This window comes from Macaca nemestrina, chromosome 7 (genome assembly GCF_043159975.1).
Source record: "Macaca nemestrina isolate mMacNem1 chromosome 7, mMacNem.hap1, whole genome shotgun sequence".
Lineage (NCBI taxonomy): Eukaryota > Metazoa > Chordata > Mammalia > Primates > Cercopithecidae > Macaca > Macaca nemestrina.
Genome location: NC_092131.1, coordinates 168023646 through 168964845, shown reverse-complemented (window position 1 = coordinate 168964845; position 941200 = coordinate 168023646). Strand labels below are relative to the sequence as shown.

General features: G+C 41.8%; 7 protein-coding genes, 1 long non-coding RNA gene, 1 other non-coding gene and 2 pseudogenes across 40 annotated transcripts; 6 read left to right on the top strand and 5 right to left on the bottom strand.

Annotated features, from left to right (window-relative positions):
• The first annotated feature begins 2254 nt into the window (after positions 1–2254).
• Positions 2255–564092, top strand: LOC105463656 (ryanodine receptor 3). 26 transcript variants are annotated; one of them, XR_011606198.1, is made up of 107 exons: positions 66743–67711; positions 168241–168360; positions 199847–199954; positions 227481–227555; positions 230168–230246; positions 235971–236083; positions 237435–237534; positions 240263–240356; positions 244724–244798; positions 246747–246903; positions 259652–259825; positions 263852–263973; positions 277788–277956; positions 279295–279430; positions 282157–282252; positions 283758–283876; positions 298506–298639; positions 300212–300453; positions 310258–310450; positions 321779–321995; positions 326457–326561; positions 327932–328035; positions 329191–329274; positions 331527–331686; positions 333166–333313; positions 334197–334402; positions 334956–335130; positions 342651–342859; positions 344959–345134; positions 346030–346066; positions 347685–347848; positions 351342–351507; positions 358348–358434; positions 358823–359049; positions 360739–361534; positions 362130–362330; positions 367085–367187; positions 368105–368242; positions 390543–390816; positions 392221–392335; positions 394334–394463; positions 395655–395758; positions 401587–401722; positions 419022–419202; positions 420336–420447; positions 422317–422437; positions 424788–424957; positions 427389–427609; positions 432088–432178; positions 434297–434437; positions 435675–435838; positions 437870–437948; positions 441611–441700; positions 443974–444120; positions 444328–444390; positions 445824–445899; positions 446007–446130; positions 451224–451339; positions 452480–452547; positions 453551–453672; positions 463221–463270; positions 463675–463735; positions 466519–466757; positions 468127–468208; positions 477094–477224; positions 482558–482878; positions 483204–483227; positions 485151–485391; positions 497173–497260; positions 498260–498352; positions 503961–503975; positions 507011–507181; positions 507510–507569; positions 509080–509211; positions 509679–509791; positions 513427–513523; positions 515132–515238; positions 516272–516323; positions 517272–517328; positions 518969–519068; positions 519222–519301; positions 521204–521280; positions 522269–522316; positions 523788–523861; positions 524428–524445; positions 524851–524931; positions 525379–525467; positions 529137–529265; positions 533121–533225; positions 535065–535146; positions 535790–537117; positions 538980–539038; positions 540052–540223; positions 541667–541753; positions 543050–543250; positions 547113–547243; positions 551841–551883; positions 552315–552442; positions 553179–553239; positions 553547–553693; positions 556414–556548; positions 558251–558407; positions 559070–559134; positions 559514–559614; positions 562212–562263; positions 562416–562655; positions 563138–564092. XR_011606198.1 is itself a non-coding variant. In XM_071067152.1 (106 exons), exons 1-106 carry the CDS (start codon positions 2854–2856, stop codon positions 563231–563233), a joined length of 14685 nt encoding a protein of 4894 aa, XP_070923253.1. In that variant the 5' UTR covers positions 2255–2853; the 3' UTR covers positions 563234–564092. The 26 variants fall into 26 exon arrangements, 24 of the variants coding, with proteins under 24 accessions (XP_070923253.1, XP_070923264.1, XP_070923265.1 ...); XM_071067152.1 differs by lacking the exons at positions 66743–67711; positions 562416–562655 and adding an exon at positions 2255–2904; XM_071067146.1 differs by lacking the exon at positions 562416–562655 and having other exon boundaries at positions 66744–67711; positions 347688–347848.
• On the top strand, positions 543273–547100 carry LOC112423470 (cytochrome c oxidase subunit 7C, mitochondrial). The gene has a single exon (XM_071067171.1). The coding sequence runs from the start codon at positions 545107–545109 to the stop codon at positions 545296–545298; it is 192 nt and encodes a 63-aa protein (XP_070923272.1). The 5' UTR covers positions 543273–545106; the 3' UTR covers positions 545299–547100.
• Positions 564093–564228: 136 nt separating the features above from the next.
• LOC105463654 (apoptosis and caspase activation inhibitor) lies at positions 564229–800344 on the bottom strand. 2 transcript variants are annotated; one of them, XM_071067170.1, is made up of 9 exons: positions 800241–800344; positions 797794–797834; positions 796810–796885; positions 794213–794281; positions 722229–722406; positions 573521–573591; positions 568584–568679; positions 565503–565863; positions 564229–564720 (listed from the first exon to the last, which is right to left on the bottom strand). In XM_071067170.1, the coding sequence occupies exons 4-9, from the start codon at positions 794252–794254 to the stop codon at positions 564605–564607; spliced, it is 864 nt and encodes a 287-aa protein (XP_070923271.1). In that variant the 5' UTR covers positions 794255–794281; positions 796810–796885; positions 797794–797834; positions 800241–800344; the 3' UTR covers positions 564229–564604. The 2 variants fall into 2 exon arrangements, with proteins under 2 accessions (XP_070923271.1, XP_011709160.2); XM_011710858.3 differs by lacking the exons at positions 794213–794281; positions 796810–796885; positions 797794–797834; positions 800241–800344 and adding an exon at positions 758769–759182.
• Positions 583836–591865, top strand: LOC105463651 (uncharacterized). The gene is made up of 4 exons (XR_011606206.1): positions 583836–583970; positions 584428–584615; positions 587818–588050; positions 591731–591865. It is a non-coding gene; the product is annotated as an uncharacterized lncRNA (long non-coding RNA).
• Positions 684047–782905, top strand: LOC105463652 (cholinergic receptor muscarinic 5). 4 transcript variants are annotated; one of them, XR_011606200.1, is made up of 3 exons: positions 684047–684922; positions 685893–685966; positions 686848–687365. XR_011606200.1 is itself a non-coding variant. In XM_011710856.2 (2 exons), exon 2 carries the CDS (start codon positions 780467–780469, stop codon positions 782063–782065), a length of 1599 nt encoding a protein of 532 aa, XP_011709158.1. In that variant the 5' UTR covers positions 684047–684922; positions 780391–780466; the 3' UTR covers positions 782066–782905. The 4 variants fall into 4 exon arrangements, 3 of the variants coding, with proteins under 3 accessions (XP_011709158.1, XP_011709157.1, XP_070923270.1); XM_011710856.2 differs by lacking the exons at positions 685893–685966; positions 686848–687365 and adding an exon at positions 780391–782905; XM_011710855.2 differs by lacking the exons at positions 684047–684922; positions 685893–685966; positions 686848–687365 and adding exons at positions 777983–778066; positions 780391–782829.
• LOC105463653 (lupus La protein homolog pseudogene) lies at positions 706869–707931 on the top strand (annotated as a pseudogene).
• LOC112423471 (U6 spliceosomal RNA) lies at positions 739495–739598 on the bottom strand. Its single transcript, XR_003013950.1, has one exon. It is a non-coding gene; the product is annotated as a U6 spliceosomal RNA (small nuclear RNA).
• A 3002-nt stretch (positions 800345–803346) lies between the features above and the next one.
• On the bottom strand, positions 803347–822452 carry LOC105463649 (ER membrane protein complex subunit 7). Its single transcript, XM_011710854.2, has 5 exons — positions 822164–822452; positions 815715–815834; positions 810062–810200; positions 807814–807894; positions 803347–803813 (listed from the first exon to the last, which is right to left on the bottom strand). The coding sequence occupies exons 1-5, from the start codon at positions 822397–822399 to the stop codon at positions 803661–803663; spliced, it is 729 nt and encodes a 242-aa protein (XP_011709156.2). The 5' UTR covers positions 822400–822452; the 3' UTR covers positions 803347–803660.
• Positions 822453–822576: 124 nt separating this feature from the next.
• Positions 822577–828201, top strand: LOC105463648 (piggyBac transposable element derived 4). Its single transcript, XM_011710853.3, has one exon. It carries the CDS (start codon positions 823084–823086, stop codon positions 824839–824841), a length of 1758 nt encoding a protein of 585 aa, XP_011709155.2. The 5' UTR covers positions 822577–823083; the 3' UTR covers positions 824842–828201.
• A 4726-nt stretch (positions 828202–832927) lies between these two features.
• On the bottom strand, positions 832928–833627 carry LOC105463660 (small ribosomal subunit protein eS8 pseudogene; annotated as a pseudogene). The gene has a single exon (XR_011606197.1). The product of XR_011606197.1 is annotated as a small ribosomal subunit protein eS8 pseudogene (transcript).
• A 28846-nt stretch (positions 833628–862473) lies between these two features.
• On the bottom strand, positions 862474–929620 carry LOC105463647 (katanin regulatory subunit B1 like 1). Of its 2 annotated transcripts, none has more exons than XM_011710851.3 (10): positions 929475–929620; positions 885706–885836; positions 876787–876827; positions 874931–875210; positions 870447–870565; positions 869203–869253; positions 869023–869112; positions 868584–868673; positions 867221–867314; positions 862474–864172 (listed from the first exon to the last, which is right to left on the bottom strand). In XM_011710851.3, the coding sequence occupies exons 2-10, from the start codon at positions 885820–885822 to the stop codon at positions 864140–864142; spliced, it is 915 nt and encodes a 304-aa protein (XP_011709153.1). In that variant the 5' UTR covers positions 885823–885836; positions 929475–929620; the 3' UTR covers positions 862474–864139. The 2 variants fall into 2 exon arrangements, with proteins under 2 accessions (XP_011709153.1, XP_011709154.1); XM_011710852.3 differs by lacking the exon at positions 929475–929620 and adding an exon at positions 900556–901238.
• Between the last annotated feature and the right edge of the window lie 11580 nt (positions 929621–941200).

The window sequence follows — 941200 nt, the reverse complement described above, 5'->3', positions numbered from 1 at the left end:
ACAGAACTCCATTCTTCCTTCTTATGTGGTAGGTTACTTGACTGATATGGGAAGTGGTGTCCCAGGTTACATATCTGTATTTTAGTAAAGTATGTAAAAAAGGCATTTGTAGTAGCCCCTATGAACAAGAAGAAATTTGGGCTGCAAAGTCATATATTTATGTAGGTTATTTTTAAACTATAACTTTTATTTTAGGTTCAAGGGTACATGTGCAGGTTTGTTACATAAGTAAACTGCATGTCATGGAGGTTTGGTGTACAGATTATTTCATCACCCACATCATAAGCATAGTACTCAATGCGTATTATTTTTCTGACTTGAGTAAGCTCTTGACCATTAAATAAGCATAATCAAAAGTATGAAAGTTAATCTAAGAGGGCCTCTATTAGTATTCTGAAGGTATGCCATATCGCAGGTTAGTAATAATTAGCACCTTGCATGGCATACTCTAGCTTTAAAAATATCTTAAAGGTTCACATATAGAGACATCAATACATGATTGTGTATTATAATTGGAAGGAATATATATATACACACACCGTATATATATACACACACACTATATATATACACTATATACACACACTATATATATGTGTGTGTGTGTGTGTGTATATATATATATATATTTTTTTTTTTGAGATGGAATCTCGCTTATGTTGCCCAGGCTGGAGTGCAATGGCGTGATCTCAGCTCACCGCAATCTCCACTTCCCGGGTTCAAGCGATTTGCCTGCTTCAGCCTCACAAGTAGCTGGGATTGTAGGCATGTGCCAGCACGCCCGGCTAATTTTGTATGTGTGTGTTTTTGTTTTTTTTTAAGTAGAGACGGGGTTTCTCCATGTTGGTCAGGCTGGTCTCGAACTCCCGACCTCAGGTCATCGGCCCACCTTGGCCTCCCAAAGTGTTGGGATTACAGGCTTGAGCCACGGTGCCCAGTTACTCAAGCACTTGCACGTGATCAAGATGGAGAAGAGCTGACTTTTGCAGTTCACGTGGGAGGAAAAAAAAAAGTAAATCTAGAAATTCTAGTTAACTCCAAACACAGTAAGTGTCATTGATGTTTCCCCAAAAGCCAATCCAATATTAGGCTGCACATAAAGACTGCCCAAAACAAGGATGGAGAGCACAATTCAGGAAGAAGACAACCTGCAATGCTTATATGGCCATCAAAGATGACATAGGCTCTGGAAACTATACTACAGGGAAAGTTGGGGGTAAGAAGAACCTTAGCCAGAAGAAAAGAGTGGATGGTGGGCCATAGAGACAAGCATGGCAGATGTCTTCTAAGAGATGAAGGGCTACAATGTAGAGATGGTTTGACTTGTTCTAGGCAGGTTTCAGAAGAGGCACAAGACCCAAGCTGCAGCCTCTAGAAGGTAGCAGTTTGAGTACAATATAAGAAAAAAACATTGTTTTTCTTAGCATTTCTGATGTTCATCAGAGATTGTGGGACCGAAGCTCAGGAAAGAGATCTTAAGGTAGAATCAAGAGAGAGAGGTCGTCCACAAGGAGGCGGTAATATGCAGCTGTGGAATGGCTTGGGGTTTCCAGCGTCTTCCACCACCATCAGCCCAGAATTACCACCTTCCCAGTTGCACTTCCTCCTAAATCTACATCTCCTGTCTGGTGCCTTTTGCCTTGAACAGTCTCTTGCCTCGGAGCTTCTCGGCCATCAAACAGAAGGGGGCACCCTGCACCGTCAGTCTAGACAAGGACCAATCTGACAATACCCAACCATGGAAAAGGACCTAAGGCTGGGGGGGATGTAGGAGCCTTCAGGACCTGGAAGGGAACCTCCTGTAACTCTGCTCCTCTCTACACCCGTTGGAGTCCACAGGGCTGGAACTCTAAAATGCAGAAGAAGGTTAGGGGTGGGCAGACAGGAAGGGTTGTGATGCCACCTGACTTCCAAACTGAGGATGGAACAGGAGCTCCCTGGGGTACAGAGAGAAGTCACAGCAACCCTGGACAATCCAGCGGTTTGGTAAAGTGTACTTACCAATTTTGAAGAGGGGAAGGGGTTCTCTTAAGGTGTAGAGAGGACTATCTAGGGAGTTGCAAACTTTGTTATGAGTGGACAATCACCCTGGCTCCTCACTGCACCGTTTTCTCCTTGCCCAACAAGGCACGCGGGTCCCGGCAAGGGATTCGAGTCCAGATCTCTCCTCTTTCTCTCTCTCTCTCTCTCTCTCTCTCTCTCTCTCTCTCTCTCTCTCTCCCTCCCCCTCCTCTCTCTTCTCTCTCGCTCGCTCTCTCTCTCTCACACACACACAAACACACACACACACACACGCGCACAAGCAAAGTGGGCAAAGCGAGCAAAGCGAAGAGGGTTGGTACCCAGTCTGGGCGCGCTGGAGCTAAGCAACTGGCCTTTGTTTGTGAATCGGAGCAGTTTAGGGGACATCCTCCGGTGGCCGCGGGGCGCGCGCCTCCGCTGAGTGTGCGGTGCGGTGCCCAGCGGTGCGGGGGAGGCTCCTCCGCGCCGGCCCAGGGCCCCCGCACCGCCCCCGCCGGCTCGACGCGCCAGGCGTTGCGCTCTCCACCGAGCGGGCGGCCGCAGCGCACTTGGCTGGGGCGAGAGGCGAGAGGCGAGAGGGGTGGGCGGACTGCTTGGTTGGCGTTGGCGCTCTGCAGTGCAGTGGAGTGTTAGCCCAGCTCCCTATATGGTCGGGGATTAGCTAGGCGCTGCTGAGGCTGAGGCTGAGCCAGGAGCCGGAGGAAGAGGAGGAGGACAAGGACGAAAAGGAGGAGGAGGAGAAAGAGCGCAGCAGCAGTCAGCGCACGCCGAGCGGCTGCCGGGGGAAGCAGAGGCGCCGGAGGCTGGGGCACCGCCGACGCCTCGGGAGCCATGGCCGAAGGGGGAGAAGGAGGCGAGGACGAGATCCAGTTTCTGAGGACTGTGAGTCTCCGCGGCGGGGGCGAGGCCGTGGGCAGGTGGGGAGGAGCGCGGAGCGCGGCGAGGAGGGGCTGGCTGCGCTGCGCCGCGCCGCGGTGCCGGGTGCCCGGTGCCGGGCGCTTTCTCCGCACCCGCGGGCTGCAGAGGCGGACCAGCCACCTACCCGCGGGGCCGCGAGGGGCTGCGTGGAAAGGGGCACCATCTCCTGCCTCTCCCTTGTTCCTCTACTGCCACCCCTGCCCCAGACCCTCCACCTAGGACCGCTCGCTCTCCAGGCAACTTGCTACTTGGTCTGAAACCCTTGATGCCCAAACTTCAGCAGGGGTTTGTTCGTGGTTGTCCTGACCCAAAAGATCGGCGTTGGAAGCCCTCGCCCCGGGGTCGGCCCTCTGACACCTCCACACTCCACGCCAGCCCCATTCCTCTTCCAAGGCGCCCCCACGCACCGGGAAACCGTCGGGAAGGAGCCAGCGGGGCAGGGGGGAGCGTGGAGAGCCGAGTGGGAGAAGCGGGCGCAGGCGCTAGGTCCTAGCCCTGGGATCGCTCAGAGGGGAATTCACCCAGCGCTGCCCTTCTCGTGTGAAGCCTCACGCGGGCAACTGCTGCTGGAGCCTGACTGACTGCCTGCCGTGGGTTCGAGAGCTGTGGCTTCTGTTCCCCGCTCCCGCGAGCCCCGCAGGACAGGGAAACCCCAGTCAGTGGCTCCGCGTCACTCAGGTCCCCTCCTTGGCACCTGAGGGCGCTGCTGCATCCCAGATTTGGGGGTGAGGGGGTGAAGTCTGTTGCAGCCACACCAGCCTTGCGCTATAGGAGATAATGCAAAGACTTTCAAGGTGGACGGCCACCCGGAGGGGTGGGGGCCTTGGGGATGCATCCTAGCGCTGATTTCAGCCAAGTGACCTTGAGCAAGTCGCATAATCCGCCCTACTTAGCCTCAGTTTCCTCGTGTGTAAAATAAAATGTAGCCAGCGTTTCAGGGTGATAAGGATTAAATGATATTGTGAATGTCATAATGTTTGGTAAACTGTAAATTGGTCTGTAAATCTTAGATAATTTTATATGCACTGCTTAGCTGTCAGGAATTAGAATGAAATTCTTTCTTTCCCTCTCTCCCTCCCCTATAAGGGTGCCCCCCCCCACCCATGACCTGGTCTTCGAAGATCACAACTTACCTCTTGTCCATCTTTTGAACCACTCTCCTCCTGTCAAAGTGCTTCCTTCCAATTCTTTTCAGTTTCTCTTCCAAACGTGGTTCTTTTGTCAAAGCTAGGACTTGGGTCTTATTTGGGTGGGGGGGTATGGAAGTACCTGGCAGCCTGCTGGTACTACTGAGAGGCTACAGTATTCATCTCTTCATCCTTGGTCTGACCTGCAGACCCAGACTCCATTCTCATCTCTCACACTGCACACAAGATGGCCCCGTAGTTGCAATTCATGACAACCCTATTTTTATAAAGCTGCCTGCTCCCCTCAAAGCCCCATGAAATCCTTTGCTTGTCCCTCTGACAGGTGTCTTTAGTAATGGATGGGTGGCAGCTCAGGTTCTTTCTGCCTTGTGTCCTCCATGATCAGTAATTTCTTCTGCTTATTATTAATGATCTTTTGGGCATTATTGCTTGAAAAAATTATCTTCAGACCGATAGGGTCAATGTTGAATAGATGTCCCAGGGAGTTGAGGCTTACGAAGGTGGTGGTTTTCGTGAGATCCTTATCTCGTACTTTTCTCTTGGCTTCTGAGCCATCTTCCCTGACTTTTCCTCTCCATCTGGCATTGTAAGTGTTTTTGTTTTTGTTTGTTTTTGGTACACCTGTAGCCAAGGTTTATTATAGTAGTGGTTCTTAAGTTTTGTGTGCTGGGCTTCCTGCCCTAGAGATCAGAGCTGGTGGACCTCTTTTAAAGTACACCCATGACAGCCTGTGGAGTTCAAGGACCCAGGTTCAGAACCCCTGTTGCAGAGAACTACATATCACTTATGGCTTAGAGCGAGTGCTGGAGGTAACCATAGGGGCAGTGATTCAAATGTGGCATTATTGATTCTTTTCCTTCTTGTTATCACCTTATGTATTTTTTAAGGTGTGTTCCTCATTTCTTCACCCTATGAGACACCTTAACATCTTAATTTTTAGTTCACTGGGAAGGAAATAGGTGATGAAACTGAAGCACAGAAAATCAAGTGACTTGGCCATAGCTGTTGACAAGTTATTGGTAATTTTCATTGTACAATGTTAAATTACATTCCCGCTAGAGCTTGGCATTGAGCGTTACACCAGATGTTATATATAGTCTTAAGAATATACTTAAGAATATAAGAGGAGTACTGCAGCTTTCTGAGCTTGGCATCCTCCTTCTTCATCCGTGAATTTGACAAAATGATTTATTGGAATCCAATAGCCATAAGCTTTTGATCTCTGCACAGAATTTTGACTTTAGGGTAGTTGGGAACACCAGGCTTGTGCTAGCGGTGGGATTTGTCTCTCCTTTGGATATGTCTGGGTTAGGGAAGTTATTTCACTTTGAACTCATTCAGTTACCTTTGCCTTAGGCTTTCTTTCTCCTCCTCAAACAACACCTTTAAAAGCATTTTGGCAATGTATTAGTTATATATAATGCTTCCTCAGATTGCCATGGTCCTGGATGAAAAGGTGGCTGATACTGGACCATGGAATAGAATCATATCTTTGTAACCATGAATTTTAAAGGATTGCCATCCCAGAGAGCAGAAGCTTTTAACCTACTTACAAAAAAAGACCATACAATAGCATTATGCCAAGGATCCTAATCAAATTGTTAGTGGTTGTAGCGTCATGTTTGTTATAATAGTGCCAAAAATGAAAGCAGCTAGAACTATTGATAGTGTGAAATGAGCCAGAATTACTGCAGTAAGCACTATAGGTGTGTGTGGTGTGGCTTTAAACACTTATTTGTGGTAGCGTTCATTTTGGTTATAGCCTCTGATACGTTTGGAAGCTCACCCTCTCCTAAGTAGAGAACAAGACCTAAACAAGGGCTTTGGAAGCTTAAACACATGCTAACTAGATGCTACTGTACCCCAAGCCTTAAGGAGGCAGTCTAAAACTATATACCCTCTTCTGGCCTTCTGAAATCACTGACAGTCATGTATGCCAGTTAGAATCAGGCAGCTAGACAGATAGAATCTTGAAGGCTAAAATGTTCCCTCCCACTGCTCTTGGCAGTGGCATCCTCCTCTCTTCCGATTGCTCTTGCTGACGTAGCCAGTGTCATTGACGTGGCTCTGAAGCTGCTCTGAAGCAGATAAACCTGCCAGCCGCTGATCTGAAAGCAAGAAGTTATGGTGAGAAGTGACAATTACCCCATCTTCAGACAGTCGGTGGAGCGGCTGGCACCACCTTCTGCTTCGAGAGTGCCAGGAGAAAACTTTTCTCTCCTACTTTTCCCCTTAGACTACAGTATCCATTTAAAAAACAAAACACGACAAAACTCTAATCCTTAGCTTATTGTTTTTAAAATGTCACAGTGTTCTCCTTGCCAACTGCCTTTCCCCCACAATGTTAATTGAAACAGAACTCAGAGTGAGATAGACATTTATTTGCATTAGTTTCAATTAAAGGTTGGTCATAGACAGCCTAATTTAGCCCTCCCCATAGAAAGTTGTCCTCCTTCATCTAAATTTGCAGCTCTCGAGGGATAAGAAAAGGCACTTGGGCTGAAAATCAAGGATTGCTCCCTTATCTTGGGTTCCTGCCTACAGGGTGCCTAGGACAAATTCCTGAATTTGAGCTGTAGCACTCACGTGAGCTTGTGTCTCTCGTCCCTCCCCAGAGCGCGTTGTCTTGGGTTGGAATGACAGTGAACTTGTACCTGGTGATTTATGGATGCCTGCTTTCTTCTCCCCACAGAAGGGACCATTTACATAACAGCTGCATGAAGCCTGTGTTTTGGTAGATTTTCCTTAAGGAGATAAGGGAAAGGAGGTGGACACCTTCCTCCAGGCTGTAGGTGCTAGTGAGTAGCAGTGGAGGTAGTGATAAAATGCAGACCTCAGATACCCACACGTGTGGTGTGAGTTGTTGCAGAGCTGAAATATAAGCTCTCCTGCTGAGTTAGGTTTGAGGGTTAAAATGACAACACTTAGAATATTCCCACACTCTGGGCCTTCCAAGGTCACTTCAGGGCTTCCCATCTTCTCAGTCTCTCCTTCCTTGGCTTCTCAAGCTGATCTGATTAAAAACCCGTATCAGCCGACTGGACACACAATATCCCCCCCTTTCCAGGGAAACGTTCCCGTTGATGTGAGAAGGAGGCTGGATCCTTTTTTCCAAAGTGATGAACTGAAATCAGAAAGGCCGCATCAGCAGTAGGGGGGTGGTGGCACACACCTTCTCTGCTAAGACCAGATTGCCCTGTCCAGGGTTGTCCTAAGGATTTTAAGCTGCTGAGCTCCTGGGGAAGGAGGTGGTGATGACTGCAAACTTGGAAATATTTGGAATGCAGTGTGGCCCACTTTATAAAGACTGAGGTCAAGGGATAGGTCTGTAGTTGAAGAATGTGTGTCTAACATCTGTGCATGTGTTTTTTTTCTTATGCTACTGTGATTATTAAGCAAGGAATAGTTATTAACTATGTTAAATAACATATTTCATAAGTGTAATCCAGTGAAATATTCACAAGTGAAATATGTTATTTAACAATTTTTAGTTTCTAATATTGGTTTCTCCAGCTCCTTAGGGTTGATCTGAGGGCAAAAAAAAAAAAAAAAAAAAAAAAAAAAAAACGGTGAAAAAGAAAAGAGTGGGAGGAATGTATCTGGAGAGAAAAATACTCTGATGATTATTTTTGAAGGATTTGTATTTAAATAAGGTGTAGCTATATGTGCTTATTTGCCTCTTTGCTTTGTGTTGTTTTTACACCTTCATGGAAAGGAATCTTTATTTTATAATTTGTCTTTTTCTTTACCTTACTACTTAAAGAATTTTTAATTTAGAAGCCATCAACTCCATCATCTTCTAATTGATTTGGCATTCTTCTGAATATCTTTACCAATCTCAAGTGCAGACCCAGGCGGTCCTAGGTCTTAAGAACCCAATACTTCAGCTAATTTCCCACAAGTTCATATCAGTATAAACCTTTCTAAATTAGATATGTTCCTGAAGCTACCCTTAATACAAGATTTATCCAGTAGGAGTGGGATGCTGTAATAAAAAAAAAAAAAGAGCTTAGAGGCAAGAATTCGTATTTTTAGGTCTAGATCACTATGACCTTCAACGAGTCATGTAAGAAAATTGAGGTTTCATTTTTCCCACTGTATGGAGATAGAGCCTGCATTAACAGAAGTGTTGTGAGAGGAAACAGTCATTCCACGTGAGAGACATATTACCGCAAATGAGTGAATAGGTTGTGTTTCGTAGGACATTGTCATTGTGTCTCTCCTGTACTAGGAAGTCGACCCTGCTTATCATCAGATCTTGCTGGAAAACCAGCCCAGTCGCCCCCATCTCTACTGTGGTCTTTGTTGCGGATCCTTCCCTCCATCCCAGAGCTGTTGGTCAGCCTCTGGTGTTGGGCTCACCCCAGGATCTCTGGGCAATTCCTTCCCTAAAGCCAACTACAACTATTCTTAAGGTATTTGATTAAAAGACTTGAGAAGTCAAGTCAGTGGGTGTGATAATCTTCCAAAGGCCAGGTAGGCTCCTCCCAGGGTCCTCGTCACCCAACAGAACGCTCAGAGTTGTTTTCGTCATCTCAGAAAATTACCAAAGCTACCTTTTCCCATAGGACCGCCTTTTCTTATTGAATCCCGTAGCTCTTCCTTTCGTAGCTATTCTTCCTCTTCCCCCTCCTGTTTCTTTTATGAGCCCATTTTTTTCTTTCGCTCAAAGCATTGGGGACCTGCTTTCCTGTAAAACCAGAGCGGGTTTTCCTCCCAGGGATTCTGCTGCTTTAGTCATGTCTACTCAGGGTGTTGGGGCCTTTGAACAGTTCCTTTTGGCTGCACCTAGAGGAAGCAGATGCTTCTGGGGGTGGGGAGCCCAGCCAGTGGTGAGGCTGTAGGGCCACAGTTCTCCCTGGGGAGCCACGCTGGGTCCTCCAGGCCCCAGGCTGGTGTCCTCTCAGCCATCTTCTTGCTTGGAAGCCAGTGGGGGTGTTTTAGGGACAAAGACATTTCCAGTCACTGCAGTTTCCTTTGGTTCAGTGAATTTTGCCATCATAGCACCTCTTCAATTCAGAGAGAGGGAAGAAAAAGTGCTGGCACCTCAGCCCTGATCCTGCTACAGGGATGAGTCTCTTGAGATGCCAAGATTTTTTTTTTTTCTCTTTATGTCATTTCTGATTCCCAGTTGTTAGAATTAGAAAACAAAGTTCAGATCATCTCTGAGACTGATGATGCAGTATTCCAGAATAAAAGAGCTATACCTCCTCTCCTCACACGCACTTCTCCCCTCCTCTGGCTTAGAGTACATTGCTGACTCTACGGTCATACACTGGGCTATTGTCCTTTGAGGTGGGACATAGCGTTACAAGGAGGAGGCACTGAGACACCAGAGCCTTCTTTTTTCACCCTCCACACCCTATACAGTAAATTCCCCATTGATTTCAGGTCTCTCTGCTCCTGCACAGGCTTGTCTACTGGAGGAATCCTGTTATTATTGGATTCAATGCCCAAGAAGAAGGAAAGCAAACACTGTATCCTAAAATCAGATTACAAAGAGATTCAGAAATTATACTCAACATGAACTCTTCCCTCTGGGGTGACAGCTGCTTGCTGCCGCTTACTTCAGAGTGCAAAGGAGGCAGAGAGAGCTCTGGAGACAGAGCTGCTGCTGTCTGTGCAGAATTGTACAGGCCATCAACAGTTTTTCTACTGAGTTCAGTTTGTAAGTAGTTTTATGCTATAGGAACCAGCCAGTGTGATGAGCAAGGCAGCACACCTGTTGTAAAAGTGTAGGGATGAAAGTCTGGGTCGGTGTCAGTGTCATGGTGACCCATGCAGATACCCAGAAGAGTATCTTTCTCCTTGGTCTGTCTTTGGGATAAAGCAGTGTCTCAAGAAATTCCCCATATTAAAATGCTGAAATGCAAGATTGTTAGCTCAGCAGGTACTATTAATGATTAACATCATTAACAGCTGAGCAGAGCCGGTTCCTGAAGGAACGGGAATTGGATTGGAGAAACGTGAGAGCACATGGGAGCGTTGCTGAGAGTGGGCAAGCCTGAGTAGGGCACTGCATTGGTTCTTGGGGAACCCTGAGCAGGAAATATACATCAAAGCACAGGAATCTGGGTTCTGGAGATGGTGGTTCAGACTCCATCTTTATTTAGACCTTTGAGCAGAGGAGAAGAAGCCTTGAGTTACCTGGGAGAGAGTGGCCAACCTTCAGACATTCAGAAGAGCATTATTCACCATCAGGACCGGTGCTAATACATACTTTGTTTTAGATAATTCATAATCAGAGAAAACAGTAAGATAAGGTGACTCTACATCAAAATGAGAACTAAGGTGCCTTCTTCCTGAAGTAGAAAAGTGTTTGAGAGACAAAACCTCATTATCAGTTATTGTATTCATTGACGTGTCACTCATACTAATCCCCAGCAAATGCCCCAGAGACCCTGAAACCATTTCAAAGGGATTCCTACAGCAAAAAAGGGAAAGTGCTAAGGGGAGCTGCTTATCCCCTAACAGAGCAAATAGGAAAAGCTCTTACTGGAAGGTACAGGCATTTCACCCCACCAGTGATAGGTACTGGCATCAACTCTGAACATTTCACGGTTGAATTCTCTAATGGGGCTAGGCAGAGAGAGCTAGTCAGCGGGACTGCAGGAAGGAATGGAAAGTTCTCCATCAATGGCACATAAATGTCCGCAGTGGGAGAAGTATTGATTTGAATCATGGTGCTCTATACCATGGACCAGATCCAGACTGTAAATAATACTAGGGCAGAAAGAGAGATCCCATTGGCTAGAACCAGAAGCTGAATCCAAGAGATCAGATCAAAATAGGGCAGCTGGTCCTGGAGTAGCATGAACCCCTCCTAAGTCCCTTCTCAGTCACCCAGGACACTTGGCTGTTGTTTCAGTTTATGTCAGTGGTTCTCGTCCAAGTAATCCTCTCTTCTCTCCAGGCTGGCTAGAACAGAACAGTTCAAGAATAAACTATAGTGAGGTCTTGAACAGATCTCATCTGTTTGCAAGAGGCATTTTAGGAGAAAAACATAGCAAAGAACATACCAGTCAAATGATGGGTAAAGTCAGAGGTAAAGCACTTGCTGTATTTGGCAGCATTTCTATCGCCAGATGCCTGTGAGATTGCCTGCCCTTCCCAGGTCCTAGTTCAACCATTTGTAAAGGCATGGTAATAATGATTATATCTCAGAGATGGCTTAAAGAAACTCCAGGTTTCCTTCAGGAGAACTAGATATGTAAATATGGAGAGAGTAGTATGGAATAATAGTTGCCCTGTTCCCTGAAAATGTTCCCGTCAGCCTAAAGTATGAGCCATACATTATGAACTCCAGGAACGCAGAGGTCTTACATTTGGTTTATGCCAAGTCCTCAGGTACCTATAGATTGGAAAGTTCACAAATCTAAACACTTTGGGGTCAAGCAGGTAGCTAAATGTGTAAATCGGGCTTTATTTGCAAATAGAGGCAGGTCTGATCTGTACATTCAAATTAAAAAAATTCTCAACACTGCCAGTCAAGCAAAACACATCTGCAGCAGGATTCTGAGCTGCCTGCCAGTGGGCAGCTGCGAATGAGCACTCAGAATCTGTTTGAATGAATGCACTCCCTAGAATGCATGAATATTTTCATGATAGGATCAGGCTCACAATACACATCATGGTCCTTGGATAAAAATGTCAACCTTAAAGACAGTGTATCATTGATCACAGAGTGTAAAAGAGAGATTGGCAGGCAGACAGATTAATGGGCTTAATAGATGATAGACTTTATCATCAAAATGAATTCAGATTTTGCTAGTCTTTAAAACACCCTTTAAAGTTGTCATATGGATGTAGATGTCATGAAATTTAAAGAAAGCAGGGCGTGCATTCAACATGTATTGACCAACTACTCTCCGCCCAGTCTTAAACAAGCTACTGGAAGTTACGTAGATGATCTCCACCCAGTCTTAAACAAGTTACTGAAGTTATGTCAATGAAAAAGACATCTTAATGTTTGTTGTTTTTGACAGCTCCGGGTCAAGAGGGAGCTGAGACTTCTTTTGAGGTAGCAAGGATATCAGTCACTTCAGATAACTTTATAACAATTAATTTAACCTTTCCATGCTTCTGTGCTACACAAATTTTCCTGTTGAAAGGTATGACCTTGGGGAAGTTTCCTTACTTCTGTTCTTGTTTCCTCATGTTAAATGAGGGTAATCATAGTGCCTATCTGAGAGGGTTGTTGCAAGGATTAAATGAGTTAATCCATGTGAGGTACTTGGAACAGTGCTCAACATATCATAAATCCTCAATAAATATTATTTATTATTGTCTCAACAAAACAGTGTAAACATTGACATTAGTCACACTAGCTATTCCAAATGTCATTGCACAGTCATTTTATCGTTGGAAAGTACAAAGGGACGATCCCCTGGGATTATTCCATAGTCTTGATGCCTGACATTCTGCTTAACTCTAAATATGAGCGGGCTTTGTGAATGGAAATGAGCCTGCAATGTTCATGGCCTTGGGAGTACAGATTGGCAGGTCAGTTCTGAGTATCTGCTTTGCAAAGCCTCTTGATGCAAATGCCGATTGACTTTTCCCTGGGCAATTTTAAATTACGTCAATAGATGGGCAACATGATTTGGAGAATCCTCAACTACACAAAAATTCATCGTCTTTGGTTTGGGGAGACATTTTTTACAACTTATGTCTTAAGTGTAGAAATTAACCACTCTGGGAATTTACTGTATTTCTAATAACACAAGGTCATCCTGCTGTAAAGATCTGGCTTTTCATATCTAAGGATACAAAGCATGGACCTGAAGCAAAGCTTGATCCTTGCTACATACTTCACTGCCCTCTCCCCAAGAGGTCCTGCTGGGGCAGTTGTCCAAGCCTCTGATTCTTACTCTCTCCTCTCTATCAAACCTTATTCCCCTCTTTTTTCCCTCTGCTTTCCATGGAATTAAACTGGATCATATTGATTATTTAACCCTATTAAGAATTTTCCTTCCCTGGTTGAGAGTAGATGTGTATTAAGCTAAACTGCTATGCTCCTTAAGTGACAGGTGTGTAGAAAGGCACATGGACAGGCTGATGGCACCTTGTTTTTGATTAGTTTGGATCACCCTAATTGATTCTTCATTTCACTCAGAAATCTGGTCCCAATGACTGAAAGCTTAATTGAACTTAATAGATGGGAAATTTAATAATAATTAAAAAAAAAAAACCTAAAGCAAGATTTCTTCAAATAATAGAGAATGGGTGGGCTTTTGATTTCCTTAAAGAAAGGAGACTTCTTCTGGTGCTGAATCTGAGTGTTTCGCTAAGTAGCAATAGTTTAACATTTTAAGTTGTAAATAGAAAAGTGAACCCTATGGATGAATTGTTTCATTAACGCCAGCCTCGGTTTCCTAATCTAAAGAAAGGTGAAAATTGTAACTAATTCACAGAGAAGGGGTCAGGGTGAAATGATCAGACTTGAGATCCTCCAGAACAAGGCTCTATTTTATTACCATTTGCTGCTTCCTTCTCCCCAATGTCTAATTATGCCCAGCACTTGAGACTGCCCTCAGAAAGTACACTTCATAGAGTATAAAATGCTACAAAGATGTCACACATGCTTGTTAGAACTTGGACAACATTGACATCTGATGACATATGTTAGGCCATTCTTGGGTTGCCATAAAGAAAGGTGTATCTGAGACTGGGCAGTTTATAAAGGAAAGGGTTTAATTGGCACGTGGCTCTGCGGCTGCACAAGCGTGACACTGGCATCTGCTCGGCTTCTGGGGAGGCCTCCAGGAGCTTTTAGGCATAGTGAAAAGGAAAGCAAGAGCAAGCGTGTCACATGGCCAGAGTAGGAGCAAGAGAGGGAGCGGCAGGGGGAGGTGCCATACGCTTTTAAACAACTAGATTTCACAAGAACCCTCTCTGTCATGAGGACAGCACCAAGGCATGAGAAATCCACACCCATGACCAAACACCTCCCACAAGGGCCCACCTTCAACACTGGGGATTACAGTTCAACATGAGATTTCGCGGGGACATATAATCAAACTGTATCCCATATACAGAGAGCCCACTGTTCTAATTAGATACATTTTAGATCAAAGTTGCTCTGACATATTTATTTTTGTACATAAATTTTATTATATTGGCTCATAATTAGGCATGATGGTACACAATTCACATAAATGACTACAACCTATGTAAGTTTTGTCTATCCAGAACAACTCTTCTTCCATTGAATGTCCTAGTTCTCTCTTACTATTGATCTTAAAGTCGATGGTTTCTCTGGAACCACATCATTTTCAGGTCACCATTGTCACTGCGCTTATTGCAGCTCTACAAACGTAAATGACAAATTCAGAATTCACACTCTTGTCTACCTTACTGGAAGCTCTTAACCACTCTGTTGTCAGAGACTGCACCTGATAGTGGTGCTGACACAGATGATACATTGTTCGACAAGAGAGTGGTTAAGAGCTTCCAGTAAGGTAGACAAGAGTGTGAATTCTGAATTTGTCATTTACGTTTGTAGAGCTGCAATAAGCACAGTGCCTGGCTTGTACTAGGTGTATTTTCTCTCCTGTGTTATAATATATGATATGATATTTAATACATGTTTTAATGGCAGAGCCTACTCCCCAGTGGCTGAGGATTCTTCGTGCCAGAGCCCCAGCACCCATGCTCAGACTATACTTTGATGAGCCACCTGGGATTCTGAAGCAGCTGCTCTTCAATGATATGGGGGGGTGGAAGATGTACTTAAACTGTTTATTTACTACAATTTCTAACTCAATTAATTGAGAAAAAAATCTAAATAGCTCTCCCACCTGCACCCTGGAAGCCTTAGCCAAGTGAAAACCTGTGGGTGTGCATGCATTTTTACTTGATTTTCTAAACATGTAAAGGTTGCAATCCAAGTCATACTTTTAACTCAACCACAGCCTGTGCTTGACTCCCAGCTATCTGGGAGGTGATAACTTTGACTGTCCCCTGGGCTTTGCTCTGGTCTCTGGCTGTGCTAAGTGCATGCCACTTGTTCACATGCTGGTGAGGCCTGTGGAATACACGTAAGTGGGCAAATAACTCACAAAGCTGGAAGAGGCTCCCGGATGTAGTCTGAACTGCCCAATTAAATGCAGATTAAAAGGCAGGTTTATTGAGGTTTTGAAGTAAAGGAGAGTTAGGGTTAACCTTCATCTAGCCCACAGGTTAGGTATAATATGTCACTGGACAGGATATGACCCCTTGCCCAGACTTCTTTATCATCATATGACATGGTACATGAAACTCCTGACATTCAAGATACTCTTTTGGCTTAAGGTTTTATCTCCAAGGCAAATATATTGTCTGCGGGTGGGAGGAGTGAATTTAGATGTTGGTATACATCCTCTTGGATTATGACATTATCTTTGATAAAACTTTGGTCCGGTAATGTGGCATTTGGGATATAAAGAATCATTACTAAGGCAGTGGCAGATTCTGCTCACCATAGGTTACCCTGTATCTTCTGGGGAAATGGGGGAAGGAAGGGTACACTAAGAGTGGCATCTTAAGGAGAAGGAGTAGGAGCACAGAGTCCCAACATCACTCATGTCACCATTTGTATTCCAATCTGATTTTGTAGATGCTAATATCTTAGAGAAAACTCAGTGCTTTCTATCAATAGAGGAGGGTTCTGATGTTAAGTGTTTCTTTCTTTACCGCCTACCTTTCTTCATCCTTGGTGCTTGTCACCATCCAGCAAGCTGTGTATGACACTGATTTATCCTGTTTGTCTGTCTCCTACTTTGCAAGCATTCAGGGGCCAGAATTTTGGTTTTTTTTTTTTTTCTTCTTTGCTGTGTTCTTTGTACTAAGGATGGTGCTTAGCATGTAGTAGGTCTCTGTAAAGAGTTGTTGAAAGAATTAGTGAATCCTCATCTGCTACCCCTCCAGCCCAGGTGCTCACCTCACTCAGCTCTCTGCTAAGTTCCCCTCTCTGTGCACTCATGGTTGTTGAGACTGAAGTATGTGTTGACACCAAGGTAAAAATCCAACCATATTATGGAATGATCCGTTGGGGATCTGGGGACTAATGTCTCAGTTTCTGATCTCAATGACTTACAGGAAGCCAGCTTGCGAAGACTGAGAAATCAGGAAGGCATGGACATCACATATGCATTTGCCTGATTCTCAGGACTAAACACGCATATGGGATATTTCTAGATTCTTCTAAAAATGGAAAATAGATATAGGACAATTCTATATTTATGGGACATATGTCTGCTCTACATATTATTGATACCAGTTTGATGACTGTTCATACTTTTGTATTTCCTTATGTTTGCAAACTGATGCTTGTTTGAGAAACTGAAGGTTATTTGATGTCAGTGTACCTTGGACAAAATTTCTGTGTGCTTTTAAATCCTACAATCTGTACCAGATACAAACCAGTAACCACTCCATAGAACCCCTTTACTCCCATGAGATTCTTGAGCACCACCAATAGCAGATACCAGCCCCCTCCACTGGCATGTGTACTTGCCAATTAGGAGCATAAGCCCAGCCGTCACTCATATCTAAAGATGAAGGGAAGACATTTATTGATAGTTGAAGTTATTGAAAGGTCCAAGATTAATTTTTGTTTGGCTTTGAAATGTACTTTACTACTTTTGTGTTGCTTAGCTTGTTTCTACTTTTGTATGATTCCTGTTTCCTTCTAGTCCTCATCTTCCTTTAGAATCTACAGCTTCTTCTGAGCCTTCTGAGATTTCTCCTGTAGGGTCCTGAATTCCCAGAGGATTATGATGAGGTTCTTTCTTTTCTTTCTTTTCTTTCTTCCTTTCTTTCTTCCTTTCCTTTCCCTCCCTCTCTCCCTCCCTCCCTCCCTCCCTCTCTCCCTCCCTTCCTTCCTTCCTTCCTTCTTTTTGTTGTTGTTGAGACAGGGTCTCACTCTGTTACCCAGGCTGGAGTGCAGTGGCACAATCATGGCTCATTGCAGCCTCCATCTCCCAATCTCAAGCAATCCTCCCACCTCAGCCTCCCAAGTAGCTAGGACTACAGGCATGTGCCACCATGCCTCGCTAATTTTTGTAGTTTTTGTAGAGATGAGGTTTTGCCATTTTGCCCAGGCTGTTCTTGAATGCTTAAGCTCAAGCAACCTGCTCACCTCGGCCTCCCCAAGCACTGGGATTATAGGTGTGAGCAATCACGCCCGGCCTATTTCTTACACGAGTCTGTTGAGGTTTTTGGTTTTTTGTTTTTCCCCCAATGTCTACTGAACTAAACCAAAGCTACTATCTTTCTAAAAGAACTATGGGCATTATAGATAGGAAAAGACCCCTGGCAATCATCTCTTAACTATTGTGTTAGGAATGTGAGATGCTATCCCTTATTCATCCATCCACCCACCCATTCATCCAACAAGCATTTGTTGAGTACTTACTACGTGAAAGGCATGTGCTAAAGATTGGAGAAGATTTAAAGGTGATCAAAATACATAATCCCATTTTCAAGGATCTTAAAGTGTGGTCAGAGAGTTAGACATCTAAGGAACTAACAATAAAGCAGAACAAAAATGTGTTAAATAAAGGTAAAAGTTATACATCTTAGAAGGATTAGTTAATTTTGACTAGGGAGTCAGGGAAGATTTGAAAAGAGAGGCAGCATTTGAACTGGGGGGTTCTATAGGTTGTTGATAGGTTGCAAATGGGGTGAAAGGGGCATTTCAGACAGAAGATTGATCATAAAGAAATACTCAGTGGTATAAAAGTATGTGACATGTCCAGGGATCTATAAAGCCTGGAGTATAGGGAGGTACATGGAAGACTGACTGTATTGGGAGATAAGGCTGGAAAACTGGGGAGCAAATCAAGACAATCTGGCCTTAATTCTTTAGGTAATGGAGAACTAGCTAACACAAGTGAAATTAAGTCTAAAAAATTTTGAACATACTTATGTTAATTTACTACTGCATGGTTTTGATAAGGTAGACTATATAGACATAGATTATGAAGGATGCTTTTTCTATTAGTTTCTTCAACTTATTGTTACATATCTGATGTTAGATCATTTGTGCAATTACAACTGTAAATAGTGTACTTGATAAGCCTTAGGGTTTAATTAAAAAAAATCTCTGCTGACAGAGAACTGGCCTTGCCCCTTGAATGGAAGTGAAAGACGAGATGCATGTTACATCTATACTTTTCTTCATGGAATGAGAGCTGTTATACAGCTATAGAAGGTGATTCACCTTCTCAGGCCAAAGGATTAAAGGTGACAAAAAAAAGTAGATACTTTGAGAACATATAGAAAACAGAAGCTGATGAGCAGTGAAGGGCTGTAGTCTTATTAAAGGCGTTACTGAGGACTCTGGTTGTTGAAAGTTGAGTATCAGCAGCATCCCTCATACCTCACACTGTTAAGTGTGTATGGATCCTCCACTTCTGACAGAAAGCCATGAGTCCGTGGGACACAGGGGCTCTCTTAAAGCCACCGGGGATAGTGTGGTGCAGCCCTTGTTTGAATCACATTTATAGACCTTGCTACCCTCGCTCTGGTCCTTTGAACCTACCATTTGGTTACATCTAGTAGTGAAGAAAAATTAGAGAATTCAAATCAACACAATCAGATTGTTTAAAATTTTGCTAAAGGTTTAGTAAGGACCATAACTGGAAAGTGATTCTTAATTACTGTTTTCTGAACTAAACAATCGGGTGCTTGATCATATTGTGCAAATTTTACTTCATGTTATGAAAATCTCCTTTCCTCCACTAGACTGAATAGCTCCCTGGAGGGGAAGTTGCCTGCCTGCCTGCCTGCCTGCCTTCCTTCCTCCCTCCCTCCCTCCCCATCTCTATCTCTCTCTCTCTTCCTTTCTTTTCCTTTATCAGCGCTCTTAGTTGTGTATACAGTGACTCAGTGATTACTTGAATGATTTTCCATTAATCATTTCTGCATGACCTCATTGATTAGACTAGATCTATTCAGCAAGTATTACTTCAGATCCCTCCAAGTGGTATTTTCTTACCTAGTTACTTATGAAAATCCACATTCAGAAATTGCAGGTTATATTCTGAGTTAAGCAATGTGAACCTCTAATGGGAATGACTCTTTTTCAATAAAATTTTAAAAGGGGGTTGTATCTGTGTGTGCCCCTGAGATTAAGTCCAAGACTCTGAGTTTTTTTGCTGTGTTTTCTAATATAGACTTAATGGCCAACACAGCATTTCATCCATAGCATGTGCCAAATAAACATATGCAGAACAACCTAATAAAATGAAATGGAGGAAATGGGAAGAAACATAAGTTTATTGAAATCTGACATCTCATGTTCCAACTAAACTCTACATCCATCCTATTTCCACCTATGTAGTATCATGAGTTCCCTGTGGGGGCTGTTACCGCAGCTCTGCCCACACCGTCCTTATCTTTCTGGAGTGCTTTGTCTGTTCCTTTTCAAGCTTCCTATTGTTCCCTTTAAGTGTGCTTAACTAAGTGGGCCACCCATCGTAGCTCCTTTCTTTCACCTAATCTTCCGTTATTCCTTCTCAGGTTCCTTTCTTCAGGTCTAATGTCCCCTGCGACATTTTCAGATGGGCTCCTTCTCTATCACTAACCTATATGGGGTCATTAAAGTGAGTGCCCCAGATAATATTCGCTGTGCTTTCATCAAGAGCTTCATTATACTTTTGGGAACATTACATATAAGCAATTATAAGTGCACATATTTCGTGTTCTTCAGTTAAGATCGATTTGTAACCTTCCTTTCCAGATGTCACAGAGGTGTAATTGTTGTCTTAGACTTTGGTTTGTAGATCTGATATGGTCATTTGAATGCCTGAATCATTTTGTAGCCTTTTAATAAACCCAGACTTAGCATTCATTCAAATATGTCTAAACTTGAAGAGTACTTTCTCCTCTTCCTTCTCATGCTTGTTCATTCTCGCTTCCTTCTTCCTTTGCTTGCTTTTTCTAGCTTGTGGTTTTATTTTCCTCTTTCTCTCCCTTTTCCCTTGTTTTCAGATGCGTCTCTCCTTCTTTATTTCTTGCTTTCCTTTTTCAGTCTTTCTCTGGAAATATCAGTAAGCACAAGTAAAGTTTAGCTATGGAATACTAATGTAGGCTGCAGTACTCCAGTTAAAGGAAATTTATGGTTAGAGTAACGGCAGTTACTCCCTGCTTAATGAACTTCTGTAGTTGTCTATCAAGTCTGGTCTGCAAGCGGAGGGACAGTTTCCTGCTTCCTCTTCTTCTCCCATCCCCATTTACAGAAGGTTTCTGGAGGATGCCTCAGGCACATGGACTGGTGATTCTTTCTTCTCTGCTTTACATATGGGTAAGAACTGGTATGTAATGCTAACCTGAGTTTCAATGAGTGGTCAGCATGAAATATTTAATTTTGTCTTCTAAGAAATGAAAATTTGCATGTCTCCCGAGAAGTCACTTACAAGGAACATGAATACTGCTAATAAAACTTATGAAAGATGTATATAAAAACTAGAACTCAGGCTTCAAATTTACCAGGATATACTTGGCTCAAACTGATGATCTGTGTAGGGTTTTAAAGTTCATTAAGTTGTCTGATGAGTGTGGAACTGATGGAGACAAAAAGAAATTGATGTTCCTGAAAGGAGCATCAGGCTCACTCATTTCAGTGTGTAGAGCGATTACACTTTTGTGCATCTTTATCGAAAGAACCGGAACAGAATATGTACCGGAAGCTGGAGCTATGTTGGTAAAAATGCTTGCTCACCAGTTCTCAATGTTCTCAATACTCCTTAACGTCAAAATCTTTGGCCATCTCGACATTATCTATTCTTACAATTTGACAAAGGATAGTCTGTTTTTCATTTGATGCCTGTATATAGGACTGGTCTATGCCCAAATGAGCAGCCTACAGATAGTACCCAAATATAGGAGACTCCAGACTTTGTGCGAAGGAGAGATGGTTACTGTTGTGTTTGTCTGTGGCAATGTAATGCCAAGGAGATAGTCATCAAAATACAGGAAATGGAGGCAAAAGTTGGGAGTCGGGAAGGCAATATTTGGTAAATCAAGAGGACAGTATGAATGGGTCAAAGGGGATGATCTTGGGTATAAGTACACAAACCCTGAGGTCCTTCAGGGAAGTCTTCTGACCCAGGCATATGGCACTCTGGGCCAAGAACAGTCATAAGTCAGACTGGACAGTTTTTCCTTGGGTTACATTCTATGGAGGCACCATCCTAACCAATGAATCTCGTGAGTAACTTAGCTCCAAGTGGCGGTGCTTGTAGGCTTAAATTTTAGGGTATATTTTCTTTGTCCCAAAATCATCAGGCTACACCTCTTTATGGGCTTCACTGTCTTCTATTCAGCAACCACCTGTGTTCCTTCTTCATGTCTTCTGTTTATTCCCAGAACTTATACTAAGTAAAACAAACAGAGGAATTTCTTTGTGTTCTCTGTCTTTGCATCCCCCTCTCTGAAGTAGTCTCTTCACGGCAGCAGTCGCCATGATGCCATTTTTTGCCTCCCAATTTTCCTCAATCAACCATAGCTTTCTACACATATGCCCGGAGGCACTGTCCACAGGCTGGTTCATCCAGGAGGCTCTCTCTCCTGTGCTCTAACCCTCCCTACTCTTCCTCTCCTCCAAAGTTTACCTGACTAGTGTTCCTTCATATCGTGATTCTATTTGGTATCTCTACTGCTTTTATGAGTTGATTTGAATTAGGGTATTAAAGATAGACTAATACGATGTTCCCAGATAGTTCTATTTTAAAATCAGTCTTCGGTGTCCTAATTCATGTAAGTGAGCAATAACTGGAATTCTAGGCATGCTAGGAGCAGGGTGCCATAGGTTGTAGCTGCTACTCAGAGCTACCCTAGTCCCAGGGTTATCAATCCCCTTCGCCAGTCTTACAGATAGAGTGTATAGCATTAAACTTAGAACTTAAAAGCTGTGAAATGTTAGTTTTCACAGGATTCTCTTAAACCCCGCATTTAGCATTTGTATTTTAGTATTAGCTCTGCTACTAGCTCTGCAAACTTGGTCTATCATTCATTCATCTCTAAAATGAATGCTCTATAAATGCAGAGTACCTCACCTTGTCGCTTCCTTCCCCAGGAGCAGTGTGCTCCAGTGACAGAGCTTTTTTTGTTTGTTTGTTTGGTTGGTTTGTTTTTGTTTTGCAATTTTATGAACAGAGTTGAGAGAATATATTTTAAATGCTGGTTTTCAGAATGGAGCCTCTTCATCCTACCATATATTTCTAAACATACTAAAGTTAACTTTTCTCGATAAATATACTTTGGACCTTTTGAAAGAGTAAGCTTTTAAAATTAGTTCATTCTCTTCCAAATACTAATTCTAAAATGTTCTTGATGTCTCAGTACTTTAGGGTGTAGTCACATAGTTAAGAAGGCAAAAAAATCGTTCTTAAATCCATTCCACCTATTATCTTATAGCTGTTGAATTCACTAATGTTCTTATAAGGTAGATCACTAGCTAATTCCACATTTTATAAGTATGCACTGAAGCATAGTTTGGTTTAATTAAGTAATTTTTGGTAGCAAATTAATTGTTTTACTAGAAATAGACTCTTAGATTTTCTTGCTTCACTTGGTAATGGCAATGCCTCTAGCTCTTCTTCTGTGATTAAAAAATATATACATGAAAATATATTTATGCATTAAGTACTGAGAGAAAATAGAATATTCAGTGAAATTGTCTTCCAAGAATAAAGATTTAAGAAATTTTTCAGAAAAAAACAAACCTAAGAAAGGTTACCACAGACAGAACTTAGCTAAAGGATATATTTCAGGAAGAATAAAAATGATCATAGAAAGAGGGTTTAAGAAGAAAGAAGAAATGGTAAGAAAAACAGAATTAAATTAAAACAAAGTGATAAATAAGTCTATGGGAAACAGTAACAATATGTGTAAATTATGCGGTTAATAAAACCAGTATGTATCCAAAATTTTGGAAAATAATTGCATGTAAATAGCATGAAAAGTGGAAGGTGATTGATGATAAAGAATTCTTAGATCCTTTTATCATTGTAGGAGGGTAAAGACAGTAATTTTAGACTTTAAGTATAATATGGAAATTAAAATTTCTAGACTATCCAGGAAGAAAGGAAGGAAGGAAGGAAGGAAATAGTACATAACTTTAAAGCAACTATAGGAGTTAAAGTGAGGGAAATTTTAATCAATCTGAAAAAAAACAAAATTGGAAGTACAAAATCAATCAGTCAAATATCCAGATATAGCAATAATGACAATCAACTTAAAGGGCTTATCCTCCAATTAAAGCTAAAGATTCTCAGAATGGATACATAAACAAATTCATAATTATTAGAAATGAATAGGGACCGTGCTTATCTTTGTAAGTGGTCCAGTTTATCAGGAAGTTATAAAATGTTTAATTGGCATGTATCTGAAAATACAGAGCAAAAATGGTCAGTGCTGCAAGAAGAAATTGTTAAATCCACTGTTTAATGGGAAATTTTAACACATCTCAATAATTGATTTGTTAAGCAATCAACAAGCATATGAAAGAGTTGAAAGATACAATTAATAAGACTGCATTCAACAATTATAGAATACATACTATTTTTAAGCACACACACAAAAATAATAAAAAGTAATCATGTACCAGGCCAAGAATAACATTTCTAAAAATTTTAGGTAATCAGTGTCATATAAATCATACTCTCTCATTACAGAACAATTTAGATTAGAAATCAATTACAACAAAGATACCTTGAAAAAAACCTGTGTTTGGAAATTTAAAAATTACACTTTCTAAATGACCCAAATAACTTCCTTAAGTCAAAGAAATTATATCTGATAGTAGAAATAGCTAAGTTCAGAAGAGTTATGAAAATGCCATATAGCAAAGTATATGTGTTGTAGCTCCAGCAATACTTAGAAAAAAACATCTATTCTTAAAGCGGGGTGGACAAAATTTTCTGTAGCAGAACAGATAATAAATCTCACTATTTACTGTCAGAACTCTGTTGCAACTACTCAACTTTGCTGTTGTAGCACGAAACCAACCATATCCAATAAATATGAAAGTAAATGAGTCTGTCTGTGTTCTGATAAAACTTTATTTACGAAAACAGTCAGTGCCAATAACGATTTCTGAAATTGAGGCAAGAATAAATAGCCTATCAACAGTAACAACAAAAAGCCCAGGACAAGATGGATTCACAGCTGAATTCTGCCAGATGTATAAAGAAGAGATGGTGCCATTCCTACTGAAACTATTCTGAAAAATGGAAAAGGAGGGACTCTTCCCTAACTCATTCTATGAGGCCATCATCATCTTGATATCAAAACTTGGCAGAGATATAACAAAAAAGGAAAATTCAGGCCAATATGCTTGATGAACATCAGTGTAAAAATCCTCAACAGTACCGGCAAACCAAATCTAGCAGCGCATCAAAAATCAAGTAGGCATCATCTCCAGAATACAAGGTTGGTTTAACAATGCAAATCAATAAATGTGATTCATCACATAAACAGAACTAAAGACAAAAACCACATGATTATCTCAACAGATGCAGAAAAGACTTTCAATAAAATTCAACATCCTTTCATGTTAAAAACTCTCAATAAACTAGGTATTGAAGGAACATACCTCAAAATAATAAGAGCCGCATATGACAAACCCACAGCCAACATCATACTGAATGGGCAAAAGCTGGAAGCATATCCTTTGGAAACCAGTGCAAGACAAGGAGGCCCTCTCTCACCACTCCTATTCAGCATAGTATTGGAAGTTCTGGCCAGGACAATCAGGCAAGAGAAAGAAATAAAGGGCATTCAAATAGGAAGAGAGGAAGTTAAACTATCCCTGTTTGCAGACAGCATGTTCCTGTATCTCGGAAACCCCATAATCTCAGCCTAAAAGCTTCTTAAACTGATAAGCAACTTCAGCAAAGTCTCAGGATACAAAAATCAATATGCAAAAATTGCTAATGTTCTTATACGCTAACAGCAGTCTAGCCGAGAGCCAAATCATGAACTCCCATTCACAATTGCCACAAGAAGAATAAAATACCTAGGAATACAGCTAACAAGGGAAGTGAAAGATCTCTACAAGGAAAACTACAACCACTGCTCAAATAAATCAGAGATGTCACAAACAAGTGGAAAAACCTTCCATGCTCATGGATAGGAAGAATCAATGTTGTTAAAATGGCCATACTGCCCAAAGCAATTTATAGATTCAATGCTAGGCCCATTAAACTACCATTGACATTCTTCACAGAGCTAGACAACACTGTTTTAAAAGTCATACGGAGCCAAAAAAGAGACTGAATAGCCAAGGCAATCCTAAGCAAAAGGAACAAAGCTGGAGGCATCATGCTACTTGACTTCAAACTATACTAAAAGGCTACAGTAACCAAAACAACAGGATACTGGTACAAGAACAGACACATAGACAGATGAAACAGAATAGAGAACCCAGAAATGAGACCACACACCTACAACTATTGGATCTTCCACAAACCTGACAAAAATAAGCAATGGAGAAAGGATTCCCTATTCAATAAATGATGCTGGGATAACTAGCTAGTCATATGCAGAAAATTGAAACTGGACTCCTTCCTTACACTTTATACAAAAATTAACTCAAGATGGAATAAATACTTAAATGTAAAACCCCAAAACTATAAAAACCCAGAAGTCAATCTAGGCATTACGATTCAGGAAATAGGCACAGGCAAAGATTTCATAATGAAGGTGCCAGAAGCAGTTGCAACAAAAGCAAAAATTGACAAATGGGATCTAATTAAACTAAAGAGCTTCTGCATAGCAAAAGAAACTATCAACAGAGTAAACAGACAACCTACAGAATGGGAGAAAGTTGTTGCAAACTGTGCTTCTGACAAAGGTCTAATATCCAGCCTCTGTAAGGAACTTAAATCGACAAGAAAAAAAAAAAAACATTAAAAAGTGGGCAAAGGACGTCAGAATGGTTATTATTAAAAAGCCAAAAAATAACATATGTCAGTGAGGTTGTGAAGAAAAAGGAACATTTTTACACTGCTGTTGGGAGTGTAAATTAGTTCAACCGTTGTGGAAGACAGTGTGGCAATTCTTCAGAGACCTAAAGACAGAAATTCCATTCAACTCAGCAATCCCATTACTGGAATATAAAGGAATATAAATCATTCTATTATAAAGACACATGTATGTGTATGCTCATTGTAGCACTATTCACAATAGCAAAGACATGGAATCAACCTAAATGCCCATCAGTGATAGACTGGATAAAGAAAATGTGGTACATATACACCATGGAATATTATGCAGCCCTAAAAAAGAATGAGATTATGTCCTTTGCAGGGACATGGATGGAGCTAGAGGCCATCATCCTTAGCAAACTAACACAGGAACAGAAAATCAAATACTGCATGTTCTCACTTATAAGTGGGAGCTATATGATGAGAACACGTGGACACATAGAAGGGAACAGCATGCATTGTGGCCTATCAGAGCATGGAGAGTGGGAAGAAGGAGAGGATCAGGAAAAATAACTAATGGATACTAGGCTTAATACCTAGGTGATGACAATAGCAAAGACTTGGAATCAACCCAAATGTCCATCAGTGACAGACTGGATTAAGAAAATGTGGCACATATATACCATGGAATACTATGCAGCCATAAAAAAGGATGAGTTTGTGTCCTTTGTAGGGACATGGATGCAGCTGGAAACCATCATTCTTGGCAAACTATCACAAGAACACAAAACCAAACACCGCATGTTCTCACTCATAGGTGGGAACTGAACAATGAGATCACTTGGACTCGGGAAGGGGAACATCACACACCGGGGCCTATCATGGGGGGGGGGGAGGGATTGCATTGGGAGTTATACCTGATGTAAATGACGAGTTGATGGGTGCTGACGAGTTGATGGTTGCAGCACACCAACATGGCGCAAGTATACATATGTAACAAACCTGCACGTTATGCACATGTACCCTAGAAATCAAAGTATAATAATAATAAAAATAAATAAATAAATAAATAAAAATACCTAGGTGATGAAATAATCTGTACGGCATGAAATAATCTTTACAGCAAACCTCCATGACACATATTACATGGTTACAAACCTGCACTTCCTGCACCTGTACACCTGAGCTTAAAATAAAAGTGAAAAAATAAAGAAAGAATAATTAAAAAAAAAAAAAAAAAGGTCAGTGGATCAGTTTTGGCCCAAGCTTCTTGGTTTGCCAACCCCTACCTGCTATTTATTTATTTGTTTATTTATTTCATTTAATCATCCTTCATAGAACAAAACTCTTATCTTTTAAAGGCTGGTACTAGAAGAAGAGAAAGGTTGGAATAAATTAACTAATCGTCTAACATAAGATCTTAATTTAAAACCTAAAGAATAAACCTAAAGAAAGGAACAGAAAGGAAATAAATGATAAAACAAGAGCAGCAATAAATAAAAGAAAAAAATTTCATAAAACAAAGCCATATTCTGATTATTTTAAAAGACTTTTTAGCCTGGGTCCTCCAAAAAGTAGAAACTTAGGTACAAAGTTTCTAATATTTTTATTTAAGAGACATATGTCCAAGGCTATGAAAGTGAGATAAAAAGATCAGCAAAAAGCACTATGAGCCTGTAATCCCAGCACTTTGGGAGGCTGAGGCAGGCAGATCACTTGAGGTCAGGAGTTTGAGACCAGCCTGGCCATCATGGTAAAACCCTGTCTCTACTAAAAATACAAAAATTAGCCAGCCGTGGTGGCACATGCTTGTAATCCCAGTTACTCGGGAGGCTGAGACAGGAGAATCACTTCAACCTGGGAGGCTGCAGCGAGCTGAGATGGTGCCACTGCACTCCAGTCTGGGCGACAGAGCAAGACTCTGTCTCAAAAAGAAAGAAAGAAAGAAAGAAAGAAAGAAAGAAAGAAAGAAAGAAAGAAAGAAGGAAGGAAAGAAGGAAAGAAAGAAAGAAAGAAAGAAGCACCATGAACTCTCAAGGGCACAACATGTTGCCCAGCAGGGCACATTGGCTCAGCAGCATGATCTTTCATCCACGTGTGAAAGTAGAGGTATGATCCAGCATAGGTGAACTCCGTGCAAAGGAGAAAGAAACTGTGCAGGGGAATCTTCAGAATGCCCGTGAGGTTTGTGTTGCAATACAGACTAATAAAGTTTCTAAAACTCTGAGGAGACTGATAAGAAAAACAGAAGGCATGAGTAATCAATATTAGGAACAAAAAGAGTACATTACGGATGCAGCAGAGGTTTAAAAGATCACAGATATTTTGAACTACTTTATGCCAATAATTTTGAAAACTTAGATGTTAGGTCAAATTCCGAGAGGAATATAAATTATCAAAACTGACTCACAAAGAAAGGAAAATTAGAATGCTCCTATAAATTATTAAATAAAATGAAAAATATATTACCAAGAAGTTTTCTCCAAAAACACAGAGCCTAGGTAATTTTACAGGCAAATTCTACAACAACAACAACAAAATCAAGCAACTGATGATTCCAAACTTGCAAAACCTTTTAAAACAGTGGATATAGAAGAAACACTCCCAAATTAATGTATGAGGCCAGTACAAACTTTAAGCCAAAATCAAAGATAATTTCAGAAAGGAAAATTACAATTCAAGTGTCATTTTTTTTTTGCATGTGTTCACTTTTGAACATAGATGCAAAAGTCCTAAACGAAATAACATCAGACTGAATTTATGAATAGGTGAAGAAAAGCTATTTCATCATGACTGTCAGCTGGTACAGTCACTTTGGAAAATAACCTGATAACATGGTGAAGTTGAATATGTACATATCCTGTGGCCCAGCAGTTCCTCCAAGTGGAGCCTCTAAACTCATGCCCATGTGCACCAGGTATGTGTTCCAGTGTGTTCAACAACACACATGCCCATCAACAATAGAATGGAGAAGGTGTGTACATTATACATATGTCAGTAGAGGAAAATGATGACACAAGTCTCAATCATTTTAGGATTTTTTTTTTTTTTTTGAGATGGAGTCTCACTCTGTCACCCAGGCTAGAGTGCAGTGACGCTATCTCGGCCCACTGCAAGCTTCACCTCCCCGGTTCACGCCATTCTCCTGCCTCAGCCTCTCGAATAGCTGGGACTACAGGTGCCCACCGCCACGCCTGGCCAAGTTTTTTTTGTATTTTTGGTAGAGTCAGAGTTTCGCCATGTTAGCCAGGATGATCTCGATCTCCTGACCTCGTGATCTGCCCGCCTCGGCCTCCCAGAGTGCTGGGATTACAGGCGTGAGCCACCACGCCCAGCCCATTTTAGGAGATTTATTTAAGGACACACCTGGGAGACAGGTCTATGGCTTTCCCCAAAGATGATTTCGAGGGCTTCAAATTTAAAGGGGAAAGGGCGGGATATTGAGAAGTACATAGTTTTCGTGTAAGTGAATCCGCATTTTTATGTAAGATGACATAAACAAAAGGGGCAGAGGAAGAATGCGGGAAATCTGCATTTTGCATAAGAGAACACAGACAAAACGGGGTAGGGAACAATCAGATGTGCATTTGTGTCTGGTGGGCTGGGTGGCTGCACCTGTAAAGACAAGCGATCAATTTGCATTGCCATGGTGAAATTTTAACAGCTCACTAGGAATTTCCTTGTGGGCAAAATAGGAGGGAGGCACGTAGCTTTTCATCTTGTAGCCATCTTATTTAGGAACCAAAAGCGGGCGGCAGGTTTGCGTGACCCAGTTCCCAGCTTGACTTTTCCCTTTGGTTAAATGCATTTCGGGTCCTAAAATTTAATTTCCTTTCACACACATAGATTCATATATATTTATAGAAGGAGCAGTGAAATGAAATAGCTAGTTACCTGCAACAATGTGGGCAAATTTCATCAACGTAATGGTGAAAAAAATAAGTCCTTGAAAAATACCAATATTTGTTTTCTCTTAAAAACAAGCAAAACTAAACAATATGTTATTTATGTGTACATACACACTGTAAAACTGTAACGGAAAGCGAGAGACTGACAAAACTGCAGACTCAGGATAGCTGCAGCTTCTGGCAGATGGAAGGGAGGTGGGGGGTCAGAGGACTTCGGAAGATTGGTCCTATTCTCTTTCTTATATTGGTGGTTGGAACATGAGGACTGTTAATATATCATGGATGACATTTCACACACACAGGAGAAAGCAGACGTTTTCCAGTAGACGTTACGACTACTGCACACTCGGGCCCACAGGACTGAAGGCACTTACGTGCTGGGCCGTGGGACTGGAGAGGTGTGGCTGCTACTGGAGCCTGCTGAGGTGGCGGGGCTGTGTCCCCAGGTCAGACTGGAAGGGCTGATGGGCTCATGAAGAGCTCTCTCTGAGATTTGTGTTTTGGAAGGAAAACTTCTGCCCATATTTTGGAGAGGATGAAAGAGTCAGGCCAGTGACCAGGGAACGAGTTACGAGACTTTTAAGTTTAGTCCAGGCAAGAGATGACAGAAGTGTCTTCCAAGGTTATGGTGGCCAGGATGAAGAAGAGAGGAAGGATTTGAAAGATATTTCAGATGAACGGGATCGGGTGCTGCCTAGTGGATACGGAAGATGAGGGAATCACAAAAAGTCAAAGATGGCCTCAGAAGGCAAGGATTTCAGCTGGTGTAACTAGAAGGTTAAAACTGCCATTACCTGAGTCGTGGGACACCAAAGGAGGAATGTTTTTGTGCCTTAGAAGAAAGGAAGGTGACAGATTGAGCTTGAGGTGTATATGAGACACTTTTCAAAGGGCGTTTGGCCCCTGCCCATCCTACAGACCCATCCTGATCCTACTGCCTGCTTCTCCCCCAAGGATAAACGCCATGTACTTTGTGTTAGTCAGTCTTCCTTAGCTTCTTCCAACTTAGTGGCTCCCTTTGAGTGCTTTAAGGAAGGACCACAGCTCTCACGTCACCATGGCACGACCATTGCACACGTTGCAGATTAGGAGAACTTACCTTTTGAGCAGTGCCAGACCCGTGCACGGGGTCAGGGGCTCCAGGATGTCCTCTTCTTACTGTCGGTCATGTTGACAGTGCAGCCTTCCTAGAGTTGCATTTGTTTCTTTTGATGTTGGAGGCTTGATCCAGAATTCCAAAATCATTTAATTAAAATTTAAAGATTCCTATCCAGAGAATCAGAAGACATAGCGTATTACTCTGCTAGGGATGCCATAATAAAATACCATAGACTGGGTGGCTTAAACAGCAGAAATTTATTTTTCAGAGTTCTGGAGACTGAATGTCCAAGATCAAGGTGTCAGCCGATTTGGTTTCTCCTGAGGCCTCTCTCTTTGGCTTGCGGATGGTCCCATTCTCACTGTGTCCTCATGTGGCCTTTTCTCTGTGCACACAGGTCCTTGGTGTCCCTCTTCTTATAAGGACACTAATCCTATTGGATTAGGGCTCCACCCTTATGACCTCATTTGACCTTAATTGTCTCTTTAAAGACCCTATCTCCAAATACAGTCACATTGTGGGTTAGGGGTCTATGAATTTTGTGGGGAGACACAATTCAGTCCATAGCACTTGGAATCTAATCATGGCCCACCTATACCCTAGAGGTATAGTCTTGGGCAAGTGACTTTTCCTGTACTCCTGTGTTTCTCATCTGAAAATAAAGATCTAGAGACTAGAATGGTGGTTCTCAAATGTTAGCGTGCACTGGAATTGCCTATACCTGTAGGGCTTGTTGAACCACACACTGCTAAACCCCATCCCCAGAGTTTCTGATTCAGTGGGCTTTGTTTTGTTTAGTTTTGAGACAAAGTCTCACTCTGTCACTCAGGGTGGAGTGACGTGGTGTGATCTCAGCTCACTGCAACCTCCTCCTCCTGGATTCAAGCGACTCTCCTCCCTCAGCCTCCCGAGTAGCTGGGACTACAGGTGTGCGCCACTGCACCCAGCTAATTTTTGTATTTTTAGTAAAGACAGGGCTTCGCCATGTTAGCCAGGCTGGTCTCGAACCCCTGACCTCAAGTGATCCACCCACCCCAGCCTCCCAAAGTGCTGGGATTACAGGCGTGAGCCACTGTGCCTGGTCTGATTCAGTGGACTTTGCATTTGAACAAGTTTTCAGGTGCTGCGGCTGCTGCTGCTGCTGCTCTGGGAACACCACACTTTGAGAACCACTGGAATAGAATGATCTATGTAGTTCTTTTAAGCCTTATCATTCTAATAGGACATTGATTGGAAAGTAATGTCTTGCATCCTTTCTCAACTGTATTTCCTCATCTGAACCACAACCTGGAAATAGATCTGAGTGACTGTTTTCTGAATTCTCCCAAAAATGGAATATAAATCGTACCATCTACCATCTAGAAGCAGAGGGGGACGTTCATTCATCATAGAGAGTGGGTGTTGTAGGATGTTAAAGCCTAATTCTCTCATGGAACCCTTGTTGAAAGAGGCTGATATTAGAGGCTCAGTCAGGAGGAAAGGACTCCAGTTATGAACTTTACGTCCCTCAAAGTGGTGTCCACAGCTTGCAGGAGAGCAGAACCCCTCTCTTAGATGTCCCTTCCTTCTGTCCAAAAAGGTAAAAAAAAAAAAAAAAATTAAAAAATAATTAGAGCTCAAAGAGATTGTAAGTCATTTCTAGACCAGAAGTATAAATTTTCAGAAGAGGAAACTGAGGCTGGAGGGTGATCTATGCAAAGCCACACAGCAAATTAGTGTCAGGACCTGAACTGGAATTTAGGGTTAGTGATTCACCTGTCCAGACCAGTGCTCCATACCTACTTAGCACGAGGAACGAATGAGTCAGCAAGAGAAGTAAGAGAATGAACATGGAAGTGGGTGGGCAGGATTTCTGCTTTCCACCAGGAGCAGTGAGTCCTGCCCCCACAGCTGTGGTGGGTGTATTACCTCAGCACTTAGGAAGGTGGCAGATGTCACATCAGCACTCCTGCTGGGAACCTTTGCTGACCTCTGGCCCTTGCCATCTGCAGATTTCCATAGCGTGGGGCTTAGAAAACTGATAATTTGTTGCATTGCCTTAATGCTTAATTTTTACAAATTAGGAATAAAATACAAGATGACAGAAGTTGTACTCATAAAAGAAATTTATGTCCATTGAAAGTTAAGCCATGTTCATTCTTCTCAAATGAATTGGGATTTAGCGTTATGTTAGTTTCCTGATCACAGCCCTTGATGCCAGTTTTCCTGTATGTATCTGTTTGATGCATTGATGTCTATTGACTAAGTATTGAAAATATATTAATAGGTAGGGTTTCCATAACCTGCAGTAGTATTAAAAATCATTTTCAAGGAAAATGGGTCTCTATTTTCACGTATATATTATCCAATAATCAATCTACTTTAGTATAATTAAAGCCAATTTGTATTATTCAGTTGTCTTTTTTTTTTTGAGATGGAGTCTCGCTCTTTCGCCCAGGCTGGAGTGCAGTGGCCGGATCTCAGCTCACTGCAAGCTCCGCCTGCTGGGTTTATGCGATTCTCCTGCCTCAGCCTCCCGAGTAGCTGGGACTACAGGTGCCCGCCACCTCGCCTGGCTAGTTTTTTTTATTTTTTAGTAGAGATGGGGTGTCACCGTGTTAGCCAGGATGGTCTCAATCTCCTGACCTCGTGATCCGCCCGTCTCGGCCTCCCAAAGTGCTGGGATTACAGGCGTGAGCCACCGCGCCCGGCCTGTATTATTCAGTTTTCTACCTCAAAATCCTTCTCCCTTCCCCTAAATTCAAAAACAGAAGCAAGATGCTTCTCTTCAAAATGGCATGATTTCTGGTCCCCATTGCTCTTGCCATTAGACTGTAAATTTCCCTGCTGTACTCAGATAATCAATCTCAAAACCATTTCCAAAAGAAAAAGACATTTCTTATTAGCTCACAGCCCAGAAGTTTTATTCAAACTGTGTGCCCTAGATCCTTCCCAGTGTTGGAGGACAAACTGACATATGACTTGTGAGGTATCTAGACGCCATGGGGGTCTGCAGGGCAGAAGTATAGAGCTTTGAAAAAACTCTGTACTCAGAGTTGGTTGTTTTAAATGTTCTGTCTCACTGCAGTTAATTAAGACAGAAATGAACATCCTTAAACAATGCTATTTCTGATAATGGAAATGAGAAAGTGAAATCAGGGAGTACCATTTTCATACCTTCTCACCTCCCCATCATCAAAAAGGAAAAGCAGCCATTGAGCAAAGGCACAGAACTCTCTCTACTAGGAGTACAGTACTTCACAGCATCGTCATGGAATAAGTACAAGAATCTGTTTCTGGGATGGCTGTGTCAAATGGACCATTACTGGGTATATACCCAAAGGATTATAAATCATGCTGCTATAAAGACACATGTACACGTATGTTTATTGTGACACTATTCACAATAGCAAAGACTTGGAACCAACCCAAATGTCATCAGTGACAGACTGGATTAAGAAAATGTGTCACATATACACCATGGAATACTATGCAGCCATAAAAAAGGATGAGTTCATGTCCTTTGTAGGGACATGGATGCAGCTGGAAACCATCATTCTCAGCAAACTATCACAAGAACAGAAAACCAAACACCGCATGTTCTCACTCATAGGGGGGAATTGAACAATGACATCACTTGGACACAGGGTGGGAAACATCACACACTGGGTCCTATTGTGGGGAGGGGGGAGGGATAGCATTAGGAGATACACCTAATGTAAATGACGAGTTAATGGGTGCAGCACACCAACATGGCACATGTATACACATGTAACAAACCTGCACATTGTGCACATGTACCCTAGAACTTAAAGTATAATAATAATAATAAAAAAGTGCTTAATATACAATAACTATAAGGCTGGAAAAAAAAAAAAAAGAATCTGTTTCTGCCAGTCCTCTGGAAGTTCTGAGTTCTTTAAAAGCTGAGGGTAGCTCTTTGCCCTTACACAATCACCCACTTTGCCTAAGTGGCCCTTCATTGTCAAATGCAAAGTTAAAAAAAAATAATTAAAAAAAATCCTTTCATCTTCTATTCCCTATCTTTTTTTACAGTCTAACGAACACCTCCCTTTGTGTTTCCCTCTGAACTGTCTTCTTCGTGGCACCTCCTGCTGAATCACACAAGAGAATCTATTTTGGGTTATTTTGTCACTATTTTATGCCTCCTCCCATCCTCCGCAGTTTGACTTCCCAGATGCTCTCGCTTTACTGTCTTTTGAATTTTCCTGCGCTTTCCATCTTCAGAGTGATTTATGATCATCCTTGCCTATTTTTTACTGTGTCAGGAAAAGAGATTGTTGTTATCAGTGGAAAAACACTTCTTTTCCTTTAGCATTATGTCTTGTCTACACATCTTGATCTTTTCAAAATACTTTGCCAGCTCTTCTTATTTTCAGTTCCTATTGTTTTGGTTCCGTTTTTCAGATGAGTTAAGATCAAAGTGGGAGGTGTCCCATCCCAGGAATGGAAGCAGACTTTTGCTTATTTGGCCTATTTATTTGGCCCAGTTGCTGCCAGCTTGAGAAAGATGTCTTGGGCATTTGCATTTTTTCCTATATAGTAGTAATTCTTGGTGTCTTCTGGCTTTGGAGCAGTGATGAGTGGAATGGAGAAAGGTTAAGAAGATTTTGAAAGATGGCAACTTCTAGCAATCTTATTTGAAGATTAAGAAAAAAATCTCTGCCAAAGAAATAGTCCCGAAATGCTGTTGCAAGCTTAAATTCAAAAACGTACATTCACTTGCTGGAATTGTTGTTGTTGCTTTTTACAAAGCAGTATTAATGCAGAGTAATGAGATACGATCTGTCTGTACCAGCCAAAGCAAGTGAAAACTCATTGCCCTGGTTGAAGGTGAGGTTTCAGTTCATCCATGTAAACCTGCACCGAAAATGGAAACTCTCTTGCTGACTTCATTAAGGAGTTGCACCTAATACTGAAATCTGCCTAATGGTTGAACAAATGTGTTTTGCTGACATTGGGTTGAGTCATGAAAAGTAATTTCTTCCTAGACAATATTTGCTAGTACTGTCCATTTGCCAGTGTAAAATGAGATTTGGAAAATTAGACCCTGCCATGGGTGTATATACACATTGACAAGTGGTTTTCTTTCTTTCTCTTTTCTTTTCTTTATTTTTTTTTTGAGACAGAGTCTCGCTCTGTCGCCCAGGCTGGAGTGCCGTGGCGTGATCTCCGCTCACTGCAAGCTCCGCTGCCTCCCGGGTTCATGCCATTCTCCTGCCTCAGCCTCCCGAGTAGCTGGGACTACAGGCGCCCACCAACATGCCTGGCTAAGTTTTTTGTATTTTTAGTAGAGTCAGGGTTTCACCGTGTTAGTCAGGATGGTCTCGATCTCCTGACCTTGTGATCTGCCCGCCTCAGCCTCCCAAAGTGCTGGGATTACAGGTGTGAGCCACCGCGCCCCGCCAACAAGTGGTTTTCTAATAAAGTTTTCAGTTCCCCATTTGCTCATTTTTGTATGTTCATGTTTAGTGGACCATATGTATTTTTTTCCAGAAGACGTTTTGAAATCATCTAGTTCATATAGAAAAAATGTGTTTATTTTCTCAGAGTGTTTTTTTCTCGGTGGTTCTTAAGACTGCCATGTTCAAAACATTTCTCGAGTGTTTCCACTCGACTTGAATTTCAAAGGCTGGTTCTGGGCATGAAACTCCTGATGAGTATAATGACAGAACCATTGAGAAAACGGTTTCTTGAAACAACCAAGGCCTACTTTCTGGTCATGTAAAAATGAGTTATCACCTCTTCAGCCACTACAAAGCTCAAAGTAGGGGAGGTGACTTAACATAAAAATTAAGAGGCCAAGACTAAGAAGATTATGTTTAATAAATATAATTGAAAAGTCTTGAGCTTAAGCATGACAGAGGGATAGCAAAAGTTCAAAATGTTCGGAATTTTGTTGCTGAAATCCACTTTCCCAATTCTCCCACATTTTGCAGGTAGGAAAAAGGCTTGTATAGATGTGAAATCACTTTCCCAAGTTTTCACAGCTGATAAATAACATAACCAGAATGAGAACTCAGATTTTCTGGTTTCTAGTCCACTGCTTTTTTTCTTCTCTTCTCTTTTCTTTCATGGCAAGTTTAATATGAAGTAACTGAGATATAGTTGCCAAAATCTGTATTACAAACTCAGGTAAAAGAAGAATAGAACAGAGCATAAGCCTACCTCCTTGTCAGCAATCAACTTAAGCACTAAATAAATATTTATTGAGTAGCCACGATGTGCCAGACATGGAGCTAGGCACAGCGTTACAAAGGACTATATAAGGTATCATCGAACGGCTGTTTTATAATTTTCAGCAGCTATTACTATTATTATTGTTGTTGTTTTGAAACAGGGTCTCCCTTTGTCACTCTGGCTGGAGTGCAGTGGTGCGATCACAGCTCACTGCAGCCTTGACCTCCCGGGCTCTTAGGTGGCCTCTTAGGTTCTTTACTGGTCTAAAAGCCCATGGTGTCTGGAAAAGCTTCTATAAATGTTTTCATGATGAAGTTTTATACATAGATTCCGCACAGGAGTAACAGTGTGTATTCTAGACCAGCCGTAAGACTGAGGAGAGGGTCTCAGACTTTGTACTCTGCCATGCATGGGTCCAGCCTGGGTCCCAGCAGAGCAGAAGGAGAAAGGTGTGCTGCTCCCCGCTGAGTCGCCAGCACCTCATTGCATCAGGCTACACAGTGGTAATGAGAAAATACATAGTTTTTAATATGGAAAATTTTCCAAACTGCAAAATGAATATGCTCTGTTTACAAAAGTGTAACCATTACTGAAATCCCTACATGAAAGTGAAAATCCTCCATCATTCCACCCACCCAGTAAAGCGGTTTGGCGTACACTTCTCTAGATGCTTTTTTGAATATATTAACATATGTCATTTCTTAATAAAAATCGAGTTATGTTCTACTTAGTAACTTTGTTTTGTTACTTAATTATCTTAGATATTTTAGATGTTACTGTATTTATTTGAAAAAGGCTTATATAACATTTCATTGAATGGAAGTATCGTTTTAAACCATCATTATATATATTTTTTCCAATTTTTTTTTTCTTTTTTGAGACGGAGTCTCACTCTGTCACCCAGGCTAGAGTGCAGTGGCATGATCTCAGCTCACTGCAAGCTCTGCCTCCTGGGTTCACGCCATTCTCCTGCCTCAGCCTCCTGAGTAGCTGGGACTGCAGGTGCCCGCCACCACGCCCGGCTAATTTTTTTTGTATTTTTAGTAGAGACAGGGTTTCACCGTGTTAGCCAGGATAGTCTCGACCTCTTGACCTCGTGATCCACCCGCCTTGGCCTCCCAAAGTGGTGGGACTACAGGCTTGAGCCACCGCGCCCGGCCATTTTTTCCTATTTTTAAAACAATAATACTATAACAACTTCCAAAGGATATTGACCTTTGTGGTTGCAAAATAAAGGTGATAGGTGACTCTTGGAAATGAGAGAAATACAACACTAGATTTTTAGATGGCTGTGTGTGTGTTTGTGTGGGAGACAGAAGGACATAACAGAGGGAGTTGGTCATAAAAATGTATTGAATTTGTAGACTGTAATTTCTCTGCAGAGAACATTGTGACATTTTATTGTGTCTACATACTGACCTCAGTGGTTTCAAAGCAGTGCTACTGAAGTTAATGGAGAAAAATTCTCCTATTTACCTGAATCCTCCAATACAACTCGCACCCAAAGTGTGGCAGTAACCCAGGGAGCTGCAAGACCAGGGACCCTGGAACCATTTGGAAGGAGAGCACAGTGGTTTATGTATGGCTTCGCCTTTGATTCTGGGCATTATCCAGAGAAATAGTTCAAATATTGATATCCAAATGTAAGAACTGGTATTCTGTATCTACTGTTGAAGTTCAAAATTCTTCAGAATGCCCTTTTGTGGGGGGGGGGCACCTTGTAGTAATTAGAAATCCTCTTGATATCAGAAAAAATGGTAGGCGAGGTTTTCTCCTGAACTTTGCTTTATAAGTAAGTACATAGGAAAAGGGGGCCTCCAGCATAATCGTGCTTGCTTTATTTGTAAAGGCCCTAAAAGCACATTAGAATACAAACTAATGTTATTGATTTTTTAAAGTACTAGACTTTATTTTAGATTTAAAAAAGAATTGAAGGCTTAGGTGGGAGGATTACTTGAGGCCAGGAGTTTGAGACCAGCCTGGGCAACATAGCAAGACCCTGTATCCAGAAAAAATTTTTAAACATTGCTGGGCATGGTGGTGGACAGACATGCGTCTGGTGTTTTTCATATGATTAGGCTGGGATTATGTGTTTTGGGGAGGAAGATCACAGATGTAAAATGCCATTTTCAGCATGTCATATCATGGGTCCATATTATCAACATGTTTACTGTTGATGCTGACCTTGATCACCCGGTTGACATAGTACTTGTTGGGTTTCTCCACGCTAAAGTTACCCCCGTAATGTCCCTTTCAGAAGGAAGTCGCCATGCACAGCCTATACTTAAGGAGTAAAGAGCTATGTTCCACTTATTTAAGGGCAGAGAATCTGCATAAATGATTTGGAAGACTCCTGCATGGAGGATATGTCTTTTCTCCTGTTCTATCAATTTATTCAATCATTGATTTATATCATGAATGTAAATAAATGGAATCATGGATATTTATTCTACACCTTGACTTACAGTCCACTATCACTTCATCTTGTTGCTCAGGTTGTGTCAGCTTTGGACATTGGGAGCTCTTTGAATTAACTCCTGTGCCCCTTTGTCATAGCCCATCAATTAAAAAAAAAATGTTTTTAGGATTTCCTTACTTTCTGACACTAGAAGATATTCCAGGCTCATCTTGTTTTCTGCCCCATTCCTAGAATCAGCCATTTCTTCCAGGAGCCCTAGTTCCTTTCATTGGAGAGTGGTATCAGAAACCAACTTCAGGTACTATGTACCCTTGTTGCTACTGGCATTTTTGGTTTTTTTTGGTACTTTTAACTGACAGAGCAAAGAAAGATATGTATATATATTAAGAGTAGTGTATACACATATCTATAAACATTCCTATATGTAACAATCTATATCTCTAGTAAGCTAAACTTGAGTGCTGATTGATATCTTCAACTCTATGCAGTATCACATGGATTATTCTAGCCTTCTCCCCTTGCTTAGTTATAAATTCTACTCCCACAGTGAGAAACCTGTCTCACACCATCTGCCCTCCATTTACTTAGTTGTTCAGTTCCAGTATACATAGATAGCAGTATCAACATTGTTAGCCTATAACCCCTGTGGGAAACAACTTAACTGTGTTTACATGCAGTTCCTATAGCCTGTAGTCTTACAGACTTCATTCATTTCCACAGTTACTTAGGTTAGCATCTTTTCCTCTCTCACTTCAGTGACGTTGTTTCATACATGGTAATACAGTTAGATTCTCCTGTCATTGTCTTCATTCTTTCCTGAAGTCTCCTGACCTAAATGATTTTATTTTATTTATTTATTTTTTTGAGGTGGAGTTTCACTCTTTTTGCCTAGGCTGGAGTGCAATAGCATGATCTTGGCTCACTGCAACCTTTGCCTCCCAGGTTCAAGCGACTCTCCTGCTTCAGCCTCCCGAGTAGCTGGGACTATAGGCGTGTGCCACCATGCCGGGGCTAATTTTGTAGTTTTAGTAGAGACAGGGTTTCAACTCAAGTGATCCACCCACCTCGGCCTCCCAAAGTGCTGGGATTACAGGCATGAGCCACCGCGCCTGGCCTAATTAAAAAAAAAAAAAAATTGCATGCATTAAGTTTCACTCTGTGCTGTGAAGTTTGGCGAGTTTTGACAGATGTGTAGTGTCATGTATCCGCTATTACAGCATAATACAGAATAGTGTATCACCCTAAAAATCCCCTGTGTTTTATTTTTTTCTCCTCCCCCGACACCCTGGCAGCCACTAATATTTTCATTGCCTCTATAGTTTGCCGTTTCCAAAAGGTCATGTAATTGGAATCATACAGTAGGTAACCTTTACAGACTGGCTTCTTTTGCTTAGCAATGTGCACTTAAGATTCCTCTATATCTTTTTGTGGCTTGATAGCTTGTATCTTTTTTTTTTTTTTTTTGCTAGATAATATTCTACTGGGTGGATGTACCACAGTTTGTTTATCCAGTTACCTACAGAAGTACATTTTAATTGCTTCCAGTTTTGGGCAATTATGACTAAAGCTACTACTAATGATTCACATGCACGTTTTGTGTAGACATAAGGTTTCAGCCTAACTGGGTAAATTCCTAGGAGCATGAATGCTAGATTGTATGGTAAGAGCAGGTTTAGTTTATAAGAAACTGCCAAACTGTCTTCCAAAGAGGCTGCGCCATTTTGAGTTCCCACCAGCAATGAATGGGAGTTCCTGTTGCTTGCCATCCTTACCGGCATTGAATATGTCAGTTTTGTGAATTTAGCCATTCTAATAAATGTTTAGTGGTATCTCATTGTTTTAGTTTGCAATTCCCTAATGACAAATGATGCCAAGCATCTTTTCATATGCTTTCCCCCCCCCATTTGTGTACCTTCTGTGCCTTTAGTGAAGTGACTGTTCAGATCTTTTGCCCATTTTTAAATCAATTTTTTTTAATTGTTGAGTTTTAGGAGTTTTAAAAAATATTTTCAGTCTTTATCAGATCCTTACATAGATGGTCCTTAGTTACAGGTCCTTTATCAGATATGTGTTTTGCAAATATTTTCCCCTTTCTGTGTCTTATCTTCTCATCCTCTTACCAGCGTCTTTCATGTGTTTTTACATTTTATTGCCATTTTCTTTACTCTCAGAGAGTAGCTGTAGGGTTGAATTCTTCTGGTGGTAGGCAAGATCAATTATTTTGATACTGTCAGTGCTTTCTTCCTCCCCTTTCTATATTGATAACCACTGGTCTAGATTCCCACTGCTGAGCCAAGCCCACCACACTTTGGAGCCAGCCCTTGTTGACTTAGCTAGATAGAAGCAATGAAGAGGTGCACAAAATCCTGGGAGACTTGGTGCTTAGTTCTGTCTCTGCTCATTATCAGCTGCATGGCTTTGAAAAGACAGTGGTATTTCTCTGTGCTGTAGTTACTTTGGATCTGATACTCTTTAAACTAACAGTGCATAGAATATGATTCACGAGCATAAGTTTTACTGGCAAAGTATTTGATTACTCTTACTGAGTGTCAAGGTTGACTACTACAAATAGCTTTTAAAACAGATGCCTATGCCCACTTCTGTTTACTCATGGTCATTTAGAGAGCTAAGGTTAAAGCTGTAACTGGGTGATTTCTAGGAAATAGATTCAAGCAGTTCTAGATATTTCACTTAACACACGAGGATGTTGGGGACCTGTTTGCTCTTCTTTTAATATATCATGTTTACTATGCACTTTGAAATCTACCCCAGACCTAACATGAGCTCTCCTTTGGAAAGTGCTTCCCAAAATGGAGCAACTACTCTATGAAACCTTCTTCTGATATTTATTAAAGTAGAAAGGTTTAGAGCAGCAGTTCTAGTGTTGTTTCATCTTTTTCATTCCTCTTCTCTAATGTATATGAATGCATTTTTTATATTTAGCTTGAATTTCAATTAGAACAGCCTAAGTCAACTGTGGGGAAGATAGTAATATACAGCCAAGTCCGATTTTTGCCTTGGTAAGATATTTCTGTTATTCTATATGCCAAGGAAAGTTACTGAAGAATTTTAAGGAGAATAATGATGTGATTTGATAACTTTTTTTGTTTTTTGTTTTTGGAGAGGTCACCCTTGAAGGTGCATATAAAAGGGATTTTAGTTGGACATGAGCAAAAGCAGAAAAACATATTAGGGAGTGATCACAATAGGCAAAGCTACAAAATATCTTGGACCATCTGGTGGCAGTGGAGTTGGGGAGAAGGCATCAGATTTGAAGCTTCTTTGGGAGGTAAAGCTAACCAGATTTGCTGTTAGATTGGATCTGAGTGGAAAATATGACAACGAACCACACTGGTTTGCCCAAGAATGTCTTGATTTAACCACTGAAAGTCCCACATCCTAGAAACCCCATCTGGAATGGATGGTCGCCCTGGTGGAGGAACACCCACACTTCAAAATCAGGGGTTGGATCCACGGATCATAAAGTTTCTTTTCCCTACTTCTAAAGTTCTTTGTTGCTGTGATTCTGTGAAATACTCCTGCAGAGCCATTTTCCCTCAATTAACAGACAGTCTAATGGTGATTGTTTTTTTCAGGTAGGTCTAGGGGAGATATTGCAGAAGAAGGCATCCTGTATAAGAATAACACATCCCGGCTGGGCGCGGTGGCTCAAGCCTGTAATCCCAGCACTTTGGGAGGCCGAGACGGGCGGATCACAAGGTCAGGAGATCGAGACCATCCTGGCTAACATGGTGAAACCCCGTCTCTACTAAAAATACAAAAAACTAGCCGGGCGAGGTGGCGGGCGCCTGTAGTCCCAGCTACTCGGGAGGCTGAGGCAGGAGAATGGCGTAAACCTGGGAGGCGGAGCTTGCAGTGAGCTGAGATCTGGCCACTGCACTCCAGCCTGGGTGACAGAGCGAGACTCCGTCTCAAAAAAAAAAAAAAAAAAAAAAGAATAACACATCCCATCCTTTGTAACACCTATGTGAAAGAAAATTCTCTATGGTGGGAGAAATTTAGTTTCCGTAAAAGAAATAATGTTTTAACTCTAGAGTCTGGGGAATGGAAAACTGTGACTCCATCCTTCTGAAAGATCCTTGAAGAGGCCAGGCACGGTGGCTCATGCCTGTAATCCCAGCACTTTGGGAGGCCGAGGCGGGCGGATCACGAGGTCAGGAGATCGAGACCATCCTGGCTAACACGGTGAAACCCTGTCTCTACTAAAAATACAAAAAATTACCCGGGTATGGTGGCAGGCTCCTGTAGTCCCAGCTACTTAGGAGGCTAAGGCAGGAGAATGGTGTGAACCCGGGAGGCGGAGCTTGCAGTGAACCGAGATTGTGCCACTGCACTCCAGCCTGGGCAACAGAGCAAGACTCCATCTCAAAAAAAAAAAAAAAAAAAAAAAAGATCCTTGAAGAGCAGATTAGACATTCATTTATCTGACATCTGCCCAGAATCAAAGGAAAGCTTGACATGACCTCTTGGGGTCACTTTTTTGATTCTTTGACAAGTGGTTTGGATTCTACAGCAAAAGAAGTTGGAATATGCAAAATTTAGTCAGTACTTATTGTTACTGCCCAACATAAATGTTTAACATCCCATTTTCTGAGATATAGGTGGCATCTATGAGAATTTCTTTGAGAGGCAGTCAACCTACAGCTGTTAAATTCAGCCTCTCTGCAGCATCTATCAAGAGACCACTGGTAAAGAACCATGTAGTAAGATGCCCAGTTCTTAGTGTTCCTATCCACTCAGCTTTATTTCTCACATTGGAATCTGGTCTGCCCTCCCTCATTTCTGGTAGAGCATTGCTTCTTGTTTGCTTTCTTTCTGCAAACTGCACACACAAGTGCAAACATTTTGACTAATGTCACCTATGAAGCCTTGAACCTGCCCATGGGGAAATACTCAAAGTCATTTCAAAATCCTGTAAATGAGAGCATCTTTACAAGAAAGAGAAACTGCTAAGTGTCAAGTATCACTTCATAATGCAGCTCTTGACTTGTTATTATTCAAGAATGCCAAGCCTTTCATCTTCTTTGCAAGCCTGCCCTGGAATTGATTTAATCAGCTTTCTGTGCTTGGTGGGAAGTTGTGGTGTGGGAGTAGTTTCTCACCAACTCTCACATATACTCTTTATAAAATAAGTACATCTTTCTTTCAGGAGGTGGTTTATCAAGGCTGATCTGGAAGCTTACTATTTTCCGTGATGCTCCATCTCCTTAGCAATTCACAAGTAAAGTAGTTGGACTGTACTGGCCTGTCTCTGACACGATCACTTGAAAACAACCTTTCGGCGGCATTCATCATGTATTATTCCCACAACCAAAATCATGTATTAGTTGGGGCCAGGTGCGGTGGCCTCATGCCTGTAATCCTAGCACTTTGGGAGGCCGAGGCGGACAGATCATTTGAGGTCAGGAGATTGAGACCAGCCTGGCCAACATGGTGAAACCCTGTATCTACTAAAAATACAAAAATTAGCTGGGCATGGTGGTGCACATCTATAATCCCAGCTACTCAGGAGGCCGAGACAGGAGAATCGCTTAAACCTGGGAGGCGGAGGTTGCAGTGAGCTGAGATTGTGCCATTGCACTCCAGCGTGGGGGACAAGAGCGAAACTCCCTCAAAAAAAAAAAAAAAAGAAAAAGAAAAAAAAATCATGTATTAGTTGGCTTGAGATCAGGCAAAATTATGATTTTACTATTTAAATGTGAAGGTTTCTAACTTGCAGTCATTATTTAATGGCCAGGAGAATAAGACTCATGCTTATGGTAATTAATATTTATTTAGCATCATATGGTACCTACAGCATCATATAGCAGCCTTCCCATCAACCCTCTGAGGTGTGTGTTATTATTCCTACTGTACATGTGAGGAAACTGAGGTTGAAAAACTTTGAGGTGTTTGTGAAAGCTGACATCGCTAATAAGCATCAGAGATAGGTTCGCAACTGCTGTGGAAGCCATAAGACAATCAAAGCCATGATTTTATCTTTAGGCTTCTCTTCTGCCATATCTTCTCAGGTAATTTTAAAGAGCCTTTAATCTAGTCATGAGACATCCAGAGTGTCTAAAACCTTCCAGGCTGGTGTTGCTTCCGTTGTAGCTGGCTATATGGAGGCCCTTTGTCACTTGGGCCACTAGGAGAAGATGGCTGCTTCTCATCCCAGCTCCTCTAGCTGGGTATAACTGGTGCCAGTGATATTCATCTTGGGTGGAGAGGATGAGAACTTAGTATCCCTCTGGTCCCTATACTGCCCAGGTTCCCACCACACAATTCAGCTCAGTTATTGGCTTCTTTCTCCTTTTTCCTTTGAAATATGTCATTTGTCTATTCAAGACTTGTTAAGTCCCTGCTTCATATAGAACCCTGTAGTAGATACTGTGAGAGAAACAAAAGAGTAAGACCTTCAGCTGTAGGACATTCAGGTAGAGATTTCCTGCAGATGGATGACAGGGGGATTCTCAGTTTCAGAGATAGATAAGAACTGTGAGTATGGATTTGTGAATCATGCGTCTAATGAGGTTCTGTGAATCGAAGTGAAGCAGCAGCGTGGTTATTTGGAAAGGAATTTGGAGTGAGAAGGTCTGGGTTAGTCTCATTTCTGACTATTGCTAGATACCTCTGGCAATCTTTATAACCTCAACTAAACCTAAGATCCCTTATCTCTTTTTTTGTTGTTGTTTTTGAGATGGGGACTTGCTCTGTCGCCAAGGCTGGAGTGCATGGTGCGATCTTGGTTCACTGTAAGCTCCGCCTCCCGGGTTCACACCATTCTCCTGCCTCAGCCTCCCGTGTAGCTGGGACTACAGGTGCCCGCCACCACGCCTGGCTAATATTTTCTATATTTTAGTAGAGACGGGGTTTCACTGTGTTAGCCAGGATGGTCTCGATCTCCTGACCTCGTGATCCACCCACCTCGGCCTCCCAAAGTGCTGGGATTACAGGCATGAGCCACTGCGCCGGGCCAGATCCCTTATCTCTTAAACCAGAATAACATTTCTACCTCACAGCATTGTCACAAGGTAGCCATGAAGTATGCTGGTGTGTTGTGATATGCTATGTCTACATTTCAGTCGTTAGTGTTGTTTTTGTCTCCATCATAAACAAGTGAGAAAAATAAGAGTAGGTGAGAGTGATCCCCATGAAAGTGGCCCTCTGGTTATAGTCTGCCACTTTGCAGGTAGGCTGAGAAGTCTGAACTGGAATTTGTGGACTTTTCTCTATGGACATAGTGGCACAGATCTAAGAAATAATGATAATGAAGTACATATCAAAATAAACAAAATTCTATATAATCTCTCTGAATTTTAATTTCTCCCTCAGTAAAATGAGAATGATTATAGACACATAATGTGTTTATTCTGAGGATTAAATGAAAGGAAAAAATACATCACATATATACACAATAGAAGTACTATAGTAGTTAAATATGTATATATATTTAATATATACTATTTATATTATGTATTATTATATATGTAAATATAGGTAACTATACATTATATTTGTATATTATTTATATAAATACATAATATGGATTTAATATATATTATATATTTACATAATACAACTATAATAGTTGTGATTATATGCATGTGAATCATGCATATAATGAGGTTCTATGAATCTAAGTGAAGCAGCAGCATGGTTATTTGGAAGGGAATTTGGAGTGAGAAGGTCTGGGTTAGTCTCATTTCTGACTATTACTAGATACCTCTGGCAATCTTTATAACCTCAACTAAACCTAAGATCCCTTATCTATAATAGTTGTATTATGTATATAGAAATAAGTGTGTATTACACATTGTGGTTTTTATATATATTATATATTTATATAAGTATACATATATAAAAATATATGTAAAATACCAAATATAATTATATATATATATATAAAATATATATATATATTTTTTATATATATATATATAAAAAAACCCAAAGCTCTCCACCAAAGCTCTGGAATCCGGAAGGCAGAAATTTCTTTGTATTTGTGTATCTGTGGTTCCATATATATATATATGTGTGTGTGTGTATATATACATATACAGATGCACACAAAGTTCCTTGATTAGTCCCTGGCACATACTAATCACTCAAGAAGTTGGCCTAATTACTATTTAAAAGCAGCCTAGTGTTATAGTCAGTAAGCCCTGCCATGTGCTTTGACCAGTTACTCAAGTTTTCTACTCTCTGTTCCCTCATCTGTAGATTTTTTTTGTATGTGTGAGTGTGCCTAACACATAATAATCATCCAATAAATGGTAGGCATTGTTAACATTGTTAACAATTAGTTGATATAAGAGTTAGTGGGTACAGATGAAATTCATGGAAGCTTCATGTTTAGATAGATGGGCCCCAATGGGAATTTCTCATCTGTTTTTTCCATTAGTCGGAATCAATTGTCCAGACTGGTAGGAGAGTCTGCTCCTCACCATTCTGATATTCAACAGAGATCGAGACAAGGGACCTAGAAAAGACAGGTGATGGCTGGGCGTGACGGCTCATGTCTGTAATCATAGCACTTTGGGAGACCAAGAGAGGTGGACCACTTGAGGTCAGGAGTTCAAGACCAGCCTTGGCAACATGGTGAAACCCCATCTCTACTAAAAATACAAAAATTAGCCAGGCATAATGGCACGTGCCTGTAATCCCAACTATTTGGGAGGCTGAGGCAGGAGAATTGCTTGAACTGGGGAGCAGAGGCTGCAGTGAGCTGAGACTGTGCCATTGCACTCCAGCCTGGGTGACAGAGCAAGACTCTGTCTTAAAAAAAAAAAAAAGACAAGTGAACTGGAATTGCCATAGGTGAGCTATTTGGAGATAAAGGTGAGAAACAGAAGTAGAAGCAAAAACTAGCTAAAGTTTCAACACTGTGTAGGGAAAAGGTGAGATCAGTTTATTTTATTAATTTAAAAGAATATAACCAAATAAAATAATAAATTTATAGGCTTACAGATTCATTAACTTCAGTAAGCATCGTAGTTTGGCTGTCAAAATAGCAAAAGCGGCTAGCCCCGTAACAATAATTAGAATGATGGATGGTTCTAGAAAGTCACAGTTCATCAAAAATAATTTCCAAAAGCTGTCGTTATAAGTTTATATAAGTAGTCTTTAGTTGTACACATTATCTAAGAAGCCCTAATATCTTTGAGGGGGACTATTAGCAGATTGGAGAATGTTTTTATTAAAATCTGGTGATTAGGTGATTTCTGAAATTTAAGTGTGTGAGAAAGAGTCAAATGGAATTGAACTGAGTAAATGATAAAAACGCGAAACTCTGTAAGTGTAATCTGTTTGTAAGAGGTATTATCTTAGACTAGATTATCAGCTCTAGCTCATCCTTGACTGAAAGGATATTCACTTTAAAAATAAATTTAATAATAGCTCCACATGCTTTTTTGGCAATGCCAAGTGCCAACGTCTGTGATTATCTGTCATTACCTACATAGCAGAGCCACCCTCATGGGCAAGCAGGGTCAGGGGCTCCAGGCTCAGCCTTGGTCCTGGGGTCCTGGGCTATAAGGCCCGGGTCAGGCAGGGCTGACCACCAGACATGGATCAAGGTGATATAGGCGATCCTAGGAGTGAAAATCCCAATCAGACAGCCCCTCTGAAGAGGCTCCCAGTGAGGACCAAGAGGCAGGACGGAGGCTGTGAACACAGGTTCACATGAGGAGAGGGTACAAACCTGGATAGGGAATGAAGGAGGAAGCGCTTCTCTGAGTCACTGGGGTAGGGTCTCAAGTACATCTAAGGTGAAACTTGCAAGCCTTCACCAAAGCTCTGAAATCTGAAAAGCTGAACATTTTCCCCCAAACCCTAAGAAAGTGATTTAGTAAGGTACGATTGAGTTTTGCTTTCCGAGAACCAATTTAGCATTTAACTCTCCTCTAACGTGGCATATAGTAAGAATCCAGTAAATCACAGGTAGTAATAGTTATAACATGGAAAAACCGGCCTTTGGGGGCCATAGTTGAGCAATGCCATTTATTACTAGGCAATGTATCCTGGATGCTGCTTTGGAAAGGAGTGATTCCTTGTGGCTGGTGACTCATGCTGTGTTCTCTTGGAAGGGTCTTTAGGAAGTGGAAGATGTGGTGTCTCATCCTTCCCTTGTCTGTCCCACCTGCTTGCCCTGCCTGTACGCCACCTCTGACTTTGCTTTCCTACCACATGGCCTGGTCCTGGACATATGTGGTGTTTGCAGCAAACAGAAGTCTAAACATTTTGAAGGAGGGCCCAGCCCCACTTCTGCCACTTATCAGACCTGAATTATGTGGACACCGCTGGGTTTCTTTAAAATAACTTCAGATCTAGTCTTGAGTGGATCAAGAAAGATTTTCTTAATGAAACAAACAAAAACAGCAATCCCGTCCTTTATGAATTTACTTGTTTTGGAAAACGTAATTTCCACATTGGACAAGAGAAAAGGTGAGTTCCAGTAGGTGACGGCACAACCTGGGTGTCACTCCCCTCTCTAGTGACACATGGGTCACTCTCTGTCACCCTCATCTGTCAATACCCTTCTAGATTTTAGAATTTCTCTGGCATTCAAAACCTTCAAATTTTAAAATCAGAACCTTGTTTTCCGGCTAACCCATCCAGATTTTCCAACTTCCTGCATTTTTGTCTTATAGGTTATTATACAGTGCCTACTTAAAACAGGCAATACTCTACAGATATCATAGAAAATTTAGAGTTTGATTGCTCTGCCTATGAAGTAGCCATTCTTTATTCCTTTACTTTCTTAATAAACTTACTTTCACTTAAAAAAAGAGACAACTCAGCCTTCATTTATAAGTATTTTAAGAAACAACTGTTCCTTCATTAATTGGACATTATTGACTATTTTAAAACAAACATACAGGGTGATCTTCCCCCCACACTGCCCCCAGCAATCACCAGCGAGCCTAATCATGTTTTGGCCCTTTTACACAGAAGTATTTTACAAGAATGGCAAACTAACGTTGGATCAGATGGAAAAACTTTCCCAGAAGGAGGGCGGTGTCCAAACTCTTACAGCAGTGTAGCCAGTAAGTGATACTGTCCTTGCAGTTGCCAGGGCAAAAGCATACATCGCTGCCTTTTACCTGAGCAGCATGTGTCAGGGCACGCTCTTAACCTCTAATTACTTCCTTCTAAGATGGCAGACTAGAGTGATGGGAAGCGTATGGAGTCAGGTTGGGTCCAATCCCGGCTGAGTGACCACTGGCAAGTTGTATATCTCCTCAGAGCCTTGCTTTCCTCCTTGGTAAAGTGAGGATAATAATGCTGACTTCATGGACTTATTGTCCAGATTAAGAACAAGCTGCCAGGCCCCCCAGAAAGTGCGTAGTGGGGTGCAGGGTCTGCCCCTGTGCTGGCTACTCTACCTACTGGGGCAGTGCTACCCATCTGGAATCTCACTCTATCAACAATAAGAGAAACTTGCCTTTCTCCACTGACAAATTCTCTCAGCCTCCATTTGGCTTACTTGAAATTTGACAGTGTATCTGTCTGACCCATAAAGAGAGGAATTTAGACAAGCTTGAAATGCATCATATTAAGTCCTGTCTCCACAAAGAAAACGCTTTTTTTTTTTTTCCACTTCTGTGAAAAGGCTGCAGAGACTTGGTGACTGGCCATGAGTCAGCCCAGGACTGACTGTGGTGTAGCTGTGGTCCTTAATCCCTTCCCCACAAAAGATTTGATTTTAAATGCCTTGTCACACTTGTTGAAATATGGGAAGTGGTATTGTGAGAAAACAAAACAAAACAAAACAGGACTTGGTTTAAACTAATTTTAATACTCTGTTAGATTTTGCTTCTTTTGCAGTACCTAGCACCTTAGCAGTAGTTAAGTTTATAAAAATGAGACTCGCAATCTTTTGGCCAAAATAATGAGCCACTTTCTTCTCCTGAGGGACGATGAGTGCTCTTTTACCAAAGAAGAGTGACAATCCTAGATCACATGGCTGAGAGCTTAAGTAGGTGCTAGGCACTATTCTAAGCTCATTTTCTTTCAAATATTCTAAGTACTTTTCTAAGCACTATTTCATGTGCATTGAGTATTTTAAGTATTTTTCAGGTGCTTAGAGCATTCCAGATACTTTTCAGTGTTTCTTCAGAGCCAACCTATGAAGTAGGCACTCTTTACTCTCCAAATTTACCCTGATCACATTCTCCACTGTTACACCCTAGTTCAGGCCCCTGGCATCTCTTGCTCCAATGGTGTGATAGTCTCATAACTATTGCTTCCATCTTTACCCACTTCCACCTCTTCTCTTCATAGCAACCAACATGATACTCTTAAAACACAGATAATATCAAAGCATTTTTCTTCTCATTCAGAAAAAACACAACAATAACACAACAAACAGACAAAGGCCTCCACTCACTTTCCAGCGTACTTAAATTCCAAATTCCTCACCGATAGTCTTCCTACAGTCTTTAAAGCCCCTGCGTGTCTGTATTTTCCCGACTCGTCACCTTCCTCCCTTGGCTTCAGCCTCAGCAGCTTCCCTGCTGTTTCTCAACTACACCAGACACCACTCTGCCCCAGGGCCTTTGCACGTCCTGTTGTCAGTACTTGAGATATCTTTCCCCAGATAGCCCTATGACTCAGGTTCTCTCACAGACTTTCACTTCACTGAGGTTTCTGCTCAAACACAGTCTTTTCAGAGAGGCCTTCCCTGACCCCTGATTTAAAAATAGTGCCTATGATACTCTCCATACCCTTACCCTGCTTTGTCTTTTAATGGCATTTATCGTTACGGATGGAATCTATTTTTATGCATTGATTATCTGTCTCTCCTCTTTAGACTGTAAGTTTCACAAGGGCAGTGACTTTGTTTTGTTCATATCATATTCCAGCACTTAGAACAGTACTTGACTCGTGGTGGTGCTCCATATAAATAAATTGTGAGATATTATTTGAATGCAAAAATAGTGCCCGTTTAAATGAATCATTTGACAAGTAGACCTGTATAATCACTCTTACAGTCGTGAGATAGGACAGTTTCCCCCACCCTTCCACAGTCAGTCCCTGCCCACCTCCCACTCCCAGCCCCAGGCCGCCACTGACCTGCTTTCTATCACTGTAGATTAGGTTTGTCTTTTCTAGAATTTTGTATACGTGGAATCCTACAGTGTGTGCTCTTTTGTGCCTGGCTTCTTTTTCTCAGCATAATGTTTTTGAGATTCATCTATCGTATTGCATGTATCAGAAGTTTATTCCTTTTCATTACTGAGTACCATTACTTTGTATGGATATATCATAGTGTACCAGTTCACCTGCTGATACGAATATTTGGGTTGATTCTGGTCTTTGGATGTGATAAATAAAGCTGTCCTGAATGTTTATACATAGGTCTTCCTGAAGACACACGTTTCCATTTCTCTCTACTAAATACCTAGATGTGGCTTAAAATATATTTTGAATGAATTTTGGAAGTGAAGAATTGGAGCCTTAGAGAGGGTCAGTGACATTCCCAAGAACACACAGCCAGTGTGTTGGAGTGGAGTTCCCACCTGGGTGGCTTAACTCCAAAGTGCCTGAGTTTTGTGTCTTTCACTGAAGGTAAATTATTTTCTATAGCCCATGCAGCGAAGGAGTCTGGCCCATGCTTTAGTGTGGCCAGCCCTCTGCTCCTGGAGACAGGACAGTAGACAGACCTGAGCAGAGGTTGCACACCCACTTCCCCATTGATTCCCTTCTCCCTCTGCCCCAGTCCCGCTGCTGTTCCCTGGCTTTCTCCTCTGAGCACAGAGCAGTCATGGCTGTATTGAGGGAAAAGCAGACGTTGCAGCTCCTATTCTGATTGGAGCACATGGTGTGCTCCCCTCTAGCCGGAGGCTTCTCAGCCTGCATACAAGCTTTCTTTCACATATGGGACTCTCCACTGGGCACTTGCTGAACACGTGATGCAGAATTATTATAAAGGATAGAATCAGCAGATTACAGCCTAATTGAAAGGATGGCAAACAAATTACATGAATACAGTTTTTATAAAAGGTTGCAGAAACACAACTATCTACCCATGCATGGGCCGTCTCCATTTTAGCAATGTAGAAAGTGGATGGCAGCAGTAAATACTTTATACCAATAGGATAAAGGAAGAGAATGAGGGAGAGTGAATTTCAGGGGTGTTTAGCATTGCACCTTTCAAAGAGTAGTCAGAGTAGAGAAAGGTAAAAGAGACTGCAAGGATTACAGGTACCTGGGCCTCAGGCAGCATCACGAGTGTAAAATAGGGGCTAAATAAGCAGCAGAAAGGACTTCCTTCACTGTAACTTCCTTTACAAGTTCTCCAGCCTTGAAGAGATTCTATTTTATATTGTTCCCTTCTGCACTGGGAGCATCCTGGCTAATATACGGGCCAGTGATACCCAAAACCTAGTGTGTGAGGAGTACCTGGTGGTGTGTTGAAAGCATAGATTCCCACAACCTATTCCCAGAAACTTGAAGCTAATTGATCTGGGATAGAGTTTAGGAATCTGCATGTTTAGCAATTCCTAGATGATTGTGATGCGTGTTGTCAGGAAACCATACTTAGGAGAAAGAGTGATCCAAGCCCAGCATCTTCCTCGGTGAGCAAGGTTCAGTGAGAGCCCAGGAAGGTAACTGACTGGAGGCCAGCTGAGTTGCCTCATTCCCAAGGTGAGCCTCCTGACCAGTGGCCACTCACCCATCGCCAGGCCTGATCTTCATGGAATCCCATAAGAGGTGAATGCAAAAGATTAATGTGTTATTTAGAACACAGCACCCTGTCCCCTGCAGTGTGTTGCTTCTTCCTTTTTGTGCTGAAAGCTCTATAGCTCTTGTAAATAGGATTCCCCATTGGCTTGTGTTATTGCGCTAATTGCTTGGTATTTTTGTCTTCTATTGTCTTTTCCTTTCCTGTGTTCCAAAATGAACAGCCTGATGTTGACCTGTCTCTTCTACATCATAGGGTTGTGGGGAGAATTAAATGAACTGATGTGTGTAAAGCATGTAGAATAGGGCCTGGCACACAGCAAGCACTTGGTAAATGTTTGTTATCATCATCATCACCACCACCATTTCATGGGTATAAATCCGCACATTTGTATTAATATAGATCCACACATATGATTAAATCTTCTGTTCAAATGCTTTTATTGGTTCCCAGTGTCCTACTTAAGAGGACCCAGCTTCTAGCCTGGAAGCCACGGTTGGCCTCAGCCTTCCTGGTCAGTCTCAGCTTTTCCTTTCACCTAAACAGTGTTTGAATTGAGCTGGATGGCTATCTGTTCCCTCCCATCCTTTTCCACATATTTTCTTCTACTAGACTTCAGGCTTGGAGAGCCCTTCCTTGAAATATCCTACACCATGACTGTCCTTCAGTACCAGAGCAAAACGCAAAAGTCATCCTCTCCCTTAAGGTTTCTCCAACCCTCCCAGATAGTATTAACATTTTCTTTCTGTGAAATCTCAGGGGGTCACCTGTATCCTTTATCTGTACCTCCCTTATAACACCTGACCCGTTGTTCTCCCATGTGATGGAAGCAGTTGAGCTTGGGTCTGTACTCTTCTAGAGAACAACAGGGAAGTGGCTTTTGGACATGGCTGTGTATTACATACTTCTTCATATCCTCACCCTGTCCTGACTGCTGCTTCCCCAACACAGCAACCTTCATCTGGCATCTCCATTGGTTGATGAATAAATAAAATACAATGAACACTGCAAGGGTGCCATATGTACCAGTCAGTCTTGGGTAGAGGAGAGAAAGCAGAGAACTTATGTAGGTAGGGTGCTCTTTTCATCTTTTTGCCGAGGCTCACTTAGCTGGTGTAACCTGTGCTCCAAAATTTCCCTCTTAGCCTCCCTCCCTCACTCCAACTAAAACATCTTGGTTCTTCATGGAATTGTTGGCTTGCTAACATTTGATAACTAATTTTTGTGAGTATGCCAAAGGTTGATAATGGCTTAAGAGCCTTCTCTTCTGTTTTAACCAGTACTGATTTCTAATGCTCAGTTTTGGGACACAGGGGATCCTTTGGCTAAGAGATTCTAACTAGTGGCATGGAAGCTCCTAGGATATGGCAGAAGTTAATACAGTGGTCTTTCAAATCCACATATGTGAATATTAAAAAAACCCTATTTTTAGATATTTATATCAGTATTTTTTTCCAATATATGTAGATGCTGTAATGAGTATGCTGAAATTATTTAAAGGAATTACTGAGTACAAACTTTTTGTCAATTTGCAGGTTGTCAATCATGAGATGTTAATAAAATGACTATTATGTGTTGAGCTCGAGAAATTTTTGTTAACAGATGGGTTCTCAGACTCAGAACTTTCTGTGTCTCTAGATTGTGCTGTTCAGTGTGACAGCCACCAGCTGCATGTGGGTCCTGAGCATTCAAAATGTGGCTGATGCAATGGAGGAATGGAATTTAAAATTTTATTCAATTTAATTAATTTAAATTTAAAAACTGATACTGGATCCAGTTACTGGAAAACTTTTTAAGTACGTTTGAAACTACTTAGATATATGAATCTACTTTTTCAACTCTAAATTTTATGAACTCTAAATACAGATCAAGTATTTCCAATGAAAATTTAGCTTCTGAATTGAGGTGTGCAGTGAGTGTGATAGACCAGGTTTCAAAAACTTATAATATCTCATTAGTAACTTTTTATATTGAATACATTGAAATGACAGATATCTTGGATATATTGGGCTAAGTAAAATGTTATTAAAATTTACTTCACCTGTTTCTTTTTTGTTTTTAAAATGTGGCTAATAGAAAATTTATATTACATAGGTGCCTCATTATATTTCTGTTGGATAGGGCTGCACTAAACCACTTCTCTCCGTGGTTAACTGATTCCTTCCATCACAAACCTGTTCACTCCCCTTTTCTCTGAGTTTTATATGGAACAAAATGCTTCTATAGTTACTTTAAAATAAGTGGTTATGTTTTGCTGAGGCAGCATGCACACCTCATGAGCAGCCCTTTGCAGGGTCCTTCTGTTCCCCAACTATCCCTTTCCTCTAAATCTTCATTTTACCCAGATCATGGTATTTGCTAGCAGCTTGCAAAACCATAGGCACAAGGCGGGGAGAATACAAGATAGACTAATGGTGGGAGACTTCAAATATTTGGGCCTGTAGAGGCAGATGCATTCAACTGAAAAGCAGAGTACCAGACAATGCATTGTCTGGCCTTGCTGAAAAAGTCATCTCCTAAGATATAGAAGTGACAAGGTAGACAGACTTGTGTCCAACAAGGAAGACCCAGGTTGATGTGCTGGAGAAGAAAGGGATCTGAGAAGAAAAGGATTCTATCTAACGTTCATCAAAACAAAATTAAAGATGACGAGGCAGAAGACCTTTAGATTTGGGCAAGGCAGGCTTCAGAAACTTTAGAAAAGAGTGGTAGATGTGATTCCATGGCATGCAGTTCTAACAGGAAAGAGGGCTCATGAATGTGAAGGAGGTCTCAAAAACTAACTCTGCCACTTGCAAACAATCTGAGGAAGGAAGACAAGAAGATATATAAGAACAGCTTTCTCAGGAACTGAGAGGCAAAAAGGACGTATACCGAAGATGGACAGATGGACGTGTAACCAAAAGGAATATGACAAGGTAGCAGCAACATGTAGGAGCATTACCCAGAGGGCTGAGGGCTCAGGTCAGCTGATGCCTGTGAAAAATAATGGCCACATTAAGAGCTGGTTTAGTTCAGCTGGTGCAGAAAGAGTCACAACACAGGACAGTCTGGATAACACTCCTCCTTGGGGGCTACAGTGTTTATCCATGTCCTGAGATTGGGAGGATAAACATTAATTAATTATGTGGAATTGAGAGCTCATGACTTCTGGACTGGATGAATTCCATTCCATGGGACCAAAAGGCAGTCAGTAAAATCACTGAACTTCTGATGGAATCTTTGAAAGAGTGGAAGGACAAGAAAAGTGCTCAGGACTGGGAGGGGCAGAGGAAGGGAGGAGAAGGCGTTTCCAGATTTAAAAGTGAAGTCAGTGGATGGTAACGACTCCAGGATAGTGAGTGCCATAATTCCCAGATAAGACACTAGGACAGATTATGAAGAGTGTAGTTTGTGGACATTAGAAAAAACTCAAAAAAGACGTCAGTGATTGGTAGGAGCCAGCTTAAGTTCAGCAAAAATAAGTCATTTCATCTACTATACAGCACAGCACCAATAGCTAACAATGCTGTATTGTACACTTAGAATTTTCTAAAAGGATACAGCTCATGTTAAATGTTCTTACTATACAATTAAATAAGTAGTAACAATAATAAAGGGGATAGGAGGAAACGTTGGGAGATGATGGATATGTCTGTGGCCTTGGTGGTGGTGATGGTTTCACTGGTGTATACTTAGACCCAAGTCATTGAATTGCATTTATCATATATATACAGCCTTTTACATATCAGTCATGCCTCAGTAAAGTGGTTTTTAAAAAAGTTATCTTAGAGTAGTTTTATTAAAAAAGCTATCTCAGAGTAGTTTTATTTTTCTTAGTTTATTAGCTTATTGGACTGGAAGATAAGATTAGTGTTTTACATGTATATCACTAGTTCATAAGGCACTTAATAAGGTCTTTCCTAAAAGTGTTGTAAACCAAATTGAGAAATGTAAACTGAATGATATCAGAATTGTGCTTGGAAACTAATGCCCATAATTAAAGAACACTGATCATTTCTTACTAGAATGCAAATTCTGAGTGAATAGTCTTTGTTCTGTTTTCTCCTGTTTCTGCAGCACCTGTTTGCTTCACATATAGTAGGTAATTGGCAAATGTGTTTTACGAATGAATTAACTTGAAAAATATAGGTTGATTATTTTCTGTTGATTGTCATAGATTATCCATTTTCTGGTCATGTGTCAATTTATTCTCTTCTTGGTCTTGTCTGTTCAACAGTTTTATCAATGAATTAGGTAAAGTTCAAAAAGATATGCTTATCAAGTTGCAGATGTCCTAAAGCTTTCAAGAGTAGTTAATATATTGAATGGCATAATAAAAAACTATCTGGATAGTTAGAAATAATGGGGCTCATCTAAGACGATAAATTTAAATGAAAGTATATGTGAGGCCCTGCACTTAATTTCAAAAAGCCAAGAGAACCAGCAGCATTGGTACATCATGAACAAGAATTAAGGGTTTTAAATGGACAGTCAACTCAATATGAGGCAACAGGGTGCTGTGCCTATTGAGGAACTCATGTGCACTTGGGAAACATTGAGATGGACAAAGATAAATCAGAGGGGCGGTTTGCTAGGAAAATGATGGATGGTGAGGAGCCTGGGTGTGCTGCGAGAAACCACTGCGCCCATGGGAGCATGGAGCCTGGAGACACAGTAGATGGCTTTACTCAAAATACAAGAGAATTCTACTACTTACAAGAGACTTGTTATACGTAGTCCAGATGGAGAACAGTGAGACCAGTCAATAGAAAATTAGAGGGATTAATTTGAGCCCAACAAAAGGAAGGATTTTCTAACAGCTAGGATGGAATACCACACAGGAGGAAACAAGCTACCCTATTTCTAGAGGAAAACAGGGATGTCTGGATGACATTGGGTGTATCTGATACTAGCACAACCAATTTAGCCCTGGGATTGTAACATTTTATTCATCTATTTATTTACATGCTACCAAAGGCATTGCCAATGATTGAAGAACTATGAAAAACAAATTACAAAGCCTATTTTTATTACTATAAGTAAATTATTTTCAGTAGCCAGAGGCTGTGATACCTCCTAGTGGCTATGTCATCAAATCAGAAAACGTGTAGTTTATTACCAGATGTTAAATTCTTTCACATTGGATTTCTGAAAAAAAGTTCAGAAAGTATAAAGAAAATAAGTAACCAAGAAAAGACTATAGCGACCTCAATCTTTATTTCCTCTGAATTCTCCCTTTAGTCACTTCCTTCCTTTTTTTCCTTTCTGCCTCCCTGCTCCTGCCGATTTTCTCCTGGATAATCTTTGACTCCGTTGTAGTCTTCAGAGTTTTTAAAATACAGTTGGTTTAGTTTAGGCGATGGAGAAGTCAGACTGAATTAATGAAAACATATGAACAATGGGGCAGTCTATGTAACCTTCACACAGTTTGTCCAGTCATAAGAATATAAGAGTACCCTGTGGTTAGACAAAAGAGAAAACAGGGCTCTGGAATCCTGCCCAGGCTTTGTCTAGATGAGAACCATTTCTAAGGAGCACAATTAAATCAGGTGTGCCGGTAAAGGAGTTCGTTCTTAAGAAGTTACACTATGATTTCAAAACAAAACAGCAGGACCCATTTTTGTAGTACGGTGTGACTACAAATTTCGGAGCTGTTCCCATATCGCTGAAACTAATCCTGGTAGTGGTGCTGGTTGATCTAGTGATAACATATTCTCCTAAATTCACAAGGATTGTCAAGAATCTCAAGAGATTGTCAGTCCAGCCTTACTATTTTGCAGATATGAAAATTAAGGCCCACAGAGATAATGTACTTACATAAAGTTGTGGGTCTTCTCTGCAATGAATAATCCTCTATATTAATCTTCATCTTGCCTCTGTGACAATTATTTTCCATATCTGATGAAGTATTGTTAGCACTGTAAGTGGGAAGGAAGGGAGGAAGCTGGAAGTGAACTCTAGTTTTATTCATATTTTGTTATCCTGTCAGTAAATTGCAAAAGCTCTTTAACTTTCCTCACACAATTTAGTCATTCCCTTTTGAAAAACCAGACCGTTTTCAATTCACAAAGGTAAATCACAAAAAGACATAAGGACTCAGTATAAAGAACACCACCACAAAAAATCCCGACTGAGTTGGACTTGGCTCAGCTCATCCAAATATATAACATCGGAGTAGATTCTGCGTCATTGCCTAGTTTTGCAGCTTGAAAACAGGAGTTTTGTTTCTTCATTGTAGCCCTCTTCTCTCTCTCTCTCTCTCTCTCTTTTTTTTTTTTTTTTTTTTTTTTTTTTTTTTTACCATGCTGGTTCCTTATTACAAGGTCTGGATAACTAGTCTGCTTCTCTTCTCTTAGAGTCAGCAGGGCTTTGTGGCTTGGGGAGACACAGGGTTCAGCAGCCCCACATTAGTCTGTGTGGCCCTCATCTAGTGTTGGCTTTGCCTTTGTGATCTTCCCAAGGCTGTTGAAGCTGAGATTTCTGGAAAGTGGTGAGATGGATGGATGAGCCTCCTGGTCCTGTGTAAGTGGTGTTCAATTCAGTGATTATGTTCGACATAAAATGATTGCACCTTTCCAGGTGAGGCACATGGCTCCCAGAAAAAGTGCAGTGAGCAGTCTCCTTCCCATCCACCTTGTAGGAGTGCCCCGGAACCTCCTCGCCTGCAGTCTCTTCAGCGTTCCACCCAGTCAGCAGGGAGGGTGATGGAGAAGGCCTCTTTCATGGGGTGGGTTCTAGTGCCCTGAGATTGGAGAAATAGCCTCCGAAACTTATAGTAAGGTCCAGGAGAGAGGGTTTCAATCCGAAACAAGACAGTGTCCTGAAAACTTTACCTGCCTCAATCCACCTCAAAATAGTAGGGTTTTCTAGTCATCATTAGGGATGTTTCCCAAGATTAGGGAGGGCCTCAGGGAGCTCTTGCTGTGCACCAGCACTGACAGAAGGACTCTTCCTGGACCAGTCACTCTCTGCTTAATCATGACATATATGACTATATGCCAGATACATCTTAAACATTTGTATTTTAAAACATCACTTTTTGAAACAACTCTATAATCCTCAGTTCACAAAGAAGGAAACTGAATCACCAAAAAGTGGTCATTTGCCAAAGGCCACACACCTAGAAAGTGGCAGAACCAGGCAGCTTGTCTCCAGGACCAAACCCTAGCCAATGCACTTTGTCGTCCTAACATAGAGCTTGTTCTTCTCTCCTTCAAGCTTTCTTCCTATAGCCTAGCCAAACCCAGCCATTCAGCTGTCCACAAATGCCATTGACACTCCTCCACCAAAGTGTCTTTGTTCGGTCTGTGGTCCTTTGATGCCCTTGGTCCTCTCCCTTTTGTTAAAAGCCTACTCATCATCCATGGCCGAGCTCACATGCTGCCTCCTCCGTGAAGCCTACCCTTCTCCTTCCATCTGTAGTTTCTGTCTCTGTGTTTGAGGAGTTCCTTTACCATAGGATTCTCTCTGTTACCTTCATGGCAGGTGTCAGTTTGTAATTCATCTCTCTCTCTCTCTCTCTCCATCTATCCATCCTCATCATTTATCTATCTAATTTATTATCTGTTGCTCAGATCCTTCTCTGCTCTAGACTTTAAAGGAAGATACCGTGTCCATTTTTTTCTGAATATTAGACACCCAGCACCTATAACAGAGCTTGGACTGAAATATTTTCTGAGTGAATGAGGAAGTAAGTTAATAGATGTGCGTATCTCTCCTGTAGTAGCTGTCACATTCTACCTTATGTGTTGGTTCTCTTTGTGAAATGTCTCTTCCAGACTTGATTATAATCCCCATGGACTCTAAGGCTTAGATCATGGACAGTATCCTATTCATCCAAACAGTCATCCCATACCTAGTGTAATGTGCTAGTGCCTAGCACATGGAAAATGCTCATCAATGTATATTTATTCACTTGAATTTAAGGGACAGTTTCAGCCATCACACTGCCACTTATTTAAATGTTTCTGTGCTACCAACAAGTGTTTGAAAATGCATCTTTTTCCCCCTGTAGGAGCCTTGGTACCATGGCAACCACATTGGTTTGACTTGGAAGTATGTCTTAGGAGCTGAAGGCTTTTCCTTACCTGCTGCTATAACAACCATGCGCTGAGACACTTTCCAAAAAAGGCTATCATTTCCGTCTGAGCAGATTTGAGTAGGTAGAGCCCTTTGCTGTACACACTCTGACACGGTTTCCACATGGTCTGCCCACCTCTACCTGTCAGCCTGTTACTGATGAGTTATTTCGAGGTCTGTAATGATCATGTCAGAAAATCAACAGCAGACCTTCCCTTGATACTCTTACTGGCTCAGAACACTGAAGTCCAGAGCTCTAAAGCCAGCTGTGCTAAGAAGAGCAGCTGGCAAGCCATGCTTCTTACCGACAGGACCCAGCTGGCCATAAAGAATGCTGACTCCTAGTTCTTGGCTGTGATTCTGATCTTTCATGTAGGTAATCACTTTTGTGGCCCAGATACAAAGTAAACTTTTGGACATGTTATAGGTGCCCAGGTTTTCATTTTATAGCCAGGCATTTTAAGAAGATTGTCATGCCAGGATGTTGGCAGCTTTGGTGCAAGACAAGCAAGGCTGTGAGCCAGGGTACAGAAAGTCAAGTAAAGCATCCAGGTGAACCAGAAGGAAACTGGAACCAGGGCGGGGCTCAAGGCAGTCAGCTTCAAAGCAATTTTAGGCAAGCAGGGAAGACAGACATAAGGAACTGGAAATAAAGATGACTCATATCTAGAGCAGTAGCATTTAGAGATGGGTGCTTCGCCATACTGTCTACTGCCTACCTCCTAGGGAGATATAGACCCAAGAATGGAAATATCACAAAGCAGGGATTTTAGTCTGTTTTGTCCCTTACTTGATCCTCCGCTCCAAGAACAAGTTTCTGGCACGAAGAAGATGCTCAGTAAACATTTGGTGACTGAATGAATGGGCACAAGACAAATCATTATTTTTATTTCATATTTATTTTGTAACATATTTAGCAAAAGCATTCACATACAATCTCATGTAAACCTTGTAACAGCTCTTTGAGAGAGAGCCTATTGCCCTGTTTTATGAATGAGAGAACAGGTAAGGAGGAAAAGTGGCTGAGAAACAGGGGGTTGCTCAGCTGGAAACTGGCATCGCAGGGCTTCAGCCTCAAATCTGGAGCTCCTGCTGCTGCTATTTGGAGCAGGTAGAAGGGAAAGCCTTCAGCTCCAAAGCATACTTCCAAGACAAACCAATGCGGTTGCCATGGTATCAAGGCTCCTGCAGGAGGGAAAAAGATGCATTTTCAAACACTTGTTAGTAGCACAGAAACATTTAAATAAGTGGCGGTGTGATGGCTGAAAGTGTCATGAGACCCCTTAAATTCAAGTGAACAAACATACATTGATAAGCACTTTCCATGTGCTAGGCACCAGCACGTGATACTAGGTATGGATGAATGTTTAGAGAAATAAGATTCTGTCCATGATCTAAGCTTTATTGTCCATGGGGTTTATAATCAAGTCGGGCAGTAGACATTTTACTAGTCTACTCTCAGCAGACAAGACAGCAGAGAAAAGTTGGAGCTAGGGATAGACAGACACCTAGTGGGAGGATCATATTCATTTTCTGGGAACCAATGACTGATTCTCCAGCTGGGGCAGCACAAGGCTGGAGATTCAGCAACTCCTGATGTCTTGCTGGCTACAACAAGCACATCCTGTATCCTAGATAGCTGCCTACAAGTCCAAGTCCAGGGCCTGCTGTCAGATGGGAGTTCGCAGAGGACGGTGGGCTAAGGCAGCATTGATGGCTGGTTCTGCTGGAACCCTTATGAGCACCAGCCAACTTGTTTATCTGGCATTTCAGCCAAGACACTGAGGCCTGGAAGGCCTCAGCCAAAGGTTATTCACTCCAGCCAAGTAGACATACTGCTTTGCCAATAATAGCTGCCACTTGTTGATGCCCTGTGTGCTAGGCATTGTGCTGACAACATGAATTATTCTGTTTAGTCTTCACAGCACTGCTGTGAAGCAGACAGGATTGCTATTCCCAATTTATAAATGAAGAAACAGGTTTTGATATTGTCACTGCCTGGCTCATAAAGCATTTTTCTTTTCTTTTCTTGAGACAGGGCCTTGCTCTGTTCCCCAGGCTGGAGTGCAATGGCATGATCTCAGCTCACTGCAACCTCCACCCTCCACCTCCCAGGTTCAAGCAATTCTCCTGCCTCAGCCTCCCGAGTAGCTGGGACTCAAGGTGCACTCCGCCATGCCCAGCTAATTTTTTGTATTTTAGTAGAGACGGGGTTTCACCATGTTGCCCAGGCTGGTCTCGAACTCCTGAACTCAGGCAATCCACCTGCCTTGGCCTCCCAAAGTGCCAGCATTACAGGCATAAGCCATCATGCCCTGGCCATAAAGCTTTGACCCTTTAGGGTTTCACTGAAGTTTCAGCTCCTCACCAACCTTCCTGACTGCTTCAGTGTGTGTCAAATTTTGCCTTCTCCAAAGTCATAAGAATTGTAATATGGTGCCCAACAATAGCTAGCCTGGTAGCTAGCCTGGCAGTGCTGAGTGTCTTGGTGTTTAGATTGGCAGCCAATCTAGATTATGCATCCTTTGCAGGCAGGGACACCATCTCATACTTCCCACGTGTCTCTTGCCCATTTCTCCTATCGGTGAATTTGTTGACTGATCAATTCACTTTGAATTAGGTTTTCCGGAATGGTGGATTCATGCTGATCAAGTCTTCTCCTTCCTGTTCTCTCTTGAATTTACCAACAAGCATCTGTGAATGGCTGACCCTGACCAGGGAATCCTAGTTCATCAACTTCTATTTTAGGAATATATCTCCGTGTGGTGTTACAGCCCTTGCTTCCTTCCTCTTCCCTTTTCTACCATCTCTATATAAATGCCAGAAAAGATCCAGATGATGTGATGTATTTATTCCTAATTCACCTACCAGATGACAGACTTTCCACAAGTTACATAGCTTATTTAAATCATACTTCTGTATCTGTAAAATGGGCTAATGCCTATTTCATAAAACTGTTACAAGGTCTAAATGAAATTACGTATGCAAAGGGTCTGGCACAGTAGGTGATCAACCTATGTTTAGAAAAAAATAACTTGTTATTGGAAGACACCACAGAGTGGAACCTCAATATATATTTCTAGACATTTTTCTGATATTGATACAATAGCTACCTCATATTTTGGAGGTTTTTAAAATTAATTGTTTGTTTTGTCCAGGGTACATTTCCAGGAGGTAACTTGATTTTTATGTTCTGATGTGTTTTAAATTGTATGTAATCTTAGTGAAAGGCATCACAATGCTTTGTTCTGCTGCAGACCTACAATAATTAAATTGGATGCCCTCAAAAAGCTCCAAAATGATTAAATTGAGGGCTATTGGAAGTAGCATGTATGAATGAGAAAAAGGCAGTTATTTTATAAAAGTATAAGACAGATAAAATGAAAGGTAAATGCATTTTTTTTAAAGTATGTTGTGGTAGGAATAGAGAAAAAGAGGCCAGGAACTACAAAGAGTAATTGAAATATACAGATAATTAAGAAAAAGAAATCTTATTTTAGGTGATAGTTTAAAATCCCTTCCTCACAATGCCTTTAATCAGAGATGCTGTCAGAAAACAAAATTGGCTGGTTTTAATTTGGCATATTTTTATTTTCCCTGTTAAATCTCTAACAAAGCATCTAAAAAGCAGTGAATTGCTAAAAAAGATAGGCAATTAAGAGGGAGGAAGATGAATAACAAAAATATTTTTTTAAAGAAAAAAAAAGCCAACTTTAGACTCTCCATCCTCAGTATCTGAATAATGGAGTATCAACTGTGCCTGCCTCCTCAGGGTGACTGAGATGCAACAGGCTCTAAGCTCATCTCTCATTTAGCCAGTAGCCTCCATAGTATCCTTGTCTCCTTGCTCTCTGTGTCTCTAGCTTTTTTCTTGTACGAGTATATATATATATGTGTGTGTATATGTGTGTGCATATATATCTCCACCCCTACCCACACACACCCACACACATAGATGTATACGTCAGCCAGATCTCATTTTTCCTCAATTATGGTCAGTGCCAACTATGCCTTCTTTGCTTTGAACAGTCCATAGCAAAGGGAAGTGAAAAATATGCAGAGCTTAATGGTACCAAGAAAATTTCCTCAGCACACCCGATCACACTTGCCCCTTTGGGACAGTTTGAAGTTGTATCTGGAAGCCTGAATTTAATCTCACTGGGGTTTTAAAAAAAATGACAACACATTTGTGCTCTGAATGGTAATGAAATGGTAATGTTATAATTGAGAGCAGATGAATTACATTGCACTAAACATTCAACGAACAGAAATGTAATTGTGAGAGCATGTGTTTGGAGCATTCTGGAAGTCTTCTGGAGCCCCCCAGGACACTCAGCAGCTGTATTCAGCTGCTCCATAGCTGTGGCTCTGGCTAGGCTTTACCCAGGGTAACTCAGAGCTTGCAAATTGGTGCTCCTTGCTTCTAAATTTAAAAGTGCTGTTATTTACTTTAAAGAACTGTCTTGAATATTTATTATAATCACTGCATTATTAATAGTATAGCTATTTTTAAATTCAAGCAAGTGATATTTTATTAAACATACATTGAAAGCAAATAGTGTCTAGTGGAGAGTATCCAGCCTTTGAGACCCGATAGAGTTCAGTTTGAGTCCCGAGTTTTTAAATTATTGCTCTATAATTAAGGATAAATTGCAAAATTTCTCTGAGTGTCAGTTTCTTTCTCTGTAAAATTCAGAGGTGAAGCCGACTGAGCTGCTGAGTTGGGTGGGGACTTGGAGAACTTTTCTGTCTAGCTAAAGGATTGTAAATGGACGAATCAGTGCTCTGTGTCTAGCTAAAAGTTTGTAAATGCACCAATCAGCACTCTGTAAAAACGGACCAATCAGTAATCTGTAAAATGGACCAATCAGCGCTCTGTAAAATGGACCAATCAGTGCTCTGTAAAATGGACCAATCAGCAGTATGTGGGTGGGCCCAAATAAGGGAATAAAAGCAGACCACCCGCGTTAGCAGCGGCAACGTTTCCAGTTTGTGGAGCTGTTGGCGTGTCTTTTGCTGCTGCTCGCTGTTTGGCTGCGCATTAGAAAATGTTGCTGTTAATTCATTGCGTCTGCATTACGTTTACTACTTTTATGAGCTGTAGTACTCTTCGCGAGCATCTGCGGCTTCACTGGTGAAGTCAGGGAGACCACAAACCCACCCCGCGGAGCAAACGACTCAGGACTTGCCACCTTTGAGAGCGGTAACACTCACTGCCAAGGTCTGCAGCTTTACTTCTGAAGTCAGTGAGACCATGAACTCCCCGGAAGGAAAAACTCTGGACAGATCTGAACATCGGAAGGAACAAACTCCAAACACACCAGCTTTAAGAGCTGTAACACTCACTGCGAGGGTGCGTGGCTTCATTCCTGTAGTCAGATCAAGAACCCACATGCAGGAACCGATTCCCAACACAAAATGAGAGTGGTAATATCTAGGTTAACGATTTGCCGTAAGTTTTTAAGTGAAATAATACAAAGCGCTTAGAACACTGAGGCGTGGTAAGCGCTCAGAAATAGCAATTATTGCTATTGCTGTTAAGTCCCCAGTGATCTGTGTACGGAGGAGATGATTCTTTAGATGGCAAAATAGCGAGCCTAGTTGTCTGGAATCAGTGGATTGAAAGCGGGGGAGAGATGGGGAAGAAAATTGTCACTTCCTTTAAAGATCCGTAAAGCTTCTAAAAGAAGGGAAATCCAGATAAAATAGAGAAGCTGAGTCTGGATAAAGCCAGATAGAAAAATATTTTGAGGTTTGGAACTCAAACGTGGGCGTTGTATTATGAACCTTTCTTAAAATTCATTGCACTGGGATTGACAGTGATAGAGATCGCTGTCTACAGGTAGGGGCGATCAGAGCAAACTCAGAAGGCAAACATTTCTTATTGAAGTGTAATTTTTACGCAGTAAAAGGCGCAGATCTCAAATCTACACTTTGCTGAATTTTGATAATTGCGTACATCACTGTGTAACCACCAGTGAGATTAAGATATAGAATATTTCTGGCTGGGCAGGTGGCTCATGCTTGTAATCCCAGAACTTTGGGAGGCTTAGGTGGGTAGATCACGAGGTCAGGAGATCTAAACCATCCTGGCTAACATGGTGAAACCCTGTTTCTACTAAAAATACAAAAAATTAGCCGGGCCTACGTAGTGGCGGGTGCCTGTTGTCCTGGCTACTCAGAGGCTAAGGCAGGAGAATGGCTTGAACCCGGGAGGCAGCGCTTGCAGTGAGCTGAGATCGGGCCACTGCACTCTAGCCTGGGCGACAGAGAGAGACTCCATCTCAAAAAAAAAAAAACAAACAACATTTCTGTAAACCCAAGTTTCTTGTCCCCTTTCATGCAACGTTCTCCTCCCTGCCCCAGAGACAACCGCATTCTAATTTCTAGGACCAAAGTTTTATTTGATCTGGCATTTCATATAGATGAATTAATATCATATATACTTGTTTGTGTCTGGTTTATTTGATTCAGCCTAATGATTTTAAGATCATTCGTGATATTGAGTATATCAGTAGTTCCTTTTTATTGTTGAGTAATATTCCTTTGTATGAATATCCAACAACTTGCTTATCCGTTCCTCTCCGATGGACATTTGGATTTCCTGTTTATTACTGTCATGACTAAGGCTCCTCCAGACATTCAGGAATAAGTCCTTGTGGACATGTGTTTCATTTCTCATGGGATAATTTTCAAATTTATCTCAAATTGAGGCAAGAGAACAGGGCTATGTATACACAGTTTGACTAGTCATTGGATGAGGGCTACCCCCTGGGTGAGGCAGATCCGTTTTGCTGAGGGAAGTGTTTGGAGAGTCACAGCTGTGACCATAACAGCCAGCACTTGCAGCTGTGGGAATGGGGTCTTGGTCTGAAGGGGGAACCTGGGTAGTACTCCACAACATCCCCTTCATCTGTCGAAGGTCATGTTTTTCCCTGTGTTCTCTTCTAGAAGTTTTATGGTTCAAACTTTCACATCCATGTCTGTCAGTCGTTTCACATTTATTTTCGCATATGGAATGGGTTCGGTGTTGAAGTGGTTTTGTTTTTACATACAGATATCCAATTGTTCTAGCACCAGTGGCTGAAAATTTTTCCTATCATTATTGAATTCCTTGGTGCCTTTATTGAAAATCAATTGACCACATATGTGTGGGCCTGTTTTTGGACCCTCTGTTCTGTTTCATTGATCTAATTATCTGTCCTTACAGGAGGCAATGTTCTGAAGGAAATCTGGTAGAAACAATGTAACCCTTTGTGTTCTGGAAGGTAATTTAGTACCTTAGGGAGGCAAGGCAAGCAGCATATAGCACCATTTAGGCAGATGTAGACAATGGGCCCTAAGAAGTTAATACCTAAAGGTAATTGGGTATTATAGGCTCTGAATTGGCTAGGCTATGCCATGTTTATAAACCAACCCTGAAATCTCAGTGTCTTAACCCAGTAAAAGTTTGTTGCTTGCTCACGTCACATGAGTTGGGTGGCTCTTCTGGGCAGCTCTTGCTAAACAATGACGCAGACACCCTGGCTGCTTCCATTTGATATCTGTGCCATCTGGAACTTGTGCCTTCTGAGACCACATGGATGGGGAAGAGGACACTGAAGGATGTTTTAAGTGTCTGGCTTAGATATTCTCACATTACGTCCACTCATATCTAACCATCCAGTACTCACATGACTCAACCTAACAGCAAGGAAGGCTGGGAAATGTAGTCTTTGATAAACATGAGCATTCTCCACAGGTGGGATTGGAGCGAGTCTGTCTGATAACTTTTGTATGCGAGGCATTATAGCAGAAGTGTTAAACGCATGAGCTCCAATTTTTGTGTTTTTTTGTAGAGATGGGGTCTCACCATATGGCCCAGGATGGTCTTGAACTGGACTCAAGTGATCCTCCTGCCTTGGCCTCCCAAAGTGCTAGGATTACAGGTGCAAGCCACTGTGCCTGGCCTGCTGTAAGAATTTAAAGAATATAGTATATATATGGCCCTTAGCATAATGCTTGGCATAGAATAGCATTTAATAAATAGTAGTTATTATTACACCTACACAAGCCCATGGGCATTACTTGGAATTCGGATGTGGGGGAGCCAGTCCAGCCCACCTTCTTTGCATTGTATTCAGCGCTTTCTTCCACAGATCTTGGGGACTCGATGGGACCAGAACATCCGAACTGAAACAGCTCCATGTCCCCTCTGCCTGTCCCAGCCTCTTATCATTTTAAACTTAACAGTGTTGCTTCCTGGGAGAAGTGTTGTCAAGTGGTCAGAGGCTGTACACAGCACAAACTTTAAAGGGTTCCTCATCCCAGACATCTGGTGTTGTAGGTATTTTGAGGCTTCCTCTTCATCTGTGATGAGGCTAATGTGGTTGGTAATAAGTTGTTTGCAATGACAGCCAACGAAACCCAAGTTGTTTAAATAAGCGAATAAGGAGAGGGGATCTAGTGTTTGTTTATGGAATAACCAGAAAAGTGTTTGTGCCTGAGTGTTTGTTTCACTCATCAGAAGTTATTAGGACAGAAAGCAGACGGAAAATATGTTTTAAGGCCATGTGCAGTGGCTCACGGCTGTAATCCCAACATTTTGGGAGGTCAAGGCAGGAGGCTTGCTTGAGGCCAGGAATTCAAGACCAGCCTGGGCAATATAGCAAGAACTCCATCTCTGCCAAAAAATTAAAAGATTAGCCAGGCATAGTGGTGTATGCCTGTAGTCCTGGCTACTCAGGAGGTTAAGGAGGAGGATTGCTTAAGCCCGGAAGTTCAAAGTTAATGTGAGCTATGATTGTGCTACTGCTCTCCAGCCTGGACAATAAAGTGAGACCTCATCTTAAAAAAAAAAAGTAGGCATTTCTGAAGATGGCCGAATAGGAACAGCTCCAGTCTCCAACTCCCAGCGCGAGCAACACAGAAGACCGGTGATTTCTGCATTTTCAACTGAGGTACTGGGTTCATCTCGCTGGGGAGTGTCGGACGATCGGTGCTGGTCAGCTGCTGCAGCCCGACCAGCGAGAGCTGAAGCAGGGCGAGGCATTGCCTCACCTGGGAAGCGCAAGGGGGAAGGGAATCCCTTTTCCTAGCCAGGAGAACTGAGACACACAACACCTGGAAAATGGGGTAACTCCCACCCCAATACTGCGCTTTAAGCAAACAGGCACACCAGGAGATCATATCCCACACCTGGCCGGGAGGGTCCCGCACCCACGGAGCCTCCCTCATTGCTAGCACAGCAGTCTGTGATCTACCGGCAAGGCAGCAGCGAGGCTGGGGGAGGGGCGCCCGCTATTGCTGAGGCTTAAGTAGGTAAACAAAGCTGCTGGGAAGCTCGAACTGGGTGGAGCTCACAGCAGCTCAAGGAAACCTGCCTGTCTCTGTAGACTACCTCTGGGGACAGGGCAATAACAAACGCAGCCGAAACCTCTGCAGACGCAAATGACTCTGTCTGACAGCTTTGAAGAGAGCAGTGAATCTCCCAACACGGAGGTTGAGATCTGAGAAGGGACAGACTCCCTGCTCAAGTGGGTCCCTGACCCCTGAGTAGCCTAACTGGGAGACATCCCCCACTAGGGGCAGTCTGACACCCCACACCTCACAGGGTGGAGTACACCCCTGAGAGGAAGCTTCCAAAGCAAGAATCAGACAGGTACGCTCGCTGTTCAGAAATATTCTATCTTCTGCAGCCTCTGCTGCTGATACCCAGGCAAACAGGGTCTGGAGTGGACCTCAAGCAATCTCCAACAGACCTACAGCTGAGGGTCCTGACTGTTAGAAGGAAAACTATCAAACAGGAAGGACACCTACACCAAAACCCCATCAGTACATCACCATCATCAAAGACCAGAGGCAGATAAAACCACAAAGATGGGGAAAAAGCAGGGCAGAAAAGCTGGAAATTCAAAAAATAAGAGCGCATCTCCCCCGGCAAAGGAGCGCAGCTCATCGCCAGCAACAGATCAAAGCTGGACGGAGAATGACTTTGACGAGATGAGAGAAGAAGGCTTCAGTCCATCAAACTTCTCAGAGCTAAAGGAGGAATTACGTACCCAGCACAAAGAAACTAAAAATCTTGAAAAAAAAGTGGGAGAATTGATGGCTAGAGTAATTAATGCAGAGAAGGTCATAAACGAAATGAAAGAGATGAAAACCATGATACAAGAAATACGTGACAAATGCACAAGCTTCAGTAACCGACTCGATCAACTGGAAGAAAGAGTATCTGCGATTGAGGATCAAATGAAACGAGAAGAGAAACCAAAAGAAAAAAGAAGAAAAAGAAATGAACAAAGCCTGCAAGAAGTATGGGATTATGTAAAAAGACCAAATCTACGTCTGATTGGGGTGCCTGAAAGTGAGGGGGAAAATGGAACCAAGTTGGAAAACACTCTTCAGGATATCATCCAGGAGAACTTCCCCAACCTAGTAGGGCAGGCCAACATTCAAATCCAGGAAATACAGAGAACGCCACAAAGATACTCCTCGAGAAGAACAACTCCAAGACACATAATTGCCAGATTCACCAAAGTTGAAATGAAGGAAAAAATCTTAAGGGCAGCCAGAGAGAAAGGTTGGGTTACCCACAAAGGGAAGCCCATCAGACTAACAGCAGATCTCTCGGCAGAAACTCTACAAGCCAGAAGAGAGTGGGGGCCAATATTCAACATTCTTAAAGAAAAGAATTTTAAACCCAGAATTTCATATCCAGCCAAACTAAGTTTCATAAGTGAAGGAGAAATAAAATCCTTTACAGATAAGCAAATGCTTAGAGATTTTGTCACCACTAGGCCTGCCTTACAAGAGACCCTGAAGGAAGCACTCAACATGGAAAGGACCTTACTTTTGGTTTATCACATCTGTGCTGTTCACTCATGATTCTGGTCTTAGGATGTATGGCCAAGCCTTCATCATCTCGTAAGGATCAGTAATCTCCTAAATCGTTTCCAATTTCCAGTCTTCTGTCTTCTATCTTTAGTCTATTAGATCAATCTTCCTAAACCTCTACTTTGACAGTGTTCCCTGTTAACAGATCCACATAGGCTTCCTACTGCCAAGATGAAGGAGTCCAGGTTCCTCAGCTTGCTGTCATCTGGTCCGCCAGTGTTTCCAACGCCTTCCTATTCATCTTAGAACACTGGAGAGAAAAGTGCTCTTAGAAATGCCCAAGACCCATATGTTATAAAGAGGCAGATCCAGAGCAGTGAGGTGATTTGCTCAAGGTGACACCAGGAATTAGCAGCTGAAACCCTGGAAAGGAAGTGCTATGAGGTCAGGGATTTTTATTTTGCTTACTGCTGTGTCACCACCGCCCCAAACAGCAGTTGCTCAATAAACATGTATTAATTCATGAACCTTGAGCATCTCAGTTCAGCCTTTTTTTTTTTCTTTTTTTTTTTTTTTGAGAGGGAGTCTCGCTCTGTCACCCAGGCTGGAGTGCAGTGGCCGGATCTCAGCTCACTGCAAGCTCCGCCTCCCGGGTTTATGCCATTCTCCTGCCTCAGCCTCCCGAGTAGCTGGGACTACAGGCGCCCGCCACCTCGCCCGGCTAGGTTTTTTTTTGTATTTTTTTTAGTAGAGACGGGGTTTCACCATGTTAGCCAGGATAGTCTCGATCTCCTGACTTCGTGATCCGCCCGTCTCGGCCTCCCAAAGTGCTAGGATTACAGGCTTGAGCCACCGCGCCCGGCCCAGTTCAGCCTTCTTTCCATCTCCCTGCTGTCCTCCACTATCCTCTGCTGTCCCAGCCTAATGGGTCAGCATTCTGTCCTCCAGGTGTTTCTTCATAGCCTTCTTCCTACCCTGACCACTCCTCTCAGTTTAATTTTTCCTTCAGGGCTCAGTTCAGTCCTACCACTCCTTGAAATCATTCCTGACAGCCCCAAATCTCAGCTTCCTCTCCTTTCATTGGCCTTTTGTCGTTCTGCAATATGCATGGCTGACTTGCCCTACGCTGCCTTGTATTGATATTGTACTCCAGGAGCACAGTCTGTTGGTCACCCACTTCAGCCTCCTTTGTCCTGCAGGAGCTCTGTTCATTAGTATGAGCGCGACAGTGCTATGGAGTGTGATGTTGATTTTCATTCAGACTCGCCCCATCTTCTTTTCAATCCTGTAAGTCTTTATTATTTCACTTAGTTATATGCTTCCATCTCCTGTTTTGAGTGCAGGGGCAGTGGTAGGTACAACAGTTATTTCCAGAGCCCATGTAGCATAGTGTAGCACAGGAATCAAGGGAGTTCAGAAGAGGGGTGTCAAAATTAGACTAGAATTTTAGTACTTTTAAAAGATGAAAATTGGCCAAAGAAAGGCCAAAGAGGGCACTGCAGGCAGATGTAACCTAGAATGATGGTGTTTTGAGGAACTACGAGAAGCTTGGTGGGGCTGGAAGGAGAACTGGATATGGGGAAGTAAAGGAAAATGAAGCAAAGTGTGTAGGCAGCAGCCAGATCATAAGGGACTCATCTGCTGAATTTAGGTGTTAAAACTTGATTGTGCTTTAGTATAGTTACCAATATAAATATCCACAGGAACTGCTAATTTTAAAAGTGGATTTTTTTTTTTTTTTTTTTTTTTTTTTGAGACAGAGTCTCGCTTTTTTGCCTAGGCTGGAGTGCAGTGGCACAGTCTTGGCTCACTGCAACCTCCACCTCTAGGGTTCAAGCAATTCTCCTGTCTCAGCCTCTCGAGTAGCTGGGACTACAGGCGTGCACCACCACACCTGTATAATTTTCATATTTTTAGTAGAGATGGGGGTTTCACCATATTGGTCAGGCTGGTCTCAAACTCCTGACCTTAGGTGATCCACCTGCCTTGGCCTCCCGAAGTGCTGGGATTACAGACATGAGCCACCATGCCCACCCCCAAAAATGACATTTTACACTTTAAATATTGCACAAAATAATGAAGTAGATCTATGTACATTCATATGACATAATATTCAATATGAATTACATAAAATGCATTTGTGTAAAATGTTATGTATGACATATCTGTTAATATAACACATATATATGCATAGAAAAATTCTGTGGTACTGTTAATAGTAGGAGCCCTGGGGGTATGGGTGAGTGAACAACTTACATTTCATGAAAATGATACTTATATTTTAATGACAAGTCATTTCATACCCTTTGGTAATATTTGAAATTTTAAACATGTAGCTGTATTACCATGACTAAAAAAAATTTTTTTTCAGTTAATAAATGAACAAATTTTCATACCTAGAGTGACTTAGCACCTCTGACAGATTTGAAATAAGAAAACAATGTAATCATATTTCAAAAAGACCATTAGGCCATAGTGAAGAAACAAAGATGGAAGAAGCGCCTTATGGGGGCAGGGAGGTTAGGTGATTGTTGGAGACTGTTACAGGGATCCCAGACAGAAGTGATGGGGGGGGGGGGTGGGTAACAGTGAAGATCAAGACCAGGAGGGGATCGAAAAGTGAATGATGAGCACGTCAGAGCGCCAGGATATGCATGTGAGAGAGGAGTGAGGAGGCTGGGCGCGGTGGCTCATGCCTGTAATCCCAGCAGTCTGGGAGGCCAAGGCGGGTGGATCACGAGGTCAGGAGATCGAGACCATCCTGGCTAACATGGTGAAACCCCGTCTCTACTAAAAATACAAAAAATTAGCCAGGCGTGGTGGCGGGCACCTGTAGTCCCAGCTGCTCAGGAGGTTGAGGCAGGAGAATGGCGTGAACCCAGGAGGTGGAGCTTGCAGTGAGCTGAGATTGCACACTGCGCTCCAGCTGGGCAACAGAGCGAGACTCCGTCTCAAAAAAGAAAGAAAAGAAAGGAGGGAGGATTGTGGCATGACTGCCAGCTTTGTATTGTGGCAACTGGCCATCTAGTGTTGCCGTCATGAGAGGAGAAAATAGAATGCCAAAAAAAAAAAATTAATGCAGTTTTGAGATATGTCCCACTTTGGGGATATGTCACTTTTGTGGTACCTCTGACTGGTGATCCCTGTTGGTGTCTTCCAGAAATTGCCTTCTGGATTTCATACTCAATAACATGAGTTAATGTCCAGCATTTTCATGGGGTCCACAGTACCTAAGTCTTATCTTTCAAACCACTAGAGTCCACCTTAGTCTCTAGTTTGTGTGACCATTTTTTAAAATTGGGTGTACATTTGCAGGGTTGTTGTGTGGATATATTGCATGATGCTGAGGTTTGGCACGCAGATGGTACCAACACCCAGGTGGTGAGCATAGTACCCAGTAGGTAGTATTTTTGGCCCATGCCCCTCTTCCACCCTCCCCCATCTAGCAGTCCCCAGGGGCTACCATTTGACCCAGCAACCCTATTGCTAGGTATATACGCAAAGGAAAATTATTCATTCTGTCAAAGAGATACATACAGTCGTATGTTCACTGCAGCCCTGTTCAGTCGTAAAGTCATGGAGTCAACCTAGGTGCCCATCAACAGTTGATGGGATAAAGAAAATTGGGTACATATACACCATGGAATGGTATGCAGCCATACAAAAGCACAAAATTATGTCCTTTGTAGCAACATGGATGCAGATGGAGGCCATTATCTTATGTCAAGATATGTTCTTAATGCAAGAACAGAAAACTAAATACTGCATGCTCTTTCCTTGTAAGTGAGAGCTAAACAAAACAATGGCTTTTGTCCTGTGCACTCTGCCCCCATTTGATAGGCAGGTAAGTCCTGTCCCCTAGGTTTAAAGCTAGGTCTCCCTTTGAGAATCTTGCCATTATGAATATGTAAGATACAGCTTTTGGACCCAGTCTGAGGAAAGATGCCTTGACTGTTCCTCTTTTTTAAGCCTTCAGAGAGGATGGCAACCTAAATCTTCTGCCTTCATCAAGGCACATGAAAAGGTAAAGTGGATGAAGGGGCAGTTAGTCTACTAAAATAATGCAGGCCAGAGGCATCTGGGTTTTGCCTGAATTATCTGAAAAATTCCTTGACTCCTCTGATTATAATTGAGTTTTGTGGACACAAATTGGGTACTTCGTACTTGTTTTTTGGGTTATTATCATTTTAATATTGTATATATTTATGGTGTACTATGTATGTATATGTGTATACACACACACACACACACATTGTGGAATGAGCAAAAAAATTACTTAACCTATCCCTTCACATACTTACCATTTTTTTGTGATGAAAATATCTAAACTCTACTCTCTTAGCAATTTCCAATAATACAATTATTGTTGTTAACTGTCATCACCTTGTTGTATAATAGATCCCCTGAACTTATTCTCCTGTCTGCCTGAAATTTTGTGTCCTTTGACCAACACCTCCTTAACATGCCCCCGACCTCAAATTGACTGCATTTGTTTTGACTGATGATTTTCTAAAGGTTGACTGGAGGTAGTGTGGAATTTCCAAGACTATAGCAGAAGCATTTAAAGGATAACTATGAAAGAAGCAGTAAAATATGACCGTAATATTTTAGCCTTGATGTTTTTCCCTTCCACCCTTAGATGTGCCAGCGAGGTATAGGAAAAAGAAAGCTAAACAGTTTCCTGCGAAATTTGATGTGAAATCAGCCACTCACCATAGCTTTTTCCTTATTCCCCATTTTTTCATATACATTAAAGGGTTATTTTCTGGATGTATACAACACTCACCATTTCACTCACGGAAACGAGATGCCGCATGATTAGTTAATAAGTGTTTATTGATTACTTCTGGGCCTCTTGGCAGAATTGAATTAGAGCCAGATATTATCCCCTTGTGCTTAATAGTACTTTTTTTTTCCTTGTAGAAGATGTAGAAATATGTTTTCTTTGCTAACAACAGTGAAAATGGAATTTTTCTTTTTTATCCCTGAAAATGCCGTGATAGTTCAGTTCGACTGATTATTTTTAGCTGAGTAATGGGCATTATGATTCAAGTCATTCTTAGTCCGTAGCTACTTCTACTACTGCTTTTATATAGAAAGCTGTGAGACTCCAAAGTTAAAAAGTACTTACCTATTGTCTTACATTAAAAACAAACAAACAAAAACCTTATAGTTTAAAATCTGAATGGTAAAGCTAAATACTCATCCTCTATGTTAATACTGACTTTGGACAGTAATGACTTGGCTCTATATTGAGTATTTTCAAGAAATATGCTGACACTTCTGCTCCCTTTTTCTTTTTCCTTCCTTCCTTCCTTCCTTCCTTCCTTCCTTCCTTCCTTCCTTCCTTCCTTCCTTCCTTCCTTCTTTCTTTCCTTCTTCTTTCTTTCTTTCTTCCTTCCTTCCTTTCTTCCCCCTCCCCTCCCCTCCCCTCCCCTCCCCTCTCCTCTCCTTTCCTTTCTTTTCGAGACAGGGTCTCACTCTGTAGCCCAGGCTGGAGTGCAGTGGCATTATCATGGCTCACTGCAAACCTCCAACTCCCAGGTTTAAGCAATCCTCCCACCTCAGCCTCCCAAGTAGCAGGGATTACAGGTGTGTGCACCACCAAACCTGGCTAATTTTTTAAAACGTTAGTAGAAATGAGGTCTCACTATGTTACCTAGGCTGGTCTCAAACTCCTGTGCTCAAGTGATCCTCCTGCCCTGGCCTCCTGCCTTGACTAGGTTAACAGATGTGAGTCACTGTGCCTAACCTCTTTTCTTCTTTAAAAACATGTTACTGTTATAAAATGAAAACAATCCTTCAAGAAAGTAGAATTTATGGATTTAAAAGGCTAAAAAGAAAATCTTTTAACCTTCTATATCAATTTGTCTTAAGGTGGTAGCATTTCATTTGATTCATACAGCCTGAAATTCTTTTCTTTCCAACACCACCCCTCTTGCTTGCTTTATATATTCCTAGAAAATTTGTACTAAAGATCAGAACTCCTGTGTTCTGAGCAGTTTAACTCATTGCCATTTCATTCCTTGCTGTGTCATAATTAAGACCATTTCCAAATACAGAACAACTCATGTCATTGAGTCCATATCTTGGAGAAAAGTGTTCATACAAAAATGTATGTTGCTAATATTGATTACTTTCCCATCAAAAATTTAAAACATTGCCATGAACTGGTGCACTCAAATCAAATTGGAGTCATGCCAGCATGAGCTGAAATTGTCATTTGCTGAGAAGATAATGGGTCATGCCCCAGTGCTTCTGCTACAGCTCCTTGTCAGGTTCTTCTCCTCTTTTTTAAAAAAAATCATCTTAACCATTTTCAGGTGTACCGTTCAGTATTGCTGAGTATAGTCATATCGTTGTGCAACCAATCTCCACAACTTTTTCATCTTGCAAATCTGAAACTCTCTATCCATTAAACAACATCTCCCATTCCCCCTTCCCTCAGCTTCTGGCAACCACCATTCAATTTTCTGTTTCTGTGCATTTGATTACTCTCTAGATATGTTACAGAAGTGAAATTGTACAGTGTTGATGGCTTATTTCACTTAGCACAATGCCTCAACATTCATGTTGTATCATGTGTCAGAATTGTTTTCCTTTTTAGGCTGAGTAATATTCCGTTGTATGTACGTACCATGTTTTGTTTAATCTCCAATCCGCTGATGGACAATTGGGTTGCCTCCACCTTTTGGTTATTGTGAATAGTGCTGCTATGCACATAGGTATACAAATATTTCTTAGGGACTCTGCTTTCAATTCTTTGGGGTAGATACCCGGAAGTGGACTTGCTGGATCACATAGCAATTCTACTTTTCATTTTTTTTGAGAAACTGCCACACTTTTCCATAGCAGCAGCATCATTTTACATTCCCAGCAACAGGGCACAGGGGTTCCAATTTCTCCACATCCTCACCAACACTTACTATTTTCTATTTTTTTTGAGAATAGTCATCTTGATGGGCATAAGGTACCTGTCAGTTTTTTGTTGCTTGATCCTTAAATATATGCAACTAAGGCACCAGGTATTTGAAGAAAATCTGAAAAATGAAGAAAAGAACACAAGATGAATAGGCAGGAAAAATGACCTCACACACCACACACACACACATACACACACACACAAGCAGAAATAAGAGAAGAGATTAGATTTTTTTCTTATGATTCTCAGAAAAATGTACGCAGGCACTGCATCCATAAAACAAAATGCTCTGAAAAAAGGAACAAGGAACAAAATGTTTAATATATGACTGTATAATGTTTTTTAAAACACTGAAAGGGTAGATGATTTTGAGGCAGGTATAATAGAGAAAAGCAGTGATGGAGAATGTGGGAGAAAAGATAAGTTATAGAGAATAAATCTAGGCAGACTAGAAAGAGAACAGGGAAAAGACAGAAGAGGAAATTATAAAAAAAATTAATTTCATAGCACTGAAAAACAAGAATGAAGAGATCTACTTAGATCTACTTAATGTCTAGCACAAATAAATAAAACATGATTTACAGAGAAAACACAGTTTCTGAATGTTCTGAACACCTGGGAAAAGACAAACATTTATGAGTTTTTTGAGGAAAAAAACAACAAAACAAAATAAGAAAACATAAAAACAGGCCACCTGTAAAAGATCAAGAACCATAGCAACAAAGGATGTGATAGGTTGATGAAGTAAAACTTCAAGTTTTTGAATGAAAATTATTTTCAATTTAGATTTCTCTTCCCAGCAAAACTATCAGGCAAATATAAGAATAGAATACAGATACTTCAGATATGTTCTAAGTGGGAGAAAAAAGTAAAAGAGAAGATGGAATAGTGGAAATAATAATTTCAACCCAATAGAGTAAGGAAGGAGAATCCCAGGATGACAGCTGAATTTTACTGACAGTTATTATTGGAGCAGGAGACATGATTTCTTTGGGAAGGAGATATCAGAGAGTAGGGATAGGCGAGGAAAAGCGATTCTATAGATACTACCTTTAATTTCCTAGATCATATAAGGAAGCAATACAAACATTGCAAGAAGGAAGACAAGGACAACTATAAATTCCAGGAAAAATAAAATGCTATACAATAAAGGAAATATAGTAACGCTATACCATTTAATTCCACGAGTGAACAGTAGTTATGGAATCATCATTATATAGACACTGTTGATTGATTTCAACTTTTAAAATTCACCTATGGACAAAGTATGGAAGACAGACATGGCTACAGAGCAGCATGTAAGTATTATCCACCTCCATGCTATAAAAGTGTAAACATGAACAACAGAGAGCTTCAGAGTGAAGTTGGGGAGGAAAAATGAAGGAGAAGGTGAGGGCACTCATCACTCTTCACTCCTATAGAACGGGGAATTAAGAAAATTCCACCCATCATAGATGGAACAAGAAATGAAGGGATAAGTAATTACAAAGGAAACCAATAAAGAAACCAAAGGTAGCAATCAGTAGATCATACCTAAAATCAATACGTTAAGAAATCATAGTATAAGTATGTTTTTTAGTGATGTGGAGATGATCAGTAGAAAATTAAAAACGGACATTCAAATAAAAGCGGTTGCTACTAGGGAATAGCAGCTGGCATGTGGTAAGGCAGGAGACTGTGACTTTTCATTTAAAGTAATTTTTTGACTATTTGTAACAATGGGTATTGATTACTTGGATTAAAAATTAAGAATTTAATACACAGATTAAAAGTAAAACTGTCTCCTACTGCAGCAAGTAATGTAATGAAGTGATAATTATGACATCTGTGGAGAAATAGGAAAAATATTTGTCCTCTGTTTAAAATCTGAGCATTGATGCACAATATGATCATAAACTTCTAAAATATATATGTTCTGGACAGAGTCTGAAAGGTAACATGCAAAATAGGCATTTTGTGTGAAATCGTGAATAATTTTCTCTTTGCAAACGTTTATTTAATATATTTTCACTGCTTTTTCAAGGATGCAGTTTAGTATTTATGAGTTATTATTACATGCAGCGATTTCACCTTTCAGTAATATTTATGAAAATGTAATGTGACAGTGAATTACATGAGAAAATAGCATCCTATAAATATGCTACCTTGCCACTAAGAAAGGTCACTTTGGCTATAAAAAGTTACAATGAAGAGGGCCATGTATTTAGGCTATGCTGATTAGTTTCCCATTTCTGTCATTTCAGATATGTAAATTATTGCTGAAAACATGGTTTATGTTTGTGGTAAATGAAATTTATGTCACCGGATGAGTTGGCCTCATTGCTGGAAATCTGAACTGTTATTCCAAGCAGAGTCTTGCTGCTGGGAGACAAGAAATGAAATCTCAGTTTTTAATATGCTTTTCAAATGAAGGCAATCATTAAATATAGCCCATCGATATTGTCTATTTAAAGCTAACAAAGTAAGAGTTCTTTTTTATTGGTTTGGTTTGTTCTTTTAGCCGGGCCCACATGGGCCTCAGTACCAGTATACCTGGGGGGTCTCTAAATTTCACCTGAGCTATCGAACACTGATATTTCCAAATGGATATTTGCAGGACCAAGCCACGGCAAAAGAGAATTCCTAGAAAGCTTCCTATGATGTTGCTTCTCTTTATCTGCTGATCTTATGATGCTGAAAATAGGGGAAAGTTCGACGCCTTTTCACAACTTCTTCATGGGGTCAAGTGGAGAGAAGAGTTAACAAAGCAGGCATAAGTTTGCTATGTTTAGAAGGGTCTGTCTGCAAGGGTGGGGGGCCTTAGCTGACACCTGGGAATTGGTACTTGTCCCATTCGCTAAGAAATCAGAATGGTTCACTCTGCTTAAACTGTTTGCACAAACAACGTGATTTATGCCGAACACCTGCTTTCTTCTGGGAATCTAGAAGACTGGTCCTTGCTAGTCAGAGGGTGCCTCTGTGACCATACCCCAGGAAAAACCTTGGATGCTGAGTCCATAATGGGATCCCCAGGCAGAAACATTGCACACGGTACTGTACTTTTCGTTGCTGGAGAAAGGAACATGCTCAGGTGTGCCCCGTCACTGGAGGGAGTGGGTATAAGGAAGCCTGGCATTGATTTCTCTGCCTGTGTCTTTCCCTTATGATCCAGCTGTATATTCTTACTATGTGGCTATAATGAACTCCAGCTTTGAGTTCAACTGTTTGTTGAGTCCCGTGACTCCTTCTAGCAAATCTCCAAAGGTGGGAGTAATCTTTGGGATCCCTGAAACAGTAAGACATAGAGTAGTCCTGCCTCTTTCCCTCATCCCTGCAGCCCCACCACTCTGCACATGATCAAAGATTTGAGAGTAATTCTCAAACACAGACCTGGTTTTCTAAGAGAGGCCTGGAATTCCAACCGTTCTGAACTGGTGTGCCTCCGTTGAGGCTTCACTCTCATGCAGTCAAGTAATTTTACTTTTGAACAAGTGCAAGATTGCATGTTTTTAAATGGAGTTTAAAAGTAGTTAAAATTTGGGCTGGGTGCAGTGGCTCGTGCCTGTAATCCCAGCACTTTGGGAGGTCGAGGGCGGGCAGTTCACAAGGTCAGGAGATGGAGACCATCTTGGCTAACACGGTGAAATCCCATCTCTACTAAAAGAAAAAAAAATTAGCCGGGCGTGGTGGCGGCGCCTGTAGTCCCAGCTGCTCGGGAGGCTGAGGCAGGAGAATGGCATGAACCAGGGAGGTGGAGCTTGCAATGAGCAGATGGCGCCACTGCACTCCAGCCTGGGCAACAAAGCGAGACTCCATCTCAAAGAAGTAGTTAAAATCTGAAGGGCTGGACCAAATAGGCAGAATTAATAAATCATTAGATAAGTAAAATAATAGTGTTGTTTTTAACACCGAAAAGAAATTGCATAGTCCTTTCCATTTCTTTAGGGTTCTTTGCCCAATTTGATCATTTAGGGGGGATTGGAAGAGGGTGTAGGACTCTTCCACAATGCTTCCGCCATGTTCTTCTTCTCTCTGCAACACTGTATCCTTATGCCTCAGGGCTTTTATACATGCTGTTTCCTCTGCCTGGGACAATATTCCACCCACTCTACTTGCTTACTCCTACCCATCCTTCAGCCTTTTACTAAAAGCTGCTTCTGAAGGGAAAGCTTTCCTGCAAATGTGGCTAGATGTCCTTATTTTATATTCTGCTTTTATTCCACACTTTGTCTTCATAGCACCCATCAATTAGATGCTTACTTGCTTGATGTCTGTTTCCCCCATTTGATCATAAATTTGCTGAGAAAAGGATAGTGTCCGTCCTTAATTGTTGCATCCCTAGAACCTAGCACAGAGCCAGGCACATGGTAAGCCCTCAAAAAAATCTAAGTCAAATAAAGGAATGAAGAGACTCTCTGGGTCTCATTGCATGCATCAGTGTCTTAGGGTGAACCTTTCCAAATACACGACTTGTACTCCAATCAGGTACCCATGATTGTACCTTGAAATAAGGCTGCAGCACAAGTTGTTTATTTGGAAGGATTCCAGGAAGCACCGTAGGGAAGTGGGGAAGTGAGGAAGAGGAGGGAAGGAAGCCAACCTTGGGAGGGTGAGTGGCAGGTCACCCTGTGGGCAGCTGGGACTCGATCCTGCTTCAGGCCTCTGAGAGACAATGGAGAACGTGCCTCAGAATTGTTCTAACTGAGGGATGAGGAATTGGGTATTCACTAAACCTCTTTTATTTTAATTGAAGGCTACTCCCTGCATCATTAACTCTCTGCCACTTCCAGCCTATGCCACTTGTAGGCCTAACAGGCTCCTGTGGGTAGAGAAGCCCCTTACGCAGAAAGTAGAAAATGCTTGTAATAGTAGGAGATCAGACACTTCTGGAATGGCGTTGAGGGGTTATGAGTGGGTCCTCCACAGTATCTACTATGGTCAGAAACCCAACTGGATGAAATCGAAGCAAGGAGAGTATAGTATAATGCCAGTATAATTATAGCACATGTTGAAAAGACAGGAAGAAAATAAAACCTATGCACGTATGCAGTTGTAATTATTGTTCAAGTATGTTTTAGGAAACCTACAAGGGCATGGAATTGCACAAGAAGCTAGCACACTACAGATACATAGCTGTGGCAGGAAGAAAGCTCATGTTGGCCATAGATTTGGAAATTCTGAGAACAGGCTCCTCTAAGAGCCCTGAATGAATGGCTGCTACCACCTCATCTCTGTCACATGGAACCAGTTCTATCAAGAGAGATATTGCCAACAGCATTTGTCTTTGACTCAGTTTTTGTGTAACTGCTTAAACATTTTTCAGGGAACAGTTCTGCAAGGCTGATATTAACAGGTAGAATCTATATAACAGCTGACTCGAGTTAAATGAGGAACTGAAACTTCCCAGGACTGAAAGAAACCTGCTGATTATTGTCGCATAATCATGATTTGCTTTCAGAACTTCCGCATAAAAATCAAGTGAACTGTTTCCGTACCTATTGACCCTCTCCTCCGTGTAGTGGTTATATTTCTGTTTTCCTTTTTCTTTTCTTTTTTTTTTTTTTGAGACAGAGTCTCACTCTGTCACCCAGGCTGGAGTGCAGTGGCACAATCTCAGCTCACTGCAAGCTCCGCCTCCCGGGTTCACGCCATTCTCGTGCCTCAGCCTCCCGAGTAGCTGGGACTACAGGTGACCACCACCACGCCCAGCTAATTGTTTGTATTTTTTTTTAGTAGAGACAGGATTTCACTGTGTTGGCCAGGATGGTCTCGATCTCCTGACCTTGTGATCCGCCCACCTTGGCCTCCCAGAGTGCTGGGATTACAGGTGTGAGCCACCGCACCGGGGCAGTGTAGTGGTTATGTTTCTATAGAAAGGTTGTTAGAAAGACCACAGGAACCATGCTGAGAATCTACATAACGTGTATGAAAATGCAACATGCTTTAAGCCATTTCTGGGAAGAAAGGGAGCAAGACTCACGTATTAAAAAATAGGGGGAGGAAATAGGAATGGCTTATTATTTATAGGGAGGGAAGCAGGGTTCTGCAAACTTTGAGAATGAGCCCACTTGAGCCCATTATGGTTGAGAAGGAGCACCTCAAGGGAAATTCGACAACAGTGATTGTTTGCTAGGACTCAGGACTGGGAACTCCACTGTGTATTTTAGGCTTTGCATGTTGCCAGTTTGGTAAATTATCAGAGCTGCTATTGGACGCTGGTGCAGGATGACAAGCTTGAATCCTAAGCCAGGCAAATTCACAGTCTTGGACCCTTGGACTGCAACGTGGCATTTCCTGTTGGTTTTTCTGATCTACTTCAGGGACAGAAAACAAGCAGCTACTGAGCAAGGACCGTGTGCCAGATACAACGCGAGGCATTCTATGATACGATATCTCAATTAGCACACCCAGCAGCCCTGTGAGATAGATGTTGATATCCCCTTTTCAAATGAGGGCACGGAGACACAGGAGGATCAAACAATTTGCCTATGGTCATCCACCTGGTAAATAACAGAGCCAGGCTCAGTTATGTCAGGCTCCAAAATTTGTGTTCTTTGCACCATCTTGTGTGGCACAGGTTGCCACTCCATTCTCTTGTGACCCTGGGAAGTTGGTTCAAGGGTTACTATCCTCATTTTCCATGTTGGGAAATGTGAAAAGTAAGACATTCAACACCGCGTGACAGTAACTCCTACCCGTAGTAAACTGGTCCTTTGTAGTGGCATGGTGCCAACCCTGTGATGGGCTGAGACAGCAGGGAAGAAAGGAAGTTATTACAGGGTACACAAGCTTTTCGATAGAATTCAACGTTGTTTAAAATATTTTCTGTACAGCCAAAAAGAGAGATCAGAGAATCAGAAAAATCAGAGTATGTAGTAATCTGAGTCCAGTGATCTGAAAGAGAGGGACAGTTTACATCTTACATTCCAACTTTCCATGTGATTTAGATTGGCCCAGACTGTATACCTTTGGTGTTCAGGTGTGGGAGCAAGGGGTATGGAACACCCTGTTTTTCCATCAGGTTGAGTCACAAGTTGTCACTTTGGCTGCTAAGCTGATTTTCTCCTTGGTATCTCTTTGAAGTGTTATCCTGTGAAAAGAACTGTAATTTCAGGGGGAGAATTCTTTCCTCCATTCTATGAGATTCTTGGCTGAAGCCACAAACTAATTTGATTCTGAAAGGATGCTGTAGAGAAGAGCTCATCTCTTAATCTCTGAGGCTTTCACCAACCAAACATGTGCTGATTCTGGTTTTCACAAGTCAAACTAATTTCTAAATAATGTAGCAACCAGTTAGGACAATCACAAGAGGGAGAGAAACTGATTTTGAAAGCCAGTTCTGAGAGATGAATGGAAATAAATTTGGAATGTGAAAGGTAAGGAGAGCCAGATGGACATACAGTATAATGCCAGACATGAGGAGTTTCAACAAACGCTGATGCAAAAAAAACACATACTGATACCCAGGACCCAACCTTAGAGGGTCTGACTAAATTGGTATGGTATGGGGTGCAGTCTTGGCATTGAGGTTTTATAAGCTCACTGAGGTTTGAGAACCTCTGGGCTAGTAAATACCGTGTGCTATTCCAAGGACTGTGAACTTTAGAGGAAAATCAAGAAAATGTGCTCAGTTACACAAAGATGGTGGGTGATTTTAAAATTTGATTGTGAAAAACTAGCACCCACCCTTATAGCTGTCTACACATCAAGGTGTGACTTCTCGTGTCAGTCACAAACATGGGGACGTAGGTGGAGCCTGTTCCTTCAGCAGTGGCCTGATTATGGGAAGACATTTCTAATGCAGAGATGATGCCTTACGTTTTATTCTTTCTAACCCGCCGTCCCTGGAGCACTGCTATGTTTGTGATAGTTTCTTAAAACCGAAACTGAAAATGGAACCACTTGGGGTCTTTTATTTTCGTCATCTGCTATATAACGCAAGGCACATACATACCTCAACACCGGGCATTTCTGAATGTCAGCCTGGACTCTAGGATGACTGACAGGCAGTCCAGAGAGACAGAGCCTCAAATTTGAGCTGGTGATAAATCTGGGCCAGACCCAGTGACTGACAGCCTTCCCATGACACAGGCAGGCGCTCTGCTAAGTAAGTCCTTCCACTGTGCCTGGAGCCCCATGTTCGTCAGCCATCCTAGAAATCGTATCTGGGTGCTCTGTGCGGTGATGAATGTGGACGTGGTTCACTCTGGGGCTTCTCCCTGTTAAATCCTCTCTGATTAGCTGAGTGATTTATCTTAGGGACTGCTTGCCTTGAAAGTGACTTCACTTAGCCCTCTGTAGTTGAGGAGCGTTAGTTCCAGGACCTCTCACAGATTCCAAAATCCATGGATGCTCAAGTCCTTTACATAAAATGGCATAGCATAGTTGACCCTCAATATCCAAGCGTTCTGCTTCTGCAGGTTCAACCAACTGCAGATGGAAACCCACGCATACAGAGGGCCGACTGTTTTTATCTGTCCTGCTGTGCCTGCCCACTTTGGATATCTGGCCTGAGTGAGTGGTGAGACTTCATCCACCTGTGCTGTCATTCAGGGACACAGACACTTCGGATTCATGCCGGTGGTGACTTTTCCATAGTGGCTGAAGAGGAGTAGGTGTTGTCTGAGGGATGTTACATTCAGGGGCTGGCCCACTTGAGTGATTGTGAAAGCTCGACCTATTTTGACCCCGAATAGCATACTTCATTGAGAGAGTCCTGGACAGGCTTTCTTTACAACTGCCGAATTTAGATTAAGAGCCACAAAATACATCCCGTCTATGTGAGTGAGGTGAAGCACCTTCCAAACCCGTCCGTGTTTTGTGGTTGACACCCTGCATGTCATCTCCCACCTGTGCCCAACAGTGACAATTGTGGTTGTCACCTGAATGGTCTTCTGGCCTCTGCCTGCCCCCCCGAGGGACACTTCCTCTGCTCTTCTGTGAAGTAATGAGACTTATCCCAAGTTCTCCAACTCCTAATCTTCTCGACTTTTCTGTGTTTAGGTCAGAGATCTCAAGCCCTGGGCATCCCTTGGCCAGACAGATATTAGGTTGGTGCAAAGGTAATTGAGGTTTTGCCATTGCTTTCAGTGGCAAGAACTGCAACTGCCTTTGCGCGAATCGAATGCATGGGTGAAACAGACCGGCCTCAGAGACAGTGGGTGTGCTGAAGACTGTGACAAACGGGAGGGCTGGCGACCCGTCTGCAGAGGATACTTGCCACTCAGCTCCAGCCAGTTGGTGGTTACCATCAGTGAGATAACAAGTGACCCAGGTCTCAGGAGGTTTTTACCTCTCACTCATAGATATCCTGTGCTACAGGAAAGGAGATTCAGAGAGGGCTGTTTCTCCTTCAACCCCCCCTTTGTAGACTGAAACCCAGAAGAGTTATGCTTACATGACCGAAGAAGACAATCCAACCTCTTTATTTTTCTGGTAATGAAACAAAGCCCGTTATGTTTTATTAATACTGCTGTAATAAAGGCAAAAAATAATGTCTGCAGAAAAATGGGAGCTTCTATATGCCAGAGAAGGCAACAATACATTTGATTTTTGTTATATATTGTTAACGGAAAAAATTACAATGTATAAATGTAGAAAAGGAGAAGTAAAGAAAGCAAATTTATTTCTTAGAAAGGGTTACAACCTGTAAGGTGCCCATCCCCCAGGCTGGGAAAACATACCTCCAGCCAAGACCCGAGAAAGGAACTTTGAAGGAGGAGGGTAGGGGTAGGACTTTATGCTGAACAGGTTGGCTAAACGTACATATTCAGCAGGTTACAAAAGGAGCTATGAATATTCTTAAAGGTGATACTGACACAGGCATCTTGAACAAACATGCATGTTAACATATGGCCCATGTTCACTTTGGAGTGGAGCCTTTACATTTAAATGTATTACAACTACGCCCTGTGCATCCAAAGGTCTTTTCAGGACACAAAGACGCACAAGTGCAAAATCTCTGTAAACTGGCCTAGACGGGTGCATGGTCAGGGGTCTGTTTTCAGGAGAAAGTTAGTGAAAGCAGTGTCTTGTCCAGTCAGAGCTGTAGTCATGGCTGGTGGAACAGGGACGTCGCCTGTGAGTTGGTCAGCATCTGTGAGCTGGATGAGCTGTCATTGTTCTAATACTGCTTATCTGGAGACCAGTTTTGTTCTGCTGCCAGAGAAAAAGACAAACCTTTTGGCAGTGAGAATCATAGTTTATTCTTTAGGTGTGTTGGCGGGGGAGGCGGGGGTGTGACTTAACCCTTGCCCGGCCTTAGGTCTTGTTTATAACTTGGTATCTTATTGCCACTGAGAGGCTATTCTGTCAGTCTTATGATCTGCATTTTCATATTAATTCTGGCCAGTTGTTGTGTCTAAACCACAGAAGAAAGGGGCTATCTCTTCCCATCTGAGGCCTATCTGACTTCCCATCCCATCATGGCCAGAAATTCAGTTTATCTTTTCTCTGGTCTCCCTTTGTCCACCAGGGGGTCTGTGGCCCATCGGTTGGTGGGAGCTTAGGATTTTAGTTTTAGTTTACAAATATCAAAAGGCTGGTATATTAAATATAAAATCCATGTAATAATATATTTCAATTATTTTTCTACAGTCCCAGCAAGATAAAATACTCAACTTGGGGTTCCTTTGAAGAATGATCTGATACAAATTTAAAGTAGCTTTAAATAAAATGGATAATGAACACACAACATTGACAGAAATGAACTGCCTTTTTCCAAGGATTTTTTTCAGAGTTATAAAGATCATGTAAGGTCAATGGTCAAAGCAAAGTTGCTAAGTTTTTATTATTAGAAACCGTCAGGGTGGCCGTCCATCCACAGTGCTGTGGGTATCCGGCGCACCATTCTTAGCGCGGTGAGCAGTGAGAGGAACTCCTTTCCTCTAAAGAACATACACAGCGAACTCTGAGCGGGGAAAGGGAATGGTGTTCGGCAACTTCGCAGTCAGAAATAGGAGATCTGAGAGAGACGGGTTAATGATCAGGTCACAGTGAATTTTGGCAGCATTAAAATGGGCTAGTCTGACAGAATGTCTTCAATTAGTCAGTGTGTCTACACTTATTTCACTGTGTGTAAAACAAGACATGTCTCCACGCGTGGGATTTCAGGGAGTTTCGTTTTGGAGAGGGATTTTTCCCATGCTCTTCTCTCCCAGGCGGGCGGAGCTTTGGTCTCCTCCTGTGAATGGTGTCGTGTGGTTAGGCACACAGCAAAGCAGCGGAGGTGGGAAGGGACCGGAGGTTGGGGGGTGATGGGTGTTGCAGACCACAGTGCAGAGCTGAGTGGCATTCCTGGCTCTGAGGAGAGCGAGGCCCTGGCCTGCAGGGACTCGTTCACACAGCGAGATGAGCACGTCTCTGGCAGCCTGGGTACCTGGGTGCGGGGTGCGACTGCCAGCTGTCATCTCCCAGGGTGTGCCCAGAATGGGCCTCTCAGATGGTGGGGGCATTGCCTGGTTCTCTAGGTTGAATGTTTTGTTTCCCCAAACGGTAGCATTAGATGTTAATCCAGAATCCTGGATTTATACAAGGGCCAGGATTTAGACAGAGGACCAAGACTCCCAATGGCAGAGACACCATGGTAAAGAGCACAGGCTTAAGAATCCGTCACACCTAGGGCCAAATCCTGGCATAACCTTTGACAAGTGACCCTTTTTTTTAAGTCTCTGCCTCTTCATTTGTGAAATGGAGCTAAACCGTTGTAAGACTCATATGACATAATTTGTATTTGCTTGCTAGCCAATTTAAAGGATAGCATTTATAGTGCTATTAAGTTCTGCATTGTTACATTTCGATAGACTAGCTGAACCAGAACCAAGCTCTCTTCTCCTAAATTAAAAAAGTGAACCCTGAGGCCGGGCACGCGGTGGCTCATGCCTATACAATCCCAGCACTTTGGGAGGCCGAGGTGGGAGGATCTCAAGGTCAGGAGTTCGAGACCAACCTGGCCAATATGGTGAACTCCTGTCTCTACTAAAATACAAAAAAATTAGCCAGGTGTGGTGGCTCATGCCTGTATTCCCAGCTATACGGGGGGGGGGGGCTAAGGCAGGAGAATCACTTGGACCTGAGAGGCAGAGGTTGCAGTGAGCCGAGATTGTGCCACTGCACTCCAGCCTGGGCAACAGAGTGAGACTCCATCTCAAAAAAAAGGAACTCTGGAATTGTTCATGGGCGACAGCTGCTTTACCAGTACCTCCTCAACCCCCCCAGGCAAGAACAGTGACACGTTAGCTGATACTAAAATAAACCTGAAAGAAAGATAGGTCTATATCTATATAGCTGTAGCTGTAAATAAATATGTGGAAATATGTGTGTATACATATATGTATATGTATATACATACAATCAAATCCTAAGGCTCCTTTTTAATAACTTCTAAAATCTAGGTAGGACAGCCATAGAAGTGCACATGCCACAACAGAGCACCTCAGTGAATTACCACACAGTCCATACTCCACTCAAGAAATGGAATGTTTCTGGAATCACCAAGCCCTTCCATGCCCCTCTCCTCTTCTTCTGACTCCTTTCTCGCAAAGAAAACACTGAGCTGACTTCTTATCTCATAGATCAATTTTACATGTATTGAAATTTATTTAAATAAAATAAAATTTATTTAAATAAAATATCTTTTTGTGTCTGCCTTCTTTCACTCAGCCTTATATTTGTCAGAGTCAAGCATATTAATGCATGTCCTAACACCACGGTCACCGTATGTAAACTGGGACCATCTCGGTTTATGCTACCATTTCGGCATAATTACTGATAGCACACCTTTTCATTGTTGAAAGTGTCCCGATTTGGAAAATAAATGGAGTGATCAACCCTACCTACCACCAAGGAAAAGAGATGGACTCCTTCCCCTCACCACACACACCCTATAGGCTGCTGTTTGGTACCTTTTCCTTTAAGGCCTGTTCCTACTGATGAAGCTAATTGAGGATACCTGAGTCTTTTTGCATTCACGTGCTGGGGGAAAAGCAGGTGAGCTCCTGAGTGATTTCCCTATTTAGAGGTCTGTGAAAGCTGCAGAGGGCTGAGTTCTATCACTGATTGGAACTTTCTTCATGGAGACTTTCTTCCTTTGTGGTGAGTTTTATAGAACAAGATAAAGCAACGGGGCAATTTTGTAAGGTACTAGAGTAGGGGTGCTTGCTTTTTTTAGAGTGTTAAAAAACACTGGCTTCCGGCCACTGCACTCCAGCCTGGGTGACAGCGCGAGACTCCGTCTCAAAAAAAAAAAAAAAACAAAAAAAAACACTGGCTTCCGTAGCAAGATGCCTGAGCTGGCTTCCAGTGGGGAGTGGCATTACTAAAGATATTATCATGCTTGCCCTTTCTTCCACCAACTCACAAGCCAATACATTAAAACTATGATTTGAACAAGAAAAACACTCAACCTTCTTTTGTAAGTGTTTAGTACCGTTTCCTTACCTGTGCTCTTTGAGCCACTGTTTGGGTCAGTCATACTGACCTAAAGTCAAGACAGCCTGGACGGGTAAACGACAGCTTGCCTTAACCCACCCACTGTGGTCTGGTCACCCTGAAATGACTGTTGGTTCCGTAACAGATATTTTTTGGTTACTGGAATATGTGAAAGGCATTAGTAGCCCAGGGCCAAATATGAGCGAATGCCCTTCTTCATCTGCAGCATGGGAGGTGTCCGCCTTGAGAGTGTCATTTAGCAGTCCCTTCTGCTCAGCTATTATGAGGTCTTTAAAAACACTACTGCTTTGTTGGGGCAGAGTCATCCTGAAGGGCAAGTGAGCTAAGAAATCCTTGAATGTATCGTCTCCAGATAGCAGCACTGTTTACACTCATAGAGTACTTTTAACCTCAGCTCATTTAAAAAATTACTAATTTTATCCTTGCAATAGCCCTGGTCAGGCTAGGTGGTAACCTTGTTGTCTCAGGACTCTGATTTCACAGGTGCACTGTATAATGCATGAATTTAAGTCACCTGGTAAAATCCTGTGCCGAGTCTTCCAAATCTTCCATTCAGCACCATTCCCTTCCTATCACTGCCAGCTGAAAACTGTGTAGCCATTAAGATGATGCTGTAGAAATTCTAGAATTTCTGGCCTGTAGAATAATTTTTTACGTGGAAAAACATTTGTAAAAATTTGCTTGAGGAAACAGATTACAAAACAGTATGTTCAGTGTGATGTCATGTGGAAAAAGGTATGTCATCTTTAAGACGGGGACAGATTTTTCCACCATTTAACAGTTTTGAAATAAGGATACATCTCAAAATGTGAGTGCTCCACCCCTACAAATGTTGTTATATGGATGACAAATCCCATATTTGACAGTATCTTAGAATAAATACCATCTCTCTTTTCCTCAAATCTGTACCTCTATAAGTAATGTAAAGAATGTCTACCAAAATGTTAACGGTGATTATCTCTGGGTGGGGGCAATGAGTGATTTTGTGTTTTCCAAATCTTTTGTGTTTTCCAAATTTGAGTATGTATTAATTTCAAGAATGGCTTTTTGAAAAGAGAATATACAAGGCCAAGGACCACAAAGTAGTAGACTAAGATGAGGTTTTTCCCATGATTATTATAAAACAATAGATGGAGAAGCCAAACATCTAAAATATTCTGCAAGAATGGTTAAAAGCATCTACAGGTTGATTTGGGGGAAAGGAAATATAAATTAATTTAAATGTTGTATTTCAACATTTAAATTGGTCACATATTTTTGTACAATGTAAGACTATCCGATAGGAAAGAAATTATAAGACACTAATAAATTTATGCCTGCATCTATGGTTGATTCATTTACAAGAGTGTTCCTGATAGAATTGGGAGACTCACAATTTACAGGTTACAGACAAAGAAGAGCCATGAATAACACAGCTGAAGCGGCATGATTAGTAAATGGCAGTGGAATTTGAGTCTCCCAATTTGATCTTCTCTCCCCAAATACTTGAGGCACACAGGAAAAAACAAAAACAAAACAAAAAAAACCCAGTTGTATCAAATATGGGAAAAGCATGAACCAGGTGCTTGTTGTTTCTGTCACACTTTTCATGTAAATTCACCGTCTGCCTTGGATAAATATTCTTTATTCATCAGCTTGACCTAGAGCACTATTTGGAGCTGATTTACGATGAAAATGTAGACAGGCTGTTTTTGTTAATACTAGGCTGAACTTTACATATTAAACAGCTTGGCTAGATTTAAGCACCAGCTTTGAAGATGATCCGTTCAGCATAAATCCTGCACAGACTAAGAGCATGTTGGTGAGAACTGCCCTAGGCAGAGGGGCCCTGGGACGATGATGACTCAAAGGGCTCAGAAGACTCGCTGCTGGGATATCAAATTTGTGTTTTGTCAAGTCTCAGTAGGACTTGGTGCTATTTGTTGTTATGAAATCAAATGCCTTACAGGGCCAGGACTAATTAGGTTGACCATGGTGTCAGCTGCAGGGATGCAGGCGGTTGGGAATCTGACCACAGATGGATGTGGATGGGCAGTGCCTGCCTCACTGCGTCAGCCACAACTCTGCTATGAGCAACCAAGTCCACCATCAAATGGCTAGAGACATATTTAAGTGAGCATTTAATGGACTTTGATATTTTATTTTAGTTTGTATCTTTAATAAGAGGCAGTAGAGAAATGAATGGTCAGGAGAGCTGCTTTTGGACATGAGGAATCTTAAAGACTTCATTTCTGAACCAGGACTCTATAAAGAGGTATGAAACTCAGTAACTGAGGAAAGCTCTCTTCAGCATGTTTTAATTATTTTCTTTTTTTCAACCATGTATGGGTAGAAAATTAAGGCAATGTGCAATGATGCTCTTTTTCTTTTTAAACTCTGGGCCAATACCTTTAGTGAAATTAACAAAATAGTTGGACTTTGTGAAGAGGAGCAAATCTAGACTCCAAATGATAAGATACATGTTTAAAGCCATGAAACTAACTTCATAGTATACAGAGAAGTGCTGACTGTGTGGGGGGCAGTGGGTGGGTGGATGTCTGATGTTTTTAGTAATCAGAGATGAATTGAAATACTTTTGAAGTGTTAATAGTACATTTTTCCAGTAATGTGTATGCCCAATACAGATTAAATATAAATATTCTTAATAGGTAAACATATCAGAATGTAAAAATTATTTTCAAATGATAAATTTCACTACAGAATAATTCTGTGACAGCTCTTCAGTAAACATGTATGGTTCATTAAATTAATGTAATTTTAGAAAACATGAATCAGATTTTTTCCAGTGAAATAGTCATAATTTTGTCTCCCATTTGCTTCATAGCTGATAATTCAAGTATTTCTAAAAACACTGATCCTTAAACGGTTAATAAGTAGACTCTGCGCATGTTCCTCCAGTTCCTTTGAAATATCTTTCCTCTTAGTTGGGTTTGGCTCAGTTTATCCTTTAACTAAATCTTGCATGGTTTTCAAATGGAAGCCACAAGAGAGATTCTTAGCCATAATTTTAGAGGAGTGGTAAAAAATGCAATTGCCAAAAAGCATATGGAATATCTTGTCAATCTAAAGATAAACAGTTGTTTGTATGGGTACATCTTGCTTATAATAGCAAGCCACATGTTACTGTTCTTTCAGAAGTGTTTTTGCCTCTCCCTTTGAGGGATGAATTTGGTAGTAAAATAACAGTTAGCTTACATCTGGAGTGGTGCCTTTTATTAGCAGAAATGATGACAGGATGTAAAATCAAAATATTGCTTGTGCTGTTGCTTTTTAGCTTTCCCTGATGACTAGAAATGATGAAACATCTTGGTGATGTTTAGAGGGAGAAAAAATTCACTTTTATTGAACGTGTATGTGTTCATGTGCTCATTTAATCTTTACAATGATTCTAAAGGATAAACACATTCATCCCTTTTTACCAACTAAAAAATGGGCCTCAGAGCTGTTAAGTAACTTGGCCAAGGTCACACAGACTGGGGTGGCTGTGACCGTGAGACCAAGCTTATCTGCCCTCAAAGCTCAGGTTCTTCTATACAGTTCTCTTTAGCCAACTGGTTGTTTATGGCAGAACTACTGTCATTGAAATAGCTAATCCAACTAGCATATCAATAATATAGGGACCTGTTTATAATTTTAAATGAGGAATTACTATTTACTACTGTGTGTGTGTGTGTGTGTGTGTGTGTGTAACTGTTGAAACGGGAAAACACAAGGCTTCAGCCACTTTTCAAAGTATACGAGTCAAGAAGCTGAGAAGCATTAGCCACTACAACAAAGTCTTAATACAAATGAGAATGGATAAAGTTCATAATAAAAGTATAAACTGGACTGAAATGATTTAATTTGCTTTTTGAAGACTATAAGCTAATTTTTCTTTCAAGACAATGTATTCCTTTCATTTGTATACATAACTTTTAAAAATTTGGCTTTTTGGTATCAGATGTCAAGTATTTTAGGGGCTGTCTGCTGGAGAAACTTGGAAATATAATGAAAAGAGCATGTATCCTCCAGTCAGATGACCTGAGGTTAAGTCCTGGCTTTGCCACCAACTGGCTGTGTGACCTTGGGGAACTGGTAACCTTGGAAAGCCAGGATTGTCTCATTTGGTAAATTGAAATAATACTTACCTCCCAGGTGCTGTGAAAGCCCCATTGAGATAACGTTTATGGAAACATTAGAAATAGTAAAGTATTATTTGAATCAAAGGTGATGGTAATTTTTGTCAAACATATAAAACTTTGGTTTTCTTGCGTGATTATTTTTAATGCAGAAGTTGGCTTAGTGATCTGATCTAGCAACCATGAGTGGTTTTCATTCCTTGAGGCCATGGTTCTGGCATTGGAGACTGAGGTTATAAGCCACTCTCCTGATTCACTTCATTAAAAATGTGTCTTGGAGTTTAACTGGGGTAAGATGTGACCTTATAAACTGTCCTGTGTCCCTTCTCTAGGGATTTTCCCTGTGCCTTTTCACTGAGTATGTGGCCAAGATTCTAGGCTGCTAGCACCTGGGACTATGGGAGGTTTTGTCTTGCTTTGATAGTAGAAAGAAAGAGTTGAACAATTCTGGACAACCATGAAACCTCCTTGGCATGCTGATATATTATTTTAACCCACATGTAGTATCGTGTTCAATAAATACTTTTTTAAAAATACAAAGTGTAGTAGTTGAGTCACTTGACTGGCTGATGCTTCACTGATACTTACAAGCAAGTGTGAGGCATGTTGATAGTAATGATGTATATTAACCAAGGCTTATTCAGTTGCAAGTGTCAGAAACCCAACTCAAATGAGCTTGCAAAGAGGGAAACTTACTTGTTAATGTAACTGGGTAGTCCAACTGTTGGTGCTGGCTTCAGACCCAGTTAATCTAAGGATTTAGACAATGTCATTAGGACTCTGCTGTGCTTCTCTTGCTTGGCTCTGCTGTCCTCTGCTTCATTCTCAGGCAGCTTCTCTCTGGTGGTGGGGCAAAGAGGCCCACAGTGGCTATAGGCCCATAGCATCCTCACATGTGTATATCATGGAGAAGAGAATGTGTCACGCCCTTCTCTATAATCCATGTTGATTCCTTAAAAGGACTCTCCGTGGCTCTGCATAGTTTATACGCCTACCCTTGAACCAAGCAGTGTACCCAGAAGGACATGTTATTCTGGAGATCCAGTCTGAGTTACCTGCTAACCCCTGTGGCTGGAAAGGGTGTCTAATGGCAGTAGGGAGGTGGGAGGGAAGGGATATCATAGTAGTTCCAAAGAGTACCTTCTGTGCTCTGTCATGGATACATGGAAATTGGATGCTCTGTCATGGATACATGGAAATTGGATCCCATTGGATGCCCAGGAGATGCCTTCTTTTACCACCTTCTCTGATTAGACAGGTGATGAGGGGAAAAAAAGTCCCAAGGAGTGGATCTATTGATGAGAGATGGCTAGCTCCCTTTGACCAAATGTTTGACCCTCACGGTTTTTCATTTCCCATCTCAGGAATCTTTAAACTCTCTCTTCCACATCTCTGGCCTCACTCCACTTCCATAAAATGTGATCTTTCCCCGTCAGCATGACAGTGAAAATATTGACCCATGATATTTAGTTGCCTCTCAAGAACATTTACACTGGAGAATTTTTTGAAGATGACCTTTTAAGAGCTGAGGAATAAAGAATTGCCATGAAACAATGGTCTCTATTTGGGGGTCAGGTTGTCTGCCCTACAAATCCTCAAATAACACAGCAGAGGAAGCCGCTTAGTTGGCTTTGGGATATAGGCTGAAGCCTTATGTTCTGTACAATCGGTTTGAACGTAGCTGAAAGCAGTCAGAAAAGGGCATGTCAGTCAAAGAGTAAATAACTATCCCAGGCCATTTCATTGGTTCTTCTAACAAATGTTTGTTGAATTCTAAATACATCCCAGATCCTAGTCTAGATGCTGAGGATACATCAATGAACAAAGCAAAGTTCCTACCTGAATTGAGTGTTTATTCAAATATATACAAGCAAGGGGGTATCTTAGTGAATTTGTGCTTCTATAACAAAATACTGCAAACTGTACAATTTATAAACAAGAGAAATTGATCTCTCATGGTTTTGGGGGCTGGCAAGTCCAGAATCAAGGCACTGGCAGGAATGGTATCTGGTGAAGATTGCTGTCTCCTTCCAAGATGGCAGCTTGTTGGATTCTCTGAAGGGGAGGAACACTGTGTCTACACGTGGTGGAAGGGACAGAAGGTCAAGAGGGGTCTAAGCTGGTTTTCCTCAGCCCTTTTATAAAGCACTAATCCATTCATGAGGGCTTTGCCCTCATGGCTTAATCACCACCTTAGAGGCCACACCTCTTAATACCACCACCGTGGGGATCAAGTGTCAACATGAATTACACGTGGTGGAAGGGACAGAAGGTCAAGAGGGGTCTAAGCTGGTTTTCCTCAGCCCTTTTATAAAGCACTAATCCATTCATGAGGGTTTTGCCCTCATGGCTTAATCACCACCTTAGAGGCCCCACCTCTTAATACCACCACCGTGGGGATCAAGTGTCAACATGAATTTGGAGAGGACATAATTGTTCAAACTATAGTAGAGGGTGATGAAGAAGTAAATATATCATGTGACAGGAGAGAAGTAAAACAGGGTAACAAGATAGGGTATAAATGGGGAGCAGAGGAGCCTTACTGGAAGAGACCTGATGGAGATGTGAGAGTAAACCACAGATCTGTGGACAGAGTTCCAGGCAGCAGGAACAGGAAGTCCATGTTCCTGTGGTGGTTCATGCTTGGTGTGACAGAACAGCAGATGAGGCCGTGGGAGCCAGATCACCTGGGGCCTTGGAAGTCGCTGTGAGGATGTTGATTTGTACTCTAAGGGAGATGGAAAGGCACTACAGGGGTGATACGCCATTTCATCCAGATACCAAAACCTGAGAGTTGGATAGCTTTGATTTTGTGTCATTGGATGGAGTTGAATGGGATTCACATAGCTTCGAAGTACTGCAGTAGAAACCTTCACCCATGGTAGTGGAAGAGAGTGAGTAAAGAGAAAATATAGAGGCATCTCTAGGAAACAGGAGCGTAAAATCTGGAGAAAGACATTTATTCCGGGCATAGACAGTGGATTCCCAGCTAACCATGGGTTGTTAGGGTTAGTTAACATGTGAGCATTTCCTGTGGCATGTGTATATTACTTGTTTCCCCTCTACTCAAAAGAGTTAAACCTGATAGTGTTCTTTTGTACAGCATTGCTTGAGGGTAGGGTTGCCTTACTTGGGAAAGGAAAACAAAATGATAGCCCAGTTAATCTTGAATTTTTTTTCCAATTTTCCTTTTTAGATTCTGGGGGTATGTATGCTGGTTTGTTACCTGGGTATATTGCATGATGCTGAAGTTGGGGGTGTGAATGATCCTATCATCCAGGTAATGAGCATAGTACTCAATAGATTTTAAGCTCTTCCCACACCCCCTTTGCAGTCTCCAGTTGCTACTGTGGGCATCTTTATGTCCGTGAGTACCTAATGCTTAGCTGACACTTGTAAGTGAGAAGATGTATTTGGTTTTCTGCTTCTGTGTTAATTTGCTTAGGATAATGGCCTCCAGATAGATCCATGTTGCAGTAAAGGACACGGTTTTGTTCTTTATTGTGGCTCTGCCATAGTCCATGATGTGTGTTCCACCTCATCTTTATCCAGTCCACCATTGATGAGCACCTAGGTTGATTCCATATCCTTGCTATTGTGAATAGTGCTGTGATAAATATGAGTGATTGTGTCTTTTTATTAGAACAATTTTTCTTTTGGATGTACACCCAGTAATGAGATTGCTGGGTCGAATGGTAGTTCTAAGTTCTTTGAGAAATCTTTAAAGTGCCTTCCACAGTGGCTGAACTAAGTTACTTTCTCACTAATGGTGTGTAAGCATTCCCTTTTCCCCTCAGCCTCACCAGCATCGGTTTTTTGACTTTTTAATAATAGCAATTCTGACTGGTGTGATATGGTATCTCATTGTGACTTTTGATTCAGATACACAAATATTTTTAGAGTATAAATATGTCCCAAATATTGCATGCCATCCTGTATTTTATCTGGCAACCCTGATAGGCAGCAGAGGACATAACATTGTAATATTTTGCGTCTCAACTTCAGTTGCTTCTCCTATAGAATAGAAAAACAAATGGATCTTTAAGATTGATAGTCATCTAGTTACTCAGAGTGATCTATGACTAGAAAACTGCTCCTCACAAACCTGTCAGAGGTGAAGTAACATGAAATCGATTCTCTGTGTATGTGTATTCAGATGAGGAGAAAAACCCTCTAGATCCTAAATACCACTTTCGCATAATGTATTAGGGGTTTGCTTTTTGATTGCTAATCAGTGGCCCTTCTGCCAGAGAGTGCTGACAGGCACAGGATTTCTATAAACTTTCACTATCTAGTTGGCTTGGCCAGTGGCCTGGGTAATTACAACCTGGGTACTCAGAGATAAGAAATAGGCCTTCTCGGCCGGGCACGGTGGCTCACGCCTGTAATCCCAGCACTTTGGGAGGGCTACGTGAGCAGATCATGAGGTCAGGAGATTGAGACCATCCTGGCTAACATGGTGAAACCCCGTCTCTACTAAAAAAAAAAAAAAAAATACAAAAAATTAGCCGGGCGCCTGTAGTCCCAGCTACTTGGGAGGCTGAGGCAGGAGAATGGTGTGAACCCGGGAGACGGAGCTTGCAGTGAGCCGAGATCTCACCGCTGCACTCCAGCCTGGGCGACAGAGCGAGACTCCGTCTCAGAAAAAAAAAAAAAAAAAAAAAAAAAAAATAGGCCTTCTTGTTCTCAGAGACACTACCTAGATTCCGCTCTCTCTGCAGCTGTCTACTCTGTGATACTCTGTCCCATGAACTCTGGCTGTCTTGGGCTCCCCAGATGCTCAGCTCTATCTCTTCAACTGAGGCTCCACCTGGGTTTCTCCTCCCTGTACCACAGCCTGGCTCTCTCAGACAGAAAGTGGGACAGTGGTTGGGCCCATTGTTCTCCAGTGTCTGGTGTCCAGTGTCTTGGAAAACCATTGTTCCATATCCAGTATTTTGTCCTTTTAAAATTTTCCCTATTGTTTGGAGTGGGAGGGTCAGTCTGATCCTTCTGTTTCATCTTGGCCAGAGGTGGGTTTACGAGAGCGTGTCTTAGGAGCTACCCACTTCTGGAGTTCCAGCTATGTCTGAAAAACAGCTGAATTAAAACTTGTCTCTCAGAGGGAATCAAGAACTTGTCTTGTAGACTAAAAAGGCACAAGATTGTCTAAGGAGTCAGAAAATGCTGGTTCCTGTTCTCTTTCTCCCTTAGACCTGGATTGAAGAAGGATTGTAGTCTGAGGAACTCCTGAAAACACCGGGGCCTGTGATCCAGTGATCCTGGAATTTATTTCCCTTACTTCGAGCAGCCCAAAGCAGGCATAAAACCCAAAGAATGTAGAAGTCAATTTGAAAGAGACTATTTCTGTTCCCTTATTGTTTGCTTCTGAACATAGAAAAACCATATATTCCATTGTGTAAACATGGTTTGGGGCTGTGTGCACAGTAATAAAAGTGGGAAGAACAGTATAACTGGCCCAGCTAATGCCACCGCCTGGGGAATATATGCCACAGCACTGATTAAGCAAATCCTTGGGGCTGATCTGCTAGCTCATCACCCTCAGTGGCATTATTGCTCCTCATGTATTTTTAAATAACTGAACATGAGCCTTTGATTCTTGAACACTTGGTTTGACAGGCCCAGGGCTCCCTAATTTGGAATCATTTGAGTTGAATTGGAATGAACAGGCAGGTAGTCTCCATAGTGGAAACCAGTTATTCACTATGTGTCAAGATGTTGAAAATGATTTGTTACAAGTTTAGACAAACTTTTTGTCACTAAAGGTTCATCCTCATTATTCAAACTCAGGACCAGCCATCCATAATAGATTTGAGAAGAAAATTTGTCAGGTGGTGAAAGCCGATGTCTCAGAAAGCAATGAGAAGTCTGTGTGTACTTGATTGCCTTATTTTAATGTAATTGTTGGGGAGAGTTGGAATTGAGGCATAAATGTCTTTCAGAGGATTTTATTCCCCACTGTAAGTTCTTTCAGTCTCGGAATGATATGAGTGGCATGGGCCCTGCACAGCATGGCACTGGGTGGAAGGCCACAAGAGGTACCATGGACACTGTATTACTCTGTTCTCATGCTCCTAATAAAGACATACCCAAGGCTGGGTAATTTATAAAACAAAGAGGTTTTATGGACTCACAGTTCCACATGGCGGGGGAGGCCTCACAATCTTGGCAGAAGACAAAGGAGAAGCAAAGGCACATCTTACATGGCAGCAGGCAACAGAGCTTGTGCAGGGGAACTCACATTTTTAAAACCATAAGATCTCATGAGACTTATTCACTACCATGAGAACAGTATGGGGGAAACTCCCCCATGATTCAGTTATCTCCACCTGACTCTGCCCTTGACACATGGGGATTATTACAATTCAAGGAGAAATTTGGGTGGGGACACAGACCGACCCTATCAGCTACCCTCTCTCCCTGGCTGAGAAGCTGGCTTCTTGCTGGTGCCCACTTCTAAGTGCCCCCTACCTGGATTTGTCTTGCTCTGGCTGTTTGAAAGTCTGCTTACCTAGGGCTGAAGTTGTCTTGCTGAGCCCCTGAGAAAAGTTATGAGCTATTCACACTAAATTTAAGTAATGTATTTTCCTTGTCTCTGCACAACCCTCAGCCATCACTGACATCTTCAGGGTATTAAGTAAGAAGTCTGATGGCAGACATCTGTCATGGCAAATATTGAAGCAAACAAATCTATATGTTCTATTCATATTTACGTGGAAGAATTTCTGTGGCCACATGGATATGAGACAGAATGAGATATGAGGATGGTTCAGATGGGAGGCACACGGTGAAGAAATTGTGCCACCTGTTCCTTGGGCATGTGGAATCTTCACAGTCAACCCACTGACTCTGCTGATTATTATTTTGAGTTATTTACTAATTTGACAAAGCTGCCAAAATCTGAATCACAAATTTACCACCACTTCCACTTCACCTTAGGAGTTCATTTTCCTGACTGCCCACACACAAAAATTCATGAGGGTATCTGAGGTTTGGAGCTTTCTAAGAGGCTGTGCCTTCATATGAAAATCATGGTCCTGTGCTGGTCTCTTCCCTCTGGTTGCATGGTAATAGCTTTTCACATACCTCACTGATGGCCATTCCTCAGCAGCAAGCCTCGAGAAAATAGGGACAGGACTGTCAGACACTTGGCAAGGGTCTAGCCTATCTTTCCTGTTTTTGTGGATGTTTTCTGTAGTAATAATCAGCTCCATGAAGACATTTTAGGGCCAAGTTAACCCCCAAGAAAGAATTTGTCACAGTTGTCTGTCCAGAAATCTCATATTACAATGAAGGTAGTATCCAATTTAGGTTCCCAGTGTGTCAGCCACACCTGTTGCTGCCATTCAGTAGGCTACTTTGTGTGTAGTTTCTTAGTTACTTAGAATAACTACTTAGGCGAGTGAGAGATTAGAAATATTATCATTGAAATGAGGCAGGCTTATTTTCTTCTTAGACACAGTTGTGGGCTTGTGGATTCAGTAATTTCTGGTGAAGGTTTTCAATTGAGTAACTCCTTTGGCTTGAGGCTGGGAAGGCCATGGGTTGTTCTTGGCACGGACTTGCTAATGACCTCTTCCAAGTGCCAAAGATATGTTCTCAAGCTGAATTTGGGCTTTGAGGCCACTCTTCTCAGCGGGAGACAAACTGACAGCGGAAACCCTGGCTCTATTTAAGGCTCTGGAGAGGCAGCAGGTGGTGATATGTGGATTTCCATCAAATAATTTGGTTGTCACCAGTAGGATCACTTTGAAGCCACCCCGGCCATGTGCGTTGGCAGAAGCCTCCCTGCTCTCTGGGGAAAGGAGACGAAAGCCCCATCGTTTCTCTTCTGGGTCTAGGGTTTGTCACCAGCCCAGAAAGATGGGACTCAGGCCTTTTCCTGCAGCATTGGAGATGGGCTGGTTTGGTTGTAACTCTCCGAGGCTGAGTACTGTGGCTAAATCAAGCTCCCATTCCACTGCTGCCTTTTCAGAACTGTCCTCCGGTTTGCCTGTTTCACACCCTCCCACTTCTACAGCTTCCTGTTTGCAAACAGATTTGCTTGTTAAATGGAGAAAACCAAGTTTGTATGCATTTGTGTCAGGCAAAGGAGGAGGAACACCAGTCTTCCTGGGGGAAGGCAGCTGGGGTTGAGTGGTGATGGTGAGAAAAAAATTCTGTTCGAGAAACTAGCCTATGTACTCCATCTTTCTCTTTCTGTGCTCTTTGAGAATGAGAAATGGTCTACCCATCTCTGGGCCTGAAAGACAAGTGTACTATCCTGATAATTAGGATGGTGTAATTCCAAGGATATTATTTCATGGATAAAATGACTCTCCTCTTTTGAAGAAATAAAAATAAAAATTCCAACCTCTGGAATTCTGGCATGTATGCTTCTAGGAGAGGCCTTGTTATGCCCTTTGAGAAAAGGGAGGGAGCTTGCATTTCCTGGAAAACCTAGTAAAAACACATTTGTATTGGCCAATACGTCTTCTCACTGACTTGGATTCTCAAAAGATTTACGTCTTGGGCAAGAGTTTGTCATATTTGAGAACCTTCTCAAAGACTGAACATTAGAAAGATATTCTATCACAAGTCTGACTTCCAAAAGGGTGTGAAGAACTCTTAAACCAAAGCACAGAAAACAGTCCAATTCCTAGTGGAAGCGTCATGTGAGGAAAGGTGGGGAGAGCAAACCAGACAGTCCTGTCATTGCCACTGAGAGCTTTCTGAATGCTTCCCCAGAGCTTTCTCAGCAGGTCAAGGAGATACCACTGTTCTGATTTAGGGACAGGAGTGTGGCCAGCAGGGGCTGTCGTCCTCATGAACGGAGGTGAGTGGTCTGCAGACTGACTTCTGATCTAGAACTGGTCAAAATTGCAAAATGGGTCAAATGGATTTAAAGGGCCTGTGCACTGAGGCCCTTACCTGGTGAATGGTGCCTCCGTGCTGTGCAGCAGCCCCGTGGTCCTGTTCCCCGCTCAGCTCTGCGCTGTTTCTGGGCCCCTGAGGCATTCTTTGCCACCTTTCCCATCAAAGTTTACCTGTCTTGTTCCCCATGTGTTTGGGATTCATTAACCTATTAACTTTTTACCATGATTGGTAATAGTCTTAATAACTTAGAATATTGTCATATTTATATTTCAAAAAGCTCTTAGTGGCTATTTTTGCAAAGTAAGGAGAGGGAATTCCAAGGACCATGGCAGGCCATCAAGGAGGTTTCTCAGGATTAATGTCATTTAAACATCTCTCAGATACATTTAAAATGAATGCTACTATATTAATAAATTAAAATGTATATCAAATTACCTAATGAATCTTTCTATTTCCACTTGTTATACACTCATACCTTCAGGAGTCCCAGATTCTACTTCACCCCCATGTTAAAAAACAACAGAAATTAATTAGACATACTATAAAATTATAAAAATTTTCATTGACTTAAAGTATTACGCAATGAAGTTACAAAACTAGTATTAGAAAAGAGTATGTGATTAAAAAGAGGCAAACAACTAGAGACTTCGTGGAAAATAGGGACTTTGAGCTGAGATTTTTAAATGGTTTGGAGAGTGGTATTGTCAGCTAGTGGTAGAAAGTTGTGTTGTATGCTGGGTCCATATAGCTGAAGTTCTGGAGACCAAAGAGAAAAGACTGCTGACCCAAAGTATGTAAGATCTGGAGGCCTCCATGGGCATCTTGCTTATAGTTCTAAATATAAACAAAACAACTCTGGCTCCCAGACCAAGAAAGACAGCTTCCTCAACATTTTGGGTATGAGTGAATCTAGGCAATGTTTGAATCTTGACTCAGAAGCAGTGACAGGATGTGTCATGCCTGAGAGGCACCTTGAAGTTTTAATAAGTATTTTTTTTTTTTTGAGACAGAGTCTTACTTTGTCACCCAGGTCAGACTGCAGTGGCACAATCTCAGCTCATTGCAAGCTCTGCCTCCCGGGTTCACGCCATTCTCCTGCCTCAGCCTCCCGAGTAGCTGGGACTACAGGCACCTGCCACCACCACAACACCCGGCTAATTTTTTTGTATTTTTAGTAGAGACGGGGTTTCACCGTGTTAGCCAGGATGGTCTCAATCTCCTGACCTTGTGATTCGCCCGCCTCGGTCTCCCAAAGTGCTGGGATTACAGGCGTGAGCCACTGTGCCTGGCCTTAATAAGTAATTTTTGTGGTTTATCAGTTACCTGCTAATCATCTTTGTGCCTGATAACTTCTGGGTTATATATTGGCACCCCCTCAAATATGTGAATGCGTTTGGATTAATAAGCCACTCTGTCCAGTATAGTAGCTGCTGGCCCCCATGTGGCTGTTGAGCACCTAGACTGTGGCCAGTCCAAATTGAGATGTGGTAAATATAAGAGGCACATTGTGGATTTCAGAGATTTAGTATGAAAAAAGAATGTAAAGTATCCCGAGAATGGCAATATCTTATTGATTATAAATTGAAATGGTGGTATTTTAGATATATTGAGTTGAGTAAATATGATTGAACTACCAGTCCTTTTTACTTTTTATTAATGTGGCTACTAGAAAAGTTAAAATTACATATGCGTCTAGCAGTGCATTTCTATAGGACAGCACTGGCATGAATATTCATGTGCATATACAGCTGTCAAAATTTTTCAGGTATTTCCGTAGTTTACCTTTTCTCTTTCATTTAATAATTTGCTTGACTATAAGGGACCTGAATTACAAAGGTGAATAAAGATTCCATATGTTCCACATATTCAACAGCTTACCATTTGGTGAAAGAGATACTCTTTAAAAAAAAAAAAATAATTACAGTACAGTGTGTAAGGACTGTAATAGAGAAGTGTACCAGTGCTGTAGGAGAACAGAGGAGGAAGACCGTGAGACCACCGCAAGTCAGAGAGTGAGTGAAGGCTTCTGAGAGGAGTTCACATTTGAACTAGACTTAGTTTTATTTAGTTTTTTACAAGATATTTATTTCCTTTTTTAAAAAATTTAGATTTGAGGGTACATGTGCAGGTTTGTTACTTGGGTGTATTGTGTGATACTGAGATTTGGGTCTCGAATCATCCCATCACTCACGTAATGAACACAGTGCCCAATGGGTAATTTTTCAACCCTTCTCCCCACCTTCCACCTGCCCTCCCTCCTTTTGGAATCCCCGGTGTTCATTGTTCCATCTTTGCGTGTAGCCAATGTTTAGCTCCTACTCGTAAGTGAGAACATCTGGGTTTCTGTTTCTGTGTTAATTCATTTAGGATAATGGCCTCCAGCTGCATCCATGTTGCTACAAAGGACATGATTTCGTTCCTTTTTATGGCTATGTAGCATTCCATACGTAGTATATATATATCCCACATTTTCTTTATGTAATCCACCAATGATGGGCACCCAGGCTGATTTTATATCTTTGCTCTTGTAAATAGTGCTGCAGTGAACATAACGAGTGCATGTGTCTTTTTGGTAGAACGAGTTAATTTCCTTTGGATATATATCCAGTAATTGGATTGCTGGGTCAAATGGTAATTCTGTTTTTAGTTATTTAAGAAATCTCCAAGCTGCTTTTCACAGGGGCTGAGCTAATTTGCATCGCTACCAATAGCGTATAAGCATTCTCTTTTCTCCACAACCTTGCCAGTATCTGTTATTTTTTGACTTTTTAATAGTAGCCATTCTGACTGGTGTGAGATGGTATCTCATTGTGGTTTTGATTTGCATTTCTCTAATAATTAGTAATGATGAACATTTTTCATATATTTGGGTACTTGTATGTCTTTTGAGAAGCATCTGTCCTTTGCTTACTTTTTAATGGGTTATTTGTTTTATTCTTCTGGATTTAAGCTCCTTATAGATTCCAGATGTTAGTCCTTTGTTAGATGCATAGTTTGCAAATATATTTTCTCCTATTCTGTAGGTTCGTTATTTACTCTGTTGATAGTTTCTTTTGCTGGGCAGAAGCTCTTTAGCTTAATTAGGTCCTAATTGTCAATTTTTATTTCTGTTACATTTGCTTTTGAGGACTTAGTCATAACTTTTTTGCCTAGGCCAATGTCGGGAACAGTATTTCCTACATCATCTTCTAGGATTTTTATGGTGCGAGGTCATGCATTTAAGTCTTTAATCCATCTTGAGTTAATTTTTATATATGGTGAGAGGTAGGAATCCAGTTTCATTCTTCTGCGTATGGTTAGACAGTTTTCCCAGCACCATTTATTAAATAGAATGTCCTTTCCTCCTTGTTTATTTTTGTTGACTTTGTTGAAGATCAGTTGGTTTTAGGTGTGTGGCTTTATTTCAGTAGTCCCTATTCAGTTCTATTTGCCTGTGTGTCTATTTTTGTACCAGTACCATGCTATTTTGGTTACTGTAGCCTTGTAGTATAGTTTGAAGTCAGATAATGTGATTTCTCCAGCTTTTTTCTTTTTGCTTAGGCTTGCCTTGACTATTCAGGGCTTTTTTGGTTTCGTATGAATTTTAGAATAGTTTTTTCTAATTTTGTAAAAAGTAATATTGGTAATTTGATAGGAATAGCATTGCATTTGTAGATTGCTCTGGGAAATATGGACATTTTAATGATATTGATTCTTCCTGTTCATGAGCATGGAATGTCCTTCCATTTGTTTGTGTTGTTTATTGTCCCTTTCAGCTGTGTTTTGTAGTTGTCCTGTAAAGATCTTTCACCTCCTTGATGAGATGTATTCCTAGGTATTCTATGGTTTTGGTGGCCATTGTAAGTGAGATTGTATTATCTATTTGGTTTTCAGCTTGAACATTATTGGTGTGTAGAAATACTACTGATATTTGTACATTGATTTTTGTATCCTGAGACTTTGCTAAAGTTATCAGGTCTAGGAATCATTTGGCAGAATCTTTAGGATTTTCTAGGTGTAGAATCATGTCCTCAGCGAAGAGAGATAACTTGACTTCCTCTTTTCCTATTTGGATGCCTTTTATTTATTTCTCTTGACCGATTGCTCTGGCTAGGACAGTACTATATTGAATGAGAGCAGTGGGAGTGGACATCCTTGTCTTGTTCCGGTTCACAGGGGTGTTGCTTTCAGTTTCTGCCCTTTCAGTATGATATTGGCTGTGAGTTCGTAATAGATGGCTTTTGTCATTTTGAGGTATGTTGCTTTAATGCCTAGTTTGTTGAGGGTTTTTATCATGAAAGGATGTTGGATTTTATTGAACATTTTTTCATCTATTGAGATGATCATATGGTTTTTGTTTTTAATTCTACTTATGTGGTGAATCACATCAATTTGCGTATGTTGAACCATCTTTGCATCACAGATATAATGCGCACTTGATCATGGTGAATTAACTTTTCAGGGTGCTGCTGGATTCAGTTTGCTAGTATTTTGTTAAGGACTTTTGTGTCTACATTCATTGGGGATATTGGCCTACATTCATTAGGGAATAGTTTTCTTTTGTTATGGTTCCTTTGTCAGATTTGGGTATCAGGATGATACTAGTTTTATAGAATGTGTTAAAGAGGAGTCCCTCATCCTCACTTTTTTGGAATAGTTTCAGTAGGATTGGTATCAGCTCTTCTTTGTAAGTCTGATAGAATTCGACTGTGAACCCATCTGGTCCGGGGCTTTTTCTCGTTGGTAGTTTTTTTTTTTTTTTTTTTAATTATTGATTCATCTTTTATTACTGATTCAATTTCATTACTCATTATTGGTCTTGAACTGGACTTTAAACGAGAGTAGAAATAGACCAGGTAGAGAAAATGGCAAGAGCATTTTTCAGGTAGAGAAAAAAGCATAAGGGAAGATGGTGAGAAATGGAAGAGCTGGACCGAGTGGGTTTCAGCAAGAGTTGAAGGTGGCCAGACAGGCACCAAGTGGAGGAAAGATGACCCTGGAAGGGTAGTTGGAGAAAATGGACTTTATCTTATAGAATAAGATTAACCTATAGTGATATGTTGATGAGGTTTTTCAACAAGCAGTGACATCAAATTTGTGTTTTAAGACAACTACCCCCTGGAAGCAGTGTAACTAAGGAACTGGGGAAGGCAAAGATAGACACCACAGCAAAACCAAGCCCTAACTTTATACACTGGGAGTAGAGATAAAGCCAAGGGGCACATTAACAAAATATTTAGGTGGTATAGAAGACAGGATTTGGAAGTGAATTGCTTTGGAGAATCAAGGCAATAAGCAAGCATGAGCACAGGAGAAACCAGAATGCAGTGAGTTAAGCAATTAATGGAAGTAAGGAAGAGGCAGTATGAGGATAGATGGCTTTATTTCCAGAAGCTTGAAGGTGCAGGCAAACACAGAAAGGTGAGCAGCTTTTGATGCGAGGACAAGGAGCTGCGGTGTGGTGTACAGTCATCCTGCTTATGTGTTTTTATACGTAACTGCTTTATATGCAGTTAAGCCTTTGGGCAGGGGAGCAGGACCAAGTAGAAAGAAAGAGAGATATAAAAGCGAGGGAATAATGAATGGGAAAAGCTTCCTGAGGAAGCCTGGGCAGGGACTGAGAAGCAAGAATTGTTAGGTAAAGGAGAATCAGGTAAATTTGAAAAAGCCACTGTGAGAAACTGTGGTTAGTGAAACCCTCAGTTCTGTCTCTTTTAGTAATGGAGGCCAAGCACGTTGAAATTCTTCGAATCATTTTAGAGGTGTCGGTCCAGTTCTTGCTTGCCATTGACTTTCTGGAAGGGGTGGGAAATCCATTTCAGGTGGAAAAGTTGGCTTTTGGAGGTGCACTGTGTGCCAGGAAGTAATCGGTCAGATGTTAGATTCTATTGCCTCTAATCATAAACTTTGGCTCCCGTCCTTCGTTCCTTCCATTTGTCATTCATTTATTTTTAATCTGTATGCTTTCATTTGGAACTTAGTTTGAAAAGATGTAAAGAAAGTACCTTTCTGGTGACAGGCTCTGTCAGACCTAAGGCACAAATAGTACCTTCATTTGACAGTGTGAACACATACAATTCTCACACTTTGGGGGCTTCATTTTCTTTATCTCTAAAACTTAGCGTTTGGATTATTGCTGAGGCTCCTTTTAATTCTAAAATTCCATGGTGGTATGGTACCAAGTTGAATTCGTGCCCACTTACAAGATGTGAAACAGAAGGAAAAAGTGATGCAGTGTGTACTCATCAGTGAGGGTGCTGGTGTTGATGTACTACATATGTACAAAATCCCCATGTAACTTTACCAGGCATCTGCAGTACAAGGACATTTTGCCTGCATAAGCAGCGTATGCTTCAGCTCAGAATATATGCCAAGCACACTTGAGAACTTTCGTATTTTGCAGCTGAAGTACAACACAGCTGGCCTCCTAAATGATTTAAAGTCTTCCTCTCCACCAGCAGAATTAAAAACTAAGACTGTTATGATGCCTCTAAGAGAACGGAGATGCAACCTATAATTATGAATTTATCAGACAATAGGTGACTTTTCACAGCAGTTCTTAATGTGTTACCATAATCACACTTTCTCCTTTGGAGAATCAAGCCTTGTTTTGAGACTTTGCATTGCATACAGAGTGGGAGAGGGGAAATGGATGTGTTGTGCATCCAACAAAGCTTAAAAAGAAAATATAATTGGGTTCCTCCTTATCTGCTGCAAAGCAACCAACAGAAGAATCAGAATGTCAGGGGTTTGAGTGTTTAGCAGGTGACCATGGAGTCTCAAGCCCAGGGCCTGTTTATAAGTCCCACAAAACATAATAACATTTGTTTGTGATGTTACTGGTAAGTTGATTAATATTTTTGTATTGACATAGAAGAGCAAGGTGAATCTACTGGATTTCTTGTAGACCATTCCATTCAGAGTGGAGGTACCTTCATGTCATGTCTTATTTGTTCTTGCAACATCCTGATAAAGTAGAATCTATCATTATTTTGCAGACGAAGTTAAGGCACAAGAAGTCAGTTTCAGCAAAGCAAGTCAGGGACAGATGGAACACTAGAAGCAGATCTCTAAATTTGCAGCATGTTCTTTTCCTTCCATTTAAAAAAAAAAACCACAAATTTTAAAAACTGAGCTGCTGTTTGTTTGTCTAGTTCTTTGTGTACCTTATAAGAAGCAAAGCCATTGCTTCTGATAAGGCCCCTTGATGAAATATGCTGATATAGAAGTAGGAAAGCAAAAATAATCTAGATCAGAACCTACCGTTGGTAAAATGAAATCCCATCGTGTCCATTACCTACCTGCTGTGATGGTGAGCAGTCATTCTGCAAATATTTTTGAGTACCTGCCCTGTACCATGCAGTGTGCTGGAGACTGAGGAGGTGCTCCTAAATTTTTCTTGGGGGTCTTGCTTCTTTAGGGAAAATTACCTTACAAAGATGACTGAGTCCTGAATGGGTTATCCAGGCCAAAAAGGTCGATTTGGGGAGCCAGGAGAGTAGGGATTTCACTCACTATTCATTCATTCTTTCTGTAATAAAGGCCTGGAATTAGGAAAGATCCTGGTGAATTGGAAGAGAAAAGAAATGAAGCTGAATTTTAGATTTGAAAGGGGTACATGAGACTAGAGAAAGAGGCAGAGGACAGATATTAGAAGATGTCAGTGGTTGTGTAGAAGATCAGTGGTTGTGTAAGGTATTTAGAAGAATCTCATGCAAGGGAATTATCTAATTAGAGCTGCTTTTGCAATCAGTCTGAGCCTAGAGGTAGGTTGAAAGGAGACAAGACTAAAGGCACAGAGGCCAATTTGGAGTTGTTGCATGAATCCAGGTGAAAAACCAAGGCCTGGACTAGGATAATGACATTGAGGATGGAAGTAATCTAATCTGTATGGTTTGGGAAAGATTATTGGGGCTTGGTGATAATTGGATGTGGATAAAAAGGCGAAGGAAGCTTCCAGGATGATGTTTAGGTTTCTGGTTCCCAAACAAAGGTAGATGGTGTGAAATAAGGAATGCTGGCAGAGGAGGGGGTTTCCAAAGATCAGTAGGAGACAGTGAGCTTACTTTTAGACCTCCAACTTCGTGAGGAATTCAAAGAAAGATGCCCAAGAGGCAGTGCCTGTTGAGAGATCTAGGCTGGAGATAAAGATCAGAGACTTCAGCAGAGGAGTGAAAGCCTTTGGAGGGGAGAGATTACCAAGGCAAGAAGTAAAGAGTGGAATGAACAGAGGACCTGGAAAAGAACCCTAAGGCATGTACCGTATTATAGGGGAAGGATAGAGGAACAAAAGCATATGGAGAGGATTGGAAAGGAACTTCAATAGCCAGTCACTGAAGGACAAATACTGTGTGTTTCTGTTTATAAAATGGCCAGAATAGGCAAATCCATAGAGACAAAGTAGATGAGTGGTTGCCAGGGGCTTGGTGGTAAGGAGGAATGGGGAATGACCGCTAATGCATATGGGTGGTTCTTTTGGGAGTGGTGAAGTGTTTAAAAATCAGATGGCAGTGAAAACTGCATAACTCTGAACATACTGAAAACCCCTGACTTGTACTCTTTGAAATAATGACTTCCATGAAATGTGAACTCTATCTCAATCTATACTATAAACAAAGATTCGGCCAGGCGCGGTGGCTCATGCCTGTAATCCCAGCGCTTTGGGAGGCAGAGGCAGATGGATCACAAGGTCAGGAGATTGAGACGATCCTGGCCAACATGGTGAAACCCCATCTCTACTAAAAATACAAAAAATTAGCCGGGAGTAGTGGCAGGTGCCTGTAGTCCCAGCTACTCGGGAGGCTGGGGCAGGGGAATCGCTTGAACCCGGGAGGTGGAAGTTGCAGTGAGCCGAGATCATGCCACTGCACTCCAGCATGGAGACAGAGCAAGACTCCGTCTCTTTAAAAAAAAAAAAAAAAAAAAAGATTCAATCATCAAACACCCTAATGGGGCAGGGTGAGAGGCTAATGTGAAAAGGGGGTGAGGGAGTGGCAGGGATGTTGTAGAGTGGTTTCAACTTTCACCTGATTTTTCTCTAGGCCCTTCAGGGGTCAGGCTGGGCCATCCTTTCTCTCAGAGTTGCTAGTGCCCAGAGGTTTGTGTTTACAGTTCAACAAATTAAATTAAAAACAACAGACCAATATGAGAGGGACATCTCAGTTCCAAGCCACAGGACTGTGAAAAGTGTTTTTCTTGGTACAATGAGCACAAAGCAGCCACAATGTAAAAGGACTCAGAGGCATCCAAGGCTTTGAATTACCATCATTTCTCACATTACCCCTGAATGAACAGTGTTATCATTTTTATTTTTTATTTAACCGCCAAATAAACAGAGCCTATTTTTGCAAAAATGGCAATTTAAAATCTTCTGATTTTAAGCCAAGAGTGTTTTTTTCCATTATAGCTTCTGTGGGCTTGGCCTCAGCCCTCAATCTTTCCAGGACCCTGCTGAGCTGCCGCCTCCTTACTGCTTCAGTTCCCCCAGAGCTTTCAGAGGGAGTTAAAATGGTTAAGTTAAAATGGAAGGGGGATGCAAGGAGAAGCCAGCCCAGCCAGTAGAGAGAACAGGTATGTGGGCAGCATATTAGAGGGAGCCAGGCTCATGAATCAGTCTCAGTAATTAGTAAAGAACAAGTTTCTGTCCCTCATGTTTGTAATGATCGGTTCTCAGCAGTACTGTCTTTTGGCCAGCTTTTCAGACCTCAGGATTCATATGTGATGCACCCATTATAGCTGAGAACACAAAGACTCAAAGGGAATGAGTAACAATCCCAGGTTTGTGCATGGGCCTAAGTCGGGGAACAGGAGTTGAGATCCAGGCCTAGGCCCTGCTGCTCACCGCTCTCGCTGTAGCATCAGCTTCAACATAGGTTCAGCCCTCAGGTGTGAGATGAGGAGCATGAGTGAGGACTTACAAATTGGACTTGTCGAAGGGCATGTGTGAGCCTTCTCTGTCCCTGAGCACTTAGGACGAGGCCAAGCCACGTCTTTCTGAAATGAGCATGTTAAAGCTTCTGTGAGGTTCTGATGACATGTGTCGTAACCTTTAGGTAAACTACTTACTAGGCCATTGGGGACTGCATCACAGCAGAGTTCAGTTTGTTTCTTTTTGGAATGTCTTGAAGACCAGCAAGACACCTGCTGTGGCGTCAGGTTGTGCCTCCATGAGGTCAGATCCAGAACACATGGTCATCTCCAAGTGTTGGGCAGGGCTCCAGGCTGCCCCCTTGGCTTCTTGATAAGCTACCAAAAAGCAGAAGGATGGGGTATTGATATGTGTGTCTAATTGGGTAAGGATCCGGCATGCTGGTAAAAAAGGGTCTTGTTAGCAGTAGCACAGAAATTCAATGGACACATCATCAGGAGTGACTCCCATCCAATCTGGCCAAAGGCAATCCATAGACTCCAACTTAAAAGTGGTCAAAAAGTTTGTTTTCAGGCTGGCTGTTGGGGATGTGCAATGAGTTTTCCAAAAGAAACAATGGTATAAATGGGAGTTGTATATAATAAAAATTGAGTGGAGCTCGAAGTAGCTAATGATGGAAGGAGAAATCTAGGGAGTATAGCAGCCCTCCAGCCTGTTAGAGGGGAGGAAGAAAGGTGACCGGGACAAAGTCTTGCTTCAAATAACCCTCATGTTAGCCGCCAGGAAGAACCGTAAGCCCTGAAAGACATCATTACTCAGGATGTGATTCTCAGTGCCAAAGGACCAAATGCCCCGCTTTTAATTATGTTTGTGTAGTGCTGATGAGGCCGTAATTCATGGTGACCAAACTCACAGGAGTTGATAAATCTGAGTATTAGTTTGTTAATTTTTATTTAGAGGCATTTATTTCCTGATGTCTGGAAAATCCCCTATTTATATCAGTTCCATCTGTTAGGTGGAGCTTCAGAGTAACCCAGTTATCAGATGTAGAAGTAGAACAAAGAAACAGGGATGGATTTTAAAGGTTTAATGTAGTCCCATAAAATGTGGAAGACCGTCTGCTTGGAAACAGACATATTTAGATAAGAATCGTCAAATTACCCATTTGAGGTTGGTAGTAGTGGGTGATTACTAACAGTTTTACTCTTCACCTTAAGATTTTGCTTCCCATGGCCTGGCGCGGTGGCTGAAGCCTGTAATCCCAGCACTTTGGGAGGCCGAGACGGGCGGATCACGAGGTCAGGAGATCAAGACCATCCTGGCTAACACGGTGAAACCCCGTCTCTACTAAAAAAATACAAAAAACTAGCCGGGCGCGGTGGCGGGCGCCTGTAGTCCCAGCTACTCGGGAGGCTGAGGCAGGAGAATGGCGTGAACCCGGGAGGCGGAGCTTGCAGTGAGCTGAGATCCGGCCACTGCACTCCAGCCTGGGCGACAGAGCGAGACTCCATCTCAAAAAAAAAAAAAAAAAAAAAAAAAAAAAAGATTTTGCTTCCCTTCACCACAGTGTTACTTCAGTTCATTATTATAATTGAACAGTTCTGTTTCACATGGAGCAATTTTCAATAAACTGCTTCCCACCTGCCTTCTCAGAACTTCCTCAGGTTCCAGGTTGTGTGGATCGCCTCACTGTGCGGGTGATCCTTTGAGGCTTTTCTGACTGATTGTTTTTTTGTGTTTGTTTTTTTACTTGACACCTGGTATTCACACTTAAACTTGGTGTCCATTGAAGGACAATGAGGCAGCAGCAGTGAGTGACTTTGTCTTTGAATGCAGGTGATCAGAATCTTCACCCCCAGCTGAGTGCTGGGCTTACTCTTGCTCATTTGTTTAAAAACCATTTATGGAATACTAGTCCTTGTAGAGAAACATGGAATGACATAGTTCCTGTTCTTAATAAAGTAACAGTCCAGTAGAATATAGACATGCAAGTGAGGAATGGGAATATTATGATTGCCATCGCGGAGGGATAAATCAAGGTAATGGGCCATGGGTAAAGGAGCTTCAGAAGTGTAGGGAAGGCTTGATCATGGATTCATTAGGCTAGATGATAAGAGTTGGGGGTGGGGGGGTATGTGAGCCCCTTCTAAGTACACAGAACTGCGTGGACAAGCAGAGAGAGGACCTGGCACGTCCTGGGACTCTTCTGTATTGTGGGGCCATAAATTTACAGATAGCAGAGGCAGTATGGGAGATGAGCTTGGGCTTGGACAGGTAAGTAGGAACCAGATCAGCAGAGGCCTTGTATCCCCTGTAAAATAGTTTAGATATTAGCCTGCAGGAAGCCACTGAATTGTTTTGAATAATATATTTTAAAGGCATCTAGTTCTAAGCATATTTGCATTTGACATAGACCTAAAGACAAGATAGGTTGCGTTTATTCCCTCTTGTAGTAGTTGAGGCAACTTTGCACATGAGTGTTTTTATTTTGCTTCAAGGAGGTTTAAGTTGTAACATATGTATAACATTGAATTTGCCAATTTAACAAGTTTTAATTTTAATGGTTAAAATGCAGTGGTAGTAAGTACTTACACAATGTTTTACAACCATCACCACTAGTTCCAAAACATCTCCATTACCACAAATAGAGACTTTGCAACCAGAGTTAAGCAGTAACTCTCCATCCCTGCCTCCAGCCCCTGGTCATCTCAAATCTACCTTCTGTGTCTATGGATTTACCTATTCTAGAAATTTCATATAATTGAAATTATACAATATTTGTCTTTTTGTGTCTGACTTACTTCCCTTAGCAAAATGTTTCCAGAGTTTATCCATGTTGTAGTATGTATCAGAACTTCATTCCTTTTTTATAGCTGAATAAAACTCAATTGTATGTATAGGCTGTATTTTGTTTATCCGTGTGTCTGTTGACAGATACATTGGTTGTTTCCATCTTAGGTGATTGTAAATTGGCCTTTAAGTATCTGTTTGAGTCCCTGCTTTCAGTTCCTTTGGATATATACCTAGAAGTGGAGTTGCTGGGTCACATGGTAATTCTATGTTTAACTTTCTGAGGATCCACCAAGCTTGTTTTCCACAGAGGCTGTACCATTTTACATTTCCACCAGCAATGCACAAGGATTCTGATGTCTCCACATCTTTATCAACACTTACTATTTTCCAGTTTTTTTTTTTAATATTGTCATAGCCATCCTAGGGGGTGTGAAGTAGAATCTTGTGCTCTTATGCACCCTGGATTTGGAAAATGCAAAAATGTTTTATAGTGAGTAATAAGCTTTGAGAACATTTTTGTTCATGAGGTTTCTTAAATGTTCCTATTTTTGCCATAGAAAATAATTGATTATAGAGTTTTATTTCCAAGTTAAGGCTTGTAAGTTGAAACATTCTTCTAAAAATTTTGAAGAACACCCTTTGCTCTGAAATATCCTCCAGTGCACCAGGATCAGCTGCTAAACAGCAGCTCTGAGCCGTGTCAATGTGTCTCGCTAGTCCTGCTGAACTCTCCTTGCCCTGGTTCAGATGTCCCTCCTCGCTGGGCTAGGCTAGTACAGTGGCTTGCACACTGTGCTCTCATTTCCTGATCTCCTGTTTTTCTCATTCCTCCAAATACTGCAGGCAGTAGAGTATAGTGCTTAAGCGCACAGGCATCAGAGTGAGAACCTGGTCTGAGTCCCAGCTCTGCCACTACTAGCCATGACACTTCAGACAAGTCAGTTAATCTCAGTGAACACCCTTTTCTTCACCTATAAAAGAGGACAACATTGCCTACCCAACAGGGCTATTGTGAAGACGAGGCACGCCAAGCCCTTAGTACATTGCTTGGCACATAGACAAATGGGGTTAGTTGGGGTGCTGTTATACTGCCTGCAGACTTATTTTTCTAAAAACCTGATTATGGAACTTCTCTGCTTGAGCCACTTCAAATTTCCGTTTTCTCAAAACAAACTTCAAACTGTTTGGTACTTTGTAAGAGGCCCTTTGCAGCGCAGGTCGCTAGCCTTGTCTGCTGCCCTCCTAAGCCACTGGTCAGTATAGACCAGACAAGCATGTGACTAATAGCTCAGTGCATGCTCTCCCATCTGCCTGATTGAGCCACATATAAGGAAATTGTCTTTTCTCTGAAGCCTATAAAAAGATTCCTCTCTCTGAAGCCCCGCCTGGCATATTGGACTGGGTCTAGGCTCACTTATCTCTGTTAGAGTGATTATCTGTCATCACATGGGGGTCTTTGTGAACTCGTCTGTGTCTTATTTTCTCATTTATCATATCTTATTTATATGAGGAGCACTGTAGGGCCTCTATCAAGATGCAAAGATGGGAAGCTGGGCATGGCGATGTGTGCCTGTAGCCCCAGCTACTTGGAAGGCTAAGGCAGGAAAATCACTTGAGCCCACGAGTTTGAGTCCAGCCTGGCAACATTTTAAAAAAACAACAAGAAGAAAATGTCAATATGGGAATGACTTTACTTACAGAAATCAGCCCCGTTCGCTTGTTTTCCAGCTTGGCATGGTTAGGATTGTGGGAAGAGTTTCCACATCTTAAAACTTACCTGTCCTTTCATGTGGCCATACAGTCAACAGACTCCTTAAAAGTGCACCGTGGATGAATCCTGTGTGCTAGTGTTGATCTCCACCGTGTTTTATTTATTCAGCAACTCCATTGAATACCCAGTTGGTATAAGTCACTTTAATAGCCCCCTAAGGGAGATAAAGAATTGCATAAGATGTTTTTGTTAATGAGGCTTTTCACGATAAATGTTCTGGCTTGTCCTGTGGCTTTGAGGAATGTAAAATCTAGTTGGAGCAATTGTAGTCTGTCTGTTTTCTGGAGAGGCTGTGGGAAATTCTGACTCCTCCTGTCATGATTATACTGCCAAAACAGTTCAGCCTTCTTGCTTGGCAGATGGGACCACATGTAGTCCTGACTCAGCTTCTGAATTTCTGGTGAAATCTAAAACTAGAGAGAGAAGAGAAATCCTGCTGTTTGCAAAGGATTCGAGAGGGAGACCACAATAGGGTAGCAATTCAGAAATAAACACCAACAAAATAACCCTGTGTTGTCTGCTATGGTCTACAGTCTGTTTTTTGACACCATTTGGTCTGAAGCTTCTACTAGGTTGAGACTCACAATTTTGTTGTTTTTTTAATCTTTAAATCTTTAAAGAAAATGTACTGATATGGTCCTACATCGTTTGTAATTGGTATCCCTGACTCTCTGATCTTATGTAAAGATCAAAAATCTTAATTAAAGCTACAAATCAGTAGCATTATTTTGAAGAGGTATTTAATGTGAGAAGGAGGCAGTGTGAGAAGAAAAGTTACAGCAAATACTAAGCATGTACTTAGCATATACTAAGCATTCTTTGTAAAGTAGATGTAAAACTTAGTTATGAGATTGTTGACAGGTGAAGCGAAATAGAAAAATATCAGGAATTGAATTAATACTTTAAAATACTTTGATTTCAATACTTTGAAATTACTGAGTTGAAACATGTTAATTTTTTTAAGAAAACGTGGCAAATGTGGGTACCCCCTGTGGTCCTTTGGTGTTCTTCAGCCTGGCTTCCAGATTTCAGATGTTGATGGATCCAGGCTCAGAAGTGAGGATGGGCCTTTCTTCCTGAGTTCAAAAGACTGCAGGCTACAGGCACTATTCCCTATTTGTTAGCTAGTTGTTAAAAAAAAAAAAAATGTTGCTCCTGGAAGTAGTACTTTCCCATCCTTTTAGTGGTCAGGGTGTAACTTTTTGTACTAAAGGCAGTTCAATTAGAAAAAAAACTACACAAGATACATGGTTTATTAAGTGCTTTTATGTACATAAAACCCTTTTGGGTATTCTTATCATCTGGATTTAACAAAGATATAACTGAGGCTGGTAGTTAAGTATATTACCAGCTGATTAGTGGCAGAACCAGGATTGGAACCTCGGTCTTATTTGCTGGCATCTTAGTTTCTTCTGGCTGCTACAACAAAATACCATAGACTGGGTGGCTTATAAACAACAGAAATTTGTATCTCTCAGTTCTAGAGTCTGAAAGTGTGGGATCGTGGTGCCAGCATGATGAGGTTCTGATGAGAGCCCCATTCTGGGTTGCAGACTGCTGGCTTCTCTTGTATCCTGACATGATGGGAAAAGAGAGCTCTAGTCTTTCTGTCTACTTATAAGGGCACAAATCCCATTTATAAAGGCCCCACCCTCAGAATCTAAATATCTCCCAAAAGCCCCTCCTCCAAATGCCATCACATGAGGGATTTAGACTTCAACTTACGAATTTAGGGGAAGAGAGAGATGCAAACATTTAGTTCATAACAGCTGGGTTCCATAGTTGCCAGCTAGAGAGGTCTCGGATGCATGCAGGGATCCAGGAGGATATGCAGAAAGGCACTGCACAGTGTATAGAAGTGTGTGGGTATGTGAGTCTGTGGGTATTCACTCTAAAAGTACAGTAGTATCAAAATTTAATGTTCTACTCTTTGTTTGATTTGGCCCCAATTTTATTTTACGAATGGATGTTAAGATATTTCTGACTACAGGCCAAAATGATTCCAAGCTGGGCACGATGGTGTGCACCTATAGTCCCAGCTACTTGGGAGGCTGAACCTGGAAGATCACGTGAGCCCAGGAGTTTTAGGCAACATAGACCTCATCTCTAAAAAACAAATGAAAAATATTCAAACTCTGATTGGTAGTAATAAAGAACTCTGCTCACAACTACATTTTGTGTGTGTGTATGTTGTGGATATTCTCTTCAGTGCAGATTTGTGACTAGTATTCTCTTTTTGAAAAATACTTTTTGGGATGACAATCTCTTTTCAAACTCTTGACTTTATTTTCTGGAACTGGATGTTGTATTACATCACTAGAAGTTTATTCGTGGCTCTCTCTGAAATGAATATTTATGCACCTGTGCAAAGCTCCCCTCACATCTCCGAGCAGAACCAGTCAATGGTAGCACAATGAAAGCCAGAGGTAGAAAGAGCAAGTTGAGATTGATGAATATAAAACACGAAACTGGAGTCTATTAGTCAGACACTAAAGGAGCCTCATGGCTGTATCTCTTTTCCCCCATTTCCGCTGGGCAGTCTTATTTCTGGGTAGAAGCTCTGATCCAAAGAGAATAGCAAAGGGCAGGCCTTACATGGACAGTAAATAGTCATGTGGGGACTACTCTCTTGCTGAAGTCTTTCTGAAATCCCTTCTTCTCCCAGAAATGGAGATCTCTCTGAGCTGACCTCTTTCCCCTTATCCCTATCATCAGGTATAACATGGTGCCATGCATTGTCTGTTATCTTTGTATTGTAAGCTCTATAACATGGTGCCATGCATTGTCTGTTATCTTTGTATTGTAAGCTCCTTGAAGGTAAGGCATGTGTCTTTGTCTTTGGTTTGTGGTAGTAGAAGGCCACCTCAATACTGAATGATCTAGAATTTCCAAATAAGCTTATTGTTCATCATATAGATGGTGCACATTTCCTTCTTTTTCTACCTGTCCCTATCTCTTGTATTGCATTCAAGTTAATGAGCTAATTCCATATCAAATGGCACAATGATCCTTAACATGTATACCATTCAGTTATTAGTGATGATAGGTGCTCTCTTGGGTTTAAAAAACTCTGCTCAAAGAAAGGTTTTGCTTTCTCTCTGTTTTATGAAGTCTTCCTGTGCAGGTAGATACTAAGTTTTGTGCTTTGAAGATTTTAATAATCCTCACCCAGATATCTCAGATAAACAAAATCCTCTTGTTGAACAAATAATAAAAACAAAATACCTTAGACCTACATTTCTGGGTTTTCCTATATCCATTTAAGGCAACATAAATACCCATGTAGAAACAAAACCTTGATTTTAGCTTATTCAGGATGTTTTTTTCTCTCTCCTCCAAGAGGAAGATGAGCAAAAAAACAAAAACAAAAAAAACTTTTCAGGTGTGTTTCAATCTAAGCTTACTAGATTCCTTATTTTCTAGCATTCACATTGTGAGACCCAATTAACTTAGAGGATTTTTCCCATGACTTCCTATTTTTAAAATGAGTAATAAACAGTTATAGTTCAGGGGATACATGTTAATGAAGAAAAGTCAACGTTGTTAGCATAATTCTGTAGGGTACCACGTTAAGTTTTTCACAGAACTTTTCAAATACCTGAGATAACACAACATACCAGGTACCCAGGTGTGACTTGAACATCCCGTGACTTCTGTTTCCTGAAGCTGCTGAGATTCTTCAGTGTTAGAGCTTGGGAATTTCAGGAACGGCACTTCCACAAGAACCTACTTGTCAAGTTGCCCAGTGGCTGAGGCATCTTGGAGGAAAAATGACACTTTGTTTAGTGGGCGGGCACTGCAGGAGTTTGTTTTCCCTTTTCACATCCTTCGTTTTCTCATACTCCCTTAGAATAATCGTTGAAACACGATGCGGGAGGCCTGGGAGGGATCTTTCAAATGTGTCTAAGCAATTTTAAGAGTTGTTCCACCAGGATCCCCAGAAGACTTACGATTTTATCTCCACTCAGTTATGAGCTGGTAGGGAAATTTGGGAAGAAGCAAAGGAACTTGTTTGCAGCCTGATGAGTACCCTACATTAGCCAAGTATAGGTGTCACTAAGGATTGTCACGTAGCTCAAAGAGATGTATTTTTTTTCTTATAGACTACCTTCCTTGTAAAAGTCGGCCTCTTCTGAGAAAGATTTTAAAATCTGAGATAATAGCAGGAACACAGAGCTGCAGGATTCCTCTTTCTTTCTCTGGGCTTCTGAAAGGCAGACGCTGATGATCGGATTTGCGCTTTTAATGGTGCTCCAATTGACTGGTTAAATATGCCATTGCTGTCTCTAATGTTTTCATTGTGCTTTAATGAATCTCTTAGAGGACACACAGCTCAGCACTCTGAATGCATCCACACCAACGGTCCTCTTTATTATCCCCTCCCAAAACACTATTTTGAGGGGACTTCTTCCTTTATAAATTTTACTTAAACTTATTTATTGAGAACTCTGAAGCACGTATAGGAAAATCACAAAAAAATGGAATGAATAATTTAGGAAGCTCATCTAAGTGACTGGGTAGCTCTGACAGTAGCCTTCTGGAAAGGCAGAGCTCTGTTAAATATTGTATAACATAAACAAGATTTCTTTTCTAAAGATGGTTTATTATTAGCGTTTCTTTCGGAAATAGGAATAGCAGCAGTGGGAAAAAAGGCTTTGTTGTGGTTCTCTAGTGTACCTTCAGCCAGCCAGTCGTCTAGGGCCCACAGGGCCTTCTGGCTGGGTGTGCTGGTGCTTGGTCTAAGATGAGGGGGAAGGAGGGCACGTGAATGGGTGCAATTTCCAGCCAACATCAGCAAAAAACAGGAAGAAGAGGTGTACACTATTTGTTTTGAGAGAGATAACTGTTAGTATTATCCCGTCCACTCACCCAGTGCAGCAAAGCCAAACACTTATATCAAGATTGCAGTGAGTAGCCAGGCGCAGTGGTTCACGCTTGTAATCCCAGCACTTTGGGAGGCCGAGGCAGGTGGATCACCTGAGGTTGGGAGTTCAAGACCAGCCTGACCAACATGGAGAAACCCCGTCTCTACTAAAAATACAAAATTAGCCGGGGTGGTGGCACATGCCTGTAATCCCAGCTACTCGGGAGGCTGAGGCAGGAGAATCGCTTGAACCCGGGAGGCGGAGGTTGCGGTGAGCCGAGATCGCGCCATTGCACTCTAGCCTGGGCAAAAAGAGTGAAACTCTGTCTCAAAAAAAAAAAAAAAAGATTGCAGTGAGTAAAAATGAGGCATTTATTGTAGGATGCCAAGCAAGGAGAATTGGGCAGCTAATGCTTAGGACCCAAACTCCCTGATGCCTTATAGATAAGGGTTTTTAAAGGTAGGGAGGCAGAAGTTACAGGCAAAGTGATAAATCGGCACATCAAGGCTACACATTGGTTTGACTTGAAAAGGGAGGGCATCTCAAAGTGGAGACCCACAGATCCGTAGACGGATTTGAAGATGTTCTTATTTGCAATTGGTTAAGGAGGGAGAGCTTTATCTAAAAATTTAGGGTCAGCAGAAAAGAATGTTAGCACTGGCTTATGGACGTGACCTCCTCCAGGCCCCTTAGAAAGAAATTTAGAGCAAAGAACAGTGGTGAGAATTCTGTCCTCAGTTTCCCCCTTATCTGAGGTCGACGTGCCAGAGGATCCATTCGGTGGAGGTGTGGGTTTCCGAAAAACAACTCAGGGACATGGGTTAAGATGTTACCTTCAGTTTCTATAAGGAACAAAACATTCTCCTGACTCTACCTTCCTTGGCTACTGTTTTAAGCTACTACTACCTTCTTGCTTCTCACGTTGCTCATTTACTTCTCAAGGCTGGCTAGGTGCCAGGAATTTCCCTTGAAGAAATTTAAGATTTTTCTTTATGTCCATGCTCTGAGGGTGAGAGATGTCTGGCAGGCCCCCAAGAGTGGGTCCCTGTTCTGTCTCAGTAAACTCTCCAACTGCCGGCAGCCTCAGAAGAGAGAGTGTAAATTGCCTTCTTACCCTTTATTTTTTTTTTAGGCCCATCTTACCTATTACTGCCTAGAGGAACAACTAGACTTAGGGGCTCAAAAAAGACTTGTCAAAGTGAATTGCTCTAAACGTTGTAATATCAAGAATGGGTGAAAGTGTGGAGTAACTGACACATTGCTGGTGGGATTATAAAGGGTACCACCATTTTAGGAGGTGAGTTAGAAGTATCTATCCAACCCAGCATTTCTACTTCAGTATAACTAGCAGGAGGTAAGCATCAGAATATCTACTGCCACATAACAAAAGCAAAAGTGCTCCCATATCCACAGGAAACCACCTATGGAGCAGCTAAACAGAATGAGTTAGATCTGTATCCAGCTCAACGCAGAGGGATCTCTAAGATGCACTGAGTGGGCGGGCAGGAAAAAAGTATCACATACCCTTTATGAGACACCCTATAGTTTCTGTAGCTACATTTATGTACAATCACACATACATATAAGTGTGTGTATATGTATGTATAGATATGTCTGGAAGGAGATAAACCTAATAATTTTTACTTCTGAAAAGGAAGAGAGGGGCTGGGCACAGTGGCTCACACCTATAAACCCAGCACTTTGGGAGGCTGAGGTGGGCGGATCGCCTGAGTCCGGGAGTTCTAGACCAGCTTGGGCAACATGGCAAGATTCCCTCTCTGCCAAAAAAAAAAAAAAAAAATATATATATATATATATATATATATGTGTGTGTGTGTGTGTGTGTGTGTGTGTATGTGTATGTGTATGTGTGTGTGTATAGATACATATATATATATGAAAAATGTAACCAGGCATGATGGTGTGCACCTGTAGTCCCAGCCACTGAGGAGGCTGAGGTTGGAGGATTGCTTGAGACAAGGAGGTTGAGGCTGCAGTGAGCCGAGTATGCATTACTGCACTCCAGCCTGAAAAAGAAATGAAGAGGGAGACAACAGAGATAGAAGATGGAGGATAATCGTAGAGGATTTAGCCTTCTTTGAAATGGTCAGAAAAGTATGTGTTGATGTATTACTGATGTAATTTAAGCTTAAACCAAAAAGTAAGGCATTACCCCTTTTGTGGTGATACTGGGTAGTTTGTGGGGCCAGAGGACATTTTTGCATCATCAATTAATCTGTTAACATATTTCAGATAAGAAACAGCAAGACTTACTGGAATAGACAGGAATTATTTCTACTAGTAAGTCACTGGGTTACCCTCACTCATTGCTTACCTTGCCTTACTCCAGATTTGGCTACTTATAAAATGCTGGCTCTTGTTTAACTCACAGATGTCTTACAAATATTAATTGTGCAGTTTTGGATGAGAATAAATACCTGTTCCCTTCATGGCTGAATAGTTTTTTAGAGAAAGCCAAGATAAGCATCACAAGCAGGGGCTTGTGAGGATGATAAAAATCATAGGTGCTGATGTAAAAAGATGTCTACTACAGGAGGGAAAATACCAAGTGTCTGCATTTAGTTAAAAGGAAGAACAGTGTGGTATCTGGGGAACACAAAGGATGTTATTGAACTACATAAATGTAGTTTTCAAAACAGCACACCTATGTTAACCTGCCAGCCCTCACCCTGTAGCCTCATCTGTTTGGGGAAAATTTGTTGTTCCAAGACTTTTTCTTCTCTTAAGATGCTTGCTCCTGAGTTTTGCAACACTGCTGCATTTAAATCCTGTTTCCAGGTGCCTATGAAACTATTCTTGAGATAGTTGACCATGTTTTCCGAATTTTTGACCACAGAGACCCACTTATATTTCATTAGATGTGAAGATTTTTCTTTCTTTTTTATTTTGAGACGGAGTAACTGGGATTACAGGTGCCCACCACCACGCCTAGCTAATTTTGTGTATGTAGGTGTGTTTTTTTTGTTTTGTTTTGTTTTGTTTTAGTAGAGATGGGGTTTCACTATGTTGGCCAGGCTGGTCTCAAACTCCTGACCTCGTGATCTGCCTGCCTTGGTCTCCCAAAGTGCTAGGATTACAGGCGTGAGCCACCATGACTGGCCAAGATGAGAATATTTTTCTAGTCTCAATAATTCCACATCGAATTAGTTTTTCAATGTCTGGCTTATATGAAGTCAGGATAGAAAAATCAATAGAATCCAACTCTTTGGCCTAAATTAATCTAGTCTTACAACCGTGGAAGTAATGTCCATTGTGTTGGCTGAATCAAATTAGTGTATCGATCAATTCTTCAACTGGTCTGTCTATTACCTAAGGCCTATATTGACCTTTTCCTTCATGGATCTTTGACTCATGCAGACACTTTAGAGGAAGATAAAATGGGAGTCTCCAAATCACTATTATCTGCTGCATAGAGATGTATTTTATGCTGTATATATTCAGGTATGTATTTTTTGTTAGTGCGTAGTAAGCATAAAAACTGCCACCTGGGGTTGGACCCAGGGGCCCCTATACTGCTTCACTTGTCTCCCACAGGAAAGTCATTGTTACAGAAGAGTATCTTTGTGTGATTTGGCTTTTTCAGGCATTAGTATCAAAAGTTAGGCATGTCCCCCCAGATCCTTTATTTCATTAGCAGACCATTAATGCATGTTTGGATTTGCATCTAAAGCTATTTTGGTCATTCAACATTTTATATAATAAGTACATATTATGTTCACTTAACTTCTTGGGTATTGTGTGCTGGACATATAAGATGAAATAGAACTAATGATACACTCAAAGAAATTAAAGGACAATTAGGGAAGATAGATTAGTAAGTAAATAAATGCAGTCATAGGAGCATGAACAAGGGTAAGAAGTGAAAATACGGAAGTAGCCAATTTATATATTGACTGTGTAGCATCTTTTGAAGTGACAAGTTTCACATGATTAGCCTATACAAATTACTTTTAGTATTAGAAAACTAAACTGGTGTGTGAGAAAGCACCTTACAGGGTAGCTAGTACATTTCAGGCCAATGTATTTGCTTCCCCTTCCTTACCTCAAGCTTTGGGATGCCCCACTCCACAAGCAGGTGGTTACCTCATCCATACCTTTAAGTAAACTGATGCACTTTAGTGGTATTTCCTTTCAAATCCCATTTTCCAGATTGGCAGACTCTCATATTTTAGTGTGACCTCATTGGACACAACTTTATCCACCTAATCATTATACTTAATCTTTTTGCGTCTCTTCCAGCTCCATTACATTTTTCTTCAAGTGCCACAACTTGAACTTCACACAGCATTCCAACTGTGGAAGCACCCTCATTCTCCAAAATCCTAGGATAATGTTTTGCACCTTTTCTGATGGTAGCGGACATTTTGTTGGAGGTTTATCTAGGTAACAGCACACTGGGTCAATGTCTTCAAAAATAGTTTATGATATCATCAAGGTCTCTTTCTTAAGTTGTGCCTGAGAGAGAACCCATCAAACCAGTAAATGTAGATTGTATTTTCAGTAACAACACTGTCCATTTGCCCATGGTGAAATTCACCAGTTGTTTGTTGGTTGTTTGCCAGTTACAGCGTCAGAAGTTTGCTCCGCAAATCCCCTCCGGTGTCTTGGTGGTTCCTGTCCTTATAGTTTGTATTAGCTGCAAGAGTTTTTGTCATTCGCACATTGAGAGATTTCAGAGTGTGTTTACTCCAGAATGTGTTAGAACTCAGTTGAATTCATTGATTCCTCTCCATGTTTCCACATTTCTAAAACTATCTTCTCTCTGTAATATAGAACAATATTAACCAATTTCATAGCAACTTTTTTGAAAGTAGAGTTTGAAGCCTTGGTAACTTTATGAAATATTTTATACAAGTAAAAATATCTAGTACCCATATGTAAGGTACAAACAATAAAGATAAACTGAACACTCACATACTTGCTATTCAGCTAAAGCAACAGGGCATTACTAATAACTGTGTTCCCCTCCCCAGTTGTATTTCTGTCTCTCCTCTTCAGAGATAACCTCTAACCAGAATTTGTCATTCTCTTGCTTCTCTTTAGTGTTTGCTATAGATATTTCTCCCAACACTAATAAAAGTATTTTTTATTCAATTTTTTGTTGTTGCTATTGTTGTTTTGACACAGAGTCTTGCTCTGTCGCCCAGGCTAGAGTGCAGTGGTGCGATCTTGGCACACTGCAAGCAAGCTCCACTTCCGGGTTCACGCCATTCTCCTGACTCAGCCTCCCGAGTAGCTGGGACTACAGGTGCCCGCCAGCATGCCCGGCTAATTTTTTTTGTATTTTTAGTAGAGATGGGATTTCACTGTGTTAGCCAGGATGGTCTCAATCTCCTGACCTCGTGATCCGCCTGCCTCGGCCTCCCAAAGTCCTGGGATTACAGGCTTGAGCTACCACGTCTGGCCATTTACATTTTTTTTTAAGTTCAGGGGTACATATGCAGGTTTATTATACAGGTAAACTTGTATCATTGTTATACAGATTATTTCATCACCCAGGTATTAAGCCTAGAACCACCCATTAGTTATTTTTCCTGATTCTCCACTCGGATAATTGTAATTTTTATATAGCTGTGTCACACTTCATGTATTTTTCTGGAACTTCTTTTATTAATATTGTCAGTTTCACTTATACTAATATATATGGTTCTCATCAATTTTCAGCTGTTCTGTGGTATTCCAGTGTATGCATCTATCATTATGCTTTTTTCCCTGTCAGTGGATAGTTTGGGGCTTTGGGTGTGTTTGTGTGTGTGCTATTTCATATGCTACTGTAATAAACATTCTTATGCTTGTGTGAGAATTTCTTCAGGATTTATACTTAGAAATGAAATTTATGGGTCAAATGGGCTATATGCCTCTTCCTCCATATTGTGTCCAGAATTTATTCCTTCTGGTGGGTTCCTGGTCTTGCTGACTCCAAGAGTGAAGCCAGGGACCTCAGTGTTACAGCTCTTAAAGGTGGCATGCCCGGAGTTGTTTGCTGCTCCCAGTGGGTTTGTGGCCTCACTGACGTGAGGAATGAAGCTGCAGACCCTGGTGGTAAGTGTTACAACTCTTACAGGTGGTGCGGAACCAAAGAGTGAGCAGCAGCAAGATTTATTATGAAGAGGGAAAGAACAAACTTTCCAGGGCGGGGAAGGGGACCCTAGAGAGTTGCCACTGCTGGCTGGGGTGGCGGTTTTTACTCCCTTATTTGTCCACGCCCCCATCCTGCTGATTGGTCCATTTTACAGAGCACTGATTGGTCCATCTTACAGAGTGCTGATTGGTCCATTTTACAGAGTGCTGATTGGTGCATTTACAATCCTCTAGCTAGACAGAAAAGTTCTCCAAGTCCCCGCTGGACCCAGATGCCTAGCTGTTTTCACCTGTCAGTATTATATATAACAAGCTACATTTCAAGGTTGTGTTCATTTGAGTTGTCATTGCCACCATAAGTATATGAGCCCTCCTTGTTCAGTATCTTTGCCATTACTGATTTATTTCAAATCTGATGGAGTGAAATGGTGTCACAGTGTGTCTTTAATTTTACCATTAGGGTTGAGTATCTTTTTCATATATTTATTATATATTGGTGGTGGTGTTTTTTTCTTTGAAATACCTGCTCATGGCTTTGGGTTACTTTCTTTTCTAAATAATTCATAGTAGTTCTTTGGACATTACAACTGTTAACCTGTTGGTTATGTGTTACAAAGATCTTCCAGTTTGTGGCTTATGTGTTACTTTATCTGTCTTTTCATGAAACATATTCTTTTTTTTTTTTTTTTTTTTTTGAGATAGGGTGTCACTCCAGCATCCAGGCTGGAGTGCAGTGGCACGATCTCGGCTCAGTGCAACCTCCGCCTCCCGGGTTCATGCCATTCTCCTGCCTCAGCCTCCCAGGCAGCTGGGACTACAGGGGCCCGCCACCAGGCCTGGCTAATTTTATTTTTTTTTTTGTATTTTTAGTAGAGACGAGGTTTCACCATCTTGGCCAGGCTGGTCTTGAACTCCTGACCTTGAGATCCACCTACCTTGGTCTCCCAAAGTGCTGGGATTACAAGCCTGAGCCACTGCGCCCAGCCAAAACCATATTGTTAATCTCAATGCAATTTGAGGTATTAACCTTTATTTATTTTTTGTTTTTTATTTAAGTGGTCCTTATCTACCTCAATGTCAAAGATATTCTTATTTTCTTCTAACATTTTTAAAGTTTTTCTTTTTACATTTTAATATGTAATACACTGGAATTGGTTGGTGTGTGAGTTGTGAAGTGGGGATTCAGTTTTATTGTTTATGCATGTGCTAACTAGTTGTCTTAGCATCACTTACTGTAATGATTTATACTTTCAACTCTGTCAGTATCAAGATTCCGTGTGTGTGTGTGTGTGTGTGTGAGAGAGAGAGAGAGTGTGTGTGTGTGTGTGTGTGTGTGTTAAAACTCAATTTGATTGCAAAAAATAGAAAAAAAAAATAGTGGCCTATTAAGCATGGAGTTTGTCTCATGCAATAAGTGGTCTGTGGCCTGGAGCAGAGTCGTTGAGGCTGGCATAGGAGCTCAGCAGTGTCCTCAAGGACCTAGGCTCCTTTTACGTTACATCATTGCCATCCTTAACATTTTCCTCATGGTTATGGCATGGCTACCATACTCCCAGGTTTTATATTTGTGTTCAAGTCAGGAAGAAGAGGAGAAGCATAAAGGACAAAGGCCTGATCTTGTCATGATTTACCTTTTAGTTTTTCAGGAAGGGAAAATCTTTAAGACCTTATCCCTAAATTTTATTGTATAAAACTGTTTCGTATACCACTGTTAGCTGAAAGGAGGCTGGGAATTAAAATAGAGCATTGAATTGAGTAGTTGCCACTGTAGAAGAAAACAAGGAAGAATGGAGTTGGGATAACTGTTGAGTGAGCCAGCTTAGTCTCTGCCACAGTGGGCTGTTTCTGGGCTCTGCTTTTCCACTGGTCTGTACATTTATGTCTTCTCCAATACCGTGTTATCTTACTATAACTTTATTTTTTATTTTTGAAACAAGGTCTTTCTCAGTGTCCAAGGCTGGGGTGCAGTGACACAGTCATGGCTCAGTGCTGCCTCAGTCTTCCGGGCTCAAGCAATCCTCCCACCTCAGCTTCCTAAATAGCTGGGACTATAGACCCATGCCACCCCACCTGGCTTTTTTTTTTTTTTTAATTTTTGTAGAAACAGGGTCTCGCCATGTTGCCCAGGCTGGCCTTGAAGTCCTGGCCTCAGCACTCCACCTGCTTCAGACTCCCGAATATGTATTTATTGACAAATGATAAATTGTATATATTTGTTGTGTATTTTTCTCTCTCCTCTTCAGAGATAACCTCTAACCAGAATTTGTCTGGTTAGACAGAAACGATGTGATGTTTTTTGACCTAAGAAAATTTACATAGTCATTACCTCACCTACTTTTTTGCGGTGAGAACATTTAAAATCTCTCTTGGCAATTTTCAAGTATATTATACATGGCTGTTAATTATAGTCACCACGATGTATGGTCGATCTCCAGAACTCATTCCCCTTGCCTGACACTGTGTACCTGTAACCAACATCCCCCCATTCCCCCTTCCCTCCCCATGCTCCACCTCCAGGCCCTGGTAACCACCATTCCATTCATTGCTTCTATGAGCTCCTTTTTAAACAAATTCCATATGTAAGTGAGATTATGCAGTATTTGTCTTTATGTGTCTGGGCCTGGCCTCTGTCACTAAGCATAACTTTAAAAATGTCTTTTTGTGTGGTGTGGAAAGCCCCCCCAGTCCCAACCCCATTTCCTATTATTCTTTTTTCTTCAACTGTCTCAGCTATTCTTGCTCCTTTTATCTCCCGTATAATTTTTAGGATTAACTTATCAAGTTAATCACACATGAGCACCAACACACAGGGTAGTTTCACCACATTGTGTTGAATTTATAGATTAATTTGAGGATAACTGACATATTCACAATATTTTTTTTCCACAATATCTTTTTTATCTTTGAGTGTGGTACATTTATTCAGGTCTTCTTCGATGTCTTTATATAATTTTCTCCTGAAACTGATAGAGTTAACAACATAATAACTAAAAGAATGAAATCTATTGCACATAATTATTTACATCACAAAAATACACCTGCATGTAAAACAGTAATCTACACTTTACAAGAACTCATACAAACAAAAGGATACATAAATACATTAGGATGTTTTTCTGTGGTCGCTGTGGAATGGAAATAGGAATGAGAGAATGGGCCGATGCTGGTAAATGACCCAAGAGTCGAGCAGTATTAGTAACTTGAAGTTCAAAATGTTAAAAAAAAAAAAAAAAGTTCTGTAATCTTTTAATATAGTTGTCTGGTTTCCTTTTTTATTAACTGCTGGTTAAAATTTTTTTTAAATTTTGTTTTATAAACCTTTACTGCTGAGATATAGAAATGCTTTGGCTTTTTAACATATTGATCTTGGAACTAGCCATCTTGTAAAATTCTTAATATTTTATCTTTGGGTTTATTTGGCATTTCTATAAGAGAAATTACACTGTCTTCATATGACAATTTTTTCCCGTGTTGCACAGTACAATGTTGAATGGAACCAACAATAGTAAATATACTTGATTTGTTTTAATTTTTAAAGGGGCTCCGTCAAGTGTTTTATCATTGTACACGAGTTGAGCAAGTTCCTGTAAATTCCTGTTTCTTGGTGAGTGGTTGTTCAAATGCTTTTTAAAAGGACTGTATATCTTCTTCGTACTCTATCTGATTCAATTTGCCATCATGTTGGTTTTTTTTAATTGATGCTCATAAATGAGAACAGTCTTTTAATTGTCCTTTCCTATATTCTATGTGGTTTTCATCTCATAACATTAGGGAGTATTTCTTATTTCTAATCTTTATTCAAAATGTTTGAAGACTAAATTGATTACAGCCATAAAATAGTTTTGTGATCATGGACAGGTTACTTAATCCTAAATCTTCACTTTCCTTATGAATAAAATTAGAATAATAATACTGATGCTATGGGGTTATTAAGAGGATGAATTGAAATAACCCATATGAAGTACTTAGCTCATTGACAAACATATGGCAAATATCCAAAAAAAAAATCATAGCTGTGGTAATATTATCTATCATTAGTCTTTTTTCATTCATAAACATATGGGCTTGTTCTTATGGAAAAAAACGCCTTTTTTAATGTGTTGTAGGGATACAAGCATGGATTTTAAAAACCACTGAATGCGGTATGTTTAATTCTAAAGCATTATTAGAATAATCAAGCATCAGAGATCAAGTCTATGGAAACAGGGGCTCCTTGGCTTAAAATTCATTTGTTCTGCTTTGATGTTAGAGCTGCTAGCGACAGGTAGACAGAAACAAATTTGTTTTAAATTCTTTAGTTACAATTTTTCATTTTAAAATTGAGTCTAGGCTGGGCATGGTGGCTCATACCTATAATCCCAGCACTTTGGGAGGCTAAGTTGGGAGGATCGCTTGAGTCTAGGAGCTCAAGACCAGCCTGAACAACAAAGGGAGACCCCGCTTCTATTGAATTTTAAAAATTAATGGGGCATGGCGGTGTGCATCTGTAGTCCCAGCTACTTGAGAGGCTGAGGTGGGAGGATCACTTGAGCCTGGGAAATCAAGGCTGCAGTGAGCTGTGATCGCACCACTGCACTCTAGCGTGGGCAATAGAGTGAGACCCTGTCTCAAAAAATTAAGTCCAACTTCACATGGACGGCTGAATCAAACCCATTTAAACAAGGAAGTACATAGGTAAGCACTTGAGAACCACATCTTTGAGGCAGTCATCATAGCCTCTGTCCCATGGGTGTTTTAGGATAGACTAGTTCAGTGGCTTCCAACCTGGTGTGATTATGCCCCCAGGGGGCATTAGGTAGTGCCTGGAGATGTTTTTGGTTGTTTCAGCTGGAGTGCTATTGGCATCTAGTGGGTTGAGGCCAAGGATGCTGCTTAACATTATTCAATGCACAGAGCAGCCTTCGTAACAAAGAATGATCTGATCCAAAATGTCAGTAGCGCTAACTTTAAAACCTGCATTATCAAAGTGATTCTCCAACGTGGCATTTCTGTGTATGTTGGGGGTTCCTTATTCAAAATTCCACAATTCCAGGCTCTATCCTGGAGGTTAGAGGTTCTGAAATAGAACTGGAGGTTCTATTTCAACTTGATAGAGTCCTAAAACCTAGCTCTTTAAATATGCAGATGAGTTTGATATATGTGGTCCAGAAAGTTCATTATAAGACATAATGAAATAAGCAAATAGTGAAAACATGTTAATAAAGGCATTTTCCAAGTACATAGCAACAAGGAAAAGAATTGTCAGCATCGAGAGTATTTGTGCTAAGAGCTGTGGATTTGGGAGCAGTCGGACTCTTCACTGGCTCTTTCTTGTGGTGGTAATGATGATTTCTTGAGTCACTTGCCGTTGTGCGACAGTAGTTTCTTACCCAGTTACATACACAGCACAGCTGAACGGTTTCTGTCATTATCAAGCACTTTGTGCTCAGCCAGCCACATTTTCAGGGTCACTTCAGTGGTGAGAATCTGCCATCATTCTAGGCAGGCTGAAAACAGAGCTGTGAGTGAAATTCATTTCTTGCAATTCTGGTTGCAGTTAGGGTTAAGAATGCTTAGAGGAAACTGCCTTTCCCAGACAAGGGTAAAACCAAGTCTTATCCTTGATTGCCAAATTGTTCAGTCTGATTTTCTGACCATCCTTTTCAGCCACAGTATTAACTAATGTCACTTTGATTAAAAAAAAAATATTTTAGGGTTAATATTTCTATAATGGGTGCTTTTTAGTCAGTGCCTGTATAGCACTTATAATTTTCCAGGAATTGTTCTGAGTTCTTTAAATATATTAGATGATTTAATTTTCATGACAGCCTAATGACATAGGTTCTGTTACTACTCCCATTTTTTAGATGAGGGAAGTTAGGCAGGGAGTTGGGGGAGGCAGATAAGTAATTTTCTCATGGCCTTACAGCAGGTAGAAGTGGGGACTTAAAGCTATTTATTCTTGTTTCAGGGTCTAGGCTCTCAGCCACTTGAAGAAACTCTTTCACGTGCTTTCTGAAAACTCTGTGATCTTAACATTACGTTTACAAAATGTTCATTCCCTAGAAGCTCATTGTTTAAAAGATCTCAGCTTTTAAGTGAATACCCTACTTTATATATTTGGATAGTTTCTTCTACTTTATTTCTGCAAATGTCTTAAGACCTTACTGCTCTTGAATGTGAATTACCTGTCCCAGATCCTGACATAGTTGCCATATTGGATTCCATGAGAGCCTCTTGATGGTGACTGAATTATTTCCTTGAGAGTAGGAAAGAGAAGACACAAGATAAGAAGAGAAAAAACATGTTCATTGTAATTTTTTGGACATATCATTGGAGTGTCATTCAGCAAGTTATCAATCACTTTTTGGATTATCCATAGGAATTTCCAAGTTTCATTTTGTCTACTGCACAGCTGGGTCATAGTCTGTCACCTAGAACATGAAGCCAGAGAGACATCAAACCCAGAAACTGGTATTAGTGTCAGTGAGTGATTTCTGAGGGTGTGCCAAGCAAATAAAAACAATTTTCAAATTCTCAATTAGGTATTGTCTATCCCTTACATTTGTATGTGAAAGTTGGCTCCAGTGATATATTAATTAACATAATAAATTACCTTTTTTCTAAGAGAAGAAATATAGCTAAAAGATGGTTGTAAAAACAGTATTTCAGTCAAGCAGTTGAAATTTCCACCATGAATTAATGACATTGTTTTATGCCATCTCACTTTTATGTTCTCTGGGAACTACAGTTTATCTTTGAACATGTTTGCTTATTATTTTTATTTTGATTAATATTAGGTAGTTTAAAAATGTAAGTGTATTTAATGCCTCTTTGCTTCTAAAATTTGAAAAGAAACAACTTCAAAGAACTGTATTTGAGAATTTCAGTGTGTAATGGTTTTCTGCTTCTAGCAGAATTAAGTAGGGGAGCGAGTTTGCAAAGAAGTGCCGTGTAATAATGGTGATGCTGGTAACAAAGACAGTTAAAACCACAGGTTATAGCCACCTGACCATATCAGCAGGTTGCACATGGCCTGAAAATGCCACATGTTGTTTATGTGCCTTCCTCAAGCCAAATAGGCTTTAGATAGAAATTTCAACCATAGCAATACTTCATTTATCTGGAGGTTACTCATCCAGTATCTGTAAACATTCAAAACGTAGTTGATAATAATAAGCAAAAGCCTCTGGACAGCCAAAATAGATGCTACAAAGCCAAAACACTAAATCCATATATTTGTCCACCGCAAGGGGCTATAACAAAGCATGTTTGCTCTTCCAGTAGAATACAGTTGTTCTACTTGTCCTGATAATGGTGATTTCCAGACACATTAGAAGGTAGGAGAAGGAAGGGAATTACAAACTTCATAACCGAGGCCAGGCGCAGTGGCTCACGCCTATAGCCCCAGCACTTTGGGAGGCTGAGGCGGGTGGATCAGTTAAGGTCAGGAGTTTGAGACCAGCCTGGCCAATATGGTGAAACTCTTTTTTCTACTAAAAATACAAAATTAGCCAGGTGTTGTGGCACATGTCTGTAATCCCAGCTACTCTGGAGGCTGAGGTGGGAGAATTGCTTGAACCTGGGCGGAGGAGGTTGCAGTGAGCTGAGATTGCACCACTGCACTCCAGCCTGGGTGAGATAGCGAGACTCCACCTCAATACAAACAAAAAAACCTGCATAAACAAAAGTGTGGCATTTCTAGTTGACAGCTAAAAAATAAACTAAACCTTGGAAGTCAGAAAAATGGAAAGAGCAGTGTGCCCTGGAACTGTTAAGATAGGCTACCAGCAACATTAAGAGCACAACATAATTTGATTATGATGAGCCTAAGTTGTAAAAAGTGGCTAAATTTTATTTAATATACGATGTTTAGTAAAGCAAAGTTTGCAATGCATTTAAAGAGATATTAAACACTCTTTTCCACGCAAGAAATTGGAAAACAGCCCCTAATGACATGACAATATCCTGTTGTGTGTTGTTTACCTAGGACAGTAAAGACATGGCTCCTCTGACACTGTTCAGAGTAGTAATTACCAGGTTGTCAGGTCTTTTATTGTTTTACAAGACATGGGGCACCTGCGTCTGGAAATGATGGAACAGACACAAAATAAATGGCCCGCTTTGCTCACTCATCAGGAATTCACTGGCTGTGCCTTTGCCGCATGCCCAGGAAGTGGGAAGCTCTTTATCACATTTTCCTTATAACCCTCCTCTTGTTTTCTGCCATCATCCTTAGCTCCTGTTATCATTTTTGGAGATTTCAGCCTCTGTGTTGACAATTCATCTAGGGTTCCCTATGTGACAGCTTGAAAATCTGTTCCATTCCAACGCACCATAGATATTGCAGGAGGCAGCCGCCGTGTGAAATCGAGTTACCCACACCCTGTAGGTTATATTGGAATGATGATTGCAAGATGTCCAGTGTGCCTGACATGAATTTGAGGGCTTTGTGGTTCAAAGTTAGAAATTTCCAATTCTTTGGAAATAAAATTTTTAGTCAGGAAAACTAAATTGAGACCCATAGTAAAAAAAATTTTGGTGGATTTTTTTTTCTCCATTTAATGGGTTCCTTGTGAGATTTGTATACAAAGCTAGGGCCAAGAGGCTGTCACAGCCCTGTTGTAGACAGGTGACACTAATCATTCTGCTCTGGGAGCAAAAAGCATGTTAGAACAGGAAGTTTTCTAAGCAGCCCCCTCAAGTTCAGTCAATTTGCATTTTAATTTGCTTTCTGAAAAATCAAAGGTTTAAGAGGTATTTATTTTGCTGACTTCATTTATTGTTTTCAGAGCAACAGGAAAATGTAAGTAGTGCCTTTCCATGTGATAAAACCATAGACCCTACTCCTTGGTTCTGTTTGTTCAGTGGCTACCAACTGAGCCCTAGCTGTGCACATAGCTTAGCGCTAGACATATGGGGATGAAGGAGCTGGAGCCTCCCTGACCTCAGGAGTTTCTATACTAGTAGAGTAGTGACAAGTAAGCTCATGAATAAGTAAGGATTGTGGCAGGTGCTCTGATATCTATTAGCAATGGTGTGAGGAAGAATAAGGGCAAAGAGCTGTCTTAGTTGGGGCCATTACATTGGAGGTTTAGACCTGAGCGGTGAGTCAACTAGCCACACACCAAAGCTGGCAAAAGAGCATTGCAGGTGGAGAGCATAGTAAGTTCAGCAGCCCTGAAAGGGAAAGGCTTGTCACATTCAAGCAGCTGACTAAAAACTGGTGTGAGCCGGCCCTGTGATCTGAAGGGAGAATGCAGATAGCTGAAGTGGAAATGAAGACCATGAGTAGCCTACGTAGGGCCTTGTATGGCACTAGAAGGTGTTTGGATTTATCCTAGAAGGACACTATCAAAGGATATTTAGCAGAAGAGTGGTATGATTTCATTTACATTTTGCAAAGATTCCATTCTTGGCCAAGGCAGCAGGCTGGAGGGACCAAGAAGAAAAGCAGGAAGATGAGTTGAGAAGCCACTGCAGTGGTCAGAGCAGAGGTGGTGAGAGCTTGGGCTAGAGACTCAGCAGTGAGGGGGATGTGAAGGGGGCAGATGGGATATGTCTTGGAGTTGGCAGTGATAGGAAATGCTGATGGATTGGATACTGAGGAATGAGGATGAGGGAGGAACCAAGAAGGAATTTTAAGTTTGAGGTTTGAACAACTGGGTGAATGATGGTATTTTCAGAGATGGGGGAGACAGGAGACAAAATGACAAAATCTGCTTTTGACAGACTCATGTGGAAATGCCTGTAAGCAGTCAGCCCGGTAGAGACACATTTCTGATTTTTCCTGATCTAGGTCCTCCCTAGGGAATGTAGCAGAGACATGGTGTAGACCTTGGATTTAGTAAATATTAAATTCTGGGGAACCTGCACTTCCGTTTTCCAGTCTCAGATGATGAATATAAATTCCTGTCCCTCCTCATCTCATTTTTCTACAAGAATAAATACCACCCTTTCCCCACCAACACACACACACACACACACACACACACACACACACACACACACACACGAAAGCCATTTGAGATTCTAGGAAGCAACACAAAGGAATAATTCAATGGGTTTTTTTTTTTTTTAAATGAAAGTTAAAAGTCAACTTAGTTCATCCTTATTAGGTACTGGATTTGTACATTTTACAGACAGAAGAAAATCGATATGATTTTTGTACTGTTACAAAGAGCAAAAGAAGCTACCTCACGTTATGTAATAGACGTTCACCTTAAAATCCTGAATGTTCTGGGACCCTGAGGCACCTTAATAGGAAATGTTGTAGACTTGCTTCCTTTAAACCTTTACATGAACTCTCAGGAGTGGCTTAAGTGTGATTGTCCAGATTAGATTAGAGTCCTGAGGATAATGGAGGCAATTTCTTAAAAGTAATTTCCACATTTAATATTTACTTTATCCATGGTGAGGTGCAGAATGAGAAGTAGGAACTATTTCTGCCACCTGGAGAAAATTCCTTTAATTACCACTGACCTCACTAACTTCTGCTTTTCTGTTTCTCTTGCTCAGATTAGTGTTCTCCTCACAAGGACCAGGCAAGAGATGGAGATTTTCTTTCTAAATTGAAGACTTAGGACAACTGCGCTTTTCCCTGTCAGCTATGGAAGCTTTAGAATAAATACTAATATTTCTTTACATGGCTGAAAGTTGGGTATGAAAATAAGCTTAATGTATTTGTATTTGTTTGCTAGAGCTGCCACAATAAAGTCCATAGACTGAGTGACTTAACAGAAATCTATTTTCCCACAGTTCTAGAGGCTGGAAGTCCAAGATTAAAGTGTCAACAGATTTGGTTTCTTCTGAGGCCTCTCCCCTTGGCTTGTAGATAATGACTGTCTTCTCCTTGTGTCTTCACATGGTCGGCCCTCTGTGTGTGTCCGTGTCCTGATCTCGTCTTCTAAAGACACCAGTGGGATTGGATTAGGGCCCACCATATGACCTGATTTTACCTTAATTACCATTTATAAAACGCTGTTTCCAAATATGGTCAATTCTGAGGCACTCTGGGTTAGGACTTCAACATATGAATTTTGGAGAAACACAGTTCAGCCCATAATAGTATACGATTCTTAATTAGTTCCACCAGAACACTCTAGTGCAGAAACTTACAACTTCCTTTTAGCACTTTAGTATCATTAACAACAGTTGTTACTCTTCCTTCTCTTACATATGTTGTAGAAGGCAATTTCTCCAATGCCTTGACCACCTTGTTCAATTGCCTCTTGCTCTCAGAAAACTTTTTTGCTGCTCTTTCCCCAACAAATGGAGTTAATTGCAGACTCTTTTATGCCATTGTATAGTACGTCTCGCCCTGCACCACAGTTCTTTACTTGCATCTGTAGCCCTGATTAGAATGAGAGAAATGAGGTCAAAGGCTGTTTTCAACTTTGCGTTCTATTGTTTAGCCTGGCATAGAATAATTGCTTAGTAAAAGAAAAGGTGGGATGTATATGTGTTAGTATTAGTTTGGAGACAGCTTACATTTCATGTAATGTCAATAAAGGTAATCTTTTGTTCATTGCTTACAACTTGGTATTCATGATTATAAGTTCCTGTACTCTAATTACCTTTACACAGAGAACGACCCTGACTTCAGTCAGTAGCCATTAGGGTGACTAGTTGTGAAGGGGGATAACTGGGTATGAACTGGGCAGTCTTCAAAGCAACAGGAGAACTGGACATTCTGTTAATGGTAGATCAGAAGCATTCTGTCTTCCTGGAAGGACTTCCTTCCCCACCCCATGCCCACTCACTTTCCTCCAAGCAGTACTGGGATTTTGGACTTCTTAGGAGGTTCGAGATTGTATTTTGCAGTACTCCAGTCAGAGCAGGCATTGGCTTGTGCCCCCTCTGGGAAGGACATGAGATGGCGGGCCTTTTCACAGGTAAGATTGTCCTTGAAAGCTGCATTGTCTAGGATGGAGGCCACTAGCTGCATGTAGCTAGGCAAAGTTAAATTAACTAAAATAAAATAAAAATTCAGTTCCCCAGTGACATCTGACACATTTCAAGGGCTCAATAGCCACAGAGGCCTAGTGACCACAGAATATGGACCATTTCCATCATCACTGAAAGTTCTTTTGTTCAGCGTAATTCTAAAGCTCAGCTCATAACTTTGTGTTTACTTCAATAGATGATAAAGTAATAAGTACCATTTAGCATGCACTTATCATGTGTTAAACTCAACTTTCTCTTTGAGGGTGTGGAAGTGGAGGCTCAGTGAATTAAGTAATTTGCCCAAGTTGGGTCCCCCAAATGAGAAAGTAGCAGAGATAGGATAATAATAAAAATAAGATATTTTCTAAAATTACCAATGTAAGAGATATAAAATGGTCCTGTACCGTAATTTCAACTTACATGCCTTTTACATTGAAGTTAAATGAGAGCAAAGCAAGTATCTGAGGTTTTGTTTCAGACCAACCTGGACTCAGTTTCTTCTCTCTCGTCTTGGTTCCCAGTGACTTGAGGTGGCTGAGTCTTCCAGCATGGGCCTCCGTGAGGATGAGAAGCCCCTCTCAGGAAAGCCAGAAGTCTGGCCAGCTGCTGGCCTTGAGAATATGGAGGCCGTCTGTGTTTCATGACTGCTGTTTCCTCCTCTCCCTTTTCCAGATGAGAGTCATGTTTCAACGGGACTAAGAGTAGGATAATACCTTTTGCCCTGAGGCTACCCAATCTAGCAGTGAACAAGAATAGGGCCCTGAAAGGGTGAAGGAGGCCAGTCATTTGTTCATGTTTCCCTGTGAGTTATAAAACACCCCCATCAGGGGAGACTATCGTAGACTTCTCAGAGAAACGGGCATTTCTGAAGAGAAAAACAAAGGCAAAGGCTTGAGAGCGAGATTTGAAGGTGGCTGAATAGTAACAAGAAAATGTGCATAAATAAAAAGTATGCACAGGTTTCCACAGATGGTGACAAAGTAATTGAGGGTCTTTTGCTGCTAGACCAAAGGTGACGTTTATCCAGAAATCAGTTGTAATCTGTATTTTCACTATTTCAGTGCAGTTGGGTTCCTGGAGAGAAAACAATCAGAGTAAGAGAATCACGGTTCTGGGAAGCGGGTTCTGGCCTCGTGAGGTGAGGAGATGGACAGGTGGCAGGACCTTTCTCCCGCGGTCAGCTCCTGAGGGTGAATAGCTCTGTCTCAGTTGCCCATTGCAGCTGATTGGAAGTGGCTGCCGCTGCCTGGAGTGTGGGGCAAGCACGTGGTCACTGATTATCCTCATCTTCCACAGGTTTAGAAAGGGAAGTGGTGCCACAAATGTCAGGTATTCGTGTGACGCAAGGGCCTGAGAAGTAGTCCCGGGAAGAGTTTCACTACTCAAAACTTGTGGCAGAGAGAGTAATTAGTTGTCTGTTGCTGAGTGGCAAATTATCACCAAATTTAGCAACTTCAAGCAACAAATATTTATTATCCTAGTTCCTGTAGGTCTGGAATGTGGATGTGGCTTGGCTGTGTCCTCTGGCTCTGGTTCTCCCACAGGGCTGAATCAAGGCGTCAGTGCGAGCTGTGGTCACCTCAGTGTTCCACTGGGGGAGATCTACTTCCAAGCTTACTCACCTGGCTGGGACAGATTCCTGGTCCTCATTGGCTGTTAACCAGAGACATCCATTCCTGACCACATGAGCCCCTCTGTAAGGCAGTGGATTCCACAGTGATCAAGCGAGAGAGAAAGAGGGGTCATGCAATGTGAAACTCAGTCTCCTTGTAACATAATCTTGGCAATGACATCGTGAATCAAACCACTAGGTCCAGCCCATACCCACCGGGCAGGGATTGCACAACGCTGTGAGCCCCAGGAGGCAGGAATCACCAAAGGCTATTCCAGAGGTTTCTACATAACATAGTGTGAATGAGGGGCAGATTAAATTTCTATAATATTAAATATATTATAGAAATACATTTGTTTTATTAGTAACATATTTTAAAATGTAACTGTCGTGTTGTCCCATGCTGAATATAAAAGCAACACAAATGCCGTAATGAAACCTGAAAGAATTCTGATTGTTCCCTAAAGTGTAATCAGATTGCTTTTTGCAATAACGTCAAGAAAACGGAAGTTTCGGCAAGGTGTATAGGGTAGGTCAGTCATTTTCAAGCATGGATCTCTTTGCTTCAAAGATGGTGTTCATGCTGGTGTGAAAGGAAGGTATTTAACCAGAGGGAAGCGTAAAGATCCCCCAAATCCTGGGAGGGACTGGGAGGAGGGGGACAAAGGCAGCTGAGGAAGTAGAATAGGGTCTAGATGAGGTGGAGAATACCCAAAAGGAAATTTAAACCTAGTTTGAATTATTGCTTAGTGGCAACCCTGCCCTTCCCGTCTAGAGGCAAAGTATCCATAAATTATCTCTGTTATCTCAATCCCACTTTTTCTTGTCCTTACTGTGGCTGAAGCATTAATACCTTTAAAAAAAAAAAAAAAAAAGCCAGTAACAGTGATCATTAGCAGTCACACTTCTCAAATGGGAGAATTCCAGGGGCATCCACACCCCGCCTGGCTTCACCCGGATGCACAGCTTTGTGGTCTCAGATGTCTGACCAAGAATCTGAGTTTCTGTGATGTCCTTAGAGACAGAAATCCTGCTAAATAATTAGTTCTTGAATCTAATGGCTGTACTTTATTTGGGAAAACGGGACTCTGTTGTGAGTTGATAACCATAATGGATTTCTAAGGCTAGAAGGCAGAGAGGGCAGGGACTGGATGCCACCAAGCCCCAGGCTGTACACCCTGTAGTTTAGCAAGCAGCAAAACACTCCTGCCTCCCGCTCTCATCTCAAGCTTCTCTGAGTCAAAGTTTTCCACACAGCAGTTTACAGAGTCCAAGGGGCTGAGACGAAACTGTTTGGAGCAGAGTGACGTCATGTATTCCTGGGCAGAGCTCCTTGAGCTCCTTGTACCCCCTGCTCTTGAATTTTTTTGATTTTTTTTTTTAATACAGTGTCAGCTTACGGGCTACATATGTAGCCTTTATTTACACTGCAGACCTTGCCAGGATCCTTATTTTGCAGAGCACTGAGTCCTGGCTTTGTGAATTTCATGTCAGGTAAATGGGTTTTAGTCATCCCTAGTTCATGTGCATGTGCCAAGAAAAAAGGGGGGCTTCTGGAACATGTGCTGCAAACCACAGGAAACAGTGCAATCCTGTGTGTCTCCTATTCCACTTCCTTCTCACAGCCCCAAGGTAGGATGCATGTTTGGTGGCTTTCTGGCTTACAAGTTACGGTGCCTACTCCCAGAGGTTTGCTGTGATCACTGAGGGAAGCAGAAATGGAACATCTTGTGGTCCTTACTGGAGACTCCTTGCAGCACTTGAAACAACCCAGTGTTGGCAGAGGCAAATCTGTGCCAGCAGACCTGGGTTCTCATTTCATCTCTACCACTGTGTAGCTTTGGGTAAATGACAGATAGTCTGAGCCTTATTAGTTTTCTCACATGTAAAATGCAAATGAGATCATTGTCAGTGTTTAATAAAGTACTGTTTATGGAGTGCCTGGCACAGAGCTGGTACATGACAGGCACTCCACAAATGATGGCTTCCTTCCCCTTTCCCCCAGTAGATAGCAGTGGCCTGTCATTCCCTCTATTCAAACGGGCACCCTGTTCTGCTCCTTTCTCTCTATACCCCTTCCCCACTTATCTTTCAGGATAGTAACAGTTTCCATTAGCTTAGCCTGATAGAGGCTGGACAATATAAAATGAACAGATGAGAGTGACCACTGGCTGCATAGCTCTGTTATAAATTGTCAAGATTGTCATGGAAAACGAACCTAAATTTTGAAAAAAACAAAAAACCTGGGGAAAAATGTGCTCCCCAATCATGTGAGTGAGGCAGACGAGCAGGTTATGTTAACTCCAGAATCATTAATGCGTCGGCGACGTCTGCAGCAGCCTGCCAGAATGTGCCAGGGCGGAAAAGAGGCTGGAAGATCTTCAGGTCACAGTCAAGTCCAGAGACGAGCCTAGTCCTGTCCAGACAGGAGTCAAGTCCAGAGTGACATAGCAAGGAAGATGGAATCCCGTGCAAATTGAGAGACTAAAAAAGTTGAAGGCTGAAACTTTGAGTTATTAATATTTCTGCTTTATAGTTTATAAGATACATCTTCATGTATGACTTATTTTTACAGTAGTCTTTGACTTGGTCATTATTAACTTCACTTGATAAATCTCATAAAATTAAGTGATTTGCTCAAAGCCATGCAGCCAGTGAATAATCAGTACTCAAACCAGAGTCTTTGGAATTTCATTCTGGTGTCTTTTTAAAAATTAAATCACAATCACAGACTTAATCAAACTGTCTAAGGTACTGAAGTCTAGTTGAAGGCCAGGAAAGGGCCTCCATGCTCCAACAACTGAATAGACGTCATAGTGGGAGAAGACTCTGGGCCCAGCCCATGTGTGTTTGCCTCTTTCAGAATTTAAATTGGTTCTAACGGCTGCGGTCCAGCCGTTCTTTTAGAGTAAGCTCAGTTAGGGGGTATAAATCAGAGCTGAAAGGGAATGTTTCCCGCTGTTGGTTCAGCCCTGGTGATCACCCAGAGTGCTGCCAGTTCATTGCAGGACAGAAACAAGACATTTCTTTTTAACTTCCAACTTCCCAAAGCAGGACTGATACTGTGGCTTTGGATCAGTAATCTATGGAGGATAATTTATATTGCTTAGATTTAAAGCAGCATCTCAGTTGCCAGAAAAGCAACCAAAGAGAAAAAAATCAGTCCCGTTTCTTCTAAATCATGGCTGCGACTTTGGAAATAATATGTCTATGAAAATCAGACTATTTCTATTATTATAAGGAGATATAGCCCATTGAGTTATTCTTAAAGGGCTTCTTAAATATGATGATAGTAAGAATATTAACACAATGCCAATATCTATTGAGTACTTGTTAGATACAAGTACTGTTTTGGAGGTTTTATATTTACCAACTCATTTACTCCTCAAACAATGTGCGAATAAATTATTATTTCCATTTCACAGACAAAAAAATTGAGGTGTGAGAGGTTAAAAATATTGCCAAAAGTCACATGGTGAGGTTCAGGGAGAAGATTCCAACCCAAACAGTCTGATTTCAGAGCCTGGTAGTTTTCACTAGTCTTCCATAATGTATTTTATATGAAAATTAGCAAAATTAATCAATGAACAACACAGACTTTAAAAACATAATACTTTATTCCTAATTACAGAAAAACCTACGGCAATCTGTTAGGGTCAATGGAGGCTCACTCTCCGAACGTTTGACTTGTCTGCAAGCAAATCTTCATACCAACATTTGCCAGAAGCCTCCTGGTTCCAACCTTTTTCCTTCCTTGGAAGATTCCAGTGAGGTTTGCTGCACTTGATACTAGGGGTTTTATTCCTTAGGGGCAGCAGCCTGAACTGCAGGCCAAAGCTCCAAAATGGAATATAGTTAAGCAACAAGTTCTATCTCAAAGCTCAAAATAAACGAAGACCTTTATTAAATCATCCATTTGTTGGCTTAAGAACATTTGAAAGGTTAAGTGCTATATTGAAGTAAGATTTGTAGAAAAAAAAATAAAACTTAATTACTATTAAGATGGCTTTTAGGCATTCTGTGTGGATTTACCTCTGATTCTGGCCCAGATGTAGTCGATTTTACCAGCATTTTTCAGCTTTAAAAGTACTTTAGCTGCTTGGGGACTTTTGTATGTTCTAGAGCAATCTCTGCATAACATTCCTACCATTGTATGTGGCTGAAGGAAACATTTGCTTCCATGGTCGCCTGGGTGAGAAAGTCTTATATATTGATTGCTTGTCCACAAAAAAAGCCAGAAACATAAAATAAGTCCTACAATAGTTCTGTAGGTTTGATGCAAAAAGAAACAACTGCTGTAGTTATAGTGATAATTCTCCCTAAGAATGTATATCTGTATACAAATGTGAACTGTCTATTGTGCCACAAATCCTGGTATACTTGGAAAATATGCATGTGGAGTTACATTGTCTTTGTGTTTCTGCAACAGTTGACACACAGTTTCCTGATTTTTCTATGAAAAGAAAAATAAGGATGTTTCTAAAAGAAGGATTAGGGAAATAATACTAACGTCTTCCCGTGTTTTCATATGAAAGAACGTTAATTTACAATCAAGGAACCCAGACTGCACACAAATGATGAACCCTTTGACTCTGTTGGAGAGGAACAGTGAGTCAAACAGCCTTTTCATTGGGTCCTTTCCTAGGGTCCAGTGGGTGAATGATTGACTTGTTTTGAATGAGGAATTATTGAGTTCTTGCCAGGTTGAGGCTTGGAGACTGGTACTGGACCTGAAAATTGGCAATAGCTCAGAACCTAAGCAGACATCAAAAGAATTCTGCCTGAGCCTGGAGGCTGTCCCTTTGGTCTGTTCCTTCAGTGATTTGTGAGGTGGGAGGCTTTCTTGACAAAGTCCTGCGAAGATGCTAGAGTACTGGAAAGCATGGCTCCTGTTGACATGGAGCATCCAGTAAAGAGAGAAATTGAAGGCTAAGAAGGAGTAATGGTGCTCTGGCTGAGTATCCCCAAACTAAAGTAACTGGCCAGAGGAGACAGTTAAGGTGTTTGCTTGTAAAACTGTTTAAACCTGACCGTTATCCCACTGCAGGTAACATTGGCCTTTTCTTTCTACCTACTTTCCCCATACAGTAGCCTGGACTAAAAATAAAAACTAGAAGTTAACCTGTGACTATATAGGTGGTAACATGCTGAGTTTAAACTTAAGATCCTGGCCAAGCTAAACTCAGTCATCCAGTCATTAAGCATTTACTGAACATATCCTCTCTGCTAGGCCTTATCCTCAGCACGGAGATGAGTCAGACACGGTTGCCATCTCCAAGGATCTTATAACCAGGAGGAGGCAGACAAGCGAAACAGCAGTTAAGGTAAAAAGGTAATAAATGTAGTCCCAGAAGTATGCAGGGAACACTATGGATGCACAGTGATGGACCCTCCCAGATTAGACGATGTATATGACGTAAGCCTTAGAAAATGAGGAGTGTGGTAGAGACTTGCATCCTAGGCCAAAAGAACAGCTTATACAAGGGCTCAGAGACAAGAGTAAGTGTGGCACTGCAGCAAGTAGCTCCATTCGCCGAAGCTGAGCATTTGGGTCAGAGTTGGTGAGGGCGAGTAGAAACTGAGGCTATAGAGAAGGGGACGGGAACCAGATGAGGAGGAACTTGAACTTCAGCTATAAAACCTGAACGTTACTGGCAAACTACGGAAGAGTTTTAAGCAATCTAGTGAGCTGCTGAGATTCGTCTATTTAGGATATCACCGTGTCGGGAGCCGAGAAGAGAGAAACAAGGCTGGGCTCAGAAAGGAAGCTACTGTAGAAATCCCAGGTGCCTAAACTGGGGAAACAGCAGCGGAGCGGAGAGAGGCAAAGGAAATTCTAATTGAATGTGTAACACCGAGCAGCTGTGGATGACTTCCAGGTTTCTCCATGGGTGTGTGGGTGAATGGTGACACCTGTCACCATGTAGGGAGGGCAGAAGAAACACCTGTGGGAAGGAAGGATTATGACATGAGTTTTGGATGAACTGACTTGCAGTGTGTCGGGGCATTCAAAGGAAATGACCGGCAGCCTGCAGTCTAACATAGGGTCTAGAGGTCAGATAAGATGTTTTAGAGTCATAAGTAAAGAGATTTGAGTTAATCGTCAACTCGGATGAAGTCACTTGGTAAGTAGTGTGAGAAGAGCAGGGGCTGAAGACAGAGCCTGAGGAATTCCAACTCTGGAGGCACAAGAGGCTGAATGAGAGGATGGAAAGCTTTTCAGGAGAGGAGTATATGTGTTAGAGGCCAAAGGAAAAGATGGTTTCCAGAAAAATGAAGAGATTCACAGTGTCCCTTGCCACATAGAGAGGTCAAGTAAGACAAGGTCAGAAGATGTCCCTCAGATAGGACAAATTGGAAGTTTCTAGCAATCTAAAGTGAAAGCAATTGGCTGCAGGAACAGACAGTATCACACATTGTAGAACAAAGGGATGCAGCTTTGTCATAGAACAGTGCCCAAGAACCTTGGTCTCTGGATATTGGTCCTAGAAAAAAAAGTATTAGATACAGATGTCTACCTTGTTAAATAAAGAACAGGAAAAATATTTTATTTCCTATTTACTGCACATAATCCCACACTAAACATAATGGAGGCAGGCTTAAGTGTACATGCAGCCACGAAGGCCAAGTCCATCAGTACACAAGCATCAATACTCTAAAATTGGATAAATTGACCAAATATAACCTTTTGTTAATGACTGTTTCCTTAGATTGTATTCTTACAGAATACTAATTGCAAGACACTTTAAATATCCTGGAGAAGATAGTTCTGTATTCTGTGTGTAAATAACTGTAATCCAATCTTGATAATTTATGGTAGTGTTTAACCCTCACTTTCAGCAAGTCCTTTCTTATATCTCATTTCAATCTCTTCTGCTATATTTTTAGGGCTAGTCTGTCTCATTCTCACTTCCCTGGATAATGGACGGTTACCATCTTCCATATATCAATCCTTCCCATAGTTGTAGATGAATAATAAATTTCTCTTCTGCTTAGAATGCTCCAGGCTTAATAACTTCAATAGAGCCCAAAGAATTGATCATGCAGAATGCCCAGAGGATTAACTAGTTAATGGACACAGACGGTAGGCAGAGTGGGTAAGCACATGACAGAGGAAGTTTTTAATCAGAAAAAGAGTGGACAAAGTCGCATTACATCTTTTTTTAATAAGCCCTGCTGTGTGACTGGTTGGTTTGTACAGGTTATCTTTTGGTGCTTTGCATGTGAATTTCTTCCCTTGCAAAGGGAGCAGTTTGAACTTCTGTCTTGAATTCCTGAGAGGTTTGGATTCAGTGGCTCCTGGGGTGCTTCACTCCTAAACACTGACTCCACTTCCACGTAGACCATTTTTCCTTCCCTTATCTTGGTTTGGAGGTTACATTTGCACAAAAGAACTTGATAATGACAAAGCATGAGAAGTGAGGCCATGAGCACCTTCTCAGGATTTTGCTAGATATGAGTGTTGTTTTTACCTGTTCCTGGTGAAGTCTGTTGCTGTGTTGTTTCAGTGGCTCAATGTTGAATCAGAAATCATCAGAGCAACAATTAGTTACAGTTGTATGATAAAATAGGGGCCATTCTATATCATTAATTTGCTTTAGATAAAAGACATGAATATTGGTGCTTAATTCTAAACTGACTTAGAGGATTACAATCCAAAGTGATAAAGTCTCTCAATTCCTGGGACGATAAATACTGCATAATGACTAGAATTTTGTTTTTGTTCAACAAATAGGTAGCTACCTGTAGATGAACTATGGTTTTTTAAATGTTTGGAATACATTTACATGTATTATTTGACATTGTATAATTCTATTGTGTAACTATGTTTTCCTCACATTTGGGGAAGAAGATTAAAATTTATTTCCCTATTTTCAAATGAAAAAAAAAATGTGCCAAAGGAAAAACTAAGATACATACATATTAGCTTTGGAACATTGTTTAGGTATTCTGACTCCTGCTGCTGAGAAGGAAATGTGTTATTGTGGGGAGAGAGACCTTGATTCTTTTTGAAATCAGTATGTCAAAGAGGTATCTGTACTCATATGCAGCACTGTCTACAATAGCCAAGATATGGAATCAGCTTGTGTCTGTCAGTGGATGAATAGATGAAGAAAATGTAATATATATACACAACGGAATACTATTCAGCCATGAAGAATAAAGTCCTGTCATTTGCAGCAGCATAGACGAGCCTGAAGGACATTATGTTAAGTGAAATAAGCCAGGCACAGAAAAACCAGTATCACGCATATGTGAAATGTAAAGAAGTTGATCTCACAGAAGTAGGGTATGGAATAGTGGTTACCAAAGGCTGGGAAGGGGAAGGGGAAAGAGGATAAGAGATTGATCAGTGGGTAAAAAGTTGTAATTAGGAGGAATAAGTTCTCCTGTTCTGTGGCACAGTAGGGTGACTGTGATTCACAATATCGTATACTTTAGCTAGAAGAAAGGATTTTGAATGTTTTCATTGCTGAGAAGTGATACATGTGTGAGGTGGTAGATACGCTAAATACCCTGATTTGATCATCATACAGCATATACATGTGTTGAAACATCACAGTTTACCCCCAAACATTTACAATTATGTGTTCATTTTAAAAGTTAAAATAGTTTTACTTGCTGTCCTTGGAAGCTATCAGAAAGTCATTCACACCTTGTCATGGAGCAGTTTGGGCGTGGATTGGGGAAAGGAAAATAAGGATCGGCAAGTTGCCTGTCATCAGTAGTGCCAGGTACATTGAGAACATTCCATAAGTTCTTGCTGGTTGCTTGGCTAGTGTGATGGTTAATTTTATGGTGTCAACTTGACTGGGGTAAGGGATGCCCAGATAGCTGGTAAAACATTATTTCTGGGTGTGTCTGTGAGTGTGTTTCTGGAAGAGATGAGCACTTCAATCAGTAACCGCAGAGTAACAAAAAAAGAGCGGTTACCAGGGGCTGGGGAGGGTTAGACAGTGGGATAGGAGGACATCAATTACACTTTGTACTCACCCTCACTAATGGGAAGGGGCATCATCCCATCTGAAGGCCTAGATAGAACAAAAAAGTGGAGGAAGGGCAAATTCTCCCACTCTCTCTTTGAGCTGGGACGTCTATTTTTGTCTGCCCTTGGACATTGGTGCTCCTGGTTCTTGGGACTTTGAACTCCAGGATTACTTATATCACCAGTTTTCCTGGTTCTCAGTTTGCAGAGGCCACATCGTGGGACTTCTCAGCTTCCATAAACACATGAGCCAGTTCTCATAATCTGTGTGTATATTTGTGTGTGTATATCTCCTATTGGTTCTGTTTCTCTAGAGAACCGTAACTAATATAGCTGCTTTTTTTGTTTTAAACTTCTCAGTTCATTGTGAGTTCATGATTCCCTAGTTCTGGAAGAGTCTGTAAGGTAATTAGTTTCTCTTGATGATTCACTTAAAGCTGACCTATCATCTTCCTATCTAGTCCCTGTAGCCAGGGGAGAAGTCCTATGAGACAGTATTATAAAGGCCTTGAGAGAAAAGAAACCAGGCTCTGTTTTGGAGTAATGTACCAAATGAGGGACCTGCAAACGATAGCCTTTGGTGACTGGTGTTTTCTGGGGTCAACAGTGGCCTAGCCTTTGGATTCTTGATTGAAAGGAAATGAGGACCCAATACCTAATCTTTCCCATCACTCTCTTCCTTTTGTCACACCCAGAACTCATTTATTTTCCCCTGTGATGTCATGCCTGTATTAGTATATATCTATCAACCTTCTCTAACTTCCCCAGCTATCACTTCTGACCTGAGTCAGTGGAGGAGTCCTCCGTCCTCACTGGTGTCAGTCACCTGGGAAGTGCTTCAATACCCAACCCAGCATCCACCCCTCCCCAGAGATTCTCATTCATTTGGATTGGGCGAGGGCCCAGGCATCAGTATATTTTTACAGGTGCTCCAGGTGAGTATGATGCTCACATATGGTTGAGCCCCACGGCTTCACAGCAGAGCTAAGTTTGTTCTTTTCCTGTAGACTCATCAAAAGGAGAAAAATTCTGGTAAAAAAAGTACAGAATAAAAATGAGTTCTATCCTCTGTCCCTTCCTCACCCGGACAAGCAGGGATTTGTATCCTGGAGACCTGGGGCTCCTTTTTGCCCCGGGGTAGCACTGAGACTTAATTCTCAAAGTCTCTGGGAGATAAAAAAAAAAAATGCAGGTGGTATTAGTAAGATGTCCCTGAGGCTTGGACAAGTTGAGACCAAATCGTCAAACCTGGGAAAGCTGTGCTTTCTGGTTTAAGGGTGGTGTAAGAGCAGAGCAGGGCTGAATAGGTGGCAGAAACCTGCAACCCTGACCATTATTCTCTCCAAAAGACATGGGGTCTATGAGGGACAAGATGCTAGAGACCTGGGCACTGAGCCTGAAGCCACCAAAACTTTGGGCATCACAGTCTGTGGCTGAAAATGGTGATGAAGTGGTAGACACCTGCCATCACATGGACCATGCAGGCTTGGACAATGGGTATCTTGTTGACAGCAATCTGTTAACTGAAGACCAGCTGCCTTGCTTTAAATTTGTATACTATGTAATTCTCCTGGAATTATTAAACATCTCTAGGGAGGGGAAAGCTTCCCCAAACATGACTGAGACTGAAATTATTGCAAGTGAGGATTCAAAGCCAATCATGATTATATTTAGAGGGAAAAAAGCAATATGATGAGGATATGGAACTAAGTCTAGTCTCGGTTACAAAAGGAATCAAGCAGTCATGCTTAAATAACTCTATCTCATATGCTTCTAATTTTATTGGTTTTTAAACTAGATTTTGGTTTGGCTAAGCACGCTAAGAACTTTTGCTGCAGTACAGGTGCATTTTCTGAGTCCGTTGTTAGAATATGCTCCAGAAGTTTTTATGGCAGGGAATATGGTCAGCAGGTCAGCAGGTCAGCAGAGTGATTGGACATGGTAGGGGACAGAGAGAATGGCCCCTAGGCTTGAAGCTGTGTTTTCATTAGACTTAAGGTGGAGAAACAATTGGTTGTTCATATTTTATTTATGAAAGGGAAGCTGCTCCTTTAAAGCCTTTAAAGCTGCAATGCCCACCACTACAGTATGAGTAAGAAGTTGAAAAAGTAGTATCACTAAGTGGGAGTGGTGAGTGATGGACATATTGCAACTCTTAAATTTGGTATGCAACTGACTGAAATGCTTTCTTCACAAAAGAGCCTTGTGTAAATTGGGAAGAACTTGAAGTCTGGAGTCACACAGAACTGGATTTACACCACTTCTTACTAAATTTGCAGCTTTCTTGTATTCTGAGGACGTGCCAGTGCATGGTGTGTAGTGGGTACTGAATAAATGCATGATACATTAAGGAATAATTAACAAAAGAAATCGCTGTCTCGCTCTGAGCAATGACTTCATACGCCTGAGCCCAGGCTTAAGTGCCTTTACCTGTAAAATGGGTGTAATGACAACTATCTGAAACAGAATTTTTAGGAGTTTATGAACTGTGAAGTACTCAAACCAGTGCCTGGAGGGGTCTTGGTAAATTTGTTCCTTGCTTGGCCCACCCCATCCCTAAGTGCTGTTTCTTCTGTGATTTGTGATGGGAAGAGCCCCACTGTATCTTTTGTAGCCTTCAAGTGTGGGGATTTGTGGCACATAATATTTTAACCACAGACTAGACCCTGGGAACTAAACACTGAGTCCCACCACAGGAGAATGACTTGAGAATTCTGTTAGCAGAAATGGGCTTCACTCCCGTTTCACGGGTACTTTGTCTCTTCATGAGGCACGCCTTATAACCCTGGACAGTGTCTGGTTTTGATTCTACTTTCGGATACTTTAGGTCCACAGCTTTTTCTTCTATTTGACCCACAATTTTTTTTTATTTTTATTTTTTTGAGACGGAGTCTCGCTGTGTCGCCCAGGCTGGAGTGCAGTGGCGCAATCTCGGCTCACTGCAAGCTCCGCCTCCCGGGTTCACGCCATTCTCCCGCCTCAGCCTCCCGAGTAGCTGGGACCACAGGCGCCCGCCACCATGCCCGGCTAATTTTTTGTATTTTTAGTAGAGACGGAGTTTCACCGTGTTAGCCAGGATGGTCTCGATCTCCTGACCTCGTGATCCACCCGCCTTGGCCTCCCAAAGTGCTGGGATTACAGGCATGAACCACCGCGCCTGGCCTGACCCAGAATCCTAATCTATTACTTCTCCTAACCATTATTTTAATTCAATGAGTACTTTTAACATGTGTTCCCTATGGTTGGTATTAGGCATACAAGATAAACAGATGGAGATGGTCAGGATATGATCCTTGCCTTCTAAGCCTAAACGTTCTGGTGAGGGGAATTAAATAAGAAATATAAAAGTTGTAACATAAAGGGATAAGTTTTCCAATGGAAACATTTACTTCCAGCAGCCCAACCTAGGGCAGAAAAGTTGTCAGGGAAGAGAAGGAAGTAGCCCAGACATCCCTGTGTTCTTCCTGCTGTCTTACTCAGATTCTTCTGGTCCTGAATTATGTCGTCATCTCTGCAAACCAGTGCAACCCCAAGCCTGTGTCTGAGCTAATGTAAAAGCTGGGCTCTTTATCCACCTGGAATGTGACCTCCATGAAGGTGGATGCCATGTCTGCCTTGTTCACCACCATATCCAATACCATAAAACAAATATTTCTTGAATGAATGCATGATTTAGTTCTGAATGGAGCTGGAAAAAAAATGGAAGTTTTATGGTTTTTAGTCAGTTTAAGAAACTAGCCCTGGACAGGACAGTTCAGAGGGCTTTATATGTATGATTAAATTATGAAAACACTTATTTTGCCTGTCAGTGACTTGTTTTCAAAGATTTAACGTTCTAAAAGTCAGCCCATAAATTTCATTAACATCTACTAACTTTATAGAGCATGTTTTTTGAAAAAGTAGTGTTCCCTGGTTATTAGATTTTATATGGAAATTGCTGGATGCTTTGTTCTTGTTTTCAGATTTTATAACATCTGTCAGTAAATTGCAGTAAGTATGGACCTACAGGATATTCAAAGAGTATCCTACATGCCGAGTGTTTTAGTTTTGTTTACTTTTTCTACAAAGTAAAAATCAAAGGGGGAAATTCTGGAAGGCATCCTGTATGAGGCACTACAAGTAGAAAGAATCTCAATAAGTTAGTTATTTCCCAAAAACAAAAGTGGATGTGCTGTGGCCCTCTCCCCTGAGGATAAGTATTGTTAGAAGATCTTGCTAAAAGTAGATGGGTTGTCGTCAGTCAATTGTATGGCTCAGGGAAGGCATTATGTCTTAACTCCGTAGCCGAGGATTCCAGAACCAACGATAAACAGGAAAATAAGTTGAATTAAAAATAAAGGATATATCTAATGACATACAAATGCAGATACCATAGATTTGATAACATACAAACACAGATACCCCTGCACAATTTGTCACAATTTGTCAGGGTCTCACTGCTACTGCCATGGTAGCCTCAGACTTAGATGCTCTTCTATCTCTCTGGGGCCACAGTGCTTAGAGTGCATCATATGATGGAGACACAGCCACGAACTCATCAACATTTATGATAGGAATGTGGAAAGTTAAAGTGTCCTGGCCATATGTCCTTTTTCAAATGAGGTTTTGAGGCATGGTGGCTCATGCCTGTAATCCTAGCACTTTGGGAAGCTTGAGCCCAGGAGTATGAGACCAGTTTGGGCAACATGGCAAAACCGCATCTCTATTAAAAAAAAATTAACCAGGCACTTGCATGTAGTCTGAGCTACTCAGGAGGCTGAGGTGGGGGGATTGCTTGAGCCCCAGAGGTTGAGGCTTCAGTGAACTGTGATCACACCACTGCATTCCAGCCTGGGTGAAAGAGTGAGACCCTGTCTCCCCACCTCCCCCAAAAAAAGATTCAGAGTAATGTTAGAACCAGAGACCAAAATTTTCCTGCCGTAACTATATTACTGACCCTTGCCACCTCTGAGGTTAGAGAGTGAAAATGACGATTTGCTATAGTATTTTAGATTTTTCCCATTCATTCTTCTCCATGGCTGTTGTATCTAAAGAAGAATGAAACCAAAGGAGTGTGTGCATACATTTGGGTGTGGTCACTCACCTGCTGTGTTCTGATTGGGTGGGAGAGATGTATCTAGAATATCAGAGTTCGTTTTATAGAAAATCCTTCTGTGGGGCATGAAATTCCCTGGGTAGCAACTAGATCGTTATATTGCCTTCCTATGAGAATAGAAAACTTAAAACAAATGATTATTTCTGTAGAAAATGTCATAGGTAATAGGTCACTGCATTCTTCCATGTTACATAGCAGCATGTTCTGCCTGAGAGAGAATTAATTGCATATGTAAACCCTAATGCCTGTATGTTGCTACATCTCCCTCATCAACTCCGGGAAAGGCTTTCTCCTTCGCTCTCCCTTGCAAGTTTTATAAGAGATCAAGCCGTGGGAGGCTGAGTGGATTTTATGGTCAAGCTCCAATCTCTGCCTTCTTGGTAACGGGAAAAGTTGTGAAAGGGAAATACAACATTCCTCCCTGTTGCCGGTGCCCAAAGGATCCTATAAGCTGTGGGTGCCTCTTTTGTCAGTCCCCGTAAGCAAACGATTCCAGCTGAGACCAAAGACTGGACACTTTCAGCAAAAAAAAAAATAAATAAAAGAATGTAATGAATTCCTAGGTTTTTGTGGGGACACTACTTGATGAGAACTAAAATGACTAATCTTTCATTCAGCGACTACCTAAGTGCCTACCATATGCCAGGCACTGTTTCAGGCATTGAGTGTACCAAGGTGAGCACAATCATGTGCATGAAGGTTACATTCTAATGAGGAGGAGAGAGATTAGATATAAATCTATATTCTTAGGAGGTAAACACTAGTTGGAAAAGAATATTAAGCAAGATTGAAAGTGCAACATAAAAATGGAGTTATAATTTTATATGGGGTGATCAGGGAAGGCCTTTCTGACAAGGTGACATTTGAGCAGACACCTAAAGGAAGTGAGGGAGGGAGCCCTGCCGGTATGTGGGGGAAGAACATTCTGCATGAAGGGAACAGCAAGTACAAGGTTTTGAGGGAGGATAATGCTTCAAAAACTTGAGCTCTAAGGAGAGGGCCAGTATAGTTAAAACCAAGCAAGCAAAAGAGTTACAGAAGAGAGATTGTAGGGAGGTGGATACGTATATATGTATATATACACACATTTATATGTATGTATAATATATATAAATATAGACAATACGAATTTAATATATAATGTATATAATGTATTTCCTATATAAATAATATATTTAATTTATATATTTTTATTTAAGGCATCAACTTGATGTTTTGATGTACATTGTGCGGTGATCACCTACAATCAAGCTAATGAATATTTCCATCACCTCACATACTTACCTTTGTGTGTGTTTGATAACACTTAAGCTCTATCCTCTTAGCAAATCTCAATTATAAGATACAGTATTATCAACTAGAGTCACCATGCTGTACATTAGAGCTCCAGAATTTACTTACCTTGTCTAACTGAAACTTTTTATCCTTTGACCAGCATCTTCCCACTGTCCCCATCCCCCCTGTCTCTGACAACCACCATTCTACTCTGCGTCTATGAATTTGACTATTTTAGATCCCACAAAAAGTGAGATCATGCAGTATTTGTCTTTCTGCGCATAGCTGATTTCAGCTAGCATAATGCCATCCAGGATCCAATAACATCTGTGTTATTGCAAATGACAGGATGCCCTTCTTTTTAAGGCTGAATAATATTTCATTGTGTGTGTGTGCCACATTTTGTTTATCCGTTCATCTGTCTGTGGGCATTTAGGTTGTTTTTGTATCTTGGCTATTGTGAATATGCTGCAGTGAACATGGGAGTTAGATATCTGTTTGATATACTAATCACATTTTCTTTGGAGATATATATGTGTGTGTGTGTGTGTGTGTGTATATACATGTATATATATATGCATATATAAGCATATATAAGCCGTGGGAGGTTGAGTAGATTTTATGGTCAAGCTCCAACCTCTGCCTTCTTGGTAATGGGAAAAGTTGTGAAAAGTTAATACAACAAATGATTGCTATTTAGATCATACAAGTAAGTGACCTTGTCATTAATTCTTGTGAAATAATCTGTGTGTGGTCTTGTGATTCCAAAAAGCCCATTTATTTTTCATTTAAGAAAGGCTTTTGGGTAAAGTCTTAGAATAAGCACACACCCATATCTTTCATGTATTTAGAAAGTAGCTTAACTTTATCTGTTCCCTAAAATAGTGCCTGATGTTTAAGATCAGTAGGTAGGAAACATCTTCCCTTTTAAAGCAATACATGGTGATGGATTTTCCTTTGCAGTAATGTCTGCACTTGAACATGAAATCTGCTGGATGACACTCTGTCCCACATGCTCCTGGTCACGAGCTGCTCAGTGCCGGTGATTTGCAGATCTAACTATAGGGCTGTCATCAGCTGCCTCGTGATCTACCTTAAATAGGGCTGTCAGCCATTTTGTTTTGTTCCAGAGAGTTCTTCCCAAGTGACCCATAGAGAAGCGGGAGAGCCAAGGAACCCCAGCCATCAGCTCAGAGCCAGCAGAGATGGCTCTCTATTGTTCTGGCCCTCAGACTGCGAGCCAAGGTATAAGAAAGAAAGCTGTAAGGATAAAATAGGCAAGCTTCATCCATTTTCAAGTTCAAAGTTCTTTGGCCAGAGGACGATTGAAAGAACTTGACTTTGTCAGAGATGACCTGTGACAATGTGAAATCTAAGTGAAGAGAGCCGAAGGCTGTATATCCTTGTTCAGGGACAATCACTCAACACCACCACAAGCTGAATCTATGACAGGAATAGCTGGCGTGTGTGAACCACATGGCGTGGAGGGAGGCTGACATATGATATACCTTGGATTTTCATCATTTTTCTGCCTTTGCAGCGAGTTTTGGGCTGCTGCTTGCCCCTTCCAGTGTTGCAATCATGGGGAATAGAGAAATCTTGTTTTATTTATTTATTTATTTATTTATTTATTTATTTATTTTAGCACTCTGGCTGCTCTCTTTGGCCTTGTGCTCTGTGATGTGGTTATGTTTCAATGTGGTTTGATCATGTGACAGGGCTGGGAGCATCTATTTTTGTCAACGCCATCACCGTGGGCTTTAGAATCAGACAGACATGAATTCATACCTATTGCTAAGGTCAGTCTCTTAAGAGTAAGAGAGCCAGTTTGGCACCATGGTAAAGAGAACCGACTCCTGATTCAGACAGTCCAGGGCTTAAGGTCTAGATCTGTCACTTACAAGCTGTGTGGCACCGGGCAAGTGACTTAACCTTTCTGTGCCTCAACCACTGTATCAAATAGAGAGCATATTAGCACCTACCTTACAGGATGATTGCAAGGATTAAACTGAGATACGATAACATGGTAGCACATAGTGACTGGTCATTAAACATTCACTGTTATTAAATTTACCTAACCCCTCTGAATTTTGGTTTTCTCATTCTTAAAGTGGTTGTGTTGTTGTGAAGCTTAATTTAATCTGGGAGGAAATGTCAGCATAGTGTTTGGCATAGAAGTCCAGAATGAAATAGTTGATATCATTATCAATAATAATAATTAAGAAATAGAAGCTATGGAGTCCAAAGCTTCATTGTTTTATTTTAAATGCCAGCATCTGTTCCCTTTTTATTCAATTATTCAGTTCTGACTCATCGATGAAAATGACCCTGTTATATGGTGAAAGTAGGGAAATTTCTTGTAATCTGAGTCCATATCCCAATTAATTAACACAATTTTACAAGACACATTATGTTTCCAGCTTGGATGAGAAAGCAGGAGTTTTCTGCTCTAATAGAGTTTATAATTAAATAGGGTTACAAGGTAAAAACATACCCATTCTGTAAGTTATAATTGGGTACATAATATGCATCAGATACCACCATGGTGAGTATCATGATAGGCAGAAATGTGAATCAGATGTGGTCCTGCCTTTGAGGGGTACAAAGTCAGCTGGAAGTAGTGGTAGCAAGTGCATCAATATAGACTGCCTGGATTAGATACCAGGCTTTGCCCCCTGCCACCGTGAGACCTGAGGCAAGTTACGTAACTGCTGTATACAGGCTTCCTCATTTGTAAAATGGAGACAGCAATAGTGCTTACGTAGTGTTGATGTGAAGCTTAAATGGGTTCTTGTGCATAAAGCATGGTGCCTGTCACATAGGGATCAGTAAATGTTGCCTGTTTAAAAACATATCGTGGGGGAGAAGACATGCTCGTAAGTAATACTGCACAAAGTATGGTGATATTGCTCTGGAAATTCACAGACCAGAGGGATAACTTGGGCTTCATAAAAGAATGTGGCATTTAAGCTAAGCTGAGAAGGATAGGTAATATAGGAACATGGAAAACTAGGGCAAATTAGGGCAGCTTTAATATTAGAGATTTCATGATCAAAGGCATGGAAATAGGGAAACCCAAGGCTACAGGGAAGAAGTTAGGACAATAGTTTGGAAACGTGGAAGCCTCAGATACTAGTTCAAGAAGTTTTTGTTTTGTGAACAGTAGAGAGAGCGCCATTGAGGATTTTCAGTGGGAAAATAAGGTCAGAGCTATGCCTCTGGTAGCAGACTAGGGAAGAATGCTTTGGGTCAAATAATAGCCTTGTCTTAGTCTCAAGACCTCCAGTCTCTCCTTCTACTGGCCCATTTGCTGTGATACAGGAAAAGGGGAGGACCCAGAGATATGAGATAATGATGTGTAAGCTGAGGTTGCCCAGAGGTTGGATGTGCTCTTAAGAAACTTGGGGAATATAAAAGGATAGGTAGACTGAAAAAGAAGCCTTTTAGTGTACTGGGAGATGTTGGTTTGAAGTGTTGGTAAGTCCGCAGGTAAAAACAGACGGAGGTTTGGAACCCTAGAGTGCCACCAGGTTGGAGGTACAGACTGAGTAACAGCTCCTCGGAAGTAAAGCAGGAAGCCTGAAGAATGAATGAGATTGCCAAGGGAAAATGACAAAGACCAATCATTGAGCAGTCCCTTTTATTCAGGGATGGCAGAAGAAAATAGAGATGGGAAGGATCCATCAGAAAGTTGGGAGCACTAGAAGAATACAGAGATGAATACGGGAATGGAGGGGTTTCAAGAAGGAGCATTTTAGGGAGCCTGGGCATGACTTATTTGGGAGACAGTAAGACAATAGGAATGAAGGAGAGACAAAGCTAGGGGTATCAGGTAGAATTCAACTGTGGGGCACCTTAAATCCAGGGAGAGACATTTTGGCTTATTTGGTATAAAGCAGGAAGTCTTTATGTGATCTTAAAGATATTATTTCCCGGCAACTAGAAAATCATATTCTTTAAGACAGAGGCTGGGTTTGAAAGGCCTTAGTGTCCCCCCAGTCCCCACCACTATTACTTATTATTGCACCCTCTCACTTAGTACTTTCTTCTCTTTATTTTGTTTCTCTTTCTCTTAAAGATGGGAGGTATGGTTATTTTATATTGACAGAGTTGAATCTGCTGTGAGGCCTACAAAAAGGGAACATTTTGTGGTCTTGTTCCAGTGAGATGAAGTTGAAACAAGCTGAAAAGAAGTTACCAGGAAATCATAAATTTATAGCGGCACAAAACCCCAGAGTTGTGTTATTTTCTCTATCAAAAAAAAAAAAAAATCAACAGTTCTTGAGAAAGAGGAAATAATGGAGATGAGAGCCTTTCTAGGAACTGGAAGCCTTGATAAAGTAGAGCAAATCTAGTAAAAAGTAAGGAATGTGAAAGCAAGAGAGAAAATGGGTCTGTAACATTGGATAGTCCAGTTTTGGATTTTAGAAGTGGGATTATTCTAGGTTATGACATGGAAAGTTCATCATAGTGTGTTACTAAAACAGTAGAAATCTTTAGGTCCAGGTGTTCACTTTGAATAGATGTCTGCATAAACCCTAAAGTTACTCGGGATGGCCTTCCAGCCCACAATTCTGTTATTACAGTATTAATGAGTCTTGTCTTATAAGACCTGTGTGTCTCATAGTATCCCACCTGTCATTGCAAGATGAATACATAACAAATAAATGTATATTGAATTAACACAAAATTTTTCCGAGTTTCTGATTGTCAGATAAATGATTGGAAATGTTGTGGAAAGTGGTTATCACATACTTCAAAACTGAAGAGTTTTTGTACATGGGAAGAATAGTAAGGTCCAAATTTGGCATCGGGACATGTGAGAAGAAGGCAGGCTTCTGGGGAAAGGAGATAGAAAATGTGGAAGAATTTGCAGCCTTCGGGTAAGGGGGCTTCCTTGGAAATGACATCCTTCAGCAATGCCCAGATCTGATTTAAAGCAAAGTGAGAAAAAAAAGAGGGAGGATAATTCTAGGGGAGAAAGTGCAAACCAGTACAGGGATGAAGAAAGGCTTGGGTTCTAATTGGAGAGCTTGTGTTCTGTATTTCACTCAGGAGCAAGAGGAGTCATCAGATGGGTTGAATTAACTCATCTCATAATCCCAAACGGAATTCAGTGCAAAGATTTCAGTGTCAGGCACTCAAAGGCTCCAGATGTCTGTCTATTGAAGGTTTATGGAAATAATTGCTGCTATATGGAGCAAAGGCAGGTGCTGCAGGCTGCCACTCCAGGTGGTGTCTGCAGCCAGGTCAGCATGGTTGAGCAGAAGGTTCCAGACAGAATGTGGGAAAGAGTAGAAATCCTTTGGAGAAGTATCAGTTTGGCCCAGAGTCCCACACCCATCTGTGTGTCACCAGAACCCCAACCTAGGAACACATGGGTGCAGGGCTGCTCTTCTACAAATGGCTATTAATTAAATCAGGGCAGGTTATTGCATTAGTTTCTTGGCAGCTTGGGATGTGACTTATGGGACGGGAAATTTCAGAAGACAAATAGGGAGACCCCAAGTCAGCTAGTGCAAGGTCAAAGCCTTGGTGGTTCGGGCACCTGGGAGATAGAAAGGGAAAGGGAATTGAGATCTTGAAAAGAGTACCTCAGAGGCACACATTGACGGGAAAACTGTCAACTTTCATGCCTTTGTAAAAAAAAAAAAAAAAATCCATAATTACACTTCTATGATTTCTAAATGCCTGAGTTTTGTTGTTGCTGTAGTTTTTTGGGGGGTTTTAAGTTTTGTTTCTTTCTTTTTACTGATTAACTGTGGGTGGGGGAGATATATAACTATTTCTCAATAGGGGATATTCTTGGTTTAGGTGTGAAAGTTAAGTTTTGAGTACTGCCTCTTGCATTGCTGATGACTTAACTCCCATGGCCTCTGCTTTCCAACACAAGCAGCACGTCTCCGTCATCTTGGCAACTAAGAGCACCTCACCACCCACCCTCGTCCCACCCGCCAATGCCATTAGGAGGATCCTAACGCCCTGGTTGATGTGGGATCTAGGGGCACGCTCCACCTGGGGAAAAATTTCATTCTCTTCAGAGATTTCACTAAACCCCCACTTTTAAAGCAGTGATATTCTGGAGTTTTCTTCAGTCTCAAAGAAAATGAAGACCATGAGTTCTGATTTTACTATAAGCAAAGATTCCCGGATTTGTTTCTGACTCACTTAGATAATGAACAGTGACATTTCAGTGCTAGTAAAACTGTGGAGCTATATTTTCCCAGTCTTCTTTCCATACATCTACAGTTTGTGGCTCCTCACATTCCCTTGTAGCTCCTCACCTATCTCTGGGCACAAGCAGACATCTTTGTAGGGGTCTGTTAATAGTGGATTGCTTCACACTCTTACCAGGTAGGACCATTGTATTTTTTCATTTCATAGGTACATGCTAGACACAGTTTAAGAAGAATGACTTCTACTTAATCTGCCTTTCCAACACTCTGGTGACACTTTCCAGCAAGACAGTCTCTGAGACTGAGGAACATGGAGGTGAGATGGGGCAATGGATAGCCAGATGCTCAGAAGGAGGGAGGCTCCAGCTGGCTCCCCCAGGTCACTTCCGTAACTTAACCACACTTGGAAATCGATTTGCTGCTTGAAATCCAAAGCCATGTGGTGGTGACTAGGGAGCATGGCCTGACAGATAGGAGGGGCAGGAATGGAAGAATTGGTAAGGAAACTGTTTTCCTCTCCATCTCAGGGAGGATTGTGCAAGAAGTGAACGTATCAGTATAGATGGAGGGCTGCCTCTTTTCCAGGGCCTCTGAAATTTTAGGAGGGCTGCTTTTGAGATTGATATTTAGGAGAGAGGTCTACTCTTTGGGAATTCAGAGCAGTTCTTCTAATCGACCTTCAATTCTTTCTCCTTCTACCTGATCTCCAAGGCTGCTTTAATCGTCCTTTTCTGTGAGTCTAAAACCTACCTCCTTCACTCTCCACATCTTTCTTTACCATCTCTGGCACATATGTGGCCCACCACATACTCTCTCTTCCTCCAACAGAACATACTTTACCTCTTCCACAACCTGAAACCCCAACACTTTTCCTCCACTTGTCCCACCTTGCGCGATCTCGTCTGCATTCTCTGTTCCCCTCAATCGTATCTTACTGTTTTATTCTGTATTTGGAGAGATTATATAAATTTGCTTTCATATTTGCCAAAGTGTTGAAATCATCAGCTCACCTAGACCATATGCTTTGCACAGCTCTTAGAAGTGAGGCCTGCGCTGTATGTGCACTTGCCCCCACTGACCTCACCCCAGGATTAAGGAGAGTTCTGACTCATGGTAGATGCTCAGTGATGTCCTGTGAATAAAAAATCTCCTTCCATAATCAGGTTTAAAAATAAAAACCAAAAGCACGTGGCTGTCAGGGGTTGGTGGCTTACCTGACTCAGGTACAGGAAGGTGACTCAGGGCCTGGCTCAGCAGTTTCCCATACTCATGTTTGGGTCTCTCTTCTCGTGGCAGGAGGATGAGGTGGTACTCCAGTGCATCGCCACCATTCACAAGGAGCAGAGGAAGTTCTGCCTGGCAGCCGAGGGACTTGGGAATCGCCTGTGCTTCTTGGAACCCACTTCAGAAGCCAAGGTGAGATTGGTTGTCCACCCTGCACCTTCCTCCAACTTGGTGTCTGACATAGTCATTTAGGGGAGATAAAACTGGGAGATGGTGATGAGGACGACATTTGAAAGGACACATTGATTTTTAAAACAGGAAGCAGATCTGGTTTAAACCATAACTCTCTGCAAGCCTAGGAATTGTTGACGTAGGAACCCAGAGCACTATGAAGAATTAGAAGTGCTTTGCCTGTCAGTGTTGTCCAGGACCCTGGGGAGGCTTTGAGCTTACTGTCAGCGCTGACCGAGGAGGTCCTCTTAACACTCCCAGAATGCCTTTCTGTTGCTGTTAATTCCTAGAAATCTGAGTGCATGTTCTTTACTCCCTGCTGTCATTTTACTGCTACAGAGACTCACAGATGCCTGAACCTATGTTTCACAGTGAGCACACCCCTTTCACTTCTGACTGCGCTGAGATTGTTGTAACTGTCTGCCCACTGTGACACGAGGGCAGAGAGTAATGTTTGCACTGGTCTCTGCCTGCATGGTGGCAATAATGCTGTGTCTCTTCAGCAGAACTTTTCTGTCTCCATTTTCAGGCTGTTTCTGCTTTTCAGGATTTGTGTGTCAAGTGGATCTATGTGCTCAGCATTCTTGCAGTGCTTTTCAGTCCTGGGAAAACCTCTATATCCGTCAGGGTTCTCTAGAGAAACAAAGTCAACTGGATGGATGGATGGATGGTGGACAGATGGGCAGATGGGTGGATGGGTGAGTGCATGGGTGGGTAGGTAGGTAAGCAGATAAGTGTATAGAGATTTCTTTTAAGAAATTAGTTCATGCAGTTGTAGGGTCTAGTGAGACTGAAATCTGTAGTTAACATCAGTAGGCTGGAAACTCAGGCAGGAGTTAATGTTGTAGTCTTAACGTAGAGTTTCTTCTTTTCCAGGACATCTCAGTTGTTCTGAAGGCCTTCATCTGATCGGATGAGGCATACCGAAATTATCAAGGCTAACAGCCTTTATTTAAAGTTAACTGACTGTAGATGTTAATTATATCTACAAAATGCCTTCACATCAAAACCTATAGTGCCATTTGACTGAATAATGGCACTATGGCCTAGCCAAGTTGACGTAAAACCCACCATCACACCTTCTAAGCTCAGGTTTTCTCATAGAACCTTTTTTTAAAAAAAACAAAAATCAGAAATTGGTAACATTTTTCCAAAAGACCCACCTATTGGCATGCCATTTTCCACATAAACATATACAACACAGACATACACAGAGAGTTTGGCTAAAACCTGGAACACCAGATGTCCAGGGTGATGGCCACGTCCCCCAGACGCCCCTTTTGTACATCACTGCTTCTCCCTTCCCCATGTAGGTCACTGATCCATCCATGAGGATGAGCGAGAGCCAGAGTCCCATTAAAATACATGGGATAGAAGAGAGACAAGGAAGATTTTTATCTTTTTAAAGATCTTTGACTTGATTTTCCTAAGGCCTTTTCTCATTTGCTTTTGTTCTTAGCTAGGTTTTTTGTTTGTTTGTTTGTTTGTTTGTTTGTTTGTTTTGATTCCCAGCAGTCTGGGATAACAGGAAGTTCATTAGATTAGAAGTCAAGAAGTTAATTCTCAACCATGAGCTACTCATGTGACCCTGAACAAGTCAAGTCAGTCACTCATGCTTGCAATTTTCTCATCTGCCAAATGAGACGCAGGACAATCCAATGGGAAGTGTATTGACCTAAATTAGAAAACAAGTGGTATCCTTTTCTAGTCATCCATCAAGTAGGGTATAGGGCAGTGCTCTAGGGCAGCAGTTCCCATCCTTTTTTGGCACCAGGATCCAGTTTTATGGAAGACAGTTTTTCCACGGATGGTGGGAGATGGTTTCAGGATGAAACTGTTCCACCTCAGATCATCAGGCATTAGATTCTCCTAAGGAGCGTGCAACCTAGGACTCTTGCTTGCACAGTTCACATTAAGGTTCATGCTCCTATGAGAATCTCATGCTGCCACTGATCTGACACGAGGCGGAGCTCAGGCAGTAATACTTACTCACGTCCTGCTGTGCAGCCTGGTTCCTAACAGGCCACAAACTCGGTCTGTGGCCCCGGGGCTTGGGGACCCCGCTTTAGGGCACAGGCTCTGAGCCAGACTGTCAGAGTTGGAATCGTGTCTCTACCACTTGCTGGCTAAACCAGGACCTTGGACAAGATACCTCACTTTTCTGAGCTGAGTTTCCTCATCTGCTTAATGGGAATTTAGTAGTAACTACCTTATAAGATTGCTCTCAGGATCAAATGGGTTAGTAAATTGCCTAGTGCATTGTAAGCTTGATAAAACCATTGGTTATTATGATTTCATATTGCACAAGATATTTAAACTAGGATTTAGTTTCTTCTTTAAGGAAAACTAATTATCTTTCAGAAGGACTGTGAAAATAAAGAGAAATAATCATATATATAGCACATAGTACTGAACTAATACAGCATACTTAATAGCTAGAGTTGATAATAATGCTAAGTATAAAGTTGTTATCCCTTTGGACTTGCAAGGTCTGATTTTGTGTAAAAGAAAGATTACGGATCAGCTCCTGAGCTTACTAAATCTTGAGTTTAGAATGAAAGTCTTGGAATTACAAATTCATTTAACTATCAAATTAGATGATTCTATAAACATGGCTCTGGATTTATCGTTGTTTTACCCAAGCTGGATTAGAAACAACTGTGTGTTGTAATCGGAGAATGCTTTGTATCCCTCAGGCCATAGAAATGATAAGTCATACATTCATAGATGAATTGGGGATGAGGAAATGTCTTTCCTAACGTCCACTTAACTAAGTGATTGTTCTTATTTTAATATATCATTCTAAATTTCAAACAAGCCTGAAGAATTTTAAAAAGAGATATATCTCATCCATATTTTTACCACTTTGTCGCAACTATTTTCATTTGTTTTTCATTCTAGCCTTTGTCCACGTATACCTGTCTGTTTTCAAAGTTGGACTTATACTGGTTATTCAGACATTCTGTGTTTTGGGTTTTTTTCTTTAATATTTCAGCCAGTTCCATATTGCTATATGGTCTTCATGAATGGTCAAAAAATGATATGCATATGGTTTTTTGGTTTATTTTGGCTTTCGGGAGTAAATATCCAGGAGTAGAATTAATGGTGTCGGAAGCATGAACACTATTAAACTGCTTTCCCAAAATGATATACAAATTGTTTACAGTTGACATAACCACCAGCCTTGCATGAGTGTGCCTATTTTATATGTAGTATGAGGGAAGTGCACCATCAGGGTTCTCACAGAGAAACAGGGTCAAATTCATGGTAAGGACAGAGCAGATATTTAGAATTTCTTGTCACCATTCCTGGGAGCAGCCTGCTAGATGAACCCAGGTTCCGAGAGCTTCATTCTTTCCTGCAGTCATTTGCAACTATGCAAGCCTCTCTTTTTGCTGGCTGTCTTCTCCCTTATTACTAAATAGTTGCCCTAATTCTCTACCATCAAATTTCTCAACGAGCTGTACCATTCTTAGGTTCTTGGATCCTAATGTAAGTCATGCAGTGAGGTGAGGAGGTATGTTTCCGAGCTTGGCACTGGGCATGAGGCATAGACATCAAACACCGTTCTTCTCAGCTGGCTACAGAGCCTACTGGTGACCTTGGGCATTTCTAGTCAAGGGTATTTTAAGCTGATCGAGACTCAGAGAAAATTGAGATGAATTCTATGGAGAAGAAAGACTTCAGAGAAAAAAGAGATAAAGTGCTCAAAAACTATTCTTAGTGTTTGACCCTGAGAAAAGGAGATCATATGGAAGCAACGGAGTGAGAGGATAGAAGAGTAAGGAGCACGAGTTTAAGATAATTAACACTTGCTGTAGACATGAAGACTATTTAGCACTAGGGAACTCTCCCAGGACTTTGATTCCTGTATGCCATGGTCCACCCTTCCTTGAAGGTCTCCTGAAACTGCTATTAATTGATGGAAGCACTATTATTTAGCTCCCTTTCAAACAAGCAAAGGTTTAGGAATTTAAAGGTATCTTGTTTTGTTAAAAACAAAACAAAACAAAACAAAAAAAGTCTAGGGGCTATAACCAGAGACCCAGAAAAAAAGAGAGAGGAAATATTTCTTGTTCATTTTATCATAGCAAATGTTTATTTCCTTTCCTTTTTATTCAGTAGAAAATGTGTTCCTAGGCACTAGGAATTTAATACTATCCCTCTGGTCCTTCATATTATATCTCATCTATTCTGTATCTGCAGTGTCCACTTGAGGGGGTGGGGAGGGTCTTTGGTTCAACTTTACATCCATACTCATAAGACACTCATAGACCACTTGGCATCAGTCTTCTCAGAAGGACATAGGACGGGAACCATGGCTTGCAAGCTGAGATGTGTCAAGCACTGCATTTCGGCAGAAACCCCTATAGCAATTTAGGAGCTGGCTTCTGGATTTCCAATCCCCAGATGACAGCTCAGGTGCAAAGAGATGAGAGGGTCCACATCAAGTATGTGTGAGAGTTACCATGGCTTAAAAGCCTCATAGATCATTGGAGCCAACATATCTGCGATAATTCCATGGGCACAGCTTTTGAGGACTCCACAAAGCCAGCCCCAGCTACAAGAGTCACTGCACTCCAAGGATATGCCTTTCTAAAATACGTGTTGATAGTCTTCCCAATCCACATGCAGCTATCAATCAGGGATCATTTTCACCACAAGCAATGTACCCTGGTAACATAATTTACATACAAGTTGTAGCAGGTGACCATGGGAACAAAACTGGAGAGTTAACTGAAGGTCAAATTCTCATGCAAAAGGATACAAAAAAATGTCATAACACTTATCCCCCAGTAATCTTCAATGATGACAATTATTTTACTACGGCCTTGTTAGATATACCCAGAACCCCAATACCCTTCCAAATCCCAACTTTCACCTTTCTTAATAGTAGATCATCATCAAGAAATGGGAGGAATATGGGAACTATTTTTTGTTTAAAATAAGTTTCAGGACAGGCACGGTGGCTCATGCCTGTAATCCCACCACTTTGGGAGGCCGAGGCGGGCGGATCACGAGGTCAGGAAATCGAGACCATCCTGGCTAACACGGTGAAACCCCGTCTCTACTAAAAAATACAAAAAATTAGCCAGGCTTGGTGGCGGGCACCTGTAGTCCCAACTACTTGGGAGGCTGAGGCAGGAGAATGGCGTGAACCCGAGAGGCGGAGCTTGCAGTGAGCCGAGATCGCCCCACTGCACTCCAGCCTGGGCAACAGAGCGAGACTCCGTCTCAAAAAAAAAAAAAAAATAGTTTCAACAGACCAAGGTTTGTTTCATTGATTTTAAGGAAGCAGAAACTAAAATAGGTGGAGTAAAACAATTTACCTTAGTGCCCTTTAAAAAGCCAGTGGCATGTCTAGAGTCTTGGGGCTCTAGGTATTTAACAGTGAAGTCCCACCTCTTTTTTGAGGAATACTTCTGTTCTTACTGATCATGGCTTGTTCAAACTGAAAAATACAATTTTGAAATCCAATGGAAATTTTCATTTTCCTGTTTTCATCTCCTGTTTGGAGAATGAAGGGGGAATAGTCTACTATTGTTTCTGAGAGTTATGTAGGCTCTCAAGACCCAGGATTAAACATTAGCTGTTGTGCAAACATCATTATGTAGATGACATAAATTAAGATTGCATCTTTGGCTAAAAATAACTTACTTTCTGTTATTTTTAGATTCTTTAGCTGAGAAAGAGATTACTCTTTCCTCCTAAAAAATTAAGTCTGTGAAGATTTGCAGAGACAGGCTCATCCTAAGGTTGTACACCCTTCTTTGAACTTCTGATGTATGTTAGTACATAGTATTCTCTATGGACCTGAGATCTTATGAAAGACCAAGCTATTATAAAACTTAGTTTTTTTAAAAACTCCCTTGTCATGTAATTTGAAGAGATGTATAAGCTGAGATTTTGACTTTTTTTTTTTTTTTTTTTAACATTTATCAGACATCATGTGCTATGTCCCAAGTAGTGCTGTGGGTGACAACTGCTTTCATTTACTCTTTATGACTCTACAAAGCAAACATTGCCTTCATTTACAAAGAAGAAAGGTATAAGAATTTAAACTGAGTTAAGTGACTTAATGAAGATTGTTCATTCCAAACCTGAATCACTGTCTAATTTCTGTAATATTCAGAAATAAAGAGTATCGTGGATCCAACTTGCATAAGGGTAAAGAAGGCATATTACTCCATGTAATTAGACTTCAGAAATGCCTGGGCACATCTCCATACCCCTCCCACAACTTTTCTACATCTGTCCTATGACTGTCTGGCCATTCCTAAGTTAGAAATATATATTTTGCTTAAATCAAACAGGAACTAGTAAAATGCAAATGCTCTGAGTGTGTCATAAAGCAGTGTTAAATTTTTTTTACAGCTAATATTTTACAATATAAATGAGACTATCATGTATTTTCTTTAAAGTAAGTTTCTAAAGGGATCTAAGGCAGATTACTATGTGCCTCTATATTGTGATAGAGGTACCCAGACACGGTAAGACTGGGGAGGAGGGGTGCAAAACATCTACTGCATTAATTTATGATAGTTTATCTGACTTTTCTTCTGCCTTTCCACCAGTCTGTGAGCACTGAAATCAAGGACTTTGTATAGCTGTGTATAGCACAGTGCTTAATAAACTTGACCCTGGAGTCTGACTACCTGGACTGGTAATTCTGGCTCCAACACTTAGCTGTGTGACCATGGGCAAATGACTTTACCTCTCTCTGCCTCAGTTTCTTCATCCTTCAAACTATACCCATCTCATAGGATTATTATGAAAATTCAATGACACAGGTTCAGAATAGTAATATGCTTTACAGCAGTTCCTAACACATCAGAAGTGCTATATTTAAGCAGTAGCTTTTAGTATCAGCACAGGGTCATACACATATTAGGTCCTCAGAAAATGTTGATTGGCTTAGTTAAGTTGCCCATGTACTGAATTAACTAATCCAGTTTTTGAAAGCCTAGATGTAAGGATCAGGAGGATATTTGTGACTTTAAAAGTAAAATATTAAGGAGAGTCAGAGGGAGTTAGATAAAAAGTGTTAATCAGTGAGTGGATGTTTTAAACAATGAATTAGTGAGATATCCATTTTAATTGTTACTAATTTTTATTTTAATTCTGATGTGCTCAGAGAACATTCTGTGTATCACTCCAATCTTTTCCAGTTTATGGAGACTTATTTTATGGCGCAGCATATGGTCTATGTTGGTGAATGTTTCCGATGTCTTGAAAACATGGTGTGTCCTGTGGTTGTGGGATGTAGGTTTTATGGATGTCAAGATGGTCAATAGCGGCGTTCAAATCTTCTGTGTCCTTACTGAAATGTATCTACTTGTTTTATTAATTACTGAGAGAAAGGTGTTAAAAACTATGATTGAGGATTTGTCTCTGTTTAGTTCTGTCACTTTTGTTTCATGTATTTTAAAGCTCTGTTATTAGGTGCATGTGTATTCAGAATTTTTGTTTTTCTTGATGAATTGATCCTTTTGTCATTAACAAATTGTCCTATTTGTCCTTGGTCTTACAATATACTTTGATACTAGTATAGCCATAAGCTTTCTTATGCTTACTGTTTATATGGTACATCTTTTTCATTAGTTTGTTTTACCTTATGTATTTATATCTTTACATTTAAAATGTATCCCTTATAAACAACATATAGTTAAGTACTGTTTTCCTACCCCATTTTACAGTCTCTGGTGTTTAATTGGAATGTTTTATTCATTTACATTTATTGTAATGATTAGATACTTGGGTTTTAGTCTACCTTCTTGCTATTCTTTTGTCTCCTCTGGATTTTGTTCTTTTTCTACTTTTTTGCCTTTAAAGAAAATAAAGTTATGTCATTTTATCTTCTCTGTTGGCTTTTTAGCTCTACCTCTTAGTATTATTTTTGAATACATTTATTTATTTATTTATTTATTTATTTATTTATTTATTTATTTTGAGACAGAGTCTTTCTCTGTCATCCAGGCTGGAGTGCAATGATGCAATCTCAGCTCACTGCAACCTCTGCCTCCTGGGTTCAAGCAATTTTCCTGCCTCAGCCTCCCAAGTAACTGGGATTACAGGCACCTGCCACCAGGCCCAGCTAATGTTTTGTATATTTAGTAGAGATGGGGTTCCGCCATGTTGGCCAGGCTGGTCTCAAACTCCTGACCTCAGGTGATCCACCTGCCTCAGTCTCCCAAAGTGTTGGGATTACAGGAGTGAGCCACCAGGCCTGGCCTTGAATACTTTTTTTTTTCTTTTTCTTTTAGCAATTAAAATATAAATCGTTAACTTATCACAGTTTTCCTTGCATTCATATTTATACAAATTTCCTTATATCTTTTGTGCTGCTATTGTCAGGGATTTTATTTCTACCCGTTATAAAATGTGTAACACATTTTTATTTTTGTTTCAAAATGTCAATAGTCTTTTAAAGAAATTAATAAAAGGGAAGAATAGCCTTTTATAATATTAATGTATTTGCCATTTTCAGTGCTCTTTTTTTCTCTCCTCTAGATCCAGATTTCTATCTGGTAGCATTTTCCTTCAGCCTTAAGGATATGCCTTAGTGTTTCTTATACTTCAGGTCTACTGGAGACAAACTGTCCAAGCTTTTTTTTCACTGAGAATGTCTTTATTTTGTCCCTGTTTTTGAAGGATTTATCTCTGGATATAAAATCATTATTTAGTTTTTTTTTCTTCTTCTTGCAGCACTTTGAAGATGGCATCTTATTGCCCTTTTGCCTCCATTGTTTATGATGGAAAGTTAGCTCTCATTTTTATCATCATTCTTCTGTATGTAACAAACCTTTTCTTCTGGAAAGTTTTAACATTTTTTTCTTTATCTTTGATTTCTAGCAATTTGGTTTCTTCTGTTGTTGTTGTTTGAGATGGAGTTTCACTCTTGTCACCCAGGCTGGAGTGCAATGGCGCAATCTCAGCTCCCTGCAACCTCCACCTCCCAGGTTCAAGCAATTCTCCTGTCTCAGTCTCCTGAGTAGCTGGGATTATAGGCTCAAGCCACCACGCCTGGCTAAATTTTGTATTTTTGTAGACAGGGTTTCACCATGTTGGCCAGGCTGGTCTCGAACTCCTGACCGTAGGTGATCCTCCCACCTCAGTCTCCAAAAGTGCTGGGACTACAGGTGTGAGCCACCATGCCCAGTCAGGTTTCTAGCAATTTGAATGATGCGTTTGAGGGTAGTTTTCTTTAAATTTATCTTGCCTGAATTTTGATGAGCTGAGCTTTATGGATCTCTTGGTTGTTTTCATTAAATATAGAATTTGAGGGACATTATTTCTTAAAATATTTTATCTGCCATGTTTACTCTCTCCTGGGACTCCAACTACTTTGTGTTACATTGTTTTATATCGTTCCACAGGTCACTATGACTCTATCCATTTTTCTTCAAGTATTTTTTTAATCTATGCATCTGCCTGAATACTTTGCATTAACCTATTTTATATTTATTCCATTTTTTAATGTACATATGCTATTAACCTCCTCCAATGAATTTATTTCAGGTTTTATTTTTAAATTCTAGTTTATTTCTAAGGTTTTTGTTTATTTTCTAAGGTTCTTCTCTCTCCTCTATTATTCTTTTTTTTTTTTTTTTTTTTTTTTTTTTTTTTTTTTGAGACGGAGTCTGGCTCTGTCACCCAGGCTGGAGTGCAGTGGCGCGATCTCGGCTCACTGCAAGCTCCGCCTCCCGGGTTTACGCCATTCTCCTGTCTCAGCCTCCCGAGTAGCTGGGACTACAGGCGCCCGCCACCTCGCCCGGCTAGTTTTTTGTATTTTTTAGTAGAGACGGGGTTTCACCGTGTTAGCCAGGATGGTCTCGATCTCCTGACCTCGTGATCCGCCCGTCTCGGCCTCCCAAAGTGCTGGGATTACAGGCTTGAGCCACCGCGCCCGGCCTCCTCTATTATTCTTTCTCCCCTTCCATTATCTCTCTCTTCTCCCATTATTCCTATTTTCTTTTTTTTGGTAAATTCATTAATAAATTTATAATCATTATTTAAATCCTTGACTACTAATTCAACATCTTGAATGTCTATAGGTCTGCTTCTAATGACTGATTTTGCTCTTGGTTATAAGTCACATTTTCCTGTTTCTTTTAATATGTAGTATTTTTAAATTTTATACTGAACATTGTAGATGATATTTTATAGTTATTCTGGTTTCTGTCATCTGCCCCCTGAGGAATATTGTATTTTGTTGTAGCAGGCAGTTAAATTACTAGTGTGCCGCTTTCATCTGGTGCCAGCTTGCTCCATTTTAGTTTTGCCCTTAGTTCTAAGGTGTACTGTTCCTGGTCTCCAGATGTAGCCTTTTGGAGTTTTAATGAAAAGCCTGCAGTATTTCCTAAACCCCTGTAAATAGCCAGACTTGGAAACCAAATTTTGCATTCCAGAAATAAGTAGCTATTGAAACTTTTGCTTATTCTAAGCATTTTAGCTGTTGCTTTCTAGCAACGCTGTCTTATATAGCTTATGAGTTGGCAAAGAAATTGAGGGGAATTTGTATACTGATCTTGGGTTTTATTCATCTGTGGTGGTTTCCTCCTTTCTAACATTTCTCCTCTTCTATTTCCAGACATTCTGGTAGCCCCAGACTCAGATCTCTTACTTCCTTCAAGCCTTTTTCTTGACATCTATTCCCCATGGATCCTATGAACAGGAGAGTTCCCTTAGAAGAAAATTTAATTAAATGTGTGTAGCACCTGATTGGATTCTCATCTTTAAAAAGTAATACTCCTTTCAGTTCTAGATTGCTCCCTGGTGGTTTCAAACAGTTATTTATTTAAATATTTATCCAGAATGTATAATTGTTATTAGCAGGAGGATTATTTTGCAATAAGTAGTTCCACTGTTACCTGAACCAGAACCTCATCAGTGAGTATTTATTGCTCTTTAAAAGAAGTTGAGTATTTAAATGAAGACGAGAAAAAAAATTGGTGGTTGAAGCAGAATTGAAGTTTTATAAAGAAAAAGTTTTGCCAGGCGTGGTAGCTTGTGCCTGTAATCCCAGCACTTTGGGAGGCTGAGGCGGGTGGATCACGAGGTCAGGAGATTGAGACCATCCTGGCTAACATGGTGAAACCCTGTCTCTACTAAAAATACAAAAAATTAGCCAGGTGTGGTGGTGGGTGCCTGTAGTCCCAGCTACTCGGGAGGCTGAGGCAGGAGAATGGCGTGAACCTGGGAGGCGGAGCTTGCAGTGAGCCGAGATCGTGCCACTGCTCTCCAGTCTGGGAGACACAGCGAGACTCTGTCTCCAAAAAAAAAAAAAAAGTTTTAAAGTTGTAAAGAAAAAGTTTTCATAAGAGACACAAGCATGTTTCTATGGAGAGAGGAAAAGGGCCCTGGAAAAGGAGAGAGAAGGTTCCAAAAGACAGAACGATAGGCATATGCAAAAGATAGAACTTTCTTTTGCTTATGCCAAAGCTTCACTCAATTTAATTCCTTCTCTAATAGATGGGCACAACTAGAGAGGGAATTAAATTGTGGATGGCTTTGGCATATGCAAAAGAAAAGATAGGTGATGAGGACACAGATTTTGAAGTAGCAAGGATGGGAGCTGAACACGTATAGGGACTTACTGCTGAAGGAAAACGTAGACTTGTAATCATTATATAGGTTCCTCATGTGAATAGGCTTGGATTACATTGAATTCAGGTATGGATAACAGAATTCATGGGGTGGCAAAGGGATCAAGGTAGGAGGAGTCAAGTATGATGCTAGAGTTACAGGTTTTAGCTGCCTGTAACTGGCTGGCATATCATTGAGTGAAATGGGGCATATATTGGGGAGGGATAAAGGAAGACAGGAGGAGGTGATGGAATTTATTAACTAAACTTTAGTCATGTGGAATTCAAAAAGCCTGTAAGACATCCAACAGAAAATTTTGGTAGGCATCTGTATATATGGCTTAAGAGTTCAAAAGAGTTCAAAACATTGCATGGAAGTAATGTTCAGGAGTTACTGGCTTAAGTAACTCCTTAGTAAAGGAGTTAGTAAATCACACTATGAGAGTGAATACAGAAAATGTGTATTAAAGAGAGAGGAGGGTCTGGGAAATGCCAATAATTAAAAATGAATGGAGAAAGAGAAACGATAAGAAGGAACATCCCAAGAGATCAGAAAAGAAATAGGCATGCGTGTCATAGAAGTCACAGGAATCAAGAGAAGAGTGTCAAGAAGGAATATAGTCATAGGGTAGAATGCCACTCGGAGAAGATGGCATGTCCATTAGATATAGTGACATGGAGGCCAGTGGAAACTTTGGAGGGAGCTCTTTCAATGGCATTTGGTGAGGACAGAAGCCTATTTAGAGAACTTGAGGGATAAGAAGAAACTAAGAAAATAAAGACAACCAGTGAGGCATCTCTGAAAGAGAATGATAGCAGGACAGGGTCTTAGAATGGAAGGATTTTTGTAACAATGTTTAAATGCTGAGGGGAGAATATATGTAGAAAAGAAGAGAGGGGAGATACAGGAGAGGGGAGAGGTGGTTAGTGTGCAAAATTGCTGATATGGTGGAAAGGCCTGGTGTTAAGAACGTAGACAAGCAACTGACTTTCAAATAAATGAGGAACTCACATTCCATTGAAGAAGAAGGAAAATGTCAAGGATGAGGTTGGATCTGTAGGTTTTTGTGCAGAAAGTTTTGGAGTGAGCTGCCTAGAGAAGAGTAATGACATTTCCAAATAGTGTGAGAGCATAGGGTTGAAGACCACTTGAGGATGGTGACCATGAATTTTTAGTGCTACCTGTTTTCTAGATGGTGTCACTCTCTGCAGCAGTCCCAGCACAGGCATGAAGAAAGTGGATAGTTAAATTCAGCCAGGATCAAAGTGTTGCCAGGCAAGTATGATAAACAACAAAGGGGCAAAAGAGTTTAGGAGATTGGACCATGGAATCTTGGAATTTAAGCTGAATGAGGAAAGAACCAAAGATAAGAGTGAAAATGTATAAAGGGATATAAATAGTAGAGAGAGTAGTTTAATGAGTGAGCAAGCAAGTTGGAAGATGAGTAGATGGTTAGACAGTGGCCTGTCTCAATCAGAGGTCTCAGAGTAGAGGAATTTCATGGAAACAACCCCTACATGTATGACTATCAGAGGGTGTGACTGACGTGGAGTGTGGAAGATCGTTGATAAAAAGAAAGCCAAATAACTGAGGAGTTGTAAGATGGAATATTCATTCATTAGTAGGTCTACTGTAACAAATTGCTGCAATCTAGATGGCTTAAAACAACAAATTATTCTCTTGCAGTTCTGGAGGCTAGAATTGGAAATCAAGGTGTTATCAGGACCATGCTCCTTCCAAAGTCTCTAGGGCAGGATACTTCCTTGCCCATTCCATTTTCTGGTAGCTTTAGGCATTCTTTGGTTTGTGGAAGCAGAACCCCAATCTCTGTCTCCATCTTTACGTGGCTTTTTTCTCTGTGCATGTCTTTGCCTGTGCATAGCATTTTGTTCTTCATATAAAGGACATCAATCATCTTGGAAGAAGGCCTCCATCTCAACTTCATTATATCTGATAAGGTCATATTCACAGGTACAGGGGGTTAGGAATTCCACATATCTTTTTGGGGGATACAAAACCGTATCAATATGAATGTTCAAATCACTAGGAGCAGAAATGAAGAGAAGACAGATTTCAGTAAAGGAATAATAGGTCAAAGTACACCAACATCAAAGAGGAAGGGAGTGGAGGGTGATGTTGCCAGGTGTGTAAATCTTAGAGTTAACAGTTTGTGGAAGAATAATGATCTGAAACCACTGCTGAGCAGGAGAAGAACATAGGCCCCACCTTGTGATCCTGAGTTATTTGGTGAGAGAATGAGTATCCTGTGATTGGGAAGTCCCCAAGGGAAGCAGGGTCCTTTGGGAGGAGCTGAGTTTCATTTGTTCAGGCTCGGAGTGAGAAGTGGTGCTCAGGGAGAACTTTGGGACAGATGGCTGGGTGCAATGGGTCATGACTGTAATCCTATAACTTTTGAGAGGCTGAGGCATATGGATCACATGAGGCCAGGAGTTCAAGACCACCCTGGCCAAAATGGCAAAACCCCATCCCTACTAAAAATACAAAAATTAGCCAGGTGTGGTGGTGGGCGTCTGTAGTCCCAGCTACTCGGGAAGGCAAGCCATGAGAATTGCTTGAACCCAGGAGGCAGAGGTTGCAGTGAGCTGAGATCACGCCACTGCACTCCAGCCTGGGTGACAGAGCAAGACTCCGTCTCAAAAGAAAAAAAAAACAGTGTGGTGTGGATGATGGAGGATGGAGCATATTGATCACGGAGCAGACATTCCAGCAGGAGGTTTGCAATGGGCAAAAGGCTGAGTCAGGTGAATGGAGGGTGAGGGAATTAAGAAAGTGAAAATACAGAAGAGGAAAAATGATACAGCAGAGGATTTAGATAGTGGCAGTTGCCGAAAGGAAACAAAACAAGGGCATGAGACTTATAGGTTTAATCCTCCTGTCTTCTGGAGCATGGTGGGCATGTAGTGGCATGTAGGAGATAGAGGCTGGATCGTCATTCTGTTTGACCTAGACATTCTTTTTTATCTTAGCTACCAGAGTGCCTGTTTACAAGTTCAAGGCTTGCTGCCCAACATTTTGGGTGAACAGAGTTCACTAAGAATGTTCAGTATTATGCACATATGGTGGGCTGGCCCTGTGGTGAGGTTCTAGGGGGACCACGGTGGGCACTGTGCACTGAGAAACTGGCCTACATCAGGCTGTTGTTCCCGTTGGGCCAGGGATTATTGCTGTCACATGCAGGCAGGGCAGAAAGGCTCATTTCGTATTGGTCCATATGCATCTTCAAGGTGAAGGGTTGGGATGCAATCCTAACTATGTTCAGATTCTGAAAAACATGGCTCCACATTCCAGTTCTTCCTGATCGGCAGCTGAACTGTTTTCTTTCAGGAAGTTCTCTTCCCATTTCTACGTCCACATTGCTCCTCATGCTCTGCTATTTCTAACAGTCAAGGAATGGAGAAGGGAAACAGATACCTAAAGAAATAGCATAGAAGTCAAGTGCAACACGTGTTAAGTTTATTAATGCATTTGTCATCTGTTGAACCCATAGTAAAAAAGAAAAAAACATCCACCTTTTAACTCTGAGATCTCTCCTCATCTGTATTGTCCTCCTGCCTACTTGAGTTATTAATGCTGTCTTGATAACTTATCTGCTTGAGGCAATACCAAACCCCTATTCTTATTTAAAAGCAATCTGCACCTCAGTGGTGGGAATCTTCACAGAGAATTTATTCAGTGTGTAAAGTAGCACCGTAGGTCTGCTGTTCATTTGTCATTTACTTGCTCACAGCAGGCCAGTGGCCCCAGGTGAATTATGAACAGGTATTATTCATACACGAGGCACCTCTGCCACGCTTAGTACTTTGCTCTTTAGACCTAATAGCTGCTATTTTGGTCTCGATTAGCAGTATTTTTTTCTTCCTCCACAGACTCCTGAACTTAATAATTAGATCACAACCTTGCCTTTTTTTTTTTTTTCTGTCATTAGAACATCTCTTTTCTAGGTGTTGTTTTTACATGGAAAAAGAAATAAAATGGTATATTGTGTTTGTGTTAGAACTTGACTTTTAAGAACCCAAGTCATGGCCGGGCACAGTGGCTGACGCCTATAATCCCAGCACTTGGGAGGCCGAGGCAGGCAGATCACGAGGTCAGAAGATCGAGACCATCCTGGCTAACACAGTGAAACCCCGTCTCTACTAAAACTAAAAAAAAATTAGGGGAGCATGGTAGCACATGCCTGTAGTTCCAGCTACTTGGGAGGCTGAGGCAGGAGAATCACTTGAACCCAGGAGGTAGGGGTTGCAGTGAGCCAAGATTGCATCACTGCACCCCAGCCTGAGCAACACAGTGAGACTCCATCTCAAAAAAAAAAAAAAAAAAAAAAAGAAAGAAAGAAAAAAAAACCCCAAGTCATGTTACATCTATCATGTTGATTCTTCATGGATATTTTAAAACCAGGAGGTAAAACCTAAGTCATGGTTATGACCTTTTGTGTTGTATTTTGAAGTTATGTGCATGCTCATAATTCACAAATCATACTACTTTTTTGGATAGTGATTCAAGAGATCTGGCTTTCCTCTCCCTCTAACTTACTGAAAAATATGATGCAAAATGACCTCTCAGGCCTGAGTTTTGCTACCTGTCACACGAGGACCTGTTTTATGAAGGAAATGCCTACAGTTTTTTTAGAAATTAAGATTTTCAGACATTTACATAAGCAGCTTTATGTTCCTTATTTTTTTAACTTTTAAGTTCAGGAGTACACTTGAAGGTTTGTTACATAGTTAAACTCATGTCACAGGGGTTTATTGTACAGATCATTCATCATCCAGGTATTAAGCCCAGTGCCCAATAGTTATTTTTTCTGCTCCTCTCCCTCCTCCCACCTTTCACCCTCAAGTAGACTCATGTCTGTTGTTTCCTTCTTTGTGCTCATAAGCTCTCATCATTTAGCTCCCACTTTTAAGTGAGAACATCAAGAATGTGATTTTCTGTTCCTGCATTAGTTTACTGAGGATAATAGCCTCCAGCACCATCCATGTTCCCACAAAAGACATAGCATCGCTCATTTTTTATGGCAACATAGTATTCCATGGTGTATGTGTACCACATTTTCTTCATCCAATCTACCATTGGTGGGCATTTAGGTTGACTGCATATCTTTACTATTGTGAATAGTGCTACAATGAATAGTCATGTGGAATAGAATATTCTAGAATGATTTCTATTCCTCTAGGTATATACCCAGTAATGGGATTGCTGGGTCAAATGGTGGTTCTGCTTTTAGCTTAGGCATCACCACACTGCTTTCCACAACAGTTGAACTAATTTATACTCCCACCAACAGTGTATAAGTATTCCTTTTTCTCTGCAACCTCACCAGCATCTGTTGTTTTTTAACTTTTTAATAGTGGCCACTCTGACTGAGATGGTGAGATGGTACCTCATTTGCCTCATTCCTTAAAGTTTCATTCTTTTTAAATAATGACCAAACTCTGTGAACTGAAACATTTTGAACCACTTGCAAACAAAAAACTTTTTTATTCTTAACTTCCTGACATAGAGCAAATAGTTGATTTTTAAATAATGTATTAACAAAACACTATTGGGAATTTGTTTTTCTTCATCTAAATTATTTCAGGGAATAATTACAAAGTGTTCCTAACTCAGTCATTCCAGGATTTTGCTGCTTTCTCTATAAGAATGCCTTCAAATCACTTTTCTTCCATTTAATTGAGCTTTATCCAAAGCTTTTAGAGGATGAGAACAATTGGTACAAGAAAGCTGTTTGTAAGCCTCTCTCAAACAGCTGCCTTTGGGCCACTGAGCAGTTGACAAAATTAAACTCTTGACCTAATGATCTGTTTCTTCTTGGAGCATTTTCATCAAGGATTTTTGCTTTAAGCCCTACTTTAGTACTTCACTGTACATCCCAAGGTATTTCCACTTCAAAATAGAACAGAATATCATCTCTTTGGGGTGATTCAGGTGCACTGCTGCCTAATAGCACTGAGGGTGGAATAATTGATCTCAGCCTCACCTCTTCAATTCCAAGAGTAGTCACTTCAGACTTGAAATTTGAATTATTACCCTAATAAGCCATGGCATTTAGGTTCAAACAATTTAACTTCTTTTACCTAAAGGTGAAGAGAGTTTTTAGAATTTAATACAAGCTGTGAAATGGAGTGAACAGAGGAAGGCTTAATATTATCCTTCAGAAACTTTTAAGTAAACAGCTGAAGAGTATTACTCTTTTGTTTAAAAAAAAAAGTCAAGAAAGATGAGAACTTTTTGATGTTTATGAGAATTTTTACAACCTTCTCTGGTCAATTTTTGACTTGAAAAATGAGCCCTGTGGTTTTGCTCACTACTCAATTTCCTTGGCAAATTGTGTCAAGAATGCTTCTCCATAAAGATAAGGCTGGCCAGTATCCATGGGGCTTGGCACAGAGCTCTCTTGGAAGGGTGGTGGCTCTCAATCTTGAATGAACATATCCATCAGTTCCCATTTTTGTATTGGATGGGGCCAGAAACTGGCTTTTACTTTTTTAAAATAAACTCTCAACAATTCTTATGCAGGTGGTCTATAGCCTGTACTTTGAGAAATTGTTGACAGGGGTAATTTGCAGTCATTGACCTTATACACCTGTTTCGTCATTTGACTAATATCTTCAGTGACAAAGGAGCTAGCTGGTTAGCCAAGTTAGGTGTGCTGGTGTCATCACAAAATAAAGCAAAGCTATGATCTCGACTTCATTAGCATCACATTCAAACTTACCCACATTCTGTCATAGGTTTCCAGTTGCTATAGTAATAGATAGACTTGCTTCCTTTCCAAAATATACAAGTTTAATAGGCAGCCAAACATGGCTTTCATCTGTCTAGTTCACTAAGAACATAAGGATGAATGCCACAGGAGAGCAAATGGCTAATTTGAAGCATTTGTCTTCATAGGGTCTGACAGACCTTGCTTAGGTTGCTGTGAGCAAGGACTTTGCTTTTTGAGGTGTGACATTGCTCCATCAGTTTCTATCAATGCATTCATTCTGCCTAGTGCTGCCAAGTGAACTCAACCATTATGTATTGGAGATAACTCTTAGTTATCCAGGAGGGAAAAAGAAAGGCCATAATTTGTCATGCAACACCCCTTCCCTGTCTTCATTGTTGATGGAGAACCTCAGTAACCCTGGTTGATTACTCAGCAGAGCAGAGGAAGGGAGCTCAAGATGAAAGCCCAGTCATGTGAACTTGGATGGTTGGACAGATGTAGCATTAGATGTGGTACTTCCTGGCCAGTCCCCCCCAGATACTGAGTGATGGGTTGGATTCAAGTAGGAGGAGACCGAGTCTCCTAATGCTTTCCCTGTGTTTATCAGACACAGCTCATGCCCTGGGTGAAAGATGTCAATGACTTCAACCAGGAAAGATTTGGGGAGAAGGAGATCCAATAGATCACCACAGTTCAATGAACACTTTCATTTTACCCAGCCTCCATACTTAAAATTCTTCCTGGTAAGGATGACATGATTGAAGAAGATATGGTCTGAGGAGGGGATCGGTCTTTCTATTACCATTCTATTCAAACACTGCTAAGTGAACATTTTATCTCCTGTAGCCTCTGCCGCATGCCCAACGTATATATTTTTAAGTGTCTGTGATGAGTGTTATGTGCTTTCTTGCACTGGGGATGTATAGTACAAATCCTTGAAGATGTGAACATCTAGTGGTGGTAGTTCAGCTCAGATAGTATGAGACAGTTGGAGGGGATGGGGTCTAGTTCTCTGTGGAGAAATAAGAGAACTTTTTCCATTTTGGAGAAAAATATTTAGAACATTTATTTCCACAGAGGTTTTTGAAAACTGCACATTTTTGAATATCTGTCCATGTACTGTTGCTAATTATTTTTTAAACCTAGAATTTGGTTTCTAGAGAGATTCTTATTTCTCTCAAAGCAAAAAAAAAAAAAAAAAAAAAAAAAAAAAAAAAAAAAAATGCCACGTAGGAGCAAAAAATAAAAACTACATGTCCACATTGGAATTTGGATTCAGTTTGAGAGTAGGAAGAAGGCATTGGGGAGAAAACTCAAAACCATTTGGCAGCCAAGCTGTTGTCCTTGCCTTTCGTTGCCCTGAGCTTTATATTCACTTCCCATCCTGGGTCCATGAACCTCACGCAGCTAATACTGCAGTCCAGGCGGGACCCCGTAGACTAGAGTGCTCCGAAGGTGATAAATGATGCTGATGCCGATTGCACCTAAGGAGACAGCCCCACCTCTGGCTACTCAGTGTCTCTGTTCTGTCTGTCAGCCTTCAGTTCCAGTTTGGCATTTCCTCAGCTCTCGTGGGCGCTTAACAATGCTTTTCTCAATCTTCCGCTTCCTGTTATGCAATGAAAAGGCCAAGAGACACAAATTCTCCCATCCCGCAGCTGCTAGATACCACTGCCTTGGTAATAGAGAAAAGCCTCTCCATGGTTTATAAATTCTGTAGCAACTATATCATCATTCCAGAGGGAGGAGAGTGTAAGTGGGATGGGAAAGGAATACATGGGAGAGGCAATCCTCGTTTGTGTTCTTCCCACCAGAACTACAGTGAAACTAAATTTGAGACAAAAACATGAACATTAGCTTGAGACTAGACCTTCCTTCTCCCCTCTCCCCTCAACCTTCACCCCATCTCTCTGTGTTTCTGCCGCTCTTACCTCATCTTAGCTGTACCATCGTGTACCCTGCCTTCCTCCCCCAACCGATGCTTACATCCCTAACTTATTGATGGGACACTGTTGTTGATTTTTATCTTCTGTCTGACATTCTGCCTTGTCTCCCTCCTGGCCTCTGCTATTTTTCTGATATGCAAGCTCTTTGAAATAACATCTTCACGGTTTCTCATCACAGCATCCATTAAAAGCTAGAATGCCAGGGATTGTACGTCCTCATTAAGTTTCCACAGCTCACTGTAGTACCTGTGCTGCTCATTAAGTGGTGGTTTATTTATGGCTATATATTTTGATGACCATGGAGAGAGTCAGTGTTTCAGGTATTTCTGTCCATCAACAGTAGGTAGTAGTTGCTGCTCATCACCACAACTTGTTTTTCCAGGTGCAAGTGTTCCAACTTTTCACCTGTTGGCACCTTAGCTCTGTAACATGCCAACCATGTGCTGTCAGGCAGATGGAAAAACTGGCCTTCATTGAGAACTAAACCAACCATCCAACCTGCCACTTAACGCTTTTTCCCAGCAGACAGTTTTGCAAGCCAGCTGTCCAGCATTTTGTCTCTGATTCTTGGCTGCCCCCTCTTCCTAATTTTAAAGACATAAGCTTTATCACACTAATTTTCACCGGGTTCTTGGCAATATTCTTCCTAACTTCCAGAAACAACTTATGCTCGGCAGAATGTAGGTGTCCAGGGCACCACAGCATTGGTGCTGTGGTTGGGGTCATGTCAAGCAAAATAATAAAAATAAGAATCATGTAGATCTCCAGTTATTGGATTATTTATTTGAAAGAAACTCTTAATGAATGGAATTCCATTCAATCCATTTTAATGAACGGATATAGAGTGAGAATCCCTTATTCTCAGAGTTCCAAATTTGCTTGTTTGGTCTGGTTGTTTGAGTCTCTCTCAAGCAGGTGTCAGAGACCTCCTGTTTAACAATCACCTGAGACAGGCTTTTAATGTACACACCTGGAGAAGGGTTCGAGGAATATGAAATTTTGCCAGTCCTGTCCAGGAGTTTCTTGGGCTCGCCATGTTTCTGCATTAATCCTTCCAGAGCAAGCTTATACATATGTGTTTTAGCTCTTAGGAGAAATCTCTGAGCACCACCAAAAGAATAATTAGCTGGGCACTGTGGCACATGCTAGTAGTCCCAGCTGTTTAAGAGGCTGAGGCTGGAGTCTCTTGAGCCTAGGAATTGGAGTTCAGCTTAGGCAACAGAGAGAAACCTTGTCTCAGAATAAATGATGATGGTGATGATGATGATGATGATTATGATTGAGGCAGGCATTGTTCTCACTTGAGTTAATAAACATTCCCCCAAGAGAGGCTAGACTTTAATGAATCTGTTGATCAGTGTTAATTAATAGCTATATATCTGGGCCTTTGAGGAATAGGCAAAGAAACAGTGATTGTGGGTTTTTTGTTTGTTTGTTTGTTTGTTTTTTTAGCTCTTTATCACATTAGGTTGGCATTTCTCAGCAAGTCTTTTGTCAAAGGATATTTGTCCTGCAGTTTGGATTCCCTGCTTCTAGGCAGTGGTGATGCCTCCCTTACATGAGAAATGTTTCAGCAAGCGTTTTTCTTAAGTAATATTTATTTAAGCTTTCTAGAATGAGCTTTCTATTCTATTCAATAAATAAATTTGATAACCTTCTTCTATTTCCTTGTACATGATCAACTTATTCCATCATTTTCCTTCTGAATATTCCTTGTGGTGTTGGAATAAACCTCAGGCCAGCACGGTGCCTAGAAACAGCGATCATTCTGCTCATGGCTGCGAGTGCTTCTGCTCTACAAGTCTCCTGGTGCTGTGGTAGCGTTTTTCCGCCACTGTCAGTTCTCCTGGGGCAGCTCACTCATCCCTGGAATGAAGAAGCACCTAGAGAGAGTCTTTGTGCTGAAAGCATTGCATTTCTGTGGTTTATTCCTCAGACATCAGAAGGGGCTTTCTTTACTTCCTTCTTTTAAAAGATACTGACATCTTCCTCCTCACTTCCCCCCCCCAAAAAGAATATTTTCCAGCAATAAGTATAAATTTTCTGCATCTTACTGTGTGCATATAATTGCTTTTGTTAGCAGTGTCTAAGCAACATTACAGCTCAAATGTTGTCAATAGCTTCTGTAGTCTTCTTCAGAAAAACTTTCCATCTTTTACCATAATTTAAGAAAGGTTTATACGTTTTAACTTTATTTTATAATAACAGCTCTTAATACAAACAGGCAAGCTCTCTTTTCTCAAAATGTTTAAAATCTGAATATATACACATTTAAAATCACACATGTGGTCCATAGTTGAAACTTGCACCATCATGCCCAGAGTTCAATTGTGTTTCGGAAGAAAAAGCTTATATGGTGAGTCAGTCTCAGATTTTTAGAACTGCATAAAATGAAACTAATCCCACCTGCCTAAGTTGATAAAATATAGATTTTGTGAGCTCTTGAGCCCTGATAGTCCCAGTAACTTCAGTCCATAGTCTTTACATTCTCAAAGGTTATTCTAAAATAGAGAATGCTTTCTGAGAGATACACTCAGGAATAAAGTCCTTAACTTTCATTTAAGGCACAAGAGTTGGGACGTAGGTAGCCTAGTGGGATTATAATTCGACAACCTTGGGATAGGGATGGGAATGGGAACCCTATCTCCAGAGATACTGATGCAGTATGAGTCAAAAAAAGCTGGGTCTGAAATTTAGGGTTTAAATGTTCATCCCAGCGGTGTGATTGTGGGGAAGTGTTTCAGCCTTTCTGAATCTTTCTCACCTGCAAAATGGCTAAAACCTCTTCTCTAAAAACACTGGTGTAAGGGATAAATGATACAGTATTTATAAAGCATCTTAGTGCAATGCCTGGTACAATTATATAGTTTCGTGGACACATTTAAAATGTATATATGGATTATATTCTTCTTTCTCTACTTGCCCATATAAGTTTTACCAAGTTCCTTTGTATTTCAGTTGACTCACCTCTGATATGGTTATACAACTATTTATTATTTTTGTAGAAATCCAGAGACTAGCCAATAGCATCAGATTTAAACATTGCCCATGTAACTTTCTCCATGATAAACTATCAACAACTTTCCAGAGGTCGCAAAGGTAGGCTTAAAGAGCATTTAACTGCATAAATACATAAATAAAATCTGGTTAAGATGAGGTATAGATATTAATGACTGGCTTCACCTTCGAAGGATAAATACAATGCGAATAATTATGTGTTATTGATAATTGATTGGGAGTCTGTAAGTGAGCTCAGGTCTGCTGTAGGTTGATGAGATAATGTCTTTAAAGTGCTCCAAGGTTCTGAAATACAAACTACACATACCAGCTCCACCTATCCTGATGCTGTCCCATGAAAACGTGGTCTCATCCAGTTCCACTGTACCCCATGAGGTCTGGTTGACCTGGGACGTTTTCTAGACGCGATAGTGGTTTTCTGCCTAGGAGAGCTTGAGAAGTCTTCTCATCCATGTCTTTGAGTAGGACCATATCAAACCATCATAGGGAGATGGCAGTCAGCCCTGTTTGAGGTGGTGTGGTGTCATGGAGTAAATGCAATGCATATAGAAGCCAGGCCACTGGGGACTGGGTTCATCTCTACTTGCTACCAGCAGACATAATGCCCCTGGAGAAGTAGACTCTGTGTCCACACGATTTGAAATCTAGAGCCATGGCAATGAACAGCACTCATATTTATTCCCGAACGAGGCAGTCTCAGGTAGCATGAATAGAGCATAAAGGGGGAAACTGAGGGCCTGGTGCAGTGGTGTACTACTTTTTCTTTCGTTTGCTCACTCTCATTCCTTATTCATGATATCCTCGTATATGCGCTCTTTTTCTTTGAGGAATTGAGAGAAAAAGTAAAGGGAGGCAAGGACAGAGATTCTGTAAAGCCTGTAATTTTAAAATGCTACTTCAATTAATGAAATTTTAAACAGAAGGGAAGAATGCATACATACAATACAAAAAAAATGGGAAGAATAACTCCCCCGTTTGGATCATTCATTAAATGAAAATTTGAGATCTTACTGGGTGCAGGAACTCCTTCTTGCCCGTATATGAATAAATCCTCTTCACCCCTCAGGCCAAGCTCCTGCCTGGGTGTACTTGTCTAATCTCATCATCCCTGAGAAAGTTCCTGCACGACTTTATATGCCAGACCTCTCAATTTAGCATTGAATTTCCTTTTGTGTGTGTGTGTGTTGTTTTATAAAGTATCATGTACTGTAGATCTGTCTTTTCAAATAGGTAAAAAAAAAATTCTTTGAAGGACAGAAACCATGCCTTACTTTGTTTCTTTGTCCCCGGAGCAGCTGGTACAGGACTGACTGTGCATTGTTGCTTTCTCTAAGTACTGAATAGCCACATGGCTGATACGGGAAAGGACAGTGAGGTTAATTGGGCTGACTCTGGTTGCCCAGCCTCCACTAATTCTCCTTTTGTGGAGAGTACGCTTTAATTCCCCAGATTCCTCCTCTTCTCCCAGAGGAGCCTACCTCTGCTGACATCTGCAGAGATGTCTATACATCACCACAGAAATTTCTCCACTTGCCCGTCACCTTTCTGTTGGCCCAAATGAGAGGTCCCAGTGGGCCATCTGTCAAGTTTAAACGCTGTCTGCATGCTCTTTCTGACACTTGCCATGGCTTGTTCTTGCTGAGTCCTATCCTTTTTGCATTCTGTGCCATCCAGTAGAAACCTGCTCATCTCCCACTCTTGCTCTATCATCTCCCATATCCACTTAGTCACCAGGCCTCATCTCGCCTGACTTCTCAAGATTTTAAAAATCCATTCCCTTATCTCTATTCCTACTGCTGCTACTTTAATTTAGGCCATTGTCACCTCTTACCCAGTTGACTGCAAAACCTCCTAATTTATCTCTCTGCTTCAGCCTGGCCTTCTTTATCTCTCTTTTTTAAATTGGCCCATAAGAATTGTATATATTTATGGAGTACAGTATGATGTTTATTCATTTATACAATATGTAAGGATAAAATCATCTGTTGCCTCAAACCTTTATCATTTATTTGTGTTAGAAACATTCAAAATCTGCTTTTGTGGCTATTTTAAAATATACATTAAATTATTGTTAACCATAGTCACCCTAAGTGCTAGAGAACACTAGAATTTTATTCTTCCTAGCTAGCTGCAATTTTACATCCATTGACCAACCTCTTTCTCCCCACCCCTTCCCAGCTTCTAGTAACCACCATTCTACTCTCTACGTCTATGAGATCAACTTCTTTTAATTCCACATGTACATGAGAATATGCAGTATTTTTCTTTTTGTGCCTAGCTTATTTCACTTAACATAATGTCCTCCAGGCTCACCCATGTTGCCACGAATGACAGGATTTTAGTCTTTTTTATGGCTGCATAATACTCCATTGTACATATATAACACATTTTCTTTATCCATTGATTTGTTGATGAACACAAATTGATTCCATATCTTGGCTATGTTATGCAATAAGCATGGGAGTGCAGATCTCTCTTCAATATACTGATTTCATTTTCTGTTCAGTAGTGGGATTGCTGGATCATACGGTAGTTGTGTTTCAAGGACCCTCCATACTGTTTTGCATAATAACTGTACTAATTTACATTCCCACCAACAGTGTATAAGAGTTTTCTATGCATCCTCACCAGCATTTATTTTTTGTCATCTTGATAATAGGCATCTCAACTGGACTGCTATCATTGTGGTTTTGATTTGCATTTTCCTAATTAGTGATATGAGGGTTTTTCAAATACCTGTTGCCCACTTCTATGTCTTCTTTTGAGAAATGTTTATTCAGACCATGTGCTCATTTTGTAGTTGAGTTTCTTTTTGGGGGGGTTGGGAGGGGGCTGTTGAGTTGTGAGTTCCTTGTCTATTCTGGATATTAATTCCTTGTTGGATGAATAGTTTGCAAATATTTTCTCCCATCGTGCAGGCTGTCTCTTTACTCTGTTGATTGTTTCCTTTTCTGTGCAAAAGATTTTTTGATATAATCCTATTTATTTTTGTTTTGTTGCCTGTGCTTTTGAGATCTTTCTTACTCATAAAATCTTTGTCCACACCAATGTCCTGAACCATTTTTCGATGTTTTATTCCAACAGTTTTATAATTTCCAGTCTTGCATTTAAGTCTTTAATGCATTTTGAGTTGATTTTTGTATATGGTGTGTGGGGGGTATTGTTTCATTCTTCAGCATATGCACGTTCAGTTTTCTCAGCACCATTTGTTGAAGAGACTGTTCTTTCCCAGTGTATGCTCTTAATGCCTTTGTCAAAACTCAGTTTAGCCTTCTTAACACTGGACGTGCAATTCTTTCGAAGATGCAAATTTGATTATTTCATTTCCTACATAACTTGCCTAATGGCACCCTATCCTCTGAAAATGAAGCCCAAACTCCTCCTTGGCAAGAGTACTCAAGACCCAGTCTAATACCTACTTCTTCCTAAGCCTCACTTCTAACCTCCCCATGCTTACTCCCCTCCCTCTCTCTCCGTCCCTTTCCTCTCCCTTTCTGTCTTCCTCTCTCTCCCTTTCTACCCTTCTTTACCTCTCTTCCCTCTGTTTCCCTCCCTGTCTTCCATCCTTTTCTCTCCATCTCTCCCCTCCCTCCTCCCGCTCTTTCTTCCCCTCTATCTTGCTCTCTCCACTCCAGCCATCCTCAACTCCATATGCTTCCTCACATGTTTTCTTACCTCTGGGCCTTTGGTCTCATAGTTTGAAAATTATTCATTTGCTTCCCTGACATTCCACTAAATCACACAATCCTGTAAGACAGGGATTTTGCCTTATTCTTACGCAAATAAGAACTTCAAAAATACATTAGTGAACATATAAGTGAGTTAGTGGGTTTTGATTTCGTTGCTCTTTGTTGGATATGCTTGACATTTATTAAGTATTTACTGTATACATCAGATCCTATTTTAAGCTCTTTAAATATAAAACCTTAGTTTATTCTAAGAAGTAGGTACTATTATATCTCCATTATACAGATAAGGAAACAAAGGCATGTATAACAGAAACTAAGTTACCTGCATAAGGTCATTCAGCTAGTGAATAGTCAATCAGAGACTTGACTTCAGGTAGTCCTACACTAGAGTGTTCACTCTTCACCAGTATCTCCTATAGTGCCTTCAGAGCCATTGACACACCTACAAGGTGTATCACTGAGGTATGACTGTGTAGGAACCAGTTGGATTAACAGAAGTGAAAGGGGCTCATGACACTGGGAGAAGAAAGAAGTGTTGAATAACAGGCAGGAGACTTGAAGAGTCATTGCAGTCTGTCTACAGCCACAGCCATAATCAGCAACACACTCCTGGATGATAGTATTGAAGGACAGAGTCTGTTCAAGAAGACTTGAGTTGGGTGCTTACTATTCTATGTATTTGGGATACCAACAGTAGAATAAGGCACAGATTCTTTCAGAGGACCCACAGTCTAGTGAAACAGACAAACCTCAGTGCATCAAGAACTATATAAGCCAAAACAGACTGCGGTTAACAGTACAATGGAGAGGTGACCGTCTTCCTTTGTGTAATTAACTCCCCACCTCATTTCCCCGAGGGCTTGGCTAGTGCTTGCTAGTACAGTGCAAAGGGCCTATTGTGGATTGTCAGATAGTGAAATGCTAAATGACTACCAAACAGGGGCAGCAGATTCCTACTAGCCAGGATTCAATAAGCCCCAGAAAAATATGCTATTATGTAGATTTATGGAGCATGGAGGATATATAGACCTTACCTCCTACTATTTTCCACATAGTGAGGCTAAGTGAATCCTAGTTCCTGGCTTATTCAGGGCCCTGGCATCTCAAGGTTTCCTGTAGGACATTTGGAAATGTGGTGCTTCTCTAGGCTCAGGACAGGTCTTGGGGAGAGTGATGAGGAGCTATTTCAGAACAGATGTCAACAGAGCCCTTCTCTCCATGCTGAGAATCATCAAACATTTGCCTCATGCCTGTCAGGTAGAGTGACTGAGGCACAGGTTCCACAGCACAGACACAATGAGCTGGTCTCCTAGGGGACTCTCATGGCTGCAAACAAATTAGCTTTGATGGACCAGTGGCCTTTGCTCATTCTTCAGGAGGGGGGCCGTGGGAGTTCAGGCCAGTTTGGAGTTTAATTAAGGATGGCAGCTGGCATAGGTCAGATGGCTCTGTGCTCCATTCATGTCACAAGTTTTTAGTTGTTTTTTCTCCAGACATTCCAGTTGCTCTGCTCCCTCCCTTACCACTGCCCACACGTTGTTCTGTGTGCTATTGGAGTGGCGTGCTCTTATTCCCAAGTACAGAGAGTCCAGGCAGGGACCACACTCCAGAGGTACAGAAACTAAGCTGCCGGGAAACTTCGTAAGCCAGTGGCAGGTACAGTGCTCCCATTTGAGAGGCTTCCTCTTCATGTACACTGTTGTCCTGTTTAAACATACGCATTCAAACCAGTAATGAAATTGTGACCACCTGGGACTTTCAATACCCGGATTGAAAGGACAGCTATAATGATAGCATGGCTAGTGTCCCTATTATCTATTAGTGCTTCTCCTTCAAAATGGTTGATGGCAGAGACAAGGAGAGCTTCTGTCTCCTGTCTGAACAAACCAGATACAGGAAGGAAACCAAGCTGATTTAGAATGACATGATGTCGTGTAAGGGCAGAATCTCTAGCATTTGGAGCTATGAAGGTTTCTGTCTTAAAGAGAATAGACTGAATAGGTTTATTGTAAAAATGGGCACGAATGTTGTGACCATTTAACTAATTTGCCAAAAAACCAGCCATAACTGCAGACATTCTTCCATGGGAAATCTCCAAATCATTCATTCTAATGAATTGGAAGAGGAGGAAACAAGCAAACTATGGCTTTTATGCTTCCTATTCTAGGAACATGAAATTCAGGTAGGCAGAGTGATAGAAAAATCTCTCTAAAATCTCCTGAGATAGCATCACCTTTTGGAAGGCGAAGTTGGACAATATATGTTTATGGTAGAAGGTCTTAAGGAAATGCTTTATCATATAATTGTATGCTCCTTGTAATAATGCTGTGTGTACTGTACAAACATTTCCTGGACATGAAGCTCTGCCCTGCATCACCCGCCGCCTGCTTGCTCAAGTCCCATACAAATGAGTTAATTACCTGCTTTGGGAACAGACTTTGAAAACAAAGTGAACAACATAAAATAAAGGCGGTAGTCCTCCTCTGTTACAATCTCTTCTTAGTTAATTGTTTTAATAAAAAGGATTGGGCAAATTCCTGTATTGCCAGAATTCCAAGACTAGGTTTTTAGGATTTCTCAGCATAGAGACTTTGAGTAGAAAAGTATTTAAGTAGAAAAGTACTCACTCAAGGCCGGGTGCGGTGGCTCACGCCTGTAATCCCAGCACTTTGGGAGGCCGAGGCGGGTGGATCACGAGGTCAGGAGATCGAGATCATCCTGGCTAACATGATGAAACCCCATCTCTACCAAAAAATACAAAAAATTAACCGGGCGTTGGTAGCGGGCACCTGTGGTCCCAGCTACTCGGGAGGCTGAGGCAGGAAAATGGAGTGAACTCGGGAGGTGGAGCCTGCAGTGAGCCAAGATCCCGCCACTGCACTCCAGCCTGGGTGACAGAGCCAGACTCCGTCTCAGAAAAAAAAAAAAAAAAAAAAAGAAGTACTCACTCAAATCCTTAGTTGAAAACTACTTGAAAATGTACATTACCCAGAGCCAGCAGCCTTTGGAATAGGATTATCCATTCCTGGCTCACAACTTTAATAAAGGAAAATTGTAGGTAGGTCCAGCAGGCCGATTATCTTATTTTTTAGAATATTGCAGTTGGGAGAGGAGGAAGAATAAACAAACACTCGGAAATTAAAGGGAAGTTAAAGATGGTCAATTCCATTATTTTTATTTTAAAACTAAATGCTGAAGTTAGAGAGGTTGTCGGAGCCTTAGCAGCAGACTTGGTTTAGCTTTTAAAGTGGAGCTCCATGGAAACAGCTTTACCTGTTTCGAAGTGTTAGGCATGGCTGTCGGTGACTTCTGGCCCTCATTCCTCATTCCTGTTCTCACAGTGTTGATATTCTGCCAATATCATGTAGGAAACACAGGATTGGTACACAGGTGATCACAAGCTGTATTCTCAAGGAAAATGGTGTGTCATCGAAATGGGATTGTAAACTCCAGAAAGGCCGTGATTTAGCTTTGTATTTCTTTGTATCTTTTCCAATATCAAGCCCTGCATAAATGAAATACTTGAATATTTGCTGATCTAAAATGTTCTCACAGTGAAGAAAAACTTTAATATTTTTATTAGTGGCAGGAACAATGTAGGGTTAAGTGCATGGACTTTGGAGACAGACTGTCCGGATTTGTATCTGACTCAGCCAAATGTAACACTTGGGCAGGCGACCTAAACTCACTGTGCCTTCGTTTCCTTGGCGAGAAACTGGAATATTAATAGTCCCTATCTTATAAGGTGGTTGTGAAGATTAAATGAGTTAACATATGCAAAGCCCTTAGAACAGTACCTGGCATAAAGTACTCAATAAAGATTAGCTACTGTTAGTATGCAAAGAAGGCTATCTTTAACGGTTAAGAAATGTCCCGGAATAGGCATGAATGTCATGATGTTAACTGGTCACTGTTAACTGATTCTAATAAATTGGAATTATAGGGATCATCATTTCTTAAAGTTCTGGACATTTCTTTGATTATGCTGTATTTATATAGCTCTTAACCTCCTCCATGGCCTCTTTTTATACTATATCCAGGTTTTCTTAACAAATCAATGGATTCTCCATTAGGGTCCCTACTGTCTAGAGCCACATTATGGTCTGTCCACTGCCCTTTTCCAGATTATTGTGGAGGAGATCCCAGTGGCTTTCTTTCTCTGGTCTCACCCAGACATGGCTGTAGATAGATCAGCCTTCCCTTCCTCTCCTTTCTTTGGCAAGGCTATGTCTGTGTTCTTCCATATGTACCTTCCCTCAAGTTGATCCTGACATGTTGGAAACTATTCCCTTGATATATGGGGCTTTTCTTATTCTTTAGAAACCAGCTTAAAACCCATCTTGAATAGGAGAAAGCCACCTTTTTGCATTCCTATTCACCCATCCAACTGTCATTTTGATTCATAGGCTCTTTGCCCTTGGGATGTTGTTGCGTGACTGATATGAGTAGGTATCCTCATTCTGATTTTATTTCCACAGTACATTCCTCCAGATCTCTGCGTCTGCAATTTTGTGCTGGAACAGTCCCTATCTGTCAGAGCCCTGCAGGAAATGCTTGCCAACACAGGTGAAAATGGCGGCGAAGGGGTGAGTACCTGAATTGTGTCCTGGGTTGGGATTGGGATGCACCACATCCCCAAAATACATTCTACATTTCATCCAACTTTGAACTGAAAAATTTAGGACTGTTCAGATGATTCATATGGAGATAGTAAATCTTTCTCCCGGAGTTTAGTTGTTAATTCAGCAACCCGACTTCTGCTTCCTTTGAGTTAATAAGCTTCCACCAGAAAATAGACCACCGCTAATGCTACCCGAGCAAGGCATAGGACGCTGAGCCTACTCCCCTCTCTTACCCCAGAATTCACCAGCGAATGTGGAGAGACTGAGAGGGTCTTGAGATTGAGGGTGCCTGTGAGCTAGTTTCTTTGTCCTTGGAGAAATCTCACTGGGGAGTTAGGACTGCTCCAATGGAGCACAACCAAGTTCGAACATGATTTCCTGCAGAATTCTGAGTCTTTGACAGGTGTCTAGAACTTGATGGTTTCCCTGATGATGAGCAAGTACAGAATTGTCTTGAGTTTCCATTGTCAGTAAAATGATCCTTGTAACTAAGAGACAAGCTCCATATTGCCCATGTCAGAAGGCTTTTGGGCAAGACTTTGCCCAGATATTTCAAAATAATTTTTGACTCTTCCCTTTCCTAATGACTCACATTCGTTTTTATATGTTTATCATCAAACACTTTAATTCTACTGCCTGAATATCTCAAATTCAACCATTTCTCTCCACTACCCTTACTCCCCCATACTCCATTAGATGACTATCCTCTACCTTTCGGTTACTGCAACAGCCTATTAATTGCTTTGATTGCTTCTATATTTACCCCCCCTCCCATTTTTCCACTCAGCAGTTCTTCCAAAACGCAAATACAATTATTACAGTTGCCTGTTTTAAAATCCTTTGTCTTCCCATTATTTTGAGATAAATTCCAAATTCCTAAACGTGGCATAGAGCCCTTTAGGAGTTGGTGAGCCCTGTTCACCTTTCCTGCCCCATCTACATCCCACCAAGTACTCAGTGTCCCAGTGACATTGAATTCCTCTGTCTGCCTCAAATATGCCGGTTCTCTTTTGCCTCTGATCCTCCATATCAGCTATTCCCTCCACATGGAACAGCTTTCCTCCTCCTCTCTCACTTCCCTTATGTAAACCCTATGTATCCTTCAAGGAACCAGTTTAGTTATTAGATCAGTTGAGAAGCCTCTGCAGACCCCACAAGTCTGTTGCTGGGACAACATTAGGTACTTTTTCTATCATAGCTCTTACCACTCTGTACTGTCATTGCAAGTCTTTTTTTCTTCTCACTGGAGAGTACACTGTCTGTGGGTAGAAACTGTTCGCAGTTACCTAGTAGCACAGTTTGTTCTTACCTGAAGTCGTGCATAATACGGACATGTCTCATTTGTAGTAGAAGAGACAATTGACTGTAGGATCAAGAGAATCGATGTTTACATTTCGGTCATCCTCCAGCCCTTAATTAGATGTACCCAAGGGTACATCTAATCTCTTGGGGCCACAGTGTTCTGTGAGTTAGATCTCTAAGACCCTTAATACCAAATATTTGTGTTTTTTCACTCTCTTGATTTATAACAGTATGCTGTAGGAAGACAACTGAGAATAGTTTGCTTTGTGCCTTAGATCATTAACACAGGTGAGATTTTTGTTCATTTAATGTTTGCCTCAGTCTGGGTTCACTTCCCCGTTCCTTGCATTGACCTCAGCATCTTATATCTTCCACATACCCTCAAACACTTCCAGTTTAGGGAGACTTTTTTTTTTAATTGATCACTCTTTTTCCAAGATGCATCATATACAGAAAGCTTTGATGAGGGAGACCTAGCTGATTTTAAATATCACCACTTTTTCAGTGTCAAAAAAGATCGGCTACACCCAACCTACTCTATGGTCCCAGGTTAGAAATTAAGGAGACAAAGAGATACTCTGTTAATTGGGGAATTATTTCTTGGCTATTCTCTTATCCTGTTTTGTTTTAAAAGTATATTTCAAAGGACTTCTTTTTCTTTATCATTTAGCTTGAGTGGTTCAGAGTCCTATAGATGAGAAAGTAAATTCAAAAGTTCTGATTCTTCTTTGTTGCAAAGAACTTAAGTCTTAACTTGGTTTGTCTTAAGAGGAATAAGTAATCATTCATGTTCCAAATAGAATGGTAGGACTCACTTTAATAAAACTGAGCTCTTCATTTTAGAATATATGAATAAGACCTACCTTAATTACCAGGCATGTTATAGCAGAAGTTTGTTTAATATAATTATATATTTCAGGAGCCATTTATAAGTTACAACATTTCGAAACTAATACATTCAATCTTATTTGAATAATCTACTCTTCTTTAAAAACTCCACGTTCAAAATAAATGATCCATGACATTTTTGTTAATATCTATAGAATCATCATCATCGTCATGATGTTGAGTCAGACTCTGAAATTTTCCATATTGCCTTTTGTTCTATTTTTGCCCAAGATAAGAGAGACCTAATAGTTATTTCCCATCTCGACACATTTATCACTATTATTATAAGGAGTAGTATTCACTGGAGATCTCAGAGAAAAGGGACGTGAGAAGAGAGATGGAACACAGATGGGAAGGTACAGTTTTCAAGTCATATTATTTTACTATGCATTGATGACTCCATAGAATAGTTACCTGAACAGCAGCTTCGGGTACTAGAACCCTCTTGGAACTTTCTCACAATTCCATCTGGGCTCTCAGTCTTTCATATGAAAAACACGAGTTTTATATCGTCTCTTGAGTCTGATTATTTTGCTTTTCTGAAGTAATTACTGTGCACATTTACTATTGGTACTTTATTTGATTTTAGAAGATAATATTCAGCAGGGAAGAAAAAGGAAAAATAAGGAAGTGAGTTAACATGACAGAGCAGAATGATTCTCTGGAGAGCCTGGGGATGTTTGAGTGGGATGAAGCCTTCTTTGCATGCCATTCCATTCTGTTTGGAAATAGCCATTTTCTGCTCTTAAATAGATATTGCTTTCACTAATGATCATGACTGCCACCAAATGGGAGGCTTTGAAGAGTATAATTTTTCCTTCTAGTCAAAAATTGGTCCTGGTGTACTGTGTCTGTTCACTGCTGTGTAGCAACTGGACATTTTTAAAAATGACTTCAGCTGTTTTTTTACTCACGTGTTGAGTGTACAGAAGTCTTTTTGCAAGGATTTACAATTCTGCAGCAATTTCTCTTGCTAACAAAGAAAACAAAAGTGCCCTAATTTAACAGCAAAGAGGTTTCTTTATTGTTTAAATATCCTCAGCTGCAGCCAGTAGTACATGGGAGCCAGCTTTATATTGAGAAGGAGAATCAGTGATGAGGAGGACCTGGAGCAGAGAACATTTTGTGCCTCTCAGAGTCTGCCCTATCTCACCTCCTCCTTGGATCACTTTACCTCTGATCTAATCCGATGTAATTTTATTCTGGGGAAAATGACCAAGGGATAGATGCTTGGCACTGTGGCCAATTTTATGGCTACAGTTTGAAGTAAAATTCCTGCAATCAAATATTATTTTCACATTTTCAATTGATTTAGACCTATAGTGTCTACCAACCTTGGGCCGGACACGGAGCCGAAAGAGATGTCCGTGTCTCCCTCTAAGCCCTCAGTCTCCGTCATCCTATAGAAATGACTTGAAAGTGAGAGCAAACAGCATTTGTGATGAAAAAAATGCTCAGTCTTCAGTGTCAGGCAGATGTGTTTTTCAGTCCAGCCTATATTGGACCAGATGTCCTCTGGGGCAGGTTATTTCTCCTTTCTGTACCTTAATTTCCACATCTTCAAGATGCAGTCTATCTCCTAGAACTGGGTGAGAATTAAATGAGATCACTGCCTACAAGTGCCTGTGAGTTTGAAAAGAAAAGTATTTTTTCCTCTCTTCATCCCTGGTCCACATCCTCCTGTTATATGGATCCTTCAGGAACATTCAAACTGCCTCAAAGGAAGGAGGGTCCTGTGTTACACAACTAGGTGCATGTTAAACTTAACTCCAAATGGGTTCTGACATGAACTGGCATAATGCTTCTAGAAATGAAAGGCCTTGGTTAACACAATTACCAGCTGCACTCCTTCCGATAAGGGCTCCGGTTTTCTCTAAAAGTTGACTTCATCAATGTCAGGTCTTTACAACTACAAAGAGAGATGAAATATAAATATAAAATGAATTATATAAATGATATATATAAATATCAATATTAAACTAATTGTATAGTTGCCATGTGAACGTGACGCTTTATCCATGTCCAGAACACATAAGATTATGCCTGACTTTGGATGCTAAAATATCTGGTATGCTGATACACAAGCAGCCTTTTAACCTTGATGGGGCCAGGCGCGGTGGCTCAAGCCTGTAATCCCAGCACTTTGGGAGGCTAAGGTGGGCAGATCACGAGGTCAGGAGATCGAGACCATCCTGGCGAACACAGTGAAACCCCATCTCTACTAAAAATACAAAAAAATTAGCCAGGCGTGGTGGCGGGCACCTGTAGTCCCAGCTACTCGGGAGGCTGAGGCAGGAGAATGGCCTGAACCTGCGAGGCAGAGCTTGCAGTGAGCTGAGATCATGCCACCGTACTCCAGCCTGCACAACAGAGCAAGGCTCCATCTCAAAAAAAAAAAAAAAAAAAGAAAAAAAAACCTTGATTGGGAAATGTGACCTGGAAAGATACTATTTCTGCAAGAACCTTTATAACAGATGTCCTCACTGAGAAGTTCTTCATTTCCCTGTATTGTGTGATTTGATAGTCCCGTTACTCTGAAAGGAGATTTTGGCTACTTTGATTTATCCTTGTCTTTACAGTAGAAAATACCACACACAGCATGGTTGCTAGTGAAATGGTGTGGCACATTTGTCATATGTTACTGCTTCCTGAGGATGACATGCCTGTGACTGCTAGAGGCTGTCTCCTGGTATCATGTGACCTTGGAAATGGCCAGTGAAGCGTAAACATGTTATGCTATATTCATATAAAGGTCCTTACAGTGCATGTCATGAGATATATGAGATATTTACCTTGCAACCAAGTTCAGGACATTCATTCATCTCATAAAGTCACAGAAAATTTAGTGACAGGTGGCAACATCATTAAAAAAGAATCAGCTAACAATGCGTCTGCCCTGACACTGCTAGGTGATAAATACAACAAACACTGATGAAGGGAATTATTAGAAACCCCTTGTTTAACGTCTGAATTGTTGTTGTGCCGAGATTTCGACATGTTGCTGCAAACTCATCTGGAATGAAGAGGCCTAATAGGATCCTTACTTCTTGCTTCCTGGGTTCCTGTGTAACCGCCAACATTTTTATATCATAGAAGAAAAGGGGAGCCACCATCATTCAGATTTAGCATTTCACTCTGAGGTTTTTATCTTCCCTTTATAACTGTTAGAAAAAAATTAGTAATATAATTTATTTTGTATGTATGTGAGGAGGAAACATGACTGACGGAGGAACTGTGTCCATAACTCTAGACCTCATTCCCGTTTACGTTTTAATATTACAGTTTTAAAAATACATACTTTAATGAGTCAAATCTAACAAGCATTGATTACACTTCAGGAGAGTTCATAAGATTTCCTTTAGAGACAAAGTACTAAGTCACTCATGCTTATATTGTGATTTAAGTCCGAGGTCTTGCCTGTAGAAGTGTCAAGTCCCTACGGTCAGAATAACCACACTAAGTGTCAAAAGCCTGAATTTCCTTTGTACTCATTGGTTAAATAAGCCTCTGCCTCAAGCTGTCCACGAACGTCCTTGGTGCCCTCACTCAGGACCTCCCCACCCCAGTGCCGATGCCTTTCAGGCTGCTAACCTTGGGGACACTCCCCCTCCCTACACTTAATTGGTGAGAGCAGGATATCACATCATTAAATTTTTAACTTGCTTGGCTTGACTCTGCTTTTTCTTTGGAGAGGGAGAAAAATAACATTCTGGTTTCAGATGCTGGTCTTTCCTTTTTTTAATCTATGGCTGTCCATCCACACCTGCTACAAAAATAATGTTTTTATACTCGCAAAATAACAAAACGACTTGGCAGAATTGCTCTCACGTGCGAAAGCTTGTTGAAACCTACTCTTTAAAAGCTGCCCTGTGTTAGAGTTCATTTTACAGATGTACTCATGGCAGGCAGCCTGTTTCGGTGACAAAGCTGGGAGTTTGGAGGTTTAGATTTGGTCTTAACACTGCCACCAACTGGAAATTTAACTTGCAAATAAATCTCTTACCAACTGGGCTTTAAGTTCCCCACCTCTATATGACATCACTTAGATGCAAAGTCCTTTCCCAGGTCTGTAATGGTTGCAATGCACCAAGTTAAAATGGAACAGTGTCATCACGTCACTTCCTCTGGTGTGTCCTATGGGCTGTAGCCCATCGCTGAGGAGCTGTGGAAATGTTCACCTTTTTGTATTAACCATTACTTTTGAGACCTTGGCTCCCATTTATTTAGGTAGAATGAATAAATGTGTTTTTCTCTTTTTTCTTTGCTGTGGACAAGGAGAATTTTACAAAATCCATCCGGGACAGAAACCCTAAAGCACTAAGCATTGACTACATACTTTTAATTTTTTTTTTTGAGACAAGGTTCTCCTGTAAATTTTCTTGTGGAATTATAGGAGACATATTGTGTATGTTTGACAGGTTTTCTTTCCTCAAAGAGCTAGGAATTATTTTGACAAATTAAATATTATTATAAATGAGAGGCCTCCGAACTAAAGTTTCGATGTGTTTTTTTTCACAGACCAAATTGTCATTAAACATATGTACATCCTCTTCCCCCTTTCCTTTCCCCTCCTTACTATTCTTTCTCATGTTATGCTATGATTTTAGGATTTTATGCTGATATAATGGATTTTAATGTTTCCTTCATAAGCTGATATTTATGAAGGTATGTGTAAATAACCCACATTTCATTTTTGGACTGGCCTTTTGATGACGTGGTTTTTAGTTAAAATATGCCATCTGGAAGACTTTACTTCATGGTAAGAAAGCACCTTTCTTGGTCTAAGCAAAATCTGAGTGATTGATTAATTGATGGCAATTCTAAGAGAAATTCCAAATTGCCTGATACAGGTATTGACCATTTTCCTTGGGTGGATTTTCTTATGTAAATGTAGTTATAAAAAAGTGATACAGCTGACTTAGGTGACAGCACATTGCTTGCTAATAGTTTGTTAATGACATCAGCACTGTACTAGAAAAAACAGGAAAAACAAACTTTTACATTTAACGCTCTTGCAAACCTCTAAGATAACAAAATATTTACCAGGTAGGAAATCCACCCTCTTTATTCTGTTTTTGTTTGTTTGTTTGTTTGTTTTTTAACTCTGTAGTAAGCATCAGTAGACTCCTCAAATAAGTTGAAAGCTTTCGGCAAAACCTGTGCATGCTAAAATATCCATTTACTGTTTTGTTTTTGATTTTGCTAGCTCAGTGATCTCTCGGAATGGGTATGTTATTCACTCCTTCAATATACATGTACTTTGCATGGACAACTGACTCAAGCTGTATTTGTCATGAACTGGGCCTTTCACTTGTGAGTGTTCAGGGCAGTTTCCATTCCTTGTGTCTGTGCTATTTAAAAAAAAAAAAAAAAGAAACCACTAGTGCACCTCACCCTTCAGTGTTGTGAAATTAGAGGTGGCTGCACACTTAGAAATTTGTCGCCAGGCAGTTTGTTTTCCCACTGCTCTCCAATTAGAATGACTTGCCTGTGAACTCATTTTTTTTATTTCTTCAAAACATTCCAAGTTTTTTTTAAAGCCTCTCTTGTTTGCTCTGAATATGGTCTAGACGGCCTGTGATCATAGGTTTCAGTCTGGTGAGATGACACAAGTGTGCAGCTTTGCCTTCATCTCAGCTTCTCGACGCTTCAGACCTCTTCCAGTGCTATTATGCAACTCCAGCTCTGCTATTCCATAAGGCTGGAATTCATGATAAAAATGGAAAAAGCTAGTTTGATGTTTTCTTTCTCCTGCCGTATCTCCAAGGTGAACCAGCAGAAGAATTAAATGTGAACTTCAACAATTAAGAATAACCGTTCAGGTTAACTAGCTTTTTACATTTCTTCATATGCTGAGTAGAAGCCTTTTCAAGTGAAAGAACCCACAGAATGAATTTTTAAAGCTCCAGACTCTCTCAAATCCCCCCATTTATTGAATATAGTGCTTCAGCTTTACTGTGACTGTCTTTGGTGAAATTGGGCATACTGTGAAGTCGGCACCTCGTGTTTAAGATCAATATATGCCTGTCTGATCTTGGCGGTGTTTTTGCAAATGTGTTAACATTTAGCTTTGCTAATGTTACACAAAGTGGAATTCTGTTCATCCTTGCTGTGGACATTGAAATGCTCTGTTGAAATAACCTTGTCATAATGGTATCTGTCATCTAGAAAGCCTGAGCTGCTTCTCCGTGGCTGGACTAAAGATATTTGTTGTTGGTGGTGGTGGTTTTTATATTTTAATTGCAAAAAAATTTAAATATCTTCATTAAAGTTTCTTAGAGGCATGAGGATGGATTGGGGGTGTCTCAGCTTTCTCCAGGACACAGTCTGTAGGTAAATAGTTTATTATTCAGGGAGATGTTTTGATAAGAGATTTTGCTGAGAGTTTTTAGAGCAATAACTGTTTCATGGTGGGGCAGGAGTAGAGTTTTACGAAATTCGTAAAAACGAATTTCAGCTGCATTTCTGGGAACGTGTTTTAATTCTTAATTGTACAATATTTGAATTTTTGGGAAATCTTTTAAAAAACCTGCTTACCTTTTGAAAATAAAGCACATTTGCAATTTTTTAAATCCTAAGAGAATAGAAACTCTTCAGTTTACTTATTAGACTTTTCCTTTGATCATGTACTTCACTTTTTAATAGATACCTGAGTTTAAATTATATATTTGTAGGGAGAATTGAATGAACTAGAACAAACTCCAATTTATTTCCATTTCATAAAAGTTTAATAAGAGCACCAATCTGGATATTCTGTTAAAGAAAAGTTAACTTGGTGCTAGAGAAATCCTGATCTCAGCTGGCATTTTCATCCTTACTTGAGTAAAAACACTCCAGTCCTATGATGGCCACTATCTGGTGTTAGAATGGAAGGAGCTAAAATGATGACGTGGAATCGGTGGAAAGAAAGTGGGAATAAGATCAAATGTATTTAGGCGAAGCATGGTGTAAAAATCGCTTCTGCTCTGCAGAGGGCTGAAATGGTTCCCCACAAAGTAAGAGGAAAGCTGAAGTCAGAGTGCTTGTGCTTCCACCTTGAGTTTCCTCCTGAGGTACTGCACGTACTTGGGCTTGTAGTGAGGTGGGAGAGGGGAAAGTGCTGAGCCGTGTTTCTGAGTTCCATGATGTTGCTCTGGTGTGAGGGAGGAAAGTGCTGGACTAGGCAGGTGGGGTGGACATTCTGGCCTTGGTATTCCCACTGTCTGGTCCTTGCTGTCCCACCTGCAAAACATGGACTCTGAACTAAATGAGTGGCTCCTAAACATCTATCCCAGGATCAATGTCTACCCATGATGAAGGATTCCTAAGTCATCAGGAAAACGGGAAAAACTGTTTTCTAGTACCCTTCCTGTATTGATGATCAGTTTCATTCCTGTGGTTGGAATCATACTGGTTCTTGAACTTGTTCACTTGTAAGGCCTGTTCTTGCCTACAGCTCATGCATTCCATGTGCTAAGTAGTTTTGCCCAAATACCAGATAGGTGTTTTGTTTTGTTTTGTTTAAAAAAAAAAAAAAAAACCTTAAAAAAATGTTCTTAGTGAAACCTGGAGAGTCAGGTCCCTTGTTGGTTGTGGTTATTCACCTCTTTCTTTGTGGATAACTGCCTCTGTGATGAAAGAGGAAAGGCACTTGATTTTAGAGTTTTTAGGCCCCAGTTACCCCTCCTTTTGCTTTTGTTCTCGAGAGAGAAACATGCATTGGCACCAGCACTGGTAAGAATCAGCTGGTGCCATCCTATTAAGGATGTGCAGCTGGAGGCTTGGTGCTCCGCACCCCATTTCTCTGCTGCTCATCTGCCTCGAAAGGTGGAGGATAGTAGCGGGAGAAGTGGGATGTTCCAGAAGAATGAACCGAGAGCTGACCCAGTGTAAATGAGGCCCACACCACAGAGGTTTCTTCTAAGGAACAGCCTTTGCGCGCTTGCTTTTAAAGGCCCTTCTCTCTGCTGACTCCCCTGAGTCCTGCTCTCTGCGTGGGGCCAGAGGTGGCAGTTATTCATGGTGGAACCATTCCTTAAAATACTCATTTTCATGTCTTTGATGAGCTATTTGAAAGGTAAGTTGAATGCATTACTTTTTTTTTTTTCTTTATATCTTCATAGTTTAGTTTCTAAAGTTATGACTTGGTTTTAGGAATTTTCAGAATTACTGCTAGGGTATACACATCTCCAGTTAATTTAAACAGTTTTTTAATTGATACATAATGGACCTAGTTTCAGAATACGTGCGATAATTTAATACATTCATGTAATTTATAAAGACCAAATCAGTGAAAATCTCCAGAATTTATGTTTTTGGTGGGTACAAATAACTGAGTTGTAATTACTGAGGCATCGTTAGTGGATGAAATAGAGCTATGGAGCTGATTCTGTACAACCTCACCTCCACAATGATACTGTCTAAACCATAGAAGCCACAATTAATTATCTGACCTCAGGCAGCTGACCCAAGTCACCAGGAGAATGAGCAACTGCTGTTCCCAGGCAACCACTTGGACGGTGCAGGGCAGGTGAAGCAATAGGGATACGCAAATCCATGCTTTATCAGCTGCGCAGATTTCACTGAAAGTCAGTGGGAGAAACCGTAGCTCTGTCTGCAGCTTTCCCAAACTCTCAATAATAGAGTCTCAATCTGTTGTATACGGAACTCCAATTCCTCTTCTCATAACGTCAGTCTTTCCTATGGCACAAATCCCTTCTGAACTTCCTACTATGTCTTTCCCCAAGTGGGGCTACCTGGGCCTCTGCTAACACTATTTATTGCATTTGCAATTTCTTGTGAGATTTTATTAAAATGAGCTGTTCCCAGGGTAACCAGGAACGGTAAGTTCACTGGACTGAACCCCTGGTCCAAACAGATCCAATTCAAACTGGTTTAGTGTTTCACCTTAGGTGTTTTGCTTGCAGGAATGTAAAACATTCTTCAGTTCTGCCAGTCTCTTTCCCAATTTGTCTGTCTATACAAATTCATCAATGTGCACTTTTTACTAAATATATTAACTTCATTTTAATGCTATTAACAAAACTTAGTATTTTGTGTGTGTGTGCATAATAGGTATCACTTCGCACTTCCTCACATTTACACTTGTCTTTCCAAACATATATCCCTGTATAAAAGGAATTTCTAGGGTGTCTATTTTGGACTTCACTTCTTTTTCCCACATGGTACACCTTGTTACTAAGATAAAATTCTAACAGGAAAAAAAAAAGCCTTTATTACTATGATTTTTTTGTATTAAACTATATTTAAAAATTGGTTGCTTCGATCCCTTTTTCTGAAGAGTAATGTCCTAGTTGCTGTATCTTACAAAATATGCCAGAATAATCAAGAGGTTTCTGTATTCCAACTTCTTCCATGTTTTATTCAGTAAAGTCTACTCTAATTTATCCTCAGGTTCTAGCATGAAATAGAGGCATGCCCACTCCCAAATGATCCTGGTATTAACATATGTGTGTATCCCTCTAAACCAAAAGACTCGTATCTGTAAGACCTGCTTTTTTTTTTTTTTTTCTCCTCCTGAGATGGCATCTTACTCTGTCACCCAGGCTGGTGTGCAGTGGTGCAATCTCTGCTCACTGCAACCTCTGCCTCCTGTATTCAGGTGATTTTCCTGCCTCAGCCTCCTGAGTACCTGGGATTACAGGTGTATCCACCACCACGCCCGGCTAATTTTTGTATTTTTAGTAGAGACAGGGTTTCACCATGTTGGCCAAGCTGGTCTTGAAACTCCTGACCTCAACTGATCCACCTACCCCGGCCTCCCAAAGTTCTGGGATCACAGGCGTGTGCCACCGTTCCCGGCCTATAAGATCTATTTTAAATGCACTCACTTGATCTAGGAAAAGAGTCTCAGGCCAAATCCAGTTTCTTCTTACAAATCTCAGTGGGCTTCAGAGAAAGGGGGATGCTAAGTCAGACAATATGCTGTCCCTAATGTTCCCAAACCTCCCTGGAGCTGGGTCGTGCTGGCTCAGACCATCCAGTTTGTAACCCGTGAGACCTTGCACAGCGTTCTCTCCCAGATGGAGCTTCTGCAGTTTTTCAGATTGGCTTAAAAAAAAAAAAAAAAAAAGGAACCAATAAAGAACAACCTGGGTTACCATGTTAACAGAACTGATGGCAAGAGCCAAACACATTACCCAGTGTTCTTCTACCTTTTATTATTTTATTATTACTATTTTTGAGATGGAGTCTCACTCTATTGCCCAGGCTGCTGGTATGCAATGGCACAGTCTTGGCCCACTACAACCTCCTACTCTTGGCTTCAAGCGATTCTCCTGCCTCAGCCTTCCAGCTAGCTGGGATTACAGGCATGTGCCACCACATCTGGCTAATTTTTGTATTTTTAGTAGAGACGGGATTTCACCGTGTTGGCTAGGCTGGTCATGAACTCCTGACCTCGTGATCCACCCACCTCGGCCTCCCAGAGTGCTGGGATTACAGGCGTGAGCCACCGTGCCCAGCCTCTTCTACCTTTTAAATAACCTTTCTAATTATGTCTTAATAATCCAGTGATTGAAAAATAAACTTCAATATGGGACTATTATAATTTGAACTAAGAATTCACTGCTGTAACGCTACATTGGAAACTCACTGTAATGTAACGTAAATGTACATTACAATGACCATTTCACACAATGTGTCACCAATTCCTGTTTTAGTATCATCTTTACTTCACATCTCTTTTAAAATACCCAATGTGTTCCAAAATACAGTTGTCATTTTCTCTCGGATACTGAGATCCTCCTTGCTTGGTCCAAGGGAGTACATGTTAACCTTTGCAGCATCATGGCTGGTATCTTTGAGCAAACCCCTGCTTTCTTGCAGCAACAAGGTGGCCCAGTCTCATCTTAATTTTTCTACCCCAGGACATGACATTGTACAACTCTTTAATATCCCTGGTTCTGTTTCATAGCGAATATTAAAGATCAAACTCTGGCTCTAGGGATATATATTTGTTACCCCCACTGTGACCCATCACAGGCTAAGCCAATTGGCCTGAGATTGGAGGAGGTATTAGTATGATACCAGCAGAGAGGTTAAATCACATTCATGACAGCATGATTTAATAATAGAGTGAGACTTTATTATTTTTATGAGGAACATGAATTGAAAGTTCACCATGGTTACTCCAATATACTTCTAGCCTCCTTTTTATTTCCTGCCTTACTTAAATATAAAAACTTTTTGAAATAACTTTTAGGTTCGGGGGTACATGTGTAGGTTTGTTATATAGGTAAACTTGTATCATAGGGATTTGTTGTACAGATTTCATCACCTAGGTACTAAGCCTAGTACCCAATAGTTATTTTTTCTAATCCTCTTCTTCCTCCTACCCTCAATCCTCAAGTAGGCCCCAGTATCTGTTGTTTCACCTCTTTGTGTCCATGTGTTCTCATCATTTAGCTCCTGCTTATAAGTGATAACGTGGTATTTGGTTTTCTGTTCCTACATTAGTTTGCTGAGGATGATGGCTTCCAGCTCCATCTATGTTCCTGCAAAGGACACCTTCTCATTCTTTTTTATGGCTGTGTCGTATTCCATGGTGTATATGTACCACATTTTCTTTATCCAGTCTACCATGGATGGGCATTTAGGTTGATTCCATGTCTTTGCTATTGTAAGTAGTACTGCAGTAAGCATATGCATGCATGTGTCTTTACAGTAGAACAATTCATATTCTTTTGAGTATATACCCAGTAATGGGATTGCTGGGTCGAATGGTAGTTCTCTTTTTAGCTCTTTGAGGAATCACCACACTGCTTTCCACAATGGTTGAACTAATTTACACTCCCACCTACAGTGTATAAGCGTTCCCTTTTCTCCACAACCTCACCAACACCTATTTTTTGACTTTTAATAATAATAGTAGCCATTCTGACTGGTGTGAGGTGGTGTCTCATAGTGGTTTTTATTTGTATTTCTCTAGTGGTCAGAGATGTTGAGATTTTTTTCACATGCTTGTTGGTCACATGTATGTCTTTTTTTGAAAAGTGTTCCTGTCCTTTGCCTGCTTTTTAATGGAGTTGTTTTTTTTTTCTTGTAAATATGCTTAAGTTCCTTATAGATGCTGGATATTAGACCTTTGTTAGAAGCATAGTTTGCAAAACTTTTCTCCCATTCTGTAGGTTGTCTGTTTACTCTGTTGATAGTTTATTTTGCTGTGCAGAAGGTCTTAAGTTTTATTACATTCCATTTATCAGTTTTTACTTTTGTTCCAATTGCTTTTGGCATATTTTTTCGTGAAATCTTTGCTCATTCCTGTGTCCAGAATGGTATTGCCCAGGTTGTCTTTCAGAGTTTTCATAGTTTTGGGTTTTACGTTTGAGTCTTTAATGCATCTTGAGTTGATTTTCATATACGGGGTAAGGAAGGGATCCAGTTCCAATTTTCTGCTATGACTAGCAAGTTATCCCAGCACCAGTGTATTGACTAGGGAGTCCTTTCCCCATTGCTTGTTTTTGTCGGCTTTGTCAAATATCAGATGGTTGTAAGTATGTGGCCTTATTTCTGAGCTCCATAAGAGCTTTTTTTCCCCCACCTTGAGGTAACAGAGTTCCCGTGGCCCATAGCTATATTGTACTATGCTGTCCTTTCTCCATTATTAACATGGCACTTAGGGAACACCTACTGTATGTCCTTTCCATCCTCTGGATTCATGGCACAATTTTCTAGGATTTCTAAATCATCTTTTGGTTCTTCAAGCTGTGTAAACAGCTGAGGATGTATATTGATGACTGGACAATGATATGGTTTCCAGGGATTTATATAACCTGCCTTGGCTCAAGTCAGCCAGTTAATCTGTCTGTTTCTCTGGCACTTCCTCTCACTGTTGGCCATCACAAACTTCTTATCTTAGATAACATGTTTCCTTCTTCAGGCTTCTGAAGACCATTCCCAGTCAGCAGTGGTCTCTCTCAGTGGAAAGCAGAAATCAGCAGCAATGTTCATTTCAGTACCTAGCTGTCACATTACATTAATGGTAACCACTAACCTTGCTGCCAGTGGATTGAATTATTATTTTTTTTCTTCATTGGAAGAGGCAAACAACACAACTGATATTAATTTTATTAATTTTGTGGAGTCTTTTTTTTTTTTTCAATTTGTGAACCATACTTGGTGTTGTGGAGCTGGCCGCTCCTCCTCCTCTCACAGGAGCTCTGCGGGTGCTACTTTTAATATGCCTTCTTTCTTTGCTGCAAAGCCTGCCACAGTGTCTCACAGCTCACGGGAAGTCAGGTTTTACTGTCAGCCCCGGCAGGTTATCCTCCCCTTGTCAGTGTGATAAATTTGCTCCCCGCACAATGGGAGAAAATAGATCAGATGGTGCTCGCTCTGTCCGGGTCCCAGCTTCCATGCATAGATCAGCAAAGGAGCTTTTTTATTTAACTATTATTTTTCCAGTTGACAGAAGAGCTCGTGGATGAGAAGAATGCTTGGACCTAAGCCAGCCTCTGAAAGGTGGGCTTTGGAAAGCAGCCATGCGAAAAGCACTGTCCAAGCGTTAGACAACTCAAAACAGCTCTGAGACACACTAGTCCTGCAGATACAGAGAGAAGTGTAGAATGCTGTACTAAGAATGCACAATGAATGCTGAGGCATACCCTTAAGGGCTGGGGGTCTGCAAAGCACAGAAACCAGAGTGAGAACATAAGATCAGAGGTGACTAATTCCAGAAAAAAGTGACCAAGTAGTAAGGGAAGCAGTACTGCGGGTCCCTTTCCCCAGCCTGCTTTGTGCTTTGCCATTAACTGCATCTCTTCCCAGGCCCTTCAGCGTCCACACCGGTGGGGAGGGAGTTCTACAAGGCATGGGAGGCAGTTAAGGAAGTGTCCAGCTGACTTTTGATGTGGTGAAGATAGGTGGATCTGGGGTTGACCATGGTGGGCCTGAAACCCTTTTTCTGAGAAGCTTATCTAGAGTCTTCACCACATGTAGATTTTGTAGTAGAGATTTGTGTCTTTCTATCTATCGTATATATAGAAGCAGAGTGGAGAGAGAAGCAGAGAGAGTCAAACGTTAGTCTTAAAGTTAGCAAAGGCAATCAATCATGTTTGTTCTTTGCGTCTTTGGGGTTCTGGAGAAATATTAAAAGGAAAGTCAATCACTGGTCCAAAAGGATGATTCTGAGAACAGAGAAGTGCTTGCTGACTGCATGCATCATACATGAAGGGTCCTGTGTGGCTAAGTCCCAGAGGGGTGACTGTCAAGCCTGACTGCGCATTTGAATTACCTGGGAGCTCAGACTTCACCGTGGGCCCACCAAATTGGAATCTTATGAAAATGACCCAGCTTTTATGTTGTTTATTTTTTTCTTCTTTGGTATTTATTTTTAAATCTCCACTAGTTATTCCAGTCTATAGCTGGGATTAAGGGCCACTTTTCTAAAATGAAATCATGAGAGGTTCAGAAGAATGATGTCACTGCCTTCAGAACAGCACCTGGTCCGTGGACAGGTACTGAGTATTAGGAGTATCTGTTCTGTCTGCCCCCAGGCCCACATACACAGGACCCCAGAGAATCAGCCTCTTCACCCAAGGCCGCTTTGTATACTTTGAGAATAAAGCAAGTTCGCTGTTGGTTTTGCTTGGGAATATAAACTTGCCCCCATGCTCATTATGTGGATATAGAGAAAACAGGATGAATCAATCTCCATCTAGCAAAATCATAGTTGAGACCAGTACAACAAAGATAGAGAGATTTAAAAAATAAAGGTTGGTTGTTACAGGACATCCAAGGGGAAAAAAAAACCCCATGTAAGTTGAAGGAGTGCAGGAAAGGGAGAGGAGGATCAGATAACAAAATAGAATCCAGTTGACTTTCTGCTTTATAGCTTGTGTAGGTAAAGGTGTTACACACAGTAGTAGTCAGCAGGGTTTTATGATAAAAAAAAACTTACTCCTATTTTGTTATCTATAAATCCTCAGGATGAACAGTGAGATTTTTATAGAGAAACAGTAGATTAGAAACAGTGTTCAAATTTTCATGTCAGGGTAATCGGACCTTTTGAATGTTAGACTCTTTGTTGGAAATATTCATTATACTACATTTGGTGAATGGAAATAATTGGGCAGAGCTCTTAGTATTGACCCTTTGTGGTCACTGGTCCACCGTTTCATCTGAAGCCTGATGAGGAGGAGGAGTATGGGTGGTTCAAATAGAAACCAGAGCAGTGACTGGAAAACAAATTTGGCTGACAGATTCCTTTTATGCAAAGAATGAACATGGCAACATCAGATTCTTAATCTATTAGCTACAGGAGAAGGTGGGGGGAATAATTCGGAGAAAAAAAATAATGGCCTCACCTCTTTCCAAAGCATACTTGTCATCAATCTAAATGTCATTAATACCCTGACAAATATCTGGCGATTTGCTCTTTTAAAAGACACCATAATAAGAAACATGTGTTAGGGCTGCCATTTTGGCTCTCTGTTCGCTCCATGACATCTGTGTTCAAAGAAAAGCACAGATGTATCCAGGATGACCCTGCCCAATTTGGAGGCATCCCAGTGACCACCTTTTCCCCCTCAATGGAAAATGCTCATCCGTCTGTTTGAGAAGCAGTGTTTGAAAAGTATCCAGACTAGTGGGAAAGTCATTTAATTTGCTCCTCAACCATTTTGGATTGGCACAAAAGGGCAGGAAAATGGTAGCAGAAATCTACATCAATTCTCATAGGGCAAAAGCTCTTAGTTTTAAAGTCTTGGAAGACAGGAGGTTCCCCAGTTGTCTTCAGTTGCACATTTGGAGTTTAAGTCTGCACCACCCAGGGGATCTTCCTACAGCTTTAGGTGCCCACAGGAAAGAATCCGCTCTAGGTCACCATAGCACCTCCTTTGCAGTCTCCAACCCATCTGAGCCATCTCGCAGATTATACCTATTCCATGTGCCAAACTTGTGCGAAGCAGAATCTAAGTAGGTGTTTTCCTGGAAGAGACTACTGGGGTACAGGTTCTTGCAGCAAATGATGCCTGTGACTGAGCATTTACAGCTCAAATTGGGCTCTGGCCTTTCCTCCTTTTGTTCTGAAATCCTTCCATGTGGCTGTGAAACTAATGACATGAGCAAAAAGGAGACTGCACAACCTTCTCATCCAGGAAGAATAATTCTAGGCACTTCCAAGAGAGAGGGTTAGCCGGATTCAGTAAATTATAAACCATGGGAATGGTAAATTTGACATGCAGTGGTGGGCAGGGGGGATGGATTGTTTGATATTGCCTCTGTTTTCCTTGCTTAGTGACAAAGTTTATGTATTTAATAAATCAAAGGAGTGCCTGTCTGTGCACTGCTTTTCAAGTATTCTTCTCTTTTGTCCTGTGATATGAGGAGATAGGAAGAAGGCAGTACTGTGGGTGTCGAAGGTGGGGCTCCCTGGAGTCAAGGTCACTCTACAAGAGCACAGCAGCAGACAGAGTGACTGCCATAGGTCCTTCTGCCACCAGATGCAGCCGACTTTCTTTTCTGGGGTGAGGGCTGTCCTATTGTGCATTGCAGCCTTTGACATTTGCTCCTGTCTTTTTAGTAAGGCAACTGCTAGCTGACCAAGTAAGACTGCCATGATCACTGAATTTGGGGGCAGTAGTGCTATCAGATTCTGTGCCTTCCACCTGTTTTCTGAACTTCATTAAGATTCTATTTCACGGCCAGGTGCAGTAGCTCATGACTGTAATCCCAGTACTTTGGGAGGCCGGGGTGGGCAGATCATGTGAGGTCATGAGTTCGAGACCAGCCTGGCCAATATGGCAAAACCCCATCTCTACTAAAAAAAAAAAAAAAAAAATTAACCGGGTGTGGTGGCGTGAGCCTGTATTCCTAGCTACCCAGGAGGCTGAAGCAGGAGAATCGCTGGAACCCAGGGGACAGAGGCTGCAGTGAGCCGGGATTGTGCCACTGCACTCCAGCCTGGGCAACAGAGCAAGACTCCATCTCAAAAAAAATAAAAACCAATTCTGTTTCACAGTTTCAGTTTTCACTGTTCTCTCAAGATGCTCATGAAAGATGCCAGGGATGTTGCCGCCTTTCGAGCATGTTTATGTGAAGGACCTGTTCTGCTCTGGCTGAGTTGGTCCAGGCCCACTTGGAAGATTTCTTAGTAGGGGAAAAACCTCTTCACAGAGTGTCCTGAAGTCAGTGGCTCAGGCACCTCTGACTGTCGGCTTTAGATTCATATGAATCACACCATTATGAGTTGAAAATCAAGGTGTCAAAAGAATGACACCTTACACTGTCTAGTGTTTTATACTCCAAGGTTGAGAGCCACAGGAGGTAGGTAGAATCTTTGTTCGGGTCAGGAGAAGGAGGGTTTGGCAGTTAGCCAGTTGAGGATTGAAGTATCTCATCCAAAAAAGGTGGCGAAGAAACAACTGTCCCACACTGGGCTCTTCCGGGTTTCACACCAGTTTCAGGGAGTTAAGATGCCTACGTGTACTTAGCGAGCTCGTGTTGTCTCATTCTCTGGCTGTGACTCCTCATCACAAGCCATACTCATCTGTGCACGTGCCCCTCCCACCCCTGGGCTATACTGTCTAATTCCTAGTCTACTACCACAAAATCCTTCATTAACTATTAATATCATCAAAGAAGAAAAAAAAGTCCCTGTTACCAGATGTTTACAGTTCAAGGCCTGTTTGGAAAATGCCCCATCAGTTCCTTTGGTGTCATTTGAGCTGGAGAGCTGTTGTCTAGCCCTATTGAGAGGTGAAACCAGGTGGGCTTCTGGGTCCAGTGGGGACTTGGAGAACTTTTGTGTCTAGCTAAAGGATTGTAAACGCACCAATCAGTGCTCTGTATCTAGCTAAAGGATTGTAAACGCACCAATCAGCACTCTGTAAATGCACCAATCAGCATGCAGTAAAAATGGACCAATCAGCAGGATGTGGGCAGGGACAAATAAGGGAGTAAAAGCTGACCGCCTGAGCCAGCAGGGAGCCAGCAGCAGCCACCCACTGGGGTAGCGTTCCATGCAGTGGAAGCTTTGTTCTTTGGCTTTTCACAATACCTCTTGCTGCTGCTGACTTGGAATCTGCACTACCCTTATGAGCTGCAATGCTCACAGGGAGGGTCTGGGGCTTCATTCCTGAAGTGAGCAAGACCACGAACCCACCGGAAGGAGTAAACTCCGGACACCCACCCTTAAGAGCTTTAATACTCACCGCGAAGTCCGCAGCTTCATTCTTGCAGTCAGCAAGACCAAGAACCCACCAGAAGGAACCAATTCCGGACACACTATCTGTCCACCCCTCCTGGAAGAGCAGTTTGCTTGAGTAGGATCTTTTGGGTTTGACGAGAAGGGAGTGATCCACTAGCCTGTAGTGGTAGGACAGGGTAGACCTAGAATCTCACAGCTGCGTGAGGCAGCCTTGAGAAACAGGGAATGCACCAAGTCCCCAGAAATAAGAATGGGGTCTACAGTGAAGAGTCCACAAGGGGCAGTTAGAGGAGCCAATGGCTTTGGGACCTAAACTGCAATGCATCCGTGCAGCAGGAGATGTTTACCATGGAGTCTGGAGCTGAGCCTGAGGGAGCTGTGGGGAGAGGCTCAGGTATCTTCAGTAAAGACCGCCTCTCTAGCGTTTCCATGTAACACCAAGGGTAAAGAAAGACTGTGGAGTTAGTGTCTTAAAAGCAGTGATGCTAGATATGTGTCCCCATCTGCCTTTCAGGTAGGTAAAGTCGTTTCCTGAAGATCCTGGCAAAGCAGTCGCACCCACAAGCAACTGAAGGTATAGAGAATAGACAAAATACTTTAAAAATGCCGTGTTTGGCGACAGAGCCAGACTCCGTCTCAAAAAAAAAAAAAAAAAAAAAAAAAAAATGCCGTGTTTCATTAAGCACATGTACCATGTTGCACTGCCACACACACGCTCTCTACTTTTCCCCAAAATGATGATATAGTAATAGTGTTAAAGAAAATTTAGAAGAGGAAAAATTCGGTGGTTCTGCAACCAGCCAAATGGCTATTTCATTTTCATAGGTTTCCTTATTCTTGCCTATGTGTAATATTTGAAGGCATTTTATTTTCTGCTTTTCTCATGGTGGCATATCATAAACGTTCTTCTGTGTTTCTACATAACCTCTATAATTGCCTTTAATAAAGCATAGAACATCCTGAAGAAGCCTCAGAATTTACTAGATAATACTTTTTGGTATATTTAGGTTCTTTCCAGGTTTTTTGTTTCGTTGCACCTATTATAGTGCTCTTATCACAGCTGGGTGCACACTTTTCTTTGCTTGTCTTGAATTGCTCCCAGAAGTAGAACTACTAGAGAAGAGGTTATGGACTTCTTTATGGCCCTTTTCATGTATTTCCATATTGCTTTGTAGAAGGGTTGTACTCCGTACCACCTTTCCTGGAATCGCATCAACTAAATTGCAACTCTGACAGCATTAAGTTTTTTTCCCACTGACGCAAATTTTGCAGATGTAAAATGATATATCAAAGTTGCTTTAAGTATCATTCCTTTCATTACTAGAAAAGATAGAATCTCTTCCATATGTTTGAATTTTCTTCTAATATGTGTCATTTATTCATATTCCTTGCAGACTTCTATGAGGCTTAGTTTTTTTCCCTACATTTCACTGAGATAGTAGCCCTTTTGTTACAAAGTCTTTCTGTAGTCTATTAAATGTTGGTGTTTCCATTGTTCTGAATTTCAGTAATTCCAGTAATTTTGGTACAATCATATCTGTCTTTTATTTCTTTTGTGAGTATATCTGATACATCAAAGCATGGATAAGTATTAGGTCTGTAAAGAATGTGGAGTCTTCTGTTGCATGCTAGTTTTAGAATTTAATTTTAAAATGAAATATTTAATTATGTTATCCATCCATAACTTATCTTTTTGTTTCCTGTGGATCTTACTGAAAGCTTTTCTGATTTGCCATCCACATCTCACAGAGGCTTGTGCTTGATAACCCTGCCTTTCTCCTGTTCTACTGAAATCTGCCTTGTCATATGCTACACTTTCATATAGTCAGACCTGTTTACGGGCTGTCTGTATTGTGCCATGTTTCTCTCTTTGAATCAGAGTATCAGAGTGAATTAATGAACTTGGCTTCATAACATTTCCTAAACCTTGGTTCTTTTCAGAATAAAAAATCCTTACTGTTTATATTACCAGATTAGTTTTGTAGCAGTTTGTGAAGTTTGCAAGATATCCTATTGGAATTGTAATTAAAACCATATTAAATCCGTAAGTTAAATTTAGGGGAATAAGCAGTTACAAATATTAATTTTCTCATCCTGTAACAAAGTACACCTCTCCAGTTCATCAAATCAAATCTTATTTTATACAATAAGGTTTTGTGATTTTAAAGGTTGCATTCACCTAAGCAGATTTCTAAAAATGTAATATTTTGTGGAAACCATGAGTAAAATCTTTCGTTATGCTTTCTAACCGAATATACTAGGTGACTTGCTTTTGTTTATTTCTACTGTTAAGTAGTATTGTTTTCTACTTTATAGGACATCATTACTGTTTAGTTGTCACTTGTATCAAAGGAAATGCAAACCTCCCAGGCAATGTAAAAGAGCTTCATCCTGTTCGGGAAATATTGTTCTGTGACCTTCCAGAAAGACTTCCTTCTTCTCTAGCCTAAAAGAGGGGAACTGAAGTGAGGTGTGAAAGGAAGAGAAAATTAAAGTGCACACATCCATGTTTGGAAAATGACTTCATCCCGTATAAGACCTCCTAGGAATATGACCTTCCAAACAAGCTCAGCGAGGAGCCTTCGTGGGGCCTTGGAATATTTCTTATTGCCTAGGACTCCCAAAGTGGAAATTAGGGTTCAAGATGTTAAAGGAAGTTGGTTTGGATCTCTAACAGTATTGAAACATTTGTGTGTGGCTGGATAGAAGCATAGTCCCCTCCCCTCCTTAGTTACTGTATCTGGTTTATCTGACTGGGAAGCAGTATTCTCTGGGAACTACTAGAAGAAATGTCAGTAACAGAAATTAATTCTGCAGTTATGGGCAAGAGGATTGAGTTAATGAGCTAGTGGAACATTTTTCGTCTGGACATGGCATCAGGGCCTTTTACCAGCATTTCCCTAATCCACCCCCATCCTGTGAGATGTCCTTCTGCCAATGACAATAACCAAGGTCACTTGTGGCAGGGACAGGACTGCCATCCTGATAAAGCCTCCCAGTCTTGAGGCCTGGACATCCTTCGTGAACAGACCCACACAATCTCCTATGTAGCATATCACACCTTTCCTGGACTGTTATTCCAGAATTAGTATCAAACAATGAAAAGAGTTAGTAGAATTTGTAGTTAGACCCAAGTTCAAATCCAAACATGTTCCTTACAAGCTCATCACGGGACTATTTCTTAAATTCTCTATGCCTCTTTTTTTTCCCATCTGTAAAATGAAACCAAAAGCACCACCTCCCCTAACTACTTACTCATTCAGGAAGTATTTAATGCATGCCTCCTATGTGCCAGGCACTGACGTGGGCACGGCAGAGGATACAACATACTCATGGAGCTTATATTCTAGGGGGAGAGAGAATAAATTCATATTAAAAATAATAAATACCACATGAGAAAATAAAGCAGAAAATGTGACAGAGTAAGGGTGATTGTTCTTTCAGAAGGGTTGACCAGAGAAGACTTCTCTCATGAGATGATTGAGCACAGAACTGAATGAAGGGTGGAAATTAACCATGAGAATATTGGAAGAGCATTTCAGGCAGAGGGAAACACATGTGCAGAGGCTTTGTGGTGGGAGCATGCTTTCTGAAAAACAGAGGAAAACCAGTATGATTGGAGCAGAGGATGTGATGGAGAGCATGCTGCTGGTAGGTGAAGTTAGAGAGGTATGAGGAAACCAGGTTGTACAGGGCGGTGATTTGCGAACTAGGCCAACAGGCCAAATCCAGACTATGGCCTGTTTAGGTACAACCCTTTAGGTAAAGGAGGTTTTTAAATTTTTAGAAAAATGTTTTTTAAAAGTTTTTTAAAGGGCAAATTCTTTAAAAAATAAGGCCAGGCATGGTGGCTCACTCCTGTAATCCCAGCACTTTGGGAGGCCGAGGTGGGTGGATCACCTGAGGTCAGGAGTTCGAGACAGCCTGGCCAACATAGGAAAACCCCATCTCTACCAAAAATACAAAAATTAGCTGGGTGTGGTGGTGCACACCTGTAATCTCAGCTACTCAGGAGGGAGGCTGAGGCAGGAGAATTGCTTGAACCTGGGAGGCAGAGGTTGCAGTGAGCCGAGATTGCACCACTGCACACCAGCCTGGGCAACAGAATGACACAACTCTGTCTCAAAAAAAAAAAAAAAAAAAAAAAAAAGGACAGTATCATATTTGGCCCACAAAGCCTAAAATATTTGCTATCTGCCCTTTTACGAAAAAAAATTGCCTGATGCACGGCCTTAGAGACCATGGTGAGGACTTTGTACTTGTATTTTAAGTATGGTAGGAAGCCCCTGGGGGTTTTTGAGCAAGAAAGTAACGTGACGTAGTTAACAGTTTTTAAAGGATGCCTCTGGCTGCCATGTTAGCTCAGACTGAAAGGAGGAAGGGCAGAGCAGGGAGCACAGTTGGAAGGTCAGTCATTAGCACAACCCTGATGAGACCTGGTGGCAATAGAATGGACTAGACTGGCAGGCACAAGGTGCTGAGTAGTGGGCTAGAGTATATTTTGGAGGTGGCACCAAAAGATGCTTTGAACTAACTGGGGGATATGAGAAGAAGAAAGGAGGTAAGGATGACACCAAGATTTCTGGTCTACTCACCTCTCGTAATACTGTCATGGAAACGGAATGAGACAATGATTTTTTTTTCTACCTCTGTGGCTTGATCCTTCTATTTCTTCCACCATTTTGCAGTCAGGGTTTCCTTTCTATGGTACAACTTTGATTGTGACACTGTCCTTTCAAAAATCTACTCCAGTATCCTGTTAGCTGTGGAACAAAGTTCATCCATTGAGCCAGTCAGTCTGAGCCCTCCGTAATCTGGCCACCCCTCACCTACATCCTGTGTCACGTCCTGTCACTCCTGTTCATCCATCCCACCACAAACCAGCAAGTGGTCTGCGAGTGCCCATATGTGCTTTATTCTTTCCGCGTCTGGGCCTTTGCCCACATGTGCTCCTTTCTCTTACTATGGAGGTGTGTCAACAGTCCTACTAGAATCTTGTGGTCTACTTTTACAATAAGGTCGTTACATGATACCTCTTTATCCTCCTAGTCTATTTCAATATTCTTTGCCTTCACCTATTTTAATAGTTATTTCCATTTGTAGCATGATTTTTATACACAAATCTTATCCCCCATCATCAAACTTCAGAAAAGGAGACGGTATAGCACATAGTTAAGTGCCCTCACCTTTGTTAAATCCTGACTGTGAACTTGGAACCTGTATGACTTTGAGCAAGTTACTCAATCTCTGTAAGCCTCAGTAGTGTGTGCCCAATGGTAGTAATCACCATGATGATCATTATCAAAAGCTCTGTAGGAAAACCACTTCTGCCGTTCTAGCACTTGAGGCTTGCTTGTTCCCTGAAAGCAATGGTTCTCAAAACATGACCCCCTCGCCCCGCCCAGCTTTTGGGGATCAGTGACTCTTAATTCTTCTTATGATTACAGAGTTGGTAGGGACAAAGACGAGTTGGAGGAAGGTAGGAAGTATAAGCTGGTCGGTGGATCTGTTGGAGCTGTAGGACTGTTTGGGGAGGACACACCCATAGTGTAAGCCACCAGGAGCCGTCAATTAACTTGTAATAATACAAGTGGATAAGATCAATTTTTGTTAGATTGACAAGATGTGAAAATTATTTGGTATGTCTAATTTTAACATAAGCTGTTGACACATTTGTAAATAGAGAAACTAAAATTAGTGCAAATGATTTCAAGAAATTTTAAAATGTTATGAAGAGCATTATAATTCCACGGAGTATTAAAACCTGGAGAACACTTAAGTAATCTCTGTAGCTGTGGGAAAAAGCGCAGCCGCATTTATATTTAGTTACTGGCTTTTTTGGAACATGATACCACGTTTATCTTTTTTCTCTTCTTTAGGTTCATTATGTGACATGAAAAACCATCTCTTTGACAGAGTGATTCTGTTAATCCAAATAGAGTTGAAATAAAATTACTCCGGGCCTTGTCCTCCACACTACCTGATTCGCCTTCCTCCATGTTGCTCACTGGTGTGGTTGCAGGTGGACCTGGGAGAGGGGCAGAGCCTCAAACCAGTCCTTGGGCTGCCAGTCTGTAGCTCTGAATAAAATGGACTGCATAAGAGATGTCCTTGAAGAAAAATGCTAGAATTATCTTCATAATTAATTTTTATCTCAAGCTTTGGATTCTCTTTCTGTGCCTGTTTGGGGAGGGGAGGGCCTATGCTCAAATATTTTCTTCTAGAAGGGGCGTGTGATCAAAAACTTTATTGTTGGTTAGCATGATGATACTTAGGTGAGAAGTTGGAAATGTTGATGCCAAAAAATCCTAGAATTTTCTGTAGATTTCCATTTTCCATGCGACCTACTCACCTCTAACTATAATAAATTACAGTTTTGTCTCCTATCATGTACTGTTCAGTTCAGCATGGTGACGTGTGAATCAGATTCAGGGAAAGAATAAGAAACAGACACCATTGGCTTTATGTCGGGCCATCTCTCCCTCTCATGCCTCCCTCTCCCACTGTTTGGGCAGCCACTGAGCAAATAGCCAAAGTGGAGCTGCCTGGTGAGGCAGAGAAGATACCTAGATGGTCTCTCAACTGAAGCATCTATTTCTGCATAACTGGTTACCCTTTTAAAGTCCTGGATTTCAGAGCCATCTCGCGTTGGTGAGATCTGTGTAAGAAGGACCCATTTAAGGGAGTGGGCAGAAGGCCTAAGTGCCTCAAAGGGAAAAGACTGCATGGCACAGAATGTGACCATGTGCCTGCCTGCCACGCTGCCTTTGTGTTGTTAGGCTATGGCTACATCACATTTGTTTCTCTCTCTCACTCTGAACGCTTCTGAGAAGTTGCAAAGGAAGGTAAGCAGTACCTGTGTCCTTCACATGCTTCTCTGGTAGAACAGCTCTGGGTTTCTGCTGATCCTGGGCAGAGGCCATTTCCGGGAATAGATTTGTCCCCACACACCCTCTCCCAAGGATGTTGCATGGCTGTGGTCACACGTCTCTTTCTGCCCGTAGACCGGCCACTTGCTTCTGGAATGAATTCCTTAGGAGCTTTGCAGTGGGTCTTTTCCTGGCAGTCTGTCTCCCAGAATTGTTGTGCTGCTTGGCTTCCAGAGAAGCCACAACTGCCCTGTGCTGACCTGATTCTTCCTCATTCCCACAGGCAGCACAAGGAGGTGGCCACAGGACCCTGTTATATGGCCATGCAATTCTCCTGAGGCACTCTTTCAGCGGAATGGTAAGCAGCTCGGGTGTCCACTCTCATCATTCAAAGAGGAGGGAAAACTGAAGAGGGGAGACGTACAAGAAGCCAGCAATAACAACCTAACAGCAGGAACAATTGGAACATAACTAATTTTAGCACATTATCCTCTTGACATTTCCTTCATAGGACCTACGTCAATTTGCAATAATTGCAATTATGTTTTTTGTTTCATCCGTGTCTGATACCCCACCTCCAACTCCATGAGGAAGAGGGCCATGCATCTTTTTTATTTTGCTAAACCTATAACCCCACCAAATACAGTGTTTTGATATACTAGATGCTCAATAAATATTTGTCGAATTGACAAATGATCAAATGGCTTATGGAGTAACAGATCTCTTTAGTGTACAAGGATAACCAGTATAGAAGAAAAACCAATAAAATGGAAATTTTGTGACAGTTCTCCTCCTTTACCTATCTAAGAGAAATAGAATGATACTCACTGTTTTCAGTCCTGGGAGAACTTGCAGGTGTTATGCTAATTCAGAGACAGGAGGAAGACAAGAGGCAAGGTAGTCACAGAAAGCTTGCATGGCTATGACTAATCAGAGATCTAGAGCCAGAATTGACAGAAGGATGATGCCTCAATGTAACTTGAAAAAATTGCTACATTTTAAATGAATATAAGTTATTTATAATTTACAAAATTATAATTTTACAATATTTTAAAATACAGATATTGTAGTTTTTGCAGGAAGTATTAAGGAGAATATTATTACTCAATCAAGTATAATATATGCCACACCAATAGTGTATCATCCTCAGTTTCTTTCAGTATAAGGAAGCCTTGTTATTTTCCTTTAGCCCTAGTGGAAAACTGATACATTAATTCAAGATTATTTCCACACATTTACACCAGCAGCATGATGCAAAGTTCATCTCAAGGCTTGAACTATCAAACTGACAACAGGAGCAACAGCTGCCTCTTAAATAATTCATTTGCTGCAGCATTTTTTTTTTTTTTTTACTGAGCACTGGTAAGAAGCTGACCTTTTCAGCCTGAACATTCGTCTGCTGTAGTCCTTCATGGCAAAAGACGAAAAACAAAAATGGCCAAACGGAAGTGTATCCAAGTAGGAGATGGAGACGTTATTGAGAGTAGGGAAACTTTTGAACCCTGATAATATCTGGAATTGACAGGTGATACTATCTTTCAGAATCTGATATTTATCTATAGGGTAAATAAAACTCCAACATTTTTCTTTATTTAAATGTAATAAACAGAACTTCAAAAGCATACTTCTATGGCTTCACAAACAGGCTAATATCCTGATAGTGACACAAAGACTTGCATTATTTATCATTAAGTTTACCTCTCCTAAAAAAAGTTGTACTCACAGTGAACATATACTCTCTACTGGCGAGCTCCTTTTAAGCACAGCTCTGGGAATAAAGCCTGTAGGATACGACTTTGTACATTGCAATGATTTTCCATCTTCCTCTTGCAGAGAACTAGAACTGTGGTTCAGAAAGCACATCGCAAGAGCTTACCTGCCTCTCAGTCTAATTCTAAGATGAGCTGCTGTGCCCATCAGTGAAAGAGGCCATGGGATTCTTTATTAAGTTAGTTTAACGATCATTTTTAAGTTTTACCTGCCCATGTATCTTTATAATAAGAAAAAAAACCCATTATTTTGAGAAGCTTTAAAGCTCCTAGAAAATTTGAAAAACCAAAAATAGAAGTGGGAGAGTCATTCATGGCCCCCGACAGTATCCAAAATCAACTTCTGTTTCATTTTTGTGTAATTCCTTTGAGTCTGGTTGCTACACATTTAAATTTTTTGAGTACATGTTAACTCATAAATGTACTATTTTATATATTACTTTTTAGCTCAATGTACTGTAAACAATGTTCCAGGCTATTAAACACTCTTGATAAATACTCTTAATAACGTAATATTATATAAAATAGAAGTATCAAAGGTTATCTGGCTTATTATTGTTGATCATTTATGTACCATTTGTATTGTTCCTAATTTAAAAGTTTCTCAACATCTTTAATATTTCTAACTCATTTCTGTAACATACAGTTCTATACATTAAACCACTGAGTCATCAGATAAGAGCATCTTTGAGGTTTTATGTGTATCGTAAAAGTATTTTCAGCTGGGCATAAGGTGGTTCACACGTGTAATCTCAACACTTTCGGAGGCCAAGGCAGGAGGATCACTTGAAGCCAGGAGTTCAAGACCAGCCTGGGAAACATAGCTAGACCACATCTCCACAAAATTTATTTTAATTAGCTGGGCGTGGTGGCACACACCTGTAGTCCTGGCTACTTGGGAAGCTGAAGTTGGAAGATTGCTTGAGCCCAGGAGTTCGAGGCTGCGGTGAGCTAGGATTGTGCCACTGCACTCCAGCCTGGGCAACAGAATGAGACCGTGACTCTAAAAGTAATAAGAAGAAGAATTAAAAATGAAAGTATTGTATTAAGGCATGTACCAATTAACTTTCCAATGAGCAAGATAAATAGAGCTCTCTTCACAGTAGCTCATTGCTGAACTTAACTGGAAGCTAACTAGTGGTAAGATACCAAGACCCAATGGAAGAGTGTGACTTCACTAGTATTCGCTCTTCTTTCACAGTATCTAACATGCTTGACTACATCAAGATCCCAGACAGACAAACTTGCCTTTGATGTAGGTCTACGGGAACATGCCACAGGTGAGTTAACATTCCCAGGTTTGTTGAGTTCAGTGGGGGTCTTGGGCTAAGGGCTTTTGAGAGGGACCCTGCATGTGTTCCTCATTTGGGATTCCAAACCGACCTGGTTAAGAAATAGGTCTAACAAAATTGCAGAATAATGGACTAGAGAAAGGATGTGTAATGGAAACACAGAAACTAGGAATGAAGGAGAACGTAATATTTTTACCACAGTCAGCCAGAATCTCAAAGAAAAACAATTCTTTAACATTGTTAGATGCTGAAAGTAAGTGAACAAGTCATTCTTGATAAGAACCAGTGATACTAAATGACTGCCAAAAAATAAAGGTAGCATAATAAAGGCTTAAATAATGAAATATAGTGTCCAGATCAAAGGAGTAGTCCTATTTTGTTCTGCAGTGAACAGGCTATGTCTAAAGTAGTGTTTTCCAAATGTTAGTTGTTGACATCTATAATTATGATTTTGCCATTCCACTGTATCCTTTTTAATATCATTTACTTTATGATTTTATTTAAATTTAATTACTTTTGTACTTAAAATTTTACAGACAAAACTTATTGCCATAAGTATAAACTGTTTTTGCTTGCCATAAAAGTAAAATAATGAAAAGAAAACCATGTTATTAAGTAATTGAAGAGATGTTGACAAATATAATAACGTGTTAATGATACACTAGTTCTAAATGTAAAACTTCATTTGAAAGCATCAGAAGGCTTAAAAGGGTAGTAAAAATGAAAACAAATTTCTCACTATATTTGCCAATGTCATTTAATTGCCTCCCACCAATGATACACATCATATACTTTGGGAACCACTGGATTTTTTTTTTTTTAATATAGTCAAAAATACTGACAGTCAAGAGGTGAGTACTGAAGATGCTGACCAGGATGACACAGGTTCTCACTGGAAACCAGAAATAAAGAACAGAGGACTAAGATAACAATCTACAGATATTCAACGTTATAATATCAAACAAGATGCTGACTTGCTGGGGTTCTTCCAAAGGCCAACAGAGCAGTGGGTAGGAGTTGAAAGGAGGCACATTTCACGTCAATTGTGAAAACTACTTTGGAACATCTGCAATTAATGAGCGGAAGAACAGCTGGCCTTGGGATATAGGGTGCACCCTGTGGCTAAAAATATTCATTAACAATCTGACCATCTGTCAAGGGCATTACTTATGGAATTTCTGCTCCATTTAGAGGTTGGACTAGGTACCAAACAGGATTCTTTGTTGCAAACGAGAGAACTTGATTCAGGTTAACTCAGTAAGAATACGAACTTACTAGAAGGATGTCGGGTAGAGCCCGCGCTGCATCTGGAGCCTCAGGCTTGAAAATTGGTTAGGAACAGAGACCAAGGAAGAGAAAACAGGTTAGAACACACTACAGGACAAGTCTAATTTGAATACAGTCTATAATATGACGTTCTCCCTTAAATAGGAAGAGGGCTCCAATGTTGAGTAGCCAAAGAAAGGCAAAAATCTATGTTATTATTCTAAAGCTAGGTCAGTTCATAATGGAAGGATCCAGGTTGTCTACTTTTATAGAACTAGAAAAAAAATCCAGCATCCAAACCTTGTGTACCTGCTATTTCCGCGTCTTGCACAATGGTGTCCTAAGAGTGCCTGAGGGAACCTCTTTCTCTTTTCCTCCTCTTCCTGTTTTTGTACTAAGCAAAAAAGTGACCCTGCCTTTGCCCATTATGGTTTTTTTTTTTCCTAAAATAAGATTAGATTTGAATTTGATTTAAAGTTTCTTTGTTTTCAGCCAAAGTGTTAGTCTTAAAATATAATTTCCTCTAAGGTGTTGTCAACCTTGCTGAAAATTACAAAGTGAGTGAAGTGCCACACTCTGAATATACACTTCTTTCTAAATATAGACCAACTGTCAATCCTGAAGAATATAATCAGAAAAGTCAAATATGGTCACTGTATTTAATCAGTAAAATAACTTTATACTATTTGAGATTGGAAAGAAATTGAGAAACACCACTTTCTAGTCAAGTGTTCAGACAATTATTTTAACTGTTAGAGCCTTTAATAAAAATAAAGGGAAACCACAGCAGACAATATTACTCTTTTCAGCAGTTTTTAAAAATTTCTAAAATCAGACTAGGTAAGAATTCTGTTGACAGATGGGGCAAACACATAGAACTAACCCAAGTTCAGGCTAGCTGATGAGAAGCTACCTGTGGCAGAAAACGGAGAAAAGGCTTCAAGTTGGCTGATGAGAAGCTGCCTGTGGCAGAAGACAGGGAGAATAGGCTTGACTAGGTCTTCATGAAAACCTAGAGCCTAAAATAACTTACATTTGTTTTGCCTCTCTCACCCAAATTCATGTGCTATTCTCCTTGAAGAAAGCTAGCTGGGGTTTGTGAGGGTCAAGGAGGATGCACCTCCAACTCAGATGAGGTTCACCATTACCTGGAGATTCTCCTCACTGCAGGAGGAGGTTCACACGGAATCCCACAGAACGGTACCCTGTTCCTGTCTGGCTAGTTCTTTGACTGTACTTCTGGCTCAGAAACCCCTTCAGAGTTGTAAACAAGGAAACTGCCCAGTAGTGGAATTGAAACCATAGGAGAATGTAAGGAGAAAGTTTGGGGGCAGTTTCTTGAACAATTCTGGCATTTTCCCCCAACACATTGAATTGTGCATTCTCACACTTAACACAGAATTGATGATCATTTTATCCTTGATTTTGGGTAAAATTACTTAAATATATTCTGGTCTCCTTTTAAAGTTGTTTAATTGCTTTGTTTTTAGGATTTAGGCATAGCTTTAGAATTTAGACTTAGGAGGAAATACATGTTTAACACATACCCACACTAAAAGTGTTGTTTTGTATTTTAGGGCCGTGGACTGGCCCATCCCGTTGCTTCAGGGCCAGCTCCATCCCTGGTTCCAGAGCGTGGGAGAGGGCAGGGAAACAAAATACTCTTTCTGTGTGTTCCTCTTCAGGACCCCCTTCATCCTGGACACACTTTGGTGGTCCTCAGAGAACATTAAGGATGCATACAATGTTTTCCCCTTCAAATGTAGAGCTCAACCTCTTTGTCGTGTCATGTTTAGTTTAATTGAAGTAATACTCACACATAGATTAAAGAGAGAAATAGTGCTCCTGAGCTTATTGTAAACAGTAGTCTCCTGCCCTCCCTCCTTTGGATGCCTGCCTCTCTGGGGCATCTACTTTCAGCTCTTTTAGTATTGTTTACCACTTATTTGTAATATACATATTAATACAATGCTTTTTAAAATTATTTCTAGATTATGCATTAACTGTTGCCGTCCTGATACTAATTTTGCTTTTATTTCACTCTTCCCTATCTTTTCTTCCACTCTTCCGTGTCTTGTCTTCCCATCCTTCCAATAGATTTTCATCTATTTTATTTAATTGTCAAATCAATATTAACTACTTCCACTGCTATAACTGTAACTTTTATTTGCAAATGAGCCACATAATATATTCTGACCAGGTAATTTATTGTATTACTTTGGGGTTTTCCAGTAGTTAATAACTGCCTCATTTGTTTGCTGAATTTTTTGCGACCCCGTCATTTATTCGTTTTCAAACTTTCATATAGAACTGAAAATCTCTGGCTAGATTCCATCACATGATCTGTTCTCTGTTTCGTCTTCTTAGAAACGTCAGCCATCATCTAGGGAATTTCTGTTGCCTTGCCCTAGATTCCATGTTTATTAGATCTTATAGGATTGGTTGGTGTGTGTTTGTTTATTTACTTGCTTGCCTTCTTGGTTTACCACCTCACTTTGGTGGAGCACATTATCTAGTCACTTTTACAGAAAAGATGCATGTGGATTAAATTTTTGTCTGAAAATTTCCTAATTACAGCTTCACAAGTCATGCACACTTTACTGTGATTCTATATTGGAAATATTTTTTTCCTCAGCTTCCTGAAGGCTTTCTACTAGCCAATGGTCTGACTGTTGAGAAGTCTACATTCTGATTTCTTATCCTTTGTGTGTGACTTGTTTTTATTTTCTGAAAGCAGCTAAGAGCATCTCTTTCGCCCTGGTGTCTGAAATTCCACAGCGATGTGTCTTGGCGTGGCCTCTTTCTGTTCTGACATCTCACAGGAATGCACCTTCGAGTGGTTTCTAATCTCTGCTGTGTTAGGGACTCTGTAGGTTCTTTCAATCTGGAAAAACTAATTTTTCAGCTTTGAAAAAACTTAGTAATATTTCTTTGTTAATTTCCTCTCTCTGTCTTTTTCAGTTCTTGCTCTCTGGAATTCCTCTAGGTTGGTTTTTTGATACTTCTAATCTGTTTTTTGTCTTTCTTCCTTCTGGAATAATTTTTCAGCTTTATCTTACAACCTTCTTCTTTTTTTTTTTTTCCGGGATGAATGAATATTTTTCTTTTCCTTGGAAGGGATCCTTCATAGATACTAATATAACTGTTTCATGAGTGTTAACTTCTTATCTCTGAGATTATTAATTATAAGATTTTTAAAGTTTTCTTTTCTGTAATCTTCGTTTTCTCCAAGTCCCTTTCTTCTCTTTTCGCTTCATTTTTGTAGTTCCTGTTAGAGACTTTCCTCAGTTGTCAGGTGGTCCTTGGTCTTCATTCGTGTTCTGATCAAGGCAGTAAAAGCTGGCTAGAAGCTGACTGGGGCTTGTCATCTGTTAAGCCTCACTTTTAGGTCATTTGGCAGAGACCTGAGCATTTCACGGGTGACCTCAAACCACAGTATGTTTCATCTTAGCTAGTTTGGCTTCCCTAAAGAATGATCCTCATATTTGGGTGGAGGGTGGGAGGGAAAGGAACTGGGGTTATACTAATCGGGGTATAAAGTTTGAATTCTGTTTTCAGCAAGACTCTACTTCTTTGTCTGACAATGTCTGGTATTTCCAAAACCAGACCCTTGGTAGTTTGCTTTTCCATGGGTTAAACTTCTAATCTTCTATAGTGTGGAGGAGGACAGGTCTTCTGGCTGTGCAGGGCAGGGAAAGGAATCAGGGATTTGAATGTCCTTTTAAAGCTTTCCACCAGTCCTGTTTTCAACCCATTTTCTGCCTTCATTGGTAGCTGGTACTTCCAATTCCAGGGACGTTCTTGAGATTCTGCAGCAGGAATTGGCTTTTCATTGATGGTTTCTTCTTCTCCATTTTCTTACTCAGAGACCTGGGTTTTAATTTTTTATTGGCTAAAAGCATCCACCTGCTTTCCTTTTTCCAAAATATCAGTTTATCCTCTTTGCTATCAATTGCTCACTTATTGTCTGAGTCCTTGCAGATGTAAGCCTTTTTTAAAAATTCCCTTAGGAAAGGGGGAGACAAAGATGAAAGTGTATAAGTGTTCAGTAGACCAATGAAATCGATTCTTTTTATTTATTTGTTTGTTTATTTGTTCTTGGTGCTCTTGATTGGAGTCAATTCTTAAAACAGAAATTTGAAAGACTATAAAAAGCATTTTTCCTATTTGCATTAAAAATACTCGAAGGCCACTACAGTTTCTGGCCTCCAATACTCTTTTCCAAACAGTGCTTTTCTGTCTCGAGGGAAAATGAAAATGACAGACATAGTCAAGAGCAGATGGGGGGCTGTCTGGAACGGTTAGAGACCAGTAGAAGTTGAGGTCTGGAGTAAGTACTTGTTGTGTGCATGTGTAGGGTGGTCCTAGGAGGAAGGAGAACAAGGGGCAAAATTAGGGACACTAGCTTCTGTGAAGCAATGACTAACTTGCAGAGCCTTCATGTAGGAGAAGCCTGTTGGTGGACTATACATCCTGCTTCCAAACAGAGGTCTGAAGGAGAGAAAGTTAGAATTGGCGATGACCTCATCCTCGTCAGCGTGTCCTCTGAAAGATACCTTGTAAGTACCTCATAATACAAGAGTCTTTTGTTTTCAGAAATTTTTCCTTTAGGAATAGATGTCCATGAAGAACTGAGCCACAGCAGGTTGGATAGAATAAGATGCTCTTACCCATACAGAGTTGACCCTTAAAGAATGTAGGGGTTAGGGATGCTGACCCCCTGCACAATAAAAAATTAGTGTAGCTTTTGGCTCCTAAAAACTTAATTTTTGATAGGAAATAGCCTACTTTTGATGGGAAATAGCCTAGTTTTGATAGAAAATAGCCTACTTTTGGTGAGAAACCTTACTGATAATGTAAATAGCCTGCTAAAGCATATTTTATATGACATACATATTATGTATTGCATTCTTACAGTAAAGTAAGAAAATGTTAAGGAAATCATAAGGAAGAGGAAGTATATATACTATCAGGTAGAAGTGGATCATCCTAAAGATCTTCATCCTTGTCATCTTCACATTGAATAGGAGGAAGAGAAGGAAAAGGAGGAGTTGATCTTGCTGTCTCAGGCGGTAGAGGTGGAAGAAAATCCATGTATAAGTGGACCCGTGTAGTTCAAACCCTTGTTGTTCAATAGTTAACTGTACTTGAGGGATGATTAAATACCCTCCCCTGCCACATAATCATGGTGCCTGGAACTAATCTGTTATTCTTTTAGATTATGGTGCTGTGTCCAGCAAACTGTTAAAATGCTCCAAGCACTGTTTGCACATTAACTCCCATTATTCTGAATTTATTACATTGTTTAGCTCTTGTTTAAGGAAGAACAAGAAAGGTTGGAATCCAGGAAAATAAGTTTATGTTGGAGACAGAAATGTACAGTGTTTCAGGACATGGGGTATCGCAGAGAGTGGAAGATGCTGGTGAGATTTTGCAACTGGGGATGGGTAATAGAAAAGCACCATTTGTATCAGGCACTTGGCTGGGGGTGGGGATGCCTGAAGATGAGAGAAACGTCAGAGAAGCTTCTCACGGAGCCAACTGAAGTTAAATCTGTGGGCAGATTTTACTTTGCCTAGGCCAAATGTTGGGTAATTTTTCCCATTTGTGAGTTATCTTATCCTACAAAGAATGGACATTTTATGAGTTGGTGTTGAATCAGCTCCAGCTGAGGGGATGAAGTCAACACATGTCTACCATCTCTGTAGCTGAATAATTCCTCACCCCAGAATAAAGTGTCCCACTTTGAAGCTGCTTCTAGATCAGGTGGAGAAATCTCCCACAGGCTGTATAGGAAGAGCCAGATGACAGTAAGGCTGTTTAATTTAATCCTTGAAGTTCTAGGTGAGCTGTTTCTGTCAGTACTGGACTGGTGATTTAAAAGATGTCTTGTTTCTGTTTCTGCTGCAGCATCTCTCAGTATCAAACGGTAACATACAAGTGGATGCCTCCTTTATGCAGACACTCTGGAATGTACATCCTACGTGCTCAGGAAGTAGCATCGAAGAAGGTGTGCTTCTTTATATGCATTTAGCCCTGAGCCTGCCAGTCTCTCTTGTGTTGTATACATTGATGTTTTCTGCTACTTCCCAAATCTCACCTGAATGTCTTGGTACACAGGTAGCCTGATTTTAGCTCACTTGAGTTTCTTTCTCTGAATTCAGTACAGATTATTTTCTATCCTAACTTCCAGTTACATGAGCATCCCTGAACTTATTTTTTTAATCCCTTGGAGCCCACTATTATTTTAGCACTACATGTATTCAGGACTTGGATATGCACCTTTGCTCTCTCTCTGAGTTTCCGCATTTTTATTTTTGCTTAGTAGTTGCAAGTATAAAGACCTCAGCACCTTCAGTTTTAGAAGAGATTATTTGCCAAGAAGGTGACATTGTTTATATTTCTCCCTATGTGTCTCTCCACGCAGGTGGAGCACTTACTCTATCATAAAAGTGTTTGGTCATTTGTTTTTACTTGTATTTATGGAAGGCCATTTTAACGTAAGAGGTGAAATTATTTTTCCCTTGGAAATAAAGTCGTCCAACGTTGTTCAACATATTTTATTTCACAGAATCAGGCAAAGTCAACACACCTTTCAAGTTGTGTAATAAATATACGGGCCTTACCTCACTGATAGGTAATACCACAGCTGAGAAGAATAATCAAATGTCAGTGACCTACGGGCTTTTGTGTTACATTTTGGCACATTATAGCAAGATCAGAATTTTTAAAAATACTCATCACAGGCGTTAGCCCTATTAAAGTCTAGTACTTTCAAACTGGGAATGTCCTTCTATGCTGTGATGTTTGAAAAAAGAGGAAAACAGAGTTGTCAAGGTGATACCCCAGTTTTGGAATGCATGATAGTTAAACTGAATATTCAGGAAAACACAAATTCTTAACTCTTTTGGCAACTAGTGGAAGGCTTTAAAAGGTAGGATGTGTTTAGCCCTCTTCCTTTGTGCCAAAATTAACCCACCCTCCTAAGTCTATTGTCAGTCAATCCCTTTCTATTAAGAATCAAGAAGCTCTGGGTTTAAGTCTCTCCCAAGAAAGTTTTGGCTCAATCTTCTCCATGTTAAATGTTTTATTTCACCGTAGGAATAAAATTATTTCCTGGTCCCAACAGAGGGCTTGTGGAGATTAATTAAGGCATGTTTGCAAATCATGTCAAAAGGTCCTTATAGAAATGTTGAGTGCCCTTGTAATATAGTCGGGATAACTCATCACTTGAGTCATCTGGTTCTGTAGAAAAATGTCCTTCCAGCATCCACTGGTGAGAAACCCACTTCAGCCCTGAAGAACGTAAGTGATCTTCATCATGATGCTGCTTTCCTGACTGTGGCCCTGATAGATTGCAATTAAGAAAAGTCGTGATGCACCAGCACTTGGCAGTGTTCTCTATGTGAGTAGGATATTGATTTGAAGGAGCCCAAGAACTGTAAAGGATAAACTCCAAATAGGGCATGGCCTCTCCATCATGAGATGAACAAGAGCTTAATCAAGAGCTTTGTCATGGAGGGCTTTAATTTTCTAAGTAAATTAGCTATTAAGAATCCCCCTATAATATATCATGAATCATTTTTAATGCAAAGAAGGTTATAACTCAGAATATCAATACAAAAAGATACAGGAAAATTGGAAGGAGACTTCTGAATATTTGAGGGAATTTTAGAAAAACTTGCCTTGTCTAGGTGAGAAAACTGAACTCATATCAGACTGTCACTATACAAAATTCACTAATAATACCCTTTTCTCCTCTGGCATGATTGCTCATTCTTACTGTTTTAATCCAGCACCCAAAATAGTTTAAGACAGCCCCTAAAGTGATCTAATTATGTGATATTTTTTCCTTTAAAAATTCTGACACAGACATTGGGTATATTAAGTTCATATGTTTCCTGAGAACAGACTAGCCTGGAGAATTTTTTAATTCAGAGGAATAACAAATCCCATTTCTTGGTGCCAGGTAAAGCTCGTACGGGAGCCCCTCTCCTGCTACTATGTTCTTTGAATTAAGGCTCAGCATTTATTTGAAGACAAACGGATCATCGTGTCCTTGAAGTTCATTGTTTCCTTTCCATGTCTGAACTCCATGACTATTGAGATTCCTTTCTTATTCTGAAGGCTAAGTATTTGTTGATAAAAGCATCTACACTTGTTCACTCAGGGATGTTAGAGAGTAATTCTGTTTTCCCTTGGTGCTGTAGGAGTAGCAACCAGATTTGATCTGTTTGTTAAATGTATTTGAATGTCGCCTTCTCCTAAAGGGTCTTAAGAATGGTCTGCTACCCCTTTCTCACCACCTTTCTTTCCCATGATTTGGATCTTTTTACAAAGTATACACAGTGAGATTGTGGATATTTATCCAGCAATTTGGTATTAGGTATATTTACATCCTAAGTAACTGGAAACTCCTAACATTAGCAACTTAATTTTCCTTTTGATTTTTAATGATATCAATTGGCACACTATTTTCACCTTACCTTTTGATGTTGGACTGGCTCACCTCTGAAGCCCTGTTTCACTTTCAACATTAGAATTGTTTTGACTTTCCTGTCTTTTCTGCCTGAGGCCTGCATTCATGGAATATGTAGTTATCAAAATGTGTCTCTCTCGGTATTTTCTGTAACTGGTCCAGACCTGTGTGAATTTACCCTTTTTAAATATGCCATTCTCTAATGAAGAGTTTAATGAAAACTTGCCATCATTCACAGTAGAATATAATTCTCTTCCAGGATACCTACTTGGTGGGCATGTAGTGCGTCTTTTCCATGGTCATGATGAGTGTCTGACGATACCATCTACAGACCAGAATGATTCCCAGCACAGGTAAGTCAATAGCTTCATTCTTCCCCTAGCTGTTTCCAGTCTCAAGTAACTCAAACCAAAGAGTTTACATTTGTATTTAGCCACACAGGAACTCTGTACATGTCGGTCAATTGACAAACCTTCCTCCAGCCATGGGTTCCAGTTTGTAAAACAGGAATGGCGGTTCCGCTTGCTCACGGGAGGAGCTCTGTACACATGCTGTACTTAGGCGGTTCTGTAATGCTTCCAGATCCCTTCATTTTCTCTGGCTCTGCACTTAAACAAATTATTCACCAGGCTCTTCAAAGACAGATCATCTCTATTCCCATTTCATGTGCTAAGTAAATAAGGTAGACTTCATTGATTTGGTTTTATCACTAAATAGCATTAGAGAAACTGATGTCCAGCTGGAGCTGGATTTAGCAGGGGGTGGTGCCAAGGGTGCATTTAGAGGGCGCTGTGCTGAGGACAATGTGTTCTTGTCCTCATACTTGACCCCATCATGAATGCTTTTCAGAATTTCAAAACCATGAGATGGAGGATATGAATCCAAGTCTTAAACGCATACTAAAGAGTTTTTTTTGGTATTCTATCATCAAAGGAACAGAACATAAAAAGCTTGGCCTTGTAACTATAGAAATCTGATATTTAAAAAAAATCAAACCTCAGATCCAAACTAGATTGAATTTGGGACAGCAGTGAGTCTGATCCGGTGACAATGTTTTCTTTTCTTTTGTGTAATGCCTACAGGATCCCTGTCAACTGCATTTTTTGCTTCATTAGAAACACAGGCTCACAAGTCTTCACATCTTGGAGACTATGTAGGTCAGGTTCCTGCCACAGGTCACACACTGGCTGATTTCAGATGCAAGCGTAGAAGCCAGAGCTGCTGACTCTCCATCAGGGACCATTTCCTGTATTTGATGTATTCAAGGACCACCCCCCCAAAGCAGTGTGCTTGAATTTATTAGTATGCACCTTAGAAAGCACCCATTGGCAATGTGTGTCCCTTATAGTTCTTAGTCTCTTCCTACTTGCTATCTACTCTGAGTACCCCTTCATAGGAACCGGATGTGACCCAGAAGGGTGCCTAGGACACATAAAGCACAGACGTATGTAAAGCGCCTTGCTAAATTCACTTGCTGCCTCCCTGGCACTGGGCCAGCGGTTGACAGTTACCTCTGATAGGGAAGTTAGGTCCACCTGATTTTCCTTAGAAGTAAGGATTCTCTACCCTGTCATGTGATCCCGTTCACTTGTGGTTTGCCTTTTATTCAATATTGAAACTATACAATAGCCTATTTACTGTCTCTTTGATATCATATTCTGCTGCCTCAAGGGGAAGGTTTGCAGGTGGATGAATAACTGAGATTTTTGTGAGGTTTGCAGGGTTGTCTGTATCTAAGATGGAATACATCAGAACTTTCCTAGTTCATTCTCTCTATTCCTGTTCTACTTTTAAGGATGGAAATTTGGAAAAAGATGAAGTATTTACCGTGTGCATACCCCCACCCACATGCACATACCTGTCATCAAAATTAGAGCCAAATTAGAAACAGCTGGACAGAAACTATGCTACTTAGTCATTTGGTGGGCATTTCAGTCAAGTGATTCAGCAAAATTCTGCTTGGAAGGAAAGGCTCAGCAAGTGTTTGAAAGGATGTGATGGGGAGAGTGAAGTAGCTGGAGAGGAGTTTTCACAATGAACACACTGGAGCAGACATGCATGCCTTCATTTAAATAAACATGAAGGTGGCCTTTCTTTAGCCCAGGATTTCATTGGCTCTAATTTGTGTTTTGGAAAAAAAATTCATCCATAAAAATAAGAAGTCTTATTTTATAAGGAAGCATGAAGGGTTTAAGACTGGGGAAAGTGAGCAGCTGTTCAGCACAGTGGAGCTTGAATCTTTATATCAACTAGTCTGAATCAAAACAGGATGCCTTGGTGTTATTTGATGTCAAGGTGAAGCGAGTGATAAGCCTTGTCTTAGTCTTCTATTGTCAGGGAAATCCTCAGAACTGGCCAACATGGCCAGGAACATCAAAATCGGGGGAGCATGATAGAATAGGAAACAGCACACTAAAAGACTCTAGCAGCTACAGAGGCATGCAGGTGTTCCATTGCAATGGTGCTGACTCTCCAGAAGAAATCGTTTTCCGTCCCTATAAATCCTGAGAGCAGCCAAGCTATGTGGAAAGACTCTGACCCAGAGTGGAAACCCAAGACTCCCAATCTAACATCTTGAGCTCTGATCCTTGGCTTTGCCTCTGGCTTGTCAAACACCCTGGGATAAGTTACTTAACCTATTGAAGCTAAGGCTAAGCTGTCAGCCAAGCTTTCAAAAGCACCTCAGCTTGCCGCCTACTCTACTCCTCTCCTTGGAATTGTTTTAGAGAACAAGAATAAGTTGTTTCAACCTCAGTAACCTTGTGAGATTAAATGGAGCAGGCCGCCCAAATGTCACAGGTGGGAAGAACAAACCTTCACAAATCCTTCAGATGTCAGGGGTAGAGAATCTTCTAGTTCCAGCTCCAGCGCTGTTTCACCTGTGACCTGGGTGAGCCACTTCACCCTCTTCCGAAGGGATCTTTGCAGCTTGCACTAGAGGGGGAGAAGCATCAGTGAGAATCTTAGCAAATGTTCCTAAGCGGCTAGGAGGTTGGTGCAGTATCATTTCTGTTCTAGGCCTCGTACAGACACACCTGGGGTGTAGGAACTCGAAAGCAGTATCGGATTTTCTTTCCTAATATTTACTGGGCATTTCCCGATAACATGTACATTAGAGAAAGATTGAGAAATAGCCTTTATATTCCCACCTTCCAGAGGTAACCACTGTTGATGTAATGTTTCATTGATTGCTGTCCAATTAATGTGTCCCTCTATGCATGTTTATAAACATTTATAAAAAGCACTTTCTAAACATTTTTTAAAAGCCCTTTAAATTTTCACAACCTTGTTATATAAGTACCCTGATTAGATAAGCAAACGGAGACACAGAGAGTTGAAGGGGCTTGCCCGAGGTCACACAGCTACCAGATTCAAACCCAGGTCTAACTTCCAGGCTCATTTTGAATCGACTCATAATTATGATACTTTTCCAGGAAAAAAAAATAAGTATACATTTTCTTTTTACCACTATTGATTAACTCTTGTCTCTAAAATCTAAATCCAGATTCCTCTGGAGTTTGATCAGTTCAATTGTGATACATACAAATTCTCTCTGGTAGAGGTAGGATTTTAAGTTAGTGAATGTAAATGCAGTTAAATAATCAGTTTTGATTAAAGGTCACAAGATTCTCAAAAAGTGGCTGGATTCAGTATACCAGGTAATCTGGGGACCGCTGTTCTTGAGACATGCTCTTAAACTGTGAATTTTGTACAATGTGGACCAGCCTGGCCCAATCACAGGTTATACAGAATTTATTTAAAATAAAACTTTAAAAACTGAGGCTTTGTTAATCACTGGAAAAAACATCAGGCAAACCCAAGTTGAGACACATTTCACAAAATGCCCAACCAGTACTCCGCAAAACTGTCAAAGCCATGAGAAACAAGGCAAGACTGTTTAGAAAGCGTAACAGATCAGAATAAACGGGAGACGTGGCAGCTAAACGCAGTGTGGTATCCTGGATTATATCCTGGAACTGAAAAAAAAGTTTGCGGGAAAAATTAAGGTGAAATCCAAATAAAGTCTTGAGTTTAGCTAGTAATGACATACTCATGTCGGTTTCTCAGTTTTGACAAATGTACCTTGGTAATGTAAGATGATAACATTGGGAGAAGCTGAGTGAGATCATGCAGGAACTCTCTGGACTATCTTTAGTAACTATTTTATAAACCTAACATTTTTCTAAAATAAAAATTTTATTTCAAAACACATTAAAAGATGATTCGTAACACAGGAAAGGAAGCAAGAGTACAGTAATAAAATCGTGAACACTGTAACAGCTGAGGATAAAGTGCCCTAGAACGATGGAAATGAGTTCACACTGTGTCGAATAGGTGTTTTTAAAGTACAAATACACTTTTTAAAGATATAAAACTACATCAAGGAGCTTGACCTGAAGGAACTGGAGCATTCTGTGTCTGCCGTCATGGTGTAACTGGGCTATCGTGACTCCTGATGTAGAAATGGAGATGTTCTTTTTCCTGCCTTTTCCTTGTGTACCTGATGATGCATAAATGTCCATGATATGGATATGGTGAGCAGTTCCCTCCCCTCTAGCTGCTTTGACCCTTTCTGAGAGAGTGAGACCGTGAAACCATCCTCCTTATTCTGGCTTTGCATTCTGCTGACTCCAAAAGGGCTTAGACAAGCTGGGTGCCTGAACAGCCTCTGCAGGGAGCTGTTCTTCACCTGGGTGCTGATCTCCAACTCTGCTCATAGGAGGATATTCTACGAAGCTGGGGGAGCTGGGACTCGAGCCAGGTCTCTGTGGAGAGTGGAACCACTTCGGATAAGGTAATGGAGGGCCTGGGAGTACCCTTTTCAAGATTGCTTTCTTTTTCAATAATAGGCCGTTCTCTTAAATATTTCATTCATCCCGTATCACCTGGCAAACTCCTTCAAGTCCTTTGTCTAGAGCTAAGTTCTGATATTTCTGTGACTTTGTTTTTAAAGAACACACACACACAGTTTCCAGAGCCACTGTGTTGACTCTGAGGCTGGCAGGCTCTTCTGCCCTTGCGGTAGCTGACTATAAAAGGAAAGCTCAGACAAGGCCACTGAAAGCCATCCAAGTCCTCCCATTTGTTTTCTTAAACAGGTTCTCTGGAACCCAGATAAGTCTTCTCTCTCCTCTTAGTAGCTTTGTTGGCTCCAGTGGACAGGTAGCTTTAAATGGCACACAGACAGGTAGTCACAATGGCATAAGATAAGGAAGATGTAAACGTCACTGGGTATGTAGGTATGAAGAAAAAGGTACTTACTAGAACTTTTCAGAGACAGTTTTGTCCCTTGGTGGAAGGAACAGGAGGCTGAGACTTTGCAGCCGCAAGCTTGAATAACCACGGGTGGTCGCTTAACTTCAAACCACTGAAGGGGGATCACTTTCAATGCAGGACCTTTATATGGGCTGAGAGGGTCTGTAAGTTAGGCTAGAGCTAAACTGCTTGGAGTGAGAGAGGAGGATTAAGTTTCGCCCTCTGATTTTCCTTCTCTGCCTTTCCCTCTAGTTCTTTCTGTTCAATCTCTCCCTGAAAATATGTTCAAAATAAGTCTCTCTCATGCAGGGTATATGCCCCAAGGGGCCCTGAAGATAATCCATTGGCAATCAGAAGGTAATATTAGGACTTCTCTTATACCATACACACACATGCACACATTTTTTTCTGAGAAATTGGCAGCTGATGGTTTAAGGAATGCCAGTTTTAAGGAGCATGCACTTATTAACTGACTTGAGTCATTTACATCCTCTTTCCAAACCCATTAAAAATCTGAGAGTAACATACTCTTGTTCTCAGGATATTAGCCCTTAGTTATTGCTTAATGGACTTTTTAAGAGGTCAAAATAGGTATGTATATGTACTTCTGGTTGTGATTGCTTGCTCATTTCCCCAGAGAACTAGACATGAAGAATTTAAGCCTTTTATCAATGTGATTTGGATTTATTGATGCTTCAAAAAGTTGGACAAAGTGCAGAGTGGTTTTAAAATGTCACACATATATCTCTTAAACCTTATATTCTTAAGAGATAAGTATTTTGCATATGAGCAAATATTTTAAAGAGATAAATTTTGAGTTAGATTATTCAGTGGATAATTTCTCCATAACACTTAATGTAACTTTTGCTGAGTGCTAATCTTTTGATGAAGGACCACTAAGAGGATAGTATTCAATATGAGTTCTCCCTTGTCTTAATCCTTTTATCCTGCTTTACTTATTTTCCACAGAATTTATCTCCTTTTAACATAATTCAGTGTTGACTCATTATGCTTGTTTATTGTCTGTCTGTGGCAAGTCTAAGCTGTGCAGGTATTTTTACTATTTCCCTTGAAGATAGGACTCTTTGTGTAGTAATACGTTTTAGTTCAGATGGCAGGTTTGGAAAGGCTTTTCCAGAAACAAGTTTCCATTCAAAGACAAGCTTCCCATTGATTTGTGATTATTTGCATCAAGACCTTTCAGTGGAGTGAAGGAAAAATTGGAAACCTGGGACTTCCAGTTGAATGAAGCCACTGACCTGCCTTTGAGATCATTCCTTGTTGATGTTACCAAGAGCGAGCACTAGGCTGGGTTGTAGGCAGACATGAAATCCTACAGCAAGCCAGGAACCTGGTGCATTTTTCTCTTAAGGATGGACACCAGAAGGGTTATAAGTCTGCTAGCATGTGTAAGAAAGCGCAGGGTAAATACTGAAAAGGACTTATTTTTGTATAAATGCAATTTCTTGTCTGTTTCATCTGCCCAGTTGGAGTGGCAGTAACATCAGATGGGGCCAGGCTTTTCGACTCCGGCATCTCACCACAGGCCACTACCTGGCCTTGACAGAAGACCAAGGCCTTATACTACAAGACCGGGCAAAGGCAGACACCAAGTCCACAGCTTTCTCTTTCCGGGCATCAAAGGTAAGGTGTGATAAAGTGGACTTTGACCCTGTTCTAAAAGTGAAAACTCAGACACCTCCAGGTAGAGCTATAACTGGGAAAGAAAGTAGGCTGGAACAAAGCAGAGTTGGAAATTTGACCTAAGATAGATAAACACTTTCTTCTTTTATCTTTTGAATTGAGTTCATGGAGGAATGTGTACCTTGGATGAAGGTTGAAGTCTTGAGCAAAAGGAGTGTGTGGACAGTCCTGGAAAATCCAAGGATCATAGGAATGGACGTTGTTGCTCAAAGGCTATTGGAAACTATTGTTGTTGTTTAGTGCATTCTGAATTGTCTTTAATAACTTCCAAGTTATATTCTTCACTCCTTTAAAGCAATAGTAGCATGGAGACATGAGTTTCAGAGCTACATTTGTTTAAATAAAAAGGTAATTTGTTAAAAAGGTTTAAATTTAAAAAGCATGAGTTTCAGTGCTTTATTTGTTTTAATTTTTTAAAATGATGCAGAGAACACATTCTGGACATGACATCATCTTGCAGTTATTAATATTTATATGATAAAATTTACTACTACCTTCCCCATTCTTTCCCTTAGCTATTCCTACTCCCCAGATCTCTCAGCTCTCTCCTCTCCATCCCAAACCTTCATTAAGAATGGATCCTCTGGTAGTTAGGTTAACCTTGAATTAATGGCTTTACCATTTGATGTGTATGTGGACAACTATTCTTTTTTAATGTTCAGCCACCTTTAATGTTCAACTAGGCTTCGACTCTCTCTAACTCAGAGCTGGATCTAGTTGAACGGTCAGAATGACATGCTGAGCTAACTTCTGACAGACAGTTGGATGGTCTGTCACTTTCTGAGTGTTCTGGAAAGATCATCCAAGCATGAGAAAGGCTCTGCACAGATGTGGGCACAGTTATCAGGAAGTCTGCGCTTCCTAAGGGTATAGCTCAATATCTCCTTTGGGAGCTTCACCTTTAGTTTCATTCTTTGCTCTTTTCCAGAAATAAATCTTGATGTGTGTTCTCACCGTGACTTCACTCAAGGGTTGTTGAGGGTTCTGCTTGTGTAGGACTAGGGGTGAGGCTGACAGCTGAATTTTCTATGGGGGCATCTCTGCTTCCTAATGCACCTGAAGAAAATAGTCAGCACTGCCCTTCTTTGGTGCAGGGGTTCAGAGTCTGTTTTCCCCCTCATTTTGTGCTCCTATGGTCTTTTTAGGCAGAGAAAATCTTTGGCATGTAGTTTTTTTCTCTTTAATATTGCTCTGTATCAGAATTGGGCTTTTTTCGTATCTTTATTCCAAATATTAAAAGACATGATCTTCCTGTTCATATCTTCCTAACCATCTCTCAGATGTTATCTTCCATCTGCTTCTCTTCCAATGGCTATTGACTCTGGTTTTCTGAGCACATCTTCCCCACGTTGCTATCATTTTTTTCTTTTTTTTTTTTTAGATTGCCAACACAAGAGGGATTCTTTAAATTCAAATTGATACCTATTTAGTAAACATTTTTGCCTCCAGGAAGTGATTTAGAGCAGTGCAACTTTCTGAAAGAATCAGTGAAACAAAGCAACAGAAAAGTCGTAAGAACAGAGACTGGAACGTGGAGTGGGGGCTGAAGGTGGGTGGGAGTAAAAGAGGGAGGTGGAAAACAAGAAATGACTCATCACGGCTAATGACCAAGCAAGTGTTTTTCTAAGAATGCCAGTTTGGCCCTTTCTGTATTTGAGCATTCTCCCCCTTTCTCCTTGACCCACTCGGGGTATGCTGCCAAGGATAGAGCAATGACCTCGGGGTCTTTAGCATTTCAAAAAGGGGCTTTTCTTCCAGCGCAGGGTCAGGCGGCCTTCCAGGCAGCTGGCAGGGTCCTGTTCCAAGGGGACTCTTGCATTCTATTCCGTTCTTGGCTCAGCCTTGTGGAGCGTGGCTCAGCACTGTGCCGTGGTCTCTGGGGGAAGCAAGGAAGGCTCAGAGCCCCATAGAGACCTTGTCACACTCCTTCCACTTGGCATCACTTCTGGCCTCTGAATACATTTCCCTTCAAAGGGTGCACTGCTTATCTCCCCAACTTCCTCCATTTCCATGTATGGGGAGGCAAGCAGGGCATGGCTGGAAAGTCATCACGGTACCGTGGGGGCCGTCGGCATAGCAGAGCTGGAGGCAAAAGTCACCCGTGAGTCACACTGTCCTGTGCACTTGGCAGTGTGGTGACATTTCACTGGAGTCACTATGCTGGAGATTTTAAATAAGTCTCCATGCAGTGGTATTCAACCCAGCTACCTTCATTTCAATTTGAAAGGAACTGAAATTAAAATGGCCTAGGCTCTATGGCAGGCCGAGATATGGCTGTGTTCCCACTGGATGTCAGGGTTTCTTTGGGACGTTGTGTGGGCAGGGCTTTGGCACCTTAGACTGTGAAGCTGCACAAAAAGAAAGAACATGTGGAGAACACATAACTCTCTCATACACCATCCAAATAACTGCAGGGAGAGCACTGGAGAGGCCCTGATTTTCCTGGGCTTCCATGTGCCTGCCTAGTAAGCGTATTCTTGCCTTGCTGGGCACAGGTTTTCCTTAAATGCACTCTCTGTGCTTCCCATCGCCGGCCACCAGTGACAATACCCAGCAGAAAGAGGTTGGGGCTCTGTTTCTCAACAATGTAAGGACATTGAATCATCTGGCCAGCCCTTGCCTGTGACAGGCATTATGTGACAGAGCAGGCGGCAAACAGTAGCCTGAGATAGCGGTTCAGGATCTGTGTGGTGGCACAGGAGTTGGGAAGGCTGAGGGAGAGGTGGAGACAGTCAGCTGTCTCCCATGGGACTGGGGCAGAGGGTGAGGAAGCAGGGTGTTCTTCTGATCCTCTCCGTATGTTGGAGAATCTGCAAAAGAGAAAAAAGAGACTCTTGGGAAGATCACTGCTGGGGCTTTAGTTACGTGTTTTGGGAGGACACCGGGTGTGCTGGGCTGTGAGTCATTTGGTAATGATGAGCTTCCCAGCCCACATTTTCTGTCAGGTTGCATTAGCCTGCGACGGTTATGACTACTAAATTGGGGGCCACTGGACAGCTGCAGGTGCGTGCTAACATCCTTAGCAGCCTGCCATTACCAGGAAGATGGCAGGTGCCCCAGTGCATCTTGTATGTGCATGATAAGGTGGAGGTGTGATTGAGCCTTGCTGAAAGGTGACCAAGTCCGAGAACCAGCTGCAGTTATCGGCCCGGGCCTGGCTCAAATGGAATCAGACTGAAGACTTGGAGCAAGCTATACAAATCACATAGAATAAAGAGCAGGATGTGATCTTGATCAAGGTCCTCCTTCCCCCACTTCAGCAGATGATGCAACTCAAATTGGAGGGCTAGGATGTAGTATTACTTCCAAAACACAGCATCCCAGCCTTATCCCTCTGATCTGAGAGTGGTGTTGTGTAAGACACAGCCTGGCTTCAAAGTTAGCCTAGATTGGGCCTTGATTCTCATCTGCCCTCTGTGAGACCTGGAACACAATTCTTCATCAATTTGCACCTCATTTGAAGTCTTTCATAAAAGATCATTCAGACCTGACAGCTGCCTGCCCTTCCACTGTGTCTCTTGCCACTTGCCTGAGGCTGCCTTGAGCCCCAGCATACTATTTCAGTCTTGGAACATGCTTGTTTTTTTCTAATCACCACCAGACTTGTGCCTGGAATACCTTTTGTCCCTCTGCAGTCTACCACAGTGAACACCTTCTCATGCTTTCAGGCAAGTGTTAAGTGCTCTTTGTGAGAGGAAAACCTGCTCATGCGTTCTTAAGGCCATCACTTCCTTGACTGGGAGGCGCTGGATGACAAGGACCACACATACCCCACCCTGCTTTATTTTTGCATCCTAGAATCTCTTGTAGTAAGTTTGAAAAATGCTTGCTTGAAGGGTTACATCAGTGTGGTCGTACCTTGAAATAGAGTGAAATCCATTTCATTCTAGCCTCCATTGTCGTCATAGAAACATCCTGCCATCCTTGTGTAATCATTTTGCTACTGTAATCTCTTCCCAGTACACACCCAATGAGAGAGGTTCATTTTATTTTGAACATCTAAGACAAATTTCTATGAACTTGATTTCACATCATTTTTCCATGGTCTTGACATTGCAAGGCCATTCCCACAAGGATTTCAGATAATGTGATTTAATATTTACTCTGGCATGGCAATATTGTCTGTTTAGATGTCATGACTCCATGTCAGTTTACATCATTGAATTTTTTTCAGGGAAGGGTGAATTAATAATGTTAAAGCAGGCCTTATGTATAGCCACTTACTGTAAAGCCACTTTAAAAGTGCTTTAAAAAGCCATTTTAAATGACTACACCATACATCTTGAATGATTGGGCTAGAATCTCAAATGTTGCCTATTTCATAGCGTAAGGGTATAGAGCTATCCCTGTTCCCAATTAGAGGAAATTTTTCCTGACTGTATAAAAACATTAAATTCAGTTTAGTAAACATTTATGAAATATCTATGTGCTGAGCATGGTGTTCTTAGCCAAATGTGATTTCCCTGCCTACCTTTCACATGCCGTTTAACCTCGGCAGCCATGGCACCCCTAACCAAGGTGACAGCTGGGCTCATGGTTCACCTGTCTCTGAAACCCTGGTGCAGAACAGCGCTGTTTTTGACGGTTCCCTTGCTTGCTCCATTTTCTCATCAAGTTATCCACTGGGGAAAGGGAGGGTATGGAGCAAAGGAGGGAAGGGGAGAGAAGAAAATACGGATAGTAAGATTCAAATGCCTAAAGACAACATCACTTACTGCAGCTTCATTTTCAATAAAATCTACAAAGGATTTTTAAACTTTAAACGGATGTGCTTTCTCTAGAGTTTATTGTTCCAAGTGGACCAAATAGAGAGTCAGTCAAGGAAAACCTTGGGCTTTGAAGTGGAAGAAGCCTGGGCTTGAACCCTGGCTCTGCCATATGCTGTTCATATGTTTTGTGAAAAATATAGATTTTTTTTTTAAAGTGGGTCTTGAAAGATTGCTGTGAAAATTAAATGAGACCAGGAAGATGACCTGGTAGTTCTCTTATCCATAAAATGGAAGTAGTGCTGCTTATCTCAAGGTGGTGGTGCCAAGGGTTAAATGAGAAATACGGAGAAAAGAGCCCAGTACAGTGACTTCTGCTCAAGAAATATGCCTTCCTCAATAAGGCAGATGAATCTGCTTCCCAGCATGTAGTAAACAGAGGAAGGCGTTCCTCCTCTTCCCACACAAAGCTTGGAGTCAGCTAGACTCTTATCAATGTCCTGCAGTGTGTGGTTTTTAAGGGCAATACGAAGATCTCAAATTCTAGATGAGAAAGTCTTAAGGGGGCTATGTTGATATGGAAACAAACCCAAAGGTGATTCCTCAAGGTTTCTCCAGAGACACCTGGAAATAGTGGGCTAACCAGGAGTTTCTTGAAGGCTCACCCCAGCATCCATGAATGGACTCTGCCTTCCCATATCTACTTTTCCTCTGAAACATTTCTGGGTGTCTACAGTCCTGTATTGTAAAAGGTACTTTCTTGTCATCTGTAAACACAGGTGGCTTAATTGTATTAAATAACACATTTCACTCTAATTAATAGGCATGAATTAGAAGCTACTCCATTCCACGTATCATCCTAGATACTAATGGTGTTACCTACAACTCAACCATCTCCAGCCATATGTCTTTTCAGCCCATCATTCACATGGATGCCAGAACAGTTATTCTAAGATGGAACTCTGTGTTTCAGTGGCTTTCCATTACCTACACTAGCTTTTCCCAAAAGGTATTCCAAACAATGATAATAGTGGGAGGAAATAAACAAAATGCTGCATTCGAGTTCAATAGGTCATTTTGATTTTTTCATTGATGATGATGTTTTATTTTTACCATAGGACAAACAAGAGCTTATACGATCACAGTATTCCCTTTGACTCTTAGAAGAAGATTCGGTATTTGTCCACAGTCGTCTTTTTCCCATACGAAGTCTGTTAACAACATGAGCTTCAGAAATATGAACCTGTAGAATAGAGTTCAGAGTCCTTAATTTTTGCTCTCATCTCTTTCTGGATTCCAGCGTTCTGCTTGCCGTGCCGTGCCCCTTTACTAGAAAGCCAATCCCTTCCTCATTACCCCTCACTCCTCTCTACCCTGGCTGCACTCATGTCATGTAGAAATTCTTGTATAAAACCATCCCTTACTCCCCTGGTAGAGTTGTTTTTTTTCCCAAACTCCAATTGTACTCTGAATATAGACCATACTTTGTTGTGCTTGTTGATTTATATGTATAACTCTTAAAATCTGTATGAACCTAAAGCCATTTTCTTTTTTTCTTTCTTTTTTTTTTTTTTTTTTTTGAGACGGAGTCTCTCTCTGTCACCCAGGATGAAGTGCAATGGCGCCATCTCAGCTCACTGCAAGCTCTGCCTCTTGGGTTCACGCCATTCTCCTGCCTCAGCCTCCCAAGTAGCTGGGACTACAAGCACCCACCACCACGCCTGGCTAATTTTTAATATATTTTTTTAGTAGATATGGGGTTTCACTGTGTTAGTCAGGATGGTTTCGATCTCCTGACCTCGTGATCCACCCATCTCGGCCTCCCGCAGTGCTGGGATTACAGGTGTGAGCCACCGTGCCCAGCCTTTAATAGTATATGTTTTCAACTTTTTCTTCATATTAACCTTTAAGCAACTAAACTATTGGTACAATTAATTACTTAACTATGCTGCTGGTAATGGTAACCATTCAGATAATTCTGTTCAAATGAATTATACCTGGCTTTGGAATTGTACCTGATTTTGGATTATGTTCTATTGCTTACAACTATGTGGCTTTGAGCAAGTTGCTCAAACTCTGCAAGCCTCGGTGTTATCGTCTATAAAGTAGGATAATAAAAGCCATAGGGCCATTGAAAGATTTAGAGAAAATGTAAAGTGTCATGTATGATACATACCACTTTGTAGGTCCTTGGTAAATTCACGTGATGGTGTTTTCATTGTAAAGTACTTAGCACAATACCTAGTTTGAACCAGGCACTGGGCAACGATTGGTTCTAGTTTATTTCTTTATTATTTATTTGTTTGTTTGTTTGTTTGTTTTGAGACGGAGTCTCACTCTGTTGCCAGGCTGGAGTGCACTGGCACCATCTTCTAGTTTCCTTCCTTCCTTCCTTCTTTCTTTCCTTCTCTCTCTCTCTCTCCCTTTCTCTCTCTCTCTCTCTCTCTTTCTCTCTCTCTCTCTCTCTCCCCCCGCCGTCTCTCTCTCTCTCCCCTCCCCTCCCCTCCCCTCTTCTGTTCTGTTCTTTTCTTTTCTTATTTATTTATTTTGAGACGGAGTCTCACTCTGTTGCCAGGCTGGAGTGCAGTGCCGTGATCTTGGCTCACCGCAACCTCCAACTCTCTGGTTCGAGCAATTCTCCTGCCTCGGCTTCCTGAGTAGCTGGAATTACAGGCACGCACCAACACATCCAGCTAATTTTTGTGTTTTTAGTAGAAACGGGGTTTCACCATGTTGGCCGGGATGATCTTGATCTCCTGACCTCATGATCCACCCACCTCTGCCTCCCAGAGTGCTGGGATTACAGATGTGAGCCACCACACCTGGCCTAGTTCTAGCTCCTTTCTTCATCCTTCCAGGAATATTAAACTAATCTTAGCAACTTGATCATCTCCAGGCAAACATTTAATATTCCAGGAATATTAAACCAATCATAGCAACTTGATCATCTCAGCCAAATACTAATATGACAATTATGATGTGGTCATGAGCATTTCCTTAATAAGGTGTCAGTGGAGGCAGAGGATAATGATTACTGCCCTTCAACACATATTAGGCCAGATAACCTCTTCCTTCTTAGAATCAGCTTATCATCTAACATAAACAGGGTTGATGCAAATAAACAGATATAGATTGAATGCCTGCAGAACAGTAAAACAATAACAAATGATTTGCAACCGGTTTTAAGCAGAGCATTGTATGAAATACAAAGACAAAGAAATCCCGGTTTTACACCTTTGACATTTTCAATCTGCCAGGGGGCAGCTAGTATCCCAACAACAATACCTGTTTTTAAAATGTAGATTTTATTATTCAGGTGTGATGAAGCCAACAAATCGGGAGACAATCAGCATTGGAAAAGAACAGTTGTTTGACTCCATTCCCAAGAGGAATGGACACGCCATACCACACAGGGCCACACAGAGAAGCACCATCCTCCAGGAGGAAGAGAGAGTGAGGGGAAGCCGGGGGAAAGAGCCTTTTCGTGGTTTCCATAGAAAGAGATGGGCTAGGCAGGATAAATAGGCTTAGGGTTGGCTACTTTGAATAATTTCAGCAGGCTCTGGAGCATGGGAGTTGTTATTGGTTGTCTGGTACCAGCCCTGGGGAGATTAGGCTACGGGAATGGGGGTCCAGAAGGTAAAGGAGGAGGTTGGCTTTATGGGCTTTGGATTGGTTTGCATATAAAAGGTGTGCTCCCGGATGAGTCCTTTACCATTTTTAGGAATTGGCTAGCCCTGGAAGGACAGTCCCTGCAGGGTCCACAAAACCATGAGATCAGAGAATGTGTACAGGTATCCTCCGGCTTTGGCTAAGTAGAGAAGGCTTGATGGATGAGATGTGCTGTGTTCCTTTATGTGATCATCAGTCAGGTGCAGCCGTGTGAGGAGATGCAGGAGAGGCTTAGGAAAACAAAGTTTATTATACTCATAGGTCCTAGCAACAGGAGACGTGCCACGCCACGCAGGGTCACATAGGAAAGCACCAGCTTTGGTCAGGAGGCAGACAAGGGGCATAAGCAAGGTGACAACCTTTGCTGCCACTTTTGTTGGGGTTTCCATGGTTAAGGCAAGGCAGGGCTGGGTAAACAGTTTGGGATTTGCTAGTTTGAGTAATTTCAGGGGACTCTAAGCTATAGAGGTGGTCCCTATCTACCTAGTACCTGGCCTTGGGAAGGCAGAGGAATATCGCCTCCTGGAACGTGTGAGCCAGCTAGAGGACGTCTGGTTGTGAATTGATTAGATTGCATATCAAAGGCGTGCAGCTGAGCCCTTTGCTATCTCTAACCAGAAAGCCAGTCTCTCCCCAGCCAGAAAGTTTTAAAAATATCGAAATACCAGTTTAGCAGTTTAGCATGTTTTTATAAAGTTAAACATATACTCTCCAGTGACCCAGTAATTCTACTCCTAGTCATTTACCCAAGGGGAATGAAAAAGTTATGTTCATAAAAAGCCTGTACCTGAATGTTCATAGCAGCTTTCTTCATAATTACCAAAAAGGGAAAGTAAACCAAATGTCCTCTGTTGAATGGGTTAAAAGCCTGTGGTGTATCCATGCCATGGAATACCACTCAGTAATAAAACAGAACAGACTACTGGTATACATACTAAATGGATAAATCTTAAATAGATTATGCTAAGTGAAAGAAGTCAGAATCAAAAAGCTGTATATATTATTGTGTTCCTGTGACAGTTTAGAAAAGGCAATGCCACAGGAACAGAAAACAGATCACTGGTTGCCCAGGAGAGAGGAGAGCTGACTTCAAAGGGAGAGCCTGGGGGACTCTTTTGGGATGATGAAACTACTCTATATTTGTCTAAAGGGGTTGCAATATGACTTATGCACTTGTCAAAACTGGTAGAACTGTACACCAGTGAAAGCAAATTTTACTGTCTTAATTTTTTAGCAATAAAAAATTAAAAACAAAACAAAAATATATCGAAATACCACAATATACAGAAGATATGAAATATAAACAATACAGATGTAGAGATGCCAAGATGAAGCAGGGGAATTCCAAACAGAAAGTATAATGTCAGTAAAGGCCCAAAGAAGGGGAATATTTGGCACATGAATATAAGTACTCTTAGTCCAATTTGGTTAGAGCATTTGGAGTATAAGAACTTTAGAGATAACAATTGTATTCCATAGGAACCTGGGAGTTATTGAAAGAGAATGATTGGATTAGCTCTATTTTTTAGAACGTTTCCATTTCTAGCAGTAGGGGGCCATATTCAGGTAAAAACAGAAGGGAGCATTAGTTCATACTCAAGTCAAAAGAAAATCACCAATGTGCTGTCAATAAAATCAAGCCTCTCCATCACCTAGCTCTTTAATTTCCTTTACTGATTTATCATTACTGTTTAAGGTTGAATTGGGTTGTTTTTCATATGGATTTTGTCTCTAGATCTTCGTTTGTTGCCTCCGTTCTATGAAATTAGAAGTGGCCACTGCAGCGACTACCATAGAATTTGGAAGCCGATGCTGTTTTGTAAAACAAAGACACAGAAACACTCCTTTCTATACAGAATCATGATTCGTTTATTTCAGTGACTCCAGAAAAACAGATCTTTTTTTTTTTTTTTTTGCAAAGCCATGTTTAAGTGAAAGACAATAAAGTAATGAAGTTACCATATTCACTGATAGTTGGGTAATATGAATTGTTTTAATCAGGAGCTATTAGAAATCAATGTAATTATTCATATTTAACAGTTGTGGTGTGCATAATTTTAACCCCTGCATTGGCTACGGTTAGAGAGCAGACTAGAGATGAGAATTTTGGCATCTTTTCAGTTCTGTTACTGGCTCGAGTGTCTCTAGAGCTGTGAATATTGCTGCAGTGAAAATCAAGTATCCATTGTTTTATAGAATAAATGCATTCTTGATGAATTGCCTGTAAAGAAAATCCCAATATATCAAATACTATTACCCTATTAGCTAATGTTACAAAATCAGAAATATATTTTTCTGGCAATAATCTTTTTGCAAAAGAAAAATTCATGCTTATCCTTGGATGTTATCTTGCTGCTTGAAAAAGTAAAGAAGTCATATTTAATAATCCAGCCAATGTTTCAACACACACATTTAAAAGAAAAAGAAATTTCTTGTACTAATATTGCTCCAAGTGATCCTTTAAATGTTGTGCGAAATAATGAAAGCTTGAAGGAAAATAAGAGCTGAAATGAAAAATAAACGTAAAAGAAAAAATTGCTCAGCTATATATATTCTCTCAGTATATGTCCATTAAGTGATTGATAGGTGTTGAATTTTCTGTTATAAATCCAAAATTAATTGAAATTTGGCCTGTGCCCTTGATTTTTTTCATAGCCTGACAAAAAGAAAATGTCGTATAAAGAAACACATTTTACATGTGATGTGCTAAGTGCCCAGTAGAGCAGTGAGACTGCTGGGGAAGAAGAGCAGGAGAGACTGACTGCCTTTACAGAGGTAACCTCTGAGCAGGGTTTTGAAGGGTGAGGAGTAGTTTAGAGTAGGAGAAGAGCAACAGACTCTGGAGCTGGACTTCCTGTCATTACTTCCGGAATGATCTTGGGCAAATTTACCTCCTTCATTTTCTCATCTGTAAAACTGGAATGGCATTTGTAGCTACATCAGAGGCCACTATGGAGAGTTAATACGTGTAAAGAACTTAGAACATTATATTGAGCGTGGTAATGATTCAATACATGTGCTGCTGTTTGTTCCACTATTAAGGAGGAGAAAAATGTGGAGCCCGAGGTGGTGGATTGCTTGAGCCCAGGTGTTCAAGATCAGCCTGGGCAACATGGGGAAACCCTGTCTCTGCAGAAAGCAAAACCATAAATAAATAAATAAATGAACAAACAAAAGATTAGCTAGGTGTAGTGGCCTGCACCTGTAGTCCTAGCTACTCAGGAGGGTAAGGTGGGAGGATCACCTGATCCTGGCGGCAGAGGTTACAGTGAGCCAAGATTGTACCACTGTACTCCAGCCTGGGTGACAGAGTGAGACTCTGGGCTCAAAAAGAAAAAAAAAGAGAGAGAGAGAGAGAGATGGGAGGGAGGGCGGCAGGGAGAGGGAGAGACAGAGAGAAAAACGTTTTTGCAAACAGGTAACAGCCATTTTTTATTCTGTAAAAGTTCAAATTGCTTCCTCTTTAATGGCTTTTACAAATGAGCAATTTAATGCAAGATGTAGGAAAGAAATGGAAATAGGGTATAACCATTCAGAATAGAACCACAGAGGCCCTGATTGATGAGGAGGGGAAGAAGTTACCATGCATCAGAGGGCTACCTCATGACACGCTATTGTGACAGGTACTTCAGATTGTCACTGTGTTGTTACCTGATGCACAGGAAGTCCCTTTTCCACACTGGAGAATAGGCAGTGAAACAGTGACAGCTGAAGAATGAAACCGCTTGACTACAACACACCACTGAGGAGGCCTTAAGAGACTGATACACAAATTACTACATTAGCTTAAGCCATGTTAGTAACCTCTGTCTACTCAAAGGGTCTCCTTTCTCTGCAGATTTTTATAAGAAATTTTTATATGAAATCAATAGATAGGATGAAAGCCTCTGAGTGAGTGCTTTGTGACAGGTAACCATTACAATTATGGAAGATGTCATTTGCTGGAAATAAGTTAATTGGCTAGTAACGGGTTACTTATTAAGGTATATAAATCAGGATGAGGAAAGTAGAAAATATAGTGAAGAATTACACAAAATCAGAACAAAAGAGAGGGCTTACTAGGTGCCCCCTTTACCCGTGGATTTAAATAATCACTGATGTAACCAGAACTCGAAAGCCATTGATTTTACAATTAACAAGAGATAAGGGAAGCAAGTCTTTCTGAAATCCTGGCTTTGACAGGCACATCGTGATTATTTTGGTAACCAGTTGCCTGGCTTACAAATTTCTCACAGGTGATTCGTTTTGTATATTGAGCTTCTAATTTAATCAGTAATGCCTATGTTTGTTTCTGTTTGTGTATGAATTAGGAACTCAAGGAGAAATTAGATTCCAGTCACAAGCGAGACATAGAAGGCATGGGAGTTCCGGAAATCAAGTATGGAGATTCTGTCTGCTTTGTACAGCATATAGCCAGTGGTCTGTGGGTGACCTACAAAGCACAAGATGCCAAAACTTCCCGCCTGGGACCTCTGAAAAGAAAGGTGAGAGTCAGAATGTCTGTCTACAGTTGTTTTACCCTGAGTTGGAAGCAACTAGGCAATAGAAGTGATTCTGAGAATCAGGTGGATGTGATTGTGATTTACTTCTTACTATTCAGAAGAGTTATTTTGTGATAGATTGTACACAGTTTCTTCCATACTTCAGCCTAATGTGGATACTTTGACCCCATATTCACTGGGGGAAAAAACCAAATACACAGAAAATCTGTAAGGAGGAGATGGTGTGCTTAATGCACTCTGAAACCCTATCTAAATGGCTTTTGGTGATTTGCTGTGTTGGGATTATCCACATCATTGCTCCCTTCATTTCAGTGGATAATTGAGTTATTGTGCAGTTTTCATAAAAGACTAAATAGATCTCTACAGAGAAAACGCAGATTGCATAATAACAAGCCCACAGGAACCCACTGGCAGAAAGAAGAGATGTTGTGGAATGACAGTATCCACAGATTGTATCTTGATTTTAGTGGTGCATCACAGCCTGCTCCAGTGAGAAAAACTAGCTTGGGTACGTGCAGCATCTTTCCACCAGAAAGTCAATTGCCATAACAGTGTTTCTTTTGGTGGGAACCAAGTAATGGATGTCAAGGATGTGATGCTTTTATCCCTGAAAAACCCTTATAAAATATGGGTTTAAATAGTCAACTAGTCCCAGAATAAGGTGCTGGAAGGTACTGTGCTCTGTAGTTGAGGTATAGCAGCCTGAGGTAGTCATGATGAAAAGTTTTCCAGAATGCAGGTTATGGTAAGAAAGGATGTTGAGAATGAACATAAGGTAATATCTTAATTTTGTGTAAGGCAACACAGACTAGGAAGATATCTAGAAAAGGGGAAATGAAGTGATCAAGAGGGGATAGAAAATACAATAAATAAGAGGCCACATAATCTGGCTTGTATGAGACCAACCCTTCCTCTGAAAACAGCTGCACAGGCTGGATACAGTACCTTCAAAAAAAATGGAAGGTTTCAATAACCAAGCCAGCCAAAACATACGCACAAAATATTGCACACAGAATGTAAGTGCACTGAGGTGAGCCCACCTTCGTCTTTGTTTTCCCCCTCAGCACATTTGCTGATTTGCAGAACTAGGGAATGGGATCTTGCATTAGCTCAATTGTGCTAAAGAGTCAGATTAGACATAGGTTCAGCCAAGGCTTCTGGAACTCAAGGGTCCAAGAGTCCAGAGTAGAGAGAACTGCAAAAACATGTGCCTAAAATTCTACATGCAGTTTCCTCTAGAATCCTAAGCTGACCGTGGATGGGGTGTGAAGCCAAAATAGTAAACGCAAAACTGCTGTGATCATGAAGAGCAAAGCAGAGATGTTGACATTATGACAGTACTAGGGATATACAAGTCAGGGTTCAGGGTGTGACAAGTTGGAATGACCCTGGGAAATACAGTAGGCTTTCAGTTGATCTTCAGAAAAGCTACACCCCGGGAATGAGGGCTACACGCTGGAAATAAGAACAAATGGAAAATAAATGCCAAAAACTCATCCTCTACTCTTACCAGCCTATCAGAAGAAAATTCAATCCTCTGTAGAGTACAGTAATACCGTCTAGAGCCTCTACAGTTTTTGAGACCTACTAAGGCATTGGTAGCATTTAAAGAAAGTAGAATTTGTGAATCTTGGCTGTAACTCTGGGTGGCAGGGACACACTCCAAGGACTCTGCAAATGTGGAGAGATCTCATTTCGCATTGTTGACTTATTGTACCTGTCCATGCCTTTCTCTTCTAGGACCATAGCCCGCACATTCATTTAACTGTTAGAATGTATGTGTGAATTGGGGAGGTGCTTTTATGAACTCTCCCCAGCTGGTGCGATAGTGCTCAGCCCTCGACAGGGCGACGCTGCTTCATTTCCTAGGAAGCATGTTAAGTGCCCTCTCTAAAAATACAAAGGATGTCTGAATCTGTGCCATGTTTTATGAAATGAACAAAACAGTAATCAACAGAAACCAATCAAGCACAAACACAATGAAACACCTGATGAGTAGCCACTTTAAAGCACCCTCTTTCCTATTCCCACCTTAGGCTTCTTCTCCCTGCTCTTCAGTTGTAAGATTTCTCCGAGAGAAAGGACCTTAGGAACTGGGCTGCTGAGATCAGTAGGGTTCATAATAACAACATTCTAGCAACTGCATCTCCCCCCAGTTCTCATTACTTTCTCATTTGGCTGGCCAGTTTAAAGGTGTTATTTGAACAAGCAAAACCTAAGAATTTTGGTCTTTAAGGACCAGAAATCTGGGACCCAGGCCAAAGTAAACGTAGTGGCAATGTATTACTAAACCCAAATGCAGCATTGCTAACCAGTTGCTGAAGTGTTCTGACAAAGGAATATTTTCTAACAGTTAGTGATTCCAATGGTAACAGTGTCCTTTGCTAATGCTCACACTGCAGTATACAGATGGGATGCAAAGTCTTGTTTCAAAAATGAACAAGCCTGAATTCTAATTCATCATATCAGGAAGTACCTTCAAAATAATAAAAAGCAAGGAAAAGATTTTTCACATGGAAAGGAAAATAAGTTGCTTCTTTAAGCTAAAAATGAGAGAGGCTAACAATCTTTTTTCTATAGATACTTTCTAGAGCCACACGTTTTGTCCGTGTTGACATGTAGACTTCCAGGATCTACACATTGTCTGTCTTTGCTTACTTCCATCAAGAGGAAACCATGTCAAGGAACTTGGATCAGGATTTGACCTCGACTTGAACCAGGATCAAACTGTCTCACTTAACACACTTGATCTTTTTTTTTTGTCATTGTTGTTTTTTTTGTTGTTCTGTTTTGTTTTGTTTTGTTTTGTTTTTGAGACGGAGTCTCGCTCTGTCGCCCAGGCTGGAGTGCAGTGGCCGGATCTCAGCTTACTGCAAGCTCCGCCTCCCGGGTTTACACCATTCTCCTGCCTCAGCCTCCCGAGTAGCTGGGACTACAGGCGTGTGCCACCACTCCCGGCTAATTTTTTGTATTTTTTAGTAGAGACGGGGTTTCACCGTGTTAGCCAGGATGGTCTCGATCTCCTGACCTCGTGATCCGCCTGTCTCGGCCTCCCAAAGTGCTGGGATTACAGGCTTGAGCCACTGCGCCTGGCCCACTTGATCGTTTTAAGGGAAAAAGCCACTGACCTCCACATAAAAAGTGGGTAGCCCCTCCCAAAAAAATTGTGTCATGGTGTCCTTAGTGACAAGTACATATGCTTAGCTTCCAGATAACTGGTCTAACATCAGTACTATACTGCCTCTGATAATAAACACTCATTGAGCACCTATTAGATTGTAGGTACCATGCCAGTTGATGACATGTAAATCATTGAATCCTGCAAACAACCCTCTAAGATAAGTCCGTTTGCAGATGGTGAAATCCAAAGCAAATGGGGGTTAAGTAACTTGCCCAAGGTCACACAGCTGGTAAGTGGCATAGCAGGACTAGACAAAGGTCTGCTGGTATCAGAGCCCATGCTTTCAAATTGGCTCTCTAGCCTCCAAGAGAAGCCAGCTACCACCTTGAGCTGCTTTCCCCAGCCCTACAGTTAACTAACTCAGTGTAGTTGGCCTTCAGTCGAGAAACCAAGCCTGATCCCAGTACAGGGTTTTGCTTTACATTGTCTTTTTCTTCAATTCATCTCTGGAGGAAGAGACTTTGAACACAGTGACTTTTCCCATTTCCAAGGGTAAGATTCCATGTTCATTTTAAGAGAAAAATCGATTATGAGATATATTGTCACCCTTTGAAATCTAGGCCTGAGGAATGTGTCATAACTCATACCATGGTGGCACATAAAATTTCATTTTCATCAAAGCACTGTGTCTAAGGAATGATGCACATGTCACTAACAGGGCATATGGGTGCAATAACTTTGCTAATGTCCCATTCTCAAAATGGACCCAGGGGAGCTTATTTGGAGAAAGGAATAAGAGGGATGAGGGAAATACTGTGGGAAATGTTGACTGCCCATATGTGGAATAATTGTAACCTTAGAGCTTCTGTCCCTTGCCACGTGGGTAGGTCATACTCCATCAGGAAGGCCACATGGATGATGGATTAACACTGCAGAGATGCCAGCGTGAGGAGTCCCAGGCTGCTCGGATCATCCGGAACACTACAGCCTTATTCAGCCAGTTTGTCAGGTATGTTAGCTCCTTTCCTCCTCTACCTAGTGAGTTTGACTCTGTGGCCTTCCAACACCACCACCCACCTCTTTTTGATACTGTGAATGTTTTCAGGAAATAATGATACACCAGCAAAGAGTTTTACCATCAAGAGCTTGAGGCTGAAACAGATTTCCTACACAGGTGAACTCCTACTAGCTTCACCCTTTGCTCAACAAATGCCTAAGCTCCATTAGTTATTCAGATTGGAGGGATGAATATCCAAGATCTTTGCATGACAATTAAGTGAAAAGAGCTGGAGTGCATTGGTCCATTTTATATTTGTGTGTAAAAAGAAAAACAGCAAAGAGGAACTGATACACTCCCCATGTATTATGTAGGAAGGGTTTCTCCATCATTTAGAATTGCTGCTATGGTTTGGATCAAAGTAGCTTTGCACTGGAAGCCTTGGGTTACCCAACTGTGGCTGTGGCTTAAATGAGAAAATTAACTGAACTGCCTGCTTGGATCATAATCCCTCCAGTCTAAATAATGCTTCCAAAACAGAACTCTGTGGATTGTTTTCACCAATTACCATGAGAAACTGATTCTGTTGTAAACTGTGCAGTGTTCCAAGATCATTCTTCTCTTGTAGGAAAATCTCTCGAAAGCCAAGGGGTGTAAATTACATGTGTGAATTTGCATGAAATGAGAACTTTGTTTTAGATCTTGACTTTTCTTGCTGTTGAAAGACTGCAGTCCAAGGGATGTGTATTAGGAAACAGGCTGGGCTGCCGTTGCAGTTCAGAGTAAACTTTTACTACTTGTTTAGGTAATAATATAAAGTAGGTAGGTGGTTTAAGGAAAATAGGTGGCCTGGCTACTGGGGCTCAGGTTCCTTCCATCTTGCTGTTCTGACATCTCCCAAGATTCTTAAAGTGCATCCCTGGACCAGAGCATCAGCATCACTTGCAAACTTGTTAAAAAATGCAGATTCTCAGGTTTTACCTCAAACCCACTGAATCAGATACCCTCAGAATAAGATCCAGCAACTCATATTGTTATAGGCCCTCCAGGTGATGCTGATGCATACTAAAGTTTAAACATGACTGCCCTACAATAGAGATCTTAACCTTGGCCACATGCTAGATTTATCTGGGGAGGTTTTAATACCCTGATGCCCAGGCTACATCTTAAACCAATTGCATGAGAATCTGCAGATGTTGGATCCAAATGCCGGTATTTTACTGAAGCTCCCTAGGTGATTCTGACATTCAGTTGAGAACTGCTATCCTGGGATGTTTTTCCATTCACATGGTCAAAATGTCCAGAACAGATTATAGAGGAAAAAAGCAGAGGCAGAAGTAGGAAGAGTTACCTTCTTTCTACCTAGAAGTAGAGAGAAGTAGAAAGAGGCAGAAGCTGGGGTGTCTTGGGGGAAAGGGAGAGTGATTGCTACTGTGTAAAGCTTTCTGGAGAGCTGATGAAAACGTTCTGAAACTGATCATGGCAAAGGTTGCACAACTCTGAATATTCCCAAAGCTACTGAACCTTTGAATTGTACCCTTTAAATGGGTGATCATATGATATGTGAACTGTATTTCAATTAAGTTGTTATTTTAAAAAGTCAGTGGGAGTTATGTGCCTGACAATGGGGAAATTATTTTTAAACATCTTTATTGAGGTAGAATTTACATATTACAAAATTCATCCTTTTAAATGTACAGTTCCATGAGATTTTGTTTGTTTTTTGTTTGAGATAGGGTCTCACTGCAGCCTTTCCGCCATCTGAGCTCAAGCAATCCTCCCACCTTAGCCTCCTGAGTAGCTGTGACCACGCATAAATACCATCACACCAATATTTTTTTAATTTTTTGTAGAGATGGTGTCTCACTATATTGCCCAGGCTGGTCTCAAATTGCCAGGCACAAGGGATCCTCTGACCTCAGCCTCCCAAAATGTTGGCATTATAGGCATGAGCCAGCATCCCTGGCCAATTCAGTCAGCTTTCATATATTTATTTGCAGAGCCTTACAACCATCACTGCAGTTCAGTTTTAGAACGTTTCCATCCCTCCAAAAATATCTCCTCATTGCAGTTTATTCTAGTTGCCACCTACAGCCCTAGGCAACCACTAATCTGCTTTCTGTCTCAATTTAATACATTAATAAATCATGAAATATGTTGTCTTTTGAATCTGGCCTTTTCACTTGGCATTATATTTTTGAAGCTTATTTTGTTTCTTCACTTATTTATTGCTGCAAAGTGTTCTTTGTGTGTGTGTGTGTGTGTGTGTGCGCGTGTGTGTGTGTGTGTAGAGGGAGAGTTCTATATAGATAGAGATGCATATATATCACATTTTACTCATTTAGTTGATGAACAGTTGATAGTTTCCATTTTGATTACTAAGAATAATGTTTTTTGGATATTAGTGTAAAAGTTTTCAGATATGGTTTCTGTTTCTCTTGGGTAAATAGGAGTGAAATTGTTGAGTCATATATAAATTTGTATAATGTTTTGATATATTTTTATTGTGGTAAAATATATATCACATCCAACTTATCATTTTAGCCATTTTTAAGTTTAGTGTCATCACCACTATCCATCTCCACATTTTTTAATCATCCCAAACTGAAACTCTGTATTTATTAAACGAGAACTCCCTATTCTCCTCTCCCTCAGCCCCTTATAACTTCTACTGACTCTTTGCTTCTATGAATTTAGCTATTCTCAGTACCTCATATAAGTGGAGGCACATAGTATTTGTCCTTTTGTGTCTGGCTTATCTCACTTAGCAAAATATCCTCAAGGTTTGTCCATGTTGTAACACGTAACATGATTTCATTCCTTTTTAAGGTTGAATAATATTCCATTTTATATAAATACCATGTTTTATTTATTCAATTGGGTATGTTTAACTTTATAAGAAACTGAAAAATCTGTTTTCCAAAGTGGATGTACCATTTTACATTTCTCTTAGAAATGTCTGAAGTTTCTTTTCATTACATCTTTTCCTCCATTTGTTACTATCTGACTTTTTGATTGTAGCCATACTAGTAGCTATGATACTAGTAGATATTATCGTGGTGGTTTTAGTTTGAATTTCCAGAATGAATAATGATACTGGACATCTTATCATGTGCTTATTAGCCATTCATGTATCTTCTTTGGTAAAATGTAATTAAGTATTTTGCCTTTTCAAATTGGGTCATTTGTCTTAAAATTAAAATTTGAGAGTTGTTTGTATCTTCTGATTATGAGTTTTTTGCCATATTTATGATTTGCAAATATTTTCTCTTGGTCTTTGGCTTTTCTTCTCATTTTTTTAAAATGGTGTCTTTTGAAGCACAAATGTTTTATTTTTGATTAAGTTCAATTTAACATATTTATGGATTGTGCTTTTGGTGTCATACCTGAGAACTCTTTACTCAAATCATCATGATTTTCTCCTCTGTGTTTTTCTAAAAGTTTCAGAATTTTAGCGTTTACATTTAAGTCTGTGATCCATTTTGAGTCTATTTCTGTGCATAGTATGAGGTAAACGTTTAAATTAATATTTTTGTATGTGGCCATATGGATATCAGATTTTTCCATGCACGGTTTTCTGGAAAGACAACATTTCCCCATCAAGTTACCTTGGCACTTTTGTCAAAAGCCAAGTGATCATAAATGTAAGAGTTTCTTTCTGGGCTCTTAGTTCTCTTCCATTGATCTCTATGCCTGTCATTATTCAAAAATAACACTGTCTTAATTAATGTACCTATAGTAAGTATTGAAATAATGTAGAGTGAATGCTCCAATTTTGTACTTCTTTTCAAAATTATTTTGGTGCTTCTGGGTCCTTTGTATTCCCATGTGAATTTAAGGGTGAGTTTATTTTTGTCCAAAAAAATTCTGCTGGAATTTTCATAGGTATTAAATTGAATCTAGAGATCGTTTTGGAGGACTGTTAGCCTCATAATATTAAGTCTCCCAATCTACAAACATAATATGTCTATTTATTCTTCTTTAATTATTTTCAGGAAGATATTGTGGTTTTTATTATATAAGTCTTGCACTTATTTTATGAAATGTATTCCTATGTATTTGATTCTTTTTGGTGCTACTACAAATAGAATCATTTTTTGATTTCATTTCACATTATTTTCTGCTGGTATATAGAAATTAAGTTTTAGAAATATTGGACTTATGTCACTGACCTAATGGAAATTATTTATTCAGTGGGCTTTTTGGAGAGCAGGTGGATTCTTTAGAATTTTTTACATACAGGATTATGTCCTCTGTGAATAAAAAGATATTTATTTTTTTCTTTCCAATAGGGATGCCCTCTATTTGTTTTTCTTACATGATTGCACTGGCTAGAATATCCACTACAATGTGGAATAAAAGTGATGTGAACAGACATTCTTGTCTTGTTCCTGATCTGAGGTGGGGGTGGGGAGAGGGCGGGAAACATCAGTTTTTCACCATTAAGTGTGGTTTTGGCTGTAGGATTTTTGTAGATGCCCTTTATCAGGTAGAGGAAGTTCCCTTCTATTCCTAGTTTGTTGAGAGCTTTTATCTGGAATGAGCATTAGATTTGATCAAATGCTTTTTCTTGGTCTGTGGATATGAACATATAGTTTTGTCCTTTGTTAATATGGTTTATTACATTAACTGGTGGGAAATCGGGTATTGGTGTTTCTGTTACTGTTGAATTGTTATCTTCTACTTCAATTCCATCAGTTTTTGCTTCACATATTTTGGTTTCTGTTGTTAGGTGCTTATATGTTTATAACAGATGTATATTTCTGATAAGTTTGCCCTTTTGTAATTTTAAACTCTTTTCTTTTTTTCTCTATGAACATTTTTGTCTTAAGTCTATTTCACAGAGCCATTCCAGGTGTCTTATGTGTAGATAATGTTTTTTGTTTGTATGGCATGTTGTCGTCAGTCCTTGTACTTTTAACCTATTTGTGTCCTTGAATATAAAGTGTGTCCCTTGTAGACAACATATATTTGATTTTTAAAAATAGTCTGACAATCTCTCCCTTTCATTGGTATGCCTAATCCATTTATAAGTAATGTAATTATTTAGATAACTGGATTTATGTCTGCCACTTTGCTATTTATTTCTTATGTCTCTTTTATTTATTTATTTTTTGGTCCTCTGTTCCTCCCTTACTACCTTTTTTGTGTTAAATATTCTCTAGTGTAACATTTTAATTATTTTGGGTTTTTAAAAATACTTTTTTGAGGAGTTCTTTTCTTTTTTCTTTTTCTTTTTCTTTTTTTTTTTTTTTTTTTTTTTTTTTGAGACAGAGTCTCGTTCTGTTGCTCAGGCTGGAGTGCAGTGGCACAATCTCGGCTCACTGCAAGCTCCGCCTCCCGGGTTCACGCCATTCTCCTGCCTCAGCCTCCCGAGTAGCTGGAACTACAGGTGCCCGCCACCATGCCTGGCTAATTTTTTGTTTTTTGGTAGAGACGGTGTTTCACCGTGTTAGCCAGGATGGTCTCGATCTCCTGACCTCGTGATCCGCCCACCTTGGCCCCCCAAAGTGGTGCGATTACAGGCGTGAGCCACTGCCCGGCCGAGGAGTTATTTTCTTAGTGGTTGCTCTAGGGAATTGAATATATATTTAACTTGAAATAATGCACTTCAAATTAATACTAACTTAACAAATAAAGCAACTTTGCATTAACATTTTTCCATTCTTTGCCTAATCCTTTGTGATAATATTGCCACTTGTATTACATCTTCATAAGTTATAAGCTCAGCAACATGGTTTTATAATTATTTTATGGAGTTTTTTTAAATCAATTACAGGAACAAAAGAGAAAGATATGTATTTTTATATTGCTTCCAGTATTTACCTGCATAGTTACCTTTACCAGTGTTCTTTATTTCTTTGCGTGGATTCTAGTTACTGTTTGGTGTCATTTTCTTTCAGCCTGAGGGACTTCCCTTAGTATTTCTTACAAGACAAGCCTGTGACCATTTGCTGACGGGCCTGTATGTGTGGCTGGATTTTGTTTTCTGCTTGTGTGGGAAGCAATAGATAGCTAGGGTCCTCTCCAGTTTTTCCTGAGCATGTGTGTGGCCTTGCACATTGCCTCCTCTGCCCTATCAGAGCTGTTTCGCCATGAGGCAGTAGGGGGAGGGACATGGAAGCATCAACAGTCTGAAACACTGAAATTAAAAAAAAATAAATTAAAAAAAGAAATTAAAAAAATATATGTATATATACACACACATACATACACACACACACACACACATACATATATAGACACACTGGGCCGGGTGCTGTGGCTCACTCCTGTAATCCCAGCACTTTGGGAGGCCAAGGCACGTGGATCACCTGAGGTCGGGGTTTGGAGACCAGCCTGACCAACATGGAGAAACCTGTCTTTACTAAAGATACAAAAATAGGCCAGGTACAGTGGCTCAGGCTTGTAATCTCAGCACTTTGGGAGGCTGACGGGCGGATCACATGGTTAGGAGATCGAGACCATCTTGGCTAACACGGTGAAACCCAGTCTCTACTAAAAAATTCAAAAAATTAGCCAGGCATGGTGGCGGCACCTGTAGTCCCAGCTACTCAGGAGGCTGAGGCAGGAGAATGGTATGAACCTAGGAGGTGGAGCTTGCAGTGAGCCGAGAGCATGCCACTGCACTCCAGCCTGGGCGACAGAGCAACACTCCATCTCAAAAAAACAAAAAACAAAAATAGCCGGGCATAGTGGCGCATGCCTGTAATCTCAGCTACTCAGGAGGCTGAGGCAGGAGAATCACTTGAACCCAAGAGGTGGAGGTTGCAGTGGGCCAAGATCGCGCCATAGCACTCCAACCTGGGCAACAGTAGTGAAACTCCATCTCAAACAATAAAATAAAAAATAAAAATAAAATAAGTATTTGATTTTTTGTATGCCTTTAGTCAATTTCCAGAGTCCAGAGATTGTTGTTTTGAATAGTTTTGTCCAATTTTATTATTATTTTGTGAGAGAAAGGATTTACTGAGCTCTTTACTCAGCTATTAGGTCCCACCCTCAAGAGGGAAATTCTTGATTCTTCCAGGCACAGGATATTTTAGAAAAAGAGGACTAATGAAAAAATATCAATGCTGAGGGGGTGTGGGCTGCGAGAGTTATAGTATATTTGGAGTTTTTAATAGCTAGGCAGTAAAGGAGAAAAAAACATTTTGGAAGTAGATTCTTCTTCCCCATCTCTTTTGAGAAACCAACTTTGTATGCTGTGTGCACACGGAAACCAGGAGGAGGGGTGGCCTTCTGGGAGCACATTAAGGCTAAGGGAATAGGGAAGGAACAAGAAAGAAAAATGAAGAAGAGGTTAAAGTTTCATCATGCTATCTCATCATCCTCTGTAGAGTTGCTGGGAACTGTCCAGTAGAATGAACAGTGTGATCGATTAAGGAGTCTGAAAAACTCTGCCGAGGAAAAGATACTGTCAGCTGTCCTCTAAGTTTAACCTTAGAAGAGAGACAACAAATAAATCATTATGTTATGATAAATATTCAGAATCACCTGGGATCTCACTTGAATTTAATAAAAGAATTCATTGGCAAAGGCCCAAGAATATAGTGGGACAGGCTATAGGGAGTTGAAGAAGGTGGGGAGGGATAGGTGCCAGTTGTAGTTATTTCTGAGTTGAGGCTCTGACTTATCTCTGGACATTGGGCTTTTCTCTCTGAGGTTCTTTTAGAGTAGAATATGAACACCATGATGCTTTCCAGAAGTAATGTCTGTTTTCACCATTGCTTCCCATGCCAAGCATGTGATATGTCTTATTTTTTGAGGAAGGAATGAATCTGCCCTAGTCTAGTAGAGGACAATAATATTCATGTTTCTTCAAGGGACAAGATGAAGTAGTCCAGCAATGAGAGCCCAACAGACAAAAAATTAGACCTGAAGGACCCTGGCAATCAAAGAATGCACCTTTCCTATTTTCCAGGTGCTAAATGGAAGCATAAGAGGCCTAGCAGCAACCCAAATATCACACTGATAATGGCAGTGGCAAAGCTGAGACCTGAAATGTCCAACTCCCTGTATGGTGCCTATGCTGCCTCAGTGAGCTACAAAAAATGTCTATAAACCTCTTGCTGTCATCTTTTCCAATCATATAAAGAATTATTCTTGACCAGCCTCGGTGTCTCTAGTAAAATGAAAGTGTTTTTAAAACAAAAAGCAAAAAGCAAGCTCTGGAGCTGGCCCGAAATACTGAGGAAAAATGTGTTCACTGAACGCAGAAGTAGGGAGTCATATTGAATTGAGTTTCATACTGCCAAGGCTTCATCTCATGTACTCATGGCATTCTCTTCCCTACTATTTTTGTGTCTAATAATATCCCAGGTAGTCATTTGCAAACACTAACTGAGAACTTGCAACATGCCAGGCACTGCCAGGAGTTGAATACACACTGATGTGCCTCCCTGCCTCTAATAAGCTTACAGTCCCCCATTATTCCTTCCCCATTGCGTGCATTTGGCATTTTTAATACAAAATTGGAATTATCACCTCACAGCCTGATTGCTTTCAGAATTTTTGAGGCTTTGTTTGGGACTAGATGAAAATCTTGCCTTAGCATGTATACAAATTAATATATAGCAGTTGGTGAATAAGCAAATATACTATAAATGCCTAGGAGAGATCATTAGAAATTGGCCATCAAGAAGCAGCCATGCTAAATGCTCCAGTTAAAAGACACAGAATGGCAAGCTGGGTAAGTAGTCAAGACCCATTCATGAGCTGTATTCAAGAGACCCATCTCACGTCACGTGCAAAGACACACATAAGCTTGAAATAAAGGCCAGAGGAAAATTTACCAAGCAAATGCAAAGCAGAAAAAAGCAGGGGTTACAATCTTGGTTTTTGACAAGACAGACTTTAAACGAACTAAGATCAAAAAAGACAAAGAAGGGCATTACGTAATGATAAAGCATTCAATTCAACAAGAAGAGCTAACTGTCCTAAATATATATGTACCTAATACAGGAGCACCCAGATTTATAAAACAAGTTCTTAGAGACCTACAAAGAGACTTAGACTCCCACACAATAATAGTGAGAGACTTTAACACCCACTGTCAATATTAGATTATTGAGACAGAAAGTTAACAAAGATACTCAGGACCTCAATATCAGTTCTGGATCAAGTGGACCTGATAAATGTCTACAGAACTCTCCACCCAAAAACAACAGAATATACATTCTTCTCAGTGCCACATGACACTTACTCTAAAATCAATCACATAATTGCAAGTAAAACACTTCTCAGCAAATGCAAAAGAATTGAAATCATAACAGTCTCTCAGACCACAGCAAAATCAAATTAGAATTCAAGAAACTCACTCAAAATCACACAACTTCATGGGAAGTGAACAGCCTGCTCCTGAGTGACTCCTGGGTAAATAACGAAATTAAGGCAGAAATCAAGAAGTTCTTTGAAACCAGTGAGAACAAAGAGACAATGTACCAGAATCTCTGGGATGCAGCTAAAGCAGTATTAAGAAGGAAGTTTATAGCACTAAATGCCCACCTCAAAAAGCTAAAAAGGTCTCAAATTGACATCCTAACATCACAACTAAAAGAAGTAGAGAACCAAGAGCACACAAACCCAAAAGCTAGCAAAAGACAAGAAATAACCAAGATCAGGGTTGTGGAACTAAAGGAGACAGAGACACAGAAAGTCCTTCAAAGCATCAACAAATACAGGAGCTGGTTTTTTGAAAAAATTAATAAAATAGACTGCTAGCTAGACTAATGAAAAGAGAAGAATCAAATAGACACAATAGAAAATGATAAAGGGGATATCAGCATTGACCCCACAGAAATTCAAACAACCATCAGAGAATACAATAAACACCTCTATGCAAATAAATTAGAAAATGTATAAGGAATGGATAAATTCCTGCACATATACACTCTCCCAAGACTGAACCAGGAAGAAATTGAATTCCTGAATAGACCAATGATGAGTTCTGAAATTGAGGCAGCAACAAATAGCCTACCAACCAAAAAAAGCCCAGGACAAGATGGACTTAACAGCTGAATTCTACCAGAATTCTACCAGGTACAAAGAGGAGATGGTACCATTTCTTCTGAAACTGTTCCAAACAATTGAAAAGGAGAGACTCCTCCCTAACTCATTATATGAGGCCAGAATCATCCTGATACCAAAACCTGGCAGAGATGCAACAAAAAAAGAAAACTTTAGGCCAATATCCCTGATGAACATCGATGTGAAAATCTCAATAAAATATTGGCAAACCAAATCCAGCAGCACATCAAAAAGCTTATCCAGCATGATCAAGATGGCTTCATCCCTGGGATGCAAGGCTGGTTCAACATATGCAAATCAATAAACACAATTCATGACATAAACAGAACTAAAGACAAAAATCACATGGTTATCTCCATAGACACAGAAAAGGTTTTTGACAAAATTCACCATTTCTTCATGGCTAAAACTCAATGAACTCTAGGTATTAATGGGAAATACCTCAAAATAATAGTAGCCATTTATGACAAAGCCGCAGCCAATATCATACTGAATGGGCAAAAGCTGGAAGCATTCCCCCTTGAAAACCAGCCCAAGACAAGGATGCCCTTTCTCACAGCTCCTATTCAAGATAGTGTTGGAAGTTCAGGCCAGGCCAGTCAGGCAAGAGAGAGAAAGAAAGGGTATTGAGACAGGAGGAGAGGAAGTCAAACTGTCTCTGTTTGCAGATGACATGATCCTGTATCTAGAAAACCCCATCATCTCAATCCAAAAGCTTCTTAAGCTGATAAGCAACTTCAGCAAAGTCTCAGGATACAAAATCAATGTGCAAAAATCACAAGCATTCATATACACCAACAACGGACAAGCAGAGAGTCAAATCATGAATGAATTCCCATTAATACTTGCTACAAAGAGAATAAAATACCTAGGAATACAGCTAACAAGGGAAGGGAAGGCCTTCTTCAAGGAGAACTAAAAATCACTCCTCAAAGAAATTGGAGATGACCCAAACAAATGGAAAACATTCCATGCTCATGGATAGGAAGAATCAATATCATGAAAATGGCCATATTGCCCAAAGTAGTTAATAGATTCAATGCTATTCCCATTAAACTACCATTGACGTTTTTCACAGAATAAGAAAAAACTACTTTAAAATTCATATGGAACCAAAAAAGAGCCCATATAGCCACGACAATCCTAAGCAAAAGGAATAAAGCTGGAGGCATCACACTACCCAACTTCAGACTATGTTATAAGACTACAGTAACCAAAACAGCATGATACCGGTACAAAAACAAACACATAGACCAATTTAAGAGAATAAAGAACTCAGAAATAAGACCACACACCTACAACGATCTGATCTTTGACAAACCTGACAAAAACAAGCAATGGGGAAGTGATTCCCTATTTAATAAATGATGCTGGGAGAACTGGCTAGCCATATGCAGCAAATTGAAACTGGACCCCTTCCTTATACCTTATACAAAAATTTACTCAAGATGGATTAAAGACTTTAATGTAAAACCTAAAACTATAAAAACCCTGGAAGAAAATATAGGCAATACCATTCAGGACATAGGCACAGGCAAAGATTTCATTATAAAAACATCAAAAGCAAATGCAACAAATGCAAAAATTGACAAATGGGATCTAATTAAACTAAAGATCTTCTGCACAGCCAAAGAAATTATCAGAGTGAACAGACAACCTACAGAATGGGAGAACATTTTTGCAATCTATCCATCTGACAAAGGTCTAATATCTAGAATCTGCAAGGAACTTAAACAAATTTATAAGAAACAAAAACTCATTAAAAAGTGAGCAAAGGATGTGAACAGACAGTTCTCAAAAGAAGACATTTATGTGGCCAATAAACATATGAAGAAAAGCTCAACATCACTGATCACTAGAGAAATGCAAATCAAAACCACAATGAGATACCATCTCATGCTAGTCAGAGTGGCAAGTATTAAAAAGTCAAACAACAGATGCTGGCGAGGCTGTGGAGAAATAGGAATGCTTTTAAACTATTGGTGGGAATGTAAATTAGTTCAACCATTATAGAAGACAGTGTAGCAATTCCTCAAATACCTAGAACCAGAAATACCATTTGACCCAGCAATCCCATTACTGGGTATGTATCCAAAGGAATATAAATTATTCTATTATAAAGATACAGGTGCACATATGTTCACTGAAGCTCTAGGTACAATAGCAAAGACACAGAATCAACCCAAATGCCCATCAGTGATAGACTGGATAAAGAAAATGTGGTACATATACACCATGGAATACTATGCACCCATAAAAAGGAATGAGATTGTGTCGTCTGCAGGGACATGGATGTAGCTGGAAATGATTATCCTCAGCAAACTAATTCAGGAACAGAAAACAAAGCACCACATGTTCTCAGTTATGTGGAAGTTGAACAATGAGAACACATGGACCCAGGAAGAGGAGCAACACACTCTATGGCCTGTCGAGGGGTGGGGGGTAGGAGGAGGCATAGCATCAGGAAAAATAGCTAATACATGCAGGGCTTAATGCTTAGGTAAGGGGCTGATAGGTGCAGCAAACCACCATGGCACATGTCTGTGTAACAAACATGCACATCCTGCACATGTATTCCAGAACTTAGAATAAAATAAGATACAAAAAAAAAAAAAAAAAAAAAGTTCTTGTGATGTTACTTGCACATTGAGCCAATTCTCAATCACTCAGGGCCTAATGATGCAAACCCACAAGAGGTGGGTCCATTTCCCCTTCCTCTTCATAGCCTTTGCCCTCTGAGAGGCTCCCAGGTGTACCCCTCAAGGAGATGGGGAAAAGAAGGGTCATTTTGTTATCTGTAATGCTTTGTATTCTCTCTGTTGAAGGGGTTTAATTACAAAAATTGGGGAGAGATTAAAACAGAAAAAGAGAGACACTTGCAGAAAAGGAATACAACAGGGACAGAGAGATGGAAGGGCAGGTAACGTGGAGTTGGGGAACACCAAGAAACAAAGAGGGACAGACCTCAAGGCAGAGAAGAAGGATGTTTGAGAGATAGGGGACACTGAGAAAGGAGGGTGATAGTCAGAGAACAAAGAGAGAGGAAAGTCAGATGAAAGGACCACAGATACAGAAAGCAAAGGAACCATCAACAAATGGAGTGAGGGAAAGCAGGCATGTACACAGAAATGTGATGAGAAAAACACATGCAGAGATCTCAGAATACACGCAGAGACGTGGAGGGGGTGCAAGAGGAGAGACAAAGAGAAAACTAACATGGAGATAGAGGCAAAGACCCAGTGATAGAAATCCTTTCAGCCTTATGATTAATCAATGCCAAGAAGGTGTGATTGTTTAAAAGAATCATGGGTTAAGTTTATGTTTTTAATGTTTTTATTTAAAAGAAAAAAAAAAAAAGTGTGACAGACAACCAGGGGTAAATGGAAGGGGAAGCATCTGCTGTAGATAGAAGAGTCACTGTCACAGTCACCATTGAAATTACCTCTTTAGATTACAGGGAAATCATGATTACACATTCAGTGAATACCCATTGATGCTATGAGCTGAAATATTATGGTAACATTAACAGGATGAGTTATAAGTTGCTTGAAAATAAATGTGCTAAAAGGAGTCATTTCCCTTTGTTTGTGAAAATAGCTTTAAACTTGAATGTGAATATTTCCTTCTGTTGCTCTGTTAGCTGGGAAACTTCATTTTGTAGCTGCTGGTACAATGGCCGCCCAAGGAAGCAGCCCATGGTGCACCATGGGGGGCTGTTAGGAGTGGGACCCAGTGGGTGTTCATCAGGGCGCTGCTGCTGGCTGGTGCCTAAACCATGTCAATCTCATGGTTTTTAGCGGAAACAATCGCACAGCTGCCCCCATCACCCTGCCTATAGGAGAAGTCCTGCAGACCCTACAGGACTTGATCGCCTACTTCCAGCCCCCGGAGGAGGAGATGCGACATGAAGACAAGCAGAACAAGCTCCGCTCGCTCAAAAACAGACAAAATCTTTTCAAGGAAGAGGTAAGTCAAAAAATGAAAAGATGAAATTCACTTTGTGTCCAGAGCTAAAATATTCCTATGACTGCAACTTAGCTTTGTCTTTCTGCATGCACGTGTTTATGAGAGAGCCAGAGGACAAGAGAGATTTGGAAGCTGGGAAATTGGAAGCCAACCTTCCCTGTCCGCCAAACCTGGTTACATTAGCAATGGCTGGCACGTTCAAACCAGATTACGTTTTAAAGCTTCAGTGCCACATGTGTATCGAAAATACATTTTCAGTAAATATCAGCTGTGAGAGCATGACATTGGCTGTGATTCCCAAGTTTTGGGGCATGTTAGAATTACCTGGGAAACCTGTTTGAAAAATACAGATGCCTGGATTCTACCACATTTAGAATACCTGAGAAGCTGGTTTAAAAGACACAGAATATGTTAAGTCTTATGTCAGAATTCAGCATCTGAGTCACTGGGAGTGGGACCTGGCCATGAGGAAAATGCCAGCTGGGGCTTAAGAGACCCAGGCCCTCATTCTGGCTTCATCTCCGGCTGTGTATGACCACAGACAAGTCACAAGCCTTTTCCAAAGTCGGAGACATGATGATTTAGTGCCAACAGGCTATGGTTGTACTTCTGGACCTGCCATACGTGGGCACAGGGCTTGTCGCTTGGGCATTTCCAAAGTTAGTGGTATGGGATGTAAACCATCCCAGCTCAGTCTTCTGATCTAACCAGACTTTGGTCCCGGGGACATTCTCAATGCCTTAAAGGCTACTGAAATTCCGTTTACCATCTCCCTCCTATGTGCTAAGAACAGCTAGCACAGATTTTTACTGGGTGGCGTAGTATTTCAAATTAGCTAGAAAAGTGGTGATAGATAGTCTCTAAATCCCACCTTTTTTGGGGGGTGGGGAGGTAGGAAGCAAGCATGGTTGTTCTGTGCATCTGAATGGAACTTGAACTTACTTGATATTTAAGAGAGAAATAGGTACTATATCTAGAGCTGTTTCTGGGTGAGTCAGAACCACTTCACACCAGACCAAAAGCAGGTTTTTGTGAAACTCATTCACCCTCCCTCTTCCTAAGTATGTCCTTGGATTGAGTTAAGCACGTGGGGGCAACCTGTCAGAAGAGGCTGCTGACTCACTCTCCAAATGGATGCTATTTAGGTCTCTCAGGCATAAAAATGCATATTTTGTTTTTAGGAGGGAAAAAAACAAAACCCAACTGGCATCATGAAGGTTTATTTGCATATTGGCATTATCAGCTTTAAAAGGTGAATGATACAGGAAGGGAAAGAGCAAAACGGATTCTGCTTTCTTAATCAGCAATGTTTATATTTTCCTCCACTCTCCTTCTCAGGGAATGTTGGCTCTTGTCTTAAATTGCATTGACCGCTTAAATATCTACAATAGCGTAGCACACTTTGCAGGGATTGCAAGGGAAGAGAGTGGCATGGCCTGGAAAGAAATTCTGAACCTCCTCTACAAATTGCTGGGTAAGTACACATACAGTGCCTTCTCCCTGGGACGATTTCCATGTGAAATCCCAAGATTGTCTTTAAGTTGCCATTAACCCTGTGATATTTGGACTGCCTCATTCCTTAGAAGCCTTTTGTTAGCCATTCAGTTTTAACCCAACTGTTCATTCTGTTAACTAGTAGCAGCCAGTAGAAGCAGATGGTAATCAGTTTCACTGCAACTACCTGGGAAACTCTTGACAGTCACCTACGTTCCGTCAACCTCTATTCCTTACCTTTCATGAGGAAACAAGACTAGAGCACATTTACGATGTCTTCCAGTTTTAAACTTCTGCAAAGATATCACCTGCACTTTAAGAATTGTTATTCTCTTAAATCTGTGCCCTCTCACTTGTCCACTTGTTAGTCATGATTCCCACTGCTTTGGCCTGTTATTTATTTCATTTTGGTGAAAAGAAAAAGGTGGGAAGTAAGAATATTCCAGCAACAAGCTTATCTTCTCACAGTATGGAGTGTGTAGTGATGTTCTGGTGCCTGCTACAACAGGTTCCATCCAGAAGGCCTAGGCCACCTGCCTATGGGTGGGAGGCAGAGAGAAGGCAGTATGAGCCTATGCAAGAAGGTGGCCGCCAGGAGTTGCCCAGACACTGTGATAAGCTAGTACTTCAGGGCTTTGCTCTGTGTATGTCCCACTGAGAGGAAATCTATCATAGAAAGTTCACTAGGCCAGAAGGGAGCCCAGAGAAATCAGTCTGGACCTATTCCCCAGCTTAGGGTTCAAGCTGATTGGATTACCACAGTACTGATTGATTGTCACTTTATGACCATGTAAAGTGTCTTCAAACTCTAGTGTTTTGTATTGACCCAGTAAGCATGATTTTAACAATAATACCTAACAATTATTAATCTTTGTGTGAGTGGTGAAATATCTCTTTTGAACCCCAGAACAACACTCACTTTAGTTACTATTATTGTCATTTCACTGATGAAGAAACCGATGTATGTGATGCTCATAACCCAAGGTTACACATCTAGTAACTGATGGAGCTATGGCTTGAGACTCAGCAGTGTAACTCCAGGACTCTTGTGCTTAACTTCCTTGTTGCAACTGACCTGAAAAGGAGGTTAGGAGCTCAGACTTGAATTGTGTCCTCTACTGACTGAAGATACAAAGCTGAGGCCCTGGAGGAGACCTTTCTTTATCCTAAATTTGCCATGTAGCAGCCTCAGTGAAATTCCAATTCAAACCTATCATGTGAAGGGCAAGCTACTTGGGGGCTATTCAATTTACATGGACTTCTTCCAGATTTGCATCTACTCTTTTTTTGTCCTGTGGAGAGAAGGTTATTTGGTGTAGATTGGTAAAACTCAATTGACAGCAAATTCTCTCCCTTTCTTTGCAATATTGTCTGCCAGTGGCTTTCAAGTAGGAACAGGCATCAGGATCCGCGGGTGGGCTGGTTACAATACAGATGCCGAGGCCCACCCCCAGAGTTTCTAAATCAGTAAAGCTGGATGAGGCCTGAGAATTTGCATTTTTAACAAATTCTTAGGTGATGCTGATCCAGGGACCATGCCTCAAGAACCACTGTCAAATAGGGGTATATTTTAGATGTTTTATAGTTACATGCTGCTATTATGCATCCATTAGTGTATAGCCGACCTTTCCAGCTGTGTTCACTGGGATGCCTGCCTTTAGCACTGAAGAATAATAAACCTGTAGCTAAATTTAAGAAAACATTGCAAGAAGTTGAGTTCTTAAGTCAGTAACCAAGCCAGTATTAAATTCTTGCTTATCACAATGAAGTAATTTCATTACTTTATGCATTTATTGTCTCCATTGCCTGCTTGATGCAGGCAGGGAATCTCCCTCCCTTCCCCATTGCTCTAGTCTGAACAACTGGGCAGGTGTTTGGTACATAGCAGGCTCTCTGGAAATACTTGTAAAGTGAGCCAATACTCGATTTTTATTTTTCTAAGTATAGAAAGAGGTTGAGTGTGTTGGTTCACACCTGTAATTCCAACAGTTTGGGAGGCTGAGGTAAGGAGGATCAATTGAGGCCAAGAGTTCAAGACCAGCCTGAGCAACATATTGAGACCCCCATCTCAATTAAAAATATTTACGCCAGGCATGGTAGCTCGCTCCTGTAATCCCAGCACTTTGGGAGGCCAAGGCGGGTGGATTTGAGGTCAGGAGTTCGAGACCAACCTGGTCAACATGGTGAAGCCCCATCTCTACTAAAAATACAAAAATTAGCTGGGTGTGGTGACACATGCCTGTAATCCCAGCTACTTGGGAGGCTGAGGCAGGAGAATCACTTGAACCCAGGAGGTGGAGGTTGCAGTGAGCTGAGACTGCACCACTGCACTCCAGCCTGGGCAACAAGAGTGAAAACTACATCTCAAAAAAAAAAAAAAACAAAAAAAAAACATTTAAAAATTAGCTGGACATGGTGGTGCATGCCTATAGTCTTAGCTACTCTGGAGGCTGAGGCAAGAGATCACTTAAGCTCAGGAGTTCATGGCTGCAATGAGCCACTGTACTCCAGCCTGGGTGACTGACTGAGACTGTCTCTAAAAAAAAAAAAGAAAAAAGAAACAGAATTGTGTCAGAGGGCTAGGTAGAGTAAGACTGGCATTCAGTTCCTTTTAGTTGCTAAGCGAAGTGTTCAACAGCTTTCCAAGTTCTCATGCGCATCATTATATCCTTTAACCTCTGTGATCAAACATCTCCTTGTTTGCAGCTGCTCTCATTCGTGGAAACAGAAACAATTGCGCTCAATTCTCCAATAACCTTGATTGGCTCATCAGTAAATTGGACAGACTAGAATCTTCCTCAGGTGAGAATTGACAGGAAACTATAACTAGAAAAGATGAAGGGTTTTCTTTTTCTTTCTGTAAAAAAGAAAACAAAGTTGAATCTTTTCCAATGGATTGTAAACAATCCTCAAATCATTACTTCAAAATTAAGAAGAAATAGTCTTCAAGCTTCCTGGCACCTGTATAACTTTATTTAACAACTCTAACCCAGACTTCAACAGTCCGTCCTTTATAATTTTTTACTCTGTGCCTTCGTTGTTATTCCGTGCCTTCATTTTAGTCCTTGGGTCCATTAATCACCCCCCTGCAACCCCACCCACCCAGTGATCCTTGTCTCCTTCTAACTCCTGTTATATTCTTATTCTCTGGGTTTTCAAACCCTTTTCAGTATTGTCCAAACTATTTCTTATAGTTCTAAAAGCAGGAGTGAAGAGTGACAGGGATGAGAGGAAAAATGATCCCCACTCACCCCTCTCCCCTGACTCACCCTTCACATCATATCTATAGTCCCCCCTCATGACTTACGGAGAATCTGAGCCAAGAGTGTGGTCGTCATTGGGAAGTGACCATGCTGCAGGGCTTAGCAGTCTGCTTCCTCCGAGATGAGTAAACATGGCAGTTGTAGGCCCCTCGTGGGGAAGCTGAAGCTGGAGGGTTTTGATGCTTTTCTCATAGTCTAGAAATGACAGGTGTTTTAACAGACCGGCCAAGAGAGGTTTCCCCAAGGATCATCCACCTACACACATCTTCCTAAGCCTCTCTTTCTTCAGTGCCTCAGTCTCATGGGCTAGATTACATTTCAGGCTAATTTATGAAAACATTGAGTAAAAAACAGAATCAAAAGGAATTTTCTTAATAAAACTGATTAAGCTATTAGCCAACTACTTCCCTTGAATTTGCATCATGATGTTACCATGTATGTGCCAGGCCGCAGAGGCACTCGTTTTTCTTAAGCCTTCACTTACATAACTTATCCAGTGTACCAAAAAAGGGGGAAAAAGCCAAATCGACTTTATTGTGTGAGCTTACAATTTGTTTGATACATGAGTAGACCTAACATAAAAATAATTTCTAAGGTAGTTCCTAGAAAAATTCTTATTTGGGAGAAACTCAGAATATTTTCCAAATTACTGGAATGACCTTTAGAATTTATAGTAAACTGGACATCTTCTTTTATATCTATTTTTAAATGAAGTATTATTTAGTTTGATCAAATGAAAATTTTTATTTTATAGCTGCTTCTCTATATTTTAACATACAAATGTCATGTATTTGTCCAGGAAGCAGGAGATAGGGTTTGTGCTGAATTAAAATCACCAGTAAATTACAGCCCGGTTGGCCTCCAGGAGGGCTCTGAAGGCTACCGGAAATGAATGCATTTTTTCTGGCTGGAAATATTTGATAGATTCAAAGAATTGATGATATCCTGTCCCCTCAGGAAGGTCTGTTCACACTCAGGTTACTAAATTATGGTCACTTCTGCAGGGCATTTAATGTCCAAATGATGTTTGTGGCATTCATGTAGGTATCTTGGAAGTTTTGCACTGCATCTTAACTGAAAGTCCGGAAGCCTTAAATCTGATAGCAGAGGGCCACATCAAGTCCATCATCTCCCTGTTGGATAAGCACGGGCGGAATCACAAGGTAGGTGTGGAAAGAACAGTGATTGACTTTGCCTGGTGTTTCCCTCCCTAACGTTCATGAACATTGTGTATTATTGAGAGTATGTTGATTAATCTCTTTCTGGACTGTGATAAAAATCTTGGGAAATTGGAAAAAGACTTTCCCTGCATACAAGCACACTCCAAGGTGGGCAGCCGCACTGGCCTTTGGATGGTTCCGTGGGTTTTCACCAGCTCCCCAGTGGCCACTCATTATCATTAACCCTTAACACCGGCTCACTGTGGGACACTCAATAGGCCCTGTCTGCACAAGGCCAACCGTACGGGACTGGTCCAGGAACTTAGTAGTGAAACAGCTTATACCAAGCTGTATGAAAAGATATGAAGAAATCAGATTTAAAACAGTGTAGAAATCAGATTTAAAACAGTGTAATAAGCAACGTGGTTTGTTATTAAACAAAATCAGATTTACTGTGAGTGAAACCAAATGAAGTAAATGAGTCTGTGCCTGTGCAAGCAGGAGAACTGAAGCCACTGGTCCCTCCCTTTTATACAAAGCAGCTATATGAGTTGGGGCCTCAGTTATGTCATCTGTAAAATGGAGACAGTGGCATCTCACTAAGTGGAATGCTATATCATTTTTTTGAGATCTCACAGTTCTGACATCTCTATTTTTATGAAGTTATATCTCTAAGACACAGTGATCTATGGGGAAAGTCTACTAAAATACGGAGAGTTTTTTTCCTGACCCTTCAACATCTGCACACACATGGGGGCTACTGTGCTAATTAGTGGACAGACGCAATATTCAACAGCCCAGGAGGTATATTTCAGAGCAGAAATCATGATGGGACATGTGGGACTGCAGCTGTGCTTCCACAGAGCAGAGAGAAGTAGGCTTGGTCACTGGCAGTCTCTGCTTGTCATCATCGGCGGGGACTGCATATCTGAGACAGCTCAGTGTGTCCGGGAGATCGAGACTCGGCAGCATAGACTGTATGACATGCATCCTCCTTGGGCAGCAGAAAGCCGTGGTCCTTAGCATGTGTGAAATTGTTTGACAAAGAATAAAAAGAAATACGTGGGATCTGAAATTGCTTTTCCAAATGGGGTAAATGAAAGGCAAGCATGAAGCTTCAGCTTCAGTCCAGATGCTCTGCGTTCCAACACGTTCCTTCCTGTCTGGGAAGTATAATGAGAAGGATCGATAAGCACCTGAGCAACGCGTGCTAGGAGCCATGGGCTACATGCAAATGTCAGAGAAGCCTTTTCACAGGAAAGCTGCTCTCGTCTCATTGCCCCAGAGGTTTCTTTATTATTAGAACACATAGTGTACTTAATAAATAACCAACTTTGTTGTGGCTTCTTTCAGCCAAAAGTCACAAAGCATTTGATGCATGTCACTTGGTGGCAAGTTGATTACTATTCTACCCATTCCACAGTTAGGAAAATTCAGGCCCACCAAGCTGAAGTGTTTTGCTAGAAATCAATGCCTGATCTGATGATATGTTATCAGAGTAGCCTTTAATCTTCTAGAACCAAGACATTGTTAGAGAAATTCTGGTAATGTAAAAGTTGAAGCAATGTGATCTTGATACCTAAGAGTCTTTTCAAAGATGTTCCTTTTCCATTTTTGGATAGATTTTTGGGTAAAGGTTTGTCATGAATTCAGGTCCTTCCTTAGGTATTACTCCATTGGATAGCTTTTATTTTCAAAGAGAAAAAACAGGTTCAAATCATCACTAATCTATTTGTGGTCATTTTGCAAAGAATGGGCTGAGTGGAGGCCAAACTTCCATGCAACACTTCATCTTTGCTTGGAAAATGCCAAGGTAACGTTTTTCTGTCCGGGCTGCATTGTTGCCTCCAGTCCTAGAATTTCAGGAGTCTCTGACCAATCCACTTAGTTTTCGGTGAAGACAGTGACTCAAAATATGCAGAATTTTAAAGGCACAAGGGACCTCAGAAGTCCTGTCACAAGAGCAACAACAGTAATGATAACCAACATTTATTTTGCACTTAACAAATGCCAATTATTGCTGTCAGTGTTCATGTGTGTCTTATTCAGGTCTCATTACGACCTTACAACATAGCATCATTATTATTTGTACATGACAGTTGCAGAAAGAAGGGCGGGCCCTGGGTCCTTGGATGTTAAGTGGTTTCCCAGGGTCACACAGCTAATTAATAATTAATGACACACTAGGAGCAGAAATTGAATATTCTTTCCAGTGTTTTTTTCCAAGCTGCAGCCTGTTGTTCTTCAGAATCCAAATGTTCTGTGAGAATATATTTAATTTTGTGATTTTATTTTTATAATTATCTAAATACAAAACTTCTGCAGTGAAAAATTTACCACTAGAAAGCATTTTATTTGCTTTTTTATTTATAAAAAATAAGGGGTACAAGTGCAATTTTGTTACCTGGATATATCGCGTAGTGCTGAAGTCTGGGTTTTTATTGTAACCCCAACCCAGATAATGTACATTATACTCATTAAGCAATTTCTCATCATTTACCCCCTTCCACACTTCGAAGTTGCCGGTGCCTATCACCCCACTCTCTATGTCCACATCTCCACATTATTTAGCTCCCACTTAATCGTGAGAATATGCAGTATTTGACTTTCTGTATCTGAATTATTTCACTTTAAGATTATGGCTTGCAGTTCTATCTGTGTTGCTGCGAAAACTTGATTTCATTCTTTTTTATGACTGAACAGTATTCTATTGTGTTTGTATATACACCACATTTTCTAATCTTCCCTTGATGGATATGTACGTTCATTCCATGTCTTTGCTATTGTGAATAGGGCTGTGATAAACATACAAATGCAGATATCTTTTTGATATAGCAATTTATTTTCCTTTGGGTAGATACTCAGTAGTGGGATTGCTGGATCAGATGGTAGATCCATTTTTAGTTCTTTGAGAAATCTTCATACAGTTTTCCATAGGGGTTGTACTAATTTACATTCCCACCAACGTGTATAAGCATTCCCTTTTCTCTGTATCATCACCAACATTTGTTATTTTTTAATCTTTTTCAATAATGGCCATCCTGACTAGTGTTAAGATGACATCATAGTGGTTTTAGTTTGCATTTCTCTGATGATTAGTGATGCTAAGCATTTTTTCATATGCTTGCTGGCCATTCACGTGTTTTCATTTGAAAAATGTCTGTCTGTGTCCTTTGCCCACTTTTTAATGGGATCATTTGTTTTGTTGTTGTTGTTGTTGTTGAGTTATTTGAGTTCCTTGTAAATTCTGGATATTAGTCCTTTGTTGGATGCATAGTTGGCAAATATTTTCTCCTATAGGTTTTCTGTTCGCTCTATTGATTATTTATTTTGCTTTGCAGAGCTTTTTCATTTAATTAAGTCACATTTATCTATTTTTTGTTTTTGTTGCTTGTGCTTCTGAGGTCTTAGTCATGAATTCTTTGCCTAGATCAATGTCTGGAAGAATTTTCCCTGGGTTTACTTCTAGGATTTTTATAGTTTCAGGTCTTACACTTAAGTCTTTAATTATATCTTGAGTTGATTTTTGTATATAGTGAAAGAGAGGGATCCCATTTTCATTCTTCTGCATATGGCAATCCAAATTTGCCAGCACCATTTGTTGAAAAGGGCGTCCCTTCCCCAGTGTATGTTCTTTTCGACTTTGTCAGAAATCGGTTGGCTGTAGCTATGTGGCTTTGTTTCTAAGTTCTCTATTCTGTTCCATTGATCCATGTGTCTATTTTTATACCAGTACCATGCTATTTTGCTTACTATAGCCTTGTAGTATAACTTGAGGTCAGGTAATTGTGTCACGCGTGTCTGTGTGAGGAGACCACCAAACAGGCTTTGTGTGAGCAATAAGGCTATTTCATCTGGGTGCAGGCAGGCTGAGTCTGAAAAGAGAGTCAGCAAAGGAAGATAGGGGTTGGGGCTCTTTTATAGGATTTGGGTGGGTAGTGGAAAATTACAGTCAAAAGGGGGTTTGGGTCACATGGTGCTCAGTGGGGGAGGTTTTGAGCCAGGAGAAGGAATTTCACAAGGTTAATTGCTCAGTTAAGGTGGGGCAGGAACAAATCCCAATGGTGGAATGTCATCAGTTAAGGCAGGAACTGGCGATTTTCACTTCTTTTGTGATTCTTCACTTACTTCAGGCCATCTGGATGTATCTATGTGCAGGTCACAGGGGATACGATGGCTTAGCTTGGGCTCAGAGGCCTGAAAGTAGTGTGATGCCTCCAGCTTTGTTCTTTTTGCTCAAGATTGTCTGGGCTACTTAGGTTCTTTTTTGATTACATAGGAATTTTAGGATTGTTTTTTCTAATTCTGTGACTGACACTGGTATTTTGATAGGGATTGTATTGAATCCATAGATTGCTTTGGGCAGTATGGTCATTTCAAAGATACTCATTCTTCTGATCCATGAGCATGGGATGTTTTTCCATTTCTTGGTGTCATCTGCAATTTCATCAGTGTTTCATAATTTTTTTTTAGAGATCTTTCACCTCCTGGGTTAAATATTTTCATAGGGTTTTGTTTTTTGGCAGCTATTGTAAATGGGATTGCCTAGAAGGCATTTTCATATAAGTTAGTGTTTGGCAGACTGGAATTGGAGGGCTCCTATGGGTTCATGAAGGTAGCCTTTAGGGTATGACATTTTTCCTTTAAATATAATCTTACATCTTATGGGTTTGAGATGTTGAAATTCTTTCTGTACCTTGCCACTTCCAATTATATGCTTAGAATTGAGACTACACATAATGGTAGCAATTATTATACCTTTACTTCTTTGCTAAAATATTCAAGTTGTTAGCTTTGTCCCTTTCATGGAAATAACTGCCACTCATCAAAAGCATGATCAGATTTGAGGTCAAAAAGTTATAGGGAAAGAACACAGTCTTTGGAGTGAAAAGGACAGGAGTGTGTTGCAGTGCTCACTCCGTATTTTCTGAATGCACTTAACCCTTTGACCTCTCAGTGATTTCACTCTTGTGGATCCTTCAGCAGCTCCTCACTTCCTACTTTTCCAGGACTCATCAAAATTCTTCTCTGGTCAATTAATAAATAAATAAAAATAAATAAATTATTGTCTGCTCTTTGAAACTTAGTTCAAACGCCACTTCCTTCATGAATCTTTTTCTGATTCCAGTTGGAATTCATCTCTTCTCTTATGATTTGTTCTCTGCTGTAATGATTGTTCTAATCTGCCTCCTATTATAGTTATTTTTACATATCTATTTCTCTTACACCTATAAGTTCCTTTGTGGTAGGGACTGTCTTTGTAATCCTCATAGCGCCCAGCTAAGATGTTGTACATGGCAAGCGTTCATACGTGTTTGTTAAAGATTTAATAAATGAATAAAAGGAACAAATGAGTGAGCTAGAATCTACTCCTGTTTCACCTTGAACTAATGGAAGCTCACATATATGTACAGGCCTCATCTCATCCCACAGGTGCCTTATCAGTGGCAAGAAACCCACTATGTTAGTAGCACTAATTTTGTTATTTGGTAAAAAGAATGATGAAAATTCTAACAGTCACCCTGTAGTTTTTCCAGAGTAAGATTCTGCTAATATATAAATAAAATACGCATTTTCTACTTGCCCCTGAAGCTGCCTTAATCCAAACCTGCTCAAAGTTGTCATAGATAAAGACTTTTTATTATCTTTGTTTTTCAAGGATTTGGGGCTACCTTTGAGAAAAATATATGATAAAATAGTAATATCATTGATTCTCAGAAAGTATCAATCAGGAATCAAAGGTTTAGCCTGGGGGGGTCTGAATAGCACTCGTTTCTCAAATATAGAACTTGATATAAAAATCTCAGAATAAATATAGTTAGCATTTGTTTAGTAAGACTGTTTTTACAGATGAAATCTAATGATAAAAATGCAACAGCCAAACAATGTTTCCATAGATATTTATCTTCAAAGTATAATTCCCATATAAGCTTGTGTTTGGGATAGACAGTAATAGAGATAAAAGCAAAATGAGAGACTCTCGAGTGAAATGTGGTATCAATGATGAGAATGAATACAACCAGAAACAAATGAACCCCACAAATGGGCCATTGATTAGGGAGTCCTAACTCTGATGACATACAACCCCATATTGTCAGTGGCTTAGCGTAGTCAAAATTTATTTTTGCTCATATGACTCTCCAAGGCCAGTGGGAGGGCTCCAGTGAGTGTGGTTATTGGCTTCACCATCCCCTAAGGGCAGAGCCTCACAGACAATAAGGTGTTTACAAGTTTCCTGGGGATCATGTTAACATGAAGGCTCTGATTCAGTAATTTGGGCGTGGGGCTAGGGCTAAGCATCCGTATTTCTAGAATGGTAGCACTATGGCTGATGATCTAGATGGTACCAGTGCTGCTGTTCTGGGGATCACACTTGAAATAAGGAGATCTTTGGGCTTTGGAATCCCTTGTTGGATATCTGTATCCAGTGGAAGGAAGGTAAGGTTGGTGGGGCCCACTCCTGGGGCCCACCCACTTCCTATTGGCCAGAATTTAGTCAGATGATCCCCTATCCCTGCAAGTGAAGGCTGGGATATAAAGCCTTTGTATGTTCAGAAGGAGAAGAAAATGGAGTCTGGTGAATACTCAGCAGTACCTGCCTCTGCAGTCAGGTATTCCAGAGGTCACCAAGATGCCCCCTGTCTGTCAGAAAGTACAGACGGCCTCTAGCTGCAATGCCTGCATGCCCCCCCCACCATGGTGGACTGGACCTGTCTGCACTCCCTTTTCTTTTAAAAGAACCTGTGAACCCAGAAAATCTGAGACAGGTCTTAGTTAATTTAGAAAGTTTATTTTGCCAAGGTTGAGGACATGCCCGTGACAGAGCCTCAGGAAGTCCTGACAACATGTGCCGAAGGTGGTCCAGGCACAGCTTGGTTTTATACATTTAGGGAGACGTGAGACGTGAGACATCAATCAGTATATGTAAGAAGTACAATGGTTCAGTCTGGAAAGGCGGGACAACTTGAAGCAAAGGCAGGAACACTGGAAGCTGAAAAGGAGCTTCCAGGTCACAGATAGGTGATACACAAATGGTTTTATTCTTCTGAGTTTCTTATTAGCCTTTCCAAAGGAGGCAATCAGATAATGCATCTATCTCAGTGAGCGAAGGAGTGACTTTGACTAGAATGGGAGGCAGGTTTGCCCTAAGCAGTTCCCAGCTTGAGTTTTCCTTAGTGATTGTGGGGGCTAAAGACATTTTCCTACACATTTCCCCACTTTTCTTTTTTTTTTTTAATCTTTTGGAGACAGGATTTTACAAGAGAATGAGTCTCTGGTCTCAGGTTTCATCTGATCTCTCATAGCTGGAAGGGTTTATTCCTAGATGGGTAGGTCCCAAAAGCTCATTTTTAGGAGGTTGTGAAGTCCCACATCCTGTGAAGAGAAAACAGCGGGGAAGAAGGGAGAAAAAAACAACAAACAAAAGAACAATCCTGGAAAAATCCATATAGGCCACGTTACTCTGAAGTCGTACATTAGTAGGCAGGTGTGAAAGTGGCTTATGTACGTAAACAGGTTGCTGTTACTTTCTTCTGAAGTTTATTTAAGTTGTCTGGCTTCAGTACACAGGGTTTTAAGAAAGCACAACTTAGTTTTCAGTGACTCCAAATTAGGAAAAATGGAAAAAAGAAGGAAAAAAATTTGAAAACATTATTTTGAAGACTTGTAACCAGGAAAAATTAGAATTCGGTCCCAAACTGTAGAAAACAATAAAATTGAAAAAAATATCAGGCAGACCAGAATCTAACAACAGGTCTACTTGAAACATAATTTTTCTCTCTGCAGTTTCCCATTTTCACTAAAGACAAATCATGGTAGGACTGGTTTGCTTTATCATACTTGGCCTAATATTTGTATACAGTGCAGCAAGGGTAATTAGTTTTTACATAGACTTTTAAATGGGCTTTGATGGAACTTTGCTGCATAGCAGGAATCTCAGATATGACTTTTTAAAGCTGAGCCCAGCCATGGATTTGTGCCGTCAAATACCTATGAGGTGGGTGAATTTCCTCTCCTCTGGAGGGTCCAAGATAAACCTAGGGCTTCTGCACATGTCAGAAAGTGACATTCTTTACTTACCTCAGAAACCCTGTATATGGACTGTGTACACAAAATATGAGGCCATTTGTTCCAAGGGCTTTATTGGCTCCATAAGTCAAGTTTGATTCCTTAAAGGAAAGCATACCATTCCAGTCAAAGCCTTGGTAAAATAACCAATGTATCTCACTGTGCCCTATTACAAAAGAAAACTGATTTTTATTGCACTTACGCAAATAACTCTATTGCCATAAACTGAGACTACTCACGAATAGGTTCCAAATTCTGGAGAAATTAGGTAGAGAGAAACAAATATGCTCCAAATTTTGTTCACAGGAGTGTTCTTTACTCAATTGTTAAAAGCCACAAATAGCTTAAAAGTTTTCTTAACTCTGTAAAACAAAACAAAGTATCAGCAACGTTTGAAGCAAAGAGTCAAAAAGATTACTTCAGTTTTTTGTTGCTTCAGTTAATTTCAGTTAATTTCAGTTAACTTCTGTTCTGTTTGATAGCCATGAACATTTTAGCTCTCCATGAAAGTTCTGAAAGTTTTCCTTTATTCCAATGTCATAATTTACAAAGTTATCAGAAAACCTACATTTAAGTGCGCCTGTTAGAGTCCTACAGCTGATTATAAACCCACCTTTTGGAGAGGGTTTAAAACCAGATAAAACAAGACAATTGTTTGTGGATGACAAAAAGTTTTAAGGCAGCCATAGTTAAAAGAAATAATTGACAAGGAAATTTGTTACCTCTGTGGCACGCAACAATTTTAACATAACAATTATGATTATTACTGATAATGTACACTAAGGTACATCAGAATTACAGGAGTTTCCCATAATTTTGGAATACATACCACTAACACGTTTATACAAATATAGCCCAAAGAAACCAAGTACCATTTCATATTTGACAATGCTTCCTGTATAATTTTTATACCAAATAAGCTAAGTTACATCATTTTTGGACTTTAGGTAACCTAATGTCTTAAAAGATTAATTAGGTTAGAAAAAGGCATAATTTATCATTTGATTTTGGAAAGTTTGTCAAATATAAAAGGTTTAAAACACTTGATATTACAAAATAGGATTACAGGTCATTGTAAAGTCATTCATTTAAGTGATAATTCAAGCATTTCAAAAAGCAAACACCTTCATTCTTTGAGAGAGAAGACTGAATTTTCTAAACAAGAAGCCCTAATAAAAACAGCATGAAGTCAATTACATTTGCTTTTCAAACTTTGGTAAACAATTTATAAAATTTAATCTTGATTATAAAATACAACTTCAGTAAGCCTTTTATAACCTTTATAATCTTTATTAAGAGGTTGGTCAATGCTTCAAGAAAACCTTGTTAATCTGACATAAGGGTCCATATATTGGTTTTACATCAGTGTACCTTTGACATTGATAATTAATTTATAGAGGAACTGAACCTATTTTATCTTTCAAAATTGGCCCTTACAATCTTACATACCCACCTCTTCTGTGACAGTTCCTGGGCCTTGAAGAGTTGAATAGCTTTAATTTCTTGCCCTCTGTCTCAGGAATGCAGTTTATTTTGATTGACATCTTCTACAGGGCCTGAAGATAAGCCTTTAATTGCTGTCAGTGTTTAAGATTTAGCAGGACTTGGTGTCCTTTTTAGACCCAGGAGTTAGAGCCCTGTAACTCAATGTTACAAGAACTTTAAAAGCACATACAGGAAGATACATGGATGTAATGATGTAATGACCTTAATTTAAAAAAAAAAAATCCCAGTTTTTTTTTTCCTAAGCAAACCAAAACTTAATATGACAACTTGATTATGTGAATTTTTTTAAATATGTAAATCCTCTTATTGTGACTTACACTGACTGCTCATGACATGGTTGGACTTTCTGATTTGTTGTGAACATCTCTCCTTTTTAAAAAAGCAGTTATTTTATTTTAGGACTAAATTTACCATACAAGATTCTTTCTTATATAAAATTATTTCTCTGTAAGTTTTTCACCTCAAAAAAGATAGAATAAAACCTCTTTATTTTTATAACTTTCTTTACATCTTTTTTATTCCTGGTTCCTTTCACCTTTTTCTATACATAACCTTTAAGCTTTGAATTAGACAAAACTTGTTCACTTTTTTTTTTAAGGACACACTTCTTTTTTCTTTAGCAATAATGTTTTCCTACAATGTATATTTATTGGAAAATACCCAAATAGTGAAATATCTATTATTTAATTTAATATAGCTTTATGTTCTAAATTATGACAAGTTTGTCTACAAATATTTATGCCATTACATTTACCTAATTGTTTTAATTGTTACCTAGATTATTCATGAAAACTGTGATAGTCATTGTTTAAAGTTATAAAACTGCCATTGCAAAATTATAACTGAGACACTGAAAAGAGATTTGATCTAAGTGACTCAATGTCGCTCTTAACCTCCCAGCTGTCCTTGTTCATTCCTGGGCATAGGCTGAACTAACATTGGGAGGAACGTAATTTATAGTTTGGCTTTGAAATAGACAATAACAGTCCTTTCCCAAAACAAACCTCTTATTGCCTGTGGACTAGACTGCCTAAAGCCACTGGATTAGAAGTTACAGTAGTCTTACTACATTCAAGATGCAGCTATTGTCATTAAATCCTTATCAATGTCTTATTTATTACAAATTACAAAAGCAAAGATTATTCTGTTTTGGGCTGGGCTTATAGTTTTGTAACCCCTATGCCAAATTTTGACACCTTACAGTATTTGGCAGGGATAAGTATGAAATTGCCTGATTAATAAATGCAAACAAAAATGTCTGCTGGGCAATTCTTAAGGCATTTCTAATAGTAGTTTACCAGTAATTTTAAAGCTAGCTTATTTATTAAAGATTTTACTGGCCAGGTGCAGTAGCTCACGCCTGTAATCCCAGCACTTTGGGAGGCCGAGGTGGGCGGATCACAAGGTCAGGAGTTCAAGACCAGCTTGGTCAACATAGTGAAACCCTGTCTGTACTAAAAATACAAAAAATTAGCTGGGTGGTGGGCGCCAATAATCCCAGCTACTCAGGAGGCTGAGGCAAGAGAATCGCTTGAACCTGGGAGGCGGAGGTTGCGGTGAGCCAAGATTGCACCATTGCACGCCAGCCTGGGCAACAGTGCAGCAATGCGAGACTCCATCTCAAAAAAAAAAAAAGATTTTACTTAAGTTACAGGTACTTTAAAAAGCATTTAACTAGTCTTTTCTTATTTATTATATAATTTAGAGCTTTTATTTTTTGAGCCAATTAATTACAGCTCTTTTATGTATTGTTAGTAGTAAAACATTCTGTACACATCACATGAATACATATAAAAACTTATGAGGCATGCCAATGGAAGTACATTTTATAGATTTATAAAGACTCCCCCCCCCTCTTTTTTTTCCCTGTCTTAGACTTTCAGATTCTTGATAACCTGTTTCACAGCCCTAGGCAGTTGTCAGCTTAAATAGCCTTATGTTTGCACATTAAGGGAAACAACTCAAGTGAAAATCAAATAGCAAAATTTACATCATAAAGTACAGAGAGAAAAAGTCTGGTGGTGCTAGAGGGAGACACTGTTATTTTTCTTTGAGCCAAATTAAACATAAAATTAAAGTACACTCTTCCTTAAAAACTGAAGAGTAGCCTCTGTTGCAATAATTGTTTTAATTTAAAAAAAAAATCAGATGAAAACAGAATTCAGTTAACTGAGAAGAAAAAAAAAATTTTTGCTCAAAAAAAAAAAGGACAAGGCCTTAGGAGAGAAAAACAAACAACCAAAACCATGAAGACCTTTCAAATACAAACATGCACACATGCACACACACACACACACCCATCTTGGATGTTAGCCTTTTAATTAAGGTGACTTTTAACCATTGAGCTCCTTTAAAAAAATTTTTAATCTCATTACCATATTTCTACTAGGACAAAATGCTGCTAAAGCAAAATGATCACACAAATTGTACGACTTCTGAGCACTCTAAGTGTAAGCAGAAATTAACACCAGCTGGTTGTTAAATGCTAACTTTAATCGTTTAAAAGGAATTTGCAGGACAGAATCCCAAACCAGTTTCTTACCTAGTAATGGGTCTCGGGCTGTAGACTGCTGTCTGCCAGCCTAGAAGCAGGACAAAAAAACCCAAAAAAAACGCAACTCATCTTCCCTGTTGGAAGCAAGCTCAAACTCCATAAAGGAGTTACCTGCCTTCCGTCATCATGGAAGCAGGAAAACTTGCCTTCCTGTTGGAAGCAAGTAAAACTAAAAAAAAAAAAAAAGGAGTTGTACAGCAAAACAGACTTTAGATCTCAACCTAAAGTTTTAGGAGATCAGGGATTCTCTGGAGGGGGTACTCTCAGACCTCAGCAAATTGTCCTATTTGTTTAAGCCATAAGGTTAGCTCATGCTGGTACCAAGCACCGATAGGAGATTTGTCAAAGGTCAGGGGCATCTCCACTCATAATCCCCCCCGTGGTTACCAAAATGTGAACCCAGAAAATCTGAGACAGGTCTTAGTTAATTTGGAAAGTTTAGTTTGCCAAGGTTGAGGACACGCTTGTGACACAGCCTCAGGAAGTCCTGCTGACATGTCCCCAGGGTGGTCCGGGCACAGCTTGATTTTATACGTTTGGGGAGATGTACGACATCACTCAATATATATAAGAAGTACATTGGTTCGGTCTGGAAAGGCGGGACAACTTGAAGCCAAAACAGGAAGACTGGAAGCGGACAGGGAACTTCCGGTCACAGATAGGCGATACACAAATGGTTACATTCTTCTGAGTTTCTCATTAGCCTTTCCAAAGGAGGCAAATGAGAGATGCATCTATCTCGGCGAGCAGAGCAGTGACTGAATAGAACGTGAGGCAGGTTTATCTTAAGCAGTTTCCAGCTTGAGTTTTCCTTAGTGATTTTGGGGGCCCAAGAGATTTTCCTTTCACAAACCCATTTGAACTATTTTAGAAAAGGAAGTTTATCCCCATTCCCCAGTTTTACCTGAAGGAGTGTCTCCTAAAGCAAAACTAAAACAATGTCAACTCTGATTATTTAAGTGGCATCATTTTTTATAGATGAGGCATTGCTCTGTTCGGCTGTGTGCTTTTCACAGAGCCTTTTTCTCTTTGCTGTTCCTACTGTATGTGGATTAAGCCCAGCTTTCCCTCTGGCTGTGACAGCAAGTCTCCCGCAGCCATCACTCCAAGGCAAAACAGATGAAATGTGTAATAGGCCGACTGAAAAGTATTTCATTTCCTGGCCATCTATGGCTCTTTTCTTAGGGTGAGAAATTATCCTCTGGATTTCAGGTTTCCACAGTTGAAATCTTTCACAGAGTGCTAATGGTAAGAGTCCCCCACAAAACTGCATTTGGGATTCTTTTCTGCTTGTCCTGTAAATGTGCTTTGTATTTATCTGGAACAAAACTGACATTCAGGGAGTCAGGTAGAAAATTGGTTTGTGAGAATTATGGATACAAATGCCACAAACACCTTGAAGCTATCAAACCCCACTAAGCATTGAGTCTTCTGTGGCCACTTTGAGAGACTGAAGCGAGGCTGCCTGCCTCTCTGTTGGTACGACCTGCCGTATCGTGGCTGTTATTTATCGACTGCTGTTTGCACATTCCTGTCTGTGAAGGAGAGCGGGAGGACCAGAGCCTGACTGGCCCAGCACAGTTCGCTTTGCCATGATAGGAACAAAAAAGTCTGAATGGAAGAGGATACAGTGCAAGGAGAGGTGAGCGTGCAGGACGAGGCAAACAGAGGCTGTTCCCACTTCCCAGGCAGCTGGAAAACAAGGGGCAGAAGCAGTTTAATGACGGGTCTCTTAGATTCCTGGGCCACGTGGGCTCTTGTCAGTTTGTTCTCCTTCTAGATGGGAGAAAGAGAGCGAGTTAAATATTTAGAATACCAGTTTCCAGGAATTAAAGGGTATCTTCATGAGTTTTGATGGTATCACAGCAAAAGACCGAAGAACAGGAGTCTGCCCTACCATCACCCCACCTACAGAAAATTCCATTCCCAAGCTTGCTACATGCAACACCTTGGCCAGATGGGAATCTTACGTGCCTTTTTATTAATAAGTAGCCACTGATACTCAGCGCCAAGCACCATCAGGGCTGGGTGAGAGTGTGCTGCTCGAGTTGGAAGTCCATGGAGGGCCTTTTATCCTTCTGCTGTGTGTTTTCAGAGCTGAGACCGTGAGCAGGGCCTAGATTTTGTGCCTTAGATGCCTCACTACACCTTAGTCCTGGCCTGGCTGGGATAATATCTTAGACAGTCTGTCTTCAGAGCACAGCCTCTTTCTTACTGTAATAGAACAATGGCTACTGATGTTATGCACAGTTTGGGGGGAAGGGGCATAAGACTAGAGCAGAGGGGCTAGAAAAAAGCCCGGACTCATTTTCCCAAGAAGCAGCAGGCTCTGAGGCATCACTCGTTCCTTCTGGGTAAGAGGCAAAGCCTCCTTGGCTCTGAGCTAGCTCTCCACCCATCACCTAGACCCCACCCTTTATGACTCCTTCCTTCATGCCCTGTGGTGGTCCTGCTCACTGTGCCCTCCTGGTGGTCCTAAAGTTTGGTGGGTGTGTCCTGCTGCAGGTTCTGGATATCCTGTGCTCCCTCTGTCTCTGCAATGGGGTTGCAGTGAGAGCCAACCAGAATCTGATCTGTGACAACCTGCTGCCCCGGAGAAACCTGCTCTTGCAGACACGACTGATTAACGATGTAACCAGGTAAGGCCACCACCGTCATTCCAGATGCCAAGCATAGTTCTGCCTGTATTATCTCCAAGCAGGAAAAGAGGGCTGATCTGAACTCCAGCGTTGCCTGCCCATAGTTTCCATGGCGATCAAAGTACATAAGACAAGACCAAGCAAACATGTACTTCCTATGACTAGGGCCTCCAACCCCTTTAGCACAATTTTTCAAACTTTTCTGTTTAAGTAGCTGAGGACAAAGTATATGTAGCATCTGAGTGCTAAAGAATTTGGCCTGAGATGGCCTACCATGTTTTCTTTTAAACATTAATGCAACTCTTACAACTTCATAATATATTCATATTTATTTTTATATACCAACTTTTTTTTTCTATAATCTTTTTATAGAATGGATGTCCCAAGTGAGACTGTGGCTTCTTGAATCCTCTGGCACATGGCCATGTATCTCACTGCTGTCTGCGAGGATCAGGGTGAAGAGCAGGGGCCCCTGCAGGACCCCTAGCTTGCTAGTCCATACATGTGGCTGCACATGACTCATGTGAACTCACTGGGCTGGGACTAGGCAGGTCTGCGGTTTTCTAGCCACTTTCTACCTAGGCCTACGCGCTAATCCACAATGGCAAGAATAGAGTCTTCCCTCTGAAGTGCAGAGTGGCCCAAAGACCTGAGCTGTCACACAGACTTACTTTCTTCATGGTGCCAGCCTGGTTTTTCTTTGCCTACCCAAAATAGGGCACAGCTCCAGCCCAAGAACAGTTCGTCTCTGAGAGTATGATTCCTGACATAAAAACTCTAAGTGGAGTATCTTAAGCTTTTAACCACTTTGCCGGATACATTAAAACCTCTTTTCCTTAACGGGGTTGCCTAGTAATGACTTCTTAATGGTTTTAAGAGACCAGTGTTATTAATAATGCTTTGGTAACAAAGCTGCTGTTCTGAAAATAAGGGTGCTTATACCAATTGACCAGAAAATGGAATTCAAGTAAAATTTTCTTTTTAACTTAAAGAAACAAAGGTTTGTAATCGTACAAATCTGTATAACATTTTCAACATCGTTGCCCATGGTTGGCACTCAGTAAACGTTGGTTGCCTTGAATGGAATGTTAAAAGGAACATCCTTTATATTTTGTAATGAAAATATTGTCCTGATGTGTCATGCTAAGAACTTAATCCAAATGTTGAGGGTCCTAAGCTTTTTCTAGTCTTTTTTTTTTTTTTTTTTTTTTTTGAGACAAGGTCTCACTCTGTTGCCCAGGCTGGAGTGCAGTGGCGTAATCATGGCTCACTGCAGCCTTGAACTCCTAGGCTCAAGCAATTCTCCAACCTCACCCTCGCAAGTAGCTTGGACTATAGGTGTGCACCACCATACCCAGCTAATTTTTGTAGAGATGGGGTCTCACTTTGTTACCCAGGCTGATCTCAGACTCCTGGCTTTTAGAGATCCCTCCCATCTTTTGAGCAATATGAAAAACACAGCATTGTTCTTGTCCTCGGTGTAAATGGGCCATTGCCTCCTATGGCCTGGTTCCACTTGCTTTCTCAGTTTTGAAGGGTCTGTAGATGCCACTTGCCCATGTTTAATTTCAGTATCCGGCCAAACATCTTCCTGGGAGTCGCAGAGGGCTCAGCCCAGTACAAGAAGTGGTACTTCGAGCTGATTATCGACCAGGTGGACCCCTTCCTAACAGCAGAGCCCACACATCTGCGTGTGGGCTGGGCCTCTTCCTCAGGCTATGCTCCATACCCAGGCGGTGGAGAAGGATGGGGAGGCAATGGTGTTGGCGATGACCTGTACTCCTATGGCTTTGATGGACTTCACCTTTGGTCAGGTGAGTACCTTGCTAAAGCTTTGGCTCATAATCTCACTGGAAATGATGGAGGCTCAAATTATTCTAGCTGAAATTACCACTTTCAGTTGAAATGATAGAGACTCAAGAGTCTCAACTAATTAAACGGTTAGATGGAAAAGAGTGTCAGGTTAAAATAAGACTCATTTATACCATTACTCAGACAGTTCCCAGCTACACGGTCTAGTGCAGATCACTTCTCTCAAGCTCATTGTATCTGTAGGAGCAATATTTTACGGAATCGTTAGGATTATATGAGCAGAGACTCAGCATGTATTCACTGGGCAGTGAGTTACATACTTTTTGTTCATTTTTCTCTTATTTTATCCTCACAATGACCCCTTAAGGTAGAAAATATTGACCTCACGTGACAAACGTGTGACCAGAAGCATAAAGATGGTTCAGTAATTTATTCAAGGTCACACTAGGAAGGATCTAGACCTGACTACAAGTCCGTAATCTTGTCAACACAGCCTGTTGCTTCATAATACAATTTATAAAATATCTGGATCCATGCCCAACACACAGTAGGTGCTAACCTCTTTAAACGAATTCAGGGCTTCCTTTTTTTTAGATAAATAATTGATGCTTTTCCCAAGCATGTCCATGGCCCGTGCCTGTGGAGGAATGTCTTGGCTTCCGCCTGGGTGAAAAACGCAAGATTAACTCTCAGGCTTTCGTCGGGAAGAAGAGCCCCACCTCTCCGGTCTGTTGTCCAAAGCGTGTATTTTCTGTATCTTTTGCAAAACTGCAATTGGAGACATCATGTCCTTATAGAAATTCCTTACGTAAGCATGGTGCCACGTGTCCATTACATAAGTAACCATGACACACATTCTTCCTCAAATCCACTACAAAGGAAGAGTTTATCTCTACAGGACAAACCTCTAGATTTTCTTCTGTAACTGGTAACTACGTAACCCATCACATTTTCCTCCTTCCCGTAGCTTTCTAGTTACAACCTAATTGCCTGATACCAATGATTAAGTCAGCTCAGGTCCCAGTGACATGCTTCTTTTAATTGGTCTTTATTTTCAGTTGGTCCATGCGAATTTTTTTGTTGTTGTTATTTTAGGAGCTATGTTGCATTCAGCTTCAACACTTTAAAACTTTTAGGAGTAGGCTGTACATATTTATTTGTATACCTGTTTATCCTGGATCACTACCATGGGGGGAGAATGAAAAAAAAAGCCTTCGTTCATGTTCTGTGTGTCCCAGAGGACAGTGTGGTCCTGACATCACTGGATTCCAAATGGCAGGATGATGGGGTCATGTGAAGGGAAAGTCTTACCTTGTGCTGTCCTCCTCCCAACTTAACCTTCCCTAATTCTTCATGGGAGGTGGAGCTTCCCTTTGTTCTCAGTGTTATCATGGAGCCACTGAGTCTGTGGCTATGAAGTAGTGACCTTAAGCTTAGGTTATCGTCAGATATCATAAGGTTCTCAGGAAACTGTCTCTGAATAAATGATCTGAGGAGGAAGAATCCTTATGCTCATGCACCTTTGCGGCTCCTGAGTGTGGCAGGATTAAGTCTGTGAAGGAATTGACAAGATTGACTTGAAAAAATTGTTTCACACACCTACTGACTTCTGCCTGTCTCACGCCCACCCGGCACCGTAGCCCAAGAACGTTCTCTGGAGCCCAGCTACACCTGAAGAGGGCTCTGCGTAGAGACTGGCTGAGGAAATATGAAGCTCACCTAGACCCTGGGGTGAAGCAAACTGGACCCTTGTTTCAAAGAGAAACTAATCACTCTCAAGGGAAAAAATTTACTTAGTCTTTTTCTGACTTCACAGCACTGCGTGGGGCACTTACTTATTCCTGTATCCCTCGGTAGAAATTTGAGGAATGAATACATCAGTGAGTCAGGAGGCATGGAACCCATTCATGGTGCATCCATAGAGGGCTGCTCTGTGCAGTTCAGGACCTGAACGTCCTGTCTGATTGTATATCATTCCAGGAGTGTGCAGTTCCCTACCCTCTCCCTCACCCCTCCTGTCTCCTCTGAAGCCAAGGAAGTTGGGTGCTCCAGGCTCATGCCGAACATCACTAGCAATGGCTCCTATGATTGGAGAAGTGGGAAGAAGGCTGGTGACTCAGCTTTTCAGAAACTGATTGTGACTCTGAAATGACCAGCACTTGATGGTGTATTGCCGTGTACTTGTAGGTGCACTCCAGGGATTTCATCCCTCAGTCTCTGGCATCTGATGAGACATGGAGAAACCAGTGTCTACAAGTTTTATACCTTTCATTCTCACCAAAACCCAAAGCTTTCCTGGGTCTGGGCATCATTCTGACTTCTCCAACCAGCATGCAGGGAACATGTATCTTGCAGAAGGGATTGGAATATGTCAGGAATATTTCTTCAGCTGAAGAAATAAAGTTTCTGTTAATGACCCCCACCAGGACAGCCGTGAATTTCAGACTATCTGATAAAAGGTAATTGTCTGATGAAGAAATGAAACGGAACTAACACTCCAACTTACTACAGGAGAGAATGGTGGGTAGATAGGGGGATATATTAGAAAGTGGTCATGATATATTATTCTCCTTTTATTTGAGATTTAAATGCCCGGGTCATTACCTTTAAAGTTATTCATGTGCATAAATTAAGCCACTGCCTTGAATTGGTCTTTAACGTACTTTTATTAAAGTACAATAGATTTTGCAGTAGTTGGAAAGAATTACAGTGCCTCTAACACTTTGTCAATGGAAAGTCAAGAACAAACAGCATGGCTCTGGAGTTATGCCTGGGTTTGAATCCTAGCTCTGCCGCTTAATGTTTCTTTTGTGTGTGTTGTTTTGTTTTGTTTTTTTGAGACGGAGTCTCGCTCTGTCACCCAGGCTGGAGTGCAGTGGCTCGATCTTGGCTCACTGCAAGCTCTGCCTCCTAGGTTCATGCCATTCTCCTGCCTCAGCCTCCCAAGTAGCTGGGACTACAGGCGCCTGCCGCCATGCCAGGCTAATTTTTTTTTTGTATTTTTAGTAGAGACAGGGTTTCGCCGTGTTAGCCAGGATGGTCTCGACCTCCTGACCTTGTGATCCGCCCACCTCGGCCTCCCAAAGTGCTGGGATTACAGGCGTGAGCCACCATACCTGGCCCATGTTTCTTTTTTTACACTGGACAAATTACTTAACCTCTCAGAGACTTAGTTTTCCTCTGATAAAATGAGGATAATATAAGATTCTTACGAAATTTAAATGAGAAATACGAAGTTCCTGACACACATTAGATACACAGTAAATATGAGCTACCTTCCCTCATCATCTGTGAATTCCACTGTAGTTATAAAGACCAAATCCAGAGTCCTTGGTACTTCACTCAAGACCATGAGAATAGCCCAGTTAGAGCTACCCCAGTAATATCTAAGGGAATAAAGAACCCCAGTTCCATGCTGAATGAGAAGAGAATTCTCAAAGTGACATCCTGGAAGTAAGAATGAGCTTTTTCTCTGTGTAGGGGAGAAGACAGCCTTAATAGGTCTTTTTAGCCATGGAAGTCTGGGAAGTCATTTTCAGGCATCAGCTGTGGGAACATCTCCCGCCTCAACTCTGTCTAACCCTCCCTACAGAGTCCAGGGTCAACTCAGACGCTGTGATCTTCTCTTTGGAGGACTGGCTCTTTTTTGTGATGGTATCACTTTCCCTCTCTGGATGGATCCTCGATGGGGCTTTCAGGACAGCAGTTGGGAGTGAATTCTGCTCGGGGCAGCCTACACAGTATGTTACTGGCTGGGGGAAGTTTCGTAGGAGAAATCATGTCTTCCCTTTAAGCACTTTTTCCTCCTCAGAATTGAAATAAGCAAAAGAATTCGCCATCCCAAGAGACGAGTAGTGTGGAAGCAAATGAATGGAGTAAAATTGTGTTTCCTGATTTATTAAGACTCCTCACGATAATTTACCTCTGCAGTCAGATTTGCACAAGGGGACTTCACCTATCTCCCAGCTAAAATGAGTCCCAGGGTATTTGTTTATAAAACAGCCTTTGTGACTCAGACCTTTCCAACGCCAGTGCCATGTGGACAAGATCCGAGGAGTAGCTGCAGAAGAGCGGCGCTTTTCTGTCTTTGGATCCCCTCTCATTCCAAATGGCTCAATATTTGTGCTTGGATTATAATGCCAAACTCTGCAGTGCCTGGACCTGTGCAAGTGCTGAGCGTCGCTGTTTCCAGTTGCCTCGTTACTCATCAGAAGGGACTAAATTCTGCAGTAATATACCCTGAGGTTAACTGAAGATGTGTAGCATCTGATTAAGTGGCCTTTAAAAAAAAATCTTATTATCGGGTTTGGAATGGCCTTTCCGAGCTTCTTGGGCCCTTCAGGTGGGCCTGAGCCTCCAAACCAGTGGACAGTTTTTCTTCTTCAGACTGGCAGAGATAAGAACCACTGGGCTCTTGCAGTGGATGGTCTCTAGAATTCCTCAGAGTTCCTAATGTCATAAAAAGCACTTGAGGCTGCTCTTAGAAAAGCGCTTTGAAACAAGTTTGATTTTTCATTCCATAGTGTCACATTTCTGCTGGTTGTTCTAAAAGGGTCAAATACATTAAACATACTTTAAAATGTGCATGTTTTTCAGTACTAGCTTTCAATAAAGAGAGTAGGTTTAAAATCACTTTTTAGATTCAGCCCTCAATGCTGTAATTTCCCATATTGTTACTTTTTTCTAGTATTATAAAAGGTATAATATTCCTACAGTGTCCTGGTAAACTTTTCTACTGTTAGCCAATGATTAAGGTTTCTGGAGTTGAAAAAACACAAACAGTGATAGCATTTGCTGTGGGTTACAGCGTGTGAGGCACTCTTCTATTGCTCTGTATAGATGAATTGATTCGAAACTCACAGCAGTCTTATGAGGTAGACATATTCCTGTTTGACAGATTAGGTAACTTGAGTCCACCAAGGTGAGTTACTTGCCCAAGGTCACACAGTAAGTGACAGACCCAGAACTAGAGGCCAGGCAGTCTGGTTCCAGAAACCCCTTAACCGCTATAATAAACTGCCTCTTAAATGGTACACAGGACATCATTTATTTGTTTCATTAAAGTCAAAAGGATAATAATGGTACCTTACAAATAAGTCTCTTTACAGCATCCCTGTGGGTACCACTGTGCCCATTTTACAGATGGGGAAGTTGAGCCTCTAGTAAAATCATAGGTCCTGGTTCATGCAGCAGGTAAGGGCTTGGGTTTTGAACTCAGTCCTGTGTGACTCCAAGGCACCTCCGACCTCCCTTTGCTACCTCATTGCAGTTCAGTTGGAAGGATTTGCATCTTGTTTAAATGTGGAGTACAAGACCCTTCCTAAATGATTAGGAAGCCATGAAAGCCCTCACAGGGGTGGAGATTACTTTCTCTGCATGTGAGGGGATTTATAAAACACAGTATGGAAAAGCAATGCCACGATTCCATCATTTTCCAATTTCAAACTCTTCGTAGTACTCACATTTTAAAGTGAGGTATGCTTCATCAGATGACCTTTTACAGTGTGAATATTATATGAAGTGGGCTCTCTAATCCAAATAGTCTTCCCATTACATTGCTGTAAGCACTTGCTAAGTATATACTTCATATCCAGTGATTATCAACAGTTACCGTTTCATTTCTAGATAATATTAGTCTCAACTCTGTTCCCTACTGTACAACCTTTAAAAATAGGCCCACCCTGTGAATTCAATTTGCTTATAACTTTTCTTAGCAAATGTTCCAAAGGAAACTTCTACTTTGAGCCCAGTCTATTGGAAGAAAAGGTGGGAAAAGACAGTGTCTTTTACCACGAGGGCATAATTGCTCCTCCTGGTGGTTATTTTCAATGGAAAGAACAAGCCAGACAGGAGAAATTCTCCCAGCCGTATTTCCTCTGGAGGGCATATGGCAGCTCTGGCTAAATAAAGTTCAGAGCTCAGCTCCTGTTGATATCAAAGCCCTGCTGCAGATGAAGAGCATCACCCACAAAAGCTGCTCTTTGTCTTTAGTGGCCGAGCCTCAGGCCAGTGTAGAAGCCAACAGTGAACCCTCAGAGGACGCGCGAGAGGACACCGGAGTCACAAATCAACATTTGGCAGTTTTGTCCCAGTTTGTATGATTCTTAGAACGTTAAAGAACCTTGGAACTTGTGTTTTTATCCAGCAAGGATCTGAATACTTTTAAAGACAATTGTCCAGTGTAGCATTTCAGTTACTTCCTGGTCTTCCTCAGTTCACAAATATTCGTTAGAATTTGTTCAAGTAGGCTGGGTGCGGTGGCTCAAACCCGTCATCCCAGCACTTTGGGAGGCCGAGGTGGGAGGATCACTTGAGGCCAGGAGTTCAAGACCAGCCTAGCCAACATGGTGAAATCCTCTCTCTACTAAAAATACAAAAATTATCTGGGCAGTGACGTGAGCCTGTAGTCCCAGCTACTTGAGGGGCTGTAGTGAAAGGGTCACTTGAACCCACGAGGCAGAGGTTGCAGTGAGGCGAGATCGTGCTGTTGTACTCCAGCCTCAAAAGATAAATAAATAAATAAAAATTAAAAAGTATTTGTTCAAGTAACTATAGTGATATTTTCCAGAAGTTAAACTAAAAAAAAAAAAAAGAAAATTATGCAGGAAAGATTGTTTTTAATGGTAAGATAAATCTTAAAGGTGAGACAATTACTGCAAACTTTGCTGAATTTTAATATAGATTTTTTTCATAACAGACTTGAACAGGAGGAAGAAGAGATCCTTGGAGCTGGCTATCTAAACTCCATACAATGAGCTAAGGGTACTCAGTGTCCTCAAATGGAGAAATTTGAAAGAGTCAAACCTACACTCTTCCACCTAGGCTCAGTTTTGTTTTGTTTTTAAATAATTTTGCCTGTAGGCGCTACGATGAGGAACTTGTTCCTCTTTCTCAGTGGTGAAGCCAGGTATTAAAGTTATAAAAACAGAGTCTAAGGCCACCCCAGACTATTTGCCGATATGCACTGAGTACATTGTGTGGAGCAGCACTCTTGCTGTGCGGGTGGTCCAAGCTCCATGTTCCTGTCCGGCTTTATTGCCCCGTCCTATCTCCCTCATTCAGCCTTCATTAACCCTCACCTTCCAGCCTTACCAAACTCCAGCCATTCTGCAACTATGTTAGACACTTCTCTTGCTCCTTCCTTTCTCATTTATCTAGTGAGCTTTTTATTCTCCAGGTATCAAGTTGTCCCATGCTCCCAGACAGATTCCCAGGTGTCTTCCTCTCCTTCTAGAAGGCAACACATACATACCTTCATTCCAATATTTATCATATTGTATATTTTTTATTTAAATGTCCATTTCCCGCCAGACTATGGGCTTCTTAAGAGCATGAATTAGGTCTTCTGTCTTTAATCCCCAGCCCCAGGTGTAGTATCTGGCACAGAGGAGAGCCTCGTTACTGCTTGTGGAAGAGTGGGAGGGAATGCAATATGGCTTTATCAATTGCCCAAAATAATTAGAGGGATCTACCTCATCTTTTTTATTACTTAAAAAGAGCACAGTGATTTCACCATGTAAAAAATCACCACTTAGTTTAGAATCTATTACAGGTTGAGTATCCCTTATTTGAAATTCTTAGGACCAAAAATGTTTCAGGTTTTAGATTTTTTTGGGTTTGGGAATATTTGCATATGCATAATAAGAGACCTTGGGGATGGGACTCAACTCTAAACACAAAATTCCTTTATGTTTCATAAATACCCGTAAAGCCTGAAGGTAATTTTATACAAAATTTTTAATAATTTTGTGCATGAAACAAAATTTTGACTTTTTTGACTGTGACCCATCACATGAGATTGAGTATAAAGTTTTCCACATGTGGAATCATGTCAGTGCTCAAAATGTTTCAGATTCTAGAGCATTTTGGATAAAAAGTGGATACCCCAGTTTGAATAAAAAGTGTGTGTGGGGGGCCAGGCGTGGTGGCTCACACCTGTATTCTAGCACCTTGGGAGGCCGAGGCAGGTGGATCACGAAGTCAGGAGATCGAGACCATCCTGGCTAACACAGTGAAACCCTGTCTCTACTAAAAATACAAAAAATTAGCCGGGCGTGGTGGTGGCGCCTGTAGTCTCAGCTACTCAGGGGGCTGAGGCAGGAGAATGGCGTGAACCCAGGAGGCGGAGCTTGCAGTGAAGCCAAGATGATGCCACTGCACTCCAGCCTGGGCGACAGAGTGAGACTCTCTCAAAAAAAAAAAAGTGTGTATATGTATAACTCCATAAAATACATATAACTCCATCAAACTAGAGTGTGTGTGTACATATATATTTGAAAGCATTTTTATGGAGTTATATTTTTTCTTTTGTATTTATTTGAGACAGGGTCTCGTTCTGTTGCTCAGGCTGGAGCGCAGTGGCATGATCTCAGCTCACCTCAGCCTCCACTTACTGGGTTCAAGCTATCTTTCCACCTCAGCCCCCTAAGTAGCTAGGACTACAGGTGCGTGTCAGCACGCCCAGCTAATTTTTGTATTTTTAGTAGAGACAGAGTTTCACTGTGTTGACCAGGCTGGTCTCAAACTCCTGAGCTCAAGCGATCCACCTGCCTTGGCCCCCCAAAGTGCTGGGATTATGGGCATGAGCACCCAGCCTTTTTGTATACTTTCCTGTATAAGTGGTGACCATTTATAATGAATACATACTACTTCTGTAATCAAGAAACAAGGTATCTTTTTATCTTTTGCTGGAAACCCTATTTTAAAACCTAACTTCCCTTTTGTTGCTCTCTTTCTAATAGAAATGTAAACCCAATAGGGGAGGGGTGGGTGGTTATAATTATTAATATTTACTTTTAGAATTTCCAGAATAAGATGATATAAGAAAGCAGAGAGGTGATTTTCCTCACTCCTTTAAGTCAGGAAATGATAAATCATCTGATGAAAGAGATGGGAAGGAAGGGTTTTTAATCAATTCAGAATATAACTGGCAATGTGTTTTCCCACTTACCTGAAATAATAAAGTTCTTTAAAACAAACAAGCAAACTATGTAACATAGTTTTTTTAATTTGTTTTTTGAGATGGAGTTTTGCTCTTGTTACCCAGGCTGGAGTGCAATGGCACGGTCTCGGCTCTCCACAACCTCCACCTCCCGGGTTCAAGCGATTCTCCTGCCTTAGCCTGTAGCTGGGATTACAGGCATGCACCACCACACCCGGCTGCTTTTGTATTTTCAGTAGAGACGGGGTTTCTCCATGTTGGTCAGGCTGGTCTCGAACTCCTGACCTCAGGTAATCCACCTGCCTCAGCCTCCCAAAGTACTGGGATTACAGGCGTGAGCCACTGCACCCAGCCTGTGTAGCATAGTTTAATGGCTAGATAGCCTTGCCATTCTTCTCTCTGATGGCTTCTCTATTCAGCACTAGAGCAGCTTAATCTTTTGAGGAAGTAGAAGACAGAAAGGTCTTTCGGCACTTAAAACTAAACACACACACCCCCAAGCCACCTCTGAAGCGCTGCACCAGCAAAAGCATTTTGTCTGCTACTTCAGACACCAGGCCGCAGTCTGAACACACATTGAACAGGTTAAGTTTTTGTTCTTTCTCATTCTTAGCACCTTGAGCATTTCCCCTGAGACTCATCTCAAATCGGGCATGGAGTCTGCCCACTCGCCAGCTTAGGAATTCATTTCTCATTGCTCATCTCACACAGGAAAAGCAAAGTTGCATTTCAAATGTAGTAGTACCTCTGGACCTCTTGGGTACCCATCACACCTCCCCATCTCCCCCAGGGGCCTCTGAGCCTTTCTCAGCCTCGCAGGTGCCTCCAGAGTTCCACAGCCTTCTTCCTGTTCTTTCCTCACCAGGCCGGATACCCAGAGCTGTGGCTTCCATCAACCAGCACCTCCTGAGATCAGATGATGTGGTAAGCTGCTGCCTGGACCTCGGGGTGCCCAGCATTTCATTCCGCATCAATGGACAACCTGTGCAGGGGATGTTTGAGAACTTCAACACAGACGGGCTCTTCTTCCCTGTGATGAGCTTTTCAGCAGGTGTCAAGTAAGTGATGGTTGTGATTTCACGGAGAGTAGCAGTTACCCCACCTCCCCACCACCACTCTGAGCTGCGAAGCCAGCAGTCTCCCTCAGGGCTTCAGTCCTGTGAACTAAGTTCCCCAGGACAGTAATGGTGCTAGGGCGAGAGCCAACCAGAGTCATTTGCTCCATCTCTAGTGGTAAAACCTCCCCCAGGCGTTGTATTATGTACTCAGATAAACAGTAAGATTAATAGGATAAATCCTGTATAGAAAATTAATAATTATAAAAGTATTACATGCTCATTATAAGAAAAACTGCAAAGACATAGTTATGAACAATACAGTAAAAATCACCTATGATTCCAGTGGTTAGCTATAATCTCTATTAGTACTTTGGCATATTTTTCAAGTCTTTTGTTCTACAAATATACATCTGTTTTTTAATTGGTATCACACCAGATATGAAGTTTATGTCTTTTATTCAACAATAAATAATGAGCCTTTTCCTGAGTCATTGAGTATTCTCAAAATGATTTCATGGCCATATAATAGCCCTTTATTTGACTGTTTCATAAGGCAGCCATTACTCTGCTGTTACAAGTCTATGCCAATTTCATTTTTATTGTTGTAAATAAAATTCTTATGAATATCCTGAAGTATAACTCTTTGTATGTTTCTATTTGGTTCCTCCTTGAAATTGGTCAAAATGCACGTACCTTTTAAAGTCTAAATTTATAATTATGTGGCCAAATTGATTTTGAGATTCTATGAACAGTTCAGAATTCCTTATCAACAACTTTAGAATCTAAAAAGCTCTGAAAACCATACATTTGTTCCTAACTCATTTTGTAGTAAAATCTAACCTGAACTCATTTTGTAGCAGAACTGTCATCAGCAGAAATGAGGCTGTTTTCAGTCTTTCATTTATTCTACTTCTTGTGAATATTTGTATGTTCAACTGCAGAAATATTAATGTGTCTGATTATGATGTACTGCCCCTTGCCTGGCTGCAGTTTCTGCTTAATGTACATAACAGGTAACTTTTTTAAAAATTCTAAAGAATTCCAAAGTCTGAAGCACATCTCTAATGATTTCAGATAAAGGACTTGGGCTTGGGGTATCATTTAAAGCAACATATGGGAATGTCCAACTGATTGGATCCTTATTCGTTTTTACTGTTATTGGTTATTTCAAATCTTTGCTGATTTGGAAAAATTGTACCTTAGAGGATTAATTTTTGATTTTTTTTATTTATTATTATTATACTTTAAGTTGTAGGGTACATGTGCATAATGTGCAGGTTTGTTACATATGTATACTTGTGCCATGTTGGTGTGCTGCACCCATCAACTCGTCATTTACATCAAGTATAACTCCCAATGCAATCCCTCCCCCCTCCCCCCTCCCCATGATAGGCCCCGGTGTATGATGTCCCCCTTCCTGAGTCCAAGTGATCTCATTGTTCAGTTCCCACCTATGAGTGAGAACATGCGGTGTTTGGTTTTGTGTTCTTGTGATAGTTTGCTAAGAATGATGGTTTCCAGCTGCATCCATGTCCCTACAAAGGACACAAACTCATCCTTTTTTATGGCTGCATAGTATTCCATGGTGTATATGTGCCACATTTTCTTAATCCAGTCTGTCACTGATGGACATTTGGGTTGATTCCAAGTCTTTGCTATTGTGAACAGTGCCGCAATAAACATACGTGTGCATGTGTCTTTATAGCAGCATAATTTATAATCCTTTGGGTATATCCCCAGTAATGGGATGGCTGGGTCATATGGTACATCTAGTTCTAGATCCTTGAGGAATCGCCATACTGTTTTCCATAATGGTTGAACTAGTTTACAATCCCACCAACAGTGTAAAAGTGTTCCTGTTTCTCCACATCCTCTCCAGCACCTGTTGTTTCCTGACCTTTTAATGATTGCCATTCTAACTGGTGTGAGATGGTATCTCATTGTGGTTTTGATTTGCATTTCTCTGATGGCCAGTGATGCTGAGCATTTTTTCATGTGTCTGTTGGCTGTATGAATGTCTTCTTTTGAGAAATGTCTGTTCATATCCTTTGCCCACTTTTTGATGGGGTTGTTTGTTTTTTTCTTGTAAATTTGTTTGAGTTCTTTGTAGGTTCTGGATATTAGCCCTTTGTCAGATGAGTAGATTGCAAAAATTTTCTCCCATTCTGTAGGTTGCCTGTTCACTCTGATGGTAGTTTCTTTTGCTGTGCAGAAGCTTTTTAGTTTAATTAGATCCCATTTGTCAATTTTGGCTTTTGCTGCCGTTGCTTTTGGTGTTTTAGACATGAAGTCTTTGCCCGTGCCTATGTCCTGAATGGTACTACCTAGGTTTTCCTCTAGGGTTTTTATGGTATTAGGTCTAACATTTAAGTCTCTAATCCATCTTGAATTAATTTTCGTATAAGGAGTAAGGAAAGGATCCAGTTTCAGCTTTCTACTTATGGCTAGCCAATTTTCCCAGCACCATTTATTAAATAGGGAATCCTTTCCCCATTTCTTGTTTCTCTCAGGTTTGTCAAAGATCAGATGGCTGTAGATGTGTGGTATTATTTCTGAGGCCTCTGTTCTGTTCCATTGGTCTATATCTCTGTTTTGGTACCAGTACCATGCTGTTTTGGTTACTGTAGCCTTGTAGTATAGTTTGAAGTCAGGTAGCGTGATGCCTCCAGCTTTGTTCTTTTGACTTAGGATTGTCTCGGAGATGCGGGCTCTTTTTTGGTTCCATATGAACTTTAAAGCAGTTTTTTCCAATTCTGTGAAGAAACTCATTGGTAGCTTGATGGGGATGGCATTGAATCTATAAATTACCTTGGGCAGTATGGCCATTTTCACGATATTGATTCCACGTTATACATTTTAATGTCTGTAAGGCAAAACCGCACAATAACCCTTCTTTCCCAAACTTTTCCCAGCCATTCTTCATCCCTGTATTTTAAAGAGATCACAGTCAATTGAGCAGGAGACTGGAGTCAACGTAGAATCATCCTAGTGTCCCTGGAAGCCCCTGGACAAGGGTCATGGCAGGAGAAGAGTTGTGGGAAGCAGGAACTGAGATCTGGGATCACAAAGAAACCGTTTCAGGGATCCAGGTCCAAGTGAGGGGATTTTTGGGGTGAAACCACTCTAGTAGGCCTCAGCACCTCATGTGGATTGGTAAACCAAGATATGTTCATACGTTTTCCAAAGGAGGATTTTGGTTCTGTTTCAATTATACAAACTATTTAGAAGTAAAGAATTGTCCTTTGCAAATGGTACTCAACCTTTGGAATTTGAGATGGATGTGTGTGTATGTTTGTATATATACACAAGCATATTTACAAACATATTCATATAAATGGATGTAATATACTAAAGTTACATATTGGCATTGTCTGAGGTTCTTGTAACAAATGGAGAACCAGTAGAATTAAGCTTTACTGAGGCTGAAAATCTTCTCATCACATATTCAAGCCAGGGAATCTTATACTATCTGCGGACACTGTATTCTAAGAGTTGAAAGTTCTTCTGTGCTGAGGATATTTCATCTCAGTTCTTTCTTTTTAAATATGTGAGGATACCACATAGAGCTATTATCATTGGTAGCCGTAAGAAGTGTGAGGAAAACGAGGAGTGTTGTTGACAAGAGAGGCACTGTAAGCCCAGAAAAAACTGATTGGAGTAAAGGCCTTCTGGAAGAGGGAAAGGACCTTCTAGCCCTATTTTCCATCTTCCCCACTCCACTCCTTAGTGGAGAATGGGTACAAATATAAATACAACACAACAGTGTTGGGGTCTTCCACCCTTTGACTCAGGACCTTCCCTGAAGAACAAGGTTACTCTGAGCAGTCAGTTCCCAGGACTGCATTTGCCTATGTAGTTGGTGGCCTTGGTCACCCACCATTAATACTCCTCCAACTTTTGCTTATTTTGCCCATGTCCCACTCATTGTTTTTTACCGATTTTCAAAGGGAGTATGTCTATTTCACAAGCATGTCATCTGAAAAAACTACTTAGGCAAATTTAGGTCTATGAAGAAGGGATCTTCTCCAGTCTGCTGGCTAATGGACTTTTCACGTTTTGTGTTTAGAGAACAGTATATCTGTTTTCAAATATTGCGTAATTATTCTTAATCATTACTTCATCCTTCCTGTCTCCCTCAGAACAATGAGATAGGATTTTTGTGTCTGTGATTTTGTAGATGGTAGTGGGAGGATTTTTTTGGAATCCTCTCTTGACAAGAACTGCAGTTAGCAGGTGAAAAAATAGTTGACTCAAAGGTATCCACATGTAGAAGACGTTTCTAGCATCTGGTGTCTAGGTCAGCAGATCACGCAGCCTTCTAAGTGCACAGATAAAAGAGAAGCAAAGTTACAAGAGAAGAAAAATGAGATGACTAATCATTTAGGAGGCACATCTGCTGAGGAAATTTAAGAAACTGAAGGGTCCAGATGTGTTGACTTGAAGAACCAACAGCTTAGCTCTGAGAGCTTTTTGCTTGTAGCAACTGAACAGGTGGAAGGCTGAAAAGCAGTGCCAGTGGGGTGTGCAGCGGGGCTTGAAGTCACTCAAGCCTCCTGTCTCTCAGGAAACTATCAGCTCTGACATATTCCTGGCTTCGGATCTCACAGCATGTTGTGATTTGAAGAGAGGTGGAATCACAGGGCCTGCATAGTTGGGAAATACATTTTACTGAAATGCCTCTAGCTCATCACATGATGACCTTGGTCAGGGTCGGTGCAGGACCTGTACTGGGGGCTAGCCAGTTGCTCATAAATCAAAATAAACCAGTTGACTATTCTACAACCCAGGTGTTATTCTTACGTCAACTGGTAAAGTATGATTTGGTGCTGAAACCCAGCGGTTCTTCTCTGTACTACTTTAGTTCAGTTGAACAAAGAGCTAGAAAGAGAAACCACAATATGAATTCCAAGTTAATTAAAGTATCTTATTGAAAAGAAATGTGTTTTATAATGAAATTGAAAAGAAGTTATTGTTTCTGCCAATGCTATAGAACACATGCCTGGTTTTATAGCATCTCTCCCAGCAAGATGCAAAGTGTTATGCCGGTCTAGAAAGAGATTCTTTTTCTGCCATCATACAAGTCTTCAGAGTTGTTGCTCATATTTATTTTTAACTTCTTTATGGCTTCTAAATTAGATTTATCTTTCACAGGCCTGTTTCCTCCTGTTTAATGGTCTTTGCTGAGATCCTTGTCTTGAATTTTTAAAATAATTTTTATACTTACAAACAATGTTGTTAATAATACCTGATTAGGATGTCCCTGCCAGCCATCATCAAAGAGCAAAGCTACATGAAGAGCAAAAATCTTTTTCAATTAGATTTACCCACAGTGAAGTCAAAGTTAGCGTGAGTAATTACTGACAAAACCCACAAATCAATGTCATAGCCTCTTTCCTCTTCATGAGTATTCCTCCATAGTTTTCTTCTCAATGTGGTTTGTTTATAGACAGTATTATTAGTGCAGTAGCCCCCAGTGTCACAACCCTATTCATTATAGAATAGAATTTAGGATGAGGTATATGTACCTTATAGCCCACCGAAAAGGTTGAATTACTTAGATGCCAGTAAGCTCTTACTAAAAGTGATCTTATATCCACCCCACAAATGGCATGAATCAGATAGAGAGCGTTATACAGAAAGCCATAGTATATAGTGAAATTTGGGTGCTAATTTTTTTAGCAGAAAATTAATGAGTTAGTTATCATAGTAGAATATATTTTATGGCTATAGTTAAACTCCCCATAAATCTTTTTAATCATCTTACATAACCTTTTTGCCAGCTCTAATTTATAAAAATAACCATATCCAAAGATAGTATTTGTGGTTGCTGTTTGTTTTCTGTTGGTATTCTCCAGACTTGGCTAAAATTCAGGTAACCAACAGCTTAGCTATTTCCAGCTTGCTGTGGTCAATGCTATGGAAATTATTGCTGAGATAAATATACTTCTGCAGAGAACATGATGGGCACTGGCTGGATTGCCCTGAGCTTTCATCAAACACTAGCCAGAAAGAAATATGAATGTGGGAATGTCCATAACTCAGACCGTTCTCCAGTCTTAGCGATATGGGCTAAAGATGCAATTATGAAGCGTGACTTACGAGTTGAATTCAGGTCAGCAAAAGCTGGCGAATTCTTTCTCATCTTAACCACAGCTTGTATCCTTTACTTCTGTGAAACACTATCGCAGCTCTCTGGGAGGAATTCAATAGCAGATAACAGTAATAAGACATCTAGTAAGACTAAAGTAATTTTACACGTTTGCTAGCAAGCTCTGAATAATAATACGATAGCCCAACGAAAGGAATGTTAGTCACCCCTTTGAGCACAGCACAGCTCTGTCATGATTTTTACTGTTTTTTTTTTTAATTACTGGGTCAATCTTTCAAATCTGGGAATTTGTAATAGGTAGTCCCACTCTCCTGCAAATTAACAAGCAAAAATGCACAAATCTCAAAGACAAAGTTGAAAATGCTGGCAGAGATTTTTCAATATAATTTGTCCTGTGTTTTCAAAATGAGTCAAGTAAATAAACATTTCCTCTACACATCCCAAAACTTCACTACTCCCAGGCAGCTCTTACTGAAGCCGTTGCTCATCTTTGAGGCGAAAGAATCTAAGGACAGAGTCGCTTACTGTAAACACTTTAAGAAGGAAAACATCTCTGAGAGCTGATGGAACATCTGAGTTACAGGAAGAACCCCAGAAAATGACACAAGAGCTGTGGTGGAAAGGATTCAATTGATGAATGAATTTGATTTTTAAAATCCATTAATGTAGAGAAAAATCTGAGGATAAAGAGGAACTAATTGTAATGAAATCCATTCTTAAATTCTCTTTTTTATGTTAAATTTAACATTTCGGGGATGCTGGGTGAGCCCATGGCACTCAAGGAGTCAGGGAGGAAAACATGTAGAGAGGGGAGATTCACACTCTGATTGGACATTTCTCGTTTGTGAATGAGGCAAAGGATTTAAAAGGTAAACATTAAGTGCCAGGTAACCCATTTACTGAGAGAAGTGGACGAGGTAGATTTAACTTTATTGTTTCTTCTACCCCTGTAACTCCGTGCTCTGGACTTCTGGCCCTGGGTAAGTTCGTGGGTAGGTCCTGTAGCTTTTATTGCTACTTTTAGGAACAAGAACAATCTTGTCAGTCATTTGAAAGTTCTGTCTATTTGAATCTAAAATCAAAATTTGTGTCCAGTTTACAGCTTGAGCCCTCCCCCAGCTTGGGCCTGCAGTATGAGGCAGCTACTTCTCCACATTGGTCTGCCCCTCCCTGATTGGCCAGCTCTTATTGCAGACCCCCTAGAGTTGAGCCGCAGGGAGAGAAGACTGGAGAAGAAGTGTGTCTGATGGAGTCAGTGCTGTTGTCAGGTAGCATTGAGTCTTTGCATAGCAGTTGTACAGTTGCTGCCTCTTTCTTTTCTGGGACCTGTTTGTAGTTTTCTTAGCCTCAGGCTGGGAACTTCTGACCACGGTTCTTTTGACACAAGCCTTACTGCTTCTGTCGGCTGCTCCCTCTGGCTAACCCTAAACCTCCCTCCAGATCCCCTTTCCCACGTCCCCCAGCCCCTGGGTTTCTGACCTCTACTCAGACGTTTGCCTTTCTGGGAAGTCCCTTTTTAAGATGGCGGACAGTAGGCTCATTCATGGAGTCCTTAAACAGCCTTCTAGGGAGCACAGTCCTTGGTGTCACCCTGAACAGAAGGGCAACTCTTTTCCATGCAGCCCTTTCTCACGCTGTTGGCTCTGTCACCAGGAAAATGTGTCCCTCAGTAAACTCCAGAGGACACTTGTCAAGCTTCCACATGGGTTCTTGAAGCCCTAATCATTTGGCTTCCAAAAAGGGAGAACACTTCTCCCTTTCTCCCTGAAAGTTCTCTCCAAAGGAATTCTTTCCTTTATCCGTCTAGAGGTGTGTGGTAGGCTGTGGCTGTTAGAATTGGTTTCACAGGTTTGTTTTTTGGTTTTTGGGTTTTTTTTGTATATCCTACATAGTTGACTCAGCACTTCACTTTAGAATGTGAAAATATTTAGCATCCTATGAATTATGGATTCATACATCTAACTTTGGGACCCGAACCAAAACTCTGAGACAGAGGGGAGCCCACTTTCATATACTCAGATAATTGAAGCGAGTTTCAGATACTTTGTTTCCTTCTTTGGTTGTTCCCTTCAAACCTAAATTTTATCTCCCTAGTTATTGCCTTTGATCTCATCAATCTGGATCTAGTAGGGCAAGTTATGAGGGGGACCTTCAATATTGGTGGCGGTTTGTTGGATCCCTTCTCACAGACTCTGGGCAGTTTGTTCACAGGCAGTGAGGGGAGGAGCCACAGGTGGTGGGTGTGCCTGGGACCATAGTCTGTTCAGTCTGCCTGCTGAGGGCACAGGGATTCTCATCTGCAGGACTTCTGAAGCAATCCAGGACCTTTTCTTCTACCCACTGAAGCACAGCACGATGATGTTTGAAGACCAAAGCTTCAGGATGCAGTAAACACTGATTCCTGCCTGTGTTAATTTATTTTACAGTTTATGTGGCCATTAGAGGACGTAAGATTCAGATTTATAACCAAATGATCAGTCTGCTTTTAATAACTGAATATAAAAACTAAGCATTGTTCTCATTAAATACTACCTGAAACTCTACCTTTCTTGATTTGTTATCTTATCCAGCAGATTTTAAAACCTAAGATAAATTTTGAAACTCAACAATTAGCAAGAGAGCTCATGAATAATTAAATTCCTCTAGAAATCCTCATAAGAGACGATTTACTTGTTCTTGGAATCCATATGCTAGTGAGTAATGGAATACGCTTACTTGCTGTACAAGCTACTAGGCATTCAGCTCCTCGCAGGAAAGATGCTCAATGAGAAGAGAGAGGCAGAAAATTTCCCACACCAATTCTTTGCCCAGAAAGATCCAATTTTATCCCATGGTTTCCATACGTCAGTAACACAATCTGTTATGTTGCAATTGAATTGGGAAGTTCTCAACAAATAATGTTAAGATTTAGTCGTTATTTCCTGAGGTTCACTAAATTAGTAATACTGCAGGCTAATGACTCAATTTTGTTTTAATTTCATTGTTCACATTGTTAATACACATAGATCGTGCCCTATTACATAACACTTAATGTAGGAACATTCACAAGGGACAGTTGTGATTCTAACTCTATATCATTATTATTGAGTACCTTAAAATAGGAAACTGGGAGGTTTTGTATGATTTCTATAATTAATTTTAAAACAGCATTTTATAAAATGCTTTTCAGATAAAGTGTTCTTATTGGGAAGGAAGAAAACCTTAGCATCTCTTTACTTAAAAGAAGCTGTATTTTCCAGTTTCACAATTAGGTTTCCACCATCACAATTAGGCAGCCAACACTGAGAATATCTTGCAAGGCTGACCTACCAAAACGTTCCAGTGAAAGGAAGTGAGGCCCATTGGAAAGTATCCTGTTGTGAAAGTTTTGCCAAATCATAACTTTTCTCTGTATACCTCATCCCCCTCCACTCATACACTCAGTCCATGAGCAATTCCGAACAAGCCTAATTCCAAAACAAAACTGGGTATGGCTGCTTGGATCACCTCGGTCCAACCCACCATTATCTCCCTGTGACTATTCCACTGGTCCCCAGATCTATCTGCATAGGGCAACTAGGAGAATCTTATATTTCCTTACATTAAAACCCATCAGCAGCTTTCCACTTGAAATAAAATCCTACCTCCTTGCCAGGGCTCACAGACCCTGCCTGATACAGCCCTACCACTCAGGCTCATGGTGTTCTCACCCACGCCACCCTCCTTCCTGTTATCTGATCCACCCAAGGTCTTCTCCACCTCAGAGCCTTTGCACTTGTTCCTCTGCCTGAAATGCTCCTCCTCCAGATCTTGAGCTCACTGGTTTTTCCTTACCTTTCAGAGTTAGCTCACATGTCAGAGAGGCCTTCCTTGATGCCAACAGCCAACCCCTTACCTGAGTGAATTCACAGCTCCCTTTTTAAAACCCCATCAGATGTCTCCCAATCAGTAATTATGCCTATTTGTCTGCTAGAATACCTGCTTTGTGACACCAGGGATGCCGTATACCTTGTTCATTGCTGAATCCCAGTACAAAAGCAAGTGCTAATTGTATGGGCTCAGTAAAGATTTGTTAAATGGAGAAGGGGAGGGGAATGAATGTTGAACGTAAACACTGCATATATATTGACTTTTTTCCAGTGTTCAATTACTGTTGAACCTCCAGAGTGCCATATCTTGCCATGTTTTAATTATGGAAAACTGGTTGTATTTCCTCATCAATTTAATGTGGTTGCAGTTGACTTGTGAAAGCTCTATTTCTGATTATAAACCTGGGATCATATGAAGTAACATTTTGAAATCGCTTACTTTCACCTTTTTCTTTTTGCGTGGGGAACTTTAGGGTCCAATCTAACCCTAACCTAACCCATGTATATGAGGCTGACTTTCAGCCAGAATGCTGAATTATGATATTGAAAGACTTCTGCGCGATGGTAATCAGAGCCTGCCTGCTGTTACTGTCAGACCTTTAGTGTCCTTCCCCACTTTGTTGGGAAGTGCCAGTGAGCACTGCAGGAGGTGGGCCAGGATGTCAGGGTTGGGTACTATCAGGGGGATGATACTAAGAAAGACACTGGCATCCCAGTGAGCAAATGCTTGATGCCCATCTGTCCCCACGCGGCCATGGCTGCCTCCTCACAGCCACCCTGATACGGCTGCTTCAGGGAAATGTGGCCTCCACAGTGTAACATTTTTAAGTAACCTTGCCAGCCATGAACCATTTGTGATTAATACTCTGATGTTACTTAGTCTTTCCCTTGAATATTAAAATAAGATTTTACTACTTTCTCCATATAGTTACATCATGCTTTCTTTAACCAATGTGTGGATAATTTCCCTCAAGAAGAGTTGAAGTTATCATACTGTAATTTCGATACGATCTTTACAGAGAATAATCTCATCATTATCACTGCTATGCTTTTCAATACTGCAGTAATATCTATAGTAATTATTTACCTATTAGAGTACAGATAAACTTGGTTCTAAAAACCTAGTGGTTTATGTATATAAAGGTTTAGGGACTTAGCCGTGATAGGTCGGCTGAGGATCACGCCTTGATGCTCACTTACCCCTCTGCTGTTTTGGTACCTACTGGAGGATGTTTGCCGTGGTTAATCTGAAGTCATTCACTTCTCAACAAAATTATGTTGAGGGTGGGAGGCAGGGATTGATCTTTAATTTTCACTTATTTGGGCTGCATTTTTTTTAACCTCTGTATTTCTGCTGTCTTCAAATGACAGAGTACGTTTCCTGATGGGTGGACGTCATGGAGAGTTTAAGTTCCTGCCTCCCTCTGGCTATGCCCCTTGCTATGAAGCCTTACTTCCAAAAGAGAAGATGAGATTGGAACCTGTCAAAGAATATAAACGTGATGCTGATGGTGTTAGAGATCTCTTGGGTACCACCCAGTTCCTCTCCCAAGCCTCTTTCATCCCATGCCCCATAGACACCAGTCAGGTAGGTTCAAATTACCAGCAAAAGACAGCGGATACAGATGAAGCCATAGAGTTAAATACTTCTTTCTTTCTTGTCTTTGAACCTTACTTAATATACATGTTCCATAATTATTGTGTAATGTGAACAACTATTACTCTCCACATTTTCACCATGTGCGTCGATTGGGTCTTTAAGGATTTCTCAGTCAGTGAACATGTTGAACACCTGCTATGTGTGTTATATTCTGTGAAGGATAGACAGAAATATTGATGTATTCTCTGGGAATTCTCAACCAACTTAAAGATGTAAGAAGCAAATGTATGATTTTTTTAAAGGCCAAATGTAATAAATGCAAAATGAACAGTATGCACCAGTAAATGCTAGAGAAATCCTTTAGGCTAGAATGTTTCTAGAAGTCTGTGTGGTAAGGGTGGAATTCAGTTAGAGCCTTTAATAAGCTTAAATGGGGGAGGGTCTCCAGGGGTGGTATAAAAGAAATGGGATAAATAAGGGCATAGAAGTAAAAACACAAAGTAGAAGTATAGACAGGTGGCAATGCATGTTCTCATATGGCTGAGCTCTTGGAAGAGGGAGGAGCATGTAGGAGAAGAGTTGGAAAATAAAAGGGAGAGAAACAGGGAATGGCATGGAGGGCTTTGAAAGTGCTGATAAATGGATATTTTCTTTCCCTTCCAGGGTCTGTATTTTGAGAGAGACACATCACGTGATGTTACAAGGGGCATGCAAGAGCTTTTAGCATTTTATATACAGCAGGGCTATTTGAATCACTATTCTAGATGTTATAGAAAATAAATGAAAAGAGACCATGCCTCTAAGGCACTTGGGGTTAATAATTTGCACAATATAGCTATTTTAGCCTACAGGCTTTCTCTAGCATGCGTTTTCCCCGTATATTCATATGACCCTATTGTATTCATCTATGTGTATGTGTTCATGAGTTTGCTTCTTACCTCCTGTGGCTAATGACTATGTATTATTCTATTTTCATACTGCTATAAAGAACTACCTGAGACTGGGTAATTTATAAAGAAAAGAGGTTTAGTTGACTCACAGTTCTGCATGGCTGAGGAGGCCTCAGGAAACTTACGGTCATGGCAGAAGGTGAAGGAGAAGCAAGCACCTCTTCACAAGGCAGCAGGAGAGAGAGAGTGAAGGGGCAAGTGCCACACTTTTAGGCCATCAGATCTTATGAGAACTCTATTACGAGGACAGCAAGGGGGAAGGCTGCCCCTATGATCAGATCACTTCCCACCAGGCCCTTTCCCCGACGTGGGAATTACAATTCGAGATGAGATTTGGATGGGGTCACAGAGCCAAGCTGTATCACTTTCTATAGCATTTCAGTATTTCTCTGCCTGCTTCACAGAGTACCTTGATGGGGAATAAGAATGTTGATAGGAAATTGAGAGGGGATTGTGAGCTAGAGGTGATTCTAAGAATTAGATCATCTGGGTCCTGTGTATTCTAGATGTCAGGGAGGAAAAATTTTTCTTCTACCCTCCTAGGTTCTGTTTTTGGGGTCCCATGAATTAAACTCATATGGACAGATTAGAGAGAAAAAAACATTTTAATTACCTGGTATGGAGTTCACAAAGAAATGTGGCTCAGGGAGGAAGTCAGAATTTGGAGCTTATATGCCATCTTAATAGGGAAAGGAGATGGGGAGAAGGGCACTTCTGGGAAAATAAATGTCTTTGGGGAAAGATAAATGATTCCTAAGGAGAACAGATAGGAGATACGATAGTTCTGTGACAGAGTCTGTTTAGGTGTGATGCTGACCTTTCTCTGGTAGTAGGTGGCAATTTCCCCTGGGAAAAAAATTGTTGAATTCTTTTGGGGGGGTTCTTTTTTTAGGCACATAAGAGGAGTCCAGAAAAAGCCCCATCCTGTGTCATTTGTTTTTCAAAGTCTTCAGCTCAAAATAATCCTTATACCACTGTGGCATTTTCTGGACTCCTTCATAGACAAGAAGCTTGAAGGCCAAGGCCTGAAGGAGCTTCTCCATGGATACAGGGCTGCTGTTGCCTAAGCAGACAGAGAGTAGAAGCATGAGTGTGACTGCTGTCTGGGCTGCCTCTCCTGACTTAAGTAATCAGAAGCATGTGTGTTACTCAGACAGGGCTTTCTAGAAGATGCTGACCTCAACAAGAGTTCAAAAGAATGAGGTAAAGTTTTGATCAGGGAGACTTGTTGAATGACTTTGACCAAAATGCTGATAGTGATATAGACAATAAGGTCCAGTCTAAGGGGGCCTCAGATGAAGATAGAGGAACTTGTTGGGAACTGTAGTAAAGGTCGCTCCTGCTATGCAAAGAGACTGGCGACATTTTGCCCCAGCCCTAGAGGTCTGTGGAACTTTGAATTTGAGAGAGATGATTTAGGGTATCTGGGGGAAGAAATTTCTAAGCAGTGAAGCATTCAAGAAGAAGCAGAGCATAAAAGTTTGAAATATTTGTAGGCTAATGATGCAATAGAAAAGAAAAACCCATTTTCTGGGGGAGAAATTCAAGCCCACTGCAGAAATTTGCATATATAACAAGGAGCTGAATGTTAATCACCAAGACAATAGAGAAAATGTCTCCAGGGCATGTCATTGACCTTTGCAGTAGCCCCTCCCACAGGCCTGGAAGGAAAAAATAATTTTCTGGGCCAGGCCTAGGGCCCCCTTGCTTTGTGCAGCCCAGGAATTTGGTGCCCTGTGACCCAGCCACTTCACTCCAGCTATGGCTAAAAGGGGCCAAGGTACAGCTCAGGCCATGGCTTCAGATGGTGCAAACCCCAGGCCTTGGTAGCTTCCACATGGTGTTGAGCCTGTGAGTGCACAGAAGTCAAGAACTGAGGTTTGGGAACCTCTGCCTAGATTTCAGAGGATGTATGGAAACACCTGGATGTCCAAGCAGAAGTTTGTTGCAGGGGTGGGGTCCTCATGGAGAACTTCTACTAGGGTGGTATGGAAGGGAAATGTGGGGTTGGAGCCCCCACACAGAGTCCCCACTAGGACACTGCCTAGTGGAGCTGCGAGAAGAGGGCCACTATCCTTCAGATTCTAGAATAATAGATCCATCAACAGCTTGCACTATTCACCTGGAAAAGCCACAGACACTCAAGCATGCAGGTCCTCCTGAAATGTCAGCTCCAGCTGACAGATGCCAGGCAAAAGTATGGGTCCAGTGCTAGTCATCTTCTAAGTTGTCAAAAGAAACTAGAAATCTGGAATTTTATATGAAATCTCCCATTTCCTAGGGATTATCAACCAATAAACATGAAAATAATAAAAATAATCTGAGAGGAAAAAAAAACTTAGGCTCCCAGTTTGTGACCTCTGTGGAGAGATAGAGAGATGAGAGCAAAACATCAGGAAAATACAGAGGAACTCTCCCTTTAGGTAATCAGGGGAAACTTCTCAAAGGTGGCAACATTTGAACAAAATGCGGGAGGATAAATGTTGAAGGTATTTGCCAGGTGCCAAGGAAGGCTGTGTGGGGGTTGTGTGTGTGTGACGTGTACAGTGGGGAGTATTAATAAAGGTTAAGGTTGCATATGCAAGGACACAGAACTGTGAAACAATGCGGTCTTTTAGGAGAATTTCAAGGAGTTTGAAAAGGATGTGTTTGTAGAGACTGTGATGAGAACTGAAGAACAGCACTGTGTATGTGGTTAATACATCTAGTCCTAGTGTCAAGGAACACTTGAGTGACACTAGAGAGTGTTTTGACATGATTTTTTGTTGTAGACTTGTCCCACTGGCTGCAGTGTAGAGGATAGATCAGTGGGGAGCTGGGGAGGCCAATTATAAGGCTCTTGGAATGGTCTACAGAGAAAATAATGAGGTTGAGTAATGGAGAGAAGGGGATTCCTCAGAAGGACACTTAAGAAATGAACATGGTAGGTTTCATGACTGATTAGATGGGGGGAGTAGTGCCAAGGGAAAGATAATGGGATCACTTCCAGGCTTAAAGAGGTAGTGGGGCCTTGCAACAAAAAGAGAAAATAAAAACAGGAGGAGAAAAAAGATTTGGAAGGAAAAATAGCAAATTCAGCTTTGAGTAATATATTGAGCTCACTTTAATAGAAGAATCCTGTAGGCAGCTGGAACCATGAGTCTAAACTTGAGACCATGGTTAGAAATGGCCTGACTTGGGAGTGATCATCTACTGGGCGAGAGAGCATGGAGAGAGGAAATAAGGTGAGGCAAGCATTCACATGTGAAGAACATACAACATATATACCCACAGAAAAGACAATGGTCAGAGAGGCAGCAAGGAGCAGAGAGGAAGCCAAGAAAGGAAGAGGGAGGAGGGCTGGGAGCATGTGGGTCAAGCAGAGTGAGGTCAGATACTGCAGCTCCTCCTGGGTGATATGCCATTCAAGTGGGGTGCCTGACTCCTATAGATTGTGTGATGGGTTTCAATACAATTGATTCTTATAGTTCTGGCTTTTCACTTGCTCCTTTTCCTTTAGGTTGTTTTGCCACCTCACCTCGAAAAGATCCGAGACAGACTAGCTGAAAACATCCACGAGCTTTGGGGAATGAATAAAATAGAGCTTGGCTGGACTTTCGGCAAGGTATGTGTCTCAGTGGCCAGGCTGGGGTGGAGGATGGGATTGCCTTGTTATCTGGAACCATTCCTCCTGCTGCATGCCTAGTTTTCATTGCATTCACTAGTCAGGAACACTGAGGAGACCAGATCTTCACAGACAGAACCAGAAGTCTGTCCCCTTTCTTACTCCCAAATACTGGTTTATTTTATTTGGGATATATCGTTGTTTCTCAGCACCTGCTTCAGAATACTTACATCTCTCCTTCAGAAAAAAAATTGTCATCTCTGTGTGGGTAGTGAAAAGTGGCTGATTCATTGTTTTGAATCAGAACTTGTTTAATATGGTTTTCAGATGTATCACTAAGATTAATGGACACTCAGAGGAGGATAGGGAATCTTTCACTAGAAATCATTTTTCAGAGAGAATGTAAATTGACTATGTTTCATGATTTGTGTAAGGTCATGTCTGAAGGCAGAAGGACAGGTGAGTTCTGAAGCTTCCTATTACCCCGACACTCTCAGATGACACACATTCTAGCTTAGTTACTGACAAAGTGTCTGTAGTCCCACACTTATGTATTTATATAGCTACCATAAAATATTCTCACCACATGAGGATGGCTTCACGATTGAACTCCTAATATCTAGCTCAGGGTCTGTCATGTAGTACAGGCATTCAACAAATGTTTGTTGAATGAATGAATTACTTAATGGCTAGTAATACAAAGCCGTGAGTCACATGTGGCTACCGAGTATTTGGAAGCGTGACTAGTTTGGATCAATATGTACTAAAAGTGTAAAATAGTCACCAGATTTTGAAGATTAGTGTGGGGGAAAAAGTAAAATATCTCATAAACAATTTCTTCTGTTGATTACTTGTTAAAGTGATTATTTTGTATTTGTTAGGTTAAATAAAACACATGATTAATTTCAACTTTTCTTTTTGATTTTCTAATGTGGCTACTAGAAAATTCGAAATTACAAATATGCTTCACTTTTGTGGCTGACTTTTGGTTCTACTGCACAACACTGGTCCAGATTCTGTAGCCTGTCCTATACTGAAGAATGTTCCTCTTCAGTAACATTATATTTACATGAATTTTGGAGGAGCAAGAGCATGGCTGCCACATGTAACACTGCTTCTCTGGGAAAGTATGTTTGAAATGCAGATGCTTGTCTAGAAACAAATCCACAGAGCACAAACCACTGGCAACTTGGAGACTGTGTGTCTCGTTTACTGGAGAGATCATCCGTTTGCCTATCAGCAAGTTGCTGTCTTTGTCTTGCCTGATACGAATTGCCTGGGCCATGTTTCAAAGTATGTTCTGTTCTGTTTTCCCATGCAGTGCCAGCTGTCAAAACTTAAATCACATTCTTTCTTATGTCACCACCTAGATACGAGATGACAATAAAAGACAACACCCTTGCCTTGTGGAGTTTTCAAAGCTCCCCGAAACTGAGAAGAATTATAACCTACAAATGTCGACTGAAACCTTGAAGTGAGTGTTCAATTGAGCTGAAGTTGTACAAACAATGAGTAGATGATTTAATACATTATAACTAAACTGCAAAGATATGTCTCTTGCCTGAAAACATGGCACATTCTAATAAATTAGAGGAGATGATGATGAATCCTGTCACAAGAGGATTTAGCATAACCATCCACCATTATTATTGACTATATTTCTTAAACCATTTGCTATTTGCTAGGGACAGGGAAAAGGTAAGAGGCAGAAGAGAAACTTAGAATCAAAAGACCAAGTACCTCCTGCAGTTCACATTAAATAAAGGAAAAAAGATAAAGCATTTCTAAAACCCATTGGGAAACCTGATTTGATTCACTAAAATTCAATTTTAAAATAACTTTTGCTTCTGTGTTGCTACCCATGGGCCTAATTTAGACCTTAACTTTTCTAGCCCAAATTGGTATCTCCCATTTTGAATTCTTTGGGAACTTGCTACCTGTTCTCTTGTCTTTGCATTTCCCTGTTCTCTAGTTGTCACTGCAGAACATTTTAACTTTGTGGTTTTGTTGGCATAATGATGCTTGGTAAGGTCCCTTGTCCCACAGGCTCACATGGGATACCTTCAATTACACTGGCGCTTCTTGAAGGTACAGCTTCGTACTTCATGGTGTTAAGCACAGTTTATGCACTTACAGGCATCATGCAGTAAATATTTGCTACCTGGGGCTGGGTATTAGAATTCTATCTGTTCCATGGAATTAGAAGCAGCATATATTTCTCATGCAAATTTATAAAATAGAAAAATGTCTCCAAGAGAGGCAATTAACCAATTTCTCTTTTGTAATCTTATGCTTGCTATCATCTAAATTGGGAGTTGGCAAATATGGCACATAGGACAATCAGACCAGCTACCTATGTTTGTAAATAGATTGTTTTTGTAACAGAGTCAGACTCATTGGTTTGCATATTGCCTATGGCTGGCTTTGCTCTGTAATCACAGAGTTGTAGCTGTGACAGAGACGTATGGCTCACAAAGCCTAAGGCATTTACTCTCTGGCTCCTTACAGAAAAAGTCTACTGACCCCTGGTCTAAATGAATAGCTCTTGTCTGTTTTCAACTCAGATGTGAATTAGGGTTCCTTCTGTTCCTAACACTGCAGTTGACCTTGGTCTTCTGTTGTGTCACAGAACCCTCCTGGCCCTGGGGTGCCACATTGCTCATGTTAACCCAGCTGCTGAGGAGGATCTCAAGAAGGTCAAACTGCCCAAAAAGTAAGTGATTTTTTTAATGGTTCAAGATTTTAATGCTTTAACCTGGATTTTTAATCCAGGAGGGTGGTACCAAGACAGCAGCCCACATACTTGCTAGCACCAGCTCAGAAGGGCTCCCCTGTTTCCTAGATGGCACTGAAGCCCTCAGATAGAAGCCTGGTGAAGAAGTATTTCAGGGTTTTCCCTCTTTTTGCCCCTCTACCTGGACCTCACACTAATATTGTTAGTTTTGAGCCAGGAGGTGTGGAGATGTCAGATGGATGCTAGTCTTTGGTCTATAAGAATAGCATTCAGCACAAAAGCTTAAAAATGGTTCACAGTCATGACAGAGAGTCACTCCTCTGGCACTAGACCAGCCTTATAAGTCCTTTGTGGAAGGGGTATCTCTGCCACCGTTCATTTGACCCCCTAGATCTGCCTGTGTCCTACTCTCCCTCTCCTGCTACTTTCAGACAGAGGTGCACATTTCTTTTCTTTGCACATTCAAATGCTTGCTCGGTGGCACATCCACTGGCTCCCTTGTTTGCTTGCTCTCATGCATGCCAGCAGATGTGCAGATGGAGTCACACACAGGTGTCATCATCACTTAGGAGCCAAGCAGTGCCCGCTTTAATCAAACATTTATCTTCCCCCTTCTTTCCTCTTAACCTTCGAAGATCCACTCTCACACACGCAACTCCTAGCACCAAGAAAAGCACATCTGACAGGCTGCAGTGGGGGGACAGGCTGCTGGCCAAAGCTGCTGAGGTCAGGATGCAACACTTGGTGCATCCTGCCTCTGCCCAAGAGCAGCGTCCTGAAAACGTGGATGCAGAACATTATCTTCTACCTACCTACCTACCTACCTACAATAGAGCCTGCATCTCATGCCGCTCAGAGGTCCTGGATGGATTCAGCCCTGGTCTATGGTTCATCACTGTTGGAGTCTGGCTTTGGCCTAGGCAGTCAGTGGCCCTAGGACCACAGATACCTTTTTCTTTTTTTTTTCTTTTTTGAGACAGAGTCTTGCTCTGTCGCCCAGGCTGGAGTGCAGTGGCGCGATCTTGACTCACTGCAACCTCTGCCTCCCAGGTTCACAACATTCTGCCTCAGCCTCCTGAGTAGCTGGGACTACAGACACCCACCACCACGCCCGGCTAATTTTTTGTATTTTTAGTAGAGATGGGATTTCACCGTGTTAACCAGGATGGTCTCAATCTCCTGACCTCATGATCCGCCTGCTTCAGCCTCCCAAAGTGCTGGGATTACAGTGTGAGCCACCACGCCTGGGTGCCATAGATACGTTTAAACTCATATTCCCCCATGGCTCTGACAATCTGCTTTCCTGAGTTTCCCTCCACAGTGTACCCCAGTCTTCTCCATTTACACGATGTGTCTACCTAGAGCTCTTCCACTTCTTCCCGTTATCAGTCAATTTACAGACATTTGAGGCTGTGACTCTTGGACTGGACAGCTAACTGCTAAGATCACTTTAAGTTCAAAAATTCTCTGACATCTTTTTTTTTTTTTTTTTTTGAGACAGAGTCTCGCTCTGTCACCCAGGCTGGAGTGCAGTGGTGCGATCTTGGCTCACTGTAAGCTCCACCGCCTCCCGGGTTCACGCCATTGTCCTGCCTCAGTCTCCTGAGTAGCTGGGACTACAGGCGCCTGGCTAATTTTTTGTATTTTTAATAGAGATGGGGTTTCACCGTATTAGCCAGGATGGTCTTGATCTCCTGACCTCATGATCCGCCCACCTTGGCCTCCCAAAGTGCTGGGATTACAGGCATGAGCCACCGCACCGGGCCCTTTTTTTAATTCCAAAAGTAAAAGTTTAGCCTTTACATTTCGACTGAGTGATTATTCTGTGCTGCTTTATAAGAAGACATTTGCTAACAAGACCTTGGTTTTGACTTCTTGTGTTTTTGTAGTGGGATGATGGGCTTCTGGTAATGTTGCAGCATATTGAATGTGCCCATTATTTGTAGAGAACAGAGGTAGTTTTCTTAGAAATAAAGATGGTTTGTACTGACCATCTGCTTTTTTCAAGTCTTCTTTGAAATATGTTATGTGTGTTGGGAAGGAGGGTGGTAGATTGGGGGCTTCATCTATAGACTTGAAACAGAGCTGAGCTATTCGTTCAGCCAAAGAGTGGGACCTGTGACTGTAGCCTTATTTGCATAGCATTCTTACCATGTGCTCTCGGTCTAAAATCTGGAATGAGAAACTCATGGAGATCTGTTAAAACTGTGTACTTTTACATTTACTTGTAGCTATATGATGTCCAATGGCTATAAGCCAGCCCCTTTGGATTTGTCTGATGTGAAGCTGTTACCTCCTCAAGAAATTTTAGTGGATAAGCTTGCAGAAAATGCGCACAATGTTTGGGCAAAAGACAGAATAAAACAAGGATGGACCTATGGCATCCAACAGGTAAGAAATGCTGGGTCAGGCATGCTGGCAAAGTTAGAAGATAGGACCATCCATCCACATTTTGCTTTGGTGTGTGTTAGATCAGAAGGAAGAGGTTGCCTTTGCACTGTGTCCCTCACACGTCAGTGTGTTCATTATTTATGGAATCATGGGGCCGGACAGAATTTGTGATGGTCACATCATAGCTCAGCAGTATTTCTGGGATGGTCCCACGTATCTGCTGGTGAGGATGAAATGGAGGGGAAGCTAGCCCAGCAGAGCAGCAAACCAGCTGCCCAAAAGCTTTTACCTCCTTACTTCAGTCCACTGGGCCAACGATTTCTGGACAGAAGTCTTGGCCTGAGCAGGAGGCAGCTTGAAAGCCAGAGCACAGCAAGAAATTAGATAGAGTTCAGTCCCAAACCACCTGGCACATCTCTTTCCTTGAGATGGTTTCTCCCATCTTAGTAATCACTAGTGGTAGCGTTAGTATCAGGGAAGTTCAGGTGCGGCTATGTGCACATTAGTGAATTCATACTGGAGCCTCCAAACCTGCACACATCTGGAAGCCAGGAAGGATACAACTGTGGAAACTATGCGGGGAGGAGGAGCAGCAGAGTGAAGAGGTTCAAAACAGCATGTTATACTTAAGAGTTTGGATGACTTATCTGTGCAATTGTCCCTATTGTCTTCTTAGTCCCTCCTAAGGAACTGAGAGGGACATTACTACAAATGTGTGTCCTCTGCCATGTAATGAACACACTGTGGCTCTGCCACCATTTCCGACGTTTCTCCATGAAGGCTTGTTAAGCTGTCATGAGGAGGCTATAGCAACCTAAATCATGACATGATCTTTCACAGGGAAATCATTATACAAATCTCCATCTGCTTTGCCTTGGGAATGGAGGTTTCTAACCAATTCTGTGTCACTTCATTTTATTCACAGGCTAGTATTATTAAAAGCGTTTTTGTTTTGTTTTGTTTTGTTTAATGAGACTCTCACTCTGTCACCCAGGCTGGAGTGCATGACCTCAACTCACTGCAACCTTCATCTCCTGGGTTCGAGTGATTCTCCTGCCTCAGCCTCCCGGGTAGCTGGGATTACAGGCACTCACCACCACACCCAGCTAATTTTTGTATTGTTCGTAGAGATGGGGTTTTACCGTGTTGGCCAGACTGGTCTCGAACTCCTGACCTCAAGTGATCTGCCCACCTCGGCCTCCCAAAGTGCTGGGATTACAGGCATGCGTCACCACGCCTGGCCAAAAGTGTTTTTTGATGCTAGCTTTGAGCATTAGTAAAATGTTTCCATTTATAGTCATTTAATCTGGAGAAGAAGTGGCAAGTATGTACATTGGTAAATGTGAAGGCACTGAGGGAAGTGCTCATAGACCTAGAGCCGCCAGAAAGCCAGGACTGTTGCTGGGAATATGTGAACAGGGCGAGCTGTGGTGAAAGTGAAATGTTTTCTTGGTACTTTTTTTCTCTGGCTTCACATAGGATTTGAAGAACAAAAGAAATCCCCGTCTGGTGCCATATGCATTACTGGACGAGCGTACCAAGAAGTCAAACAGGGACAGCCTGCGGGAAGCTGTGCGCACTTTTGTTGGTTACGGATATAACATTGAGCCATCAGACCAAGAACTAGGTAATGAGTTGAGAGTGTTTATTCTGTCCCCAGTTTACTAAACAGGTCCTCCTCTTGGGGTGTCCTAACTTCAAATAGGTCTAACTTGTACTATTGGAAATAGTCTTGGGGCTGAAGAGCACTAGACTAAATGGTGTGATTCTTTTATTATTATTATTTGGGAGACCATGTTTGATGTAAACCATCATCCCATTGACAGATTTTCTGCGATGAGGACTTCTGTGAATCATTCCTACAAGGAATAGGTGATCTTCTGGGGTAGCTGAGCTTTTCAGAATACCTGATCAAAAACCAAGTCACTGATTTTTGCTCTTATTTTCCAAATGTGTGAATATCAGCTTACTTTTAGATCAGGTAATCACATCTCCAAATTAAAAGCTTGTTCAGATTAAAATCTGAACAACAGCTTAAAATTGATGAGCATGTTATCGTCATCCCGCGCCCCAGGAGGTATCGTAGGCCACATGGGCAGAATTGTAAATCATTAAGGGGATGGTTTTGAAGTCCAATCTGGGTTTATACCTTTGCTCCTCTGTTCATTGGCTCTGTGACACTGAATAAATGATTTTACCTCTTTGACCCTGAATTTCTTCATCAGTAAAATGAAGACAGTATTAGCTACCTCATGGGTTTATTGTGAGGGAAAACTGAGAAATGTTCTCTAAAAGACCTACTATGAAGCAATCCCTCAGTCAATGGTAGCTCGTATGGTGATGATAATGATGACCTATTATGAACAGAATGCCATATTGGATAGTAGTTGACCTATGGTCAGTCTCAGATGTTCTCATCAAATTCTTTTGAGTAGTGCTACTGAATTATTAAAGGCCTATGTTTTCTCTTTCCCTTCCACACCCTCTGTTCGCCTTCCTTCTCACAATAGCTGACTCGGCTGTGGAGAAAGTCAGCATAGACAAGATCCGATTTTTCCGGGTAGAGCGATCTTATGCAGTGAGATCTGGAAAGTGGTATTTTGAGTTTGAGGTGGTGACTGGAGGAGACATGCGAGTTGGCTGGGCCAGGCCAGGCTGTCGGCCTGATGTCGAGCTGGGGGCCGATGACCAAGCCTTTGTGTTTGAAGGCAGCAGGGTGAGTCCATATATCTAGCAAACACACATCCTCAGACCAAGTTTTCCTTCTCCAAACATTTTTCTGGAAGCTCAAATTACTGGATCTCTGACTTCAAAGTGAGTGGCCACCACCACTGGCTAATGTAAACATAGAATGAGCATCGCCTGGTGACTGTTTCTTTGCTCTTCACTCTGTTGAAGGGGAGCACTGTACCCCAAATCCTTTCTACAATCACCTTCATATCTGGTTTTGCACCCAAGCCCATTGACTCCACTCCGGAGGTGACACAGAGATCACTATGCAGCCAGTATGTCAGGAAATCTTACCAGTTTTCCCTAGAGAGAATCCTGATTATTGCCATGGCTGTGACTAGAACCAGAGACTTGGGCTACCTTGTGTGTCTTGGTTTCATTTATAACATAGACCACTCCTCCTTGTTGGTTATCCTTGAGTGCCCCCTGGAAGTCATGTACCACTACTAGTTAGGAGATAATGCAGATACGGTCATTTATCCAGCTGCAGGGGCCTCTAGAAACTCCATTTCTCTAAGCCCTAGAGTCTTGTTTTCTAGGGCCAGCGTTGGCATCAAGGAAGTGGGTATTTTGGGCGTACGTGGCAGCCAGGAGATGTGGTCGGATGTATGATTAACCTGGATGATGCTTCAATGATCTTCACACTGAATGGGGAGCTGCTGATCACCAACAAAGGCTCTGAACTTGCCTTCGCTGACTACGAGATTGAGAATGGTAAATCTAACACCCTCTGCCAACCCCAGCTCCATGAGGCTGGAGGAAAATACAGGGAGAGCTGAGCGAACTCCTCTACTTCCTTATTTGGCCTACGCTATCCTTTGCCCATTTAAAAATCCTAATGTTGAAGACGATCCCTTAGACTAGCAATTTCAAAGATTTGGGGAGATAATAGTGATAGTTGGTGTGTGCAGCGTACATATAAATTCCGAACTCTCAGATGCGTTAACCAGGAAGCTAATTCCTTGCCCTGTGTCTTGGCATTTTAAGATTCTCCAGGTTTCCCAGTATTACAAAGAAAATGCTTATTGTATATGACTGATGTCCTTGACAGGAGAGAAAAATCAGTGAATTAAAGAATTATCCTTTTATTCTGATTTGAATTGTCAGTCTGCATGTTTGTTTAATTGAACTTGATGCTTTGAAGAGAACCATTGAAACACGAAAGTTAGACTTAGCTATTTCCTTGAATGAAATAGAATTTATTTTGAAATTCAGACACACTGTGAAACCCAACCAGAGTTGCATTTTTTAATGTCCATGAATAGACCACAGTCGGGCGCATGCTTCCAGCTACACAAAGGAGGAATTGGAGCTTATTATTTCTTGTCTATGTAACTACATTACGTACACAGGACTCTTAGTATATAGGGGAAACAGTGTAATGCAAGTCAGTAGACTTGCTCCTAACAAGCTCATTGGCTCCCAAAGCGTATTTGTTTGACCTCTCTTGGCTTTACTCTCTTCATCTATATCGGAGAATATAAGGATTGATGAAATAAAATCTAATGTTCTTCACAGATACAAAATTCAACGGCAATGATTTAACACCTGCTGTGTGAATGCCCTTATGCCTAGTGCTTTGCCAAGCTGTTTCCTCCTCACGGACGAGAAGGGGGCTGTTCTGGGTCAGGAGACCTGGACTCTCACCCTGCTTCTGCTCCTGCCTACCCAGGACATCTTAGTTGACTTTATTTATCCATTTGGGAACTCGTTTTCCTCTCTGTAAATGTTGAAGGCTCCTTGTAGCCCTAAATTTCTGAGACTTTACAGAAAGAAACATTTCCTACCTAGAGAGCTAAAACGATACAACTGCATAGGAAGAGAGCACAAATACATGAAAGTGTGTGTATGTAATGTACATGCTCTTTCTAGAGCGTTTTTAGCTTTATAAATGACTTTCGCACTTTTTCTCAGACACTTGTTGTCTAAAACATGCATATTGAACTGTACCTTTCAAGGTTTTTCTAAGAGACAAATATTTGGAGAAATAAAAAGCTTACAAGTCATATTTTCCTAAAAAGATAAATGATGAAAGTCAAATGGGGTCATATTTTAATGCCTTCCGAAGAGGTTTAAAATCAAAGTTTTAAAGAAATAACTCTGTTTTTGAAGACAGGTGAGAATGATGTTGCCAGAGGAAGGAATGGCCTGTGTGCTGGTTCAGAGGCAAAGGAGAGGATTTCTGTGGGTGGACATCAGGACAGTGTACAAGGACCACCAGGTGCTTCCCAAGCACCCCCGTCACGCAGTGCCCTCCTTCTGAGGCCAGGAGGAAAACAGCCTCGGAGATTCAGGCACATCTCCAAGGAAAGTCTTTCTCTGGGATAGAAAGAGTCCAAAAATCAGGGCCTTTTCCAGGCTCTACTGTTGTGTGAACTGGAAGAGGGTACTTGTCTGTTGAAATCTGAGGAGGAGATAAGAATCTCGTATGTTGTGCAGAGTTACAAGAACTTTGTAAAGTCCAAAGCCTTGATAGTCAAGGTATGGTCTGCTTGTTAGCAATGAGGAATCTCAGCCCGACCCCAGACCAGAATCAGAATCTGCATTCTGACGTGACACTCTGGTGATTTGCATGCACACTGAAGTGTGAGAGCAGAGTGGTCTAAAGCATATGCAAATGTGGGTAGTAGCAGTATTCAGGAGCTCATTTGTTAGTTGTAAAAAAGATGATAATGCAGAGCAGTAAGTTATCAATGGCGAGTGACTAATACAGAATGAAAAGTCTATATGAATGGGATTTGAATTGCACGTTAAATAAAGAATACGAGATGTCTGTGTAAGGAGAAGGCTAGTCCTGTCAGGGGATGTAACAAGAGTAGTTCTGTGGCTCCAGGAAGCTACAGGAAAGGGTAGAAGATTTGTGTTTGGAATGTATGGATGATGACGCTGGAAAGGTAGATAAGGTGCAGATTATAGGCTCAAATACTGAGACTCAGCCTTTTCGTTCAAGAAACTATTGTGTTCTCTGAGCCAAGCACCCTTGGACTTCACCCTCTAGGAAATGAGGGGCCGTTATGGGGTTTGAGCAGAGGAATACTCAAGGGGAGGGATATTTGAGCATATCCCTGCTTTTAGAGAGCATCTGTATTGTAATGGAAGTATTGTCCCATAGGCCTCTTGTGTACAGGGATGTGATTTGACCTTCAGAATAACAAAGTCTTATTAGGATGCTGTTTAATAATAGAACTGTACGGTAATGTGTTAGCACATTATACTGTCGCATTACAATGCACTTTAATAACAGAGACAAGATGATTGGAAAGCTCTTTCAATTCTGCAGTGGCTTGTGAGTTGGTGGAAGGGTAGTTATAAGGAAGTCGACGTGCCATTCTTTGATAACAGTAGCCCAAAGGCCTGGAATAACCGCATAGCATCTCTCTTCTCTCTGTGTCAAGTGGAAAGAGGTAGCAATTCTTGCCTTGAGTTGTTAGGAAAAGCATCTGTTGAAAATAAAACATGTTATGCATTGTAGCGCCTACCACCCCGCACCCCATAAAACAAAATGCCCTGCTTGCTTGTGTTGTTCTGGTCGCCAGCATGTCAGCTTTGATTTCAGCCATTACCCCAGTGGGAGCCGGGCCATGGGAAGCCTGTTGCCCTTCTGGGGAAGCAGTGCGGGCAGATATTTTAGTTCATGGCTGTTTTTACCTCTGGCTTACTTATAAGTTGTCATTTCCATCCTCTTATGCATCATAGATTATATGCCTTTATCTGCTTCATTAGAATTTTCTAATTAATGTTCCCTCCCCTGGTCCCTGGACTGGACCATCACAGCTCTCAGTGTTGTCACCTAGAAGTATCTGAGAGCCCAGAAGCCTCCAAGGCAAACCCTTTGCTATTAGCCTTCTCTTTTCCTCTGTTTAAAGGAAAGGCAGATAAAATCCGGAACATCCTGCTAGACCTCAGAATGTGACATCGGGAAGAGGCTTTGGTGTGGCCTCCTGCGCTGCCTCTCTGCCAGGCACTCCCCCGAGGGCCATCCTGCCTCCTGTTACAGCTTTGGTGTCTGCAGGGGCAGCCTCCCAGGCCGTTCCTGCCCACTGACCTGTCGGGTTTAACAGATGCCTCGTTTCTGTTGGCAGCTTTTCAATAGGCAGAAAATGAAACTTATCTGCAGGAAGTGTCACTACCACCTGCAGGCACACACGCTGGTACCCAGGGTCCCCTGTCATTCTCTCTCCAGATGGGTCTTGTGTTTCAGAAAGTGGCTGTGGCAGGGGAGCGTGGCCTATTGTTTCCTTTGTTTTCTGCAAGGCTTGTGACCATCTCCGTGTTGTCCTGTAACTCTGTCTTTGCAAAGCTTAGCAGGAAATGGGAAGGAAGGGGTACAACATGTGCTGCTGGACTGAAACTCCCAGAAACACCCCAGGAACGGTCTGAGCGGTCATCTACCTCCCTGTCTCTAAGATGTCAGCTTTTCCCTTGCTGGTAGCTATTCTCTTTTTTGTGTTCCTTTAGTTTACAATGGTTTGAAAATGGATCTCTCCTTTGGATTTTTGAGAGCGCTGGTTTCTTTGCAATCTCCTGGAATTATAAGATTACCCTCCTGCTCTCCCTCTTCCTAATCAGAAAACCAGTATGAGGCCTTATAACACCGAGTGTATCAGAACTGGGGGTCCTCTACAAAATATAAATGCATATATTCTTGCCATTGCTTTCCTGGGACAAGAACTTCTGTATAGAACTTGGCTGAAGACTGTGCCGTCTGCAGATTTTCTTCTCAAACCTCTGCGGAGTTGTCAGCATGATTGTATCTATTAGGCTGCATGTAGGGAGGTGGCATTCTTTTCCCTCTTATTTTTTGTCTTCTCCAGTCTCATTTGAGGCTATGGGTTAATGAAGCTGTGTGCAACATGGAAATCCTTCTTTATGACAGTCAGATAGTAATGCCACATGACCTTGCCCAGGGGGTCCTTTTAACCAGGTGAATTCTGGAGTGCCATGTGGTGGGCTGTGTACAGGTAGCCCTTTAAGGACCCTGGAGCGTGTTGCGGTCATGGGTCTCCATCTGTCTAATCTAGAGACAAACAGGTGAACTACCTGACACGTTGGAAAATCATTTGAAAAGCAGTGTAACTGATACAAAGCAAGTTAGCTTACATGACAATTAGGAAGCAGGCATCCTGGCCTCAGTCCGCATTGTTTGCTGTGGACTCCTGCTCAGGCAGCTTCGTTCACATGCTGACTCTGCAGTTTACCAGGTAGCAGATGTTGAGCAAGTCCACTTTCTAGGTCTCAGTTTCCTCATCTGTAAAATTGGCATAATAATGAGATATATCTGCAGAGCACGAAGCCTGACATTTACAAGGTATTTGATAAATATTTGCTGTTGTGGTTTATCATGCCATGGTTGTTCCCCCTTATCTATCTTTCCTGAAGAGTTATAAAGTTACAAGATTTTTAAATGCCTCAAATAAAGAAGTTTTAGAAATGCAGATATTAGCTAGATCCTCCTTAGCCAAGTGGAGGGAGCTGATTAAATGTATCTAGTTATCGAATCATTTTCTCCAGGAGAAAGCGCTGGTGCTTTATGAGAATTAATCTTTCCTCTCTGTCCTTTCGGATGTTCTCTTTTCGGACTCAAGCCTTAGATTTAGCTTTTCTGGTGCTGTTTTACAGACCTGTCCCAGCCGCGTCCACTTAGCCTCCTGGAGGTCCCCAATACTCTGTGCCTCCCATTGCTCTTGCATCCATGACTTTTGTTACACCCTGTCTTTTCCCATGGAGTGTGCAACTCTCCCTGTAGAGAAGGCTTCTGCCCCACAGGGGCAACACTTTACTCCCTAGTGAATGCAGTCCTCTGGCCCCGGTCATAACTACCGTTTAAATCTGGGGCATTCATCCCCTGAACGCTCACTCCCTCTCACACACTGACTGGCAGCTGGCCTATGACTCGAGGATAAAGGATGTCATCCCATTTTGTCACTTGCCCTTCCTGTGATCTTGGTCAAGTCCATTAACTCCTCATGTCCTTAGTTTTAGCCTCATTAAAGTGCTGTCCTCTCTTACTGATGCTTAGGAATGAGGAGGAGCTCAACATCCTTAGGAAAAAAAAGAAGTCTTATGCAATTATTACCTTTTCCCCCTTACATTGTCAATGGGTCTGTGACTAGGACATTATTTTTATGTCCTGAGGTCAAATCCTCATTGTTGCTGCTTTGCACTGAGGCTTTCACCCCTGCTGCTCACTTATTGCACCACCCAGGTTCATGGAGAAGAATGGAATAGGGAGGTTTTCTTAAGCTGTCCTATTCTGTGCTCACATCAAGGCTGGACTGTTTCATGATCTTCATGTTCACGGCTCCAAAATAAACCTATACTGGTGGCTTTCTTGGTTTAGTTACCTCCCTTAGTAGAATAACCAAAATACTGTCTTGAGATTAGGGATGGTTTACGGCAAACACATTCACTGGTTTATATTCCGTACCTTGTCCCCACTTCTGTAAGCTCCTTGGGGTTGGGATAGTTTCTTCTTCCTTCACATCTTGTCGTGGCACATAGCAAAACCATCTTTCCCAACGGGGAGCCTAGAAATTTTACTGGCAAGCAATTCTTATTCTACACTGTAGTCAGATTTCCAAAGGTTCTTTATTTATAAACATGTCTGTCTATAGAAAGGAAATGGTTTCATCCATTGCAGACCCTGTCACAAAAATACCAGAAGCATAGTGCTCAGGATGTTACATGCACAGGTATGCAGCATCCATTGATTAGTCCATTGACTGTCCTGAGAGGTAGGGGTCCTAGTCTGTCCTCTTGGCAGCACTGCGAGGAGGCTTTTTGTACAAACATCACTGCCGGTTTGCTAGGATCACATTGATATTCTCTCTTATTTAGACACGGTATTAAACACATCTGTATCCTAAGTGAGTTTATAGTTTCTAAAAGCAACCGCATAGCTTGCAAGAGATTTACATTTCACTTATGTAACTTATTATTTACATAGAAACTTCATGGCTTAGATAATAGTATATAAGCCTCCCATCCAGGAAGAGGGCATCTTGGCCTTGGTGTCTATGAAAGAAAGTTTTTACTGTTCGATGTAAATGCTCCCAAAATTGGCCTTTAAATGTCCCCTGAAATGACCACTCTTATCCTAGGGAGTAACACCGCTTTCTTCTGTAAGGACCTCCAGCCCCTGCCTCATCCAGCAGCCCCAGAACTACTCCTACCCTTCCAGGCACGCTCTGCAGCCTCCAGCTGTCCTCCAGCCGCCTCCCTGCCTCTCACATCCTCCCAAATCCAACATAATTAGCGCTTTTCCCTGTGTTGCTGATTTGTTGGTCCACAATTATGATGTATAAATAGCCCACAAACAAGAACACCAAACAATTTGAACTTCGGCTTCGGTCTGTTTTGAGTGGTAGTTTTTTAACATGATCAGGCTGCAGATGTGAGCTTGGAGAGATGATAGCTGTAGGAAGGAAGAGAAGAGCTTTCTCTGGCTCCTGCTTGAAACTCTGCCTTCCTGAGTAGGCAACGAGGAGGACCGTGGGCTAGGAGACTGGGTGTTTGTAAATTGTATTTTGTTAACAAGCACAATCATAGTGCTAGCATTTAAAACTTCTTAGAATCCTACTCTCAAAATGTGAAGGACCTCTCATGTCACTGGGGAAGATGCTGGGGTCCAGAAAACTTGGGCAACTTGCACCAAGTCATTTTTTTTTATTTTAAATAAATTTTATTTTGTATATTTAAGGTATACAATGTGATGTTATGAAATACATAGAGATAGTAAAAAGGCTACTACAGTGCAGCAAAATAACATATTCATCATCTCACATAGTTACCCGTCTTTGTTTTTGTGGCAAAAATCTCACCAAGTCATTCTTTAGGGTCACTGCATTGTTTTGGGTAGTATTTAAATTTTCCCAGGGCCTAAGATCAGTTTTAACTAAGGGACAGATAAAGAATTTCACTTTTTCTCTTACTGGTTTTGCCTTTCCAGTTGATATTTATTTATATCTTAAGAATATTCTTAACTGGATGATTTTTTTCCCAAATCATTTTGAACCAAGCTCACTTTTCTTTCCCGTGTACCATGGGCAGTGGTGGTCTCCATGTGGCCTCCTGTTGTTGATTTTATGTGCCAGGAAGGAAGAAAGAAAGAAAAAGAGGATTGTGTCCCATCTGTCCTACTGGGAGTCAAAGCCCTTAAGGAAGAACAGATTCAGCTTCCTCACAGTGTCCTGGGCTGGTGCCCTCGGGCTAAAGCAGGGCTCTCTATTCTGCAGGCTTTGTGCCCATCTGCTGTCTGGGGCTGTCTCAGATTGGCCGCATGAATCTTGGGACAGATGCCAGTACCTTCAAGTTTTATACCATGTGCGGTCTCCAAGAGGGCTTTGAGCCTTTTGCTGTCAACATGAACAGAGATGTTGCTATGTGGTTCAGCAAGCGCCTCCCGACGTTTGTCAACGTGCCAAAGGACCATCCACACATAGAGGTAATGTTACACAATGTGTATGGCCCTGGCAGGTCAGGTGGGCCAAGGCCCGAAGCTCCCCCTAAGTCTCCTGTCAACAGGCAGCTGCTTACCTAAGTCCATGCCCTGGCCACTTACCAGCCACCTCCCCGCTGGCCCTCAGAGCTGCAGTTGCAGGCACCTTAATTGGGGCCGCCCAGTGGCATCTCACGAGAGACAGCAGCCTTGCACATACAACCCTGCAGATCGACTCTCAACATTTTGGTCCACCGCATTTGCTCTGGATGTTCCTATACTGTATTGTCATAGTAATATAGTATCTGGAGACCTTAAACCTTTTTTTTTTTTTTAAGTTCAGGCTGGGTGTGGTGGCTCACACCTGTAATCCCAGCTTCTTGGGAGGCTGAGGTGGGAGGATCCCTTGAGCCCAAGAGTTCGAGGCTGCGGTGAGCTCTGATCACATCACTGCACTGTAGCCTGAGTGACAGAGAGAGACCCTGTCTCTTGAAGCAATTCTTTTATTTAAAAAATTTAGGCCGGGCGCAGTGGCTCACGCCTGTAATCCCAACACTTTGGGAAGCCGAGGCGGGCGAATCACGAGGTCAGCAAATCAAGACCATCCTGGCTAACATGATGAAACCCCATCTCTACTAAAAATACAAAAAATTAGCTGGGTGTGGTGGTGGGCACCTGTAGTCCCGCTACTCGGGAGGCTGAGGCAGGAGAATGGCGTGAACCCGGAAGGCGGAGCTTGCAGTGAGATCGCGCCACTGCACTCCAGCCTGGGCGACAGAGCAAGACTCCGTCTCAAAAAAAAAAAAAAATTGAAAAGTTCAGTAGCTATATTCAAGATTATGTGTACTGAACATGTATGTTCTTACCCACCCATGACTTGATGTCTTGTAGGACCTATTTAATTTTTAGATGGTGTTGCCAAGATTTTAAGCTGACGTGTGATCATTGAGTAATCTATCCCCATCTTCTAGGGGGAGCCTAACTTTGGTTCTGGCCCTACATCGACTTAGACTTGTCTCTGTTTTGGTTCACAGACCATGGTTTTTCCATGGTGGGTGGGGGAAGAGTGTTGATTAAAAAAAAAATGCCAGACAGATCAGGCCCGTTGCAGCTGTAGTCAAGGTAGATTCAATGGTTTGCTTCAACCTCACTGTAAGTTCCTTCACTCATCCTCCCATCTGAATTCAACAAGCATCAACCTTAATGCCCCACTTCTTCCTCAGTTAAATAGTAGAGACTTTTATTTCTCTGATTCCTCCCTAACCATTACTTTAGAAGACTGGCTCTTAAACTTTTGGAGGTCATAAACCCCTAGAGGTCCTCTGCTTAGAAAAATATAAAAACCATACAAATATGAAGTATTCTCATAGGACCCAGGACACGAACAGCTCTCCAGAGAGCAAAGAGAGGCTCAGATTGTAAGAAAATTATTATTGTAAGCCTCAGTTCATTTCCCCTGTATCCCTGCATTTCCCTCTCCACACACATTGCAAAAATCCATTTCTGACCTTTTCTCCCTCAACTGTGCCCCCTGCAATGCTTGTGCCTAGGAACTGCAGCTTTCTCCAGTATTGGGAGGAGGCTCCAGGAGCCTCAGCCTTCAGACCATAACTGTGGCAGAGATGAGAGCTGGGCTGGGTTGGGAGGGTGCCCTCCTCAGGAGCTGGACATCCTTCCTGAGCATTGGGATTACTTTTGCCCCTTCCCTTAGATGTTCTCATGCCCAGTGACAAGCACAGCCCTTGGAAAGATTATCTTCTTTAGCCACTTGCCCCCTGCCCTAAAAGTTTAGCCTCTGTGGACACTATGCTGTGTCTGCCAGATGCCACCCCACTCTGGTGCATTTATTCTCCACCCTTGGCTTTACAGAGAACCCAGTGAGCATGTTTTTAAATCTCTAATTTCCCTAGCCAGGAGCAGATCTGTTTCTTCCTACAGGACAAGGCCCAAGTAATGATGAGAATCATAGTTTGATTATCACTGGACACAACTTACTTCTGTAGTTCACAGAATGCCTTGCCATGTGCACGTCCACGAGGGAAGAAGGGACTGGGTCGAGGTCAGGCCCTTTGGTATGTCAAGGTAAGGACTCGTCCTGTTTCCAGGTCATGAGGATTGATGGCACCATGGACAGCCCTCCGTGTCTCAAGGTGACCCATAAGACATTTGGCACACAGCATAGCAATGCCGACATGATCTACTGCCGCTTGAGCATGCCTGTCGAGTGCCACTCTTCCTTCAGCCACAGCCCCTGTCTGGACAGTGAAGCTTTCCAGAAAAGGTGAGGGTGAGGCTTCCAGTTCTCAGAGGCACTCGTATCTGCTGTAAAGTGGGCTTTCTGCTTTTTACCCTAACTCAGCACACAAACTCCATAGATAGGGTTCTCTCTGCCTTCAGCCAGGTTAAAAAAAAAAAAGAGGGAATGTGTGTGCACACATGTGCATACAAGTACACGTGTGTGTTTGTGCCGTGCATAATTAAGGTGCCAATCATGCTAAACAGATGCATCTGGTGGTAAAGTTTCTGCTCTTCTTGAACTCTGGGCCCCTACCTTCCTTGCTGCCCATAACTCCTGTGTTTTGTGAGGGCATAAGAGGGTGCAATTATTTTTGGTGTTGTGTGTAATTAGAAGTTTCTGGAGGCAGATACTGCCTCCTTTGCATAACTATGGGCATTGTCCAACTCTGCAGCTGTGTGATTCATGGGCAATGTGTCTTCTTTCTTCCTGATAAGGAATATATTCCTTGCTGTCTTTCTTTCCCCTGATGTCTATTTTTAATCATTGATGTATGTCTGCTGCCTGGAGCCGTCTTGTTGGGGTTTCCTCTAGAGTTTTGCTTTCTACCAAGCTTTTAAACAAGCACAGCTGCTTGAGAGAATAGGATAACCTATTCAGAGGTATCCCTGCTTATACTATTGCAGTCTTCCATCCTCACTCTCAACTTACCATCTAACTTCCCATCTGGGCTGAGGGATAAGAGTTGGGAGTTGCATCCCTGCCTTGTGTTAACAGCTTACAAATGAACAGTCCCAAGACTGGTTGCAATCACTTGTGTCTAGGAAGCAGCCACTTTACTAAACTTGCCTTGATCATTAAAGGTAGATCAGTTGCCTGTCGGAACTGTGGGATTCTCTATACAGCTGAATAACTAAAACATGGATTATCTTTCCCCCAGGAAACAGATGCAAGAAATACTCTCTCATACAACAACAGTAAGTAAATGTGCTCAATTATGGTTTTAATTATTTGATTCTTCGTTGTGCCTGGTAATATGCCCCTTACAGCAAAGATCTGTTTAGAGATCCTCTTTAATTGCCAATTACTCTGTCTTTTAATATCCATCTTGATGCTTCCAGAACACATCTATGGCATTTCTCAAGTGGGGAAAAGAAATACAGTTACTCAGTGCAAAGCAAAAGCTCTACCTGGAGCTCCTAACTGGGCATCATTGGGTTCTTGTTGCCCATTTGCCATCAGGAACCCAACACTGCCTTTCTGACTGAAATGAGCATCAGTGGAGGGCGCTCAATTCAATCTTTTGGTTTGCTTTTTTTGTGTAAGCTTTTGTGAGTCAGCTCCCCCGTGTGTCTGTGCAGTACTAGGAGTGATGTTAAAAGCAATCAAATGAGAAGAAGAGCAAGAAGCCAACGCAGAAGATGGAAGCTACTTTTGGTCCCTAGACAGTAGTCAGAAAGCACCTCCTGATTTTTCTTTCTTTTGCTCATTCTTCTTTAGCATCTGGCAAAAAAAAAAAAAAAAAAGTTTATGGAAGCAATGCATGTGTGTCAACCCTTCTTTAAAGTTATCCAACAATCCTGAATTTGTAGGTTCACCTTCATCAGGAGTAAGATTCTTGCTGCAGTGAATCACACACTTAGTGTGTGTGGGACACTGTGCTTGGCACATTGTCACCTTCCCATTTAATCTCCATTTAATTCATTTAAAATTAATCAAGCCCTGAAATGGATAATATGATGCATAATATTATGCACAGAGAGGACAAATGGTTTGTCCAAAGTCACTTGATGAATACCTGGCAGCGTCAAGATTCAAACCCAGGTTTGTTTAGCTGACCCTTTTTTCTTCCGGTCAAGAAAATTTGACAGACTACAAGTAAGAGCCACTTCATTAAGAATGAATCTACTCAGTTTCATAAGGAAAATGATGAGGTAGTCACCTGCCTCAGTGCTGTAGCTATTGTTGTCATACAGTGATAACCCCATGAACTGTGTGAGCCCTGCCAAAAACTGCAGTACTTCTCAATACTGCCTGTAGTGGAGTGTGACAGCTACATAAAGCACATTTGGCCATGACATGAACTCTTTGTTAAGCAACCTCTTTCAAGATTTTCCAGAAAAAAGCACTGGACCTCCTTGTAGAAGGAGAAAGTATAACAGGAACGCTCTGAGCCTTGACCACTCTCTCTCTGAGGGCAGGGACTGTGCCCGCTCTCTCCTGCAGCCCAGATCTGCCCTGGTGCCCAGGGGAGGGTTAGGGCTCTGTGCTGCCATTCTGAGCAGCTGCCACTGCTTCCATCCACAGCATCTCCTGATTTCAGCACCAGCGTCTTCTGGGCAAAGGGAGGTAGATTAGCTTAAGCATTTGCTTTGCCAGATGCTACAGCAAAATAGAAAGGAAAAATTAGGAAGCCAGAATCCCTATTCAGCCTTCCTTCCAGATCTAGCATGTAGTCTACCTCTACTAGTGTGCACTTTTCCAGAAAAAAAAAAAAAAAAGGGCCAAGTGAGCTGCTGTGTTATTTCTGCCTCTTGAGCCCCCTCTCCTCAACTGGATGGGGGCCATTGACTCCCATCTGCATTCTCTCCACAGCAGTGCTACTATGCCATCCGCATCTTTGCTGGACAAGATCCATCCTGCGTCTGGGTCGGATGGGTGACTCCAGACTATCACTTGTACAGTGAAAAGTTTGACCTGAATAAAAACTGCACAGTGACTGTCACCCTAGGGGATGAAAGAGGCCGGGTACACGAAAGGTAAGGGGGCTTCCAAGTGGCAGGGTTAGCCATCAGGCTTCTCAGTCCCTCCCCCCAGTCTTTTTCTTCTGTCCCACACCCAAAGAAGGAAACATCTCAGCCTCTCTTAAAAGGAGAAAATGAAGTACAGGCTTCAAATAACAAACCAGTACTATGACAGTGAGAGAAAGTGCTAGTGAAAATAGAGAAGAATTTCATCATGTATATAAACTGTGACCCAGGGATGGAAAATATAGACAGACAATGGGGTACGTGATCTCTCTCCGAGTTTTTTCCAGGACCTCTGGGCAAGTCCCAATTTCTACAACATCAGAACAAGACAGAAAATCTCTGGGTGCTTGAGAGAAGTTGATTCAGAAGAAATAAAAAGATACAGCACATCACACACTAACTGATACACTCAGAATTCCTCCTCCCAAGAGCTTATAATGGTTGAAAGCATAAGGAATCAAAGAGACATTGAGACTTCATGAATAATAACCATCAAATAGAAATTAGGAAACTTTAGAGGCAAGCACATTCTAGGCATACCATACACTCCAACTGGTCTGCTGGTGCTGCCGGAGAAGCGATTGTTGGCCAGATGTGCTCCAGAGGTGACTCAGGAGACCGTGGCTTGTGGTTTCCCTCTGTTCCCCACCTATGTGAGGTACAGGAGCATCTTTCCCTATACAGCCATATGTAGAGATGTTGTAAGTTGTTTTTCAAGCTGGCCTTTGCTCCCTACAAAGACAGGAACGTCTTGCAACCAGTGCCCTTTAGAGAATATTGGCTCACCAAAGACTAATGGCCAGAGGTGAGTCACAGTCACTGTGTCATGAGGGACCAGCAGCTGGTTAAGAGTGCTGGCTTAGACCGGGCACGGTGGCTCATGCCTGTAATCACAGCACTTTGGGAGGCCAAGGTGGGCAGATCACGAGGTCAGGAGATCGAGACCATCCTGGCCAACATAGTGAAACCCTGTCTCTAGTGAAAATACGAAAATTAGCCGGACGTGGTGGCACATTCCTGTAGTCCCAGCTACTCGGGAGGCTGAGGCAGGAGAATTGGTTGAACCCAGGAGGCGAATGTTGCGGTGAGCCGAGATTGTGCCACTGCACTCCATCCTGGCAACAGAGCAGGACTCTATCTCAAAAAAAAAAAAAAAAAAAAAAAAAAAAAAAAAAAGAATGCTATCTTTAGAATAAACTGCCTGGGTTTGTAGGGGTATGACATTGGACCAGTCACTTAATCTCCTTGGGCCTTGATTTCCTCATCTATAAGATGAGGATAATAGTTTCTGTTATCACGGAGTATTGTGAGGATTAAATAAGTTAATTCATAGAAAAATTCTTAGGACAGTGCCTCAACTCAGGCACTCAATAAATTTCAACTACAGTCATCCCTTGGTATCTGAGCTAGATTTGCCCCAGCATCTTCCACCTATACCAAAATCCACTCATACTCAATGACCGCAGTCAGCACTGAACCCCGGTATAGGAAAAGTCAGCCTTCCCTATACATGAGTTTTGCACCCTGTGAACACTGTATTTTCAATCCATGTGTGCTTGAAAAAAATTCACCTTAAGTGTACCCATGTATAATGGACCCATGCAATTCAAACCCATGTTTTTCAAGGGTATAATTATTATTCCCATTATTGAATGTCCATCGTTATGAAAGCCAAAATAGATGCTGTGAGCAACATCTGGTTTAGATTGGAAAGGAAAGGATTCTAAAGTAATTGACCAATCCAGGCTTTGTTCTTCAGCCAGAAGAAAAGGCAGAAGTGTCCTCCTCATTTGAGTTTGTAATTCCAGTTTGCTGGCTCTACCATACGAGATCGATTACTTGATTTATCTGAGCCTCCGTGGCCGTACTTACTGTGGAATTTAACTAACATTTTAGCACCTAGGAGAAGACATACTATATGGTACACATTCAATAATTCTTACTTCTTTGTCCTACGTAATAAGAAATAAATACAAAATCCGTTTACAGATGCTTTAGGACATTTTGAATTTAGGTCTTTAATATATGACCAAAGCCAACCGCTTCATATTCCCACAGCTTGAATACATTATTAATTGAATTCCGTATTAGTCATCAGTGTGGCTAGCATCTTAATCACTAAAAAGTAGTACTAACATGGCTGCAGTTATGGAACTCTAATAATGCTATAACTCTTTGAAAGAGGCTATTGGCACTGGCCCCTGCCTGAGGGCATTCACAGGAAGTGAGCATGAGGGCTTTCACAGGAAGTGAGCAGACCCATTGTTGCCCCAAAGGAGAGGACAGGAAATTAATGCATGCTTACCAAGGGGGAAAGTGATAGACTTCTACAGGCAGAAGGAACCTTGGCAAATCCTAATTGAACCCTTGGTTTTTCAAATGAGAACATCATCCCGAGAGGTGAAGCAACTCTCAGAATTGACAGAATCTATTCCAGGACCTACCCACCCCACGGTGCCAGATGTACTGTCTCTGCCCCTGTGTGGCTTTGCCCTCCATGCTGAGGACCACAACAGGAAGCCAGGCTGAGTCACATCACACTGACCCTAAGATGTTTAAAGGGGCTGCTCTTGCATCAGGTATAGCGTCACCCTTTGATTTGAGAAAAGTCATGTCATGTCACTTCGAGGGACCAGGTGCCTGAGCTGACGTACACCAGTGTGGGTTTAGAAGGCGAAAGAATCAGTCGTCTCTTGCCCACGGTGGGGAGCTGTGAGAATCACCTCAGCCACTGCACATCTCCACAGCTCATCTGGGATGTGAAATCCTACAATTAAGGAATCAGGCTTTGGAGCCTTAAGGACTTTTTCATTATTACAGTTTGATTTTAAGTGTAAATACCTGTAATGGAGTTTTGTATTCTGGGGGTTGGTAGACAGAAAGCTAAGCAAGGCACCTAAGTTGATGGTTAGCCAGTAGTGCGGGAGGCAGAACTCCAAGGCACTGGGAAGGACAGGGGCATATAAGTCAAGGTAGTGGCAAGGTGTCAGAGAAAAACGACTTCGTAGGGAGCCCAGGCTGGCCATCCTAAGGAATGTGGGCCTGAGTTTTCAAGTGTTTTACTGCCTTTTGTGCTGATTACCAGACTGGGACTCTGAACCCAGACTTTTGTTTCTGCCTCTTATTCCAAATCCCCGTGTAAGTTTGCCAAAGGTGGTCATTCACCCCGTGCCTCAATTTCCCGTCTCTGTGGTGGAATGCTACCATTCCTTGATCTGTTTCACAAAGGTGTGTTGACGTTGAGTCTGGAAACAGTTCTCTGAACATTGTGCTCTTTGGAAGGAGGTAGCCTGAATAGCTTGCCACACCCCTACACTGAGTGGTTTGTGTCTGAGTAAATGGGGGGTGAAGCTAAATAAACTCATGTAAGAAAAAAAATTATTTGGGGCTGAACAGAAAGCTTCCTAGGAAAGTTTCTGTAGCCATTTTCATTTCATTCCTGAGTCTTGATTCCAAACTGCCCCAGTCCAGATTCTCTGCCTTTTCTTGTCTTGGCTCCTAGTGTGAAACGCAGCAACTGCTACATGGTCTGGGGCGGGGACATAGTGGCCAGTTCCCAGAGATCAAATCGGAGCAACGTGGACCTGGAGATCGGCTGTCTTGTGGATCTGGCAATGGGCATGTTGTCCTTCTCAGCCAATGGAAAAGAACTGGGCACCTGCTACCAGGTAAGGGCGGCTTCTGGGGCCGAAACAGGGCTATCCCAGGCCTGGTGTTTGTGACTGTGTTCCTTGTTCTCGGTACTCAGCATTCCTGTCACAGCGTGTCAAGCTGATGAGCCCGTGTGGGCCATGGGCCGCTTAGGACAGCAAATAAACAAAAACAAAGTTACTTCATTGTGTGCAGAGAAAACAGGGCTGGGCAATCACTATGATTGCCATAGTGATTGTTGATCCAATATGCTGGTCATCTTTCTAGAGGTTGAAAAGGCTTTTCCTTGGTGTTAAGCTGTAAAAGGTTTTTCATTTATTTCATAAATATTTCTTGTGCAGCCTTACCTATTACCTGCACTATACAAGATGCAAGATGTAAAGTGTGAACAGAAATACTTCTTACTTTAAGAAACTTCTGTACTCAAAATAGAAACCTATAAAAATGGATTAATTTGCCAGGAAGTATCCCTTTTGCAAAAAGGTTATCCACATTCCCTACCTTACAGGATGCTTTAAAAAAACATTTAGAGGCCAGGCATGGTGGCTCACACCTGTAATCCCAGCACTTTGGAAGCCCGAGGCGGGGGGATCATGAGGTCAGGAGATTGAGCCCATCCTGGCTAACACAGTGAAACCCTGTCTCTACTAAAAGTGCAAAAACTTTGCCAAGCGTGGTGGCCCATGCCTGTAGTCCCAGCTACTCGGGAGGCTGAGGCAGGGGAATTGCTTGAACCTGGGAAGTGGAGGTTGCAGTGAGCTGAGATCACGCCACTGCACTCCAGCCTGGGCAACAAAGCAAGACTCCCATCTCAAAAAAAAAAACAATACATTTATTTAAATAATGTGTTTCCTCATTTCCTGGACTGTGAACTTCCATAGAGCTACTCAGGAAAACCACCCATTATACACATGTAGGTTTACTTGTCATTAACCACAAGCAGCCTGATCTCTTCATTCTTGATGGCCAGGCGAGCTTGGGAAACTGCCACAAATCAAATCCTCTTGAAGTTTTGTAATGAAGGTTAGCACACTGAAACATATGAGAAGTACTTCAGAAAGAAACCTGTCTAACCAAGCAATTCTCAAATTATTTGACACAGAAAAGCACTTTATTAACTTTAAGAACCAGTAATATTCTGTGAACCTAGAGTTCCACAGAGCATACTATGGGAGATGGGAAGTTAAGGAATTAATGTCTGTGTTAAACATTCTTGACTCTCCAGGGTAGAATGGAGAGTCACAAGTATTTGTAGACAGAGAACGCTATACGAGTTCAAAAAAGGAAGAGCTCATTCCATCACAAGCAGTCAGGAACATGTTCATTAAGGAGAAATCTTGATTTTTTTTTTTAAAGGAAAAAGCATTTGTATAGGTCAGGCGTGGAGGCTCACACTTGTAGTTTCAGTATCTTGGGGAGGCCGAGGCAGACAGATCACTTGAGCTCAGGGGTTTGAGACCAGCCTGGGCAACATGGTGGACCCTCGGCTTTACAAAAACTACAAAAATTAGCTGTGTGTGGTGGCATACACCTGTAGTCCCAGCTACTCAGGAGGCTAAGAGAATCACTTGAATCTGGGGAGGTCAAGGCTGCAGTGAGCCATGGTTGTTCCACTACACTCCAGCCTGAGTGACTGAGTGAGACCCTGTCTTAAAGAATGAATGAATTTTCATGGGTAGAAAGAGAAGAGTGTTGAATACATAGCTCAAGAAGCATTATGGAGGTAGGGAAGCATGAAGTGTGCTTAAGGATCAGTGGACATCGCATAGGGCTCTTACAGTTATTGGTAAGAAATGTATTTGGAAAACTAGGGAGGTATAGATAGGAAATGGGGAGCCATTGAAGGTTTCTGAGCAGAAGAGCGGCATGCAGTATTTAAGGAATCCAGCAGTTTTTCAGGGTCACTGGTTTACCTAACTATAGCAAATTAAAAACATCCTGCTATGATGGACATGGATACAACTCCTGATTCTTAAGTCAGCCTCAGGTTACAGCCTCAAGGCTGAAAAGCCTCTTGGCAGCCAGTTCTCTGGCCTGTGGTTGGAGAGATGAGGTAAGGTAGAGAGGAGACAGAGTAGCCACCTCCCATCTGAAATGTTCATTGACTAAGAACAGATGGAGCAAACCCTTCCTGGGGGCGGGGAACAGCCTGCTGGCACACAGGCCGCCACCTTGTCTCTCCAGCACCTCCTGCAGCGCATGACCCTCTCGGCACCTCCTCCTCCTCCTGGGAGAAAGTGGAATCATCACCACTTGGCAGGCTTGCTTCAGCCGCTGGGGCACAACCAACGGTTTCCAGAAAGATGCACTCGCAAAGCCAGGCTTTGAGACAGAAAGTGAAGTATTATTCTTCCAGTACTTTTTCATGATTCTATCTCCTCCACCCCCCAAATCCCCTGAGAAGTGTTTTATATACATTACTGCTGTCCTTCAGAATCCATTAGCTTTTTCCCATTAACTTTAGAAATGAGTGTAACTGAAGGGCCCTCCCTGAGGCTGCAGAGAACGCTAAAGCGTCTCATAACTTTTAAGACTAGCTGATCTTTGGAAGTTCAAAAAAGTTAATTTTTTCACATGGCATTTGCAGTAGCAGTGTCTTGTCTGCTTCAGGAAAGAGCCCGTGATGTTGAAGAGGAGGACACTGTGGCAGCTTTAGCCCACCTTTCACCATCCTCCTGGGTGATACAGGCTGGTCAGTTGTCTTCTTTTGGCTGGGTGCTGGTACCTACCTCCTGGAGAACCTTCCTCCACCCCGTGCATAGAAATCCTCATGGCCCTGCTCAGCGGTCCCAGTCCTGACTCTTGCCCTAAAGGATGCTGCTACACAGGAGATGGTGTCAGGACTCTGTCCAGAAAGCTGAGAGGCTCACACCCAGCCAGCCCCCTTCTCATTCCAGGCGAGACAGTAACGTGTCCTGCCATGCATCTGGTCCCTGACAGTGGGATCGTTGTTATTCCATAGCTGTAGCCATTTTCATTTTTCAATTATCTCAAGAACAGTCCAGCAATATTTATACACTGGCTTTCAGATTCAGAAAGGACTCGAAACCAAAATAATGAGAGAAGGAGTCTCTCAAACAATGTTTCTAGACCTCCCCATTAAATAGTGATAAGCAGTTTGAACACATTTTTGTGTCCCACTTAATATAATCAGTGGAGAATTTGAGAAAGGAAAATCTACCTTCAAGAGATACTTCTCAGTGATTGCCACTCCAGGCACACCAGTCTGAGACAGAGGCAGCTATGTGATCCGGATTTACAAGAGGCGTTAGCTTTCAATTCAGGCCGGTTCCTATGCCATGACCTTCACACATGATTAGAAAAAGGATGTCCATTATTGTAAGGACAAAACAGATCAGCCAGTGATGAAAAGTGCCTCAGATACAAAAGAGAAAGTGTTGGTGGCACACCACAGCAGTGCTAAATCTGGGCTGGTTGCACAATCCATGGGCATGTAAGTTCCTCATTTAGAAGGTAAGCTCCTTGAGGGTAGAGACCCTCTCCCGTGCTCACTGCCACCTCCCCATGCATGAAACAGTACCTGGCACCTAGTGAATGCTCACCAAGTATGTGTTGCCAGACTGACCCACGGCTGGGAAATCCCCTTGTAGGCGTTTTTTTATTGCTTCCTGAGAAGTGACCACAAAATTTAGCAACTTCAAACAACACACATTATTTCAGGGTTCTGCAGGCTTGACTGGGTGCTCAGGTTCTCAGAAGGCCAAAGTGTGCCCTGGGCCTGAACCAGGCTCGTCTGGAGGCTCGAAGATGATTCCACTTCTGAGCTCATTCAAGGTATTGGCAGTTCTTTGAGGTTATGGGTCTTAGGTCATAGATTCTGAGGCCCCTGTTTCCTTGCTGGCTATCAGCCAGGGCCACTCTCAGCTCCCAGTGGATACCCACATTCCTTTACATGTGGCCCCCTCCATTTCAAAGCCAACAAGAATACATTCGGTTTTTCTCTGTGATTTTGCCTTCTTCCTCCAGCAGGAAAATTCCTGCTTTTAGAAGACTCGTGCAATTTGAAAAGGCCAACAAGGTCTCCCTGTCTTGAGAGCAATTGGTTAGTACAATTGCATTACATCTGCAGAATGCCTTTTGCCACACAACATAGCATGATCATAAGAGTAACACCAGGGGTCCCAGAGGGCCTTGTAGAATCCTGCTTACCACACCACCAATTGCCCATTTTTATCCGCATTACGCCCTCATGAGCCCACACTTGCGTTTCTTCTTCTTTTAGTGACTGAAGAGAAATATCCTTTATTTATCATGTGGGAGTGCACTCTGCCTGGTGGAAAATAAACCTATCCCAGGGCATCCTACATGCTCTCAAAGCACCTACTTTCTGCAGGGAGGGTTGAGGAGAGCCCTGGAGTTTGGGCGGTTTATGAAGTTTTCAGGAACCTGTCCTGAGGGACCTGAAAATAAAACTCCCTCTTCAAGCTATGGCTCCCTATACTGGTGTGACTTAGCTCAGCCAAGGAAGCCTTTGACTGAATGCATTTCTCTCTCCCTGTTTGCACACATGGGCTTCCTGCTGGTTCAGATGAAGTTTTCTCAGCCACAGGAGCTCTGCCCCCTTCAGTTTGCAGTGACTTGAGGGCCACAAGTTGTTCTAGATGTCACATAGTGGACATTTGAGAAATCTGGGAGCCAGCCCAGGGACGACTCCTGCCTTATAGCTAAAGTCAGAACAACATCAGATCATAATTTCCTATTCATGTCTCATTACCGTGAACTCAGGGTCTGGCACAAAGCAAGTATATAATAGATACTACATAATTATCTGTTGACTGTCCTTAACAAGGCTTATTTCAGGCACAGCCAGACAGTACTAGCAGTCTACTCCAACATTTTGGTTTTATTGGCACTTATCTCTTCATATCATCCATGGAACATCCAGTATAAACCAAATATTTTTACCTGAAATGTGAGGCCACTTTTGTGTACTAGAAGGACCATGTACTGGGTGAAAGTCTGGGGTTTAACCAGTCCAGCCTGTTTCATCATGAACAAATGATAGCACTAAATCATGCAGTGTTCTAAGTCACAGCCATAAAATTGTGTGGTTTTGTAAATCTCATGTCTAAATGCATTGAGGAAGTTCATTATTTAAAGAAAGCCTATGACAATTGCTTTGACAAAAAGAAAACTCACTGTACTCATTCTCTGTTGTCACAGTACAAATTACTACAAATTTAGCGGCTTAAAATAACATACATTGATTATCCCATGATTTCTGTGGATCGGTAGTCTGGCCACAGCGTAGCTGGGTCCTCAGTCCCAGGGTCTCACAAGGATCCAGTTAAGGTGTCAGCCAGGCTGCGTTCTTTTCTAGAGCTCAGTATCCTGTTCCATGCTTATGTGCTTGTTGGCAGAATTCAGTTGCTTGCATTTGTAGAGCTGAGGTCCTGTTTTCATGCTGGCTGCATCCAGGGGCCACTCTCCCTACCTTCCACCCCCAAGAATTCCTTGTTCCGTGGCTCTCTCATAAGCCTTTTAACAGTATAGCTGCTCACATTTCCAAGGTCATCTGGAGAAGCTGTCTCTCCAGTCCACCAAGATGAAGTTTTAAATAAAATAGTCTAGGAAGTGACCGGTCCTTCACCTTTGCCATTCTATTTGCTGAAAGTGCGACCCAAGTTCTAGGGGAATGATGACTCATTGGGGTCACCTTAGAGTATGTCCAGCACACCTGCCATCCCCTCATTTGTAGATGGGAGAGTTGTAAGAATTTTCTAACGGCTACGTTTGCTTCAACCTAAAAGGTTCCAATTGGTGGAATTAAAGTCCCAGTGTGTGAGGAGACTTTATGTCGTCTTCCATCGTCCTCCAGTGACTCTCCCTTGAAAATACTTTAGTAGTAGAGAATTCAGAGGCTGCTCCTCCATCAAAGGGAGCAAATAGTATCTGGAGCTCCTGATGTGGTACATTGATAAATCGAATGCTTCATCTAAGTGGCAGCTGGAGCACAATCGGTGCATCCCAGACCCTTCAGCATGAGAACTGGAATGCTGGAGAGTAAGAAGAGGGTGGAGAGGGTAGAGATGAGTCCAGGGGAACCCCGGGAGAGTGAGAGATTTGGGAGGGAGACAGTGTCCTTTTGTTATTCCAGTGAGGGACCTTGCAGTCTTTGCCTGTAGAGCAGTGTTTCTCAATCGGGGGTGCTTTTGCCCTTCACAGAACATTTGGCAATGTTGGGAACCTTGTTGGTTGTCATGATGGTGGTGGGGCAGAGAGCGCTGCTGATGGGCAGTGGGCAGACGGCAAGGATGCTGCCAACATCCTACAGTGCACGGGATGGCTCCCGCCACAAAGAGCTACCTGGCCTGAAATGTCGGCAGTGCCAAGGTTGGGAAACCCTACCATGGAATCTCCCTGGGCTTGCTTGACTAATGTCGATTGCCTGAATCACCACCCTATCCCGGTTATCATCTCCTGTGGGCAGGTGTGGAGAATGATGGTTCTACCCATGTGCCACGTGTCTCTGGGCTCGATGAAGAGCAGGCACGTCACATTGTTCAGTGACCAACAGCAGGTATGCCTTTGGTGGGGAGTTAGCTTCACACCTACCCATCCTGCTGTGCACTGGAGGAAGCTACTGGCTACAGGTATCTGAGAGAAAAAGTGAAAGGACCTGAGATTATTCCGCCCCAAGTAGAGTGTTTAAGGTGTGGAATTGTGACGATCTCTGCTGGTTGACACCCAGTCTCCATGAATTTCTGAGCAGTGGAGAATGACCAGACAGCTAGCCGTCATTGGAATGAGATTGTTGACCAAAACACTCAGTGGGTGAGCCGGCTGTGATGTTTGCCCAGCTCTGGGCAAAGCTTTCGATTTGTTTTGATTTCCAGGTGGAGCCCAACACCAAAGTGTTTCCAGCAGTCTTCCTGCAGCCTACAAGTACTTCCTTGTTTCAGTTCGAACTTGGAAAGCTGAAGGTATTTATTTGTCCTCTCATCTAATGGCCATGACAAGAGAAAGCAGAACTAACCATTGGGGGAAAATCCCAGGCCTCAGAAGACAGGAGAAGCCCGCTCACTTCCCATAAGTCCCCAATCCCCGGGCCCTGCCCTTTCCTGTGGAATTCAGATGATAGAATATGCATTCTTATCTTCCCCTTTTCCCGCCTCTTTTGGGTGCTGAAAGAATCAATTAACGCTCATATAACCCATTATTTGAAGTGCTAATTAATGCTAGTAAAGCCCTTAGAGGTCCCTGGATACATCTGTCCCTCTTTAATTTAACTGACCATAGTGGTTAAAATGTCTGGGTGCGTCATCCAGCAACTGTGTGTTTCTTTTCCAATGCCTTTCCCACGTGCCCCAGAACGCAATGCCCCTGTCGGCGGCCATATTCAAGAGTGAAGAGAAGAACCCAGTCCCACAGTGTCCACCTCGGCTGGACGTCCAAACCATCCAGCCCGTGCTCTGGAGCCGCATGCCCAACAGCTTCCTGAAGGTGGAGAGCGAGCGTGTGAGCGAGCGCCACGGCTGGGTGGTGCAGTGCCTGGAGCCCCTGCAGATGATGGCGCTCCACATCCCCGAGGAGAACAGGTACCAGAGGGGCCCGCGAAGGAAGGGGCAGGCCTGGGGGCAGGTGAGGCAGAGCCAGGCAAGCCCAGAAGGGAACCAGGAGCATCTGTATTGGATCCTGCTTAGTCCCAATATGACTTGATTTCCCCAGTGCCTCAGTTTCTATTCCTTCCCACTTTCGTTACTCAGAAACAGCAGGAAACACACTACGAGGTGCTGCCACAGGACCTTTGTTGCAGCTCCTAGTGCCTGGGATCAAGGAACAGTGCCATGCCTTTAATTAAAAAACAGTTTACATTGAAATATGCATCTTTTTTGACAGGAAGGGCAAGAACGAGGCATCCTAGCTTGACTTAGAGAATCAGGAATCAGGTTCCTGGTCCCCCCTTGCTAAGAGGTGCTGTTCATTACGGCTGTGGTTCAGTCCCATTGCTCTCTCTCTCTGCTTTCTGGCTATGTGGCCTTGGGTACATTACTTGTGGGCTCTGAACGTTGCTCTCTTCATCTACACAGTGAGAGAAATGCCCACCCAAAGGGTTTCTGGGAGGAAAGAAATGATACTGTATAGGTATAATCTGGTACAGTTTCTGTACGTAGTAAGGAATAAATGTTATAGTTATTGCTGTTGCTTGACCTCTTTGAATAAAAAAGCAGTGTAATGGGAAAGGGTGGAGGTATTTGACACCTGCATAGGTCCCATTTAGATGTCCCACTGGGTCACGGGCAGCAGGGCAGGCCACGGCAGGAAAGGGGCAGAAAAGACCAGGAGCCCAGCCAAGTCAGTCAATTCTGCAGGGTCTTCAAATCCATGATGAGGCATCAGACTAAATGGAAAATCTAAGCGGAGATTAGAGCCCAGGCCCTGGACCCACACAGACGAGGAAGCTCTAAATCAAGGAGAAAGCCAGCTGGATTATGTTAACTGGTTTTAGGTTGGAAGGTGTTTCCTCTCGGGACAAGAGTGCAGGTGTGATTGTTTTCTGGTTGTTGGAGGAACACCCCATGGATAGTGATAGACTGGACATACAAATGATCCAGATCAGTGGTCCCCAGCCTTTTTGGCACCAGGGACTGGTTTCATGGAAGACAGTTTTTCCACAGACAGTGGTGTGTGAGACTGGGGGAGGGGGCAGTGGGGATGGTTTCGGGATGAAACTGTTCCACGTCAGACCATCAGGCAGTAGATTCTTATAAGGAGCATGCAGCCTAGATCCCTCACATGCACGGTTCACAATAGGGTTTACGCTCCTATGAGAATCTATTGCCGGTCCCAGTCCATGGCCCCGGGACTGGGAACCCCTGATGTAGACGGTAGACTGACCGAAAGCATAATCTACATTTTCTGAGGAGATTTTACACAGGGAAATGCAAGATCTGCTTGATCCTACAAGTAAGACGACCAAGTCATCACTCTCATATATGTGAATGTTTTGTTTGGGAATTTTGGATTTTTTCCTAATAATGAGGACTTTCACAGTTGGTAAACCAGCGTCTTGCAGGCTTTTGAGAGTCTTATAGTTAAATGTGGTGGAGTATTAGGAACTGGAATATGGACCAGAGCTGAGAGAGGCATGATAAGCCATATGAGAAACTGTGGCAGAGAACCCTCCATCCTTCCACCCACTCTGCCTCCTTTGGGCTGGGTGAAATCGCTGGATTCTGGTGGGTTCTTCTCCCCTTGGTGTGGCTGATTGCTCGTCCTGTCCTCAGGTGTGTGGATATCCTGGAGCTCTGTGAGCAGGAGGACCTGATGCGGTTCCATTACCACACGCTGAGGCTCTACAGCGCGGTGTGCGCCCTGGGAAACAGCCGTGTGGCCTACGCCTTGTGCAGCCACGTGGACCTCTCCCAGCTCTTCTATGCCATTGACAACAAGTACCTCCCCGGCCTCCTTCGAGCTGGCTTCTATGACCTGCTCATCAGCATCCACCTGGCCAACGCCAAGGAGAGGAAGCTGATGATGAAGAACGAGTACATCATCCCCATTACCAGCACCACCAGGAACATCCGCCTCTTCCCGGACGAGTCCAAGAGGCATGGACTGCCTGGGGTGGGCCTGAGAACATGTCTCAAGCCCGGGTTCAGGTTCTCCACCCCTTGCTTTGTCGCGACTGGTGAGGAGCACCAAAAACAGAGCCCTGAGATTCCCTTGGAGAGTCTCAGGACGAAGGCTCTGAGTATGCTGACAGAGGCGGTGCAGTGCAGCGGGGCCCACATCCGAGACCCCGTAGGGGGGTCTGTGGAGTTCCAGTTTGTGCCTGTGCTGAAACTCATTGGAACCCTGCTGGTCATGGGCGTGTTTGATGATGACGATGTTCGGCAGATCCTCCTCCTGATTGATCCCTCTGTGTTTGGGGAGCATAGCGCAGACACAGAGGAGGGAACAGAAAAGGAGGAGGTGACCCAGGTGGAGGAGAAGGCTGTGGAGGCTGGGGAGAAGGCCGGCAAGGAGGCTCCTGTCAAAGGCTTGTTGCAGACTCGATTACCCGAGTCCGTCAAGCTGCAGGTAAGCTGCAGGTGGTTAAGTGGAGGCAGGTTAATAGATCTTCTGCTTTGATAAAAATATCAGGAACACACTGAGGGTTAAAGGAGATGAGGTATGTCAAGTGCTCGGCATAGTGACTGGCCAAGAGTGCTTGATGATTATGGTGCTTGGTGTTGAATATGTTCTAACAGTGATAAGCTTAGTAATAATAACAATCCAAAACAACTCATCCCAGAAAAATAGTGCAAAAAACAGTGGAAGATGGAGACAAGGACAAACATCTCTACTTTCCATCCTCCAGGACTGGAAAATTTCAGGAAGGGAGGCAGCACTCACATGCATGATCTGGAGCTGGTTTTTCTACTGAGCTTCCTGGGAAATACTTTCTTAGAAATAGCATTTTCTCTCTCAACAGGCAGATTTCCTCTGTCTTTAGTGAGCTGTTTTCTGTTACTGCCTTCACCTTAATGGTGAAGATTTGAGTAACAGTTCTGTGACCACTGTGTGGCAATTTACTTTAATTGTCTAAGTCTCAGTGCTACTGTCTGTAAAATGGGGATGCCAGCAGCCTCACCAATGTACACGAAGTGTTATATGCATAATACTTTCACTGCAGATGTGTGAGCTCCTCAGCTATCTCTGCGACTGTGAGCTGCAGCACCGAGTGGAGGCCATTGTGGCATTTGGTGACATTTATGTCTCCAAGCTGCAGGCAAATCAGAAGTTCCGCTACAATGAGCTCATGCAGGCCCTGAACATGTCTGCGGCCTTGACTGCCCGGAAGACCAAGGAGTTCCGCTCACCCCCACAGGAGCAGGTGAGGGTCCCATCCGGAGCTTCCATCCAGTTCCTATGCAAGAACTTGAGACCTATGGAACAGGGCACACGAAACGTCTATGGTGTCTGGGGCAGCCTCCAGAGCTATGGAAGATGAAAAGACCCACTGCAATAGCAGGAGACAGGCCTAGTCCTGAAAGCTAAGGAATATGTGCCAATTCTCTTGGGTGGGAAAAAATACCCCTTTCTAAACTGCACATGCGGCAGGGCTTCCTCTCTCCTTTCACCCTCTCCAATGCCTCCATTACTGATTCAAAGACCAGACCACTGTTGGGATTCAGTTGTCTCCTCAGCAAGGATACACCACTCACAAGGATTTCTGCCAACCCTTCCAGAAGTCACTACCTGTCCATCAGACACCAACAGAATAGGGTCAACCTGCCCCTACTTATGAGAGTTGGCCCCCAGTCTTCTTCGTCCAATGTGTCTAAACCCCCTCGCCAGTGGCACGACTCTCTCACAAAGCCTCTCCAGCTCCACGGAGCCTGGAGAAGGGGACTGAGCGAGTGAGTCACCTTTGTGATTTGTTGTATTCATTCTTCACAGTACCCACCTTGGGGTTAGCCTTACCCAGTGGGAAGGGCTTCTTTAAGAAGAGTCGAGATCCTGGTGAGAAATTTCTAAATGAGGAAGGCACATCTGTAGAATAAGAGTTTCCATTTTCCCTACTGCTCAGCAGCTCACTTAGACCCTGTGGGCGGGTTGGCCACTGCTCCCTAAGTGTTCAAAAGAAAAGATAAATCTTTCAGTGAAGAAAGTAGTTTTTGTTTTGAAATCAATCTTTGGATTATGTATATACATATACATATATATGTATACATCCTGGGAGGGAGATGCAAAATGTAGGTAATTTTTGCATCTCCTTCCCAGGGTTCTTGCAAGGATCCCATGAGATAATTCATTTAGATTGCTTTGCATGACGCCTGTCACAGAGTGAGCATTCTGTAAGTACTAAGCGAGCTACTGTTAGTTTTATTGTTGGAGATACTTGCAGTTGCTTCATCCCAGGCTCTGTGACCTTCCATCAGTGACCCAGTGAGTGGAGCTCACACATGTTTTCTGGCATCTCTTTCTCCCAGCCAAGCCTGGGGTTACCCACCCAGTACTGTCCTCATGGATGTAGCTGCTCATGGTTCTGGCTCGTGGGAAGGACAATGTTTGCTCACATCCTTCCTTTCCCCATTCTGTCTCCATACCTTCTACCGTCTCTTGGGCTGCCATTTAGATCCACTGCCAGTCTAAAAACAGCTTGACAACATTTGTAAAGCCTTCAAGAGTAATTCCTGACAAAACAGCATACCCGTGCATTTGGCACAGTGCAAATAATCTTTTCCAGTCAATCCAAAAGACTTTCTCATTTTACATCTAGCAAAGGGATGATGAGTATGTACCCTCCTTTAGTATTCTAAACAATCCTCTGATCAATCTCTTCAGACTCATTTCAAAGTCTGTAACTCAAGAAATTCTTCACTAATGTATCAGACCAGTGATTCTTGAGCAAGCATCAGAATCATTTAAAAGGCTTAATAAAACACAGTTTGCTTGGTTTCACCCCTAGGGTTTCTTCTTTGAGACAGAGTCTTGCTCTGTCATGCAGGCTGGGGTGCAGTGGCGTGGTCTCAGCTTACTGCAACCTCTGCTTCCCAGGTTCAAGTGATTCTCATGCCTCAGCCTCCCAAGTAGCTGGGACTACAGGCATGTGCCACCATGACCAGCTAATTTTTGTATTTTTAGTAGAGATGGGGTTTTCCCATGTTGGGCAGGCTGGTCTCAAACTCCTGACCTCAAGTGATCCACCTGCCTCAGCTTCCCAAAGTGCTGGGATGACAGGCGTGAGCCACCACGCCCGGGCCTCACTTCTAGGGTTTCTAATACGATGGGTCTAGGGTGAGGCCCAAGCATTTGCATTTTTAGCAAGTTTTCAGGTAATGCTGATACTGCTGGTCTGGGAATAAAAATGAAAGGAGGGGCACTTACCGCTATGAGATTCAGCTGTCCTCCTGCCATTCCCCCCCAGAGTATTCACTTCTACAAGGCACCTACCTGTGGAGTTACCAATATCAGGAAGATTTAATGTCATCAAAGGATGTGGTGGATTTAGATCAATTTCAGAGAATAGTCATGCAAAATCACTTAGAAAATAGGATGCCTGAAAATTAGAATTTTAAAACAGTGATATCCTTCTACAACTTTTGAGGAGAAAATAGATTTTTAAGCCCTATATCCAGAGAGTATTCAGGAAGATGGAAAAAATTGGGGGATATGACTAAGTACAAAAGAAGGTAAAACTGAGATTAGTCCAAGGGTTGCTGGCAAGTTAGCCAAGCGTTACCAGCTGCCCTTTCATTTCCAAGAGGACGTTATTAAAGGGCATGGCCTGCAGCAGAAAATTCAGCCCAGCCCAGCTTTCTGTTGTATGTCCTACAGGCAGGGAAGCCCCTGCTTCCTAAATGTTCTGCCAAAAGAAAGATCTTTTGGTAAAGAAACTAGTTTTCTAACTCAGAAACCAGATCTTCAAATCTTATGTTTAATCAACAACGAATCAGCATATGTTGTTAATATAATTACCGTAATTTTAGCTCACAGAAAAACCACAAACATGACTTTTCCCACCTGTTTTGTGGATGTTTTTTCTCACAAACAATACCTCTACCTACTTCCAAAATATGGTTTGCAGTTAGAGCTTTGAGTAGAGTTCCTCCTAACAATGCTACATAAGGTTCATGATTTAATAAGAGATTGTAAATGTGTCTAACCTAGAAATCCTAAACAGAAGGAGTGTGGGTTATCCTGGCTGAGGTAGCAAAATGTTTACCTCTGGTTATTTCTTCTGTCCCTCCAGATGTTCAGTGACCTGGGGTCATGGCCCTGTGGGCAGAATTCGGAGACCCAGGAACCTGAGTGCAAAATGAATGACAGCTTTATTTTCATTGATTTCTGATAGCATTTCTTTTCTTATTTTAATATGAGCAGCAAAACAAGTAACTGACTTTGTCACCAACCAAAATTGCACCTTTTTTCATATCACATTACAGTGGTTACGGTATCTAGAAAAATTTTCATTCCTTACTACCTCAAGACCACAGTGGATATAAGACCTGCCACTAGATTGTTTTCTCTGAGTTAATAAAGAAGTACATATGTTACTACATCACAAATTTGATTTTTATAGTTTTGATAACTGTATGTCAGTATAATTATTTCTCTTTGTAGTCCTATGTATTTTATTTTGTGCATTTAAAATATTAATCAGAGAAGCAATCCATGGGTTTCACCAGACTCTCAGAGGGGTCCATAGCACAAAAACTACTAAAAACCCTGAGTCAGGCCGGGTGCGGTGGCTCACACCTGTAATCCCAGCACTTTGGGAGGCCAAGGCGGGTGGATCACGAGGTCAGGAGTTCGAGATCAGCCTGGCCAACATGGTGAAACCCCATCTCTACTAAAAATACAAAAAATTAGCCAGGTGTGGTGGTGTGCACCTGTAATCCCAGCTACTCGGGACCCTGAGGCAGGAGAATCGCTTTAACCCAGCAAGTGGAGGTTGCAGTGAGCCGAGATCATGCCATTGCATTCCAGCCAGGGCAACAGAGCAAGACTCTGTCTTGAAAAAAAAAAAAAAAAAAAAAAAAAAAAAAAAATCCCTGACACAAAAACTAAAAGAAAAGAATGATAGATTGGCACTGAAAAACATAAACCTACATGACAAAACAAAAACTTGTAGACAAACTTAAAAGCTGACTAAAAACTGGGCAATACATTTAGAGTATAAAAGTATATAAAAGTATATAAAAAGTTAAAAATCTAGAGGTGTGCAAAGCACTCAAGGGCAAATTTTCTTAAGATAATTACCCAGTAGAAAAATGGAGGAAAAATATGGATGCAAATTTATAAAATACAAAATAAAATTAATTTTTACGTGTGAAAAAACAAATTTCAACCTCACCAATTAAGCATAAATTACAGCAACAGGGATATGACATTTTTCACCCATTCAGTTGAAAATATTTGAAAATGTGTTAACGCTCGTTACTATAATGAAGATGACATAGTAATACGCACTTGTATAAATTTGTTAATAATGCAAATTATTGTAAGCTTTCTGAAGGGCAATTTGTAAATTCATATAAAAAACTATTAAAATATACAAACCTGTTGCTCTAGTCATTTTGCTTCTGGGAGTTTATTCTAAGAAAATAATCAGAGACATGAACAAAAATTATTTTAAAGGAAACTCAAACCAACTTTATAAGGACAAATAATAGAAACAAATATGTCATAACAGTTAATTTTACATAAATTATTCATCCATATAATTACAATGCACCTATTAAAAATTAGATTAAGAAAATAAGAAAATGTTCAAGAAACATTAAGCAGAAAACTCTGATTTTTAAAAGGTGTATCTGGAATGTGATCCATTCCGTGTGTATGCATATATAATGTCAGTAAGACATTAGCTAAAATATGAACAGTAGTTATCTTGGGGTGGTGGAATCACAGTAAATTTTCTTATTTAGATATTTTCCAAATGTTATGCAATTAATAAGTTACTTTTAGAATCAGAAAAAGGTGGAAGCTACTTTTAAATGTTGGCCACTTTTACCAAAAAAAAAAAAAAAAAAATCACTAAACAAAATAAATTTGCAAAGAATGTGTCTGTCTAAGGCGGGATCTGAGTTCCCTTGGCCAACATTGAGAACCGACTAGATATTCTTCTCTTGCCCCTCAAAGATCAACATGCTTCTTAACTTTCAACTGGGAGAGAACTGCCCCTGCCCAGAGGAGATTCGGGAGGAGCTCTATGATTTCCATGAGGACCTTCTCCTTCACTGTGGTGAGCTGCCCAGAGAAAGGCTTTGTCCAAGAAAAGTCTGTTTTTAGAAATTAGAAATTTCTAATTCCTTCATTAGAAAGCTAGTGGTGGGTTGGGAAGTTATTTTTGTATTTAAAATTGTAATACTGTCTTTCAAGATGTGACTCTATCCCAGCTACTTGTGTCAGAAAAGATACAAGAAGTAACCCTGGCAGAATATATGATCAAAATTCCTTCTACCTGGAAGAGCCTGTGCAGAGATATAGAGAGGAAACAGGGTTGCGTTTCTAGCAAAAGAATGAAGATAACTGTTCCTTATATAAACCTCACCTAATTTACTTAAAGTTAGTTGGAACTCTCAGCTTCCAGGTCAGACAAGATTCTGATCCCTTTGCTTTTTAGCTATTAGGTGTGGCTGTGTGTGGGGAGGTGGTGTTTAGTAACTTCTGCCCTTAAGGCTTCTCAGCCAGCAATCTCTACTTGGATACGTACCTACTGGTTTTAAGTGGCTCTTGGCATTTATGTTGCTTGTACATGGGTAAGTTGAATAATACGTGGGTAATTGACAAGTTTTTCATTTGAAATAACTCAATGTTAACTCCTTCTACAGACTGTAGGGCCACTTCCCCCAAACATGCTTCCAGAGGTTTCAGCACTGTAAGAGTGTATGTAATCCCCCATACACTCTTCCGGAGGTTTTGGGGGTACAGATTCAAAACACCCGTTTTAGGATTAAACTTACTTGATATTCTGATAGACAGGAAATCAATCATTTTTTTTCCAAAAGCTATAAGATAGGTAAATATTTATGAGAGGTTGCCTGTAGTATCTTTAGAAAGTTCCAGAAGGATGGGAAACAGTTTTTTAAATGTTCTTTCTGATGCCATGATGGTTTCATGTACTGCTTTGGATTTTCACCCTGTTCTGTGGCTTGGAAGGGGTTCCTTTGGAAGAAGAGGAAGAGGAGGAGGAGGACACCTCCTGGACGGGAAAACTCCGTGCCTTGGTTTACAAAATCAAAGGCCCACCCAAGCCAGAGAAGGAACAGCCAACGGAGGAGGAGGAGAGATGCCCCAGTAAGTGACATTGCCTTTAAATGATAGGGTGCTCTTCTAAGACTTAATTAAGGTAACTGTTTTTTTAACCAATACTATAAGATAGATATGGGCTGCTTAACTTCAAAGAAAGCATCTGGGCAGTATGTTATAATTGCTGGTAGTTCTGTTATGTATGTTGGGTTCTGCCTTTCTTCTGATTGAAGAAACTTACTTTCAGACTGTTATGAAACCTGAGATGGATTGCTTGGTGTCTGTTCTTGCTGTCTTGTTCTACTTAGAGATGCCTGTAAATACATGCCTGTTCTTCTTTTATGTTTCCATAGTCTTCCTCTTTTAGCCATTATTGTTTCTTAACGATCATTGTTTCTGTCAATTCCATTTGAAAAATTGGAAATTGAAAATTGCCCCAGAGAGGAAATAAAATAATAATAAAAGAGAGTTTGTAAAGGAAATAGGATATGAGTTTGGGGGTGGTGTTTTTGGATTTGGGGTATGGTTTTTGAAAATGTAGCATCCTAGAGACTTTAACTTTCTATTTTTCAACAATGCCGAGCTTTGTCCAGATTTATCTCTAAAATCCTTATACTATCGATGACTCCTACCATTGTGACCCATGATGAAACAAGATTATAACTTGTTCTACAGGGCTGTTAGATTGTCTCTAAGACATGAAATTTCAAGAGGAAGATTGTCTTGTCTGAGTATTATATATAATCCGTCCTCTTGTTGGTACAGATTCAGCAAATTTATCATTTGTCTAAAGAAGAAGGAATTTCTCAGGTTTAATATCATTGCTTTTTATCTTGTTTCCTATTCCTATCCATCTTAGAACACACTTTCAAATCATAGAACTGTCAAGATAGGATTGGTTTGTCTGAAAACACTACTTTGGGGTTCATACATCTTACTGCCCTTTATATCGACCTTTCATCTTTGTCAGAATATCTCTGAAGGGAACAAATCTCACTATTCGTCAGCAGAAGTGTTGAAACCTCTGGAATAGTGTATGGGGGACTTGGCACTGGCAACCCTTGATAGGGTAGTTCCATCAGTCACTCTGGAAAGGGTGGGTCGTTTGTGAGGGTGTGCCAGCCGCACTCTAAAGCCCCAAAAACTGAGTTTTGACTCCCTTTGTGGTTGCAACCAAAGGAGAACTGAAAATAGGCTGAGTTACCCATATGTCTCCTATATCACCTACTGAGAGTCTATTTTGAAAGTGAATGCTTCTTTCCCACCTTCTTTTTCTTTTTTTTTTCTTTTTATCTTTTTTTTTTTTTTTTTTCCTGAGACAGGGTCTTGCTTGGTCACCGAGGCTGGAGTGCAGTGGTGTGATCTCCGCTCACTGCAACCTCCACCTCACAGGTTCAAGCGATTCTCCTGCCTCAGCCTCCCAAGTAGCTGGGATTACAGGCATGCACTACCATGTCTGGCTAATTTTTGTATTTTTAGTAGAAACAGGGTTTCATCATGTTGGCCAGGCTGGTCTTGAACTTCTGACCTCAAGCAGTCTGTCCTCCTCGGCCTCCCAAAGTGCTAGGATTACAGGTGTGAGCCACTGCGGCTGGCCTTTTCCCACCTTCTTTTTAACAGAGAGTATGTCGTAGCTGGGGATCCCACCAGGTGACCATTTCATGTAAGGTAAATGGAGTCAGTCAGATTAAGTCACTTGTCACCGGCCTCTGTGAAGCCTCCCCCAACATCTGTGAATGATGTTCAGGCACCAAGGATTGCAGTCTGCAGCCCTGCTACCTCAGGCCTCAGGCACACAGGCCACATTCTGTCTATCTTGGCACAACGTGCACACTTGAGAGGCCAGCCCAGTATGAGACTGCATGTCTCACCTCATGCTTCTTCCCTTCCACAGGAGGAGTTATGAGAGGTTCACGCTTCGTGTCATAAGTTCTCTATCCTGCGATCCCAGAAATAGATGAAATGGGCGAGGTGGTCAGGCATGTTTGGCTTCTCTGCTGAATGTTCCAGACATGATGAATCCCCTCACTCAAGCCTGGCATTTTAAAATAAATTCTGGAGAGTGGTTTAACAACCACCACCCCCATAAATTGTTTTTAATATGACTGAATGGAGACAAGGTTGCTGACTGCAGAACCAGATGCATTAAAGGGTCAAAATCCTTCAAATTATTGTTAACTTTGTTCATGTTATTGCGGATCTGATTTCTATTACCCTTGCATTTGATGAAATAATAAAAGTGTAGATAGTGTTAGAAACATTCTACAATGAATTGGCAGTTTACTAAATACTTCCACACATATTCATTTACCGCTGTTAGTTTTCTACACTCCTCCATTGTATAGTTGGGGGAAGTAGGACTCAGAAGAATTAAGAGGTACTTGTTTATTCTTTCCACCCTTATCTGGTTCCAGAAAAACGTCTGGTGTCTGATTGTCACCAGCACAAGGTACCTGAAGTGAGTAAAGCTATGGCTTGAAGGCAGGTCTTCTGACTCTCTGTATTGTACTGTGCTTTTCCACTGTACCATGAGCCTTGCCAAAGAGCTTACCAGCATACATACCATGAGCTGCAAACACATATGGAATGGCTTTTTAAAATCACTCTTTTTATCTTGCCTGCTACATCTGTGAGATATCTCACTATTGTGACTCCAAATCTGAACCCAGCGGAATTCAATGTTTTAAGATTTAAAAGTTCAGCAAACCAAAGATCTGAATCGTTTTCAGATACAGTGGTGGTGGGCCCACCCTTCAGTCCCTCCGCTATGAGAAGCTGATGTTGGCCAGATGACCTGCAGAGAAGCCACAACTTTTCTAGGAAAGAGAGAGCGACAGTGTCCTGAAACTCAGGTTCTGAAATGTGCTAGCTGGCTCAATGTTGAAGGGATTTGCCTAAATTAACTCCAAGCCATATTGTTAATGAAAGCTGTTACAATATTATCAAAGGATCAAATGATAATGAACAAATGAAAAAATCTAACAATAGTAGTCACTATACTAAGTCACTTTTTTTTTTTCGTATCTCCATCCAGAAAATTCCCTAGAAAATTTTTTGCCTGTTCATTCTGGCCAGTACTTCTCCAACGCTGCAGTTTAAGCAGCATTTCCTTGAATGTAAATATATAGGCACTGAATTATTCTTCCAGAAGAGGCTGACCAGATATTTCTGCTAAATTCTAAAATTAACAAAATAAAAATCACCTGTCAAATTTTACCGATTAAAATTTGGTACATTCTTGATCTCTGCCATTTGTTGAATGCTTTCCCATGGGAGAAGGAAGCTCCGTCCTGGCATCTTATCTCTGTGCTTAGAGTCCTTGAGATGACTCACTGCAATTCAGCTTTGGGTGAATTGGTTAAGAACTGAGTTATAGGTGAGCATGGCTGAGTCTGTCTGAGGAGATGAACATCCCTCTTCTGTCTTTAGCCCTGTGCTGTTTGCCACAGAATGTTACCTCTCACAGAGCTTAGTTGGTACTCTTGGCCTTGAATAGCACCTACTCTCCCCTGCCACTCTTCTTCTAATGAAGACCAGGACTGGAGGTGACCTTGAACCTGTCAAGCCCCAAAGCCCCTACGTGTGTTAGTTCTTGCCTATTCACTGAACAGTCTAGCAGCCCTAAACCAAAATTCTCTGCCAGCTAAATGCTGTAGCATGTTTAGTGCTGAGACGAAGAAAACATCTATACAAAATAAGTCCCAGCACCTCAACACAAATACTCACATGCAAAGTAAGATATCTAAATTCTCTCCAAAGAGCCTCTTCCTAAAGACACACACAAACGCCTCCTCCGTGAAGTCTTTCAAACTCATTCTCCTTCCCTCTACCCCTTCCATACTGTGGAATTTCTAATAGTGTATGTATGACTTTCCACCTTATGTGAGGTGTTTGTATATGTATTTGTTTTCCTCGCTGGGTCTTAATGCAGGGAGCATGTCGTACTTGTTTCCACACTCAGCTCTATGGCACCAATCTTTTTGACCTCCTACTGAATATTGGTCACTTGAGGCTCTTAAAAATGAAGAAAACAGGAAGGCAACTTAAAATATATCATGAGGTTGGATGTATTGTAATAAAAGTACAGACAAAATACAGTAGGTGGCCAGAGGAGGAGTTGAGAAATTGTCCGTAAAGAATGTAGATGGATGGAGAAAATAAGAAGGAAAAGGCATTTTTAATGGAAAAGAAAAAAAAAAAAAAAAAGCTGCTTCAACAAAGGCTCACGGGGTCAGAATGAAAAACAAAAGTGGTGTTAGAATATAGAACATCTGGCCGGGCGCGATGGCTCAAGCCTGTAATCCCAGCGCTTTGGGAGGCCGAAACGGGCGGATCGCGATGTCAGGAGATTGAGACCATCCTGGCTAACACGGTGAAACCCCGTCTCTACTAAAAAATACAAAAAAAATACTAGCCGGGCGAGGTGGCGGGCACCTGTAGTCTCAGCTACTCCGGAGGCTGAGGCAGGAGAATGGCGTAAACCCGGGAGGCGGAGCTTGCAGTGAGCTGAGATCCGGCCACTGCACCCCAGACTGGGCGACAGAGCAAGACTCTGTCTCAAAAAAAAAAAAAAAAAGAATATAGAACATCTTGAAAAAATCCAGCGGCCAAACCTTATGCAGGCTTAGAGTGTTACTCTTTGTCATACCCATGTGTTTTATAATATTTGGTCTCCCAGTTGTGGGGAGGGAGGGGCTAACATTTATGTGGTACCCACTGTGTCCTGAGCATTGTCTTGAGCACTTCCATAAATATTACCTCATTTCACTCTCATGAGAACAACCTGCAATACACAATTTTGTTTCTGTTTTGCAATTGAAGAAGCTGAAGTAAAGACAGAGTAACTTGCCAGAATCACACAGAGGTGGCATAAAAATTCAAAGCTTTGTCAACCTGAATTCAATTTCCATCCTTATCACTTATGTAATAACATCCTGCCCCCTATAGGCAATGGCTGTGAAAGGTTCTTTTTTGTTTTTGTTTTTGTTTTTTTTTTTTTGAGACGGAGTCTCGCTCTGTCGCCCAGGCTGGAGTGCAGTGGCCGGATCTCAGCTCACTGCAAGCTCCGCCTCCCGGGTTCACACCATTCTCCTGCCTCAGCCTCCCGAGTAGCTGGGACCACAGGCGCCCGCCAGCTCGCCCGGCTAGTTTTTTGTATTTGTTAGTAGAGACGGGGTTTCACTGTGTTCGCCAGGATGGTCTCGATCTCCTGACCTTGTGATCCACCCATCTCGGCCTCCCAAAGTGCTGGGATTACAGGCTTGAGCCAAAGGTTCTTGAGGACTAAGTCATTCATTTACTTAACAATACTGAGATAGTTAGGGGCACAGGGCTCCGGAGTTAGGCTGCCTAGTCTTAAATTCTTAACTTCTCCCAAAATTCACGATATCCAGGAGACTGAGCATGAGACAGCTTCTCTGTGCCTCAGTTTTCTCATCTACAAAATGGACGTGGCATATACATACTTACCTCATTGGGTTGACATAAGCATTACATTAGTTAATATATGCAAATTGCTTAAATGTGTGTCTGGCACATAGTGAGCACTTCATTTTAACTATTTTTTGGCTATTGTTTGTTGATTACCTGCCATTGGAGGCACAAATCAAACTGCTTTAGCAAGACAATAGTCTTTTAAGTAATGATTTAGCCCTTACCAGCTTTGCATAGCCCTCCCTACAGCAGGGAGACATTGGGAACAGGGGCACCCATTAGGATTTCATCGCAGTGCTCTGGGTGAGAGGTTCTGAGGACTTGAATAAGGGTGGTATGGTGGGCAGGATAATGGCCCCCAAAGATGTTCACATCCCAATTCCTAGAACCTGTGGATATGTTAGGTTAAATGGTCAAAAAAAATGCAAATGGAATTAAGTTTGCTAATCAGGAAATCTGGATTATTGGAGTCAACCCAAAGTAATCACAAGGGTTCTTAAGAGTGAGAGAGAGTGACAGAAGAGAGCCAGAGATATGCAACATGAGAAGGGTGTGGCTTAAATTTCCTGAAGCAACGGGTCATGAGCCAACAAATGTATGCTGCCTCTAGAAGGTAAAAAAAAAAAAAAAAAAAAAAAAAGGCGAGGAAATGGATTGTCTCCCAGAGCCTTCAGAAAGGACTGCACCTTGCCACACCTTGATTTCATTCTAGATCTGGGTCAGACTTCTGATCCATAGAATCACAGGACTGGAAATTTCTGTTGTTTTAGGCCACTAAATTTGTGATAATTTGTCACAGCGGCAATAGAAAAGGTAGTGACAACAAAGAGTATTTTCTAGGTGTCAGACGTGTTAGAGGTAGGGTTGCCATATCCTGGCACCCAATTAGAGATGTGAAGGCATTAAAGAGAGCATTATAGATTCCTGAGGGATGGACAAGTACACAATAGACATGCAGACGGCATAAGTGTGGGAATAGGAGCAGAACTTTCCTTTTATTTAGCCCCGTAGAGGTTGCAAGAAGATTGTCTACACAGTCTCATTTGCCTTGATACCCTGCATGGCAAACAAAACAGGCATCATTAGTCCTAGCTTAGAGATGAGGAAACAGGGAATCTGAGGCGTTAAGCAACTTGCCTACCTCACAGATGGCAAAGCAGGCATCAAAACTCCTTGTATTGGACTCCTGGAATGGTGCTTCACAGTAATAGATGCTTAAAATAGTATTCTGTGATCTGTTTAATTAATCAGTGTCAGGCCCTCTCTTTTGGTAGCCTGTGCTTTAGTGATGGGGAAGATAGTTTGGTTCGCACGAGAGAGAAAGTCAAACACTTAATTGAGTACCTACTTTGTGCCCAGTACTGTGCCTGGCACTTCACCTTACCTCATTTGATTTTATCCTCACAAAAAGCCACCAAGTGTAGTGACCTCTCTAGGCTCCCATTTTATGCACTAGGCAACTAAGCCTGAGGGTAGAAAAATAATCTGGACAAAGTCTTGCAACAAGTAAGAAAAAGGCCAAGATCTGAATTGCATTCCATATACCGGACCCACAGTCTTTCCAGAGCACTGTGCAGGGATGCCTGGAAAGGGGGTCGTGGGGATGGAGAGAGGGGGGTAGGGAAGCATGGATGTTTAGGGTACGTGGCCAGTAGCTTGCCTCATAATCACTTATTCTCCATATTGAAACTAAAAAGCAATTCGATTACTTTCCCAGCTGAGTGAAGACAGAGGCCCCAGGTCCCCGAGTCCTTCGCTGTGCTATCTCTGCCTCATCTTTATTTCAGAGGCATCCCTCCCTAACACATCAGCAGACGCCCTCTGTCCTCACTGCTCTTTTCCCCACCATCATCATCGGTCATTTAATCGCCTACATGTATTGAGAAAGTGATTATTGGGCTGGCTGACATTTCAAAAACAGGCTAATTATCTTAGTCTGATGGATGAAACCCCTTGGGGCTCTAGAGCAGGACTGGCAGAATCAGGCTGCAAACACAGTCTCACTGCTGGCTTGCAGGGCTGCCGCTGTCAGGTATGGATATCTGCCTGGCTGGGGAAGCAGTTCTGGGAGTGACGCTTTTTGCTTCTACACTTGTTTCCATCCTTAGAGATGTGGAGGCTCTGCCCAAGGTAGAAAACCACAGACAGAGGGAATTTTAGAAACAGATTTAGCAGAAATACACACCTGTCACGAGCCTATCTAGACACAGCCTGTCCCGAGAGCCAAGCTCTGTGGGCCAGTATGACTGGGGCAGTTTTGTGGGATTCACAGCCAATCATGGATAGAGTCAGGAGGCTCCACATCCACTATGCCTTCTCCTGGACGGCACTCACTACCACCTATTTATAGGAACTTAGTTTTGTTTATTCAATTGAAGCATTGCTTTGCCTAAATAAACCATAAAGTGAGGCTTGGGTTAAGAAGGGCCATCATTGTTGGAGAAATTCAGTTCCTGCCACACCTGTCTTGTCAGTTTTAATTAAGAGTGGGACACCGGAAGCTCTTAGTAAATGTTGGCTATATTATTTGATATGGTTTGGCTCTGTGTCCTCACCCAAATCTCATGTTGAATTGTAATCCCTATGTGTTGAAGGAGGGACCTGGTGGGAGATGATTGAATCATGGGGGCGGGACTTCCCCTGTGCTGTTCTCATAATAGAGTTCCCACAAGATCTGGTTGTTTGAAAGTGTGTAGCACGTCCCCCTTCATACGCGCTCTCTCTCTCCTGCTCTGCCATGATAGGATGTGCTTGCTTCCCCTCCGCCTTCCACCACAATTGTAAGTTTTCTGAGGCCTCGCAGCCATGCTTCCTGTACAGCCTGCAGAACTGTGAGTCAATTAAACCTCTCTTCTTCATAAATTACGCAATCTCAGGTAGTTCTTTATAGCAGTGTGAGAATGGACTAATACATTATGATAATGAGAGGTAGGATGTTCTAGAAGGCAGTTTGAACTTTTATTCCCAAGGAAGCCAATATAGAAGGATACAAGTGTACATACTCAAAAATTAAATCCAGACCTGGGATGTGTCCTGCTGTTTCCCGTGGAGCCTGGAGCCAGCCCTACACCATCACACGCCCTCGAGGGGTCTGACAGCCAGTGCCTGTTCATGTGCCCTGATAACACGCTGTAAACAGAGCAGTTCTTCTTATCACCCAAGAACAATGCTCCAGATTGTCTTCACAGGTTTTTCCTTTCACTGCAGAGAGCCTTGTAACTTTGTTCTGAGTAATCGCAACAACATCCTTGTTCTAGCAAAATGAGACCAAAATGGTACCTACTGCACAACTTGGGCCAGAGAGGCACTGGGGAAGCACAGAGAAATTTGCATGATGAATTCTCCAGAAGTCCTCTTGAAGTCCATGGATTTAACTTTTTCCCTGACCTTCTCTACTAATAAGTAGTAGATATTTGATGACTTTGTAATTCAGACCAGACTTTTGGCCTGGAGGAAGCTCTAGGGCACAGAGCACAGAGGGCATAAGTCCCACCCCCCAACCCCCATAAATCTTCCCAACTAAATCTAGAGGGTGTTATTGCACCACCTGACCCCTGACACAGGAAGCTTCATTTCTCTGCCAGCAATCAGGACAGTCATCAAAAAGGCCATCAAGTTGCCACAGCTCATCTCCTCGATGTAAATGATTAGTGATGTGCAGTGATGCTTTGATAATGGCCACTTTACTCACCATAGTCAGTAACCACTGGAATTTTGAGATTTTATTTCTTCATCCTCAGGTTTTACTGTTAGGAAAAGCAGCCGGGTACCATCAAAATAGGGCAGTAAAACCTGGTGGTAAAATTCTTGATGCTCATTAATTTAACCCACTGAAGCCAAAGGCTTTCATTTGCCGTTTTAGTAAATTGACACAACCCTTTCAAGAGCTCCGTGGGTCAGATAGAAATAGAATCATGGAATATTAAGCCACAAGTAACTTGACTGCAAAGAAGTGCACAAGACACAGAGAGGTAGGTGACTTGCCCAAGGTCACATAGCCAGAGCTAGAACAAAAGACTCTTATTCCCTGCCCAGCACTCTTGTTCCCAGACCACACTTACATTCATTTTCTTCAACATAAATTTTATATTGCTAATTTCATTTTATTGGTGAAGAAATCAAGGCTCTGGGAAAATGAGTAATCTGCCCAGCCTGAGAGTCAGAAAAAGAACTAAAGCTTTATGGTTTGGGGGATTTTATTTCTGAATCCATTTTATGGTTTGTTAAAAGAGCATCATCTAGACAGTATAACGTAAATTTAAAGCATTAATAAAGATAACTATTTTTCTGAGTTTTATGGAGCTATTGAAAGTAAACAGCTCTAAGATGGTCAAGTAGGTGTGCTTAGACTCCAGCAGCGTGGATTGGAACCCAAGCCCTGACATTCACTAACTGATTGTAATATTAGGCAAGTTTCTTAACCTCTGTATATTTCAGTTTCTCTGTATGAAAAATGAGAATAATAAGAGCTCCTATCCTGGTGGGTGGGGGCTAGGGAATATAAGGATTAAATAAAATAGTGCTCAGCTTGATGCCCTGGTACTTAGAAGTTTGTGTACCTCAGCTTCTGAAATGAGTATACAAAGCATAGATCATAAGAACTTCATCTCCACATTTATCTTTTCAGATGCTTTCAGCAAACAAGCAACAGGAAGCCCAACTCAGGTAGAATAGCCATTAATGGATTTCACTGGCTGACACCTGTGAGTTTAGTGATGGAGCCAGCCAAGGGCTGAGTTGATCCAGGGGCTCTGCTCACTCTCCGGGCAGTCATGTTGCTTATTGTTCCAGCTTTGCCCTCGAGCTGGCAGTAAGGTGGTGGTTGCGGTTCTGGGCCTCATATCCATGCACTACAGTGTCCGAGGGAAAAGGAAGAAAGTTTATCCTGCCCTGGTATGACAAGCAAGGATCCCGAGATCACTTTTGATGACAAAAGCTTGGTCACAGGCCAATCCGTGTACCAGAGTGTGACCTAGAAAATAGAACATGCTGGTTGACTTAAGTCAACAGGGTCTATTTTTGAAATAAGTTTGGGTCATTTTACATTCCTGAGGAGCATAGGCTGTAAGTTGGAGAGGCAGAAACCCGTGCAAAAGCAGGGTTCTGTTAAGGAAGAAGAGACAAACGGGTGCTGTGTTTGTGGTCAGTAATATTCATTATGCATGATGGTTATCTTCAGCGTTCTTCATTTATTCAGGCGTTAATATTGACATGCAGCCAGTTCTAGCTCATGATTTTCAGAGGGAGAACAGGGCAAAAAGAAAAGCTGTGTTCTAAAAACTGGAGACTGTGCTGTCTGTAATCTACATATGTTAGCTAATGGTCCACAACAGTTCTGCAGTAGGTGCTTTCTGTGTTTAATGTCAGCTCTGGCTTCTCAAGAGCTCTGAGCCAGATCCAGGCAGACCTCAGTTACATCAATAGCCCTGCAATTTACTCCAGTTGCCTCAACAATCCATAGAGGACTGTATCTCTCTCGGATCCCAGTTTCTGTGGGCACTTTTGTCATGACTTTCTAACGGAGACTCTCCAGTCTGATTTGTAGCTTCAGAAAAGAGTTAACCATCCTCCACCCAAGACTTTCTTAACAGCTGGAGTACCTTAGTTTTCTATTGTTGTTATAACAAACTATCACAAACTTAATGGTACTGCAAACAACACAAATTTATTTCTTATCGTTCTGGAGGTCACAAGTCAACAATAGGCTAGTAGGGCTGCATTCCTTCTGGACTCTCTAGGGGAGAATATACATTTCATGCCTTTCTCAGCTTCTTCACATCTGAAAAGTCTCTTTTGTAAGGTAACATATTCATAGGTTCTGGTAATTAGGGCATGGACGTTTCGGGGAGTTGGAGGGACATTATTTAGCCTACTACTGGGATAAAGAAAGTAGAGGTCAAAGTACACTCATTCTTTACACTTCGAAATTATCTACCACCTGTTCATGCCTCCAGGGCATTTATAGCATGCCACAAGCTGATTTTTCAATCACTTAGAATTTAAAAATAAGTGTACATTCTTTAGATGCACATAATTATTCTTCTTTTCCCATTGTAATGTGAGCATTATAAATTGCTTTCTAAGTGTAACCTAAGTACGGTGCAATTTTGTTTGCTCCCTCTTCTCAAAGTGACTGAATGACTTTTTCTTCCAAACTGACCCAGATTTAAGAGCACTCACAAAAATATAACACCAGCATAGGTTTGAGATCTTTAAGCTGCAGGGATTTCCTTTGCCAGTGGCCAATGTCTCCTCTTTGATAACGTACTTCATTGCCTGGTGGCCACTTGATTGTGATCTAAATTTGGAGGAGGAAATAAAAGATTCTTTACAGACCCCTGCAGCCTAAAAATTTAAACCTGCACCATGAAAATAAGTGACCTTTCCTTTATGGTAGTTGGCGTTGCAAAGCTGGTAATTTTACCATTTAAAAAGGAGTTACACCAACTTTGGTAGGTGAATCTCGAGAGAATTTCTCATAAGGGTCACACATGGTGGGCTTGGGTTCTAAAGTCAGAGGAGAAAGTTACAAAACGACAAATGAAAGGGAATAAACAACAAGAAGTGATACCTGAGCTCCAAACTGATGAACTAAGGCTAACTCAAATTTAAGACACTCTAACTCTTTGTTATTATATAAAAGGTCTGACTAGTCCAAAAATTAGGTAATGAGTAGTTTTGTTTTGTTTTTTTTCCTTTTTGAAATATCCCTCGGGCATCAAGTCTCACTAAACAATACAGTGCCTTGAAAATGTTTCCGTTCAGAGTTAGCCTGAATAATCATTTAAAATGCAGCTTATAGATCATATATTTGATATCATTGCCTTAATGTGACTACCCCTAATTACACTAATTGCAAAAGTGAAGTGAATCAGAGTGTTAATAGTAGTCTCATAAATGAAGCCATTTATAATTATCAAGGAAACCATCTGTACATGACTAGCTTCCCTAAGACATTCTGTTCAAGAGGATTTGCTTTATTTCTCATCAGAAAACAGGTGCTTGGCGACATATTTTTCTTTCTTTTTCCTTTTTGAAAAGAGCACTGTATTATAATCCCATAAACTGAACCATCAAGTGCACTTGACAAGGCCTTCTTGAAATTCTGCGAAGTCAGTGCATAAAAATCCTAGAGATGCAACAAGGTCTGCTGAGGCATCCTTATTATGTGTGGTGGTTCTGAGTGGGGTAAAGTGGTGTGCACATGCATGTGTGTGTGTGTGAAAGAGTAAGACTGGCCATACATTGTGGCAAATGGTAGATTTAACCTCTTCACCTCAATGTCATCTTGCTTCTGGTGGCTGTCCCACTTTGAGAGTCATGTTTCTTCTGAATACTGAAGTGTTTTGTAGTCATTAAAGGGTAGCATTTCCAAAGACGAACTCAGAAAAGCAACAGAAATAAAATCAGTATTTAGTTAAAACCCTTCTTAACATCTCTGTTTCTCTTTGTTTATGAAAGAGATTCAAATATATTCACAAGAAATAAGTCCCTCCTTTGCTGTTTGAAAATCCTACCAAAACTGGGGAGTCCGTTCCAAGATGGCCGAATAGGACCAGCTCCGGTCTGCAGCTCCCAGCGTGATTGATGCACAAGACGGGTGATTGCTGCATTTCCAACTGATGTACCTGGTTCATCTCATTGGGACTGGTTGGTCAGTGGGTGCAGCCCACGGAGGGCGAGCCAGAGCAGGGTGGGGCATCGCCTCACCCAGGAAGCACAAGGGGTCAAGGGACTTCCCTTTCCTAGCCAAGGGAAGCCATGACAGACTGTACCTGGAAAATCGGGAAACTTCTGCCCAAATACTGTGCTTTTCCCAAGGTCTTAGCAACTGGCAGATGAGATTCTCTCCTGTGCCTGGCTTGGTGGGTCCCAGACTCACGGAGCCTTGCTCACTGCTAGCACAGCAGTCTGAGATTGAATTGGCTGGGGGAGGAGCATCCATCATTGCTGAGGCTTGAGTAGGTAAACAAAGTGGCTGGGAAGCTCAAATTGGGCGAAGCCCACCACAGCTCAGCAAGGCCTACTGCCTCTATATACTCTACCTCTGTGGGCAGAGCATAGCTGAACAAAAGGCAGCAGACAACTTCTGCAGAATTAAACATCCCTGTCTGACAGCTCTGAAGAGAGCAGTGGTTCTCGTAACATGGCGTTCGAGCTCTGAGAATGGACAGACTGCTTCCTCAAGTGGGTCCCTGACCCCTGTGTAGCCTAAATGGGAGACACCTCCCAGTAGGGGGCGACAGACACCTCATACGGGCAAGTGCCCCTCTGGGACAAAGCTTCCAGTGGAAGGATCAGGCAGCAATATTTGCTGTTCTGCAGCCTCCACTGGTGATACCCAGGCAAACAGGGTCAGGAGTGGACCTCCAGCAAACTCCAACAGACCTGTAGCTGAGGGACCTGACTCTTAGAAGGAAAACTAACAAACAGAAAGGAATAGCATCAACATCAGCCAAAAGGAAATCCACATCAAAACCCTATCTGTAGGTCACCAGCATCAAAGATCAAAGGTAGACAGAACCACAAAGATAATTATCCAGGAGAACGTCCCCAACCTAGCAAGGCAAGCCAACATTCAAATTCAGGAAATACAGAGAACACTACAAAGGTACTCCTCGAGAAGAACAACCCCAAGACACATAATTGTCAGATTGACTAAGTATGAAATGAAAGAAAAAATGTTAAGGGCAGCTGGAAAGAAAGGTTGGGTTACCCACAAAGAGAAGCCCATCAGACTAACAGCGGATCTCTCAGCAGAAACCCTACAAGCCAGAAGAGAGTGGGGGCCAATATTCAACATTCTTAAAGAAATTTCAACCCAATATTTCATATCCAGTCAAACTAAGCTTCATAAGTGAAGGAGAAATAAAATCCTTTACAGACAAGCAAATGTGGAGAGATTTTGTCACCACCAGGCCTGCCTTACAAGAGCTCCTGAAGGAGGCACTAAACGTGGAAAGGAACAACCGGTACCAGCCACTTCAGAAACATGCCAAATTGTAAAGACCATCAATGCTATGAAGAAACTGTATCAATTAACAGGAAAAATAATCAACTAACATCATAATTATAGAATCAAATTCACACATAATAATATTAACCTTAAATGTAAATGGGCTAATGGCAACAAAAGCCAAAATTGACAAATGGGATCTAATTAAACTAAAGAGCTTCTCCACAGGAAAAGAAACTACCGTCAGAGTGAACAGGCAACCTACAGAATGGGAGAAAAATTTTGCAATCTACCCATCTGACAAAGGGCTAATATCTAGAATCTACAAAGAATTCAAACAAATTTACAAGAAAAAAAAAAAAACATCAAAAAAGGGCAAAGGATATGAACAGACACTTCTCAAAAGAAGACATTCATGCAGCCAACAAACACATGCAAAAATGCTCATCATCACTGTCCATCAGAGAAATGCAAATCAAAACCACAATGAGATGCCATCTCATGCCAGTGAGAATGGCGATCATTAAAAAGTCAAGAAACAACAGGTGCTGGAGAGGATCTGGAGAAATAGGAATGCTTTTACACTGTTGGTGGGAGTGTAAATTAGTTCAACCATTGTGGAGGACAGTGTGGCAATTCCTCAAGGATCTAGAACCAGAAATACCATTTGACCCAGCAATCCCATTACTGGGTATATACCCGAAGGATTATAAATCATGCTGCTATAAAGACACATGCACACGTATGTTTATTGCGGCACTATTCACAATAGCAAAGACTTGGAACCACCCAAAATGTCCATCAGTGATAGACCGGATTAAGAAAATGTGGCACATATACACCATGGAATACTATGCAGCCATGAAAAAGGATGAGTTTGTGTCCTTTGTAGGGACATGGATGCAGCTGGAAACCATCATTCTCAGCAAACTATTCACAAAAACAGAAAACCAAACACTGCATGTTCTCACTCATAGGTGGGAATTGAACAATGAGATCACTTGGACATGGGAAGGGGAACATCACACACCGGGGCCTGTCAGGGAGTGGGTGGGGGGCTGGGGGAGGGATAGCATTAGGATAGGAGAAATACCTAATGTAAATGATGACTCGATGGGTGCAGCAAACCAACATGGCACATGTATACCTATGTATCAAACCTGCACATCGTGCACATGTACCCTAGAACTTAAAGTATAGTAAAAAAAAAAAAAAAAAAAGAAAGAAAGAAAATCCTACCAAAATCATCAGCATTCCCCCATGGATACTTACATATGTGTTCACACACACACACACACACACACACACATATACAGGTACTATATGTATGAATCATCTCTCTAAGGAACATAGCATTCCAAAATAATCATAACAAAGCGTAATGTCTTTTTCATCAGATCATGTAATGGAGTCTCCATGTAATGGAGACTTACTGTAGAAATATAAAAAACTTCAGATAAAAAAGCCATTGGAAGAAAAGAAAGGGAGATCTTATTGTTTCTTTCTCTAGTTTCTTTTGAATGTATGTGTTACTTTAGGAGTTATGCCTTCTTATGAATTGTCTTATTTCCTAATTGAGACAACAGTTTTACTCGTTATTTTACACTTTATTTTTTATTAAGTGCTTCACATGTATTAGTTTCTCCAACTAGGCTGTAGTGGATAATAATTGTGTCTTGAAATAGTTTGTCATAGAGTACTTCACCTCGGGCATGTAACAGATACCCAGAAAATGCTGGTCAGTTAAAAGCTAACTTAGAAGTAGCATGCCTGGAATTAGCTACTCACATGAAGACAGGCGGAAACTTGTGAACTGGGTATGTCCCGAGTCCTGGACACATACCAACTTCAGGGCAAAGCCTTCTGTAGTTGACAGCTTTAGTTTCCAGTATTCATTAGAGCAAAGTCATTGCTGGAGGATCAGCTAATGTTGGAGACAAAGAATTAAGTGCCTCCCCTTCTAGCCTGCAGCACACGTTTCTCTGTGTATGTGCAGAGCAGGCTGAAGAAAGCCACGCAGCCTCAGCGTAATACAAGGCTGGCTCCCTCCTTGCTTAGAAGATGACTGTTCTTAAGCCCCAATTAAGGAGAAGAAAAGCATTAGGAGCCCTTCAGGCTAGCAGGTTGCCCTTTGGTGAAGAATGAATAATAGCCAGGGCCCTTGACTGCCAGGATTCAATTTTCGAAATGACGATTCTTTAATCCTCACTTTATTTCTCAATGTGAGGTGTCTTACTCTTCTTATATGAGATACTCTTCTTACATGAGATACTCACATTTAATCTCACACATACCCCACTCCCATCCAGAAGTAAACATGGAAAGCTTCCTAATCTGTAGATTTCTAGGTTCAGGTCTCAGCTACTTGATCAGAATCATGCAGCCCTAATAGAACAGGTTTCATTTTAGCTGGAGAGAAAGCTTTGGTTTCCAATCACAGCCTCACTTCAACGTAGGCCTTTTATATGGGTCAGTGGTTCTCAAACCCTTTGGTCTTGGGACCCTTTTACACTGTGGAAAATTACTGAGAACCCCAAAGGCTTTAGTTTATGTGGATTATATCTATCCGTGTTTACTAAATATAAAATTAAAATTAACATTTAAATATTTATTCATTTAAAAATAAAAACCTTATTACATGTTACATATTTTATGAAAACTAAATGTTTCAAAACGAAAAGTGACATTTCTTTGCATGATTATAAATCTCTTTAATGTCTGACTTAATTGAAGGCAGCTGGATTCTTATATCTGGTTAAAGAATAGGAAGAAAAATGGCCTTAAATATATGATTGGAAGGGTAGTAGTATTTTTCATAGCCTTTTCCAATAATTGTGAATATTCTTCTGTAATATACTATATCTGAATAAGTAGTAGTTTCTGAAAAGTTAGTTGGCATGTGGAATCTGAAACCATGTTAACTAGATTTTTATGTTCTTCGTTACATAAAAATTTGTTGGTCTGTCTCACACGTTGAATGGATCTTTTACCTGTGAATGTTTTTGTAACATCATTCATTGATCATTGAGAGATTATTGGTTCACTGAGTTAATCAGAACTTCCAAATCTTGACACATTTCATTATAAAATACTTCGTTAATGTAGCTTAATCAGAAAAGTCTTTAAGTGCTGGGAAGCTATTGAGCTCCCAGTGGCAGATAAACATTTTTCAAAATTCTGATTTTCACTTTAAAGCTCAAATTTCATTATTGGCAACAAATACTGTCATTTGAAGTGAAAGGCTTACTTTTTTCATTTTTTTAATTTCATTTTTTTTCAAGTTAACCATAGTTTGTCGTTCTTTAATTAAAAATGGCATTCCATGAAATAAGCAGCTGGTTCAGCTCACAGCTCCATCATGCAAGTGCTTTTCCTCCGGAAAAGCCACTGAACTTTGATACATAGCAGAAGTGCTTTACTTCTTTTCTTTCTATGTACCATTCTGTCACACAGGATATTTTAAAGACGTAAACTCAAGAGTTTATGATTAATAAAAATAATTTTTACTCCTTTATTCAAGACATCGTTATGTGAAACTGGGCATTTATCTGGAAGTGTGGCAATAAAAAATATAGTTGGATGCTGCTAACTCGATTCAAGCTAAGGCACAAGCCGTTTTACCCACCATTGCTTTTGTACCATCAGTGCAATTATCAACACAATGAAAAAGGCAAACAATATCTTAGAATTTTTATGAAAATGCATTTGGACTTAAAGGGTATCTAAAGGGTCTCGGGCCCCCAGGGCTCTGCAGATCACAGTTTTGTAACTATTGGTAAAGATGTCAGTAATAGTTCACCTTTATTAAACCTACAGTATGTGCCATCCATGGTTATATGCATTAATTAGTTTAATCGTGAGATATTCAGGTATATGGAGAGCCTAACACAGTCCAGAAAATGTATTCTTTTTAACTTCTGGACTCTGGTATATTTTGGCTGCTCTGCTGCTGATGCATGGGAGCTAATTAAAATCTGAAGAATTTTCAGTAGCATTGCTGCTAGGGGTATAAACCTCCATTTTCTCAGTCCCAAGAGTGTTTAGACCTTGAGAAGTTCATTGACTCTGCCTGGGTTTGCTTGGCGGGTCCTGAGTCTCTAGTACATGTCAGATGACAAAATATGCTGTGCTTTTCGTGGCTCCTAAAAATGTCCCTTTCTGCCCCTCTCCCTCTGAATTTTATTTCTTTTTGTAGTTATTGTTTCTCTCACTTACTGCACCTTGGTTTCACAGTTCGAAACATTGTACAATACACATGGCTTTAAATGTCAGGCCTTCCATGGAATTACATCTGCCTGTCAGCAGCGCCGTAGTAGGTCTTACCTCCTTTTCTGGCAGGACCTGGGGGCTCCTTTCTTTTTTTTAAACTGCACTTGAGCTTAGTCACACATAAATATTTATCCCATTCTCTGACACTTCCTTTGAAGGCTTGCCTGGACAGAGAATGGAGTGGAGGCTGTTTGCTGCTCCCTGCTTTGAGGCTAAAACGCTGTTTCCTTTCCCATTTGCCCTCTAGTGAGGTGTTTGGCTTTACATGCTCTCTAGGCCATAAATATTTATTTGGATTTTTGAGTCAGTGTGAGGCTAAGAGCTTACCCAAATCCTGAATTAATCTGAAAGCCAGGTTAAGGGAAACTAGTATGTACTTGGTTTTATTATGATTCTGTAAAATTCTCTGTTGAAAAGAAGATGGTCCTTGAGCAGATCAGTAATTCCAGCAGATCTGATTATTGCTTTTCAAGTGTGGCAGGGACTGGGACAGCGTGTATTATATCTGCAGAGAATTGTTTTGTTAGTCGTGAGAACTATAACTCTTTCAAGCCAAAGTGTATGTTTTAGAGGAAACTGTAGACAGGACTAGAAAAACTCAGATTGGGTCCGAGGGTCTACATTTTTGTCTTGCCTTCATTCTTACTACACAAGTAATAAGAGCGCATCCATACGTATTTGCGGTTGTCTCTGATGCTGCCTCTGTTGTGCTGCATGCCTGGTGCCCTGGGCTCCACAGTTGCTGCCCTCTGCGCTACCAAGCCTGCCCCACCGCTCCAGCAGCACCCGGGTCCTGTGCCTGGCCCTTGGTCCTGCTCAGTGTGCATGTGTGTGGCGTCTGCATGGCAACCTGGCCTCCTGCGGCCTCCTAGGCCCTGTGCCTGTGGCTACAGTGGCTGTGTGCTGTCCACCGAAGGAGACAAAGCTTCCGTTGAATTCCCGAGTGATGAAATTAAGGAGGAAAGGGAAATCCAGAAGCATAAGAGGCATTCCCTCCCTAAGAGGTCTGGAAGTTGAGAGCTAGAATGTAAATGGAACAGAAGCTAAATGAGTATGGCAAGTTTGCCAGAGGACAGATCTCTGTCACTTTCAACATTATCAGTAGCATCTCACCCACATGTGATGGTGAGGAGGAGCCCTCACAAGGGCAGTAGGTTGAAGAACAGGATTCTGAATTAACATCAATTCCCAGTTTTTCATAGCTGAAGTTCTGAAGAATGATAGCAAGAAGGTCCTGGTGCTGACTGGCACTAGCAGAGGATGAGTTTGGACAAGAAGAGCAGGTAGAGAGTAACATTTTCTCCATCAAGGAAGTTAGCTTTCAGTCCAATGGCAAGTCTGAATGGAAGGACACTGGTACACACTTGACACAGAGTCGCCGGACTAGGGCTTGTATTATTTCCTTGAGGACCAAGGGGTGGACAGCGCTTTTGTGGATGGGTTGGTGCAGCTCAGCCTGGTTCCGGAGCACCAGGAGGACGTTACTTTTCTTAAAGATCTCAAAGTTTTGTCAAGAACCAGCAGAGTAGACAGCTACTGAAAGCCTTAGTTTTATGGCAGGCTTTGGCCAACCAACAAATCCTACCGTGAAGCCAGGCACTATTATCCTAATACCAGGAAAAAAAAAGAGCAAATTTAAATTATTTCTTTTGTGCTCTCATTTACTATTCGTTTGTTTTTTTCTGTACAAATCTATTGTTACTAGTTGTTTTTTTGTTTTTTTGTTTTTTGTTTTTTGTTTTTTTTGAGATGGAATCTCTCTTTGTCGCCCAGGCTGGAGTGTAGTGGCGCGATCTCGGCTCACTGCAAGCTCCGCCTCCCAGGTTCACGCCATTCTCCTGCCTCAGCCTCCCGAGTAGCTGGGACTACAGGTGCCCACCATCACGCCCAGCTAATTTTTTGTATTTTTGGTGGAGATGGGGTTTCACCGTGTTAGCCAGGATGGTCTCGATCTCCTGACCTCATGATCTGCCCACCTCGGCCTCCCAAAGTGCTAGGATTACAGGCGTGAGCCACCACGCCCAGCCTAGATTTTTAAAATAATATGGCAGACAATAAAATTAGGGTTTCTCCTCCAAAATATATACATGTGAACTAACTAGGAGATGCAGGAACTTTTATATGTGGACTCTGAGGAAACAGGCTTCTGACAAGGAGCCCAGCATAGCCCTTAAATAACTTTGCCCCTAGAGGATACAGATATTATCTAATCTAGCAGGTATTAGTCGGCAGTCCCTGCCTAGTGAGATCTCTTAAGAACGTCTTTTAACTGCGCTTCTCTCTGACTTGGGTGTCCTTTTTTAAGGTTTTCAGTTTATGTCTCCTATCTGAATCTAACACACCCACAGGGTTGATAGACACAGCAGTAAGTTAAATTAATCCTTTACATCTAGGTCTCTTTTAAAGCTTGGTAACTGAGTTCTATTTTTATATCCTTATGATGAGCCAAGACTGTATATAGAGCAGACATCTGCCATCTATAGTGATATGGAGTAGAAACCTCGACTATTAGAGATGGCATGGGCTACCAGAAGCACTGATCTGTTTACTCCCCTTTCTTTCATTGATTGACTGAGTGACCTTCATTGTCCCCTTGGCTCTGCCTGGCCTGAATTAAGGATCTTCCTGCCATCCATACCTTGTAGGACTGTGATATGCAGTGCCAGAGTAGGATGCATTTGTGATTTAACAGCAGCATGTCTCACCTCTGTCATCATCTGGAGGTGTGGATGGAATGGGAAGGGGTGAGCAGTGCTTTCCCAGCCATTCCAGCAGGTCCCCTTCCTCCTTTACCTCCTACGCCAGTGCCAATCAGCAATTTTCAGGGGCTTTTTAGTCTGACCTCTGAAGGTTCCACAGCTGTTCTGAGTCCCAGTTCAGTGATCTTTCCTTTACTTGTATAGACAGTAAAATTTCTGTAAAACCAGTATGAGCCCCAATAAATTCTGAATTCAAAGGCATTGTGGTTTTTATTCTCTTGATGCTTATGAAAGGAGCCCAAGATGCAGTGTCAGCTGACTCTTGCCAAAGATACAGTGCAAAAAACCTGTTCAGACTGTAGGATGATGGTCAGATGTCCCACTGTAAAGCCTTTAGAGCTGTTCTCTCAGCCCAGCATGGATGCAACTATTGTTTAATCAAAACAGAATGGTTAACACCCTCAACTCATAATTGGGATATTCTTTTATTATTATATAGCCGATTTATTTGTCTTTTGATGATATATTCTACTTCTGTGCATGTCATATCCAACCCTTAAAATACAATTTTTGTTTGTTTGTTTTTTTGAGACAGAGTCTCACTCTGGTGCCCAGGCTGCAGTGCAGTGATGCAGTCATGGCTTACTGCACCCTCAACCTCCAAGGCTCGAGCAGTCCTCCCACCTCAGCCTCCCAAGCAGCTGACTACAGGCGTGTGCAACCACACCCAGCATTTTTTTTTTTTTTTTAAAGCAACAGGGTCTCCCTTTGTTGCCCAGGCTGCTCTCAAACTCATAGGCTCAAGCAGTCCTTCAGCCTCAGCCTCCCAAATTGCTAGGATTATAGGCATGAGCCACTGCACATTGCCTGTAATAAGAATTTTGTAACCTCATCCAGCGATGTGTCTTCTATTTGCATGAAGTGGCTGAAACACCCAGCTCTCCCTGAGCCATGACAGCCACAGTCCTGGTCCCTCCTGTTGTCCTTCCAGCAACATTGAAGGAGCTCATCTCACAGACGATGATCTGCTGGGCCCAGGAGGACCAGATCCAGGATGCAGAGCTGGTCCGAATGATGTTCAACCTCCTCCGGAGGCAGTATGACAGCATCGGGGAGCTGCTGCAGGCGCTGCGGAAGACCTACACCATCAGCCATGGCTCTGTAAGCGACACCATCAACCTGCTGGCTGCCCTGGGCCAGATCCGCTCCCTCCTCAGTGTCAGGATGGGCAAGGAAGAGGAGTTGCTCATGATCAACGGGCTGGGGTAGGTGGCTCACAGTTCCGTGCCGTTCTCTCTAGAGAGCTTTCAGTGGGAAAACTGACTTACCTTGATATACGGATGTAGTGGAATCAAATCATATTAAATCTTTGTGTGACGTGATTCCAGTCTCACTCCTCCTGCGGTCGTAGCCTTTGTAGCCTAAGAGACCCGACCACTCTCAGCGAAAGGCATTGCTGACAGAAGTGTGGAGGAGTCTTGGAGAAAAGCAGTTATTGGGTTTGAATCTTTTGAAAATAGCCCCAGGGAGCCCATGGAAACATTTGGAGGAAGAGACAGTGTGTCCAACCCAAGACAGAAATTATCTGAGTGCTTGAGTTTCAGACGCTTTCTAGCTTCTGAAACTTCCCTCTGAAAAACTGCCACCTCATCTCTCCCTTTTCTCAGCACTAGCCTAGAGTCATTTTTGTTAGTTCATTGAGATAACTTTACCCTTAACGGTAGCTCATGGCTCTCCCTTAGAAGCCATGAAGTCAAACAAATTCATTGCATTTTAGACGTCAAAAGGATTTCCTTTAATTATGTACTGTAGCACTTCTATTTTGCAGTTGAGAATACCAAGGTCCAAAAAGATTCACTAACCAGCCTACAGTTTTACTTTATTAGAATCAAGAACCAGACCAACAGACATCCTCCTCCCTAACTTTTCATCCTACCGCCCTTGAGCCAGCAAACCAAAGGAGCATCACCAAGGTGCAGGAAAGGGACGTTCAGGATCCGTGGCGGGGAAATGCATGCTTTTGTCAAACTCATTTCCAAAGAGAGATCTTATATAAACGAAGAGACTTTTATGGGACTAGAATACAGTTAGAGAATTATTATCTCCCCCAGCCTTCGTAGTAGACATCGCAGAAGTAAAAACTGGCAGTTGCAGGTGGTGGTTCCTGCAACCCTCAAGAGAAGGGGAATGGGCCAGCCAGAAAGTAACCCCCCAGCAAGGGAGTACACAGCAAATTACCAGGCTCTTTCTGTATTTTGACTTGCCTGCAGCTGTACTCTGTGAGTATATATGGGATGACTTAAAGATACAATTGTTCTTACATGTTAATGTCGTGAGTTTTTAAAGCCTATTGTCCAAAAGCTTCATTGGTATCTAAAATTATTACAAGAAAAGAAAAACCAGGGATGTTTAATAGGTCATTAGAAAGAAATGTTTCAAAGAGAAAGAGCAAGTACTTAGAAGTAGAGGCGCACAGAATATTTCCGTCAGCTAGAATGGCCCTGCACATATATTCCACCTGACCTAGTGCCTTCTTATTATTTGTTTCAGCCTGTCACTTTCATATTACTTCACGCCCTCGTGTGTGTGTGTGTGTGTGTTCTCATCCCTGAATTTTCCTAGCCTATAAATAAACAGCTGATGAAGACTCTCTCTGATCCTTACCCTAGAGACATAATGAACAACAAGGTGTTTTACCAGCATCCCAACCTCATGAGAGTCCTGGGCATGCACGAGACGGTGATGGAGGTGATGGTGAACGTGTTGAGTACAGAGAAATCTCAGGTAATGCTAAAAGGAGAACCTAGCCAGAACTTGTCCCTTGAGGCAGGAGCACATGAGGTGACTTGTTCAGAGCCACATGGCTGGTGTCCGTTGCCTCAGTTTCTCTTCCAGGGAGAGGGAGGGACATGCACAGTGCCAAGAAGGAGCCAAGCGATGGGATAATGCTGCTGGATGGAATCCCATTGTGTAAGAGCTCTTGAAGCTTGGAGACTCTCTTCATTAATCCCACTGGGCTCTTCAGTTGCTAAGTTTACTTCCCGTGTTCTGCAACCCTGCGCTTTCCAAGATGGAGTAACTCTGACTGCCACTTAGGAGCCTGGTGTGCCTTGTGCTGAGTCAGGAGAAGGCTGTGCTAAAGGAGAACAAGATCTCAGTAGTGATCCTGGCAGTGTCTCCCCAGCAGTGTTTGTGTTTCCTCCGTCAACCGGGCTCCTGAAGAAGCCAGGTTTCCTTGCCAGCTCCCCCATAAGGAGGCTGCATCAGGGGGATCTTCTGTTGGTAAAGGGAGAGGAGTGGGGATAGGACACAACTGGACATTTATCCCAGCCGGGCTGGGGTCCTCCTCACAGTTAAACGGCTTCCTCAGGCAGTAGATAGGGTATGGCTTCAAATGCTGGAAATTCTAGAATGCCAGGGTCCTAGGAAGGGTGATTTCTGGTGCAGTTTCATCAGCGCTGCTGGGAGGGGGCGGGTGTGTAGAAGGAACAGAAGCCAGGGTCGTGTTCCTCATGGGCTTCCTTCGGATTTCTTGGGAAAGTGAAATCTCTCCAGAAGATCCCTGAGCACGTGTCTAGATGCCTTAGCGAGCAGATAGATTATGTTTCTGAAGCTTATTTCTTAGAGCATCCTCTGTAATATTAAAGGAGAAAATCAAGGTCGTCTTAGGATCCTGAGCAAGGTTAACACTGCCACCATTTATTGAGCATTATAGGATCAAAAATAAGATTTGGCCCAACCTAGAGATACTGGTTACTTTGTTAAGCAGAAAGGCCAAGCACAGTCAACAGGAATGTAAGATGGCATCTTTATGCTAGACTGCATGAATCAAATGGCAAGTGCTATGGAATCCCATAGAAGAGCAATTATCAATGACAAAAGTAGTCAGGGAAGACTCAGAGAGCGATGCCTTTCAGACTTGCACAACTGTGGAGGCCAGCCTTGACCCAGGGCACCTGGGTTTTGATATACTGGTGGGCCTTGTGTGTCTACGATCACCTGTGTCTGTCTGTCTCTCTCTCTCTTTCTCTCCTCTGTCTCTCTCCTCTGTCTCTCTCTCCTCTCCCTCTCTCTTCTATCTGTTCTCTCTCTCTCTTCTCTCTCTCCTTTGTCTCTCTCCTCTGTCTCTGTCCTCTCTCTCTCCTCTCTCTCTCCTGTCTCTCTCTCTCTCCTCTCTCCTGTCTCTCTCTCTTCTCTCTCTCTCTCCTCTGTCTCTCTCTCTCTCTGTCTTCTCTCTCTCCTCTCTCTCTCTTCTCTCTCTCTCTCCTCTCTCTCTCCTCTCTTTTCTCTCTCTCTCTCCTCTGTCTCCTCTGTCTCTCTTCTCTCTCTCTCTTTCTCCCTCTCTCTCTCCTCTCTCTCTCCCTCTCTCTCTTCTCTCTCTTTCCTCTCTCTCCTCTCTCTTTCTCTCCTCTCTCTCTCTCTGAATTCTGTCCACTCCCTTCCTACTTGGAAACAACAATAGCCTGGTAGAAAAAGGTCATGCAATTTCATGTGACTTCCGAGGATGACTGATTCTTGTTTGACATCTGTTTCTCCTGGAGGAAAGATATTTCAGGAACTATAACTATCATTCAGTATTTTTGCGAGCCTCTTCTTGGGTGTCCACTCTCTGTCTCTCCTATGAATCAGTCTTGAGAAAAAAAAAAAAAAGGAAAGAGAAAGTTCATTTTTCCAAGTGTTCACAGCTTACGATACTTTACCCATTTAAGACTCTGAGGTCAGAGTTTTCAGAAGGCTTCATGATAGATTCTTTTCTCTGACACTTTCTACTTCTCCCTACAGATTGCATTTCCGAAGATGGTTGCTAGCTGCTGCCGTTTCCTTTGCTATTTCTGTCGAATTAGCCGGCAAAATCAGAAGGCCATGTTTGAGCATCTGAGTTATCTTCTGGAGAATAGCAGTGTTGGCCTAGGTGCGTAAGTCTTTTTGTAATTTCCACATCCAAACTTGAAGGTTACACTCTGCCTTTGACCACTTAGAAAATACAGGGAAAGAAGTCACATGCATGCTGTGATATTTGTAAATACTAGAAGAGACCCTGCCTGATTTAAAACAACTGAAGTAACGATGCCACAACAACTGAAGTAACGATACCACAACAACTGAAGTAACGATGCCACAACGACGTTCTCCAACATAAGTAGAGATGTTGCTACCAGCCAACATTGGTGACAGATTAGTGTTGGCATAGTCATACAGTTTTACCTCATCTCTCTTGGGACCAGTGGCCCGTGGCTTACAAAATGCCCCTGGGATTGCAGATGTAGTCTGGGGGCACAGCTCTTCCCAGCCCACTCAACTGACCAGGGAGCAGTGCTGATGAGACCAAGGTCATGGATCCGATCTCGTCTTGGCAGGCTGGCTGCAGGCTGCATACCTGTCCATCAGCCTCCCAGCAAATGCTTTCCTTAGCCGGGAGGCAGACTGGCCAAGAGCAATTGTGGATAAACAGTGTAAATCCACCACCACCACCACTAGAAAGAACAAGTCAGTGCATATGTCGTACTCATTGTTCTGGATATAAACGAAATGAATTTGTGGCATACACAAATACTTCCACTTGAAAACTGAAGTTTCAGGGGTTTTTATTTCTCAAATGCAACCTCAGGCTGCTAACCTTTTTGTAAAATGCCACCTGAAGTTTTTCTTAATTCTAGCCTGAGAACCAAACAAACAAGTCAAAAACAACATTGGTGACCTGGTGAAACTATATGAGCTAATGCTGTTTGATGCTATTTTTAAACTCCAGGTGGTAGCCCCAGAAATACCCAAGTTCCACTGGGCTTTGTTGGTCGAGTGGCATCTGATATGGGGGCCTCAAGAAGTTTTGTGTTAGAAAAGCACTTGGAAATACATGGTCCCGGCTGGTAGTATGAACCGATTTTCTATTAATTCGTATTCATGGTAATGAATGTGGGGAGGAAGGTTAGCTAATAGAGCTGTTCTTAACTCCAGTGCACTGTCCCGTTGGAGAACGGGCCTGTAAACCAGGTTTCAATGTGTTTGCTGCCCTCTCCTGTCCGTTTATGTGCACTGCAGTCTCAGCTCGGTGCCAAGTGTCTTCCTCTGTCCCTTTCCTGCTAATTCTCCCGTCCTCCTTCAGCCTCCCCGTCGATGAGGGGATCCACCCCGCTGGATGTGGCAGCGTCCTCTGTGATGGACAACAACGAGTTAGCCCTGGGCTTGGAGGAACCAGACCTGGAGAAGGTAACTGGCCTTGGGGAGGCAGTGTGGTGCTGCTCTCTTCCGCCTGTAGTGCAGCTGAGCTAAGAATCAACAGATCACGGATGGAGGCTCTGTCACTGTATCCTCATCTTGGTGGGCTTATAGGGAAAGCGTGGGAGAATGTGAGTAACCGGTAGCAGCACAACGAGTATGACCAAGGGATCTCCTGTGAGCACAGGTAGCCAAGTTCAGAGACATGGATACGTGGGCACTGCTGTTCGTGTGTGGAAGCCCAGCCTCATGGGTCTACATGGAACATCACCAGATGCCTGCGGTTCCTAATAAAGTTCTGTGTAATTTATAAATTTATAAATTTACCTATGGAAAGAAGAGACATGGCAGACTACTGTGTAATCAGAGTCCTTTCCATGTGCAAATGAGACAAACTGAGCTGCCCTCCGCTGGGAGGGTGAATGAAGCTCCTGGTGGTGGCGATGGTTGGGGCCGCCTCACTACATCTTTTCCCCATCCCTTTCTTTCAGTGATGTCCTTGACCGGAGGGCTGGCAGGACTCACAGTGCGACTTTCTGAGTGTGGGAAAGAGCAACGTGGGAGTGGGGGGTTGGGAGGCGGTGTAGAGGGGAGGGACATGGGCAAGTCACAGACAAGTCAAAGGTCATCATTGTGTAGGGGGTTTGGGAGCACGCGGAAAAGGGCACCTGAGCCTGCATAGGGGATTAGGAAGGTCACTCAGAAACAGTGGTGACCCGAGGGATGAGTAGAAGCTGATCAGCCACGTTGTTGGGTGATCCCAGCATGGCGTGCTGGGGAGTAGGAGACTGGGTATGACTGAAGCACAGAGTGCCTGGGGGATGTGGTAAGAATGAGGCAGAAGCAGTGAGGAATTGAACTTGATGCTACCGTTTCTATTAGTAAGAGAAATTCATGCCCATACACTCTGCCAGGCTTTATTCTGAAAGCTTCCCGCAGATGAACTCATGTGATCCTCAGATCAAGCCCTTTCATGATTGCCTGCCAGTTACGGGCAAGGAAGTGGAGGCATAAAGAGATTGGGTGGCATCCTCAGTGTCGTGCGGATAGTCAGTGGCACAGCCAGGCATCGAGAGCGTTGGGCTCCGGAGGCTGTGCTCCTACCCATTGTGTTACAGGAGGTCACTGTAGAGCCAAGAGTGGTGGAAACCACTGGAGCGTGTTAGGCAAAGGGGCAACACGGTACGATTCGTATGTTAGAAAACACCCCAGTTTCAGTAAGAAGAACTGATTGGAACAGAAATCAGTCCTGAGGCAAGGCGGAGAGTTTATGCGGTAATCAAAGCCCAAGACTGTGCTGGCTTCAATTAATATTGATGCAGTGGGTGTGAGAAGTGTTTGAAGCCAGGGGACCTATCTGTCAGAGGACAAATGGCAGCCATGAATTCGATATCAGTTCAGCCCATGTTTTTCTCTAAGGAGTGCAGGAGGTAGAGCAGATCTGAGGAGGCCGGCCATGAGTCTGGGTTCTGTCAAATTTAAGAAGCCCGAGGCTCCCAAATGGCAGTGCCAAGTAGGGAGTTGACTGCGTGGCAGCAAATCTCAGGAGAGCTCTCTGAGCTGCAGAGGGAGTGCACAGAGGGTGGCTGAAGCTCTGGGGGTACATGAGGTGACTCCGGCGGCTGGTCTGGAGCAAGAAGAGAAGCATAGCCAGGCCAGAGCCCCAAGGACCACCAGCATATTTAAGGGAATCACCAAGGAAAAGGCACCAACAAAAAACATGAGGAGGAACAGCCAAGAGGATGAGAAAACCTGGAAAACGTAGTGTCTGAGAAGCCGAGAGGAAACTCTGAGAAATAAATACGTATTTTTTTCTTCCTGTCACGTAGTGAAGGTGAGTTGGCTCAAAGAAGACAGGGTGAGGAACGAGAGAGAGGGGATGTCTTGCTGAAACGATTATGGCAGCCGATGGCCTTCCTCTGGCTGAGGCAGCCGCACAGACCACATAGATTTACCGCTCACGAAGATTCTGCTGTTTCAGGCCTTGGCAGAGAATCATTGGCCAAGCTGCAAAACCATGTCTGATCTATTAAGATGAGATGATAATTACCCACCAATAATTCATTGACATTTTTGAGTTAGTAAATTCCATTTCAAATGCATTCATCTGATAATTACCGAGGGCCTATCATGAACCAGACAGACAAAACGCCCGTGTTTATGCAGCATATTTCTAATGGGAGGAACTTCTGTTGTAGTAAGAGAGGATATTACTTTGCTGGGGCTCCCAGAACAAAGTACCACAGGTTGGGTGACATAAACATCAGAAATTTATTTTCTCACAGTTCTGGAAGCTCAAAGTCCAAGATCGAGGTGTGGGCAGATTTGGTTTCTTCTGAGGCTTCACTTCCCGGCTTGCAGATGGCCACTGTTTTGCCGTGTCCTCACGTGGTCTTTTCTTTGTGTGCACGTATCCTTGGTATCTCTCTCTGTGACCAGATTTCCTCCTCTTTAAGGACATGACCCCAACAACTCAGTTTAACTTGGTCACTTCTTTACAGCTCCTATCTCCACAGAAACATTCTGGTATACTGGCGGTTAGGGCTTCCACATGTGAAATTTGGGGGAGACCATTTAGCCCGTGACAGAGGGGTTTGTCTCTGAGTTGATCACTTTATTTTGTTCTTTAAACTATTTTGAAATATCAAAGAGACATTTTTAGAATAATATTTTGAGGTGGCAAATAAATTTAAGTAAAAGTATTTTTATTATTTTGTCAGATTCAGTAAATATTTCCAGTGGACTTATAAATCATTATTTTCCTTATAAATCATTATAAGGAAATGATGAGTCCCTTATAAATCATTAAGTTAAAGGCAGGAATCAAGGAAAGAATCTATTTACTGACCTTATCAAATACGATATTTATCAAACAACCCCATTACATAATAGAAGAACCTTGCTTTTTAATACTTTTTTAAAAGAGGGTAGACGCGGTGGCTCATGCCTGTAATCCCGGCACTTTAGGAGGCCAAGGCAAGTGAATCATTTGAGGTCAGGAGTTCAAGACCAGTCTGTCCAACATGGCGAAACCCCATCTCTACTAAAAAGCAAAAATTATCCAGGAGTGGTGGTGGACGCCTGTAGTCCCAGCTACTCAGGAGGCGGAGGCAGGAGAATTGTTTGAACCCGGGAGGCAGAGGTTACAGTGAGCTGTGATCGTGCCACTGTACTCCAGCTTGGGAGCCTGGGTGACAGAGTGAGACTCTATCTCAAAAAAAAAATCTGTTGAAAAAAGTCTCAGTCAATATAAGTTAGAGTTAACTTTAATAAGCCCTCCCAGCTGCAAAAGGAGTAAGTGAAAATGACCAGACCAGAGGGAAATGTTAGGCCCTGTAGGCCTGTGTTGTGAAGGATACCATCTACCTCCTACATATGCACACCGAGACTCGAGCACCATGCCACTGTCAGTGCCTTGCATGAGAGCTTCTATCAATGCCGTGTCTATTCATGGTCTCTGCTTCTAGTGGGAGAGACCTCAGCCAAACTCTATTATTCATACATTTAGATGACAGTAAATAGCTCAGTGTTTCAGGTGGTGTGATGATAACCCATGCTTGTGTGAAAAGCAGCTGAATGCGTCTTCTTTGACAAGGCAATACCACCAGGTTTTGAACTCCCTATTCTGTTCTCAGCCCCAGTTCATCTTTTGAAACAATGTTGCTCAGCAAACACATGGAGCCTCCGTTGGAAGAAGTCAGATGTGATGAATGCAGGCTAGCAAGCTGGGAGAGGGGAGAAATGGGCACTTGAGGAAATCTGTAAAAGAGATGAGGTTTGCCACACCATTTTCAAGTAATTGGGGTGGCTTAGCACACTGCCATAGACTTTATTCAGCCCAGTGTCAGGAAATTACCCAAGTTTGGTTCACAGGAAAGAACAGCAAAGGACTGCTATGCTGGGATTTCTCCCTTCTATTGATCACGACAGAAATTAGATCATTCAGGATTGAACAGTAGCCCCACCCCAACACATACACATACATACACATGCAGACACACACACTCACTGTCTCTCTCTCTCTCTCTCTCTCTCTCTCTCTCTCTCTCTCTCTCGGGCAATTATAGCAGCCTGTGAAATATCTGCACCTGCAATCTTGAAAACTCTGCCCAATTCTGGCCCTTATTGATGCTTCCCTGACATTTTAAAGACAAAATCAAATCTGAACTCTAAACAGAATATTATCTTTACTGGTTTAAGAAGGAAAAAGTGTGGTGACAGATTCTTGTTGAGTTTTGCCTTATTTTTATTACACTTGCAAAATAGAATATTTGACATCAGTAAATAGCTGATTCATTGAACAAACGTTTATTGAACAGCTACTATGTGCTAGGCCCCAGCGGTTAAAAAAATTCTTAAAAACACCATCCCTGACTTTGAGGATTTTGGAGCACTGTGGATTCTCCTCTTCTCTGTGTATACATAAAATATGAAAGGTGAAATTAGAATAGCAACTGCGTTTTTTAAACAAGGTGTATTTGCCAGGCTTTTTGCCTGATAGCTGCTGAAAAGTAGAGCAGAATCTAAAATCGTCTATAAGATCCTAGCACAGAAATCTCATGATGAGTGTCTAGTAACCTGGAAGCAAAGAGATCACCACCAATCCCAGTCCTTAATGGATGAGGATCTCTTTTTCTGGCCATCCCAACCTTAACATCTTGGCTTTTGACCTTGGACAGCTGTTGTGGATGCAGAACGAGAGTAGACTCCCCTGATTACTCAGGGGCCCACTCTGGGTCAATCAGTGACTGAATATTGTGGCCTTGCAATACCATGGCCAAATGAACATGGGCGGCCCCCAGTGGCCCTTCTTTTTCTGCACTGTTATCTCCCCAGATGTATGCTAGCTAGGCTTATTTTTAAATGACAGCTCCCTCTCGCCAAAACTGGAAAAACCAGGCACTGATAGTACATGGTGTGTTCCTACATAACAATGATAATCAATCTTGTTAATTACTTGGAAACAAAAAATGAATTGGAGGATCTTTCTAGCCTCTAGGGAAATGGAAGCCTTTCAGTTCTTAGAATTTCACAGGCCTCATAGCTATCTAGTAGAAAAAAAAAAAAAAAAAAATTGAGCAGTTCTTTTTTTGTTTCTTATATATGTGTAAGATTTATTTTTAAATTTTATTTTGTTAAAATATACAAAATATATATTTTACGATCTTGAAATTTTTTAACTGTATATGTAGTATTCAGTACTTTTGAACTGTCACCACCATCTATCTCCATAACTCTTTCCATCTTGTAAAACTGAAATTCTAGACCCATTTCACAATAACTTTCCATTCTTCCCTTCCCTCCCCCAAGTCCCTGGCAACCGCCATTCTACTTTGTCTTTATGGGTTTTACTACTCGAATTACCTCATAAGAATGGAATGATACAGTATTGGTCATTTTGTGACTGGCTTATTTCACTTAGCGTGTGTCCTCAACGTTCATCACATTGTAGCATATATCAAAATTCTGTTCCTGTTTAAGGCTGAATATCCCATTGTACGTATGTATCACATTTTGCTTATTCATTCATTCATCCTTCAATGGCCATGTGGGCTGCTTCCATATTTTAACTTTCAATTATTTGGGGGTATATACCCAGAAGTGGAATTGCTGGATCATATATTAATTCTGATTTTAATTTTCTGAGGATCTCTAGTACTGTTTTCCACAGTGGCTGCACCATTTTACATTCTCACCAGCAGTGCACAAGAGTTCCAACTTCTCCACATCCTCAACCATCACTTGTTGTTTTTTGAGGTGTGTTTTTTAATAGCCATCCTAATGCGTATGAGAGAACACTTTTGTACTATTTCTGGCAGGTGGTGACCTACTTGGCAGGCTGTGGCCTACAGAGCTGCCCCATGCTTCTGGCCAAAGGATACCCTGACGTCGGCTGGAACCCCATCGAAGGGGAACGCTACCTGTCCTTCCTGAGGTTTGCCGTCTTCGTGAACAGTGAGTGCCACAGTTTTCCATACCTTTTATACCCAGAATAGCATGATCATGGATACGTACAAGGAAAAGGATACCCTTACCATTGCTTCTGATCCAAAAATAGGTGTTTGGTGGCTGGCAAGAGAAATCTCAGAGAATCAGGCCAGATAAGGATAAAGAGTAGAGTCCAGTGAACAGAGCACTGAGCATTAGTCCCAGATCCAGCAAGAAACTCACTGCCTGAGGTTGGACGTGTCGTCTCTCTGCACTGTAAAAGGGGGCCTTTATGAATATCATAGTTGATACCTCACCTGTTTCACAGAGCTAAATGCATATGTGCATCTAGATCCCTGGACTGTTCAATGGATGGATGGATGGATGGATGGATGGATGGATGGATGGATGGATGGATCAATGGATGGATGGATGAATAAAATCAAGTATAACTGAGTAGCCGTAAAAGATAAGTAAACTCCCAGGAGAAAAGAATTGCTATAGCAACCCTAAATATTATTCTTCATAATACAATCTACCTCCCATTTATAGTGAATTCCAACACTACCAGAATTCTTTAGTTGCACTGGAATGATATGCTGAATATTATGTAAAATAAGCGGGGTACTTTCTTGAAAATGAGCCTTGTCTCCTAAGAATTTTTGTTATAATACTAATTCACTTGTACTGACATTATAGTTATAGTCCCTCTGTCATTTCTCAGTTTGGGGTTCCAGGCTAACAAATTGCACTAAGCAGGTTAGGTGATCTCAAAGAGAGATTGCAGCTAACACACAATCATGCCAATTATTCTAAGTATAAGAATTTGTCTCAAAATATGTTGACATAATGTGATCATTATATTCCCATGTGCTTTTCTTATTGTCTCTCTACCCTCCCATTTCACCTGCTTACTTTTCTTCACCATACTATGCTATAGTCTTAATATTTAAATGTTTTCTTTTCTCCTTGTCCTGGTTAGATTTCAGGCCTTGAGGTGGTTGTGTTTTATTCCCCCGGGACCCACCCAGCCAACTTCCTAACCAACTCTCTGCTTCTTTCCATGTATTCATCACTGCATCCTTCTGTGTTTATCACCAGCTTTGTTAACCTCCATTTTCTTCTCTTGGGGGCAGTTTTAGAGTAACTTCTAATAGCCTGGTTCACTTTGTATCCAAATTATCACATGTCCAGAATTAATGCAGAGTTAATGTAGGAGTAAAGCAAATTTGTGGGTGTATGAACTGGATATTAATAATTTATACAGCTCGCCGAATTACGTAAATAGATTGTTTGCAGACAAATCCGATCAAGGCAGGACCAATTTATTCATCTTGGTCACCTTCACAGTCAAGATCAAGAGCTTTTTGAGTCATTTTATGAGACCATCTACCTGGATTGTGGAGGTAAAGGAATCCACTGGCTCTTGTCCTACCCAGACTGCCTAAATTCTAACACTTGCTTTTGTGGGTTAGGTACACCCATATTGAACTAAACTCCAGACCAAAATGTTTGGTCCACTCCTTTTGTTTTCAGATTATTTTATATCTTTTCAATATATTTTTTGCACTACAATTTTATAATGCAACAAACTCTGGCAAACTGACCCATCAATAGAAACGTTTGTGGGTTTTAGTTTAATGTTTATTTTGTCTCTGTAATAATGTTATATATATAAAGTCTCGATGCTGCAAAAGAGATAGCACTTGAATATAAAATTTTCTTTTTAATTCTCAGCAAGGCAAGGTACTTTTATAGAAGGGTGCGCCCTTACAGATGGAGCAATGGTGAGCGCACATTTGGACAAGGGAGGGCAAGGGGTTCATATTCCTGATGCACATGGCGCCTGCTGCTGTGTCATTCCCCTATTGGCCAGGGTTAGACCACATAGGCTAAACTAATTCCCACTGGCTAATTTAAATAGAATGACAGGGTGAGTGCTTTGGTGGGAGTCAGGACAGAGCAGGTAGCAGGTATGAGTTAGGGTGGAGCAGGTGATCAGAATGATTCAGGGTGGAGTAGGTAATAGAAAAAGGTTGCTTTACGAGGAAGTTTAAAAGTAGAAGGAAAAGTATTGAACATACGGACATATTAATTATTTGAAAAGAAATTTAGAACTCATATCTAACAATAGCCATGTCTAGTTTTGGCAAAGGATGTCAGCTTCTCCTTTCAAAGAATTTTCAGTCTTTTAAGGGGAGTAGACATGGACAGAGATTACTACAATAAAAGTAAGTGGAGTAAGGCAGGGAGAGAGCACTGAAGGGGTTCAAGAGGGTAAACTTATTGAGGAGATCAGAAAAGGCCTAATGGAGGAGGTGATGTTAGAGATAAGCTTTGAAAGGTCGAGTTTCCAAATACTTAGATTCAGTTGAGGAGCAGCATGTACAGTGGCTCAAAGGCTAAAGCATGCTGTGCTCAGGAAACCTAGTGCTATTGTTTAAATGTGTCCCCTAAAAAGCGTGTTTTAGAAACAGTCCCACGAGTTGGGAGATGGGGCCTAATTGGAGGTGTTAGGTCATGAGGACCTAACACCTCATGAATGGATCAATGCCCATTATAAAATGGCTTGAGGCCACAAGTTCAATATCTTGCTTTCTTGTGCACACTCTCTTGCCATGTGATGCCTTCTGCCGTGTTACGATGCAGCAAGAAGGCCCTTAACAGATGTAGCCCGTTGATGTTGGACTTCCCAGCCTCCAGAACCATGAGCCAAATAAACCTCTATATTTTATAAATTACCTAGTCTTTGATATTCTGCTATAGCAGCACAAAACAGACTAAGATGCCCAATGATCTGTCAGTCTGGAGGGTAGCTGCATGGATGGCAGTGGTAAGACATGAGGTTTAAAATGTAGGTGGTTATAATGAGAAAAACCTAAATGCCAGGTTGAAAAGTTTAGTTATTGATTCAGTGTGTAGAGAACTGCAAAACTTTTTTTTTTTTTTTTTTTTTTTTTTGAGACGGAGTCTGGCTCTGTCGCCCGGGCTGGAGTGCAGTGGCCGGATCTCAGCTCACTGCAAGCTCCGCCCCCCGGGTTTACGCCATTCTCCTGCCTCAGCCTCCCGAGTAGCTGGGACTACAGGCGCCCGCCGCCTCACCCGGCTAGTTTTTTGTATTTTTTAGTAGAGACGGGGTTTCACCGTATTCGCCAGGATGGTCTCGATCTCCTGACCTTGTGATCCGCCCGTCTCGGCCTCCCAAAGTGCTGGGATTACAGGCTTGAGCCACCGCGCCCGGCCAGAACTGCAAAACTTTTTAACAGAAGAGACTGATGGGTTGATACCCACTTATGGGTTCTATGCTCAGGTTAGAATAATGAGTTTATAAATTATTAGGGTATTGGTAAAAGGGACTGGACGAGATACATTTCAAAGAAATTACAGAGGTGGAATTCATAGGACTGTATTAGGCCATTCTTGCATTGCTATAAATAAATACCTGAGACTTGATAATTTATTAAGAAAAGGGGTTTAATTGGCTCACAGTTCTGCAGGCTTTATAGGAAGCATGGTGCTGGTATCTACTAAACTTCTGGTGAAGCCTCGGAGCTTCTGATCATGGCAGAAGGCAAAAATGGAACAGGCATGTCACATGGTGAAAGCAGGAAGGAGAGAGAGAGTGGAGAGGCTGGAGGTGCCAGACCTTTTTTTTTTTTTTTTTTTTTTTTTTTTTTGAGACAGGGTCTTGTTCTGTCACCCAGGCTGGAGTGCAGTGGTGCAATCTCAACTCACTGCAGCCTCGATCTCCCAGGTTCAAGCAATCCTACATCTCAGCCTTCCAAGTAGCTGGGACTGTAGGCATGCCAGTGAATCTACCATCCTGGGGTCTGGAGAGTGGTAGCCCCCTCCCCACAGCTCCACTAGGCAGTACCCCAGGAGGGACTCTGCATGGAGCCTGCAACCCCATATTTCCCCTCTGTACTACCCTGGTAGAGGTATTGTGTGGGGCTCCACCCCTGCAGCAGGATTCTGCCTGGGGACCCAGGCTTTTCCATACATCCTCTGAAATCTACTAGGTGGAGGCTGACAAGTGTTCTCCACTGTTACATTTTGCATACCTACAGGCTTAACACTACATGGAAGCGGCCAAGAGTTATGGCTTGCCTTCTCCAAAGTGGCAGCCCGAGCTACAGCTGGGCCCATTTGAGCCACAGCCAGAGTTGGAGCAGCCAGGATATATGGGGAGCAATGTCATGAGGCTGCCCTGGGCCTGGCCCACAAATTAATTCTTCCCTCCTAAGCTTCTGGGCCTATGATGGGCGGGGCTGCCATGAAGGTCTCTGAAATGCCTTTGAGGCCTTTTCCTCATTGTCTTGGATATTAGTGCTTGGCTCCTTTTTAGTCATGCACATACCTCTAGTAAGTAATTGCTCTACGTCCCACTTGATTTCCTCTTCTGAAAAAACTTCTTCTTTCTCTGCCACATGGCCAGGCGCAAATTTTCCAAACTTTTACACTCTGCTCTTGTTTAAATAAATTTCCAACTTTAAGTCATTTCTTCATTCTCACATCTGAACATAAATTGTTAGAAGCAGCCATGCCACTTCTTGAACACTTTGCTGCTTGGAAGTTTCTTCCACCAGGATACCCTAGGTCATCACTGTCAAGTTCAAACTTCCACCAATCCCTAAGGCATGAACACAATGCAGCCAAGTTCTTTGCTAATGCATAATATGCATGATCTTTACTCCAATTCCAAATAAGTTCCTGATTTCCATCTGAAACCTCAGCAGCTTGGACTTCACTGTCAGCATTTTGGTCACAACCATTTAACTAGTCTTCAAGAAGTTCCAAACTTTCTGTCATTTTCTTCTGAGCCCTTCGAACGCTTTCAATCTCTGCTGCCTACTCAGTTCTGAAGCTGCTTCCACATATTCAGGTGTCTTTATAGCAATACCCCACTCTTTGATACAAATTTTCAGTATGAGGCCATTCTTGCATTGCTATAAAAAAAAAAAACTGAAACTGGGTGATTTATTAATAAAAGAAGTTTAATTGGCTCGTGGTTCTGCAGGCTTTACAGGAAGCATGGTGCTAGCATGTGCTTGGCTTCTGGTGAAGCCTCTGGGAGCTTTCAATTATGGCAGAAGGTGAAGGGGGAATAGGTACATCCTATGGTGAATGCAGGTGTAAGGCAAGGGGGAGGTGCCACACTTTTAAATGGCCAGATCTCTTAAGAACTCACTATCGTGAAGACAGTACCAAGCCGTGAGGGATCTGCCCCCATGATTCAAACACCTCCCGCCAAGCCCCACCTCCAGCATTGGGGATTACAGTTCAACATGAGATTTGGGCAGGGACAAATATACAAACTATATCAAGAACTGAATGGTGATGATGATGGCTGAGTCTAGGTATGTTAAGAGAAAAGGAACAGAGGTCACATTGAAGCTTAGAGATTTTCGAGGGTAGAGGGAAAGAAATAAAGATGTCAGAAGAAGCAAAATGATTTGAGATGGAAGGTAATCAGCTTGGCTTGGGTCACATTGTATTGATTTTTCTGTGTACAATACCCATATAGAGATACCCTTAATTGAATTTATAGGATAGAAATCCGTCAATCAACAGATTAGAATGAAGTAGATTTGCAGTCCATCAGTAGCTCAAATGCTTCACAGTAGGTTGCCACAGGCAAAGGCATGAAAAAAATATGGAGAGTATGAAAAAGAAAAATGAGAATATTTCTGAATACTTAGGAGGAGGAATAGTGGCTCAATCACAACAGAATGTTATGGAGGAGTTTGGACTAGAGAATGGAGTATCCTGGGTTCGAATTTGGCTCTATCATTTGCTAGTTGTGTGAATTTAAGCAAGTTAGTCAAAATACCTAACCTCAGTGCTTTTTTATATGTAAAACAGAGATGATAATTATCATATATTTCATAAAATGAAATAATCCCTGGAAAACTCAGATTAGCCCAGTGCCAGAAACCTTATAAACTTGTAGTTATGATCGTTGTTGTTCATGATCTTTATGAGAGTGGTAGGGCATTTGAAATGGGAAAACTGTAACTAATAGATTTCTTTGGGATCTCAAAGCCCTTTATAAGTCCTTATGTCTAAAAGGTGATTCAAAAGGACTTTCTGGATACTTTTGTGACCTCTGCTCAGCAATGAAAGATCAAAGTGATATAAGATGATGGGAGCATTCATGGTGGGTGGTGGTAGACGATGGTTGGTGGCAGGGGTGTTCGTGGTGGGTAATGGTGAGTGGTAGTGGGAGCTGTGATAGTGGGTGATGAATGGTGATGATGCTAGTGATAGTGGAATATGATAGTCGGTCAGTGGCTATAGTGAGTTGTAGGGTGATTGAGGTGGGTGGTGGTTAGTGAAGGTAGACATGGTGATGGTGGTGGGTAATGATGATGGTGATGATGGGATATGATGGTTGGATGGTGCATGGTCATACAGGGTTGTAAGGGTGAGTGGTGAATGACGGTGAGTGATGATGAGGGTAGCGAAGATTGTGGTGAGGATCATAACAGCTAACACTTATTTAGCGGTAATACACAGCATTTACCATGTGCCAGGCACTGTTCAAAACACTTCTACATATATTAACATAAATTATATGACAATCCAATGAAGGAAGCATCTTAGTCTGTTCAGGCTGCCGTAATAAAATACCATAGACAAGGTAGCTTATAAACAACATAAATTTATTTCTTACACTTCTGAAAACTGGGAAGTCCAGGATCAAGGTGCTGGCAGATTCAGTGTCTGGTGAGGTTTCTGGTTCATAGATGGTGCCTTCCCATTGTGTTCTCACATGGTGGAAGAGGCAAGGCAGCTCTCTGGGGCCTCTTTTATAATGGCACAAATCCCATTCATGAGGGCTCTGCCCTTATGACTTAATCACCCACCAAAGGCCCTACTGCCTAATATTGTCACCTTGACAGTTAGGATTTCAACATGAATTTTGGAGTGTGGGGAGACGCAAATATTCAGACCACAGCAGGTGGATACAATTATCTTCATCTTATAGATAAAGACCCTGAAGCTTAGATTAAATACCTTGCCCAGAGTCTCATAGGTAGTAGAAAGTAAAGCCAGAAATTGAATCAAGCAGTTTGACTCCAGAGGCCAAACTTTATGAACCGTTGTACACTGTTGTCTTCCTGTCTCCCTAATGAACAAGGAAAAACAACATTTTCTCCTTTGAGCTTGTCAAAAGTTGTGATACTATTTAATCACTGTTTGGTGCTAATTTAAAAAATTTTGAGCCAAATCAAAACTTTTAGTAGATCAAAATAATGGAATCAGAAAACTCTTTCTAACATTATTTTACTATTATTTCTTAATGTTTGTAGTAAATCTTCTTAAATATTTGTCTTTAAGAAAATGTTTTAAGGCATATAATTTGCTTCTCTTTATTTTTATTAGCTGTTGAAAATTCTTGGGTTGTGTTTAACTCTGGAAGTAATGAAGTCGATAAGCTTCTATTTTCCTGGCAGTTGCAAACACTGTAGCCAGGCTAAGCACAGATGTGTTTGGGTGTCTCTGATTAATCCCTTCCTATTGTAGATTCTGAGAAGGAAAAGATTTCCTATCCACAAGAAAAAGGGAAAAGTTACTCTGTGTTTTCTTAGCGTCCTTGGAGAGTTACAGCGATATCTTCCCCAGACTACAAACTTAGTTTAAGGAACATAATGTCTCCTAGTTTTGCTGAATCTGCTTTCCTAGGTAGATTTATTATAAGCGGGCATAACTTGGGCATCCATCATGTGACATGTGAAGAGTCTGTGAGGGGCTATGAAACGTGATGCTCTAGAAGTCCTGCCCAGAAGTCACTTCCTGCAACTCAAAGCAGGAAACGGAGAAAACCCAAGTACAGCGATCAGAAACATGTGTGGAATAATTACTAAAAACTTTATAATCAATCACACCTACCTACATAGTGACACATGGGACTGTTGGCATGCCAAAATGATGGTGTTTGTTGGAATCTGGTAGAATTGGTCAAGGGATGCGTAAGGAAGAAGGCAAGTGTTGAATAACATCTTGAAATAAATGGATATCGTTTAACAGAGTCCTATGGGGGAGCATATGGATAGACTGTTGTGCTGGGAGACATACATCTTTTAGGGTTGAGAGTATAAAGTGTCATCTTAGCTTTGAAGGGCGTATGAGGTGTAGACACTTAAGAATCATCTGGTTTATTTCTGCCCTTGTGTTCATGTTTTTAGAGTCAGAAAGGGCATGTTAACCATTCTTCAGTGTGATTGGTAGTAGACTAGGCACGGTTAGGGCTAAATGTGTGAGACATAGTTTTGTTCTCAAGTTTATAAAACAGTTGAAAAGATTCAGCAAACTCTTGAAAAGTTAACCAGTGACAAAAGATTTAAATAACAGTTTAAGACAAATAGGAACAACATTGCAATGTTGTACTCAGGAGATATATCATGCTAGAGTGGTAAGAAGGTAGAATATAAGGTACATTTGAGATATAGCTAGTTGCAGTTGGATTCTTAACATCTATATTATACCTTTGTACTAACTATAAGGTATCTTAGTCCATTTATACTGCAGTAATGAAATACCTGAGACTGGATAATTTATAAAGACAGAAATTTATTTCTCATAGCTCTGAAGACTGGGAAGTTCAAGAACAAGGCACCAGTAGGATTGATGTCTGGGAGGGCTGCTATCTGCTTCCAAGATAGTACCATGTTGCCACGTCCTCTGGAGAGGAGGAACACTGTGTACTCACATGGCAGAATCAATTGAAGGGCAAGAGAATATCCCTTCAATTTTAAACCCTTGTATAAGTGTACTAATCCCACTCATGCGGGCAGAGATCCTTATAACTTAATCACCTCCCAAAGTCCACACTTCTTTTTTTTTTTTTTTTAATTATGCTTTAAGTTCTAGGGTACATGTGCACAACATGCAGGTTTGTTACATATGTATACAAGTGCCATGTTGATGTGCTGCACCCGTCAACTCGTCATTTACATTAGGTATTTCTCCTAATGCTATCCCTATCCCCTCCCCTACCCCACAACAGGCCCTGGTATGTGATGTTTCCCATCCTGTGTCCAAGTGTTCTCATTGCTCAATTCCCACCTATGAGTGAGAACATGCGGTGTTTGGTTTTCTGTCCTTGTGATAGTTTGCTCAGAATGATGGTTTCCAGCTGCATCCATGTCCCTACAAAGGACATGAACTCATCCTTTTTCATGGCTGCATACTATTCCATGGTGGGAATGTGCCACATTTTCTTAATGCAGTCTATCATTGATGGACATCTGGGTTGGTTCCAAGTCTTTGCTATTGTGAATAGTGTAGCAATAAACATATGTGTGCATGTGTCTTTATAGCAGCATGATTTATAATCCTTTGGGTATATACCCAGTAATGGGATTGCTGGGTCAAATGGTATTTCTGGTTCTAGATCCTTGAGGAATTGCCACACTGTCTTCCACAATGGTTGAACTAGTTTACAGTCCCACCAACAGTGTAAAAGTGTTCCTGTTTCTCTACGTCCTCTCCAGCACCTGTTGTTTCCTGACTTTTTAATGATTGCCATTCTAATTGATGTGAGATGGTATCTCATTGTGATTTTAATTTGCACTTCTCTGATGACCAGTAATGATGAGCATTTTTTCATGTGTCTGTTGGCTGCATAAATGTCTTCTTTTGAGAAGTGTCTGTTCATATCCTTTGCCCACCCAAAGGCCACATTTCTTAATACTGTTTAATGTGGTTTGGATGTTGTCTCCTCTAAATCTCATGTTGAATTGTCATCCCGAATGTTGGAGGTGGAGCCTGGTGGGAGGTGTTTGGATCACGGGGACAGATGCCTCTTGGCTTGGTGCTGTCCTCACACTAGTGAGTTCTCATAAGCTCTGGTTGCTTAAGTGTGTGGTACCTTCCTCCCACTCTTTCTTTCCTTCTCTGTATGTGAGACATCTGCTCCCCCTTCACCTTCTGCCATGAGTAAAAGCTTCCCGAGGCCTCACCAGAAACCAAGCGGTTGCTGGCACCATGTTTCCTGTATAGCCTGCAGAAACAGTGAGCCAATTAAACCTCTTTTCTTTTTCTTTTTTTTTTTTCTTTTGAGATGGAGTCTTGCTCTGTTGCCCAGGCTGGAGTGCAGTGGTATGATCTCAGCTCACTGGAAGCTCCGCCTCCCGGGTTCACGCCATTCTCCTGCCTCAGCCTCCCAAGTAGCTGGGACTGCAGGCACCCGCCACCATGCCCAGCTAATGTTTTGTATTTTTAGTAGAGACCTGATTTCACCATGTTAACCAGGGTGGTCTCGATCTCCTGACCTCGTGATCCACCCACCTCAGTCTCCCAAAGTGCTAGAATTAAAGGCATAAGCCACCACGCCCAGCCTAAACCTCTTTTCTTTATAAATTACTCAGTCTCAGGTATTTCTTTACGGCAATGCAAGAATGGCCTAACACACTGTTGCATTAGGGATTAAGTTTCAACATAAATTTTGGAGGGGGCACCATCATTCAAGCCATAGTATAAAGCTTGTACAATCTTGCATGTACCGCACCTTCTTCATTCTCCCACTGGACTTCCTGGAATCTTTACACCTGAGAAAAGGAAAGGAAATCTATCAGACAGGTAAAGGGCTTATAGTGACAGAGGCAAGGAAATGTGCCTCCATCTGTAAAAATTCAAAGTGAAACAGCATCAAAGTCCAGAAATAAGTTAGATAGTCAAAACACTACCAGTAATAGAAAATAAATTCCTCAAATAAAGAAGCCAATGGCAAGCCTAGGCCAAGAGCACCAAAATGAGGAGAGTTGGCTGGGGTGAAAGGGTTGGTTGGGGTGAAAGGATGTCAACTACATTCTTTTCACCCTGAGTGAATTTCTCAGCAGCTTGCGTCCAAGGCCCCTGTGGGATTCCAGCGGTAGTGGTAACTGAGTATCTTGGCAGTGGACTCAAAAGTCCAGAACCTTGTCAATTTAAAAAACAAAATTTAAAAAAAGTCCAGAACCTACTTAATATATGTATGTGGGTCTCATCAACCATTTCTTGGATAAGAGTAGTAAACGAAGCCTGATACTTCAATAAAACTATGGAATTAAGCTGAATGAAACAAAACAAAAAAAAAAACTGCTTCATCAACATTATTCACACAGAATGGCAGTATTATGACCCTTGTGCTCATCAAAGGCTGATTTTCATCATCTTGTTGAGAATGCCCGTATTTTGTCAGAGCACACGTCAATTCTGACACCAGGTTTCTATTGCATTCAAGTTTTATTTGGCATATTTCATGAAAAAGCCACATAGACCCAAACTCTAGACACGTGGGCAAAATTTTAGCACAATTCTGTGATTAAATACTGGTCTTCAGAATATCTGGACTACTACTGCGCCATCCACCCTGGTATGATTTCATGCAGTCCCTTGGCTTTGAATTCCATGTATACACTGACAATCCCCAAATGTATTTTGCCAGCTTTGTCCTCTTCCCTGAGCCCCAGACTTGTATATCCTGGTTATCTACTTGGTATTTCTACTTGGAGGTCTCATATGCATCTTAAATTTTGTACATCTTAAAGCTGAGTATGTAATTACCACCTAAAACCTGTTCTTCCGTGAGGATTCTCCATCTCCTTAACTAGCTCCACCAACTTTTCAGATACTCAGACTAAGTCTAGAGAGCATCCTTAAATCAGCTTTTTTCCTTATTCCCACATTCAGTCCATCAGCAAGTTCTGTTGATTCAGCATCTAAAAGATACCGGAAATCTATCTTCTCTCCATCTCCACTGGCCACTTTCTACTCCAAGTTGTTATTATCTTATACCTGGGCCACTCTAAGTTGCATAGGAACTGAATTCCCTCCTTCTACTCTCTTATATCAGCCCGTATCTGCTACATAATAACTTCATAATCTCAAAGGCATAAAATAATAAACATTTATTTCTTACATATCTGCAAGGTGGTAGGAAAGCTCTGCTGCAGGTCCACAGGTCTGCTGGGGTGGTTCTGTTCCACTAGTCTCATTCCGGGGTTCAGGCTTGACTGTCCTGGTCACTACTTGTCTGCTGTCTCTAGATCAGTTACTAGCATGTAGCGTGGACTCAATGGATAGTTGAATTCATTAGTAAATGGGCAAACAATTCCTGGTTTGCTCTCTGTGCTATCACAGTGGTTGATAGACACATCTCCAGTTAATCCCTTCCCAGGCTGGAAGGCCCTAAAAAGAAGATGGTATGTCCTTACTATCTGGACATACCATACTTAGTTCATACAAGTTGCCTGGCACCCTATCAAAGATGGCATTTAGCAAAAAGAGGTGTTGGATCCTGGCCATTATCCTGCCCCTCCGATTCTCTAAATTAATTAAATGAGTGTGAGTACATTCATTCATGCTGGAGCCCTGTGTTCTCTCTTACTGAGGTGGGACTTGATTGAGAATATGTTTCTTTTCTTTAGGACTAATTGAAATCTGAGGTAGTAGATGATGCAGGCTCTTGTAAACAGAGGCTGGTAATTGCGTGGGATAATGCAACAATGGATAGCCACCTTTGGTTTTCCATCCAGTCATTTCAAGTCTCTACCTTGAGTCTCAGTGAAGTCTATTGACTTATTGAAAAAATATATTCTTTGAATGCCTGTGATATGCCAGATGTTAGCAAGACCCTTGAGCACACAGTGTTAGGTAATTCAGACACAGGGTCCTGTTCTTGTGGCATGTACAGTCTCACGGGGAAAGCAGGCACAAAGGAAGAAGACAGGGTGTTTGAGAGGAACAGGTCCTCTGGGGCTCCCATGTTTAAGCTCCTCCTGAAGGATGAAACGGAGTTACCTAAGTTGAGGGTTTACATCGAAAGAATGGGAAGAACAGTGTTCCAGACAATGGAACTTTAAAACGGAAACTAGAATTAGAACAGAGAGAGTGAGAAAAGTGATGGGCTGAAGATTAAATAATTGTATCCCTGCTAACTGTCCCTGTGGTGAGTATGAGTGTTTTACCTGGGTAAAACGGGGAGAATCATTTCCATTTCCATCCAACTGGTCAGGAGTATCGAAAAGAAAATAGTAACATGAAGACAGTATTGAAGCCTTTGAAGAAAGGCACTGTGAATATTCCTGCTGTTATTAAGCTCATTATTCATATTAGAACTCAAGCAAAAAGCATTGTTGCAAGCCCTTGGGCAAAACTAGTTTACCTCAAGTCTCTCTCTTCGCTCTTGAAAAATGCCCTCCAGGTCAGTATCTAGCTCTACCACACTGGATTTGGTTAGCAGTCAAGCTTGCTGAGCTACAGGTAATTGGGAAGAGACTGTCTCTCCTTCCTAATCATGCCATCCTCTCTGCCTTGGGAAGCCTTTGGAAATTCCTTTCGTTGGTCCCGTGTCTAATTAGCAGCAATGGTTACACTTCAGCTCCTTCCTCTTAGGGTGTGCTCTGCATTCTCCACAGATGTCCATAATTCAGTAATCAAGGGCTGGCTTCCTGGGTCACTTGCAGAAACAGACCCAATTAGTTCAGTTCTGAAGGCCTGAGACTCGAATAAAATAAGGCTAATTGGGCAAATGAATTTCAATCGGAAGCTCAATGTAGAACTCACAGTCTGATTTTTCAACTTCTGCGTATTGTGGTTTTAAATCCCACCAACTTCGTGCCAATCACTGTGGGGAAAACTAAGTTGAATTCAACATGCTGGTAAAATCGGTGACTGACCGGCAAGCATTTCCACCAGGTAACTGAAAGAATCTAAGTATAGGATTTAAATAAGCTTGATTAACAGAGTTGGGTTTTTTCCCTCCATTTTTTATATTTAAAATTTCAATGTTTTAGCTTTATTATTCTTGTAGTGAGAAATTACAACTGAGAGGGCTGATGTATGTGCTACCTGATAAGTATTGGAGGCCAAAACCATTCGAAAGTAATGAACGGTGAGTTACATCTATATCTGAAACCACTGGCTTTTAACAATGTAGATTCTCCTGGCGCTTTTCTGTAAGTGTCCCTCCTGTGAGTAAACTATATTAGGTGTAAATGGTAGGCCCAACTGATAGGAGAGCATGGGCATAGCACTCAGCATCGTACCCTTCTCTGAGGTCTCTACAACCTGTGCAGTGTCTCCCAACCTCTCCTTGGTTTCTCTTTTTCCAGAATATGTTGATTCTTTCCACCATCCCGTTATTATGATAATTTTCCCCTTTTAGTGTCTCCTGAGAATTTTCTTCCCATGGATTCTTTAGTAAAAACCGATTGTTTTTTTGATGTGTGATACATTGGATAGAACTTAAAGACAAAGTTCTTTACAAAAATTTTAGACTCTTGAAGGATCGAGCTATAAAACCATGAATGGAAGCTGATTAACTGTTTAAATTCAGTTTAATAAAATTTTTTCTGGGTGGAGCTACACAATTCTAAAACTTAGAGTGGTACGTGCTAACAATCTTGGATTTGGCCCACAGTACAAAAGCTTGAGTGATACAAGAGGATGTCAGCAAGCCAAGCTCTAGGACAGGACTACAATTGTGGTCTGAGGTAGACTCTTCAGGGCTGTGAGACACATTCGGTATGTTCAAGATTGAGTTTAGTTGAGAGGTGAGCCTGAGTTAATTTCAAGCATTCAGACAGCAAGCTCAGCTGCCACCCCACCCCATCCCCATTCCTCTGAGCATAATGGGAGAAATCTCTGCATCTGAGTTAGACTAACAGAGTCACTCTAAAACCAGATGGAGCATGCATAGCTGAACAGGGGAAAGACCCAGTGAGATTGTGCAGTGTGCGTACTCACACAGTGATGAGCTAAAAAGCTGGAACAAAAAGTTAGATTTTTCTGGGTTCTCATTCAGATGCTCTGCCAGGGTGTGGTGGCTCATGCCTGTAATCCCAGCACTTTGGGAGGCCAAGGCAGGAGGATTGCTTGAGTCCAGGAGTTTGAGACCAGCCTGGGCAACATGGTGAAACCCTGATTTTACAAAAAAATACAACAACAACAACAACAGCAATTAGCCAGTTGTGGTAGCATGTGCCTGTAGTCTCAGCTACCCAAGAGGCTCAGGTGGGAGGATCATTTGAACCCTAGAGGGTGAGGCTGCACGGAGCTGAGATCATGCCACTGCACTCCAGCCTGGGTGACAGAGCCAGACCCTGTCTTTTAAAAAAAATGCTTTACTCCCAACACTTCTAACTTGATTCATAAAATGTTTTATTAAATAGAACTTAAACTGCTAAGATGGTTTCAAAATGTGTCTATACATTCTTTGATACTCTTCCCTCCAAAATACAGAGCCTAATTCTCCCTTTACATGTGAGCTGGACTTAGTGACTCACTTCTCATGAATAGGATATAACAGAGTGACAGTAAGTGACCAGGTTGTTAAAGGCAGCTTGGCTTCTGCTCTACTGTCCTTCTGGATAATTTGCTCTGCGGGAAGCCAGCTGCCACATCATGAGAACACTCAAGCAGCCCTATGGAGAGGTCAACATGGTAAGAGACTGAGGCCTCCACCCAACACCCAGTGTGCAACTGAGGCCTCCACGCAACATCCAGTATGCAAGTGAGGCCTCTTGCCAACAGCTGTGTGAGTGAACGTGGAAGCTGATGCTCCAGTCCCAGACAGGCTTTCGGAAGACGGCAGCTGCCACCTCATGGGAGATCGCAAGGCAGGACCACCTAGCTTAGCCACTTCAAAATCCCTGGCCTGTACAAATACTGTGAGATAACATTTATTGTTCTAGCCTGCCAATATTTGAGGTCATATTTTGCACAAGAATAAATAATACAACAGCGTATCACATTGTAACCTCTGTTATCTCTCAGTTCTCCAAGAAATACCCTATGATTCTGTAGAAAAGTTTTTCTTCAAGCTTGCAATACATAACATCAGCAAGTCTTGCCTTTGAGTACTGGGTTCAGGGATAAATTCTCAGACACAAATGAGGTGCCTCTTATGATTCTGTAGAGAAGTTTTTCTTTAGGCTTTAGCTAACACAATATGGAAAAAGGTCTCGCCCTTGAGTCTTGGCTCAGAGATGAATTATCAGATACAAATTAGGATTTCATCTGAGACAGAGGTATGTTTTTTATTGAGAATAAAATATTTGACAAAGGGCTAATATCCAGAATCTACAAAGAACTTAAACAAATTTACAAGAAAAAATCAACCCCATCAAAAAGTGGGTGAAGGATATGAACAGACAGTTCTCAAAAGAAGACATTTATGCAGCCAACAGACACATGAGCAAACTATCGCAAGGACAGAAAACCAAACACTACATGATCTCACTCATAGGTGGGAATTAACAATGAGAACACTTGGACACAGGGTGGGGAACATCACACACCGGGGTCTGTCATGGGGTGGGGGGCTGGGGAAGGGTTAGCATTAGGAGAAATACTTAATGTAAAGGACAAGTTAATAGGTGCAGCACACCAACATGGCACAGACATACATATGTAACAAGCCTGTACATTGTGCACAGGTACCCTAGAACTTAAAGTATAATTAAAAAAAAAAAAAAGAATGGCTATCCTTAATCACTTTATTAGGAAATGAGGCTCTATCTTTGTTGTCTGGTTCATCCAAAAACAAATGCCACAGAATACAATTCTCCAACCTCTGCCTTCCCAGAGAGCGAGTTTAGGAATAACCAATAAAACTTGACCAAGCAGATTCTTCATCTGGATACATGATTCCAAAAATGACCTGAAGTCTATCCATACAAACCTGGCTGTCCTAGGGTAAGTATTAGACTCTGTGAGAGTATGATACAGAATCAGTAACAGAATCAGAAGCTGATATGTCACTTCCCCAAACGTTAATTGAAGCACACCAGCTGAGTAACCATCTTACCTCCTTTCAAGGAAGGAAGCAGATTTGCATGTGCCCTCGCTGAGGTAATAAAGATGTAAAGTTCTTCTGTTCACTAAGTCACTCGTGAATGAATCAGTATTCCAGGGTAGACTCAGTAGTTTATTAACTGCCCTCTGAGGACCTAAATATATGGAAATAATCTCTACAGTACAAACTCCTGAGCTGAAGAGTAAAAACCTGTTCTGTAATGGTTGATCCTAATACTTTAAATAAACAGATCCTGACCCAATTTATCAAAGCCACCTTTTTCTCCATCAGTGTCAACTCCTAATCTTAACGGTAGATGAGGCTGGTTCAAGCGCAGTGCATGGGGTTTATAACTAACTGACCACAATCAGTTACAGGTGTCTTAGTTCCTTCTCCACTCCCACTGCCCACTGGACTGACCTAAACCAAAAAAAGAGTAGGTGATAAGCTGAACAAAATACTGTTCTCCCAGCCTCATCAACTAGAAATCAATTCTGGGGTTGTCCTTTCCATTGAGAAGGAAACAGTGCCTTTCTCCCTTAGGTGAGAGTGTGGAAGAAAATGCCAGCGTTGTGGTCAAGCTGCTCATCAGACGCCCAGAGTGCTTCGGCCCGGCCCTGCGGGGCGAGGGGGGAAACGGACTGTTGGCGGCCATGCAGGGTGCCATTAAGATCTCTGAGAACCCCACGCTTGACCTCCCCTCTCAAGGATACAAAAGAGAAGTGTAAGTGAAAGGATTGCCTTCCGGCACGGATACAATTGGTGAGCTCTCAGATATTGTTGGTATATGGATGATTTAGGAGGTAATAGAGAAAGCACATGTTCTTCACAGTTACAGCTAAAACATTTACACTTCATCAAGCCCAGTGTTGTCTTGACTCTCCCAGTAAGCCTAGTGATCAGCATCACCTTCACCCCTTCCATTTTCTCTACTCTGCTCAGCGCAGCTGGAAATCACAAAGTGGGCAAACTCTTAGCCTCCCTGTAGCATCACCATGGGGTAGGAGGCAAAGGCCTGGGCCAAGGTTCTACTCCTTGTCTAACTTCAGCATGTTTCCTTCAGTATTTTGTCCCACAGTGTCTCAACCCATACCTCATTTGTAAAACCAGATCGTGCCTCCACTTCTTCTTCTGAAAGCATGAGAACTAATTAAGAAAGTGTTTTGATTGGACTCCTTAAAAAAAGAAAAAGCAAGTTGCAGAATGTGGAAAGTCACAGCACTATAATGTTATTTAAATGTTAAGGATATAGTTGGTAGATTATCTGATTGTCTTACTTTCCCTTTATCAAGTCTCATGATCATGTCCCTTTCTTCATCACAGCCTTTAGATTAGACCCTGGAATCTAGAGATTGGGTATAACCCAGCAGAAACTCTTTAGACGGTTGGCATTTTTCTTTGTCATCAGACCTGGGAGAGCTGGAAAGGACCCTACACATAGGCTTTCCCCACTTCCTCAAGCAACATGAGAAAAAAACTGAGGCCCAAGGTCATATAGCTTATTAGCAACAGAGCCAGGACAGGGGCGGAGCCCTCCTGACTCTTGGTCCAGGGTGCTTTCCCTGGATCTTCCCCTCACGGGGAGGAAAAGGGATTGAAAGGTTGGTAGGAGTTATGGTCTGATGATCAGCTCATGTCGGTACTCATGCCTTAAGATTCATGGGATCCTGTGAATGTCATAGACAAATATTTGGGTTCCCCGAGCTTAATGAATGAAACCACTTTGTGGACTTCTAGAGGAAGGTGAGGCTCCAAGGGAAAGGAGAGCAGAGTGCTTCCATATCAAGCAACTTGTGTCTCCCAGCATGGCAGTGCCTGCCAGCCTTCCTCACACCTCCCCTCTGTTGGTTCTCTCAGCAGCACGGAGGCCGATGAAGAGGAAGAAGAAATCGTGCATATGGGCAATGCAATTATGTCATTTTATTCGGCCCTTATAGATCTACTGGGCCGCTGTGCTCCTGAAATGCACGTAAGTGATAGAGCTTCCAGAGAACAGCTTTGAGAAACCTGCGCCGAGAACACTATAGATTTCCTGAACCTCATTCCTTCCTCTGTCTCTGACATTTGCTAACATGCCTTTGTCTAGGTCCCTTTTTAGCTCATTTCAAAAGTAGTCTCCACCTCTGATACCTGACTCTGCTGCTTTCTAGGGAGGGACTCCAGGGCAGATCCCCTGTCTTGTGTGAGTTCTCTGTGGTACTAGTTGAGCATGTCCCCTGCACAGTTTGTTTCAAAAGCCTCCCAGAATCGTGTTTTGACATGCCTCAATTTGGTCAAAATGGGAGCAGCTTGATTCTGGATCATGGCCACAGGACCCTCAACGTGGAAGATCCCGTCCCTGACGACTGTGGCGTTAGGCTCCAGGAAGGCAGACTTCCTGTGGTTGGCGTTTGATTTTCTCCCCCAGAGGTGGAGCTTTGCAGACATCACAAAAGGGTGGTTCTGTTCTATGAGATGTCTTCTCAGACTTCTAGTTTGGAACTAAAAGGTACCTTCTTTTCCTTTCTTTTTTCACCTCTGCTGAGGGCTGAAAGAAGCAGCCTTATTTCATATAAGGTCTGACATCATAAGAGAGGAAATAGCTGCTCTTCATATGAAAAGCAACTCTCAATCTTCATAAGGGAGGCTGATCTGAATTCTTAGGATTCCAATTCCTGCTATGATAAAGGAGCCTTACCCACGTAGGCCTGTTTTTCCATTTCTGTGCCTTTAAGCAAACGCAGGAAACTTGAAAGGGAGCCCAGAAAACACTAGAGTGTTCTACAGTCTTGGCGGGGGTGGGGAGGGTCAGGAACCCCTGTGTGTTCACACTCTAGCTTTCCTGATCACCTCTCATCACATCAGAAAGCACATTATAGTTTGCTGCTTCTCAAGAAGGCGGCATGGGATAGCTCACCAGAGGCCCATCTGGGTGCCCCATTCTTCCTTCCTTACTGCCTCTCTGCTCCAACACCTCACACACACGCACATACACATACGCATGCACACATCCCTTCTCAGGACCCCTCCTGTGGGTCCTGCCCTGTCAGTGGTGAGGGAAGGATGCCATCATCACCAGCCACCTCTTCTCTACCCTTGGGGATGGAGGTGGCACCAGGGTGGGTGGGCAGGCCTTCTGCTTTCCCTGGTGGCACCAAGCATCGTATCTCAGCATACCATCCAGCCCACCTGGGGACTGTCTGACCCTGAGCTATGACATTCAGTTCCCAGCTGAACGCCTGCTACACCCAGCCAGAGACTGCATGTGCAGGGGGATATGCATGCACACCCTTGTGCGTGTTGGTTGGTTCATCAGTGTCAGGGTGGATCAGGCTATTCATGCCCGGATAACGCCCCTGAGCCCCTCAAGTTCTCTCTGACGTTCTCTATACCCTTTTTGCCCACTCATCATCCCCAGCATTAATCAAACTCTTAGAAATTGAAATTCATAACCCATCTCTACGTTTAACAGAACTCTAGAGTCTGGCTTTGTGGCCACGCTGTCCACACTTCTGTCATGGCCACCAAGAGCTTCTGGCAGTGCAGTCACACTGAGAAGCCACCAGCAGGCCGTGTACTTCTTCCTGGGACCTGATACCACCACCTCATGGCCACTTTAATAACAGCAAAGGAATCTAGCAACCTCTTCAGTCAGTTATTTCCTCAGTAGCACCTCTTCTGGAAAATCAAGAGACCGCTCTCCTCTTTCCCTGTGGCCACAAGTGTCTGTAGCAATTAGGGAAACATGGAATGGACCCCTGCCCTTCAGCCATTTTACTACCAGAGGTTTGGAGGTGGGGTGGAGCGAGGTGTGGGAACCTCACTTATCTCATGTCATTCTCGACCCTATATCTTCCAGCTCATCCAGACGGGAAAGGGGGAGGCCATCCGCATCAGGTCCATACTGCGCTCCCTGGTCCCCACAGAAGACCTGGTTGGGATCATCAGCATCCCCTTGAAACTGCCCTCCCTTAACAAAGGTAAGGGGAGTGACTGCAGGCTGAAGCGGCAGTCTCCCGGGAGCCACTGGCTCGGGGCAGGACTCTGTCCCCAGCACAACGGCCCCCGGGCCCTGACTCGCAGGGCAGGCGCACAGGGCAAGTGTCTTGCTCTTTTCCTGTGATGAGTTTTCTCCTCTAGGCTCTAGCCGGCTGCTCTCGTCTTCTCTAGAAGCAATCTCAAAACAATAAATCAAGTCCCATTTCCTAGTATTTGCCCATTTCCATGGTATAAACTTTCTCACCATGGCCAATTCCAAGCCACCAATGTGATGTCACTGAACACAGAGTTGGGAAGAGAATGGACATGGCACATTAGATTGTATTCCCAACACACAAATGCAACTGATGCAAAAAACCTCAAGAGTATAGTTCATAGTGAAATAATTTGGAAGTAATGACTTCAGTCTGCTCTCTCGTCTGTGTCAAGACAGTTGTACCCTGTGTCCCACAGGTACAGACAGACCTCGCTGTCCTCCTGTGAGCATGCCAACCTGGTGAGGGAGGCTGACAGAATGGGACAAGCGAAAGCTCTCCCCACGGCCTCCCTTCTCCTTCTCCCCTGGCTCCCCCAGCTTGTGTAGGCAGTGGGGGCACAGACAGACGGGCCCCCACACAGCCTCTCCAGCCACAGTCGCACGCCTCATGGCTGAGGATCATAAACTGTTTTCCCCCAATGCTACCAGTGACATTTGACATCAGTCAGTCTTACCTTTGCAAAACTTACACTCTCCCCGAAGTGTTGTTTCTCTGAGTCACCCCACCCATTATCCAGGCTCATGGAGGAATTGAAAAAGTGTGATTCTAACCGTTGTCATGTTTCCCAGACTGATATTCCACAGAAGCTTTCTGTGGGAGATACTAATAGGTGTACATATTAATAAGGGGCCTGGAGTCAAATAAGTGTAGGAAATGCTGTGGAATACATCACGTGGTATAAGCACAGTAAAACGATAACGTCTCTAAGAAAACTTAAGATAAAGCAAATTAGATGTTGAACTCAGTGTTTCCCAACACAAAACACTAACTAATATCCCACCACACCAGGCATGTGTGAGAGGAAGTCCGTCTCAGCCATTCAGGCCCAGCTCCGCCTGGTACACGGGGCAGGAGAGGCCGCAGCCTGCAGTCTGGAAGGCCCCTTCTCTGTGGCTCTGCAGCCTGACGCTGATGCCTGGGCAGGACGAGGGTCCGGGGTGGCTCAGACTTCATCTTTGTGCCTCTCAGGGTTCCTTATGAAGCCCACACCTTTCCAGTACAGTGTTTAAATATGCTGTGGCTATAGCGTGCTCATTTGGGGGTCTCTTTCCTAGTTTTTAGTGTAAACAAAACGGGAAGAGGAAGATTGTTTTCTGTCCTCACTTGAAATCCTGTCTTTACTCTCCAGCTCAAGCAGTTTTTATTTTCTTCATAGTATTTCCCCACTTCACCTTCGAACCTCTTGATTAAGATTAGAATTCTTGGATGCCCTGATCTACATTTCACCTAAATCAGACGATTATTTCCAAATATTGCAACAAGATATCCTCGAAGTTTGTTCAATTTATGATGTAATAACTACAGACATACTAAACTTAATCTGCCTTCATTAATGTTTTCTCCCTCACTTACTTATGTTTCACATCAACAAAGCAATAAATCAAGGCCTGATCCTAGCATTTGCCCATTTCTGTAGTGTAAGCGTTCTCACCATGGCCGATTTCAAGCTGCCAGTGCAATGTCACTGAACACAGAGTTGGGAAGAGAATGGACATGGCACACCATTAGATGGTATTTCCAACACACAAATACGACTGATGCAGAAAACCTCGAGAGTACAGTTCACAGTGCAATAATTAGGAAGTAAGGAGTTCTAGTATTTGTTACCTTTTTAAAATATCTACTTAATTGTAAATTCTAATTTTTAATAATGAGCATGTTTAACAACCGGCTGGAATTTTAAACTGGCTTTTCAATGAAGTATAAGCTGCCTTCAGCACAGCACTGTACAGGTTGAGTATTCCTTATCCTAAATGCTTGGGACTAGAAGTGCGTTGGATTTTTTTTGGATTTTGGAATATTTGCACTATACTTACCAGTTGCATATCTCAAATCTGAAAATCCACAGTCCTCTGAGAAGGATCTCCATTGAGCATAATGTTGGTGCCCAAAAAGTTTCAGATATTGGTACATTTCAGGTTTCAGATTTTTGGATTGGAGATGCTCAATCTGTATTTTTCCAAACTTCCTGTCGCTTATAAGGAGAACAAGCTGTAGACAGACAAGCTCTGTGTTACCTTTTGAGACTGTGGAGATAGAAAAAGGGAAATTACATTTTCTGTGTGTCTTTCAGATGGGTCGGTCAGTGAGCCGGATATGGCGGCCAACTTCTGCCCTGACCACAAGGCACCCATGGTGCTGTTCTTGGACCGCGTCTATGGCATTAAGGATCAAACTTTTCTGCTCCACTTGCTGGAGGTTGGATTTTTACCTGACCTGAGAGCTTCTGCCTCTCTAGATACAGTAAGTTGCAAAAATAACAAAAATTATTGTTCCCATCACTGCAAAATTAGTAATGTTGGACTTAGAAGCAAATATTTTCTATTTACTCACCAATTACATTTTAATAGCTTACTTTAATGGGTGAGAAAATAGAGGTATCATGAAATGGAAGATGGTAATTTATTGAGCCAGAGACTTAGATATAGGTAAATTTGACCCCAAATCCAACTCCCTCAATTGCGGTTTTTTTAACCTTGACGGTAAGTTGTAAGGGGTTATCCTGTTACCCTGTGCATTTTAGAACATTTAGCAACATCCATGGCCTCTACCTGCTATGTATCAGTAGCACCCCAGTTCACCCTGAATCCCTGCCAAAATCAATTTCAGGTATCACCAGATGTCCCCTGGGGGGACAAAAGCACCCCCTGGTGAGACCATGTCTCTATTGCCTTTGAAAAAGGCTGACTGGCAACATTATAGGCTGACATTATTCTTCCTCCTCTCACTTCATAATTTCATATACTGACCACCAGGATGGATAGGTCTGAAGTGAGGGGTATGACGAAGGTCAGTACATGAGGACAAAGGCAGATATAAGTTTGGAAATCAAGGGTGAGATAGATAAGGTAGTTCAACATCAACAAACATCAAGAGAGGAGGCCCCTAGAGTTACAAAACTCAGATACAAGATGCCACAAGACAGAACTAAGCAGAAAAAGGTACACCAGGAGTCCTAGGTCCAAGGAGAAAAGACAAACTAGATCAGTGTAAGTCTAAAAATCATCTTGCCAGTTTAGGGTTGTTTTCAGTTAGAAGGTTTCTCAAAGGCTCCACCTAGTGTCCAACAGAGATAGAAATCTGAGCTCTGTGATGGGTTGTCAGCGGCAAATACCTTGACTTGGATGGATTCCACCTGCACGGGTTATCCAGAAATGGAAATACATACGAGCCCCAACCTGAGTGGGAGCTGCATGCCCATGTGTGGTAGGGAGATGATAAATGGTATATATGACAGTATTAGAGTATACGATCCCTAATACTGAATAACCCAGTCTCACTCAACGTTTTGATATAATAAAACAATGAATAATTCTTTATTCATAATGAATAATTATGAATAATTATTTTTGAATAACTAAAACAGTGCTTCTGCCACTGCTGTTGTTTTGAACTTTTCTATAAATTATTTGATTTTAAAAATAATTTTCTCAACTCACGGGATCTACCCAGGCTTCCTGATCAAATAATTTAATGATAAACAGCAAATGCTATTCTGGTATCTGGTGTTCAATCACGTGTTTGTCCAAACACCATCTACGACAAAAAGGTGTTATATTCAGTTCATTAACACATAGACATTCATGCATTCTCTTTTGAAAACGTATAATCTACTGAAATCAAAGCTCTGTCCTTTCTCATTTTAACTCTGTATATTAAAGTGATAAATGTGGAAGAGTAGCTGTTTCTCCCAGCATGATTACTGAAGTTTCTAGGAGACAACCTTGATAATTTAGATAATTTATAGGAACAACAAGAAATGTGTATCATTCAAAGAAAATGGTTTTTCAAATCCTAAGTTATACAAAGTGTGTTACAGATAGAATGACTGCAGTAATCACAGGAAATGGTACTGTTTCATCTCTGTGGATCTCCAGGTTTCTTTTGAAGTTCTACAACTTTCAAAGATGGTAGTAAAGTGTGCTTTGGCTATTTAGTGTCACTAACTGGGTTTTCCTTGTATTCAACGCATCCATCTAAATGTACATAAAAGAACATCGTGAGCAAGTGTTATGTTAGAGTTGTGTAGAAGGACCCAAGTATCTGTTCCTTTTCCACGTTGCCCATGCAGAGTTAGGTTCCCTTTAGTGGGGTCTACTGTCATGTCAGTATTGATTGTGAATTGCTCACAGTGCTCACCAATTAACTGAAAGGAGTCAGAGTTCCACTTTCTCTTTCACAAAACTGGTGAATTTGAGAAACTGCTTGACCTATAACCATTCACTAATCTTACAGTCGTAAGATAACAGTGCGTGAGTCCCTCGTAGGTGAGAAAAGAGCGAAAACCAGAATAATAATGTAGTATCCTGGCAACTAGACTTTGCAAGCATCAAAATGTTGGGTTAGACTGGTCGTCAGCTGATTTTAATGAGTTCAAAATTATTTTGAAGGGAACAGATATTTATAGGATCATTTGGGAAGACTTAGAGCCAGCTAGCCTTTGTTATTATTTTTTTCTAATTTTTTTTTTGTTTTCTTTTAACTTGATTTTTTTTCATTGAAAATGCAAAAAGAAAAATAGAACTGCTAATAAGGTAGAACGTTGTTCACTGCCTTGCTGTGCAATGTGGACATATATAAGCTCCCACAGCTTGCTACATGGGAACTCAGTGCAGAGCCAGCTTTGCCCTGTTCCTCAGGGTGATTAACCTGTGTCTCAATCTTCTTTCCCTAGGTTTCCCTGAGCACCACAGAGGCTGCGCTTGCACTAAATAGGTATATATGTTCTGCTGTGCTCCCGCTCCTCACAAGATGTGCCCCTCTCTTTGCCGGAACAGAACACTGCACCTCTCTGATTGATTCCACACTGCAGACGATATACAGGCTTTCCAAGGGACGTTCCCTCACCAAAGCACAAAGGGACACTATAGAAGAATGTCTGCTTGCCATTTGCAAGTAAGTACACATCCTATGCTGTTACCCCTGTGTATGCATCCAGGTCAACTGCATTTACTTTGTAATCTAAAAACTGGTGGTCTAGGCTAAGGAAGCTTCCAGGCCTTTGTCATACACCAGCCCTCCCCTAGACATCTCGTAGGATGTGCTCGGCTCCCCTATTTGCCACAGGCAAAATCTTTCCCTTTGGGGAAGGGAGAGGGCGCAGCTTAGGCTTTACCCACTATGGTTGATGGACCAGAAAACTATTTCAAGCCTAAAGTGTTCAGATTAAGAGCTGTCTTCATTCTCAAGATAGAGCCAGAAGCAGATGTGTCTGCCTTCTACATGAGCACATCTTACATGGAAGCCAGACTCTGTGAATAAAAGCGACCTACCTCTAAGCCTCCCAAGACCAGCAGCAAATCAAAGAAAAAAACCTCCAGTCACCATGGGGAGTTAAAGGCAGTAATTTTTACGACTGCAGATGGGCATCAGAGCCAGCTAAGGACAAAAGGTAAAGTCACCCCAAGAGCCTTGGGTCCTCAGGAATCTAAGTCAAGTCTTGTAGAATCCAAGGAAGAAGACCCTTTCAACAACAGGTCTTAGCAGCACAGGCCAATAGTATGATCTGCCATTTTTCAGCCAGTGTTTTGCCTTCTCAGCTGCATATCAGAAATACCTGCTGAGTTACGGAATAAATATCCCAGTGCCCAGGCCACATCCCAGCCCAAAAAGTCAAAACTGTTAGGGATGAGACCCAAGATTCCAGCTTTTGAAGCCTCCCGGGTGTTTCCAATACGTCGTCAAGATTAGAAACCACTGCTGTAGGTCGCTCCGGAGAGAGGATCAACAGGCTTCCCCCGTTAGGGGCCAGCTGAGTATGGTCTTGATTTCTTGTTGAATGAGTTCTTTTCTAATCACAGAAGAAATTACTATGCATTGGGGAGCTAGGGCTACCTAGAAAAAAAACCTCCTCGGTCCCCACATTGATGTGACTGGAACATCACACCAAAAGATAATCTCAGCAGTGAGAAAGTACTACACACATATCAGAACGGCCAAAATCCAGAACACTGACACCACCAAATGCTGGCAAGGATGTGGAACAACAGGAACTCTCATTCATTGCCGGTGGGAGTGAAAATGGTACAGTCACTTTGGAAGGCAGTCTGTCAGTTTCTTACAAAACTAAACATACTCTTACCACGTGATTCAACTGTCTTACTCCTTGGTTTTTACCCAAGTGAGTTGAAAACTATGTCCACACACAAACCTGTATGCAGATGCTTGTAGCAGCTTTATTCGTAATTGCCAAAACTTGGGAGCAATCAAGATGTTTTTGAGTGGGCGAATGGATAAATAAACTGTGGTACATCAGACCATGGACTATATTATTCAGTGCGAAAAAGAAATGAGCTATCAAACAATGAAAATACATAGAGGAACCTTAAACCGATATTACTAAGTGCAAGAAGCTCATCCGAAAAGGCCACGTGCTGTATGATTCCAACTATATGGCTTTCTGGAAAAGGCAAAGCTAAGGAAACACTGAAAAGATCAGTGGTGTCAGGGGTAGGGGGAGGGAGAGATGAACGGGCTGAGCACAGAGAATTTTTAGAGCAGTGGAAAAACAGGATAATGATGGATGTGTGTCATTAAATACTTGTCCAAACCGATAGAATGTACAACAGCAAGAGTGAACCGTAATGTAAATTATGGAATTTGGGTGATAACGATGTTTCAGTATATCAGTTGTCACAAATGCGCCACTGGTGGGGGATAATGATAATGGGGAAAGCTACGCCTCTATGGGGCCAGAGATAGATGAGAACTCTCAGTACACTTTGCTCAATTTTGCTGTGAACCTAAAACTGCTCTGAAAAAGCCTGTTACAAAAAAGTTTTAAAATGTTTTAAAAAGGATAATCTCTGGCTTATATTTCAAATATAACAATGATCACTATGTTTAAAATACTTTTTAAAATTAACCTATGTCTACTGTCTTTGTATCGCCTAAGGCCTACAGGCTTTAAGTGCTTTATGGGACAGGCTGTGTCATTGCATAGTATTATTTTCTTGGGGTGGGGAGTAAAGGCTGGTTGATGGGAAGGACGCCTCGACCCAGGCCCCAAAAGAGTTTTCTCCCAGAGATCTCCTTCCAAAACCAGGCCCGATATTATGATAGTGCTTCATTCAACACAAGATTTTTATGATAACTGGCAGACAGTTAAGCTAATTAGAATATTTTTGATCTTTCAAGAGAGACATTTCAGTGGACACACCAATTAACCTCGAGGAATTAATAAGGTACCTAGGTTTTGCACTTTGCCACTTCAAAAGGAAGATTAATGCCCCATTATTAGTTTTTACGAGCCTCTATTTTCTTAATGGTAGAAAATGGAATAAATAATGAGTTTACACCAAAAGCAATCCTTTCTATCAGCTTTAATTTGTAATTGGCTGGTAATGCATCAATAGCAGCTGCAGATCTTATTCTCGCTTTCACTAGAGCTGAACTCTGGGTGTATTTTAGAAACCACACCAACCAAGGAGTCCTGCCTCCCAACATAAGCTGTTTCCTAATAACAAAGTCACATTGGTGAGACTGATTAGAGCTGCAAATACTTTTAAAGAATGAGACTTGGGAGAAATTAGAATTTTTTTTTTTTTTTTTTGGTGAGACGGAGTCTTGCTCTGTCGCCCAGGCTGGAGTGCAGTGGCGTGATCTCGGCTCACTGCAAGTTCCACCTTCCAGGTTCACGCCATTCTCCTGCCTCAGCCTCCCAAGTAGCTGGGACTACAGGTACCCGCCACCACGTCCAGCTAATTTTTTGTATTTTTAGTAGAGACGGGGTTTCACCATGTTAGCCAGGATGGTCTCGATCTCCTGACCTCATGATCCGCCCATCTCGGCCTCCCAAAGTGCTGGGATTACAGGCGTGAGCTACCACGCCCGGCCTTTTTTTTTTTTTCAGATGGAGTTTTGCTCTTGTTGCCCAGGCTGGCATGATCTCAGCTCAACACAACCTCTGCCTCCCAGGTTCAAGTGACTCTCCTGCTTCAGCTTCCTGAGTAGCTGGGATTACAGGCCCGCCACCACGCCCAGCTAATTTTTTGTATGTTTAGTAGAAACGGGGTTTCACCATGTTAGCCAGGCTGATCTTGAACTCCTGACCTCAGGGGATTCGCCCACCTTGGCCTCCCAAAGTGCTGAGATTACAGGCGTGAGCCACCACCCCTGGCCAAGAAACTAGAATTTTACATCAAACAAAAAGTAGAGCTCACAGCCCTATTACTGTACTTTTAGAGCTTTTCTTCTTGCTCACTTGAGCTCCAGATGTAGCAGGCAAACTGATACTTAACTAGGTTTTTTCATTGTTTATTTTAATAAGTCAGGAATTCGCAGAATTACAGATTTATTGCACTCTTTGCTTGTATTCAAGTTAGTTAATCTTAGGTGATAATTGCTGATTAACTGGATAATAATGTGAAACACTGAGTAATTTTTGCATTCTAACTATTAGATTCTGAGACAAGGCTACTTACTCACTGTATATTTTCACCCCTGTGCTTTTTATCGCAACGCCAGCTCCAGAAATAGTAGTGAAACAGATGACTTTTGTTCTCCATCTGCTTACATTCTTCTTACTGTAGATGCTCCAAGGATTTCTTCCCTGGCATCCCAACATTCCACAAAGGAGTGTTAGCTTTACCTCCATAGCTCCTTAGGCAATAGTGGAAAAAATCCAGGGATTCATTATCTGAACTTACATATCAAATTGTGTTTGTGTGTGTACACCTTTCTCTGGAGAAAACCATAGGTTCCACTAGGTGTCTTCAAAGTTTGGCAATGTAAAAAAGCAAAATCCGTGTTGCTTACCTCTCCTTTCTCTACCTCAAAATTTATTTGTGCCATGAACTCTGTAATTTGATAGATTATTCTTTAAATAGTTACTGTATTTGCCTATTAATGGAGTTGTTTTGAGAACAAAGCCTTACCCCAAACAAATGATTCCAGTAGTGAGAATTTCATGGACCAGATCCTAAGGCACAGGGCTTTAAAGTTCTCTTCAAATCACACCAGTAGGTGGCCTCAGAGTCCACCTGTGGAGCTGCTCAACTCCAGTTTCTCCCTCTGCAGAGTTCAGGGGGCCTTAGAGATGACTAGAACCTGAGCTGCACCTTCTTTCTGTTCTATTCTTTGCACATAATCAGTGATTATATTTTGAGTATGCATATATCCTAGCACATTTTGTCACATAGCAACTCTAGAGTTCCACCTTGGGTATCCCAGTTCGTTAGCACTCTTTTTCTGAATTTTAACTATACTGTTTTCAAGTGTTTTATCATCTACTCTTGTTTATCCGAGATCTTGTGTATTAGGAGCTGTTTTCTTGGCTGTAATATGCTTATTGTTGAGTGTTTCTTTCATTCCTCCTTGATTGTTTTTCTTACGTTTTCATTTTACTTTTCTATGTTTCTTATTTCCTACTGCAGTCACTTGAGGCCTTCCATGTTACAGCAGCTCCTGCGACGCCTCGTTTTTGATGTGCCCCAACTCAATGAATACTGCAAAATGCCTCTCAAGGTAAACGTCACTATTGTTACAGAAACACAGTCTGCTGCACAGGAAACTTGCCTGGTCCTATGTGATGTCTTCGCAATTTGGAGGAAAAATACATGCTAAATGGGTTTGACTCCCTGAAGTTGATGGTTCGCTAACAAGATACATCCCACAAAACCACGTCCTTTCTTGAATGTCGAGGTTGAAGAAAATTGCTCCAATTTTCTTTAACTGCTTTCCACTGACTGGTTGATATTTAGCTGCAGTTAGTACGGGGACTTAGATTTTGTGCTTTCCCGCTGTAATTAGGTTTTCAGACTGTGTTCATCTCAAAAAGCTTTCAAGGCCCTGTGGTTTTTCATTAAATTGATTTAAATGTCCCTTTTCTATTCCATACTGTTTTGTGCTTTTCTTGTTTGTAAGAAATCTTTGTTTTCTACTTTTTTTTTTTTTTTTAAATGAGTCAGAGTCTTGCTCTGTCACCCAGGCTGAAGTGAAGTGGCATGATCTCGGCTTACTGCAACCTCCACCTCCCAGGTTCAAGCAATTCTCCTGCCTCAGCCTCCTGAGTAGCTGGGACTACAGGCACATGCTACCATGCCCAGCTAATTTTTGTTTGTTTGTTTGTTTGTTTGTTTTTAGTAGAGACAGGGTTTCACCATGTTGGCCAGGCTGGTCTCAAACTCCTGACCTCAAGTGATCCACCTGCCTCAACCTCCCAAATTGCTGGGATTACAGGCATGAGCCACTGTGCCTGGCTCGCTTTCTTAATAAAAAGATCACAGACCCCTCTTTTTTGTTATTATTTTTTTTGAGACAGGGTCTCACTCTTTTACCCACACTTGGCACAGCCATGGCTTATTGCAGCCTTGAGCTCCCGAGTTCAAGCAAACCTCCCTCCTCAGTCCCCCCAAAGTGCTGGGATTACAGCAGGTGTGAACCGCCATGCCTGGCCTTCCCTTTTTTTATTGTCTTGTCTCTGGTTTTCTCATAAATTACAAATATTTTATCACTGGCGGCATCTGGGCCTGGTGGGAGGGCACCAGAATCAGCCATCCACCCTTGCAGTCAGTGTTTTTACCTTTTATCTCTGAGGCATCTTCCATATTCGCATATGCAAAAGTGTTAGCAACGGCTAGCCACACCTGAAAATCCTACCTAATGATTTTAACAGCACTTTTCTTTATCGTCCAAGCAAGCATTTCAGGCAGCATTTTACTGGGCTACCCAGAATTCCCAGAGCGCTTTAATTGAATCCCCTGTCTCCATCCCAGGCAGAAAACAGTTTGTATGTTCCCAGAGATTCCACAGTCCTCTGAGGGCTAATTCTTCTCTCTAGCAGCCGCAGTTTTAATCTCAAAAAAAAGAAAATATTTTAACCGAAAACCATAGTGTGCACAGCTTAATTTGGTGTTGCTTCCTCTGCAAGCCTTTGCTGCCAGCTGGATACTGGCTTTGAAGAGGCATTATTGATATCACTCAATAAGCTCACTTTTACCTCTCATATCAGTGGGATTTTTCTTGGAGGACGTGGATCACACCTGCTGGGATGGAAACATTACCGGTAACTTCTGCCCTCTACTGGCAAGATGTGAAACTGCTGTAAAATCACTGGGGTGTAAGAGAGAGAGAGGATCGGAGAGGGAGGGAGGGGGCACGGGGAGTGGGGGCAAGGAAACAACGGGTAATTGATGAGAAAATCTTCAGACCCACAACTTGCAGCCCACCATCCTCTCCCCATATCAGCATTCCCCCAAGATCTCCCAGAATTACAAGCAAAGCTCCCAGAAGAAATTCTTGCCACCCTTGACTGGCTAGAACAGCACACGGTGACTACTTTCAGAAGGTAGCACTCTCTCGTTTGAACTAGAAATGGCTCCTCTCCATTTTCCAGTAACTGCTAGGGGCACATTAGGAGGCACAAGAATTAATCAGGCAGATCCGCTCAGGCTCAAGCTCATTAGGCAGAGAGCAGACTGTTCCCAGCGGTGTTTGAAGGGCCTCTTTGTCGACAGCCCAGCTGTTTCACATGTTTCATTCTCATGATCTCTGCTTGCTATTTTATTCTCTCCTGCATGTTTCTGATGCCCGTGGACTTTCGCTACCCCACCCCGCTGGTCTCTCCTGTTCTGAACCTCCCAGCTTCTGACGAATCACTATGAACAGTGCTGGAAATATTACTGCCTGCCTTCAGGATGGGGGAGCTATGGGCTAGCTGTGGAAGAAGAGCTGCACCTAACGGAGAAGCTTTTCTGGGGGATTTTTGACTCTCTCTCCCATAAGGTAATGACGGTACTTTCTGAGCAAAAAGAGAGCATCTCAGTGCCCCAGCACCTACAGATAATAACAGCCATCATCTATTTAGCGTTCCATTTGCCAGGACCTGTGCTAAGTACTTTACAAGCATATTACGCTAATTCTTGCCCCTCTCTCTGAAATGGAAACTCTTAAAATCCTTATTTTACAGGTGAAGCAAAGCCTCGGAGTAGTTGAATAAATTTTCACATTCACAGAACTGTACATGGGAAAGTGACGACCAGAGTAAATGACACACACATCCTCTGATGTCAGTCTCGATGCCTTACCTCCCCATTCGTTTCCCCCTGATTTGGTGCGGCTCCTGTCTGTCAGCCTTCACTAGGCTCGAGCCAAGAGGAAAAGCCCTGACATCTGCTGTGATGGTGGGACAGGGGATTTCCAGAGGACCTTAAGCCATGCTGGGAGAGGTTCTTCCCAGGCACTCATCTGAGGAGGCGTCGGGTGAGAGCTCAGAGCCTCTGAAACTCAGGCCTTACCGAACGGTGTGATTGAAGTAGAGCTCTGACTCAGACTTTGCTCCACTTCCCCTAACCCAATTTGTGAGGTCAGCAGCTTTAAAGGTAGAAAGTGAGCAGGTCTGGGTTTCTTAGAGAAATGTAGAACACGCATATAGCTCGTTCACCTGCACTTACATTTTCTTTACCCCTGGATTTCATTGGTCTAGTGTAAGCAGATCAAAACTCTTCCCAACCCCATGCTATTTGACTGAAATTCATTTCAGGCTGGGTTCAAGAGAGAATGATGGATGTTGAGCAGCCTGCTGCTGATGTCAACATATGACCCATATCCGCTACTACAGAGCTTGGCACAGCTTGCTATGCCCTCTCCAGTTGCAAGTTGGGTCCATTTCTATGACCGTTCTTAGAAGACAAGTTTATAGTCACTTCTGGCCTAGCGACTAGTCACTTTAACCCTTAGCTGGTCTTGAAATTAACCATGTAGGAGGTATTGATTTAAACCTGTTTAAGATTTTTCAACTTAAAGCAAATGGTGACTTGAGGGCTTTATAGAGTGTTAGTTCATCCTCCAAGGATACCTTCGTTTCCACCAGAAAATAATTAAGGGGTTACACATTTCTCACTTTCGTTAACCTGGATAGATGCGTGTATTTTATTTCTATTTTCAGGTGATTAGTGAATGGTTCTGTCTAAGGACATGGTTCTGCTTTCTCTGCTAAGGTGGCCTTGTTTTTCCCTCACAGAAATATGACCCAGATCTTTTCCGAATGGCCCTGCCTTGTCTCAGTGCTATAGCTGGGGCCTTGCCACCGGATTATTTAGATACCAGAATCACAGCCACTTTGGAGAAACAGATCTCAGTGGATGCAGATGGCAACTTTGATCCCAAACCTATCAACACTGTGAAGTGAGTCCAGAATCATCTCTAAGCTGGTCCTGTATTTTGTCCAGTAACCAATGTTTTCTTCCAGAGGGCAGCAAGAAATGTGAGCTTTACCTCTTTCCCTCCTGCCAACGCTGTTCATCATTTCTCTTGACAAGTCCCATCAGGCACAAGGTTTAATCCATACATATCTGTATTACTATATTCTGGGCTTTTGGTGGGGGAGGAAAGGGTTGGTTTATTTATTACCAGAGATGGATGCTCCCACAAATAAATGTCTCCTGAGGCACTGAGAGAACTACCCTGACAAATTATGCAATTAATTTATTAATGAGCTTTTTGACAAAATCTTTGCTCATGGTGAATTAGGCTCATATGGTTCTAATAGCATCGTACATCACAACAGCTCCATAAATAACAGTCAGCTGAGTCCTGGCAAGGCTGGGGTGTGATGACAGAACAGTGTGGGGTCCTCACTGGAAAAGCTGGACCTGCTCTTTGCCATGCCGAGGGATGCTGGAGCTTCAGAATAGCCCTACCATTGCGCCTTTTAATTTCTCCCTGTAATTTTCCAGAATTTCTCACTGGTGTTGACTAGGCCATGGAGGTGCGCTTATCCCTTGGGCAAAATATTGCTAAGTTTTGGTTTGCAGTAGTTCTGCCCAGTTATGAATATGTGCTGTAGGGTATACAGTCGGCTCCAGGTGCATTTTAAATGAAGAGCTCTAAAACTGCTTCAGGGTGAGCAGGGAAAGTAAGCCTGAGCCTATATGAGCCCCTTAGACCTGTCTTTCATGGCAGTAGTTCTCAAATGAAAGCCTGAACCCTTCCCAGGGGGACTGTCTGCTTTGATAATGTGTAATCTTTGGGATCATCAAACACACATTCCATTGGAAAGAGCTCTGAGCTGTGGGATGGTGGGACAGAATTGAAACTGCTGGAAGAGGTAAGGGGCATGGTAAACCATCAAGCTGGGGCCAAAGAAGGCAGGTGCTGACTTCGGAGAACTCTGCCTATAAAAATGTAACAGTGTTAAAGACAGACAAAGCAAATGGCGTAGTAACTTGGATGCTTTTGAAAACATTCTGAGAAAACATTATACTCTAGCAACTGTGTGTTAATGGCAGGTGGCTCTGTGTTATTTTGAGAGTTCAGATTTGTTCACATATACCCATGACATCAATATAGTTCCTTGAGGAATGGAGATTAACCCTGGCTTACTTCAGGAGAAAAGCACCTTTTGCAAGAATATGGGGTCATTGTCAAAATCTAGTGAAAGGCCAGCCTGGCCTTAGCACACATAGTCACCAGGGAAGGACTGGAATCAGGCACTGTGAGGAAATCGACAATCTTCAGATGTCCCCATTGGGTGAATCACCTTGAAGAATTTACTGCCCTAGTTTCACCCAACTCAAGACTTAAATTCCATGGAGAGAAAGTCTGATTTGCCTAGTCATATGCCCATCCTTGGTGACAGTTCATGTAACACTGCATACAATATAAGAAGACTACGCAATGTAAAGGGAATGCAGGTGCCGATACCAACAGAAGGGACCAGAGCTGTTTTCTAAGAAAACAGAAATAGCAGGTGTCTACTGTACTTCCAAAATTCTAGTATTTCACCATGAGCCACCAAGCCCCAAAAGGTAGAAAACCACTATTTCATAACATACGGCTCTCTGGCTACCCATTTCTACCATTTCCAGATTGTAGCCGGAGGATGACAGGCCATTTACCTTGGATTCTCGCTGTCTAACCAAGACAGGTCTGGCCCAGGAGCCAAGAGAACCCAGAGCACATGGCAGAGGCCTGCCCAGCCAAGGCTCCTGCAGAGATGTTCCACGGTTAGACTTGGGTGTGTCCGTGACCTCACCCTGGCTATGCCACTCCTACTCAGGAATGTCACTGTGCCTGGAGTCCAACTTTAGCTTTGGGATTGGCTGGCTGATCACATCCGCCTTCTGACAGCTGATTGATTGGTAGTTCTGACCGTCTTCTACTATGTCTGGCTGAAGTGCTTGGGGAGGTTTTGATATTTTTTTCCTCGTTTCACAGTTTTTCCTTGCCTGAAAAATTGGAATACATCGTCACCAAGTATGCTGAGCATTCACATGATAAATGGGCCTGTGACAAGGTAGGGATTATCTTCCAGCTGACAATTGTCAGGTGGGAAAACCAGCCCAAGAACATTAAAAGGGCCCAGTCCTGGAAATCTGCCTGATTTGTCGAAGTAACAGATTTTCCATGCCGACGGCATTCGTTATTTCTGAGCAGCAATTTCCCACGGTTGGTGGAGGTCACAGAAATAGGTGACAGCAGCTGCTGGTGTTTCTTTTGTGTTTCTCAAGAAAATGATCAATTCTGGAAGCGTTAACTTCTTCCTTAACATTTCGTTACGGGAATTGTGCCCACACACAGGCTTGTATGTGTTTGATGTAAATGCTTAATGGGAATGGGGAGGCTTCTATCCAATTTTTGTATTTGAATGCAGATTGGAAAAAAAAAAATGAAATTGAAAGCCTAACCCTTGCATGTTTCTGGAAGGCTGGATTTTATTCTAGGGAAGACACACATTCGTCTTCCTATGGCAGGCAGTGGTACAACTCCCAGACACTCCCTTATTAATAAGGCTCTCCATCTGGTGTTTAGAATTCCTCACCACATGAGGTCAGGCTGTTTCATATGTTTCATTGCTGTGTCAGCCCTTTAACACTGGCAGGCAAAGTGGGAAGACTGTGCCAAAGATATCCAGGATTCCTGTGGACAGCCAGTTAAGGACTGGGGCCATTTCTCAGCTGCAGCCTACAGTGTATAACCGTGGACCCATGTCCACAGCAAAGCACAGAAAACCACCTCCATGCAATGTGCCCGCAGAGAAGGAACACCTTGAACCACTAGCTCAGCCTCTGTGTGGATGTAGGCTCAGCTCATCCGTCCATGAGTCTACTGGGGGCTGATGGTAACAGCTATCATTGTAACTATGAATGGGCTGATACCTCATGATTCTAAAGCAGGAGGTGGCAAATCTGTTCTGTAAAGGGCTGAATGATCAACATTTGAGGCTTCGAGAGCCAGACCAACTCCATTGCAATGACTCCTCCCGGCTGCTGTGGCATAAAAGCAGCCATAGAGAAAACATAAACAAAAGTGGGTGCCTGTATTCCAATCACATTTTATTAATTAAAAAAAAGGTGGTCAGCTAGATTTGACTGAGGGGGCAGAGCCAGCTGGCCCTTGCTCTAGAGCATCTGCATTTTCTAAGAACTCTTTGCCTATGGCCATTTGGCCAGCCAAGAATTAGGGAGAATAGTCACCTCCAGGAGCCCACAGCATTAGCGAAGCCATCACTCAACCATGTGGATTTGAACTCCTGAGTCTCTCGTACATCCGTATATTTGTCTCTGTCCTGTGACTTCAGTCCAAGCTGCTGTCGTCTTTCACCCAGACTGGCATAAGCTCCTTATGGGTCTCCCCACGTGCATTTGCCTAGTCTGTTCTTCATAGTGCAAGCAAGTCAGAGTTTCAGTACACAAAGTGAGTCATGCATATTCTACCACTGCTCTTCCTACCCAGCTCTTTCTCCTTGTTAAAATCCTTTCATAATTTCTAACTCTTCTGAAGATAATGGTCAAAATCTTTGGTGTGGCCTGGTAGGCACTGCCTGATCTGACCTCTGCTACCATCTCTAGCCTCATCTCCTCCTCTGCCCTCTGCCCTCCAGCCACCTCCCCTTATTTTAGACCCTCTCTCTCTCTCTCTCTCTCTCTCTCTCTCTCTCTCTCTCTCTCTCTCTCTCACATATGCACTACATGTGCCAGAGACCCTCCTCGGAGCCTGCCAAATACCCGCCTGTACTCACACACATGCTCGCAGCATTCACCAACTCATCCTGCAAATATCACTCCAAGCATGAATTCCTAGGATGGCATTTTTCCAGATTTCTCAGTTCTGGGCCCTCTGAGCACCTTGTCCTTCCCTTTCATAGTACTTTCATAGCTCGCTTAGGTATTTGTATTTATAACATTTGTACATCTATACATTTATTCTAATTATCAGTTTTACATTTACTAGTATAGTTGATTGATATCTCTTTCTGCCACTAGATGGTAAGCTTCACGAGGGCATAGATACATGCCTGCTCACCAGTGCCAGGCGGCACTGATGATCTTACAGTAAAAGAGTGTTTTTCTTGCCCTCAAAAGCCTCATGATCTTGTGGGAGAATCAAAACGAACCAGCCATTGTGGGGCAGGTTGTCCAGGACTATGGTGAGCATGAGCACAGGATTAGAACACATAGGAATCCCTAATCCAGTACTGGGGGTCCAGGGACATCTCCCAGAGTTGGTGACATCTACAGCATGTGCTAAAGGATGAGTGGGAGCCATCTGTCACAAGGAGGTAAGTGCCCTGCAGGCCTTGGGAACAGCAGGTGCAGACCCAGGGAGGCCAGAGACAGTTTGGCTTTAGGGAACCATGGTTCAGTAGAGCTAGGATGTGGAGTAGGATGGGACAGAGGGTGAGAAGTGAGTCTGGAGAGGTCAGCATGATGACCTTTTTAGGTTTACAGGTCATTTGAAAGGACTTGGGTTTTACCAGGATGGCAGCTGGCAGTCAGAAACATTCGAAGTCAGTAGAGTGCCCACAAATGATTGTGATTTTTTAATATCCCCGGACAATAGGGTAGAAAATGAATCCAGGGAGAGGCAGCAAGACTGGAGGCTGGGAGGCTGCTTAAGCAGCTCTTGCAGTAACCCCAGTGAGAGCTAATGGTGGCCTGAGCTAACATACAAGCAGGGAAGTGGGTGAGAGAGACAGACAGACAGACAGACAAATGATGGGAGGGGTACAGGCAGTGGTGTCAAGGAGGACTCCCATGTCATTGGCTTGGAAAGTGAGTGTAAGCTGGGGCTGTTCACTTCATCCGGGGGACCCGAGAGGAGGAGACATGTAGAGAAGTAATTTGAGGGGTGCCTGTGGAACATCCAAGCATAGCTTAAATAGGTTTGAAACTAGGAGGGAGTTCTGCGCTGGAAGTATTGATTTGATACTAGTCTCTTCTCAGTGGTAAGTGAAACCATAGGCCTAAATTAGATCACCTAGGGGAGTATATGTCTCTTGAGAAGGGACAGAAACTTAGGAAATATACACATTTAACAAATGAACAGAAGCTGAGATTGAGAAAGAGCAACAGCCAGAAGCCTTGGGGATGTGAAGTTATGGAAATCAGGGGCTCTTACTTATCTCTGTATCCACTGTGCCTAGGACAGAGTCTGATGTGTACCATAGAAGACATTCACCCAATATTTGTTGAATAACCCTAAAAGTTCTTAAACTCCTGTGACTCTGGGAAGCACACATCACTATGCTTTTGCTCTGGCACTGGCAGGCAAGGATTGCAAGCCAAACGGGCCCCTCCAGGCAGTGGCAGTAGGTCCAGTCTTCCCAGGCCTCCCAGTCCTAGCTTCTGTTCTTCTTGCAAAGGGGGTACGCTAACCTGAGAAGCACTGTTCCCAGGGCCTTTTGAAACATCCTGTTTTAAGTGGGCCTGAAATACAAGCGAGAAAATGGAGAGGACAGCAACTAAAACAACAAGGAATAAAAGAGCAGAGTTCAAGATTCGGGAGGCAGACAGCCTGATGGCCTGAGAGGATCAATTAGGCATTTTTGAAGAGAATTTCTAAGCCCTGTCACTATCCATTATTCCATTTGCTCCACGAGAATAGAAGCAGGGATTTGGGTCACATAGCGGGGTTCTTTGCGTGCCAAGGATATTTGAACTGAGAACATTTCTACAGAGTCAGAGTGGATGGAAATATGGGATTTCCCTGGATGAAAATGTGAAGACCCACCCACTGATAAGGCCTTTCAAGACATTAACGGAGAAGGTAAGAAACAGGCCTCTGGTAACACTGTGTGGGCATGCTGTTTCCTTCCTTGAGTGATTTGATCAGGAGCTCAGAGGAGTTCAGAGCACATTCACTCTCAAGTCCCTAAAACATCGTCTAGGACTCAGTAAACTGTTCACAAGCTTGCCAGTGAGCAACTGCCTCAGGACCAGTTTCCAAGAGCCCAGCCTCACTTTCTGTTCTTTGGCTTTCAGAGGCCATTGGTGAAAGAAGCATCATTCAGCACTTTCAGGCTGGGCCAAAATGCATTTGTAGTTCTGCAACTGAACTGAACTAGGAAGGGGTTTGGTTAGGGCAGGGCAGGGCAGGGCAGGGAGAAGGTGCAGTGAAATTGCTGGGGAAAATTCAGACGAGGCCAGGTATGGTGGCTCACGCCTGTAATCCTAGCACTTTGGGAGGCTGAGGTGGGCGGATCACAAAGTCAAGAGATAGAGACCATCCTGGCCGACATGGTGAAACTCCGTCTCTACTGAAAATATAAAAATTAGCCGGGCAGGAGAACTAGCTGAGGCAGGAGAATTGCTTGAACCAGGGAGGCAGAGGTTGCAGTGAGCCAAGATCATGCCACTGCACTCCAGCCTGGCGACAGAGCAAGACTCCATCTCAAAAAAAAGAAAGAAAGAAAGAAAAACAAAAAAGACAATAATAATTTCTTTTTTTTTTTTTTTTTTTTGAGGCAGGGTCTCTTACTCTGTCACCCAGTCTGGAGTGTAGTGGTGTGATCTCAGCTCACTGCAACCTCTACCTTCCAGGCTCAAGTGATCCTCCTACCTCAGCCTCCCACGTAGCTGGGACTATAGGCATGCACCACCATGCCCAGCTAATTTTTGTAATTTTTTAGTAGAGACAGGGTTTCGCCATGTTGGCCAGGCTGGTCTTGAACTCCTGACCTCAAGCAATCCTCCCACCTCGGCCTCCCAAAGTGCTGGAATTACAGGTGTGAACCACCATGCCCAGCCAAAAATGATTTCTAATACATGAAAGATACAGGTAATAGAGAAGAGAATCCTCAAGAAAATAAGTTTAAAAGAACGCATCTCTTGCTTAAAAAAAAATTGATTACTTAACATATTTGGTTTAACTCAACTCTGAATTCTTTTTTTTTTTTTTTTTTTTTTGAGATGGAGTCTCGCTCTGTCGCCCAGGCTGGAGTGCAGTGGCCGGATCTCAGCGCGCTGCAAGCTCCGCCTCCCGGGTTTACGCCATTCTACTGCCTCAGCCTCCCGAGTAGCTGGGACTACAGGCGCCCGCCACCTCGCCCGGCTAGTTTTTTTGTACTTTTTAGTAGAGACGGGGTTTCACTGTGTTCGCCAGGATGGTCTCGATCTCCTGACCTCGTGATCCGCCCGTCTCGGCCTCCCAAAGTGCTGGGATTACAGGCTTGAGCCACCGCGCCCGGCCAACTCAACTCTGAATTCTTATCTTGCAATCTGTAAGATTCTTTGTAAGCTTTAGTCCTAGGCCTAGTGTCACGTGTGAAGGATGGTGTATGTATCTTTGTATTCATGTTGACTATCTATTAAATTGTGCATAGACCAAAAGAGAATTGTTTTTTGTTTTTTGTTTTTTTTTTTTTGAGACGGAGTTTCACTGTTGTCACTCAGGCTAGAGTGCCGTGGCACAATCTTGGCTCATTGCAAGCTCTGCCTCCCGGATTCAAGCGATTCTCTTGCCTCAGCCTCCCGAGTAGCTGGGACTACAGGCATGCGCCGCTATGCCCGGCTAATTTTTGCATTTTTAGTAGAGATAGGGTTTCGCCATGTTGTCCAGGCTGGTGTCGAACTTCTGACCTCAGGTGATCCACCTGCCTTGGCCTCCCGAAGTGCTGGAATTACAGGCGTGAGCCGCCGCGCCTGGCCCACAAGAATTCTAAATCTAATAAATTATCTTTCCCAAACTCACAGGAGAGCTTTATGCAGATGCATTTTGACAAGCTCTCATCTTCAGCAACTACTAGAACATGAGGAGTCACTCTCCTGTTCCTGTTCTTTACCTACAGATTGTAGATAATGGCATTTCTAATGTCTGGCACGTTTCCTCCCAGGGCAGGAGACACTGTAGGGTCTTATACCTAAAAACACCAGAAAGCCTGCGTTTCGGGTAAGATGCAAAGGATCGTTTGACCTTGTGAGAGAAGGCTGGCGCGAACTAGCACCCCCACCCACAGCGGGGTCCACCTGCCGTGCGGAGAAGGGCCAGGGGGAATGCTGGGGTGTGTTCTGCAAAGTGCTTCTGCTCAAATTCTCTTCTAGGAGAAGGAAATTTATCGCTGGCCTGCCCGAGAGTCCCTGAAAACCATGCTAGCTGTGGGCTGGACTGTGGAGAGGACCAAAGAGGGAGAAGCGTTGGTTCAACAGCGGGAAAATGAGAAGCTTCGAAGCGTGTCCCAGGCCAACCAGGTACATATACCACACCCAGAGGCCCACGCTGGGCCGATGGAACCCGTGGAGAACCTGGGGGCGTTCTGCCTGGGGCATCCTAGGTGGGACTGTCTAAGATGAACCCTGGGGATTTTTCGGGACACATCTTTCACAGCCGAAGTTGGGGATGCTGATAAGAACCAGGAAAATAATGGCAACCCCGTGACTCTGCCTTTGCTTTCCTAGGGCAACAGCTACAGCCCTGCTCCCCTCGACCTCTCAAACGTTGTACTCTCCAGGGAGCTCCAGGTCAGTGCCCCAGGTCCGGCATGACTTGCTTTCAAGTGCAGGACGCATTACCTTCCAAAGAGTTAAAGGGCAAGAAAAGGGAAAGAATCTCTAGAACATAACACCACTAAAATTCAGAACTGAAGATGGTCACATTGTGCAGAGGCCACAGGGAAGGTCTCCGCAGAGTGAACCAGTCCTCCGAGAAGGGGAGGCTTTGTGCTTCTTCCAAGGACGCCCTGACGGGTGCTGACTCAGTAGGAAGAACCACCAGCGCACTGGAGTCTTTCCTCAGTATCCATGAGGGCTTCACCCTGGGACTTCCCGCAGACATCAACACCCACCAACGCTCAAGTCCCTGATATAAAATGGCATAGTTTACCTGTAACCTACACACATCCCCCCATACACGTTAAATTAGCTCTAGATTATTTGTAATTCCTGACACAATGTAAATTCTATATAAATAGTTGTTATGCTATATTGTTTAGAGAATAATGACAAGAAAAAAGTCTGTACACGTTCAGTACAGACACATTTTTTTCCAAATATTTTCAAGCTACAATTGGTGGAATCCGCAGATGCAGAACTCACGGTTAAGGAAGGCTGACTATACTGTGTCAAAACCCAAAATAAATAAGACAACTAGGACAAAATCTGTGAAACTTAGCGCCTCAGTGGAGGTGTTTGCTGGTATCATTGTAAGGCCTCCAAAACATAAGGACAACCCACACGTCCCATAGTGGGTTGCTGGAGCGCCCTGTGATGGTGCAGGCAGCCAGTCACTGCAGGATAGGGATGTGAGACCAAGGGGTTGAAACTGAAAGCCCATTGCTCCCCTCCTATACACATTGGTGGCTGTGCCTGCCCTAGCCTGGGGCGCTCACTCCTCTGGAAGTCCATCAGACCAGCCCCTTGGACCTTAGAGAAAGTTTCTTTCCAAAGTACATCCTTCATTCTAAGTCACTGTTTTACAAGCCTTACAAAGATGGATTCTACTAGAGAAATCTTATTTACAGCACTTTCCTTTAAGACGTGATTATTTTTAGTTTGTTAAGCTACAGGCTTTCAAGGGTTCTAGACTTTTCTTGGCCCGCACTCCCAACTCCCCATCTGAGGTCAGGGGTACAATACTAAGCAGCTGTGAAAAATGACATGCTGCCAGCATGCAGGTTCAAGCGGAAATGGATTTTTCTCCTAAATGCATCAAGCTGCCAGAATAATAAGTTACAAGGGAAGGAGAGAGTTAGAAATTGTTTTCTGTGTGTATGGGAAGATAGGAAACGAATGAGGTACATAAGCACAGAATCATTAATGATGGGAGGCCCTTGGCTGTGTGCTGTTAGTGTTCAGTGGGGTGCTGTTCCCGAGGCTGCCTGAGATAGCCCAGCAGCTATGAAGCTAGCTTGCCTGCTTACTTTCTCTTTGACTTGGCTCTTCTTGGTGGGACACAGGGAATGGTGGAGGTCGTGGCTGAGAACTATCACAATATCTGGGCCAAGAAGAAGAAGCTGGAGCTGGAGAGCAAAGGTGAGTGAGATTCACGGCATCCCCTAAGGAAGCTGAACCGGGGCGGGTGTGGTCTCCCAGAAGTGCAAAGGAAGAGCCAAATGTCACCTCTCACCTTACTGACCCAGGTGGTGGCAGTCACCCTCTTCTGGTACCATATGACACCTTGACTGCCAAAGAAAAGTTCAAGGACCGGGAGAAGGCACAGGACCTGTTTAAGTTCCTCCAAGTGAATGGCGTCATAGTTTCCAGGTAAGTCACCTTCCATGTGATGTTAGTGGGACAGGGCTGTGGGTGTGGCCTCTGCCTCCCCAGGTATTTAATTACCTGCCTACAAAACCCATCCAAGTAAGGAGAATAGTTGAGTCTTTTAAAATGAGAACACTTTTATTTGGGAACATGAAGCCCTCCTTTTTTTTTTTTTTGACATAAGCAGAAATGTTAGGTATTAATTTTTAAAGATCAGTGACAAAGAATTATTACAAATTATACCTACATACCTTAAACATTTCATTGTAACTTAAAATATATAAAAATGCATTCGTTGGTAAATCTTGTGCTATGGGCCAAGGCTCTTTCTTTGTATATTCTCTTTATTGGCGTTATAAACGACATCCATAATACAACCTCAAAGTTTTGGAATTTGGGCTTCTTTAAAGAACGGTGATAATTTGCAGCACATGATAACAGTGTACATGCAGTGCCCTAGATTTTTTATTATTATTATTCTTTAAGTTCTGGGGTACATATGCAGAATGTGCAGGTTTGTTACATAGGTATACATGTGCCATGGTGGTTTGCTACACCCATCAACCTGTCATCTACATTTGGTTTTTTTCCTAATGCTATCCTTCCCCTAGCTCCTCACCCGCCAACAGGCCCCAGTGTGTGATGTTCCCCTCCCTGTGTCCATGTGTTCTCGTTGATCATCTCCCACTTATGAGTGAGAACATGTTTGGTTTGGGTTTTCTGTTTGGTTTTCAGTCCTTGTGTTAGTTTGCTGAGAATGATGGTTTCCAGCATTATCCATGTCCCTGCAAAGGACATGAAGTCATCCCTTTTTTATGGCTGTGTAGTGTTCCATGGTGTATATGTGCCACATTTTCTTTATCCAGTCTGTCATTGATGGGCATTGGGTTGGTTCCAAGTCTTTGCTATTGTGAACAGTGCAACAATAAAGATACGTGTTCATGTGTCTTTATAGTAGAATAATTTATAATCTTTTGGGTATATACCCAGTAATGGGATTGCTGGATCAAATGGTATTTCTAGTTCTAGATCCTTGAGGAATTGCCACACAGTCTTCCACAATGGTTGAACTAATTTACACTCCCACCAACAGTGTAAAAGCATCCCTATTTCTCCACATCCTCTCCAGCATCTGTTGTTTCCTGACTTTTTAATTATCGCCATTCTAACTGGCGTGAAATGGTATCTCATTGTGGTTTTGATTTGCATTTCTCTAATGACCAGTGATAACAAACTTTTTTTTTGTATGTTTTTTGGCTTCATAAATGTCTTCTTTTGAAAAGTACCTGTTCAAAGCCTTTGCCCAGTTTTTGATGAGGTTGTTTTTTTTCTTGTAAATTTGTTTAAACTCCTTGTATCCTGGATATTAGCCCTTTGTCAGATGGATAGATTGCAAAAATGTTCTCCCATTCTGTAGGTTGCCTGTTCACTCTGATGATAGTTACTTTTGCTCTGCAGAAGTTCTTTGGTTTAATTAGACCTCATTTGTCAATTTTGGCTTTGTTGCCATTGCTTTTGATATTTTAGTCTTGAAGTCTTTGCCCATGCGTATGTCCTGAATGGTATTGCCTAGGTTTTCTTCTAGGGTTTTTATGATTTTAGGTCTTATGTTTAAGTCTTTAATCCATCTTGAGTTAATTTCTGCATAAGGTGTAAGGAAGGGGTCCACTTTTAGTTTTCTGCATATGGGTAGCCAGTTTTCTCAACACCATTTATTAAATAGGAAATCCTTTCCCCATTGCTTGTTTTTGTCAGGTTTGTCAAAGATCAGATGGTTGTAGATGTGTGACGTTATTTCTGAGGCCTCCATTCTATTCCTTTGGTCTATATATCTGTTTTGGTACCAGTACCATGCTGTTTTTGTTACTGTAGCCTTGTAGTATAGTTTGAAGTTAGGTAGCATGGTGGCTCCAGCTTTGTTCTTTTGGCTTAGGATTGTCTTGGCTATACAGGCTCTTTTTTGGTTTCATACGAAATTTAAAGTAGTTTTTTCTAATTCTGTGAAGAAAGACAATGGTAGCTTGATGGGAATAGCATTAAATCTATAAATTACTTTGGGCAGTATGGCCATTTTCTCAATATCAATTCTTCCTATTCATGAGCATGGAATGTTTTTCCATTTGCTTGTGTCCTCTCTTATTTTGTTGAGCAGTGATTTGTAGTTCTCCTTGAAGAGGTCCTTCACATCCCTTGTAAGTTTTATTCCTAGGTATTTTACTCTCTTTGTAGCAATTGTGAATAGGAATTCACTCGTGATTTGGCTCTCTGTTTGTCTGTTATTGGTGTATAGGAATGCTTGTGATTTTTGCAAATTGATTTTTTATCCTGAGGCTTTGCTGAAGTTATCAACTTAAGGAGATTTTTGGGCTGAGTCGATGGGGTTTCTAAATATACAATCATGTCATCTGCAAACAGAGATAAATTGACTTCCTCTTTTCCTAATTGAATACCCTTTATTTCTTTCTCTGACCTGATTGCCCTGGCCAGAATTTCCAGTAATACATTGAATAAGAGTGGTGAGAGATGGCATCCTTGTCTTGTGCCTGTTTTCAAAGGGAATGCTTCGCGTTTTTGCCCATTGGCTGTGGGTTTGTCATACATAGCTCTCATTTGATATCTTATTTGATATTGGCTGTGGGTTTGTCATAAATAGCTCTTATTATTTTGAGATACGTTCCATCAATACCTAGTTTATTGAGAGTTTTTAGCATGAAGGGTGATGAATTTTATTGAAGGCCTTTTCTGCGTCTATTGAGATAATCATGTGGTTTTGTCGTTGGTTCTGTTATGTGGAGGATTACGTAGTACCCTAGATATTTTTAAGATATCCTCCCTTATCTTTGACAGTTGTCTCACCCATACCTAATTCAAAAATTACATATTTGGAAGCTTGCAATTGCAGGTCTTTACAAAATATGCATCTTAGTTTTTATAGAATCAGCAGTTCTCTTCATACTTTTATTTTGTTTTATATGATATCTTATTAAATTACATAGTAATAATAGCAAGCATAACTGGCATAAACAGTCTTGGAACGAAGAGAATTGATTCTTATGAAGATACAACTTTACTGGAGAGATTGAATGCATCATGACGTCCTAAGATGTTTTATCTCAAACTTACATAAGTCAAAATCATCTAGATGAATGTTTTATATAGGATGGCGTTGGCTGCTCAAGTCTTAAAGTCAGACTGTTTTCTGCCTGGTCTAATGGTGCTGGTGGGCTGTGCTATGTAGGATTATGCTTACTGAGTTCTTTGTCAAATGAAAAGCCAGTGTTTTTATTCCGATATAGCCATTCTTCCTAAAAGAAACATTTGCTGAGCAAGCTGCTGTTTCTTCTAGTTTCCTACAGAATGTTTGCCATTGAATGGCAAAAATAAAAATAAAAATCTATACAAAACAATTCTATTGTATCTCATATGAAAAAATATAACAAGACATATTTGCCATGTTGTCGAGCAGGGAAGGTCAGGCAGCAGGAGATAGCCTCCGGGGAAGCATTCGAGATAGACTCCCGTCGTCATTTTAATGCTGTTCTTAACACCAAGATGAATCTGTGATGTGATTTGCTGATAAATAGCTCGCTCACAGAAATGAAAAATTCCCATTTACTGTAATGATAAAGGAAGTCAAGGAAATAGGAGGAAATCAAGAAGAAAGATAATTGAATTCAGCAAACATATCCGAACCAGTTGTCTACCACGTGCCAGACCCTGTGGTAGGAATTTGGATGCACAGGTGATCAAGCGAGGTCCCTGTAGCCAAGGAGAAATCCTGGCTTCCCCGCTCTCCTGCTCAGACCCGTTCTGTCTTCGGCTTCCCCATCACTCCACGGCAAACCATTCTTCTACCTTCTCAAGCAAACAACCTTGACTCCTCTTTTTCTCCCAATCTACATCCAATCCTTCAGGAAATCCTGCCAGTTTTACCTTTAAAATATACCCAGAGGCTGGGCGTGGTGGCTCACGCCCATAATCCCAGCACTTTGGGAGGCCGAGGCAAGTGGATCACCTGAGGTCAGGAGTTCAAGACCAGCCTGGCCAAGATGGTGAAACACCGTCTCTACTAAAAATACAAAAAATTAGCCAGGCATGATGGCACATGCCTGTAATCTCAGCTACTCGGGAGGCTGAGGCAGATAATTGCTTGAACCCGGGAGACGGAGGTTGCAGTGAGCCGAGATCATGTCACTGCACTCCAGCCTGGGCGACATAGTGAGACTGCGTCTCAAAAATAAAATACCCAGAATTTGACCACTTCTCACCCACTTCATGCTGTCCTCATCCTCCTGCCTGTGTTCTCTGCTTCTGTACTTGCCTCACCACGATGGTCAATTTTAAACACAGCAACCAGAGTGATCCTGTTATGATGCAAGTCGTATCATGTCACTTCTCTATTCACAACTTCTAATAGCTTCCCTTCTCACTCAGAGCAAAAGCAAAATTCTAAGGATGGCCTATAGGGACGTACGTGATTGTCCCCACTTCCTACCCCATACCCCTCTAACCTTCAACACAACATGCGTTCTCCTGCCTCAGGACCTTTGCACCATCTCTTCGCCCCGCCTTGAGAACTCTTTCTCCAGATGTCCATATGGCTCACCTCCTCATCTTCTTCAAGCCTTTAATGCAGCATCAGTCTCCAAGTGAGACCAAGCCTGACTACCCTATTTAACACTTCAGTCCGTAAACCCTCACTCCCCCAGTTCTGGACTTTTTCATTCTGCTTTAATTTTTCTTTTACTCACAAAATGTGTTAACTTCTAAGATTCCATCTAATTTGTATTTTGTTTTTGTCTGTTTACAGCTAGCATGTAAATTCTTTCCATAAAAGCAGAGATTTTTTGCTTTCCCCTCAGACATCCCCAGCTCAGTACTCATTGTATGCATGATAAAGGTCTTTCTGAAAAATCTGTGCTCACACAGGCAGGTTCCAAGTGACAGGGGAAATCAGTCAAATGATGAGTCATGTCACTACGCCAGAATAACCACTAGCATTTGGAAATTAAATTTAACACTGGTAGGACTGGTGGTGCACCTGAGTGACATGGTTGTGTCTGTTACTTCCTGGGGTCTGTCCATGTCCAATGCAGGGGTATGAAGGATATGGAGCTCGATGCCTCCTCCATGGAAAAGAGGTTTGCCTATAAGTTCTTGAAGAAGATCCTGAAATACGTTGATTCGGCACAAGAATTTATTGCCCATTTAGGTAAGTATCATTATGAAATATCCCAAAAGAATTCAGTATTCTTTTATCAAGAAATAATCCTTTCAGACTGTAACTTTTTATGATTGATTTAGATGCATGATTTTAGGGGGAAAACAGTGGCTGAGATTTTCCCCCCACTTTAAAAAAAATCAATCCAGCCGGGCGCAGTGGCTCACACCTGTAATCCCAGCACTTTGGGAGGCCGAGGCGGGAGGATCACGAGGTCAAAAGATGGAGACCGTCCTGGCCAACATAGTGAAACCCCATCTCTACTAAAAATACAAAAAAATTAGCTGAGCGTGGTGGTGTGTGCCTGTAGTCGCAGCTACTCGGGAGGCTGAGGCAGGAGAATCACTTGAACCCAGGAGGCAAAGGTTGCAGTGAGCCAAGATCGCGCCACTGCACTCCAGCCTGGTGACAGAGTAAGATTCTATCTCAAAAAAAAAAAAAAAAGAAAGAAAAAAAAAACTCCTTAGTTTTTTTAGTGGAGTGATTGAACCTTTTGTCATTTTTTCACTCAACTTATCCTATTTTAAGTTTCCTGTTGTCTTGCTTTATGACTGTGGACATATGACTCAACCTCTCTGAAGCTGCTCTCTTTTTTTTTTTTTTTTTTTTCCTGAGATGGAGTTTTGCTCTTGTTGCCCAGACTGGAGTGCAGTGGCACAGTCTCGGCTCACAGCAACTTCTGCCTCCCGGGTGCAAGCAATTCTTCTGCCTCAGCCTCCCAAGTAGCTGGGATTACAGGTGCCTGCCACCACACCTGCCTGGCTAATTTTTGTATTTTTAGTAGAGATGGGGTTTTACCATGTTGTCCAGGCTGGTGTCGAACTCCTGACCTTAAGTGGTCCACCTGCTTCAGCCTCCCAAAGTGTTGGGATTACAGGTGTGAGCCATCACACCCAGGCTTGAAGCTGCTTTCTGATTGTTAAAGTAGACAAAAGGGTAGTGAAACAGCTTAAAGAATTGACACAAGAAATAACTAACCAGCACAGTTGTAAAGTACGTTGTAAAATATATTTTGTGAAATCAGATAGCCTTTTTTAATAGCCTTTAGGAAAGCGGCTCTGTTTCTAAAATGTTGTGACCGATTTGTACTTTGTAACTCTGGCCAACTCTGTGTTACCTGTGTCTTTGTAGAAGCCATTGTCAGCAGTGGGAAAACTGAAAAGTCTCCTCATGACCAGGAGATCAAATTCTTTGCCAAAGTAAGTGGCCCTGCACTTAATCAAGTTACTTTCTTCTTAGGATCTCTACTATTTAGGAAACAGGTTAAGCGGATCCAATGAAGATATCTAAAACTCCAGTGGCTTCAGTGAGGTGCATGTATATTTCTCTGTTGTTTGACAGTCCCAAGGGAGGCTGGCAGTCCAAAGAGGTATGCAGCCTACCTAGCCCCACACCATCACCCAGGAATCCAGGTTCTTCCTGTCTTGGCTACTCCACCATCTCCAGAAGTGTGGCCTGTGTGCGTGGTTCAACAGGCTCACCTGCACGGCATCTGTGGGAAAGGGAAAAGGAGAAGGGAAGGCAAGCTGTTGCTTTTTAAAAGTTCTATCCCAATGGCTAGAACTTGTCATCTCTCACCTTACTGACCCCTCGAATGCCAAGGAAAAGTTCAGGGACCAGGAAAAGGCACAGGACCTGTTTAAGTTCCATTCGAGCTTCATCTAGCTGCAAGGGAGACTGGGTGATACATTTTCTACCTGGGTGGCTCTATACCCAGCTAAAACACGGTGGGATTCTGTTGCCAAAAGGAAGAAGGGGAGAATGAATTTGGGTGCTAGTTAGCAGTCTCTTCCATACAGCCCTACTCAGAGGACTAAAGGCACAGAAGGGCTGGAGTTGCCTTGCTCTGAGAAGCAGACAGAATGCTTGAGGCTAGTGGCACTAAGCCATGCCTCTTGGATGTAGTGCTCAATAAGCCCTATCTGAGTGCACCTGTCCCATAGGACTCCTCTGCAAATGCGCACACATTTCTTTGGGCCCTTAGTCCATGACTGTCTCCTTTTACATACCCCCAAGGACTCTGGTTTGAGGCATAGAAAAGGAAAATGTGATGGAAACTGGGACCAAAGGGGTAGAATTTCCTGGAAATCACAGGACGAGGGTTCAGAGGCTTTTCACTCGCTGAAAATAAACACTTTTAAAGGAACCAAATGAAGAGTTATGGATAGCTTCCTAGAAGTTGATTTGTGGTGGGTTTTCCAGGTTCTCCTCCCGCTGGTTGACCAGTACTTCACCAATCATCGCCTCTACTTCTTGTCATCCCCTCTGAAGCCCCTTAGCAGCAGCGGATACGCCTCTCATAAGGAGAAAGAAATGGTGGCCAGGTGAGTCTCCAAGATACAGAGAAGGTTATGGTGCTGATTACAATTTACTTAAAATGCCAGGTTCCTGTGGACTACAAAGTGAGTCTGTTGGAGAAATGAAACAGGCTGATGTCTTGGTTTGTCATCTTGGTTTTGAAAGAAACTATATTCATACAAATCTGAATTATTTCAGCAACTACATGAGGTATATTATGTGGGAATACCTGTGGGGCTTGGGAAAGATTTATATACTTAAATCAACATTGGGACAGAGTTTAAGATGGCCGAATAGGAACAGCTCTGGTCTGCAGCTCCCAGTGAGACCAGCACAGAAGGAGAGTGATTTCTGCTTTTCCAACTGAGGTACCCAGTTCATTTCATTGGGACTGGTTAGACAGTGGGTGCAGCCCACATAAGGCAAGCCGAAGCAGGGTGGGGCGTCGCCTCACCCAGGAAGTGCATGGGTCGGGGAACTCCCTCCCCTAGCCAAGGGGAAGCCATGAGGGACTGTGCCATGACGAACAGTGCATTTCGGCCCAGATACTACGCTTTTCCCATGGTCTTTGCAACCTGCAGACCAGGAGATTCCCTCAGGTGCCTATATCACCAGGGCCCTGGGTTTCAAGCACAAAACTAGGCAGTCATTTGGGCAGACACCCAGCTGGCTGCAGTTTTTTTTTCATACCCCAGTGGTGCCTGGAATGCTGATGAGACAGAACTGTTCACTCCCCTGGAAAGGGGGTGAAGCCAGAAAGCCAAGTGGACTTGCTCAGCGGATCCCATACCCACGGAACCCAACAAGCTAAGATCCACTGGCTTGAAATTCTTGCTGCCAGCACAACAGTCTGAAGTCGACCTGGGACACTCGAGCTTGACTGGGGGAGAGGCGTCCACCATTACTGAGACTTGAGTAGGCCGTTTTCCCCTCACAGTGTAAACAAAGCCACCAGGAAGTTCTAACTGGGTGCGGAACACACCACAGCAGGGCAAAGCTGCTGTAGCCAGACTGCCTTTCTAGATTTCTCCTCTCTGGGCAGGGCATCACTGAAAGAAAGGCAGCAACCCCAATCAGGGGTTTATAGATAAAACTCCCACATCCCTGGGACAGAGCACCTGGGGGAAGGGGCAGCTGTGGGTGCAGCCTCAGCAGACTTAAAAGTTCCTGCCTGCTGGCTCTGAACATAGCAGAGGATCTCCCAGCACAGCACTCGAGCTCTGCTAAGGGACAGACTGCCTCCTCAAGTGTGTCCCTGAGCCTCGTGCCCCGTGATGGGAGACACTTCCCAGCAGGGGTCAACAGATACCTCATAGAGGAGAGCTCCAGCTGGCATCCATCAGGTGCCCCTATGGGACAAAGCTTCCAGAGGAAGGAGCAGGCCGCAATATTTGCTGTTCTGCAGCCTCTGCTGGTGATACCCAGGCAAACAGAGTCTGGAGTGAACCTCCAGCAAACTCCAGCAGACCTGCAGCAGAGAGGCCTGACTGTTAGAAGGAAAACTAACAAATAGAAAGCAATAGCATCAACATCAACAAAAAGGACATCCATTCATAAGCTCCATCCAAAGGTCACCAACATCAAAGACCAAAGGTAGATAAATCCACGAAGATGAGGAAAAACCAGCACAGAAAAAGCTGAAAATCCCAGAAACCAGAATGCCTCTTCTCCTCCAAAGGATCACAACCCCTCACGAGCAAGTGAACAAAATTGGACAGAGAATGAGTTTGACAAATTGACAGAAGTAGGCTTCAGAGGATGGGTAATAACAAACTCCTCCAGCCTGAAGGAGTATGTTCTAACCCAATGCAAGGAAGCTAAGAACTTGATAAAAAGAGGAATTGCTAACTAGAATAACCAGTTTAGAGAAGAACATAAATGACCTGATGGAGCTGAAAATCACAGCACGAGAACTCAGTGAAGCATACACAAGTATCAATATCTGAATCAATCAAGCCGAAGAAAGGATATCAGAGATTGAAGATCAACTGAATGAAATAAAGCATAAAGACAGGATTGGAGAAAAAAAAAAGAATGAAAAGGAATGAACAAGGCCTCCAAGAAATATGGGACTATGTGAAAAGACCAAATCTACGTTTGATTGGTGTACCTGAAAGTGACAGGGAGAATGGAACCAAGTTGGAAAACACTCTTCAGGATATCATTCAGAACTTCCGCAACCTAGCAAGAAAGGCCAACATTCAAATTCAGGAAATACAGAGAACACCACAAAGATCCTCCTCAAGAAGAGCAACCCAAGACACATAATCATCAGATTCACCAAGGTTGAAATGAAGGAAAAAATGTTAAGGACAGCCAGAGAGAAAGGTTGGGTTACCCACAAAGGGAAGCCCATCAGACTAATAGCAGATCTCTCTGCAGAAACTGTACAAGCCAGAAGAGGGTGGTGCCAATATTCAACATTCTTAAAAGAATTTTCAACCCAGAATTTCATATCCAGCCAAACTAAGCTTCATAACTAAAGGAGAAATAAAATCTTTCACAGACAAGCAAATGCTGAGGTATTTTGTCACCACCAGGCCTGCCTTACAAGAGCTCCTGAAGGAAGCACTAAACATGGAAAGGAAAAACCAGTACCAGCCACTGCAAAAACATACCAAAATATAAAGACCATAGACACCATGAAGAAACTGCATCAACTGATGGGCAAAATAACCAGCTAGCATCATAATGACAGGATCAAATTTACACATAACAATATTAACCTTAAATGTAAATGGGCTAAATGGCCCAATTAAAAGACACAGACTGGCAAATCGGATAAAGAGTCAAGACCCATCAGTGTGCTGTACTCAGGAGACCCATCTCACATGCAAAGACATACATAGGCTCACAATAAAGGGATGGAGGAATATTTACCAAGCAAATGGAAAGCAAAAAAAAGCAGGGATTGCAATCCTAGTCTCTGATAAAACAGACTTTAAACCAACAAAGATAAAAAAAACAAAAAGTGCATTACATAATGGTAAACAGATCAATGCAACATGAAGAGCTGACTATCTTGAATGCATATGCATTCAGATTCATAAAGTAAGTTCTTAGAGACCTACAAAGAGACTTAGACTTCCACACAATAATAGTGGGAGACTTTAACACCCCACTGTCAATATTAGACCAAGAAGACAGAAAATTAACAAGAATATTCAGGACATGAACTAAGCTCTGGATCAAGTGGACTTAATAGACATCTACAGAATGCTCTGTTTGCAGGTAACACGATCCTATACTTAGGAAATGCCATCGACTCAGCCCAAAACCTCCTTAAGCTTGTGAGTAACTTCAGCAAAGTCTCAGGATACAAAATCAATGTGAAAAAATTAAAAGCATTCTTATACACCAATAATAGACAAACAAAGAGCCAAATCATGGGTGAACTCCCATTCACAATTGCATTTATTCTCACAAAGAGAACAAAAGACCAAGGAATACAACTTACAAGGGATGTGAAGGACTTCTTCAAGGAGAACTACAAACCACTGCCCAAGAAAATAAAAGAGGACACAAATGAGTGGAAAAAGATTTCATGCTCATGGATAGGAAGAATCAGTATCGTGAAGATGGCCATACTGCCCAAAGTAATTTATATATTCAATGCTATTCCCATCAAGCTCCCATTGTCTTCACAGAATTAGAAAAAACTACTTTAAACCTCATATGGAACCAAAAAACAGCCCGTATAGCCAAGACAGTCCTAAGCCAAAAGAACAAAGCTGGAGCCATCAAGCTACCTAACTTCAAACCAGTTTGAGACCAGCCTGGCCAACAGGATAAAACCCCGTCTCTACTAAAAATACAAGGCTACAGTAGCAAAAACAGCATGGTACTGGTACCAAAACAGATATATAGACCAAAGGAACAGAACGGAGACTTCAGAAATAACGCCACACATCTACAACCGTCTGATCTTTGACAAACCTGACAAAAACAAGCAATGGGGAAAGGATTCCCTATTTAATAAATGGTGTTGAGAAAACTGGCTACCCATATGCAGAAAACTAAAAGTGGACCCCTTCCTTACACCTTATGCAGAAATTAACTCAAGATAGATTAAAGACTTAAACATAAGACTTAAAACCATAAAAACCCTAGAAGAAAACCTAGGCAATACCATTCAGGACATAGGCATGGGCAAAGACTTCATGAGTAAAACACCGAAAACAATGGCTACAATAGCCAAAATTGGCAAATGGGGTCTAAACTAAAGAGCTTCTCCACAGCAAAAGAAACTATCATCAGAGTGAACAGGCAGCCTACAGAATGGGAGAACATTTTTGCAATCTATCCATCTGACAAAGGGCTAATATCCAGAATCTACAAGGAACTTAAACAAATTTACAAGAAAAAAACAACCCCATCAAAAAGGGGGTGAAGGATATGAACAGACACTTTTCAAAAGAATGCATTTATGCAGCCAACAAACATATGAAAAAAGCTCATCATCACTGATCATTAGAGGAATGGAAATCAAAGCCACAATGAGATACCATCTCATACCAGTTAGAATGGCAATAATTAAAACGTCAGGAAGCCAGGCACGGTGGCTCATGCCTGTAATCCCAGCACTTTGGGGAGGCCAAGGCAGGCAGATCACGAGGTCAGGATGTTGAGACTATCCTGGCCAACATGATAAAACCCCATCTCTACTAAAGATACAAAAAATTAGCCAGGCATGGTGGCACATGCCTATAATCTCAGCTACTTGGGAGACTGAGGCAGGAAAATCGCTTGAACCTAGGAGGTGGAGGTTGCAGTGAGCCAAGATCGCACCATTGCACTCCAGCCTGAGTGACAGAGCGAGACTCCGTCAAAAAAATAAAAATAAAAAAGAGGAAACAACAGATGCTGGAGAGGATGTGGAAAAGTAAGAATGCTTTTACACTGTTGGTGGGAGTGTAAATTAGTTCAACCATTGTGGAAGACAGCGTGGTGATTTCTTAAGGATCTAGAACCAGAAATACCATTTGACCTAGCAATCCCATTACTGGGTATATACCCAAAGGATTATAATCATTCTACTATAAAGACACATGCACACGTACGTTTATTGAGGCACTGTTCACAATAGCGAAGACTTGGAACAAACCAAAATGTCCATCAATGATAGACTAGATAAAGAAGATGTGGCACATACACACCATGGAATACTATGCAGCCATAAAAAGAATGAGTTCATGTTCTTTGCAGAGACATGGATGAAGCTGGAAACCATCATTCTCAGCAAACTGTCACAAGATCAGAAAACCAAACACCACATGTTCTCACTCATAAGTGGGAGTTGAACAATGAGAACACATGGACACAGGGAGGGGAACATCACAAACCGGGGCCTGTCGTGGGGTGGGAGGCAAGTGGAGGGATAGCATTAGGAGAAATACCTAATGTAGATGACAGGCTGATGGGTGCAGCAAACCACCATGGCACGTGTATACCTATGTAACAAACCTGTACATTCTGCACATGTATCCCAGAACTTAAAGGATAATTTAAAAAAAACAAAAACAAAAAAACAACAGCTGTCCTGAGACAACATTGAGAAGAAGGCAAAGATCATTCTGAAGCTTGGGAAAAGTGGACACATAACATTGAGAATAAACAGCTGGACATTGCTTTCAATCCCATGCTTATCGAACTCTATAAGATTAAAACTTTTAAAAAGACTCAGATCGCCTGGGCACAGTGGCTCATGCCTGTAATCCCAGCACTTTGGGAGGCCAAGGCAGGTGGATCACAAGGTCAGGAGTTTGAGACCAGCCTGACCAACATGGTGAAACCCCGTCTATACTAAAAAATACACAAATTAGCCTGGCGTGGTGCCACATGCCTGTAATCCCAGCTGATCAGGAGTCTAAGGCAGGAGAATTGCTTGAACCTGGGAGACAGAGGTTGCAGCGAGCCAAGATCATGCCACCGCACTCCAGCCTGGGTGACAGAGCGAGACTTTGTCTCAAAAAAAAAAAAAAAAAAAAAAAATCGTACAAGTCCTGGTATGGGTGAGATGAAATTTGCAGTCTAAAGCAACATAATTCAGTTTAAATTCCTAATAGGAAAAAAAAATTTTTCATCAAAAGCACCAGCCTTGCTACTCATTCCACTAGGCTAACATGTAGATACATTAACAGAAATAAGAAAAGAGGGCAGCTGTCATGATTGGGCTAAAAGATAGATTCTACTATGCCTCAGGTTCTCTCTGTATTTTATTAAAGAAAGACAGGAATGGACTAGACTTTTAAGTAGCAAAAAGCTAAGACCCTAACGAAAATAGTTAGGAGGCCAGACGCAGTGGCTCATGCCTGTAATCCCAGCACTTTGGGAGGCCAAGGCAGGCGGATCACCTGAGGTCAGGAGTTTGAGACCAACCTGGCCAACATGATAAAACCCCGTCTCTACTAAAAATACAAAAATTAGCCAGGCATGATGGCACACATCTCTAATCCCAGCTACTCAGGAGGCTGAGGCAGGAGAATCACTTGAACCCGGGAGGTGGAGGTTGCAGTGAGCCAAGATGGCACCACCGTGCTCCAGCCTTGCCAGTGGAGTGAGACTCCATCTCAAAAAAAAAAAAAAAAGAAAGAAAGAAAAAGAAAATAGTCTAAAGATGCTTTCCCTGGCATCCAGTGAACAGTGTACATTATAGGGCCCAGCCTTTAAATATCACCATCTCGGGGAGGATAATCAACTTCGAGATTTAGCTAACTTTTATGAAACACTTAGCATAACTGAACATTGAGTACAGTTTTTCATGTAAGAGTTATTGCCCATTTGTATAAAACTCATTGTGAAACGTCACGATGTTTGAAATGCTGAGACCTGCCTGTGTAGTATGATCTCCATTTTCCAGATGAAGAAATTGAAGTTCAGTTGCGTTCACTCCACTGTCCAAAGTGACTCTTCTAAGTTAGGACAAGAATAAAAATGCATTCCTGGCCGGGCGCTGTGGCTCATGCTTGTAATCCCGGCATCTGGGGAGGCTGAGGCGGGTGGATCACTTGAGGTCAGGAGTTTGAGACTAGCCTGGCCAACGTGGCAAAACCCCATCTCTACTAAAAATACAAAAAAATTAGCTGGGTGTGGTGGCGTGCACCTCTAGTCCCAGCTACTCTGGAGGCTGAGGCAGGAGAATCGCTTGAACCCAGGAGGCAGAGGTTGCAGTGAGCCGAGATGGCGCCATTGTACTGCAGCCTGGCCAACAGATGAGTCTCCATCTCAAAAAAAAGAAAAAAAAGAAAAAACCAGTCCTCTCTATCACATCAAGTATGATTTATTCTACACCATAATTACTTACTCTAAGACAGGAGAAGCCCCATGCTGTCAACACAACATACTCTTAAAATCAGGTGCTGACCGAAGATGACCTCCTAAACATTTGCAGGATGCAGCAGTGTTTCTTGTAAGAAGCTAGGGAAACAGTGGGTAAAGTGAGATATTCAGATAATCCAACAGAGGGCAGGTGTGTCTGTTTACCTGTTTTTCTTAAATTATTAATTCATGGAAATGTAACATTTGTTCAACCAGGCACCATTTGTCACGGCTGGAATACAACCTGGAGCTGATCAGCCTTGCAAATAGCTCTGAAATCCGTCAGTGGGCTTTCTGCCCTCCCACAGAATCAGTCGTGTTTGCACTGAATGTGTCTGCATTGCCAGACTCCTCTTTGCAGCCTTCGTCCTTGCCCCACCTCCTCTGCATCTGCAGCCCTTTGCCCATGGGTCTCAGACTCTCCCTGAGATTCCTTTCACTCATTGTCTTCAAACTCTGAGATGGAGGAGGGGCTCTTGGCTAAGGACAGTGCTTCCAGTTAAATCCCGGGCTCCATAGGCAACAAGCAGTAGCCTTTGGAAATTTCAGATCCAGGCCTTGGCATGCCTGAGAAAGCACTTCTGACAATGAGGTTAGCCTTGTTAGTATCAAAATCAAACAACTCAAATATCTGCCTTTGTTAGAAAAACATTGTTTTGTGTTTATACAGAACATGTGTCCACTTTGAAGCATTTTCACCAGATATAACTGAGTTTACCTGCCCCTTATTCTGAAACTCAAGTCCTATGATGACTCTCGACAGTGAGAAAGTTAGCACACAGAACAGTTAAGGGGCTTCCCCAAAACAGCCCAGCTAATCACAGAGCTGCAGAGCCCACATTCCACAGGGTTAGCCCCTTGCCCCAGCTCCATGAGTTTGTATCAAACAAACTCTGAAAAAAACACCACGTCTCTGAAACAAACACCATGGGAAAAGCAAAAGAGCAGCCCATATTTAATTTCACCCTAGATGGCTGCCAAATTTCTGGTAACTTATCGTGCGTTCTCTTAAGCTATAGGCCAGGGCTTCCCAACACTTTTCCACTGCAAAACCAAGTAACTAGCCGTGGGAACTTTTGTTGTGATTTTCCGGTAGGCAGCCCAGACAGACTCAGGGCATTTATTGAAAACCAGAGGTGAGCAGGTTTTCATCCCCATCAACTCTCAGGATGCATTCCTTCCCCATTTGAGTTGTCCTGTGGAGCTTCTTACCCCATTCTTACCCTGAATGGGGTAAGAAGCTCCGCGACAAGTTATGAATCAGAAACTGGGAACGTGTCACCAGGGGACCCCATGGCCTAGACAGGTGGCTTTTCTCTCTTTCTCTTTTTTCCCTCGTTCTATTCCACTGCTTTCTGAAGCAACTGCAAAGTTCTTGTCGAGCCATGCCAGTGGCAGCAATGTCAGTTCTGAGCAATCTTCCCAAGAGCTTCAGCAACAGAGGTCAAAGGATGGCCACAGTGCCCCTAGAAGAGGTCCATTAGCAGCATGTTCAGAAACAGTGACGGGCTCCTTTCTAACATCACGAGGCCCTCGTTAGGCACTGTGGAAAGTCAAACAATGAGGCACAGCTGAAACTTCAGCGGTTCCACGTGCAAAATATGGGTGAAAGCATGAAGGAGAGTCAAAAACCACAAAAATATACAGCATGGCTTTCCTAGTTTCCAAGGGCCCAGTTAGAACAGTGACCTGGTCAGGCCTGGAGACTAACTGGAGATGACAGAGAATATACAGTTCTTAAAATGTTTTTGTTTAACACAATCTCACCTTGTACCTGAACCGTTAACACTTTCCAATCCCAACTTTCTGCCAACCTCCCAACTAAAACTTCACACCCTCAATGGAAGGCTACAAAATGGTTTGCAACCCATTGCAACAAGGGGAACATCATGCCTTTTTCCAGAGTCTTCATTTATCCCTGAATGTCATACAAATAAACGTTTCAATACATGGTTCTCTATAGCAAAGGATACTTTGCACTGTGTCACTGCAAAATACTATAAATGTTTCAGAGGGATTGTGTTTAATAAAGATGGAGCTGCCTGCAAGGTACTTTTCATGATTCTCCAAGGCAGTGTGAGCCACACATGTTCCTGAGTGTGGACCAGAGGATTCTTTGCTAGGAACGTAGTGCATCTTCCTAGAATGCCACTCTGTGCCCTCTGTTTCACAGTGTAAGGGACATTGGGGTGGGGGATACAAAGCATGAGTCCTTTCATCTCTGTGACTTTCTGAATTGTTTTCTTTTCTGCTTCAGCCTGTTCTGCAAACTTGCTGCCCTTGTTAGACACAGAATTTCCCTCTTTGGTAAGTGAAGTGTTGCTAAAGGCACCGCTCCTCCCTGTAATCATCCTGAACTTGTACTTTGCCTTTATTTGTGTCTTCCTCAGACCACCCAGGCCTTGGGACTAAGGTGTCACCTAAATTTGCCATAGAAAATTGATCTGAAGCATGATAAATGACCTCTTTACCCTTTTAACTGCTCAGATTTTCCACACCAGTAAAAATTTTCATCTCTGCCTCTGACATCCATCATAAAGCAAAGGCTGTGTCAGGCTAGAAATGAATGCATTGTCTCTGAGCACAGGCCTAGCACTTTATGTGTTGGTAGTTAATGATGCTGGGCTGTGGTTTGTGCATGTGGAGAAGACTGCATTTGAAAGACAGGCTGAGTGGTTGGGGGGAATCACAGACGATATTTTTTATTCTAGGTAGTGATTCTACTACAATGGTGAGCTGTCTTCACATCTTAGCTCAGACACTTGACACAAGGTAAGTCTGCCCAGTTTTTCCCAATAGTTTCTCATGACTTCCTCTCTGACCCTGTCATCTCACTAATTTTACTGAAGAGAAGACAGATCACTGCTGCCAGGGTTTGGGAAGAGAGAGGAGACAAGGCAAAGACCTTAGAAGTTAGCACTCTCTTTTTCACAGTTCACATAACGAGAGTCACTGCCATGGCAGAGACGGAATGCTAAGGCCTGATCAGTTCTTGTCTTTCCTTCCTAAGAAGTTCATCTTTCAGAAGATAAAATATATAATGTGGCATAGCCCACTGGTGGGTGGTGAATCTACAAATGTTATGGGAAAGATGAACAACAGCCCTCTGAATTCAAAATGGCCAAGGAAGGAAATGCACAGAGATCTGACTTCCAAAGAATCAGAGACAAAGACGATCCCATGGCCTAGGAATTTGGGAAGAAGTGTTAAAAAAAAAAAAAATACATAAGTTCTGGTAATAACACAAATGATGAGACTGAAAAAGAGAGATGCAGGCCTGGCGTGGTGGCTCATGCCTGTAATCCCAGCACTTTGGGAGGCTGAGGCAGGCAGATCACTTGAGCTCAACAGTTGAAGACCAGCCTGAGCAACATGGTGAAACATCTTATCTACAGAAAATACGAAAATTAGCTAGGCATGGTGGTGCATGCCTGTAGTCCCAGCTACTTGGGTGGCTGAGGTGGGAGGATGGCTTGAGTCCAGGAGGTGTAGGTTGCAGTGAGCTGAGATAGCGCCACTACACTCCAGCCTAGATGACAGAGCCAGACCCTGTCTGGAAAAAAAAAAAAAAAAAGCAGCAGTGGAAAGAACTAACAAGGAGCTTTCTTTAACGTGTCTGTTAAGAAGGGTCCTTGTCAGAGTCGGACACCATAGTTTCTGCCTGTAATCGAAGCTATTCAGGAGGCTAAAGTGGAAGGATTGCTTGAACCTAGGAGTTCAAGACCAGCCTGAAGAATGTAGCGAGACCTAAGTAAGGAAGGAAGGGAGGAAGGGAGGGAGGGAGGGAGGGGAAAAGAAAGAAACGTTTTTATCAAAGTTGGGAGGAGGACACACCTCCTAAGACCCTATGCAAAAGAGGTTACCAGCCCAAAGGAGTGGGACACTAAAAGAGTGTCCCAAAGATGAAAATCCTTGATGAATTGAGAATGGCTATGAAAAAGGGGGGGAGTAAGGACTATTAAAGGGATGAGAAATCTTTAAGAAACTTGGGAAAAGTCTTGAGAGAGTCCAGTGTTTGTTTGTTTGTTTGTTTGTTTTGTTTTAAATGACGATCAGTTGCAGGTTGGTGTATTGAGTAATTATTCCTAACAAAACTTGGGACTAGAAAGTTAGGAAGGGCCAGATGCAGTGGCACATGCCTGTAATCCCAGCACTTTGAGAGGCAGAGGTGGGGGGATCGCTTTAGGCCAGGAGTTAAAGACCAGTCTGGGCAACATAGACCCCCATCTCTACAAAAAATTTTAAAAATTAGCCAGACATGGTGGCACATGCCTGTGATCCCAGCTACTCGGGAGGCTGAGGTGAGAGGATCGCTGAGCATGGGAGTCTCCCATGAGAGGTCACTGCACTCCAGCCTGTGCAACAGAGTGAGACCCCATCTCAAAAAAAAAAGTTAGGAAGACAGCTCATGAATACTTATAGGACAAGAACAAGCCTCACTGACTTAATTTCTTTGTTTTTATTGTCTTGGATGAATTGAATGATTATCAGGAGAATGATGTAGATAAAAAGCATCTGTCTTTGAACCAAGTCTTTCATAATCTTCTGAATAAGATACAGAAATATAAAACTTATAGATGACTTGTAAGCTTTGTTCCAATTCTAAGTTTTATGAAATACTGTAGTTTTGATGGAAGATGTCAAATGTCCAGAGCTGATCATCATCCCTGTAGATCACATTTCAATGTTTTGTTTTGTATTTTCCAGAAGTGTGATTAAGCTGTTTACTTTAAAAGGGCTAGGTGTCTCTTTTCTCTTTCCTCATCCAATCTAGGACATTTCCTGCAAACTAACAGAAGTCTAAACTTCTGTTGACTTATTTCTTTGCTCTTTTTCTCTAAGAGGTCTCGCATCAGAAGAGTTTATGTTTCTAGCTAGCCTTTATAAAAGTTATTTAGCCAGGCTGGGTGCAGTGGCTTATGCCTGTAATCCCAGCACTTTGGGAGGCCAAGCCGGGTGGATCACCAGGTCAAGAGATGGAGACCTTCCTGGCCAACATGGTGAAACCCCGTCTCTACTAAAAACACAAAAATTAGCCGGGTGCGGTGGCGGGCGCCTGTAATGCCAGCTACTCGGGAGGCTGAGGCGGAACAATTACTGGAGCCCGGGAGGTGGAGGTTGCAGTGAGCCAAGATCACACCACTGCACTCCAGCATGGTGACAGGGTAAAACTCGATGTCTCAAAAAAAAAAAAAAAAAAAAAAAAAAAAAAAAAGTTGTTTATCCCACAACTTTTCTTAAAGCTCATTTCCCTGTTCTTTTAACTTTAGCCAGTTGCATCTTACTATAGATAATAGCAGGTGGCTTCATTCTAGATTGTTCTCTGCATTTCCTAAAGAGGTGAGCAGTATTTTCCTCAGATTGTCCAGTGGCTAGCCCCTCTGGGATTGATTCAGGTTTCTTCGTGGATGTTAACTGCTATCTCCCTTTCTCCTGACACAGTGTCATTGAGTGACAGGAGTGGCAAATGTCTGCCCAGGTGGCGCTGCCAGCCAGTTTCAAGAAGAGGGTTGGCCAAAAGTGCAGCTCTAGATTTGAACACTGTTTGCTTGCAGGACTGTCATGAAGTCGGGCTCCGAGCTGGTGAAGGCTGGGCTACGAGCATTCTTTGAAAATGGTGCGGAAGACTTGGAGAAGACCTCAGAAAACCTGAAACTTGGGAAGTTCACCCATTCCCGGACGCAGATTCAAGGCGTTTCTCAGAATGTTAACTACACTACAGTGGCCCTGCTCCCCATCCTGACGTCCATCTTTGAGCACGTCGCTCAGCATCAGTTTGGAATGGATCTACTCTGTGAGTTCTACTGGTATTTGCCATGGATTTATGTGTGCGTGGCCCCAGATAGGAGGTGCAGGGCCCATTCACTTATGTTGACTTTGAGGGCAGAGCAGAGAGAGAATTATTGCAAGACTTTTCCTTCTTAGATTTAAAAAAAAAAAAAAATGGGGGAAAGTAGTAATAGACTCTTGGAATGGAAAGAAATTCCCTAACTTGAATATATAATATTTATCTTTTTCCACTTTTGTTCTGGACCAGAATTTCCCATCTGCTAGTCTAGCTCTCAGCTATTGTACTCTCGCTTCATTTGAAAGGTTATCTGAGTAATACAGTGGGAGATAGATTTGCTCCTGGGTTTTTGAGACATCATTTTTCTTATTAAGAAGCCTTAATTTATTCATTGGATACCAGGAGCAAAGGAAAATTGCTAACATTTCATTATCTGAGCTTTCAGAAGACTAAAGTTGGTTGGTTTTATTTTAGTTTGCATTAACACCATGTTTAGTGCCACCATTTCCAGCCCCCTGTGCAGATAATCTGCCACCAAACTTCAGCTTTACACTTTAAATGTTGGGACATGATTTAATTTGACCAGTTGTTGATAGCTAGGACTATGTCTTTTATATCCTTGAACAACTGAAAATCAATAATTTCTGTTGTGTGGGGGCTGGGAGAACATCTAAACTCATTATTTTGTGTCATAGAAATGATGCAATTCCTTAGCTGGAAAATAAAACATTAAATTATTTCTGAAAGTAGTCCCAGCCTTGGTATGAGCTCCAGACATGGCTAGGGATGTTTAGCCTGCAGATTCACAAGCAAAACATGCCCATCCCCTAGGAAACATGATACAAATCATGCTATTGAATTGCCTTTTGCCGAACACCCAGCAGAGAACTTGGGATAGGCAGACATGAGGGATTTTGCTCTGTCTCTAAGGAAAGTCTAGCAGTTTGACGTATCTTCCTGGGAAATGAGCAAAAGGCTCATTCAAGCTTCAGATTTTTTGCATTCTTCCTTCCCAAGGAAGGAAATATTGCACTGGATAAAATTTGGCTAAAATGTCTGTCTCTGTTGGAAACAAACCAAATCGCATTATGGAAGGACCCATTGGTCAAGTGATTCCTTTCCCTGTGAAGCAATGTGGTCTTCATGGTAAGCCCCACAGAGGAACTGGGATTGCTCAGTGGAGGATTTTTCCTATCTTTTTTTTTTTTCCCAGTCCAGCAATTAGCAAACTGGCATCTGGGTAGAAAAGGGATATGTTTGTTGAGAGAGAGAGGTTTTACTCTTGACTGATGCTCATGCATTTTTTTTTCCTCTTCATGGATCCTTTCTGTGTTCAGGATTGGTGCAAATCAATGACATTTCTTCTTTGTTTCAGTGGGTGATGTGCAGATTTCCTGCTACCACATACTGTGCAGCCTCTACTCCCTTGGGACAGGAAAGAACATTTATGTTGAAAGGTAATTAGTGAACGAAGAGGCTAACACTTTCAGGCGTAGCAAAATGTTACTTACAGTTTTTTAAACACTTAATGATATCATTTCAATGCAGCAAAACCAAAATGCTCACTGTTATAGAGTGGTGGTTTTGAGATTCTTACGGCAATATAAAGAAGTGCAATGATGAGGCTATTGAGATTGATGACTTCTGTGGAGATAGCTGGTGAATGTAGGTGGCTGCAGAAGCAATATAGCCAAGCTAAATCATGAGCTTGTAACCAAACTGTGTTGGAGATATGTCTGTTTCTTCAGAATCACAGCTTCTAAATAGCTTTCAGAGTGTCTGAGGTTAAAGTTTGCTGAGAAGCTCAAGGGACATGCGGCAGGTGCTTTAGTGTTTAATGAGTTTCTGTGTGCTACAACCCCGGACCTTTACCGGTCTTGGCTGTCAGATTTGCTATAGTTTTCAACAAGTGCACACTTTGGTATTAGCAATGCTAGTCAATCCTCTTGAGTCTAAGCAAGCTGATTGCAGAAGTGTGTGGGTTCCAGTTGGCCTCTCTAATCTGCCTGTCGCAGCAGAGGCCCTCGGTGACCCCTCGCTTTTCAGCATCAAATACTTTGTGTTCTGTTGTTCTGTTTAATCCATGGGGAAGATCGGAAGGATAAACAGTATTAACAAAACTCTGGATCTTACTCTTATCCTTGGAAGATTTTTGTTTTCTTTCTTGCCTTTTCAAACAAGCAAACTGGAAAGAATTGAATCTGTGCTTAAAATTACTTAATCTAAAATCCTTCGGTATCTATTTTCCATGATGCTTTTATCAAACAAATCAGCGGTGAACCCTTGTCTCATGTCAAAACTTATATTTATTCAAATTGCAATTTCTCAATAAAGCCAAAAATAAAACAAAAGGCTTCAGCCCCTTCAAGAACTAAGGAACTACTGACTTGAAGTCATGTACTAGAAACCAAAAACTGTTGTAGAAATGTCTGTTTCTTCATAATCACGGCTTCTAAATAGCTTCCAGAATACAAGAAATTAGTTGAGGAACTAATGACTACATTTGTTTTTATTATGATTTTAAGTCTTTAACAGTTGTCAGGCTTTTCTTACTGTTTTACATAAAATATAGATAAATCTTTTATAATTTAGGATAGGAACTGGGCAGACAAAGTTTTATCCATATTTTATACCAAATCACAGAAAAATCAACAAAAAATTTTCTATTAATGCCAAATTCCACTTAAGGCAGATGTTTTTAGTTTATTTCTCCCCCTGAGCATTTGTAAATACGTCCTCAGTATCTTTCTCATTCTCTCATTACATGTATACATTCACCCGTATGTCTGCACGGTTCTTTGTACAAGTTTTTATAAAGCTTATGCATTCTTCTCTTGAAAAAAAAGTCAAAGAAAAGTCAACTCTGATATGTGCGACCAGAAGAAGACTGCTTTCCATGTGACTTTCTCTCCTTCATTCATGCATTCATTCCAGGTTGATTGTGTAGCTGCAGCACCGTGAAAAATCTGTCTGTGCTTCGTACTCCCTGTTGGTAGAAGTCAAGGCTTGGAGAAGTCCCTAGGTTAAGGCTGTCCCTATTGCTTTTTTCTGTATTTTTTTTCCTAAATATTTTTCCCCCAAACTATGTTTCTCATCTGTTGGTTGGTTATTAGGTGCACTGCCAGTTCTCGAGAGTGAAGAGGATATGTGTGCTTGTGTGTTTTAAAATGGAGGAGAATGGGCCGGGCGCGGTGGCTCAAGCCTGTAATCCCAGCACTTTGGGAGGCCGAGACGGGCGGATCACGAGGTCAGGAGATCGAGACCATCCTGGCTAACACGGTGAAACCCCGTCTCTACTAAAAAATACAAAAAACTAGCCGGGCGAGGTGGCGGGCGCCTGTAGTCCCAGCTACTCGGGAGGCTGAGGCAGGAGAATGGCGTGAACCCGGGAGGCGGAGCTTGCAGTGAGCTGAGATCCGGCCACTGCACTCCAGCCTGGGCGACAGAGCGAGACTCCGTCTCAAAAAAAAAAAAAAAAAATGGAGGAGAATGAACAGGAAGAAACAGCAGGCAGCTTCACCTCTGAGAAGCTGGCTCAGGACTAACTCTTTCTCCCTAAATCAGCCGTGTGTTTAGCCCTAGCAATGTACCAACGCTCAGCCTCTGATGTTCTCCCCCAACTAAAGTAAGCAACTGGCCCAGGTGAGAGGCTGATGAAACTCAGTGCATCCTAGAGTCATAGGACTTGTGTTTAGTGATTTAACGTAACTGTATCCCCTACTTAGAGAACTCAAGTCGGTGGCCACAAAATGGGCTACTTCTCTCACTCTTTCGCTTCACCTGACCTCCAGGGTTTCTCTAGGCTAGGAGTCCAGGTCATGAGAATGGCAGGATGGCAGGTATACTTCTCCCTACTCTGTTCCCATCTGCTACTCTGTAATATGCAACATGGCCCCACACGCATGCTGCCCGCCAGGTCTCCCGTGGCCTGCTCACACCCTTCATCCTCATTGTTTCAGGCAAAACCTTTTCTTTTGGCCCCGTTAAAACCCCTGTATTTACTTGCAAAGATTTCTATGTCCTCTTCCAGGTCTGGAAAGTGTGTTTCCATTTCGGTGTCCTTACTTGATTTGGTTCGTATTTTATGGGTTCAGAGTTATCGTACATTTTCCAGTTTTAGCACAGATCAAGATGTCTTCCCAGTTTCTTTTCCTCATTTCTTGTGGGTTTCACAGAGCAAAGTACAATGAACCCACCATGTCTCTATCACCTTTTGCTGACATCTCCTAGACTGATGAACGTATGTAAGGGAATCACTAGGTATCCTGCTTTCCAGCTCCACCTGGAGTATGCTTTGTAGATAGAAATGATTCAAGACACCTTGGTGATAGGGTTGACTGTGAGGGGAAAAGTCATTGAAACAGAGTACAGACATTTCTTTTGGAATATTTTCTAATTGAGAATGTCATTGACAAATGGAGTTTTCAGACACAAAATTTCAGAGAAGGATAATGGTTTGTGCATTTAATCATGCAGAATACCTGCTTATTTAACTTGGAGACACTTTGATGAACTTAAAGAACATTTGATGGGGGTTATTCAAGAAAGCAAAGCTTGAAACTTGATAACATTAAACCCTGGGTCTCAGTTTTGCCTCAAATGAAGACTGAGTTTTCTACTTCATGCTTTAAAGCTATTTTGTTTCTTTCATCCTGCCTGGCTCCCTTTGACCAATTATTTCTGATCAGACATTGCACAGTGTTCCCTAAACCTCTAAGGTCACCAACACTGCTGTCTAGACCCGTGTCCTGCCCTGTCCCCACTGTGCTTTCTGCTTCTCTGTTGCATGCTATTTCCTGTCTTTAGTACCCTCTGGAATATAAATGAAGGAACTTTCAAAATTGCAAAGCACCATTTACATGGAAGACATTATTACTTTGATGACTTTGTCTTTTCCTGTCTCCCTAACAATAGATTTTGAGAGGCAAGATTCAGATCTGTGGAAGTAAAATTGAGAGATTGAAAAGGAAAGTGTGACTTGTCAAATTAGGATGTAACAAAAACTGAAATACAAACTGAACACTGTCCAGTCTGTCACCCATTGACCAAGTATGTATTGTGTGAAAAATACCGTACGAGGCAGTAAGAACCGAGACCAGACGAGCCTGGGCAACCTGGCGAGACCCAGTGGCTACAAAAATTTTTTAAATCAGCCAGTCATGGTGGCACATGCTGTAGTCCTAGCTACTCAAGAGGCTGAGGTGAGAGAAGCGCGTGAGCCCAGGCTTTCAAGGCTGCCATAAGCTATGATAGCACCACTGCACTCCAGCCTGGGCTACCAGACAAGAACTTGTCTCTAAATAAAGAGAGTTTCCGTATCCAATGATAAACCCTTGCAATATATCCTCTGGCTATTATGGAGCTGTTTCTGTAGGCTTTTCTCTGCGGAAAGCTTGGCCCGTACCAACACTCCCTGCTGGGGAGCACTGATGACCGGGGAGCCTTATATTAATAACAGCAAGTCTTTGCCTATCTCAATCCCTCCTTGGGCTTTGGGGCCAAAGTCATCCACACTGATATTTCACAGCCGGGAGCATTAATTGGCAGACTTCTGGGTTTTACTTTTTTTATTTTTTCCTGGGTTTAACTTTTAACAGCTAGGCCAAGAGAGCTGTTGTTTATTTCTTGGCCAGAAGCTAATTAGCACCATTGTGTGCCCCAGACTAGAAAATGGCCTGTTGTGGAGCTTGTGGAGTGGTCAGCTTTGTCAGTAATTAATATGAGAGGGCAGGGCCAGTCCCCTGAGTCAACACAGCACCAGAGAACTGAGACTTAGCAACCGCCTTTTACCCCAAGGACTGCCTTCGTGTCTGACTAACCTTCTAGAAATCCACTTTCAGGAGATCGTGGTTTTAATTTTGATCAAAGAAAGAGGGGAAAAAAAAGAGAGAGAAGAAGAATGGATCCATTCAGTACCAAGCCTCCTCAGGACCCGTTGTCTCTTAGGTTCATCTCCATGTAAAATTTGCTATCAGGCAGGGCACAGTGGCTCATGCCTATAATCCCAGCACTTTGGGAGGCAGAGGCGGGTGGATCACCTGAGGTCAGGAGTTTGAGACCAGCCTGGCCAACCTGGTGACACTTTGTCTCTACCAAAAATACAAAAATTAGTCGGGCGTGGTGGTGCGTGCCTGTAGTCCCAGCTACTCAGGAGGCTAGGGCAGGAGAATCGCTTGAACCCAGGAGGCAGAGTTTGCAGGTGAGCTGAGATCGCACCACTGTACTCCAGCCTGGGCGACACAGTAAGACTCTGTCTCAAAAAAAAAAAAAAAAAAAAAAAAATCAGATTTGATGTCTTACCCCTTGTTATTCCTGATTTTCACCCAGGTTTTCTTTCACCAATGCTCTCCCTGTGGCCTTGTCCTTTCACAGTTTATCTCCTTATTTCTTCCTCCAACTCACAAAGCAAGACTGAAGAGAGAAAACACCACATTTCTACTCATTGGCCACTGTGGTAAAGATGGTAAAACTCTTAGCTGAAAAAAATTGCCCCTCGTGAATGCCTGTATTTGATGTGTAGAAGCACTCACTGTCCTCAGTTGTCACCAAAGGAATTGGCAACTCAGATCTGAAGTTAAAATGATGCCCCTCTTCCCACGCCTGGCCACACTTGGAGCTTAGTAAAGAAGAGAAATAATCGGGGAAGAGCAGGTGCTGAGAAGGAAAGGCGGGGGAAGAGGCCCGGCCTGGGGCCTGCTCAGAAGTGAAGCTGCCTTGTGAGAGCTTCCCCGAGAGCACCTGCGTCTCAGCAGTCTCCGTCTCTGCACAGCATTGATACACAGGGCGCAGTAGGATTGGTTTGTCCAAGGGCTTCCACTCTCCTTCTGGAGAAGTCCTGGGTGGGGAGGTTGTAGCAGGCAAACCTTCATCCAAAGGACAAGACTGAGCCATCAGCTAAGAAGAGATTGCCTGACTGAGGACCTGTCAATCCAGTGTTGCTGACTGGGGCTGATTTTAAAGTTATTGGCTCAAATGCTTCATAGCCGAGCAGGCTATCATCCAAGCCTAAGAAGAAGATAAAACATAAAACCACATATATTCACTTCCTCTTATAGGAATTTAAAAGATCACTTTTTAAAATATGTTTGGTAACTTGAATGAAGACTGGGTGGGTTTTCGAAGGAATACACAGCTTTCTGCCAACTCACTCACCCTTCCCTCCTCCTCCTCTCTAGTTCAGCAGACTTATCTTATATCTCAAGCAGGACACTTCTGTCTACCCCCAGATTTGCTGTCTGCAGATTCTATCATAGTCTTGTGCAGTCATTTCTTTCAAGACCAGTTAAGATCACCATTTTTCTTTTCTTTTCTTTTCTTTTCTTTTTTTCTTTTTGAGATGGAGTCTCACCCTGTCACCCAGGCTGGAGTGCAGTGGTGCAATCTCGGCTCACTGCAACCTCCACCTCCCGGGTTCAAATGATTCTCCTGCCTCAGCCTCCTGAGTAGCTGGGATTACAGGCATCCACCACCATGCCCAGCTAATTTTTGTATTTTTAGTAGAGACAGGGTTTCAGCATGTTGGCCAGGCTGGTCTTGAACTCCTGACCTCGTGATCCACCCGCCTTGGCTTCCCAAAGTGCTGGAATTACAGATGTGAGCCACTATACCCGGCCAAGATCATATTTTTAATCCAACTCAAATATGTCTATTTCTCTGTTAGAGCAAAGCTGCAGGTTGACTCTAATCCTTAAGATTAGTCCATCCAGATATGTTACTTGACCACATTGTTGATTTAGAGTTCAATATAGAACACAGGTTCTACATTTGCCCTGCATTTAATGAGAAAGAATCTGGAGGACAAAGGTTAAGGTTAAAACTATCTAGTTTACTTTTCAGTTAAAAAAAAAAAAAAAAAGGCTCCCCTAACCTCCCCATAATAAATACTTGTTATCCACTTTAAGACAATCTATGCTTTTGGCATTCTAGCTTCTTGGTGCTGCTGGAATTACTGGCTGTTGTCACAGTGAGAGGCAATTAACACATAGTCTTGGGCACAGGTCTCAGTGGGGAGCTGAAGGAAACCCACAAGAATTGGATGCCCTTCTGCTTCCACAGAGTCACAGTAAGGTGGCAAGTGTTGGCTCTTGGCTCTAAGTGCCCTTTCTCAAGCTGGCGATTGTCGTGTGATGATCCTGTAACATTCCCCGAGGTGCAGCCCAGCACCCTCAGTTCCCAGGGATACTGCTCATGAGCTCATATGCACAGCATAGCTCATATGCACAGCATCAGTGCTTGACTTGAGCTGATCAGTCATAGAGGCAGGCAGAGTAAGGGCTTGCATATGGTAAGCCCCCCACCTAAGTCTTTTTCTTTCTTTCTTTTTTTTTTTTTTTTTTTTTTTTTTTTGAGATGGAGTCTTGCTCTCTCGCCCAGGCTGGAGCGCAGTGGCGCAATCTCAGCTCACTGCAAGCTCCACCTCCCGGGTTCACGCCATTCTCCGGCCTCAGCCTCCCGAGTAGCTGAGACTGCAGGCACCCGCCACCACACCCAGCTAATTTTTTGTAGTTTTAGTATAGACGGGGTTTCACCATGTTAGCCAGGATGGTCTTGATCGCCTGACCTCGTGATCCGCCTGCCTCGGCCTCCCAATGTGCTGGGATTACACACGTGAGACCGGTGACGCCTGGCCCCACTTGAGTGTTAATTATAGACCTGTTGTCTGCATTTTCACCTATTATCTTTGTATCATGATCTAACAAAGGGCTCACATTATTGGTTTGTTTGAAAAAAGTCCCTCGTATCTGGGAGCTGATATCACATGAAACTTGCAAGTCAGGTGCATAGTCTCTCTGTGATTAGATATGGGCGAGTGGCTGACAGATGTTGATGGGTGGGAAAGAGATGGCTCTGGTCTCTCATTCATTAGAAAGCAACAGCTGTCAGTCCCTGCACAGGGCCCTCCTAGCCAGCTCTATCACTGTGTTATCTCACTAGCAGTAGATAAGATTCAAACCCAAAGTTCAGCCCAGATCTGGGAGGAAGAAAATGTATTGCAGTTCTGACTCTGCTTTGACCAGCCAAAGGTTAGTTCCCATCCCTTGTACTTACAGACTTGGTTACCCTGCAGGCAAGTGTAAGTACTCTCAGTTGGAGAACTTGGACTCTGGACAAAGAATCCCAAGCCTTTTGTTTTTGTTTGTTTGCTTGCTTCACAGAAAGACTTAAAAACCAAACCTTAAGATATGGTGGACAGTCAACTGTTTGTACAAAAGAGGGACGGGAGTAACAGTTATTTGAGGTCTCTCCTGTAAATCGAGAAGTAGGTTTTAGGACCTATTGTTTCTGTTAAAAAGCAGGTCTTTTATTTTTGTGTCTCGTTGGTGCTTTGGTGTGTTACCTACTGTTCCCACTAGTGGACACCGGCTCCATCCATAGTAGAGAATAGACACAGGGAAATTACACAGATTTCAAAGCTTTTTTGAGAACGGGGGGAATCCATCTCAATTTGGACAGCAGCAGAACTTGCTCTCGCACATGCTGGGAGAGAGGGACAAAGCTGCTCAGTGTATTATATCATCTTAACCAGTTAAGAACTAGGATCTGGCCGGGCGCGGTGGCTCACGCCTATAATCCCAGCACTTTGGGAGGCTGAGGCGGGCGGATCACGAGGTCGGGAAATCGAGACCATCCTGGCCAACACAGTGAAACCCTGTCTCTACTAAAAAATAATACAAAAAGAAATTAGCCGGGTTAGGTGGCGGGCGCCTGTAGTTCCAGCTACTCAGGAGGCTGAGGCAGGAGAATAGTGTGAACCTGGGAGGCGGAGCTTGCAGTGAGCCGAGATTGCGCCACTGCACTCCAGCCTGGGCAACGGAGTGAGACTCTGTCTCAAAAAAAAAAAAAAAGAGGCCGGGTGCTGTGGCTCAAGCCTGTAATCCCAGCACTTTGGGAGGCCGAGACGGGCGGATCACGAGGTCGGGAGATCAAGACCATCCTGGCTAACACGGTGAAACCCCGTCTCTACTAAAACATACAAAAATCTAGCCGGGCGAGGTGGCGGGCGCCTGTAGTCCCAGCTACTCGGGAGGCTGAGGCAGGAGAATGGCGTAAACCCGGGAGGCGGAGCTTGCAGTGAGCTGAGATCCGGCCACTGCACTCCAGCCTGGGCGACAGAGCGAGACTCCGTCTCAAAAAAAAAAAAAGAAAAAAGAGAGCTAGGATCTATGTAGCGAGAGCATTGGTTAGTGTCCAGAGAAAGATGAGAGGAAGAAGTGCATGCAACCTTGCTGGGCCTAGTGCCTGGGGATGTCCATGGGTTAACCTATGGGGAAGGACTGGTCCGTCAATGCATGGGGCCAGCATGTGGGGGGCAACACTTCTAAATGCACTTCTTTGTTTCCAGGCAACGCCCTGCCCTTGGAGAATGTCTGGCCTCACTGGCAGCTGCCATACCAGTGGCATTCCTGGAGCCCACCCTCAATCGCTACAATCCTCTCTCGGTCTTCAACACCAAAACCCCCAGGGAGAGGTCTAGTAAGTATCTCCCCACAAAGGTCATCAACCCATTTCATGTGCTGAGAGGAGGGGAGCCACACAGGCCGGGAGCAGCAGTCCTGCAGCACTGTGGCTTTCTTGGTGTGAGAGGAGCCAGGAGGTGAGGTTAGGTAGGGACTAGGTTGCAGGTCTCCATCTTTCTGGAGAAAAAAGCTTGGGCAAGGCTTTGTTGTAATTAGGCTTCGATTTCTTCTTCTGTAAAGTGAGGAGTCAGTGTTGCTGATTTTGAAATCCTTTCCGTCCTAAGACCTCGGGGTCTCTTGTCTGCTCTGGGTTTCCGTTCCCCATCTGCACCTGGGTATGTGACTCCTTTTTTGCAGTCCCTCTCCGGAGTGGGATCAGAAGGTGCACCTCCACACGAATAACCTAATTATACTCTTCGAGTCCACGGAGAGGCTGTGCTTCTAAAGATGCTGACCACACGTTTTCATCTTCGTGGACGATAAGACATAGAAAAGCACCAGAAGGAAGAGAAATTGTACAAGGAAGAGTATTTCTTAGCAAAAGTATTGACACACTAGGTTCCACAACAGGGTGGCAAACTATGACCACAGGGCCAATCTGGCCCCCTGCCTATTTTTGTAAATAAAGTTTTATTTGAACACAGCCACACCTACTGATTTACATTTGGTCTGTGGCTGCTTTAGCACAGCAATGGCAGAGTTGAGTAGAGGCAGGAACGTTTGGCCCACGAGGCCTAAAATATTTACTATCTGGCCCTCTACAGAAAAGTTTTCCACCCTGTCTTGTAGAATAATCCTGGAACTAAAATCCAAGGCAGGTTGTAAATCTGGTTCTGGAGGGTCCTTGTATCTGGGTTAATTGTGATCCTGCCTCAGGACAAGGGAATAGGATAGAGGAGCTTCAAGTAGGAGCCTTGAATCAAGCTTGGACTCCAACTAGAAAAAACTGCGATGATTCCATCTATTCTGAAGCAAAAATTACCAAACTATAGGCTAATCATTATTAAGGGAAAAAAAGCCACAGTAAATTATTTTCAACCAGAACTTTCTCTATTCAGAACCAATGTTTTCTTAAAATATTGCTATACACTACCAGTAGATGGCTGAACGTGGTGGCAATTCCATTTAGTTCAAGCCCCCTTTCTCAAACAGCCGTGAGATTTAAGGAAGAAGCGTTCTGAGCGAGAAAGGGCTCATACCACACTTTTCTTTGCCACCGCTGTTTTTTTTCATCTAAAGATGTGACGTGCTAAGCCGTGGCAGCTTTATTCCCACTTGCTTCTTGTTACTTCAGGTAAGAGGAGCACATTGCCCCCCAGAAATGATCACCAGGACAATTCAGATAAGGCCACTAATAAAAATCTTGCACTGAACTAGAATACAGTGGAGATTAGTGTTCTCAGAGCTAGTCAAGAGAGAAACATTGGCAAGATGCGGCAACTTTCCAAAGTCCCATATGAAATCTGTAAGTTAACCTTTCCTCAACCCCTTCAGCCTCATTTTGCCCTTTCTTCCCTTCGAAACTAGCCAAAAAAAAAAGTATTTCTGACCTTTTTTTTTTTTCTTCCCACTTCTGATTCCAAATGAGTCCTAGCTTTCCACCAAAGTGGAAGCTGAGCAACAGAGCAGGCTTTGGTGAAGTTGAGAAGGAGCTGTGACATCTCCAGGCAAATGCCAGCCCAGGTGTTGCTCCCTGACTCCAAAGGGACTTGGGGCCCAGTCATGACAGTTCTGGATATTTATACATTGATTCTGCTTCAACTGTGACTCGAGAAATAGTGTATCTCTGTCTCTATAGCAGCACTATGTAGAGCTTCACCTGGGAAAAGAGAGAAACTGCCTCTGCTCTTCAGTTCATAAAGGCACAGTGAGGATGTTTTGCCCTGCTCCTGTGCCTTTATGAACTGAAGAAGATAGAGGGAAGCCTAGGGTGGCTTTGGAAGGGAGGGGAATTAGTCTCTTGCACCGTGCTCCTTCCCAAGAGCTATTTGAAAAGTGCTCCTCCTCATTCTATACACCTTTGCGTTGATTTAATAAGACATATTCATAAATAAAAAATGACTCCCCATCATTGCATACTCCAAAGGAAGAAAAGAAACAAGGTTGTAATTGGAGATGACACAGTCCTTTATCCATTAGTGACACACTATGGGACTCTGTGTCCAGCTCCCCTGAGCCCATGTGTTTGATCACTGGATTCAGTGAAGAGTGAATGCTGACCGTGTGTATGGCTCTTAAAAAGTTTACCTAGAGTCAGAGAATGACTGATGGCTTAATGAGCTGTAAGAAGGTAGACTTCATTCATGACAAAGTGGGTGGTCTGAGAAATAAAGGGTGGGGAAGAATGTTTAAGGTGACAGGTGATGTGAGCCTGTGGTTTAGAAATACAATATGAACTGATTTATCATGTCTTCAGTTAGTTGGGCATCTCTATAGACACTTGATGCTTTGCCAGCAGAATTACTCAGATTCGTATCTTCGATGCCCTATAACATCCTAGTGCATTTTCTTCCTCATCCAAAAATTATTAAGATATACCTAGAAAAAGTTTAATACTGTTATGTGCCAGTTATTCAAAACTAGTTACATCCTTGGTTATGGGTGGCAGTGATCTATTACTCAGAACACTAGATGGACCAAAGCATCCTATTACCAGTCAGTTTGCTTTTCTTCTGTACCCTATTGGAACTCTTTTCTTTTTGGTTGATTATTCCAATTCTAATGTAAGCCATCTGTATTGCAAAGAGAAGAGGTGCTAAGGTGAGGCACACAGGACTTTACAATCTAATCCAGTGGTTCTTGAATTCTAACGTGCATCAGAATCACCCAGGAGGCTTGTTCAAGACTGTCGAGCCCCCACCCCTAGGGTTTCTAATACGATAAGTCAGTTTGGAGTGAGGCCCAGGAATTTGCGTTTTTAGCTGGTCTCCAGGTGATGCTGATGCTGCGGTAGGAGGACTGCACTTTGAGAATCACTGATCTAGAAGATAAAAGGACAATGATTCTAAAGATTCCCCCTCACAGTCTTGTGTCTGATTCTAAGAGGACACAGCTGAGGCTGTTTTTCTTGCAGCTCACTCAGAATTCATTCTGTGGGTTTATGCTGTGGCATTTGAAGTACAAAACACCTGAATCACAAATGTTTGTTCCACTCAAGGACCAATTGCGTATAAATAACTTTTAAAGGTCATTATAATGGCTCCAGCGCAGCAACCTTAAGCAACTCTGTTTTCCTTAGGCAGCCGGCAAAAAGCGTTCATGATGATGTATTGTATAGGTGACATTTAAACAAACACACCTGAGCCTCATCATTTACAATCCCGCGGCAAATAGTTGTAAATTTCAGTTGCATCTATGGCCGTGGCATTGTTCTGTGTGTAGAACCTCAAGGTAGAACGTTTGACTTCCCTGTGTTTACCTCTGTACTCTGAGAGTGTGTGTGTAAAATTATGTTGTTTGTAAGGGTCTCTCCAGACTCCCGTGTTCTTGTTACCCGTGACCATTGTTGTCCTGCTGCGAGATGCAGGACAGGCTCATTCTCTGCAAATGACTGTATCTGACCCATAATTTCCTTCTACGGCAAATCACAAGAGTTCAGGGTTCTTTGGCTTTCATGCTATTAATCCCTTTCAATTGTCTGGGTTTTAAAAGATGTTGGTCCACTCCTGACATCCAAGGAGGAGAGATTTTTAGGCTTCTATCTACCAAAAGGCTCTAGTGATAACAACAAAAGTCATCACTAGGGAAAGGGTAATAGTGCTTCACCGGGCCTATCCCATAGCATAAAGGCTGCTGGGATCCATTGCTTTACAACTGCACATGCTGTCCAGGTAGAACCACTTGTCTCAGCTGCAGATTCATTCTCTCCAAGATAGCCAGGATTATTCTGTATCTCTGCTCCATGCAGTATAACCATGAGAGAAACTGAGACCGTCCCTTTCAATTGATCGGTATTCGTAAAGGCCAAGGAATTTGGTATGGCCTCTCCTATTTATTAATCCTTCAAGTCCAATGGATATAAAACCTGAAAATCTAGAGAAGAAAGACCTCGAGCCAACAGTAATCCCAATGGCAAAGGGCCTGCAGGCATAACCCAATTCACGAAACATACATTTGTATTTGCAGTCTTCTGCTTTATCTTTGGAAATGTATGAGGACTTTGCATTTGATTCCAAATATCAAAAATAATTTCCTCAAATCTTCAGGGAACTGGTGTTCTGGGAAAACACACCACATCTTTCCTGTGGCTTCCCAGACTGCCCAGCTCCTTCAGTGCCTGATGGTTTTGCCCCAGTGTGAGAAGTTTGGCCTGAGGATCAAGTAGACACATTCTGTAGGAAGCAGTTAGATCAGTGCGTGTGTGTGCAAAGCTTTGGGCTTGTGGCTCTTACTCAGAATTGTCCGTGTCCTTCCACTCAGAGCCCTTGTTATCTTCTCGCCTGTCAGAAACTTCAGGAGGCTTCCAGTCTTCCTCCCGTCTTGCAGGAAAGAGTGTCCTTTACCTTACAGGAAGCAGGACAGAGAAGCCCTGGATTTTTCTGTTTACAGTTCTTGCATCTGACAGCCCTGCCTGATTGAATATTGAACTCTGTCTGTTGATCCTTCAGCCCGTGTGTCCTTGTCTAGAGCAGCACCCTCAGTCATTCAGGGTGAGGAAAAGATAGCGCTCCCACGATTCCTTACAAATCAGTCCTTGGAAACAAAAAGGATTAAGCAATTGACAGGGAGTCAATCAAGCCACCTCAGGTCATCCATCATTTCTATTGTGCAGCCAGAAATCAGTCCACGTGCGATGCTTTCCCCCCCCCCCCCCCCCAGAATTCCAGCTGGATGGAAAGTTGTTGTTTCTGGTCCAGCTGAAGGACTGTTAGATGAGTGGACTTTTATTTTTCCTTTTCTAAGCTGTACAGATGTGATCCAGGCAATGGCACCACAACTTAAAACTAAACACTCATCGGTTGCTTTTCTCCTCTGATTCCTGATTTTCCTGCAGGGGACACACTAAGGCCCAGGCAGTCTGGCCAAGAGGGAGAAGCCAAGAGACTGGCTTCATTACAGGGTAGTCTTAGGAACTAACTATCCCTCATCCTTGTGTCTGCTGTACTTCTTTAACCACAGGTTTGTTTTAACCTCACCTCAACATGACATCTAGGAAGATAATGCAGCCTCTGGAAGCTGCAGTCTGTTCACAGACAGCTGGAGGACAAAAGCCACTCCACATCCAAGCTCACTGCTGTGAAGCTCTGGAAATTTATTTCTAAAGACCAAAGGAAAGGAGGGGCAGAGAGAAAGAAGCTTGCACCCACTGTGCTTTTGAATTTCTGTCCCTTTATTCTTCCTCTCGATCAGTTCTGGGGATGCCAGACACGGTGGAAGACATGTGTCCTGACATCCCCCAGCTGGAAGGCCTGATGAAGGAAATCAACGACCTGGCCGAGTCAGGGGCGCGGTACACGGAGGTGCCACATGTCATCGAGGTGATCTTACCCATGCTCTGCAACTACCTGTCCTACTGGTGGGAGCGGGGGCCTGAGAACCTGCCCCCCAGCACAGGGCAGTGCTGCACCAAGGTCACCTCTGAACACCTCAGTCTCATCCTGGGCAACATTCTGAAAATCATCAACAACAACCTGGGCATCGATGAAGCCTCCTGGATGAAACGCATCGCAGGTACCAATGCCTTTTCTCCCCGGTCCCCAGCCCAGGGCACAGGATAACTGGATTCTCTTTTCATCTCTATTATGAATTCCAAGATGGTTTTGCACAAGCTCTATCCAATATTTAAACCTCCCCATCCCCACCCCAGCTGCTTCACAGTAAAAAGAATTGACATATTCCCCTGAAGAGCTTCCTCGAGCCAATGCTCCTGCCCTACTCCCCTACTCATCCAGGCCCCTCAAATCTCCAGGAAGCCCTTCTTAATCAACTCCACTCAAATCCAATGAACATGGCTTTGTTTGATTTTGGTACTCAAGAATCCCATTTGCTCTTACAGTAATAATTGTCCAGAATTTTCCTGGTAAGTAATCCTGTGTGTTTTCCACTTGTATAAAACTCACTCCCATCTGACCTACACTGCAAGTTCCTTACTGTCACTCTGCATTTGTGTTGCACTTGATGCTTTCTGAGACACCCTCATGCAGCCTCACAGTAGGGGCACTTTGGGTTTTTTTCTTTTGTATCCCTCTAAAGTTACTTGCATACAGTCAGCTCTCAGTGAATGTTATTAGCCAATTTTCTCTTCCTAAAGCAACTTCAAAAAAAGGACAGGCTTGGAAAATCACTAACTACTTTCCACAGTCAGGAAACCACAAATATTTTGTGTCCTCTGTGTCAAACTACAGTCCAAGGAGATAGAAGCTAAGGCAAAATCACTGCTTTTGATGGACCTGTGATTTAGGTAGTGGAGTCCACCAGTAACATCTTTACCCATATAATCTCCTGGATCATGAATACAATGTCTAGGCTAAAGGGAACTATTAATCCAACACTGGTATTTACTTTCCTGGACCAAGGAATTGCTGTCCTTCTGCAAGACCAAGGAAGAAAAGTTACTGCTTCTTCCTGTCTCACAGATGAACTGAGATCAAAATTATAAATATCTTGGGTGCCAATGGCAGCTAGATAATATAAGCCTCTGTGGACATTTGAATAGAGTTGGTGTTCCTCTATTACCCAGTAGCCCTAAAATATTGTTAACCATAAGGTAATTTTTCAGTGAGTTTCACTTGGTAAATCTGAATTAAGGGAAGGAAGGGTTTCAAAAAAAATCTCCTCCCTTACCTTCCTAGAGGTGCACACAGGGAAAGTGTCACAGCATGAGGGCCACTGATGGAAACTGAAGTTTGGCCTGTTACTCCACAGGGTGAATCTAGATTTCATGCAGACAGGCTACTTATTTCTTGGTGACTAAACAAAGTCAATTTTAAGTAGTAACCCCAAATCACCCACCTAAGGTGTCGCCATTCTGATTACATATCCGGAGCAGAGTTGCTCATTGAAGAAGGCTAAGAAGTCACAACTTCTTGGTTAATATGTCTCATCAGAGAGTGCCATTGACCTTCTTTTCTAAAAGTATCTTTTTTATAAAAGTAAAATATAAAGTGATATTTTGAAGAAAATGGCTGGAATGCAAGCTGTTTCCAACTGAAATGCTTAAGCTAAAGACACTTTGAAACACACATGTGAATGTACATTGTCAATGGTTCACAACTCTCAGTCACTCATTTTTTTCTTACAATTACTCTGATCTTTTAAAAAAAAAAAAAAAAGACCAGTGGAATGGCGTATTGCTCTTTCTCTGATTGCTTGTTTCTGCTTTTCAACTTCTAGTGACCACCCCAGCCTCTTTATATTTATTTATCATTGATACCAGACTTATATCCCTCCCTCGGAGCCCAGAGGAGTCTCCAGGCAATAGGTTGGCAGGTTTCAAGTCTTGAGGGCTGAGGATGGTAGTAGGATTAATGTGCTTTTAACAACAGATTGTTCTGTAAAATAACCAGAAAGCATATATTGAGTGTGCGCTCTTAGCACAGTACTTGTTGTTAGTAAAAGGCTTCCTTCAGGAAGTTTACAATCTGCTAGTGAGCCAAAAGCAAAAAGAATGGACTATAAAATAATACAAAATAGTCTTTCATGAAGTGCTGAGGGGTGTGGCATAGGCCGTGTGTGCATGAGAGGTTCAGGGGAGGCAGGAGCTCCCCATGGCCTGGAAGAGCAGAGCAGGAATATGGACCTTCTCCCATAGCGGCCTCGGTCCCCCATCCCCCGAGGTAGCTCTATGAGAGGGAAGTATCAAGGGGAAGATTGAGGAAGCGAACAAGGGGCAGGTGCCATCCTGAGTTGATGGGATTCCACAGCCCCACCTTTCAATCATGTCTTTCATTTTCATCAATTGCCATAATACGTGAAATGACGGGGAGGCTCTTTGTAAACCCAGTGTATGCGCAGCCCATCATCAGCAAAGCCAGGCCCGACCTGCTGAGAAGCCACTTCATCCCAACTCTGGAGAAGCTGAAGAAAAAGGCTGTCAAGACCGTGCAGGAGGAGGAGCAGTTGAGAGCCGATGGCAAAGGGGACACCCAGGAGGCGGAGCTCCTCATCCTGGACGAATTTGCGGTCCTCTGCCGAGATCTCTATGCCTTCTACCCCATGCTGATCCGCTACGTGGACAACAACAGGTACGGAGGAGACCACTAGGAGCCTGTCTGCCGCTCTGTGGGGCTAGTTTAGGCAATAGAATAAAACGGAAAGATGGTGTTGGGTTGTTGACAGTGAGATAAAGGAGGTGATAGCCGCCCCCACCGTTCTCCTTCCCAACACCAGTGGTTCCTGCTGTAGGAGCTCTGGGCAGTGCTTTCCTGGAGCGACGATTCTGTGACATGGTCTGTGACAGGGCCATCCCCTCCATCTTTATGGGCTACCGCAGGTCAGAGGAAGTTGGTCAAATAAAGGTAGCAGTGACCCACTTCTGCCCCTCTGCTGTTCACTCATGTATTCCTTCAACCAGTACTGCCTGACTGTTTGTTAAGCGCTCTTCTAGGCTTTAAGTGACAGGAGTGAATAGAACAGACAAGCTCTCTGGCCTAGGGAGATTTCTTTCTGGGGCTAGGAGAGGTGCATAAACAATAAACAACCCATGTAAGTAAATTATATAGAGCGGGGCAAGGGGAATTAGGAGGGTCAGGGTGGGGTGGAGTTGTGTTTTTAGATAGGATGTTACTGAGAAATCTGCATTTGAGCAAAGTCCTGAAGTCAGTAAAGTTTGGAACCAGAAAGATCTGGGGCGAGGATGTTGCAGGAAGAGGAAATGTCTGGTGCAGGCCCCGAGAAAAGAGTGTGCTTGGGATGTTCAAGGGACCAAAAGGAGGCCAGTGTAGCTGAAGCAGAGGGAGGGGTGGGGAAGAGCAGTAGAGGATGTCAGAGGGGCAACATGGGGCCGAGAGTCCAGGCCTGGGAGGCCACTGTGAGGACTCTGACTTTTACTCTGAGTGAAAGAACAAGCCCCTGGAGATTTTGAGGGAATCTGTAATGTGATCTGATTCACTCTTTGAGCACTGTAGCAAGGGGTGGAGGCGGTAGGGAAGGAAGAAGACCAGTGGGAGGTTCTCTATGATCCAGGCAAGAGTGGAATGTGATCCATAGAAACTGAAAATGGATTAGCAGTGTCGGGGTGGGAGAGAGTGATGGGGAGGGACTGCTTTATGCTTTTTCTTAAGGACTGGGGTTTCCTTTTGGGGTAATGAAAATGTCCTGGAACTGGATAATGATCATAGTTTCACAGCATTGTGAATGTACTAAACATCACTGATTGCAAATTTTATGTTATATGCATTTTACCAGGTTTTATTATATATATATATAATATATAATATATATAAATATATGTAAAATATATATATATTTTTTGAGATGGAGTCTTGCTCTGTCACCCAGGCTGGCATGCAGTGGCATGATCTTGGCTCACCGTAACCTCCACCTCCTGGGCTCATGCGATTCTCCCACTTCAGCCTCCTGAGTAGCTGGGATTACAGGTGTGTGCCACCATGCCTGGCTAATTTTTTGGTATTTTAGTAGAAATGGGATTTTACCATGTTGCCCAGGGTGGTTTCGAACTCCTGAGCTCAGGCATTCTGCCCCCCTGGGCTTCCCCAAAGTATTGGGATTACAGGCGTGAGCCACCACACCTGGCCTCTTTTCTTTTTTTTTTCTTTTCTTTTCTTTTCTTTTCTTTTCTTTTTTTTTTTAAGTTGATGGTGACTGAGGCCAGGATGGTAGCAGTGAAGGTTGCCAGACGTTATCAGATTCTGGGTCTGTTTTGACGGTAGAGCCCTTGGAATTTCCAAATTGGGAATGAGAGAAAAGAGAAGAGTCAAAAATGATTCCAGGAGTTTTGACTGAGTACATGGAAGAATGGCCTTTTCAGCAATTGAGGAAGACTGTGGATACATCAGATTTGGCCAAGGTTGGAGTGAGGTTGTTGAGGGGAGGATCAGGAGATCACTTTCAGACATGTTGAATTTAGTTGCCTATTCAATAGAAAAGTGAAAATGTTGAATGGGTAATTGCATATAAGATCCAGAGTTCAGGGGAGAGGTCTGGTGTAGACATACGCATTTTGGAGTAATCGATACATTTAAGGACTGTGAGACTAGATGAGATAAGTAAAGGATTGAGGAAGAGACAGAAGAGTTCCTCGGTACTAAGAGGTCAGGCAGAAGAAGATGAAGAGCAAATGAGACTGAGAGGGAGAAACCAACAAGACAGTAGGAAAAGCCAACAGAATGTTGTATCCTGGGTGCCAACTTCACAAAGAGCTTCCAGAAGGAAAGAATGACCAACTGTTTTGAATGCTCCTGGTAAATAAGATGAGAACTGAGACTGGGCATTATATGAAGCAGCTCATTAGTTATTGGTGACTTTGACAAGAGCAGTGTCTGTGAAAAGTATTGAAGATAAAAAGCCTCTTTGGGATGGGTTAAAGGAATGAGAGAAAAGGACTTGGATCCAGCAATGCAGGCAACTTGTTCAAGTTTTACTCTAAAAGAGAACAGAGAAATGAGACACTAGCTAGAGGCAGAAGGGTGGTCAAGAGAGGAGCTGTTAACATAGGAAACTCGTCAGGTTGTTTCTTCACCAATGGGAAGGATCCAGTAGAGACGGGGGCTATGATCATGTAAGAGAGAGACAATTTCTAAGGCAATGCCCTTGAGCAGGCAAAAGGTCGGCCTTAGGAAGTTCATCTACAGCAACAGACAGGAGGGCAGAGACTGTGGATGCTGATGCACACACACACACACACACACACACACACCCCTACATTCAGAGAGAGAGGTCTTTTGGGGTCCTTTTCTGATTGCTTTTATTTTCTCAGTAAAGTAGGAAGCAAGATCATCAGTTGGGGATGAAGATGGGGAAAGGTGCATAGAGGTTTGAAGAGTGAAGAGAAGGTATGAGGTGGTTTCCAGGGAGAGTGGAAGAGTCGACGGACCAGGGAAATGCAGGGTGATTACCAGGCAGCATTAAGAGATCTCTGGTCCCCAGCACTTTGGGAGGCCGAGGCGGGCGGATCACGAGGTCAGGAGATCGAGACCATCCTGGCTAACACGGTGAAACCCCGTCTCTACTAAAAAATACAAAAAACTAGCCGGGCGAGGTGGTGGGCGCCTGTAGTCCCAGCTACTCGGGAGGCTGAGGCAGGAGAATGGCGGGAACCCGGGAGGCGGAGCTTGCAGTGAGCTGAGATCCGGCCACTGCACTCCAGCCTGGGCGACAGAGCGAGACTCCGTCTCAAAAAAAAAAAAAAAAAAAAAAAAAGAGATCTCTGGTCATGAATTTACAGTAAGACCCATTAGCAGGTTGTCTGTTTCTCCAGCCAAATTCAGCTGTCAGATATCAACCAAGAATAGGAAGTAAGTTGCATTTAATGAGAGGTGAGGTTTTGCAAAGTGAGTATGACAAAGACAGGTTAGGGAGTTAAGGGTATATGTAAGGGGGTAATTATAAAGATTTACATGGAATTTAAGCCGGATGATGAGGAGGACAGAACGTAGAAAGCCTAATGTGCATGAACAGACAAAGGATCAAAGCATTTTTGGGGAGTAGGTACTAGATAGGAGGAAGGTGGTGGTCAGAGAAGTGAAATGCATGGATTTAAGATTATGGGGTTAGGGGAGGTTACAGTTATTAGTAATGACCATGGGATTGCATGCTGAGGCAGGTGGAGGGCAAGACCCTTAGAGAAGAAATCAACCGACGAAAAGGCCATGGAGCTGGAAAATCATAAACACATATGTTGAAGTCACTGAGAATGAAGACCGGTGACATGCTGAGACGAATATTAGTGAGATATGTGCTAAAAGCATGGGCAAAGGAAGAGGAATGGCTCGAATTAGTGGCCACCTTGGTATGAGATGAAATTCAAAACTGGAGACTTATGGAGATACTTCATGCTGCGTGTCTCTGTTCTGGCATTTGAGCACCATTTAGAGAGGAGAGGTGGAAAACAGCACAATATAATGAATTTATCCAAACCTGCTGCTCCCTATTCTCAAGGCCTCTTCCCCCAACCTGAGTCCTTCAGGAGGGTCACCCAGAATCCTCATTCTCTCCCTATCCCTTGCCTTCAGCCCTTCACACTGACTCTGTGCACCTTCCCTTCTCTCCCATCAGTCAGTCCCCTGGGGTGGTGGCCATATGCTATGCTGGACAGGCTGCGTATCCCAGCTCACCGTCTTCACTCCTATTCTACAGAACTTCAAAGGTTGAAAGTCTCTAATGTCATAATTAGGAAAATTAATTCATGTCATAAGAGAAATTTTTAATGTAAGTCACTCTTTCCCCAATGTTCATTTGGTGCACAGAATTTAGCTGAGTCAAAATAAATAATTAAACATCAATTATATGAGAAATGTGAAGGCTTGTGGGAATATAAGTCTGTAAAATCATAAAGCTATTGATAGGGTGAACACAGACATTTTCACTGTATCTTATAGTATGATCCTTACCCTATTTGTGGGTTTTGTTGCTTTTTTCTCTGCAACCAAATATGTGTCAGTTGTCCAAGTCCATTCTCCAGTTCTCCAGCACCGATTGGGTATCCAGCAATCCAATTTAATTCTGACAGTAACTATGCAGAGTTAGTGCAGATCCCACAGGTTAAGGGCTCAGTTCTGCAAGACTGTTCCATTTCAGACACCAGCCACAAATGAGTTGCCCAGGCTACTCACACTTCTGCCCAACGAACTGCAAATCCCATGGTTCTCATGACCTGGTTTGATAATTCACTCAAATCTGATAATTCACTGGAATAGCTTATAGAACTCGGGAAAGCACATTAACAATTACAGGCTTGTTAGAAAAGAATCAACTCAGGAACATTCAAATGGAAGAGACGCATAGGGAAATGTATGGGCGTAGGGGAGTGCAGAACCTCTGTGTCCACCCTGGCACACACCACCCTCCCAGCCCATCGATGTGTTTACCAACCTGTAGGCTCCCTGCATTTCATCGTACGAGCTTTTATGTAAGTTTCATTGATAAATCATTGGCCATTGGTGATTGAGATCGAACCCAATCTTCAGCACCTCCTCTCTCCCCAGAGGTAGGGAGTGAGGCTGAAAGTTCCAACCCTCTAACCATGTGCTTGGTCTTTCTAGCAACTAGTGCCATCCTGAAGCTACCTAGCCCTTCCCCACTCAAGGGTCACTTCATTAGCATAAACCCAGGTATGGTCAAAGGTGCTCGTTATATATAACAAAAGAAACTCCTATTACTCAGGAAATTCCACGAGTTCTAGTAGCTCTGTGCCAGGAAACAGAGGCAAAGACTAATATATATTTTTATTATACCATACCCTTCTGAAATTTAAAACCCTAAAATACAAATTTGAAAATGTTTAATTTTAAGGTACCCATTATAGATATTGAAGGGATGCAGAAATATTTGGGGGAATATTGGTAACTTTTGAGTGGTAACACATTCTGCCACGGGCAAGAAATGGGCCTGGATATACTCATTTTAGCATTTATTTTAATTTATTTTATGAGGCAAATTGTACTTACTATTTAAAATAACCTAATTAAGATTACTTATATTTAGCATTCCAATAGAAACACTTTACAACAACACCTTACACACACACACACACATACACTCTCTCTCTCTTTCTCTCTCTCTCTCTCTCTCTCTCTATATATATATATATAAAATATATATAAAATCTTTTCTTTCCTTACCTATCTATGGGAAATTGTAGTCATTTTCACACACAAAAAAAACCCTGCTTTTTTGAGGGTCATTTTAGTCATTTCCCCATCATAATAATGTTAGCAGTGTAGAGAAGGAAATTGCCAGAATTTGAAGTGAAAAATTAGAGTAAAGTTGCTCCTGGAATAGCTCTTTAATTGCATTTGTCACTATTGACGATCAAGACTCAAGACAGAGTATGTTATACTTATGCAGTGTTTGACAGTTGCTAAAAATGGCAATGTCAGAGAGTCTTTGAGATCATCATTAATTCATTCATCTCCACTTTTCTTCCCAGAGCATCACGGTCATATGAGCTGTGCTGGGAAATACAGCCTTCCAACATGAGTGCCTTTACTTTCTTCAGGTCCTCTCTTCATCCAAAAAATTAGCTGGCTTTGAATTACGGAATCGTGGCCTTGGCAGGGTTGTTAGAGGTCACCTCATCTTACCTCCCAGTGGATGGAGAAATACCCCTTCCTTTTCCCTATCGTGACTTTCTGCCTCTGGTTATTGGGAAAAGTGGAGGGCAAAAGACGAGAGGGACAGCATTGCCATGCATGCAGTCCCATTCCGGTTTCAGACAGTTCAAACCATTTGAGCTCAAAGGATAACTCCTACCTATCAGCTCTAATTTTACTCTCCAGAACCACACAAAATTCCTCTAATCCCTCTTGTGGCAGCTCTTTAAATATGTAACAGAGCCATCTTGGGCTTTCCTCTTCCCTGCTTTTTCTTGTCATATTAAACCTTTGTGCTCTTTTCTGCCCTGCCACAGCAGTGTGTAAAGTTTCTTTGGTGTCTGGAATACTCTTCTGAAGAGCGGCTTCTGTTGATCAGTGTCCAACCTGAAGCTGACCCAGAATAAGCAAGAACCAGTTGTGGTGTACTCAGTGGGGGGCACATAAGTGCTTTGCTTCCTCATGCCAGGAGATAAAAGTCAAGATGTATTAAGTCTCTCTCTTTTTTTTTTTTTTAAGACAGAGTCTCACTCTGTTGCCCAGGCTGGAGTGCAGTGGCATGATCTTGGCTCACTGTAACCTCTGCCTCCCAGGTTCAAGCGATTCTCCTGCTTCAGGCTCCTGAGTAGCTGGGACTACAGGTACACACCACCATGCCTGGCTAATTTTTTTGTATTTTTAGTAGAGACAGGGTTTCACCATGTTGGTCAGGCTGGTCTTGAACTCCTGACCTCAGGTGATCTGCCCGCCTCTGCCTCCCAAAGTGCTGGGATTACAGGAGTGAGCCACTGCACCTGGCCTAAACAAGTCTCTCTTTCTAAAAGGCAATCATTTTCCTAGACCCCTTCCTGAGAGTCAGAAATATTTGGAACTTAGCATTGAACTTTAAATAGTGAGATTTTTGGTGAAAACCTGTCTCAAACTGTTGAAGGGAGTTAGAGTAAATCCCATGCAGCAACTACCTCAGGCTTGAGCCTCTGGGGGAGGCTTTGGAACAAAGCTGTAAAAAGCCCTTACCTCCGAAGTAGCCATGCTGACTGTGAACACAGGAGCGTGGCTTTATTTTCTTTCAAACCCTGATCATTTATCCGTTGTTTTTGTTTTGTTTTGTTTTTGTTTGTTTGTTTGTTTTTGTTTTTTGGGGGAGGGACAAAGTCTCGCTCTGTCGCCCAGGCTGGAATGCAGCGGCGCGATCTCGGCTCACTGCAACCTCCACCTCCCGGGTTCCAGTGATTCTCCTGCCTCAGCCTTCCGAGTAGCTGGGATTACAGGCATGCGTCACTACACCTGGCTAATTTTGTATTTTTAGTAGAGACGGGGTTTTGCCATGTTGATCAGGCTGGTCTTGAAGTCCTGACCTCAGGTGATCCACCCGCCTCAGCCTCCCAAAGTGCTGGGATTATAGGCATGAGCCACTGTGCCCAGCCCCATTTGAGTTTTTGAAAATGAAAGTCTAAGTCTCCATACTCCTGCCACCATCCAGGATTCTGTTCCTATGCTTGTTTTTTTCTGCGACTGTGCTCAGTTATTTCATCCACTTGGGTTGCTGCTGCTCCTTTGGTTGTTGTTATAAAGTTAAGGGGTACAAGTACAGTTTTGTTACATAGATACATTGCTTAGTGGCAAAGTCTGGACTTTTAGTGTAACCATCACCCAATACGAAAACCTCTCTGGAAAATAGTATGGAAATTTCTCAAAGAACTAAAAATAGAACCACTATTCAATCCAGCAGTCTCGCTGCTAGGTATCTACCCAAAGGAAAAGAAATCATTATATCGAGTAGATACTTGCACTCATATGTTTATTGCAGCACTATTCACGACAGCAGAGATATGATATCAACCCAAGCATCCATCAGTGGATGCCTGCATTTAAAAAAAAGTGGGATACGCATACACACACACAGTGGAATACTGTTTAGTGATTAAAAAGAATGAAAGCGTGTCTTTTGTAGTAATGTGGATGGATTGGAGGCCATTATCTTAAATGAGACAACTCAGAAACAGAAAGTCAAATACCACATGTTCTCACTTAGTGGGAGCTGAATAATGTGTCCACGTGGACATAGAGTGTAGAATAATAGACACTGGAGATTCAGAAGGGTTGGATGGAGCTGAGGGATGAGAAATTACTTAATGAGGACAATGCACCTTATTCGAGGGATATGGCAGACTCTCTGACGGTTACCTCTAAACCCAGCCTTCTTCTCTGCCTACAGCCTTGAGTTTTCCAATTGCCTTTTGACAAGCAGTGCGGATGTTAAAAGAGACCCACAGATCAGCTAGGTATCTACAAGAAAAGCGACTAAATATTGACAGAGATGGTGGATCCCATAGGAGGCTGGGATCAAGCAGGAGAAGCACCTTGTTGCGTTAATTGGGGGCAGAGAGGGTATGAGTGAATATGAAAAGCTGGGTCAGGATCTTCCGTGCTCCCACAAATACCTTCCTTGACTTGTGTGCCTAGGGGAAACCTTTAATGAGATGTTTTTCATTGCACTTATCACTCTGAACTTGAAGAAAGAATCTCAGTCGAGATAAAGAGCAAATATCTACCTCTTAGAAGAGGGGTGGCCAAAGAAAAATATGTTCAGCTGAAACTGCATTCTCACACGAAGGCAAGAAGATGAAAATCCTCTTCCTTCTCCCACCAGGAAACCACAGTTACTCAAGAGTTTGTTCCTGATGCTCTTGCTCCTCACAGTCCCTGTGGCTGTGCTTTTCCTTGGCTAGATAGGATATGACCCTCACCTTTTCCCACTGAAGGCGTCTCGAAAACCTATGAAGCTCATTTAAACCAAAACACTAAGGAGTGAGCAGCTGGTAGTTCTGATAAAAGTTGACATTTGACCCTGAAAAATCAATAGGAAAGAAATCAGAAAGCATTGCCAACTTCAAGCCTCAAGTTTGAATTGCATTTGGCTGCTTATAATGGAGAATTGGCTATAGTGGCTTAAACAAATGAGAAATTTAATCTCACACAGAAAAGAAGTCCAAAGATAGCTCAGCTAGGGCCAATATTGTTCCTCGTTAGAAAGCCTCATTCCTTTGTCTTTATTTATTTATTTATTTATTTATTTTTCGAGACCGAGTCTTGCTCTGTGGCCCAGGCTGGAGTGCAATGGCACAATCTCGGTGCTCGCTGCAACCTCTGCCTCCCGGGCTCAAGCGACTCTCCTGCCTCAGCCTCCTGAGTAGCTGAGATTACAGGTGCCCACCACCTTGCCCAGCTAATTTTTGTATTTTTTTTTTTTTTAGTAGAGACAGGGTTTCACCACATTGGCCGGGCTGGTCTCGAACTCCTGACCTCAAGTAATCCACCCGCCTCGGCCTCTCAAAGTGCTGGGATTACAGGTGTGAGCCACCGTGCCCAGCCTCATTCCTTTGTCTTTATATCCTCAACATTGCCTTCCATCTTTGAAGTTACTTTATGATATAATAAGCCAATTAGAGTTCCATCCATCATATTTTCATTCCAGACAGGAAGTAGGAAATCAACAGGAGAAAGGCAAAAGGCACCTTCAGCTATCTGATCCCTTCCTAGAGATTTATTTCCAGGAGGCCCATCCAACAACTTCTGCATTCATCGTATTGATCAGAACTTAGTTACATAGCTGTAGCTCAGGGGAAGCTGGGTAATGTGATGTTTAGCAGGGCACAGTGCCACCCTGAACAAAATGGGGTTTGTTACTGTGGAAGAAGAGGAGAATGAGTATTGGGCAGCGATGCCAGCTATAATAAAGGAGAGGCTGCTTGAATCTGAAAACAAGAGAGATTAGGTAAGAACGTCCCTGAGACTGGAACCAAGGGCAGTAAGGAATTCAGGAGATGAGAGAAGGATCCCAAAGTGATCTTGGCCTCGTGAGTCTTTATATTTCATAGCCTGGTGCTCCTCACGAATGGGTAGGAGGTACAGGCTACCCACAATTCAGTCTGATGTCCTAGAGCTTAGGGAACTGGCTTTTGGTAGCTGTTACCCTACATGGGGCAAGAGGCATCAGGTTTTTCAGACCATTTTGAGACGCAAATTTTTTTACCTTAAGAAAGACAATAGTTTAACTTGTGTCACTCTGATATTGCGATATAATAAATATGTATTTGCTCTTCATCCCTGCTTCCTGGCACAGAGCTCCTAAAACTCATGGAGTTTCCTGAGGGAAAGGGGTGAAAGGAGCATCTTCTGTTATTCATAATAAGCCCCTTTCGACCATACCTGAGTTTATTCTAATGAGGTGACTCTTGGAGAATGGAGACGGGCTGCCAGATGTACCAGCTCTGCAGTTAGAGGGTGGGGACTCTGAGCCCCACCACCATTTACCCTCCCCTAACCTCTGGGGAGGGGAGAGGGGCTGCATATTGAGTTTAATAACCAGTGGCCAGTGGTTTCACCAATCATGCCTAGATAATGGAGCCACCACAGAACAAAACCCTAAGCTATGGGGTTTGGAGACGTCCATGTTGCTGAACACACGAAGGTTTTGGGAAGGTGGTGTGTCTGGAGAAGGCATGAAAGCTCCCTGCCTCTTCCCCTATGCCTTGCCCTATGCATTTCTTTCATTCAGCTATTCCTTGGTTGTGTCCTTTATAATAAACTGGTAATAGTAAATCCAGTATTTTACTGAGTTCTGTGAGCTGCTCTAGCAAATTATTGAACCCAGTGAAGGGGTTGGTTGTAGCCAATTGGTCAGAAGTACAGGTCACAACCTGGGACTTGAGACGGGCATCTGAAGTGAGGGGCAGGCTTGTGGGTCTGAGCCCTTAACCTGTGGGGCCTGTACTCACTCCAGGTAGTTAGTGTCATATTTGAAGTGTAGGTCATTCAGTCAGTGTCTGAAGAGTTGAAGAATTGTTTTATGTGAGAAAACCCCCACATGTTTGATGTCAGAAGTGCTGAGCAGAGAAACAGTGGGGTTTTGTTTGTTTGTTTGTTTGTTTCAGTTAGTTTCATGTCTCTGTAGACATTTGAAAATGGCAACTTACCCAGCCCTTGGAAGTATAATTTAATTTGAATATGTAAGCTACTTCACTGCAAGACAGCTTATAGAAAGGACTGAATTCCCGAAACTGCAGTTCAGCCTTCTTGGTGCTACTGCAAAATTTCTTAACTAGTCTATTTTTTTTTATGAATAATGCTTATTTATAGGGAATCTTCAAACCATTTTAGAGGGCATAGATAAGGATAATTGATCTCTGCTTATACACTTCAAATCACAGTGAAAAACATACTATCTTACAAAATTTCATTGATAAAACTGGCTTTAAAGGAAAAGGGGTGGGACGTGAACTGTTGAGAGTGCTCAGAATTTCAGAGGTTTGACGATGACAAATGTCAAGGACAAGGTTAGATGTCATAGCGACCAAGACTTGCCTACCTTTGCTAACCTTATATATGAAGGGAAGCATCTCCCAAAACTTAGAGCTTAACCTACTAATCAGTTTGAAGAAAAAACATAACCTACTTTTGACTATTTTGAAATGTTGATATCTGACATCAGTTTGCTAAGGTAATTCTTGAATCCTTTGGCAGATGGAAATAATTATCGTAGATCCTTCAAGAAATCTACTGTCATTATGTGCCTATATCTAAATGTTTAAGGAATATATTGCTATTTAGTCTCCCTGATTATTGTTTTCATATGAGAATGCAGTATGATCTGGATAAATGCTTGTCGACAGTGTTGGTATAATTTTTAGGGTGTGAATACTTTAATCCCTACTGATTTTCAAATGCCTATTCATGTACTTTTGGACCCAGATCTAACTGGCTGAAAAGCCCTGATGCTGATTCTGACCAGCTCTTCCGCATGGTGGCAGAAGTCTTCATCCTGTGGTGTAAATCTCACGTAAGAACACATTTGGGCCCTGGGTTTAGAGTGGCTGTGAAAGCTGCAGACCTTGGAAAACCATTGATGATAAAAAGTCAAACGCTGTAAAATATTCGAAGAGATGTATTCTGAGCCATATGTGAGGACCATGACCCATGACCCTGCCTCAGGAGGTCCTGAGAACATGCGCCCAAGGTGGTTGGGTTACAGCTTGACTTTATACACTTCAGCGGGACAGAAGTTACTGACAGAGGTGTAAATCAATAAATGTAAAGTATACCTTGGTTCAGCCCGGAAAGGCAGGACATCTTAACAGGGGTAGGTAGTGGGCGTCCGGGTCACAGGTGGATTCAAAGATTGTCAATCAGAAAGAGTTATTATCTAAAAACCTGGAATCAATAGAAACAGTATCTGAGTTAAGACAAAAGATTGTGGAGACCAACATTCTTATTATGTAGATGAAGTCTCCTGCGTGGCCACCCATAGAGACAACAGCTGACAAATGTTTCATATTCAGACATTTCCAAGGTGCAAGACTCTCATTTAATCTCTTGAAGATCAGGAAAAGACCTGGAAAGGGAAGGGTATTCTTTATAGAATGTGAATTTTCCCCACAGGAGAGACAGCTATGCAGAGCGTTTTCAAAATATGTCAAATAAATATATTTTGGGGTAAAATATTTTTATTTCCTTCAGGGCCTGCTCTCTGTCTTGTGATGCTATACTAGAGTCAGGTTGGAATTTGGTGTCTTATTGCTACCAAGAGTATTCTGTCAGTCTTAAGATCTCTATTTTAATGTTAATGCTGGTCATATGCCTAAACTCTAAAAGGGAGAGGGTATAGTGAGACATGCCTGACCCCCTCTTCCCATCACGGATGAATTAGTTTTTCAGGTGTCTTTGGAATCACCTTGGCTGAGAGGAGGGGTCTATTCAATTACATGGGGAGCTTAGAATCTTATTTTTGGTTTACAGAACTCTCTTGTAATGTTTGCTTTTTCAATTCTTTCCCACTTAGAACTTCAAGAGGGAAGAGCAAAATTTTGTGATTCAGAATGAAATTAATAATTTGGCATTTTTAACTGGAGACAGCAAAAGCAAGATGTCAAAAGTAAGTCCTTAGAAATCAGTTCCAAAAACTCTTCAACCTTAACCTCAGCCATGACTTGGATCTATTTCATATTTTCTGGGGATTAACACTGTACTGCATTTAGGTCAAACTATATAACCAACGGTCTCTGCTGCTGTTTCTTTGAGAATGAGCCAGAAGAAACTGCTCTCAAATAAGCGTGGTCATCACATTTTATGAATAAATAGCTGCTTGTATGTCAAAAAGCTTAAGTTTCACGACTTGCCTAAGGCATTTGAGAGGTCTCCAAAACAAAAGCTGCTGTTAGTGGTTTTAAAATAGAACTACTTCCTGTGTAGTGAGGATACAGAAATACACATGCCTAGAGCCACCTTTTGATAGCTAGGAAAAAATTACCTTGCTTTGTAGATTTTGACAGCACGTACTCTTACATCATGCTTGTTTTCCTCCTATCTGTAATATTCAATACCTGTTGTATTTCAGCTGTGTTGATCTCTTAATGCCTTCTGTTTCTTTTTCATGACAGTTGTACTCAGAAAGCCAAACATTTGTCCATTTCCTTAAGGAAATGTTTGAGAAAGGGCATATCAGACCTCTGTCTGAAGAAGGAGTAACCTAGAGAGAGAGCATAGCAGGAATACAAGCAGCACAACTTAGCCTCCCAGCTCCTCTTACGTCAGCTCTTCACACGGAGGCTTCTTTATTTTGATTTAAGAGACTTCTCAGACATACTCCAAGTGTACATTCAAAATCAAAGCCTACTTAAATGGGATGTTTCTTACCCTTGACTCCGTATCCCCGAGAAATGTGCCTCAATGAGGGTTGATTTTATATGTCAAGTATGAGTGACATGTAATACCTGAGATGTGCATCTCTCTCATTGCTGGTACAGTGCTGCCCTTGAGGAACAACAAGGTGGAGTGTGCATGGGGACCCTCAGAAGTAAAAGTCAGCTGTGGAAAGATGAGAATCATGGGTTTGTAACAAAGCCCTTGGGCATCTTTCCAAATAACCATTTGGGATGGAGGTCTCATATATAAGCTGCAGACAAGGGGCTGGTATGACACCGAAAACGAAAACTTTAGCACCTGGAGCTCCAGCAAGCATAGCTAACTCTGGTCAGTTGCAATCATTCTGAGCTTTCTGTTGCCTTTATTTATGTTGGCACATTTCTTCCAACATGCAGAAGTTGACTGATAGAGTTTATAGTATACTCTATACACTTTTAGTATGCATTACTTGATAAAGTTTGACAGACAAAATTACGTACACACAAAATAGAGCAATCATCTTCATGAGGAATCTTTGCTGCAGAGGGATCCTTTGTACTTTAGTTTTATTTGATTTTCCAAAATTCATTTTGCATTTGTCTTTTGGTAAACACATCTACTGTCATATGATGTAGATGAGGTTGGGTTTTTTCACATCCACCTTCCTGGGACAGCTAGCTTATCTTAAGTTGCCTCTGCAGGTCGTCTTACAGGTATCACAGCCTCTTCTTTGACTCACCTACCTACAGAAAGTCAATAAATCCCAGACAGATTCCATACTATCTTTTTTTTTTTTTTTAATTTTTTGAGATGGAGTCTCACTCTGTTGCCCAACTGGAGTGCAGTGGCATGATCTCAGCTCTCTGTGACCTCCGCCTCCCAGGTTCAAGCAATTCTCCTGCCTCAGCCTCCCAAATGGTTGGAGCTACAGGCACATGTCACCACACCCGGCTAATTTTTGTATTTTTAGTAGAGATGTGGAGTTTCGCCATGTTGGCCAGGCTGGTCTCGAACTCCTGACCTCAAGTGATCCACCTGCCTCGTCCTCCCAGAGTGCTGGGATTACAGGCATGAGCCACAGCTCCTGGCCCGATCTTCAAATTGGGGTAGATTCAATGGCTCAAGACTGAACCAGATTGTCAGGGAACGATCCCAAAGGAATGGAAATGACTCTGATACCAGGACTTGGATCCTGGATGAGCAGAAATGGCAAAGACATCTCAAACCTCTGGTAATGAATGAATGCTGAAGGTCCTTGGGTTTACATTTGGAAAAAGATGAGGTAACAGAAAATGGCATTTTAAAACCCACCTACTAACAAACTAACCTGACATTTTGTTCATTCACATCACCGAATGAGGAAAAGGAGGTGTTTGTTTCTTGACAAAGGATGGTCATTTTCAGAAGGTGGGCCTCTTCCTTGCTGGTCCGGTTAGTCTGTAGAGGCAAAGTCTTTTGTTTCATTTCTATTGTTATCATATGCCAATTATTTCTGAGCCAGATGGGATAGGGTCAAAATTACAATGTAATGAATGGAAGAGAGGACACTCCCTAGATGTTGAATACTATTTGCCATGGTCCTCAGGGTAACAAGTGTTCATGTTGTTCCTGTTGCCTGAGTTGGACACAGTGTAGTGGTAAATACACCAGAACGTGAAAGGAAGCTAAGTCTTCCGCCGGCCCAGCTGTTGGCTGGAGCTACACCTTGCATCATTCACTTAACTCCTCTGGGTCCCAGTTTTCCAATCTGCAGAATGGGGTTGAGCTCACTACCTGACTTCTCCCAGCTCTACTAAGATGTTCTGATTTAAAGTCAGTTTCAACAATATCTCTAGGATAGAATAATATTTGAGAAATGTAGTGCATTATTTCAGACAGAGAGATACCATGCCTCCAATAAGCAGTAACTCATAGCCATTTCTGGTATTTTTTGGATGTGGAAGTACATACTCAGGGGTTAGGGGAGGAATATTCTTCCTCATCAGTTGACTCCCTATTGCATCTGCCTTCCCGCAATTAGATGTTCTCTCTACTACCTGATCTGAACAGTGACCTGTATTTGCTTTTATCTCCACTCTTAACTGAATTCTGGTGGTGTGAAAATGAAGTTAGCCTCAGTGTATATGGCAGGCTTTGTGGAGCTATGTGTATGTGAACGCCCTATGCCACACACACCACATATGCCATTGTGAATGGAAAGGCAGTGGAGAAAATATACAGTGAGCCTCGCTGTAACTACTTGATGAGTCGAAGGTCAGTTCAAAGATAACGTTATTTTTCTGGGGCAGTCAAAGCAGATTTTGCTTGTGAGAGCTCATTGTATATTTTGTGTATATAACACCAGTTTGCGAATGTATGTTAAGCTAAATGTAACTAAGCTGAGCAGCTGTTTTTTGTTTGGTTTTGAAACTTCTTTTTGTTTCTGGAAAAATGACAGCAGCTTCCTCGGAAAGGAATGGTAAGTTAGAATGTATTCAGCCCAAGAAATGCCAATTCCTTGACCAAGGTTATAAACAATAAAATAAAAAAAAGTGTCGTGATGCAGGAAATATTAGAGTGCCTCATAGTTCAGAGTCACTCCACTCTGTGAAGCATGATTTCAGTGGATCGAAAAAGGACAGGAAATACTTTAGAAGCTATCTTTGAGTTTTTCAAGGGCATTCACACTTACATGTGTGAGTGAATTTTCTTGCTCATTCTCCCTCTTTCATTCCCTCCCCTACCACTTTTCTCTTTTTTTTTTTTTTTTTTGAGATGGAGTCTCGCTCTGTCGCCCAGGCTGGAGTGCAGTGGCGCCATCTCGGCTCACTGCAAGCTCCGCCTCCCGGGTTCACGCCGTTCTCCTGCCTCAGCCTCCAGAGTAGCTGGGACTACAGGCGCCCGCCACCTCGCCCGGCTAATTTTTTGTATTTTTAGTAGAGACGGGGTTTCACCGTGTTAGCCAGGGTGGTCTCGATCTCCTGACCTCATGATCTGCCCACCTCAGCCTCCCAAAGTGCTGGGATTACAGGCGTGAGCCACCGCGCCCAGCCTTCCCTTTTGTTTTTATTCCCTTTGTTCTTGCACTTCTGCTGTGTACTCACAGGCATGTGTGCGTACTCTGTCTCTCTCTCATAAACGTGCACACGGGACACACACTCATCCTCTTCCTCTCCCCTCCCCCCCCCCCGTTTCAGCCTTCCCCTTTTCTCCCCCCTTCCCCTCCCTTCTCTCCACCTCTGCTTCTTTCCACCATTTCTTCCTTCCCTCCTGCCCTCCTCTCACTCTATCTCTTGCTTCTCATTCTCAGACTGACTGACAGAAAGTCTTCTTTTCCTCTGTCTAATGTTGGGTTGACTTGTCATTGCTTCAGTTACCTTCTCAGTGGGACAAGAGCTTCCCATAGCCCGGGCTTGCCTTTGTTCAGAATTCTGCCTGACACCAGCTCTCCCTGTGCCGTCCCCTTGTGATGTGTCCCCAAAGTCACTTACCCCACAAAAGCCTGTGTCTGTCTTTTAAGTTCTACACACAAAATCAACTGTCTGATTATAAGCTAACTACTGGTGATAGTTTATGATGTAAGCGTGGGGAGATGAAACAATTTTGAAGGTATAGGAATCTGTAAATTCCTATTAAGAAAATAAAACATGGGCCGGTGTGGTGACTCATACCTGTAATCCCAGTACTTTAGGAAGCTAAGGAGGGAGGATCACTTGAGGCCAAGAGTTCAGTAAGAGCCTGGGCAACATAGTGAAACCCTGTCTCTTAAGAAAAAAAAAAAAAGGAAGAAAGTGAAAGAAAATAAAATGTTTCTACCACCAATTTTTAAAAAGCATTTCATTAGAAAATTGCAGTGAGTTAACTAATCTTAGCAATATGTGACAGAACAAATAAAATTAGAATCTGTAGCCCCAACCAAAGGTATGTTTAAAGGTTGTAGCACAAGAAGGGAAATGCTGCATCTTTTAGGTTTTTTGGTGATCATGAATTACTTTGGCTATTCCTGGAGTACTTTCTGTTAATAAATCTTCCTTTTTCTTTTTTTTTTTTTTTTTTTTAAAGACACGGTGTCCCTCTGTTGCCCAGTCTGGAGTGCAGTGGTGTGATCGTAGCTCACTGCAACCTCGCACTCTTGAGCTCAAGTGATCCTCCTGCCTCAGCATCCCTAGTAGCTGGGACTATAGCACCCACCACCACACCCAGCTGAATTTTTTTTTTTTTTTTTTTTTTTGGTAAAGACAGTGGCTATGTTGCCCAGGCTGGTCTCAAATTCCTAGCTTCAAGTGATCTTCCCACCTCGGCCTCCCAAAGTTCTGGGATTACAGGCATGAGCTAGTGTGTCTGGCCTACACTACCTTCTTTTAACATAAGCACAAGCATTGCCCCTTAGCTCAGTTCTCCCCTCTCTGTAGCCACAGATGTGCTGGAGTTGCTAATGTGGTGGGTAGAAGGAAGAAAGAAAATTGGGCCCTTTGGTTACGTGACCGATTGTCTATAGCCCACCCAGCTGAAAGGAGGGAGGTAGAAGAGCAGGGACTTCAGATTTGGCCACCTACAAGAACACTCTAGATCTAAAGACCAGCCTGGGTCGGGTCTGAGTGCCACACACTCTGGAGGGCTGCTTCTGGGTCGACCTTACCTGAGAAGTAGATTGCTTGGTCTGGATGTAAGTCCTTTGACCAAATTAACCTCCATCTTAACCTCCCACTCGCTCTTCATGCCATGCTCAACTGGCTTCCAGAAGCATTGAGTTTCTGTTGTGTTGGCTGAGAAATGGGGGCTGAGAAGCTGTAACTAACATATAGTGCCTTATGCCTTAGAGCTCTGCTTTTACTGACTGACTCTTCTCCTTGTTTCTTTTCTTTTGTCTTTCCACACAGGCCATGCAAGTAAAGGTACAGGTCAAATGCATGACGTGTCTTTTCTGTCCTAGTATTAGAGATGCCAGGCTCTGGCCCCCTCTGCACTGTGATCACCATGGGGGTGGTACAGAATGGATTTTCCCGCCTGGAGGTCCCCCAGGCCTGCTCCAGGGAAGACAACTGCCTGTCAAAGAGTGAATGTAGGCCTACCCACCCTTGGAATGGGGAAGCCTGGGAAGCCAGCCAAGCCTCACCCTAACCGAGTTCTCCTTGCTATCTCTGCTCCCTTCTCCAGCTGCCCTCTCGGCAGCCACCACACTAACAGAGATAGGGATGACTGACAGGGCTTGAGAACCCACTACTCCTCATGGTGCTACCCAGGGTCAGAGTCCTATTTTTTTATTAGTGGTCTCAGCCCTTTCACACTGTAGATGTCCTGCCTCCTGTATAAGGCTCCCATGATTCAAAGAGAGTCTTCCAAAGACTACCCTGAGAGAATTTCCCAGTTACAGTTTCAGGTTATAACTGAACATTTTCTCTTCCTTTTAATTAATGTGCGTCAGCTGCCATTCTCCCAAACCCTCCGCTCTACACTATGCAGTGAAGAAGTGGAGATGCACAGGAACCAGGGCACATGCAGCTCTTAGGACTGGAAGATGAAGCCCAGGCGAGATAGACTTGCATCTGCATAGCTCAGAGGCTTACTTGCTGTGTGATCTTGGAAAACTTGCTTAACTTCCCTGAGCAATCCCAGTCTCATTTACAAAACTGGTTAATATTTCAGGGGTTTGGGGAGGATCATAGATGTTTTATGTAGCAGGCACATTGGAGTCATATTGCATATGCAGCATTTATGGTTAGAAGAACATGAGATCGGCCCAATCAAATAGAGAGTGAGCAGGAAATAATTTAGATTGTGTAATCAAATCCACATAGTCACACTTTTGAGCATATTTGTTCGATTGCATACTGTGTATTACCATTTATATTTTACATGTATATATACGTGAGACCACATAGTTTATCTACACGTAACAAGGTTCTATGTTTTATGGATGATTTGAAACATTTTCAAGGGTAATGTAGACTATAAATGAGTTTTTCCCTGAGTCGCAACCTTTAGAATTTGAAACCTGGTGGTAGAATGGTGAGGAGCTCCGCGAGCACTCAGCCAGCGATCGTCGGCACACGCACAGTCTGGGCGAGGCAGCTTTTCCTTCCTGCCGTTTTCTGGAACACCAGGAGCCTCCTTCTCTTAACCCCATTTCTTTCCCTCCGTTTATATTTCTTACTGCCCCTCCCACTGCTGTCCAGGGGCTGACTGGTGTTTTGGAGCACTGGACACAAGGTACCCCTGCAACCAACAGAATTTTCTGGCAATGTTTGGCCAGACTGGGGTTCTGCTGGCCAGGGATTTTGCTGTGGTTTTGGTGATACTGTGATGCAATCACCTGAAAGTGCAGCCACCACAAGTGCTGAAAGAATTGACACTCTTCTTGAGAGCGTCCATTAATAATTTTGAAACTCTTTTGCCCTTTGGAAAGCAATTTAAAGTGATTAGTCCCAACACAGTGTTAATTCTGACCCTACTCTTCTCTTCCAAAAGCCTTTTCCCATAAAATGAATTCTGCCCAAGCCTGGGAGGACCAGGTCTTGCATGCCAGTTCCAGGGGAGGCATCTGGCGTGCTCCCAGAGCCCTGTACCTGTATGCCATGATAAACCACAGTGCTGCCCCCTCATTGCTGCAAACACTCCATGGCACCTCATAGCACAAAACTTTGTTGAGCACCACTTCCTTCTTTCCTGGAGTCCCTGACTTGCTTCTGGCTACCCAGCCCTCCCCACTTCCCGCAGGTGCCCACTGAGGCCCAGTCCTGCAAGCACGTACCACATGAGTGGCTCTGCTTCTCTGGAACCTGGAATCATGAAAACTGAGTCACCACAGAGCCTTGTCTCCTTGAATCCACCTGAACCCACCATGTGATTTCCCTGTGCTGGAGATGCTGAGGGTTCTCAGTGGGTTGCCTAGGGCTGCTATTGTGGCATAGCCCAGTGCATTGGATTCCTCTCTTTTTTTTTTTTTTTCAACGTTTTGTTGTTGTTGAGACTGAGTCTTGCTCTGTTGCCCAGGCTGGAGTGCAATGGCGTGATCGCATCTCAATGCAACCTCCGCCTCCTGGGTTCAAGCGATTCTCCTGCCTCAGCCTCCCGAGTAGCTGGGATTACAGGCATGCACCACCACACCCACTAACTTTTGTATGTTTAGTAGAGATGGCGTTTTGCCATGTTACCCAGGCTGGTCTCAAACTCCTGACCTCAGTTGATCCACCCGCCTCGGCCTCCCAAAGTGCTGGAATTACAGGTGTGAGCCCCCGCACCTGGCCTGGATTCCTCTCTTAAACCCACAACTTCACTGAGTGAACTCTCTCTGAAAAGGATGAGAAGGCATAAGCCAAAGATGGGTACGAGCTTCCATGGATTGAGGAGTTCCTTTCTTTCCTGTCTGCAGTGTTTCTCCTAACTTTCCTTCAGCTGGATTCCAAAGAAGCCCTACTTTTAGATTTTCCTTTTCCTGTAAGAATTTGCATTGGCTCGTGGTGGGGAGGCTGCGTGAGGTGCTCCAAAACACCAGCTTCAGCTTTGGAAACACAGAGCAATTATTCTGTGCTGGATGCTCTTTCACATTTTTAGTGATTCCCCAGCATCAGAATTCTCAGAACTTTTCCGGGGCCATTTTTGTCAGTTACCAAATCATTCTTTTTGTAAACACCAGTTTACTTGTTCAGTCCAGAAGTGAGTGAGCAAAGACCATAGGCATCTGTGATGTGTGTGTACTTATGTGGTTCTGTGTGCATGCGCAGAAGGAGAAGGCTCAGGGTTATGGCTGGTCTTTTATGGCTACCTAATTCGTCTTTGTTCAACACATTGTTTTCACTGTCCTTTGAAGTGTAGTAAGGCCCAGCCTATACTGACAGGGCCACAAGGAGGCAGGCTGCCTCTGACAGGAGGCCATTCCTTTGGGAGAATCACTGAGCCCCTCTCTGTTTATTTCAACATCATCTCCTAGTCTGGAGGACAAGACCAGGAGCGGAAGAAGACAAAGCGGCGGGGAGACTTGTATTCCATCCAGACCTCCCTCATCGTGGCTGCACTCAAGAAAATGCTGCCCATTGGTTTGAATATGTGTACTCCAGGCGACCAGGAGCTGATCTCCCTCGCAAAATCGCGATACGGCCATGTAAGCTGCCTGTCTGCCTGGGCTGAATGTGTGATGCAGGTGGTGTCGTGATAGGCGTTCGGCCCCTGAAGGGTTAGTCCTCCTCCTCTGGGGGGGCGGGGAGCAGATGAGCAGAAACTAATGTGTATGGAGGCAACATGCCCTCATCTTTAAAACTGGTTTGGAAGTCAGTGTGTGCCCAATGGGACAAATCTCTGTAATGTTTTTCTTTCGTTCTTCTAATAAAGATCCCAGCAAAACTGTGCCTTGACTCTCCACACATCCCCGTATGCTACTTGACAGTTCCATGGTGATCTCCAGGAATAAAATGTGACATCTCTTTCCACAGAGGGACACAGATGAAGAGGTCAGAGAACATCTGCGGAACAACTTGCACTTGCAGGAAAAGGTGATGACTCCGGACGGCAGCGAGAACTTACATGGGCTTTCCTTCCGGCTGGAATCTTCCGGCTTTTCACTTCCTTTACTCATGCTTCTTATATGTTCCAAAAACAGTTTTGGGGTATTTGTGTTTAATTGGTAGGACTAGCTCTCTCTTTTTATAATTATTGTTTTCAAAATTTACTGGTACATAAACCGCCCTTAATTTTGGGGTTGTTTTGCCCTTAATGTTTGTGCTTAGCTATTACAAAGAGGATGCAAAGAGGCGTCCAATGAAGCATCTATTCCAATTTCCCGTTATGTGAATGTCAGGCCACAGCAGCGGGGTGGAGATTAGGTCTCAGAATTTACTGACCGTAAGTCTTGTTAAACAGTGCAGTGGACACCTGGGGGAAGTTTTAGCACCTCCTGCTCTAAAGAGATTTTGAAACAAAATACTTTTGTGTCTAGTTGGTACAATAAAAAGATATAATTTTAATTTTAAAGGCTATCTGAGATGTTTTAAAGCCTGTGAATCTGAATTACTCTTTCCTCAAATACATTATGCCCTGAGATAGAGAACTAAGCCAACACAGAAAGTATTTCCTTTCTACCCCAAACACATAGGAATGGTGGATAAAATATACTAGGAAAAAAAAAAAAAAGGCCATAAAAAGAATTCTCAAGGGCCGGAAAAAAAAAAAAATCTTAGGGGCTTGGTTTTTTAATAATTGTAAAGGAAGACGAGTGTGGGACCTAATTACCCTAATTACCCACACTATGCATAAATACAGAGCAAGAAACTTCCATAAAGTTAGCCTTGAACCAGTAAAACCCACAAATATTCCACAGAGAAACCCGTTAAACCACTTGGAGAGCCCCCATCTCCTAAAATATAAGCTGAGATGCCAATAGGTAAAATTCCTCCTGAAGACAAGCTCATATTCTTTTTAAATTACAAAGAGCACATCAGGAAATCTATTAGAAAGTCAGCATATGAAACAAAGAGAAGAATTCAACCATAAGGAGCTATTGAAAGAGACATCAATGTAAATATAATTAAAACATTTAAAGAGATATAAAGGAAGTAATCGAACCCATAAAGCAATAATTGGATGCTATATTTTTAAAAAGGAGAAGGGGAGATGGGTTTGAAAAAAGACTTTATAGTCATTGTAAAAGTAAAAAGTAATCGAAGTAATCGTTGAAATTAAAAACCTAATGGTTAAAAATAGGCTACACATAGGTGAAATAATAATTAATAAATTAGAAGAGTGCTTTAAGGAAATCATCCAAAATGCAACACAGAGAGATGACGAGATAGAAAATATGACAGAAGCATTAAGAGACGTAGGAGTTAGAATGAGAAGTTCCTATACAGTATCTAGAGTGTTCCAGAAGATAACTGAGAAAATAAAAGTGAAGCCATAATAGGAGGAGAGTCTTGACTCCTACGGAACCATGGTAGGACCAAAAGGCTTCTTCAGTATAAGAGGTACAGGAAATTCCTCATCTTAGGAGTATGCTTCAATTTTCAGTCTGATGACCCAGCTGTAAAATGGCAGCTGAACCTCTACAAGGATGTTCTGAAGAGTGAAGAACCTTTCAATCCAGAAAAGACAGTGGAGCGTGTGCAGAGAATTTCAGCAGCTGTCTTCCACCTGGAACAGGTAAGGAGCATCTGCCCTAAGGGATGGGGAAGCAGAAACACCCTGGACAGTACAAAGCTCCTCTCCACACTCAGCTCTTAGGTACAAGTGCCCTCATAAGACTGAGAAAACAAGGACCAAGGATCATCCCGGATCACCCCCACGTGCCGTCTCGATGCCCCGTGATAGCAGACCTCTCCATTATTTCCCCTGCCAGTGTTTTGTGCATTCTTGCCATTAGCTCAAATGCCCTATTTAAGTCCCCTACCGTTAGTTAAGCTGCTATTAGGCAATAAATGACTAAAATTGGGAGAAAGAGGAACACCTAAGACTTTCGCAACCGAAATATCTGCTCCTAGGTGCATTTTGCTAACTACAGTTGAGAAGCCAAAATTCTTCCAGAATGAAGAAGTCTGGGCTACAGGTGACTAGCTCCTGCCACCAGAAGATCAGCCTAATGTGCACCAACCCATGTGATCTCTTCTCAGGTGGAACAGCCTTTGAGGTCCAAGAAGGCCGTCTGGCACAAACTGCTATCAAAGCAACGGAAACGGGCAGTGGTGGCCTGCTTCAGGATGGCCCCTCTCTACAACCTGCCCAGGCAAGTATTTTGTCTTTTTTTTTTTTCCTGGCATGTAAGCCAGTGATGGGAATGGAGGTATCCTCCCACAGCTGTGCTCTCTCACTCTTAATCCAAGGAATAGAAATTGGAATCCTTGGCCTATGGAGCTAGTGCAGTCTGCATAGTATAAGGGCCTGGCTAAGACAATCAAGCATAAAAACTGAAACCAGATGAGACTCTCTAGAGCCCATTCCTGTCAGGTCCACCATCTGTACCCTAAAGTCAGCCAAGTAAGCATATGGAAGTACACTCCTTTTGCTGAGGTGGGATTCTTGGTTAGCATGTAAAGGCTTCTGGAAAAAAAAGAAACTTGTCAGAAACATTTTACCCCAAATTCCATCAACAGGTCCAATATCACCATTGGACACTAAAATCACTTGACACTAAAATCACCATTTCCTCAGCAGGTACAGAAATGTAACTTGAACATCTTTTAGTACAGTGTACTAGCTGTCAAAATATAGAAAGGCTGGAGATGTCTCAAGAGGCTTGCCAGAGGCGCAATGCCTTTGGGTGTTTTAGCTTATACTTTGAAGTAAAATATATTTGGAGCTTTTTCTGAAAAGTTTGGGACATATCCTTGTCAATAGAGGGACTAGTATCAGTGACAGACTGGCCCAGAGTTGACCACCCAGACTGATTCAGTGTCTTTGGTGATACAGTAACATTCCTGTCCTCAGACTCATTGCAGAGTGGGTGTGGTTGGGTCTTCAGTCAATAAAAAAAGCTAGTAATTGAATATCAGCCTCCGTTTCATTGACTTATCAAATCAGGAGGAATATTCTCACTTGCTCAGGGAGAATAGGCTGACTTAGACAAGTGTATACTCTGAAGCTTATGTGAATCAATGTGTTTCTTTGGAATATCAGATAAAGGGCTATTCCTATGCTTGACATTTTGTTTTCATCAAATTGTGGATCTTGGTCATCATTTGTCCAGAGTAGCCTATAACCTCATCCTGAGCCAACTGACCACCTGGGCTTTCTTAGTTAGGGTCTTTGAAGATAGTTAAGAATGATGGTCTCGGCCGGTCGCAGTGGCTCACTCCTGTAATCCTCACGCTTTGGGAGGCTGAGGCGGGCGGATCACTTGAGGTCAGGAGATTGAGACCAGCCTGGCCAACATGGTGAAACCCTGTCTCTACTAAAAATACAAAAAAAACTTAGCCAAGCATGGTGGCGTGCGCCTGTAATCCCAGCTACTTGGGAGGCTGAGGCAGGAGAATCGCTTGAACCCAGGAGGCGGAGCTTGCAGTGAGCCGAGGTCGCGCCACTGCATTCCAGTCTGGGCGACAGAGTGAGACTCCATCTCAAAAAATAAAAATTAAAAAAAAAAATCAATCAGGCTTGGTGGTGGCAGCCTGTAATCCCAGCTACTCAGGAGGCTGAAGCGGGAGAATCACTTGAACCTGGGAGGCGGAGGTTGCAGTAAACTGAGATAGCGCCATTGCACTCCAGCCCGGGCAACAGAACGAGACTGTCTTCAAAAAAAAAAAAAAAAAAAAGAATCACGGTCTCTGAGACACATACCTGCTCCAACAGATCTCTTTCAAGAAAACAGATTACTATCTTTGGAAGAGAATGAGGCACCACCAAATCAAGTAGAATTCCTGAATGAAAAGCTGAGAAACAAGCTCGAGCAGTCCTGGGCATTAAGGCTGCTGAAGTGCTGACAGAAAAGTGAGATTCATAGCCTGTTAGAAAAAGCAAAAGTGCATAGAATTTGTGTTTGTTTTCTGGAAGTGTCAAAACATCAGAAAGTGTTTCCTTCCCTAGCTGGTTGAGATTTCTACCTGACATTGTGCTGAGGTGGCCTCCAAAAGAGCCCAGCTCTAAAGCACATGTCTCTAGGACCAGAACAGCTAGGCAGAAATTACATCTCTCAAAAACAAGCATTTTTTTCTAAATCCACTGAAGATATTAGTACCATCCTTACGTATCTGGGCTACACTTTCGGTAGTTTTACTCTGTATGGGTAAGAGTCAGTCACATTCACTATGTCCTTCATGAAGCATGACCGTCCCTAACCCAGTTGTTGTAGAGGAGCTGCTGTGGGTGATCTCTCCAGCATGGAGTGCTGTAAGTAGATTTCATAACAACAGAGAAGCTGGTGATGGAGACAACTTCTCTTCTCCACCTTGTGATCCTCTAACTACGTAGAATCTCCCAAACTAAAGGGCTAAAGGGATTTATTTTATTATGTGGAAACTTTCTCTGATGCTAGTTTTTAAAAGAAAACTTGTATGCTTCTCTCCAGACACAAAATTAATAATTTCTTCCTGAGCACCTTTCAACAAGTTTGGCTGGAAAAGGTTAATGAAAAAACTCAGTATGACAGGCTTATTCCCATTTTAATGGTAATGTAACCTGTGGAGAGACCTGCTCATTCTCTGCACACTCCTCCTTTATTGACCATGATTTAACGTTACCATAAAAACACGAATTTGTACAATTTTCAGGAAGAATTCTGATTGGTCAGATTTGAAGAAAGATGGCAAGCGCTGTGTTCTACCAAAAACCATGACCAGGGCTTAATGACCCTGGTGTTGACTTTTGTCTTCCTCTCCTCTCCTTCCCTCCTCACCACTGTCCTCACATTTTGTAAACACTTAGCTGCTTTTGCTTTGCAGTGGCTAATACTCCCAGAAGTCAATCCTGGCTTATCGGGAGTGGCTCGTGCCAGTTATTCGGTGCACCCACATACCAGGGACATAACTCGAATCCATGAGGCACACAGAAAATATGCCAATGACGTAACGTGCTTAAACCTTGCCTTGTTAAGTAGAAGCTGGAGCACCTTACCAGTGTGGTTACTTGGAGAATGAAAAGAAGTCACACTTTGGTATTTTGGTATCTCTAAGATGAAACCACTGATCATCCGTATGACTTAGATTGGATTACCTAGAAGGGTGATCAGCCTAAAGGAATACCGAAATTGCCATAGGAAGCAAATACTTCAGGACTGCTACCTGGCCTCATGATTGATTTCTCACTGAAGAGGAAATGTGATAAAGACCCTATGAAGGCCGGGCGTGGTGGCTCACGCCTGTAATCCCAGCACTTTGGGAGGCTGAGACGGGCAGATCACAAGGTCAGGAGATCGAGACCATCCTGGCTAACACGGTGAAACCCCGTCTCTACTAAAAAATACAAAAAAAATTAGCCGGGCGTGGTGGCGGACGCCTGTAGTCCCAGCTACTCAGGAGGCTGAGGCATGAGAATGGCGGGAACCCGGGAGGCGGAGCTTGCAGTGAGCCGAGATCGCGCCACCGCACTCCAGCCTGGGTGACAGAGCAAGACTCCGTCTAAAAAAAAAAAAAAAAAAAAAAAAAAAAAAAAAAAAGACCCTATGAGAACAGAGTAGGATTACCGATAACTGCCATGTCTTGCTAACCACTGTCATTTTCAGAAGATGCTCTAATATTCAAGACTCGTCATGGTAGAGGGTTCTGGTTTCTTTGAATTGAGCTCTGTGGTGTGCTACTGGCTACCCTGACCAATCAGAAGATAAGAATTGTACAAAAGTCTGTCCTGCTTACTAACCATTAACTGCCCAAACTAAAAGAACAAGTTCCATGGATCGCTCTTGACCTCCCTCTCACCCCTTCTGCTCAGGCACCGCTCTATTAACCTCTTCCTCCATGGCTATCAGAGATTTTGGATAGAAACAGAGGAGTATTCCTTTGAAGAGAAACTAGTACAGGATTTGGCTGTAAGTACTGACTGCCCTGGGAGCAGATATGGGTGTGGTTGAATTTGATTTCTGAATTCACGGGTGTGGTTGTAACAGTTAAACGTTCACAAGGAATCGTGTGTATACGTTTGAAAAGCACTAACTGTGTAAATGCTCAGGGGAGGCCCTGCTAATGGTTGTAGGAGCCAGAGGATGGATATTCCCTTGGAGGTGCTAATACTATCATCATCATCCTCATCGTCGCTGTTAACAACTAATATTTCTTGAAATGCGCAGCCATGTCATGGGGGGTTCATGCTAAGTGAAGTTTTGAGCACCATTGGTTGCAGGAGGCCACCCCAGCCATAGCCCCACATTCCTACTCAGTAGTTCTGCTTTGGGGAAGGTGCATCTAGATACCCTTCCTGCATCTTACTTTTCTATATTTGGTCTTTCAGAAAATTTGGCATGCCTTGTCTCTAACAGACTTCATGCTCTAAAGTCACTTAAAATGACACACGAGGGGGAAACTTACTGCAGAGGTGCCACAGAGCCGCATTCTGGTTCAGAGAGAAAATAAACCCTCCTCTCTGGCCAGCCTGTGGTTCTTTTTCTCCTTCTCCCACAAACCTTGTTCTCTCATCACTCACTCTCTCTGTTCATCTTGTCCTGTGTTTCTGACAGTCACTCTTTTCTGAATGTCTTTCTATCGTCCCATCACCCTCTGTTTCTTTCCTTCTTTTTTAAAGCCTTTTCCTATTGTTTTCCTTCCCTTTGTCTTTATGTCTTTCATTCTTCTCATATATTCCTGTTGGTGAGAAAGACACTCGTTGTTTTTCTCAGTTTCTTGATGAGTGTGAAGGTGAAAATGAGCGTCATTTCAGCCCTCTACTTCTCTGAACCACTCATACAACCCATGTAGTTCTCACCAATTTACCGAATACGGTCCACCCTGCTGGCTCTGCCACTGCTAGAAAATTCACTTTTACCTCTGACATTAGCTGCTGTTCCTGTTTCCGTGAAAGGTGATAAAGAAAAGACCTGCTAAAGGGAGAAGGGCAAGGCCTGCCGCTCCAGGATGGCAGCTCTCAGGAGCAACAAGAATTTTAGAAGCAAGAGTTAGGTTAGGAAAGAGAAATGTTTTGCTGGGTTGAATCTAGACGAGTATTAGACCCAAAATGGCCCCACTGCTTTGTAACTCTTGCCCCACCTCCATGTCGAGCCCAGCTCTTCAAACGAAATGGCAGCTGTTGGCCTGAGAGAGCCAGTCTTTCAGGTGACTCTGGGGTTTTCCTCCTGAACTCAGGTGCCCAGAGCTTGCATGAGAGGTCAGCTGATTGGGATCTGTAGCTATTCCCTTTATGGGCAGCCTTTTGCTTTTTTTGTTTGTTTGTTTTAACCTGGAATTGGAATGTTTCTTTGATTGGCTGTAAAAATAAAAAATAGATATACATATATACACATATATCTCAAACCTCGCACCTTTAGGGCTTCTATCCTGAAATAAATAGATGACGCAGCGGTTTTGTTTTGTGCTTTAGTCTGATGCATTCTATGCCTTGCGCTTTACCTTCTCTTTGTTCGCATGCAGTCACGTGGCACGAGATTAAGTTCATGCCTAAAACCTATCTGTGTTGGTTTGTGTAGAAATCTCCAAAGGTGGAAGAGGAGGAGGAGGAAGAGACCGAAAAACAACCTGACCCACTGCATCAGATCATTCTCTATTTTAGCCGCAACGCTCTCACGGAGAGGAGGTCAGAACCACCAGATCACCTGCTTCTCTCACGCACCAGGGATACTTGTGTCCACTCCTAACCTTCCTCTCTCAGACGGCAGTGGGTGGAAAGGGGAAGCCAGATTTGAGCAGCCATCCTTGCTGCCTTATATGTGGCCATCAAGATATATCTAGGGAGCCAGGCGCGGTGGCTCACGCCTGTAATCCCAGCACTTTAAGAGGCCAAGGCGGGTGGACCGTCTGAGGTCAGGAGTTCGAGGCCAGCCTGAACAACATGGTAAAACACTGTCTCTACTGAAACTACAAAATTTGCCAGGCATGGTGGTGCACGCCTGTAATCCCAGCTACTCAGGAGGCTGAGGCAGGACAGTCGCTTGAACCCGGGAGTCAGAGGCTGCCATTGCATTCCAGCCTGGGCAACAAGAGTGAAACTCCGTCTCCAGAAAAAAAGATATGTCTAGGGAAACTACATCAAGCCACAGCCTGCTCTTCATAATGTCAGACACGGAGCTGAAGATTAAACAGCCTAAAACTGTTTCCATGAATCAGTTAATCTCTGAATTCCGTGTTAAGCCAATGCTGGTTCACATTTTCAGAGTGGTTTCTAAGAATCAGAGTTGGGGAAGGGATTTTCTGATTAATTCACTAGTACTTATAATTTGAAATTTATATGACTCTTAGTCTTTCTTGTGGGGTCCAAAGAGTAGCCTGCTAAGGCCGGGCACGGTGGCTCATGCCTGTAATTCCAGCACTTTGGGAGGCCAAGGCGGGTGGATCACTTGAAGCAGGAGTTTGAGACCAGCCTGGCCAATATGGTGAAACCCTGTTTCTACTAAAAATACAAAAAAATTAGCTGGGTGTGGTGGCGGGTGCCTGTCCTCCCAGCTACTGGGAAGGTTGAGGCAGGAGAATCACTCAAATCCAGGAGGTAGAGGTTGCAGTGAGCCGAGATCGCACCATTGCACTCCAGCCTGGGGGACAAGAGCAAAACTATGTCTCAAAAAAAAAAAAAAAAAAAGTATCCTGCTAAATATTTCCTCCGTTCTTTCCAGCAAATTGGAAGAGGATCCTTTGTACACCTCCTATTCCAGCATGATGGCTAAGGTACACCCAGGTTTTCTGCCCGTTGTCTCTGTCTTTCTGTCTTCCCTTAGACTTCTTTAGATGCATGAAAATTGTCATGTCGCATAGCAGGCCTGGGACTTTGTCATGACGTAGGTTTCAGGCATTGCACAATGCATGTGCCATAGAGATGATATTAGTAAACCACTTCACTGTCTTCCTAAGGAAACCTTGAAGCTCTGCAGAAACAATGAGTGCTGGTGGATAGGTTCACACTGACATTTCTAAAGCCAGCTAAATGGGGCTTAGGCATACAGACTACCCTTGTGTTTTCACTCAATGTTCAGAATACATCAGACAGTTCAAACACATCCACAGGCGAAGGTTAGAAACTAGAGAGAGTTCTCGGTGTTCTGGAAGAGGCAGTATGACCAGAGATGTTCTACGTCACCTGGAAAGATGGTGACCTCTAGAATGCTGAGTGAATAAGGGAAACTTTCATGTCAGGCAGAAAGAATGTGTTGGGGTATAGGAGCACCTATTCGTTGATCTAGCTGTACCACAGGGCCCCAGTGGGAAGAGGCACTTTAGGATTCACATCCTAGGTGATGTGTCTCCAATCTTCTTGCCATGCCCTTGGGGCTGTATCTAGGAAGTGGCAGCTCCCTGCCTTCCTGTCTCCCATTTACACTGGAACTTTACTAAGGAAGGAGGGTTCAAGTCTGTGGTTAAACCAGCTAAGTCGCCATTGATGATGTGAGCTCCGTGTTCTCATTTCTCATTAATGAACTCTATGGTAACTGCAAAGATGGCATTTACGGTAGAAATGTTGCCCAGCAGTGGCCAAAATGTTCCTGGTTTTACACAGTGCTGAGGTCCTGAGGTGCCTGTGAATTACATGCTGTCCCCTGCCCTTGCAGAGTTGTGTTTATTAGATTCACCTTTAATTTGGTTGTCTGTCTTCTCCCTTCCCTGCTCCCTGAAATCCAGAGTTGTCAAAGTGGTGAGGACGAAGAAGAAGATGAAGACAAGGAAAAAACATTCGAAGTAAGTTCTCATGAAGGTTAAAAACAGAGCCACCCTCCAAGGCCAACAGGCCAGGCCTTCAGAGGTGGGGGCTGACGTTAGCGTAAGTGGCTCGCCCACCAGGACTGTGTGAGTTGGCAAATCTGCCTTAATAAAGCACACCCATTAGCTGTGGTTGTCCTGTCTGTCTGCCCATGAAAAGGTAGCAGGTAGTATGCCAGTCAACAAACCACTAGCTTTGTTCTTGTGGGAAATTTTACTCAATGACTGTAGTAACAGGGGCCATAGAAGGACAAACTGAAACATCTGAAATGAAAAAAAAATCAGAAAAATGAAAATCAAGTCAAGCGTGGTGGCTCACACCTGTAATCCCAGCACTTTGGGAGGCCAGGGGAGGGAAGATCACTTGAGCTTAGAAGTTCAAGACCAGCCTGGGCAACAAAGGGAGACCTAACTCATCTATACAAAAATTTAAAAATTAGCTGGGTATGGTAGTGTGCTCCTATAGTCCCAGCTGCTCAGGAGGCTGAGGTAGAAGGATAGCTTGAGCCCAAGTATTTGAGGCTGCAGTGAGTTCTGATTGTACCACTGCACTCCAGGCTGGGGGACAGAGTAACATCCAGTCTCTCAAAAAATAAATAAATAAATAAATAAATAAATATGATTAAAAAATCAGAGGAATGGAGATACTTGAATGGTTTTTGCACTATTATTCTATAAATGCAAGTTGATAGTGATTTTTATTTTGAGGCAGTACAGGACCCTGAAATTCTCAAGATTAAACTATATTAGGTTACTTGTACTCTTTTGTAGACAAAGTATATGACAAAACACAGCAGAAGTAAATGACTATAATTACAGTCTGGAAAGCTTTGACAGTCCCATAACCCATGTCTGGTAGAAAGTGTACGGCGGCTCACGCCTGCAATCCTAGCACTTTGGGAGGCCAAGGCGGGTGGATCACCTGATGTCAGGAGTTCGAGACCAGCCTGACACTCCAGCCTGGGGGACAAGAGCAAAACTCTGTCTCAAAAAATGGCCTGGCCAGCATGGCGAAACCCCATCTCTACTAAAAATACAAAATTAGCTGGTTGTGGTGGCACACGACTGTAATCCTAGCTACTGGGGAGGCTAAGGTAGGAGAATCGTTTGAACCCAGGAGGCAGAGTTTCCAGTGAGCTGAGATCACACCACTGCACTCCAGCCTGGGAGACAGAACAAGACTCCATCTCCAAAAAAAAAAAAAAAAAAAAAGAAAGTGTTAGCTGTGGTCTGAGCATTCCAGATAAGTGAGCATTTCCTGCATTCAGCCAGAAATACTCAAGTAGACCCCTCAGCAGGTTTCCCTGTGTAACAGAACATAGAAAACAAACACATTTTCATGTCGGGTTGCTTCCCACAATTAAGGTATCCAAAAGGAATGAACTGCGTTTTCTATCAGTACAAAAAATGGAAAATATATCATCAAAATAAGAGTGATGGGTAGACAGGTTTAGAAAGCTGGGTAGTGTCTGGAAATGAACTTCAGAGGTCTGCTTTATCCAGGTTGATGTGTGTTGCCTTCCTTAGGTAACTGGGAAATTCTCTCTCACCTCACTATGGGTGAACTCCCTGGTGGTGGGTAGAAACCAGTCTTTCCCTGTGATTTTTTTGCCCCCCAGGAGAAGGAGATGGAGAAGCAGAAAACCCTGTATCAGCAAGCTCGGCTGCATGAGCGTGGTGCCGCGGAGATGGTCCTTCAGATGATAAGCGCTAGCAAAGGTGATTTCCCTAGTTTCTGGATGGACCCATGTAACTTCCACAAAGATATCATGCTGTGACATAAAGCCATTATTAAAGAGCCCTGCTTAGGCCCAGTAGGCATGATTTACCATCTGTTTCCTTAGTGATTCAATAGAATCTTCACCATGGCAGGTGAGATGAGCCCCATGGTGGTTGAGACTCTGAAGCTGGGGATCGCCATTCTGAACGGAGGCAATGCTGGTGTGCAACAGGTAATGGGAACTTGCGGCGTCTGGGCAGACTCCCGGGGTATTCCCATTTGACTCCCGTCATGCTTCAGGGAAGAGGAGTTGACTAGGGGTACACCCAGAATCACTTAGCTGGCATTTGTCCTTAGTGGCCAGTTACATCAGAGTAGCTGGGAACACAACCAGGGCTGGGATTCTACAGGCAAATGTGTCTTTAATAAAGAGGTTTAACCCAGGATTAAATATAAAAAACATTTAGTTTTTCATCAGTAGATAGCTTTCTGTATAAATATTCTCTAGAAAAATGTCCTGAGAGTTAGGTTTTTACTTTAGCCCTTTATTTTCACTTATTAGCTGCCTTTACTATGAGCAAGGAGCCTCAGCAGTTAAGTGGAGTTGATAAACTCATAAACCTGTTATTCAGCCAGGCGCAGTGGCTCAAGCCTGTAATCCCAGCACTTTGGGAGGCCGAGACGGGCGGATCCCGAGGTCAGGAGATAGAGACCATCCTGGCTAACACAGTGAAACCCCGTCTCTACTAAAAAATACAAAAAACTAGCCGGGCGAGGTGGTGGGCGCCTGTAGTCCCAGCTACTCAGGAGGCTGAGGCAGGAGAATGGCGTAAACCCGGGAGGCAGAGCTTGCAGTGAGCTGAGATCCAGCCACCGTACTCCAGCCTGGGCGACAAAACGAGACTCCGTCTCAAAACAAAAGCAAAAACAAAAACAAAAAAACCTGTTATTCATTCATTCATTCATTCATTGAGCAACTCTTTACTGGCTGATGACCATGCCAGGCTCTGCTGCAAAGGCTGAGGGTGTAGCAGTGAGTAATACAAATAAAAACTCCTGCCATCGTGCAGCCTACACTCTAGTGAGCATTAAATGCAACAACACATAGAAGCGTACAACCAAGTACCTGACACATAGTGTTCCTTCAACAATCTGAATTGGAACAGGCTGCAGAAGACAGGAATGCACCCGTGTTTCTCAGGCCCTCCGGGTTCTGGTTAAGGGCATCTGTGTGTACAAGGAAGTGAAATTTCTTTTTTTTTGTTTTTGTTTACCTTGACTTAAATTCTGAGTGCCATTTTCTTTTTATTTATTTATTTATTTATTATTATACTTTAAGTTCTAGGGTACATGTGCACAACGTGCAGGTTTGTTACATATATATACATGTGCCATGTTGGTGTGCTGCACCCATTAACTTATCATTTGCATTAGGTATATCTCCTAATGCTATCCCTCCCCAAACAGACCCTTGGCATTCATGAGGGTTATATCCCAGGGCCTGTGAGAGTCTTTACATTCACAACTACCATTGTTGCATATAGCTTTTCTCAGTCTTTAACTCATCCCCCCACAATTTCTCCAATTTTTCATTAAAAACTGTCATTTTCTAAGTTATCCTTCACTTTCTGTTTCTACCACCTACCACTAGCTGTCAGTTGACTTTCTTACAGCGCCTTTTGTTTATTTTTTAAAAAACAAAGTTTTTATTATGTCAGACAAAGTTCCTACCTTCCAGTAAGAGAGAACACAGGAAACAAGGCCTCGTTGTGAAAGAAATACTGAGCTTTCAGCGAGGCTCCTCACTGGCTAAGCTCCTTGCTCTTGTGTGCCAAATTCGTAGCATGAGCTATTCAGATTATAACTCAGCTTCATGATACATTACTGTATCAAGGCCTTGGTGCTTGTTCCCAAATAGAAGGGACCTCAAACAGTAGGTCTATGAATGTCTTTTCCCTAGAAGAAACGCCAGTGGGCCTTTATAAAATAAACATAATCTACCCCAAGGGACTCTGATTCCCTATGTAGAGGATCCAACTCAGTGTGGCTGGAGATTTCTCCATCAGGATTAGGAGGGTCAGCTCTGTGGCATAGTTTTCATGACTCTTCCCTTTACAACGTGTCTCCCTTGCAGAAAATGCTAGATTACCTAAAGGAGAAAAAGGATGCTGGATTCTTTCAAAGCCTTTCTGGTCTTATGCAGTCTTGCAGGTAAATGCGGGAAAACTACCACAGCATTTAAAAAACTCTCGCCTCTAAGGATAGGTGGCAGGGGAAGGGGAGCACAAAATGTACTGGCCTACCATAGAATTCTGGAGAGAGGAGTCACCTACTTTAGAAAGCTGAGAGAGTAGGTGTTGTTCCTCCAGTCTTCAGGATTACAATTCAGCTAGCCTTCAGAGGGGAAAATGGGATTGCCATTAGCCACGTACCCACGCTCCCTCACTGGCGTTGTGTGTAATCTCCTTTCCTTACCTCCATTTTTATGTTGCTCTCCCAGGAGGTTCAGTGTGCACATTGAGTTTCTCCTCAAACATGTATGCCCATAAAAGTCAAACCAGAAAAGAATGGAAAAGCGGGGGGATTCCTGGCCATGACTCAAGGCTATGTTTTATTAAAGCCACTAGGTACTTCGTTCATCTTATCTTAACAGTTCTTTGAGCTCGAACGTGTGTTAGGGTGGTATGTATTTTGACACATCCATTTTGACAGGGGTACATCCTGGCGTGGGACCATTTTGACATAGCCTAAAAAACAAGGCTTTGAACTTTCCATTCATATGATTAAGCTGTTTAAGCCACCCCTCATGGCTGAACGGCTCTGACACATAAATGATATATAACCAAGAGTCATAGGTCATGATACTTGCTCAATTCAGAGATGAGCCAGAATCTATCTAAGTGTCAGCCTATTGTCTAAGATTCATATGTATTTGGATAGGCTGCAAATAATTGTAAAAGAAATTAAACTTTTAATTACCTAGCTCATTTACCTCCAATTATGCTTTCCATTTAAAAATTTGGAGGATGGACATCCTTTCTTTTGGTGGACTATATACTTTTGCTAACCATATTTCACTGGGTAAAATATCGTAACCCGGGCAGTAGGGAGTGTATCTGAGCTGCAGGATAATTCTTTATTCTCAGCTCTGTGGGGCTTCTTCCCCACCAACAGTTTATTCATTTATTATCTCTCTCAGGAAAACAAAACGGAGTATTTCCAGGCCTGACCCTCTGAGGCTAAAATAGTACGTATGAACTCAGAGATGGCAAAAATCAAGGCAGCTCAACTTCATATTGCTCATAAAATTATCCATTTACTTTCTAAGAGTTCTCTCAGTATCCTGTAATCCTTAATATTTCTAAACTCATGTATAATGACAGTTCGGAGAGACAGGTGATACACGCTTAGATGCCAAGTGAGTTCTAACAGAAGTTTTAAGGTGTCTTACTGCTGGGTTTTGTATGATGATGAAAACAATGTATGTTTTTAAAATATTTAAGCAGTAGGGAAATTAAAACATTCAAAATGGGCATTTAGGAATGGAGTAAGGATCAGAAATGTGTGTTGCACAGATTCACATTCAAAACTGCTGCTTCAGAGCAACTATGTCCAAATGGCTTTTCCCATGTTTTCCTCCCCTGGCAGCTAAACGACAGTAGAAGGATAGCTTTGTGTTGATGAGCAGGCCTTTTTGCCAGCAGAATCTGGGGAAAAAAACAAACAAAAATGGCAGTAGAGATTTCACTGTTTACCTAAATCATTTTTACCTAAGTGATGAAATTAGGTAAATGGAATTTACCTAAATCACAAAACATGTGACTCCTTAAAAAGAAAACAGGAACGCCAGATTTTTCTCCATGGCTTTGCCCAGTGGCAGAAGGAAAGCTAAGTTTTGCAGAGTCTTAATGAACTTAGCCATAAACTTTCCTAAGAGCTATATTCTATGTTCTATGAAACCTTTCAGATTCAGGAATAAGTTAGACTCTGTTAGTAAAATGGAATGAGCCCCACTTAGAAATAACATGATCATATAATGGATTCATCACCAAGCTTTGTGGTTGCACTAAGGCTTCCTGGCTAAGTAAAATTTGGCAGTGGCTGTGACTGGGAAGGTTGTGGGGAGGAGGGACAAAAATGAAGGACAACTTGTCATAGGTTCAGGAACACCTGGAGACACTGTTGCCTATGGAAAGCGGAACCTCAGCTTCTATAGGCTTTTGCATGTTGTAGAATCATAAAAGGGTGTGGCCCTTTGAAATCGGGAAGTTTGTAGCTTGTCCTAAGCTCTGGAAACCACAATTCCATATGATTCTCAGAGAAAGTAGGTAAAGGTGGGAGGCAAACATGAATCAGCGCAGTTTAGAGTAAACTTTCCCTCGAGAAATCTTCGAAACAAATGATTCCTTCTTTATTTGGAAAACCTTTCTAAACCTTCATAAGAAAAGACTCAAACTGGACAGACAATGAGAGTCACCGTAAGTGTTCGTGACCCCTCTACCTGTATGTAACAAAGTCTCTGAGCTACAGGCACCTAAGACAATGCTGCTCGGCACAAAACCAAGGAATCATTAGACTTTCAACCACCCTGGAATGTGTTAGTTTATTTATGATAACACAGGGGCAGGATATTCTTAGTCAATAGATACACTGACGTTAGAAATCTGCTTTCCCAGTGTGCATAGCCCTGAAACTTGTTTCTTTCTGTCTATTAAAAGTGTCCTTGATTTGAATGCATTTGAGAGGCAGAATAAAGCTGAAGGCCTGGGGATGGTGACTGAAGAAGGAACACGTAAGTAACTAGTAAATGTGAAGGCCATTCTCTTCCTGATTAAAATCTTTTTTTTTTTTTTTTTCCCAGGCAGAGTTTCGCTCTTGTTGCTCAGGCTGGACTGCAGTGGCGCGATCTCAGCTCACTGCAACCTCTGTCTCCTGGGTTCAGGCAATTCTCCTGCCTCAGCCTCCCGAGGAGCTGGGATTACAGGCATCCGCCACCATACCCAGCGAATTTTTTGTATTTTTAGTAGAGGTGGCGTTTCATCATGTTGGCCAGGCTGGTCTTGAACTCCTGACCTCAGGTGATCCACCCCACCTTGGCCTCCCATAGTGCTGGAATTACAGGTGTGAGCCCCCGCACCCAGCTGTTTAAAGTCTTAATTACCTATTTCTGGTCAGAGCTTATGTCTGCTTAATATGCAGGGACTTGCTCTGTTTCAGCAAAATGTTTCCAAAAGTAGCTTTAATAAAGCTATCATCTAGGATAGATGTGTTCACATAGCCAGTTTTAACTAAAGACAGTTTATCATGATGTTTACAGTTTTCTTACTTTGTATTCTTCAATTTTTCTCTCATTACCAGTCATTGTTCGTGAACGTGGTAAGTTTCAGTTTCTGGCCTGAGTTCCTACCATGTGTGTGAATCCTAGGAGATCTCATTTAATTGCCTCAGCACAGAAACATTTTAGGCTTGGTGGTTGCATGTTAAGTTGAACTCAGCAGTTTGGTGCTTAATTAAAGAAGTGTCTTCCATCTGTAAAGCATGGGTTATGGACCGTGAGCCATTTACTCTCCTTACCCAGTTGTCTTCATTACAAATGCCTTTGTTGGGCATTGTGCTCTGCAGCCTCAGCTCGGTTTGATCGGGCTTTTCACCATTCATCCAGAGTTCCTTTTCCAAACCATTCTGACACAACTCCCTTATCATCTGTGTAGTCACTTGCATTAGAAAGTATTCTCTGTTGAGAAGCCAAACCGATGCTTATCAACATTTTATGTTTTCAAGGTGAAAAAGTACTCCAGAATGACGAGTTCACGCGTGATCTCTTTAGATTCCTACAGTTACTTTGTGAGGGACATAACAGTGGTGAGTGGAACAGATTGATCTGCCAAGGAAACACAGCACTCAGGGACAAAACTAAAATTCCATTCAGTAGGCCTCCATTTGATGCAACTGGTTGTTAACTCCAGGACATCAGTTAATGCTTTCCTCAATAAGAAACTATGTGAATATCATGGCTAGTGATATTTAGTGCCACCAAGGCTAAGCTGCTTCCAGAATCTTTAGATGAGAAATCTAAATACCCAGCCCTTTCCATCTAGCCCGTTGGGCTCATTAAGTCCAGTTTCTGGTGTCGGCAGGTTGGGGGGTGCTCAGAGCAGAGCTCTGCCCTACAGGGTCTGCCATGATCCAAACATGGTATTCTTGTAAGCCTTTTCACATAGACTGTCTTATCTGAGCTCAGCTGAGAGGGCATGCCTGGCCCCCTTGGCATGGCAGGGACAAGCTCTGACCCAGCACTGGTGCTCTCAGACTTTCAGAACTTCCTGCGGACTCAGATGGGTAACACCACCACCGTGAATGTCATCATCAGCACTGTGGACTACCTTCTGCGTCTGCAGGTGAGTGGGAGGGCCTTGGACAATGGGACCTCTAACCTTTGCTTCCAAAAGATAAACACAGTTATACAGCGTCAGGGACAGCCCAGGATACAGTCAGACCCCCATAAGGAAGGCGTTGTAATGTATATCCACAGATGCATGGGAAGTCCAGCGTCCAAAGAGTACATTTGAAGACAGAAGTGGGAGATGTGGTTAAACACCAAATCATCTGTTATAAAATGCTGGTTTACTTTAGTTTTGCCAGTGAAAACCGATCTGTGGTGCTATAAAACAATCAAGAGTATAAGACAACCAAAAGCTCTGAAATAACCTGTGAATGAGAACAGATTTCACTAGAAAAAAAGACTTACACAAGATGATAGGAATAGGATGAGTTTACAAGTTCGTGTTGAGAAGTCAGATGGTTTGTTTCAAGGGAGTCCAAATTATGTTGAGAAAATCTATACAAACATATTAACAGAAAGAGATTTTTTTTTTCCTCTTTGCTGATTCCTCATCCTGGTTCTGCCACTTACTGGTTTGTAACCTAGAGCAATCTATTTAACGCGCCTGTGTTCCAGTTTTTTCATCAGTAAAAGGGGTAGCACCTGTGCCATAGGGTGGTACATTTGAATACAGGTACACCTCATTTTATTGCAGTTGATTTGATTGTGCTTCACAGATACTGTGTGTTTTACAAATCGAAGGTTTGTGGTAACCCTGCATCAAGCAAGTCTATCTGCTGTTTTACCAACAGCATGTACTGACTTGGTGTCTCTGTCACATTTTGATGATTCTCACAATATTTCAGACTTTTCACTATTATACTTGTAAGGTGATCAGTGATCTTCGGTGTTACTATCGTAATTGTTTTGGGGTGCCATGAAATATGCCCATGTAAGACAGCAAACTTAATCAATGTTGCGTGTGTTCTGACCACTCCACCAACTGTTCCCCCTCCTCCTCAGGCCTGCCTGTTCCCTGAGACATAACAGTGTTGAGGTTCGGTCAGTTAATAACCCTACAATGGCCTCTGAGTGTTCGAGTGAAAGGATGAGTCACATGTCTCCCACTTTAAATCAAAAGCTAGAAATGATTAAGCTTAGGAAGGAAGGCATGTTGAAAGCTAACACAGGCCAAAAGCTAGGCCCCTTGCACTAAACAGCCAAGCTATGCAAAGAAAAAGGACATTAAAAGGGCTGCCTCAGTGAGCATATGAATGATAAGATAGCAAAATACCCTTATTACTGAAATGGGGACAGTGCGAGTGGTCTGGATAGAAGGTCAAACCAGCGACAACATTCTCGTAGGCCAAAATCTAATCTAGAGCAGGGCTTTAACTCTCTTCAATTCTGTGAAGGCTGAGAGAGGTGAGGAAGCTGCCTAAGAACAGTTTAAAGCTAGCAGAGTTTGGTTCATGAGGTTTAGGGAAAGAAGTCATCTCCATAACAAAAGTGTAAGGTAAAGCAGCAAGTGCAGATGTAGAAGCTGCAGCAAGTTATCCAGAAGATCTAGCTAGGATAATTGATGAAGGTGGTCACACTAAGCAACAGATTTCCCGCATACATGAAACAGCCTTCTCCTGGAAGAGGGATACCATCTAGGACTTTCATAGTTAGAGAGGACAAGCCAATAGCTCGCTTCAGAGCTTCAAAGGACAGGCTGACTTTCTTATCGGGGCAGTCCAGCTGGTAGCTTTAAGTTGAAGCCACTGCTTGTTTACCATTCCAGACATTCTAGGGCCCTTAAGAATTATGGTAAATCTACTCTGCCCATGCTCTATGTATAGAAGAACAAAGCTTGGATTGTCATCGTTTACAGCATGGTTTACTATTTTAAGCCCACTCTTGACACCCACTGCTCAGAAAAAAAAAGATTCCTTTCAAAATATTACTGTTTGTTGACCATGCACCTGGTTCCAAGAGCTCTGATGGCGATATACAAGGAAATGAATCCTGTTTTCATGCCTGCTAATACAACATTTATTCTGCAGCCCATGGATCAAGGAGTAATTTTGACTTGCAAGTCTTATTTTTTAAGAAATACATTTTGTAAGGCTACAGCTGCTATAGATAGTGATTCCTCTGATGGATCTGGGCAAGGTAAGTTGAAAACCTTCTGGAAAAGATTCAACATTGTAGATGTCATTAAAAAACACTGTGGGCCAGGCGCAGTGGCTCACGTCTGTAATCCCAGCACTTTGAGAGGCCGAGGCGGGCGGATCACAAGGTCAGGAGATCGAGACCATCCTGAATAACATGGTGAAACCCCGTCTCTACTAAAAATAAAATAAAATAAATTAGCCGGGCGTGGTGGCAGGTGCCTGTAGTCCCAGCTACTCAGGAGGCTGAGGCAGGAGAATGGCGTGAACCCGGGAGGTGGAGCTTGCAGTGAGCCAGGATCGTACCACTGCACTCCAGCCTGGGCGACAGAGCAAGACTGCATCTCAAAAAAAAAAAAAAAAAAGAAAAAAGAAAAAAATTGTGATTCGTGGGAAAAGGTCAAAATATCAACATTAACAGGAGTTGAGGAAGTTGATTGCAACCCTTGTAGATGATTTGGAGGGGGTCAAGACTTCAGTGGAGGAAATAACTGCAGATGTGTTGGAAATAGCAAGAGAACTAGGATTAGTAGTGGAGCCTGAAGAACATAAAGCTGAATTGCTGCAATCTCATGATCAAACTTTGACAAATGAAGAGTTGCCTCTCATGGATGAGCAAAGAAAGTGGTTTCCTGAGATGGAATCTTGCTGGTGAAAACACTGTAAACATTGTTGAAATGCCAAAAGGGATTTAAAATATTACATAAACTTAGTTCATAAAGGAGTGGCAGAGTTTGAGAAGATTGACTCCAATTTTGAAAGAAGTTCTGTGGGTAAAATGCTATCAAACAGTACATGCTACGGAGAAATCTTTCATGAAAGGAAGTCAGTTGATGCAGTTAACATTGTCTTATTTTAAGAAATTGCCACAGCCACCTCAACCTTCAGCAGCCACCACCCTGTTCAGTCAGTGGCCAACAACATCAAGGCAAGGCTGTTCACCAGCAAAAAGATGGTGGAACTTACAACTTGCTGAGAGCTCAGATGATTGTTAGCACTTTTTAGCCATAAGTATTTTTTAATGATGGCATGTACATTGTGTTTTAAAGACATAATGCTGTTGCACACTTAACAGACTACAGCATATTGTAAACATAACTTTCATGTGCACTGAGAAATCAACATTTTGTACAACTCACTTTATTGTAATATTCACTTTACTGTAGTTTATCTGTAATCAAACTCAGATTAGCTCTGAATCTCTGATGTATGCCCGTATATGTAATGCACTTAGAACAATGTCTGGCACTTACAACGTTAGCTGTTACGTTGTTGCTGTTATTATGATTATTTGGATAATTACCATTATCTTCACATATTTCACATTGAATAAATTATCCTATTTCATAGTCTCCCAGTTCCAGCTGAAGGCAGTCCTCACTCCTATCTGTTCTTTCCTCTGGAGGGATATTTGTGCTTGAAAGATTCTAGAGGTCAAGTATCTCTGCGCGTCTTCACAGGGTCTCTGGCTCCTGTCAGAGCAAAGAGGTCATAGAGATGCAGGATTCTCATGTACCCTTTCCAAACACCGAGTTTAGCTTCACTGACTGAAGTCTGAGAAATACTAAGCTCTACTCATTTGTTTTTAGGAATCAATCAGTGATTTCTACTGGTATTATTCGGGGAAGGACATCATTGATGAATCCGGACAGCACAATTTCTCCAAAGCTCTGGCAGTCACCAAGCAGATTTTCAATTCTCTTACAGAATACATCCAGGTACGTGCCACAGAGTGCATGGTTGAAAGCCAAGAGAACGTTGTTGATATGCATATATTCTATATTCCCTACAGAATACTTGATTGTACACAGTGCACTATCCATCCAGCCCTAATGCTGACAATATTTACTTTCTATAAATAGGAAGCAATAGTACCTGCATTCCACAAGAAGCTATAGTTTGGGATCCCCCAATAGACCTGTTTATAGTGTTCACACTTTATTTGCATTTATCTAGTTACATTTTGCTTTCCCTCCTAAACTAAAAATTTTTCATGGAAAGAAAATGTCTTACTCAACTTAAAATTCTTTATATCTAGAACAATGTCTGGCATATATCTGTTCAGTAAGCATGGAGAGTGGAGTGGAGAAATGATTCATAGAATAAAGGAATTAAGGGATAAATGATGTTTTCTTGATAGTATGAGATTAAAAACAGGATCCATGAGATCCTACTGACTTGTCAGAAACTAACTCTGGAAGAAGTAACTTCAGAAGCACACAAACTACATGCAGTGGCGGTCAAATCTGCAAGGGAATTTCATGTTAAATGTCTAGATCTTGCAGCAGTCTTTCTCTGTTGGTAGCATTTTCTATTCATTGTCTATGGTGGTCTAGCTATTTTGGAAAAGGAACAGAGGATATATTCAGGCATAATTTGCTATAAAATTAGTAGGCATATCATTACCCTCTGTGATACAAGTTTTTTTTAAAGCAAAAGTAATACTTCATCTTCAGATTACCATAATGAGGAGACTCATGAATAGGGCTTTTATTCATTCATTCAACAAAACGCTCGGCTTGTACTCTGTGCTGTGGTTCATGAAAAGAAGCACAGTATATTGCCTCTACCCATAAAGAGCTTACAATGTAATTGAGAAAATACATATGCACAAGGAAAATTATTCAATATAAGATGATCATACGGCCGGGCGCGGTGGCTCACGCCTGTAATCCTAGCACTTTGGGAGGCTGAGGCGGGTGGATTGTCTGAGCTCAGGAGTTTGAGACCAACCTGGGCAACATGGTGCAACCGTGTCTCTACTAAAATACAAAAAATTAGCTAGGCATGGTGGCGTGCGCGTGTAGTCCCCGCTATTCGGGAGCCTGAGGCAGGAGAATCACTTGAACCCGGAAGGCAGGGTTGCAGTGAGCTGAGATCACACGGCTGCACTCCAGCCTGGGCGACAGCAAGACTCAGTCTCAATAAATAAATAAATAAATAAATAAATAAATAAATCATACATGATTTAAAATAATCATACATACTGTGCTTAAGAACCACATATGTGGCCAGGCGCAGTGGCTCACGCAAGTAATCCCAGCTCTTTGGGAGGCCGAGGTGGGCAGATCCCCTGAGGTCAGGAGTTCAAGACCAGCCTGGCCAACATGGTGAAACCCCATCTCTACTAAAAAATACAAAAATTAGCTGGGTGTGGTGGTGGGTGCCTGTAATCCCAGCTACTTGGGAAGCTGAGGCAGGGAGAATTGCTTGAACCCAGGAGGTGGAGCTTGCAGTGAGCCAAGATTGTGCCACTGCACTCCAGCATGGGTGACAGAGCAAGACTCCTTCAAAAAAAAAAAAAAAAAAAAACCCCATGTGTGTATGAGTTCGGAGGAAAGCAAGCCCCTTAAGAGCCTAGGGGCCCAGCTGTGGTGGCTCACTGGGGCCTGTAATCCCAACACTTTGGGAGGTCAAGGTGGGTGGATCACCTGAGGTCAGGAGTTCGAGACCAGCCTGGCCAACATGGTGAAACCCCATCTCTACTAAAAATAAAAATTAGCTGGGCATGGTGGCGGGTGCCTGTAATCCCAGCTACTCAAGAGGCTAAGGCAGGAGAATCACTTGAACCTAGGAGGCAGAGGTTGCAGTGAGCTGAGATGGCACCGTTGCACTCCAGCCTGGACCACAAGAGTGAAACTCTGTCTCAAAAAAAAAAAAAAAAAAAAAAAAGGCTGAAGGGCTCCAAGTCTCCATAGTACCACGTATGGATGGATGCAGATAAGGAAGTACATTCTGTGTCAGTGATTTGGAAAAGTTAGAGATAGGATTATGCATGGTTTTGTAAGAAATAAGGTCAGCAATTATATCCATCTTGCTGAAACAGAAGACATAGGTAAGGAAAGAAATGGAGAATGTTTTTTACCTTTTCCCGTACACCTTCATTTCTTTCCCAAAGAACATTTTTATTCCAAGAGTCCAAGAGTTTTTAGTGACTTTTTTTTTTACTGGTAATGTGACTGAGCCAAAACTTGTTCTATGAAAAATGTTAAATTCTCATCAAATAAAGATCCATGTGATGAGCCAGCTGGCACCATCAGATCATATTTGCTCATTAAAAGAAACACAAAACTAAGACTGTCAACTTGAAAGGGAGGATTTTGAGGGGAGATATATCCTTGTCACTCAAGCATTATAAGGACATGAAGAGATAAACATAACAACAAGTTACTGAAGTTTCACAAAATGCAGTGTACCTAAGGAGATCATTGAATATATTTGATAAGCATCTGATTTGATCTCTGCAAAATCCATCCTCATCTTCAGAACTTCCCATGGAACACGAACCCAAAAGTAAAGGAGAAGCTCATTTTTGGTGACTGTGTTTCTTTCAGCAACCAGCTTTGTTCCAAAAAGAATCTAATGGTTTCTAGGGATCAGTCACTGAATGTACATAAACAGTGATTTTTAACAAACTTATGTGGTTTGGGAATGCAGGCAGTATTTCTCCTGCTCACCTTTTCAACCTTGGGAATCCTGCCAAGACTTTTCTAGAAATTAGGGTAATATATGTGTTCCTTTTAGAACTTTCTTACTAATTCGGAGATTGGTTAAAGGGTAGAAAAAATAGACTGTAAAGAAAATATAAGAAATGTTGGCTCAATAATGATCTTCAAAAATAGTGAGATTATTGACCACGCACTGTGGCTCATGCCTGTAATCCCAGCACTTTGGGAGGCTAAGGCAGGTGGATCACTTGAGACCAGGAGTTTGAGACCAACCTGGCCAATATGACAAAATCCTGTCTCTAGTAAAAATACAAAACAAATCAGCCAGGCATGGTGGCACATGCCTGTAATCTCAGCTACTTGGGAGGCTGAGTCACAAGAATCATTTGAACCCAGTGGGCAGAGGTTGCAGTGAGTCGAGATCACGCCACTGCACTCCAGCCTGGGTGACAGAGAGAGAGACTGTCTTAAACACACACACACAGAGTGAGATTATTAACATGGAAAATGCAAACTAAGTTATTCCTCTACATTTGACTTTCAGAAAAGTTTGTTAGAGATGCTATTATATATGAAGTTTAGGTTAATAAGAAAATCCTAGAAGTGGTTGAATGCTTCGATTATTACACAGATTTTTTTTTTTTTTTTTTACTTAATTAGATAGCTGTGTGATTATCAGCATGTGTAACTTTGCCTGGAAACAATAGGCAGATGAGGGCCTGGTTTTCACACTGTGCTTCACAGCACCCTTGAGTTCCTCCAAAGGCCTCTGAGGCCAAGGTGAGGGTGGGGAGTGTGCCCTTCAGCCCTGTGTCAACCACAGCATTTCCCTGTTTTAAATACTGTTCTCCAGTGTAAGCTCTCATTTTAAGAACTCATTCTGAGGCTAAAAGAAAGTCTCCGAAAATCGCTGGACTGTGAAATCCCTGGTGGTTTTTCCTAGATATGGTATCCTATAATCAGGAAAAGAAAAAAGTAATATCTTGGGAAAATACCGAGCTGTGAAATACTTGACTTTTGGAAAGTCTGTCTGCTCATATAAGTAGGTATCAGATGCCCTTGCTAGGTGGGTTTCAGCGCAACTTGTGATGTGGAAGTGACATAAGAATGTCCTCTTCTCCACAGGGCCCTTGCATTGGTAATCAGCAGAGCCTGGCTCACAGCAGGCTGTGGGACGCCGTGGTTGGCTTCCTCCATGTCTTTGCTAATATGCAGATGAAACTGTCTCAGGTACTGTGGCCCATTCCCTGCACGTGTCATTGTTGTGAAATGCTAAGTCGGTCCTCACTCCTTGGTGTTCCCATTGTGATGTGGCTGTTTGATCAAAGGCTGGACAAGTCATGCATATTAGGTCTCAGTTTTTTAAACTGAAGGCCAAAATGGGAGACAGAAACGGATGCCTCCCGGGGGTCCCAGACAGGCTTTTGCATGAACGCAGCTTCCTTCTTTGTATCTCACCAACCTACCCTTTTTATGATTGCCTCAACATTTGCTTTCTATGGTGCTAATCCTTTCTGCTTCCTTGTCACTGTTTTGTCAACTTATGAACACTCCCTACCAGCCCCATGCGTCCATCTGTCCCATGTTGCATGTCTCTGTAATCCACATCCCTCTTCTCTCTCACCCCTGCTTCCTTCCTCCCTCCCTCCCTGTCTCTGCCTCTCCTTCTCACTCCCCATCTCTCTGGCAAGATGAATCAGAACCGCTCAGAGCATTTATTATGAACAAATAAATGTAGCATATGTAGCAGTTTATTGCCTCTCTCCATGGCAACACCTGAGGGAGGCCTTCAGGAGGTATTTGAGGCTGATTAGAGTAACATTTGCAGCTTTAACTTTTAAATCATGTGTATCTGAAATTTTCAAGGCTGTCACATCTGCCTCCTCTCTTCTGGAATGTGCTATTTAACCTTTCATTTTTCCCCTTTTGACTCTGGCCTTATGGGAGGAGAGAGTTCCTGGGAGGGCTGCCAATTTGACAGTAAGATGTCCATTCCTATGTCAGCTGGGCGGTGTGGTGCAGTCTCAAGGCGAGAGCCCTGGCCCTGCCACCTCCTCACCAGTGACTTTTGGAAAGCCACTTTCCCTCTCTGGTTTTGGTTTCATCATCTCTAAAATATTCAAAGTTAGAATAAGTGATCTCTGAGGTTTCTTCCCAGCTCTGATATCCTACACTTCTGTGATATTTTGTAAGTAGCTGTGGTACACACCATAGGTGATGAAGATTCCTTTGAAAGTTGAAGGGCTAGGCAAAGAGTTACGGTTGGGTTTTTGGTTTTGGGGTTTTTATTTTTTTCCTTTTTTCTTTTCTTTTCTTTTTTCTTTTTTTTTTTTTTTTTTTTTTTTTTTTTTTTTTTTTTTTGAGGGGGGTCTGTAAAAGGTATGTGACTCAGAATACATTTTTAATTGAATCTCCAGATTGCCCACCTCAGATCTTCCAAGAATTGTTTTCTCTTGTGACATAGGGTATAAAAGCATGGAGTTAGCTTAGCAACGCTCTTCCTGCATTGCTGAAATTAAAACCAAACAGACTAGTATCAAAACCATCCAGAGGAATAGCCTCCATTTTATTGCATTAAAGGGACAAGTGGCACCCAGATCACCACCACCTAGAATTAGGAGACTCTAAATTAATCCAGAAAGAAAGGAGAACCCACTTGGTGATTATAACCTTGACACCTTTACCAGATAGATGTCCAGTGTTCCCATAAAGCTCACTGGTAATTCTCCAGTGTAGAAAATGACAGCATAAGCTACCAGAGATACCTGAAGGCTCTTTGGTGCGTTGGGTTGTTCAGTAGTTTTGGACAACACTTGGTGTATCTGCCACACTGTACTAATGAAAGGAAAAATGTAAAGGAGCTTTGTTGGATGAGTCCTGCTACAGCGAGTCTCCCGGTGCTGCAAACAGTGGGCGATAAGGCATCCTCATTGAGAATGAGAAGGACGCTCTTTCCTGACACTGATGCAGCCTGCACCTAACCTTTCCAGAGCAGGCTCTTCTTGCTCACTGCCCTGTACTTTACCGAGGGATCAGATAGCTCAGGGGTATCTCCTGTTTCTGTTCTAGGATTCCAGTCAGATCGAGCTGCTGAAGGAACTCTTGGATCTCCTTCAGGACATGGTGGTGATGCTTCTGTCCCTCCTGGAAGGTTGGGCTGTTTGGTATAACTAGGCCTTCACACAACTGTAATTGGTCTGAGCACTAACCTTACTGATCATGCAGATTATCCTTTTGGCAGGTCACTGATGCCATATGACATTGGTCAGAAAGCCAAATTTTCAGAAACAAAAAATAAAATGAGGGGCACCTGGTCTGATGGACGAAGCCTGAAATCAATTGATTTTCTATCAGTAGGAAAGCCAGAATGAACTGGGGAAAACCTCCAAGCTTTGCTCTTCCCTATCCTCTCCCTCTCCCCATTGCTTTTCAACACATCTGGCTGCCAGTGTGTATGCCAGCCATCTAGTTGGGCACCCTCCTAGGTCTAAGGGGATCAGAGGGACACCATGTATCCCTATGTGTCCCCGATAATCTGATAATGAAACCACTTCCCAGGCCCCAAGCCATGTTAAAGGCAGTGGTGTGGCCACCTCCTTCTTCCCTTTGTTTCTTTCCCCCTTGGCTCCTAGTGGTGTAGTCTTTATGGCTTGCTGCTCCCTCCTACATCATCACGGTCAGAGAAGAGCTGACTAATTGGGCACAAAAGTCTTCTAAAACTAGCTACCTGACAATTTACATGATGGCTTGGGTTTATTTACATATTTGTATGTCTTTTTGAACCTGCCTCACAGGGAATGTGGTAAATGGCACCATTGGCAAGCAGATGGTTGACACACTGGTAGAATCATCTACCAATGTAGAAATGATCTTGAAATTCTTTGACATGTTCTTGAAACTTAAAGACTTAACCAGCTCAGACACCTTCAAAGAATACGACCCAGATGGTAAAGGAATTATCTCCAAAAGAGAATTCCAGAAGGCCATGGAAGGGCAAAAACAGTACACGCAGTCAGAGATTGACTTTCTCCTTTCGTGTGCAGAAGCTGATGAGAATGACATGTTTAATTACATTGATTTTGTAGACCGGTTCCATGAGCCGGCCAAGGACATAGGGTTTAATGTGGCTGTGTTATTGACAAATCTTTCTGAACACATGCCAAACGATTCCCGGCTGAAGTGTCTGTTGGACCCAGCAGAAAGTGTGCTAAATTACTTCGAACCCTACCTAGGACGCATCGAGATCATGGGTGGGGCCAAGAAAATTGAGCGTGTTTATTTTGAAATCAGTGAGTCCAGTCGCACTCAGTGGGAGAAGCCCCAGGTGAAGGAATCTAAGCGACAGTTCATTTTTGATGTTGTCAACGAAGGTGGGGAGCAGGAAAAGATGGAGCTGTTTGTGAACTTCTGTGAGGACACCATCTTTGAAATGCAGTTAGCATCTCAGATCTCTGAATCCGATTCAGCGGACAGGCCAGAAGAGGAGGAAGAAGATGAAGATTCTTCTTACGTGTTAGAAATTGCGGGTGAAGAGGAGGAAGACGGGTCTTTCGAGCCGGCCTCTGCATTTGCAATGGCCTGTGCCTCTGTGAAGAGGAACGTCGCCGACTTTCTGAAGAGAGCAACCCTGAAGAACCTCAGGAAGCAGTACAGGAACGTGAAAAAGATGACTGCGAAGGAGCTGGTGAAGGTGCTCTGCTCCTTTTTCTGGATGCTGTTCCTGGGGCTGTTCCAGATGCTCTTCACCATCCTGGGAGGAATCTTTCAGATCCTCTGGAGCACAGTGTTCGGAGGGGGCCTGGTAGAAGGGGCAAAGAACATCAGAGTGACCAAGATCCTGGGTGACATGCCTGACCCAACCCAATTTGGTATCCATGATGACACTATGGAGGCTGAGAGGGCAGAGGTGATGGAGCCAGGTATCACCACTGAACTAGTACACTTCATAAAGGGGGAGAAGGGAGATACAGATATCATGTCAGACCTCTTTGGACTCCACCCAAAGAAAGAGGGCAGCTTAAAGCATGGGCCTGAAGTGGGTTTGGGTGACCTCTCAGAAATTATTGGCAAGGATGAACCCCCTACGTTAGAGAGTACTGTACAGAAGAAGAGGAAAGCTCAGGTAAGTGTCATCTGTTTCTTTCATCTTCCTTTATGCCTAGCATAAGACTTGTCACCATATCTTGTCATCAGTACTGACACCATTTCCCCAGGAGCCAACACTCTATTAGACAGTGGTTGTGGTGTGATTATGCTGATCTTATAATTCCACCTCTGACATGTCTGCAGAAATCAAGACTTAGATGGTTATCTCAATGTCTAATCATTGGTTGGTCTTCTAGTTTACATTGTAGAATTCAAACGTGATGGCCTGTAACACTTTGCCTCAGACTTTTATTAGAAGGCTAGTTCTCATGCTGTGCAGATGCACTCAGTGAACTGAAAGCATAGAAAATGAAGAATAACATAAAAGGAGACCTTCCTTTTGAGACCGTGCTTTCTCAGTGTCATAAAAGGTCAAATGATCTCTTATGATTTGGCCTCTCAGTGAGTTTGATCATGCTTGGGACATTTTTATCCTTGCAATACACTCACTATTCAGTTAGTACGTCATGTCAGTCAACAAGATTAAGTGAACAAGATAGCAGGAATTCAGAGCCCCTTGACCATGGAAGGTTCCGGATATTGTAGTATCCCATTCACAGTGTCACTCTAGCATCAGAGAGAGTAATGTGAAAAGATCCAAGCCCAAAAACATTCATTCACTCATTCATTCCATTCTTATTTACTGAAAAGTTAATGTGCATTTGTCACTGTTTGAGGCTCTGGGAATATAGTGGTCAATAAGAAACACACTGTCCCTACAGTTTAGTGGTGAATAAAGGCATTGGAAAAGTCAAGACAAGTATAAAGAATGCTAGGAAGGAGAAATGTCAGGTACTATAGTTCTCTGTAGGAGAGAATGCTGGTTTGAAGATTCAGGGAAGAAAACATCAGAATCAGCATTCCTACAATATTATTCTGTTTTGCTCCCTGATGTAGCCCCATAAACCTAGAACACAGTTTGATACATAACAGGGTCCCATTCCAGGACTGCTGTGTGCCAGCGTGTGTTCTAGGATAGGGGAATACATAGGTTTAAAGCAGAAACAACATTCTTGCTTTCATGAATCTTAACTTCTAGTGGGAGAAGACAACAAATAAGATAATTATTATTTGTGCTGCGTGTTAGAACACGTGAACATGCAATGAGTTACACAGCTAATATAGGCCCATCAGAAACAGGTAGAGGAGGTGTCGGAAAAGGTGTCATCTGAGTCAAGTCCTGACAGGCAGCAGGCACATGAAAAGCTGGGGCAGGCATACTCCAGGCAGAGGATATGGTTAAGTATCCTCTGGAAGTACGCCTGGAAGGATCGGGAATGTTCCAGGAGGTCTGCGTGTTTGGGTGTGGGACACGAGTCAAATGGTACAAAAAGGGGATGAAGAGAAACACCAGGATCATGCAAGACTTACAGGCTGTGTTGAGGAGCTTGAATTTTACTCCAACTGCAGCGGTCCTCAGCCAGGGGATTGGGATACTGGCAAGAGGATTAAAGACAAGGCAAGAAGCAGCCTGTCAGATGGAGGCAGGCTGATCAAACTTGGTTTGATCTGTGTCCCATCTCTTTCTGACCCCATGGATCAGTAGAACCACTGTCATGAGGCTCTCACAATGTCCTAACACAAGTTTCCTCTTCGAATTGAGTAAGTAAGAGAAGGGAGGTTGAGTTTTCCAGTTTCAAATCTTTGTCTTGGCATCTCTTCAGAGTCACTTGATATATATAGCAGGACACTTATGTTCGGTGATCCTGAGAGAAGCAGAAACATGAAAAGGAAAAGCCATTGAAATTTGTGACCAAGAAGCAAATGGCCAAGAAAATGTCTCATCATCATGACCTCGCTTCTTTGAGGAAAGCTTGACTGATTGTTGTTTTTGTCTAGGCAGCAGAGATGAAAGCAGCAAATGAAGCAGAAGGAAAAGTAGAATCCGAGAAGGCAGAGTAAGTTCTTGGTAGCATCAACTACTCTAACTGCTATGGTAGATAGTTCTTAGGCCAGGCAGAGTGGCTTACACCTGTAATCCCAGCACTTTGAGAGACTGAGGCTGGAGGATCACTTGAACCCAGGACTTCGAGACCAGCTTAGGCATCATAATGAGACCCCATCTCTACAAAAAATACAAAAATTGCAAAAATTGCTGGGCATGGTGATGTGCACCTGTAGTCCCAGCTACTTGGGAGGCTGAGGTGGGAGGATTGCTTGAGCCCAAGAGGTCGAGGCTGCAGTGAACCAAGATCACATCACTGCACTCCAAGCTGGGCAACAGAGCAAGACCCTGTCTCAAAAACAAAAAAAAAAAAAAAGGAAAAAAGAAAATAAGGAGAGTTATTGATAGCATCTGATATTCTGTTGCTATAGTGAATAGAAAACTTGATTTCTATCAATGCAAGCAATTATTCTGCAAGCCCTGGGTATATTTTCTTTTACCCTAGCTATATAATAAATACATTACATTCATCTTGCTAAGTTTATAATCCCACTGGCAGATCAGAGTTTCACTCTCTGGCCAGATGACTTTGCAACTGCATATATTGACGACAATGATATCTAATATTTATTAAATACCTATTATTTGTCAGGCCTGTGCTCAGGTCTTTTATACAATATCTTGTTCAATCTTGCCAGAAGCTTAGAAGAGTAGGTACTATTGCTTAGAAAATAAAGGGTAACTTCAGAAGGGGAAAAAATTTGTTAAGTCTAATTTCAGAAGAAGAGTACAAACTTGTATATAGCTGATGTACACCAAGATCATGGTTCATCCAAGTGGTCGCCACTCATTAAATATAAATTTAATGTCCAGCCACTGTGGGTTGATAGAGACCTGAAGTTTCCACCCTCAAGGAATGATTCTACCTCCTGCCCCCTCAACCCAGATTTCTCTTTAATCTCGTCTCCCTCTTGGGGCCAGACCGCCCTCCCTTCTGCCTGCTGACTGGGTTTCCCATATCTGCAGCGTGGAAGATGGAGAGAAGGAAGACAAAGACAAAGAAGAGGAGCAAGCCGAGTACCTGTGGACAGAAGTCACAAAAAAGAAGAAGCGGCGGTGTGGTCAGAAGGCTGAGAAGCCGGAAGCTTTCACAGCCAATTTCTTTAAAGGGCTGGACATCTATCAGACCAAGTTATTGGTAAGTGCTCCAGCCTTGGCCCTGTCCATGGTACAGGCATTGGCCCAGGCAGATGGCAGAGAGGTGTCGCTGATTTGTTTCACTGTTTGGTCAGTGACACTTCCTTCCCTTTCTCATTCCTACACTTTCTTCTTCCCATGTCTCTACCTGTCCCTTTTCTGTTGGAGGAAAAGGGGGAGAGCCTGGAAAGAACCACAGTCCTCCAACAGCTCTGCTATCAGCACGGTGTCCTCTGTCACCTGTTTCCTTACCAGGAGAGCAGGAACACCTCTTTCTACCTAGTCCTTTATGTCTATTATGTGGGGACTTAGCTGATCCTGGTCCAAAAGCTCAGAAGTGGTTTGATCATGTGGGAATCAGAAGGAATGTTCCTGTTATGTTAGCTTCCCACGCTAGTCCTCCAAACCTTGACTGTTCTATAGGCAATCAAACCTTAGAACAGCTCGTAATATTCTTTCTCTGATACGTTGCCTCCTGAGGTATAGTGGCTGAAGGCCAGGACCACACCTTCCCTGGCACCACTGGTGAGGGCTCCCCATAGAGACATTGGGAACTTTACCCAGGCAGCTTCCGCTCCAGTCTGTGGATGCCGATTTTTCTGGGGAACAGGGCAGCGAGAATGGGAATGTTGCTTCCAACAAGGGAGGAGACGAGGCTCCTGGAACTGTAACTCGGAAAGGAATGAGGACACATTGCTGCCTGAGGCCACAGAATGGCTACATCCAGGCTGGGAGTTGCCAGGGTCTCCTGCGAGCCTAGATTACTTATAATTTCCTAACAGACTGCTTGCTGCGAATACGCAGACACACAGCACTTCAAGGCAAGGCTCGAGTCCTCTGCTGGTGGCGTGTTTAGGCCTTTGGCTCCCTGAGCAATAAGCCAGAGCAGGATTCTTTATAGCAATTCTAAAGCAATTTTTTTTTTTAATCAACATTTTGGTTCCATGTTCATGACATGACACAGTCATGCCATGGCTGTGTTAAGAATGCCAAGGTTGGCCCGGTGCAGTGGCTCATGCCTGTAATCCCAGCACTTTGGGAGGCCAAGATGGGTGGTTCATGAGGTCAGGAGATCGAGACCATCCTGGCTAACACGGTGAAACCCCGTCTCTAGTAAAAATACAAAAAAATTAGCTGGGCGCGGTGGCGGGCGCCTGTAGTCCCAGCTACTCGGGAGGCTGAGGCAGGAGAATGGCATGAACCTGGGAGGCAGAGCTTGCAGTGAGCCGAGATTGCGCCACTGCACTCCAGCCTGGGGGACAGAGGGAGACTCCATCTCAAAAAAAAAAAAAAAGAATGCCAGGGTTGCCCTAGAAGAGTGGTCATCCAAGAGAAGGACGAGTCATGTGTGAACTTCGAACGAGAATTGACCTTCTGTGTAAAAGTAGGAAGTTCTCTTTTCCTTCCAAAGCTCTTCTACTTCTGCCTGTCCTTTTCTTTGCAGCATTACCTGGCCAGGAATTTCTACAACCTGAGGTTCCTTGCTCTGTTTGTAGCCTTCGCTATCAACTTCATCCTGCTTTTTTATAAGGTGACACTTCATTCAGGGGTTATTTGCTAAATATGCTGTATACTAAGTATACTATGTGTAGAAAAAGAATCATGACAGAACTTGTGTTCTTAATTGTAGCAAACATTCTAATAGGTAGCAAATTTCTAAGACATTGGCTTCTAAAAGGAATACAGTTTCTAGCAGTGGAGAGACCACTGACAAGGGAGCCAGTTAGGGGACTATTTCAATCGTTCATGCTTATTTTAGTTGTTACTTGAATTTAGTCTTCAAATACTTGCTGAGCATCTACCATGAGCTAGACCCTATATTAGGAACCGCAAGGTATTTCAAAATGAATAATAAACACAATTCATTCTTTCTTCAAGGAATAAGGTAACCAAGAGGCATTATAGCTAGCCTATTTGTTAGAAGCGTTATAAAGGAAAAATTCACAGGATTTGGAAAAAGAGGGGACTGCTCAAGTTAAATGAAGGTTTTGAACATTGGCAAGTGTGTCTTGCATGCTGTAGGCATGTAATAATTGTTAGTGCAATGAATTAATGAAGGGTCCTGAATTCTCAACATAGTCTTTAACTGGCTTTTCTATCTCTTGCCTATCTCCCTTTCTACTTAAAACCACCAATCTAATTTGTATGAAACATTGTTTTATCCACCTCAACTTTCCACTCGACAAACTAATGACCTTCTGTTGCCCATAAAAGAAAAATGGAAGTCTATAGCCAAGAGAGGCAAAGCTTGGTTTTAAACACGGTGAGGTTGAGGTGACTTCAGACAGACAGCCAAGGAGACAAAGCCAGCAAGCAGGTGGAGCTACAGGACAAAGCCTCAGAGATGTAGATTTGAGAGTCATATGTGTAAGAATAGCAGCTGAAGCCATGAATGTAAATGGCATCTCAGAAAGAATGGAAAATACTGAGTCTCTGGCTGGGTGGCAGTGGTGGGTGGGGGAGCGGGCACAGACATGCTTTGTGCTTGTGTGTGTGTCTCAGCCTCCCCTCAGGCCACAGCATGATCAGAGTATTTCCTTCTGTGGCACAAGGATTATAAGCATATGTAGTAAGTTTCCTAATTTTAATTTTTTTGCTTTCTTTTCAAGAGATAGGTTTTTGTCTCCTTTTTAAAAGTTTGTTTGCAATTATTAGAGATACTGGGTGATTCCTAGTCATAAGTTACCTAAAAACTTCATTCATTCAGCGAGTAATGTTGAGTCACTACTATTTGTACAGCATATGCTAACCATATAAAATATTTGAGGAGTGCCCAGTGGCTGAGGTTCTTTTGATGTTTAATAAGTAAGTGTGTGTTTTGGGCCAGGTCACTGAAGAACCTTTAGAAGAAGAGACAGAGGATGTTGCAAACCTATGGAATTCATTTAATGACGAGGAAGAGGAAGAAGCGATGGTGTTCTTTGTCCTTCAGGAGAGCACTGGGTATATGGCACCAACGCTGCGGGCCCTGGCCATCATCCACACCATCATCTCTCTAGTCTGTGTGGTGGGCTACTACTGCCTGAAGGTGAGCTGTTGGCCACTCTGGATCTAATCTGACTCCTTGAGGAAGAAGTGTCCTTTCTGAGCCCAGCCAGCCCTTTGCTTGAAGACTTTGCTATTTGTAAAGGTCTTTGTAAGTTCCGTGGAGCAGCAGCAGCGCATCACCTGGGAGCTGCCTAGACCTGCAGAGTCTCAGGCCTCATCCCAGGTCTTTTCTTTTTGAGATGGAGTTTCGCTCTTGTCTCCCAGGCTGGAGTGCAGTGACAACATCTCGGCTCACTGCAACCTCCGCCTCCCAGGTTCAAGCAATTCTCCTGTCTCAGCCTCCCAAGTAGCTGGGATTACAGGTGTCTGCCACCACGCCCAGCTAATTTTTGTATTTTTTAGTAGAGACAGGGTTTCACCATGTTGGCCAGGCTGGTCCTGAACTCCCGACCTCAGGTAATCCACCTGCCTCGGCCTCCCAAAGTGCTAGGATTACAGGCGTGAGCCACTGCGCCCAGCCCCCAAGTCTTTTAACTCAGAATCTACCACTTAGCATGATCACTGGGCAATTTGTACGCACTTTCAAGTTCAAGAAGCCTTGCGCTAGGAGTCCCATTTCAGGTACCTCTTGTTGAATTTCATAGAACTAGAGTCATCAGGCTAAGTCACATGAGAGCTAGTTATGAGAGAGTCTTCTGATCTTTGAATTGATGTCAAAATTTTTATAAAAATACCTTTTCATTAGGCGGTAACCAAGATCTCAGAAGAAAGCTTACTGATGTGTTAGTTTTCAGTTATCTGTTGCTGCATAACAAACCACTCTAAAACTTAGTGGTCTAAAATGACAACTGTTTACCTCTCTGATTCTGTGAGACGACTGGCACATTTGGGCAGTTCCTCTGCTGTATGTAAAGGGGCTACATTTGCAGCCATTTGTGAGCTCAGCTGGGCTGGAATGGCCAAGATGGCACATTCCCATGCCTGGCAGCTCCATGGGGGGACAACTGGAAGGATGGGCTCAGCTGGGGTAGCTGGGCCTCTCTCTCGCTCCCTCTCTCTCTCCGTGTAGATTCAGAGCATCTCCTTCTCCATGTGGCCTTTCCACATGCTCTGTCCAGTAGGATAGCTAGACTTCTTGCATGATGGCTTGGGTTTCCAAAAAGAGCGTGGAGGTGGAAGCTGCTAAGCCTTCCTGAGTCTTAGGCCCAGAACTGGCACAGTGTCATTTCCATTGCATTCTGTGGTTTAAGGCAAGTCACGTGGCCATCCCAGATTCACTGCTGCATGGTAGAGGGGAGAGGTGCTACACAAAGGCATGAATTCCAGGAGGCATGGTTCCTTGGGGCCATATTCAGAACCACTACAGTTATGTCAATCTCCAGTCATTCAATTTTTGGTGTCCCAAGTCCAGTTCTAGTTCTGCTACATCATAATTTTGTTTTTCTCACTGCTTTTCTCATTACATGTTTTTCTTCCTTCTCTTGAGTAGGAAATCTCCTTAAGTACAGCAAGCCATCTTCTTCCTGGGAAGAGTCCAGGAAATATTTTCCTATATTGTGGTCCTTTCTTCCCCCAGTGAACTGTAGTGTCATGTAGGAAGTCCAGCTACCGTGCTGGAAGAGACCTTGTGCCCTGGGCCACACTAAGGACTCCATTGCAACTATGAAAGTGCAAATTCTGGAGCCAGGCTGCCTGGGTTGAACTCACAACTCTGCCACTTAAACTCCCAGTCCTCTATCTTCTCATCCGTAAAAATGAGTATTGTTATTTTCCCATCTTTCCTTTTGGTCCCTGAGCACGGAGGGGGGAACAAGGTCATGAAAACAAGGTCTTAGTGAGGTGCCGCCATTTCATCCGTCCTCGGTCTGCGCCTTTCGCAGAGCTTCCAGCAGTGCTATGTTGGGCCAGAGTGTCCGGAGGTTCACAACCTCTGTGGTCTGTAGGAGCCACTCTGAGGAGGGCCCTGGGAAGAATTTGCCATTTTCAGTGGAAAACAAGTGGACGTTACTAGCTAAGATGTGTTTGTACTTTGGATCTGTATTTGCTACACCCTTCCTTCTAGTAAGACACCAACTGCTTAAAACATAAGGATGTTTCAGTTCATCCATTTAACAGATATGAAGAGCATTTTAAGAGATGCAGCCTCTGGAAATGGATCAAACTCTAACTCATATGGCATACTAGATATGTTTGTCAATAAACTTATGACGTGAATGCTTAATGCCTCTTTTTTGAAATAGGGAATGTAATAATTGGCCATTTGCCTACTTTATTATTTGGGTAACATTCCAGTATTACTCTGTGAGTTCGCTTATTTAATGGTGTTAAACTGAGGTTATATTAAATTTTTGATTCCCAGGTCAGGATTTTATTGGTAATTTATATAATAAAAGGGAAATACAAATCAATCTTTAAAAAAATGAGTATTGTTGCTAAAGTTGCTGGGGGCATTAAATGTAGTAGTATGTGTAAATGTACTCAGAACACGTAGTAAACCCTCAAGCACGTTCGCTGCTGCTCCTTAGTTCGTGATCCTAGAGTTCAGCTTATTAGATGGAGTACAGATTATACTGTGACCTGGAGAAAACAAAAAAGAAACAGTATTTAGCAAGTAAAGAATGTGGAAGTTCTGTTGACGAGAGTATACAAACTTCTAGAAGATTGAAGGGGAATGTTTGGAATCCCAGAGATGAGCACCCCTCTGCAACTTGATATTGCTGCTGTTCTTCAGAGTCACTCAGAGCACAGCAGGCCTTAGTCGGTCGCTGAGCTTTGCCTCACCTCCCACATCATCTGTGCACTAACAGTCATCATCAGGTCCTCACAGTGTGCAGTGGCTGCTAGCCTTGGCCACCTTCCTATCGTGAGTTTTTCAGTTTATCAGTGTTATTTCATTGTTTTAAAGAAAAACAGGGCAAGAGGTAACTCTTTACAAATCACTATCTGAATTTTGTTCTTTTGGACAAAAGCGATGTGGGGTACATGCATATCATGGGTTTGGAGATGAAGGTTTCAAGGATGTCGCCAAGTAGCCAGTGGCATCTCAGCTGAGATGACGAGGTGAGACGCCCTAGCTCTGTCTGAATTAAGCTTCTCTGGCTGGAGGAGCTGTGTCAATTGTGACTTCTCATTTCCTAGGATTTCAGCAGTATCCTCTGGCCTCATTAACTGTCCCATGCTTGGAGTGTGTGTGCACTTAGTGATGGCTGGGGCAAGTGGATTATTTTCCAATCCCTTTCTGGGTTCCCCTTTGGCAGTAGGTCCTTATAGCCATACCACTATATCTAGTCTAAAATAAAACTTCCGATTTTAAAAGAATGGACAGTGATAGTAGGAAACAAGTATGCCACTACCTGGAAGGAGCTCTTTGCGGACAGAATCTCAGGAAGAAAACTTGAATACAGAAAGACTGAATCCTGTCATTCTAACTATGAAACCATGTTTCATGAACTCACCTTCCAAGCCATGAGATAAATATGGCCCTGTACATTGAAGGGAGTTGGAACATTTCATCCTATTCCTGTGGCATCCATCCCGTAGAATGGTTTATTGTCCTTTCTAAATCTTGGTTCACCGCCAGCCAAGGAGTCTTAGGAGTCCTAACTCATTCAGCCCGGGCATGGCCTGCACACTAGCATCGGTCAGGGGGTCTAGTTTGTATGAATATTAGCTGTCTAACTGAAAACTTAAAGAGCGACCCAAATTAGATCAGGTTTAAAGAGGTAGGGGTATTTAGCCAAAGAGATTCATTGGGCTTTGATCCCACAACTAGGCACCCTAATAATTCCACTATAAGGAGATTGCTGCTCTGAAGTTGGAAGGTTAATTTGTGACAAAGACCTGGGAGCACGTGCTTTAATCACAAAGCCTGCTCTGAGTAACCATTGTCTTCCCACTCGTAGGTGCCTTTGGTGGTATTCAAAAGGGAAAAAGAAATCGCCAGGAAGCTGGAGTTTGATGGCCTATATATCACCGAACAGCCATCTGAAGATGACATCAAGGGGCAGTGGGACCGCTTGGTGATCAACACACCGTGAGTGTCCCTCTACCTCAACCTAAAAAGGAGATGGAGTCTCTACTGTAAATAGAGTAACTCTTTCCTCCTGGCCTTAAAACTGGTTAATACAGACTTTCTTCTGGTTTCTGGGACTTTTCTCCCTTGCCTGTTCAGTAAAGCCACTTACTGCCCATCAGATACTTGTATAGACTTCTATTAGTTTAACAGGGACAGAAGATATTATCGGAAGGTACTGCGTGTATTTGATTTAGACCAGACAGTCCAGTACAATATTGCTTAAACTAGTTTTCCATGTTCGAGTCACACAGTGTTTCCAGGGCTTAAGTGGCCAAGGAGTCTAGAGATCCAGTTGATCAGCTTCAGCTTTTCCATAGCCTTCCATGGCACAGCACTGCTATAACTGTGCCATCTCTTAAGTCGTCTTTTTTTTTTTTTTTTTTCCTTGAGACGGAGTCTCCCTCTGTCACCCAGGCTGGAGTGCAGTGGCGTGATCTCAGCTCACTGTAAGCTCTGCCTCCCGGGTTCACGCCATTCACCTGCCTCAGCCTCCCAAGTAGCTGGGACTACAGGGGCCCGCCACCACGCCTGGCTAATTTTTTTGTATTTTCAGTAGAGACGGGGTTTCACCATGTTAGCCAGGATGGTCTCGATCTCCTAACCTGGTGATCCGCCCACCTCGGCCTCCCAAAGTGCTGGGATTACAGGCGTGAGCCACCGCGCCCGGCCTGAAGTCTTCTTAACCAAATAGCCTGCTTGGTAAGAGACCTCCTCTTAACATAAGATTGAGAGGCACTTACATGGGCAGGTAAATAGAGCTGTCTGGTAGGGATGCGAAGACCTGTGGAGGCAAGCCTGCCTTCTCGTAGGCATGCAGCGCTGTGGTGGGAAGAAGGAAGAGCACTGACTGACAGGCAGGCAACACCAAGGCCCTGAAGCTTATTGGTCTGTGAACTTGCACAAGGTAATCAAGCCTTCTCAGCCTTAGTTTCCTCGTCAGTAATAGAGGGATGAGAATATCATCCTGCAGAAGATCAATGAATGTATGTGGCAAATGTTTAGCACATGCCTGGCACGTGGTAGGCATTAAGCTGTTGCTCATTCCCTTTCCCCTAACTATCCATAAAAGGGCCATCACCATTAGCAAGTGTCACGCTCCAATGACAGTTGATTCACAAAGTAAGTGATACTTTCAAGATAAACTAATGTGGTAAAAGAAAAGAAATAGGGTCAAACATGTAAACAAAGGTGACTGTGTTGAAACTCAGGTGTGCCAATTAAGCTAGGCATGTTAAGAAACAGCAACCCTGACTCCAGGAGAAGAAAACTGTGTCCTATCCAAAGATGATCAGGCAAACTGAGAAGCAGCTCTGCAAAGGTCCAGCTAAGCATATTTCTTTATATTCTCCAGAAAAGGAAGGCTCTTCTCTTAGAAGGGGGAAAATGTGAACGGGCACATCCTTACATCCTCAGTCTGTCCCTGCCTGCGGGTCCCCTGCCAATCTTCTCACACAAGGAAAAGCACTGTTTCTGATGCTTTGTCATTACATTACAGAAGTCTTAGACACTATTAAATCCTTTGGTAAGCTTTGTGCAATCATCAGTAATGCTTATGTCTTGTTATACAAGGGGATATGGCCTAAAAGTCCCAGTAAGAAGGCAGTTCAATTTCAGCCGGGCGCAGTGGTTCACACCTGTAATCCCAGCACTTTGGGAGGCCGAGGCGGGTGGATCACAAGGTCAGGAGTTCAAGACCAGCCTGGCCAACATAGTGAAACCCCGTCTCTACTAAAAATACAAAACAAACAGCTGGGCGTGGTGGTGGGTACCTGTAATCCCAGCTACTTGGGAGTCTGAGGCAAGCAGAATCACTTGAGCCTGGGAGGTGGAGGTTGCAGTGAGCTGAGATCACAGCACTGCACTCCAGCCTGGGCGACAGAGAGAGACTCCGTCTCAAAAAAAAAAAAAGAAGGCAGTTCAATTTCTAGAAATGTATCCTAAGGAGATAATGAGACAAGTACGCTAAAATGTCCCAACAAAGGTATTTGCCAATATTTTTTACTTAGAGTGGCTTAAACGTGCATGAGTAGGAAATGCATAAATAAATAGCTATTTTTTAAAATTTTAGGTAGACCAGTGTTTAATTTTTTTCACAATGGCATCATAGTACATGTTCATGTTTTGTAACTTGATTTTTTTCAGTTAACTATATGTCATGGGAGCTTTCTTTTTAAAATTTTTACTTTTATATTGTTAAGCACACATAAATAAGAACATATAAAATGTATATGTACATTTTACAGTATAATTATAAACCAAAAAGGTTAAAAAATAGAACATTACTGAGAGCTTAAAAATCCCCTGTATTATCCTCCCTGATCATATCTTCCCAACCCACAGCTATCTACATTTTTGATGTTCATTAGTGGTAATATTAATTCTTAAATAATTAGCAATCAGTGATATTAGTGATATTCATTCTCCTGCTTTATAGTTTTCCCACTTAGGTATTTGTCCCTAAATATATTTTGACTCTTTTGACTATTTTGAACTTAATATAAATGGAATTATACTATATACATTATACTATCACTTGAATTTTTTTAGCATTATTGTTTGGAAACTCACCCATGTTGATGTATGTAGCTATAGTTTGTTCATTTTCAAAGCTGTAGTATTTTCCATCATGTATATTATCACATTTGTCTATTTTCCTGACAGTAAATATTTCACCTTGTTTTCTAAAGTTTCTGGCTTTTATAAATAGTGCTACAGTGAACATTCTTATACCTGATACACAAGTCGAAGAATTTCTCTAGAGTATATACCCAGGAGAGAAATTTGCCGAATAGTAGGATATGCAAAATGTTTGTTCCAATTTATACTCCAAACAGTACTATATTAGTTTCTACTTCTCTACTTCTTTGCTGGCACTTATTGGCCAATAATTTTGCTGATCTAGTAGGTGTATAATGGCACCTCGTTGTACATTTCCCTGATTACTAAATGGGTTGAGCATCTGGTACTTCTTCCCTGAACATTCATGTATAGATGTACTACTTTATTTATCTGCTTTCCTTCTGAAGGTCTGGTCTCTATGCCACACTTTAAGGACTAGTAACAAGTAAAAGTCTGTTTTCTACCTTCAAGGAGTTTGCATACCTAGTCAGGGGACAAGAAATGCAGAATGCTCAGATGAAGGTAAGACCGTATCTATGAAAGGGTCATGCCCAGAGCCTGTGGTCCTTGGCCCTTCAGCATCACTTGTGGAATCTTGTGCTTAGAACAAAATGCGACCAGGCTGAGTTGTATGTTACAGACCATTTGTATAAATGATTTAAGAGAAAGGCGGTATCAGTGTGGCAGAGAGAGCATGGCTTGATTTTTATTTGTTTTATTTTCCATTTGAATGCAGTGCATAAAATATCAAGTAGCAATGTACAAGGAAGAAAGTCAAAATAATTATTTTCATCCCCCAGAGATAAAATATTAGCAGTTTACTCTGTAACACCAGCATTTGTTTTTGCTTTCAAGTGGCATTTAAATGTTTAAGACAAAGAAACTGCTTTAACAAACCAAAAAGAAGCAAAAAAAAAAAAAAAAAATTCTGCCACCCTGTTGGGGGAGAGGCGGCTTTTGCTGGGGTTATTCTTCTGAGATGTCAGTGAATAGTGGGAGCTCTTCATTTCCTTATCAACAACTTGGGTGGTCTCTGGAGAATAGGGAACTGTTGTGTTCCAGAACCAAAAAGAATGAATCAAATAAAGGAAAACGACGGTAAGAATGCATGCACCAAAGGCCAGAGGCTCCTAGGCTGCAACCCAGCCTTACAAGGAACTCCCACAGGAAGAATTCAGTAAGTCTGGATAAGAACAACATAGTTGCAATGGTTTTTGCCAACATTCCTGAAGATGACAGTTCTTTCTTAACTTTAACAATAAGAAATATTTGCAGTGGAGCTGGTACAAGCTACAGACAGAAGAAAGATCATCTCTCTGGGGATGTTAGGGGATGGTACAGAACCACCTCCAAAAAAGAGAGGGATCCAACTCCGGAGGAAAGCAGGCCCTGCAGCATTACGTGGAAATAGAAAATAGAGTGGAAAAGCCCTCAGTTTAAAAAACCCAATGTAAATAAACTAAAGGTGATTCCCAGACTGGAAACTCCATGAAGTTAGGGACTTTCCACCACATCCCACATCCCGCATCCCCATTATCTACCCCAGAAGCTGACATAAAGTCGTGACTCATTGAATGGAATGCCTGTGCTTTCTGTAGCATTTTGTTTCTGGTTATACTGGGATTAGGGAAAGGATTTAGAAACATGTATCTGTCTCTAATCCGTCATCACAGTTCTTGGCTCCAAATCATAATTCTGAGGCAGAAACTGCCCTGTGGCCTTCTGAGTGTTTCAGAAGCCAATACAAAGTAGTGAAACCAGATGTGACTCAGTAGACCTGTGATGACTCTGAACTTCAATCAGATCTTGAATTCTTTGGTGAGCAGGACACAAATCAGAAAGATCCCAGATCCAGGCACTCACGCTGAAAAGTTTCTTGATGTGTTTTCCTTGATGTTAAGAATGAAGAACCAACCTTTTTCGTTTTCTTTTTCAGATCTTTTCCTAATAACTACTGGGACAAGTTCGTAAAGAGAAAGGTATGCCTTGTTAGTGGGGGTGAGCTCCGTGCTCACAAAACAACTGGTTTATGTTTAAGTTCCCCACATACAAACATGAGTAAATGTGATGCTACTTTTATGATGATATCTCAAGAAGAGTAAGTCACAGAAGGGGTTGGATATGAGCATATGTAGGTTTTTGGCTTCATTCATACACTCATCTGCCTTAAACAAGTGAACACGATCCTCATGGTTTTCTGCATAGTAGATGTTGTTTTTTACAGTTATCATTTAATTGTCCTTCATTGCTTTTTTCTCTGGGTTTTCTCTTTTTTCTGCGTTTTGAACTGTGTCTTAATCTACCCCTTGGAAGACTGCCCATAGGGCAGCAAAGCTCTGAAGAACCCAGAGCTAGAAAATATTTGGTGGTGGCGTGTGGCCTGAGCTCACCCTGTCATCCTTTGCTTCAGGTGATCAACAAGTATGGAGATCTCTACGGAGCAGAGCGCATTGCTGAACTTCTGGGTTTGGACAAAAATGCTCTTGACTTCAGCCCAGTAGAAGAGACCAAAGCAGAGGCGGCTTCTCTGGTGTCATGGTACAAAAGACTTAGGAGTTCAAATCCAAAGCAGCTAAAATAGATCCTTTGTTTTTCCATTCCTCTTCAGCTGCTTGAGGGAAAAAGCACAACCACGTCTTTGTTCTCTGGGCTCTGGGCTGGCTTAGGTGTTGCCTCTAGGTTCTCACATATTGGGAGAGCACTGCTTTAAAAATTTGAAAACCAATACATTTTTGTGCCCTATAGAGCTGAAAGAGAAAGTCTAATTAAAATTTTCAGGTTGGGCTGGCGCAGCGGCTCACACCTGTAATCCCAGCATTTTGGGAGGCTAAGGTGGGCGGATCACGAGGTCAGGAGTTCGAGACCAGCCTGGCCAACTTAGTGAAACCCCTGTCTCTACTAAGAATACAAAAAAAAAAAAAAATTAGCTGGGCGTGGCGATGGGCACCTGTAGTCCCAGCTACTTGGGAGGCTGAGGCAAGAGAATCACTTGAACCTGGGAGGCGGAGGTTGCAGTGAGCCGAAATCGCGCCACTACACTCCAGCATGGGTGACAAAGCGAGACTCCGTCCCAAAAAATAAAATAAAATAAAAATTCAGGCTATGTGATTCAACCATTCTCTTGTCTCATGGGGAACACACACAACTCGATGAAGCTGAGAGCCATATTTAGGTTATTAAACCTGAGAGAAGAAAAACTTACTTTTTCCCCCTTATTTAGCACTTAACTACCTCTTGACATTTCTAAGTTTTAAAATCGCGTGTTCTTCTCTAGGCTAAGTTCCATAGACATGAAGTACCATATCTGGAAGCTTGGAGTTGTGTTTACTGACAACGTAAGTATTGCACCTGGAAAAACAAAATTCTGTACCCCAGGTTCAGGGGTGCCACAGAGAAGCAAGCTATGCAGGATGCTCAGAAAGATTCAGGGATTGCTTATCAAAGACCAGGAGCCTTCTACGTGCTGGGGGAACACTTATACAATGGTTTGAGGTAGATGGGGCCCACTTGGCAGTTCTTGGGCCAGCTCACAGCACCTAAATGCCCTCTATCCTCAGTTTGTCCCCCAAAATCAGAAAAAATGGTTTAATGAGCACATTATGAGGCAAAAATGCTTAAAAAGCTGCTTTCTTCCATTCCCAGTCCTTTCTGTACCTTGCCTGGTATACAACCATGTCAGTCCTGGGCCACTACAATAACTTCTTCTTTGCTGCTCACCTGCTGGATATCGCAATGGGCTTCAAGACACTGAGGACCATTCTGTCATCTGTAACTCACAATGGCAAACAGGTATTGGTTTCTACTGATGCAGAACAGAATGAACCTCTATGTGCACAGGGAAAAAAAAACAGGTAGTATACAGTGTATGACAGGAAGGAATGTGTCGTGGTGTATAATGTACTTTCCTTGGCCAAACACTTGAACTAGTGGTGATTGTTTTTGCAGAATTGTAGCCAATTAAAAATATAGCTGCAACCATCATGTAAAAAGCATAAGACCTGGATTCAGTGACCCCTGATACTTAGATCAACCAGGGGAGGGAGTGAGGTGATGGACACGTCAGAATAACCTTGGAGATCTTTTTTTTCTTTCTTTTTTTTTTTTTTTTTTGAGACAGAGTCTCGCTCTATAGCCCAGGCTGGAGTGCAGTGGTGGGATCTCGGCTCACTGCAACCTCCGCCTCCCAGGTCCCAGTTCAAGCAGTTCTCCTGTCTCAGCCTCCCAAGTAGCTGGGGTTACAGGTACATGCCACCATGCACAGCTAATTTTTGTATTTTTAGTTTCACCATGTTGGTCAGGCTGGTCTCGAACTCCTGATCTCAGGTGATCCACCTGCCTCGGCCTCCCAAAGTGCTGGGTTTACAGGTGTGAGCCACCGCGCCCGGCCAGAGATCTTTTTAAGGTCTACCCCTTCCTCCATGAATCTGATATATTCCCTGGGGGTTAGCAAGTAGCCGCACACAGAAAACTCCCCAGGTGTTTCTGATATCTGCATCCAATTAAGAACCAATGATTTCAGATACACACGTATGTATATGGTTGTTTTATACACAGTACACATTTTTATGGGTGTGTATGTATATTATATAGTTAATACATATTATATAGTTAATATATAATCAAGGAATTGACTCTGACAATATATAGAAGATTAGATATTGATGAGACTGGATATAGCAATGGCTATAACCATGTTAAAATCTTCTAATCGCTTCTCCTTGTGTACAAATTCAAACTGTTGAGCGTTTCATTCCTCATTAAGTACAAGTCAAGGTGGAAGTTAAAATGTGCCAAGCTCATGCCCTGTCCCAGTTACAGTGACAGTCGCACAACTACCTGCTAAGGTAGATGTTAGGCTCACTTTACAGATAAGAGAACTGAGGCTCAGAGAGGCTAAATGTCTCACCCAAGACCACACAGCTGCTAAGTGGCAGAGCTGAGATTCAACCCCTTTTCTTCCCTGATGCAAAGTTCAAGTTCTTTCTCTTTTTTCCTAAACCAACTGCTTTCTGCGAGGTCTGCTCTCCGAGGTTTGAGCGACTGTTCCTCCCCCGAGTCTGCTGAATACATTTCCTCTGGTGCTGTCTTCACACTTGTGCCCACTCCCTTTTGTGTCGCTCCTTGAAGGCAAAGCTCTAATCATGCTGATATTCGTATCTCCCAGCTCAATGCCTAGTCCTTGAGAGAGGTCAGATGTGCAAGTCCCGTGTACCCCTCACTTAAGCCACTGAGCTCGCACTCCTAAAGCCTGGAAGTAAGCGAGGCCCTAGGACACCCCAAACGGCCTGGGCAGAATTCTCGGTAATAAAAAGTGTGACTCAGCTCCACCACGGTAATTTTCAGAGTGCCTTCAAAGTTGTGATAATTATCCAGTACATGATTATTTATGAAATAGTGTAAGGTAGGGATACCTACCAGTCCAAAGAACCTTTGGTTTGTTTTTGTTTTTGTTTTGAGACGGAGTCCCGCTCTGCCATCAGGCTGAAGTGCAGTGTAGCGATCTTGGCTCACTGCAACCTCCGACTCCTGGGTTCAAGTGATTCTCCTGCCTCAGCCTCCTGAGTAGCTGGAATTACAGGCACGCACCACCACACCCAGCTAATTTTTGTATTTTTAGTAGAGATGGGGTGTCGCCATGTTGGCCAGGATGGTCTCGATCTCCTGACCTCATGACCTGCCTACCTCAGCCTCCCAAAGTGCTGGGATTACAGGCGTGAGCCACCATGCCCAGCCTGGGGTTTTTTAAGAAGCAACATTAGAGTAGAAGCTGCATTGTGAAGCCTCAGGTAAGAGCTAGCTCTGTATGAATAACAACAAAACACATATACCCCTCCTCATAGCACCTTCACTTTTCAATACTTAAGTTCCTTTATATTTTACTTATGCCCAATCTAATACCCTATACATTAGTCTGTTTGGCTGCCAGAACGAAGTACTACAGACTGGTGTTTTGTTAAACAACAGACATGTCTTTTCCACAGTTCTGGAGGCGGTGAGTCCAGTGTCACAGTGCCAGCAGGGTTGGCCTCCTCGGGGGCCTCCACGTGGCTGTGGACGGCCACCCTCTCGCTGCTGCTTCCCCTCACTGTCCCTTCACGTGTGCCTGTGTCTAGCCTCGCTCTCCGTGTCCCCAGCTCCTTTTCTTCTAAGGATGCTAGTGAGATTGGCTGTGGGCCCATCTTAACAGCCTCACTCTTTAACTTACTTACCTCTTCGAAGGCTGTGTCTCCATCTCCAAATACAGTCCCATTCTGAGGTACTGGAGGCCAGGACTTCCAACACCCCTTCATTACTCTTTCTTCCAGTAAGCCCGCTTCTCGTTACCTGTGGTCCCATCTTTCCTCCTCTGCTCATGGCCTGATGGCTTTCTTAGCCGCCCTCCACCCCTTCCCCATTTCCTCTCCTTGCTGGTCCTCACTGTTCCTCCTTGTTTTCTTAGAGGCTCCTGTGAACCTTTTGAGGTAGAGAAGACCCCACTCCTTTTCCTTTCTCTGTCGTCTCATTCCCAGTTGGTTCTGACGGTCGGTCTCCTGGCCGTGGTGGTGTATCTCTATACTGTGGTGGCTTTCAACTTCTTCCGCAAGTTCTACAACAAAAGCGAAGACGATGACGAGCCTGATATGAAGTGTGACGACATGATGACGGTGAGAGCCCACCCACTGCGGGCCACCCCACCCCACCCCCTCACTGGGAAGAAGGGCTGCGTGGGGGTGCTCTGGAGAACTAAGTGAGAGCTGTAGAGTTAGTTACAGATCACAGCGGAGATTAGAGTAGAAGACAGACGTCTCCTCCGGACAGGAGTGTCCTGGGAAGACAGACGTGATGGAGGTAGGTTTCATTACCACACATCTGAGCCCCGTGGAAAGGGAAGCACCCTGCATAGTGGGGTCATCATTCTTCTATATTTTTTCTGGGCTAAAGATGAGACATTATTTTTTGAGACAGAGTTTCGCTCGTTGCCCAGGCTGGAGTGCAGTGGCACCATCTTGGCTCATCACAACCTCCGCCTCCCGGGTTCAAGCAATTCTCCTGCCTCAGCCTCCCTAGTAGCTGGGACTACAGGCCTGCACCATCATGCTTGGCTAATTTTGTATTTTTTAGTAGAGAGAGATGGGGTTTCTCCATGTTGGTCAGGCTGGTCTCGAACTCCCAACCTCAGGTGATCCGCCCACCTCGGCCTCCCAAAGTGCTGGGAGTGCAGGCGTGAGCCACCGCGCCTGGCCAAGATGAGACATTATGATGAATGAAACCTGGGCCTAAATTTCATGGGAGTCGAGCTTTGATCGTTGTCTCAGAACCGAGAGCAAAGTCCCCTGGGCCGGGATTGAGCACTTCATTTCTTTCAGCAAGCCAGTCAGGGGTTCCTTCCGGACAGCCACCATCGGCTGAAGAACACGACAGCAGCAGGAGGAGGTTTGGAGTGGGGAGGGGGAGTCCTGTCAGGCCAGAGCTTCGTGAGAAAAAAGGCACCGCCCAGAGTAAGCCAGCTTGGCTGCAGCAGCCTCTCCAGTTTATTTTGACCAGATTTCAGAAGAAGAACATGTGTCTCAGGGACAGGGGACAGTGAACTGCCCAGTCTGTGAGCATCTCTGTGACAGAGGCGATGCTTCTTGACGAAAACCTCTCCACGTGCTTTCTTGGGCCAAGCACCGCCATGAGACAGCAGCACCGGCCCCTAGAGTACTAGTCTGACCAGCATGTCTTCAGGCTGCCCCTGGCTTTTGCTTTTCCAGGTGTAAGACAGTCCTTTCTCTGCACGTCTAACCCATCCCGTCAGTGGAGAGAAGAGGCCGCCCTGCTCAGTGGGCCTGGGCCTAGACTGGCTCAAACCTGCAGAGCAGGAGGAGCAGAAAGGTCCGTTATATTTGACCTTCCTGCTGCAGGAACCCCTGCCCCACCAGGTGTAAGGGGAACACAGAAGAAGAAGAGGGGGCCTATTTTGCAGTTTAAGGCACAGCCTGAAGGCCAGGCTAACAGTCTTAATGAGGAAAAATTAGTATCTGGCATAGGCGATGCACATCAAGGCTTAAAGATCTTTTAACTTACATCCACCTTAAATGAATTCTGTTCTATCAAATAGTTCAAAACTGTTTTCTTTTTAATGGGCCTACAAAGTACCTTTTAAAAGCCTAAATGTAACAACAGGCTTCCATCTTTGTAGATGTCAGACTGTCCAGAGGGTGTAGTGGACAGCAGCTAGCAGCGTGAATACTGGTACCTCTGAAGAGTTCCCCTCTCCTGGCTCGGGGCTGCCATAATCTGACCGAATCATATGAATGATCTGACCATCTTGCTAAAAACAGAACTGTGACTTGTGCCTAAATCGCCATTATTTTTCTTCTCTAGTGTTACCTTTTCCACATGTACGTGGGAGTGAGAGCAGGAGGTGGCATTGGTGACGAGATTGAAGACCCTGCTGGTGATCCTTATGAAATGTATCGCATTGTCTTTGACATTACCTTTTTCTTCTTTGTCATTGTCATCTTGCTGGCCATCATTCAAGGTATGATTGCCAATTATGTTGAGTATGAACAGGTTTTAATCTAGTTATTTTTGCCTTCTTGCATCTATGACTTAATTGGTTTATGAAGAAGTGTGTGAATTCATTTACTTGTTAATTTAGCAAGAGCTAATTTAGTATCTACTATACCTGAGGCCTTGGCTATATATAAAGCCAAAGACACACCCAGGCACAGTTATAAGCTTCATCCATACAGAGGAACCCCTTCCTTCTGTTCCTCTACTCTGAATTATTTCCCCCTCACTTCTGCTTCTGAGCTCTCTCCTGTGGCTAGTCTTGTCGTCTTCATTTTCCTCCCAGAGAGGGAGATAGGGTAGGAGCAGAGGAGCTGGACAGTGCAGGGGAGGGGAGGGAAGGAATGGTATTTCAGTCGATAGCTTGTCAAGATTGGAGAAAGATGATGAATTTAAGGGAGAAGCAAGTAGCTAACAGCACTGCATAGTGTCGAAAGGTAGAGTTGGGAGGAACGATGCGAAATTGTTAGAAACACGAGTATTATTTTTCTAATTTTGCTTTGAGTGGTTCAGCTTGATAATTCACTTTAACAGAACAAAGTAGCTTCTTCCAATCCCTCTATCATTCCTCTACCCCTGAACCACTGAACCACTCCACAGATTGCTTTGTCTTTGTATTTAAAATTCCAGGTCTTATTATTGATGCTTTCGGAGAGCTAAGAGACCAGCAGGAACAAGTGCGAGAAGATATGGAGGTAATGTTCCTCTAACTACTAATCCCAGCTCTGCTTTAATATCCCCAGCAGCAAATGGATTTTTTAAACAATAGGTTTTACTATTACTTAGGGCCAGTACTAAGCAAGACCACAGTTTGTTTTCCATGCCCTGTGCTCTGCACTCTGCCATACCCCTGCCAGGCCTGCCACTCTGCTGCCGCCTTCACTGTCCCATAATCAGAGGGAGCAGTATCCTCAGCTAACCGGGAGCTAAGTGTGCGGTACCACTGAGTGAATGACTAAAAGCCAAAAGCATGAGAAAGTTTGCATTGTCCCTCAATTCGACAGAATCATGACAGTTTTCTCTCCTGCCTATATTATGCCTACAAATGCCTTTTCTGCCTGTTATTTTTCTTAGACCAAATGTTTCATCTGTGGGATTGGCAATGACTACTTTGACACGACCCCTCATGGTTTTGAAACACATACCTTACAAGAGCACAACTTAGCCAACTACTTGTGAGTATTCTTGGTTAACAGAACTGATAGGAGTTTGTAGCATAGAGAAAGCCAGTTATGTCATACAGTTCAGTCTCTGCTGGAAAAAGAGTAACCAGAGCGAACTTCCAGGAGTCCCCATGAACCTGAACCTCTGTCCATAGACTCCGCCTCTCCCATGTGTGATAGACGTGTGTTGTGGACAATTCCTGCTCCTAGCAAAAGGCCAGCCCCTCAACCTGAGATCGGATTCCATCCAGGACACATACCTCCAGCAATTTCTCTTTCTCTACTGGACTTCTTCTATCACCATATAAATACGCTTTTTTAAAATCCTAAACAAAGAAAAATCTGTGGCCCCACTTTTACTTCCAACTATAGCCCTACTTCTTTTCCCGTTTCAGCACAATGGACAGCTGTCCATGCTCACTCACTGTCTTCAGTTTTTCGCTTCTCATTCTCCTGTGAACCTCCTACTGGCAGGCTTTCCTCCACACCACATCCTAAGACTGGGTCTTATCAAAGGGGCCTGTAACCTGCATGTTTTTAAATTCTGTGGTCAGTTTTCAGGCCTCCTCATGTCTGTCCTTTCTCATTAATAGCTAAGCCCCATGACCTGGGATACTTTTGGGCATGTCTGTTTTCATATTACCTTTTTTTTTTTTTTTTTTTTTTTTTTGAGACAGTGTCTTGCTCTGTTGCCCAGGTTGGAGTGCAGTCTTGGCTCACTGCATCCCCTGCTTCCCGGGTTCAAGCGATTCTCCTGCCTCAGCCTGCTGAGGAGCTGGGATTACAGGCGCCTGCCATCACACCCAGCTCATTTTTACATTTTTGTAGAGATGGGCGTTTCCCCATGTTGGCGAGGCTGGTCTTGAACTCCTGACCTCAGGTGGTCCGCCTGGCTCAGCCTCCCAGTGCTAGGATTACAGGCGTGAGCCATCACGCCCGGCCCTTTCATACTGCTTTATCCCAGCACCTAGAACAATGCCTGGCACCCAGTAGGCAACTAATAAATGTTTTACTTCTTCTAAGGTAAAGCATTCACTGAAGAACAAGTTACCTGAACCTACTGGGTACTAGGGACTTCCTATAAAACTTAAAAACTTACAGAAGAGTATATAGATTTTATTACCTGATAACTCAGACCCTGTAACTGATCATTTACAAGAAAAAAAATCCTGGGCTCTGCTCCCCAGCCTAGCTCTTCCCCCTTCTCTCTCTATTTTGTAGCTTAGAGAGTCATCTTTCTTTCCTTTCTCTCTTTCTCTTTCGAGATAGGGTCTCACCCTGTTGCCCAGGCTCAAGTGCAGTGGTGTGATCTTGGCTCACTGCAACCTCCACCTCCCAGGCTCAAGCCATCCTCCCGCCTCAGCCTCCTGAGCAGCTGGGACAGACACACCACTCATTTAGCACCAGCTTTTTTTTTTGGTAGAGATGGGGTTTTGCCATATTCCCCAGGCTGGTCTCGAACTCCTGAGCCCAAGCAATCCACCCACCCTGGCCTCCCAGAATGCTGGGATTAGAGCTGAGCCCTCATCTTTCGCAGATGACAGACCAGTGGAAGGATGCTGTCATTTGGGTTGGAACCCCTTTCTGTGCCTTCCCATGGCACTGCTACACTGGTCTCTATCCCCTCTAGGAGCAAGCTTGAGGGGAAAGAACCCAACTTGTTCATATTTGAGCCTCCCACCCAAAATGGTGCTTTGTCAAGTAAATGTGCTGGGCAAGGAATGATGTCCTAAGCCCCTAAGAATCAAACAGGATAAAGAGATTAACTCTGCTTTCTTTCTCAGTAAACAAGAAGGGGAAAGGCAATAAACCTACTTAGAGCTGCTACTGTGGGCCAGGATCTGAAGCTCTAAACAGAGTATCACCCTGACAGAACTCCAGATCTGGGGCTCAGACTCTCCACCCTCAGGACAGAATTTCTACTTTCTCATATCGCCAGCCTCACCATCCTTTTCCTGAAGGGCACGAGCCTGGTTCCTTTGGAAACTGTCTCTGAGATCATGTAATGTGAGCTGAGAGTTCAGCCCCTGCCCCCTGGGATACTTATGTGTCACAGACAAACTCAAACCTAAGACACAGATCACAAAGCAAGTGAAACTCCACTGGCATTCCCCCAGCTATCTATGATAAAAACAAAACTAGACTTCAGGAAGAATCAGAGCAACTCAACGAGATTAAATACTTTCTAACTTTTCCATGACAGATACTCTTGAGGCACACACATCATTTCAATTCTGTATTTTTATGGATGACAAATGGCCTGTTAAATATTCTATGGTAAGAATTTGGGCTACCATTTGTTTTATTAGAATTTTGTTAACAATAAAATGGTGGCCAAAATGCTACCTTGCAAGTGATCTTAGCTCGAGGTTTAGGGATGGCAAAAAGCATCTCTCCTCACGAAGTGGCTAATTTCGAGATTCATGTGTGCTACAATGATGGACACAAATGATGGTGTGCGTCCTTATGCCACAGTTCCCTGATTCTTAAAGTCACTGTAGACAGCATGGGACCGAACAGCCTTTCTGAGCCCTGATTACAGTTAATCCATGTGAATGAACTTGGGTCTTGACCAGAGTATCTAATACTATCTTTTTTCCTCGTTCCAGGTTCTTTCTGATGTATTTGATTAATAAAGATGAAACAGAGCACACGGGTCAGGTGAGAAACAAAATGCCTTCAATTAAGAATCATACACCCGTGTTAGATCTCCCTTTGCTAAACCTTGAGACTGCGTAGGGCATAGGCTGAGATAGATAGATGGCCCCATTAATCCCATGTATGCATTTTTCCATTACCTTTTTGTGACTTAGTAAGAAAGAAGCCAAGGTCCTCCTGGTTATCCTTCCCAACAAACACTGACATTTTCCAAACGCTTAAAGCTACTGCTTCAGACTAGAAGAGCTGGAGGTGGGGAGAACATTACAGAGGAAAAAGACAATGAGGAATGGAGTGGGTGGCTGTAACAGAGCAGAAAAATCGGAGTACAACGGAGTGAGAGCCAGCCTAAGAAAGATAACGACCTCATGTGTGGGTGACACAGGAGCCTGGAGGTGTGCATGTGAGAGGATGTGTCAAATTTTGTGACTAAATGTGAAAAAGAAACATAAAGGTAGAGAACAAGGGAGGAAAACGTCAGTTATCAAATTATTCAAATATCAATACCAAACATATCAAATATCTTTCTTTGGCAGAAGTCGCCGGTTTCCAGATCTGGATTTAGCAATAAACGTTCCCTCATGCATTCCTCTGTCTTCCACCAACGGCGTGGAATCAGCTTATTGCTAAATCGTTAAGTAGTTTTAATGGCAAACATTGATTGGTTTCAGTTTTGTTTGGGGCAGAAGGGGATTTTTCTGCTTCCCTGCCAGCGTGTGTCAGGGAGCCATGGCTTCTTGCTCCCCAAACAGCAGAATAGAGCAAGAATGAATGTGCAGGTTTGGCCTCATATAAATTCACATCAGAGGGTAAAAACCAAGTGGGTTTTCGCTTACTGTGGTTTAGAAATAAGCAGCCGTTGTTCCCATTATTTCAGGAATCTTATGTCTGGAAGATGTACCAAGAAAGGTGCTGGGATTTCTTCCCAGCTGGTGACTGCTTTCGTAAACAGTATGAAGATCAGCTTGGATAAATCTGAATGAAAGAAGCGCCACAATTCTGGACACTCAACTTCCCATGAAATAAAGTCCTCCTTTTACAGTTCTGCAGCATATCTGAAATGTGACATTTTCTAAATGCCTCCCTTAAAAAAGCTGTTTGCTAAAAATCTGTGCTATTTTGAAACTGATTTGGCTTTTTGTGCCTAATGGACATATACTGTGGGAGAGAACCTGTCAAAATGTTTAAGGATGGCGAAGAATCAAGTCAAGTCATCTCTAGGCAAATGCCTTCAAGTTTTTGTTTGTTGGGATGGGAGCATTAGGGAAAGGGCTAGTGAATTATGAAGTCTCGAATGTCTGTAATACCTGAAATTTTAAACACTTGAATGTCACCATGGTATCCAACTTGTGACTCATAGGGTCTGAACTACAAAAGATAATGTTAACTGCACTCTAATTAATTTTTTCCCATGGTACTTGCTAGTGACTGTATCCAGAAAAGCTTTAAGCAGTTAAAGAAATAGGAAAAAAAACCGACACTTTGTCGACACTGAAATATCGATTAAGTGCCTTAAAACCTCTTTAGATATAGCTATGCAAGTTTTTTATGTTTGTGTTCCAGAAGGACAGTTCCATTCATTAGTTGTGATCTTCTGTCTTACTTTATGAAACTGCACTTGAAGGTTATTCATACAAGTTTTTTTAGTAACAGCGGTCAACTGCTGTTATTAGAAGAAAAGTACTGTACTGAAACTTCAGAAAAAATCTCAACCTTATGCCAAAATGGAGTAATGCTTTATGGTCCTTGTAAGTAGTGGAGCTGCTTTAGTTGAGGTGAATCTCCTCAAATACAATGAAGTGCCCACTGCAATAAAGTAATACACACCAACACCTCCGTGGTTTGGCCTCTTGGAATGTACCACTTCTGGTTGATTCTACAGCTCCTCTGTGACTGCTGGGAAGGGGACATGCGAAAGGGGACATGCGACAAATTGCCCAGGGCCCCACACAAGAAAGAAAGAAAAACTGGACAGACTAGCATTTGTTTATTTTGGCCAAATGCAAGCCTTGTTTGTTTGTTTGCATCTATTCTCTTAATCAGCAGCAGCACCTGCTATGCTGTAAACACTGCAAGGAAGGCGGCTAGAAACAAGGGCCAGAGTATATATCCCGCCCTTGAGGGAATCTATTAGATTACTAAGCCAGAAAAACAAATGCAACAAGCTGCTTCAATGTATTCTTTCAGATGTCAAACACAGAGGTAGGCATTTACTGCTATGAGCACAATGGAACACACTAGCTTGGGGCATGCTTGTAAACTGGCTGTTCCTGAAGGACAGCCTTATGCCCACCTGCCCTTAGAAGGCAACCAAGATTTGCTTCAGGCACTTTTCTTCCCCATTTTAGGAAATCATGCTGTCCAACCAGTCTTCCAGCTCTTCCTCGGTAACATGTCTGGATGTACTTGGTTGCTCAGGTTCCACATTCTTTTCTTCAGTCACAGATGGTTTTGCACAAACTGGGGAAATAAAAACAATGTTAACACCCTCAGATGCTTCCCTCAGGTTTGTTCCCAGATAGAATCCAGCCCTAATTATTACTTTCCTTACAACAAGGGGAAACATTCTCGTCACTGTTACTCCCTAAGATGATACAGTCACATCTGAACAAAAAAGCTGGGTAGAGGATTCCCTCTTTATTCTGAAGTTGAACTTCACACCTTGCTAGTTGGTTTTTTTTTTTTTTTTTTTTTTTTTAAAGACCAACAGCTCAGTTTTCTCTTTACTATTATTGCAGCAGTCCTGGAAAATTCAAGGATCTCAAATGCAATACATGGATGTGGCAGTCACCCCGGGCCCCTCTACACCAGATGGGCCACCTCTCACAGGACATGCAGAAATTAGAATGTGACGTTCTTTTGTCAAAATGTAAGATTGAAATAGCAAGAAAAAAGTACGAAGAGGTGGCCTGTCAGTCGAGTAGAAGGTCCACTGCCGAACGGCTGAAGGCTACAGGTATCCCAATGCCTTGTGATAGCGGAAATTCCATTTGCAGCCCCAGGTTTCTACTGCAGTCAGGCAGGTAGCAGCTTTGGAAGCTCGGTGTGTCGAATGAGAGGAAGGTTGTCAGAAAGGTCAGCTCAGGGTGAAGCAGAGATGTGAGCACAGAAATAGATGTCAGTGGACAACACTGGATCAATGTCAGACACCGAGAGGGATGTGTGCGGATGTGATGCGGGTGGGGCTGTTCTTGAAAAACCACCAGAATCAAGATTCATGGGGAATAAAAGGAAAGCCATACCTTCCTCCTCTTGGACCACCTCCCCATCTTTCTTGGATTTCAGATCCTGAGATGTCTGATCTGGTAAGATGTTATCTCCCTCTTTTACAGGTGCATCTAAATTAAGCAACAGATCTAGTTCTTCTTCCAAATGGTCTCCTGCTGACTGCAGTGGGGAAGTGGGTTTCTGAGAATCCGTTGAAGGACCCGGTCTTGGGTTGTCTGTGCCCAGCAACACAGGGCAGCCAGCAGCTGCAGATTTTAGCTCAGAGATGGGCCCCTTTCCTCCAGGCCCCAAAGGCCCCTTTAACTGCATCCCTAATCCCTTGCCATCATCAGTTCTCTTTGGTTTCACCTGAGGAAGCTCTAAAGGAACTGTGGCCTGAAAGAGAAGTATAAAAACTGAGTTAAAAATGTGAGTCTTGCCATCTTGGCTTAAGTAAATACATAGGAGGCTAAAGGAAGCCATCAAACTTGGTGACATAGGAAACTCAATTTGGATAGTTCACAAAGTGGCTCCTTTCCAGGCCCTGGCGGGCACCCTTCCTAACATCTGGGGTAAATGTGGGAGACCTCACTGAGACATGCCAGCACTGTGCCTCCCACTCTCCCCACCTCGACCACGTGCTAACTAGCTCAGATTTGGAATTAAAAGATCCATGTCTTCCTAGTGCTGGCCTGAAAACTGCCAGAGGACCACAGGTCTATTTGGCTTTAACACTTAAATCTGTAATGAGACATGAACATCTGTAAAATGTCCCCAAGAAGTAATTAGCAAATCAGATCTGTTCATTGTATTTAAGTGCACTAATATAAAGGTACAGGAACAAATTCACCAAGAAGAGTCTCTTACCAACATCGAGTAAAAAATGCCAGACACAAAAGAAAATACACAATTCGATGATTATATTTGTAAAATGTTCAAAAACAAATGTTCAGTATTAGAGGCTAGGCGAGTGAGTGCCTTTTGGGGAGAGAGTGACTTGGAGTGCGTCTGAACGCTGGCTTCTAGGGTGCTGACAATATTCTGAGTCTTTATCCGGATGCTCATTCCATGGTTATACTCACATGTGCATTTTTCTGAATCGATGTTTTACTTTAATAAAAGTGACAAACTCCCCCGGTGACTGTAATATAAGGTTACAATCTAAGGCTGAGAATCACTGCTCTCGAGGGAAGGCTCCGGGGACTAGCAAGGCCTCACAGGGGGCAGGTTCAGAAGTTCAACCCCCACTGGAGGTCCTGATCCCTTATTTTTACATAAACATCCTGAGCAGACATGGAAGATGGTATGGCTTTATATACAAACAGGAATAGATGTCCAGCATAGTCAGTTGTACGGGGCAATGCTGGGACATGGTCCTCTGTTCTAATCTCAGAGTCATTTAATTGGTCTGGAGTGGGTGTCTGTTTTTAACTCCCCCGATGATTCTAATGTGCAGACAAGGAAGAGAATCCTGCTCTGCAGCATGAGTCGGGGAGAAATGTTTTTAAGTGATTTAACCAGGATTTCAAAGTCACGTAATTATTTTATACCTTTACTCTAATGCCTGCCACTGACATTACATCCTTCACTTTCTAACGCTCACAACCACTTCCTCTCTGTCCTGAGTCCTGAAGCCTTTATCTCAGCCTTTCCCTGGTGAGTTCTGCTAAACATTCCTCATCCTGTCAGATCAAGCCAAGCACTTCAGAACTTTGAACATCACTGGACATCAGCAGAAAAGCCACTAGAGCTCTCCCAAACACCCCCAAATGTTTCCAAAGACCCTCCAGGGCATTCCCCCATTAGTGGCAAATGCAGTTTTTTCTAGTTCTCTACCCTGTCCCTAACTGTCCTCCATCCCTGTCCTCTGCCTCCTGCCCCAAATGTTAGACTAGTAAATGCACTACAGCAAATGGGTGGGTAACCAATTCATTGCTACACTCAAGCTTAGCATCACATTCCGCCGCAGAAGGAAGTTGATAATTTCAGTTGCTAGGATTCTATTTAAAATCAGTACGTCCCAGGGTTTCACTTTTTTTTTTTTTTTAATCGTGCCAGAATTTTGAAGCTCTTCATGGCATAGTCTTCGGGCCTCCCCGTCTCTTAGTTCATCAATTATCACTTCATCCTGTTATCTCCTGAATGTGTATGTCTAGCCCTTAATGCTGAACTTTATTATTTCCACTTGGATATCTCAGAGGCACAAACTCATCAAGTCCAAAACCCACCCTTCCTGATCCTGCCTACCACTGAGTTGCACAATTTGGAAAATCTTGAATTTTTTATTGACCACTCTCTCCCAATTTCCAACATATCGCCAAATCCTGTTAATTGTACCTTTGAAATACCTCAGTACATCTCTGCCATCTCCGCCATTACTACTGTAGTCCAAGCTACACTACTACTCACCTGCACCTGTGCAGCAGCCTCCCCATGTGCCTCCCTCACCTGCTCTGCGCGTGTGCGCCTGCACATGCAGACTCACTCCCACGCATGCACTCCGACCCCACAGTCTTCTCTACTTGGCAGCAGCGTCGCTTTTGTTAATGCAGAGCTGAGTGGGTCTTTTCTCGTTTAAATTCCAGCTCAAATGTCCTTATGCTTTAGACCTCAGCTCATCTATCACTGCTTCAGGAAAGCCATTCCTAACCACACCACACGAGAAACGGACTTACTCTAAAAACACACTGTACTTCACATGACGTATTACAGTTTGTATATGTTTGTGTGACTCTGATTAATATTCACCTTTCCCAATAGATGAAGTTCCAGAAAGGCAGGAACCACGTCTGCCTGTTCACCACTGTGTCCCTAGTGTCGAACACACAGCAGGATGATGCATAAATATTTTGAGTAAAATAGCCAGACTTTATATTTTACGTTTCACTCAATTCCACTACATTTGATCCTTTAAAATGTTTCAAATATAAAATGTAAAAAAGTAACCTCGAAAATGTTTTGGATTCTCCTTTAAACTTTACAGAATGCTACGTTGATATGAAAGCTTCAGTTTTATAAAGGGAAGCTGACACAGACATCCTGCTGAAGGAAGGGTTTCCCTCTTTTTCTCCTCCTGCCCTAATCCACCCGCTTCAAGAGGGCTTCAGGATTTTTACCTGGACCAGTTCAGCAGCAACGTTGAGTCGGAGGGAGAGAGGCAGCTCTTGAAGGGCTCGAACCAGTAACTCGCTATCCACGTAAAATGCTGAATTCTATATATAGATTAAAAAGAAAATATCAGGTGATAATTAAGTATGACCTTTTGGAAATAAAAGAAGAAACTGTAAATAATCCACTGGAGGTATCTGGCTAGGAACAAGACACATCATACATCACACTTGATGTGTTAAGAGTTTCTGCATCTCCACATTATGATCAGTAAAACCAAAGCTACCTTCCTGAGCCACAGCTCACACTGTCAGAGCAAACAGGGCAATGATCACCCTCCCATCAAGACTGTCCAGGCCGGGCGCAGTGGCTCATGCCTGGAATCCCAGCACTTCAGGAGGCCGAGGCAGGTGAATCACCTGAGGTCAGGAGTTTGAGACCACCCTGGCCAACATGGTGAAACTCTGTCTCTACTAAAAAAAATACAAAAAATTAACCGGGCATGGTTAATTACAGGCTGATGCCTGTAATCCCAGCTACTCAGGAGGCTGAGGCAGGAGAATCGCTTGAACCTGGGAGGCAGAGGCTGCAGTGAGCCGAGATCGTGACATTGCACAATAGCCTGAGCAACAAGAGTGAAACTCCAGCTCAAAAAAAAAAAAAAAAAAAAAAGAAGACTGCCCAGTAACCTGGAAACTGTGGAGTCTTTTGCTATGACTAACAAGCTGAAAGAAAAGCAAGCATTTAATGAAATCTAACCTGATCCCTTCCCTGAATTCAGACTGCTGGCCTTGGACAGAAGAGGATAGGGCTGTTTAGGCAGTGAAGATGGGGCTGACAGGTGGTGTGAAGATTTCAAAGGAGCTGGTCTCCTCAAAAAACAAAAAATTAAAAATTTTTTTAAAGCCACTTTGTAAGAAGGCTTTCTTTTTTGGTCACCAGTTTGCCCCATAAAGGTCTGAAGCTGAAGAAGGCCTTAGATAATCAAGTTAGCTGCAGTGACTTGCTTTTAATGCTAAACTGTGAATTTTTAAAATAGCTTTAATTGGAATAATAATAAATCAGCATTTTCTACATGTTTTAAAGTATTCGGTGCATTATTTTTGCCTGGGTAACCCAGCTCCCATGTCAACCTGGTCAACCCTGGCAGCCACTCGCAGTTGGAGTAGAGGACCTGGCCTGCGACATCCGGCCACAGACAGGAGCAGACAACACCCACTAAGGATGCTATGGCGGGTGGGGTGTAAAGAGAAAGGAGACACGCCAATGCTGGGAGAGGGGAGCCAGTCCTGACTATAGGACAAAGCCTTTCTGTCCCACTTCTCTGCCATCAGTGTGCACAGCACCCTGTCTGTGTGGTAAGAATCTGCAAGCCTGAAGCTTCCTCTCTGGCCAGGAATCTGAGCTCTGAGTCTCAGTATCTGTATAAAGGCACACTCTTTAGTGAGAAAAGAACCTGCTATATAATTCACTTTGCAGCTAAAAAACATAGCCTTTAATCAGACCATTACATCTTCCCCAGAATCTACAGGACTTACTGTCCATATGCGCCTGGGGCCCAGAGATCATGTGTACACGGTATGGTGGAGTAATAAGCTGGGCAGCTTTTTAAGATACAGGTTCACAGGCCTCACCCACAGAAGTGGACTCTCTGGGTGGGGTGGGCATGGTGGGGGTGGTGGGAGCCAGGAATCTGCCTTTAAAAGCCAGGCCCTCAGGAACGGCCGCATATAACTCAGCACCCAGCAGTTCGCTCAGCCCCCAGCAGCTGCTCAAAGAAGTCCTACTGGATAAGTCACCATTGTCAACAGAAATTTAATCTGGAATTTTAAAAACCGAGGTGATTTAATAAATAATAAATCTGTTTGTTCACCCAGAGAAATTATCTTCCCACTCATCCCCTCTTTACATGGTGCCCACCCTGTCCAAAGGAAAGCTGTGAGAATCCCACTTGCGGATCTAAGAGACCAACACGCCTGTGGTCATGGAGGCCAACAGCTAGATCAGAGCACCCGGACTGCTGGCCTGTGTCCCTTCACTCTGTGTATCCGCCACAGAGCAACGAACGCCAAGTCCAAGCCGTGACACCCGGTCCCTCTCCTGCCAGGACTCCCTTGAGGATTTTGGACATGTCTCCCTGTCAAACTCCCACTCCCTTTAACTGCAAAGACAAAACGTATTTCTACTTTTCCTTTTTTTTTTTTTTTTGAGATGGAGTCTCTCTGTTGCCCAGGCTGGAGTGCAGTGGCACGATCTCGGCTTATTGCAATGTCCACCTTCTTGGTTCAAGCAATTCTCCTGCCTCAGCCTCTCAAGTAGCTGCGATTACAGACTTGCACCACTACGCCCAGCTAATTTTTGTATTTTCAGTACAGGCGGGGTTTCACCATGTTGGCCAGGCTGGTCTCAAACTCCTGACCTCAGGGAATCTGCCCACCTCGGCCTCCCATGATCCCTATAATCATGGGATTATAGGCATGAGCCACTGCGCCCGGCCTCTCTCTATTGTCTTGCATCACTGGTCACACTGAGGACATGGGATAGTATGTGGAATAACAACAAATTACATATATATGTGTGTGTACATATATATAATATATATGCACTTGAATATATATTATATATTATATGCACTCAACATATAATATATAATTATATATAGTATGTATTATATATATCCAGTTTTTTTCTCTTACATCAACAAGGAAATTTAGTGAGGAGTTAAGTCAGACAGGAAATTGTTTTGATGGGGAAATGAATTCAGTTTCAGACACGTCCTACCTCCAACTCGAACTGTTCAAAATCAAACTTAACTTCTTTCTGCTCTTATTTTGTTCCATTCATGGCACCACCACCCACCTAGTCACTCAAGCTAGAAAGCATAGTGTCACTGCAAATCTTTCTTGTCCCTGTGCCTCACATCTGGCCAGTGACCACATCCTCCGCTCAAGTCCTGTCTGTGAGCAACCTGTGTCCCACGCCCACTGGCTGCATGCCCTCGGGCTCTCGCTCTTTCCCATTCGTCCAACACCACACCCTCCTTATCAGTTTCCCTGCCCCTAACCTCTCATCTCATCCGTTCAATGCCTCCCCATCCTTCCCAATGCGGCTGAAGTTAAATCTAACCATTTCCATATTCTTGCTAAACAAAACTTTGTTAACAAATAATATGAGTAATAAAAGAGCTCATTTTGAGTGTTTCATATGCATCAGGAACTGCACTCAAGGGCTTTTTATTTATTATCTAATTTAGTCCTTCTTATAACTCTGAGTTATATTTTGTTATTAGCTCCATTTTACAGGTGAAGCCACAGAGAAAGAAAAAGTTTACCCAAGTCTTAGATCCAGAATTCACACTCAGGTCTGAGACTGCTGGTACTAACTAGCCCACGCCTGCCACTGAGGCCTCCTCCCCTGGGAACACTACACTCTGGCCACACCCTTCTCTGAGGGTAACCTCGTTTTCCTGATCTTACCCATTTTCATGTTGTTTCCTCAGACAGGACCTACCAGAGTCACGCTTGTCCACCAAGACCCATTCAAATGATCTTTTCCCCACGGTACCAATTCCAATCACTTCCAGTGCAAAGTAACTATCTCTTCCAGTACTGTTAATTCATTTATCGCACCCTTATTTTAGGTTGTATTCTTGTGCACGTATTAGGTAAATATCTGTTGAGCATCTACCATACTACAGGTCAGCCAGTGTGCCCAGGTAAGGGGCCAAGAGCAGTGAACAGGCAGGGTCTGTCTCATTCACTTTGAATAAGCTCCATTTAATAAAAACATTTAGTAAACCAGTGCTCTATGTTCTGATGAAGGACGAAGCTTAGAATTATTTGAAACTCTGAAGCGACTTGAAATATTCTTTGGTAATCAATGTGGTTCAAAAGGAGATGAAATGCAAATTGTTTGGCTTCTACCATATTCCTCAACAATCTATCTTCGCTGTGTCCTAGAATTCTAACAAGTACCTCAGGCGTAGACCCAGACTTAGCAAAGACAAATGTAATTCTCACCTTTTTCTATGGCATATATAACACGCTCTTTGTAAAGTGCCAGGCAGTCATTTTCCAAGAGACTTTCCTCCTCGTAATCTGTATGAGTCAGAGGCCATCCCAAACAAGTGAGCTTAAAACCGGCCCAGAGATCAAACAAGCCACCCACAGCACATATGCTGATCTGGGAGCAGAACAGGGAGGACACTGCCTATGGGCTTCACATCTGCAGCTTCAGCCACCTCTCTGAAGCTGGGGGCAGATGCTAATCAGTTTATCAGACAGTATGCTCTAGTCCTGGAGTTGGGGAGCATATCACAAGCCACCACTATGTCCCTATGTGCATCCTAAAAGGGGGAAAATATCTGTCATCTCATACGAAAAGAATTAGTGGAAGCCCGCCTGGAAAATAATCAGAACTCCTTGAGAAGAAAATATTACATACACACAAAATAAGGCATTTGGGGTTTAGAGACTTGATGAAAGACTTCTACAATATGTGCCCTTATTTTATACTTCTGTTCTCTTAATTGTAGAAGTATTATTTAAAGCTATAAGGTTAAGGGTTCTCAACCTAACACCAAAAACAGTGAGAGAGAAAACTAATTTTCAACTCTAAAGGGAATCGTCAAAGAGTGGCAAAGGAGGAAGACCAAATGGCAAAGTAATCCACTCTGTCAAAATCACAGCTATCGAGTTTCTGCCTCGAGACCCAGTCCGTGTGTGCCGCATCATTCACACAGGTGGCCAGGTAGAAAAGTGTACTCTCGCTTCAAGGACTTGTGGAATTTCAGCCCCCTGAAAATGTTCTGAAAAGGTTAGCTGAGAGTACACTATATAAAAATTCTACTCTTTCTACATGAAGACTCTGTCACAAGAATGTAAAAGGTATTAGCCTTCAGCCTTGAAGAAGAGCCAGTCCACACTTAAGACAGCGCTTATCTTACCTGTTTTGGACAAGAAGCTTCAGTATCCCATTCTTTCTCCTCAGCAAACCGGAACTGTGAGAAGGAGTCCCCTAGGAATAGGGGAAAAAAAATTATGCAAAAGCCAAAGGAAACTCTCAGTTCTCTGAATTTCCCTGCTAGAGCAAAAGTGCCATTTCTGAAGTGCTCAAACTCAAAGGGAGAGACAAGGATAAAACTGGAACATACCTCCAACTCCATTTCCAAAATCACAAAACACACAGATGACAACGTTAACATTTGGTAAGATTAATTTCTAGTGCATTTCATCTTACCAAATGGCATAAGGACCAAGAAAAAAAGATAAAATCACTAATCTTAGTCACTGGTAAATAAATTTGATCCCTCAAAAGTTATGGCATAGGCCGGGTGCAGTGGCGCTCACCTGTAATCCCAGCACTTTGGCAGGTGGATCACTTGAGGTCAGGAGTTCAAGACCAGCCTGACCAACATGGTGAAACCTTGTCTCTACCAGAAATACAAAAATTAGGCTGGGCACGGTGGCTCATCCCTGTAATCTCAGCACTGTGGGAGGCCAAGGCGGGTGGATCATGAGGTCAGGAGTTCGAGACCAGCCTGGCCAACATGGTAAAACCCCGTCTCTACTAAAAATACAAAAAATAGCCAGGCATGGTGGCACATGCCTGTAATCCCAAGCTACTCTGGAGGCTGAGGCAGGAGGACTGTTTGAACCTAGGAGGCTGAGGAGCCGAGATTGTGCCACTACACTCCAGCCTGGGCATCAAAGCAAGACTCCATCTCAGGGGAAAAAAAAAATTAGTCAGGGGTGGTAGCGGGCACCTGTGGTCCCAACTACTTGGGATGCTGAGTCAGAAGAATTGCTTGAACCTGGGAGGCGAAGGCTGCAGTGAGCCAGGATTGCACCACTGCACTCCAGCCTGGGTGACAGAGCAAGACTCTGTCTCAAAATAAATAAATAAATAAATAAAACAAAATGGAAGAAAATATCTCATTCATAATAGCAATAACATACAAAAAATGCCTAGGAATGAATCGGGAATAAACATTTATTAAAAGAAACTTTAAAAAATAAAACTTTAAAAGGAAGACAAAAAACTTAACAGTATCAAGATACCAATTTCACCTAATGAGGTCTACAAATTCAATATTCAATCCCAAAAAGATTTCATTTGTCAAAATTACTCAAATTCATTTTTAAGAATATATGAAACTAAGGTATGCTTTTTTAAAAAGGGTAAAGAAGTTGTCTTATTGATTATAAAAATATATTCAAAAGTCTCAATAAATAAAATGGATAGTCACTGGTGAAAAAAATAAGGACAGAAGAGTGTCCAGAAACAGACCCAGGTATATGGATACTTAGATATCGTAAGAGTGGCAGATGAGATCTGTAGAGAAATCACTTTAACGGTGTTAAAGCAACTGACCAGCCATGTGAGAACTAGGCTAGTTCCCAATATCTCATTTCTCAGATGTAAAACATATTTTGCATGAATCAGGTATTTAAATGTTTAGAAAAAAAGGAAATTATAACAAGAAAGCAGGGATGAATTTATCATTATCTAGAAACGGGAGGGCAAATTTTGGCTGCTGAAAAAATTTTAATACATAAAAATAAAATTTTTTGAATTACAGGAATTATAAACAAACTCGAAAGATGACAGGCTGAGAAGTAATATTTGTAGCACATATTATTGGCAAAGAATACGTGGAAGTTCTTTGCATATTAGATACAAAACTTCCACAAATCAATTAGAATAAAGCAACCCAGTAGGAAAATAGGAAAAGGAGAGAATATGTGAAATATGATTGCTAATATATATGAAGTAAATCACTGATGTATGAATTTAAAATCTAGTAGATTTTTTTAAAACTGGCCAAATTGCTGAATGCTTTATTGAGTGTTGTTTTTGACATTCTTGAACTTCTATATTAGACATGATCATATGATTTCACAGATTAATATGTAATTGGTACAAGATTCAGTAATGCAAATAAGGTATGCTATGTATACTTATTTTTAATATCTGAATATTCACTTAAAAATATAGGTAAAATTCCAACAATGACTATCTTATTCTACCAGTCTTCTTGCTGAGAATGAGGAACCAGGCACCCCTACCCAAAAAGACCCCAAAAGTCTTATCTGAAGATATCAGAGCTACCAGGGCACTGAGGACTTGGACCAAATTCCTGGAGAGAAGAGAAGCATACAAGGAGGTTAGGCTAACATTTAGGGCTGCTTATCCCCCTAATGCAAGGCTAAAAAACAACCCAGGAGGTCGTAAAGCTGAAGAAAGCTCTGCCAGTCTTAGAGCACCAGGTAGACAAAAACTGGAGTTCGGGGCCAATGGATGAGGAAGTCTTGGAAAACCAAGGCTTTCAGGCAGGACCCGCTGATAACTGCATCCTGTAAGGAGGAGTAAAGTAGGCATTGACCAGCCCTCACCAAGTCTGAGGTCCAGCTGTGAGTCAGCTCAATCTCTGATCCTGCCTACAAGCAAAAGTAAATCATTTTTGGAGGAAAATGACACTATCAATATCCTCCAATGATCTCTACAATTTTTAATTTACAATGTCCAAAATTCATTAAAAATGATCAGGCCTACCAAAAGATGAGATCAAAATAGTAGAAAACTAAGAGAAAAGAAAAAAGAAACGAGTTAACTGAAAAAGATCCACAGAGATTAAGATATTGGGGACATGAGACACGGATTTTGTAATTTTGCCATGTCAAAATTTTAAGAACAGGAAAAAGTATAACATCATAAACAATGACATCCATGAAGTCATCTTTGATGCACACAAAATAAAATACACATAAAGAATACAAAGAAGAAAATGTTGGAGAAAAATGAGTTACCTAAATATAACACATTTTGTTTTCAGGAATAAAACTTCAAAATATAACACAATTTAAAGAAGGCTTTAAAAAATTCTTACAGATAAAGCATATAGAGGCTTATTTTATTTTAGTAGAGATGGGGTCTCACTCTGTCACCCTGGCTGGAGTGCAGTGGCATGATCAGAGCTTACTGCAGCCTCAAACTCCTAGACTCAAGTGATTTCCGCCATCTCAGCCTCCCAAGTTTCTGGGACTACAGGTGCACACCACCATGCCCAGCAAAATTATTATTTTTTGTAGAGATGGGGTACTGCTATATTGCCCAGGCTGGTCTCAAACTCCTGGCCTCAAACCATCCTACCACCTCAACCTCCCAAAGACCTAGGATTACAGGTATGAGACACTGCATGTGACCTAGAGGCTAATTTTATTATTAGGTTTTAGATAAGGTCTCGCTCTGTCACCCAGACTGGAGTGCAGTGGCACAACCACAGCTCACTGCAGCCATGACCTCTGAGGCTCAACTGGTCTTCCTGGCTAAGTTTAAGTAATAAACTTAGTAAAATGACTACTACAGAATACCAACCACTCTGATTCTCGCACTGAAGATGAAAGTGTACAAACCTGTTGAAACTATGAATCCTAGAACTAAAAGTCTTTCTGGAAAACACATTACCAAAATTCTTCTGTGTTACGTTGTTACATACACACAAAGTATGGTGATTTACCAAATGTGCTACTTTTATATCTGATATACCAGACATTTGGACATGCATGGACAATTAGAAATCTACTTTAAGTAAGATAGCATGGGGTATTCACAGCACATTCCATTCTGCTCCAGCTATATCTGTCTGCCAGAAGAGTTCCTGGTCTCTCACATGCTAAAGACATGGTGAATCTGACTAAGAAGTGTAGAAGAAAACCAGAACAGAACAGTAACAGCCGACTGTAGTTGACAAGGGAACAAACATGGAGACATGTGTCTTAGGACTCATAAGATTCAACAGCTGTGTGTCCTGAATTAATTGGAGCATAGTGAAAAGAATGGCACTAGAAAGAACTAGGAAGCTCAAAGCAGTGTCCTCCCTCTTCTTCAATTAAAGACTAATTGTATGACTTACAGAAGATTGGAGAACAGACTTGTTGTGTACTTATACGATATCCTCAAACAAGATCGAAGAGCAGCTGGTGACTATTACATAGCCTGCTTAAAAAACAATAAAAATCCCATAATATTCTACTACTTTGTAGATAAGAATACCAAAATATTAGGCCCACAAATTCAATGACTGCTTATGATGAAGGCATTTACTGGAATCTATTTAAAAGGGGGAAGGAGGTAGCAAAACTGATGTACATGAAGAGTTCACATTTTCCTTACGTGATAAAAAGCCTCATCTCACCCTATTCCAGCAACAATGGTGAAGTTGGCATGCTTGCAATCAAAGCTGAGACACAGGAGATATTGAGACAATTCTGTTGTATTTTGAAAGTCAATTACATTCCTCTATTGCCACATTTCTAGAGCCAAAATTAATAAGAGATTTTTAAATCAAATAATCGTGTGAAGAAGCAAAAATGCTATAAAAAAAATAGAAATAAGGCTGGATGTACAGTGGCTTAAGCCTGTAATCTCGGCACTTTGGGAGGCTGAGGTGGGAGGATCAGTTGAGGCCAGGAATTCAAGATAAGCCTGGGCAACAAAATGAGAACTCATCTCTATTAAAAAAAAAAAAAAAAAAAAAATTACCCAGGCATGGTGGCCCGCGCCTATAGCCTCAGCTACTCTGGAGGCTGAGGTGGGAGATCGCTTGAGCCCAGGAGTTTGGGGCAACAGTGGAGCTGAGACCGTGCCACTACACTCCAGCCTGAATGGCAGAACAAGATCCAAGACCCCGTCCCCAAAAAAAAAAAGAAGAACATTAGAAATAAATATAAGAGATAGCAATCTTACATATGCTTCTGCAAACATTCAAAAAGAATGTTTCAAGCAGTATACAATGCTTCAGTTTCTAGGATTGCTTCATGAAACTCATGACCATCAAACAAATCTCCAAGGGTAGGGGTTGATAAGGAGAGAAAGTCTTTACCTAGTCAGTTACTATTTGAGAAGACAAGCGTAGTTGCGGAGGAACAACATTACCATCATCAGTACTCTATTCTGGCAGAGCCAGCCAAACAACATCTTGTTCCTCTAGACACCTCAGTTAAAAGCTAGCAACTTTAGCATTGCAAAGGTGTAGTGTACTGTATGGTGACTATAGGAAGAATCAAATAGCTCACAGTAGTCAGAAATCAGTATGCCCATTTGTCTACATCTGGCTACTAAAATTTTAATATATTCTTTAATTTCCGTTTTTTTCTCGTATCCCAGTAGTCCATTTTACAACAATGATATTTAGCTTTAACTTTAGCCAAATATTGATCATTTGGCCAAAATGTGTTTTGGTGAACCACAACATTCAATCAGTGGCACTCCATTTGGTAGGTCTGTATGTATGGACACAGAAAGATACCCATTATCTCAACTGCTACATGAGAAAAGCAAGGCTTCAGTATAGTATGAATGATACATATATACACACACACACACACACACACACTCTTATATATCTTTTTATATATATATCACAAAAAATACTAATTCATGCATAGAAATTAGTCCAAATAATTAATACCTATTTTTAAAATGACTGTCTCTCAGGTTGTGGGATTGAAGGAGACTTTTCCTTTTGGCACAACACGTTTTCCAGTCAAATCATCCTTTGTAAACAACAAGGAGTTTTCCTTTTGGAACTAAACAAAATGGAAGAAAATCTAGAGAAAAGCTGAATTTTCTTGAGGGTAGGGACCTTCTCAGAATGTATTTGAGACAAAATATTCAGAGACTTCAAAAGTTGGAACTGCAGACATCATTCATTCTAACCCTCCCTTTACAGAGCTGTGAAGAACCTTAGCTCTAGGAAGGTTCAGTGTTCTAACCAAGACCACACCGCCATTTAATGGCTGGACACCAAGACTCTTGGCTCACAGCATTTGTTATTTTATTTTTTAACTTTGCTTCTCCAAAAGACAACCTGGCATCGATTTTTCTCAAACTCCTGGGCTCAAGGGATCCTCCCACCTCAGCCTCCCCTCCCAAGTAGCTAGAAATACAGGTACATGCCACCGAGGCCAGAGAGCATTTATAATAATAAATTATTAAGTAATAAAGCTCTTCTTTCCACTGTTTCTGCTAGGCCTCTTAGCTGTCTTGAGTTCCCCAGAACAAAAGCAACACTCAGTAAATATTTTATGATACTTGACATACTAATATTTTATTTGTTGACATGTTTGAAGATATGGAAGTCCAAACTAAGAAATAAAGAATTCCTCTTTTTAGGAAATCACCTCAGGAACTTCCTAAAATTATGCCTAGAGTATTTTTAAAAATAGTCTGTCTTGGGGCCGGGCGCGGTGGCTCAAGCCTGTAATCCCAGCACTTTGGGAGGCTGAGGCGGGCGGATCATGAGGTCAGGAGATCGAGACCATCCTGGCTAACACGGTGAAACCCCGTCTCTACTAAAAATACAAAAAACTAGCCGGGCGTGATGGCGGGCGCCTGTAGTCCCAGCCACTCGGGAGGCTGAGGCAGGAGAATCGCGTAAACCCGGGAGGCGGAGCTTGCAGTGAGCTGAGATCCGGCCACTGCACTCCAGCCTGGGCGACAGAGCAAGACTCCGTCTCAAAAAAAAAAAAAAAAAAAAAGTCTGTCTTACAGAACTCTAAGTATTCTAATAAAGATAGTATTAGTGAAATAAAGGTGACACACCAATTCTATCACTGTGTTTATAACATCCAGGATTTTCACACTGCCTAACTTCCCAAGCTGGTCTGACACATGTCTTATGGTCAGTGGCAAAGTGGACACTAAAGTTGCTAGAATTCCTCAGTACTAATATGCTTTCGAAAAGCTTACTATCTAGTCATAGATAATACAGCTGCCAGTTTTAAGCTTATCCTTTCAGCAGCATCAACAAAAAAAAGCTTTCAGTCAAGCCAAAGTACTTAACATAAAGCTGCCCAGTGAGAATTCAGGGATGTTTACAAGGAACAATCTTTACTCAGGCAAAGACTTTCAGAATCAACAATATGGATCAGGCATATGTGAAGAGTGAATATCAAAGATGGAAAATCTTCCCAAGTCTAACACCCAACTCTGATAATTTGATAGTAGCAATTCCCATAACCCATTCATCCTGGCTCTTTGGATCTTTTAAATCATATAATTGACCTGGATCTTTGTGGTGTCTCCTTTGGGAAACCAACTCTAGAAAGCAGAGGAATGTGTCACCAATTCTGGATAAGTACTTCATTTTAAGCTCCATTTTCCTGGCTCTTGTTCCTCATGATCATCTTCCTTTATTTGTCCCACAGCCCCTGCAGAACATGTCCTCAACCAGGACACCAAGTTACTGAAAAACCACAAATGAACTTTACAGGCCGACAAAGGCTGAGAAGACCCCAGTCTTCACAGAGGAGGAGAGAATGCCCAATAAGTCACCACAATGGCTGCTACAAAAAAACAAAATGTCCTCTTTCATTTCTCTGAACTTCTCTAATCTCATCTATGAAAGACGACACATTTGGAGGGTCCAGGTGGATCCTAAGTCTCCACGCTGACACAGATCAATCCAGGGAAAATCCACAGCTCAGCCTACAGGACATAAAAATTCCTCACCACTTCCAATTTCTAGCTTCCATGATTCAGCTTTTGTAGATGCAGATGTCACGTCCTTAACCTCAATATTTACCCTAAAACAAGCGACACCTACCACACTTTGTCTTTGTGAGAAAGACTATGCAAGCCACTACACTGATTATTTTAAAGTTAGGCTGAGCTAAAAGAACAAGAGGAAATAATAAAAATCTCTCCTCCTATTCAGGGATTCAACTTCTTCCTGGTTTAGTCTTGGGAGAGTGTAAGTGTCCAGGAAATTATTCATTTCTTCTAGATTTTCTAGCTTATTTGCGTAGAGGTGTTTATAGTATTCTCTGATGGTAGTTTGTATTTCTGTGGGGTCAGTGGTGATATCCCCTTTATCATTTTTTATTGCGTCTATTTGATTCTTCTCTCTTTTCTTCATTAGTCTTGCTAGCGGTCTATCAATTTTGTTGATATTTTCAAAAAACCAACTCCTGGATTCATTGACTTTTTTTGGAGGGTTTTTTTGTGTCTCTATCTCCTTCAGTACTGCTCTGATCTTAGTTATATCTTGCCTTCTGCTAGCTTTTGAATGTGTTTGCTCTTGCTTCTCTGGTTCTTTTAATTGTGATGTTAAAGTGTCAATTTTAGATCTTTCCAGCTTTCTCTTATGGGCATTTAGTGCTATAAATTTCCCTCTACACACTGCTTTAAATGTGTCCCAGAGATTCTGGTATGTTGTATCTTTGTTCTCATTGGTTTCAAAAAACATCTTTATTTCTGCCTTCATTTCGTTTTGTACCCAGTAGTCAAATAAAAGAGGACACAAACAAATGGAAGAATATACCATGCTCATGGATAGGAAGAATCAATATCGTGAAAATGGCCATACTGCCCAAGGTAATTTATAGATTTAATGCCATCCCCATCAAGCTACCAATGAGTTTCTTTGCAGAATTGGAAAAAACTGCTTTAAAGTTCATATGGAACCAAAAAAGAGCCCACATTGCCAAGACAATCCTAAGTCAAAAGACCAAAGCTGCAGGCATCACGCTACCTGACGTCAAACTATACTACAAGGCTATAGTAACCAAAACAGCATGGTACTAGTACCAAAACAGAGATATAGACCAATGGAACAGAACAGAGGCCTCAGAAATAATACCACACATCTACAACCATCTGATCTTTGACAAACCTGAGAAAAACAAGAAATGGGGAAAGGAGTCCCTATTTAATAAATGGTGCTGGGAAAATTGGCTAGCCATAAGTAGAAAGCTGAAACTGGATCCTTTCCTTACTCCTTACAGGAAAATTAATTCAAGATGGATTAGAGACTTAAATGTTAGACCTAATACCATAAAAACTCTATAAGAAAACCTAGGTAATACCATTCAGGACATAGGCATGGGCAAGGACTTCATGTCTAAAACACCAAAAGCAAAACGGCAACAAAAGCCAAAATTGACAAACGGGATCTAATTAAACTAAAGAGCTTCTGCACAGCAAAAGAAACTACCATCAGAGTGAACAGGCAACCTACAGAATGGGAGAAAATGTTTGCAATATACTCATCTGACAAAGGGCTAATATCCAGAACCTACAAAGACTCAAACAAATTTACAAGAAAAAAACAAACCACCCCATCAAAAAGTGGGCAAAGGATATGAACAGACATTTCTCAAAAGAAGACATGCATACAGCCAACAGACACATAAAAAAATGCTCGTCATCACTGGCCATCAAAGAAATGCAAATCAAAACCACAATGAGATACCATCTCATGCCAGTGAGAATGGCAATTATTAAAAAGTCAGGAAACAACAAGTGCTGGAGAGGATGTGGAGAAATAGGAACACTTTTACACTGTTGGTGGGACTGTAAACTAGTTCAACCATTATGGAAAACAGTATGGCGATTCCTCAAGGATCTAGAACTAGAAGTACCATATGACCCAGCCATCCCATTACTGGGTATATACCCAAAGGATTATAAATCACGCTGCTGTAAAGACACATGCATACGTATGTTCATTGCAGCACTATTCACAATAGCAAAGACTAGGAATCAACCCAAATGTCCATCAGTGACAGACTGGATTAAGAAAATGTGGCACATATACACCATGGAATACTATGCAGCCATAAAAAAGGATGAGTTTGTGTCCTCTGTAGGGACATGGATGCAGCTGGAAACCATCATTCTTAGCAAACTATCGCAAGAACAGAAAACCAAACACCACATGTTCTCACTCATAGGTGGGAACTGAACAATGAGATCACCTGGACTCAGGAAGCGGAACATCACACACCGGGGCCTATTATGGGGATTGCATTGGGAGTTATACCTGATGTAAATGACAAGTTGATGGGTGCTGACGAGTTGATGGGTGCAGCACACCAACATGGCACAAGTATACATATGTAACAAACTAGCACGTTATGCACATGTACCCTAGAACTTAAAAGTATAATAATAATAATAAAATCTCTCCTCCTGCTCAACAGTGACTTATAATTAGCTTTCTCACCAAGTGTAGGGCCCAAAAAGCCCCTGAGCATCGAACATCCACACTGAGCACTACATAATAGGATGTGCCTATCTTCCCAATGCCATTAAAAAGCTGCTTCCCCATCTGCATGGATTATGTTGAAGGAAATGCCAAATACACTAAGGTACCTTAAAGGGATTCTAGGCTTTATGAGAAAAGGATGATGACATTCTGGAATTTAGAATACAGCTGTTTTCCCCAAAACAGTTGGTGACTATTTCGTTAAGCCTGTAAAAATTCTCAGATCAATCTTCAGAATAAGGCCAGCATCAAACCCTGACACAGAACTCCAAGATGAGAGTAGATGAATTGACAAGGCTGAATAAATAAGAATACAAAGATCAATCTTTGGATGGACAATGAAGTCGTAAGATCTTAGAACTGATCTGTAGTATAGTGTGTCAGGATAAGGTCTGGCTGCATGTAACAAAGACCTGTACCTGTATATCATGGGCCAAACAAGATAAAAGATTCTATCTCTGTTGATATGGTTTGGCCCTGTCCCCACCCAAATCTCATCTTAAATTGTAGTTCCCGTAATCCCCAGGTGTCATGAGAGGGACCCAGTGGGAGATAATTGAATCATGGGGGCAGTCTCCCCCATACTATTCTCGTGATAGTAAGTTGTGACAAGATTTGGTGGTTTTTTGTTTGTTTTGAGACAGAGTCTTGCTCTGTCACCCAGACTGGAGTGCAGTGACGCGATCTCAGTTCACCGCAACCTCCGCCTCCCAGGTTCAAGCGAGTCTCCTGCCTCAGCCTCCTGAATAGCTGGGACTACAGGCGTGTGCCACCACACTCGGCTAATTTTTTTGTATTTTTAGTAGAGATAGAGTTTCACCGTGCTGGCCAGGATGGTCTCAATCTCCTGACCTCGTGATCCGCCCACCTCAGCCTCCCAAAGGAGATTTGATGGTTTTATAAGGGGCTTCCCCCTTCACTCAGCTCTCATTCTTCTCTCTCCTGCCACCTTATGAAGAAGAACATGTCTACTTCCCCTTCCGCCGTGACTGTAAGTTTCCTGAGGCCTCTGCAGAACTGTGAGTCAATTAAACCTCTTTCCTTTATAAATTACCCAGTCTTGGGTATGTCCTTACAGCAGTGTGAGAATGGACTAAAACATTTGTCAACTAAATGAAGTACAGAGTCCAGCAGTCAAAGGCTGGTATAGTTGGCCCAGGCTCCTCCCATTGCTCTGCCATGCCTGGGGAGGTCCTTCTTGCCATGGTCCAATATGAGAACCAGAGCTCCTGTTATCCCATCAAAATTCCAGACAGAAAGATAGAAAAATAATTAAAGAAAAAGGGGCAGAAGGCATGCAGAGTCTACCTATTAAGATTTTCTAGAAACTACAACAGAATATTTCCACTCATTTCTCTTTTGGACAGAGCTGTATCATAAGTATAAGAAATATATCATAGTTCTATCAAACCACAAAGTATGTAAGATAATTTTTTTTGGGTGGCCATGGGACCAGATGAAAATCAGAGGTTCTATTACCACAGAGAAAAAGGGAGAATGAATATAGGGTTAGGAAGCAAAGGCTCTCTGTGACAAGTTATGGGACCATCCTACTTGAGAAATAGCTGGTTAATAAGGGTCTGCTTCTAGGGGAGGCACTGTGCTCACTAAAGCATGAGTTGTCTCCCATCATTCTGAAAGCTACTTGTAACATTCAAACTTCTCAAATTGGAATTTTAGACAATGTGCCTTTCAACATTTTTTTCGATTCTAACATAGGGTAATTATCCAGTAAAATTCTAGTTTCCAGCAGAATGTAACAGCTTTTACCAAAATAAATATTGTTTACTACCTTTCTAGGGGAAAATGGGAAAGACTTTGGAAGTAATGATTGTATTTAATTTATTAATTTTCATTTTTCACACATTTTAACACAACTATTTGCCAAACACTATGGTGTGTTAATAACATAAATATAGAAGACACACTCATGTTTTCCTTATTCTCAGACAGACTCTGAGTTGAACAAGACAAGAGAAGACTGCATGAAACAGAAAAAACGAAATTTAAAGGAAATCTGAATTCTTTCCTCAAGGACTTAGAGGGGGTCACACTCTCTCCCTTTATTGTTTTATACACACAATGATATGCTCGTGGTGCTAATTTACTTAGAAAAGATATGGTCCACTAAGAAGCTTATATGTGTCTCACTAATAACTTGTCTGACACCTAAAATGTTGACTGTTAGTTAACTTGGCTGGTGAAAACCACCATACAAATAATCAAAGCTTCCAGGTCCGGTGCCTGAAGTTGAAAGCCCACCAACTCCATCAGCAATTGTGCAACCACACCTAGTTCACCCCCAGGGAGAACAGAAGAGAAAGAAGAACTAGATCAATAACTTTCCTACATACTACCAATAAACAAGCAGATAATTTTAAGTAGAAAAAAGTAACCCCTCCATGCCAGCAACAAAACCTTAAGAATGGGTGAGACCTATATGAAGAAAAACACAAAACTACACAGAAAGATCCTTGATTATTCATTTAACAAAAATCTGTTAAGAGCCAGATACTGTATTAAGTGCTGAAAACATAAAATTAAATAGATTAATGCCATACCCTAATGAGTTAAGGATCACATAAATAAGCAGTTACAGAACATACAATGAGAGACACAAAGTCTTATGGGACCATTGTGTGTGTGTGGCAGGGGGAAGGGGAGCATAGTGAATCCAGGTTGGGGCAGAGTCAGTGAGGCTTCCTAGAAGAGGTGAATACCTGATCCAAAGGAAAACAAAGAGCTGACCAGGCAAAAAGCCAGAAGGAGACCATAATTAAAGGAAGAGCCAAAATCAGAAAGGAGAAAATGCAGGTACTGTGGGATCTGCAAGCAATGTGCTGTTACTAGAGCATAAAATTTGAGCAAGGGAGTAATCAAAGGTAAGGACAAAGGTATAAATGGAAAAGTGGAACATTCCTGGATGAAACTTTACAACTGCAAAGATGTCAATATTAATATTTAGTCAATACATTGTTTTAAGAGTGACTGTTAATTTGTTGTTCCAAATTATTAATGTTAATGTTTTATATTCAATATATTTAATATTTATATTTATATTCAATGTGATTAATATTAATTTTAAATTGCCTATGGAAAATACTTTTGGAATTCTTTTTTTTTTTTTTTTTTGAGATGGAGTCTCGCTCTGTCACCAGACTGGAGTGCAGTGGCGTGATCTCAGCTCACTACAACCTCCAACTCCCTGGGTTCAAGCGATTCTCCTGCTTCAGCCTCCCAAGTAGCTAGGACTACAGGCACGCGCCACCACACCCAGCTAATTTTTGTATTTTTAGTAGAGATGGGGTTTCACCATGCTGGCCAGGATGGTCTCAATTTCTTGACCTAATGATCCACCCGCCTCGGCCTCCCAAAGTGCTGGGATTACAGGTGTGAGCCACCACGCCCGGCCTGGGATTCTTATATATTTTGATATAACTCAGGTGAGATGTACTTCTTACAGATATTTTACAAATATTATTTTAATTTTTATATAGTTGAAAATATACCTTTCAGAAAATTATCATTTAATATTTTGAACATCTTCCAAATTTCTAAATACAAACACGAAAAATCTATTAACAAAATCATAAAAATGGGCATCTTTTTGACTGCTGTACTACAAAGACTTTAAATGACACATAAATTAAATTCAAAAACTCTAAAACCACATTATTCAAATAATGCTAGTATTTTAATCTATGTCAGTGTAACAAAACATTTTCCCACCAATGCCAAGATCATTTCTTTAAGTATCCAGCAGATTTCTTGCTTTTATTGCTCTCCCCATTGTTGGCTTGTGAGTCTGTTTTGTTTTTGTGCACACTATGAGCTTAGCTGAAAACTATAAAATAATATTAGACTAATTAGGACGTTCATAATGTCCCTTGAATACACCTGTCTCACACTGCAATGTAAATTTTAAATTATCTGTTTCTCTGCCTCTTCCCTCTCCTGTTCAACCCAATGGACATGAAATATGTGTCTGCATACAAAAAAAAAATAACGCATCCAACTGGCCTTCTCATCTCTTTAGGTTTTATTTTTAGTTTTGAAAAACACTATTCTACTGAGCTGTGATTTCAATGGGCAAATGACATACAGAGTAATTCGAATTTTTAAATTTTTTGTTTAGCCTTCCTGTTAAAAATGAGAGCAAATATGTGCAAACTGTGATTTTTATTCTTTTTCAGGTCACGTCCTTTGAGACTAACGGAGCAGCTGTGGCTTCTTGTCACAGCATACATATTACAGAAAATCAGGCATACAATTAGAGGGGAGACTCAAAGTTCAGTCCTGAAAATGATGTGCAAACAAATGTGCTCCCCACCAACGGGGTCAAGGTACGGCAAGGCAGATCGATACAAACCCTACATTCTACCGATTCCAAACTTCACATAAAACCAAGTGGCCACCAGGTGTCAAGGCAAGTTCCCTCTCCGATGTGCCAAAATGATCTTGCTCTGGGGATGTTTGTGCATCACTGATCGTGTCTAGGTTTTTGTTCACTGATGCAAAACGTTTTTTGGTTTTCTGGTTTTTTTACTTCTTCAAGGGGTGTTACACATTATATGTTCAGTAGTTTGAGGTGTATAGTGATCTTATCTTTGTTGGGGCTCCATGCCACCTTGCTCCACACGAAGCCAACCTGATTTCTGTATGTACACACCTTCGGTAAAGCACTGAAACTGTCAGGGCCCAGTGTTTATTACTACTCCCGTGACTGGTGCGGTGCCTGGCACACAGTAGGCAGTTAGTAAATGTGCATTTAGTAAGGAGGGAAATAAGAATAATGCGTAAATATATGCATGCAAGAATGAGCAAACGAACAAGAATACAAGTCTAAAAAAATCAACAAATGAACATATGTGCCATAAAGGGGATAAGGTAACAGAGAAACAAGGGGGAAAAATCATGTTAGTCCCACAAAGCTTGCCAAAAATATAGGGCAAAAATGTAAAATACACAATTCTGTTTGCAAGCAGAAATTTCTAGTAAATGAAGGAACTCAAAGAAGGAACTCAAAAAAGGAACTCAAAGAAGAACAAGTGGGAAGAACAAGTGAGATCTTCAATTAGAATTTTCTTAAACCACTCTCAAAAAGGGAGAAACATGAAAAGGAACTAAGGATGGATCTCAAAATGTAATATTCCAACAATTACCACTATCCAAGACAAGTGAATAGTGCAAACTTACTAGCTGATGAGCTATGAACATGACCATTACAAAGGTAAAATTGGCCAAGCATGGTGGCTCACAGTTATAATCCCAGCACTCTGGGAGGCTGCGGAGGATCATGTGAGCCCTGAAATTTGAGGCCAGCCTGGGCAATATAGTGAGAACTCATCACTACAAAAAAATTTTAGAAATCAGCCAAGCGTGGTGGTACACATGTGTAGTCCCAGCTGCTCAAGAGGCTGAGACGAGAGGATTCCTTGAGCCTGGGAGACAAAGGTTGCAGTGAGCCGAGATCACATCACTGCACTCCAGCAACAGAGTGAGACCCTGTCTGGAAAAAAAAAAAAAAAAAAAAAAAAAAAATCCTAAAAGATATACTAAAATGTCTGGCTTTTAAACATTCCCCTTGTTGTTAATAAGCAAGTTTTAGAAATTTATCCCCACAGAAATATTTTTTACATTGTATTAACTATTTTTTAACGGTTTACTTATTGTACTTTAAGTTTTAGGGTACATGTGCACAACACACAGGTTACATAGGCATACATGTGCCATGTTGGTTTGCTACACCCATTAACTCGTCATTTACATTAGGTATCTCTTTTAATGCTATCCCTCCTCCAACCCCCCCACCCCACGACAGGCCCCGGCACGTGATGCTCCCCGCCCTGTGTCCAAGTGTTCTCATTGTTCAATTCCCACCTATGAGTAAGAACATGCAGTGTTTGGTTTTCTGTCCTTGTGATAGTTTGCTCAGAATGTTGGTTTCCAGCGGCATCCATGTCCCTGCAAAGGACATGAACCCATCCTTTTTATGGCTGCATAGTATTCCATGGTGTATATGTGCCACATTTTCTTAATCCAGTCTGTCATTGATGGACATTTGGGTTGGTTCCAAGTCTTTGCTATTGTGAACAGTGCTGCAGTAAACATACGTGTAAATGTGTCTTTATAGTAGCATGATTTATAATCCTTTGGGAATATACCCAGTAATGGGATCGCTGGGTCAAACAGTATTTCTAGTTCTGGATCCTGGAGGAATCGCCACACTGTCTTCCACAATGGTTGAACTAGTTTACACTCCCACCAACAGTGTAAAAGCATTCCTATTTCTCCACATCCTCTCCAGCATCTGTTGTTTCCTGACTTTTTAATGATCGCCACTGCTGTGAAATGGTATCTCATTGTGGTTTTGATTTGCATTTCTCTGATGACCAGTAATAATGAGCATTTTTTCATGTGTCTGTTGGCTGCATAAATGTCTTCCTTTGAGAAGTATCTGTTCATATCCTTTGCCCACTTTTTGATGGGGTTGTTTGATTTTTTCTTGAAAATTTGTTTAAGTTCTTTGTAGATTTTGGATATTAGCCCTTTGCCAGATGGGTAGATTGCAAAAATTTTCTCCCATTCTGTAGGTTGCATGTTCACTCTGATGGTAGTTTCTTTTGCTGTGCAGAAGCCCTTTAGTTTAATTAGATCCCATTTGTCTATTTTAGCTTTTGTTACCATGGCTATTGGTGTTTTAGTCATGAAGTCCTTGCCGATGCTTATGTCCTGAATGGTATTGCCTAGGTTTTCTTCTAGGGTTTTTATGGTTTTAGGTCTAACATTTAAGTCTTTAATCCATCTTCAATTAATTTTTGTATAAGGTATAAGGAAAGGATCCAGTTTCAGCTTTCTACATATGGCTAGCCAGTTTTCCCAGCACCATTTATTAAATAGGGAATCCTTTCCCCATTTCTTGTTTTTGTCAGGTTTGTCAAAGATCAGATGGTTGTAGATGTGTGGTGTTATTTCTGAGGCCTCTGTTCTGTTCCGTTGGTCTATCTCTCTGTTTTGGTACCAGTACCATGCTGTTTTGGTTACTGTAGCCTGGTAGTATAGTTTGAAGTCAGGTAGCATGATGCCTCCAGCTTTGTTCTTTTTGCTTAGCATTGTCTTGGCAATGCGGGCTCCTTTTGGTTTCACATGAACTTTAAAGCAGTTTTTCCCAATTCTGTGAAGAAAGTCATTGGAAGCTTGATGCAGATGGCACTGAATCTATAAATTACCTTGGACAGTATGGCCATTTTCATGATATTGATTCTTCCTATCCATGAGCATGGAATGTTCTTCCATTTGTTTGTGTCCTCTTTTATTTCGTTGAGCAGGGGTTTGTAGTTCTCCTTGAAGAGGTTCTTCATATCCTCTGTAAGTTGGATTCCTAGGTATTTTATTCTCTTTGTAGCAACTGTGAATGGAAGTTCACTCATGATTTGGCTGTTCGTCTGTTGTTGGTGTATAGGAATGCTTGTGATCTTTGCACATTGATTTTGTATCCTGAGACTTTGCTGAAGTTGCTTATCAGCTTAAGGAGACCTTGGGCTGAGATGATGGGGTTTTCTAAATATACAATCATGTCATCTGCAAACAGGGACAATTTGACTTCTTCTTTTCATAATCGAATACCCTTTATTTATTTCTCTTGCCTGATTGCCCCGGCCAGAACTTCCAACACTATGTTGAATAGGAGTGAGCGAGGGCATCCTTGTCTTGTGCCAGTTTTCAAAGGGAATGCTTCCAGTTTTTGCCCATTCAGTACGATATTGGCTGTATCCCCACAGAAATTTTAACATGTAGGAAGAAATTCATACAAACACCAGCCTTGCTTATATCAGCAAGCAGTATTTGCAGGGCGTGGTGGCTCGCACCTGTAATCCCTGCTACCTGTGAAGACAGCTTGAGCCCAGGAATGGGGGGTTATAGTGAGGTATGAGCACACCCCAGTTCTCCAGCTTGGGTGGAAAAAAGAAACAAAGAAAGTAGTATTTTCCTGAGGATTCTGTTTTGAAACTATTGTTTGCAATGCATAATGTGAATTCTTTAGAAATTTACTTTTGTTTTTTTGGACTTTCTTTCCTGAATAAAAACTGGCATCACTACCACTAGAAACGTGAGCTCTACCTGAAGCATCTTAAAGTCGGTGACAGGAAAAGCAGAAAGTGGCGTGCAGTCTCTGGGTTCCTTGCCGTGCACAGGCAGCCCCTCTGATTAGCTACTTCTGGCTCAGACCAAATGTGTAATAAATCAAAGCAGTTGGAAGAGAGTGTGGTCACAGTGTTCCATCAATTCATCCGTGACACCAAATTCCAACTCAAGGCTTTTCAAACAGAAAAGAAGGAGAAGAAAGAACAACCTTGATGCCAAGATTTTTTTTTTTTTTTTTTTTTTGAGACAGTGTCTCACTCTGTTGCCCAGGCTGGAGTGCAGTGGCGTGATCTCGGCTCACTGCAACCTCCACCTCCCAGGCTCAAGTGATTCTCCTGCCTCAGCCTCCCCAGTAGCTGGGACTGCAAGTGAGCACCACCACACCTGGCTAATTTTTGTATTTTTAGTAGACATGGGGTTTCACTATGTTGGCCAGGCTGATCTCAAACTCCTGACCTTAGGTGATCTGCCCACTTCGGCCTCCCAAAGTTCTGGGATTAAAGGCATAAGCTACTGAGCCTGGCTGATGCCAAGAATTTTAAATAGCTCTACCAGCACCGAAAGTGCAGAATCAGGAAGGAGCTACTGAACTCTACCAAATCTCCAGAAAGCACCTATGCTGGGTAGTGTGGCTACAAAACAGGAAGGCACTGACAAGCCGTTATTAGGATCTTACTCCTCTTTTCTGGTAAACAAAACTGAAACCATTGACAGCTAATACTATAAATGTAACTAAAAGTTTAACAAAGTAGAAGAACACACGCAGTTGGGGTGATAGGGTTTTTCTCTTAAAAAAAAAAAAAAAAAAAATCAGGCCAGGCGCAATGGCTCACGGCGCTAACCCTAGCACTTTGGGAGGCCGAGGCAGATGGACTGCCTGAGCTCAGGAGTTTGAGACCAACCTGGGCAACATGGTGAAACCCCATCTCTACTGAAATACAAAAAATGAGCTGGGCGTGGCAGCATGCGCCTGTAGTCCCAGCTACTTGGGAGGCAGAGGCAGGAGAATTGCTTGAACCTGGGAGGCAGTGGTGGAGTTCGCTGAGATTGTGACACTGCACTCCAGGCTGGGTGACAGAGCGACACTCCTTCTCCCCCCTAAAAAAAAAATCATCAAATCTGTCAAATGCAGCTTTCCCCTACAGGTGGCTCCTCAAGATTCACACTTCAATGTAAAGCTATGGTTTGGGCATATTTTATTCTTGACATATATTCCTAAAATTGGAATTACTTGGTCCAAGGATAAAATTTGGAACTATTTGTTATGTTACTCTATTGATCTGCTGAAACACAGGTCCAGTGTGCAAATTCCACTCATAACATGCTCATCCACTTTTACACAAATGTGTGTTAAGTGCCTACTATGTGTCAGACTAGAAGCTAGTGATACAGAATGTTACCCAAAGTCCCTGCTCTCATGGAATTACTGCTACTTAAATGTCTACTAAAGGGAGAAGAAAATTTACATGAATCACCTATTTCCTGAAAGCCCTATCAATAACTTTTGTATTTACGTACACAATTGTATTAAAAGCCTTATTATTAAGTATATTAAGAAGTATAAGCCCTTCTACTTATTAAAATAATAGTATGCAGCCAGGCACGGTTGCTTACGCCTGGAATCCTATCACTTTGGGGAGGCCGAGGCGGGCGGATCAGAGGTCAGGAGATCGAGACCATCTTGGCTAACACAGTGAAACTCTGTCTCTACTAAAAATACAAAAAAATTAGCCAGGTGTGGTGGAGGTTGCCTGTAGTCCCAGCTACTCGGGAGGCTGAGGCAGGAGAATGGCGTGAACCCAGGAGGCAGAGCTTGCACTGAGCCGAGATCATGCCACTGCACTCCAACCTGGGTGACAGAGCAAGGCTCCATCTCAAAAAAAAAAAAAATTATTAATAATAATAATAGAATGCTGTTTTAATTGCTTTTAAAGCTCTCCCTTTTCCATATAACTTTTTCCTAACTTGTATATCCTTAGATGCCAATTGCTGGATGTTATCTATGTGGTTAAAAGGTGCCATCTGGAAATTAAAGTTTGGGCTACCTTTTGGATTATCGATTCTATGGCATAGCAAGATTCCAGAATGTTCTTTTATTGAAAGCATGTTTCCATCTTTAACTTTCATCTAGTGCTCAGTGTCATAGCTCCTTCATACCCATCTGCAGGTGTCTGGATTCTACCACTGGTGGGCACGTTCTCTGAATTCAAACGAACTTACTCTCTAGTATGACAATGTATTTTTTAAATCAGACTTGGGTTGATTTTTCGATCTTTGAAGCTTAACCTACTATTTTTTTCATTGTTGTTCTGCAATGGTTTATATTTTCTACTTCAGAGATACTTTTTGAACAACTCAGATACCGTTTTCAATGCAACTATATTTTTCTTTTTTTTTTTTTTTTTTTTAAAGGAGGCCCCCACTCTGTCACCCAGTATGAAGTATGAAGTGCAGTGGTGCAGTCATAGTTCACTGCAGCCTCAATCTCCCAGGCTCAAGTAATCCTGCCACCTTAGCCTCCTGAATAGCTGGGACTACAGGTATTCACCACCATGCCCAGCTAATTTTTTTTATTTTTTGAAGAGATGAGGTCTCCCTATGTTGCCCAGAGTGGTCTCGAATTCCTGGCTCAAGTGATCCTCCCACCTCAGCTTCCTAAAGTGCTGGAATTACAGGCAGGAGCCACCGCACCCGGCCCAGTCATAACTATTTCTTAACTGAATCACTGCAGCTGTATTCTAACTGGTTTACCTACCTCCAATATAGTATTCTGAAGGCCCCACCAACTCCACCAGATAAACAGAACAAGCCATCTCTGTATTATATTCAAAATGATCTTTGAAAAATGCAAATCCGATCCTGCCAGACTCTTAGTTAAACCTCTCTATAATTGCCCTCCACTAATTTTAGATAAGGTGCAATAACTTTTATATCCAGCCAAGATGGAGGCCAGGGATGAAATGTATCCTCCTACCTGAAACAGTCAAAAAGTCTGGCTCCTAATTCACACCTCCTAAGGCATAAGGCATTGGGTAGAGAATTCCTGAGGCAGTGGGTAGAGAGTTCAAAAGCGTCTTCCTGTAGTAGAGAATAATTAACTCTACACAAAAGATTGCTCTGGTCTCACCTAACAAATATTAAAAGCAAGACCTAAAAACATTAAACTGTTTCCAAGTAACTTAACTGTACCCCTTAATAAAAACTACATAGTATTTGTAGGAATACAACATTATGACTGCACTCAACAAGGTAAAAGCAATCTCTGATATGCCATCGAAAATTACACGGCATGCACAGAAGCAGGAAAATAATGGCTCCCTAAAGAGGAGAAGGAATGGATTGATTTCAATCTGCATACTATTATTTTAATAAGAAGGGCTTATACTTCTTAATAATAATAAGGCTTTTAATACAATTGTGTACGTAAATACAAAAGTTATTGATAGGGCTTTCAGGAAATAGGTGATTCATGTAAATTTTCTTCTCCCTTTAGTAGACATTTAAGTAGCAGTAATTCCATGAGAGCAGGGACTTTGGGTAACATTCTGTATCACTAGCTTCTAGTCTGACACACAGTAGGCACTTAACACACATTTGTGTAAAAGTGGATGAGCATGTTATGAGTGGCATTTGCACGTTGGACCTGTGTTTCAGCAGATCAATAGAGTCACATAACAAATAGTTCCAAAGTAAATTTTATCCTTGGACCAAGTAATTCCAATTTTAGGAATCAATCAAAATAATGCCAGAACTGACACAGATATGAAATTAGCAGAAAAGGACATTACGGCTTGTTAGCATAGCTTACATCACCCAATACAATCTGGCCCCCATCAAATTCTCCAGGCCTCAGTTCTCTCCCTTACACTCTATACTTCAACTCTACCAAATTTTAGTTCTTCAAAAATGCCACGTTCTTTCTTGCATTCATGTTAATTATCTCTCCTGGTTATAATACTTGTCCATCCAGTGGTGTGCAAGAAAACTGTCTGGGGGCTGGGAGACAGTCCTCATTTGGTGTGTTTAACAATATCCATGGTGTAAGCACACCCACCATGGCCAATTTCAATCTATCAAAAATTTAGCCACTAACTTGCAAAGTTCCTGAATTTTTAACAACTCTGAAGCTGGTATAAGCCTGCATCCATCCCTCTCATCATCTGCCCGGAGCCTCATCATTCATCCTCCAGTCTCAAGTTAAACCTCAGTTCCTCTAAGAAGCCTTTTAAGATCCTTCAAATCTGTTCAATGTTCCTCCTCTGTACTCCTATAAAATACACTGTACTCACACCATCATAGCACTTACAATCCTCTCTTGTTATTACCTGACATATAAACCCCAAAAGGTAGATATTGTGCCCACCCTATTCATTAATCTATCTGCAGAACATTAGCATAATAGCTAGCATGCAATGACACTCAAAAATCAGCTGAATGAGTAGGAAAAAGGAACAGACTTCCAGTAAGTGCGACAACATAGATGAATCTCCAATGCCTTATGCGACGTGAAAGAAGCCAGACATGAAAGGCTACATACTATAGGGTTTCATTACATAACATTCTGAAAACGACAAAATCCACAAATCTACAGTTGCCAGGAAAGGATTGCCAAGGTACATAGGGAACTTTCTGGGATGATGAAAATGTTCTATGTGTTGGTGGTGGTCACAGGCTGCTTATATTTGTAAAAACTGTATATCTAAAAAGGGTGAATTTTGCTCAACATAAATTATACCTCAATAAACATTATGTATGTATTTATTTATTTAGAGATGGAGTCACGCTCTATCGCCTAGGCAGGAGTGCAGTGGCATGATCTTGGTTCACTGCAACCTCCGCCTCCCAGGTACAAGCAATTCTCCTGCCTCAGCCTCCACCATGCCCAGCTAATTTTTGTATTTTTAGTACAGACAGGGTTTCACCATGTTGGCCAGGCTGGTCTCGAACTCCTGACCTCAGGTGATCCGCCTGCCTTAGCTTCCCAAAGTGCTAGGATTACAGGCATAAGCCACCACGCCCGGTCATGAATTTATTTTTTAAGCAACAGCTGCCAGGCCTGGTGGCTCATGCCTATAATCCCAGCACTTTGGGAGGTTGAGGCAGGAGGATTGCTTGAGGCCAAAATTTCAAGACCAGTCTGGGCAACATAAGAAAACCTTATCTCTACCAAAAATTTAAAAAAATATATATGCAGGCATGATGGTGTGCACCTGTAGTCTTAGCTACTTGAGAGGCTGAGGTAGGAGGATGGTTTGAGCCAAGGAGTTTTAGGTTAAAGCAAGTTATGATTGTGCCACTGCACTCCAGCCTGGGTGACAGAGACTCTGTCCCTAAAAAAGCAAAACAAAAAAACGGCTGAATGGGCCGGGCGCGGTGGCTCATGCCTGTAATCCTAACACTTTGGGAGGCCGAGGCGGGTGGATCACGAGGTCAGGAGATCGAGATCATCCTGGCTAACACGGTGAAACCTCATTTCTACTAAAAATACAAAAAATTAGCCGGGCGTGGTGGCGGGCGCCCGTAGTCCCAGCTACTCGAGAGGCTGAGGCAGGAGAATGGCGTGAACCCAGGAGGCGGAGCTTGCAGTGAGCCGAGATGGTACCACTGCACTCCAGCCTGGGCCACAGTGCCAGACTCCGTCTCAAAAACAAAACAAAAACAAAACAAAACAAAACAAAAAATAGCTGAATGACTCAGTCAATGCTAAGGAGATAATGATGAGTAAAAAAATAGCCTAAGCTCTTAACCAACTTACAATACATTGGCTGGGGAGGACCAGAGATTAGATCAACATACTACATGTGTTTCCTAGGGCAGCCTTTGTAAAGGACCACAAAGTGAGTGGTTTAAAACAATAGAAACTTATTCTCCCAGTTCTGGAGGTTAGAAGTCTGAAATGAACGTGCTGGCAAGGCCATGCTGTCTCTGAAGGCTCTAGGGGAGGAACTTCCTCGCATACTTCCTCGCATCTGGCCTTGCCAGTAATCCCTGACATTGCAGCTTGTAGTTGCATCACTCCAATCTCTGCTTCTGTGGTCCCACGGCCTTCTTCCCTCTGTGTCTCTGTCCAAATTTCTCTCTCCTTTTGACGTCAGTCATTGAATTAAGACACACCCTAATCTTGTGTGACCTCAACTTCACTTGATCACATTTGCCAAGACCATATTTACGAATAATGTCACATTCACAAGGACTGAAGTTTAGGGTTTGAACATATCTTTTAGGAGGGTACAATTCAAACCATAACACACAAAAATAGCTATGAAACAAGACAAAAACATAACAAATACTACAGAAAAACATATAAAGTGCTGGGTTCAGAAGTCCCAGAGGGACTAAGAGAGGAATTCGTGGTATTCAAAAATAGTATTTGAAATGGTCCTGAAGCAGAGTATGATTTGGGTGACAAGATATAAAGGAGAAGAGTAGGACATTTGGAGTAAAGGGGGGAAATGTTATAATGTTATAAGACAGGGGTAGGAAAGGGCGATGATACCAGGAAGGAGTCCAATTTGATAACAGAGTCCAATTAGTTCTAAGCGTGATATACTGGAAAGGTAAGTGGGGACCTGGTAGCAGGTGGTCAAATGCCTAAATAAGGACTCTGTACTTCATTCAGCAGACTTTTGGGGACCGCTGAGGGAATAACTGTGGTAAAACTCGCCCCCTTTTCTCACCTCTGCCCCTATGACACAGTGAAGAGGCTCATATAGCATTGACAGGACACTTTTTTTTTTTTTGACACGGAGTTTCACTCTTGTTGCCCAGGCTGGAGTGCAGTGGCATGATCTCGGCTCACCGCAACCGCTGCCTCCCAGGTTCAAGCAATACCCCTGCCTCAGCCTCCCAAGTAGCTGGGATTACAGGCATGCACCACCATGCCTGGCTAATTTTGTATTTTTAGCAGAGATGGGGTTTCTCCATGTTGAGGCTGGTCTCGAACTCCCGACCTCAGGTGATCCACCCGCCTCGGCCTCCCAAAGTGCTGGGATTACAGGCGTGAGCCACCGCGCCCGGCGGCAGGACACTTTCAAGTGCAGTTCTTTGAACTGTTCACATCACCCAGGTAGCAATTACTGATGTTCAAACTGAATTTTCCTCATTGATCCAGCTACTATATGGTAGAACTAGAAATAGCTGGAGGGTCCTCAAAAGATTTTGCTGTTGTGTTTAATCTAGTTTGTTCATCTGCTGAAATAGTTTTCTCTTGAAAATGCAACATTGATTCAAAGTGTTTACATTTATTTGCTTCAGGGAAAGCCCCCCCTCCTTTTTTTTCTTTTTTTTTTTGAGACGGAATGTTGCTCTGTCACCAGACTGAACTGCAGTGGTGCCATCTCGGCTCACCGCAACCTCCGCCTCCCAGGTTCAAGCAATTCTCCTGCCTCACCCGCCCAAGTAGCTGGAACTTGATAATTTTTGTATTTTTAGTAGATACAGGGTTTCACCATGTTGGCCAGGATGGTCTCAATCTCTTGACCTCGTGATCTGCTGGCCTTGGCCTCCCAAAGTGCTGGGATGACAGGAGTGAGCCACAGCACCCGGTCAGGGAAAGGCTTTTCTATCCTTAACTTGCAAGCTAGCATACAAAGCTTAGATTTCTGACTAGCAGAAAAACCATTCTCTTAGGTAATTCTTCTTTCCAAAAGTATGTTCCAGAGGTCGTACCGACTCATTCTTTTAGATTAAAAGCTAAGGATCCTCAAATCACAGTTCGGTTATTTTTTTTACACACAAGTATAAAGACATGTGCAAAGAAGGAAACAGAACAGAGAATCTAACTTACAGCAATTCAATGGAAATTCACAGTAAGAACGCCAAGGTCATAATTATCGCACGTCTTCTTGTCCTAGTGTCTACATCTGTATTTATGAATCACCTTTTTCTTTTTCCTTTTCTTCTCTCTAAGCCCTTCTCTAGGATACTGCAATTATAGTTGTTCTATTGGAAATGAGTCCTTGAAACCCTTTGGAATCTAGAAGGTCACCTCTCTCACAAAGCCACATTATGTCTAAATGTTCTCAGCTGTGTGAGAGTACAGTCACTCTACTTAGTGTGGGAAAGTGGACAAAGTTTTGGTACAACAGTTTTTCTTTTTTGAGACAAAGTCATTTTCTGGCACCCAGGTTGGAGTGCGGTGGCATGATCACAGCTTACTGCAGCCTCAACCTCCCAGGCTCAAGCGGTCCTCCCACCTCAGCCTCCCAAACAACTGGGACTATAGGCATGAGCCACCAAGCCCAGCTGATTTTGGTAGTTTTTGTAGAGACATGGTTTTGTCATGTTGCCCAGGCTGGTTCCAACTCCTGGGCTCAAGAACTCTGCCCACCTCAGCCTCCCAAAGTGCTAGGATTATAGGTTTGAGCCACCATGTCTGGCCAATTTCATAATTTTTAAACACACACACACAAAAAAACTGATCGCATAGCAAAATAGGTCAAGTAAAATATCATTGGTGCTGTATTATTTTCAACCACACAGTAATTACCTTCAGTTCTAAAACTTGACATTTATCTATAGGTGACAAGTTTAAATCAAATTTAAAGTCTTAATTATTCTATTTCATAAATAGCAATACCCAGACAACTATTAACTGCCAATGAACAGTTTTTCGAGTTTTCAGTAGTAACCTTGAGACGTATCTTTTACCTTTCCTTCAGAGATTCCTTGGTCTGGGGCTAGAAAGAAGGAAATATCAGGCCGGGCGCGGTGGCTCAAGCCTGTAATCCCAGCACTTTGGGAGGCCGAGACGGGTGGATCACAAGGTCAGGAGATCGAGACCATCCTGGCTAACACAGTGAAACCCCGTCTCTACTAAAAAATACAAAAAAACTAGCCAGGCGAGGTGGCGGGCGCCTGTAGTCCCAGCTACTCCGGAGGCTGAGGCAGGAGAATGGCCTGAACCCGGGAGGCGGAGCTTGCAGTGAGCTGAGATCCGGCCACTGCACTCCAGCAAGGGGGACAGAGTGAGACTCCGTCTCAAAAAAAAAAAAAAAAAGAAAGAAGGAAATATCTATAGAACACCCTTGATGTAAGTAACTCCATCTTAGAAAAAGACTCTACCTTACACTGGCCGGGCACGGTGGCTCACGCCTGTAATCCCAGCACTTTGGGAGGCTGAGGTGGGCAGGTCACAAGGTCAGGAGATTGAGACCATCCTGGCTAACATGGTGAAACCCCATCTCTACTAAAAATACAAAAAAATTAGCCGAGAGTGGTGGCAGGCACCTGTAGTCCCAGCTACTCAGGAGGCTAAGGCAGGAGAATGACATGAACCCGGGAGGTGGAGCTTGCAGTGAGCCGAGACTGCACCACTGCACTCCAGCCTTGGCGACAGAGTGAGACTCCGTCTGGAAAAAAAAAAGAAAAGAAAAAGACTACCTTACCTTTCAAAAGGCATCATGCCAACAAGGACTAGATATTCACACACTAGAAGTCCACACACAATGAAATGCAGACACGTGCACACACATGAACACACGTTTCCTTTATCTGTTTGCCCTTTGATGGACACTCACATTGTCTCCATATCTTGGCTCTTGTGAATAATACTGAAATGAACATAGAGTACAGATATCTTTATAAGATGGCAATTTCAATTTCATGTCCTTTTGGTACATATCCAGAAGAGAGATTACTAGGTCATATGGTAGTTCTATTGTTAGTTTACTTAGGAACCTCCATACTGTTTTCCATAAAGGCTATACCAATCCACATTCCCACCAACAGTGCACCAAGGTTCCCTCTTCTCCACACCTCACCAACATTTACATCTTGTTCTTTTTATAACAGCCATCCTAATGAACATGAGCTGGTATCTTGTAGTGGTTTTGTGTTTCCCCGATGACTGGTGATGTTGAACACCTTTTCATATATCTGTTGACCATTTTTATGTGTTTTTTGGAGAAATGTCTATTCAGGTCCTTTGTCTACTTTTTAAACAGATTTTTTTTCTGCAACTGAGCTGTAATAGTTAAAAACATAACCCCTTATCAGATATGTAGTCTGTGAATATTTTTTCCTAGCCCATAGGTTGCCTTTCCATTTTGTTGGCTGGTTTTTTGTTTTGTTTGTTTTGCTGTGCAGAAGCCTAATTTGATGTAGTTCATGTATTTATCTTTGCTTTTTAGCTTGAACTTTTGGTGTGATATCCAGAAAGTCATTGCCAAGGCCATCTATAAACACAGGGTATTTTCCATTTATTTGTGTCTTCTTTATTTCAACAATGTTTTACTGTACAAATTTTTCACCTCCTTCAAATTTATTCCTAAGTGTTCTATTTTTGTTGATGCTATCATAAACAAAAATAAAACAGCAAGTGAGATTCATTCCTGGTATACAAGGCTAGTTTAACATACACAAAATCAATGTGACACATCACATTAACAGAAAGATTAAAAACCTTATGATCATCTCAATGGATGCAGACAACACCTTTGACAAAGTTAAATATCCTTTCTTGAAAAAAAATTTTAACAGTTTAAGCACACAAGCAAAGTTCCTCAACATAATAAAGGTCACTCATGAAAAACATACAACTAACATCATAATCAACAGGAAACAAATGAAAAATATTCCACGAAGATCCAGTAGAAGGCAGGGATGTCCATTTCTATTCAACACAGTACTAGAAGTACCAGCAAAGGCAATCAAACAAGAAATAAAAGGCATCCAAATCAGAAAGGAAGAAGCATAATGATCTCTATCTGGAGACAACATGATTTTATATGTAGAAAACCCCAAAGATTCCACACAAAAATTACCTGTTAGAATAAATGAACTCAGTAAAGTTGCAATATACAAAATCAACACACAAAAATCAGTGCATTCCTATACACAAATAAAACGACCTAGTTGGCCGGGCGCGGTGGCTCACGCCTGTAATCCCAGCACTTTGGGAGGCCGAGACGGGTGGATCACGAGGTCAGGAGATCGAGACCATCCTGGCTAACACGGTGAAACCCCGTCTCTACTAAAAAATACAAAAAACTAGCCGGGCGAGGTGGCGGGCGCCTGTAGTCCCAGCTACTCGGGAGGCTGAGGCAGGAGAATGGCGTGAACCCGGGAGGCGGAGCTTGCAGTGAGCTGAGATCCGGCCACCGCACTCCAGCCAGGGTGACAGAGCGAGACTCCGTCTCAAAAAAAAAAAAAAAAAAAAAAACACGACCTAGTTGAAAAAGAAATCAAGACAACAATCCTATTTTTGATACCATAAAAAAATTATTAGAAATAAATTCTATAGCTTAAACTAATTAATTTATCCCTTAATCCTATGTGTTTATCTTTAGCAGTCTCTCTGTGGTGTGATGATCAATTTACCCTCCACCCTTCACAACTGCTAAAGCAAATGCCATCTAATGGAGCACTTATTCTTTTGGCCACCAGGATCTGAATCCCCTTCCTAATCCTTAGCATCCCTCACCTTGTGAAACAGAGCCCTTCTCCTACTATCAAAGCAGAAAATTCTAGATACTTCTTTTCTAGCATCTCTTGCTCTAGACATCGGCACACAAATGAGGCCATGTTGATCAAAAACACTCATCTGCAGTATTTGAATCAAAAACTAGGGATGAGAATGAGGGATTATGGAGAATTCATTCTTAGTGTTAGGTATTGGCAACTACAAACAGTTTATAAAAGGACAGAGGCTGTAGCAGTGTCCACTGCCCAGTGACAGTAACACTGACGTGGATGGCACAAATTGCAGTGTTCATGTGTGTAGCAACAGCAGGTCCTCAGTCAGCTCTGCAATGTGAGGCCCTATACTAGCCTTCTGGTTTTTGAACGCAGTCCCTAGGCACTCCCAGAAAAATTGTGAGCCGCCCAAAATACTTTTAATAAATTCCTTCTCTGCTTAAATTTGCCTAAGTCAGTTTCTGCAGCTTGCAACTAAGACCCTGATTGATACAGCATCTTGGTCTCCTTAGACTAATTTTACATGTTTTGGCATTACATAATCTCATTAACTCCAAGTTTCCTCAAAGCACACATGGGATCCTAGTAAGAAGATGTGTTTAGGAAAAATATAATAATATTAACACTTTGCATTGTATAGATCTTAACTGACTCTAAAAAGAATAATAGAAAGCATGGTATATATAAAAGAACGTGCTTGTTTACATGTGAATATATATTGTATATGTGTATATACAGTCATGCATCACATAACAATGGGGATACACTTTGAGAAATGCATCAGTAGGTGATCTGTCGTTGTGCAAACATCAGAGAGTGTACTAACAAACCAAGATGGCATGGCCTACCTAGGCTATCTGGTATAGCCTGTTTCTAGGCTACAAGCCTGCACAGCAAGTTACTGTACTGAATCCTGCAGGCAACTGTAACACAATGGTAAGTATGTGTGTTTCCAAACATATCTAAACATAGAACAGGTACAGTAAAAGTATGATATTATAAGTTTTGGGGACCACTGTCATATACATGGTCCATCATTGACCAAAACATCATTATATAGTGCATGACTGTATATGCATATATATTAACGCATATTTGTAAGTCAGGTGCAGTAGCTCACACCTGCAATCCCAGCACTTTGGGAGGCCAAGGCAGGAGTACTGCTTAAAGCCAGGAATTTGAGACCAACCCGGGCATTGTAGTGATACCCTGTCTCTACAAAATATTTAAAAATTAGCCAGACATGATAGTACACACCTATAGTCCCAACTACTTGGGAGACTGAGGCAGGAGAACCACTTGAGCCCAGGAGTTCAAAACTGCAGTGAGCTATGATCATGCCACTGCACTGAAGCCTAAGCTACAGAGTAAGACTGTTGTTTTGTTTTGTTTTGAGATGGAGTTTTGCTCCTGTCACCCAGGCTGGAGTGGAGTGGTGTGATCTTGGCTCACTGCAACCTCTGCCTCCTGGGTTCAAGCGATTCTCCTGCCTCAGCCTCCCAAGTAGCTGGGATGACAGGTACCTGCCACCAAGCCTGGCTAAATTTTTGTATTTTTAGTAGAGACGAGGTTTTGCCATGTTGACCAGGCTGGTCTTGAACTCCTGACCTCAGGTGATCCACCTGCCTTGGCCTCCCAAAATGCTGCAATTACAGGTGTGAGCCACGATGCCCAGCTGAGACTATGTTTCATTCATATATATATATATATATATATACACACACACACACACACACATACACGCACACATGCATATGCACATGCATGCGCACACACACATATATATGTATACCTATTGTTCTTTATAATGAAGTTTGGTTATATTTAATTTTATATATATATATATACATATATTTTTTTTTTTTGAGACAGAGTCTCGCTCTGTTGCCCAGGCTGGACTGCAGTGGTGTGATCTACGCTCACTGAAAGCTCCACCTCCCGGGTTCACACCATTCTTCTGCCTCAGCCTCCCAAGTAGCTGGGACTACAGGACTACCTACCACTACACCCGGCTAACTTTCTGTATTTTTAGTAGAGACAGGGTTTCACCATGTTATCCAGGATGGTCTCGATCTCCTAACCTCGTGATCCGCCCGCCTTGGTCTCCCAAAGTGCTGGGATTACAGGCTTGAGCCACCGCGCCTGGCCTATTTAATTATATTTTTAAAATATGTTAAAAGACAACTACTTTTGGCTGGGTGCAGCAGCTCATGCCTGTAATCCCAGCACTTTGGGAGGCCGAGGCTGGTGGATCACCTCAGGTCAGAAGTTCGAGATCAGTCTGGCCAACATGGTGAAACCTAGTCTCTACTAAAAATAAAAAAATTAGCCGGGTGCGGTGGCACATGTCTGTAATCCCAGCTACTCAGGAGGCTGAGGCAGGAGAATCACTTGAACCTGGGAGATGGAGGTTGCAGTAAGCTGAGATTACGACAGCAAGACTCCATCCCCCCCACCCCCAAAAAAAAAAACAAAAACTACTTTTGTTTCCAACTAAGTAGGTGTTTAATTAGGTGTCAAAACAAAAAACCAAAACGAAAAATCTACAGGCTTTGGGGTCAGAGAAAACTGAGTTTAAACTGCTGTTCACTACTTACTTGCTGTGAAACCTTGGAGAAGTTTCTTAAATTATCTAAGCCACAATTCTCTCATTGGAAAAATAATAACACCCATTCTATAAGGCTATCTGTAGGGCGGGAGATACTATATATAAAACAGCTTGCCCAGTATCTGACATGTATTAGATGCTCAATCAACTTTGAGAGTCCAGCCCTCACAATCTGCCCATCTCGCAATGCCAAACCAATCTTCTCCAGGGATTATTTTCTTCCAAAGGAAGATAAAATTGGCTGGACGCCGGGGTTCACACCTGGAATCCCAGCATTTTGGGAGGCCGAGGCAGGCCTGTTGCTTGAGCTCAGGAGTTTATATCAGCCTGGGAAACATGGCGAAACCCCTTCTCTGCAAAAAATACAAAAAATTAGCCAGGAGTGCTGGCATGCACCTGTGGTCCCAGAGGGAGGCTGAAGCGGGAGGTTTGCTTGAGCTCCGGAGGTGGAAGTTGCAGTGAGCCAAGACCGTGCCACTGCACTCCAGCTTGGATGACAAAATGAGACCTTCTTTCAGGGGGAAAAAAAAGAAAAAAAAGGTAAAATTCGCTCCCAGACACTCACCCAATTCAACCAAATGCACGGACACTAGTGAAACACCATGCATCTTATGTTTAGTGCACCTGTAACCTACTGTCTTTCCTGTATTTCTAGGATACTGTCCTTCTTCTATTTCTAGATTTTCTCAGTACCTACCACACATGAACTGCTGTTCATATAGCCATGAAGGCATACATTAAGTTGTTAAATTGCATTTTATTAACATCATTGCCCTAAAAAAAAGGTCAAGCGTAAAGCTACTTGGTTACCTAAGACCAGGTCTATGTTTCTCCCAACTTACTGATCAGAACTGGAGTGAAATGTGTGTACATGTGCTTCTGTGTGTGTGGAATGGGTGGAGGGAGGGAGGGGTAGGGAAGGCAGACACCAAAGAGGAAGTGAAACATGCACCAGTAGGACCCAGAAGCCCTCCATACCAATGCATTACACAGAAGCCCTCCATACCAATGCATTACACAGAAGCCCTCCATACCAATGCATTACACAGAAGCCCTCCATACCAATGTATTACACAAAACACTAGAGGGGCCTCAGAGATTAACTGGTTCAACCACCTTGTTTTAGAGATATAAAACATGAGAAGCACCTTTTAAAATACTGAATGATATGCCACTGTACGTAGATGCCACAAGTTGTTCATCCATTGATTTATCTATGGACACGAGTTTGCTTTCGCCTTTTGGCTATTGTGAATAACGCTGCTATAAAGTTGGATGTACAGATATTTATTCCAGTCCCTGCTTTCAATTCTTTGGGTTATATAAGTGGAATTCTCCAATTACATAACTCTATTTTTAATTTTTATTGAACTTTGAAGACATTATGCTAAATGAATAAACCAGTCACAAAAACAGACAAATGCGGTATGATTCTGCTTCTATGAGTTGCCTACAGTAGTCAGACTCAGAGACAGAAAGTAGGATGGTGATTGCCAGGGGTTGGGGAGAGAAGACAATGGCAAGTTATTGTTTAATAGGTACAGAATTTCAGTTTAGGAAAATGAAAAAAACTCTGGATATGGATGATGATGGTTGCACAGCAGTGTGAATACACCTAATACCACTCAACTGTACACTTAAAGATGATTAAAGTGGTAAATATTATGTATATTTTACCACAATTTTAAAAATGTATTTATCTATTTTTTAAAAGGGGTGGGGGGAAGGGGGTGTACACAAATTGGTTAACAGACTTTCCAATGTCAAACAATGATGGTAGAACAAAGATTACAACCAAGTTCTTCTACTTGATGGCCCACAGCTTTTTCTACCAAGCCATGAATGAGAAGAAAAATAATTATAGACTTGGAATGCCTCCTCATATAAGCAACCGAACCGTATCTTGTCTATATGATAATATCCCAAATATCAGCGGGATAGACCCTGCTCGTCCAATTCCAGTTGTTCTCTAACACCTACTAGGCACCCAGTTAACTGGGCCTCTCGTTACAGACGAGACCTCAAATGATGGCACAGAGAGGCTGTCCCCTTTCCTCCCTCTCAGGCATTGCTATGTCTCAAGGGCAGGAAACTGAGGTCAGCTATGCTTTGCTCTGGGAATTTCAAGGAGTATCTCAGAGGAAAGGCTGGGGTATCAACATCAGTCATTTTGCTTCCACAGGGGATTATGCTTTTTAAATGAGACATTGTTTCTAAGGGACATTGCCAGCCTTCTGTTCCATGTTTTTCACCGGTGTAAAAAATTTTTGTTTCTAAGTCAGCTCATCAGGAAGGAAGGAAATGTAGCTTTATTTTAGGCCAGACTGTTGCAAAGTATTCATAATGTATCACAGCCTTGGAAGCTGGATTTCATGTTGCTATCTGCCTTTTATTCCCCTCACCTCTCCCTTCTGACAACTGTAGACAAGTTAAAATTCAGCAGTATGTAAGAATCAGAGAACAGAGGTGTTTCTCTAAAGTCCTAATAAACCTTGAAAACAATAAAGCACTAGAAATATCCCTGCTGTCCTAATCCACAAAATTCCCAGCACTGTTAAAAAAAAAAAAAAAAAAAAAAAAAAAAAAAAAAAAAAAAACTCTGGAGTAAAGATTTAAACATAAAAAAGTTAAAAGTGCTAGAAAAAAAAATGGGTAAAATGTATTATCTTGTATAATCTTGGAGTGAAGAAGACCTTTATAAACACAATACAAAATGCATCTAACTACATAAAAATGTGAAGCATCTCTATGTCCAAAAATTTAGGAAAGTCAAAAGACAAATGACAATGCAGGAGAAATATTTGCAACACATCAGATAAAAGGCTATTTTTCATTTACATTGTATACTTTACAGCTCACTTATTTAAAAATTTGTATTGGGATAAAATATACATAAAACTTACCATTTTAGTCCCTTTTAAGTATACAGTCCAGTGGCATTAAGTACATTCACATTATTGTGTAAGCATCACCACCATCTGTCCCCAGAACTCATTTATCATCCCAAACTAAAACTCCTTACGCATTACACATAACTCCCCATTCTCTCTCACCCCGAACCCTGGCAACTACCATTCTATTTTCTGTCTCTGTGAATCTGACCATTCTGGGTGACTTATATAAGTCGAATCATACAGTATTTTTCTTTTTTTCTGACTGGATTATTTGACTCAGCAAGGTTTATCCTTGTTGTCGCCATGTGTCTGAATTTCCTTTCTTAAGTCTGAATAATAATCCACTGCATCACATGTATTCATTATCCATCAATAAACATTTAGGTTGTTTCTACCTCTTCGCTACTGTGTATGAATCAATATTTTAAAAAGACAAATAATTCAGTTCATGGAGAAACTACAGCAGGGCTGGGGCCTGATTCATGCAGAAGTCTGCAGGGGAAAAGACACACCAGCGAAGACACAGCAGTCACGTGGGGTGGTCTAGAGTGACAAAGCTGGAGACCTGAGACCTGGGCAGTTTCCCTCACATGATTTTTGCTGAATTCTGAAGCTGCTTCAGAGACCCACTGAAGTGTTTCTGACCATCTTTAATAACCCCTGTCGTGGCTTTCTACCACTCTGAGCTACCCGCCTGGGCTGTCCCTCAAACGTCTCCCCAAGTTGGTTTTTGTTTTGTTTTGGTGCTTGAGGTTGTTAGTGTTCTGGTTACAGAGCGGCATAAACTCTCAATGGCCAGCTTCTACCTTTCTTTTTCCCTTAAGCCTTGTTATTTTAACATGCGATTTTGTAGAACCCCAGGTTTCTCAGGAAAGCAAAAGCACCTTTATTTCCAACACCCAAGTGTGGCACAGGCTGGCAATTCAGAGAAAGAGACAAAAGTAAAATGTGCAGGGAGAAAATACAAAAAACCTAAGCGCTCTCATGGGAAAAACCTATTTGCCCGTTTGTAATTATAGAGTGATTTTATACTCTATAAATGCACCCACAGTGACATGGATTAATACTCATATGTTACCAGCTCAAGATGTGAACAAAAAAGCAGGAATCTTTTATTCCAGGTAACAACAATGCTTGTAGTAAGGAAGAAAACTGTCGTAACACAAAGGTGATGGCTTCTTAATTGCAGGCACTGTCAACACAATGTTCCTTGGAATTAGCAATTCAGCTTTAGAAGTAAAAGAATCCTGGTAAGATGCTAAAGGTGTCAGCTCCATTCCTACCCCACACCAAGCTACCAGTTAGAAAACCACCTAAGTATCTCACTTTTCAAATGTTTAAAATCAAGACAATTTTGGAATGACTAAAATTATTATAATTTTATAAGGTATAAATTTTATCAGGTATATAAAATTATAACTGCCACAACTTTGCATTTATGTAGCACCTTTTTTAAGCATTAAAAACATTTGCTGACCAGGCACGGTGGCTCATGTCTAATCCCAACACTTTGGGAGGCTGAGGCGGGTGGATCACCTGAAATCAGGAGTTTGAGACCAGCCTGGCCAAATACAAAAAATTACACAAAATACAAATACAAAAAATTAGCTGGGCATGGTGGTGGACACCTGTAATCCCAGCTACTTAGGAGGCTGAGGCAGAAGAATCACTTGAACCTGGGAGGTGGAGGCTGTAGTGAGCTAAGATTACGCCACTGCACTCTAGCCCCAGCCTGGGTGACAGAGTGAGACTCCGTCTCAAAAACAAAACAAAACAAACAAGCAAAAAAATAATTTGCTTAGTAAGCAAGGTAGTACTTGTTAAAAATGAGCCTCCTTGGCTTCCCTGTAAGACACATATTCCTTTCATTTCTCTGAGATCTTTCCATGGGGAGCTAAAAGAAGTGTGAAAAAACAAGAGGGGAAGGTGTGAGGTGGCTGTGAACTTTGCTGGACAACTAGTAAGATGTCTGCTCAGAAATCACTAACAGAAAAAAGGGAAACACAAATAATACAAAGCAAACAATTTACCATATACTCAATATCTGCACAGCATTGTGCCTGGTGCTGTAAGAACTCAGGCCACGAAGGCAAGAGAGTGTGGAAGAAATTGGGACGTGAAGATCGTTACGCCAGTATCTGTTATGTCTTTAACTGTCCTATAGCCAAAGTGATGCTATATGAGGTCTTGCTCTCTCACAAAGGACTAGTGGGAATTTTTGCTCTAGGAGTTCAAAAAGTGACAGGGAGAAAGAAGGTACCTCATAAAATGCCCAACTCACCCAACAGGCATTACTCATTATGCTAGAAGGAAATCTGTCTAATGGGACACATTGGTGAGGCTGGAATAACAGGAACATTCTGCAGATGGGCCAACAGATACTCTGGGGGGGACTGACCTGAAAAGAAATGGGAGTTTCCTGAGTCTAGCCAAGAGTCATGGCAGCTCCCAACAAAGAGTTAAGGGGCATCCCAGTTCTACTGCCACTGCTGACTAGTTATCACTTCAACTCTCCGTTCATTTTCCCATATACGAAATAAAACAATATCTTAGGAGACATCAAGATCATAAATATTCTCTATTCAAGTGCTTTGGAAGAAAAGCAGTTTTAAACCGATGAATCATTGTGACTCAACATTGGGTTGGGAGAGAAGCTAAAACAGTGAAGACAGTTCTAAAAACTAAACTGCATAGAAGCCAACCCATTAAAATATCCTCTCCAAAATGTTCATCAAAGCAGAATAAATGTTCCTTATTCCTCTCAAGACCAACTCCGGCACCACCACCTCTTCTCATCACTCACAGTCTCAAAACCACCGCTGCCAATATCATATTAAGTAGGAGGCAAGCAAAACATACGGTTGAAACTTGTTCTACTGACCAGATACCACGGTGAAGGCAGCAGATCAAAGCTGGTGCTAGACACCCCTTGAGGAACAAAGGAGAAAAATATCCACAGCACGCACAACAAAATCAAGGGCATCACTAGCTATTCTCATCTGTGTTTAGCTTTGCTCCCTGCCCCCTCCCTTTTTTTGCTGACATACATTTGAAGGATAAAATACTTTACATACCCTGTCCACATGGCATTATATACCTTTCTTTCACAGTAACTTAGAAATAATGCAATGCCCGGAAAAAGAGGTATACATCTTATTTAATACAGCACCACCAAATTGGGAAATAACTCTTTGTTAAAAGCACAAATTACATTTGATATGCTGGGCTCTCCCAGGGTCATGATATTTAAATAAGAATTTCTGAGCCACGAACTGAGGCTATTAAAAAGTAAAATACAATGGTTAATACAGAGCTCTAAACATAAAAGCGTATATTATTTAAGCATTAAAAAGCCATTGTGTATATTTGTCTAACTGGCAATATAACACAAAAATCTGATTTGTTATAAACTACACAGAAAACGGAAGTAGCAAGTACAGGTTAACAACTAGCTAATGACTTACACAGCTCCTTTGCTTCTGATAGAGAGGTGTTAGCATACAGAAGAACTTCGGAGAAAGAAGAAGGTATGAACTGCAAGTCAGTTCACCATTTTTATGTTGGATCTCCCAATAACAGGATTTGAATAAGCAAAGGAGAGAGAGAACCCCAGGCTTCAAGGAAGATGTGTGTTATCTACATATTCCCTGCATTATGTAAATTATCTATGGATCTTTGGCAACAGCGTGAGGTAACAGAAATCAAAGAGAGATGTTTAACTCAGCTTCACAACTTATTACCTCTGTGACCTTAGTAAAGTTAATTAATCTCACTTAACTTTCTCATCCGTAAAATAAGATGTAATACTGTCTACTTCATAGAACTGTTAAGTTTAAGGGCAAGAGCAAACATATGTTCTTTGGAAGAGGCATAAATATTAGTGCTCCCTACACGTTCTGCCTATTCACTATTTGCAAAGATGACAGACCACAGTTGGAAGGCATCCTATGCAATATGGAGTATCTGCTTAATATTAAGCAATTATCAGCTATGGCACATTTAAACATAGAGAAATGTTCTACGAGGAAAGAGTATGAAATAATCTCAACTATGTAAAATATTTATAGAAAATGTAATTATGTAATTATGGGCATCTAAATGAGGTTCCTCATAAAGTGACTACCTATAATGTTACAGACGATTCTTGGTCAAAGGGTAAAAGTACAATAGTAAACGTCACCAAGCATGGACTGCCATCAATGTGAAACTTAACCCCTCTCAAAGAGGATACTGTAGATGAGGTTCTGCCCAACTGAAATGCTGAACTGTTCTAATCTTAGCTCTGTATCTTCTCTTTATAGGGATGAGCTTGTCTTTCACTGCTAATTGAACAAATCAATTGTCACAACAAGACGGTGACATATGACACTCATGCCCACTACACTCCCACTGGTGGCCGAAAGGAAAACCTGAGTACCTATAAGCCAGTGACTAAAATCCACATTTGGCTAGACTTTTCATTAGTAAAGCTAATTCAACACTTACAAACTGGCTATATTGTTTAAAGATTATCATGTAAAAGGCATTTTGTGTGTGTGGGTTTTTTTTTTTTTTTTTTGAGACAGAGTTTTGCTCTTGTTGCCTAGGCTAGAGTGCAATGGCGCAATCTCCGCTCACCACAACCTCCGCCTCCCGGGTTCAAGTGATTCTCCTGCCTCAGCCTCCCAAGTAGCTGGAATTACAGGCATGCACCATCACACCCTGCTAATTTTTTATTTTTTAGTAGAGACGAGGTTTCTCCATGTTGGTAAGGCTGGTCTCAAACTCCCATCCTCAGGTGGGCCGCCCACCTTGGCCTCCCAAAGTGTGGGGATTACAGGTGTGAGCCACCGTGCCCAGCTGGCATAAATTTTTTAAAAAAAGAACGCAGAGGGGCCGGGCGCAGTGGCTCACGCCTGTAATCCCAGAACTTTGGGAGGCCGAGGCAGGTGGATCACAAGGTCAGGAGTTCAAGACCAGTCTGGCCAAGATGGTGAAACCCCATCTCTACTAAAAATACAAAAAAAGTAGCTAGACGTGGTGGCACACGCCTGTAATCCCCGCTACTCCAGAGGCTGAGGCAGAGAACTGCTTAAACCTGGAGGGGCAGAGGTTGCAGTGAGCAGAGATCGCGCCACTGCACTCCAGCCTGGGCGACAGAATGAGACTCCATCTCAAAAAATAAAAACTAAAAAAAAAAAGAATACAGAGGAATTGCATTCGCATTCAATTAAGAGGCTTTAACTCAAACCCCGTGGCCGTGCCTACGTTCAAACAAGGGCTGAAACCAAATGTTAAACTTTTAAACTAATTGGTATTAAAGGGAGTAGATCTATACATACAGGTCCAAATAATACAAATTCTCAACATTAAAATTCCTCTATTAATGAGGAATATAATAAAGACAACCAAAACATCATTAATTTAGGACTGGGGAGCGCATTATAGAACATAAGGGGGCTTTGAGCAGATTTACATTCCTAATTATGTTTTGTTTCATCTGATATTAAAATTACCTTGCAGTATTTCCTAAGCCCCATAGTGAGGGTGACTAGCATCCGGCTGAGTGTGGCAAGTACAGTGAGCCTAGAATGAGATCTAATGCCAGTAACTCATACAAATTACCTTAAGTCATTCAAGTTCGTACATTTCCTGTAAAACTGAAAACCAGCCCTCTGAGTCATAATCAAATGATGAAGAATATAATTAGTCTTAGGATATTGAGTATTTTTCCCATAAAGTCAAGAGCAAGGTAAGAATGTCCTCTCCCACCACTTCTCATTATGCTAGAACACAAAAGTAGCCTTGAACCAATGAAAAGATAATTCCTTATTCTTGGGTAAGGATATCTCAACAATATCAATGGATATAACCAGGCGGAAACTCAGATCTACAGAAATCAATGAAAAGGACTGAAAATGGGAAATATGTGGATATAAAATATCATTCTTCTTCCATAATTTCCTTTAAAGACAACTGATCATGTAAGCAAAAATAACATTTTAAAGTGAGGTTCGCAGCATATGTAGAAGTTAACAACAGCACAAAGAGCAGGGAGGAGCAGATGAATAGAATTATACCCATAGAAGGTGCTTACATTTGACGAATGGGAGGAGTGGAATGTCAGTTCTAAGTTAACGTATAAATTGAATGTAACCCCCCCATAGCAATGAGCTCTTTTACAGTGGTTTTATAGTTTTTCTTTATAAAGTTTGAATGTAAAAATAAACATACAACAGCAGCTAGGAATGCACTGAAAAGGAAGAGCCATGAGAAATACTAAAACACATTAAAAGCCTGTGATTAAAACAGCGTGTAGCACATATATGCACAGATGCCAAAGGAATAAAAGTCCAGAAATAGAGCCATACCTAACATATGATAAAATGACCTTTGTAATAAATAGGATTCATACAACTGTATAACAATTTGGAGAAAGATAAAATTGGATCCATTCCTCACACTACACAGAAGAAGAAACTCCAAATGCCTCCAGGATCTAAATATAAAATATGAAACTCAACAAGTAGAAGAAAATATAAGTTCCTTTTTACCAGGCATACGGAAACCATCCTAGGTGAGTTATAGGAATGAACACATACGTGAATGCACTGATACTGCTGAGTGCCAAGGTTCTCATCATGAAAGGGACATACAAACAAGGAGCAGGAGAAGGCAAGAAAGATCCCTGTGGGGATGGATGAGAACTAGAAGTACTAGAATGAATTCATGATTTTTTTTAAAAAATGTATGTAGAGATACATGTATGCATGCATGTAGTGCATATCAGTATATGTACATATATGTACGCATAAATGTATTCCTTAGCTCTCACCATCTAGCAAAGGCATCTCATGTGCTCACACCTAGAACCCGTGTCTTGGTCTTTAAAACCATCTGCACTGAAAGGAACGAGGGCTCCTGATAGAAATGACTGATTTCAGAGTTGGGAAACAGCAGGGACAAGATGAAAACCAGAAAGGAAGTGCCCTCAAAAAATGATGGGGGACATGTCACAAATACACAGCAGTCGTGAAAAAGGGCTTCCAACTGGCCAAGTCTGGGGCAATTTGATACGTGTTTTAAGCAGAAAATACTTCAGAGGGGAGTTGGGGGAAATGGTAGACAGGAGGCAGGACTAACTTGCAGCTCCACTCAGAGCAGCGTGTGGAGACACATGGTGAGCTTTTGCTCCAAGAACTACTGCAGGAACATACGAGGAAAGCCAAGAGAATCCACAGACCCTTTGAAGGAAGCAAGCGCATTGCTCCTGCAGGCCCCAGGAGACAACCAAAAAACTGTTGTGTGCCCAGAGTGTGAAAGGGGGATCGTCCCCCCTCAAACACACACCTTCACTGGGGAACATGAAGGTCCAGATCCCCGGAGAAGAATCTGACTTACCTAGAGCTGAGACAAATTTAGAGAGCCAGGTGAAATACAGGAGTAGAATGGGCAGCAGGAAGAGCCCTGTGGGATCTTGGTCCCCAGGAAAGCTATTTCTGACTTTGTCTCACAGAGGTCCTTGGGGTGGGGCTGCAGAGGAACTGGGAGAAGACCACAAGGAGAAGGGAACTTCCAGCTGAGTTTCGTAACAATTTCAACAGAACTCAAAGTTTCCTGGACAGAACTTGGGAGAGGGGATGAATCAAGACTGCAGACACAGCACAGAAGCCACAGCAGGTGGGGAGGCCTGAAACCTGAAAGCCCTGTTTGGTTTCTCAGCCAAGATGCTGGTAGCCTGGGGCAAGTTCTCAGCCCTGCCCACCTGCCGCCTGGAGTTTGCCGTTAGAGGGGCATGGTAGGAGTGAGACCGGCCTTTTGGGCAATGTGGGAGCTGGGTAAGGACTGTAACTGCTTGCTTTACCCTATCTTCCTGGTGACCTGCATGGCACAGCAGAAGCAGCTGTAATCCCCCTGGGAACATAACTCCACTGGCCTGAGAGCCACACCCCCGTCCTCCACAGCAGCCACAGCAAGCCCCACCCACGGACAGTCTGAGCTCAGACACACCCAACCCCGTTCCCATCTGATGGTCTTTATCTACCTGCCCCAGTAGAGGGCATAATCTCCCAGGAGCTCTAGGACCCCCACTCACCACCTGATGCTCCCTATACTACCACAGCTGATGCTCTCTTGAAAGCACCACCTCCTGGCAGGAGGCCAACCAACACAAAACTTGTGCAATAAACAAAACTACAACTAAGTACCCTCACAGAGTCCATGTCACTCCCCTGCCACCTCTACTGGAGCAAGTGCTGGTATCTACAGCTTAGAGACCTGAAGATAAATCATGTAACAGGACTCTGTGCAGATACCCCCCAATACCAGTCCAGAGCCCAGAAACTCCGCTGGATGGCTAGAGTGGGAGGAAATCTTCACAATCTATGCATCTGACAAAGGACTAATAACCAGAATTTAAAAGAAACTTAAATCAGCACGAAAAAAAAAAAAAAACAATCCCATCAAAAAGTGGGTTGAGGACATGAATAGGTGATTTTCAAAAGAAGATACACAAATGGCCAAAACACATGAAAAAATGCTCGTCATCACTAATGATCACGGAAATGCAAATCTAAACCACAATGCAATACAACATTACTCCTGCAAGAATGGCCATAATCAAAAAATAAAAAAATAAAAAAAGGATGTGGTGAAAAGGGAACATGTTTACACTGCTGGTGGGAATGTAAACTAGTAAAACCATCGTATTAGTCTGTTCTCACGCTGCTATAAAGAACTGCCCGAGACTGGGTAATTTAGAAAAAGAAGAGGTTTAATTGCCTCACAGTTCCACAGTTGGGGAGGGCTCAGGAAACTTACAATCAGGTGGAAGGGGAAGCAAACACACCCCTCCTCACATGGCAGCAGCAAGCAGTGGGCAGCAAAAAGGGGAAAGCCCCTATAACACCATCACATCTCATGAGAACTCACTGTCATGAGAACAGCACGTGGGTAACTGCCCCCACGATCAGCTTACCGCCCACGGGGTCTCTCCCACAACATATGGGGCTTATGGGAACTACAATTCAAGATGAGACTTGGGTGGGGACACAGCCAAACCGAATCAACCACTATGGAAAATAGTGTGGAGATTCCTTAAAGAACTCAAAGCTGAACTGCCATTTGATCCAGCAATCCCACTCCTGGGTATCTACCCAGAGGAAAAGTCACCATACAAAAAAGATGCTTGCACATGCATTTATAGCAGCACAATTTGCAATACAAAAATATGGAACCAGCCTAAATGCTCACCAATCAATGGATGGATAAAGAAAATGTGGTGTGTGTGTATATATATGTAGTATTCCATGGTGTGTGTGTGTGTGTGTGTGTATACATATACACACCATGGAATACTACATACACACATGAATATACATATATACACACACCATGGAATACTACATATATATACACATGGAATAATATACACACATATATATATACACACACACACACACACACACCCCCTCCATGGAATACTACTCAGCCATAAAAAGGAATGAAATAATGGCATTCACAGCAACCTGGATGGAATTGGAGATTATTATTCTAAGTGAAGTAACTCAGGAACGGAAAACTAAACATATGTTCTCATAAGTGGGAGCTAAGCTATGAGGATGCAAAGGCATCTGAATGATACAATAGACTTCAGGGACTCAGGCCAAAGCATGGGAAGGGGGTGACGGATAAGACTACACATTGGGTACTGTGTACACTGCTCAGGTGATGGGTGCACCAAAAACTCTGAAATCACCACTGAAGAACTTATTCATGTAACCAAACACCACCTGTTCCCTAAAAATTGAAATTAAAAAAAAAACAAAAATATGAGATTTCAAAGATTTAGTACAAAATAAAAGTAATTTTTCTAGGAATTACAGGTTGAAATAATACTTTGGATATATCCAGTTCAATAAAATACATTAGCACCATTAATTTCACTTTTTTCCTTCTACTTTTGGTTTTATAATAAAATATGCAACAAAGACAAAAATAAGTTGTTTCATTCTAAGCTTTCTGATATAAAAGCAGATTCTCATATGTATCTAAGAAAAGCAAAGCAAGTGCTATTAGCAGGACTGGAAAAAAAAAAATCAACATTTTAAAACTGCTTGAAGGTTCTTTTAAATAACCATAAATTTTAAGCTCATTTAGCTCCTACTATGTACTTTTTAAATCAAATAAACCTAGCCATCGTTTTCTAAATCTTGCTTATTTAGTTGAACATCGCTATGATTTGTCAAAGAAAGGCATTTTATAAAATTTGAGCCGGGCGCGGTGGCTCACGCCTGTAATCCCAGCACTTTGGGAGGCCGAGGCGGGTGGATCGCGAGGTCAGGAGATCGAGACCATCCTGGCTAACATGGTGAAACCCTGTCTCTATTAAAAATACAAAAAAATTAGCCAGGCATGGTGGCACACGCCTGTAATCCCAGCTAATCGGGAGGCTGAGGCAGGAGAATTGCTTGATCCCAGAAGGTGGAAGTTGCAGTAAGCCAAGATCGTGCCACTGCATTCCAGCCTGGGTGATAGAGCGAGACTCTGTCTCAAAAAAAAAAAAAAAAAAAAAATTTGATGAAGTATGTTGTGTCTTCCCAGTCTTAAATTACAACTTTTTTTTTTTTTAGACAGAGTCTTGCTCTGTCTCCCAGGTTGGAGCGCAGTGGCGTGATCTCAGCTCACTGCAACCTCCGCCTCCCAGGTTCAAGCGATTCTCCTGCCTCATCCTCACGAGCAGCTGGGATTACAGGTGTCCACCACCACGCCTGGCTAATTTTTTGTATTTTTAGCAGGGATGGGGTTTCTCCATGTTGGCCAGGCTGGTCTTGAACTCCTGACTTCAGGTGATCTGCCCACCTCAGTCTCCCAAAGTGCTGGGATTATAGGTGTGAGCCACCACACCAAGCCTACAACATCCTTTTTATAATTAAACTTTTTCTTCTAAATTACGTGGTCTTAATTGACTAAACAGAATTTCCTCAATGTGAAGGAAATTAGTCTACCTTTTTAAAGAGAGGTTAGGCCGGGCGCGGTGGCTCAAGCCTGTAATCCCAGCACTTTCGGAGGCCGAGACGGGCGGATCACGAGGTCAGGAGATCGAGACCATCCTGGCGAACACGGTGAAACCCCGTCTCTACTAAAAAATACAAAAAAAAAACTAGCCAGGCGAGGTGGCGGGCACCTGTAGTCCCAGCTACTCGGGAGGCTGAGGCAGGAGAATGGTCTAAACCCGGGAGGCGGAGCTTGCAGTGAGCTAAGATCCGGCCACTGCACCCCAGCCTGGGCGACAGAGCAAGACTCTGTCTCAAAAAAAATAAAAAAAATAAAAAAATAAAGAGAGGTTAATGCTACTGCCATCTCATCATCAAATACATGAAATAGCCCATGCCTCTGCTTCTCCGTTTTTGTTTTTTGAAGTTTTTATTGGGACGGAGTCTTGCACTGTCACCCAGGCTGGGGTGCAGTGGCACAATCTCAGCCCATTGCAACCTCTGCATCCCAGGTTCAAGTGATTCTCCTGCCTCAGCCTCCCGAGTAGCTGGGATTACAGACAGCTGCCACCATGCCTGGCTAATTTTCGTATTTTTGGTAGAGATGGGGTTTCGCCATGTTGGCCAGGCTGGTCTCAAACGCCTGACCTCACGATCCACCCGCCTCAGCCTCCCAAAGTGATGAGATTACAGGTGCTTTTGTGTTTTTAAGGAAAAAAAAAAAAAATCCATACTAATACCTTGCTTACATAAATTTTCTTAGCAAAAGAAAAAATCCCAGAATTTATTTTTCAATACTCCAAATTTCAATAACGTCTAAAAACATTAGGTAACGGTGATGTTATATAGCAAAGGGAAATCTAGCAAGGTAATCCTAACTCTAGAAGGACAAAATTGTTATCTCTCAAACAGCAGTCATGCAACTTTGGTGTAAATCAGAATCATCTGAAGAGCTTATTGAACATAGAAATGCCCAGGTTCTACCCAAAAGCAATTAAATCAAAATCTACAAGGGCAAAGTCAGTATCTGTAATTTTATCCCCAATTCTGAACAGGAATATCAATCCTCCTTAGACATCAAAAAAGGTATAGGAGTGAACCATATGAATTCTGTCCACTACTCAGCAAACGCCTCAGAAATGTGTGGCTTAGAATAAGAGAACAGAGGGAAAAGAAGAGCAAGCCAAAGGTATTTTCTGTAGGGCATGCTACTTCCAAATATATGACAATACACCCGCATTCTTTAACTGATAATTTCACTGAGCACATTCCAGGTATTTTAGCCTCATTCCCTAAATTAACACGAAGTACAAATAAAAAAATTTGAACCAACCGTTAAGAAGCTTCCCATCCAACAGATTTCCATTCACAATGAATGTAGATAAGTATCACTTCCACAGAATACACACAAGTTTCTGTTTCCTAGTCTGATTACAATCTCCTATCCCTTTGGCATTTTCCCAATATACCTATCCTTTAAGACCTCTTCCTCACCTCTTATTCCTTCCTACCCATCTCCTCCACAAGAACTAACTACTCACGTGAGCCTACCCTCAACAGTACCCCCTTGTTACCGTATTCTACACTGGCCCGGCAAAACCCTAACCCTGGATTAATGAGATATTTTCTTCAGTATGCAACAGCATACTAGAGTCAACCATGCAATGCAGATTTGTCCTACAATCTTAATTATGGTAAAACACACATAACATAAAATGTGTCATCTTAAACATTTTTAAGTGGATACAGTTCAGTAACATTAAGTATATGCATATTGTCCCGCAACCGATCTCCAGGACTTTTTCACCTTGCAAAGCTAAACTACACTCATTAAACAACTCATTTCCCCATCTTCCCAACCCCTAGCAACCACCATTCTACTGCTTCTATGAATTTGACTTCTTCAGTACTTCATATACATGGAATCATACAGTATTTGTCTTTTTGAGCCTGGCTTATTTCACTCAATCCCACTACTTGTTGTCAATATCACGGTCTTCCTTTTTATAGCAGTCTCGTTCCTAAATCTGACTTATATCTTAACCCCAGTACACTTTTATCTTTCTCCTAAAAGAACATGCTCCTTTTCTGATAACAAAAGTAATCCACGTTCAAAGCAAAATACTTTAAAAACCAAAGAACAAACGTATGTGTCTTGCCATGAGACTGCTCTTGAGGACAAGGGCCACGCCTGGTTCATCTCTGGGTCTCTGGCACAGCGGTAAGTACATAAAAGACACTTACATGTTTGATGATTACTTTTCTAAATATACTTCCTTTTTTTTTTTTTTGAGATGAAGTCTTGCTCTGTCGCCCAGGCTGGAGTGCAGTGGTGTGATCTCGGCTCACTGCAGCCTCTGCCTCCTGGGTTCAAGCAATCCTCCTGCCTCAGCCCCGCCAAGTAGCTGGGAGCAACAGGTGCACACCACCACACCCAGGTAATTTGTGTATTTTGGGTAGAGATGGGTTTCCACCATGTTGCCCAGGCTAGTTTGGAACACCTGAGCTCAAGTAATCCATCCACCTCAGCCTCCCAAAGTGCTGGGATTACTGGCGTGAGCTACCGCACCTGGCCCTTCCTCGTGTTTCAATAGGTAAATTTACGTGTGCCCTTGATAACTGTGTAATGCTTTTCCACAAAGCGAAATTTCCATTCTCATCACTATTATTAGTTAGTAGTAGCAGTATTCAAGTATTTTAACAACACATGGCTCAAGCTCCTAGTAGATAAAGATTAATCTTCACAGTACTGCACCTAAGCACCTGAGATAGTGTCCACCCTAAAGGAGCTCACAATCTAATTAAGAAAGGCAAGTTTCAGGTGACAGACACAGACAGTAACTACTAATTCCAAAAAGAGCCCGCTGTAAACTGATAGGGTTTTTCAGATCAGGTGAGATTCAATCTCGAATTGAGAGAACAGGGAGGAGAGAGAGACAGTGCATTGCTGGAAGAAGGAACTTCCCAAAAGTCAAAGAAATAAGGAAGGCACACTTGAGGTAGAGGCAACAATATACAGTTGACAAAGAGGACTCTTCAGGAGAATGGAAGCCAAGAAAGTTGGAAAGGTAAGTTGGGAGCAGGCTGTGCATTGCCTTGAGACGGTGGGATAAGATATTTAAGCTACATCCCACAGAGTGGCAACAAGAATATTGAGAAAACAATGACATCATGAGGGTTGAGCATCAGAAAGGCTCATTTGGACACTTCCTTTCCTATTCTGAACAGACAAGAACCATCCTCAAAATGTAAGCACATCCACAGATCTCGAACTTTAAGAGAACAGAAGAAAACTCAGCACAAGTGGTAACTGACCTGACTCTATTTTTATTGTCTTGTCTCTGCTCAGGCTGGAGACAGACTGGGAAAAAAGGGTTGCGGCAAGCCTACAGTTCATTTCTCCTTAGGGGCAGGGAGCGGAGGGCAGGGAGGGGCTATGGAAACACTCCTAGTAAATAAAGAAAGGAGGTAGTGACCCTGGTCAATTCTCCTTGTAAAGAGACTAGTGTCAGATCTCTTGACAAACAATCCAATGGTGTTTATTAGTAAGAAAGTCCCCATAGCTGGATTTTAGCAGGACGTATCTAAACTGTCTAGGATTACTTTTGGTTAACATTTGGACTCTTTCTATGGAGTATAGCCCCTTGGAAAATATGTCACATAAGTTATGCAACCACTGGAGTACAAAATGAAAATGATTCCTAATGGAAACAGCTTCCTAACATACCACAGGCATTGCTTCTAAGCCCCTGTACCTTAAATCTGGGCCACAGCATCCTAGTGCAGCTAGAGAGGACCTGGAGGGTAGGGATGGATGGCCGTCCTGTACCTGAGCACTACGTGTATCCATGAACATTATTAATAAATCTTGATGTAAGCTAAGGGCTGATTCTTGTGAATGTGATTTGACACTTTTTTTTATTTTTTATTTTTGAGACAGGGTCTCACTCTGTTGCCCAAGTTGGAATGCAATGGCATGATCACGACTAACTGCAGCCTCAACCCCTGGACTCACGAGATGCTCCTGCCTCAGCCTCCTGAGCAGCTGGGACTACTAGCATGTATCACCACACCCAGCTAATTTTTACTTTTTGTAGAGATGGGGTCTTGCTATGATGCCCAGGCTGGTCTGGACTCCTGGCTTCAGGAGATCCTCCCACCTCAGCCTCCTGTAATCACAAGTGCTGTGATTACAGGTGTGAGCCACTCTACCCAGTTCCTGACTTGACAACCTAATTCTCTATGTTATCTCAGAGGTCTTCTCTTCTTACAGCTTATTTCATGAAATACGCTTTCTGCTTTACTTGTTATGCTCTTTCTCGGGTGAGGAAGGGTGTCGGTGGTTCAATCCTTAGGACACCCAAAATTCCCTGTGAAAAGTTCAATCAAAGTTTTATCAGGAATGAATGAATGAATGTTGAATTTACATCTGTTTTACAGATATTCTAATCAGTTTCTCATGTGTATGTGTATATATACACTTAATGAATATCAACTTAATACTTTGAGTTAATCTGATTTAGAACACATATTTTAAGAATGCAAATTTATACTATAATTAGAAAGTTTTCACAAGATTGAGGCAAACTACATTAAAATAGGATAAGCTAAGAGAGAGAGATAAGCTTGGTAATTACCCTGCTTTTGTTCCATTTCAATGAAATAACCTTATTAGGTAGAAAAAAGAACTAGTCATGTAAGATTTAGCCAAACATTGTTTTACAAATTGTAAAAAGGAGTAAGTGCATATTCTATCCTTGAAACATATATTTAACTCCTGTAATTTTAATAATCATATGTAACCTTACAATAATAGTCAAGCAGATGCATTAATGAAAAGTAATAAGTTAATTCCTCAAAGCATATTACTTGATTTACTCTGTGACTTCCAAATTACAAGACATGGAATTGTGAGAGCCTGCAGTTACAAATGTAGAGCTGAGAGGGGCAAACTTTCAGCAAATAGTAATTATTTTAACTTTGTGGGTCACACAGTCTCTGCTGTATAACTATTCAACTAGCTGCTATAGTGCAAAGGCAATCAGTCAATAAGTAAATAAATGGGTGTAGCTGCGTTCTAATAAAACTTTATAAAAGTTGGCAATGAGCCATATTTGGTCCTCAAGTGGTAGTTTGCTCACCATGATGTACAGCAGGGGTTCCCAACCCACTTCACACAGCAGGAAGTGAGTGGCGAGGCAGGGGACAGTGAGCAAAGCTTCATCTGTACTTACAGCCACTCCCCATCTCCATTCCCATAGGAGCACAAACTCTATCGTGAACTGCGCCTAAGAGGGATCCAGGCTGTGTACTCCTTATGAAAATCTGATGCCTGATGATCTGTCACTGTCTCCCATCACCCCCAGGTGCAACTGTCTAGTTGCAGGAAAAGAAGCTCAGGGCTCCCACTGCTTCTACATCATGGGGAGTTGTACAATTATTTCATCATATATTACAATATAATAATAGAAATAAAGTGCACAATAAATATAATGCGCTGAAATCATCCCTAAACTATCTCCTCCTTTCCCGGTCCATGGAAAAACTGTCTTCCAGGAAACCAGTCTCTGGTGCCAAAAAGGTTGGGGAGCACTAATGCACAGTATCTCTGTCTCCACTATCTGCCGAATGCCTATAGCAAACAAGGCACTCAGAGGACTAGGGGTACACTCTGGCCCCTGGCCTCAGAAAAGTAACAAAAAGCTGCACAGGAATATAAAGCAGCACATACTGAGCATTGACATATTGAAATAAAGGTGGGATTTAGACAAGCGGAGAGGTGAGACACACAGTGCTTCTAGGTGGGGGAAAAGATGCGTACAATGTTGAGGAACCACAAATATAGCCAATGTGCTTGAGGAAGAGTAGTGGGTACCTATACTGAATACGAAAAAGAGAAGCCTGCAGACGTTTTAGGAGTCACGTGTAGAGTACAGGTTTCATGCTGAAGATATCTGAGCAGAGGTTTCCATTTACTATACAAAGTTCCCTTTTACTAGAAACGGTAGATAACTCTTACTGAATGTGCTGGAAAATGTGTGTTGTACATTTTGCAAGTGTGTGTGTGTAGCACATTGAGTTCATGAAAGTAGAAATTATAGTGCCAGTGCAAGCAGCTAATAAATTAGAGCTAAAGACATTGCGGCAGCTCAGGCTCCAGGGTGAAAGGAAGCTGAGGAGAGAGTGAAGATGCATGACAAGGAATTACAAAAAAGTGTCAGGGACAGAATTAGGGATACTGAGATTAAGGAGTCAGCCTTCGATAGTATGAGACATTTAACTATTTCTAAGAAAGAGGAAACAGCTGAATGGAAATACAGAAAGGTTTTAAAGTGATCATGAGAGTAGGACGAAGTTTTCAGAGAAATGCAGAATAGGTGAGGAAGTGAGATAGACGTGGCAAGGTCATTTTCAAAACCCTAGACACCTGAATATAATTACCAGGTAGTCAATAAGAAAGGCTGTTAGATTTAACATCACTCTCTAGAGCAGCACTGACCAGAACTTTCTACAATGATGGAAATGTTTTAAATCTGCACTGCCCAGGAGCCAGTCAGCACAATTTGGTGGATTTTTTGAGAATCTGTCAATAGCCAAAAAGAGGTACTCAAATATACTCACTTACATTAAAACATATCTCAAATTATGCATACCTGGACGGGTGCAGTAGTTCATGCCTGTAATTCCAGCACTTTGGTAGGTCGAGGCAGGCAGATCACCTGAGGTCAGGAGTTCAAGACCAGCCTTGTCAATATGGTAAAACCCCGCCTCTACTAAAAATACAAAAATTAGCCGGGTGTGGTGGCACACACCTGTAGTCCCAGCTACTTGGGAGGCTGAGGCACAAGAATCGCTTGAATCCTGGAGGCAGAGGTTGTAGTGTGCCGAGATCATGCCACTGCACTCCAGCCTAGGCGACAGAGTGAGACTCTGTCTCAAAAAATAATAATTTTTTTCCCAGCATGGTGACGGATGCAGTCTTGACCTCCCAAGCTCAGGTGATCCTCCCACCTCAGCCTCCCAACTACAGGTGTGTGCCACTAAACCCAGCTAAATTTCCTGATTTTTTTGTAGAGACAAGGTTTTGTCATGTTGCCTAGTCTTGAACACCTGGGCTCAAGCAATCCACCTGCCACAGCCTCTCAAAGTGCTGGGAATATAGGCGTAAGCCACCACACCTGGCCAGCACATCATTTTAAAATGCTTCACTATGATTGTCTTGTACTATTTTATCAAATATGTTCATGGAATTTTTCAAAGCATTTTGAAGTATTAAATTATTTGAAGCATTAAGTTATAGAGATGTAAGTTTTCAGAGCACCTTCCTGCTTCAATTGTAGAATATTTCATTATTATCATGGACCCATAATTGCTGGCAATATTTGAAGACATAGGTAATAAATAATTGAGAAAATTTGGAAACTACTCTGAATTAAATAGATAATATATGTAATTCATTATATACATATATTTTAAACTATAAATTATGTTTGCAACTGTGATTGATAAATGCTACTGACTCGTTAAATGTATTTTTAGAACCTTTGCCTTATCTACAAACACCTTTATGTTACAAAATTTCACTTTAGGAAATATTTAATCATTCATATCAAAATTAGAATTTAAACTCATTCTTTATTAAACTCTGTGTTAACTATATTGGTGTTGACATGTCTTCTGGCTTTTATTATAAAGAAACTTCATGATGGCTTTGCACAAGCCCCTGAACCTTCCTCCCTATGGATTCCCTAAAGCAATTACAAGAAAAAGAACTACTCTGTCTCAACCTAGCATCATTTTTTGCAAAGTCCCAGGGATAAATGATTAATGTTAGCATTAGATGGAGAGACATCTACCCCAACCTCCCTCTGATACCTTCCTTTCTATAAGATAAAACCAAGACTGCTCATGTGATACCCACAGAATTAAGATAAAATTGGTTGTCAAAGAAGGAAGCCTGGCTAAAGGCTTTAGTGAAGACACTTTGGTTGAAGAAATGGGGGAACAAATGGGGCCATTCCATGCCCATAGTTTCCCTGGTGCTCCAGTCACTGCGGTGACAGCAATGCAATGGTACTGGGGCCCTCAGAACCATAGGCAGCGCTTTTAAGACGGGTGTGCTGGTTAATGGCTGTTAATTGCATAAGACACTTAAAAGTAATTCCTGCCCATCAGCATGGGTGAGGGCTGATAATACTAACTAGTAAGACTGTGGTGAATGAGGTGCATTATAAAGATTTTTATCCAACAAGGTACCACAGTAAGGTTAATTTATACGCTGAGACTCTCTTTAGTGGGAGGACGAATTTCAAATCATGGCTAGAAGTCAACTCAACCTACCTGAGATGGAAAGTTTTTAGAATTACATTTTATTTGCCTTTAAAGACTGAAATCCTATGTTTCCCTTTTTGGAGCACTGTTCTAACATTATCATCAAGAAAACATTCCTTATGTTTCATCAGACTCTTCCTGTATTATTTAAGCTATTTTCTCTTAATTATGCCTTCTCCGCAAATGAACGTATTGGGCAATATCCTCGAAGCAACCCTGTATGTGCTGTTTTTCCAAGACGCCATTTTCATTTGTGCTAACAGTTTAAACATAGTTTTTCAGACGGCAGGGGAACATTACCACATCACCTCTCTACATCCATAAAGCACATATGGACTAAAAAAATTAAAAAATGTGAAAAGAAGTATTTCCCAGAGTCTGGAAAACACAGTGTAATTAAGTAGTTATTCAAGAACCTGCCCTCTCAATGGCTAACTTGTCTCAATTTTTGTGTTTTCTCCAAAACCCTATTTATAGCTCCTTTCATTCTAGCTTCTCTCCTACAAATCTTTTTTTTTTTTTCATAACTCTCCTAAAGTGGGGAAAGCAAAATACATCCCTACTAAGCATACTGGAAAGGTCACTGTCCCACCTTGTGAGGACTGGGATCACGGCAGCTCTATGAGGATTTGAGAGGCAGTGCAGGGGATGGTCAGGAAGTGAACTGTGGAGCCTGAGCTTGGATCCCAGTGCTACTATTTATTGACAGGTTATTTAGAATCTCCGGGCCTCAGATTTCTCCTCTTTAAAATGAAAGTAAGATTAGGCACAGTGGCTCATGCCTATAATCCCAGCATTTGAGGAGGCTGAGGCAGGAGGATTGCTTGAGGGTAGGAGCTCAAAACCAGCCTAGGCGACATAACAAGACCCTGCCTCTACAAAAAAATTTTAGAAATTATTATTATTTTGAGATGGAGTCTTGCTCTGTCACCCAGGCTGGAGTGCACGATCTTAGCTCACTGAAACCTCCACTGCCTGGGTTCAAGCGATTCTCCTGCCTCAGCCTCCTGAGTAGCTGGGATTACAGGCATATGCCAACACATCCAGCTAATTTTTGAATTTTTAGTAAGGACGGGGTTTTGCCATGTTGGCCAGGCTGGTTTCAAACTCCCGATCTCAGGTGGTCCGCCTGCCTCAGCTTCCCAAATTGCTGGGATTACAGGAATGAGCCACCACACCCAGCTAGAAATAAAATAAAAATAATTTTAAAAAGAAAATAATAGCCTGTAATCTCAGCACTTTGGGAGGCCAAGGCGGGCAGATCATGAGGTCAGGAGATTAAGACCATCCTGGAAAACACGGTGAAACCCCGTCTCTACTAAAAATACAAAAAATTAGCCGGGCGTGGTGGCGGGCGCCTGTGGTCCCAGCTACTCGGGAGGCTGAGGCAGGAGAATGCCGTGAACCCGGGAGGCGGAGCTTGCAGTGAGCCAAGATCGCAACACTGCACTCCAGCCTGGGCGACAGAGCGAGACTCCATCCCAAAAAAAAAATAATAATAATGATTGAATTTCCTAAGACCTAAGTGAGATGATATGTTAAGTGCTCCTAACAGTGCCCGGTGCATGGAAAGTGTCTGCATTGAATCATTGAAATGAATTAATTATCGATAATGATAGTTAATGATAATTATCAATAATAATGATATTTAATTCATCTCAATGATTCTCCAGTGCCAACTATATGTATAAAACACTCTAAAGAGCACTGCTTCTAACCATACTTCGCTATGATGTTCTGATATTTCTCTACAGGAAGATACAGACTGATTATAAGCGATTTACAACAAGGCTAACGGAACAAGCTTCAGGGCCCCTCACTTGCACAGGCTTCTTCCAAGACCTTGCGAGGCCCAAGGCACATATTCACATGGTCACATGTTTCTGTAGAATTTGGAGGCCCTAGCAATGTATTACGTGGTCGTATATTTTTCCAGAATGTGCAAAAGTAAGATATTTTAACTGCAATCTGTTAAGAACACTTTCTTTCCATTCATACTTCACACTTTCCCTCGTGTAGGGAGGCTTTGGTGTGGCCCTGGAATCTTAGGGGGTCTAGATAAGGGGAATTTGAGTTGGGGACATATTTAATGTGGTTTCTGTAGTGCTGGCCCTCTTGGTATAGGAATATTCTGGAATATTCCCACTGCCCACTGTGCCAACTCGGCATCAGGACACAACAGTAGAGGCTGGAGAGCTTACTGTGTGTCCTGCTATGCCTGGTGATGAAGTAGGTGGGTAGTGGAGAAGAAACAGGTTTGGAATGTATAAAGAAGCTAATCCACGCGAAACTCTTCCAGCCACCACATGGGTAAAACCGTAGGCTAAAGATTCAGTTCTCTTCAACACCTTGTCAAAATGGAAATCTCTCTGTTGGGTAATGCGGTAAAATACTGCTATTAAAGAATGTTACATAAAACTCATAATGAGCCGCTACAACAAAGACACAAACAAACTGGTTACTGACTGTTGTAAATTGAAAGATGAGTCCCTGCACAAGAAAACTTGAAATCTCTGAAATCTTACAGTTCATATTATGAAAGAAACTCAAGAAAGGCAATCCTAAATGTGACAACAGAATCCTGTCCAGCAAGCTAAAAGAAAGCAAGGAATCAATCTATGGCAGAGAGGGCTGTAGGGGTACCAGGAAAGGTGGCCCTGGAAGTATCAGAGGTAAGGAGATGCTGTGGACAGCAGACCTAAGGTTGAAGAATGCCTTACGAGGACTAATTCATAGTACAAGAGGTTGGGGCTGAGGTTGAGAAACAGTAAACAGGTAGAGTGCTCTCCAAGATGCAACTGAATGAGGGAGAGAGAGAGAGGAGGAAATAGAGCTCTATGCATCCAAGGGTGGGCAAGGATGTATGGAGTAAGCCATACTGACTTGATAGCTACACGAACCCAGAAGCTGACACAGAAAGGGAGCTCAGCCATCCTTCCCAGAGGGACTGCACAAGCACCAAGAGTCACAGAGAAACTAATGGGGAGGTGCTCCCAGGCAGGAAGGGCCTTTAATGCAGTAGCCCTGGGTCTAAAATCAGTCCAGATGTGCCTTATGGACAAGAATCAACATAATCACAAATAAACCAGAAGTCCTTCCTCCCCTTCCTGATACGTGTTAAATAATACTGTGGAATTACTACCTAAGAAGTTCCTACTCCAGAGATGAGACCCTCCGGCAAGGCAGCACCCATCTAATCATAATGGCCTCAAGAAACTCAAAGTGACAGTCATGTGGCACAGAATAAACATTCTTACTAAGTTCCATAATAGTTATATCTATTGCTTCCTGCTTATAGAAAATTTGTTCTTGATGGGACTTTAGAACCATGGAGATGGAGAATGGGGTGCCTGACCTAGAATATCAAACTGTGTTCAGTATATAAAATGTACGTGTTTCATCACCTTAGCACCTGAATCTCAGTAGTTATTTGAGGCATTCTGCTTCCCACACGCATCAGATTCCCTCCTTGGTATGTATGTTGACCGTTATTTGCGGAGGCACAGAAATGTTAACCCTGTCACCCAGGAAGGCTAAAGTCATACTTCCTCAAGTCCTGACTTCATATTTTGAGTAACGATTTCAAGTGAGTTGCCCACACTGCATAGCTGTAGACAGTCTTTCGACTCACAGGACTACGGCCAGCCTCTGGGCCAAGGGAAAAAGAGCAAACCACTTTGTAGGACTGATGCTGGTGGCAGCCTTGTGAGCTACCCAAGTAAAGGAGGCTAGTTTACAAGGCTGCTAAATTACAAATGCTTCAAGGATTCATTGGACTTTTAACTGTTTAAATCACAAAACTAAAGCAAGAATTCTCTACCACCATTATAAAATTAGAATGTTTCACCAAGCAACCTAAATTTGCACACAAAATGGGGGAAAAAATTACTGTGACTAATTATTCTTTACTACCCTTTTCAAAGATAGATCAAAACATCCTTTAACAAATGTCAATTTAATTTTATTGCTAAAGAGAAGCAGCAGGTGATAAATGGGAAACACAGTGTCCCTAAATACGCATTGAAGCAGATCAGCTTAATCTTCACATATCTAAGAAATGAAATTAATTCAGAACAAATAGGAGCATAAGGCATTAAACTACTAGGGAACTGAATAAAAAGTCTATGATAACCGGCTGATGAAATACAAGTTTTATATATATAACTGCTGCTTAAAAAATATTCATAAGTGCTACAAATCATTCATCCAGTGAAGAAATACCAAAGGGGTATGAAAAGCACCAGTGTCTTGACGAACAGATTAGGAAACTGTTCTAGCATGCCATGGTAAGTCTCCAAAGCAATAGAAAAAAAATTAATACTTTCCATCACTTTACACACCTTCTTCTGCCATCTTTCTCCATCCTTCTGGTCTATCATTTCCTACTCTAAGAGTGAGCAGAACCATGTCCCAAGAAGGTTTTATTATGGAAATATAGACCTGATTTGAGATACCATCTTGACATCCAGTCACCCAAGATAAGAAGTAAAGCATTATTTTGAGTCCATCCAGGACAAAAAAAAAAAAAAAAAAATTTAAGTAATCCTTAAAGAGAGTTTATTAACGAAATACTAATTTCAGGTTCAGTTTAAGCCAAGTAAACATCAGGTCCTAGACATAAAGAAACATGATACAAAAGAATGTGCACATGCATAAAATACTCATAAATTGTAATCCATAACTACTTTCTCAAAGACTTGGAGCTAAATAATCTCTCTTCTTTTCACAAAACACGGCCTACATATACTTCCTTACTAAATCTAAAATGCTATGGGAATAGTCACTGTGTACCCAAAATTAAGATGATCATGTTCAATATGAAATTCAGAATGAAAAGTAATCTGTTACAACTTAAGAATTGGCCAGGCACTGTGGCTCACGCCTGTAATCCCAGCACTTTGGGAGGCCAAGGTGAGCGGATCACAAGGTCAGGAGATCAAGACCATCCTGGTTAACACGGTGAAACCCTGTCTCTACTAAAAATACAAAAAATGAACCGGGCACGGTGGTGGGTGCCTGTAGTCCCAGCTACTTGGGAGGCTGAGGCGGGAGAATGGCGTGAATCCGGGAGGTGGAGCTTGCAGTGAGCCAAGATCACGCCACCGCACTCCAGCCTGGGCGACAGAGCAAGACTCCGTCTCAAAAAAAAAAAAAAACCAAACAAACCAAAAAAACAACTAAGGATTACTAAGGGGTGTGACTGCAGGGTAACAATGATTTCATGATTTCTAAACATTCTCTTCTCTGGGCAGATCCCATATTTTTACCCACTCCTTATAAAAATTAAACTTAGTTACAACTTCCTATAGGTACTTTTCTTTTGTCTTTTAGAATGACTACCAATGATGGATACCATACAATGAGGAAATTATCTGTAGTCTAAATTAGAAACCATGCTTTCTTGTTAAGAAAGGCAGCTTTCAATAACAAATTTAAATACTGAATTCCATTTATAGGATCATTTGTAGAGGCTTGTTTTGTACTTATTTCAGTCAGCACGTAACCATCAAATTAAGGGACCTTTTAAATTTATTTATTTGCCAAAAAGAAACAATGCTGAATATTTTCACTAAACTTTTTAAAGTGTTACAACAAAATCAAGTAATTAATTTAAATTATCTTATTTCACTTTAAAAAAAAAATAAAGAGCTTGGTCATTAGAATTCACATAGTAAGCAAAAGGCAAGACCCAATTCATTAGAAAGATCCCTTTCTCATAGCTAGAAGTACAGCTGATTTCCAGTTGGAAAAAAATAAGTAATCAGTCAAAACCATACCCCTGATGGAAGAGAGTCAGAGATCAGAGAAAGAATAAAACATCCAGAGTCCTCACATTCATGTGGAAAGGCTTGATTCTAAGATGAGCTTGATCTCCAGGGAAGTAAATCACAATACACAGTATTATCCAGCATTCTATCAGGCTAATGTGAACAGATTTCCAGCATGTAAAAGTCAGAAAATTTAGAAGATCTTATGAGGTCAAGATGCAGACCACTAAGAGCAGCATGAGAAACGACAATCAAACTACAATGCTGAAACAAATGAGCGGAACCTTGAAGAATAAACACACGCTCTGAGAACCTTTGGTCTTTTTTTTTGTAACATGCACTAAATAACATACCAAATTTGGCAAGTTCAGAACTACTATTTCCAAATCAACAAAACAGCAAGAGTCTCCATGTCCACCAGTGATTCACATGTTACCAAGTCATGCAGTGATCTTGTCAGTTCTAAGTATGCACTCAGTGGACAGTGCCATGAAGACAGATATAGTTCCCAGGATAACTCTGTACACTGACATTACTAGGTACACGTTTTTGCAAGATTAATTCTATGAGGAAGTTAAACTGTAACAAGAATAATACACAGTTATGAAGAAGAATAAGAAATGGTCTCCTTAAGCCAGCGTTACTTTTAAATTGTAGGTCTGGACCGGGCGCAGTAGCTCACGCCTGTAATCCCAGCACTTTGGGAGGCCGAGGCGTGGGGATCATGAGGTCAGGAGTTCGAGACCAGCCTGGCCAACATGGTGAAACCCAATCTCTACTAAAAATACAAAAATTAGCCAGGTGTGGTCATGGGCGCCTGTAATCCCAGCTACTCAGGAGGCTGAGGCAGGAGAATTGCTTGAACCCTGGAGACAGAAGTTGCAGTGAGCCGAGATTGCGCCATTGCACTCCAGCCTGGGTGACAAGTGGGAAACTCCATCACAAAAAAACATATTGTAGGTCTTGACACGTCAGTGGTTTGTTAAATCAATATAGTGGGTGTCAGCATTTTTAGGTGAAATAAATAATAGAACACAACAAACACTGCATGCAGGAAATGCAAGATTTATTTCATGAATCTTTTGTTTCTGGTGTATGCGGGACAAGGGGTAGCAACACAAACTGTATTTCTTATTTGGACCCCATTCAAAAATGTTTGAAAGCTACTGGTTCAAGCATTGCCTTTACAGAGAGAATATACTAATCAGAGCTGAAGATGAAGGGCCACCTGAAAGAATGTCCCTCCTCACACGCTGGCAGCTCCAGTATCACAAAGGTTATTATAGGTAGGTCACAACAACCCTGTGTCGTTAGGCAAGAGTGGAATATATTCAAAAGGCAGCGCTTGTCTCTCTCTGTTCTACACAAAGCTGGAGTACAATGGTCTTTCCAAAGCAGTAACAAGGTTGTAAAGCTCTCAGGGAACTTGGTTAGACCTGAGTGATCTGTTCAGCTCCAAATGGAGATGGAGAGAAATGAACATGGATGCTAAACTGGACTAGATGGTATCTCCTCCTCTCTATGGAAACACTCGAATTGAATTAGGCTCAGGAAGTAAGCCAGGCCTGGCCTCCAAAAATCACACACACACACACACACACACACACACACACACAGAGAGAGAGGAGGGAGAGAGAGAGAGAGGGAGGAGGGAGAGAGAGAGAGGGAGGAGAGAGGAGAGGAGAGGAGACGAGAGAGGAGGGGAGGGGAGGGGAGGGGAAGACGAACTGAGGCATCCTCCACTGGAGCTCCAGTCTCTTCTCTCATACCCAGGGACTATGCTAGGGCCTGTACAAACTGAGTTAGAAAAAGAGTCTCAGCCGGGTGTGAAAGGAGCTGGGCACATTCCTCAGCCCCGGGCTCAAAACTCCCTGAGCCTAGCACAAACACATCCCATCCTCCCATCCCACCACCATATATCTCTCAAACTCCCTGAGCCCAGTATAAACACCACCTGGAAAGTCTCCGATAAGGGGACAGCCGTTCAAGGTTACTGAAAGCGCAGGAGCCAAAAGAATTTCTTTGTTCCCCTACAACTTTCGGGCTATAAAAAGCAAACGCTCGCATTGTTCAGGGCCCTCTTGTATACTGTGTAAAGGAGGGACCAAGTTCGAACTTGTAGTAAAGATCCTTGCCGCTTGGCTTTGACTCTGGACTCTGGTGGTCTTCTTTGGGGAACAAACAGTCTGGGCATAACATCTAGGGGCTCGTCCGGGATTCCCCAAGCCCACCAGACCCCTGGTCAACGGATCTGCAGAGATCGATCTACTGATAGGTGAGCTGGCTCGTCTCCGTTTGTCTGTCTGTGTCTGTCTGTGTCTGTGTGTCTGTTCTGAATCTGAATCTGTGACTCGCGAGGTCTGAAACTGAGGCTGGCACAGTCCTGGCGGACGCGCTATAGGACGGCCAGTGGAGACCGGTGGGAGACGTCCCCTGGCTCTCTTCTGATTTAAATTGCGATCTGAGTTGCCAGGAGCGTGTTCGCGATCCGGGCAACGTCTGAATCTGACCCCGGTCCCCGGGTGCGCGCTTGCGGTCTGAATCTGACCCCGGTCCCCGGGTGCGCGCTTGCGGTCTGAATCTGACCCCGGTCCCCGGGTGCGCGCTTGCGGTCTGAATCTGACCCCGGTCCCCGGGTGCGCGCTTGCGGTCTGAATCTGACCCCGGTCCCCGGGTGCGCGCTTGCGGTCTGAATCTGACCCCGGCCCTCCGGCGCGCGCTTCCAGCCCGGTCCCTGGGCTCCCGGCTTCCGGCGCCGCGCTCCCGGCCCGGTCCCCGGGCTCCCGGCTTCCGGCGCGCGCTTCCGGCCCGGTCCCTGGGCTCCTGGCTTCCGGCGCCGCGCTCCCGGCCCGGTCCCCGGGCTCCCGGCTTCCGGCGCGCGCTTCCGGCGCCGCGCTCGCGGCCCCGGTCCCCGGGCTCCCGGCTTTCGGTGCCGTGCCTGCGGCCCCGGTCCCCGGGCTCCCGGCTTCCGGCGCTGCGCCTGCGGCCCCGGTCCCCGGGCTCCCGGCTTCCGGCGCAGATTTCCTTTACAGGGATTCTAACCCACATTCCTTTACAAAAAGAGACACAGAAAGTGAGACTGGGGAGAGGAAGAGAATGAGTGAGAGAGAGACCATAAGAGACTGAGTGTGAAGGAGAAAGGACACGGGATGACAGAGAGAAAGAGAGCGCGCGCGAATGAAAGAGCAGGAGAGAGCAGGCGGAGGGGAGGCAGCCGGCACTCACGGGCCTGCTGAAAGGGAAAGTAACTTTGAGGGGCCGGCGGGGCGGACGCAAAGGCGTACTTCGTGGACTAGCCCCCCCCCAGCCGCCTGACTCCACGGTGGCTTTACTCCTCCGGGAAATAGGACCCCCAGATGACACAGGAATCCCCAGGCTCCAGTACTGGCCATTCTCCACCAGTAATCTGTATAACTGGAAAACTCAGAGTGCTCGGTTTTCAGACAACCCCAAAGATCTACTGGCTTTACTGGATAGTGTCATGTTCACCCACCAGCCCACTTGAGACGATTGTCAGCAGCTCCTCCGAATCTTGTTTACCACGGAGGAGCGAGAGAAAATACAGGTAGAAGCTAGAAAGCTGGTCCCGGGGGACGACGGTCAACCGACTGCCAACCCCGACCTCATAAACGCGACCTTTCCTCTGACCAGGCCGGCATGGGACTACAACACGGCAGAAGGTAGGGGACGGCTACGCCTTTATCGCCAGACTCTAATGGCAGGTCTCCGGGCAGCTGCTCGCAAGCCCACTAATTTGGCTAAAGTATATTCTATTCTGCAAGAAAAGACAGAGAGCCCAGCCACCTACTTAAAAAAATTAATGGAAGCTTTTAGACAGTACACCCCCATAGATCCAGAGGCTCCAGGAAGTCAGGCAGCTGTTGTAATGTCATTCATAAATCAGGCAGCCCCAGATATTAAAAGAAAACTCCAGAAATTAAAAGACTTGGAAGGAAAGCGGATTCAGGACCTCCTTCAGATAGCCCAGCGGGTTTACAATAATAGAGATACTCCAGAAGAAAGGCAATTTAAGGCCACTGAAAAAAATGACCAAGGTCCTGGCCGCAGTAGTACAGAAAAAGCATCTACAGCCAGAGTACACCCAACCCAGGCGGCCCCCCCAAGGCATGATAATCTGAAAAAAGACCAATGTGCCTACTGCAAGGAGGCTGGCCACTAGATAAGAGACTGCCCCAAAAAGAAACAACGAGGACAGGGACCCCCTAGGTCTACACCCGTACCAGTCACTCAAGATAAAGACTAGGGAAGACGGGGTTCGGATCCCCTCCCCGAACCTAGGGTAACTTTGCAAGTGGAGGGGTCCCCGGTCCAGTTCTTGGTCAATACAGGAGCACAGCACTCAGTCTTAATTAAAACTAATGGAAAATTATCCTCCAGGTCCTCGTGGGTACAAGGGGCCACAGGAGTTAAAAAAATACCCATAGACAACACAAAGAACAGTAAACCTCGGAGCCAAGAATGTAACCCATTCTTTCCTGGTTATCCCTGAGAGCCCCTGTCCCCTATTAGGGAGAGACCTGCTAACTAAAATGGGAGCACAGATCCATTTCCTCCCTGAGGGGCCCATCGTGATCAACTCCCACAATCAACCCGTATCCGTCCTAACTATAACCCTAGAAGATGAGTACCGGCTCCACCAGGAGCAAACGGCCCCTGACCAGGACATAGCAACCTGGCTCCAGCAATATCCAGAAGCTTGGGCGGAAACGGGGGGCTTAGGACTAGCAAAACACCGTCCTGCTTTATTTATTGAACTTAAACCTGGGGCAGACCTGGTGCGGGTACGCCAATACCTGATGCCCCTAGAGGCCAAGAAAGGAATTGCCCCGCATATCCACCGGCTCCTTGACCAAGGGGTCCTCCGCTCATGTCACTCACCCTGGAATACTCCATTGTTGCCGGTACAAAAACCTAATAGTGGAAAATACCTGTACAAGACTTAAAAAAAATCAATAAGAGGGTTGTGGACATACATCCAACTGTGCCTAATCCATATACCCTCCTAAGCACCCTAAACCCTAAACATCAATGGTACACTGTTTTAGATTTAAAAGATGCTTTCTTCAGTTTGCCTTTAGCCCCTCAGAGCCAAAAGCTCTTCGCCTTCGGGTGGAATGACCCTGATAAAGGCATAAGTGGCCAACTGACATGGACCAGACTGCCGCAAGGATTCAAAAACTCTCCTACCCTGTTCGATAAGGCCCTCCATGAAGACCTGGGATAACTTTCCTGCCCCCAACGACCTTAAACCCTGCCTCGCTGCTGCCCAACCCGGACCTGGACGCCCCACTCCACGACTGCACCGAGATACTAGCTCAGGTGCACGGAGTTCGAGAAGACCTGCAGGATCGCCCACTTCCTGACGCCGACCTCGTCTGGTTCACTGATAGGAGCAGCTTCATGCATCAGGGCCAGAGGTACGCTGGAGCGGCAGTGACTTCAGAGACTAAGGTAATCTGGGCGGAACCCCTGCCCCCAGGGACATCGGCCCAGAAGGCCGAATTGATAGTGCTCACCCAAGCTCTCACCTTAGGGGCGGGGAAAAAGCTGACGGTATATACAGACAGCCGATATGCTTTTGCAACAGTGCATATACATAGGGCCATTTACAGGGAGCGGGGGTTACTGACGGCTAAAGAAAAAAAGATAAAAAACAAGCAAGAAATCCTAGCCCTGCTAACAGCCCTATGGAGGCCAGAAAAGTTGGCCATTGTGCATTGCCCAGGGCATCAAAAACTAACTACTCCAACTGCTCAAGGCAACTTTCTGGCGGACCAAACTGCAAGAAAGGTAGCGAAGGCTCCCAGCCAACTCCTTGCACTCCAGCTCCCTGACCCGGGCCCCCGGGACTTGCCATATTTCCCTGATTATTCAGAACAAGATCTCCAGTGGATTGACAAGCTTCCCCTGAAACAGATCCAGAATAGGTGGTGGACTGATACTAATGACCAAACTATCCTACCAAAAAATTAGGACAACAAGTGTTAGAACACATCCACCGAACCACCCACCTGGGTGCTCGGCGGATGATAGACCTGATCAGACGCTCTAAGCTCAAATTCAGACATACAGCCGAGATGGCCAGCAACATCGTGACAAGTTGCAAAGTCTGCCAGCTTAACAACGCCTACCCCCAATCCCAGGCTGCAACAGGAACAAGGCTCAGGGGAACCAGGCCCGGTATCTACTGGAAAGTAGATTTTACTGAGATAAAGCCAGGAAAATACGGGTATCGGTACTTACTTGTCTTTGTAGATACTTTTTCAGGGTGGACTGAAGCATTCCCCACCAAGAAAGAGACTGCTCAGGTTGTAGCAAAGAAAATCCTGGAAGATATCCTCCCCAGGTATGGCTTCCCCGTCCAGATAAGGTCAGATAATAGGCCGGCCTTCGTCGCTAAGGTAAGTCAAGATTTGGCTTCCATCCTTGGGGCAAATTAGAAACTACATTGCGCTTACAGGCCCCAGAGTTCAGGACAGGTAGAGAGAATGAATCGGACCTTAAAAGAGACCTTAACTAAATTGACTATGGAGACTGGCGCTAATTGGGTGGTCCTTCTCCCCTACGCTCTGTTCCGGGCCCGTAATACCCCTTACAGACTGGGCCTTACTCCTTATAAAATTATGTATGGCAGACCCCCACCCTTAGTTCCCGGCCTAAAAGATGATCTGCTCAAGTCCGAAACAGAAAATGTCTCTGAACTCTTATTTTCCCTACAAGCCTTGCAGAAAATTCATCAAGAAATCTGGCCCAAGCTGAAGGAACTATATGAGACCGGTCCCCCGCCGACACCCCATCCGTACCAGCCGGGAGACTGGGTCCTAGTCAAGCGACACCGACAAGAGACCCTAGAACCCAGGTGGAAAGGACCACTCCAGGTACTCCTAACCACACCCACCGCCCTGAAGGTAGAAGGCATCGCATCGTGGATCCACTACACCCACGTCAAGCCAGTGGACCCAACCTCCGATCTTCTGGGACCAATCACGGCGGCGGCTGAAGCACCGGACGCGTGGACTGTGGACAGAGCTAGAAACAACCCCTTAAAACTCACCCTGCGCCGGCAGCATAGCTCACTGCAAACATGCAGTTAGGTAGTCTAACCCTAACGTTAGTCGCCCTAGTGGCCGCTGGGAAATCACAAAACCAGCTCATAATCCCTTTGTCTGGAGATTCTGGCTTTATGAAAACCGAACCCACCCTAGGCAACCTCATAAGCCCGGAAAATTATTGGCCAGTGCTGATTGCCCTTCCTCAGGGTGCAACAGCCCAATTCTACTAAATTTTACTGGTTTTCAAATAGCCAAACCTATGACACCAATAATATGCTTTGAGTTTGATCAGACTAAATACAATTGTAGACACTATTGGTGGCACCAAAATGCTGGCTGTCCTTATAACTATTGTAACATCCATAGACCCCATTATTGAGGAGAGAGAAAACAGTTAGACCCTAAATGGCCCTTCCATCATAGACGGGATAGAGACTTTTCATATACATGAATAGTTAGAGACCCCTGGAACTCCCGCTGGACCACACCTCAACATGGGGCTGTATACTACTCCCCATCCTCCACATGGCCTAGCAGTCACCTCTATCTGTGGCGAGCCCTAGTGCAAGTACTGCCCCTGGTCCACGGGAATATCCAACAACAGGAAAACAGACTAACACAAGACTTACGTCCTTTCTCCTGGTTAAAGTTATTACAAGAAGGACTAGAACTTGCTAACCTTATAGGACTTCATAGCCTGTCTGGCTGCTTTCTGTGCGCCACTCTAGGGCGTCCACCGCTAACCGCTGTCCCTCCGCCATAGGGATCCTCTACCTTTGCCCAAGCTAACAACCTCCGAAACCTCTCGTATGCTCCTATCCTGAACGTGCCCCTATACCTAAACCCCAGTCAGGAAAAGTTTCCCTACTGTTTCTCAGGAACCAATTCCAGCCTCTGCAGCATCACTGCAACGCCCCCTAATATCACCTTAAGGGCTCCATCAGGCATATTCTTCTGGTGTAATGGAACCTTATCTAAGAACCTACCTAGTCCCTCTGTTAATAACCTACTGTGTCTCCCTGTCACATTAGTTCTCCGGTTGACTCTACTAACTGCTGGCGAGTTCCTAAGGTATACCGGTAACTGGACTAGTGCTGTTATTCACCCAGACCCTAGACCAAGACCTGCACGAGCCATATTTCTCCCCCTCATTGCAGGAATCTCCCTCACCGCATCCTTCATTGCGGCCGGACTGGTGGGGGGAGCCCTAGGTCACACCCTCATAGAAAGCAACAGGTTGTACCAACAATTTGCCGTTGCTATGAAGGAGTCGGCTGAGTCCCTTGCCTCCCTTCAGCGGCAGCTCACGTCCCTAGCTCAGGTAACCTTGCAGAACTGGAGAGCCCTAGACCTACTCACTGCAGAAAAAGGTGGTACATGTATATTTCTAAAAAAAGACTGTTGTTTCTACATAAATGAATTAGGACTTGTAGAGGACCGGGTCCAACAGTTACGCAAGTTAAGCACTGAAGTAAAAACACGGCAGTTTGCTTCAGCTGCAGACCAATGGTGAAATTCCTCTATGTTTTCTCTGTTAGCCCCCTTCCTTGGACCCCTGCTAAGTCTACTATTTCTGCTTACCGTAGGACCTTGTGTTGTTAACAGAATTTTACAATTTGTTAAAGAAAAATTTGACACTGTACAACTCATGGTCCTCAGAGCCCAATACCAACCTATAAACGCTGAAACAGAATCAGACTTATAAGACCCAAGATTGGCTCTAAAGATACCTGAAGAGAAGGGGGGAATGAAAGGAGCTGGGCACATTCCTCAGCCCCGGGCTCAAAACTCCCTGAGCCTAGCACAAACACATCCCATCCTCCCATCCCACCACCATATATCTCTCAAACTCCCTGAGCCCAGTATAAACACCACCTGGAAAGTCTCCGATAAGGGGACAGCCGTTCAAGGTTACTGAAAGCGCAGGAGCCAAAAGAATTTCTTTGTTCCCCTACAACTTTCGGGCTATAAAAAGCAAACGCTCGCATTGTTCAGGGCCCTCTTGTATACTGTGTAAAGGAGGGACCAAGTTCGAACTTGTAGTAAAGATCCTTGCCGCTTGGCTTTGACTCTGGACTCTGGTGGTCTTCTTTGGGGGACAAACAGTCTGGGCATAACAGGTGCAGTGGCACATGCCTGTAATCCCAGCACTTTGGGAAGCTGCGGCAGGCAGATCACCTGAGGCCAGGAGTTTGAGACCAGCCTGGCCAACATGGCAAAACCCTGTCTCTACTAAAAATACAAAAATTAACCAGGAGTGGTGACACACATCCGTAATCCCAGCTACTCAGGAGGCTGAGGCACAAGAATCGCTTGAACTGGGGAGGCAGAGGTTGCAGTGAGCCAAGATTGCACCACTGCACTCTAGTTTGGGTGATGGAATGAAACTCTGTCTCACACACGGACACACACACAAAAGACTGGTTTGAAACAGGAATTTTCTTTGCTCAAGAAATCCCTCTGTTCTCATTGCTGAGGCTCAATCTATTACATACAAAAATTAAGATACTATGATTAAAAAGATCTTTAGGACCAGGTGTGGTGGCTCATGCTTGTAATTCTAGCATTTGGGAAGTCAAGGCAGGAGGATGGCTTGAAGCCAGTAAAAAAACAAAAAAAAATTAGCCATACCCACAGCCCCAGCTACTCAGGAGACTGAGGTGGGGGACTCCTTGAGCCCAGGAGTTTCAGGCTGCAGTGAGCTATGAAAGTGCCACTGTACTCCAATCTGAGTGACACAGTGAAACCTAGTCCAAAAAACAAAATCTTCAGCAACTAGAGACCAAGCAATTCTTCTAGGAACCAAAAGAAAAGAACTTGCAAGGGACGGGGGGCATATCACACAAAGTGTTGTGTATCTCCAAGTTATTTTCTCATTTGTTTTGCGTTTTTATTTTGATCTATCTCATCTTGGACAGCTATCCTGAGCCACATGAACACCAGGGCTGGTTTCCTCCACTGCAGACTCTGTCAAGTGGAGTCTCTGCAGCACTCTAAAGTCCTGGCTAGGAAGGATGACTAAGTGGTAGATGAGGACTATGTTTAACTCTTGACATCGTGAAATCAAAGCATTACAGGAACAATCCAAATATCATGTATTGACCTGGTATCCTGGTTACGGTCTCTCAGAATTGAAGTAACTGAGTGAAAAGTATATGGGCTACAGAATCAGGGAGCTATGGCTCCAAACCTGAGCTCTAGCACTTTCCAGTTGTGTGACCTTGAGGAAGGTGTCTGCCTAAATTCTAACCTGTTTCCTCAACTGTGAATGGTAAATGAGAATTCCTACTTCATGGTTAGGCAAGAATGAAATGAAACAGTGTAATAAAATAAAGCAGATAGCACATTGCCTGGCATATTATAAGTCTCAAGTATTATTTGAAAATCTTCCAGATTTTCAGCTTATTCACCTATGAAAAGAGGGATCGAAACAGATGATCATCACTAAGGCTCTTTCCCGGGGGGGAAGGATCCATCCAAGTGCTACGAGAACGATGTGCAGGCATGACTAATGTATCCCGATGGCTCCACTTTCTCCTACTTTGAACCACAATATACAAACTGAAAATCTTGAGACACTTAATTGAAAACATCTCTTTCCACAGGTTGTCATAAAATGATTTTCAAGACGTGGAAAATTCGAGGCATCTCAGGCCTTTTTCTAGGACTCTATCACACAAAAATGCTAGCACAGGTAGTTGAAGATGTATATACATGTGTATTCACAATTATTGCAATAGTCCAAAACTGGAGAATGTTTGTAATATGGTTTGTAATTCACATAAGGAGTTCTAAGTAGCATTTTTTAAGCTCAGAAAATGTCAATTAAATATTATTGCATTAGAAAATCTGCTATCTATATATATATATAGAGAGAGAGAGAGAGAGCGCGCGCACATGATCCCACTTGGGGATGTTTGTAAAGGCTATGTATGTGTATAGACACATTTTTCATTAGTCTACTTTCTTTTTGTATGCTGACTACATGGAAAGTGCAAGAGAAAAAAGGTAGCAGCAATATGCATGAATGGGTTAAGTAGTAACCTAGCGGAAAGTAGAGATTGAGGGAGCCCTCTATACTTCAAAAGGTATCAACGGAAGAAAACATTTTAAATAGAGTGATTATGACTAATTTTTACTTCTTTTAATGTGCTTTGAGTATTTTCCAAATTTTCTATACTGGATTATAAATGTTTAAGACTGAGAGGACTCCTTTATGATTTTATTTTTTTAAAGTTACCCTCAGTTGTATATATGTTCATTCATTTAGTTTTGTAATAGTGTACTTCAGGTAAGAAATATACCAAAGAATAACCTTTTAATTTCCAGAAAACAATCATAAAATGAATCAATTTCAAGATTGAAAAAAAAAAAAAAAAAAAAAAAAAAAAAGAGGAGAACTTACTTTCTTTCTTTTTTTTTTTTTGAGATGGAGTCTCGCTCTCACCCAGGCTGGAGTGCAGTGGCGCAGTCTCAGCTCACTGCAAGCTCTGCCTCCCGGGTTCACACCATTCTCCTGCCTCAGCCTCCCCAGTAGCTGGGACTACAGGCGCCCGCCACCATGCCCAGCTAATTTTGTTTTCTATTTTTAGTAGAGATGGGGTTTCACCTTGTTAGCCAGGATGGTCTCGATCTCCTGACCTCGTGATCCACCTGCCTCAGCCTCCCAAAATGCTGGGATTGCAGGTGTGAGCCACTGAGCCCGGCTGGGAACTTCTTAAACTGGTAACAGCTACAAAAACCAACAGCAAACATTACATATCATGGTCAGATTTTAGAGGCATTCCCACTAAAGTAAAACAAAAACAAAAACAAACAAACAAAAAAACAAGGATGCCCTCTATCACTGCCTCTATTCAGCATCATGCAAAAGCTAGTGTGATAAGAAAAAGATCAGTAGTAGAAAGGGAGAAACAAAACTGACTCTGCATACAAACATGACAGCTGACTACATGGAAAATGCAAAAGCATCTGTAGACAAACTGCAAGGGTTAATATGAGAGTTCACTAAGGTTACTGGGTCAGATGTGTTCCTCTGACGACTAGAAAGCATAACTGATAAGCAATCCTATGCATTATATCAAAAAAACTATAAAGTACCTGAGAATATAATAAAACATGTCAAAGACTCATGGAAACAATAACAACATATTATTCTAGAATATAAAAAAACTGAATAAATGTGGAAATTTGCCATGATCATGGCTGAGAAAACACAATATTGTAAAGAAGTGGGTTCTCCCCAAATCATTCATAACAATGTAAATACAAACAAAATCTATACATTTGGGGACTTTTGTCTTGTTTTGTGTGCGTGTGTGTGTGTGTGTGTGTGTGTGTGTAGTGTGTGAGTGATTTCATCAACTTCTCCTAAAATTCATACGAGAGAAGAAAGGGCCACTAATAACCATGACAATTTTGAAGAATAGCAAATTGGGAATCTTACCATGTCAGACACTAAGATTTATTTTATAACTTTAATAATTAAGACTGTACTATTGGTACAGTTAAAGACAAAGCAGTGATCAAAATTAAGACGAAAACAGACACTCTATCATTGTAAACAAGTGGGGAAAAGACAGCTGATTCAATTAATGATGCTGGGGCAACTGTTGGCCACATTTTAAAAATTAAATTAGGGCCGGGCGCAGTGGCTCACGCCTGTAATCCCAGCACTTTGGGAGGCAGAGGCGGGCGAATCACGAGGTCAGGAGATCCAGACCATCCTGGCTAACACGGTGAAACCCCTTCTCTACTAAAACTACAAAAAAATTAGCCAGGCATGGTGGCGGGCGCCTGTAATCCCAGCTACTCAGGGGGCTGAGGCAGGAGAATGGTGTGAACCCAGGAGGTGGAGCTTGCACTGAGCCGAGATCGTGCCACTGCACTCCAGCCTGAGTGACAGAGCGAGACTCTGAGTCAAAAAACAAAACAAAAAAAATTTTAATCCTTCTACAGACTGAATGGTATTCCCCCAAAATTGATATGTTGAAGCCCTAAATACCCCTAAATACCCCCCAGTGTGATGGTATTTAGCCATGGGGCCTTTGGGAGGTAATCAGATTTAGACGAAGTCATGAGGACAGCGCCCTCACGATGGGGTTAATGGCCTTATAAGAAAAGACATCAGAGAGCTTCGTCACTCTTTCTGCCCTGTGAGCACAGGGAAAAGGTAGCTGTCTGCAAACCAAGTAAGAGAGCCCTCACCAGACAACAAAGAAAAGGAAAAGAATTCCAATTAAAGTACTAAATATGAAAATTAAATAATTTAAAATAAAGGAAGAAAGTAAAATATAATCATAATATCTTAGGGGGAAAGAAGGATTTCTTGAACCAACAGGTCTGAAATAATGAAGAGAAATGTGGACAAATATGATTACTATAAAATTTAAAACCTATGTTCAACAACAGACACCACAGACAAAGTAAAAAACAGGCCACTGACTGGGAGAAAAATATTTGCATACATGTAACCAACCAAAAATTAACAACTCGTTCTAGAATACACAAAGAACTACAAATCTAAACTGCTTGCTGGACATTCATCCCGAACTGCTCAGCAGCACTTTATTCATCAACATGCCACACTGTTCAAAATTTTTAAAATACAGAATGCATTAGTTACGTAACCAGAATAAATAATAGTTATAAATTTAAAAACTCCAGATGTCTAACCACAAACATCATGCTCCCTACCAAACCGACAGCATCAGATACACCTATTTCTTTCTTTCTTTTTTTTTTTTTCTGGCGCTGGGGGTGCGGAGTTTCGCTCTTATTGCCCAGGCTGGAGTGTGATGGCGCAATCTTGGCTCACTGCAACCTCTGCCTCCTGGATTCAAGCGATTCTCCTGTCTCAGCCTCCCGAGAAGCAGGGACTACAGGCGCCCGCCACTATGCCTGGCTAATTTTTTGTATTTTCAGTAGAGACAGAGTTTCACCATGTTGGCCACGCTGGTCTCCAACTCCTGACCTCGTGATTCACCCACCTTGGCCTCCCAAAGTGCTGGGATTACAGGCGTAAGCCACCGCGCCCAGCCACACCTATTTCTTTCAATGGCACTGCCATTCTCGCAGTCACTAAAGCCTTGAGACCGCAGGGAGGGAAGAAGAACTTCACGCTTCCCTCTTCCTCACTTCTATACAAATTGTCACTGAATTTACAATGTGGTCAACAGTATTGAAACAAATTTCATTAATTAATTACAATTCATAAATTGCCAGAGCATCAAATGGAACCATTTTAGGGGACATAAGCATAGGCTAGAAATCAGTATCTCTTGTTACTTACAGAGTAACACGTACAACTGAAGAAAATGCGCTAAAGGCAAAATCCCCTATAGAGGTAAACTCTACAGAAACAACAAAATATATTTACAGAGAGATAGATATAGAGCAACAGAGAGAACAACTGACTCCCACAGTAGATGGTTGCAAAGTGCAGTGCAAATGATCAAACTACGAACCAGGAGATCTGGATTCTAATCTAAACCCTGCTTTTAAAATAGCTGCGAATTAAAGAAAGTGACATACTATCCCCAGTGTTTAGCTTTCTCATCTTAAAAATAGGATGATTGCTACAAGTTGCTACAGCTCTAAAATTCTATAAGCCTTCTATTATAGCATTCACAAGAATGCCTGTGTCCCCCCAAAACTCATTTGTTGAGACACTAACCCCCAATGTGATGGTCTTAGGAGATGGGGCCATTGGGAAGCAGTTAGGATTAGAAGAAGTCATGAGGGAGAAGCCCTCGTGAATGAAATCAGTATCCCTCTTTTTACTTTGTGGTAGAAAACATACAATGTTAAATTTACCATCGTAACCATGTGGAAGTTTACAGTTCAGTAGTGTTAGGTATATTTCATTCCTTCTACGAGTCCTGAGAGAGCCTGCTTCCCTTCTCTGCCAGGTGAGGACAGAGCAAAAAGATACTCTCGAGGGACCATGAAGCAGGCCCTCACCAGGAGGACTCTCCCGGTGCCTTCATCTTGAACCTCCCAGCCTGCAGAATGATGAGAAATAAATTTTGTCATTTAAGCCACCCAGTTTAAGTATTTTGTTATAGCAGCCCAAGCTATGATGCATTTTTTGTTAAACAGATGGGGAAAGTGTAATTTGGACTGAACAAGTAATGTAAGTCTGCAGCTCAGTTTCCCTCTAACAATCTTAAAAAACCATTAAGGCAGCTATTAACTTTCCAAAATAAAGTAATGCCAAATATTTCAATTAAACAAATTTGCTTTTCCCTCTTCTCAACCTTTCAGCTCTTCCCTAAGTTATGAAGTGCAAAATACAATGTTATGAATTACTAATTAGCAGGCCAGCTCATCCCCAGTACTGTGTCGCCAAGTACCTATAAAAGTATGCCAGTCATACCTATAAAACTGGGAAGCAGGTTGCACACATCAAGTCTAGCTGAAATGTCTTTGCAAGATGTGAAATTCCTTTTTTTATTTTTTTTTGAGACAGAGTCTCGCTCTGTCACCCAGGCTGGAGTGCAAGGGCGCAATCTCAGCTCACTGCAACCTCCACCTCCCAGGTTCAAGCGATTCTCCTGCCTCCGCCTCCCAAGAAGTTGGGATGACAGGCGCCTGCCACCACACCCAGCTAATTTTTGTATTTTTAGTAGAGATGGGGTTTCACCGTGTTGGCCAGGCTGGTCTCAAACTCTTGACCTCGTGATCCACCCACTTTGGCCTCCCAAAGTGGTGGGATTACAGATGTGAGCCACTGCACCCGGCCACGATGTGAAATTCTTATCACTTAGGCTGAATAGGGATCCAACCTCATCTGAACCATATATACCTCCTGCAACCTCCAACAAACCTCTTGCTCTAAATGCTTCCTAATCCATTGTTCCGTGGTTTCTTTATAGAGTATTAGTTCTACAAGATGCTCTAAGAAAAAAGAATTCTGGCCGGGCGTGGTGGCTCAAGCCTGTAATCCCAGCACTTTGGGAGGCCGAGATGGGCGGATCACAAGGTCAGGAGATCAAGACCATCCTGGCTAACATGGTGAAACCCCGTCTCTACTAAAAATACAAAAAACTAGCCGGGCGAGGTGGCAGGTGCCTGTAGTCCCAGCTACTCGGGAGGCTGAGGCAGGAGAATGGCGTAAACCCGGGAAGCGGAGCTTGCAGTGAGCTGAGATCCAGCCACTGCACTCCAGCCTGGGCGACAGAGCGAGACTCCGTCTCAAAAAAAAAAAAAAAAAAGAAAAAAGAATTCTACAAATGTTTCAGAAACACTACAGGTTTTCCCTCATTCCTAATCAATTCACAATGAACATTCAAACATTAAAGGCTTAGAGAAGCCCCAGAGTTAAGAAATCTGATTTCTACTGTTTAATCTAGGAAGGTTCCTCAACCCATGTGACTGTTAACACCCTTTCTTCACAGAATGTTTATTAACACCCTATAAAACTGGTATTCCAAGGAACTCACTTTGGAAGGTACTTGAGTAAAATCATTTGCTCAAAATGTGTTATTAGACTAAATTCACACACAGCTAAACTGAAACTGTTTTGTTTGTTTGTTTGTTTTTGCTTCTGGCACTGTACCATTCAAAGAATCATTTATCCATTTCTAAATATTAATTTTCCAACATCCAACTATTTAAGGTTAAATGAACAGTAAGACTCTCCTCCTGACACACACAACTGAAACCTACCAATCAAAGAATATGGTCACATGTGACAGACACCATCCCCAGCTGTCTGGTCCAAGTATGTAAACTGCTACTATCCTGTCACAGTATAACTTATATCTTGTCTGGTTGTTCTAGTTTTAGCTTGGGAACTGCACGGTTTACATTAAAAACAAAAATAAAATTTTAAACAAAAGGTAATTAAAATACAAAGTGAGAATAATTTAAATTACCAGCAAAATAAGGGAAATAAAAACTGAAGATGGAAAAGCCTTAAGATATATCCTATGAAAGAAGAAAATCTACTAAAAACCAAAAAAAGCATAGAACTTATGGGACAATAGTCTTACACTCCGCATCCATATGGAAAGCATGTCATTGCTTGAAGGTTGACTTAGATTTGCAGAGAATGGGCAATACTTGTAAGAATAGAACACATTGTTAGCTATTTACACACTTCAGCTTTCCAGCATTTGCTTTCTTGATAGTAAGTGTTCTTTTGTACATGTAGCCATGTCAACAGCAAAGAAAATAAAGGGGCAGCCTACCCTAAATTACAAACATGAAAAGCACTCAATCCTAGGAGGTTAGATAACAAAATGGTGTTTTAGTAAGCTTTGAATCCTTTCTAGGGACTCGGTGACACAAATCGTTACAGCACTTGAAGACTTATTGTCAAATCTCAATGAAAATCACAAAAAAATTGATCTGTCCTCATTAAATAAACTCACTATTTCCAATTATAGCTATTACTAAATAGAGAAGAAAAAGCATTGAATCTTAGCTCCCACTGTGAAATTCTACGTTTGTATAATTTTAAGATCACATTTTTATTTATATTAATGCCCACTCCTCTTGCTGTCAGTTCACATTTACCATCTCCCTTCAAGCTCCCATTCAAAATGTATCACTTTCAGAAAGTCTTATGTTATTGACATAAGTTGAGACGTCTACTCAACAACCATGGTACTAAGTGTTTAAATGAAGTTGTACTTGGTGACATGCCGCTTTGAGAAGAAGTTTTTTATCTTTATATATGTGCATGAATTCTTCTCAATTACAATATCCTGAGAATTTCTTTTATCATTCAGGACTTATCAAAAGTTCTCTGTTCCTTTCATTAGAGGAACAAATAAATCAAGATTAATTTGAAGTCTTCTGTTTTACCTATAATATTCATTCAGAATGTAGATTCAACACCATAACACATTTTTTAACAGAAAAATAAAAGTGACTGTTGGCAAGAACATAGAGAAAGTGCACTGTTACTGGGACTGTAAAATGGTGCAACTGCTATAGAAAACAGTATGCAAGTGCCTCAAAAAATTCAAAATAGAGCTACCATATGATCCAGCAATCCTGCTTCTGGGTGTTTATCCAAAGAGTTGAAAGCAGGATCTTGAAGAGGTATTTGCCTACTCATGTTCATTGCAGCACAATTCACAATAGCCAAGAGGTAGAGGCAACCCAAGTGTCTGTTGAATGGATAAACAAAATGTGTTTTCCATACTCACTATGGAACATTATTCAGCCTTCAAAAGGAAGGAAATCCTGTCACATGCTACAGTATGGATGAACCTTGAGGACATTATTACTAAGTGAAATGAGCCAGTCACTAAAAGACAAATACTCTATGATTCCATTTATATGAGGTATCTAAAGTAGTCAAATTCATAAAAACAGAAAGTACAAAATGAAGGCTGTCCAGGGGCTGGGAGGGACAGCAAACAAGGGAGATATTGTGTAATACAGAGTTCCTGATATGCAAGATGAACAAATTCTAGACTTAACACTATGGAACTGTACAATTAAAAATTGTTACAACAGGCTGGGCACATGCCTGTAATCCCAACACTTTGGAAGGCCGAGGCGGGTAGATCACTTGCGGTCAGGAGTTTGAGATTAGCCTGGCCAACATGGTGAAACCAAAATACAAAAAATTAGTTGGGTGTGGTGGCGCGCCTATAATCCCAGCTACTTGGGAAGCTGAGGCAGAAGAATCGCTTGAACTCAGGAGGCAGAGGTTGCCGCGTGACTTGAGACTGTATACTACCGCACTCCAGCCTGGGCGACACAGCAAGACTCCATCTTAAAAAAAAAAAAAAAAAAAAGTTGTTACCATGGTAAATTCTATGTTGTGTCTTTTTATCACGATTTATTTAATATACCTTTTCATTTTTAGAAACAGGGTCTTGCTATGTTGCCCTGTCTTGTCTCAAACTCCTGGACTCAAGTGATTCTCCCTCATCAGCCTCCCAAAGGGCCAGGATTACAGGCATGAGCCATCACACTTGGCCTAGTTACAATTTTTTAAAATGTTTTTAATTAATTCATTTGTCTCAAATCTTCAAGTAAGACTGGTAGTACTATGTTTACCCAACATCCAAGAGGAACCTACTGAATAAAGTTGCCTAAAAGACCCACACAGGCCTGAATGTGGTCACTGAACAATGCCTCTACTTCTCTCACATCCACTGCTCAATTCAACAAACATTTATGAAACAAGCAACTATACCGTGGTAACTGAAGAAGAATATAGAAATTAATTAGGCCATGATCCCTGTTCCTGCACAGATCAGAGAAACACAAAGGACCTAGTCTAGTGCTAGCAACTGTAATGTGTCCGGTGGATTGATCAATTTCGCAGTTCTCCTCAATTACCAGCTAAATTGTAGGAGGAAGGTGACTTCTCCAGACTGAAGTTTCTCTGGACAAAGTTTCCACAATGTTAAGCACAAAGAACAATACCTGCATGTGGGATGGAAATCAATATAAATTTTTTTAAAAACACTCAGCCAGGCCAGGCGCAGTGGCTCACACCTGTAATCCCAGCACTTTGGGAGGCTGAGGTGGGTGGATCACAAGGTCAGGAGATCGAGACCATCCTGGCTAACACGGTGAAACCCCGACTCTACTAAAAATACAAAAAATTAGCTGGGCGTGGTGGTGGGCACCTGCAGTCCCAGCTACTCGGGAGGCTGAGGCAGAAGAATGGCACGAACCTGGGAGGAGGAGCTTGCAGTGAGCCGAGATCGCGCCAATGCACTCCAGCCTGGGTGACAGAGCAAGACTCAGTCTCAAAATAAATAAATGAAAATTATAAAAACCCACCAAAAGTTCTTTTGTAAAAAGAGAAAACCTTGAAGTAAAAATGATAGAAATGCCTTTCCATTAAAGCAGATATATAGAGTCCTTAAAGTACATGTTAGCTTGGCATACCAGGGACAGACTCTCCACAGCAGTGAGCACAGGATATCCAATGAAATAGAAAATTTATGGGTGACATAACTATAAAAAATTTATTAGTACAGATTCCAGCACTGCATCCACCAGACCAGATGAATTCAGTTCTGAGCAATGGCTGTAATCACACAGAGCTGTTCCCTGAATGGCAATAACCCAAGCTACTTTCTGATGGGTCTTTCGGTTTATTGCAATGTCAATCTTGTCATAGATCCTACTACTTTGTCTCTGGGTACAACCACAAGAGACACTTCGTTTATAAGAACAAGCCCACTTCCCTTAATAATGGCTGGTTATGTTACCACAGAAACAGCTTTACCTCCAAGGGAATCTGATAAAATGGGCATGATGGGAAAAGCTGCTTTTCTCCACAAGTGTCTCATCTGAGGCCTTCATCATTTCTGGATTATTACAAAGCTTCCTGCCTAGTATCCCTTCCTCCAGTCTTGCATGCCCTGAACCCATCCTGTTTCTACTCAGAGTTATTTTTTCTCAGTTCCAAAACTTATAGTACTCCCCTGCTTAAAACCTTTAATGGCTCTCAGAGCCTTCAGAATCTCTGGCATGGCACAGGAGGCTCTTCACGATTTTGTGGGTCTGCTTGGTACACTCTTAGAAAATGGGTTTTTTTGTTTGTTTTTTGTTTTTTCTTTTTTTGGAACAGAGTCTCGCTCTGTCACCAGGCTGGAGTGTAGTGGTGCAACCTTGGCTCACTGCAACCTCCACCTCCCAGGTTCAAGCGATTCCCCTGCCTCAGCCTCCTGAGTAGCCGGAACTACAGGTGCGCACCACCATGCCTGGCTAATTTTTTGTATTTTAGTAGAGATGGGGTTTTGCTATGTTGGCTGGGATAGTCTCAATCTCCTGACCTCATGATCCGCCTGCCTTGGCCTCCCAAAGTGCTGGGATTACAGGCATGAGTCACCATGCCCGGCCCGAAAATGTTTATTTTAAATAATTTCAAACTTACAGAAATATTGCAAGAATAAAAAGAACGCCTGATTCTTTTCATCCAAATTTACTGTTTACTAACCTCAATGAGAGCAGGAACTGTATATTTTATTCTTAGTGTCTGGCACATAGTCAGTATTCAATAAATTCATGGAAGAAATTAATCTGTGCGTGAACCGAGGAGGAACTAATGAAGGGCCCAACTTCCAGTTAAACAGAGTGGATGGAATACAAATGTTACCTGTACTTCCTCCTGAATACTCAATTGTTAAAGATATGTATTTGGAAGCATAAATCTATAAGGACAAAGAGAAGATATGACAGTGGCCAAAACTGACTTGGCAGCCCTAGTAACGTGAACCTTACAAAAACAGCCCAAAATAAAGGCTCAGGCAAAGAAGGCATAGGTAGGGCTGAAAAATCTCAGAGCAGTTAGACACTCCCCCTCATCTCCTGCCCAACACAATGAATCACATAACCAACCCTCCTTCCAACACCAGCAGAAAATCTCTATAGAATTTCATTCACCTGATAATCAGTAAGCAACTCCCAGATGCCAGGCTCAGTTCTAGATGCCCAGAAATCTCCAAGGGAACAAAGCTTAGTGCTGCCCTCACGGAACTTACATTCTTCTGGGGAACCACAAGCAAGAGGATCTGTGTTAGCTCAGACGCTACGACTGCTATGGTGCAAGAGGAAGCAGGCCGGGGGGTAGGAACCGGGGGGCAGTTTTTGCTACAGAGCAGAGACCTGAAAGGAAAGAGAAGTGAGCGATGCACAGGCCAAGGGAAAGAGCCCTCCAGACAGAGAGCAGCAGGTGCACAGACCTCAGGGTGGACGCATAATTAAAGAGGGTACAGCAAAGTAGCTGTGGTGGGATGTGGGGGTGAGGGGGTGGGTAGACAAGAGTAAAATGGCAGCAGAGAATTCACACATGTAGTGAGGGCTCGGCCACAGGAGGAACAATCTGAGCAACGATTCCTCTGCTCAGCTGCACACTGGACTCACCTGGAGAGCTTTAAAACACTCAGAGTCCCACCAGAGTTTCTGACTTGAAGTTTGATTGGCATGAGGTGTGGCTGGTTGTTAGCAGTTTCACAATTTCCCCAGGTGGTTCTCATCTGTAGACAGGTTAGGGCCACGGAATTAGAGGAACTCTGGATGCAGGGACAAGCACACCTGGTGGAAGAGGTGGAGGGGGCTCCACTGGAAACAGGAAGATAAAGTAGAGGGTGACCAAACTCAAGTGCAAGACTCCAGCCTCTCCAAGACTCCTTTCCCATCTAACTCTGGGATACCACAGACAGAAAATGCTGGCTTCCAGACTCATATGCCTCTGCTGCAGATTGGTGTGGGCAAAAACCAAACAATGAATGCTCTCAGCATGAGGAAGAGAAAAGCCAAACAGGGTGTTCCTAGTGTTTTAATTCCTTGAAAACTGAGAGGTAAACCCCAACCAATGAATAGGAAAAGTGAAAAACCATCATGAGAGATTGAGAGAAAAAGATAAGGAAAATAGAAACATCTGCAATAGGTAGATGCATCTGGGGACCACATACAGTCATCCCACCGTATGGGAGGTAGGGGGCTGGGGAGGGACAGATTGGTTCCAGAACCCCTGAGGATACCAAAATCTGTGGATGCTCAAGTCCCTGATATAAAATGGTGAAGTATTTGGATATAACCTACAACACCCTCCTGTACACTTCAAATCACCTCTAGATTACTTATAATACCTAATACAATGTAAATGATATGTAAATAGTTTTACTATATTTTTCATATTATTTTTATCTTTTGAGTTTTTAAAAATATTTTTAATCTGCTGTTGGTTGAATCGGTGGGTGCAGAACCCTCAGATACAGAGTGTCAACTTTAATTAAACAAGCAATTTAACCAAGTGGTATAATCCCTCAGACTCCCTTTGAAACAGTCATTTGAAACAAAAATTATAGCTATGCCATGTCTGTAATGGATGGAAAGTATTACAGCAATAGATTTGTACTAGGTAGAAAATACACGAACAATTCTGCTTTAAAGGTTTTTCATTTTCAAGAATGGCATTAAAAATCTTTCAAACTGTAAGTGTAAACACACTCAAGTATATATACAATTAGATCTTCATCTGAGACCACATGCTGTCTCTAAAAACATCCAACATATTCATAAGAATATCACACAATGTCTATTATTGCCTATATCAGCTGTCCTAGTTGCTAAACAAACTGATATTAAGAACCAAACATCACTAAGCTAAATTTATTGTTTATATTTTAAAAGTAAATTTTAAATATCTAAATGTCTAAAGAGCATCAGTGTTTTAAAGATGCAAGGAAGCCTAAAAATAAAGTAACAATACTTTTTGAGTAACAGTGTTAGTATCTTCTAATAAAGATCTAAATATTTAGACACCTAAATAAAGACACTAAAAATGTAAGACAAAGAAGTTACCCCTGTGTCACTCACAAAGACGACGGCAGGAGTTTGAGAACCCAAGGATGCACAGGATGAAGGATAAAATAAGGTATGGCTCTTGAAGGTGTTTGCTTGCTTGCTTGCTTTTAAGACAGTCTCACTCTGTCACCCAGGCTGCAGTGCACTGGTGTAATCTCGCTTCACTGCAACCTCCGCCTCCTGGGTTCAAGCGATTCTCCTGCCCAGCCTCCCAAGTAGCTGGGATTACAGGTGCCCGCCACCACGTCCAGCTAATTTTTGTATTTTTAGTAGAGACGGGGATTCATCATGTTGGCCAGGCTGGTCTCGAACTCCTGACCCCCTGAAGGGATCCGCCCACCTTGGCCTCCCAAAGTGCTGGGATTACATGAGCCACCATGCCCGGCCGACTTCTGAAGGTTTTTAAATGTGACAATTCAATTTAACTCATTTCAACAAACAGTTTTGTTTTGTTTTGTTTTGTTTTGTTTTGAGACAGAGTTTTGCTCTTGTTGCCCAGGCGAGAGTGAAATGGCGTGATCTTAGCTCACTGCAACCTCCGCTTCCCAGGTTCAAGTGACTCACCTGCCTCAGCCTCCCAAGTAGCTGGGACTACAGGTGCCCGCCACTGCACCCATTTCTTTTTTTGTTTGTTTTTGTAATTTTAGTAGAGATAGGGTTTCACCATCTTGGCCAGGCTGGTCTTGAATTCCTGGGATCCACCTGCCTTGGCCTCTCAAAGTGCTGGGATTACAGGCATGAGCCACCGTGCCCAGCCTAATAAACAGTTCTTAATGTCATGCTATGTGCTGAGTATCCTGCTAAGTGCTGGGATGACCTCAAAGACGAAAGGCACTCCCCCTGCAACTGGGGAGTTCAAGAATCCTAAGAGACCGACATCTCAACAAGCTATTAAAATCCTTGTAAGAACATGAGTCCACGGTAGAGAGATAGTACACAGAAAGGAAGGGTTGAGTGGCTGAAATGGGCACCAGGAAAAGTCTCAGGGAAAAAAATGAGGATTGACGAGATTCTTAAAGGAAAAAGGAAAAGCTGATTGGGGGAAAGCAGATAAAATGACTGGTCAAAAGGGAAAGAGCCATGAAAGAGGCTCAGGAAAGTCTAAGTAGTTTGCTATCATTAAAGTAGGATCAGATGACATCAAGCTAAAAAGCTTCACACAGCAAAGGAAACAACAGAGAGAAGAGACAACCTAAAGAATGAGAGAAAATATTTGTAAACTGTACATCTGACAAGGGACTAGTAGCCACAATATATAAGGAACCCAACACCAAAAATAAATAAATTATCCAATTATGACCCAGGCAAATTATCTGAATTATCATTTCTCAAAAGAAGACACACTAATGGCCAACAGGTACATGAAAAAAAAAAATAGTCAACATCTCTAATCATCAGGGAAATGCAAATCAAAACCACAATGAGATATTGTCTCGCCTCAGTTAAAATGACTTTTATCAAAAAATAAATAACAGATGCTGGGAAGAATGTGGAGAAAGGGAATCTCTGGTGTACTGTTGAGGACTTCGGGCCTGTCAATGCAGATTAACTGCAGCCACTAGGGAAAATAGTATGGAGGTTCCTCAAAAAAAAACTAAAAATAGACCTACCATATGATCCAGCAATCCCAGTGCTGGGATTATATCCAAAGGAAAGGAAAGACTTTGGGTTCCAAAATGGTGGCATAAAAGCAAGCTGGCTTCACTGCCCCCAACAAGACCAAAAAAAAAAAAAAGAAATCAGAGCTATCTGCACTCCCATGTTTCCTGTGGCACTATTCACAATAGCCAAAATATGAAATCAGTTTAAGTGTCCACCAACAGAGGAATGAATAAAGAAAATGTGGCACAGATACAGAGTGGAATATTATTCAGCCATCAAAAGAATGAAATCCTGTCATTTGCAGCAACATGGATAGGACTGGGTGTCATGACGCAAAGTAAAATAAGCCAGGTACAGAAAGACGAATATCACATGTTCTCAAACTCATGTGTGGGAGCTAAATGTTGATCTCATGAAGGGAGATAATAGAATGATGATTATCAGCGGCTGGGAAGGATGGCAGGGAGAGGAAGATAAAGAGAGGTCAGTTAACAGATACAAATATACAGTTATATAGAAAGAATAAGTCTAATATTCTTGTTTTGTTATTGTTGTTGTTGTTTTCTTTTTTTTTTTTTGAGATGGAGTCTCGCTCTGCCGCCCAGGCTGGAGTGCAGTGGCTAGATCTCAGCTCACTGCAAGCTCCGCCTCCCGGGTTCACGCCATTCTCCTGCCTCAGCCTCCCGAGTAGCTGAGACTACAGGCTCCCGCCACCTCACCCGGCTAGTTTTTTGTATTTTTTAGTAGAGACGGGGTTTCACCATGTTAGCCAGGATGGTCTCGATCTCCTGACCTTGTGATCCGCCTGTCTCGGCCTCCCAAAGTGCTGGGATTACAGGCTTGAGCCACCGCACCCGGCTGTTGTTGTTTTTAAGACAGAGTCTTGCTCTGTTGCCCAGGCAGGAGTGCAATGGGGCAATCTCGGCTGACTGCAAGCTCCACCTTCTGGGTTCATGCCATTCTCCTGCCTCAGCCTCCCAAGTAGCTGGGACTACAGGCGCCCACCACCATGCCCGGCTAATTTTTTGTATTTTTTTTTAGTAGAGATGGGGTTTCACCATGTTAGCCAGGATGGTCTCGATCTCCTGACCTCATGATCTGCCTGCCTCGGCCTCCCAAAGTGCTGGGATTACAAGTGCGAGCCACCACATCCGGCCAAGTGAGTCTAATGTTCAACAGCACAGTAGGGGGTCTATAGTTGTCATTAATTTATGCTATATTTCAAAATATCTAGAAGATTTGGGATGTTCTCTACACAAAGAAGTTGTTAATGTTTGAGGTGATGGATATCCTAATTACCCTGATTTGATCATTATTCATTGTATGCATCAAAATATCAAGTATATGCAACAAATATGTATAATTATTATGTATAATTTTTTAAGTGGATTAGTGGTTGCCTGAGGCTGGGTCTGGGAAGGGGAAGTGACTGCAAATGGACACGAGGTTTCTTTTCTGGGTGATGGAAACATTCTAAAATAAGACTGGGGAGATGTTACATGATTTTCTGAATTTACGAAGAAATCATTGAATTATACTCTTAAAATGAATAAATTTAATGATATGTAAATTATATCTCAATAAAGCTGTTTTTAAAAATAAGCCAAAAGATAATTGGTACAGCTATTATGGGAAACAGATGGAGGTTCCTCAAAATATTAAAACTGGGACTACCATATGATCCAGCGATCCCACTTCTGGGTATATATGAAATCAGTATCCCAAAAAGATGCCTGCACTCCCATGTTCACTGCAGCACTATTCACAACAGCCAAGATATGGAATCAGCCTAAGTGTCTATCAAGGAATGAATGGATAAAGAAAATGTGATATATATACACAATGGAATATTATTTGGCCATAAAAAAGGAGGAAAGCCTGCCATTTGCAACAATGTAGATGAACCTGGAGGACATTATACTAAATGAAATAAGCCAGGCACAGCAAGACAAATATTGTATGATATCACTCATATGTGGACTAAGGGTCAAACCCATAGAAGCAGAGAGTAGAACAGTGGTTGCCAGAGGCTGGAGTGTGAGGGAAATGGGGAGATGCCGATCAAAGGGTACAAACTTTCAGTTATGAGTAAGTTCTGGAGATCTAATAAACAGCATAGTGACTACAGTTAATATTATTCTATTAAAATTTTCTAAGAGTTGATCTTACTATTCTCACCACACACATACAGGGCAACCACATGTAGTGAAGGGTGTGTTAATTTGATTGGTGATCATTACACTATGTATACAAATATCAAATCATTACATTGTACACCTTAAAAAGACACAAGTTTTATTTGTCAATTATACCTCAATAAGCTGAGAGGAAAAAAAGAAAGACATCAAGGAAAAAACCCTCAAGGGTGAATTTCTGAGAGGTGGAAGGAAACTAAAGCCAAAGCAAGATCTTGAAGAACCTGTGTGGCGTTCCTACCCACAGCACCAAAGCCTTTATAAAGGCCTGCATGCGGGAGGGAGGTGAATAATTTTTAGTCTCCTAGGCTCCACTTGCTTCAAAACATTCTTCGAAGTATTTCTAAAGTAATTTCTGGCTGGGCTCAGTGACTCACACCTGTAATCTCAGTGCTTTGGGAGGCCAAGGCGGAAGAACAGCTTGAGGCCAGCAGTTCAAGGCCAGTCTGGGCAACATAACGAGACTCTGTCTCTAGAGAAAATAATAATAATAATAATAATAATGATCTCTCAAGCTACACTTCCTTCAAAACGTTCCTCACAGTATTTCTTTTTTTTTTTTTTTTTTTTTTTGAGACGGAGTCTCGCTCTGTCGCCCAGGCTGGAGTGCAGTGGCCGGATCTCAGCTCACTGCAAGCTCCGCCTCCCGGGTTTACGCCATTCTCCTGCCTCAGCCTCCTGAGTAGCTGGGACTACAGGTGCCCGCCACCTCGCCCGGCTAGTTTTTTGTACTTTTTAGTAGAGACGGGGTTTCACCGTGTTAGCCAGGATGGTCTCGATCTCCTGACCTCGTGATCTGCCCGTCTCGGCCTCCCAAAGTGCTGGGATTACAGGCTTGAGCCACCGCGCCCGGCCTCCTCACAGTTTTTCTAAAGTAATTTATCAACAATTAATAGTTTGACCATGTCAATTTAGTACTTCTAGACATTATTCCCAACCAAAAAGTCTAAACCAGCCTTCAAAACTTCCTTCATTTCCCACACTGGGGCCTGTCATTGGGTGGGGGATGGGAGAGGGACAGCATTAGGAGAAATACCTAATGTAAATGACGAGTTAATGGGTGGGCACATGTATACCTATGTAACAAACCTGCACGTTGTGCACATGTACCCTAGGACTTAAAGTATAATAACAAAAAAAAGATGCAATTTGTTTGCCACCCAAAAAAAAAAAATCCTTTTTTCATTTCAGTCCCCTTTCCCTCCTCTAACAAATCTCATTATACCTTAGCCCACACTCTTCCATTCTCATTAAACCCGTCTCCTTGAAGGCAGGAGACATTCTGCCCAATTGGTTCCACATAGACGTGAAGCAAATGTCCTTCCCAATCTACCTAATTACACACAAATTCTCAAACTGCAGCTTTACATCCATCTCCGTCAGTGTATTTTCTCTCTAAAACCCCCAAAATTATCTAACTTCTATGCACAGTTTCTAGTTCATTCTCTTTCTGAATGCACCTTTCTTATACTGAATGTAACAGGGGACCTTTGTCAGGAATTACGCTACTGATGTCATCTTTGCTGCTTCTCTGGTTTGGCGTAAGCATAACATTGTTCTTTAGGGTTCCAGCAGAATCAAGATTTAAGATATAAATAAAACAAAATGGCCTAAGGCATTAATTATTTGCACCATACATCCTCTCCTACTTCCTTTCAGACCCTGGTCAATGGATTTGATCTCTTTTTCTTTAATCTTCAATTTCACCTCCTGTGGCTTCCTCTCCTCCATCCACCAGGAAGCTCAAGTCTCCTAAGTCTTAATAGGTTTTCAGTATTTCACACGCCCATGTGCACCCTTTCCTTGAACTTGTCTCCCCCTCAAAGCTCCTCTGCCCCTTCTCTAACAAACTTCTTAAAACTACTAGCTGTGCCTACTCTCCCCCATTTTCTGCTCGTTTATTCTCCAGACCTCTATACTCTGCCTTCTGTGCCCATTACTCCACTGGAACTGCCCTCACCAAAGAGTGTCCTGTGCTAAAACAGCTGATGAATTTTAACATCTTCATCCTCCTTTTCTTTGTGTTGATCACTTCCTCCTTGAAATCTTTGCCTTTTTCCTTTCCACCATACTCTTCAGCAAGTCTCTCCCTCTGCCTCCCTCTCCTGCCCCTGCTCCTCTGCTCATTACGTAAATATTGACACTCCTCAAAACTCAGCTCTGTACAAATTTCCCTGAAATGAACCCTCACTTCCTCTTTCATTCTCATATGCATTCTATGTAAGTACCTCTGTCAGCCGTTGGTCACTTACACATACCACTCCACTAGCCTGAAATCTCCTCAAAGGCAGTGGGATGGTTAATGCTAAGTATCAACTTGATTGGATCGAAGGATGCAAAGTAGTATTCCTGGGTTTGCCTGTGAGGGTGTTGCTAGAGGAGATTAACATTTGATTCAGTGGACTGGGAAAGGCAGACCCACCCTTAATCTGGGTGGGCACCATCCCCTCGGCTGCCAGAGCAGCTAGAAAAAGCAGGCAGAAGAAGGTGGAAAGAGCAGACTAGCTGAGTCTTCCGGCCTTCATCTTTCTTCCATGCTGGATACGTCCTGCCCCCGGACATCTGACTCCAAGTTCTTTGTCTTTGGACTCTTGAACTTACACCAGTGGTTTGCCAGGGCCTCTCAGGCCTTTGGCCACAGACTGAAGGCTGCACTTTGCACTTCTTTACCTTTGAAGCTTTGGGACTCAGACTGATCCACCACTGGCTTCCTTGCTCCCCAACTTGCAGAGAGCCTATCATAGGACTTACCTTGTGATCATGTGAATCAGTTCTCCTTAATAAACTCCCTTTCACATACGCATATATCCTATCAGTTCTGTCCCTCTAGAGAACCCTAATACAGGTGGGAACCATGCTGTCTTCCTCTTTGTACCCTCAGCAATATCCCCAGGCTCCTAGCACAGTGCCCAAGCCAATGTTCTTCAATAAACAGTTTTAGAATGAACAATAAATCAGTAACCAAAAGTTCACATAAACTGTTTGTATTTTTAAGATATACACAGGCCGAGTGCAGTGGCTCACACCTGTGATCCTAACATTTTGGGAGGCTGAGGCAGGAGGACTGCCTGAGCCCGAGTTTAAGACCAGCCTGGGCAACACAGCAAAACCCCATCTTTACCAAAATGAAATAAAATAAAATGAAAATTAGCTGGGCATGGTTGTGTGCACTTGACCCAGCTACTTACAAGGCTGAGGTGCAAGGATCACCTGGGCCTAGAAGACTGAGGCTGCAGTGAGCTGTGATGGTGCCCTGCATTTCAGCCTGGGCAACAGAGGGAGACCTTGGCTTAAAAAAAATTTTAAAACTGTGTGTGTGTCTGTGTGTGTGTGTATAAAATCTTTATTATATAATATATAACATTATATAATATATAATATATAACAGTATATAATATATAATATATAACATAATATGATGTTATATATTCTATAAGATAATATAACATTATATAATATATAATATTCACTTCCATTTTCATCATTCACTTCCATTTTCATCAAACCTGTCTCCTTGAAGGATATATATGTTAATATATTTATATTTATATATATTAATTTATATTTCTAGTTCTAGATATATAATATATAATTATATTAATATATAACATTATATATTATATATAATATATGATATATAATTATAGATAATATATATTAATTATATAATATATAATGTTATATATTAATATAACATTGTATATTAATATATAATTATATATTAATATGTTATATAATATATTAATGTAATTATATATGTATATATGTATATAAAATATAATACATACATATGTATATATGTATATATAATTATATATGTATATATAATATAAAAACCATATAATTATGATATATAATATATAAATATGTTAATTATATATAACATATATATAATTATATATAACATTAATATATAATTATATTATATATATATCTAGAACTAGAAATACTGTTTGACCCAGTGATCCCATTACTGGGTATATACCCAAAGGATTATAAATCATGCTACTATAAAGACACATGTACATGTATGTTTATTACAGCACTATTCACAATAGCAAAGACTTGGAACCAACCCAAATGTCCATCAATGATAGACTGGATTAAGAAAATAAATGTATTTATATAATTGTATTATATATCATATAACATAGTATATATTATATGTATTATATATAATATATATTATATATTATATAAAATATATAAAAATTAATATATAGTATACAATTATATAATATCTATCGTAATATAACATATACAAAAATTATATAATTAAATATTAATATTTTAATATATGTAATAGTAAACATATATATGTAATATTAAAGATATTAAAGATATATATGCAATATTAAAGATATTTTTGCTTTTTTCCTATAAATGAATTTTATTTTATATATTTTACCAAGTAATAAAAATTATAATGTTCAGTTGTTCACACTAATTCTAGTTACCTGTACATCACACAGTTCATCAGGTCTCAGAAGCTATAAAGAATTATGAGGTTCTCCTTTAGCCCAAAGAACCAAGGCAACCTTACATGCTACATCCGGCTGGGCACAGGGGCTCACTCCTATAATTCCAGCACTTTGGGAGGCAAGAGGTGGGCGGAACACTTGAGGCCAGGAATTCAAGACCAGTCTGGCCAACATGGTGAAACCCTGTCTCTACTGAAAAAGAAATATAGAAATTAGCTGGGCATGGTGGTGCACGCCTGTAATCCCAGCTACTTGGGAGACTGAGGCAGGAGAATCACTTGAACCCGGGAGGCAGAGGTTGCAGTAATCCAACACCACTACACTCCAGCCTGGGTGACAGAGCAAAACAAAAAGAAAGAAAAAGTTACATCTACTTCATGCCGTATGACAAGCACTGCCCCAGCCTCCATATAAGAATAAGGAAAATATTATTTGGCTGCTCCCACGTAGGAGGAAAAATGTACCTACCTAATCAGGATCACCCGAAAAGAAGCCAAGCAAACAAATCAGGTAGAAGATGGAGGTAAAGGCTACTTTCCAAGTTACAGAACCACGTCTATTAACACAATATCATACATACAATGAATATAAAATCATGATAAGAAGACATTGTTTAGGAAAGACCATATTAGCACAGAGGAAAATTTGATAAATAGACTCAAAGTAAAAATGTATCTTTACTGAGAAGGATGCTTCTATTTCTCAGAGAAATCACTCTCAACTCCATCTGGAAAGCTGGATAAGACCAAGGCCAAACATTAATTTCCTAAATACTTACCACACACAATGCACCATCCACACCCAAGTAAGCAGAGCTCTAGAGCTCAAAATTCCATTTGATTTCAATAGCAAGATGTATAGATTATTCAGGGTTTATGTATATTTTGGAACAAAATTCTGTCTGGTCTAGCTTTAGAAATAAATCTGCGCCAAGGTGGATATATAGATAACAGCAGCTCACAAACGGGTGGAAATGATATTATCTTCAACAGCAAGATAAGTCAGTCTGTCTTCCACATCAAAAAGGGGAAAAAAATCACTCCAGGTTCAAAGGTACAGATAGAGGGACTTGTTGGAGGCAAAGCATTAGCAAAGAGAGCAATATACCTTGCAACCTATTCCTCAAACTATTAGAAGATGACTCCTAAATCTATCCTACTTTATCTGTCTAGATATATGCTTGTCCATAATTGGTACACCTGTAGTAACTTGGTTAGCAGGAAATGAGAAATTAAGTCTCATCCACTGCGATTTCAGTATTTCTTCCCTTTCTGAGACAGATACCAACATACTCAATGGCAAAAAAATTACAATGATTCTCCAAAAAGATAGGAAACTGCACAAATAATGAAACAGTATTACATCTTTTTTAAAAACTGGCTCCCAAAACAACATAAATGAAAAAAATAGAGAGTAAATATGCATTTTTTGTAATAACTACACAATTTTACCTAATCTTCTGAGATTGTTGAACTAGATGTGGAACTATCCAACTGAGGAAAACAGCAAGGACGAGAATTTATCAATCAACCAATAAGTGTATTTGAATGCCTAATAGGGCACTATAGGAAGACACCTACATATGCCCAAAACACCAAGTGAGACAGGTCATACACCCTTGTCCATAAGGGACTACAGGGAAAAAAAAAAAATTCATTTCAACAACACAGAGATCCCTAAGCATCCCAACATTTATATTAGAAAATAAGACTTTTTGTCTCAGGATACAAAATCAATGTGCAAAAATCACAAGCATTCCTATACACCAATAACAGGCAAACAGAAAGCAAAATCATGAGTGAACTTCCATTCACAATTGCTACAAAGAGAATAAAATACCTAGGAATACAATTTACAAGGGATGTGAAGGACCTCTTAAAGGAGAACTACAAACTACTGCTCAACGAAATAAAAGAGGACACAAACAAGTGGAATAACATTCCATGCTCATGGATAGGAAAAATCAGTATCATGAAAATGACCATACTGCCCAAGGTAATTTATAGATTCAATGCCATCCCCATCAAGCTACCAATGACTTTCTTCACAGAAGTAAAAAAAAAACTACTTTAAAGTTCATATGGAACCAAAAAAGAGCCCACATTGCCACGACAATTCTACGCAAAAAGAACAAAGCTGGAGGCATCACACTACCTAACTTCAAACTATACTACAAGGCTACAGTAACCAAAACAGCATGGTACTGGTACCAAAACAGAGATATAGACCAACGGAACAGAACAGAGACCTCAGAAATAACACCACACATCTACAACCATCTGATCTTTGACAAACCTGACAAAAACAAGAAATGGGGAAAGGATTCCCTATTTAATAAATGGTCCTGGGAAAACTGGCTAGCCATATGTAGAAAGCTGAAACTGGATCCCTTCCTTACACCTTATACAAAAATTAATTGAAGATGGATTAAAGACTTAAATGTTAGACCTAAAACCATAAAAACCCTAGAAGAAAACCTAGGCAATACCATTCAGGACATAAGCATCGGCAAGGACTTCATGACTAAAACACCTATAGCAATGGCAACAAAAGCTAAAATAGACAAATAGGATCTAATTAAACTAAAGGGCTTCTGCATGCAAAAGAAACTATCATCAGAGTGAACATGCAACCTACAGAATGGGAGAAAATTTTTGCAATCTACCCATCTGGCAAAGGGCTAATATCCAGAATCTACAAAGAACTTAAACAAATTTTCAAGAAAAAATCAAACAACCCCATCAAAAAGTGGACAAAGGATATGAACAGACACTTCTCAAAAGAAGACATTTATGCAGCCAACAGACACATGAAAAAATGCTCATTATCACTGGTCATCAGAGAAATGCAAATCAAAACCACAATGAGATACCATTTCACACCAGTTAGAGTGGCGATCATTAAAAAGTCAGGAAACAACAGATGCTGGAGAGGATGTGGAGAAATAGTAATGCTTTTACACTGCTGGTGGGAGTGTAAACTGGTTCAACCATTGTGGAAGACAGTGTGGCGATTCCTCCAGGATCCAGAACTAGAAATACTGTTTGACCCAGCGATCCCATTACTGGATATATTCCCAAAGGATTATAAATCATGCTACTATAAAGACACATGCACACGTATGTTTATTGCAGCACTATTCACAATAGCAAAGACTTGGAACCAACCCAAATGTCCATCAATGATAGACTGGATTAAGAAAATGTGGCACATATTCACCATGGAATACTATGCAGCCATTAAAAAGGATGGGTTCATGTCCTTTGCAAGGACATGGATGAAGCTGAAAACCAACATTCTGAGCAAACTATCACAAGGACAGAAAACCAAACACCACATGTTCTCATTCATAGGAAGGAACTGAACAATGACAACACTTGGACATAGGGAGGCGAACATCACACCCTGGGGTCTGTCAGGAGGTGGGGGCCTAGGGGAGGGATAGCATTAGGAGAAATACCCACCGTAAATGATGAGTTAATGGGTGCAGCAAACCAACATGGCACATGTATACCTATGTAACCCACACGTTATGCACATGTGCCCTAGAACTTAAAGTATAATATTAAAAAAAAGACTTTTCAGTCTGCATCTACTCCCACAAACTCAACTCTTCTTAACTAAGATAAATAATATCTGAGTTATCAATATCAACATTTTCTCAATCATTAGATTTTCTACCCAGAAAAGTCCCTGAAAGGGCCACCGAAAGGTACCAAATGGTTATCTTCATACAGCTTTGCACTGGAGTGAGTACAAGACATTTTGGATAATGCCCATCTATACAAGAATTCAATATAAAATAAGCTTGCTTTTCAGATACCATAAAGAATACTATCTATCTGACACCACAGTATTGTCTTTTTTAATTTTTTAAAAATGTAATCTATAACCTTAACTGTCAGAAAATACTATACAATCTTTGCTGGTCAGTATTCAAAGTATTCTATTAGGTATACTTTTTCCCCTTAATCTTTTGCCTTAGTGACTCAAGGAACTATTGAAATACATTTGGGCATAGGGTTAATAAAAAAAATCTAGATAGCAACCAAATTGTGAGTGAGAAGGAAAATGTAAATCAAGTTAACTTGTTGATTTGAACATGTCATTACTTCTTCTTTAGGAATGTAAGCAATCAAGACTATCATTAAATATGTGGTACTCTATTTGCCTCTAATACATATAAATCTTCAGGCATAATCCACAATGTACAATGCTTAAAATTATAATGTACCACACAGAATTATAACATCCTAGACCAAAAGGTATCTCAAGCAGTTACCTATTAACCTCCAATATTAAACTAGTTGGGAAAAATTATAGTAACTTCATTTTAAGGAGCATTATGAATTTTAGAATTCTGAAAGTAAAATGAGTGATGAGGCAGAAGTTATAGGAAGATAAGAAATGTTAGGGGATGGGAATTAAAAAGAAAAGCACCATTCTGTTAAATTACATGCATTACTTGCTTTTCCAAAATTAAACACTAATAGTTAATCTCTCTCCTAATCAGTTACTTACGCTACCTATACCTTTGGAACCAAAGGGAGACACAGGCATGGCTGCACATTTTTGTCCTAAACATTCAGTGATGTAACGTAATTCACCATAAGAGAAGCTACGAACCGCAATAAGCAGCTAAACCAGTAGAGACGTATTTCATTTATTTAGCATCTTCAAATACATTCTCCAAAAATTAAATTTGAGATAACTGAAGAATAAATCTTTAAATTATAATTTGTTAAGAAATTTTCATTTCATTAAAAATTCTATTTTAATGCTTTCTTAAATGGAAAATGCTGGGACTAATGTAACCTTTTGGGGTAAGTGACTCCCTTGGGCTGTTATCTGTAGGGCCATCTGCCTTTGCAGTGACCAGCATTTGTAGTTATTGAGTGTAGCTATCTAGTTTCCCTGCTTCTCCCATGACACTACAGCGCCAGCTGTCACTCCTTGCTGAAGTCAACACGCCTGCCCCTACATTAGCTCACCTGTCCTGCACTAATGTGCTGGCCCTACCTTTCCCATTTCCATCTCCCTGCGCCTCCAATTCCCCTCAACTTGAAATGCCCTTCTTCTCCAACACTGCATCCTCACCCTTGCCAGTGTGAAGTCTAATCAAACGTTCTGATCTCTGTCAATCTGATAACTGAACATATGTATTTCAGTTTAATTAATTTGCATTTCTCCTATGAGTGCATTGAGCATCTTTTCACATGTTTAAAAGCCATTTGCATTTCATTTTCTGTGAACAGTCTGCTCATAGCCTTTGCCCAGTTTTAATAGGGTTGTTAAAACACATTATATATATTGGAAACTAGTTCTCTGTAATGAGTCACCATTCTATCTCCCCTACCCACACACAAAATCATTTATCTTTTGGCCTTGGTTATGGTGGGTTGTGCCGTGCAGAAATTCGTCATTTTTACATAATCAGATTTAACAGCCTTGTATTTCTGGATTTTGCCCAATATTTTAAAACACCTTTGCTAGTCTGACATTAGAAAAGAGTATGTCTGTGATTTGTCCTAATATTTTTATTACATTTTTTGTTTTACATTAAACTTTTTGGCACACGTTGACATCATCCTGATATGAGGTTTGAATCCCAATTTTTTCCCAGATGGTGAACTCCACTTGGACCAACACCATTTTACTGACAAATCCATCCTTTTCCCCAGTGATGGGAAATGTTCTGGAGTTTTTTTTTGGGTTTTTTGGTTTATGTCCTCGTTGTCTGATAGTTAGAATTTCTGGAAAAATAACATTCAGATAAACTAGGACTAAGATAAACTTCGATTTAAGGCACTGCCTTGCCCCTTCTTAAAGTATAATAATTTGTTTTAGCTGTGAGCTCCTCAGGACCAGTACTGGGAGCTATGTGCCCTTCTATGGCTAATATATGGTAAGTGCTTATTAACTGTTCTTTGAAGGAATAATGAACTACACTTTTTAAATCTAAACATAGATTTCAATTCTCTTAGGATCTGGAAGAGTTCCATGGTCACTGTTGATTAGCCACATGTATATCCCAAAGGGTAACACTGCCAAGCTTCCTTGTCCACTACAGACCTTTCTTCTTTGACAAAATGTCCTTCAATCTAGTCAATGTCTAGGAGCTTCACTAGAGTCAATAAAAATTTAATCACAATTTGACTACATTACAACCACTATGGAAAACTATTTTGGCAGTTTCTTATAAAATTAAGCACACATTTACCCTAGGACCCAGCAATTCTACTCCTAAGTATTTACCCAAGAGAAATGAAAACATACAACCACAAAAAGACTTGCATATTAATGTTCACGGAAGTTTTATTCATAATACCCCAAAATTGAAACTAAATCAAATGTCTGTCAATAGGAGAACTGAGAAACAAATTGTGATAGTAGTCACACGATGGAATGCTAGTCAGCAGGTACAAAGGAATAAACCCCATGCAACAACATAGGTGAATCTCAAAATCATTATATTGTATGGAAAAAAAAAAGCCAGATATAAGCGAATACTGAATAATTCCATTTGTACAGTCCAGGAATAGGCAAACTAATCACAGTGCGAGCAATCAGAACCGTGATTGCCTGGGAAGAGAGGCACAAAGGGAGAAGAGGGCCTATCTGGAGTGACAATGGTACTTTATATCAGCAGTTTCCAAAGTGTGGTCCCTGAACCCAGTGGCACTTGGGAATTGTTAGAAAGCTGAATTCTCAGTCCTCACCCCAGATCTACTAAATCTGAAACTCTGAGTGGGCGAAGCAATTTATGGTCCATCAAGACATCCAGGTGTTTCTGATGCACACTCAATATTGAGAACCACGATTCCATAACTTGTTTGTAGAGGTGGTTACATAGGTGTATATAAATTGTCAAAGCTTATCAAACTGTTAAGATTTGAGCATTTTATATGTAAATTATACCTCAAATTTTAAAATGTGGATGAACTTTTCAAAATACTATCTTTAACCAAATCTGTTTTCTCCTCCTGTTTTCCTTACCTTGATAAATTGCAAAATAATTCACCTAGAAGCTTGAACAAGAAAACTCCTTCTCACCATGTGCTGTGGCTCACGCCTGTAGTCCAAGCCCTTTGGGAGGCAGAGGTGGGTGGAGCGCTTAAGGCCAGGAGTTCAAGACCAGCCTGGCCAACATGGCAAAACCTCATCTCTACTAAAAATACAAAAAAAAAAAAAAAATCAGTCAGGCATGGTGGTGCACATCTGTAATCCCAGCTACTCAGGTGGCCAAGGGAAGAGAATCGCTTGAACTCAGGAGGCAGAGGTTGCAGTGAGCCCGATCATGCCACTGCACTCTAGCCTGGGCAAGAAAGCGAGACCCTATCTCAAAAAAGAAAAAAAAAGAAAAGAAAAGGAAACTTCTTTTTACACTTTTCCGCACACAGTCAATCACATCTGCTAAATTAACCTTTGAAACATGCCTCTTCTTCCTTCCTCATCCTCCATTTATACTCTTTCTAATCCCACCATCCTAGTTCAACAGGCACCTTTGTTTTTACCTGGCCTGGTAGAATAGCATCCAACTCTCATTTTCCAATTCATCCTCTAAACTGCTAGAGGTATTTCTCTATGCCATAGGTCTGCTCGTGTCTTTTAGCTGCTTTTTTAAAGCTCACAGCTCCCCTCTATCTAGAGCATAAAGTCTTCACTCCATGGTGGGGCACCAAAAACCTTTGGTGACCTGCTTTCAGCCCATCCTGTCCCGTCTCCTCTCAAGCCACTGGTCTCCTCAGACCTGGCACCACATCAACATCAGCAGGGTCAAGATTTTCCCAGTATGCCTCTGATTCTTCACTCGAGCTGCTTCTCACATCTAAAATCCCATCTTCCCAACTTCCCTGCATGGTGCAATCCCAGCTACCCTTAAAATCCAGTTGAAACATCACCTCATTTGTGAAAGCTTCCTATCATCATATCCAAGGCAGAATTAATTACTCTCTCCTCCGACCTTACATTTTCCTACTAAATAGAATGATTACCTATTTATGCCATACTTTTTAAAATACACATTTCTGTCTTCAAGGGCCTGAATGTGCAGCAGTTTTAGGTGATCTCTTCATATCCTTTCCCTGCTTATGACCTTTCAATTGGTCCTTCTTGCCTAAAAAACAAAGTTCAGATTCCTCAGCAGGAAGTCCAATCCAAGTCTACCTTCAGGCCCCTTAAGGCCCCTTTAACCTCTCTCACTACTCCCTACACTTCAGTCACAGCCACGGCCCTCCAAGCACCACACTCTTGAACCCCGAGACTCTACCTAGGGGCAGAGGGAGGCCCCCTCCTCTCTCCACACCAGTGCCCACTCCCCAACCCCTCTAAAGACAGGTCATTAGGTTCACGCACTAAGAATAAGCAACACGGAAGGTCAGACACCAGGTGAACTGGAATGAGAATGAGGAAGAAGAAGAGGCAGAGCTGGTCCTTCTCAGCAAATGCTAGAGACCTTATAAGGAGTAAAGCATGGTGTCTACCCTGGAAAAATGTTTAGTGGAGATCAGAAAGACATATAAACCAATTTCTACAACATATAAACCAATTTCTACAACACAGAATGTGACAACAGAATGAATCCTATTATAGAAGAAAGGATATATATCAAATACACAAAGAGACACATATGCAAAACAATGAAAGGCATGTCATGGCAAGATTTAACCAAAAATCAAAAAGATCACTAAGCAGAAAATGCCACAGAACTCCAGCATCTGTGCAGTAGTGTATAACTAGTAGATTCATGTCGGATGACTTGCCTCAGGGTGAAAAGGCAAGGCAAGGGTCTTGTCAGATGACCCTACAGAGCCTCAACTTCCTCTTTATAAAATAAGGGACCATGATCAGATATGGAGGTTTCTTTTAGAAATAAAATACAAATTAACAAAAGCAGAATCCTACAAATCAGATACATGAACCTCTCTCAACACAGTGGGAGAGGAGAATGACTTTTGGAGATTTAAGTATGAGGCAAAATCAAATTAATAAATAGATGGAACTGTATATGTCACGTCTGTGAATGTGACATTGAATTTTAGGATCCTGAAAATTGCAGCTTATAATGGAACTGCTGACACAACCTCAACCATAGCAGCAAATGCACTACCACAATCAGGTTGTTATGGCAACTAGAATACTTAGGTTAAAATGAGGAAGACAGTCTGTGTCTCGTGTGTGTGTGCGTGCATGCGTGTGCGTGTGTGCGTGTGTGCGTGCGTGTGTGCGTGTGTGTGCATGTGTGTGTGTGTGAGAGAGAGAGATTTTGTTGCCACTTCCACTAGAAATATTTTTTAAATGTTTTATATATAGTCTCAGAACTACATTCATCACTTAGCACATAAGTATCTTATTAATGCTTTGGGATTTTAAAAAAAATAAAATGAGCTTCTTAAAAAATAAAAATAAAATGAACTCTGAAGGGGTTCAAAGAGCACCGAACCAATGTCTACAGCTCACACAGCTTAACATAGCTCCCTGACCTCTCCAGATTAAACTAGCTATTTCCTCCTTCACGTGAGCCCCATTTTATCTTCTGTTCTACAGCTACTTGAGTATAACATAAAGATAACATTATTCCTTGACATGCTTGTCTTCCCCAGTCCATGTCAGCTGCTTGGGAGCAGAGTTTATCCCTTAGTCATGCTCATATATCCCGTGTCTAGAACGATGCACATGTTTGAGGTGCTAAACTGTTTGGTCAACTGCAGACTAAAGTATCAATCTTATTAAATTTTAAATATGAAGTCTTTACAGAAATAATGTAACTATTTTCACCTTATCAAATATATATCTGGTAAAAATATTTCTTTTCCTTTTTTTTTTTTCTTTTGAGACAACAGGGTCTTGCTCTGTTGTCCAGGCTGCAGTGCAGTGGTGAGAACATGGCTCACTGAAGCCTCGACCTCCTGGGTTCAAGCGATCCTCCTGCCTCAGCCTCCTGAGTAGCTGGGATTACAGGTACACACCACCATGCCTGGCCAATTTTTTTATATTTTATAGAGACAGAGTCTCACTATGTTGCCCAGGCTGGTCTCGAACTCCTGGGCTCAAGCAATTCTCCTGCCTCGGCCTCCTAAATCTCAGACCTGCTGCGATTACAGGCGAGAGCCACCATGCCCAGCCATAAAACATATTTCATTTCTCATTACGCATAAGAATTTATCTTATTAGAGAAACTGATAAGTAAATGGTATGTCTCATAGGAGGAATTATTGGCTAGAATTTTGATTCTTAGGGTTCTACTGTTCTAACATATCGTCTGTTAACTAGTTGACAAGATCTGCATCCTTGGGTGCAGTTGGGGTGAATGGCAACCTCTGAGGTGCTCAGCATTCTCCTCTGGAAAATGAAGTGTCTGATCATCTGAGGACAGTGTGTTCCTATGAACCAGTATAACCAAGAAATCTTTTTAGAAAATTAAAGAAATGTTCCACATCAAAAATCATTCATAGGTGATTTTAAAGAAACGATTTTCAACCAGGTTTGGGGGGCAGAGTACAGCATATTTATTCCTAGAGTGGCTATTTCCAACCACACCCCATACAGAAAGATTGATTCATTAATTCTTTTCCTGTCTCACTGGAATACTTGCATGGAGAGAAGTTATGATTGGTAAGTGTTACGTTTAAGTGGCAGGGACAGGAAAAAACAAAGTAAGGTTAAAAACCATCATGAAAAACAAAGGAATGGGAAAAAAAAAAAAAAAGACCTATTTACAAAAATAACATGTAACAATATATTGCTTCTTACATATGACGATTGTAAAGTATTCCTTCACATGCCTCACGTATTTCAGAAGGTAAGAGTTACCAGATCCACAGCTCATCTTGTTCAATATTCTCTCTCCTGATTTCCCTTTTCCAAAACCTGTTCCTCAGCCAGCTTCCCCAATTTCAGCATATTGCAGCTCCAGCCACAGTTACTCAAGCCAGAGTTCTCGGGGTCATTCTCAACGCTTCTCTCACCATCATACCTAGATACCTAATTCATCAGCAAACTATCATTTATACCTCCGTATATTCCTGTAATCTGTCCCCTTCTTTCCAACTATGTTAGTCTGAGGAATCATATTTTGCCTGGATCATCATCATAACCTCCTGCTAATTTCTAAATTTTTTAACACGCCACATCAGACTTAAATCCTTTAAAAACATAACAAATCACTGAATTCCCCAGCATAAAATCTGTCTATAATTCCCCCTTATCTTCTGCATATCATATAATTATGATCAAGATCATTTTCATTTATTCATGTTCCCACTAAAATGTGTGTGTAGCCAGGCAAGAAGGCCCACGCCTGTAGTCCCAGCTACTCAGGAGGTCGAAGCGGGAGGTTCACTGGAGCCCAGAAGTTTGAGGTTACACTGCACTCCAGTCTGGGCAACAGAATGAGACCCTGTCTCCAAACAAAACAAAACACACAAAAGAAAAAAAAAACACCTAAACTAAAATGCAACTACCATTTCTTACTCAGAGTTCTACCCTAGAAATCATCCCTAATGGCTTTATGTATTAAAAATCTTGGGGCTTTTTCTCTTACTACTGTCTTTCAAGTAATTTATTTATAAAACTGTTAAATGAGAATTACCTCAACTCTCAGAAGATCCCCAAAGTTCCTGCATTCCAAGAACTAATGATTAGTCCTGTCACTGTCTTGCTGGCTCAGACAAATGGCCATTCACTTGAAGGTCCCCAAGGTTATTTACATATTTTAGATCTTTATTAAGGTTTTTAAACCAGACTTTAAGGTACTGTTAACTTTGTCAAAATATTTTTTGAATCTGAAGTATAATCCATTTATTTCTATTTGCCCATATATTTATTTCTAAAACCAAGCTACCTATTCTTCAGTAATTGTTCACTAAGCATTCAAGAATTCCACTGTTTTCTTAAATGTCAGTATAGTATTCCATGGGATGTATTCATCTGAGCCCCTACTTCTGCTTAGATTATTTGTACTTGTTAAGAAATATAAATAATGCTAGTTAGCATCCTTTCAAAAACAGCATGGCACAGGGGTTAAGAGCACAGAATGCTTAGTTTGGATCCTGGTTCTGTCACTTGCCAGCTCTCTAGGCCTTGTGCTAATTACTTGACTTCCATGTGCCTTCAAGAATTCTACACTTTTAAAAACAGGTCCACCATCCAGAAAGTCATTCATCTATAGCTTTCAGAATTTCCTCTAGAACATGTATACAGATGAGAGACTAACAAGCTGCCAGGCTTTCTAGAGTATCACTGTGGATGTTGAAATGCTTACTGCTTTCCCAGTGTCATGCTGAAATGCTCTTAAAACTGACAATTGCCATTTAGTTCCAAATGCTTATCCACATAAAAATCCTCATATGGACGTATCATCATTAAGCGGATGACTAAATCAAAATTGTGGCCTTCCCAACATGGGATCACTGAAGAGAACAACTCCTAACAGTTAGATGCCTGTATGAGAAGGAAAAGAGCACTAAAATTTACTGTGTAAAATGGGTGGCAGGACTAAATTATCTCTACAGTCCCTTCCAGCAGTAAAATTCAATTAAATTCCATAATAATAATGACAACTGTTGACATCTACTGGGCATCTGCCCTCTCTGTGCCAGGCACTGTGCCAGGCGCTTTGCGTGGCTTACTCAGAACACGTCCCTAAGACTGTTACTGTGAGATACCTGTTTATATAAACACCCCTAACAGACAAGAGATCCAAGTAGAAGACAGATCCTTTCTTTAAAATTTCTCTGGTATAAAGCAAAATGGAAATGGAAGGTCTAAAATCTCTGTGGGATCTGCCTTGTTCACTGAGACAGGTAGCGGCTGGCTTTTGTATGAAGTGCTTCCCTAAAGATCAGATGCCAGAGCTGCTGAGAAGGGTATCAGAAAATAAAAAACCAGAACCCAGCCAGGCCCGGTGGCTCACGCCTATAATCCTAGCACTTGGGAGGCTGAGGCAGGCGGATCACTTGAGGTCAGGAGTTTGAGACCAGTCTGGCCAACATGGTGAAACCCCATCTCTATGAAAAGTACAAAAATTAGCCAGGCATGGTGGCGGGCGCCTATAATTCCAGCTACTCAGGAGGTTGAAGCAGGAGAATTGCCTGAACCCAGGAGACAGAGGTTGCAGTGAGCCGAGATCACAGCACTGCACTCCTGGGTGACTGCCCAGCCTGGGCAACAGAGGGAGACGAAAGAAAAGAAAGAAAGAAAAGAAAGAAAAGAAAAGAAAGGAAAAGAAAGAAAGAAAAGAAAGAAAAGAAAGAAAGAGAAAGAAAGAAAGAAAAAGAAAGAAAGAAAGAAAGAAAGAAAGAAAGAAAGAAAGAAAGAAAGAAAGAAAGAAAGAAAGAAAGAAAGAAAGAGAAAGGAGGGAGCGAGGGAGGGGGGAGGGAGGAAAGAAGGAAGGAAAGAAGGAAAGAAAGAAGGAAAGAGAGAGAGAGAGAGAAAGAAAGAGAGAGAGAAAGAGAGAAAGGAAAGAAAAAGAAAGGAGGAAAGGAAGGAAGGAAGGAAGGAAGGAAGGAAGGAAGGAAGGAAGGAAGGAAGGAAGGAAGGAAGGAAGGAAAGAAAGAACAAACAAAACCCAGAGCCCATTCAAATAATCCTATTTGCCCCCAGAGAATGGCTCCTTGCCAGATTGATGAAGATGCAATGTCAGGGCTCATCAAGAAAGCAGGAGTGGCCGGGCGCAGTGGCTCACGCCTGTAATCCCAGCACTTTGGGAGGCCGAGGCAGGTGAATCACGAGGTCAGGAGATCCAGACCATCCTGGCTAACACGGTGAAATCCCATCTCTACTAAAAATACAAAAAAAAAAAAAAAAAATTAGCCGGGTGTGGTGTCAGGCGCCTGTAGTCCCAGCTACTCGGGAGGCTGAGGCAGGAGAACGGCGTGAGCCTGGGAGGCGGAGCTTGCAGTGAGCTGAGATCGCGCCACTGCACTCCAGCCTGGGTGACAGAGCGAGACTCCATCTCAAAAAAAAAAAAACAAAAGGAAAGCAGGAGTGATCTCGCTACAGAGAGTATTAGTGGGGCATTCACAGACTTAGAAATCTAAAGGACTCCAGTCATTAGGATGTAAAAGGTTAGGGTGTGCCTAACATGACATCTTCTGACCACATGTTCAAATGTTAGTGTCCCCACTAGCCTACAGGGTTCTTCGGGTCTAAGACCTTACTTTAAAAAAAAGAAAAACTCTACTCCCAAGAATACAGCATAGTTCTAGAACCTGGCATATAAGAAGCATTTCCCAAATACTTAATGAGGAATATTCGTGCCCAATATAACTGTTCCACTTACTAAGGTATGGTTGTAAAATCAGAGCTTTCTAAAGTGTGGTCTGGAGACCTCTAGTGGTTGTCTGCAGTTCAGTATAAGGTCAAAATCTTAAGGATGACAAATTAGGAAAGAACCAAATATCAGACAACAGGTTAAGGCCTGACAGGCATGAAAAAAGTGGGTGCAATGGTAGAGGGATCAACTAAAGAAGTTTAAAAATGAAAGATTTGTTTAAAGTGTCTAAATCAGAAAATAAAAATGCAATCTTTTTTTCCCAACAAACTGATGCCAAAAGAAAAATAATGCAATCATTTTACCCGAATGTGATACCTATGAAGACGGCAACTGTTTCCTAATAATCAACTGTATTGCAAAGTACAACAAATCCAGTTCATATCCCCCCTTATAACTCTTAGTTTTTAAAAAAAAAAAATTTAATAGAACATAAATGACTAGTATTTTAAAACACATTGCTGTTTGAGAGGCCATAATACAATTTTGGAAAGAAAAAAAATCACCCCTTTATAAATTCAAGGCATAGAAAACAAGATGAAAACATTTCCTGTATGTGAAAGACAGTCAACTGTCCAGGTCATCTGAGATCTCCGAGAAACTGCAGGTCTCGTTTTTGTAGAATGTTAGTTATGCCGGAGAGACGCCACTCTTTCAACATCATACTGGGAGTCTCACGCTTAAGTGGAATGATTGTTATTCCCAGCAGGCAAGCTTACTGGACTTTAAAACCGCCTAGGCTGGGTTCATGCCACAGTTCAACATTTTAATAACAGGGTAAACTTGAACAAGCTACTTAACCTTGGTGTACCTCAGTTTCCTTCTTTAGAGAAGATGCATGATAACAGTCTGCCTCAGAGCTGTTAAAAGTAAATGCATTATAAATCCAAAGAACCAAGTGCAGTGGTCTTGTACCTAGTAAGGAGTCAATAAATGTTTGTTATTACAATTAATGTGCTAAAAATGACCTGGCATTACTCACATAAGTCAACAAAGATTTTATTTCTTCAACCAGAATTTAAAAGCATATTTATTTTAGAAACAGCTTGCATGAGTCCACAGTACTCTCTTAAAAAGCAACTTTTTCTCTTGGTTTATTAACTGAAAAATAATCACACTCAATTGAGATTATAAATATTGAAATGCTCTAAAAGTAAGTCGTTGCTACGGAAGAAATCATTAACCACAAATCCTACTCATCTAAAAACTGGAGAGCATGAAGGAGAGACTTTTCTTCTTTATAGAAGTATTTATAATTTTGTAAACAGCTATGAGCATAACTCTAGGTATGGACCAAATGTTCTAGCAAAAAAGGACCTTGTAAAATAAAAAATCATTTATCTCATTATACATAAATTCATTTGAAAATCTATGATGCTTCTGAAGTTGTTTAGCCAAATTTACAGTGGGTGATGGGAGAGTTCAGTTTAAAGATGAGAATACATAGAGTTGCAAAAGGGGAGATGCGAGTTGAGACATCTGAACAAAACAAAAATGTGCTTTATTATATGTATCAAAGAAAACCTAAAAGTCCAAATCGCTAAGACTTTCCTCCTCCTCCTCCTCATATTTAGGGTGGAAAAGCAAGCCATCCACCCAACTAGCTACTCAACCTATTAGATCTCTGAACAATAGAATTCATGTAGACAACTCCTTGCTTCAAAGCAGAGAGTTCATCCTGTAGAAAGTAAAAATAAATACAGCTTTTTATTTAAAAAAGAACAACATCAGGAATACCAAGAGCAAAGTCTTGGCGAAAATTACTTTCCACAATGGCTGAAGTGTAACTATCTTTTATTTGGAACTCTATAGGTCAGTACTTGAGTCAATGTTTTTCTATTAATTCAGTTTATAGCTAAAGTACTGAGAGATAATGATCTGAAATATTTGCACCCAAAATGCACTCATAATCTATTATCCCAGTTCCCTCTATAACCACTTTTTCACCCACCTTACAAAGTTCTCCAGCAGAATCTGCATATTTGGAAAGTGTTCTCCTGATGTTGACATTGCATTACAAATGATTGAGAAAAATTTCCGAGACAGCTTGGAAAGAGAACGGAAGCATCTTTCCTCACCTTTTCCCCTTCAGCTTATCTATATTAAATGGTGATAATCAGTAACTATTTACTAAGCTTTCAAAAAGTGATTGGCACACGTAGTCCTTGTTCAGCAAGATTTAAAGGACAAGGCATAATTTGAGAACATAAAGTGTAACACAAAGCTCACGAACGTTCATGCCATAACATGACATATGACCAGAGGTACTCAAGAGTGAGCCCCTTGGGAGAGAAGTATTCTATTGCTCTCCATAAAAACTGGGGGCACGGTCCTCAGCAGTGGCTTTGAGCTTAGATGGAAATAGAAAATTATAATTTCCATCTACACCCCTTTAAGGGCTCCCCATATTCACCAACCCCATTCTCTTTCATCTAGCTAATGGGAAAGATGAGATGAGATAAGAGTAAGAAGAGAGAAAGAATCTGAATAAGAATGAATTTCGACAGGTGAAGGTGCAGCACACAAGTTATTTTCAGGACCTCACGCTATTGTATTCTTGGAAAAGTTAAGTGAACAGTCAAATGTTATGCTTTATCAGAAAAGAGCCATGAGTTCAAACTTCATAGAAAAATTAAAATTCATTGGGAAAAAACCTTGACATTAATGAAAAACGTGTATAATATTATAGTCATCAATCCTCATAAACACAATGGCCCAATTTGATAAAGATTTCTACTTCTCTCATTTTGGATCTCCACTGAACTCTAAGTCACATTCAATCGTTGAAATGGCTTAATAATCAGTGGCTTAAAACTTGGGCGATTTATTATAGAAGTGACCAGTATATAATGACCAATCATTACCATATGAAATTACAATCCTTTTCAGTATCATGCAATGTTCAGTGGGAAAAGTTCAAGAAAATATTCTAAAGATATATTCTCTTGCATAAAAATGCCTATTACCAATGTGTGTCAAGCACCACTATAAAACTAAAATTTACTGCTTTCTCATACATGTTCGTCTAAGTTAGTGTTTAAAATTCTATTGGCTAACAATGAAAGTGTATACTTTGTCTGGATTCTCACTCAGAAAAAACCTACGTAACGACATAGTTTCTGAGACAAAGGAATTTAAAATGAACTGGATATTATATGACTCCAGAGGATTATAGCCAATGTGTTAGGTGTGATAATGCACAGGGTTATGCGAAAAAGTGTCCATACTTTAAAAATATACCTACTAAAGTACGAATAGGTGAAATGAGATATGCTTTAAAATATTTTAGCAAAGAATTGAATCTGACAATTATTGAATCTGGATAATGAGTTTCTGGAGGTTCGTGTATTATTTTTCAGTTTTGTGTAAGTTTGAAATGTTGCATAATAATTTTTTAAATATTTAAAAACATATTGTCTAGATACACTCAAAGAACTCAGGTAGGGAAAAAATGTTTAAATTTAAAATTTAAATTTTAAACTGAAGTGCAATTTTTAAAAATTTGAATTTTAAATATCAAAACTGAAGTGCAAAAATTATGAAATTGACATTTAAAAATCTATTCTTTTATATAGCTAATCTGGATTTCATCTAACTTAAGAAAAAGCTTTAATGAAGACCCTGTTAAAAGTTTGCATCAAATGAGGACTTATAATGCTTTACTCCAAAGCAACAAAACGCAGATGCCCAAAAGATGTATAAAAACAGGCGTGCAATGCCGGGCGTGGTGGCTCACGCCTGTAATCCCAGCACTTTGGGAGGCCGAGGCGGGCGGATCATGAGTTCAGGAGATCCAGACCATCCTGGCTAACACGGTGAAACCCTGTCTCTACTAAAAATACAAAAAAATTAGCTGGGCGCGGTGGCGGGCGCCTGTAGTCCCAGCTACTCGGGAGGCTGAGGCAGGAGAATGGCGTGAGCCCGGGAGGCGGAGCTTGCAGTGAGCCGAGATCGCGCCACTGCACTCCAGTCTGGACTCCATCTCAAAAAAAAAAAAAAAAAACAAACAACAGGCGTGCATTTAGAAAAAAAAAAAAAAGCAGTCTTTTCTCGGCTACAAATGTTTAAAACTCACAGTATACTCTTTCTATCTCAAAGACTTTTAAAAATTACTTTCCATCTTTAGGGAAAACCGAAAGATGAAAAAACAACTCAGCAACATGTCTGTGAATAATGCCTAGCAAAGCTTTAAAAAAAAAAAAAGAAAAAAAAAAAAAAAGCTTCTAGCCAAAAAGACTAACAGGAAAAAATTAACATTTTCAAAAGCATTTTGGAACCTTATTCCAGCTACCTCTGTGCTAAGCCCTCTTTTTCCTCCCAAAATACGTCACTTGGAACTGTCTGTCAAATAACTCTTGCCCATTCTACCTGATCACACTCTGAAGCTGCAGCTTCTCCTGGATTCGCTTCTCAGTGACAAGCTGTTCAAACAGAGAACACCTATCAAAACGAGTATCATCATCTGCTCCTTTCTTTCTTCCTTTCAGGATATACTGCTGTCCAGCAGGGGAAGTAATTAATCAGTTTTTTATGTATGGAAGCGTCATCCCATCAGTTTGCTGTCTGGTTTGAATAGCTCCTATCAGCTCTTCATTCATGCCAAGTACGCTCACCGTCCAGAGACATGATAAAGCCGTACTTCCTTTTGGATTTTTACCTCACTATTCAAAAAACAGTGTACCAGGAGCATGGGTTACAAAAGCATGAGGAGGACAGAAGAAATGCCTTCATCCTCTACAGAAAGGAAGCTGATGGACTGAAAAGTTGGTACGGAGAAAGGAAAGCAAGAGAGTACAAGAACATCCATGCTTCTAGTCCAGATAATGTTTTTTAAAGCAGCTTGATTTGGAAGCGTATGTAATTCTGAAATACGAACAAGCAGAACTTTTCCAGGGGGTAAAATGCATATAGGAACAATCAGGATTTCTCATTGCTGAAGCATTCAATGAATCTTTAATAAGTTCTGAACACTCGAATTGTTTGTGGTCAGATCAACTGCTGTTATCAGATAAAGGCAAAACTCACCCTTCTGGTTCTATAATCCTAGCCCAATGGAGTCTTCATCTACCGCACACTATCCTAACTAATGCTACAGGATTATCAGGAATACAGATATAAAGACACTGCAAGAAATAAAACACTGGCAAAATAAAACATGAAAGGAAAGTAGAGAAGGCATTTCGGGTCTCGAAGCTTACTATTTCCAGCCAGAGTTCAAATTACTGAGCTTCAAACAAACCACTGCCAGGTAAGAATTAATTTTATAACCTTAATTTATATCTTGTCTACTGAAATTAAATCTGCTCGTGCTGTGAATGAGATAGTGGATTTGAATTTCTTGCAACCCTTCCCTAAGCTTTTGCAGATTTAAGCTGAGGTAAACACTTGTTTTTACTTATGGTGCATAAACAAGTCACTCATAACTAGATAATAAAGCATCCAAAACTCTCATTCATTTTTCATTGAATTTGTCTCATCTTTGTCTTTATTTTTATCCCAATTTTATTTAATAGCTTGAAAAAAATGCAAGAAGAGAGCCCTGAACGGTGCATAAGAGCCATTCACAGACAATGTTTACCAACAATATTCAAATGAACTTTGTTTCCCAGAGTACTTGATAAAACAAAGAAAATTAATAAGCATTTTAAATATTTCTATTCATATAAAGGAACAAAAGCTCAATGACTGATTTCTATTGTTAGCAAGAAAAAAAAGCTGTGATGTCATTTCATTCATACTGAAGAAAAATAATCTCTACTAAATCGAGGTATAACATTCTTGTAGGATGGGGCTAATTTATCCTAAAGATACTAGACATTTTTATAACAGACATTTACGAAGACATTTTTCTGATTTAACAAGAAGATAAAAAGATGAAAGATGTCTGGTACCTTAAAACCTCAAAAACTCAGGTCAGTGGTCCAAACTGTAAAATGCAAAGCACTAGTGAAGCCATCAAAGAATTTTAAAAGATACAGTGCCTTTTAGAAATTCCCTAGAAATCACTGCATAATGAGACTTCTAGAGAGACAATCTTAAGCAAAAACAACAAATCAGAATCATCTGATCTTCTTCATCTGATATTTTAATTTCCTACATAGATTTTTAGCAGAAATCCCAAGCACATTGGTTTTCATGTAAGTTTCATTGGAAAACTTAGGTCCAAAGCACCTTATCATAAAGAAGTCCTACAACAATTAATATTTCTATTATCTTAGAAGAGAGGAGACAGGGAAACAAGAGCAAATCACACCTAACTACGGAGATCTTGTGATAATACACGTAATCAGAAGTAAGTATTCAGTACTTGTCTAAAAGTAGTCAAATTAGAAATTCTCTTCCATTTCACTGAATTCTTTCCTTTTTTCAAATTTTAGTTAAGGGAGTAAATTATATGATTCCTTCATGCTTTTCAAGAGTGTCTATAAATAACCTTAAATATCATAAGTCTTTTGCATGAAGTCATTACAGAAACTTACCTGTCATTTTCCAGTTCCAAAGGAAAGCAGCAATTTAATACTTGATTATCTAATATACCAATTTGTTTCAGAGAAAAAACGGTTTATTTAGAAATCTCAAAATACTTCTTATAGTTAAGAGTGGTATTGTTGTTGTTTACCTACACTGAGAAATAGCTGAACCCTTAAGGGTTCTTTTCATCTGTTTCCTCTTTATTATGGTATTACAGTTTGTAAACAGACATGATTCAAAAATATGTAGACATTTTAAATGAAGAATATTAATCAATATTTTAAATTATAATTAAAGATGTTTTAACTAACTTGGACAAAAGTATGAAATTTGTGTTATGCTCAAACAATCTGCTTCCAATAAATAGAATTAAAGGGGGCAGATAACAATATTCCTTAAGCGTTCTGGATTTTATTTACTCATTGTAATGTAAACAGAAACTCATGTCCCACTAATTTGGGGGCGTTGTTTCTATAACTCACCTTCTAATGACAATGGATGGGCAAATGAATACTACCTTGCTCCACTCCAATTTGGTCCTTGTTAGTATCAATCCCAGTGAATTTTCACTTTCTTACCTATCCAAATCAATGCTTTGCTCTACAATAACCCATTCAGAAAAGTGATTATTGAAGTTTCAGTAACAGCTTTCAAAAAAATACCCTACAGCAATTTGGAATAATCTGTATTTTCTTCATGTAGGGTGAAAAAGAAACTGAAAACTGCTTCAAGTTTACATCTCATGGGTACAAATGGATGAGGGATTTTATGCTAGTACCTGAAGATTTGGTTTATTTATAAGAATTTTTCCCTGGTATTGACAGATTTAACAATTAAAGAGATTCTGAACAGTCTTGGGATGTAGTCAATGATCTGCCTCCTTGTTTGTGCAATTTAGGATGTATTTCATTCACACATATTATACAGAAGCATTATATTGTAAAAGTAATGTGATTGTGTATTATTAGTTCCTTTCATAGAAATGGAGCAAATATTCTGGCTGCCATATCCTTATAATAATACCTATTGCTGTATCTTTAAATTCTGGTCATTTTAAATTATCCAAAAGCTGTAAGCTTTTTATTTAAACCATGATAAAATAAAAACAGGCATCTAGGTCAAAATGAACACATCCATTTCGTGTCTGTTGACATAACAATCTTAAAAAGTAATTTTCGTCTGAAATACCAAGCAACATAATTTTGTATATAAAATTAGAAACATACCTAAAATTCATTTTTGTGTGTTAGCATTTAACTTAAAGGGACTGACATTGCATAATATTTTAAATGCATTAAATATATATTTACTTATGTCTTCATTATTATAACTTTAAGTTTTCATAAGGAATTTTTTTCATTCCATTATAATGGCACAGTGTTTCAAGCATAATTCAACCGGGCATTTCAACTAGCCAATATACTGGTTCCTCATTATGGTGAATTTTCTTTATGAAGTGACCAAATTTGAATAAGGATGTGGTTCACCATGAACATTCATCTCCTCTCCAGCTTCTTCCTGCTGAGAGAGAACAATCTTTGGTTTGTGACATCACAATCTGTGACTGGGAAGTGGCTCTGATATCAAACAGATGATTACATGCTTTCAGTGTGAACTAGCTGAAAGAGAGATGTAAGCACTATTATTTCAAGTCATATCACCAAGACACTAAAGAGATGCATGACAGGAACTGAATTAGAGAAAGATGCTTTTATTGCATTTGTCACTTTTTCAGCATCAACTATTAAGACAAAAGTACCATCTCACAGTTTTCTTCATTAATAATTCAAAAGTGGGAGTTAACATCATGTTGGTTAAATTCACAGACCATGATAAAATGGGAGTAAGGAAACTACCAGTAAGCAAGCAGGCAGTCATGAAAGAGGCCCCTAGAGAACTGAGGAATAGATGCAAAATTTCACCTTGGTTCAAGGAGAAATACTGATGCTACTCAGAAAACTGAAAAATTACCAAAACACCCAAAATGGAAAAGACAGTGTCTCTGAATGAGAAAGAGATCCCTAAATATAGATTATAAAGTGATCCCATGACATAGATTAATTAGTATCTGACACATGGACTAGTATGAGGTCAGGGAGGGGGCTGGTTAACACCTTTCTTAAAAAGCATGGATTAAAAAAAAAAAAAAACAGAAAAAATAAACAAAAAAAACAAAGGACTCTCTTTAGCAAAACTACTGTGTGTACAAATATTTGTAAAAAATAAATTCAGGAGTTGGGGTTCAATAAACGAAACAAAAATGAAAGCTCCTTTTACAAACACATAGGCATATACAGACCTCTTTTTGTAATCTTTGTTTGCAACAGTAGCCAAAGGACAAAGCTGACCAACTAATCTTCCACACTGAACACACGTGCAGTCTGTCTTTTAATTAGTGGCAATACCCTGATTCACAGTAGCAGTCATTTGTGATTGACCCTCCTAGACTCAGAGCCTATACAAAGATGATGTGTAAAAAATACAGTAACGGCCGGGCGCGGTGGCTCAAGCCTGTAATCCCAGCACTTTGGGAGGCCGAGACGGGTGGATCACGAGGTCAGGAGATCGAGACCATCCTGGCGAACACAGTGAAACCCCGTCTCTACTAAAAACTACAAAAAAACTAGCCAGGCGAGGTGGTGGGCGCCTGTAGTCCCAGCTACTTGGGAGGCTGAGGCAGGAGAATGGCGGGAACCCGGGAGGCGGAGCTTGCAGTGAGCTGAGATCCGGCCACTGCACTCCAGCCTGGGCGGCAGAGCGAGACTCCGTCTCAAAAAAAAAAAAAAAAATACAGTAACAACTCCACGCATAATTACAAGTCAAGCTGAAGTCTCATTATCTACAGTTACACAGATTTCTTGATCAGTGGTGTGCAGAGAATTCATAAAGCATTTATTCAGTCCTATGTACTGGTTCACTACAACCAATGGATTATTCAACAGTTGTTTAAGGATCTGACATTCTCTGTTTTTCATATTGAAATTATTAGTGAAATAACTCAAGAATCTGGGCCAATCAGAAAACACTGCCACTTTTGTAGACATTGTTTGACGTCACACTGTTGTCATCACCAGATTATGTGGGCCTTCTTATTTCCTGATTATCACTATAGAAATGTAGCACTGAATAATGTGTTCTTTAAGAAGCGAAAGCCAGAGATGATTTCCAGTTCAGTTATCAACTAAAAATCCAAAGCTATTTATAGAATTTGTTGGTACAGTAACCTAGAAAGCTGTTGGTATAAATCTATCAGGCTCGGTGTATAACATGGTACAACTCTTAACACTTAATATTTCATCAACTTCCCTTCATTTGTGTTGCAAAGACAGTCCGCTACATGCAGTAACTTCTGGTAATACCTACAGAGGAGCTTCTCATGCCTAGGAACATCCACAACACTTTGAGGATATTTCTTTTATAACACCTTGTCAGACTACATTGAAAACCTATTTATGGCCAAGTGCAATGACTCACACCTGTAATCCCAGTACTCTGAGAGGCCAAAGCAGGAGGATCGCTTGAGGCCAGGAGTTCGAGACCCGCCTAGGCAATATAGCAAGACTCCATCTCTATAAAAAATTTAAAAGTTAAAAAAATAAGAAAATCTATTTATATAGTTGTCTCACATATGAAATTGCATTTTTCATGGTTGAGGGCCTTAAGAATAAAGACCACATCTGATTTATCTGTCTATTCCCAAGGTAAGCTCAGGACTAGTTAATCAATAGATGTGTTAAATGAATGTGAAAATGTATCTTAATGCATCTTAATGCATTATTCATGTACCCTGAGCATCTATGCTCACCCCAACACACATGTTGATGAATTCTAGACTGATGCTGGCCTATCTTAATGCATTCTCAGGTACAATCTCAAACAGGCAGAAGAATAGTGATCCTAAAATATACCTCAGCTACGTTTCACTGATAATGGGCAAGTAGGTAACTGCAGAAAAGTCTAATGAAGGAGCCTTTTGAAGTAGTTTATACTGAAATAATAGCTATAATGAGATAATATCTGTTAGGGATATTATATGATATTATGAGGTATGCAAATACAGAATAGCAAATTTATCCCTTATCCTTTTGCTCTATTTGACATATGGAAATCATGTTTGCTATACTACACTGTGATCAAGAATTTCATCGATAATCCAAAAGGATCTAAATTGGTCGTGCTATTAAAAAGTGACTTCAGGGGAATTTGAATAAGTAGTTTGCAAATGAAATTGAAGAGATACTACAATCATCTTTCTGCTCAAAGACAAGTGGAGAAAGTGACACACGTAAAATCTTACATTTATTCTACTGGATGCTCTCCCTGCCCCCTCTCCCTCTTTCACTCTCTGTGAGGAATGAATCTTTACAAGTTACCTATGTTATATCTCCCCAAGTCATCTCTTCTCCCAATGAGAACAATACAATATACCAACAATGGTGATTTCTTTAACAGCAGGGACAAAGGCTAAAGGACTATGCTGTGCCTCAACCCCTATGATAGAAATTAAAGTAGCAGAGTGTTGAAGTAGGCCAGCATCACTCTAGAATTCATCAACATGTGTGTTGGGGTGAAGGCAGCTATAGTCTGAAGATGCTCAGGGTACATGAATAATGCATGCACACGTCCTCACAGAAATCTGTGATTTGATGTTGGTGTGCACAACTTAAGATTTTGAGCTTTGGGCCGGGCACGGTGGCTCACGCCTGTAATCCCAGCACTTTGGGAAGCCGAAACCGGCCAACATGGTGAAGCCCCGTTTCTAATAAAAATACAAAAATTAGCCAGGTGTGGTAGTGCACGCCTGTAATGCCAGCTACTTGGAAGTGGAGGCCGGAGAATTGCTTGAACCCAGGAGATGGAGGTTGCAGTGAGCCAAGATTGCACCATGATACTCCATCCTGGGCAACAAGAGTGAAACTCTGTCCCAAAAGAAAAAAAAAAAAAAAAAACAGATTTTGAGCTTTGACATCCTATCATGTTTTCAGCCATATTCCTTCTTTCAAACAACATCTTAGATAAAATGTCAAGTTATAAGACATATAAGAGCGGATCTGCCCTGGTTGGGTTGAGATAGAAAGCTTAGAGCCCGCGGGTCCCCGTCTCACCCCATCTTTCATATGCTCTCCCCTCCACACACTTCTTGGACACCCTCTAAGATATATTTGTTGTAATTGTTCTGCCATCTAGAGGATTCACAAAGGTATTCTTCTCCGTTTTAATGCATGTTTTTGATTCTGTATAGACACTGCCAAATACTCTAATCTAAAATTCCTGGTATATGTCAAGCAATAGTATTTTCTAGACCAAGAAGGCACAGGTTGCAAAACAGTGCTACTTAGCTATGCAGAATGCTACTCAATTATTCTGTTGCCTAAACATTGATCGACCAACCAAGACCTAGGATTCGGATAAATTATAAGTTGATTTTAAAAAGGACCAAACATCTATAATGTGGGTTGGAATATTCCAGAAGTAACTAAAATTAACAAAATCTCAGAAAATTATCATTTGCAATCAAGAAAGCATAGAAACAAAAAGTGAGAATTTGTTATAATAGAACTCAGAATTCAGTGTGAGAAAACAACAGAATTTGTTAGCATGGTGGCTCACGCCTATAATCCCAGCACTTTGGGAGGCCGAGGCAGGTGAATCACGAGGTCAGGAGTTCGAGACCAGCCTGACCAACATGGTGAAACCCCCATCTCTACTGAATATACAAAAATTAGCCGGGCGTGGTGGCGCATGCCTGTAATCACAGTTACTTGGGAGGCTGAGGCAGAAGAATCACTTGACCCTGGGCAGCGGAGATTGTGCCACTGCATTCCAGCCTGGGTGACGGAGTGACTCTGTCTCAAAAAAAAAAAAAAGAAAGAAATACCAGGTCCCTTGTGTAATATTCTAATATTCTTTCACCTAACATTATGCCAAACACTGGAGTTGTCTTGAGTTGTTTCCAGGTTTGTGAACTCTGCAATTTACTCGCATTTGCAAGTGAGATGGGACTCAAGTATTTAAGCTTCAACCTCCATATATAACTAAATATTATAACCAGCAGGATATATTGGGTAAAGTCAACTTTTAAAAGAGGAAATATGATCTTCCATCCAAAAAAGCCATGTTTCAATTATTATGACATAGTATTTATATTACAACTTATTCATTCACATTCAGTGATCACCTCCAGCACTGTCCTATTCACTAAGGAATTCTCACAACTATTCATCCAAAATCTCAAATGATTCCTGCTTTGAGGCCAATCTCCTAAGTGAGCAATGACATTTTTTCTCTAAAATACTTTAAAATATTTTCAAATGTATTCTTGAGATTCCATTTTAAGTACTGAGTTATTTTAAACCAACAACCAATACTCATGTACTTATTACACAGCTTTAACAAATATAAATTTCTGACACTCCTGCATCATATTTTTTATGGCCTCTCTGTAAATGGATCTGGGAAGAAAAACTCCAGTAGACAACACACCTTTATTCTATAAGTGTATCAGGAACTGGTTAAAATTTATATATCTTTATTTAGGCTTTTTAAGTATCAGGAATAGGACCTTCTGTAGGCATAATTATACATCTCCATTAAAAATATTTTAAATAAATGTAAACAGCAAGACAGAAACGAAAAAATTTTTAACATGAATTTCTTGTACCTTTCCTGTCTCAGACATCCAGGTGAACTTCTGAAACAAACATCCTAGGCATAGAAACATAAGCTACTTTATTTTTCTATGCCTTCTCTTCCCACCCCTGAGTCAACCAGCCTCTTGTGGGATAGTGACATCCTGGATAGAAGTAAAATAATCAAAATTACTGGGTCCCTTGGGAAGGAGACCAATTCCCAGCAGTGATTCCTTATATAGAAAAGAGATAGCTAAACTCATGGTCAACATGGCATGAACTAGGTATGGCAAGGTTAATATCTTGTATAGAAAAAGAATTTTTAGCTTAAATTGGTACCAAGGAGATAGGAAGGTTGAAAGGCTCTCTGTCTCCTAACAAAATCCACACTACCTTTTTTTAGCAACAAAATAAACAAAAACCACAAAAAAACACATTTCAAGGGAACACAAAAAGCTGGAGTTCTTACATGAGACAGGCAAGCTGGCCTTCAGGATAACAAGAACGAGCTCCACTACTCTTACTCTAAGACACTGTTTCTCATATACTGGCAGGATAGAAAGATCATCTGATTAGCACTTCAACAAAGCAGAAGATGAGACAGATTCAAACAAATCCTCCCCTTATCATCTCTTCCTACACTCTCTTACCTTTATTTACAAGTACATAAAATACTGCGTATTACAATGAATTCCGGTTTCATACCTTGACGTTCTCTTGTGTTAGGAGGCTATGACAGCGTGCTTTGATTCAGGCTGTTGTATCCCAGCCTCGTGGCCTCACTGAGCACCATTCTTATGCTTGCTCTCCTCCAAGGACACTTTGGAAGAAAGGATGGTACATACATATTTTCCTTCTCATTACAGCCCTATGTCTGTGTCTGTGAAATTTTGAACCTTGAAATTCTTTGACTATTTCTACAAGTGAAGAATCAAAGGTTCTCTGTTATACTCTAAGTTTCCAATAATATGGTCTCAGAGCAAGTAAGTCCTCCCTGGTAAAAACAGCCAGGTTTGAATTAGAAAGGACTATTTCAGGCCAGGTGTGGTAGCTCACCCCTGTAATTCTAACACTTTCGGAGGCCAAGGCAGGAGGATCACTTGAGCCCAGGAGGTCAAGGCTGCAGCAACCTGTGATTACACCACTGCACTCCAGCCTGGGTGACAGAACGAGCCCTGTCAAAACAGAAAAAAGAAAAAGAAAAGAAAAGAAAAAGAAAAAGAGAAAAGGAAAAAGAAAGGAAGAAAAGGAAGAGAGGGAGGGAGGAAGGGAGGAATGGAAGATGGAGGGAGGAAGGGAGGAATGGAAGATGGAGGGAGGAAGACAGGGAGGAAGGGAGGGAGGAAGGGAGGGAGGGAGGGAGAGAGGGAGGGAGGGAGGACCAATTCAAAAGTCACTATGCCTAAATAAAACTATTTTAAAAACATAGAAATTCAACCAGAAAACCTTAGCGATCCAAGTACATGAAGAAAGAGGAAATTTCTCTCTAGGCAGAACCAATGCAGACAGGCTGTTCTGAACAAAGTGACACTTATGTATTACTTATATTTCCTGAGCACCCTCTGAACATGTGTGGTACTAAACTATGGCAAACCCACTGTAGACACAGGAAGTCTCTTGAGTGAGAAAAAAAAAGAGCGGGGGAGTACATTTAATTGGAAATAAAACACCAAAAGAAAATTAAAGTGTACAGGCCGGGCACGGTGGCTCATGCCTGTAATCCCAGCACTTTAGGAGGCTGAGGGAGGATCACCTGAGGTCAGGAGTTCAAGACCAGCCTGACCAACATGGTGAAACCCTGTCTCTACTAAAAATACAAAAATTAGCCGGCATGGTGGCAGGCACCTGTAATCCCAGCTACTCGGGAGGCTGAGACAGGAGAATGACTTGAACCCGGGAGGCGGAGGTTGCAGTTAGCTGAGCTCACGCCACTGTATGCCAGCCTAGGTGACAGAGCGAGACTAGGAAGGAAGGAAGGAAGGAAGGAAGGAAAGAAGGAAGGAAGGAAGGAAGGAAGGAAGGAAGGAAGGAAGGAAGGAAGGAAGGAAGGAAGGAAGGAAGGAAGGTAGGTAGGTAGGTAGGTTAAAGTGTACAAATTCTTCCCCAAGAGTTTGAGAAAAATAGAATTCGGCGTTACTTTTTCCCTTTCCCATGGTTCCTACACCCAAAAAATATTAGGAGGATATATTAATAAATCACAAACTTAGAAGAAACCAGAGAGTAATGTTCACTTTCACCCTGAGGTCCCAAGTCTAACAAGAACAAACATGTGAAAAATGGACAGAGGAAAGAGATGTATGTCCATGCCACGCAAGAGTAAGGAGTAGGGGAAACAGAACAAGATAAATCAAAAAACAGACAATAAATAGGACTTACTGGCTCATATAATGCTCCAGGTTTCTTTCTCATCCTGTTTAGAAAGGTTTATGTACTTGAGAATATTCCACATTTTAAGTCTATTCTAATAAAGAACCCTCTACTTCCTCTCTGCATATCAATTTGATTAGAGCTTACCCCAAAGGACACAACCACAGAGGAGTCACCTCGTAAACCCCTCTTCACAATAAAAATTGGAATTTAAATGGGTATCTAGGCTATTATTTAAAGACTGCACTGTTGCCCGGGCACGGTGTCCTATGCCTGCAATCCCAGCACTTTGGGACGCTAAGGCGGAAGGATTGCTTGAGCCCAAGAGTTTGAGACCAGCCTGGGCAATATGACAAAACCCTGTCTCTATAAAAAAAATACAAAAATTAGCCAGGCATGCTAGGGTGTGCTGTAGTCCCAGCTACTCAGGAGGCTGAGGTGGAAGGATCACGTGAGCCCAGGAGGTCGAGGCTGCACTCCAGCCTGGGCAACAAAGCCAGACCCTGTCTCAAAAACAAACAAATAAAACTGCACTATTTATGAACCTACAGAAAACACTCTTATCTGAGCAATTCATCTCCAACAAATACTTGTGTGGCCTTAAGTTAAACCTCAACCTTTATGAGCCTCGGTTTCCTCATGTAAAAAATAAAAGATTTGGACCAAATGTTATCTAATACCGTTTTCAGAATGAACATTCTATAACGTTCCTGAAGAGAGACAAAAGACACGAATGGTTCAAAACATATCAACTTTATTCAACTGAGAGAAGTTGGTTTGGCATCCTCAGGAATCTTAAAGGACACATGTAGAGAAACACAAAGGAGCTCCAGTGGTCAAGAAAAATGTAATGCATATATGCCTATATATTTTTCTTGTATTGACTGCTGGTTAATTAGAATAGCATGAGCAATCCAAGAGATTCAAGATCGGTATTAGAGAAAATTATTCACATGAACACTAACTTGTTTTAGCTATGAATTTGTTAAATCTCCATTTTCTGGGTTTTAAAAAATAATCAGCTCACTTTTTCACTATGATTTTAAAGGAAAAAAAAAAGAATGAGGATAACAAGGGAGAAGATTTAAGACATCCTGGTTGAATCCATGATATTGTTTAACATTATCTCACAGTAAACTAATACGGTTCAGAGCAACTAGGCACAGAAGAAATAGGTACAAGGAAACCAAACACGTAGAGCTGAAGACACATTGAAGTATGTAAGTATGTCAGGAGCAGCAAGTTCTTATTTAGGAATGATACTGTATAGCTGACAGACATGCACACTCCCACACAGACAAGATTTAACAACATCATTCTGTTAGCAGCACACCTTTCAAGAATCATTGCACTGGTAATGTCTTAACTTGAGAAGACCTCAGTGTGACAGCCTGCTCTAAAATGATTCCACCTTACCTGTGGCATTACTTACACAAGGCTGTTCTATACTGTCCCACACATGAACACTCCCAATGTGCTGCCTCCCAGGCAACACTTCCTCTGATTTCTCTTGTTGTGGGCTGATGACCATAGATGACATGAGCACAAACTACGAAAAAGATACATGTATGGGTATCCTGGAAGAGCAGGCAAGGCATAAATGAGTATATTAAAGCCTTGGGCATTACAACAGGTAGTCAGGTACGCACATAGGAAAGAAAAGGGAGTGACACACAGAAAAGAGAAGCAAGGGTCTAAAGATAAACCTGCTCCACAACTTGGCCCATTTATCATTACCTGTACACAGAGAACCCCAAATTACTTCTTGCTCTAAGTAGAGTGTAGGCAAGTACCTTAACTAGTTCCCAAATCCCATGTATACCATATGCAAAACATTATCAACAAGAGTATGAAAAGTACTAACTTGCAATACCGTTCAGATTTCAAAATATAATGGAAAAAAATATAGCTAAATGTAGCCTATCCTAAAAATCATATCACTAGAGCCTCCAATCAGAACTCAAAAAAAGATTAACATAGAATTCAGAAACACTCTGCAAGTAAAAACTTTCTCACTTTAAAACAGAGATCATCAAATTGAAAAAATGCTGTGACGTGCTGAGGTCACACTGAGCTTTTATAAAAATATACAATCACAACTTGGTTCCAAGACTCCCCCAGTTTTGGGCAACAACCCCTCTTAATTTTTTCTCAAAATTGTGGAGAGAAAATATCTGAATTAAGAAATCCAAAAGGTAATGTGAAAAATATTAACAATGATGCCTTATCAATTTTCCTAAAAAATATGAAGCAGATGAATTTCATTTTACTTTCAGCATGCACGGCTTGTAACACATAATTATCTTTTTGCTTAATTATTAGCAGTCAAGAAAAACTCATTTCCATGTTAGCACTCCTGCGTACTAATACATTTTTTCCAGATTTTTCAGTTTAAAGAAAACAGGTAGCAAGAGTATTGCTCCCATTGTCATGACCAGATCAAAAGGCACCAAACTAAACAACATAACTAAGTTTTTTTTAAGTAGCCAAAAGCTTTCTTCTTTTAACAGATACTAAAAATGGGGGGAAGGGGAGGAAACGCAAGTATTCCCAAACAATGAAATGGCTCATTTTCTATACAATATACCAAAAGGGCCTACTGCTGCACAGCCAACTGTATGCATACCACAGAGGACGAGAGTGCAATATAAAGAAGAGTTATGGGTTTTAGAATCAGATTGAAAGGAATTCACACTGCAGTTCCATTACATACTAGTTATGTGATCTTAAGTTACCTAACTTCCTTGAGCTTAATTTAACTCATCCACAAAATTGTCTAATACTAACACTGAAGGGCTAATTTGAACTTAAATAAAATGTATACAAAATACCAAATATCTAGCCAGGTACTCTATAAATAAGAGTTTTGGTTTTTGTTTGTTTGTTTGTTTGTTTTTGAAACAGAGTCTCGCGCTGTTGCCCAGGCTAGAGTGCAGTGGCGCGATCTTGGCTCACTGCAACCTTCACCTCCTAGGTTCAAGCAATCCTCCTGCCTCAGCCTCCCTAGTAGCTGGGACTACAGGTGCATGTCACCATGCCCTGCTAATTTTTTTTTTCTTTTTTTTTTTAGTAGAGACAAGGTTTCACCACGTTGGCCAGGCTGGTCTTGAACTCCTGACCTCAGATGATCCGCCTGCCTCGGCCTCCCAAAGTGCTGGGATTACAGGCATGAGCCACCACACCCAGCACTAAATAAGAGTTATTTTAACATATTTGTTAACACCTACATCTCTTCTGCCCTCTGCCCCCAACAAATTAAGTCAACCTAATTCAGAGGTTGGCCGTAATGCATTTTTCAGCAGTGCTGCCTTCTCAATTTCAAATTCCTATAAGATCACACCCTCTCCCATCCCAACCCAAACCCTAGTAATGACCTCAAGAATTACCAAATGCTCTGCCAAAAATAAAAATTAAGGAAAAAGTAAATGGAAGCATTTCTGACAATACTACTAAAATATTTTCTGGAGCAAAGCAATAATATATGGTTGAGAGGCCAAATCTCAGTCCCAATGGTCAAATTCAATTTGATTGACTGCTATTAACTCAGCACTGCCACATCTTGATCGTTTTTAAGATTTTACAATTTTTTTAAATGCTACAAGTGTGTACCCATATCTAGCACTGCACCAAATACTACCACTTCTGAGTCAAAATTTTTGAATTTAGTAATGAAAACAAGAATTTGCTACGTTATGGCATTTCCAAGAACAACAGTAAGGAATGTGGTTATGTTGTACATCCAAACACCATGATGTTTTTTCCCCTTATGAATCTAAAAACACATTAACCACATTCTCTCTCTGGACCAGGCCATCTGGACACCACCCCCAAGGCAACAAAGGCTACCTTAGAATTATCCCAACTTCTGAGGGAGATCAGCCAAATGGTTAGCATGTCCTGGGATGACTGTTGGATCACCGGGACATGCCTACTTCTGTTGGGATAATTTTTGAAAGACTGCACCTCTTAACTGCATGGACCATGACTGTCTCTTGCACAGGAAGCACAACATTAAGGCAGGTTTTTCTAAGCAATGGATTTTAGACATGGATATATAAATCACTTGGGATATAGCTAACCATATACATATATGTCCATACTGTGTGTGTGTATGTGTGTGTGTGTGTGTGTATATATATGTATGTATGTATGTATATATATGGCTTCTTACTTGGTAAGCAACAAATGACAAAAGATAAAATAAGCTTTTTGTAACTGATTAATGAGAAAGAAATTAAAATCAATTATTGATGTTTCACCTTGTTTTACAAATGTACCCTCATTAACCCCATTCAGTTAATATAAATGCTTCCACTCTTCAAAGAAATTGACAGAAGGTTCAATGACACAAGAATAGCACCATTTATAATATAGATAGCTCTGCAGTAAAGCATAAATAAAAAGGTCAAGTATTTAGTCATTATAACTTGACCTCTTGTCCAAGGCAATCTCGGCTTCATTCAGAGAGAACTAGTTCCACTGAACTTTTAAGGAAAAACAGTATCTTTGCATAGCCTCAAAATATTATTTACTGTCATTGTATTTAACACATGCCCAGAAATTCCTCCTTCCATGGATGAAGCTTACTCCCATCGTTTTGAGTGCGAGCGGGACTTAGTGACTCGCTGCTAGTGAACAATAAATGGAAAGGGAAAAACAGGAAGTTTACAGGGAGAAACCTGACAGAGGTTTCTAAGCGGTAACTAAGAGGTAACTACGTGATCAGAGTTAACATCATCAGCAGTAAGGCCTACAAATATTTTGTGTCCACTGACATGATCCAACAAGAAAGGTACATCGTCTTAGGGTATTCTCCTCCAGAATCCATAAACTAAGCCTCATCATGAAAAATAAAAATAAAAATAAGAAAAACCCAAATTAAGGGACATTCTACAATATGGTCTACTCTTCAAAAGTGTCAAGTTCAGAAAAGACTAAGAAACTGTCACAAATAAGAAGAGACTAAGGAAATACAAAGAATAAATGCAATGGGGTATCCCAAGTTAGAAGAGAAAAAGGACATAAGTGGAAAAAACTGGAGAAATGCAAATAAAGTCTGTGGTATACCAATGTTAATTTCTTCATTTTGATAAAGATATCATGGCTATATAAAATAATAATATTAGGGGAAGCTGGGTAGAAGGTACATGGAAACTCGCTGTATTATCTTTGTAACTCTTCTGAAAAATCTAAAAAGTATTAGAAAATAAAAAGTTCACAAAATAAGTAATTGGACCATAATGTCATTTAGTATTAAGTTAATCTACATACAAGATATTCTGCAAACTCAACCACTTTCCTCACCTGTTAGAATAGATTCATGGTAGGTTTTTTGTTTGTTTTTCATCTTTTGGATTTTTTTTCTTTTTTTGAGACGGAGTTTCACTCTTGTTGCCCAGGCTGGAGTGCAATGGCGAGATCTCCGCTCACTGCAACCTCCACCTCCCTGGTTCAAGTGATTCTCCTGCCTCAGCTTCCCGAGTAGCTGGGATTAGAGGCATGCTCCACCACAGCTGGCTAATTTTGTATTTTCGGTAGAGACAGGGTTTCTCCCTGTTGATCAGGCTGGTCTCGAACTCCTGACCTCAGGTGATCCATCCGTCTTGGCCTCCCAAAGTGCTGGGATTACCGGTATGAGCCACCGCGCCCGGCCTATTCATGGTAGGTTTCTACATGAGTTGCTTTTCATTGAAAAACAAGCATGTTCCCAGGACTTTGGTCTTTAAAAATGAGACAAACTTTAAGAGCAAACATAAGGAACCTGTGATGCAGTAAATCACACCCAATAACCACAAATAACAGTTCACTCACTCATTGAGCAAGCTCTGTCATCACGAACCATGTGACATGTCCTGTGTCATACACTAACAATGAAAAGATCTCCCCTCAATAGATGAACCCACCAATATCTTCACCTTGAGAGCAGTGGAATCAGAAAAGCCTCCTGACCTTGACCAGCTGAACTGGGTACCTTCCCTGGGTTATCCCACAGCACTCTGTACCCGCCACGCTGAACTGTATTTGTTGGTTTCCTCACATCTAAATCACCTCACAAGAGATATGTGCCAATAACTATGCAGGGTCTGAGATTCCACCCCATCTGTAAGCTGACAGGTTAGCCTGTTACTGTTTCACGGGTGCTAGCAGAAGACACGAGACACCTGGGCCAGAGACAAAGCTGTCTCTGGCAAAAGCAGTAGTCAAACCTCATGTTAATTTTTGTTGGTTCCTCATCGCCCCCGTCTCAAAGTGGTAATTCAAAGAGTCCTGTACATGCTGTGGGCTTTGTCACAGGGAAGGAACACTGAGCTGAGTGTTCCTTTGTGATCTGAGAGGAACACTGAGCTGAGTGCACGCCCTCAGCTCAGCGTTCCTTCCAGTAAGTGAGTAAGTTCCTTGAGCAAGTGGAAGCAGCCTGGGGGAGATATGACGTCATCCCTCAGGGTTGCTTGCTGAAAACACAACTGTGAGAAACACAGAGAAGGAGCAGTCAGAGCCTTGCATTCTTGACATACCCACCAGGAGCAGTCTGGGCCACTGCACTTCAGCTCTCCCAACAATATTCTGAAAGACAAGGGCCGGGCGCGGTGGCTCAAGCCTGTAATCCCAGCACTTTGGGAGGCCGAGACGGGCGGATCACGAGGTCAGGAGATCGAGACCATCCTGGCTAACACGGTGAAACCCCGTCTCTACTTAAAAAATACAAAAAAAAAAAAAAAAAACTAGCCGGGCGAGGTGGCGGGCACCTGTAGTCCCAGCTACTCGGCAGGCTGAGGCAGGAGAATGGCGTGAACCCGGGAGGCGGAGCTTGCAGTGAGCTGAGATCCGGCCACTGCACTCCAGCCTGGGTGGCAGAGCGAGACTCCGTCTCAAAAAAAAAAAAAGACAGACAGGCAGTGTGTGACAGGCATTTCTGTACCTTCCGCACTTGGCATGGTGCATGATACACCTGATTCCTTAGCGTTTGGTAACTAAGTACCTATAAGCTAGAAATCTTAAGTTTGAAGCCAAAGACTACTGTTCCCAATTCTGCGACCATGTACACAGTCACTTAATCTTTTTAAGCTTCATTCTATTAATTTCTAGGAAATGTTCAAAAATAGAAGTTCAAGAAATGTTCAGTGAAAGAACTATCTCTGAGGATTCTTCTCTAATACTGAAAGGTTCGTGATTCTCTCAACGGCAGAATGCCAGAAATTCCAGGTGCCTGATATCGCTCTGACAAATCTGACTCACACAGCATTCCCCCATGGAGGGAGAAATTCATGACGACATAACACATTTAGGATTCTATTAAGGTGATTTTTGTTTCTCGGGGTTATTCATGAAAACCCCACAGTTCACTGGAAATTTTTATAAACTCTTTACAAACACAAGGCAGAAGACTCCACAACTACAGAATTTTAAAGGTAAATATAAAACCACATTAAGTATCTGCTTAGCTAGAAAGTAAGAGGTGAAGAAAGCAAGCTTTCTGAAACTTCATGATTTTAAAAAACCAGCAGTACCATTATTAAAGACAATATTTCCCTTCATGTGCAATACACAGGATATAACAGATCATGACCATAAGGCTCTATATCAGGTTCGTTTTTTTGTTGTTGTTTTTTTTTTGAGATGGAGTCTCGCTTTGTCGCCCAGGCTGGAGTGCAGTGGCACAATCTTGGCTCACTGCAACCTCCGCCCCCCAGGTTCAAGCGATTCTCCTGCCTCAACCTCCCGAGTAGCTGGGACTACAGGCACCCACCACCACGCCCAGCTAATTTTTGTATTTTTAGTAGAGACAGGGTTTCACTGTGTTAGCCAGGATGGTCTCAATCACCTGACCTTGTGATCTGCCCACCTTGGCCTCCCGAAGTGCTGGGATTACAGGTGTGAGCCACCGCGCCCAGCCCAGGTTCTTTTCAAGTGCTAAATAAACAGATAAAATATAGATTTACTTTTCCAAGAGGAATTATCACCACGGGTTATGAAAAGCAGTATGTTGACATCCTCACCACTCAATGCCACTAAATTAAACAGTATATATTCATAATTCATTAGCATTAATTCCATTCTCAAGTCACTGAAAATTCTGAGACCAATGTAGTATTCTCACAACAAATCATGTGAGGATATTCTTTCCATCCCACTCCACACATGACAATGACTAAGAATGTACAATGCAGTATCCCACATGTGCTTTATTCTTTTGCACATGTCACCTTTCAGTTGGAAAAGGTACATTTGAAGGTTTTTTCATTTGATAAACTAAGATCAAATTCATTTATTATGCTGGCTTGCTTTTTATTTAACAAAAGGGGAAGGGAAAGGGGAAAGGCAAGGAAAAGAAAAGAGAAAAACAATGGACAGCCACCAGGCAGTGTCTTGCCTCCACAGTGTTAGGATGGAATAAACCCACAGACTCAGAGTCTTCCCCTACTCCAGTCTCTGATTACGCTCCACTCTCCTCTCCTCTGGGACCATCTCCTTGCCTATCCCCTTCTTCTCAGACCAGCTAACAATGGTTTTTATCTCCAACCAACATGAGTTCCGAAATCTACCAGAATTATTCTACCGAGGTCAAGGCTGCTGCCAGCTGCTTGGTCCACCTGTATCTGTGGGCCTCCTCTACTTCCCTCTTTCTGTCTTTGGGCTTTTGTTTCAACTGCAACAGTGTGGCCCCAGAAGGCAGGAACCACTTCTGCTACAAGCTGGCAAACTAGCATGCCAAGCATGCCTACAAGATTCATAATCAGCGCTGCATGCAGACGCTGCCCCAGGATGGGTGGGGTCACACCCTGGATGCCAAGGAAGCTGTCCTGGCCCCCGGGAAAACCCTAACCATGGGTCTGCATGCCCTGCGTTATAGCCACACAGACCCGCATTCTCTGTGACTGTCTACACAAGGAGGTGAAATGCATCAAGAAGGAAAACCACCGGACCAACTTCCACAGGCCAAAAGACTCACCCTCCCACACGACTGGGAGCCTCGCAGTGCAGTGCCCTGAGGCCTGGCTGCAGCTCCCAAGCCTTGAGGCTTCTGTCCAGGTGTCTGCCTCCAGCCCAAAGGCAGCTTCTTAACCAACCACAAACCCTCCCTGAAGCTGCAGACCAAGTGTAAACAACACAGCTTCTTTTTTTGCAGAAACGAACAAAAAATGTGTATCTTAGTGATATAGAAAAACAGAGTTTTTTTTTTTTTTAGTTTCAGATGATCAACTATATATATTTCAATTTTAATGAATAGTATCAAGTGCAAAAAATTCCAACTTTGAAGTCAGGCATACTTAAAATCGAATCCTGATTCTGCTACCTAAGAGATAAGAGAATTTTGTACAAATTGTTGAACTTTATTTCTAAGGCTTAGTTTCAACACGTATAGAAGAGAGATAATGAAATCTACCCTATTAGGTTAAAGCTAGGATTTAATGAAATGGAGAAAGTGCCCATGTAACACATCTCACACAGAGCCTCACCTGGTAGGTTTCAGGAAATGACAGCACTGACGACCACCATCAGCTTGTTAGCTTAAGGTCACCTGCGGCTGCAGCGTCACTAGTGGCCACAGGGCTCATTTACACACACACACCGTGCCTATTAAGCCTAACCCTTCTGAGGACACTGAGTGTGCTCGCTTAACACACAGGTAAAAAACACTGTAGAATTATCACAAAATTAAAAGCCAAGAGAACAGAATTACAGGGTTGAAAAAACTCCTTAATAAATAACCTTACTCTATCCCATGCAGCAAGAAGGACCATTGTTGAACCCATTTCCATTAAATGAAACCAAACCCATTTTGAAAGTTTTTCAGTAAAGGTGATTTCCCAACTCTCCCTTGGATGCCCAGTTAACACTCATAACACAAACGGCTAATCTAAATCCCCTGCATTTTAGTTTAAGTAGATTTGATTTTTTTTTCCTTTGTCTTTACAACTTGGAAAACACAAATTATTAAACCATTTCTCAGACTTCTTTTGCTTAGCATCCTAAACCTTTCATCATACATCCTGTTTTTCTTATTTTTAATCATCTTTCAAGTTCCCTGTATCACCTCTATAGTTGCAGAAGTTAAAACAGTTGAACAAATCACATACACACAAAAAAAAGCTAAATAAAAGAGAAAATGAGTTAATGGTTATTTGTTTTATTTTTCTAATTACATATATATGTTAGTACGATGCTTGGATATTTTAATGACAGCCTCATGTTAATGACCTAATTTTAAATGTGACCCACAGTATATTCCAACCCAACAATTTGCTTCTCTTCACCTAAAAAGTAATTCGTAGCTTTTGTATAGAAGTTTATAATTTGTAAAATAATTCCACATGATCTTCACAACTATCCCTAGATGGAAGCAAGGAGATATTATTTCTAACAGTTGGTTTTGTTTGGAGTTAAAAAAAGGTTCTAAGATAACCCAAAACCAAAACCAAAACTAAGATCCCCTGACACCCACCAAGTGTTCCTTCTGTTTTACTACCTAAACCTAAACACACACACTACACCTCAGGTACACCACTGAAAAGATGCCTTTCCTACCACAACACTAATGCTACAGCTGTCCCTTTTCGTAGTCTCTGAGTTCATGTTTCATGTGTTTTTAGAAGAGGTTCTACCCTGATTTTAAGGACTTTATCAAAAATAACCTTTTATTATCTTTCTAGAGCAAGTAAAGAGAATTCGTCAACTCCAATTAAATATGACATTGATCAGAAGCACTTATTTGCTCTCCTTCCCAAAACCCACCTAAAATAATCTTAATTTTTTTAAGGAGAGTTATGAGTCCATAAGATAATCATACACCATCAATGACAGACTGGATTAAGAAAATGTAGCACATATATACCATGGAATACTATGCAGCCATAAAAAAGGATGAGTTCATGTCCTTTGTAGGGACATGGATGCAGCTGGAAACCATCATTCTCAGCAAACTATCGCAAGAACAGAAAACCAAACACCGCATGTTCTCACTCATAGGTGGGAATTGAACAATGAGATCACTTGGACACGGGAAGGGGAACATCACACACTGGGGCCTGTTGTGGGGTGGGGGGAGGGGGGAGGGATAGCATTAGGAGATATACCTAATGTAAATGATGAGTTAATGGGTGCAGCACACCAACATGGCACATGTATACATATGTAACAAACCTGCACGTTGTGCACATGTACCCTAGAACTTAAAGTATAATAAAAAAGAAAAAAGATAATCATACAAAGAAGAGACAATAGCACTTGAGAGGGATACACTAGATGCTATTAGAACATGGTACCCAGATGAGGCCGGGCACAGTGGCTCACACCTCTAATCCCAGCACTTTGGGAGGCCAAAGAAGGAGGATCACTTGAAGTCAGGAGTTGAGACCAGCCTGGCCAACATGGTGAAACCCCGTCTCTACTAAAAATACACAAAATTAGCCAGGCGTGGTGGTGGGCGCCTGTAATCCCAGCTACTCGGGAGGCTGAGGCAGGAGAATCACTTGAACCCGGAGGGCAGAGGGTTGCAGTGAGCCGAGATTGCACCATTACAATCCAGCCTGGGCAACAGGGTGAGACTCCGTCTCAAAAAACAAAAAAACAAAACAAAACAAAAATTAGCCGGGCATTGTGGTGCGTGCCTATAGTCCCAGCTACTCAGGAGGCTAAGGCAAAAGAATTGCTTGAACCTGGGAGGCGGAGGTGGCAGTGAGCCGCCAAGATCATGCCACTGCCCTCCAGCATGGGCGACAGAGTGAGACCCTGTCTGAAAAAAAAAAAAAAGAAAAGAAAACAATGTAGTACCCAGATGATCTGATGATGCAGCCAGTTGTCTAACTGAAGAGTAACTGGAATACAAGTCATTTGGTAACCAGAAGAGTATCTGGAATACAAGTTAAACTCAAAAAAGAGTCACTAATGTTCTCTCATTAAGCTAAGTCCAGTATAACTAGTTTAAATTATCTAATAATAAAAGTAAACATTCAGTCCTTCATGTGAACTTGAGAGTACAGTCTCTGCTAGCGATCCTATGGCTCGGCTCTGGGGGCCTGGGACCAGAAAGATAACCACAGCAGTCAAAAATGGTGATAGTGAAAACAGTGGCTGCTTTGGGGACTGAAACCTACCACCATCAAATCAAGTATTATGTTGATGACTTTAATTTGCCATAAGACAAATTTTTTAGAGGAACAGACTAAATTGGATGAAAGCTGGATACCACTGGAAATAACAAAATTCAACAGGTTAAATTACCTAACAACAGATTTTAATATAACAGAAGCATTGAACAAATCAAAGGCAGAACTAATGAAAATACAGATAAAACTAAAATTGGAAGATTTCCAAACAAACCTCCCTCTGATTAGTATAAAATGTCTCTCTGGCAACTGATGAGTATAGAAAAAAATGATGTAAAACCAGATCCATTCATATGAAAGGTTTCCCAATGGATGCAACCCCTGATGACATAATTCTTTTATGTCTAATCTTTTAAAGATTAGAAGATAAAGGTCAAGCACTAAATATTCAAATGAGAAAAACATTACACAAAGCATTTAAGCAATCAACATTTGCAGTGTCTGATACTATTAAATCCAATAAAAAGTTTATAGAGACCCCGGCCCTGAACCCTGGTATAAAAACACAGACTTTCTAATACTTTTCAAGGAGGATTATTTTGCAAAAAAAGAATGAAGCAAAACAAAGTATACACTAAACTCAGAGCGAAGCAAGAGCAAGAAGAAAAATGGAAGTGCTGTAAAGGATAAAACGCCTGAGAGGATGGATACCCCATTTTCCATGATGTGATTATTATGCATTGCACACCTGTACCAAAATATCCCATATACCCAGTAAATACATATACCTACTATGGACCCACAAAAATAAACTTAAAAAAAAAAAAAAGAAGTGCTGAGGATGCTCAAATGACATGTCTAGATTAGATGTTTGCTGAAATTTTGGGGTGACTTAGATAATCTGACCTGTAGAAAGCACCCACATATCCTTTTCTCAAATCATGGGGAAATAAAATGGATACACTTTAGTAGTAGAGCAAAAGAGAGATTAATTCTATTTAAGAAAAAAGCTAAAGAAATACTAAATAAAGCAGAAGCAGCCAGTAATTGTAACCTATGACTAAGAAACAAGGAAGCGATGTGGAAAGTACTAGACGGAAAGGTAGAAAAAGAAACACTGAAAAAAACTCATGTAAAATCACCAAGAATCCCTAAACAAATGAGACTCAAAAGGTCATAGATTTAAAGGAAAAGGAAACGGAAATAAAGCTGCCTAGGCTGGATCTGCTAAAGGAAATATACAACTTCAGGGCAGGAAAATGAAAGTTCAGGATGATGAAAATGATGCAGCTGGAGCAGTAAAAACAAAGAATTGTCTCAAAACAACAGAAAACACAAAATGGCGCTGGAGACTAGCAGTTTAGCACACAGATTCTGCTTGTATCTTTTGAAGGTTTTTAAAAAGAAAATCAAATTAGGCCCAATATTCAACATTCAGCTATAAGGAAAGGTTTTTTTGTTGTTGGAGTTTTCCTTTTTTCCTTTTTTTTTTTTTTTTTTTTGGTTATCCAGTTGAAAATTTTTTTAGCCTTGTTAGCCAAAACAAACAAAAAAATTTTTTAATGTATAGTTCTGCTTGTGTTATTTCAGATGTTTTAAAATATCAAAGGGAAGAATCTTCTACTATATTGCCGTTGTAATATGAGACTATATTAGTACAAACTATATACCATACCAGAAGAGGGGAAAAAGGAACTGCATCAATGAGGACACGTAAAACTGTCTTGTTGCCTCATGGAAAGAAAAGATTTGAGGTTTAATTTAAAAGTACAGGCTGCTAGAGTAATATCCTTTCTTTTCCCTTCAGTCTAATTGTTGACACAAGGATACAGAGGAGGGAAGAAATTCAAATGTCATTACAATTAAAATTTCCTACCCAAAACAGCTTTTCATCAAATTAAATTGAAGAAAAAATAGAATAGTTTTAAGCAAAAATATGCAGAGTCAACAACTATACTGACCAAACAGCAGTCTGGTTATTTTGTTTTTATTTGTATCTCTAAAAATAGTGTTTATAGACTTGCACATAATATTTTTCCCCCTGTTTATCTTGAACATTGATCCAGTGCATTCTGGTCACGCTGTTAAACATTTTTCTAACTCTGGCTATCTGTGACATCTTGAAAGGAATAGACAATGCATATGGCATGAATTCAATGATTCGACTTTTGGGGAAAAAAAGTGAAGGGCAGAAGAAATTTCTCATAGATCTGACTTTTTACGTTTGAAGGTAAGAATACAGTGCCATTTTCAAAGCTCTTGAAATGTAACTTAGAACTGCAAGAATACTGCTCAAGAAGAAAAGCCAAAGGCATGATTATCTCTTTCAGAGACTTACAGAAAGCGTTCTACAAAGATACCTAAAGACTCACAGTCCTACCAGAAAAAGTATGACTTTGAACAACCGTCCCCTTTCCCATATCCACCACTAATAAAAATGAGGGTGTCACTGTCCATGGCCAGAAACAAACAGAGCAGGCAGTGCCTGTGTGGCACAAGTGGAAGGAAGCAGGCTGGAAAGGGCTGCCTCTCCAAAAATGGTTCCCACCTCTATGGTGGTAACAGAAATTTTACCATTAGAAATTTGCTTTTAAAGATTTTTATTTCTTTTATAAAGAGATCAGGCCGGGCACGGTGGCTCAAGCCTGTAATCCCAGCACTTTGGGAGGCCGAGACGGGCGGATCACGAGGTCTGGAGATCAAGACCATCCTGGCTAACACGGTGAAACCCCGTCTCTACTAAAAAAATACAAAAAACTAGCTGGGCGAGGTGGCGGGCGCCTGTAGTCCCAGCTACTCGGGAGACTGAGGCAGGAGAATGGCGTAAACCTGGGAGGCAGAGTTTGCAGTGAGCTGAGATCCGGCCACTGCAGTCCAGCCTGGGTGACAGAGCAAGACTCCGTCTTAAAAAAAAAAAAAGAGATCTGTAAAATAAAAAAAAAAAACTGATAATACATATGAGCTTAAAGAATAATTATTAAACGAACATAAATGATCATCATCCAGGACAGGAAATAGAATACTGCCACCACCACACCTGCTATCTGGCCCTCCTCATCTCCCCACTAGAGGTGACCGCAATCCTGATATCTGGAATAATCATTTCCTTGATTGTCACTTTAATATTTAAATACACATCCCTAAAAAATTGGGTTTTTTTCTTGTGTTTGAACTTTACATAAATAGAATCATACTAAAGAATTCTGTGGGCATGTTTCTTTTACTTCATGCTATGTTGAAAAGATTCATCCACTTATTTAAGTATTCATTCCACTGTTAATGAATATTTGTATTGCTTCCATCTGAGGCACTTCTGAACATACAGCTGTGAATATTCGTGCTAGAGTTTCTCTAGAGCAGGGGGTCCCCATCCCCCAGACCATGGATCAGTACCGATCTGTGGCCTGTTAGGAACCGGGCTGCATAGCAGGAGGCGAGTGGTGGGCAAGTGAGCGAAGATTCTTCTCTATTTACAGCCACCCCCCACTGCTTGCATTACGGCCTGAGCTCCGCCTCCTGTCAGATCAGCAGCAGCATTAGATTCTCAAAGGAGCCAAACCCTATTGTGAACTGCGCATGCGAGGGATCCAGGTTGCACGCAAGCTCCTTACGAGAATCTAATGCCTGATCATTTGTCACTGTCTCCCATCATTCCCAGATGGGACCGTCCAGTTGCAAGAAAACAAGCTTAGGACTCCCATTGATTCTACATTATGGTGAGTTGTATAATTATTTCACCATATATCACAATGTAATAATAATAGAAAGAAAGCACACAATAAATGTAACGTGCTTGAATCACCCTGAAACCATCATCCCCACCCCAGTCTGTGGAAAAACTGTCTTCTACAAAACCGGTCCCTGGTGCCAAAAAGGTTGGGGACCTCTGCTCTAGAGTATCCTGTAAGGGTGAAAGTGCTAGATCTTCAGTTTTATCAGAAAATGGCAAACTATCTTCCAAAGTGAGCATCAACATATACATACACTGTGTGTGAAACAGAAATTCACTTTTTAATTACCAGTCTTCAAACGTTCACTGTTACAATGGAAATCTACTTAGAGAATACATGTTAAGCTGTATTCACTACTCTTAGATAAAGGTCTATATTCTCTACTCTTAGATAAAGGCCTATCTTCCAAATAACATCTGAGAATTGGACCAGAGGTCCAGCTAATTTGGGAAGAAAAAATAACATACAGGCAACCCCACTTATTGGTGGACTTAACCAACCACAGATCAAAAATATTTTTAAAAAATAAAAAATAACAATACTGGCCAGGCACAGTGGTTCACACCTGTCATCTCAGCACTTTCGGAGGCCAAAGTGGGAGGATCACTTGAGACCAGCAGTTCAAGACCAGCCAAAGCAACATAGCAAGCTATGTAAGCTTCATTTTATAAAAAAATGAAGAAATCAGCCAGGCGTGGGCGGCACACATCTATAGTCCTAACTACTAAGGAGGCTGGGGCAGGAGGATCGCTTGAGCCCAGGAGGTCGAGGCTGCAGCGAGCTATGATCATGCCATTGCACTCCAGCCTGGGTGACAGAGGAAGACCCTGTCTCTCTAAAAATAAATGAATAAAGAAAATTATATTAAAATAACAATACAACAATAAAAATACAAATAAAAAATAATACAGTATAAGTTTACATAGCACTTACATTGCATTAGATATCACAAGTGATTTAAAGATGATTTAAAGTATATAAAGGAAGATATCTATACTTTTTGCACAGGTTATATTAAAATACTGTGCCATTTTATATCAGAGACTTGAGTATTCCTAGATTTTGGTATCCACAGGCATCCTGAAACCATCCCTCTTGGATACCAAGGGAAAACTTTTGAGTCCTTAAGTCCTCAAAAGCGATTGCAACAAAACCAAAAATTGACAGGTGAGACCTAATTAAACTAAAGAGTTTCTGCTCAGCAAAAAACAAAACAAAAAAAAAACTATCAACAGTATAAACAGATAATCTATAGAATGAGAGAAAATATTAGAAAACTATGTAATCTGACAAAGGTCTAATAATGTATAAGGAACTTCAACAGCTGAACAAGTAAAAAACAACCCCATTTTAAAATGGGCAAAAGACATGAAGAAACACTTCTCAAAAGCTGACATACAAGTAGCCAACTAACATATGAAAAAATGCCCAATATCACTAATCATCAGAGAAATGCAAATCAAAACCACAATGAGATATCATGTCACATCACGCAGAATGGCTATTACTAAAACGTCAAAAAAAAAAAAAAAAGAAAGGAAGAAAAAAACAGATGCTGATGAGGCTGTGGAGAAAAGGGAATGTTTACATACTGTTGGTAGGAATGGAAATTAGTTCAGTCACTGTAGAAAGCTGTTTGAAGGTTTCTCAAAGAACTGAAAACAGAACTACCATTCGACCTAGCAATCCCATTACCGGGTATATATCCAAAAGAAAAGAAATCTTTCTACCAAGAAGACATATGCAAGTGTATGTTCATTGCAGCACTTTTCACAAGAGCAAAGACATGGAATCAACCTAGGTGCCCATCAGTAGTGCACTGGATACAGAAAATGTGGTACATACACATCTCGGAATACTATGTGGCGATAATCATATCCTTTGCAGCAACATGGATGCAGTTGGAGGCCATTAGCCTAAGCAAACTAACACCAGAACAGAAAACTAAAGACTGCACCTTCTCACTTATAAGTGGAAGCTAAACACTGGGTACTATGGACATAAAGATGGCAACAATAAACACTGAGAACTACTAGAGAGGGGAGAGAGAGTGGGCAAGGGTTGAAAAACTAACTATTAAGTACTATGCTTAGTACCTGGGTGACAGGATCCATTGTATCCCAAACCTCTGCATCAGCATCATGCAATATACCCAGGTAACAAACCTGAACATGTACTCCCTGAATCCAGAATAAAAATTGAAATTATTTTTTTAAAAAGATGAATACAGAAAGAAAGAGAGAGAGAGAGAGAGAGAGAGAGAGAGAAAGAAAGAAAGAAAGAAAGAAAGAAAGAAAGAAAGAAAGAAAGAAAGAAAGAAAGAAAGAAAGAAGCATAGAGCCTTTGTCTGAGAAACCAAATCTGGATTACATCTCACTGTGATGACAGTGGCCATCCTTCAGGGCACGTGGCAAACAAACACTGAGATAGAAGAGAAAAACAGATGAACAGTGATAGACGGGAACAACTACAAGTAAGAGAAAGGGGGGAAACACTTATTTTTATTACTTAACCTAAGACCACTGACTTTTAAATTCTTTGAGACTCAGAACCACACTTGCATTCAATAAACGACTCAACAATCAAGGATATTATACCCAAGAACTTTTAATTTCTCAGAAAAATATAAATAAATTCTGTTAACAACCAATGCTATTTATGTCTAGCATTCAAGGAACAAAGAAATTTGACTTCACTGAATACAGATAACTAAGGTTCTATTAGCAAAAAAATTCAATAAATACTAAAAGTAGGCACCATGTTTACATATTAAGCAGAACTCAAATCCGTGGTAAATTTAAGATAAGACGCTGGCATCATCAAATCAAGCACTGTTACTTCTATTCTTGCTCTTCCTACATGGAGAAACAGGATTGCCCAAGGGTAGACAGAGTCATGACAGAAGTAGATTCAAATCCACATTTCTTTGAGTTGGTGGCCTGTATTCCTTACACTAAACCACATTGTCAAAAGAAAACTATCACATCACAGGCCAAACTTCAATGTTCAGCATCAAAATCAAAATTTTAAAGGTTGATAAATTGCTCCTAATTTCACTACTTTGGTACATAATAGAGAAATTATATACTCATAAAGAAACACAGAAAATGGAAACCAAAAGGGTATATACTGTTTAGAAGACTGAAGTACACGGTAATTATGTTACCTCTCTCCACCAATCTAAAATGGTTGCAAAAGAATGTATGACGGGCGCAGTGGCTCACGCCTGTACTCCCAGCACTTTGGGAGGCCAAGGCGGGCGGATCACAAGGTCAGGAGATTGAGACCACGGTGAAACCCTGTCTCTACTAAAAATACAAAAAACAAAAATTAGCCGGGCACGGTGGTGGGCACCTGTAGTCCCAGCTACTCAGGAGGCTGAGGAAGGAGAATGGCGTGAACCTGGGAGGCGGAGCTTGCAGTGAGCCGAGATCGCGCCACTGCACCCCCAGCCTGGGCGACAGAGTGAGACTCCGTCTCAAAAAAAAAAAGAATGTAGCAAACGATTTTGTGACCCAGCTCCTGCTCAGTCTCATCGCTGTCCCTGGTCTCTCCAGGGAGTAAGGGATTCCCCGTCTGTGAACTGTGCAGAGCGTGTGAAGAAACTCACCATCTCAAGACATTTTTTCGAAGTTACTGAAATGATTAAATGAATCAGATACTTCAGACCACTCCAAATTGCAGGTCATAAGCCATTAGTAGGTCATTATATCATTTAGGTTTTTAAAATGCTGCTGCAGCTCCCAGCATGACTGACACAGAAGATGGTGATTTCTGCATTCCCAACTGAGGTACCTAGTTCATCTCACTGGGACTGCTTGGACAGTGGGTGCACCCCACGGAGGGCAAGCTGAAGCAGGTCGAGACATCAACTCACGCCGGAAGTGCAAGGGGTCAGCGGATTTCCCTTTCCTAGCCCAGGGAAGCCGTGACAGACTATACCTGGAAAATCCGGACGCTCCCAACCAAATACTGCACTTTTCCAACAGTCTTAGCAAATGGCACACCAGGAGATTACATCCTGCGCCTGGCTCGGTGGGTCCCACGCCCATGGAGCCTTGCTTACTGCCAGCGCAGCAGTCTGAGACAGACCTGCGAGGCAGCAGTCTGGCAGGGGGAGGGGCGTCTGCCATTGCTGAGGCTTGAGTAGGTAAACATGGTGGCTGGGGAAGTTCATATTGGGCGGAGGCCACCACAGCTCTGAAAGGCTTGCTGCCTCTGTAGACCCCACCCCTGGGGGCAGGGCATAGCTGAACAAACAGCAGCAGAAACTTCTGCAGACTTAAACGTCCCTGTCTGACAGCTCTGAAGAGAGGTGTGGTTCTCCAAGCATGGTGTTTGAGAATGGACAGACTGCCTCCTCAAGTGGGTCCCTGACCCCCGTGTAGCCTGACTGTGAGACACCTCCCAGTAGGGGCCGACAGACACTTCATACAGGCGGGTGCCCCTCTGAGATGAAGCTTCCAGAGGAAGAATCAGGCAGCAATATTTGCTGTTCTGCAATATTTGCTGTTCTGCAGCCTCCGCTGGTGATAACCCAGGCAAACATGGTCTGGAGTGGACCTCCAGCAAACTCCAACAGACCTGCAGCTGAGCAGCTGAGGGACCTCTTAGAAGAAAAACTAACAAACAGAAAGGACTAGCATCAACATCAACAAAAAGGACATCCACACCAAAATCCCATCTGTACGTCACCAACATCAAAGACCAAAGGCAGATAAAACCACAAAGATAGGGAGAAATCAGAGCAGAAAAGCTGAAAATTCTAAGAACCAGAGCGCCCCTTCTCCTTCAAAGGATCGCAGCTCCTTGCCAGCAACGGAACAAAGCTGGACAGAGAATGACTTTGACGAGCTGACAGAAGTAGGCTTTGGAAGGCTGGTAATAACAAACTTCTCTGAGCTAAAGGAGGATGTTTGAACCCATCACAAGGAAGCTAAAAAGCTTGAAAAAAGATTAGACGAATGGCTAACTAGAATAAACAGCATAGAGAAGACCTTAAATTACCCAATGGAGCTGAAAACCATGGCAGGAGAATGTAGCAAACAATAAAATGTAACACTCTTCAGGAAAAAAAAGCTAAATTAGAACTTTTATAAGAAAATATAGGAGAACATCTTTAACCTTGGGGGAAAGATGGATTTCTCAAGGCCATAAAACACCATGAACAGTAGGCTAGAAAATTGATAAATTCAACTAAAATTTAAAACAATGCACTGAAACACACCACTATAGAAGTGAATCTCATATCAGGAGACACCTGCAAACACAAATATCAAAAGATAAGTGTCAAGATTACATCTTTTTTAACCCACAAATCAATAAGAAACAAAATAGCCAAATGGTCCAAGAATGTGAACAAGCAGTTCACAAAGAAAGCAGGCACCACAAATACAAAGATGTTCAATGTCAGCAACAACTAAGGAAATGTAAACTAAAACCTCCAAGGATGAGGTCTCCACACCACCTCACAGCCAGGCACGCCCATATTTTTATATAAGACTCTATCATTACCATCATCTGCAACCCCCTGCCCCACCAAATCTCAACGTGAAACATTCTAATCTACAGCCACCACTTCCCACCTCTCCAACTCACACTTTTTCAAGAAGGTCAATAATCCTTCTGCCCAGAAGAATCTGCAGTCCTGTGATCCCACGATCTTTTTACTGCCCCTCATCTTCCCCCATATCTTCACTTATTTCCTTATCCCACTTAAATTCATGTCAATCATTCTAATCATCTCCTTTTCCCTCTCTCATTTCATTGCATTTGCTCTGCTAAACTATAATCATGATTAAGTCCTACCCTTCTGTCCGGTCTTTCTGGGCCTGCACCCATACAGCACAATATGAGTCGGGGAAAAGTATACCTGTTCTCACCTTAAATTTATGAATACCAACTTCATGTGGGCCCCTATTGTCACCCAACATCTATACCGCATTTTCCTATTTGGAAAATAAGAAACTATACTTTCTCACTTCCCCAACAACTATTTCTTACCTTCTACTTCCAGTACCTCCTCCACAACACTTATCCATGGTTTTCTTAGACCGCTTCCTCAAGCCCCTGTGACATCTACCCATCTACACATATCTATGCCCATATATTCTGCCTTTCCTCCAGTTACAGTTGGAAAACTGCCCAAGCCCCAGCAATGGGCCATCCCTCCACCTACACAATAGATCCTATCAAGCTCATAATCTACTAAAGAACATAGATCCAGGAATACTCACCCCTCCCCATATTATTTTCGTCCTCTTTTCTGGATCTATCATCAAGTAAACATGTAGTTATTTCTCCCACCTTTAAAAAATGTCTTAACTGGCCAAGCACAGTGACTGATATCTGTAATCCCAGGACTTTGGGAGGCCAAGGCAGGATTGTTTGAGCCCAGGAATTCGAGACCAGCCTAAGCAACATAACAAGACCCTGTCGCTACAAAAGAAATGCCAAAAAAAGAAAAAATTAGAAAGTGTTAACCCACTTCTCCCACCAGCCCATTATTCTCCTTTCCTTTATAACAAAACTCCTTAAAATTAAGTCATTTATACCTGCTGTCTCAAACGTCTCCTCCCACATTCTTTTTAAAGTCAAGAAAATTTATCCCACCACTCCCACAAAACTGCACTTGTGAAGATCACCAATAACCTTCCCGTTGTTAAATTTAACAGTCAATTCTTCATTGTCATCAACTGCATTTGATACAGATCTCTCCTCCTGCTTCAAAACACTTAAAGACACTACACTCTCCTGGTTCTTTCTTCTACCACTCATGCTCAGTCTCCTTTGCTGTTTTCTTCTCTTTACCCTAAACTGTAGACACTGTGGTCCCTGGGAATCAGTACTTCTCTAGGTAATAACTCCCCTGGTCATCTCATACATTCTCATGACTTCAAATATCATCTATAGGCTGGCATCACCCAAATGTATTATTGCCAGCCCAGGCCTGGATCCTGAACCCCACATTCCTCTATCCAGCAGCCTGCTCCATGCCACCTATTAGATGTTGTGCTGGGTCTCTTCCATGTGCCAATGCAGATTTATCCCCCACCCTTCTCCATCCTGTTCTGCCCTAGAAGGTTGACCAGTATGGACTACAACTTCCCTTGTCTTCTGGCTTCCAGTAGGTGAGGCTTATGGAAGCCTTGGCAGAGACAAGAAGAGAATGTTTATTCCTCTGACTCTCTCAGTGTGGGGTCATCTTCACTGGCTGAGTCCCCTCACTGAAGGTGATTCCTCCCAAGGCCAACTCTCTATGACTTTCTTCAAATTTCCAGTAACTAGGGTGGTACCATCTCTGCTGCTACTTGCCCTCTCAACTCAGCACTACCTCAGTGCTTTCATTACACTCTACATATACCTTTGTAAATAATTCCTTTGTCAAAATGTTCAACTGGCCGGGCGCGGTGGCTCACGCCTGTAATCCCAGCACTTTGGGAGGCCGAGACGGGCGGATCACGAGGTCAGGAGATCGAGACCATCCTGGCTAACAAGGTGAAACCCTGTCTCTACTAAAAATACAAAAATTAGGCAGGTGCGGTGGCGGGTGCCTGTAGTCCCAGCTACTCGGGAGGCTGAGGCAGGAGAATGGCGTAAACCCAGGAGGCGGAGCTTGCAGTGAGCTGAGATCCGGCCACTGCACTCCAGCCTAGGTGACAGAGCAAGACTCCGTCTCAAAAAAAAAGAAAAAAAATGTTCAATTATATTGAGTGTGCCAGCCATTTCTTAAGGAATTCTGACTGCAACAGGTATCTAAGTGACATCTCAATTTTAATACATGCAACACTGAGTACTTCCTATAACTCACACACCTCAGTTAAGGGCAACTCCCTTCTTCTCGCTGTTCAGACCAAAAACCTAGTGTCATCCTTACATATCTTTTTATCTCATACCCAATATTTGCAAGTGTTCTGTGCTCTTCCCTCTACATAGATCTAGAACCCAGGCACTTTTCACCACCTCCACTGCTCTCCTCTGGACCCAGGAACCACCACCACTGCTCACCTGGATTATTATTAGTGGCTTCCTAACTAGTCTATCTGCTATCAGTAGTAGCAGTGGCTTCCTAACTAGTCTACCTGCTCCCCTCTTGCCAGTCTTCAGTTCCTTCCAACACAGCAAAATGATCCTGTTAACACAGGAGTAAAAATTATATCACTCTTCTCTTCAAACCCTCCACTGGTTTTTCATCTCACTCAGAACAAAAGAAAACATCTTTACAATGATCTACAATACTATGCGATCTGGCTGGATAATGCCTTTCCAACCCCATCGCATACTTGCTCACTTTGCTTCGGCCACACTGGCCTTCCTTGCGATTCCCTGTCCTCCTAATCTCAAAGCCTTTGAGCTTGCTATTCCCTTTGCCTGGGACACTTTTCCCACAGATATCCTCACTTGCTCCCTCACCCTCCTCAGATCTTTGCTTAAATGTTATCTTCTCAGTAAGACCCCAGGCTACTTCTAAAACTAGTAACAGCCCTTCCTCATTTTATTTCTATTCTAAGCAATTATAGCATTTAACATTTTATATATTCTTCTTGTTTGTCTCTACCCTGTAGAAAGTCAACTCTGTGAGGCAGGCGTTTATATCTGTTCTGTTCACCACTCTATGCCCAGCCTCTAAGCCAATAGCTGAAACAATGGGTACTTAAATATCTATTGAATTAACTATGCTAGATACCATTCAGTCAACTGGTCACAATTTAAAAGTCCAACAGTACTATGTATTTGCAGAGATACTGAACACTAGGAACTCTAGCTCATCTTTACTGTGGAAAGCAATTTGGCAATATCTAGAAAAGTTTATGACTGCACACCTAAGGAACGAGCAATATTTTTTCTCAGTTGTATATTTATTTATACCAACAAGGATAGTACACTAGGAAGCAGAATCGTTTCAAGGAGTATGGTCAGCTTACCTAGAGAACACTACATACTGCAGAATTTTTATTATCAGAGAATGAAGTTGAGCTCTCGAAAGTAAACCAATATAGCACCAAAACACTGAGTGTGAAAAAAGCATGGAAGCTCTTCTCAGTCTTATGCTATCATGAGAAGAAACTGATAAATCAGCAACAGAGTGGGAAAGAAACGTAGGCACATATCAAAAGACAGGGTTTTTTGGCAATCACCAAAAAAACCAATCACAGATAAACAAGCTACTTCAGAAGAAATCAGTAAGCAAAGACACTACAAGAAAAATACATGGGAGACTCAATCCATGCCAGGTTTTCAATTATGAATAAAATGCTAAAATAAATAACCAAAATCATAAACCAGAGGACAGGCCTGCTAGGTTGGACAAAAAAAAAATTATTTTTTTTGAGATGGAGTTTTGCTCTTGTTGCCCATGCTGGAGTGCAGTGGTGCGATCTCGGCTCACTATAACCTCCTCGGTTGAAGCAATTCTCCTGCCTCAGCATCCCTAGTCGCTGGAATTACAGGCGCCTGCCACCACTGCCAGCTAATTTTGTGTATTTTTAGTAGAGACGAGGGTTTCACTATGTTGGCCAGGATGGTCTCGAACTTCTGACCTCAGGCGATCCACCTGCCTCGGCCTCCCAAAGTACTGGGATTACAGATATGAGCCACCGCGCCAAGCCTGGACTAGAATTTTTAACTGCCTTCCAACATTTATGAAGTATCTCTTTTTGACAGATACTAGTAACTGACTACACACTGATTGAATTAAATCTACTTTAGTCCACAAGTTAATTTCATTGCATTACTTCAATTTTCTCCCCCTACATCTTTTGGCAGAACAGCTGATGAGAATTAAAACTAACCAGCTCATATTTTACCTTCATTCCCCTTCTACCACCTTGAAGAAAAATGCTTATAAACCCATAATTGTCCAAAATATAGGTACCAAGAGGGAAGCACTCATTTGACAGGAAAAATTATTTAGTCCTTGAACAGTCAATGAGTTGAGAAAAATCCACAAACCTAAAGAAGTTATGCTATTTGAATCATCTATGGTAATGACAAACTGAATCCTGTGCTTCTGACTCACAATTTTATGACATACTTCTTTCCTGCTCAGAAAAGCATCTTCTATTAAGTTAGAAGAGAATGCATCACTTTATGGTTCTTAGTCTCGTGCAGGCATTCAAAAATACAGGTGGATAAAGAAGAAAGGTAGAACTAAACAGCAACATCAAAGTCATGCGGAAGAAAAAATTGAAAACAGTCCCAAAGTATTATTTTTGTTTTACTTCTCTGCTTCTCACATCTGCATCCTCTGTATCTTTTTAACCTGGCAATAATTATTTATTAAGGTAATTGCAGATTCACACATAGTTGTAAAGAAATAATACAGGGAGATCTCTTGTACACATTGCCCAGTTTCCCCCAATAACATTTTGCAAAACCATAATATAATATCACAACCAGGAGAGTGACACTGAAACGGATACAATCTGCCAATCTTATTCAAATTTATTCATACTCATTTGTGCACATGTGTGTATATTAAGTGCTATACAGTTTTATCCCCTGTGTAGGTTCATGTATCTGCCACCACAGTCAAGATACTAAACAGTATCAGCATCCCAGGGATCTGTCATGCTGCCCCTTTATAACCACATCCACCTCCCACCCTCCCATCCCCAACACCTAGAAATCACTCGTCTATCTTCCACTTATTCTTTAAATTCTTACGCCACACCTTAGTAGGGACCCTGCAGCCATCTGTACACCCAGCACTCCCCCATTATTCCCTGTTACTGCTCTACAGCATCACATCACTGAAGGTGCAATTGATCTTAGATTACAGCTGATCACGGATAGACTGGGTTTTCACTGTATTGACAGAGAAGACTATCCAAAAGCACAATCAAAAACTTGGTGCTCAGTGCATCTGGCTCCAATAAGTGCATATCCACTACTATGCATATGCCCGGCTACTTAAAAAAAAGGAAGAAAAAAGAGAACGTATATTCTAGAAACTTTATCATGCTTCCTATAAATATAAGTAATATTTCCTCCAATATCAAAGAAAACATTTATTTTTCTCAGACTATCAAATTTACAGCGGCATGGCTCAGCTTTTTCCACTTCTAGGAAGGCTTTTATCTATCGCAAAGACTTGAGTCTTTCTACATCGGTACATGGAAACCCTTACTTCCACTTAACATCATTTTTTTCCCTTACAAGCCATTAGAAACACCGTCCTCTACTTGAATTTAAAATCCAAAGAACAAAGGATACATTGCTAGTTATAAAAGTGGGATTTAAAAATATAAATGCAATGTCTGTGCAAGTTTTAGAGCACTAAGCAGTATGCATGCAACTGGAATTCTTACCTGCAGAGCTGAGGAGGACACTGAAATCTGTTCCCCTCTGGGACTCTCCACTTTCATTATTGACCTCTTTTTCAATATCTTGATATCGATCCCAGTTAGAGACAATCTTTCTTTTAGAATAATTTCCCTGTTCATCATTCTCTTCTCCATAGGTCTCTGCATCGCTGTCGTCTTCAACCTGCAACCATTAGAGATAAATCAATAAGTAGGCAGTGGAAATCCTGAACTTAGTAGACTTCCTGTAAAATAAAACAAAAAAGTACATGGGCATATCAATAAAAAGCAATACACCAAGCTGTCTGAAGATATTAAATAGTAAGAGAATCACACTATACCAGAATGTTCTTTCAGGGTGAACTTTTCAGTAATCATTGAAAAGGAAATCTAGCAAGCAGCTGCCTAAACATTTGTGTAGCTGATCTCTAAAACCTATCCCTGTGTATCCTACAGGGAATTAAGTTTCATCCAGTTAAAAGAATCAAGGCTGTAAGTATCTTAAACTCAAAGGACTTCAGGATGGAAATCAACTCTCCCTTTCAATTTATGGATTTTACAAACGCATTCCATAAATATTTTACAAACGCATTCCATAAATATGTTTATAAGATTTAACTTTTTAGAGCCATTAAAGTATGACATGATTTAAAACTATTTAACTTACACACTCGTAGGAAAACACTATTACATATGACTTGTATTACATAAGTCATACAATGACTTGTGAAATGGTGTATGAATTTACATGGTACCACATTTACACATATGATTCCATACTCTAGAATAATGAAAACCATTGCGCATCTAAATTTGTTTTAGTACTTCTTATTAACAACTTGAGTTTGGAATAAATACATGTTATAAACAGAACTATCCAGATAGGGGATTAATGAATGTTCTGAGGTTATATATTGACACAAATCTACTTTTAAATATTGAGAGGAGACAAATTACTGACAAAGTCAAGGCCACTTCTTTTGCCCTTGATAGCCTTCTGTGAACGCCCTCTCAGGTGTCCTCTTAGCACTCTCCAGGCTCAATTTCTCCAACTTGTCTGTGTCATTTTTCAGGTAGTGTCTGTGTGAGCAATTAGTTGTATACATGTGGACACACACACACATACACAATGCTCCGAGTAAAAAGGATGCACAAAATCTTAATTCAATAGAAAAGAAAGTGCTTGGGTATACAAAAGTTCCCTGTATTACAACTGACTATGTTGTATAGATTTCTATAAGCTTTAAACAGCAACCCTGCTCAGATGCATTCTAGAGAACAGTTTCCAGTGTTGGGCACTGAAAGGTTAAGACAGCATGCAGAAAGATACACAATGTGAACAATTCTAGAAGATAAGGAGCCCAGTTTCTTCAATGAATAAACTGCAGGGGAAAAAAATGGTAGCAGAGGATGGAGACACCTATAAACCAAATAACTTAAGGCATAATCAGCTGTAATGTAGGGAACTTATTTGTACTCATTTGAACAATCTAGAGGAAATAATGACTATGAGACAACTGGGAAAAAGTAAATAATGACTGGATATTTCATTACATTAAGGAAATACCACTAATTTATTGTTTGTTATAATACTGGTATTGTACTTTTTTTTAGTGTTGTTAACTTTTAGATATAAACACCGAACTCTTTATGGATGAAAAGGTAGGACATGTGAGATTTGCTCCAAAATAGTGGGTGGAGAGGAATGGTGGATAGACATGAAATACACTATACTTAATTGGTAATTGCTGAAGCTGGATGATGGGTACATGGAAAATCATATTATTATTCTATCTACTTTTGCATGTATTTAAATTTTTTCATAATAGAATATTAAATTTTTAAAAGAGAGAGAGATGCACATAGAATCTTGTGTCCCAAACATTACAAAATCCTTATCAAGAAAAAAATGAGTAAAATATATTAAAACAACTCATCTGTATAGGATGGGTTGGACTTAAAAAAAATAGTGTGGACTTAAAAAAAACAACAAGCTTTTATTAACACAGAAACAGGACATATGTATTGGAGAAAATTAGGAGGAAAAGACAAGCAAAACTAAAATAAATAAAAACCCCAAATTCCATCACCCACAGAGTACCACTAACGCCTTAGTACACAAACTTCCAGATCTTTTTCTATGTATATATTTATATATACTTCTTTTTGGTCACCAGATTTTTTAAAAATATTCTTCATCTCTCCATTTAATAAATTTCATTTCATGTAACACCCAGGCTATTTCCAAATTCCCCTAACCCAAAAAATGTCCTATACAGCTGGTTTTTCCAAGACAGTATCCAATCCAGGACCAGGAACTGTATCTAATTGTTTATTCCTTAAGTCTCTTTGAATCTAGCACAGTCCCTATTTTTATGACACTGACTTATTGACAAGGCCAGGCCAGGTCTGGCTGCTTCCTCACGGTATTATTTATAGATTTTTTTTATCTCCAATATTATCTATAAACTAATCTTAAAAATTTAAGTGCTCAATGGAGTCAAGCTAAATATTTTTGGCTAAAATACATCACAGATGGTGCTTTGAACCCTCTGTTACATCACATAAGATGGCTGAACAAACATAAGCACTATATAAAATAACTAAGACGGGGCCAGGCGCGGTGGCTCAAGCCTGTAATCCCAGCACTTTGGGAGGCCGAGACGGGCGGGTCACGAGGTCAGGAGATCGAGACCATCCTGGCTAACACGGTGAAACCCCGTCTCTACTAAAAATTACAAAAAACTAGCTGGGCGCGGTGGCGGGCGCCTGTAGTCCCAGCTACTCGGGAGGCTGAGGCAGGAGAATGGCGTGAACCCGGGAGGCGGAGCTTGCAGTGAGCTGAGATCCGGCCACTGCACTCCAGCCTGGGCGACAGAGCGAGACTCCCTCTCAAAAAAAAATAAAAATAAAAAAATAACTAAGACGGGTCACAGGGTTTGGATAATGAAGTCTGATCCATTCACCCACTGTACAGATATGTCTTCCCTCCTTCATATAGGAAATTGTGCAGTGTTATTTGATCCACTGTAAATTTCTAGTTCTCCGACCATTCACTTAACAAATTTAACACTAGTCAATAATCCTCACCTGAATCAACTTTCATACACTTTCATGAAATAATAGACTAAGTGGCCTTTCAAGATCACTTTCAGCCCTCAAATATCATCATAAGCCTCCCTGTCAAAACAAAAAGATGGCATTCTACATTATGATCTAGGGACTGCAAAGACTGCCTGAAAACTAGAGCATTCCTGCAAGTTTCTGAGAACCAAAAGATGCTGGCAGATGAAAGGTATACAATAGAATCTGCTATGTAAATAACAAATACCAGGAACATTCTGTAGAAAATAGCCTTGGCCGGGCGCGGTGGCTCACGCCTGTAATCCCAGCACTTTGGGAGGCTGAGGCGGGCGGATCACGAGGTCAGTAGATCGAGACCATCCTGGCTAACACGGTGAAACCCCGCCTCTACCAAAACTACAAAAAATTAGCCGGGTGTGGTGGTAGGCGCCTGTACTACCAGCTACTCGGGAGGCTGAGGCAGGAGAATGGCATGAACCTGGGAGGCAGAGCTTGCAGTGAGCTGAGATCATGCCATTGCATTCCAGCCTGGGCGACAGAGCGAGACTCCATCTCAAAAAAAAAAAATTAAATAAAAAAAAAATAGCCTTGTAACTGATGAGAATTTGCAGGACAGTACTAGACCTGAAAGCACTGGCAGGCTTCTGTCTGGGAAAATTCAATATTCTTTTGTTGGCCCATTGGGTGAACAGAGTTGAGAGAGGCTTCTCCAGTTAGTATAAAACCTATAAAACCTCTGAACATAGCTATAACACATGGCAAAAATGTAAACCTGGGCAAAATAAGTACCTTGATCTAAAAGAGGATTATGATCTGAAACACCTAAGGAACTATTAATGCAGTGAAACAAGCACCGAAATGGCAAGTGGGAGACCTAGACCAAATTAATGGTCCTGCCAAATGTTTATAATAGGCTGATCCTTGTGCATATGAATGACTCACCAGTCCCCAAATTAGAAGAACTACTGAACAAGGATCTCATTACCCGGACCCAAATGCAGAGACAAACAGAGCTGTCATTAGCCTTCATTCACAAGACAGTAGTAAGAAGGAATAATAATAAAAAAGTTTAGAAGACATTTGATGTAACTGAAAGATGTATTGCAAGAACTAGAGATTTTATAGGTTCATTGTGCAAAGATCTGAGACAAAATTAAAATATGCAAAGCCTCAATATGGAGAAAAAGAAGAGAGCAAATAAAATACTGATCAGAAAACAAGGTGAAAACTGTAAAGATAAAGGCATCATTTTCATATAAATATCGTTACAAAATCAGTCTGGTGGTTTTCGCTGTAGTATTTCATACCTGGACAATGGTCACTGGTTGCATTGTTCAGAGATTAACAGGAATCCAATTAGATTAATAAGCTGAAGACCTATTATATAATCAAACCACTGCTGAGCTATTATCTTGTCCAATGACACACACAGACACACAACTCCATTTAAAACAGATTGAGATTCCCAACTAGAAAGAGTAGCTTAATGTTTTGCAGCTTTTCCAATAGGCAAGGGTTGTTTTGACTTCACCTGCTCTGCAGAATGAAAATGAAAAAATGAGATTAAAAAAAATGAATCAACTTCCTAATAATAAGAATTGTCATGATAACTCTATGTCATTCTCCAAACAGGAGAGCCGACGGCCCCTTACACATACATATGAGCACTGTACAACAGAACATAATTCAGCCAAATTCTCTGCCACTTTCAAACAAGGCATGCTTTCCTTCTAGTGTCCAGTAACATACATGTTCCTCATTTCCATCTGAGACCTACCCGGAGTCTCCTTTAATGTCCATATTTCTACCAACAGTATCTTCAGGACAACCCAGGCTGCTTCTATCATGCACCTTAAAATTCTTCCAGCTTCTACTCACGACACAATTCCAAAGCCACTTCCACACTTTTAGGTATTTGTTAGAGCAGCACCCCATTTCCCGGTCCCAAGATCTGTATTACTTTCCTACAGCTGTCATAACAAAGTATCACAAATTAGATGGCTTAAAACCACAGAAACGTTTTTCTCTCTCAGTTCTGGAGGCTAGAGGTCTGAAATCTGGGTATTGGTAGCGTTGGCTCTTTCTGGAAGTTCTGAGGGAGAATCTGTTCTATGATGTTCTCCAGCTTCTTAGTGGTTGCTGGCATCCTTAGCATTCCTTCTTTTGCTGTTTTCACGTGGCATTTTCTCCTCTACAGGTGAGTATCTTCTCCATTCTTATAAGGACATGAGTTATACTGGATTAGGGCCCACCTTAATCCAGTAAGACCTTGTTTTATCTTTGATTACCTCTGCAAAGAACCTATTTCCAAGTAAGATCACACTCACAGATAACTGCAGATTAGAATTTAAACATATCAAAATTTTTGGAAGACAAAAATCACCTATCACAGGAAAATAAAATAGTCGAAAATAATGGGTGGGCCTGGCACCATGGCTCACTTCTGTAATCCCAGCACTTTAGGAAGCCAAGGCAGAAGGACTGCTTGAGGCCAGGAGTTCGAGACCAGCCTAGGCAACATAGCAAGACCCTATCTCCACGAAAAACATAAAAATTAGCCAGGTATGGTGGTGTACATCTGTTGTCCCAGCTACTCAGGAGGCGGAGGTGAGAGGATCAGCTGACCCAGGAGTTTGAGGCTGCAGTGAACTATGATTGCACCACTGCAGTGAAGCCTGGGGGACAGAGCAAGATCCTGTCCCTTAAAAAGAAAAAGAAGAAGAAGAAAAATAATGCCTGAAAACTTCCCAAAGTTGATGAAAAACCTTTTTTTTTTTTTTTTTTTTGAGAGACCGAGTCTTGCTCTGTCACCCAGGCTGGAGTGCAGTGGCGCAATCTCAGCTCACTGCAACCTCCGCCTCCTGGGTTGAAGTGATTCTCCTGTCTCAGCCTCCCAAGTAGCTGGGACCACAGGCGTATGCCACCATGCCCAGATAATTTTTTGTATTTTTAGTAGAGACGGGGTTTTACCGTGTTAGCCAGGATGGTCTCCATCTCCGATCTCCTGACCTTGTGATCTGCCCGCCTCGGCCTCCCAAAGTGCTGCGATTACAGGTATGAGCCACCACACCTAGCCAACGAGAAACCTTTATACATCCAAGAAGCTCAACGAACTTCTAGTATATATGCATAGAGAGTCACAGATACATAATTAAAATGCTAAAAGCCCAAAACAAGGATTCTGCAGACCTACTCCATTTTGTTAAAAATAAAATTAAGGCCGGGCGCGGTGGCTCAAGCCTGTAATCCCAGCACTTTGGGAGGCCGAGACGGGCGGATCACGAGGTCAGGAGATCGAAACCATCCTGGCTAACACGGTGAAACCCCGTCTCTATTAAGAAATACAAAAAACTAGCCGGGCGAGGTGGCGGGCGCCTGTAGTCCCAGCTACTCGGGAGGCTGAGGCAGGAGAATGGCGTGAACCCGGGAGGCAGAGCTTGCAGTGAGCTGAGATCCGGCCACTGCACTCCAGCCTGGGCGACAGAGCGAGACTCCGTCTCAAAAAAATAAATAAAATAAAATAAAATAAAATTAAAACACACACACACACACAACACACACACACTCACGGAGAAAATACTGAAAATCAAGATAAAAGAAAAAACAACTCATCACAAGGCAACCCAAAGAAAATTAATGGTTAACTTCTCATCAGAATCAACAGAAGCCAGAAGGCAATAATATAACATATTCAAAGTGTTCCTAGGAAAAAAACTGTCAGCCAAGAATCCTACATACAGAAAAGTTATCTTTCAAAAATGAGGATGAAAAAAAGACATTCCCAGATAAACAAAAAGTAAGAAAATTTGCGATAACAGGCCCACCTTACAAGATACACTAACATAAAGTTCTTCAAGCTAGAACAAGTGGTCCTAAACAGCAATTCAAATCCACGTGAAAAAAACAAAGAGCACCCGTAATTATGTAACTATAAAATATCACATAAATGCCTATTTCTTCTCCTCTCTTCCCTTTACTGATTTTAAAAGCAATTGTATAAAACAACATGTGTATAACTGTATTGCTGGGCCTATAACATAAAGATTTTTTAAAAAACCAATATCCAACTATAGCTGTCTACAGAAGATTCACTTTAGAATTCAAAGATACAAGTAGCAGTAAAAGAAAGAAAAAGGATAAAAAAAAATTCTATGCAAACAGTAAAGAGCTAGCATGACTACACAAATATCAGACAAAATAGACTTTAAAACAAAAATCATTATAAAGACCAAGAAGGCTGTTACATAATAATAAAAAAGTCAATTAAAAAGATATAACAATTGGGCTGGGTACAGTGGTTCATGCCTGTAATCCCAATGCTTTGGGAGGCCGAGGTAGGGAGGATCACTTGAGGCCAGAGAGTTTGAGATCAGCCTTGGCAACATAGAGAGCATTGCTACAAAAATAAAAATGAAAAATTAGCTGGGCGTGGTGGCATGAACCTGTAGTCCTAGCACTTGAGCCCAAGAGTTTGAAGTTACAGTGAGCTATGATTACGCCACTATACTCCAGCCTGGGCAATGGAGTGAAACCCTGTCTCTTAAAAGAAAAAAAAGAAACATAACGATTATGAACATATAAACATATGCTCCTAGGAACAAAGCTCCACAATGTAGGAAGCAAAAACTGACAGAATTGAAGGGAGAATAGAAAGTTTAACAATAATAGTTAGAAACTTCACGACCCTACCTTTAACAATGGATTAGACCAACTAGACAAAAGAATCATATGCTTAACAGAACTAATAAAAGGATTTACTTACTGAAGCTGCCATCCTCTTTAACTTACAATCAAGAAACAGTAATTTACATTAATTCATAATCTGCTTCATTTAACTGGCCCACCTATGAACAGTGTATTTGGGCAACCTTATTCATTAAATATCCTCCTACCTTTTCTTACCAAAAATACATACATACATAAAAGAGGTTGCCAAGAGAATATTTAAAGATGATCTCTATCACCAAGAGCCTTCAGACAAGCCAGTAAAACTTCAGAAGTTATTAACACTAATAACATATAACAAGCAGACAACAGAGCTTATTTAAAGTCTTCTACGTATAAGAACCTAGTTTTTGCAGGTCCCTGGTTCTACTTTCTTCTGGAGCAAAAAGGTCTAGAAAAGGCTTTCCTGTTTTGAGGCTAATAAGGAGTTCAAAAACATTCACACGTTTTTCACCCACCTCCTATGTTCCTCACAAAAGGTAAATTATATCATAGAAGGCAATAGGTAGAGTAGAAAGAAATGAGAAAGAATACATTTAAGGAAACCCTCCAACAAAAAGTCACCAAAAACTAATCGCAGTGATTAATAACGTCAAATATGCTCAATTAAAATTTTACAATGTGTATAATTGGAAAATAATATTAATTCAGCCTATTTCAAAATGTTTAATGTTATTGAGCTTTAAAATATATCACTGATTAATAGTTAATTGCCAGCTTTTATATTTGTAACCCTATTAAGGTCATTTTTATCTTATATAATCATTTGGCCCATAGGCAATAACTTAACACTGCTTTTTTCACTATTAAAAAACATTATCTTTTTAACAATAGAAAAATTCATAAACCATCATAATTAAAGAATTCAATGACAGTTTTTGATATTTGAAAAGTGTGCTAGGGCTGGGCATTGTGGCTCATCCCTATAATCCCCACACTTCGGGAGGCCTAAGCCGGAGGATTACTTGAGCCCAAGAGCTCAAGGCTGCAATGAGCTATGATCACGCCACTGCACTCCAGCCTGGGTGACAGAGCAAGACTCTGTCTCAAAAAAACTTTGTTTACTAGCCCTATATGAAAAAGGAAAAAAAGGCAGGGGGAACTACGCTAGCAAAAACAGTTCTTTCAAGAAGTGAAATTTCAATAAAAGACTGAATTAAAAAGGATATGGATATACAAAAAAAAGGACGTTTCCATTTGTCTTTGCGTATTAAATAAAATATACATTGTATATTAAATAAGATACACATCATATTTGAAAAAATGAATAAATGCAGTATATGGCATATATGTAAATTTCTTGATCCCAGAACAATGTACCTAATAATAAATATTTGGGCTCCAAAACACTGTGGCCATTAAGAATAGGAATAAAATGATACACATGATAGTCAAATTCAACTGTTTCTCTAGCAAGAGAAGTATATAGAGCTGTCCTTCCTTGTGATCAGTACAAGGAAAAAGCAGAGAGGAAGGGAGGAGAGGCATCCCAGGACCAAGAAAATGGGAACTCAACCCTCATGGCAGCTGTCCAATGACTCATCTCATTCCATCTCTCTCTTTCCCCAAGTCCTTATATCTTTCTCACATGTGTCATTTTGCTTCAAAGCGGCTAAAACTGGAAGGCACAGGAAGGTCATTAGCATCTGCAGGCAGCCCACACCAGGGACAGACTATGGGATTTCTTAAAATCAAGACCTTGTGAGTTCTATGCTTCAGTGACTTAAGGATAATTTGGGAAATTAGACTGGAGTAACTTTTATTGGACTAATTAGTGATTTTAAACTACACTTTGGGGAAGTCCTTTTAGCGAGGACCTAAGAAAGGAAGGGGGAAATGGCAATAGAATCAGTTTCATTTTATCTGCTTTAAAAAATGAGCTTCTTATAAGAATGTGGGACTTTTTCAGCTTTTTAACAAGGTTTGGAAACTACCAAATTAAGCCATTCTGCAAGTCCCAACTCCCAGGTAAAGTCTATGAGGTAGATTACCATCAACAACTTTTCTAGTAAAGAAGGCATTAAATGGTCCTATACAAAGACAATGTGCTTCTTGGTGTGGTTCTGATCTTAGAGAAAAGATACCTTTTTGCTTTGCCAATCTATTTAATCCACCGACACACACAATAAGTAGTGACACAACTAGAAGGCCTATCGGTAAAAAATGTCCTTCGTTAAATCATATGATTAAAGGTCATCTTTATAAAAAATGTCTTTATATAAAGACCCTGAGCATTTCTGGGTGACCTTAGCGTGCAAAATGTATTCACCTCAACCATTGCCACTGACCATTTACTGTTTTTCTGAAGGGGGAAAGGGATGCTTCAGGTACATCTGCCTCTCTGTTCCATTTTTGCTGGGATTTCACTGCCTATGCTTAATGCTGCAAATGGCCAGATTTTCTTTTGTCTCTGTCTCAGTTAAATTTTCAACTCTCGTATCTACCAGCGCAAGTCTGGTTTCCTTAGTTACTCAGGTTTTAATGTCATCACATATCACTTTCCAGAAAAATCAGACCATTAAATAGCTGTCTTCTGGCCCACTTGAAGAAATTTCCAAACCCTCAAGTCACCAGAGGAAGAGAACTTAATTAACAAGTAAAGCATTACTGAACTAGAAGGAACCTAGAGAGGTCAAGTCTCTGCCCTCAAGCAAGAACATGCAGAAATCAGAGTGCACCAGTCTGTCCTATGGCTAGGTTCTGGGGTTATGTTTACTGTTCACCTGAGTTAACCATTGGTTTTTCCTGTATAAGCACAAGTTTCCAATTTCTTAATCATTGTCATGGTCTGTTTTAAATTTCCTAAATTCCCCACCACCTTTTTAATGGTTATAATTAAATGGTTATAATCGAAATAAATGTAGCATACTAAGGACTTGACCAGTGACTCCTCCTCTCTACCACAACTTTTTTTTTTTTTTTTTTTTTGAGACAGAGTCTCACTCTGTTGCCCTGGCTAGAGTGCAATGGCGCAATCTCGGCTGACTGCAACCTCCACCTCCTGAGTTCAAGCGATTCTCATGTCTCAGCCTCCTGAATAGCCGGGATTACAGGTGCCCGCCACCACGCCCAGCTAATATTTGTATTTTTAGTAGAGGTGGGGTTTCGCCATGTTGGCCGAGCTGGTCTCAAACTCCTGACCTCAAGTGATCCATCTGCCTTGACCTCCCCAAGTGCTAGGATTACAAGTGTGAGCCACTGTGCCTGGCCAAATTTTTTAAATAAAATGAAAATAAAAATAGTATAGTTCCTTCCCAGGACAAACTCATTTCTTTAAGTACGACTCTAAGTGGCACTTATTTTTACATTTGTCTGTCCTGCAATGTGTCCACAGAGAGCTACTTTTGCTCCTTGCACCACTAACTTGCCGACATTCATTGAACAGTGTTTCCTGAGTAGTTACTGAGTCCCAGCACTAGATCAGGCATTGGGAACGCAAAGACCAGTAAGCCAAGGGCCCCAGCCTCAAGAACTCGCAGTGCTGTGGGAAACATGCAGAAGTAAACATATATAGTGTGATATCAGCTACTATAAAACATTCACAAGATGTTACGGAAGCACAGAAAAACCACCACCAAAGGGGGAGAAGGGGGGATGGGGGACATCTTCAGGACCAGGCTTGTGAGCCAGTGGGAAGCAGGAGGATGACATCACGGGCTGAGGGAACAGTATGTACGAGGACCCCGGAGCGAGAAACAGTCCTGCTCGAGATGGAGACTCACAGTCTGAGATGCGCCTACTGAAGGAACGGCTGCTATCTTCTGCCTGCTGGCGGAACAGAGGGAACTCTCATTATCCCCTGCCTTGGTATTAGCAAAGAACGTGCTTCTAACCAAGAGCAACAGCTGTTCAAAACAAAACCCAGGGAAATCAACAATGGGAAATTTTGAAAAAAGAAAAACACACTTAGCCGGGCACGGTGGCTCACGCCTGTAATCCCAGCACTCTCGGAGGCCGACACGGGCAGATCACCTGAGATCAGGAGTTTGAGACCAGCCTGGCCAACATGGCGAAACCCCATCTCTACTAAAAGCATGAAAAAGTAGCCGGGCGTGGTGGTTCGCACCTGAAATCCCAGCTACTTGGGAGGCTGAGGCAGGAGAATTGCTTGAACCCGGGAGGCAGAGATTACAGTGAATCAAGATCATGCCGTTGCACTCCAGCTTAAGCAACAAGAGCGAAACTCCGTCTCAAAAAGAAAAAAAAGAAGGAAAAAAAAAGAATGCGTTTGAAGATTCTGGGAAGATGGCAGCAGCAGCAGTATGGCTTTCCCAGTTCCCCTGATAAAAAATACACAGAGCAACTAGGATAGCAAAATGAAAAATCCACAGGAAACAGCCACAAAAGCCTAGGTGACAAAGTATTTCCATAAAGTCCCAAATATGAGCAGGTACAAATCACCAACAGTTACAAGACCTGCAAAGTAGGTACCAGTGTCTGTGAGAGGAAGCAGACGGGATCAGTGCAGCATCTGGCAGACCTGGGCATCCCAACAAACAACAGGCACTCAACTGGGAAGTTCAGCGGGCCCATCTGGGAACAGCGGCTAAGTCTGTCGGGTCTACTCCAATAGCTGGTGACTTCGAGGAATTTGCAGCTAAGGCTGAAGGAGCTGAGAATGTGGCCTCTTCACCTCTCACAACTAACTGGCCCAAGCTCTTTTGCCAGACAAAACTCCACTCTGAAGAGAAACTCCTGGGGGCGGAATTCAAATTGAGCAGAAGAGGAATAAAAAAAGATAAAGGGAAAGGAAGGGTCAGATAGAGCGGGTGAGGGGCGCTGGATCTGAGAAGCAGGGACCATCTTTTTAAACACTCCCAGACAACAGAAGCCTTCTGGTACTCTCGAGTCCTGGCGTCTGAAAAGCTGCCCTTAACAGGTGTCTCCCTTCTAAAAGTTGGGAAAACTGACTTTCCACGAAGACGAGCAACAACAAAGGATCACAGTCAAATCCCACTCAAAGCTGTTAGCGTGCGGAAAAAGATAACAAAGGAGCGCCTTTCTAAAAATGCCACAAAATATCCAAAAATGTTTTATTATAATACAATCTCACTGTTTAAGGATAATGGGGGAAATTAACTAAAAATTCCACCCTTGGTCTTTAGGAACAAAGAATAAAAAAGTGACAGTTGTCAAACTCTCAATCTTGCTCAGAAACGGCAATACACGAGGGGAAAAAAAGTGAGTAGAGAGACTCTTGACAGAGAAAAAGGTAAACCAGCCCACAATGCTAATGCTCAGTGACACGTCTCAAAGGGAGCTTCACTCTATCCCTTTCCTTCTCCCGGCCCTTATATCTTTCTCATAGGTGTTATTTTATTTCAGAGATAAAATGATAAAAATGAGCGGCATGAAAGAGTAATTACCATTCGTTAGCAGAATCAAGAATTGGAGACAGTACATTCCTGGCTCCTTAGATGCAATCTAACTTTCCTTCAAACAATACACCCTCAGATCTGAACGGTAACCATCGTGTGGACATAAAACCGGAAAGCGGCTGGGCGTGGTGGCTCATGCCTGTAATCCCAGCACTTTGGGACGCCAAGGCGGGCGGATAGCCTGATAGTCAGGAGTTCAAGACCAGCCTGGCCAACATGGAGAAACCCCGTCTCTACTAAAAATACAAAATTAGCCGGGCATGGTGGTACGTGCCTATAATTCCAGTTACTCGGAACCCAGGAGGCAGAGGTTGCGGTGAGCCGAGATTGTGCCATTGCACTCCAGCCTGGGCAACAAGAGCAAAACTCCATCTCAAAAAACAAAAACAAAACAAAAAAAAACTGGAAAGCAATTTATCTCTCCTGCATACTACATTAGAATGAAGTACACAGTACTATCAGATCAACAAAACCACAGACTTTAAAAAATCTTATTATGTAGTAAACTTACAATACTAATAGACACCGAGTTAGGCTCGCATCGGTACTGACCTCTCCATCTCACCTGGTCAATTATCTACTTCCTGGTACTTGATACTCTGCATGTGGCCACGCGACTCTTCATTCTTACAAATTTCCCCCTTTTCCTTCGTGCCACACTTCAGTCAAAAGTATCTCAGCAATATGTATCTCCTGGGCTACAAAATGTAACCCGAATCTTTTTAAAATATTACCAACAGGAATTTTTGATCCAGTCAACAAACTTTTCTCCACTAACTAAACCCAAGTGTCTCTACCTGCTTGTATGCTATGGAGTATGTAATCAGAAACATTAAATACTCAGAGAATTCCCTTCTCCAGTATGTGGTCCATTTTAAACCAGCGTAACTGTTTTGTCAAAAACAAAAGGTTTGTTTCCTCTTCACATTCAGCGTTCCAGACCACTACCTTCTAAATAACTCGGGTTCACCAAAATATCATTTGCCAACCACGTGTGGTGGCACACACCTGTAACTGCAGCACTTTGGGAGGCCAAGGTGGGTGGATTACTAGAGCCCAGGAATTCAAGATCAGCCCGGGCAACATGGCAAAACACCATCTCTACAAAAAAGTACCAAAAATTAGCCGGGCGTGGTGGCACATCCCTGTAGTCCAAGGTACTCAGGAGGCTGAGGTGGGAGGATCACCTCAGCCCAAGGTGGTCGAGGCTGTAATGAGCTGTGATTGTGCCACTGCATTCCTGGATGACAGAATGAGACGCTGTCTCAAGGGGAAAAAAAGAAAAAAGAAAAAAAGGTATCATTTGACAAAGCTTCTCACCTACAATGAACCCAACCACCTGTCTCAAATCCACTCACTCTGTTCACCTATTAACAATTCATCCAAAAGCCTAGAACTGAGCTGTCATACAAAATGAAACAAAGCAAAGCAACCACCACACCATTCTAAACAGCATGGAGACCTCATCCTCATTCCAACAAAGTTAAGCAGATTCCCCTAAGAATAACATTTCAAGAGAGAAGATATCAACCACTTAAGATTTTTCAGGTAATGTCCCTATCACCATGTAACTATCAATTCTCGTAAGATGCCAATTAACCGAGATAAGTGATTTCAGTAAGGTTTTTTGTTTTTTTGGGTTTTTTTGAGACAGGGTCTTGCTACTTCATCCAGGCTGGAGTACAATAGTGCGATCAGCTTATTGCAACCTCCATCTCCCAGTTCAAGCAATTCTCCTGCCTCAGTCTCTCGAGTAGCTGAGACTACAGGTGCATGCCACCACACCCAGCTAATTTTTGTATTTTTAGAAGAGACAGGTTTCACCATGTTGGCCAGGCAGGTCTCGAACTCCTGACCTCAAGTGATCCACCCACCTCAGCCTCCCAAAGTGCTGGGATTACACGCGTGAGCCACTGCGCCCGGCCAGTAAGCCTAAGGTTCTAAAATGATTAAAAACTCCATTGTCTAGCAACTAAATAATGCGCCACATACCATTTTGGTCAACAATGGACCACGTTTACAACAGTGGTCCCATAAGGTCATAATGAAGCTGAAAATAATGTCATAGTGCAAGGCATTATTCACATGTTTGTGGCGATACTGGTGTAAACAAACCTACTACATTGCCAGTCATATAAAAGTCTAGCACATACAATTATGTACAGTACATACTTGATAATGATACTAAATGGTTACTGATTTATTTACTATATTGTACTTCTTACCATTGTTTTAGAGTATAGTCATTCTACTTACTTTTTAAAAAGCTAATTGTAAGCTTCAAGCAGGTCCTTCAGGAGGTATTCCAAAAGAAGGCATTGTTACATAGGAGATGACAGCTCCAGGCATTTTGCTGGCCCTAATGACCTTCCAGTGGTACAAGATGTAGAGGTGGAAGACAGTGATATTGTGTCCGGAATTTATTAAGCTAAGTGTTATTACAAGAGTCAAAGAGGTAAAAATATTTAAAAGTTTATAAAGTAAGAACACTACAATAAACTAGGGCTAATTATTGAAAAAAAAATTTATAAGTTGAGTGTAGCCTAAGTATACAGTGTTTATAAAGTCTACAGTAGTATGCAGTAATGTCCGAGGCCTTCATATTCACTCACCACTTACTCCCTCACTCACTCACTCACAGCAACTTTCAGTCCTGCAAGCTCCATTCATGGAAAGCACCCTATACAGGTGTACCATTTCTCATCCCATACACAGTAAGTTTACTGTACCTTTTCTATGTTTAGACACACAATACTCACCATTGTGTTACAACGGTCTACAGTACCCAGTACCGTAACATGCTGCACAGGTTTGTAGCCTAGGACAACAGGTTATACCATACAGCCTGGGTATACACTAGGCTACATCATCTAGGTTTATGTAAGTACCCTCTATGGTATTGCACAATGACAAATCACCTAACGACATATTTCTCAGACTATATCCCCATTAAGCAATACATGACTATTTATTGTAGCAAAACTTAGAAAAATAGAATGGCAAAGTCTTAAGCAGTTCTTTTGTCTGCAATTACACTTTAATGCATACAAGTTCAAAAACGTCTTGATTTTTTAAACACCTTTTCCATGCCTCGAAATAGAGGTTTTAAAAGCGTAGTGTTCTTTTCAGCTTTTAGAACTTTCTTACTGATGCCTTTACAAGTTTGCTCCACAACATAAATCCAAGGAGGCAAATTAGAAATTTGGTGGAAACAATACTATTTCTCTTAAAGCATGTAGATCATCTGGTGTAAGCCTCTAGGCATCCTTGTTAACTAAAGGGCTACTGCCATCATCTGGCAGAGAACATCCCCTCTTCTCACACCACCTCACAACTCAAATGCATTTCAGTTCTCACTGCTCTTTCATGAGTACTTGCTCTGAGTACTAATGATGGGCAGCTGGAACTTCATAAAGCTGTGGATACCTTCATAAAAGCGCCTCATATCACATCATTCAAGCCCCTTGACTAAATTACGACCTTACTCTCCTTGTCATGAAAAGCTGTAAGTTTCACGAATTAGGCCAAATTTCATAAGGCACAAGATATAACCGTCACATAACTTTTTACCTGTTTTTTTAGAAAAGGGCCAAACTCCAGCCCTAACCAGTAAAAGCTGTTTGATTTGCCATTTTGTATTAAAAAACAAATGGACCTACCAAAATTCTTTTCCTTTTAAGCACCTACCCTGTGTGGAGACAGTCTATATGCACACACTGACCAAATGGTGAGGAATAATCACTGGCCCAATCATCTGAAAAGTCTTTTTCTGCATATACATTTTACCCGACAGAAAATGATTTCACATATGCTCCTCCAGCTTTCCAGCACCTGAAGCTCCTTTATTATTATTATACTTTAAGTTCCAGGGTACATGTACACCATGTGCAGGTTTGTTACATATGTATACATGTGCCATGTTGGTGTGCTGCACCCATTAACTTGTCATTTACATTAGGTGTATCTCCTAATGCTATCCCTCCCCCACCCCCCACCCCAAGACAGGCCCCGATGTGTGATGTTCCCCACCCTGTGTCCGAGTGTTCTCGTTGTTCAATTCCCACCTATGAGTGAGAACATGCGGAAAAAATATGGAACACTTCACGAATTTGCGTGTCATCCTTGCGAAGGCGCCATGCTAATCTCTGTATCGTTCCAATTTTATTATACATGCTGCCAAAGTGAGCACTGAAGCTCCTGTTTTGAATTTATTCTCCTCTTCAGTTCTTCCCTGATGACGAGTCTATAAAATGCCTATCTTTTCTCATTTCTGGCCTGGGTGAATTTTTCTATTAAAAAATTGCATCTTTTTCTTTTTCTAGAGATGGAGTCTTGCTCTGGCGCCCTGCCTTAGCCTATCGAGTAGCTGAGACTACAGGCACAGACCACCACATTCAGATAAAAAATATTTTCTGTATCTTTTTGTTTCTTTTTTTTTTTTCTTTCTTTTTGAGACGGAGTTTTGCTCTTGTTGCCCAGGCTGGAGTGCAGTGGCGCCATCTCGGCTCACTGCAACCTCCCCTTCCCAGGTTCAAGCAATTCTCCTGCCTCAGCCTTCGAAATAGCTGGGATTACAGGAATGCATCACCACACCTACCTAATTTTGTATTTTTAGTAGATACGGGGTTTCTCCGTGTTGGTCAGGCTGGTCTGGAACTCCCAACCTCAGGTGAACCACTGCGCCTGGCTTATTTTCTGTATATTTAAGAGCACTTACACATGGCCGGGTAAGGTGGTTCATGCCTGTAATCCCAGCACTTTGGGAGGCCAAGGCGGGCAGATCATTTGAGGTCAGGTGTTCGAGACCAGCCTGGCCAAAATGGTAAAACCCTGTATCTACTAAAAATACAAAACTTAACTGGACATGGTGGCAGGTGCCTGTAATCCCAGCTACTGGGGAGGCTGAGGCAGGAGAATCACTTGAACCCAGGAGGTGGAGGTTGCAGTGAGCCGAGGTTGTGCCACTGCACTCCAGCCTAGGTGGACAGAGCAAGACTCCATCTCAAAAATAAATATAAAATAAAATAAGAGCACTTCCACATGACAACATTAACATGAAAAAGCAGTGAGCACTCACAGCACTTGTGTAAGCAGCATTCCTAAAGTCCATAGAAAGTAAATGACAACTACTGCAAAATTTGTACTTAAAGAATTCAAGTGCAAATATTTTGTAGATGGAATAAGACAGCATTGTTTGCAATAAAGACAAGTGCATGCATTATACTTAAAACCTACTCCACACAATGCATGACATTTGAAAGGTGTTTGGCTGGCATGCCCTCTAGCTGAACTGCTTTCTGTTGCTCCTCAGCTATCAAATAAATGGCATCATGGCCACATGTTAGCAAAAATTCCTTCCTTCCAATCCCAACAATTTTAACTAGAATGGAGAAACAAGAAAAAACATTTTTCAGAAGCAGAACGATTCACAATTTCCCCCATGACAAGACAGACTACTACTATAATCTGCATCTCCCTTCTGCAGCTCTTTTCAGTTGTGACCTTTAGGAAGCTCTCCCAACATTAGGGAGGAAAAAATATTTAATTAAAAGAAAGGGCAGCAAAGGCGCCTGCAGAAGGGAGCAAGGTTTTACCTTGTATTAGAGAAAGGTGGATTTTCTCAAAGCTCCCCATCCATCAGAACAAAATGCAAATCCCAGGATCAGGATTATGCAGCAGGAAGGGTACACAAACTCTGAGGCTGGGCCACAGCCAGACATGCAAAGCCTGAACATCTGCATGCTGGTAAAATTCCCTTGGAGTTAGCAGTGCTAACATTATGGGTGCCTTACACCTTTTGCATAAGTATGAGATTACTTCTCTGCTGCACAGAAATTTAAAGACTCCAAGGATTCTGCCCACTGTGATTCAAAAAGGAAGGCATCCCCCCCACACTCTCCGGCTTACATTTTCCTGATCTTCTGGCCAGAAGGATGAGATTTCTCTTGGATTTTTGCTACCTCTGTACCACCACTGCAGCTCTTCTGAAAGCTTGCCTTTGGCTCAAAGCCAGATAGAAAAGAGCAATGAGGCCGGGCAGGTGGCTCATGCCAGCACTTCGGGAGGCCGAGGCGGGTGGATCATGAGGTCAGGAGTTCAAGACCAGCCTGGCCAACATGGTGAAACCCTGTCTCTACTAAATATACAAAAATTAGACTGGCGTGGTGGCGTGCGCCTGTAATCCCAGCTTCTCAGGAGGATGAGGCAGAATTGCTTGAATCCAGGAGGAGGTTGCAGTGAACCGATATCACGCCACTGCACTCCAGCCTGGCGACAGAGCAAGACCCAGTCTCAAAAAAAAAAAAAAAAGGAAAAGAACAATGAGAAACTTACCCCTCTCATCCCCCACTCAGGTTGCTTCTCCAGGCTTCCACTTCACAATCTGCCAGCTTTTCTTTACTTTTCTGAGTCCTCAGGTAATCTGCCCACTGAGTTTGGCTGCCATCAGCAAGAGAAATAGGCTGTAGTGGACTAACCTCATCTTGGCCAAGTGCTCCCTAGTAATCTTAGTAATAGTTGTTGCAGCAGCATCTCTCTTGGCCACATCACATAATGATAGCCGATACACACCAGAGCTCAGGCCCAGCCCACCTCTCACCTTCCTCTCGATGATGCTGTCAGGGTAGAGAGAGCCTGGTCATTCATTCTTGTGAAACCTGAGATTTGGTGCACAATTTCTTAACCTCCTCTTAGGTGTCACCATTTATTTCAGACTCTAACAAAAGATGGAAGAAAACAAAAAAGCTCTCTGACCTCTGGAACACTGTCCTGTTCTTGCCCCTACTCTGTAAGGCTCTGTCGCTTGCCGTCCCTTCAATCATGCCAGGCTTCAAAGGCCAGGTGGGCAGTTAAATATTAAGTGTAAACAGCTGCTTACTGTGTGCTGCTAGCAACTAAAAAGACCTAATCTATACACCTTCAGGCTGTGAAGAGCATCAAAGAAAGAAAACACATGTTAGAAATTCTGACAGATGCCACTTTTTTGGCCAGGGAAATTTAAACTCATTCTGGCTTTTTTTTTATTGATGGCAAAATAGAGGACTCTCACCAGAGACGAGCCCAGAGAGTGGATTTGATTTCAGATGAAGCTAAACCCCTTTTCCCTTCACTGGTTTTAATTGTAACAGGAAAAGTATAAAACCTGCTACCAGAAAATCAATGTGAATGTTTCCAGAATATTGGAAGTAATCCCTTGCTTAAACACAAAATCCATTATTCCATTACATAGCAAATATCTACGGAGAGCTGATACTATGCCAGGCACTAGTCAATGTGCATGGAATATAGCAGTGAACGAGACCGAGTCCAAGCAGCCATGAAGTTTGCATTCCACCAGAGGAGTCAAACAACAAAAAATGAATATTTTATAATGCTAGTATATATACATAAGACACAATAACTTCAGGTAGTGATAAATGGTATCAAAATAAAGTAGGTGTGAGATGAAGAGCGATGGGGGCAACCTCTGCGAAGAAACTTCTGAAGGCCGGGTGCGGTGGCTTACACCTATAATCCCAGCATTTTGAGAGGCCGAGGCGGGCAGATCTCCTGAGCTCAGCAGCCTGGGCAACATGGCCAAACCCCGTCTCTACAAAAACACAAAACAATTAGCCAGGAGGGCTGGTGCGCACCTGTGGTCCCAGCCGCTCGGGAGGCTGAGGTGGGAGGATCGCTTCAGCCTGGGAGGCAGAGGTTACGGTGAGCTGAGATCACTCCAGGCTGGGTGATAGAGCAAGACCCCCTCTCAAAAAAAAAAAAAAGAAAGAAAGGAAAAGAAAACAGAAAAGAAACCTCTGCCAACTAATATTTCAGCAGAGAACTAGAAGGAATAAGGAAGCAAGCCACGCCAAGATCTAGGGGTAGAAACGCAGAACATTCCAGGCAGCAGGTTCTCAGACCCTCAGGAGGGAACAATCCCGCCACACTGAAGGGTCAGAAACAAAGCCGGTATTACGGATACACCGGTCTGAAGGAGGAGGAAAGAGAGAAGTCATGAGGTCTAAGAGACAAGCAGGAGTCAGATCATGAAGGGCCTTATACGGCCTGGTAAGGAATTTGGGTTTTATTCTAAATGTGATGGGAAGGCAGATCTACAGAGACACAAAACAGGCAAGGTTTAATCTGACTATCTTCCTCATCCTCGATCTCAACCAAAAAAAAAAGACTTTCAAATTCAGAGCAAAGCCTAATGTTGAAATCTACTTCATCCTCAGTTCTTTTTTTTTTTTTTTTTTTTTGAGACGGAGTCTTGCTCTGTCGCCCAGGCTGGGGTGCAGTGGCCGGATCTCAGCTCACTGCAAGCTCCGCCTCCCAGGTTTACGCCATTCTCCTACCTCAGCCTCCCGAGTAGCTGGGACTACAGGCGCCCGCCAACCCGCCCGGCTAGTTTTTTTGCATTTTTTAGTAGAGACGGGGTTTCACCGTGTTAGCGAGGATGGTCTCGATCTCCTGACCTTGTGATCCGCCCGTCTCGGCCTCCCAAAGTGCTGGGATTACAGGCTTGAGCCACCGCGCCCGGCCCATCCTCAGTTCTAACAGATCAAAGAGAAATCAATACAAAGTGAAATCACAAATGTATGCATGCATTTATTTATCTTAGAGACAGGATCTTGCTCCGTCACCCAGGCTGGAGTACAGTGGCACAGTCATCTCTCACTGCAGCCTCACACTCCTGTGCTCAAGCAATCCTCCTGCCTCAGCCTCCCAGGTAGCTGGGATTACAGGCATGCACCACCATGCCCAGCTAATCTTATTTCTATGCATGTCCTCATACCTCTCCAAACACACACACACACACACACACACACACACACACACACACACACACACTCTTTAATGAAGGTATGTCAAAGGAGCACAGGAGCCAACTGAAGGCGCTCCCAATGGCCAAAACTGGAATGAACTACAGCAACAACAAAAAGTAGTATTGGGTTGGAGCACACAGTATGAAATAAATATCCATGAGTCCATACTAGTAAAAATGATCGAGTAAATACATAAATGAGGTAGACAAATCTCCCATATAGAATTCCAAATAATTTATATATAGACACTCCACCCTCAAGGAAGGTGCTACCCAGTGACTTCCTTCCAAAGGGTGCCACGTAGAAAGTGGGGCAGGGTGCAGGCAACAAGTAACTTTACAGTGCAGAAACCTGACAAATAACTACTTCATGCAGGTGATCAAGGTTTACATCAACAGCAATAACGCATGTTGACAGTGTGTGGATGGAGGCACATCCTACAATATACCTGACCAGTACTCCTCAAAACATCAAGGTCACCAAAAACAAGGAAAGTCTGAGAGACGTGACAACTACATGTAATGTAGTATACTTTGATCCTGAAAGAGAGAAACGATGGACGTTAGGTAAAGTCTAAGGAAACCTGAATAAAGTATGGACTTTATTTAATAATCATATATCAATATTGGTTCATTAATTGTAACACATGTGGCATACTAATGTGAGATGCTAATAACAAGGAAAACTGGGTAAAGAGTAATTGGGAACTTTCTAGACTAGTCTCTCAATTTTTTTGTCAATCTAAAAATGTTCTTAAAAGTCTGTAAAGCTTAATAAATATATATATTTTATATATATGCAGAGAGTGAGTGTGTGTGCACTGCAGCATACATGCTCTGAAACCACAGACCTTATAAAGTCAATCATCTTATCCTATTGCTATGAGTTGCTTCAGCTGTTACAACAATGAGACAAAAATTAGCTTCTAGTCAAGTACACAATTGAGATGCTGGGCCTTTTACTTTTGCTGAACGAGCACGAGCTGCACTCTACCTAACTCTTAAGTATATGGACACATCCAGAAAATATTTGTTGCCTCTTTAAATAAGTTCACAATAACAATATCAATAATCACTATTATGGGGGAAGTGGGTTTGGTGATAAAAATAAAGCAAATATTACACAGATTTTAAGTCTGAATACAAGTGTGAATGCTATATCCCAGAGCTTAAAAGAATCCGTAAGTCAAAAATGATGGTCCAGTTGTAGGCTAAATACAGGTGTGATAAACCTTATTTAGTTCAGACACTTGGGTGGAGGGTTAGGGGGGCTGTTTATGTGAATATTTTAGGGGGGAAAATGAATATGTTTATCATTGACCATAGAATGCGATTCTTGTTTTTCAAAAGAAGACATGGGTTTAAAAGGTTGAGAAACACAGGGCATGACTCCTCCAGAAAAACACAGGCTAAAAGATAAGAACTCCAAAAATTTTCAAACCAAAGTTCACTTGTATCTTTTTTACTGCTTTATTCAAGATATCAACTTCTACGTGTGATAGGCAGAATTCCAGGTGCCTCAAAGATGTCCATGTCCTCATCCCCTGAATATGAATATGTGAGACTGCAGAGCAAATTGGAATTAAAATTGCAGCTAGGAATCAAGGTTGCTAATCAGCTGACATTAAAATAGGGAGAATATGCCGGGTTATACAGGTGGGCCCAGGGAATCACAAGAGTCCTTAAAAGCGAAAGAGGGAGGCAGAAGAGGAGAGAAAGGGAAAGAGATGTGACCAAAGAAGTAAGGTCCGAGGCATGCTATGTTTCTGGCTTTGAAGGCAGAGGAAGGGGCCAAGAGCCAAGGAATTGGGCAGCCTCTAGAAGCTGAAAAGGAAAGGAGGCAGATGCTCACAGGGTCCTCCAGAAAGGAACTCAGCCCGGCAGACGCCTTGATTTTAGCCCGGTGAGACCCGTTTTGGACTCTTAAACTCCAGAACTGTAATAAACTTGTATGTTTTAAGCCACTACATTTGTGGTAATTTATCACAGCAGCAATAAAAACTAATACACTGCCTATAGAACTCTCCTGCTTTTAGGAGGAAAGCCCTTTTACCCCAACATCAAAGTGATATTTTTACCACATGCAAATTAAAGGAAAGGAAAAAAGTTATCAATAAGTGTGAAGTAAACAAGAGGATCAAAAGATCAGGAACTACAAGAATTATAAGTAAACTACAGCAGACAGCAGGCTAATCAAGTCACTCCAGGGATGGTCAGGTGATCTTAGTTAGCCACAAAGTTCATTTGAAATCTTCACATTAACCACTGTAAGAGAAAACCCAAAAACCTATTTTCTTGTGGTTAGAGAGACAGCAATCAATATTATTTGTGTCAGAAAACTAAAAAAGGACCAGGCACAGTAGCTCACACCTGTAATCCCAACACTTTGGGAGGCTGAAGCAGCAGGATTGGGCCCAGGAGTCTGAGACCAGCCTGGGCAACATAGGGAGACTCTGTCTCTACAAAAAAAAAAAAAAAAAAAAAAAAAATCAGGGCATGGTAGCACACACCTGTGGTCCCAGCTACTCATGAGGCTGAAGCGGGCAGATCACTTGAGCTCAGGGATTCAAGACCAACCTGGGCAACATGGCAAAACCTTGTCTCCACAAAAAATACAAAAATTAGCCAGATGTGGTGGCATGTGCCTGTAATCCCAGCTACTCAGGTGGCTGAAGCACGAGAATCGCTTGAACCCAGGAGGCAGAGGTTACAGAGAGCCAAGATTGCACCACTGCCCTCCAGCCTGGGCAACAGAGTGAGACCCTGTCTCAAAAAAAAAAAGAAGCACTTTGCCCACAGAATATTCATTAAAAGAAAACTATCAAATTAAAACTACAAATTACTATAAATAAAAAGGAAGGCCAAGGTGCAGTGGCTCACACCTGTAATCCCAGCACTCTGGGAGGCCGAGGCGGGCAGATCATGAGGTCAGGAGTTCGAGACCAGCCTGACCAACATGGTGAAACCCTGTCTCTACTAAAAAAAAAAAAGAAAATACAAAAATTAGCCAGGCGTGGTGCCGGGTGCCTGTAATCCCAGCTACTTGGGAGGCTGAGGCAGGAGAATCGCTTGAACCCAGGAGGCAGAGGTTGCAATGAGCCGAGATCGTGCCATTGCACTCCAGCCTGGGCGACAGAGCGAGACTCCGGCTCAAAAAAAAAAAAAGGTGGCGAGGCTGGGCACTGTGGCTCATACCTGTAATCCTAGCACTTTGGGAGGCCGAGGCAGGTGGATTACCTGAGGTCAGGATTTTGAGGCCAGTCAACGTGGTGAAACCCCGTCTCTACTAAAAATACAAAAATTACCTGGGCGTGGTGGTAGGAGCCTGTAATCCAGCTACTTGGGAGGCTGAGGTAGGAGAATCATTTGAGCCCGGGAGGCAGAGGATGCAATGAGCAGAGATCGCACCACTGCACTCCAGCCTGGGAGATGGAGTGAGACTCCGTCTCAAAAAAAAAAAAAAGGATGGCATTTGAGGTGAGCATGTGAAAATGAATAAGATTCTGAAATATGAAGTGTGGGAGGGAAATGTAATTTACTACAGTTTTGGTTGCAAACTATAGAAACCAACTCTGGCTAATTTAGGTAGAAAAGGAATTTACTAAAAGAATTTCTAGTAGCTTATAAAATCGACAAGAAGTTTAGAGAAATAGGCTGAATAAAAAACAAGCAGGAAGCAGGCAGCTGAGAAGCCAGCCACAGGAACAATCAGAGAAGTAGATTAGAGTGGTTAGGATGCCACGGTAACTGCCACAGTGAAGGCTCTCTTAAGTGTCCTTTCATCTATATGTCATTGCTCAAGATTCGAAGCCTAATAAAGGACGTTATTGGGTCATCTGGTGAAACCTCTGTAAGGTTAAATAGAATTGTAGCAAGGTTAATGTCCTGATTTTGACAATTGTGCAATGGTTATAAAAGATTTCTTTGCTTTTAGGAAATACACATTGAAGTATTTAGGGGTAAAGGGGTATCATATCCACCACTCAAAGGTTCAGAAGGAAAAAAAAATTGTGTGTGTGTGTTTTTTTGGTTTGGTTTGGTTTTGTGTGTGTGTGTGTGCGCGTACGTGCGTGTGGAAAGCGGAGGAAGGAGAAAAAGACAGGCAGTGAACCTGTCCAAACTCAAGTGATCATCTTGCCCCACAAAGCCCGCTTTTACACTTACCACACGTGACACCACATAATCTCACCACGCAGAGATAATCCCGACGGTTTTTATGTGCATTGTCTTGCCTACTGTCTTCCCTACTTTTATAATAACAATATGTTTGTAGAATCATCTTTTCAAATTGGAATATGTCTATGCTTCCGATAATACACGACAGTAAAAAATATGAATGAAGGAACGACAAAGTTCTATATAATCCCTGTATTTTCCCTACTCCAAACACAGATTAACAGTTTGATATTATTCTTCTACCCTTTTGAGAGTTTTAAATGCATACATATACCTTATAATTTTCACATACTGTCATTTTTTTTTTTTACTTAAAAGTCTTATGACATCTTCCCAGTTTTATGAGAAAAGAATCTACATCAAATGTTAAGGGAAAAATTACATTTTTTAAAAAAAAACTGTTTTAGGAACTGGGCATGGTGGTTCACGTCTGTAATCCCAGCACTTTGGCAGGCTGAGGCAGGGGGATCACTTGAGTCCAGGAGTTCAAGACCAGCCTGGGCAACATAGGCAGACCCTGTTTCTACAAAAAAAAAAATTGAAAAGGAAATGATTTTTAAACTTTAGGAGTTGTTTACATATTCATAGTATTACTGAGTTTAAATAGAAAAGAAGCAGCAAAACAAAACATAATACTTGGGAATGGAGTGAAGAACACTAAGGGAAAATAGGAAGCCAAGCTTTGTCTTTAGAACAATACTCATTTTTTCAACAAGGTTTGCTCCCAGAAAAATCATAACTTCCTTGGAAGGACTTGAAGTGTAATGTATCTGTAACAGGGATTAAGACTTCTTCAATAATATAAGACTAATATTTAATTAGCCCAAATATTGAACAGAGACACTCTATTTTATTATCAACCTTGTAATAAAAGGAAAAAATGATGTTGAAACATTCTAGTCCTCAATATCATGAAGCCAGCTCACAAGAATGTGAACTCTAGATTCACAATAGAACTATAAATTCCAAACTGGGCATGGTGGCTCACACCTGTAATCTCAGCACTTTGGGAGGCCAAGGCAGGCAGATCACTTGAGGTCAGGAGTTCGAGACCAGCCTGGCCAACATGGTACAACCCCATCTCTACTAAAAATACAAAAATTAGCCAGGCATGGTGGCACATGTCTGTAATCCCAGCTACTTGGGAGGCTGAGGCAGGAGAATCTCTTGAACCCAGAAGGCAGAGGTTGCAGGGAGCTAAGATAACGCCACTGCCCTCCAGCCTGGGTGACAGAGTGAGACAGAGTGAGACTTCATCTCAAAAGAAGAACTATGAATTCCAAATCCACTATGTAAATAAAATTCACATTTCATGAAACTCTTTGAGAATACTAGGTTTTTGGGGGTTTTCTTCTTTCGTTTTGTTTTGTTTGAGACGGAGTCTCGCTCTGTCACCCAGGCTGGAGTGCGGTGGCGTGATCTCGCCTCACTGCAAGCTCCGCCTCCCGGGTTCACATCATTCTCCTGCCTCAGCCTCCCGAGCTGGGACTACAGGTGCCCGCCACCTCTCCCGGCTAATTTTTTTGTATTTTTAGTAGAGATGAGGTTTCACTGTGTTAGGCTGACCTCGTGATCCGCCTGCCTCAGCCTCCCAAAATGCTGGGATTACAGGCATGAGCCACTACGCCCGGCCTGGTTTGGGGGGTTTTGTTGAGACACAGTCTCAGCTGTCACCCAGGCTAGAGAGCAGTGGTGTGATCATAGCTCACTGCAACCTCCAATTCCTGGGTTAAAAATCTTCCTGCCTCGGCCTCCTGAGTAGGTGGGAATACAGGCGGCTAAATTTTTTGTTGTTGTTGCTTGGCTAAATTTTTTGTTGTTGTTGTTGACAGGGATCTTGCTTTGTTGCCCAGGCTGGTCTTGAAATCCTGGCCTTAAGCAATCCTCCCACCTCACCCTCCCAAAGTGCTGGGATTACAGGTATGAGCCACTATACCTGGCCTAAATATTTTTTAATTTTCCCCAAATGTAACTGTGAATGGTCCTTTCAAGCCAGAAATTATAGAAATCCAAAATAGATGACTGTATTTGTTTCACAGAATATAAATCTATTAACAAACTCTCGATGTCAGTAACTTGACACAGTTAAATACAGAAATAGAAGAATCACAACACTGATAATGATAATCCAAAAGAATACATATGAGATTTTTTGTAACAGCCTATTATCCCAATTATGCTTTGCTTAGGTTAATTTGTCTTTTTGAGACAGAGTTTTGCTCTTGTTGCCCAGGCTGGAGTGCAATGGTGCGATCTTGGCTCACTGCAACCTCCACCTTCCGGGTTCAAGCGATTCTCCTGTCTCAGCCTCCCGAGTAGCTGGGATTACAGGCACATGCCACCAGACCTGGCTAATTTTTGAATTTCTAATAGTGACAGGGTTTCATCATATTGGTGAGGCTGGTCTCGAACTCCTGACCTCAGGTGATCCGCCTGCCTCGGTCTCCCAAAGTACTGGGATTATGGGCATGAGCCACCGCACCCGGCCTGCTTAGATTAATATTAAAATGTTTGCTATACCTCAATGTAAGTTTGACTTGGTACTAAAGATATATGGATGAGACAGATTTGTATCAGTCCTTAATGGCACGAGGACTCAAAGGTAGAATTAAGTTTTTACAACAGGGAATGCATTCTATCAATCTCCTATATATTTTTTGATTGTTGCTCTGTTTGCACACACACCAATGATGTGATATGGGTGGTAGGAAACCGCATCCTTGGCAGTGTTGTTTTCACAGGAATTGTCTTTTAAGCAATTTAAGGCTTACAAAATCAGGCTGGTCAAATTATAACAACAGCATCCTAGCAGCATCAAGGTAAAACACACACATCAGTTAGTATTGCTTTTCAGCATCCTTTGACAAAACCCACTCAAAAGTGAAATATTGTCCATAACCATTATCCATGCACTGCCCCATGACACCTTTATAGAAAATTTTCAGACTAACAAAGCTGTTAACTATTTCCATCCAAGAGAAAAACTATTAAAGTATTTATTCCTGGCACCTCAACACACACATACACACACACACGGCTTCTAACAAAAGAAAAAAAATAATTCAAAGAGAACTAATCCAGTGCCGTAATAAGTTAGTCAGTAGCTTCTATAAAATAGAAATTATGATGTGTCACTATGGTCTTTATTGCTCCCTTTGATACTTCAAAGTGCATCAGGAAATAGTGACATCTGAATAGAAAACACCTTTGCAACCACTTAATTTCTAGAAAAAGGCTAGTTAAGTCATGCTATGGTGTGGTTAGGATCAAATGACCTACGTAACCTCTCTCGAGCTCACTTGCCCAGTGCTGTAAAAAGTAATCACTACTTTTTCTGGAAAAAAAAATGAGAAAACCAACAATGGCTTAGTACTACTCTTCCAGAAAACATACGCCAGTGGTATTGACTCATGAGCGAGCTATTTCCATCCTAGCAGCGGTTTAAAACAAACGCAGTAACACTATTAAGAATGACAAAAGTGGCCAGGCGCGGTGGCTCACGCCTGTAATCCCAGCACTTTGGGAGGCTGAGGCGGGCGGATCACAAAGTCAGGAGATCCAGACCATCCTGGCTAACAGGGTAAAACCCCGTCTCTACTAAAAATACAAAAAAAACGAGCCGGATGCGGTGGCGGGCACCTGTAGTCCCAGCTACTCGGGAGGCTGAGGCAGGAGAACGGCGTGAGCCTGGGAGGCGGAGCTTGCAGTGAGCCGAGATCGCGCCACTGCACTCCAGCCTGGACGACAGAGGGAGACTGTCTCAAAAAAAAAAAAAAAAAAGAAAGAAAGAAAGAAAGAAAAAGAAAAGAACGACGAAACCTGGAAACCATATTCTGCAAATGATGGCTAGCCAGAAAACAAAAAAGCTCTGAATGAATTCATGCAATGAACCATCTTACCTTATAAGAAACAAAGGTGCTATGATCTTATCTGTCCTCAAAACGAGTGTGCACATACCTAGGGGTTCAGAAAGATTTTCCAAGGAGTATATGAGCAGCATGTTTTTCAGGGAATCAACTTCCAGATATTCAAGATCCACGGTCTTTCCCAAAAGCAGTCCACCCTAGAACACACCTGAAGACAGCACAACTCCTTCTCAGCCATTCTCAACCTGGCTGTATTCCCCAAGCCCCAACAATAGGACAATTTTAAATATAGATGTTGAGGAAGTGTAATTCTAAAGAACATGTAAAATGTACTCTGCAAATCAGGTAGTTCCAATTCTTTGCTTTCAACCAAAGTGATGGAGAACCTAATATAGTGATCACTTGACAGATTCTTAAAATACTCTAAAAATAATTTTTTGGTATATAAGTAGAGATATTTAATGAACTGAGTGACACTGATATGGCAAAACTCCAACATTCCCATCTACCTATTGATGTGAACAATGTTTCTCAATCCTTACATCTATAAAATAAAAATTGAGAAAAGAATTGACACTGAATCCTATCTCATGCAGGTAATAAGTAATGTTCATCCATGGATACTCAAACTCATTAGGGAAAATGAGACTTGTTTACAATGAAGTTTTACCTTTATGTTTAACAACTGCAAGGCTGGGAATGGTGGCTCACGCCTGTAATCCTAGCACCTCACAAGGCAGAGGCAGGCGGACTGCCTGAGCTCAGGAGTTCAAAACCAGCCTGAGCAACACGGTGAAACCCCATCTCTACTAAAATACAAAAAATTAGCCAGGCGAGGCAGCGTGCACCTGTAGTCCCAGCTACTCAGGAGGCTGAGGCAGGAGAATTGCTTGAACCCAGGAGGCGGAGATTGCAGTGAGCCGAGATCATGCCACTGCACTCCAGCCTGGGTGACAGAGCGAGACTCCATCTCAAAAAAACATTTGCAAATCAAAATAACTGCATATATTAATCAATGTAATCTAATTCAGTCTAAAAGAAAAAATAGCACCCAAGCCTGTAGAGTTACATAACATTTTTAAGTCAACATTTATTACAGGAAAACATGAAATGGTAACCACTAAAAGATTTTCAAGTATGAAAATATATTCTGTTGAATAAGTGTCTGTGGGGAGATGGGGAATTAGAATACAAGTAAAATAGAATAAGAAACAATGGAAATCTTCACACTACTAAAGAGTTGGGTTTTGTTTTTTGTTTTGAGACAGAGTCTCACTCTGTCTCCAGGGTAGAGTGCAGTGGCGTGATCTCGGCTCACTGCAATCTCCACCTCCCAGGTTCAAGCGATTCTCCCACCTCAGCCTCCCAAGTAGCTGGAACTACAGGCACGTGCCACCATGCCCAGCTAACTTTTGTATTTTTAGTAGATACAGGGTTTCACCATGTTGGCCAGGATGTTCTCCATCTCTTGACCTCATGATCCACACACCACGGCCTCCCAAAGTGCTGGGATTACAGGCGTGAGCCACCACACCCAGCCTAAAGAGTTTATTAATGTGATTTTTAAATGGATAAAGGCAAATATCAAATCACTCTAGTATTTAAAATCCATCCATAGCCAAGTGTGGTGACTCACATCTGTAACCCCAGCACTTTGGGTGGCTGAGGCGGGAGGATTCCTTGGGCCCAGGAGTTTAAGACCAGCCTGGACAAGACAGCGAGACCATCTCTACAAAATACAAAAATATTAGTTGGGTGTTATGGTTCACGCCTGTACTCCCACCTACTCAGGAGGCTGAGGTAGGAGGATCCCTTGAGTACAGCAGGTGAAGGCAGCAGTGAGCTTTGTTCACACTACTGCACTCCAGTCTGAGCAACAAAGAGAGACCCAGTTTCTTTTTAAAAAAAAAAAAAAAAAATCAATTTATAAAAATTGTGTGAGTTTTATTTAAAATGTCAAATATACAATATTTTGGAAATTTTATATTTTGAAATTCTCTGATCCATTGATAAAAATGTGTTAGATATAAACTTTAAAGTACATTGTACATGGTTTCCCAAAAATTTTATAGGCAGAATACAAGCAAAAAATTCACTTGTCTGTGTTGATCTTGAAAATATGTAAGTGAAATAGTGTCAGGGAGAAAAGAAACTTAAAAACAGAGTATGTTAACAAGGATAGGGATGCCAAAATAATTACAGTGTGTGAGCAATGGTTTGCAGCAAGAGGAAAGGTCAATTTCCGGGATTACCAAGAGCTAATCTTAAAGCAATCTTCTGTTGGGACACTTAAGCACAGTTCAGTTTCTAACCAAATTTGCTTCAGGCTTTCTGGAAAAAAAGGAAAATAAAGTCTAGAGGCTGTCATTTCAGTTTGAGCTTTAACAGGCTCTCAGTCTCTAGCTGGCTGACACGTTGCTGGTGGCTACTCTGAGCAACAATGAAGGAGCAAGGCCTTAGACACCTGCCTGTAACTGACCTGACACCATTTCTTCCCTTCAGGTTCACACAAAACTTGAATAGAAAATTACAGATTTCCCTTTTACCAAGTGAAATGAAAACGTCAAAGGCATCTGGTATTAATCACTACTCAGGCTTTATTTATAAAGCAAAAGTTTGATCAGAATAAAATGCCTCCAGGCCGGGCGCGGTGGCTCAAGCCTGTAATCCCAGCACTTTGGGAGGCCGAGACGGGCGGATCACGAGGTCAGGAGTTCAAGACCATCCTGGCTAACACGGTGAAACCCCGTCTCTACTAAAAATACAAAAAACTAGCCGGGCGAGGTGGCGGGCGCCTGTAGTCCCAGCTACTCGGGAGGCTGAGGCAGGAGAATGGCCTAAACCCGGGAGGCGGAGCTTGCAGTGAGCTGAGATCCGGCCACTGCACTCCAGCCTGGGTGACAGAGCAAGACTCCGTCTCAAAAAAAAAAAAAAAAAAGAATAAAATGCCTCCAGATTCTACTTTTTAGTACAACTATAAACAGCAGTCTCATCTTTTATTGAATGTAAGTCATTTTAAAAGGAATATGAAAAGCTGCAATATAAATACGGAGCAAGAAGGAACAGGTCTGCTAACACCCACAATAACTGAAGATGGTACCAATATTACCTTAAAACCTTATAACCATACTAAAACATCAGTTTAAAAAAAAAATCAGGCATGTGAAAGATCACTCAACAGTCCTCCACACAACCCTTTTTCAAATCTCAAAGTCATTCCAGGAGCAGTTTAGAGCAGCCGTCGAAAGAACAGGCTCTGGGTGAAAATGCTGGGGTGGAATCCAGGCTCAGCAATTTTCTGGTTGAGTGATATTAAAAAGTTATTTCACCTCTCCTAACCGTGACTTATTTAACGGTGCCTCAGCTGTCTCATCTCACATTAAGTACTCAACAAATGTGAATTACTGTTATTACTACAGGAAGGAAAAAAGAAAAAAAATTCCAAAGACTGCCAACAGGCCTTGTCTTCCTCTCTGCTAACAAACCATCACAAAGCTAAATACTAAACAATTCTAGTACTGGCAGGAGTGATGGGGGGCATTATTTATTCATTTAGTTAGCAAGTTAGTTGAGATAGAGTCTCACTCTATTGCCCAGGCTGGAGTGCAGTGGCACGATCACAGCTCACCACAGCCTCCACCTCCAGGACTCAAACAATCCTGCTGCTTCAGCCTCCCTTGCAGCAGGGACTACAGACGCACTCCACCATGCTCGGCAGTTTTTGTATCTTTTTTATAGAGACGGGGATATCGTTATGTTGCCCAGTCTGGTCTTGAACTCCCAGGCTCAAGTGACCTACCCACCTCAGCCTCCCAAAGTGCTGGGATTACAAGCGTGAGCCACCACACTCGAGCCAGTTTTTTTTTTTTCCATAATCATTGTATCTAGTACAATAATGCTTCTAGTGAGTATTCTGCGAAGAGAATTATGCTCACTCATAATCGGTGAGCTTAGAGCTCAGACCATTTACAGAAGGAATGACTTAGGAGCAAGAGACTAAGAGATGTACTCAACTTAGTACTCAACTAAGTTATCTTGGAGTATTATATAGCTATCTAGAAGTTGGTTAGTTTGATTTTGTTTTCCATTTATACGCAGTGGTCCAAAATAGAAAGCAAAGGTGTACACAAATTGGTTTCCGAAGGTGGGCAACTGGTCTTCATATGGCTGGGAGTCTGTTATGATTTTTTTTTTCTTCTGATCATTTCAGTTACTCTCTCCTTGGGGCACAAATGCACCATGGGATATGAGAACAAGAAGGCTGCAGCAAAGTCAATCTTGTCTCATGTAATCGTTAAGCACCAAAAATGGTGTCCTAGCAAGACTAAATACAAACGGTACTTCAGAATCTGAGAAATGGAAGGAACTTAGAGATGACCAATCCAAACCAAAATTAAGAAACAATCTGCCCAACATCCCTTCCTCCAGCTTTGGCTGAAAACATGATGATGAAGGGATAAGACCAACTCAACAAAAGAAAAAGCCTAAAATTTTAACAGAATGTGTTACAATACTAGCTTACATTTTTTAAAGTCTTGGATTATTCTTTCTCTTTAATGATATACCATCATGGCCAGGCACAGTGGGTCATGCCTGTAATCCCAGCACCTTGGGAGGCAGAGGCAGGTGGATCACCTGAGGTCAGGAGTTCAAGACCAGCCTGACCAACATGGCGAAACCCCATCTCTACTAAAAATACAAAATTAGCCGGGCAAGGTGGCTCATGCCTGTAATCCCAGCTACTCAGGAGGCTGGAGCAGGAGAATTGCTTGAACCCAGGAGGCGGAGGTTGCAGTGAGCCAAGATCATGCCATTGCACTCCCGCCTGGGCGACAAGAGTGAAACTCCGTCTCAAAAAAAAAAAAAAAAAAAAGGTATACCATCATTTCACCCAATTTAATTCAACAGAGATTAAGAAAACAGAAGCACCTTCACTCACTCAATTCAACTTAAAGACGCTTATTAGCAAAGTCCTGTGCGCCAGACACCATAGTTAATACCAAAGGTACCATGACTACAATTGCTCTCAAAGCACGATCTCTGCAGCCAAGGAAATGTCTACTTTGTTCTCAGTAAAGTGGTGATTGGTTCACAAAAAAGTAAGAGATAAAATAGAGTTGACTCAACGGCAGCTTGATATAAATCCCAGCTCTGCCACTAGCTGTGAAACCTTAGGCAAGTCAATTAACCTGTAAAAATAAAGATTACTCTCTCTCTCTATATATATATATGTATATATAAATAATATATAACATTGTATTTAATATATAATTACATACTATTATATAACATAATTCTACATTACATATATATTACATATATATAATACAGTTATAAGAACAAAATGTGATATATAGTGGCCACTAGGTTGGTCTTAGTTTCGGTCATTTCCTTAGTTTCCGTCAGTTTACACCAGGTAAACTGACCCTAAAAATGTTTTTATATCTCATTCAAGTTTTGCCTATTACCTACCTTAATCCTAACAAGATTTAAGTTTGTTACATTTAAATTTAAGTTTTATATTTTTTCAGCTCTGTATTGCTGTATACAACCACTCTCTTTAGGGATATCTTACCTGCTATGCCCCTGAGATACTGTAAATACGTCAGTAAGAGCAAATTTTGCCTCATTCAGAAAAGCATTTTTTAAATCTGTGTGCATAAGAATGCAGAATATAAAGATGGTCTTGTCCTACAGATGTTAAGGAAACAGAACAACTCATAAAAAGACAGTCCTTAACTCCCTTACCTATGATTAATGCCCCCATATATATCATCCCCTGCTCCAATCTCCGAAAACTTTCCTTCTATGACTGTGTCAATAAGACCGATGATATTGCTATTAAAACTCAGAACTTGACTGCTCATTTATAAATTGGAAATTCAAAACGACAAAGGCCAGTGCTCCCTGATTTCTACACATATAGGTATGATAAAAGAGAACTACGCTATTACAAAGAACTCTGCATCTGGTCCCGCTCCTAAATACTAGAGTCCAGTCGTAGGGGTCATTCTTTCATTCAACAAACTTTTTATTATGAACCTACTATGTACTAGGCATTGCACAGCTAGTGAACAAAACAGAGCAAAAAATCCCTTCTCTCCTAATAACAGGAGCGTGCCCATAGAGTAAAGGCTGCCGAGGGATCGCGTCCTGGCCGCGCCTCGGTCCCACAGAGGTAATGTACACACACCCCAGCCGGCCACGGGCCGCCGAGACCTGCAGCCCCGACACGCGGCCTTGTCCTCTGGGTTCCCAACCCGGACCCTGGGGCAGGCTGGGAAACCCTCCCACTCCACCGTCTCGCGCCAGCGGGCCCGGAAGCCACGAGGGGAGGCAAGAGCACACCCAGGCGCGCCCCCGCCACCATCCGCCCGTCCCGCGCAGGCGCCGCCGCCGCAGGCGCCCGTCTGGCGCGCGCCTGGCACGCTCTCTTGCGGCTCTTGACTGGCGGCCTCAGCCCCAGTTGTCCCAGTTACATGCGGTCCCAGCCCCACCAGCCGTCGCCTCTTACCGGCGCGCTGGTCCCTGCGCCCCGGCCTCCCGGCTCCCGGCGGCTGCCTCGCGGGGCGCCTCCTCCTCCTCGGCCTCCGCGAGCGCCGCGGAAGCCCCGGCCACGGCCCCGGCCCCGGCGTCCGCCTCCGTCCCCGCCGCCGCCTCTGGCTACCGCTGCTGCCGCCCCGGGCCGCTCGCTGTGGCGGTCTCCGCCAGGCCGCCCGCGGCCGGGCCGCCGCCCGCGGCCTCCCCGAGCTCCTCGCTCCGCCTGCATCTGGCCGCCGCCGGCGGTGCTGAGCGCGCGGGAGCCGAGCCGCGGCGGAGACGCCCTGGCCCCACCGGAAGCGGGCCGCACGGAGGAGCCGTGAGCGAACGGCGCCCGGTAGCAGCGAGCCGCGGGGTGCGGGGCCAGGGATCGAGGCCGGCCGCGGCGGGGCGGGGCGGCCGGGGTCCCGCAGGTGGGGCCGGAACCGGGATCGCGGGAAGGCCAGACCGATGGGAGCTGGAAGTGGTGGGGGTCTGCAGCGGGGCAGGGGGGTTCTCAAGGCAGCAGAGATACTTGGAGGGGAGGGACGGTGTTAAGTGCAAGGACGACTCATACAATAAAATTTGTATAATGTGAACTTTCGGATAAAAAAGATTAAATGTGTGTATTTGCATAAGAAAAGGTCTATACAAATATATACTAAAATGTTAGTGGTTAACTGCTCAGATTTCCAGTGAGTTAATTTTTTTCCTCCGTTTAATCTAATTTTCAGGAATGAATGTGTATCATTTTAAAACTATACCGAAGTCAGGGGGAGGTGTGGATGTAAAGACAGTTGGTGTCTGGTGAGAGGTGGACTACAGCACGTGGGAGAAGGAACAGTGCGAAACTGGGAGATGGCTAGAAGGGCGTCAAGGTCCTCAGCAGAATATCTGTAGAAATGACTACTATAGCTGACATTTATTGAGCACATGAGTATTTCATTTTCGTAACAGCTCTATGAGGTAGGGATGACTGTTATCCTTATTCTGCAGTAAGGTAACAGCCTTGGAAAGGTTAAAATAACTTGCCTAAAGTGAACAACTAGGTAGTGGTGGAACTGGCATTCTAAGGCGGTCTCACTCCAGTCCCTCCTTTCAACCAAGGAAAAAAAAAATGAAGGGGAACAGTTGGTTACACAGATGCATGGAAGCAGTTTTTAACTTGGGACTGAAACCACATGAAAATAATGAAAGCAAGGGCTAAAATGTCAGCCTACTAGAACAAGTGTTTTCTTCCCTCTCAGTACTTTCTGGTTCTTTCCTATATACATACATAGTTAATACTTTTTTTTTTCTTTTTCCTTTTTTCTTTTTTTTTTTTTTTTTGCTATAGAGTCTTGCTCTGTCTCCCAGGCTGGAGTGCAGTGGCGCCATCTCGGCTCACTGCAAGCTCCGCCTCCCGGGTTCGCGCCATTTTCCTGCCTCAGCCTCCTGAGTAGCTGGGACTACAGGTGCACGCCACAGCGCCCTGCTAATTTTTTGTATTTTTGGTAGAGAAAGGGTTTCACCATGTTAGCCAGGATGGTCTCAATCTCCTGACCTTGTGATCCGCCCGCCTTGGCCTCCCAAAGTGCTGGGATTACAGGCGTGAGCCACCGTGCCCAGCTTTCATTGCTTCTAATTGCCTACTCTGCATCAGGCACAGTGCTATGTCCTGAAATTAAAAACAAAAACAAACAAAAAAAACCTTGCCCCTGCCCTCAGGTAGCTCACTGCCCACAAGGAAGATAATCTAGTTATGTGAGCAGATGATTACAGTACAGTGCAGTGTTGCTGAGTGCACTGAGAGATTCAAGGTCAAGGCCAAAAGAAGCAAAGTTGAATTATGTTTAAACGCGTTATCCAAGGCTTCATGAGAAATAGACCCCGGACTAAGCCTAATGGTTGAGTGGGAGTTTGCCTGGTTGGTAAATGGGAGTAGGGGAGCCTTCCAGACAGAGGGAACTATTGAAGGATTGTCAACTCCAGAGAAACAGTCTTAAAAATGATAACACTTGTAGAGCACTTATATGCACCAAACACTATTCTACATGCTTCTCATATCACTTCATTTGAGACTAATAGCTGCCCTACAAGGTAAGCTAGTGTTGTCCCCATTTTACAGATCAGGGATCTAAGACGTTAAGTAACTTCCAAGATTACACGGTTACAGGCCAGGTGCATGGCTCATGCCCGTAATCCCAGCATTTGGGGAGGCTGTGGCAGGTGGATTGCCTGAGCCATGAGTTCGAGACCAGCCTGGGCAACATGGTAAAACCCCATTTCTACAAAAATTAGCTGGGCATGGTGGTGTACGCCTATAGTTCCACTACTTGGGAGGCTGAGATAGAGAATCATTTGAGCCCAGGAGGTTGAGGCTGTAGTGAGCTATGATCGTGCATGGGCAACAGAACAAGACTATCTCAAAAAAAAAAAAGATTTCAACATATGAATTTTGAGGGAGATGAACATTTAGACCATAGCAGTGGGGAAGGGGCATGGCACAATGTGGTTAAATATCTACCAGCACATCACTGGTGTGGGGTCTTACCAAGTTGGAGATTCACACATTAATCTCAAACTAGATATTTGCACAAATCGGACTTTCTCAATGTTGGCACATTTAGGGCTGGATAAAATTTTGTGGTGGTAGCTTATCCTGTGCATTGTACAATATTTAACAGCATCCCTGGCCTCTACCCACTAGATGCCAGTATCAACCCCTCTCCCCCTTATTAAGACAACCGAAAAGACATTGCCAAATGTTCCCTGAGATGCAATCACCCTGGATGAAAACCACTAGCACAGACAGATGGGTGCAAAAGGTACATTTTAATATCTAAGGAGCTACCGATGTAATTTATCCAAAAATTTATCCAGCCCTAAATTTGCCAACACTGAGAAACCCTGATGTGGGCAAATGTCTGGTATGAGATTAATATGTGCATCTCCAGTGTGGTGACAGACAAGACCAGTGGGAAATAGGGCTTGAAGGAACTATATAAATATCCCTTAAGAAGCCTCCAAAATTATGAGGTAGAAAAGATCAGTGGCTTTCAGATTAAGCCAGTGTTATTAGGGCACATTCACTATGCTTGCTACTTTCAACTGGTCAGTGTTAAGACTCAGTAACACTTTTGAAAGGTATGCCGTTTTAGAGATAGATTTGTTTGTGGATGGTGCTAAGATTTTTTTAACATTTATTTTGCACCTGATACTATTCTAAGCACTTTCCACATGCTAACTCATTAAATCTTCAAAATATTCCTATGAAATAAACACTATTATTATTTGATTTTACAGATAAGAAAACTGAGTTGCAAAAAAGTTAAATAATTTGCTCAAGCTAATAAGTAACAGAACTGGGATTTATACCAGTACAGTCTAGTTCCAGAATCCATGCCTGTGAGTCTATTCTGCAGATGCCCTAAGAAGTCCGGGGGCTATGTTACTCTCCATCTATTCATTCAAGGCTTATTTTGTTTTTCTCAATTCAACCAAGAGTGTTTAGGATATGGAAAATTCTGAGGTTCCCCCTTCTAGCACTTCCTAATTAGCAGACACAACTAGCCAAAGTTCTTTTAACAAGGATATGGTATATATATACTGTCCTAGTGTGATTCTGATCCAAAAATGTGTTATTAAGGTTTAAAAATACCACACAAGTACCTCCTGCATTTTGAGCAACCAGAGACCTTTGGATTGCATAAATAACAAAGGGAAGGAATATTTTCTGGTATTGCTTTTACTTGATAGTCCTGATTTTAAACATATGCCATTGCATGAATAAAAAATTCAGTTTTCCCTTAGGTAGGACTCATGAGAATTCACGAGTATCAAAAACAAAGTGCTGAATTATATAGGTAGCTCCTTAGAAATGAAACTGTACTTTTTGCATATTTTTAACACATATATGACCTAAGTTGTTTTTTGTTTTTGGCTTTTTTTTTTTTTTTTTTTTTAGATGGAATTTCACACTCATTGCCCAGGCTGGAGTACAATGGCGCAATCTCGGCTCACCACGACCTCCGCCTCCCGGGTTCAAGCTATTCTCCTGCCTCAGCTTCCCAAGTAGCTGGGATTACAGGCATGCACCACCACACCTGGCTAATTTTTTTTGTATTTTTAATAGGGACGGGGTTTCTCCATGTTGGTCAGGCTGGTCTCAAACTCCCGACCTCAGGTGATCCGCCCGCCTCAGCCTCCCAAAGTGCTAGGATTACAGGCGTGAGCCATCACGCCCAGCAACCTAAGTTATTTTTTAAATAAAATGGTAGCCAATTCCTTAAGGTAGTTGTTCTCAAAATGTGGGCCAGAAACAGCATCACCTCGGAACTTGTTAGAAATGCAAATTCAGAATTAGAACTCTGGGGATGAGGCCCAGCAATCTGTGTTTTAATAAACCTGCCAAGTGATTCTGATGCATCCTCAGCTACTGTGTCAAGGTAGCATCTGAGCCTTCAAACATCACAAGAAACTCAGTAATTCCTAGTCTAAGACTATGGATTGGCCGGGCATGGTGGCTCATGCCTGTAATCCCAGCACTTTGGGAGGCCGAGGTGGGTGGATCACCAGGTCAGGAGATCAAGACCATCCTGGCTAACATGGTGAAACCCTGTCTCTACTAAAAAAAAAAAAAAAAAAAAAAAAAAAAAAAATTAGCTGGGCATGGTGGCAGACGCCTGTAGTTCCAGCTACTCGGGAGGCTGAGGCAGGAGAATAGCGTGAACCCAGGAGGCGGCGCTTGCAGTGAGCCGAGATGGCGCCACTGCACTACAACCTGGGTGACAGTGTAAGACTCCATCTCAAAAAGAAAAAAAAAAAAGACTCTGGATTTCGTAGGCTCTCACTGATTGATGAAAAGTAGATGTTATGATAGGACTTAGAAAAAAATGCGCTGTCCTCTTGCAAATATAAAGTTTGTGGAAAAAGTACATCTTCCTGATTCTTCTCTTCATAGGCAAGCAGATTTTCTATAGTTTAACTAGTTTCTCACGCTTAATATATAAACAATGCACGCTGGAAAACACATAAGTTTCTCAGAAGGATGTCTTCATTTACTATGTTGTTTTGAACAGCTCCATCTACTACTGAGGGTGCTCACCAGCTACAGTTGGGGAGGGACTCTGGCATGAGCTATTCTTTCAGCCCAGAATCCACAGCCTGTACTCTGGTGGAGAAAGGGAAAGTGAAGAGCTTACCAGGTCATAAAGGTACTTTGACTTGAAGGGCTGGAGTCATGATTAGAGAACTCCTGGAAATGAATGGAGCAAACTCCTAAAATACAGAATACATGACAATAGCTTCTCCTCTCTCCTTCCACCCTCACTCTCAGCTGCTGACTTTGCTTTCTATTTCATGAAGAAATGGAAGCAACCGGAAAAGGATTTCCAGTGTTGCCATTACTACAACTCCCAGCCTACCTGTATCTGTACATATATTCTCTGCTGCCTTCCTTCCCGTTAGTATAGAGGGGTCTCTGCCCCAGTGCAAGGCCAAGGCTTCTATTACTGCACTAGATCTTATCCGTGCTCACCTACTTGGGGACATCTTTCCAGCAAATGCTCCCACTCTCCCCTGCACATCAGTTTTTACCTTCTAATGAGTCATTCACATTAGCATACAAGCATGCTATATTTTCGCCCTTTAAAAAAAATGAGGGCCGGGCGCGGTGGCTCAAGCCTGTAATCCCAGCACTTTGGGAGGCCGAGGCGGGCGGATCCCGAGGTCAGGAGATCGAGACCATCCTGGCTAACACGGTGAAACCCCGTCTCTACTAAAAAAATACAAAAAACTAGCCGGGCGAGGTGGCGGGCGCCTGTAGTCCCAGCTATTCGGGTGGCTGAGGCAGGAGAATGGCGTAAACCCGGGAGGCGGAGCTTGCAGTGAGCTGAGATCGGGCCACTGCACTCCAGCCCGGGCGACGAGACTCTGTCTCAAAAAAAAAAAAAAAGAGAGAAAAAAAAAACTTGTTGGCCTTACACCCTAATCCATTTGCTGCATCATTTCTCTACTCCCTTTTGTAGCAGAGTTCCTCAGAAGAGTCATCTATAGCACTATCTCCAATTCTCCTTTTCCCATTCACTATTTCATCCACTCCTCAAACCTTTTGTGCCGACCACTTCACCAAAACAACTTAGCAAGTTTCACTGTGATCTCCATGTCACTAAATCCAATGGTCAGGTTACCGGCCTAATCTTACTTGGTTTATCAGTCTCATTTGATACAGTTGATTACTCCTTCCTCCTTGAAACATTTTATTGTTGTTGTTTCCAGAACAATACACCACCCTTAGGAATTCAAAGATATGTATAATCCTTGCCCTAGGTTTGTGGGAAGACTTGGGCAACAGTCAAGGGCTTCTGTACCTCCAGAGTCTCACATAACGTTGTTTATGGCAGTACTTAGCACACATAGAAAATGGTAATATTTGCCCAGTACTCTGGAATAACAGGACAATACTGCTCCCAACAGAAGGGGACCCACCTAGCCAACCCCATAGCCTGTGGCAGGAGTGGACAGTGTATGCATTACATGGGTCCAGTTTATGCCTTCATATAAAGCAATTCCACCTATTTTCCTGTCCTATAACAATACAGTAATTTGGCCGGGCACAGTGGCTTACACCTGTAATCCCAGCACTTTGGGAGGCCGAGGCAGCCAGATCACGAGGTCAGAAGATCAAGACCATCCTGGCTAACACGGTGAAACTCCGTCTCTACTAAAAATACAAACAAAAGCTGGGCATGATGGCAGGTGCCTGTAGTCCCAGCTACTCAGGAAGCTGAGGCAGGAGAATGGCGTGAACCCGGGAGGTGGAGATTGCAGTGAGCCAAGATCGCGCCACTGCACTCCAGCCTGGGCAACAGAGCGAGACTCCGTCTCAAAATAATAATAATAATAATAATACATAAAGAAATTTAATGACTTCAGTAACAGACCTCTCTGTCACCTGAATTTGGTCTAAAAGCTCAACTTTATTCTTACATTTTCTTTTTCTTAGAGCTATAAAGATGAACTCTTTCAGTTCAGGACTATTGTATATCCCTTTTATATGACCCACAGCAGCTACCACACTAGTGAACACAAAGTATGTTCTAAAGAACACGTCACACTGAAATCCTGCTCTGGATATTATTGCTTCAGAGATATTAAGAAGTCATTTCTTAATCACCACCTTATCTTCAGTCAGCAATTTGATTCTACCAATCAAAAGAAGTTAGATATATCTTACTTTAAAGTATTCACCACAAAAATGCAAAACCTCCCTCATTCATTCACACATTCCTCTACTGCAAGTCCTTCCTCATATTTAACACAGTGGTACCCCGTGTGTTTTAAGCCTACTTTGTCTTGATTTGTCCTTGAAACGGAAGGAGGGAAAGAGTCACTCATCAATACTCTACGTAACAATATGAGCTGATTATCATGATGTCCCAATATCATTGGATTGTAGATGCCATTAAAGTTTTCCACTGTAGTTGCTATAGAAACAATGAAGAGTAGCAAGGGCAGGTTCAGGCATAATGCTTCTCAGAGAAAAAAAAAAAAGGTGTTTCAGAAAACAAAGGCCTAACCTCACCTTAGGAAAAGGCTCAAAAGTTGGCAAGGCCACTTGACAAGAAAAGGAATGGATTTGGTACACAGGGTTACCTTCTTTGATTCTTACGTTGCTTTGCTTCATTTGTAAAGTATCGACAGCAAAGAACAAGAAACAATCGGCCAAGGTTGGAAACACAGAGGCTTTTATTACTGTGGGAGTCTTTATCTTATGTAGTGGTAGAAAATAAACCTGGGATGATTACTGCTCTCTCTTAATGCTGGTACCCTAAAAATAAACATACTCTAGATGATGGGATGAAAAATGGGAACTTTTAAAGTTTGAGTAATCAGGGAAGAGCTCAAAAGGATCTACACTCCCAGATAACCACTTACATTTCATTTGCCTCTGCAACTTTCCTCACAAATAAGCTACCCCTTCATACACACAAGCAATGATTGAAGAAGTTTATTGTGGAAAACATTCGGGCTGGAAACTCAGTTTTCATACTCAACTATCATCCGAAAAAAGAAATCAATCCATCAGCCGTGGAACCCACCTTATGTCCCAAATCCCTTTGTGGAAAGATCTGTCCAGCAGCCTAGGAATCAGGAAAAGTCATTCCCCCAAAAAGTGAGGCAGGAAAAAAAAAAAAGGGAAAAAGAGAAGGCAGAAATCTCTAAAGGCTAGTTGTATTAATTTCAAACAGGAGAAAAAAAGATTTGTTTAACTCAAGTGAGTTTGGAAGGCAGAGTGGGATTCAAATGTTATTGCACATTGCATTGGAAAATTCCAATCTAACAGTCCCTTTGTGAGCGATCATTCCCCTTTTCTAGGAACTTAGGAAATCATTCTCAGCCTTGCAACTTAAAATATGGTAGGTGGATCAGTAGCATCAAGAATACTCAGGAGCTTTTCAGAAATGTGCAATTTCTGAAAAAGATGGCAGATCAGAAGCAGCAGCCGTCTGCAGCACTCATAGAAATGAGTGAAAGGTGTGAGTGAATACAACACCTTCAACTGAAATATCCAGGGTCTCCCTTTGGGACTAATTAGGCAAACAACTTGACCCACAGAAAACAAAGAAAAGCAGGGTGGGGCGACTGCCCACCTGGGAGCAGCACAGAGCCGAATGAACCCCCACCTCTAGCCAAGAGAAGCGGTGAGGAATTGGGCAACCGCACCCGGGAAACCACGTTTCTGCACAGGTCTTTGCAACCCATGGAACAGGAGATCCCCTTGTGAGTCCATGCCACCGGAGCCTTCGGTCCAGCACACGGCGCTGTGCGGAGTCTTAGCAGAGCAGCCACTGGGGCACACACAGAGACCCAGCAGTTTGTTTCTTTGCTTGTTTGTTTGTTTTCGAGACGGAGTCTCGCTCTGTCATCCAGGCTGGAGTGCAGTGGCGCGATCTCGGCTCACTGCAAGCTCCGCCTCCCGGGTTCCCGCCATTCTCCTGACTCAGCCTCCCGAGTAGCTGGGACTATAGGTGCCCGCCACCACGCCTGGCTAATTTTTGTATTTTTAATAGAGAAGAGGTTTCACCTTGTTAGCCAGGATGGGCTGGATCTCCTGACCTCATGATCCGCCCGTGTCGGCCTCCCTAAGTGCTGGGATTACAGGCGTGAGCCATCACGCCCGGCAGAGACCTGGCAGTTTTACATACTCCAACCCTGCGATCCCTGGCAAGGCGGGAGGTCCATCTGCACATACCCCTAGGAAGAGAGCTGAAACCAGGGAGCCAAGCAGCATCTTTCTGCAGGCCCCACTTCCCCGGCACCTCACAAGGTAAGACCCACTGACTTGGCATGCCAGCCAGCCAACAGTAAAAGCTGGAGTCCGCCTGAGATAGAATCGAGCTCCCAGCGGGAGCATGACTATTATCTCTGTGGTTCAGTTGACTTAGCTATTCTAGCTTGCGGCTTTGGAGAGTCCAAATAGTCCAGACAAGGAAAGGTCCCTCCCAGCGCAGCACAGCTGCTTTGTCAGATGGTGGCCAGACTGCTTGTTTTGTCTTGTTTGGTTTTGTTTTTGGAGATAGAGTCTCACTTTGTCACCCAGGCTGTAGTGTAATGGTGCAATCTCGGCTCACTGCAACCTCTGCCTCCTAAGCTCCAGTAATCCTCCCACCTCAGCCTCCCACACCCTGTTTCCCAGGATGAGGCGCTCTCCACACCAGATCCAGGAAATAAGAGATCAAAGGGTGCGTGGGAGAAGGGATGGGGTCAAACAATAGGACCAAGTGAGTGGAGTAGCTGGGACTACAGACACACATCACCATGCCCAGCTTGTGTGTGTGTGTGTGTGTGTGTGTGTGTGTGTGTGTGTGTGTGTGTGTTAGAGACGGGGTTTCACCCTGTTGCCCAGGCTGGTCTCAAACTCCTGAGCTCAAGCAATCCACTAGCCTCAGCTTTCCAAAGTGCTAGGATTACAGGCGTGAGCCACCACGCCCGGCCAGACTGCGTCTTTAAGCAGGACCTGGATTCATTCCTCCTCACTGGGTGGGATCTCCCTGTGGGAGCTTCAACTGCTCCAGCCAGAGTTATATGGACAGAGCTCTGATCTTTCCCGGCGATGGAGCTCCCAGAGGGAGGGGCAGCCGCCATCTCTGTGGTTTGGTTGACTCAGTTGTTCCAGCCTGCTGGCTTTGGAGAGTCCAAATGGTCCTGACAAGGAAGGGTGCCCCCCAACAGAGCACAGCTGCTTTGCCAGATCATGGCCAGGCTGCTTCTTTAAGCGGGACCTAGATCCATTCCTCCTCATTGGGCAGGACCTCCCTGCGGGGATTTCAGCCACTCTAGCCAGGGTTATACAGACAGAGCTCTGATTTCTCCCTGGGATGGAGCTCCCAGGAGGAGGGGCAGCTGCCATCTCTACAGTTTGGTTGACTCAGCAATTCCAGCATGCTGGCTTTGGAGAGTCCAGTCTGGACAAGGAACAGTCCCCCCACAATGCAGCACACCTGCTCTACCAAAAGGCAGCCAGACTGCTTCTTTAAGCAGGTCCCTGATCCCATTCCTCCTGATTGAGACCTCCCAACAGGGGTCTGCAGCCTAGGTGTGTCTGGGCCAGCAACAGGTCAGTATCCCCCTGGGATGGAGCCTCCAGAGGAGGGAGCAGGCTGCCACCTTTGCTATTTTGCATACCTGGTGGTATGTTTTGGAGCATACCACTAGGTATGAGAAAAACCGAGGTGACTAGGGTCTGGAGTGGACCCACAGCAAACTGCAGCAACCCTATGGAAGAGTTGTCTGACTGTTAAAAGAAAAACAAACAAACAGAAAACAACAACAACATCAACAAAAAAGACCCCACAGAAACCTATTTCAAGGTCAGCAACCTCAAAGATCAAAGGTAGATAAGCCCATAAAGATGAGACAGATTGAACACAAAAATGCTGAAAACTCAAAAAGACAGAGTGCTTCTCCTCCTCCAAATGACTGCACACCTCTCCAGCAAGGGCACAAAACTGGGCTGAGGCTAGGATGGCTGAATTGACAGAACTAGGCTTCTGAAAGTCGGTAATAACAAACTTTGCTGAGCTAAAGGACCATGTTGTAACCCAATGCAAGGAAGCTATGAATCATGGTAAAACAATGCAGGAGCTGACAGCCAGAGTAGCCAGTTTAGAGAGGAACATAACAGACCTGATGGAGCTGAAAAACACACTATGAGAACTTTACAATGCAATCACAAGTATCAATAGCAGAATAGACCAGTGGAGAAAAGAATCTCAGAGTTTGAAGACTATCTTTCTGAAGTAAGACAGGCATACAAGAATAGAGGAGAAAAGAATGAAAAGGAATGAGAAAACCTCTGAGAAATATGGGATTATGTAAAGCCAAACCTATGGCTGATTGGGGTACCTGAAAGAGATGGGGAGAATAGAACCAAGCTGGAAAACATACTTCAGGATATCATTTAGGAGAATTTCCCCAGCCTAGCAAGGTAGACCAACGTTGAAATTGAAAAAATGCAGAGAACTCCAGTAAGATACTCCACAAGAAGACCAACCCCAAAACACACATCAGATTCTCCAAGGTTGAAATAAAAGAAAAAATGTTAAGGGCAGCCAGAGAGAAGGGCCAGGTCACCTACAAAAGGAACCCCACGAGACTAACAGTAGGCCTCTCAGTGGAAATCCTACAAACCAGAAGAGATTGGGACCAATAATCAACATTCTTTTTTTTTTTTTTTTTTTTTTTTTTTTTGAGACAGGGTCTCACTCCATCACCCAGGCTGGAGTGCAGTGGCACGATCTCAGCTCACTGCAACCTCTGCCTCCTGGGTTCAAGCAATTTTCTCCTCTCAGCCTCCCAAGTAGCTGGGACTACAGGGCTACAGGCACCTGCCATCACACCCAGCTAATTTTTGTATTTTTAGTAGAGATGGAGTTTCACCTTGTTGGTCAGGTTTGTCTTGAACTCCTGACCTCAGGTGATCTACCCACCTCGGCCTCCCAAAGTGCTGGGATTACAGGTGTGAGCCACTGTGCCTGGCCTCAACATTCTTAAAGAAAAGAATGTCCAGACCAGAATTTCAGATCCAGCCAAACTAAGCTTTATAAGTGAAGGAGAAATAAGATCCTTTGCAGACAAGCAAATGCTGAGGGAATTTGTCACCATCAGACCTGCCTTGCAAGAGCTCCTGAAGCTTCCATATTAAGCACTAAATATGGAAATATGGAAAGGAAAACCAGACACTACAAAAACACACTGAAGTACACAGACCAATGACATTATGAAGCAACCACATAAAAATGTCTGCAAAATAACTAGCTAGCATCATGATGACAGGATCGAATTCACACATAACCATACTAACCTTAAACATAAATAGGCTAAATGCCCCAATTAAAAGACACAGAATGACAAGCTGGATAAAGTGCCAAGACCCATCAGTATGCTGTCTTCAAGAGACTCATCTCATATGTGAAGACACACATAGGCTCAAAATAAAGGGATGGAGAAAATTTTACCAAACAAATGGAAAACAGAAAAAAGTAGGGGTTGCCATCCTAGTTTCTGACAAAACAGACTTTAAACCAACAATATCAAAAACGAGAAAGAAGGGCATTACATAATGGTAAAGTGTTCAATTCAACAAGAAGAGCTAACTATCCTAAATATATATGCACCCAAAACAGGAGCACCCAGATTCATAAAACAAGTTCTTAGAGACCTACAAAGAGACTTAGATTCCCAAACAATAATAGTGGGAGACTTTAATACCCCATCAACTATATTAGACAGATCATTGAGAGAGAAAATTAACAATGATATTCAGGACCTGAACTCAGTTCTGAATGAAGTGGACCTGATAGATATTTACAGAACTCTCCACCCCAAAACAACAGAATAAACATTCTTCTCATCACTCACAGAACTTACTCTAAAACTGATTACATAATCAGAAGTAAAACACTCCTCAGCAAATACAAAAGAACTGAAATAATAACAGTCTCTCAGACCACAGTGCAATCAAATTAAAACTCAAGATTAAGAAATTCAGTCACAACCACACAACTACATGGAAACTGAACAACCTACTCCTGAATGACTCTTAGGCAAATAATGAAATTAAGACAGAAATCAAGAAGTTCTTTGAAACTGAAACAAAGGGACAAAGTACAAGAATTTCTGGGATGCAGCTAAAGCTTTGTTAAGAGGGGAATTTATAGCACTAAATGCTCATATTGAAAAGCTAGTGGGAGTGTAAATTAGTTCAACCGTTGTGGAATACTGTGTGGCAATTCCTCAAAGACCTAGAGGCAGACAAACCATTTGACCTAGTAATCTCATTACTGGGTATATACCCAAGGGAATATAACTCATTCTATTATAAAGATACATGCACGTGTATGTTCATTGCAGCTCTATCCACAATAGCAAAGACATGGAATCAACCTAAATGCCCATCAACATTAGACTGGATAAAAAAATGTGGTACGTATACACCATGGAATACTATGCAGCCATAAAAAGGAATGAGATTATGTCCTCTGCAGGGACATAGATGGAGTTGAAAGCTGTTATCCTCAGCAAACTAACACAGGAACAAAAACTAAACACCGCATGTTCTCACTTATAAGTAAGAGCTGAATGATGAGAGAACACATGGACACATCCAGGGAAACCACATACACTGGAGCCTGTGGGGATGGGGGTGGGAGGAGGGAGAACATCAAGAAGAATAGGTAATAGATGTTGGGCTTAATACCTAGATAATGGGATGAACTGTACAGCAAACCACCTGGCACACGTTTACCTATGTAACAAACCTGCACCTCCTGCACATGTATCCCTGGACTTAAGATAAATGTTGGGAAAAAAAGGAACAAATGGTTGCTTGAAAACAATTTTAAAACATCTTAAAAATAAATAAGCCAGGTACAGTGGCTCACGCCTGTAATCCCAGCACTTTGGGAGGCTGAGGCGGGCAGATCACCTGAAGTCAGGAGTTCGAGACCAGCCTGACCAACATGGAGAAACCCTGTCTCTACTAAAAATACAAAATTAGCCGGGCGTGGTGTCACATGCCTGTAATCCCAGCTACTCAGGAGGCTGAGGCAGGAGAATCACTTGAACCTGGGAAGTGTAGATTGTGGTGAGCCAAGGTCACGCCATTGCACTCCAGCCTGGGCGAAAAGAGTGAAACTCTATCTCAAAAAAAAAAAAAAAAAAAAAAAAGGTAAATAAATGAGGCCAGGCCCAGTAGCTCACACCTGTAATCTCAGCATTTTGGAGGCCGAGGTGAGTGGATCACTTGGGGCCAGGAGTTTGAGACCAGCCTGGCCAACATGATTAAACCCCATCATTACTAAAAATACAAAAAATTATAATTATCTTGGTGTGGTGATGTGCACCTGTAGTCCCAGCTACTCAGGAGGCTGAGGCAGGAGAATCTCCTGAACCTGGGAGGAACAGGTTACAGTGAGCCGGGATCGTGCCACTGCACTCCAGCCTGGGCAACAGAGTGAAACACTGTCTCAAAAAAATAAATACAGGCCAGGCGCAGTGGCTCATGCCTCTAATCCCAGTACTTTGGGAGGCTGAGGTGGGCGGTTCACGAGGTCAAGAGATCAAGACCATCCTGGCTAACTTGGTGAAACCCCATCTCTACTAAAAATACAAAAAATAAGCCAGGCATGGTGGCGGGTGCCTGTAGTCCCAGCTACTCGGGAGGCTGAGGCAGGAGAATGGTGTGAACCCGGGAGGCGGAGCTTGCAGTGAGCCGAGATCGTGCCACTGCACTCCAGCCTGGGTGACACAGTGAGACTCCATCTCAAGAAAATAAATAAATAAATAAATATAAATAAATAAATTGTGGAAATGCAAGCCCCATCCTTCTACAATTTAACGAGATTATCCAGGTAATTCGTATGCATACTACATTTTGAGACACACTGATTATAAAATCCTGGTGACCTCAGGTGATCTGCCCACCTCAGCCTCCCAAAGTGCTGAGATTACATGTGTGAGCCACCACACCCAGCCTAAGCAGGTATTGTTATACGTGTTTAACAGATGAGAAAGCCAAGAATTCAAAATATGTTGAGGGCTGTTTTCACTACACTAACTCCAAGGCAACTAATAACTGCCATTTCCCTAATTAAGAATAGAGGAAAGTTGACAGCTAAAATTAATACCGTTTCCAATGTTTTCTACTGTGAGCCTATAAGAGCCTGAAAGCATTTTAAAGGATAAACCATTAATTCCAGTCTCTTAATTCCATATATGGAAAAACTGGGGCCCAGAGAGAATACATGGCTTGTCTCAAATCACAAGATTTTAGCGAAATTAGAACTCCTACTCCATACTCCTAGTTCATTGTGTTTACTAAAATGCATTTCCCAAATGTGATTCATGGATTCCACAGGATATTAGCAGACATCCCTCTGAGAAAGGTTAGGTAAGCTAAGCCTCCTCTGTGTTAAGCCGAATTAAGTAATGTTCTCTACTGCAGAACCTCCCAGCTTTCACTAGGCTAATGTGTCTTCTGAATCTCTAAGTGCTCTACATACTACATTCTCAATCTATCAGATCATGAAACCTTTTCAATCAAGCATTTGAAGTAGTCCTAGACTTTGAGCAGACTCTGAGGAAGACTGGGTTAGCCTTGGCTCTCCTCAAGGTTGTTCTGCTTGAATAACTAGGAGCAGTTTGTTATGCCCCTAGAGGCAGAGCACCAACTAAAAAAACTAAAGAGGAAGGGCCAGGTGTGGTATAATCCCAGCATTTTGGAAGGTCAAGGCAGGCAGATCACTTGAGGCCAGGAGTTCGAGGCCAGGAGTTCGAGGCCAGCCTGAGCAACACGGAGAGACCCTATCTGAAAGCAAAATGAAACCAGAAAAAAATTAGCTGGGGATTGTGGCACACGCCTGTAGTCCCAGTCACTCAGGAGACTAAGGCAGGAGGATCCCTTGAGCCCAAGAGGTTGAGGTTGCAATGAACTATGATCACACCACTGCAATCCAGCGTTAGCACCATGAAGCATCTAAAAGAGCCAGTTTGTGGTCATGAAAATATTGCCTTATTAATGAAAATATTGCCTCATTATTTTACCCTGTCCCTTAAGAACCATGCCTCAGGCTCATTCCCACCAGGAGAAGAGTCTTTTTTTTTTTTCAGATGGAGTCTTGCTCTGTTGCCAGGCTGGATTGCAGTGGTATGATCGCCACTCACTGCAACCTCTGCTTCCCAGGTTCAAGCGATTCTTCTGCCTCAGCATCCCGAGCAGCTGGAACTATAGGCACATGCCACCATGCCCAGCTAATTTTTTTTTTTTTTTTTGTAGTAGAGACGGGGTTTCACCATGTTGGCCAGGATGGTCTTGATCTCTTGACCTCGTGATCCACCCACCTCGGCCTCCCAAAGTGCTGGGATTACAGGTGTGAGCCACCACGCCCGGCCGGAATAGTCATTTTGATGCTCTTGTTGCTGGATTGCTACTTTGTAGTGAACATTCCCCTGTGTCAGTCACTGGTTAAATACAAAATGGATTATCTCATTTAATACTTAAAACAATCCTATGAGGTAAGGACTCTTTTTATCCCCACCTCAAAGTTTAAAATCTGAGACTCAGGTTAAGTCATGTGTCCAAAGTCACACAGTAAGTTGGAGCCATATGTTGTGGCCCACACCTGTAGTCCCAGCTACATGGGAGGCTGAGGCAGGAGGATAGCTTGAGGCCAGGGGTTCCAGCTTCAGTGAGCTATGATGGTGACACTGTTCTCCAGCCTGAGTGATAGAGCAAGACCTTGTTTCTAATTAATTAATTAATGTCATAGAGTAAGTAATGGAACTAGGTTTTTAATCTGAAGCTGACCAATGCCAAATTGTTATATGATGGTGAGGTGATGTTACCACTGTAAATTATTTTCTTTTCCCTTTTAGCAAAGAGCCTATTCCATTTATCAGAGAGAGAGAGAGATTTATTTTTATTTTAAAGGATTGGGTGACATGATCGTAGGGGCTAGCAAGTCTGAAATCTGTAGGCAAGTTGGAAAATCCAACAGGAATTGATGTGGCTGTCTTGAGTTCTAAGGCAGTTTGGTGACAGAATTCCTTGCTCTTTTCATTCGGCACCTCGGTCTTCCCTTAAGGCCTTCAAATGATCGGATGAGGCCTACCCGCATTATGGTGGGTAATCTTCTTTACTTAAATTCCACTGATTTCAGTATTGATCATAACTGTGAAGGTATTTTCAACCTTCACAGCAATATCTAGACTGGTGTTTGACAAAACAACTGGGTACTGTAGCCTAGCCAAGTGGACACATAAAATTAACCATCACACGATTGATAAATAAAAAATTATAGGAGGTCATTGTTTCGGACTAAGCTCTTGAACTAGGCTCGAACAACCCAGAATAAAAATCAAAATGGAGCCACCCAGGCAAACCTAAACTCAGTTGTTATTTGACCTGAGAAATCAGGAGAGAGAGAGAGAGAGAGCCAATTTCCCAAACAGGCCACTGCAAATCTTCAATCAGCATGATAAGGAAGTTCTCTCTGCTTTAATTCTAACACACACACACACACACACACACACACGTAGCCTGAAGTAACCTGATATTAACTAACCAGTTATTTTCTGTTGTTCTGTCTGGAAGTAACTAATACACTCCTTGTTCTTTGCTTCTGCTTTCTTCAGGCCTTCTCTGCCTATAAAGCCAAATTCTTCTGGTCAGCTCATCAGAACATTTATTTCACAAAATGAAGAATTGCCTGATTCTGGAATCACAAATAAGACCAACTGAGATCTTTACATTTGTTTCAATTTTGTTTTTTGACACAATATAATATACAAAGTCATAGAAATGTAGGTATGTTAGTTTCTATAGTCCAATTTCCTTTTTTTCTTAATTTTTTTTTTTTTTTGAAAAGGAGTCTCACTCTGTCGCCCAGGCTGGAGTGCAGTGGCAAGATCTTGGCTCACTGCAACCTCCACCTCCCAAGTTCAAGTGATTCTCCTGCCTCAGCCTCCCAAGTAGCTAAGATTACAGGCACACACCACCATGCCCAGCTAACTTTTGCATTTTTAGTAGAGACTGGGCTTCACCATGTTGGCCAGGCTGGTCTCGAATTCCTGACCTCAGGCGATCCACCTGCCTCGACCTCCCAAAGTGTTGGGATTACAGGCGTGAGCCACCGTGCCCGGCCTCCTTATTTTTTTTAATGAGTAAACAGAAGAAAAAGAAGTACCCAGGTTATACATGTGTCCAAAGGAGTACGTGCCCATCCAAATTCCCAGAACCTTCTGTAAATTGCTTACCACCTGATAATAAAATTAAATGGAAAAATTAAATCCTTCCAAAACACTATGTATTCCTATTTTGAAGAATTGATTAGAGAAATTCAGCAAGCCGTCAGATCATTTTACTACTTCTCTCCAGACTAATGTTCCTCAACACCTGGATGTTGGGACTACCTTCAGAGTAGATGGGGAGTCTGCAAGTAGCTGACACAGCTCTTCCAGAAAACTGACTTTTCTCTCAGGTCCTCTCCTGCACCTCCTTCTCCTGCCAGCCTCTCCAGTTTCACCTTTCACTTCTCAGGTTTCTTTGGCTCCAGCTACCTTGTTTCTTTCCATTCCTCCTCTTTTGCCTCTGGGCTGACAAACAAGCTCCTCCCTTCCCTGTCTGAAACATTCTGGCACTACCATCCCCAGCCTCCACCCACCGTTTGTCTAGCTATTGGTGATTCATTCTTCAAGTCTGGTCTCTTAGGTCTCTTCCTCAGGAAGTGCTTCCCATGTCCACTCAACGAGGTTGGAGGTCCTTCACAGGTGTGCCTATGGCCTGCTGCACGCCTGCGATTTCTATCTGCTCATTTATCCACATTCCCAACTAGTGTCTTAAGAGCAGAGACACTGGCCTGTTCCGTGGTATCACCAGCATTAGAGTCTGTCCCATAATAAACATTCAAATATGAGGGGGGCAGGAAAGGAAGGAAGAAAAGAAAGAATAAAGGAGAAAGGGACTTCCACAGGCCCTTTTTGGCACTGTGTGGCTTAGATCTGACCATTGGAAGACCATCTGTGAAGACATTTGCCCAGAGAATTGTAGAGTGTAGAGTAACTTTGGTTTTTTCAGATGCCAGGGAATCTCTACCTAATGACCTGGCAACCTTAGAATTTGCTTTAACAGCTTGAAGAATGTTGACAACGCCAAGGTGTTAGAGGTAGAAGGTAGCAGATGGAGCATCAGGAATGGAGAGGGACCAAAAAGAGGGGCCTTCGTGGGTCAGTGAGACTGCATGTGTTCAGGAGGTGAAGAAGCAAGCAAGATTGGGAAGATGGGAGAAGCTGGTTTCCGGTGCAAGACAATATCATCAACTGGATTCCATGTTGAATTTGAGGTGTTACGAAAACACCCTGGCCGGGCGCGGTGGCTCAAGCCTGTAATCCCAGCACTTTGGGAGGCCGAGACGGGCGGATCACGAGGTCAGGAGATCGAGACCATCCTGGCGAACACGGTGAAACCCCGTCTCTACTAAAAAATACAAAAAAAAAAACTAGCCGGGCGAGATGGCGGGCGCCTGTAGTCCCAGTTACTTGGGAGGCTGAGGCAGGAGAATGGCGTAAACCCGGGAGGCGGAGCTTGCAGTGAGCTGAGATCCGGCCACTGCACTCCAGCCCGGGCGACAGAGCGAGACTCCGCCTCAAAAAAAAAAAAAAAGAAAACACCCAAAATTACAGCTGGAAATATAAAGCAAAGCCAAGAAAACTGTAGCCCTTCACAAATTTGTCATCTTTATGTCAGTTACTGTTATCAAAAAAGTGTCAAGACTTTTGGTAGAGCAGAAATACCCCATTAAACAAAATTGCCCACATGGGGTATTTTAAGGGTCAACAAAAAGATTTTCACTGGGCACGGTGGCTCACGCCTATAATCCCAGAACTTTGGGAGGCTGAGGCGGGCAGATCACCTGAGGTCGGGAGTTCGAGACCAGCCTGGCCAACATGGTGAAACCTCATCTCTACTACAAATTACAAAAATTAGCCGGGCATGGTGGCGGGCACCTGTAATCCCAGCTACTCAGGAGGCTGAGGCAGGAGAATTGCTTGAACCCGAGGGGTGGAGGTTGCAGTGAGCCGAGATGGCACCACTACACTTCAGCCTGGGCGACAAGAGCAAGACTCAGCCGGGCGTGGTGGTGGGCACCTGTAGTCCCAGCTACTCTGGAGGCTGAGGCAAGAGAATGGCGTGAACTCGGGAGGCAGAGCTTGCAGTGAGCCAAGATAGCGCCACTGTACTCTAGCCTGGGCAACAGAGCGAGACTCCGTCCCCCTCCGAAAAAAAAAAAAAAGATTTTTTTTTCCTTTTACCGCCCATTATCATGTCAAGGTGGTATTTGTTATATATCATCAAATATACGTTGTATGCACATGTATCTCTAGAAGGAAAAATAAATGGTAGCAGTGATTACCTCTGAAAAGGGGGGCTTGCAAGCTTGGAGGTCAGAGGTGGGAGGGAGACCTAATTCCTGCCATTTATCCTTTGGTACCCACTGAAATCTTTATCATGTACATAGATTTTTTTAATCTACAAAAGGAAAATTTCCTTTTAGTTTTAAAAGTTAAAATTTGTCAACAGAGGGTTAATTAAATATAGTACATCCATTAAGTGGAATAATGTACAATGAAAGTGATAGCTCTCGATGTACTGATACAAAAGCTGTCCGTGATAATTCATTTGTTAAGTTAAAAACAAAATTCAAATTGTAAATGGTAAAAGTATTAGTATATGCATAGGGGCAATTGTATTTAAATATTTATTTATTAGTATATGCATATGGGAAAATGCCAAAATATACACTAAACTGTTAGCATTGATTACCTCTGCAAGATGGAATTAGAAGAGACTTTTGCTTTCTAAGATTTACATTTTGACATTGTTCAAACTTTTATGAGGAATATATTACTCTACAATCAGAAAAAAGATAACCTAAAACAATTCTATGATATTGCAAATAGTCCAGGAACAGAGAGAAGGTCCTTATCTTCAGCAGCTGGGGCAAATGTCAAATCCCCTAGACGAAAACCAGGTATGCACTTGGAGTTTGTGCATTAGGGCAAAAAGAAGTGGTATAATATGGTCTTGGCTCACAACAGCACCTCAGTAATGTTTAATAATGGAGACTGGGACTATAGAATAGATACCACTTTTTCCCCAGTGCATGACAATTTAGGTATTTATCACCAGAATCTTAAAAAAAAATAAGGTCTCTGCCCTTACGGCCACTGCAATCTAAGGTGATTTAACATCCCTGCTTTCCCCTCTTTACTGCTTCTCAACAATCCTTTTTTTTTTCCTTTCCCTTCACCCTCCTCGTCTTCCCAGCCCTTTTTAAAATTGCCACAAGAGGGCAGCAGCCTCACGCAGAAGAAGGGCACTAGGCCATTAGCAGCAAAAGCTGCCATTAATGGCAGCAAAAGATGCCATTAAAAATAGGTGATCAAACTTTAGAGATGTCAGCATCTTGCTCTGAATATGTGTGCAGCCACGTTTAATATTGTTAGAAACTATAAACAATGAATGGACAAGAAAGTCATGCTGCTGTGCGGAGCTCATGTGTTTCCCTCTCTTCCAGATGCTGGCCAACAAGAGCTGAAATCGAGAACAGCCTAGAACCTAAGACTATTCTAATATAAAAATTTTGCACCAGGATGGAAGGGGACTCTTACCACAATGCAACCACCGTCAATGGCACCCCAGTAAATCACCAGCCTTTGGAACGCCACAGGTTGTGGGAAGTCATCAGCATTGCAGCAGTGACTGCTGTGGTAAGCCTGATCACTATTGTGGGCAATGTCTTGGTCATGATCTCCTTCAAAGTCAACAGCCAGCTCAAGACAGTTAACAACTATTACCTGCTCAGCTTAGCCTGTGCAGATCTCATCATTGGGATCTTCTCCATGAACCTCTACACCACCTACATCCTCATGGGACGCTGGGCTCTTGGGAGTCTGGCTTGTGACCTTTGGCTTGCACTGGACTACGTGGCCAGCAACGCTTCTGTCATGAACCTTCTGGTGATCAGTTTTGACCGTTACTTTTCCATCACAAGACCCTTGACGTATCGGGCCAAGCGTACTCCGAAAAGGGCTGGCGTCATGATTGGCTTGGCCTGGCTGATCTCCTTCATCCTCTGGGCCCCAGCAATCCTCTGCTGGCAGTACTTGGTTGGGAAGCGGACAGTTCCACTGGATGAGTGCCAGATCCAGTTTCTCTCAGAGCCCACCATCACTTTTGGCACTGCCATTGCTGCTTTCTACATCCCTGTTTCTGTCATGACCATCCTCTACTGTCGAATCTACCGGGAAACAGAGAAGCGAACCAAGGACCTGGCTGACCTCCAGGGTTCTGACTCTGTGACCGAAGCTGAGAAGAGAAAGCCAGCTCACAGGGCTCTGTTCAGATCTTGCTTGCGCTGTCCTCGACCCACCCTGGCCCAGAGGGAAAGGAACCAGACCTCCTGGTCATCCTCCCGCAGGAGCGCCTCCACCAGTGGGAAGCCATCCCAAGCCACTGACCCAAGCACCAACCAGGCCAAAGCTGAGCAGCTCACCACCTGTAGCAGTTACCCTTCCTCAGAGGATGAGGACAAGCCCGCCACTGACCCTGTCCTCCAAGTGGTCTACAAGAGTCGGGGTAAGGAAAGCCCAGGGGAAGAATTCAGTTCTGAAGACGCTGAGGAAACTTTTGTGAAAGCTCAAACTGAAAAACATGACTCTGACACCCCAAACTACTTTCTGTCTCCAGCAGCTGCTCATAGACCCAAGAGTCAGAAATGTGTGGCCTATAAGTTCCGATTGGTGGTAAAAGCTGACGGGACCCAGGAGAACAACAACGGCTGTCACAAGGTGAAAATCATGCCCTGCTCCTTCCCAGTGGCCAAGGAGCCTTCAACGAAAGGCCTCAATCCCAACCCCAGCCATCAAATGACCAAACGAAAGAGAATGGTCCTAGTCAAAGAGAGGAAAGCAGCCCAGACACTGAGTGCCATTCTCCTGGCCTTCATCATCACATGGACCCCGTATAACATCATGGTCCTGGTTTCTACCTTCTGTGACAAGTGTGTCCCAGTCACCCTGTGGCACTTGGGCTACTGGTTGTGCTATGTCAATAGCACTGTCAACCCCATCTGCTATGCCCTCTGCAACAGAACCTTCAGGAAGACCTTTAAGATGCTGCTTCTCTGCCGATGGAAAAAGAAAAAAGTGGAAGAGAAGTTGTACTGGCAGGGGAACAGCAAGCTACCCTGAAAAGTTAACGACTCCTCTCAAAAGAACAGTGACCACAGTCAACATCCTCTGAGGAAGAGCAAGCTGATTCTGGTTTGTATATTTTCAAAAAGAAAACATCTCATTTTGAGTCCTTGAAGATATTTGTAAAGGCTCAAGGTCTGTTGCCAAATGGAAGGGGTCACAGCTGCAGCAATTGCTGTCGTATTAAATGACTCTTGTCTATGACCAAGGCCATTTGATGCCACTGGAGTTTGCCAATGAAGTAAAGAGATAGGCTCATGGCCCTTCACAGGAGGAAGCACACTGGGTAACAGTGAACAGTGACTCAGGGAACTTTTGTCCCTTCTGTAGGAAATAGCAGAGACCAGGTGGAAACCTTTTCCTGTGGAAACCTGTCATAGAATTTTGTGCAGTATGTATGTGTCTATGAAGCTGTCTTGTGCCAGTGAGAACCGGGAGAATGTACATCAGTGTCACTTGTTAACAAGACTGGCTTCTAAGAATATGTATCGTCATAAACTGATCACTATCTATAATGCAGCTATTATGTGGTCTATACTGTGGTTTGTTTTCCTGTCCCTACATCTGAGTGAAGGTCTTGCTCTTCCCTTTCATATCCAATGCCAATTCCTCGTACTCACTGAACCCATGCTGATCTCCAGGGAACCATCCTTCCTCTCAGAATCCAGCGTCTGGAAGGACTGAAACCTGGTCATACCCAGTCCTTTAAAGGGGCCTCTATTCTGCTAATAAAGTCTCCATAGTCAGTTATTCTAGTTTTTGCCAGTGGAAATTTTTTCTTTTATCTAAAAAAAATATATTTTGCATTCTATTTTGTGCCCATTTGAAACCACTGATTTATGCTCTGTTCTTAGGAAGACTAATTGTGTAAGAGCCCTTCACTGGCTGAAGATTTTCTCCAGGCTATTGAATTAAGGTTCTTATATTGTTTTCAGAGATCTTGCTTTCTAATCTCTTCACAGGGCAAATCTGAGCAAAATGTGGAAAACAAATTTGCTTTTGAACTTCTTCCAGAGCCCTTTTGCAGCCTCCAGTTTCCCTTGTTCAGATCCCCAATTCACACCAAGACACAAGCAGGTCAACTGGCTGCCTCCAAGCAGGGGGTTGCGGGGTGGGGTGGGGGTGGAAAGACTTTCTTTTTTGATAGGTCCTTCAAATCAGGGCCTAAAAATGACTTCTTCATTCCTCTCCAAATTCAGTCAAAAATGAGAAGGCCAGAAAAGCACACTTGAGGGTGCGACGAAGCTGAAAATGATCTGAAAGCTTCATTTTTAAAAACAAAGTGTAGGTCATAGTAATGCATGAAAATAAAACAGTTAACATGCATGACAGCATGAGGATTATTAAAAACCACATTTAGGCCGGGCGCGGTGGCTCAAGCCTGTAATCCCAGCACTTTGGGAGGCCGAGACGGGCGGATCACGAGGTCAGGAGATCGAGACCATCCTGGCAAACACGGTGAAACCCCGTCTCTATTAAAATACAAAAAAACTAGCCGGGCGTGGTGGCGGGCGCCTGTAGTCCCAGCTACTTGGGAGGCTGAGGCCGGAGAATGGCGGGAACCCGGGAGGCGGAGCTTGCAGTGAGCTGAGATCCGGCCACCGCACTCCAGCCTGGGTGACAGAGCGAGACTCCGTATCAAAAAAAAAAAAAAAAACAACAACACACACATTTAATTGAAATCTCTGAGTGTGTATCAACAAACTGAATCAAAGGACCTTTGTGGACAAAAGTCCACAAAGAAGCAGTAGTGTGGTGCACAACAAGGATTTTAAAGATGAAGCACTCCTGTCAGACATTATTTAACTTGTTGGTTACATCTGCAGCTGGATTTAAAAATCACCAGACTTCATGTGTCTTAGTGTAGGCCAGGTCCTTTTCAGTGTCATTTGCTACGAGGATGGAAAAATAGCTGGTTTAGTTGTCCTGGGAATTAGAAATGTACCTGAGTATGGGAGAGCTTCAGCCTACCACTGAAGAGGATAATCAGTCTCTCACAGGATGTCCCAGGGAGGCTTCAGGGTAGTAGAATCTCGGGCAGGATGGGACTGGTCCCCTATAAAGATTACGTTGACATGAAACATCTTGTAAGCAGTGCATCTGCTGAGACTTTGTAAAGGGCAGGTTGACACCTGCCAGGAATTGGGTGGGAATAGTAATTGGCTCAGTTCTCCAGCACAGAGGCTTTCAGGCCTCTGTGATGCCAACTGGGTGTGACTTCATGAGCAAACCTGCTCTACCAGCTCCAGATAAACAGTTGAGTCTTCGTTTAAGGCTTTGATTCCTGACAAAGATGAAAATCCCTTCATGAGAATAGGCTCTTAAGCCCATGTTGGGCATTCACCATTCGCAGTTGAGAGTGAAACAAGCTAATTTAAACAAAAGAACACAAATCAGGAAGGGATGCCACTGAGGGTACTCTTCACACGCTCTGCACTTGCTTAGGACTTGGCCCTTTTTGTTCATCTTTTGTGAAATTGATTAAGAAGTGTATTGCTGGGTGTGGTGGTTCACACCTGTAATCCCAGCCCTTTGGGAGGCTGAGGCAAGAGGACTGCTTCAGCCTAGGGGCTCAAGACCAGCCTGGCAACATAGGGAGACCCCGTCTCTATGAAAAAATTTTTCAAATACCTGGGCATTAGCAGGGCATGGTAGTATGTGCCTGTAGACCCAGCTACTTCAGAGGCTGAAGCAGGAGGATTGCAGGAGTTAGAGGTTGCAGTGCGCTACGATCACACCACTGCACTCCAGCTTGGGTGACAGAGCAAGACCCTGCCTTAAAAAAAAAAAAAAAAAAAAAAAGAGAGAGAGAGAGAGAGGTCGATGCTTCTTTCTTTATCATTGGCTTTGGAAAGCAGCCAGTTTTGCAGACTACCAATGCCTCTTGACATAGACAAAAAATATCCCAAACTACTAGGGACATCTAGACTTCTATAGAATAGGGGCTTTAGTGGGGTCCTCAGAATGAACAGACCCAATTGTAAACTACAGGGACCTGGTGGGTGGGTGGGAGGCGCATGGCCTGACTTGAGATCTTAGGCCTTCTATGCCCCCAGTCTTCAGTCTTTGTCTATAGTAAACTGTGTATGACTTTGGCTAGTTACCTACTGGATGCTGTTACTTTGCTATCATTGTAACTTGTTTCCCCGCAACTCTGAATTTGATGGCTTGTCAGGGAATCTGTTTTCCATTCAATTTTTGGTTAAACAACGCATTTTGTCAATATTCTCAGCCTTTGCTTTGCTCCTTTGGTGAATGTCCTCTGAAGACAATACTGACGCCAGCTCTTTGTAATTGCGAAATCTGTACCCCAACCTCTGGATTAGAATCTCCAGTTGTCTACTGTAAATACTGGAATTACAGCAAAGGATATGGGGACTGGGCTGCTTTCCTGTGTTGTACTAGCACTATTGTAGATATTAAAGACATTTAACCACTATGTGCAGAGCATTTAACGAAGAAAATTGTTTCAGAGTAACTCATTAGATCCATCTATATTGGGGTCCCACACACCTTCGCATGGCCTGGCCTTTCAAGAAAGTTGGGATTGATACACAGTATGGATACACGTCCTTCTTGCTACCTTTTGTGATTCCTCCTTTCCTCTAAGTTACCAATGACCAAACTAAGATTAAATAATGATAACAAGAGATCTGTGAGTAAAATGCTTTCCCTTCCCTCTGGGACAAGGGAGGTGGGGCAGACCTCAAACCACAGTCCTTTACCGAGTGGAGACTGCACCAAAAGGGGCAGCAGCATTTCCTCTTCAACTGCGTAAAGAGTTGGTGCCCCAATCACTTCATTCCCATTGTAAGTGATACTAATTTCCATCTTCCTCATATCGTTTTACTGGTAAAGTTCAAGATAATGTAAACTCTTGCCCAATAAGGACCCCAGATAGAGAGTGTGAGGAAGAAGTGAAGTAAGTTTAATGGTCAAAGAAGAAGCTAGAAGCAATTAAAAACAAAACTTTTTTGAAATCATTTAAAATGTACAGAAAACTTGCGAGAGTAATAAGAAGACTCCTAATGTCCTTCACCCACATTCCTCATTTAACATTTTGCCACATCTGTGCCTGCTCTCTATGTGTGTGTGTGCGCACACATTTTTTCTCAACCATTTGAGAGTAAGTTGCAGACATCTTGCCAGTTTACCACTAAATACTTCTTGAGTGTGTATTCCTTTTTTCATTCTTTTTTTTTTTTTTTTTCAAGACAGGGTCTCACTCTGTCACCCAGGCTGGAGTGGCAGCTTCGACCTCCCAGACTCAAGTGATCCCACCTCAGCAGCTGGGATTACAGACGCACACCACCATGCCTAGCTAATTTTTTTTCTACTTTTTGTAGAGACAGGGTTTCACCATGATGCTCAATCTAGTCTTGAACTCCTGGGCTCAGGCAGTCCCCCAGATCGGCCTCGCAGAGTGCTGGGATTGCAGGCATGAAGCACCGCATCTGACCTTAGAGTGTGTATTTCTTAAGAAGAAGATGATTTTACATAACCTCAATACAAATATAAATATCAGGAAATTTGACATTGTTACAATGTTATTATGTAATCTACAGTCCACACTCAAATTTTCCTAGTTTTTCTATTTGGAAAACTAGTAAATGTTCATTATAAAAATTTATTTTCCAGCTCAATATCTAATCCAGGATCACACATTGCATTTAGTTGTCATGTCATGTTTAGACTTATTTAATCTGTCTACAACTTTTCTGTCTTTCATGATATAGTCATTTTTAAAGAGCACCTACAGTCCAATTTTTAAAAATAATTTCAGCTGGGCGTGATGGCTCACTCCTGTAATCCCAACACTTTGGGAGGCCAAGGAGGGTGAATCATGAGGTCAGGAGCTTGAGACCAGCCTGGCCAACATGGTGAAACCCCGTCTCTACTAAAAATACAAAAATTAGCCGGCCATGGTGGTGTATGCCTGTAATTCCAGCTGCTTGGGAGGCTGAGGCAGGAAAATTGCTTGAACCTGGGAGGCAGAGGTTGCAGTGAGCTGAGATCATGCCACTGCACTCCAGCCTGGGCAACAGAGCAAGACTTCACCTCGAAAAATAAGTAAATAAAAATAATTTCATCAGTTTGAGGCTATCTGATATTTCCTCATTAGATTCAGTTTAATTGTTTTTGGGGGACCAAGAGTATCACAATGCGTTATTATGTTCTCAATGCATTACATCGGGAGGCATATGATGTTCTATCTCATTACTGGTGATGTTAATATTGATCAATGTTTTAAGTACACTAACCTTTTAAGTAAAGTTCCAAGATTTGTTTATAATTTTTTAATCTTCAGATTGAAGGGATATACTCAAATTACTATGCTCAATAATTGCTTTTGTTAATTTTTTTCATTCAGTGTGGTTATATTTTTCATTTGAAATCAATTGGGTTTGCTCCTATTTATATTGAATTTTAGAGTCTTCTCCCATAACTGTTTATTTAATTTCATTTTCTTAAGTAAAATATTAATATTGTTGAAAATCAAAATGATATGAGAAGATATACTCAGAGACGTGTCACTCTATCCTTTATCCCTTCCATCCCATTCCCACGTGTGTTAGTCTGTTCTTACACTGCCATGAAGAAATACCCAAGACTGGGTAATTTATGAAGAAAAGAGTTTTCATTGACTCGTACAGTTCTGCATGGCTGGGGAGGCCTCAGAAAACTTACAATCATGGCCAAAGTCACCTCTTCATAGGGCAGCAGGAAAGAAAATGAGTGCCAGCAGGGAAGATGCCAGATGCTTATAAAACCATCAGATCTCGTGAGAACTTACTCACTATCACGAGAACAGCATGGGGGAAAAGCGCCCCCAGGATTCAATTACCTCCCACCAGGTCCCTCCCACAAGACATGGGGATTATGGAATTACAATTCAAGATGAGATTTGGATGGGGACACAAAAGTCAAATCACCCTGTCCTGTAGATAACAAATTTTCTTCAGTCTCCGGTTTATCCCTTCTTTGTTTCTTTTTTTTTTTTAATCGAACTCTTTTAGCCATTTTTGTATCCATATTTTAAAATATCCATGTAGTTTTATTTTAATGTTTTTAGTTTAACAAAATATCTACTGACTTTCTACCAAGAAAAATAAAGGTTTGATTCTTACATAGTGATGACTACTTCCCAAACAGCCACTCCTCTGGCCCTCAGTTTACAAAGCTGTGCATAAATGGGTACCTCTATGAAGTGATCACTTGGATACAGGGTGCTAGAGCTCTCCATCGAGCTAAGGATGTGGGTCCTACAAAAGAAGACACAGTCTAAGTCTTGGAGCATCTACTAATACTGAGAGCTATGAATACACCAAGTAGAACAAGTTGAACAACTCTGGAGACACTAATAACAGGCAAAAGACTGACACTGTTAAATATTCACATTAGACTCAAAGAGGGCACAGACAGTATTATTCTGCAATAAATGTCACTGTCCCCTATCTCCCCTGATGAATTACTGTGCATGAGGTGGGACAGACTGGAGTTAAAACCTTACATTTATCTGTGATCTGTGATTAGGCAGAGAAAGCCAAGGCCTAACTCTGCTCACTGGGCTTGACTACCACCCTGTGTTAGTGTGCTTCGCGTCAATGCATCTGTCCAAAAAGTCCTGACTTTTAATTTCATATGGCTCTTGAACAAACCTCATCCCACCCACCAGATGCCTCCAATGACGCCTTCATGCTCCTGCTAAGAATAGTTCTCCAAAGGGTGTTACTTTCCCAGTCCCTGGCAATGATTTTCTGACAAGGGTTATCTTGCATGAATGGATCTTTAGTGGTGTCCTAGTAAAGGAATGGGCACCCTTACCTTCAACAAAGAATGGCTCGTACTCAACTCACTTACCCCAATATTACTAGTTGGTGCTTAATTTTAATTTTATTTTGAGACAGGGTCTCGCTCTGTCACCCAGGCTGGAGTGCAATGGCATGGTAGCCTCCATCTTCCAGGCTCGAGTGATCCTTCCGCCTCAGCCTCCCAAGTAGCTGGGACTACAGGTGCATGCCACCATATCAAGCAAAAGTTTTTTGTTTGTTTGTTTTGTTTTGTTTTGTTTTGTTTTTTAGTAGAGATGTGGTCTCTCTATGTTGCCCAGGATGGTCTCGAACTCCTGAGCTCAAGTGATCCTCCTGCCTCAGCCTCCCAAAGTGCTGGGATTACAGGTGTGAGGCACCATGTCCAGCCAGGTGCTTATTTTTAGTAGTTCCATGTGTATCCAAACACGGGTTTGTAGTCCAGCCACTTTCAATCAAAATCCATAAAGCTATTGATCACGATGTACTAACTACAGCTCAGTTCCCCTAGTATACCATACAGTGCACTACAGTGGAAAACAAGGGGCTGGAAGACAGCAAAGAAGAAAAAGTGATACAAATTTAAACTGGTATTTGGAGGACTACTCTTTCTCCCTAAGAAGCTAGACTTCCATGAATAAAAAATCCTTTGACAGGTCCTTTCATACCCAAAAGACAGGGCTTATCAATAAGAGTCAGAAACAAAATGAAGTCTTTAACTCAGAAAACTAGACTAGGTTATCTTTTATATTCACTATATGTTATAATATAGTCATTAATATATTAATACATATTTTCTGGCCAGGCACAGAGGCTCACGCCTGTAATTCCAGCACTTGGGGAGGCTAAGGCAGGAGGATCACTTGAGGCCAGGAGTCTGAGATCAGCCTGGCCAACATAGCAAGACCTTATCTCTACCAAAAAAATGTTTTTAATTAGCTAGGCATGGTGACACCCGCCTGTAGTCCTAGCTGCTCAAGAGGCTGAGGCGGGAGGAACTTTTGAGCCCAGGAGTTTAAGGTTATAGTGACCTATGATGGCACCATCTCTCTCCAGCCTGGGTGACAGAGTGAGACCCTGTCTTTAAAAAAATAATAATAATACATATATTCTGAGAAAACAAATAAGCAAATAAAAAATTACCTTGGCCCGGCACGGTGGTTCAAGCCTGTAATCCTAGCACTTTTGGAGGCCGAGGAGGGCAGATCACGAGGTAAGGAGTTCGAGACCAGACTGACCAACATGGTCAAACCCCACCTTTAGTAAAAATACAAAAATATTAGCTGGGTGTGGCAGTGTGCTGTAATCCCAGCTACTCAGGAGGCTGAGGCAGGAGAATCATTTGAACCCAGGAGGTGGAGGCTGCAGTGAGCCAAGATCACGCCACTGCACTCCTGCCTGGGTGACAGAGCAAGACTCCGTCTCAAAAAAAAAAAAAAAAAAAAAATTACCTGTAATTTTATTTCATTTTATTTTTTGTTTTATTAATTTATTTTTTTGAGACAGAGTCTTGCTCTGTTGCCCAGGCTCTGGAGTGCAGTGGCCAGATCTCGGCTCACTGCAAGCTCCGCCTCCCGGGTTCAGGCCATTCTTCTGCCTCAGCCTCCCAAGTAGCTGGGACTACAGGCATCCGACACTACGCCCAGCTAATTTTTTGTATTTTTAGCAGAGGTGGGGTTTCACCGTGTTAGCCAGGGTGGTCTCAATCTCCTGACCTCATGATCCACCCGCCTCAGCCTCCCAAAGTGCTGGGATTACAGGTGTGAGCCACCGCACCCAGCCTGTACAGACACTTTTTAAAACAAACAGAGCTGCTAAATACTGTTTAGCAATCCTCATGCTCATATCTTGCAGAAAATACCTGGCCATTCAAACTCTGCAAAAGCAGAAAATCACAAGGCTTCAAGTAACGTAAGGAGCTCTTTTTTCTTTTTTTGAGACGGAGTTTCGCTCTTGTTGTCCAGGCTGGAGCACAATGGCATGATCTTGGCTTACTGCAATCTCTGCCTCCCGGGTTCAGGCGATTCTCCTGCCTCAGCCTCCCGAGTAGCTAGGATTACAGGTGCCTGCCACCACACCCAGCTAATTTTGGTATTTCTAGTAGAGACGGGGTCTTGCTATGTTGGCCAGGCTGGTCTTGAACTCCTGACATTGGGTGATCCACCTGCCTCAGCCTCCCAAAGTGCTGGGATTACAGGCATGAGTCACCACACCTGGCCAGGGAGCTCTTATCCATAACTAAACATAGATTAGAAAGAGATTACTTCTGTCCTTTTCCATGTCTGTTACATAAACCCAGTACAGCTTAGTCTGCAGGAACTATTTCTAGTGGGAATTCTTGAGAAAAAACAATTACCATTTGTAGGAACTTTCTTTCTTTCTTTCTTTTTTTTTTTTTTTTTTGGACAGAGTCCCGTTCTGTCATCCAGGCTGGAGTACAGTGTCACAATTTTGGCTCACTGCAGTCTCTGCCTCCCCAGTTCAAGCGATTCTCATGCCTCAGCCTTCTGAGTAGCTGGGACCACAGGTGCACACCACCACACCCGGCTAATTTTTGTATTTTTAGTAGAGATGGGGTTTGACTATGTTGGCCAGGCTGGTCTCGAACTCCTAACCTCAAGTGATCCACCCACCTCAGCCTCCTAAAGTGCTGGGATTACAGGCATGAGCCACTGCACCTGGTCTACAGAGGAACTTTAAAAAAAACAAAAACAGGCCGGGCGCGGTGGCTCAAGCCTGTAATCCCAGCACTTTGGGAGGCCGAGACGGGCGGATCACGAGGTCAGGAGTTCGAGACCATCCTGGCTAACACGGTGAAACCCCGTCTCTGCTAAAAAATACAAAAAACTAGCCGGGCGCGGTGGTGGGTGCCTGTAGTCCCAACTACTCGGGAGGCTGAGGCAGGAGAATGGCGTGAACCCGGGAGGCGGAGCTTGCAGTGAGCTGAGATCCGGCCACTGCACTCCAGCCTGGGCGGCAGAGCCAGACTCTGTCTCAAAAAAAAAAAAAAAAAAAAAAACAAAAAAAAAAAACAAAACAAAACAAAAACAAAAACAGAAACAAAAACAAAAAGACAACAACAACAACAACAACCAAACAAAAACAAAAACAAAAACATATATTTAAATTTTAGAATAACTATGTTAGTTTCCTAGGGGTCTAGTAACACAGTTCCACAAACTGGGTGGTTTAGAACAATAAAAATTTACTCTTTCACAGTTCTGGAGGCCAGAAGTCTGAAATCAAGGTGTCAGCAGGGCCATGATCCCTCTGAAGGAACTGAGGAAGGATCTGTTCCAGGCCTCTCTCCCAGCTTCTGGTAGTCTCGTGTTCCTCAGCTGTTAAATGTCCATCTTCTCCCTGTGTCTCCTCATATCATCTTCTCTCTTTGGTGTCGGTCTCTGTGTCTCAATTTCCCCCTTTGGGGATATCAGTCACATTGGATTAGGGTCCACCCTAATGACTTCATCTTACCTGTATTACCTCCTAAACACACTGTTTCCAAATACAGTCACATTGTGAAGTACTGGGAGTTAGGACTCCAACGTATCTGTTTGTTGGGGGGACACAATTCAATCCATAATAACAACCAAACAAGAAAAACACTTTCCTTTTTTATAGTTGAACAAACTGCAGACCAGTGATGGGTAGTATTGAATGGAAAGGATTGCCCAGGCGCGGTGGCTCATGCTTGTAATCCCAGCACTTTCGGAGGCTGAGGCAGGCGGATCACAAGGTCAGGAGATTGAGACCATCCTGGCTAACACGGTGAAACCCTGTCTCTACTAAAAATACAAAAAAGTAGCTGAGCTTGGTGGCGGGCACTTATAATCCCAGCCATTTGGGAGGCTGAGGCAGGAGAAGGGCGTGAACCCAGGAGGCGGAGCTCACAGTGAGCCAAGATGGCACCATTGCACTCCAGCCTGGGCGACAGAGTAAGACTCCATCTCAAATGAATGAATGAATGAATGAATGAATGAATGAATGAATGAATGGAAAGGATTTCAGAAACACCACTGCAGAGATATGCAGTGGCCTTAACTACATTACAGAGACCTGGCAGGACAAGGCAGTCTCTACCAGCATAGGACAGTTACCTAGTATATTTCAAATACATGTTTGCCTCTGCTCTCCTCACATGAAAAAATACAGAAAACTAGAAGTATGGAGCCAAATTTTCAAACTCCTTCTATGTGCACAAGGAGCACCTCTGGAGTCTTTAGTTCTGCACATCTTGAGCCTAGATGAAGGTATATATGCGGAGAGTCCAACTCAAAAATTCTTCAAAAAATATTGTTTTCCCTAATTCCCACCATCACCTTTCTGGAGCCATAAGGGTTTAGATCTCAAAATAAGCCATAATAAAGACCTTAGGTTCCTTCCAGATACATAAAGGTAGGGGGAAAAAAGGACCTTAGGCTATTTATTTTTATAACCTGGATGAATGAATCACTTGATCCTGACAAATTTCTTAAAGGTGCTAATAAAAGTGCTAGGGTTTTTATCCCCACAATGAATATGTTTCATTCAAAATCAGTAACTCTTGTTTTATTTTTACCCACAATCATTTGTTCTTTCTCTATTTCTCACTGGTGCCACCTTCTGCAAATGCCTCAACCTTTCTGTCCTTTTTTCTTCACTGTATTAGTCTGTTCTCAAGCTGCTATAAAGAACTGCCTGGCCAGGCACAGTAGCTCACGCCTGTAATCCCAGCACTTTAGGAGGCCAAATCACAAGGTCAGGAGTTCGAGATCAGCCTGGCCAACATGGTGAAACCCCATCTCTACTAAAAATACAAAAATAAGCTGGACATGGTGGCATGCGCCTGTAATCCCAGGTACTCTGGAGGCTGGGACAGGAAAATTGCTTGAATCTGGGAGACAGACATTGCAGTGAGCCAAGACTGTGCCACTGCACTCCAGCCTACGTGGCACAGTGAGACTGTCTCACAAAAAAAAAAAAAAAAAAAAAAGAACTGCTTGCAGCCAGGCGTGGTGGCTCACGCCTGTAATCCCAGCACTTTGGGAGGCCGAAGCGGGCAGATCACGAGGTCAGGAGATCAAGACCATCCTGGCTAACACGGTGAAACCCTGTCTCTACTAAAAATACAAAAATTAGCTGGGCATGGTGGCACATGCCTGTAGTCCCAGCTACTCAGGAGGCTGAGGCAGGAGAATCAGCTGAACCCAGGAGGTGAAGGTTGCAGTGAGCCAAGCCAAGATCACACCATTGCACTCCAGCCTGGGCGAAAAAGCAAGACACCGTCTCAAAAAAAAAAAGAACGAACTACCTGAAACTGGGTAATTTATAAAGGAAAGAAATTTAATTGACTCACAGTTGCACATGGCTTGGGAGGCCTCAGGAAACTTACAATCATGGTGGAAGGGGAAGTAAACACGTCCTTCTTCACATGGCAGCAGGAGAGAGAAATGCAGAGTGAAGAGAGGGAAAACCCTTTATAAAACCATCAGATTTCATGAGAACTCACTGTCACAAGAACAGCATGGGGGGGACTGCCCCCATGATCAAATCACCTCCCACGAGGTCCCTCCCTCAACATGTAGGTATTACAATTTGGATTACAATTCAAGATGAGATTTGAGTGGGGACACAGAGCCAGACCGTATCATTTACCATCTTTTTATATCCAAGAATCACCAGCTAGGCAATCTAGTTACTCCTTTGTTTGGTTACTCATTTGTTCAGCAAATAGTTATTGATCTATTTGGAAAGCTTGGGGATGTGGAAGGGAATAAGACACTGTCCCTGTCCTCTAGGGACATAGACTAACAGAATGCTGGATGGAACAACTACAGCAACTACAAAGAAAATTGCCCCAGTGGTGGCTGAAGGCCATGCTCCTCCCCAAGATCAAGCATTTTCCTTCTCCAGGCCTCTTATTCCTTGCTGTTTGGCACAGAAGGAAAACTAGCACTGAAGCCTAAACATATAGGCTTGAAGAGGAAGGGTGACTGAGGAATGACAAGAAGAATGTGGATAACATCCAACATTCCACTCACAGGATCTCACAAGCATAGGCCTCTGATCTTTTTTTTTTTTTTTTTTTTTCCAGTTTGGTTCCCAGTTCCTGGACTATGTGCCAAGGTACTGTGCTTTTCAGAAAGAAGACTTGCCCGGTCTAGATATACTTCTTATTCCATAATCCAACTCCTTCTCAAGGGAGGAGCAGAGGTCAGGTAGAAATACAAAGAAATTAGAGTTTTCCATAGAATTCTCCAAATTTTCAAAATCAAATACATACAATCACACACATTACAGCACAGCTTAAAGCAGTGAAGACAGAGTCTCAAGGCGGGAGCAGCTGGTTCACAGTAGGAGTGCTGAGGGCCTACCAGGAATGAGGAGAGCTCTGAGAGGCTTTGGAAAAGAGCAGAAACCTCCCTTCCAACCAGTTCCCACCAGCTCCAAAGAGAATGGAGGGAGAGAAACCATCTTTATGCCACCGGCCTCTGCTGGGCCACATCATTTAAATTTAAAGATTTGAGGTTGGGCCAGAGGTAGGCAGAGAACAAAGAAGGAGGGAAGACAAGGCTTATTTTCCCTCCAACTAACATATTCTCTCAAAGTTTCTGGGACTCTGAGATTTCTACTAAAGATTCTAGGCTTTCTTGGCAATGATTTTCATATACTAGTTTGCTCAGAGACCTGTTATCAGTATATCATGACCAGATGATCACAGCCAGTCACAGCCAGCTTCAGGTCTCCTTAAGAGGGAGTCCCTCCAGAATTGCATGATTTGCCTGTGTCAATCACATCTATTTTAGGTGCCTTAGGGGGTACTATTTAAAAGATGCTTATAGCGAATCCTTTGGTAAAGTGAATAATTACCTCTAGGCTTCAACTAGAAGTGACTGGAAGTGACAGGAGTCATTGGAAGGAGCCTTATGACTTCAGCACTTTACTTATTATTAATGATCATTAGCCACAGTCACTACCATGTTACTCACAAGATTCAAACCCAAGCTGGCCTGGCTCCCAGTCTGTGTTCAGTTCCATCTCATCGTCTCAAGCACACTGAACACCATACACAGGGCTTTCCCTCACGATTTTTCCAGAGAGAATCAAGGTATTGTCCTCCAGAAGATAAGGTGAGTTCAGGCCTGCAATGCAACCAGGCGATGTCTGCCTACCTTTTTTGCCTCTCTTCTCTCCAGCTGTACTGTTCTTTCAGTTCCTTCAAGAGCCAAGCTCCAGGCCCACCCCCACTTCAGCTCAGACTAGGAAGCACCTCATTCTTATCCCCCTCTTCTCAGCCTCAGCCTGAGTAATTCCTAGTCTTTCAATCTTACCTCTGAGTCACTTTTTAATGGAAGTGCTCTTACATTTGCCCTCTACCCACCCATTCCGGTTCCCCATTTATGAGCTTTTTTTTTTTTTTTTTTTTTTTTTTTTTTGAGACGGAGTCTCGCTGTGTCTCCCAGGCTGGAGTGCAGTGGCGTGATCTCGCCTCACTGCAAGCTCCGCCTCCCGGGTTCACGCCATTCTCCCGCCTCAGCCTCCCAAGTAGCTGAGACTACAGGCGCCCGCCACCACGCCCGGCTAGTTTTTTTTGTATTTTTAGTAGAGACGGGGTTTCACCATGTTAGCCAGGATAGTCTCGATCTCCTGACCTCGTGATCCACCCGCCTCAGCCTCCCAAAGTGCTGGGATTACAGGCTTGAGCCACCGTGCCCGGCCAACCATTTATGAGCTTATAAATGACTTTTTCTTGGTAGCATCTATCAAGGTTTTCATTTGATACTTATGTGTGTTTGGTTGATTCAGTGTCTGTGTCTCCCTCTAAATGCTCAGCTCTGAAGTCAGAGTTCATGCTTATTGTGCTCATGATCGTGTCCCCTCACCTAATAGCCCTTGGCACATATGTGGCATAGGTACTTCACAATGTATTCTGTACTAAATAAGTATGCTTACCTGAGAAAGGAGATGGTTACAAGGCAAGGTTCCTGGTTTTTGTTTCTTCCTGTATTCTTAGTATCTTTGTGATTCCCTGAAAAGTACAAACTTAATTCACCATGGGTCTCTGATGTCTGTCCTTGTCTAATGATTTGAGTTAGGATCCCAACACTATGATAGAGCTGTATGTACGGCAGCCACCCCAGAACTATTTTAGAGGAGAGATTAATATTCTTCCTACCCTTCCTTGAGGATAGGACTGTTGTACTACTGGTGCTTTATAGTCCAAGGAGCTTAGGGTCCAGGTAGGGAGGTCAGAGAAGTAGACAAGTACTCTCAGAAAATGAAGTGGTATCTATATAATAAGATAAGCGCAGGCATGAAGGGGGACAAAGAGGCTCTTATCTGATCCTCATGAGCATCTGGAAGATTTCTGTAGAAAGTCCTAAAAAAGATGTTAGAGGTTGATAAGGGAAAAGAATAGGCATGGGGTAGAAAGCTAAGGTGAAGAGATACTCAAAAAGGTTCAGAGGTGAGAGAGCATGGAGTTTTCAGAGGGGAACTGTGAATAATTTAAGATATATAGGGAAGTGGCAAGAAGTGAGTCTGAAGGAACTGTGTTCAGGGGCCAAAGATGTTTGTCTTGAAGTCCAAGAGAGTCAACACAGGGTTTAATTGATGAGTGACCCCATCAGATTTGCCTTTTAGAAACATCTTTAAGATTAGTGTCTAAAGCTCCAGTTACCAGAAACTAGGACTACAACTACTTTCTCTTGGAAGTCAATTTCTCTTGACTACACCACTGCTTTCTCTCTAAGGAGAGTTTTGAAGGAGAGAGACCAGTCCCTAGATCATGCCAATAGAGGTAGGAGGAGGGTGGACAGGTTGGAAGAGATGTATACCATGTGTTGACTATGGGTATATTAATGTTTTTCAGTTTAGCATGTGAGAGCAGTACTATAGAAAGTAGTTAACAGTTTTCTCCAGATTAAGACCACTTACCCACTGATGAGTTTGGGAAATTGTTTAACCTGTTTCCTCATCTGAAAAGTAAGAATATTAATCATTATAAACTCGAGAACTTATATGCCTTATCTCGCTTATATGTGGAATCTAAAAAAATTAAACTCATGGAAGCAGAGAATGAAATGGTGGGTTGAGGGGTAGGAGAAATGGGAAGATACTGGACAAAGGGTACAAACTCTCAATTATAGGATGAACAACTTTCAGGGATCTTAACTACATCATGAGTGATGACGGATGTGTTAATTAATTTGATCGTGGTAGTCATAATACAATCTATATCAAATAATCACATTGTATACTCTGAATATAATCAATCTCTATATATTATTTTTAAATATTTTTAAAAGGGAATGAAATAAATTTACATTCATAAATATGAAAATTTTGATTTAAAATTTATCTAGGCCGGGCACGGTGGCTCAAGCCTGTAATCCCAGCACTTTGGGAGGCCCAGACGGGCGGATCACAAGGTCAGGAGATCAAGACCATCCTGGCTAACATGGTGAAACCCCATCTCTACTAAAAAATACTAAAATCTAGCCAGGCGAGGTGGCGGGCGCCTGTAGTCCCAGCTACTCGGGAGGCTGAGGCAGGAGAATGGTGTAAACCCGGAAGGCAGAGCTTGCAGTGAGCTGAGATCTGGCCACTGCACTCCAGCCTGGGCGACAGAGCGAGACTCCGTCTCAAAAAAATAAATAAAATAAAATAAAATAAAATTTATCTAAAAGAGGTACAAATATGAATCAATAGATTATTAAATTTCAGTGGAATTAAATGCCTTGTCAACAGTTTTCTGTGGAAATGCTGTGTATAGCTGGTTTTTACAGTTCCACTCATTCCTCCAGTTTACTGTTTGACCTTAATTTACTCCTTCTTCTTCTCAGGGTTGCTTGCCTGGCTGGCTCAGTCCTACCAGACAGAAGCCACTGTGGAAAGCTTCAGTTCCCCTAGGCGCCCATACTAAGGTCGTGTTACCATGAACAAAAGAGATAAGCTAATATTTGGAGCTATTTGGGGAGCATTTTAAAATTTTAAATACTTCATCTTTTACCAAGAATATAAAAACAATATCCATAATTTACAGACACCATTTGAATTTTACCAAAGCTACCTTCAAGTTCTCCTGAGTAAAAGAAACATTTAAACCAAATGGATATTCTCACCAGCTTTATAAATTTTTTGGAAAACTCTAAATAATGAAAACAATCACACCTAAATTGCAGAAGAGCTCAGTACAACTGGCCCTGTCTCAACATACTCCTTGAACTGAATTAAAGGACTCGCTCACTAGCTTCTATTGTGTTACCTGAAATTGGTGCTTAGCAGAATTTTTCCTGGGTTTAAATACAAAATGGTACACACATAATTGCAACCATGCAAATGTATGTCTATATGTGATCTGAAAGGCAACAAGCAAAAATGAAAATAGTGGTTTAAAATATTTAATAAAAATATTTTCAGTAACAGTTTTTAAACAGAAGGTACTCTAGTTGAGCACTTAAAAAAAAAAGAAACAAGCCGGGTGTGGTGGCTCACACCTGTAATCCCAGCACTTTGGGAAGCCGAGGTGGGCGGATCACAAGGTCAGGAGATCGAGACCATCCTGGCTAAAACAGTGAAACCCCATCTCTACTAAAAATATGAAAAATTAGCCGGGCGTAGTGGCTGGCACCTGTAGTCCCAGCTACTTGGGAGGCTGAGGCAGGAGAATGGCATGAACCCGGGAGGCAGAGGTTGCAGTGAGCTGAGATAGCGCCACTGCACTCCAGCCTGGACGACAGAGTGAGACTCTGTCTCAAAAAAAAAAAAAAAAGAAACAAAAAACACTCAAAACTTCCTGAAAGTCTGAGTGACTACTTAAATGAAAAGCTCTCCTTTATCTTTATGGACATTGCTTATCAGGCCCTTCAAACCCTTCCAACTACTGAGAAGTATGCTGTATGATAGTATCTGCCCTCCTGTCAGAGAAATCATAAGGGAAAAATGGTAAGATGGTTTTCTACTCAGGGCAGGTTAGGTAAAATCCTGTATCTTTTCAAAATGTGAACCAGATCTGGGTGAAATCCTGAGGTTTTGGCTCCTAAAAAACGGTTTGAAACTTGGGAGCAATAGAGATGTCCTGGAGAAATCATCCTGGACGCTCAGGACTTTTTGGCAATAATGGACAGCAAAATTTGTTTTGCACAAAGTCACTATTCAGATTTAATTCAGTAGATGTGAAAAATTGTAAAACATAAATTTTACATTTAAAAGAAGATACATAGTGACCAGGCATGGTGGCTCATGCCTGTAATCCCAGCACTTTGGGAGGCCAAGGCAGGCGGATCACTTGAGGTCAGGAGTTTGGGGCCAGCCTGGCCAACATGGTGAAACTCGATCTCTACTAAAAATACAAAAAATTAGCCAGGGGTGGTGGCACTCACCTGTTATCCCAACTACTCGGGAGGTTGAGGCAGGAGAATCGCTTGAACCTAAGAGGCGAAGGCTGCAGTGAACCAAGATGACGTTACTGCATTCCAACCTGGGTGACAGTGAAACTCCGTCTCAAAGAAAAATAAATTTTATATATATATAATAATTTTTTAAAATAAATAAACGAAAGGAGATACATATAAACCAAATCTAACAAAGGCGCTAAAGAAGAGCAAAACAATACTTTGTTCCAAATGGGAAATAGCAGAAAGAACCCAATGAAGTAAAATAAGGAAGCCAGCAATGATCATATGGTTCTTAAGGGTAGGAAATCCTAGGACTGGGTTAAAAGTATAACAGAATTTGAGATTTCAAATTTGAAATTTCAAAAAGAAATTTACAGGTCTAATCCAAATCCTTCCATGTATAGATGAGGAAACTTAAGGTCCATTTATTATTCATCCAACAAACGTTTATTGGTGTGCCTATATGCTAGATGCTAGAGATAGAACAAAGACCAAGACAAGACATGGTCCAGGAAAGTGACTTGCTCAAAGTCACAAAGCAAGTTAGCAGCTAACCAGGGGCTCTGCACTAAACCCCATATTGTCTAATAATATACAGTCATTTCTGTGCCTGTAGGCACCTTAAGCATTTTATGATGGTTCTATGAATATATAAGATTTTCATACACAACTGATACAACATTTCATTGGGGTATATATTATATTCAGAGGTAATATGATAAGGGGTATATATAATGTATAAGGGATATATATTATATTCAGATGCTGTTAGAATCCACGTAAAATAACCACAGTTTCTTATGTAGCATATGAAATGGTAATTTCCTTCAAAGTGCTTCCTAATTTCTTAGTCATTAGGTGTTCCATGTGCAAATATTGACAATCTAAATTATCAAATTTTTATTTATTTTTTAAGTTTGAGGGTACGTGTGAAGGTTTGTTACACAGATAAACACATGTCACAGGGTAAATTATGACATTTTAAAACATGATTTCTGGTCATATGACTCTTACTATGTCTCCTTTGAATTACAAAGGAGAATGTCTTTTTTTAAACTTAATGTTAAAGTGAAAATTAGAACACTTTTTTTTTTTTTTTTTTTTTTGGAGACAGAGTCTCGCTCTGCCATTAGGTTGGATTTCAGTGGCGCGACCTTGGCTCACTGCAACCTCCACCTCCTGGGTTCAAGCAATTCTCCTGCCTCCACCTCCCAAGTAGCTGGGACTACAGGCACGTGCCACCACGCCCAGCTAATTTTTTTATTTTTAGTAGAGACGGGGTTTCACCACGTTGGCCAGGATGGTCTTGATCTCTTGACCTTGTGATCTGCCTGCCTGGGCCTCCCAAAGTGCTGGGATTACAGGCGTGAGCCACCACACCCAGCCTAAAACACTAATTTTAAGTGAAAATTAGAATACTAGTTGAATGAATGACATTTAGCTAGTGTTCTAACACTTTATTTTCAATAAATGACTCGATTTTAAAAGACCTATTTCTATCATTGACCTGTTTACCCGTATAATCATTCAGAGCTTAACCAGTTTGGTAACAGTGTATATAATATAGAGACACTTAATGTTCTGCATCAGAACTTTTTTTTTTTTTTGAGACAGAGTCTCAGTCTTGTCACCCAGGCTGGAGTGCAGTGGCGTGACGGCTCACTGCAACCTCCACCTCCCCCAGGTTCAAGCAATTCTCCTGCCTCAGCCTCCCCAGCAGCTGGGATTACAGGCGCCTGCCACCAAGCCCGGCTAATTTTTTGTATTTTTAGTAGAGATAGGGTTTTATCATGTTAGTAAGGCTGGTCTCAAACTCCTGACCTCAGGTGATCCACCCGCCTTGGCCTCCCAAAGTACTGGGATTACTTACAGACGTGAGCCACCATGCCCAACCCAGAACTTATTTCTTTAAAAGAAAACACGTACCTCATTTTTAAATGAACAATAGCACCTAATACAAAAGAGAAAATTGAGTTTGGAACCTACTCTGGTTTTTTTCACTGATTTAATAACAATACAGGAGTTCTTTAGTATGGGAGAGAATAGGAGCCCTTGACTAGAAGCAATACTGTGGCCTGAGAGTTAATTAAAATAACCCGAAAGGAAAAGGTGTGAAAATGTAACTTATTGAAATAAAAAACTTTTGAGATACTCCTGATTGGAAAGTAGTTATTTGGCCAGGCACAGTGTCTCACGGCTGTAATCCCAGCACTTTGGGAAGACAAGGCAGGCGGATCACCTGAGGTCAGGAGTCCGAGACTAGCTTGGCCAACGTGGTGAAACCCTGTCTCTATTAAAAATACATTAGCTGGGCATGGTGGCACACACCTGTAATCCCAGCTACTTGGGAGGCTGAGGCAGGAAAATCGCTTGAACCCGGGAGGCGGAGGTTGCAGTGAGCCAAGATCGTGCCCTTGCACTCCAGCCTGGGCGACAAGAGTGAAACTCTGTCTCAAAAAAAAAAAAAGAAAGTAGTAATTTCTCTTCTAACATCTCTGAGAAGCTATGATCAGAAAGATGAGGGATTTGAAAAGCTACCTGTGTTATATATCTCTATTACAATATGGAGCTCTAAGGTGGATTCCCCATCCTTAGGCTCTAGAAGGCTCTCCTACTGTTGTACTTCTTTCCCCTGGCCATTCATTCTCTGTTATTATTTGTCCTCCCTCCCTACATAATAAGTTCTATCAAGGAGCACTTGGATATTATCCATATCTGTACTCTACCTTGCATCACAGCACATAGCTGGTACTCAAAAATTGTAAAACGAATACCATAGATGGCAACCCGAATAAAAAAGTTGATAAGATCTATTGTGATTCATATGTCCACACTCTGAAACTAACTGTAATAATAAGAAATTGAAACTACATCAGCAACATATGGTTCCACCTCAGATTATCAGGGAATTCAATGGCACAGTAGAACTGAAAATTTTGAAAGCTGTGGCCGCATAGAAAACCATGTGCATGCTGTCTAAAAATAACAACCACTCCCTTTCAAACAGGAAAGGTCAATTTCAAGCCTCAGATAATTGAAGAAAATTGTCAGAAAAAAAGAAACATTAAGTGAAAACAAAAAAGAAAGATGATTTGATCTCTGGATTAAGATGTTTTAATATACATAATGTATAGTAGTTCATATAATTTATTAATGGCATTTTCTATAGGACACTGTAATTAATTCAGTGACATCAATATTGACCTCATACAGACAAAAGATGAAAGCTGGGTTTTCTCGTGTACCAAGTACAAAACATGTGCTAAAAAGTTAACATATACAGTTGTAAGAGATCAACGTTCGCGATGACTCAAGTTTACAGTAGTTGTTTCACACGGTTTGCCAAGACTTGGATGCCACCCAGTGTTGCTGTGTTTGTGCAAATGCCAGCTCTGGACGGCCTGACTACCTCCTTTTGCCAGCCCCACTTTTGCCTGTTTTACTGCTGCCGCTGCTAGATTTGCCAGATGATTTTGAAGAGAAGAGTCTTGTCATGAACTCAGAAACATCAGGCAACTCATGGTTGGAATTCAGCATATTCATTGACTGCTCCATTTCCTGCAAGAAGACAAGGCACAATTATATGTAGGATCCTTCGAGTCTTTTAACTCCTAACACTTCCTATTAAAGAAAAAGTAAAGGAGCAGAACAAGTGAAAGGTACTGGTTCTGGGAATGATGCAACATCATACTCAATAGTACTTCACCTATGTATCATTAGTAACTATTTTCCATACCTCCTTTATACCACTAAACATTCTGACTCCTAGTAAATGTCCAATAAATGATTGCCTAAGGTTTGATTCAACTTGTCTTAATAAAGAACATTTTTTTCTGATAATGAATATATTTGATTATATTCCTATCTTATGTTTTCTGATTAAAGTGCTTTCTTATTGTTTTAATGAGTACATTTTTAAGTTCATGCTTTCTTTAGATGCATATAACCAGAATATTAATTTTTAACTATATATCGAGGTATCAGTAAAGTTTGGAAAATAAGTTCTGTATTTCTACGAGTTCATTTATAAGCCTCATAAATCTACGAATGCTGTATGGCTCGGGTGACTTCGATTAGACTCTGAAGCAAGCATCACACTGTTACAAACAAGTCATTGGCAAAACAGGATAGGACTTGGCACTTTTGAGTATTTGTCGTCCCCCTTAATTGACCCAAAAATCTATAAAGTACTGTTTGATAGTTATATAATATTAATGTAACATCTGCTTCATTTAAATTTTAAGTGACATTCTAAAAGTGAACTTAAAATTGACTTTAGTCCATTCATACATGAAAAAGATAGCAAGTACTGCATTATCTATCATTTCTTTTCTTTTTTTTTTTTTTTTTAAGAGAGAGTGCTCAGGTGATCCTTCTGCCTCAGCTTCCTGGGCAGCTGGGACTATAGGCACACAACATAACACTAGGATTTCATTTCAAATTGAACACTGTTAGGATATTAGCTTGAGCTTTTCCCACAAAAGTAGAATTTATTCCTAAGTTTTAAAGGAGAAGGTGCTTTTACAAATAAGGCTAGGAAAAGAAATATTGTAAACATAAATCAAATATGTTAACATGCCCCAGTAATTAAGAAATAAATGTATATGGTAATAGCTCTTGAGTCCCTGCAAACGTATCAACTCTATTTTTCAATCTGTTCAATTCTTAAGCTCTATTTTTTTTTTTTTCAGTTTTTGTGGTTTTATTTAAACACAAATAAAACATGCACATGAGCCACTGATTCCTTCTCCTCAGTGTGCAGCCTGGCACTGGGACTAGTGACTCTGATGGCCAGCTGGGCTCCTCTTTCCAGATGGCTTTGTGGTTCTTGGAGGAAACACCCTGAGTAATCTCAGCACGGTAAGATTTGTTGCAGATCAGCAGTACTTCCAGTTCCTTTATGTTGTAGATCAGGAACTTCCAGAAGCCACTGGGTAGTAAGTACTTTGTTTTTTTGTTTTTTGGGGTTTATTTTTTATTTTTATTTTATTATTATACTTTAAGTTCTAGGGTACATGTGCACAACGTACAGGTTTGTTACATATGTATACTTGTGCCATGTTGGTGTGCTGCACCCATCAACTCATCAGCACCCATCAACTCGTCATTTATATCAGGTATAACTTCCAATGCCATCACTCCCCACTCCCCCCTCTCCATGATAGGCCCCGGTGTGTGATGTTCCCCTTCTCGAGTCCAAGTGATCTCATTGTTCAATTCCCACCTATGAGTGAGAACATGCGGTGTTTGGTTTTCTGTTCTTGCGATAAGTTTGCTGGTAAGTACTTTGTTTCTTTGCTGCTCCCATAACCAATGCTGGGCATCAAGATCTGGCCCTTGAATCTTCTACGAACACTGTTGTCAGTGCCTCTAGGTTTCTGCCAGTTAAGCTTAATTCATATTGGTCTGACTGGTACCAGATAAACCTCTTAGCTCTCTTTTTGATGATCTTGGGCTTCACAAAGGATCTGAGGGCAGCCATGATGCCAAGTAGGAGATGATGCCACCTCTGCGGGCAGTGCCAAGGAAGAGAGCTTCTGAAGCTCTTGAATCAACTTTTTACGATGCTTACGATGTGCAAAGCACTTTACAAGGAATGAACTTTTTTTTTTTTAAACAGAGTTTTGCTCTTCTTGCCCAGGCTGGAGTGCAATGGCGCAATCTTGGCTCACTGCAACCTCCGCCTCCCAGGTTCAAGCGATTATCCTGTCTCAGCCTCCCAAGTAGCTCGGATTACATGTGCTACCACGCCCAGCTAATTTTTTGGTATTTAGTAGAGACGGGGTTTCACCATGTTAGTAAGGTTGGTTGCGAACTCCTGACCTCAGGTGATCCACTGCCTTGGCCTCCCAAAGTGCTGGGATTACAGGCCTGCGCCACTGTGCCCGGCCGGAATGAACTTAAATCAAATGTGACTTCTGATGTTTCCCTCTACTGATGTCACAGTTAATTGGCTTAACATATACAAGGAATGCATAGGATGTATTACTTTCAGTCTAACACTGAAACAAAAATGCAAACATTTACCAATAAGACATTTTGAAATATCAAAAATCTTTCTTTTCCTATGAATATTTTTCTGCCATTCCTGCTTGGAATAGACACCTTATTACCTTCCACAGAATGTAATCACCTACTATCTTAGCAAACATTTTTATTTACCTTATTTCTTTAAGAAATAAGATAAATTTCTTTTTTTTTTTTTTTTTTTTTTTGAGACGGAGTCTTGCTCTGGCACCCAGGCTGGAGTGCAGTGGCCGGATCTCAGCTCACTGCAAGCTCCGCCTCCCGGGTTCACGCCATTCTCCTGCCTCAGCCTCCGGAGTAGCTGGGACTACAGGCGCCCGCCACCTCGCCCGGCTAGTTTTTTGTGTTTTTTTAGTAGAGACGGGGTTTCACCATGTTAGCTAGGATGGTCTTGATCTTGTGACCTCGTGATCCGCCCGTCTCGGCCTCCCAAAGTGCTGGGATTACAGGCTTGAGCCACCGCGCCCGGCCGATAAATTTCTATTAAGAAAAAAGAAAAGAAATAGTCACAAAATCCCCTGATAGCAAGAAGACTATTTGATAAATCCATTCTATTTTCTACATTTAACTGGACTGAGCCTACTGATGACAGGAATGGCCTATAATTCATTTCTGTATCTCAGTATCGAGACCCTAGAAATTGATTAATAAATGTTTACTCAGGAATGAATAAAATGTCAACACATCAACATACTAAATAAAATGGGGAACTTTGAAACTCAGAAGATATTTGTTGATGGTTGAATGGAAAAATGCACAATTGTTTTTTGAAAAAAATGAAGAGTTCAAATGGCAGCCAATATTCAAAGAGAAAATGTGGTGGCACTAAATTGCAAGCATCCTACTTAGCAAATCCTCTCCCTCTGCTCAACCAGTATGGCTTCGTGGTACAGAATTCAAAGGTCACTCCTCTACTTATCCATCCCCCTTAGTCTATCTGAATTTCTTTTGTGTGTCTGAACACATAAACTGAGTATGTACTCTGAAGAGAGTTTCGTAAAGTAAAGGCAGATCATAGGAGCAATCATTTTGTAAAATATTTAGATTAAGTATACCAGAATTATTACACATTTCAGCTATTTAAAAAGTAAGGCACACAAAGAGGCTAGGATCTAGTAAGATGTTTTAGCTACACGAAGAGATCCAGGCCTTTAAATCAGGCAGAACTAACAATTTATCTAGTCTAATGGAAGCAGCTAATTAAATGCCAGGAACATGATACTGTGTTAATACAACCTCTAGATTAATTTGGCTTGGGAACTAGAATAAAATTGAGAAAAACCAAGCCACCCAGCTACGATGGGATAGAGCAAACATCACAATATGGTTCAAAGACCCACAGATGGGGCCAGGCATGGTGTCTCAGACCTATAATCCCAGCGCTTTGGGAGGCTGAGGCAGGTGGATAGCTTGAGCCCAGGATGAGGCCACTCAGACTGACTGTGCCACTGCACTCCAGTTTGAGCAACAGAGACTCTGTCTCTTAAAAAAAAAAAAAAAAAAAAAATCCTTAGCTGGACAATCATCTTACCCGTCTCATGTCAGGATCACTTGTGTTGACCACTTTAGGCAGAAGCACAAATATCAATAAAGGAAGAACCATCATCATAACCTGCAGAAAAAAAAAAAAAATCCAGAAAATATTTTTCCCCCACTTTACAGTTAATAGAACAAAAAATGCACAACCAATGGTGAAATTAAAGATTTAAATGTTGTCTATACAATAACACTAGTAGCAACCATCTCAATTCTACTGAACCGGTTCTGATGACAGCAAGGTGCTGTCTGTCTGACAATGGTGGACTATTATAGAATGTAAAAGTTTTCTGTATGTATGTTTGGACTTTAGACACTTCATAGCTGTGCCTCCCACCTATCTTTTTGCAGAGTTTACTGTGTTATTTAACACAAATAGTTTGCAAATGGAACTATCTATTCGCTTTTTTTTAATGTATAGTCTGGCAATGGGATTGGTGATCCAATGGCAAGCTAACGGCTCTTTTCAGATGACTGTGGTTCTTGGAAAACTGACCTACTTTAGCAGACCAGTTTTGAAAAATGACCTAGAAGCATCACGCACTGGAGCACTAGATACACTTCCACAGAATTTCAGAGATGAGAACATGGAAGATGAATAAGCTCTGGAGTTTCACTGCTGACTTCTTCCATCCAGTCTCCCTCCTGCCTCTTCATCTCTGACAACAGAGTCTAGGTACGAATTTATTCCTCTCTAGGGGATATACAGCCTCCGAATATAGATCATGTGTGATCTAAATAGCTATCAGCAAGGAATATGAACAAAACTTAGATGAATTCTTTTTTATTTTTTGAGACACAGTCTCACTCTGTTCCCCAGGCTGGAGTGTGGTGGCACAATCTCGGCTCACTGCAACCTCCACCCTCCCTGGTTCAAGCAATTCTCCTGTCTCAGCCTCCCGAGTAGCTGGGATTACAGGTGCCCACCACCACATCCAGCTAACTTTTTATATTTTTGGTAGAGACGAGGTTCACCATGTTGGCCAGGCTGGTCTCGAACTCCTGACCTCGTGATCCACCCACCTCAGCCTCCCAAAGTGCTAGGATTACAGGTATGAGCCACCACACCTGGCCTACTTAGATAAATTCTAAGACAGCAATTCAATTTTTTAAAACAGCAAAAGAAAAGGCCGATTTGTTTCTAAAAACTGCTTTCATGATGATAGTCAACAATAATTTATTGTATATTTTAAAATAACAACCAAAGAGTGGAATTGGTATGCTCCTAACATTTACAAAAACATGATAAATGCTTAAGGTGAGGGATAACCCAATTACCCTGATGTGATTAATACACATCATATGCCTGTATCAACACATCACATGTGCCTCATAAATGTACATTATTAGGTAGCTACAATAATTAAAAACAAAAACAAATGTTTAAAGAATGCATGCTATTAGTGTTTCATTATTAGTGAGTATCATAACATCGGTTTCATAATGCCAACTACTTAAATTACCATAGAATAACTTTTTTCTTCACTACACATGTTAAAAAAAGAGAAAGAAATCCTTACTTGTGCTATCAATAGGGGCTGGTTAATAAATGATGGCACATTCATCAATGGACCAATAATATGCAGGTAGTACGGCCAGGCGCAGTGGCTCACGCCTGTAATCCCAGCACTTTAGGTGGCCGAGGCAGGCAGATCACCTGAGGTCAGGAGTTCAAGACCAGCTTGGCCAAGATGGAGAAACTCCATCTCTACTAAAAGTACAAAATTAGCTGGGTGTAGTGGCGCATGCCTGTAATCCCAGATACTTGGGAGGCTGAGGCAGGAGAATCGCTTGAACCCAGGAGGCAGAGGTTGCAGTGAGCCGAGATCACTCCATTGCACTCCAGCCCGGGCAACAAGAGCAAAACTCCATCTAAAAAAAGTCAAAAAAACAAAAACAAAAACAAAAAATATGCAGGTAGTATGAAGAATGAGACAGCTCCAGGTATGACTGACTTACTGAATATTCTTATTCTATTTGAAATGTAAAATATGTTATCATAAGCATTTATCCAATTTCTATTACACATTTCAATAGTCAAATCTACAGTGCAATTCTCATTATATTTTCTTCATTACGTATTCCCAAAGCCACTGTTCTTCTGAAATCTGCAAACTACTCACAATTATCCTTTCTTCTAACCAATCTGACCTCAGCTTTCTACCTCACAGGGGTTTGAAGTTGCCACTGCCTAGAAGCAAATTAGGTATTAGTAAAGTGCTTTATTTTAGCCTGATACATACCATCGGGTTCATTAGAAAGTCTGTCCAGCCCCACGATTCCCTTTTAATAAAGTAAGAAGGTGGACCTGAAGATTTCATTTGGAGAGGATAGGGCAGTCTGACAACCTCTGATGTTTTGATGTGATTCACATATCTTGCTCTGATAAAGCAACATGGGGAAAGCAACAGGAATTCCATTAAAAACATTACTGGTTAAAAGAACTGCTTATATTATATCAGCAATGCCTTATACACACCTTCAGCTTTTTCCAAAATGCTTTAAAATCTAAACTTTTGATCTTGGAAATCTGACCAAAATAGCTTTATCTACATGTCTAAAATATGCAACAAAACACAGAGAAAAAAATGCTAGACTTGGAATCTTCTAGCCGTAGCTCTGTCATTACCTAGGCCTGTGGGATTAATGAGTTCCCTAACTTCTATTTATGTCAAAAATTATTTTAGAATCCTTCTGGTGCTAAAGTTATTTGATTATATTTAGTAATGAGTTTACTTCATTATACGATACAAAAATACTGGATTTTATTTTTTTGATGGTCTAAGAAATGCATTATCGGATGTAACCAATTTTTAAGGCTATATTGCCAGAAAATTTTATAATGCAAGAAAGCACTGCAACAGTGCTATAGGTAACACTACATTTTTCACCAAAAATGCACTAATTTTAATCAAAATTCTCATCCATGTTTACATATGATTCATTTTACTTTTTGAAAACTGCCTCTCCTATTTCACTGTCACTGCTGTGTTGAATTCTGGGAAATTTCTTTTCTGATCTATCTCCCACTTCTTCTAACTTCTGCTCAGTTTCTTAACGCATCCATTTAGTTGTACATTTCAATGCCTATATTCATTGTAGAAGTTCTATTTTATTCTTTTTTCAAATATCTATAGCCTATTTTGGTATATCATTTCTATGGAAGTCTTTTATTTCCTTAAGTACTTTAAATATATATTAAATTATTTTACAGTCTATAATAATTCTACTATTTAAAGTTCTTGGAGGTCTGATTTATTTGCTGACTCAATGTAGACTGTTTTCTTGGGTTCTTTGTTAGTAGATTTAATTTACCTTTATTTAAGTAAAAAGATACAAAGGGTATCTCCTTGCAGAGAGATTATGCATTTGTTTCTGCCAGGAATTTGGGAATTATAACCAGAAACTATTTTGTTCACTGCTCAGCTTGGAAGTTCCTGGATTATGCAGAAAGTAATAAATTCATACCCCAGATTGTAATGAGTATAGGAGCATAACTATCAGTTTTCAGGCGAGACTTTTTCCCCCAAACGCCAGGGTCAGACTTTTACCTCTGAAAATCCAGGGCCTTCTGCATTTTAGTACCAAAGGTCAAAGGGAGGACCAAATTTTAGATCTAATTCTGACTCCAAGCAAGCCCATGGCTTGCCTCCTCCCTGCACACCGCTAATTAAATCTAAGCCTTCTGGGTTAGAGAATATCAAAATCTCCAGATGGCGAAGTGGTTTATAGTTTATCCCCTAGGGATTTCCTTTGTTCTGGAGGGAGCTAAGCATTTATTACTAAAAGAAAATGTTTGTCATATTTTTATCTAGCATTTCTCTGCCAAAATGTCAGAAGTGAAAATCCCACATATATTCAAAACTAATTTATCATTCATGCTGCATGCTTATAAAATATTGGTCAAGGCTGGGCACAGTAGCTAATGTCTGTAATCTCAGCACTTTGGGAGGCCGAGGTGGGTGGATCATTTGAGGTCAGGAGTTTGAGACCAGCCTGGCCAACATGGTGAAACCCTGTCTCCACTGAAAATACAAAAATTAGCCAGGCTTGGTGGCATGTGCCTGTAATCCCAGCTACTTGGGAGGCTGAGGCAGGAGAAACACTTGAACCCAGGAAATAGAGATCGTAGTGAGCTGAGGGTATGCCACTGCATTCCAGTCTGGGTGACAGAGTGAGACTCCATCACAAAAAAAAAAAAAAAAAAAAAAAATTAGGATCTTATATGAATCCCACTTTGTTCTCTACTCTGTCCCACCCCCAATTATGTTTTATTTTTATTTTTTTGAGACAAAATATCGCTCTGTAGCCCAGGCTGGAGTGCAGTGGCGCAATCTCGGCTCACTGCAATCTTTGCCTCCCGGGTTCAAGCCACTCTCCTGCATCAGCCTCTGAGTCATCAAAGTACATCTTTATGTAATCATATTAGGAGCTTTAAAATAAATTTTAAGCCTGAGCAAGAAGCTCAACTTTACAATTTTTTCTACCTTAAAAGTGGTCAGAATACTTACATTAGCCAACAGGTGGCAAAATCACCTAACACAAAGCTCATTTTATAATAAGAAACTTATTGAATTCATGTAACTTACTAAATTCTGACCTAAATGTAAAAAAAGAATGGTTGTTATGGGTACTTAAAGTATGGTTTCTACTGTGTATCGCTTCTGCACCATAGTAAAGTCAAAAAATTCTAAGTTGAGGGCCAGGCACCGTGGTTCACACCTGTAACCCCAGCACTTTGGGAGGCCAAAGCAGGCGGATCACAATGTTGAGAGATCAAAATCATCCTGGTCAACATGGTGAGAGCCTGCCTCTATTAAAAATACAAAATTAATTGGGCATGGTGGCATGCACCTGTAGTCCCAGCTACTCAGGAGGCTGAGGCAAGAGAATTGCTTGAACCCGGGAGGCGGACGTTGCAGTGAGCCACGATCACGCCACTGCACTCCTGCCTGGCGACTCTCAAACTTAAAAAATAATAATAATAACAATTCTAAGTTGAACCATTGTAAGCTGGGGACTGTCTATATTTAAAACAATATTCCTATTTGCTGAGACTACTTTATTCAAAATTTAACCAGAGTAAAAAGGATTTTTAAAAAATACAAGTATTCTCTTTTGTGTAACAGCTCTCATTCCCTCCAATATTGTTTTCAATATAAAAAAAAAATGTTTAAAGCAGTATATATAACATATACTGTGATCCACGTACCCCCCCATTTCCAAGCTTACAATTCTAAAATATACAAAAAGTCATGAATAAGTCCTTTAAGGAATAGATTTAACATAAAAGAATTTTACATATACATACATACATACATATATATATATATATATATATTTTTTTTTGAGACAGGATCTTGCTCTGTTGCCCAGGTGGAGTGCAGTGGTACAGTCATGGCTCACTGCTGCAGCCTCAACCTCCCAGGCTCAAGCGATTCTCCTACCTCAGCCTACTAGGTATCTGGGATCACAAGCATGTGCCACCATGTCCAGCTAAGTTTTTAACCTTTTTTTTTTGGTAGAGATAGGGTCTTCACTATGCTGCCCAGGCTGGTCTCAAACTCCTGGGCTCAAGTGATATAACTGCCTCAGCCTCCCACAGTGCTGGGATTATAGGCGTGAGCCACCACACCTGGCCTATATATACATTTTTTAAAATCTTCATGTTTCCAAAAAGACATGAGAAAGTCAATACTTTAAAAAATTCATCTACTTCAAAACAATCTATTCCATCAAAATATATTTATAAACATATATGCAAGGTACTACCTTCTAACTGAAGCTTTGCCTTTACCCCAAATAGCCAAAAGCAAGAAATGTCATCAGAATTTGGACAAAAAAATATTCTAAGACAATAATTTAACTTCAAAAATAAGGAAGAAGCTGGATACGATGTGTGCCTGTAATCCCAGCTACTTAGGAGGCTGAAGTGGGAAGATTGCTAAAGGTCAGTGTGAGGCTGTAGCGGGCTACGTGATTGCACCTGAGAATAACCACTACACTCCAACTTACGCAACATAGCAAGACCTTGTCTCTCTAAAAAGTAGGGGGTAAAAGTAATTTGTTTTTAAGAATATACTTATTAGTGGCATTAGAGTATTACTTTACTGATAAAATCAAGAATATTCTCTTGGATAGGCACAGTGGCTCACACCTGTAATCCCAGCATTTTGGGAGGCCAAGGTGGGCAGATCACTTGAAGTCAGGAGTTTGAGAACAGCCTGGCCAACATGGCGAAACCCCATCTCTACTAAAAATACAAAAATCAGGCCAGGTGCGGTGGCTCACACCTGTAATCCCAGCACTTTGGGAGGCTGAGGCGGGTGGATCACAAAGTCAGGAGTTGGAGACCAGCCTGGTCGATATGGTGAAATCCCGTCTCTACTAAAAATACAAAAATTAGCCGGGCGTGGCGGTAGGCGCCTGTAGTCCCAGCTACTTGGGAAGCTGAGGCAGAAGAATCACTTGAACCAGGAGGTGGAGGTTGCAGTGAGCCAAGATCATGCCACTGCATTCCAGCCTGGGTGACAGAGCGAGACTCCGTCTCAAAAAATAAAATCAGATGGGCATGGTGGCATGTAGCTGTAATCCCAACTATTTGGGAGGCTGAGGTATGAGAATCCCTTGAACCTGGGAAGCAGAGGTTTCAGTGAGCCAAGATTGTGCCACCGCACTTTAGCCTGGGCAACACAGCAAGACTTTGTCTGAAAAAAAAAAAAGAATATTCTCTTGATAACTGTCTCTGTTTAGTATACATGCTAAAGGAAGAGAAAGAAATCATGACTTGTCTATCAATAGCAGCTGGTTATATAAATGAGGGCAAATCCATCAATGGACTAACACGCAGCTAAGGTAAAAGATGGGACAGCTCCGTATGTGACTCATTCTATTTGAATTATGGCATATTTACATATTACATTTTTAAAACTTTCAATGTCAAAGAAAGCAAAGAAAGAAGAAAAAATGTTAGGAGTAAACATAATTCAGATGTAAATACTATAGTGCTAACTGAACATGCGTCAGCTCAATTTCGAGTCTCTACAAATCAGTCTAAATATGCTGGGCAGACACCAAAAAGATCAGCAGTACAATTACTTATTAGTCCTCCACCTCCAGAAATGGTTTTTGCCTTTGCATTACCTGTGCCTTATTACTGCAACATGGAGTCATACTGACAGCTTAAAGCAGAGACGTCACCACTTAAAAGTTGCTTCATGTATTTCCTGGTCAGATTTGACCAAAGAGGATGTTATTGCCATGAGACAAAATAAATAAATAAATTTGTTCTATTATAATGGGAAGCTGACTCTGAAGACTACAGATATCTACACAAGTGTTTTAACTTCAAATAGGTTTTGTTATTTCACACTTGCAGTCTAAATTAGACTATAGTTCTTTTCACCTCCAGTGTTTTCCCCAGAAATACTACACTTCCATTGAACACAAAAGAGTCCATAAAGAAAGGACTACAGAAATTTCTAGATCAATGAAGTATCAAATAGGTAATAAGAGGTATTATCAAGATATCCCAGCGAAAAACAGGTGATGAATAGTATTTCTAATTTAGAAAAGTTAGATTATTTCCAACTTAATAATCATATTTCAATTATAACTTTCATAGCGCTTTAGCTCCTATAGTAAGTAATCTTACCTTTTCTTTATGTAATCATATTAGGAGCTTTAAAATAAATTTTAAGCCTGAGCAAGAAGCTCAACTTTACAATTTTTTCCATGCTCAGATTAAATAAACATAAGGATATTTTAAATGTTTTAAGGAATAGCGGTAGTTTAAATAAAAAGAATTTTCCATCTAAACTATTAATTCTAAAAGGAATATATGCTAAGGTATTCAGTAGCCTCGCTTTTGGCAAAAATTAAATCAGGTGCCCTCACCTCATTTTTCCTTTCGAAGTGATATCCACTCGAACAGGATCAAATCTGTAAGCTGGAGATACAACTTCCACTACATAAGATCCAGAAGGTATATCATGAACCACAAAACTCCCATCTGTCCTGGAAAAATGAAAATCATGTTTAGAAAAACAGCTTAGTCTTTTCTTATTTGCTAATTCCCAAATCAACTCTCCTGAAAAATGACATTAAAAGCAACTGGCAAACAAACAAAACCTTGGCAAAAGCTGTCCTGTGCTTCAGTTTCTTTTCTTTTTTCTTTGGAGACAGAATCTCTATGCGACACTCAGGGTAGAGTGCAATGGCATGATCTCAGCTCACTGTAACCTCCACCTCCTGGGTTCAAGTGATTCTCCCGCCTCAGCCTCCCGAGTAGCTGGGATCACAGGCATGTCCCATCATGCCCGGCTCAGTTTTGTATTTTTAGTAGAGACGGGGTTTTGCCATGTTGGCCAGGCTGGTCTTGAACTCCTGACCTCCGGTGATCCACCCGCCTCAGCCTCCCAAAGTGCTGGGATTACAGACGCGAGCCACCGTGCCCGGCCTTCAGTTTCTGTAATTACACTGAACAGGTTCTGAAAATCCCCAAGACCACTCCAGGGTAGCAAAGAAGCCTGACATAGAAAGTAATTATTTTCCTTCTATGGGTAGAGATGACAGGTGACAGACACACAATTCCCATTCTAAAGCCATGTCTTCATTGAATATACATTATTATTACAATATTACGGTTCCAATTTTGTCAATCACCCCCAACAATTTCTTTTTTTTTTTTTTTTTTTTTTTGAGACGGAGTCTCGCTCTGTCGCCCAGGCTGGAGTGCAGTGGCGCCATCTCGGCTCACAGCAAGTTCCGCCTCCCGGGTTCACGCCATTCTCCCGCCTCAGCCTCCAGAGCAGCTGGGACTACAGGTACCGCCACCACGCCCAGCTAATTTTTTGTATTTTTAGTAGAGACGGGGTTTCACCGTGTTAGCCAGGATGGTCTCGATCTCCTCACCTCGTGATCCGCCCGCCTTGGCCTCCCAAAGTGCTGGGATTACAGGCATGAGCCACCGCGCCTGGCAAACAATTTCCTACTATTAAAAATGGCAGGCCGGGCGCGGTGGCTCACACCTGTAATCCCGGCACTTTGGAAGGCCGAGGCAGACGGATCACCTAAGGTCAGGAGTTAGAGACCAGCCTGACCAACATGGAGAAATTCTGTCTCTACTAAAAATACAAAATTAGCCAGGTGTAGGTGGCGCATGCCCGTAATCCTAGCTACTCGGGAGGCTGAGGCAGAATTACTTTAATCTGGGAGGCAGAGGTTGCAGTGAGCCATCCAGCCTGGGCAACCAGAGCGAAAACTGTCTCCAAAAAAAAAAAAAAAAAAAAAAAAAAGGCTTTTTGTTCTAGTTTTAATCTGCAATTTTTGGTTTTCTGTTCTTTTTAACAAATAATAAAAGGTATTTAAGTACCATTTGTTCTATTTGCTATAAATAATTCCCATTTACTTTGGTTACTAGAAGCTTAAAATGTTTATGTAGTTAAAAACATCCATCTTTTCCTTACTGATTTCTTCTAAACTTCCTAGACTTAGAAAACCATTCTATCAAGAGCTGGTAATTTCATTTCACAGATCAAAATTAATCTGTTTGAAAAATGAGAAACTACTATTTTGAGAAAAAAGTTTGTTTCAGGAAAACAAATGGTTCTAAAATAATCAACTGTATCAGAGAATTCCAAATATTATAATAATATATTAAAATAATGCTTCTTAAATCTTCATAGGCTCTTTCATAGTTAAAGGAATAACTAATACTGATGATATCCACAGTAGTTACTAAAAAGTAAGATGACAAGACCATCCTGCCTAATACCGTAAAACCTCATCTCTACTAAAAATACAAAAATTAGCTGGGTGTGGTGGCACGCGCCTGTCGTCAAGCTACTCGGGAGTCTGGGCAGGAGAATCACTTGAACCTGGGAGGCGGAAGTTGCAGTGAGTCAAGATTGAGCCACCGCACTGCAGCCTGGGTGACAGATAGAGACTCTGTCTCAAAAAAAAAAAAAAAAGCCGGGCGCGGTGGCTGACGCCTGTAATCCCAGCACTTTGGGAGGCCGAGGCGGGCGGATCACAAGGTCAGGAGATCGAGACCACGGTGAAACCCCGTCTCTACTAAAAATACAAAAAATTAGCCGGGCGCGGTGGCGGGCGCCTGTAGTCCCAGCTACTCAGGAGGCTGAGGCAGGAGAATGGCGTAAACCCAGGAGGCGGAGCTTGCAGTGAGCCGAGATCGCGCCACTGCACTCCAGCCTGGGCGACAGAGCGAGACTCCGTCTCAAAAAAAAAAAAAAAAAAAAAAAAGTAAGATGAAAAAATGTTACTCCAAAGCACACACTAAACTAAGCCAGAATTGAAATGTAAACAAGTTAACTTATGCCTGAGCTGGACATCTTCCATTTGCCCTTTAGATCCACTCTCTGCCTTTCTCCTCTTTGCAGACTGGAGGAAGGAAAGAAAATGAGCTTAGTGTATTTTCCCCCCAGCTCTCTCACTGACAGGCCACCTCTGACTGGCTGTGTCAAGGGACTGGCTTGTGTCTTTCAATGCAGGCTTTCTTCCCTTCAAGGTTCTAGTAACCTCTACTCTCCTCTTCCTTCAGGATTAGAGATGGTGATAATAACCTTGAGGTTGTAAGCTCCAGGGTACTGCACAGTCTGGCTGTTTCCCCACATCATTACTACACTGTTTGGTCCCTTCATTAAATTCTCCTTGAATTACTCTAATTTGAGTGCATCTTCTATTTCTTAATGGGACCCTGACTGAACCAATTTCTTTCTTCCTTTCTTTCCTTTCCTTTCTTTTTCCTTTCTACTTCCTTCCTTTCTCCTTCCCTCCCTCCCTCCCTTCTCTCTCTCTCTCTTTTTGAGACAGAGTCTTGCTCTGTCACCCAGGATGGAGTGCAATGGGGTGATCTCTGTTCACTGCAACCTCTACCTCCCGGGTTTAAGTATTCTCCTGCCTCAGCCTCCCTAGCAGCTGGGATTACAGACTACCGCCACTACACCTGGCTGATTTTTTTTTTTTGTATTTTTATTAGAGACAGGGTTTTACCATGTTGGCTAGGCTGATCTTGAACTCCTGACCTCTGGAGTTCCTGACCACACCCAGCCCTGACTCAACCAATTTTAAAACATTTTTTTAGATCCAGAAAAAAACAAACTGATGATGGTGGAACACAAATAATATCAGAAATAATTTTTTAAAAAGCAAATATATATATCATCCTAAGGTAAACATTTTACTTAAGAAAAGTAACATAAAGTTTGCAATACAAAATTTAAAATTTGTGACCAGGCGCAGTGGCTCACGCCTGTAATCCCAGCACTTTGGGAGGCCGAGGTGGGCGGATCACAAGGTCAGAAGATCGAGACCATCCTGGCTAACACGTTGAAACCCCGTCTCTACTAAAAACAAAAAATTAGCCAGGCATGATGGTGGGCGCCTGTAGTCCCAGCTACTCGGGAGGCTGAAGCAGAAGAATGCCATGAACCTGGGAGGCAGAACTTGCAGCGAGCTGAGATCGTGCCACTGCACTCCAGCCTGGGCGACAGAGCAAGACTCTGTCTCAAAAAAAAAAAAAAAAAAATTAAATTTGTCCTTAAAAATGTACTCTACAAAATGTAGGTAGGCCTTGTTGGATCCTGATTTGAAAGAACAATTATATAAAAAACATTTTTGAGATAACTGAGGAAACATAAAAATGGGACTACTAGATGATATTAATGCATGATTATATTGTTGAATCAATAATGGTAACGTGGTTTTTGTTTAAGTCCTTATTTTTTGGAGATACATAATAATGCTTTTACAAGTAAAATCATATTATGCTTAGAACCATTTAAAAATATTTCAGAAAAAAATTAATGAAGGTACACAAAAGACATGAAACAAAACAGTAGAATGCCATTCTATTTTATGCATGTCTGAAAATTTCTATAATAAAAAGTTCAAAAAAGTATAGAATATAATATTACTATGTTAAAAAAAAACAAAACCTGAAAACCACCTGTCCAAAAACAGAGGACTGTTTAAATAAATTATGGCTTATATATATTGTGATGATAGCAAGAAATGGCATGAGGAATCTTCAGGCCCAATTCCTTTTACCTCCATTAACCAAGTCCTAAGCCACCTCCAATAAGCACAAACGTAAGTCAAAGCCCTGCGCTAGTCATGCAAAACAGCTACAATACAAATTACCTACCCCTTTTCCAATAAGATTATCACCATAACCTCCTCATATTAATTCTCCATCAACCTTTCTTCTTTTCCTGAGAGACAGAGTTTTGCTCTGTAGCCCAGGCTGGAGTGCAATGGCACGATCACACAGTTCACTACAGCCTCAACTGCCTCAGCTCAAGCAATCCTCCCACCTCAGCCTCCCGAGTAGCTTGGACTATAGGTGCACACCACCACCACTCCTGGCTAATTATTTATTTTTTGTAGAGATGGTGCCCCACTATGTTGCCCCAGCTGGTCTGAAACTCCTGGGCTCAAGCAATCCTCCCACCTCAGCCTCCCAAAAGTGCTAAGATTACAGGTGTGAGCCACCGTGCCTGGCAATTCTCCATCAACCTTTCTACATACAAATGAAAGAACATGAAATGGTATCAAAACGTGTTCAAGAACATTAAGTGAAAAAGGCAGGTTACAAACTACTATATATTATATTTTACTAGTAAAAACATAAGTCATATGATTCCAAATGAAGCTGGAAAAATGGCAGGCACCATGGCTCACGCCTGTAATCCCAAAAATGTGACAGGCTGAGGCAGAAGTATCACTTGAGGCCAGGAGTTTGAGACCACACTGCGCAACACAGCAAGACCCTGTCTCTACAAAAAAAATTTAAAAATTAGCTGGACATGGTGGCGTCCGCCTGTAGTCCTAGCTACTCAGGAGGCTGAGACAGGAGGATCGCTTGAGTACAGAAGTTCGAGGCTGCCATGAACTATCATATCACCACTGCACTCCAGGTTGAATGACAGAACAAGACCTTGTCTCCAAAAAAAAAAAAAAGATACAATGAAACATTAAGGGTTGTTTCCCTACTTTGTTTCTAATATACTATTTTCAAACAGCTACAATACAAATTACCTACCCCTTTTCCAATAAGATTATCATCATAAACTCCTCACATTAATTCTCCATCAACTTTTCTTTTTTTCCTGAGACAGGGTTTTGCTCTGTAGCTTTCTAAAATCTCTGCTTTTTAAAAGAACTGTATACAGCAGAAGAGTGGCCAAATGGTCAATTAAGGCTCATTCCTAAAGCTTTATGAGAACTGTATCATTAAAACATCATTAATTAGGGTAAACTCTAAAGAATGTCCTAATGCCAGATTCTTAATGACAGATGGCAGTAAAATACTGGTTGTGTCACTATTTATTAATCTGAGGTTGGAATTACCACTCAAGGGCACTTAGATGATCTGAACAAATATGTAAATCAGATTTGGATTTAAATGTCCACATTTAAGTTGTCTGATGTTCAGATACCATTTGCTGGTGTACGAACCCACCAAAGGAAACACTTCCTAATTATTTTCTTTCAGTTTACAGTTTCACCTACTAAGTAAGGGTGGAAAGATTTAAAACAACGTAGGTGTGCCTAGACATTTCCAAAGCAGGCTGCTGCAAAACTAGTGCTAACAAATTCGTCCTGTCTTTTAATATAGACAGAAATCCCACTTCCACTAATAGCACGAAAGGACAGAAGAAAGCAATGTAGAGAAACCCTACTTTCACATAAATGACAAGTGTGATATATAGCAAATCCCTCGATGAATTCAAGTGTAAAAAAGAACAACAATCGCACCCCCAAGCCAAAACAAACAAACAAAAAAAGTGCTTTGATTAGGGATTTCAGGGCCTGTTAATTTTAGAAGCAGTAACATTAGCCTCCCAGTCTATGTCGTCACTAGAAGCCCTTTGGGTTTTGAGAATTCCCACCTGTGTCGCATCTTTCTACATAATATCAAGCTACCAAAAGACTGAAGTGAATGCAAGAAACGACTAGGTTCTCGGGAAACCAGATGAGATATAAAAGAAAGAATCCAACAAGAGACTAATAAAGGTCCACTTGTCCCCAGGACCCAGGAATGATCGTCCCCACATGGGGCCAAAACAAGGTTGAAAATAACTGACTCCATGCTCTGACCATGGCAGGGGGTGAGCGCCTGCCATGCTCATTCCAGAGGTACAGGACCGGGAAAGGGAAAGCATCCGACTGCCTCCCAAGGTCTCCCGGCATAGACCGTTAGCGGCACCCTCCCCTTCAGTCTGAGACAGCGACGTTGTCCCGCCCTGACACTTAACTCTCCTGGTGGGGTCCCTGTCCGGCCTCCATCCCAGCCTTTTTCCCGCTGCCCTCCGGATGCTCACTTAAGGAAACCGACGTGCTCTTCTCCGTCTACGAGCACTCGGGCCGCCGAGATCCAGTCCTGAGGTTTCACCCCTGGAACAACTGCACGCCCCTCAATCTTGAAGCGATCTCCTATGCCGACCCCACTCCCTCCCGATCCCTCGGCAGCAGCCCCGGGCACCTCCGAGCTCTGGACATCCCCTGATAGCAGCAGCAGCAGCAGCACGGGAAAGAAGCCCCACAGAGCGGCCGCCATGACAGCAGCTCTACACTCAGGCCGGCAGCCCCGGAAGCCCTCCCAGTCTCCCGGCCGCCACCGCCGCCGCCGGCGGCTTGATGTTGTCATCACTGGGCGCCCGTTTCTGTCATAAGCTGTGGGATCCAACCAGAGGGAAGAAATCATGGCCGATCGACTAGCGAGGCGGAAGTAAGGCGGAAGTACCGCCCTAAACTCCCGGCACTCCGGATTGGAAGGCGGCGCATAGAGCGTGTGTCAAGTGCCCATGAAGGGGACTGCCCATGAGGTGAAAGTCAAGTGTGTGTTGCTGTGGCAGCCACGGAGGCCAAGGACCTCACGGGAATAAAAGATGACGAGACTGGCTTCGGGAGAAACACCATCCGGAAGAGACCTTTCAAAAAACTTCTAGAGACTCCCCAAGACGTATGAGATGAAAGGCTTCTATGTGCGTTTAACCCATTTCTCCTTAGCCCCTTGATTACGCGCTGCTGTGCGGCGACTGCAGCGTTTACACCGAGATAACGCGTGTATTACAGTCACAACCTTACTCCCAAAGTTTGCCACGAAATATCTCGCTTCTGTTATTTTCGCATGGTTCTGGTATATTGACTTTTGAAACAAAAGACATCATTCTCTTTATAGCATTCTGTTTTTAGTAGTGGTATTTCCATTTACAAAATATAGTAATTCTCAGTCGCCGAAATGTCAAATTCTAGAAAACGTAGCATTCCTATGCGTGATGGTAATACCGGTCTCGAACAGTTGCTGGCCGAAGATTCATTTGATGAATCTGATTTTTCGGGAATAGACGATTCCGATACTTTTTCGGATAGTGCTTTAGAAGACGATAAGATCAGGCCTCTGTCCCATTTAGAATCTGATGGAAAGAGCCCTACATCATCTGACTCAGGGCGCTCTATGAAATGGTCAGCTCGTGCTATGATTCCACGTCAAAGGTATGACTTTACCGGCACACCTGGCAGAAAAGTCGATGTCAGTGATATCACTGACCCATTGCAGTATTTTGAACTGTTCTTTACTGAGGAATTAGTTTCAAAAATTACTAGAGAAACAAATGCCCAAGCTGCCTTGTTGGCTTCAAAGCCACCGGGTCCGAAAGGATTTTCGCGAATGGATAAATGGAAAGACACTGACAATGACGAGCTCAAAGTCTTTTTTGCAGTAATGTTACTGCAAGGTATTGTGCAGAAACCTGAGCTGGAGATGTTTTGGTCAACAAGGCCTCTTTTGGATACACCTTATCTCAGGCAAATTATGACTGGTGAAAGATTTTTACTTTTGTTTCGGTGCCTGCATTTTGTCAACAATTCTTCTATATCTGCTGGTCAATCAAAGGCCCATATTTCATTGCAGAAGATCAAACCTGTGTTCGACTTTCTTGTAAATAAATTTTCAACTGTATATACTCCAAACAGAAACATTGCAGTTGATGAATCACTGATGCTGTTCAAGGGGCCGTTAGCTATGAAGCAGTACATCCCGACAAAACGAGTACGATTTGGTCTGAAGCTATATGTACTTTGTGAAAGTCAATCTGGTTACGTGTGGAATGCGCTTGTTCACACAGGGCCTGGTATGAATTTGAAAGATTCAGCCGATGGCCTGAAATCATCGCGCATTGTTCTTACCTTGGTCAATGACCTTCTTGGCCAAGGGTATTGTGTCTTCCTCGATAACTTTAATTTATCTCCCATGCTTTTCAGAGAATTACATCAAAATAGGACTGATGCAGTTGGGACAGCTCGTTTGAACAGAAAACAGATTCCAAATGATCTGAAAAAAAGGATTGCAAAGGGGACGACTGTAGCCAGATTCTGTGGTGAACTGATGGCACTGAAATGGTGTGACGGGAAGGAGGTGACAATGTTGTCAACATTCCACAATGATACCATGATTGAAGTAAACAACAGAAATGGAAAGAAAACTAAAAAGCCATGTGTCATTGTGGATTATAACGAGAATATGGGAGCGGTGGACTCGGCTGATCAGATGCTTACTTCTTATCCATCTGAGCGCAAAAGACACAAGGTTTGGTATAAGAAATTCTTTCACCACCTTCTACACATTACAGTGCTGAACTCCTACATCCTGTTCAAGAAGGACAACCCTGAGCACACTATGAGCCATATAAACTTCAGACTGGCCTTGATTGAAAGAATGCTGGAAGAGCATCACAAGCCAGGGCAGCAACACCTTCGAGGTCGTCCGTGCTCTGATGATTTCACACCTCTTCGTCTGTCTGGAAGACATTTCCCCAAGAGCATACCACCAACGTCAGGGAAACAGAATCCAACTGGTCGCTGCAAAATTTGCTGCTCCCAATACGACAAGGATGGCAAAAGGATCCGGAAAGAAACACGCTATTTTTGTGCTGAATGTGATGTTCCGCTTTGTGTTGTTCCATGCTTTGAAATTTACCACACGAAAAAAAATTATTAAATACCGATCATCATATACATCTGTTCCATTAGGATTAGAGACAAGTGCTGTTTAGAAATAACTCCAAGATTGGGAGGCCGACCTGGATGGATCACCTGAGATCAGGAGTTCAAGACCAGCCTGGCTAACACGGTGAAACCCTGTCTCTACTAAAAATACAAAAATTAGCTGGGTGTGGTGGTGCATGCCTGTAATCCAAGCCACTTGGGAGGCTGAGGAAGGAGAATTGCTTGAATCCATGAGGCAGAGGTTGCAGTGAACTGAGATCACACCACTGCACTCCAGCCTGGGTGACATGAGACTCAATCTCAAAAAAAAAAAAAAAAAAAGAAATAACTCCAAGAACAGTTTTGTTGTCATTGTTTGTTTCTTTCATTTTTTTTTGTTTGAGACGGAGTTTTGGTCTTGTTGCCCAGGCTGGAGTGCGATGGCATGATCTCAGCTCACTGTAACCTCCACCTCCCATGTTCAAGCGATTCTCCTGCCTCAGCCTCCCTAGTAGCTAGGATTACAGGCATGCGCCACCACATCCACCTAATTTTGCATTTTTAGTAGAGACTGGGTTTATGCATGTTGGTCAGGCTAGTCTTGATCTCCGACCTCAGGTGATCTGCCCGTCTGGGCCTCACAAAGTCCTGGGATTATAGGCGTGAGCCACCACACCTAGCCCCAAGAACAGTTTTTATATTTTATTTTCACATTGAAAATCAGTCAGATTTGCTTCAGCCTCAAAGAGGGTGTTTATGTAAAATTAAATGAGTGCAGGCAGCGAGCTACACTTTTTTTTTTCCTAAATAGGAAATGGAAAGGAGATACTGTCTCTGAACAAAAATAGCTGGAGAAACATGTAACTGTTAACTAAGGGTTGCCTCTAGTGAAAAGGGTTGGAAGACAATTTATGTGATGCTACACTATTCTTCCTGTCATGATTGCTTTACTGTGAACGTAACAAGGTTGTACTGGGGAGGAGAGCAGGGGTTGATTGCTGTCAATGTTGATTGCCAAGATTTCAGACATCATTTGCTTCAGTCCTTTCTTTTTCTTTATGGTGGAAAGTGAAGTGACTTGCCCAAGATCTTTGTCGGCCCTAAACATCGCTGTCTTTACTACACATTCCTATTGAGGGCAATGCATGTTTTAGCCTTGTGCACTCTTAGAGTTAGCATCCTGAGAACGAGTAAGAGCAATTGAAAAAAGAGATTCAAGAGCCAAGTACTCAGCCCTGGCAGGGGATGGGGTCGTGGTGCCCAGAGCCACCCCTATACTCCAGTCTCCCTGGCATCAGCTACTGCAGCCCTGGGGTACTTGCCCTCATCTTTTTGCTGAAGATAGTTATTTCTTCATATTTGATCGCTGGAAGGAGCAGTACTGCTCAGAAAAAAAAACAAAAACAAAAAACACACACACACATTTGACTTTCTTGTCTGCCAAATAAATCTCTTATTTGCTAGGGAACTGGTAATTCAGGCTCAAGAAGTGTATGGAGAAGGTTTATTTTCAATCTTTTTACTTTAAAATATGCCTTAGTTTTTGAATAGATAAGACATTCCAGTTTAAGAGAGTAAAAGTCAGTTCAGAAGCGAGAAAGGAAAGATAGTGTTCATTTTAATCAGACTGCGATGTACCTACTAGACACAGACAGGGTCAGTGGCAAGGCCATCAGAAAACTTTTTCCCAAGGCCACACCACACCTGCAAAACACCTAACAACCTTCTTCTTTTCAGTGATTACCGCTTCCTTACCAATGACTGCGCTTTGTTCCTCGTGCCTCCAAACAGATTGCTGAGATACCCAATCCAGAGCCAATCTTGGCTTCCCTAGACTCTCCTCAATCATTCAACAGAAGCCCAAATCTTGTAAAAGTTCCTTTCTGGGCCAGGCGCGGTGGCTCACGCCTGTAATCCCAGTACTTTGGGAGGCTGAGGCGGGCGAATCACGAGGTCAGGAGTTTGAGATCAGCCTGGCCAACATGGTGAAACCCTGTCTCTACTAAAAATACAAAAAAAAAAAAAAAAATTAGCTGGGCATAGTGGCAGGTGCCTGTAATCCCAGCTACTCAGGAGGCTGAGGCAGGAGAATTGCTTGCACCTGGGATGTGGAGGTTGCAGTGAGCCGAGATCGCACCACTGCACTCCAGCCCTGGCAACAGAGTGAGGCTCCTTCTCAAAAAATAAGTTTCTTTCTGTTCCCTCTTACTGTTATATCTTTGGTTTCTCTGGTGTGGAGTCTTCCTTACAGCAGCAAGCTCATAAACTTAACTTGACTGCAGGTGTGTTCCTTGGTGGTCTTTATCCGATAGACTTCGTCACATGGTACGATATTCAAAAGGTATGAGTATACAAAAAAAAAACTCCCACCTACTTCTCTCCCTGGTCACCTAATTCTCAGGAGGCAATCAGGGTTGCCATTTTCCTGAGTATTCTTCCACATAGTCAACTGTCTACAGAAAAATATATACGTTAAAAATAAGGCCAGGCACAGCGGCATGCCTGTATTCCCAGCTACTCAGGAGGTTGAGGCAGGAGGATCAGTTGAGGCCAGGAAAGCCAGGAATTTGAAGCTGTAGCGTGCTATAACAGCAGGCCTGTGAATAGCCATTGCACTCCATCCTGGGCAACAGGACCTGTCTCTTAAAAAAAAAAAAAAAAAAAAAAAAGACAAAAAAATACTTGTAGTTTTTTTTGTTAAAAAACAAATCCATACATGCATATATATGTATATACATAGTACGCTACCAGTTGTGTGGAAAAAAGGGGCAAAATATATATTTATTTAACTTATATGCAAATAACATTCTAGAAATAAAATTATTGTTTAATATAAAATACACGAATATATAAAAATGTATTACCTAACATATGATTATATATAACTATAATGTGTACTGTGTTTTACATATATATTTCCACAGCATGCTATAAATGCAATTCTGCACTTTGCTCTTTTTACTTAATATATCTTGGAAATCATCCTTTATTAGTACATAAAGAGCTTCATAATTCCTTTTTACGGCTGTAAAATGTCCCAGCTTATGGATGGACTGATTCTCTATCAAGCAACATTAAGATTGTGGCCTATTTTACTATTCCTGATTTTGCTGAAGTGAATTTCCTTTGCCATGTGATTTCCACAGGTGTATATATGTAGCATGATTCGTACTAGTAGAAAGTAGAATTGCTAGATCAAAGAGTACGTGCCTTTGTAATTTTGATGATATTGTGAAATCTTCTTCCACAGAAGTTGTTGCAACTTTCACTCTCACCAGCAATGTGTAAGATAACTTGCTCCTCCATACCCTCACCAATAATGAGCTACCAAATGTTATTTTTGCCAAGCAAATAAATTAAAAGTGATATCTCAGTTTTTGTTTGTTTGTTTTTTGAGACAGAGTTTCACTGTTTATTGCCCAGGCTGGAGTGCAGTGGCATGATCTCAGCTCACTGTAACTTCTGCCTCCCTGGTTCAAGCAATTCTCCTGCCTCAGCCTCCCAAGTAGCCTGGATTACAGGCACCCGCCACCACACCCAGTTAATTTTTGTATTTTTAGTAGAGATGGGGTTTCACTATGTTGGGCAGGCTGATCTCGAACTCCTGACCTCAGGTGAGCCACCTGCCTCGGCCTCCCAAAGTGCTGGGATTACAGGCATGAGCCACCATGCCTGGCCCTTCTTGTTTGTTTTGAGACAGAGTCTCACTCTGTCAGCCAGGCTGGAGTGCAGTGGCACCATTTTGGCTCACCGCAACCTCTGTCTCCCGGGCTCAAGCAATTCTCCTGCCTCAGCTTCCCGGGTAGCTAGGATTACAGAGGTGTGCCACCACACCCGGCTAATTTTTGTACTTTTAGTAGAGATAGGGTTTAACCATGTTGGCCAGGCTGGTCTCGAACTCCTGACCTCAGGTAATCTGCCTGCCTTGACCTCCCAAAGTGCTGGGATTAGAGGTGTGAGCCACCAGGCCCGGCCTCTTCTTGGCTTTTTAATCCCTCTTCAGCCATATGGTGAATTAAATCTAAGTTGTATTGTAGGATTAATGGAGAGCAGCTAAAGAGGAATGTGTTCAGCCAACGATAGTTATCATGAAGGATAAAAGGCTCAAAATCCTGATTTTAAAATTCCAAATGCTGATTTTAAAATCAGTACATGTTGAGCTGAGCCCTGAGACAGGCCTTTGTTTCAGTCCCAACCAGAGCAGAAGTAAGCATTTTTGGAACCATAGGAAAAAGATTATTTGAGAAATAATGGAATGGGACAAAAGATTATAATGTGCTACAGCTCTCTGACCATTACACTTTCTAAACTATGAATACAATTTTACTTTTCATAAATGATTTCATAAATTGCAAAATTTAGAAATAATGCTGAAATAAAAACAGCTTCATCCCAAGTTTCCTGATTTTTTTTTTTTCTGTACATGTTTGGTGACCCTTCTTTGATGGTGGTATCTTAGATACTTGTTCAGTTTCTTTTTTTTTTTTTTTCTTTTGAGGCAGAGTCTCACTCTGTCGCCTAGGCTGGAGTGCAATGGCGTGATCTCGGCTCACTGCAACCTCCGCCTCCTGGTTCAAACGATTCTCTTGCCTCAGCCTCTCAGGTAGCTGGGACTACAGATGCCCGCCACCACGCCTGGCTAATTTTTTGTATTTTTAGTAGAGACAGGCTTTCGTCATGTTGGCCAGGCTGATCTTGAACTCCTGACCTCCGGTGATCCACCCTCCTCGGCCTCCTAACGTGCTGGGATTACAGGTGTGAGATACCACGCCCGGCCTTGACACTTGTTCAGTTTGACTAACAGGTAATCAGTGCTCATCATAATACCCCCCATAGGAGCCGGGAAGTATACTTTTCAGTGGGACAAAAGGTGGAAGAGGACCAGCAGTGAACAGTAACTGAGGTCTCTGTATCCCCATTTCTGCCTTCCTTTCTTCCCTTCCCTTATTGTCACTCGTACTAAATTATCCAATGCTTCAAACTCCTCACATGCCAGGCTTATACCTCTATAGGCATTACATGGAGAAGAAAAGCCTGAGTCGTGTTTTCAGGTAGTGCAAAATTCTGTTATCTCTACTATTTTCCAGGTAGCCAGAGGAATTGTATAAGATTCAACTCCAAATTATGTGTTTCCCCATAATGTAGCCCTTGGACTCATGCTTTATAAAATAAACTATAATCATCATAAAATATTTTAGAAAGATTTTGTGCTGGACTGGCTCAGTTTGTCCAGTCAGATCACTTTTTTTTTTTTTTTTTTAATGGAGTCTCACTCTGTTGCCAGGCTGGAGTGCAGTGGCGTGATCTCAGCTCACTGCAACCTCCGACTCCTGGGTTCAAGCAATTCTCCTGCCTCAGCCTCCCAAGTAGTTGGGACTACAGGTGTGCGCCACCACGCTCAGCTAATTTTTGTGTTTTTAGTAGAGATGGGATTTCACCATGTTGGCCAGGATGGTCTCAATCTCTTGACCTTGTGATCTGCCTGCCTCAGCCTCCCAAAGTGCTGGGATTACAGGTGTGAGCCACAGCACGCGGCCCAGCCAGATCACTTTCTACTCTTACCCTGCTTTGTGACCTGGAAGGGTGGACCTTTAAGGGCTGCAAAAATTCAGTTCCATTTCCTTCTGGCTTCCTGTTGGGTTCAGCCAATGGGAGCTATCAGTAACACATCCCTTGCAGTTTCTCTTAAGGCTCCCAGTACTTCAACAATTTTAATAAAGGGATAGTTGACAATCGCCCCTTTTGAGTGTTCCCTTTCTTTCCTGCCAAGACCCTGACCCATATGTATTTCAAGTAGAATTACATATGTTTATTATTGCAAATAGCGTTAAAGTAAGAAGTGATCAGTTTACTATCCAAGCCGTTCACTTTTCTGCCTCTTCTTTTTTTGCTGCCTAGCTCTTGACTTCATATCATGGCCACAAGGGGGTGAACAAAGATAGGGACAGAAACAAATCTCAAAACCCATGCTTTAGGAATTTTTATAAATGTTCGATTACACCAACAGAAGTTAACTGGGGTTTACAGGTAATATTTCTTTTTTATTCAGTGTTCTTTTTAAGTTTCTGTTTTTGGCAACATTTTTATAGTCAGGGAAGTATAAAGCTATTTTTCAAAATAAAAGGGGAAGTAAACTTGCTAAAAATATATAATAGAATTTACTTTGAACTCTTAAAGTTGGAATCTGTGAAAAACCAGTTATCATCTTTATCTGGACTTTTCATGACCATTTAAAGCAACATCTTCCGGGACCGTCTTGGCCTTTCCCTCTCTCTTTCAGTATTCTGCTTGTTGGCACTGATGTAATGGTGCTTTTTAAACTATTCTGCACACACTGGCTATCTATTTACATGGAAGAGTTAGTCAGTTATAAGGTATGACTACAAAGTAACGAGGATTATACCTTTAGCCACTTCTCTTTTTTATTTAAATCAATGGGTTTGTGTTTTTTTTTTTAAATAGAGTAACACTGGCAGAATGCTTGGGAAACTTCAGCTGTGCTAATCTCCAGATACCCCATTTACTTTAAGCGATTTTTGAGCTTTAAGTTTTCAAATCTCATTTACTTCAAGTAGACTAGGTAATCTTTTTCACTCCAGTAAACTGGAGCCAATTCCCATAATATTTTAAAATGCTTGTCATCCACTAGGACTGTGGATTTGGCTTTCTGAAGTTCCCTATGAAGTCCTCTGAAATCGGATGCATCATCCATCATTCTCAGAGGGAGTTCAAGATGAATCCTAACTTGCCTCAGTGTCCTGCAAAAATAAATTATAATGGAAGGATTTCACTTTCCTCATTTTACTCTAAATTCTCATCCCTTCCACCAAAATTCAGTGAAAAACATAAGTAAAATAAATTGTGAAAGTGTGAAGATATGCTAAATAACTTATAAACATGAAGAGGAGGCAATCATCTTTGATATTAAGAAATGTTATAAAATTGTAAACATCCCAAGATATTCTAAAGTGTTTTGTAAATGCTAAACTGTAAATATTGTTCGTTACTGTAATTGAACAAGAGTAACTAAGAAGTGAAAGCGTTAGGGGGAAGGAGTTATATTGCACTGACTATGCTTTGTGCTTTTAGGCTCTGCTGGCCTGGTGAACCCTGCTTCTCAAATGGCCTGTGGTACAGGTATGGAGATGTTCAATGCACTATGAGGGACACAGGCTAAAGGACTGGCTCTAAGAGCAGTCACAGAACTTAAGCACAGTAAGCTCCAGTTCCACACACGACATCCTAAGCCCTCCTTATATAGTCTCTGTTGCTGCCTCACATGCCAGCCCTTATAAAGCATTAGTGCTCTGTTTATATCTCTATATAATAAATGCAAAAGCTGGATCTCCTTCATGCCTCTATTAGGATTTTACTTAAAAAAAACAAAAACAAAAAAACCCACAAAACACAAAAAACTGTGGGCTGGGCACAGTGGCTCACACCCGTAATCCCAGCACTTTCGGAGGCCCAGGCAGGTGGATGGCCTGAGCTCAGGAGTTCGAGACTAGCCTGGCCAACATGGTGAAACCCTGTCTCCACTGAAAATACAAAAATTAGCCGGGCATGGTGGCACACCACTGTAATCCCAGCTACATGCGAGGCTGAGGCAGGAGAATTACTTGAACTCAGGAGGTAGAGGTTGTAGTGAGCTAAGGTGCGCCATCCCCCTCCAGCTGGGCAACAGAGCAAGACCTTATCTCAAAAAAATAAATAAAAATTTACTATCATCAATGTGCAAATGGGTGGATGATAAAATTTAACCATCTCAACTATTTTTTATTTATCGGGGGTTGGGGGATAGTGTCTCACTCTGTTGCCCAGGCTGGAGTGCCGTGGCGTGATCTCGGCTCACTGCAAGCTTCGCCTCCCCGGTTCACGCCATTCTCCTGCCTCAGCCTCCCAAGTAGCTGGGACTACAGGTGCCCGCCACCACGCCTGGCTAATTTTTTGTATTTTTTAGTAGAGACGGGGTGTCACTGTGTTAGCCAGGATGGTCTCGATCTCCTGATCTCGTGATCTGCCCGCCTTGGCCTCCCAGAATGCTAGGATTACAGGCATGAGCCACCGCGCCCTCAACTTTTTTTTTTTTTTGGGGGGGGGGGGGAACAGAACAATAAACACCTTTATTACACGGGTGAAGACAAAACGAGGATTTATTTGCCTTTCCGGGCTTTGATTTTCCTAAGATAGAACTCCAATTCTTTGCCCTCTAGCACATAACCATCTGCTCGGCCACACTGTCCCGGCCTGGAAGCAATGCACGCAAGAAGCTTGCCCTGCTGGAACTGCTCCTCCAGGAGACTGCTGATTTTGGCATTCTTTTTCCTTTCATCATATTTCTTCTGAATTTTTTTAGATCTTTTTTTGTTTAAAATCTCTTCTTCTTCAGGAGTCAGCTTGGCTCCCTTCTTGCGGCCCAGGGGCAGCGCGTAGTGGGACTCGTACCACTGTCCGTACGGTGTGCTGTCCATAAGCACGATGCAATTCTTCACCAGAGTCTTGGTACGGACCAGCTCATTATTAGATGCATTGTAGACAACATCGATGATCCTTGTTTTACGAGTACAACACTCCGAGCCCCAGGAGAAATTCCCTACGTCCAGCCTCAGGGCACGGTATTTCTTGTTACCTCCCCGCACACGGACTGTGTGGATGCGGCGGGGGCCAATCTTGGTGTTGGCAGCCGGGCGCCCCAACTCATACTTCCGCTTCTTGTGGTAGGGCTTTCTCTTGCCCCCGGTTTTGCGGCGCTTGTGCCAGTTGTCCCGAGAAATGCCCATCGCTCGGCGCTGGCTGGACATGTCAACTATTTTTAAGTGTACATTTTAAGTGTACATTTCAGTAGTGTTAAGTATGTCACTGTTGTAAGTATTAAGTTATCGTTGTTGTAAAACTAATCTCCAGAACTTTTTCATCTTGCAAAACTGAAACTTTACCCGTTAAGCTCCCCGTTTCCCGACAGCTTCTGGCAGCCACCATTCTTTCTGCTTCTGTGAATTTGACTACCTTTTTTTGTTTTGTTTTGTTTTGAGACGGAGTCTTGCTCTGTCACCCAGGCTGGAGTGCAGTAGCATGATCTTGGCTCCCTGCAACCTCTGCCTCCCAGGTTCAAGCGATTCTTCTGCCTCAGCCTCCTGAGTAGCTGGGACTACATGTACACGGCCACCACTCCTGGGTAATTTTTATATTTTTAGTACAGATGGGGTTTCACCATATTGGCCGGGCTGGTCTGGAACTCCTGACCTCGTGATCCACCTGCCTCGGCCTCCCAAAGTGCTGGGATTACAGGTGTGAGCCACCACACCCGGTGAATTGGGCTACTTTAACTCATACAAGTGGAATCATACAGCAAGTGTCTTTTTGTGAATAGCTTATTTCACTCAGGATAATGACCTCAAGGTTTATTCATGTTCTGGCATGTGTCTGAATGTTTTTCTTTTTAAAGAATGAATAAACTATATTGAATGTATGTACTATTTTTGTTTATCCATTCATCTGTCAATGGACACTTGGGTTGCTCACACCTTTTGGCCATTGTGAATGATGCTGCTAAGAACATAGGTATACAAATATCTGCTCAAGTGCTTTCTTTTACTTCTTTTGGGTATATACCTAGAAGTGGAATTGCTGGACAATATAGTAATTCTATTTTCAGTTTTTGTTAAAACTGTCATACTGTTTTCCATAGTGGCTGCCCCATTTTACACTCCCACCAACAGTACACGTTTCTTCACATCCTCGCTGACACTTATTATTTTCTGTTGTGTTTCTTTCGGACTACACGCATGTACCAACTCACCTGGCTAATTGTTTATTTTCTGTGGAGACAGAAAAAAAAATGTTGCTCATGCTGGTCTCAAATCTGAGCTCAAGCAATCCTCCTGACTCAGCCTCCCAAACTGGTGGAATTACAGGTGTGAGCTACCATGCCTAGCCTTTAGCCTATTTTTAAATAGGATTTTGTTGTTGTTGAATTGTAGGAGTATTGTATATATTTTGAAAATTAACTTCATATAGAATGTATGATTTGCAAATATTTTTTTCCATTCTGCAGGTTGCTTTTTCACTCTGTTGATTGTGCTATTTAATGCACAGAAGTTTCTAATTTTGATGTAATTCATTTTGTTTTTATTTTATTTTGGTTATCTGTGCTCTTCTTGGTGTGTCATGTCTAAGAAATAATTTCTTTTTTTTTTTTTTGTCGTTGTTGTTGTTGTTGAGATGGAGTCTCGCTCTGTCGCCCAGGCTGGAGTGCAGTGGGACAGTCTCAGCTCACTGCAACCTCCACCTCCCGGGTTCAAGCGATTCTCCTGCCTCAGCCTTTGAGTAGCTACGATTACAGTCATGGGCCACAACGCCTGGCTAATTTTTGTATTTTTAGTAGAGGTGGGGTTTCATCATGTTGGCCGGGCTGGTCTTGAACTCCTGATCTCAAGTGATCTGCCTGCCTCGGCCTCCCAAAGTGCTGCGATTACAGGTATGGGCCACCACACCTGGCATGAAATCATTTCTAAATTCATTGTCATGAAGCTTTCCCCATATGTTTTCTTCTAAGAATTTTGTAGTTTTCTTATTGTCTTTTTACGACTACCTTTTCTGCATTTGTTGGGAGATTTCTCTGCTTCTTGTGGGATCTAGACTACTCATGTCCTGTGGGTAGAGTTGTTGGTCAAGGATGTGTTTGTTTACTCAATCATGCTGATAGAGGCAGGAGGCAGATAAACTCTGGGCAGATAGGGGCGGGTCCCTGGCAAAACCCCACTTTTGAGCTCAAAAGCCTAAAACCCATGGCCCAAAGTGAGAACCTCCAGCCCTGTGTGCCTGCTCTCTCTCAGTTGGTTCTTTCTGAATAATGTCTTTTTACTAATGTAATGCTGCCTTTTCCAAAACCACCCACTACCCATCCCACACGCTGCCCTGTGCCTGTAAAGATCCCAGACTCAGCCAGTAGAGAAGAGAAGCAGCTGATGTCAGGGAGAGGTGACCTGACTTCAAAGATGACAGCTGGACGTTGGAAACAGGAAACTTGACTTCAGAAGAGAGAGGTAGAGAGATCACTTGGCTTCAGGGGAGAGCAACCTGCCCTTCCCATCCTTTTCCAGCTCTCCTCTTTGCTCAGAGCTGCTTTTGTTGCTCAATGAAATTCTCTGCATTTGCCATCCTTCAGTTCGTCTGTGTGACCTCATTCCCCCGGGCACTGGACAAGAATTCAGGATGCACCAAGTGCGGGTAGCTGAAAAGGCTGTCACACTGGCCCTTTGCCCTCGCTGGTGAAGGGCAGCCACCCCACTCAATGAGGCAAAATGCCCACTGAGCTGGTAACACACTGCTGTTTGTGGATGGCAGAGCTAAGCGAGCATTGTAACCTGCCTCTAAGGCCTTGGGGTCACAGGCACTCCCACCCGGCTACTGCTGTGGGGCCTGCAAGGAGTTCACTTCTGCCAGCACTAAAGCAGTGTGCTGGCTCCCGCACTCACTCTCCTGTGCACTCCCTCCAGCAAGGGGTGGAGCATGGTTGCGGACCCTAGCAAACAGAGTTTGCTCCTGCTGGTGCTGAAGTGACCGGCCGATTCCCACACTCCTTTGCTCATGTGCTCCATCCAGCAAGGGCCTGAGCAGAGTGGGCTGAGTAAATGGGGGACCCCTGTCATGAGTTCTACAAAGGCGTCAAGAAAATCTATTGTATCGATATTGCTTTTGGAGCAGTCCTCTCCTTTATTTAATTTTATTTTTATTATTATTTTTTGAGATGGAGTCTTGCTCTTTTACCCAGGCTGGAGTGCAGTGGTGCGATCTTGGCTCACTGCAACCTCTGCCTCCCGGGTTCAAGTGATTCTCCTGCCTCAGCCTCCCTAGTAGCTGGGATTACAGGCACACATCACCGTGCCCTGCTAATTTTTGTATTTTTAGTAGAGACAGAGTTTCACTATGTTGGCCAGGCTGGTCTCGAACTCCTGACCTCAGGTGATCCACCTGCCTTGGCCTCCCAAAGTGCTGGGATTACAGACGTGAGCCACTGAGCCCGGCCAGTCCTCTCTTTTAGAAAGGAGAATATTTTCCTAGGTATAGATTCTTCTAAAACTGACAGCACCTCTCAGTTTTCACAAACATACATATCACCCGCGAATGTTGTGAAAAATGTACACTTTAATCAGGAAGGCCTGGATAGGGCCTGAGGTTCTTAATTTTTTTTTTTTTTTTTTTTTTTTGAGACAGAGTTTCACTCTTGTCACCCGGGGCAGAGTACAATGGTGTGATCTCAGCTCACTGCAACTTTGCCTCCTGGGTTCAAGCTATTCTCCTGCCTCAGTCTCCAGAGTAGCTGGGATTACAGGCATATGTCACCATGCCTGGCTAATTTTTGTATTTTTAGTAGAGACAGGGTTTCACCACATTGGCCAGGTTAGTCTCAAACTCCTGACCTCAGGTGATCCGCCTGTCTTGGCCTCCCAAAGTGCTGGGACTACAGGCATGAGCCACCGCACCTGGCCCAACAGGTTCTGCATTTCTAAGAAGCTCCTTCGTGCTACTAGTGGTTGGACCCACTTTAAGTAGGAAAGGAGGAGACCTGAGATTATGTACGGCCTTTTGTTCCTGGGTGGGCTATGAGGAGCCTCCAGTTCAGATGCTAAAATATAAATTATTTTTCAGTTTTTATCATATGACAAGCAGCTCCATGAAGTTTCACATAGCACTACAGGATCTCATCCTTTTTATTCTCACAACAATGCTGTATCTTATGACTTACTACGGATGTCAATTTGGTATTCATGAGCTAAATCAGCAGGGTATGAGAGTTTACCACAGGGCTAGTCACCCTTTCGGGGGGTCCTAAGGACTTTTGCCTTTGTAGATCACTTTCCTCCATAAAAAAATTAAAAATTATATTTTATTACTCTACTGAGATAAGGATACAGGCAGATTTATTATTGTATATTCACTATTATTTATTTCTTATTTTAAAAGGAATTAAGACATTTTTGTGGAGCCCTGAAAGTATGATTGGCGCTAGGCCCTGTATCTCCTGTGCCTAATGGGAAAGCTGGCCTTGGTTTGTTGAAGACTCTAATTCAGAATTCTACGGGTGAGACTGGCAGCCATACAATACTTGGCAGATTGCTGAGCTCCCACAGTTAATGGGCAGAGGCAGATAGCTGGAATTCCTGTGATTTTCAGACAGGATACTGTCTGAAACTGGATCAGCAGTGTTGTTGTGAGTTGGTCATAATTTTCCATTGCTGCTTTTGTTTGTTTGTTTGCTTGTTTGTTTGCTGTTTGTTTGTTTGCTTGTTTTTTTGAAACAGAGTTTTGCTCTCTTGCCCAGGCTGGAGTGCAGCGGCACGAGCTAGGCTCACTGCAACCTCCACCCCCAGGTTCAAGCGATCCTCCTGCCTCAGCCTCCAGAGTAGCTGGGATTACAAGCATGCGCCACCACGCCCAGCTAATTTTGTGTATTTTTAGTAGAGATGCGGTTTCACCATGTTGGCCAGGCTGGTCTCGAACTCCTGACCTCAAGTGATCCGCCCGCCTTGACCTCCAAAGTGCTGGGATTACAGGCGTGAGCCACCACATCCTGCCTCTTCTTGTTTTTTAATTATAAAAATGGTGTACTCTGTTTGTTTGTGGGGTCTTAACCCTAGAAAATTTAATGATACAAATGGATACATTTTTGTCTATAATTTCCCAAAAGTCAGACTTTAACACCGGTACTATTGCAGTTCAAGTATCAATCATTCAGTCCCGTGTTGCTAAAGCAGATGTTTACATATATAACTTCCCACAGGGGACTTTTTTAGTTGTCAGCACATGTCTATAAGTTCATAGTCTTCTCTTACAAATACAAGTGACTTTCTGCACTTTGTTTTAAATCTGAAGAATCAACTTGAATCTAGATGTCATCAATGAGGGTAGGAGACGAGCTAGAACCAGATGCTAAAGAAGGGGTGGCAAAATATCTAGGATAGATGGGCTGAGAGTGACAAAACCAGATCACTACAGTTTCAGAAAAGAAGATTCAGGACAGGACCAAATCTGGAAGCCTCAAGGGAAACAGGAAAATCCTGGCCTCTCATTCTACCTCAGGACAAAGGATATTGGAGAAGGGACTATCTCCTGGGTGCATATCTCATAACTTTCATCATAAGTTATAATCAAACTGCAAATTCTCTTCATGCTAGTATATCACGGCATTTCCATCTGTGATTAGTGTTCTCAGTGCTCAACCTGGCTGGTCTATCTGAATGGTCATAGTAGGGTCTGGCTTTTCCTCTAATATTCAGACTTATACCCAAATATACTTACAGCAAGGAAGGCCTACCAGGAAAATGCCCCTTCCCAATACTACCCTGACTTGTTATCTTAGTTGCTGCCTGCATTTGATTCTAATTGAATGCAGAGCTTTGAAGGGTAAATGGCAATCATTTGGGCTGCTGGTTAGCAATGCATTTTCCCTTCTTTTCCTGGGCTCTAAGTCAAGTTCTGGTAAAGTGGTGAAAAAAAGTGTATATACCTCGAGGAACGAGTGTGAGGAGTTCTCGGGTAATGAGGACCCAAATGTTCTTTTTCCTTTCTTTCCTTTTCTTTTCTTTTCTTTTCTTTTCTTTTCTTTTCTTTTCTTTTCTTTTCTTTTCTTTTCTTTTCTTTTCTTTTTTTTTGAGATAGAGTCTCTCCCTGTGGCCCAGGCTCGAGTGTAGTGGTGTGATCTCGGCTCACGGCAACCTCCGCCTCCCGGGTTCAATCGATTCTCCTACCTCAGCCTCCTGAGTAGCTGGGACTACAGGCGCACACCGCCACGCTCGGCCAATTTTTTAGTAGAGATAGGGTTTCACGGTGTTTCCCAGGCTGGTCTCAAACTCCTGAGCTCAGGCAATCTGCCCACCTTGGCCTCCCAAGGTGAGAGCCACTGTGCCGGGCCCAAATGTTCTTTTTCTTTCTAGCTTCAAAGGAGCAAGTGAATCACAGGAACCAGATGTACAATATATTTTTCATTTAGAAGATACCTGTTAACAACCACAGGGTTTTTAAAAAGTTCTGAACAACTCATAAACAAAGCAAATGACTTCTTAAACTTTAAATCTGGTCACTACATGCTAATTATAATATAAATGGAACACTTAGAGTGCTTTGACAGAATATAAGATCACATTCCTTTTTCTGTCATTTGAGCCTCTATATTTAAACACTCAAGAAAAAAGTGTTCCTATAAAGAATTACTAAAATTTATAAAGAAACAATACGAATCATGAATTAAGTTTTAAGTGCTATAATTTTTATTTTTTGAGATGGAGTCTGGCTCTGTCACCCAGGCTGGAGTGTAGTGGGTGATCTCATCTCACTGCAACCTCCGCCTTCGTGTTCAAGCGATTCTCCTGCTTCAGCCTGCCAAGTAGCTGCGACTACAGGCGTGCGCCCCCACGCCTGGCTACTTTTTGTATTTTTAGTAGAGACAGGTTTCACCATGTTGGTCTTGAACTGGTCAGGCTGGTCTTGAACTCCTGACCTCAAGTAATCCGCCTGCCTCAGCCTCCCAAAGTGCTGGGATTATAGGCGTGAGCCACTGCACCCAGCCTAAGTCCTATAATTACATGTGCAGATGTACAGAAAATAGCCTGACAGATGACCTGGCCACGGAATAAACATAGCTTACATCAGATAGTGAGGGCATCCTGTGAACTTCCAGAAAACTGCAGTCGAGTCGTCATCTTGAGTAAAGGTTTTGGCTGATTTGATAAGAAGTTCTGATAAGAAGGTTTAAAAAAGGACTACTGTATGGAAGCTCTAGAGAAATAGATTAAATCTTATTATACGGAAGAACTAAGTCAGAAAGAATAGATCATTCCCAGGGGATGGCCAGGAATTTCTAGCAGGAATAAGCCACTCAGCCACTTGGTGGAGATGCTGTAAAACAGAATTCAAGTAACATATGGCTGTGCATGATCACTTTAATCTTGGGATTTTGTGGTTCTTTATTTGGAGTCTGAACAGTTGTTGTTTTAAACTGACTGAGAGTTTATTAATAGTGGTTACAGAAAAACCACCATCATTTCTCACATGCCAAGTGAAAAAGATGAAACACATACAAAACAGAGTGCTAGCTGTTATCACTAATACACAATCTTTAAAAAAAAAAGTTTATTTTTAATTTTTGTGGGTACATAGTAGGTATATATATTTATGGGTTATATGAGATATTTTGATCCAGGCATGCAATGCATAATAATCACATCATGAAAAATGGGGTATCCATTCCTTTAAGCATTATCTTTGTGTTACAAACATTCCAATTATACTCTCTGGTTTGTTTGTTTGTTTGAGACTGAGTCTTGCTCTGTCACCCAGGCTGGAGTGCAGTGGTGATCTCAGCTCACTGCAACCTTTGCCTCCTGGATTCAAGCGATTCTCCTGCCTCAGCCTCCTGAGTAGCTGGGATTACAAGGCGCCCACTGCCACACCTGGCTACTTTTTTTGGTATTTTTAGTAGAGATGGGGTTTCACCATGTTGGCCAGGCTGGTCTCGAACTCCTGACCTCAGGTGATCCACCTGCCTCAGCCTCCCAAAGTGCTGGGATTACAGGCGTGAGCCACTGCGCATGGCCTTTGTTTTTTTTTGTTTTTTGTTTTGAGACCGAGTCTCGCTCTGTCGCCCAGGCTGGAGTGCAGTGGTGCGATCTCGGCTCACTGCAAGCTCCACCTCCCAGGTTCACGCCATTCTCCTGCCTCAGCCTCCCTAGTAGCTGGGACTACAGGTGCCCGCCACCACACCCAGCTAATTTTTTCTATTTTTAGTAGAGACGGGGTTTCACCGTGTTAGCCAGGATGGTCTCGATCTCCTGACCTCGTGATCCGCCCACCTCAGCCTCCCAAAGTCTTTATTTTTAAACATTAAATTAATTATTGATTATAGTCTCCGTTTCGTCCTATCAAATACTATGTCTTATTCACTATTTCTATTTTTTTTTTGGTACCCATTAAACATTCCCACCACCCCCACAGTCCCTCACTGCCCTTCCCAGTCTCTAGTAACCATCCTTCTTTTCTCCATGTCCATGAGTTCAATCGTGTTGATTTTTAGATCCCACAAGTAAGTGAGAACATGTGATGTTTGTCTTTCTGTGCCTGGCTTATTTCACTTAACACAATGACCCCCAGTTACATCCATGTTGTTGCAAATGACAGGACTCTTTTTGTGGCTGAATAGTACTCCATTGTGTGTAAGTACCACATTTTCTTTATCCATTCATCTGTTGCTGCACACTTAGGTTGCTTCCAAATCTTGGTTATGATGAATAGAGCTGCAATAAACATGGGAGTGCAGGTATCTCCTCAATATACTGATTTCCTTTCTTTGGGGTATACACCTAGTGGTGGGATTGCTGGATCATATGGTAGCTCTATTTTTAATTTTTTGAGGAACTTCCAAACTGTCCTCCATAGTGGTTGTACTAATTTACATTTCCACCAACAGTTAGAAGAGCTCCCTTTTCTCTACATACTCGCCAGCATTTGTTATTGCCTTTTAGATAAAAGCCATTTTAACTGGGGTGAGATTATTTCTCATTGTAGTTTTGATTTGCATTTCTGTCATCATCAGTGATGTTGAGCACTTTTTCATATGCCTGTTTGCCATTTGTATGTCTTCCTTTGAGAAATGTCTATTAAAATATTTTGCCCAATCAGATTATTAAATTTTTTCCCCATAGAGTTGTTTGAGCTCCTTATATACTCTGGTTATTAATCCCTTTTCAGATGGGTAATTTGCAAATATTTTCTCCCAATCTCTGGATTGTCTGTTCACTTTACTGATTGTTTCCTTCGCTGTGCAGAAGCTTTTTAACTTGATGTGATCCCATTTGTCCATTCCATTTTTTGCTTTGGTTGCCGGTGCATGCAGGGTATTACTAAAGAAATTTTTGCCCAGACTAATATCCAAAAGAGTTTCCCCAATGTTTTTTTTTTTTTAGGGTCTCACTCTGTCACCTGGGTTGGATTGCAGTGGTTTGATCTTGGCTCACTGCAACCTCCACCTCCTGGGCTCAAGCGATCCTCCCACCTCAGCCTCCTGAGTAGCTGGGACTACAGGCGCAAGCCACCACACCCAGCTAATTTTTTGTAATTTTTGTAGAGACAGGGTTTCGCCATGTTGCCCAGGCTGGTCTTGAACTTCTGAGCTCAAGGGATCTGCCCACCTTGACCTCCCAAAGTGCTGAGTTTGCAGGCGTGAGCCACTGCACCTGGCCTCCCCAATGTTTTCTTGCAGTAGTTTAATAGTTTGAAGTCTTAGATTTAAGTATTTAATCCATTTTGATTTGATTTTTGTACACAGTGAGAGATATGGGTCTAGTTTCATTCTTCTGCATATGGATATCCAGTTTTCCCAGCACCATTTATTGAAGAGACTCTTTTCCCAGTGTATGTTATTGGCCCCTTTGTTGAAAATGAGTTCACTGTAGGTATGTGGATTTGTTTCTGAGTTCTCTATTCTGTTCCATTGCTCTATGGGTCTGTTTTTATGCCGGTACCATGCTCTTTTGATTACTACAGCTCTGTAGTATACTTTGAAGTCAGATAATGTGATTCCTCCAGTTTTGTTCTTTTTGCTTAGTATAGCTTTGGCTATTTTGGGTCTTCTGTGATTCCACATATAGTTTAGGATTTTTTTTTTTCATTTCTGTGGATACAGAATCTTTCAATGAGAAAAAAATAAAAATTCAATGAGTTCTATTACAATAGGTCATACTGCAGATGTTGCCAACTGACAGTTATACTATAAAATTAGACAAGATGATTATAATTTGTTAGTTATAATTTTGCTATTCCCAAACTTCCTGTGAGACCTTGACTAAACTGACAAACCTGAAAATTCTAATTCCTAAAACAACAAAACCCTACCACTCACAGACTTCAGTAATTCTCAAACTTATGTGTGTGTGAGAATCACCTGGGGAGCGTAATAAACATCAGATGCCTGGGCCCCACCCCTGGAGATTCTGACTCAGTTGGTCTGGAATGGGGCCCTGGGCAGTTCCATGTTTACAAGCTTGTCATGTCATTCTGATGTGCTGCAAATTTGAGAGCTGCTGGCCTATCTCAGGGGAATAGTATTTGTATTAAATAAGTAGTCTAGAAAACAAAGCATAATGCTTCCTTTGTGGCTATCAGTCATTAGCAACTTTCCAGAAGCAGAAATTATATATCCATTTATCACAAAACTAACACATTTCTGTCTAGCTTTGACTCAACAATTAAAATAGTGCAGGGGTTAAGAACACACACACAGGCTTTGGGGTGAAACCAGGGTTTGAATCCTGGCTGTGTCCGTTACTAGCAGTGAGACCTTGTCCAAGTGGCTTCATGTTGAGCCTTAGTTTCTGCATTTGGAAAAAGGAACTAGAGTACTTATTTATCTCCCAGGGTTGTATGAGGATTAAATGAGAGAATGTAAATAAGGCACCTACCACAGCCATAGGCAAGTGAAAAGCAGTCAATAAATGGAACTATTGGCCAGACGCAGTGGCTCACACCTGTAATCCCAGCACTTTGGGAGGCTGAGGCGGGTGGATTACCTGAGTTCAGGAGTTTGAGACCAGCCTGGCCAACATGGTGAAACCCCCATCTCTACTAAAAATACAAAAATTAGCCAGGCGTGGTGGCAGGTGCCTATAATCCCAGCTACTTGGGAGGCTTAGGCAGGAGAATCACTTGAACCCGGGAGGTGGAGGTTGCAGTGAGCTGAGATCGCACCATTACCCAGCCTGGGCAACAAGAGTGAAACCCTGTCTCAAAAAAAAAAAAGGAACTATTATTATTATGTTGACTAATTACTAGATGATTTCAGTGTGACTTTGCTGTGATTAATGCAGGATTAGAAACAGGATCAACTTAATATGAACATATTAAGCTTTCTGTGGCAATATATTTGTTCTGGAAAGGGTGAAACATACAAGTGTGTATATTATACACACTACAAACAAATGTTTTATCTATTTTAAAGTAATTATATTTAGTCTCTTTCATTCTTAATATGTTTATATCATTTACTTGGAAAAATGTTTCCATATCATATAGGGAGATCATTTTACAGAAGAAAATGAATGGCATGAGATGGCCACCTGTTTCATATTCTAGGAGACACAGCAGTCACAAGCTATGGAAATCAAATATTTAGGAGACTGGTTTTATATCCTAGGCCAAAGTTATCCCTCAAAACCAGAATGCTTTAAAAAAAAAAATAGTCTTATGGTGATGAAGACATACGTCTATAATACCAGACTGAAAAGTGGTAATGGTAATCAGCAAACAGCATTAACCATAGTTTTTTAGTTATAGTGCTCTGACCTATCACATTAAAACGAACAATTTTCAGATAAAGAATCTTCAACTACATTTCCAGTGGAGAAACTCAATTGCCCTATCCTAGACTTATGCAACTCTGGTTCTCAAAGGTCCTTAATTTTTATCTATAAGAACAATTCTTTATTTCCTACTTTATGATGCCAAATGGGTAAGGGTAGGGGTGAGGCGAGGACAGAAACGTCCTAGACGTCAGCAGTAAAGTCCCTGAACAGAGGTGGAGAGTGCTGCTTCCCACGTTTGCCTTTCTCTGGGAGCTGGTCAGAGGCATAACCAATATAGTGAGGACAATGGCTTTCATGCAAGATCTCCTGGCAGAGATCCTGATGAGCTGCTGGAGATCCCCTGGGTGTTATAATTATCAGCATACATCTATGGAACAATGCAACTGTGAAGCGTACTGTGCTGGGTACCAATACAGAGTAAGTACCTTACATTAATTCTGCAACAAAATATGCAGTCTTACAATTAATGATCCATGTGTGAAGGAGTGAATCCTAATGGCAGTAACAGAGGGTTTGCAGGTATGCTCACTGACAGCATGGCAGGGTCCTGTTACAGGAATTCTATTACAGAATGAATCTTCTCTTGATAGAAAAACAGGTGTTGGTTGGTGGCTACAGCCAAGAAGGATGAATGACTGATAGGAACAGGTACCTGGGTCTTGTCTGAATATTCTAGTTTAGTATAAACACCCAGCAGCTCTTTGTTGCTTTGTTTCTGCATTTATTCAACAAATTTTTATTGAATATTTCTTATTATATTTAGGTTGCACAGAGCAGGGAGCTGGAGTTACAATGGAGTGTTAGACAAACATTGATCCTAAGAGACTACTAACAGGTAAATAAGTAAAATTTACTATAGCCAATTATACTTAAGTACCGTGATGGGGGAAGAACAGGATACACTCAGAGCACAAAGAAGGAGCACTGAGCACGAAAATTTGAAGGGAAGAACAAGCTAAGACTTGAAGATTCAAGAAGGAGTTATTTTCAGAGAAGATGGGAGGATGGATGAAGGAAAAAGGCAGAGACAGGAGTGAGTGTTCTCCACAGAAAAAACAGTAAGTTGGAAGGCCTGGAATAAATTGCAGGGTGTGTCCAACCAAATGGCCCAAGAGTACCAAGAGTAGCCTGGCACACAGTGGAGGATGTATGTGTGTGACGTGAGATGAGATGAGGGTAGAAAGCAAAGCCAAGAACAACAAGAGGCTAGTGGCCAGGCACAGTGGCTCACAATGGTAATCTCAGCACTTTGGGAGGCCAAGGCAGGAAGACTGCTTGAGTCCAGGAGCTCGAGACCAGCCTAGACAACATAACGAGACCCTGTCTCTACAAAACAAAACAAATATTAGCTGGGCAGTCCCCGCTACTCAGGAGGCTGATGCTGGAGGATCCCTCGAGTCCAGGAGTTTGAGGCTGCAGTGAGCTATGAGCTATGATTACACCAGTGCACTCAGGCCTGGGTGACAGAGAGACCCTACTTCTTAAAAAAAAAAAAAAAAAAGGTAACATACAGTAATTTCTGAAATTATTAAAACCATATAAGGTGCCAGGAAGTTCCAGTTAGGTCACTAGCAGCAGTAAGTTGATATCATTAAATCTGAGCAGACTGAGTAAAGTTGAAGAGTGATGGGCTCTTCGTTTTCTATGCTAGCTATTGATGCTTTCTCCCCGTATCTCGTTAAAGCCTATCTATTCCCAACTAACTGTAAAATATGAGGAACACAGCAGTTTTGTCAATGTAAGAAAACTATTCAATTAGTAGATAACAATAAAGGAATTCTGTTCACAGAAAGCTTATAAAGTGTTTGAACAAATGTGGTATTTGATATATATTGCCTGAACTACTAGCCTAAGTGCGAAGATCATGTTTTCCCAGGTTCCTCCAGACTGAAGTAATCAACACTTAACCAGCTGCAGCCAGCAAAAAGAATAACATAAACAAAAGCAACACACACAAGCACACTCCTTCCACTCACATGTTTTATACTATTTTTTACTTAAAACAAAAAATGTGTGGCTGGGCACAGTGGCTCATGCGTGTAATCTCGGCACTTTGGGAGGCTAAGGTGGGCGGATCACAAGGTCAGGAGATCCGAGACCAGCCTGGCTAACATGGTGAAACCCCATCTCTACTAAAAATACAAAAAAATTAGCCGGGCGTGGTGGTGGATGCCTGTAGTCCCAGCTACTCGGGAGGCTGAGGCAGGAGAATGGCGTGAACCCGGGAGGCGGAGCTTGCAGTGAGCTGAGATCACACCACTGCATTCCAGTCTGGGTGACAGAGTGAGACTCTGTTTCAAAAGAAAAAAAAAAAAAAAAAGTGTATCTTCCAATGGAGCCCACAAAGCCTCATGCAGCAGGAGCATGTGATGGGGTCTGTTTTGTCTGTTTTCTATGAAGGCATGATTTTACATAACAGCATTTATGCACGTAACAGTCTGTCAGCAACAATACACCTGAAAATTTGATTTGGAGTTTGTACTTTCCCAAACCTTTGTGTTGATACAGACAGAAAAATTGAAGTAGATTCTAAACAGCTAAACCCAAAGGATTTCATCCTCAATATGAACAAAAGAGAGTTGCCAGAGGGCCCCTAATTATGCTTATTTCAGGTGCCTCTCCCCTTCCAAAAACATGTCATTTAAAGTATTTCAAATTATAATTACTCTTCTTGAAGAGTAAATGACAGATCCCTGGACTTTTCACGGTGCTGTGACACTCCTGACCTAGACTACCATCCTTCACTCCTCTGCTGGAGCAGGTCACATGGTGATGGGAACCTGGGAATCCTCAGGAAACAGGCTGGCAGAGGGCTGCCTGACTGCAGCAGGAGAATGTTCTTGTCTCAATTTTCCTTCTGCCGTCTCAGGGAGAGAAGCACCCTAACAGCTTAATCCTTATGTTAAAACCTCAGCAAAACAAAAAAACAAAACTAAGCACAAAATGATTGCAGCCCCTTTTTTAGAGAGAATTCTGATGACATTCTATTTTTTTTCTTTGTTCCTTGCTCTAATACTCAAACCAGGAAACACTAATCTGTAGCACTTTTCTGTCTCAGTGGTGCACAAACACCCACCAAAACCAATTATAACTCAACTGCAGGCTCAAACTCCTGGGCTCAAGCGATCCTTCACCTCAGCTTCCAAAGTAGCTAGGGGTACAGTTGCTCACCACCATGCCCAGCTAATTTTAAGTTTTTTTTAAAGAGACAGGGTCTTGCTATGTTGCCCAGGCTGGCCTTTAACTCCTAGACTCAAGTTATCCCAAAGTGTTGGGATTACAGGCATGAACCATCATGCCCAATCTGCCATTAAGTTTTTCTTTCAAATAGCTTTATTGAGACATAATTCACATACCATAAAATTCACTTATCTAAAGTATACAATTCAATGGCTTTTAATATATTCAGAGTTGTGTATCCATCACAATTTTAGAACACGTTCATTACCCCCCAATTCTATGCCCCCTTAGCTGTCACTCCTCAATTTTCCCATCCATACATCCTTAGGCAACCATTATTCTGCTGTTTTTGTCTGTACAGGTTTGCCTATTTTGGACATTTCATATAAATGGAATCATACAGTGTGGTCCCTTGTGACTGGCTTCTTCCACTTAGCATAACGTTTTAAAGGTTCACCATGTTGTAGCATGTATAGTATTTCATTCCTTGTTATTGACAAATAATATTCCATTGAATATACATTTTATCTTTCCATTAATCACTTATGGGCATTTGGGTGTTTTTCACCTTTTGACTATCATAAATAATTCTGGTTTGGACATTCATATACAAGTTTTAGGGTGAACACGTTTTGATTTCTCTTGGTATTCTCTTGGGTATCTAGAAATGAAATTGCTAAATCATATGGTAACCTTGTTAAACCATTTGAGGACCTATTAGACTATGTTCCAAAGTGACTACACTATTTTACATTCCCACCAGCAATGTATGAGGATTCCAATTTCCCCACATCCTTGCCAACACTTGTTAAAATCAGTCTTTTTGTTGAGAGTCATCCTAGTGGGTGTGAAGTGGTATCTCACTGCAGTTTTGGTTTGCACTTCCCTGATGGCAAATGATGTTGAGCACCTTTTCATGTGCTTATTGGTCACCTATATCTTCTTTGGAGAACTATTCAGAGTCTGCCTATTCAGAGTCTTTGTCCGTATTACAGTTGTGTTGTCTTTTTATTATTGAGTAGTTCTTTATATACATGTAGTATAAATAGCTCTTTATACAAAAGTAGTAGCTCTTTACATATATTCTAGATACAAGTCCTTTATCAAAAACTTTTAATTTTGAGAAAGTCTAATTTATCTTTTTCCTTTTTTTTTGAGATGGAGTCTCACTCTGTCACCCAGGTTGGAGTGCAGTCATGCGATCTTGGCCCACTGCAATTTCCAACTCCTTGGTTCAAGGGATTCTCTTGCTTCCACCTCCTGAGTAGCTGGGATTGCAGGCGTCCACTATAATGTCTGGCTAATTTTTGTATTTTCAGTAGACATGGGTTTCACCATGTTGGCCAGGCTGGTCTCGAACTCCTGACCTCAAGTGATCCACCCACCTTGGCCTCCCAAAGTGTTGGAATTACAGGCGTGAGCCACCGCACCTGGCCCCATTTATCTTTTTTGGGTTGCTTATGCTTCTGCTGTCTTATCTAAGAAACCATTGACTAATTCAAGGTCACAAAGATTTAAACCTATGTTTTTTCCTAAGAGTTTTATAGTTTTTGCACTTACACTTAGAACTCTGATTCATTTTAATTTTTGTTTACATGTGAGGGGTCTAAATTCACTCTTTTGCATGTAGATGTTTGATTGTTCCACCAATATCATCTCTGAAAAGACAATTCTTTCCCCATTTGTTGTGGCACCATTGAGGAAAATCATCTGACCACAAATGTGAGGGCTTTTTTGACTCTCAATTCTGTTCTATTGACATATATGTCTGTTCTTACACCACTATCACTGTCTTGATTACTATAGTTTTGTAGTAAGTTTTGAAATCAGGAGTGTGAGTCCTTCAATTTGTTTTTCTCAATTGTTTTGGCTATCCTAGTTCCCTTGCATTTCCATGAGTTTTACGACCAGTTTGTTGATTTCTGCAAAGTCAGCTGTAATTCTGACAGGGATTGCATGGAATCTGCAGGCCAATTTTGGGAGTACCACTATGTTAATATTAAGTGTTCCAAGTCATTAATGTGGGATGTTTTTCCACTTATCTAAGTCTTCTTTATTTTCTTTCAACGTTTTATAGTTTTCAAAGTATAAGTTTTTGCGCTGCTTTTGTTAAATTTATTCCTATTTCTTTTTGGTGTTACTATAAATGGAATCACTTCCTTAATTTCATTTTCAGTCTGCTCATTGCTTCTGTATAGAAATACAATAAATTTTTCTATGTTGTCCTTGTCTTCTGCAATCTTGCATATATGCCAATGTTTTAGGGCATAGCTAGATAGATAACCGGAACACCAATCATTCACTTATTATACAATGAACACCTTAACCTCTTTCCTATCTATTCCACTGCCTCTGCTTTAGTTCAAGGCCTCACACCTACTGGCCTGGACTTATCCTCATAGACTTCTAACAGAGCTTTCTGCTTCCATTGAATTCCCTGCAATTCCTTTTACACTACTGCCAGAATGAGTTGTCTGAAAGACAAGACTTCCACAAAATTTACTTGTTTTGAATAATCAAATATTGATTCAAATATAAGAACTTGGAATAATATAATCAAAGCTCACAAAATGTTTACTAACTGGCCCAATGTATACTCCTGTCACCTTCCAATGTAACTTTTGCAAGCCTTCAGACACACTGCTTACTGTATTGGGGCTTCCTTTCCTCCAACTAGCTAGCTCATTCTCATCTTCCTTTAACTTGGAATACCTCTGTGAATCTTTTCTTCCTGGTTTCTTTTTCCACAGTCGGTTTTACGTTTCTTCCTCTGGGAGCTCGGAAAGTCCTCTATCCCCCTCCACTGTTGAGCCTGATACACTATTCCAACTAAAGTTGTAAACTGCTTAAGGCCAGAGGACAACTCTGACTTTTGTATTCCTAACACCTAGCATACCAGGAAATAGCATTCAGATAAAAAGAGGAGAGGGTAAGAAAATGAGTCTTGAAATGTAACTTCAGAGTACAGTCTCCAGGCTCACTTTTGGAGGATGAGCTGGAAAATTGAAACATGTTAATTGATTCTTCATCCTGAAGCTTCCCATGATCAAAGGAGGCCTTTTGTGAAATCCTAGACCCCACTCATGAAACATGTATCCTTGGCAATATATTTCCCAGGAAATTAACCTCCTGTTCATTTTAATAATACTATTGGTGGTGGTGGTGGGGCGGGGAGAAAAGTGTAAGCCTTCAAATTTAAGAAATTAAGGTTAGGAAGGAAGCCAGTATCATTTCTTAACTTTACCTTCAGATTAGGAGTCTTATTTTCATGTTGTTATTCTTACTTTAGGGTGCCCTATTTACAAACACAATGAGGAAAGAGCTTTCCATAGTACTGTGTTACAGATTTTCTGCTTTATGGTTACATTAGAATAAGGAATACCTTCCACATATACAAAGAATGTACAATGACACAAATTATCTAGTAAACTCTAGTAAAGAGAAACTACTTTAAATACAAAAGCAACATAATTGTTTCTTTTGTCTACCTTAAGACACAGGCTTATTTGGGTTATTTTAACATCAATTTTCTTAGATGGTTTTGCTTACCTTTATTAGGGTATCAAAATATTATTATAAGCCTCAGATTAGATTTTTGCCATTTTGATGCAAAGGAGTTTGGTATATACTAAAACCTCTGCAGTAAGAAAAAACGTAAGCAGGAAATACATTTGATTTCTTGTTCAATTTAGCAAAATACATTTTAAATGAAACTTTTTCCTGCTCCACTTACAGTTCAATAGGCACAAAGCAGGAATGAATTGGTATGGTGCTTTAGTAGCCAAGATACATGGTTAAAAGTATTAATAAAGCAGGAATGAACACATTAAGATATATTTTAAATACTGTAAAATTATTCCTATCAAGAACATCTGAGACATGGTAGAAACAGATTAAAACATTCATATAAAGTTTAACATGTATCATACAAAAGAAACAAATATTAGACACATATCCTGAGAGAATAAACATTATTTGAAGAAATACAAAATCTACCTATGTCCAGGGTGACAGTAATGCCTACTTAGTGAAGTGACATATTCAAAGGTCAAACATCGGCTGGGAGCTGTGGCTCACACCTGTATCCTAGCACTTGGGCAGGCCAAGGCGGGTGGATCACGTGAGGTCGGGAGTTTGAGACCAGCCTGGCCAACATGGTGAAACCCCGTCTCTACTAAAAATAAAAAATTAGCTGGGCATGGTGGCGGGTGCCTGTTATCCCAGCTACTCAGGAGACTGAGGCAGAAGAATCACTTGAACCCTGAAGCCGACATTGTGCCATTGCTCTCCAGCCTGGGTGACAGTGAGACTCCACTTCAAAAACAAACAAACAAAAAAACAAAGGTCAAATATTGTTGCTGGGCACGGTGGCTCACGCCTATAATTCCAGCACTTTGGGAGGCCGAGGCATTGCGGATCACCTGAGGTTGGGAGTTCAAGACCAGTGTGACCAACATGGAGAAACCCCGTCTCTACTAAAAATACAAAATGTAGCTGGGCGTGGTAGCGCATGCCTGTAATCCCAGCTACTCGGGAGGCCAAGGCAGGAGAATTGCTTGAACCCGGGAGGTGGAGGTGGCGGTGAGCTGAGATCGTACCACTGCACTCCAGCCTGGGCAACAAGAGTGAAACTCCATCTTAAACAAACAAACAAACAAACAACAAATATTGCTAAGACTGCTCCACCTCCACCCTTCTTTAAGTTATCCTAGAACATAACTGAATGGTTAAGAGCATAAACTGTGGAGTCAGGCTGCCTGCTTTGACAGTTATTAACTGTTATAGACTTGGGCAAACCAGTTAAAGTCTCTGAACTTTCATTTCTTAAGGACAACTATAATATCTACCATATGGTGGCTGTGAGGACTCAGATCACTACCTGGCAGTATTCGGTAAGTGTTAGCTATTATTATAAATCTCCAGAAAAACTTTTTCTTCTCAATTACAGCAAGGGCTTCTTTCTAGAAAGGGTGAAATGTTTGTGTTCTTTAGCATTATCTTTGATTGCAGAAATAACACATATATGTACAATATCAAGAAGTCAAGTAATCAGAAAAATGTTTATTGATGTAAAGCTGCAATCAAACACTAACTCTTGGGAGAAAAATAAAGGGTGAGGACAAAAAAAAAAATCACCAATTATTGTAAAGCTCTGACTTAGGCAAGTTGTTTTGAGTAAACAGGTATAAAATGCTGAAAAACTTCATGAGTAGGAATCAAGATTTGAATGTAGGAGTAAAAAATGTGCTTATGGGATACAACTACAGCTGTGCTGATGCTTTCACACACATGTTTAAGTTCTGTGAAAGTGCTGAATGGATCACAAACTAGATCAAGTGATTCAGCAAATCCCTTTAGAAGGCAATGCATTCATTGAATGCTGTTCCAAATAAAGTGTTGCAATGTTTCTATAAATACAGAAATTCAAAACTTATAATTAACTAGCTGTTGTATGTTTACTGAGATCTTTAACATCTTAAGTATACAAAAAGGGGCAGGTCAGGCTATAGTGAAGGAGCTTAAGTTTGTTAAGGATTAAGGATTTAGTTCAGCTTCTAGGCCAGCCTTCAGGATATAAAAAGGGCTTCAGACATAAAATCTAAATGTCTCCACATTTGGCATAATTTTAAGATAATTTTCCACTGCGGTGTCAAAGCAGAAGTTGTACAGTATATTGAGGACTTTATTATCGTGGAATAGGGCCTATTACTATTTTGGGATGTTGAGCTAAAATCAGACTCATTTCTCATAATCCAAGTACATAAAACTACTTCACCAGATAATCTGAGCCTCGATTTTGTGTTTAAAACTCAGGGTCCCATAATCCTATACCAGTATCTTTTCCCCTGTGTTACAGGGGACTCTGCATGTGCTAAGGAAAAGCTTTCTTCTGATTCCTTAAAAGGAAAAACTCAAATAAATATCCAGGACATATGCAACTGTGGAGTTAAAAGTTCACTAATTTCGTTGGAGACAGTTCAGGAAATGTATTTCTTCTAGGCTAACCACACACCCATAAAAAAGGGAGTGCTTTTGACATGTTTTCATCTTGTGCATTAGGAATACAATCCAGTCACTGTATAACCACTGTACAATGTCAATTTCACCAGGTAATAGTATTTTATAACACCGAGAAGAGGAGGTGAGAGATGGGTATATTTAAAGGCTATGATTTTACATAATTTACATATAAAGTTCTTTCTGTAAAAAATGATGGTGTTTGGGTGCAGTGGCTCATGCCTGTAGTCTCAACACTTTGGTGGTTGAAGTGGGAGGATATTTTGAGGCCAGGAGTTCAAGACCAGCCTGGGAAATATAGCAAGACCCTGTCTTTATTAAAACAAAGCAAAACAAAACAAACATGAAACCCCCAAAACAAGCCCAAAGGAGCTCTGTCTATAGTTTTGCTTTTGTGTATCATTTATAATTAAAATGTCACTTTTTCCTGAAGAGCCAAAAGTAGCAATTTAGAAAGAATGTTGCTGCAACAACTCCTGAAGAAACAATTAAAAACCAATACTTAGAACTTACCAAGTAGCTATTTACTTAATATAACTCAGGACACAAGCACTGAAGGGTGTATAGTCTAGTGGACATAGAATCTAAATTAAATAGGAACAAGGATGTACACAGCATGTAGAAGAAAATAAAAAAGCAAATTATCATAAAAGAAGTAGAAATACTTTTTTTTTTTTTTTTTTTAGCAAATGTTTAAATTTGAATTAGTTTCTCCAATGGAACATCTCTGGCTTCAAAGGTATTAATGGTTAAACAAGATAGTCATCATTTCAGTGAAAATAATAATGGTGTGATGCCAAAGAACATTAAGATGTTTAACAATTTTTGAAATTTATAGCCAAGAAAAAAGATGATTTGGAAATGATGCAATCAGAAATTTTCCACGTCAAGTTCTTGCAGGGAAAACTTCCCAGCAGCTACCCATTCTACAAGTCACAATGTGTAGGGAAGGAAGAAAGAACCTAAGACAAAGTGCCCTTGAAAGTTGTACCTTAGTCCACTGGATGCTATTGTTTTCAAAAGACATCACAGTATGGACAATGAACTAATATATAAGTATGAATATCATATATATAACTTAGAAATAAACAGGGATGGCCATGGTATACAAAACTCTCTATTAAACCTAATAATTACTTGAGTTTTGATTATAAAGGTCTGAGGGTCCTATTGATAGTAGTGCAAATAGCTTCCTTCTGTAGCCAGTCATGGAGAAAAAAGTCACATACTATATAAAGAAAAAACTGGTTTTATGACATGCAATACTACATTTTACATTTGAGTTTGAAATTCCTTAGATCTGGATCTTCCTAAAAGTGTAAGTTAGAACTAAAGCTTTCAAAGTCTTTTCCAAAATAGTATGCTTTTAGAAACATAATACATTTAGTATTTTAAAACAACTTTCTGAGGGTAGGGACTGCACCTCAACTTTGCACTTAACACTAACAAGCATATAGCAAGTAATCTCTTTATTATGGAGAGCCTCACTACCTCAACTTGTTGACATTTTATTACACACCAAGTATCTGGCAGCTCAATGCCTGTGTTTACCATCTAGAAACAAGGACATGCAATAAACAGAGAAATTTAGACATACTCTCAATCATACCTATCAACATCAGTTGGGACATAAAACTATTAATTTTCCAATAAAAGTTTTGGGAAACCTGACATGACTTTAGAGAGCTGTATTATCAGAATGACTAATAAGAAAAGAGATTAGTCTAACTTGAAGAAAAAAAATTCCATAGATTGATCTTTAATTTTGAGGTTCTTTTTTTTTTTCCCCCCATGCTCCCCGAGGCTCTGTTCTTTATATGCAACTTTAATATACAATTAAGTTATAGTTGCTACTTACAACCTACTTGTTGAATGTTGAACCAAATATGTTTCTTTGTTATCTTTAACACTTGGCTTATAATGGTTGTGTTACAACTTACTCACATAACTGCTAATAAACATTACTGGAATGTACTGGAGGAAGCTTTTCCCGCTATATAGTCAACTGTTGCTTTTTTCTTAAAAGAAAAGATGAAACAAATGACTAAGAGACAAAAATAACAAGCCAGGTGGGCATGCTGGCTCACACCTGTAATCCCAGCACTTTGGAAGGCCAAGGTGGGTGGACTGCCTGAGGTCAGGAGTCTGAGGCCAGCCTGGCTAACATGGTGAAACCCATCACTACTAAAAATACAAAATTTAGCTGGGCATGGTGATGTGTGCCTATAGTCCTAGCTGCTGAGGCAGGAGAATCGCTTGAACCCGGGAAGTGGAGGTTGCAGTGAGCTGAGATCGTGCCACTGCACTCTAGCCTGGGTGACAGAGCAAGATTCTGTCTCCAAAAAAAAAAAAAAAAAAGTAGCAGGCTTGAAATTCATGCCACGTGTGTTATGACAAATGTGAATGTGCCAGCTGCTATAAGGAGCACATGGACGCTGTGTACATCTTATAAATATATTTTAAAGTATTTGATTTCAAAGATATAATGCAGTTTCTCAAATATCACACTACTCAAGAGTTGCATTAACGTTTCTAAAGAAGCACCAAGTTTCATGTCATTTAAACACAAAACTTATGAGTCGTTCCACATCAACTTATATTTTCAAAAACCTGTTAGGTCCCACTACCTAACATAGATACAGAAGAAAGTCATACTGTATTCACTTATTTCCAATTATAAAAGTCCATCATGTGTCTAAGCAAATCTTAAGATACACGAGGTAATACTATTCTAAAACATTAGCTACTCTCTTGAAGACGACACCAAGCACATCAATCATTATAATTACTGTAGCTTTTATTAATTCTAAACTTGTCAATATTTATTTATTTATTTATTTTGAGACGGAGTCTCGCTCTGTCACCCAGGCTGGAGTGCAGTGGCTGGATCTCAGCTCACTGCCAGCACCGCCTCCCGGGTTCACGCCATTCTCCTGCCTCAGCCTCCCGAGTAGCTGGGATTACAGGCGCCCACCACCACGCCCGGCTAGTTTTTTGTATTTTTAGTAGAGACGGGGTTTCACCGTGTTAGCCAGGATCGTCTCGATCTCCTGACCTCGTGATCCGCCCGTCTCAGCCTCCCAAAGTGCTGGGATTACAGGCTTGAGCCACCGCTCCCGGCCAACTTGTCAATATTTAAATAACTGATGAAATTTAAGGAGAACTGTAGTTCGAACAGTTTGTCAAAGTATAATTCTACACAGAAGTCTTCAGAAACTTTCAAAGCTCTCTTTTGCATTTCATATATTGGAGATTTGTAGAATGCAGTTGTACTTATTAACTACAAAATGGAGCCTGACACAGCAGAAATGGCTGATTATCAGACCATGCCAACAACACGGTCCTAAATCAATACTATTGGATTTTCTTAAACGCCTAACATGTTAGGTTTCTTTTCTTTTCTTTTTTTTTTGAGGCGGAGTTTCGCTCTGTCTCCCAGGCTGGAGTGCAGTGGCCAGATCTCAGCTCACTGCAAGCTCCGCCTCCCGGGTTTACGCCATTCTCCTGCCTCAGCCTCCCGAGTAGCTGGGACCACAGGCGCCGCCACCTCGCCCGGCTAGTTTTTTTTGTATTTTTTAGTAGAGACGGGGTTTCACCATGTTAGCCAGGATGGTCTCGATCTCCTGACCTCGTGATCCGCCCGTCTCGGCCTCCCAAAGTGCTGGGATTACAGGCTTGAGCCACCGCGCCCGGCCAGGTTTCTTTTCATTGCTGTGTTTTTTTTTTTTTTTTTTTTTTTTTTTTTTTTTTTTGAGATAGGGCCTTACTCTGTCGCACATCCTGAAGTGTAGTGACGCAATCTTGGCTCACTGCAACTTCCACCTCCCTGGTTCAAGCGATTCTCCTGCCTCAGCCTCCGGAGTAGCTGGGACTACAGGGGCCTGCCACCACGCCTGGCTAATTTTTGTATTTTTGGTAGAACTGGCGTTTCACCATGTTGGCCAGGCTGGTCTCAAACTCCTGACCTCCAGTGATTGGTCTGCCCTGGCCTCCCAAAGTGCTGGGATTACAGGTGTGAGCTGCCCTTCCCGTAACTAAACTTACGTGCAGTTATCTTTAAAAAACTAATTTTATCATCACTTTAAAAAGCTCCTAAATGACAAAACCAATCACAAAATATTTTAATTCAAAAAATTAGAAGAGCATTAATTTTCTGTTGATTTGCTTTGCTGTTTATTAACTTAGTAAGTTAAAAAAAATGGAAACTAGCCAGGCATGCTGGCTCATGCCTGTAATCCCAACACTTTGGGAGGCCAAGGCGGGCAGATCACGAGGTCAGGAGATCAAGACCATCCCAGCTAACATGGTGAAACCCCGTCTCTACTAAAAAAATACAAAAAAAATTAGCTAGGCGTGGAGGCGGGTGCCTGTAGTTCCAGCTACTCCGGAGGCTGAGGCAGGAGAATGGCATGAACCCAGGAGGCTGAGCTTGCAGTGAGCCAAGATTGTGCTACCACACTCCAGCCTAGGTGACAGAGCGAGACTCTGTTAACAGAAAAAAAAAAAAAAAGGAAACTATGAATAATGTAGATAATAATTTTTTTTTTTTTTGAAACGAAGTCTCGCTCTGTAGTTGAGGCTGGAGTGTAGTGGTACTATCTCGGCTCACTGCAACGTCTGCCTCAGCCTCCCGAGTAGCTGGGACCACAGGCGCCCGCCACCACGCCCAGCTAATCTTCTGTATTTTTAGTAGAGATGGAGTTTCACCATGTTAGCCAGGATGGTCTCAAACTCCTGACCTCATGATCTGCCCACCTCAGCCTCCCAAAATGCTGGGATTACAGGCATGAGCCACTGGGCCTGACTGCTAACTCTACCCTTGACTCCTGGAAAATGAGGTCTAATTCAAATCCAGGCTCATTTCAGGTTTTGTGGATAAATGCAATAGAATAATTCTGGAAGCAAGTAATTCTGGTGATTCAGTGTATTCCAGGACTCCCATGACAACTCTTTCTTACCCTAGAAAATGCTTTGTGTTAACTCTCTGTACCTTTGGTGTAAATCCAGTGTCACAACTGTCCTGGGCAGGTCCAGGTCCAGGACATTTTTTAGACAAATCCTGCTTTAAATCTAAATGAAAATACAGAATATACTGTAAAGCTTAATAATCAACACTATCTGGGGAGTGAATCCTTATCTGGATTCCTGGCATCTCCCATCTGAAAACTTCTTAGTTCAGAGAGTAATAATTCTATATATAAAAGAAATTATAACAAGCGTTGCTATGAAAAATGTATTGTCAGCTATGAGGCTGCCCTTTCATGAATTTTTTTTTTTTTTTTTTTTTTTTTTTGAGACAGAGTCTCGCCCCGTCGCTAGGCTGGAGTGCAGTGGTGTGATCTCAGCTCAATGCAACCTCTACCTCTTGGGTTCAAGCGATTCAAGCCTCAGCCTCTCAAGTAGCTGGGCCTACAGGTGCGTGCCACCATGGCCACCTAATTTTTGTATTTAGTAGAGATGGGGTCTCACCATTTTGGCCAGGGTGGTCTTGATCTCTTGATCTCATGATCTGCCTGCCTCGGCCTCCCAAAGTGCTGGGATTACAGGTGTGAGCCACTGTGCCTTGGCCCCTTTTATGAAATTACTAGTACAGAGCAGCTATGTCTTTTGGTTTTTTATGACCAATTACTGTCTGTAAAATACTTTGGTATACATATTTTTTGTAGTTGTACTGAGATTTTATTGAAGTTTGATTTTAGGAGATACTCTTAAGTCAATGATTTGGCTCAGAGAAAATTGTAGTATCTACATGTTTTAAATATAGCATTGGAAAATGGACTCTATACTGGATATATGATATGCAGTACTTACTTTCCTTGTTATAGTTGGTGCTATTACTGAATCAATCAAGTAGATGAAATATTAGAAACATATGGTGTTCAGGGAGGGATAGTTTTTTTTTTTTTTGAGTAGGAATTTCGCTCTTGTTGCCCAGGCTGGAGTGCAATGGCGCTATCTCGGCTCACTGCAACCTCTGCCTCCTGGGTTCAAGCGATTCTCCTGCCTCAGCCTCCCAAGTAGCTGGGATTACAGGCATGTGCCACCATGCCTGGCTAATTTTGTATTTTTAGTAGAGGCAAGGTTTTTCCATGTTGGTCAGGCTGGTCTCAAACTCCCGACCTCAGGTGATCTGCCTGCCTCAGCCTCCCAAAGTGCTGGGATTACAGGTGTGAGCCATTGCGGCTGGCCTGAATTTTTATTCTGTAATTCTGTTACAGAATAAAAAAGGGGGAGGTATAGTGTGTTGCAAAGTTTTTGACAATTTTTGTAGCTAGAAGTATTTGAAATTAAAGGAAAAAGAAAAACAGAAGTAAATACCTACCAACATATGTCCAGTAATACTATTTCCATCTATGGTAATCCAGAAAATAAAAGTCTATATTGAAAGATAAGAAGTAGTGTGTCCAAATACATCGCTCTAGTTGGGTCATTTTCTCCTAATTTAATTTTTTCTATTTAAATAAACAAAGGCAACTGCATTATCATCTTGTTCTTAAATAAGAAGGTAACTGGAAATGACTGATGAAATTATTAACTTAAACCTTATTTTTTCAGAGTCCTTGACTAACTTAAGTAACTAAGCATTTAAATATGACTTCTATTATCAGCATTTAGTAGCTAATAATCATTACTCCAATTAGTTATCCATTAATATTAATTATATGAACAACTTGGCAAAATATAGAAATGTTCTAAGTTTGAGAAAACTACTGTTTCAAAGGTCAGAAACCTAGCTTTGAACCCACACAACCATGGTTAAGGTTAGCACATGACTTGTACTGAGTAAATTTAAAGGCATTAGGATTTAATTCCTCAGGAGCCCTTAAGAGTTCAATGCTGGTATCTGTGATTCCCCCAAATGGACAGAGATACTTACATCCCAATTCTCACATCTCAAGATTCATGTAAATAATGCCAATTGCCTTTGGCAATCATTGCCAAATATTAATTTTAAAAGCCATCTAATGATACTTCCTAACTTTTAACCATTATTCTCATCACGATCACCCATTACAAAACTTATCTACTTTGTCCCAAGTAGAAGCAAATTATCTGATAACCCTCTATCACCTCAATAAACTACCTGCCCCTATACTTGCAAAGTTAGCCAAGTCAAGCACAGAAAACCTAAGATAGAAGAACCAAGAAGGCATAGAGACTTCCGGTAGTCCCTCCGTTCTGTATACTGCTTAGCAGCACAGCAACAAATTAGCAGCGACAGACAGTAATTGTCCTAATCTAGGTCAATACAACAGCCAAATCTTTGTAAACACTCTCTTTGGCTCTTCCTGGAGATCAACACTGTTCTAATGAAAATGCTGTAGCATGAAAGGGCTTAATAGCAACAGAAGTGTTCAAAAATACTTATTTATCTAATATCATTTATCCAAGAATCTTAAAAATCACTTAATACTAATCAATTCAATAACTGAGAGAGGCAGGTATTCAGGAAACTGCAAAGGCCAAGAACAGAAATTAGGAGTATATACTACTCAATAATCTTTGTAAGCTAAAAACTCTGCTGACTTATATAGCTCTGAGTATGTAATACAAAGTATTATCTACATGCCTTCAAAAAACCTAAATTTAGGTGTGTTACCAATATAATACCTGTTCTTATATGTCATTTGTACTTACACTTAATTTTTCTGAAGTCTGATTTATTGAAGTTTGATTTTTGAAGATATAGTTTAGTCAATGATCTGACCCAGAGAAAAATATGAAAAATATCTGATGTAATATTACTTAATACTTTGAAACTAAACATTACACAGTATTTTAGATATCTTATTTTGAATCTGTTATTTTAAATGTTAGATCAAAAGTCTACAGTATCACATATACCCATTATTTGAGTAATGTTTCCATTTGAGACGAAAGGTTTATGCTAAGCTATAGATACCGTCTTCCTGAATTTGTGAGATGGATACCTGAGGGAAGGTGAAATCAATAGCTATAAAAATATTTTGTGTGTATGTAAAGTTAATGAACCTACAAAAGCATCAAACTCCTGTCCACAGCCTCTTTAGTACCATACTCCAACCAAGTTAACTGGTTCAAACTGTTACATAAGACAGTGATAACTACAGGAATAAGCACAAAGAAAGGTTATATTTTATCATGTTAAAGTTACACAGAGATAACAGGTTTACAATTCAAATTCCCATGTCCTGAAAACTGGCCTCTTAAATAACTCACCTTCTCAAATCACAGAAGTGCAATAATCTGAAATTATTCTAATCTAAAGACTTAAGGAAATAATTATTACAATTCATGTTCACTGTGAGGAATATCTAGCTATATAAAATATAGCTACACAAAACCAGAACTCAGTGAAACATAACTTTTCAAAGCAAGAAGTTTGCTTGTGATTCATATCAGTAGTCATTAAATGGGTAAATGCTAAAGGTTTACATTCAAGTGCCTGAAGGACTACTGCAGAGAAATTCAACTACTAAAAACCTTTGCTCAGATGGCTGTCAGGCATATCAAGGATGGGATGAAGTGTGAACCACCGGCAGTGGTATTAAACTCCAATCATCTTCAAGACAAGTAAGATTTAGAGCTGTTAAGACATTCCAGAATTTGGTTCACTGACACTAAAAATGGTATTTTAAAAAAAGACCTCATACAGTCTGCTAGCATATCATACTAACCATTAGAGGAGGTAGTGACACAAAGTGTTGGAATTTAAAATACAAGGTCAGCATTAACTGTAAACCACTCTAAATCACTGTATGTAACTCTTTAAAAAAACATATGTAGTGAAAAAGAATTAGAATTCATACAAAATCAGAATTTAAAAAAGCAAAAAATAGAAATATTTAGTCAATTTACTCAAATGAAGGAAGTTTAAATGATACAGGAATGAAAAATATTAGAAATCTATGTACAATAAAAAGTAAATATAAATTAGCCAAGTCCATGGACACTTCCAGTTAAACATTCATACAAAAACATATTCACCTTTTTCCTTAGATAGGGATAACACATACATACATGACATGATGATTCTGGCAAAAAATATCAGAGATACTAAAACTATTCTCAAGTTTTAAAAATGGTGCAGAGAGTGTTTCAAGAACATTCTACAAGAATGTAAACCCCTGATTTAATTCCATGATTTTATCATGCCAGAAGCATGCTTGGTTTTAGCTTTTTAAAACAGATATTGGTATCATAACATATTGGCTTATTAATAATTAAGGCATTTTACATACACAGTATCTCAGTGTGAACAAAAAATGTTTAATATTGATTTTTTCATGTTTTAAACTTTCAGTCTTTTCAACATAAGAAAATAGCTGCACACGTTTAAGTGTTTTGTTTTTTTTTTTTTAATAAAACACAATCTTAAAAAAGTTAATGATGATTGGTCTTGGTGGTTCCTAGTAATAAGTCCTGTCTTACTTTTTCACATAGTATAAATTATATTTTTATGCAGGATTGCATTAAAATCCAGTAGTTCTTAATGTTACCAAATAACCATATAACTCCCAAATGCAGCAAAGGTGAATAATCTTCATAGTGCACTTTCACCTCAATGAAATTGAAGCTGCTCCTTTTGGATATTTTTCCACTTCAATGTGAAGTAGATTGTTGGGATTTCATTAGTGGTTTCATTATGTGGCTTTTTAAAAGAAAAAATAGTTTTGATTTCTTCCACAGTTCACAGTTCTCAGACGAGACTTTTTTTTTGTAATTATACAGTTCAGGGATGTTTTGAAAAACCAAATGCTCTTTAGTAGATGAAATCTCTCAATGTAACTGTAATAAATAAGCATCTACATCCTTAGAAGATAAAACAAAAACATTTCATTAGACAGTACAGTAAATACACACAAAAACAAACCATTTTCTTTTCTTTTCTTGTTGCTTAATTTGCCTTAGTTTCCTTTTGTGGCCTTTTGAGGGTAAAAGATGTGTCTTGTTCAGTGCTTTTACCTGCAGTTGTTCAGCACAGGGCCTGGCACATAGTATGTGCTCAATAAATATTTGCTAAGTGCTAAATGAATGTGTTAGTTCCTATGCTCAAACAACTCTGCTTTCATAGCTAACATTCACAGAAATTCTATCAGTGGTGTTTACTATCAGTGCTATATTCACTTGAACCCAGCTTGACAACAGCCTCTTCTTCCAATTTCTTTTTTTTTTTGAGACAGAATCTTGCTCTGTCATCAGGCTGGAGTGCAGTGGTGTGATCTCAGCTCTCTGTAACCTCCACCTCCAGGGTTCAAGTGATTCTCCTGCCTCAGCCTCCCAAGTATCTGGGACTACAGGCATGCACCACCACAACCGGCTAATTTTTTGTATTTTAGTAGAGATGGGGTTTCACTATGTTGGCCAGGATGGTCTCGATCTCCTGACCTCCTGATCTGCCTGCCTTGGCCTCCCACAGTGCTGGGATTACAGGCATGAGCCACCTTGCCCGTCCCTCTTCTTTCAATTTCTATACTCAAAAAATTACAAATTAATTTGATGGTTTAATTTTGTAATAAAGTCTCATCATAACTTAAGAAACTTCACATTGAACTTTTAATCACTCAATATTGTCCTCAATAATAAACGGTACCTTAAAGTCATATTCACAATAAAGCTTCTCCCTTTGCAAAAAACTGACTGTGGCCAAGTGTGGTGGTTCCCGCCTGTAATCCCATTACTTTGGGAGGTGGAGGTGGGTGGGTCACTTGAGGTCAGGAGTTCGAAATCAGCTTGGCCAACGTGGTGAAATCCTATCTCTACTAAAAATACAAAAATTAGCCAGGCATGTGTGTAATCCCAGCTACTCGGGAGGCTGAGGCAGGAGAATCACTTGAACCCAGGAGGCGGAGGTTGCAGTGAGCTGAGCTTTCGACAATGCACTCCAGCCTGGGTGACAGAGCAAGACTCTGTTTCAAAAAAAAAAAAAAATTATGATTGAAAGCAAATTTCAGTCATAAGGAACAATCATTTTTTAGTTCTATACAGAATGCAACACCCCTTTAGAGTAAGGTAATACTGGTCATGTATGCTCTAAAAACCTAAAACAACAACAAAAACCTCCTAGGAAATTGATTTGTTTATAAGATTTTCATCATTAAGAATTCTATAGGCCAGGCACGGTGGCTCACGCCTGTAATTCCAGCACTTTGGGAGGCCGAGGCAGGCAGATCATGAGGTCAAGAGATCGAGACCATCTTGGCTAACACGGTGAAACCCCGTCTCTACTAAAAACACAAGAAATTACCCGGGCGTGGTGGTGGATGCCTGTAGTCCCAGCTACTCGGGAGGCTGAGGCAGGAGAATGGCGTGAACCCGGGAGGCGGAACTTGCAGTGAGCCGAGATCATGCCACTGCACTCCAGCCTGGGCGACAGAGCAAGATTCCGTTTCATTAAAAACCAAAACCAAAAAAACAGTTCTATAAAATCCCATACAGTGGTAACAAACTTGGTTGATATATCATTTTGCTTCTATTTTTGAAGGTATCTGAGACCTTTTTTTTTTGGCGGGGTGGCCATGGTCTTCCATAGCAATGGCCAGAGTTCCTTTGTGGCTGTCACTTTGACAGGAGATAAGCTTCTGGTTGGTCACTGTTGGTATCACTCCCATTTGCTTTTCTTCCCTCAGCTAGATTCATTTCCTGAAAGCATCTGTCTCCTGTAAGATGTGAACTTATCATCTTGGAGTAGAAACCAGATTATCCCTCAAGGATACCTGGGTTTGCCCAAGCCTCTGTTTCCCTTAGCATTGTATTTATTTTTCCCCTGAATTCTAAGTAGTTGTTTTGGCTATGAGAAAAATTTTGTAACTAGGTCCATGACATAAATCCTCTTATTCAGAAACATATATACATTTCTAAATATATATTTATTTATATATTTAGAAATATATATATAGAAATACATATATACTTAAAACCAAAGAATGCTTTTTATATTCCTAATACCCATTTATGATAGCAGTATGCCCAGTAACAGAGTAAAAGTATTTCTGAATTACAATTTTTTCTTCAATTATTTTTTAACTACCAATGTTTTTTCTTTTTTTTTGAGACAGTTTCACTCTGTTGCCCAAACTGGAGTACAATGGCTCGCAATCTCGGCTCACCACAACCTCCGCCTCCCGGGTTCAAGCGATTCTCCTGCCTCAGCCTCCCGAGTAGCTGGGATTATAGCCATGCGCCATCACACCCAGCTAATTTTTTATATTTTTAGTAGAAACGGGGTTTCACCAACCAGGCTGGTCTCAAACTCCTGACCTCAGGTGATCTGCTTGCCTTGGCCTCCCAAAGTGCTGGGATTATAGGCGTAAACCACTGTGCTCGGCCTAACTACCAATGTTTTCTGGAGTTTAAATATTAAAATTCAAACTACCAATTTTAACTTTTTCCTTTAAGAGATAAATCAATAAAGACCAAAGTCAAATTCACTGTGATTTAAATATTACCTTCTCAAAAAGCATTAACATTAGCAAAAGTAAAAATTAATCTCCAAAACCATTTAATTGTGTTCCTTATCCCTTGTTTCCTGAGTTCCTCATCTTGTTTTCTGATGCTTTCCTTACTGGATTCTCAAAATTTTTTCAAATATTTTTCTCTGATTAAAACCCTGTGTAAATATCCTCTAGCATAGCATATCAGGGGCTGTACATGAAACATATTCAATGGCCAATTCCTGTGCTTGCTGCCAAGGTCACAGTTACACACAGAGGACCTGAAGCATTTGCAAATATGAAATTGACTTTAGACATCAGAACAGTACCAAATTATTCTGCCTAGAGACTTGAAAAATTCATTAATAAATGTAAAATATTATTTCTCATTTTTAATGTTTAATTTATAAGCTTAAATATAGATTACCTTAGCTATATTACCAGTATATCCTGGAACCAAAGTAAGATGGTTTTCCTGTTCCCATAATCCACTTAATTGTTGTTTTAAAATTTTTATATTTCTAAAACAAAAAAAAGGAAGAAAAATGAGAAAGCAAATATATTAAGATACAAACTTTCATCATAAATATGCATAATAAAAACCATTCTAAAATTTTTCAGGTATTTATCAGGAGAAAATGATGCTATTTGAAATAAAACATTCGGGAATGTGGAGAGAAATTTTTAAAAAAGTCAAATAACTTTTAGAATAATACACGTCAGTCATGAAAATTAAAGGTTTATTCACATAATACCCCCATATACTTCCAATTTAATTAATTCTTGGAAAAAACAAAAGATGTTTTGTCAATTCCAAAATTAATAAAATTTCGTACTTGATTTTGATTTAAGAAAAGAAAGAAAATACTTAGTTGTCAAAGCAGGTAAGAAAATGACCAGGCATTTGGAACATTTGGACATTGTTTGGGTGTGAAGTAGAAAATTTTGAGAGCCTATAAAAGAAATTGTGGACTTTTTTTTTTTTTTTTTTTTTGAGACTAGGGCTGGCTCTATCGCCCAGGCTGGAGTGCAGTGGTGCCATCTCGGCTCACTGCAACCTCCACCTCCTGGGCTCAAGCGATCCAATTGCCTCAGCCTGAGTAGCTGGGACTACAGGTGCACACCGCCATACCTGGCTAATTCCTGTATTTTTTGTAGAGACGGGGTTTCATCATGTTGCCCAGGCTGTCTCAAACTTGTGAGCTCAAGTGATTTGCCTGCCTTGGCCTCCCAAAGTGCTGGGATTACAGATAGGCATCAGCCACCGCGCCTGGCCCAAAATTATGGACTTTAAGGAAACTGTTGGGAGACATTTTTCTGTGGTTTCATGATAATCTGGCTATATTCTAGTAGAATACCCACAATTTTCACATCAAGGTGGTAATAATATAGTTTTTAGAACTATAAACATCGACATCAGACTTTCAGGTTAATGTCTAGGCTAAAGGACCCTGCAGGGTGCCTCCATTCCTTATTCAACTATGGGCATCTCTTTTCCGTCCCTTGCTCATATAACGAAGAGGAGGATTAAACTGCTATTGTGTTTTTCTTCTAAAATGAAGGGTAGGGTTGTGCCAGAAGAAGAGATACAGGGGGTTAGGAGGCTCTGGAATTCAACTTCCAGGTGTGGTTTTCACAAATGAACAGTCTCTTAAGTTAGTATCTCTCTGAATACGAAGAGAATAAATACCACACACTGATGAAAACGGGATAAAATTATTACCTAGTTTAATCAAGCTGCTTTCCTGAAGAAAATTTCAGCATGAGTTTATCTTTAAAGGTATACTCACCCATCACTTATAATTTCTGTTTTGGATGATAGTTCTGACCACCACCTTTTAATGACTGCTTGAAGCCAGTTTAAACCAACTATAACATATCTGAAATGACATTTTGTTACAAAATTCAAGTGTTTTCATCTAAGAATCCTTTTTATAAGAGATGATACTTTCCTTCCCAAAAAACACATACACACATTGGTCTCTTCCCTTTTAAAAAGTTGTTACCTTCATGATCTATTTCACAAAAGTATATTTCATGTAATTTGTTTAGAGATGCTTTTATAATTGTTCTTTAGTCATTTCATACTCTTTTCCTAATTGTACTATTAGCTTCTTGAAAACAGAAACCTTGTATGTCTCATGGAGCCCAATCTACTACGTACTCACAAAGCACAAAATCAAGGATGTTGAAAAAGAAAAATGAATCAAGATTCAGATTAGCACTTACTCTTCAAATTTGCTTTTAAGTAGTGACTTTACTAGAGGCAACAAGTCTACACAGCAGCCAAGTGAGATATATTGTTTTTCTTCCTGTAAACTAAAATAAATACCAAGTTATAAAAATATGGATGGGCCATAATTTGACCTCCTTTAATCTTACTTTTTTTCTGAAAAATATTGTTTTTACCAATTGGTGAGCACAGGAAGGCAATCTACCACAACGCCAAGATCTTCTATCCTGAGAGTATAAAAAGAATAGCATTGCCTTAGAGAGCTGATTTCCTTATTTACTTTCATATTATGATTATTCACACTGCATTTGAGAAATTCATTCATTTAATAATGTCAGTATCTACAATGAGTCAGGTCTGTGGATACAGCAATGAAAAATGACACAGGGCTTGTATTCCAGTGTGTGAGCAAGTGTGTGGGTTGGGGGGTGGGGCAGAGACAGGTAATAAACAAATAACTAGACCTAAGACATATAGAGCAAGTTGATGTAAGTGCTATGGAGAAAAATAAAACAGGAAAGGGAAATAGGGAGTGGAGTAATAGGTATTTTAAAATAAGGTGGTCAAAGAAGGCTTCCCTAAGGTAACATTTGAGAGACTTGAATACAATGAGGAAAGTAATGCTTCAAATTCCCACTCAAAAGGGATGTTTACTTTTTATTTTTATTAAAAAATTTTTTTTCAAGAAACGGGGTCTCATTCTGTTGACCAGGCTGGAATGTAGGTGCATAATCACAGCTCACTACAACTCCTGGGTTCAAGCGATCCTCCCAAGTACCTGCGACCACAAGCATGCATCACTGTGCCTGGCTAATTATTTTTATTTTTTGTAGAGATGGAGTCTTGCTATGTTGCTCAGTCTCTCACTCCTGGGCTCAAGTGACTCTCTCACCTCAGCCTCCCCAAATGCTGGGATATAGGCAAGAACTGCCACACCTGGCCTCAAAAGGGATTTTTAGAAGGTTAGTTTTCCCATATTGTTATCTCTTAGTTTTACAGGTAAGAATGGCAGTCAGAAAAGGTAACAGGTTTGTTCAATCTGATAAAACACTGTTTTCTGTATTTTGGTTATTCTTAGATGGGTGACGAATGTAACGTAAGCCACACTGTCTCTACTGAAGCTACGTATAGGCAGTTTAGAATAATGAAGAAGGTTCACTTGAGCTCAGGAGTTTGAGACCAGCCTGGGAAACATGATACCTCATGTCTTCCAAAATTTTTTTTAAAAATTAGCCAGGTGTGCTGATGTGCGCCTGTACTCAGCTACTCGGGAAGCTGAGGTGGGAGGGCTGCTTGAGCCCAGCAGGTTGAGGCTGCAGTGAGCCATGATTGTACTACTGCACTCCAACCTGGATGACAAAGCAAGACCTTGTCTCAGAAAAAAAGTGATTGAACAAAGAGGATAAAACGTCACACTTACCTCAACAAATAAGCTACAAGTTCACTTATACTTCTCTTTCTCCAGAAAGTTAAAGCTACATTCAATCTCATATTCCTGCTGAACAAAACTTGGGCCATTGTTTCATGGTCCTGAGAAACCTGAAAGGCAATAATCTGATTTGTTAAAAAGCATACTGAAACAGGGTATGAAACTACTGCTTTATTAAATCGTTCTGGTAGATATAGTTAAATATTATGCAAAGGTAACTCCTTTTACTGGCCCACTAAAGGGAATACTGCAGTTGGCCATAGTAAACAAATGATCTGAACAAATTTAAGACCCGTTTATACTTTTTACTAGCTACCGTTTTTCTTTTACAACCCAATAATTTGTAAAATTATTTTTAGCTGACCTATAAACTAGGACTTAATTTATAACATGGATAAAAGAAAAATGTAAACATAAAGGCTAGTCATTACCAAATGAATGGCATGAGAATCACAAAAACTCAGTTTTTGACAAGTGTTGTAGTATCATTTAAATTTATCTATTTATTGTTAGGTAATGAAGTGTCATTTTCCTGTTCTAATGTGTTTAACACAGAACTATGTAAGATAAAAAGTAAATACTCTCTACCTGCCCACAAAAACATCCAATATCCCTCTGCAGAAATAATCAGTTAACAGACTGATATGTATCTTTCCTGACTATTTTCTAGACAAAGACAAACTAAGTACACATATAACTACTCTGAAAAAGTCATTATCTATATTGTTCAAAACCTTTTTTACCTATAATATATGAACATTTTTCAATGTCAAAACATAGATCAAGCTTGTTTTTGGAGACAGGGTCTTGCTCTGTTGCCCAGGCTGGAGTGCAGTGGTGTAATCTCAGCTCACTGCAGCCTCCACCTCCAGGCTCAAGTGATTCTCCTGCTTCAGCCTCCCTGAGTAGCTGGGATTATAGGCACCCACCACAACACTCAACTAATTTTTCTATTTTTAGTAGAGATGGGGTTTTGCCATGTTGGCCAAGCTAGTCTTGAACTCCTGACCTCACATGATCCGCCCACCTTGGCCTCCCAAGTGCTGGGATTACAGGCATGAGCCACTCCACCAGGCCCAACTTCACTTTTAAAGAACAACAGCATAGCCTGGCACAGTGCTGTGTGCCTACAGTCCTAGCTACTCGGGAAGCTGAGGTGGGAGAACCACTTGAGCTCAGGAGTTTGAGTCCAGCCTGGGAAAGACAGTGAGACAGTGAGACCTCATCTCTTAAAAACAACAACAACAACAAAAAACAGCAGCATATTCTCTAGTCTTTATATACCATAATTTATTTAGATTCTGGTTTTTACCTATCAAAACTATGCATCAGTGGACATCCTGATATATGTAAATATGTGCACTTGTACAGATACTTTTGTTAAAATTAATTTTACATGGCCGGGCGTGGTGGCTCAAGCCTGTAATCCCAGCACTTTGGGAGGCTGAGACGGGCGGATCACGAGGTCAGGAGATCGAGACCATCCTGGCTAATACGGTGAAACCCCGTCTCTACTAAAAATACAAAAAATTAGCTGGGCGAGGTGGCGGGCACCTGTGGTCCCAGCTACTCGGGAGGCTGAGGCAGGAGAATGGCGGGAACCCGGGAGGCGGAGCTTGCAGTGAGCTGAGATCCGGCCACTGCACTCCAGCCCGGGCGACAGAGCCAGACTCCGTCTCAAAAAAAAAAAAAAAAAAAAAAAAAAAAAATTAATTTTACAATTGGAACAGTTAGGTCAACGGTTATATGTATTTTAACTTGGCTAAGATGCTATGGTATCAGTTTCAGATTTAGGTTTTTAGAGCAGGTACTGGTCAATCAAGAAAACAGGTATGAAACAAGAATAAGCAATAAACCTATTAGTTAAATGTAAGGTTTAGCGAAAAGTAGTGAAATTGAGAATGTAACGTTTTGGAGGTTCTTGAGAAAGATGTCTCACTGTGGTAGTTTTTAAAATGCACAACTGAAACTTTTTAAAAGAAACTTTTATACTGGCCAGGCACAGTGGCTCATACCTGTAATCCCAGCACTTTAGGATGGGGCTGAGGCACGTTGATCGCTTCAGCTCAGTAGTTTGAGACCAACCTGCGGAGCATGGCAAAACCCTGTCTCTATAGGAAATACAAAAATTAGCTGGGTGTGGTGGCACAAGCCTGTAGTCCCAGTTACTCTGGAGGGTGAGGTGGGAGGATTGCTTGAACATGGGAGGTGGAGGTTGCACTGGGCCAAGATTGTACCACTGCACCACAGCCTGGGTGACAGAGCAAGAGTCCCTGTTTCAAAACACAAAACAAACTTATTTTATGTTCAGGGACACATGTGCAGGTTATACAGGTAGTTTGCATGTTGTGGGGGTTTGGTGTACAGATTATTTTGTCACACAGGTAGTAAGTGAAGTAACTGATAGGTAGGTTTTTGATCCTCACTCTCTTCTCACCCTCCACCCTAAGGTAGGCCTCATGTCTGTTGTTCCCATCTTTGTGTCCATATGCACTAGTGCAGGGTTTAGCTTCCACTCCAACTGAGAACACGAAGTATTTGGCTTTCCGTTCCTGTATTAGTTCGCTTAGGATAATGGCCTCCAGGTTCACCTGTGTGACTGCAAATGATATGATCTCGTTCTTTTTACGGCTGCATAGTATTCCATGGTGTATATGCACCACATTTTCTTTTTCCAGTCTATCACTGATGGGCATTTCCATTGATTCCATGTCTTTGCTACTGTGAATAGTGCTGCGATGAACATACGCATACATGTGTCTTTATGGTAGAATGTTTTATATTCCTTTGGGTATATATCCAATAATGAGATTGTTTTCAGTTCTTTGAAAAATTGTCACACTGCTTTCACAATGGCTGAAACTAAATTACATTGTCACCAGCAGTGTATAAGTGTTCCCTTTTTTCTACAACCTTGCCAGAATCTGTTATTTTCTGACTTTTTAATCATAGCCATTCTAACTGGTATGAGATATCTCGTGGTTTCAGTTTGCATTTCTCTAATGATTAGTGATTTTAGGTTTAGCATTTAGGCTGAGCATTTTTTCATATGCTTGTCAGCTACATGTATGTCTTCCTTTGAAAAGTGTCTGTTGTGTCCTTTGTCCACTTTTTTTTTTTTGAGACAGAATCTCACTCTGTAACCCAGGCTGGAGTGCAGTGACATGACCTTGGCTCACTGCAACCTCTGCCTCCCAGGTTCAAGCAATTCTTGAGCCTCAGCCTCCCAAGTAGCTGGCATTATAGGTGTGCACCACCACGCCTGGGTAATTTTTGTATTTTTGGTAGAGACGGGGTTTTGCCACGTTGGCCAGGCTGGTCTTGAACTCCTGACCTCAAGTGATCCACCTACCTTGGCCTCCCAAAGTGTGCCACCATGCCCAGCTAATTTTTGTATTTCTAGTAGAGATGGGGTTTTGCCATGTTGGCCAGGTCCAGTTGTAGAATATTTCTATCACTCTCAAAAACGCTTTTGAGTCTGTTAAAACAACCAGTTTTGCTTGAGCCAGAAGAGCAGCAAACCACAGCAGGTTTGCCTGAACTATGCTTTAACTAGGCAATTTCGAGAGCCCAGCTAAATGTGTCTGGATAACTGGCTTCGGTGGTCCACTTTTTTTTTTTTTTTTTGAGACAGAGTCATGCTCTCTTGCCTAGGCTGGAGTGCAATGGCACGATCATGGCTCACTGCAACCTCTGCCTCCCAGGTTCAAGTGAGTCTTTTGCCTCAGCCTCCCGAGCAGCTGGGATTACAGGTACCCACCATCATGCCCAGCTAATTTTTGTACTTTTGTAAAGACAGGGTTTTACCATGTTGGCCAGGCTGGTCTGGAACTCGTGACCTCAGGTGATCTGCCTGCAGATGTTGTCCTTCTTTTTATTTTTATTTTTTCTGAGACGGAGTCGCTCTGTTGCCCAGGCTGGAGTGCAATGGTGCAATCTCAACTCACTGCAACCTCCAACTCCGGGTTCGAGCGATTCTCCTGTCTCAGCCTCCTTCTGAGTAGCTGGGATCACAGGCACCTGCCACCACGCCCAGCTAATTTTTGTATTTTTAGTAGAGATGGGGTTTCACCATGTTGGCCATGCTGGTCTCAAACTCCTAACCTCGTGATCCACCCACCTTGGCCTCCCAAAGTGCTGGGATTACAGGTGTGAGCCACTGTGTCTGGCCTAGTGCTCCACTTTTTTAGCCAAGATTTCTCCTTTTCCCTTCCTTTAAATATCTCCTGGCTAACTTGTCATTCTGGATAGTTTTAGCAGCCTGTTAAGCATTTCATCCCATCTTAGAGAAATGGAATAAATTATTAATTCAAATTTGGCTAATCTAGAAAATTGTCTCAGGGAGTTACTATGACTCAAATAAGTCTACATTCAATAGGTGGCAAATTATTCTGCTAGTGGAATATGGCAAAGAAAAAAATCAAGATTATAACAGGAACAAAGTTAAACTAGACATGACTTAGAGAAAAACTTACCTCAGAAAAAAACCCACTATATTTTGATGATGGGCTTTCTGTCTGTGAAGAACCAGAATCACTGGAGTTAACCAAATACGTTCGACTATCATGGTGTAATTTTTCAGGCAGGTGGCTTGCACAAGCCAGTTCGTTTTCTTTATTTGCCATGTCACAGCCCCCACTTCCAGGGGACTGTTTTTTTCTGTAACAAGGATTTGGAAAGGGATGATGAACTTTCTTTCTGCGATAGATCACTTTACGAAGTTTATCTGGGCTTTTCAAAGTTTGTCCAACTGTTCTGTAAAAAGAATTTATTTTCTTAAATGAAAAAGAACAATATGAAATCCTTTAAAAGTTTTAAACAGAGAATTAATAGGCTATATTTTGTGATTGTAATCCACTAAAATTCGAAGTAGAATTTTTAAAATCTTAATTCTGAGTTGAAGAGGAAAGTAAAAAGGAAATTACAAATTATCTGGAAGACAATGTAAAGGATGACATTTTATACCAAATAAAAATGAAGACAGACATAATAACTAGAATGCTTTTAAAAATGAAATATTAAAGGCCATTCTGGGAGTAAGAAAATCACAACATTTTCTAGAAACCTAATCTTTTCCTAACAAAGTAGCAAATAAGATTGCAAGTTTGTATATTTTAAAGTTCAAGCTGAAGTATATTAATTTATTTGAGTAAGACAGAACACAATAGAGCAAGCCTCATGGTTTAATATACTGGTTCTCAAATGTTTTAGTGTCAGGATGCTTTGCCCCCTTAAAAATTATTAATGACTCAAAATAATCTTTTTTTTTTTTTTTTGAGATAGAATCTTGCTCTGTCGCCAGGCTGGTGTGCAGTGACATGATCTCGGCTCACTGCAACCTCTGCCTCCCAGGTTCAAGTGATTCTCTTGCCTCAGCCTCCTGAGTAGCTGGGACTACAGGCGCGTGCCACCACGTCCAACTAATTTTTGTATTTTTAGTACAGACAGGGTTTCACCACGTTGGCAAGGATGATCTCAATCTCTTGACCTTGTGATCCACCCGCCTTGACCTCCCAAAGTGCTGGGAATACAGGCGTGAGCCACCATGCCCGGCCAAAATAATTTTTTATGTGAATAATATCTGTTGATATTTACTGTGTAAAAACTAAAACAAAATTTAAAAACATTTGTTAATTCATTCAAACAACAGACTAATTACATATTAATACTAACACGGACTATCTTACCAAAACCCCATATTTTCTAAAATACCTTGTTTAAAAATGAGAAGAATGGTACTGTTTTACATTTTTATATATCTCTAATATCTGATTTAACAAAAGACAGCTGGGTTCTCATTTCTGCTTCTCCATTCAGTCTATTGTGATATCAAATGGCATACAGCTTCTTGAAAAATTATATTGTGCCCTCAAAAAAGAGAATGAAGACAGTCAATGTCTTAGTATTGCTATAGAAGTAATTCTGACTTCACAAATTCCATGAATGGTCTTTAGGGACCCCCAGGTCCTCAAATCACACTTTGAAAACCAGTGGTTTTGTAGAAAGTGCCTTTAGAAGTTAGGCAGATCTGAGAATGAATGTCATTCTTACCTCTTTTCTAGCTATATGATTCTGAACAAATCACTTAACTTCTCTGATCTTAAGTTTTCTCATCAGCTGTTAGGGGTAATGTTATCTATAGAGTAGGACCGTTGTAAGGAGCAGAGACAATATTGATGTGTTTATTAGTGCAGATACTGGCACAGAGGAGCTGTCTGACAATAAGTTAATTATTATGATGACAAAAGAGAATGCTTATTTTTTCCCTTAATGTCATCCTTACCCAGCTTCCATATTTGTTGTTTACCACAAACTTTAAAGAAACTCTTACCTATTTATATAAGCAGCCAACTGTTTTGGAGATTTCTTAACCTGAAAAATGAAAGTAGATAGTTGATGTTAGAAACAAATGCTCGGTGCTGCAAAGAATTATCAGCGCTCCAGCAAAAAGCTTTCTCAGTAAGGCAATTTACTTTTGCAGAAGGGTGCCACTCGCGCCTGAAGTGGTCACAAGAGTACACTGGACAAGGGAGGAGAAGGGGTTCTTATCCCTAATGCAGTTAGTCCCTACTGCTGTGTCATTTCCCTATTGGCTAGGGTTGGACAGCACAGTCTCAGCTAATTCCGATAGGCTATTTGGGTACGAGCCGGAGTGGCGGGGTGAGCAGTTTTGGCGGGAAGGATGGTTACAGAGCAGGTGACTAAGGATGACTAAGGACAGAGCAGGTGACTAAGGATGACCTAGGACTCTAAATATGTGAGTATAAAGGGTAGAAGGGGGTTGTTTACTAAAACTAAGGGCAAGGAGGTGTAAAGATCAAGGAAGTTAAACTTTAAAATGGAGAACAAAATATAAGGACGCTGAGCATACTGACATACTGGTTCCCAGAGGAACTCAGAACTCATTGTACTTAACAATTTCCCCCTTTTGAATTTTATAGGTCTCCTCTTCAAACTTCTTTAACATGTCTTGGCTTAGGTGTTCTGCTTGGTTTTCTAAAAGAAAGAGCTTATCAGAATACGGTGGAGGGGAACTGACAGAAGTTTTAGTAAGGGCTGTTTCTATATGTCTTTGGACTAGCCTGCGGATGCAAGGTATGATGCAGCATCCAACAAGGATAAGTACTACTGCTACAATCGCAAGGGAAGTACGGATGGAGGCTATGATCCCTTTCCATTTATCAAACCATTTTTCTAGCCACCCTGTGAAGGGGTCATTTACTTCTGAGTTTTTTGCTAAGTCATTGGACAGAGCAGTTAGACCTTGCGATGCCTTTGTTATACTTTCATCAGGGGCGGTATTGTTTGGGATGAAGGTACAACATTGAGTTTTAATCATGATTCAAACTTCCCCTTTTTCTGCTAATATCAAGTTTAAGGTCATTCTATTTTCCCAAGCCATCTGGCTAGTAGGCCCTAATTGCTCAGCTATTCCTTTAACAGCATATCTAGTATAGTTAATAAACTGCTGTTGGTTGTAATAGGTGTAATATATCTAATCTACATTTTTATTAATTGTCACCTACCAAAATATTGACTCAAATCCAGCAGCTATTTGATCTCAGGTCTTAAATTTATTTGGTACTCCTCATGGGACTCCAATTGCATCTAAATAAATGTGGGAGTTGAAAGACCCATAACGGGCTTCCCTTGCTTTATGACATTGTGTTTTTTTAGTTTCTCTGGTTGATAAAATGCCAGGGTGAAAGGGATAATCAATTGGACTAGGGCGCAAGTGACACTCGTTACTTGGCAGAGTGTCCAGCAAAAGTCTACCACAGTATCACCATACATCTGCTCAGGGGTGTATAAGGGCTGACTGGTTGGTGAGCTCTTGGAAAGTCTTAAGTTCACTGCATCCTTTTAGGTCTCTAAGGGGTGCTAAGTTTCCTCTTTGTCATGAGAGACACAAAGTGAACTCAGTGTTGGGAGACGGAAGCTGGATGGCCCTCGGCTGACCTGCAGGGTGTTGAACTTTGGGATATAACAGAGAAAGAGCTTGGCACGACTTGTTACCCCAGGCTGTGGAATCCTGGAAAAGAGCTACCATAAAGCCCATGCCCGGTTGACTGGAGGACCATCATAGTGGAAAGGGGACAGTCTAGGCCTCTGGCCTGCTGTGTGCACAAGCATAACAATTGCTTTTGTTTAAAGTGTGGATGAAATATTTAATCTATTCCAACCAGGCATTTGCATTTTGATATCCTGTCTCAATTGCCAAAGTTTGTTTTAGGTCTTTGACTTCTACAATAGCTACCTTGGTCTTGTCATTAGATGGAGGAAGAACGATAGTTTTGTTGTGGGAGGTTGTGGAAGAAGGCTTAGGGGAAGGTGTAGGTGGTGGGGGAGCAATGAAGAGTATTTCAAAGGATTTGGGTCTGCTCCTGAAACCTCAGCCTCCATACTATAAAACCGGCTTAAAGAAGGTAACTGGCTTAGAGAAGGGGAAGAACTTAGAGGTTTGAGATAATAGCCTGTACTGGATTGCATTGGTTTAGTTGACAGTTAGAGGAAGCTGTTCCTTTAGTAAAATGAATGTATGGCTTTAGGAAATTACAACTACTGGTTGGGGCAGTCTATTCTTGCTCTTTAGTGGTCCACAGAATGTTGGATCAACTATGGCATAAAAGCTTTGTATTGGGAGGGCAAGACTCTCAGTTTATACTGGAATCTTCGTCCAACTCTTCCCAAACGAACTTATCCCAGTTAACAGAATTCCAGTCTGAGAAGAGCTGGGAAGGACAAAGATACTTTTCCAAAGTGGAGAGTTGCTTCTGGTTTGACACATCTCCACAGGGCATCACAAGGCAAGCATCAAAGGTAATAGTTTGGGGTGAACTTGACCTAGTTACATTAATAACAAGAGGACTGGCAATAGATGGGAAAAAGAAAGAGATGCAACATAACAGGATCAAACCCATTTTAGCTTTAGCTTGTTTGGAGTTAGCCCTAGAATAGCTGTCCATGATTTTGGAGGAGGTGGTGCTCTTTTGACCTGGGTGTGATGAGTCCATCCTATTTCTGCTGTTTTAACTGTGTTCTCAATGGTTAGAAGCACTAGGCAGGGTCCTTCCTAAGCTGGTTCGAGTTTTCTTTCGCTCCAACTTTTGACGAGGTTGTGGTCCCTAGGCTGATGTTGGTGTACTGGAAACTCTCGGGGTGGTGCCTGTGCTAAAAGACCTTTAGTTCTGAGGCAAGAGAAAGTGGAAGATAAACCAAGGACATAATTTCTGAGAAACTGATCTTTTGTTTCGAACTTGGGAATGTCAGCAGTGGAGTGCGAATAGAGCAACTTATACAACATTTCATAAGGGGATAAGCCGACATCTCTCTGAGGAGTAGTTCGGACTCTCAACAGGGCAATGGGAAGGCATCTAGTCCATGGCAACCAAGTCTCTAAGACTAAAATTTGCTTAAGTGGCTTCTTAGACTTTGGTTCATTTTTTTCCCACTCTTCCTGATGAAGGTGGGTGCCAGGGAGTATGATTTCCCATGTTATATCCAGTACCTAGGCTAATTTCTTAATGACATGTGCAGTGAAACAAGTCCCATTATCTGAATCAATGTTTCCTATTAATCCAAACCTGGGTGTAATATTTTCAACTAATGTTTTGACCACATTATTAGCAGTTGCACTTGAAAGGAAATAGCTTCTACCCAATGAGTAAGGTGATCTACTATTACTAGTAAATACTTTAGACAACCAACTGGGGGCATCTTGGTATAATCAGCTTGGATACTTTGGAACAGTCTTAATTCCGGATACCTTCCCCTAAGAGGTGGTTTTCTGAGGGTCTGCTTATTAGTCTTCCTACATACTAGGCAACTATCTGTAACCTGTCATGCCAAAGCGTAAATTCCTAGACATCCATAAACCCAAAGGACTGTATCACACATAGCTTGAGGCCCCCAGTGAGGCTCTTGATGCAGATGAGAGAGGTCTTCTCTCATGAGGGGATTGGATAACATTTTTCTTTGGTCTGGTAACACCCATTTCCCTTCTGAATTTTCTTTGGCCTCTCATTTTATGAATTTCTCTTTTTCAGTGGGAAAGAAGATGGGAACTGCAGTTGGGGGAAGAAGGCAAGGGGTTAAGTGAACAACAGGCATTTCAGAGGAAACGGCACCTTATTTGGCTATTTGATGTGCAAGGCTGCTTCCTGGCTTTCAAAAGAGATGATCTCTTCGATGTCCTGGGACATGGACAACAGCTATTTCTTCTGGCAACTGGAGGTTATCTAATATTTGAGTGATTAATTCCTTGTGGACCAGGTCTTGGCCTTTGAAGACCTCGTTCAGTCTAATTTTTTTTGTTTCAAAGGTGTGAGCTACCCAGAAGGCATGTTTGGAATCAGTATAAATAGTCCTTTCTTAGCTCTGCAGGTGCTTTAAGGCTTGATTTAATGCAAACAATTCACATGTTTGGGCAGACCAATTACTGGGTGGTATTCCTGACTCTACTTCTGCAAGGAGTTCCCCATCGACTACCGAGTACCCATTATGTCTTTTTCCTTCAATTACCCAGGAAGAGCCGTCTATAAATAAGTGCCGCCCCGTTTGAAAGGGGTCTCTCTTAAATTGTGTCTGACTTTAGAACAGTAACCAATTAAATCTAAACACTCATGCTCAGGTCTCTTTAAATTTGGATTCTCAGTCAGGAAACCTGCTGGGTTAAGTGAATTACCAGTGGTTAGTGTTAAATTATCTCTAACAGGATATCTTCGTATTTTAAAATTCTTCAGTCAATAGCCACCTTTCTGCCTTCTGATTAAGGATATTTTTGACTTGGTGAGGTGTACTGACAATGAGGTTCCTTCTAAAAGTTAATTTTCTGTTTTTTTTTTTTTTTTTTTTTTTTTTCTGTTAATAGGGCTGTTGCTGCTACAGATTGAATACATTTAGGCACCCTCAGATTACAGGGTCAAGAATTTTTGACAAAAAGGCTATGGGCTGCTGGTGGCCCCCGTGTTTTTAAGTAAGTAGTCCTAAGGCTACTCTTTTGTTTACACTGACAAAGGCAGTTCTAGGGGAAGGTAAAGCTAGGACGGGGACAGTTACTAGTAACAACAGGGTGGGTGGTTTGGACTATCTAATTAATAGCTCTGAGGTCTTACACTAACTGGCATGACCTGTCTGGCTTCTTTACAGGCAGTATTGGAGTGTTATATAGGGAGACATACAGGGTTCAAGAAGCTCATCACAGAGAAGACCTTCAATCATAGGTTTTCAATTTACCTTGGCTTTTAAAGTAATAGGGTGTTGCTTTCTCTTTACTATTACCCTAGGGTTTTTAAAATTTAACATCAATCAGAGGAATCTGTAACCTTCCTTGATTGCTGTCTTTTGACCATACCTTGGGATGAATGTGTTCTTTGTCTGAGGTGTAGAGCAAGTTTAGGAAGGGGAGGAATGTTCCGATTGAGTTGGAGGCCTAAGCCTAATTTTAGCACTAAATCTCTTAATAGATTTGTCCCTGCATCCGGAATTAATAAATTTGATTCTAGCTGATCAGTTTTTATATTTCACTTCTGTCTCCTCTAAGAGTTTTGCTCTAAACCCTTCTCCTTTTACCCTTGAGATAAAAAGTTCTTCTTGTGAACAAGTTACACTAGATGGAAGATAAAGTGAGGAGCGAGCTGCTCCTGAGTTGATTAAAAAGGTAATAAACTCAAGTTTAGGTCCCACTTCTAAATTTATCAAGGGCTCTTGGTAGGACTCAAAAAAATATACAGTCCCTGACTTCCCTAGTCTTCCTCAAAAGCTCTAAGTGGATGACTTTTTCTTCCTTTTCTCATTTGGGACATTTTCTTTTAAAGTGACCTGATTTTCCACATTGAAACATTCGTTCTGTCCTTTTTCTTTTCTACCTTTGAGCCTTCTGGCTTTACTCTTTCGTACCCTTCATATTGCCTGGAGAGTGGGGGTCTAGGTTCCTTACAGGTTCTGCCCCCAGGGTACTTTGTTGTATGGTGGACAGCAGAATTTTGCCTTCTTTTTTCTTCATCTCTTCTTACATATACTTTTTGGGGTTCTCTTAGAAGCTCTTCTAAAGATCTACCTTCCCAGTTCTCTCTCTTTTGTAATTTCTTGTTAATATCTGGCCAACTATTAGTTACAAAATGAAGCTTTAACATCCTTCATCTGCGGGGGCGGGGGGTGGGTGGTATCTTCTAATTCTAGACCTACATATTTTCTCATTTGCTCTTTGCGTCTTTTTAGGAATTGTATAGGTCTTTCATCTTTTCCTTGTTATTGAAACCTTTTATAATGTTTTGGATGCGGGGTTTAGACTCTCAAATTCTTTTTATCATTTCTCTAAGGTCTTTTCATTATTCTTCTAATATTTCAACATTAGGCCTATGGGACTATCAGGGGGAATATTATTGTTGCTAGCTTTATCCTTTTTATCTCTTACCTTACTTGGGGTATTTCCCATCTTGATGGTGTTGGGGTGAGGCTCAATCCCCCCTACTGGAGATTTCTCGACTTTTGGGGTGAAGCTCAATTTCCCCTACTGGAAGTTTCTTGCCTTCCCTACTACTGGAGGTTTGTGTGAGGCTCAATCCCCACTACTGGAGATTTCTCGCCTTCCTTTCCTAGAGGCTCAACACCCCTGCTAGAAGCTTCTCGCATTCTTCTACTTTTGCTCTGTCCTTCTCTGGCTGCTTCCCTAATGGGAACGTTAGATCCCTCTTGGGATTGGTGGGTTGCTATAAACCCCCAACCCAGACTCCTTTACAGGAGGGCTGCCCTAAGCTGTATGAGGTGACTACAAAACCACAAATCTGGACTCAACACTCGCTTTGCACTCAATTGTGCATCTCATTCACGCACTTTCAACCTCCAAGATTCCCCGACCACCAAGGAAATACTTTGTCACTCTTGTGATGTTTCTTACCTTGGTCTATGCACAGGGTTACCTGGTATGTGATGTTTTTTCTTTTTCCCCCAAGTTGTTGGTCTGTTTCTTCCTGCGTTGCTGAAAGTCTAGGTTTATTCATCACACTGGGTGTGCCTCGATTCCTTACCCGAGGACGCCACAAGAGGCCGAGCGGCATGCCTCCTCATGGGAGAGGACCAGAGACCCTTCCCCAGAGGAGAATGGGAATCCCGGATGGGCCCCCAAATTTGTTAGAAACAAATGTTCGATGCCGCAGAGAAGAATCAGCACTCTGGCAAAAAGCTTTCTCAGCAAAGCAATTTACTTCTGCAGAAGGGTGCACCTGGAGTGGTCGCAAAATCACACTGGACAAGGGAGGGGAAGGGGTACTTATCCCTAACGCAGCTAGTCCCTACTGCTGTGTTGTTCCCCTATTGGCTAGGGTTGGACAACACAGTCTAAACTAATTCTGATAGGCTATTTTAAAGAGAGCAGGAGTATGAGCTGGAGTGGCAGGGTGAGCAGTTTCAGCGGGAAGGATGGTTACAGAGCAGGTGACTAAAATGACTAAGGACAGAGCAGGTGACTAAGGATGACTAACAACTCTAAATATGTGAGTATAAAGGCTAGAAGGGGGTTGTTTACTGAAACTAGGGGCAAGGAGGCATAAAGAACGAGGAAGTTAAACTTTAAAATGGAGAACAAAATATAAGGAAGCTGAACATACTGACATACTGGTTCTTTGAAGAGGAACTCAGAATTCATTGTACTTAATAATTGAGGCATATTTAAGTTCATTAATACTTATGTAAATTTTGTGATTGATATCAACAAATCTAAAATTCAACAGGTAAGTTTTTCAGATTAATGTTTTCTCTGTTCTAATTCTGTAGTCTGAATCAACATACAACAACATCATATGTAGTTATTTTTGGCAAAGCAACATATCTGATATAGTTTTGCTGTGTCCTCACCCAAATCTCATCTTGAACTGTAGTTCCCATAATTCCTACATGTTGTGGGAGGCACTCAGTGGGAGATAACTGAATCACGGGGGTGGTTTCCCCAAAACTGTTCTTGTGGTAATGAATAAGTCTCACGAGATCTGATGGTTTTATAAGGGGAATTGGTTCTCATTCTCTCGTCTGCTGCCATGTAAGTAAAATATGCCTTTCGCCTTCTGATGTGATTGTGAGGCCTCTCTAGCCACGTGGAATTGTGAGTCCATTAAATCTCTTTTTCTTTAGAGATTACCCAGTCTTGGGTATGTCTTTATCAGCAGCATGAAAATGGACTAATACAATATCCAGCTCCCTATTTTCCACACACTAGTCGCAAATTATACTGTAACTTATAGGATGCTTAACAAGTGAGTTAAATTTTAATCTCTTTTCTTATTGCTGTCACTGTTGTTGTTTTAGAGATAGGATCTTGCTCTGTCACCCAGGCTGAAGTGCAGTGGTATGAACACAGCTCACTGCAGCCTTAACACCCTGGGCTCAAGTGATCCTCCTACCTGAGCCTCCCCAGTAGCTAAGGATCACACGTGCATGCCACCACGCCTGAGTAGTTAAAAAAAAACCTTTTTTTTTTTTGGTATAGATGGAGTCTCACTATGTTGTCCAGGCTGGGCTTGAACTTGTGGGTTCAAGTGATCCTCCTGCCTCAGTCTCCGAAAGTGCTGGGATTATAGGTATGAGCCACCAAGCCTGGCCTGAATGTGGTTTAAAAGAAAGTATACCAGTGCTAATGAACCTTACAATAGTGAACACAAAGCACCTCTGAAATTCCTCTTTAACTAAAATATTTAAACTATATCATATTGAAACAGTATACTGACTAAAAACTTTTTTTTTTTTTTTTGATACGCAGTTTTGTTCTTGGTGCCCAGGCTAGAATGTAATGGCAATGGCACGATCTAGCTCACTGCTGCCTCCACCTCCCAGGTTCAAGTGATTCTCCTCCCTCAGCCTCCCAAGTGGCTGGAATTACAGGCACCCACCACCATGCTCAGCTAATTTTTGTCTTTTTAGTAGACACAGGGTTTCACCAAGTTGGCCAGGCTGGTCTCGAACTCCTGACCTCAGGTGATCCACCCACCTAGGCTTCCCAAAGTGCTGGGATTACAGGCATAAGCCACCATGCCCAGCCCGACTAAAAACTTTTTAGAGCATATAGAAATACAATGGTTAAGACCTAACAAAGAAAAAAAAAAAAGAAAGACATTGGTTATACTTCACCAACTCAACTTAATTCTGAGAGATTAAGCAGAATTATTATCCTCCCACTGTTTAAACAATTCAACCAGAGGTATCTAGAGACTTGACAGTTTAAAAAGTCTTATCTGTTTTCTAGAAACCATAGACTTACCTCCTTCATGTTCTTATTAGTGAAATTAGAGATCTTTTTTCTAGGAAGATCAATGAAATGATCCTCAATCTTATTACAAAAGTTCCGTTTTTTAACATTGTGGGTTTCCGATGCCATAATCTCTTAAGTACCTAGACAATAAAATAAAATAGAAAATTAAAAAAGCAAAAAGAGCCTGGTCATTTTTAACACACACACAAACATACAACAGTAGCACAATGCTACATAAAAAAGGCAGAGGACATAATTTTAATTTAAAATTTTTTTAAAACCTTAAACATAGAAGAAGCACAAGGCAAGGCATTCCAGGAAATTAAGGCTCTTTCTGTCTTTTTTTTTTTTTTTTTTTTTTGAGATGCAGTTTTGCTCTTGTTGTCCAGGCTGGAGTGCAATGGCATGATCTTGGCTCGTTGCAACCTCCACCTCCTGGGTACAAGCGATTCTCCTGCCTCAGCCTCCCAAGAAGCTGGGATTACAGGCTTGTGCCACCATGCCTGACTAATTTTATATATTTTTAGTAGGGATGGGTTTTCACCATGTTGGTCAGGCTGATCTCATACTCCTGACCTCGGGTGATCCATCCACCTCCGCCTCCCTAAGTGCTGGGATTACAGGTGTGGGCCACTGTGACCAGGTTGTCCTCATTCTTTAGTTGGAACCAGTTACAATAATATTGTATGTATGTATGTATGTATTATTATTATTATTATTTCTGCCAAAGCAACACATCAATCTCCCCATTTTCTATCTCACTAGCCATTTATTAAATGCACAGGTTATGAAATAAGGTATATAAGATAGTGGTATCTATGACATCCAAATGTACAGAAACCTAAAACTGTGCAACTAAATCACTGGGTCAAATACAACCCTAAGCAATGAGAGGAACCAAAATTGGACTACATACAACTGACTTGTCCTATGCCTAATCCTTAAATTCTTCTTTCATTTTTGCAGACAGCTCTCCAAAGTTCTCCTCTACCTTTGGGGAAAAAAAAAAAATCCATGCCCTCCTATTTTACTAATTACATCTAAAGAGGGTGTAAAGAGAAGGTGGTGATGGAAACAAATGCTATGACTTAATTTATATAACAGAGGAAATTTGGGATTTTGTCACTTGCACTCTGGTTTCACATTGGAAACTTATTTCAGGTCATGCCCTGAACTTAAGTTCCTCCCTTATTCTTTTTTTAAACATCTACTAAGCATTTAAGATAAGCCAGGCCCTGGTGTTAATGTAGACAATGCTCAGAGATCCTGTTTTAAAGAATCATTTAGAAAATTTTTTGAAAATGGATTTTTGTGGGTCCTAACTTAAGAGACTGTAACTCAGTATGTCTCTCTCTGCAGTGGAGCCCAAAGCAATTATATTTTTTAAAAGCTCCACAAGTATTTCTGAGGCATATTCTCAATTCTCCAAAAATATGAACATACACATGAAATTTTACAAACAATTTCAGCATTTTCTAATATTTCTTACAGCTAATTCATGGACGACCCTTCCATCTCTATCCCAGGTTAAGAAACCTCTAGAGTGAGACTTTTTGAAAAGTAAATAAATAACTGCAATAATACAATAAGTACTCTGACAGAAAGACACTCAGACAAATCAGCAAAGTTTAACCAAGAACAGTCTTAGAGGACAAACAGCACACTGAGAAAATAGCATGTGCAGAACTGAAAGGCATGAAGCAACACTGTTTGGCAGTCTCTTAAGCAGATACTTTTGGCTGGAGCTTATGCTGTGGGCCAGTTAAATGAGGCCAGAGATGAAAGTTAGATCATAAAGGGTCTTGTCCACAATGCTACAATGTAAGATTTTTTCTTTTTCAAAAAAGGGGACTTTTAGTTAAAAAGATCAATGCTACAATGTAAGATTTTTTCTTTTTCAAAAAAGGGGACTTTTAGTTAAAAAGATAACGGATTGAACACATGCAATTACCTCTACCCTTCCTTGAAACCTGATATAAATGACAATAAAAGATTTATAAAGACATAAAACCCATGAGGACAAAGACAGGAGTTCAGGTGATGGCAACAACATTTTGGAAACTGTAAATCTAAAAGTGGTAACTGGATCAGGTGTGGTGGCTCATGCCTGTAATCCCAGTAAGTTCAGAGGCTGAGACAGGCAGATTACCTGAGGTCAGGAGTTCGAGACTAGCCTGGTAAACATGGTGAAACCCTGTTGCTACAAAAATACAAAAATTAGCAGGGCGTGGTGGCGGGCACCTGTAATCCCAGCTACCTGGGAGGTGAGGCAGGAGAATCACTTGAACCCGGGAGGCTGAGGTTGCAGTGAGCCGAGATCATGCCACTGCACTACAGCCTGGGTGACGGAGCAAGACTCCATCTCAAAAGAATAATAAATAAATAAATAAATAAATAAATAAATAAATAAATAAATAAAAGTGGTAACTGACTCAGCAGATGTGAGACAGCCAGATCCTAAATTGGCAATGAGGAAAGTTAAATGAAGAATCCCCCAAAAGTTCAGGAACTGGCAATACCAAGGACATCAAGAAGTAGAGACGGTGATAAGTCCAAGATGGCCTAATAGGAACAGCTCCGGTCTGTAGCTCCCAGGGTGATCAACGCAGAAGATGGGTGATTTCTGCATTTCCAACTAAGGTACCTGGTTCATCTCACTGGAACTGGTTGGACAGTGGGTGCAGCCCACAGAAGGCGAGCCAAAGCAGGGCAGAGTGTCAGCACACCAGGGAAGCACAAGGGGTCGGGGGATTTCCCTTTCCTAGCCAAGGGAAGCCATGACAGACGGTACCTGGAAAAATGGGACACTCCTGCCCAAATACTGCGCTTTTCCAATGGTCTTAGCAAACGGCAGAACAGGAGATTCTATCTCGCGCCTGGCTTGGCGGATCCCATGCCCACGGAGCCTTGCTTACTGTCAGTGCAGCCGTCTGAGATAGACCTGGGAAGCAGCAGCCTGGCGGGTGGAGAGGCGTCTGCCATTGGTGAGGCTTCAGTAGGTAAACAAAGTGGCCCAGGAAGCTCAAACTGGGCAGAGCCCACCGCAGCTCTGCAAGGCTTGCTAACCTCTACAGACTCCACCTCTGAGGGCAGGGCACAGCTGAACAAAAGGCAGCAGAAACTTCTGCAGACTTAAACTTCCCAGTCTGATAGCTCTGAAAAGAACATTGGTTCTCCGAGCACGATGTTTGAGATCTGAGAAGAGACAGACTGCCTCCTCAAGTGGGTCCCCGATCCCTGTGTAGCCTAATTGGGAGACACCTCCTAGTAGGGGCCGATAGACACCTCATACAGGCGGGTACCCCTCTGGGATGAAGCTTCCAGAGGAAGGATCAGGCAGCAATATTTGCTGTTCTGCAGCCACCGCTGGTGATACCCAGGCAAACAGGGTGTGCAGTGGACCTCCAGCAAACTCCAGCAGACCTGCAGCTGAGGGCCTATCTGTCAGAAGGAAAACTAACAAACAGAGAGGAATAGCATCTTCATCAACAAAAAGGACATCCACACCAAAACCCCATCCGTAAGTCACCAACATCAAAGACCAAAGGTAGATAAAACCACAAAGATGGGGAGAAACCAGAACAGAAAGGCTGAAAATTCCAAAAACCAGAATGCCTCTTCTCCACAAAAGGAACACAACTCCTCACCAGCAAGGGAACAAAACTGGATGGAGAATCAGTTTGACAGGTTGACAGAAGTAGGCTTCAGAATGTCGGTAATAAACTTTTCCAAGTAAAGGAGCATGTTCTCAACCACCGCAAGGAAGCCAAAAACCTTGAAAAAAGGTTAGACAAATGGTTAACTAGAATAACCAGTGTAGAGAAGAGCTTAAATTACATGATGGAGCTAAAAACCACAGTAGGAGAACTTCGTGAAGCATACACAAGTTTCAATAGCTGATTCAATCAAGCAGAAGGAACAATATCAGTGACTGAAGATCAAATTAATGAAATAAATAAAGCAAGACAAGATTAGAGAAAAAAGAGTGAAAAGAAATGAACAAAGCCTCCAAGAAATATGGGACTACGTGAAAAGACCAAATCTACGTTTGATTGGTGTACCTGAAAGTGATGGGGAGAATGAACCAAGTTAGAAAACACTCTGCAGGATATTATTCAGGAGAACTTCCCCAACCTAGCAAGGCAGGCCAACATTCAAATTCAGGAAATACAGAGAACACCACAAAGATACTCCTCAAGAAGAGCAACCCCAAGACACTTAATTGTCAGATTCACCAAGGTCGAAATGAAGGGAAAAATGTTAAGGGCAGCCACGAAGAAAGGTCAGGTTACCCACAAAGGGAAGCGCATTAGACTAACAGCACATCTCTTGGCAGAAACCCTACAAGCCAGAAGAGAGTGGGGGCCAACATTCAACATTCTGAAAGAAAAGAATTTTCAACCCAGAATTTCATACCCAGCCAAACTAAGCTTCATAAGTGAAGGAGAAATAAAATTCTTTACAGACAAGCAAATAAATGCTCAGAGATTTTGTCACCACGAAGCTTGCCTTACAAGAGCTCCTGAAGGAAGCACTAAACATGGATAGGAACAATCAGTACCAGCCACTGCAAAGACATGCCAAAATGCAAAGACCATCGATGCTAGGAAGAAACTGCATCCATTAACAGGTGAAATAACCAGCTAGCATCACAATGACAGGATCAAATTCATACATAACAGTATAAACCTTAAACGTAAATGGGCTAAATGCCCCAATTAAGATACAGACTGGCAAACTGGAGAAAGAGTCAAGACCTATCGGTGTGCTGTATTCAGGAGACCCATCTTATGTGCAAAGACACACATAGGCTCAAAATAAAGGGATGGAGGAAGATCTACCAAATAAATGGAAAGGAAAAAAAAAAAGGCAGGGTTTGCAATCCTGTTACTGATAAAACAGACTTTAAACCAACAAAGATCGAAAGAGACAAAGAAGGCCATTATATAATGGTAAAGGAATCAATTCAACAAGAAGAGCTAACTATCCCAAATATATATGCACCCAATACAGGAGCACCCAGATTCATAAAGCAAGTTCTTGGAGACCTACAAAGAGACTTAGACTCCCACCCAATAACAATGGGAGAGTTTAACACCCACTGTCAATATTAGACAGATCAATGAGACAGAAGGTTAACAAGGATATGCAGGATTTGAACTCAGCTCTGCACCAAGCTGACCGAATAGACATCTACAGAACTCTCCTCCCCAATCCAACAGAACATACATTCTTCTCAGCATCACATCACACTTATTCTAAAACTGACCACATAAGTGGAAGTAAAGCACTCCTCAGCAAATGTAAAAAGAACAGAAATCACAACAAACTGCCAGTCAGATCACAGTGCAACCAAATTAGAACTCAGGATTAAGAAGTTCACTCAAAACCATACAACTACATGGAAACTGAACAACCTGCTCCTGATTAACTACTGGGTAAATAATGAAATGAAGGCAGAAATAAAGATGTTCTTTGAAACCAATGAGAACAAAGACACAACATACCAGAATCTCTGGGACACATTTAAGGTGGTGTGTAGAGGGAAATTTATAGCACTAAATGTCCACAAGAGAAAGCAGGAAAGATCTAAAATCAACACCCTAACACCACAATCAAAAGAACTAGAGAAGCAAGAGTAAACAAATTCAAAAGCTAGCAGAAGGCAACAACTAACTAAGATCAGAGCAGAACTGAAGGAGATAGAGACACAAAAAACCCTTCAAAAAAACAAAAAACAAAAAACAAAAAACCAATGAATCCAGGAGCTGGTTTTTTGAAAAGATCAACAAAATTGATAGACCGCTAGCAAGACCAATAAAGAAGAAAAGAGAGAAGAATCAACTAGATGCAGGAAAAAATGACAAAGGGGATATCACCACCGATCCCACAGAAATACAAACTGCCATCAGAGAATACTATAAACACCTCTATGTAAATAAACTAGAAAATCTAGAAGAAATGGATAAATTCCTGGACACATGCACCCTCACAAGACTAAACCAGGAAGAAGCTGAATTGCTGAATAGACCAATAACAGGCTCTGAAATTGAGGCAATAATTAATAACCTACCAACCAAAAAATGTCCAGGACCAGACGGATTCACAGCTGAATTCTACCAGAAATACAAAGAGGAGCTGGTACCATTCCTTCTGAAACTATTCCAATCAATAGAAAAAGAGGGAATCCTCCCTAACTCATTTTATGAGGCCAACATCATCCTGATACCAAAGCCTGGCAGAGACACAACAAAAAAAGAGAATTTTAGACCAATATCCCTGATGAAGATCAATGCGAAAATCCTCAATAAAATACTGGCAAACTGAATTCAGCAGCACATCAAAAAGCTTATCCACCATGATCAAGTCTACTTCATCCCTGGGATGCAAGGCTGGTTCAACATAGGCAAATCAATAAACGTAATCCATCACATAAACAGAAACAACGACAAAAAACACATGATTATCTCAATAGATGCAGAAAAGGCCGTCAACAAAATTCAACATGCCTTCATGCTAAAAAGTCTCAATAAACTAGGTATTGATGGAACATATCTCAAAATAATAAGACCTATTTATGACAATCCCACAGCCAATATCATACTGAATGGGCAAAAACTGGAAGCATTCCCTTTGAAAACTGACACAAGACAGAGATGCCCTCTCTCACCACTCCTATTCAACATAGTGTTGGAAGTTCTGGCCAGGGCAATCAGGCAATAAAGGGTATTCAATTAGGAAAAGAGGAAGTCAAATTGTCCCTGTTTGCAGATGACATGATTGTATATTTAGAAAACCCCGTTGCCTCAGCCCGAAATTTCCTTAAGCTGATAAGCAACTTCAGCAAAGTCTCAGGGTACAAAATCAATGTGCAAAAATCACAAGCATTCCTATACACCAACAGAGCTGAATCATGAGTGAACTCCCATTCACAATTGCTACCAAGAGAATAAAATACCTAGGAATCCAACTTACAAGGGATGTGAAGGATCTCTTCAAGGAGAACTACAAACCACTGCTCAACGAAATAAAAGAGGACACAAACAAATGGAAGAACATTCCATGCTCATGAATAGGAAGAAGCAATATCGTGAAAATGGCCATACTGCCCAAGGTAATTTATAGATTCAATGGCATCCCCATCAAGCCACCAATGACTTTCTTCACAGAATTGGAAAAAAACTACTTTAAAGTTCATATGGAACCAAAAAAGAGTCTGCATTGCCAAGACAATCCTAAGCAAAAAGAACAAAGCTGGAGGCATCACACTACCTGACTTCTAACTACACTACAAGGCTACAGTAACCAAAACAGCATGGTACTGGTACCAAAACAGATATATAGACCAATGGAACAGAACAGAGGCCTCAGAAATAACACCACACATCTACAACCATCTGATCTTTGACAAACCTGACAACAAGCAATGGGGAAAGGATACCCTATTTAATAAATGGTGCTGGGAAAACTGGCTAGCCATAAGTAGAAAGCTGAAACTGGATCCCTTCCTTACGCCTTATACAAAAATTAATTCAAGATGGATTAAAGACTTAGATGTAAAAGCATAAAAACCCTAGAAGAAAACCTAGGCAATACCATTCAGGACATAGGCATGGGCAAGGACTTCATGAGTAAAACACCAAAAGCAATGGCAACAAAAGCCAAAATAGACAAATGGGATCTAATTAAACTAAAGAGCTTCTGCGCAGCAAAATAAACTACCATCAGAGTGAACGGGCAACCTACAGAATGGGAGAAAATTTTTGCTATCTACCCATCTAGCAAAGGGTGAATACCCAGAATCTACAAAGAACTTAAATTGTCAAGAAAAAAACAACCCAATCAAAACGTGGGCAAAGGAAATGAATAGACACTTCTCAAAAGAAGACATTTATGCAGCCAACAGAGACATGAAAAAATGCTCATTATCACTGGTCATCAGAGAAATGCAAATCAAAACCACTATGAGACCATCTCACACCAGTTAGAATGGTGATCGTTAAAAAGTCAGGAAACAGATGCTGGAGAGGATGTGGAGAAAGAGGAATGCTTTTACGTTGCTGGTGGGAGTGTAAATTAGTTCAACCATTGTGGAAGACAGTGTGGCAATTCCTCAAGGATCTATAAGTAGAAATACTATTTGACCCAGTGATCCCATTATTGGGTATATACCCAAAGGATTATAAATCATGCTACTGTAAAGACACATGCACATGTATGTTTATTACAGCACTATTCACAATGCAAAAACTTGGAACCAACCCAAATGTCCATCAATGATAGACTGGATTAAGAAAATGTGGCACGTATACACCATGGAATACTATGCAGCCATAAAAAAGGATGAGTTCATGTCCTTTGCAGGGACATGAACGAAGCTGGAAATGATCATTCTCAGCAAACTATCGCGAGGACAGAAAATCAAACACCGCATGGTCTCACTCATTGGTGGGAATTGAACAATGAGAACACTTGGACACAGGGCGGGGAACATCACACACCTCGGCCTGTCATGGGGTGTGGGCGGGGGAGGGATAGCATTAGGAGAAATACCTAATGTAAATGACAAGTTGATGGGTGCAGCAAACCAACATGGCACATGTATACCTATGTAACAAACCTGCACGTTGTGTACATGTACCCTGGAACTTAAAGTATAATAATAAAAAATAAACAAATAAATAAAAGAAGTAGAGATAAAGGTAACCCTAAGAACAAGTAGATAGATTGAATAGCCATTTAGAACACAGTTGGCTCACTAGATCCTCTTCCTCATTCCAGTAAAAAAACAAGTTTTATTGTCTAGAAAACATAAAACCGAGTCCCTGGGAGGAACATTTTTTTTTTTCTTTTTTTGAGATGGAATCTTACTCTATTGCCCAGGCTGAAGTCCAGTGACACGATCTCAGCTCACTGCAACCTCTGCCTCCCAGGCTCAAGCGATTCTCCTGCCTCAGCCTCCTGAGTACCTGGGATTACGGGCTCCCGTCACCATGCCCGGCTAATTCCTGTATTTTTGGTGGAGAGGGGGTTTCACCATATTGGCCAGGCTGGTCTCAAACTCCTGACCTCAAGTGATCCACCCACCTTGGCCTACCCAAGTGTTGGGATGACAGGTGTGAGCCACTACACCCAGCCTAGGAACATATTCTAAAAGGGGGGATCAAGTGAAAGTTTATATACTAAATGTTGAGATCGCTAACGTTCTTTCTACTCCTTGCCTCACAGAGGCTTTCAACCAGGCTTATATACTCCCGAGAAGAGTGCAGAGGATACTTTCTTAGGAACTCTGACCAGTCTTATAGGAAAACATACACACACACACACACACACACATACACACACACACCCTCTAAAATACTAACATCAATGGTGGTCTGTTTCCAAAGAACTATATGTCAACTAAGGTGGTGGTTACCTAATTATCAAAACTAATAGAGCTATACACTAAAAAGGGTGAATTTTTATTGTATGTAAATTGTACTCTGATAAATCTAACTTTTAAAAAATCTTTGAAAGAATAAACTGCATCTATAAAACAAAAATGAGACCAAAAAACCCTAACAAAAATACTCTTAAAAATTAAAAATAGGCTGGGCGTGGTGGCTCACGCCTGTAATCTCAGCACTTTGGGAGGCCGAGGTGGGCAGATCACAAGGTCAGGAGATTGAGACCATCCTGGCGAACACGGTGAAACCCCGTCTCTAACAAAAATACAAAAAACTAGCCAGGCGTGGTGGCCGGTGCCTGTAGTCCCAGTTACTCCGGAGGCTGAGGCAGGACAATGGCATGAACCCGGAAGGCGGAGCTTGCAGTGAGCCGAGATCACACCACTGCACTCCAGCCTGGGTGACAGAGCAAGACTCCGTCTGAAAAAAAAAAAAAAAATTAAAAATGGGACATAATAAAGATAGCAAAAAACTCAAGAGAAGTTGGAAGAGAAACCTGAAGCTATCTCCCAGAACGTAGGAAGAAAAACAAAAAAAATCAGAAGACTGGCTTAGAGGGACTAACATCCAAATAAAGAGAATTTTAGAAAGAGTAGAAGAGAGTAAAGGAGAAATCAAACAAAGAGATAATTTAAGAAAACTGTACAAGGCTGAAGGACATAAATTTCTAGATGGAAAGGGTATCACAGTGGATGAAAATAGACCTACAAGGTAGATTACTGCTAAATTTCAGAGTAGTAGGGAAGCTAGATAAGGTGAAAATATACAAACAAATAAAAAATAAATCCTAAAACCCAAATTTGGTCATGTAAAAATGACTGAGAGTAAAGACTTCAAAATTCTCAGGCAACCTTAAATTTTATATCCAGCCAAAGTATCAAGTGTGAGGGTAGGAGAAAGGTATCTTCAGATATGCTGAGTTCCCCAAAATTTCTTCACAGTAAGCAATAAGAGAAGGATAAACCAAAATACAGAAAGGTAAGAAATGGAAATCCAATAGGATATATGGAAGGGATTTCCCAGGATGATTATGAAAGAACGTCCCAAGATGAAGGCTGTGCACCAGAAGTAGAGGAAAACCAGTACACATCAGAACACATTAGAAGGGTAAGGAAAGAAGTATCCACAAAAATGAAATTAATTCATAATACCTGGTGTTCATTAGAGAGGAGATAGAGACCACTGGGGAAGAGTTAGAAGGAATGGCATATTTTTCAAGTACTATAAGAAAAGAAGTGTCAACCCAGAATCCTATCTGCAGAAAAAATATCCTTCAGGAATGAAGAGAAAACTATGACAATCTCAGATGAAAGAAAATTAAGGGAATTTTTTACCAGCAGATCTACCCTAAAAGAATGACTACAGGAAGTTCTCTCTAGCCAAACAAAACAAACGAACAAACAAACAAACAAACAAAATGATGAAAGAAGGAATCTAGGAACACCAGGGAGACAGAAAATGGTGAGCAAAAATATAGGAAAACGCAACAGACTTTCATTCTTGAGTTTGCCAAATTATGTTTAATTGTTGAAGTGAAAACTATAACACTATCTGATTTTGTTCAAAATACAGGTAACTAACTAAGAAACTAATTGAGACTTTTATAGGATAAGTGGTGGAGGTTAAAGGGACATAAAAAGAGGTAAGATTTCTACATTCCACTCAAATTGGTAAAATGACCACATCAGTAGACTGTGATATGTATGTGTAATGTAATAACTAGAACCATCACTGAAAAAGCTGTATCAAGAATTATACTCAAAAACACTACAGGGAAATTAAAATGGAATGAGAAACATGTTTACATAACCTGGAGAAAGGGAAACAAAACAAAATAACAAATCAATAAATAAAACCAGGGGAACCAAAGAACAGAGAGAACAGAAAACAAAAAATAAAACGATAGCCTTAAGCTCTGACATACCAATAACTGCATTATATATAAATGGTCTAAAAGTCATTTAGTTAATTAAAAGCCAGAGATTATCAGAGTAAATTCAGAAACATGATCTAACTATATGTTGTCCACAGGAAACTCACTTCAAAAATAATGATATAGGCATATGGAAAGTAAAAAGAAGGGAAAAAAAAGCATCATGCAAATATTAACTTTTTTTTTTCTTAATTCGCTTTGTCGTCCAGGTTGGAGCGCAGTGGTGCGATCTCGGCTTACTGCAACCTCTGCCTTCCGCATTCAAGCGATTCTCCTGCCTCAATGGGACTATAGGTGCCCGCCATCACAACCGGCTAATTTTCCTATTTTTAGTCAAGATGGGGTTTCACCATGTTAGCTAGGCTGGTCTTGAACTCCTGACCCCAAGTGATCCACCCCGCCTGGCCACAAATATTAACTTTTAAAAAGCAGGCGAGCTGTGGTGACTCACACCTCTAATCCCAGCACTTTGGTAGGCTGACAAGGCAGGAGGATTGCTTGAGTGCAGGAGTTCAAGACCAGCCAGGGCAACATACTAAGATTCGATTATAATAAAAATAATACAAATATAAAATAAGCAACACACACACACACATATGCATATATAATATATATGTACATACAGGTTGAGTATCCCTTACCTGAAATCCTGAAATGCTTGGAACCAGAACTGTTTTGGATTTTTGATTTTTTCAGATTTTGAAATATGTCCATTATATACTTACTGGTTATACACCCCAAATCCCAAATCCCAAATGCTTCAATAAGCATTCCCTTTGAGTGCTCAAAAAATTTCAGTGCTCAAAAAGCCTCAGAGTTGGTACCATTTCAGATTTGGATTTTCAGATTTGGAATACTCAACCTGCATGTGTTTTTAAAGAAACTATAAAATTAATTTTTCCTCTAGATGATGATGTACAATTATGGATAGTCTACCCTGTTTCATATGGGAGACATTTTTACTTCTTCATAGGCTAAAATAGTTTTCTAAAACTTTTTAAGAATGAAGGACTTGACACCATTGGTCAATACAAAATGCAAGTCAAAACTACTTGCAAACCTGTTGCACAGACAATGAGATAATGCTTCATAACCATTAATGGTTATACTAAAAAAGACAGACAATAACAATGTTGAGAAAGATATGGAAGAACTGGATCCCTCAGGCATTACTACAGGAATGTAAGAATACATTCAAACTTTGGAAAATAACATGGCAGTTTCTTAAAATATTAAATACAGATTTATCATATGACCCAGCAACTCCTACATAAAAATGCAAAAGAAACAAAAACATATGTCCCAACAAAGATATGTATGCAAATATTATAACATTATTCACAATAGCCAAAAAGCACAAAACAACCAGAATGTCCATCAACTGCTGAATGAATAAAAGAAATGTGGTATATCTGTACGGAATATTACTCAGCAACAAAAAGGAATGAAGGGCCGGGCGCAGTGGCTCATGCCTGTAATCCCAGCACTTTGGGAGGCCCAGGCGGGCGGATCAGAAGGTCAGAAGTTAGAAACCATCCTGCTGAACACGGTGAAACCCTGTCTCTACTAAAAATACAAAAAAAATTAGCCAGGCGTGGTGGCGGGCACCTGTAGTCCCAGCTACTCGGGAGGCTGAGGCAGGAGAATGGTGTGAACCCAGGAGGCGGAGCTTGCAGTGAGCCAAGATAGAGCCACTGCACTCCAGCCTGGGTGACAGAGCAAGACTCCGTCTCAAAAAAAAAAAGGAATGAAGTGGCCAGGCATAGTGGCTCATGCCTGTAATCCTAGCACTTTGGGAGGCAGAGGTGGGCAGGTCACCTCAGGTCAGGAGTTCGAAACCAGTCTGGCCAACATGGTGAAACCCCGTCTCAACTAAAAATAGAAAAAAAATAAGCTGGGCATAGTGGCAGGCACCTGTAATCCCAGCTACTTGGGAGGCTGAGGCAGGATAATCACTTGAACCTGGGAGGCTGCAGCAGTGAGCCCAGATCGCGCCACTGCACTCCAGCCTGGGTAAGAAGAGTGAAACTTTGTCTCAAAAAAGAAAAAAAGAAGTACCATTACATATACCATATGTTTGAATACTATGTTAAGTAAAAGAAGCCAAACATAAAAGACCACATATTAAATGATTCAATTTAAATGAAAATGTCTATAAAAATAAAATTTATAGAGATAGAAAGTAGATTCGTGGTTGTCTTAGACTAGGATGGGAGTGGGAATAATTGTATATACAAAGGCACAAGGTTTCTTTTTGGGATGGAAATGTTCTAAAATTATACTGGGGTTGCCAACTGCACATTTCTGTGTACACTTACAATATACGTACAATCAGTAAATTGTACATTTTGGTATGTACATTTAAAACAGGTGAATTTTATGGTATATAAATTATATTTCAATGAAGTTTTAAAAAGAGTGAAGGAAATCATAACTGTAATGGTAAAGTCTCATTGCAAAGGAATTATACACTACAAATTCCATTTTGTTTCATGTCTTATGTGTTTGATAGCACCTTTGTTGGGGCAACAATATAGGATTATCCCTTTTCCACCAAGAGCATTTGACAATGCAACTGAAACTAGTTTAAAGCAATGGTTCAGGCCTCTATGTGCTTTTGAAGTGCTATTTGATAATACACAAAAAAGTGAAGAATCTCAAACGGTATTAGGGGTTGAAGACATTGATTATAGAAACCGGAAATGATAGCCTTTTAATGAAAAAAAAGGAACAAAAGAAATAAGGCATTAAGAGAATAAAAGATTGAGAAGGGGCCAATACACTAACTATATATAACTACCCTGAACACTGGATATAGTGCATATTTTCTTAAAGACAACACAGTGTTTGCTAATACCCCTTAGGGTATTGTCTTGAGAAGGCAGAAAAACAGAAGCATGTAGTAGGAATTGGAGGGATAAATTGTAGTAGCTATCACCTACCAGAAAAATGAAAAGGGATCTTTTTATATAATCTACTACAATGGCTGCCAAAAGATTAAACAGCTCTAGGCTGGGAGCGGTGGCTCATGCCTGTAATCCCAGCACTTTGGGCGGCCGAGGCGGGTGGATCATTTGAGGTGAGGAGTCGAGACCAGCCTGACCAACATGGTGAAATCCCCTCTCTACTGAAAATACAAAATTAGCTGGGCATCGTGGCGCACTCCTGTAATCCCAGCTACTTGGGAGGCTGAGGCAGGAGAATCACTTGAACCCGGGAGGCAGAGGTTGCAGTGAGCCACTGTACTCCAGGCCGGGTGACAAGAGCGAAACTCCGTCTCGAAAAAAGAAAAAAAAAAAAAGATTTAAACAGCTCGAAGTGTTCACATACTCCATATCTACTTAAAATAATGAGAAAAACTCATCATACAGGAATGGAACACATCTGGACTTTTGTTTGTAACACCTTAAGTTGCAGCTCAAGATCAAGTTAAGCCTTCTTTTTCCATTAATATACTACAATATATTTATCACTTACATTGTATTTAACTCTGTAATTTCACAAGGCAATTTCATTCCTCCTCTTGAAAAATCAAAGCATGGTTGTGTACAAAGAAACTTTCTCCTCCAGTTACTACTACACAGTCATTCCCACTATGGCAAAGGGTATGTGTAGTTATCTCTCAAGAATCTTGAAGTTGAAAACAGTTTATAACCACTATAATACAATACATAAAATAAGAAATAAAAGGGTTTTAGAACATAAAAGCTTTAGCCTACTTTTTTTTTAACCCAGAGATGTCAAGTAACTAACCCAAAGACAGTTAATAGCAGATCACAGGACGTAGAATCCATGCCATTCAACCACATTTCTATTTTCATTAATTGAATTCAATTTGTTCTCAACTAGACTAAACATTTTCAATCCTGAATAACCAAACTTTAAATAGCAGATTCAAGCCAAATAAGATGACAGTACTAATTTTTCTGAGGAGATAACAACAGGTGGACAGGTGAACATAAGCTATAAGCTATCCACCATCCTTCCTTCATCTAACACGGGTAGTAACCCTTTCCTCTCTTTTCTAAGGCCCACCAGGAGATTCATGGGGCCTTATCAAAAGTTTTCCCATGAGGCGGCTACCATGTAAACAATGGAAGGCAAGAGTGAACATGAACTTTTTTCTTCAAGAATTTCAGTAGGCCGGGCATGGTGGCTCACGCCTGTAATCCCAGCATTTTGGGAGGCCAAGGCGGGCAGATCATGAGGTCAGGAGATAGAGACCATCCTGGCTAACACGGTGAAACCCCGTCTCTACTGAAAATACAAAAATTAGCCGGGCGTGGTGGCGGGTGCCTGTAGTCCCAGCTACTCGGGAGGCTGAGGCAGGAGAATGGCGTGAACCCGGGAGGCGGAGCTTGCAGTGAGCCGAGATCGTGCCACTGTACTCCAGCCTGGGCGACACAGCGAGACTTTGTCTCAAAAAAAAAAAAAAAGGATTTCAGTGAAGGAGAGAGGAAGAGAAGGTAAACATTAGATTTTTCTGGGATAATCTTTAGGGCCTATATGTACTGATTCCTTCCTCCTAAATTCAGTGGCCAGACTCTCAATATGTGCAGCATTTCAATAACCGTATTATCTGTAGTTCTTATGTTTCATAACGCAATACAGATCAGGTTAAAAAAAGGTGATAAGAACGGATCTAAGAAAGTCAAGGCTGATCTCAGTGGGACTGGTGCTTACAATGGAATATTAAAAACACTGTTTTCAAAGGCTGTTTTGTGAAGTGGAGGAAAGTCTGAAAATAATGGTTGTCTTAACTCATTTTGTGCTGCTACAACAGAATAGCTGAGACCGGGTAATTTGTAAAGAACAGAGGTTTATTTTGTATCTGGAAGCTAGGAAGTCCAAGACTGAGGGGCCCATATCTAGCAAGGGTCTTTTTGCTTTATCATCCCATGGTGGAAGGCAGAAGGATAAGTGGGCAAAACAGAAAGCAAAAGGGCCAGAGTTACTTTTATAACAAACCCACTTTCACAATAATTAACCTGCTCCATTCATAACAGAGCCCTCATGACCCAGTCACCTCTTAAAGGTCCCACCTCTCAATACTGTTGCATGGGGATTGAGTTTCCAACACATGAACTCTGGAGCGCACACTGAAACCACAGCAGTGGTATTTTTTTTGCTTGTTTTTTAACAGAGAAAATCTCATATGTTGCCCAGGCTGACCTCGAACTCCCGGGTTCAAGAGATTCTCCCACTTCAGCCTCCAGAATAGCCACGACTATAGGCACACAACATCTCACCTGGCTAGCAACAGTATTTTAAAAAGCAGAATAGAAAACTAAATGCATAGTATGATCCAGGTTTTTCAAAAGACATATAGGTAAGATCTATCCATTCAAAAAAGGTCTGTCAAAACATTAACAGAAATTATTTATTGCTGGTGGGATTATGGGTGTTCCCCCCCACCATCACTTAATATGTTTTTCTATTTTCTACAACAAACATGGATTATTTTTATAATCTGAAGAAATAAATATTTTAACTTAATGAGATCACTGTCTTATAAAACATGGCTTAATCGCATAACTTCCTTATAGTAAACAAGTAAAAAAGATGGAAATGCCAATACATGGAGGTAATATTTCATAAGAAGAATCTATTTTAACTTTTCCAAGATTAGGACAACTTCATCTAACTTTCTCAGGTCTTGCTTTCTCACCTCAATTTGGACTTTGCTCCCACAAACCCTTTTTAAAAATCTTTGATTTCTCCCTTTGAACTTATTCCCCCATTCTGCTTTCAAACATGATCAGATTTCCCTGATCAACTCCTATACTCTTTCTCTGCTTCCCTTTCCTGCCAAATTTCTACAATGAGTGCTTTTTAGCTTCCATTTTCTCTTTAACTCTTTGTAAACTTGCTTTTATTTTGCTCTCTCATCTGAAAAAAAAATGCATCTTGAATTAAACCTATATAGGAGCCTTTATAGCACTGATGATGCTCATCAAAGTCAGACAAGCCAACTCTAAAGATATTGCTCATTCTTCATCACCATTTAGCTCTTTTGTCACTTCATGGCCCTTCCCTGACCCTTTCTGTTCATACGACACAGTTGTCCTAGGTCTCCTTGTTCCCTTACCATTTTTTTGGTTCCTTTTCCTCCAGCAGCTCCTCTCTCTACTAAAATTGATGAAATATGCTTTCATGGCTCCAGTTATTTCTCTTGACCCAGGTCTTCCTTAATTTCTTTGTATTTGGCTCCTGGGTCAGCCACTGCTAGGTCCCAGTAAACACATCTAAAACAAATTTCTTCAATGTCAAGCCAACTTGCTGCCCTGCCTAGCTATCACAATTGAAATGACTGGCAAACTTCTCTCAGACTGGAAACACGGGAGTTGTTTTGACTTCTTTCTCCTCCTAACAAATCACTAAGTCTTCTCAAATTTTCCTTTAGGCAGGGCACAGTGGCTCACACCTGTAATCCCAGCACTTTGGGAGGCCAAGGCGGGAGGGTCACTTGAGCCCAGGAGTTTGATACCAGCCTAGGCAACATAGTGAGACCTGTCTCCAAAAAAAACCAAAGCAAAGCAAAGCAAACAAAAAACCTTCCTTCAAAATATTTCACAGATCCATTCAGATCTTCCTTTTTCCACTGTCAGAACTACAGCCCCGTAACTTCAAGCCTAAATCACCGTAACAATTATTTGATTTTCCTGCCACCCGTCTTCTCCTGGTCCTTGCAAATCAACCTATACAATCAATACCTATAGTGTTCATGGTAAAACACTACTACAGAATTTCCCAAGTAGTGCTATATATTTTAACAGATGCTTTATTCTGTTCAAGTACATTTGGATATGCTGCACGTTAAACTATTTCCTGGAATTTAAGTACATTAAAAAGGCCCTAAGAAGTTGGCACAATTTTACTCCATGATTCCCAAACTTAGCCATCATCCTATCTTATTTTTATTCTAGCAGATACACATAAAATTTGAAAAATGTAGCTTTCCAAGACACATAGTTTTTGGAATTTTTTTTGCTACATCAAGACTAAACTATTTATCTAAATATCAAAGACATACTCTCATTTCTCTTCAGATCGTATTACTCTTTCACCTCTTAAATACTGAAGGTCTTCATAATTAGAGACATTACTATTAAAGATTAACAATTAATTTTTTAAAATAGAAGGGAGAAAACACAAAACATTCTAGCATATATATATATACACATATATACACATATATATATATGGGGATGGGGAGGAGAAAGCGTTTTGCCAAGGAAAGATTCCACTATGATGGTGTTAACGGTATCATTAAAAATAACAGCGAGACTTTATCAAAAATTTACCATATGCCAGGTGTAGGCACTGTAGACATATTATCTTCTATAGGTAAGAAAATAAAGGCATAAAATGATTAAGTAATTTGCCTGAGATTAAACAACGAAAAAAAGTAAGAGTCTGCACTGGAACCCAGTCTCCATTGCCTATATTCTTTTTTTTTATTTTTTATTTTTTATTTTTGAGGCGGAGTCTCGCTCTGTCGCCCAGGCTGGAGTGCAGTGGCGCGATCTCGGCTCACTGCAAGCTCCGCCTCCCGGGTTCCCGCCATTCTCCTGCCTCAGCCTCCAGAGTAGCGGGACTACAGGCGCCGCCACCACGCCCGGCTAATTGTTTTGTATTTTTAGTGGAGACGGGGTTTCATTGTGTTAGCCAGGATGGTCTCGATCTCCTGACCTCGTGATCCGCCCGTCTCGGCCTCCCAAAGTGCTGGGATTACAGGCTTGAGCCACCGCGCCCGGCCATTGCCTATATTCTTAACCAATACATGGTAATGCCTCCCAATTAATATGAGAGATTAAGGGCTGAATATATAACAGAGGATGCAGTTTTTATCACTTTCTAGCTCATGATTTTTGGCAGGTCATTTATTCTATTCTAAATCTGCTTTCTCAAATGCAAAATGAGAATATTGTTGTGAAAATCAAAATGAGATTATATGTAAGTTATTACTGCTATTATCACCAATAATATTTATAAGAAATATAAATATATACAATTATGGTGTTCTAGAAGGCAAATTTGACAGCATTGTAAAGCAAGTGAAATATAAACACATCTTGGTATGCCCTTGTTTAGAGTGACCATAGAATTTATCATCCAAACTAGGACATTTTTGAGAGTAAAAGGAGTTATTATTAAAAATTATGCTGGGACAATAGGCATAAATCAGATCAGTCCCAGGAATACTGGGATGTATGTTCACCCCACCTGAGGTAAATGTTTACTGTCCTAGACTGATTTATTGACGATTTTTTTCTACAGAAATGACTAACTACTCAGCAATAAAAAAGAAAGAACTACTAATAAACATGACAACCTGGGTAAGTCTCAAATGCATTAATACTAAGTGAAAGAAGCCAGATTCAAAAGGCTACATATTACACAACTTCATTTTCATGACATTCTAAAAAATAAATATGGATAAGAAAAATATCAGTGATTGCCAGAGACAGGAAGGAAGTTGACTACAAAAGGATAAGAGGAAACTTTTTGAGGAGAGGGACATGTTCTGTATTTTGATTGTGGTGATGATTACACAACTGCCAAAGCTCATGGAAAGGATACCTCAATAATCTGACTTAAAAGAAATTGGGGCAGAGAGCACAAGCTATCCATGGCTTTTCACTAGACTCAGACTCCTTGGACACTTGGCATTTGCTTGACAGAGCTGAGAAATATGGCGCCTCTTGGCCCACATCCATTCTTTTGTCTCCAGGAAACTGGTTACTCTTCAATCCTGGAGTTGCCAGAAACATTCCTCAAAGTATCTGGAATTTTTGTTTTGACTGGTGACTACCAAGGCCAGCCCTACCGGTTTTGTTTGCTCCCAGCTGTGTGGGCTGGGTCTGACCCTGCGGACCGGGGATGCCCTTTGTATGCAATGATGTGGGGTAATGCTGTGCTGTCAGGCCGATGGGAGTTAAAACTTAATTTGCAAAGGCCTCCAGGCTCCTTCTGCCCCTCCCAGCTCTCTGGAAAGCTTCTACTTACTATGCAGGTAGGTATCACAACTTACAGTCTGGGTAAAAAGTTAAAGACTCATCCAAATTTTTAAACGCTGGTGCAGCTAAAAAGATTAGGTCAAACAGATCCATGTTCAAATTCCCAGCTTTCCCGCTTAACTAGCTCTTTCATTTTTATTAAAACTAAGTGTTTCTTTTCTCTGAAACTTCTCCTTCCTTCCTTTCTACTCCATCGTAGCCTCTCTTGATGACTGAGTTCAAATCTTCCTCTTTGAAACACTTCTTTGAGACAGGGTCTTGCTCTGTGCCTAGGCTGGAGTGCCATGGTATGATCACAGTTCACTGCAGCCTTGACTTCCCAAGGTCAAGTGATCCTGCCCCCTCACCCTCCCAAGTAGCTGGGACTACAGGTGCCTGCCATCCTGCCCAGCTAATTTTTGTATTTTTTGTAGAGACGGGGTTTCATCATGTTGCCTAGGCTGGTCTCAAACTCCTGGGCTCAAGAGATCTGCCTGCCTTGGCCTCCCAAAGTACTGGGATTACAGGCAAGAGCAACTGTGCCGGCCTTTGAAGGACTTCTTGATCCCTGTCTTCGTTGATTTCTTCCTTCACTATCTCTTTTTGCACTTAGTGAATACTACACAGTTTAAGACTTTTAACAATCTACAAATAATTGAAGGCCTAAAGGTAAGATATGACTGGGCACTAACTAATCCAGGTGTGTATCCTCTTGCCAAATAGACTGCAAAACTTCTCTTGGGCAGCAACTGCATTTTATATATTTATGTTTGCAATGTAAATTTTAAGTCAATGATTATTAGTTAATATAAATGTATACCTATAGATATAACTTTAAGTGAACGAATGAATCATCACACTCAAAGTACTGTTACCAGAACACCAGGGGTTTTGTCTAGGTCCTGATGCTTGGCACACAGATAGCCAATCAGAGACAATGCAGGGAAGAAGGCTTTAATCAGGTGCTGCAGCTGAGGAAATGGAAGATCAGTCTCAAATCCATCTCCCTGACCAACTAAAATCAGGAGTTTATATAGCAGGGAAGAAATGTAACTGCATGCAGGAAAACAGGAATTAGGGAGGGGTAAGAAAGAAGAGTTGGTCAACAGGAAGCAGGTGGCCACTTGGGCAATCATGACAGATAAATGGCCTGGTGTCTCACTGTCCAGATGCTATGATCTGGTAAGTTTTAGTTCCATGATACTGTCCGAGAGGTCTGACGGTTGGTTTCCTGAGAAAGGAATTCATAAAAACAAGAGTTACTTTCTCAAAGTTTTAAGACTGGGAGGGTCAATTTCTATGTTTATTGAAAGAAACCATAAACATCCGTTTCAGCACCCTCCTTTCTACTTATCCGTCCCTCAATCATGGGAAGTCTGGTCATTGATCTTTCTGGCTGCTTCATGCTGAGGAGCGGCACTGTGGGCAACTATATACCATGAGTGACCAAATTGATGACAGTGGCTGCTGACATCATACCAGTTGCAGCAGGGAAGAGAGGTTGGGGCTGCACACTCCATGGAGCCAGTGGGAGCCCCGTCCCTTCTGAGTTGGGACAGGACGTCCCCATGCCCCTGCAGTTGCAGACCCAGGTCTCCTGCTTTACTGAGCAAGCAGGAGCCCCGCCCAGGTGGGCTACAGCTGCCCACACTGCAGCTGTGGATCCCAGCCTCCCTGTACTCTTTGGGGAGCCAGGAACAGGCAGGATCTGCCTTCCGCGGTGCAGCTGCAGCCACTGCACCCATGGCTGCAGACCTGGGCTTCCTTCTGTAGGAAGCAGGCATTAGCTGGGGACAGGCGGGAGCCCTGCCTCTTCCAAACTGGCGGGGTAGGAGCTCCCCTGTGCAGCTGCGGCTGTCCTCCCAGGCATAGGACCAGGGCGCCTCTGCAGTCTACACCCTTGGGCGTCCCAGGAAGGATCCCCCTCCCCATCCCTGCAGGCTCAGGGGTGTCTGCTCCCACTGCCTGGCCTCTCTCCACTCCCAGCACCTGCTCTAATCTGAGAGCAGGGTTGAGGCCAAGCCCCAGGGCCATGAATGGCAGCGGGAGACAGACAAGAGTCCTGGGTGGAAGGGGGCGGGATCCCCAGTAAGGCCCCACCCTCAGGCCAGGGAGGACCTGAAGGAAGGGGGCTGGGCTGCCAGTCCCGATGACTAGAATGGGGACTCATGGTGCCTCTTCCGGGCCCACCCATGGCAGCCCACAGACCAACTGGCATGTAGTTCCTCCCCTCTGAGGTCCACAAAAGCCCTGGGCTCAGTCACAGCAGGGCGGCGGACGCCAGAGGATAAAGATGGCAGAGAGATGACAGGAGAGGATGACCAGCTGCAGAGTGGAGTATCCTCTCTGCTGATAGCTGGAGAAGATGGGACCACCAGCTGCAGAGAGGAGTACGCGCTCCGCTGAATGCTGCAGAGACGACCAAGCGGAAGAGAGAAGCTGCCCTATGTGCTGAGTGCTTCAGAGACCCGCGGAGACGTCAGAATGACTCAACTGCAGAGAGGAGCCACTCTCTCCAGGGCCTCCTCTCCACTAAGAGCTGAACACTCAACTGGACGACCTGCCTACAGAGAGGCGCTACCCACTCCTCTGAGCTGTTCTAACACTAAATACAATTATTCTTCACCCTTCACTTGCCTGTGTACCTCATTCTTCCTGGACAATAGGACAAGAACTTTGGCAAAGGCACTGCAGCCACAGAGGTTCTGGCCAGAATAATCGACACCCCAGAGATCCCATAACAACATGGCTACCCAGGAATCAAAGGCTAATCTAATACTATAGTTTTCCTCTGAAATACAGTATTTCTCTCTCCAGTCCCCCACTTCCACCAAAGATAAATCACAGCAGAACCAAGCCACCTGTAAAATAAGCTTCAGTCCAACTATACTTGGCCTGATTACCCATACAAAGTACAGCAAAAATCACTGTCCACATAGGCTCTTCTAAAAGGGTTGGAACCTATCACAAGGCCATTTCAGTCAAAGTCCTGGAAAAATAACCAGTTCCTCCATCGGTGTCCCATTATAAAAGAACACAGATTCTTACTGAACTCATGCAAACCACATTGCCACAAATTAAAGAATATTCACAAACAGGCCAGGCATGGTGGCTCACGCCTGTAATCCCAGCACTTTGGGAGGCCAGGGTAGGTGGATCACTTGAAGTCAGGAGTTTGAGACCAGCCTGGCCAACATGATGAAACCCCGTATCTACTAAAAATACAAAAATTAGCCAGGTGTAGTGGCAGGTGCCTGTAATCCCAGATGCTCAGTAGGTTGGGGCAGGAGAATCGTTTGAACCTGGGAAGTGGAGGATGCAGTGGCCCAAGATCACGCCACTGCCTTCCAGCCTGGGTGACAGAGCGAGATGCCATGTAAAAAAAAAAAAAGAGTTTTCACAAATAATTTATGAATTCTGGAGAAATTCACCTCAAATTCTGTATACTCAGCTGTGAAAGGTTATAAATAGCTCAAATGAGCTGGGTGCGGTGGCTCACACCTGTAATCCCAGCACTTTGGGAGGCTGAGGCAGACAGATAGTTGCGTCCAGGAGTTCGAGATCAGCCTGGCCAACATGGTGAAAACCCATCCGTACTAAAAATACAAAAATTAGCCAGGCATAATGGCACATGCCTGTAATCCCAGCTACTTGGGAGGCTGAGGCATGAGAACTGCTTGAACCTGGGAGGTGGAGGTTGCAGTGAGTCAAGACTGTGCCACTGTACTCCAGGTTGGGCAACAGAGTGAGACTCTGTCTCAAAAAGGGGGAAGAAAAAAAGTTTTCCAGACTCTGAAAAACAAAACATAAAGTATCAGCAGTATTTCAAACAAAAAGCTGTACAAAATCATTTCAGTTCTCCATTAGTTCTGTCCATGCAATCAGCTCCTGCTCTGCTTCATACTGGGTTAGTAATTTTTATGAACACATCAGCCTTTTGGTTAGTCCTGGAAGTTTTCTCTCTAGTCTCATGGCACAATTTCCAAAGTTATCAGAGGTCTGCATTCAAGAGTCCTTTTCATGAACTCCCCAAAGAAGTAAGCCCTGGATTATAGCTGACTGTCAGCTGCTTTTTGGAAAGAATCAAAGCAAAACAATTGTGGACGACAAAAATCTCAGGACAGGCACAATTGACAAGGACATTTGGTTACTTTTGTGGCATACAAAAATGTAAAATAGAATTCATAACTGACATATTAATAATAATTAAGACATCAGAATTTTAGGAATTTCATACAACTTGGAACACATCTTTTTTTTTTTTTTGAGACAGAGTCTGGCTCTGTTGCCAGGCTGGAGTGCAGTGGTGTGATCGCGGCTCACCACAACCTCTGCCTCCTGGATTCAAGCGATTCTCCTGCCTCAGCCTCTTGTGGGATTACAGGCATGTGCCACCATGGCCAGCTAATTTTATATTTTTAGTAGAGATGGGGTTTTGCCATGCTGGCCAGGCTGGTCTCAAAGTCCCAACCTCAGGTGATGCGCCCACCTCAGCCTCCCAAAGTGCTGGGATTACAGGCGTGAGCCACTGCGCCCGGCCCTGGAACACATACTAATACCACATCTATTTAAGTATAATCCAAAGAAAGTTAAACACCACCTCACATTTGATAATGCCTCCTTTTATAAATCTAACACCAAATAAGCCTAATAAGTCTCTCTTGGACTTCAGGGAACCCAATATCCAAAAAAGTCTGAGGCAAAAAGACTGATCTTAGAACTTGTAATTTTGCTTTTGGAAAGTCTGTCAAGTATCAAAGGTTTAAAAAACCTGGTATCACAAAATATGATCAGAGGTCACTATAAAATAGTCATTCATTTAAAATGAATGAAATGAAATAAATGAAAAAAAAAAAACCCGTTTACTCTTTGATAGAGAGGAGCCAGTTTCCTAAACAATAAGACTTAATAAAGATGGCACAAAGCTAACTAAATCTGTCTCTTCCCTCTCCTTTGTTCCCTGAAATTTACTCAAAAAGTAAACAAAAATATTTTATTATCTCATTAATATCACACACAAATTTTGTTCAAAAGAGAAAATCTAATGTTACCTTTGTATGTTTCAGTACTGGTATTTTAGGGTTCATTTCTCAAACAATTAAAAGGAAGTATATGAATTCAGTCCAGCATGTACTGATTCAGCACGACTATGTGTCAAGAGATGAATAAGAAGTACATTCTTATTTCTAAGAAGCTTACAATCTAGTGGGGACGAATGACAAGGAAGTCAATGAATATGAATAATGAATGCTTTATTATAAAAGAGGAATAGATACAGGTTACTAAAAACGCAGAAGCAGTTCATCTAAATTTAAGAAGCAATGAAGCATCCCAGAATATATCTTAGGTTGGGAAGGGAAAGGCTCTGCATAACCAAAGAATCAACAAACTGAACAGACAGTATCTACAAACTATACATCTGACAGTGGATCGATATCCAGAATTTATAAGGATCTCAGACAATCAGACAACTGAACAAAAAACCCCAGATAATCCCATTAAAAAACAGGGTGAGGACATGAATAGACATTCTTCAAAAGAAGACAAATGGCCAAGAAGCATGTGAACAAATGTTCAATATCACTAATCACAGAAATGCAAATTAAAACTACAATGAAATATCATCTTACACCAATCAGAATGGCTACTATTAAAAAGACAAAAAGTAACAGATGAGAAGGACATGGAGAAAACAAACTCATACACTATTGGTGGGAATGTAAATTAGTACAACCTCTATGGAAAACAACATGGAGATTTCTCAAAGAACTAAAAATAGAACCACTATGTGATTCTGCAATCCCACTACTGGGTATCTACCCAAAGGAAAATAAATCATTATATCCAAAAGACACCTGTACTCATATGTTTATTGCAGCACAGTTTATAATAGGAAAGATATAGAATCAACCCATGTCTATCAACAGAGGACTGGATAAATAAAATATGGTATATATACAATATGGAATACTATTTAGCCTTAAAAAAGAATGAAATAATGTCTTTCGTAGCAACACGGATGGAACTGGAGGCCATTATCTCAAGTAAAACAACTCAGACATAAAGACAAATACTGCATGTCCTCACTTAAAATAATATGTACATATGAAAGCAGTGTGGAATAATACAGAACGGAGAGTCAGAGAGGTAGGGGTGGGAGGAAGGTGGATGATGAAAGCTTGCTTGATGGGTAAAATGTGTGTTGCTCTAATGACTGATGTACTGAACCTCCTGACTTCACCACATGCAATATATCAATGTAGCAAAATTGCACTTGTATCCTATAATCCCAGCTACTCAGGAGGCTGAGGCAGAACTGCTTGAACCTGGGAGGCAGAGGTTGCAGTGAGCCAAGATCCCATGACTACACTCCAGGATGGGCGACAGAGCGAGACGCCATCTCAAACCCACCCCCACCCCCCCAAAAAACAAAAGAACACCCACGAATAATTTTTTTTAAAAATTTTAACTATCTAATGACTATGTATTGGGAATTCTCCAAACCACACTGCATTCCTCAAAAGCAATTCTATTTTGTGGAATATACAAAATAGTTATGGCAACATGGAAACTGATAATAAATGGAAATAAATTTAGGGTCCTAAAAGTAACTTTGTGATTTATGAACATTTGATTTATAAATCTTTACCTTACTTGCTATATGAGAAATCAATGTGTATCTGATTTTTTAAACTATGTGTGCATGCTTATCTAAAATGTGTCTCAAAATAATAAAAAGTGGAAAGGGGTAAGCACATTCTGGCTTCAAAGAAAAAAGAAAATAAAAAGATTCATTAAAAAAAGATGTTACACATGTATCTTAAACATATCAATTTAAAAACTAAAAATCAGCCAGGTGTGGTGGCTCACACCTGCAATCCCAGCACTTCAGGAGACCAAGTGGGATGGCTCACCTGAGGTCAGGAGTTCAAGACCAGCCCGGCCAAAACGGCGAAACCCCGTCTCTACTAAAAATACAAAAATTAGCCGGGCATGGTGGCACCCACCTGTAATCCCAGCAGCTTGGGAGGCTGAGGCAGGAGAATCGCGTGAACCCAGGACGTGGAGGCTGCAGTGAGTAGAGACTGCGTGACTGCTCTCCAGCCTGAGCGACAGAGCGAGACTCTGTCTCAAAAATAAAATAAAATAATTTAAAAATGGCTGGGCATGGTGGCTCATGCCTGTTAATCCCAGCACTTAGGAGGCTGAGGTGGGCGGATCACTTGAGGTCAGGAGTTCAAGACCAACCTGGCCAACATGGCAAAACCCAGTCTCTATTAAAAATACAAAAACCTGCCAGGCATGGTGGCAGGTACCTGTAGTCCCAGCTACTTGGGAGGCTGATGCAGGAGAATCACTTGAACCCTGGAGGAAGAGGCTGCAGTGAGCCGAGATTGCACCACTGCACTCCACCCTGGGTGACAGAACGAGACTCCGTCTCAAAAAGAAAGAAAGAAAGGAATCTAAACATGATGTATAATGCATCATCTATAATTTCTAGTTTGGGCTTATTTAAAGTGGCTCAAGAACTTGATACATTATCAGTACAAAATCCTACACTGTTATAGTTTTACTTCATTTATGTTTAGCTGTCTTACCTACACCTTATTTGATATACAGTTTTTCAGGCATTTGCCTTTGTCCAGACTACCCAAAGCTATACAATTAATTTCATGGAAACAATGTATTTTAAATTCCTATTTCCAATTGCTGTCTTCACTACATTGGGAACTAAGAAGCTTGGCAAATGTGGCAGAGAAACTGCTGCTCTCTACAAAGGTTTTTCCAACTTAGACTTCTGCTACTAGAGGTGGAGAACCACCATTTGCATCCATGATAACGCAAGATTCTGTCTTGTCAACGTTTTTACCTTTGAAAATTTGACAAACGATGAACAATGTCATGTTTTAGTTTGCTTTTGAAAAATTTAATGTGAAGTTGTATTTTTCTTACATGTTTAAACTGAAAAGACTAGGCAGTATAGTGTGACAGAGAAATATAAGTCCTAGAGTCAGACTACCTGGGTTTTAGTCCTGTTTTAACCATTTATTAGTTATGTACCATCTTAGGCAAGTTACCTAACCTCCTATTTTCAGAATAACCCTGTGAGGATTAAATAATCCACTTACCATAATGTCTGTAAATTGCTCTGTAAATGTTAGCTATTATCAAGTTATACACAAACATCACCTTTGAGGCAAGTTGCCTTTGGTGTAAGAAACATGATTCGTGGTATCAGCAAACTTTAATATCAGTTCCTAAACTTGTTGTATGTTTCTGTATGTGCATATGTAGCACAGAGAAAAGCATGAAAGGATAAGGGTTATTTCTAAATAGTGGTATTACATTCCTTTTTTCTGTTTATTTTTCTATAAGGTTAAGATTGAATTGTTGTCTTTGGCTTTTATCAATTTTTAACAGTAAAAAATATTACATTTTAAATAAAAGAATGAGGTTTATTTTTTGTTGTTGTTGAGATGGAGTCTCGCTCTGTTGCCCAGGCTGGAGTGCAGTGGCATGATCTCGGCTTACTGCAACCTCTACCTCCCAGGTTCAAGAGATTTTCCTGCCTCAGCTTCTCTAGTAGCTGGGATCACAGGCACATGCCACCACACCCAATTAATTTTTTTATTTTTAGTAGAGACAGTGTTTCACCATGTTAGCCAGGATGGTCTCAAACTCCTGACCTCAGGTAATCCACTCGCCACCTCGGCCTCCCAAAGTGCTGGGATTATAGGTGTGAGCCACCGCACCCAGCCGAGTTTCCTTTCTTGACACAAAAAGAGGACAATATGCTAATAGGAACTGATAAATTAAAACTTCTTAAGCCTTGCAACATACAAATTCTTAACTTATGTAAAGGAATATGAAATAATTGTAAAATTATAAAATTCAGTGACCTAAACCATTCTAAGAATTTTTGGTGGTATATACAGCTACATCATAGCATGTAATACTTTCCTACCTAACTCCTGTTCAGACCCTTAAACTTCCCAACCTTTCCTGCTGTGAAATTCTCACCATCATCCCACAGTTTCTAGTGGGAGAAAGAGTCAAACAAGCAATTATGATACAACATGTCAAACACTGAGATATCCCTGAGGATTTATCTAAGAGTTCTGGGAAAACAAACAAACAAACAAAAAATACTGCTCTTAAACTATGAAATAGTAGATAGTGGTTTGAAGCAAAGATATTTAGAGAGTCATTTCACAGAAAGTAACAGCCTCTAGTCCAGCAGGACTTGCTGAGTAATCTCAATGAGTGTTTCTCTACATTTTAATCAATGTGTAAAATTTATTTCCATAACTACTATAAAAGTGTTCCCAAAAAATACTTCGCACTAAGCAGATCATGTGACCCAGTGTACAGCAGGTGGTACTTATCACAAAGAACAACCCAACAACAACAACAAAAACCCCATAGTTTAATGTTAAACCAGATTCAAAGAAAGATTACACAGTTCCATAAATGCGATATTCCTTTTTTAGGTATATTTAGTCAAGAATTGGGAAGGGGGACCGGCAAGGGCAGCAAAGACTTGTAGTCAAAAAGTAACAAAGCAAATGGAATGTTAAACTGTACTTTTTATAAAGTATGAGAAACTATTATATGGGTACAGCAATGATACATTCTGTTGACCTTGCTAGTTTTGTTTTGCACTCATTTAATCCCATTTAATCTGATTGAAGGTTACCATTTTGAAAGAATGTGTCAATTAAATGGGGCATGGATTCTGGGGAGGAGGTGAACACTGGAAGAAGAGTAAAGAGAAACAGAGACAAATACAGGCAGTGCTACTCGTGTACTGTCCAGCAAAAGGGTACCCCATCAGGTTACCTGTATTGTCTACTACACTTGTTAGGTTTATTCCTACAAAGAAAATAGATTTACTGGCCAGGCGCAGTGGCTCATGCCTGTATTCTCAGCATTTTAGGAGGCCGAGGTGGGCGGATTACGAAGGCAGGGGTTTGACACCAGTCTGGCCAACATGGTAAAATCCCGTTTCTACTAAAAATACAAAAATTAGCCTGGTGTGGTAGCATGAGCCTGGAGTCCCAGCTACTCTGGAGGCTAAGGCAGGAGAATCCCTTGAACCCGGGAGGTGGAGGTTGCAGTGAGCCTAGAATGTACCACTGCACTCCAGCCTAGGTGACAGGGCAAGACCCCCGTTTCAAAAAAAAAAAAAAACAGAATATAGATTTACCAAATTAACAGAGCCTGACACTATTAAATATTCAAATCATAAAACTAAGTCCCCTCATCCTGATTCCATGTGTGTCCAGAGTTGGCTCCTTCCCATGGGTTCTTGGTCTCGCTGACAACAAGAATGAAGCCATGGACCTTCACGGTGTTACAGCTCTTAAAAATGGTTTGTCCAGACTTTCTTCCCTCAGGTGGGTTCATGGTCCAGAGTTTGTTCCTTTGGGTGTGTCCAGAGTTTCTTCCTTCCGGTGGGTTCGTGGTCTCGCTGACTTCAAGAATGAAGCTGGAGGACCTTCATGACCAGTATTACAGCTCTTAACGGTGGTGCAGACCTAAATAGTGAGCATCAGCAAGATTTATTGTGAAGAGGGAAAGAACACAGCTTCCACGCTGTGGAAGAGGACCGGAGTGGGTTGCAACTGGGGCTCAGTGGCCAGTTTTTATTCCCTTATTTGACCCCGCCCGTGTCCTGCTGATTGGTCCATTTTACAAAGTGCTGATTGGTTCACTTTACAGAGTGCTGATTGATCCATTTTTACAGAATCTTGATTGGTGCATTTACAATCCTCTAGCTAGACACAGAGCGCTGATTGGTGTATTTACAATCCTCTAGCTAGACAGAAAAGTTCTCCAAGTCCCCACACGACCCAGAAGCCCAGCTGGCTTCACGTCTCACATACTTGGAACAACTCAAAGTTGTTATCTCAACGGTTTACTATTTCCTGAATGATTGATCACACCACTTTCTCTCTCTTTTTATTTTTTTGAGACGGAGTCTTCCTCTTTCTCCCAGGCTGGAGTGCAGTGGCACCATCTCGACTCACTCCAATCTCTGCCTCTCGGGTTCAAGCTATTCTTCTGCCTCAGCCTCCTGAGTCGCTTGGATTACAGGTGCATGCCACCACGCCTGGCTAATTTTTGTGTGTGTGTGTATTTTTAGTAGAGATGGGGTTTCACCATATTGGCCAGGCTGGTCTCGAACGTCTGACTTCTTGATCCACCTGCCTTGGCCTCCCAAAGTGCTGGGATTACAGGTGTAAGCCACCAGGCCCGGCCCACCTTCTCTTAATTCAGTTTCCCACTGAAAGCTGATTTGAGAAACGTCAAACTTGGGGAAGCAGATCAAGCATGAAAATAAAGATAGGTCTGGAGATTAAGTGGGTACAATACTGTATCATTTCAATCAATTTAGATCAAACTGAATTCCAACTTTCTTATGAGTGAGATACCCTGAAATAAAAATTACAAAACAGATGCCAAGTGGGAATTAGCTTTCCTACTACCTCTACCTCAGATTTTTTTTTTTTTTTTTTGAGACGGACTCTTGCTCTGTCGCCAAGCTGGAGGGCAGTGGCGCAATCTCAGCTCACTTCAACCTCCGCCTCCCAGGTTCAAGCGATTCCCCTGCCTCAGCCTCCCAAGTAGCTGGGATTACGGGTGCACACCACCACGTCTGGCTAACTTTTTATATTTAAGTAAAGACAGGGTTTCACCATGTTGGCCAGAATGGTCTCAATCTCCTGACCTCGTGATCTGCCAGCCTCGGCCTCCCAAAGTGCTGGGATTACAGGCTTGAGCCACTGTGCCCGGCCTCTTCCTCAGTTTTAATCAAGTCTACTGAGTTTACTACATTAGGGAACTTCGACTAATAGTGGGAAAATAAAGTTAGAGAACTAGGTAGATGTTTATCACCATCCATAGTTGCAGACCTACAGGTTTTTTTAAAAACATAACTATGCCTTATACTGGAAAGTAGGGAGAAAAAAGTAAGGTAGCAAAACACTATGTTACCACTTAGGTTAAAAAGTGTGTGTCTGTGAGGGACTACTTGTATATTCACTAAATATCTTTTGAAGGATACAAGAGAAACTGGGTACAAAGGTCACTTCTAGTGAGAGGATATGTGTGGCTGGGGGGTAAAGGGAGAAGACTTTTCCCTTTTGGGCCTTTTGAAGTTTGTATAATGCGCAAGTATGTTTTAACTTAGTTATAATGTATTAGTAGTATTATATAAATATTTTCTTAAATGGCTATATAAATACCTGAATCTTTGGGAAGACTTAGGGCTTCTTACACCTAGAAGTAGATGATTATGATTATTCTAGCATGTTTTGGTGAATTCGCCAAATTCCAATTTACTTTCCCTGTTAGAATAACTCAGTATTTTCTGGAAATATTCAACAGGGAGTAAAAAATACTCGATTCTGTTTTACCTGTCTTCTTGGACTCAAAAATGGAAAAATATATATAATTAGCCCTCTGTATCTGTGGGTTCAGCATCTGTGGATTCAACCAATTCCCAATCAAAACTGTTTAGTTAAAAAATACATCTCTACTGAATATGTAGACTTATTTTTCTTGTCACTATTCCCCCAATAATACAACAACTATTTACATAGCATTTACATTGTACTAGATATTACAAATAATTTAGAAATTATTTAAGGTACATGGGAGGATGTGCAAAGGTTATGTGGAAATACTACACCACTTTATATCAGGGATTTGAGCAGCCTAGGATTGTGATATCATTGGGAGGTCCTGGAACCAATCACCCACATGAGATGAATGCATACATACATAAAACACTGTCACTTTAAGGATCAGTTTTGACCCTTGTTTGCCTACTAAAGGTATTTCTGATACTTTCAAAACTGATAAGACTCTCTGCATATGAGCAGATATACCAGTAAAATAGTATTCAACTCTCAAAACGACGAGCTAATATAAATTAATTCAAAAACTCTATCTTCATTATTTGGACTAATGTCACCACCCTATGAAACTTGTGCCTAATTTCTACAGTACAAGAAGTCAGCAGGGTTAAATATAACCTAAGCCTTGGAAAAAAGGGTAGATCATCCTTTAAGAATTAAAAAAATCAACAAAAATGATGCTAGAGACATTCAAAATCCTTTTATAACAACGGTTCTTAAACCTTTCTTGTTCCAAAACTTGTAAGGATTATATCACATCCCTATCAGTTACAGTGGTTGGGCACCACCATATCTCCTGGGCTGAAATCAGAACGTGTATTAAGGTTTGAAAATGCCTCTTCTCTTAGGGAACACCTTCTTCTCCAACAGAAGAATCATACGCAGGCTCAAGAAAATACGACTCCTAAGTCCAAGACTTAACTATAACAAAAATTAACATATTAACTTTCATTGAAAAATAAAATATCGGCCAGGCGCGGTGGCTCAGGCCTGTAATCTCAGCACTTTAGGAGGCCTAGGTGGGTGGATCGCCTGAGGTCAGGAGTTCGAGACCAGCCTGGCCAACATGGTGAAACCCCATCTCTACTAAAAATACAAAAATTAGCTGGGCGTGGTGGCAGGCACCTGTAATCCCAGCCACTGGGGAGGTTGAGGCAGGAGAATCGCTTGAGCCCGGGAGGCGGAGGTTGCAGTAAGCTAAGATTGTGCCATTATACTCCAGCCCGGGCAACAGAGCAAGACTCTGTCTCAAAATAAATAAATAAATAAATAAAAGTAAATAAATAAAATAAAATCTCTCATCATATTGTTTCACGTAAACTCTGGATTCAAATTTCCAACTGCCTACTACTCAACTCCACATGGATATCCAACAGTCATCTATTCTTGAACTTAACATATTAAAAATAGAACCCTTAATGTCCCCCCGCTCAAATCTGCTCCTTCCAACAGTCCCTAACTCAGTAAACAGAACCATCCTCCTCCCAATTTCTCAAGCTTGAAATAAAGGATTCATCCTTGATTTCCTTTTTCCTTAATTACCTACATCCAATTTGTTGACTTTGCCTTTATAATATATTCCTAAGCTGTCCATTTTTTCCATTTCCATTACCACCATTCTAGACCAAACCACCAACTCCTTTAGACTATAATAGTTTCCTAAATGCTCCAGCCACACTGGCCTTCTGTCCTTCAACTTTTCAAACTTATTTTCATTTTGTGGCTGAGCCATTCTTTCTGCTTAAAATATTCCTCCCAAGCACTCACCACCCAATCAAGAATAACCCACCCTCACTTACAATCATTCTCTATAGCAGTACCCTGTATTTTTCCCCCACCACATTTATCACCATCTGGAAATCAGTTTATGCACTTATTGCCTACGACCTCTCACTAGACTGCTAGCTCCATGAGAGCACGAACTATGTTCATTGTACCTAGAATAGATACACCTATTCTGGTATCTACTTTTTCTTTTTTTGAGATGGAGTGCAGTGGCACGATCTCAGCTCACTGCAACTAACTCAAGGACAGAAAACCAAACACTGCATGTTCTCACCCATAAGTGGGAGTTGAACATTGAGAACACATGGACACAGGGAGGGGAACATCACACACCGGGCCCTGCTGGCGGGTGGGGGGCTATGGGAGGGACAGCATTATGAGAAACACCTAATGTAGATGACGGGTTAATGGGTACAGCAAACCACCATGGCAAGTGTATACCTATGTAATAAACATGCGCATTCTGCACATGTACCCCAAAACTTAATTTTTTAAAAAAAGAGCCAGTGTGTGTGATTCACTCCCATTACCTTACCTCTAACCATCAACAGGTAACCAACAACAGGCCAGAAAGTTAAGGCTCCCCTGTCCACATTGCTAAGCAAGGAAAACTAGGAGCACTGGCCCAGACAGTTCATATGTAACATGAACTGAGGAAAAATAAACCTCTGAAATAAGCCACTGAGATTTGGGTGCTGTTTGTTACTGCAAAATCACCTAGTCCATCCAGACTGATGAAGTGTTCAAGCAATGCGGTGGGTCACAGAATGATTCAGTCAGTCCCACTAAGTGGTTACTTGCAATGTAAACTGATGTCACTAGATACACATATTTAATTCCCTTCTGATTACAGTTTTCCCTCAGTAGCTGAGTACGACTGGCTCCAGGACCACCTCAGATACCAAAATTCGTGGATAATCATGTCCCCTAGTCAGCCTTCCGTATTCATGGCTTCCACACAGATAACCCATGGATGCTGAGGGTAGACTGTATTACCGAGTTTCCAACAGGTCTGCTGACAAGGATCGAAAAAACTATTTACATGGAGTTTTAAGGAATTCTTGTCTCTAATGCTATTTTTCACTAAATGAATAATTCACTCAAACGATGAATGCCACCCATACAGGCTTCTTGAAAAACCATCTGCCAGACTTTCTTCAACTGGGAACGTATTTTGTAGGCAAGAATAACTGCTTTTTGTTTCCTTATTTTCTATACCAACTATTCAATAATTAAGTAATTATTGAGTCCAGGCCACTCTAAGGGAAAAGAATAGAAAGGTAGGTTGGCTAAAAGGCAGAAGTCGCTGAATGCTAGGTCAGGAATTTGGACTTTATCTTGTAGACAAAATAGACTTACGGAGAAATTCTGTATATGAATTACATGTGAAAAAACTATTCTTGACGATTATTTATATGGCAGTTGTGGAACAGGAAGGTGAAGAGGGATAGTTTTTTTTGTTTTTTTTTTTTTTTTTTTAAGACGGAGTCTCGCTCTGTTGCCAGGCTGGAGTGCAGTGCCGCAATCTTGGCTCACTGCAAGCTCCGCCTCCCGGGTTCAAGTGATTCCCCTGCCTCAGCCTCCTGAGTAGCTGGGGCTACAGGTGCCCACCACCACACCCAACTAATTTTTTGTATTTTAGTAGAGACGGGGTTTCACCATGTTGGCCAGGATGGTCTCGTTCTCTCCACCTTGTGATCCGCCCACCTCAGCCTCCCAAAGTGCTGGGATTACAGGCGTGAGCCACCGCGCCTGAAGACTGCCAGTTTTTAACTGCTGTGCCATGAATCCTCCATGGATGAAAGGCCAAATTTTAATCAATATACATAATTCATTTTTGCTACAACAGTAAATGTACTGTTATTGATTATATTAAGTGGCACAGGGAATGGCTAGGACATAGGTTTTTGAAAGTAAGAGTAAAATGCATACTGAAATGTCAAGCTGGCACTTAAGTATGTGGTGATGGTCAAAATCTTACTCTGTGAGTAAGAGGGGCAGCCAGGGCAGTAATCGCTTAATAGTTCTGAAAGGCAATTAAGTGAACAACAGACACTTTGCTACTGCTGGGAGGTATTTTCATATTGTAGGAATTACGGGTTGTACTCTGATTGGTTTGTATTTTTAATTCCTTCAAGATACTCGGAGCATCTGCGCAGTACTCCAACAAACTTCGTCTTTCCCCAGCAACCCATTCCTTCATTTCTTTACTCGTTCAACGAATATTAAATACATGTTACAGACTAATTACTGTTCTACGCACTAGGGAAACATCAGTGGACAAAACAAAAATCCCTGCTGTACTGAAGCTTATATTCTATCGGCTTTTAAATTCCATCCTAAGATTTCTTCCTCAACCCTATCATATAAATAGCTTTTAAAAATGCCTTTAGAAGAAGTAATCTATGATGAATCACAGTAAGATGTCAAAGACTATCCAGAGGCTTCTTCCCCACAGGTCTCCCCCCTCCCCAAAGAACTCCCTCCAAAAGTAACTATTTTACAGATTCTCAGAGTTGTAAAGGACCTTGGAGATAATTTCAGATGATATTAAATGACTTGCCCAAGAACACTTAGTTACTAACAGGCTTAGCATTGTGACTTACAGGAATAGTGCCTTTCCCACGGTAACACCAAGCTGTGCATCTTAAGAGTGTGCTAGTGAGCAGAGGAGATGCTAGAATGAGCACCTCATGACTCATGCATAGGTGGTAGGCTTCTCGGTGACTTGCTCAAGGCAAAAAGAATTTCAGACAGTATATAAAACTGAATGAAAGAGACGCGGTTACAGGAAGCCAAAAAGGGAGTCCTTTCAGAATACCTCTTCTCTCATTTCTACCCTCATGATGCCGCAAGAACAAGAATGGTAAATACAATGCAGAAGTCTCCAAAGTTAAGGGGTATTAAGCTGGTAGTGAAAAAAACACTTAGATGAGCAAGAAAGAGTAAATACAACATTTGAACCTGGCAAAGAAAAGTCAAATTACGCCAGGCACGGTGGCTCACGCCTGTAATCCCAGCACTTTGGGAGGCCGAGGTGGGCGGATCACCTGGGTCAGTAGTTCAAGACCAGCCTGGCTGACATGGTGAAACCCCGTTTCAACTAAAAATACAAAAATTACCCGGGCGTGGTGGTGGGCGCTTGTAATCCCGGCTACTCAGGAGACTGAGGCAGGAGAATAGCATGAACCCAGGAGGTGGAGGTTGCAGTGAGTCGAGATCTTGCCACTGTACTCCAGCCTGGGAGACAAGAGCAAGACTGCGTCTCCAAAAAAAAAAAAAAAAAGAAAAGTCAAATTACACCCTTCCAATTTAAAAAGCGGATGCTATGCTCCTAGTAAAAGTACCATTTGTATTAGGTTTAAAGTGTTTAATTAAAAAACATTATATTCCTAAATACATTTTCCAGAAAGCACCAAATTAACTAACATAGATCAACAAGTATAATGACTCATAAAACATCAATATAACATTGACAGGTGTAATGTTATGATGCATCTTGTTACAATACTTTTTTTTTTTTTCCCTGAGACAGGGTCTTGCTTTGTCACCCAGGTTGGAGTGCAGTGACATGATCATGGCTAACTGCAGCCTCCAACTTCTGGACTCAAGGAATCCTCCCACCTCAGCCTCCCAAGGAGCTGGGACTACAGGCACATACCACTACACCTGCCTAATTTTATTTTATTTTTCAGACAGATTTCGCTCTGTCGTCCAGGTTGGAGGGCAGTGGTGCGAACTCTGCTCACTGCAACCTCCGCCTCCCCGGTTCAAGCGATTCTCCCGCCTCAGCCTCCCCAGTAGCTGGGACTACAGGCATGTGCCACCATGTCCAGCTAATTTTTTTTATTTTAAGTAGAGACGGGGTTTCATCAATTTAGCCAGGATGGTCTTGATCGCCTGACCTCGTGATCTGCCCGCCTTGGCCTCCCAAAGTGCTAGGATTACAGACATGACCCACCGGCCCTAATTTTAAAATTTTTTGTAGAGATGGCGTCTTGCTATGTTGCCCAGGCTGGTCTCAAACTTCTGGGCTCAAGCTTTCCTCTTACCGTTGGCCTCCCAAAGTGCTGGGATTACAGGTGTGAGCCACTGTGCCTGACCTGGACAAGAATTTTTAAAGATAATTCCTACTCCCTCGATAAAGGAGTTCTACTCACCTCTTGCTTGTAAAACTGTAGCAATCTGGAGCCAGGAGCGGTGGCTCATGCCTGTAATCCCAGCACTTTGGAAGGCCAAGGTGGGCAGATTACCTGAGGTCAGGAGTTCGAGACCAACCTGACCAACATGGTGAAACCCATCTCTACTGAAAATACAAAATTAGCTGGGTGTGATGGCACATGCCTGTAAACCCCACTACTCGGGAGGTTGAGGCAGGAGAATCGCTTGAATGCGGGAGGCGGAGGTTGCAGTGGACCAAGATCACGCCATTGCACTCCAGCCTATGCAACAAGAGCAAAACTCCATCTCAACAAAACCAAACAACAACCAAAAAAGGTAGCAATCTATACATTTCAACAAATCAAAACTAGTCTAATCTCTCAAAGTAAAGACTCATGACCAAATTTAAGCCTTATTTAGTATTCTAACAGAAAAAAATATTTTGAAAAATCTTTCCAAAAAAAGGGAAAGGGCAAGGCTTGCTAAGAAAGAATTGAGGCCAGGTGTGATGACTCACGCCTGTAATCCCAGGACTTTGGGAGGCCGAGGTGGAAGGATCACCTGAGGTCAGGAGTTCAAGACCAGCCTGGCTAACATGGTGAAACCCCGTCTCTACTAAAAATATAAAAATTAGCCAGGCGTGGTGGTGTGCTCCTGTAATCCCAGCTACTTGGGAGGCTGAGGCAGGAGAACTGCTTGAACCTGGGAAGCGAAGGCTTGCAGTGAGCCAAGATCACACCACTACACTCCAGCCTGGGCAACAGCGCAAGACCCCGTCTCAAAAAAGAAATAAAATAAAATAAGAAAGAATAAAATCAAGGAAAATTAATTTTAGGAATTTTAGGAAGAATGTAAACGACAGACATCAAGAGTCGTCATTAAAATCTTCATTAAAATCTCATTATGGGTCTCTGTGAATGGCAGTTAACATGTTAAGAAAATGATGAGAATCCCAACTTAATTCAGTGGTTCCACCATTCTTTAGCCTCCCAGATAAAAAACCTTGGCGATGCCATAGACTTTTACCTCCATTTTTTTCTATAATCAACTATGTTCCAATATTTCTCCCTTCAAAATGTCTCTTTGGAATACAAAGCAAAATTCCCAGTTTCAAAAGAACACACACACAAAATACTATGACCATTAAAAAGAGCATTTTTCTCAGAATCTGTGGAAAGAGAGCAAATTTAAAAAAAAAAAAAAAAAGTTTTTGGCTGGCGCGATGCCTCATGCCTGTAATCCCAGCACTTTGGGAGGCCAAGGCAGGCAGATCACAAGGTCAAGAGATTGAGACCATCCTGCCCAACATGGTGAAACCCCACCTGTACTAAAAAAACAAAAATTAGCTGGGCATGGTGGCACGCGCCTGTAGTCCCAGCTACTTGGGAGGCTGAGGCAGGAGAATTGCTTGAACCCAGGAGGCGGAGCTTGCAGTGAGCTGAGATCGTACCACTGCACTCCAGCCTGGCAAAAGAGCGAGACTCCATCTCAAAAAAAAAAAAAAAAAAAAAAGAATGGAACATATACATGATGTGCTGAGTCAAAAAAAATTTCACAGAGAGAAAAAGGCAAAATTCCAGTTTTATAAAAAGAAAAATAGTTATCAGCATAAAAAAAGACTTGAAAGAAATAATCACATTAAAATATTAACAGGCTGGGCACGGTGGCTAACGCCTGTAATCCCAGCACTTTGGGAGGCTGAGGTGGGCAGATCACCTGAGGTCAGGAGTTCGACACCAGCCTGGCCAACATGGCCAAACCCCGCCTCTACTAAAAATACAAAAATTAGCTGGGCGTGGTGGTGCACACCTGTAGTCCCAGCTACTCGGGAGGCTGAGGCAGGAGAATCGCCTGAACCTGGGAGGCAGAGGTTGCAGTGAGCTGAGATCACTCCACTGCACTCCAGCCTGGGCAACAGAGCGAGACTCTGCGTCAAAACAAAACAAAACAAAAACCAGAAAAATCATTTTCATTGGCAAGTCTTTGAATATAGTGTTTCCTCACTAAAATTCCCCATCCACCCCCCCCTTTTTTTTTTTTTTTGAGACGGAGTCTCGCTCTGTCACCCAGGCTGGAGTGCAGTGGCACGATCTTGGCTCACTGCAAACTCTGCCTCCCAGTTTCAAGCGATTCTCATGCCTCAGCCACCTGAGTAACGGGATTACAAGTGTGTGCCACCACGCCCAGCTAATTTTTTATTTTTAGTAGAGATGAGGTTTTGCCATGTTGGCCAGGCTGGTCTTTAACTCCTGACCTCAAGTGATCTGTGCAGGCTAGTCTTGAACTCCTGACCTCAAGTGATCTGCCCGCCTCGGCCTCCCAAAGTGCTGGGATTACAGGCGTAAGCCACCGTGCCCGGCCCATCCACCCTTATTTACTGTATATTTACAGACAGGGTCTTGGTCTGTTGCTGCATTGAAGTGCAGTGGCACAATCTCCGCTCACTGTGGCCTTGACCTCATGGGCTTACGCGATCCTCCCACCCCAGCCTCCCAAGTAGCTGGGACTACAGGCACTTGCCTCCATGCCTGGCAAAATATTTTATATTCTCGGCCGGGCGCGGTGGCTCAAGTCTGTAATCCCAGCACTTTGGGAGGCCGAGACGGGCGGATCACGAGGTCAGGAGATGGAGACCATCCTGGCTAACACCGTGAAACCCGGTCTCTACTAAAAATACAAAAAACTAGCCAGGCAAGGTGGCGGGCGCCTGTAGTCCCAGCTACTCCGGAGGCTGAGGCAGGAGAATGGCGTAAACCCGGGAGGCGGAGCTTGCAGTGAGCTGAGATCCGGCCACTGCACTCCAGCCCGGGCTACAGAGCAAGACTCCGTCACAAAAAAAAAAAAAAAAAAAAAAAAAAAAAAATTTTATATTCTCTGTAGAGATGTGGTCTCGCTATGTTGCCTAGGTTGCTCTCGAACTCCTGGCTTCCAGGGATCCTCTTGTCTTGGCCTCCCAAAGTGCCGGGATTACCAACCTTGCCTAGTCCCACCATCCACCCTTCTATTCAGTGCCCTACATAAATCCTCCAATTGTTGGTTCTTTGCAGAAGCTTTACCCAGTTCAGTTCTGCATTCATCCACTGTACTAATGAAGAGTGCCATACATATTTTTTGTTTTTAATCTCATAACCCAAACTAGATTAATCTCCCTAAGGTTGGTTGCCCTGGCACATTTCTTATTTTATTAAGTTTTATTATTTTTTATTTCAATAGGTTTTTGGGGAACAGGTGGTGTTTGGTTACATGGATCAGTTCTTCAGTGGTGATTTCTGAGATTCTGGTGCGCCCATTACCCGAGCAGTGAACAGTGTACCGAATGTGTAGTCTTTTATCCCTCATCTCCCTCCCACTCTCTACCAAGTCCCCAAAGTCCATAGTGTCATTCTTGCGGCACATTCCTTTTGTATAGCCAATTGGGTCTACCACCCTGTTGGGCATATAGGCCATCAAAAGCTTTGTGACTGATGAACAACATTTAAAAGCTCTGCTATAAATAAGTGTAAACTGCTGATTTCTTACTAAGTGATTTTGCTTTTGAACTTTATTCCTTGTCAAGGAGGTATTAGTTTAAGTATAACCATTTCAAGCACAGAATAACCACTCAATAAGTTTTAGGGGTGAAAACATTTAACATATAATTTTTTATTTTAAAGTAATACATAAGTTGCTAAGACTAACACTTTGAAAACTTTCAGGAAAGGACATAAAGGAATTCAAAATATAAATTATAACACACACATAAAACTTATGAACTCCATTTATCTTAAAATAGTCAATGGATTTTTGTTCAGACACAAACCTTAAGTATAATCAAGAGCAGAAAACTTGAATGAATGGTGTATGAATGAATGTATGTGTACACAAAAGCACACTCAGGTCTCCGAAGTTGAAATAAATGAAATGAAAGGGCTTTGTAAACTAAAAAGAGCCACAGATAAAGGCAGTAGTAGAGCAGCAGAGTTAAAAGCGTGGAGTCAGCCTGCTTGGGTGTTAATTATATTAGCTATGTAACCCTGCACGGTACAAGTTACAATACAAAAATTCCCTGTGCCTTAGTTTCTTCACTGTCAAAATGGGGATAACAGTATCTGTCCCAAAGCAAAGCTCTTAATACGCCTAGGGCATAGAAAGCACAAAATAAATATTGTCCATCCTTATCATCACACTGGCTAATATTATTATTGGCTAATATTAGTTATTAGCCAAGTAAAAGCCTCAATGGATGATGTTTCAATTCAAGTCTGAAGCTGGCTATCCAAAGAAACTCCAAAAAACCAGCAGATTTAAGCTATTAGGTGGACTAGTTTCTAATAATTCTCGCGAGTGCTGAACTGATGATTATTACAGAAGTAATTTCTCTTACAATTTTTTTTTAATCAGCAAAGAAACTGACATAGGTACCTCTGTTTTCAAGGAGCTTTAAAAGCCACAAAAAAACTCTTTCTTATCTCCATACTTAAGCAATTTAAGAGCGTAGTAAAAGCCTAGATACTGTTACAGACCAACTTTTCAGAAAATACAGTAAGGTTTTTAAAGTTGCAACCGACAATTCTTATGCATAACGTCAAGTTTTTGTCCTGCGAAACAAAAGCTCATCTGTCAGGAATCCGAGGACCCGTCGGAAAATAAGGAAATGCCTGGGCCGGGCCTAGGCGCTCTGCGGAAAACCTGTCCTCAAAACAGCTCGCCCCACACTCGTTCTGTCCTTCCCCTTCCCCGGGTGCAGCTGTCGACTCCACCCGAAGATAAATAAGTGACAACAGTTCCGTCCACGCCTCTCCCGGCCCAGGCCCCTGGAGCCCCCCAGCGCCCGCCGCCTGACCCTCCCCGCCGCGGCCAGCTGAGGGGCTCAGCCCCGCCCTTGCCACCCCGGCCCGCGACCCCGCAGCGCGGCCGCGAGACCGGCCGAGCCGAGGCCGCCGCGGGGCCTGCAGGTGGGCCCAGGGCGCGGCCAAGCCCGGCTGGAGAAGCGCTGCCAGGGCAGGGCAGCTGCGGGCGCGGGGCTCGCACCAGCTCGGCAGTCACTTACCGGCGCCTCATGGTACCGCGGCGCCTCAGCCCAGGCTCGGCGCTGACGATCCGCGCCCGGCAGCCTAGAGCGTCCTTCGGCTCCTGGGCCGAGTCCCAGTCAGGGCCATTCAAACGCGGCCGCGCGCGCGGCCCGCCGGGATAGCTGGCGCTGTGGGCGTCTCGCGGGCTCCGCCCAACGTTGGCTCCGCCCCTCTGGGGGTCGCGAAGCGCCGGAGGGGAAAAGGACGTGTGGCCACAGTGCCCCCTGGTGGCGAGAGCTACGCACGGTAGGCTTGCTATGGCGCGAGAAGTAATACTGCCATAGGAACTGAAGGTGGGTAAAGGTCAACGAATGACCGACCCTGCGCTAGGGACAACCTCCGTGCCTTAGTGGTGTACCAGGAGGTGCAAACAATTTCCTATAAAGTTATGGTTCCGGGAGAGATTTATTCATTCACACCTGTTTAAATACACTAAGGGTCTGGCACAGTGGCTTACACTTGTAATCCCAGCACTTTGGGAGGCCGAAGCAGGAGGTTTGCTTGAGCCCAGGAATTCAAGACCAGCCTGGACGACATGGGGACAACTCCCCTCCATCCCCCACCTCCGCCCGTCTCTATAAAAATAAAAATGATACTAATTAATAAACGCACTAAGGCATAGTTTCTGAAAGCATGGATTGTGTAACTGTGTGATCTTGAGCAAGTCACATAAACTCCTAGGTGCTTTGCTTTCCCCTTCTGTAAAATAAGGATAATAACAATAGTATCTGCCTCTTAGTGTTGTGAGGATTAAATGACTTAACACATATAAAATGCTTGGAGGAGTGCCCGGCATTTGGTAAGCACTACATATTTGTTAGTCATCATTTTTTTAGTTCCTATTATGTGCCAAACTTTGTGCTCGACTCTTAAGAATACAAGAAATGTACATGATGCAGAACCTGTCCTCAGGAAGCCGGTTCGGTCTTGTTGGGATGAGGAACACTAGATTATGAGGTTAGGGCTGGGTCTGTAGATGATGCACTTTTAATTACTGATGGCAATTCTCTTCATTAGAACCAGGCTGCTCGCCTTCATAGATAAGCCACGGGTCAAGGTTAGCCAAGCTGTGACAGTAGCAAGTTTGTCTATGGTAGTTCTCTCGCCCTTTGCAGAAATCGGTCAAAGCAGTGCATTTGATGGAAAACTTCCTCACCACAAGACTACATCCTTGGCTTGCTTTTTCAGGCACTCATTTGGAACTCTACAAGGCTTGCCTAGGGAGCAGGCTGCTTAAGTTTGGTTTAACAATCTTTTTGAAGGCCTGCCATGTGCCAGGCAAATTGTGCCTGGTGTTGGAAATCACCCAAAGCAGCTTACAGTGGCTTGGAAACACAGGAAAAGAGATCATTCCTATACATTGCTGTGACAAAAGGTATCTCCTAAATGTCGTGGGAGTTCTGAGCAATGGGAGGGCTGTCAGATAAACTGATCAGAACTAAGATGTCATCAGGCTGTTAAAACTTTATGTATTTTTCCTCCCTAGTAACAGAGCCCTTACTTTAAAAAAAAAAAAAAAAGTAATGGTGAAAATTGAGGCAGGACTTTAGGGCAGTGGGAAAATAGTTTTAGGATATTTTGCATAAGCAACACCTTTCAGAGCTTCTCGATTGTACCAAAACCATAAGCAGGCACATACATGGCTATGTGTGGGGCCACATCTGTTAACAGGTGGTACTGTTGAGAGAGTCCAGCTAGGTGAGTAAAGGAAGCTGGAGCCCTTGGTTCCATGGATGTACAATGAAGAATATTTCCTGAATATGACTTCCATTAAGTAGGTGTGTTGTTTTAAAGGAAATAAAAATTCAACACACATGAGTGCAGTCACTTTCTCTCAAGTTGTTTCTTCATCATCATAAACAGGAATTTCTTGATGACCCTCTATGCAGAAGGCACTGTGCTGGCCTCTTGTCAGAAGAATAGAGTAAAAAGAGCGTACTAGAACATCCTCATCCTCAAGGGAGGCTAAATGAAGAGGTAAGACAAGGAATGGCGTCCTGGAACTCAAGGAATCTGCTGTGTTAACACAGAAGAATCTCAGCTAATGCAAGGCCTCCAGTTGCTGGAGGCCAGAGAAGAACCTTGATATTCTCATTCCTGGAGCTTGTTAGGGCACAGGATCTCAGGCAGGAGATTTCCAGAGCCAAGTCATAAAGTTTCTATCAGTGATGGGCAGCCCAGGCCCTCACCTCTCATAATTTCACATAAAAATAAGGAAACCTACCCTTGCATTGCTACTTTTGGAATATATACCAATACTGTCATTTTACTGATGAAAATGCAAGGCAACTTTCTTCATTGATACTTTTGCTATCAATAAAGTTGAATTTTTCCCCCTTGGGGCTCAATAAAATTTGAATTCTTACTAAAAAAAGGTAGAGCCCATACATTAAAAAAAATCCCTACATCAGTGCTTGTGTACAAAAAGGTGGTTCACTGATAGCCTTTGCAGTGGGCAGTCTCCAAGGGAGTCTACTCCTCTGGCCATTCCTTCATTCCTTCCGAGAGAACAGGCAGCTAAGCCAGCCTTCCAGCCTCACATCCCCCTCTCTGTGGGGTGCAGAATCATTCAAGGACAATGTGTAGAGTGACCCACATGAGAAAAGAGCTGCCATGCAGTCCTGTGTACACTGCTTGATGGCAAGCAGGGGAGGGATGGTGGAGCTGGGCCTGGTGAGCTGGAGAGGATTTTGACAGACAGGGTGTTCCAGACAGAGAGGGGGAAATGCAAAGTAAGTTATAGTACTGCAGTCTATTCTGATTTGAGTGGAGGGAAAAGCGCTTGGAAGAGTCACAAGAGTGAAGATTGAAAAGGTATGTAAGGCACCTGATAGGTTGTGAAGCCCTGGAATTATCAAGCAAAGTGTTTGAGGTGCAAGGAGACAACAAAGACAATTGAGCAGGGGAATGACTAAGTCAGTTCTTTAGAAGGATTGATCTGTTTGGGAGGCCAAGGTGAAAGGATCGCTTAAGGCCAGGAGTTTGAGACCAGCCTGGGCAACACTGCAACACCTCATCTCTACAAAAAAATTAAAAAATAGTCCAGCATGGTGGCGCATATCTGTAGTCCTAGCTACTTGGGAGGCTGAGGTGGGAGGATCACTTGAGCCAAGGAGCTCAAGATTATAGTAAGCTATGATTATGCCACTGTATTCCAGCAAGAGAGCGAGACCCTGTCTCTGAAAAACATTCTCTTAAAAACAAACAAACAAACAAAAACAAGAAGAAGAAGAAGAAGGGTTGATTTGTCACCAGGACGCTGGATGGCTAGGAGTAGGGAGGAAAGACTGATGGCAAGAACATTAGGTATAAAAGTATAGTTCAGTCTAGGGTCCTAGGAGCCGTATCATTTACTGCATTGTACGTCATTCTCATCGACTGAGACCGATGCTGATCCTGACTGAGGACAATGCCTGAAGGGACCTAAAAGACAGCAACAGCTCATCCATTCCACACTGCAGCCTCAGCACCTTTGGAAAATTCTAGGCAGGTGACTTTGGCAGTCAAAGTGAGAAGTCAGTCCCTTTTCTTCTGCTCCTCCCTTCCCTACCTTCCTTTGCAGGCTGTGGAAGGAAGTAATGGCAGTAGGAAACATTTCAGATAAGGCAGTAGCAGTGGAAATGAATACATCTCACTCCCAGTTTACAAGATTCATGATTATTTCAAACACCACCATATACTGATGCCCTGCTTGGTGGCAGAAGCAGTAAGCAAACCCCTCCCCCAGACAAAACCAAACCAAACCCCTGGTAGCTTTTTGGGGGGTGAAGGGTGGGTGGTAGGGAGGTGTTGAGTGATAGGGGATCCTATTTTTAAGATAGCTTGTTTCTGATACATCTACGGCCCTCTATTATAACTGAACAACTGAGAAGCAGGTGACCCAGAAACATTTATGACTATGATAATGTTTGATATTTATAGACTTTCAAATCTGAATCTCAAGACACCATCTCTCTTCTCCAGCAAGCACGTTTCCTGCAATTAGCTACACTGTCACCAGGTGGAACGTGGTGGGGGCAGCCTGTTAGACTAGCCTTGGAGCAACGCTCATCTCTATCTAAAGCCTAGATTGCTGCCTTTGGGCCCTTTCTATACCGGTTTTTACCTTAATGTGCAATGGGGATAACAACACTCTCCTCTCAGGGGCTGCTGGGAAATGGTAGAACCGATATACAACATATACAACAATGCCTGGAGCAGTGATTGTGTCTCTCTCTGAAAAACACCCGCACCCCTAATTAACCCGTTTAGTGATTTTTCCAAGATAGAGAAGAACACAGTACAGTTGACTGCTGCCTTGGAAAAGGAAAGTCCAGGAATTAAGACTACCTGGGGGTCAGGGTGCGGGTGGGGGTGAAGTGTCAATGTTGGGGGTGGGGTCAGGAGGCAAGGAACAGGCTCACTGTGATGCTGATGGCCTGGTAAACAGAACAGGGTACCTGAAAAGTCCGATCATATGCAAAACAAATCCAATTATGTATGCAGCGGCTGGTGGAGGTGGTGGGGGGAGGGGAGGTGTTCAGTACAACTGGGACCCCATAACAGGTGAAGTACAGAGAAGTTCCTCGGGAGCAGGCAGCCAGGAAATGAAATGCGCTAGCAGTTAGCCAGGGCAACAATCATCAGAAGCAGAAAGTCCTTGGGAAGAGGGCTTAAAAGAGCCAGGCAGGTCCCTAGCCTCAAGACATAGGAGCACTGGAAAGATGACTGAGACACTTCCGGGAGCCAGACACAAAGGCAGAACTTCTCTTGCAGGAACACAGTTGAGCCTGAACCTAAACTGGCTTCAGTTACTTCCCCCAACTTAGCTCTGTGTTCTTCAGAACATCAGTTCTAAGAGATGTTGACAGGTTCAACAAAGACGAAGAGAAAAAGAGGAAAGTGGTTTCCTTGGCCACAGAAGTTTGGTAACTGCTGAAGTAAACAAATATTTCTTTATTGGAGCACTTCTCCTTCTTTAAAAACCTAACATTTGTAGACAATTTCTAAAGAAAGATACATGCAGTGTTTTCCGAACTTATCTGAATGCTTAATCCTTTAAATGGGAGAATACAAATATTATTAAGAATTATTCTTATCTAAGAAGAGTGTCAGGACTAGTCCAGGTCCTGGGGAAGAGGGTATGGCTCCAGCAGCAGGCTGGGAGCAGAGGAGTGAGGAAGCTGGATTAGGCATGGTGCCTCATGGTCAGAGCTGGATGAAAGCAACAGGCCTGAAAATCTGGTAGAGCTGTAAGAAACATTTTTAAAAATTGAAATAAAAATGTACTCATCCTTTTTCCTGTGCCTTTTCTAAAAAGTAAAAGTATGGCTCTTCATGAAATAGCATGTTATTAAGCAGTATATGGTATTAAATAAGTCTAAATATTAATTTTTAAAGTCTGGAAACATCTAAATCAAAATGCTTATGAAAGTTTTTTTTTTTTGGCATGATAGGATTTGTTGGTTATCATCTTTTTTGCCTATTTGTATTTCTCATTTATATAATAAATGTATTGCTTTTAAATTAAAGGTACTTTTAAAAATCACTTTATTAAAGAAACCAATCATAGCAATTAGGAAATTAAGTAAAACTTTTTGTGTAAATGTTTTAAAGTCTAGGATTTAATTCTGAAACTATGGCAATATTCTTTTACTTGTTATTATTGTTATCATTTTCTCCTTAAGCTAACCCTTAATACATCTGAATGGACTCTCTTTTTGAAAGAGATGTATTTGTTTCTAAGGGTTGCTGTGACTAAGTACCACAAACTGAATAGCTTAAACCAACAGAAGTATATTACCTCACAGTTCTGGAGGCTAGAAGTCCAAAATCCAGCCTCCGCAACAGGACCATGCGCCCTCTGAAGGCTCTAGGAAATAATCCTTTGCCTCCTCTTCCTAGCTTCCTTGGCTTATAGCTGCATCATTCCAGTCTGTCTCCATTCATCACATGGCCTTCTTCCCTATGTGTCTGTGTGACCTCTCTTCATATAAGGATGCTATAGTCATCAGATTTAGGACTCACTGTAGTCCAGTATGACCTCATCTTAACAAATGTATCAGCAAAGACCTTATTTCCAAAGATCAGATTTGAGACTCTGGGTGGATATGAATTTTGGTGTGGAAATTATTCAATTCACTGAAAGACTCTAGAAATAATTTAATCAGGAAACCCTTAGAACTGTAAATTAGTACACTTTAGAGAGCCTATTTGAACCCATCAACATTTTAACTGTATAAACTGTGGGAAGCAATCCTAATTGTATCACTGTCCTACAGAAATGTGTTGACAAGGACCCAAAGATGTTCACAGCAACATTTTTTGTAATAGTGAAAAATGGGAACAACTTGAATGTCTATCAATTTGGGACTAATTAAATTATCTCACATCTATATTCTGCAGCCTTGAAAAAGAATAAGGGAGATCTGCATGATAGACATGGAAGATATCCAAAATAGATTAAGTAAAAAAAGCAAGTCAATAGACAGTGTTTAGTTCATTCCTGTTTACATAATGAGCAAATTAAACAACTCTACATTTATGTACATGTTTTAAGGAATGGCTTTATTAATCTTTCAACTACTAAAAGATACCTATTGTTCTCCAAGTCTTCTGAATTTCATTTCATCCTTGTATTATTCTGCTTGGGTTGCCATAACGAAATACTGGGTGCTTTAAACCAGTGGTCCCGAACATTTTTGGCACCAAGGATCAATTTTATGTGAGTTGGGCAGGGAGGGTGGTTTCAGGATGAAACTGTTTCATCTCAGATCATCAGGCATTAAGACATAAGGAATACACAACCTAGACCCCTTGCATGCTCAGTTCATAATAGGGTTTGAGCTCCTAAGGAATCTAATGCCCCCCCTTGATCTCATGGGAGGCAGAGCTCAGGCAGTAACGGTCGCTGGCCTTGGCAGAGAGCTCTTGGGTGTCTTACAAGGGCAAGGCTATCATGAGACATCCACCCTCATTACCTCATTTAACTCTAATTACTTCCCAAAGGCTCTACCTCTAAATACCATCCTGTAGAGGATTAGGATCATCCCATATGATTTCTGGAAGGATACACTCAATCAGTCCATAACAATCCTCCTTTAAGAGACTCAGGTTACGGCCGGGTGTGGTGGCTCACATCTGTAATCCCAGCACTTTGGGAGGCCGAGGTGGGCAGATTACCTGAGGTCTGGAGTTCGAGACCAGCCTGGCCAACATGGTGAAACCCTGTCTCTACTAAAAATACAAAAAATTAGCCAGGCGTGTGGCAATGCCTGTAATCCCAGCTACTCAGGAGGCTGAGGCAGGAGAATGGCTTGAACCTGGGAGGCGGAGGTTACAGTGAGCCAAGATCCTGCCACTGCACTCCAGCCTGGGCAATAAGAGCAAAACTCCATCTCAGAAAAAAAAAAAAAAAAAAAAGACTCAGGTTATAAAACAATGCTTTACATCTGAACTGATTGAAGCCTTTTAAAATTAGCACATAGGAAAAAATGCCCCAAAGAACCTTTACTGGTGGTTCAGTTACTTGATGTACAGACAGTATAGCCCACTTTCAGGATAGCTGAAATTAATCACCAAAAAGAATCCAGAGTAACCAAGCTTGGAGAGAGACCTGTTAGGCCATTAGTAATGCATCATTATGACTCATGCTATGGTTGTCATTCTTATCCATTAACGAGATCTGTGGGAATGGCGGCCCTTCCAACTTCCTAACTAAGTGCTGGAGGGAAGCTGCTATAATGGGAACTTGTTAAAATGTGAATTGGACAATAGGCCTCCTGAAATGAAGGAAAGGTAACTTGCTAAGGAAGAATGGTATTACCAACATCTTCCCCCAGCACCATACTACTAGTTCATGTCGCTGCTGACAAGGGCATTTCATAACACTGCAGAGCCATGAAATAGAAATCGAAAAAAAAAAAGGTAATCTGTGTAGAAATGATGGGGTACCCCAACAGTAACTAGCAAGGTAAGATCTTACACAACATGTTTTTTCACTAAAGGGGTTTGAAATGCAAACAGTCAAAATGGATTAAAAAAAACTTTCTTCTTTAGACCACACAACTGATACAGAGTAAACTGTGTCATGAATGAAATCGTTTTCAGTTGGTCTTGTTTAGAAGGTAATGATAGTAGAGTTAAAATAAGACAAATAACTGGGATTTGCAATGGAAGCCGATTTGTTTTTGAAGCTGCAAAGAATCTTAGGAGCTTTTAGAGCACACTAAACAAACTGGTTGTCCCAGGAAGGATGGCCAAATAGAATTATTATATAGACATTGTGATATGGTATAGGCCAAAAACTGAAGACATATCTATAAAAGCTCCACCACCCCCGGCCCCCACCAACAGGGATCCATTCTTGCAAACCTGGTTGTTTGAATAGAAAATTTTCTTGTTAAGTTTCAATGCAAATACAACTGTTCAGAGACGAATGGCATGAAATAGCTTCTTGGGTCTTAGGAAGAGGTAAAGGATGAAATACAAAAACACAACAACTGTGCAGGTGGCACAAATTCTACAAAGTCAAACAAGGTAACTTATATGAGTTATGACATTGTGGTTTGCCTTTTTATACTTTCTTTAATTAAAATCATATTTGCTCAAAGGCACAAAGTAAGGAAAATTTTAATATTTATTTTATTATTTTTATTTATTTATTTATTTATTTATTTATTTATTTTTTGAGACGGAGTCTCGCTCTGTCGCCCGGGCTGGAGTGCAGTGGCGTGATCTCAGCTCACTGCAAGCTCTGCCTTCCGGGTTCACGCCATTCTCCTGCCTCAGCCTCCTGAGTAGCTGGGACTACAGGCGCCCGCCACCACGTCCAGCTGATTTTTTTTTTTTTTTAAGTACAGACAAGGTTTCACCGTGTTAGCCAGGATGGTCTCGATCTCCTGACCTCGTGATCCGCCCACCTTGGCCTTGGCCTCGGCCTCCCAAAGTGCTGGGATTACAGGCGTGAGCCACCGCGCCCAGCAATATTTATTTTATTACATCAATATTCCATCATTTTCCAATTCAGATTTAGTCCAGTGGAATGCATACAACAAGGTTCTTAAAATCTGATTATCTGCTTAGATTATGTTGTGTAAATTCAAACCTTGTTATTTTAGAGCAACAAAATGCTTTAGATCAGCTGTTCTCAATCCTCGCTGCACAGCACAATCACCTTGAGAGCCATAAGAAATACTGATGCCCAGGCCGAGAGAGAGACAGAGAGACGGAGTTTTGCTCTTGTTGCCTAGACTGGAGTGCAATGGCATGATCTCAGCTCACTGCAACCTCAGCCTCCCGGGTTCAAGCGATTCTTCTCCCTCAGCCTCCTGAGTAGCTGGGATTACAGGCATGCTCCACCACGCCTGGCTAATTTTGTACTTTTAGTAGAGACGGACTTTCTCCATGCTGGTCAGTCTGGTCTCAAACTCCTGACCTCAGGTGATCCACCTGCCTCGGCCTCCCAAAGTGCTGGGATTACAGGCGTGAGCCACCGTGCCCAGCAGGCATCAATATTTTTAAGAGCTCTCAAGTTGATTCCCATGTGTGTTCATAACAGAGAACCATTACACTTCTATGTTTACAATTATGTCATGTTACAATTAATAATATTTATGTTTTTCTAACTACAAAAGTAGTACCTGCACAATGCAGAGACCTAGGGAAACTATAGGAAGGCACGATTTTAATAAATTATCTGAAATCTCATTACTCCTTTACGTGTCTCTTACCTGAGTCTTTTTTTCCGGGTGTATATGCATGGAAAGAATAGTATGCATTATATGCTTTTTTAAAAAACAAGTATGATACATTTTAGAACTAGAAGGCACCCTTAGAAATAATCTAGGGCCGGGCGCGGTGGCTCAAGCCTGTAATCCCAGCACTTTGGGAGGCCGAGACGGGCGGATCACGAGGTCAGGAGATCGAGACCATCCTGGCTAACACAATGAAACCCCGTCTCCACTAAAAAAATACAAAAAAAAGGCCGGGCGCGGTGGCTCAAGCCTGTAATCCCAGCACTTTGGGAGGCCGAGGCGGGCGGATCACAAGGTCAGGAGATCGAGACCACAGTGAAACCCCGTCTCTACTAAAAATACAAAATATTAGCCGGGCGCGGTGGCGGGCGCCTGTAGTCCCAGCTACTCAGGAGGCTGAGGCAGGAGAATGGCGGGAACCTGGGAGGCGGAGCTTGCAGTGAGCTGAGATCGCACCACGGCACTCCAGCCTGGGCAACAGCGTGAGACTCCGTCTCAAAAAAAAAAAAATAAAAATAAAAAAAAATTAGCCGGGCGTGGTGGCGGCGCCTGTAGTCCCAGCTACTCGGGAGGCTGAGGCAGGAGAATGGCGGGAACCCGGGAGGCGGAGCTTGCTGTGAGCCGAGATCGCGCCACTGCACTCCAGCTTGGGGACAGAGCCAGACTCCGCCTCAAAAAAAAAAAAAAAAAAAAAAAAAAAAAAGAAATAATCTAGTATAAATCCCTTATTTTATAAATGAAGAAATTAAAGTCAAGAGAGTCCCTAATTCAAAGTGAATCGTGTAGTTCATTTGGAGTCAGGATTACAATCCAGGTTTCTCAGGCTACAGTGCAGTGGCACGATCTCGGCTCACTGCAGCCTTGAGCTTCTGGGCTCCAGTGATCCTCCCACCTAAGCCTCCCAAGTAGCTGGGACTACAGATACAAGCCACCTCACCTGCCTAATTTTTATATTTTTTATAGAGATGGGGTTTCACCATGTTGCCCAGGCTGGTCTCAAACTCCCGGCCTCAAGTGATCTGCCTACCTTAGCCATCCAAAGCACTGGCATTACAAGTGTGAGCCACCATACCAGGCCTGGAAAATCTTACACTAGTTTTCTTTTCCTTGCAAAACAAAATTTGTGCAAAAACTTTAAAACTTTAATTTCAACTTGAAGCTCCATTTCCATAATTAACCTATTATTTTTAATGATCTTCTAATATTTTAAAAAATAACAAGTGAAGCTTTCTAGGGAAGCCTTCATCTTTCTCCTGAAGAATTCTAGCATGCATATACAGCAGCTGCCCTCACCGTACGCTGTGGAACACTGATTCTATTGGATGTTAACAAATGTACTAAGGAAAAAAAACCCCAAAAAACTGGTTCCTTACTCAAGTAGATTGGGAAACAAGATGAAAGGAGATTTTTTTACCAAACCATTTCTTGTTGTTTTCATGTTATACTAACAGCACAAAGACTCTCTTGGGTGTGTGTGCAGAATATAATATGTAGAATTTCTCAAATTTCTCTAATCTTGGAACCATCCTCAGCCTAGTCCTGATGTATTCATTTTTTGGAACAGAGTTTCACAAATAATACTATGAGGATTCCTAGGATAAAGAAATAAATGATCCAGAGTACCCCACTGAGGCCAAAGCAACTTTTTATTTTTTTTTAGATAGAGTCTTGCTCTGTCCCCCAGGCTAGAGTGCAGTGGCACAATCTTGGCTCACTGCAACCTCTGCCTCCTGGGTTCAAGCAATTATCTGCCTCAGCCTTCTGAGTAGCTGGGATTATAGACGTCTGCCACCATGCCCAGCTAATTTTTTGTATTTTTACTAGGGATGGGGTTTCACCATCTTGGCCAGGCTGGTCTTGAACTCCTGACCTCATAATCCACCCGCCTCAGCCTCCCAAAGTGCTGGGATTACAGGTGTGAGCCACAGCACCTGGCCTAAAGCAACTTTAATTTAGGTTATAGTTTACAC

Excerpts from the sequence above, each read along its gene's own strand:
- LOC105463656 (XM_071067144.1), top strand. The coding sequence starts at position 67,613 with ATGAACTCCCCGGAAGGAAAAACTCTGGACAGATCTGAACATCGGAAG. Across the intron at positions 445,900-446,006 it reads GCTGGAGCTGGAGAGCAAAG|GTGGTGGCAGTCACCCTCTT; the intron begins GTGAGTGAGATT and ends TTACTGACCCAG. Across the intron at positions 551,884-552,314 it reads ACAAGTTCGTAAAGAGAAAG|GTGATCAACAAGTATGGAGA; the intron begins GTATGCCTTGTT and ends CCTTTGCTTCAG.
- LOC112423470 (XM_071067171.1), top strand. The coding sequence starts at position 545,107 with ATGTTGGGCCAGAGTGTCCGGAGGTTCACAACCTCTGTGGTCTGTAGG.
- LOC105463654 (XM_011710858.3), bottom strand. The coding sequence starts at position 759,023 with ATGCAGGCGGAGCGAGGAGCTCGGGGAGGCCGCGGGCGGCGGCCCGGC. Across the intron at positions 568,680-573,520 it reads AAGCTTCTTGTCCAAAACAG|AATTCAGCATTTTACGTGGA; the intron begins GTAAGATAAGCG and ends ATCTATATATAG. Across the intron at positions 565,864-568,583 it reads TTGCTGCTGAACTGGTCCAG|GCCACAGTTCCTTTAGAGCT; the intron begins GTAAAAATCCTG and ends CTTCTCTTTCAG.
- LOC105463652 (XM_011710856.2), top strand. The coding sequence starts at position 780,467 with ATGGAAGGGGACTCTTACCACAATGCAACCACCGTCAATGGCACCCCA.
- LOC105463649 (XM_011710854.2), bottom strand. The coding sequence starts at position 822,399 with ATGGCGGCCGCTCTGTGGGGCTTCTTTCCCGTGCTGCTGCTGCTGCTG. Across the intron at positions 815,835-822,163 it reads GAGCACGTCGGTTTCCTTAA|GACAGATGGGAGTTTTGTGG; the intron begins GTGAGCATCCGG and ends TCATTTTTCCAG. Across the intron at positions 807,895-810,061 it reads ACTTTCTAATGAACCCGATG|GTTATGATGATGGTTCTTCC; the intron begins GTATGTATCAGG and ends TTTTTTCTGCAG.
- LOC105463648 (XM_011710853.3), top strand. The coding sequence starts at position 823,084 with ATGTCAAATTCTAGAAAACGTAGCATTCCTATGCGTGATGGTAATACC.
- LOC105463647 (XM_011710851.3), bottom strand. The coding sequence starts at position 885,822 with ATGGCATCGGAAACCCACAATGTTAAAAAACGGAACTTTTGTAATAAG. Across the intron at positions 867,315-868,583 it reads ACAGAAATTATAAGTGATGG|AAATATAAAAATTTTAAAAC; the intron begins GTGAGTATACCT and ends TTTTTGTTTTAG. Across the intron at positions 864,173-867,220 it reads ATACTGGTAATATAGCTAAG|GATGTAGATGCTTATTTATT; the intron begins GTAATCTATATT and ends TTATCTTCTAAG.